Genomic DNA, 1,153,433 nt, shown 5'->3' on the forward strand with positions numbered 1-1,153,433 from the left:
GAAGTGGAATTGCTGTATCCCACTACACTATGTATGATGTGTGGGTTAAGCCTGTATTTGCAGTGCTGACAACCTATGCGGGTGTCAGTTTGAGTCCCAGCTGCTAAAATTCTGATCCAGCTCCACCTCTTGATGTTCTTGTGAGAATAGCAAACAGTTCTTGGGTCCATGTACCTTGGTGGGAGACCCAGAAGAAGCTCCTGGGTCCTGGTTACCACCTGGCACAACTAAGGGCATTAAGGCCACTGGGAGAGTAAATCAGCAGATAGAAGACCTCTGTGTGTGTATGTGTCTCCCTGTCTTTTATTTTTTCCTCTGTAAATATGCGTTTCTTTAAAAATAGAAAAATATTTTAAAATAATTTAAGATCTGAACAAATTTTGTATTCTTTGTTCTAGTGTTTATACCAATCAACACTTTTATCTGTAAAGTATAAAGAAGGGTTTCCTTTTCTCCACATGTTCAAAAATATTTCTTCTATTTCAGCAGTTTTGTAGTAGTTTTTCTAATACAAATGTGAGGTGATAACTTACTGAATTTTGCTTGCATTTTTCTGATGATCAGTTGTTTTGAGCAGCTTCTTACATAGTTTTGTCCACTTAATCTGTCTTCCTGGAAAAACGTCCATTCAGGTTATTTGATCCTTTTAAAACAGTCATTATACTTTATTACTATTAGGTTCTATGAATGTTTTCTGTGTTGAAATTAATATTTTACTGGATAAATAGATCACAAATATTTTATCTCGTTTGTATATTGCATAACAGCATGTTGAATGCTTCCTTTGTTGTTCATAAATTTTGTTTGATGTAATATTATTTTTTGTTGCTGGAGAAGTTGGTATTTGTTGTGTTGTATGTCATATCTTAAAAAAACTCATGCTGTCCGGCATCAACAAAAACGTTCTTAATGTATTCCAATTTCATGATACTAAAACTTGTATTTAACTATTAATCTGATTTTTATTTTATTGTGATTAAGAACTAATTTCATTTTTTGAAAGTGATTATGAAATTTTATGTTTTATTTATTGGACAGACTATGTTTTCATAACTGAATTTTCATAACTGAATTCTTTTTAAATTGTAGTTGGTTATAATTGTGTAAGTTAATATAGAGGTTTTCATTTTGTTCCATTGGAGTGTGTATATCTTTTTATGTTATTCATCATTGTCCTTGGACTTTTCTTTGATTACTTATTGAGTTGTTTTACTCATTTTTAACCTAAATAGATTTCTTTTGCTTATTTTTAAACTGTTCTTCATTTTTCAATCTTAGCAGATTGTGTTTTTAAGAAGACCCTAATGCTTTCTATAGTATACTTTTTTTGATATATAAATATCTTTTAAAATTACATCAGGGTGATTAACAGCTAGCCTGTGGACCGCATAAGACCTACAAAATCATTTGGTCTGGCCTTAGGAAAGTAACCACAATCAGGCTTGACATCCAACATTTTCAGGAGCTTTGCTCATAGTAAAATAAGTTTGTATCTAGTGAAACATAATACTAAGTAAATTTTGAGGAGCAAGCACGAAACTTCCATTGTGGGTTGACAGAACACATAATTGTACTGTGTAGGACAAACACATATGCTTCTTGTTGTCAGTGGCACATCAGCCTGAATTGTGGTCTCACAGGACAGGCAGTGACAGGCAGTCAGTGCTAACACATTGAGGCAAATCTACTACGGTACGCTGATGAAAATCAGATGAGATGTGTTGAGGGGATTCTTCCTGACATGGATGACTTTGTCTCCATTCAAAAATGAAGATGTTCTTTGCTGACAAGCCTTAACTCACATATTCACAATGTGTAGTCCTCACTAGTTCTCAGATGAAGATTAAGAAAAAAAAAGTACACAAGAAAAAAAAATAAAAATGAAAGACTTAGGAGTTAAAGTGCACATATTGATTATATTTCAAATACCAAGTGCAAGGCTGGAATAGTGGTCAATACCAAAAAATATTGCTGACACACACACTTAAGAGTTATCAAAACTTAATTGTATAGTGTCCTACAGGTAGCAACTATTAATAAAATTTGGTTTACAGTGCTAATCTTTCCAAGAGCAGTAGAAAAATAATTATCGTTTTGTTGAAGTCACAGATTTGTGTATCTAGTTTGCATGATAGATTAGCAGTAACAGAAAAAAAAATAAAACAAGCAGAAGGATGTTTCAGCTGAAAACATGAAAAACAAAATGAATTAGGAGGCTAGACACATCTGAGTTAAGTCAACGCTCTTCAGTGGACTGTGGAACAACACCAAGCCTCTCATAGGTCTCCTGTGACAGAGACAGTGTTATTCAGATGAGCTAGGTAATGAGCACCAGCACTCTGTTCAGTAGCTGAGGACTCATGTAGTGTTGAGAAAGAGTGTGTAACAATTGCTGTGAGTTGCCAGCACCAAAGTAAAATAGTTTGAGAGTGTTTGTCTCAGCAAACCATCACAGGTAGGATAACTGACTTAGTGCAAGGCAGTAAAAAAAAAAAAATAGAGACAGATTCTTCCAGCAATTTCAAATCTTCCTCACTGGCTTGTGATGAGACAATGGACCTAACAAATGATGCCCAAATGGCTGTTGTGTTTGTTCATGGGATAGCTTCAGAATTTGGTACATGAGAGGAATTGCAGACACTGAAAGCCATCTATTGTATTATGGGAAGTGAGAACTTCTCTGAGAGAATTTTTCTGTTTTTCAAAAAACTTTAGCCAATATTTGAAAAGTTAAATGGTCTTACTTTACATAGTTGTAGACCTACTCAGGGTTCTCTCACAGAAAGGGTTCATTGAACCTGGTGGGATGCCTCAATTGGCTCATTCTCCACCTCCAAATTCCAAGATCCCAGATGTGCATAAGTTCGTTTCCCTGCTACTCCACTTTTCATTCAGCTCCCTGCATCTTGCTGGGAAAGCAGTGGAGAATGGCCCAGTGCCTTGTAACCCTGAACTCTCATGAAAGTCTTGGAAGAAGCTCCTCGCACCTGGCTTTGGATCAGCTCAGCTATAGCAGTTGGGGGTAACTGGGTAATGAATCAGCACATGGAAGATCTTTCTCTCTTTCCTTTGTAAATCTTTCTTTCCAATAAAAAAAAATCTTTTAAAAATTGTGTTAATCAAAAGATTAATCATCTCATGATCGAGGGGACTTGATTATAATGTCAATTCATCATGAATCTGGAAATAATCTGTACACAGCCATTGGGGCTCAACAATGTCATGTCAACACAGTGTTGTGCATAAAATTGTTCAAAAACAGAGGGATTAGGAGTTGACACTTTAAGGGACTGCTGGATGCTCGTAATTGTGACTATGAAGGTCATCTTTATCATATTGCAGTACAGTATATGAGTTGTAGGAAAATATTTCAAGTTTTTATCAATCATAAGATAAAACCAAGCAGTCCTTAGCCATGAACTGTACAGACAAAATCTGGCAGGGACGTAGATATATAGCACATGTTGTGTAATCCAGTACTAATAGTGGATGTCACCAAGCTGCCTCTTAGAGCTCAACGTCAAGCTGCAGGACACCAAGCAACTTCTCTATTCCCTCCTTTCAAATGTGACATTATTTGAAGCTAAGTTATGGAAAGTGTAACTTGAATAATAATGCATTGCCCTTAGAAGGACAAATGCCCTATGGAATACTTAAATATGTTAATATTGAGCAAATTGAGATATTTAAGGTAGGACTTAAGGATATGAAAAGTAAACAGATGGAATTGAACATCTTTACTACATTGTCAATGTGGAACCATTTAATGTGTCTATTAACTGGGAACACAAAAACATTCTGCTGAACAGTGAGGGTGAACTGAAAGCTAGATATAACTATTTGCCACTGCTTGAGTTCTGCAAATGTTACATAAGCAATGATGGATTTCCCACTTGAGAGGACATGTCTTGGAAAGTGCATCTGTTCAGAAAAAACTCACTATTGTGATCAATTATTTCTAAGATATGTCGCAGAAGAGTTGACTAGAATTCAGACTGACTGAAACAAACTTCAAAATCAGTTGTAAGTAGCAATATCACCAATACTGTCCAACAATATAAACCTCAACTAAGAAAAGTCGTTCCAATCACCACTTTGGCAGTGATCAAGTAAGTGCCCAAATATTGCAGGCTAACTTTTTAAAAGATTTATTTATTTTTCATTGGAAAGTCAGATTTATAGAAGGAGACAGAGAGAAAGATCTTTCATCTGCTGGTTCACTCGTTAGTTAGCTGCAGTTATCATAGCTGAGCTGATCTGAAGCCAGGAACCAAGAGCTTCTTCTGGGTATCTCCCAAGTAGGTTCAGGGTCCCGAGGCTTTGGACCATCCCGAACTTCCAAAGCCAGACGCAGGGAGCTGGATGGGAAATGGAGCAGCTGGGACAGGAACCTGTGTCAATATGAGATCCAGGCACATTCAAGGTCAGGATTTAGCCACTGGGCTTTATGTAGCCACATTGCTTTATATTGTGTTTACACAAATTATTGTAGCTGGAATTATTTTTAATCTTTGTCTCTGACCTTTAAACTAGAGCTATAATTGATTTGTATATCACCACTACAGAATCATGCTATTCTGAGTTTGATTATGCATTTCCACTTATCATGAATTGTATTTTTCAATGTACTTTTGTGTTATGAATCTATCTATTGTCATTCCAGCTTGAAGAACACCTATTAGTATTTCTTTAACAAACAATTGTTATGGTGATCCTGCTCACTCTTAGTTTTGATTTTTCTGGGAAAGTAATCATTGCTTCTTAATTTCTAAAGAGCTTTTCATTGATAAATTTTTTCTTTTTTCTCTGAGCATTTTTTTTGTTGGTAGGAAAATAAATTTATTTTTTAATGTTTTGAGTTTGATTTTTCTTTATTTAAGAAATGTATGTCTTGATGGTATCCAGTGTCATATTTCAACAGATAAATGAAATATAAATAGATCAAAGCAGGCAATCAGACTCTATAGTTATCCACTCTTCCTCTATGTTTTTTTTACATTTTATTATTATTGCTATTATTTTATGATACAGCTCCATATTCCCTTATTCCCTCCCAAATTCCCTCCCCCCCACCTAGCTCCTCTATATCATTACTAAAATATAGTTCTTCATATGCAGTCATATGTCCATCATTGCGGGCATGGACAATGGCAGAAAGTCCAGAATCCTATTGTCAAGATATAGTGAACAGTTTCATTGTAAGTCCATCTTTGTCTGGAAACAGAAATGTATACCACACTGCATCCTTACATCTGGATGTTAATCTGCATTTCACAGCTACTGTACATACCCTTAAATGAAAAGTCATGATACAAAATCAACAATAGAAAGAAAAATAGAAATTTACAATGCCATGAAGTTAAATGACATGTTACTAGATATGACAGTCTCCATTACACAGCTACTATACATCCCCTTAAATGAAGAGCCACAAAACAAAATCAACATCAGGGAGAAAAAAGAAATTAACAACACCAAGAAGTTAAATAACATGCTATTAAATGACTAATGTGTAGCTGAAGAAATGAAAATCAAGAACCTTCTTGAAGAAAATGATGCCACTGTACTATCTATGAATCATTGGATGGTTTAATCAGAAGAAAGTGTTTTGAAGAGATGAAATTAACAAAACTTCAAAATCTATGCCATATAGTTTCCACTGATTTTTGTTGAAGTGTGTCTCCTGCAGACAATAAACAGAAGGGTTTTGTTTTTCAATCCAGTCTACTAATCTATGACGTTTGATTGAGCTTAAGCCATTTACATTCAGAGTTTAATATACATGGGTGTTACGTTGGTCCTGTCATTTTAGGAATGGGTTGTTCATTGGTTTAGTCTTCTGTTGTGATTTTACTGGGGTGTTCTTCCCGTTCGCCTTTGGTTTTGGTAGGTGCTATTCCTCTTCTCTGCCAAGAGAACATCTTGAAGTATCATTTGTAGGGCAGGTTTAGAAGAGGCAAATTCTTTTAGCTTTTCTTTACTGTGAAAGAATTTTATTTCATTTTCAAAGACAAAAGAAAGCTTTGCTGGATATGTTATCCTGGGCCGACAATTTTTTTCTTTTAGAATCTGGAATATGTCACTCCATTCTCGTCTTGCCTGTAGAGTTTCCTGTGAGAGATCTCCTGTGAGCTTAATTGGCTTTCCTTTATATGTCAATTGATTTTTTTTTCACGTGCACATTTAAGGATCTTTTCCTTATGTTCAATTGAAGAGAGCTTGATGATCATACGTCGTGGTGAAGATCACTTTTGATCAAGCCTGTTGGGAGTTCTGTGCCCTTCCTGGATCTTGTTTCCCAATTCTTCCTCTAGATTAGGGAAATTTTCCTTTATTATTTCATTAAATACATTTGCAAACTCAGCTTCTCTTTCTGCACCTTCTGGGACTCCCATAACTCTTAGATTTGGCCTCTTAATAGTGTCTTTCTAATCTTGAATACTTTTTTTGGCCTGATCCAGCTCTGCTTCCAGCTTTTTGTTTGCTTCCCCCTGGTGACAGGAAATACCTTCCAATTCTGAGATTCTTTCTTCTGCTTGCTTCATTCTATTTTGGAGACTCCCCATTGTACTTTTAACTTGCTCTACTGTGTTCTTAATTTCTGATATGTCAGCCTTGATTTGCTTTGTTGCTTCCTTAAATTCTTTGAACTCTTGCATGAGCTTCTCATTTTTTATCAGAATCTTTAAAATGAGTCTTATGGATTCTGTGTCCCCCATTTTCTCAATATCTCCCTCAGTGATCTCTGAGGTTGGCATAGGGTTTTGCTCCTTTGCAGGGAAGTTTTCGATAATATTCATTGTGCCTTTGTCTCTTCTTTTGCTCTTGATCATTGTACTTCTGGTTAGCAGAGTCTTCTCCTTGGGGCAGGTTTCTAAGCTGTGTCACCCACAGGTCTACAATGTGATTTTAGTTATTGTGGTTGGTACACAACTCTTTGCTTGCAGTCACTTGTGCAACAACCTCCAGCGAGTTCCAGGTCTGGGTTCTTATGTCAGATTTCCACAATGGTCTCCACAGCCCCAGCTTCTGGCTCACCACGCTCCACCTCCTGTGATACCATGGTGAGGCTGCACCGTTGTCTCTGCAACCTTTCTTCCACTTCCAGTTGGAGCAGGTCACAGGATTAGAGAGATACCAGGTGTCCTATATAATTAGGTTGTTGGTGACACTGATCTTGTCGGAACCTGTTGGACGTTAGGTCTGGGTGCCAGATAGACCTATTTTGGCTGGTACAGTGCCACAGTCAGTATTATTCTACTGTGGGACCAGTGCAATCCACTGACGACAGCGAGTTCTCGCGAGATCAGCACATGTGCAGTTCACTGTTGTTCCCTGCAGTCCCAAAGCTATTGCCCCTCTGCTGTTGTTCTGTCCTTTTCTGTTTCCTGAAATATGTCCTCTCTGCTTCATCCTGATTAAATGTTTTTCCATCCGTTTAAACGTGTCCGTACCCTATTCTGCCATCTTGATTTTCTCTCTCTGAGCATTTTGAATTTATCATTCAGCTACATGGATCTGAAAAGTTTTTTTTTTTTTTTCTGACAGATCTAATAGTAGTGTTATGTACAATGTTGGTATATGAGAACATCCATTTCTCTAACTGTTCTCAAAATTCTCTTATTATCTTTGATTTTCTGAGAGCTTCATTTGCAATCTATCTTGAGAAGGTTCCCTTTAATTTGGCATTCAGTGGAGAGCTCTCAGCTTCACATGTTTGGATAGCTCTAGCTCCCCTTAGATTTGAGAAATATTTAATCATTACATGAAGCAGATTGTTGTCCCTTTCTTTGTTTTCAATAACCTCTTATTATTATTTCTCTTCCTCTGATGAATTTTAAAAGATTATTCATTTATATTTTATTTGAAGAGTAACACAAAAGAGAAATCTGGAGTGAATATAAGAATGTACGATCTATTGCTTTAGTCCCCAATTCTCTACGAGAGATGTAATTTTGCCACGCCAGCACCAAGAGTGAGAAACTACACCTGGATCTCCTCAGTGGGTGGCAAGGTTCATACATTTTCTTTAAGGGTTCAAGTGAGTGGGAAACTATATGGAGGTGGAGGCAGGGTTGAATCCTAGGCTCTTTGATATGGATGCTGGGCTGCTGATAAGCAGGTGAATGTGCATGCCATAATGCTCATCCTTGATTCTTTTCAATATTCCTTCCTATATTTTGTCAAGTTTTCTGTTCATGTTTTCTATCAGAGCTATTGAACTTTATGTATTATTTATTTTATTGTTCTGCTCAATTTGTTTTTTACTTTTTTTGTTTTGGTTTTCATCTCCTTATTGAATTTTTACTTTTTCCTGTCATTTGATATCTGACAGTATCATCTTGTTTAGGCATTCTCTTGTAGCTCACATTTTTAAGTTAAGTTTTTGTCAGCTCTGTCATGTATGTTCTATTGTCAATGATTATAAAACAACTGTACTCTCTCGCTTATATGTCACTGTCCTCTCTTTATAGATATTTTTTGTTTTGCACTGAGATCTGTGCATTTGATAGAACCATCACCTCTTCCATTATGGATGCTTTATTGTGAGGAAAGTCCTTCAATGTGTCTGCATCACAAGCAGATGAGGTGTAATAATCTGGCTTCAATATGCTATGGTAACATCTTACATATGCATTTGTTAAAAACCATGTCAGCAAAGGTTGTCAGAGTCCCTATCATTCCAGATGTTGGTAGGTGTAGTGACTGTGAAGACTGTTGGAGCCTTCAATGCAAATGCTGCTGTTGTCCTATTGTCTTCTTTTCTCAAGTCAATGGGGGGCCTTCTTGGACTTTACTGTTTCCGAGTTACACATTCTCCTTATAGTGACTTTGGCACTAATGCTGGATGCGCAATGTTGAAAATACAGCCATGAGGTCATGATTTGGAAAATGGAACAGGTGGAAAAGCTGATGCTCTAGAGTTTATAAAAATCTTGTTATACTTTCTGTTTCTTATACTGTGCATTGATCCGCTGTGTTATTGGAGTCTCTTAGTTGAGATTTTGAAACTTATCAGGATTATTTTCATTTGTGGATAGCATTGTCTTGTCTGTTTACTTCTTCTCCTTTTTTGGAACAAGTCCTAGAATCTCCTACTCTGTCATCCTGCTTACATAACAATTCAATATTTATTTTTAGCAGACATAGTTAACAAAGATTTTTATGCAAAAAGAATAAGCATATGTAGTAAATGTCATTCACCTGATTTAGAAACATTGCATTATTGCATGTTTTATTGATACATACACTTTATTGGTCAAACATCTTTTTTTAAAGATTTATTTATTTTTATTGTAAAGTCTGATATACAGAGAGGAGGAGAGAGAGAAAGATCCTCCATCCAATAATTCACTCCCCAAGTGACCACAACAGCTGGTTCTGCTCCAATCCAAAGCCAGGAGACAGCAACTTCATCCGGGCCTCCCACATGGGTACAGGGTCCCAAGGCTTTGGGCCATCCTCTACTGCATTCCCCAGCCACAAGCAGAAAACTAATGGGAAAAACTAAATGGGAAGTGGAGATGCCAGCACTAGAACCGGCAACCAGATGGGATCCCGGCACATTCAAGGTGAGGACTTAAGCTGCTAGGCCACAGCGCCCAGGGCCTGGTGGAATAACTTCAACAGCAGTATAAATGCTGCAATCAAATGCTATGCTTTCGGTCTGGAAAATTCTCCCTACCCTCACTGCCGTGTCTTCTAGTCAACTTACTTTGGTTTCTTAGATATTAATGAAAATACTCCTTCTTCTTTTTTAACTTATTTGGTCTAAAGCAAAGTGAATATGTGTATGTATACATATACATCTATTAATACATATGCAATATATACACACATATATTCATCACACTTATTATGTTACATTTTTGTATGTGTTTATTTGAATAAATTTGATTCTGGCAGCAAATTCTAAGTTGCAGCAAAAAAGAATGTATATCAATTGTTTGCTGTCGCAATAACTCAGTGCCCAAAATGTTGCCTGGAACAGAATAAATTTTCAATAAATATTTATTGACTACATGGTTAAGAAAACAATGGGTATGCAAATAGAGAGATAAGCATTTGGAAACTGGGACACAGTACTATATGAAACCATGTGGCTATAACTTGCTTAACAAAAAGCAAAATGAAAAGTAAGGGGATCCTTTCTTTTCTACAGAATGAGGGATTTTGATGATTCATATACCTAATGTTAATTAGCCATATCTCATGTGGTGGATATACCAAAAATAAAAGACTAAAGAACTGGAGGCCTCCAAGCAAATTCAGCAGCAACCCCCTACCTATGAAATGTTCCAATACTAACAGAAGCGTATTTATTAACCTAGAATTATATTTTTGTGAAAGAAGTAATTAATGTTAAGCACATCCAGTATGTTAAGTTCATCACATTAATCATGGATACCCAACATGATACAAAGTGAGTAAATATTCATATTAAAAGCTCAATGTTTTATGTTTCTAAAGCAAAACACATTTTTTAAGTAGGAAAAAAGGATTGTTTATTTACATATCTAGCACTTGAAATCCGGTAGAAGTAGGCCCATTACATCTCAAAATGTTTTTTTGGCAAAGCAAATTGCGCTGATCCATAAGTAATTTCCTATTAAAATGTAGACATTTCATGGATCACTGGAAACTTTTTAAATGAACTAATTTGATTCTGTTACATGGTACTTCTGTATTAGAACTGTTTAAATTGCATTTTCTGAACATTTAGCAGATGTTTTCATGGAATTTGTCACAGAGATGGTATATGGTAGAAAAAAAAGTCTGTCAGGTTTTAAGAATCATTAATAGTAATCTTAACTCTTTTCATCAGTATCACTGGAGAAAACCATAGAAATCTTCATTGCATTATTTAAAATCCATACATTGACTTATCTACCTAATAGATATGTCTTTAAAGATGAAGTTTACTTGAAAGGTTCAATTACACTCCACACACACACACACACAGATAGAGAGAGAGAGCAAAAGACAGAGAAATACCTTCCTTTTCTGGGTCACTCCCCGGAGGACTGCGATGATCAAAGTGCAATTTCAAGCCAGGGACTGAGCAATTCATCTGGTGATTTTGTACGAGTGGTAGAGGCCGAAACACATGAGCTAATTAGCAGGGAATTGGATCAGAAGGGAGCAACAAGGACCCAAACCAATACTCCAAAATTGAGTCCTTGTGCCATAATGAACAGTTTAAACACTGCCACAGCATTTGCAATTAGATGTGTATTTAATAAGCATAATACAGATTGTAATAATTCATACTTATGTACAACCCTTAGCATGCTCATTTTGTATACATGTCATTTATTATTATGCTTGGGGATAACAGCATTATCTTTTTGAAGATTCATTGGGTATTTGAAAGTCAGAGGTACAGAGAGAGGGAGACATAAAGAGTGAGTTATTCCATTCAGTAATAAACTTCTGAGGTGGACACAGTTATCAAAGCTGTGCCAGGACAAAGCCAAGAAGCACAAGATTCTTCGTTTCCCACATAGGCAGCAAGGGCTCAAACACCAACCAAGGTATCAAGAGGTCATCATTTGCTGCTTTTCCTAGGCAGTTTCCACGGACTGGATCTGAAATGGAGAAACCAGAGCTCAAATCATCCATACAGGATTGTGGCATATGAGAAAGAAGCCTAACCTGCCATGTCAGGACACTGGGTTCCAGTAACATTTTTCTTGATGTTGATTATATACCAAGTTCAATCTTGTAGACTTCAAAAGTAACATTCTTTATATTTAAAAAGCCACCACATTTAGACATATTAGGATTGTGTGCACCGTGTACAATTATAAAATTATTTGACAAACACTACATAGATCTGTCTGTGTGAAACTAGTAACAACCATTCTGTCTTTCGTCTACTCATCACCATTGTAATAAAATATAAAAGAAGGAAAGAGAATCTCAAAATGTATGCTACCAGGAGCATGAGCATAATCCTGGAAAAAGTATCAGGATAATTGAAGACTATCCCATGTATGCTTGTTCAGTCTTCACCTGCCATAGTAATGAATAGCAATCATTCTTGCTTTTTACTATGTAAATTCTACTAGTAGTAGTAATGATAATAACGATGATGATAAAAAAAAAAAAAAAACAGACAATCAGCCACTGATCCTTTGAGGATTCTTCCTCTTAGTAGAGACGCAATCTGTTAAAGGTAGAAGATTGAATTTTTAATTCCCTGACTTCAAAGACACTTGTCGTGAAAAAAAACTATCATGATATAGAAATGAAAGTGATATATTGTGATACCAAATTTTCATTCATTGCAAAGAAACTGATATGCAGTAATAGACTCTTTCAAACTACTCCAAGCTTTTTATTCTCTTCTTTTTTTTTAAAGATTTATTCATTTTTATTGGAAAGCTGGATATACACAGAGGAGGAGAGACAGAGAGGAAGATCTTCCATCCGATGATTCACTCCCCAAGTGAGCCGCAACAGGCCGGTGCGCGCCGATCCAAAGCCAGGAACCAGGAACCTCTTCCAGGTCTCCCACACGCTTGCAGGGTCCCAAAGCTTTGGGCCATCCTCCACTGCTTTTCCCAGGCCACAAGCAGGGAGCTGGATGGGAAGTGGAGCTGCCGGGATTAGAACCGGCGCCCATATGGGATCTAGGGGTGTTCAAGGCAAGGACTTTAGCCGCTAGGACACGCCACTGGGCCCTTTTTTTCTCTTATTAAAAGCTAAATTATTGAATCTATAGCTACAAGTTGTATAAGTAAATGTGAGGTTTAAATGACTGAGTTTTAGGCTTCAAGTATAATACTTTTTTTTAAGATTTATTTATTTTTATTGCAAAATCAGATATACAGAGGAGAGACAGAGAGGGAGATCTTCCATCTGATGATTCACTCCCCAAGTTACCACAATGACCAGTTTTGAGCAAATCTGAAGCTAGGAGACAGGAGCTCTTCCAGGTCTCCCACGCAGGTGCAGGTTTCCAAGGCTTTGGGCCATCCTCAACTGCTTTCCCAGGCCACAAGCAGGGAGCTGGATGGGAAGCAGGACTGCCTGGATTAGAACTGGTGCCCATATGGGATCCTGGCGTGTTCAAGGCTAGGACATTTTAGCTGCTAGGCCACAGCGCCGGGCCCTCAGGTATAGTATTTTGAAAGTGATGAGAACAATGAATAGCATAATCATATTGATAATAGAAAATGCTCGTTTTGAAAATACTTCATTTCTTTCATGCATTAGGAGTGATTACATAATGAATGAATGAATCTATGAGCAAATCTGTAATGTGAAAAATAAATTAGGCTACATTGCACACAAAGAACTCAGCAATGAGCATAATTTGTGTTTGGAAACATGATAAAATACAATGGATTGTTCATATTTCAGTAAAATTCTTGTACATGTGCCCTGCAGAAAGTATGAGGTGGTAAAAGAAAACCTGAGACTTTCAAAAGCAGGAATGATTGAACATGTAGAAGATGAACTAATTTTTTTTTTAGAAAATAATCCAAAAAAATCAATAGGCTAGTTTTGAAAATTATTAGATTTAAGAAAATTTAGTGCTGCCATTTTCAGAAATGTCACCATTGGCATTCTCAGAATTAACATCCATAATGAGAAGGAAAACATTGAAGCTTTCTCTCTGAATATCAGCAGGAAGAAGAGGATACTGGACTCTTCCTTTCAGCTTATCCAAGAATACTAGAGCTCAGAAAGAAAATCATGCATTATCTTCTGCATTTATGCGATACATCAGAGCAAGCAAAAACTACTCATTCACATATACAACATGAAAACCCTGAGAAAGCAGAAGAAATCTTGAACTGCAAGTTGAAGGAGGACTTGGACAAAAAAATATCAATTACTCAACAATAAAATAAAATGGAGGGCCTGGCGCTATGGCCTAGCGGCTAAAGTCCTTGCCTTGAATGCACTGGGATCCCATAGGGATGCTGTTTCTAGTCCCAGCAGCCACACTTCCCATCCAGCTCCCTGCTTGTGGCCTGGGAAAGCAGTGGAGGACGGCCCAAAGCCTTGAAACCCTGCAAGCGTGTGGGAGACCTGGAAGAGGTTCCTGGCTCCTGGCTTTGGATTGGAGCAGAACCAGCCGTTGTGGTCACTTGTAGAGTGATTCATTGGATGGAAGATCTTCCTCTCTGTCTCTCTTCTTCTATGTATATCTGACTTTGCAATAAAAACAAATAAATTTAAAAAAATAAATAAATAAAATGGAGAAGCAAGAAAATAAAAGGAAACAGGTGCAGAACAAGTTGCATATGCTCAGGTACGCTAACCAGTGGAAGGACAAGGAAGGACAGAGTAAGGCAGAAAGGTCTGATTCTGTTATACTTTTTTATAATTGGTTATTTCCACAGTGAGGATTTCTTCCCTTAGGCTTCCTTCAGAGGCAAAGGGCTTGAACAGGACCATGGCATGTCTCCTGGGCAACTTGCTGAGTTCTAACTATGCCCTTCAAAGTGAATGCATTACATGTGTAATTCCTAAACTTACAATGTTGAGAGGTGGAGTATTTCAGAGGTGATCAGTTTACAAGCACCTTCTAGCATATAAGAACTATTGACTTATCCTGGGAGCGAACACACACTGGAAATAATTTTCTTTACAAGGACATACTCCCTTTTTTCTCTATTTTGCCCTCCCATAATTTGAATATTTGGTCCACAGATTTACACAAGAATTTGAACTTCAAAGTGTTATGTTCAAGATATTAAGTTGAAGAAAAGTTAATCAATGTGTGATGTTTACAAATAGGCTCTTCGAACAGTGATTGAATTAAATTGAATTATTAAGGTGGAGTCAAAAGTTTAAAAAGTGTAGGACTCAAGATCACATGAAGAGATGCAAATGCATGTGCGTGTTTTGTCTCCGGCCTCGTGGTTGTGAGTGTTACCATCTTCAGACGATGAATTCAAGGGCTCTGTCCTCTAAACTTTCAAGTCTGCACGCCAAAGCATCCTGGTCATAGTGGCATTTAGCGCGGAAGATCTCATGTTCTTTGTCTCCTTGTCTGTAATTCTCACGTTTAAAAAAAATTTTTTATAGATATTATTATTGTACATACACAGATTTGTAGGTTTCAGGCTTTCCTTTTTTCTCTCTTTCGTCAGCCACAATTCCACACTCTGCTACTTATGTGTATCTTAACATTGTAGGAACATGCAAGGGAAGAAAGTCTATTATCAAATTGTTAAGGTGTATTTAAGAGTTTCATTGGACTGTCTTTTATTTGGAAACAGAGATGTGAACTACGGCACCTTTTTATTTCTTAGTACTCTAGCCTCATTATACAGTTTGTTTATGAGAATATATGCATATACTTGTTTACCTCTATATCTATTTGTTTTGTATTTTGCATGAAGATTGCCTTACATTAGAGAAACTACATTTTCTTTAAGAGACAGGGTTATGGAGAGGTGCAGCAGAAACGAAGAGAGCCAGAGACCCGCAACCCACTGGTTTGCTCCGCAAATGACCATGATGTCCGGGTGCTGAGTTAGGCTGAGGGCAGGAACCCAGAGCTTCATTAGTCTTCCACGTGGGTGGCAGGGATCCAAGCACTTGGGCCATCTTCTGCCGCTTTCCCATGTCATTACTGAGGAGTTGCATCAGAACTGGAGCAACCAAAGCACACACTGTCACACATATGAGACACAGGCTTCTTGGGCAAGGGCTTAATCCCCCTACGCAACAAAACCAGCCCCTTAATTTTACGTTTTGAAAAAGACATTTGAAGTATTGTTATATACATAACAATCATTTACGTAATTTTTTTTCTGATGGCGTAATTACAGAATATTGAATCAACTTTCCGAAACCCTCTTACTGTTAATTTTACATCCCACGCTTTATTACAGGCTTCTGACGTCACAACTTACTAACATGTTGTAAAGTGAGCTTCTTTTTCTTTTCTTATATAGTAACTATTATTTTGTTTCAAATTGTTTATGTAGTCAGATATTTCTGATTCTATTCTCAAAATTTAAACATAAGGATTTTATTCGAATGACCCCAAAGTGTTAAGTCCCAGGATGATAACTTAACATGGGATTTTATTTGCCTTTAACTGGAGAGAAAGAAAAATAAAACTGCACATTTTAGCATAGTGCAAGAGTTTAATGGCACTGAAAGTTTGTTTGTGAAAAAATTGAAACCCACATATTTGAGTCATCTGAATAGTTCATATAAAATGTGTCTCATGAAAAAGAAAATCTATACACATATTAATTTTTTAAGCTGAATGAATTCATCTTTTGTTTCCATTTTTTTCCATGAAATTTCTGAAGTGCTCTCACATATTACATCCATATATACTCATTGTTGTGGGCATGGTTACACATGCAGACATACAGAAGGCTCGAGAATTATATATATTTAGGGTGATAATGAATGCAAACAATCTGATACTGGCCTCAGCATTCTTTTTATTTGTAGCATACAGAGCTCTGAGACAAGATCATTATGGATTTATGCAATCTATTTTGCAATAATTTATTGCAATAACTATAGGAAGCTAACACAATCTTCAAGTTTTGATAGTGCTTAATATTATAAAATCCATCTTTACTGTAGCTGTCTATTATGCCAGCCTTTTGAACGGATATGTATAACTTTCCACATATAGTCCATTTTCATCTTGCCACCAGAGTGTTCTTTGATTGCTCATCTAATACTCCAACGTCCATTAGAAGCAGAGAACGAGGAACTTGGCACATGGTGATTCCATTGTTCTGTTGTTAAGAACTGCATAGTAAAGTGTATTAATGAGCAATAAGAAATAAAGAAAGATCCTATGATGAAAAGTTTACTTAATGTTCCCCATAGTGGTGTAAATGTATCTTCACGTTCTTTTGATTAGCATCAAGCAACTTCATCTTCTGGAGATAAAAGCTTGACATCAAGCTTAAATTATGTTTTTTTTAAAGATAGTTTGAGAATGTGGGCATTTCCAGTACAGTCCATTTGCCCACTTTCCTCTTCATTAAGCATGCATTTTTTTAAAGATTTATTCATTTTATTACAGCCAGATATACACAGAGGAGGAGAGACAGAGAGGAAGACCTTCCGTCCAATGATTCACTCCCCAAGTGAGCTGCAACGGGCTGGTGCGTGCCGGTCCGAAGCTGGGAACCTGGAACCTCTTCCGGGTCTCCCACGCGGGTGCAGGGTCCAAAAGCTTTGGGCTGTCCTCAACTGCTTTCTCAGGCCACAAGCAGGGAGCTGGATGGGAAGTGGAGCTGCCGGGATTAGAACTGGCGCCCATATTGGATCCAGGGGTGTTCAAGGCAAGGACTTTAGCCGCTAGGCCACGCCGCCGGGCCCAATTAAGCATGCATTTTATACATTCTCCCACTATTCACTTCCAAAGACACATAACATGTTTCTGGTCATGATAACTTACTATAATTTCAGACTGTCAGTCAACATATCAGATCAACAATCTATATCAGATTCAGTTCTGGTCTCTTCCCATACCCAACCCCCCCACACAAAATACAAATTATCTGCATCATGCACATTTATGTAACAAAACCAATATGCAATATTAGCAGCAACTTTCACATTAAATATACATAATAGAAGACATTCTGTGATTATTCCTTAATAAGATTCTTTACTTTGGGCCCGGTGGCGTGACCTAGTGGCTGAAGTCCTCACCTTGAACGTCCTGGGATCCCATATGGGCGCCAGTTCTTATCCCGGCAGCTCCACTTCCCATCCAGCTCCCTGCTTATGCCCTGGAAAAGGGGTCTAGGATGGGACCCTGCACCTGCGTAGGAGACTTGGAGGAAGTTCCTGGCTCCTGGGTTTGGATCCGCACAGCACTGGCTGTTGCACTCACTTGTGGAGTGAATCATCGGACAGAAGATCTTCCTCTCTGTCTCTCCTCCTCTCTGTATATCTGACTTTGTAATAAAAATTTAAAAAATCTTTAAAATAAATGATTCCTTACTTTGAGTCAGCATTGTGACACAGTGAGTTGACACTGTTGCCTGCAATGTCAGATGCCATGTCCAAGTCTTAATTCTACATTCGGCTACTTTGTTTCTAATACAGGCACCTGCTAATGCAACTTGGAAAGCAGCAGAAAACAGTTGGGTAGACACAGTTGAATCTTCTGTATCATGTCTTTGCCCTGAGTTTTATGGCCACTGGGGATGGAACAAACAGAAGATCTTAGTATCTGTCCCTCTCTTTGTCTTCATTTTGCTACCTTTCCGATAAATAAAAATAAATATTTTTTTAATTTCTTATTTTGAGTGTGGAGAAATATTTTGATTAAAAAATTTTTACTTCTGTCTGGAACAAAACTTGTATTTTTTTGTACAAAGTAAATCTATTCACTGGAAACCCTTCCCTTTAGATCCTCATAGCTATAATGATTTGGACTTGAGAAAACATTCTGTTGAACCTGTAAGAATGCATAACATTTCTAAAGAGAGTTTTAAAGAATGGTTTGATTTAAACAATAACAGTTGTTTCTTTCAAAAAAGATCATTGATTTCTTTGTCAAAACGTTTGCTGAAAATTGAGGTGGCATTAAGGAAACTTTTTTTCCCCCATTTTTTATGGTACATCTAATGCAGCATAATTAATATTGTTCTATGCTTCAGCTTTACCATGTTCTTTAAATTGCTTAATTCTTAATGTTTTTCACAATTGGTAAATGATTAAATGTTTATTCATCAATGAAGTTTCTATCCCCATTAAGTTATGGAGCATATTAAACTTTGTTATGACTAAATCATCAGCAAAATTCTCAGCTGCTTTAACTCAACGCATTCCACATTTCTTTTATACTAGAGTATTGCAAAAGTATCTTCAAATGCTTTGACAATGTTATTAAATTGACTTTTTGAAAGGAAGAAGTAAAGTAGCATAACTCTGGAGTAACATTTGTGTTTTATTTTTTTTAAATGTTTAAAAATTTTATTGGAAACGCAGGTCAAATTTATGGAGAGAAGAAGAGATAGAAAGATTTTTCAATTCGCTGGTTCACTCCCCAAGTGTTCAAAGGGCCAGAGTTAAATCAATTCGAAGCCAGGAACCTCTTCCAGGTTCCCACATTGGTGCAGGATCCCAAGGTTTTAAACCATCCTCTACTGCTTTCTCACGTCAATAGCAGGTAGCTGAATTGAAGTGAATCAGCTGGACACAGACTGGTGCCCATATGGTATCCTGGCGCTGGCAAGGTGAGGATTCTGTCATTGAGACATTGTGCCAGGCACTGATTAGAAGTCAACTTAGATTAAGTTTTACGCAAGCCAAATTTGCTATACTTTGTTGGGTATTATAGAGCAATAGGATGAGTAGTTGAATAATTAGAATTCATCAAATGAAAAACATGGAAAGAGATTTGCACTTACTAGAATGGAAAAAAAAAAAAAAACAAAGATGAGAAAGAGTATTTCATCCACAAAGGAATTTGAGAAATCAGGAATGCATGGAAGTGAGACACAAATGAAATTACAGAGAATTGCAATATTGAACAAACTGAGATGTCGTCATTTTATTCAGCTATTCTGTGAATTGGATTTGTAAAAGACTTGTCAAATGCATTATATTGTAAGTTACATGTTTTGTATAGATTTCCTTCTCATGGACACGGAGATGTCTTTTTAAATTTTCTTTTGTATTGAGAGGGCTATAAATCAACTAACCAATGAGTAGGGGCTCACCTTTAATTAAGAAAACAAATATTAGAAATTCAGACTTCTAAATTAACTTCAGTGCAGTTCTTGCCAGAGGCTCATCTGAGACATCCGATATTTGAGCGTAGCTCTGTTTTTGGACAGGTTAATTATCTCTTCTCCAGACTCCCTCAGCTTTATCAGTTTTGTGTTAAATTTTTCCAGAAGCAACATATTTGGACTTCATTATCTCAGTACTCCATAGAAAGGTCTTCACCAAATTACTCTTCATGTTAAAGCAGCAGCTTTTGTATCTGAACAATGTCCCTGCTTCATAAAATGTGTGAAGACATCCCCCACTGCATTCTTCAATGTCCTGAAACCGCATGTTAAAGTCCCCGATCAGTTTCCAGCCAAGAAAATGCTTGTGTCTGCAGGTCTCCTTGGGAAAATCACATTTTTCCTTTTCGCCTTGTTTGCCAAGATGAACAGACATAAATTCGGTGTTTATCTGTCTTGATTGACTCATCACAGGTGCCTTGGAATAACTATTCTGTTCCCTTAGAGTGTTTTTTCCTTGGCAGGCCCTGAAAGGAATGTTTAACAGAATTGCTTTATCCTGTATTGAAGCTGATTCAGGTTTTTAAGACAAACAAAGTAGGAAGTACTCAATACAAGTAAGAAATAATTAAGCACATAACTGTAATGAGTAATGCATATCAATGCTTAGTTTCTATTAAACGACTATTCTAATTTTTATTAACTATTCTGTTCTTCCTGTCAATATGGAAAAAAAAAATCAATGGTGGATACTAAAATAAACAGCTGTGTCTGTTCTATCTCCTTTTTTCTTTAAAAAAATACTGATTCATTCCAATTTTCAAAATATTTTCTTGCTCAAAATGCATTTAGCATTACTTTGATACTAGATATTGATTATAAAATATTGTTATTAAATGATGAGACATATATGCAATGAAAAATGGTGACTTAATGGAAATTACTATACTTCAGTCTTACATTTTCTTTCTAATGCAAAATTTAAGAGTGTTGAAAAATTTGAAACATGAGAAAATACAGAATTCATTATTCAGAAAGTCTAAAAATACTAATACTATGACTGAAGTATTGATAGCAAGCATATAATATTTTAACTGAGTTATGATTTTGCAAAGAAATTTAACACTAAATATAAGGTGTCATTTTTAAAGTTATCTGCTGGCATTTATTTGCTCGCTTTGGTATGATGAAACTACAATAAGGCAGTTAAATAATACACCTAGAATAGTCACTATTCTGCATTGCTTATGAACCAAACAATATCTGATGGTGTATGGAGTTTGATAGTTGCCACGGAAGTGGAAGACTCATATTGATTACTGGGTTCTCAGCCTTTGCCTGGGACAATCCCACCTGTGGAAACATGTGAGGTGTGGATAGCACATAGAGGATCACTCCGCCTCTTCCTAAATGTATTTCTCTTCCTCTGCCTTTCTAATGTAATGTAATGAATGACTGAGTCAATAAATAAATGATTCAAAACATAGCACAAATAGGCAAAAGATTTATAAATACAGAAATATACATGAAAGAGACATCAGGCAATGAAGGCAAATGAGAGAAGGCTTGAAATAAAAGTTTTTATATAGAAATATTAAAACATTATTTTCCAAAATTAATGAAGTCCGCAAGCACATCCTCAAACATGTGAAATAAGTCACATTTAGATGTCTTAAAGTAAAATTGGCAAACATTTGAGCAAATAATAACTATACTCATAGGAGTGAGGAAAACACATCCTTAAAAAAGTTATTAAAAAAAAAAGCTGGGTCACAGTGTGCAATAGCCGAATGGCTAAATCTTTGCTTTGCATTCACCATGATCCCAAATGGGAGCTGCTTGTGACCTGGGAAAGCAGTAGAGGAAGCCCCCAAACAAAGCCTTGAGACCCTGAACCCATGTAGGAGACCTGGAAGAGACTCCAGGATCCAGACTTCAGATCAGCTCAGGCATGGCAGTTGCAGTTTCTTGAGGAGTGAATCAGAGGATGGAAGATCCTTCTCTTTGTCTCTCCCTCTTTCTGTAAATATGACTTTCCAATAAAAAATATGTAAGTCTTTAAAAAAAGAAGCTGATTTTTTGGACAAAGGAAGTCATAAAACACATCTAAATAGCATTTTTACAATACCAAATGAAACTAGATGACAAATTAGACAAAACCTTGATCCAAGTCTGGCACACAGATGGTACTGGTACACAGTTTTTTAGCTGTCACCTGTTTCTCCCCAGGCACAGTACTAATACCTGCTTGTAAGTGAAGGAGTGAGATATAGAACAAGCCTGAGAGTCAGGATGTTGACATCTGCAGCAGCTGCTGCTGTGCCACAATGCCAGCTTTTAACTAGGATCGTACGCAAAATATATTATGTCAGTCAGAAATGAAGAGAACTTTATCCTTTCCAGCTTGAATACACTTTATTTCAGTGATTTCCATGATAAGCATGACTAGAACTCCTCAGACTAGTGAATAGTCAAGTTTTCATTTGAATGCTCCAAAGTGATTTACTCAAAGGACAATTATATCAAATAAAAACTGAATATTATCACAATTGTAAACATACCCCAAGTTGGTTCACCACTGTTATAAGCATGATACATATCAGAAAAAGCAACATTACATTCTTAAAAAGGTTATTAAAGTGGCTAGGACTCGATCTTGGATATAATGAAGGTTAAGGAGTACTTAAATTTTAAAAATGGAGTAAAACAGAACTGTATAAGTCAGTAACTAGTAAGTTAACCAGCTTTGAGATATTTAAAACTCAGTTTCAATGACTCTTATCATTGTGTTCTAAAAACTAGAAAAAATAGTGGAAAACTATAGATCAAAATAGAGAAATTGAAAAGAAAATCCGAATTTATGTAAAAAAAATCAAATAGAAAAATCCATAACTCAAAAATGTCACAGTTGACATTGAGAACTCATTAAATAATTTTCAGAAGAAATTCATCATGACAAAAAGTTATGTAATCTATTTAACGTAACAGTACAATAGCAAAATCCCTAAAGTGGAATTCAGCAAGAAGAAAGTGAGGATATAGCAGAGCAATGACAGATATATCTACGGTGAAGGAAAGCTATAGTCCATATCTAACTGGTATCCCAAAAGTAAAAATATAGAAACAAAGAAGAAAGAAGAAAATATGAAAATATTAGCTAAAATTATTTCAAAATGAAAAAGATTAACATTTCTGTAAATACAGAATTTATAGTGCATAAAGCATGAAGAAAGTAATTTGGATTTGGTCCATCACAGCCAAGTCAACAACAAAAAGAAAATCTTTAAAAAAATTGTTCAAAGGAAGAGTGAGGGTCATCACTTGCTTATTAAGAGAACTGTGGATACCAAATGATGGTAATATATTGCATTTAGAGTGAATTCTACTCCTGTTGAAAATATTCTCTAACAGGGAAAGCAAATAAACATCATTTCAGATCCGACAAGTAAGAGCTAATGTGTCATTAGTGAACATGCAAACACAAAATTTAGAGTGAATAAATGTATTTAAGAAGTTTTTGCAGTATAAACTACTCTATTGTAATTTGTAATTTCTGAAACATTTGAAAAATTTGTGTATAACGAAATCGGAGGCTTTGCATCAATAGATTTTTTGCATATTTGGGAATATTTGAATTTCAAGATAAAAAATTCAGGGAAGACATAAACTTGCTTTTTTTCATAGATAACTGCAAATGAAATCTATGTCCAAATAAACTAACTGAATATAACAAGAAGCAAGAAGTTTGCTTACTGAAAGCTGTCATTTCTATATCTCAGTGTTTTGTCGTTTTATTCATATTTTACCAACCCTTGTAATGTTGAAATGATGCAAATTACAAAGTGAGTGGCCATAAATTTTTCTAGGCATATGTTTTTGAAATGTAAATACAGTAATTCAACAGTAAATTCTGATTAATAGTATATTATCAGTTCATCAAACACAAAGTGAATGCAAATGTACAAGTATCAGGAGCATGTAAAGATGTTAGGAGACTGCCTTGCAAAGTGGATTTTAAAACCAACAGAGTAATGGCATTTAGCATTCCTGTCATGCATAAATTGCTACTATATGTAACATAATTATTATCAGCGTTTACTCCCAAAATAGTTAATTTTCATTACTTAATATGCATTTGAAATTCAATCAAGGAAAAAATCAGATAAAAGAGACGCTGAGTGTTGGTTTGCAATCTTTGTAACAAGCTCATGCTTATACACTCAGCTGTGTGATTGCCTCCATTTAAGCCATCTTTTTCATTTGTCATCAGTTATCTTGAGGTGGGGCGGGGGAGATGGAAAATTGTATCCTACTGCAGAGACACATAACACACCAATACTGATAACCAAACAGCATAAAAAGAAATTAGACATTTAGAGCTCATAGATGTGTTCATGTCTCTTTAACTGATCTTACATAAATGAACACAAATGAAATAGCACACTCCACAATGCAAGGGGAGCATGCAGCAGAAGGTCTGAGTTAGGAAGTAATGTGGAAGCAAGATGGGAGACACTGGAGCAAAGACTGGAAAATTCTAAACTGGCAAGAAAGACTAGAACAAAATGAGCATGTATGGAAGAAGCAGTGTGCCTCTGGCAGTAGCAACCTAGCTCAGATGCTGGATTTGGTGCTTAGGTTATGTTCAGTCAGCTATTTACAAATTTGCAATGTTAGGAGAACACTCAGTGTTGCCACCAAGATGGACATGTGAGAGATGAGAAACAGATTTTCAGACTTGTATTCCACTTTCTTGCTTAAAATTCACAACACACAAATTATAAGAAGAGGTAAGAGTCTAAAATACATTGCAGGGTACAAAGGAACCATGTGTCATGGTCTTGCTTGCCAGGACATCAGAATCGGGCTCCTCTGCAAATTCTTCCTTCAGTCCCACAAAATCAGATGAAGATATGTCTCATTTCCAAAAACGCTGTTCACTGCAAGAATTGGCTCTTGTTTTTCACATGATGATAACAACAATTGGGAATCAAAGTCATTGCTTTAATTGTTTTAACTATATATTTGGTCACTGGATTGCTGGTTTTTTTTTTTCCTTTTATTCTTCTACAAAACGAGCAAAACACTCTAAACAGTAAGAAGTGCTACAGCAACATATGCAATTTGGAGCTAGACAAAAAAACAATGTTTACAGAATGGATCATAGTACAATCCTTTTCTAAAAACTTATTTCGATATCCCATTAAAAGCCTGAAACTAAATTCCAAATTCTTTAGTAAAGCAGTAAAATGCTACACAGTCTCCATCCAGCTGCTACAGATGCTCATCCTTTCACTCCAAGGTACATGTATTATGTAATGGTAGCATCACTTGTTTTTGCTGTGTGTTATGATCTCTTGAGAGGATATTTGCTTGCTCTGCCTCTTTCTGTGAATCTTTTCAGCATGTTAGATGTAGCATTAAGACACTAACCACAAGTTGCTACATCGTTCTTGAACTGTCTGGCTCCAGAACTGTGCGTTAGAACAAGTTCTATCCTTTACAGATCACCTAATAATGTGATTCAGTAAGAGAAACAAAAAAAATGGCTGATGATATTTTGGGATTATTTGTTTGAAACACTAAAAACCTAATCAACAAAGCCAGTATAAACAAAAAACAGGACATGTCTTAACAAAAAGAATGGGGATTACAGAAGGCCAACCTTAATTATTTTTTCTATCCACTCCGTTGTGCAAAAGACACACTTTTTAAAAAAATCTGTATTATGAGAGTTTAGCTCTGGCTAATATTTGGAGGAATATATAGGTTCTACAAACCCAGAAAGTAAAAATATGCCTTATATGTAAGAAGGACATTGCAAGGAGAAAGGAAGATGATAACAAAGTAAGTTACATGAATACATTAAAATTGCATACCTTTTCTTTTTCTCTTTGTTTAAGCCAAAATACCTTTGGATGTGTTCATTTTTCTCAAAGTCAAAAGAGCATTCTAAAGCCATTGAGACAGAAATGTTTAAACTTGACTCAACAGAAACAAGGAAAATAGACATGTACTCAAAAGTGAAGTAACGGTAGTCATGTCTCCTTGCCCAAACAGATGAGTGCCTTGCTGCTGTGTCTCCTACAGATTTCTCTCTTGGGAACATACACCCCAGAAAAACATCATTGTACCAGTCCCAACTGAATAATCTCTTTTAACCCTAATCATCTCTCAAGAAACATTATTCCTAAATATAGTCACATTGAAATATAAGATTATTTGGAAGCAACCAAGGCAACCTTTAGGAGATAAATGGAAAAATTGTGTGTTATGAAGCAAAGGAATGATACCATGCACTGAAAAAAATGGAGCCAGCCAGTCCTAAGAAGACCTGGGGGACAACTCAAGTGTGTATTACTAAATTTTCAAGAATCCCATCCAACAGAGTTGTACTGTTTGATCTCAACTGTGTGCCACTCAGGAGTTTATAAAAAAGATGGGTGGTTTCTAAGCCTGAGGTGGTGGGAAACACAGGGTTTTAAGGGCAGTGAAGCTATTTTCCATAATGCTGTGATGATGATGGAAGCACGTCATTGTATGTTTGTTCAAATCCATACCAAGAATGAACCTAATGTAGACTGGGGACTCTGGGTGGCAGTGTGTCGAGGCGGAGTTATCACTGGTCGTTAAGTCTACACTTTAATGCTGGATACTGACAGTGGGGTTGTACAGTTTGGTGGCAAGAGAATGTCTGGGAAATCTCTGCTTAGTTGTGCTGTGAGCCTAATACCACTTCAAAAGTTTTTTTTTTTTTTTTTTTTACTTTTTGGACTAAAATATTTAAATCAGGAAGAAAACAATCTCTGTTGCTGATTACATTGATGTACTATTCCTTTATTGTTTGTTGCAAGATTAAAAGATTAAAATGGAACAAACTGAGCTTTGGTCTGTGCTGATATTTAAATCCAAGTGAGATGCACTGCTTTTGTTCCAACGTGTACTATATATATATATATATTTAATAACTTGCTTCCAAGTTTATTTTCAGTGGTCATGGGTAGCTTTTTTTTGGCATTTTTTTAAAATTAGGGTAAAAAGTTACAAGGGCTGAAGGGAATATTTAGGAGAAGCCCCACCCAGTCTCCCACCCACCCCAGGTCCCGGATGTAGGGCATGCGCTGGGATCCTTGCTCAAGTGGTCCCGGTAGTCCACCAGTTATGCATTGCTGCCAGTCTCACCACTCCAAGCACGATGAGACTGTTGAATAATCCACGGATTGACATAGTCCATCATAGTCTCCCTTTGTCCAGTGTTTCGCTGCCAACGTATAGCTGTGGTGGTTGACTGTCCTGTTCTATCTTCCCTCTTTTCTTGGTTAAGGTTCTAAGTCCGCTATTTCGGTTGAGGGGATCCCCAAAGAAACTTTGAGGTGTTTCCAGACCAGAATCCTGTATGTACTAGCAAGTACAGGACCTGGCACAGTCCGTCTTCCCGCCCAGCTGGTGGTTTTGATTGTAGGGTTGGTTCCGTCTTGAGCCTCAATATCCACTGGGACCAATGGGCGCTGCAGTCCGTCCTGGTTCCTCTCATCACACACTCAGCCATCACACCAACCAGTGGGAACTGCAGCCTAGTGAAAGCGACCCCTAACAACCCACACCAGGAACGCTCCCGCCCTGATTGCCAGCATGTGTAGCAGCCTGGTTCAGTCTGCCCCACAGCTCGTAAACGTCGAAGGGTATTGGAGCTTAGTTCTATCCAACCAGCTCAACTGTCCAGCCCTCACGGATGCTGTTGAGTGCCTCTCTGTCTAGCCAACCCAGTCCCTATCCTAGTTATTATTGTGCCCTCCCATGGGAGTATTAACCCAAGAGGGGGGAGCCCACTATTTCCCTCCCAGGTCACTCTCACTCCCGGATTATGTTCCCTCCAGGTGGCCCTGTGGTTGGGCTTTGACAGCATTGGCCCCTAGTGCCAGCTTCTGCTACCGCTAAGCCCCAACAGCTCTCACCTGCCTTCAGTTTTGTTAACACTAGTAGGGATAGTCCATCCGTCCTGGATCTTCTTGATCTGGTCCATATGAGGTGCACAGGTGCTACAGCCCTGCCTAGTCTGGTCCCAGCTCATGCTTTCCAGTGGGAGTAGCTATCCAGCAAGGGAACCACTCCTTATTCCCCTGTGGGCTCTGCTCCTTCCTTCCTGATTCTCACGTGTACTGGTTGGGTGCTGTTGGTTGGGTCTCATCTGGCTCAGGCAGCCTCACCTGGTATTCTGTATTGTATTCTGCTTTTGTCGCGACGGGACCTGGCTCGACCCACACTCTGTTCTGGCGTTCGGATTTGCCAGTGTGTGATGCGAACTGACTTGGCCTGGTCCGCCCCCAGCCCATGCCAAACGTATGCCAGTGGTGCTTTTTTTTTTTTTCTGGGTTGTGTCCTTCCGTGTTTCTGTGTACAGTATAATTCAACAGATTTTCTTTATTACTACACTCACTTCGATATAGATGAAGTACAATAAAATAAAAATAACAGAATGATTTTCACAAAGAAAAATAATAATTTAAGATTATGGCATATGGATTTGGAAAGGGACATGTTGCAGTTCAGATTATTTCCCTTGTGGCTGTTGGATGCATTGGATAGGTAGGTAGGTAGATAGATAGATAGATAGATAGATAGATAGATAGATAGATAGATAAAGATGATTGTATACCTCTACTACTGGAGTTCAAGAGCTTTTGATTCCTTGAATTGTGTCATGTGTGTTTTATATTTGCCTATCCTTTTACTTTAAAATTTCTGAAGTTGTAACTCTGACCTTATTATGATACATTTCAATTAATCAAAAAGTATTTTTCTTCCATGTGATGCAATACATATTTATTATATAATTATAAATAATTACCAAAATATCCAATTAATTAATCATATTTTTGTGTCAAAATTTCAGCACTAATTTGGTAATTCTTTTCTTGGTAGAGTTCTCGAATAACCTGTCAAATAACCAGACAGTATAATTACATACACAGAAAATCTTATCTTGTTGTTAACTGAAACTATTGGATACCAAAATAAATTTATAAAATCTAAAATGCCTTTCAGGTGGAATAGAGAATTATTATTGCATTTATTTCTTGTTTGGTAATATGTGACAATTGTCTCAAATTACTTGCTCAGTAATAAAACTTCACATCAAATTTGCTTTGTGTCTTATTTCTAATGAGATAGAATGTTTGGGGACAAGGATGAACTCTGCAGTTCACCATAGTAACCAGCGTTTTCTGCTGGCTCTATCACATTACTTGCCTAGTCAATCTAGGCTTGCATTCTCTTATTAAAAGATAAGCAGTGTGTGCTATAGGAATATTTATAGAGCATAAGATTGTGTTTCTCTCTCTCTCTCTCCCTCTCTCTTAGTTTCTCTCTCCTATTAGAGATTCAGAAACATCAGCTAGATAAATGAGGATGGATAATTTGAGGTACATACTATTTTTTAATAAGCCTTCTATTCTTGAAACTATGAGTATATACACATTTAAGTTACTAATAGCACATTTTAAATAATTGCATTCAAATTTATGTATCTCACAAGTTAATATGTATTGATAGAAATGCAACTTTATGAGACTTTATACAAGTTTTCTTCCTTACAGCATTGGTGTCCACTGTGAGCAATCACACACTCTTATTTTTCCTCCACATATCCCCTTCCTGTCATAATGATGTTATAGCCCCAGTTTCTTTCCACTTTTATCTATGAGATAATTGTGGTCCTCAAAGCTTTGGAGTGTGTGATTTTCATTTTGCCTTACAAAGCAGAACCAAATGAAGCACCTTTAGGCAAAGGCAATGAAGTTTATCAGCTCACATACCTCCAAAATTCAGAGATAAAACTATTTTAAAATATGTAGGAGTTCAGGGACTCGGTGGCTTATTTATAGCTCTATATTGTTCACCTGATCATTATGCTCTTCTTGCCTTCCCCACTTTTCAATTTAAAATCGAATTAATCTGAATTTTTTTTAAAGAGAAGTTTCAAAATCAAAAACACATATTTTGCATATTTTCCAACAAACCAGGTATAACTTAATGGCTTATATGAAATCATGGCTTGATTTCTTAATAAATAATGTTACTAGTGTTTAGAGTTTTCCCATTAGGGTTCACTTATATAAATACATCATTAAACAGCATATATATATATATATATATATATATATATATATATATATAGAGAGAGAGAGAGAGAGAGAGAGAGAGAGAGAGAGAGAGGACACCTGGTACCATGGCAGAGGATGGAGGATAGAAGAAATTGATCAACTACCCCAGCCAATCATTGGCAGTGAAGATCTGGGCAGACAGAGACACCAAGGTGGACTAGAACATCCAGTGGATTTGGGAGAGATTTCATCATGATTGAAGTGGTGGGATCTCCAGCATTTCAGGACTGTTGAACTATCAAAACCTCTAGAGAAATTCATGGTGTTGTAAATTTCTATTTTTCTTCCTGTTGATGATTTTGTATTGTGGCTTTTCATTTAAGAGGGATGTGTGGTGACTGTGTAACGGAGACAATCATGTCCAGATGTGAGGATGCAGTGCAGTGTGCATCTCTACTTCCAGATCAAAAATGGACTCCCACTGAAACTATTACCTGAATCTTGACAACGAGAGGCTGAACTCTGCCATTGTCCTTGCCCGCAATGATGAGCATGTGACTGTTTATGAAGAGCTATGCTCTAGTAATGATATAGGGGAATTTGGTGGTGAGGAGGAGATTTAGACACAGGGCAGGAAAAATAATAAATAGATAAATAGACAAATTAATTAATTTAATTAAAGTAAAATAGAAAAGATTGGTCTATTTAAAGTTAGAGACTGAAAAATGCTTCTGGCTATCCCCCATGAGGGCAGGGGCCCAAGGACTTGGGCCATCTTCCATTGTTTTCCCCGACACATTATCAGAGAGCTAGAGGGAAGTGGAGCAGCCAGGACTTGTACACATGCCTGTTTGTGATGTCAGTGTAACAGGTGCAGTTTTACCTTCCAGTACTCAGTGCCAGTCCCCAAGCCTCTGTTGTATAAAATAACACTACTTTAGGCACATTTAAAATTATCCCTAATATAAGATGATTAATATGTCATACAGTTACTAGATTCAGCTTTAGTCTATGGAATCTTCCTAACATGATACAGTCAAGCATGTACCATTCCCCATCTTAGCACAACTGCAGTTGTGAACACATAGAGAGTGCAGATGGACAAAGATTATACAGTAATCACTGTTCATCAAGGACAATGTTGACGTAGTTTTGTTGCTGTAGTGAGGACTCTTTGTTGCACAGCAGTCTTCTACATAACAATAATGACTTTCTGATTCTACAGTTTTGGGAGCCTTCAGTTTGATATGTTCTTATAACATCATGGTTGAAAAGATTCGGAAACTGTTCTAGCAATAGCCATTCTTTTACATTTCCTTCCTACCGACATTGGTTTGGAACATGATGCCTGGGGTAACTTAAGCTGTTTATCAACCATGTTATTTTGTTTCCTAAATTGAGAGTTTATCAGGATATACAACTATTTCCAATAAAGCCTCTGTTGGCTGCTTCCTACCATTTTGTACTCAATCTACTCATTGGAGTAATTACTGAAGCTAATCATCTCAAGGTATTCAATCTGCATCATGGTCTGGATGCTTTTTTCTTGGCAATACTGAATGAAACTATTTTGCTCATATCTTTCTTTTTTTTTTTTTAATTACAGCCTAAGTAGATGTGTTTAGGTGTCCCTTCCCCAAACAGTAAATTAACCCAGGCCTTCATGAGAGTTTAACCTAATAGAGTGCTGGGTTGTTTTTTTTTTTTTTTTCTGTTAAAATGTGGATTAATTTTAGTCATGTAAGGTCAATTTGTTTATACCAGAAGATATTGTGACCAAATTGTAACTCTTTGTAGAGCTTATCTGACCTCCTATTTTATTTCCAGCTTTTCCTGTTAGTGTAGGTTTTACATAAGGATTTTTTTCAACACTAAAATGTACACAACTAAATCTTATTAGAAGGTATCTTGTTTTGATGAATTCTTGGGGAATAAAATCTCTGAAATTCAGCTGTTTTTTTTTTTTTTCCTACAACTCCAGTAAGATTATGATATCGATTTATAGGAGTTTACGTAAGGTCATAGTAAGCAGCCAGATGATTTAAATAACTTATCTTTTAAAAAATCAATACTCTTCTATATCTGGATAAAATAAACCTATGGCCTGTAGCCCCTTATCCAATAACTAGCAGTGGTAGAAAGAGTGGACCTTGAAACTCTGATGCCTGTCACCCCCCACCTCTTACTCTATAATTCTGTATTTCAGAATTTTTCATCTGCAAATTTCTCTTCTTCAAATTTTGTGCTATTGTACATTAGTATTTATATCTTACTAATTACTAAAACTGATTTTTACCCCAGGGCTTACTAAGCAATTTATGTTTGTCATTTAAATATTTTAATTTTATTCCTAGAAGTGAAGACATTCAATAATTGCTAGCATTTTATCAGTTCACACTCTTGCATGTGGTATTAACACAATAAGTATTAATAAGGAAATCTATTACCTACTTAAAAAGTCCATAGGAGATATTTATTATCAAAGAGTAACGTTACCACAATAGGAATCTTTCATATTTATATTCTCAGTCTGGGTTTCTCTCTGAATTATTCTGCCACTTAAATCCTTTTTTTTTTTTAATAGGAATTATTTGTTTTCATTGGAAAGTTAAATTTACAGAGATAAAGATCTTCCATCCATTGTTTTACTCCCCAAGTGGTTTCAACAGCCTGAGCTGACCTGATCTGCAGCCAGAAGTCAGAAGCCTCTTCCATTCTCTATGCAAGTGCAGGCTCCCACAGACTTTGGGTCATCCTCCACTATTGCTTTTGCAGGCCACAAGCAGGAAGACAGATGGGAAATGGAGCAGCCATGGTATGAACCAGCACCCATATGGGATCTTGGTGTGTGTAATACAAAGATTTAGCTGCTAGGCTATCGTGCTTGGTCCAATTAAATCTTCTTCACTAGTGATAAGATGATCAATCCCATTGTCTTTTCAGTGTAGACTATAACAGATGAATCTCCTTAATCTATCATGGCTCATGACTACTTGCTATATCCCTTCCCGTTTAACCTAAATGGGAAATGCCTCGTAATATTGAATGAAATCACCCAATTCAACCAGTATAATCATTGTCAGATAAGAAAAAAGGCTAAGTAAATGAAAGTTAAATTAGAAGAGAGGAAAGTAAATTAAAATTTCTAATTTTCTTTAACAATAGTATGTTCTTTCATGGTAAATACCACCCATGAGTTTTTTTTTTCTCCCAATAAAGTCTGCATTCTTTCTGCCCCATCATCCGCCTCAAGATGATGTGATTCTGTTACATCAATTTTAGTGCTGGATTCAAGTGTATTCTAGGAGACATTTTCCCATTACCTTAGTATGATCTGCACTTAGTCCTCACTGTCTCACGAATACAGGAAAGTTTGATGTGACCAACAGATACATTCATTAATTTGACATGAACTTTGGAATCCACACAAGAAAAGCAAGATGCAATTAATAATTAGGATTTAACTCTCACATGCTGAATTGGACAAAAAAGTAGTAAAATTATGAAAATGGGTCAGGGTTATAGCAAATGATGATGGAAGAATAGATACAGAAAGAAGGCTGATTTTGTAAGTTTTCTACAGATTTTCTTTAACATTAATTCACTCTCCCTGAGATTGAGTTAGTTTCCTTCGATGTAGGGAGTTCAATTTTCTGCTTTCAGTAAGAAAAGAAAATGTGAAATGTGTACTTTTTTATGTTCCTTTAGACGAAAAAATAAAAAAGAACTCACACTAAATTTGTTTTAAAATAATAATATATCCTGCTATATGTAACATTTTAACAAGGTTTTTATTAAAAATATGTATTGACTGGACTATTTTCTCTAATAAAGGACGAGTTTGGTTTTCATTCACTAATGTAAGGAAAGTGCTTAAAGTAAGAAAATACACTTTTTAAAAAGTGTAATATTTCATTCACTGGTTCACTCCATAAATGGGCCATGTATGGACTCGGCTTAAACCAGTAGCCTGGAGTCTCCTCTGTGTCTCCCACATGAATGGAGGGGTCTAATTATGCTGCCTTTCCAGATACATTATTAGGGAGCGGCAACAGAAGTCGAGCAACTGTTACATGAACAGACACCCACACGGGATACTGGCATCATAGACATCAGCTTTGTCAGTCTACAACTTCTTCTCCAGATAAGGTATTCTTTTTCTTGTTTTTTTTAACAATTTATTTATTTTTATTGGAAAGGTGGATATACAGATAGGAGGAGAGACAGAGGGGAAGATCTTTGGTCCAATGGTTCACTCCCCAAGCGGCTGCAATGGTTGTATCAGAGCCAATCCAAAGCCAGGAGACAGGAGCTCTTCCGGGTCTCCCACACGGGTGCAGGGTCCCAAAGCATTGGGCCGTCCTCAACTGCTTTCCCAGGCCACTAGCAGGGAGCTGGATGGGAAGCAGGGATGCCGAAATTAGAACTGGCACCTTTATGGGATCCTGGAGCATGCAAGGCAAGGACTTTAGCCACTACGCAATTGCGCCAGGCCCGAGATAAGGTATTCTTAAATAAACATCAATTAACTCTATAGCTTTGGAAGCGCAGTGTGCTATGGGCATTTACAATTTTTTTTCTTTTTTTTTTTCTAATCAACAGAAAGAATGGATTTTATATATTCCAAAGATATGGTTAGAAGAAGACAAGATTATTTCCCTCACTAATGCAGACTAGGAAATTACTTCTGAGGTGACTCATCATGATCAAATTAGTTCAGGAGGGATACTCTGTTGTTAGCTGCAGAGGTTTCTTACCCCAGTAGTGTGTTGTTATTCTAACAAACGACCACGTAGATAAATGCGAGAAATGTTTTTAAGGCATGGGCTTTCAGAAGCATAACATCAATACTCACTGTATAGCTGAAACTGTTGCATAGTTGACACGCTGGACCTAGGTCCAATGCAGAGGGAACCCTACATAGAACAGGCTAGGAAATTCATATTAGCTGGTGATAGCGATATTACCTTTAGAATTAGTGACAATAGATTCTCTGAATGAATGAAAATTGTATTTTGCTGGAGACCAGCTCCGGCTGACTCAAGAGCTTGCAAACGATGCATGGATCAGAGAGACAATAAGAAAAGATGAGACATGGACCACTATGGCATGATGCTCATAATAGGCAACTCAGAAAAGTTGCCTTCTTTACTTATACACAAATCATCACAAGCTTATGCACAACATCCAATTATTTTAATTTTACTTCATTATAAAAGAATGATTACAAAATCAATCATAAAAAAACACTATTATTGTTTTACTTCAGAGAAAATAATTTCAGCAAGCTATTACTCAGTCAAACCTACAGCGACCTGGCTGAAGCCAGGAACTCCACGGTTGACAGCACATGCAGTTACATAGTGACAAGTGGCTTACATATATCTAAAATCAGTTTTCACTAAATACAAACTAACTAATATTGCTTAAGATATCAAGAGTACAGAATTAAAAGAGAAGATCATAAATTAAAGGAATTTATAAAAGCATATGTCATAGATTCTTTATTAAATCTTATAATCAAACATGCATTAATTATCATCACCTTCACCTAGTGCTGATTTAATTGTTTTTTTTTGTTGTTGTTGTTGTTCTTTTGTTAAAGGGCAGTGAAAGAGATCAGGGCAACTCAGCCATTCTACACACAGAGGGCCTTTACAAGAAATTTGCTTTTATCTTTATAAACTGTTTTCTTTCCCTAAAAATGAGTGCCAATATAAGGTAGAAGTTTTTATAAACTGTTTTCTTTCCCTAAATATAAGTGCCAATAAAAGGTAGAAATTTTAAGCCATTTTTTGGGGGGTTAACATTTGTCTCCTTTTAGAAGACACCCCATATTCTTTCTGCTTCCCATGGTGAGGAACCAAAATGCATCATTTCATATGTTGTAACAGTTCAAGATGCATGGTAAACAAATTCTTTGTACCTCCATGATTGCCATCTGTTTTAAGATATTATCAAGCCATTTCTTAAGGAAAACATTACTTACATTGGGGCAAGCTTCAGGACAAATGTGAGCACATAAAAGGATGTTTGGAGACAGTATGGGCTCAGTCGTACTATTGTATGCTTTTATCTGTGTGTCATTGCCATAGTCGCTAAAAATGTTTTTATCATCACATGATTGATATGTTTGAGGTGTTATCCCAGTTACAGGAATCATTTCACATCAGCAGAAAAACATCAACACCCTCAGGAGAAATCTATGAAACAGAGCAGTAATTGAATATCCATACAGCAATGAGGTGACCAGAGACATTCTGTTGGGTCTTCCCACGCAGCCAGAAACTACTTGTAGCCTTGCAACCAAGGAGCGGTGCTCATCACAGATCCATGCCATTCGACCCAAATGCATGGCTTCCCACAGTGCTTATTAGGTAGGTAAAACCTTATTTTCTATTACTACGCTAAACGCACGTAAAAAGTACTTTCCATCATTATGTTGTATAGAAATTTTGCACATTTTTTTATCATAAGTACTGTTAGAAATATAATACTTTACATACAAAGAGGTATACATTCAGAGACTATAATCTTCCATCAATAAGTTTCTTAAAAGTCTGATGGAACACTGGCTAGGTGTAATAATAGACAGTAATCTGAAAATTAAAGATATATACTGAGACTAACATGAGCCCTGCTTTCACCAATCTTAAAGTGTAATTTTGTGCAAGATATGTGTAGCACACTGCCCCCCCAAACAAAGGAGGCCTTTTCCTTGAACTTATCGCACACAGTAAATATTTGCTATGGTTGAACTTGAATTAAACTGCTTTTGCTCTTTGGAGAAAAAGTTAGAGTACTGTGAAACAACCAAAGGAAAAGTAAATGTGCCATTAATAAAGAGCAAATGAAGCAAAGATTATGAGACAGAGAAAGGGACATGACTAAGCAGATGGAGACAAATACAAGGAAATGCCATATTTGGTAATACATTTAATATAGATTAAATGCATAATGAGTTAGTCAACTATAAATGACCATACTTACTAAAAATAAATGGAAACCCAAAACCAATAAAGGAGTTAAATTGGCAAGTACAAATAACCTCCGGGAATATAAGGTAAAAAATTATCATCCACAACTCATCTTAATAGATAAGAGACAAAATCTTCAAAAGACTTTAAAAGCATCAGAACATGAAATCCACTAATATGTCAGTTATTATATAGTTATAAAAGCATTTTAAAGGAATTATTTATTTATTGAAAAAGTTGAAAGGCAAAGAAAAAAATTATAAATAGAGAAAATGAGCTTTTGTCTGTTGGTTGACTCCCCAAAGAGTCCCAGTGTCTGGCGCAGAACCACGTAGAAGCCCAGTGGCTGGAGCTCCGTTCGAGTCTACCCTGTGGTGAAAGAGGCTACTTCCACAGATGTGTTAGCAAAAAACTGGAGAGGTAGCAGGGCAGCACACCTGAGAATCAAGCCATCATGTGATATGGCTGCTGGCATCAGAAGGGGTCACTTATTCTATTGTGCCATAATGTTATGTGCTATTAGTGTATTTTGAGATCAAATGAGCAAATAACTCCGTGTATGTTATATATATGTATATATATATATATACACACACACACACACTCACATATAAACCTCCTGGTTCGATATGCAAATTCAGACAAAATCAAATGATTCAAATGATTGGAAAATCTGAAACGTGAGAACTCTGACAGCAAAAATTGAAAATTTGTATAACAGTTCCAGAAAACAATGCAGTGTTATCTATGGAGTTTGATCTTCAACTCTTTTTTTCTTTCTTCCTTTTCTTCTTTTTCGTTTTTCATTTCTCTTTTATTTTCATCTTTTTTATTTTCTTTTCATAGATGTATTTTTTTATTTGAAAGGCAGAGTTACAGACAAAGGGAGAAAGAGAGAGAGAGAGAGAGAGAGAATGTTCATTGTTTGGTCTACTCCCCAAAAGGCCACAAAAGACAACATTGTCTGAAGCCAACAGCCAGGAACTTTTTTGCGTTTCCCACATGATTATGGAGGCCCAAGGACTCAGGTCATCCTCCCCTGCTTTCCCAGTCCAGAAGCAGAGAGCTGGTTCATGAGTGAAGCAACTGGGATTTGAACTGGAGCCCCAAGCAAAAACTTTGCTTGTTCTGCTGTGGCACCAGCCCCCAGGGGTTCTTTCTCTAGAGATCTACTACTTTTTGAATGCATGTATTTCTCTTAGAATCAGGAAGGAGAAAGGGACGGTGAGTGACTCTTTTATTTTTCTTTATTTAGATACTGCTGGTAGTCAGAGAAGCAGACCTAGAGAAAAGCAGAGCTGAGAGGTGCAGAAACATTTTTGATGACATTATGATTATGATCTCTTAAATGACTTAATGCTTAGGACTCTCAATGGTGTGAACAAAAAAAAAATTCTGAAGGTTTAAACTATAGCATTGTGTTTTTTAAATCCAGAATTGCTCTGATGATTGCAGTAATTGCAATAATCTTTGCAAGTAATTCATTCCCGTTTCTGAAAGCAAGAGTGTTAGCCTGTCTGCTCACTTCATAGGCAAGTCTTAATTTTCCATGGCTTCTGCTTTTGATTTGCTGTGCTGGTGCAGAAAGGAAAGTCAAACAGTGCATATTGGTTGGTAGTCTCAGCCTTCCTCATATGCTAACTTTTTGCTTGTCTCCCTCATGTTTCCACTCTTTATATAAATACACAGATTTACCTATGAAATGTAAGGCACATATGCTAATAAGACATTTTGAAACCCCCGTTTTGTAGAGGAAATTCTTCAAAGTATTTCTCTGTGTATATTAATTTCCCTTTATTCCTTCTTCAATTAATCTTATTCCATTGATCACTCATTTTCTGCCTTGCATATTCACAATAAAGCACCAGACGAAAATCACAAAATTCAGTACAGCTAACTGATCACAAAAAATTCGTAATGTTGCCTCAGCTTGCCCTAAAAAAAATATGTGGTTAGCCCCAAAGTTGAATGTTTACATGAAAACAAATATTCAAGAGAGAAAATAAATTTGATTATACTTTGAGTATCTTTAAGCTCTATAGTTAACATTAAAAAATGAAGCATTAAAACTAACACTTCTTACAAAACAACAGAAACAAAACAAACAAATTAAAAATAAAACTTGTCATCCATAGAGTTTTTCAATTTCTACACAAAATCATTGAAAGAAAATCTGGCATGTTAATTAATGTATTATATGTCAACTGGTGTTTTGTTGTTCTAAAACCTCCTTTCATAAAGCAGGACAAACCAAAAATGCAATTATTTGAATTAAGCAGAACTTTCTAATTATCTTCTCATGTATTTAACTTGTATTCACAGAAAATGAATCTCTGAGATTTAATATTTGCCTTGTTAAAAAGGTATCATTATCAAAACCAATTTGATTTGTTTTTGATGTGCTAATCTTTGATATGTCTCTATCATGCAAAACTTGAAAAAAATACACCACAACTTGAAGACATAAGGTGTTCCTTTAGGTTTTCTCTGAGTCTGTTTTCTACAGTACTTAAGATTTATTTTACTTTCTTTTATTATTTTATATTTTAAGTTGAGCTGCTAGGCACTCAAAGTAAAAGCACCATTAGGAGAATGAACTAACTACTACAATTCAGAGAGTGCTATAAGTTTATGACAATGGCACTAGCAGAGGTACAAAGTTCTCAAGTTAATCTCGATGGACTAATTATGGTCAGTTAAATGTCAGTGTTGTTAACTTTTTTCATTGCAAGGCAATGAGCTAACTACTGTGCTTTTCTGGGTCATCTGAACACCCACCATAGCAGGAGGTGGCATTCATCTGTAATAATGTGCTATTGGGAGAACTTTTACAGACTAAATGTGCAGAAACTTGAATATTATTTTGATTAATTGGTTAATTGAAGTACTGTTTCTACTGTCTTTAAAAATGAGAATGAAGGTAATGGCTACAGTGTTGTCAGCTAAAAAGTGACTGGTCTCCAACAGTGAGGCTTATGGGATTTCGTATTTTTTTCTATAAACCATTGTCCACCGACAGGAAAGATTGCTTACCTTAATAATGTAATAAATATTTTGGAAGAAACATCCTTGTATCTTATAATGACATTCAGTATTTAAATTAAAAAGTAAAAATAAAATAGTTAAAATTCTTACCGTCTTTCAAGGATATTTGCAAACTTCACCTTTCAAGTAGCATTCTCCACCAAGTTGTCTGCTGCTAAAGCTAGGCTTTGAAATACACAGTGTACACTGACATCTAAATGAGGGATAAAATTGCACCCTGACACCAACAGAAAATACTGTCCTACTTTTATGCTATTGAATAATTCTCTGCAAATGCAATAAGAATCATGAGCTGTGTGTGGGTTATCTCGTATCTGAAAGATGAAGAATGCCATCAGCTTTCGGCAATTGCCTAGGTTGTCTTGTACCAAGGCAAGTGTTACACTGCTGGCAGAAAAGATGCCAAGGCCGACAGATATTCTGGTTCTGGTTAATGTCAAATTTGTGTTAACTATACCAGTTTGCCAGTTGAGTTGTCTATTCTATCCTATTATTTTTTTCTTTTTTGAAAGATATATGTGAAAAGCAAGGAACACTGGGCCTACCATGCCACCCTGACCCCAGGTGAGTGGGCTGAAGATTGCCTGGGGAGAGATCTGGGCACATATTAGGATGGGAGCAGCTAAGAACATTTTTGACAGAGAAGGAATAGCTTCAGCGGCTTCCACAGACCTCACTCACTTGCAGGTGAACGAGGGAGCTGAGAGGGAATGATCTAGAGAGAGGAAACTGTAGAGCTTCTTATATCAGCCAAGGGACGTGCCCATGACCTAGGCTAGGATAAACAGCATTCCCCAGTGCCAACTGCTAGCACATGAAAAATCTGGGGCTGGTTCGGGACGGGTAGTAGGTGGGCAGCAGGTATGTCTGGCTGGGCTTAGGCTGCAGTACTCACTTGTGAGTGTCAAAGCAGTAATTAGGCCAAGTCAGGCTTTGCCACAGCATCCACCAGGACAAGAGAGAACCAAATAGCGGGGCAGGGCCCGGCGGCGTGGCCTAACGGCTAAAGTCCTCACCTTGAAAGCCCCGGGATCCCATATGGGCGCCGGTTCTAATCCCGGCAGCTCCACTTCCCATCCAACTCCCTGCTTGTGGCCTGAGAAAAGCAGTTGAGGACGGCCCAATGCTTTGGGACCCTGCACCCGTGTGGGAGACCCAGAAGAGGTTCCTGGTTCCTGTCTTCGGACTGGCACGCATCAGCCTGTTGCGGCTCACTTGGGGAGTGAATCATCGGACGGAAGATCTTCCTCTCTGTCTCTCTTCCTCTGTGTATATCTGGCTGTAATAAAATGAATAAATCTTAAAAAAAAAAAAACAAATAGCGGGGCAGAAGGGGATTCTGTGGGGGAACTTCTGGGCTGTCTGTGTGGGACTGCAGCATTCACTGGTTTGCACAGAGAACTGGGGTGGTAAACAGCTGAGCCAGGCTGGACCACAAACTCACCTGACAAGAACACACCTGAAACTCCCAAGAGCTGAGGCTGGGAGGAGGCCAGGTAAGGGACAAGGGTGAAGGATGGAGGTGGTGGTAGTAGGCTGTAGCATCCACTGGCACATGCGAAGGTTGGGACTGGATACAGATCATGTCAAGCAGGGCCCAGCACCTGCTGGCATCCACCAGCTCCTGGTCCTGGTAGGGGAAATTAGCAAACTGCTAGGCTGCTGGAGACCAGCTCCAGCTGACTGAGCGCTTGCAAAGGATGCGTGGATTGGCGAGACTGTAAGAGGAATAATAAGACACGGACCACTATGGCTTGATGCTCAGAAAAGTTGCCGCCTTTATTTATACACAAATCATCACAAAGTTTTGCACAATATCCAATTGTTTCATTTTTACATTATGGTTAAGAAAATGCAAAAAACAATCCTAAAATATTATTTACTTTAAAGAAAACATTTTTAGCAAACCATTACTCATTGAAATCTGCAGTGACCTGGCTGAAGCCAGGAATTCCATGGTTGGCAGCACATACAGTTAAATAGTAAGAAGTAGTTTACTTATACTCAAAATTAATTTTATACTCAAAATCAATTTTTACTAATCACAAACTAATATTGGTTAAAATATTAAGAGTACAGAATTAAAAGATTATAAATGAAAGGATCTTATAAAATCATAGGTTCTTTGCTGAATCTTATAATCAAGTCATGCATTAATTACCATCACCTTCACCTAGTGCTGATTCAATTGTTTTTTGTTCTTTTGTTAAAGGGCAGTGAAAGAGATCAAGGCAGCACGGCCAATCTACAGAGGGCCTTTACAAGAAACTTTTTTTTATCTATATAAACTGTTTTCTTTCCCTAAATATAAGTGCCAATATAAGATAGAGATTTTAAGCCATTTTGAGGGGGTTCACATTTGTTTCCTTTTAGAAGATGCCACATATACTTTTGCTTTCTGTGGTGAGAAACTAGAATGTGTCATATCATGTGTTGTAACAGTTCAAGGTGCATGGTAAACAAACTCTTTGTACCTCCATTATTGCCATCAATTGCAAGGTATTATCAAGCCATTTCTTAAGGAAAACATTACTTATACTAGGGCAAATTCCAGGACAAAAGTGGGCACATAACAGGATGTTTGGAGACATTGTGGGCTCAATTGTACTATTGTACAATTGTATATTTTTAACTGTGTGTCATAGCCTTACGTCGCTAAAGATGTTTTTATCATAACATGATTGATCAATTTGAGGTGTCATACCATTACAGGAACCATTACAGGAATCATCTCACATTTGAAGAAAAACAACAACAACGCCCTCAGGAGAATTCTATGAAACAGAGAGGTGATTGAGTGTCCATACAATGGAGTGAGGCAGCAATGAGGTGACCAGAGACATTCCACCGGGTCTTGCCTTGCTGCTAGAAACTCCTTGTAGCCTTCCTAATCAAGGAGCGGTGCTCATCACACACCCATGCCATCCGACCCAACTGCATGGCTCCCCACACTAGGCCTCAGTTCCCAATGTAGAGCACAATAGCTGGGGCTGGGGACAGGCCAGGCCCGGCAAGGGTGTAGTCTTTGTCAGTATTTTTGTGGTTTGGGTCTGTGGCAGGCTAGGGTTGACCAGGCCATAGCACCTGTTGGCATACATGAGATCCAGGACAGGGTATGGGCCATATAGCTGGGTTAAACTGTGACACCAGCCAGAGCTGAGATTGTGAGGAGGAAGAGGGATATGCCAGGTGTGGTTGAAGTACCCACCAGCATACTCTAGATCCAGGGCAAGGGCCAGGCTTGCTAGGAGAACTTTGGGGCTCCCCTACTAGGCTGCAGCTCCCACAGGGGACTATGAGAACCAAGGCTGTGAGTGAACTCTAGGCAGGCCATGTCAGGCTGGTCTGCAACATCCTCTAGCTAACACTAGATCCAGGATTAGGAAGAGTCCAGAAGCAGGACTTGGGGAACTCCCCTGATAAATTGCAGTTCTTATTGGTGAGTTTGAGAGCTGGGATTAGGGACAGGACTGGCCAGGCAGGGCTGTGGCACCCATCAGCATATGTGTGGGCTGGGATCTGTGAGTGGACTGTGCTGAGTCAGTCTGCAGCATTCACTGGCATGACCAAGAGACACAGCAGGGTGTAGGCCAGGTCAGGTTTGACCACAACACCTGATAGTTCACATGAGGACTAGAGGCAGACCAGGCTGGGCTAAACTATAGCACCTGCTGGTGAGTGACTAGATACAGGCAACTCATACTGCAATGTAGTACCTGCTGGCACACACAAGACCGAGGATTAGGAGTGGACCTCGAAGGGCAAATTTGGGGACTGCCCTGTTAGGCTATTGTTTCGATTATGGGCGTGAGAGCTGGGACTGGTGGTAGGCCTGTTGGTGGCTTTGGGAGTAACTCCAACTCGGCCAAAATACATGCTATTGTGCTTAAAGACAAGGCTTGTGTGGCTAGGAGGCCACACCACCCTGCTTTTGTGAAATTGTGCTGCAGCAAAATGGACTAAACAGCCACAATCATAGGTGTGTGAATTAGTTGGTACAGGTGATAGATTGAACCTGACCGCACACTGACGTGTATATACAAGAATTGAGCCTGAGATGACCCCAGATGGGATTTATTGGAGTACTCCCCAACTAGATGAATGGACTCAAGCTCTGGCCACAGGAAAAATTAAAATATATGTAGTCTGACCTTGGAGTGCATGTGTTGGTACAGGGCCTCCTCATCTGCTGATTCTTGTGCAGCAGACAGCACACCGAGATGTATACAGCATGTATGACAGCCAGCTCATTGGACTAGCAGAAGACTGCGAGTGCCTCCTCAGAGGATGGAAAGCAGAAACATTGTCCTGCTCTCATGGTCATGCTTTGCAATATTTTCCTTGACCTGTAGATGCACTAAGGTCGTCTTGATCATCCAGTACACCTTGGAAAGTTTTTCTCAATCCTGACATCTCAGAACTATCAAAACTAGCAGACCACAAAAACTATCAAAACTATCAAAACCACATATCAATACCCTCAGAATTCTCCTCCCCACATCTTGGTCTCTAAGGTGTCACCATAGGTGGCCCTCTCCTCCCCAGCCCCAGGTGCTCATGCGGTTTTACTGCAAGGCCTGGCCCTCTCTTCTTCCATCTCTGGAACACAGAAGAAAGCAAATTGAAATATTCGTTCCACTCACATTCCTCCTTACCTCAGCACTCCTCATCCTATCAGAATCCCACATGGATATTCATCCCTTTCAAATATGTAAACAATGTTAAAAATGAAATTTTTAAAAAAAGGAAAAAAGGGGAGAATAGGTTTGATGATGTACGCAAATTGAATATAGTAACTTAATAATCCAAAATAGCAGCTTTCAAAAGTAAATCACAACATTTTTAAAAACATAGATCTGCATAGAGAAAGCATGTTGAAATAGATTCTGAAATAATAAAAGCACAGCTCCAAGAGTAATTGGAATGATACTGACTTAATTATCTGTAAGCGCTTTCTTTCTTTTACAAATTCATGGTCCCTGGTGTTTATTGCTTCTAAAAAAAAGGTTGAAGAACTAAAGAAAAAAGAGAGAGATAGTGAATGTTTATAAAATTGATACAGTGAAATTTTGTGTTTCATTTTAAGAAGTAAGATCAATGTTTATTTTTATTTCAACTTCTTATGCTGTAGCTGTAAAACATTAATAAACTATATCACCACATAAATGTTCATCGTATAAAACTATGTAAGTTTTATTTTGAAATGTATCCCAGGTAAACATGTATAAAACAATATTAGTTCTTTCAAAAGCACGCCACTGAAGTAGTTACGTGCTAATGTTCTGCTGCACAGGATACTCTGTTTTCAAAAATTTAGCTTTAGAAGCAACTTTAATTGAAGTATGAAATCATAAAACTATCTCCATTTTGGAGTTCCTAATTTAACATACATTAGCACAATCTAAATATAAGAAGATGTCTTTTGAATCACTCTTCACTCATGAATATAATGGAGCAAATATTACAATTTTAAATTCTGATATCAAAAGAATAACATTTTAAGGAGTGACTTCAATTTACACAAGAAATAAAAGTATTCTTTGGACCAGATATTTTATGCATAATGAGACTAAAGAGTCAATTTTCTCTCGAATTTTCTTTTTTTAAAAGAAGATTTATTTATTTTTATTAGAAAGACAGATATACAGAGAGGAGGAGAGAGAAAGATCTTTCGCCACTGGTTCATTCCCTCAAGCAGCCGCAAAGGCTGGAGCTGAGCCAATCCGAAGCCAGGAAAAGGAGATTCTTTCAGGACTTCTACATGGGTGCAGGGTCTCAAGGCATGGTGGCCCAGTGGCCAAAGTCTCGCCTTGGATGCACCAGGATCCCATATGGTCACCGGTTCTAATTCCGGAAGCTCCGCTTCCCATCCAGCTCCCTGCTTGTGGCCTGGGACAGCAGTTGAGCACGCCCAAAGCCTTGGGCCCCTGCACCCGCGTGGGAGACCTGGAAGAAGCTCCTGGCTCCTGGCTTTGGATTGGCACAGCACTGGCTGTTGCAATGACTTGGGGAGTGAATCATCGGACAGAAGATCTTCCTCTCTGTCTCTCCTGCTCTCTGTATATCTCACTTTCCAATAAAAATAAATAAATAACAATTTTAAAACTATTTCCTACCAGTTGAGAATACATTTTATGTATTCCATACACTCAGATTTGAGAGCATAGTGATACTTCCCGCCCTATCCTTCCTCCTACTTGTCCCGCCAATCTCCATACTTCTTTCTCTTTCATCCTTTTTTAAATTTGTGCAATGACATATTTTCAGTTTGTTTTATTTTTACAAACTTAACCCTAAAGCAAATAAAGAATTCAACAAATAGTAAATAGAATAACCACAATTCATCAAAGACTTTATACAAGGACTTCAAGAAATATTCAAATTCTAAAAAGTTTCTTAAATTTTTTTTCTGCTTTTCAAGTAAATTTAAAATCAATAAAAGAACATTTACAAAAATATTTCACTATAAAAAGATTTTAAGACAAAATAAATTTTTACTATTGATTTAAAAGCAAAATTAAAAGTGATATCACATGACAAAGGGTGAAGAAAAAGAAGGAATTATTTTTAAAAATGATCGCTACAGCTACAATACAATGTTGCTTCTGAAGAAATCCTTGAACAGTGAACAATAATTAATAACATGATTAATGCAAATTCCCAATGCTCAATAAAATATCCATAAGCTATATAAACTAAGAAATGTGGAAAAAAACAGACCAAAACATATAGCTTTTATTTAGAACATGCATTTTTAAACTTATTTATTGTGTGGAAAGCATGAACTTAATTTTTTAATAATATCTATTTAAAATATGCAGTAATGTTAATTAAATTCATGTTAATTTGCAATATATTTATAGAATTAACAAATCTTGCAAGACCAAATCTCTGTAGACATCTTTAAAACATTTCATTTTTTTCCCTCTCCCTTAGCACCTGGCAATCATTATTGTATTTTGTATTTCTGAGAATTTGGCTTACTTCGATAGCTCACACAAAATGAGTCATGCTGTATTTGTCCTTTCATGATTTGCTTATTTCACTTATAACTATATGGTTTAATTTCATCCATGTAGGAACATATGGCAAGATTTTTCTTTTCCTTTTTATACTTCATGACTTTCTATTGTACAACACATTTTTGTTATTCATTCATCTATAAGCTGACATTTGGTTTGCTTTCTTCTCTTCACTGCTATGAATAATGTTGCAATCAGTATGCATATGTAAATATCTTTTTAAGGCCCTATTTTAATTTGTTTGAATATATATTCAAAAGCTCATTGGGTCATATATAAATTCTGTTTTTATTATTTAAATCACTATCCATATTGTTTTCCATAGCAGTTACACCATTTTACATGCTCATCAATAGTACGTAGTTGTTTAAATTTCTCCACACAATCACCAACACTTTTTGCTTTCTGTATACTGTTGAGCATCCTAATGCAGCTGAGATATGTCATTATCATTTTGATATCCATTTCCCTGATTACTAGTGATCCTGTCTCCAGTAAAGTTTCTGGCCATTTTATATCTTCTTTGAATAAAGGTGTATTTTAGTCCTATACCAATGTCCTACTTGTGTTATTAAAGTTTTAGTTATTGAGGTCTAGGCACTTTATAATTCTGCATAAATATGTATACATTATATAGACATACATGTTATCAGATACAGGATTTTTAAATGTTTCCTCAACTTAGACTGGTTGCCCTTGCACTACTTATGTTTGGCAGTATATAGGTTTGTTTATCGAAAGTATGGCTACCATTTTTATTTTTCACCTGAAGTTTGTCATATCCAAGTAATCATACCCAAATTCAACATCATAATTATCTCTTCAATATTGTCTTTGAAGACATTTATTGTATAGATGCAGGTCTTACATTTATATATTTCATACATTTCAAGTTAATTTTTGCATATTATATCTAGTAAAGACACACGTATATTCTTTTCTTCTTTTCTTTCTCTTTATTTTCTTCTCTATTTCCTTTTGCTTTCTTAATTTGTTTGAGTTATAGTAAGTGAAAAAACAAAACAGAGAGAGATCTTCTATCTACTGATTCACTCACCAAGAAGAGGCCAAAAAGACTATAGAAGAGCCAAGCCATAGCCAGGAATCAAAGCGTCTTTTGTATTGGCCCATGCATTTGTGCCCCTTTTTGCTGACTTTTCCAGGCTTTTCCAGGGAGGTGGGTCAGACGTGAAGCAGCTGAGCATGAATTCATGTGCACATGCGATGTCAGTGTCACTTGCAGTGACTTTACTGCATCTCCTGTAATGGTGGCCCTACCCACAATCTTTATTCTACAAATGTGTATCAAATTATTTCAAAAGCATGTGTTTGAAGGATTAACCTTTCTCCTATGTGTAGCATTGGCGGAATTACCCAATATTGTTTAACCTTATGAAATACATCACAATTTATTTCTTGCTTCTCTATTCTGTCCCATTAATCTATGTCTTTGTCTATACCGATATCTTGTTTTGATAACTGCAGCTTTCAAATGTTCAGAAATCAGAGAATATGAGGACTCCAGGTTCATCTTTTTTCTTAACTGTTTTGGCTATTTCAGATTCTTGGAGATACTGTAGAAGAGGATATTTTTAGATGTTGATGTCTGCAAAAACATAGCTTGGGATTTTATTGGGGCAGTTTTGTACTTGTAGGTACCTTGTTTTGGGCAGTATTGACATTTAACAGTGTGAAGTCTTCCAATTCATGAATATAAATTACTTTCTACTTGCTCATATCTTGTTTCATTTCCTTTCTTAAAAAAAAAAGATTGACTTGTTTGAAAAGCAAAGTAAGAGATACGTACATACATACATACAGAGAGAAGGAGAGAGAGGGGAAAAAAGGCAAAGGGAAAGAGAGAGATTTTGCATCCACTAGTTATACTAGTTCATGTCCCAAATGGATACTGGTTGGAACGTGACTGTGTCAGGAACCAAAGATTCTACCTAAGTCACCTACACATGAGTAATCCATTTGCTGCCCTCTGGGGTGAATTGACAGGAAGACAGTTCAGAATCAAAGCTTTGGCGATGCAAACTAGTACTCTATATCAAAAGCCAGCATCACCAGCATCTAAAGTGGCAGCTTATACTGTTGTGTCATAATAGTAGTTCCCTCCTTTAATTTCTTATAGCAGTATTATTGTACAAATCTTTTTTACCTTTTTAGTTAAGTTCTGTTTTAAAAAAAGTCAGTTAACCAATCTTACAATTATTTGATTAGCATATAATGCTGTACATTTTAATTGGGTACAGTGTAATATTCCAATGCATTTTCACAATGTAATCCAATTATTTTGGAAACTTGCCTCCTCTGCTCTCCTCTCCTCTCCTCTCCTCTCCTCTCCTCTCCTCTCCTCTCCTCTTCTCTCCTCTCCTCTCCTCTCCTCTGTCCTCTCCTCCCCTCCACTCCACCCCTATCCTCTCCTCTCCCCTCCCCTCTCCTCCTCTCTCTTTCTTTTCCCTTCCCTTTCCTCCCCTCCTCTTCGCTCCTCTCCTAGTCATTCATTGCTTTCTAGATAGTTTTGGCTTTCTATTATTGAGTGTTTCAATTTCTTCATCTACTTTGACTGTTAATTCCTCATTAGAAACACAATTGGAAAATGATTTTCTTTGTTCTGTTGAATCTCTCATTGTAGTTATTATTAACAGGGCTGTTGTGTTTTCTTAGTATAATACAGTCAAATTTGTCTAGTTTTGCTTTTTTTTTTTTTTTTTTTTTTTTGGCCCAACAGTTTAAAGTACGCCCCTGTGTTATCTTGAAGCATTTGCATAATTTTACATTTTACATTTAGATTTTTTGATGCACTTAGGTTTGATTTAGAATTGAGTGTGAAAGAAAAGTTAATTTCAGTCTTCTGTGCATAGATATCACATATCCCAGGACTACTTATTTGAGACATGCTTCTTCCTTTAGGATATTATTTTCATTCCTTTGTCAACAATAAGTTGACTGTAGATGGATAGATTGATTCCTGATGGATCTATGTTAGTTCATTTGCCTATATGTTACTGTGATGTCTGTTCCATATTGGTTTTGTTACAGTGGTTGTATACTATGGATTGAAACCTGAAATATCCAATTAAAAATACTGCTTGGGTCCTGGGGGATATTTTAGCTTTTGTTCTAGTTCTGTGGAGAATGTCTTTGGTATTCTGACTAGGATTTTGTTGAATATGTAAATTAGGTAGAATAATAGACACATTTCAATAGTGTCAGTTCATTCTGTCAAAACCCTACAAAATTCTGTTTTCTCCATTTTCAATTTGAATTTGGCTTAATTTTCATTGTAGAACCATTTTGCATTCTCAATTAAAATTACCCTAAAGCATACCATAGATATTTTAAAAACAATTGCCCTTATATTTATTTTTACAGTTAACTGGTTGTTAGTGTATTAAAATGTTGCTACTTTCATTATATTTATTCCTGTATCCTGCAACTTTATCCATCAGCTCAATTTCAAATGGATGGTTTTATAAACTTTGTTCCTATTATTTTCCTTCCTGTATCTGGGGGAAGGCGTGGAGATAAGGGAAGAAGCTACATCCAGCCTCCCAAATATCTCGGCATGCTGGGGCAGAGGACAGTCACCTGATACCACCCCAGGGTCTCTGATGTGGGCATGATCTGAGGGTCCTGCTCAAGAGGTTTTGATAGTTAAACAGTTCTGAATTACTGCCAATCTTGCCACTTCAAACATGATGGAATCTCTCCAGAATCCACTGGTTGACATAGTCCACCTGAAAGTCTCCATTTGCCCAGATATCCACTGCCAACACTTGATAATTGATCAATTTGTTCTGTCCTCTATCCTGTGTTACAGTACCAGTTGTCTTCTGCAGACTCCAATGTACGGCCATATCCTCCACGTGCACCCTGGATATGCTGTTCACTGCTCCATCAAAACCAATGAGAAGGTCCAGCTCTGACATAGGAAATGCATGGTCAGACCATGGAACCTGCAATTTTCTCCATGGTTGGAGTTCTAGGTCCAGCAATTCAGTTGGGGGGATCCCCAAAGAAACTTCATCTGAGGTGATCCCAGACCTGATCTTGCGTGTACTTGCGAATTCTGCTTCTAGCACAGTCCATCTCCCCAATCAGTTTATGCACATGCTGGTGGTTGCAATTGTTGGATGAATTCTGTCTCTAGCTCTGCTTGAAGACTTTTCATTACTGATTAAATCCCATTCATTGTTGCATTCTAGATAGATTATTTATTTATTTATTTTTCATGGTATGCTTCCTTAGACTCAGGGAATTTCCTGCTCACCCTCCTCTTGCCCTCTCTCTCTCTCTCTCTCTCTCTCTCCCCTCCCACGTTTTTCTTCTAATAACAGCAGAATACTCCTTCAACAACAATCACAAGTGCATAATTCTGCTATTTAAGTGCATCTTGACATTGTAGGCATAGAAAATGGCAGAATGTCCAGCATTCTACTGTCAAGATTTATTTAATGGTTTTATTAGGAGTTCATCTTTTCTTTAAGAATAGAGATGCATAGTGCAGTTTTTCTTAATATCTCAGTCTGTTAGTCTCTACAATTGCTCTAGATGAATACACATATATACTTATATCATTATTGTGTCTGTTAATCTTGTATATTTTATGAAGGTTGCCTTATATCTAAGAGAATGTTTGCTATTGTCTTTACTGCAATGAGATTGGCCAAAGTTGAGAACTCAACTGATAACATCTGTTGGTGTGGAGGTGGGAGAAGGTTACCCTATTTCACTGTTGTTTGGGTGTATGCTTGCACAGCCACTATGGAAGTCAATAGAGAGGGTGCTAAGACAACTGAGAACTAGTATACCGTATGATCCAAATATCTCAGTTTTGGACATATATGCAAAGGAAATGAAATCTGTATATGAAAAAGTGATCTGTAATCCTACATTTATAGCAGCACAATCTGCAATAGTGGAGGTATGGAAACAACCGAGATGCTTGTTGAAAGATTTTTGAATATTTGGATATTGAATACATTTGAATGTTTTGTAACTGATTTTTAAAGATTTTTTTTTTCTTTGCTTTCTCCTCCATATTGGTAATACTGTAAGGATTGGACATTTGCAAAATAAAGAAAAATTTACTTCTTCCAGTCTTACAAAATGTATAAGCTATGAATAAAAACTTTTCCAGTCATTTCGTTGGAAACTTTGAGCTGCTCAAAGTTTTGTTGGATTTTAATGCACTTATACATGTAACATCCCAACAAGGGAGTCTGTTAGCTGTCTTTGTTGCTGTTTTTGTCCTTTTTTAGTTGATGCTTTTCTACTCTTCCCTCTGGTACTGACACTTCTGTATTGTGGAACCAAGTAATTCTGTTCTTTTGTGCTTTCATTGGCCTCCAGACACTTAATGTTTTATGTCAGAAATTAAACTCAGGTGACACAAAATATTACTGCCTCCATAAGCCCTTCAAATTTGAAATTTTAAATGCAAATTTCATTTTTATTCCTGGGCCCCTGAGGCATAGAGTACACGTTTTATGGTTTCTCAGGATCCAACTGCACTGATGTTGCTTGAAAACAGATCTTTCATGGATAAAATGCAATGCTTTTTCTAACCTGTTTCATCTTAGCTATTATTGATTTAGCACATGCCTATGGTTTGAGACTTCTTAATCAGGTTCAGGAGTTCTCATATTTTTTTTCCATGCTATGTACTGTTGTTACCTCAGTATCTCTGTAAAGCAAAAAGGTCTGAAGCTTATTTAGCTGATGCCACTCCAGACGACAAGTTTATTTAAGACATATGGAACACTAATAGGAAAAATAGTCTGCATCAAGCTACAAAATAAATTTTTAATAAATTTCAAAGAATTTGCAAATGAAATGAGTTATCAGACATTAATGCACATGTATGTCTATTGCATCTTTTATGTGTATGCATGCATAATAGAATGGTTGTATTTTACAATGTCTCCAGTTTGAAAAGAAATTGAAGAAACATTATAAAGAATGTACTACTAAATAAGAACATAATGAAATGTAGAGTATTTTTAAAAAATATGTAAATCCTTTGCTACATTGACAGTACCAAATTATGATCCATTCATATTAACCCTGAATGCAGTTGGTCTAAACTCATCAAACGCATGTCATAGATTCGTAGATGGGATTAAAAAACAAAGCCCATCTGTTTGCTTACTACAGGAGACATATCTCACCAACAAAGATCATTGGAAACCATATCTCATGGATTTTGATCTTTTTTTTTTTAGTTTCATCTCTTCAAAACACTTTCTCATTAAATTCTTCAGTGACTCATAGATCATATAGAAGCTTCATTTTCTTCAAGAAGGTTCTTGGTTTTCTTTTTCATTTCTTCAGTGACACATTAGTCATTCAGTAGCATGTTATTTAACTTCATGGCATTGTTAATTTCTTTTTTCCTTCCTTTTGTTGATTTTGTTTTGTGACTTTTCATTTAAGGGAGTGTATAGTAACTGTAATGAAGACTAACATAGCCAGTGGCATGTTATTTAATTTCATGGCGTTGTAAATTTCTACTTTTCTTCCAATTGTTTGTTTTGTATTGTGGCTTTTCATTGAAGGGGATGTATAGTAACTGTGTAATGAAGACTATCACATCCAGATGTGAGGACACAATGCAGTATACATCTCTACTTCCAGACTAAAGATGGACTCCCAGTAAAGCTGTTTACTATAGCTTGACAGTAGGATGCTGGACTCTTTGCTATATCCATGTCTGCAATGATGGAGATATGACTGCTTATGAACAACTATACTATGATAATAATATAGGAGAATTCAGTGAGGAGAGAATGGATTGGGGAAGGGTAGGGAAAATTCCAGGGCCTATGAAATTGTATCATAAAATGGTAATAATAATAATAATGATAATAATAATGACAAAAAGATATGAAATTTGAAAAACATAAAAATAAATAAATAAAATATTGGAGAAATTCAATATAATAAATTGTAATCAACATAGCCAAAATGACAGTCATTATGGTAATAAATATACAAAGAGAAGGGTAAACTTCAAGAGAAGAACTTCGGAAACACTGCCTATTTTTATTGGAATGTTTACTATGATATGATGGAGTTAAGATAGAATCTTGGCATATTTTCTACACTGTTTTTCTTTGAAAAGCAAAACACAATACTGGATTTAAGTTTTGCTAGTTACTAAACTGAAATTTATAAAAAGTGTATTGATTTTTCTTCAGTTCTATTTTCTCATTGTGCATAAATATGGACCTAACTGGAAACTGAATACCAGTTATTCATTTGCTTTGTTGATTTTTTAAAAAAAGATTTATTTATTTTATTGTAAAGGCAAATGTACAGAGTGGAGGAGAGACGGAGAGCAAAATCTTCATCCGAAGATTCATTCCCCAAGTGGCCACAACAGCCGGTGGGGCGCCAATCTGAAGCCAGGAGCCTGGAACCTCCTCCAGGTCTCCCACGAAGGTGCAGAGCCCCAAGGCTTTGGGCTGTCCTCAACTTGTTTCCCAGGCCACAAGCAGGGAGCTGGATGGGAAGTGGAGCTGCCGATATTAGAACAGGCGCCCTTATGGGATCCTGGTGCATGCAAGGCGAGAACCTTAACCATTACGCTATCGCACTGGGCCTGACTTATTTTCTTTTATTATTATAATTGGTGAAGGATTAAAAAAATACACTTTTAATGAAAATTTTCTTTGCTCAACCCAGTCATAAAGAAAGAAAGCCTAACTTACGTTTAAAGCCACTCATTCTCTTCTGTGGTTGGTGGTCGGCCCTGGGATCCATCAGCAGCAGGTGCGTGGCACCCGGAAGGCTGCCTGGAGCTGGTTAGTGAACGTGCCAGGAGTGAAGCGTCCAGAGATGGGAGTAGCTCCAGTGGCAGCAGCCAAGGCCAGCATCGCCCTCTGGCAACTGCTCTGGGAAGATATAGCAATGAGGTCTGCAGGGATTTTGATGGCATGATGGCCCACGCCGCCAACAGGAGCACCCCCCAGGTCCTTTTGAGGTTGTTGATGTAGATGCCATCCCTTTTCCTTTGTGGATATGCTGTTCCATCTGAAAGTCAAGGTTCGAGCCTCCCAGGTGGGTTCTTGTGGCCAGGAGTGTAAGGACAGCCTCCTTCGTCTGCAGGACAAGGGCTGCAGACATTGTGACAGATTCCCTCTAAAATTACACCATGAATCAAAAACAGTGTGGAATGGACCCCTCACCTGGGAGCCTACAAAGTCAGTTTCTTTATCTATTCCTCCTTCAATAGGCAGATGGGTTGTTTTCGCGTCTTTGCTATTGTAGGTTGTTCTGTTGCAACATGGGATTATAGATCATTTTCTTGAGTCATTTTGTGACATCATAATTATTCAATGATTTTTTCGTGCATGTGAAAATTACATTTTTCAGATTTCTCACCAAGCAACAGTGACTCCTATCCTGGGCAGTCTTCATAACCAAAATATCCATTCTGTAGTATAGGGTGGCTATCTGAACAGTGTCTTAATCCAAATTCCTGCATTGTAGGAAATTCTATTTATCCTCCAGTACTGTTTTAAGGAGTATTGATATATGTAAATATATATCAACTGATAAATTCTACACTGTCAATGGCAGCTTTACTTAAATTTTACCTCAGAATTTTCTGTTTGCTAGAACTCAGGAGAGACCCTATGCCTAAATAATGTGACAGCAAAAATAATTGGATGTACTGAGTCAAAACAGGCAATGACTTCCAAAATTTTTCCTTCCAGTCAGGAGACTGAGTGATTGAGGCATACAGACCAACAGCAACAACTGCAACAAAGTGAATTTTAATTTTTTCAGTTGGTCTTGGCACCAAGTTGCTCAAGTAAATTCTGTGTTAAATTTCATTGACTAAGATTCCCTAGGAATATGCTGAAATTCATGAAATCAATAATGTTGATAATGACAACTATACATTTCAATGCCATACAACTAAAAATAAATAAGAAGTCAAACTGTTAGCAATATCAAATTAATAGAAATGAGTGAAACTGTTTACAGTACATGGTTTTGTAGTTTTATGAGTGGTTCATGTATAATATTGTGCTTCAAGATGATTTACACAAGTAGTGCCTCTTTTTCAGGATTTTTATTCTAGTAGGCATGTTTTCATATTGAAAAACATTAATATTCCATTTCATTAGTGTGTTACAAGCCTTTCTAGATATTTTTATTATATATAACACAGTTTACCAAAGTAATAGAGTTTGACTGCTCACAGTTCCAATAAGAATGCTTTAAAGCTTATTTAAGACCTTTAATTGTTTGAGGATCTATAACCATGATTTTTCCTCCACTGAGTGAAGCCATTAGAGAAAATTATATATACACTCCCCAGTAAAAATACACAAAATAGATTGGTGTACTCTTCATGATACATCTAAATTACTTTGTTTAAAATACGCTTTCTCCTGTAATCTAATGTAATTTAATGATTTTTTTATGTGTACCATGGGTAATACACACATAACTCCAATGAAATTCTTAATTTTATTTAGAACATAAAGATATAAAAGATATCCGCTAACTCTCTATCAAGCATATACTTATATTATGTATATTCAACACATACTAAAAAATTGATAATGTAAGAAAACCTAGTAATTAACATTTTTGAGTTAAATACTGAAGTAATACACTCCAGAGAAGCATGTAATCTTCTAATGTATGTTTGCAACTTTATTGACAACAACTGTGTATCTAATAATACATTAGATACTTATATCACTACATCATTTAACCTCTCAAGAGGTTATTACCTGTATTCCATTATAACTTTTGATTTCAAGGTGTGGGAACTGAATCATATAGAAATAAATAATTGACCTGTGGACTGTACCGCAGATCCATTGTCTCTGTTCTTGGGCCTGTATTTATAAACATCGTTATGTTCCTTTGCTACTACTGCCATGGTATTTATCATCAGCTACTGTGCGGGGATCATGTGATGATTACCCAAAATCCACAAGAGAGAAAGCATTTTCCTCTAGGTGATAAGTCCTTGGGTAAATTATATAGTGTCAACAAGGAAGTACTAAGTAGCTATGGGTTGTTCACAAGATTTTTTTTAATTTATTCTATATAGACTATCTAATAATATATTATGTATTAACACAGCCCCAAAATGCACTCATAAATTAATCATATCAGTTGTATAGAACAGAAGAAATGAACAGTTTTACTACTGCTAGGAAATAGTGTAAACATTGTATCTTATTTTTCAAAAGAAATTAAAAATAACAAATTAAGCATTTTGTTATGAAAACAGGAAAAAATAATAAAATATAGCAGATGCAGATGATAATCGTCTGTAGTTTAAAATGATAATAATTTGATAAAAGATAATAATAGTTTACATGATATTGAATTACATACATTTGTGAATTAATATATTTATGCTATACTTTACATAATTATGATAATTTTCACAAATATACTTGTATTATATGTTATTCTCAATTAATCAGGAAGGATTTTTACTAATATTTAAACTTTTTATAGATTTCATAAATAGCACTCATCAATGAAGATTGAAGAATAACTGTATCAAGCCAATATAAATGATTTAATCAATGAGTAAATATACATCTGACCTACTTATCTGCAGGTTACCTGGCCTGAGTCCTGGGGCCTACCTGCAAGGTGGGTGTTATGTTTATGAGCCCAGGGGTGGGGGATCCTTGAGGGGCTGGAGGCACCTGACCTGGGCCTTGGGGCCCACCTACTAGGTGGGTACTTGGTTGTGAACCCCAGGGAGGATGCTTGGGATGCCTGGCCCAGGTACTTGGACTCACCTGCAAGAACATGCGTTACTTAATGAAAAAGGTGGAGCAATGGACACAGGCCCTGTTGTAAAAGGAGAATATGACAGCACATTTGGTGCTATAGCAAAAGAAGGAGAACAGAGCAAACTGGAAAACTTCCCCAAACAAACAATGACAGCAAAAAAAATCTTGATGAATGGAGCCAATGGACATTGGGAGGGTGACATCATCCCTGGATTGGTGAAAATGGCAGCATTTCAGAACTATCCGAACCACTTGGACAGAACCCTAGGAATAAGAACACAATGAGACTCTGGGTTGATATGAGGTGGTGGGTTCTCATCCATGGGTACTGAGACGTGTGGAAAGTCATGAGTGGTTTCACTTTGTTTCTCTACTTCCCCCAGGAACAACAAGAAGAAATAACAAATTTGGAATCAATGAGTTTACCCAACTTTCCCTAAACCTCAGTCCTTCCCACCCTGATCAACCATGTAATAATTATTAAAAAAAGAAAACTTAAAAGTTATATTTTAATAACCACATACTTTTACAATTCACAGTATTATGGCAGTATTAAACTAGATATGCACTACAATTCTAAGCACATAAAAGTTATAATACTAATCTTTCAAAAATTATTTTTGTATGCATAGTACCACAACAGGACAGAACATAATTTCTTCATCACATAAGAGTACTTGTGTTAGAGTCCCACCTCTGCATTGTGTGGAGTTTCCTGTTCATGTGCACCCTGGGAAGTAGTAGATGATTAATCGGTTATGTAAACTATGTATGTCTCTGCCAGCCACATGAAAGGTGGAAACAGGGTTCATTATTTCTGGCTTTGATCTGGCCAATTTCAGATGTTGCATTTGTTTGGAAAATGGACAAAGAGATGGTCTCTCTCTCTCTTTCTCTCTGTCTCTCTGTCTCTCTCTCTCTCATCTGTTTTACAGCACAAATGCTGTAAGTATAATGCACAGTATAATTTTCAAGTTTTTAAATATGAAACAATGAATATGTTGGAACTGACGAAACCCTTCCAAAGTGTCCTTCTGTTTGCTCTGTACCTATGTTCTAATCAGAATTTGTCCTATGCATCTCCAAAATATTCTCAACCTCATCTGTGATCACAGGCTGAAAAATCCAGTGAGCATGTATAAGTTCTCATTTTTTGTCTGACCCAACATTAATATTTGACAAATGAGATAGCACCTTGCTTTTTGAAATGCCTTTATCCTTTACTATGTAGGTGCACTATATATCTTCACATTCCTGGTATTATACTTTGCTGTTTCTTTTGTCTCTTAATTCTGAATGTCAAAAGTTTAATGTCTGTACCTCCCCTTTATCTGTACTCAATTTCATATTATCCATTGGAGTTGTAATTGTCTTAGTCCATTAAGGCTACAATCATATATCAAAATCAAAATATCATAACCGGGCAACTTACAAACTCCAGAAGTTTATATCTCACATTTATGGCAGGCTTGGAAGTCCTGAACAAAATTGCCAGCCAGCTGACTGATTTCTCAGGGTCGTCTCTCTGGAGCATTGTTGCACCTTAGAGTTTTGAGTAGAAATATATTTACCATTTCTATAAATATAATTTTAACATGATAATGGTGAAAAACACAAGACTACAGCTTGCTTTCAAAGGCTTATTTATTTATCATTTAGCATCCCAAATTCACATTTTCATGAACTTTGATGAGCACGAAATAAGGGCAAATGAAAGCTTTAACAACTTCCAGCTTTGAGGGAACTGGGTCATTCAAAGTTTTAGTTTTGGAATTGATGAACTTTTCCATAAGCTGATTAGAAGAGTAGAAATTTAGGAATCTGTATTATCCACTGTTGCAGGCATGAGCTGAAGTAAGTACAGGTAGGTTGGGATTTAGCATAACATCAGTTGGCAAGTGCTGGGTCTGAGTGCAAATCCTACTAAGCTAGACTGCAGAACCACTTGGAGACAGCAAGATCTGGAGCAGGGAGTACAGGTTCATTGTGGAGTCTGTGGGTACCTCACGTATGGGCTGAAACTCCCAGTGGTGAACATGGAAACTAGACCATGGGTTTAGACCTGGCTGGACAGGCAGAGGCACCCATTGGCATGAGCGTGGGCTGGAGAGTGTAGTCAGTTGTGTTGAGTTAGGCTCCAGTGCCCAGTGATGTGAATGAGAGTTGAATGAACCAATCCATTCTATATGTTGGCAGGCGCAGGAAGCAGGGCTAGGGGCCTGTCCAATACTGTGGGAGTTTGGGGAAGGTTACTGTGACTGGGCTTCAGCTCCCCCTTGTGTAAGTGAAGGCCAATGGGGCGTGCTGGGCAAGGTTGGACTGAACCACAACAACCATTGGTTTGCAGAGGAAGAGGGCAGAAAAAATTGATCAGCTGCCTCAGGGAAACTTGACCACAAACTTCTGCACAAATGGAGAGTCTGAGGTGGGCCATTTCAGCCAATTGACCTTAGAAGGATTTCCTCATCCTTGGTACAGTCATGTTAATAGCATCTCAGAACTGCCAAAAACACTTGAGCAGACAGACACCCTAGAACATGCTCCACAAAGGGGTATACTGGGAGGATATCGGGGACTGGCAGGGGAGTTGGGGCTGGGAGGGTCTCTCCCGTTTTATCCTCCCCTCCCCCAGATGCAGAAAGAAAAAGGAAATGTGTAAACAATGGTCTTGGCCACTGTACTGCTTGACACTTCCCACCCTGAGCAACTCTGTAAACATCATCAAAAATAAAAAAAGAAACTTGGAAATCTGGGAGATAAATGAGATTTAATCATAAACTTGGATTAAATACTTATCACTAAACATTTCATGCTTTGTTAAGCTTTCACAGAGTGTATTATTTTCTAACCACAAATGTTATATATTTAGTTGTGCTAATTTTACATTTGAACACTATATTTTTTGGAATAATGAGAGCCATTGAACCTTAGCATTATAACTCAAAATAATGAACCTGATACTATGATATCATATTTAATATAAAAACTGGATGATAACCACATTTTGTGCAACTGTGAGCTTAACAATATCACATCTCTATGAAGCAAGCCTGTCTCCAACTCTTTCTTATAGTCCTAGAAAACAGGATATATCCTCCTCCATCATCAGCCTGCACTTTGAATTCTGGAGAGGGCTGGTCCATTTTGGTTTTTGGCATCTTCTCTTTTCTAAATACATTCATTCCTCTTGTCATTTCACATATGACAAACATTTTAAAGAATTTAACCTCTCTCTGGCGGTTGATGCAGCCTAGCCCTGCCCACTCTGTTCCTATCCCTGCTTCTTGCAGACTGGTAGCTGTGATAGCCTAGCACTGCATGACCAATGCTTCAGCCAATGCTCCTGCAGTGTGTTAAGGTTTGGCCTGGTCCTGCCCAATCTGTCTTCCTACAGAATCCACCCATACACCTGATAATGGTTGCAACCATCTTGCATGGCTTGACCAACAGCCATGCCTGAATCACATACTCACCAGTTGGAGCTATGGCCTACCAAGGGGAGATTCTTAAGTTCCCCCACCAGGTCCACTCCCAGGCTGAGATCTCACAAGTGCCAGTGGGTGCTATAGGTCCTTACCTAGCACAGTCTGCCCAATCCATCCTGGATATGTAGGAGCTGGTGGATATTGTGACCAGACTAGTCCCATACCCTATTCTTTGATGTGTCTACAGGTGCTGAAGCCTGGATTGGCCTGCCTATACCCAATCCCAGAATCCATGAGTGTTGGAAGGTTTAATGGTCATGCCTAGCCCAGCCCATCACCACCCCCAACTCTTCACCTAACCAGTGAATATTGCAGTACCACAGCGGAGGGCCCACATACCCACCACATAATTTGGCCACAGGCCTGATTCTCTAGCATGTTGGTTATTGTCATGGCCCAGCCTAACCTTACTTGTCCCCTTTTCTGACACTCACTGGTGATTACTGTGCCCTGGCCCTGTCAGGTCAGTCCAAAGCCCTAGCTTTAGTGCACACCAGTGAGTGGTCTCAAGTGTTGCTCAATGTTAATTAGCCCAGATCAGGTCCCCCCAGGTGTTATAGTGGGTCCTTAAAAGCTTTTCCATTCCTCATTCCAAACTGTTCAATCTCAGCCCCCATATTTATCTGCAAGTACAGTGACTTGGCAATGCATGTCCCTCAGAGGTTATTTCTTGGATTAAAGCCATCTGATCCCTGAACTCCCCCACCTGCACTGGACACTGGACCTAGACCACTCCCTGCCTCCTCTGGCACTCAGGAGCCTGGCTTCCATGGCACACACAGGCCAAATGACCCCACTCACTTAAATATAAAGCACAAGCAGTGATTTCCCTAATTTAGACTTGTCTCTAGATTCCGTTACCACTGACATACCTTGTGTTTTTTTGTGTGTGATTTCCTTTATTATCTATCTTCCACAAAAGAGTACAGATTTAATAAGGACTGTTCTTTTTAAATGTTTTTAGTTTTTACAATTAAGCCATACCTAACATATTGTGATACTGAAATATTTCTCTTAATATTAATGAAGTGATATCATTTATACATCTCCAACAATATATCATGTATATTTGCAAATTTGTATGTGCATAAAAAGGTAAGAATTAAATTACCTATCCAGGATACTTTCTTCATAATATGAATACTTTAAAAATCAATTGATTTAGGTTACAGGATCAGGCCTAGCCAATGTTTGTTTTCCCACCATGTGGAAGAGGTGGGTGAGCCCAGGGTCGAGAGGCCTGGGCACCAATGTCACCCAGTGAAGCTCTCAGGATGCCTAGTGGCATGTTCTCGAGACTTGAGGGTGTGGGCTTCCAGGGCTCTAGAGGATGGCACAGGTAATGGTGAGCCAGAATCTGAGGGTTCGTGTCCAGGGGAGAAATGACTACTGAAGGACTTCCACTGAAGTCCTTGCCACAGTGCTTGCAGGTAAGCAAGGGACTGAGACTAAGCAATATGGAGAAAGGAATGGGAGGACCTATAAGGATTAGACCAATGCACCAGGAAATGTGGGAGAGTTGAGCTGCATTAGTTAGCATTGACCACCACTGAATACCATTACTACCACACATTAAAGCAAGAGCTGGGGATATACCTGGCAAGGCTAGATCAGCATACCTAACAGTGAAAGTTAGAACAGGGGACAGGTAAGATCAGACTGGCCCATGACACTAACCAGCACACAGGAAAATCATGTCTGTGGGCAGAATTGGTCAGGGGAAATGTGGGCTCACCCCTGTGGAATTCCACATGCAAGATCTGTGTCTGGGAACAGACCTGGTTGGGGAGCTAAGTGGACAACCTGGATGGGTTGGGGTTCCCACTAGTGAGCATAAGAATCAGAATGAGGGCAGTGGTCTGGGCTGGACAAGGCTGCAGTCTCTCCTGGCATGGCTGTGGACTGGGTCTGGATGTGCCACACTGTCCTAGACTCAAGCACCCACTGGTATTTGTGAGAGCCTGGGTGGGTGTAGGACAGGTCAGGCTAGGTCTCAACCTCAATGAACCACATGAGAGCTGCATCTGAGCTATAACACACAACAGTAAAGAACCAGAATGGGTGTCAGCTGGTTTGACAAGGACACTGTTCCTGCCAGGAAGAGAGGTGGACTAAGTCACCTATGGCCCAGGACCCATCGGTATGCATGAGATGTCCCACTGGAAAAAGATGGAACAGTAGGTGGCTGGCTAAGATGCATGTGCAGATTATGGAAGCCCATTGGAACCTATAGAGGACATTTGCTACCATAACAATGGAAAGATCACAGAACAAATTGGGGAAACAACCGCAGCCAAGTGTTGACAGCAAATATATGGGCAAATGGAGACTCCAAGGTGGACTGTGTCAGCCAGTGGACATTGGAAAGGGTTCCTCATCCTTGGAGTGACAGTATTAATAGCATTTTAGAACTATTGAAGCCACTTGGGCAGAACCTTCAGAGCATGTGCCACATTGGGGACTCTTTTTTTTTAAATATTTTTATTGCATTTCATTTTATAACAACGTTTCATAGGCTCTGATGTTCCCCCTCTCCTCTCTGTGCCCTCCCCCATGATGGATTGCTCCACCTTATTGCAGTATTACAGTTCAAATCCAGTCTTGTTTCTTTCATTGCAAGCATGCACCATGCATAGAGTCTAGTATCTTACTGTCCAGCTGAATTCAACAGTTTCTTGGGGTGACCAACTCTAGTCTGAAGACATAGCTGGCAGAATATCATCCCGACCAACCAAAAGCCATAACATAACTTCAACAACAGTTTCCAACATTATGGGGTTAATTAACATTGTATTGAGTGACTGATATATTAAACAATGCGAGCTCCTAACCACATCCTGTGATTGCTTCATTAACATTTCAATTATAGTTTGTATACAACTGGCTTCTTTCTACCTTAAATTGGCTACAGGATACTATTCAGCTGTCTCATGTCTATTTTCATTTTAGTATTTAGCAGTTTATTGTGTTAAAGCATAATTTTTACTGAACTTGGCAGATTTTAGGATAGTCTAAACTAGCTTATACCTTTATCAAGACATGTGACACCCGTTGAGGCATAGAACACTGTTGGGAGGGGTGTGCAGAGAAATCCTCCATACCCTAGTTAGGAGTAGTTTTTTTGTGTGTCCTACCTAGTAAGGTATGTGCGAGTCCCCACTGATTGTTTCCTGTCTAGTTCTAAGCTTTCCTTGTTGTTCTCTGTCTATTCTAATTTTTTGTTGTTTTGTTTGATTTGTTTTGTTTGGGGGGGCTCCAGTGCATCCCTGATGGTCACTGCAAGAGAGAGTGGGGATCCAGTATTGCAACTAAGTAAGGACCAGAGAAAGCTCCTCTCCCTGGTCTTGTAGGGAGTTTATTGTTCTTCTGTTTCTGTAGACTGCTCAGGGCTCCTGGCTGTTGTTCCAGTGACATTGGGGTCTGCGAGGAGGGATTTGGTCTTCTTCTATCCCTGGAATGTGTGAAGCAAATATGAAGCATAACCTATCAAGATCATAACAGGAAACTAATAGGCAACAGACTCGAATCAACATTAGACAATAGTAAAACCACAAAAACATAGGGGGTATCAAAAGCGATCCTGACAACCTCTTAACAGGAGGTCATATGCACAGAGCAGGTGGGACCCCAGAGTGGAGCAGGTGGACAAGAGGAGGCTTGTATTCCAACCCTGGAAATTCACAGATCCCCACCAAGGACTATCAGTATGGGCACCAAGGAGTACATCCCAACTGCCAAGGAGACCACGGGGAATTGGAATGCCTTTGGAGGCCGAGAACTCTGAGGTCATCCACTCCCACTTGAATCTCCCACAATGGGGACTCTCAGTTGATATCTGCTGGCTGTTCCCCATCCCTGGGTACTTGGGCAGTTGAGAACCTGGTTATGGCTTTTCCCCTGATCTCCTCCCTTACCCCAGTTACAGGAAGAAGAAATAGAAAATTTGGAAACAATGATGACACCCACTTTTCTTTAACCCTCGGTTCTTCCCACTCTGATCAACTATGTAAATGTCAATTAGAAATAAAAATGTAAATTAAGAAAAATCTGTTTATTTAAGGAAAATGTATTTAATAATTTACAAATTGCCATAAATCTAAAAGAATTGATTAATTTATAACTATTAGAGATTTTATAGCTAAAGTGATATTGCCATCTAAAATTGTTACAGGTTTTTTTGCATAAAATAATTTTAGCTATATCTCTTTAAATTTGGATTAGTACGTTTTCCATGGTCTTAATACATGGCAGAGATAAATTAAGCTTTCTCTTCTATTTGTAAGTTTGAGCTAACTATCAGACTCAAATCTGAAAAAAGCTCTGCTTTCGTTGATGTGATATGACAGCATGAAATATTTCCTCTAAATACACATTTTTCTTATTATACATTAAAAACATTCCTATGCAAAATATAAATTTTTGTTTGCTATTCAAGCAGAAAGCACTAAAATTTTTAATTTAAAATGATCCATAAGTAATAAGGAATATTACACAAGGTTTTCACTTCTTAAATTGAAACTCAGAATTCTTTATGATTTGTAATAACTATGAGAACAAAACAGAGGATTAAACATTGATTCCCAATAAATTGAAAGGATTAGTGTTTTCTTTGGCATGGAAACTTACTGAGAAACTCAATATAGAGTGGTACATTTTAAAATGGTAATTGATGTTTTAGAAATACACAATGCCATAGGTTTAAAAATGAATACTTGAGAATGAAAAAAAAATGTCAAAACAACTCCTCTGTAATAGCATCTTTCGAATAGCTGAGTAAGTAATTCACATTTATTAAATGAGAATTGCTGATATAGTGACAATATAGGTTCTACTGAAATGAACTATTTTTCTTACTGTGTTCAAGATAGACCTTTTTCATTGTAAAAGATTTTGAAGCTTCTTCAAAATGAAGTACTCCGGCTACTGTACAAATTTTTTTTTTTTTACAAATGCAAAAATATGATTTAGGAAGAAGTCAAGGATCTACACAAAAGAGCTTCTTTTGAGGAGGGTAGGAGTAAGATACTATTAAATTGTAGTAAATACAGCCTTAAAATTATTTGGACAACCATAACATGATCAATTCTACAAGTCGACTAATAAATGGATTTTTATAATATGACCTACTTTATAATACATGGTTATTGTAGGTGAAGTTTTATTTCATTTTCTTAGGAAAATAGACAAGAAAATATTAAAGATTCTAGTTACCAAGTTTGGGGATTTTGGTGAGATATCGTGAGCTGGTAGGTTTTTTTTTTAAGATTTATTTTTTTATTTTCATTACAAAGTCAGATATATAGATAGGAGGAGAGACAGAGTAAGATCTTCCCTCCAGTGATTCACTCCGCTAGTGAGCGCAATGGCTGGTGCAGCACTGATCCGAAGCCAGGAGCCAGGAACTTCTTCCAGGTCTCCCACACGCTTGCAGGGTCCCAAGTCTTTGGGCCATCCTCAACTGCTTTTCCCGGTCCACAAGCAAGGAGCTGGATGGGAAGTGGAGCTGCCGGGATTAGAACCAGTGCCCATTTAGGATACCCGTGCATTCAAGGCGAGGACTTTAGTCACTAGGCCACAGCGCCAGGGCCGAGCTGGTAGTTTTTCACAAGGAAATAGATTCAAATAATATTATAGAAGACAAAGTATTTAATCTGAATACCAGCTTTAGCATTTCATACATGCATATTCTTGAATAAATAATCATGTCTGAGTTCAGATTGCTGTTCTAAATTATAAATATAATGCATCATTTAAGAGACCTTGAAAGTGAATTTTAAAATTAAATATAGAGAGCAAAATATTTTATTTGTTTGTTAAAATAATGGAAAGTGCTTAAAATGCATATAATGATGAAACAGCTAACTCATGAAGAGAGACATAATTTCATCATTTCAAATGATGATCTAAGAGGTGTTGGCTTATATAATTATAGATGTCATTGGAAATTTAAAGAGTATTTCTAAAGATTAGGTAAATTATACCATGCTGTATGAATTGAGTCCTGTCATCATTTAAGTTAAGGAAAGCATTCAGATGAAAACTGAGAGAGAGAATTTTGGATTTATTGTTTTGTTTTGCTTTTCCACCTTGTTAGTTGGGACCATGTGAAAATTCCACAGATTTTAGTTGCTTCTTCAACTAGTGCCAGCCAACCATTTCAAGTGAATTTTTCACTTGGACTGGTTGATTTTCTGGCCCATTAAGACAGTTGATTCAATTCAGCTGCGTTTATGTAGTTTAATCCCCCATGCATGTTCATTGTCCTAGCAAGTGGCAACAGGCCACACTATGGGTAATCTTTCACAGAACTCTCTGATCTACATTTGACATTTTTTTTTAGCTTTTAATGTATGTTTTGAGGTGAGATTGTTTGAGGCCTCAAGTCCTTAGAATGCATCATTGATTCAGTTGCTGAAAAGAATAGTTAGAAAGTCATCAAATGTATTATTTATTTACTTTTTATCTCTTGTATATTTCTGCTAGTGGAGAGCTGGCTCAAATTTTGCTTCTGAGTTCTATTCAAGAAACTTGAAGTGTAAGACATTAAAATGCTTTGAACTTGAAAAAAAGTTATCCTTTGTAATTTTGCAAAAAAAAAAAACGTTAGGTCAACAAACAAATATGGATAAATATATTTAATCAATTATTGATTTTAAGAAGCATTTTCAGAAAAACATAGTGCTATTAAAATATATCTACAGGGATCCTTTTCTTTATAATAGTTTATAGAACATACTAAGGAGTTTGCCTGTTATGTTTAATGCAATGGGAAATCACACAGGAGAAAGTGATGTAATATGATAAATTAATTGAGTATTACACTGATATGAGCTAGACAGGAGTCTGAGTTTGGGAATAGAGCAAGTGAAAGTGGTGAAATTAATGTACATGAATTTAAATGAGTATAGAATTACTGTGGAATTATCAAATGGAGAGTTACAATTTATTTCTGGAGATTTTGAGATGGAAAGAGGAAGCAGTATCAGTGGGAGGGAAATGATAAGAGACATATGTTTTATAGATATAAGAATAAAGTATTGTCTTCAGATCAAGTTAATTTCAAAAAAAATTATACCTGGGACATCCAAGTAGAGACTAGTAGTGGGGGTGAGGGTTAGAAAGAGAGGTGGGAATTAGAGTACGGATTAGAAGAAGAGTCTGAGGGAGAGAGAAACTTTCACACTGACTTTTTAAGGCATGAATATAAGGGAAAGCACCTCCTGGGATGTTGACATCCAATATGAATGCCGATTCATGTTCCACTTCTTGATTTTTAATATAGCTTGTAGTTACTGAACTAGGAAACTCAGAGGAATATGGCCTAAGTCTATGGGTCCCTAACACCCACATAGGAGATGCAGATGCAGTGCTTGGCTCTTGGCTCCCATCTGGCACATTCCTAGGTATTGTAGCAATCCAGGGAGAGGATCACTGGGTGGAAAACCTCTGTCTTCTCTATGCTTATCTTTCCTCATTTTCTTATATCTTTGACTTTCAAAATAAATAAATAACTTTTAAAAATAAGAAAGGATGGCCTAGGACATAGTCTTTAGATATTTTAATACTTAAGATTAGATCAAAGCAGGAGCTAACCAGATAATAGAGTTTGAGGAGAATAATAAAAACCAAAGAATAAAGCCTTGGTAACACTGAATACCACTCACTGGTGCACACTAAATTAGTACTTAGGAGTGACCTGGCAGGGCCAGGGCATAGTAATCATCACTGAGAATCAGACCAGGGTAGAGGTAAAGTTAGGCTGGACCATGATATGAACCAGCAGAATTAGGTCTAGATCCAGATTCTGTGTGCAGATAATGGAACTGCAATTTCTACCGGTTAGCTTAAGATCTGGGGCTGCTGACAGGCTGGGCTAGGCATGACCATGAAACCTTCCAACACTCATGGGTTCTGGGGTCGGGTACAGGGCAAACTGGTTCGGGTTGCAGCATACGTTGGTGCACCCAAGAACGGGGTGTGGAACAGGACAGTCCACAACATCCACCAACTCATACATATGCCAAAATTGAGAGAGTAGACTGCCAAATAAGGGCCTAGCATTCACTAGCACTTATGAGATCTGAGCCTGGGAATTGTCCTGGTGGGGGAACTTAGAACACTTCGCTGGTGAGACATAGCTCCAAGAGGTAAGCATGTGATTCAGGTCTGACTATTGTCAAGCCATGGAAGATGGTTGCAAACTAGTAGCAAATGTATGGGTGGGTTCTGGAGCAGGGCAATTTGGGCAGGGCCAGGGAAACCTTAACTCAATAGCAAGTGCAGGAGCCAGGCTGGAGTGTGGGATATTCAGGACTAGGCTATCACACCTACTGGTTTGCCAGAAACAGAGATGGAAGGGCTCGGTTAGGCTGCAGCACCCGCCAGTAAGAGTTGGGAATGAGGGCAGGGTGAGGCTGGCCAGGCTGCAGCATCTGATGGCAAAGACTAAGATGGAGGAAGGGCTTTGCTAAGCTGGGTCAGAGCAACCATTGGCACACACAAGATATGTTGCTGGCAGTATGCCAGGTTTGGGAGCTAAGGGGACTCTTCAACTAAATTGTGGCTCCCACTGATGAGCATGAGAGCTGAAATGGGGACAGTGATCTGAGCTGGACATGATTGCAGAGTCAGTGTCCCTCGACATGGGTGTGGAATGGGCCTAGGCTGCACCAGGTTGCCCTAGAATGGGGCTTGTTGTCTCCATGTCTCTGACTCTGTCTCTTGGGTTAATAAAATTAGATGCTAACAAAATATTCTGTCAACTGTATTATCTAGCCAGTAATAAGTATCTGATTGTATTAGTTATTTTACTTGCTAACATGATGATCTAGTTACATATACAGCTATTTAATGACACTTTACTTTTAGTGCTTAGGAACTTCTTTAGAGAATCATGATTGATATCAACATTAGTGTAATGGAAAATGTCAAACAGCAAATTATAACCAGCCTTTTCTTGGAATATTTTCACAGAACATTTGATTTTCAAAACTGGAGTTACCAAAGGAAATGGCACATATATTGGGTCTAATGTCCATCTCTACTGGTCTACCAGAACAGATTATATAGCTAGGCAAAAATGTTCTCTGATAAATATTAGAGAAATGTATAAGAGAGCTGTTCATTGAGGGGAAACCTTTGCCATCCTATAGTATTCTCCTATACTGCAGGAATGGATTCTTACATTTTTCTGTGAAACTGTAGTTGCGAAATGAGTGTTGCTTGCCAGCAAGCTCAAAAGACACCAGGAGTTTACTCTGAATTTCCTTTTTAGGCTTTTCCCAGAAGTGAGCTAAAAAAAATACACATACTTGATCACTTTTTATATTGCTAAAATTATGAACTTCCAAATGGATGTTTTATCGTTGCTTTCAAGAGAATATTTGAATATGCAGTGGCTCTATGTGAATTTTGTGTTTCTAAATTCAGTTTGATAACAAAGTCTTTATTGCATGACCCAGGCTACCAAGTCTGCATTCCTCCTGCTTGCCTCAGGAGCCTGTCATTTTATGACCTGTATATTCTTTCCTGTTACTTGAGCAGTCTTTTTTAGCACTCATCTAATTCTGTTTGTTTTTTTTCCCTTTTCATAGAAGTTTCTAATGGTCATTTCCAACATTTGAATAGTGTGATATATTTTAACTGTATCCTTTCATCACTGAACCTATTATGTATATAAACAAGACACCTAAAATAGGTGCATATTGCATTTTCATAAAATATCAAAGAATGCTGTATATTTATTGTCCTGTGTTTCCCCTAGTACAGAGTACATCATCAATCTGCTTTTATCCAAAAAGTGAATCACTACTAACATGTTAATATGATTTTAATATTTATCTCATTTAGCTATTTATAATTAAAATTTTTATCAACAGCTCTGTAACTATTGAGGCAGCCCCTCCTTTAGCAATCCCTCGTAATAATTAAATATATTTCTCTCTGCAAACTTATTTTTAAGGATGTATATTCACATAAAAATTTACCTAGATTAGTTTTGTTTTAAAATATATTGATCTAGTTGTGATTTTTTTTCAAACCCTTATGAATTACATTATCAGATTGGAAAAGCAAATGTTGTTGAACTTCCTAGTGATCTTGGAAAACATTAGAGCAAAAGGATTGATATTTGCTGTGATATCTCAACCTGATATAGCTAATATAGCTGAAAATGTTATTCATAATCATATAAACATCTAAGCCCTGAGAATCTTGCTGAGAGCTTTGCCTCATTGATTTACTTCTCGAGTGAATTACAGATTGATCTTGACTCATACTAAAGATATTTTACTAAAAGTAGATTTCAGTCCCCTGGTGTCATCTTATCCACACTATGGAACTTCTTGAAAACCAATGTTAAAAATTTTTGCTGAGGCATTCATTACTGTTATGCCTATTAAATTTGTGCCTTTCTTCTGTTATATTTATAAACTAATACACAATATTTTCATCCACTTTTAATTTAACAATTGAGCACATCATCAGTTATTCCTTAGTGTTTTCTGGTAATGTACTTATAGGAATATAGGCTACAAGAAGAATATCATTGATTCATGTAATGTAACAGTAATAGTTTTCATATTATTCTGCATACTTTAATTAATACCTACAAATGTTCTATTGGCTACTTTGAATGCTCTTGTACATGCAGCAGTTTTCTCATTGAATTATCAATAATTACTTCTAAACACTTTTTCTGAGTATTCTAAAGGCATCAGTGCGCATGAAAGTTTAAATTATTTTGCCCAGTGTGCATTACCTTGCCCTTACCTGCACTAAATGTAATTTGTCTTTGTATTGCTCAATTGCCCAATCTAATTAGATCCTTCTGGATTTCTTCATAATCCTGTATATTTTTCACTAAAGTAAATAATTTTTAGCTATCAGCAAAAAGTAGATACATTCTTGTTGACTATATCCTCAGACCACTGAAGCAGATTAACCCCCTAATCATTCTGTCTATGTCTTGAACAATAGTATGAAGCCACATGTTCTAAAGAAACAGGCAGTCATCATTTAAAAACAAAAAATAAAAGCAAAATCAAATCCTTACTTACCCACAACAATATGCTCTTCATCTTTCATCAATTTATGTGAGCAATTCATATAATTTTAGGAAATCTTAATTTTGAATTGTTAATTTGGAGCATCATGCAAATGCTGTGTGGGGGGAGAAGTTACAGAGTTAAATGTAAGATTACAAAGAGGAAAGGGAGGAAATGGAGATTTATTGAGAATCTTGTAGTAGTTACAGCCATATATACTAAGCATTGTTGTGTATGTCTTACGTATACAAACACTGAATAAAACTTTCTTATTACATGATTTCAAATAGTCAAAGTGGCATCTAGAAAATGTAATTAGAGATCTAACAATAACATTATCCTTTGGGGATTGGCTCATGTCACTGAGCATTATGGTCTCATTTGTTGCAAACGGTAGAATTCCGTTTGTTTTTTTTTTTTTTGGAACTCCATTATACAGTTTTCATTCCTTTGAGATTTGATGCTATCAAAGTGATAACATTAAATTTTACAGATGACATAGAAATACATTTCAATCAAATTTTGTAAGTAAGGAATAATAATTGACATAGCACCTTTCAGATGAATTTGTAACCATTGTAAAATATGACTTAAATATTTAAAATATAAATTTTCATTAACCTAAGATATACTTTCTGAAATTTCTACCAAAAATTTATAGCTTAAAGTACTTGTAGAATGATTAATGTTATGATATCAGAATCATAACAGGTTTCTTTAGGCCTAAAGAAATCTTCTATGTACCCTTCTTAAACTATTTAGAAGGGTAGTTATGTAGATAGCAGCTTGCAGGATCAAGAAGCAAGACCCGCACCTGTCACACCACATGAAAATCAGCTCCAAATGGATTAAGAACCCAAATCTACACCCAGAAACCATCAAAGTATCAAAGGAAAACATAGGAAGCACACTCCAAGTTAAAGAACAGGGAAAGACTTGTCAGAAAAGACGCCAAAAGCAAAGGCAATCAAAGCCAAAATGAACAAATGGGACTACATCAAACCAAAAAGTTTCTGTACAGCAAAAGAAACAATCAACACAGTGAGGAAGCAACCAACAGAATGGGAGAAAATCCCTGCACACTATACAAGTGACAGGGGACTAAATCCAGGATTTACAAAGAGCTTCAGAGAACCCAGGGAGAGCAAAGAAAAAAAAAATCCTGTAAAAAAAAAAAAAATGGGCAGGGCCCGGCTGTGTGGCCTAGCGGCTAAAGTCCTCGCCTTGAATGCCCCCGGATCCCATACGGGCGCTGGTTCTAATCCCGGCAGCTCCACTTCCCATCCAGCTTCCTGCTTGTGGCCTGGTAAAGCGATTGAGGATGGCCCAAAGACTTGGGACCCTGCACCTGCGTGGGAGACCCGGAAGAGGTTCCTGGTTCCCGGCTTCAGATTGGCACGCACCAGCCATTGCGGCTCACTTGGGGAGTGAATCATCGGTCGGCAGATCTTCCTCTCTTTTTCTCCTCCTCTCTGTATATCTGACTTTGTAATAAAATAAATAAATCTTTTAAAAAAATGTGCAAAGGAAATGAACAGTCACTTTTCAAAAGAACAGATTCAAATGGCCAACAGACATACGAAAAGACACCCAGGCTCTCCAGCCATCATAGAGACACAAAATAAAACCACATTGAGGTACCAGCCAACTCCAGAACACTCAGAATTTGACCAACACCTGCTGATGTGGATGCGGGGAGAAACTCATCCTCTCAAGCCAGCACAATCACTTTGGAAATCAGCATGAAGAGTGCCTGGAGAACTGCAAACAAATCTGCCATATGACCCAGCCTAGACATAGAAACAATCTAGGTGTGCTTACAAAGAAGAGAACATATGGTATTTGTTCTTTTGTGATTGACTCATTTCACTGAGCATGGTAGTCTGTGGTTGGGACCATCTAGTTGTAAATAGTACAATTTCATTCTTCTTAAGAGCTGAGTGATATTCCATGGAATAGATGTACCACATTTTCTTTGGTCCCACATCTGGATTGTTTCCAGAATTCCATCCTATTCAATGACTGAGTAGTATTCCATGAAGTAGGTGTACCATAGTTCTTTTATCCATCCCTCTTTCAATGGAATTCTGGGTTGTTTCCGTGTCTTTGCTATTGTGGATTGTGCTCCTATGAATATAGGGATGCAGGCTGCTTTCTCATGCATAGATGTTACCTCTTTTGGATATAGTCCCAAGAATGGAATAGCTAAGCCATGGGGTAGATCGATTTTCAGTTGTCTGAGAGCCATTGATACTGACTTCCATGGTAGATACATTACATTACATTTCTACAAATATTGGAGAGACACCATATATTGTCTCTCCTATAAGACATCCTTCATGTAAAATACAGGATAAATAGATATATAAATAAACATACATATACATGTACATAGACATATACATACACATATACATATACATATATTCTTGGCAAGAACTATATATGGGCCTGGTACAGTGGCCTGGTGGTTAAGGTCCTCTCCTTGAATGTGCCGGGATCCCATATGGGCATCGGTTCTAATCCTGGCGTCTCCACTTCCCATCCAGCTCCCTGCTTGTGACTTGGAAAAGCAGTGGAGGATGGCCCAAAGTCTTGGGATCCTGCACCCACATGGGAGATCTGGAAGAAGCTCCTGGCTGCTGGCTTTGGATTGGCAAGAACTATATAATGGGAGACTATCATACTGTGAAGTAAAAGCACATTACAGTATGCATCTTTACTCTCAAATTAAAGGAGGACTCTCAATAAAATTGTTAAATATATCTCAGCAATAAGATATTAGAATTTCTATCACTGTCTACATCTACAATGTCAGAACACAGTTAAATAGCAAGATGTTTAATTTGTGACTTTTGTGAATGACTATATTATTGTAATAATACGGGGGAAAGCAGTTGAGGCAGGGATGGGGTGAGTGGAGGGGGAATAACTGTTCCCAGGGAATCACATCATTAAAAATTAAAAGATAAAAATATTTAAAAATGAGTTAACAGTGTCATAGATAGAATCAGTGTTGTTTACATCTACATAAAGAAACCCAGAATATTTTAAGTCAGTAATGACAATGTCTAGGTCTGACTGCACAGTTAGGATTCTGTAGCCTCATCATTTATCTACCACAGTATTTAAACCTTTCTGCCTCTTGTTATTGAATTAAGATTATGTTTGAATTTTTGACTCTATGTAAATATGAGATCATGAATGTCCTTGCAACATATTTCTTTAGAAAAAATATATTTTTCAAAAGATTTATTTATTTTTATTGGAAAGGCGGATATACAGAGAGGAGGAGAGACAGAGAGGAAGATCTTCCTTCCGATGCTTCACTCCCCAAGTAACGGCAACAGCTGGAGCTGAGCCAATCTGAAGCCATGAGCTCTTCCGAGTCTCCCACATGGGTGCTGATTTCCAAGACTTTGGGCCATCCTCCACTGCTTTCCCAAGTCACAAGCAGAGAGCTGGATGGGCGGCAGGGCTGCCAGGATTAGAACCGGCAACCATATGGGATTCCGGTATGTGAAAAGAGAGGACCTTAGCTACCAGGCCACCATGCCGGGCCCAAGAAAAATTATTTTTCAAAGAGTCACTAGGGTCTGTATAAACTTTTATATGTTTTTGAAATATAATGCCAAATTGCTTTTAGGAAGACCGTACCAATTTATGTTCCTGCCAGGAGAGAGTGAACATCACTGTTTTAATTTGCTTGAGGTAGGGTTGGGATTGGAAATTAATAGCTTCACATTTTTACAGCACTTTGGGGAATATTTTACTCTCTCTGTATTACTTCCATGACTATGTGTTTGCTTTTAGGTAACGGAAGTATCAAGTCCAGTATTTCTAATTTGAATTAAGAGCATTCCTCAATCTTCCTTGAATTGTTTGTAGAAGAAAAAGAGGAAAAAGTGAGACATGACCCTAGACATCATAGTGATATGGAAAACCGGATTGCTATTTCACCAAATGTTGTTCATGATTTGTTTGTCATGTTGCTCACAGACTTTGGAATGAAAGTGTGAAATTTCGCCAAAGTTGATTCTGCGTTGGCTAAGTCTGGGCTGGACCTTATACGCCCAACGACCCAAGTATATCTGTAAAATCAAAGCAGAGATTGCACAAAACAACAACAAGGCAGTCTTGGCTAAAAACATGCCTACAATTCCAGTTCTGTCATGTGTGCCTTGATGTGCATAGGTGTTTCTAAAATCTGTTTATATATTTATTTTGATTAGTACCTGTAGTTGAGACCTGAGTGGCAGTGATAAGGTCTCTAGGCTGGGATCTCCTTGCCAGGTGCTCAGAACCAAGTGGTTCAGATTGTCTCAGGGGTGGGGTCTTGGGTGGCAGGGCTTGGATCAGGTGTCCCAGGTGCCATTGACATTGGGCAAAGCCCTGGTGCCATCTGGTAGTGCAATTTTTGATGTGGGCGGGGGTGATAGTAAGAATTTGGAGGGTCAGACTGAAGCATCAGCTCATATGGGAGACCAGAGCAGAGGTAGTTAAGATCAACCAATGCAGAATACCAATTGCAGGTGCACATTAAAACTAGAGCTGTGGGCCTACCTGGCAGGGTTAGATCACACTACCTGCCAGTGAAAATTGGAATAGGGGATGGGAAATGTTAGGCTGGGCCGTGGCACTAACCAGCACATGAGAGAATTGGGTCTGGGGGCAGATTTGAGGGGTGTGTGCAGGTCCAAACCTATGGATCTGCAATTCTTGCCAGTTTGCTTGGGAGGTGGGGGTTGTGAAGGCTGAGGTTAGGCATGACCCCGGAACCTTCTGACACTCATGGGTATTGCAGTTGGGACAGGCTGGGCTGGTCTACAGATACATCCAAGAATGGGTTGTGTGGCAGGCCAGGCCACAACATCCATCAGCTCATAGGTTAGGACAAGACCTGGTGCGGTAGCCTAGTGGCTAAAGTCCTTACCTCGCCAAAATCCCATATGGGCTCAGGTTCTAATCCCAGCAGCCCTGCTGCCCATCCAGCTCCCTGCTTGTGACCTTGGAAAGCAGTGGAGGACGGCCCAAAGCCTTGAAACTCAGCACCCATGTGGGAGACCCAGAAAAAGCTCCTGATTCCTGGCTTTGGATCAGCTGAGCTCCAGCCGTTGCCGTTACTTGGGGAGTGAACCATAAGACGGAAGATCTCCCTCTCTGCCTCTCCTCTCTGTATGTCTGCCTTTCTAATAAAAATAAATAAATCTTTACCCCCCAAAAAACAACCTTTTTCAGAGGGGGCATATTATGCCAGGTAAGGATCTAGCACCTGCTTTCACATGAGCATATCATGCAGGCCTGGGTGTTGGTCACACTGGGCAAGGTAGCTCCATCCATTGGCAAGTGTGTAGGCTAGATTTGGAAGCAGACGGAACAAGCAGGGCCACTGGCAAGTGCAGGAGCCAGGCTGGAATGTGGGGCATGCTGGTTTGGGCTATCACATGTAGTAGTTTGTATGAGTTACGGATGGTAGTGGACTGGCCAGAGTCAGGCTGTAACACTTACCAATAAGTTGAGACTGGGGGCAAATCAGGTCAGGCCAGACCAGGCCACAGCATCTGATGCCAAAGGTCAAAACAGGGGATTGGCCATTCCTAGTTGGGTCAGAGCAACCATTAGGACATGCAAGATCAGTGTCTGAGAACAGACATGTTTGCAGCACTAAGGGAACATCATGACTAGGTTGTAGTTCCCAATGGTGAGCATGAGAGCCAGAATGGGGGCACTGGCATGGGCTGGATATGGCTGCAGTGTCCCTCCATATGGATGTGGAATGGGTCTGGGGTGTGCCAGACTGTCCTAGAATCTGGTACCCACTGGTGTTCGTGAGAGCCAGGGTGGGTGTAGGACCAACCTGGCTAGATCTCGGCTCCTGGTGAACCACACAAGAGTTGTGTCAGGATGTGGAACAGGTGTGGCTGAGCTGTAACACCCAACAGTAGGAACTGGAATGGGTATGGGCCAGTGGGCAAGATCACTGTTCCTGCCATGACAGTGAGTGAAATAAATCAGCCTGGGCCAAGAATCCATTGGTATGCATGAGATCTGCCATTGAAAGAAGACCTGATAGAGGAGCTTGCGGGTACTCCTACATCAGGGTGAAGTCCCTGCAGTTGAATGCAAGAACCAAGGCAAGAAGTAGTCCAGACCAGGCTAGAATGCAGACCCCAGCTGCATACATGTTGCTCAGGTCTGGATGCAATCCAGGCTGGGCAGTTCATAACACTCACTGGCAGATTTGAGAACCAGGATGTGTGGTGCAAGACAAGCTGAATCAGGCCACAGCATCAGCCACTTCACATTAAGGCCAGGACTCAGTTCTGACTCCCCATGGTTGGGAGGCAGAACCCCCTCTTATGAGCTGGACGCTTATGCAGGCTTGTCTGGACCAGGCTGCAGCAACTGCTGGCAAATGCTGAGGTGAGATGGTGATGCCAGACTGGGCCACAGCACCCAGCAGCGCATCCAAAACTGGGGCCGGAGGGAGTAAAACTCTGGTAAAGGAGTAATGCCCCTGCTGGGCAACTGCTTTGGGCTGCTGAGCACAAGAGATGGAACTGTGGGCAGATAGTGCTGGGCAGGATACAACACCTGTGGCCTACATGTGAACTTTGTTAGGGGGAGAGCCTGGCAGGACAAATTGATTGTATCTGCTGATGCAGGCATGAGCCAGAGTAAGTACAGGCAGGTTGGGCTTTGCCTTAGCATCAGCTGGCAAGTGCTGGGACTGGGGTCAAATCCTGTCCATGCATGCTACAGAACCACCTACAGATTGCAAGATACAGGGCAGGGATTGGATCCATTGGGGAGGCTGTGGACACCTCTTTGATGGGCTGAAACTCCCACTGATGAACATGGGGTGTGCCTGGTAGGACAGAAAATGGTGACACCCAATGGCATGAGTGATGGCTGCTGGGCAATGGAATTGATTTGGTTAAGTTAGGCTTCAGTGCCCAGTGATGTATCTCAAAGGGATGTGGAGCTGACCAGACTAGTCCACTGCACATGCTGGCATACAGAGCAACCAGAGCTGGGTGCCTGTCCAGTTGGGGTTAGTAAGGATTTCTCTGACTGGGCAGAAGCCTCCCTTGGTGTATGTGAGGGCCGAGTGTGTGATGGGCAGAGATGGGCTGAGCTGCAGCACCCATTTATTTACAGAGGAAGAGGGCAGAATGAATTGATCAACTACTCTTGCAAAGTTTGACAGCAAATCTCTGGGTGAGTGGAGACTCTGAGGTGGACTATTTCAGTCAATTGACCTTGGAAGGGTTTTCTCATTCTTGGAGCAGCAATGTCAACAGCATATCAGAACCATTGATACAACTTGAGCAGACACCTGAGAACATGCGTCTGATGCACCGGGTGGTTATTCCCCAACCTTTGGTGGTGAGGCAGTGGGGAAGCTGGGTGCAGCTTCTCCCATTGTATCATTCCCTCCTCCAAATACAGGAAGAAGAAAAAGAAAATTTGTAAACAATGATCCCAGTGACTTTCCCCTGATCCTTGTGGTTTCCTGCCTTGATCAACTATGTAAATCTCATCAAACATAAAACAAAAATAAATAAGGAAATAATTTGATTAAGATTACCTTTCAATAAACCCTTGTGCATAAATGTGTTGTTTCAAGCCATCCACCAATCTAATTTATTAGGCGGTTGGTTATAATTTTCCGAGTACCAATGAGCTTACTGTATTTAAATCCTTGTTGTTATAACTGAAAGGTTTAATGTTAGCAAACATCTCAGATCTTAGTGCATGTATAAATCTCCTGGACATCTTCTTGTGTGTAGATTATGTTGCTGTATTGCTGGAGTGGGGCCATATCATCAGTGTTTCTAGGAAACTTTCTTGCCAATATATTTCTGAGCCATGAGCCCCACTCTGCATTGTGAAAGGGAGGCATTTGAGACATACAACTTTCCATTATCCATTTTCAAGTTGAATTATTTAATGTATTATTAGCCAAGCCAAGTGATTCTGGGAATTATAGTTGAGCAGGATTTTGAAACTCTATGAAATCACTCAAATTCAGAGCAAAATTTTATAAAAGTACAAAAAGGAAAAGTGTTGAAAAAACTTTTTATCAGTGTTTATTCTAATTACTTTTTTTTAAGATTCACTCTACATTCTTCTCCTTCCCGTCCTTCACTCTTCATTCACTGTTACCTTACAGCTCAATCTTTATTCTCTAATTTTCTTCTTTATCTAGACATCTTGTAATGTAGGCCTTTTGTCATTTCCAGTTGTGTTCAGATCTAAACCAAAATATAGCATGAATTCTGGTCTCCTCTGTAAATGCTATCTTATCAGAGCTGGGAAAGCTTACTAGACACTCATTTTGTTTTTTTACACAAGAGAATGAAAACCCTATCTCAAAGTTACTGATGAACAAGCAGCATTATTTCATGCTTTCACATCAATGAACTATGCTGTGTAATGTGTATGTTGTGTAGTACTGTGTAATCTTGAATTAATTGTAATTCAATTCAGATTATTAGCATTTTTAAAAATTGCTGTTTCTTGTATAAACAGATGTCAGAGCACAATGATGCTTCCCACGGTTGCCTCTCCTGCTTTCCTTCCACCCTCTCACCTGCCCAACTCCTTCCCTTTTCAGGTGTATTTTTGAATTTTTATGTTGACATACTTTTACTTTGCAACCATGGGCTTAAATTTCTGCTAAATTGGAATTTAATAAGTAATAAGTAGAAAAATACTGTTCTTCAAGAGTAGAGACAAGGACTACAACAATAATAAAATCTCAAGCTTGACTGCAACAGGTTTTGTAAGGTTTTGTGCAGTATACAGTGAGGGAATGTTCTAAATCTATTTGTGGACCATAGTTGTTTATGAGTCTCTGTGTGATTTGTACTTTTCAAAAGATTCATGGAGGAAAGCTTGTAAGTATAGCACAGCTTATTAGCAAGATCTTTTAGCACATTAGCACGTTAAAGACACTGAGAATTGAGGAAGCAGCAAAACAAATAAAAATGTTTCTAAATTCTTTACACAGTTTCTTGGGGCTCTGAAAATCCACTTGCTGTTTTCAGGTAATAAATCTGTGTTTTTGTTCTAAGTTATATCAGTTATTTGCTAACACATACAGAACATTATTATCAGCCAAGCCCTGCTCTGAGCACAATGCTGCATTATCTCATCTCCTCCAGCATTTATTTTCTCTGTGAAACTAAAAGGAAAGTACACTTCTACTGCATTTTACAGATAAGGAAGCTAAAGTATGTAGATATCAAATTTGCCTTATGGCACACAGGTGGGAATATAGGTCGTCAAAATTTAAGTGTTGTGAAGAAATCTAATGTAATGCTACAGTTGGATTATACTTTCTTATTTAGCTGGATGGTTTTAGTCAATTTTGTGTTACTGTATATTTAAAATGTATTAAAAAGGCTAAGAGGAACATGTGTTAAAGTTGATTTTTATTTTTGAAAGGCAAAACAATACAGTCATACTATTATATTATCTATGTTTCTCCACCTACCGCCCATGAATAGGCATTAAAAAGATTTAACTATGATCTTGGTAACAGAAAGAATTATGCCTTTCTTACATAAACACTTTTATTTTTATCTTATGAAAACTATGAGACAGGACATTGATTGTGTTTCCATTTTCTATGTTGGTGCTGGAAAGATTAGCGCTAACAAGCAAACTGCACTGCATATGCTGCTCCAAGAATATTCTTGGAGTTTCCAGTCATTTTGCATTGTCAGTACAATAGTGAAAGGCGAAAAAATGGACTATTTTGGCTTGGCTAAAACTATATACACCAAACTGCAGCTAAAGGAGTAGACGCCAGCTGAAAGACTGTTAGATTCATAAATTTCAGAGTTGTCTGAGTTGTAGAAGTTTTTAGCCTGAATACTTCATTTCATAGCAGAATAAAGTTGTTTATTTTATTTTAGACAAATAAAAGATAATATCAGTAAAATCAAATATTCTGTTATTTCTTGGAAATATTATCTAACTGTTGTGTCACAAATGCCCTAACTTCAATATTACCCTATTTCTGTTCTCAAGGGATTTATACTTTATTATGGAATAAAACCAACTAAATCAAGCTGTATGCATAGTTAGAAACATGATGGAAAACATAGTATTTTTTTTTAAAGATTTTATTATTATTGGAAAGCCAGATATACAGAGAGGAGGAGAGAAAGAGAGGAAGATCTTCTGTTCAATGATTCACTCCCCAAGTGAGCTGCAACGGGCCGGTGCGCGCCAATCCGATGCTGGGAACCAGGAACCTCTTCCAGGTCTCCCACGCAGGTGCAGGGTCCCAAAGCCTTGGGCGGTCCTCAACTGCCTTCCCAGGCCACAAGCAGGGAGCTGGATGGGAAGTGGAGCTGCCGGGATTAGAACCGGCGCCCATATGGGATCCGGGGGCATTCAAGGCGAGGACTTTAGCCGCTAGGCCACGCCGCTGGGCCCGAAAACATAGTATTTTAACAGATGCCATCACAATTCATTTCAAGTAATGCTGATTTTGTCCAGAAAAAATATGTAAATAAAATGGATCAGGAAGATAAAATATAAATACGGCAAAAGAGACTATGAAGGTAAAACGTATTAGGTATATCTATATCTATATATATCTATATCTATATATATCTATATATAGATATAGATATAGATATATATATAAAACAAAAAGATGTGAGGAAATATGGCTAGACCTTATCAAGCATAAAGATTACAAAAGATTCTGATGGAACCAGTGTGAACAATTGAAATGAATTTGTTTTTCTTCCTCAACTACAAATCTCCTTATCAATTAAGGTTTTTGCTGGTGTCATGCTCACACTAATTTTTCTTTTCTTGAGATTCTTTTTTTTTTATTTGAACATCTTATTTACAGAGCAAAATTTTATGACAGTACAAAAAAGTTTTTAAAAGGTAATTTGTTCAGTGTATAATGTAATTTAAACTTTTTTTTTTTAAGACTCACTGTACATCCTTCTCCTTCCCATCCTTCATTCTTCATCTGGAAGAGTAAGAAGTTGAAACAGAGAAAAGATCTTCTATGTGGGGAGCGGGGTGCTAAAGATGCTCCTGGGATTAGTAGGGGCTGTTCCAAGACGGCGGCTGGCACAGGGCCAGGTGGCGGAGTTGGTCTCACCAGCAGGTAAATAGGAAGTCACAGGGATAGGCTAATGCCCTCGCTGTGATTACTGACCTATCACGTACCGCCAAGTGGGCCCACGGGGAGAAGCGATTGGTGGAGAATGATATAAAAGTAGCCGGTAAAAGCTAGGCGGGGACTATGGATGAAGGACGGACAGAGGACAGACGGGCAGACAGAGAAAAACAGGATGAAGAAGAAGAAGGACGGGCGGGAGGAAGGGTGCCATAGAGAGGGCTGGAAAAGAGGGATACAGACAGAAGCAATAAAAGCAGTACGGAGAGCCAGGGACAAGAACGGAGAAATGCAGCAGAAAGTACAGCAAGAAATATGGGAAGAAGGGTGGCGGAAAGAGGGCTGGAGAAGCAGGGAGAAAAAAGCTTAGACCAATGGGGACAGGAACAGCGGAGATAAGGATTTAAACACAGCCGCTTTTGGCAGCGAGGGGTCCGTTTGCGGTTCCAGCATTTCACTCTGCAAATGGCCTCACAGGCCAGAGCTCAGCTGATTTGAAGCTGGACCCAGAAGCTTTCTCCAGACTCCCACATGGGTGCAAGGTTCCAAGAATTTGGTCCTCTCCCAGTGCTTTCCCAGGTCATAAGCAAAGAGCTGGACTGGAAAGTATAGCAACTGGGATAGGAAACATGCCAATATAGGATTCTGGCACTACAGAATGCAGGGTTAACCTATTGATCCACTGTACCAGCATCCTCAAACTATTTTTTTGCAGATGACAGAGACTAATTGAATAACTTAAATGTAAGTGAGTAAATAGATCCAGAAAATTTGGCAAAACGATGAATACATCTTTTTTTTTTTTGTCTTGTCAGCATGAGTTTTTTTTTCAGCTTTTTGATATAGTAGTTCTAGACACAGTGTCTCAACATAGAGAGAGGAAGAATACATTTCTTTTGGTTTCCATAGAAATTACAGAAACCAGGCCTGGCGTGATAGCCTGGTGGCTAAATTTTAGTCTTGCATATGGACACAGGCTGATATCCTGGCCGCTCCACTTCCACAGCTCCCTGCTTGTGGCCTGGGAATATAAGTGGATGGCTCAAAGTTTTGGGACTCTACACCTGTTTGGGATACCTGGAAGAAGCTCTTGGTTTCTGGCACCTAGCTTGCTATTGACTTAACTCTGGCAGTTGTGGCCACTTGGGGGGTGAACCAGTGGATGGAAGAGCTCTGTATCTACTTCTTTCTATAGATCTGCTTTTCGAATAAAAAAAAAAAATCCTTGAAATAAAAATCCAGGAATCACCTGATTGTTCTCTGAAACCACTGCTTTTCATGAGGTATTCTAAAGCTTTGATATTCCATGGAAACCAAATGTAAATAGTGGCTTAATTATTTCTTAAAGGTGAATATTATCTAAAAATCTATAATGATGGCACCCTGAGAAATTCTACCTTGACTTTGTTTGAAATATGTATATTAATTAGCCATTGAACATTTTAGGAGGAATACTACAGAAAATAATATTTAGATAGAATATTATCAGAATTAACTTTTTATTTTAGAGCAGTTCTAGATTAATAGACAAAGTGTAGAGATGGTAATTTGTTACACCTAATTGGTCAACACCAAAATTTGGCAATGTCTGCTAAATAGTAACAATTTATTATTGCTAACTGTACTTTAGCTTTACTTGATATTCCTTTTATGTTCCAGAATCCCAATCAAAGGATTGTCTCTGACTCTATGCCTTCTGTGACATTTGGTCAGATTTATTGCTTTAGTGAATTTTTCCACATTGGGGAGCAGTGCTAAGATTTTTTGTTTGTTTGTTTATAATGCCCATCAATTAGTATTCAGCTGATGTTTTCCACATGATGAGATTGGAGTTTTATAATTCAGAAAAAAGGTCTTGCAAGATCAAATGCCATTTTTATCACATGATTTCTAAGGTACAGATGAATGACATGCCTTATAATAGCTAATATTAATTAACCAGTATTACTTGAATCAGTTGCAGTTTGCCAGTTTCCTCCATTATAAAGTTTTTTTTTCTGAATATAGGCACAAGAATGCAGTGAACATTTGGGATGTTGATTGTAGAAAATACACCTGGAAAGGTTTTCAAGTCAAATGGAATAAACAAAAAATGAAAAAAAAAATACATAAAACAAGAAATGCAGTCCTCAATAACTGCCAAAGCTCAAAACACCACCACCACCACCAACAACAACAAACACTCCTATCCTGGTGTATACCAGTACACAAAGTTAAAAAAAAAAATGTTTTCTGGGCAGCCAGTTGATCTAATGCTTACAGTGTTAATTAAGATCTCTGCTTGGCATACTGGAGTGCCTGAGCTCAAGTTCCAACTCTGGTTTCTGTTACCAGCTTCCTGCCAAAGCAGAACGTGGGTCACTCAAGTAAGTGGATTTTCACCACTCATGTGGAAAACCTGGATCAAGTTCTGCTTCATGGATTAGGTTTGGCCTAATACATCCTTATAGACATCTGAGGATTGAATCAGTGAAGGTGTGATCTGTATGTGTGTGTATGTGTAAAAGTGTGTATAATTTCTGCTTTCTCCATGTCTCTCTCCCTCTCAAGTGGATGGTTTTATATATATATATATATAACCATATATATATATATATGCATTCTCCAAAGACAAAGTTGCCTAAGGTAATAAAAAATACAATGGCCATCATATGTATATCAAGTCCATGTTATGATAGGAAACATGTGTATCCATCTTGTGGTGTTGCACACCAGGCTTCCACCAGCAACCCTGGCATACTGGATCTTTGTTCAAGTCCTGGCTGCTCCATTTTCATTCAAGCTTCCTGCTAATATGCCTTGGAAAGCAGTGAATGATGGCCTATATATTTGGGTTCTTATCTGTCTATGTGGGAGATGAGGAATTAATTTATAAAGTTTAAATTATAAAGTAGTTTGAACCAAAATGCATTCTAATTACTTCTGTAATTAAAATGGTTGCTAATAGGGCCCGGCGGCGTGGCCTAGCGGCTAAAGTCCTCGCCTTGAAAGCCCCGGGATCCCATATAGGCGCCGGTTCTAATCCCGGCAGCTCCACTTCCCATCCAGCTCCCTGCTTGTGGCCTGGGAAAGCAGTTGAGGACGGCCCAATGCGTTGGGACACTGCACCCGCGTGGGAGACCCGGAAGAGGTTCCTGGTTCCCGGCATCGGATCAGCGCGCACCGGCCCGTTGCTGCTCACTTGGGGAGTGAATCATCGGACGGAAGATCTTCCTCTCTGTCTCTCCTCTGTGTATATCTGGCTGTAATAAAATGAATAAATCTTTAAAAAAAAAATGGTTGCTAATAATAAAATTGTACATTTATTTATGTAAATGAATAATTATTGAAATTATTAGAGAAAATAGAAGGTAAATGGTGATAGAAACATAAGTGTGGTCAAAATTTAAAGATCAATGTAAACAAATTTATAATCATCTCTGATTGATACTACCAACTAGTTTATTACATGGATATTGTATAAGGTACTTGAACAAGTTAGTAGAAACTGAAGTTGAAAAATAAGCTTGTTTTTGATTAAAATCTGTTCATAGTTGTTTTCATAAAGCCCATTTCCCAAGATGTGTTTCATCTCCTTTGCATTATCTGCTTCTACTAACAATCAAATTTAAGTCTATGGATATTTCAACTTTAAGATAAATAAACAATATGAGAAGTCATATTACAAGCATGAATGACACTATCATTTTCTCCTTCACAACCTCTCTACCCTTCCATTATGGGGAAATCATAGAATTTGCCAGCAATTAATTTTCATCTTACTCTAAGCAGGGCTTTGACTAATTTAAAACTAATTAATATGATTGACTCACTGTATAATAATGATTGTTTCGAGTTGACTTCCCTGTTAACAAGCAGATAATTCATTCACCTTGGCCACAGAAAATAATGGACTAATCAGAGGAAAACTTATGAATCCTGTCTCATTGTTACTGAAATAGACATGTTTTGATTGCTCCTGGAAGCTTGGTGTGGACCGCAGAAAAACCACCGTGAAGATGGAGCTGAAACATGCAGTGTGAGAAGCAGAGCTTACAAAATACTGAAAAAAACAAGTCAGACTTTGATGGAATGACCATGGACTTTGACTTATGTCTGGCTCTGTAGTTAGAACAGCTGTCAAGTCCTCTGTATTGTATTAGCCAGTTATAACTGCCCTTTGTCTCATCACAGAACAGTTCCGGAGGTATGGAGTTAACTGTCTCAGTGAGCATTTTTCACTGAAAATAAAGATCTTCACAAAAGCTTTCTAATAAAAACACACATAATTTTAAAACAAAAATAAATAAGAGGACATAAAGAAAAACACAGGTTGTATTTTAAACTTTACAATTGATGCATGCAGTGAGCCTCGTAATGTCCATTATTTGTGACTAGTCTATGGTTATTCAAAGTAATTATGAGAGACTGAAGCAAGGAAGAAGTGCACAGCTCTGAAATATACTGTTTGCTTTGATAGCTTGCTGTTATCTATTTCTATCTCGCAACCTAAAGAACATCATTTAACATATCTAAGACTTTGTTTTATAACTTAAGCAGGAGAAATACACGCCTAACGGTTCTATCAGGGTGTTAATGATCAAAGTCAAATTGCACAGTGCATGTAACATGCTTAAACTAGTGCCTGAAGAATAGTGTAATTCAGCAGCTATTTATATTAATTCTTTGAATATATAGATTATTCTACTGAGATTATTTCAAATTTAATTTCAAGGTAGTAATAAGTTTTCTTGATGTTTACAAGAGATAAACAAGAGATCAAAAGAAAGAGTTCAAGAGGAAAAAAAAACAGTAAGAATGCTTGCAAAGGAATAGTGAAAACTATAAATACCTATGTACTTTATTTTTTTCTGCTGTTTTCTTTAGAAAAAGTCATCAGGACAGCAAAAACCATGGGCCTAATGTCTAACCACTCTACTGCTTCCAAAATTCTGTATGCCACTAATTTGATTGACTTAACTGACAAGAGGCAATGGCTTTTTGTTATTTAGAAATGTGTTCTCATTAGCAGCCAGGGAATTCACTAATGGATAGTCACATCAACATCCAAAATGCTTATTGCTAACAGACTGTCAATCTAAAGCTTAAATCCACATGTTTAAGGTTAAACAACATCACAAAATGACCCTGGTAACTTTTCTTATGGATCAAAAGTTAAGAGGCTCTTGGAAATTGTCAGGAGACTTTCCAGCAAAATCATTCATAGAAGGCTGAGAGAGAGAAGGCTTGGGAAGAGAACGGTCACTTTGAGGGAGATAGCCGAGTGCCTGTGAATAGACCAGCATGCTGGGTTACTCTCAGGAAGAACAAGGAGATAGTTGTCCTTGTGGATATTTTCAGGACTTTGGATAAAAGCAAAGAAAAGTAAACAGTAAGCATAAACATATGTTTACACATGTGAGAGTGGGAAATTGGAAAATTTCACTGGATTAAGTGGCTAGCATAGAACATAGCTGACATAATGATACTTCATGATATTCCTCCCACAACCTCTCTGTGCAACAAAACTCCTGATTCATGACAATGTGTTACTCATGGTACAGTTGAAGGGGGAAGAGAGGAAGACAGCCTATCCTGGGAGTTACAGATGCTAAAACTGCACAAGACTACAACTTCATAAAATGTCATAATTATAGCATCATTTTCTGCAAGAAGGTTCTTGATTTTCATTTCTTCAGCTACATGTTAGTCATTTAGTAGCATGTTATTTAACTTCTTGGTGTTGTTAATTTCTTTTTTCTACCTGAATATTGATTTTGTTTTGTGGTTTTTCATTTAAGGGGATGTATAGTAGCTGTGTAATGGAGACTGTCATATCTAGTAACATGTCATTTAACTCCATGGCATTGTAAATTTCCTCTTTTCTTTCTATTGTTGATTTTGAAACATGACTTTTCATTTAAGGGGATGTACAGTAGCTGTGAAATGGAGACTAACATCCAGATGTGAGGATACAATGTAGTATGTATTTCTACTTCCAGACAAAGATGGACTTAAAATGAAACTGTTCACTATATCTTGACAATAGGATGCTGGACTTTCTGCCATTGTCCATGCCCGCAATGATGGACATATGACTGCATATGAAGAACTATATTTTAGTAATGATATAGAGGAACTAGGTGGGGGGGAGGGAATTGGGGAGGGGATAAGGGAAATGCCAGGAGCCTATGGAATTATATCATAAAATGATAATAATAATAATAAAATGTAAAAAAGAAGAAAAATCATAATTGTTTCACAAACAAATCAAATTTGAATTGATAAATTCAGAAAGGATCAGCCTCCGATAGGAATTCCTATAATGTTTTCAACATACTTGTGATATGTGAAGATCCTCTTCTTAATGATTTTTAAATATGACTAGATTTCGGGTAGGAATGTATTCAAAACCATGATAGCAGCTCTATAGACTGATAGTCTTGTCTTGAGCCTTAGTTTTCTTTCTTCTATCTCTTGGTGAATATAGCATAAAACGATTTTCAAAAACAAAAATTTAAACACTGACACTCCTCTAGGATTTGCATACTTGAGTTTACAAAATTGCGTTTTGGTGTGTGTGTTGGGGGGGTGGTGTGTGCACGCCCGTGTGTGTGTGTTTCAGTCTGGCATTTGATTTTGTGACTTCCAATGCTTCCAGGCTCCTTGTTGCTGGAATTCACATATTCGTGTTTGCAGAGCTTCCTTTAACCCCTACACTCTGTTTATTTTCTTAACTCTTAATCTTTCAATTTCTAAAGAGAAAGCAAAAATATATTTAAAGAAAAATTCTCTAAACTGAAAACACACAGTTTTCTCTGCAGATCCTTTTAGGGTCACTTCTTTTTCCCTCCCACTCATCTCTTTCACACATAGTAAATCCACCTTTCGGTGATTTGTTGATAAATATATGCTAGTACACTTCACATGGAGAGTTTGTTTATGTTCATAATTAAATCTACACTGTGCCTGATTATAAATATGTGTTGAATAAACAAACTCCAAGATGAATGGGTAAAATGAGGATTGGTGTGTATCACTGTCATATTAGATGATTACTATTAGATAAACTTTTTAATACCATTCACTGTGAATAGCAAGTAATAGCATCCCAGCAAATGCCAATCTCACATCATAATTTGAAGTAAATATACTCTAATGTGCAAATAAATAAATATATATTTGTTGTTAAATTCAGCTATCAATCTTTGATATTTTGACATTGGCTTTTCTCACACAATTCATTAAAGTATAATTTACAAATAAACTATGTATATATATATATATATGAAGTGATTTGATGTTTTGCATGTATATGTACATATGTGCCATACACAAATAAAATGGTTTTAAATGATTATTTTCTAATAAATAACATACCTGACATAACTGACATTGATGTCTGTGTGGAGAGGAAACTCAAGATCTGCTCTTTCAGTAATTTTCCCAGTACACACTAAGTTATTATTGCCTGTAGTCACCATACTGTTCATTTGTTCTCCACAACCTACTGAAATTTTGGTGACTGGCAACAATGCCTGCCATCCACCCTTGTTGCTACTGGTTACCGGCATCCTACTCTTCGCCTTTTTGAGCTCTTTTCCTTATTGTTTAGATTATATGCATTAGGCATAATCGTCTGGTAATATGATGTTCTCCAGGTTGATTTACACTGATTCAGATACCAAGACTTCTGTGAAAACACATACCGAGAGAAGGAGAGACACAGAAAAAGATCTTCCATTCACTTGGTCACTTCCCAAATGGCTGCAACAGCTGGAGCTGAGCTGATGCAAAGTCAGGAGCCAGGAGCTTTTTCTGGGTCTCCCACACAGTGCAGAATCTCAAGGCTTTGGGACAGTTTCTCCTGTTTTTCCAGGCCAAAGCAGGGAGTAAGTAACAAAGTGGAACATCCAGAATACAAACTAGCACCCTTTTGAGTTCCCAGCCATTGCAAAATGAGGATTGAGCCATTCCACCATTGCACCGGGCCTCTAATTGTACTTTTTACTTTTTTCAAGGTCCTCTGTACTTCTTTTTCCATAATAAGTGTACTTAGGATCTTTCTAGTGCCAATCACTTTTCTCCACCTCCTCATTAACACTTTTTTTGATCTCATAGCATTTCTGTAACAGTCATGTTAATAGACATGAAGTGATATCTCATTGAGGATTTCATTTGCACTCTCTGAAGATCAGTAATGTTGAGCATTTTTTTCAAACAGCAGTTTCCCAATTGCTTCCCTTTTTTTGAGGAATGTTTGCTGAATATTTTTTTCATTTTTAATTGGATTACTTGTTTCTTGCTCTAAGTGATTAGATTTCCTCAAACAGTTTGGCTATTAGTTCCTTATTAGAGCTATAGGTTGCAAATATATTCCTCAATTTTTAGTAAATGGGTAGCTGCTCTGATTTTATCGTTAATTGGATATTTCTTTTTTCCTTTATATATTTGTTTCATGAGCATTAATAATCATTTCATCAAGTCTAATAAGCCTGTGTGACACTTGGGTGTTTCCAAACAAATGCATAGTTGAGATTCATTCAATTAATTTGAACCATCATATTTATGGGTTAATTATATATTTTAAGTTTTATTTTTACCATGATGCAGTTTTGTAAGTATGAGGGTGTTTCTCTCATCCTCCTTCTTCTACCTTTGAATGTTCAACCCCCACCCCACTATTACTCCCTAAGTGATCTTAATCTCCTCTGTATTTCCAAGTTTTCTACCTTGAGTATGAATTAGTTTGTAGACACACACACACATACACCAACTTTTTAACAGGAAAAAAAATAAGCCTCTGCATTTGACTCTTCTTAATAAGTTACAATCTACAGGAAACTTCTAAGATTAATGTCAACTTTATTTTATTTGATTTCCATCTTTATTTTCTTCACACCCAGTATAAAGCAAGAACACTTTAATTAGGAAAAGTGTGTTAAATTTGTACATGGACAGCTTTCAGAAGTACTGAAATTAAAATAAAAAATTAACACAATGTCATATTTCAAAACCTATGTTTTGATCTGAATTCAACATTTTGCAGTTTTACAGGTTTATTTAAAAAAATAAAGTCAAGTCATTCTAGACTTAATTCTTTTATACATTAAAATTTCATTTCCATATTCATTCATTGTATTGCTGTAATGTAATCAGATAAACATACTTCATTTTTACCATAAACTTTAAATAAGATGCAGGATTTTATAAGATATATTTCATAACTGTAGCAAAAATGTCAGACAATTTTGCAAGTAAAATATCCTGTTGCATATAAATTATATTACTGCTCAGGTTTTATTTGAAATATTCATAATATTCATTTTGTAAATACAATATGCAGTACAAGAATATGACAATATTGCAATTGAACTTCAAAGAAATGTCTTGCCTCTGAAAATTTTATATGAAATCAATCTTGTCTGAATTTTACTAGAGGTTAGAAAGACTAATTTACTCATCTTCATCCTTATTCTGTGAATTATACTATGCAAGAGACTACTGTCACTTCTTTATATAATTTTAATCAATAACTTGATTTAAAAGTATAGCATAATAATAGACAAATATTCTTTACTCTTTTCTGACCACTGCTTATTATATATATGCACACACAAATGGATGCACTCATATCTTCTTACTGTATATTTCAACTACATTTAAAATAAGAAAATTTCAGCATGCACAAATTTGATTTGCTATTCAAACTGTAATAGGCATTAATTGCAAAGACTCTGTCTTTCTAATATAAATATCTTACCTTTCATAAAATAATGAAAAATAATCACAAAATTAGTTTTAGGCAAAAAATAATTCAGAAGAAATATGACTAAAGTGTGCAGTGTCATTGAAAACCAGTCAAAATAAGATATTCAATTTTACAGCAGTTTTTTTTTTTTTAACAACACTTTTCAGTCAGAAACCGTGAATTCCAGATGTAAATCTGTAAATAAGTTCCATTTCTTATTGGCAGATGTTAACTTTTCATGATGCAACGAATCAGCCAGTTTAAGCAATGTGAATGCTTTTGTGATTATTTGTACATTTTCAAAAGAAAGCCTCTTCAAAAACACAAAATTTGGAAGACTTTTGAAATCAAAGGTAGTTTTCACTACTGGATTTTTTTTATTAGGTTTTCAGCTTTATCAAGATTAGGCATATTCTAACATTTCAGTTCTCCCTAAATATTTTACAACTAAAATGTGAAGGTGATCAAACTTCTCCTTCTAAGCAGTTGTGTTATGTTGCCAAAATAAGAGGAAACTTAGGAACACTGCCTTACGCAGCATATAAGATATGGAACCTGACAAACATGGAAAGACATTTTGGTTTTTTTTATTATTATTATTTTTAAAGATTTTATTATTATTGGAAAGCCAGATATACAGAGAGGAGGAGAGACAGAGAGGAAGATCTTTCATCCGATGTTTCACTCCCCAAGTGAGCCACAACGGGCCGGTGCGCGCCAATCCGAAGCCGGGAACCTGGAACCTCTTCCGGGTCTCCCACACGGGTGCAGGGTTCCAATGCATTGGGCGGTCCTCGACTGCTTTCCCAGGCCACATGCAGGGAGCTGGATGGGAAGTGGAGCTGCCGGGATTAGAACTGGCGCCCATATGGGATTCCGGGGCATTCAAGGCGAGGACTTTAGCCACTAGGCCACGCCGCCGGGCCCAGACATTTTGTTTTGCCTAGACCCCTGAAGGATACCATTCATAACCTATTTATGAAAAATTGTTGCAATGATTCATTTCTCAGCCAAACTACAAAGAACTTCATGCAAGAAATCTTGAAGTAATAAGGCCAGACTTTTCAATACGAATTGATATCACCCATTCTTTTTGAGATCAACGAACTGAGTTCACTGAATTTTTCTCTCGGGCCCAATCAACTTATCTGTATATATGAAAGTAAATTATAAAGCATGGTAAATAGGACCATGAACTAGATTTTGGATGCCAGGATTTGCCTTTTTAAGAATGTTTTAATTCATTAAGAAAAGAAAAGCATGAGCCCAGCAGCGTGGCCTAGCGGCTAAAGTCCTTGCCTTGAAAGTGCCAGGATCCCATATGGGCACCACTTTTAATCCCGGCAGCTCCACTTCCCATCCAGCTCCATGCTTGTGGCCTAGGAAAGCAGTCGCGGACGGCCCAATGCTTTGGGACCCTGCACCAGTGTGGAGACCTGGAAGAAGTTTCTGGCTCCTGGCTTCGGATCAGCACAATACCGGCCATTGGACTCAGTTGGGGAGTGAAATATCGGACGGAAGATTTTTCTCTCTGTATATCTGGCTTTGTCATAAAAATAAATCTAAAATAAAAGGAAAAGCATATTCATAAGCTGCGTACTAAGTGATCTAAACAGATAATAGAAAGACACTAAGGGCCTTCTTGTTTTGTTTGTTTAAGTTTCATTCTATATTTTTTATGTGGATTATGGCATGGTTTCGGAAACTGGCTAGCTGGGAGCCCAGTTGGACCACAAGTAAGGGGGAGTTATCAGGCTGGCGTTGGTTTTTCCCCCTCTCCAGGCTCCGGCTTGAAGAAGCTGTGGATAATAAGAGGAGCAGTATTAACCAGGGACTGGCCATGCGTCTGGCCAGGAGCCAGGGGTTCTGCACCTGTGCTTATGGCCCTTGGTGTCCTCAGGCTGTGACCCTGGATGCTATGGTTCATGTCTATGATTGGTACTGATAACAAGGTCGCTCATCCCATTCATTCAAAAAGCCATCACATGGCACAACTTCACAAATGCCTCTGCAGCTGTGGTCATCCATTGCACGGAGGAGAAAGTTGAGGAGCTGGAGGCTGCAGAGATGGGCAAACATGTTGAGAGCCAGGACCATACTAGAGCTGGATCAGCACGAGTCAATCTCTTACTTGCAGTTTAAATTCCTCTGTCCACAGTACTGCACACAAAGGAAAGCACGGAGACCCGGTGATTCCCAGAAGCCAGATTTGGGGTCCTCTGGATTACAAGATGCCACAGGCAAGCAGCCCTGACCACCACCCCACCATTACGGCCCAGCTTTTAGCCCTGGGAGCAGGGATATGGGCTCAGAGGCCAGGGGCTGTCATGTCTTCACGGCAGCCCTTCTTACAGGCAGCATGGGATGTCGCCCCATCAGTGCTGGCTACAGGTTGTGAAGAGAAGCATCAGTTCCCTCTCTGACCTACTTCCTGTGATTTAGAAGCAAGACCCTCCGCACCAGACTCCACTATCAGGGCCAAACCCCTCCAGATACCTTGTCAACTGACAAGCCCAGCTGACTATCTGGGGCAGGGCCAGAGGGGCCCAAAGAATCAGGAGGGACAAGTTTCCCCACTTAAGCCTGCAGGGGAACAGAAAAGCAAGAGAAAGGCAGGGGGCAAAGACTCCTCATGGCAGCAGTTGCCCAGTACCTCCTTCCATGTCCTAGCTGAGCCTGCTCAAATCCTGGCTCTGTTAAAACTACCGGGGCCCAGGTAAATGGCCTGGTAACTAAATCCTCAAGCTGCATGCCTGGGGTCCCATGTGGGCGCTGGTTCATGTCCACCCAGCTCCCTGCTTGTGACCTAGGAAAGCAGTTGAGGATGGCCTAAAACCTCAGGACCCTACCCCCTGTTGGAGACCTGGAAGAATCTCCTGGCTCCTAACTTCAAATCTGCTCAGCTTCGGCCATTGCAGCTATGTGGGGAGTGAATTTGCAGATGGAAGATCTTTCTCTGCGTCTCTTTTTCTCTGTCAATCTGTTTTTCCAATAAAAATAACTAAATAAAAAATTTTATTGGAAAATAAAATACACAGACAAGAAAAGAGACAGAGAGGGAGACCTTTTGTCCATTGATTCACTCCCCAAGTGGCTGCAATGGCCGAGGTTTAGCTGATCAGAATTCAGGAGCCAGGAGCTCTTCCGGTTCTCCCCTACTGTTACAAGATCTCAAGGCTTTGGGCTGTCCTTAATTGCTTTCCCAGGCCACAAGCAGAGAGGTGGATGGGAAGTGGGGAGGCCTGGATTAGAACCGGTGCTTGTATGGGATCCCAGTGTGTGCAGGGTAAGGTCTTTGGCCACTAGGCTCCCCTGCCGAGTGCTCAGGGCTTTCTTACACATCATTCACTAAGGACTTTCTTACACTTTGTTCAGCTAGAGAGACTTCTAATACTTACAGAACATGCTGGTAAACAAGAACTGTCCTATGCTCTTGCCAAGAAAAAAAAACTTGCAATTGGAAAGGATCAAGTTTTATTTATTTGATTGAAGATTTAGAATTTTCCTCTAATTATTTTCCTATAAATTTCATGTAAGATTTGTTTTTATTTCATCTACTTCAACTAAAAATATGAGACAGTTAAGAACACCATGATCCAAGGTATTATTTAGCTGAGATAATTGTCTTAGCATGTAGGAGAAATGCAAAATTACCTTACTGAGATTTGTAATGTCATCAAATAGCAAAACAGGCAAGAAACAAGAGCTCATTAATAAAAGGACCTTTCTCATAGAGAAGGTACAGTTTCTGTATATCAAATGATTAATACTAATCATTTGTTACCAAGGAATCTGTCTTACCTGTAATTAATTTTATATACATATTAAATTAAGCGTAAGTCATTTGATAATATATTGTAGCTTCAAGCCAAGAAAGGGTTTAGCATATTGGATTAGTAGGTCAAGCTTCCTCCTGCAGCATGGTATCCTAATTGGGCACCAGTTAGTGCTCGAATTAATCTATTACTGATTAAGCATTTACTGTTAATTGCCAAGGAAAAGCACCAAAAGATGGCCCAAGTGTTTGGCCCCTTCCAATCGAATCGAGATCCAAACGAAGCTTCTGGCAATGGCCTGGCCCACTTGTTACCACTGGGGCACTTAGGCAATGAACCAGGAGTTGGAGCTTTCTCTCTAACTTTTAAACAAGCAAACCTAATAGGGTTTCTCTAATTATATTCTTCTTACTAATATACCAAACATTGAGTCACACAAATTAGCAGGAAATCTTGAATTAGATGGGATTTGTTTTTTAATCCAATCTACTAAGCTATGATGTTTTATTTATGGGTTTAAGCCGTTTACATTCCAGGTTAATACAAATAGGTGGTAATTTGGTTCTGTCATTTAGCAATAGGTTGTTCATTGATTTAGTCTTCTGTTGTTATTTTACTGGGATGTTCTTCACATTTACCATTGGTTTTGGTGGGAGCTATTCCTTTTCTCTGTCAAGAGAACATCTTTAAGTATCATTTGTGAGAATCAAGATGGCAGAATAGGGTAAGGACACGTTTATATAGACAGAAAAACATTTAACCAGGATGAAGCAGAGAGGACATATTTCAGGAAACAGGAAAGGACAGAACAACAGCAGAGGGGTACCTGGAGACTGACAGACACAGGAAAGCAGCGGTTACAACAGTGTGGTGTTGCAGAGACTGATATTCCAGCACGGCGATCTGAACTCCACAGCAGCTGGAACTCCACCAGCGACCAGGTGGGAAGGGACTTTCACTGGGAGCTCGGGTGGTGAACCCAGACAAAGAAATGTCCGTTCTGCTGGTCCGTTTGATTTGACCAGGAGCAGAGACAGAGCAGCAGATCTCAGTCCAATCAGCCCCCTTGGACTGAATTGGGCTCCATTTTGCATAAGAAGGAAAGGGCAAGGGAGAGGACTGAGCATGCGCTGAGCTGGGAGTGAACTCATTTCTGTCTGGGTGAACTGCAACGACGTGGCATTCTACAGGTTCCACCCGGGGCAGGTCTGGGATAGCCCTCGGGTCTGACTGCCAGCAAATCAAGAACCTTAGTGGTTGTATGGCAGGCGCCATGTTTGGCACTGTGGCAATAGCTTTGGGACTGCAGGGAACAACATTGAACTGCGCATGTGCTGATTTCGCCAGAACTCGCTGACATCAGTGGATTGCACTGGTCCCGCAGTAAAATAATACTGACTGTGTCATCGTACGCGTCAAAATAGGTCCATGTGGCACCCAGACCTAATGTCCAACAGGTTCAGACAAGATCAGTGCCACCAACAACCCAACTATATAGGACACCTGGTGTTTCTCTAATCCTGGGACCTGTTCCAATCGGAAGTGGGAGAAAGGTTGCAGAGACAATGGTGCAGCCTCACCACGGTATCACAGGAGATGGAGTGGTGAGCCAAGAGCTGGGGCTGTGGAGACCATGGTGGAAATCTGACATAAGAACCCAGACCTGGAACTTGCTGGAGGTTGTGGCACAAGTGGCTGCAAGAAAAGTTGTGTACCAACTGCAAGAAGTAAAATCGCATTGTAGCCCTGTGGGGGACACAGCTTAGAAACCTGCCAAAAGGAGAAGACTCTGCTAAACAGAAGCATAATGATCAAGAACAAAAGAAGAGACAAAGGCACAATGAATATTGCCAAAAACTCTCCTGCAAGGGAGCAAAACCCTATGCCAATCTCAGAGTTCACTGAGGAAGACATCGAGAAAATGGGGGACGCAGAATCCATAAGACTCATTTTAAAGATTCTGATCAACAATGAGAAGCTCATGCAAGAGTTCAAAGAATTTAAGGAAGCAATAAAGCAAATCAAGGCTGGTATATCAGAAATTAAGAACGCAATAGAGCAAATTAAGAGTACAGTGGAGAGTCTCCAAAATAGAATGAAGCAAGCAGAAGAAAGAATCTCAGAATTGGAAGGTATTTTCTGTCACCAGGGGGAAGTAAACAAAAAACTGGAAGCAGAGCTGGATCAGGCCAAAAAAAGTATTCAAGATTAGAAAGACACTATTAAGAGGCCCAATAAAAGAGTTATGGGAGTCCCAGAAGGTGCAGAAAGAGAAGCTGAGTTTGCAAATGTATTTAATGAAATAATAAAGGAAAATTTCCCTAATCTAGAGGAAGAATTGGGAAACAAATTCCAGGAGGGGCACAGAACTCCCAACAGGCTTGACCAAAAGCGATCTTCACCACGACATATGATCATCAAGCTCTGTTCAATTGAACATAAGGAAAAGATCCTTAAATGTGCATGTGAAAAAAATCAATTGACATATGAAGGAATGCCAATTAAGCTTACAGGAGATCTCTCACAGGAAACTCTACAGGCAAGACGAGAATGGAGTGACATATTCCAGATTCTAAAAGAAAGAAAAATGTCGGCCCAGGATAACATATCCAGCAAAGCTTTCTTTTGTCTTTGAAAATGAAATAAAATTCTTTCACAGTAAATAAAAGCTGAAAGAATTTGCCTCTTCCAAACCTGCCCTACAAATGATACTTCAAGATGTTCTCTTGGCAGAGAAGAGGAATAGCACCTACCAAAACCAAAGGCGAACAGGAAGAACATCCCAGTAAAATGACAACAGAAGACTAAACCAATGAACAAACCATTGCTAAAATGACAGGACCAACGTAACACCCATGTATATTAAACTCTGAATGTAAATGGCTTAAGCTTAATCAAACATCATAGATTAGTACACTGGATTATAAAATAAAACCCATGTGCTTATTGTCTGGAGGAGACACACTTCAACAAAGATTAGCGGAAACTGTATCACATGGGTTTTGTTGTTTTGTGTTAGTTTCACATCTTCAAAACACTTCCTTCTGATTAAATCATTCAATGACTCGTATATCATACGGTAGCATCATTTTCTTCAAGAAGGTTCTTGATTTTCATTTCTTCAGCTACACATTAGTCATTTAATAGCATGTTATTTAACTTCTTGGTGTTGTTAATTTCTTTTTTCTTCCTGTTGTTGATTTTGTTTTGTGGCTCTTCATTTAAGGGGATGTATAGTAGCTGTGTAATGGAGACTGTCATATCTAGTAACATGTCATTTAACTTCAGGCATTGTAAATTTCTATTTGTTGATTTTGTATCATGGCTTTTCATTTAAGGGGATGTACAGTAGTTGTGTAATGGAGACTGTCATATCTAGTAACATGTCATTTAACTTCATGGCATTGTAAATTTCCTTTTTCTTTCTATTGTTGATTTTGAAACATGACTTTTCATTTAAGGGGATGTACAGTAGCTGTGAAATGGAGACTAACATCCAGATGTGAGGATGTAGTGTGGTATGCATTTCTGCTTCCAGTCAAAGATGGACTTACAATGAAACTGTTTACTATATCTTGACAACAGGATTCTGGACTCTCTGCCATCGTCCATGCCCACAATGATGGACATATGACTGAGTATGAAGAACTATATGTTAGTAATGATATAGAGGAACTGGGGGGGAGGAGGGAACTGGGGAGGGAATAAGGGAATATGAAACTGTACTATAAAATAATAATAACAATAAAATGTATAAAAAATAAAAAAATAAACTGACAACAAAAGTATAATTTGTAGGGCAGGTTTAGAAGAGGCATAATCTTTTAACTTCTCTTTACTGTGGAAGAATTTTATTTGTTGTCTGCAGGAGACACATTTCACCAACACATATCAACAGAAGCTATTTCATGGGTTTTTGATTTTTTTTTGTTAGTTTCATCTCTTCAAAAACACTTTCTTCTGATTAAATTCTTCAACAACTCATAGATTATAGAGAAGCACTATTTTCTTCAAGAAGGTTCTTTATTTTCTTTTTCATTTCTTCAGTGGCACATTAGTCATTCAGTAGCATGTTATTTAACTTCATGGTGTTGATTTCTATTTTTCTTTCTGTTGTTGGTTTTGTTTTGTGGCTCTTCATTGAAGGGAATGTATAGTAACTGTGTAGTAAAGACTATCATACCCAGAAGTGAGGATACAATGCAGTATGCATCTATACTTCCAGACAAAGATGGACTTACAATGAAACTGCTTACTGTGTCTTGACAATAGAATGCTGGACTCTCTGCCATTGTCCATGCCCGCAATGATGTACATATGACTGTGTATGAAGAACTATACTTTAGTAATGATATAGGGGAACTAGGTGGGGGGGAATTGGGGTGGGAGAAGGGAAATCCCAGGGCCTATGGAATTATATCATAAAATGATGATAATAAAAAGAAGTACAATTTAAAGAAAGCAAATCTTGAATTGGTAATAAATAGTAAGAAATAATAAGAAATATTTCTGCAAAATAAATGGATGAGAAATAAATAAGGGGAGTAAAATTAAGCCACAAAACACCACAATACACAGCTGGTTTTTATAATTTCTGTTTTCCCTAACCACTCTCCCTTATGTCAAATGAATCTATTGGGGAAAAAAATAAAACTTAGAGTCCCTTAGTGTATTTTTTCTAAATATTTACTTATTTTTATTGCAAAGTCTGATATACAGAGAGGAGGAGAGACAGAGTGGAAAATCTTCTAACTGATGATTCACTCCCCAAGTGTGCACAATGGCCGGTGCTGCTCCGATCTGAAGCCAAGAGCCAGGAACTTCCTCTGGGTCTCCCACATAGGTGTAGGGTCCCAAGGATTTGGACCATTCTCCACAGCTTTCCCAGGCCACAAACAGGGAGCTGGATGAGAAGTGGAGCTGCTGGGACTAGAACTGGCACCCATATGGAATCGTGGCACATTCAAGGCGAGGACTTAAGCCACCAGGGCACCGCACTGGACCTCCTTAGTGTATTTTTTTTTATTATTATTTAATGAAATTAAATTCACTCTATATAATTCTCCCCATATCTCAAAAAAATCAAATAAAATATTCTATTCAATAAAGAAGATCAGAACAAATACTTGGCTTTCTGAGAACACATAGTAAAAGATGTAGTCAACACAATCTATCATATTGTCACAGAGGGTCATTTAGAGTGACTTAGGAAGAACTGACTTCAAGGAAGAGGACAGCTGTGTGGGAGTCCAGAATCTTATCTCTTTTGAAATTGCAGAGGAGTGGCAAGCAGATTGGCTTAACTGACTGATCCTACACCTCCAAGCTCCGGCACCTCACATGGGCACATGTTGTTGTATTGGCTTTTCCACTTCCCACTCAGCTCTCTGCTCTTGTCTGGGAAAGCAGTGGAAGATTGCTCAAGCCTTTTGACCCTGCACCCATATTTCAGATTCTGAAGGAAATTGTGGTTCCTAACATTGCATCAGCTCAGCTCCTGCTTTCATAGCCATTTCGGGAGTGAATCAGCAGATGAAGATCTTTCTGTCCCTACTTTTGTCTGTAAATATGTCTTTCCATTTAAAATAAATAAATATTGAAAAAAATAAATGTCAAGAGGAGATGAAAAGAAATATCCATGAGACTTTTGTTTGAGGGTGTTCTATGGCCTTTGAAAGTGGCATTATTTTATGTGTATTACATATATTATGAAAGTAGGTATTCCAATTTCCAACTTCTTCTGTTTCTTAATGCCAGAGACCAGCTCTGGCTGACTGAGAGCTTGCAAAGGATGCGTGGATCGGCGAGACGATAAGAAGAAGAGATAAGACGCGGACCGCTATGGCTTGATGCTCATAATGGACAACTCAGAAAAGTTGCTTTCTCTATTTATACACAAATCATCACAAGCTTTTGCACAATATCCAATTGTTTTATTTTTACTTCATGGTTAAGAGAATACAAAAAACAATCCTAAAGAAAACATTTTCAACAAAACATTGCTCATTGAAACCTGCAGTCACCTGACCGAGGCCAGGAACTCCACAGTTGGCAGTACATGCAGTTACACAGTGACAAGTGGTTTACTTATACTCAAAATCAATTTTTACTTAACACAAACTAACTAATATTGGTTAAAATAGTAACAGTACAGAATTAAAAGATCATAAATGAAAGGATTTTATAAAAGCATAGATTCTCTGCTAAATCTTATAATCAAATCATGCATTAATTACTGTCACTTTCACCTAGTGCTGATTCAATTGTTTTTTGTTCTTTTGTTAAAGGGCAGTGAAAGGGATCAAGGCAACTCAGCCATTTTACAATCAGGGGGCCTTTGCAAGAAACTTCCTTTTATCTTTATAAACTGTTTTCTTTCCCTAAATATAAGTGCCAATATAAGATAGACATTTTAAGCCATTTTGAGGAGGTTCACATTTGTTTCCTTTTAGAAGATACCCCATATACTTACGCTTTCTGTGGTGAGAAACTAAAATGTGTCATATCATGTGTTGTAACAGTTTGAGATGCATGGTAAACAAACTCTTTGTACCTCCATTATTGCCATCTGTTCCAAGATATTATCAAGCCATTTCTTAAAGAAAATATTACTTATACTAGGGCAAGCTTCAGGACAAAAGTGGGCACATAACAGGATGTTTGGAGACATTGTGGGCTCAATTGTTCTATTGTATGCTTTTAGCTGTGTGTCATAGCCTTACCTCACTAAAGATATTTTTATCATAATATGATTGATCAGTTTGAAGTTATACCAGTTACAGTAATCATCTCACATTTGCAGAAAAACAACAACACCACCCTCAGGAGAATTCTATGAAACATCAGAGTGGTGATTGAGTGTCCATACAGTGGGGTGAGGCAGCAATGAGGTGACCAGCGACATTCTGCCAGGCCTTGCCATGCAGCCAGAAACTCTTCATAGTCTTGCTAACCAAGGAGTGGTGCTCATCACACACCCATGCCATCTCACTCAACTGCATGGCTCCCCACATTAAGAGATTAAAAAAAATATTCTATACTGTTTTAAAGCTTAGCTTTAATATATGTCTATAAATTAATGATTTTTTAGAAAGTTTTATTTCTTTCCATTGGAAAGGCAGATTTACATAGAGGAGAGACAGAGCAAGAGCTTCTGTCCGCTGGTTCACTCCCTAAGTGGCCACAACAGCTCAGCTCCGGTGGCAGTTAAGATCCAGGAGCTTCTACCAGGTCTCCCATGTGTATACAGGGACTGAAGGCTTTGGGACATCTGCCATTGATTTTTCAGGCCAAGAGCACGGAGTTGGTTTTAAAGTGGAGCGGCCAGGAGATGAATTGGGGCACATATAGGAATATGGGATCCCATTTTATGCAAGGAGAGAATTTAACCACTAGGCTATTGTGTCAGGCTTGATGATAGTTTATTCTTTAGGCAGATGTCAAAGATCACATGGTACTTTTTTTTTAAAAAGATTTATTTATTTCTTGTATTCTATTGGCTAGGATTTTGTTGAGAATCTTAGTGTCAATGTTCATCAGGGAGATCGGTCTGTAGTTTTCCTTCTCTGTTAATTCTCTATTCAGTTTGGGAATTAAGGTGATATTGGCTTCATAGAATGAGTTTGGAAGAGTTGCTTCCTTTTCTATTGTTTTGACAGATCATCCATCCAGACCAAGTAGGTTTCATCCAGGGAATGCAGGGATGGTTCAACATAAGGAAATCCATAAATGTGATACATCACATCCAGAAACTGAAAAACAACAACCATATAATAGTATCAATAGATGCAGAAAAAGCCTTCGACAAAATTCAACACCACTTCATGTTAAAAACCCTAACCAGGGTGGGGATAGAAGGAACAATCCACAATATAACCAAAGCAATATATGAGAAACCCAGTGCCAGCATCATACTAAATGGAGAAAAACTGGATCCCTTCCCACTGAGATCTGGAATGAGACAAGGCTGCCCACTATCACCACTGCTATTCAATATAGTCCTAGAGGTACTTGCAGAAGCCATAAGACAAGACAAAGAAATCAAAGGAATTCAAATTGGAAATGAAGAAGTCAAGCTTTCACTATTCACAGACGACATGATTCTTTACATAGAAGAACCAAAAAACTCAATACAAAGACTCCTAGAACTTATACAAGAATTTGGCAGAGTGGCAAGATACAAGATAAATGAACAAAAATCAACAGCCATAGTGTATGCAAACAGCCACAAGATGGAAGAAGATCTAACCAACAAGCTACCATTCAAAATAACAGAGAAAAGCATGAAATATCTGGGAATAAATTTAACCAAAAGCATAGAAGACCTTTATGAAGAAAATTTCAAAACACTCAAAAAGCAAATAGAACAAGACCTCGAAAGATGGAACAACATCCCATGCTCCTGGATAGGCAAAATTAATATCATCAAAATGTCTATACTACCAAAAGCAATATATACATTCAATGCAATCCCAATCAAATTACCCACAGCATTCTTCATCGAACTAGAAAAAATGATACACAGATCCATCTGGAAACACAAAAAACCACGAATAGCCAGAACCACTCTGAAGAACAGGAACTTAACAGGGGGAATCACAGTACTGGATCTATGGACATACTATAGGGCAGTGGTCATCAAAACAGCCTGGTACTGGCACAAAGATAGAGAGGAAGATCAGTGGAACAGAATAGAAACAACAGATGGAAACACACACAGATAGTCAATTAATCTTTGACAAAAAGACAGACAACAGCCCAAGCAAATGGGAAGGTCTGTTCAATAAATGCTGTTGGGACAACTGGTTGATAGCCTGCAGAAACAAAAAGATAGACCCACATCTCTCACCATACACCAAGATCAAATCTAAACGGATAAAAGATCTAAACCTACATCCAGAAACCTTCAAACTTTTGGAAGAAAATGTTGGAAACACACCGCAACACTTAGGAATAGGCCCTGACTTCCTAAAAAGGACTCCAAAAGCACTAGAAATCGAGACCAAAATAAACAATTGAGACCTCATCAAACTAAGAAGCTTCTGTACAGCTAGAGAAACAATCAACAAAGTAAAAAAACAACCTACAGAATGGGAGAAGATCTTTGCACACTACATAGGAGACAGAGGGCTGATCTCCAGAATATACAAAGATCTCCAGAGAAACCAAAACACCAGAACAAACAAACTGCTCAAGAAATGGGCATGGGAATTGGGCAGACATTTCACAAAAGAACAAACCCAAATGGCAAACAAGCATATGAAAAAATGCTCAAGTTCCCTGGCAGTAAGGGAAATCCAAATGAAGAAAACAATGAGGTACCACCTAACTCCAGTAAGGATGGCACACATACATAATACCACCAACACTTGCTGGCGAGGATGTGGGGAAAAGGGAACCCTTCTCCACTGCTGGTGTGACTGCAGACTTGTACAGCCTCTATGGGAATCAGTTTGGCAAATACTCAAACAACTGAAAATCAATATACCATATGATCCAGCAATAGCACTCCTAGGGATATATCCAAAATATCTCCTACACAAGAAACCAACATGCATGCCTATGTTCATAGCAGCACAATCTACAATCGCAAAAACCTGGAAGCAACCAAAATGCCCATCAATAGAAGACTGGATAAGAAAGCTATGGTTCATTTACTCTATGGAATACTACTCAGCTATTTAAAAAAAACGAAATGCAGTTCTTTGTGGTAAAACGGGCCCGACTGGAATCCATCATGCTAAGAGAAATGAACCAATCCCAAAAGGTTAAATACCACATGTTTGCCTTAATCTGAGATGAAAAGATGACAACCTGATAGTACCTGTATATTGTAATATTATTGCAATCTCTAACAACCTGTATCCAATGCAATAAGATAATGCGATATAATCTATAAACCAACAATTAATGTCAGAATACTCAAGATCTACATTGAAAAACTGTAAAACCTATTATACCCTTAATACGCTATGTTAACCTGTAATGGGGAGGGAGTGCAGGGAAATCTTTCAGGACCATAAAAAGAGTGAGAAAAAAGTACAATATAGCCTATCAAGATCAAATCTGGTAATTCATAGACAACAGACTCAAAGCGGCACTAAACAACAATAAAACTACTATACCAATGCATGAGGGGGAATCGGGTGCGATCCTGACAACCTCTTAACAGGAGGTCATGTGCGTGGAGCAGGGGGGCACTCCAGAGTGGAGCAGGTGGTAAGGAGGAAGCTTGGATCCTAACCATGAAGACTCCCAGACCTTCACCACAAACTATTAATACGAGCAACAAGGACTATATCCCAACTGCCAAGGAGGCCACAGGGAATTGGATTCCCTCGGAGGCCGAGTACTCTGAGGTCACCCACCCCCAACCGGAGCTTCCGCAGGGGATGCAAGAAGTCCAAACACTTCCGCGCAGAAACCAACGTCATCAGAAAGACAACCAGAAGCCCTGAGCGGTCCGCAGAAACAGAAGAACAATAAATGTCCTTCGGGACCAGGGAGGAGAGCTTTCTCTGGTCCAAGCCTGGCTCCACCTCTGGACCCCCGCCCTCCCTCGCAATGACCATCGGGATTGCTTCTAAACCCCCTCACAGCAAACAATCATACAAACTAAAAAAAAACCTAAAAAAAAAAAAGATTTATTTATTTCTACTACAAAGTCAGATAGACAGAGAAGAGAGACAGAGAGGAAGATCTTCCATCTGATGATTCACTCCCCAAGTGAGCCGCAATGGGCCAGTGCTGCACCGATCCGAAACCGGGAACCTGGAACCTCTTCCGGGTGGATGCTGCTGGGATTAGAACCGGCGCCCATATGGGATCCCGGTGGGTTCAAGGCGAGGACTTTAGCCACTTGGCCACACCGCCGGGCCCAACTAACACTATTTCTTAAAGTACCATGAGATGAGTGGCTAAAGTCCTCGCCTTGAACCCACCGGGATCCCATATGGGCGCTGGTTCTAATCCCAGCAGCTCCACTTTCTATCCAGCTCCCTGCTTGTGGCCTGGGAAAGCAGTCGAGAATGGCCCAAAGCTTTAGGACTCTGCACCCGCGTGGGAGACCTGGAAGAGGTTCCTGGTTCCCGGCTTCGGATCAGTGCAGCACCGGCCCATTGCGGCTCACTTGGGGAGTGAATCATTAGATGGAAGATCTTCCTCTCTGTCTCTCCTCTTCTCTGTATATCCGACTTTGCCATGAAAATAAATAAATCTTAAAAAAAAAAAAAAAGAAATAGTGTAAAACTAAATGCCATATCACACATCTAATAAAGTAGTCCCTGATAAGATTATAACTATTTAAGCATTTGTAAAATCCGTCATCACTTCAAACGCTTTTTTAAAATGTCTAATTCTGTTTCTATTCTGAGAATAAGCAGATAATCATGGCCATTTTTATTCAGTCACTTCCTAAATTGCTCAGTGTTTCTAAGAGTATGAAACATTTACAAGAGTGGGAGAGAGAGATTGAGAGAGAACAGCAGAAAGAATACCTTACAGACCAGAGAAACAGTTAAGTATCCTCACATTGGGTTTAGCAGCCAGGGTCTTGGCATGAAAATGACCTTTAGACACAGCCTAGCCAGTTTGTTTACCAATTGTACAAAACATCGAATTCAGAAGACCCAGTTAAAGCTGTTTTAATATTTAAATAGACACTTAGAAATCAACTACATAGTCAATTTATAGATTCAATTGATTTAACATTTACTAATATGATGGATTTTCATAAAGTTTATGAAAAGCAAATGCTATGAAAATCATTCGCAGATTTCAAAATAATTACTATCAAAATAAAATCCTTCATTTGTATTTTTTCATGAGTTTTGAATTCTTGTACTCACAGTATTTATGTTAAATATTTGTTACTCTAATAGACTGAATAATAAACAGTTATCTTCCTCTATGAAACACCTAAATGCAAATATGCATATGATTATAGACTAGGATAATTCCAATGATACAGAAAACCCTAGCATTAATTGGAGCTTATATATTTTTCCCATAGGAATGTAAAATAACATAACAATTTTGGGAAACAGTTTTTATCTAAAAAGGAGATCAATGTTCTATAATTATTAAGTGAACAAATAAGGAAAGGCACATACAGAAGGAGAGAATTTCCACAAACTGCATGGAACAAATTGCTGAGTCATGCTATAGAGACAGAGAGAAAAAACATGTTTTAAAAAAGTGAATTAAAAAGAAGAAAGCAGACACAACAGAGAATGTATTTAAAGCAAGGGGAGAAGTATGGATACCAAATGAAGAAATGGACAAGGACATTTTCTGGGTGGTAAAACTGCTCTTTATGCTGATGGAATAATGGTTTCACAGTTGAACAAAGCTGTCAAAATATATAGAGATGCTCAGTAAAATGTAGGTAAATTTTACACTAAATAAACTGTATAAACTGTATCTAAATAAAGTATATTTTGAAATGAACATGGCAGCATAAAATGACCAAAAGGAGATGTATCTTAGTTTGGAAAAATCAGAGCAATTTTTCAGTTAAAGAACCAAACAAATGTACTCTCAAGGCATCGATGCTTTCTTCAGTTGTTTGTTGTTCTGCAAAATAGCTTAACTAGTTAGGACAGAGTGTCATGCTCATCTCTTACACTGGGTTGACCTGTTGGTAATGAACTAGGTTTCTCCTAAGTACATGTATTTTTGCAATTGTTTCCATTTTCTTTATCAATGTAGAATATTGGTAGCTTTTCTGTTCTGACTGTAATTAGCATAGCTAGGTCTATGTTTTGCTTAAAGACTTTCAAAAACAGTGCAATAGTTTGAAAACTATTTTCTGAAGGCAGAGTTACAGAGGGAAGGAGATTGAGAGAGAGATCTTCCATCTTGTGTCTTACCCTCTAGATGGCTTCAATGGCAGGAGCTGAGCCTATCTGAAACCAAGAGCCAGGAGTTTCTTCCCAGTATCCCATATGTGTGCAGGAACCCAAAGATCTGAGCTTCCCCTACTGCCTTCCCAGGCAATAAACAGGGAGCTAGATTAGAAGTGGAGGAACCCTGACCATTGCTGGGGACCATGTGGGATGCCAGTACTGTAGGCAGAAACTTAGTCTACTACATACGTCGACCCTACTCTTACCATGAGAAGAAGTTATCCTGTGTGCCACATGGAGTTTTTGACCATTTCACGCTCCTAATAATTGCTGTATAATATTGCTAATTTAATTCTTGTCTGTAATAGAGAAAAATTAGATCCAATAAGGAAAAAAATGAAGAATCCTCTTACAGATTCATTTTGTTAAAAGCTTTTATTGAACATATAAACTTTTTGAAATTGCATGAATGGTCACAATATGGTAACAAACTTGGAATTTTTATATTTCTTGAACTCTTGCTGTTAAGAGAAATGTTAGATTAGGGCATAAATGGCATCTACAGAGGCTCTAATTTTAGCCCTTGTCATCCTATATTTGTTCTCAGAAGGTGATTCTCTTGAGATTTTGTTTGTTTTGAGTACAAGTTTGCTTTAGCTGTTGCCTCAGTTTCCTGACAAAGCCTCTGGTTGCTCTATACCCTTCAAGACATCCATCAGATGCCTGCACATGGACCACCTGATCCTGAATTCTGACCTACAAACCATTAGCTCAAATAAATATTTCCAAATCCAAATAATTTAAGCATTTCAGTTAAACTAGTAAGTGCCCTGATAAGCTATGTATAGGTCGAAGGGAAAGGAGCTGATAAATTCTGAATCAAAAGAAAATATAAGGTAATGGAAAAGCTGGCTGACTAGCTCAGTCATTTTACATTATATAAATGTTAAAACACTATGCATAGCTGTGAAAATATGAACTGTTACATGCTTAGTGTGAAACACAGGTTCAGTTACCTGCGTTCTCCTATAGGCATTTGGGACCTTCAGTCACTGTAAGACATTGTATAGAAAATCTAGGTTTACTTTCTAATTTTTTTCAATGTATATTAAACTTCAACAAAAGCAAATCTAGATTTAGTTATTTGCTAAACTTATCTGTGAGTCTTTGCAAAGTTCAATCCTATACAGGTAATGCAAATAATGTATTATACATAGGGAATAAAGTTACACTCATAAGAGAGAATCTGCATAAAAAAAAAACTAAAGGAGAAAATGAACGCCAAAAAGAAAAAAGGAAACAGAGAATCTGCAATAACTAATATACAAACTAACATACAAGTGAATATACAAATTAATATATAAACTCAAATACAAATGAACTTGAGACTGGAAGATTAATGTTAACAACCCTTGTCTCTCTTTTTGAGGAACAGTGGTTTTTTTCTAACCATTACTAGTTGAAATTTTTTCTAGTAGAGTTAAGCATGTGATTATAAAGCGAACTGAAAGTATGTAACTGTAAAAATTAAATTAAGACATGGGGAAAGAAGGAGAAGCAGGGATGGGAACAAGCAGGAGGGAGGTGGCATACTATTTTCCACAGTGACTGTACTAATTTTGAAAATCATCAGTGGTGTTTATTATTCTGTGTGTTTTGGATTTTAGCCATTCTTGTGGAGTGAGGTGGCAAGTCATTTTAACTTGCATTTCCCTGATGGCTAGTAATGTTGAAAGATTTTAGACATATTTGTTGGCCATTTGTATTTCTTTTCAGAACAGTCTATTGATGTCCTTTCCCAATTTCTCCACTGCATTGGTTGTGATTTCTTGTGAGCTTTTTGACTTGCTGCTATGGCCACCACTGTATGACTCATGTGATGTACTTATAAGGAAAACATGTTCTATACATACACGTTTTCATTCATTCATTTCTTCCTGAATGAAGTAAGATCGACACAGAAATAATGTTCTTTCAGTGGATAACAATGCTATGGTACTTAAAAAGGAATATCTGAGAGCTGGAAGAAATAAACAGGAAAGAAGAGAGAAGAGAAAAGCAAAGAAAAGAAAGTAAACTAAAAAGGAAAGAAAAGAAATGAAATAAAAAGAAAAAGAAAAAGAAAAGGAAAGGAAAGGAAAGGAAAGGAAAGGAAAGGAAAGGAAAGGAAAGGAAAGGAAAGGAAAGGAAAGGAAAGGATAGGATCCTGGAGCTAATGTTGTGGCCTATTTGGAAAATCCATCACCTGCAGTGCCAACAACCCACGCACTTGTTCCTGTCCCAGCTGCCCCACTTGTGTTCCAGCTTCCTGTCTATGACCCTAGAAATGAAGAGAAAAAGGGGCCATTCTCTGTCCATGCAGCAATAGACTTGGTGCACAGAGCCAGCACTCATACACGTGGACTACTGACTGCTGTTCAATAAGTGAAATTTAATAACAGAATCAGACTTTTAAAGACTGAGTGTCAGGTAGATATAAGGAGAAGGGTTTGAGGAATTACATATTAACAGCAAGTGGGAGTTGACTTGAGACTATGGGAGTCCCTGTACCTCTCTGCCTGTGAAAGGAGGCACCTCTCCTTGATCTGTTGTCTAAACCTGAGGATTAGCAAGTTCCAGGCCTGGCCTATGCATGTGCATACCAACCCAGGATTACAGCTGGCCATGGCTCCAGACTGGCAAGGCTTCCCAATGTCCTCTCTCCAATCAGTTGTTTTCCTGCTGTTCTAATCAGTTGTCCTCCTAAGGGGACAAGCGCTTTTGGCCCAAATACCCATGTTGGAGACCTAAAAGAAACTCCTGCCTCCTGGATTAGATCTGGGCCAGATACAGTTTAACCACCTGGGGAATGAACCTGGGTAAGAAAGAATCTCTCTCTCTCTTTCTGTCTCTCTCTGCCTCACTCTCTCTCTCCTTCTGTAACTCCTTGCAATAAATAAATATTTTAAAAAGAAAAAGACAATTAATTCTGAGAGAAAAGCTGATAAATTGAGAAAAAGAGCTGTATGTATTTAATCAATTACAGAAAAATCTGCTTCTTATTTATAATTAAAAGGATGCAAATAAAAATAAGATTTAAAAAATATTTTACCAAACAGAAAAATTAAAATATTGGTAACATTCAAAGCATGTGAAAGATTAGAGAGATGTACAGTTTTTTAAAATGCTGCTGTCAAATATTTAAGGAAAATGGAAATAACTATAACAATTATATATGCACATATCAGCTGGCATAGATCCCAAACCTAGAAATTTGCTCCACTATTTGTGTATGTGTGTATGTATATGACCAATACATAGTATCAGTAAATATTTACCTATGAACTAGAATGTTCCAGAGGCTAATGAGAGCAAAAACAAGATAAATTACTTGAATGTGAAGTATAGCTAATGGAAGAGTTCACATGCAAGTTAGAAGTCAGTACGACAATTAAAGATGGTCTTTGAATAATTATTTATGTAGGCATTGATAAAATCTTACAAATATACTTATTCTGGCATAGAAAGGAAAATAATTTATATTATTTTTGGAACACATCAAAATTCTTTTTAAGGAAGTAAATATATTTACTAGCAAAAATACTGGTATCTTTTTGTGAAAGATGGACTAGCAGAAATGCTTTCAGTACCATTTTGTACTTATCTCTTAATCTAAATGCTAAAGCCATGAACATCTCAACAGGGACTGAAAGACATGTGCACATTTTTTTCATCATACACATAATTATTTTTAGACCCTGAAAAAAATTTGCAAGCAAATACTTAAAAAATCATAAATTTTGTTTTTCTAAGGGCACAATATGAATGGAGAAATCATTTCTTTTAATGTTCTGATGGATCGATGTTTCTCGATTTACTATACAAGGATATTTTACATTTTCAATTTCCTGAGAAACCTGCCCATAAAAAAGTAAATTTTGCGTAAGTCTAAGTTGGAACCTGATGTGAATTTGTGTCATTGTGTTCTTCTACAAGAGAAACGGGAGTTGTGGAAATGCTGACACTATGGGAACTCTCATCTGGTGCTAGAATGCACTGTAATGATGGATTCCTCGTGTCTGTCCCATAGGCTTTTATTTATTTATTTTTGAATGTCTTATTATGTTGATGGTCAGTATCATTTGAACCACATAAATCTTCATGATACACTGCTTTATCAGTTTATTTGTAAAGATGCGTTAGATATCAGCTTGTTTAATTAGCTCTGGTTGCCAATGCCTATAGAAATGAGAAAATGTGGTATTACCAATTAATCAAGAATTTGTAAACAAACAAACAAACAAACAAAAAAAGCACCTCTTTCAGGATAGTGGATGCTGCTTACATTTTTCCTCCTAATGAGATGTTTCAGAGAGCTGCTGTCTCTGCTCTGTCGTTCATGCAGGATAGATGTTATCTGCATTATTCATTATTGAAATGATTGTATATCTTAGTTAGACCCTAAAGTCAAGACAGTTCTTACAACTAACCCTATGTCTCCCACAGAATCATGAATTATGTAATGTGCAAATCTGACTGTTTCTAGCAAGCCAGGAAGCTATTTTTATTAAATGTTTCTCATCTGCCATATGGACTCCATTTTCAAGTTAATTATGAAACAGAAATGAAGACATATTAAATTTGCAAAGTATCCAATTAAAGATATTTTAGGAGACCACATAATATAAAATTGTTTCTAATACAGATTCACACATTTAGATCAAGTGTTTCCTTAATTTTATGTAAAATGACACACTGATAAAACGTTTTTATTCAGGTGGAGTCAGAAGCAGCTGGTAACATATTACTACTAAAAACAGAGAAAAAAAGATAAAATCTGTATTATTCAGTGTCTAGAGCACTTTTAATTGAAGATAGCCATAAAATGATCACATATGTTGTTACATGGTTAAACATTCGTGTGCTTGTCATATTGCTTATTAAGAGAATATGTATACTCACATTAATGTGCACCAGTGACTCATTCTCTTTGACATCTTAAACTTCTTATTTCCATGTTCATCTCAAACGCTTCTCAATTAGCTGCACATAGCCTCTAAGTTAGCTGCTTTTGTGTTACATAAACTTTCTTTCCTGTATATGCCAAGAAACCATTTTCTAAATGAGAATTCCTCCAATTTGTTTCTTAATTTTTTGTTGGACGTGTATTGATCTATGTAGTCAGGAAATTCTAGAATTGTCCTCTCAGTCATCTGATTTTCAGTTCATACATAACTACTTAATTGATGGTAGGGGAAAATATTATATTATTAGTTAAATTTGGGGTAAACTGTTGGAACATTTATATTTATTACCAGCTAACAGAGATGTCATAAAGGAAACAAACTTACTATGTGTTCTGTAATCACCATCAATAGCAAATAATAAATGAAGAATATAAAAAACTAAACTTAATGGGGATGTTTAGATCATTTGCTAATTTGAACTAGTTAAATAAGATTGCCATTTGTGAGATCATGTGTGGTGATATTTTTCTCTTTAAGAACTGACATTTTATTAATTATGTATACTTTTATTATTTACTATATATATATATATTTTAAGCAAAAAATGTTGGAAGTTTAAATGGGTCAGTATGAAAATGATATTTAATCCATCTGATACCCTTTCTTTGGGCCATGAGCACAGGAAAATAATTGAAGTCAGTACTGCACTAATAATTGTTTGATTAGATACACTACAGAACAAACCACTGTCCTACCATAATTATTCAAAGCAGAATTGATTGATTTCAGCAGAATGGTTTTTCAGGGTCTATTATGATTTCAGATGGAGGTTTACTGTGTCACTAATCATAAGAAAGCTAAATAAATGACTTCAAATTTAATAAAGCTCACCCAGTGATTGATACCACTCTCTGCTGATTGCTCAGCTGAGCCATTCATCAAAAGTATCAACACATGGCATTTTACTGTGATGTGAGATACTTGAAGCATGACAGCTGAATTTCCGGGAGGAGCAAACTAAGATCAAGTCTCCCAAGAACTCCATTTGAAATATGAAAACTAGGAGAGTTCTACCTCTACCACATTCCGAAAATGGCCACAGAACTCACCCTGTTTCAAATGAGTACAGACATAGCTTCTTAGATCAAAGAGTGACAATATTACATTGGATAGAAGCATTATAGATGGGCAATAACCATTCTAAAAAAAATACAACCTTACGAAATAATATAGGCACATGCCTTCACAAAACAAAGAAAAAGATATGTGTAGTAACTGGAATATTTCTGCCCATCCTGTTAATATATACACCAATGACAAAACACAGCAACACTATTATCAAGCATAAATATTGAATATTTTAGTTGGAATAAATATGATTTTGAGAAAATATCATTATTTTATTTCGAACCATTTATCCTACTGGAAACCTACAAGTGTTTGATAACACTGGGTTAAACATTATTGGCATTAGGTTATATTCTCTTATTATATTTTGTAAATAAACAGTTGTATAATAGCCAAATTAACTAAATCAGGCATCCTCAATTGCACAGAGATTTTTATCATCACAGAAAAAGACTTATTCTAGATACGGATTTGCATTTTCTATTGCAAAAGTGCAGTTACCATCACATCTACAGATATATAGCACAGTATACTTTATACACAGAAAGCTCAGTATCTGTTTAAGGAATACATTTAAAGTAAAATGAAGCAGTCATTATAACTCATTTGATGTATAGGTCTTAATATTTATTCTGCCTGCTTTGATTAATTCATGTTAGAAAATAATGAAACAAATTACTGAAGACTAGTTACTACACCTACTGTGGGATTCAGGTGCTATTCTGAGTGTATGTGAATGATTAGTCAACATACAGTGTTCTGTGTCTTGTCTTTAGAATATACATGTTGATATAGGTGTCACAGGATGAGAATCATAGCTCTAACATCTGCTCACTCAATAATATATGGCTTCTTGAGTTATTAATCATGCTGATTAACTTTATCAAAATCTCAGTGGCTTATCTCAACAGTAGTAGCTATCTTATAATTGATGCAGAAAGACCAAGCTTACTCATGGGATCTCTACAGGTGTCTGAGAATACCGTAATACTCAGAGGTAGAATTAATGTAAAAATGATTAAAAACTAGACAAGCAAAGCAGAAAACAGTGTATTAGTTGGTGCAATCCAACAAAAACACACACACTATAACATTCATAAATTTAGTGTATAATGAGCCAATATCACATTGACATAGTCAGCAATGCATTAGTCATATATGGTTAGGTTAGGCTGCATGAAGTTCAATTTAGCTGATCAAAGCTAGATTTCAGGGATGTGAAAGAATGAAGATTTCTGGGAGCATTCTTGAGCAAGACTGAAGGGGCAGTAAGGTATTCCCTGGAATATTCTCTTCTCATGTCACAACACAGGAAATCTAACATCACATTTTCTAACATTGTGTAAGTTAAAACAAGTCTAACTTCCCTAGTGGGACAAGCAAAGTTACCTGGAAAGTGATGTAAATATGTAGAATATATATATTCTATGTATATGTAGAATATATGTATGTATATATATATGTAGAATATATATATTCTATGTATATGTAGAATATAAATACATTATATATATAAATTTATATTTATATATAAAATATATATATAATATATAGAATATATATAATATAAAATATATAGAACAATATAAAGAGAGTGAATGTTTGGAAATACTGTATTTAAGTGGTACTATTGCCATGTATAATGAAAATTTCACTCTGTTAATACAACAAATAATTAAATTGTTGGCCCATGATAAAAAGAGTAAGGACAATGATTGAAAGAGAGCAGTAAAAATTAATTCATCCAAGATAGAAAAATGATTGGTTTCATAGACACTAGCTTTTCTCCAGTAATTAAAGCATTGAGTCTTGGCCAGTAGCAATACTTGAATTTGAGCATGCTCAGTTACAGTACCTACCAAGGGGATATGTACCCAATAAGTTGTGATAATGAGTTCAGCAAGGTTTATAGTTGCAATATGAAGGCACGGGCACAGTCTCTGAATCATGCCGGGAGAAGGGTGATGGCCTCTCCAAAGGATTAAGTGTGCTAAGATTTGAATATCGCCCTCAAACTACATGGCAAAATGTAATTGAAAATCTAAAAAAATTTAGTGAGTGGGATATTTAAGACTTGTTGGGGACATGAGGGTTCCTTCCTCATGGTGGATTAGTGCTGTTATGACAGTAGGTATGGGATTGATATGGTAGCTTAACAGGATAAACCTACACCTGCAGCGCCAGCATTCCATATGAGTGCCAATTTATGTCCTGCCTGCTCCACCTCTAGGCCAGTTCTCTGTTTATATCCCAGGAAAGTAGTGGAGAAAATCTGAAGTCCTTTGGCCCCTGCACCCATTTGGGAGATCTAGAATAAGCTCATGGATCCCAACTTTGGACTGGTCCAACTAAGGTCATTATGACCATTTGGGAAATGATACAGTGGATACAGTATTTCTTTGTATCTTTTTTCCCTCTTTCCCTCTATCTTGATAACTGACTTCCAAGTGAAATAAGTATTTTTTTTTAATGAAAGTAGGTTAGTAAGTGTCAGGATGTGTTGTCACACAAACAGTCTCCTTTGTTCACATGCCCTCCCTCCATGTCTTTTGTTATGAATGATGGAGAATTAAGGCCCTGATCAGATACTGACACTAGGTCCTTGAATGTTCCAGTATTAAACTCTGCAAACATGAGCTTTGTTTCTTTGTGAGTTTAGCAGGCTGTGATATTCAGCTATTGCATCAGACAATGGACCAAGTCACATAGCCAGGAAGCTGAGGCTACAGCTAATGTTCTGACATCTTAGAATATACTTGTCTCAGATCCTGAAATGATCTGCTTGATCAGATGTTCTAGTTGAACAGCCAAAGGCCAAGATTCACAATTGTCCTTAAAATGGGATGTCTGGTATTGCTGATTTCTGTGTACTTCCTCTATAGTAACACGGCAGAGAGCCTTCCATTCTTGCAGTATGTTTGTCTTTTTGAGTTCTCCACTCATGACAAAATTGTATTCATTGTCTAGCATTGGAGTTATGCTGTTGACCACAGGTTTTTGAGCATTTCTATACTTATGTGATATTTAAAAGATGGAAGAAGGTAATTGAATCATCATTTCTTTTCTAACAGAGATGACAGATATGTGCACAGATATGGGTGATTTTTAATATCCAACTTAATTTTTCCTTTGGTGATCATGTACAATTCATCTATTATGATGCCAGAAGACATTGTAATCTACTTTTTAAAATGTGTGGATTACTTGTTTTTAGGTGGTAACAACAGCATCATTCTTCATAGACTCTCTCTGTACATAATATGTATATATATTTTTCAGATCTTTAATCCTAATCAAATTATGCTAAGACTTTTTTCTCATGCAATATTTTTATACTTGAAATAGAAACAAGGATTTTAGTTATCCCAATGAATGCATTAATGGTGATGCATTACTTCTTAACACTTTTCAATCAACATTGGCTTTCCCCTGAATAAGTATTCCTATTTTTATGACTCATTTATGCTACATTTGAAGCATTTTTATGATATATTTCTTGTTTTTAGCTATGTTTACTGTTATGTATAATTCTGTCACAACCATCTTCAATCTCTTGGTAATGGCTGTCAGTAGAGTTTATGCTGGTGTGGTAAGTCTGACAGAATTAAAGGGTCTTGGACCTGTGCGCAGCAGGTTCAGCAGCCATCTGAAGTGTTGACATCTCATTGTAGCACTGGTTCAAGTCTCTCCTGCTCAATTTCCAGTTAGACCCTGTTAATCTGCCAGAGAATGTGGTAGAAGATGGCCAAATGCTTGGGCCCATGCAGCCAACATGGGAGACCCAGCGGAACCCTTAAGTTCCTGCCTTTGGCTTGGGCCTTCACCATTGTGACTATTTGAAGGGCAAACTTGCAGATGGAAAATTTCCTTGCTTCTCTCTCTGTATCTTTAGCAACTGTCTTCAAGATCTGATACAATTTATCCAATAATCACCCATATCAAACAAATTCTCAACTAAAATAGATGGGATAAGGATTTTTTTTAAAGATTTATTTATTTTATTACAAAGTCAGATATACAGAGAGGAGGAGAGACAGAGAGGAAGATCTTCCCTCCGATGATTCACTCCCCAAGTGAGCACAGCAACGGCTGGACCTGAGCCAATCCGAAGCCGGGAACCTCTTCCAGATCTCCCACACGGGTGCAGTGTCCCAATGCATTGGGCCGTCCTCGACTGCTTTCCCAGGCCACAAGCAGGGAGCTGGATGGGAAGTGGAGCCGCCAGGATTAGAACCGGTGCCCATATGGGACCCCGGGGTGCTCAAGACAAGGACCTTAGCCGCTAGGCCACGCCGCCGGGCCCTAGGGATAAGGATTTTTACCTAGAAGATTATACAGTCTAGTAAAATAAATAAAGAAAATAAGTACATATTTGTCCACTTAAACCAGTTAATCATATTTAATATTACATCAGAAAGTCAGGTAATTGGAAGATTAAATTGATTTGAAAAAGACATACTGATGACATGTCAGCATTTCAGCCACTGGATTATAATTGTGCTTATTGATTCATCATGTAGAAGTAGAACTAATGAGATTATTTTAGAGAATTTTGATTTATCACTATGAAGAATTGGAAAGTATACTGATACATGAAAATAGTTTTAAATGTCTTCATATAGCTCATATTGTTAACATTTTATGGATGCTTGAAATGAATTGAGATGAAATTTTCATAGCATACAATTATAGTTTTGATGCTTTAGATTTCAGTCTTGCCTGCTTTTATGGAAATAAAACTCTATAGCCATTAGTGGGTAGGAAGAACCTTTTACTCGAGTGGGCCAGCCTGGATCCCTCCCTCATGATTAGGCCTCGAATTTCTCTTGTCAAAGCTTTTGTAGGGTAAAAGCATCGGTTTTTGCTTGGGCAGGAGCAACCAAGCCAGAAGATACAGAAGCAACAATTCAGTTCTAAGCTTTGGGTTGCCAAAATATCATGTCAGAATTCCCTGCACTTTCTGTTTGCTTGATTCTTTTTTTGGTGTCCACTGATAACAGCCTTGTCCTTCTTGACTCAGTGCAAGCTCATCTTTTCATGTCTGTAGGCAAACTGTCCTCTCCAAGAACTATATATGAGCCTATTTTTCTGAGCCCTACATGCGAGCCTAATTTTCTTCTTCACTGTCACCCAGCTTTCTAAAGTATCTAGCTTACCATTTACCATTTGCTCTTCCATTACCCCCAAATTACATTCACTAAACAGATGTTAACTACTTCCTAGAAATAATTATTGCGGAGTCATAAGGAACAAACAAAAAAATTATACATTATGTTCATAAAGTCCAAAGTATCACATCATATAATGGAGACTAGCACAAGATTTAACTACATGTGGGCCCAGCGGCGTGGCCTAGCAGCTAAAGTCCTCGCCTTGAACGCCCCGGGATCCCATATGGGTGCCGGTTCTAGTCCCGGCAGCCCCGCTTCCCATCCAGCTCCCTGCTTGTGGTCGGGGAAAGCAGTCAAGGACAGCCCAAAGCCTTGGGTTCCTGCACCCGTGTGGGAGACCTGGAAGAAGTTCTTGGCTTCTGGCTTCGGATTGGCATAGCATCGGCCATTGCACTCACTTGGGGAGTGAATCATCGGATGGAAGATCTTTCTCACTGTCTCTCCTCCTCTCTGTATATCTGACTTTCCAATAAAAATTTAAAAAAACAAAAAAATTTTAAAAAAGATTTAACTACATGCAAAAGAGAAGTTCATTTTATTACCTTCAGTTCATACCAAAAAGGAGCATAATTTTGATGGTTGATATTGGGAAAGGTTCATAAAGGAGATGAAATTTTAATTCAGTAAAATTTGGGAGGTGAAATAATGATGTAATAAAATATTTTGCATAACATTGTAATATCCAGCAATTTATTCTCCATAATTTCATTATAAATTGGAAGTGATTTAAAAGTAATTTAGTAAAGGAAAACATATTTGTTTCATATAAATGTATATACATTATTCTTTTCAAACCACTGTTGCAATTCATTAATGGAGTGTGAAATGATTTAACAGATTTCCATCAACAGTAAAAAAAAAAGAAACTGAAGAGCAGATAAGAAAATAGCATGCATTGCTTTTATGCAGCACAAAAGATTTTTGAAATGTTCGTTGCATTAGTGTGTGTGTTTTATACTTGTTTAATGAGTTACTGTGCAAAAGGCTCCCTCCTGTTATGTTCAAAACTTTTAAAACACAGTATAGGTGAATTATATGTAGTTATGGGAATATGTTACACACTATATGCATAGTGAGAACAACATCTAGATGTTAAGGTTTAGATAAAGGAGAGTGCTTCCATTAAAATGTCTCAATAGTGAAGTTTATTATCATGCATTTGTGGTTTTGTTTCTTGTGTTTCAAAACTATTTTTAATATTTATTTTTATTACAAAGGCAGGTTTATGGAGAGAAGAAAACATGGATATAAGGATTTTCCATATGTTGGTTCTCTCCCCAAATGGCCACAATGGGCACAGCTTAACCAATGCAAAATCCGATGCCAGAATCCTCCTCCTGGTTTCCCATATGGTTGCAGAGATCCACGGCATTGGGTCATCCTGAACTGGTTTTCCAGACAAGAAACAGGGTGCTGGCTTGTTAGCGGATTATTCAGGATGTGAACGAATGGGTGCCCATATGCGATGCAGGTGTTGCAAGTTGAAGGATTAGCCAGTTGAGCTAAGGCGGTTGCCCCTGCTACAGCACTTTTGTGTGGTATTTCAATCATTGGGGAATTTTACTATTTATACTTCCAGGTGTTTAATTAGAGTGAGTGATGAAGTTGTTGAGTGAGCCATTTCATGTTGCAATGTGCTGTTATTTTTCCTTCTTCTGCTCTCCTAAGTGTTTTCTGTTACCATTGTTGCAGTTTTATGGGTCTGCAGAATGGATACAGCAGAAAGCCTGAGAAGCAAATGCTAAGTACTTTGAAACTGCATAAATTCAGGATTATTCTTGGCTATTGTCATAATCTATTTAAACCATTTAGTATAATTTTGTAGTTATTCAAAATATATAAAGCTTAAAAAGAGTAGTTTTTTTTTTTTTTTAAGATTTGTTTATTCTTGTTGGAAAGGCAGATTTACAGAGAGAAGGAGAGACAGAAAGAGCTTCAATCTGTTGGCTCACTCCTTTGAATAGAAAACTCCAGACATTTAATTTCAGTAGAACTGCACTCCACTTGTCATTTTCTGATTGGTTCATTTCAGTTGACATAATGTCCTAGGGTTTATAGCATACATATGATATTCTTCATTGTAAGAGTGAATATCATGCAGTTGTTACACCTTTTGTCTATTAACAAAAACAGTTTTTCTTTTGAGATACTTTTCAATTGCTTTTTGAAAATAGAGCAGAAATGACATTACTGGAATTATCGCTTGCTCCAGATATGAAGGAGTCAGTTCTAAATATCAGTCAAAATATAGAAATTTTATAAAATTTGAATTTCATGCTTCATTTTTCTTTGTCTTGGACATGTAACTAAGTGACCTATAACAATATATTCAAAAGTCAGCTTTTCCCTGGTTTTATGCATAAATGTCCATAATAATTTCTGATATTGCATTACATTTCCTTGTTTCTGCCTTAAACTATAATTAGATAAGTTTTTGCTGTTATGTAATGAGCTTTATTATAACTTAAAATATCATTGATAAGATTTGTTTCTCAAATTTGTTCTATAATTATTATTTGTCATTTAAACATTATATATTATTAACAGGTTCCTAATATATAATAGAGACAGTTTTTAAAACGTAGCATCTGCAGAGAAGATGAAAACTAAACAGAAACAATGAACAATTTTAGTAAAACTACATATTCTCAACAGGAAAGTGAAGCCTAGTGCCTCTCCATAGGACAGTTCTGAAGTTAAGGACTTCGTCATTTTAAAATACGGCTTCTAGTGTTGGGCAAAATTGTATTTTTTCCATCAATTTATGGTTTTACATGTGGCTGGTTATGATTACTTGCATGTGGTTCATAAAAACTCAGTGTGTTTTGCAAGCAGTTAGATTGCCTGTCAGCTGTTAAAGGGGCAGAATTAATGAGAAAGTTGCTTTATAGTCTGAAGAATAGCAGCTGGGGTCTGTTTTAACAAGTGCCAAGAAACATACATGGAGAGGAATTCTTTGTGGCTAGACCTATATCCAACGTCATCTGTGAAAAGTTCTACACGTTGAAGGCAACGGCCAGATAGAAAACCAAGCCACTGGCACAAGGATTGCCAGTGAAAGAAGAGAGGGGAATTTACCACTTGGTTTCCACTGCTATGGAGAATGTCATGTGTTCCACAGCGCGTTTCTTTCCCTGCTGGCACACTCCCCCACATGCTATAGCCTCCCTTGCCTTGGGGTGTTCCATGTAGACAACTCACTGCCAATGGAATAAGGGACCTAGCCGTGTGTGCTACTTCCTGGTCTGGGACCTCACTTGTTTGTAACCCGTAATTCATTAATTCAGCTGCATTATACATGGAGAAGACTCAAGAAGTTCTTTCTTGAAAGAAGATGAAATAAAGATCTAAAAGAAACCTGGGTCTTTCAATTAATATTTACACATCTGCCAATCACCAGAATTATTAGGATAAATTAGAAAAAAAGTGCTATTTCTGTTGAATAATAATAATAATAAAACTTACACTTAAATTTATTTGAGAGAGAGAGCCTCATTTTGTTTTTCATTCCCCAGATCCACTTTTCTCCCATGCTGTTGACAGAATCCAAGTTAGTTGAGCCGTCACCTGCATTAGGTCCTCCAGTGGGAGCTAGAGGCTGTAGGCATTAAAGCCAGGTACTTCAAGTCCTTCAATATAGTGCATGAACATCTAACTTACCTGCTAGGTGACACATCAGGCCTTCTCATGTTTCTAGATATGTGTATACACATAATGAAATGATTATCTAGATTAACATAGCCACTTCATTTGAGAATTAATACACTAGGAAAATAGCAAATTATTTAACATAGTGGTCCCAAGAATGTATTTTGCTTATATAAATTTGTTCAAATATTTTTCTACTTTTTTGTTAATTAAAAGAGAAAATATACTGGTAGTATATTATTGTTACATACATTTTTGTTTGGGTGAGTAAAATCCAAGGAAAATGTTTGTTAAATAGTGAGGCATGATTTTAAAAAGGGTTTGATACCTCTGCTGAATAATCCAATTTGTTGTAAAGTATACAAAACTTTATTTGTGAAATAAGGATCTCAACACATCCTGACAATTGAAGAAGCCTGAAAAGGCCATTTGATATTCTATTTGTCAAAATCTTTATACATGTAACTATATATTACTGCAAAGGAATACTACGAACAAAATTCCACCCTTTGCACCTGGAACTGCCTTAAAAGTTGCTTTGGTCAATACAATGCAGAAGGATTAGGACGTTAGAATTCACCCCACCGACCCGGCAGCGTGGCCTGGCAGCTAAAGTGCTCGCCCTGAACGCGCCAGATTCCCATATGGGTGCCTGGTCTAATCCCAGCAGCTCCACTTCCCATCCATCTCCCTGCTTGTGGCCTGGGAAAGCAGTCGAGTACAGCCCAAAGCCTTGGGACCCTGCACCTGCGTGGGAGACCTGGAACAACTCCTGGTTCCTGGCTTCGGACTGGCACACCACTGGCTGTTGCGGTCACTTAGGGAGTGAGTCAGTAGACAGAAGATATTTCTCTCACTTTTCAATAAAATAAATCTTGAAAAAAAAAAAAAAAAGATGAACCATAGCTTTCTTATCCAATCCTCTGCTGATGGGCATTTTGGCTGCTTCCATGTTTTTGCAATTACTGATTGTGCTGCTATGAACATAGGAGTGCATGTTGGTTTCTCATAAAACAAGTGTTCTGGATATATTCCTAGGAGTGCTATTGCTGGATCATACGGTATGTTGATTTTGAGTTGTTTGAATATTGTCCATACTGATTTCCATAGAGGCTGTACCAGCCTGCAGCCCCACCAGCAGTGGAATAGGGTTCCCTTTTCCCCGCAACCTTGCTAACAAGTGTTGTTGGTGCTTTTATTCATGTGGGCCAGTCTTACTGGTGTTAGGTGGTACCTCATTGATGTTTTAATTTGGATTTCCCTTATTGCCAGGGAGGTTGAGCATTTTTTCATATGTTCCATGGTACTACTCAGCTATTAAAAAAAACAAAATGCAGTTCTTTGTGGCCAAATGGGCCAAACTGGAAACCACAATGCTAAGGGAAATGAGCCAATCCCAAAAGGTTAAATACCACATGTTTGCCTTAATTTAAGATGATATGATGTTATGTATAACATGTTATGTATGTTATATGTTGTGTATAAACTAAAATTGAAATGTCAATGAGGTGGTCACAGAAGGTGGTTAAGAACTCGCATTTACTTTTAACATATTGGTTACTCATTACTATGTCAATTAATTCCATAATGATATAAATTTTTGCTGATGGTATGTTGGAGCTTTTAATTGATCGGGATAATACTCTGCTGGCTCTGTCTTCAGACCAGAAAGGGTATACCTAAGAAGCCGTTGAACTTGACTGGACAATAAGATGCTGGACTCTATGTTTGGTATATGCTTGCAATGGGGGAATCTCAACTGAACTTGAACTATGGTTATGCAACAAGGTGGAGGAATCCACCATGGTGGGAGGGTTGGGGAGGGGTGGGGAGAACCCAAGTACCTATGAAACTGTGTCACATAATACAATGTAATTAATGAATTAAAAATTTAAAAAAATGCAAAAAAAAAAAAAAAGAATTCACTCCACATAAATTCTAAAACTAGCGTGTGTGTATGTAGAGAATAAGAAGACTGCAAAGATTAGGGCTGGGCGGGGCTGAAGGAAGGATTTAGGAACTCCCCTGGATTTTCTATATGGATGCAGGTGACCAAGGACTTTGGCCATCCTCTGCTCTCTTCCCAGGCCACAAGCAGGGGGCAGAATCAGAAGTGGGGTACCCTGGAAATGCAGCAGCATCCATATTGGATGCTTACACATGCAGGTGGAGTGTTAACCTGTTGAACTTCTGTGCTGACCCAAATATGCCTTGCTTTTTCAGCACTTGCCCCTTTGAGGCTCTGCTGTCATGAGTAAGAAAAAATAAATAAATAAAAAAAACATAAACAGCTTCCAAACTCTTTGGGACTGACAGCCAACTAAGGGAAAGGGATTGTTTCCTTTTAGTATGTGTCATTTGAGGCCTTATATGAAATAGAACTCTCAATTGAGTGCAGTCTAATTTTTTGGCCCAGAGAATACATTCTGATTCCAGACTGAGTCCTAAAATGAGGTGTGCGATGAGATGTCCTATCAGACACAGGCATCCTGAAGCTTTTCTGCAAAGTTCCATTTATTCAATTGCTGATGCAACATGTAGATATTTCATTTCTTTTATTAAATGTTCAGAATATAATATGTTAAATTCCCTAAAAGCAGTAATGCGTATATGTTTTATATCCTTTGAGATTACATATTGTATCTGGCAAGCAATGTATGTCCCTTTAATCAGTGACTTCCTATTCATTGATGCTATCACGATGACTAGGGATGATTTCAAAACCCAATCCTTATCTACTACCTCAGGATTTCCTTTGGGATATGCACAGCATTTACATCGTTAGCAAGTATCAGATCCATTGCCTTAAATATTACATTGTAGTTCATATGACACACTCTTTTACTCCAACTATATGTATAATTTCAGTGTTCTACATGAATTCTTCATTTTAATACCAGATATAATCTGTTAAATAGATTTAGAAACTTGTTCTTTTATTATTGATTATCAATACTTTTGTAAGAAAATTCACTCAGAATTGCAACCATTTCACAGCTTTATTTACTCATTGCATCTATTTTCAAATTTGTTCGATGTGATATAAAGTACTAGAATGCAATCTTATTGATACAAGTAGAAATGCTATAAGGATATTTGTAGATTTACATGCTATTATGTAAACATTATTTAGAGATTTCACTCGAATTCTCCCCTTGATAACATTTTTCAAAACTCATTCTCACAGATCTTCTCAGTTATGCATGTATGTGTGAATGTATTGATTCTATATAACTTTATTACATATGTAAGGCTAAAACCACCAACATAGTCAGTTTTCTGAGCTGTTCAATCAGTCTAGAATCCCTAAAGTTATACTTTTATGGATATAGCACCTTTTTCCTTACCTGAGCCACATATTTAACCTTTGGGCAATCATTAATCTCACTTCAAAAGTTTGGAAATTTTCACTGTTACATATAAATCATTAACTTCTGTGTGCAGGTTTTCATGTGAACGTAAGCTTTTATTTGTGTTGTTTTCCTCAGAGTGCAATTACTAGGCACACTCTCATTTCGTTTTTAGCTCTTAGACTGCCAAGCTAACTTTTCAAAGTGATTGCATATTTTACATCACCATTGGTAATACATAAATGATTATTATTCTGACCTCTAAGCAGCATTTGAAATAGACCTATGTTCTTATTTCTTTCCTTTGTTGCCTTCTTTGCCAACTCAATAGGCACATAAAGATGTCTAATTATGTTATAATGTCATATTCTTGAATACTAAAGTTGATAAGCAAATTTTAACTTCATTATTTATCATCTGTATGTTTTCTTCAGTGAACTATTTATGTCTTTTTGCCTATCTCATGATTAAATTTTTTTTCAGTGAGATTTAAAACTTCTTTACTTAAGATACTATTACTTTTGCTGATACACACTTTGCAAATATTTTGTCCCTACTTGCTATTCTTTAAAAGAGTTATTTATTTATCTAAAAGACATAGTTACAGAGAGAAAGATATTGTATGCGAGACCTTTTCTGACAGATTGACTCCCCAAATGGCTGAACAACTGAGATTGGTCCAGGCTTGAAGCCAGGAACCTGAGTGTCCTACAATGGTTGCAGTAACTCAGACACTGGGGCCATCTTTTACTCCTTTCCCAGCACACTACTACATAGCTGGCTAAGATATGAAGTTCTTGTCACATGAAACATTGCCCAAATGGGAAGCCAGCACTGCAGGTTGTGGCCTAACCAGCCACGGCACAATGCTGAACTATTAATTTATAGCTTGCAAGAGCAAAAACATAAAGCATTTTATCTGGATCTCTAAATCATAGTTGAAGTCAAGTGAAACAATTTCAAAAGAAATTTCAAAGTCAAATGAAACAATTTCATTTTAGTTATAATACTAGTTTACAAAGCAAAAAAAAAAAAAGGATGTATAGAAAGGAATGAAGAAAACAAATAAAAAAATCAAAAATACAAAATATAGGGCCCTGTACAGGAGGCTAGCAGCTAAAGTCCTTGCCTTGCAGGATCCCATATGGGCACTGGTTCTAATCCTGGCATGTCCTGCTTCCCATCCAGCTCCCGGCCTGTGGCCTAGGAAAGCAGTTGAAGATGGCCCAAAGCCTTGGGACCCTGCATCCGTGTGGGAGGCCCGGAAGAGGTTCCTGGTTCCTGGCTTTGGATTCACACATCAACGGCCATTGAGGTCACTTGATGAGTGAATCAACAGATGGAATACCTTCCTCTCCATCATCTCTCCTCCTCTCTGTATATTTGACTTTCCAATAACAATAATACATACATTTATATATATTTTTATATAATTTTAATATGTATAATAAATATGCATATGTATGTAAATACATATACACACATAGGTAGCATGCACTGAGAAGGAAAGTATAATTTTTTTCTCAGTTTATTGATATACTGAATTTTTCCTTTAGTGTTGAGAAATTAATATTTTATGAGCATCAAAAAACATCAAGTCAATAGTAACAACATGAAAGGAAAAGAGAATTATATGAGCTCTTTCATTTGTTTTTCTCTAATGTTATATTATAATAATTTTGAGAAAAATGAACGTATTAATTATCCAAAGTCAGGAATGGTCATAGAATATTTAATTCAATACTTTATTCATGAAAAATACAAACATTTTGGGGGAAGTGTTTTCCTTTATTGAAGAACCTCTACAGATTCAAAAGAAATAGCATGAAGTTGGAAAATACCATCTCTAATTATTCTCTAAATTTTAGAGCACTTTTAAGTACTAAATAATCTTACAATATTTACAAATATGTATTTTAGTATCAACATGATTTTCTAAATATTTTTGTCTGAATATGTTGCTGAGTATTTAGCTGTTTTAAAACTTTGGTTAATTGTATAGTTAGTATATAAAAATTAAGAAATTAGTTTTTGCACTTGATCATATGATACAAACATTTTTGAATTGTTTCATCTTATCATTAGTTTTATATGATATTACTAAAAAAAAAATCGGAATTGTATCTGGTGGCACAGTGAGTTAAGCCTCTGTTTTCACTTCCTGAATCTGATATCAGAGTGATGATACAATCTCAGGTATTCCATTGTGCTTTTGCTCCCAGCTAATGTTTCTTTAAAAGTATTAGATGGTGACTCTAGTCTTAGGTTTCCTGACACCGGCATGGAGGACCAGGATGAGTCCCTGACTTCTAACTTGAGTCTGGACTTATTCAAGCTATAGCAGATCTTTGCAAAGTGAACCAATGTATCTTTTTTCACTTTTTCCATCATTTTCTTTTGTTCCCTTTCTCTGTTGCTGTCTCTGTTTCTAACACTGTTTTTTTTTAACTTTTAACTATTTCATTTTTTTCTTTATAAATATTTGTTTTTTGACTAGAAAGTCAGATACACAGAGAAGGAGATACAGAGAGAAATCTTCCAACAGCTGGTTCACTCTCCAAGTGGTTGCAATAGCCAGAGCTTAGCTGATCTGAAGCAAGAAGCCTGGTATTTCTTCCGGGTCTCCCACGCGGGTTCATGATCTTGGAAGGGAATTGGAGCAGCTGGAATTAAAACAAGAGCCCGCATGGGATCCTGGTGCATGATAGGAAAGGATTTAGCCACTAGGCTATTGTGCCAGTCCCTAAATATTTTATTTGTATAAGGTGAAAAAATTTCCTGTACTTACAATCCAGGTATAGAAGCATAGTGTTGTTAATTCCGCACTCCCCACCCTCCTCTCCAATTGATCACTCCATCCACCCTCTTTTAAACATATATATAATATATATGATATATAATATATAAATATATATTTCATATTTGAGTGCATTGCATTTTGTGGGCCACAAAACTTGAAAAATTTACTTGACTTGAGAAATACAAATACAAATATGCTGAGCACTGGATAAATCATAAAAGTTACAAAACCTAAGACAAGTAAATAGTAAAAACTATTATATTAGTAAAGGTAGAATTAATCAATATTTTAAGGTCATCTTATCTGCACCTCAGTTCGTTTTTGTAAAACTGTATAACACATGATCAATAAACAAAGGACCATTTTATTATTGCTATAAAATAATCTAGGTTAAAAGAAAGTTAAGTTGGTATGGTCAAATATGTATTTTATTCAAGGCATAGAATGTGAGACAAAAGTTAAGATGGCGATGAAATAAAACAGTCACAGAAACCACTTATGAAAAATGTGGGAAGCAAATTGTATCCTGAAAAATGCATAATAAGAATTAGATAATGGTGAAAATCAGCAGCTTTGGAAAGATTTAGAGGAGGGGAATAATCATTGCTGGAAACCTACAGAAAAGCTTCATATTAAGATTGGTAGATGGCTCCAGAGGTTCAAGGACTTCTGCAGTCAGACTGTGGACTTCAGAAACCCAGGGTGATGAATCCATCCTCATAATTTTTTTTTTGTATTTTTAAGTACATATTGGTTGTTCACATTGTAAAATGTCACGATAGATCTTACAGCTTTCATTATTCTTATGAGAATTTTTACAATGAAGATCTTATTGGGGGATTTATTTGATTGAAATTCACTTCCTATACCATTATGCTATACAGTACAGGACAAAACACCCTCTGATTTAGGAGAAGTCAAACACAATTGACTGCCATAACCACATTTCACAATCACTTTGACAAGATGCCATTCACCTTCTAAACTGAATCCTTGCTTTTACTTTATACTCATGCTTCAAAAAAGTATCCATAATGTGGATATTAAGTTTAAGTTCTCATCGTGTGTTTGTGTATTTAGCCACACACACAGATCCTCATAATTTTTTAACTGAGTTACTGCTAAGATAGATGCAATGCAGTAGTGAGAAAATGGTCATTAAAAAGAAATCAGATAATCAGAAATATACTTTTAAACCTCAGGTCAAGAAAAAAATAAACACACATTCTATCATCCAGAAAGGTTTTACAAAGTAATTCATGGCGTTAAACATCTAACCAAGCTCAAAATCCAAGAGCTCAAAAAGTTGACTGCTTGATTAAATGTACTTTTTATCTCAAAGTCAGCACTTTAGTTGACAGTTCCCACATCTTTAGACACCAGTTAGTCTTACAGGGTTTGCTGTATTTCCAGAAAATAGACATTCATTGAAGAAAGGAAAGCTGGCATTCAGTGCAAGCGTCACAAGGACATAGCATTACAGTATAAGAATTTTTCACTGACAATCCTCTAAATATGTTTATCAGCAAATGACCTGATCAGTCATGATCCATCACAGGCAGATCATGGGGCTGTACATCAGAGCATCCCAGGAAGCAAGTTGAAATGGATTTGAGACCACTGACAAATTTTATTAAAGTTCCCTCATAACTCAGGGAAGGAAAGTATAATGCCCCAGATGTTACACCTTTTAAAACTTCCTAGGTTATCTTATTTAAAACAGAAAACTTTCTTATTTTAGGTTCCTTTTTAAACAGCTTAAGCCACTATGGTTTAACAGCCAAGCTGACAATTTTTAGAGCTGCTTTGTGAGGTTTTATGCCATTTTTAGAGTGCTGAATACTTCGTATCATGAACTGGATCAGTGGAAGGCAGCTCACTTGATAGTCTCCTCCGCTGTCAGAGTGATACAATACTAACACACCATTTCGAGACACGGGAGCCAATGAGAATACCCACTCCTAGCACGTTAAATATGTTTAGGGCCCTCTTGCTTTAATGTTTGATTTTTTTTGCAGGTCTATGTCTTCAGGCAAAGCATTTAGAAAATGATCTTTGCTTTGCGAAAATTGCACTGATGAAGCCAGATTTTCTGAACTACAAATTCTATTTGACCTCAGTCCTTTGGAATGACCTTATGTGTGAAGTTTGGATACACTGTGTTCATTTGTATTAATTAGTTTTACATAATTGAACAGTCTATTCAAATTTATGTAAATCTTTGTTAGTTTTGTGTAAACTAATATAAATACTTCTGCCCTGGATTATTTGAAAAAAAAAGTATATTTTTAAGTTTCTTTATGTTGGAGGAGTTTTATTTTTGTTGTTCAATAATATTGGAGAAAATATCACCCTAAGTACTATTAAGTAACCCTGTAACAAGTAATTATAAACCCTACAAGTAATTCTCAGGAATGGCACATTATAATCTCTGTTTCCAACTTTGGGCTGGATTCAATACTATGCTTTTTCTGTTTTAAACAACTTTGATCATCTTTGTTAGATTTTCAATAAATAAGTATACCAGAAAGTTCAACTAATACACATGGTGTAAAGAAACATGCATTTCCTTGTTTCCAGGGACATGAGGGCTCTTTTTGTTTCTGTAGTGAAATTTTGATTCGCATTATAACCTAGTAAACATTGTTAGGTAATTAAGATGCAATGAATTCACTCTGGTTTCTCTTCAGATCGTATAAGATGCAATGAATTCAATAAAAATATACCAGGATGCATTACACTAGGCAACTCTTGACTTGGCTCTAAATTGTATAGAAAACAGTGTTTTTACAACAAAAGATATCCATTTTATCCTTAGATAGTGTTTTAATTTTATATTAAATGCCACATATCAAATAAAAATGATATTATTGTAGGTTTTAGCCCTAGTTTATATTGCTGTGTTACTATGGTCTTCCTATTGTTTTTTTCTTGTTTAATATTATGGATAGTGCTGAGTTAAGCCTACTAAATTTTATCTTTATATATAATAACGCATGCTAAAATTTTATCTTTATATATAATTGAAGAAAGCAGAAAAGAAAGAAGCGAAGGGGTTAAAGGAGAAATACAGGAAAAGAGGGATATATGGATATTAGCATTAAATCTACGAAATATATGAAAACTTTTCATTATTGAAGTTTTTGTTTTATGTGAATTATAGAAAAATTGTTTTTATTAGCTAAAGTTTTATAAATATATAGTATATGGCACACCAAGAGCAGTAATTTATGTTGTACTCAGAGGGATAACTGCAGTCTTGATTGTAATTGAAAATTAGAGTGTATGCAGGTTTGTAATATAGAGATTTAAAGCATCGTGACGGAGGCAAAAAAGGGATTAGAAACACACAGATATATGCATAGCGTGAAATAATAGCCTCTAGGAATTATAACAAGTATTTTTTCAATATGAAAACAGGAAAAGAAGTTAATACACAAAATAGATTTTGTAATAATAATCTTCACACACTAGGAATACTTAGTTAAATATATCTAATAACAGTCTAGATTCTAGTCTCTTCTGAAAACAAGATAATTTTCTGTGTTAGACCTCTATTAGCATTGAACTGCACATTTTCTAGAATAAGACTTTTTGTACTAATCAACAGAGTTTTCATTCTATCTTTCTGTAGTTATTAATATTGTGTCTATTGTTTAAGCTCTACTATCTGTGCTTGGATAACTCTATTACAACTTTTTTTCCACAAAAGTGATTCATGTGTTCCTGAAATGTGATGAAAACAATATGCCAGTGAATGTTTATCTTTTAACACTGATTTCTCTCTTTTACAGTTTTCTTTACTACATTAGAAAATTACACAGTGATTGGCAATAATTAAAAAGAGAAAGCAGTATAATGCCATACTGGTGCAATATCTGCAAACCGGCCCAAGGTCTGTTTACTCCGGGACAATGCACACAGTTTTGCTTTGTTTTGCAATTTGATGAGTAAGCTAAAATCCACACACTGTGAAGCGTTAGATTTCTGTCCAGTATAAAACATAATCCCAAAGTTATAACTTTATGCATTATGGAATATTAATTTGTTTTGTTAAGCAATTTAAAAAACCTAGCATCCATTAAAAATGTTAAGATGAATCTTTATAGGTGATGATATTAATGTCAGTCTTCAAAGATTTTTGAACTCACTCTGTTTTGCTAGTTCCTTCATGATTTAGGCAGGTCAAAATAATTTCAGAAATGTATCCATTCTACATTTGTGAGAATCATGTTGTTTGCCCTTGGAAATGCTTTGATTATTCATTGTTGTAGTTCTAAGAGTTCTTTAGCTACAAATGTTTGAGTGCTTCGTTTGTATAAGAATGAATTCTTTTACAAAAATTCAAGAGACAGACATTGTGTCATAACCTTTGCTGTGCTGCTTGCAATACCTGCAGCCCATACGTGAGTATGTGGGTTAGGTCCTGGTGCCTCTGATTATGTCTTCCTGCTAATCTTCATATTGGGAAGCAATAAGTGATGGCTCGAGTGCTTGGGTCCCTAGCCCCCACACTGGAGATCTGAATTAACTTCCAGGATCCTGGCTCTGACTTGGCTGTTGCGAATAGTCAGAGAGTGAAACAGCAATGGAGTTCTTTCTCTCTCTCGTTCTCACTCCTATTGCTGTTCTCTCTCTCTCCTCCTTTGTCTCTGCTTTTCAAATAAAATGAAAGCCAATTTAAAAATAGAAGAATTTTAAATAATGTAAATCTAAAATCTAAGCTTTCTTTGCCTTTTCTGCAAACCTACCTTTTGCTACTAAGACAGATCATTCCCCAGATATAACCATAAGAATTATTTCCATTTATATTTTGCAACGACTTCTGTACATTTACCCACATCTCTGTGTCTTCCTTACGTAGCAGAAAACTGTGAAATGCACTGCTCTGTATATTTGAACATCGTCATATTTTATTTTTTAACTGCTCCATAGTGCTGTATGGTAACAATACACGACAGCTTGTGTAAAAACTCATCTAACGAAAGACAATGCATGCTGTTTGTTGTATTTCATTATTATAGACAATGCTAGGTGAATACACATGTAATTATTTCCCTGTTCATCTCCAGGGGGAAAAGAAGTAATTTAATTTTTAGCTTATTGACATCTTAAATAGGAAAATATTTTAAAATTGTCTTCCCAAAGAGTTATTTTAACATTCCCATAGGCAGTTAACTTTGCCAAACAAAAATATGAATGTTTTTCCGAGATTTATCAATAGCAGAGTACAGTGAGACTCATTTTTAGTAATGGGGTTCTAAAATCAACAACCAAGAAAAAATAAAGTATTAAAAACTAGTACCTGAAATTTATTTTGTTTTGCATGTCTATTTCTGTTTTGCTCAATGTATTTATTTATTTTTAAATAGTTACTTGTTTTATAGGCAAAATTTCACATTAAAAAAAGAAGATACCACACACATACAGAGAAATAGAAAGATCTCTGATCTGCTAATACAATACAGAAATGACCACAGTGGCCAGGCTGGATTCAGAAGCCACAGACTTTATTTGGTTTCCATGTAGATAACAGGGCTCTAAACCTTGCATCATCTTCTGGTACTTTTCCATGTCCGTTGTCAGGGAGACGGACAAGTAGAGCAGCTGGAACATGATGCCATGCCCATTTTGTTTCCCCATTACTGTGGGGGATGGCTTAGTTTACCAAATCACAGTGCTGCCTCCTTCAATTACTTTTGAAAAAAAAAGTAAGACTTTTTTATTTGAAGATTTGTTTATTTTTATTGCAAAGTCAGATATACAGAGAGGAGGAGAGACAGAGAGGAAGATCTTCCATCCAATGATTCACTACCCAAGCGGTGGCAACGGCTGTAGCTGAATGAATCCGAAGTCAGGAGCCAGGAGCTTTTCCGGGTCTCCCACATAGGTGCAGGGTCCCAAGGCTTTGCGCCATACTTACCTGCTTTCCTGAGCCACAAGCAGGGAGCTGGATGGGAAGCGGGGCTGCTTGGATTAGAACCGGTGCCCATATGGCATCCTGGCTCGTGCAAGGCGAGGACTTTAACCATCATGCTATCGCGCCGGGCCCAAGTTTTCTTTAATTATTACAAGAAAATCAATAAGACTAGTACAGTTATTTCCCTCCCTCTATGGGGAAAAATAAGCTTTTTTTGGGATACCCTCATCCCATATTATTGTGCCTGTGTTTGAGCTCTGCCTTCCTTTTCCATTTCAGCTGCCTGCCCATGTGCACCCGATGAAGCAGCCAATAATGCCTTAAGTAGTTGTGTCACAATTCTGAGACCCAGACTGGGGCATTAGGTCCCAGGGGTCTTGACTCTCACCTGGCCCATCTTTGTACACTGTGAGGTTGTGGCCATTTATAGCAGAGATCAGGTCGGGCTGACTTCAGAGCTTGCGAAGGATATGTTGATTGGTGAGAAGACAAGATGAGATGTGGGCCACTACGACGAGTTCATAATGGACAACTCAAAAGCTGCCTTCTTTATTTATACAGAAATTGCCAGAAAGTTTTGCACAACATCTGATTGTTTTCTTTTAACTTCATGGTTAAGAGGAAAAATAATCCTAAAAAATATTATCATTATTATTTTACTTCAAAGAAAACATTTTCAGCAAACCATTACTCAATCAAACATTTAGTCCTGAAGCCAGGAACTCCACAGTTGGAAGAACATGTGGTTACATAGTGATAGGTGGTTAATTATATCCAAAATCATTTTTCACTAAACCTAAACTAATATTACTTAAAATATCAAGAATGTAAAATTTTTTAAAAAGCTTATAAATGGAAAGAATGTATAAAGGCTGAAATCATAGATTGTTTATTCAATCTTATAATCAATCATACAGTAATTACCACCACCTTCACCCAGCACTGATTTGATTATTTGTTAAAGGACAATGTAAAGGGCAGAGCCACTCAGCTTTCCTATGAACAGAGGGCCTTTACAAGAAACTTCTTTGGTCTTTTAAAACTGTTTTCTTTCCCTAAATATAAGTGGTAATATACGGTAGAAGTTTTAAACCATTTTCCTCTGGGGATTCACAACATTTGTCTTCCTTTAGAAAATGCCCCATGTATTTTCTGTTTTACGTGTTGGGAAGCCAAAATGCATTGTTTCATGTGTTGTTACAGGTCAAGGTTGCATGGTAAACTCTTTGTACCTCCGCAATTGCTGTCTATTCCAAGTCATTATCAAGAAAAGTCTTATGGAGACTATCACTTGTCTTAGATTAAGTTCCAGGTCAAAAGTGGGCACACAGTGAGACATTTGGGAACAACACAGGCTCAGTTGTGCTTTGTTATGCTTTTTGGCTGTGTCTCATTGTCTTAAATTGCTAAAAACCCTTTTACCATAACATGATTGATATATTTGGTATTAAATCATTTACAAAAATCATTCCACATTTGCAGAAAAACAACACTCTCAGAACTCCATGAATTATCAGAGAGGTGATCAAGTGTCCATTCAATGGGGTGAGGCAGCAATGAATGAGGTGACCAGAGACATTCTGCTGGGCCTTGCCACCCAGCCAGAATACCTCGTAGCCTTGCTAACAGACGAGCCATGCTGGCATATCCCTGTTCAGTCTGTCCCAACAGCATGCCCCCCACAGCTTTACGTAGTGAGCTAACAGAGGAAAGCCATATTTCCGTCCCTGTGTCTATCTTTTGTTAAATTATGTGAAAAGGGCCCGGCGGCGTGGCCTAGCGGCCAAAGTCCTCACCTTGAGCACCCTGGGATCCCATATGGGCGCCAGTTCTAATCCCGGCAGCTCCACTTCCCATCCAGCTCCCTGCTTGTGGCCTGGGAAAGCAGTCGAGGATGGCCCAATGCATTGGGACCCTGCACCCGTGTGGGAGACCCGGAAGAGGTTCCAGGTTCCCGGCTCCGGATCGGCGCGCACCGGCCGGTTGCGGCTCACTTGGGGAGTGAAACATTGGATGGAAGATCTTCCTCTCTGTCTCTCCTCCTCTCTGTATATCCGGCTTTCCAATAATAATAAAATCTTTAAAAAAAATTATGTGAAAAGCATTGTTATCTTTTTCTTCCAAATCACTGTAGGAAAGTAACTCTTAAGGAAGAGCTGATAAACCACAGGAATATAATTCTCACAGTTTAAAAGAACAGGTAGTGCCAAATCAAAGCAAGTAACTGGGAGTTGCATTCGCTGGCAATCCAATTCCCTGGTTTATGGATGAGACCTCCTTAGTATATTTTTATATAGAAGCAGAAACTGGAACTCTCCAGCCTGTATTGAAAGGACCCAAGGCAGTCTTCATATTTATGAATTAGTTGCCTTTATAAAGACTCATTTCTTAGTATCATCAGCTTGTGATTTAGGATTTTAGCAAACAAATATAAGGATGGAAATGAATATTCTAAACATGACCCAAATTTCTTAATGTGACAAATATTAACTATGGATTTAAATAAGCAATGCTATTTCAGTTTTATAATCTATAACTGAGTAATTATAATTCAAAATCCATTCTTACGATATTCTGCTTAGTAGGGCATTAACTTTTTGAAATGTAAATTGTATCACATTTCTACAATCTTTTTATTATGACTTTTGTCACCCTTGCTGCAATTAGGATCCTCTCAAAGAGATCAGTGTGTAACACAGAGGAGCTTCTCAGGCACATTCATCAGATGGATGGACTTCCGTTAACTGCATGCTAAACACACTATCAATGTTTTGCTGATGTTTTTTAAAAAGTATGAAATCTGCAAGCATTTTGGAAAACTGCACACTAAAATATAGATATCTATATTGTGGAATTGAAAGATTTCAGTATGTTTCGTGGTTTTTTCAGTTTAATTTTTCTCTTAATTTCTGACAGAGGAGTCACAGACTATCTTGTTAAAGCTTTGCGTATGTCAATTTTGGTCCATTTTTATCTAAAGATGTAAGTTTCTTTTAGGCATGTGATAGTTTGTGAAAATGGCTTGTTTTGATGCAGTGCCCTTTCTGGAGATGGGCAATTTGCTTCCCTAGAGTATCTGAGGTATTTTGTCCTGAATTCCATTCTGAGATTTTTATTTTTACTTTTTTTCTTTTTAAGTAAGCAATTTTGATTGTGAAGTATTACAATTTTTTGTGAGAACTCAGAAGCATCATAATTTGAGCTAATGACAGAAATATCATAATTTGAGCTATTTCTATTTTCTGTACCTTATTGTTCATGTTTCTCTGTTTTCTTTGATCGGAATGTTTGAATATTCTTTGTTCTTATTTTCTGTTCTAGAAGGTAGAGCAGTGTAACTTTTTCTAACGTCTTGTTTCATGCTCCAAAATATGCAGTTTGTTTTTTTTTTCCAAAAATCAAAGGTTGATTAGTATCCTGAGCTGTCTCCTATTAAGGTAACATTTTTGAATATTTTTCCCTACTTTGGCTTTTAACCTACTCAGCACACAGAGACTATCTGAAGATTTCAATTTTTATCATTAAAATTTGTGCTTACAATGGTGACTCATCTGCTTCATGTATCTGGACCTTATTTATGATACTCGATCCAACCTGCCACTCTGATACTCCTTTTCTAAATTAAAGAAAGTGGTTATCGATAATTAAATGAAATAATATAAATGGAATCTGAAAGGGTTAATTGTGAAAGTGACCGTACTCTGTCTGGAATCTCCAGAGATACTTGCATCCTGTTACGAGCAAAGATCCTGTTTCCTGGAAGAACAGGAGCCAGGCAGGACTGAGGGATATTTTGGAGTTTCTGGATTTGCGGGAAAGGCAGCTACTCTTGAGGCATGCTTTTTATTACTGTCTGCATTGAGGTGATATGATCAGGATCCCCAAACCTATATGTTGTAAATTCCTGTCGCATGCTTTCTGTTTTGTGACACTGCCAGCCCCTAATCATGTACCTGCTCACTGTCACGTAGCTTTTGATTCTTTTACTATAAAAGACCCATGATTATTCCATCCGGGGCACTTCTTGCTTATGGCAAGAAGTTGCCCCTTAGACTAGACAATAATATCATCTCACTTACCCTGGAGTCTCACTCGGATTCGTTGAACCCCCAACAGGAATCTCATAAAATATCTATCATTTATAAGCACATTAATTTTTGTTACTATTTTAAATTATTCATTTTACCTGAAAAACATAACCATATTATAATTATAAAATCATTTAGTCCTTATAATACCCCTTAGATTTTATAATAAACTTTTAAACTTTTTATTTATCTTTGCATTTTATATTTTCATGCTTTTTAAAAGATGCATTTATTTTATATTAATGACCAAGTTACAGGTAGAAAGAGAAAGAGAGAGAGAGAGAGAGAGAACTTACAGCAACTGGTTTACTACCAATAGGGCTACAATGGATGGTCAGGGATGAGTCAGAACCAAAAAGGAACCAGAAGTTTATTCCTGGACTGTCATGGATGACAGGGACTCCAGGGACCCCAACATTTGGGCCATCCACTGCTGGTTTCTGGGGAATATTAGCCCAGAGTTATACTATATCACTGGTCCCTGATACTTTCATTTTATAAGTTAAAAAGCACAAGTTTGGAAAACTAAAGCTACTTGCTTTAAGTTGAGCATATTGATAACACAATCATAGTTCAATCATGATTCACTCTAACACAGTTGAACTTAAGTAATATTGTATGCATCAGAAAAAAAGACAGTAAAAATAAATGAATGGAAGCAAGAATTAAAATGAGAGTAACAAAGGTATGTTTAACATACTTAAACTGAAAATGTGCACGTACACATTTTTCTATATTTTAGTAATGGTCGGATTCATTTTCTTGCCCAAAACACGAAGATATTATTTAACAACAAATTCAAGTCTTATTTCCCTTTAATTTGGAACAAATAATAAAAAAACTGCAGCTAGAAATTTTCCTTTGGCTGCCAAGCAGAATTTTTTGTGATGATGTTGCTCAGTTTGGCAACCACAATTTTACATGTGGCTATCAATCACAGAGCAATATAGGAACTAAACTAGGATTTTTAAATTCTAATTAAGTTGAATTTTACAGGAGCCATGTGTGACTAACGGCTATTATATTGGAGTTATAAATCCAGAAATGTGTTTTCTCATCTAGCTTCTTCCTACCACCACCGATTAATTTTACATATCCCGTTCACCTCTAAATTCAATCATTCAGTAACACTGAGGAGTGGCATATCTAATTGAGAAAATACAAAGCATTGATGCTTTTCACAGAAAGAAGAACTAAATATTTTTACTTTAAAAAATTCAGTTTACGCAATTATTATTATTTTTATTGGGTCCCAATAAATAAATAAATACAATAAGTAAAATAAATAAAGTCCCAAAGATATAAATGGTAATGGAGCAAAACTCCTGAATCCTGGAATCGCACAGGTTTCTGGTAGAGGTGGAGATCACATAGCAGAGGCAGTGCAATGCTACAGTCAAGCATTCTTGTGTTTCAAGTATCAATTTGTGTGTTACGCAGGAGGATAGAGTTGTGCCTTGTATTGGGTGAACAGACTAAATGGACAAGAGACTAAGAGAACAATGACTTTTGAGCCTATATACTCTGCATCTGTAAAATAAATAGCATTGGACATAGTGGTGCAGTGGGTTAAAACACTGCTTGAAATGCTCATGTGCCGTATCACGATGACTGTTTCCAGGCCTAGTGACTCTGTTTCAGCCTCCTCATGATCACTACGACACAGCAGCTGATCAATAGCCCAAGTACAACCCACATGGAACACTTACATGCAGTTTCTGGCTCTTGATTTCAGCCTTACCTGTACCTAGTTTTATTTGGGGAATGAACCAGAAGCTAGAAAATCTCTCTCTTTTTTTCTCGCTCTCCCTCTCTGTCTCGCCTCTGTCTCTCTGCTTTTCAAATAAATTAATAAGTTGCTATGAAATAAAATAGATGAACTTATATAAAAAAGCATGGCAGTTTTCCTTAAAACACATACACACACGCGTTTTTATAAATCTTGAGCATCAAGAATGTTCTATCTAAAAAAAAAAAAAAAAAAACACATACACACAGATACAATAAATTTTAATACTATCGATAATCAAAATTGTAAAGCAAAGTCAACATATTCTAAAGGAAAAAAAATTGAAAATCCATTTAAAATACTGATCTCTTAGCTGTAGATCTCTCCTTCAGAAAGCATATTACCAGAGACATTTTCAGTGTAAGTTAAGCCACACTAACAGAAAGTAGACAAATCCTACTGGTATGCCACATGAAAATTCTCCAAAGTTGCCCACTGAGTTGCTGTTAGGAAATGACTAGCTCAAAATAAATCCCAGGTAGTTCTTTCCTTCTGTCCTAAAAGTGCTGTATCTCAGTTTCCACACCTGCAGAAACAGGTGTAGCCAGGTTATAAAAGCTTGATTTGTTATGTGCCAGATCAAAGGACAATGTATATTTGAAAATAGAAAAATGTCTGGAAAATAGGAGGCTTAAATGAATGTGTCCTTAGAGGCAGTAATAACATATGGGCTGAAAATTTATTTTATTTTTTGACTATAAATGCACTCTTTATCCTCCATTAAATAAAGAATTACATAACACCAGACTTTCTACCACAAAACCTGATGCTTAACTAGCATAACTTGCAAAATTTGAATTCTTTGAAAAAATGAGAATCAAGAATATGTGTTTGGAGGATAGATTCTGTCCATTTCAATAATAAGTACTTATGTATCCACATAAGGGTGCACATATCTACTTAGTAAATATATGTAAACAAAGTTATATAATAAATATCTGAGTCACATGGCATGAAAATTCATACACAATTACTGAATGAAGAAACTGGTTTTAGTAGCCCATTGCCTCTATATTTTATAATCTAATGGTAAAGAATAGGCTCACAGTTCTTGAGGGAGAAAAAGTGGTTAAAGTTTTCTTGGGTACACTGTGTTCAGTCGTTACAATTCTTTCAAAGAGCTACACTAATCAAATTATACTTTCTCTCTAAGATTTCATAAAAGAGTCCATCAAAGGAGACAACACTGAAGCACTTAGTGTCTAACATCTTTCTTCTCTCAAGAAAATCAATACTGATTATAAAGTTAGTGTAAACAAGAATTTATTTTTTTCATATTAATACAGGTGGTTGTGTTCACTTTTTGCCTAATATAGATTTTTGCTGGACTGGTTTTGAATTATGAAAGGTCAAAAACAATCCTTCTAAAACACTGATGAGATAGATCAAAATTAATTCCAAGAAAATACCATGGACCATTGTATCATCAAAATTAGCATGCTCATCAAAACACTTTAAATGACTATGAGAGGAACTTTGACCATTATATGAGCTTTAATAATTAGAATGTGATTCAACCAGAAGGCTAACACATTTAGCAAACAGCCTCAGGATACACGAAATATTTTTATGAAATGCTAATCTATTTGTGTTTTCCTCAAAGGGAACAAAAGTTTGCATTATTGAAGAGTACAGAGCCAGTTAGTCAAGGCTAATATTCAATTGTTACTTCATCATGGATAGCAGCATTCCATTTTGAATGCTATTTATGGAAATGGGAACATTGTTGAATAAAGAGAAACATTTTGGTGCTAAAGCTAGAATTATAATCTAAAATATGAACAACAAAAATAACAAAAAAACAGAAACAAATATCAAAGTTCAGATTTCATGGAACAAAAAACAGTGACATGATCCAACTTTGAATAACTATTATTGGTTGGCTTCATAAACTCATATAAATACAGATCTTTAAACATTTGTAATTATCTAGCCAAAAAGTTTATGGAGCAGAGACATAAATGCTGTTTAAAAAAACAAAAGGTTGGTAAACATATAAAACATATATTGTAGGAACTGGAATTCTCCCAACAGCATTTACTTAAATTTTCCTTCCCTTTCAAACTGAAGCAGCTATCCAGAGAAAGTACTCAGTGGTATTTCTGTTGTATTGAAAACAGTTTTTGGAGAATTGATACAAACAAATATATATTGCAAAGCTGATTTTCCAAACCCAGTGAAAGTAATGAAATATATTTTCAAATTTTCTTTTATGATACAGTTTCATAAGCTCAAGAATTTCCCCTCCTAAAATCCCAATTTCTGTACCCTTGCTTATTTAACCTAAATTGTTACAATAGTATAGTCCTTCAAAAATAGTTGAAGGTTCACCACTCTGCTAGTTAAGTGTATCCTGACACTGTGTTTATAGACAATGGTAGAAAGTCCAATATCCTAGTATCAAGATATATGCAAGTTTCACTGGGAGTCCATCTTTTATTCAGGAGTAGAGATACATATTGTGATGTATCATCACTTCTAAGTATTATAGTTTCTCTAGATGAATATATATAAATTCATATTGAACTAAATACTGATTTAACATTTTCTCTTTTTAAAAAGATTTTGTTTTTAATTTTTATTGCAAAGTCAGATATACAGAGAGGAGGAGAGACAGAGAGGAACATCTTTTGTATGATGATTCACTCCCCAAGTGACCACAATGGAGCTGAGCCGATCTGAAGCTACGAGCCAGAAGCCTCTTTCGGGTCTCCCATGTGGGTACAGGGTCACAAAGCCTTGGGCTGTCCTTGACTGCTTTCCCAGGCCACAAGCAGAGCGCTGGATGGGAAGCGGGACTGCTGGGACTAGAACCGGCACCCATATGGGATCCTGGCACATGCAAGGTGGGGACTTTACTGTTAGTCTATCTTGCTGGGCCCTAACACTTTTTAAAAAATTATTTATCTTTATGGAAAAGCAGATTTTATAGAGAGAAGGAGAGACAGGATGAGAGAGAGCGCTTTCATCCATTGGATCATTGTCCAAATGGCTTTAAAAGCAGCTCCAGCCACTAAAGCCACATGTGGAATGAACCAGCTGATGGAAGATCTTTCTCTGTGTGTCACCTTCTCTCTGTATATCTGCCTTTCCAATAAAATAAATGAATAAACAAATAAATTTTTAAAAATTATTTAACCCCCTAAAGTGTGTAACTCATAAAGTTCAACTTTAGCATTCTTAACAATGCTAGAATCCTTGGATTTACATTTTTTTTTCCCGAGGAATTTATCCTAGACTAAAGATACAATATTTATAATTTAGGATTTTATACATTTTTTTCTCTTGCTTTATTTGTAAAAATGGAAGCCTCATAACTAAATCACGGGGCATAGAACTTTGGTTTAAATTTTTTATTTTATTTTATTATAATCGCTTAGATATTCTGACATACAAACAATCATACATATTATTTTCATCAGATTTTATATGTTTATGATATTATTAGTTAAAAGTACAATAGTATTTCTCACATTGCAATATGTATATTTTTTAACATTAGTAACAGAAGAGCATATGTTAACCTTGCCTTAAAAAAAGGAAATCGTTTTCCTTTTGGAAATCATTTTCTATGCACTATAATCCACACATATGCAAAAGCTTCAAAGGTATATATTATTAACAAACAAGCTTCACTTCAAAAAAGAGTGGACTTAAATTGTAAGTATGGCCCTAAACTCAGCACTGTAGTTTCTTTTTGAAAATCTTTTAGGTGAATGAAGCATACTAAACTGCTAACATTTTCAACTTTTTTTGAAACTATTGTCTTAAAACACAGTCACTGAATGTAGCAAACTGTATTTATGGGAATGGCGGATATATTATGAAAGAACTGTGTGCTGAACATTCTTACATAATTATAACCTTGACAATGTATTTACTAATCTTAGAGGTAGCCAAAAACAAATATTAAAAATAATATGAGTTAGAGGATTGGTTTTAGCTTGCCTACTAAAATCCTTGTAGAGACAGACATCATCATTATGATAATAACTACCACTAAAACAGTGGAAATTAAAAATGTGAGTGATTTAGTAAAAAAAAACAAACTCATTTATAGTCAAACTGAAATGAAGTTAATAAGGTTTTCACGATTATTATTAAATTACAGGCCATTTGTAAAACCTTGGAAATATGTTCCAAAATCTACACAGTATGGTTTTTGTTCAGCCATATATATAATAACTCCTCTGTAGCTCTTATTGGAAGCCATAGGGGAGAAGTGATAGAGTATAACCCAGATGCTTCAGCAGCATTACAGAGCAGGCAAATTACAGCTTGCAGCAATAGTTATCCATTGCAATCGTCGTTTTTATTCAACCAGTAGGAATCTATATGTTTTAGGTGTCCAGTAAGTGTAGAACAAATTATATTAGTATAGAAAAAAATCTGTAAATAATAATTTCTATCCACCAACTCTGACATGTTATTTGGGTATGAATTGTAACTTGTTGCTAGAACTTATGCCTTGTCATTTGTGAAACATTTTTATTTCAAAAGTTTGGGAAACTCAGTCTGCTTTTTAAAGTTTTGACTAAATAGACCAAAATTTTCTTAAATGCAAATATAACTTGCTATAATGAAAAGGTGCCTTATTTAGTAAATATGAATACTTTCTTGACAATGAGAAAAGGTTCACACTGGGCATGGAGGTTGAGTTCTGAATGAGACAGAAATGACTCTGCATCTTATGGAGTTAAGAATCCCATGTTTACAATCTAATGGCATCTGCTTTGATGAAGAAAAAAGGATCTTCTAGCTTATTGAATATGCATCAGTTTAAAATGATCATGTTTGTTTACACGTATACATAATGGGTAAGAAATTTTGAGTCAGAAAAGACTGTTGGACCGCACTGTCCTTGGAACTCAAGTGTTACATTGTTCAACCAAGACCTTTGAACACATAATGCATGTAGTACAGGTGGTAGTTGTGGTGAGCACAATGACAAAATAATTATACTCAGTTTGCAATGCCTCATTTAACCCCCCAAACAGTGTGACATCTACAAATACAGAAGTTGAGGCAAAAAACTATTAATTTAACCCATATGTATGTGTGTAGAGGTACTCCTTGAAACTGGTACTTTGTTTGCTATCGTTTTAATTTTTATTGTCTAATCAAGGCATTTTTAAAGCTTTGCTTCTGTATTTGAAAGTCAGAATTACAGAGAGAGGGGGAAGTACAGACAGAAAAGAGAGACAGAAAAACAGAAAAGATACAGAGCTCACATCCGCTGGTTCACTTCTCAGATGGCTGCAGTGGAAGCCAGAAGCAGCTTCCTGGTTTCAGGGACCCAAACACTTGTGCCATCTTCTGCTGCTTTTTCAACCATTAGTTTGAAACTAGTTTGGAAGTGGAGCAGCCTGGATGTGACTGGAGACCTAAAAAGGATGCCAGCATCAAAGGTAGCAGCTCAATTTGCAACATCACAACACTGCTCCTCAAAGCCACTTCCAGTTCCCCTTACTGCAGCTGCTTTCCCTCAAGCTGCCCTCAGCCTGCTCTCAGCTTGTATCCGCATTTGTGGTTTCTGCTTACTATCACTAAAGACCATGAAGTGATTGCCTTCTAAGCAGCAGAAAGGCATTTCTTAAAGTTCTGGAGGTAGAGAGTTCAGCAAATTTGTTGTCTGTAGAGAGGACACTCCATACAACAGCCCTCTCATTGCTTGCTATAAGGAAGAAGGGGTGAGGTTCTAGAACTATGTTTATGAAAGAAGGAACTAGTGTTACTCAGAGTCCTCATGATCTTGCCACACTACATCTTCTCATCAGTATTGTGCCTGGGAATTGTGAAAAATGTAAACATTCTAGCCGTAAGAGTCTCCAGTATTGAGGCCCAGGCTTTATGGAATGGGGGAGACTGTGCTTGGTACAACTGAGGACTTCGGTGCTCATGAGTCATTTATACTACTCAAATACTTCCCTGCAAAATGTTATGTATCCTCCTCATTTAAAATGAATGGTCTGAGTCTTGCCCATAGTCCCATGAAAAACTAGCTGGATAGGGCAAGAGAAAAGTTTTCAACCAATCTGCAGCATTTCATATCTGGAACTGGTCCCTGGATGAGAATAAGTTGTATCTGTCAAAAGATAAAATTGTAACAAGTTTAACTTGAAGCTGAATTGGCTTTTTATTAGCAATTCTCAGAAATAAGCTTCATGTTCTTCTACAAAAGACTACTGTCTTTTGGTTTTCAGTAGGCTAAATAGAAGTTGGATTTATCAGCAGAAAAGAAGTGAGAAAGCAGAAATAAGGAACAAAAACTGTATTGGTCACCACCAGACTGTGGTATGTTTGTTGTACATGTTAAATTAGAATTGTCTACTATGAATATGGCAAACATATATTACTGAAATTCTTCTCAAGAATCAGAAAAACATATTTATGTCTTATCTCTAAGAATATTTACAACTTCTGTCAAAAGTTAAAAATGCCTAAATTCAAATTCCTACTCTCTAAGAAGATACAATCTATTGCAAGAATATGTTACATATACTGTTTTTAATATGCTTTTTACTGTTAAAAAGGGCTTTGGGAACATTGATTTGGAACTAGAATTCCAACCTGGACTTTTGCTTAATTAGTCTAAATTATTTTTCCCCTAAATAGCATTCTTTCTACTTTAAGCACTGTCTCAAAAGTCTTGTCTAGTAACTTCATTCACCCATGGGATATATGTACTTAAGTGGTTAAAAATATATTACACAATGATTTAATAAAAAACTATTAAATGTATGTCATACATGTTCAAATTAAAATTAGTAGAGTCCCTTTGAAAACATTTTTATTTTTTGCCAGTGTTTTCTTCAACTAAAAGACCGTATGTTCAGAAAAGAGGCGAGAGTGATTTTTTTTCTCCTTATAATGTTTTCAGCCTTTAAGATCTTTCTAAAATGTGTGCATGTAGCATATTCATTAAAATATTTTTAGAAAAAGATGTCAAAGTCAAAGCAAAGAAAACACAATTATCACAAAGGTATGAGAATGCATGACAGTTCAAGATTTTGTAAGTGTTATATTGAACCATATGGGACTGTTGATTCTTGGTTCATTTTAAGAACTTGTAATTTCGTGTGGTTCAAGCAAAAACTACTTTTATTGGAACCATGTTCCAAGTTGTGAAGAAATGAGAGAAAATAAAAACAAGCCAATAACTACTAGTTTTACTTATAAATTACACACAGTTCTCTGTTGCTTTGCTTTGTTAACTATTCTCTTAAACTCCATCTTTAGTTCTTTGTGTCTTCTATTTTAATTCTCAAAGTAAATCAAGACAGTCACCTTAAAGATTCTGCACAGTAAGTGACGCAACCTAATTTTAGATCTAGATATTTCTGATTTGAAATTCCATCCTTCCTCAATTAGTTTGCTTTGGAATCAATAGATGAAAGTAAGATATCTTGAATTCCAGATAATATAATCTATTTCCACCTTACTGATATTAACAAATTTCCAATCTTGTTCATGTTCCAGTCTGTCAGATGTAAAGTATGGCTAATATCTTTTGTTTACCTCATGGTTTCTAATAACTATAATAGAAAGTTATGTATATACACAGATAGATATAAGACAGTGTAGACTGTAAGACCTATCTAAATACATAGAGTTATTGATTTTCAGCACTATCACCTATATTGGAAGTGAATAGCAATATGTGGGAAGAAACAAACAATGGAGACAAAGTAAGTGTAATGCATTACATTAGAATGCACATGATGTATTTTATCAAACAAAAAAGAAATATGGAAAAAATACATCAAACATCTTTCATCTTATCTCTAAATACATAAGCTAAAATTTCTGTAAAACCATTTGCAGAAATCCATTCGTTTTGTATCTCCGTTAATCAGAAATAAAATATGTTTTGCACAAAATGTTAGGTAAAAGAGAACATTTTGAGTGTAACCGACTTCACAAGTTTTACAGACATAATTTTGTGGAGATAAATTGTAGTGGTACAGCTTTAACCAGGGCCCTGTATGTTTTTCCACTTTGCATGCCAGTTGGAATGATACAAATGAGTGGTAAGTGTAACAATTTCAGATGAAATAAGACTTCTGTCAGCAAAACACCACAGACCCTCTACTCATTATAGTCCCTCCCAGGCCCTTTCAAACAAAGAGCCAAAAGGACCAGATTCGAAGGCCAGGAATCCACTGCTGCCTTGGAGAGGAGCAGAACCAGCTGGCGCTGTCCCACTGAAAGGAAAGCCCGGGAGTTAACTGTAATGGGTGCAGCTGCAGCACTTGGGGCTATTGTACCAAATAGAAACCTAGCAGGAGATGCTTGCCTCTATTTGGCCTTAGACTTAAAAGTAGCTTTCTCTGTGCTGATAGTCCAGGAACACAGGATATTCACAATAGAAGATGCAGTGGTGAGAGCACCAGTCCCCGCACCTACATTATGATTTGAATATGTATTTTCACCAGTGATCTGTGGAAACCTCTATCTGTTGTACCCTTCACTGCTGAAATCACATCAGCAGATCTGTAGAATTCATGTTCTTGAAATAGTGAACATTCCTCCTATGCTGGAGTGATAACTCCAGTTGTGCAGTGGTTTGTTCGCAGCAATCAAGTATTTAGCAGCAATGAGTAAAACATGTTTCTGATTTTACTGGATACATGCTTGAGTATTGCAACAACAGTAAGCATTCATTGTTTTGTGTATGCACCCTGTTTTGAGTCATTTGCAGGCATTAGCTATTTAAAGGTCAATTAATAACAAAAAGTAGGCACATTATTACTTTTTAAGTGTTGTAATTTCATAATTGTTTTTACTAGAGTGAATGGCATTTGCAGACACAATTCTAAGAACATAATGAAATTCCCATCCTCCTTCCTCCCTGCCTTCATTACTTTTCCCTTTCTCCTTAAACCTCACCTTTTGAGATAACATACATAAGTTTGCATTACATTAAAAATTTGTGGACCTGACATGGTGGCATAGCAGCTAAAGTTCTTGCCTTGAACGCGCCAGGATCCCATATGGTTGCCGGTTCTAATCCCAGCAGCTCCACTTCCCATTCAGTTGCTTGCTTGTGGCCTGGGAAAGCAGTCGAGCATGGCCCAATGCCTTGGGACCCTGCACCCATGTGGGAGACCTGGAGGAAAGTTCCTGGCTCCTGGCTTCAGATTGGCGCAGCACCAGACATTGTGGACATTTGGGGAGTGAATCATCGGATGGAAGATCTTCCTCTCTGTCTCCTCCTCTCTGTATGTCTGACTTTGCAATAAAAATAAGTATTAAAAAAAAAGATTTCACAATATGCCACGGAGTAAGAATGTTAACACATAAAAAGCAAAAAAGGAGCATGGAAAATAGCTGTTAATAATAACTGAAATACTATCTGTGTTTCCCATCCCGCGGAAGAAATCACCCAATACTGGAGAGCGTTTCAGAGGCACTTTTATTCCAACCTTCAGTTCCTTCCTTTTGGGCAGAAGCCCCTGGCTTATATATCTCTCCTATCCATTAAATCCGTTACCCAGAAGCCTTCAGTTAAGTCAGTTAATTCCATTATTTCCGTTATGCAGAAAACCTCCACCCTCCTCCCCCAAGGCCCCTGGCTTATCCAATCAGCTTACACGCCTGAGGCAAGCAGTAAAGGGCCAATCACAGGGCACTTCCTGAAACCTGTCTCCAAGAGGAAGTAGGGTCCAGGCATCATCTTAGGACAGGGCACACGTGCAGTGCTCCCAACAAAATACAGTAAATTTCAAGTAGATAATGCGCCATTAAAGCTGTGGTAGGCTTACATTCTTAACCGCTGGTTTAACAAAGGCATAAAATAAAGTTTCACAAAACTACATTTGCAGCATTACTGATACACAGAATATTCTGACTTTTATTCTTTTTACTTTAATTTTAACTCCCACATGTTACGGAGAACACACAACAATAAGATATTTGTCTTTGCAGATCTGGCATATGTCCTCCAGTTACATCCATTTTACTGGAAATTATAGAATTTCATCCTTTTTATAGCTACTAATATTCTGTTGTACATACATACAACATTTTCTTAAGACTTTTATCTGATGACATGGACACCTTGGTTAAGTCCAAATTATGGCGACTCTGAACAATGTTGCTATAAATTTGGAGATACAGCTATCTCTGAACTTCATTGTATTTAATTCTTTCGGGTATATACCAGGTATTAGAATTACTTGATCATGTGGCGAATCTATTTCCAGTTTTTGCAAAAAACCTCCAGAGCTTTCCACAGTTCTAGCACTAAATTATATTCCCGCGAGCATTGTACAAGCGTTCCCATTTGTTCACATCCTTGCCAACATTTGTTATATCTGTTTGCATTTTAGCCATTTTGATAAGACTGAGGTGAAATCTCATTTTGGTTTTATTTGCATTTGCCTGATGACTAGTGATATTGTATATTTTTCATATGTTTTTCTTTCTTTCTTTGATAACTACTTATTGAAATCCTTTGTCTAATTCTCAAAAGAATTGTTTGTTTATGTTGCTGAAATTTTTAAAGTTTCTTGTAATTCTGGATATTAATACTCTCTCAGATACATGGCTTACAATATTTTGTCCATGTTTTGTTGCATGGATAGTCTAAATAATTTCTTTGCTGGAAAAATCTTCTGCATTTGATATAGCCTGGTTTCTTTAAATTTGTCCTGTGTTTTGGGAGTCTTATGCAAAAAGTCTTCTGCTACGCACTTGTGTTGGAGTGTTTTCCCTATATTGTCTTCCAGAAACTTTATTGTCTCAGGTCTTCAATTTGGTCTTTCATACATCTTGAATCATTTTTCTTTATGGTGAGAGGTATGGGTCTAATTTCAGTCTACTTATACACGTCCAGTCTTGCCAGCATAATTTGTTGAAGAAATTATACTTAACTCCACTTTATGTTATGAGCACTTTGTGAAAAAAAAAAGTAGACTATGAGCTTGTGGATTAATTTCAGGAGTTCCTATTCTGTTCCATTTTTTCTATTTATTGTTTTGGTTTTGGTTTTGTTTTCAGTAGCATGTTGTTTTATTACTAAAGCTTTCTAGTGTGTTTGAAGTCAGGCATGGTCTTGGCTCCAGCTTTAGTTTCCTTGTTCAGAATTTGTTTGGTTATTGTTGGCTTTCTGTTTTCCATGTGAATTTTAGGATTGACTTTCCTGATTCTATAAGGAATGTCACTGATGTTTTGATAGTGATCGCATTGTATCTGTGGCTTTCTTTAGGCAGTAGAGCCATTTAAATGTTATTAGATCTTCCAATGTATAAGCAACGAATATCTTTCCTTTTTTCTGTGTTCTTGATGAATTCTTCAATCATATTTCGATTCTTTTTATTCTAGAGTTCATTCACTTCTTTAATAAATTTGTTTCAAAGATTGAATCAGCCTCTCTCTCTCTCTCTCTCTCATGTGTGTGTGTGTGTGTGCGTGTGAGACTATTGAGCAGGATTTTTTTTATTTCTTCTTTTGTGAGCACATAATTAGCATACGAAAAGCTATTTTTTTTGTGTGCTTATTTTCCAACCTGTGACATCACTGATGTGACTTATGCTTCTTTGTGGGTTGTTTAGATAGTCTCATGTACAACATCAGGCCATCTACATGACTTCTTCTTTTCCTGTTTTGATGCCTTATATTTCTTCTCCTCCCTAATTGCTCTTGCTAAACTTGCAGTTTTGTATCAAACAAGAATAGTGGAAGTGGACATACCTGTCTTGTTCTAGATCTGAGAGGAAATGTTTTCAGGTTTTTCTCTATCCAGTATGATATTGGCCGTGGGTTTGTGATACATAGCCTTTGCGATTTCATGGAATTGTGGGTGATTTTTTTCTTTTTCATCATGAGGAGCGCTTGAATCTTATCAGATGCTTTCTCTGCGTATATTGAGATGACCATGTGGTTCTTGTTCTTCGCTGTGTTTATGTGATTTGTGACATTTATTTAATTGCAAGTGTCAGACCTCTCTTGAATTTTTGGGACAAACCTTCTTGTACATCAGGTATGATATTTTTGACATGGTTTTAAATTCGATTTGCTAACATCCTGTTGAGAATTTTTGCATCTATATTCATTAGGAATCCAAGTATGAAGCTTTCTCTTTTTATCTTGTCTTTGACTTTGGTATCAAAGCAATACTGTCCTCATAAAATGAGCTGTAGGATTCCATTTATTTTGTTCAATACTTTGGAATAGTTTGGAATATTAGATTTATTTATCATTGACTGTTTAGAATTCAGTATTAAAGCCAGCAGTTAGTACATCGGAAAACCAGTCCTTCTTTTGTCTTTTCACTTTGATGAGCAGTTAAAGTTAGTGCACCTATAACTATCCAGCCATCTGAGAATTACAGTAATTGCATTACTGTTTTTCAGATGGTGAAGCTGAATGAGAAAAGAAGATCACAATGATTTATCAGCAATTACACATCTAATAAAATTCATTAAATTCATTTAATTTGATTGCAAAGCCTGGGATTTTCTTTTCTTTGCACTTGAAACTTGACAATAGCAAGAAAAATCACATCCAGTGTACTGACAATGTAGAAACACCTCCTAGGTGGGAAACATGTATTTCTCTTTATGTGCTCTTTATTCTATATTATGTTCCTTTTGTAAGACTTCCTTAAGATGCTAAGGGGCCCAGTGCAGTAGCCTATTGGTTAAAGTCATCACCTTGCATGTGCCAGGATGCCATATGGGCACCTAGATCCCATATGGACGCTGGTTCCCATTCTGATGGCCCCACTTCTCATCCAGCTCCCTGCTTGTGACTTGAGAAAGCAGTCAAGGACAGCCGAAAGCCTTAGGACCCTGCACCCGTGTGGGGGACCCAGAAGAGGATCCTGGCTCCTGGCTTCAGATCAGCTCAGCTGTGGCCAATTGTGGGCACTTGTGGCGTGAACCAACAGATGGAAGGTCTCTCTCTCTCTCTGTCTTTACTTCTTTCTTTAAATCTGACTTTCCAATAATAAATAAATAAATCATTGAACAATAAAAAAGTTAACTAAGCATTTCCTGAGACGCATGTCAATATTTGTGCACACACGTATGGAAAATATTAAGTAGTCACTACAGAAAAGCTTTGTTGGGCATGATGACACAGAGAATTCAGCAGTATTTCTGTTTGGCATTGTGTGGTATGGGGTTATACCATATAAATGCATATAGGAAGAATTCATAAGTCAGTCTGAAATTTTAAGTGTTTTTTTACAAAATGAAAGGTAATCATTGGTTTTTCTTCTTTAAATATGTCCATTTCAAAGGATATTAATTTTCTCTCCTACATTAATAAGCCTAGTAATTTTTGCTTTGCACCATGTGTCCAATTTGGGTGGAAGTGTGGACATTACAAGTTGCTTTTATGTTATGCTATCATATTCTGTTTATGATTTCTCCTCACAAATATTGAAATGTAGGTAAGACTAATTAATATCGATGTCAATTTCAGGATTTACAACTGCACTGGAACATCTCAGCGTTTTGTAAAAGCCAAGCCCAATAAAGCTGTAAGTCAGTAAACCTCTGAAAAAATTCCTATAATGAAGTACTACTCTTCAGCTAAAAAAATAAATGCATTCAGAATAATTTCAAAATTATGGATTTGTATTCGTGGGTGATGCTATTTTAATTGCTGTGACAGGATATTACAGAAAATGAATTTCGAATGCATTGCCCAATCTTATCGATCAAGACATTTTCAGAACTCTGAGTTAAGTCATTTACTCATAATCTTTATTAAAAGTCTAAAGAAGTCAAAGAGTAATTAGATAAGTTATTTATAAAAATCTAGCCCTCAAACAATCTATCATTTTTCTGTTGGAACAGGGAAGTCCATTTAATTGAATTTTACATTTTATTGAATTAAAAATGACTGGAAAGAATGTTTTTAAAAGTTGGGTGTTTATTATTTAATATAATCTGATGCACACGGTTGAATAGTTGGTATAATACTTGGAAACTTGCTTCAAATATTTTGCATATTAAATATTGTTAACTATGTTTTAATTTCAATGAAATCTTCTTGTAGTATTTTTTGTTAGCAAGTGATCAGTTCATTAAACCCAAAAGTGAATCTGATGATGAATTTCAGGTGCTAATCCTTGGTTAATCTCATTAAGAATAAAAAAATCAAACACATAGCCATTATGATGTAGCACGTTAAAAAACTATCTGGATCCACTTCTAAACATTCTACTTCGCATTCAGATCCATGCTAAAGATCCTGAGAAAGCTACAGGATATGATACAAGTACTTAGAGCTTTGTCACACAAACTGAGTAACAGGTTGGCATTTCAGACTCTTTGCTTTGGCATGGACACACCCAAAATATGTGGCTCTCTGGGTAATGAGACAGCTAACAGAAAATCTCTCCTATTTCTCTCCCTCCTCTCTCTCTTTCTCTCTCTCTCTCTCTCTCTCTCTCTCTCTCTCTCTATATATATATATATATATATATATATATATATATATGTGTGTGTGTGTGTGAGTATTGGTGTGTACCAGTCTTTCAAAAAAAATCTTAAGAAATAACAACAAAAACAACAAAATAGCACTTTTCTTACACATTTCTGACTGCTCTAATTTGTGGCACTCACCTCTCCATACCTAACAGGAATAAAAATACAAAAGAAAATATGAGTTAAAGTTTCCATTTTTTTGATATGGATCTGGTAACCAATACTTTTATGTATAGCAATTCTTTAAAATATGCTGCATTTCAAGAGATGGTCACCCTCTTCCTTCCATAAAATATATTACAATAAATGTTAATTTTTCATAGTATTCTTTAGATTTGAGGAAGATAACTAAAATACGTTGACAAAGTCATGCAAATTCCTATTATATAACAACAGATTTTTTTTTTCTTTAATACAGTCATCTCAGGTGGAAATAATATTTTTTGTGGTATCCTCAGCCGTACCAGACCAAAGAAAGCAGACCAACAGGAGATATTTGGCTATAGTCTGCATTGGTCAGCTAGGTGAATTAATAAATATCAATAAAACAGGAAGAACTTTCTGTCACAAGTTTTTGAATAATTGTCTGTGTCTGACCTGTTAAACCCAGGCAGATTTTCAAAGGGATAGACCTGAACCCTGGGTTGATTTTGCCTTAGCAATATTGAAATTTGCTTGTGTGAATGAAGAGAGCTTGTTTTGAATGTGACCTCCTTTGTCAATAGCACTTTGTATCTACCTCTGTTTTAAAGCTGGTTCTTTGTTGAGTTGCTACTTGCATTGGTCACAGAATTCTCTGCTATTGTCAAAATTGATCCTCTTGAAGAAACTGCTACCTTTTTGCGGAGTGCACAATTAGAAACTTTCAACGGGTTGGTGTTAATAAGCCAAGCTCCTCTGACAGCTGCCATTCATGAACATTTTTTTTTTTTTTTGCTAAATGAAAAATGCGGAATTTAAGAGACAATGCAGCCTTTATTGCTTCTTTTCAATTGTGCTCTACTGGGAAATGATGGCTGTAGATCATTTCCCTTTGATGGCCAATTTTGGGCATTTTGTAGCATGCAACCTCAAATCAGTTTTCTAACAACGTCCAATCTTGCTCCCTCAGGGTAAATACTTGATTTTCTTAGTACTAATTTAGACAGTTGTAATTTTCTATCTAAATAATTTGTCTTTATTTGAAACTTGGAAAATAAACCAAGTTTAAAATAAATAATGAATGGGTCTCTGAAGTCAGTGGCATCGATCCATCATTCTCCAAGAATGAAATTACAAAAGCCCCACTGTTTTCTTTTTTTCGTTTGTTTGTTTGTTAGTTTGTTCATTTTTTAAAATTACAGCTCCCATCTTGGAAACATGATTAACATTTTGTTATTTGGGGGTTCCATTAACAAATATAAAACTAAATTTTGATTGGAAGCACTTTCTGTCCTTGTTTTAAGTGTATTTAAAGACTCATAAATATACTACTCTTTTACATATTAGAGCAAGAACCCAATTAAATGACTGTTCCAAAGCCCATGTAAATATCTATCAGAATACTAAATATGCATTTTAAGAGGAACTAAAACTTAAAATATCACTTGCAAAATAAGCATATCAAATTTCTAGGGATGTAACAACTTCTTAACAGGAGGTCATATGCACAGAGCAGGGGGGACCCCAGAGCAGAGCAGGGAGACAGGAGGAGGTTTGTATCCCAACCTTGGAAACTGCCGGATCCTCACCAAGGACTATCAGTACGGGCACCAAGGACTACATCCCACTGCCAAAGATATCACGGGGAACTGGAGTGCCTTTGGAGGCTGAGAAAACTCTGAGGTCATCCACCCCCTTTTGGATCTACCACATGGGAAGAAAGAAGCCCAAATCTTTGCTTGCAGGATCCAAGGTCATCAGAACAAAAGCCAGGAACCCAGAGCAGTCCGCAGAAACAGAACAGTAAACTTCCTTCGGGACTAGGGAGAGGAGCTTTCTCTGGTCCTTACTTAGTTCCAAGTTAGAATCTCCACCCTTTCTTGCAATGACCATCAGGGTCACTCCGGAACCCCCCAAAACACACACACACACACACACACACACACACACACGAATAGATAGAGAAGAACAAGGAAAGCTTGGAACCAGACAGGAAACGTTCAGCATAGACTTACACATACCTTACTAGGTAGGACTCAAAGATTAGTCACTCCTCACTAAGGTATTGAAGATTTCTCTGCACACCCCTCCTAAAACTGTTCTGCACCTCAATTGTTGACATATGCCTTGTTAGGGTTATAACCCAGTTTCGACTATCCTAAAATCTGCCAAGTTCAGCAAAATCATGCTTCAACACTATAAACTGCTAAATACTAAAATGAAAATAGACATGAGACAGCTGAATAATACCCTATAGCCATGTGAATGTATATAGAAGCTGGTAGTATATAAACTAAAATTGAAATGTCGATGAAGTAGTCACAGGATGTAGTTAAGAACTTGCATTTTTTTAACATATTGATTACTCATTACCATGTCAAATAAATCCATAATGTTGTAAATCATTGTTGATATTATGTTGTGGCTTTTAATTGATCGGGATGATATTCTGCCAGCTTTGCCTTCAGACCAGAGATGGTCTCCCCAAGAAACTGTTGAATTTTCCTGGACAATTAGGTGCTGGACTCTATGCTTGGTATACACTTGCAATGAAAGAATCTTGACTGAATTTGAAATGTAATACAGCAACAAGTTGGAGGAATCCACCATGGGAGGAGGGCACGGGGAGGGGTTGGGGGATTCCAGGAGCCTATGAAACTGCGTCACATAATGCAATGTAATTAATAAAAATATATATATTAAACAATTATTAGGGATGGAATAATTCCTTATTTTAAAGAAAATAAGTACTTACGTATGGCAGCTTTACTGAAAGTATCTTGACTCCTAGTTGGAAGAAAAGATCAATGGTCATTCTCTTTTTCGGTTTTCCTAAACAGCACTGGAACAGCCTCTCTACACTGGAAAATATTTTCCTGTGTAAAATGCTATGGAGATGGCATGCTGGGTTAACTTTCTACTCTTGATAAAATTTATTCTTTCAGCATCCTGAATTCTTATTTTTATATTTGTTCTGAGGTGTATAACAATAACATTGTGTTCATTAGCATGAAAATGAAGCTTTATATCTCTATTACCAAGGCATATTCTGAGATTCCAAATGAGCAAGCCGTATTTTATGTTATAACTTCTGATTACTATGCTTTCATTAGTAGCAATTTTTTAGCATTCATTGTATAGAATATTTATAAACCACTTCTCTCTTGTTACCATGCTTAATACTTTGCTATGAGTACCAGTTTTCAGGATAATGGAATAATTCCATATTGTCCATTCATTTTTATTGATGATTATGAATTCATGACTTTAAAGATATTTTAGTCTAAATTCATTGCATTGTGTGAATATTTAAGTTTAAATTTGCCTGTTGGTCAGTGAATCCCCAGAGCTTGGTCCACAGAACTCGGCCTCAAATATAATTTGTGGCAGATGGTTGGTGATGAACAGCTTGCTGAAGGACACTCAGAACCTCTGCACTGTGGGAAAATGTAAGTATCCATACGCATTATCATGAATGGTCAGACACACAGTGTATGTGCTTCACAAGTCCAACAAATATGACAGTGATGGCAATCCATCCAGTCTGAGCAGCATTCCTGAACCCTATGGCTGTCCACTATCTAGCCTCACAGAAAACATTGTCCAAGATTCTGTTTGACTTCTTTGTCTTTCATTTCACCCAGACATTTTCCATCCCATGTGGCAGTGATGGACAATGTCCTCCTCTCTATGCTTCTTTAAAAAATCTTCTCTCTAGAGCTGTGAAATAGGGATAAACTATTCAAGACACTTAGCACATTCTACAGGCAATAAGCCAAGAATGTCTGCCCCTATGCACTGCTTTTATCTCAGAAATATGTGCCATTATTTTTGTGTTTTTCCTCTCATTCTCATTTTCTTTTCAGTTCTTCCTTAACTCCTGAGCTCTGATTTATATGCCCAATACAGCACCAGTCACATATATTCTGTTCTTTTATTATTTGTGTTCATTATTTGTAGGGATAAATGCTTTTTATTATTTACTACCACCAATTATTCATGATCACATCTTATCTTTCTTACTGAATTGAAACATCTTTTAGGGAGAAGAATATGTCTAATAAATATCCATGTGAACATAGCACAAAACCTGTTGACTTTCCCAGTGAGGACACAAAGAGAAGTGGATTTGGAATCCATCCTGCAGAATACTTTGTTCCTTTTCTTGGCAAGCTTTTTATTCTGTAAGTTACTTACAGGTTTCTGTGATTGCACTGTGTTTTCAAAACAAGAAAGTGTTAACTCCCAGTATAACCGCATTGAATATGAAGCCTAATGAGATGTTATTGGATTATGGGGAAGCTGCACTCCCTTACTCTCTACCATCCACCATGAGTTGATAAAACATCAAGCATTTTGCCAGACTCCAGCCCCTGATCTGGAACTTCCCACCCTGTAACATTTTCAACCAATATATTCTGTGTCAAGGTGATCTGTAACTACAGCACAAATCAGAGTATGAGGAAGTATGTGTAGCAGAGCAACCAGTCCTGTCTCTGGGGAGGGAGTGAGATCACTAGGCATTCACTACCTTTTCATCATTTGTGTCCTTTCCATGAATGTGCTTCCATGCTACTAAGATCTGTTCCAAAGATTTACACTACTGTGCTTTTCATTTAGCATCTCCTTTTTACCATTTGCATTGACGTTTGCACAATTGTAACACTTCATATTGCAAGGTAATCTTTATGCATTTTCTTATATATGTATTACGTTTGCTAAAGATACAAACTTGGAAATCAGACTTAGCATTTCAACTGAACTACCTATGGCTGTATGAGACTTGAACAATTGCTTCATTTCTGGGGTCTTTGTATAAATGATATTAAGTGTAACTAGTGGCAATATCAGTTTCTGAACGTAGTTATGAGTAATAACTGACAAAACAATAGCAATATACTTAACCTAATGAGTAGTATACATTATTTACTTAAAACATCTTAGTGAAAGATTATTCATAAAAGTACTAGGCACAAATTCTGTGAAGATAATAGCATTAGCATGAATTTCTTAAATCACACACAATATCATTCAGATTTTAACCAGCATAAATGGACAACATTAATAGCAAAACTAATTGACAAGTGGGAAAATCTCCAATAGTTGAGTTACATTACTAATAACTACTCAGGAAGAATAAAGTACTAGTTGACAACTGAATATCTGGGAAATGAGAGCCCTCTGGGATTTGCATTGTTTCAGTCTCTTAAATCATGACTTAGGATGCCTGCATCCCACATCAAAGGGACTGGTTTGTGTCTTGACTACTGCACTACCGACCCAGCTTCCACTAATGCATTCTGGGAGGCAGCAGAAGATGACTCAAGTGCTTGGGTGCACTACCGCTAATATGGAAATGAAGTTGGGGAAGCAGGATTTAATTGTTTTATTTCAGGTTCTTGCTTGTCTTTAAAGAAGCATTCTAAGTACAGGTGCTCACCATGGTAAAATTTGTCCCCAAAAATGAGAAAGAAGACACACACAAAAGGGCAATTTTGAATAGTGAAGGTGCCAGAAAGGGAAAAGAGGTGGGAGGGAAGAGGAGAGAGGGCAGGAGCTTCAGCTCCTCTTACACTTCTAGTTACTGTCCTTTATTATAAGGCTAGAGGGAAAGAGATTCTATAATTATTCCCACCTCAGTTTCCAAGGAAGGGGGCTGTTCGACCCATTTACAAATAGCATTACACAGGGTGGGTAGGTGAGTCTTTTAGTGCTGAGCCTTAATCTAGCTATGCCATATTGCCCTCAGTATAGAGTGTTGCCTAAAAAGCATATTCACAGTGTAGATCATAAGCGTCATTTTGTATTCATTAACCACCCACAAGAATTTAGAGATACTGAATTAGCTTTCAAGGCTGCTATAACTAAGCAACACAAACAGGTCAATTAAACCATCTCAGCATATTCTCACAGTTGTAAGAGTAGAATTCTATAACCAATGAATAATAAAGTCCAAATCCATCTCCAGAATCCAGGAAGAAATTATTATGTTTGTCTTTTGGTTCATCCAAGCCACAGTGACATAATTCGGAATTATAGGAGGAGACAAATCATTTTGAAAATACCAAATTAGAACACAGATGATATAAATATTATGAATTGTGTTTCAAGGCTCTTTCAAGTCAAAATTTTAAACAGACAATAAGTAAAATAAAAAGTTGCCAAAGGCAGATTTTGAAAAGCTTTAAAAATAAATTAGAACACTAGGGCCAGGGTATGGTTCAAGAGCTAAATCCCCACCTTGCAAGTACTGGGATCTCATTTGGGCACTGGTTCATGTCCTGACTGCTACATTTCCTATTCAGCTTCTGGTTTATAGCCTGGGAAAGCAGTGGAGGATTGTCCAAAGCTTTGGTACCCTGTGCTTCTGTGGGAGACCTGGAAGAGGCTCCTGGCTCCTGGATCTGGATTGGCTCAACTCTGTTGCTGCTGTTTGGAGAGTAAACTATCGGATGAAGGGTATTCCATTCTCTCTCTCCTTCTGTCAGGAAATATAATCTGCCTTCCCAGGAATAAACAAATAAATCTAACAAAAAAGTAAATGTGAATACTAAAATAGTCAATAAAGATTTAAACTATTGATGAAAGTAGTCCTTGACCACTCCCCCCCAAAAAAAATCGAGAGAGTAAAAGAAATTCTAAAAACCTCAACTAAACTTTCCTGAAATTATTTAAAAAGGAGGAAATGAAGTCTTTTGGAAATTACTTATTCTTGATTTGTAAGCAAAAATATTTAAGGTTAGGCTGGAAGTATTTATGATACATAACAAGGAAATTCTCATTTTCTATTAATATTATGCCAGAACAATCCGAGATAAAAATTTAATCTTTGCTGACCACTGACAGAGCAATTTAAACTTTGAGATTAACAATTGCAATGAATTTAGACTAAAATGTAATTAAAGCTGTAATGTCACAATAATCAGCACAAAATGAAAGGATTATAAGGAATCATTCCATTATCCTGAAAACTGCTAATTGTGGCAAAGTGTTAGACCTTGGTAAGTGAGAAGAAATCTGTGTACAATATTCTATGTAATAAGTGAAAAAGAAGTGTTCCTATTGAACCTTTAATAAAATAAGGATTTCACACATTAACCATGAACAACTACATACATGTTTAATAGGGAGACAAATAAACACAATTAATTCCTTCTGAAAGAGCACACTGCTTGCTAAAGGATTAGAATATTAGGATTTCTCTATTTTCAGTTAGTATTTGGAGAAAATGACCAGGACAGAGAAACAAGGTGAAAGGCATTTGACACAGGATTAACAGCTACTGTGCCAAATTAGCCTTTTTTTATATCCACCATGCATTTGCTGAAGTACTTTCATATTTTACCTATTTTTAAATAGCAAATCAGTTAGACCAGTAACATACATAGACTTCTAAAATGTTGCTAAAAATGTTTTTTGCGCCTGTGTAGACTTGTGATTTTAGCAGCTTATCATAAATATATGTAAAGTAATTTATTCTAATTCATTTTATATAGTTGATGTATTGCAAATCAGATTTTGAGGGATTTTTTTCTTTTTGTTATATTTATTATCCAATTATTTTTATAGAGATAAAATATATTGAATATGATTTGTGTAATCAATTACTTTCTTAAATAATCATACATCCTATATTTATGACATTTTAAAAAGTATAACATCAACTTTTTGTGAAAAGCTGTTAAAACAGAAAAAAAACAAGGGCTGTCACAGTGGTTCAAAAGCCTAATCTTTCAACTCAAAGCAGTCTTTGATGGGCACTATTTCATGTCCCAGCTGCTCCACTTCCCATCCAGCTCTCTGCTTGTGTGCTGGGAAAGCAAAGGAAGATGGCCCAAGCCTTTGTGTCCTTGCAGCCGTGTGGGAGGCAAGAAGAAGATCCTAGAACAAGGGCTAATATTGAATCAAAAGGAAAATAATAATGAGAGATATGAAAACCTACATAGATCTAGGAAAAGGTTAGATGGTATATATCCACCTAATTTAATAACTCAGAAAAGTTTAGATGAAATGTTCTATGAACTTTATAGATAAGTTTACTATCAAATGGGAGATAAATCTATCAAAATAATGCTTGTTGGGCTGAGCACGATAGCCTGGTGGCTAAAGTCCTCGTCTTCCACGTCCTGAGATCCCATATGGGCCATGATTCCTGTCCCCCTGCTCAACTTCCCTTCCAGCTCCCTGCTTGTGGCCTGAGAAAGCGGTTGCAGATGACCAAAGGTCTTGGGATCCTGCACCTTGGGAAATCCAAGGCAGCTCCTGGTTCATGACTTTGGATGGGCTCAGCTGTGGCCTCTGGTTGTTACTGCCACTTGGAGAATGAACCAGCAGATGGAAGATCTTTCTCTGTCTTTCCTTCTCTCTATAAATCTTGCTTTCCAGTAAAAAAAAAAAATAGAATAAATCTTTAAAAAGAAAAACTATTAAAATAAATAATGCTTACTGAGAAGTTATTGGATGATAAAAGTAACATGCTGGCCATGAAGAAGACAAGCCCATAGAATGGTAACTGGATTACTATATCCTGGCAAGTTGTAATAAGTATCTTTGAAGATTATGAAGTGCTTAGAAATATCACAGTCTACATGTTAATTGGTATGGTAACAGGAGAAAGATTAACAGAAAATTCCAATAATATTTGGGCATAAGCAGCTGAAGAATGGTGAATATATTTTTAATTTTTCTCTGCTCTTTTATTTCCAGCTCGATTACATAAAATGAAGTAGGAAAGAAGCAGATATTAATCCCAGTGAATGAAGCTCTGGATTATGCTTACTTTTTGAAGAGCACAGAACAATTAACAGTTGCTGTTTATGTAGCTTTGACTTAAAATGATTTTATCACTATGCTATGTGCTTGCTTTACATAAACTTTGGAAAATATTTATTTTTTAAATTTAATTAATTAACTTTTATTGGAAAGGCAGATACACAGAGAGAAGGGGATATAGAAAGAGCTTCCATCCACTAGAACATTCCCAAAGTGGACTCAATTGCAAGAGCTGACCTGATCCAAAACCAGGAGCCAGGAGCTTCTCCAAGTCTCCCACGTGGGTGCAGTTTCCTAAGGCTTTGGGCCATTCTCCACTGCTTTTCCCAGCCACATGCAGGGAGATGGATGGGAAATGGAGCAACTGGGATACAAACTGGCACCCCTATGGGATCCCGGCACATGCAAGGTGAGGACTTTAGGCACTAGACTATCATTCTGGAACCAGAAAATATTTCTAAAAACAAAATGTAAATTATCAATTGATAATCCTTAGTTTTGTTATTTTGAGAAGAGAAAAATTTACCAAGTTCAATTTTGTAAAGCACTTCCCATAAATAAACTCTGCTATCATAGAAACACAGTATTTGAGTGACAAAAATTTCAGTTGATTTGGAACTAAATAACTAAATGAGTATTCATATAGTATGTAACATGGTTTAAAGCACTCATAAATATGTATGTCTTAATAAACTTGAACTATACAAGTAAACAAAAATAATTATTTTAAACACTTGTAAATATGTATAACCACATAAAAGTACAAATATGTGTAATATATAAAAATGTTTAAAGAACTCCCAGTATTTATTGGGGAGCTTAGAACAATGCCACGGAGAAATTCTTCCCAAATACTCCCACACAGAATACTGACAATAAACAGGGCCAATGCTAAACAAATAAAACATTCACTTAAAGAAGTGAAATCACCCAAGAAGACAAAGACATGTGTAGAGAATTAATCGATACATGGTTTAATACATGAATTCTGTGATAATACCTTTAGAGTATATTGCATATGTCTGAAAACAATGACCCTCACGAAGTCCTCCTCAACACAACTCTCTTGTGTTATCTTTAATTATTAATTTAATATTACTTACTTCATAACTCTAAGAAGACATATGTCAACAGTTTAGGTGAACAGTTTTAGGAGGGGTGTGCAGAGAAATCTTCAATACCCCAGTGAGGAGTAACTAATATTTGTGTCCCACCCAGTGAGTTATAAGTGCATCCCCACTGACCGTTTCCTGTCTGTTTCTAAGCTTTTCTTGTTGTTCTCTATCTATTCTAGCTTTTTGTTTCTTTGTTTGTTTGTTTTGAGGGGTTTCTGGAGCGATCCTGATGGTCATTACGAGAGAGGGTGGGGACCCAAAGTCGGAACCAGGCAAGGAACAGAGAAAACTCCTCTCCCGTGTCCCGAAGGAAGTTTATAGTTCTTCTGCTTCTGCGGACCGCTCAGTTTATGTTTGTGCTGTTTGTTTTAATATGTATATTTTCCAGAGTGGCATTCATAACTGGAATTTGTTGGATAATCAGATCCACCACTTGGCTATCATACTTTTAATTTTCTTCTTAATAATTTGTCTACCTTGTACTGATTGTCGTTCCACTACCCGAAAAACAGCCAGGTTCAGCAAAATCATGCTTCAATGCTATGAACTGCTAAATACTAAAATTAAAATAGACATGAGACAGCTGAATAGTAATCTATAGCCATTTTAAGGTGTATAGAACCCGGTTGTATATAAACTAATAATTGAAATGTCAATGTAGAAGTCACAGGATGTGGTTCAGAACTTGCATTCTTTTTTTTTTTCTCTCTTTTAACATATTGGTTACTCAATACTATGTCAACTAATTTGATAACATTATAAATTGTTATTGATGTAATGTCGGGGCTTTTGATTGATTGGGATGACATTCTGCCTGCTCTACCTTCAGACCAGAGATGGTCTCCCCAAGAAACCGTTGAACTTATCTGGACAATAAGATGCTGGACTTTATGCTTGGTACATGTTTGCAATAAAAGAATCTCATTTGAACTGTGATAATCCAACAAGGTTGGGGAATCCACCATGGGAGGTGGGGGAGGAACTCAGTGTCTATAAAACTGTGTCACATAATGCAATGTAATCAATAATAAATAAATAAATAAATAGAAAAAATATTACTTCCTTGGGTATGTATGGAACAACTTTCTTGAGCTCTGCAAAATACTAGTAATTTTTAAAATTTTTTATTTTATGATAAAATTTCATAGGCTCTGGGATTTCCCTTGTCCTCTCCCTATATTCCCTTCCACCCACTGATTTTCCCCATATTGTTACATTAGGATAGTACTTCATAAGCAGTTATAAGTCTATCATGCTGATATTTAATTTTATCTTGACACTGCAGATATGGACAATTGCAGACTCAGCATCCTACTGTCAATACATATTCAACAATTTTTTCAGGAGTCCATCTTTGATTTGGAAGTAGAGATGCCTACTGCCCTGCATCCTCACATTTTGATATGATAGTCTTTATTACACAGTCATTATACATTCCGTAAAATGAAATGCCACAAATCAAAATCGACAACAGAAAGTTAAAGAATGTACAAGGCCATGAAATCAAATAACATGTTACTGAATGATCAATGTGTCGCTGAAGTGAATTAGCATCATTTTCTCCAAGGTTTTTAAATGCTATTGATTTCAATGTTTCCCTGAGTTTATCTACCTGAAGTTGATACAGCAATCTGTGTTTAAGGCAATGTTTGCTTAATGCATAATTTTAAAAATGCAACTGAAGCTAAATGTGAAAAAATATCAGAAATTAAATTCATAGGACGTATGACTCCTAAGGAAAACTAGCTATAATTTTGATTGCAAATTTTAAACATAAATATCAATGTGATTGTGGATTATAGTCAAGAGTTTTACACATGATTTTATTTTCAAGCCTTTTGGGCTTTATAAAATATCTAATTAATTAGTGAATTAATTAATGAATTAATTAGCATTGAGCCAATAGTCATTGGTATTTAGAAAGCATTTGACAAGGTTTGTTTTTGTTTTTACTCAATTCAACCATCATTTTTAAAAAGTTGTTTGGTGTTTAACTATTTGTTCTAAAATATGAAAATTATCCATTTAAATGTTGCCAGTATTTACAACATGAAAATTGCCTTCAATGACTATGCAAAAGTTAAACAGAGTGAAGAATCATAAAAAATTAACTATGTGAAAGAGTTATAGATCTGAGGTAGTGGTTGAAAGTTTAATGCCAACAGTTCAATGAAAAAGACATAATCGCATCTGCTAAATTCCATGAATCTCAGCAGCATCTTATCAGTTTATTTGCTGAAAACAGCTAATCTATTTTCTGATTGGCTATATTAATAATACAATGGAATGTGCATGCACAAATTATATATATGTATATATGTGTGTATATGTGTGTACATGTATGCGTGTATATACATATATGTTCATATATATATACATATATTCAATATTTTATGAGTTTTTTTTTAAATAAAATGTATCCTGGAAGATCAAGATATGTGTGCATAAAGTCTACTGTATGCTAACAGGAATGCACTTGAAGTGTCTATGACAGCTTGATGAATTATTTCACTTTATTTTCCATGGCTACACTGGCACTTTCTTAATGTTCTGCTCCCTTTGTGTAGTTAATGCAGTTTATGTCTGTGCTGTTTGTTTTAATATGTACATTTTCCAGAGTGGCATTCATAACTGGAATTTGTTGGATAATCAGATCCACCACTTGGTTATCATACTTTTAATTTTCTTCTTAATAATTTGTCTACCTTGTACTGCCCAGGAAGTCAAGAATGGCTTGCCATTTAGAGGTTTCTTAACTCTTTCTGGTCCCTAGAAAGCAGCAGTTTATTAAATGGATCCTGGGTACTTGATACAAGTTAATGTGGTTTCAAAGAAGAGATTTGTTTCTATCACACTCAAAGGATCAGGTCAAATAGGCTTTCTCCCTTCCATTTCCTACAATTGCTAAGGATATAATTTGGGCTCCATTTTAAACTAAATCCTTGGATGGGGAGGGATCTAAGATAGAGACAAACTTGGCGCACACTAAATTTAGTGATTATGTTTTATGAGACATGGGGTTATAACGCCTTGTTCCTAGGGTTAAGCTCTCAAGACAGGGGAAAGCTTTTTCCATCACAGCCCTGAGATTTTAAACTGTTTCTCCTCTCAGAAACACCTCATTCTCAATATGAAAGCATTTAGAAGGGGATGCAGAAGTTATTTTCACACTTCAGAACTCCTCAGTCAGCCAAGGAGGCTAGCCGAAGGTCACTCTTATTGCTTCACTCATCTTTCAATGTCTCGTAGTTTAAGTGTTAAGAAATTTATATCTTTCCTCTCGTGTTTTCTCACTTTAATAGAATTTTGCTTTCCTATTAGCAACAGCAATGCAGCAGTATCTTCACCAAGTTAAGATCAAATTCTTATGTAATTATACTGCCACACAGATTATAAATCCTATTGGAATCACAATGTGAATTTCTCTCTATGTGCAAATGTCTAAATCGTTTATATTGGATACACGTGCTTTCTTTTTCCATCTCTTCATGTGACTAATAGTCCTTCTACGTTTGTCCATTAATTTAATAATTCAACCTCAATTGTTTTGCATGATGCAATAGTCCTACAAGATAACGTCTTAATCTGTTTTTTTTTTTTTTTTTTTTTCTGGGTTGCTTGTGTTGTAGCAGGTGAGTTACTCCCGTTTAGCACCACAGCAGGGCACGAGCTCAGGCGCTGGGACCCAACAGGGAGGCAAAGTAGAATTTGGATAACAGCGATCATGAGAAGCATCAGAACTGCCAGCAGTTTCACAAGAAGGCTGTTACTCCGAAACCCTGTAGGGATCTCGGTCACAGAGTGGAAGGAAAACAGGATGTCATGTGTCTTAGTTGTCAGCCCATAATAATGACTTTTGCCAAGTTTGGCTTCTGTTCTTGCACCAGTCTTACACACAGTCGAAACCTGAAGTTCAGAGGATAATAACAGGAGGAGAACAGGGAAACATGAGATAGGAAGGAAGATCAGGTATAATACAGGAATAGCTTTAGGAATAGTTTACTAGCTCAACTTTACCTTACCGACACCAGGAGCTACCTGCAGGAACAGCTGTCTTGCTCTGTACATCTCTTGGCCCTCCACCTGAGACAGGTGTTCTTAATTACCACTTCAACCAGGTGTGGCATGCTGTGAGATTCCCAGACACCATGCTAAATTTCTAAACGTGTGACTAAAAAGGAAGTCAAGCAAACAAGAAAAACCTTAGTTAGTTACAAAAGTGTTTTCTTTTTAAACAAACAAACAAACAAAAAAACCCATTTTCCTTCCTTAATCAGTGGCTTTCCCTGTGTTCCTGCTGATGCCTGACCTTGTGGTTTATGTGATGGGTCAGCGACAGTGCGAAATGAAAAGGTGTTAAGGTGGTGGGGATGAGTTAGAAATTTCAGAATACATTTGATTTATTTTCTTCACTGATAACAATGATTGCAACAAATCTTCCTTAACACACATGCCTCTGCTAAGTGCTTGGTTACTTTATCTCAACTCATCTTCTAGCAACATTAGATAGGTCCAATGATATTCCTTCCAGGACAGATGAGAAAAAATACAGCACAAAGACATTAACACTATAAAAGGCTATTCCTGGATCTGTGAATGAATGCATTCAATGAATATGAACATATACCAGTATATATCTTTCTATCTAGATAGATAAAGATATGATACAGATAGAGATATAAATAGGTGGTAGATATAGATATGTAGTAGATATGAGTATAGACATTCTGAGTCCTCACTGAAATCATGCCTTGTTATGTTGAAAGGAAGGGTAGAAGAGAAGAAAGGAGTGAATGCTCAGTTATGTAGTTAGGTTCAGGACTCAGGTGTGCAGGCACCACTGCCCTAGGCATGTTGAATCAAGAAATCAGTTGCAGTAGGAAGCAGCAAGGATTACAGTTGAAGAACAGGGGGAAGAAAAACAAGAAATGGATGTGTTTTGATTCTTTTCTGAGGATGCTTGATTTTTGACCTATATTGTTACTCGGGCTGCTGGTGTGGTCTCAATGTTAATTGTGTCTAGAAGCAGCCCTGAAGCTTGGGGGAAATCCTTTCTGCAAGAGACATCAGTACCAAAGGAACTGAAAATAGATCACATTTCTGATGGATTTTGTTTAATTTTTTCACATACTGGACAGTCTACATTGTACTGTACACTCTGAAGTTGATATTATTTTGGTTCTCTCTTGTGTTTGGTCTTTTTCTTATCTTTTTAAAGTTTGTCCCTGTTTTATTTTTTTCTTTAAAATTTGAACCTTCTTTTCTTTGCATATGCTGGAACTGTGTAATAAAGTGCAGTTTGCCCATTTTTTTCCTCACTGGTGATTATACACAACTGGGATTTTTTTTCCACAACTGGCTTCCTATGAGAAAGAATCATACCTGACTTAATAGACTGTCTTGAGGCCCCATCAATGCCTACCAGCTCTTTCAAACCGCTGAACTATTGGGCCGGCACTGGGCTCTGCAGGTCTATCTCCAACCCTGTCATGTCCGTGTCCTGCCTGCAGGCCATATACTGGCTTTTCCACTTCCAGTTCAGTTCTTGGCTTATGGGATGGGAAACCAGTAGAAAATGGCCCAAGTGCTTGGGACCTGGCACCCACATGGGAGATCAGGAAAAACCTGCTGGCTGATAGCTTTGACTCCGTTCAGCTCTGCCACTGTGGACTTTTGGAGATTGAACCAGCAAATGGAAGATCTCTATCTCATCGTTTTTTTTGCCAGTCTGCCTTTCAAATAAAAATAAATGGATCTTTAGGAAAAAAAAAATGGCTGAACTAAATTGTATTTGCTATATTCTAAAGATTTTGTTCTGACAATTGTATTTTACTCTAGAGTGCTCTCTATGATAGCTCCTATGATTTATATGCTATGTGTAGGGATTCCAATCTCATTGTTCAGGTAATTCCATGGTTTTGAACACCTAGCATGTGTGAAAGGAGAGACCTAGTTTTTGCATAGCTAAAAATGAAGGTTAGAAATGACTTGTTATACAGCCTTGCCATACTTAGTTCCTGGATTTCAACATGAAATTCCTCATGGTGGGGCATACGTTTGGTGCAGCTGACCAGTCATTGCTTAAGAAACCTTTATCTCATATTGGCATGCTTTGCTTGTATTTTGTCTCCTTCACTTCTAATCTACCTTCCTGTTGATGTGAAGAGTGGGATGCAGGAGAAGACTCATATACTTGGGCTCCTGGTACCTGCTGGGGAGACCTGACTGGAATTCTAGGCTGCAGATATCAGAATGGCCTATGCTTGGTTCTTGCAGCTATCTCGGGAATTAATCAATGGAAAGAAGATCACTCTGTCTCCTTGCCTGAAATTTTTAAATAAATTATTTTTTAAGTATTCTTTCTCTTACAGATTTGTTTTTATTAGAAAGGCAGAGCAGATTTATGGAGAGAAGAAAGAGAAAGATCTTACCATTGACTGATTCAATCCCCAAATGGCCAAAACTGCCAGAGCTGAGCAGATCCAAAGTCAACTGCCAGGAGCATCTTCTGGGTCCCGCATGCAGGTGCAGAGTTCCAAGGCTTTGTGCCAACCTCTATTTTTTTCCCAGGCCATAAGCAGGAAGCTTAATTGGAACTAGAACAGCTGGAACACAAATTGGCACCCATAGAGGATCCCTGTGCTTGCAAAGCAAGGGTTTAGCCATTGAGCCATTGCGCTGTGTCTTTTTCAAAAATATTCTAATAGCCACAGCATTATTCCTTTCAGGATTGTGTGGGCCTGGCATCAATCATCCCTAACTTGAGCCTCTATGCCTCTGCTTCCTCAGACCTAAATAGAGGTCTGAATCACAGATCATGGCATTAATAAATAGGAACCAAAATCATAACATAGAGTCAAGATTTTTTTCTCCTTTCCTTCCCATCCCATCTTCTATGTGTCAAAGGTTTCCACACATCCGTAGCTCTCTCCAGCCACCACAGGACTTGTATGTTGATTTTCTGCTATTTCACCTTTTTTCCCAGTTCCAGGAGAGAGAAAAAAAAGCAACTTCACTCTGTTACAAATGCCATTTTCTATATACATGAGGACACATTTAATAAGCAAAGTTTCTGCTCGCACAAGTACGTAAAATGCTCTCAATTATTGCATGATAAATTTAAGTCAAATTCGTGATTACATCAATGAAGTATATGCTTTTATTTTGAAAGGTTTTGATTTTATTTTCATTTTTTCAGTGACACATAGATCATTGTATCATGTTATTTAACTTTATGTTGCTGCAAATTTTCTATTTCTCTTCTTGTTTGATTTTGCTGTATGAGTTTTCAATAAAGGGGATGTATAGTAACTGTAATTGAAATGATCATATCCAGATATGAACATACGATGCAGTATGCATCTCTAATTCCAAATCAAAGACAGACTCGCAATGGAACTGTTGAATATATCTTGAAAATATGATGCTACCATTGTAAATGCCTACAAGATTAGGATTTGCTTAAAAATACAATGATGAACTTATAACTGCTTATGAAGGACCATAATACTGTAATAATATGGAGGAAATAGCAAGGGGAAGGAATTTAGGGAGAGGAAATTCCATAACCTATGAACTTATATCATAAAATAATAATTTAAAAAACAGCCTGGTGCGGTGGCCTAGCAGCTAAAGTCCTCGCCTTGAATGTATCAGGATCCCATATGGGTGCCGGTCCTAATTGCAGAAGTGCCACTTCCCATCCAGCTCCCTGCTTATGGCCTGGGAAAGCAGTCGAAGATGGCCCGAAGCCTTGGGACCCTGCATGGGAGACCTGCGTGGGAGACCTGCAGGTTCCTTGTTCCTGGCTTCGGATCAGCGCAGCTCTGGCTGTTGTGGTCTCTTGGGAAGTGAATCATGGGACGGAAGATCTTCCCCTCTCTGTCTCTCTTCCTCTCTGTATATCTGGTTTTGCAATAAAAGTAAAACAAATCTTTAAAAAAATATAAGCATAGTGCTCACAGTAGCAGGGGGTCAGGTAGCCCTGGAGGTATGCTCCTGGGCGGCAGGGTTCGGACAAGGTAGCCTGGGCATCTCACCTGGCTACAAGCTGAGAGACAAGTTTGTTCCTGGGTCAGGGCTTGGATCTGAATGCTTGAGCTAATCAGCCTGCCATTGGTGCCCAGACCACCCAGGGGTTTGATATTGAGGGGGAACACAAGAGCCTATAATGTTTAGAGTGAAACACCAGCCCTAAAGTGACAGCAGACATGGGTAGTTAGACCTATGCCAAACAGCATTCACTGGTGCATACTAAGGCTATGGCTGGGGTGGGGGCTACCTGGCAGGGAGAGATCGTAGTACTCACCAATGAGAGTCGGAACAGGGGAGAGGTAATGCTAGGCTGAGCCATGGCATTAATCAGCACACAAGAGAACTTCATCTGTGGGCAGATTCTGTGGGGGCTGTTTGACCAACCCATGGGATCTGCAATTTCAGCTGGTTTTGTTGGAGTTATGGGTGGTGACAGGCTGAGTTATGAATAACCATGGAACACTCCCCCTCACAACTCATGCCTTCACACCCAGCCCACAGACATGTTGCCCAGCCTGTTCTGCCAGAGCCCCTGCAGCTCTTTCACTCATCAGTTGGAGCTGCAGCCCACAAGGACATTCACAGTCCCTGCCAAGCCCATTCTCAAGCCCCTAGTCTTGCGTATGCTGGTTGGTGCTTCCTTCCATTCTGGCATGGCTCACCCACAGTCTTAGCTCTCATTTCCAGCTATTACAGACGGGCAGACCACACCTTGTCTTGGCTCTTGTGTATACCAACAGGTATTGTGACCTGTCCCAGTCCCAGATGCACTCTGACCCAGCCCATGCAAACGCTGCTCAGTGCTGCAACCTTGTTGGGTCTGGTCTGATACCAGTCCTAGCTTTCGTGCTCCGCAGCAGGAACTACAGCCTAGTAATAGAGTTCTCCAAGTTACCCAAGCAGACCTTCTCACTGCCACAGATATCATGCATGCCAGGGGGTTCAGCAGCCCTGCTTGGCATGATCTGCCCTCAATCTTACCCTTTGAATGTGCTGGCAGATGTTGTGGCCAGGCCCTAACTGGCCTTCCCCTAGCACTAGCTCCCATGAGTGTCAGGTAGGTTCCTATCAGGGTAATTCTGTGATCTAGCCTGGACTGGTGAATTGTCATCCCTAGGTCTTAGTGTAAATCAATGCTTGCTGCAGTCCCACAGAGGTGAACCTACATCTGCCCTACACAATCTGCCCATAGACCCAGTTCTTCCACATTCTATTGGGTGCTGTTGCCAAGCCCGATGTGGCCATCCCTCTGCTCTGACACATGGAGTGGTTATTGCAACCTAGCCCAGCCAGATATTCCTTGCCAGTACCAGTTTTTGCATGTACCGGGCAGCAGGTGATGTTATTTAGCCAAACCAGGTTTCCTACATGGGTGGGGGCTTTGGCCAGACCCAGATATGGCTTGCTATTTCCTCCCTCTAAACCACTTCATCTCAGCTCCCCAGTTTAACCACAAGTATATTCAACATGAATGCTGCATTAGCCAGACATCGAGTTCCCATCAGCTAGTGCCTGCTTTTCTCACAGAGTGTAACACTTGCTTAGGTATAAGGCAACCTAAGCAGTGCCTACAGCTGAAGTTATTCCCTTCTTTTTGATCACTTCCCTCAAATTTATAGTAGGATATCAAAATAAAATGTACTTGAAAAAGTAGGGAAACATAAAGTAAATTTAAATGTGTAAAATGTAATTGGAAATATGGGGTCCGGCACGGTGGCCTAGCGGCTAACGTCCTCACCTTGAACATGCTAGGATCCCATATGCACATCCCAGTAGCTCCACTTCCCATCCAGCTCCCTGCTTGTGGCCTGGGAAGGCAGTTGAAGATGGCCAAAAGCCTTGGGACCCTGCACCGGCGTGGGAGACTTAGAGGAAGTGCCTGGCTCCTGGCTTCGGATTGGCGCAGCACCAGCCATTGCGTACACTTGGGGAGTGAATCATCGGATGGAAGATTTTCCTCTCTGTCTCTCCTCCTCTCTGTATATCTGAATTTGCAATAAAAATAAATAAATCTTTTAAAAAATGTAATTGGAAATCTGGCATGCATTTATAAATGCTAGTGTTGTGGTCGTAATTGGCCCATACTAAGTCTCAAAGTTATATACAAACAGAAACATTTCTTAAAATTGTATTTAAAATATTCAAAATAGTTTCTGACATATACTGTAAATGTTTTTGGACTCATGCAATATTTTTAACAGCAATAATGTAGGTAAATCTGGATTAATGTTCCACATCTGTTACTTGCTAGATTATTGGATCAATCATGTTCTCTAAGTTTCACATAATTTGGAAATAAAATGGACAAAATTATTTAAAATTCACTGGATTGTTCTAAAAATCACATGCCACAATGACGACAGGTAAGCTCTGAAAATATTTTGCCTGTTATTATTGCATTTGACTCCTTTGGAATAGTGATTGGATGACAATTCAAAATATCTGAATTTTCCCTTTTCTGAGGTCACATTCACATTTTATTTGAACAGTTATTTTGTCCAAGTTCAAAAATCTATACTTTCATGTCCCTAGTATGTCCCTAATAAGACAGATTCAGGATATCAGTTAAAGGTTGAAACAATTTCTTTAAAGCATAGTTATTGTTTTCTTGGCATCTCCTAGAGCTCATCAGAATTTCAGGGATAACCTCTTCATTCCTGTAGGGTATGATCATCATAGAATCTGAATGAAAGCATTGAATAATAATGTGAAAGGCTGAAGAGTCTTAATGCTGCATCCTTTAAAGTTCACTACATAGTAAGGTGATTGGGGCTTCTCTGTGTCTGTTTTCCTCTCAATCCCTGTTCCCACTCCCCTCACCCCTTCCTGCACATTCTAACACAAACATATCTCAAGTATGCTGGGCTTATTTCATTGTAGCCTTATGAAAATATTGGATTGATTTGGATTCTTCTCTGCAAAATACATTAAGATAGAACAGAAAGAGGAAATTTATTCAAAGACACTGAGATATGACTTATCTGTTGAGAATGACCTGTATTGGAAAAGAGAAGGAAATAGCAACTTTGTGATTATGATGTGTAAATGTGATTGCATGAAAATTATGTAAATCTTTGGACATTTTAATAGGAAATGGTAGTGTATTACAAACTGGAATAATATCAACATTTTTCTTTCAACCATATTTAGAATAAGGCTAATTCTAATAAATCTATGGCTCAGAGTTAGCCTGTAGTATAAATGTAAAAGGGTTTTTTGCTTCACTTACTAGGTAATAGACCTAGGAGGAAAACAGAGTAGACTATTAATATGCATATATTGAGCTATATGCTACATAGTCATCTAAAACTATGGCTTTGAATATTCAGAAAAAGGTAGGAAATTTAATCTCAGTTAAGAGTCTTCCTCTTCTGTTTGGTTTTAAAGACTCAATGTTTCTTACTGCTTTTAACCCCTGGGTTCATTTCTTAAATTAGAAGCTACAAATGAAAATCAGCCCTTCCTGAAAAAAGTGCCAAGTAGAACAAAGGAAAAATGATTGAATAACTGTAAAACTCAATCATTCAGTTTGTGCTCAGTCTGTCTATAAAATACATAGCTTCTCCTAAAGAAATAATGGTAAGAGGATGAAGCTCCTGAGAAATGAACTAACAGTAAATATTTAACATCCCAAAGAGAAGACCAGAAGTGAATGGTTTGCCTAATATGTATTGTCAGCATGTACTGTGTCCTAAAGTAACACCCTGTAGACATTATGATGGAAGTAATAGTTGAGAAGAGTTTACTGTAACTTGGGTATAAAAAACATAAATTATATTACATTGCCTCAAGAGTATATGTTTCTTAAACCAAAAAAAGAATGTAGAAAGTATCATTTTAATTCCACAGAATGGTGAATGTCAGTCATAATATAGATACTCAGAAATATCTTCTTATGTGATCTCCTATATGACCAGAATATGTTGGATGACATTTTAGGACCTTAAATTATTAAAACATGTATCAATTAATGTACAAGTTATACTCTATCCCATTAGATTGTTCAAAATTTGCCTATATCCTTTCCCTTTTAAAAAAAAGATGTATTTTTTGTTTATCAGGAAAACATATTTACAGAAAGAAGGAGAGACAAAGAGAAAGATCTTTCATGTACTAGTTCACTCCTCAAGTGGCTGCAATGGTCGGAGTTGAGCTAATACAAAGCCAGGAGCATCTTCTAGGTCAGCCAGGTGGATACAGGGTTCCAAGATTTGAAGCCATTCTTCTTTGCTTTCCCAGGCCAGAAGCAGGGAGCTGGGTAGGAAGTGAAGCAACCAGGACATGAACTAATGTCCATATGGAATACTGGCATTTACAATCAGAAAATTAGCCACTAAGCCATTACACCAGCGATGCCCCTCTTTGATTTTTACAGTATGTAATTTTTAAAGATGAAATGAAAATATCTGAAGAGGAAAGAAATGTAAACCACAGAATGTGAAGAAATTCCAGACAGCAGTATACAATGAATTTTCCTTTTACCCCCTTTGTATGCTACAGAGAATGATTATGGAATCTCAATTTTGATTGTATAGTTTTTTTTTTACTAGTCTTCCAAATTGAAATAAAATGAAAGAATGATATGTTTCTCACTGCTAAACAAATCCAATAGTTCTCAACAGTGATGATTTTGTTATCCAGGACACGTTTTTGTTTTGTAACAATAGAGGGTAAAGCGAAGGGTATGAGGCTATGCTTATGGCCTTTCCCACAAAGGATTATAAAGCAACACCCAAATAGCAGCAGTGCTAAGAATGAGAAACAGTGAACTAGCCAAACATAATTTAATCCACAGACATAATTTAATCTTGCAGACACTAAGTGAGTCGTAAGTATAAAAATATGTAGAAAGTCAGATCTCTGTACATCCCTGGATAGAATATAAGATCTAGTCAAAATTTTAGCAATTTCATTTATTATGGTATGTATGCTTCTCCTTACTGCCTTCTGTAGGGCAATTAACTACCTTATTGCATTTTGGTGTCTTAACGTTATTTATATAACTATCTCAGCTTTGATTTCTTGAGTCTCTGCTTATAAAAAAACTGCATTATCTATTTCATACTCAATATACATTAACATTCATACATACTGGGATATATCAAAAGTTCATGGAAAATAAAATCAAATGCTACATTTTATTTTTTGCTGTGTGGAAGATTGAAATCTATGCATAGTTTACAGAAGATGAACTTGTATTGTAATACATCAGAGTGGTGCTTCTGAATTAGTGCAATCTTTTCATTTCACCAAAACTTGATTCAACACATGATCTTAAAGCCCTCAAATATGTGAGAGTAGTGATTAAAAGCATTCAATTTGGAGTCAGAGTGTCCGCAGAAGAAGGCTTTCCTGGCCACAGACTCAGTTGTTTGACTTTGGATAAGAAAAGTAACTTCTGAAATATGTTGTCTGTAAAATGATAGTAATAATATGTATACCATCTAGTCACTTAACATATAGAATATAAACTGTATTGTATAATGTTGAGAACATGGGAACAAAGCACGTGGATACTTATTTACTTACTTGTACTAATCAGCCTTACCCTTCACACACACCTTTAATCATCTCAAATGGAAAAGCCATGATCAAGTTTAAGAGTTGCCAATTTCATAAGTGAAGTGTCCTTGGCTCCTCACGTTCAGTTGGATCTGGATTGTGCCTGCCTCTCAGTTGTGTATCTAAACTCTAGAAATAGCTCTTTATCTGCTTAAATGACAAGGATTCCTACTTAAGAACATCATTGAATTTTACTTTTAGCTTTGTCACTGACTTACATAAATATGTAAAATTATCTGATGCATTTTAGAAATGTTAGAGCAAAAGCTGCATATAAACATTAAAGGTTTCCATTGCATATGAGAAATAAACTTTTTCAATATACTTTTAAAAAAATTAAAAAAGATGTTTTCCCTAAAATGTGTTTCAGAGTTGACAGATGTAATTTATACTTCCTTCTTATTTCTGTCTCATTTGAATCTAAGTGGAATGTAATGTATTGGGCAAATAAAATGAGATAAAAGGAAACTTACCAGGAAGAAGAGTACCAGTTAGGCAGAGAAGAGTGAGACAGAGAAACTGAAATTTATAAGCTTATATTGCAGCTATGTGTTCTCATAGATTCTAGATTGCATAATTAATGAGATAAAATAACATGGTAATTTAAAAATATTACATGCATCCTTTAGGTGAGAAATCTCTTTGACTGAAAAGGCTTAGATGATTAATTGAATTCTATCCATGGGAAAAAAAAAACATTAAGCAGGATATTAGTAGGTTTTCATATTTTGTCTAGAATATCATTCTCATCAATTTGCATGAAAATGATAAAGTTAGTCGGCTTGCATTAAAACACATTTTTCAGAGACAGAACAAAGAAAAATCAGTTAGATGTCAAAGTAGTAAAGTTTCTTGTATGCAAATAATGAAGTAACGTTTTAGAGCTTTACCAACAGATTCTTTCTTATCTATCATTATTCTACTCTAATTGGAAATTACACAAATGTCAGACATTAAATCCGAAGACAAATGTCAGAAGGAATCCCAGAACCACCCAGTAATATCCCAGGCATCCATATATATTTTAGCAGATCATTAGCAATTGATAGCATTTCTCTGTCCATCTAATTGTTCTACCGAACTTTCCCCAGTGATTTTTCAGTTCCCTCAATGCATTGACTTGGATTTAAAATGTATTGGTTTTTCCCCTTAAACCATTTCATTAGGATTTTAGATTGGCTGAGCACATTAAAATCACTGCTATGCACTTGGGCTCTGTTTACCCGAGTGAGGCTGAGTGGAGCCCAGGGCAACGGTCATAATTCAGAGCCAACGAACTCTTTGCCAGAGGTATTTAAATAGTGGAGACTAAGGATTTTTTTTCTTTTTTGTGCATGAATTACAAAAATCACTTCAGTTTTCCACTTCAGGAGTAAACGAAGTGATCTGGGCTCCTATGAGCATGCTGAGTTATCTAAGAGGGAACCATTTCTAAAGCTATTGTCAAAGAAATAAACTCGTAGTTCTTAGTGTATTTCTTAGCCAGATAAGTCAATGAAATCTTATGTATGTTCCATGCTTCAATCTACTAGGGTGAGACACAGAGTCATTTACACAGCTAAGGTTCAAAACTAGGGCACCCTGGTCCCCAACCCAAGTTATGATCAATAGTCTCTGCTGTCTACAAGGACGTACTCAAGGATTCATGAAGATGATATGGCACAAAAGACTTACTGTCATTGGTCTGATATTACATCCACAGCAAAGCATCATTTTTTTAAATGTTGTTCTGCTTAACCACAACATGCAGAAATTACTTTCCAGTCACTGAGAATAACAGAATTAGCCAGATATTGGCATAATCAGTTACTTGTCATTACCATAAAGTGTTACAGCAGGGTAATGAAACACTAAGCAGAAAAAACATTTAGAATAACTTTCAAATTTCAACAATAATGGCTATAATTAAGTTGCTGGGAAAATCATCAATATAAAAATTTTAAACAAGTAACATTTTTATTCAGTTATTTTTAATAAGTGAATAACTTTCTCTATTAACAACAAGCTCATAGCCCTATTCACTTATACCCACCATGGTGAGTCCATGCCTTCTACTTGTCAACACCTACCAAACACATGATTATAAGTTGGGGCAGTTTTGGCACCTGCAGAGTATAAGAGCAGTGATTGTGTTAAATGGTAAACTGTTAAGACTTATATTTGCTTTTGCTTTCCACCACACTGTTATGGAAAGCAAGGAATAGAATATTGTGAAATTGATTGTATCATTTACTTAAGCCTATTGACATTCTGCTGATTTTTTTCACCTTATTAACAACTGTGTTTGTGTGTGAGTTTGTGTTTATGCAATCATTATACTGTCATAGATTTCCTCCTAATAATAGCAATTAATATTTATAATTTCTTTATAATAGACCACAAGGTTTAAATTTAGTGATAGTTTTAACCTTAAACATCTTGGCATGGTGTTAATACCTACAATTTATAGCTTAACACTGTGAAGCCATTGAGAATAAGCAATAGCAAGAGATTCACAATCCCAAAATGCTGGGACTGAGCTGAAAACTCAGGTATTCAGGCTGCAACATACATTTTTAAGTCTTTAATATGTTCTTGCCAAAACAATCAGAGAAAAACTTAAACTTGTTCTTTGAACTTTTTCTAATTTTTAAATTTTTCAAATTTTTGATAATGTATAAATAGTTGATCAGAGTGGGAAGGATCGGCAGATAGGGGAAAGTGGGTGAGAGCATTGCTTCCAAATTTTCTTTTTCTTCTTCTGTATCTGGGGGAAGTAGGGGGAGTTAGGCAGATGCCAACCCAGCTTCCCAAGGCCATTCAGTATCAACCCAGGGTCCCCAATGTTCCAAGGATTCTTTTTAAGTGGTTATGATAGTTTTGAAATGCTGTCAGTCTCACCACTCCAAGGATTAGGAACTTCTTACAAGGCCCTTTGGATGACAGAGTCCAACTTAGAGTCTCCATTTTCTTAGATATTTCCTGTCATCACTTAGATGGGGTAGTTGTCCAATTCGTTCTCCCCTCCTTCCTCTGCTATGGTACCAGATGACCTCTGCAGGCTCCAATGGACTGCCATATCCTCTGTGGGCATTTGTCTGTCATCCACTGCTCTGTTTTTTTGTTTTTTTTTTTTTTTTCCACTGAGAAGCCTGTTTCTGACACATGCACTCTGTAGTGAGGACAACAATCCTGGATGTGGGCCTTCGTGTCCCTGACACGCCTGCCTGTGCCATCTCCCAAACCACTTGCAAGTCTACACATCAACCCCACATAAGCGAGCCCTTAGGTGTCCAGTGGGCATTGCTTGAGGCTATTGGCACCTCAGGCTGCCTGACCTGGAACCAAGAATACCCCCGCATATCTTCAGAAAAAAACATTTTTTTTGAAGAGGCTGGGTGACTGTGCTGGCACACTGGTATGGTTAAGACAGATTTAGCATTAAGCAGGCCTAGGATATCCACCAGCCATTAGCTGCTTTTCCCTAAGCCGTGTAACACTTGGCTAGGTACAATACAACCTAGGCCATTGCCCACGGCTGAAGGACTTGAAATCTTCTTAATGGTCTTTTGAAATATTATTTTTCTTGGTGAGCTTTAAATAGAATGGAGACAAAGATAATTTTATCTGATTTCACTTACAAACTGGGTTATTTATATTTTAGAAATTGTGGGGACTGGTAGCACTATTAGAACAGCTGTGTTCAGATCCTAGAAATTCATGAAGATGTTTGCTTGACAAGAAAAGGATGGAATAAGTTAATGCCATCTTGCACTCAGTAAATCTGGGACAAGTTTTAAAGTTTCTTTATGATTTTATATACTCATGAATTTAAAAATTTTAGATACCAATGTTTTATAATAGTCTAAAAAATTTCTTAGTATTTTACTCTCAAATGTGAACTGCAAATGAACTGCCTAGCTTTATGTCCTAAAGTATTTGTGGAACGTACTGTGATTCTATTGAGCTATTACCACAGATGGATGCGTCTTTCAAGAGACCCAGAACAAGTACTATTGACTGCTGTCATTAGCCTGTGATGCTGTGTAGCTTTCTGGTATAAGCTGTTTCCACTCGTCAGGGCACTCCTGATGGATCTGCTGTCTGTAGTTCCTGGATGCAAAGCAAGACAGCTGGGAAAGAAAGCCATCAATTTGAAACTTCATGTGAGTAGGCAGCTGCTTGTCATTACCATTTCTTTATTAATTCTTATAATAATACCATAATCAAAACTGAAATCCAAAATATGAAAAAATAACTTCCCCAGAAATTATTAAGTGGAGGGCAAGGAAACGATCTCATATCAGCAAAGAATTAATTACTCATTGCTGCAAATGTGCTATAAACTTGCTTCGGAAAATACCTAAGTCTAGGTTTCTGCCAAGAACTCAACTACTTATTTGTTTGTATAACACATTTGATGGTATTTAACACTGCAAATGTATGCTTTGGATCAGAATTTTGCATCTGCTTAGATTGCTAACTGCAAGTCTGTTGAAGACAGTCATACTCCTTTGCACACTGCTATTTCAGATTAGTAATTATCTTATAACATCTTTGAATAAGTAATTCTGTGACTATAACATATTCCTTGTACAGTTTTCAAATCATTAATTTTTATTAAAAACATTTGCTAACTGAAATCAATGTATGTACAAATTCAGTGTGACACTGAAATCAACTTTCCTTTGCGCTAATAACAACTAAATACCTAAACTTTGCAAATCAAATTATCTCTAACCAAACAGCCCTATGTTCAGCATTTAGAATGAGCTGCTGCCACATGGATTCAGCCTGGCCCATCTTTGCCTGCTACAGGCATTTGGGAGGTGAACAGTGGATGGGAGATCTCTCTCTCTCTCCCTCTGTTTCCCTATCAAACTCCCTTTTTCAAATACAATCATACATGTGTAAAATGAAATAAAACAAAACAGAAAACTGTATACAAATGGAGAATGTTCATTGGTCTTCTCAATTCTGTATCTACTTTCTTAGTTTCTTAAACTCAAGAACAGTAACACCATATTTTAAAATTTTTATTTTTATTTTAACCCTTTTTCTCTTTAAAGAATTTCTGAGAACCAGTTATCTGAAGACGGATATGAAGAGAGCCCTTTGGTAGTTGAAGCTGTTTATTTTTACCTTTTTAAAAATTGAAGTTAACTTGATTTTGTGGGTTCAGCTTTTTGTAGTCATTGAAATAATTATTGTAATGTTTGGTCCTGGTGTCTGAGTGATTCCCAGGGCCCAGCAAAGGGATCAGATGTCCATCCAGAGTCCTGAAAACAAGGGGTAACACACCAAAATATGGACTTATTTTCCACTCCACCTTCGTTGGTCGTGCAGCTGCCAAGAACAAAAGCCGCATCTCCTGCTACCTGGCCAACAAATGCAGTATTTCCTCGCGAATCGATTGCTTCACTGAGGCACCCACAAAGTGTATTTGGGGAGAAACTTTGAGAACAAGTCAAGGAGCGCCTATTCTTCTATGAGACTGTGGAGATTCCGTGCAACAATCTGGATGTCATGAAGGAAGCCATGGTTCAGGCGGAGGAGGTAGCTGCAGAGATCACCCGCAAGCTGGAGAAGCAGGAGAAAAAAATGCCTGAAGAAGAAGAAGCGCCTGGCAGCGCTGGCGCTGGTGTCTTCAGAGACCAGCAGCTGCACCTCGAAGGAGTGCGAGGAGGTTTATGAAAATCCAAAAGGAAGAAAAAGCATAAGGCCCAGGAGGGTCCTCAGGAGAACGGAATGGAAGAGACAGCCGTCTCTTCCTCCAAACCCAAGAAAAAGCACTCTTTTTCCAAGGAGGAGTTGGTTAATAGTGACCTGGAAGAGACAGAGGGTAACGCAAGCCCTCCAAGAGGAAGAAATCCTCGGCCCAGGAGGAGGTGGTGGTGAACCAGGTGGAGGCGGCGGGCAGCAGGAAGGTCTCCAAGAAAAAGCGCGAGTTCTCTTCCAAGGAGGAGGCTGCTGGCTGCAAGAACAGCACCAAGGAAAAGAAAAAAGCTCCACAAGGCCTCCCAGGAAGACTATCACGGACACTGCTTGGAGGGTACACCCCCCGCAACCCTTCCCAACCTGTGCCCCCACCCCAATAAAAACAAAATCACAATTTTAGAAAAAGAAATAATTATGGTAAAAATGACAAAGTGCAAACTTTATTATAACAATAGCAAATTCTAATTATTGGGTCTCCTGCTGACATTCACAGTTGTTTCAAATCTCTCTTTTGTTAACACGGTTACTATTTCTTCTCAAATGTCAGAAGATCATGTTTTCTCTGAGAAAAAGACAAAATTTCCATGCAGAGAAGAAAATAGGGATAAATATATTTTTCGACTTGACCGGAAGTCAGTGGGACCACAGCTTGCATAGTTCCAGGGTTCCATAGTCTGTGATGATCCAAGCCCTCTGTTACAAAGCTGCCCTGAATAACCAGACTCACGTTGGCCTTAGTGATGCAATACACTCCTCAGCTTACCCTTTGTCAAGCCTGCTTCCTTGCAGCTTAGACTATATTCAGATTCTGAAAAAATCACACTAGAAAAAGTGTTTGCTTTCTTCACCTTCCCTTTCTACCCCTTCTCCTTGGACGTTCCTGAGAGTAACCTTGGCTCTTATTTCTGAGTATACGTATTATTTTATTACAAGACAGGTATAATTCTAATCAGACTGCACTTGGCAACTTATTCAGGATATTAATGTGCTGATTTCAGAACTGTATTGCACTATGTAAGAGGTAAGTGCTTTCAGTAATAAGACATTGATGTTAGGTTGGCACAGTGTTCTGCTGGTAAGTAGTCAGCTTACTGTAGCTTATTGAAAGTTTAAGTAGAAAAGGGGCATAATGGTGCGAGGAAACAGGGACAGTTAGGCTAACGGAGATAGTGGGAAATTTAGCTCTAGGTAACATTATCTGTGAAGTATTCTAAAACGATTAATATATTTGAATTTTTAGAAATAACAGGTAAAGTATTTCTCTAAGAAATAAAGCCATTTAGACATTTAAATTTCGAAGAACAATTATTTGAAGTATCTATAAAGGTATGAAAATTCATGTGTAATGCTACTTAAGTTTTCTTTAAAGTAATAAAAATTCATGCCTACAAATATGCCTTTTCAGTATTGGTAGTTTCAAACATACTTCATATTAGAACAGCATAATAAACTGTTACCCACATTGACTATCTTTAATAGATCATTAATATTTTGCAATTTTATTTCATTAATACATTCCTGTTTTTGTAATCTGATCACTGGCTAATTTTATAAACACTGAAATACAAAGTATGGATATTCCAGACAACAATGTGGCTGGTATCTGGAATTAAGACCATTTTAAAGAACATGTTTTTATTTGCTTAGGTAGTAGTTAGTAAGATTTAGACTGGCTAGTAGGTGTGACTCCATTTCACCTTCTGTGGACACTAACTTATTTTATGTATGCACAATAAATTTAATAATGATTTTCTGCAGGAAATTGTGGATGTTGATTGAGGTTGTCAAATTTAACAGATAATCTTTATATGGTTTGTTGTTGAGTAGGTGTAAAGAGCCTCTGCTTATAGAATGCAATGTAATTATTAAACATGATTACAACTGATTATGATCAATCAACACAGCCTTAAGTGCAATTTACATAGCTGCAGCTGTTGTTAGATTAAAGCAATGGATAAGATACGATTTCTACTAGCTATATGATTATTTGAACAATACTAAATATGGTAAACTCATAGTATCAGAAATGCATAGAGAATTTGACAATTGCATAATAGATTGAAATTTAATTTATTGCAAACTCCTATTTTGACTACAGAGGATAGCTTATTTGACAGGTATTACTATTGTTTCACAGAGGTTGTCAGCAAGGAGTTCTGATGGTTGGTTCTGCTGCTATTAAAACTCGATGCATAAAAATAGTGTGGTTGCTATTACACTCCCAAAGAAGCTAATGTTATAACAATTACGAAGTTGATCCCCCCAACTTCTCATTTAAAATGAAAGAAGATAAAATTGATAATGTTCACTTTCAGCCTCTCTAATGAGGACAGTCCAATCTTGGCCTCACATTTGAAACAAATTCACAAAATATAAATATGAATAGGATAGGATAAGTTAAAGTATGTTGTCTTTAATCTACTCAAGCTGCAGATAAAATTTTTAGAAAATACATCAGCATAGTGAGTGTAACAAATGACTTAATGTGAGTGAAATTGCTGTTTTATATTTAATTGCTGTGTATAGCCCTTATCTATGTTCTAGATGAGCAAAGGTCATCTCAGTTTTAACTTGTTGAACCATTTATTTAGTGGAGCATTAAGCATTTGGGGCGTGAAGTATCGTTATGCTTTTAAATCTGCATATGTGAATTACATGAAATTTGTTCAACTTACATATTTTAAACATGTATAACAAGAACAAAAGAAAAGCAGGAAAGATGTGAGGAGGGGCGCATCATTAAATTCTTAGAATTGTATTAGTGATATACCTCAAGTCTGTTTTCTTTACAGTAATGAGGGGGAAAGTAAAACATCTAAATATACATGCAAAATCTTCAATCATTAGAAATTTTAAGGCAACTGATTGTGTGTTGAACAGAGCTAACTAGAGCCTTTTTTACTGATAGCTGCTATAAATGCAAAAATATTACTTTATCTGTTTAATCAGCAAAGAAAGAGAAGCACTTGCTATTTTTTGTTATAGGTCTGACATGAGGATAAAACCATGTAATGTAAGTTCCTTGTATGAAACTAAAATGGAGTAATATTAGTATTAAATGATCTGTTGCTATAATTGGTTTAATTTTGTTCCTTGAACCAAATGTTGTTGGAGGAATAGCAATGATGTACTAAAATTTCAACATGGGATTTTTCTCTATGCAATTTCTAATCGTAATACCAGTAATATAATAATGTCCAATTTTCAATCTATATGTATACGGTAACTTAATCAGTAACCTGAAAATATGAGAAGAGCAATCCTTGCAGCACCTGGCTGCAGCTGTTTGGCTGAAAGACAAGTTTTCACCACCAAAGAAGAAAACATATTTAAAGACTTCAAGTCAGAGAAAATATTCATTCAGGTCTCTGTAAACATTGTGCAGCACTTTTTGCCAACCCATAAACCACAATTAAAGTCTAAATAAATCACCAAACCATTTTTTTCTTTCAAAGTTGTAACACCAAACAATTAACTTAAAATGCCAAAAGAGGTAAAAGGTTATTCCATAGAAAATGTACAGCAGGGCTCGGCAGCATGGCCTAATGGCTAAGGTCCTTGCCTTGATCCCATATGGCTGCTGGTTCTAATCCTGGCAGCTCCACTTCCTCTCTATCTCTCCTCCTCTCAGTATATCTGACTTTGTAATGAAAATAAAAATAAATCTTTAAAAAAAAAAAAAAGAAAAAGAAAATGTACAGCAGTGAATTTCCCTATAGCATTAATGATCTAATGCATAATTTAAAATATTTGTAGGCTTTTGTGATGATTGGAAAGAATTTGTTTTCACTTTTCTTAGATTAATAAAGCATCAACATTTTCAAAATATGAAATAACTTAAATTTTATAAAGAATTATAATAATACTGATTCTGGGTACTTATTAGAGCTTAAGAACCTAAAAAATAAGCTTCACAAAAATCATAATACAGAAAATCCTACTTAAATCATTCTCATGCATTATTGGTGTACCTCCAGATAACACTAAGCTGATATGGAATGAAGAAGTTTGGTGGGAAAAACTCAGAGATAATAAACACAAACTCTTCGGATACCATCTGTCAGTAAATATTAGAAACAATAATTTTCATAAATATTTGATCTTTACCTACTTCCTACTACCTGAAATAAATTGAAAGACAAAATAATTCCATGAATGTATACACTACTTTACCAAAGTGAAGCAAAGTATAAATTAGTTTTCAAAAGTTTCTGCTTTGCCTTTAAAAAATAGGAGCATGAACATATTGGGGTCACTTTTCTCCTGAATGAAATGTTCTAAGCAAAGGCCCCAGTGTGACTGGATGCATAGGTAGCATTATCAGGCAGTAGCTGAAATTGCCCGTCATTTGAAGTGAATCAGGTGGTCTGTTCCAGGTAGTTCCCCATCTATTATCAGCAGATCTCACAGGTAAAAGATCAGTATACATATGAAGATACAAAGATAAACAGGTGTCTCAACTAGGAGCCAACATATAAAGATTCTTTTCCCCACAGAAAGAAGGACCCAGAGACTCCCCCTTCCTGCCTCATCATCATCCAAGGACTTTTAGGAAGAGAAAAAGCCAGCATTTGAAAGATAAAGCATTCTTTCAGAATATATTGATTCATGCAAAAATGCAAGTTAATCTAATGAAAAGGGAGATGCCATTAATTGTCTCATCTCTGATCCCATTTACGTATGCCATACAAAAAATAAGCAATTCATCAAGTGGAAAAAAAAAGCTTAACACCTGTTACAGAAAATAATCAAGTTGGGATGAGCATTCAGTGCAGCCATTAAGTTTCTTGTTAAGCTTATGGCTTTGTTGCAGTGTGTGGATTTGAGTCCTGGCCATCTAATTCCAGCATTCTGGTGATGCAGCTCTGCTAGACAACAATGTATGGCTCAAGTAATTGGGGCACAATCACCCAGGTAGGAGACCAGAACTGGGCTGCAGACATTAGGATAATTATCCAACAGATGGGACATCTATCTCTATGCCTGTCAAATTATGTATTTTTAAAAATACATTTCTGGCTATATATTCTACACTTAGTTGATATTCTATTTTGCTACTGGACATGTTTACCTTTCCACTTCAAAACAAACAAAAAAACAAAAAAAAACCACCTAAATTTTCCACCTCCCTTTTCAAACAGCTTTAACAAATCATTTACTCCTGTCCAATTCTTTCCCTATTGTATATCATGCCTCACACTCAATCCATTCTTTCTTTTGCTTCTCTTACAAAAGTTTATTGACTTTACTACTATTTTCATGTGTCTAATCTAGTAAATAAGAATATCAGTTGCTAATTAGGATTGAAATTTAGGTAAGTCAAAGAAAGTCTTCTGTATGTTTCAGATATTGCACAAGTCATACAAAAATTATTCATTGCCTTTCATATTTAACTGGGCATCTTGTATTCTAATCTGGCAACATTCTACTCTTTACTATTTTTGCAGTTTGAGTTTTTTTTCTGGAATTATCCAATCAATTAAAGAAATATTTTCCTTTTATAGACTTTTTTTTAAAGATTTATTTATTTTTTATTGGAAAGGCAGATATACATAGAGGAGGAGAGACAGAGAGGAAGATCTTCCATCAGATGATTCACTCCCCAAGTGAGTGCAACGGCCGGTGCTGCTCCGATCCGAAGCCAGGAACCTGGAACCTCCTCCAGGTCTCCCACACGGGTGCAGGAACCCAAGGCTTTGGGCCGTCCTCAACTGCTTTCCCAGGCCACAAGCAGGGAGCTGGATGGGAAGTGGAGCTGTTGGGATTAGAACCGGCACCCATATGGGATCCCGGGAGCATTCAGGGAGAGGACTTTAGCCGCTAGGCCATGCCACCGGGCCCTCCTTTCATAGACTTTACATTATTTTTCTTTTTAAATTATCCTAATAGCATAATATGTAATCATTTAAATATGATAACCTTTGGATTCAAACACACAAGCAGGACTCTTCTTCAATGCCTGAGGACTTAAGATTCACACATTCACTTTCCATACAAAAGTTAGGTCAGTAGGCCTCCCTGTGGCTATTTTCCAAACATAATACTAATTCTACTCCAATTAAGATAAAGAGAATTCTTTTGATGCAAATTCAGGCTAGATTTTAGAAGACTCGAAGTGCATTATATGCTTCATGACTCTCACTTGAGGTGAACATAGAAGGCACTGTTGTGGCAGCCCCAATGCGCATTCCATCACAGTTCTGCCCAGTTTCCATACTTAACATTAAACCCCACGCTACATTAATGATACTGTGTTTCAGTCAATGGTTTCTGCCTAGCAAACCACCCCAAAATGTAATGGTTTAAAAATCCAACCATTTTATTTGCTCACTATTCTACAATCTGGGCTTAATCCAGCGGAGTTGTTCTTTTGCTGGCAAGATTTCATGTGATTTATCGGACTGAACAGTCTGGTAGCAGCTTGGCTTGGGACTTGGGCTCAATTGGAACCTGGGAAAGGTGGATTTCTATCTCTGTGTTCGTACCAGATCTCTCTGCAGCTATATATTTGTGAGCTCATGCCATGCTGTCTTTCAGAAAGACAGGTGAATTTCTTGGTTTCTGAAGTTCTCAAGCAAGCAGATTTCCCAGACTTTCTTAACTGAAACAGAAAATTGTTACTTAGGAGCTTTTCACCATGTTGGTTTAAGTGAGACAAAGGCTCAGCCCAATTCCAAAAAAAAAAAAAAACTTAGGATCATGGCTAATTCAGACCAATTAGTGTAACAGACAACAAAGCAAGTATAGCTAAGTGTGATAGTGACGGGGGATATGGTAGTTTATTCCTATCTATTAATAAAATAGCTTATAGCATGTAACACTTAGATATTTTTAAAATATTTAAGAGCGGTTACACCTAAATAGATTTCTCCACATACTTGTTGAACACATTTTGCTTGTGTATTTACTTTTATTGTAACAGAATAGCATTCAATCACAGGTTTTAGTTGCACAAATTCATGCATTTCAACATTTGTCTAATAGTTTAGAAACATTATTCACTTGAAAAGTTGCCAAATACGTGATACTTTTTTCTCCACCCCCCCATCAGTTCTCTGAGATAAACATTATTTTAACTTTAACACCATAAAATTTGTATCAGGCAAAATGAACCTATAGTCACCACCATAGACACCTTCTTTTGCCTAACATAGTACCTTTTAGTGATTGTTTATAAATACTTGAATTTGGGAGGGCTTTGTAGTGAAACATGTTAAACTGCAACCTGCAGTGACACAATACTGTGTGGGTGCAGAATCAACATCCATATCTAAGCCATCTCCATGGTAATATCTGTATAAAAACACCATGGGAGATTTGGATGAAGCTCCTGGTTCCTGGTTGTGACTTGTCCCAAACCCTGGCCATTGCAGCCAATTGGGAAAGTGAACCATCACATGGAAGACTGCATTCTCTCTCTCTCTCTCTCTCTCTCTCTCCTCGAATTTTTCAAATGAATAAATAAAATCTTTGTTAAATATATAGTTTATACTCTATTATTATATAATCCTACAGAAGACAATCAAGTAAACCTGGCTAATTGTCTTTTCCAAGTCAGTAATGTTCTTTTTTTTTTAGTTTTTTTTTAATTTTTTTGTTCATTTTATTGTTATTCTTATTATTTTATAATACAGTTTCATATTCCCTTATCCGCTCCCCAGTTCCCTCCCCCCCCAGTTCCTCTATATCATTACTAACATATAGTTCTTCATACTCAGTCATATGTCCATCATTGAGGGCCTGGACAATGGCAGAGAGTCCGGAATCCTATTGTCGAGAAATAGTAAACAGTTTCATGGTAAGTCCATCTTTGTCTGGAAGCAGAAATGCATACCACACTACATCCTCACATCTGAATGTTAGTCTCCATTTCACAGCTACTGTACATCCCCTTAAATGAAAAGTCATGTTTCAAAATCAACAATAGAAAGAAAAGAGGAAATTTACAATGCCATGAAGTTAAATGACATGTTACTAGATATGACAGTCTCCATTACACAACTACTGTACATACCCTTAAATGAAAAGCCGTGGTACAAAATCAACAAATAGAAATTTACAATGCCTGAAGTTAAATGACATGTTACTAGATATGACAGTCTCCATTACACAGCTACTATACATCCCCTTAAATGAAGAGCCACAAAACAAAATCAACATCAGGGAGAAAAAAGAAATTAACAACACCAAGAAGTTAAGTAACATGCTATTAAATGCCTAATGTGTAGCTGAAGAAATGAAAATCAAGAACCTTCTTGAAGAAAATGATGCTACCGTATGATATATGAGTCATTGAATGATTTAATCAGAAGGAAGTGTTTTGAAGAGATGAAACTAACAGAAAACAGCAAAACTCATGTGATACAGTTTCCGCTAATCTTTGTTGAAGTGCGTCTCCTCCAGACAATAAGCACATGGCTTTTATTTTATAATCCAGTGTACTAATCTATGATGTTTGATTAAGCTTAAGCCATTTACATTCAGAGTTTAATATACATGGGTGTGACATCGGTCCTGTCATTTTAGGAATGGGTTGTTCATTGGTTTAGTCTTCTGTTGTGATTTTACTGGGATGTTCTTCCCATTCGCCTTTGGTTTTGGTAGGTGCTATTCCTCTTCCCTGTCAAGAGAACATCTTGAAGTATCATTTGTAGGGCAGGTTTGGAAGAGGCAAATTCTTTTAGCTTTTCTTTACTGTGAAAGAATTTTATTTCATTTTCAAAGACAAAAGAAAGCTTTGCTGGATATGTTATCCTGGGGCGACAATTTTTTTCTTTTAGAATCTGGAATATGTCACTCCATTCTCTTCTTGCCTGTAGAGTTTCCTGTGAGAGAGCTCCTGTAAGCTTAATTGGCATTCCTTCATATGTCAATTGATTTTTTTTCATGTGCACATTTAAGGATCTTTTCCTTATGTTCAATTGAACAGAGCTTGATGATCATATGTCTTGGTGAAGATCGCTTTTGGTCAAGTCTGTTGGGAGTTCTGTGCCCCTCCTGGAACTTGTTTCCCAATTCTTCCTCTAGATTAGGGAAATTTTCCTTTATTATTTCATTAAATACATTTGCAAACTCAGCTTCTCTTTCTGCACCTTCTGGGACTCCCATAACTCTTAGATTTGGCCTCTTAATAGTGTCTTTCTAATCTTGAATACTTTTTTTGGCCTGATCCAGCTCTGCTTCCAGCTTTTTGTTTGCTTCCCCCTGGTGACAGGAAATACCTTCCAATTCTGAGATTCTTTCTTCTGCTTGCTTCATTCTATTTTGGAGACTCTCCACTGTACTCTTAATTTGCTCTATTGCGTTCTTAATTTCTGATATACCAGCCTTGATTTGCTTTATTGCTTCCTTAAATTCTTTGAATTCTTGCATGAGCTTCTCATTGTTGATCCGAATCTTTAAAATGAGTCTTATGGATTCTGTGTCCCCCATTTTCTCGATGTCTTTCTCAGTTAACTCTGAGATTGGCATAGGGTTTTGCTCCCTTGCAGGAGAGTTTTTGGCAATATTCATTGTGCCTTTGTCTCTTCTTTTGTTCTTGATCATTGTACTTCTGGTTAGCAGAGTCTTCTCCTTTTGGCAAGTCTCTAAGCTGTGTCACCCACAGGTCTACAATGCAATTTTACTTATTGCGGTTGGTACACAACTTTTCTTGCAGTCACTTGTGCCACAACCTCCAGCAAGTTCCAGGTCTGAGTTCTTATGTCAGATTTCCACTGTGGTCTCCACAGCCCCAGCTCTTGGCTCACCACTCACCACCTCCTCTGATACCGTGGTGAGGCTGCACCATTGTCTCTGCAACCTTTCTTCCACTTCCGGTTGGAGCAGGTCACAGGATTAGAGAGACACCAGGTGTCCTATATAATTAGGTTGTTGGTGGCACTGATCTTGTCGGAACTTGTTGGACATTAGGTCTGGGCGCCACACGGACCTATTTTGGCTGGTACAGTGCCACAGTCAGTATTATTTTACTGCGGGACCAGTGCAATCCACTGATGTCAGCGAGTTCTCGTGAGCCCAGCACCTGTGCTGTTCACTGTTGTCCCCTGCAGTCCCAAAGCTATTGCCACAGTGCCAAACATGGCGCCTGCCGTACAACCACTAAGGTTCTTGATTTGCTGGCCGTCAGATCTGAGGGCTATCCCAGACCTGCCCCGGGTGGATCCCGTAGAATGCCACATCGTTGCAGTTCACCCAGACAGAAATGAGCTCACTCCCAGCTCAGCGCATGCTCAGTCCTCTTCCTCGCCCTTTCCTTCTTACGCAAAATGGCACCCAATTCAGCTCTAGGGGGCTGACTGGACTGTGAAATCCACTCTGTTCTCGCACTGCCCGTCTGAGATCTGCTGCCCTGTCTCTGCTCCTGGTCAAATCAGACGGACCAGCAGAATGGACAGTTCTTTGTCTGGGTTCACCACCCGAGCTCCCAGTGAAAGTCCTTCCCCACCTGGTTGCTGGTGGAGTTCCGGCTGCTGTGGAGTTCAGATCGCCGTGCTGGAATATCAGTCTCTGCAACACCACACCGTTGTGTCCGCTGCTTTCCTGTGTCTGTCAGTCTCCAGGTACCCCTCTGCTGTGTTCTGTCCTTTCCTATTACCTGAAATATGTCCTCTCTGCTTCATCCTGGTTAAATGTTTTTCCATCTGCATAAACGTGTCCTTACCCTATTCCGCCATCTTGATTCTCAGTAATGTTCTTAATATTTCTTTCTGCATATTGTATAAGATCTATAAAAAGTATTTAAGAGTGTACAACTACTTTTGGGCCTCTTTCTATCTTCTTTTACTTCCATTAACTTCTGCTTTATACATTTGTAAGCTATGTTATTATGTAAATACACTAGCTTTTGAGGTGCTGAACTCCTGGTCTTTTTTTTCTTTTATTTTTTTTTTAGTTGATAACTACAATTTCTGTTAAAGGTTGCTGGGGAAAACATGTGTGGCCTCCTTTTTTTAATCATTTAATCACATGAAGCTTTTAATTCTCTACTGGTCTAACTGTGGGTCATTCCCTATCTGTTGTTTTGAAGTAGACTCTTAAGATGAGAAATGCAGAATTTGGCTCCCAATGTCCCAAGACTAGATGGATCATTTTTTCCCCTCCTGGATGATTTTCAGTTGTACACATGTGTCTAAGCTTATTCCTGGATCACAGGTGTTCTTTGCCATAACTTGTCCAAATGAGTACATGTTATTCATTTCCAGATTATGTAAAAGCCAATTTGAATATCCATGTTGCTCCCTGCATAAGCAGATCTCCAGTTTTTATACAATATTCAGTTCAAGTGAAAAATTTCCGCTATTTAAATAGTAAAAATGGATGTTGAGTGTCTGTTTTCCTTTTAGATTTTTCTTATATTTTTATGACCCCAGTACTAATAAATCACCCTGTTTGCCTTATTTGAAATAACAGTCATGGCTCTGTGTTGAGAAATCGCCATATGGCTGGCTGCCCTTATGGTGCAATGGGCCTGGACCTGTGCACTTCTGGGAGCCTGGGGTTGCAGACTGGTGGGAGGAAAAGAGGATGGTGCTGGTGGGGTCCTGGGGCTCACATTCTGGTAGACAGAATGAGCCTAAGGAACTCCCACATTTGTGGATTGTTGACTGATTCGGGAGGGGGTAAGGAGATGTATAGGAGAGAAGGACACTGAGGGAATATTTTGTAGGCGAGGATTGACATCTGTGAAAATCTCATCGACAAAGCCACTACATTTGCAGGTAAATGAGGGGGCTGAAACTGAGCTGTTTGGAGGGGGAAGCTACAGGACTTTTGTGAGTCGGAGAGATGCACCAGCCCACATGGAAGATGTCAACTGGGCTAGTTATTAAGTCTCATAGGTGACGACTACACTGCACTGCATGTTAAAGCTATGGCTGGAGGCCTACCAGGCAGAGTTAGATCACAGTACCTGTCTGTAATATCAGGTTGAGCCATGACACTAGCACATGAGAGAACCAGGTCTGGGGGGCAGATTCTCTGGGGGATATGTAGCCACAACCCTGTGGAACTGCAATTTCTACTGGGTAGCTTAAGAACTGAGGGTGGTGACAGCTGAGCTAGGCATGACCGTGAGACCCTCTAACACTAATGGGTACTGGAGTTGGAAACAGGCCAGGCTGGTCAAGGTCGTAGCACGTTCAGGCACAGCCAAGAATTGGGTGTGGATCAGGCTGGGCTACAACATCAACTAGCTCAAATAAAGGCCAAAATCCTGGGGGCAGGTTATGCCTGTAAGGGATAGCACCCACTGGCTCATATGAGGTTTGGGTCTGGAATTAGGCCTGGTGGGGGAACTTGGGAATCCCTACTCAGACGTAGCCCACCCTAGAGAGCATGTGGTTCAGGCCTGGATGTTGATCAGGCCTTACAAAGAAACTCTACTTTCAGCAAGTGTGTGTGTTGATTCTGGAGGGGAATGGATCAGACAGGGCTGGGCCAAACTTGCCCCACTGACAGGTGCGGGAGCCACATTGGAATACAGGTCATACTGAGTAAGGCTATCACAATTATGGTTTGCAGGAGCCAGGGATGGGAGCAGACTGTGCAGGGGTATGCTATAGCACCTACCAGTGAGAGTTAGGTCTGGGGGTGGGCAGCAGCATCTAATGGCAAAGGCCAAGAAGAGTGATGGACTATGCCAAGCTGGGTCAGAGAAACCACTGGTATGTGCAAGATCAGTGCTTGGGAGCAGGCTTGGTTGGGGATATAAGGGATGGACTACCTCAGTTGTGGTTCTTACTGCTGAGCACAAGAGCCAGAATGGGGGCAGCTTCACGGGCTGGACACGACTGTAGTGTCCTTTGGCATAGGTGTGGACTGGGTCTGAGGTGTGCCAGACTGGGTCAGACAATAGCACTCACTGATGCTCGAGAGCCAGGCTGAGTGTAGGATGGGCTGGGCTAGGTCTCAGCTCCCAGTGAAACATGTGAGAGCTGTGTCTGGGCATGGATCAGGTGTGATTGGGCTTTAGCCTTCAACAGTAAAAGCTGAAATGGGTATTAGCCAGTTGGGCAAGGCCACTGTTCCTGCGAAGATCAAAGGTGGACTAAGTCAGGCTGAGCCAACGACCCTGGGCTTACTACATGAAATCTGCCACTTGGAGGAGAGCTGAAGCTTGAGAAACTCCTTTGTCAGGACACAGTTCCTGAAGACTAGTGCAGTAAATAAGGCTGGGAATAGCCCAGACCAGGCCAGGTTATTGTACCTGCTAGTATACATATGGCTCAGGTTTGGGAGTGGGCCAGAATGGGTTAGATCCAAGAACCAGGATACAATATGAAACAGGCCAGGTCAGGCCACAACACAAGCCAGCCCTTGGCAGTGCAGAGACTGGGGTTTGACTGGATCAGGCTAGGCTGCAGTACCCGCCAGTATGAGCTAGAAGGCAGGCTGGGCTGGGCCAGGCTACCCTCCCGTGGGCAAATTCCAAGGTGAGGCAGCACCCACCAACACAGGTGAGACAGTGGGGATGGGTGAGCCTGATAAGGTGGCTGGGGGGTGGGAGGACTCCTGTGCTGGGCTACTGCCTGCACAGGCAAGCATGAGTGCTGGTGTCGGGAGCAGACCCAGCTGGGCAGGGTCACAATGCCTACTGGTCTGCATGTGAGGTGGGTTACAGGGAGAGTCAGACTGGGATAACCAATTGTATCCACTGGTGCATATATAGGCCAGAGTGAGCATGGACTGGTTGGGCTTTGTTGCAGCATCAGCTAGCAAGTGCTAGGACTAGGTACAAATACTGTCAACAAGACTGCAGAATCATCTGGAACGTACAAGATCTGGGAATGGGAGTTGGTCTAGTGGGAAAGCTGGGTGCTTCTCTGATGGGCTGCAACTCTCACTGATGAGCATGATAACCATGGCTTGTATCATGCCTGGATAGATAGGCAGTGTCACGCACTGGCATGAATGTGGGATGTGGATAAGTGGGGTTGGTTTCATTTAGTTAGGCTTAAACACCCCTTGATGTGTATGACAACTGAATGGCATGTGAAACCGACTGGACCAGTCTACTTCAGATATTGGCAAGTGTCCCGACCTGCAGGACATGATGCTCAAACCCTGAGGGTAGACTGGGAATGCTGGGCTGCTAGCCCCCGGGCTGCTGGCCCAAGAAACACACGGACACACGTACTTGGTGGAAAAGAGTGCCTCATCTCTTTATCTTACTCCTCATATATATATACCTTCTTCTCTAGGGGAGGAGAGCAGGGGGGTTCCTGGAAGGAAATAATCATCCGTGTTAAAACAGGGGAGGAACTAATCATTTGAACAGGAACAAAGGTGGAGGTTCTATTCTGCCTGTTTTACACAGGATGTTCTGGCCTAATATCCTGCTTGCTGTGGCCCTGCTTGCCCAAGGCAGGCTTTGCAATGCAACAGGCTGTCAGGTAGGCCAAGTCTAAGTCCCATAAGTCTGTGGCTTCTAACAGGCAAGCACAGGAACTGGGGATGGAGGCAGGCCTGGTGGGGGCTATTAGGGATTACTCTGACTAGTCTGTAGCTCTGCTGGTGTATGTGCATGCTGAGTGTGTGGTGGGCAAGTATAGGTTGGACTGCAACACTCTTTGTTTGCATAGGAGATGGGGCTGGAGACAGAGCCAATTCAGTAGTTACTACTACCAGTGTGTGCTTAGGCTGTTGTGAGTGACAGAACCAGAACCCTTACAGGCAAGTACACACAAGAGTCAGGTCCAAGATCACTTCACATAAGGATTCTTTGGGGATTCCCCCAACAAAACCCCTGCACTCAGGATTTCAACTATGGGAAGAGTCACAGAATCTGTTCTGACCATGGAATGCATGTGTCAGAGCTGGGCCTCATCAGTGTCTTAGATGGGGCAGTGGATGTCATAACCAGAAGCACATGGAGGAATATGGCAGTCCATTGGAGCCTGCAGAGGACATCTGGTACCATAGCAGAGGAAGGAGGGCAGAACGAATTGAATAACTAGCCCAGCCAAGCATTGACAGCAAGTATCTAAGTTGAACTATGTCAGCCAATGGACCTTTGAAGGAGTTCCTCATCCTTGAAGTAGCAAGATTTACAGCATTTCAGGACTATCAAAACCACCTAAGTTGATCCCTCAGAACAAGGCCAGCACTGGGCACCCTTGGATGACATCTGGTGGCTGTTCTCCATCCCTAGGTGCTAAGTCAGTTGGGAGACTGAGTGTGGCTACTCCCCTTTTCTCCCCCTACCCTCAGATACAGAAAAAAGAAAAAAAAAAAAAAAAAGAAAAAAGAAAATTTGGAAACAATGCTCTCACCCACTTTTCCTTAACCTTCAAACCTTCCCACCCTAAACAACTATGTAAACATCATCACAAATAAAATGAAAATAAAAGAAAGAAGTAACATTCACCCCAATCAGTGGGGGTCGGGGGACTTAACATTTTTTGTATTTGTATTTTGTTTGTTATTCTGGGCATTTTTCTCAGCAAAAATCCCTAAATATTAATCACCTTAGGCATACAGCTCCCTGAGATAATTAAAATTAGCTCATTAGCTTTCAATATAAATCTATAATTGACATTTTTTTAATTCTTTTCTCAAACTTCACTTCTGATCAGTCAGGATTTCTACTGTTTCAGAAATTGCAAATAATTTCATCACAAGTGAAATTAGTGTGATTCAGTTAAATAAATATTAGATATATTTTGACAAAACCCTTCACATTTTTTCAATTCTTATTTGCTTAATTTTGTAGGACATATCTCTATGTCCTACATAGACAAAGGGCAAGAGAAACAAAAACTTCATAGAATCTTAATGTAATATTACCAAATAGCATACTTATATATATTCACTTCATATTATATGTATGTATTTACACACTTATGTAGTGAGATAACAATATATAGTATGCTAGTATACATAGTTCAGCATGATTTCCTTCAAGTCACCATGAAATATGCTTTGTTAGAAATACTAAGCAAAACTACATGCACTGGTTTAGACAGAGGTACTCATGGAGACCACACTTTACGCTTATATAGCTTGGAAATTTCAATTTTATTTAAGAGGATTAAAATATGAAAAGCACAGAATATAATATGATGTAAAACAAATAAAAACAATTTCATATTGTAATTTTAATGCATATTATTTTAATGATTTGATTGTATTACCGATACTTAAATCTAATGAAAAAATTAATATTTTATTTGAAAAAGAGCTACCTCTACATATAGATACACATATCAACATAGAAAGGAGGAGAGAAATACCTCTGTCCTCATAACAGCTGATTTTTTCCTCAAATGCCTGGCAGAATCAGGGTTGGCTGAAAACTAGGCAGGAATAGGACCTAGAACCCAGGTCTCTCAAGTGGGTTTCGGGAAATGAATTACTTGAGAAGTCATCGCTGTTCTGTTTCACATGGTCTCCATTGGGTAAAAACTGGAGTCAAGAGCTACACCTGGGAATCAAACCCAGTCAGGCCAGATGCCTATTCCCAAGTACATTTTAATGACAAATTTTAGTGAGGAAAATAAAACAGAATTCTTGAGCAGAACTCTGTCATTGTCCATCTAAATTTCTATCTAGTCAACTAATTTAATGAGGTTAGCATTATCATTAAACTCTATGCACATGAGTGTCTTCATTTGCATAATGAGGGACTAGCACAAGACAATCTTTTTTCTAATCAGAATAAAAATTAATCTGGGCAGCAATGGAGAAAAAAATGCTAAAGAGCAAGAAGTAATGAGAGTGTAGTTAACTGAGAAAAAGTTGATTTTTAAAAAACAAAAATGTAAAAGTTAGATGGGGAAAAGCACTAAAGAAAATTTGAAGGCATTTTAAAATGTAAAATTGATTATATTTAAACATAGTTTAATTTCTAAATTATAGGACAAGAGCAACTTGGTCCTCTAGTAAAAGAAGCATGGATTAAAATTACTCACATGGAAACCCAGCATGGCCACTTCAATCACAAATTGAGTTAATTAACTTATTCTGTGGGATTTTATAAAGGTTAAGTGCAAGGCAAATGTAACCAGTAATTTAAAATTCATTTGCTCATTTGTTCTTTTCTCATTCTCTTAAATGAAATAATATTGAGTTGGAGGAAATAAATAGGCCAATGAAAAGGAAAGTCCTTCCTGTTGCTTGCTCCCTTAGAGCCTGAAAATTTGATTTCATTCTAGCATTTGGAAAAATGAAATTGCTTAAAAAGCTGTGTGAGTTATGAATTAGCTGGTCCTGATGAGGCAGTACTAACACCAGCCTCACAGAATGACTATCAGGGAGCCCAGAGTCAGTTAACTGCTCTTGGCTCCAGTGGCCGTCCTACTGTCCAGAATTCAGAGACCTTTGCTCTGAAAACAGAGAAACTAATGTGACTTAGTGACATTTAAGTTTGACTAAGGAATGTTCTCTTCTAACTAGTACTAAATAAATAGCATATTTCTATTATAATTTCTAAGTTTTAAACTTGAGCTTGCATCAGATGCTTCTAGTATTACCAAAGTTTGAATAATTTAGACTAGTGCCCTGAACTAAATATTGCTGCTATTACTGTAAATTATACTGGTTAAACCTGGTATTACTCATGCCCATTCAATGTAAATTAGTTCTACTGTAGCGCTTGCTTTAGACATGTTTTTTCATCTGTAAATTGGGATATGTTAAACGAGATTATTTCTGAAGTCCATTAAATTGCTTCTTCATTCTTTAGTCACATCTGATAAAATATGGTATTAAATTGACATTTCTGGAGTTTTCATGTTGGAACTATATTTGCACCTAATGGGTTGTAGGAGTATGGAAGAAGTAGGCCAATTCATTTGAATAATTTCAGTACAGGAAACACAATCTAGGTTTCATGTATACTAAGTATAATTGAAATTTGCAAAATACTAAGTATCCTGAAAAATAGTCACTGGAAATAATAACATAGAACAAATAGGTCTTTGTTTACATTATATTGTACTTGTTTACATTTCAATGTAAGCATTTTGTATCTTATCATAATCCATACTAATTGTTTGCTCACTAAACGGAAAAAAAAAAGCCAGATGCTTATACAAAAATACTGTTCAGTCACAAATCTTCCAAAAATCTGTTAGTTATTGAGGAGCCATTTATTTCTCTCCTCTTGCATTTTTTCATTATGAAAGGATAGAAATGTAGAGAAAGATCTCTAAGGTCTATTATACCCTTTGAACCAAAATCCTCATATGTGATCCATTAACTCCAAATAGGTGCATATCCATAATAAATATTTATACTAATTGTTGTTAAATAGTGGGTAACTTCATGCACAATAAAACATTTAATTGTGGTTTCTTTATAATTTCTCAATACATTTAAGTTATATTGTTAACAAAAATAGCAATCTTCAACATGCTATTTTATTAAATAATGTATAATATACTGGTCCTACAGTGAACATTTTTTAATCCTAGACCAAAGCTGTTTTTTTTCACCCTTACATTAGAACTAGGTGGCTAACTGACATCTCTATCTTGGTAAACTACGGATTTCTTGCTTTTAAGAACATAGTTTTAGATTCTTGGACCTTAGGATTAAGTAACTGGTTATATGACTGAAGTGCTGGTGCATATGCTATGAAAGTAATCATATTTACACAGAACTAAGACAGAGCAAACCTGCTCTTTTCAAGTATGCATTTATTATACTGAACCTGGTAAGAATATAGAACCTAAAAAATAATAAGTTAATATCCTGGTTAAATAGCGCCAAAGAACAAATTCTACTTTTTGCTGTTGTGTTCTTAAAACTCAGATGAGTGTAACAGTGATATTTAACCTGTTAGTCAAGACATTTGACAAAATAATCATATTAATGGATCTTTGATACTAATGAAAAGATGTACTGGATGTATTTGTCTATAAAATTCTCCAAAATCATTGAAAGTAAGAGTTACATCATGTTATCACTAATGTGCATTTCTGTAAGCATAAAAGGTTAGCTCTGGTCTAGTTGCAATTGTCAGCAAGTAATAAACCTAGCTAAATAAAAGGATAAATGAGCAGTATCACGAAGAATGCTTTTTAAGAGTGTTGCAAATTTTCACTCAAAATGTCTTTAAAATATCAGAAAATTAATACATTTTTGTGTCTACAAGAATATTACATATGTATGCAGAGATCTAGAAATAACAATTGGGGCATAATAAAAACACAAGCAAAATAGCATTTTTGATGAAAGAATAATTTATGAAATATTATTTCTACTAAGGAAGACAGTGGTAAGGACACTTTCCTTTTTACCTGTTTCAAAAATATTTGTATGCTCATCATGACTTGCAATATACTTTATGAACTAAATGTAAAATTTCTATTTCAGAGTATTTCTATGGTTCCCCTATATCTAATTCTGTCTTCATGTATTAATATATAAGCATCTTCTATCTTCTTTCTTGTTAGAAAGATGTTCATATCCTTTCTTGTTATTGTTCCTTTATTTTCTTATTAGCATATGAACATTTTCTTTCTTGTTACAAGAAAATGAAGAAAAGATCCAGTCATTTGTGCAAGAAATACAGATTGAGCACTAGCTTTGGTTTAGACACTGTAGCAACAGCCATGTGCCGCAGAACTGTGGGCTCACTTCCACACCACTTCAGTGAATGAAGCAAGTCATCATTTACTTTATTTTTATGCCATTTATGTCAGTATGACATTTTCTTAAATGTCATATTTTATTTATTTTCAAATTTTCCTAGCGTATGTAACTGCTGCACTATAGTATATTAAGTAGACAATAGGATTATATCTTTTAAAAATATCAATATACATATTATAATTTGAAAAATAGTTTATTGACTGGTGACATCAGCAAGATAGCAAACTACAGATTCACTGTGTACTTTCCTCACACAAAAAAAGTATCAAAGTAATAGTAACAACATCAAAAGAAAACAACCACTAAATGTTCCATGCCTGAGGCAGAATATCGAATTGCAGGGGAAATAATGGAGAGAAACCTGAGTGTGGAGGATACAGCAGCATCATTAAAAATGAAACTAAGTACAAAGCATCTTCTACTGCATGTCTCCAACAGAGGCCAACCTGAGCCAAAAGGAATATCTCTCTGCTGGCAAAAGGTGAGGAAGACGCTAGAGCAGTCCTCATCAACACCATGAATTTGAAATATTTGTTGTTAGAGAAGTCTGTATTCTACACTGACTCTCACCTCAGTTTTTAGGGTTATTAGGGGATTTCACACTACTCTTTGTCCTGTAGATACCCCATCCATGTTTCTGTGTGGCGTGACATCTTAGCAACAAACCCAACAGAAGTCCTATGTAGTAACTGGAGAGCTGTCTCTATTAGCTCAGTAAATTTTGCAATTGGAAACAGCTGTGCATCTCTGCCTGCCCTCTTAAAACCCAGAAAATGGTCCAGCAGTTCAACTCTAGTAGACTAGCTTACCAAAACTTCCAGGAAGCAAAACAGTGGATTCACCCACTGTGGGTCCTAGGAAATATCTTGACAACCAATCTCATAGAATTCTGCCCAGGGGAGTGCCAAAATGCACTAGGCAACACTTAGACACTGTTAAGGTCTCCACCCAGACCTAGTGGTGTGGATCAGTCCACATGTAGAGCTCAGACAATGGCAGACACTCAGACCCAAAAAATGTCATTGTATGCCATACTTAGCTGATGCCACTCTACGATCCCTACACAGCCTAGCCCTACAGAAACAGGCAGGTATTCCGCACCTGCAGCCAGGCAAACATTCTCAAAGATGACAATTAATCAGCTTCTGGAAGAAGCTACATTCCAGCTGGCATAGCGGTATCCTACAGTCATCAGTACCCTTTAGGTACTCAGCAAGAATCTCCAATATTAATTCAGAGTGTAGAAGCTACACTAATTCTACCCTCTTGAACCCAGCTAGAAATAAAACCAATGCATTCTATCCAACCAAAACGTTGACCTATTTGTCCAGGAGAAAGAATTATTAACTGAAAAAAAATCTCTATTATAAACTGGTAAATGGGTATGAATAATAGTACAGTCAGATGTGAACATATTGATACAGGTGCATAAGAACTATAGAAAACAGGGTAACATGATTTTTCCAAAGAACACCAAAAAACTCCAACAGAATCCAAAGAAAAATTTAAAAATTTCCTGAAAAAGCATTAGGAATCATTAAGTTTAAGGAAACTAGGTGAGAATTTTAAAAATATAGGCTGACAATATGAAAAATTGAGGAAACTAATTTTTACATAATTGAGAAATACAAAAAGAAGCAGAGATTATTAAAAAGAACAAAAGTCAATTCAAGAATTAAGCAAGTCAATAAATTAATTTAAATACAGAGTTGAGAACCTCAACAATATACTATAAGAAGAAAAGTATCCTGAAATTAAAGACATTTTAAATGAACTCTGGTCATAAAATCAATCAATAAAGAGCCTGTAAAAGTTATGGAACAACAAACAAGCAATTTTGTCAAAATTACAGAACAAAGAGAACTATGATGGCCTTCATACACTTAATGCCTGAAGTTTGAAAATGAAAACCAAAAAGGCACACATGCAGTATAGTAAGCCCACAACCGGATGTTTAATCAAAAGCAATTGTAATTATCAGCTGAAGAGATGTCCACATCCCAGTATCCAAAGCAGTGTTATCACAGTAGTCAAGATGTGGAAGCAACTTAAAATGGTTTAAGCATTTATGTGGATGTTATAAGATCCATCCTTTAAAAACAGCAATAAACAAAATCTAGTCATTTCCCACAATGTAGATGAACCTACAGGCTATGTTAAGTGAAATGAAACAAGGATAGGGTGATAAATATGTGTGTTCTCAGATCTATGGTACTTCCAAAGTTTATGACAATTTCAGCTAAATGATAAATTCATTTGGGTGAAGAAAATTTTGAAATCTTGAATAATGTTTGTAATACACACTTTGAATGAACTTTTCATAGTATTCTCACATGAGGATTCTAGAATTGTTGAACTTGGAGAATAGAATGGTCATTAGCAGAGGCTGAAGGGGAGGAGTAAAGAGAGGCATTGGTCAGTGATTCATGGATAAAATATATTCATGCTAGCATTCTATTCTACAATGTGGTGACTCCAATGGGATAAACCATATTCAAAGTAGAACAGAGGAATTTGTTTTCATTACAAATGAGGAGTGTGAAGCTATGCATTGCTTGTTACTCTGATTCAATAATACAAAGTGTATAAATGTGTAGAATCTTTGCAATGTGCCCTCTACATTTGCATTATTTGATAATAATATAATCAATAATAAATATTGTAAAAAAGTGAACATTTTATTGTGAAGGCTTTCAGTACAGTAGTTATAATTTATGCCACCATTTATTATATCTTTATAAAGAACTATATAAAAGGAGTACAAATTTTGAAGTGCTCATTATGATGATTTGATAATTACACATGTGTACTTGAATTGGATTATTTATGTATAAATACCATAACCCATGAATATGCAAATAAAATTATTTTCATGGAAAAGGACGCATAGTACAATACATAACATATTATACCAAAATTTATTGGGCTATAAGGCACTAAAAGAATGACATGCACTCTCTCTGAAATAAGACAATCTTCATGCAAAATATGAACCAGACTTAAAAGTTAACAAGTATATAGATATATTTTCATAGTTGAACTGGGTGCTGCAGACTAGCATGCCAAAAAGTTAAGATATGTTGTGGTATGCATTTCTATTCCTGAATAAAAGTATCCCCAACAGAACTGTCAAGTATGTATGAACAATAGGATGATGGACTTTCTACTACAGTCTATACCTACATCATCAGGTTGCATCTGAAGAGTAGAGTGATGGACCTGTGACTGTGGTTGAAGGACTATTCCATTGTAATGATATTGGGAAAGTCAGTGGGGGGAGGGAGAGGGAGCAGAAAGAGTGGGAGGGAAAATCTCTGAGCTTATGGAACTGTATCTCATATTTATATGTGTATATATATGTAGACATACACACATATATACACAAATATATAATATAAACCTGAAATACATAATATTTAATTTAAAACATTACTAGCATTTAACTTGTAGTCATGTAGGTAGAATTATACTAAACTGTTTACCATAAGGATATACTGACTACTGTATTTACTTCATTACCTTGTTCTGTCTTATTCTGGTGGGATTCTATTATAAAGAAATTATGTATCATGTAATATTGATTATGTGAACAATGCTAAGTGTTCACCTATACACTACAAAACAGACCCTTCATTTGGATTGATTATCTGCAATTGTAAATAATTCACATAGGCTAAAAGGCAATGTGAGTTACTGGCATAGAAAGGTATATAAATACAACTTTTACATCCATTCAATATTCTGTTAATCATGTGATTTGTTTAAGGTTAACTGTGAATTTCTCCTGTTCTTAAGCTTTTCACCCTTATCAAAGTGTGGCGTAGAGTACACACTAGGACAATAGTTATTTAGTAAGTGAAATAATGATTTAATTCCATTTTGACTCCTAAAGAAAGGGCACAGGACAATGACTCAGTGGCTACATTCTTGCCTTTCCTGTGCTAGGATCTCATATAGGTGAAGTTGGTGTCCTGGCTCCAAAACTTCACTTCCAGCTCCCTGTCTAGGACAGCAGTCAAGGATGGCCCAAAATCTTAGAACCCTGTACCTGTGTGGGAGACTCAGAGGAATTTCCTGGCTTCTGGCCTCAGATAAGCTCAGCTCTGGCTGTTGCAGACAATTGGAGAGTGAACCAGCAGATGGAATATCTTTCTGTTCTCTCCTTCTCTCTGTAGCCTTCCTTTCCAAGCAAAAGAAATATATATATATATATACACAAATATACATATATACACATATATACATATAAATACATATATACATATATACATACATATACATATACAATATATAGGTATATATATTTAGATATGTATGTCTTGAAGAACACAGTGAGATAAATTATTTTTACAGTTGATAATGAGCTGAATGGTATGGTACAGTGTGAAACATCAAATTATATAATATTATTTATCACTATTGATTAGTTATATGCTTTGTAGTACAAACTATCAGTTTCAAGACAATATATTATTTATGATGCATATTTCTTTTCTGAGCTGATTATTTTCATATATTCCTCTGGCTATTTTGGCATCATTTAAGCCCAGGTTTTGTGGGTTTATTTATTTACTTTTCAGGCTTGCTTTCTTTGCCAGTAAAGGAAAAATGTAGGACCCCTTCAGGGGCAGCGACGGGCGCAGCTGTCCTGTCTTGTGATAATGCCAACTTCAGTCTTTTTAGTCCAATCCAAGTCAGCAATTCGTCAAGTAACTCATGTGTCTAAAAGTTTATTAGTCCCTTTAATAATACTTTTAAGAACAATGAATTACATACACAGAATTTTCATCTTTTGGTTTCTGGCTAATTTAATAAAATTCAACTGTGAATTTGCAATGAAACAGAGCAGGCTGGCTGTCAGAAACTGTGTTTAACTCTCATGGTCAGACTATAGGACTTTTCTCCACTGTGGTTTTCTCTACTGAAACTGAACAGCAGCAAGGTGAGTAATTATTAGACTCACAGCAAGTTTCTGGATTCAGTAGTTTGGAAAAACTGTTGGTTGTTTTTTTTTTTCCCGAAAACATGGGAAAGCATGTAGGGAGGAAAAAAAGATTTCCAAAGCAAGTAGATACCTTTGAAAAGGAGATTTTACCCTGAAGTGATCCCAAAGCAACCATTGGAGTTGTTTGTGATTCTCTTTGGAACAGCATATGGCGTGCTCCAGAATATACGATATAATAATAATAACTTATTCACAGGGAGGCCTCATGTCAAAAATCGAGCTCCTGATAGAATTAAAATATTTTCTAAATATACTCAGAAACTAAGTTTGAACTGTAGCTGTGATCAACAGTTCGTTTCTGAATGATAGGGACAAAATTCATTTTAAAATACATCTATCATTTATCAGAAATGTTCTTCAATTTTCTAAAAAGGCATTTAGCAACTCATTCCGTTCTCTTTCCCCTCTGCTTTCCTGGCTCCACGTGGCAGTGTTAGGCTCTGACGGAACCTTCAAAGGTGAGGATGATGAAGAATGTGATCTGCTTCTGTGGAGAATGTGAAGCACAAGGACCAGAATACCACGTTACATAAGGATCGAATTTGATTTTACCTAAAACTCTGGGGATTTCGAACTATGTGTTGTAGTTACCAAAAGAAAAAGGCGCTGTGAATGACACGGTGCGTTTTGCGGCTTTGCTGTCTTGGCCACGGATGATTCACTTGCTTCTGCTTCCTGTATGTTTCAGAAGCCACACGGTGCTTACAGGGTGCTTGCTGTGTTTCCACATCGTGGGTTTTAATTGCCGTTTGAACCTCAGCATTAGCACACAGATTTAGATGGTTAGTTTTATGTCACACACGACCTTCAGGCCATACATGAATGCATTTTGAAGCCATTGATAAAAAGATTTACATTTTTCATTTATAAATAACTGGAGAAAATAGTTCTATTGCGATACAGAAATAATGGTGACATCACATTTCCCTAATGTTTTTGGCATTTATTTCATAATTTCAGTTCCAAACTTGTAGCTTCATTGTCCTGCCCTCCTGGGAGGGCTGCAAAATTGAAAGACTGATTTGTTGAACATTGGAAGTAATACTTTTGGGAATGCCCTGGCAAAGGACTGATGAAGGGTTATCTACTAGAATATAGAAAATCATACGGCGATGTCAAATAATATTTAAATGATAACATTAATGTTTGCCTCTAAGCATATTCCAAAATTATTCGACATGGAACAATAAAAATGCCAAAGAACATGCTGGAAGTTCTATTCAGTGAAATTCATGTGTAATATGTGCAGGTGTCTTTGTGTAATGTACTTAATATGTACTGAGAGAATGTTTTTCTATCCACATTAAAAATGCTGCTGCAGGCCCAGTGCGGTGGCCTAATGGCTAAAGTCCTCGCCTTGGCGTGCCAGCATCCCACTGGGGCACCGGTTCTAATCCCAGCAGCTCCACTTCCCATCCAGCTCCCTGCTTGTGGCCTAGGAAAGCAGTCAAGGATGGCCCAAAGGCTTGGGGCCCTGCACCTGCGTGGGAGACCTGGAGGAAATCCTGGCTCCTGGCTCCAGATTGGCACAGCACTGGCCATTGCGCTCACTTGGGGAGTGAATCATCGGATGGAAGATCTTCCTCTCTGTCTCTCCTCTCTGTATATTTGACTTTGTAATAAAAAAAATAAAATAAATCTTCTAAAAAATAAAATAACAATGCTGCTGAGATTCATTGAGCTAACTACTGGATGTCAGTGTTCGTCCTCAGTTTAAAAATACCTGGAAAAATCAATGAATTAAAAAATTTCCACAATAAAGAATAAATTAAACTTTTGCACTTATAGAAATCAGATAAAAACTAATTCAAGTACTTTTATCCAGCCTACTTATTTCATTTAGTTTTCTCTTCATTAGCAAACTTATTTTCATTTAGTTTCTCCTAGGCTCAAAGTATTATTAAAATTCAATAAATTCTGTTCTAAAGTTGTTTCTTTTTATAGAACCTTCAAATTAATTTTGTACAAACATGATCCCTTCGCAGCATCATAGGAGACAGAGTAGTTCTCTCTGGACATGAATGTGTTTCTGCACATCTGAGAAGAGGCACTGATCTCACTCTGGGTTATTTTACCAAGAAAAGCTATACAGAAAATGGTTTGAAGAATACAATTGTGATTTTTTCTACAACACACACACACACATCTTGGTTAAATGACAGATTAGCTTATTATCCTGTAAAACCTGTTTGAAGCAAAATCAGGAGTACTTTCTGCATGCTGTAGAGCATTGCATTAACTAAAGAAAGGCCACCATGATGATAGATATCACATATTTTCTTTTTTATTATTATTATATTTTTGACAATCTTTGCATAGTTAATTAGGGTAAAAAGGTATAAGGGCCATAGGAAAGTGGGTAAGACTATTATTTCCCTATTGTTTCCTTCATATATCTGAGGTAAAGGGAATATTGAGGGAGAGGCCCCACCCAGTCTCCCACCCACCCCAGATTCCGGATGTGGGGCATGCTCTGAGATACTTGCTCAAGTGGTTTTGATAGTTCACGAGTTATGAACCGCTGCCAATCTTGCCACTCCAAGCACGATGTGGTCGTTGAAGAATCCACGGATTGACATAGTCCATTATAGAGTCTCCATTTGTCCAGTGCTTCGCTGCCAACATATAACTGAGGTGGTTGATTGACCTGTTCTGTCTTCTGTCTTTTCTTGGTTAGGGTTCTGAGTCTGCCATTTCGATTGGGGAGATCCCCAAAGAAACTTTGAGGTGTTCCCAGACCAGATTCTTGTATGTACTAGCGAGTACAGTGCCCGCCACAGTCCATCGCCCCAATCAGCTGGTGGTTGCAATTGCTGGGTTGGTTCTATTTTGAGCCCCAACTTCCACTGGAACCAATGGGTGTTGCAGTCCAACCTGGTTCTGCCCAGCACATACTCGGCCCTCACCTAAACCAGTGAGAGCTGCAACCCAGTCAGAGTGACCCACAATAACCCTCACCAGGTCGGCCCCTACCCTGGTTTGCCAGTATGTGTAGCAGACTAGTCCAGTCTGCCCCATATACCATTTGGCTCTCGTACATGTTGATGGGTATTGAAGCTTAGTTCCATCTAACCAGCTCAACTATTTAGCCCTCACGGATGTTGTTGAGTGCCTGTCTAGCCACTCCAGCCCCTGTCCTAGCATTACCTTGGGACACTGGATTTCAGACAACATGCTGCTAAAATTGCTGGTTGAATAAACATCTTTCTGATCATGGAGTTTCACTTTGTGTTAGCGTTACTTATTAGAGGATAAGCAGGATAAAATATGAGAGTCCTCACACTTACTGACAATCATCTTTCTTGCTTTGAGTTTGTTGTGCTTTTTTCAGAATAAATTAGAAACTGAAAAATGAGAAACTTCAGTCTATACAACAAGGTGTGCCCAAGCCCTGGTTTGTCTCCAAGTTCTATTTCCTTTATAATTCTCTTAAAATTACATCAACTTTCCTTTTATTGCTTACTGTAGACATAGTTCTGCAACTCTGCTTCCCTAGAATAGACAAACCCAGTTTTACTTGTTTAAAATCCACTTGGGATTGTGTGATGATTCAGTGACTAAATCCTCACCTTATATGTGCCAGGATTTCCATATGACTGCAGTTCGTGGTCCGGCTGCTTGGCTTCCTGTCAGGCTTCCTGCATACGGCCTAGGAAAGCAGCAGATGATGGCTTAAAGCCTTGAAATGCTGCACCTGATTGGAAGACGCTGAATAATCTGCTGGCTCCTGGCTTTGGATCTGTTCAGCTCTTGCAATTACAATAGTGCCTTCTATAAAAACTTTAAAAGAATAATCTTATCATAGTACTTTTTTAAGCCAATCACCAATACAATGTTCCAAATTTGTATAGCATTGTTAAGCAATGCTATGGGTATAAAATACCAAGATAGAAATAGAGAAAGATACAGTTATACAAGTGATAAGAAATTAACAATTGGAGAATAAGAGAAATTTTGAAGCCGGCAACACAGAAATCAAAGGAAGCCGCACAGCAGCCCACAATGACACAGACATCAGTGGACCTGAAGAAAGTACAACAAAAAAAAGTGTCCCTGGGGTTCAGTGTGGTGAGGTAGTGGTCTTAGACCAATATGCAAAGTTTTAAATTTTTCAAAATATTCTTTTGAAAGGCAGAGTGAAAGAGCAATAGAGAAATATTATGTCTAATCTATCTCTATCTCTATATCCACATCTACATCTATATCCTTCTTCTGTATCTAGAGAGAGATTGTCAGAACAGCCTGCACTAGGGATGCCCAAAGCCCAGGAGTGAGACCTTCAGCTCAGACACTCATGTCGATGTAGAAATCCAAGAGCTTGCACCACTTTCCACTGCTTTCATACATGAATTTACTGGACTAGAAGTGGAGCTGGATTAAACGTGGAGCAGGTATGACTTGCAGGTGGCAGTTTAACGCATTACACCATAGAATAAACAGAGAAAACATGAAGAGTTCTTGCAAATGTGAGTGATAAATCTAATCTTTGTGATTTTAGTCTAAGTATTTACATGACAATGGCAAAATGCTCATAATTAGTATGCAAGAAGATATGACTACTGGCTTCAAATTACATTGTCCTAAGGTCTAATCGGAAAGTATAGACTGTTGAAATGATACATTTTTAAATGAATCAATGCCTTACTGTCAACTACCTCTTCTAGCTCTTTTTCTCTTCAGGATCTTTGCAGCAAATATATTTTGTCTTGGAATTTTTAAACGCTAGATATATGTTTGCTTATTTGAGAGGCAGAGAAAGAGAGATTTGAAAAAGTGATTGAAGTCCTAAATACCTATATCAACAAGGCCTGGAATAGATTAAATCTGGGAGCCAGGAATACAGGGAAGCTTTCCCATAAGTGCAGAAATTTCACATTACTTAAACTATCGCTAGATCTCATCCTTCTGAAAAACATCCTTTGCACCTGATGTATTTCATTTTGTTTTTGAAATGGCTTATTTGTAATAATTATATATATCTGACTTGAGGTAATATATATTATATTAATTATATATATATCTTCAAGTCAGATATAACTAAAAGGTATAGGAAAATGTATGTCTAGCTCTTCACTGAATTTTCAGTTTCATATATATAGTTCTATATAGAGTTACATATATATCATTACATAGAGAGGGAGATAAAGAGATAAACAGAAAAAAAAATTGCCATATAAAGAAGCTTTTTTTCTGCCTAGCATTTACCATAATGTTTACCATAGAATGGATAATACGCAATCATTAAGTTTAACCATAAATGCACAAATTCCACTTCCTATACCATAAACCTTCTCTGATTGCATACATCACTGTGTAGCAGCTGATGTTGTGTTAGACAATAAAAACTGTGCATGCAAAAATGGAATTTAAGGTAGCTAAGAAAAACATAAACTCCCATGTAGAACAGAAGTAATTAAAAATTCAGAAAGCAACAAAATAAATTGTATTTCAGCACTTATGAGGTTAAAGCCGCCCAGTTATTTTATCTTGGAGCATGATACTTTTTCAAAGAAGCTATCAAAGTATCTCTATAGGCAAGTATGCTAAGGCATAGAGGCATGCTGCTCTTGAATCTCTCAGCCTGCAGTCAGGTCAGGGGTGCCAGCTGTGATAAATGGTAAAGTAAGTATGTACAATTTGACAAGCCAGACAAGGCTTTGCTCGTTGGAGTGTTCTAAATCTTTTGTTCTTAGTTTTGTCACTTGAAATGTTCAAAAATAGTCAAACAGCACGCAAAATCAGGTGCAAGGAGTGGAACAGTTAGTTGCATAGCATGTATAAATATATATATTTCTATATATATATAAGTATATATAGAAATAATATATATAAATATATATATAAATATATATATATATATATATATACAAGTTCTGTCCCTTCATGATCACATTACTCACAACATTATTGTTCTGATCATCAATTTGCGTTGAATTGTTCTCTCTGCTACTTAGGAAAACTATTTTTCTTCCTCCTTTTATTATGCTTTCTTAATCTACCACTTCCCACACCATGGACTAATACAGGACACAGAGCAACAAACATACTGACTGCATCAACACAATGACAGTGAATCAGTTGATCCAGCTCTGGGTTAGCGATAAACAATGGATCTCAGTCACATGCGGAAACATAGGAGCAATGAAGAACTAAAATTGCAAAACAAGATAAACAGTTCAAAAACAGTTTTCTAGATATATGCTAGAGTAGCAGAGATCATAAAAAATCTAGTTTATAAACATAGGCTAACAATGAAGTTTTATAATAAGAGGTTTTGGTTTATATCTAAGTTAAAGGATTAAGATTTATAATGCCCAACACTTGAAGTTGATGTTTCAAGTAAAATATGCCATGGCATTTCTTTTATTCTACTTTCATTGTAACTTCTTTTTAATTTTTTGAAAGAAGCAATAGAATTATTTTTCTGAGTACACTTGCATCTGTTCTTCTCCAGTGTGTGGCCAAAAATCTGGTGAATAGAAAAAAAAAAAAAACACAATTCTTCCCTCATTAATGAAACATACTTTCATGGAAAGCTGTTTACTGTCTTCCCTCATTGTCCCTGACTAAAATACCCTTTTGGATTATGTGATGTTAGGCTATTTTTAACATTTGTGCATTTTTTTTCTTTGAAAAAATCTTCAGTAGGATTCAGTGTTTTTTAAGTTACTGATATTCGTTCTTACCTTGGTTCTGATACTTGAGTGGACAACATACTGGGTCACAGCTTGTTTCCACAAGTGGGATAGACAATAGAATGGTGTGTGTAACTGTTGTAGACTGTAAAACTGAAGATACAATTAATGTTTAGCTATAGAAAATGAAACAAAATAGGCATTTGAATTTGTATGGAAGGGATATCCCTAGCTAAAACAGAGGGCACTGAATATTGGACATAGATGAAGAATTCATTTGTTCGTGACACAGACATTTTGAGGCTTTTGAGCCTTCAAAACAGGAAAATAGTTAAACAGGAAGTCAGATAAGCTGCTCCAATGCAACAGCAGGGTTTGAATTATATTTATGAAAATTATCAACACAAGGAAAACAGAATTCAGAAAATGAGTAAGAACTGAAGTATAGTACATAGAATGAGAACAAAAACCTACCTGGCGTTCTACGGAAGGCTATTTAGGGGATGGATGATACAAGCATGCAGGTCAATTATAGCTCATCTCAACCTCAGTAAATGTGGACTTCACTAACAAATAGAATTATGACAGCAGGGTAGTTTTGTATAAAATTCTTTTAAAAATGAATTAAGGTCCACATTTAGCACAAGAACAAATTGCAAACATATCAAAGATCTAATTGTAAGTAAAAAGAAGACAGAAAGAGAAAAGAAACTACTTAAAAACTTTGTCTGAATCTAACATAGGTTTTAAAGCAGGATGAATGACAGATTGCTATTGAGAGTGTCTATAGTCAATTCTATTAAATGGGAGGAATAGCAATTCAGTTGACTTATCCACATTCTTTGCTAATCTCCTGAAATGTCAATAAAAACATTTAGAACAGTAATAAAATAATTCTCTGGAGGCCATCTCATAACACAGAACATTTAAAGCATCAATTATTTAACAATTTAACATTTAATGTACTCATTAGTTTGGTATGTTTGTGTTCATCATGCAATGATATTCTTTGTTAGTCAATAAAATTATACTTTATTTCTCTGCTTCAATGAACATAAGCCACTATGTAAATAATCCTATTAATTATTTTGTTACAATCACATAGAAATATAAATAACAGTGATGCAAGGTCATTGGCCCCTGTAAACAGCATTTTGAAATAACCAAAGGAATTTAAATGTATCTACACATGAGACATTTTCTCAAATCCATAATATATATAATAAATATTATGTGTGTTTATATATAATATAAATGAAATGTATATTATATGAAACATAAATAAAATGCAAAACATATGTGACATATATAATATATGTGTTTGTGTATAGTTGAGGAAATTACATATACATGTAATTTCACATGTTTAATATGTGACTCCTGGATATTAGTAAAAACTTAAGTGAAAACAGAGAAAGGACATTGCTTTTCTCTTCCTCTTGTATACCAAAAAAAGTCAAATGTAAGCAGATGTGTAGATTTAATAAGATGTGTAGATTTAAATGCTCTCTTGTGGCTTATTCCATTTTGAGTGTGAAGAAGACCATCAAACAAGAAGGAACATTTGGAGAATTGAGAGGTAGGATATTTTGAGGAATATGGGAAAAACTCAAAACGCCTACCCTTTCAGACAAGGAAACATATAATCAAGAACTCGTAAGAATCATTTTTAACATTTAAAGCAATGTTGAGGCAACATTGAAAATCACAGAGAATGTTTTACTACTCTGTTTAATTCTGTAACACTCTAGCTCAATTTCCAGAAACTTAAAATTAAGTAGCTAGGGGAATGTTGCTGGCTTAATTCAAAGTTTTACCAAACATGTACAATGGAAAAAATGGGACATTATTCATGAGTATACTGGAAAATCTGTCACAAGATTCAGAGTAAATCAAAAGCCATGAAGCTGGAGAAGTTTCTGTGGATAACTAAGAAAAAGCAAGATAAAGGGAGAATGATTTAATGAGGTTGCAGAGAAGGTGTGATGGCGTTCATTAGCAACCTGAAGTCCAGCTGATTGTGGTGCAGGATCAGTTGTGAAATTTTTTTTTTTTAAGACTAGTTTGCTATATTTGCTTTCTTTTCATTGCTAACACCATTTTCCCCACACATATTACTTCTGGCTTAGAGTTTTGTTGTTTTCACCCAATTGGTTTTATTTTCTCTGATTTTCATTTTCAATACTGAATCCATGATCTAGTAAGAGTGGGGAACCTCCATTCTACAGGCCCTATAAAGTTCACCAGATCATTTGCTCTGGCTTTTCCAAGACAGTTGCAGACAGAACTCAGAATGTAATAAACCCATTGATGACTAAGCCTAATTTGATATATGATCAGCAGATTATGTGATAAATATCAAATGGCCTTAGGCAGAGGAAACAAAAGTGTACGCACATCTGCCATGTACATCTCACTAAATTTCATTTCATATTAAAACCTTTAATAAATTCTTGCAGAATTTAGAAGTGGATTCTAGGTTCTTATTTTATTTTTTTAAGATTTATTTATTTTTATTGAAAAGCAGATATACAGAGAGGAGGAGAGACTGAGAGGAAGATCTTCTGTCCAATAGTTCACTCCCCAAGTGACCGCAATGGCTGGAGCTGAGGCAGTCCGAAGCCAGAAGCCAGGAGCTTCTTCCGGGTCTCCCATGTGGGTGCAGGGTCTCAAGGCTTTGGGCCATCCTCGACTGCTTTCCCAGACCACAAGCAAGGAGCTGGATGGGAAGTGGAGCTGCCGGGATTAGAACTGGCGACCAAATGGGATCCCAGGCGTTCAAGGCGAGGACTTCAACCACTATGCTATCGTGCTGGGCCCAAGGTTCTTATTTTAGTTGTTAACTTTTTCTTCTTTACTGGTCAATAGCTTTCTGAAACCTCTTGTTTCTAATTTTTTTTATAGGATTTTTTTTTTCTTCAACCATCCCAAACTATAGTTTGAGTGATAAAGCACATCTGTGTGATTGGGGCATTTATGATTTTACTAGCAAAAATATTTTGTGTGCAATATTCTTTTATGCCTTGAATGGGAGGCTAATTCTTGTATTTACTTCAGAAGTTAACAATTATCTTTTGGGAAGCCATTCCTATTTATCTCATTCTGATTTACATGTTTTACCCAGAAGTCAATGCCTTTTTCCTTTGTTCCCATCACTAAAAATCTGGAAACAGTACATATCCATTTTTTCAGTCTTCCTGAAGCTAGGGTTCTATAAGTCAGTGATTGGTTCCTTGAGGGTCCTGAGAAGTTGGCTTCTCTATTGTTTTTCAGCCACTGTATTCATCCTATGTATGGAGTTGCCCAGAATGTACACACTCTTTCCACTAGAAAAATGCAAGAAGCTTTTTGTGATCTTTACATTATTGAGTCACCAACCCTATATTAATATTTCACTCACATCCAGGGTTCCTATTTTTTTCAGAGAAATAGATTGCTGTTATAATAGTAAGCTCAATTTTCTGTTGCTCACCTAAAATATGCATTGCTTTCTTTCCCTCAATATTATACTCCAATTATATATGTAATGTGATTTTTGTTCCTACATTGCAGCTTCTTAACAGATAATGCATCTGTGAGCAACACTGAGTGGGCCATTACACGTGCTCAATGGATAAGTGAATGAATTCTCAATTTATATGCTTAGCTAATAGTTTTTACACTGATCATCTGAGTAATAAACATGCCTTTTTATCTTTAACAGCTCTGAAAAGATTTTCCCTCCATGGACAACTATAAGGTAATTTTGAATAAAATTTAATATAATCACACTTTTAAAATTAAATTTTATAATAATTTGTTTCTTATTTGCACAATCATAGATTAAATTATTTTCTGATTAATTCCTAGTTACTCTTCTGCTGATTTCTATATGTTATTTATTACTTTCAAAAGGAAGATAAAAAGTCCTGGAGGTGATTTACTTTGTGTCACATAAAGATGGACCTGGTACTAACACCATACAAGATGAAAAATTCAGGATAGCAAAGCCAAACTATGGAGAAAATCATCTTAAAAACATTTTTTATTAAAACTGTCTATCCATTAAAAGAACATAGATTATAAATGCTGAAGGTACTCTAACTTCCATCAGTGTTGCTAAAGTCTAATTATTTTAAGTATGCAAATGAGGACTCATAATCTACCATCTATACATACAATAAAAAATTGTAAATTGGCATAGGCATGTATTAAGTAGCATGAAGAAATTTTTGCATGCTCTACTTAGGCTGCACATTTTTTTTTATTGTATCTCTCTCAATAATAGGAATTAGTTTTTCCCTGTTGATAAGATAAAATATTAAATTTGGCTGGAGGAATATAATCAAAATTCTAAGAACAAATGTTCAGTGTTTTTCACATGCTAATTCTGTCCCTGAAGTATCGAGTATAATTGCGAAATGATGTAGGGTTAGTCAACCCTGCTGGCAAACAGTAGAGCAACTAAAAGCTTCTGCTAAGGCGTTATCTGAGATTGCAAAATGTAAATAACAGTTTTCCAAAACAGTATCTAGCGTCTCTTAATAATACCAATAGCGTAACCACTTTTAGATTCGTATGATCTCTACAAACATGCAGTTTAATTCTTCAGAAGGTGAGAATTTCCATGTATGAAGTTTTTTTTATTTTTGAGAAACAAATGTGATTTTTTGTTAATAAAGTATCAGTGATGTGTTTTAGTTATCAGTGTTTTCTGATACCACGAATAAAAGCAAACTTTTCCAGTTAGTTGCCATTGATAGTTACAATGAACACCATAATTTGAAAACAATTTTTACTTCGTGTCGTGTTCTTCTCATTACATATTTTGAGAGAAATACAGTTGAGTTTGGATTGCTCCTCACATGTTCCCTGCCCACACCCCTCCCCGGCAAGCACTGTGGTTGCTATTCTATAATAGTAGCACTTAGAGATTTTATTAAATTGGTGAGGTCTTGTCTTATGCTGGAATATGAATAATACTATCAATAAGGAAATGACTGAAAGCCTTATCAAAAAAAAAAAAAAAACTCATTTGACCATACATTTAAAGTATTAGATATTCTCAGGTAAAATTTTACTTTACTGGTTTAGATAGTTCCCTCAAATGTTAATTTCACAGAAAAAGGCTATTATAGTTATTCAATATGCTGAAAGATTCATGTTTTATTACTTTTGGAAAAGAAGTAAGAAAAATGTTCTTAAGTGATATGTCAGAGTATACTCATTCTTTCATTCACAAATTTATTGGACAGAAACATGTGAAGTATCAACTATGTCCGACGTGCTTTACTATGCACAGAAACACCCAAGGATAATGATTCTGAGGAGAAAAACAGGTACGTATAATGATCCTTAACAGTTTGTGGTGGGTAGAGATTGAACAATAATGAAACAGCAGAAAGAAACAGAGGTTTGCTGTGAGAAAGCCACACTGTCATATTTCATAGACCACTCAGGGTGGGCATCTCTGCTTGAATAGCATTAGTCACTCAGCTTTGTAGATATTCAAGAGTTGCAAACCTAGAGTTTAGATTACAGGAGTTTAGTTTATGCTTAAAGGAGTGTAAGAGTCTAGTTACAGGATGTGGGGCAAGGGCATGCTTAATCTATTTCAAGGTATCAACACATACAGGGGATAAGCATGGTAGCCCATATCAGAGTCACAAATTGGGTCCACACAGACCACTGCCTTCAAGATCATGATACAAAGTTTGGATTTTTCTTTTCTTCCTTGAGAAGCCAACGGTTTTCTATTTTGGAAATTGTAAGATTTTAGAAAGCATGAATAATTTCAAAAGTTTTTATAAGCCTCAATAATTATCAAATTAAAAAAAAGAACTCTAGAGATAATTTTCTTTTTCTTAAAAAAAGGCACACTTTATCTGATGACTAACTCTTTCGTGAATTGTGATCTCGGTAATTTTAGAACAATAATATTAGTCAATGAAGAAAATTATATCCCAGTACACAATTTACTTATGGTTTATGTATCCATTAGTACATACACTTTTGCAAAGGGAAACGTAGCTATATAATCCATTCCCACCCAGGGAAATTCCTTAGCTATGTTAGAAAATTACTTCCAGGATTAGGCTCATTTTCCTAATCTAGATAATAGATTTTGTACTCACCAAGGAATCTACAAGTAAAATCTCACAGCAGGTGCAGCTGCAGGTGGTGGTGAAGCTTTCCAAATAGCCACTGAAGCTGCCAGTGTGGAAGATCTTATGTCATCTGGCAAATACCTTCAATGGACAGAAATTGCCTTGGGGCAAAAATTATGTTTTATGTAGAGACAGAAAAGAATGCTATTAAGTTCTGTGCGTGTTTTCATTCCAATCAATGACAACTTGTTTCCCTTCCCCCCCAAAATTGGAAAGATAGCTCTTTAAAATAAATTTAAGTGTTACTTGATGATTTTTGCTGAAACAGATTAACATTATATCATAAATGTTGTAACTTTTGTATGATAATGATCATAGAAATTTCTGTAAATTTAATAGCATGTATTTTGAATTTTCATCACCAAAGGCATTGTATGTTTTACGTTTTTTTTTTCCAACGTATGAAATATCCTCTTACTGACATCTAGAATGATCAGGATAACAAACAAGGAAACAAACGGAGGGAAGTCCTTCAAGTTTACATAGACAGAAGAAAAAGAATGTTAAGTGCTGTTAGTGAAGGTTGCTTTCCTGGGAACCATTCACTTACCTTAATTAGGAAGGCTGCGCTTACATTCCTGAGGTGAAGTTGTAATGTAAAAGCCATATATTCCTCACAGATTCTGTAGATGTGTAAATATCAAACACCCTAAATACATTGCAAATTTCTCCTTCTGTCTTATTTTATAATCACCTATCTGAAGTATCATGATCTGTTACAGTTTGATATGGCTTGCTGGTTCTGCTCCATCTTTTTGTCCTTGAACTACACAGAAGTCATTACTAGTATAAAGATTTGAGAAAGAACAGGAAATATATTTTTTGTCTAATCTGTCTGTCCTCCAGCATCCGTGTTAACACAGGAAACAGAGGGAGGATCGGATCTCATTAATTCATGCAAGCTATTGAAGAAACTGTGCCTATCAAATGTGTCATCATGAAATTATATTTAATAATGAGAAAAGCACAAATCCTTATTATTAAATCTTAGATGTTGGAACACATTTTCAGGAAGGTGGTAGCTTGTGACAGGCAAGGCAGGACAGTTTAACGAAACTGAAGTAGAGTTATGTGGGAAATCTGATTCAAAATAACAATTCTTGTGTTTTTTTTTTTTTTTTTCAATGATTGAGATGTCTCTTGTGTGTCTATGAAGGCATTTTCTTTTCTTTCCTTTTTAAAGATGTATTTATTTTTATTGGAAAGTGAGATATACAGAGAGGAAGATCTTCCATCTGCTGATTCACTCCCTAAGTGGCTACAACAACCAGAGCTGAGCCAAACTTAAGCCAGGTGTCAGGAGCTTCTTCCAGGTCTCCCACGCAGGTGCAGGATCCCAAGGCTTTGGGCCGTTCTTTTACTTTTCAATTTAAAAAAAAAGTTAAAAAATATTTTCAGTGTGTTTAAGAAACTAAGAAACATTTAAAAAGAAGTAATCAATACTTGGAATTTTAAAAACAGGAATGTGATTATGTTGTAAGAATCTCATCTATTCTGTATCCCAGGAATTCACAGCTGAATTTCTGTTTCTGAGCACTGATCCTATATAAAAACCAAACCCAAGCCCTAAAAGAACACTACCTTATAATTTTTTTATTAATACAGTTTTTAAAGAGATCCCAGTGTATTCTATAAAGTATTTCATTTTCCTAATCGTATAAATTTCAGAAGACATTTCTCATTCAGTCTGAAGAAAATTTAAAGAGTTCAACTTGCATATTTATCTAAATATATAGTATCATTCAAAAAGGAGAATGGTAGAAATGCCTTCAGTTTATGGGTTGAAGCTTCAGAGTGTAATTTGGAATAAAAAAAATAGAACAAAAAATAAGTTACTAAGGCTTTGTTTAGCATTTATAATTAAAATCAATTTTAACATAATAAAGGAGAATAGTGTAGGGAAGAAAAAGGCGATAAGAGAGGACAGTCTAGATAAAGACTGAAACTTCTCACCATACAGTCTCTACATGTAGAAATAGTGAGCTGGAAACATGTGAAAGACATTTCCAATGTTACTGCAAACCAGGTGCTAGCGATTTTCTTTCCGAAAAATTCACCCCATATGTGTAACAATCTATCGGTACTCAATGCCCAAGGACACAACTCAAAGAGGGAGGAAATAGCTTATATTATATAGTTTGAATGGATGTATTTCAAATAAAACACTGATATTTAATGCAAATTTATAAAAAATATCTAATTTCGCTTTTTAAAAAGAAATGAATTTTGTATTTATTATACACAGTTATTATATATCCTAGTTACTTGAAATTTGTTCACAACAAGCTAGGAGTCAGAATCTTTGCAAAGGCCAAGAGACAGCACCTGTCTGGTATGTGTGCAATAAGAATTGAATTTAGCTACAAGTATGAAAGTTTTATAATTTTAATGTCTATAAAATGAGGATTATAGTTTTATTATTATCATCTTTATTAATGCAGTATTATGTATAATTGTTATTTTAAACATAAGCCATCATTTAAATCAATTATGAAATTATCAAATTTTTCCAATTACCTTCAGTCTCCTGTCCTAGATTTCCCATGCAGGTGCAGGTGCCTAAGACTTTGGGCTGTTTTCCAATGATTTTCCAGCCCAGATGCTGGGAGCTGGATGGGAAGTGGACCAGCCAGGACATGAACCGGTGCCCATATGGGATCCCAAGACTTGCAGAGGGAGGAATAACAAATTCAACATCACACTGGACTTCCCCACTGCTTTTAACCACAACAAAATGAACTTAAATTAGATAAGAGAGAATCATCATAAATCCTGCTACAATGAAGAAGCATTACTAACATTTTTTTTATTTTTTAAGATTTATTTATTTTATTACAGTCAGATATACAGCGAGGAGGAGAGACAGAGAGGAAGATCTTCCATCCAATGATTCACTCCCCAAGTGAGCCGCGACGGGCCGGTGCTGTGCCGATCCGATGCCGGGAACCAGGAACCTCCTCCAGGTCTCCCACACAGGTGCAGGGTCCCAAAGCTTTGGGCCGTCCTCAACTGCTTTCCCAGGCCACAAGCAGGGAGCTGGATGGGAAGTGGAGCTGCCGGGATTAGAACCGGCGCCCATATGGGATCCCGGGGCTTTCAAGGCGAGGACTTTAGCCGCTAGGCCACGCCGCCGGGCCCGCATTACTAACATTTGTAAAAGATATTAATAGAAGATTAAAAAGCAACAAAATATAAATCTTACAAGCTGAGTAAAATATAATGAATATACATTTTGTTATGTAAATATAAAAGACAAATTGATGTCAACCTCATGAAATTTGTAAATATTAGAAACTTGTAAAGCATAAAGGAATTCATCTGAATAAGAAAAAAATTGTGAAAAGATGTAGTCATAATGTTTGTAAGGATTTTGCTATTAGGCCGCATTATGAAAGACTGGCGTTTCTGCTTTAATGCTCTTCTTTATGTAACTTTTACTACAGTGATTTTGCAGTATTTCCCTCAGAAATCAGAATTCTGTATATTTTAATTCTGGCAGATAAATGCTATTATGGCAAATTTTGTTCTGCTGTATTTCTAATTTTATTTTCTCTTCCAATTATTTATTATATACATGCAGTACTGTTTTCCTTGTCATCAAAAGACATTGTTTATTAATTTTTTTGGAAATATTGACTAGGGGCTGGAACAGTGGTATGGCAGGCTAATCCTGCACCTGAGGTGCTGGGGTACCATACAGGCACTGGCTTGTGTCCCTGATGCTCTGGTTCTGATCCAGCTCCCTGGTAATGCATGAAAAGCCAACAGAGAATGGCTTCAAGTCTGGAGACCCTGAAGCCATATGCAAGACTCCGAACAAGCTCTTGGTTCCTGGCTTCACATCAGCTTGTCTCTGGCTATTGCAGCAATTTTGAGAATGAACCTATTATTGGAAGGTCTTTCTGTTTATCCTTCTCTCTCTGTAAAATATACCTTTGAATGAATTTTTCAATGAAAATGTTAAATAAATATTATATATACATTTGATGCACAATTTGGTAATTCCATGTACTTACATAGTGTAAAATGTCTACCCAACAAAGCTAATAATGTGCCCATCAACTCACAGTTGTAATTCTTGGTTCTGTGTGTGTGTGTGTGTATGTGTGTGTATGCGTGCATGCATGTCTGGTAAAAATAATGAAGATCTACATATTAACAAATGTCAAGTACACAGCAGAATATTCTTAATGCTAACTCATATTCTTACATGTGAAATCTCCAGAATTTATATTTCTCTTGCTTAAACAGTATCTCCCTCATTTCCTGTCTCTCCACCACTGATGGCAGTCATGTCTTCTGCTTCTCAGAATTTAGCTATTTTAGATTTTGCATTTAGGTGAAATCAAGTAGCATTTATCACTTCAGTTTTCAATCGACATTTAGCTTTTTTTTGGGGGGGGGGCCTTGTGAGTAATGCTGAAATAAGAACAAGTACACAAATATGTAGTTACATCTGTCTGCTCATCCTTCTGAGATCGAACTCTCTCAGTAACAGAAGTGGCAGGAAAAATGTTGGCACACTTCATTCAACTATGATCCCGTAGACATGATTAGAGATTGTTGATGGAAAAGACAATGTTGTAACAGCATTTTAATATCATTCAGGCTCATTCTTCTTTTACTTTATTTGAGACACTGATGTATAAATTAATTTTTGGATTTTCTTACACACATGTCACAGTAGGGAAGTATGATTTGGAAGGAAAACAGACACAGGTAATTTATCCTTCAACCCTATAGAGGTAGTTTAACCTAACTATAGAGAAGTATAGACGTAGTTTATCCTTTTAACTCTCCCTTAAAGACTATACAGTCACTGTACTGGAAGGGTCTATGAAATATAGCATAGTCTGCATGAGCCCACTGTGTACATTTTATCTATTTTCCAGGAAAAGAACAATACTAACCGGGTGTTGCTCTGGAGCTTTATGCGCAGACAGAGAAATTTTCAGGGGATATTTCTTGACAGATAAAGCAATAACTGACTAAATGTCTAGGTGAAGGTGGCATGTATTGAAATAAAGAAAAGATATAAAGAAAACTGGTTGAAACGTAAAACAGAATCTGCATTATTTTTCCAGAGAATGGCATGCATTAAATTGAAAATTTTCTGTAAATCAAATCCATGTTTATTTGAATAAGAAGTCATATATTATAGTAATATAATAAACAAATGTGATGAAAATAACGGAATGCATTTTTTAAAAGATTTATTTATTTTTATTGGAACCTCAGATATATTGAGAGGAGGAGAGATAGAGATGAAGATTTTCCATCCACTGATTCACTCTGAAAGTGGCTGCCATGGCCAGAGCTGGACCAAACTGAAGCCAAGAGCCTGAAGCTTCTCCTGGGACTCCCATGCAGGTGCAAGGTCCCAAGGATATGGGCCATCCTTGGCTACTTTCCCAGACCATAGGAAGGGAGCTGAAAGAGAAGCAAGGCTGCTGGGACACAAATATGGGATCCTGGGAGGATGCAAAGTAAGAACCTTAGCCACTAGGCTACTGCGCTAGGCCCTAGAGTACATTTTTATAATGAAAAAAAAAAAAAAAAAAACCTTAGATCAGTAGTATCCCTATGCCTCCAGCAACCCTTTTACCAATATTTATATCTGCTGTCTTTTATTCATGCCAAATATGAGTGATACATTATATCAAATTTTAGTCCATATTAACAGAAGGAATAAATGATTTATTCAAGACCCAGGAAAAGATACTAAAAAAATGAAAACCAGTGTAGCATGCCATCACTTGCTAATATATACAGGTGTGTTGTTAGCAACAGCCTTTTGGCTGTGGGCATTGGGAAGGATGAGAGAGGGGAGTTCATTGGTAGCATTTGACAGGTTTCTTTGTTAAATACTTGCACCATATCAGATCAAGTAACCCAATGATGATATTGATAGACTTTGGAACTATAGTTAAAACACATTGTATATACACAACATTGAAAATATAGAAATATTTTTGAAATTATGTGTGGAAATAGCATTGAATGTATAGAAAAGCATATACTATAATAAAGCATAAGATGATGCTTATTTGCTGTTTTGTTCCTAACATTTTAGTTGTAACTTTATGAATTTAGCTTTCGATTAAGCTGTGTTTCTGATGACTCAGTGGTGCAATCCCTGTAAATTGAATAATTTTCTCTCATGATCTGGTACAAGCCGACTCGTGGACATCACTCTGCTCAGGTCACGATATAAGTCCCCGTTCTTCTGATGACCTGAACATGGGTTTCAGTAGAGATTTTTTTTCCAGTTTTAGCACACAACTTTTCAATAGAGATGTGTTAGAACTCACTATCAAGAAAAGATCAAGCGTAGCACAATCAACTTGAACCTAGCTTCAATAGAAGAAAAGTTTGTCATCAAGAGTAAATTATGTTACCTCCTGGGTTTAATCTCTGCCTGTTGTATTAGGATGTTGATGCTTTAGACTCTGAAAATCAATAGTCATGGAAAATTTACTTATTGAATAGCCTGAACACACTCTTTCCATCTCATGAGAGATGAACTACTCATGTTAAAGTAGAATGTGGAGAGAAGTGTGACCTTCTGCTCATGTGCCTGGCACTGTGTGTGTTCCTTTGTATGCTCCAAGAAACCACTCATTCCAGGGTCTCGTGCTAAAAGCTCTGTGATAAAACTTTTTTTTCAAAACACTTCCATTTTGAGATGTTAAAAATGTTCACAACCACCCTCAAATTAAAGCGCTTATATTTTGGCTTCTTAAGATATATTTTTTAATGTTCTTTATTAATCCAAATTCAAACAATGAATAGTCCCAATTTTGAAACATAACTCCTGGGTTTTTCCAAAAAATTTATTTGTTGTTTTTGGAAAGGCATGTCTACAGAGAGAAGGAGATACAAAGAGAAACATACTCCATGACTGGTTCACTACCCAAGTGGTGGTCACAATGGTCGGTGCTGAGCTGATCAAAAGCCAGCAGCCAGGAACTTCCTCTGGGTCCCTGACGCCAGTGTAGATGCTAAAGCCTTCGGCCATCCACTACTGCTCTTCCAGGCCACAAGCAGGGAACTGGATGGGAGGTGGAGCAGCCAGAACATGAACAGGCGCAAGGTCAGAATTTAGCTACTGAGCTGTCACACCAGACCCTATTCAATCATTTCGAAGGATAAAACCATTGAAGTCATCCTTGATGTCTCATTATTCTCACAACTGACCCCCAACTGTCAATAACTTATATTGCTAATGATAACGCCTTCTTGCTCATTTATGCAAAAAATGAAAACTCATTGCTTGACATATATGCGAAAGTGCAATCCAAAAGAACTGCTAGTTGATTAAGCGTAATATAACTGCTGCTCCCAGGAGATTTGAGAAACAGAAAGAAAATAAGCATATATTTTAAATTCTCTTAGTGTGTCATTTTTTAATAAATACTATGACAAAACAAAGGAGCAACTAGTAGAAGCTGACATAAAGGTGTTATTGTTTTAAAAGAGAAATTCTAAGATCAAATAGGCAGTACAATAAAAAGGGGGATTTTCTTTTTTAAGTTTGGGTATCTAAGTGAAATTTTATGACAGTGCAAGACCTAGATATCAGGACATAGTTGATGTTTTGGAAAATCAGGAAAAGGTCAGTGGATATGGGTCAGACTAAATGAAGGGTGGCTCAATAGATGAGGATGGAGGAGTGGCATTCGGAGCAGAAGAGGACAAGAATGTCTAGGACAAGAATGGTTTTTATTTTGAATTTGCATCTTCTATGGGGTTAAGTCTCAATTAGAGCTATTCTAGTAAAAGAACATTCTGCTGTGAGAGTAAATACAGATTTATGGCAGAGGGGCTTGGGTTGGTGAAATAATTGAGCCAAATAAGGGTGCTGTCATGAGCCCATGTGGGGCAGCAATGATGTAGAGAAATAATCAGTGTTTAATCAGGTACCTTGAGTTGTTAAGATCCCAGCCAAGATCCTAATATTGTTTTCTTATGCTCTTTTTCTTTGTTTATTTTATCCGGCCAAATCAGTCTTCCTGTTCTTGATCATTCAAAAGCACATGGCTGCCTCAACCCTTTGAATGACCTTGTCTCCGCAGGATATTGATCTTATGGCTTCTATTTCTTGTTCATTCAAACCCTTTCTCACATGGCCCATTAAAAAGATCTTCTATCTTCATCCAAAGTAGTAATTCCCCATCACTCTTTGCTTCTTATTCTGTTTAAGCTTATAAACATAGCACCAAATGTCAAATACCTTATATACACATTGTATTTGTGTAGGTTTTATCATTGCCACTATTTGTTTTATTCAACACTATCGAAACTGAATCTAATTTCCTTAAGCATCTTGTCATTTTTGCAATCGTAAACCTGGACTCATTCCAAATTGCTTAAAGTTTTGGTCTCCATAAGACATCGATGAATTTCATGACTCCTACTAGTCAGATACCAAAATCCAACAAAGAAATAGAATTTCTTGCACAGCCCTAATTTTTGGTGCAATCTGATCCTGAGATAACACTCCTCAGTGTTTATATTTTTCACAATGTGCTTTCATACATTCTCCTTCTTGTTCCCAACCAGGCTTGCTTGGATCTTACTTTGCTATTCTAGATATAATGATGCAATGGATGAAATAGATTGGGAGTGGCTAAATTGTAAGAATTTTTGTTGACTTCTACATTAAAAAAATGTTGTATAGTTCTGAATAGTTAGCATTAAACTCTTTGAGTGTTTTGTGCTGGGAGATGTGTGGTACACTTAGCCCAGTAGAATTTGTACATGTGAATCACTTTTTTTTTAATAGTCTGATTCTCCTGTCATATTATTGTGAGGAATTGAATGGGATAGTTAGCAGTTAAGGTCTCTGGTCCCTGGTGAAGTTACCTTTTAAAATAAAATTATGCTTTTCTCCATTTCTTACTTTTCCTAGGGCATGTTCTTCGTTTGGGGGAGAACAAAGGCACAGAATCAACGTATTAACTCTCATCTTTTACAGTTGTCATAAAAAAAGGCAAGGAGACATGACCCACACTCATCTCTTCGTCACAATAAGAGATAGTACCTGAGCTCTCAGCTTATCATCAGAATGGGAGGAACACATTCCCACTCCCACCTTCCTGATGTCCTATAGCTGTGGACAAGGTGATAGATATTGCTGCTCATTGTGAATGAACTGCTTCTTTTTTCTTTTTTGTCCTTTCGGTGACTCCCCTGTGATGGCATACAAAAGATTCTATTTGCACGGGTTTAAGTTTTTTTTTTTTTTCTTCCTTGGAGCCCCCTTCTGCCACTATGGCAGGAGCCCTTTCCTCTCCTTTTCCTAAATAAATCCTGCTTTGCAAATTAGAGTTGTCCAACAAAACATGAGGTTGCTGTTGTGTTTCATTTCAAATTCCCTGCAACATTGTTCTTAACCAAGTAGCCTGCTTTTGTAATAATTGTAAAATACTTGCTATTTCTCTTTCTTTTATAAATTACAATCATATTTTCAGGAGTCTTTACGGTCTCCTTTTCTCCTTTTTCATAATACCACCACCACATCTGTTCACATCTGTTATTGGCTATCATTAATATAAACTCCCAAGGCATTATTAAATGCATTGTGGTGAATTTGGGGTGAATTAAGCAGAAAATATCTTAAATATAATAATTACATTAAGAAGATAAGCTGATAATTTATCTTATCCTCACCACTTTTATAAAATATATATTCATTTTCCCCTCTAAAAGGTCATTTGCTATCTGATTTAGGCTTAATGTGGGTAATGTGAAGAAATCAGGATTTGTGTCATATCAATTATCTGGTATTCAGTCTTTCTTGGTGAGAAGGGAGAGGTAGGATAGAGAATAATTAGGTCACATTCACAGAACTTTCTTTTACTAGTATGGAGAATAGAAAGGGATGACATTTCAGGTCCATTTAAGGATTACCGCGCTATCCAATAGAATATTAAGCATTGGAACACTTGAAACTTGGCTATTGCAAATGAGGACATGAATTTTTTATTTTATTTAATCCTTCTAAATTTAAATGGGAAGAACTGTGTTACAAGGGGTAACTCGGTCAGACAATACTTCAACAAAGAATTGAGTGGTTGACATAGTGGAGTCATCACAAGGAGTACATGATGTCTAGCCCTAGCTTTTCCAGAAAACAAAATTACAGAGCAAGGACATATTTTCCTATTTGTTCTTGTTTCACAAGTTTAGGAAGACTGGCTTTTACCAGCATAAGCCACACAGGTTTTGGGACCTTCAGATGTATCCTGCAATTAAAAAATAATCTTGCTTGGCAAATTCTGATAGTGTTTCCTTAGGATATTCTTATTTTATGCTGAATTTGTTTTCCTTTATTTGACTTTCACAAAATGTATTGTTTCTCAAGCAAACTAATGACCAAAGAATCAAAACCTGTGAATGAATTAATTATCATGACATTATATTTTCAATTATTGCTGTCATTAACTTTTGCTGATTTTCTTTTCTCATTCCAACACTATTCTTTTTTCTTGTACTTTTTCATAGAGAACCTAACTTGTTAAATACAGTAATATAGGGCAACATAACAAAAGTTGCACTCATCCCGGATGGACAGGGCAAATCGATCTTTTTTATGTTTATTTTTTATTTTTTTGCCTGCCAATCTACCATGTCAGAACAAATATTTAAAATATGCATGAAGCATTGTAAATACTTTGTTGTTGAAGGTGTACATATCAGAAAACTGAAACTTACTAAAGCTGGTGTCTAAATACAAATTTGACTATAGTTGTAAGCTCATTTTTTTTTCATGAATTGCTAATATAGTTTATCTTCTTATTTTAACCTAAAACTTTTTAGACAACTGCAGGGACAAGCGGACTTCAGAGTTTTCTGGGATTAATGTATACACCTCAGGCAGGCTAGCACACACCATTTATGAACTACATACGTCTTAAATTGCTGCAAAACATTGCTCCTTTAGGTTTCCTTGCTTATTTCATTCATCGCTTTAGAATTTCCCTGATTTACCACGTTTTATAATATGTGCCTTTTATGGATGTGCAAAGGTCCAGTAACCAAAGAAACGGATTTTAAGAATATAATAATCTCATAGAAATAGCATGTGACGCAGGTGCATTTACCTAAGAAGTATTTTAAATTCCACTAAAATAAATTGCTTAAAAACGGTTTTTCTACCACTTCAGAAAAATCACATCCGAGAATATTTTGTGAAGATTGCACTGGCTGAAACAGTCTAACCGATGACCTGATAGATCCAATCTTCTGAGCCAGAACGTCATCCCCAGCCACCATGTGACACTTGCAGAGGCTGGCTATCACAGGAAGACTAGCGCTCCGCAGCAATGCTACCGGAAACTGCTGGCTGCCAGGAAGTTTGCTCTGAGTTTACATTAGACAAGTATCCATGGAATTCAAATATCCTCCAGTAATGGGCTAAAACTGCCTTTTGATTAAGCATTTTATAAAAAGACAGAACAGCAGCAGACTATTTAATTTTTAAATTGTAATTACATTTCATACCTTGAGCCTTTTTCATTGCTTTGCTACAAAATCTCTCTCCTGACACTAGGTGCAAGCATTATGATTTTGAGCCTTGGTTTTACACTGAAAAATTTGGATTTAGATGTCAAACTTCCATGATCATTTATTGCAAAGTCAGTGACAGGGCATAAGACATTATATTTTGTACTCTTACTTTGTGACAAAATCTGTCCTTGGTAATGATCATGTCTTATTTTTACTGGGTACATGATCAGCCTTGGGAATAACACTGTGGCATAGTCTATACTGTAAATGCTAAGCTGCCACTCATAATACCAGACTGCATATTGGAGCACTGATTTCAGACCTGACTGTAACGTCCCTTATGGGCCACTGTAACCCATGAAGCCACCCAGACTCAGCTCACGGTGCCTTTGTGCCACCAATTGGAAAGTGAAATTTCTTACTATTTTTTTCAAAAACATTGTACCTATTTCCAAGACAAATAGGAAATAAAAAAGTCATCTCTTTCTCACTTTATTGTCTGTGCCTTTCTTTCATTCTGTCTTTCAAATAAATGAAATGAATCTTTAAAAAAAATACATAACTGGGCCTGGCATGGTAGCCTAGTGGATGAAGTCCTCATCTTGCATGCGTTGGGATCCATATGGACACCAGTTCTAATCCCAGTGACCCTACTTCCCATCTAACTTCCTGCCTGTGCTGTGGAAAGCAATCGAGGATGGCTCAAAGCCTTGGGACCTGGACCCACGTGGGAGACCCGGAGGATTCTCCTAGCTCTTGGCTTTGGATCAGCGCAGCTCTGGGAGTGAGTCAACAGATGGAAGATCTTCCTCTCTGCCACTCTCCTGCTCTCTGTATATCTGACTTTGCAATGAAAATCAAACAAATCTTTTAAAAAGGAATTAGACCATAAAATCTATTCTTTGCATCACAAAGAAACCCCTCCCCAAAAATACATAACTAACCTAATTCATATGAGCAGACCTGGCATGCAAACACACACATATAATTGCCTCGAAATTATATGTACCTTTCTTCTCCATCTGCCCTTCCTCTTCCATTACTTTCTAATCTCCACTAAGCATTTATCTTGGTCATCTCTTTTATATCCTAGCAGTAAGCCTAATAATAAAAGGTACCCTAAAAATAGAAGAAAGCGGCCAAATAAAGGGCTGTACATGAACTTTACTCTCAATGTTTTATGGAGAACAATATTTTGTAAAGTTCTCCAATATTGGATGATATCTCATTCTGTTTATACATGGAAAAACAATGGAATTCAGGAAGAGACCTCTCGACTCCTAAAAACATCCCTAAAACTTGCTGCCTAAGTTAGCAGTGAAGATATAAGACATCTACATAAAGTTGAATACTTATTCCAAATGTTGTACCTGACAAAGCTTGGATTTTTTCCTGGCATCCAAAGGAAACCGGTCTTTCTCTCCTTTGACTTAAATGCTCATGTGTACATATTTTAAAAAGAGAGAGAGAAAGTGTAACCTGACCTTTTTATTATCAATCAGTGGCACAAAATAATGTTGTCTTTTACACAGCAGAGGTTGCAGAATAGCTGATGTGGTGGAAGATGTGATGGCATGCTCCCTGTCAGGCCAGGAGTATACACACTAAGGCACCATGAGGACACCAGTACTGAGGTCTCCACACTGGGTGTTACTTGTCAGCTTTGGAATTACTGACCGATATAGTGTGAGTCCCTGAAGAGATTTCAGCCAGCAGGTAGCAGAAGAACCCACGTATGCAAATATAGGTCATATTTTATAATCTCACGATTAAGTATGGTGCCAGGTTTCTATATTGTGAAATCTGTTTTACAGGATTCAAAAATTTTTAATATCCTAGATAAATGCCTTGTTGAGTGTATGTTTACCCATTTCTGACTCACATATGATTCTTATTATTGGGTTCCCTCCTCAAGAACAATGACTGAATAGCCAGGCCTGCCCCCTTTTTCGTCTGAATCCTTTGAAAAAGTTTCCAGATTTTACCCGCCCCCCCACCCCACAATCTAATCATTTTGACTGATTTCAAATTTCTAACGTTTCTTGCCAGTCTAAAAACTTTCTGCCTCTGTATAAACTGCTGCCTAATTCGCTCCCTCTCCCCCAGAACTTTTATCCTGAGGCAGACCTAATTTATTCTTCAATGCTTATTCAAGAAGACTTTCCATAGCCGTGCCAAAATGCAAGCCCTTGCCAAATGGGATTCCTGTGTGGAGTTGTTTCAGACTCATGTCTTCCGACCAGAGCTACAGCCAAAGAGCTATCCGGGCAACCACATTAACTGTCATACTTTTCAAAATTACTGGCAGACAGCCTAAGGTGGGGGCTGCCAAAATCCCCACTTCCATTTTAACCAGTGCACAGGTCTTTGAGGACATTCTCTCAACTCTCAAAGCCACTTAGAAATGGCTCCAGTGACTCTGCCAGTTTCCAGACTGAACCCGAGTTCCTGCTGCTTTGAAAAGTTTGCTAAAGGGAAACATCTGCTTCTCCATGGGTTTGGTTCATTTTCCATTAAAGTAGGGAGAGATTTTTTTTTTCTTTTTATGAAATGTTAGCAAATTCAGCAGCCATGTTTTTAGCAGCTTCCTGCACTTCAAGCTTTAAATACAAACACATTTCTATTTTACAAAATTTCCTTGGTGCCCCAGGGAGTGATCTTTTAAGATTGATAGCATCAGTTTGATAGTGAATAGAATCTGATTATGAATCTTCTCGTGTTCAGTTTCTCCCATTGCCACATTCTCCATTATAGATATCATCCTATTTTTTCAGTGTGGATACACTTGATTAACATATACGTTCAATTTCATTTATCATAACTATTTATATTTTTTCTATCTGTCTTATCCATTGGTAAAAGCAGTTGAGTATTTGTTTCAGCAATTAAGGTATTTCTTGAAATAGACAATTAAATGTCATATCAGAAGCCTTGAGTTCAGTCAGCTCAATTTCCAATTCCAGATTTGTATTACAATGCACACTAAGAAGTAGCACACAATGGATGCTGAAATTGGGTCCGTACAACACAAACAGGAGATTCAGTCTAAGTTCTGGGCTTCTGACTTCTGTCTGACATGGCTGTGTTTGTTGTGGGCACTTAAAGGGTATAATCAGCGGATGAGCTTTCTGTATTTACTTCTGTGTTTCTTAATTTGCTTTTAAGTAGTAAAAATAAATTAAAATCAAATACAACAGGCAACTTCAGAGACTATGAAATGACCATAATTACTTTTTCTAAATCTAAAATGGAAAGGTCCAGTTAGATAACTGAGATTTTGTTTCTTAATAGTATTGGAAGTACATATGCTTTGCAATCTGGTTAACATGTGTTAACTAGTAAAGCAGAAATCAACAAAACAACAGTAACAGACTACACACAGGAGACAGCTAGAATTGAAAAGATCAGCCTCATTTCTAAAATGAGCCAGCTTTTGCTTTTGATATTGGATGCCTTTTAAAAAACTGATTTATTTTTAGCTGGCTGTATTGAAAAAAGTATGTGTAAATTTAGACACTCAAACCTCTGCAATACCAACTATCTAATTTCTATAGCTACATCTGCAGTACTCTATATACTTCCAGTTTTCAAACATGCATGTCCAGTTCCCTGATAGAAATGTTAGCTACTGAGCTCCGGAGATAAGTAACTTTAATGTCTTAAAGTACATGAAAAACTCATTTTCTTTCCCAACTGTTTTTTTTTTTCTCTAGCCACATATCTAGTTATGGAGAATCTATTAAGAAAAACTTGCTAGAAATGTTCACATCATTCTTGACCTCTCTTTTTCCCTCATCGCCAGTGTCTAAATGACAGCACAATTCTATTCATATTACTTTTAAATATTTCATTCATATGCTTTTGTTTCTATCTTATTACCACTCAGATCTTTCCTTTGGAAATTTCACTCTCAACTGTTGTAACTGGCTTTTCAATCTCAAATCTTGCTCTCTATCTAAACTAGTGTTGAATCAGCACTCATAATACTATCTGTATAATAAAAATGTCACCATAGCGCTTTTTGATTTCAGGTTTAGATCCAAAGCCCTTTATTCAACTCTAAAGAATTTTTAAGTCTCTGTTACTTTTTCAACCTCAAACATTTTCACACACCTTTTAACTATTTATTTACTTAGTTTGATGGTAAAACATGATATGGAGTGGAGATAAAGAGAGAGATCCATTTTTCTCATTCCCAAGTGCCCCAAAATTTGTGACTGTGCCTAGCTGAAGTTGAGAACGTGGAACTCCATCCAGATCTCCCAGACTGATGGCAGAAACATAAGTCCTTGGGCAACTTTTCAGGCTCATTCATCAGAACTGGGTCATAACGAGTACAGCAATGAGTGATTCAGTCCAGAACGCCAACATGGGTTGTAGGAACGCTACATGACAGTTTATCCAGTTGTGCCCACCACCTACTCTGATTAATACATGCAAAATTGAATTTCTTTTTTTTTGTTTGGGGGCTTTCTTTTTGTGACTATTGCATATACTATTCTGTACAATATTCTTATTCCTTCTATAGAACATTTAGTTGTAACTATACTTACTCTTCTCTAGCCAACTCTGAGACCCATGGATCTTGACAGCAATGTCTTCAGTTTTTTACTTTTCTGCTTCTACTAGAGTTTAGCTACAGTTATGCATGGGCAAAAGGTGAGAGGAAAGAGTGAAGTTTATGTACATGTTTCCTGGGACTGTCTTTCTGCAGGGTTGCCTTTTGATGCCTACCTCCTTTGAACTGAGGTTATGTTTTCTACAAAGCAGCCATCGCTTCACAGTCTGTCTCTAGAGTTTAGCAACTTTTCTTATATCTTTAACCACTGCCCACACCTTTGAATTTGTCCCTTGGGAAAACATTTTCTGAATTTCATAATTTTAATATTCTATCTACTAGAATACTAATGTAGGCATTTGAGCACAGTATTCTTGAACTCAGAAGCAACTTTGGGGTCAAACTCACTGATTTTTATATCTTAGTAGAAGGTGCAAGAAGATTTATTATCACAGAATGGATAAGATTTTATCGGAATGAAAATAAATCTGAAAAAAAATGAGTGCCAATGACTTAAATGTGAACCATCCAAACACTAATAGATTTAACAGAAAGCTGATACAGCTGATAAGGACAACTGTAATAGAGGCGAAGAAGGATGACATGGGTTAAAAATATAACCTATAAACAAGAAACCTATCCCTGCAGTGACCATGTTAAAAACAAAATAAAACGAAATAATGTGCTTTTTTAAAAAATGTAATTAACAATATTATTGTTCTCATAGCCAGGATATTCTTAATATTACTTTTTCATTGCTAAAAAGTTGTGGCCATGAACACTTTTAATGATTTACATGGTGTTTCAGTTATAAACCTTGTAATGAGTAGCAAAATAACTATGCACTGTATCTATTGCCAATAGCAGTCAATACTTGGGCTAGCAGACTTTTGCCTAACACATATTGAAACAGCTATCAATGATTCCTTTATTTTTTATTTACTAGGGAGCACACACTAATGAGGAACTAGCAGGGATCCTGCTGATAAGTAAGTGATTGAAAGATATTTGGACGATTATGATTGGGACAGTGAGAGTTAAAAAGAAATGATACCCAATTCATGAAAAAAGTAATACTTCTAACAATTATAACTTCACTTTAAATTTTACAAAGTAAATCCATTTATAACAGGTCATTTGATTGCTTGCTTTTCAGCTAAGCTGATCATATATTGTGTTTTGAGAACATTTTAGAGATAAGATGAGGTGGAAAAAATGACACTTGCAAGATCCTGGAAGGCTCTACTTATTTAGGGGAACTTCTATTGACTCAGAAAAATTTACAAGGTATGAGTGGATGTGTGTCTGAAATCTGAAAGTAATTTCACACACACTGGAATTTTTAGTGTTGAATGACAGCTCTGGTGTTGGAAAGAATGAGAACTACGAAGGCATGAGAGCCACGAGAACCTTAGAATTCTTCAAGCTAGTGGGATATGACGTTAAGTTTCACAATCTATGATATTTCCAAGTTAAAGTCAGTTCGTAAGCCAATTTTAAATGCATTTCATAATGACAAGTAAACTGTAGCGGATTACAGGGAAAAATAAAAAAAACGGAAGTGAAGATTTTAGGCTTACTGAAAATGTAGAGAAGGCATATTAACTTTGCATGTATACTTTACAGATAACTTTGTATAAATATTAAATGATGGACAGATGTAGTCTGGTTAAGTCAATTGATCTGTGAAACCTTCTGGCAGGTATGGTGTATTGGGTGAGAACTTAAATACATGGGTTGAACCCCTGCTTTCAATGTTCTCACAATGTAATTTCAGTCACATTTAAAAATCTGTTACATTTTTCTTATATTAAAAGTGGAGGCATTAGCAATAATAATATCTACTTTCTAGAAATGATGAAAAGATTGAAAATTATTATATGCAAAGCACCTAAGTCTGTTAAATTAGTGTCAGCTTCATAGTAAATCCATGGCAATTATTAACTATTATTGATGGTGATGAAAGCTAACTTAAATAGCTTTTTGCCATATAATCTACATGTTATTAAGACATAATATAAGTCAAAACTGGGAAGTAATTTTCAGGCACAGATGCTGATGCAGTTTCAATAAATTAAAATTGTAAGAAACTGAATAACTTTTTAATGCAATGATGATTAGTAGAACCAAATTTCGACCCAATTTGGGTATCATGTACTTTGTTTTGAACAATATCTTATAAGGAGAGACACAATTGTACTCCATGACCTCTCTCCGATATTGTCTGGATCCATTTTCTTCTTTCAATATTTATATGTTAAGTTTACCAGGTAGCCTAGTGCCTGAAGTCCTCGCCTTACATGTGCCAGGATTCCATGTGGATACCAGTTGGTGTCCCAACTGCTCAGTTTCCCATCTAGCTCCCTGCTTGTGGTTTGGGAGAGCAGTGGAGGATAGCACAGGCCTTAGGACCCTGTACCCATGTGGGAGACCTGAAGGAAGTTCCTGGTTCATTGCTTCTGATTGGCTCAGCTCCAATCATTGTGGTCCTTTGGGGAGTGAACCAGCAGATAAAAGATCTTTCTGTCTCTTCTCTTTGTAAATCTAACTTTTCAATAAAAATCGATTTTTTAAAAATTACCTCTATATGCCAAAAGAAGTGCAATTTTCTGTATGTTAGTTTTTTTAAATGAAATAAAACTAATGATTTTGATAAAAATCATTTTTCTTAATTTGTCAAAATGAAATAGATAATAGAGTTAATTAATTTCACTAATGTTACAGGACAAGAATGCCTGCAAGTAAGGAATATATCAAAAGGAGACTCTGTGGTTTATTCCTATGTAAGACTAAGAAGGCGTATAGCTTATTGTTAAATTATTATACCAAAGAAAGAATCAGTGAATCAAAATTAACAATTACTGTGAAATCCGTAACCAACAACTGAAAGCATACATAAACATATGCAAACCTTATGTTTTGTGATTTCTTCTAAATCACAATAAGGAACTAATTTCTGAAGACAGTAAATCTTAAAATATGTGGATTTTTTAAAAACTAATCAATCATTAATACAACCAGAGTTAAATTTATCTTTCAACTATTAATTCAAATCTATAAACAAAATACTATAGCATCAAATCCAGAATTGCATTTTTTTAAGAGAATGATTAATATAAGGACAAAAGCCTGCATGCAGTTCATACGCAAGAACATCCGATACTCTCTCTCCTACCCTCTCTCAATCCCTTCCTCTTATTATAATTTTTATCTTTCCTTTTTCTTTTTTTTCTTTATTTTTGACAATCTTTTTAAGGGCTACAGGAAATTGGGCAAGACTGTTATTTCCACATTTTTTTCCTGTATCTGGGGTAAAGGGTGAAGCCCCACCCAGTCTCCCACCCATCCCAGGTCCCTGGTAATTTTTTCAATATTCTAGTTTCAATTTGTAATCATCAGATCTAATATAATAATTTTCAGAGAAATCACCCAATTTATTGAGTTAAAAAATAACCAAAGTCGATATTGTGAAGCCAAAGTTGTGGTAAATCCATCACCTACATTGCCAACAGCACATGCGGTGCCAGTTTGAAGCCTGACTGCTCTACTCCTTAGCCAGCTCCCTTTGAAAGCACCTGGGAAAGCAGTGCAAGAGGAACATCATGTGTGGCCCCTTTTCACCCACACTGAGGACCAGGGTGAAGCTCTTGGCTTCAGCGTGATGTGATCCTAGCCAATATGGCCAATTGGGGAAGAAAGCTGCAGTTGGTAGATCTCTATGTATCTCTCTCTCACAACTCTGCCTTTCAAATAAAATATAAAATTCTTTTAAAATTTGAGTTTTGCAATGACACAAAACTGTCTTCATATAATTGTTAAAACCCTCTTTAAATATTCACTGAATCTTACTATTTTGTTGGATATAGAAATATTATCTATAATATGATAAAACAAGTATAATCAAGAAACTATGCCCCCCTCTTTAAATACTACTTTGATGTCTTTGAATTATTTTTTCTCTGTTTCCATGACAGTCTTTTTCTACACTGAAATTGCAATGCAATTGTCAACAGCAACAAAAGAATGAATATTTATTTCACTCCCACTTTTTTTGGATATCAAATATCACAACTCTCAATTAGCAAATTTTTGTATTACATAAACCTAGATTTGTTGCTGAAGTTCAATGCATACAATGAATAAGTGAATGAATTCAATAATTATTCTTTCCTCTGTCCCATGATAACCAGAATATGACCTGAGTCAAGGCTACTGCAATCAGATGATGCATCTAACTCATTGAGCAAGGAAAAAAATGCACAGGAATATCGGAAGTTAGTAAATAAGAACATAACCTCTCTAGATATCCAAAAACAAATGAGATATTGTCCATTTATATTTGGAGAATGTAAAAGTCATGATAGATTGCAGTGTATCGAACCATATTTTAATGAGCCAAAATATTATCTTGAATATTGACCATTACTATATTGCGTATTGTATTAATTGATATATTAAACTAATTATAGTTACCATAATTATTCATGATATGTGTTATTTACTTTTTTCTCCTATTTTTTAAAGATTCATTTTATTTTTTTGTTGGCAAGGCAGATATACAGAGAGCAGAAGAGATAGAGAGGAAGATCTTTTGTTTACTCGGTCTCCCAATTACCCTCAATGACCAGAACTGAGCCCATCAGAAGCCAGGAGCCAGGAGTCAGAAGCTCCTTCCAGATCACCCACATGGTTGCAGAGTCCCGAGGCTTTGGATCATCGCCTATAGCTTTCACCGACCATGATCAGGAAGCTGGATAAGAAGTAAAGTAGCTGCGATAAGAACAGGCGCCCAGGTGGAATCACAGTCAATGTGGGTTCTTGTGACTCTCTCTTACATGCATTTTGCTCTTCATGCAACTTCTACTTTTTTTTTTACAATAAATCATATTTTAATGAGAAAAATATATCAATTGCAAGTATAAAATCATAAGAAATATACAGATAACCAAATATGGATGAATTGACAATATGTGTTTAAACCTTCCTTTTTTTAGAAGTATGTTCAATAAAATTTTAAATGTGATTATTTTTGGGAGACTGGAATAGAGTGTTTTTCAGCATAAAGCTCGAAAGAGATTATGTTTAATTTGATCTATATTGTACTCTCAAAGTTAGAAGTGATAACATGTAAGGTTCTTTTAATGTTTGGTAATTTCTTGATTTTCTAGGTGTAAAAGGTCATATATGATGTTAATAAACAGAAAATAAAGAATTGTGCTGTTTGTCCATCTTCATGTGCATTTTTACATTTTTGGTGCCAATTTTTTGCATATTTTAGAAAGACATAATTTATCAATTAATTTGCATTTTCACAAATTACGCAATCAGAAACTAAAATAGTGGGCCTTATGCAACGGCCTAGTGGCTAAATCCTCACCATGCATGTGCAGGAGTGCTTAAGGGCACCAGTTCACGACTCAGTTATGCCACTTTCCATTCAGCTCCCTGCTTGAGGCCTGGGAAAGCAGTTGAGGATGGGCTAAAGCCTTGGGAACCTGCACCCAAATGGGAGACCCAGAAGAAGCTCCTAGCTCCTGGTTTAGGATCGGCTCAGCTCCCACTGTTTTTGCCATTTGGGGAGTGAACCAGCAGACGAAAGATATTTCTGTCTCTCCTTCTCTCTGAAAATGTGATTTTCCAATAAAAATAAACAAAACCTTTAATTAATAAAAGAAACTAAAATGTTGATTTAATTTGGACACATTTGTATACTTAAGTATAATGATTGATTAGAACATATTTTGACAGAGAATTGATTTGTAATGCACAAAGAAACAGTATTAACCCATTGCGATCACCTCCACTTCTTCAACTAAAATTCTCTAGAAACTTCCGTGGTCTTTTTGGAGTGAGATAGAAGCACAAACTTAAATAGGAGTGCTCCAAGTTAGAAGGATAAAATTCCCTTTTATACCTAAGGTAATCGCAAAAATTACTACCAATTTTATATTTCATTGCAGTGGTCTACTTTAATGATAGCTTTACATTCAGTTTGTGATTTTGTCACAATCTTTTATCCTATTTTTCACATGTTTTTAAAGATTCTCTCCTTCCTTAGCTCCTTCCTTCACTCTGCACACTTCTTGTATTACTTTTTCTCTCTGTTCCTTTCTTAACTTCTCTTTCCTCTGGTTTCCTTTCTTCATTGTTGTCCATAAATACAGATTTTTGATTATGACATACTAAAATATTTTGTTTTTAAAAAATATTCACTTGGTGTTGGCAACGCCCGCGTCGCCACGTAATCCGAGCTGAGAGGAGGGACTAGGGTTACAACACAGACAGCGCACAGAGGACAACACAACACAAGACGCAGTACACAGAATGCCGATCGATGACAGATTGCTCTTTATTGCAACTCCAGGCTTTCTTTATACTCTTCTTAGCTCCTCCCAGTGTTTATCCAATCCTCTAGTGGCCACCCTAAATCCTCGAGTTCCTCCCAGTAGTGGCCACCCTAAATCCCTTGAGTTCCTCCCAGTGTTTATCCAATCCTCTAGTGGCCATCCTAAATCCCTTGAGTTTTATCCAATCCCCTGGCAGATAACTTGACAAATAGGAAGCAGGAACTTGCGGTTAATCCAGTGGCGAGATGTATCAGGCCAAAATTGCCAATCCTGTTATGCTCTGAGAAACAAGCTAAGCTGTGGAGTTAATCCTTGGGAGACAGGGGCCTGCATGTCCCCCTTTTTTTGTTTTTTTAATGGACGCCTGTCTTAGGTTGTCCAGCAGTCAGTTGACGCCTTACCCGTCATGGGGAGCCCCACCTGGGGAATCCCTGTCTTAGGTTGGTCATCAGTGCTGCCAGATCTTACCCGTCTCTGGCTGCCCATCACACCATGTTCAGCACTAGGGTTTTCCACAGCTAAAGCCATCATGGTTTGTCAAATAATGACCTGCTCCCAGGCTTGTTGCCTGCATAGGCGGCAAAGAAGAGTAAACAGTACTGCAATCATGGCTGCGACCATCAGCCCCATGGCCAAGATTCCGCTTTGTTCCTAAAACATCCATGCTGCCAGTTAAATGCCATGTCACAGGGATAACACATATATGATAGTAAATCGGGGAGCAGCTGGAGATCTGCGTTTCCCATGGGCAGGATACCAGGAAGTTGCACCACTGCTGTCAGGGTCTCCTATCCTGCAAGAACACCATTAGGAGTGGGATCATGCTGAGTTGGAGCCAAGGAGATTTGCCGTGTAAGTCTCTCAGGAACCCATGTAGGTGTTTCTTCATCCTGGGGAAAAACACAAAGGGAGCCTCGCCCCCACGTTAGTACTGGATCTGGTCCTCGCCATTTATTTGTGGCCAGATCTTTCCATTTTACTTGGCCTTTATTCTCATTAGCAGGGCGAAACCAATGGCGCTCTGCAGGAGCTACATCATTAGTGACAGTTAAAAAATTCAACACATAGATGGCAGATGCCAGTAAGGAATGGGGTGAGCTGCAATGCTCAGCCACATCTCCCTTCTTTATTTTTTCTAGATAAACTTTAAGGGTGCGGCTGGCACATTCAACAATGGCTTGACCCTGAGGATTATAAGGAATGCCTGTTTTGTGAGTTATATTAAAATCTTGGCAGAACTTCTCAAAACCTTGGCTAACATAGGCCGGTCCATTATCGGTCTTAATTTGTTTGGGGACCCCCATATAGGCAAAGGCCTGTAAACAATGGGCTTCTTTTAATTTCTCTCAAGCTGTTCGTTTACCAATTCAATTGCAGCCTCTAATTTTTAACCCTGTCACAGACTGGTTGGGGGTCACCTTGAAGATGTCTGCCCAAACCTTTTCCAGGAAAGTATCGCTGTCTATTAAGCATATTTGGCACAGGCTGAGAGGTCAATACAACATTCATGGCACTCAACAAATCTCGTCCCCACAGATTGATAGGAATATGTGGTAAGACATACAGCTGGAAAACTCCTGAATGTCCCTCTTGATCCTTCCACCTTAACAACCTGGCACTTTTCTGTGGCTGAGAAGTTCCTATCCCTTGGAGAATGGTTGGGGTAGCCTCTAATGGCCAGGAACCTGGCCACTGTGCCTGGGATATAACTGTACTATCAGCCCCGGTATCAAGTAAACCTGTGAATTTTCTCCCTTCTATTTCTAAATGTAAGGTGGGTCGGGTTTGCATGTCGGAGACCCAACATGCCAAGGGGCCAGAATGTCCAAATCCTCCTTGTCTATCTCTCTTAAGAATGGGGTTGTCAGTTGGAACCTTGGGGATCAAGATCAGCTGGGCAAATCTAGCTCCTGGTGGAATGATTATAGTGCCTTTGGCTGATTCTGCCATGACTTCTATTTCTGAGGGGGTATCCTCATCTATCACTCCTGGGAGTACCCTGATTCCATGCATAGTAGCACTACTTCTTCCTAGGATCAGACCCAAGGTATTCTTAGGCAAGGGGCCCCTGACTCCTGTTTTTATCCGTTGGGGTCCCAGGAGCGGGGTCAATACCTCTCCGGAGGTGGCACAGAGGTCCAGTCCTGCGCTACCTGGTGTTGCTCTGAGGAGGGTTGAAATGTTGGTGTTCCTCGCCGTGGGAGAGGGACTCTGGAAGGAGTCTGCACTGTTCCAGAGGTTACAGGTGTCTGCTGGGCTCCGTACACCTGAGGTTGGGGGGCCCGGAGCGGGCCCCTGACCCCGTTTCCCGATAGGGGATTGCCTTGGGCATCATATCTGGACCTACAATCACTGCTCCAATGATAGCCTTTACGGCATCTTGGACAAAGATCTGGGGCCTGCAAGGATCTTGGGGGTGATCTTCCTTGTCGCGGAAGTTTGGGGCACTGTTTTTTAAAATGTCCAGGCTGTCCACATCTGAAACAGGTTATGGGAGGCGCCCTAGGGTGGGGCTGAGGGTGTTGAACAGCAGCTGCTATCACTTGCCCAAGGGCATGGGTGGAGTCAATATGTCTGCAAATTTTAAGATAATCATGCAGGGACTTATCTCTGTTGGACCTGAGAGCATCCTGGCAATATTTATTAGCATTCTCAAAGGCTATATGCTTAATTACTGGCATTGCTGGTTCCACGTTACCAAAGATCTTACTAGCAACCTGCATAATACGGTCCACAAATTCTTGAAAAGGTTCTGTAGGGCCTTGCAAGACCCTGGAAAGCTGGTCTCCTGTATTAGCTTTAGGTAAGGCCTTCCAGGCTCCAAGGGCTGCATTTGCTATCTGTGCATAAACTCCTAGGTCATAATTAACTTGTTGTTGGATGCCCTCAAATGGTCCAGTGCCAGTAAGCATTTCAAGGCTTCGATCTGCATGTCCCCCAGCCGCGTTCTGCTCAGCAAAAAATCTGCACCTATCTTGAAAGTCCCCTCTCCATAGGATAAAGTCGCCACCATCGAGAGCAGAGTGGCACAATCGCATCCAATCACTAGGAGTAAGATTCAAACTCGAAAAGGATTCTATGAGTGCAAGAGTAAAGGGTGCCTGGGCACCATAATCTGCTTTACATTTTTGAGGTCTTTAAATTGAAGGGGTTGATGCTCTCGGCGAGGGGGACCTCCTCGAACTGGGACCTCTATTACAGGGAAGCATCGAACCCCACCCACAGGCTGATCAGTGAGGCCGCCACTCCTTGGTCACGTGGGGTAATTATTGGGTGAATGGCCCGTGGCTTCCTCCTCAGGAGTGGTAGGGGTCACAAAATTAGGGGCATATGGTGGTGGTCTTGAACTGGACAATTTGCCAGAGGAACGTGCACCTATTCCTGCTTTCTTTAACTTTCTTTTAATGTCCCTAATTTCTTGCTTTAAGAAAACCTTCTCCTTATCCTTAATTTTCCGCTCTAAGAAAACCTCCTCATCTCGTTTGTTCTCACTCTCTTCCGAGGAAGAGGCCTCGTTCTCATCTGAAGAAGAGGTTTCGGTCTCCTCTAAAGAAGAGGTCTCACTCGGGGTGGCCTCACTCGAGGCTGCCTCATTCCAGGCTTCCAAGGACCGTAGAACTTTCCACCCCTGGATTGCTTCAAAAGTAGTCTGTACTTCTCTTAACTGTCTCTCAACTTTCACTTTATCAGTAAATAATGAATCACGGACTAAGCGCCACAAAGAAAAGTTAACAATGGGGAAATTATCTGGGTCTTTTTGTAAACAGGATTGTAAATTGGCCTTAACCTGTTCCCAATTGGGAATACTCAAGTTGCCTGAAACAATAAACCAAGGACTGCTAGATTGAATGGCTTTAACAAAATTTCTAATCATTTTAAATTTAACTGGCATCCCCAGTTGATGTAGAAGTTCTTCAAGCTCGGTGGCCAATTTATCCCGGGAGAAGGCAGAACCCATTTTATCGTCCTTTCCACCGGATAAATTAAACACCAAGACCTAACTATACTTCAAAATAAATCTAAAACCTGACTATACTTCAAAATAAATCGAAAACTTACAAAATAAATCCAAAACCTAGTTATATTTCAAAATAAGTCTAAAACCTAACTGTATTTCAAAATAAAACTAAAACCTGACTCTATTTCAAAATGAAACTCCCTCTCCTACCAGTTTAGCAGAGACTTACAATACGTCCCACTTACCTGAATCAGCTGGCCAGACTCCCAGGACGACCCTTCATCGTATCCTCTCTTTCTCAATCTCGGTGGAACCTCCAGATGTTGGCAACGCCCGCGTCGCCATGTACCCTGAGCCGAGCGGAAGGACTAGGGTTACAACACAGACAATACGCAGAGAGCCAACAAAGACAACACGCAGTACACAGAATGCCGATCGATGACAGATTGCTCTTTATTGCAACTCCAGGCTTTCTTTATACTCTTCTTAGCTCCTCCCAGTGTTTATCCAATCCTCTAGTGGCCACCCTAAATCCTCGAGTTCCTCCCAGTAGTGGCCACCCTAAATCCCTTGAGTTCCTCCCAGTGTTTATCCAATCCTCTAGTGGCCATCCTAAATCCCTTGAGTTTTATCCAATCCCCTGGCAGATAACTTGACAAATAGGAAGCAGGAACTTGCGGTTAATCCAGTGGCGAGATGTATCAGGCCAAAATTGCCAATCCTGTTATGCTCTGAGAAACAAGCTAAGCTGTGGAGTTAATCCTTGGGAGACAGGGGCCTGCAACTTGGCTTTTTAGATAGATTGTATTTATTAATGTGAAAGTCAAAGCTAATAAGGGGGAGAAAGAATGAGAAAGACACAGGAGAGAGACAGACAGGAGCAGAGAGACAGGCCCAGGGAGAGAAAACGAGGAGAGACATAGAGAGATCTTGCCTCCGCTGGTTCATTTCTCAAGCAGCCACAACAGCGAGAGCTATTCCAGGTGTAAGCACAAGCCAGACAATTCAGTTGGGCTTCCTACATGGTTGCATCGGCCCCCACACTTGGACCCTCTGCTGCTTTCCCAGGTGTATTAGCATGGAACCGTATGGAATAATAGAACTTCGGGTTGCAATTTAACCTGATGCCCCACAGAGCCAACTCTTCCTTTTTGTTTTGCTTTTTAAATTTAACTTTACCTAAATGGAAGAGTGAAAGAAATGGGTATGGAGGAAGAGATACACAGAGAGAGACAGAGAGGAGGCAGACTGAAATCTTCCATTCTCATTCACTTCCCCAAATGCCTGTAACAGCCAGGGATGCTCTAGGGTAAAGAAAGGAGCTGTGGATTCTGTACAAGTTTTTCCTGTGGCAGGAATCCAAAAACTGTAACAATCATTAGCTGTTTCCCAAACTGACAGGAAATTGAATTGGAAGAAGCAGATGGGCTTAAAAACAAGGCATTCCAATATGGAATGTGATATCTTAATTTGTGCCTTAACCACCTATACAGCAAATACTACTCCCAATAATTTTGTATCTGAAGCATGGATTCTGTTGTACTATTTTTAATCTGTAATGGTAAAATTGAATATGTATTTGATGAGATTACAGTCATTATTATTACATTATTATCATTCACATATATTAATGGATGTATGAATAGGTAAATACACAGAAATTCTTTACATAAAAAAGAAAACCTCTCTATAAGAATAAGCTATTACATAATAAAATTTGAGTAATTAAGTTTGATTAACAAAAATTAAGCCAGCAAATGAATGTTAGGTTAGAGACAATTATTTATATACTTTCAAACTATTTCTCCACAATTGCATTTTAACTACAAAAATTAATGTGTTAGTTCTATATGGGAGAAACAACATTTCCCACATTATCTAAGTGAATATAATTATCCTAACACAGATACAAATCAGCATAATTTTACTGTGGCATAATAGTCTGAGAAGACTTATCCAGTTCTAGAATTTCTGCCCAAAAAAGTGTAATCTGAATATATTTATGAAGAAACATCAATTAAGCTCAAAGTAAGGAGAAGTTATAAAATGAAAGAATGGAACTTCTGTTTAATTAAGATAAAATAATACGGAGAAAGGCTGAGTAATTTTTTTCAGAAAAAAAAGCATGAAATTGACATAAAATTTAAATGTAGTGCTTCATCTTGAAATTTGTGATGGAACAAAAAAAATCCCACAAAATGATATTAGAGCAACTGAAAATAGTGTGGCTGCGATTCAGCAGCTAGCTATATTTACCATTGCTGGGTTTTTCAATTCTGATAACTGTATTTTAAAACGTAAAGAGAGTAAAATGTATTAGATTCTTAAACTTTATGTAGACATTTTCATATGCTTAATATTGTAGTATAATAAAAAATATCCCCAGAGAGGTATTAAATAGACTTAATTTTCTTGTTTTTTTTTTTTTTTCAGATTTATTGATTTTGGTTTGAAAGATTTACAGGAGACCAGGAGACAGAGACAGCGATACTACCTATTCACTTTTTCACTCCCCAAACAGCCACAGCGGTTGAGCCCATGACAAGCTGAAGCCAGGAGCAAGAACTTCATTTGGGTTTCCCATGAGAGTGGAAGGAGCCCAAACAGTGGTACTGTCTCCCATTGCTTTGCCCTGTCGTTACAGGTGGCTGGGTCAGATGCAAGAGCTAGGACTCAACGGGAGCTCAGGGGGATTGCTAATGTCACAAGCAGCACCTTTATATTACCTATCATGCTATCCCTAGATTCACTTTTCTAAAGAGAATTATGATTAAACTTGACAATTCTTTACTTTTTAGGAACACAAAATATTTGCAGTTAAATTAGATGTTGTCTTTGGAAACAATTGCAATTTAAAAAAAAACAAATATGAATTTTCTTTTAGTAATAAAATCTGATAACTTTAAAATGTAGCCTTAAAAATAACACTTTTTCCATGAATAAAATACAATTTTTTCCACAGGAATAAAAATGAACATGTTGTCATTTTAGCCAATGGATACATTTGAATTGAACCAGAAGGGCACAGCAACTTGTGCTCTACAATTTGATTTTTTTAAATGGAAGTAAAATCAAATCAATAGCAATTATATTTTAAAGAATTTAAAGGTTGTGTTCTTTGTTTAATCACAAACCCTGTTACTTAGGGTTGGAAACATTTTAAATCACATATTTCTGACTTAAAGAGAACATTTTTTCTCTGTCTAAAATTTCTAACACATACACTCACACACATGCACACTTGTACTTGTTAACTCCAATGTTTAATGCTTTAAAAAAGTCCAAAGCTATATATTATCTTGAGACATAAAAAGCATAGCTTCCAAATTTAAGCACTAAGAAGAGACTTATTTCACTAGAGTTGGCCAAAGTTATTTCAGGCCTTTTATGCTCATCACTAAAACCAAAGAGTTTCCTCTATGTGAAGTAAAATGAATAAGAGAAAGTATGTTCCATTAAATAAAAGACAAGAACAGATTTAGTTCATAGAGAAGCCAACTGAGAAAAGGCCCAATGTTTAACATAATATAACTTAACATAACATAACATGAATGCCCATGAAAAAAATTTCCAAAAGAGGGGAAATCATACATAATTTGTTTGAGTGTCACGAATTAAAATTAACACCTACATATTCTTCTAGGTCCTGCGTTGATGCTCCTTTACATAAAGCTTGTCTAATCAAAATAGAAAAATAGGCAGATTTACAGAAGGAAGGAGAGACAGCCAAAGATCCTCCGCCTTCTGGTTCACTGCCCAGGTAACATCATTGGCTGGAGCTGAGCCGGTACTGAGCCAGAGGCTGGAGTCACTCTCGGGTGCAGGGTCCAAGGAGCTGAGCCCTCCTTTATTACTTTTCCAGGTCATAAGCAGGAAGCTGGATGGGAAGTAGGGCAGCCAGAATTATCAATCAATGGGCCCATATGGGATGCCAGCACCACAGGGAGAGGATTAGCTTGCAAAGCCAATGTGACAGCCCCATGTCCCTCGGAATCTTTTAGCAGTTCAGATAATTTAATATAGTTGGGGCTGAGAATATGCAAGCCAATATCAGAGAACTATAGCTTATTCATTTAAAGTTATATGTAGTCATGTAATTCCATTTTATTTTCAATATTGTGAAAATTTTTATATCACTGTTTTTTTTAAAGATTTATTTTATTTTTTATTACAAAGTCAGATATACAGACGGGAGGAGAGACAGAGAGGAAGATCTTCCTTCCAATGATTCACTCCCCTAGTGATCGCAACGGCCGGTGCTGTGCTGATGCGCGCCGATCCAAAGCCAGGAACCAGGAACCTCTTCCAGGTCTCCCATGCGGGTGCAGGGTCCCACTGCTCTGGACCGTCCTCAACTGCTTTCCCAGGCCACAAGCAGGGAGCATGGGAAGTGGAGCTGCCGGGATTAGAACCGGCGCCCACATAGGATCCCGGGGCCTTCAAGGCAAGGACTTTAGCCACTAGGCCACACCCCCGGGCCCTATATCACTATGTTTTTAAGATTTATTTTTGGTGGGGCTGTAAGTCTGCAATTTTTATTTTGCGGTTTAAGCATAACTGCTCATGGGGGTTATATTCACATGTAAATGACTATCTTTTGTAAACAGGCTGGTTCCTGATATCTTCAAAGATTTCAAAAGTTACTCAGTTTTGCCCTCAGAATAGATTTTAAGTTAAAAAAAAAAAATAATGCTGAAATTTTTCTTAGCATCTTTAAATTAAACATTCCGGGGCTCAGCTATAGGTAAAGGTAAAATCATTTTGCAAGTTCCTAGCCAATGTTCCTGAGAAACAGTGGAGATATCCCAATTGCTTGGCAACTTGCACCTGTGTGAAAGCCTCAGAAGAATTTCTAGGCTATGGGTTTTTTTTTTAATAATTATTTTGCATTATGTGACAGTTTCATAGGCTCTGGGAATCCCCCCACCCCTCCGCACGCCCCTCCTCCTGCCTGTGGATTCCTCCACCTTGTTGCAGTATTACAGTTCAAATTCAATCAAGATTCTTTCTTTGCAAACATATACCAAGCATAGAGTCCAGCTACTTATTGTCCAGATGGGTTGAACAGTTTCTTGGGGAGACCATTTCTGGTCCGAAGTTAAAGCTCATAGAATATCATCCCAGTCAATTAAGAGTCCCAATATAACATCAACAGCAATTTGCAACATTATGGAATTGACATGGTTTTGAGTAAACAGTATGTTTAAAAAAAAAAAAAGCAAGTTCTTAACCACAACCTATGATTAGCTCATTGACATTTCAATTTTAGTTTATATACAGGACCGGCTGCTATATACCTTAAAATGGCTATAAGGTACCATTCAGCTGTCTCGTGTCTATTTCATTTTCGTATTTAGCCATTTGTTGTATTGAAGTATAATTTTGCTGATCTTGGCAGATTTTAGGATAATCTAGACTGGCTTGTAACTCTAACAATACATTTGTCGACAATTAAGGTGCAGAACATTTTTTTAGGGGGGGTGGTGTGCAGGGAAATCCTCAGCACCATGGTGAGGAGTGACTAATCTTTGTGTCCCACCCAGCGAGGCATGAGCCAATCCATGCCAGCTCTTGCCTGTCAGATTCCAAGCTCTACTTTTTGTTGTTTGTCTGTTTATTTTAGGTTTTTTTAGACCATCGGGATCGCTCCGCAAACCCCTCATAGCAAACAAACAATCATAGGCTATGGGTTTTTATCTGGCCCTGTCCTGGTGATTGTTGTCATTTGGGAAATGAACCAGGTGATGCAAGATTGCAAGATTTCTCTCTCCTCCTTCTCTCTCCCTCTCTCCTCTCTCTTTCTCCCTCCCTCCACAATCTGTGTGAATTCGCCTTTCAAATACATGAAATAAATCCTAATAAGAAGATACACTTATTGTGTGATTCTAAGCTGTGTTTATAAATAAGCATAATGATGTGGGTCGTACGTATTCACATTCTCCATGACTTAAGTCTCCAAATGACTTTTTCACACAGAGTAAAATGGAAGACTCGTACCAAGATTGCCAACTGCATGGATTACTCATTTGATCTGTACATTTTATAATAACCTTGGAACTCAAGCAGGTGTAATAATAAGAACTTTTTTGTTGTAAAATAAGATGTTTGTTCAAAAGGTTTACATAAATTTGAGGATTAAGAGATGTGTATTTATTTAGTATTCTAAAAGTTATGTCAAAGAGTTGAAACAGATGGATGAATTTCTGCCTGAAAAACAGACAAAATTAAGTTGTCTTAGCAATCTATCAATTGAATATGTATTAATGTCCTTACCAAGTGTTTGAAAATACTGGAACAGCTGTACATACTTAGGAAATTGCTTAAATAGAAATTAGAATTAAGGAAACAGACCTTCTATGCATCTTTTTTCCCCCTTATGCTTTCCTAATGCTAAAAAAAAAAAAAAGTTTTACTTTAGAACTAAAGCATGATTTGGTATTGACTATTCCAAGGCTTATTTTGGATTAATAAAGTTTCCACTTTCTAATTGTCAGTTTCAGTGTTTGATTGTACTTTCCACCCACTCAATAGTTAAATTTCTTATGTGTAAGTAGGCAATATGATTAAATGAATTAAAGGAAAGTATATTTAATATATAGATATATCTACGGTTGGATCTATAGCTATTTAATGAAGCAATGCAGAATATGTTTAAAAATTCCTTGATTTATTTTTAAATTTTCACAACAAAAATATTTTGAAATTATAAAACGTTTCCTCTAGTCTGGGAACTTGATTTGCCACATTTCACACAGGAAAGTAACTGCCTACAAGGTCTGTTTATCCTTAGCCCTGTGGAGATATCAGATTTCCAGCATAACTCCGTAATTTCCCAAGCAATTTAAGAAAAAGAATTGGTTCCCCAAATCATTTGGGACTAATGCATTTGGTTGCATATAAGTTATTTGGTCACATACAAGTTATTCATTTAGTAGTTTACACAATCAGACAGCTTGTAAAAAGAGTTACCATAACTGTTATTTGTAATTATGTGGGAGAGTACGAACTGAAGAAAACTTCAAACTTACTTTGTGGAATCAACACTGCCAAGGCAATGATGAAGAGTAAGGCTTTTACCGCCAGCTTTTGTCCCATCAATCAGCTGGAAGTCAGGAGAAAAAAATAACTTTGTCATGATATGGCTGTTAAAGTAAAAGCAATAAATTTTAAACAAATGGCAAGCCTGCGGTGTGACTAATTTATTCATTATCCACCCTGGAAAAATAATTAAGTCATGCTTTCTTTTCCGGTGCTTCATTGCAGTTTTACACCTCCACCACCCTTTTCTTGGACTGTCAGTAAGCAAGCTTATTAAAATAAATTAACTGCAAAACTTTTAACTCTGTCATGGAGAAAAACTCACTCAGTTCTCTAGTGAAAGCAAAAGTGATTAAATAAACCCAATTCCACACAGAGTAGATTAATTCCTGCATTCACAGTTCCCAACCGAAATGGGGTTGCATCTATATTCATTTGAGCATTCTATAATAAGGAACAAATTCATAGTTGATATTTATCTCTCAACATATTTCATCTCTTTATGGGTAATACTTCTGATTATAAAATGTAGATATAAAGGCTAAAATGTATGCATTTGGTGTTTAAGCCATGTGTTTTTATTCACTTATTAACGAATATTTAAAAAAACATGTATTACTCATATCACAAAGAACTTCAGAGAAGTGTAGTCTTTTAAGGTATAGATTTTATTTAAATCAAGCTCTATTAGAAAACTTAAAGTTGATGAAATTACAGTTCCACAATGGTGTAGAATTTTCCTTTGGAAAACTCTCTGGTTTTTCCTACGCACTGCATCCATATTTTCCTAGAATGTTTTTCTACTTTCTCATTATTTTAAAGATCAGCATGGTAAATTGATCAACCCTGCCCATGCTTGCACTCTCCATTTAGAAATAAAACACATTTCTTTGTATGTTGAATTTCCGTTTGTCTTTTACTTTTTCTTGACTAATGGAATGAATGAAAGAGGCTCTAAGTAATTTCACACCAAGGGAACTTTCATTTGGTCGAAACTTAGCTTCATGGAAAGATGCTGGGATTCACTTAATGAATAAGCTAACTTTTATAGTTTACATGAAGAAGGAAGCTTCTATATAGAAATCTCCAGCCATGGATCTCACTGCATTTTCAGAAACCCTAGCTGTGAATGAAGTCATCCCATATCTTACAGTACCATTTGAATTTTCTTGTGAATTGAATTGACCTGTGATTCAGCCAACACAACATGGAACAGAAAAGTTGAACAAGCTCAACTAATTTAGAGTTGGGAAGAATGACACAGTTCTGCCTTTCATGTAGTAATTTGGCAGATAGTTTGTTGAGATATAATCAATGATAGCATTTTCTCATTTAAAAATGTTTGCTACTTATTACTGAGAATATGCATTATCTGTCTTTGAATAACTTATTTAATTTAATATGCTATCTGCTGATTTTACCCATCATTATACAAAAGGCTGGGTTTCATTTTCATTTCATTTTCTTTTTTCCTGACTAAATAGTATTCTCTTGCTTATATAAAGAAGTAACAGAAAATGATAATGGAATGCTGATAATTTGTGGATGGTAGGATTTTAATAGATAGTAGGTGTTCTAATGGATAGTAGAAGGTTTGGGAATAATAGAGAAAGTCTGCTGTGGAACGTAACTAATTAAAAATTATTACAGAATACCATTTTTAACAAAAAAATTAAAAATAAGTTAAAAACAAAGACATGCTCTCTTTTGCAGACATTCTCGCTGGTATTAGAACATAAAACTGCATTTAATATTTCTATCTTCTGTGACTATTTAAAATCTTCATTTATTTTGTTCTCTGCAAGAAAAAGAGATGGAGTTGGGAAGAAAGGTAGACAGAAATATTCCATTCACTTGTTCAACCCCAAGTTGCAGCAAAAGCCAAGGCTGGAGCAGACCAAAGTAAGGAGCCTGGAACTCCAGCTCCGTCTGAATCTTTCATGGGGGCAGCAGGGCCAGCATTTGAGCAATCAGCTGCTGTTGAGGATGCTGCGTCGGGAGCATAGTACCTTGGACGGGTACCACCATCCCAATGGAATGTAGGTGTCCCAAGTAGGGGCTGAACTCACTGTGCAACAATCCATTTCCACTTCTCAAAATCATTCACGTCTTCTTAACTCACTGCCCAAAATTTACCTGTGAGTATCAATTCTCCATCCATTTCTGAATTTTATTAATCAGCTTCCTAATTAATACTGAGCTTTCAGACATCAATAATTTCTGTCCTTGCAATCAAAAAACATGTATTTTGTTTTTTTAATGCTGACTGAATTTGGTTCAAAGGTGTCTTCATGAGGAAAGGTATTTGAAAAAGAAAAATCTGATATTCATGTGTTATGATCTGCAAAGTGTTAAAGTTTATCAAACTTAACAAAAAAATCCTAATTTCAATTTTTATAAATTTTTCAAGTAATTTTAAAGGAATGAATTCTCCAAATTTCCTTCTGTGAGACAATTGTCACCTTGATTCCATAACCAGAAAAAGATGTAACAAATAAAGGCTATATATTGCAGACATGTCAAGCATAGATTTAAAATCCTCAGAGAAATGCTAGATATTTCAATCCAAACACATCAGAAAGATCACCTGTGTTGTTAACCGAGAGGGGTTAGGATATGTAAATAAACGCATATGATATATCACCATAAAAATTGAAAAAAAGAATCTATATGAACACCTCAATCAATACAGAAAAGCATTTTTTAAATTAGAGCATTTTTGCTGAAAATAATCTTAGCCAAACTCAGCATAGAAAGAACATTCTTAATTATAATCAAGGCAACACATAACAAAGCCATGAATAGGAAAATTTTGGAAATATTTCCATTAAATAAGAAAATCAAGCTCTTTTCAAATGACATGATTCTATGTTTAACTGAACCAAACAGTTCTACTAAGAGATTATAGAGTTCATAAGAAAGCTTCATAAAAGTGCAAGATATAAGTTCAACACGCGAAAATCAATAGCCTTTGTATAGACAAACAGCATTATAGGCAAAAAACAGCTTGTTAGGTCAGCCTCATTCACAATAGCTACTTTAAAAAAAATATTTTGGAATTTAAGTAAGTATGTGAAAGATCCCTGCAATGAAAATCACCACAATTAAAGGAACGGAAGATGTAAACAATGAAAAAAAATCTCATGTTCATGGATGGAAGAATTAATATCATTGAACCACTCATACTGTTGAAAACAAACTACATACTTGATATGATCTCAGTGAAGATATAAAACGGCCATAAGCAGGCCATAAGCAGGGAGCTGATGGCAGGGGTTGGCCTGGGAGAGCAGGAGAGGATTGCCTGGGGCCTTGGGGATGCTGTGCCCACATGGGAGAACTGGAATAAGCTCCTGGCTCCTGGCTTCAGATCAGCTCAGCTTCAGCCATTTCGGCCACTTGGGGAGTGAATCAGCAGATGGAAGGTCTTCCTCTCCGTCTCTCCTCTTCTCCGTATATCTGCCTTTGCAATGAAAAATTTTTAAAAAATCTAAAAAAAAAAAAAAAAAAAAAAAAAGAACTAAGCCAGAAATTGCAAGAATCCAATAGTTACCTACATTTTAATATTTTGAATGAGGATAGAAACATATTTTTATTTCTCTTTTTTATTGTACATATGCAAGTGGCATGTACCTTTCCTGTGCTATGTTATTAATAAAAGAATCATTTCCATTAACTATGCATAAAAATGCATATTTCTTGACCACTGTGTCTAAGCATTATATTATTAATAACTTTGAAAGTGCTTTCATGAATGATTAAAACATTAATGAAAATTAGATTGCTAGTACTGTGATCTGAATTTTATAATGAAATGAAATAGCATTTTTCTCCCTTGAGTTTCTCTCCTTGGGAAGGTAATAGTAAGCTTCTCTTACATGAGTTCGTAGTATGTTGGAAATTATAGAAAACAAAACAAAACAAAAGACATTTCTGAATATCGCACAAATGGCCGATGGCAATAAGGTTAAAAAAGGGCTCTGCACTGCAAGCGGATTTGCCTTCAGAAAAAGGCCTACACCTGCATTCAGAACTCTAACAACACCTGGTGCCATGGTGGTGAGGACCAAGATAGCAACTATTACATCCACTTTGGAAGTCAATATGGAGAATGCTAAGAGAACTGGTAATTGACCCGCCTTATGACCCAGCTATCCCACCTCTGTGAATACATCCAAAGGAAATGAAATCTGCGTTAAAACGGTGACCTGTAATCATCTGCGTACAGCAGCACAATTTGCATTAGTGATGACATGGAAACAACCCAGATGCCTGGCCAAAATGGAATAAACTGTAGTATTCTATGTAATACTACGCAGCCTTAAAAGAGTCAAATTTTATCATTGGTCAAAAAAAAAAAAAAAGTTCCCAATTAGAGACCATTATGCTCAGTAAGATAAGCCAATCCAAAGAGGACAAATATCATATGTTCTCACTGATATAAGGCAATCAATGCAAAACACAAGATCAACAGATATACATATAAGTAAAAAGGCATGTACATGGAAGCATCTAGAGGAACTGTATCAGAGTGAGGTGTGAATATACAATGCAGTATGCATCTCTACTTTCAACTGTATAATAAAATAAAAAACAGAACAAGCAAGAGCAAACAAACAAGAACAACAAAGAAGTGAGGAATGCAGGACTGAGCTCTCTATCAGGATGCTCTTGTCAAAAGCAGCAGCTTAATCCACTGTACCAAAATGTTGGCACCAAATTTTGATATGAGATAAGAAAGCATAATGCATTGGTCTCATTGTAAATATACACAATAAACCTGTTTTTAAAAATAACTGTTGAAAACTATAAGTAAAGCCTTTAATATAATCCCTTAACACTGATTTTTAACAATCTATGAAATTTAAAGCTGTGTATTTTTACTAAAAAAGGAGGTGTGGATGCTGATTCAGGTTTTCAGATAAGGCAGTCCCGAGACGCAGTTGTTACTCAAGTGACTAACTTGTCACATATCTATCTGTATTGATCATAGCTCCAGAATTTGCCCAGGGATCTCTCTCTTCTCTGTCTGCAACCCACCTCTACAAATATATATATGTAAAGAAAAGAAGAAAAAATAGGTCTAAACAAGGACTTTTTTTTACCTTCTTATGCTGATTTTTAGAACTATAATTGTTTTTTTTGTTTTTTTTTTTTTTTAGTTTTAGATTACTTTTTGATCTACAGAAAACCAGTAACATAGTACATACCCACACACAGTTTCCTTTGTTAACAATTTGTTACGTTTGTCTGGGGCATTTACAATGATAATGAAATACTATTACTCTATTATCATATATTAAATAGTTTGCTAGATTTCTTTAATACATTAAAGAAAAATTGAACCTCCAAAATTTATTTGATGCCAATATGCAAATATTACAAAGCAGTGCTACATGAATAAGTTTAAAGTCCATGTGATAACAGAGAGAAAAAAGAGGTTTCATAGAATGTTCTAATCTGTGTCTCTTCTATTTTCTACAAAATGAAAACACAGCATTCTCTTGGAGGAACCAGAGAGAAGATACTGTTTTGGATTCTGAGAACAGCTTTCATCAAACAACTCAATCTATAAATGCATTCATTTTGAACTTCTAGTTTCCAAAACTATGGGAGAGGACTTTTCAGTGCTGAGAACTACACAATCTCAGGTACTCAGATGTAGCACCACAAATGCACTAATACATTAATTTTCATATAGTGTTATATTCCAATAGCAACGTGGTAGCTTAAATTGTTACATTCCTTGAGGTTTCTATTAGCTTTGACAGTTTCTCCAACATTATTTTCTTCTGATAACTTCCATAGTTTTAGGGAAAATTGTTTAGAAATTTTGTAGCTAATTCCAATTACATCATTTGTATAATGCTTTCAGGTTTGTAGGTTTGTTTGAAGAAAATTTGAAACCTAGCTTTATATATCAATGCTTTTTTTTTTTACTTATTTAAACTCAAATGTGGAATTGAACTGGAAATTTTATAGATAATTTTAACTCATCAACTTTTTTCTTTCTTAAATGTATTTGACTCAAATGTAAAATAACTGAATTCTGGGACCCAGTGCCATAGTCTAGCGTCTAAAGTCCTTGTCTTCCATGCACTGGGATCCCATATGGGCACCAGTTCTAATCCCAGCCGACCTGCCTCCCATCCAACTCCCTTCCTCTGGCCTGGGAAAGTAGTAGAGGACAGCCCAAAGTGTTGGGACCCCTGCACCTGTTGGAAGCTCCAGGAGTAATTTCATACTTGCCAGAGTGACCTATGAATTTCAATAAAACAATAGGTACTACTAAGTACAAGTGTTAATTCAGAGTTTCTTTATTTTTAGTATTTAGTTATTTAAAAGGAATAGCAAAACAGGGAGGTAAAAGAAAAGAAAACTATTTTCTCTTTCCAAGTAGCCACAATAGCCAGCTCTAGGGAAAGACACAACCAGGAACTAGATACTGTTTTGGGTCTCCCTGAAAATTGTCTGGAACCCAGGTATTTTGACCCCTGCCTGTTGCCTCTCCTGTGCATTAACAGGCAGTTGGATTTAAAAGAAGCAGTTTGGACTCAAAGCCCATTTTGGCATCAGATGCAGAAATTCCAAAGCACAGCATGATTAAATTTGTTACAACACCTGCTGAAGTAGACTGGATTTGAACCAAATGTTGTTCATCTTGGGGTTGCATTTCAGATCATAGATGTGAACACAGAGTGGTTAATCTAGCTCCAAGTTCTCAGTCTTTTTATATACAGTTTATCTTCTTTTATATATTTTCTATACTATCTGGTTTCTACAATTCCCCTTTCTCCAACACTGTGATTATTCTTGATTGTATATGTGCAAACATTTCAAACTACATTTCCAACATACATTGTTCCTTCCTTCCTTCCTTCCTTCCTTCCTTCCTCCTTCCTTCCTTCCTTCCTTTCTTCCTTCCTTCCTTCCTTCCTTCCTTCCTCTATCTATCTATATATCTATCTTATTCACTAGAAATCAGGGGTCATCAGGACGTGAGACTTCATAACTACATGAGCAAGGAAAACTAAATTGCTAGGTACCTGGAGGCAAACTGCTGGCTTTCCCCTTGTCTCCGACACACCGTTTGTGGAGAAGGACCAGGCATAGGAACACCAGAGGGAATCTCTGAACTGTGCACCAGGTTTTAAAACAATTCTCATCAGCATCTAAATGTGGTCCAGGGCACAGAAGAAAAGTTCAATAGATTGCAATGCTAAAGCAAAAGCATGTAGCATAAAATATGACAACAGCACAAATATCCTTAAAAATATAAAAACAAGATAACAAGAGAACAGAAAATGGCGGATATCAAGTCTGCCTGAAGCTAGTTTCAGTAAAAGCTTTCAGAACAAAAAGCATTTGAGAATATGAGAAGTTCTCTAGGCAGATTTGGGACACAGGAAAATAGAGAACATTGTTCTAAACCAAGAAAATAATATTGAAAAGGAAAAACATAATGTGGCATGAAACAGTCAATGGGAAGACATGCAACGGAAGTGAGCCTTCCTCTATGGAGGCACTAATCTGTAGTACAGCAAACTTTCTATGGTAGGTTGATTTCTGAATAAAGAAAATGGAATCATAAAGCAAAGAAACTTGACATAAAATTTCAGTAAAATGGAGACTGAAAGCTGGCAAAAGCAAATCATTTAAACAAACTTCATAAAATTCATAAAAATGGTTTTAAATAATGAATTATGGTATTACAACTTCTCTTTTTTTTGTTAAAGATTTATTTATTTTTATTGGAAAGGCGGATATACAGAGAGGAGGAGAGACAGAGAGGAAGATCTTCTGTCCGATGATTCACCCTCCAAGTGAGCACAATGGATGGAGTCGAGCCAATCCAAAGCCAGCAGCCAGGAGCTCTCCCAGGTCTTCCACATGGGTGCAGGGTCCCAAGGATTTGGGCCATCCTCAACTGCTGTCCCAGGCCACAAGCAGGGAGCTGGATGGGAAGCAGGGCCGCTGGGATTAGAACCTGCGACCATGTGGGATCCCGGCTCATGCAAGGCAAGGACTTTAACAACTACGCTGTCACATCAGGCCAGGTGTTACAACTTTTCAAAGCCATCCACAGTAAGGGCCTTTAAGAAGTTCATGGAAATACATACTATGAATTTATTTTTTTAATGAAATTAGACTTAATTAAATTTCCCCTAAATATTTTGAAATACCCTTCTATGACTTCCCCATGTGAGACTAGTTGTGGCAGTATATGTAAGGCAAGTGGATACAACCATAGCATAGCACCATGTCACCCACAAGAGTCAAGAACATGGCACCTGGTCACAGAAACATGCGACGTGTCTGATGGATTGTGTAGCAGTGATTGCAAAATTGTCTGAAAACTTATTGGATGAATTTTATGTGACTATTTGGCTAACTGATGGTTGTTTATTGCTTTGTGAAAAATTTTTCTAGAAGCTGCCATGAAAACCTTTTGTAGACATGAAATTAGCTGACATTAAGTAAAGAAATAACTATTAGCAATGTTTTTCCTCATAGAACAATTAAAGGCCTTAAGAATAGCAACAAGAAAAAACCAATTACCTAAACAAGGAGAAGTTTCCAACCGAGATTTCTGCCTTCAAGACTTTTCTCCTGATTTTGAACTTTAGTTTGCAACAACAACTCTTACCCAAGAAGAAAAAGTTGTTAATCCATACATGGACTCAAAAGAGTAGCCACTAGTTAAATGACCAACTTTGTGATACTCAAAATAATCTCTTTTAAAGCAAAAATAAAGTATGTAGTGTAACAATAGAACTTGGCGCTGAGCAGGGGCTGAGACAATTTCTGAACCATTTTAAAGAGCCTAACCAATCTTCAAAAGTGTTCTGGAAACCAACTGGTGAGGGCTAAACGGAAGTGAGGGTCATTTCACATAGTTATATTGAATACTGCCTATATCATTCTTTAATCTTTTACTCATGCATGACTTTTAACACTATTTTTGGTCAATTAGAAAATTTTATTGGTTCACTGAATTATGCAGATATTCTAAAAGTTAACACATTTCATTATACAATACAAAAAAAAATCACCAACTGATATCATCAGAAAAAAATATTTTGCCATCCAAGCATGTCAAATTCAAACTGATGGTTATAAGGTTTTCCAAAATCCAAGATATTTTTAGATGAATATTTGAAATTTAGTATCGGTATCAAATGTTATCAATTTACTTTCCCAAAAATTACAAGGCATTTTTTTATCTTTAGAAAAGTGCAGTCATCTGATTACCTAAGTTTGTCAATCAAATCATATCAATACTTACATTGGGAAGACCATAATGCTTTGGATTGTACCAAGGTGGTTTGAGTAAATCAGATTCCTTCTAGATAGTGTTCAACACCTGTTTCCCAAAGACCCAAATGTGTGTGAATACCATTATTTCATCATTTTATCTGTGTATGTTAATCAAAACTGCTATTTTTATTTGAAGACATTGTATAAATGCAGATACATTCAGTGTAATTATTTCCATTGGTATCATCTGGCAAGATACCAGCAGATGACACCAAGGTCATCTTTTCTGTCACTAAAAATCTCAACATAATGACATAACAAATGTTTTAAAAATAGGTATTTGTGTGAATGCCATGACACAAGACATAGAAATGCCTTGTTTTCACTGTTTTACTTCCAAAATGACTGTTACAACAGCAACTGCACCAAACTGAAACTTGGGGCCAAGGTATCCATTTTTCTCTGTCATATAATTCAGAAACTCAAATATTTGAACTATCATCTGTTACTTCAAGGCATATTATCAGAGGGAAGGATTAGAAACCTAACAGCTAGAATTTGGGTGAAATTTGCATCCTAGGAAATGGTTTAATTCACTGGGTCACATCACCTACCACATCTAAAGTATTTGGATCTTACAGAAGGATTCTATTAAGGGTACACAGAAGTCTGAGAATAACACTTTGAGAACTGCAGTTTTATCCTTTGTATTCAGTTCCATATCCTTTTTCTATCCCCAGTGGGTTTGATCTGAACTGATCTTGCCAAGAATAAACCTCAAATAGCAAAGGAAGCAACAGACCCATCAAGTATGAAACCTCAGCTTTGCTATAGTCACCAAGAGTAGTAAGGGCATGAGTTGTGCTATTCACCATCTAGTAGTGTTCACTGTGCCCTAAAATAGGTGCAGTATGAAACTTCGTAGAATTTCATGATGGTGGCCAGTATTGCTGTGCAACAGGTTAAGTCACCGCTTGTAAAGCTGATATTCCATTAAGGAGTGCCATTTCAAACATCTGGTGCTCTTCTTTTGACACAGTCCTCAATAATGAACTGAAAGAAAAAGCAGAAAATGGCCCAAGTACCTGTGCCCTGCCAACCGCATGGGAGACCCACAAGAATCTCCTGTCTCCTGGATTCAGTTGCCCCAGCCCTGGTCCTTGTCCCCACTGGAGAAATAAACTAGCAAATGGAAGACTCTCTCTTTCTATCTCTCTTTCTCTCATCTGTCTCCAAATCTCACTCTTTGACTCCAACTTGCAAAATAAATAAACAAATCTTAAAAAAAAAAAGAAAGGAGAACTAAACCTTGTATTAATGCAGCTTCCAATTTAGGAGATTGAAGAAGGAACTGTAAAAGAGACTGAGAAAGAAGGACTAATAATAGTTGTGTAGAAACACAAGTCAGTGGATGCAAGTCACTGGAGAAAATAGGGAGTATATGTGTCAAATCACACAAGACTAGACAAATTGGGCAAAATGGACAAATAACCAACGGGCTGATTAAAGTGGAAGCCATTGGTAATCAAAGTTACTTGCTATTTTACAGCTATATTACTCCTTACATCCTATCACTTTTTGCTTCATATATATCAATAGCCCATTAGTAAATGCACAGGTATTAACAGTTATACATTCTTCCTTTTAAAAGTTTTACTGAACTGTAATGTTCTTCCTTGTCTCTCATTTTCCACTGATTTGCATTTTCCTGTTTCACATATTGATGTAAATAGTCATGTTCTCTTGTTATTATTTGCATGAGATATTTTAATTATGAATACAAAGAAACTTAAAATCTAGAGGGCTTTGGGCAACCGTGGTGGCACAACAGGCTAATCTTATGCCCTACAGCACTGGCATCCCTTATTGGCAACAGTTCATGCCCTGCTTGCTCCACTTCTGATCCAGCTCCTCTTCTTACTGCCTGGGAAAGCAGCCGATGATATCCCAAGGCCTTGAGTCCCTGCATCCGCATGGGAGACCTGGAGGAACCTCCTGTCTCTCAGTTTTGGTTCAGCTCAGCTCTGGCTGTTGTGGCCATTTGTGGCATGAACTATTGAATAGTACTTCTCTGTCTGTCTCTCCCTTCCTGTGAAATCTGCCTTTCAAATGAAAAAAAAAAAAAAATCCAGGAATCTAAATCAACTGAATTTACTAGAAAAGGACAAAAAATATCAACAGTTCATGACCTATTTTCAAAATTGCAGTATAACTGTATACAAATATACAAAATGTATCAGAATTATTTATAAATCAGATGCTGTTTTATTTGAAGTAATAAGAAAAAAATTATGGTGGAACTCTAATGCTTTCTTTAAGACTTTATGCAATATCAATTTTAATTTATCTATTCTTATCTATGTCCTTTCCATTTTCCTAAAACCTACCTCTGTACAAATTCTAAGTTCTGCATTACGGATGCTACTTCCAGGGCTCCTGTCACTGTGAGGCTTCAGACCTCTGTGGTTATAAAGAAGCAGATCAATTTGGGTGTCAGCATTTTTCGTGTTCTTTATTTAGCTGAGTTTCTAAACTGAACTTATCTGTCTAGTCCCCAATTATTTATACTCATACAGATTGAGGAAGAGGGCTTATTTATTCACCTTCTAATTCAAAATAAAACTGGAATGATAAATAATTATTTTTCATATCTAATGACTACCTGCCACTTCATTCCTAATTCTGCATCTGTAATTTGAAGAGATAAGTTGTTGAGTGAGTGTCCTCCTCTCTCCTAACTCCACTCTGCTGGAAAGCATTGTGGCTCCTGTATTCATCACACAATTGATGCGGTTGGCTCTTCTGCTCTGCTTCTACTAAAGATTACAAACAGTGAACTAAACAGTTTTTCTGCTGATAAAAGTTTATTTTTAACCTAGATAGTTTCTTCAAGAAAATGACTACTTAGAAAATTTTATATTCTAAGCTTATTTGAACCAACACTCCAAAACAAAGCAATAATGTTTAAATTGAAGAAATGTGCAATTTCCTTAGAATAGCATTTAACGAGACTATTTTGCAATCTATTCCGCTATCACTGATGAATTTCTTATCTACAGTCACCCACTGTGAAAAATTTGCTAGAGGACACCCAATAATCATGTAAATGATTGTCATCTAAGCAGAGCAGCTGGTTTTTTACCAAGCTTTAGAAATAATTGGGTAAAGTTCACTTAGTTGTTTTTTTATGACATAAAAAAGATTTGCATTTGAATTCTGTCCAGAATACTCACTAATAGAAGAAGAAATTATAATAAAACATCTTAGAGAAAAATAACTGTGTGCTGTCTCATGAACAGGGACATAAAGCTCATCATTAACACTGTCATTATCAGCCCAGTTGATTGGATACATTACTCAACATTGAAGGTAGAAGGTGTTATTTATATATTTTTGTCTGCTCTGTGGAATTATTTTTCTGTGGAGTGTTTACCAACAAATTGTAGTTTTTTATTTTTTAACTATTTATTTATTTTTATTGGGAAGGCTGAGCCACAGAGAGAAGGAGATACAGAAAGATTTTCCATCTGCTGGTTCACTCCCCAAATGGGCACTGGCCTATCTGAGGCCAGGAAGCAAGAGCCAGGAGCTTTTTTTATGGATCTCCCATGTGAATACAGGGTCCCAAGGCTTTGGGCCATTCTCCACTGCCTTTACAGTCCACAAGCAGGAAACTGCATTGGAAGTGGAGCAGCCACAATATGAGCTGGTGCCCAAATGAAATCCCCAGCACATGCATGCAAAGGATTTTAACCATTGAGCTATTGCACCAGGTCCAGAAACTATCTTTTTTAACATCACTTTGATAAATGTTGTGTCATATACTTTAAATTATTTTCATAAATAAAAATAAAGGATATTTTTGTAGCCAAACATTTCAACAGTTTGCTATAGTGGATGATAATGAGGAGTAGTTTTTTAAGATTTTTAAATTCTTGTAGTCACTCTGTTGCCAGAGATATACTCTCCCTCCACGTATGGAACTCCATCTCTATCTGGCTAATGGGAATCCAGTCCAGAAGTTCTTGGAGCTCCTCCTTCAACAATATTTCAATACACAACTTATCTGACTACGGACAATTCCCCTGGATGCAAAGTGAGCATTTTTGCTAATACTTCTTGAAATTGGCCATTTGCTTTGAGGGTAGAGTTTATGTGATATTAACTACTTTGAAAACGCCTGCTTGATTATACAGCTCTTCTCAGTTCTTCACTTCCACTTTGGTAACCTCTAGAAGTTATTTAATTTCTTAGTTTGTGTGGTTTCTAACAGATGTGGGAAGATAATTTTTCAATAACTCTGTTGTATATATCCATAACCCAGGGCATTGCTTTGAAATATAAATTCTAGGGAAACTGAAATAGAATAAGTTATAAAATGACTAATGAAGCTCACAGGTTAAAAACAATAGATATTTAAGTATACAGTCAATATAAACATATGCTTATTGGTTGTGAACATTTCCTTGACATTCCAGAATGCAGTTTCAGTAGTTTACTTGTAACAAATCATCTATTTTGATTTGTTCATAATTCCCTTCACTTTTAATTATATGTATCATTATGCTACTGTCAGAATTTCATTCTACACAAAAAAAATATTTTCTCATGTTGTACTTCTTTTTTAGTATTTACATTTACTTTGAAAACTATTATTTTTTAATAGAAAGATATCTTCTTTTCCTAAAACAGAAGGAAACAACAACTATAGAAACAGAAGGATGGTCTTTGTAGCACAGTTGGTTAAACTTCTGTTTGGGACACCTGTGCCCTATATTGCAATGCCAATGAGAGTAACAGCTAGTTCACTTCTGATTCAGCTTCCTGCTAAAACCACTTGAAAACAACAAGTGATGTCTCAAATGCCAGGTTCCTGGCTTGTGTTCGTCCCAGTCCTGGGTATTGTGAGAATCTGAGTAGTGAACCAACAAAAACAAAAGAAAACAAAAAACAAAATAAACAGATCTCTCTCTCTTCCCTTCTCCACCTTCCATCTCTTTCTCTTTTTAAATTTTTAAGTAGATGAAAACAAATATATAAACATTTGCCCATAAAAAATATGAAGCCAGGTAAAGTAGAATTTTAATTTCAAATTAACCACTGTCTGCTTAATTGAATTTGTTCAATCTTATGTATTGCTTGACAACTTGAATGAGAAACGTACGATGAAACTCTCATGGTTGTTGTGAAACTAAAATTGAGATAATGCAAGTAAAATGACCATCATAAGTTCTGGTAAGATTTTATCCTTTTCAAAAGTAACATTTTATAGTTGTCATTCCATTTTAAGAAAACAGTCTTATGCCTGTAGCAATATTTATTTTAAAACTTAACTGCATTAGGTTGAGACAATACATCTGAGACTGCAGTTAAGACAGATTTGTTGTTGTTGTGGAAGCCAGCCTTACAGAGAGGGGCAGATCAAAACAAGTTCTTCATCTGTTGCTTCACTCCCTCTCAAATGGCCAAAATAACCAGCACTTGTCCAGGCCATAGCCATAAGCTTCACTGGGTCTCCCCTCTGGTTACTAGGGACCCAAACACTTGGCTCATTATCCAAAGCCACTCAATTAACTGGATGGGAAGTCGATCAGGCGGCACAGAAGCCACTGCCCATGCAGTGGGCTGACGTCATAGGTGTTGTTTTACCTCCTATGCCACCACACTGGAACTAGGAACATTTTCGTTTTTGTTTTCATCTTCTGTTGGGCCGCCATATTTCATAAGTAACATTGTGAATATTTAACTGCATATTACCTACTGCAAAATTTTTAATCTAACTATTTTTAGTCTCATATCTTTGTGGATTACCCAAATATAAAAAAGTTTATGATATAAAAAAGTTTATTCAAAAACTAACATTAAGGCGTATATGTATATATTACTTTTTGTGACTTTGAATCCTGGACAAATAAGAAAAAAATTGTATTATCTAATTAAATGACATGCTTAGGGAAAACTCATATCTATAAAGTATTCTAATAAATGTTGTTTTATTGCTGTTCAAAACTGAGATAACTGCCAATCACATTGTAATATATGCATATTCTTCCGTCTCCATATATTTATAATAAATATGTATTATGTATTTTGCATATCAGAACAAGTTGTAGATGGCGTGATAATACTTTTCTTAAAAGTAGATAAAAGGGCCTGGTTGATCGGTCACTGTCTAAATCCTCACCTAACACATGCCAGGCTCCCATATGGGTACCATTTTGTGTCCTGACAACACTAATTCCCTTCCAGCTCCCTGCTTGTAAAAGGAAAGCAGTCAAGGATGGCCCAAAGCCTTGGGACCCTGCACCGGAGTGGAAGACTTGGAGGAAGATTCTAGCTTCTAGCTTCGGATAGGCACAACTCTGGCCATTGAGGCTACTTAGGGAGTGAATCAGCAGATGAAAGATCTCTCTCTCTCCCTCCTTCCTTCTTCCTGTAAATCTGAATTTCCAAAAAAATAATGCATAAATAAATATTAAAAACAGTGATAAAATCTTTTTGTTTTTAAAGTTAATGATACACAGAGAATAATTTATTATAAATCAATTAATTATACACAATGCTGTATGAATTTATGGAAAAAAATACATTCTGTAATTGAATGGCCATTTTTTGTACCAGATTACTCCCTTTTGTGCTTTATATCAAGGAAATGTGTTGCTTCAAATATATCCCACAGCAGAATGCAAAAACAGGTCAGAGTGGGACTATACACGATTAATTTCAGCATTAAGAATTGCATTGGCCCAATTTTTTTTCTTCATTAATCTGCAGAACATTGGATCTATCTTTTAAAATCATTAGAGTACCTAAAATGTTCTGGACTCTTCCAATACCTTAAATTTAAAGAGGAGTTCATATTTTCTTAAAGTTTTAGTAGTTCTAAACTTATTAAACTATAATCGATGTCTTTTATTGTTTTCTATGAAAGGACTTAGAAACAAATAACTACTGTGTTATTTTTTCTACAGGGATTTATATTCTGTATAAATTATGCATGTCTCAGAAGAAGAGGCAAAATTCCTGGAATAAAGTTTGAACATCTATATTTTGGATATCAAAATCTGAAGCAACTAAATCTACTGACCTAAGTATTTCAGAAAAAAATTCATGAAGGTGAATCTAAAATACTAAGCATGTGCTGTGGAAAGAAATCTCAATATTTTAAGGACATTTTTAAGTTATTTGCTCTCATTTGAGAGGAAAGCTATTCATCAAAAATGTTATTATAACTTTCTGTTGTCCTTATATTTTTCCTCTTAAAAGAGAACAATTACTTAAATGTTACTTTTAGTTGACATATGTTTTCCATTTTGAGATAGTCTTTGCTTTGGGCATTTTCATGCATTTTACATGTGGTTTAATGTCATTTCCAACCACAATTAAGTTTGCGTGTTAAACATTTTTAAGAAATAAATAATTATTCTTAAACCTAATAAATGACTATGAAAACTTTCTACTTTCCAAGCTCAGTGATCTTATTAGGTAAGAAACAGAGGTCACATGAAGTTGCTGTTCATGATGCCATTCTAAATACACAATTTGAAGTCTACCTACACCATTTGGAATCTATATATTATATATTTTATATTTAATTTTCGTTATTTTTACTTTCTCACATGCCACTTTCTAATGGCTGATTATTTCAATACCCTAATGAATTTTTTACCAAGTTTTATTTTATCTTCAGCATTGTTTCTGTATGTATGATCCAGATATCCCACATGGATACAGACAATTGAACTAGTGCTAAGTGCAGACACTGAACATTCAGTGCAGGCATCTTTACCACTACACCAAGCATCGTATTATCTAACAGCACAACTTACATATTGATTTCCTAGCTATTGTCTCTTGCCCTTTCATCTTACGGCTGCTCACATGTCCTTCGCTTACAGTCTTCAGTGCCAACAGTACTCATAATTGCAACATCATTATCTTTTCATATTGATTTATTTATGTCCTCACATTTCAGTTTATGTAAATTTAATTACATAATTAATCACTAAACTTATTCATGTTCATGAATTTGCATGTTCCTTTCTCTTGTCCTTCTCTTATTTTTAAATTATTCTTCAGGCTGAACAATAACCTTGCATCATTTTAGCTCCCATCCTATTGTAGCAGAATGTGTTAGGATACACATGCACACACACACAGGAAAATATTTCAACCTCTTGAACACTTCCAATAAATGGTCTGAGTAAATTTATTTACTTCTATCCTGAATGACTTCTTTGAACTTTGTATTCTTAGACATCTCTTCTCCCTGTCCTACCTTCCTTTGATTTAATACTGTATGATTCCGATTGAACTACAAAAATAATTAGCATGGGCAAGCATGGTGGCTAATCATCTTTCTTGCAATGCCTGCATCTAATTTGAATACCTGTCCTAATCCAGGCTGCCTCACCTCCCATCCAGCTTCTGGTTAGTGGGCTGGGAAAGCAGCAGAGGGTAATGGCTCAAGTCCTTGAGCTCCTACACCCATGTGGAAAACCCGGAGAAAGCTCCTGGCTCCTGGCTTCAGAAAACCTCAGCATTGGAAATTGTGGCCATTTTGGGAGTGAACCAGAAAAACGGAAGGTCTTCCTTTCTGTGTATCCTTCTGTGTGGACCTGCATTTCCAATTATAATAATAGCAATAATAATAACAATAATAATAATTAATTTTTAAATAATAGCACAAAAATTTGAGACAAATTACTGTAGTAAACATCTTACTCTCCTATATGCACCTATATCCTTACACTCTGACACTATTTCTAGATGCCATCACTGGCCACCTCATGTTTCTTTCTATCAACAGCAATACACTTTCTTTCTTTGTGTTTTCACAGACCCCCATAATGCATTAAAAATATTGTGATATGATTTTCATGCTTCCTATATCTATTTTGTTTTATTTGAGCATTTGTGATATCAATATATTAATAGAGAAATTGAATAAATAAATCCTGGTATCAATATAAATGTTAAGTGTGATGGATTTTCACAAACTGAACACACGATAAAAGGATTGATAAGTTCAAAACAAAAAATCAGAATCACTCTCATAGAAGTCGTTCACTGTGGCTTTCAGTCACTACTTGCCTTGGAATAATTACCAATTTTAGTTCTCAGATTTTTCTTTCATTTCATATAGAAAAAAAGTTACAATACATTTTGTATGTATTTTATTTGTCCTGTATTATACGTGTGAGATTTATCCTGCATATCATGATGGTTGCAGCTCATTCATCTCATTACTCTGCAAGCTTTCATTGTAAAAATGTGACAAAATTTATTGTTTCAATCTAATCTGAACTAGGAGATATATTTTTCAACATAATGTACTACAAGTAGCGTTTCCTGGGCCACAAGCAGGGAGCTGGATGAGAAGCAGGTCTGCCGGGATTAGAACTCGCACCCATATGGGATCCCGGCTTATTCAAGCCAGGCCGTATTCTCTGTTCTTATTTAAAAACATTTTCTTTATTCATTTTTGTATTTCCTCACAGTTACTGGTCTCTTTGCTGGTCAGCCAATGTCAATCCTCCTTCAATTTAGACTGCATACATGTGTAACTTAAACTTCTTCAATATTTTCCCCAAAATATTTGCTTGATTTTATCCTTCATATTCATTAAGTCTGTATTAAAATGACGTACTTTGAAGGTTTTCTTCTAGCCACCATGTTTGTGTTGTGTCCATCACTGACATCCCTTTCTGTATATTTTGTGTTTAATTTCATTTCTTATTTATGAAATTACCCTTTTGCATTATTATCAAATATATGTTACATATGTTCACTTTATATTAAAGTAAAATTCACTCTTGTCCTAAGTATTAGAAATAATAGTTACCATATCCTATGCACATAAAACATAATCTGTAATTAAGGAAATAATTAAATAGATTTACCCTTTAAGATTACTAATTTTTTGAGAATCTTCACTAAACATGCTTCAACTTTTAGCTCAAAATCTGATCGCTATCAAAAAAAGGTCAACAAGACACATCCTGCAATTTCATACACAAAATCGTACAGGATGAAAAGAAGTCTTCTAATTTTCTTGAGAAAATTATAAAATAAATCATTCATAAGTGTTTATCAGGGTAATTTCACTAAGCAACACAACTTTTGTGATACTAACAGACACTAAAAGTAAATGAAAATTCAATAATCGGGTCCGGCGGCATGGCCTAGCGGCTAAAGTTCTCACCTTGAACGCCCCGGGATCCCATATGGGCACCGGTTCTGATCCCGGCAGCTCCACTTCCCATCCAGCTCCCTGCTTGTGGCCTGGGAAAGCAGTTGAGGACGGCCCAATGCATTGGGACCCTGCACCCGTGTGGGAGACCCCGAGGGGGTTCCTGGTTCCCGGCATTGGATCGGCGTGCACCGGCCCGTTGCAGCTCACTTGTGGAGTGAATCATCGGACAGTAGCTCTTCCTCTCTGTCTCTCCTCCTCTCTGTGTATCTGACTTTGTAATAAAAATAAAATCTTAAAAAAAAAGAAAATTCAATAATCAACTTTGATTTCTTAGTGCAACTTGTTATAAAAGCTGAGTAAGTTCCATTTATTTCAAACACGTGTGATCTGTCAATAATTAAATTTGTAGCACTTAATATGTAACCACACTGAGGTTACTCTGAAGCTACAGGTACACTGACAGCTTGACTCTGAAGGACAACAGTTCTTTCAGTACAAAGCAACACATACCAGATTTATAAGTGAGTCATCCATTTAATGTTTTTACAAGTGATTTCCTTATCTGGAAAATCATGAGGCTATTTTTTTCAGTTAACCATTATTAACTGAGTATGTACTACCGAGCAAACACTGTGTTTAATACAGATAAATATATACACTGAAATTGTGAATATTACAGAAAGCAAATCTATAAATTAAGTAACAGAAAAAAAGAAAGAGTTTCTAATTCTGAAACAGTGGCTATTTTAGCAAACTTTACATTTTCTCATTTGGAAGTTCTGTCCTAACAACGTTTCTCAAATAATCTTAGAAATTGAAGTTTAAAGCATCTCCTCCTTAACACATACTAGGCTTAGAAACAGAGAACATGACGTGAGCTGGAAATTCAAGGATCACAAATACAGTCTTTGAGATTGCTAACAGAATTCTAAGTTAAACGATAGCTTTTGGGTGGATATAGGATCCCAAGGCAGTCAAAGGGAACACTCATAGTCTGAATCCAAAAGAAGTACCCGATCCAGGTCTGTCCCACAGAGGTGATAGGAACTCAGCTACTGGAACCATCACCTGCTTTCTACAAAAGCGTGAATTCACAGGACGCAGCGCCAGTTCTCAAGCCCAGCTCTTGGACAAGGCCCTGATTTTCCAAATGCCTGTGTGGAGTTGGGGGTGCGAGGCTGTGTGATGGGGGTTTACTCTTAACAACAATGGTATTAAAAGGTTATCAGGGATAAATAGTAAATGAGTGTCTAGAGGTAAGACTAGTTAAGCATATAATAGTAATAAGAGTATAAGAGTGCTGAGTAGTGATGAGGCAACCTTTCAATCGTTAACCAAACCACTATATTTGGCTTCTGTAATCACTGCTTGTCTTTCCTGCATAAAGAACAGGGCCAACACCATAACAGGCCGAGTGTGAATCCATTTTCAAGATAAAAGGATTGAAGATTGAATTGGGAGGGTTTCTTGCCCACTTCTTCAAATCTTTTATATTACTTGGAAATAGGAAGTCCCTGTTGATCCCTGATGCTTTCTTAATCCTTGATATAAAAAGCCTGGCAGACTGCCTCTCAGGGAGTCAGTTTCATTAGAGAACTATACAGCCCCACTGCCTTGTTAGCTATCACAAGCAATATCACAATTCCTGTTTGAGATTGCTCATTTTGCAGCATCTTAAGCAGGGACACCTTGCATCCACAAGCATTACTGCTCACTGTTTTTGGCTATTCCACTGACCATCTCACACGTATGTATATTGCTTCCCTCATCAAGCACCATGTTCTCAAATTGCCCAAACTGAAATGGTAGTTACAGCATTAATGCTGCAGAGAGCCTGAATATTAACTCCTCAGAGATGCTGCTGTCTGAAAAGCTGGAACAGAATCCTGGGACTTTCCTCCTAAGCATGCTGTTAGCATTGTGATAGATGACTTTATGGTGAGGCATGAAATTCCAGAACGTATCATTTTTAGAGGCATTATGGTCTAGGAAGTGGAACTCCCAGGCTTGACATGGCAATTTTTTACATGTAGTGTCTTGTTTGACAACTGGTCCACCCGTTCATATGCACATGGGCAGCATCCATGACAAAAGAGAAAACCATGCTATTCAAAACACCATGCAGATCCTGGAGGAAATGAGGGGTGCCTAGCATAACTAGTTTAATTTGGTGGAACAGCCACAGTCAAATTCATGATGAAAACGTTTGTTGTCTTTTTTCCCATCTTATCTTTGCATAAATGGTCCAATTCCTTCATTTGTATGTATTGTAGACCTATTTTAAGCCTCTATTGAATGTTCATTTCAGTGAATGTGGTAAATAAAGATTTTTAAATATTTGCCCATCTTCAACACCATTTCCAACTATTTTATATTTGTATCACAAAAAAAGCTTTTTGGCCTGTGTTTTTGTTTATATCGTGTTATAGCAAAAATATGAGTAAGAATCCTTGATTTTGTCTACAGAATTAGAAATACATTCAAAATCTACAAAGTTATATGATGAGCATAGAGTTGTGTCCATAGTTCTTTGGGAATAAATTTAGGATTGATTCATGGAGCCTAGCGTAGGAGATGAGAAAGATGCAGCCAGGGAAAACCTTTAAGCAGCTGACAGATTAGCTCCGTGTGGATCAGTGAGTAGTAGCTGAGCTTCACTGATGAAGTAAGAGAACAGGCCAGTAAAGGCTACAAGAGGAAAAGCAATGGTCTGTTTTGTAATGAGTTATAGCTGAGGAAATGAAAATACGACATATGGGAATGTATCATAAATGACAATGACAATGGGCTACGCAGTTCTGAATCTATTCAGTAGGCAGTAAGAGTGCATGTATCCTAATTGAAATCACATCCTTATAAACACCTTAAGTGTTCCCCATTATATTGAAGACTAAGCTGAATGCCAAGATTTGGATGGAGAAAAGGTATGCTAAAGATGATTACTGATTTGTCTGCCTCTCATACAAACCTGTTTTTTTTTTGGAAGAAGAGGATATGACAGTCTGAAACCTACTCATTGCTCAATAAATATTTGTAACAAGTGAATGAGCCCTTAAAATCAAAAAATATAGCTACCACAAAATGGATGCTAACACCTTCCTCCATATCATGGCTTTATGTATTTATGGGGAATTTTAATAAAGTGTATGTGAATTAATCCCAGATTCAACAGCACATGTGATTACGTTTTTAAGGTAACAGAATGATTTCCAAGTGTCAGCCTTTCCATAAGTCTCTGTACTTGCCAAGTTTTATGAACTATTTTAAGGGAAGATTTACTGTAACAAGATCTCACTACTTGGGTGAAATCCAATCTGACTTAATCCAAAAAGGCATCTCTGATAGACATGTGTTTTACACTTGTAGTGACTAGTTTTTGTACTATATGTCAGGTCCTGGCTCTAGGTAATGTTTTATGTGTCACTATAAAACTCTATAGAGACAGAGTAAAATCCTTGTCTGAATCTCCAAAGGCATTGTTGGAGTGATACAGACAGGCATTTGACAAAATCAGAAAGATTTATCTCAGGTGCCTTTTATTGCAAGGTGTAACTACCTAGCAAGAAGGTGAGAGTTGACTAACCATTTGTGAATAACTTAACTGAATAAATTGTCAAGTCTGAATATAACAAGTTTTTAGATGTTACTGTAAGAAAAATAATTGATTAGTGTCTTTGACTTTTATTTCCAGGCCTTAATTACGCTTACAGTGCTATACAAATGGATTGAACTTACATTCTGCTAAATCTGCAAAAGTTACCCTCAATAAAATTCTATTATTTTTGCCCTATTTGTACTTAATAGTTTTTAGAGTTGATTTTTAAAATATTTTTCCTGTATTTTTTAGATAGAAAAAATATTTCATATTTTGATTCCCTTAATTAAGAGATTTTGGATTTTAATTTTTGTAGAGAAATTGAATTTTTCTTCATTGAAGGAGTTTTCAAAGGAGTGAATTTCTGCAATGGTGGTTACCACATCCTGTCTCATATAAGGTATCTTCATTGGGTTCCCGACTGGAGCTCCTAATTTCAATCCACTGCCAATGTAGATACTGTAGAGTAACGCATGATGCTCAGACAACTGGGTCCATACCACCATCGGGTGGAAGACTTTGACTGAGTCCCTGCCTCTGCTCCAGTTCAGCTCAATGAGTACTGCATCTGGAGAGTGAATATATAAATATTCTTATGAAGTGAACATATAAAGAAAAACTAGTGGATCATTAAAAAATTTCACAGTGGTGGTTACCCCTAAGAGAGAATGGCAGTGGTGGTGGTGGTAGTAGATGGTTGAGGGAGACACACATGTTTCAGAGGCATTCAGAATATCCTAGCTCTGGAATCTGCTGATACATCTGTATGTTGTACAATCCATTTTCTTTTAATGTGATTATAACAATTACACTCCAAATGCAGTTGACAATAATATTTTTCTATGCTTCCACCAACTCAGTGTTGTCATCTTTAATATTTCTTCTCTGAACTTTTGCTATCAAACTGCACCCTGTATTTTCACTTGTATTCAGCTCTTTGCCTATATATCTACTGTGGCAAGGAATATTTTTCAATCCCAGGCTCGTGGTTTTGACTTGGCACAGTCCAGCTGTGGCAGCCATCTGGGAAATGAAAGAACAGATGGAAGGTCTCTGTCTATCTCTTTTTCTTTCAAAGAAAATATGAAAATATTAAAACAAAAAGAACAAATTATGAAAAAGAAATCATTTCATAGAATATTTTGAATACTTTCATGTTGACTGAACAAACTTTAAAAATTGCTATTGATTTGCCATACTTTTAAAGAGTATTCATTTTTTGTGATATGACATCTTTTGAGAACAAACTTCATATTCTCTTCAGAAAAATTTGCATTCTATAATGATGCCTATAAAATACTATGCATATTATTGAGGCTTATGCTATTGATTTATTGCTTAAACATTTAATATGCTTATTTAGTTTTGCCCACTGTATTGATATTGTAGTGATAACATTAAATTTGTTTCTATATAGACATTATTTATAATAGACGATAAAGGTGTACATGCTCATGCATAACACAATGTATCTAACACATATTTTTTATTACCTCTCTTATATTTAATTTTCAATCAATTCTTTCCTGTTTGCATAACAATTCCATTTATTTAGTATACTATATATTTTGTTTTCAAAAATTTAACGTGATGAGCAAGAGCCTATTCTTCTGTGTGGATGATTTACCTCACCTTTCTGAGCTGACTGAAACAGTAGTTTCAACCAAGGACTGCATTGAGACTGATTTGCACCGTCGTTGGCAAGTGCTGGTGTATTTGTAACTCAGCCTTGTTCCTAATGCAGCCCTATAGTCCTGTGAGAGAGTCTGGAGGTTTTCGAGTGTTTGTTCAGCCTGATAAGCCCTGAACTCCCATTTTTTACCTTCTTGGAGAAACATCTAAGACATTTTGCTTTGCATGGATTCTTAGCTTTTTACTACACAACTTTGAACTGGCAAAAGCTTTGAAAACTAAAGATATTCACAAGTCAGTCTCAGGGTTTTGGTCTTCTGGATTTTCTCAGAACTCTGTTCCCACAAACTGGAATACTTGGTATCTTTCTCATGATGCCAGACCTGTTAAATATGTTTTCCGGCCTATTTGGTATCAGTTGCACAGTAGTCCAAACTAAGCTGATATTCCATTACCAGGTTCAATAATGTATTTCAAAAGAAAATACTTAATATTTTGTAGGAAATCCCCTTTCTTGATTTGCCTTCAACTTTCACAACTAAGTGTGCATTTAAAATATTTTCTGCTGCAATGTCAAAATTTACAGACAACTGCCATGAAAATGTAAAATCTTTACGTGATATGCATAACTTTTGTTTTTTTTTATTATTTTCTGCCATTTCATTGCATAATTTATACTTTCTGCAAATGTTGACAGTTGAGACTTAACTTCCCTAAAGAACTTGACTCACGAAAGCCTTAATAATTGACAAACACATATGACATAGTCTGTTCAAAGCTCATGATGCATAGAACTAGTCAGCATCAGGTGACTTCTTAAGCAGATCCTGAACACATTTGCAAAGTAAGAGAGAGTAGCTACAGAACCGTGTGGGGAAGATTAGTGCTACATGAGGCTTGGCTGTTAAATAGTTAAGAACTTCCTCTCCAGGTTTAGGTCCAGGGTAGGTCAACTCTGACAAGAACCTGGAAAAGGAAGATTTTTTTGAGATGCGGACACCTGCTGCACACACTCCCTTTAAGCTTCTGGCCAGGGCAGAAAGGGGTGTGGGTTTGCAAGACTGTTTACACAAGATAGGGTTTTGCTGCCTACACATATTCTGCCTGGGCCCTTGGTCTGTCCTGGGAAAGAATGTTTGTATGAGTCAGGGAAAAGGTACCAGGCCAGAATTGCTGGCCCAGTTTCACTTTTGTGTAAAAGAAGATATATATCTATACATCTATATATCTATATAGATGTATAGATATATAGATATCTATCTATATATAGATTATATATAGATAGATATTTCCAATAGCCAGGGAAGAAAAAGAAGAAACATTGAGTTGCTGGTTGCCCATGATGCCCGGGAACATGCTGTTCCTGGTCCGGTGCTAAGGGTCATGTTGCGGAGAAGGGCCCTATGGCGGTAAATATTAAAGCAGACGAGTTCTCCCCATTCTCCTCTTAGCTTGAGTTCTTTCAGCTTTGCTTGTTTTATTCTCCCTGCTCAATACACATCTTATGGCTTATCTAAGAAAGGCTTGCAGAGTGTTTTGTTGAAGATCGAGCCCTAAATCAGAGTGAGACCGTGCACGGCTTTGAGCTAAGAATCTCTTGCTCCAACAAACTGTCACAGTACTTAGGCTAATTCTGTCCAGTGACGGCCTAAGATAACTACTTTGTTTACATTCCCTTTGATTGCGAGTTGTACATGCACTGTACATTTCATTTCTGTATATATTTGAGGAGAGATGAAAAAAATAGACTTATCTCCAATGTTGTATATGTTTGTGACAGACGTTTTCTCGGTTTTTCTGATCTACCCATGAATGGACCTGTGTGTTCTCCAAAATCACGTTTAAGAGCTGCATTCTGAGCAACTTCTTAGAGCACTTCCAAGTCCTTAAGATCTCAGGTGCTGGGTCCACTGCTGTAACCTAGTGGTAAAAGTCCTCGCCTTACATGTGCTGGGATCCCATATGGGAGCCAGTTCTAATCCCGGCAGACCCCCTTCCCATGCAGCTCCCTGCTTGTGGCCTGGTAAAGCAGTGGAGGACGTCCCAAAGCCTTGGGACCCTGCACCCGCGTGGGAGACCTGGAGGAGGTTTCTGGCTCCTGGCTTTGGATCATCTCAACTGCAGCCGTTGTGACCACTTGGCGAATGAATCAACGGACGGAGGATTTTCCTCTCTGTATTTTCCAGTACAAATAAATAAAATTTAAAAAAATTAAAAAGATCACAGGTGCTGAAGGATGCTCTTCAGTGCTTCACAGCCTCGGGAAAGACTTGTGGACACGTGGGGAACATTCCCACTGGGGATCCAGGTAGAGTTCTTGGAGGTGGGGGGATCATCACCCTGACAGGCAGTTAGAGCCTAGGTCTGGCTCATTGGGGGAGATGCCCAATATACACAACTTTTAGAGAGATAGAACCAAGATCTATTTCAGTTTTCTTCACCCTCAAACTTCACCAGAAAATTGCGAATTATTGAATGCATATTAGATTAAAAACTTTGTTTTTCTAAGAGATTTTAATCTTGGGATGTTTTATAATTTTATTAAAGATTTATTTATCTTTATTGAAAGATTTACAGAGGCAAGGTAAGAAAGAAAGATCTTCCATCCTCTTGCTCATTCCCCAAATGTTTGCAGTGGACAGAGGTAAGTAATCTCAAGCGACGATTCAGGTTTCTCCCAAGTCCCCCAGGTTGGTTCAGGGATCCAAGGCTTTGGACTATCCTCTGCTATTTTCCCGGGACACAGGCAGGGAGCTGAATGGGAAATGGAGCAGCTGAGATCCAAACCAATATCCATATGCAATACCGGGACTTAGAAGGCAGAGCGTTAGCTAATTGAGCCATCACACAAGTCCGGTTTTACTCTTCCTACAATCAATATATGTTGCCTATTGCAGGAGACCAGCACCGGCTGACTGAGAGCTTGCAAAGAATGCGTGGATCAGCGAGACGATAAGAAGAAGAGATAAGACGTGGACCACTATGACATGATGCTCATAATGGACAACTCAGAAAAGATGCCTTCTTTATTTATATACAAATCATCACAAGCTTTTGCACAATATCCAATTGTTTCATTTTTACTTCATAGTTAAGAGAATATAAAAAACAATCCTAAAGAAAACATTCTCAACAAACCATTACTCATTGAAATCTGCAGTCACCTGGCTGAAGCCAGGAACTCCACTGTTGGCAGCACATGCGGTTACATAGTGACAAGTAGTTTACTTTTACTCAAAATCAATTTTTACTAAACACAAACTAACTAATATTCCTTAAAATATTAAGAGTACAGAATTAAAAGATCATAAATGAAAGGATTTTATAAAAGCATATAACATAGATTCCCCACAGCCTATGACAATAAGATTTTAATTATTAATACCAAAAGCTGGAAATCAAGTTTTCTTTAAAATTATCTTTTTAAAAATATTTTATTCCTACAACTAAATCCAGAAGAAAACATGACACATGGTTGACAGATAACATGAATGAACAAAACTTAGTCAAAATTAGTATGTGTGAAGGTTCAATACTTGATCTGGATTTTTTGCAGCATCTAACACTAAAAGCAAAAATTAATATTCTATTTATAATGTCAAAATGAAAATAATCTATGTCAAGAGAGAGAATAATTGTCCCCTATGGGATAAATTCAGTCTTAAGATAATAGGTGCAGTTACAATGCAACACAGAATTTTTATTGCCTTGAAAAATTGATCATTTTTTGTTCATGTGGGAGAACTAGGTGCTTATGAAATCATTAATAATGATGATATAAAATTAAAATGATTTTAACAAAGAAAACATTTATCTAGCCCTTGCATATAGCAACTACATTTTTAGATGCTTCATTATAAGGCTTTACATTATGCTTCAGGACTTAATATATTGCACTGGAAACTTCATTATCAGCTAAGTGCCTATTATGCATATGGTGAGAGCATTATTCATGAAAACTGGGTTAAAATTTATGTATACTTATGCTTCACAGGAGCAACTTTTTAAATTGTACTCTGATAAAAGCCTAAATCCTTACTTCAAATCAGGTATTAAATGAGAAGAGGCAAAAATGTGAAACATAATGAAAGTGTAATTTTAAGGCCATCATAAATTATATATTTTGCTTTGATTTCATTGTGACTAGTCATGCCAAATACTAAAAAGTTCTATCTGCACTTTAACATCAATATGAATAGGGTAAACTAAGTTTTTGCAGTATTCCTGAACAGCTTAAATCAATCCAAACAGTAATTTTTAAGTTGACAAGTTACTCATTAAACTCCATTAGCCCTAAATATTTATTAGTTTCAGTCCGATTAATTTTTAAAATATTATAAAGTTAATAAAGCATAGTCTAACGCATGCCTACATGCCTTTTGCCATTTTTCTTTATAAATCAGATTCTATAAGTATACAACTAAAGATGTGTTTAAAATCATTAAGAAATCCTGCTTCTGAGCTGCATAATTCAGTTGAAGAAATCTGAATGAAACTTTAGAATTTCATTTTATTTATATTGTTATATTTTAGGGTGGAATATTTTCAATTTTTTCTCATTTTGAAGTTACTCATCTCATCAAAGGAGGCACTTTAGAATTACCCATCCTTCCCATTGCCTTACTTAAAGCAAAATGGATTGCATCTGCTGCATACATGGGCAGAATATCAGGGAACGGTATAGAGGAGACAAACCATTCCCAGCAAGAGACTCACAAAGACGTCAACTCTAGGGATATTATTGCCTGCCATGTATCTTTCTATGGTACAGTGAATTATAAAAAAATAAAATTAAAATGGCTTTCCAACAAGTATTTAGGAAGAGAATTTTGTAAACCTGTGAATAAGGGTCAACAAAGTAGGGAAAATAAACAATAAAAAATGGTTTAGTCACACAGAAAAATTTCAGAAGAACTGAAATGTATAATCAGCAGGAATAAGACAGAGCCAACCCGAGAAAATCAGAATTGAGTACCCTATCACCTTTTGCTTTTTTCTTTGTGAACAAGTAAAAGTGTACTGGCTGCTTTAAGTCACTTTCTCATTTGAGAAATGATGGACCCGCTATCTCAAGGGATGAAGTGCTCAGAGCAGGCCAGAAGATCACCGGTCTGCATGTCTGCTTAGCCCCATTGTTGGCATCCTTGACTGGCAGACCGGCACTGCCACTGCGAGGGAGTGCAAGTGCTTTTTGATAACATGAAGTAAAAGATAATGTAAGTTTTGTTGCTACGTTTGTGACATTTTTCTTTTGCTACATTTATGTTAAAGGTCAAATAATTATGCAGCATATCTTCCCAAAAAGGTGGATACAATCCAAGTTCTCCATTTTATCCTGTTGGCTGGGCCCTTGATGCATCATGTCTGTAGGTGCTTGGCTTTGAAAGTTTGTCTCAGACAATTATTTTGAATCTAGTGGGTGCCTGTGAGTCTCACGTTAATCGTATGTTGATGTATGTTTGACATAAAATAACAAAAGAAGGATATCTGCCTAAGGAATTTTTAATTATTGGGAAATGTGTAGAAATAAATTAACACAATGACTGAGAATTACTAAAAAAAAAAATAGTGTGAGTCAGCCAACTGTATCTGAACCTTGTCTGAACTTCCTGTAAGCTCTATGATAAGTTGTTAATGAATTCCAAACCTTATTTTCTAAAGCTGGGTTATAAAAACATTAATATTTGAGTGGTTGCAATTTACTTAGAATAGTAGATGCAAAGTATATAAAATCAGTTGTGTTATCACATACAGCAGTAAATGAAACTGCATGAATGTTGTTATACCAATTATTAGTGAGAACAAGTGCAGATGATATGTAATGTTTCAGAAGGACGTTGGATACAGATGACAGGTAGTTTCTGGGTGGGAGTGACTAGGAGGTGGCAAAAGTGAAACTGTGAAGTTAAGAGCAGTGGCTGGGAGAGAACATGGAGTAAGCATAGGAGAAGTCAGCTCACTCAAACATGTTGAAAACAGAAACAGAGTGCTTCCCAGGGCACCACAGGTATCCAATATGGCTGGAGTTTAGGATGTAGGGATCCAACAATGGGATCAGATGAAACGAAGATTTTGAAACATGCTGAAGATCTGTACTATTGTTATAAGATTAACTTGGAAAATAATACGGCTATCTATAAACAGTTCTGAGTTCACATTGCACATTTAGTATTTACAACATTTTAAAAGATTTATTTGTTTTAATTAGGCAATTCAGATTTATGGGGAGGAGATACAGAAAGAAATATATTCCATTTGCTGGTTCACTCTCCAAATGGCTGAAACTGCTAGAGCTGGGGCAATCAAAAGCCAGGAGCCAGGAGTTTCTTCTGGGTCTTTCATGCTAGTGCAGGGTTTCAAGGGTTTTGGTCATCCTCTACTGGTTCTCCAGCTGACCAGCAGGGAACTGAATGGGAAGTGGAGCAGCTGGGACATGAATTGCACCCATATGTGATACCTGCACTTCCAAGGTGAGAATTCAGCCATTGAGCCATTGTGCCAGACCTTAATTACACTATTTTTAAGATTATAAATTTATGAAGGAAATTTAATGCATAATAAGTTAATTGCTCTTTTAGACACAAAATTTTCTCATGCATGGACCATACAAAACTTAAGCAAAATCACAAAAGAAAAATGTATCATTCAGTTACATGTATGTGTGCATCTGTGAAATGTTAATAGTTGCATGATGCATGCCCGTGTGAATACATAGTGTCTAGGTTTCTAGTTTTATCTTTTTAACTTTAAAACAAATTGTTATCAACTTTTTAGAAAGGCAGGAAGAAGGAAGACAGATACATGATTTTCTGGTTTCATCCAAAATGGCACCAGCAACCACAGCTGCAAAAGGCTGAGGCAGGGAGCCAGAAACTCAACCTGGACATCCACATTCCTGTCGAGAACCAAACAAATTGAAACATCACTTGCTGCTCCATCATAATGTTCATTGTTAGAATGGTGAAAATGGAGGCAAAGTAGTCATTATTCAAGCCAGTATGGCACCCAGCTGCCACAAACGATGATTTAACTGCTGTGCTACTGTGTTACATGCCTGCCCCATGATTATAATTTTATAGACAAAGAATTGCTAATTCAAAAAAAGTTAATTATTTTGTCTCTAGAAAGCATACCATTCACAATGCAACAAAGGAGAGAAACCAGGAGGAGAAAGAATATAAAGGGTGGAGAAAAATATTACTGACCACACCTGCTTTAACTTTACTTCAGTGTTGTGACAAGTTAAAGCTCCTACAAGTGTGTCTCTGCTTATTTCGATACTACGTACTTTTTACTTTCCTAAAATTGATGGTAATGATTTGAGCAGAAATTTATAATATTAATATAATCCCACCTATCAGTACAAATGCTTTTTTGCATCCTTCAAAGCCTTTACCCTGAATGTGATCTTCTCTGCAAATCAGTTTAAACTTTTTTCTTTACCTTACTCTCAAAAATGTTTTTTTAATTAAAATATTACCAGTCCCATGGTTCTATGCTATGATAAAATAAACTTGCTTTGTGTTCTGAACTTCAAACTCTGTCCACCTTTTTTGGTTTTTATTGACATAATGACAGAATCATTAACAAATTTATCACTAATTGAGTCATTTTACTATTAAGGAAACACAAAATGAGCATCTAATTAAAATTTAGCCCCCATCTCTTCTAGAATTTTTGCTAAGATCAAATGAAAATGTTTCAGATAAGAAAAGAAGTATGATAAGATTATATGTTAATTGTTGCCTAATATTTAGTGAAATTAATATGGACAGAGGAAAGAAATTGGATTTACTCAGTTAAGGGACAAATGAAATCATGAAATTAAGTAAAGAAGTTAACAGCCATTTTAAAGTAAATTCAAGAAGTTACATATGACTAGTCAATGAGTGAGCAGTGAATGTAAACAAAGATTGACCTAGTACATGGACAGGATACAGTTTGTAGAGAATCTTGCTTGTCTTGGGAAAGAGTTCAAGTTTTGAAATCAATACAAATTGAATTGTTCATTTTTAAGTGTCAAAATGTCAGAATGTGACCTGGACTTTTGAGAAATTTGATATACTGAAATAATTGATCAGAATTTTTACTGAACAAAACAAAACAAAACAAAGCAACAAAACTGGAATGAAGGGTGGAGCAGTGACATCAATAAGCAATGGGGCTCTTATGCCTGGCTGCTCCACTTCTGATCCAGCTCCATTCTAATGATTAGGGAGGGCATAGGAGGATGGGCCAAATATTTGGGTCCCGGCACCCACATGGGTCACCTGGAGGAGGCTTCTTAATCCTGGTTTCATATGAGCTAAGGTACAGCCATTTCGGCCATTTGGGGAGTGAAACAGCTGTTAGGTGATTTCTATTTCACTCTTGCTTTTATTTTATATGGTCCTTTTTTTTTCTGAATGGATTTTTTTAATTAATTATTTTGCATTATGTGACAGTTTCATAGGCTCTGGGAATCCCCCCACCCCTCCCCACACCTTTCCCCCCGGTGGATTCCTCCACCTTGTTACAGTATTACAGTTCAAATTCAATCAAGATTCTTTCTTTGCAAACATATACCAAGCATAGAGTCCAGCTACTTATTGTCCAGATGGGTTGAACAGTTTCTTGGGGAGACCATTTCTGGTCTGAAGTTAAAGCTGGTAGAATATCATCCCAGTCAATTAAGAGTCCCAATATAACATCAACAGCAATTTGCAACATTATGGAATTGACATGGTTTTGAGTAAACAGTATGTTAAAAAAAAAAAAAAAGCAAGTTCTTAACCACAACCTATGATTAGCTCATTGACATTTCAATTTTAGTTTATATACAGGACCGGCTGCTATATACCTTAAAATGGCTATAAGGTACCATTCAGCTGTCTCGTGTCTATTTCATTTTCGTATTTAGCCATTTGTTGTGTTGAAGTATGATTTGCTGATCGTGGCAGATTTTAGGATAATCTAGACTGGCTTGTAACTCTAACAAGACATTTGTCGACAATTAAGGTGCAGAACATTTTGGGGGGGTGGTGTGCAGGAAAATCCTCAACACCATGGTAAGGAGTGACTAATCTTTGTGTCCCACCCAGTGAGGCATGAGCCAATCCACGCCAGCTCTTGCCTGTCAGATTTATGGTCTTTTAAAAAGGATATAAAAGGACCCTAACAGTAAAGGTACACATGCATTTTCTCTGAGACGCTCATGGTTTGGAAAATATACTTCTTGACAACCACCTTGAACAGAACAGATACGAGATGGCTCATTCTAACAAACGTACTGAATAACGGTCATGCTAGTGTAACAGATTCTAAGTGTGGCCATTCTCAGACAACAGCATTGTGAAGTGCAAAGCTAATAGATTTATTTATTTATCAGTGAGATTAATTAAAAGTAAAAATAGTGTTTGAGCAACATGGTAGATGTCGCTAGCACCTACCCACCAAAACCAAATACTCTAGAAACAATCGAATTTAAAATCTAGCATAAACATTATGAACTGTTGACTTTATTTTTGCAAGGGGTCAAAATTATTTTAAATTATTTTAGGAAAGCGATTTGATTGTTTTGTCCACTACACAGTAAAGAAGCCACATTTTTCACATGCCAACAGAATGATGAATAAAAATTTATCATAATGAAAATGTTAATTGCAATAAAAGGGGTGATCTCAACTAGAAAATGATGTCATAATCAGGATAGAATGGTTTTATTACAAAATAACAACAGTAATATAATGATAATAACAAATAAGATGCTAATTCAAAATGAGTAATACCACTAACATGAGTAAAAAGGAGTCATAGTTTCAGCCACAATCAGCCACTACATAACACTTCAGAGTTTAGGGGAAAAAATATCAATTACTATTTTTGGAGCTAAGAAACAGAATGAATTAGAGGAATATGAAATAATCAATGGGTTTACTGTCATATTTAGAAAGATATGTAGGACATTAAAATGAGGGGAAAAATCAGTTTACAGAATAATTACCCCCTTGTTCTAAGATATCTGTAATGACTTGAATAAAATTTACCTGTTAACTAAACTGCCAATACAGCCTGACAAATTTCTACTACACTATACCGTTCGTTTAGAGTCAATTTTCGTGAAGTGAATTGAATCAGCTGTGCTTTAATTATTACCACATGAGTCAAATTTATTGAAGCTATACTTGTTATAACACTGTCTTTAAGAATAGTTCAAATCAGATTATGTAGTAGAATACTAAAAATGTATTGAGGTTCAAAATTTGTATTTAAATTCTAAAAACATTATTTCACTGCTTAAACGAAACTGCCATCTGCTCAGTTTGTAATCCATGCTGAAATGCATCATAGAAGCATTCTACGAAAGTATAATGTGCCCTAAACCCATGCATCCTTAAGACAAAAGAGAGGTCAATTACAGCAAAAATGATGTATGTAGGCAATTTGCTTGAGAATTATCAAGAAGATAGATTTTGTAAGGACAGTGGGGAAAATATCACATGAACCTAGTTCATACTGTCTGCATCCCAAGAGCTAAATTTTCTCTTGACATTTAGAAATAGATAAATCATGCTGAACATGGAACACCGCCAGTGCTTGCGATAAGGCTAGACAGTTCATATTTTCAAGTTTTAACCAATGTGAACCAGATCTGCTTGTACTTTAAAACTCTAGCTTTGAATTTTGATATTTTATGTTTTATTTCATTAACTTTTATTTTGAGGAAACAGCACACTAGGAAATTATAGTAACATTGGTTTTCTTATGCAATTTATTCTTAGAAAAGTTATTAACATTGAGTTATTGAATGGACTCAATAAACCATTTTATCAGCTGCTAATATTTGAGCATCTAACATGTGCCACATGCATTGAGACAAAGGTAAGAAATGGCCTTTCTCCCAAAGAATTTTTATTGTATCGTAATTTTGAAGAGGGAAAAAACAACTATGTTTAAACATAGAAGCTGATCTTTATTTTGAAGTAAAATCAAGACGTGGAAATAGAGGATGACGTGACAGGAAATAATGTTTTTTGAGCATAAAGTTTCAAAAGAAGCTTCTGGTATGTTAATGCTTAGTCACAAACCTAACTGAAGTAATTAAGAAAAATAAAAAGCAGTTCTGGGTAGAGACTATATTTTTAAAATGTTCATGGGCTTCCAACGAAGTGGTAAGTCCCATTAAAAACAGTATTATGGAAACTTTCATTTGCTCCCGAGATAAGATGCACACGTAAAATGATACTTATTGTCAAAAATGTCTGGAAAAACTCAGTGAGATAACTTTACAGTGTATAAAAACGTAGCCTATCTATACATTAGAGAACTTTCTTCCATGATACATTCCTCAAAGCATATTTTAAATCTTTGAGGAATCACTCTCACAAGATGTTCTGTCTTGTTTACCCTTTAGTAGAAGTTCATTAAGAGATTTTTGTTGAGCATAGGGGTGCATGTTGGCTTCTCATAAAACAGGTGTTTTGGGTATATTCCTAGGAGTGCTATTGCTGGATCATATGGTATGTCAATTTTGAGTTGTTTGAATGTTCTCCATACTGATTTCCATAGAGGCTGTACCAACCTGCAGCCCCACCAGCAGTGGAGTAGGGTTACCTTTTCCCCACAAACTCGCCAACAAGTGTTGTTGGTGCTTTTATTCATGTGGGCCAGTCTTACTGGCGTCAGGTGGTACCTCATTGATGTTTTAATTTGGATTTCCCTTATTGCCAGGGAACTTGAGCATTTTTTTCATATGTTTATTTGCCATTTGGGTTTGTTCTTTTGTGAAGTGTTTGCCCATTTCCTGTGCCCATTTCTTGAGTGGCTTGTTTGTTTTGACATTTTGGTTGTTTTGTAATTCTTTGTATATTCTGGAAATTAGCCCTCTGTCACCTATGTCGTGCGTGAAGACCTTCTCCCATTCTGTGGGCTGCTTTTTTACTTTGTTGATTGTTTCCTTCACTGTACAGAAGCTTCTTAGTTTGATGAGGTCCCATTTGTTTATTCTGGTTTTGATTGCTAATGCTTTTGGTGTCCTTTTTAGGAAGTCGGGACCTACCCCTAGATCTTGTAGAGTATTTCCGACATTTTCTTCCAAAAGTTTGAAGGTTTCTGGATGTAGGTTTATAGCAGCACAATCAGTAATTGCAAAAACATGGAAGCAAACAAAATGCCCATCAACAGAAGACTGGATAAGAAAGCTATGGTTCATCTACTCCATGGAATATTACTCAGCTACTAAAAAAACCAAAATGCTGTTCTTTGTGGCCAAATGGGCCAAACTGGAAACCATAATGCTAAGGGAAATGAGCCAATCCCAAAAGGTCAGATACCACACGTTTGCGTTAATTTAAGAGGATATGATGTTATGTAAAACATGTTATTGTATGTTTATTATGTTATATGTTGTGTATAAACTAAAACTGAATTGACAATGAGGTGATCACAGAAGATGGTTAAGAAATCGCAATTGTTTTTAACATATTGGTTACTCAATACAATAACTATTAGTTACACAGCAAAGTTAATTGCTGCTGAGGGTATGTTGCAGCCTTTAATTGATCGGGTTGATAATCTGATGGTTCTGCCCTCGGACTGGTCAGGGTCTCCCCAGGTAGCTGAGGAACTAGATTGGACTATAAGATTTTGGACTCTATGTTTAGTTTATGCTTGCAAAGAGGGAATCTCAACTGTACTTGATCAGTGGATATGCAACAAGGTGGAATATTCCACATGGGGGGAGGGCGGGGGGAGGGGTGGGGTGATTCCCAGTTCCAATGAAACTGTATCACATAATACAATGTAATCAATGAATAAAAAAAAAGAGATTTTTCTTGAATGAATGTATTAGTGAGTTACTAGGAGACATAAGAATATATCTTCATGTATGCTCCACTGTGTTACCTAAGAAGGAAATAATCATATTCGTCTGGTGGAGGGATAGTATCAAAGTTATGGAAGGTTTACAGGAGGTAGATTGATGTTACATAGTCAGGAGAGATAAAGACTTGGCACAGCATTTAATGGCCTTTGTTTTTTTAAGCATTGTTAATAGACTCAGAGATGTAATGAAAGCCAAAATAAATACACAAAGAATGAATATTTATTCACCTTGTCCTAGAACTAGGAATGCAGTAATAAATATATGAAATGTTTTTTATTAGTCTAGTTTATTTTCTCATTTTTATAGAAATAAGCAGTACCTTAATCATGTATTCTTAATTTTACTAATCTGTCAAAGTAAAAATAAAAATTTAAAAATTAAAAATATTTTCTTGCTTTATTTTGTACTACTTTTTGTACTATTGTTAATATTCCTGATAAAAGTTCAATTAAATGACATATTTTAATTTATATTGATCCATACATATTACTTATAATAGTAATGTTCATCTTTCAGCAGTGGCCTTTCTCATAAGTGAAATTGATCTCTAATAATATTTTATCTATATGTTTACAAAGCTTTTTATTAGCAAATAATTATTTTGTATACTTTTGATTAAAAACCATACAACATAATCAATTTTTAAAATAAACTAAAATCATTCTAGACTGCTATTATAATGTGTTAAATTAGATATTCTTTATTTTTATTGCAAAGTCAGATATACAGAGAGAAGGAAAGACAGAGTTGAAAATCTTTAGTCCGATGATTTACTCCCCAAGTGGCCACAACAATCTGAGCTGAGCTGAGCTGAGCTGAGCTGAAGCCAAGAGCCAAGAACCTCTTCCAGATCTGTCATGTGGGTCAGGGACCTAAGGTTTTGGGCCATGCTCAGCTGCTTTTCCCAGGCCCAAAGCAGGAAGCTGGGTGGGAAGTGGGGCTGCTGGGATTAAAACTGGTGCCCATATGGGATCCTGGAGCTTGCAAGGCGAGGACTTCAGCAGCTAGGCTACTGAGCAGAGTCCCTGAAATTAGATATTCTTTGTGTAAAATCAAAATAGCATAGCTTAACCTGTGTTAAGTATTCAGAGTTTGAAACTTCTACCATCTGTCTTTCAGAATATATTCAATAGCCCTGTGCCTCTGGATTATTTTCATTATTTTTCTTAAACACAAGGCAAGAATAATAATAAATGTTACTTTAGCTTCTCAGAAGAGCTGTTGCTTTAGGAGTGAGAAAACCTGACTCTCCAAACCTTTATAATAGTCTAATGCATTTGATTTGAGGAACAGTGTAGTTAAGATCATGTGAATGAAAATATCGGGTCATTGTTGAACAACTATAGAGCTAAGTATTTTGATATTTACATTTTTGCCTTAAAATAAGTGCACAACTGGGAATGGCAGTATGTGTAGCAGCCAAGGGATATTTTCTTTCACATATTTTAATTGACAAACAAACAAAAAAACAAAAAAACAAAAACAAAATAAATCTTGTCATAGGAATGCCGTGCTAGGTTAAAAGTATTTGTTGTTCCAAGTGCAAACAAGAGAAGCCAGTTCTGGTTTAAGACATTTAATCTTTGCAGGACACTGAGTTCTTTCTCTTTCTGTTATAAATATTTTAGATTTTTATACAGAGATCCTGGAATCGCTCAGCTCCAAAGTGAACAACATACAACTTTTAACTAAGACAATTATTAGTGCTTACGTAACTGAATATATGAGTACAACTGCATGGAATTTTGAAGTGTGCACTTATAAAGCATAAAACATTTTAAAACAATTTTGAAAATATTTTAAATTCAGTGTTATTAGCAATGCTTTTAACAAAGTGGCTTAGAATATTAAAAACAAAAATGAGGTATGTTTGCTTTTTTGTAATCAGTATCATTAAGGAAAAATAATTTTACAAGTCCACTCCCCAAAATAAAATAAATAATAACATTCAAACAAACTAAATGGTGTTGGCAATCACGGCTTTGGAGTGTGACATTTTACTCATTTAAATATATCCCAAATAATTAATAAGAACACAGGCTATTTTCCACAGGGAATACAGATAAAATCTATTTCAAAAACTTTTAATAGTGATGTAAAAGAAAGTAGACTAACGCATGCATTACAGAACTGAAATTGTATAAATTAGAAAGTGTTTCCTAAAATATTCCTAAAATATAAAATAATTATATTCATGCAACATACACACACACTGAAAAAGAGCAAGCAAAACAAAAATAAACTGGTAAAAACAAACATTGAGGGGGTTCCTAATAGTGGAATTACAAAATCCATTACCTTAATTTGTCTAAAATAATATTCAGTTTCATAGCTTAAATAGAAATTTTAAGTGTACCTGAGTATTTAATATTTTATAGTTATAAAATGACACGGCCAAAAATAATGGCATCAAGCAGAACATAACAGAAACAAGATATAATTTTCTTTGATGTTCCAAATTATAAAATCAAATTTATTTTATTAAACAAGTATAAAGCTAATGCTTGAGAAACATTATGTAAGAGTAAACATGCATAGAAGAGATGTCAAAATGTCATAGCTTTTGAGAAAGTAATGACATAGGACAGAAAAATGGATCAATCTCAATTTTGCTCCTGTGCTTAAAAGTTGAAATTCTGGAAGTTTTTATTGAATTTGAATCTGCCTCTTACAGTTTTGAAAGCATTTGACATATTCTGTCTTGAAGTGAATGTTAATTTTACAAAATGTTATTTCCAAAGGAAACCATGTTGCTTTCCACATAAAACAACACTAGTTTTATGGATGAGCAAACTACATTGCCACTGAAACAATACTTTCAAAATATGAAACTAAATTTGCTGGTTAAGAAAGTGAAGAGAACTGTGTTCAAAGTCCATTCTGAAACTTCTTTTAAGAAGGATTTCTCCAACTTTTGTAATTGAAAACAAATGACTTAAAGTTAGGCTATATTACAGATGTTAATAAACTTTATTGAGGAGCTATATCATGAATACCAGTTGTTACTTCTCATTGCTGCTTTGTAATAGCTTATCTAATTTTTTTCAATTTCAAAACAGAAAATAAAATCCTTTCCATCTTTACTAAATATGCCTTGGGAAAATATTCAGCTTTATAAGTATGAATTGACCAAGTGATTCATGGCCACAATTTAAAAATGTGACTTTTTCTTAAATGTTGTCTTTGATAAAATTCTAGAGCCTCAAAAATGCTTATGAGATGTATAAATATACTAATAAATATGCAAAAGTCTATATCTTATATTTTCAATTTTTCTTTAAATATTTTTTATGATAATTTCTTGCATCCGAACTAACCCCTAGTGCTATACACAAGCACAGAGGACTTTCAAAAGAACACATGGCCAAGTCAAACATTTGCATAGTGATTACATCATACTTTTCTTTTTAGAAGTCAATTAGTCAAAACATTCTGGAAAAATGTATAATGTATATGAAGCTGTGTTCTATTTTCTAGGAGCACAGAAATAAGTAAAAAATGTTTAAATAATTAAAAAATTGTCTAAGAATATAAATAAATACATAAAAACACTGGAAGTTTTAGGAGTGTTTTAAGATGATAATATTATTTTGCAGTAAAAAACATACAAAGTCATGTGACTATTCGATTCATAATGTTCTTTCACACAAAAAGTAGATATTACTGTAAAAATACCAGTTTTTATAACTATCCATCCTAACATTAAGGTGAAAAAAATTTTTTTTCTGGTATTCTGGTAGGATCCCAAAACCAGTAGGGAGTGTGTGTGTGTGTGTTCTGGTAGCCTTCAGAATTCTCATGGTAGATTAGAAATCACCTCTAATTGTCCTTATTTCTAACATATTCCACTAACCCTTATTTTATATATTCCATTTCTCGCAAAAATTTGTTGTGCTTCTGCAATAATTTTGAGTGACTTTATGCGAGGATGAAACGAAGGACTCACTTATCCTATCAACATGTAACAGTAAATAAAAGCTCAGTGAAAATTACTTAGAAGAAGGGGAATCCAGTAAACCCTCGATGAAGAGTGACTATGGTGATGTTCTCCACATCCATAGCTCCTAACATATAGGGAGACAGATGGAAGATCCATTCTGTTGTTTTTTTTTCTGTGGAGAGAAAAAAAAAATTAAACTGAATTCTAGAAAAAAGAGGCTTCACACGTGAATATTTGTTTATGTGACTTTAGGAAATATAAATAAAGCCCAGAAGCAATCGCTTCACGGCACGCATATGCAGGGATATTTTTTAACAGTAGCACCTAGTCCATATGGAAGGGGCTGTTAGGAGGTAATGTGCCAAATGAGGCGATTTAATCAGTCAGTCAGCAAACACGAGTATGTGCCAGTTTTCCAACGAATATGCTATTTCCCCTGGACAAGCAATCTTCTTCTGCTGTAAGTGACATTACATAGCATGATTTAACTAGGCATTCCGAAGAAGGCATATAAAGGATAGTGTTTTTCTATTAACTTGAAGAAACGAAAACAAACTGAGGTGTATACGAAGATGCTAAAACACTCCCCTGGGATATTGCTCACTGATCTGAGTAGCAGAACAACACACATGGGAAAACACTTTGTTTTGGAAAAAGTGGAAAAATACAGCCAAGGGCTCCTGCTTTGCCAGTTACACTTCATGCAAGGCCAAACCGCAGAAATATACTTCTGGATGGTTCAAAAGCAAGCATTGGAAGACTAATGCTGAGTTATTTAATAAGGCTGCAAAATTATCTGTAAAATTATGATAGATGTGTCCCTATAGCTTACCCATTTTGTTTCTTATTTATTGACAGCAAAAATTTTTACTACCTACTACCTCCTGAGCATCATACTTAATAAATGTATGCCTATTTATCACAAAAAAACTGTCAAGTGGCACTATGCTTATTCTCATTCTTAGAGGTGAAAAATGCAATTCTTGTAAGAATTTTCAACTGCCAGTGTCCAGCCTATTTACTCTGTACCTGGACTTCTCACATAGAATTATACTATTGGTAGACATATATGTCCTCAAGTTTTTTTTTTTTTTTTTTACAATTCTGTCATCTATCATTATCATCACAAAATCAGCAGGCAACACTTCAGTCGTTTTTTCTGTAGTTCTTTCAACTTGTTCTTCACTGACATTTCCCATGCACAAGAACGAAGAAACATAAGCTAGGAACTATGAAAACTTTAACTTCCTATGAGAGAAGCTAAGGTGATGCTTCCAAATTAGGAGATATTATTTAACTGATAAATTGCAATGAAATTCCATTGGCATCACATATTATATCCACATTAAAGTCAAATGAGCTCATTGTGATTAATGTAACTACAATGAATGCAAAAGAAATTAATGGCAATTATCTACTCATTGTAAAGGGTGGCTGATAATTAGTGCTATTACACAGAAAAGGTACATTTTATGCAATTATCATCATGCATTCATTTGATGCTATTACAATGCTGATCAAGGTGAGTTCATTTGGCAATCATGCAACCAGAATACATACATCCACTAAAGGCCTGTGATCTCAGCTTAAGCAAAGAACAATTCACTAAGTTTTGGCTGTTCTGTTTAAGTATTCATAAAGCACAATTTTCTTTCATGAATATATGAGACTACTTTAAAAGAGTGTAGAAAATAGAATTAAAAGATAACTTCATATTGATGCAAAAAATATGGAGCCCATAGTCCTGTCACATACCTTTTCCATTTTTGAAGACCTTCAATATTATTTCAAAATATGGAAATGGTATACTTTGGCCAATTTAAGTGGAAGGTTTTTTCTGGTTATGGCAACATACATGGATTAAGACATACAACCTAATCACAAACTCTAAAATATTTAAAATTTTTTTTATTATGCTATGCATTCATTCATAGGTCTGCATAATTTTGGATATCAGCAGAAGTTTTAATGATAGGAGAAGATATGGAGAAAATATGTGTATAATGTGTAACGACAGATGAGGTTGAAAAATAAAGAGATAAAATGGGCCCGACTGGAATCCATCATGCTAAGAGAAATGAACCAATCCCAAAAGGTTAAATACCACATGTTTGCCTTAATTTGAGATGAAAAGATGACAACCTGAAAGATAGTACCTGTATATTGTAATATTATTGCAATCTCTAACAACCTGTATCCAATACAATAAGATAATGCGATATAATCTATAAACCAACAATTAATGTCAGAATACTTAAGATCTACATCGAAAAACTGTAAAACCTACTATACCCTCAATACACTATGTTAATCCGTAATGGGGGGGGGAGTGCAGGGAAGCCTTTCAGGACCATAAAAAGAGTGAGGAAAAAGTACAATATAGCCTATCAAGATCAAATCTGGTAATTCATAGACAACAGATTCAAAGCGGCACTAAACAACAATAAAACTACTATACCAATGCATGAGGGGGCAATCGGGTGCGATCCTGACAACCTCTTAACAGGAGGTCATGTGCGTGGAGCAGGGGGGCACTCCAGGGTGGAGCAGGTGGCAAGGAGAACGCCTGGATCCCAACCATGAAGACTCCCAGACCTTCACCACAAACTATTAATACGAGCAACAAGGACTATATCCCAACTGCCAAGGAGGCCACAGAATTGGATGCCCCCGGAGGCCGAGTACTCTGAGGTCACCCACCCCCAACCGGAGCTTCCGCAGGGGATGGAAGAAGTCCAAACACTACCGTACAGAAACCAACGTCATTGGAAAGACAACCAGAAGCCCTGAGCGGTCCGCAGAAACAGAAGAACAATAAACATCCTTCGGGACCAGGGAGGAGAGCTTTCTCTGGTCCGAGCCTGGCTCCACCTCTGGACCCCCACCCTCCCTTGCAATGACCATCAGGATCGCTTCGAAAACCCCTCATAGCAAACAATCATACAAACTAAAAAAAGAAAACTAAAATAAATAGACAAACAACAGAAAGTAGAGCTTGGAATCTGGCAGGAAAGAGCTGGCATGGATTTGCTCATGCCTCGCTGGGTGGGACACAAAGATTAGTCACTCTTCACCGTGGTGTTGGGGACTTTCCTGCACACCCCCCCCCAAAAATGTTCTGCACCTTAATTGTTGACAAATGTCTTGTTAGAGTTACAAGCCAGTCTAGATTATCCTAAAATCTGCCACGATCAGTAAAATTATACTTCAACACAACAAATGGCTAAATACGAAAATGAAATAGACACGAGACAGCTGAATGGTACCTTATAGCCATTTTAAGGTATATAGCAGCCGGTCCTGTATATAAACTAAAATTGAAATTTCAATGAGCAAATCATAGGTTGTGGTTAAGAACTTGTTTTTTGTTTTTTTTTAACATACTGGTTACGCAAAACCATGTCAATTCCATAATGTTACAAATTGCTGTTAATGTTATATTGGGACTCTTAATTGACTGGGATGATATTCTACCAGCTTTAACTTTGGACCAGAAATGGTCTCCCCAAGAAACTGTTCAACCCATCTGGACAATAAGTAGCTGGACTCTATGTTTGGTATATGTTTGCAAGGAAAGAATCTTGATTGAATTTGAACTGCAATACTGCACCAAGGTGGAGGAATCCACCAGGGGGGAGGGGCGTGGGGAGGGGTGGGGGGATTCCCAGAGCCTATGAAACTGTCACATAATGCATAATAATTAATAAAAAAAAGTAAAAAAAAGAGAAAAAGAAAGAAAAATAAAGAGATAGAGAGAGCACTCCTATCCTCCCAAAGTTGCAACAACAGACAGAGATAGGATGGGCCAAAGCAAGAAGCCTGAAGCTTCTTTTGGGTCTCCCATGTGGCTACAGAGGCCCAAACACTGGCTAACTTCTGCTGCTTGCCCAGATGCGTTATCAGGGAGGTGAATCATAAGTGGAACAACAGGGGCTCAACTGGCACCCATTTAAAAAGTCAGTCGCAGTAGTTTACTATTTTAATGTTTGTTTGTATGCACCCAGCACATAGCCTAGTGGCTAAAATCCTTGCCTTGTAAGCGCTGGGATCCCATATAGATGTAGGTTTACATCCCAGGCACACCACTTCCCATCCAGCTCCCTGCTTGTAGCCTGGAAAAGCAGTTCAGGACAGCCAAAATGCTTGGGACCCTGAACCCGCGTGGGAGACCTAGAGAAGGCTCCTGGCTCCTCGCTTCAGATGGTCTCATTTCCAGTTGTTGCAGCCACTTGTGGAGTAAATCAGCAGATAAAAGATCTTTCCCTCTGTTGCTCCAGTATTAGTCTCCTTTTTGTGTATTTGACTTTCCAACAAAAATAAATAAATCTTTAATAAAAAAATTTGTTTGCAGACAACAGAAATAGGCAAGCATGATTCTGTCAAAATCAAGGACTTTTAGACAGTAGAATGAAGTGAAGACACATCCAAAAATATTTGCAAGATGCCTATTTAAGAAATTATTGTATGCAGAATAAATCTGGAACTCAAATTCTAAAAAATCAACAATACAACCAGATTTCAATTTTTAAAAAGGGCAAAGGTCTTGAATGATTCTCAAAAAATAAATATAAATGGCCAACAAATACTTGAAAACGTCCTAGTTATTATGAAAATGCAAATCAAAACCATTACGAGATACCACCTTAACTCTGCCATAAGGGGTATTATTAAGAAAACAGGAAGCAACAAATCATGGCATTGAAGTACAAAAAGAAGCTCTTATGCACTGTAAATATGAATGTAGATTAATGCAGGCTCCATGGAAAACAGTAGATCTTCACAAGAAACTAAAATTAGAACTGCCAAATGACCAAACAATTCCACTACTACATATCTACTCAAAAGACATGAGCATATTTTATGAGCGATACCTGCCCCACCATGTATATTGCAATGCTATTTACAACAACCATGATATTAAATCAGCCAAAAGAACCAGTATCACATTTTATATATTTGCACAATGGGATACTATTTAGTCATAAAAATAATGAAATCCTCTCATTTACAGCAAAATGGATTAGATGGGAGTATTCCATGTAGAGAGATATAAGCCATTCATAGGACAATTAAAACATATTCGCACATATATGTGAAAGTTGAAAAAAAAATTGACCACTGAATTTAAATAACTAAATACTGGGAAGAGTGGGAGAAATGCCAGTAGTTTAAATTTTAAAAAAAGTAAGGGTTGCTTGAGGTAGATCAATAGTAATGTCAAATGGACTATCACTAGATATTACCATTGGAAATATCTAGTGATAGATTTGGGTTTGTGGAAGCTTTGTGATAGCTTACAGTTTCCTTTTAATTTAGACATTCTAAAGTAAAAACAAAAAAAAATTGAATAGTTTTTTCATAACTTGCATTTCCCACATACAAAAAAATTAACATCAAAAATATTTATTAGAAAAGTAAATACAAAATTTTAATTTCATTTTGATCCATGTTCTTGAGGTTCTCATATTTATATTCACATTGTCTAGCTCATAGTGTCTTTAATAAATTATGTATGATCATATTGATTATTTAAATACTAATAACAATTTAAAGTATTGATGATTAAAATTGATATAGTGTTTAAATCGGCAGAGATATTTCTGGTTAATTCTGAGGAAGCATACCAGTTTCCACTGATAGTAACTGTGATAATGATGCTGATATCATTGTGATGCTATATACATTAAAGTGAATACATCATGCAAAATGGGTATTGTATCACAAGCCAAGTCACAGATACTCAAGAATATCATCTGGGATTTTGTGCTGTAGCTTAGCAGTTAAATCCTCACCTTGTGTGTGCTGGGATATTATGTGAGTTCTGGTTCCTGTCCCAGTTGCTCCACTCCTCATTCAGCTTCCTACTTGTGGCCTAGGAGGTGTGGGGCAGGGAGCACTACAGAAAGGCCTAGAGCCTCGGAATGCTGCACCCAGGTGGGAAACCAGGAGGAAGCTCCTGCCTACTTGCATGGGATCAGCAGCCACTTTGGAACTGACCCAGCAGGCAGAAGATCTTTCTTTCTGTGTCTCCTTCTCTGCAAATTTGCCTTTCCAATGGGTAAAGTAGATAATACTAATAAATGTGAAACAGTAGTAAGAATTATTCTAAGTAGAAAGATTATTTTAGGATAATTGTATATTGTAAGTTTTTTTTAACAGTTTTGCTATGAATTTACAACTACTTAATCTGTATCCTCTAATAATTTTATAAGGAACTGCAAAAATCACCATTTTGTTGAGCATCGTTAATAACAATGGAGATTTTTTTCCTAGATTTCCCAGGAAAATGTACTAATTAGAAATATCTGAATTTGTGCATCTCCTTGGAGATTAATTTATTCATCATAATCAGTTAATCACCTTTCTTTACATAATTAGACAGCTTCTGGTAGAGAGGAAGACCCTTTAGTTCCCTTAGAATGAACAGGACTTTTTTAGCTGACAGGAGTGAAATTTGGAAGTCAGCTTAAGACCTTCTTAACATGTAGCATGCATAATTAGATGCTGATTACTGCTGGCACCACTGATGTTCCAAACAGGAAAAAAAAAATGTCTTCGATAAATATTTACAAAATTGACTATGGAAAAGTACAATGGTCTTGATGGGAAGTAGTTTTTATTTTATTTTATAAGTGATTCAGTAAGTAACATTAGCAGAGATACATTTCATACATACAGTCAATCTCCGCTGTGATCCTCATGCAGACTAAAAAGCAAGACTTTTCCAAATTATCTCTGAATGAGATATTGCTGCTTAGTGCATTCTACTGGTTCTTGAATAGAAATGAAAGGGAAGGATAGGAGTCATATATTTATTCTTTTTAAGGGTGAATACACTTAAATGCACATTTTAGGGTGAATACATTTGGGCAGCATAAAGAGAATTAAGTGGAAGACAGAATACAACTGAATATAAACTTTCATTTTAACTAGCAATCCCTTGTGTGTTTGTGGGAGGAGTGGAGTGAGTCGGTGTTAATTTCAAAACTCTTACATAAATTATACAAACACTGGAAAAACTTCTCTCAGAGAATTTCACTGCAAAATCCACTAAAATAAGACTAAAACAAATTCAGCCAGAGATCTGTACCAACTGCAAGAAATGTTCGAAATTATTAGGAAGCATTTGAAATTATATAAATATGTAGCTATTAAATAAAGTAGTTCACAGTTATGGATCACACAAAATATAAAAAGGCATGCTAACTAACTGAAGTACTTTAGAACATGCCATGAAGTTTGGCAGAGTTACCATTCTTTAACAATCTTTTCAATTTCTTTCACTTTTTAGACTTATTTATTTATTTATTTATTTATTTATTTATTTATTTATTTATTTATTTATCTTGGAAAGTCAAATTTAAAGAGAGAAGGAATAACAAAAAGATCTTCTGTCCACTGGTTCACTCTCCAAGTAGCCTCAATGTCCAGAGCTGATCCTAAGCCAGGACCCAGGATTCTTCCATGAATTTCAATTTCATGCTTGTTTGTTTTTTAAAAGTCAGATACACAGAGAGGAAGGGAGTCAGAGAGAAAGCTCATCCATCCATTGATTCGCTCCTCAACTGGCCTCAAGGGCCAGAGTTGAGCCTGCCTGAAGCCAGAAACCTGAAACCTCCTCTGGGTCTCCCACAAAAGTTTAGGGTCTCAAGCCTTGGACCTTCCTCTGCTGCTTTCCCAGGCCATGAGCAGCGAGGTGGAAGGAAAACCGGTCAGCCAGGATTAGAATCAGCTTCCATAAAGGACCCAGGAGCTTACAAGGTGAGGACTTTAGCTGCTGGGCCACCGTGCCGGGCCCCTATTTCGTGTTTTAAGAGCAGTGAATAACCATAGAAAATGCAAACATTCCCAAAGTTTCCTACTGTTTTATATATATACATATTAAATAAGTTCTATTTTTTAACTAAGTAATAAGGCACACGTTTGAAATACTTATTTTCCTATATCAACAAAAAATTTAATACATTTTTAGAAAGAGTATGTAATTATCTCTCCCTTCCATAGTTCTAATCGCACATATTTTCTCTATTTCTTTGAGTACATTTCGATTTCAATTATACTTCGTTATTTTTCTGGAGTATGAATTTTCAAAAATATAGTTACCAATATATTCCATGTTTATACTTTACATATAGCAAGCTTTTTTTTAGAAACATGAAATTCACATTGTTATTCTCGTTCAAAGCAAATGAATGAGAAATAGGATCTGAATGTCACGACTATTTCAGATTTCAATAGTTCATCATCTTATTTGTTGATACTCATATTTTACCTAGACATTTGACAGTAAGAACATACCCTTGTATGAAAACCACACAGTGAAACTTAAATTTTAGTAAAGTCTAACAAGAGAAATTTACTAAATGTATTTTACATAGTATTTAAATAACCATGAATTCAAGTAGCAAAAGAAAAATATTGTCAAGGATTATAAGATACTATGACAGAAGATTCAGATGAAACATTTTATGCAAAACTGAGGAGAACTAAATAATGGGATCATGTAAGTCTGCACGCTGATAAGCCATAGACAAATTCACAAGCAGTGAAATATTTGGTATTTCATAAAGGGTAAACAACAAATGAGTCTCTGGACACTTATTAATTATATTAACATGTAAACAATATTGAAACTTAACACATTATAAATTTGGGGACTAAAAACAATTGTGCTCCTTACTAGAAATAGGAATCCCTGCCATTTTGATCCATGTCACCACAAAAGTAACACAAATTACAACTGAAATACTTCATGCAGAATTGGAACAAAGAGCATTGACACCAGAAACTCTGTTTATTTTACTCATTAATCATTTACTGGAGATATCATACAAACTTTAATAATTTGCATTGGAGCAAGACTAAGTGATTAGGATGAGTATTGTAGTCGTTAAAGACAGAGATTTAGGACTTTGCTGTAGGCATGATAGGTAGACAACTGTGGACTTTCTTCATCTATACCTATTGCAGTAGGTTAAGGCAACACCTATGATGTCAGCATATATGGACAGCAGGTGTGTCCTGGTTGCTCCACTTCCAGTTTAGCAACCTGATAATCCACTTGGGAAAGCAGCAGAGGATGGCCGAAGTGCTGGGAATGTTGCTATCCACATGAGTAAAGGAATGCCATATTTATATCCTTGCCTTTGTCTACCTGTGGCATCCTTCCCCTCCAATTCAGCTGGCAAATGTTACCAAAATCCAAATCTCCCCTGAAGAAGGTACACAGTTGTTTATCTATCATGCCTACAGCAAAGTCCTAAATCTCTGCCTTTAATGACCTGGTCCCTATATAAATGTCCAGGCTTAACTTTTATTAACTCATTGCCCTTAAAATATCTCTATGGTCCACATTCTACAGAAATTATCATATTTTACTTGATGTCACAGTTTATCATGTCTAAAAAACTATTAAATTAACCAAAAAGTTCACTAACTTTATGAGGAAAGAGATACTTCTAAACAATTGTTTCCCGGCACTTAGAAAAATATAGAGAAAATAATAGTACATAATAATAAACATTTTCTACAGGAAGGAGGAAAGTGCTGATTTTAATTAAGCCTTAAAATATTGGGTATAACAATTAGAAAAAAGATAGTCATGAATATAGTGATTTAAGACTTGACCATAGAGATAAATTCAAGGTGTTCAAATAATTCAATTGAATAAATTGTGATTCTAGTAAACAAAATTTCTTCCTTATTAAACTACTGCTTTAAGACGTCTTTCATGTGTCTGGCATGGTAGCCTAGCAACTAAGGTCTTTGCCTTGCACGCTCCTGGCTCCCATAAGGGCACAGGTTCTAATCTCAGCAGCCTTGCTTCCCATCCAGCTCCCTTCTTGAGGCCTGGGAAAGCAGTTGAAGATGTCCCAAGGCCTTGGAACCCTGAACCCGCGTAGGAGACTCCAAGAGGTGCCATGCTCCTGGCTTCAGATTGGCACAGCTCTGGACATTGCAGTCACTTGGGGAATGAATCATCAGATGGAAGGTCTTCCTCTCTGACTATCCTCTTCTCTATGTATCTGACTTTCCAATAAAAATGTAATAAATTTAAAAAAACTGGCTTAACATAGGTCAAGTCTAGAACGTGAAGATATAATGCTGCCAGTATTTAAGGACACAATTGGAGTAGCAAGGATTCTTGTAACATCTCTGTCATATATGTGTGTATGTATATATATGCACATGTATTTATATTTGGTGAAACTTGTAATTCACCACATGATATACCCTGTTGAATAGTGAGATATTTAACAAAGGAAATAAGCATAAGCAAGCAGAAATAGAGCAAAGGAATTTTATAATAACAAATGAAATGTGAACAGTGAAAATGTGATGAGGAGCTGATAATGAGCTGAGTACTCCGAGCACACTTTCACCATTGCGCAGTTTGGCCTCGGTTTCCACTCTTTGCTGATTAGATGCTACAGCATGAGTACATCATGAATAGTTCCATTTAAAGATCTGTTATTAGATGCTTTTCTTCCATAATACACTGTTCTACTTACAAATAATAAAAGATCTGATGATAGTCATGACAGTGTGCAATTATACTACTGTAAGAACTGTGCTTTATATGTACTAGTCTAGCTGCTCTTTACCACAACCTTTGACATATTTTGATTTTATGGATCAGGGTATTGAATCATATAGTGTTTAATGAAGGTTTGGCTTTAGAATAAAAAATCAGCCACTCCTGATGCCAAGGCTTGCATTGGTATTCACCAGCTGATGTTGCCTCTACAAGTGATAGGAAGAGTTCACTTGAAAAAAGAGAGAGACCTGAGGATAATTCCTAGGACTAACTCTAAAGTAAGAGCAGCTGTATGAAACGTAAGGAAATAGATATTACAGACAGGCTTCAGGGCCAAATTCAAGCAAGAAACCAAGGTACCATGAAAAATAACATGGAGCAAGTGATGTGTCAGAGACGTTTAGCCCCCAATTATACCACGATATGATAGGGTAGCTAATCTTTATACCAGAAGTCACTATCAATAAGTCAGGCCTGCCACAATGGTCTATTAAAGATAAAAAAACAACCAGTAATATGAACCTGACATTGCAAGATAGTTATTACTATTAAGTAATGGTGCCTAGGCAAGACATATGTAAAAGTACCCTACCTGAAAGAAATGTTGGTTGAAAATCCAATTTTTATGCAAAAAAATCACTTTTCCGGTGACTTCCATCTTCTGATAGACCTTTGCTCTTTTACTTAGAAGGAAAAACAGCATAAAACACAATGAGTTAATAAGCTAAAGCTAAATAATAGTAGACTTTAGTTGGAGTTGAATGAGAATATGACACATTGAAGTTTAGTTATCAGACAATATTGACTTAGCAGTTAAGGTGCTCTGCTACATATCACAGTGCCTGAGTTTAAGTCTTTGCTCGAAATTCCAGCTTCCTGCTAATGCACACTCTGGGAAGCAAATGGACAATGATTCAAATAGTAGAGTTCTTTTCATCCACAACAAGTATGCCAATCAAGTCCCTAGCTCCCAGTTTCGGCTGCCTCAGTCCTGGCTATTGCGTTCACTTGGGGAGTGAACTAACAGATGGGAGATCATTTTGTGTGTATTTTTCTCTGTCGGCATCTTTTAACTCTTCAGTTTCATCCACTAAACCAACCCCAATTTTCTCCCCAGCTTGTATTTCCTCTCTGGGCAGCACATCCCCTTGGCAGGGCAGGGAGTGCAAAGGCTCTCACCTTTATTTTCAGTTTTAGATGAGGATCAGAGCATGTGCCCTGGGGTTGCTAAGCCACAGCATCTAAGGGGACAGGACAAGAGAGGGGCTCTACCAAGTTGAATCAGAGCAACCACTGGCCTTCACAAGATCTAAGGCTGGGAATAGGCCCAGTTGGGCAGCTAAGGGGATACTTTAGCTGGGTTGAGTTTCCCACCAATGAGCGCATGGGCTGTAAATGGGGCTGCGTTCCGATCAGGATACGGGTGTAATCTCACTTGGCACAAGTGTGGACTGGGAATGGAAGCACCAAGCCAGGCAAGACCCCAACACCATCTGGTGCTCTGCAGGACCAGGGGAAATGTATGACAGACTAGGCTAGGTCTCAGCCCTTACTGAACCATGTGTAAGCTGTATGGGGGTATGGAAGAGCCATGGCTGAGTTGAAACATCCAACAATAAGAACCAGATTGGGTTGAAGAACAGTCAGGAAACACCACTGTTCCTGCTAGGACAGGAGGTGAACTAACAGGGCTGGCTCATGGACCCACTGGTATGCGCGAAACCTGGCACTGGTAAAGTTTCTGATGGAGGAGCCTGGGCAACTCCTCTGGCAGGACACAGTCCCTGCAGGTAAGCGCAAGAAGCACAATAGGAAACAGCCCAGAACAGGCTATGGAAATTATCCCACTGGTATACACATGGCATGCATTGGGGGCAGACCAGGCTGAACCTGTTCACATCACCCGCTGGTGAGTCCGAGCACCAGAACAGAGTGTGGATCAAGCCAGGTTCGGTTGTGACACATACTAGTACACAATAAGGAATGCCAAGTTGAGATGAGCCGTACCAGATGTGGTTGCAGCGTCCAAACTGCACATGTGATAATCAGGGGGAGGAGGCAAAGCTGACAGGGGAATGTGGGCTCCCCTGCTGGACAACTACTTCCATTGGAAAGCGTGAGTCGGGATGGGGGCAGATCAGAATAGGCAGGGCTGTTACACCTGTGGGCCTCATGTGGGCTAGATAAGGGAAGGACCACGGTGGGCTGACTGTTCTGACTGGTGCAAGCAAAAACCAGAGTGGGTGAGGGTTGGTTGGGCTAGCTGCAGTACTAGCTGGCAGAGGCTGGCACTTGGAGCTAATTCTGTCAAGTCAAATGCCAGAACTACCTGGAGAGTGCATAATCTGGGAGTGAGTGTGGCCTAGAAGGGAAATAGTGGGCACCTCCTTCGGGGCTACCACTGTCATTAGACAGCACGAACACCAGGACAGGGGTGGGGGTGGCTGTACAGAAGGGCACCTGCCAGTAGGTGTGTGGGCTAGATAGTAGGTTGGTTGGGTTGAGCTGGGCTTCAATACCCATCGACACATGCGAGAGCTAAACAGGATGTGGGACAGACTTGACAAGCCTGCAGTGCGTACTGGCAAGCATGGGAACCAGGGTAGGGGGCAGAACTGGTGGTGGTTATGGGGAGTCGCCCCAACCAGGCTGCAGCTCCAACTGGTTTGCGTGAGGACCGAGTATGAAGTGGGCAGGATCGAACTGGACTACAACACCCATTGGTTCACAAGGAAGACAGGGCTGGAAACAGAACGAACCCAGCAATCCCAACGACCAGCATGAGCATAAGCTGATTGGTGTGACGGACGGTGTTGGACTCTGTACTAGCAAACTCACACAAGAATCAGGCCTGGGATCATCTCAGATGAAGTTTCTTTGGAGATCCCTCCAACTGAACTGCTGATCTTAGAATCCCAACCATGAAGAGACTGTCAGCCAGTGGATTCTGAATAGGATTCATTGCGATTGGAACTGAGAGATTGGCAGCAATCCAGAACTGATGAACTATCAAAACTGTATGGAGCAGGACCTTCAGAGCGCGCCTCCTGTTGGGGATCTGGGATGGGTGGGAGGTTGGGTGGGGCTTTTCCCTTTGTTTTTTTCCCTGACCCCAGATACAGGGTAAAACGATATTGATGTGGAAACAATGGTATTACCCACCTTACCTGTAGCCCTTGACACTTTGTTCCCTAATCAACTAAGTAAGATTATTAAAAAATAATAATAATAATAAAAAAAACTTTACTTTTATGAATTAGACTGATGAAGTTTGTACCTTAAATGTAGAGTCTTGATACACTACTAAAGACCCTTTAAGATTTGCATGAACTGTATATAACTAACTGCAATTAGACTACCAATTTAAATTTGACCACAAAGGATTTGTCAGACATGGTAAAAGCAGACAAAAGGAAACCAATTCGGACATTTATATTGCTTTATTGCCATGTTAATTTAATTCATTCAGCATTATTGAGTGTCCATTATATAATCATGTTATACTAGACCCTAGTGCTAATTCACCAAGAATCTAAATTTATTTAATAAACAATTATAACCACATTTCAATTTAACATAGCCTATACTGTCTATAGTTATAATCTATTGTTTTTACAAAGTGACATATCCAAATTCACTTATTTTCAACCATCTGAAATTTATTGGGCTAAAAATTGTGATAACTGATGCATCTAATGAGGTCTTTATTTTTAAATTGTCGGGAAGCATTTATGCTTCTTTTTTGTTTTGTTTTGTCAATGAATATTATAAAATATTTTTCAATTTGGTTGTTAATGCTTAAAAAGCAAAAAAAAAAAAAAAAAAAAAAAAGATTTAGCTTTTAGAATTGCTCTTGGGGACCAGCCAAAGTGAAATAAGCATCAAGAGAACAGATTTTCTTTTTATGTCAAGAGATTGCTCATCTTCGAGATGGACAGCAGATGATGGAATCATTGTTAACTATAAAAGAAATTCTTAGAAAATAAATATGTATGATATTCTCAAGTATAAGTTACTCTCATGTTTAAAGTTCCATTTCAGAGAGTAAGAGTTTCCTTGATTGTCAGACAGTACAGACCGCCAATGACAAGGTTCCCTGCCCTCTGGTGTATACCTCATTGCATAAGCCTTTAATACATAGAAATCACCAAAACCCTTCATGAAGTAGTAACCTACATACTGGATATATCGCAGTTTTTCATGGAACCAAAAATGTGAGACAAACTGTCGATAATACTATCCAAATTAACTGCTTTGATAAAGTCACACTGGGTTACTTCCTGTGTGACAAAATTTAAGCTACATCCAAACTGCCTAACTCTGATAGGGGCTATCATTCTCTTGTGGCAGTTACTTTGACATGCTTCCTGAACCATAGTGAGAGGATTCTGAATAAAGGAGATTCACCCCAAAGAGGAAGTAGGCTAACACTTCTGTGAAAGCTTACACTCAGCCTCTTTGTTTCAAAAAAATTTAGGTGACGGTCTTCTTGTTTAGAAAAATTGTTTCCAAGTTCAAAAATTTGGATAGCAGAATACTTCTCTTCCTTATTCCATAGTGCAGCTGCCGTTTCCTGGACATACCATGGGGTGGACTTGCTCATTTGAAATACATTTCTAGTCAGCATGGGTTACCAACATGAAGTATTGTTTTTCCTCAGACATGATAATCTCTTCTACATGCACAGTTTCTTTTTTTTTTTCTGCCTAAAATTCTATCCTTTCCATTTTATCTGTTGATAACATATACGATCCTTAAGATTCAAATTGATGCCACCTTGTCTCTGGTTCTCTTTCTTGCTTCTGTTCCGCCCTCCTCCCCCGCCCCCGCATCCCGGGCCTACTGGCATTTGTGGGGTGAAAGAACTGTTGTGTCTACCTCTCTTCACTATGTCAGGAGCTGCCCTCAGCGACAGTGCAGGCATCTTTGTAATCTCCATGGAACTCAGAATAATGTTGAGGAAATATTACATAGAAAACACATGTAACAATTTAGTAAATACAATTTTGAAGAAAGGAAAAAAGGAAACACAAGCAAGAAATTTATTTGAAAAAAAAGTGCTAAATGTTAATTAAACATTATAGCATTAAGAAAAAACACCTTTTATTTTTGGGAAAAGTAAATGACAGGGATAAGACGAGAGAGAGTGAGGGTGTTTCTGTCTGTTGGCTCCCTCCTGAAATAGTTGTAGTGCTAGTGGACCAATCTAAAGCCAGGTGCTTAGAACTTCATCTGGGTTTTGCGCCTGTGTGGCAGCGTTCTGCTGCCTTTCCAGGGACATTAGCAGCAGTGATATGGATTAAAATCAGAATAGCCAAGACTGAAAAGTGTACTCCCATGTGAGATAAAAGTGTTTCAAATGGGATTTTTTCCATTTTTTTATTATTAATTATGTTGCGTATGTGACAGTTCCATAGGCTCTGGGATCCCCCAACCCCTCGCCATTGCCGTCCCTCCATGATGGATTCCTCCACCTTGTTGCAGTATTACAGTTCAAGTTCAGTCAAGATTCTTTCTTTGCAAACATATACCAAGCATAGAGTCCAGCTTCTTACTGTCCAGATAAATTCAACGGGTTCTTGAGAGACCATCTCTGGTCTGACAGTAGAGCTGGCAGAATATCCCGATCAACTAAAAGCCCCAACACATCATCAACAACAATTTACAACATTATGGAAATAATTGACATGGTATTGAGTAACCAATATGTTAAAAAAATTGCAAGTTCTTAACCACATCCTATGACTACTTCATTCACATTTCAATTTTAGTTTATATACAGAACAGGCTGCTATACACCTTGATCAAGTGGGATTCTTAACTTGCTGTATCACATTAACAGCCCCTATGTTAATCATTGTTGAGAAGCTTAAACCAGATAAATTGATGTAAAAGTAAGAAAAGTAGGATTCACTGGTTTGTATTGCTTGACGAATCTCAAGAAAATGGATATTCCATGTAGTTGAAAATGTGGTTTCAAATGGCATTCCCTGGCTGCATTTTCCTTCTTTTAGCTGTTTCTGTGTTTTTTCAGGGCCTTATGGCAACAGAAATTTTAGGGAGTCACAGGTCCACACCTAGTGAGAAGGTGATGGAACTTTCCTGGTTATGTTTGACAAGACGCAATACTAATTTTGTACTGATCTTACGCAGATCAGTAGGTGCAAGGACCTACTTGGCATGACCTGTGCTTCAGCCTGATTTCTATTGTTTCTTGTGAGTTAAGGTTTGCTCAGCCCTGCCCTGTCTGTTCCCTTCCACTGGCAGCATGGCCCACCCCACATCCTGTTAAAGGATGCACTTTCAGGTGCTGCTGCCTTGACCTGCACTGACTGTTTTGGGTTCCTGCACCTGTGTGTGATGGCAGGTGGCATGGTCACATCTAGCTTAGTCCATCCCAACCCCAGCTTGCGAGCTAACCAGGGGGAACTTGTATTTCCACAGGGTTGGGCCCACACAACACCATAGAATCTACCCCCAGACCAAATTCTCTCGCGTGCTGGATAGAGTCTTGACCCTGCCAGATGTGACCACTCCACCACTCCACCAAACAGTTGGGTAATGGTACCCACCACTGCCAAAGAGGCCCCCATCCATAGCATTGGTGTGGGCTGGTGTGTGACGATTAGTGATGTTCTAGGCAAACAGGCCATTTCTGTATTCCGAATTGGGTTGGTGTATCTAACTAACCGTAATTGTCTCCTGGGTACTTCCCTCCAAACCACCAGGTCTCAGTCCCCACGCCTGCCTAAAACTTCCATGACCCTGTCACTGGGAATCACCCAAGATTCACTACTCACCTACACTAAAATTGAACTTAGTCATGGGTGTCCCGAGGTAGCAAACTTAAAAAACCCCAGAGTTTGACGCCAGGCAGCCAGCAGGCAAAGCCTGGCACCACATGACCCGCTTGCCTTCCAGTTCCCTGCTTGTGGTCTGGGAAAGTAATCAAGGCTGGCCCACAGCCTTGGAAGCCTGCACCTGTGTGGGAGACCCAGAAGAGGCTCCTGTCTCCTGACTTCAGATTGGCTCAGCTCCGGCTGTTGTGACCAGTTGGGGAGTGAATCAGCAGATGAAAAATCTTCCTCTCTGTTTCTCTTCCTCTCTGTATATCCGACTTTCCAATAAAAATAATCATTTCCTAAAAGATATGTATTAATCAATTTTATAATATTATATTAATTAACTTTATCTGAATCATTTGTATCTTGACAAATTATCTATAATGATTTACCCTATGAGATATGCGGCTAATGGCAAACATGCATGAATTATTATTCAATTAACCAAATGTATGCAATATGTAAGCTAGTTATTTAATAGCATGTTTACAGATATTTTGTTTTGAATGTTTTCTACAATTACGCACAACAGAGAGCTTCACACTTTTTTTGTTTGACATTCTCATCACCTCTGAAGAAATGCAAAATTACTTTAATATGATGAATATGAAGATTTAAGTTGACCACATCACACTGAGATTTGGAACCAAGTCTACCCGTTATTCTACCTTTGATATAATACAATGATGTTTTCTTTTAGGATTTATTTATTTTTATTGGAAAGGCAGATATACAGAGAGGAGGAGAGACAGAGAGGAAGATCTGCTGTCCGTTGGTTCACCAAGTGACCGCAACAGCTGGAGCTGAACCAATCTGAAGCCAGGAGCCAGGAGCTTCTTCCAGGTCTCCCACGTGGGTGCAGGTTCCTAAGGCTTTGGGCCGTCCTCAACTGCTGTCTCAGGCCACAAGCAGAGAGCTGGATGGGAAGCAGGGCTGCTGGGATGAGAACCGGCGACCATATGGGATCCCGGGCTCCTGCAAGGCGAAGACTTTAACTACTACACTATCGCACCAGGCCCTGATATAATACAATAATATTTTCTTGGGCATGAAACCAAAATAAAAATAGCACATAGGCGATTAGAAATCCCTCAAGTAAAAGGTACTCTGCACATCAAAAAAACAATTAACAAAATGAGATGGGACCCTAGAAAATAGAAAAAAAAATGTTTCTTAGCATCCGTCTGACAAAGGTTAATTTTCAAAATGTGTAAAGAACCCCTTTTACACAGAAAAATGAAGACACAACAATCATTACAGGAAAAAAAATAAAATGAAACTGAAAAATGGGATATTATGTTACACTCTAGAATGGTAATCCCCCAAACTCAGAAGATAGCAAGCATTTTCATGGATGTGGTTGAACAGGGTCTGTATAAATGTAAAATGATTCCATACATATGTAAAATATTAGGAAATTGCTCGAAAAATTAAAAGTAACGTTTCTGTGAAATCCAATAGTTTCACTTTCGGTTAACAGTCAAAAGAAATCACAATGAAGAGATATTAGTATTCCATATTTGTTATAAAAGTATTTATAATCACCATGACATAGAAACAAAGCAGGTGGCTATGTAACAAAATGCTAGACAAAGAAAACATATACATATGTTTGTACATATACATACGTATGTATATATACACATATATCATATATGATACATATATCATATACATGAAATGGAATATTATTTATCCTTAAAAAACAAGGTAAACCTGTCATGCACAATAATATAAATAATCCTGGAGGAATTTTGTAAAAGTAAAGGCCAGCCATTGAAAGAAAATTATTTCAAAATTCCTCAAATATGAGATATTTGTACCGACTCAAGAAAATTCGGTTGTTGTATGTTATAGGAGATAAAAGCGCGATAGCATAGCAGTTAAGGTCCTCGCCTTGAACGTGCCGGGATCCCATATGGGTGCCAGTTCTAATCCCAGCAGCCCTGCTTCCCATCCAGCTCCCTGCCAGTGGTCTGGGAAAGCAGTTGAGGACGGCCCAAAGTCTTAGGAACCTGCACCTTCATGGGAGACCTGGAAGAAGCTCCTGGCTCCTGGCTACGGACTGGTTCAGCTCTAGCCATTGTGGTCACTTGGAGAGTGAACTCTCGGACGGAAGATCTTCCTCTCTGTCTCTCCTCCTCTCTGTAAATCTGCCTTTCCAATAAAAATAAATAAATAGTTAAAAAAGAAAGGAAAAAGAAAACAAAGCTTTTCAATGAGCATAAAGATTCACTGATGTGGAAAAAAAGATATATATTCTAAATGTTTTTACAATATTTAACAAAGTGGTATTGGGCACATCAATAAATATTAATACATTGGAACTCATAGGCAAAGTTTCATTTTTTAATGGATATATTTTACTTTCATTTTGAGGGGGTAGTTACAAAGAGATACACACACAGAGAGAGCGTTTTCTGCTGCTTATTCACTCTTCAAATGGCAGCAATGACTGCAGCTGAGCTGATTTGAAGCCAAGAACTAGGAGGTCTTACCATGTCTCCCAGGTAGATTAAGGGACCCAAGGCCTTGAGTCGTCCTTCGCTGCTTACCCGGTTCATAGGCAGGAACTATGTCAGAAGCATATAGGAACAGCCAGGAAGTGAACCAGATGCCATAGAGGATGCTGGCACAACAGGTGTTGTTATGCTATAACAGGTGTTTACTCATATACACTCGCATGAAATTAGAAACATAAAATGTATGCAATTAGTTATGTATCAATTATACCCTCAATAAACCAGTAGATTTCCTGGCACTCAAAGAAGACTTTCTAAATTGGCATGATTTAAATTTCATTAGGTATAATTTGCAGTTGACTCACTGACAGTGAAGAATATTTGTATATATATGCATGTATGTGATTGCATATGTTTTAGTTAAGTGCATTATGTCACAGATACGTGTATGTGTTTCTGTTAGAAAACACCTTTGTTAATCAACTCATCATGATGTAACGTTATGTTTTTCAACAACCAGTGAAGGGAGGTGAAGAGGGAAGGTAGCAAGAAGGAGATAAAAGTGTCATCATCTTGAAGCTGCACAAATGGAATATGCAAAATCTGCTCTCTGTATAATTTTTTAAGAATGAAGTTGGTAGTTAATTCTGTAAATATTCCTAAATAAAAGCCAATTTCTAAGCCTATATCTGTAAAACAATGTACTTGGGAGGTTATTGTTTCAATATGTTAAAAGTACTCATTAAAACATGAAAAGTAATGCATGGCTTAGAACAATTTCATAGAAGAAAAGTTTTAGTAAATCAAGATCTTTGTCAGTAACAGATTGTGGCAAATCCGAATTATGATCAATTTTTGTTGTATTAACATATCCACTATTAAAATAAATACTGCCACATCTAGTCCATAGAGAGCTAAAGCAATATATGTCTCTGCATTAGCCCTGTACACTATATGATTTTTAAAAGATGATATCTTTTTATTGGATGACAGGAAGCTATTAAAAGTGAGGCAATGAAATATTTGTATTAATAATTTAGACTGCAAGCTGGTAGTACTGATGAACACATATGACTGGGAGGAAGTAGAGTATAATGAAAACTCACAGAATGATAAAAAATGTTTCAAAAACCTAGAGTAGACAGGGAGTGAACAACATAAGATATTTCATATACATTGTGGTGGACCATGAATTCTACTTACCAGACTATGTGACAGAGGAAGAACTTGATGGAGGACTGTGCATTGCAATCTTTCTTGTCCAAATGAAGAGTCCTGCAAAATCTTTGTACTAGATACATACATTAATCTGACACAACTTTATACCCTCTGATATTTAGTTCTCATGTAAAGACATAAGTTAAGCTTGCTTGCCTGAGCAGGAAAAAAGATTGTATCAATGGAACAGAAAAAGTCAGCTTTTTTTTTTTTCTTTTATACTCTCGTAGAACTAACCATATATACTGTCCATCTCAGGCTAGTGGTCTAGGCGTATTACAACATTGATACTCTTTGTGATCAATCAGTGAGAAATGAATTGCAGTGTGGAGGTAGTAGATTCTGAGTCTCTGGGAACAACATGAACCTTCAAAGTTTTCCATCTCTAGACAAGGCTACCAAACCTTACCGTTACGGAACCAGTAACTGAACAAGTGCTTCCCTCTGAAAATCATGTCTTTGTCAGGGCACTTTGAGCCAATTTCTGGGAAGGAATTCGGCAGAAAAGAGTAAGCCAACAACAGCTTCTTCTGCTTATTCCCAACTGCAAGCTTGGTATGAGAGTTCCCATCATTTATGGAGGATATGTGCAGGATATTGTGGCATCTTCTACAGATTGAAAGAAATTAATATGAAATTATTAACACTACTGTCAATCCACCCACACATACATCTCAGGATGAACAATGACAAGACAGCTTTGTGTGAATTGTTTTTTCTACCATTTATGTTTACATTGCATTTTAGAAAGAGGAAAATAAAGATAAAGGTTATGATAGCTACATTACAATGGATTGATATTGCTCAGGGAACTGAATTCCTTAAATGGAAAACTCCAGAGTACTTAACATAGAAAAAAAGTAAACTTTGTTTGAAGATTATAATCTATACAAGCTTTTGCCTCAATGATATAGTGAAGATGAAATGCTAGAGATTGTTTGAAATGAGGAATAGCGTTTACAAAGGATTTTCTCATCTGTTGATTAAAATTGCTGAAACTTAGGAGTCACGCTATCTTTTGATATTTTCTGCCTGTCATTTATTTTTATTTATAATAATGAGCAATAAAGTTAAGAAAAATCTCCAATATATCCAATTTTCCTCATGTGACTATCAGCTGCAAAATAAACCATCCAACAAGTTCATTTTATTAGAAAAAAGCTAGTAAACAATATTCAAACAATTTTTTACACTCATATTCACATTCATTTAATTATTAAAAAATCTGCATGTGTCACCATGGTAGTAACTTTATTTTTTATAAGTCATTTAATTATCTCTTACTTGAGACTAGACATAGTGAAAACTCTTATAAATATAATGAAAACTATAATTTCTTTAACAATTTATAAAGCATGCAGCAATTGCTAATCGGCAAAATAATGGCTAAGTGACAAAGGTCTATATGAGGGAATCAATGACAAAATTATCATATTGTCAATTACATCTCTGAAATCGGACTATAACTCTGAAGCAGTCATATAATTCTTTTATCATTTGTCACACAAACTTACTCATAGACCATGACCTGACTAATCTGTGATGAAAGATCTGTCCCTGTGGGCTGGCATGTTGACTCAGCTGGCTGTTCCTACCATGTGACTACCATTTCTAGTCACCGCTGCTCAGCTTCTGATCCAGCACCCTGCTCATTGCTTTGGATGGCTGTGAGGGTGGCTCAGGTCCTTGAGTCTGTAGCCACGTGGAAGACCTGCACAAAGCTCCTGGCTGAGGCTTGTGGTTTGGCTCATCTCTGGTTGTTGCAGCCATTCAGGGAGTGAACCAGTGAATGGGAAGATCTCCTACCCTACCACTTCCTTTCTCTTTTCATCCCTCCTCTTTTTAAATCTAACTTTAAACTAAAAATAAACCTTTAAAAAGATCTATCCCCAAACTGGCATAAAGAAGTCACAAATAATAACTTCTGAATCATGTATAAAATAATGTTATGCTGTGTTTAGGAAGCGGCCATAGTGATTAAATATTGTCACTAAACAAACAACGATTTGAGGTTAAAACACTGAACTGTCTCAGTCAAAGCAACATGTATAAAGACATACCCTCTCTTCTCTCTATCAATGATGACAGGATAAAGAAGTACTTTCAGTAACCTATACATTCCTTCTATTGGCACTTTTCATGAACAGTGCAGTGTATTTTGGATTTTTACAATGAACAACAACAATTGTTCATTTGTTGGTCCATTTCTCAAACTCTTGATAATTCTATAAGTGCTAGCATTTTGTAGTTTTTTGAATTAATGTAATAACTCTTGTCTACTTTTTAATTTATTTGGAATTCTTAATTGTCCTTTTTTTCTTAATTATAATTGGAAGGGCACAAACAGGCATCTTCCATTTACTGCCTCAATACCTGATGCTCTTCAATAGCCAGAGCAAAAGCCTGGAACTCAATGAAGTCTCCCGAATGGGTGGCAGTATTTGAGGCACACCTGTTGTTTTACATCATGCAGATTTGTGGGAATACTTAAATTACCATAGAAGCAAAAGCTAGAACACAAGAATTCTGATGTTGTTTCAGATACCCCAAGCAGTGTTTTATGTAGTGTGCCAAACTTTCACCCACCAATGTTCAACATAGCTGACATAACGGTAACCGAGTTATAAAGGATAATTGTAATTTTAAAGTTTATTTCATTACTCTAAGCTAAACTCTATTTTCAAATTCATATTTTTCTGGCTCTAGGTTAATTTCTTCACTCCAATTCTCACATAATTTCCTGGAACTAAATAAAAATTCAATAAAGATATGCTAAGTGGTTAAGTGAAAATTGAGCCTGTGGTAGAGTTGGCACCAAAAATACTACATCTTGACCATTTTCAATTATGTGTTTTGTGTACAAATCACCATAACTTTCCATACAAGTCTCTTAAGGTTCTTATTTAAAATTTCTCCTCTTTTTACAAGTTAAAAAATAATAATTCCCAGGAAATTTATTATAAATGAGGCAAATTACCTCAACAGCTTGAACAATTGAGAAATGTGTGTGGTAAAGTGAAAAAACTTAATACCTGACTTTCTCCAAGCATAGCGAAATAAAAGAAAACACTAATAACCCTATAATTTAACTAGAAAATTTAGAGAAATTTAGTATTTTTCACTTAAACTTACTTATTTTATTATTTTATGATGCAGTTCCATAGACTCTGGGCTTTCCCTTAACTCCTCTCCAAATCCCCTTCCCCAATTGATTTCCCTGTATTATTATTATAATATTATAGTCCTTCATAAATAGTCATAAGTCCCTCATTCTGTTATTTAATTGTATCCTGTCACTGTAGCCATGGACACTTGCAGAGAGACTCCAGAATCCTATTGTGAAGATACTTTTAACAGTTTCATTGGGATTCCATTGTTTATTTATTTATTTATTTAAAGATTTATTCAATTTATTACAAAGTCAGACATACAGAGAGGAGGAGAGACAGAGAGGAAGATCTTCCGTCCGATGATTCACTCCCCAAGTGAGCTGCAACGGGCCAGTGCGTGCTGATCCGAAGCCGGGAACCTGGAACCCCCTCCGGGTCTCCCACACGGGTGCAGGGTCCCAAGGCACTGGGCCATCCTCGACTGCCTTCCCAGGCCACAAGCAGGGAGCTGGATGGGAAGCAGAGCTGCCGGGAATAGAACCGGCGCCCATATGGGATCCTGGTGGGTTCAAGGAGAGGACTTTAGCCGCTAGGCCACGCCTCCGGGCCCGGGATTCCATTGTTTATTTGGAAGTAGAGATACATACTGCATTGTGTCTTCACATCTGGATATGATACACTTTATTACACAGTTACTATAAATCCCATTAAATGGAAATCCATAAAACAACATCAACAATAGGATAAAAAGCAGAAAATTTGCAACAACATGAAGTTAAATAACATGCTGTTGAATGACCAATGAGTCACTAAAGCAATCAAAAACAAAATCAAAACCCTTTTGAAGAAAACAATGCTACTGTATGACTTTTGAGGCACTGCAGAATTTAGTGAGAAAAAAAACCTTTTTTTAATAAATGAAAATAAAAATATCAAAACTCATCAGATGTGGTAAAACATTTTTTGAAAAGGCTATCGATTTTATATTTTGCATGAAACTTTCATTGATATATCAGAAAGAACATATGATATTTGTCCTGTTGGGATTGACTTATTTCACTAGCCCAATCAATCAATGAAAGGAGGGAGAAGATATGAATCAATAAAATTAGAAATGAAAGTGAAATATAACAACAGAAGCTCCTGATACATATAAAATTATTAGGGACTAACACAAGCAATGGAAAACCTGGAAGTAATTGATTTTTGAGCCCATGCAATCTACCAAAATTGAATAATGAGGCAATTAACAATATAAATAGACCTTTAACAAGAATTGCGATCAAACCAGTTATTAAATCCCTCCCAACAAAGAAAAGCCCAGGACCACACGGCTTTACTGCTCAATTCTACCAAATGTTTTGAAAAGAGCTTACCCCAATCCTCTGCATGCTATTCCAAACAATAGAAAGGGAGGTAATCCTTCCAAATTCTTGATATGAAGAAAATGTCATTGATATACAACAGAAAAATAGAGGTACAGGCCAATATCCCTGATGAACATACACGCAAAGATCTTCAGCAAAATAGTAAGCAACAGCATCCAACAGTGTATCAGGTAGGTCATTCACTTCGACTGGGAGGAATTAATTCCTGGCATGCAGGCATGATTTAACATTCACAAATCAATTAATGTGATTAACCACATCAACAAATTAAAACTAAAAAGCATATAATCACCCCAATAGTTGCAGAAAAGTAATTTAATAAAATCAAACACTGCTTCATGTTTAAAATCTTAAGCACGTTAGATACAGAAAGAACATTCTATAACACAATCAGAGCAATATCTCAAAAATGGATAGCCAGCATCATACCAAATGGGAAAAGATTGGAACCTTTTCCATTAAGAACTGGACCTAGACAAGGATGTCCACTTTCACCACTGCTATTCAATGCAGTATTGGTAATACTTGCCAGGGTTATTTGTCAAGAAGAAAAAAAATTAAAGGAATTCAAATTGGAACAGAAGAATTAAAATTATACCTATTTGCAGATGACATTGTTTTCTGCATAAGAGAAGCAAAAGATTCAATCAAGAGATTATTGGAGGCCTAGCATAATAGCCTAGTGGCTGAAGATCTGACTTGCACGCACCAGCCCAACTTCCCTTCAAATTCCCTGCTTGTGGCCTGGGAAAGCAGTAGAGGACAGCCCAGGGCCTTTGAAATTGCACCCATGTGAGGGACCCAGAAGAACCTCCTGGCTCTTGGCTTCAATTGGCTAAGCTCCAACCACTGCAGCCACTTGGAGAATAAATCAGTAGACAGATGATCTTCCTCTACAGCTCTCCTCCTGTCTATATATCTGGCTTTCCAATAAAAATAAGTAAAATTAAAAAAAAAAATAGAGAGACAGACTGCTGTAAGTCATTAGAGAATTTGGCAGGGTAGCAGATACAAAGTAATGAACATAAATCAATGGTGCTAGTATATACGAATAACTCCATAGCTGAGGGGAAAAAAAAGTTAAGTACAGTCTCCTTTAAAATACTGGATAGGGATCTTAAATATCTTGGAATTAATGTAACTAAAGATATGGAAGACCTCTATAATAAAAACTACACAACATTAAAACAAATCCGATATTAAAAGATGGAGAAACTTACCATGTTTCTGGATCTGCAGGATCAACATCATCAAAATGTCCATCTTACCAAAAGTAATATAAAAATTCACTGTGATCCCAATCAAAATGCCAACAACATTCTTCTCAGAAATAAAAAGACGATATCAAAGTATATCTAGAAACACAAGAGACCATGAATAGCCAAAGCTGTCCTGAAGAATAAAACTTAAGCTGGAGGAATCACAATTCCAGAGTTGAAGACATACTCTAGGGCAATGGTCATCAAAACAGTCTGGAATGGGTACAGAAACAGAAGAAAATCAATGGAATAGAACAAAAACACCAGACGGGAGCGCAAACATGTACAATCAACTAAATTTTGATGAGAAAACTGAAAGTAATCCAAAGAGAAAGCCTATTTTCTTAAAAAAAATGCTGTTGAGCATTTGCATAGCAGCTTACAGGGGTAAGAAGCAGCATCCTCAGCTGTCACCGTGTGCAAAAATCAGCTCTAACTGAATCAAGGACCTAAATCTTCACCCAGAAACCATCAGACTAACAGAATAAAACATAGGAAACACTCTCCAAGATATAAGCATGGAGAAAGACTTCTTGAAAAAAGACACTGAAAAAAGAGGTAGTCAAAGTCAAAATCAACAAATGGGCCATCATCAAAGTAAAAAACAAACAAGCAAACAACCCTCCACATAAAACAAAACAAAACAAAATAAAACAAACAAACAAAAAAAACCACTTCTGTACAGCCAAGAAAATGATCAACAAAGTGAAGAAGCATAAAACAGAAAGGGAGAAAGTGATTCCACACCACACAACTGATAGGGGATTAATATTCAGGATCAACAAAGAGCTGCAGAAACACAGGGACAGAGAACAAACAAATAAACAAACAAAAACTGTAGAAATGGCAAAAGAAATACAGACATTTTCAAAAGAGCAGATTCAAATGGCTAATCGATACATGAAAAGATGCTTAGGCTCCCTAGCCAACAGGAAGATACAAATGAAAACCACACTGAGGTTCCACCTAATTCCAGAGAGATTAACCCATATTCAGAATTCTACTAACAACTGCTGGTGTGGATTTTGGAAGAAAGGTATCCTTCAGCATTGTTGCAGGGAGCTTAGCCTAGTATAACCACTATGGAATTCAGTATGGAGACTGCCAAGAGAACAATAAATGGATCTGCAGTAGGATGCAGCTATCCAGCTCCTAGGAATATATCCAAAGGAAATGAATCTGCTTAGGAGAAAGAGATCTATAATCCTATATTCACAGAATCACAATCTACAGTAGCAAAGATATGGAAACAACCCAGATGCCCGATAAAAAGACGAATGAATAAAGAAACTGTTGTACATCTACTCCATAGAATATTATTCAGCCATTTAAAAAAAAGAAATTCCACCATTTTAAGCCAAATAGTCCCAACTACAGACCATATGCTCAGTGAAATAAGACAATCCCAAAAGGAAAAGTACCATAAGGAAACTTTCATTAAAATTATAAAATCAATAACTGCTTTAATACTGTTCTTGGAGTAAACCAATAGAGTGAAGATGTCTTTCTCTCCTTCTATCTCTTTTTCTCTTTCAGTCTCTCCCTCTTTATCTTTTCTTACGTAACTCTGCCTTTCAAATAAAAAATAAATTAATTAAAATATTTATTTTTATTGGAAAGTCAAATTTACAGAGAGAAGGAAAGGCAGAGAAAAATCTCATCCATCTAGTGGTTCATGCCATGAATGGCCACAAAGATCAAACTGAAGCCAGGAGTCAGGAGCTTCTTCTAAACCTTGCACTCAGGCGCAGTATCCCAAGGCTTTGGGCTGTAGTTTATTGCTTTTCCAAGCAACAAGCAGAGGGCTGGAAGGGAAATGGAGCAGCAGGGATTTGTTCCAATGCCCATATGAGATCCCAGCATAGGTTAGGCAAGGACATTAGCCACTATGCTACCCTGTTGGGCACAATAAAAATAAATTTTAAAAAAAGTTTACACTTGAGCCCGATATGAAGACTCAGTGCTTAAATCCTCATCTTGCAAGTACCAGGATCCCAAATTTGTGCCTGTTCATATACCAGTTGTTCCTCTTCCCATCCATCTTCCTTTTAATGGCCTATGAAAGCAATAAAGGATGGCTCAAGTCCTTGGGGACCTGCACCTAGCTGAAGACCCAGAAGTCGCTCTAGGCTCCTGATTTCCAATCAGCTCAGCTCTGGCCATTGTGGCCATTTGATAAGTGAATTAATGGACACATGATGCTTCTCTCCGTATCTTGCCTTTGTTCTGTAAATCTGATCTGCATTTCCAATAAAAATAAATGAGTCTTTAAAAAATAAAGTTTAAACTTAATTTAGAAGGATTTAAATGAAACTAGAAACTGGAATGTAAAATTCTTAAATCTCTGCTTCAACTTAAACAATTCTATAGTACAGGTTGATAACTGTTCTACAGATGTGAGGAGGTGGAGATACATGGCTGAGATTTCTTTTATTGTGCTTAGGAACATTTTCACTTTCTAAGATTAAGAGTTACCCTTTCATTATGTATCACCAGGAGGAGAAAGGGCGAGTCCAAGAAGATTGAATCTCAAACCAGGCAGAAGAAATTGTATAGACATAATTGGTAAAAAAAAAAAAAAAAAAAAAAAAAAGAAAGAAAGAAAGAAAATGGAGTATGTTGTATTGTATATTCACAAAACCTCCAAAAATTCTTTAGCTGTGAAAATTGTCAGCCCTTAACGGAGTTTCATTACAACACTTTAAACCATTACTTAATATTTTATTATGTACAACATCCTAGATTTCATAGCAAAAAAAAATATTAGGAATTACATTTCTTGTTAGCAGCCATGAAAACTTGCACAATGATCTCTACAGCATATAAATATTGTTTTTCAGGCATTGTGTATCTATAATATTATGCATTTTGTTAAATAAAATAAATTGCATTAGTGGAATAGATGTCTTTAGATTTGATTAATCTGCAAAACCCTTGTCTATATTCTTGGTTAACAGAGACCTTCCACTGTTTAATTCAACTTCTTTAATTTTTAAATTAAAGTACCATTAAGTATTTTTTCCTGAGATTTATTTATTTATTTGAAAGGCAGAATAACATATAGAAAGAGAGGGAAGGCAGGATGAGAGAGAGAGAGAGAAGAGAATCTTCCATTTCCTGGTATACTCCCTAAATGACTACTTTGTCAAAGCTGGGCTTCTGTGAAGCCAGGAGCCAGGACCTACTAATTTCTGGACCTTCCAAACTGTTGCAGAATGAAAAAAAATATATTATTAATATAGATTTTATTCTGTTTTACTATTAATTGTGCTTATTTTAAAAATATGTGATTAAAGATAGGATGATATGACCAATAACAGTGGCCTAGTTTTATATATTTTACCTCTATGCTCTACTTAAAAAAATCATATTGTTCAATCCCTAAGATTTACTACTGTTGTACACAGTCAAGATTGCTTGTCTTATGGTCTATTTTAGGACCCTTTCAAAATGCTTTAGCGTGAACAAAATTTATTTTCCTGGTGATTATCCTTTAAAAGACATTGTTTACACATGAATATATATTAAAAATTAGTTATACAATAAATTCTCAGTGAATAATAAAATGTAATCAATAATGAGATATCTCCCATTACACTTTCAGTATCTCACTGAAATTTAATGTATAATCTTTCCAGAGAAGTAGCATACCAGAGTAGAGAAGCAGAAAGAGAAATTTGGCTTCAACTGTGATTTTAGCAGTCCTTGGGCGTCAGAACCTGGAGCAGAGCAGCCACTGTGGTGCCGCGTGTCTGACCGTGGTTTGAGACGCCTACAAGCAATGTCGCAGCACCTGGCATGAAGTTTTGCCTCTGCTCCTGACTCACTTTCATGAGCATGCATGCTTCTCTCAGTCTGCCCATCACTTTCCCTTTCAAACAAAGAAGTAAGCAATAATACTTAAAAATGTGCATTCCACCTGTTTATCTAATAGTTAACCTTTTTAAATGACAGGCAGCAAGAAAAAAATTTTTAAACCAAAGGCATATTTATCTTCCTATTAGTAGATCAGACCAGTATGGATGTTTTTACAAAGTTCAAATTTGATGTAAGATACACAAGTTTTTTTTTTCATTAAAATCCACACAGTTGTATTACAGATGACCATTCAATATTCTGTGAATTTTTTGATACTTACATATATGAAAAGCATGCCCATAGCTTTGTGGAACACATCATTGGGTGAATGTGGATTTCTTTAAGGAAAGAAAAAGAAGTTAACACATTTAAAGATGGCAAGTAATTCTTTTGCTTCCCCCTCCTCTTTTCCGTTTCATTCTCCTTCCCTGCCTTCCCCTTCCTCTTTGTGATAGTTCCGTGCCTGAGGACATTACGTTAGATAATAAAGTGGCTGTAACTGGTTTTCTCACAATGCTTTTCCTTCCCTGGATTTTATTTTGTGTGTACATTTTACTTATTTGAAATTCAAACTGATGAAAGAGAAGAAGAAGGACAGAGAGATTGTCTATCCACTATGGCCACATTGCCCCAGCAGCCCTGGTTGGGCTGGGCCAGTTGAAGGCCATCAAAAGCTGGGTCCCAGGTATGGATCTCAAGTACTGAACTGGCAATCACAGTCACGTGGGAAGCCAGCATTACACATCAAACTGACTCTTTTCCACCACAACACGGAGCCCTTTACCTGGACTTTCATTCCATATGTATTGTAGCCCAAGAGTAATTTTTTTCCTTTTTTTTAAGATGCATTTATTTTTATTGGAAAGGCAGATATACAGAGAGGAGGAGAGACAGAGAGGAAGATCTTCTGTCTGATGATTCACTCCCCAAGTGGCCGCAACTGCTGAAGCTGGGCCAATCTGAAGCCAGGAGCCAGGAGCTCTTCTGGGTCTCCCACGCAGGTGCAGGGTCCCAAGGCTTTGGGCCATCCTCGACTGCTTTCCCAGACCACAAGCAGGGAGGTGGATGGGAAGCAGGGCTGAGGGATTAGAACTGGTGACCATATCGAATCCTGGCATGTTCAAGGTGAGGACTTTAGCCACTATGCTTTCATGTCAGGTTCAATTTTTTTCTAATATGATGACTTATGTAATACAGCACAAAACAATGTTGAAATATTTTGTGAAATAAAGCAGGAATCATTTGTTAAATTTAGGAAACTACTTTTTATGTATGGCACCATTTGATTTAACAACTTTGTCAGTTGAAACCTAGGCCTGGCGTGGTAGCCTGGTGGTTAAAGACCCAGCCTTGCTCGCACCAGGATCCCATATGGGCGCCAGTTCTAATCCCAGCAGCTCCACTTCCCATCCAGCTCCCTGCTTGTGGCCTGGGAAAGCAGTCGAGGACGGCCCAAAGCCTGGGACTCTGCACCCGTGTGTGTGACCCGGAGGAGGCTCCCGGCTGCTGGCTTCGAAAAGGCACCGCTCTAGCCGTTGCGGAGTGAATCAATGACAGATTTTCCTCTTTGTCTCTCATTCTCTCTGTATATCTGCTTTCCAATAATGATAAATAAATAAATCTTTTAAACAGTCTAAATACATACATTTATGAAATTACATTCAATCATGCCTAAAATAGGGCTGAATATAATTTAAAATGATTTTTACTAGTTAGTGAAATATGATACAGTTCTACAGGTCTGAAAATTTCACACTCTCCCCAAATCCCTGCCCCAAATAATTTCCCTTATATTACGAAAATAGTACAGTCTTTCAAAAACAGTCACAAGTCCATCATTCTACTATTTAAATGTATCCTGACATTGTACGTATGGACAATAGCAGAGTGCGGCATCCTTTGGTTGGAGTCTGACTTGGTTTGGAAGTAGAGCTGCGTACTCTATTGTGTCCTCACATCTCAGTATGAGAGCTTCTATTACAGAGCTCCTCTAGCTGACTACCTATACATGCGCTTTTACCTTTATATATATTGCTCCTAACCAATTATGATTTTTAAGCCTACATGCAAAAGAAAGACCTAGTTAACATAAACTGTGCTGTTGTTACTATTCAATGGTGTTAAATTGGTTAGCAATGGAATGGAAATGCAGTAAGGAAGTTAGAAAATGTGTGTAAACTGGATTAATTTTTGAGAGCATCATTGACTTAACGTTTTATGCTTTCTATATACTGTTATGGAAAAATACATGTTAATATCTTTGAAATGATCCAATTGAGGATTGAGCAAAAAAATGGCGTTATTATACTGATAGAATGAATAATTAGGTAAATAAATAGATGGTGAATAAATTTTAATAAGGCTTGTTTTAAATGGAGTTTTTTCTTTTGCTTATGATACACATTTATTTTACATTAAATATAAAAGCAGCCAATGCACACTGGTAAAAATCAACACAATCAGCATCTGTATTAGAATTAATACCATAGTTATGTCACAGAATCCAGAAGGTGTTTCCTAGCCAGCCTTTCATTTGCACTGCACGTTCTTACTATCAGCCCTGACTCTGAGAACACCAGCTGTATTTCAGGCCAAACCCTTGCCTGGGCGCTGCTCACTTCCTTGCTCTTGATCTCTGGCAAATTACCTGACAACACTGTGACTCCCCAAATCAGGCTTTCTGGAACCCTCTATCCCTGGACACAGGGACACCAATCCACTGTTGTGGGTAATTAACACACACACACACACACACACACACACGTTTTTATCCCCACATGGCCATGTGTATCACAACAGCAGAAACTGAGTCTGTAATCTTTTCTGACTGCTCTCCTGTAGATACAACTTAGGGGCATGTACTTGCTACCATCAGAAAGGTGTGGTGGAAGAAAGGATTCATAGAACTCCAGATACTAGATTTTGACAAAACAAATTCAGAAAACTTACATGAAAAGAAATCCATTTGCTTGATACATAGATAACAAATTAATTTAATTCTAAAATCTCAGTAACTAGAGACTTAGTTTCCCAGGTAAAGTCTAATACTCATAGAACAAACAACAGTGAAGTCATATGTCATTGCAGGAAATGAGAACTAAATAATTTCCAACTTAATGTAAGAAATTGACCTAACTCTTATCTCAAAGACTAATGAGCACAAAAATTACAGAGTAATAGTTCAAATGACAAGACTTAAATATTCTGATAAACAGTAAAATTAAAATATGAATTGTTGGATTTTTCTTTCTTTGAATATCTGTTAAGACTTAAAGCACTAGTTTGATGGCAATGAACATTCTTCTTAAATTCTTAATTTTCTTAAAAACATATATATATAATACACACACACACACACACACACACACACACATATGTGGAGAGAGGGAGAGGGAGAGAGAGGAAGAAAGACATTTTCCATTTTCTAGTTCATTCCCCAAATAGTTATAATGGTCAGGAAATCCTAGATGCAGGAGCCCAAACACTTATGCCCTGTTTCACTGTTTTCCCAGGTTTTCATTAGAGTGCAAATTACTGTCTGAGACCACAATGGGCTGGAATGTGTCAGTGTAACACATATGAACCATCTCTCAGTGTCCAAGGGATAAACACTCAACTTCCTGGAGTCCCTGAGAACCAACCTGCTAGATCAGCACTGCTCAACTTTATCTTGAGCTAAGTATGAATGTATAGGGCTGAGTGCCTACTTCTCAGTGCCTTTGTGGATCAAGCTTCTGAAAGCAAATTTCCCTTCTGCTTGTTGAGTCATAGGAGGAAAAATGAAGTTGTATATATTCCCCATGTTTCTTGGCAAGGGAAGCTAACTGGAAAAAGATGTTTAACAATTTCAAAGGGTCATGGATGAGTGTACAAGTCACTGGGCATCTATGGATGGATATGCTTGGAACTGAGTACCTGGTATATTCTGCAATTAAGTGTTTGTGGGCAGGGCCAGCACACATTTGAGGGGGCTAAAGAGCCATGTGCAGGGTACTACAGACTCTAGTAAATAAGGGAGATGGAATGTTTTACATAGTACTTAAAACAATCAAAAGAAGAGGAGGATTAACATAGCGTATTGAGGGTATAGTAGGTTTTACAGTTTTTCGATGTAGATCTTAAATATTCTGACATTAATTGTTGGTTTATAGATTATATCGCATTATCTTATTGTATTGGATACAGGTTGTTAGAGATTGCAATAATATTACAATATACAGGTACTATCTTTCAGGTTGTCATCTTTTCATCTCAAATTAAGGCAAACATGTGGTATTTAACCTTTTGGGATTGGTTCATTTCTCTTAGCATGATGGATTCCAGTCGGGCCCATTTGTTACAAATTGCTGTTAATGTTATATTGGGACTCTTAATTGACTGGGATGATATTCTACCAGCTCTAACTTTGGACCAGAAATGGTCTCCCCAAGAAACTGTTCAACCCATCTGGACAATAAGTAGCTGGACTCTATGTTTGGTATATGTTTGCAAGGAAAGAATCTTGATTGAATTTGAACTGTAATACTGCACCAAGGTGGAGGAATCCACCAGGGGGGAGGGGCGTGGGGAGGGGTGGGGGATTCCCAGAGCCTATGAAACTGTCACATAATGCATAATCATTAATAAAAAAAAAGTAAAAAAAAAAAAAGAAGAGGAGGATAGAAGAAGGGAGAAAAGGAGAAAGGGTATTACAGTTAACTTCTTATTGTTATGATTGGCTATGAAATACAGAAAATGTATTCTGCTTATATTAATGATTTTAAATAGATAATCTTTTGATGTACAGATTATACAACCAAAATAAACATCTTTTAATTGTTGTAACTTCATTTCTTAAAAGAGAGAGAGAGAGAGAGAAGAAAAATTAACAGAGGAAGACACCTGGCACAGTGATTCCGATGCTATTTTTTTTTTTTTTTTTTTTTACTTCTGTATGCCTGAATGCCATAGTAGAGAACCTGGTTTGAGTCTTGGCTTTACTTTCAACTTAGTTGACTGCTAATGTCCACCACATTAAATCAGCAGATGATGGTAGATACGCTTCTACCATTATGTGGGAAAACCTGGGTTTGATTCTTTGGTCTGGCCTCAGTCTAACCCTTCTGTGGCTGTTGGGGACATTTTGGGAGTGAAATCGCAGATATAAGATTTCCTTTTGTCACTGATTCTCTGCCAGTTTTTCAAATAAAATCTTTAATATTAAATGACACTTTGTTATTCAACTAGCATATAATATTTTACATTGATATTTTAAAAGATGTAGTCCAAAATTTGAACACATAAACAGAGCAAAAATTAAATCAAAGCAGCAATTCCCTTAATCTTTTGCTTGGGTATGGGGTATAGGAGCTCATGCTTACATTTATTAAGTATATGGTACATAGCTGTGCACTGTAGTTACAAAACTATTTACTTTCATCTGATTCTATTTTGGTGCTCTTATCCCACCTCTCTTTATTTCCATTCTTCAAACTTTCCCAGGCACAATTGTAAATAAGTACATGTGGAGTGTGATTTTTTTTTATTAACTTCCACATACAAAAGTAAAACTAGATTTATCTTCCTTTGATTTATTTCAGTCAAAGCTAATGATCTGAAGTTCCATGTATTTCACAGAAGTATCAGTATATCATTTTTAGGATTGAATATGTACACACACATGAACACACACAGAGCGGGATATTCTCTTTATTCACTCTTCAATTAATAGACATCTGTGTTAATTCCATACATTCTCTATAATGAATGACCCTTAAATAAACATGGCAGTGAAATATTTATTTTAGATATGATTTTGTTTCTTTGTATAGATGTATCCAAAATGGCATAGCTGGTTCATGTGATAGATCTATTTTCAGGGGTTTTTTTTTTTTTTGCTTATTTTTATTCCATAGGCTATGGAATATGCACTCCTCTCTACCCACACACCACCCCACCACTGATTTACCCTATATTATTATGGTGGCATATTCCTTCACAAACTGTTCTAAGTCCATCATTCTGCTATTTATATGTATCCTGACATTGTAGGCATGGACAATGGCAAAGAATCTAGCATCTTATTCTCAAAATATATTTAACAATTTCATTGAGAAGGGAAGTTGCGTACTGTGTTGTATCTTCACATCTGGATATGATAATCACCATTGCACTATTGTTACTATACATCTCCTTAAATCAAAAGCCATAAAACAAAATCAACACTGGAAATAAAAACAACACGAAGTGAAATAACATGCTATTGAATGACCAATGTGTTGCTGAAGAAATGAAAAAGAAACCTTCTTGAAGAAGACAATGCTACTGTATGACCTGTGAATCCCTGAAGAAATTAATAAGACAATTTTTTGAGGAAAACAAAATAAAAACAAAAATAGCAACACCCATGAGATGTGGCAAAAACATTATTGAAAAGGCTATTGATCTTGAGCTGTGGTTATGCAACAAGGTGGAGGAATCCACCATGGTGGGAGGGTTTGGGCAGGGGTGGGAGAACCCAAGTATCTATGTAACTGTGTCACATAATACAATGTAATTAATGAAGTTAAATAATAATAAAAAAAAAAGAAGAATTTGAACAAAAAAAAATAAATAAAAAAATAAAAGCCAAAAAAAAAAAAAAAAAAGAAAAGGCTATTGATCTTATATTTTGCATGAAGTTTGCCTTATATTAAAGAGAACATATAATATTTGTCCTTTGGGAAATGACTTATTTCACCAAGCGTAATGGTCTCTAGTTGAGAACATTTGGTTGCAAATGATAGAATTTCATTTTTTAATGGCTGAGCAGTATTCCATGGAGTAGATAGATGTACAAAAGTTGCTTTATCCACTCCTCCTTTGACAGGCATTTGGACTGTTTCCATGTCTTTGCTATTGTAGATTGACAACTTTCATACTTTCTTCCTAATGGTTATACTAACTTGAATTCCCACCAACTGCATAAGGTTGTTTTTTCTTTGGAGCATCTTCTCCAGAATTTGTTATGTTTTGTCTGTTTTATAACAACTAAACAAGTAAGAGTGAGATGATACCTTACATTTGGTTTAATTTGAATTTATGTGATTATTGGTGATATTGACCATCAGTACATGTGTTTATTTGCATATTATTATTTCTTCCTCTAAGAAATTCCTATTCCGATCTTCTGCCTATTTCTTAATTGGGTTGTTTTTCTTGGTTAGTTTTTTGGATTTTTTTCCAGTTGGAAATTAAACATTTATAAGATGCTTACTTTGCAGATATTTATGCCATCCTGTTGGTTATCTCTTCACTGTTATTTCTTTGTGGGGAATTTTCTTAAATTGATATAATCCCATTCACCTCTTTAATTTTTTGCTCCCTATGTTTTGGGGATGTTACCTAAAACAGTATTACCTATCTGATTATCTGGAAGTGTTTTCCTTTAACTTTATCCTGATAGTTTCAAAGTTTCCAGACTTGCACTTAGATCTTAGATCTTTACATATAATAGAATTCTTAGTCCTCATTGAATCTTCTGCATACGGATTTTTCGCAGAACCAGCTATTGTCTTTTCTCTAGTATGTCTTCCTGGAAACTTTGTCTGAAATCTGTTAGTTTCACATGTGGGGATTGCTTCTGATGTTTCTGTGAGGTTGCCTTGCTTTATGTGTCTGTTTTTGTGCCAGTACAGTGCTGTTATGTTGAAAATATTTATTAAACATGTCTTGACATTTAATGTTGCAATACCTACAGTGTTTGTTCGCAATTAGATCTTCCATATGCATTTTAAGATTGTTCTATACTATTTTGTGTAGGTTCTTTTCTGCTTTTGATGAGACTGCATGGGCCTTGTTTGTTATTTTCTCTGGGTGACATGAATATTTTAACAGATTTATCTGTTCAATCAATAGCACGATAATTCATTGCACTTTTGTCTTTAATGAATCTGTATTCAGTGTTTTTTATTTTCATTAACAAGTAAGCAACCTCAGGGCCAGTGAGCTGTGTCAACTAGCTAGGCCTCCACTGCTATGCACCACAAACGATATGGGCACTGTGTTTGATGTTATAATTGGATCCAGTTTCTAATCTTTTAGAACACTTTATGTAACAATTTGGTGCAGAAACTCCTGAGCTCTTGGGGACAAGTATCACTTAATCTTAGCCAAAAGGCTGAGAAGCTATGGAGAGAAATATTCAACCCAATTGATAACTTGGTTTGATAATAATAACTCAACCCAACTAATTCAGTAGTTCAACTCGTTTCTGCCCATATTTGCCTAAATAATAGATCTCCTCATTATTTTTATAGCAATAGATATACCAGCTCAAGTAAAACAGAGCCAGAACCTCTTTGTATACCTATGATTTGAATAAATCACCTCTGAACTTGAGTTTCTTAATATAAAATCCAATAAAAACACTTTCAAATACTTAACATAGATTTTAAAGCTATTATACTAAAAAACTCTATAGACAATTCCAAGATCATTTGAGAAACAAATTATGAAAAAGAGACTGCACAATTGTAATACAGATAATAATGAAACCTTGAGGACCTATTCCCAGGTGATGATAAATGGTTGCAAAAAAAACCCCAGGATTTGCTGCTTCGTCGGGATTTTCTTGCTTGTTTCCACATGATAATAGTAAAAACACTGGCCTATATTAGTAACAAGGCAAAGAGGCCAACAGCGATCATTCTGCCTTGACCTAAGAGGCTAGAGTAAAAATTATGACAGTATGATTATGCAAATTCATTATTTTTCTTCTCTTCTCAAAAAACAGACAAAAACTCAAAAACAAAACAAAAAACTAGATTATAGGGAGACCCAAACTGAAATAGAGCATGATGCTTTTAAGAAACTAGCATTTCCAGGCCAGCATGATAGCCCAGTGGCTGAATCTTCGCCTTGCATGCACCTGGATACCACATGGGTACCGGTTCTTGTCCCAGCTACTCCATCGAGCCTCGGAAAGCAGTAGAGAATGACCCAAAGTCTTGAGACCTTGCACGCACATGGAAGAACCAGAAGAAACACCTGGCTCCTGGCTTTGGATAAGCTCAGTTCTAATCCTTGTGGCACCTGGAGAGTGAACCAACAGGCAGAAGATCTTTCTGTCTGTATCTCATTCTCTCTGTATATCTGCCTTTCCAATAAAAATAAGTAAATCTTCAAAAAAGAAACCAGTATTTTCAATAAATGGCAGGTATGTGTAATTTGCATACATGAAAAATTAATGCTTCAGTAATTCCTGTGATATTGTGACACTTCCAGAGAAAATTAACTTACACTAAAAATTGTTTAAATGAGATCATTTCTAAAACATTCAAATTGCACATCTTTGTGTAAAAATAATCTGATATAACTCTTATTCCTTCAGGAAACAAGGACACAGTAGTACTACCTGTGAAAATGAAAGTATGGTGGTGAGCACTGAAACATAGCAGGTTAAGATGCCTTTGCTATGCCTGCATCCCATACATGCCTACTCAGGTCCCAATTGTTCAATTCCAGATTCAGCTCACTGCTAATCCTCCTGAGGAAGCAACAAGGATGAGGCCGTGTGCTTGGGTCTTTGAAACCGTGTGGGAAACCCAGAAAAAGCTTCTGGCTTCTGGTTTTACCTTGGTCTAGCGCAAACTACTGTGGCCATTGGAGAGTGAATCACCATATGTCTGTCACTATCTCTTGCTCTATCTGTGTATAACTCTGCCTTTCTCATCAAACTATGACCTGAGTATGAGGAAGTTTTATATATCTCCTGAAAATAATATTTTTCTCTACTAGCTGGAAAAATTATTTGTAATGTATCATGAATTCAAATTTTTATACAATAGTTTAATGATATGAAGTTTTTGTTCTGATTTCCTATTCAGATTTTTTTCTTTGACTTAGAAAAATCATGCTATGTGCCTACATCATGATATATAACGTTAATCTTCATTCATTTGCTTAAAAAAATGCCTATCCATTCCTTCTATGTGAAAAACACATAGCTGGCTGTTATGTCAGCCACAGAGACATGTTTAAATATGAGCCTCAAGAACTTATTATCTTGAAAGAGAAAGAAAAATAAGGTATATAAATAATGTGTTCTTTGTGTTTTATAGAGAACTAATATACAGGGTTGAAAGTGACAAATGCCATGAGGATGTTCAGATAAAGTACAATGCATGTCCAGACTGACAAGATTACTTAATGGAGAAATAAGTAGACTTTGTATGAGCTGAAATTTGACCTGGGCATAACAATGCAGGTTGAATTTAAAGTTATGAAAGTAAGGGGAAAAAAGCATAAAAAGACAAAGGTAGTTGTCCAGCCTGGCTTTGGTTTGCTTGGAGAACAAAGCATAGCTTAAAATAAAACTGTACATTTGGACCAAATTGTAAAAGCTGATTATTGTCTGCACTGGGAGTGGGGTCTTTATTGTTTATTCTGTGAAATCATGTGGGGGCCTGAATGTTTTTGAAACAGAAATAGTCAGGAATCATTTACTTTTTAGAAGACTAAGATATCATAGATAGATGAAACATTTTCTTTCCTAGTTGTGTAAGAAACTCCAAGCACATTCTTTTAAAGACTTGGAGACACATTGAACTTTTCCAGTCAACAAATTTACATGCTACTATTTGCATTAGTAGCAGTAGTAAAAGGTTATAAACATAATGAAGTCTATCATAGTTTATTGAGTTTAATACTAAAATAATACTTCCTTTTATGGATTGGCTTATCAGAAGGACAAGAACAGCGAAGAAGTGATAATCGATTTTTTCCTAAGTAAATTTGTTATTAACAAATCTCAGTGTCACAGAAAAATAATTTGGGGGGGGGGGGTTGAAGCACTGCATTGCGTAAGAATTAACCAATCGGGATTATAGCAAAATTCAATGTCCTAGAATCCACCTTAGAGTTTTTAAGGAGAAAATGCATTTCATCGCAAGACCAAATTCTTTTCTTTCTTTTTTTTATTCTTATTTTCCATTTTACAAGGATACAAGGCTCTCCCAACCCCCTCTCTCCGGCCCGTTGTCTCCTGAAGCAAGACCAATTTCCTGAAAGTCATGTCAGCTGTTTTTGCCCTTTGCGCTTTTAGCCGAGCTCGCATTCACTGTGATACATTCACATCTTCCCTCCCATCTCTCTTTAGGTCTAAATTCCCACGTGTGAGCATCACAAATCTCAAAGACGGCTTTGTCAATGTGTGTTGTGTGACTTTTCAATGAGGTTATCTTTTCCCCAGAAAAAAAGTCACACAGGGATATCAGTTTGGGCATTGAAGCTGTCTAATTCCACATTTGACCCATTCATTACATACAAGCTAACTTTGCAGTCTCAAATGTCATCTTGCTATGAAGCGCAGTCTCTGTAATCACATCCATTCATCTCTGCCTTACTGTGCTTGAATAACTGGGAATATGCCTTTAAAATATTTGTATTTTATCTTAACTGCTTTACATATGGTATGGAATGGAAAAACCAGCCAACAAATAAAGAAATGGCCCATTTGGGAAAGAGAATGACCCAAAGAAAAAAATGGTGTATTTTAGCTCTTTCTTCAAACATGACTGTTTTCTAATCACACCATCTTCTCATTTCACATCAGAAGCAAAACACTTCTAATCCTTCATGTGGTTTCAAATCTAAACGCTGCTAATAATGTATCCCTCATTTCACACTTCAGAAATGATGCATGCAATCGTTTTGTCCCCCTAGGGCTTGAAATAATGGGTAGTCATTGCATGTGTTCTGCTTGGGAAAGACTAGCAATTATCTACTGCTCCTTCTAATGGTGTTAGTATCTAACCAGATACTATGTCATCACCTGTAAAAGCTTCACTAAAAACAAAACAAAATGAAACAAAACAAAACAACAACAAAATACAAGAACAGGGAGAAAATGAGAACAAAACTATTTGTACATGTGTTAATTGCTCAGTACATGTTAATTAACCATTTACTTAACCTCCTGGTGGATGCAAAATAGCCAGGCTGTCTTTTGCATCCAACAGGAGGTTAAGTATTATGCAAGATTATCTGCTTCCAAACTCAGACTGATTTTTACATTTCTCTCTTACAGCATAACATGTATAAGATTTTAAATCAACTTCAGAAGTAAGGCATGAAATAAATCCAGCATATGAATAAATAAATAATGCTCACAGCCAGGGCTCCAGGTCATTTCTTTTTATCTGCTTCTGTTTTTGTTTTTGAGGGTTATACTTAAGTTGTATTGATTTTCCCCTTTCACACAGTTTGTAAGTGTTGAGGAATCCTGATGAGATATTTTCTCCAAAAACAACATAAAAAACCACATATTTTAGTATTAGAATTAACAGTTTAGGTGAGAAACTCTCAATTGATGAATAGCTGGTAAGAGCATTTGGTTGAACTATTTTTCAACAGTGTGGTTCCATGGAAAATTAAAGGAATTGTGTAAGAGCTATGCAATGTGTTCAGTCTTAGAAGCTATTTGGTTATTTATGACCTTGGCCAGGTCCCTTGTATTTTCCAGATCTTCCTGTTCTTAACCTCAAAAACTATAATGATAAATTTTAGTTCACATTGGTATACAAGGATACAATGAAACTTTCTTGGCATTATAGCAGAACTTTTCAAGTGTTTTTGTTTTAACCTAGTTAAAATAAAGTATGTAATACTAAAGAATGAGGTTTATTTTACAGGGTTTCAAATTTCAAAGCAGTTGATTTTTGTCCAGTATATCTCAATTTGAAGGCAACATTGAATTTTATGTATAAATATGTATTTAGATTCCCTGTCCAATTTAAATATAAAGTCTCCTCAGTCTGTGCCTCATTTCCATTGCTGCATTATACATAATATCAACATGAAAATATCCATATGAATACTTAATATATTTTTAGTGTGAAACATGCATGATTATAAGTGGATAAAAGAAAACTCCCTTCTCAAAGATTTCAAGCTGTAGTATAAAAGATAAGATGGACATGGAGAAGACCTTGTGTTTGATTTATAGTCTATGGTCACTATTGTGAATAGTTTCAGTAATGTCTTCATGGTGACCTCTGCATTTTCATGCTGCCTTGTGCTCACTAGGTATGCACACTAAATTTCAGACACATACTGGGACATGACAAGGTGGTATGTGAAAAGAACTAAGTGAACAGTATCCACAATCCTTACAGAACCGGTAAGGTAAAAGAATGAGATCCCCAAATATAACACCTTGGAGAGGAAATGGCTATAGCAGGTGCCAGAGAGGCCACGTTCACCTTCGGTTCATTCATGAATCAGGCCATAACACCTAGGATGTTCACACTATAACCTTTTCCTACTTTCTTCCCCACATAGATTCACATGTTAAGTGTTCTCTTCTATTCCTAGAAGAAGAAATGCTGGAAAAATGATGACTGGAATTTGAGAAGTAGGGTTTGCCAAGTTTTCTCCACTGTGTTAGCATCAGCACAGTCCTTTTTATCCTATGGTTGTACTCTTGTGCGTTAAAAAAAAAAGTGCACATTGCCCAGTCACCTGGTGTCCTCTCTTCTGAAGACTCATATGTTACATAACATTTATTAAATATGTCTATGTACTTTTCTCTTCTTGATTTTGTTGCTACGTGGCTGTTTGCAGTGAAATGTTTGATGGGTGAGGAAAAGTTACTAGTTTCCTCCCCTAAAAAATAAAAGGGAATAAAGAAAACCAGACAACAGTACCAAAACCAGAAAGTCAAAGCAAGGTGAAATACATCATTTGAAAAAGAAACAGGTTAAGAAACTATCTGATTACTGCTACAGATAGTCCAGTCTCCAATGTGTCTGTTCACACAATGAAATAAGATTGTTGCCCACATTCCAATCAAGAGTTGATTAGAATTATGTGACCAAGTTTGTTTCAACTAGGACACACTAACAATTCCAAGAGGCATATATTCATTCATACACAATAAGTTCCTAATGGCAAACTAACACCTATTGGTAATCAAAAAGGTTTAGGCACTTATTAACTGATTGAGAGTTAATTCCTCTCTCCCTTAATTTAAATTGTCTACACTTCTAATAGTTTAATGTGATTGCCCTCTGGAAGAACTCTTTGGGAACTGGTCTTATCTCTAATTCCTGTGATAGGAGCAACTTGACAAACTGGCTGGCAAAATACTGTCACGTGGGTCACTTCATGACATGGTTGAACTTAATTGGTACGAATTGTTAAAATCTTGAAAATCCTTCTGAATGTGAGAGTCTATTGATTCAAGCCACCAAATGAAATTGCATCAAGAAAAGGTGCACCATAGAAATCTATCATCTTAAAAAAAAAAAAAATCTAGCATCTTGAGAAACATGATAGACCAATGAACTCTTACAGACAAAGGGAGATTCTTCAACACCAATGTTGTCCTCAGTCCTATCCTTTTTTAGACCATATGCTTATTGATATGAACATGACATTGAAACCCGATTCAATTGACTTAGGAAACCAACCAATGGCAGCATACTGTTGTCGAAAATGGATACTCAGAGGTGCCATAGCACAAATGGTGCTGAAATGTATGAACAAAGTGGGACGGAAAAGCACTGGCAAGACAGAGAATGACTGATGGCAACCCTTTTTGCTGGATGCCATCTGTTAACTACCACAAGTCGTTGAGTGAATAGAATATTATTTTTAAATAGCTTGTTATTTTTATGAAATCAACATAATAGGAATTTTAATTTACATGATCACTTTCCCTCCCAGATTTTAACCTTCTTTCTCCTGTCAAAAATATTTTTGGTGCATAAAAAGAGGTCTTATGCCATATGTGCTTTAGCATAATAATTTTTGAAACTTTTCTTTACTTTTCGTTCCCAATTGATGGGGAAAATATTGCATAAATTGTATCCTAAAACTCACTTGAGAAAAGATTCTCAGAATGAATGATTTCTCATTTTGTAGTTGATTATTTTGTGCACTTGCATTCCCTAGTGCTCAAAGACCTATTTTTAACTTAAAGTGTAAAATGAATACTCAAGACAAATACTGCTCACAATTTATATAGAAAGCTTGTGAAAGCTATATTATGTCTGCCATTGATGAGTCCTTAATTTGAGCAATCTTTCTTAATAATTTTTATATTTAAGAACTATATGATTTGCATCCTTTACAAGAATATTCCCTCGTTATCATTTTTCTTTGTCCTTTTATCTAAAAAAGTTTGCGTCTATATTTATATCTACTTTTTAAAATACTGAAGTTATTTGAACTTATTTAAAGCATTAAATTAACATCCATATGTTTTCCAATGAAACATCACCAGTGTTTTTCATGAGTACATTACGTTAGCCCTACATACCAAGATTAAAATCAGCCTCTATTTTACATATTTCATATAAAATATGGAGCAACATTGATGAAGAGAAATTTGTGTGTACATTTCAAAAGCTATTTTGTGTAAATATCTGCAACAAAATGACTGTAAGTTATCCATGATTTTTTTAAGAGTCAAGTTCTAAAAAAAAAGAGTCAAGTTCTTAAAATGAATTTGAAATCAGGTAGGTCAAATCTGAGCAGTAGAATGAAAATTCACAAAGCTTCTAAAGATGTTAGGGTAATGATCTAGTGTACTCTATTACTAATTGCTTAAGGCTCAATATTAGCACTGAAGTCATTAGCACATTTACAACATCAAAAGTTGTATGTATGGGAAATACGAGATAAATACTGTCAAAATAATCATAATGACCATTGAAATTATATCATTGAAAATATTAAAAGAAAAATAAGTAGTGAATGGGAGTGTAGGGAGCATAGTGAGGAGAGTGGAAAATCTCATTATGTATATACAAAATACTGTGTACACAAAGTAAAAAAATTATATAGTAAAAATAATGTTAGTCAAATCAATTATTTGGATTCATTATTCTTTCTAAAAATGACATAATTCTAGCTAAGTAATTGTTCTTTAAGTTAAATAAAAATACTCTTAACAAGTTTAACAATTTATAAATTTGTTTAATTGGGTGTTTAAATGTCCAGTGCTTTCGATGAACATGCTAAAAAAATCTAATTTTTTCCTTTTCCTTTCATATCACCAATGAAAAAAAGACCTTTAAATATCTTATTAGGAAAATAACTAACTCATCAAACATTAAAACATGGACAAACTAAATAGCCAGAGATTTTCTTTTTTTGTTGTTCAAAAGCATTCTGTTAAAGCCAAAAGAAATTTTGACAAAAGAACTTTTAAATATATTTATTCAAAAGAAAGTATCAATATCCATTCAGCGATTGAGTCACTCAATTCCTACAATAACCGTGGTTGGAGCTGTCCAAATTAGGAGGCAGGGACCATTCCAGGTCTTCCTTGCAGACAGAAGAAACCAAAAATATTTGATCCCATACCCGCTGCCGCCCAGAGTGGCTATCAGCAAAGCTGGAATCAGGAGAAGAGCCAGCTGTTAAAACACAACTATCTTGATATGAGTTGCGGGCATTCAAGTGTTGTCAAAATGTTGGACCAAAACCAAAATTTCACCAAAAAAAATTTGAATACGTTTTACATGTGAACAGAAATCAAACTTATGTAAAGTTAAATACGCAAAAAAATTTTTAAGAAGCTAGTAATAAGTACATATTACAGGCTGTAGCAACAGTTCAACTTATGGCTCATTATTAAGTAGGATCCGGTAATGGTTGAAAATAAAGTATTTTTCAAAATGCTAATAACTTGATAAGCATAAGGACCTGAAGAAAACGTATTCCTTAAGACATTAAGAACTGAAATGGAGAAAAGATTAGTGTCTACATTAGGACAAAAATCGACCCATTTCAAAGAATATATCCAGATGACCATAATTAGGTAAGTTTAATCTCTGTGACATAATCATTTTTTTCCAGATTTTTCAATTCCTAACTGAACTACCTCAGACAAATGAACTGTGAAGATACTGTTTTTATTTATTTATTTAGTCATTTATTTTACATTTAGCTGAATAATGAGCTTTAGCAATAGCTTTTGGCAAGCTGTGTAAAAACACTACACCACATATATCTGCAAATGCAACCCACTAGATGTGATTGTACAACTAGTGTTGAAATTGTGCAAGAGCTGTGCATTTCATTGTGTCAGCTAAAGCTAAGATGACAGCCTTTATTTCAATTTGAATAAAACCTGAAGGTAGAGCTGTGGAAAGCTGGCTCAAACCACCTGGCGTTATGCCTAGAAGGGAAACTTTGATAGTGTGCTTCTTTAGACTATATTAAGTTTCCCAAGTATTTTTTTTTAGTTAACATTAAAAATGTAATTCTACAAACATTAAAATTCATTAGGATTTTGTAATTATTTCATCTGCTTCCCTATTTCTCACATATTACAAAGCAGCATATTCAAATAAGAAATTAGAATTTGCAAAGTTAATTATATTATGCCAATAGTTTTTCTTTTTGAGTTCAATAAATATTGTCTTTCAAAACTTGGAAAGGTAATTTATTTTCTGTAAATGCGCAAAATTGAGCTTAGTGGAGTAGGTATTCTTGAGACCTACAAGGCACTTTTTAAAAAATGCGTTAACTATTTTGTTTAAGTTTTCAGAACTAGAGGTTATCAGTCAAAGTGAAAGGTGGATTAAGGAACATTTGTAGGTCGTGATCTGTTCATGAGAAAAACAGTCTGCTTTACATCTGCTTTGTGAGAAAAAAAATGTATTCCCTGTACACAAGTGCTTAGAACATGCAAAAGAAAAGGAAATCACATTCCCCAAAGAAATAACGTTTCCTTTCTTACTTGTTTTGGCTCTTGGTTTTGCATTTCTAGTTGTCTGAGGAATGTGGTTTTTCCCCACGCCTCAGAGCCAGAACTCTGGGGTTTCTACGCTCTTCCATATGAACTTGCTACCTTTTCCGCCTTAAAAAATGTCTTTTAGGATTGTCCTTAACAGATAATAACACTTTCCCAAAAGAAAGGCATTGGAGTAATTGATTTGTGCACAACTGATCATTTCAGAGTGCCTGTGAGCACATTAAGCTGGGCCTTCCAGTCAATGAAAGCCCAATCAGTGCCCCTGCCTATCAGTTCAAATGCACTAGTTCTGCTTCCTGCACCTCTCAGGTCCCCTTTCTCAGAGGAAGGGCATAAGAGCAAGTATGTTTTGACAAATATCTTCTACTGAGAATGAAGAAGTATCTCAAGGTGGAAAAGAAAATTTCAGTTCAAAATTTCAAATCACCTTTTCATTTACTGTATTTATCTGAGAATATTTGCTTCTGCTCTAAGACTTAGCTTGTCATACTTTTAAAATAACTGTTCATGAAATCATTTACTTTTAGTTATTTCATACTTATTTTACTTCTGGATTAAAAAAAATAAATAAATCGCCTTTCCCTTTCTACTCATCTGATTTCTTTTCATTTTTTTTTTTTTTTATCCTGGCACTACAAAGAGTCAGCGACCATTTATTATGTGCTGTGACAGAGGTGGTTTCACTTTTTCTGGTTTTTATAAATCCAAAATTGTATAAATGTGAAAGAATCATCATAGTTGCTTCAAAGTTTTGTTTTGTCTTTCTTCCAGGCAGTGAGGAACACTTCACTTCTTTTAACTTGAAAAGTTGAGACCATTTCTCCAGCAACCGCAAAAAATCAACTTCTTACAGGATGAAAGACATTACAGATTCCAAATTCAGTGTGGAATTTTCTTACTAGGTTTAAAATGTGAGTAACTGATATGACACAGGCTTTTACATTCTTTTTTGGGGATCAGTGATTAAAGTCTTATAATTAATCATTTAATAACTGAATGAAACCAAATTTTGGAAATTGAATTAACATAAAGGGATACTAAAATTCCATCTGATGTGCCAAAATACTTCCATCAGCTTTTTTAGAAACTAAACTACAATATTATTAGCAAGTTTAACCATAAAAATCGCAGTTAGATTTGTTCAATACTATTACCACAGAGCAGGATTTCAGTGTAGGATCTTTATTTGGAAACAGAAAAGTGAAGTAACAGAGAAAAATCCACAGATGTGTTGATAGATGGGTATTGGTGTGGTTTCCAATAAACAGATCATTTGAGCAAGGCTCTGAGAGGTAAGCCAGTCTTCCTAAGCTAAGCTATCACATTGAGATACGAGGTAGGGTATGGCTTATAATGGCTTCTACCCTCATTGACAGACATTGCCTTCCCAGTCAGATATGTCTGTGGAGGGATCCAAACCCTGAAAACCTCCAGGTCTGCTAGTATGCACCAGACGAGTACCTGCTTAGTATAACAACACCACCAACAAAAGGTGGAACTTGGAGTGAAAACTGAATCATGAATGGAGGAATCACCCTCAAAAGTTACAGAATGGATGGAAGTAAACTTCCAAACCATTAATACTACCTTCTGTTTTAATACTGATAAGAAACACATCTACTTTATATCAGTGAGTTATTTACATTAGAATTTATAATGTGATAATTATTTTCAAGGCTTATGTCTTCAAATGGCTTAAACATACAGCATACAAGGCAGATCAAAATATTTGGTGAGAAACTTGAATATAGATAATCCTCTTGATGTAATAAATGAACATTTTAATATTAAGCATATAATAGCATTCGTTTGGAACTTCAATACAGAAAATCCTCTCAAATGTAATACAGGAAATTTGAAAAACGACCATTGCTGGTGTTTCCCACTAATGTGTATTTGTTTGAAAAGGGAAAGAGCTAGATGGTTTTCATTTGATATATAGTCTTATTTCTTCAATAATATTTCTTGTGAGCAAAGAAGTACTTTAACAGCATATTTACATTACATTTGTGTCTAAATTTGAAATATTCTTAGGAGCAACTGAGAGATACAGAGCTCCCGATTGATAATGTGAGTTGTAGAGCAGACTATCATCTCAGTGAAACATCTATTTATTGTTTAAAATTTTTAAAAATTATTTAACTCCTCTATAAATTATTCTAATGGCATACAAAATGCAGAGGAACATTTATTCATGAGAGCTTACTAAATTGCAGCAAGAACCGTGAAAGTTTGTAATATTGACGGTCACAGTCCCTTCCTTCTCAGAGTGACAAAAGCTCTACCTCATGTGCAGCAATCCAGGAATTACTAATTTCCCAGATCAGCACTATTCAAGGGCAACGGTTTCATTTTTGTAGTGATAAGCAGAGAACATTAGAGGCATTTCTCCTCATTCACGGTCGCTTTTATAGACCAGAGGTAAAAGTGTGAGGAGCAGGTAGCTATTCCAAGCTCAGCTGTTGCAGGTTACATGGAGGGACTGCCTGGGAGAGAGCTATTTCAAAAGAAAAAAAAAATTCAGCCTATGGAGACTAACCTTATTTGAGTCAGAGTGTGGGATATTTATTCCTTCATTTCTAAGTATGCTATTGAAAACATCAGCTACATCATTGGTGAGCAATAAAACAGAGGCTGGTGACACCAGGTGAATTCACAGTGCAATTACAAATTTAACAGAAGGAACTAGGGAAAAAGTTCCTCAAAGGGCTCTCTTGTCAGCAAATTCTCTGACCACATCCAGTCTCTACTAAGCAGCATTACTTTCAACTAAATGAGAATGTGGAACGGTTTTTCGACATGGGACATGTATGAAAAGAATTATCAACTAGCAAGCAATGGAGGCCGATGGATGGTTAGCACGTCAATAAGGGCAGAGTCGGCTGACCATTCAGGAGGAACGTGCTTATGTCTGAGTTTGTCTATCTGGAGGACAGGAGACAAACAGCAGAGGGAGGTAGTTAGCCATCTAAGCTGTTACTTCGCATTTCTCCAGGTGTCTATTAAGATAAAATTAACATAATAAAAAATAATTCTGTTGTCCAACAAAAGCTCGGTGCTAACACTGGAATAGGAAATACTCAAAACATCATGTAATCTCAGGATTGTGAAATGTGTTATAATAATAATAATATCCAAAATGTTGGCAGGATGGCCAAATGACACATAGACCAAATGAAGAACTTCTAGCATCTAATAGACCTGCAAAAACTCAGGTTAAAAGACAGATGAATCGGAACTGTATTTTAAGCCAGATGAAGAAATAAAGACCAATGCATGCATCCTGAAATAAACAATTCAATAAATAAATGAAAAAGACATAGACTTTTATGTTACAGTGCTTTTAAAAAATATGAAGACATTATACCATGAACATGGTTAAGTATAATCCATTACGTGGGGACTGCACATACAGACTTTTGTTTATAGAGTATAGTCCAACATATACAAAGGAGTATACTATGGAAATAAAAATAAATGCATACTAGAGAAATCTGACAAATATGCTTCAGCCTGTTAATCAAGGTTAATATCAACAGTAGTAAATCGTATTGATAGTGTACACCTTTGGCATAATGTGATTAAATGACACTTCTCTTCCTTTCAAAACATACATAAACCCAGTTTGGGCATGAGTAAAACATCATAAAAATTCTCAGTGAGAGACATTATACAAAATTCCTGGACAGCAATTCTCAAAACTTCGAAGTTACTATAAATCACAGTTTAACAAGCATTTCACAAAATTTGCAAAGTAAAACCCAGACCTAAATGGCTTCATCAATGAGTTCAAAGAAACATTTTAAGGTAGTTAATATTAATTTTCAAAAAAATAAAAAAGTTCAAAAATTTAAAGGGAGGGGAAACATCACAAATAATTTCACAAACATATAGCCTGAAATATTACTTTTGGTAATACTAGCACATATTTTTGTACATATTAACCTGCCACCAGACAAACAAGTCACAGGGAAACAAACTGTAGACTTACATTCTTTATGAAAATAACAATAAAATTTTTCAATGTAATGCCAGAAAACTGAATTAAATAATTTTACAATTGAATTTAATAGCTTTAAAAATACATCATAACTCTGATTTATCCTAAAAGAGGTCATTTTAGCATTGAATATTTGTAAAATTATAATTAACAACTGTAGTGGTACATTGTAGAACACAATCATCTCAAGAAGCAGGAAGGAAAATTGGCTAAAATTTAGCAAAGTTTCTGAATCAAGAAAACTGCCTTGACTTAATCAATTGCATTTGTTTAAACTGCAACTAATATCATATTAAGAGTGAAATGTTCTATGTGTTCACCTTAAGAACAGAGACAAGGATATCTACATTCATCTTTTCCATTCAATATTTTTCTGGGTAATTACATTTAGAAAAAACAAAAGGCTAGAAAAGTGAGCATAATTATATGTGAAAAAAAAAAGTTGGGAAAACTATTATGGACCACGAATTAAGCAACTTTTCTGTAATGCAGTCCCACTATGAACTTCTTTTCCAATCCAACTTCCAGGAATTAGAGCCAGCCACAATGCGTACTAGATCAAATTCTTGAGCCACTACCACCCTAATTGGTGATCTGAAGGGATGTCTACGATCTAGTTTCAGCCTTTCCCTTTCTGAGCTGTACTGAGCATTTGTGAACTAGAACGGAAACATTCAAGACAAGCCTAGTACATCATATAATATCAGAACTTAAGAAAGTGCTATAATAATAATGCCTAAATTCCCCATTTGCACTAGCAAATAGAAACTATCTTCCAATATTTCTGTTATTTCTTTCATTGTTTTCAATAAATTAAAATAAATAAAATTGAAATAAAGGAAAGAAATAAAGCCTTATTTGCACTTGCAAACAATATCATTTTATCTATTTTAAATCCTAAAGAACATATAGAGATACTTTAAGAAACTACAAAATTAGCAATATTAGGGAATCAAAACAAATACAAAGCTATTGAATTCCTAAAAATAAGAATTATATATACTTTTTATATATATATGTATGAATTTCTATATACAATTCCTACATATAAATTTGAAAATAGCTTTAAAGAAAAATCACCTAAATACGCAAAGTGCTTGAGCTAGACAACAAAACAAATGCAGTAGCATTACAGTAAAAATTCAAAATATTGGTGAAAAAATTAAGATAGCATGCATCAGTGGAGTGGTATCCCAATTTTATGGATTAGAAAAAACATTATTTCTTGAATATGATTTCATACACTCAAACAATCTATGATTTCAGTTTAATACATAGCAACATCCCAATTGTATTATTTTCTAGGAACTGGAAAGTTGATCATAAGATCCATGTTGGAATTTTGGAGACAGAACAAACAGAGCATTCTTGAAAAGAACGAAGTTTGAGAAATTCATTTTCCGAATTCAAAATATACTATGAAGAACAAGAATGGACCACTATCAATAAACAAAAATTTTAAAGCAAAGAACTCAACTTTCATGCGATGAAGCATCCCTTGCTTTGGACATTTATTCTAGCATTTTTGCAAATACAGACCTTGGGAGACAAAAATGGTGATTCAATTCACATGTCAACATACTATACCTCTATACCTGGATTACTTCCCCTGCTCCAAGCTGCAGCCTCAGACCAAGGAAAGCTTTTGCAGTATTAAGAAAGTGAACCAAAAAAAAAAAAAAAAAAGGAAAATGTCCCTCTCTTTCTCTGTCTTTTTGCCTCCCAAGCAAATACAAAACTATTAAAATGGTCTTTAAATATAATCAAATCTTTTTGAATATTCATTGTTAATTGATTTTGATAATGGTACTAAGCTGGTAATATGGAACAAAATAACATTTCTAATAAATGATGCTGGGACAACAAAATATTTGTTTGCAAATGAGTTATTAATCACTCCCTAATTTTGCACCTCAGCATCGTTTTAAAATGGAGCAGACAGACAAATGAAAAACAACTATTTAGAGACAGGAATAAATCTTCATAATATTGGACTACACAACGACTTATACATAATGACAACAAAAACATAAGTAGGCAACAGAAGGAAATAGAAAATTGGACCTCATGAAAATGAATAAGCTTCATTGTGAAAATTATGTCACCCAGATTCGGAAATGACAACCCAATATATGAAAGATTATGTATCTGATGAAATATTTCTGTCTGATACATACAAAAAGGCTCACAGAACTAAACAAGACAAAGGAAAAATAAATTTTTGAAAATGGCAAAAAGTGTTTGAACATATCACCAAAGAAGATAATTAAAAGTCAACAGGCACATGAAATGGTGTTCAATATCATTAACTATTCATATTTTTGACTGCTCTGAAAACCAGTTCAGTAACTTTTGAAAAAAAGAGCATATTCTCAAAAGGTTCTGCATGAAGTTACTATGCAAGATACTGGTTACATATGTGGGTATGTATATGAAATCAGGAACAAGGAAAATATGATGTATTTGAAACAGCTGCATAAATATTCATAAGTACAATTTTCACTATGCCAAATATTGAAGACACAGTAAATGTTCATATAGAACTAAAAATATTTAATGCAGATTACTATCTAAAGATTGAAACAACATCACTTCAGGTATACACTGTGGAAACCTCATCTTCAGCTCAACTATCCTACATATTCGTGACAAAGGAATGTCATGTGCACTTCAGGAAATAGAGAGGGGATTCTTGAGTCCTCTGGCATTTTCTGCTAGATAGAAAAGTGACCAATAGATCAATATTATGTTACATATTGTCATAATCTATCATCAACATATAGCAGGAAAGAGGTATCAAAAACACTGTTGCTTTTTATTAAGATGTTGTGTCTTCATGGTGTCATTATAGAGCATATCAAAATACTGGCGTCCTGGGGAAATGCCCAGGTTAATCATCTCTAGAATGCTACTAGGGATAGCTGTACTTCTTCACATGAGCACATATGCAAGACATCATATGAAATGAAATATAAAACCCTGATTAATCTAAGTCTACCATGTCTTAAAACCACCCTTCTTCTAGCAAGAATAAGTAATTCAGTCTCCCACTTAACCTAGGCTTAAATTTGACAACTAAGGCTTTAGGACATGTGGAAACTGGTAGTATCTAAATCCCAAGGTTGTTAGTTGCATCAATATTCTGAAGCCAAGTGGCTGAGAAATACACTTAGACAAGAAAAAAACAAAAAACAAACAAGACAAACAAACAAAAAAACGGGTCAAAGTTAACGTTTATTTATTTTTACACAAAACTACAATACCTCCTTACAATAAATGCGAATAAATTGATAAACAAACATGAAATGCAAGTCTGGAATCTTCTCCTTAGGACAAAAAAAAAAAAAAAAAAAAAAAAAAGGATTTTGAACTCTGCCTAAAGAAGAATCTGTTATTTTAATTTTTCACTTCCCATGAGCAAAGTTATTTACAAAACCGAATCAACTGTTTTTATCTACCTAAAGTGTGTGGAGTGGAGGCAGTATGGAAACTCATACACACAAAGACTCAATCTTTTTTCTACTTACATAATTGAGCTCAGTTGATTCTTTACTATATTAAGTGTATCTGGCTGGCTCAAGCATATACATTGTTAATCTGCTGAAAATTGGTATTAGTAGGAAAAATTATTCCAATCTAGAAATAGACTGAATTATGTTGTTACATTACCTTCTGATACAGATATAATGCAACATTGCAATGGACTAACTTAGTAAAAATTGTGTAATCAACAGACTTATTCTTCTGTTTGTTTACTTACTAGCAGAATTTTTATCTAATGTTTTTAAAATGTATATAAAGGCAATAAATTTAATGTATTTCATATATATAGTTTTAACAATATAATGATACTTCCCACCCACCCTATCTGCTTTTCTCACTCCAAGCTCTCCAGAAATAAACAGCTAGTATGTAGAAAAACTACTGTCCTCAAAAATATAGATAAGTGTTACAAACAGTGATCAAATCTCAAAATGTCAATTCTTTCATATATATATATATATCTATATATATATCTATAGATATATATATAGATATGTATATATGTATGCTCCGTGTATTAGTTACCACAAACCAGGGAAAAACATTTTCAGATGGCTTATTTCATTAAGTATCAGGGTCTCCAGTTATATACATTTTTGGAGGGAAAAGATAGAAGGTTCTCTACTCTGATACAGCAAGCACAGTAAGTTATCAGATAATGAGAGTATTGTCCTTAAAAGTATGGTGGCCATTTTGAGACTTCAGACAAAATCAATTTGAAGAAAGTGAATAATCACAGTTAGTTTTTTTTCTCATTATCTACTTGGGAAATTTATATAGGATTTTTTTTTAAAAATCTTTGTATCATTATAGGTAGAACAGATATTGTCACAATTAAACTGAATTAAATGTGCCTCTTGAGTCTGTATACTTCATCCCATACATATTCATCTTATTTCTTGATAAGGAAATAACACAGAAACTAATTAATTTAATAAAACACATGCATATGTTTATTGATTCATAACAATTGTTATTCTATTAATTTATTACCTCATCATCACAGCCTAGGGTAATATGTACTATATGCTGCCCCAGAGTTGAACCCATGACTCCAGTGGCAGCAGCTCAGCTAACACCTCAGCTGAATCATTAGGAAAGTCTGTCCTCATTCCCTTCAATTATTTTTCATTTCTTCAAAGCAGAAAAAATTGTTAATACTAAAATACAAATTAATTAGAAGGTGAAAAGTTTAACTGATAGGATCACAGTAAAAATGAAATGTTTTCATTTTAAAGAAAACGATCATTTTGACATTCTGAATATTATACAGAAGATATGCTTCCTTAATGCAATATTAAAAATATTCTAAAATATCTAGACATATTGATTTTCCAGTAAATATAATATTTCATGTTTGATTTTTTTCCTGAAGACTTTTTAACACCTACATTTTTTACTGGAAAAGCTGGCTATTCTTCTCGTTTCTACTTACTGGCACTTACTTTTGTTAGGTAACTTCAATTGAAATTGAACCATTTTCCAAAATGTGTAAATAATCTCTAACAAAACAAAGAATTATTAACAAACTCCAGTCCTCCAATATTAAGCTAGTTGTCTTAAATGTCTATTAAATACCTTCTCCAAAATGTATGTAAATATGAAATTATGATGATATCCACTTAAAAATAAATAAACACACTCTTTAAGAAGTAATTTCAGGGCCCGGAGGCGTGGTCTAGCGGCTAAAGTCCTCGCCTTGAAAGCCCCGGGATCCCATATGGGCGCCGGTTCTAATCCCGGCAGCTCCACTTCCCATCCAGCTCCCTGCTTGTGGCCTGGGAAAGCAGTTGAGGACGGCCCAATGCTTTGGGACACTGCACCCGCGTGGGAGACCCGGAAGAGGTTCCAGGTTCCCGGCATCGGATCGGCGCGCATCGGCCCGTTGCGGCTCACTTGGGGAGTGAATCATCGGACGGAGGATCTTCCTCTCTGTCTCTCCTCCTCTCTGTATATCTGGCTGTAATAAAATGAATAAATCTTTAAAAAAAAAAAAAAAAAGAAGTAATTTCAGTATATCACTTGAAGAATGTCCCATTTAAAATTCTGTTTTACTAAGTTGGTTGATTTAGTCTTCCTTCGTATTCCGATAAGCTAGCTGTAACTTACTGCCTGACTACTACCACATACTAGCTCTTTTAAGAGAGAATACAATTCACTTTTTCATTGCTTGATTAGCCCATGAATGTTGGAAAATCAGGAATGGAAATAAGCCAGTCTCAATAAGATCATATGAATTGGAATATTATTTGTAACTCATTTGATAAAACACTGAATAAATACATCTGCAGAGAAAATGTCTAGTCTCTCCTCAGAGGGACCTTGGCCTGCACTTGAACCCTACGCTGATCATGCCATTTCCTCCAGTGGAATGAATACCTAAGGATATCCACAAGGATATCATTGACTTAGAAAACAGGCAATGGGAAAAACAACATTGGTTTTTCCAGGAAGATAAACTTGGTAGCTTGGCATACTCAGTAATTTAATTGAAAATAGCAGAAAACCCAATAACCCCAAGCAAAACTTCATGGGAAATCCTTTCAGTCACAGTCAGGGATTTTAATAAATCCTTTAATTTGTATATGTAAATCTTGATTCCCAACATCATTGAATCAAAGAAATCTGTAAATAATTTTCTGGGATATTTCTATTATCAGGAAAGGTGGAAAATAGCAAAGGGCGATTCAGGTGTCCTCCTCCAGGGCTGCAGTGGGAATAGGTGTGAGAGCTTCTCACATTTTGTTGGTAGACACATTAGCTCTAATCACCTTCATCAAATCCTCCTACTGTTCCCTTGAATATAAATGTTATTTGAAAAATTAAAACAAAAATCTGATATCAACCTAATTATTCTTGATTTTTTAATATATTTTCTTTATTTAGTATCTTACATACTACAGTTTTATCGGTACAGGGATTCTCCTCCCACCTCTGCTTGATTTTGTAAAGATATGGCCAAAAACAGATTAGATATGTTTATTAAAAATCCTCAGTGAATTAACCCAAACTTTTACTCTCAAATAGAATTTTAAACAAAATCTCAGGTTCTTTGAAGAAAAGTTATGAGTGTGAAAATACAAATAATTCTCAATCAAGTAAATCAAGTGGTTTGGGGGCATTATCAGTATTCACACTTGCCTTGAGAGCAAACACAGTGGGTTGGTACAAGGGACATTCCAACATTCTAAAAGATAGGTCTTGAGCCCAAGAAGGAAAAGTACATGTTGTGAAGAATTCCTGTATAGGGAACCAGCATCGTAGTATATAGGGTAAATTGACTGCCTGGGATACTGGCCCATAAGTAGAGCCTAGGATGCTCCACGTAGGATCCAGTGCCTTTAGAATGGCCAGGTAAAAGGCAGAAAGTGGCCCAAGGGCTGGATCACTGCTATCCATATGGAAAGCCCTGATGAAGTTCTTCCTACCTGTGACTCAAAATAAATCAATGAATTCCTGAATTCCTGAATAAAGTATTGACTATAAAGTAACAGCATCTCTAAATGGCAAAGTCTCTCTCTTGCTCGCTCTGACACACACACACACACACACACACAAACACAAATACAACTTGCATCTCAGGTAAGTTTTTTTTTTTTTTTGGTGGGGGAGCTATACAAGATGATATTTGCTCATGTTGCCATCTAAAATGCCTATTTAGATCAAATTAGAAAATGTTATTGTGTGCATACAGTATAAAGAAATCTCCCACTAACGTATTTCCACTATGTAGTACAGAAAATGTTTGTGTACCTGAAAATGTAACTAACAATGTGCTTGTTAATTCACAAAAAAGAAACATTGACAATCCAGTCAAGTGGAATACATTTTTCAGGGTACCTAGCACTTTCTTTCCCAGAGGACATTCTTTTTTTTTTTAATTTTACTTCTTCCATTATCATCATCATCATCATCATCATCATTTTTTTAAAGATTTATTCATTTTATTACAGCCAGATATACACAGAGGAGGAGAGAGAGAGAGGAAGATCTTCCATCCGGTGATTCACTCCCCAAGTGAGCCGCAACGGGCCGGTGCACGCCGATCCGATGCCAGGAACCTGGAACCTCTTCCTGGTCTCCCACGTGGGTGCAGGGTCCCAAATGCATTGGGCCGTCCATGACTGCTTTCCCAGGCCACAAGCAGGAAGCTGGATGGGAAGTGGAGCTGCCAGGACTAGAACCGGCACCCACACGGGATCCCGGGGCTTTCAAGGCGAGGACTTTTAGCCGCTAGGCCACGCCGCCGGGCCCATCATCATCATTTTATGACACAGTTCCATAGACCCTGAAATTTCCCTTACCCCTTTCTAACCCCATCCCCCTCACTGAGTTACCCTATATTATTACTATGGTATAGTTCTTCATAAACAGTCACCTGTCCATCACTGCAGGTATTAACAATGGCAGAGAGTCTAGCATCTTAGCATCTCAGTAAAAGAACAACAAAAGACTAAATCAATTAACAACCCATGGCTAAAATGACAGGACCAAATAACCACCCATTCATGTTAACCCTGAATTAAGTGACTTAAACTCATCAATCAAAAGTCATAGATTAGTAGACAGGATTAAAAAACAAAATCCATCTATTTGTTTAACAGGAGACGTATCTCACCAACAAAGATCAGCAGAAACTATAATCCATGGATTTTGATTTTTTTTTTTTTTAGTTTCATCTCTTCAAAACTCTTGCTCATTAACTTTTTCAATGACTCATGGACCATACAGTAGCATCATTTTATTCAAGAAGATTCTTGATTTTCTTTTTCATTTCTTCGGTGACACATTAGTCATTCAGTAACATGCTATTTAACTTTGTGGCATGGTTAATTTGCTCTTTCTTCCTGTTGTTGATTTTGTTTTATGGCTTTTCATTTAAGGAAGTGTATAGCAACTGTGTGATGGAGTCTGTCATATCCAGATGTGAGGATACAATGTGCTATGCATCTCTATTTAAATACAATGTACTATGCATCTCTACCTAGTTTGGATTCCCAATGAAACTGTTTACTGTATCTTGACAATAGGATATCAGGGAAGTTATTTTCAGTTTGTTTAAACCAACACTCATTTACCGTTTTGTTCCAAGTTGATTGGACATTTTGCAGTATGAGCGCCCAGTGTTATGGCTCATTCCCCTTCCTCTGTAAGTGCCAGAATCCCATGTGGTTCATGTCCCAGCTGCTCCACTTCCCAACCTGCTCCTGGCTTGGGGCATGGGAAAGCAGTGGAGGACAACCAAAGCCTTGGGATTCTGCACCCATGTGGGAGACCAAGAGGAGGCTCCTGGTTTTCAATAGGCTCGGCTCTGGTAGTTGTGATCACTTGGGGGATGAACCAGCAGATAGATAGAAAATCTTTCTCTGTCTCCTTCTCTCTGTAAATCTGCCTTTCTTATAAAAATGAATAAACCTAAAAAAAAAAACCAAGAATAGATATTTCAGTGTACCAAAGCTCCATTTCCACTTAGAAACTCAGAATGTGATCTTAGTTGGAATAGCCAAATTGAGCCCTTTGTGATAGCTGCCTAATACACTAAAATCCCTTGTGAGCTGCGGTTTGAGTCCCAGATGCTCTACCTCTGATCTACCTTTCTGCTAATGGATCTGGGAAAGTGACAGAATATGACACAGGCTCTTGAATTCAAGTCCTATTTTGGCTTCTCACTCCAGCTTTCTGCTACAACATGCACTGAGAGAGATCAGATGAGGATGACTCAAGTGGATATGTTCCACCTAAACTAGCCATTAAAATAAAATAATAAAAAAAAGAAATGGAAATACATTAAAATTTTCTATTTTTTGCTTTCATTAAAAAACAGTGATGTGTTCGGGAGTAAAGTTGTCATTTTTGTTATTACACTCAGGCATTAATTTGGAGGTAGAAAATCTAAAGTGGAATTTATGGCTGATATTTTGCTATAATTAAATGATTAGCTATATTATTTTGAGTGTGTTCCATAGATATCCGATGGGGTTGGTCACATCTCATTTAGTTCAGTATTAAATACTACCACATTTTGTTTATAGCAACCGTAATTTGTTGAGCTTGGTGCCAAGAATATTGTAATCAAAACAATTGCGTCTTCTTCAAAATATGAGACTTAATGAGATGAAATTTTTGAAGACATATATTCAAAAACAAGGTTTTGAGAGAATAGGCAAGTTTATCTTCAGATTCTACTAAAGTCAGATGAATTTAGAAAACTTTACATTTACGTTGTCTGAGAAAATGTCTTTTCAAAACAGAGGGGATAATCTTTCCTACTATCTTTCATTTATCTGGAAAAGAAAGCTAATATGGACGGATGTATACAGATACTAGATTTTATTAACTTTCAGTCCACCGCTCCACTCACCGATGCTGGTCCTCTAAGTGCGGCGTGCATGACAATCGGCAGAGATTCTCTGAATTCAGCCTAAAGAGGTCTGTGCTGAAAATCTTTTAACAGCTGTCCTGGTGGTTTTAATTTTACTATGCCTTTGAGAAACACTGCTTCTAGAATACTAAGATGCTCCTAAAGTAACACATGACATGTGTTCCAACTTTGTTCATACTATTACTACTGTGGAGAATGTGTTACCATTTGTTCCTACTGTTTTGGTTTTCGAATCCATATTCAAGCCTCACAAAATTTCTGAGTCATTTTGTATCACACGGAACAGCATTTCTGAAACAATATTACTAATTTTCTCTGTGATTGCCTCCATTGAAATGATTAGGTATCATCTGAAATATATGGCTGCCACTACATAACGTATTTTAAATAGCTATTTCCTCAAATTAATACTGAAAAATCAATGCAATAATGTTAGCAAGCTAAATGTATCTCTGTGATCAACTACCTAAGAAATTTTTCTTTTATATCCAAAGATACCTATTTATACAAATAATTTTAACAAATATCATCTTATACTGGTGAATGATGTAAGTGGTTCCAACTGCATATATAATCAAAATCTTCAGTGAGAGAGGATTTTATTATTCATATTGACATTATAGGACAGAAAGAAAAAAGGAATGCTTAAAACATCTTGGTAAGACTGATGTCTTTATAAATAGCCTAAATGGAAAGTCTCTTTAAAATTAATTACTATTACTATAAATAGCACTGATTATTGCAATCAAAATGAAATCACACATTACAATTCATTGAAATTAATGTGTGATAGGAGGCAGAAAAAAACAATTTCTTGTCCAAAAATTTATACATTTCTCTGTATACCTTGATTTTAAAGATTGATTTTGATTTTGCACTTTTAAAAACAAATAATGATCTTTTGCTTTCCATCCACAGCTGCAAAATCCCACCTGGATTAATCCAGTGGTTTATTGAAAATGAGCACATTGATCTTCCTTTACCCTTCCCTTTTTGACTTTGTAAAAGTTCCTCTGTACCCAACATCAGCAGTAGTATTGGATATTTAAAACCCTGTGGAGAATGAGTCTCCCTGGTTGCAAGTAAATTGCTGCTCACTTTGGTCAAGCTCAATTGGCTTTCTAGAACAGGGCTAAACTGGATGGTGATGTCATGACCACTCATTTCCAGGCGGAGTCACTGACTGATTGATCTTCCTCTGAATGTCAAAGAAGCAGTGCACAGTGTGTAAGACATGAGTTGCGATGGGACTCCTGGGTTGTATTTGTGGTGAGATTTAAAATTCCTGGCCGAAAAGGAAAATATGACAGTTGTAATAATAATTTCCTCTGTAGGATACTTCTTCAATTATAGAGGTCATACCACAGGAACACTCTAAACACCTTGTACCCAGTGAAATGATTGTTGCAGGGTCATTTGCAGAAAATCTGATGACAGATTTTTTTTTCGGAAAGTATATCATGTTTCTTGATTACAACATACAACTCTTTATTTGGAGATCATTTTTTTTTAACTTGGAATTTTTTTTCACCTCATTTATTAAGCATGTATAAATGACAATGTCTTAAAAAATGACTCCTGGATGACTTTAAAGTTTACTATGTACAAGAACTGTCATTTTTCCAATTGTTTACAGCCATTTTCTATATTCCCACTAAGTCGATTATTTTCCCTTCTTAATTGCCAAACCATATTGAATCTGGTAAAAACTAATTAGAATTTAATTTAAACATATAACCACAGGGCCTGGCACAATAGTGTAGCGGTTAAGGTCTTCGCCTTGCACGCGCTGGGATCCCAAATGGGTGCCGGTTCTAATCGCGGCAGCTCCACTTCTCATCCAGCTGCCTGCTTGTGGCCTGGGAAAGCGGTCGAGGATGACCTAAAGCCTTGGGACCCTGCACCCACGTGGGAGACCTGGAAGAAATTCCTGGCTCCTGGCCTCGGATCGGCACAGCACTGGCCGTTGTGGTCACTTGGGGATGAACCATCAGACGGAAGATCTTCCTCTCTGTCTTCTCCTCCTCTCTATACATCTGCCTTTCCACTAAAAATAAGTAAATAATAAATAATAAAATACATATATATAAAAACAACAAACATTTGCCCAAATGATGGTGACTTTTGAAATTTGTAGAAGTAAAACTTGAAAGAATGCAAGTAAGTATTTTGAGCTATTTTATCTCCAAAGGAATGACAGCATAGCCAGCACTCCACATGAAAGTTCTCTTTATGTTTCCCTCTCCCAGTTATTGATTTGTACAATTTCTCTTGGCATGAATGTATATGAAAGCTTAAAGCTGCATAATGAACATAGTATTATTTCCTGCTACCGAGGGTTAACTACAAATGGAATTCTATGGAATATATCTTGATGAATGTGGTAATCTCGCTGGAAAGAGGTTACAGTAGAACATTTAATGATGGTTTTAATATAACCTACCAGGAAAGGTGTACCTGTTTGAAGGACAACTAACTCACAAAGGCTAGACATAAGGCATGAGAAAAGGAAATTTTGGGGTGGGGGAGAGACAAAATGTTACATAGCTTTCTAGGAATTGCTGTGTTTTCTGCTAGATTAGTTAAAACCGGAGCAGTTCTTTGCTAGTTCTAAGACCCTCATATCGACTTGATACTGACATTTGTATTTATAGCAGCACAATTCAAAGCCATAAAGGCATGGAAAAAACTCAGATGCCCATCGAACATGAAAGAGAAAGAGGAAAGGATAAAGAAACCATGGTACAACTATTCCATGGACTACTGCGGAGACATTAAAAGGAATATACCATGACCATAAGATATTAGATTTTCCACCATTGCTTATACCTGCAATGCCATGATACACTTAAATAGCAGAATGCTGGAATTGTGACTGTTGCTTAAAGGCTATATGATTGGAATAATATAAGGGGAAACAGTGGTAGGGAGGGAAATGATATTCAAGATTTTTAGTAGATTCATACTTAGGGTATGGATGAATAGTATGAATATTTTGCAAAAATAATTGAGTTATGATAAGGATAAAGACTGATCTTAGCATGAAAGAATGTCTTTAAATCTAAAAGTGTTACTTTTTTAACCAATCTGAAGACTTATTTGTGAATTTCAAAGGCATCTTTACAGAGACAGTAAGAGAGACAGAAGGAGAGAAGAGTGGGGAAGAGAGAGAGGGAGAAAAAGAGAGAGAGAGAGAGAGATTTTACTCTCTAGTTCACACCTCAAACTTCCCCACCAATTAAAGCTGGGCCAAGTCAAAGCTAGGAGCCAGATGTGTCTTCCAGGTGTTTTGTTGCTTTGCCAGGCACACTAGCAGGAATTAGAAATGCGGCAGCTGAGACTCTGTCTACACTTATAAAGGATGCTGGCACTATAGACAGTGACTTAACCTATGACAGTGCTGCAATCAGATGTGATATTTTTATTCATTAACTTTTGTTAAGTTTAGACAGGAACAAGATGGAGAAAGATGTATATGTATATCCATACATATATGTTTAGATATCTAGATATAGATATTGATATCCAGATATATATATATGGCTATATATACACATATAAATCTGTCTTCTAATTTGCTGTTAAGTATCTACGCCAACTAAAATCCGGCCAAATTAAGGCAAGTATAGGAAACCTAGGTGTAAGAATCACATCTACATGGCAGTTATTCAAGTGCTTGAACTATCACCTCAGCCTCCACCCATCAGAGTGCTCATTAAAGAAAGCAGTCATTGGGAGTGCAGCCAGGACCAAAGACAAGCCGACTGATATGAGAAGGGAGTACCCTAAAATGTGTTGCTGGTGAACCATGAGGGTTTTCTTGGTTTTGCAGCATTCCAAAATAATTTTCATAGGATAGGCACAGTGAGCAGAACGAAGCTTTTTAAAGAAACAAATTGCCACAATACTTAACAGAAGAACTCCAAGAGAAGAAGTTCCCTAGAAGTTTGCAAATGTTTACTCTATAAACATGATGGCTTGCTATAATTTACTACTTTCTGAGAAAAGATTATAGATTGAACAAATCACAAAGCCTGAATAACACCAGTCAGGAAGGGAATAGAATAATACAATCAACAGACCAGCTTTCTTTCGCCCACTTACTCATAGCAGACTAGTCCCCAAACATTGTAGGGATGCTAGGATCTGTGTTACAGGAATAGTCAGTGTCTAGTGGTTTAGATTTTCCTTTTTGTAATGTGTGACATATTCTTGTTAGGTTCTTTTTTTTGCTTTGTTTTAATTAAAATTGTTCGTTCTATTTTATTTATAATTTTATGATACAATTTCATAAATTCTGGGATTTCCCTTACCTCCTCAGCAAATGTCCTTCCCTCAACTGATTTTACCTATATTATTACAATAGTGCAGTCCTTATAAGCAGTAATAAGTCCATTATATTGCTATTTGAGTGTATCCTCACATTTTGGTACAGACACTGGTAGAGAGTCCAGAATCCAACCGTCAAGATATGTTCAAGCGTTTCATTGGGAGCACATCTTTGATTATAAAGTGGAGATGCATACTGTATTGTATCTTCACATCTGGATATGATAGTTTGTTTTGCACAGCTACTATACATTCCTTTAAATGAAAAGCCATAAAACAAAATCAACAACAGGGATAAAGTTTTTAAAAACTACATCACTGGGCCTGGAACAGTAGCCTAGCAACTTAAGTCCTTATTGGGCATGCACCAGGATCCCATATAGGCTAAACCCAGTTCTAAACCCGGCAGCCCCACTTCCCATCCAGCTGCCTGCTTGTGGGTGGCCTGGGAAAGCAGTTGAGGACGGCCCAAAGCCTTGGGACCCTGCACTCATGGGGGAGACTTGAAAGAGGCTCCTGGCACCTGAGTTCAGATTGGTGCATCTCTGGCCATTGCGGCCACTGGGGAGTAACTAGGCTGATGGAAGTTCTTCCTCTCTGTCTCTCCTTCTCTATATATATCTGACATTCCAATAAAAATAAAATAAATATTTTTGTAAAAAATCATAGCACCATGGAGTGAAATAACATGCTACTGAATAGCCAATGTGTTGGAGAAGAAATGAAAAACAAACAAACAAACAAAACTTCTTGGAGAAACTGATGCTACTGTGTGATCTATGAGTCAGTGAAGAATTTAATAAGAAAAACTATTTTTAAGAAATGAAATAACTTGAAAATATTTAAAAAAATGAAAATTTCAATACTGATGGGTTGCAGAAAAACAATATTGAAAGGGTTAATTTATAATTTGCATGATGGTTGCTTTATGTCATGGAACAGATGGTAAATTTTTCCTTTTGGGATTGACTTATTTCACTGAGTTAAGGGTTTCTAGTTGAGATCATTTGAGTTGTTTCTAAGTCTGTGCTGATATAGATTGTGCTGCTGTAAATATAGGATTACACATCCCCTTCTCATCAGCACATTGCATTTCCTTTAGATATATTCCTAGAAGTGGGATAGCCAGGTCATATGGCAAGTTTATTTGGATTTCTCGAAGCACTCCACATACTGATTTCCATAGTGGTTGTACTAGCCTACACTCCCAGCAGCAATGAAGGATGATACCTTTATCCCCACATCCATGCCAGCAGGTGTTGTGAGTAGATTTCTAAATGAAGGACAACTTCACTGGTTAGGTGGAACCTCAATGCAGTTTTCATTTGTGTTTTCCTGATGGCTAGGGAACATGGGCATCGTTTCATATGTCTATTAGCCATTTGAATTTGTTCTTTTAAGGCCCAGCACAATAGCGTAGTGATTAAGGTTCTCTCCTAGCACGCCCCGGGATCCCATATGGTCACTGGTTCTAATCCCTACAGCCCCGCTTCCCATTCAGCTCTCTGCTTGTGGCCTGGGAAAGCAGTCAAGGATGGCCCAAAGCCTTGAGACCCTGTAACTTGTGTGGGAGACCAGGAAGAACTCCTGGCTCCTGACTTCAGATTGGCACAGCACCGGCCATTGTGGCCACTTCAGGAGTGAATCATCGGATGGAAGATTTTCCTCTCTGTCTCTCCTCCTCTCTGTATATCTGACTTACCAATAAAAATAAATGAATCTTAAAAAAAAAAAAAGACAAAACTCAATTTGTTCTTTTGAAAAAAACATCTATTTATTTTCTTCACCCATTTATTCACAGGGTTGTTTCACTGTCACTGGGCTCCTGAAGCGCTTTGTAAATTCTGGATCTAGTCCCCTATCAGTTTTGTATTGTGCAATGGTTTTCTCCGATTCCATTGGTTGCTTGTTCACTTTGTTCATCATTTCCTTTGCTGTACAGAATCTTTTATGTTAATGTAGTCCCAATTGTTTATTTTGGCTTGGACTGTATGTGCTTTGGTATCATTTTCCAGAAGTCTTTCGCCATTCCTGTATTTTTCAGCATTGTATATCTTCCTTTACGTTTGATAGTTTCTGGGTGCAGATTTAGGCCCTTGATCAATTTAGAGATATTCTTTATAAGGTGACATGCTGGGTCCTACTAGATTCTTCAGAAGCAATATAGTTATCTCCTTTCTGCCAAATATCAACTTCTTACTTTCATGCTTGTTGATAGCTACTACATTACGGGTTATGACTTCTCTTCTCAGCTGGTTCCATCGCAGGGTAGTGCTAACTGTTGAGTTTCTGCTTCTTTTCTGTGCTAGGTTCTTTGTCTCTTAGCTGTGAAAAAATAAGGTTCACAGAAAAGGAAAGGGCGAGCATAGCTCTCTGGCAGCCAGGAGGTACAATCCTGAGCAATCTCAATATTTCCAGCTCAGACCATTATTTGTTTCTAAAGCAAGAAGTTTTCCCTGACTGGTTAGTGTCTGTGCTCCTGAGATATGCTACATGAACCAGTTAGGGAAATGGTGTTGGAGTAGCTTACTTTGCACAGAAGTATACAGAGTAGTCAGGCAGGTTTTTACGTAGTTTCAATTACATCTGAAGATTACATTGTGTATGCCCTTCCTTTTATCTCCCACCCCCACTGCTTGTTTAAAAAAAAACAAGTGGGCTTCATCTTAACTTTCTTTTAAAAAAATATTTGAAAGGCAGAATTTGGAGAGAGAAAGAAATGTCTTTCAATTTACAGATCCACTCACCAAATGGTGCCAATGGCTAAAATTGAGCAAGAGAACAGCAAAGAGACCTTTCTGGGTCTGCGCTTGGGTGTAGTGACCCACTCACTTGGGTTATCTCATGCTGCTTTCCCAGTAACATTAGCAAGGAGCTGGATTGGAGTTGGAGCAGTCAGGCTCTACATAGTGCCATTATACAATACAGGCACCACCCAGGAGTTGATTTGGCCTGCTACTCCACAGAACTGGATCCCTCATCTTTTCAAGTTATCTATTTGTATAAGTATAAAATTATTCATATAAGTTTTCAAGTTATCTATTCGTATTTTTGGTGTAAAATGGATAAAGATTTATTACAGTGGTTACCTGTGGAATTGGCTGCCCCTCACCCCAGCATTGGCTCTCATCCCACTCAGTTTCTTAGGTGCTGAGAAAGCTGCCTTGCAACTGTTGTCATGATGTATTGTCTTATACTTGCAGCTTGAAGCAATTGTTTATATCAAAGGTGGCTAGGTGGCTCATCATGAACTAAAGAGCTCAACTTAATATATTTTCACACTGAAACTCTACGATTTCAACCCTAGATGACATACTGTACCTGAAATTACAGCATACTATACCTTATACTCTATCTCTTTCTGCTAAACAGAGTACCATAGAATGAGAATTGGTGTGTGACAAGGCAATTAATGGAGAAATTTCCATGAAGACAGTGAAGAACAGCTAGAGATTTGCCCAATTTTTGTATTCCATGCTCGTACTCTGACTTTATTTCTGTTTTTCTTTGGTTTATTCTAGCTTCAGACAGTTCCTTGAGAAGTAACATCAACATTATAAATTTTCAACCACAATGCTTGGAGTCTCAATCCTGCTCTGGTATGGATTGTATAAAATGTTTTATATTTCTATATTTCTCAGCTTTTAACCCATAAAAGTAACAAAGTAACATGACTTACAAATTTAGAGTAAAGTTAGTAAGGTGTATACATACAGTTTATAAATAATTAAACAGATGTCTATGCAATGCATAAACATATACATGTATAGCTACATATACAAACATAAAATAGGGCATGTATAAACATGTGTAAATATATAAATGAAGTCTATATAAATGCATTCTTCATTTAATTCCCTCATCAATCTGTAAGAAAACTATACACACATACACATACATATATATAAAATACCATCACATAGTGCATATCCAGTTGAGGCTAGCTTGCCAAAAAGAATACTGTAGAGGCAAACAGTACTGTTTTTAATACCTTTGAAGTTCTTAGTGAGTTGCTGGCCATTGAAAAAATTAAAAAATTGCCTTCCCCTGAGAAGGAAAGTTACGCACTCGAATTCTAAATTGTCTTTCCATTGTTAGGTGCCTGGGACTGAGATTCCTAAACAAGGCCTCCAGAAAGTTAGAGCCAAATCCCAAGTGTTCACATCAGTCTGGTATGGCCTCCAGAAACATCGCAATCAAGTCCCAAATGCTCAAATCAGATGATTTGCACATTATGTAACATACAGAGGCAGTATAGATGAATTTTCTCTCATGGAATATATCGCACACAGTTTGAACAAGAGCTAAAAAGAGGCACTCCTAAATATCCTAATATTTAATCTTGAAATTCCTAAAATTTCTAATCTCCTAAAGCTTAAGGTTTAAAAAATACGTTTCTGTAAACATAATACTGGAAAAACAATAATTTAACTCAAAACTCTAAAAGCATTTAACGTGGGATTCATTTGACGATACGTAAGGCAGGAAGAACATCTCATAGGCCACTTTCTGAATAAAGGTAGCAAAAACGTTTTGTGCAGGTATAGATGCTCAGGTGTACTGGTTCATTTCATGGGGGAAAATAGTTATTGGACAAATAAGTTGTACTGAAAATTGATATGCGCTGGTAGGCACGTAACCTGACACCAGGAGGGGTTCTGATGGAGGAACCTGAGTAGCTCCTCTGACAGGACACTGACCCTACAAATAAGCCCAGGAAGCATGGAAGTAAACAACCCAGAAGAGGTTATGGAACGTATCCCACTGGCATTCATTTGGCATGGGTTGGGGGCGGACCAGGCTGAGTCAATCCGCGTCATCCACTGGCAAGTCCGAGCACCAGAGCAGAGTGTGGGTCGAGCCAGGTTCGGTTGCGACAAAAGTAGTACACAATACAAAATGCCAAGGTGAGGCTGCCTGTGCCAGATGGGACCACAGCACCCAATCAGCACACGTGAGTATCAGGAAGGGAGGGGCAGAACCGACAGGGAATAAGGAATGGTCCCCTTGCTGGATAGCTGCTCCCACTGGAGAGTGTGAGCTGGGATGGGGACAGACCAGAATAGGCAGGACTGCAGCACCTGTGCGCCTCATGTGGACCAGGTCAGGGAAGAGCCAAGATGGGAGGACTATTCCTACTGGTGCAAACAAAATTAGAGTGGGTGAGAGCTGTTGGGGCTTACCTTTAGCAGGCACTAGGGGCTAACGCTGTCAAGTCTAACCACAGAGCCACGTGGAGAGTGCATAATCTGGGAATGAGAGAGACCTGGGAGGGTAATAGCGGACTCCCCCCTCTTGGGATGCCACTCCCATGGGAGTGCACAAAATAACTACGATGGGGACTGGGATGGCTAGACGAGAGGCACTCAACAACATCCGTGAGGGCTAGATAGCTGAGCTGGTTAGATGGAACTAAGCCCTGCGACACATATAAGACCCAGATGGGATATGGGGTAGACTGGACTAGTCTGCTACACATAAAAGCAAACCAGAGCAGGGGTGGGCCTGGTGGGGGTTATTGTGGGTCGCTCTGACTGGGCTGCAGCTACCACTGGTTTAGGTGAGGGCCGAGTGTGTGATGGGCAGAGCCAGGATGGACTGCAACACTCATTGGTTCCAGTGGAGGTCAGGGCTGAGAACAGAACCAACCCAGCAGTTGCAACCACCATCTGATCGTGGTGATGGACTGTGGCGGGCACTGTGTTTGCTAGTACATATAGGAATCTGATCTAGGAACACCTCAAAGTTTCTTTGTGGATCTCCTCAATCAACATGGCGGACTCAGAACCTTAACCAAGAAAGACAGAAGACAGAACAGGTCAATCAACCGCCTCAGCTGTATGTTGGCAGCGAAATACTGGACAAAGGGTGACTCTATGATGGACTATATCAATCAGTGGACTCTGCAACAGCCTCATCATACCTGGAGTGGCGAGATTGGCAGTGATTTATAACTGGTGAACTATCAGAACCACTTGAGCAAGGATCTCAGGGCATGCCCTACATCCGGGACCTGGGGTGGGTGGGAGACTGGGTGGGGCTTCTCCCTCAATATTCCCTTTACCTCGGATATATGAAGGAAACAATAGGGAAATGGTGGTCTTACCCACTTTCCTATAGCCCTTGTACCGTTTTACCCTAATTAACAACGTAAAGATTGCCAAAATATAATTTAAAAAATGAAAAAAAGAGAGACAAATATGTGCATATCCTTATGTTTAAGAACTATGTGTCAATAGGATTATAAAGGTGTGTGAAAGGGACTTATTAGGGGCGAATTTTTATGTGATTTTGATTACCACCAAAAACTGTCCATAAACTGGAAGCCCAGGTTCTAATACTATGGCTCAGTCCAATTATAAAGTCCTTAGAACTGGAAAGCTTGCAACCTTTTGGGCCTCATGGGATGCTAGCATAAATCTTTCAGAACAAATTTTCTGATTCTAGAGTTCTGATTTCTAAATTAGCAGAAAACATTCTGTCCAAGATTTCAGAGAGAGACAGAATCATTTTCTGCACTGTTCTCCCTGGGCTACTGGCCAATTGGATGATCATTTACACTGAAGTGAGGCTTTGCCACTAGTGGTCTTGGATTCACACAGATCTCTGGGAACGGGCTCACAGACACATCTGAAACAATGCATTGCTGGGTTTCTGGGCATTTGTTATGTCTAAAAACAGTGCAAATTTCCATACAACTGAATACACAATAATCCCTTTTCTAGAGTTTGTCTTTCTCCCATGAGATATAGAATGTTTCCTAGTAGGTCTGATATAGGGAATGCTGACTTTGAAGATTTCAACATTACAGATTTTAATTAAGGTTTTTCAAAGTGTTCTAAGTAAGGAAAATTTTAGAGTATAAGATAGAGCTGACTCTGTTCACGTTTTTTAATCCTCTTCAAGGAAAGATGAGAGAACAAGAAAGATAGTGTTTCCCAACTGTCTGACTGCTTGAGTTTTCTTCCGTAAGGACAAGTGTGAGCTTATATTAATTTCATGGGCCTGCTGTAGCAAAACACAACAAATTATTCTGTTTAAGCAACATAAATATAGTGCCTGACAAATATGGAAGCTGAAGTTTAAGATTAGGGTCTTAGCAGAAACTTCCATCCACTGTTTCACAAAAGGCATCAACAGTTGGTGATGAGGCATGTATAACCTTGGAGCCTGAATTTCTATGAGTTTGCCTTGAGGGTACAAGGGCTCCAGAATTTGAGCTCTTCTCTGCTACTTTCCCAGACACATTAAGCAGGAACTTAATCAGAAGTGGAGCAGTCAAGATTAACACATAACCATCTGGAGTACCATTGTTGAAGGACTTAACCCACTGAGACACAATGGTGGCTTCAAAAACTACCACTCCACTGCCGCCTTTACCTAATATAAGTCACAATTATTGGTGTTTTAGATAACTGATAACTTCTCAGAATGATATTTGCATACTCCAGATTTTATTATTCCCAGAAATTCCTATTTTTTTATTTCTAGCTTCTGATTTCTGGTACTTGTGAATTTATTTCATATTATGATGAATGGAAATATCAGTTTATAACTTATAACCTTCAGCTTACATTATTTTTTGTATAGGAAGATCCATGATTCACTGCAGGAGTAAGTATTTTGACATGAAAGTGTTAGGCTCTCTAAGTTTCTAATGCCCTAATCCCTGTGCTACTCAAATGGATTTTCTATACTTCACTAATTGCTCAAAACCTTGCCAACTTAATTTACTTCATATTTTGTTCATGCTTTTCTTGTACTGGTTTTAACTTATTGATTTGGAAATAATTTCAGAGTGAGAAGATATGAATAAGAGGTATCAAGAATTCATATATACTTTCTCATGTTAACAGCTACATACTGCTGATAATAGTATAATTATTAAAACAAGAAAATTAGCATTTTTAGAAACCATTAACTGTAGAACTTATTTGAACTTCATGATTTTGAAGAGACTTTGTGGGTTATTTTACGGAATATCCTGAATTTGGTGTGCACTGTTTCCCAAAGAATAAATAGTGCTTTGTAAAGAGCAGAATGCTGGAGTTAAGACTACAACCAAAGCACTATTTTACTATAAAACACAGGGGAAGAGGGGAAGGGAGGAAGCACTGTATCTGCAAAATTATAAAAAGGAAAATCAGAATAAAAAAAGAATAGATAGTGGTTATATATTTTGAAAAGATTACCAAAGAATTCATATCTGTTTTTTTCAATTCGAGTCATCCAGGAAAAGATGATGTCAGTGTACTTTGTTACCAGTGATTTTAATCATTAGCACTTATGTAAGGTGGTATCTAGTGAATTCAGTAATATAGAGTTGCTATATCTCTCTTTGAAAAATACTTTGTATGGGGCCTGGGTCACCCATCCTGGGTCCTGGCCCATGTCCTGGCCTGGGTCCTTTGGCCCACCTGTGAGAACTGGTCCTCCTCAGTGGAAAACACAGCAGGCTTGAATGCACATGGAAAATATGGCATCACACTGGGGCCTGCAGAGACTATTTGGTAACATAGCAGAGGAAGCAGAACAGAAAACAATTGGCAAACAATGACAGCAAGTGTCTGGGCAAATGGAGACACTAAAGTCAATTAGGTTAGCCAATGGACAGTGGAAGTGGTGTTTCATCCTTGGATCTGTGAGACAGCCAGCATTTCAGAACTGTCTAAACCAGTAGAATACTGAGGCATGCGCCACATTGCGACCCTGGGTTGATATACTAGGTGGCTGCTCCTCATCCTTGGGTACTTGGTCCCTTCCCCATTCTCGAGACGCTGGGTAGAGCTTCTCTCCTCATATCCTCCTTCCCACAGAAAAAGGAAGGAATAACAAATGTGGAAACAATAATCAGACGCATTTTTCCCCAACCCTCTATCTTTCACACTCTGATCAATTATGTAAACATCATGAAAAATAAGAATTAAAAATAAAGAAAAAAAAGAAAAGTAGTTTGCAGAAGCTCCCTCAAGGCTGTGTGTATATTCCATCCCCCTTCAGTATTTTAACCATCAATTATAACACCAATTACTTGTATGTGGAAATAGTTTATTCTTTAATTGCCTAGTAGTAGCCTCCTACTTTTTTGCCATTGTACATTTAGTAATTGAAATTTTCAATATAGAAGAGTTTCATTTCTATATTTAAAAATTTACTAAACTAGACATTTGAATTCACATGAACTCAATGATATGTATTTTCTTCCATAGCTCAGAATGGGCTAATATCATTTTAAAATCATTTGTTCAGGTTTTTCCATCTTTACCTTTGTTAACTTCACATACGCGAACCTCACCGTTTTTGTTGAACCTTCTATTTCAATCAGTATAAAAGGACTTCACTATTGTTTAGGAATAGAATATTTTTTGACATAAAGATATTCCAGGTTCCTCTTGTATTGTCATTGTCCTGCTTCATTAATCCTCCCACTTCAAAGGAAGTTGGAATAAAGCGTTGAGAGACTCACTTTTAAACAGCAAGATTTGACCATTGTCAGTATTATTGTAAGATGTCTTCAGGCTCCATCAGCAGCTAGTAGAGAGAAGCAGAGAAGAGGCATTGGAATTTAATTTGACACTGAAGTCATCAGCATCCAGTGCCTGAATCTGAGTCCCAACACCACTCTCTACCACAGGTTCCTGCTAAGATGGGTGGCAGCACGTGATGGCTCAAGTGCCTGGATTTCTGAAAGTCATATGGGAGACTTGTTTTCCATGTCTGGCTCCTGACTTTGACTTGATTCAACCTGGCTGTTTCTGGTATTTGTTGACTAAATAAGCATAAGGGAGACACATTCTCTCAGTGTCTGCCTGCTTGTTTTTCGGCCTTTCAAATAAATACCATAAATGAATACTTTTAAAATATAGAGAAAAGAAGTAGTAATTAAAATTGTACATATATATATATATATATATATATATATATATATATATATATATTTGTCTCCATCATCTGTATCTATCTAATCTATCATCTATCCATGCATCTGGCTGTATTTAAATTTATGAACTGATACTGACAATTTCCATTCCAAACACTTTTTTTCATTTTAAGATTCTCCTTCACTTTTAAGTACAAACTTTCTTTGAAACAAAAAACCTGTCTATTATAATCTATAATATAGTCGCTTATTTGTTTAATCCTAGTACATATCATGTAGTTACAAATTTGCTAATAATCAGGGGACAACATTTATGCATATCTGATTTTGTATTTCAGCTTCTCAGTGAGAGCTTCTGTAAATAACTGATTGGTTTGCAACATGAACATGCATGGAACTGCCTTTTTTTAAGATTTATTTATTTTTTTTATTGGAAAGGCAGATATACAGAGAAGAAGACAGAGAGGAAGATCTTCCATCCCATGATTCACTCCCCAAATGGCTACAACAGCTGGAGCTGAGCCAATCCGAAGCCAGGAGCCAGGAGCTTCTTCTGGGTCTCCCACGCGGATGAAGGGTCCCAAGGCTTTGGACCATCCTCAACTGCTTTCCCAGGCCACAAACAGGGAGCGGGATGGGAAGTGGAGCTGCCGGGATTAGAACCAGTGCACATATGGGATCCTGGCACATGTAAGGCAAGGACTCCAAACACTAGGCATCGGGTCAGGGCCGTAACTGCCTTTTATTCGTCATTGTTGGGTGAAGTTAAAACTAGTGCTTTTTTGTTGCTGTTGTTCATTTGTTACTCTTTGTATTATATTTTGGTTTCCCCTCACAGTTTTGTTTGATTGATTACAGTTTGGGAATCATTACACTGTTTTAAAGGTCAAAAATATGCAAAACTGTATATGCCAAAAATCATAGCTTAACTTGCTCCTATAATTCATTTTTTTGTTTTCATTTGTCTTAGTCTGCTCTGAGTCTGCTGCAACAAAATATCTTAGACTGGGTGCAGCTGGCAGGTGCAGAGTCTGGAGAGGGCTCTCTGTCTCAAAAAGGTGATGTCTTGTTGCTTCCGTTCCTGTAAGGCAGAAGAGGTGAACAGACTCCTTTATGATTCTTTGATAAAGGGACTAATCTCACACAGAAGAACCATGTCTCAGCATACAAATTTTGGGGTGGGACACAAACTTCAGCTGGAATATTACACCCACAGCCCTCTGAATTTCATATACTTCATATGTAAACAATACATTCCACCTTTCTCAGTACCTCACCCATTCAAGCTTCAGTTCAGATGTCTAAATTTCTAAATATCATATGGGTCAGATATCAGTATACATAATTCATACTGAAGAAAAATTTGTTTTCCAACTGTTAACCTGTGACAGCAAGCAATTACCGTGTTTCCAAAATAGTGATTCAACTGAAGTGGAATATACATTCCCATTTTAGAAGAAAATAATAGTAAGTAGAAATGAATAGAAACTTAATGGAAAAAAAACTCCAAAACACGATACTAAATCTCAAAATTTTAGAATAATTTAACTCCATATTCTACCTTCTGAATGTACTTGGTGATGGTTGATCCATCCATAGCCGTGTTCCTGTCACTTTACTGGGTGCAATCTAACCTAGAGTTTTCATGAATTAGGATCCTCTGTGTATGACTTCTCTAAACTGGGGTTAAATAAAATGGGCTCTGCCATTGCACAATTTGGCCCCTATGGCACAACCAGATTTTAGACATGTGGAACTCTTCACCATAGCTCTGTCTCTATAGCAATTTTGCCTTGGTGATACATTTTTAAAAACTATTTTAAGTGGGCCCAGTGTGATAGCGTAGTGTTTGAAGTCCTCACCTTACACGCGCCAGGACCCCATATGGCGCCAGTTCTAATCCCGGCAACTCCACTTCCCATCCCTCTCCCTGCTTGTGGCCTGGGAAAGCAGTTGAGGACAGCCCAAATCCTTGGGACCCTGCACCTGCATGGAAGACCCAGAAGAAGCTCCTGGCTCCTGGCTTTGGCTGAGCTCCAGCCATTGTGTCCACTTGGGGAGTGAATCATGGGATGGAAGATCTTCTCTGTCTCTCCTCCTCTCTGTATATCCGGCTTTCCAATAATAATAAAAAATCTTTTAAAAAAAAACAAACAATAAATCCATTGAAAAGCAAGCTTGAAGTAGGAAATTCGCTTAAAATATTTTTTTAAATAATTTATTTATTTTTATTGGAAAGGTGGATATACAGAGAGCAGGAGAGACAGAGAGGAAGATCTTCCATCCGATGTTTCACTCCCCAAGTGAGCCGCAACGGGCCAGTACGTGCCGATCCGATGCCGGGAACCAGGAACCTCCTCCGGGTCTCCCACGCGGGTGCAGGGTCCGAAAGCTTTGGCCGTCCTCGACTGCTTTCCCAGGCCACAAGCAGGGAGCTGGATGGGAAGTGGAGCTGCCGGGATTAGAGCCGGCGCCCATATGGGATCCCGGGGTGTTCAAGGCAAGGACTTTAGCTGCTAGGCCAAGCCACCGGGCCCTCAATGGATTATTGTTGGTGCTTTATTATTTTAATGTCATCAAGTTCAATGTCTAAATTTATAGGTTGCTTCAAATTTAAGTTTTAACTTTCTGCTACTGCACTATTAGCTTAGGAATTTAAAGTTGTATTTTGTTTTCCATTCTTCAATTAAAAAGAAATTACATTTCCCTCAAATCCCAAAAGCAGGTATAATGGTATGCTTTAAGAGTAATTTGATATATGCATACAAATCTATGTATATAGACCCCACTGTGTGTCATAGCTGAAGAGCATCTTACATAATAAGTGACTATTTGAGCAATAATAGAGATATGGAATAGAGTTATTTTTCTCCTTTTTATCAGACCAAATGTATTACCAAAATGAAACATTTAGGTAAATTCCTTTTTGGAAAGGATGTTAGAAAGGAAAAGGATGTTGGAGTTATTAGTGAATCAGAAAGTGACTGAAGCCCAGTAGCATCTAATAGAAGACTGGAATAAAATCTAAGACAGCAAGATTTGAACGGCTGCAACAAAGGAAGTAGGAACTTGGGGCACATTTAGTGGAATTTTAAAGACCAGTGTAGATAATTGCCTACAGTCCTTTGCTAGCAATCGGAAAAAAAATAATAATAAGGATGTCTAAATAGGAGAAGGACAGCTAAGGTCAGTGTTGCAATAATTGAAACGTTGTTTGGTAATATTTCAGAAAATTATTGTGTCAGCAAGAACTCTCTAGTCTGAATGGCTATATCATGTAATTTCTGTATTAAAATCTTAACTACCAAGGCAATTGGACAAATAGGAACTTTAGGGAAATAATACTGTCATGAAAAGCAATTTATTTAAGGCATAAAGAAGTTAGGAGGCAGACTTATAACAACACTCCCAGGGTTACGTCAGTTACTGCCTTTGTCAAGAAAGGCATGACAGAGATGCAGCTGTTTTGTTATTAGCCAAATGACAAACTTTAGACACATTAATAACAGCTAGAGTTTGGAAGTAAATATGGGTAATAGGAAAGAAAGAAAGACATACCAATATCTTAAAACAACTTTTTTTCATTGAGGTAAGGTAGTAAAACACATATTTTGAGAGGGTGCAATGATTTTACTAAACACATTTGGATTTATGGTTGAATCCTGAACGTTTAAGTTGAAATATCAGGGAGATTTTATTTTTATTTTAGACTTTTACTTACTTCAATGTATGAAATTTGATTTGGCGAGTTCCAGAAGACACAGAAACAAAGGTGGGGAAAGCATTCAATGGAGTAATGCATGAAAATTTCCATAATCTGGAGACAGAATTCGGAAACAACATTCAGCAGGGGCACAGAAATCCCAAGAGGGTTAAGTGAAAGCAATCTTCACCATGACATATGATAATCAAGCTCTCTTTAATCAAAGATAAGAAAAAGATCCTTAAATGTGCATGTGAAAAAATATCTATTGACATATAGAAGAGTGGCAATTAAATTCACAGCCTGACCTCTCACAGGAAACTCTACAGGCCAGAAGAGAATGGAGTGACACATTCCAGATTCTAAAACCATAAAATTTTGGTCCAGAATAACATATCCAGCAAAACTTTCCTTCGTCTTTGAAAATGAAATAAAATTCTTTCACAGTAAAGACAAGCTAAAAGAATATGCCTCTTCAAAACCTGCCCTAGGAATGATACTGAAAGATGTTCTCTTGACAGAAAACAAGGAATAGCGCCCACCAAAACCAAAGACAAATGTGAAGAACATCCCAGTAAATAACAACAGAAGACTAAATAAATGAACAACCCACTGCAAAAAGACAAGAATAAATTACCACATATTCATTTTAACCTTCAATGTAAATAGTTTAAACCCATGAATCAAACGTCATAGATTAGTGGACTGGATTAAAAACCAAAACCTGTCTATTTGTTGCCTACAGGAGACGCGTATATCCAACAAAGAGCAGCAAAAATTATATCTCATCGATTTTGATGTTTTTGTTTTTGTTTCATTTCTTCAAAACATGTTTTTCCTCATTAAAATTCTTCAGGGACTCATACATCATGTAGTAGCATCATTTTCCTCAAGAAGGTTGTTGCTTTTCATTTCTTGAGTGACACATTAGTCATTCAGTAGCATGTTACTTAACTTCATGGTGTTGTAAATTTCTTTTTTTTTTTTTTAAAGATTTATTATTATTGGAATGCCGGATATACACAGAGGAGGAAAGACAGAGAGGAAGATCTTCCATCCGATGATTCACTCCCCAAGTGAGCCACAACGGGCCGGTGAGCGCCAATCCGATGCCGGGAACCAGGAACCTCTTCCAGGTCTCCCACGCGGGTGCAGGGTCCCAAGGCTTTGGGCCGTCCTCGACTGCTTTCCCAGGCCACAAGCAGGGAGCTGGATGGAAAGTGGAGCTGCCGGGATTAGAACCGGCGCCCATATGGGATCCCGGGGCGTTCAAGGCGAGCATTTTAGCTGCTAGGCCACGCCGCCAGGCCCGGTGTTGTAAATTTCTATTTTTCTTCCTGTTGTTGATTCTGCGTTGTTGCCTTTCATTTAAGGGGATGTATAGTAACTGTGTAATGGAGTTACTATGATATCCAGATGTGAGGATAGAATGCAGAATGCATCTCTACTTCCAGATCAAAGATGGACTCCCAATGGAACTGTTAAGTATATCTTGACAATAGGATGATGGACTCTCTGCCAGGGTCCATGCCCACAATTTTGGACATATGACTGTTTATAAAGATCTATATTGTTTTAATAGTAAAGGGGTGAGTGAGGGGGGAAGAAATTCAGGGAGGCATTAAGGGAAATGACAGGGCCTATGGAATGGTATCATAAAATATTAAGAATATTAAAAAATGACAAAATAAATGTATAAAATTTGATTTCAAAATATTATAATATTAGATTTGAACATTTCATAATACTGATTTTTCCTGGGAACTTAGTAACCAGAAGGAGTCATATTGTAATATGAACTATTGCCATTTTTGTTTATCTACTATTTAAGTTTATCAATTTATGATATTGTAGGATGTTCGGTGAATTATATGTCATAGACACAAAGTAGTCTTGAATTTTTAAAAAATGTATGTTTTGCTTAAATCCATTTCAAGTCCTTCTGGAAGTTAAATTTTAAATACTCAACAGAGAATTTCCAGGTGCAAATCATTGGAGGGCGAACATGGGACCACGGGAAAGGTGCATGAGAGATTGTTGATCTCTATGTAAAGGAAGTCCCACATGGTTTCTGTAGTTCAGAGTCCTTATGGTTAGGAAAAGTGATGAACTTAACAAACTTGTAGAAATTAGAAATATGAGATTAAAGGATGTAATTTCCCTTCTCGCTGTTTCATTTTCCAGCCAGTTGGTCCCCAGTACCTTGTTAGCTTTCATTAATCCACTGGTGTGTTTTTAAAGGTATCTTTAGCACATCTTTAATACAGTTTGAACTGTTGAACACACATCTGCAGATTTGGGATTAAATGTATGCAACAGCAATGATTTTTGTCCTGGCAACAAATAATTGAAAACTTGTAATCACCAACCATCAGTAACAGCACTGATGCATGGCTTTGAAATATCTGCTAAGGAATTTGATACACTCAATAAACAGTTTGGAGTACAAAAGAAAACCTGACAGATGAGAGGCTTGCCACACACAACAGTGTGCACTCTCCAGGTTACACTAGCAGTGTTCTCTAAGGCAGGTCACAGTAAGGCAGTTGCGGTTTACTGAGTGAATTTGGCCATGTTTGCCCCAAGGGTGCTCAATGATAAGTTGCCAGGGCTGCATTTTATCCAAAAAGCCCAAGGCAGAAAGATGGTTCTCTCATGTGTAAAGCACAAATCAGAGAATCCTAGCACAGTCACCACTCACTCCAGCTCGTCGTAGCAAGGAAATCACTTTAAGGAGTATACATGGACCCTTCAAAGGCTTTGTGAACTAACAGACGTGTAAAAATAAGCTATTTTTGGTGGAAAGTAACTTGAAAACTCACACATTTTTTTAAAACAATATTCCTTCTCGATGAACTTTTGGAAGAAACCCTCATTCATTGTTTCATTTAAATATCTCTGCTTTAAACTACACCTGAATGACTCTAAATGGGGGCAATACACAAATTTTCTTCACTTTGTACACAAAAGCCCAGTTCTTTTTTTTCCAAATATGTCGTAATGAGTTGTATATCTCCTCCTCTTTTTTAATGCTTTATGTAATATGTTATAACCCATGCGACAAACACTTTGCTTGAAGTTTCTAAATTATGAGAGCTTTTAAATTAAGTTGAACCCATAATAGAGATGAATTTATCATTCTTTCTTCATGTCTGATATTCTACAATTAGTGAGTAATTATAATATACTTGCACATAGGTGACATCTCCTTGGGATTAATTTTTCTCTAAAGTCAGATCTGAATGCACACTGTTGTTATTGGCTGAAAGGGTTTTAAGAAATTGCATTTCAAAAGTCTTGATGTCCAGAAAACAACCTTGGAACACAGTGAAGAACGGTTAGTGCATCCAGCAGAAAATAATGTTGTCCAGATATAATGTTAGTACCACTTGGGTCATGTGCTGATATACAACAATAGGGAAATTTCACCAAAATTCTAGGAATCATTTGTTTTTTTCTGTTACTGACATCAAACCCTTTTCATCCAATGCAATTCTAATGGAAAGAAATAGTTTAAAGAAAATAATTAATCTGAGTATGGTGCTATTGCTAGCAAATAGCTGGGATTAATTTGCAATTTTAGTTTTGCTACATATTTTAAAGACTTATTAATTATTGCCATAAAGACAGATCTACAGAGAGAAGTAGAAACAGAGAGGAATATCTTACGTCCTCTCGTTCACTCCCAAATTGCCCTCAGTGGTTGGAGGTAAGCTGATCCAAAGCTAGGAGCCAGAGATTCTTCTAGATCTCCCATTTGAACACAGGATCCAAAGTCTTTGGGCCTTTCTCCACTGCTTTTCCAGACCACAATCAGGGAGCTGGATGGAAAATGGGACACCCAGGACACATGGATTGCAATGATTCGAGTATTTGGGCAACCTTATGCCTTTACAGTCATGTTAGCATAACATTGAATCAAATACAGTAACCAGGATTCAAACTGGCTCTCCAATGCCAAGTGCTGGCACTGCAAGCAGAAACTTACCTCCTGCACCAAAGGCTGATCCAAATTGACTTTTATTTTAGATTATTTACTTTCCCTCAAAAGCCAGTATATTATGTCTTTTCTCTGACGCTCTGGAGATATTTGAAAACAAGGTATTTAAGTCACCTACCTGAAGAAGCTATGCTTGCCAACTTTCTGAAAATGGCAAAGGATACAATTATAACACAGTATTCCTTTGTTGTGTTGTTCAAGTCCTCAACATTGTTTTTGATTGTGCTCAATAAACTATTTGTGTGACTTGAGGACGCGGCATTGGTGGGGTATATCCCTTCTGAACAAATTCCTTACACAATTTCCTGCTATCAGTATAAGATTTAAATTTACTTTTCCTGGGCTTATAAATTTGTATTTCTACCAGTTACTTCTACACATTTTTAATTAGCCAAAAAGTTCAAGGCATTTGCTTTGGGTCCCAATGAAAGACTTTGGCTGGTTTCATTTTAGAAAAAGAAAAAAAATGTATTTTTTTCCACAAAGGCAATGAGGACTAATGTGAAAAAAAAAACTGTTCTTTCATAAAGTTGTGAAAAATAAGACAAAATTTCCCTTTGATTATATTTATGTGATTAGTTTTCTATCATCCAATAGGCCAATTTAATGATTGACTGCTTGGAAAATCAATGTCAGTTATCTAGTTATCATGTTTTTAGTAACAGCATATTTTATAATATACTCTAGCAACCAAGATTTATTGAATTTTTTTATAGCGATTTTTTAAACTTGAATGATGTGTGCATGTATGTGTATGCATGTATACAGTATAATCTAATATCAAAAGCTGTACTTTATTTTGAAAAGCAAGAAGTTATCATTTCACAATGTGCAGGAGGAATTTTAACTTCTCTGATTAGATGACTTATGAGTTTTCACACTTGCAGTACCAGCTTATCTTTTCCTAAGGAAAAGCAGAAAAAGAAAACAACAACACCTAACCATTGTAGAAAATGTTTCACTGCTTGAGGATATGAGGGAGAAAATGAAGTGGTCATTGAAAAGTGACTTGCTTTTTGTCAGCCTTCAACGAGGTGATTTTTCTGTGAACCCTGCCAATAAGACTTATCTTGATTCGGCAACAGGCCAAAGTGCATTCTTTCTTTTGTTTTCCCTCTGTGTTTCAGTTTTCCTTAATTTGAACTTCATCAAATCAAACATGGCCATGTTGTACCTGGGAGCTGATATGAAACGAGAAAGCAACATGCAGTGGTGGTCTGGATTACGATGCTTCACTAATATTGATTGGGACAGTTAGTGTCTTTCTGGTTGAATTCTGAATGCGGCCTGATGCACCCAGGCATGTGTGCTCATCTAAATACCACTGCAGCGAATGTAGCAATTAGAAAAAAAGCAATTATTCTGAAGCTAGTTGGAAATATAAATTGCTTGTCAAATGAAGAGAGAATGCTCCCTTTGCAAGGGAGAATAGGATAGAAAAAGGACTGAGGAAATTGGAAGAAGATGCAATAGTTATCTGTACAGATAGATAATTAGCCTATCTCTACTAAAGACCTTAATCTCTGTCCTATGATTACTGAAATAATCTTTGATAGATAATTGTTGAAGCTAAAAGTTGTTGACTCTTGAAATGCAAGCTGGTAAAAATGCTGAGATTAAAGAAATACCAATCTCCATTTCCACATTCCATATACATGTACAATTTCTCAAAAATAATTTACATTTAATATAAATTGACAAAGAGTCATTGCAGTCTCCTTATGAAGATTTCTTACGTCCCACAGATTGAATAGAAATTAGGAGATCTGTTTTATATATGGCCTAATTTCCATATACTGAAAAAGCTGAAATATCTTGCCACTAGAGGGCAGCCATAATCTGTTACAGTCCAAAAAGATCTCTGATTCCAATGTTCAGTTGCAGATGCGAAGGGCATGATTTGGAAACAGAGAATCGTTTTCCAGCTATTCTTATTTTAGAAGGAAGATACCTACATCCATGTTTGGACAACTGATCAGCAATGATGTGATTAAAAGGTAAAGAAAACAAGCAAATGTGATACTGTTTGTGTAAACTACATGTAAATATATACCCCATTTATCACAGAAGGAGATTGGAACGCAATTTTAAAAATGAGAGTGTTTTGTATGTACATGAAATTGATTCATTTGTAGATCTATCGGTCTGCTAATGCCACAAGGAAATAAACGTTTCAAGGAAAAAGAGAAACTCATTGAACGAATACGTATGTCATATTTTGTATTTCTTCAAACTTTCCTTGGCTTCAAAATGCATGCAGATCTACCAGAAGTATTTGGAAATCAAAAACAAATGAAAAACACTTCATATCAACAAATGTCAAGAGGATTCTGTCACTGAGGTAAACGTGGTACAGGCCAACCTAAACAGGAGCATTGCCAAGGATGCCTTAGAAATGGGAAGATTTAAAGCTCCTGCCTTTAGAGAAACAGCTCACCATGCCTGACTAAGCTGTATTAAAGTTAAATGGCAATACCATGGAGTCATTTCAGTTTGTATCCCTTTTCTTGGAACCACCCACCCAACTACTTAAAATTATTTGCAGCATTTACTAAACCCAGTAGAGGTCAGCAGCAAGCAGACATTACAGTCTCTATTAGTCACTGCCTCTCACCGCAGGACACCCGAGACAGCTGAACTAGGAGTCTATAAATTTCTTTAAAGTGTATGAGATAAATACTATAGTTATCAGGAGTACTCTAGCTAAGTTATATTTTCATTCTGTTCCACGGTCATTTGCTACCTTATTGATTACAAGGATGGTCAGTGAAAGAATGCGCTGGCAGAAAAGTTGCTATTTTTATAGTAGAAAAAAAAAAGTAAAAGCACACTATATTAATGTTGTTTGTCATAACTTGCAATGAGATGAGTTTCTTCAGTGGAATAAATAGACAGTGAAACAAAGGATGATATTTTGAAGCTCCATGTGTGTGTGAATAAATACATTAGATTATTTTCAGATAAATATAGTAAATATAGATGCATACATGCTTCAAAATTTAAAAGTACTCTGGATTTTGTAGTAACATTTCAACATTTTTTTGTTTATCTCCAAATTTACTAGGAGAAAAACTGCATTTCACTTGGTAATTCACAGAGTGTTAGAGAGATTTAAGTTTCAGATACTTAGGTTCAACAAAATTAATTCTGTCATGACTTATCTATGACTTGTTCCTCTGCTCCACTGACAATTTGGAATTGTACAGCACTTTATAAAATGCATAAAATGTAAGAATAATGGGGTTAGAGAGTTGTAAAATGTTATTTACTTTATTAAGCCAAAATCTTATTTCATTCGACCTATTTTACAATGTCCAGAAGATTTTTGGTGTGTTTTTATAATCTTTAAACATACCGCAGTCCAAGAACAATTAAAGTTCTTTGAGTTTCCCAAAGTGGTACTGCAATTTAAATTGAAAAGAGCACTTGGTTTGAGGTTAAAGGAACTGAACTGGCTTTCAGATCAATTGGATTGTAATATGCAATTTGGCCTTGAGCTGGACACTCTCTCGTGACCTCATTTCCTTGTTTTATGACAGGAGGCAGGTTCTAATGGCTGGTTTTGTCAATTCATCTCTGGTTTTATATGCGTGCTGCTTCTCACCACCCACTTGCTCCAACTTGAATATAGGCATTCAGACACTTGTGGAACATGAGTTCCATCTTAAGAAACAAGAGACACTTCAGTCATTACAAGTGAAGAGCAAAGGGATACACATTCAGATGAACATGCCTTAAATATTTGTTGACATAGCAGTAACTGATTTTAAGACAGATGTTTCTGTCTTGCCGACAATGACCCATTAACAGAATAGTAGAGCTAGTACCTTGTAGGAACCACTTATATTTCATTAATTATGCCAGTTGAAAAATATGCAGTTAATCAAGAAAGAACAAAATTGAAAACATGTATATGTAGGATGTGAATAGAAAATCATCTTCTCTCTTTTGAAGCCTTTTAATTGGGAAAGGAACAATGACTTTTTATAAAATGAAGTCTTACTTCAGAAGAGCAGAATCAATCATTTACCTTTGAGTTTATGGAAAATAATGGTATCTAGAATAGTTTATACATTTCTTGCTTTTGTGGAAATCTGAGAGAAAATACCTGGGAAAAAGGAACGTGGGCATGTACGCAAATGTGTCCAAACATTTCTGCACAAAGCATAATTTAGAGATGTTCTCTGAGACACAAAGAAAGGGTTGTACCAGGCTTTCTTATATCTCATCTCTTCGAGTTTGCTTGAAATTAATTCATCGATTGAAATGCATAGTTAAAATAAATGTCCGTAGTAGATTTATTCCAAAGCCTAAATGACCTAAATTCTTACAAAAGTTATTCAGGATTAAACAATTGAAGAAGGACAGAGTAAAATATGTCTCAAGCCCTCTTCTGCTTCCAGTTTTACTTCCTAAAACATAGATTATTATTCTTATTCATTTTATTATTATTACATCTTAAAGAATCTCTTACAGGGGATTAGGGTTTTGGCTTTGTCCTTCATTTTGTATAAGTAGATAACAAACACATCACATATGCAGTCCCTGAAATTGTAAGTGTCTGTCTGAGAAGATGACCTTCTCAAAGCCATTTTTCTTTTCCGTGAAACTCTTTGCTGCTCTGGCCATAAGGTTTAAGAAACCGCTCAACATTCTGACAACCAACCACAGTGTCCCATCTGTCGGCTGCGCCATCGCCACGACCCTCCTCTGTGTTATTTTCTCTTTAGTTAGCCTGGCACTCTCGAGGCCTTTTCGTGGCTCCCGGAGAATTTAAATGTGGAACACAAAACTGTCCCTGGTCTGCCTTAGTCGATGTGGTTGGTTTGCTTGTCCTACAGCAAGTTGCTCTTCCCAGTGGACAAGTGAGATGACCCTGCTGGGTTCTGCTTCAAAGGAGACGATGAATCTGTGTAGCTTCAAATTGACTTGAGCCCGGGTTAAATGCTAAAGTGACCCTGGCACCTGGAGACCCTGCATCCCCTGATCTTCAAGCTGCTGGGTCTATGAGTGACTGCTGAGCTGCCAGGGGTGCCACAGTAAGGCTTGGTACAGATGAGAATTTGTAATGATTTATGAAATTTACTTGGTACTTAGATTTGTGCATTTTTTTGTTAATAAGACACTTTAGAATTGGTTACAACATGGAATTTCTGTTGACTATTTTGTAGACACATATGCACAATAATGTAGATGATTATCAAGATTAGTAATGTGCATGAGTGAACCCTGTATTCTGTTTCCTGTGAATCCCAGGCACATAGCATTAAGCTGACAGATGTCTTCATGTCTATTATCACAATAGCTAAATGTATCTAGCAAGCTTTGAGTGTCACTTACTGAGTTGAGAAGTTTCCATATATTCATGTAATTCTCAATTACTCTATAATTTAAAATCAATAGTATAGACCTAAATATTATGACTATTGTTATTCCAATTAAACAGGTGAGAAATACTCTACCTAAATAACGATATAACCCAAGGCATACAGCTTGTGATTGATAGAGAACAATCTCAAACCTTCATAGCTGCATTTCAAGGCATTTAGTGAGAAGACTGATTTTTCATTCCGAAAAGTTTGCTGACTGACTACTATGTAACAAGAGAACTTTTCAGAACAAAGCATTAAGGGTAAAAGACACTGTTAGGTAGGGTCTCTAAAACAACGCCACCCTATATGTCACCCTTAGAAGATCCTGAGGCAGTCCAGATACAATACAACTCAGGAGAGCAAACAGTACTAAGGCTTAGTAAATGAAACAGTGTGATCAGAGGAATTCACTCATTTCAACCTGTTAAAAGCCCCACTTTGCACACTAAAGTGTGTGCTCTACTTTTAGGGAATGGCACATCATTCAGGTAAAAGCAGCAACACAGAACCAGACATGTCTAGTCCTTTGTCTAGCAATTATTGGGTGCAAAGCTAGGACCAAATTATGTGATGTTTCTAACCTTAGGAACCACATAGGTGTGTTGTTAGTATTAATAAAATATTTCACCTTACAAACTAAAAGAAAATATAAATCACAAGTTCCACATAAATATCAGCTATTGTAACAGTTGATTTCCTTTTTCTGAAGGTCTGGGATGTAAGAATATCACCCATGCAACTGTTGGAGACGTAACATTGTTGAGACAAAGACAACTCAATACTTCACAAAATGCCCCTTTGCCTTTTTCATTTCCCTAAGCTTAACACACTAAATCTCTTTCTCATACTGAATTAAAATTAGTCTGTCTGTAATTTCTAGCCATTAATCTGGACTGCGTATACCACATCAATTTTTTCATAAAAGACAGATTTTCCAAACATTCAAAAATCTTTAAATTATCTGTCTACATTTCCACTTTCCATTTAAGGAGACACTTACTGATTTATTTCAACTATTTCTCCTACAATTTTGATATCCTTCTTCTTATTACTCATCATTCTTTGAATATGTTTGTGCTAAAGTGTGGTATGTTGAATAAAAGGAAATAGTCCTGCTAGAGTCTGCCTTCAAAAAAATACGAAATTTCTGTTAATATGAATATGATCTAGAGATATAATGCATGTTGATGACTGAACAGAAATTTCAATATCTCAAACCCCTGAATATTTTGCCACCAGCCTGCTTATGGTACTCATTGTATGCCTTCACTGATTTCAAGTTTATTTTTTATCATTCAACAATCCAAGATATTTTTTGTAATACAGTTCTTTCAGACCATTGGCTTTTTACTACTCTTCTGTTATCCATGTAATAAATACTTTTTTATACCACTTTGAAGAGGCAAGAAAATTTGAACTAATGTGAGGGCTAAGTCACACATTTAAAATATTTTTCCAAATAGATATTAATTCATTAATCAAAATATATAGGCTATCAATATATTAAATAAGATCTGGTTACTGGCTGTTCCCAAACACATTAATTTAAAATGCATCTATCTTTGTTTCAGTTGTCTTATTTCTAGAAATTTGTCTTATAAAATGAACATAAATGAATTAATGTATATGCATCAGAATGCTATTATTAGAAGTCTTTATGTTACAGAGTTGCATAGTGTATGCTAACTTTAGTTGAAAAGTCTATCTGAAAATCCCTTAAATACTGTAATCACTCAGAGCACAGATACATGCTCACACTATGATAGTTGCATGAGACTGGCATTAACTAATAGACTCAGTTCTCCTGTGCATTCCTCATTTCTAGGTATAGACACATTGATAAATCAGACCCAAGTGAAAAGACTCACAGTATATAAATGATAATCTCCTCTTTTAACTAGTAAGATATATATTGCTCACCCCTAAGAGTTGTTATGTAATATTTTAAAAAGTGAATATTTGAATGTGTTAATATGTTGACTTGAGCACGGATGTACACAACTCACACACACACACACTGATTACACAAGTTAACCCCTAAAAAGGGGAGGAGGAAGACTTAATTTATACCACTTACACTGATGATAGGATATTTCTGTTTAAATATTTATTAGCCAATTAATTGGAAAGTCAAGGTGGAGGTAAGGAGGAGCATGAGAAAGAGAATCAGGTAAGAGAGAGTGATTGCACTTCATTTCCCAAATGGCTTCAGTGGCCAGGCAACGCCAAGTTGCCGCCAGGTGGCTGGAATGACGTCTAGATTTCCCAACTGAGCAGCAGACACCAAAATAATTGGTCCATATTCAGCTGTTTCTGCAGGTCCATAAGGAGGGAACTGGATTGGAAGTGAAGCAGCCATGACTGAACCATTGCTCTAATGTGAGATGTCACTGGTATTGCAAGCCACAACTTAACCTGCTGTATAGCAAAACTGGCCTGAATATCATGCCATTCAAAATACTCTGTGTAATTGTAGGAACCATGGATGATAATGCCTTCTCTCTCGTGATTTTTAGCCAGCAACAGAAAAATGAGGTTATATAATACCAATCACATTTAATTTAGCAAATATATATAAACTGTATCCTGAAAGACTTGAAGATTTGCTAATGTGACTCAATTATTTCAAGAAACAAGCTGGTTTCCAGCCAGGAAATAAGAATAATATTTATTCTTGCTGGAGACCTAATCAAACCACAGAAGAGGGTTGGGATAACCTGGACAATCCAAGTAGATCCTGGGAACTAGAAACGATCTATTAAGTGTAAGGGATAGTGTTGCCATGTCTAGAATTCATATGTGAGGGTGATCAAGTGGAGTTTTTCATTGTGCTTATAGTATAGGTTGTACAGTGTGAGAGTTCTGAGGATGAGAAATTAAAACATAACAGGCTGCTGTTGTAATATCGAGGGCCGTACATGTATTTCAATATGCATCCTGTATAAAATGAACTGCAGGCATTTCACTAAGAGAGTCACATAACCTTTCATGTGCTTCCTTGGAACGTTCACTTCGAAGGCAATGTGGAGGGCTGATCTCAGTGAAGCAAGTCTGGAGCCAGGTAGATTGAATAAAGGGCTTTTCAAATAATCCAGAAGAGAGATGATGAGTGGCTGAGAATGGCAACAGAGACAGAGACAAGCAGGGAAATCAGGGAATGACTCAGTCAGCTACAAGTTATTTCAATCCTTGGGGATGTAATCAATCTGGGCCTGGTAATGTGAACTCATTTAAGGAGCTAAGTGCTCTCTTACTATCTGATCACTTATCTCAGGATTTGATTTCCTTGTTTGTCCTACCCTTTCGAGTTTGAAGATCATTTTTTTCCTGATTGAGAAAACAGAAGCAAAATAGGAGTTTAGTCCTTCCAATGTCATCTGCTAGTGTTACACCATCTGGCCCAGGAAGTCAGCCTATCTTTGCTCAGTCTATCTTAGAAATTATATTCAAATTGTCTCTAATGCATTCCAAAGGCTTGTTTAACCCTGTGGTTTAGCCATCTTGATACTTGATTTTTTTGCAAGTTCCTGCCACTCTTCCAATTGTGTCCTTGGTGCCATATCCCTCTTCTTAGATTCATTTTTCCTCAGGGAAATAGAAAGACTAAGATTATTTACAGTCTGCTGTAAACTTCTCAGGCCTGGAATTTCAGCTGCTCTCGTTAAATAGAAAGACTACATAAATATCCCTTTCTTTGTTAATGCACAGCACAGAATGGCATCACTAATACTAGCACACAGTGAAAGACATTTTCTGTGCTTGATTTTTTTTTCTTTTTGAATTGAAGATGTTTTTAGCTTATATGCATTTTCCCTAATTTTTATGTCCTATTCTTTTACGTAGCTCTCTTATTCCTAAGATTTCACTAATGACCAATTTTTGTTGTTGTTATTGTTGTTGACTGAGCTACTTTCTTCTCTATAGTCTAGTCCCACATCTGACTTTTGTTTCCTTTATAGGGGCCCATATTTTAACCACATGAATGCTAATATTCCTCATAGCGCAAATCCATGAATGCAGAACTCACCTTGTATAAATCTTTCAACAAAATTTTAATAATCTGTGCATATATGTCAAGCACTTCAAAACTATTTCTTTTTCCTCTTTTTTTGTAGATTTAATAAATACTAAAGTCAAATTACTTAACTGTTGTCACTCATAATGTTTCAATATAATATATTATAAATATATCATACATGGGATTGCGTTGTGGTTTAGTGGAAATGACTCCCTTAGTAGGAATAAAAAGGCAGGAGCTTTTTGACTTTATATGTATATAACTTCTTTATTTAAGCTACAGTTTTCGTAAGCCTAATGTTTTTTTTCCTCACATATAAAATAAGCATGTTGATATTTTCCACAATAAATCATGCACTTGTAAATATCAGTTTCATTTGATGTACATACATCAGATAATGACAAAGTATAATTTATTATAAAACTATGAATCATTGTTTTCTTAAAAGAAGCTTAAATAAAATATCTAACTTATTTTTATAACTAATTCCTTGCAAAAATCTTGATAAATGAAAGTCATGTGGTTATCTTTTTTTTTCTATAAAACTAATTTATGAGCCTTCACTGGTATTTTTTTTTACCTTTTTAACTGTTCCCTCTACTTAAGATACAACTAAATCATGGCTGGCCTTGCGATGTTGTATCTTAAAGTGTCACCTGGGTTGCCTGCATCTCACGTAAGTGGCCATTTAAAACCAAGTTGTTTGGCTTTCAAAACAGTTCCCTGCTACTACACCTGGGAAAGCAGCAGAAAATGGCTCTAAAATTTACACGCCTCCCACCCTTGTGAGAGATCAGATGAAATTCAAAGCTCCTGGATTTGACATGGCTCATCTTCAGCCAATGTGGACATTTTGGACGCGAACCAGTGGGTGGAAAAGTTCTCTGTGTCTCCTTCTGTCTCTGCAACTCTGCCTTTTAACTAAGTATATAAAACTTTCAAAAAGTTAAACACGAGGTACAGCTTATTTACTCTAGTTTTTAAATCAATTTTTATTTCCTGGTGGAAAAACACACATATCTCAAATGAGCTGCTTTTACATTCTATTTTCACAGCAAATGTCTCCACCTGGAATAAAAGAGATACAGTGTAAGTTATTTTTAAACGTTTTGTGAAAATAATTTAGGCTACTAATTTTGACTAATTTTGAGGGCTGCAGATTTAATCCCACGAAGCAAAACATATCTTCAAAGTGATGATACTAGATGTTGTCCAAAATTCCAATCACTAAAAATGCAGAATTAAGCATGCTATTGTGGGGTATTTATGATCTCCAAAACTGTCCACTTCATGTCATGTTTACATTGCCTTTGTTGTAGAGTGACTCCGGTTGGTTGAGGCTTGATATGTGTTCTTTTATCCATTCAGGGGGAAAAAAATGAAGGAAGAAACGTAGATAAAACTGAGAAGGAAGCAAGATTTATTTAAAGTGAATGTACATATTTTACAGCAACTCAGGCACATCATTTTAAATTCTCTGGAAGCTTAAGATTGGGTTTACTTGAGTATTCCACAGGGGTGACGCGTGGGTTGAGCCTTGAATGCCTTCCATTTCCTAGCCCGTTTTGGAAACCTCAGAAATCGTGCCATCACCTCGCTAATGGAAGTGGGAGTGTCAGCCATGATCATCTTAATGTCAGCCGTGATAATGATAACTGAACTAAAGGCCATTGCAGGGACACACCCTGAAGCCATAGTGGATATTTAGCTGGCTACTGTTATTAACTTGCTGTCAACAGTAATCTGTGCTTTCTGCTACAAGGAAATAGGCAAAGGATCAGCAAGTGTTTGCAAAGAAGATGTGAGAAATGTTTGGAAATGGAGTTGGTGTGGTACATGAAAAGGGTTTGGATGGTGTAGTCCAAACTGATGTGGGGTGGCCACACAGGCCAACCAGAACTGTCACGCAGCAAGCAGGGTGGTGGGAGCTCGTGCATACAGGGATGCTGCAACATAGGGCACGTGGGACAAGGTGAGGCAGCAGAGAGCTTCAGGCCCTTATGTTAATGCTGCTTCATGTCTGTAACACCTTCGTTGAGAATACTGAGCTATGAGGAATTTATTTGAGGATTAAGGAATTTGAAGACTGATAGGAGCACTTCAAGCAAATAACTTGGTTCTTTTTGATGAAAGTCACAGAGATTTGAAATAATGTTAGTTGCAATTAACAAGTATGTCCTGAAGTTAATCAGGATCAGGAAAAGACAGATTCAACCTGCCAGAGAAGGGCATCAGTTCAGGACTTTGTGCATACGTGTTGAGAGTATGTTCCTCCGATTATTCACTGCACATGCATTTGTCATTTAAGTTCCAAAGGGCCCCTGATCCCCTTAGCAAAATCCTTCCCCTAAATCAACCAAACACTAGCAACTTGAAGTAAACTATCCTGGTAAACAGCATGCTACTCTGAAAAGCAAATGGAAATGAGTTAAGGTAAAATCGGCACATCGGTAAAGGATGTACCACAAACTGCCCATATTTCCCTCTGGTGTGCAGGGAAGCACAGTGATGAGAATCAACGTTTTTTGTTTTTGTTTGTCTTTTATTCTACCATTCACACATGCTAAGAGAAGGCTACATGTTTTATGGAATCTGGCTTTGACGTTTTTTCTTCTTAGATTCTAACTACATCATTCATTACTACAAAGCAGACTCAATTTAGAACTCAGCCCAGTAATACTTTTCATTCTCTTTAAAAAAAAAATTCATCATTATTAGCAACCTCCACAATATCTAAAGAAAGCAAGGTTGATGGGCCGGGCGTTAGCGTAGTGGCCTAGCTGCTAAAGTCCTCACCTTGCATGCGGGGGGATCCCAGGTGGGTGCCGGTTCTAATTCCGGCAGCCCCGCTTCCCATCCAGCTCCCTGTCTGTGGCCTGGGAATGCAATCAAAGACAGCCCAAAGCCTTGGGACCCTGCACCCGCGTGGGACACCCAGAAGAGGTTCCTGGCTCCTAACTTCGGATTGGCTCAGCTCCAGCTGTTGTGGCCGCTTGGGAAGTGAATCAACTGACAGAGGAGCTTCTCTCTGTCTCTCCTACTCTCTGTATATCCGCCTTTGCGATAAAAATAAATAAATCTAGAAAGAAAGAAAGGAAGGAAGGAAGGAAGGAAGGAAGGAAGGAAGGAAGGAAGGAAGGAAGGAAGGAAGAAAGAAAGAAAGAAAGAAAGAAAGAAAGAAAGAAAGAAAGAAAGAAAGAAAGAAAGAAAGAAAGAAAGAAAGAAAGAAAGAAAGAAAGAAAGAAAGAAAGAAAGAAAGAAAGAAAGGTAGGTTGAGGGCTCAGCACAGTGGCCTAGCAGCTGAAGTCCTTGCCTTGTATGCGGGGGATCCCATTGGTGGCCTGTTGTAATCTCAGCACCCCTGCTTCCCTTCCAGCTCCCTGCTTGTGGCCTGGGAAAGCAGTTGAGGACGGCCCAAAGCCTTGGGACCCTGCACCCAGGAGGGAAACCTGGAGGAAGTTCCTGGCTCCTGGCTTTGGATCGGAGCAACTCCAGCCATTGTGGTCACTTGGGGAGTGAACCATGGGACAGAAGATCTTCCTCCTTGTCTCTTCTCATCTCTGTATTTACCTTTCCCATCAAAATAAATAAGTGCTAAAAAAAATGTTGACAAGATTGACACGCATGTTTAGGCATGAGGCTCACATGAGGCTAAGATCCAGGGAGATTCCCTGGTTTTTCGTACCATGCATTCCTGGCTAATTTGATCTGTGGAACTAGAGGGTGTATTGACTTATCATCAGCTATAATAACAAAATTAACACATCTGCCTTAGATTCCCTTGAGTTCTAAATGGTCAGTAACACAACTGTAACATACATAGTACAGATTGAATGAGAATATGTGTCAGTAAGTGATTGACAACATCAGTAATTTTAAAATCAAATAGGAACTACAGGTTTTCTTTTTCTTGTCTTCAATCAGTCCTTTTTTGTTTTATCCGTATGCCTACAGCTAGAGCCTGTTTTCTGTCTGTAGACACTGATTCCTGCTGTGCACTGTTGAGAAAATGAGAAGACAAAATGGAGAATCAATTTAAGTAAAAAGACTTTAGTTGACAAAGCTTTAGAGCAGATCAATGGAATCTAGCTAGTTAAGATATCTTTAGACCCAAGATAAGATTTTATAATCACGGTGAGTATTTATACGTTTTTATTTTTCTCATTTTCTATCTCAGCATTTGGAGAAAATCTTTATAGGTGTATAAAAGTCCTTTTATGACCTTTAAGCGAGTACTTCCTTTGTTGTAACATGCACAACCAACTTCAGAAACAACAATTGAAAGATAGTCTAACTCCATAAATGCCTTACTTATTTATTTGGAATCCATCCACTAAAGAACTAATTTCCCTTTCCAAGATTTAAGAAGTGTATGTGCAGTTACAAATTGGACATAATTGGCTTATTTCATCACTTAGTACTTAAGGGAATCATTTATGTTGCATTTATTCTTTTATCACTTATTTGTTTAAACAAATTTTCACACAAACATAGGCTGTGTAAGACTGATACAAAACAAAGCACTGTGTAATACTCTGATCCATAAATTAAATATTTTAAAATTATGTTTCACTACATTTGCAGATTATAGGTAGCTGTTTAAAATTCCTAATAGATTCAGTGAATTAATGTTTAAACTATTTTAACACACATTTATTTGTTAAAAGAAATGAATAAACTTTAATAAATATCCTGCTAACTGGCTCTTGTTCACATGAAGAAAATATCCCAACGATGTTGCTTAAATATGAAATGCAAAAATAAATTATTTAGAAGCTAATTTAAAGCCTGCACTTAGCTTACAAAATAAACAATATGATGCATACTGATCACTAAACTTTGACCTAAAAATACCAGAGACTGAGATTCTTGTTTGGGAAATAGCAGTATTTGCGCTGCATCAACATCATTTTCAGATTAAATCACTACCATTGTGTAACCAGGCTAGTGTTCTGGAGCACAGCTATGAGAACTCCAGCAGTAATCATGCAACTCTGAAACATTATGATTGCTAAAACTAGAGGCTCTGAAATTGAACGCTACGAACAGACTCAAGTGTGCATTACTTCCAAATTTAATTGCATGTCATACACAGCAATGCATTATTAAAATTCAGTTTGTGATCTTGAGAAAATGCAGAATATATGTACACTAATCAGATACACCTACACATATTCCTCTCAAACGCAAATTTTAAACCCCATGTAACCTATTGAAAGCTATTGTATTTGACAATATTTGAGCATAATAATTATTACACTGGTTTGCACCTTGAATTTTTTTTAAGTTTCAAGATAAAATTATAGCACTGTGCTATTATTGACAAAGAAGAATTTAACAACAAAATTGCTTGTGCCACCATGTTCCCACTGGAGAGAATATCCGCAACGGTCAGATTCTCTCCAACATCTGTGATGCACACCTACTTAATGATGTTATTAAGATTTATTCATTTTAACACCAGACTTTTACACAGAGACGGTGAAATTCATGGGGCAGTCCTTCTATTGGCACACTCCCTAAATGACCACAATGGCTGGAGCTGAGCTGACCCAAAGCCAGGAACCAGAGGCCTCTCCTGGGTCTCCCACATGGGAGCAAAGGCCTAGGATTTGGGCCTCCTTCCACTGCTTTCCTCAGGCCATAAGCCAAAAGCTGGATTGGAAGCTGAGTATTCAGGGAATGAATCAATGCCTTTATGAGATTCAGGCACTTGCAGGCAGATTTGCCTGCAACACTACAACAGCCCTGATTCTTCAGTAAACAGCACTCAATGCTTATGAAATACAATGCTCAGAATTAGCCAGAAAGAACTGGAGAAGAAACATTGAGAAAATATGAGAACTGTGTTTGAACAGATGTTGAACATTCTCTGGATTTAAACATTCTGTTACTGGTAAGGAAAATGAAGTCACACATCAGTTCAACTTGACCAGAATGAAACAATAACAATTGCAGGTTTTTAAGTTCCACTTTATGCTTTCTTTTGTTACAATATGCAGAGCCAAGCAGCATCTCAAATCGAAGGACCCATATCTTTTTAAAAATTAATTTTTTTAGATTATTTTTATAGGAAAATTGGATCAGATTTACAGAGTAGAGAGACAAAGAAAAATCTTTCATCCTCTGTCTCATTCCCAATGATGGGACCTCAGTTCATCCAAAGACAGAAGCCAGGAGCTTCTTCAGGGTCTCCCATGTAGGTTCAGGGTCCCAAAACTATCTCAGGCCCAAAGCAGGGAGCTGCATTAGAAGTGGAGTATTTTGGACACAGCTAGAGTCCATATGGGATCCTGGCACTTGCAAGGTGGGGATTGAGCTACTGAGTTATATTACAGGGTCTAAAACCAACTTCTTGAGAAAAATTCATGGAAATTCCTTATTTGTTGGGAACCGCACAATGCAAAATGAAAATCCATTCCAATTTGGAATGAACTTGAAGAGATGATTCAGTATCAAGGAAGATGAACATCAGTTCTCACTGTAGGAACAAGGATACCATGCCGGATGATCAAAGGACCTAGTGAAAATGAGTGCAAGAAAGAAGATATTTTGTGCAATTTCTAATAGTATTGCCTATTGTTTTTTAAAGCTTTGTGTCATAAAAACACAGAAAGCTGACAAAAATGTCCATACACAATGCTTAATCTGCTATGAGATATAATGAGAGCTGTGGTTGAAGGATCTGAGTTGTGAAGCAGTATGTCTACCTTTCTGGAGTAAAGCAAGAGGAAATTTTGATGTTTTCAGTTTCCTCACTACCAAAGAGATTGTAAAATGTCTTTGTATCATCAGTCTCTATCCAAAACCATTGAATTATTTCAGGAAGGTAGAGTGTTACTCTTAAACTGTGAGGACCATTGCTGCATGAAACAGAAGAGAATGACTTCTTTTTTTTAATTATTTATTATTTTTAATTCATTAATTACATTGTATTATGTGACACAGTTTCATAGGTACTTGGGTTCTCCCCACCCCTCCCCATACCCTCCCACCATGGTGGATTCCTCCACCTTGTTGCATAACCACAGCTCAAGTTCAGTTGAGATTCCCCCATTGCAAGCGTATACCAAACATAGAGTCCAGCATCTTATTGTCCAGTCAAGTTCAATGGCTTCTTAGGTATACCCTTTCTGGTCTGAAGACAGAGCCAGCAGAGTATCATCCCAGTTAATTAAAAGCTCCAACATGCCATCAGCAAAAATTTACATCATTATGGAATTAATTGACATAGTAATGAGTAACCAATATGTTAAAAGTAAATGCGAGTTCCTAGCCACCTTCTGTGACCACCTCATTGACATTTCAATTTTAGTTTATATACAACATTTAACATTCATAACATAACATGTTATATATAACATCATATAATCTTAAATTAAGGCAAACATGTGGCATTTAACCTTTTGTGATTGGCTCATTTCCCTTAGCATTATGGTTTCCAGTTTGGCCCATTTGGCCACAAAGAACTGCATTTTGTTTATTTTAATAGCTGAGTAGTATTCCATGGAGTAGATGAACCATAGCTTTCTTATCCAATCCTCTGTTGATGGGCATTTTGACTGCTTCCATGTTTTTGCAATTACTGATTGTGCTGCTATGAACATAGGAGTGCAACTGGTTAATAGCCTGCAGAAACAAAAAGATAGATCCACATCTCTCACCATACACTAAGATCAGATCTAAATGGATAACAGATCTAAACCTACATCCAGAAACCTTCAAACTTTTGGAAGAAAATGTTGGAAACACACTGCAACACTTAGGGGTAGGCCCTCACTTCCTAAAAAAGACTCCAAAAGCAGTAGAAATCGAGACCAAAATAAGCAATTGGGACCTCATCAAACTAAGAAGCTTCTGTACAGCTAGAGAAACAATCAACAAAGTAAAAAGGCAACCCACAGAATGGGAGAAGATCTTCGCGCATGACATAGGTGATAGAGGGCTAATCTCCAGAATATACAAAGAGCTACAAAACAACCAAAATGTCAAAACAAACAAGCCACTCGAGAATGACTTCTTAATCCGTAAAGTTAGAAAACTGTGACCTTACACTTTAGCTACTTCAGATACTCCTTTTATGAGGCTTTGAGATTGTGGAGTAATGGATAAAATCTATATCATCTTAACTGTAATCTCATGGATTGTGGTCATGTGATAAATAAACTGGGTTGCATTTGGGGTTTTCAGAGTAAACCTAAAGAACTCATGTAACCCTGTCTCAAATAGCACTGATCATGCAGGTGAAGATACGGGGATTCTTGTTTTGACTGTGGTCATCTGGGTGATAATTACTATGTTGCCTTTGAGGAGACTCTATCATCTCAAACTTCATGAAGTAATCAAAGTTTGTTAGATAATCTGCAATTCTGGGCCTGGCATAAGAGTCTAGTGGCTAAATCCTCACCTTGGATGCACCAGGATCCCAAATGGGTGCCAGTTGCTCCACTTCCAAATCCAGCTTCCTGCTTGTGGCCTGGGAATCAGCAGAGGATGACCCAAAGCCATGGAACCCTGCACCTGGAAGAAGTTCCTGGCTCCTAGCTTTGGATAGGCTCAGCTTTAGTCATTGCAGCCACTTGGGGAGCGAACCAGTGGATGAAAGATCTTTCTGTTTCTTCTTCGCTTTATAAATCTACATTTCCAATAAAAAATAAATAAATCTTAAAAAAGATAATCCACAGTTCGGATTGATGCCACAAATGTTAATATCACTGGAGAAAATCAAGGTGCATTCTGATTAGCCAGAAGCAACCCTTGTCTATAAACTATTTTCCTCCTACTTTGTAATTGCAGAGTGTTCATTTTCATCCTCAACCCTATAACCACATAGCAAACACTTAAGTACCTAAATCCTTCCAATAAATAAGACTTTGTACAATTGTGCCTTTGTCTGCTTTTTAAATCTTCTTGTCCATTCTGCTTTGATTAGCCTGTTCTCCTCACACAATAGGCTTATTTTTTAAATACAGGGATCTGCAGTCAATCGAATGGACTTGATTGTGATCAGGCCATATGAAAACCAAATGAATTCAGAAGTGATTTGTGCATCACATAGCTGTTGCAGGATCTGAAGATTTGAGTAGGATATATTGCCTTAAACTTCCAGTCCACCATTATGATCCAAGGAAAGACTTCCTGAAAACAGTAGATTAAAGAAGCACTGGCTTCATGGTCACAGATATTCTATTTTTAATACTTTTATATTATTTTATCACAAAGGAAGTATAGTTCATTATTCCATTATGTAAGATGCAAAAGGAAGTTCTAGAGTTTGAAAGCCCTTGAAAAGTAATGTCATACTTACTTGGAAAGTATATGTGGAGTAAAGAGTTGAAATCTTTATGAAACAACTGAAAATCACCCTAGCACCTGCTTAAAAAGCTGTTATGGTACCACTTATAAATTAGACTCATTTTATTCAAATGAATAAATGATTGACTTGGGCATATTTTCTTCTTAGATTTTTTTTTCAGCAGTTTTTCCTGTGGTTTAATGAGATCATTTGAAACACTTCAACTTCATAATATGTAATGAGTATGACTTGCATGCTTTGATAAGATGTACACTGTGTCTCAACTGTTTTTTATTTCAAGATTTATCTATTGTTTTGTTATTGAAAAGCCAGATATACAGAGAGGAGGAGAGACAGAGAGGAGGATCTTTGTCCTCAACTGCTGTTCCAGGCCACAAGCAGGGAGCTGGATGGGAAGCAGGGCTGCTGGGACTAGAACCGGCGACTATATGGGATCCCAGCGCGTGCAAGGCGAGGACTTGAGCCATTACACTATCGTGCCAGGCCTTCCACTGTGTTTGAAATACTTCTTCTGCCATTGCCCATGTGTGTATTGCACAATTGCTTAACTTAAAACTCTGCTTGCTAACTTCAAATGAATGGTAAAAACTAGCACAAGCTTGTACATTTATAGAGATGACCGACAATGTACAAGTATTTTGAATCGGTACAGTAAATAGAATTAAAGGACAAATGTAAAAACAAAAAAAATTTTGAAAATTCACGCCTAAAATTGACGAGAAAGGTCATGAATGAAAGGCATTATGCAAAAACATCACACAGATATAAAAATGCTTTTAGCTCTGGAGCCTCTCTACTGATTGTAAGTTACCAAGAGTCCTCAAGCTACAAACAAATTAAATCTGCCAACAATGTCTTTGTAGTTGGAATCCCTTCCTGCATTATTTGTTCAGATTAAACTCTACTTTTAGCCAACATCTTGATTTTAGGATTCTAAAGGAAACAGCTAATATGTGCTCAGATTCACATCTTTTATACACTGTGAGATAAGAAGGATGATTTTATGTACTGCTTCCATTTTGTCACAATCTAGCATGTAACAGCAGAAAACTAATGCAGTATGCATACAGCAAAGCTCTTTCTGTTCAAGGAATAATAACTCAGGGGAAAAGGTTGGTGATGGCAGAAGACTGTAGACAGTCAAATATCTAGAATACAAGTCAAAATTCCAAACAGGCTAACATGTCTACAGATAGGCTTAATGACTCAGTGTATCTAGAAAAAAGCATGAACTCTAAAGAGGGCAAGGGGCTGGAGAAACTTTATTAGCTCAGATCATGTTCACCTAAATTTCCTCAGCTAATTCTTTTAGATTAGAAAGGAGACTGGAAAAGTAAACCAAGGCTGATTTGTGAAGCATTCAAAAATTAATATAAGTGAAGAAGTTTGAACATTTTTTAATAAAGATTTTTATTTTATTACAAAGTCAGATATACAGAGAGGAGGAGAGACAGAGAGGAAGATTTTCCGTCTGATGATTCACTCCCCAAGCATCCGCAATGCCTGGAGCTGCACCGATCTGAAGCCAGGAGCCAGGAACCTCCTCCAGGTCTCCCACGCAGGTGCAGGATCCCGAGGCTTTGGGCCGTCCTCGACTGCTTTCCCAGGCCACAAGCAGGGAGTTGGATGGGAAGTGGAGCTGCCGGGATTAGAACCGGCACCCATATGGGATCCCGGGGCGTTCAAGGCGAGGACTTTAGCCGCTAGGCCACACCGCTGGCCTGAGCATTTCTTTTACCTCTGGGCTCCGAAGTGGCATCTTTGACCTACACATAGAAGATTAAATCAGATCAGTCATAGAAAGAACTGCTGTATTCACGGACTGACAGAATTAATACTATCAAGATGTTCATACTGCCCCAAGTGATTTACAGTTTCAATCTAATTCACATAAAGCGATCAATGATATCCTTCACAGAATTAAAAAAAAAAATCCAAAAAACATATGGAAACACAAATTCCCTGAACAGCCAAAGCAATATTTAACTAGTAAAACAAATCTGGAGGCAGCAAAACACTAAATTCTAAGTTATAACACTCAGTTATTGTAAACAAAGCAATGCAATACTGTTAAGAAACATGTAACATAGTTTAAATCTAATAAATAAATTTAAATAAATAAAGTTAGTTTAATCTTTGACAAAGATGTTACAACACTCCCTGAGTAACAATCTTCAATAAATGTTTCTTGAAAAGCTACATCTCCACATGTAGAAGATGGATAGAAGTCCCATTCTGTTTTATCCTATGCAAAACTCAACTCAAAGTGGATCCAAGAAATAAAGGTTAGATCTGAAACTATTAAACTACCATTAGCATAAAACAATAAGAACAACAACAAAAATTAAACACTACCAGACTCTAGCATAGGCATCAGTTTTTAGAAGACCTCAAAAACACAGAAAATAAAAGCAAATCTATATAATTGGGATTTTGTCCAACTTAGCTGGTGAAAAGAAAACAATCAAAACAATGAAACAATAATAGAATGAGATGTTTGGGATTGTTGAATTTGCTGAAAGACTAATATCTAGCATGTAAGGAATGAAAAATTGAAAAGAAACAGAACAAACAGACCAGCTGGAAATGGTTTAAAAATTCTGAATGGGCATTTTTGAAAACAAGAAATAAAAATGGCTAATGCATAAATAAAAATTCACAGGATCATTAACCAAAAGAGGAATAGAAATCAAAACCATAATTAAATATTATTTTACTCCAGTTATAATAGCTGATATCACAATGGTAAAAATTGCAAATTCTGGTAATGTTATAGAAAACAGGGATCTCTAATACATAGCTGGTCGTAATCCAGATTAGTAGAGCTATTGCAAAAACATATTTCCCATGTGATTCATCGATATTGCCATTGATAATATGTCCAAGACAAGTGAATTCAGCATACAAAGTTGATATCAACACCCTTATGTTTACTGCATTGCCCTTTACAATAACAAATGTACAGTAACACATATTAATGTCCACCAATGGATAAATACATAAAGAAAAATATATGTACAACAAAATATTATTCATCAAAAGACGAACTGCTCAGATAAGTACAAAATGAATGAAGTTGGAGATTATTATGCTAAGTGAAATAAGTCAAACATGGAAAAACAACACACTGTTCTCATATGATATGAAAGAGTTTTCATGTGTATATTAGAGTGATATATAATATATATTTGAAGAACTTATGGAAGCCATGCTACTTTGTATGCAAATATTTATAAGCATGTCCTCTGAGTTACATCCCTTACAATATCATATAACTGCTATTTTCTAAATCTATGATCTTTAAATTTTATATTCTATGATATCTAACTATCCATCATTGCTTTCTTTCTGCTTACTTTTCTCTACTGTATTTTACTTTTCAGCCTTTCCAAACATTTTCATTTTTGATGCATTCCTTTCATAGAGCATAAGTTGAGTTTGCTTCATGGCTCCTTCTGAATGTATTTTAGGGCGCAAAGTGGTAGCCTAGCGGCTAAACTCCTTGCCTTTAACACACTGCAATCCCATATGGGCACCAGTTCTAATCCTGGCAACCCCTCTTCCCATTCCAGCTCCCTGCTTGTGGTCTGGGAAAGCAGTCGACCACGGCCCAAAGCCTTGGGACCCTGCACCCGCATGGGAGACCGGAAGAGCTCCTGGCTCCTGGCTTCGGATTGGCTCGGCTTCAGCTGTTATGGTCACTTGGGGAATGAACCATCGGACCGAAGATTTTTCTCTCTGTTTTTCCTCTTTTCTGTAGATCTACCTTTTTAATAAAAATAAATAAATGTTTTAAAATCTATTTTAAAAAGAAAAGAAAGAAAGAAATTTTAAGAAAGATATAATGATGCTGGCAAAATAACTGAAAACAAGGCGCTATGGGACCCAGAGGTGAGAATGAGTGGCACAGATTTCCAAGGTTAGAGAATAACTGACCTAACAGAATATTATCACATTTTTTTTAGTCATTCCATATTGTTTGGTACCACTGCATTATCATCCACACAATTCCCTCTTTCTCTGAAATGTATTAACTACACAATCTTAACTTACATAATTGTTTCAGTAAGTATTCTCAAAATAAAGTGTCTTATATTGTGAAAAAATTTGTTTTGTGTCTATCTCCCCAATCACAGGGCTATAGAAAACTGCATTTCACTTCTTAATAAGGTATTTGCAAGCTGCTTTTAATTGTAAACTTAGAAGTAGAATTCATAAATTTGTTTTACACTAGTTGAACAGTATAACCTAGGCTGACATGAAATTGCTACAGACTTTTCATGAAGAAATATGATTTTGAATATCAGATTTTAAAAATATATATTTATTTACTTTTAGATAAATATATAGTATATTACATATATTATATAATAATACATGATACATAATAATAAATACTAATACAACATAATATATGACATATATGTATATATGTGTATGTATATATATATACACATATATATTTGTATTATATATATAAAGGCAGATTCACAGAGAGAAAAAACAGAAAGATCTTCTATCTGCTGGCTCACTCCCCAAGTGTCCACAATCTGAAGCCAGGAGCCAGGAGCTTCTTCCTGGTGCAGATTTCCAAGGCTTTGGGCCGTCCTCCAACAGTTTCCCAGGCCGCAGGCAGGAGGTAGATGGGAAGCGGAAAAGCCAGGACACGAACTGCTGCCCATATGAGGTCCTGTTGAGGATTTTGTCACTTTAAAATTTTAGTAAAAATTGATTGAACTGCCGATTCATGTCCTGGATGCTCCAGTTCCCATACAGCTCCATGTTTGTGACCTGGGAAACTAGTAGTAGATGACACAAAGCCTTGGGACCCTGCACATGCAGGGAGGATCCAGAGTAGGCTCCTGTCTCCTGGCTTCAGACCAGCTCAGCTCCACATGGGAATCGAACAGTTTTTCTATGCCTTTTTCTCTGTAGATCTGACCTTCCAGTAAAAATAATAAGTAAATCTTTAAAAATTTTTTTAGTTAAATACTTAAAATTGTTAATGTATTAATTCATCTTGATTACAGAAATATAATCACGATGCTTTGCTTGCCTGCAGTTCTGTTTTGAAATTGCAACATTTAGGTTTCACATTTGAAAACTCTGATATTTATATGATTCAAACTTTTTGCTGCATATGAAACATTAGAGGATTGGTTGATTCAATGTATGAAGGTTTGAAATTTCAATTAATGTATTAAATTTCCATTTAGTCTAATTCAAAGTTGTATGGTGTTTGCTGTTATTTTAGTTAAAAATGTGTGGTGACAGAAGTTGGTCAATTTATTTGTTACATTAGATTTAGTGCAAGATGGACACAGTGCTTTATATTTACATGGCACTTCATTCTTTGAAGCCACAGTTTATCTTTCATAAATTAATGGTATAGAAAGTAGCTAATTTTTTTTGTCTTTTAATGTTTATTTTACTATTTTTTTTAAATAGGTACCAAGACCTTTAACTGATTTGCTGAAGGTTACCAAGACAATAAATGGTGACACTGAATGAGTATTTAATGCGCTTGACCCCAAGAGCTTTTGCATTATTTCATGTTACCTGCTATATCAATATAAAGACATTTTTCTTCATGGTGAAAATAAAAACAGTGCCAGTTTCTAGGTTGAATTATCCCCAAATGTATTTTAGAAAATGATTTAGGGATATATTTTTAAAAATTATTTAAAAAAATATTTAGACTCAGGTCACTGAATAATATGAATCTGAGGAATAGAATGATTTTGTAGTAATGAACTCAAATATTAATTCAAAGAAAAGCACTTACACATACCAGACACGGAACACTATAGTGGAAATGGTGGAGGTGTTTGGAGCATTCTTCCTATCCAATTCTTTTTTTTTTTTTCTACCAATAAATAAAAACCTAATTAGATGATAGAAGAAAGGATAGATAGGAAAATCATAAGGCTTATCTGTAATACTCCCTCAATTTGAAACATCTAGATATTAAAATTTACCATTTATGATGAAAAACTTATATTATATTTTTTAAGATTTATTTATTTTTTTTTATTGGAAAGGCGGATATACAGAGAGGAAGATCTTCCATCTGATGGTTCACTCCCCAAGTGACTGCAACGGCTGGAGCTGAGCCAATCCAAAGCTAGGAGCCAGGAGCTCTTCCAGGTCTCCCATGCAGGTGCAGGGTCCCAAGGCTGCTTTCCCAGATCACAAGCAGGGAGTTGGAATGGGAAGTGGGGATGCCTCTGGGATTAGAATTGGTGACCATATAGGATCCCAAGGTATTAAAGGCGAGGACTATAACCACTACGCTATTGCGCCAGGCCCAAAAAACTTATATTCTTATGGAAATGTTAGAATCAACCGTGGTATCATAGAATGGTACAATTTTGTTGATGCTTAATAATATGTACATCAAATTGACATGTGACTGTAGTTTCTATATCATTAAAGTATGTGACTTGTTTGAGTAAGACCCTCGGAAAGCACTTAGACTAACATTTCCACAGAATAATGAGAAGTAGCAATTTTTGTTACTTAGAAGTCACTGGCAAATTTTGAAGTAGCAAAATGATTGAGCCACAAATCTACATACATGATTTGTTATTAATGCTACATCTATGAAAAATAAAAAAATCTAGTGTTTCAAAATTAAGGATTTTTGTGTGTTTCTATTACCTATATCTGAGATTGCTCTTCAGTAAAAATACATCAACATTTAATGAAATTTATTGTCATTACAGACTGTTTACCATTTTCTCCCTTTCTGTGTTTTCAGGTGTCCTATTTACTGAGGATCAAGTTTTGAAGTACCTATTGCCCCTTCTAAGGTTACTGTGAGGTTAGAGAAATTTACAGACTGTGATAGTTCTACTTGTCAACTTGACCAGTTAAAGGAATAACAAGAGATCTTACAAATTATTATTTCTCAGAGTGTATATGAAGTGCTTCCAAAAAATATTGTCATATGACTGGCTTGATTAAGGCAGATGTCAGCTTAAAAGGTTTGTGTGTGTTTCTATTTTGTAAGCCCTATGGCTTCAGTTTTCTCCATGTCTTCAATATCCTCTCTGCTTTTAGGAATGACACAATTATTTTCTCAGTATCCTTTCTCAAATTCAACCTTCATATTTAAACTGCCTGAGTCAAACATGCACACATACATACTCACCCTAGTATATATGTAGTTAGACTAGTATATAATTACATATACATTATATACTATATAACATATACTACTATATAATACATATAGATTATATATACTAGTATATATTACATATATTATTACAAAGTATGTAAAATTAAACATAATAGTGTGTATATGTACATATTAGTAAGAAATAAAGTCCAAAAAACTTGTGGTTGCCATTTTTAAATCATTAACTCCTTTGCAATTTGAAAACATTTCCATTTTCTGACCTTTTTCTATATTCCACAATCTGTTCTATGAATTTCAGTCTATTTTCTTTTTTTTAAGATTTATTTGTGTTTATTAAGAGATTTACAGAGAGAAAGAGATGCAGACAGAAAGATCCTCTGTCCACTCGTTCACTCCCCAAGTAACCACAATGGTCATTTCTGAGCTGATCTGAAGCCAAGCATCAGAAGGGTTTTTCTGGGTCTCCCACATAGGTGCAGGACCCAAAGGCTTTGGGCCATTCTGGACTGCTTTCCCAGGCCACAGGGAGGGAGATGGATGGGAAGTGGATCAGCTGGGGCATGAACCAGCACCCATATGGTGCAAAATGAGGATTTGGCTACTAGGCCATCATGCTGTGCCCAAGTCCATTTTTCTTTTTATGCAAATAAATGCATGTCCATATATCTAGTATGTATACATTTATGCTACCTGTGTCATACTTTTGCCATAACTGTTCTTTAAAGAGCATCCTCATGTCCAAATATTTCTCTATTATCCCTGGCTTGATTTGTTTCATGGATGATTTTGTGGACTATCATACCACAATAGTCTTATGCTTGTTCAAACAAAGAAGCCATTATATTTAACAATATGCATCATGCTTACTTTAACTTACAATATGGTGGTGATGTTCATGTGCATCAATACCCTGCTTTTATGCCTTCTCCTGCTCATACCTGCCTATCTGTATCCATATCCATGTCACTAAGAATAGTGGCTGAAATATATTTTGGCTGCAAAATAATGTTAAGTAAATACATGAAAAAAATTAAAATATTTCTAGACTATTCGCATTTCCTCCCAACCAAGGCCATTTCTACTAAGTTAACAAACAAAAACAAACAAAAAATAACTTTGTTAGCTAACTTTTGTTACACCCCATTTCAGCATTTCTTAAAATATGATGAGTAAGGAAAAGCAAGACTTCTATAATGGCACACAGCCCTCACATCAGCAGGGTTTAATGCATAAAAGTTGATGTTTTGTTTACACAAGGCCTTTCTCTGTAGAGACACTCTCCATAGCAAGTGTAGCTCATGTCATGATTCAGTAAATCAGGCTACTTACATTCTTAGTAACAAACAAAATGAGCATCTTCTTGAAGCACCATGCTTTGAGCTGGACAAATCAGAAGCCTTGAACATTTCATTTGTTTCTTTATCCATCATCAGCCTAAACATTTCAAATTCTGTGTTTTTAACTCTTAAGACAAGGAAACATGTCTTCTTTTCATCAACACTAAGATCAGCTATTGCGAATAAATATATCATAAACTAGGCTACTTGAAGCTGTCTCAGGATTGATTGTTGCAGTTAATGGATACATAATATCCCAGAATCCAATACCATAAAACAACAACAATTTCATGATTTTTGTGATGCTTACAGATTCTATGGATCAGGAATTCAGATGGAGACACAAAAGGAATGACACTTCTCTGCACAAAAATATTTAATCCCATGGCTTGGAAGACTCCAACGGTTTTAAATCAGGAATTCCCTGCTGTGAATAACCTGGGGCTAACACAATGGGAAGTAGATAACATGGCTTACTTTTCTTCCAATCTTCAGGCATAACTTGAAGGTTGCACTCAGTGGTTGTTTTCACCAGCAAAACTCCATGTCATGGCTTCAGTTCCACAATAAAACATCTGGAGAGCAAGCATTGCAAGACAGTAAAGCTGAAGTTTCAAGGCTTCCTTTGACCTAGCCTTTGATGTCATGCAGCTTCAATTATGTTTCATTTTGCTATAAATTATTCACTAAAGTCAGCCCAATCTCAAAGCAGTATGGGCTAGGCTCCATTGCTTGATGGGAGAGTGCCAAGCTCACACTACAGAGGAAATGTGAAGAGGAAGACAGTATTAAGGCTATTTTCACCAGATTTCCTCCTTAGTGCCATGGCATGGAAGAGGACACATCATTAATCTCTTTAACTTAGAGAACCATGTGATTCTCTATTTAGCAATTCACGGAATCTGAATTTTAATTTTTTCATCAGTAACTCTTCAGTATTTACATTTACAAATGAAAAAGGAGCTTAAGGTTAACAGAAGCTGAATATACACCTCTCTCTCTCTCTCTCTCTCTCTCTCTCTCTCTCTCTCTCACACACACACACACACACACACACACACACACACACCAGATATATGTGCTGATACAAATACAACAGTTTCCACATAATAGTCCATGTAGGTTTGTCCACATCACTTTGCTAGTGGCTTCACTTGAGTAACTTGATTTCTTGGATTTCCTCAGAAGCTCTGGCTTGTGCCTCTTCTCTGAATCTCTGAGGGCAAGAATTAATGGACTACTTGGATTCTATTTCCTTCTTCCAGCCCTTTGCTTCCATAGAACATTTTTCGTGTTTGCCAGTCTACCAAGCTACTCAATGAGGGTCATGGAGAGTAGAATTAAAAGAATTTTGACATCAATGTATTTATCTATATTTAGAATCTATCTATCTACCTATCAAATTATTTTGCAAAAAAAACCACAGTGGGCATCTTACACAGTAGATAGTGATAACTACATTCTATGTCAGAGTACTTACATTCTTAATACAAGCCTGCAGCCTCTGAGTGAGTCAGTAGTAATGCCTCAAGTGATGAGCTTCTTGTAAACCACATGGGAGATCTGGATTGTTTCTGCAGCTTCTAGTTTCAGATTGTCTTATTTCCAATAAGTATCATCATTTGAAAAGTAATACGCAGCAGGGAGTGGTCTCTGCTTTTCTTTTCTTTTTCTCTCTTTGTATCACAAACAAACACATTTTCTAAACTTTAAGAAAAAAAAATATCTTTGGATTTCAAGTTTTTGTACTATAACAATTGAAAAATATTTCAATTCTTTTTTCACAAACTTTTCCAAGTACTTTCATATTTCCTGTAACAAATGTTCTATCATAAAATCTAATAGTATTTTTCTTGATGAGTAGAATATATTTAGAATTTAACATACCCTTGGCACATAATAGATTCTTGATAAATTATTTTTGAATGAATAAATAAATAAATGTCAAGAAATGTTTTATTTGCTCGAAGAAGCAGCTCAATAGCAAGAAAACAAATAACTTGATTAAATAATGGGCCAAAGACTTGAATAGATACATCTAAAAAATAAGATTTAGAAATGGCCAATAACATGTGAGAGGTTCTCAGTATCACTACATCTCAGGGAAATGCACTTCGATTAAAAAGTGAGTGTTTTCATAAGATAAAAGGTGGCAAGTGCTAGTGAGGATGTGTATAAAGGGAAAACTTTTACTGATGGTGAAAATTCAGATGTGCCAGAGCCAAATGGAAAAGGGCATGCGTGATTGTTCTATCATGTAAATCCCATTACTCAAAAACTTAACCTGAAGTAAATGGTGGTGCCCAGTACCTAGTTCCTATTTTTCCTCCCATCTTCACTCTCTGATTTTTCCAACATGAGCTCAGAGGCTGAATTAGGCTCATGAATGTCATGCCAAAATTGAATATGTCCTTTTATAAAGTCCAGATTATTGGTAAATTGAGAGGTTGACCAAAAAGCAGCAGCTATTTCATCAGGTGTCATGAGGTGATAATAGTTGATGTGTAACCAGGTTGTAAATTACTCTTGCAGTAAGCAGCCAGCAAGGCAGGTGCACAATCAGCATCGCCTGCTTTTTCCCAATGCCTCCTTTCTCTATCAATGGAACCTCCCCATGCAAGAGATCCGAACACCCTGAAGTAACTGTGATCCAGAGGGAGAGATTGTAGAATCAAAAATAAGGCCAACTGGGATCAATAAAACAACTACAAAATGTGCAATGATTACATGATCAATCGACTCCTTTATTAGATTATACATCGAAAGGAAATGAAATCAACAGGTCACGAGATAACTTTGAATGCCCATGTACATTGCATTGTTCACAATACGCAAGATATGAAATCAATTTCTGTGTCCATCCATGTTGAAAGAAGAAGTTGAACATATTCATTGAATAGAATGGAAGTCAGAACAGAGAAAAGAATCTTGTCATTTGTCACAAATGGATGAACCTAGACAGCATTTAGCTAAAAGAAAAATGCCAAACATAAAGACAAATACTATGGAGTCTCACTCATATGTGGACTTTAAAATAAGTGAGATTATAGAAATGAAGATTAAAATATAAGTTAACACAGACTAAAGAATAAAGAGAGGAGGAAGTGATGGAGAGAGGTTGGTTAACAGGTACAAGAATAAGATTACATAGGAAGAATAAGTTGTTAGGTCCTGTTGAACAATAGAGTGCTTAAAACTAGCAGTAATATTGTGTATGGTCCACAAAAGGGACAAGAGCAAGTTTCAAATAATCTTATCACAAAAATGATAATTAATAAGTAGATTTTTACGGACTTGGATAAGTACAATATACAATGTATAGAAGCATACTGTCTTCAGAAGATGTTTATGTAAAATGTGCATGACAGATAATTTCATTTTGTCATGAAACTTTCAAAACTATCATACATGGAAATCATATTGCAGCTAATAAATATGTATAATTATAATGCTTCAATAAAATAAAAATAATCAATATAAATACAGCTTCAGACAAGAATTATCAATGGATGTCAAAACTAGAGAAAAATTTTGAAAGTAGCAGTCATTACATGATGTGAAGAAATGCTGTATAAATACCTTGTATTCCGAGCTAATGTCATCAGTAATAGACTAATAAGAGGTGTATCCCTCGATATGGCATTCAGAAGGCAGCACAGATTTCCTAAAGAGTTGTTTCTGCTATCTGTTCATCCTAACTGCAAAAATGAGAGAACATCTGCTAAACCTACAGTATATCCTTCACAAGTGCCGATGTCCTTAAATTTGAGGATATATCGAAGAACTCATCTATACTGAAAGGCAATTCTTTAAAGAATGTGCTAAATTCAAGAAGTTTTAGGATTGTGAGCTACATCTTTATATTTAGAAGGATAGTTCAAAACTGGAAAACTTTGTTGTGGGCTAAGGAGTTGATTCGCGGTTATTGGGCTGGGCAGGAACAGGAACCTGGCTTGTAGCTAAAATCACCTAGACTAATGGAACTCATCTGAATCCAATATCCTGGTTAAATTAAGACTTGGGGTGGGGAGGGGGAGAATATATAAGGAGAGGTGAAGGAGCAATACGGGAGACTTTGCAGAAACTTCTACCATCACTGGTCTCCTGTCGGTGCTTCATCCCCAGACCCTCTCCCTGTCCACGTTACTGGCTCTGCTGGTCGGAGCAACACTTGATGAAATCTAAATAGCACCAAAACTAATGGCAATAGCAAGTCAGAATTCATTCTTTTAATTGTATGGCTTAATTAGTATTACATGGGAAGGAATGCTTGACTTTTTGGACAAATGATGGCATATTTTTGTGATAATTTGGCAGTGGTTTAAAACAAAGTAGGGATATTAATGGATATATTCCTTTTTCTCTTTCTCAGTAAAAATTTCTGGTACAGTTATTAACTAGAGTTGAAATATATGATAAGCTATTACTTTATGTCTACAAGCATAGGATAACATCTATAAGAATTAATGCCAGGGTTACTACTGGAATTGGAAGACTTCAAGATGTTAAAATGGATGTACAACCTGGTTATCTTGAACCATTCAAGATTGTTCAGACACAACCTAAGCCCTTCTGTTCCCCAAATTTATCATACTCAGATATGCTAGAAGCATAATGATTACTCTTTGGGCGAGTTTTCTGACATATAATGATGACATTGTGTGTTTTAACTTGAAATTAATCCTCTGTCTCTTCTTTCTACACAAGGTGATTAAATTTTCCAACTAAGATAATTCAGATCTTTATTTCACTGACCAAAAAGAAATGAAGAAGCAAAGTTAAAGTATAAAAATAGGATACATAATTTATTAACTGTCATTTATGCACTTAGTTAAATATTTCACTTTCAGTTTTTGTCAAGATGGAGCAGATTCTTAAGTGATAGAAAAATATGGCTGATCAGGTTGAAATCATTTTTTGAAATTAATGAAAGTAATATGAGTTCACACAGAGAGTTGTAATTTGCAAGAAATGATGACATTATTATCAGGATAATTCTGTTCATTTTATGAATCACTTTTTGAAAACTGGTTGCGACAAATCTGCTTCTGGAAATACCTCAGTTGAATTCTGTAGTGTCAGGGTTTAACTTTGTGTGTTGAAATTTTCTGTATATTCCAAAATAATAAAACCAATTTCTGACTGCTATATGCTCTGTTTTAATCATATTCATTTTCTTTCCACTCAAAAACTGTTACACCAGTCAAGACTCTAGTCTCAGAAGAAACCAAAATTAAGCAAAATCTTGACAAGAACATTTAAAAGCAAAGGATTTCTCAGTACAAACCTCTCCGGATAAACATGCACAATTGCTTCATTTTCTGAAAAAAATTAATGTTCCATCTGTGCTTTACACTTAGAACAATCTTAAAGAATGTATCCAAGCTTAGTTATTGAGATTTCTTTTTTGTGAACTTGGAATTAGGATTTAAAGCGTTAAATATGTTAGACATTCTGATTCAATTTAAGTGTCATTTCCTGAGGATGCACAGAAAAAAATGACTTCTATGTATACGAAGGAAAGGTATCTAACTACTGTGGAGAAAAATGATGTGGACGTTCAGAGATGGGAGAGTAAGACACAAAAATGCGTGATTAAATTTCAAAGAATTACTGTCTTTCTGGTAATTTTCCAATTGTGGTTCATACATTTACATGAGAACCATATGAACAATCCAAGGATTTTGTGAAATTATTCTTTACTCTCCAAATAAGTAGCCTGTGACAGATTAACAAATATTACAAATGAAGCAAAAGCCACTTTCATTCTATTAATTGCCATAGTAAAATTTTTGTATTGCTCATATTTAGAGCAACTTTAAAGAAAATCAGCAAATCAAACACTGTAATGTCTAGACTTAAGTAAAAATTACTCAACTGATAAAGGAAAGTAGAATTTTACTTTTTACATATTTTTCTATTAACCTTTGCCTTTGTTATCCCCATTCTTTGAAGACACTCTGTATAAATTTGTATTCTGAGCAATAAAATTATAGCTGTGATACAGAAAAAATTCCTTCAGTTAGCAGAAATTCCATTTCTTTTCCTTTGCTTCCATTGTCCCATAGTACTAAAACTCACATATTATGAGAAACCTGAAATAATTATAAGCCTCATATGATTTCAGCTATTTCAGCACAGAATTCGTCCTTTAAATATATCTTTTTGGGGTACCTATAATGCACCAGGTAAACTGCTAACTGTAGAGACTACAGTCATATGCAAGATTGCCATAGGCCAAACAACTTTAACAATATTTCTTACAGCAATATTGGAAAAATAGTAACTTTAAAATAAACGGAAAACTCAAGACATGTATTTACTTCTGTGAGGCAGAGATGCAATCAATTGCACTTAGATTCAATGTAGTCAGTGTTTTCCCAGTTGGAGGTTAAAGCAAGAATATGTGAGGGTTTCAGTTAATACTGATTCATCCATATATAATGTCATTTACCCATTCATCAATTATAAATTAAAATGCCATTCTTAGTTGCATGATAACACAGTTAGGAAAACTGTCTCTTGGGAAACTTGCATCCAATGTCTGATGTCTAGATTCCATCCCCTGTTCTACTTTCAATCCCATTTGTTGCTGATATACACCTTGCAAGGCAGCAGGTGATAGATCAAGTACCTGTGTCCCTTGCCATCTATATGGGAGACCGAGTCTGAGTTCCTGGCTCCTGGTTTTGACTTGGCCTAGCTTCTTGTGCATATTTGTGAGAAAAAACGAGAAGATAAGAGATATCACTCTGTGTGTCTCCTTCTGTCTTTCTCCAGCTCTCATTTATCACTTTCTATTATCCTGCATTTCAAATATTTGCAAATAAATGGAGTCTTAAAAGAAACAAAGAAAGAAAAAGAAATTCAGAAAAGAGAGAGAAATATATTTTTCATTGCAATTAGACACCTTTGGAACACCTACATCCAATGTTATTGTCTAAGAGTTTAAGTCCCAGCTCCACGTTCAACTTCAACTTTTGTGGAGAATACACAGTGGAGTGCAGTCATGAAGTGTTTAGGGCACTGCCATCCAAATGAAACGCCCAGATTCTGTTACGGGCTCCTGGCTTCAATCTGCTCCAACGCCAACCACTGTGATTATTTGGGCAATCGACTGAATGCTGAGAGATCTTTTACATCTGTTTCTATCTCTCTCCTTTACAATTTTTTTTAAAAAAGAATAGAATATTGGTTCACAAAAATCTGTTATATAGTTTACAATCCCATAGAAAACTATCATTACAAATATTGTCTGAAAACGTTATTAACTGATGTGTTCTATGAGTGTTTGATTCCTGTGAGTCTTACCTTGCTCACAGGTATAATAACCTATCAAACCTAACAACTTTTCTTCCAGGTCTCCAAGCTACTCTGTTGTTTCTTAGCAGGTGTTGTAAACCCTTCGAGTAAGAGATTATACTATTTCTCTTATCCAATCCTCTGTTGATGGGCATTTTGGTTGCTTCCATGTTTTTGCAATTACTGATTGTGCTGCTATGAGCATAGGAGTGCATGTTGGTTTCTCATAAAACAAGTGTTCTGGATATATTCCTAGGAGTGCTATTGCTGGATCATACGGTATGTTGAATTTGAGTTGTTTGAATATTCTCCATACTGATTTCCATAGAGGCTGTACCAGGTTCATCTACTCCATGGAATACTACTCAGCTATTAAAATAAACAAAATGCAGTTCTTTGTGGCCAAATGGGCCAAACTGGAAACCATAATGCTAAGGGAAATGAGCCAATCCCAAAAGGTTAAATACCACATGTTTGCCTTAATTTAAGAGGATATGATGTTATGTATAACATGTTATGTTTTGAATGTTATATGTTGTGTATAAACTAAGATTGAAGTATAGGTGAGGTGGTCACAGAAGGTGACTGGGAACTCGCATTTACTTTTAACATGTTGGTTACTCATTACTATGTCAATTAATTCCATAATGATGTAAATTTTTGCTGATGGTATGTTGGAGCTTTCAATTGACTGGGATGATGCTCTGCTGGCTCTGTCTTCAGACCAGAGAGGGTATACCTAAGAAGCCGTTGGACTTGACTGGACAATAAGATGCTGGACTCTATGTTTGGTATACGCTTGCAATGGGGGAATCTCAACTGAACTTGAGCTGTGGTTATGCAACAAGGTGGAGGAATCCACCATGGTGGGAGGGTTTGGGGAGGGGTGGGGAGAACCCAAGTATCTATGTAATTGTGTCACATAATACAATGTAATTACTGAAGTTAAATAATAAATATATAAAAAAAAAAGAGATTATACTATTTCTCTTCTGCTAAAACTCTAACTGGATTCTCATTTCATTACAAGGAAAAGCCAGAATTCTGACAATTTCCAGTAAAGCTTTGAATAAGCTCATCTCCTGTTACCTTTCCAATTTAATCTCATAAGTTTCTTCCTTGTCCACATCACTATTGTCACACTTACCTACTTGCTATACCTCAAGAATGTTCCATTTTGTAGCCCTTGATTTTAATCATTTTCATTACCAGATTTCAAATACCTCAGATATCTGTGTGATTACATCTCTTACCTTCTAGAAACAGCAACCTAAAAGTCATCATCCCAAGGACAGTCTCCTTTAGACATCCTCTGCTATATGGCAACAACCATCTTTCAATTTTACTTTGCATAATTTACAGTTTCTCAGTATTATGAAACCCCTACTTTTTGTAATCTACCCACTCTTGATTTTAACCTCCACAAAGTAGAATGTTTGGCTTTGTTTCTGACATGCACTTCTTTTCTATGGTTCTGTAGTAATTACCAATTTTAGTGACTTAAAACATTTACTACCTCATTTACTCATTTACTATCAGTTAGACACTAACAAAACCAAAATCAAAGTATCTGCATGTCTTGACTCTAATCTCGAAACACTAAAGCAAATTTGCTCCAGGATCATCCACATTGTTGGCCAATTCAATTATTTGTGATCGTAGGATTGGGCTCTTCAGTTCCTGTCTGGCTCTCAGTCAAAGTTACTCTCAACTTCTAGAAACTGTATATGTTATCTTCTTCATGCTATCAAAAATAAATCAAATACTATGCAAGTTTAGAATCTCTGTATTCTATTGCTAAACTGGGCAAAACATTGTTTTATGGCTCCCAAATAATTATTTAGGCCTACTCAGATAATTTCTCTTTTACTGTATAAAACTGCATGATCAAGTTGGTGACATCTCATCACTTTCATAGGATTTCCCTGCACTTAAAGGGCAGACAAACATTTATGTTCATTGAGGGCCACCTGACAATTTTGGTTATTATGTACCTATATTCCAACTTCCAAAAAAGAGCTCTAAGAGTAATAATAAATGCAAAGAGATTGAATTTGTCTTTTGTTGCGATATCACTTACCTATAAAAGGAAAATTCATAGCAATATTACTTTGTTTCTGTAGTACAAAATGTAATCATTATTTATCTGAAGCTTGCACATGTGTCTCTAAGGCTGTACCTGGGAAAGTTACACAATTGCCCAGTTTTCCAAACTACTTTAAAAAACTTACTTCACTCTGCTGTATGTTTACATGTCTGTTTGTTTGCTTTTACTGCTCAACTGTGAGATTCATAAAAGCAGGAAAAGAGATCACTTACTTGTCTCTTTATTTACATTTTCTGGGAACATATAGAGCAGTTACCCACAAACCATTTGCTGAATGAATGAAAAAGAAGTGCATATTATTTTAAAAGATCAAATATAATGCAAATATATTTGTTATTCTATTTAATGTGGAAGTATAAAGTATAAAATATAAAGCTCAGCAAAAGATAGCCATCCAGCTTTCAAATAGAAAGCAAATAGAAATATTTGAAATCTAGGCAATAGAATAATAGAAATAATAGAAATCTAGGCAAATAGAAATATTCAGAAGTGAATTTCAGATAATTTTGCCACAAACAGAATAGAATGCCTAAAGAAATACTGATGATAAAATTTATATTTTAGATTAGTGTAATTTTGAATATAGTCAAAATGTTTAAACACTGTTTTGCTATACATTTTCATGTGCCATACCATTACAAATCAAATTATTAAATGCATTCTTATTCGAATTTAAAGTGCACGTGTAACACACTCCAAAAGTTATCAATCTGCCTCGGTTGTTTTTTGATATTTGCTAGAGGATGTTCACATTAAGATAAATGGATTGTCATGTTTTGAGAACTGTTTAGTTTCACTTTTAGGGGACCATCTGTTCGCTGATGAATGGTTCTGTATATAAGAGTGGGCATGTTGATTTAGCGCTTTTTAAAAATAAATGCCATAGTTAATTATTTCTTTTAAAGAATGCAGTTCTTAACCCCTCCAACTTTCAAGGTCTCTTTTGAAAATAACTATGTAATAAGCGGTCATGACCACATAAAAGTTTCTCTATGGATGCAAATGCATTCATCATGAATTTCTAGAAGAATTGATTTGATAGGATATACTTCAAATACTCTACCTAAATAATGCTTTTCCCTATCTGAAAAAAATCAACTCTGAATGAACACATGGTTTTAAACACACACTTTGAACACTCAGGAAAAGAGGAGCAGTTCCTCTTGACTGGAGTCAATCCTACACCTGATGATGTTGAAGGATATCACAGTGTCTTCACATTTGTGTGGGCACTGTCACTACGCATCCTTGTGAAAAGAAAAAACAGCAAATCTGATGAAACTAACACTCGCAATTTCAATGAAATTATATATATATATACATTTACATATACATCTATATTTGTTGAATTAATAAGTACTAGTTAATTTGAATTTTTCAGTATATGTCTGATTCATTCAAACTACAGCCATTGCACAATTGAAACATAATGATTAAACATTTTTAATTATTATTTACATTAGAAATTATCAGAGAATCTATTCACCTATTAAAATATTTGCTTTTAGAAATACATAATCTTCTACTATACACACTCTCAGTTTTCCAAACTCTGTTCATCAGAATTGTTCCTGGGGACTACGTGTGAAGTTGAGAGTGAAAGCAAAAAAGATCTTATGCACAATCATTTTTAAGTCACGCACAGTTGTTTTAATTTAAAATCTTGTATTTGTTTGTTCTCATTTTATCTGAGAGGGAAAACAAAGAAATATGTTGTCCATTTGCTGGATCATACCACAACCAGAGGTGGGCCAATTCCAAGTCTGGAACCTAGAACCAAATTCCAGTTTCACACATAGTTAACAGGAATTTGTGTGCTTGACCCATCTCTTGCTACCTACTAGTCCTATGGGTTAGCAGGAACCTACAACTCATGGTAGAATGTAGCCTTGAACTTAAGAACTCAGCTGTGATGCACAGGCATTGTAAGTGAAAACATGATCACAGTATCAAATGTCCATACTTATGTTTAATTTTGTGAAGCATAGCCTTGTACATTTGTCAGCTTGCAACTGAAGTAATGGGTAACCCATTCTGCTAGAAAAATATACTTGACTGAAGTTTTCTCTACTTTGAAGCAACTAGAATTTTAGCAAATGCTTTTTTTTCTTTGACAAATACATTTATAATTTTCAGTGCAGAATAAGTCAAGGCTGGTGACTATTACATATTTAAGTGGAGAGATGGAACAAATAACGAGTTCATTGCTGTGTATTCGTCAATCTAACCCAGACCATAATATTGAATTCTCTGAAATAATATGGAAAACTAAAAGTCACGCTAACTATTGTGAGTTCTTTATGTTAATAAAAGCTGAGATATACACTAGAAAGCATGGAAAGTTATTTCTACTTAATATCTCCCAAGTTTTCCTGAAGACCAAAACCATTTTATTTAAGATTTATTTATTTTTATGGAAAAGTCAGATTTACAGAGAGAAGGAGAAATAGAAAAGAAGATCTACTCTCCAATGGTTCACTCTCCAAGCGGCCACAGCAACTGCAGCTAATCTGTAGCTAGGAGCCAGGAGTCCCTTCCTAGCCTCCCACATGATGCATGATCCAAAGGTTTTATTTGGTCTTGGGTTGCTTTCCCAGGCCACAGGCAGTGACTTGGAAGAAAAGTGGAGCATCTGAGACATGAATTGGCACCCACATGGGATACTTGTGCGTGCAAAGCGAGGAATTAGCCACTAGGATACCACAACAGGCCCAGAAGATTGGTATCTTTACATCATAAAAATTTACCATATTGCTTGCTGTTTTCTGTAGTATGACAGGAAACATTATCCAGCTGGCTAAATTTTAAGAGAATTTACAAGAAAACTTTGCATAATTTGCAAAGTCAAGGCTTCAGGAGCAGGCACTTCACCTGATGATTATCAGGCTCACATACCGTATCTGACATATAGGTTTTCATTCCTGTTATTGGCTCCTGAGAAGAAGCAATAACAGCCCAAGTAAATTGGTTTCGCCACCATAAAGGAGATCTAGATTTAATTCCCATCTTCTAAGTTTAGCTTGGCCCAACTCCGGTCTTTGGATATTTGGATGATGAACCAGTACATGGGAGAGCTTCTCTCTCTCTCTCTCTCTCTCTGCTTTTTCCTTCCTCTTTTCCTCCATTTCTCTCTGCTCTTCAAATAAATAGCTCCTACAAACAAATAGCTAGACTTCAAAAGAAATAAACCTTCCTTAAACCAGGTAGTGGAAATAAAATGTGTGTTGGGTCAAATTTTGTGTGAATTTGTTCTTACTTCCCATTATAATGGAATCTGCCCTGTTCCAATCAAAAATCAAATTCCTAGTGCAGGTATAATGAAACACACTGGTCTGCTATTTGTGGTGCCACATCTAAATACCAGAGGTTCCCTTTGAATCCAAGCTTCTCTGCTTTTAATCTAGTTTGTTGCTATTGTATCATGGAAGGAATAGATAATGATGGTTCAGGTACTGGGTTCCTGCCACCAACATGAAAGATGCAGAGGGACTCCACTAACCCTGGTATCCCATTTCCCAGCCATTATTCCAGGCCTTGGGAAGTAAATTAGTGGACAGACGATCACCCTCTCACTCTCTCATCACTTCTCAAGTAGATGAAAAAAATAGTCAACTAAGAAGGATTTTTCATTGTGAAATAATATCTTCTCCTCTAAACTGAATTACGACAATTTTGTGTGTTCCAGGGTAGCTCCACTAATGTCTATTCTTGTGCATTTTCTCTTAATTTTGCCATCATACCTTCAGCATTTGTCTCACAAAATACACGCAAATATTTTTGTTTTGCTTATTTTGCTGCAACAACTGCCACTACCGTAATTTCCTTCAATTCAACCCTTCTTATATACAAGGATTAGTTATTGGTATCTCCATTTGTTCATGTAATCATCTCTTCTTGAGTTGCTCCACAGGACTCAGTACTGCACAAGTTTCAAGGGAACTAAAGGATATGTTTATATGGCTGCAAAAAAAATCAATAAATAAATCCATATATAATCTTTCATGATGCTCACTTTCCATGGCCATTTCAAAATGTCTAATGTTAATTGATTTTAAAATTATTTACATGAGCGTAAAGGAATCTTCTAAATCCATTATGCGAGCAACATTTTGGAGTAGCCTCAGACTGTTGTTCAAAACACTGTAAAGTCCAAGTCTTTGGCAAATCTGATCATCACATCCCTGGATTTCCCTGGCTTGGCCTGTGGTTGACAAAAGACCATCAGAACAATTTCTTCCCTCTTGTAACAGTTTCTCTTACTTCTTTCACTGAATGACCTCTTGTTCATCTTAACTTACTTGCTAATTTTTCTCAATCTCACTTGCTGAAGGGTCCTCTTTTTCATTTCTGTGAACTAAAGAAACCTGCATTTTTGTGTTTTTCACCTGTTTGCTCTATGATCATTGTCCACATATGACAATGTTCATATCTCATTTTTATCTACCTCATTTGTTATTACTTTGACCATCCCGCCAGTTTTGCTCTCTGCAGCCCTGATTTCTTCACAGAACTCCTTGTCTTCTGAGCATGTTTACATGTGTGACCAACAGCAATGTACAACTTACCATGTGAAAAAAAATGTACTTAAACTGCTCCATTTCTCAGTCATTCTTTTATTATTATTATTATTTTTAATTCATTAATTACATTGTATTATGTAACACAGTTTCATAGGTACTTGGATTCTCCCCACCCCTCCCCAAACCCTCCCACCATGGTGGATTCCTCCACCTTGTTGCATAACCACAGTTCAAGTTCAGTTGAGATTCCCCCATTGCAAGAATAAACCAAACATAGAGTCCAGCATCTTATTGTCCAGTCAAGTTCAACGGCTTCTTAGGTATACCCTCTCTGGTCTGAAGACAGAGCCAGCAGAGTATCATCCCGATCAATTAAAAACTTCAACATACCATCAGCAAAAATTTACATCATTATGGAATTAATTGACATAGTAATGAGTAACCAATATGGTAAAAGTAAATGTGAGTTCCTAGCCACCTTCTGTGACCATCTCATTGACATTTCAATTTTAGTTCATACACAACATATAACAAACCTAACATAACATGTTATACATAACATCGTGTCATCTTAGTGTATGCAAATAGCCCAAAGATGGAAAAAGACCTAACCAACAAGATACCATTCAAAATAACTGAGAAAAGTATGAAGTATCTGGGAATAAGCCTAACCAAAAATGTAGGAGACCTATTTGAAGAAAACTACAAACTGCTTAAAAAAGAAATTGAACAAGACCCCAAAAGATGGAGTAACATCCCATGCTCCTGGATAGGTAAAATCAATATCATTAAAATGTCTATACTGCCAAAAGCAATATATACATTCAACGCAATCCCAATCAAATTGCCCGAAACATTCTTCACAGATCTGGAAACAATGATTCAAAGGTTCATCTGGAAACACAAAAAACCACGAATAGCTAGAACCATTCTCAAGAACAGGAAGTTAGCAGGGGGAACCACAGTCCCAGACCTCTGGACATACTATAGGGCAGTGGTTATCAAAACAGCCTGGTACTGGCAAAAAAATAGAGAGGAAGATCAATGGAGCAGAATAGAAACATCAGATGGGAACCCACACAAATACAGCCAAATAATCTTTGACAAAAAGACAAACGACAATCCATGCAAATGGGAAGGTCTGTTCAATAAATGCTGTTGGGACAACTGGTTAATAGCCTGCAGAAACAAAAAGATAGATCCACGTCTCTCACCATACACTAAGATCAGATCTAAATGGATAGCAGATCTAAACCTACATCCAGAAACCTTCAAACTCTTGGAAGAAAATGTTGGAAACACACTGCAACACTTAGGGGTAGGCCCTCACTTCCTAAAAAAGACTTCAAATGCAGTAGAAATCGAGACTAAAATAAACAATTGGGATCTCATCAGTCATTCTTTAATTTTCTCCACCTCAATAAAATATATTACTACTTACCAAATGGGCTAAGCCAAAATTCAGAGTTTTTATGCTTCTTTTTCCATTGAGTACTTCAAAAAGATTTTTAAATTAAATTAAAATACATTTTAAAACATTTTAATAGATGTTTGAAAAGAGGAAAAACGACTGATTCTATAACAGTTTTGCAGAACATTCTTAAATGGAGTTCTCTAGTTTAGGATTGCTGAAGTTTTGTTGGTATTGCTAGCATGACATTAATATAAATTGCATATAACAACATAACCTTGTTTTCCAATGGAAATGAAGAACTAAGGATTTGGGGAATCATTTAATTTACTCATTTACTCCCCTCCTTTTTTGAAGTGTGTCTTTTTTAAAATTTATAATATAAAGTGATAGTGTTTTTGAGACTTACTCTTGACAGTATTCAGTGAGGAAAAGATCAACAGGAAATATTTGGTACACATGTTGGAATGAAGAGGGGTGGTGTTTTAACAGAAATATAAAGCAAGAGGTTACATATACACTTCACTTCGGAAGAAGAAGAATTTTGCATAAAAGAATGTCATTATCTGGGCTGCGAGTGTGGTGTAACAGGTTAAGTCATGATCTGTGATGCCAGAGGTAGTTCTAGTTCTGGCTTTGTCACTTCTGATGGAGCTCCAAGCTAAATGCCTGGGAACACAGCAGAAGATGGCACAAGTGTTACTGTTCCTGACCCCAGTATGAGAGACAAATCAAGCTCCTGACTTCAGCCTGAACCACTGTTGACCACTGAAGCCATCTATGGAGTGAACAGGTAGATGAAAAATTTTTCTTTCTCTCTCTAATGCTTTCAAGTGTGTGTGTGTGTGTGTGTGTGTGTGTGTGTAAGCGCAAGTACAAAATAAAGTCAGTTACAAAGAGGAGAGACACAGAGCAAGACAGAGAAAGAGACAGATTCCGCTGGCTAGATAGTTCCCTAATTGGCTGAGTTGCTATGAAACCAGCACACAGGAATTTCATCTGGGGCTTCCAAGAGAGTGCAGGGGCCCGAAGTCTAGGCCATCTTCTGCCTTCCTAGTCCATCAGCAGCTAGCTGGATCTGAACTGGAGCAGCCAGGACAGGAGTAGGTACTCATACAGGATTCTGGCAGCAGCACAGGAGAGTATTAGCCTATGAACACACCACGTTCAGCCTATGAGCACACCCAGGTAAACCATTTTTCTTTTTTAAACCATGTCTGTCATTTGCAACATGGTCTCAACTAGAAACCATAATGCTCAGTGAAATACCAATTCCAAAAGGAAATATCATATGTACTGCCTGATATAAGGTGGTCTTCCTGCAAAATACAAGAACAATACTTATATAAGTAAACATGTATATACGTGTATTTATCTACAGAAACTGTATACAGTTGACTGTTATATTGTGAAGCGAAACTACAGTATGCATTGATGCTTCTGAATACAAGACACCTAATGAAACTGTTAAATACATCACAACAATATAACAATACGGACTTTCTACCATTGTCTGCATTTACCTTGTCATGATACAGTTAATAGCAGACTGACGGACTTGCAACTGTTGTTAAAGGACTATACTGTTGTTATTATACAGGAGGGAGGGAAAAGGTGGAAAAAGAAATTCCTGAGTCTAACATACTGTATGAATAAAAATAAAAACTTAAAATTAAAAAGAACGGCATGATTTACAAGTCAGAAGAAAACGGTGCCTACTATATGGAACACCTAGTAATGAAAATAGCCAGTAGAACAATGAAGAGTTAGTACTTAACAAACAAAACAAGACATTAGCATACATAGTAAGAATCTAGCATTCTTACCTTTAAAAACACAGCACATACACACAGTATTTTCCTATGCCCAAATGTTTGCTTTAAAAGTGTATTTCATAATATTTTATATGCATAAATATATATTTTCTCTTTTTTCAGTCATCAGTTAATAGATATTTGAGTTCATGCCATATCTTAGCTAATGTTAACTTAGATGCAAAAAAATGAGACTAAAATCAATCATAAGATTGGAATGAAATCCCGCCTTTCACAATAAAATGTGTGCAACTGGAAAAAAATCGTTTACAAAAATGCAAAAACAAATTCCATGTCTTCTTGATCGCAGCAACTCAGGCAGAGCCCAAAAATGTGTAAGGATGAAAAGGTTACTCTGAGATGTGAGTTTTAATCCCATATTTATAATCCAGTAGATTGTTCGCTTCCTATTTTATACTTGTAGAATATTAGAAGTGAGGTCTGTGAACACAGAGTGGGTGAGAATTGTGACTGCCAAACGGGTAAAGAAAGGGGAAGGGAGTAGATCGAGGGAGAGCAGGGGACTGAGGAAAGCACAGCTGTATTTTTGCAACCACATCCATGGAACACATAAAATCTGGTCTATTTATATTAAAAAAAAACTTATTTAAAGAAAGATGAAATCCATAACTTCTCTCTGTTCCTATGGTGAAAATCAAACTCAGAAGCAGGCATCACTTCATCCTTGCTATGTTCATGATAAAAATAGAAATTCAAGAGTTAGGGATGATAATTTGTCATTCTCAAAGTAGCTTCTGGGTAGAGGCAAGCATCTTACACACTTTTTTTTCTTATGTGATGTTTACATAGTTGATCTGGGTGGGGAGGATCCAGGATTAGGGAGAAGTGGATGAGACCATTGTTTACAACTTGTCTTTTTATTCTTTCTGTATCTGAGGAAAGAGGGAAGATAGGTGGCAATCCATATCCAGCCACCCAACTGTCCCAGTACCCAGGAATGGGGAACAGCCACATAAGATCAACCAAAGGTCCCGATATAGTTCATGCTCCAAGAGTTCTCTCCAGAGAGTCAATAGTTCTGGAATGTTGCAGAACTCACCGATCTAAACATGAAATCCTTTCAATGTACATTGGCTGATGTTGTTGACTTCAGAATCTCTGTTTGCCCAGATTTTCACTGTCATTGTTTGGCAGGGTAGTTGTCCAATTTGCTCTGTTCTTCTGCTGTGTTACCAGATGTCCTCTGCAGGCCCTAATGGGTTGCTATACTGTTCATGCGCCTCTGGGCCTGCTGTCTACTGATCCATCTTTTCCATTGAAGAGGATGAGTTGACACAGATGGGTGCAATGACCCATGCCAGGAAACCAGGGCTCTGCCAGAATCCCTGTCCTTGGAGCTCCCAGACCTAGCATCCACCACACAGGCAGGCCCACGGACCTGGGCTAGGCACAAGGCCCCACCAGACCTCACACTACTGGGGCTCATTGACCTGGTACCCACCACACAGGTGGGCCCAAGAACTCAGCCAAGACAACCCAGGTCCCAATGGACTCCAAGCCCCAGGGCTAATGGACCCAGAATCAACCACACCCAGATTAGAATGGCTTGCCACACCTCAGCATTCACCAACGGGTTGTGTATCTGCTGCTGTCCAGCCAGTCAACGAATCCCAGTCCTATTGTGGACTGCCTGGTGTTGCAACCTGACCCAATCAGATCTGTACCCATTCCTGGTTCTCATATCTGCCAGTGGATGTTACAAACTGGCTCAGCCTGGCCCACTCTCAGACCTGACCCACATGTAGCCCAGCATCATATGGGCTACTTCTTGCCTTCGTTCTTGTGCTTATCTGAAAGAATTGCACCTTGACAAAGGAGTTCCCCAAGCTCCTTTACCAGATCTCCTCCCAGTGACAGATCTCATGCACACCGGTCAGTTTTTGAGCCAGGTTGACTCTGATTACCTCTTGTCCTAAAAGAAACCATGTGTTTGCCCACAGCCATTCCGGTTTTTACTGTTGGGTGCTACAGCCCAGCCACACCTGGTACACTCCCAGAAACAGCTTTTCTGTGTTTCAGTGGGGTCCAAGACCTAGCCCAGGGCATTCTACACTGACCCTGGCTCTCACAAGTACCAGTGGGTGCCACAGTCTAGCCAAGTCTGGTATTCCCCAGTCCCAGTCTACACCCATGCTGAGGGAGACTGCAGCCATGTCCAGCCCATAGCTGCTCCTACTCTGGCTCAGTGATGGGAGCCACAACACAGTTGGGCATCCCCTTAGCTCCACGATCAGGTCTGTTCCCAGCCACAGATCTTATGCATGCCAGCAGAGAGTGTGCTACCTCTGTAGTGAGCCCACATACCCCCCACAAATACTGCCCAGCAAACTGAGCTTCTTATGCGCTGCTTAGTGTCATTACCTAACCTAATATTACCCATCTCATGTTCCGACTCTCACTAGTGGGTGCTGTGATCTAGCCCTGCCAGGTAGGCCCTCAGCCCTAGCTTTAGTGTAGGCCAGTGAGTAATAGTCAATGATGATTGCTGCTAACTACCTCAGCTCAGGTCTGTCATGTGCGCTGCTGCTGCTGCTTCGTTCTGACCCTTAACATCCTACCATCCCCCCTGCAAACTACTCAATCAATGTCCCCGCCCCACCTCTCGCTTACCTTCAACTACAGTGACCTTGTCTATGGAAGTCCCTTAATAGACCTTCCTTACCCGGACATGAACACCGGGAAACCCTTGCTGCCCCAACCTGTGCCATACCTCATACCCTTGTAAGCCCACACTTGAAGACCCTAGTGTGCTTTGCTGGATGCCCAAGTACACAATCCTAAGTTGCTCACTGCTGCCACCAAGTGGCCACAATCAAAGAACCCTGGTAAGATCCAGTCTAAGGTCACCTGCCTGTCTAACACATTTTAAAAGTTCTCTGCTTTTTCTCATTTCAACAGAAACCTGACCTTACTACCTATTAAGCAACCTAGCTTGTCCCACTATATGGGTGCAAACATGATGCATTTTTTTAAAGATTTTATTATTATTATTATTGGAAAGCAGGATATACAGAGAGGAGGAGAGACAGAGAGGAAGAGCCTCCATCCGATGTTTCACTCCCCAAGTGAGCTGCAACGGGCCGATGCGTGCCAATCCGATGCCGGGAACCAGGAACCTCCTCGGGGTCTCCCACGCGGGTGCAGGGTCCCAAAGCCTTGGGCCGACCTCCACTGCCCTCCCAGGCCACAAGCAGGGAGCCGGATGGGAAGTGGAGCTGCCGGGACAAGAACCGGTGCCCATAAGGGATCCCAGGGCTTCCAAGGGGAGGACTTTAGCCGCTAGGCCACGCCGCCGGGCCCGAAGCACTTTTTTAATAGAAAAAGTTATAGCATTCAGAGTGTGAGGGTAATTACAATGAACAAAGAGAAAACAATGAATTTGAAAGCAGCATAATCAACAAATTGCATAATTGTTTCCATTACAAAGTTGTGTGACCAAAAAAGAATAAATTAGGTTAATAGAAATCATCTAAAGTGCAAGAACAATAAAGCTTTTTAATTTCATACTCAGGAAACTGAGTGTATGTAGTTAAAAATTAGAAGCAAACAAGATCTGAGAAAACTTAATGCAACACTACTGTTTTTTTAATGTACTATAATAATAATAAAACAATAGATAAAAGCAGGAGAAACAAAAGTGAATTGTATTGTAAGAATGAGTTAAGTTTGTAATTAAGCATACTGGTTTCTGAAATATCAGAAAAAGAAATCAAAATATCACCATGGCAGGCACAGCAGAGTGGTGAGACCTCAATGGTAGATGACAGATGGTTGCCATTCATGTCTTATTCAAATAGAGTGAAGATTATTGGAGAAAATTCTATACTATACAAAAAAGGAAAGAAAAAATATATTTATGACTTATAATAAGAAATGATATCTCATTGCAGAGAAAAAATTGAAAATTGGATATGTAACTGCAAAAATAACCTGCCTGCAAAATGAAAGACATAAAAATACATATAATCAACAACTAATGTAGAATGAGATACTAAAATTTTACTTCATGTAATTTGTCACAGTAAGTATAAATATGTAAGTAAAACATAAAGAAATATGAATGATACATTGTCTACAACAGCCACATTTTAAGAATGAATGAAGAGGACTCAATGCAGTAGCCTCGTGGATGAAGTCTTTGCCTTATATGCGCTGGGTTCCCTTATGGGCACCAGTTCATGTCCTGGCAGCTCCACTTCCCATCCAGCTCCCCCCTCGTGGCCTGGCAAAGCAATTGAGGACAGTGTAAGGCTTTGGACCCTGTACCCACATGGGAGATCTGGAAGAAACTCTTAGTTCCTGGCTTTGGGTCTGCTCAGCATCAGCCATTGGTGCCACAGGGGGAGTGAACAAGTTGATAGAAGATCTTTTCCTCTCTGTCTCTCCGTTTTTCTGTAATTCTGGCTTGCTGGGGTCCGTGCAGTAGGTATGGATGGCGTGAAGGTGTGAAGAGAACAGCTCCCCTGTTTGGCAGGGCCCGGCAGATTTCTCTCTGACCACCTTGATGCAGACTTATCCGCTTTCTCTATGGTCACTCAACCACCCCACTAAGAATTCTGTAATCTATTGAGGCAATTTTTGCCCCTGTGAGATGGCTTTTGCAAGCAGCGTGAACTTGGGAGTTAATGCTATTGATAATGTCTTGGCGAGTGGGCCTTTAACTGCGCACAGGAGTACAATTAAGTCCATGCCATTTCTAGACACTTTATTTCATACTAACCCATTGCCCTGAAATCTGGCCCAGACATATAGCATGCCTTCTGGGAAACGGCTTGATAAGAATTTTGCAAACTAATGGAAGTGATGGGAGTATGAGGAGAACTGCTATGGCAAAAGATATAGTTACAGCGACCTTAAAGTTTAGCCTATCCTTGTAACCCTTTAGAGCATAGAAAATGTAGCTGTTTTAGCCGCTTTCATAATTCTTTAACTAGAGGAAATACTGGGCGATTTTATTAACATCATAGAGATATACTTTGGACTATTGTTTGATTGTTTATGAGGTTGTAGAGCCTACAGTTGAGGGGGATTTAGTGCTTGAAACTTTTTGTCTTGAATCTTTATGGTTTTTTTTTCTCTTTTGTTGTATTTCTCCCACTAAATGATAGATAAATTATGAAAACAAAATGTAGTAGGAATGTTTTACTGATTAGTAGGCAACCATCTGCACTTTGGCCTTGGAGTTCTGGCTGTCACCTAATGGCTACTTCTGAAGAATGAATAACAGCTTGCTTTAAATAAATTGATTATAGTAACTTATAGAACTATCTTTAAGAGTACCTGGTTGACCATGAAATAAAAAATAAAGTAATAAAACCTCTGCGCATACCCACTTAGTCATGAAGTAAAAATAGAACAATCAAACGATTGTGTAGAGGCTTGTGTTGTGTCTGAATAAATAAAAAGGACAGCTTCTTCTTGAGCTGTAACAAGAAGGCACCAAGTGACAGTGTCTGCATCTTTCTTTATCGCCGATGCCACGCACCCTTCTTGAGCTCCGAACTCAGCTGGAGCTGGACTCCGGCACTGGCTTTCCATAAATAAATGAATACATAAATAAATAAATCTTTAAAAAGAAGAAATATTGAAAGTGAAGCAATGATGTTTTTAACAAAATATTTCTTCAAATATAACAAGGATAGCAAATTTTTTATCAACTGAAAATCTGCTGCAATAACATAGGCTCAAAATATGGACAAAGGAAGAGTACTGAAGATAATTTTAGAGATCACATTGTATCGTGTTTTTTTAACAAATCTTTTTAAATCTTCCTCAAAAAAAGATAGAAAGCAATAGGAAAAATTCCAAACAACACACAGCAAATTAAGAGGACTGTAGAGAATTTAGGAGAGCAAAGGTTATTTTTGGAGTGTTAACATGTCATCAAAAACTAATATAATCAGCAGAAAAAGTAAGAAAAAAGTAACAATGATATTGAGCGTGGCATGATAGCCTAGTGGCTAATGTACTTTCCTTACATATGCTGGGATCCCATACTGGCGCTTGTTCACATCCCAGCTGCCCTACATCCCATCCAGCTCCCTGTCTGTGGCCTGGGAAAGCAGTAGAGGATAGGCCAAAACCTTGGGAACCTGCACCCGTGTGGGAGACCTTGACTCCTGCCCTTAGATCAGCTCAGCCCTGGCCTTTGTGGCCGTCTGGGGAGTGATCAAATAGATGGAAGATCTTTCTCTTTTTCTCTCCTTTTCTCTGTAATACTGGCTAATAAAAATAAATAAATCCTTAAAAATAAAAAAAAAATTAAAACAAATACAAAATAATATGTGTAAACTTTGTAAAATACTGAAAGGACAGAAATCAATAAAAAGGAAAAAGGGTGCTGTAAGCATTGTATATTTAGCTGACTCTTAATTTGAAAGTTAATAAAAATTAAATATATGTTAACATCAGGCTTAAGTGTTCTTATGGTTCTGTTCTAAAAGATATTAACAATAAATAATTTGTTAAATGCTGAAGTAGGCAGTGATTGATTTTTGGTGAATTTAAAAAGTAAAACTAAAATCAATTTTTTATCAAAATAACAATAAATATATTTACATTCTGAAAAATGGGGAATTATGTGTTTACTCCCGACACTTTGTCTTTCTGTCTATCTATTTATCCCTATTACACACAGACATGAACACCTTATTCCCAGTGCCTACCTAATTGTCTACCAGTCATACACAAGCATGGACACCTACAGGGGGGAAATGCAGTAGTCCTGGGCACAGATACCCATTTCAACATCATTGCAATATTCTAACACTGGAGGGTGGGTGCGAGGAATCCTTCCTGCACACACACGTCACACATGAAGATTGTCCATTGGGAAGCAGAAAGCCTTGTCTCTCGGCTCACTACACCAGATTTCTTAAACGTGTGCCTGTATCAGGAAAACTGAGAGAAGCACCTCTCAGACCCTGCTCCAGTCTCTCAGGTACCAGTGAGAAACAATAGTAGCCTACTGTAGGAGAAAAGAAAACATTGCAGAGAGGAGTCCTTGCTTACTGGCTTGGCCTACCAAAGAACCTGACAACTGAAGGTGGAACTGGAGCATTAAGGATGTGAAAACCCAAATTTACTACAAAGGCGTCACTGTAGTTGCATGAAAGCATGTGGAACAATGGAGGTAACCATAGCAACAACAAACTCAGGTCATTTCCTAACCAAGTAAATGCAAAACTCAGAAATGACAGGTTAACAAGCCCATTTCCAGATTAATCACATTTGCCTCAGTCTCTCCTGTCTGTACCCATGATGTCTACCACTAAGATTTTGTGAGATAAAAAAAAAAAGCCACAGAGAATTATGTGTCATTGTGGAGAGGATACATATGTATTCGAGGGTTCTTCTGTCTTTGGTTCTTTGATAAATATTTCACATCCGATGGGTCGCATTGCAGGGTGTCGCAGGTGGGACCATGCTTGGAGGACTGCAGGTAACCTGGAAAATGAATGTGGAGACATGGCAGAGAGGAGGCTGCTGAGGGAGTGTTTGACAGGTGTGGAATGATTTCTGGCAGCTTCCATGAACCATGCCATTACACAGGCACCAAGAGAGCTGAAACGAGATGCTTCAAAAGGCAAATCCAGAAGGCAAGTCTGAATCAGGCCAAGGCACCACCCAAGTGGGAGAGCCAGACTGGGCTAGGGAGTATTGCCAACCTAGGGCATATGAAAGCCAGGGCTTGAAAGATGCCCAAGAGGGAAAGGTCGCAGCATTGCACCATATAATGCTAGAATGCAGCAGCTGCTGACATGTGGAAGAATCAAGGCTTCTGGCCAATTCAGTAGTGGATTGGTGGGCTTGCTCTTGCTAGACTGCGGCACCCACCTGTATGCCCAAGAGCTGGGGTTAGTGGTGGGCCAGACCAAACAAGGCCATAGCACCCACAGGCAGCCACCAGAGCTGTGCCCAGGAGCTGCCTGGGTTGAGACATGCTGCAGAACCTGAGCACACAGGCAAGAACTGGTTCCATGGTTGGACCGACCTGGTCTATGCTGGGCCACAGGACCCACTGAGATATGTGAGGTGGTTAATATGGGAGATGGATCCAACCTGATCCTATACTATCACACACGAGAATCAAGTCAGAGGATCTGCCAGGAGATATTGCTTGGGGGATTCCCAAACTATAAACTTATATTGCATCCTCAGGGAAAACCACAAGATATGTGATCTAACCTTGGAGCATATGTATCAGGACTGGGCATCTTCAGTTGCTGCTGCCTCTGTAGTGTACAGCATGCCAAGATGCGCAAAGGGGACATGCAGCCAGCTCGTCTAGGCCAGCAGAGGATGGTGAGTGCTTCATCAGAGGATGGAAAGCAGAACAGGCTAGACAACTCCCCTGGCAAGGATTTGCAAAAGGTGTCTGGGTCTGTGGATGCACTGAGGTAGTCTTGGTCAGCCAACAGACCTTGAGAAAGATTTTCTCAACCCTTGTGCAATGAAGCTGACAACATCTCAGAGCTATCAAAATTACTCAAGTAATACCCTTGGAACATTCTTCCCCACACTGGGCTCGCTAAGGGATCATCAAATGAGTGTCTACCAACCCTGGGTGCTGGTGTAGCTTCACACTTAGAAAATACCCTCTTGTGACCCTCCTCTGCTACCCCGGCAGACACTGGAGAGAACAGCAACAGCAACAAGTGAAGCATCTACCCACCTTCCTTCCCACCTGCACCTTCCACATGGATCTGCATCCCTCTCAGTTATGTAATCAATATTGAAAATATCAAATAAATCAAGTTAAAATAAGTAAACAACATGTTGTCCCTGTGAAAACAACATCATCTTGGAAATTATTAGAGATACAAATGGTTTAATGAACTGGAAACATTATGGTTGGGGTTCGTGAAATCATTTCTAACACACTCAAAAGTGTGATAAGAATTAGTGCACTTGTTCCCTCGAAATACAAAACTTTTAAAGGACAGGAGAAGGACTGTGTTCATACTGACATGTTCCCATCAGCACATGTTTTTATAAAATGTAGGTGATTTTTTTTTTTCCTTTGGGCTTTTCGTCTCTAAATTGAAAATCCTGTTTTCTCTGCAGAAAGAAAGTCTATAGTGATGACTGACCTTCCTAGCTTCTCTTATGACAGATTTAGCTGATATATTAAAAATGATTTGTTGGAAAGTTTTATGAAATTTTTCAATTATATACTGAAAAGGAAATATCAGCTATGCTATTTCTTCACAATGTGATTTACCAAAAGAAGTAGACACATTTTAACTATTAAATAAACAAATCTATTCTCAGCTTAGGATTTCCTCTCTAAATTTTAATAATTGTTTCTTTTGAAAGATACTTACTAATATTCTAAGTATCAGAGATTGTTCATAATATTTAACATCTGGAGCATACGTTGAGAAATGAGTAGCATCGTAGAGTAATTCATCAATCATGATATAAAAGGGCTTACAGCACCACTCCATGAGCTTAAAAGGACTCTATTTTGATAGGCAAAAGCAGAGATAAAATAACCAATGATGGTGACTTATATAGTAAATTGCTTCTAATTAAATATTCCAATTTTGTTAAGCAATGCAATGATGAAAATATCATATTCTCTTTTAATTGATGATTGCATGCAATTATTCTATGTAATATCTAGAACAACTCTTCTCATTCTTAGTTTTGTCTGACAGACATGATAACCAATGCAATATCTCTATTTGTCAACATCCTCAAGATGCTGTTCAGTCCCTAGAGAACACAAGATTATACAAATGCAAAGAATTTCACGTAAACATTACATGCAGCTGTAAAACATAGTTCCTATCAGTGAAGACATAGAACACAGTTTAAAATATAAATGCCAGATTATGTATTTGGTCCCAATCTATTATTGTGCTTGTACAAATAGGTATTTCTTAATTTAAGTTGCTAAAACTCAATTTAATAATAGTTTTTTAATTTTTTTATTTCCTTTTAAGTTGTTCTGGAATTTCAACAAATATTTGGCCTTGATGAACAGACTTTCAGAATCAGCAAATGGCAAATGTCCATCCTTTTGTATTATTGCATTCCATATTAGCAAAACATTTTAGAATTAAGGAAACTTTCTGTGATGGCTCACACTATAGATTTTTCTCAGATCCTTTAGGGTTCATGTCTTACAAATGTTATGATAATGTAAGAGACTGCTCTTGGTACTAGCCATTCAGAGAAATTAACAATGTTATTACAAAACAGCTGGTTTAACTACAGCAGAGAAGTACAAATTGGCCTCAGGTATGAAACTACTGAGCCAGAGAGCAGCAGAACAAGGCCTGATGCTGAGGAAGAACACTGTGGCAGCGGCACTGGTGGGAAGGTGCCTTAGGATATCATGATGGAAAATGTGCAAAACAATTTTTAAAGGTCCTGCCAATTGAAAAAACAACTCAGCTCTCACCATTAAAGATCTATCTTCAGAATGAAGGCATAGCGACCTTGCATTCTGGTAACTCATTGCAACACCGTTCAGATAACCCATTTGGAAATGCAAAGCTGCTAATGACCTTATTTAACTTTTATCATCCAAATGTGTCAGATTTATATTTAATCCACACATCAGGGATCATCATGGTGAGTAATAATAAATGGTCCTGGTGTAATGTCAAAAAGTGCAAAACACCTACCTTTATTATTGTTTTTTCAGTTATGTGTAATGCCTTTTTACATGTAAATGGGACATTAACGGCTCTATTAAAAAAAATTCAGGATCTTCTGACAAACAGAATAAAAGGCATAGTTTGAGGGTGCGTCCTGTGGTGCCTCTCACTACAAGCTGTGTTTCTCCCTCTGCTTTAACACCATCATTTTTCTGAAGTTTACAGTATAGTTGAATTGTATCTGTCCCATTTCCATAACTTACCATTCAGCTTCCGTGCCTACCCTACAATTACTTGTCATCTTTCTTCTACCTACAAAGCCAACACTGCTCCTTGATGGCCTGTGGAACTTCTGCTCTTATTCAAAGTATATTCAAAGAGCTTTCTTCTGTGATGGCTTTTCCAATCCTCCCAGACGCTGGAGATATTGCTTCCTGAGAAATCTCAAAAGTCAGTAATAAAGAGCTCCGATGATAACTCATGACACAAACATATGTTTACAGCGCAGTTTTTCTAACAGATGATAACTCAAATGCCTATCTTAATTTCTCTCTCTCCACTTCCTTACCTATGTTTTATTCTTCAGCTCTTTATTTTTTTGTCATTTTCTCCCTGAGCTTATGGCAGAAGAAGCAAAAGTGCATGTCCAGATTTGTCAAAAATACTTTTTTGAAGATACTTTTTGGGAGCCATCATTTCCATTTGATATTTTCATGTTAGCTATCTCCCTTATCCCTAGTAATTAATGGTATTTCTTCAGTAATATGGCACTAAAGACAGGCAAAGTAACACTAAGTTCCTAAGTAAAGTAGGTAGACACTGAGAAGCACAGATTTGTTACAGTGCTTTTCCTTCTAACTTTAAAAAGAATAAAGAAAAAATACACACATTAAGAATGGTACTTATTTTGGCAATCATAAATTGATATGTCAGTTTTACCCTTTTCACATCAATATGATAAATAACATCATAGGGTGGCCTTAGGAAAAATTATTCTATCAAATTCCCAAGCAACAGAAATAAAAGAATTGCCTTAAAAAAGACAGATGTAAATTAATTTCAACCTCTTTTCTTTAATATCTAATAACATTTTATGTTTAATGAATAAGAGCTCATAAGAAGGGAATATTTTATAAATGAAAATGGAATTTTAAAAAAATCACACACAATTTGATAAATTGAAACACAATATATTTAACTAAAAATATAATTGACCTGATCTTTTTCATTTGATGTGATACTAATAATGGAATAATAATAAACTGAATACTAAAGATAGATTATCAATAAAATTAGTTTCTTTTTTCAAATGGTGATCATGAAATGCCAGTATGGGGCCCAGCAAAGTAGCCTAGCAGCTAAAGTCTTTATTTTGCACACGCCAGGATCCCATATGGGCATTGATTTGTGTCCCGGTGGCCCCGTTTTCCCAGCCTGGGAAAGCAGTCGAGGACAGCCCAAAGCCTTGGGACCCTGCACCCACGTGGGAAACCCAAAAGAAGCTCCAGGCTCCTGATTTCAGATTGGCATAGCTCTAGCTGTTGCCGTCGCTTGGGGTTGAATCAACAGACAGAAAATCTTCCTCTCTGTATATCTGACTTTACAATAAAAATAAAATTAATCTTTCAAAATGGCAATATAAATATTTTTTTTCACCTGATAGATTTGTAGTACAGATGTCCACATTTTATTTAATCAGAAACAGCTTGTGTTCCAATGCAGTTAATGAATTTATGTATGAAATTCATACTGAGCAAATCAAGCAGTATAGAATAAAGGGTTTCTTAGTTGTGTGGTTTTGTAACACAGACTAACTTTATGGCACTCACAATTGAATGACCATACAGAAAGACTGTATCTGAGAATAAAAATGAATGAAGTTTTCTGGAGCCGTGCCACTGGGTTATATTCAATGGATAAAACCAACACGTAAATGGACGCCTGGTGATGTGTTTACTGAATCTGAAGATGAGTTGAAAGGAATAGCTGCATGAGAGAGTTACAATTTTGAAAGATTTTAGCAGGCATGAAAAATGAGCCAAATTTAGCAACAGTGTATCTGAACATAATAAATGTCACCTTCTGCACATGCGCTGAGTGGGGGTAGTCATCTGGCCTTATTTGCAAAATGAGGTTCTAAAAGGAAATATACAGCAGCCATTCAGGTATGCTCCCCTCAGCACCTCTCATTGTGACTGAACCTCTCTGCTCTTTTCTGACCTGCTCTGACATTACCCTTGTAAACAAGTTTCTCTTTACTTATTTTTCTGTGATGCATCAACTGCCAGGAGAAAAATTCTGCTCAAATGACAACTTCAAGGAAGTGAATTCTCAGTGGTTTCTGTGCTATCGGTTTGTCTGCTGCAAGTTGGGAACGTGAGACAAGTTTTCAGGACATGTGTGCGTAGAAATAACAACTAAAGGAGGTGGGACTAGACACCAGGTGTGGCAGCAAGCTATGTATGTTTAATAAAGCGGATCTTTAATGATGTGAAGATATGATAGATATAAGCTTGTAAAGTGATTGTCTTTGTAGAGCCTTTCTCACAAAATATGTTAGTAGGCCTGTTTGATGGTAATTTTGCTAAACTCCCAGTCTCTTCTGTATGATTTAAACTAGCAATGCTACTAAATTAAGTTAAGATAAAGTTGACTGATTGACTCACAAACTATTACTATTCAACTTGAATAAATTATCCTTGAAATACTTCCCATCATTTGCTTAAAGAAGGTATATCTTGCAATTTAAATAACAACAAGCACATTATATGTATACTTTTCTTGACCTGGATCCATGGATTACTGTCTGATGCTTTCAAAATTAAAATATTTCAATAAAATTAAATTAGCATTATAACAACCAAATAATTCTAAGACAAGAACATCCAGTTGATTTAATCATGAGTGTCACTAAACATTCCAATAGATATATTCAGAAGACCATTAGGTTGGAATTGATTTTTACCTTTGAAATAATAAGTGTAAGACTCTCTTTAAGGTTAAAAAGAAGACATTTTAATCTGCATTCAAAATTAACACAGTAAAATATATGCAGGACAATATGGTACTAACTAAAATTTTAACAGAAACACAATATGTTTTTTTTTAACTGAAACCATCACTTATTTCACTTAAGGAAAAGGAAATTCAATGCGTATTCTTTGGAGAAACCAACTATTCAAAACAGTATGTGCTGAATATCAACTATTAGGTCTTAGAGAGTAAAGAAGAAAGGAAACTTTTTCTCTTTAAATTGAGGGTGTTCTTGATCAAAATGCCATCTTTTGTTTTATCTACTAGTCATACAGAAATTAAATAATTAGGTATTGCCACTGCAGCATAAAGACTTTTTTATAATTCTATCTCAGTTTTATTTCTTCATGCATTTGAAAACTTTTTACCAACGAGCATGTAAAGTTTTTAAAAGGACATATTTAGATATTATGTATCTAACTGCAAGAAAGATATCTTAATAAAGGACATACAAGTAATATTCAGAGAATGAAAAGCAAGTAATGATTGAAACTTTGATTTCCAAAATAAGGAAAACTGAAAATATTTAAAATTATACAATTTTGGGCCAGACGTGATAGCATAGCAGTTTAAGTCCTCACCTCGAAAGCATTGGGATCCCATATGGACGCCAGTTCTAATCCCGGCAGCTCCACTTCCCATCCGGCTCCCTACCTTGGCCTGGGAAAGCAGTCAAGGACGGCCCAAAGCCTTGGGACCCTGCACCCTAGTGGGAGATCTTGATCAAGTTCCTGGCTCCTGGCATCGGATTGGCTAAGCTCTAGCAATTGTGCACACTTGGGGAGTGAATCATCGGACAGAAGATTTTCCTCTCTGTCTGTTCTTCTCTCTGTATATCTGCTTTTCCAATAAAAATAAATCAATCTTAAAATAAATAAATAAATAAATTATAGAATTTTCAAAAAAATTTCCTCTGATCTTTACTTGGAATTTTAAAGTCATGGCTATACATGTGAAGGAAAGGCATTCATTTCACTTCAAATAAAGTAAAGCAAGTACAAAAAGTAAAAAATCGCAAACCGTTTTGTTTTCTTCATTACCCAGAATGCTGCATTCACTTACTTGTGTCACCTTCAATTTACAGTTTTTCAAACTCACATTTTCTTTGCCCGTGAGTTTCTAGTATTCTTGGAGCATAAGATAATGTGTGGGTCAAAAGATACAATTTTGCTGTTATCTATACTTAGATGTGAACTCCAAAATACAAACCTTCGGCTCCAACTTTTCAAACACCACAGCTTAAGATTGCCAATTCTTTAGTAAAAAATAATCATTTTGAGGACTTCCAGGAAATGCATCAAGCTCCTCTTTTTGCCCTCTACACTTGTCTACAACCTCATATCTTTAAGAGAAAATAATCATTCTTCATTTGCCTGATAGGTTTACATAATTTCTTTGTCTTTATGGTTTCAATCAGTCAGCTATTGTGCCAAATTTAGTTCCTTTCTCTGTGATCACTGTTAAAATGTTCATTTGTATATATCTTTTCTTTATATCATCTTTTTTCAGTGATTTATTTTGTTTTGTTGGAAAGGCAGGGTTACAAAGAGAATGAGATGCAGAGAAAAAGATCTTGCCCTTCATGGTTCCCTCCCCAAGTGGCCACAACGGCTGGAGCTGAGCTGATCTGAAGCCAGGAGGCAGGAACTTCTTCCAGATTTAATGTGGGTGCAGAGTCCAAAGGTTTTTGAGCCATTACTACTGCTTTCCCAGGCCACAAGCAGAAGATGGATGGGAAGTGGAACAGCTGGGTATGAACTAGCACCCATATGATATCCTGCCGCATGCAAGGCGAAGATTTAACTATTGAACCATCGCTCCAGGCCCCCATATCATAAAGGTTCTGCCATTTTACAACTCTTCCTTATAAAATTTTTGTTCCTATTTGTTCCACCATGATCTCTCTATAATAGAATTATGATTAGTTCTGCAAAATCAAAGGAAAATACTTGTTCTTTTTATATCTATGGGAAATATCTAGCCATACACTGCCATATGCACTATTAGAATCCCCAATTATTTTTGCCTACTCTTCTCCACATTGACTGTCCTGTCATGTCATGCCCTTTTAATATACTAAGCCAATCCACTTTTCTTGCAACATTTCTGCACTATTCAGTTAATTTTCTGTTATGATTGATTCTCAAATTCTAGATGAAATGTCACTTTTCAGCAAGCAAATGAGCACTCTTTCAAGAGCTTTGAGCATAATTCTGTTACAACATTCCTCACCCTCTATTATTTGTTGATGCGATTTTTCCCTTAAGAATGTACATTTCTTTTATTTGGAAGCTTTTATGGGTCACATTCGTAATCTTTGTTCCTAGTATCCTCTGATCCCAGATACTCAATCAATTTTCATAAATGTATGAACAAATGGTGTTGAGTACTATTAGGTAAATACATATTTCTAGTATTCCTCATATGTGACTATATTAAAAAAGAGGATCCCTAAGAAATAATTAAGATTACATGAGATACTAACGGTAGGATCCTAATCAGGTAATGCCAGAATCTTTATTTCAAAAAGAAGAAACAATAAAAAGAAAAAGAAACAACAGCTTTTTCCTTCAACCATGGGACTGTTAAGTGAAGGCTGCTGTCTGAAGGCCAGAGAAAGTTTGCACAGGGAATCATAAAAGATGAAGCCTTGATCGCAGATTTGACTCGGGAACTGTGACATACAAATCTGTGTTGTTTAAACAGCTGAGTTTTGGCATTTTATTACAGTAACCTAAGGAGAATATAACAATACATTTTGAAGATTTTTTTTTTAAATTTTATAGGGGACATTTCTTAAAGAAACAAGGTCTGTGCCCTGACTGGAAATTATCTTTACTCTATCACCATTTTCTACATTTACCGTTTTGTTGTTTGTTGCTGCCAAAAATGTTCATCTTGATTTTCCTGTTTGCACTCTAATGGGTCATCAACTTTCCATTGTATTTCTCAGTAGCTGTAGCCCGGGGATCCCTCGTCTAATACCCAGGGCTCCTCTTCCTGCTCTATCCTGAAGATCGTTTCTGGCTTTCTAATGCAACACCCTATGGAGACAAGATTGCTGTCATTTCCTAGGATCCCATCTCTGTACAGTATGTGCTGAGCAAGCTTCAGTGGATGCCAATCTTCTGGGTGAAGTCCATGCATACATCCTTGAATGACACTTATTCCTGGGATTTGTTAATTTTCTGCTCATCGTGGAGGTGAGAGAGCTTCCTGTTGATAGCTTTGTCCCAGACCTTCCACTGGCTCACAGACTTCGCCCGCTTCAATATGGTGTGTCATGACCTCTGCAAGGACCACAAGGCTGGAAATCCTTTCCCAAGGGGAACTGGAGGCTGTGGAAAAACAAGCAGGGTGGAGGAGGGGAGGTGCACATGTGCAGAGGGGGTGGCACAGCGCTATTGAGGGCAGCCTGATTATACATTTAAAAACAAAGAAAAGAACTGTGTATGAATTTAAAGAGCTATGTGTGTAAACATCTCTGTATGTGCACGTGTTTATGAAACCATCATCCACGAAGTTACAAGTCTGTGATGTTAAACATGGCATAGTGTTTCAGTTTGTATAACATTGTAACATTAGCTGTCTGGCTCCACTTCTGACACAAAGTGACAATAGGGAGGAGGACATTGTTCAGAACTTAAATGAAATGTTAAAGATTATGGTAACAGAATGCTTTTGAAACAAAATATTGAAAATTTGGACATATGTAAGTTCTTGACAATTTTCAGAAGCACCCTTTGAAAGAGAATATAGTATCAGCATTCCTAAATCAAAATTAGGAAATGTTAGCTATATTGAACTATTTTCTGTTGTGACAAAATATCTGAGGCTGGTCAGTTTGTATTCAAAAAGAGATTTATTTAATCAGAGTTCTGGAGATTTAAGAGGAAGCCCTTAGAGATTCTCAGTTTTGCTGAAATCTTTCTGGCTATTTCACAGAGTAGAAAGTATTGTGCTAAAAGTGAATGAAAGAAATCCAATGAAAAGACAGAATATTTTGTAGATTTTTTTTTCATGTAACAATCTCTTTTCCAGAAAATATCCAGAATCCTAGAACTATTTAAGCTCTTCTAAAGATCATGCCCCAATTATCTACTATCTCCCACGAGGCCACACTTCTTACAGAGTCCATGACTTATAAACAAAGCCATACAGGACACTTTCACGTACCATAGCACTAATATTAATAAAGTTATGTATGTTTATGAAATAATTATTTTTGTACTGGCAAATATAAATTTATGTAAGTAGTATCGCATTAATATGTACTCTTGTAAAATCATTTTTTAAGTTACTATTACCTAATCGGAACTTATCATGTCTACATTCAATAGTCTTTGAAAGTGATGTAGATTATAACATAAGAATATGTGTTTAATTATTAACTTCTATGTTATTTTCATCTTTAATACATTAGGATTTTTTTGGTTTGATTACAGGAAAGATTAGCAGTAAATATATATTGATATATATTGTTATTGGGTGTTAGGGCAACTTTCTGGAAATACTTATAAAAACATTTCAGGGTATGAATACCTTTTCATCTTTAATAAGTTACCAAATTCTAATATGCAGGTCTTCACGATTAATACATTGGAATTATTCATGGAATTAGAAGCCTATATCAGCCTTTGGTTCTGTCCCTTATGTTAAAATTATTTGCAGCTTTTTGTCAAAAAATATATGCATTGTTATATTTCTTAACTTATGAAAGCACAAAGAAAAAGTGGTACACACACGTGCATATATTCATTCAATGGAATGCTATCTGGGAAAAAATAATGCAATTTTGTCATTGGCAACAGCACAGAGTAGATTGGAGGTTATTATGTTAAGTGAAATGAGGTAAGTACAGAAATGTAGATATTATTACAGCGTTTCACTCCACTGGAATCTTTTTTAAAAATGTGATTTGATCGGTGTGATAATAATGTGCTTACCACCGCTTGGGGACAGTAAAATCATGGGAGGGATGAGGAAATGGTTAATAGGAACTATGTTAGATAGAAGTTACAGTGTTCGAGGTAGAGTAACTGCATTATAACAACAAATTGTGTATTTTCTTAAAGAAGAAAAAAAAAACATTAAAAGGCCCATTACAACAGCCCAGTGACCAAATTTTCACCTTGCATGCACTGGGATCCCATATGGGAGCCTATCTTTGCCTGAGCTGCTCCATTTCCTCTCCAGCTCCCTGCTATTGTAGGGCTGCCTCCAGAATGTCTTACAAGCCTGGTACAATAGTGGGGAATTCTCTTTTTTTAGTTGTTTTTTTATTTAGGAAACTATTTTATTTCCCTTTCCCTTCTAAAGAATAGTGTTGCAGTGTGTAATGTTGTTCGTTGGCTGTTTTTTTTTTTTTTTTTTTTTTTAAGATCTTCAATATATCATCCCACTCTCCTCTGGCTTATTAAGGTCTGCTGAAAATCCTGTTGTTAATCTGTTTTTCCTTTAGGTATAACTAAAGATATAATGTTTTCTCTTACTATGTTTTTAAAAGTTTTCCTTGGCCTTAACTTTTGGAGGAGATAGTTTTGGTTGAGTCTGATGAAGATTCTTTGAGATTTCTCTATCAGTTACCCTAGAGAATGGGATATCCAGGGCTTTTTCTTAGTGCTGGGGGTGAGGTACCCTTGCCCCACTGGCAAGCCTGAGGGATGCTGGAGACTGTGGCATTAACAGCTGCAGCACTGGAACTGTGTGATAAGGAGTGGCTGGTCCTCAGAAACTGCTGAGAGAATGCAACTCACGAAGGAGTTTATGCCATCGATAGCTCCTGACCGTAGGCCAGGGGATGCAACGTGAACTTGGCTTGTTCTACTAGACAGCTCCAAACCATACAGTAGATTTTTCACAATAGTTATATCAGTGGGGGTAGAAATATGGACAGGTTATTCTCTAGGTCTCAGCACTGCAGATCCCAAAGACTGCATGAAAAATACTAGTGATTATTGTAGTTCTAGACTACCAGGCTTTAACAGTCACAACAAAACCCCAAGACAGGACCCAGGTTGGAAATAGTGATAACTTTCTAAAACCTAAAGACAAGGATGGGACACTCCAGATGCTGCCTGTGATGTCAATTACTCCAGAGGTTGCAATAGCAACATCAATAATGCCCAGATTAGGTAGCCTCCTGTTCTCACAAAGCATTCAATGGTGTTGCTTGAGTTTGTGCTAGGTTTCCCAGCACCACTACCTAGACCTTGCAAATGCTGCTGATGCTATGCCCAAGAAGCTGAGATCATACAGAGTGCTTAAGCATAGCTCTGGGGCCAATGTCCAGACCTCCTGCGCTGTCAGATGCAGGGGTTCTGCTCTCCACTCTGCAAGCTGCCCTGCCTCTGCCCCTTCTGGTAGCAGGGGAGGTGATTTCACTGCACGACTCCAGACTCACCTGAGTGTTGTGCCCTGTAAATAAGGAAGGGGAAACAATGTGCCTTCCCTTCTCAGAGCAAACAGTCTCTGAGACTCATTCAGTTCTCCAAGCTCCCGTTAAAGCCATGGGGAACTGAAATTCTCCTTCATTCCACAGGAAAGTGTGCACCGACTTAACCAACCTTGACTTAAGACGATGATGCCTCCCAGCCAGCAGTCAGCTGTGCCAACTGGCCAGCCACAGCAATGTGTCTGTCCTCTCTATACTCTCCCAAAGTCTCTGTCACTTCTCCACTGAAAATTTTTTGTCAGTCAGTCTCCTGGAAACAGGATTTTTTTTTCTTTCTTTTTTTTTTCCTTAATTTTCTTTCTTCTAAAGATTTATTTACTTTTATTGGAAAGCCAGATATTATATAGAGAAAGGGGGAGACAGAGTAAGATCTTCTGTCCCTTAATTTACTCCCCAAGCAACCACAATGGCTAAAGCTGAGCTAATTTGAAGCCAGGAGCCAGGAGGAGCCTCTTCTGGAGCCTCTCCCATTCAGGTACAAGGTCCCAAAACTGTGGGCCATTCTCAACTGCTTTCCCAGGCCACAAGCAGGGAGCTGGATTAGAAGCAGAACCACCAGGACACAAAACAGTGCCCATATGGGATCCCAACATGTTCAAGGCAAGGACTTTGGCCACTAGGCTACTGTGCTGATCCCTTCTTGTCTTTTCTTCTGCTGCTGCTGCTGCTTCTTCTTCTTCTTCTTCTCATATCGTTTTGTGGATGAATTCAGTGTGTCCACGTACTACTCAGCTCTCTTGGATCTCCCAGACTTAATATTAGTTTGTGTGCTGTAGACACTTCACATTACCTTTTTTTAAAATAAATTTATTTATTAATTACATTGTATTATGTGACACAGTTTTATAGGTGCTGGGATTCCCCCAACCCGCTCCCCAAACCCTCCCCCCATGGTGGAGTCCTCCACCTTGTAGCATAACCACAGTTCAGGTACAGTTGAGATTCCTTCATTGCAAGCATATACCAAGCATTGGAGTCCAGCATCTTATTGTCCAGTTAAGTTCAATGGCTTCTTAAGGAGACCTTCTCTGGTCTGAAGGTAGAGCCAGCAGAGTATCATCCCGATCAACTGAAAGCTCCCAACATACCATCAACAACAATTTATAACATTATGGAAGTAATTGACATAGTCTTGAGTAACCAATATGTTAAAAATAAATGAGTGTTGGGCCCGGCAGCGTGGCCTAGTGGCTAAAGTCCTCGCCTTCAACCTGCCGGGATCCCATATGGGCGCCAGTTCTAATCCCGGCAGCTCCACTTCCCATCCAGCTCCCTGCTTGTGGCCTGGGAAAGCAGTTGAGGATGGCCCAAAGCTTTGGGACCCTGCACCCGCGTGGGAGATGCCGGAAGAGGTTCCTGGTTCCCGGCTTCAGATCGGTGCGCACCGGCCCGTTGTGGCTCACTTGGGGAGTGAAACATCGGATGGAAGATCTTTCTCTCTGTCTCTCCTCCTCTCTGTATATCCGGCTTTCCAATAATAATAAAAAATCTTTAAAAAAAACAATATATATATATATATATAAACAAAAAAAATAAATGCAAGTTCTTAACCACATTACCTTTTGATACTGCTCTTGCTGCTCCCATTGCAAGAGTAATTTATCTTGGGGCGGGGGCATCCAGGATCCAGGTGGCTGCATGCAGGCAGTGTTAATAGGGTTGGAGTGAGGCTCCTCCTGGGTGAAATACACCTCCTGCATACCAGACTATAGACAAAATGAACTGGGGACCACAGAGGGCTTATTTGAGATATATAAAATGATTTCTATGGACTTCTGCAGACCAGGTCATCATGTACCAGGCAATTGAATAAGTGAGGAAGGGTTGGATCAGATAGGAAAACCTGAATAGCATACTGAGACTAGACTGATGCATCCAGTGATAACTGAGGCAGCCAGATCAGGGGCAGTCTGAGGAGGGGTCTGAAAGGTCTTCCCTACCAGGCCATTGCACCCACCCAGGAGCTCTGGAGCCAGGTATGGAGCCACTGTTGCAAAAACGATTATACCTGCAAATACTCAGGAGAGTTAGGCCTTGTAGGAAGACAGCAGAAGGGACTTAGAGGATGTAAGACGTTACACCCACAAGCATGTATGAGGCATTACAAGCAATTTTTATGGGATGGCACATTGACACTGCTGCTAATTTTCTGTGCTGTGGTGCCAACAATCCTTTCGGGTGTTAATTCATTTCCCAGCTGCTCTAATTCCTTTTATGCTTATGTTTTGGAAAAGTAGTAGAGGATCCACTTCCCACATGGGAAAAAGTTTCTGCTCCCAGCTGCATATCAGCTCAGCAATGGAAATGGCAGCCATCTGTTGAGTGAACCAGCAGATGGAAGACCTTCTCTGTTTCTGCATCTTTCCTCTATCTGCAAAACATGCCTCTCAAACAAACAAAAAAAAATTTTAGGAAGTAATTTCTAATCTCTGTGAGACAAAGCCACCAATGTCTCAGAACAAACAAGATCACTCTGGTAACAGGTAGAGAATCATCCCTCCGGGGCGGGGGGGTCCCCTAGAAGGACATCACGGAACCCTCTCTGTCCCCATCTCTGATGTCATACTCTGGCAGCAAGTTGCGTGTCTCCTTGCACCTTCCTCCTGCAGTCACAGTGTAAAGAGCAGGGACTTTTCCATCACCCACTTCCCCCAGTCACCGTCCTAGTCAGTGGCCCACAAGGATCTGCAAGCCCTTCACCTTGCAACAAACATTATGAAATAGATTTTAAAAGTAACCAGTTTTCACCTCATCTAATCAGGGTAGGCCTTTGTAGAAAATGTTCATTACCCTGTGACAGACATTTCTGTTTCTGATGATTGTTTTTACTATCATGTTCTGTGCTCATTCACCTCTGCTCACTTCTTTAATAGCTATTAGATGCAGGGTTCTGTCTTTTCTTGTTGCCTTATTTAGCTGTTTAGCAAGAGAAAGTGGAGTCTAAAATGTTTACCTAGACTCATGATAGGAAAAGCCTATGAAAGCACAGTGAAATTCACATATTTCCTGAATTACTTCTTTCTTTTCACTACTCCATGCTGGAAATCAGGCTGTTTTAATGTCCCAAGAATTTATCCAGGCACGTTTTTGCTTCTTTTACACTAACTGAAGCCTCAAAATGCCAAACTATTAATTTGGCCTTTTCAAAAAAGAGAATTGATTCAGATTATTTTGAGATGTCAAAATAGGAGTGTTTAGACATATTGGGTATTATTGGTCTGGAATGTGAAAGGAATATCTGGAATTATGGAACTCAGAGTTTTGTGCAGAGTTTATAGATGAATGCATGGATAAAATTCCTGAAGGCAAACATGTAAAATAGAACTGTGAAAGAAAAAAAAAAGCAAAATATGAATGGATAAAGTGGTTCTCCATTCATTTTAAAGATTTATTTATTTATTTGGAAAGGCAAATTTATAGAGAGAAGGAGACAAACCAAAAGATCTTCCATCTGCTAGTTCACTCTCCAAACGGCCATTAAGATCAAAGCTGAGTCAATTGGAATCCAGGAGCCAGAAACTTCTTCTAGGTCTCCTATGTAAATTCCCAGGATTTGGATCCATTCAGCGGCTTTCCCAGACCATACGCAGGGAGCTGAGTGGGAAGTGGAGCAGCCAGTATTCTAACTAAAGCAATGTGGGATGCCAGCACTTGCAAGCAGAAGATAAGCCAATTGAATCATCATGCCAGCCTCTAGGATCCTTGAAGAAAAATAAGAAGTGAATTTACAGCAAAAATAGAAAAAAAAAAGGTGTACCTGAAATCAAGCAAGGAAACAAACATCACAAAACAAAATGTAAAACTATTTCTTAAATTATTTATTTATTTATTTTAAAAGCAACATAACAGAACAAAGATCTTCCATCCACTGGTTCACACCTTAAGCAGATGTACAATGTGGACTGTGCCAGGCCAACGTCATGAGCATGGAACTCCATCTGGATTTCCCATGTGGATGGAAAGAGCTCAAGTGCTTGAATCATCAGCTGCTACTCATAAGAATGCATTAATAAAACCTAAATTGGAAATCCATTAGCTATCCAATATGTGATGCAAGCTTCTCAAAAAGCGGTTTCATTTGCTGCATCACAATGACCTCTCTAAACAGCAAAATTTTAGGGGGAAAAATAATCAGCATTGTCTAATAAAAATGTAGTCTTATTATTAAACTGATAGACTACACTTACACACCAAGCTAATCTTGTAATCATTTGCTTTCAAAAAATTCTTTTTAATTCATTTGGAGCCCAGCACAGATGAGTTCAATAAAATCCAAAAGATAAAATGAAAAATGGTTCCAAGAAATAATTGCAATGTTTCTTTATTGTTTTCATATTTAATATTGATCTATGGTGTTCCAATAACGACTTCTCAAGCCCACAGAGCTCACCATTGGTTATGTGTCAAAACTGATGTCAACAAACCTCCCCCATTGTAGTAATTTCTTTTATGTCTTACCAGAAGCATACAAAGTAAATACCAACACATGAATAGAGTAGATTAATGACATCCTCATTTTATCAGTGTGTCATATGCTTATAAATATAGAACCTTCAGATATTATTCATTCATTCATCTTTATTCCCTGCATTCTCCTAACAGTTAACTATAAAGAAATTGAATGCAATTTCAACATTGCAAACCTCTGTAAACATTTTGCTGTGGCAATCAAGGTGCATATTCAAGTAAATCAAATTTCCCTGCATTAGGTAAGAGTTTAAGTGCTGATTTTATGAAAGGCTATTAAGGACACATATCAGGTATGCTTAATTGTAGTGTAAAATCGATTTATCAATGAAAAGAAGTCTGCTTTTTAAACAAAAAACAAAAACATTATCTTCATGTAACTGCTCTTGTGATACAGATCTATTGTATTACAGAAATACAAATGCCTGATATAATGAGTTATCATGAAATATTTATTACACACATTCCCCCTCTATCATAATAAAATGTTTATTCCAAATTCAATATGCAAAACTCTCATATTGTGAATCAAGCTGCTGAGCAATTTATAAATTTAACACTTTTAAGAATTTTATTTAATCTTCATGTCTTTACATTCTGATTCTTTCTGATACACCTAAAAGTGCTAGCGTTTACATCCTTGTGAAATAATACACACACCTACATACGCATGTGCACACACACACAAACGCATACATATACTAGGTTAATTTACTGAAAGTGGATCATATGCTTTTGTTCAAGAAAAAAGACATAATAATCTTATACATTCCTTGGTCATTAAGAAGTTAATCATTCATAAATGTTATTTTCTTTTAAACTTTTGCTAAAACAATGCTGTGAACACTGCAATTGTTCATTTTCTACTAGCTTTAGTGACACTGTAATATAAAACATACATGTAAATTTTACAGAAGTTATTTAAGCATATTTTTGGCCCTTACTGTACATTCAATAAAAGCAGGTGTAAAGGGGCAGCACATAAATGCTAAGGCATCTCTTCTACGTAATTCTACGTCATAATGCTGACTGAGAACCATGCAGTTGGGATAAAAATAATAAGCTTTCCTAACTACTGCACTTGAAAATTAACTACGATATATCAGTTATTTTTGTTTGTGTTCACCAGATATTAAAATTACCAGATTGCTTTCAATATGCCATGATCAATAGCCATGTTTAAATTCATCATGTCAATTCTTACTTGAAATCAATTAAATGTTCAAATTGAAAAAAAATAAGTTTCAGAGGGCCCAATGAGGTGTCCAGCAGCTAAAGTCTTCACCTTGAACGTGCCAGGATCCCACATGGGTACCAGTTCTAATCCTGGCAGCCCCGCTTTCCATCCAACTCCCTGCTTGTGACCTGGGAAAGCAATTGAGGACGGTCCAAAGCCTTGGGACCCTGGACCTGCATGGGAGACCTGGAGGAAGTTCCTTGCTCCTGGCTTCAGTTCGGCTCAGCACCAGCTGTTGCGGTCACGTAGGGAGTGAATCATCGGACAGCAGATCTTCTTCTCTGTCTCTCCTCCTCAATGTTTATCTGACTTTTTAATAAGAATAAATAAATCTTTTGAAAAAGTTTCAGAAAATAAAGATCACATTTTTCACGAAAGTAATAAAATGGATCTGATTCAAACCACTTTTATCATGGCAACAAGTGGAAATTTATAACTGAAAAGCAGGGTAACCAACAGATTCAAAAATTACCTGGAAGTAAAGGGAATGCTGGTTAAACCTATGGAAGGTGCTTGGTAATGGCACATGAACTTGGTTATACATCTCCTGGATTAATGACAGAGAAGGAGGGAATAATTAAACTTAATAATTTAAGTTATACTATGCCTAAGGAGGAATAGTAGGACCTTGCTAAACCTCGATTTCATGCAAAAGAGCAAAGGCAAGCGTAGCAGTAGATTAAAGAATTTGACTAGTAATGGCCAATGATTCTTGATAGACAATTATTGTAGATTTTATTCTAAATAATATGCACTTGTGAATGGATTTTGAAGCACAAATTGCATGATAGATAATAACAATTCTGACGATCTTAACAACAATAATAATTAGTATTTTTATTGACATCTTACAGTGTGCTTGTTTCTATGGTTGGCTGCATTTTTTATCCTTGTGTCTATAAAAAAATCATGAAGCAGATACTAATATCCCCACTTTACAGAGGAAGAAATGAGGTTTGGCAAATTTATGTAACCTTTTGAATATCTTGCAAGTTCTATGTGATTGTAGATCTCAACCGGTTATTATTTTTTATTCCAATTGTGAGCTTTTTTTTTTTCACAGCTGCTGTAGACAAGACATTAAATGGTAAGACAAGTAAAAGATAACTTAGCCCATTTCCTCCTCAGTCATACAAAATTTTGGACAAGATTTTGGATTACAGTTAAAAAATCTGAGTTTTCCTAAAATAAAAATATAAATGGATAATATGAGGAAGAAAATCATGGGAGAGAAAAGAAACTTTTTTTAGTGGATAACTATCATATTCCCATAAATGATTAGGGATTTAATCATACCTTTGTAAGTGGAAAGAAATTAAGGCTGAAGAGAAGCCCAGAGAAGATCCTTGAGAAAAGTGACTTCCATGATCACCTTCTGTAGTGTAGGTTGTGTCTTCCAGAAAGAGGAGGGGAAAGCAAGCTTGGGCCGGAGGAAATGTTGGCCAGCAATGCAAGCCAGGCAAGCTCGGTGTTCAGTCCTGGGATTTAAGACAGGAAGTCATAGGGGTGCTCTTGGAGCATTCTGCCTACTATACAAGCCATATGTTTTCTGTCACAACTATTTAATTCTGCTAGCTGTACGGTGAAAGAAGCCAGAGAAAATATATAAATAAACATAAATGGCTTATTTTCAATAAAATTTTCTTTGTAAGAACAGACAGTTAACTAGATTTAGTCCTAGGGAAATGGTTTGCTAATCCCAAGCCTAGTCAAGCAATGAAAGCAGAATCGCTAGAAATTGACATTCAATACATTGTTTTTGAGATCAGCTGATTAAACCTCAGGAAAGAAAAAAATGACCCTAAGATTCATCTTATCTTTATTTGCAACGGATCCTTTTTGAGAGAAAGTGCTACAAGATGATTTTACATCCAAAGCCCTAAGTCTGGGTAAGTTTTAGCTCTGGCTGTATAGACAACTTTTTTTAAAGATGACATTTCTAAATGTTTTCCCCAGGTTCTAGGCAGTTATGGATTAAGAAACTTTGAACATTAATTGCAGAATTCATAAAATTGTATATGAAGCCATAATCTGGTTATATAATTATGAAACAAAAAGATACAAGTAATGTCAGATCCCTTGATACATATAAATATCCAAGCGCTAACTAAGATGAAGAGACTGGGAAAGACACTCATTTTTCATTGTTTTCTCATACATTTATAAGAATTATATATCTCCCACAATTCCTAAGAATATTTCATGATTTGGGGCCCGGCGGCGTGGCCTAGCGGCTAAAGTCCTCGCCTTGAACGCCCCGGGATCCCGTATGGGCGCCGGTTCTAATTCCGGCAGCTCCACTTCCCATCCAGCTCCCTGCTTGTGGCCTAGGAAAGCAGGAGAGGACGGCCCAAAGCTTTGGGACCCTGCACCTGCGTGGGAGACCTGGAAGAGGTTCCTGATTCCCGGCTTTGGATTGGTGCGCACCAGCCCGTTGCGGCTCACTTGGAGAGTGAAACATTGGATGGAAGATCTTCCTCTCTGTCTCTCCTCCTCTCTGTATATCTGACTCTGTAATAAAATAAATAAAAATCTTTAAAAAAAAGAATATTTCATGATTTAAATTTGTGCTTCTATTTTTACTGAAGTTTAAGTTCCTTCAGAACAAATACATTGGTATTTCCAACATTTTTTCTAGATTATAGGAAATAAGAGTTACAAAGAACAATGGAACAAAATATAATGTCTAGAAATTTAAGTGGCATACTTAGAGCCAACTAGTTTTGGACATACAATCTGCAGTAAACTCAGGGAGAGAGGACAATGTTTTTGAACAAGCGGGTGTGGGGGAAATTGGATCCACATGTATAAAAATGTGAATCAAAAATCCTTCCGTGAAAATTAACTCCAAGTGTATCAAAAATTAAAATTTATAACCTGATATCATAAGATTGCTACAGCAAAACTTGGAGAAACTTTGGAAGGGAAATGTGGGAATGTAAACTAGCACAACCATTATGGAATATAGTATCGAGTTTCCTCAGAGATCTGAAAATGGATCCAAGAAATTATATAGCCATCCCGGTAAGTTATCCCCCAAAATGAAGTCAGAGCATGCAAGCATTGTCGGTATCGCCATGTTTATTGCAGCTGAATTGACAATAGCTGTGCTATGGAGTTAACCAACATATCCATCAGTGGATGACTGGACAAAGAAAATGTGGCATATGTGCACTTCTGCGCAGCCCTAAGTTGGTGTGTGGGAGGGTGGGGGAAGGGGGAGAGAGGAAGAAGGGAAGGGAAGGGAAGGGAAGGGAATGTAAATCCTTTATTCTGTAGCAAAATAGATACAAATAGGAACTTTTATACATAATGAAGTAAGTCAGTCATAGAAAAACAAATAATCCTGCTTTCTCTGATTTGTGGAAACTAATACAGACAACACAAAAAAATGAGTAATGTTGACAATTTGAGATTTAATTACTGTTCACAGCTTTTACATGCACACTTGGCAAATTAGGTTTTTTTTCTATGTATTATCTGTTGAATTCTTTACATAGCAAAGTATTTAAAGTCAATTGAAATCGTGTCATTATAAAAATAAATAAATAAAACCTTTTTAAAAAAGAGAAATAAGGAAACATGTAGATAGTGGAATATATCACAGACAGCCTAAATTTGTTTTGAGAAATATGTGAAATTTACTCACCTTATATAAATAATTTTTTTAAAGATTTATTTATTTTCATTGGAAAGGTGGATATACAGAGAGGAAGATCTTCCATGCGATGGTTCACTCCCCAAGCATCCGCAACCCCTGGAGCTGAACCAATCTGAAGCCAGGAGCCAGGAACCTCCTCCAGGTCTCCCACGCAGGTGCAGGATCCCGAGGCTTTGGGCGTCCTCTCCTGCTTTCCCAGGCCACAAGCAGGGAGTTGGATGGGAAGCAGGGCCGCCGGGATTAGAACCAGAGCCCATACGGGATCCCGGTGCGTAAAAGGCGAGGACTTTAACCACTACGCTATTGTGCTGGGCCCTACATAAATAAATTGTTAATGGGAAGTGAAATTCTCAGTCTACCTTTTTAATTCAGACAACCATTTTTATTTTCTTATGGATTTCTCATAGGATAATCATAATAACCATAAAATTGGCCCAACTTTTCTTTGTATGAATAACACATATTAGCTGAGTAGGATGTAATCCCTGTAACAAAAAATAATGTGCATCTGTTATATTCCCCACATTTCTACATATCTTTCAATAGTTCTAACCACCCAAATGTCAAAGGTTTGGTACTGGCGCTTTGGTATTGCAGGCAAAGCTTGTGTGAGTCCTGGCTGTCTCACCTATGGACAGCTCCTGAATATTGTGTCTTGGAACGTGACAAAGGACATCCTGATCCCTCATTCCCTACACCCCTTGGGACACCCAGGTGGGAGACCTGGCAGAGTTTCAGGCTCCTGACATGCACCTGGCCCTACCCTGACCCTTGTGATCATTTGGGGAGTGAACCAATAGATAAAAGATATTTTCTCTGTCACTCTCTCTCTGTAACTTTCTTACAAATGAATAAATGAATTCTTCTAAAAGTCAAAGGCAATACATGTTGAAAAAGGATCTTACTTCTTTATCCAGATTCACTTTCTGACGTGAAGAAGTACAGTATACATCTTTCATTTATTTTGTGTGAGGTATTTTTGTCTGCATGTTAACATCAGTGAATACACATAGAAGTTCATTACAGTATGAGAGGAGTATGAAGAAAATGTGTGCATGATTGTCAATGACAATAAACATTACCTTGAAACCTTGACATAAAAAAGTGCTTTAGACATAAGCCTTTGCTTAAATTCTTTTTTTTAAAGATTTATTTGTTTTATTACAAAGTCAGATATACAGAAAGGAGAAGAGACAGAGAGGAAGATCTTCCATCTGATGATTCACTCCCCAAGTGAGCGCAATGGCCAGTGCTGCACCGATCCAAAGCCGGGAACCAGGAACCTCTTCCAGGTCTTCCACGCGGGTGCAGGGTCCCACTGCTCTGGGCCGTCCTCAACTGCTTTCCCAGGCCACAAGCAGGGAGCTGGATGGGAAGTGGAGCTGCCAGGATTAGAACCGGCACCCATATGGGATCCCGGGGCGTTCAAGGCAAGGAGTTAAGCTGCTAGGCCACGCCGCCGGGCCCAACCTTAGCTTAAATTCTAACATGATTTTAAAGAAGATAAATTGGATTTAGAAAATTGAAAATTTAGACTTCTGCCTTTTATATCATCAAGTACATAACTGTCAATTAAATGACCTTGAGAAATAGATGTATTCCAGATATGTCCTATATATCAAGTATATTTTAAATTCTTATTTCCCACAAACCCCAAATTTTATTTCAAAATGGAACAAATGACAAAACTTCATACTTTCTCCAACAGAAGTTCAAAAGCCTGAATTTAAATAAAAGAGAATACAGAATTGACTTTTAATTTATCAAAATCTTGGTCAGCGTAAATGTTCTCTGAAACATTGTAAAAATATAGCTTTCCTGGGTCAACTTCAGATAGCTTTTTTTTTTTTTTTTTTTTTTTTGCAGGACTTAGAAAACCTGAATAAATTACTAAGTGAAAAGAAAGGTAATTTTGACAACTAAAATCCGCATTCCCATTTTGAAACATAATGGTGAGAGAAAAAAATAAAACTTGAATCAATGGCATCAAGTCCCCAAGCCCCTCGTATTTTTTGTGAGTACTTCTCCTTCACTTTCTGTTGCAGCCGTCCTTGAGCTCTTTTCCAAATATCATAACCGAACATGGTTTAGCACTTTTTGCCTAAGACAACACAAACACATAGCTAAATGTTTCTTTTTTTTTTTTTTTTTTTTTTTGCCTACCTTTTAAAGGGTAGAAGAAAAGTGATAATTTTTCCTGGAAGCAATTTTTTCAGGGGAAAGGTGATGGGGTATGTTTTCTCCAGGTTCATATTTTCTATATGAGAAAAAACTCAATAGAGACCAGACAAAATGAGCAAGACACACAGGAGAAGAAGTGAGAAAAATATACCAGCAAGGAATTGCAGCAACTCTAAAGTGGCTCTCCAGGGAGAATTGTCTGGCATAAGCAAAATCTTCACTTACTGTTTAACCTTTTGAGAACATAGTTGATGTTGTCAGTCAGCGCATAGGAGTAGATAGAATTAGCCCTGGCTGTGGCTGTGTAGATATAAAAGCAAAACTTCTGATTCTGCACAGATGCACCTATAATTTAACTATGTTAGGAGTACTAAATAAATGCATGTGAAAGCGCCTTTCCATTTATATTATGATCGGTGAGAATACAATCCTGCTTCCCAAGTTTTCATCAAATCTAAATCATTTTACAAACTGGTTTTTTTATGATGTTGAGACTAGAACTGGGAGAAACTTGTCATGTTGCAAGAGTTTGTGCACATGATCTAAACTGATCTGCTGGTCATCTTTTCTATGGATGTAGCTATTCCTCTTTGATATCCCCTGCAATAATCAAAAGGAATTTATACCACGGAGCTGCAGGGCCTGCTAAAAAGAATTAATTAATTAATTAATTAATTAATATATTTAAAGGAACTTACATAGCACCCACATGTATTAGAAAATCTCTCTTTTTTTTCTTACCATTGGCATTCACGGGCATTCAGCGCTCCTGCAGTATGGCAGTCACTTGGTTTGTGGAACCACTATGACCCATTAGTCCTCAGATAAGGACAGAAAGGAACCACTGGAAATCTCCCCACCCTTTGATGCAGAGAGAAATGCCATTTCCAGTGACATTTTTCTCTATACTGGAGACAGAGACCAGGTAAGGTTTCAGGTGGGGAAACTTCTTACAGTGACCTAGCATTTCATGCTCAAAAAAATCTCTCTTTGTCTTCTAGTCTGATTGGAGGCTCTCTGAGACCTTTAAGATATCAAGAAACTAAAGTGACTGTTATCTCATGAAACTCTCTCTTGGACTGCTATTTTCTGTATTGGAATCCTTTCCCTCTTTTTAGCTTCTTTGTTATAATTGATCACCTACGTAGTTCCAGCAGAAGCTGCCAGGACTCCCCAGCTCTTGTTTGCTGTTTGCCTCCAATCAGCACTTCATGAACAGCATCTAGATTTGTCCCCAGTAGGGGACGTTCCTTGAGATTTTTCATCTAAGACTTGAATGGCGTTGTTGGTGTGGTGAGGTCTAAATTCCTGTTGCAAGTTCTTGCCTTTACCTAGAGAAGCATTGTAAGAACAGACACGAATACAGTGCACAAAGTGATAAAAGTTATTTGACAGTAAAGATGCACACACATGGGCATTCTTTCAATAATAAAGTAGGCCAGGAAAAAAAGGGGGGTGGGGGAAGGAACTACAAAAATGGTGCCTTAACATCCTTTCCAGTGCTGAAAGAGAGAGAGAGAGAGAGAGAGAGAGAAAGAGAGAGAGACACCTCCTCTCTGTAGGTCTCTTATGAGACTAGAAGGAGTGTGGATATGTGGTAGTGACCCAGGTCTCAAGTGATTAGGAAGAGCTTATTTAATTGACAGGTAGGCAGATAAGCATATATAAGCAGGGTGAGTGGGGCTTCCAGTTCCTGGTCTATAATATCCTGGCCAGTTCCTGGCCTTACTCATATCACCTGGAAAATAGTTCTATTTATATGCCTCTCATGAGCCTGTGAAAAGAGGAATAATGTGGGGTCCTGCGCAATGATTCAGTAGCTAAATCCTCGCTTTATATCTGCCAGGATCCCACATGGATGCTAGTTCATGTCCCAGTCGTGTCGCTTCCCACCCCGTTCCCTGCCTGTGGCCTAAGAAAGCATTAGAGGATGGCCCGTAGTGTTGAGACCCTGGACTGTAATGGAAGACTGAGAAAAAATTCTTGGCTCCTGTCTTCAGATTGGCTCAGCTCTGATTGTTGCAGCCATTTGGGAAGTGAACCAGCAGATAGAAGACCATCCTTTCTATATGACCTACTCCAACTAATCTCTGTGGCTCTGTCTTCCCAATAAATTAAATAAATTATTAAACATTTTTTGAGTACCATCCTAAATGGTGTTTTTAATCACCATCTTATTCATTGATACATGATTGTTCCTAGTAAGGAGTATCTCAATAGTAATTTCTTCTCCAATCAGTGTCTTCTTTTCATTTCTTCTGTAGCCAAACTGTAACATTCCAGATCTTTCTGCTCCATCCACTTCTGTTTCTGATTATAAATAAAAAGCACACTAAGAATTGCCATTTATACTCATCCTGAGACCTGAACTCTTGGCTACCTTGAAAGTTCCTCCACGAAACAACCCAGTCCACTGTTTTTAAACTCAACCTTCCACAAACTTTCTACACTCACCAAATATGCTACTGTGTAACACGCGTGTCCTTTTAGTCTGATTCTCTTGTAGGAATCTCATTTTCAGCTGTAACTTGATCCAAGTGATCTGTCCTGTTCACAGTTTGACAAAACTTCTGGTCTTGTGAGTACTTTTATCTGTAACAATCTCTTGAAAGACTCACCTTATAACATTGTAGACTTTCTGTACCCAGCTTCTGTAAATTATTCCAAATTTTTCCAGCAAATTCCAAAGGCTGATCTATTTGTTCAGCCTTGGCCAGTAGTGATGATTCTACTACTTCCTATCAGGTTTTTGAAACTAACCTGTTTTGCATAACTTAAACTGAACTAAGAGGAGTTTCTTTGGTAAAGAAAAGACTAACTTCATCTTATCACTTATCATTGCAGAACTAGATGTCACTGTAACCTGCCGTCTGGTAGAAGCTGGTTGTAGCGGATGCAGCAGCGATCACATCATGTACCACGCAGCAGACAGAACCTGTAGCACACCTGGGCAGACATATTCAAACCTTTCAGGAGAATCTCTCTCAGGCCATCTCCTAATCAATCAAAGTTCTCCCAGCTAGTAGATGGTAACAGATCATCAAGTTCTGAAGCAGACGTGGAGGACCCCAATCCATCTGGGGATGATCTGTAACCAGGAGAAGCTAAAGTCTGAGTATTTGAACCTTGGGTAGTAGATACTGAACCACCGCCTATTCCTCAGAATTCAGTCTCAGGAAAAGTACAAGCATGACAGAGTCTGTGATTCCCCCTGATAGCTTGGGAATTGAGCAAAAAAATAAATAATTTTTTAAATGCATAAATAAATTAATAGGCAAGCTTTTTATCTTTTTTTTTGGTTTTTGAACATCTGGTCTGAGTTTACAAAAATTTTAAGGGTATAAATTTTCAAATTAAACATGGGTAATAATGAGTTATTACCCACAACTGAAATAAAACTCTCTTGTGAATTAGAACAGAAAAAGAATCTAGGGGAAGAACAGTTTGAAACTAGAGTGCCAGATTCCCGAACCCATCCCACAGCACCTCGGGAATCCCTGGGAGTCCTTGGCTGATCAAGACTTGGAGATTCGTCCCAGAATAAGTACAGCTCTTCATGCCTCTAACTTCCCTAATGGCAGTTTTCAGATCGGTATCTATCTAGATGCTGTCTAGGTCTTGAATACACCTGTCCAAACCCCAAGCGTCCCAAAGGCTCTTTCATTTTGTCTGATACTATTGACTGCTAGAGCTTTCCATGAGGAGAGCTTGGCTGATCATGACACATTTTTAGCTTTAGCCTTAACACCTTGGCCAGGTAGAATCCTGCTTAGTGCCCTAGGTGCAATAACTGAGGTCTGAATTTCTCATTTTTTTATATATAACTTTTGGCAATCTTTACATTGTTAATTAGGGTAAAACGGTACAAGAGCTATGGGAAAGTGGGTAAGACCACTATTTCCCTATTGTTTCCTTCATATATCCGAGGTAAAGGGAATATTGAGGGAGAAGCCCCACCCAGTCTCCCACTCACCCCAGGTCCCGGATGTAGGGCACGCCCTGAGACCCTTGCTCAAGTGGTTCTGATAGTTCACCAGTCATAAGTCACTGCCAATCTTGCCATTCCAGGTATGATGAGGCTGTTGAAGAATCCACTGATTGATATAGTCCATCATAGAGACACCCTTTGTCCAGCATTTCACTGCCAACATACAGTTGAGATGGTTGATTGACCTATTCTGTCTTCCATCTTTTCTTGGTTAAGGTTCTGAGTCCGCCATGTTGATTGAGGAGATCCCCAAAGAAACTTTGAGGTGTTCCCGGATCAGATTCCTATATGTACTAGCAAGTACAGAGCCCACCACAGTCTACCACCACGATCAGCTGGGGGTTACAGCTGCTGGGCTGGTTCTGTTCTCAGCCCTGACCTCCACTGGAACCAATGAGTGTTGCAGTCCATCCTGACTCTGCCCATCACACATTAGGCCCTCACCTAAACCAGTGGTAGCTGCAGCCCAGTCAGAGCGACCCACAGTAACCTCCAGTAGGCCCGCCCCTACCCTGGTTTGCCAGTATGTGTAGCAGACTAGTCCAGTCTGCTCCATATCCCATCTGGCTCTCGTAACTGTCAAAGGACTTAGTTCCACCTAATCAGCTCATCAATCCAGCCCTCACGGATGTTGTTGTGTGCCTCTCGTCTAGCCACCCCAGCCCCCATCCTAGTTATTTTGTGCCCTCTCATGGGAGTGGTAACCCAAGAGGGAGGAGCCCACAATTACCCTCCCAGGTCTCTCAATCCTGGATTATGCACTCTCCAGGTGGCTCTGTGGTTATACTTGACAGTGTTAGCCCCTAGTGCCAGCTTCTGCTACGGGTAAGCTCTGACAGCTCTCATCCACTCTAATTTTGTACCAGTAGGAATAGTCCGCCCATCCTGGCTCTTCCTTGACCTGGTCCACACGAGGCGCACAGGTGCAGTAGCCCTGCCTATTCTTGTCTGTCCCCATCCCAGCTCACACTCTGCAGTGGGAGTAGCTATCCAGCAAGGGAACCATCCCTTATTCCCCTGTCGGCTCTGCTCCTCCTTTCCTGATTCTCACATGTGCTGGTTGGGTGCTGTGGTCCCATCTGGCACAGGCAACCCCACCTTGGCATTCTGTGTTGTGTACTGCTTTTGTCGCGACCAAACCTGGCTCCACCCACACTCTGCTCCAGCGTTCGGATTTGTCAGTAGATGACATGAACTGATTCAGCCTGGTCTGTCCCCGACCCATGCCAAATGTATGCCAGTGTGACACTTTCCATAACCTCTTCTGGGCTGTTTCCTTCCATGCTTATTGTGCTTATTTGTAGGGTCTGTGTCCTGTCAGAGGAGTTGCTCAGAGTCCTCCATCAGAGACCCTCCTGGTGCCAGCTTTCGCACATACCAGTGGGTCCATGGGCCAACACTACTCAGTTCACCCCCTGTCCTAGCAGGAGCAGTGGCTTTTCTTAACTGGCCTTCAAGCCATTCTAGTTCTTGCTGTTAGAAGTTTCACCCTAGCCACGCCTCGTCCATACTCACATATAGGTCCTACATGGCTCAGTTGGGGTTGAAACCCAGCCTAGTCCGTCCCACATCTACCCTGGTCCTCCAGAACACAAAAAGGTGTTGCAGTCTAACCCAGCCCGGTATGTCAAGTCCCAGTCCCCTCTTGTGCCAAGGAAAGCTACAATTGTATCCCAACCAAAACGCAGCCCCATTCCAGCCCATGTGCCTCTTAGTGGGAACCTCCACCCAGCCAGGGTCTCCCCCCAGCTCCCCAACCGGGCCTGTTCCCAGCCAGTGTTAAGCATGCCAGTGGTTGCTCTGGCTCAGCTCAGCACAGCCCATTGCCTGTTGCGACCCCTGTCTTAGACACTGTGGCTCATCGTCCTTGGCTCACACAGACCCATTGATGCAAGAACCTACTTGGGCATGTCTTGCGGTCCATCCTGGTTTCTAATATAACTTGTGGGCTAAGGTTTGCTCAGTACTGCCCGGTGCGCCTGATCCATCACCTTTCCCTACACTGAGGAGCAATTGGAGCTACTTTGCCCAGCTTGTCCGACCCCCAGGACTGGACCTCCTGTTCACCAGTGGGAACTATGGCTCACCAGGGGAGTTTCCCATGTTTCTCCCCTTTATCCCCTCCCAGACCTAATTCTCATATATGCCATTGGGTTTTAGGCCAGTGCCCGGTGCAGACTGGCTTTCCTTTTGGCATTGCATGTGTTGATGAACGTAACAGCCTGGCCCACCCCACACCCTATTCAGGATGCGCATTCGGGTGCTGCTGCCTTGACCTGTCCAGACTGTTGAGGGTTCCTTTATCTGTGGTTGATGGTAAACTCTTTGGTCACACCAGCTTAGTCCGCCACCACCCCCATTCCTAAGCCATCCAGTGGGGTTAGAATTTCCACAGGGTTTGGCCCACACATCTCCCACATATTCTACCCCTGGATATGGTTCCTGAATGCTAGTTAATGTCATGGCCCTGCCTACTGTGACCCCTCTGCTGATCCATCATCATGTCAGATAATAGGGACATCCTGTTGGACAAGCCTGGAGTCTTAGCTTTTGAATGAACTGGAGTTCGGTACTCAGCACTATTAAGTAATTACAGGCTCTTCAGAGGAAGATTTACTGTCATTGGGAATCTTTAGGATTGATTCATGTCCCCAAAGCACTGTGGGTTCATCATGGAGCTACCTAAGTAGTGAATCAAAGAACCAAAATCCCAGAGCTTCCCAGCTAGGTGGCCAGCAGGCAGAGCCTGGCGCCAAATGGTGCACTGGCCACCCAGGAACTGCTCACCATGTGCATGTGGTGGCTGGTGTGTGTGATCCAGGCATGAGACACCCCCATCCTGAGGCCCCCCCACAGCCAGGCAGCTGTTGGAAGTTTAAATCCCCAGGCCCAGGTCCCGCCCCTTCCCGGTCCCGTCCACATCTCAAGCTCATGGTGAGCTGTGGGTGGGCCCAGACCCGCCTAACAAAGCCCCAAGACTTATCCCAAAGATGGCAGCTCATGGGGTTCTGGCAGCATGGGAACAGCTCACCACGTGCACGTGGTGACTGGTGTGTGTGATCCAGGCATGAGAGCCCCCATCCTGAGGCACCCCGCAGCCAGGCGGCTGCTGGAAGTTTAAATCCCCAGGCCCAGGTCCCGCCCCTTCCTGTCCTGTCCACAGCTCAAGCTCATGGTGAGCTGTGGGTGGGCCTGGACCCTGAATTTCTCATTCTTAAAATTTATCAACTTAAGGGAAATATAAAAACACACACAGAAAAGAGGTCCTGCACAATTTGCAAGCAAGACCAAGCCATTATTTTAAAGGAGACTAGGTAAATCTTTAATAGCTTGAAATGAAATGTTAAAAAAAAAAAAAGGAAAAACGGCATTAAGACCCTCTAGCAAAAGAGGGATAACTCAGCTCACACAGTCACCCACTAGTGCCTGAGTGGAGTTTCAATTCAATACTATTGGCTGCTCACCATTCCTATCCAGTAAGAAACTCCTGGCCAAGCTTCAAGCTCATGGCTCTGTGTGAAAAACAATTCAAGAACCAGTTATAGAAAAAAAAAATAATGAAAAAGGGACAATATGTTTAAAGGTGAAGTATCCATTAAGGAGGAAATCAAACTCATTGTCCTTGACAAAGCTTTGGTCATATATTTTTTTAAAGATTTATTTATTTTTATTGAAAAGGTGGATATACAGAGAGAGGGAGAGACAAAGATCTTCTGTCCGATGATTCACCCCTCAAGTGGCCACAACAGCTGGTACTTGCTGATCCGGATCCAGGAGCCAGGAGCCAGAAGTTCTTTCAGGTCTCCCATGCAGCTGCAGGGTCCCAAGGCTTTGGGCCGTCCTCGACTGCTTTCCCAGGCCACAAGCGGGGAGCTGGATGGGAAGTGGGACCACCGGGATTAGACCCCCATACATATGGGATCCTGGCACATGCAAGGAGAGGACTTTAACCACTACGTTATCGCGCCGGGTCCCATACTTTTATATGATTGAGACTAATGCTTGAGCTAGGACTTCACTGGATGTTAAGACAGAGACAGAATTTGGGGCACATTTCCATGCCCCTTTGAAAGAAATCTCAGAAATGCCATAACATCAGGTACATGTAGAGCTGTAACACACATGGGGAATTACTGAAAGTGTCACAGCTTCACGCCGTGATGAAATCGAGTGTGCTGAGAATGATCATTTAATTATCAGCACAGGCACCCAACCTATAACCATGTTGGATATTTCAAGCTGGCCCAACCCTGGCAGCTGCATCCACAAGGAAGGGCCTTGGCATTGAGCAGTGCATACATCACTGCTGTACAGTTGCTGACAGTCCTATATTTCTTTCGTCACTTCATACCTGCTTACATATAATGGTGTCATAAAGGGATTTGGCAAGCAGTTCACATGTGGCATTCTTGATGTACCTAAATCCGTATTTTTCCATAATCTCTGAAGCACATTGAAACATATCATCTCTCTCCAATATGTTATCTCCTCACAGAACACTTACATTCTATGAATTACTTTCATCATACATATCACGGGCAAGGCTTAAATAAGTGGTAAAAAGGGTTTATTCTCTCAGATGACTAACGTCAAGAAGTCAGACACCAGTAGGCATTTATCTTCTCTGACACATTACAATAATAGCCCTTATTTTTCACACTGAACAGAGTAATCCATAGCCAGAGAATTTGAAAACAATTACAAAGACTGTTAAAAACTTGTTTCTAATTATTTAATTAAACTAGATTGGACAAGAAAGAAAAATCAAATTATCAATAAAGCAAGACTAAAAAATGCAAAGAAAAGAAAAATAGAAAGCTTCTTCGCCTTGCCCCCATGCAATTTCATTTGTAAAAAGCATACAGATTGTTATTCTTTTTAGAACATTCCAAGGACAACATTTTGCAAGCAATTCTGCCTTATAAGATAATTAGAGCATAGTATAGTTATTATAACATTTGAAAGGAAAATACAGCTTTTGATTATTTGGGTTTTTCATTCACCACTAAAAATTTGTTCTGTGCTTAAGGATTCATGTATAAATCTTGCAGGTTCAGCACTTGATAAGACAGGAACAGAAAGAATCATAAATACCTGTTTACTCTTTCTGCAGAAGATGAGATACAAGCTATTGCAAAGAAAACAAAAAGCTTCAAAATTCTTGTTCTGGTGATTTAGTGAAGCAAAACAAATGGTAAAGGATAAAAAAATCTTCTTGGAAACAGAAAAGAGACAAACTTCCTAGTATTCATTGAAATATGCCAGAGATCTGCATGTGAACACAGTAGAAGGATGATACCCAAATCCAGTTTTCTCATGAATAATTATCTCTTCTGTTGCTGTCAAATACTACACCCATTTCACTAGAAAGGGACACACACTTTTGAAAGGGTCAGCTGTACATCAGGTATACAGTTTTAAAATATCAAAACATCTTGGGCCCTAGCAGCTAAAGTCCTCGCCTTGAAAGCCCCGGGATCCCATATGGGCGCCGGTTCTAATCCTGGCAGCTCCACTTCCCATCCAGCTCCCTGCTTGTGGCCTGGGAAAGCAGTTGAGGATGGCCCAATGCATTGAGACCCTGCACCTGCGAGGGAGACCTGGAAGAGGTTCCAGGTTCCCGGCTTTGGATTGGTGCGCACCGGCCCGTTGCGGCTCACTTGGGGAGTGAAACATTGGATGGAAGATCTTCCTCTCTGTCTCTCCTCCTCTCTGTATATCTGGCTGTAATAAAATGAATAAATCTTTAAAAAAAATATCAAAACATCTCTTAGAAAAAAATAATCATCAGCTTCTCGATGTATTCCTTAGTGAACTCTGACGTTGGGAAAGGCTTTTGCTCCTTTGCAGGGGAGTCTTCCGTAATATTCATTATGCCTCTGTCTCTTCTTTTTCTCTTGGTCATAGTACCTCTAGTTATAGTACCTCTGGTTATTCGATTCTTCTCCTTGTGGCAGGTTTCTAAGCTGTGTCATCCACAGGTCTACAGTTTGAGTTTACGTATTGTGGTTGGTATATGGTTCTTTGTTTATAGTCACTTGTGCAACCCCCTCCAGTGAGTTCAAGGTCTGAGTTCTTACTATTAGACTTTCACCATAGTCTCCACAACCCTGTTCCTAGCTCAGCACTGTTCTTTCTGTGATCCTGTGTTGTTGTTGCACTGTTGTTTGTACAACATTTCTTCCTCTTCAGTTCACACAGTTCCCAGGGAAGGGAGACATCAGGTATTTTGAATAGCTGGGTTGTTAGTTTTACTGATCTTGCTTGAACCTGTTGGCCATTAGTTCTATTTGAGAGCCACCCAGACCTATTTTGAGTTGTAAGACACCAAAATCGATTTTATTTTTGATAGGGAACCCGTACAAAGTACTGAGAGCAGTGAGCTTGCAGCTCAGCACACACACAGCTCACTGTAGTCCCTGCAGTCTCAAAGCCTTTGCCACACTGTACAAAATGGCACATGATGTGCAGCTCATAGAGTTTTTGATCTGCTGACCATTAAGTCTGGGGGGAGCCCACACCTGTTTTGGGTGGAACCTGTAAGATGCCACATTGCCGCATTTCACTGATCCCAGAATGAGTTCTCTCCCAGCATAGTGCATGTGCAGTCCTGTCCCATAGCATTGCCTCCATAAACATATTCATGCATGTTTTATTGAATTTCATTAAAAATGAGAAAATTAATTATTTTGAGGGATTTAGTTTCAAAATATGAGAGCAAAGTTGAGTATATTCAAAAACAAATAAAATTAAAGTATCTAATATGTTAATGTGATAAAATTGTCATGCCTTTTATCCCAAATTACTCTACAAAATATAATAATATCAATAAAAGTCAGTTAATTTCGGGCAGCAGATTATAAAGAACAAGAAAAATCAACATGATTTTCTAAAATGATGAACAAAATAGCTGTTTTCAATTTATATAAAAATTATAAAACTGTCATTGTTCATCTTTTTATGATTTATTGATTTTTACTGGAAAAGCAGATACACAGAGAGGGAGATACAGATAGAAAGATACAGCATCTACTGGTTTGCTCCCCATGCTGATGCCAAGACAGGAGCCAGGACTTTCTTCCAGAACCTCCACAATGGTGTAGGGCCCATAGGTTTGAGCCATCCTCCATTGCTTACCCAAGCCATAGTAGGAAGCTGTATGGGAAGTGGAGTAGCCAGAATACCAACTGGTACCCATATGTGATTTAACCACTGAGCCATTGTGTCAGGCCCTATAAAGCTATAATAATTAAGAAAGGTAAAGTGGATTATTTAATCTACAATAAACATACCAATGTCTTATATCAGAATGCATGAGTTCAAATCCTGGCTTTGGTTCCCAATTCAACTATGGCAAATGTACACCAAGGGAGACAGTTGTGATATCTCAACTAAATTAAGTTCCTGCTATCAATGTGAGAAATTTAAATTGTGTTCCTGTTTCCCAGTCTTGCAAATATCTGGAGAATTTGTCACCAGCTAAGAATACTCCATTATGCTTCTAAACTCTAGCTGTTAAATAATTTAAAATTAAGACTTAAAGAACATTATTGATTCATAGGCTTATTCCATAGAAATAGATTTAGGGCTATAGCAGAAAACATGTCATATATCAGGAATTTGACCATGATTTCCAATGTTATTTTTTATGATACATTTCCATAGGCTCAGAAATTGCCCTTTCCATCCTCCCTACCTTCCCCTCACCCACACTATTTTTACTCTATATTGCTACAATAATATAAACCTTCAGTAGCAGTTACAATGCCATCATTCTGCTATTGAAGTTTATCATGACATTGTAAGTACAAACAATGGTAGAAAGTCTAGCATCCTGTTGTTAAGATACATTTAATATTTTTCATTTGGAGCTCTTGTTTTATTTTGGAGTCAAGATACAAATTAAGCTGTATCTTCACTTCTCAGTATGCATGGCTTCCTTATAGAGTTCTTCTAGATAAATATATGTTTTTATATATCTATTGATCTTGTATTTTCCTTGCAGGTTGCCTTATATCACAATGAACATATGCTCTTTGTCATTTGGGGACTGGTTTATTCCACTCAGCATGATGGTCTCAAGTTGGGATCATTTTGTTGCAAATAATAGAATTCCATTCTTTTTTTATGGTTGAGTAGTAATCCGAAGAGTAGCAAATGATGTATGGACATTGGCTAGCAGCCTGCAGAAGTAAGAAGCAAGACCGCAACCTTTCACCTTAATTAAAAAGCAGCTCTTGGGCTCGGCGGCGTGGCCTAGTGGCTAAGGTCCTCGCCTTGATCCCATGTGGCTGCTGGTTCTAAACCCGGCAGCTCCACTTCCTCTCTATCTCTCCTCCTCTCAGTACATCTGACTTTGTAATAAAAATAAAATAAATCTTTAAAAAAAAAAAAAAAAAAAAAACTATAATCAAAAAAAAAAAAAAAAAAAAAAAAAAAGCAGCTCTAAATGAATCAAGAACATAGATCTGCACCCAGACATCACCAATCTATTAAAGGAAAACATAGTGGAATACTGTGTAATACATAAGCATTGTAAAGATTTATTTAAAAAATTCACCAAAAAGCACAGGAAATAAAAACCAAACTAAACCAATGGAACTTCATCAAATTAAGAAGCTTCTGTACAGCAAAGGAAACAATAGACAACCCACAGAATGGGGAAAATAATCTTTGCATACTACACAACAGATAGGGAGCTAATATCCAGAACTTACAAAGAGCTTCAGGAACTCAACATCAGCAAAATAAACAATCCTGTGAATAAAGGGGTGAAGAAAATGATCTGGCATTTTTAATAAGAACAAATTCAAATGGCTACTAGATATGAAAAATGTTCAGGCTACCTAGCTATCAGGGAAACACAAACAAAAACTACATTTTGAAGTCCCCCCACCCCCAACTCCAGTGATAGATCTACATTCAGATATCTATTAGCAACACCTGCTGATATGGATGTGGAGAGACAGGTACCCTCCTTCACTGTTAGTGAGAGTGTAGGCTGGTATAATCATATTAAAGTCAGTATGGAGAGAGCTCATATAACTGAAAGTTGATCTACCTACGACCCAGCTATCCCACTTTTGGGAATAAATGCAGAAAGTGACCTGCCACCCTACATTTACAGCAGCACAATCTACAATATTGAAAACATGGAAATAATCCAGATGCTTGTCAAAAGAGGACTGGATAAAGAAACCGTGGCTTGTCTACTCTATGGAATACTGATCAACCAATAATAAATGTTAAGAGTGTTGGGTTGTCGGGAAGCAGCACTTGGGAAGTTGTCACCAAAATATTTGTTTTCCATGATCCCTCCATAATGCTGTGCTCTAAAAAGTGCTTAGCCGAAAAACATGTTCTTATCTTTCTTGCTTTGTAGCCTTCCTCATGTCTCCAAGATGAATAGGCTCTGCTTTTGTTTACCTATCTGTGTAAAGACTCAAGTTCTCTTTCTTTCCTTTGACATATTCTTTTTTTTTTAAGATTTATTCATTTTATTACAGCCAGATATACAGAGAGGAGGAGAGACAGAGAGGAAGATCTTCCCTCCGATGATTCACTCCCCAAGTGAGCCGCAACGGGCCAGTGTGCGCCAATCCGAAGCCGGGAACCTGGAACCTCTTCCAGGTCTCCCTCACAGGTGCAGGGTCCCAATGCATTGGGCCGTCCTCAACTGCTTTCCCAGGCCACAAGCAGGGAGCTGGATGGGAAGTGGAGCTGCCAGGATTAGAACCGGCGCCCATATGGGATCCCGGGGTTTTCAAGGCGAGGACTTTAGCCACCAGGCCACGCTGTCGGGCCCTTTGACATATTCTTATCAATTAATTTTCTAACAATTACAATAGCCTTGATAGAATCTTTAAAATTTTCAATACATATTGTCTCTTAAAGGAACCAAAGATAAAATATGAAAATATGGGTTATTTAATATATGTCCCTTAAGAATTGGTTAATACTTGTTGATTTTAAAAAAGAAAAAAAAAAAAACCAGCAGGTTGCATAGCCATTTTGGCCATTGGTGACATCTGCAAAATCTCGTGTCTGAACTTCAGGTCATCCCAGGCGTTCTGTTAGCAACCCTGCTCCTAGCTAACGGACCTTGTAAAGCACTGGAAGATGGTCCATGTGCTTGGACTTCTGTCACCAAATATGAAAAACAGATGAGTTTTGGGATCCTGACTTTGGCATGGTCTATATGTGCTTGTTACAGACATTTTAGATAGAAAACCAGCAGTTGAGAGAATTTTCTCTCTGCTTCTAACTCTATCTGTCACTCTGCCTCTTAATAAATAAGTAAATCATTTTTATTAAGATGCTGGACTTTGTACCATTGTCTATATTTGCAATGTCATTTTTACTTAAATAGCAGAATGATGGATTTGTGACTATTGCTGCAGGACTATACTACTTTAATAATATGGGGGGAAACAGTGAGAATGATGGTGGAAAGGGAAATCACTGAGTTTTGGGAACCTTGTAATGAAAAAAATTACCCTTTATTTAATCTATGGATGTAAATACATTTCTATAAAAATAAAATAATAAAGTAAAAAAGTAGGCTCTTTTTAAATAAGAATATATAGGACAAATCTTGATGGCTTCATGAGTTGAAGTTTCCCATATTATGCAACACACAAAAATATGAGCCAGAGAAAAGAATAATAAATTTAAGAAGAGAAAAGTTAAATTGCTCTTCAAAAGATACTGTAAGAATTGAAAAGGAGTCAGTGCAATTGAATAGGAAATTCACAGTGGAATTTGAGACATGGCTTCTGTAGTTACTTTATGTCAGAATGATTTCATGATTCAAAATGCAGCCTGAGATTTAAACTTTGGTCATCCTGTACTCAGAAGTACAATATCCCATTTCTATACAGTTCTCAGCAGTAACTTTTCTTTCCTGATCTAGGCTCAGCAGTGTCTAGGGCTAGAATTACAATCTGCATGTCTCAGTAGCCTGATTTTATATCTTCAAAAATAACTGATGACAGACAAGGGTGTCAATTACCATAGCCCTTGTACTGTGGATAGGGCCTATTTCCTCAGCTTAGAATCTCAGACTCCGTGAGCATCTCTCTGAACATTGTGAACCACTGCCATTGCAGAGCCCTGCATAGACAATGTCATCTACCCACAGAGAGAGTCCCACCAGCAGACTTTGTGTTCTCTCAGTAGGCAGCCATGCATTCTCTAGAGAATTCTCTAGTGTAACAGCTCCATTTATTACTATGAAGTACATATGTACAAATACACATACATATGGTAGCATTTTTAATATATATGTATTGAAGCATGCATTGAATTGTGCTTTGAAAACAATGAAGTTTTAAGCCCTTATATGCACACGATCTTATTTGAAAATAATGTTTGCATATGTGATCAAGTGGAGACCTTACTCAAATAATATGGACCCTAATCCAGTATATTCTGTTCTTACAGGAAGAGGGAAATCTGAACATAAGGGTACAAGTGTGCTTCAGTGAAGATACACTGGACTTTTGCATGTGTGAACCAGGAGACTTTGAAAATTGTTAGCATCCCCTAGAGGCTGCGGTAGGGACCTGTGCTGTATACACTATGGGTCTGAATTTCTGGCCTCCAGAATCATGTGTGTAAATCCCTACCTAGTGCTTTATACTTGCTACATTAAGGTCCTCTGTTAGAGCAGCTTTAGGAAACTAATACAAGTCTAATTTGGTTGAGCTTCTTTTTAGCTTAATGTTCACTGAATCTGTATTTAGAATATCTGATGCTTGAAAGGATCAGCTTCATTATGATTGTGTATTTAAGAGAAAAAGAGAGAGGCAGTGAGAGACAGATTTTATTTGTAAATGGGTTTTTGTTGTTGTTAGCTGCTAAGACCATGCTTAGTTGGAATAATCATTTATAGTTTTCTATTTAATTCTTACTGGTTAAAATAATTAAGGGAAGCAGAAGGAGGTATCTTACCTAATACATTGTTTAACATAAAATTTGGGAGCATGTTGTCAGTTTGGGCTGTTCTTGGGTACCAGACAGCACCGTATTTATGGACATGAATGTTACACTCTAAAAAAATGAATATGCTCACTTCCAGATATTATGAAAGTAAATCATATAGTAGGAAATGAGTTGGCACTTAAATTCTAAGTGGTCAGAGGTTTTGCAAGAATATTCTGCTCATCTCTGGGGATAAAGTAGGGCTGTGTCTGGAAGCTTAGTGTCATGTGCATTTCTTTCTTTCTTCCTTCTTTTCTTTTTCTTTTTTTTTTTTTGAAATGCAGACTTACAGAATTAGAGAGAAAGAGAGTGAGACAGAGGAGAAAGAGAGAGAGAGAGAGAGATTCCACTCACTGGTTTACCTCTCCCAATGGTTGCAATGACTAGAGCTGAGTTGATTTGACCTTAAGGAACTGAGAGCTTCTTCTGGGTTTTTCATTTGAGTGCAGGGACCAAGGGAGCTGAACTATTTTTCACTGCTGTGCCAGACCGTAGTCAGAGAGCTGAAATGGCTCTGGAGCAAATGGGACAGAAAACAGTGCTCATGTGAGACACCTGTGCTGCAGCCTGAGGCTTACCCTACTTCATTACAAGGATGACTCACCCCAAGCGTATTTCTTTCGGAGTGAGATGGCACAGAAGCCTAAATATAATTAGGCAATGATATATTTGAGACTATTCATCTGTGAGACCTAAGTTTAGACCCTGATAGGAATGATTTTAAGTTAGATTTACTTGCACTTATCATCAGCCTTTATAAATTCTTGACAAATGGGCTGAGTTACACTGTGTAAATCCTAATTGGAACAGTAGGATTATGGGTGCCCACTACCTGGGAAGGAAGCCTCTCACTCCTAACTCGGTATAAAGTCAGCATATACTGGTAAAATGAAAATATCGGAAGGGAAAACCTATTTTGCAGAATTCATAAGGTTTTTCAGGAAAATTGTAGAAATGTGGAGGATATTATTTTGAAGTCCAAGTTTTTTGAAATATGGAACTGAGAGAACTTTAAAATCATTTGGTTGCTAAAACCATGCCATTTTATATCATCTTTATATATGTGTTCTGGTGAGATTATATTCTCAAAACAACCAGTGTGTCTGCTGCATGGGCAGCTTAACCAAATGTGCCTTTGTGAAGCTTTTCTCTACTTTTCAGGTAAAATAAATGTGGACTAGAGAAGTTGGTCATCGAGACATTGAGGTGGTAGTGCATGAGTCTGTGACTGTCAGCCCTCAATGGTGGCCCCCACATAGCTCTCCTTCCTGCGCACAGATGTCACTCCCCACTCTAAAAATTGGAATTGTATCTCTCTCTCTGTCTCTCTCTCTTTCACTCTTTGATTTGGGATGATTATGTAGATGCTTTGAGCAGAAGACAGTAATCAAAGTTACATCCTTGGAATGAAGTGATAGCTAGACCAGAGGACTTTGTCTTCTTCAGCAGACTCATGAACTGGTATCTCCCAAGACACAGCTCTTGTGCTATAAGAAACCAAAAGCACATCAAGAGGTAATGTGGAAGGACAAGGAAAATTTTTCACCAGCAACTCAGGCTCAGCTCCCAGCATTAGCCACAAGCTTATAAGTCAAATTGTATAGCAATTTTGGATATTTAAGCCCAAATCCCCAAATAGAAGCTATTGTTTAATATATCATGCAGAGCAAAAGCACACAACATCCAAGACGGCACAGCATCATGCACACATTCAAATCACAAATCATTGTAAGGCATCAAGCCTTATGAAGGAAAAAGGAATGATTTCTTAGACAAGTAATTACTAAACAAATCCCAACAACCTTTGAATTCGGCTGCCCACATCAATTAATACAAAGATAAATAAAGAAGACTTTTATTTAGTGTTAAATACAGAACTGATGTCATGTCACGTTACTCTTGTGTTATAGGTTTAATTTATTTGTTTTAGAGAGAGAGAACATAATCAGACAGCAGTCATAACTGAGCAGAATGTTGGTTATTAGGAGATGAAATTCTGAGTGCAAGACTGAAATGACTGAAACAAAAAATCTCAATCATTTGTCTATTTTTCATATATCGGTGTGACTTGAAAATCATTTATAAATTTCTACTTCACATATTTTCATAAAATTCTATCCTTTTTATTATTTTAAAGTATATGCAATGTATGCTCAACTCAGAAGTCAGAAATTGATATAACTGACTCAGGAAATTACAGGCTGTTAATATGAACTGTAGAAAAGTAGATGAGATATAACTTATTATATTTACCTTATTTATTCCTGTCTGACAACTGTACCAATTGTTTTTGGTGGTGACTGAGAATTGTCTAGGCTTTGTTCGTTAAAGGTTTGGTAAAACATAAGTTAAATGTGTTACAGGAGAAAAAATTGAGCGGTAATACCACGTATGCAAACTCAAGTGTCATTCATCATTGCCACATTACCAGAAAGACAGCAAATTTTCTTCTTAAATGAACAGTATAGACTAGCAATCAACTTAATTGTAACAATTGGATGATTTTTCAGAGACTTCAACTGGGATTATTTCTCCCTCAAAAATTTACATTGAATCAAAATGACAGTATAATGCATGAAAGGATAAGAAGCAGTAGACTCTAGAAAAATTATAACTATCCAAAGACTGTTAAAGTTCCATAAACATTTTCATAGAAAATGAACCACTTTAAAATCAGCTTTTGTAAAATATTTTCCTAAACTTATTTATATCTGCTTATAATTTTAAATTAATCTTGTTTAGGAAGAATCAGAGATTACCTCTGACACACTTTCTGGTAAATAGAGAAATGGGAGATTCTCTGATTTACAGTGTGATGGTTCACAAGGTCGATGAAATCTGTGATAATCCTTGAGTAACACCAGTTAACTTTCTGCTGTTCACTCATGAAGAGCAATCAAAGCTATAAACTAAACCATGCAATAAGTAATGATTAATATTTGTAGAACATAAACACACTGGAAAGATGGAAGTCTAATTTTATTCATTCATTCATTGTCTCTCCAGCCTTTGCTGTTTTTCTGGAATGACAGTTCATCTTTAAGTCTTCAAAGAACAATCTCTTAGGAAAACTATATGTGTAAAAGTATTTTATGTGTTTCTTTATATACGTATATAAAAAGTATAAGTTCCCTGAACATATGGGTCTTGAGTTTTAAAAGGTATGTTTGACTTTTTGTCTGTGGAGCAAAGGAAATATTCCAATTTATTTAAAACTTAAAATATTTGATTTGTCAAACATGATATAGGATACTTCAGGATACTGTTTGTAGAAAAATGAGTTAAAATATAAAGCTTTTGGTACCAAAAATAAAATCATTTGGGGGTCTGTTCAAAGATGCATTGACCCCCAGAATACAGAAAGGTAAGTTGCAAATTAATTCTATGCCTTTGAATCTCCAAATCTCTGTAGGCATTACACCTTGTGGGATTTACTCCTAGATATCTTCTGAGTGTGTTCTCAGACACATGATAATGACCATGGCCAAAATTCTTCCCCCTGAACATACTCATCCATTGTCTGAATTGAGCAACAGCGATGGTATGTAAATAATCACCATTATTTTGTAGCTAATTGTCAGTGCAACACACAGGTAGGCACTTGGTGCTACAGAAAATAGATGCTGTTCATACAGAGACCACTGATTGCCATCATCTTGGCTTTCTTTGTCTTAAACCTTTATAACTCAACATTTTGGCTGCTATTTCCCTGAAATTTCTCTAGTAAAAGCCAAACATTATGATTAATAAAGACAAAATTTCCTAAGTTAGGTTTTTGTAAGATAGAGTATAATTCAAGCAAAAATGTTGAAAATATGAATAAAAATTAACTGGAAAATATTTTCAAATATCAGTCTAACCCAGGTAGATTTCAGAAAAGAATGATTCTGGTTAACAGTACTTAAATGTGCAGATGAAAAAAGTTAGAATAAAATATCCTGGTTTAGCCCATCATCAAAATAGTGAGCAGGGATAACAAGTTTGAGAAAATAATAAGGCCATATACAAATTTTTTAAAAAATGTAAAAATAACTGCTTCATCTGAGTTTGAGATTTTTCTCATATTCAACCCACAAATGTGATGTAAAGATCATCATACAACAAAAATAAATATTTATGTATGCAAGTGGATTCATGGGCCTGTACAATAAATGCAAATCACAGATTTTTTTTCCTTTGCTAGTTATGAAGCAATACTTTTCCACATAGGTGAAAAATATTCAGCCAATATTCAACACCAGATTCCCCACATTCTCTGTACATGGGAGATCTAAAGTGTCTTTGAAAATCTCCTGGAATGCATATAGTATTTAAGAAAACAAATAAACAAAAAAACAACTATTAATAGATTTTCACCTTTTTGTGTACAAGCAACCTTATCTTTGAAATATATGCTTTGATTAAATCTTTGAAGTTTTGTCTCCATAACAGTCAATAAAAGGGGGATAAACATGATAGAAAGGGATACTTCCTGGTATCCTCAAGATATTGTAGGTTCTGCACATCCATTTTAGACAATAACATGTAAGGAAAACATTGCATTCCTTCCTGGTTAACCACTGATTTTCAGATTTCAACCCTCATGATGAATCTAATCCTAAGTGATATGTGTTTCCTGTTTCCTATTTTCAGAACAAGTTGGAATTGAGAAAGAAATGTCCACACACACAGAAAAAAGTAGAAATGCATTAAATAATAAAGTTTAGTGGAAGAAAAAAGGAGGAGGTCATGGAATCTCAATTCCCTCCTTCCAGAGACATACAATTAGCTCTGAAGTTAGGGTAAATTCTTTGATATGTTACATTAATCATGTTGATTCATACCACAGAGGATGCGTAGCTCTATGGTACTGAAATAATATGGATAGAAATGGTAGCTTGAGGGTCACTGAAAGTCAAAAACACATTCTCTTCCCCGCCTTGTCTTCAAAAAAATGTATACAGTCTTTTGCTACCTACAATATCAACTATATAAATTTATTGATTTGGCAAATTTTTATCTGCCGGATTTGAGACAACCCCACAGGCTAAATGATTTGTGTTGACTACTCACTTGCCATGCCTTCACTCACTTTGCTCTATGCTCACATTTCTTTTTCCTATGTTTGTGCTGGTTCATGATGAATTTATAGGTAGTTGCTGTGTCACTATTGAATTTGTTATAATTCATTTCTCTAGGCATATGTATTAGAATACTTTCTGCTTCAAAGGTGTTAATTGGAGATTACTGATGAGTGGATTAATGATCCATAAACAAGAGAGGATGAAAACATTGGAATAACCACCAGGAAGTCAGTTTGAAAACACAGATGGACCTGGTGCAGTAACCTGGTGGCTGAAGTCCTCGCCTTGCGTGTGCTGAGAAGCGATATGGGCGCTGGTTCATATCCTGGCTACCACACTTCCCTGCTTGTGGCCTGGGAAAGCAGAAGATGATGGCCCAAAGCCTTGGGACCCTGTACTAGTATTAGGGACAACAGAGAAGCTTCTGGTTTTGGCTTCGGATTGGCTGAGCTCCTGCTGTTGCAGCCACTTGGGAGTGAATCAGCAGATGGAAGATCTTTGTCTGTTCTTCTCTCTGTAAATATGACTTTCCAATAAAAAATAAATCTTTTCAAAAAAGGAAAATGAAACAGATATCTGGTGAAATTTAGATTGAGCACTTGACCTATTTATGATATTGTTCATCACAGAAAGCAATCTACTGGGGAAGCTTTTTTTTTTCTTAGAAACAAAGTTTGGATATAATTGATAATAGTATTAAAAAGCCTGGGCCCGGCACGATGGCGTAGTGGTTAAAGTCCTCGCCTTGAACGCCCCAGGATCCCATATGGGCACCGGTTCTAATCTCGGCGGCCCTGCTTCTCATCTAGCTCCCTGCTTGTGGCCTGGGAAAGCAGTCGAGGACGGCCCAAAGCCTTGGGATCCAGCACCTGCGTGGGAGACCCAGAAGAGGCTCCTGGCTTTGGACTGGCTCAGCTCCAGCTGTTGCGGATGCTTGGGGGAGTGAGACATCAGATGGAAGATCTTCCTTTCTGCCTCTCCTTTCTGTATATCTGCCTTTCCAATCAAAACTTAAAAAAATAAATCTTTAAAAAGCCTGAGCAGCTTCATGCTATGTCTCAGCATACAAGTGTGGTATGAGTCATGCTAACACGGCTCAGTGAGGCTATGGTGTAGCCTGATGTAGTCTTCTTTTACAATTGTAAAAATAAGGCTTACATCTTATTATCAAATTCTGACTAGTGATTTAAAGAATTTTATGTCCCCAAAGAATGAAAACATAGAAAATCAGCATCTTTTTTAGACTGAAATGCATTGTTTAATATGAATTGCTGCTGCATCCAATAGAAGTAATAAAATATGAAAAAGTGTGATAGATTCTTAAACATGGTATTCATGGAAAGCTACTAAAGACTCCCATGGAGCATCACCAGGCCTGTACCCTAAAAATCCTTCCTCATTGAGATGATGAGGAAAGTCCATTTATGAAAAATTTGCAGGATATCACATTATTGAGGATAAATCAGCCTAATGTGACATGATCCGACAGCAAGTTTAAAACTGCCTTTTCTGCCTCTGTTCAGACCATATGTTCAAAATAGGAAAAATACCCACAAATGCTTTCTTTTCTTTTAGTAAACCAAGCTCATCTCATATTAATTTTCATATATTTTATTTTTACACAATTATCACTTCTTCTCTTGCTCACATTGTTATCAATTGTTTTTCACATAATGCTTTGATCTTACAAAAAGGTATATATGGTGAAACACATTTATGCTGAAAAATCAAGGTATTTCACAGTGAAGTCATGTCTGTTTGGGGGAATACCAATGATACCAAACATGGGAAAATCTTCCAATAATTCTAATATATATTAAACTTTCAACATGAAGTATGTATTGCAGAATATATAAATATGACTCCCTGTGAGTTGTCACTGATTTTGACCTGAATTCTGTTTACTGAGCAACCTCCAAAAACCTGCTCACCCATGGGTAAATAGAAGCTAAGCTTTCTTTAAAAAAAATTATTATTCCATGCAATTCATGGGAAAATGGCCAAGTTGGCAAGTTTCAAAAAGCACACACACACAAACTCTGGAACATCTTGACTGGACTGATGACATGACAGCATTGTAGTGTACTACCAGCTGGGCACTGGCTGGGATTCAGAAATGGACTCAAGGCAGTGGAAGCAGAATACAAGAAGAGACGGCTCTCCACTCATGTGGCTGTTTTGTTGAAGCCGGCAAGAAAACCATGTGCTACGCCAGCTTTTCCTCACTCTGCCCTTAGCTGATTTCTTGTCGACGGGAGAAAAAATGTGACATAAGGGGATAGGATAGCATGTGAAATGATACTGCACAATCTGTTTGAGCTGCCATTGCAGTCTCAGCCAGTTTCTCACCTTGCCCTGGATCCTCCCCTGCCCACCCTCCCCAAGCTGATGCAAGCACGGAGCTCCTGCAGATACCCCAGAGGTGCCCAGGCTTCTAATAGATTGTAGTGGAGAATGCAGAGGGCAAAGACAGGCAGAACAGAAACAACTGCAAGTTGTTCACACAGTACCCTTTCCTCAACATAAAAGCCGATGGAATGTTAGAGAAATGTCAAAGAAACAATGCATCATGAAAGCCTCCGTTTTCAAGGATTTGTAAGTTTATTTTTGCCTTTTTCATGTTTTGGAACTTGAGGATTTTTTCATGTCCTCTTCAACTGATTTCGGGATTACTGACAAGGCAGGGATGGCCATGTATCTGGTGCTTTCGGTCCCACCAACAACATGATGCCCTCAGAATCCTGCAAGGTAGCCATTTCTCCCAAGACCTATAGTTTAATTTTGTCAAAACCAGAATTTTCACAATTTTGATTTAGTTCAAATAAGCATCCTCAAAATGTGTTTATTTGGGTCAGTGCGAATGTTGTACTTTTTAAAAAAAAAATCACCAGCATTAATTACCTTAATATCTGGAGATAACAAAGAATGATCTGTAATTTTTCCAGGTGAAAAATGAATTTGAAATTCCCACAAGAGATGGTGAGGCTATTGTAGTATTCTATATTTTTATGTCAGCAGATCAGCATATACTATTTGGGCAGGAAAATTAACCATCTGACATTATTGTTACAGCAGGGGTATTTCTAAGATGTTGTGATAAGGAAAAAAGAACTGCAACAAAAATTAAGGATATTTTCCCCCATCTTCGAGTATCACTTTATATTAAGAAAGTTAGGGGACTATTGTAAATTTCCTAATAGCTAAGGGAAGCCTGGAATAAACCCACAAATTTAGAAGTTTGTTACCCACCACATAAGGAGAAATTAACTAACTTCCAAAATTTCTATAGAAGTGACAACTGTTATCTGGTAATAAACATAAAGATTAGAAAAGTTTATGCTTTCATTTAAGAGCTAAACATTCTTTAAACAAATTACCAGTCCATTAAACTTGATAAGCTATGAGAAATAATGTTGAAAAGTCTCAGAAGCACCTACCAGAATTTGTGTTGGGCTTATTGTAACAGATTATGCTTCTTAGAAAATGTTAATTACGATTCATAAATTAAAATACGGAAGGTTAAAATAAATTTTAATTGCTTAGCTTTGAAATAAAGGACCGTCCTATATTTAAGGGATGATTGTTCCTCCAAAGCAGCCTTGGGCATCTATGTAAACTATCAACTCGGACAACCTGTATGAAGTTAGCATCTCATAATTTGAATCTTTTCTTTTATGAAAATGTTGTGTCTCGATTGATACCTTCTTTACCCTGCAAAGCCTTTCGTGGTTATTGGCATATTCTTTTTCCTTTGCTGTCTCAGCTCGTGACTACACTTCATTAACTGAACTTTAATTTCTTACACTTTCAGGACCCAAAATAGACACTCAGAACAATAATCAGAAGAAGAATGCAGTAGCTAGCTAGGCTTTATTGATTACTTATTGAATGCAGCACACTGTGTTTCATGTTCTGCAAATACGGCCCCATTTAATTCTTACAATAATCCCATAAAAAAGCATCATTATCTTCATTTAGTAAATTAATAAATGAAAGTTCAGAGTTGGAGTTAATTCAACGGTGTTATAGTATTAGTGAACAGTAAAATCAGAAAACGTAAGTTTGACCCATTTCCAGCAAATGCATCAAAGTTAAATTATATTCTTTCTTATTCACACACTTATATCCCCACGGAGTCTTATGAAATGTCATTATCAAATACATTTCCAAATCATAAACAGATTAAAAACATATCTTCTTAAATAGCCTGACCATGAAATACAGCTTCAATATATTATGCTATTTTGCTTATGTATTCAGTCTGACACTGACAGAATGTGTTGTACCTTTGAAAATGTCCACCAATTTTGTGAATGATATCAATGTATATCTTAAAAGTTTTCATTTTCCTGTTTTTATGATTCAAATTATTTTCAAAGTGTATACTCATCTCAACATGATGACAAACATTTTATGTACTTAATTTTGGTGTCCCATGTCCTAATCCAGGATTCTCTCAGTTATTGTCGGTTTTCAGCTTAGTTCCATTTAGTATTAAAATTGTATTTCCACTAGATATTTTGCCCTGAACAAAGTCTGAGATGATGTCATTCTTAGGTAATAGAATTGTATGTGGATCTTATTTTAGCTTCCACTACGAAAACTATTTTGTAGTCAATCCACTGCAACTTCAACTATGCCCTTACTCTATCACCAGGAAAAAGTGCATAAGATATGTCCCAGGATACAGTTCCTACCATCTTTTATAATCCCACCAACAAGACTTCCAGGCATATTTTCTCTACCAAGTGCCAACAGTTACCTGCTTAACACCAAGAGGAACTCTGTAAAACCCTCACAAAAACATTCAAAATACTGACCGTGGCTTTCTTGCCTTCAAAGGGGATGTATACCTCATCTTCAGTGTGAACTAGACTTAATGACTGTCTTTCAAAACTAAAGAGAAAATAATTAGCTTTATAGTCCAGAAACATTTCAAAAACCACCTTATCAAAGAAATCAATAATGGTTAATAATAAGTCCTATTTTCATTATGTAACAAAACAATGTCTGATCTTTATGATAATCTTCTCAAAATTGATGATATTGTCAGAAAAGTGCAAATCAAAAAAAACTACATAAAGCATCTGATCACTATTCCTCAAAACTTTCAAGACAATGGAAAAAGCAAATTCTGAAAAATTGTCAAAAATAGAGATTAACGTAATTATCATTGGCTAACAAAGAGTGAGTCCTGGACTTTAATGGAGAAAAAAAAAACCTGACTTTGGCACCAAGATTAATTTAACATCTTTGACTAATGGATTGGTAGCTTTGTAAGATTTTACCATTAAACAAAATTCGGTAATAAGTATTTCAAAACACTCTTACTTAGTAGCTTTCCTACAAATCACAAATTTTTGCAAAGTTTAAAATTCAAAATAATTGGCTCATGTACACCCCAGGAAGTACAAGATGATTTGCCTTGTAAATATTGTATAAGTGCATAACATGCTACATATCAAGAAATAATTTACTTTCATCTTAACTATGCATTATTTCCCAAAAACAAAATAGAAAATGACTACTTCTTGCTTTTCACTATGGCTGAATATTTGAAACATTGCTAAAAGTTTTGTATATTTTGATTCCTTACACTGAGATTTCCGACAGAAACTGGAGTATGCACAACAATAAATGTTGCTTTACCTGCCTCTGACTCTTCCTCTCCAGGCACTGCTCTGTCTTGCTTCCTTTATTATAAGATGCCAGAAACCTGGAAGAAATGTATATTTTTCTAAGATTTATCTATCTATCTATCTATCTATCTATCTATCTATCTATCTATCTATCTACCTGTCTATCTGCTTATGGGGGCTGGGGAGGAGAAACTGTAAGAGAGACAGAGAGAGAGAGACCCACAGCAGTCAAAGAGCAGAAGCCTAAGCCTGAACTCCATTCAGGTCACCCATGAGACTCAACCACCTTCTATTGGGCCATCTTCCACAGCCTTCCCATAAACTGAGAGTAAAACTAGAAGCAGAAAAGCAGAGACTCAATATGGTGCTCTGATATGTGATGCAGGTGTCACCTACAGAGACCTACCGCACCACACACCAAAACCCATCTATTTTAATGAGGAAGAGGAGCAAATGAAGATGGAATTTAGAGAGGCTGCTCTCCACACTTTAGGATAATCCCAAGGTAAGGCAATGAAAGCCCAGCAGAATACCACTGGAGAAAGGAGTCAACCAACCAACTCATTTATTGAATGTAATAGTGAAACTTATATGCAGGGCGATAAACAGGAAGCCCAGACCATTAGTAACTGCAATTTGATTGCTCCCCCCCCGCCCATAGCCACCAATCAACTTAAAAGTTCGATCCTTCCTGACAAGAGCAATCTGCAAATCTGACCTGACCACAGCGGCCCCTAATTGGTTCCCAGATTTTCTCACTGCCAGGTGGGGATCTTCCAAGTAGAGGAAATGATATGTATGTCTGTTCCCTGTTAGCCATCAGGTCAAAGCAGGGTCTCAGTTTGCCAAGCCCCATGCCAGTTTCCCAGGGTCGGGGGTGTGGGGGCTTGGTGTGCTGTGGCTTCATGACCTCCAGAATAGGCCTGGGAGGCCCAGATCCACGATGAGTACCCACAAATTAGCATGTCACATGCCCCTATAAACCTATAAACGTTTCTGTCTTAGCAACTGAACTTTAAGGGACTATCGTTTACTGCCTCTTAACTTTCTATTTGTTTTTATTGTAACAGGCAGCAGCTTCACAACTCCAATTTAAATGGAATAGACATGGGAAATAACAGAATCCACCCACTATTGTGCATGTTACAATTTCAACTTATCTGTGGAGACTCCACATAGGAAATAACTACTATTAGATTATTTAAGGAGTTGATTCTAACATGAGGCAGGTTCTCTTGGATGAATCACAAAGAAATGCATTCCTGCATTTCCCTGGCTGCCTCTTTTAACCCCAGGGCATGGAGCCAAAGGACAGCAAGGCATCAGAGTATTGAAATATGGTGTGGGTGTGCTTTGATACTAAAGGAAATCATCATGCAAACTGCACGTGCCAATGTGGCACAGATTTTAAAGAATGAACCCTCAGGCCTTGAAAAAAAATTAATGAGCTCTGCCTCTCCTTTCTGTGACCTTTTAGTTAGGTCTTCATGGGAATTTGTTTTCTTTGTTTCAGTCTGAGCTGTTCTGGAAAGAGTCACAGTGGGGTAGTGAATCTGCAAAAGTGCTCTCCTGGCACAGATTTTGCAATCTACCACTGAGTTGCTATCTCGTGAGTAATTGAAGGTCCTAAACTGGGCAAATTTGCATTAGAGTCAAATATTCTTTCAAAAATTCCAACCCACACTTCCGCTTTCTTGGTTTTTCAATTCTTTAAAAATGTATTTTTTTCCCATTAAAATCCTGTTCATCTCACTATTACTCATGTCTTCCTAATTTCAAATGCTGTTTTTATCAAAAAGTTAGCTTGGTGCACTTATCCTGTCACAAGAGTAGAAAATAGAGTTAAGAAGAGAAGGAACGAAGATTATAAACTTGGCTAGAATCAGACATTGCCGCTTACTATGGTGTTTGTTTCACAATCTGTTAGACAAAGCTGGTACTGTCCACCCTGACTCAATAAGCAGTGATGCCAGCTGTGTCTCAGGGTCTGTCCCTTGTGGCTCTATCATCCAGCTGAGCAGCTTGCAAGCTTGCAGTTACAACTGAGCCCTTCCTAGGTTCACCATAAGTGCTTTTTGTATCTAAGTGTATCAGCTGATTTCATCTCTTCTGCCATTGAGACTGGCTGTTGGACAGGTATGATTTACAGCTAAATGAGTAGGCATGGGTATTCCCCCTGCAGTTGGTGGAGGGGGTATTGGGAACTAAATTTATGCAATCAATAAGGAAAACACATCTCTTTTTTTTCAAATTATATATTGTATGACTATGATATTTGGTCATATCTAAGAGTCGTTTAGAAACTAAAAAAGTAATCATGACCTTTTTAGAAATATCTAGTATTCTGAAAATTCTTTCCTTCATAACACTCTATACTTCACAACAACAACAAAAAAACCGCTTAAAACCACTACAAACCTCAGTAGTAACGCAGTTTCCTATGCATAGTCAATCATATGCCTTGTAAAATATAGTCATGGTAAGATTCCGAAATACATATTTTCCACATATTTTCTGTTTATAAAATTATTGTCTTAACTGTATACTTTCATACAACTATGTCAGCTTGGCTTTTTTTTTTTATCACAGTATATACTTTAGCAGGTGATGTATAAGATATGTTTTATTTTATCTTATTTTATTGTTCCTCAGCTGATGGTTTCAGTGTTTTGCAGGCCAAGATAAAATAGGCATTGGTGGTTCAGCTATTGAGTGAGTGCTGAAGAATACAGCAGTGAAGTACATACAGAAAAAGGATTCCTTAGTAAGCCAGAAAGCACAGAATGATTTGATCCAGCGGCTTTTAGAATAAATCTTTCCCCTGGAACCACCTTCTGACGCCACATTCACAATGACACAAGGAACACTCAGTAGACCCAAATCCTAGACACCATAATTGAGATGTCACTATTCTCTTACCATCTTCAATCTATGGCTTTGTAATTTACCCATCTGCATGATTTGGGGTGCCATATCCTCCCAAACTACACCAATTCTCACTTGTAAAAGATTCAGAAAGCATAGAATGTAGGCAGATGCTTGGCACAGTATTTAAAATGTTTTCTTTTTTTAAATTTATTTATTATTTTTAATTCATTAATTACATTGTATTATGTGACACAGTTTCATAGGTACTGGGATTCTCCCCACCCCTCCCCAAACCCTCCCACCATGGTGGATTCCTCCACCTTGTTGCATAACCACAGTTCAAGTTCAGTTTAGATTCCCCCATTGCAAGCATATACCAAACATAGAGTCCAGCATCTTATTGTCCAGTCAAGTTCAACGGCTTCTTAGTTAAAATGTTTTCAACTTTTAATGATCACATTCCATTTTGGAATGCCAGATGCCTGCCTTCAAGTTCCAGCCATGCTCCCGATTCCAATGTCTTGTTTTCCCATTCCCTGTGAAGCAACAGCGGTTGCCTCAAGCATTTAAGTCTGTAATGCTTAGGAAAATCAAATTGAGTTGCTGGGTCCTGCCTTTTGCTTGGGTCAGCTTTGGCTGTTGCAAGATGAACCAGCAGAAGGTAGAGTTCTCTGTGTCTTTTTTTGCTCTTCTTTGAAAAAAGAGAATATAAAGCTACAATATGGATTGCAAATAATGACGAGAGGACATGAAACATTAGCTATAAGTGAGTTAAGTATAATTCAAAAACTATAGGTTTAAATATTCATGAAATGATAGATAAAGATTTGTTTTAAGGCAGGGATGAAGGTTTTTATAAATATAGAATCTGAAACACTTTAGTGTAGGGAGGTCTAACCATGTTATACATTGATAAACGTCCTTCATTGCCACTTTATTTTTCATGAGTATATCCTTTATCAGTACTGATAGCTGCTTCTGTTCTCAGAAAAAAATACATTAATATGTTTGTGCTACTCTAACAGATCAGGTAAGATCAAATGTAAAGAACAGAGACTTATTTCTCACAGTTCTGCAGGTTCAGAATTTCAAGGCTGAAGAGCATGCACCTCATTAGGGCCTTAATATTGAGAGAAAAATTTGATATTTCTATTCATCAGTATTACATTTTGTATAGTGAAAAGCTATGAAAGTCAAAGATACTGTTCTATTTGGGAAACAAGGACAAGATTTATGTTCTATTGTATTTAATAAAGATTTTTTTTCTTACTCTAGGCTTTAGTCTAGTTAAGTGCACTACCATTATAAAAGACTTTCTGAGCTCTGCGCGATAGCCTAGCAGCTGAAGTCCTCACCTTGCATGTGCAGGAATCCTAAATGGGCTCCGTTCGTATCCCGGAGGCCCTGATTCCCATCCAGTTCCTTGATTATGGCCTGGGAATCAGTTGAGGATGGTACAAAGCATTGGGACCTTGCACTGACCTGGGAGACCCAGAAAAGGCTCTTGGCTCCTAGCTTTGGATTGGCTCAGCTCTGACTATTGTGGCCACTTGGAGAGTGAATCAGTGGATGGGAGGTATTTCTCTCTGGCTCTCCTCCTCTCTGTCTGTATATCTGACTTTCCAATAAAAAATAAATAAATGTTTCTTTAGCATTGTATGTGCTGATGTGTAGAAATGGATTTGCAGCTGCTCCACTATCCAGATCCCTGCTAATGTGCTTGGAAAGGCAGTGGAAGAATGCACAACTACTTGAGACTCTTGCACCTATGTGGGAAACCTGGAAGAAGCTCTGGACTTCTTTTGCACTGGCCCAGTCCCAACCCATTATGGTTACTGGGGCATGAAACAGCTAAAGAGTTTTATACCTTCTACTGGTACGCATAAAGCTAACCTGTTACATTTTATGTTAAAAGCATGATAAAATTTCAAACCAGCATCAATTCTTCTCATAATAGTTTATATTAGCTTTCTCTTACTTCATAACAATTTACCATAACAGTAACACTCATGAGTTAACTCATATGTTCTTAGGCCAGAAGTTCAGGAATGACATAACTGGTTTTCTGTTCTGGGTTTCTAGGTAAAAATTAAAATATTTGTAAGAATTTATTAGTGTACACAGTCTTGGGGAAGAATATATTTTCAGGCTTATTTATTTTCTGACTAAATTCAGCATATTGAAGTTACAGAAAGAGGCCCCTATTTTCTTTCTAAGAGGTGCTCTTAGTTCACAGACTCCACACATACTTTTTGCCTTATTATCACATTCACTCTCAATGCCAGAATGGAGAGATGAGTTCTACTTCCCTTTAAATATTAAGCTGACTCTGCCTCTGACCTACAGATTCAGATGTAAAAGGCGTATATATTTAGGACAGATAACCTGTTTCAAGGTTGACTAAATTTGGTCCTAAAATACATCTGCAAAATTTTGTGTCTATACATTCTACCAACACTCATGAGAGGCCAGTTGAGCTACAAGAGTTCTGTCTACCCCATGCTTCCATGTTTATCATTTTGACCTTAGTTTTCATACAGATATTGAAAACTTCATAGTGAAATCAATCCTAAAATGACACTATGCTGAGATTAAGATGAATCTGTTAACTGGAGTAGCAAATTAATTTAATAATTATTGAAATAAATACTTGATTGTCATCTCCAATAAGAAATGACACTTAATATAATGAATAATATCTTCAGAAGCCTTTTTGTTTTAATCATGCAAAACATGAGAAGATGTGTAGGTACATTTTTACAGAATCCTTCCACATAGACTAATGGAAAAGCACCAGTTCCCCAAAGGGAACTAAGTAATGGCTGTTCAAGTCTGTGTGTGTGTGTGTGTGTGTGTGTGTGTGTCTGCGTTGTACACATGGTTGAGAGCAACGCATGCCCATGTGGACATCTGATTACAATAATGAATGGTCAAGGCATGAAGGAATGTGGATGAAATAAATGTTCCTTTTTTTTTTTATCCTGTGCTCTGAGGGGAGGATGAAGAGAGGGTCACTACTTGCTGTCAAACTACATCAGCACACGGGAATGAGGGACAGTCATTTGATGTCACCTTAGAGCCCCAATGTGGGAAGAATGGTTCAAGGATTGAGTGGTTTTGATAATTCTGAGATGTCAGTTTTATTGCTTCAAGGTTGAGAAAGTCTTTCCAAAATCTGCTGGGTAACACAGTCAACCTTAGTGCATCTACAAAACCAGCCACTTGCTTCAAAGCTTTGTTAGGAGAGATGTCCAATCTCTTTCGGTTACCATCCTCTGATGAGGCCCTCACCATCCTCTCCTGGCCTACATGAGCTGGCTTTATGTTCCCTGTCAGTATCTGGTCATATTGTTCATTGCACAGGCATTAGTACCCCATCCAGCTCTTGTACACACTCAGGAGCTGTGGCTCAGCTCAACCAAATCCACTTTCAGATCTTACTCAGTGCATGCTTACTATTGTTGCTGCCTTGTCGAACTTGATCTGCCCCCATTCCTGGCTCCTACTTATCAGAGTGCCGGCAGATCCTTTTACCAGGCTTACTCCCAAGTTCACATTTTGTGCTTATCAGGTGGTACTGTGGTCCAATCTGACATTACGTGTTTTCAGTCCTGATGCCAGCCAGCGGATGCTACGGCAAAGCCCAGCTGGCTCACACTCATTCTTGTTCTTGCAAGCGTCAATGGATGGACAGATTTGGTGGCCAGCTTAGTCCACCCCCTTCCCAGCACTCATCCTCACCAGTAATGGCTGCTCTTGAAGACTCAACATCCATGATATTTATCCAATAAGTCGGTTTGATCCATATTGTAGTATCTGTAGCAAGTTAAGAAAGTGAGATTCCATCAGGGCTGGAAAACAACAGCACATTGAAGGCAACAGGGGTGATGACATCTGATATCCTCTGGAAGAAGAACAGGATGTCTCTTGACATTTAATGCATCAAATTTTAAAACACCAAATGTGACAAACAGAACACACCTTCAGGTTTCACTGAAGCAGTTCCGACAGGTAACCTTTAATATATCTTCATGTCTGCTAGTGATCTTCTACGATGTCAAATTATTTGAACTTTGAATTGCACTTGTCAGGAAATTCATGATCAATTACCCTAGGTAAGCACCTGAAAGATAGACATTGGGTAAAAAGCCAAATGAGGCTCAGGAAAATTATTATGATCAGTTTTCAATTTTTAAGTTTTTTATATTTCTTTAAAGATATATCGATTATATGGATATTTTGATTCAAAATACTTGAGCCATTGACCAAAAACACCTCTTTTTTTGAATCTCTTTATAGAAGACTGGAACCTTTTATTTGCATCTAAAGAATTTGGTTTAATGATCTTTGGAATTTCACATTCAAATTAAACCTGTGAATTATAGTTCTAAACTTGTGCAGAGGATGTGTGTCAGCAAGGAGAACCTATGCATTTCATTCAATTTGACTTCAAAGCTTGTGAATAACAAAGTTATTTGTTGGTACTGTGCTATTTTTGTGGTGGGTCCCAGATTCACTCTTCTAATGGCCTATTCGTAATCTTATGGTACAATTATACACGCATTTCAGATTTAGTAAGGATAAATAGTATGATTTATTATCCTCAGAGGTGATACCACAAGTCATCCATAATTCAGTAAAACTTATTTTAATTAATAATGATGTGATCAGTAGTCATTGATGATATCTTTATTATATTATCATATCTTTTTTTATTAATTACGTTGCATTATGTGACACAGTTTCATAGGCTCTGGGATTCCCCCAACCCCTCCCAGTGCCCTCCCCCCATAGTGGATTCCTTCACCTTGTTGCAGTATTGTAGTTCAAATTCAGTCAAGATTCTTTCATTGCAAGCATATACCAAGCATAGTATATTATCATATCTAATCCTAAAATATATTCTTTCGGTTCTAGCTCTATCATATGGCATAATGGAGCTCATATTACCGCATTTTCAATGTCACCTCTCTTCTTCCAACCATATTCATCACTCATGTTGGATTTTACAAAACATTCTGAATTTTCTCCTCTTCCGTTCTTGAGTTCGCCTTCATTCTTGAAACCCAGCAAAAGTTATCTACTAATCAAATGTTGCCACATCTTATTTAAATAACCCCTAATGGGTTCTTTTTAAATTTTTAAAAATATTTATTTTCCTTAATGGCAGAGAAAAAAAATGAATCTGGTAGTTCACTCCTCAGATTGCTCCAGTTCAGGAACCAAAAGTGCTGTGTGGGTCAGCTTAGTGAATGGCAGGGACTCACGTAATTGATCCAACTTCTGTTGTCATCTCAGAAGCGCTAACAGAGAGTTGGGTGAGAAGCATGACAGCCAGTGCTTGAATGAGCGATCAGTTAAGATGTACATGGGCACTGTCTTAGCAATCACATCTTAGCAATCAGTTCAGACGCAGATGGGCAATATCTGCCCCCACCCCCCCCCACACACACAATGCTTTTTTAGCTCTTCAGGAATATCTCTACGTAGAAATAGTTTATCTATTGCTCTTTCTATGTGAGACATATTTCTCTGGAAATTATGCTGGCTTGCTCCCTTACTTCTTTCAGGTCATAATAAGAAAAACTTTTTAGTGAGGATTTCCATAAAGTCCTATCTGAAAAAGATATTTTCTCTGCAACTCTTTGTTTCCTGTTTCCCTTAGTTCTTCTATGTAACATGTTGTGTCTTTTGCTTATGTCTCTTTTTCCACATATGGGCTCAGTGGTGGTGGAGATGTTGTCTTTTTTCCTTCCTACTGAAATATATTCGTCCATTCTTGAACTGATAGCTCTAGCTCACTCTTCAATATCTATTTAAAAGTAATTCATCTTGCAATAAGTTTTTTTCAAATATTTTCATTCAAAAGTCAGATATACAGAGAGGAGGAGAGACAGAGAGGATGATCTTCCATCTGATTCACTCCCCAAGCAACTCCCCAAAGCCAGGAGCCAGGAGTTTCTTCTGGGTTTCCCATGAGGATGCAGCATCCCAAGGTTTTGGGCAGTCCCCCACTGCTTTCCCAGTCCACAAGCAGGAAGCTGGATGATAAGTGGGGCCACCAGGATTAGGACTGGTGACTATATGGGATCCAGGAGCATGCAAGGCGAAAACTTTAGGTGCTAGGCTGTGGCACTGGGCCCAGAAGTTTGTTTTTGCGTAAGACAATTAATCAAGTTTGTTTTAGTACATCATCTGCCTTAGCTATTAACAATCAACACAACTTAGGTTCATTTCATTGGCCTGTATGTTTTCAGCAATTAGTTCATTTTTGTCACATGAATAAACAATTGGCAGAATGAATAAAGGATAGATAAAAAAAATGAGTAAGAGAAAATGTGCCTAAGGAAAATTTTACATATGCAGAAAATTGATAAAATATTTATATTTTCAAATTTATTGATTTTATGTTTCCATTCATGCCAAAAATAAACCTTATAAAAAAGATTGTATGTTGTAATATTTGGAATAAATCTCAGAGTTAAATTTCCTTCCAAACCTGATTTTTTATGTATATCTGTAAAAGTCACTGAAATGGTCTCTTTATCAATACCATTAGGATAATCATATTTTCATTATAAGTTTAAATGTGGTTTTGTTTTGTTGCTAATAATGAAAAAGGAATGTGCAATAGAGGTTGGTGAAAGCTCTTTGGAATAAGGAATAAAAAACAGTCTTATACCACATGAAGCACCCTGGAGGTAGGTAAATTACAAAGATTAGGGTTTGCATAATTGGTATATCTCATAGTTTGCATTAACCTTATGAAGGGCAGCCATTTTTCATAGATGTTGAGAATAATGTTAAAAATACTAAAGCCTAAGCCCTAACAATCATGAAAGTTAGCACAGATTATTAAGCTAATTAAAACACTGGGGGCTCTGGAGATCTGAATTTTAATACACTTTTTGCCACCAACTTATAATGTAACCCCAGGCAAGAGAGCAGGTCTCTTTATTCTTTGCTTTCTTCATCTGTGAAGTGAACATTACCTTCCAGAGGTGGTTGCACCGCATAGCAATGAACTGATGGGAAGGGTGCTTTAAGAACAGCCCCTTACGTTCATTGTAAATGAGTAAACTAAAACGAGGGGAGCCAGAATAAAAGAAACCTGGTGATAGATACCTTGCATATTATCTGTTCAGTTGTCTTACTGTTTCGGAAGGAATAGTCTCCTTTCGGTTTTGCTATTTGATGTACTTCTCCTGCATGCCACCCCTCACCCTACCACATGTACTCCATCATATCCAAAATAAGATTATGAAGCTTCACGGAAGATTTGAAAAATGTAAAGAGTAGAAACAATTTATAGCAGGTAAATGTAATTGATACCATGTCTTCATCAAAATTTACCTTAAATGCAAGGTACACAGTTACCTCCATGAAAGCACCACTATTTATTGCTTTTTAATTAAAGCTATGATGTCTATTGCCACTATTTCTCCCGGCTGAGCTGCCCAAAAAGTGTAATTGCAAAGTAAGATTACAGTTCCAGATGATGAATGCGTATAGCATTCTCTGTACTAAATATTGTACTGGAATGTAAAATGGATGTATGTCATGACGGTATAAAATATGAGCTTGTGTTTGAGATAAATTAGCCAACCTGTAGCACGTTGCAATTTTCTACGGGAAATTAATTTATTTTCTTTGCCAAATTATTATACATTAATTACTTTGTCCAGGTTATGCATTTTATTAGGAATCTTTATGATAATATGGTGATTCTTAATTACGTTTGTTTCTTTATCATTTAATAACTTTTAAAATTCTTTGTAACATCTTGCAAATTTATGTGAAGAAATAACAAAACTCAAAGAATTACAACTTATATGTAAAGTATTACTAGTTGTCTAGAGAAAAAAAGCTTTTTTAATTTGAATACTTTCAACAATATATAATTTCCTTCCTTTGCAGGGCTAATTTGAAATCTAGACTGACTCTTCATTATTCCTGAAGGATGCATACCTCTCATGAGAAAGGGATTTCCTTATTTGATGTAATCACATTAGCATGGTTTATTGTGATGTGGGTATGTCTACTGACTTGGGCATATGCTTTATCTAGTATATGATCTTATGTTAAAGTCAAGTGGACACAAAAATTAGAAGAGGAAGAGGAAGTAGGTGTTTAACATAGATGGGAAGTTGCTAGTTAGGATGCCTACAATTCACATGGGAGGGTTTGGGTTCAATTCTTGGATCCCACCCCTGACTCCAGCTTTCTCAGTGTTATCTCTGAGGGAGAGGCGATGGTTCAGGAAGTCGTGTCCCTGCCACACACATGAGGGTGTAGTTCTTCAATATTCGCTTCTGCCTGATATTGCCCCACTTTTGATGCTTTGCATGCATCAGCACATTTATGCTTTGCTCTCTCTCTTTCCCTCTCTCTTTGAACCACTTGTCACCACATCTCTGACTCTCAGATGAACAAATAAAATTTTTCAAAACGCATAAAAAATGAACAATTTATAACATTGCATGAGTATATGTGATACTCACAAATTATTTGTGACCTCAATCATGCCAAATTACTGAGAAGAAAATTAAAAAGAATTGTTTTCTTCAATCTGATTTCTCAATATGGACATTTAAAAATGCTTATTCTACTGAAACATTTTTCCTGTGTAAACATCACAAATATAAATTTAGTAAGTAATAAGTAATCATAAATTAATGGCATTTATTTTAAAGTAAACCATGATATTGTTAATGTTACCATGTACTTATAAAATAGGGATATAAACAACACTCTTCTGAATATTTCCTATGTTCCATCAGAAAAGACTACCTGAAATTCTTAGGAAAAGTTCTCCAAACAGTTCATGGAAAACTGCAATTGAAAGTCAAGTTGATTTGGGTGCAACGAAAACTCTGAAATCCACATACTTTTCTTTACAATAAATTTATTTGAACTTTGAGGAATTCTTGTATGTCCTTCTAAAGTTACTTGGGCATTCATGTTTACAGGACAACCTTGCTGGAGATGCCCTACAAAAGCTGAACATCCATTCTGGCATCAATTGGAACAAACCTCTTAAAGCAAACTTTGATGGTGAAGAGGCTGCAGATGCAGGTGTGGCCACAAAGGAATTCTTTCTTCTGCTATTGCAAAAACTTTTGAATCTCATCTGTGAGATGTATATGTACTATTTTTTTAAAAGATCAATGGAAGCTATATCTCATGGATTTAGGTGTTTCCTTTTTTTTTTTTTATTACAAAGTCTGATATACATTGAGGAGGAGAAACAGAGAGGAAGTTCTTCCGTCGGATGATCCACTCCCCAAGTGAGCACAACGGGGCCGGTGCTGTACCGATCCGGAGCCAGGAGCCAGGAATCTCTTCCAGGTCTCACACACACGGGTGCAGGATCCCAAAGCATTGGGCCATCCTCGGCTGCTTTCCCAGGACACAAGTGGAGCTGCCGGGATTAGAACCGATGCAGATATGGGATCCTGGGTCGTTCAAGGATTGAGCCGTTCATGGACTTGAGCTGCTAGGCCACACCACCGGGCCTGATGTATATGTACTATCAAGATTCAAATCTCTTATGGTTTTCAGGCATGTGCTTTGTAGAACACAACTGGCTTCACTTGCTTGGTATAACCTATGGATTTGCTAACTACAACTCCACTGTGACTGACCTCTGCTTTGCACCGGCCCTGTATGGAAAGCTACTGAATGCACAGCATGAATTGGGAGACCTGAAGGAGCTGCTGCCCACTGAAAAAAGGAGCCTTCAAGACTTTCAGATTACCCCCATGCAAGATGTCGAAGAGACTTTCTGAATCAACTTCATGATCTACCAAGAAGGCCTGAGCAAAAGAACTTGATCCTTGGGACAAAGACCCCGTATGTAAGGCTAACAGGCATCAATTTGTGAATGTCAGTGTGAAGTATGTCCTTCAAATCTCAACCCACAAGCAGCACACACCCTTCTCCAGCGGCTTCCTCAAGGTGTGTGTTGGTAAAGTACCAAAGTTCTCCCAGCCTTCTGAACTGAGGGCCGTGATAATAGGGAAGAACAACTACAACTGGGAGGAACCGGAAGCGACTGTTGTCTACAAGGGTAATTACCTGTCCACACATCCCACTGAAAAACTTTTGGGGGAAGCATTCATGAGATCCCATTGAAAAAGAAGAAGTTTCTCTTGTTCGTGATTGGCAGTGATCAGATGCCCATCTGTGGCATGGACAGTCTGCAAATCACCATCCACTCCACATCCAGCCGGGGCAGGAAGCGGGGTGGAGGGCTACCTGCACGCCGGCCGGGCTTGCCACAACCTACTCAACCTCCCCAAGCACAGCAGCAGAGATGCTGAGTTAGCCAGCGGCTGACACAAGCCCTTGACAGCTAGGAGGCGTTTAGTTCGGCCCGAGGCTCCTGGCTTGGCATAGATGCTATTTCCTGCCTCAGTGTGTTCACCGAGGCTTATGCAGAAAAGCATGGGTGATGGTATCTATTTTTGTATTGTCTAAATTGGTTGGCACTTTAGGATCTTGAAGCTTATGTCTGTGGGATGTGTTTTTTGGGGGTGGTGGGATGTAGTAAAAGAAAAAAAAAAAGAAGGTTTTATGGGAAGCACTTTTGCTGTCGTTTTGAGCCGTTACCCAGTATCCTTTGCACTTGTGAATATGCTATCTCTTAGACAAAATGGCTGTGGGTTTTTTTAACCTTCCGTTTCCCACGTGTGCCTCTCGGTCCGGAGCTTCCCTCACTAGGCTTCCTTGTCTTCTTTCCATTGACAGACCCGTGCTGCCCTTGCATGCAGGAGAGCTCCTTCCTCTGCAGCCTTCAGGATGACCTGACTTGTTGCCACCTTCCTCCTTACCAAAGGAGGAATGACCCACTTCAGAAACCCCACTTCCAAACCACCATAAATTCTGAGCACCTGCCTTGGGTCGAGTTCAAGAATAAAACACAAAAAAATTTCTGGAGGGAGCGGTAGCCTTTCCCAAGGCTCTGTCCATTCTCCTAGACCTGCCGCTGAGCGCAGTGTGTTGGAGGCTGGGGCTCATTCCTGGACTTTGTATTGAAATGATAGGTGCCCCACCCCCTCCTACATGTACTGTCACCTCGCTTTGGAAGCAAGTCTCGATAGTTTTTAAGCAGTATCTATGTTGGGCCCAGCACGGTAGCCTAGCAGCTAAAGATCTCACGTCGCATACACCAGAATCCCATATGCGCACCGATTCTAATCCCAGCTCCTTGCTTGTGGCCTGGGAAAGCAGTGGAGGATGGCCCAAAGCCTTAGGATCCTACACCCGCATGGGAGACCTGGAAAAATCTCAGTGTTCCTGGCTTCGGATCAGCTCAGCTCAGGCAGTTGCAGTCACTTGGGGAGTGAATCATCAGATGGATGATCTTCCTCTCTGTCTCTCCTCCTCTCTGTATATCTGACTTTTCAATAAAAATAAAAACATCTTTAAAAAAGTATCTGTGTTATGCAAGGAAAAAATATATACATTTATTGTGCCTGTATCACCTCAGAACCTCTTGCACGTTTTAGTTCCCTTTGGTTTTTTTTTTCTGTATCTTAGTTCCTCTCTCACTGAACACTTCTGTTTTCTTCACTTCTTTCCTTTTGCTGTTACTTAATACTCCATCCTTCACCTTTCTTTCTGGTGGATGCATGCAATCCTTAAAATTTAAATCACAAAATTCCTGCTTGCTTTTTTTTTTTTACTCTTAGGTGCTAAAGCTTACAGATACTGTTTTTGATGGGAATTTTGTTCATCACATTTAAACTGTTTTGTTTGCAGCATTTCAATTGAATATACGTATCTCAAAAACAAACAGACAAGCAAAAACAGAGACCTCAAGGCCACTAGGAACGTTAGTGAAGTGTACTAGTTACTGCAAAAGTTGTTGGTTCCATTTCTTCTTTGAATGAAGCACAATGTGTCAGTTGAGGTCAACTTTATTTGACCTTCATGCCTGTGTTGCACTCTGACTATGAAATGTGAGATGACTGTCTCTGTTAATGTTTTGTTTGAAAATATAGTCCAATAACACTGATTTATGGTGATGTTTCATCACAAAACCCTTATGAATACAACATTCAAAATGAATAGGACTGCGATTGTACATCATTCTCGGGAAGAGGAACAGGTCGGCAGTGTGAATCATAGGCAGACATAACCAATGTCATTTACACTGCATTAATATTAAGGAACACACTTTACTTTTTACAATCACTCCGTAAGCAAGCACTACATTTCAACTTTACTGTTCATTCCTTAGTCAACATGGGAAGCTGTACAGCAAAGAATAGAAACAAAGCAAAGTCATCATTGACTTTTAACTTCGTGTACCTGATAATAAGCAGCAATATTCTCTGAACAAATAATAACAATGCTCACTAAAACTTGCAATAAAAACAATAGCATCCACTATCTGTAATTTATATCCCAGCTTTTGTTCTAGAGATTTCCTCTTTCATGTGATGCAAAGTTTATACTGGCAATATTCAAGGTAGTCTTCAACTGAGTTTCATATTTATTGACATTTTTTAGAAGAACATCAATTATATGTGTAATGTCATACTTACACACAAGTAAATACAAATTTTACTGCTACAATTATTTACCATGTGATCTTTTGGCACCTCCTGAAAGAGAATAAAAGTGTGATAATTGGGGAATAGCTATCTACAATATATCCCAAGATGGACAAGAAAAAAAAACACGAATATTGTACCACTATGAAGAGGTAGTTTAAAGCAGCTTGTTGGTTGTATTGAGCAACAGGCAAACCTGAGCAAAGTTTAGCAACAGGTAAATAGAGCAACAATTTTGCTGACAGATATTGCTACTGACATTGAAAAGTATTGCATCTTTTCACTAATCAACTATTTGTAAAACCTCAAGTACTAAAAACATGTTATGCCACCTTTATTGCTCTATTGTTGCTTTAAACTATGTTTCTCAGAATCTATCTGCTTTTGAAAGTATCATTCCTAGGCCAAAGGCAAAAAATGATATTTTTGAAGATAGAATTTGATTTCTTGTACATGTTTAGTTGGAACCATAATCTCTTAAGTGTATCTTATTCATAGCTTTAACATATGTCACAGTCAGGTGTTCAGCTTATCAGGTATAGGAGGCTGCTCTCCACACCGGTGCCCGAGTTTAAATCTTGCCTTTAGCTCCCAAACCCCAGCTTCCCGCCCTCTGAATGCCTGGCAGGCAGTGAATGAGGCCTCAAGCAGTTGGATCTCTGTCGCCCCCTGAAAGAGACCAGGGTTGTTGTTCCCGAAACCCGCCTTGGAGGCAGGCCAAGTTTAGTCACTGTACACAGTGTCACAGTGATTCAGTGAATTTGAAATCACTCTGTCAGCCTGTTTCCCTTTGCTTATTATTCTGTCTGTAAGTCTTGTCTCTCTAGCTGAAATTTTTTAAAAGCGCAGTTTATTTTTTATAAGCTACATACAAACATACCTATGAAATTGCCTGCATCTACAGTGACTAGTTAGAATTTCAAAAATTCAACACTCTTTATCAATTTTTTTCACAAAACAGGATCTCCTGTTGTCATATACTTTAAATCTGTAAACATTTTATAGATTCTAACATTCTTAGTCTCCAGTCAAGTCAATTCAGCTAACTTCAAAAACACATCAGTTAGGTTAAAGCATGATTATTTTATGATTATTTTAACTATAAAAAGAGTTTTCTGTTTGCTTGCCTTTGTTTAGATTTTTTCATTTTTCATGTAGGAATTATATGATAAAATTATCAATACAAACATACAAAAAGAAATTAAGCAAAACACAAAAAGAATCAGGACATCAACTGCTATTAAACTAATTCAATTAATCTGCTGATGACAGAGTTAAAATTTAAGTGTTTAATATTTTGGTGCCCATGAATATGTTTTCGCAATTTTCAAATTCTGTGAAACTTTGAGTAACCCCTGGAATGGAGTAATTTCAAACATTTTTGCACCGTTCCCTATAGGATGCTGGGGCTGCAGGCAGCAGCTGCACCCACTGCAGCGAAAGGTTGGACCCATTAGATCAACTCTGAATGGCTGTCAATTACTCTTAATATGAAAGGAACACATGAATTTAGAAACAATATATATACAGTGTGAATTATTTTCAATTATGGCAACATCTGTGAAAGAGGGCGAGGGATGAGACAGATCCTAGTCATGAAAGACTAAGACAGAGAGAGCACAGAAACGGAAGCGAATCACAGAAGGATTGTTGACACTACACAGAAGGAGTAGAAGAACAGATGCCTAGATCCTATATTGCATATTGCTTCTGATTGAGTGTATGCTAGATTGAGTATTGCGTCTTGCTATTGTGGACTTGGGGTGACAGTGGATGATGTTTCGCATCTTGGATTGCTGCCACACATGTAAAGGACTGTAACCGAGATCTTGTCTCCTAGTTTAAGCCTGGTGTATTCCTGATGATTGTGGAAATGTAGAGTTAACCAGTGGCTTGGACTTCTTCTGTATTCCTGTCTCTGCCTCTCAAAGAAAAACGTGAAGAATACAGAGTAATATTGATCAATGAAGAGATTTTATAAGTCATTACTTCATAAAAATCATCCATAAATAGTGCTTTAATTTTTATAGGAATCTATTATAGCATACTTCAGTAATTAGGTAAGGTATAGTAGGTTTAGAATTTCATGTTACATACTCATACATTATTTGCAAATTTATTCGTTTTTATTGGAAAGTCAGATTTACAGAGAGGAGGAGAGACAGAGAGGAAGATCTTCCATCCACTGATTCACCTCCCAAGCAACTGACACAGCCAGAGCTGAGCCGATCTGAAGTCAGGAGCCATTAGCTTCTTCCAAGCCTCCCACGTGGGTACAAGGTCCCAAGGCTTTGGGCCATCCTCCACTGCTTTCCCAGGCCACAAGCAGGGAGTTGGAAGAGAAGTGGAGCAGCCAGGTTATGAACTGGCACCCATAGGGCATCCTGGTGCAGGCAAGACAAGGACCTTAGCCACTAGCCTATCGTTCCAGTCCCCAGAGGTTTACTTTATATTCAGCCACTGCTCTTAATTATGATTGATATTTTAATCCTATAAAGAATCAGTAATTTGTTTAGGATTTGCTTTACCACAAAGCAGAAAGCCAAAAACTAAGATTGTACAAATGAAAAGAAAGGACCTGAACTATAGGAGGTAATGTCCAGTAGGAGATACAGATATGTAAACAAGAAGAATGGCAAGAAATTCTGTGAAAGAGCTGGGGAAAGGGAACTGCAGAGCTCAAAGGATGGAGCACAAAACACTGCCTGGAAGCATCAGGCAGTAGCCTAAGGATTGCATTTGCTTAAGATTAGTAAATCTGATTTCCTTTGAGAATGAGAGATTGCATACTTAAATTTGAGAGCAGAATTTATTATTTTTCAGAATTCAAATATTTGAGAAAGTCCATTTTCTACATAGATGTTTATTTGTGTATGTGATTTTTTTAATGTCATCTCATGAGTGTATCAACACACTTGAGGTCAAGTATATGAATATATATATATTAAATAAGGATGATTTGAGTGTTAAAAATAAGAATGAATTAGGCTCGCCTGGCACAATAGCGTAGTGGTTAAGGTCCTCGCCTTGAATGCTCTGGGATCCCATATGGCCGCCGGTTCTAACAGCCCTGCTTCCCATCCAGCTCCCTGCTTGTGGCCTGGGAAAGCAGTCGAGGATGGCCCAAGGCTTTGGAACTCTGCACCTGCGTGGGAGACCCAGAGGAGGCTCCTGGCGTCGGATTGGCTCAGTTCCAGCCATTGTGGCAGCTTGGGGAGTGAATCACGGGGCAGAAGATTTTCCTCTCTGTCTGTCCTTCTTTCTGCATATCTACCTTTCCAATAAAAATTAATAAATCTTAAAAAAAGAAAAAAGAATGAATTAGCCATGTCAACTTGCTAGAAGTAAAATAATGGCTGAATTTCTGAAACTACTTACATAATCAATGCATGTTTAATATAAATTGGCTGCAGATTTCGTATTCAATTGAACACTTAACAATAATTCCATTGTAAATTTGGTGATTGTGTATTTAAATTTACTGAATTTTTATTGCCTGATTTAGCTGCAAACCACAATCACTTCTGTCAGCAGTAGTGGAAAAGAATAGATGACATTTTAATATTCTGATATAGTTGTGATGAATAAAATATAATGACACAAGTGAGGATTTTAAAGATATAATCAACTTCAAAAAACTATAAAATTTCCAAAATCAATATGAATTAATGGATTTAATGTGTAAAAAGTAAAAATCACTTTTGTCATTAAAAATTATCAAAATCCGATAAAAGACATCCTGTTATCCTACTTCCCATAACATATCTGTTTAATTAAGTACTTCAGAAATATTTTGCCAAATCTGAAGTACTTACTTTTTTACTCTTTTTTTATTATTTTAGATACTGCTTATATAATTGATCATGGTGGAAATTATCTAGGATCAGGGAGAAGTGGGTGTGATCATTGTTTCCAAACTTTCTAATTTCTTCCCATTTCTGATGGGAGGGAGGGAATTAAGGGATAGGCCACACCCAGCCTTCCAACCATCCCAGTACCCCAAGATGGGGAATGGCCACTCGATATTAACCCAGAGTCAAAATGTGGTGCATGCTCCAAGGGCTCTGCCTAGGTGGATGTAATAGCTCTGAAATGATGTTGATCTCACTGATCTATGGATAAAATCATCCCTCCAATATCCACTGGCTGACACACTTCAACTTAGTCTCAATTCCTCCAGATATCTGCTGTCATAGTTTGGCTGGGGGAGTTGTCCATATGTTCTATTCTCCATTCTCTGCTATGGTACCAGAGGTTCTCTGCAGGCCCCAATGGGTTACCATATCCTCTCTGTGTACCATGGTCTGCCATGTAGCACTCTATCCTTTGCACAGAGGAGCATCAATTCTTATAGGCGGGCCAGTGGACCTGGCCCAGGTGACCTGGGCCCAGCTGGATCTCCAACCCTGGGGCTCACGGACACAGTATCACCCCTGCAGGTGCACCCAAGAACCCAGTGCAGGAGACCTGAGTTGACTGGGCTCTCCAACCCTGCGGCTCATGGATCTAGCACAGGCAGTTCCAAGGGGCCAGGTTGCCTGGGCCCCGCCAGAACCCCCAACCCTTGGACTCTTGGACACAACATCCACCTTGCAGGTGGAGCAATGATCCTGGGTTAGACAAGCTGGGACCCACTAGAACCCCTTCCACTGGGGCTCATGGATCTGGTCACCACTGCACAGCTGGGCCCAAAGAACCAGGCCAGATTATCCAGATCCTTTGGATCCCCACACCTGGGGATCATGGACCCAGCACCCACTGTCCCCAGACTGGCATGGCTCATCTCACCTCATCATCCACCATCAGGTGTTTCAGCCTGGTTGGATCCAACCTGCCCCCAGTTCAAGCTTATTTCTGGTTAGTGCTGCAGCCTAACTGCCCAGTCAGCCACCTGTCCAGGCTCCAGTGTGAACTGATCATATTGCAGCCCAACTTGGCTTCTCCTGCATTGCATTCTGGTTCTTGTATCTACCAGTGAATGTTATGAACTGGCCCTACCTTGCAAATCCCCAGATCTGACCCACAAGTGTGCTGGCAGGTACTGTTACCTGGCCTGGTTTGGGCTGCTCCTTGACTTGGCTCTTGTGCTTACCTGCAGGGATCGCAACATGACAAAGGAGTTCACCATGCTCCCCTACCCTGTCTCCTCCCAGTGGCAGATCTTGCACACACTGGTGGGTCCTTGGCCCAGGTTGACTTTGTGCACACCAATGGGTGCTGTTGTGTAACCTAGTCTAGCATACCTTAGATCCAGTTCACACTCATGCTGAGGGAGACTATAGCCTTGTCCAGCATAGCCCAATGTCCCAATTCTGGTTCTCATGTTCACCAATGGGAATTCTAATCCAACCAGGACAACACTTTAGCTCCACAACCAGATCTATTCCCAGCCACCAATTTTGCATGTGCCAATGGAGATGGCAGATCCACATGGGTAGCCCACATTTTCCCCCCACAGATCCTACTCCTAGACCCGATACACTCTCATGTTCAATGACTTCATGGCTCAGCCTCGCAGTGTCTGTTCCCTTTCCTACTCTCGCTGTTGGGTTCCATGTTCTAGGCCTTCGAATACAGTAATCTTGCACATGGAAGTCCCTCAGGAGTCATTCCTCACTTGGACCTGAACCCTCTGGTCCTTGCTCACCTGTGCCATCCCCAGACTTCCTGTAACCCCACACCCCCAATCCCCCAGAGCACACTGCTGGGAAACCAACAGGCTTTACCCAACACCACTGGCTCCCTGGTATCCTTGTCTAAGTTCCCCTGGCTGCAGCCACGCAGCTGGGGGAGCAAAGGCTTCAAGCCTCCAGCTCAGATTCACTTGATATCTACCAATAGATTGGCAGTGGTGGGCAGAGCCAAAATCTTGAGCCTGAAGCCCACACCTACTCAATATCCACCCACAGCATGATGACTGTGGACAGAGAAAAATACTGAGTCTCAAGCCCAGACTAGCTCAAGATTTGCATACCACATAGCACTGGCGTATGAAGATAGAATTCCAAGCCTTAAGCCTGACCCTGCTTGAATTCCCCTAACTGCAGCAATGCAACTAAGGCAGCAAAGTCCCTGAACCACCAGCTCAGACTCTCTTGAAATCTCTCCACCATGATTAACATTTTTAACTAAGAAATTCAACATTCAGTTTATGCAATAAAGCACACTGATTACAAAAGAAGCAATGTATATGCTATAGGAATAATTTTATGTATTAGTGAAAAATATACAATAGTAAGGAAAAATAAACACTAACATTTACAAAATTTCATTACTATTATTCACATATAACCATTTCTAAAATCTATTTCCCTTTTCTCATGTGACAGACACTATCATTTCTTTGCAAATATTGTATCATCTAGTGAAAACAAAATATCACTCAGTAAATAGTTGATTTCATTGGTTTATTCCTATAGATGAGTTACCTGAGTAAGGTGAAATTACTCATCTAATGTAGTAAAATTATTAAATGGAACAACCAATACACAAACCCAACTACTCATGATTTAGGTTGCTCTTAAAATCCCAATGGCATAATACACTACAATATTTAATGCTCTAGTGAGGTGCTAGGTCAATAATCACAAAATTAGTACTAAAGGCCCAAGTTAATTTAAGTTAATTTAAGTTAATTTAAGTCTTGAGCTGTAATGCCTTTTAAGATAATCCCTACAGAACTTGGTGTTCCTAGATATTACATATGTATTCAGTATCTTATGGCAGACTATGGTTGGGCTGAATGTGATCAAATGTAATCAAGCATGTTCACGGTAATGTGAAATAATCATTAATTTAGAAATCTATAACATTATTGCATTCATTTCATCCTTTAGTCTTATAATTTTTTCAAAGATTTTATAAGTGATACATTTATTGCTCAATTTATGTTTTACCCATGTCCTATACACAAGTATTCAATTTATGAAAAATATATAATCATTTTTTCATGAATCTGTATGTGCTAATACAACACATAAATATCTGTTCTTTACCCAAAGTGAAATGCGCCTAGACCCCTAAATATGTCTGAAACCATACATTTTAACAAATTATACATAAATACCTATATATAAACACCTATTTTGTAAAATAGTCATGAGGCTGAATTGCAATGGAAAGTTACGTAGAAGTTATGACTTTTTAGGCTTTTTCATTTAATATTATCTGGCTATATTAGAAGATAGAGAATTGAAACCATAAAAAATAGAGACCTTTCTATATGACAATGCAGATGAATAAAAGTATTCATAAAAACATCCAAATGTTTAAAGTAATCTGGGCTATCCTTCTATATTTCACCAATAATTTAACATCATTAACTAGTTGTGGAGGTCATGTAAGTACATCAAACATTAGGATATGACACATTCAGATGTGATACTTTTAATGCTATGGTGAACATTTCTGAAGAAATTAAAAGTCGTATTAAGTGTTTTCGCTATGGTTTACTTCTTTCACATCCATTTCAGGTTCTGGTCAATGTGGCCTCCTCTTTGGGGAATTGGGGCAATGCCTGTTTCAGTAACAAGGAAAGGGTCATGGGAAAATCTGGAAGGTCAGAGCTCTGTGATCCCTCACAAACCTTTATTAGCAAAAGTAAATTTTCAAACTCCTCTATCTTGGGAACAATTAGGCAAATAAATTCAGAGGCTAAGGGAAAAAGATAACATGAAAATTAATATGGAAGTATTCCATAAATTCTATTTTCGTTTCATTGTGTCTTATTCACACGTTTGACGTGATTATTTTCAAATACAGGTCTTCATTCTGAATAAATGTCACATTAAAGGCTTATTAGATGTAATCTATCAGACTTCCAGTAATTCTGTTTTCCAGATTATTTGATCAACAGGTCAGTGAGTAAACAAAGAGTCTAACTCATAGTTAAAATGACCACTCTGATTGTTTTGTAAAAGTGTAAAACCAATATTACAAACTCATTATACACCTTGAAGAAATAAAGTCATGTTTACAACCCAAGTTTCTAAATAAACAGCAATATTAGAAGGATTTTTAAAGAAAATGTAACATGTGCTGTAATTCCTCAGGGCAAATAGCTTTATTGCAAATTATCTCTCATTTCTGCCCATATTTTACATTATTGCAATAATGCAATATGTTATGTTTTATGTTTCACATTTTGTAATTATCTTAAAACCAGTTTTTATGGTTTTGTTACCATTAAAGTGATTTTAATGCTTTAAAAATTATATGTGCCATAAATTCAAAAGGATAAGGTATAATAAAGATCTCAAAACCAATGCTGATTATTCTAATATTATTTGCTGATACAATCAACACACCACCATGCTTTTTACTTTATACATTTAAACAATCAACAAATATTCACTTATATGCACGGTGATGTTAACATTTTGAAAGTGATGTGTTTACCTCCATGGATGCATATGTTTGCATATCTATACTTAATATAGGTACAAAAATATTTACATAACAACATAATTAAATATCAAATGAAGACTCATTAGTATCCGCTAAGCATACGTACTACATTTCTATTAATGAACAAATGTCAGCACTGAATTATACATCAATTTATCTCTAAATGTCACTTTTATAATCTTTTTTTTAAGATTTATTTATTTGTTTTTATTACAAATTCAGATAGACAGAGAGAGGAGGAGAGACAGAGAGGAAGATCTTCTGTCCGTTGATTCACTCCCCAACGGGCCGGTGCGCGCTGATCCAAAGCCGGGAACCAGGAACCTCTTCTGGGTCTCCCACGCGGGTGCAGTGTCCCAATGCATTGGGCCGTCCTCTCCTGCTTTCCCAGGCCACAAGCAGGGAGCTGGAGCTGCTGGAATTAGAACTGGCGCCCATATGGGATCCTGGGGCATTCAAGGCGAGGACTTTAGCCGCTAGGCCACGCCGCCGGGCCCTTTTATAATCTTTAAAATTGGAAACTCACAAACCAAAGGAGGAAAGTAATTAAACGGTTCTTAAAAAATTAAGTTAAAAGCTTATTTTGACACTTTTTTAAATGCAGGCATGCTTTTTAATAACAGAATTTGAAAATTAATTCTGAAGATTCCTTATATGCATGAATTTCAAAAACCATTGCTTGGCTAGCACTATGAGTGCAGTGAGTGAAGATAACACTGGCAGTGATGGCATCCAATATGGCTGCTACACAGGTGTTGGTGGGAGTAGTGGTCGCCCCACTTCCATTCCAGTTCCCTTTTAATGTACCTGGGAAAAGCAGGAGAATATCAAAAGCAGCAGAATGAAAGTCCAAGTATTTGGGTGATTTAAAAGATGTTCTTAGCTCCTGGCTTTAGAAAGGCTCAGTTCTACCAATGGATGTAAGTATCTCTCTTTCTCTCTCTCTCTCTCTCTCTAATTTTGCCTTTCAAATATACAAATAATACTTTAAATTAAAAATAACTTACTTGTGATCATAAAGAAAATTGTAGTGTGTCTGTCAAAAATAAAAGAAAAATAAGAAAAGGAAGCAGGGAGGTTGGGAAGCAAGAATTGAAGATGGGGTGAGAAGAAGCATATGCTGTTAAAACTGCATGCAACTTCAATTTACTCCTTTTCTATAATAAAAATATTTTTGAAAAGAAAATACATTTTAAAAAACATGTTTGCACCAAAATAAACATATTATTTCTTTGATACATAAAAATTCTATGATGTTGTTTAACCTTTTTCTTTCAGAATAGTATCAACTTACAAGAGAAAAATTGTGAGTTCAGCATTGCAATGTAGTAGGTTAAGTCACTGCTTGTCATGCCCAGAATTCCACATGGGAACCCCAGCTGCATTCCTGTTGCTCAACTTCCCCGTTGGATGAAGTTTCAGTTCATGACTTCATCAGGATTAAGCCAGCCTGTGGACAAATTTTTTCTGTCTTTCCCTCTCACTCTCATTCTGACTTCTAAATAAAAACAAGATAAATGCTTATAATTTGTGCAGTAGGAAGTGTTCTGATTTGCCCTACACCCAGGAGCTTTTGATAATAACATCTTATATTAGTAAGATATATTCTTTTCCAATTTATAAATTGGAAAATTTTCACAAGCATTTTGAAATACAACCTCTTCTTAATATACCTTAAGACACAACATACTCTCTAAATTGTAGTTAAGTCTCAATTTTGATGGTTACTACAGTAGGCATTATATTACCTAGCTAATTTTTCCATCAATAACTGTAGTCTACTTTCTTTGGTCCTGTAGGATAGCTGATATCCAATTATTCTAATTTTTTTTTTAAATCCAACTACAAAGGGAGAGGCTTCAAATGATGTTAATAACAGTGTTGGCATTTGAATACCCTGAGAATTCCTAAGAGGAAGGAAATAATAGTCAAACCTTTGAATCTTTGATCTTTTTAGCATCAGGATACCACTAATGGCAAATAAAAGAATACCAACTCAAACTTCCCTAAACCACAATATTTTTATTTTTGTCTCATTGCACACATGAAAATAAGATAAATAGAGAGATTTGGAGGTAAGCTTATTTATTTAGAGACATTATAAGGTATTCAATTTCTCCCATCTTTTTTGTCTCCTATTCTTGGCATGAAATCCTGGTCTTCAAGACAGCCTTCTACAATGCAAAGAACTGTGGCATTTCCAATCATGATGTTCACATTTGATAACATTAGTAAAATCTACATTACTAAGCATTCCTATATGTGAGACACTGCATATAGTGTTTCTAAGTCTGTGTTGTGAGATATACTGGGATCTTGGGCTAACCAACCATATTTTTGCACCCAATCCTAAGTCAAAATTAACAAAAAATGCAGTATCAACTTCATTATTTTAGTAAAACTGGTGATATGCTTATAAGGAAGTTTGAGAGCTAATTAATTATTGTATAAACACCATAGATTACTTCCCCAACCTGAAAACATTACTTTAAACTGATTCATTCATAATTCTGTTCAACTTCAAAAAGGAATGTCTAAAGGAATATGCCAAGGCTAACTCGGCTAAAGAATTTACGAGAAAATTAAAAAAAAGTAAATGAAATAGAAAGCTTTGTCACATACTTCAAGGAATAAAAGAATCCTAAGCATATTAATTGATTTGAACACTTGATTTGTAGCATTTGATGCTTTCCTAAGCATACTACTAGCATTCTGATCCCTTTCAAGAAATGGACACAAAGTTAAATGCTTTTACAACTGACTCCAGAATTGCTTTCTCTAATGAATGGATCAGCGTGTTTTGTACCGTCAACCGAATTGCCAGGGTCATCCTTTTAGAAGCTATCAAATCATTTCACTGAACAATTCAGCATGTTCCACTTGCACCCCCTGTCTTTGAAGTGAGGGATTCATACAGGGGCTTATAATATTCTACATGACCTTGCCCTAATTACCTCTTTGATCAGATCTTGTCTGGGTACTCCATATGTGCATAGTCTTGTTATTCCTTAATTACTCCAGAATTGTTCCTAACTAAGGAAAAATGTTGAATTTAGCAAATATTTTAGCTTTCTGTCAGTCATGCTTCAAATATGTCTTTGCCCACTTAATCTAAGGTCTTATTTGAAATTTATTTAGATTTTTACGTTATCCTTTGTATTCTCTGTAGCAGCATCCTAGTAATGTTTCCTGCTCCATCAGACATATCAGTTATCATCTTCTCAAACTAAAAAGCATAGTGTTCATGGGTTTTATTATCTGTTTGTCTCAGCTATAATTTAACAATAAGAACATGCCAAACCTTAGAATACTTTTAGTCTTAATTTTTACTTGTGATGTATACAAAATTCATAAAATATCAGTTCATCTCCAAGATATTTATTAAAGCTTTTCAGCGAGTGAATAACTTGTAATAAATGAAATAATGTTGCAAGAGTGTACATATTGTTATTTCTCTTGAATACTATCGTTCTTTCCAGTGGTCTTTTCCATACGAGCAACCTTTTCAATGTGTGCCCTCAAAATTGTTAGGCTTTCTGATTTGAATTTTCAAATACTTGACCACATTTGCTCTAGATTTTAAATTTTATATGCCTCTGTGTTTTCCCCTTATAGGCCAACTATTAAAATTACTGTTTTAATGGAGAAAAATGATCTACTTAAGCTTCTACATGACACCAAACATCTTTCAGAATTTTTCTGTTGGTATCTGACCATGATAAAAAAAAAACTAAACACAATAAATATTACTTCTTTCAAGAAATATAATTATCCATGGGAAACACAAACAGTGCTTGTTTGCTGCAAAAATATTTGAATACGACAATTTGTGAGGTCAGCATGATGTGTCATGGCAGCTGCTGCCAGTGCCTGCATCCTCTTTGGGCACACATTTGTTGTGGCTGATTCATTTCTAATCCAACTCTCTGCCAGTATGCTGGGGAAAAAATAGCAAAGGATGGCTTATATGCTTGGCCTCTGGTATCCTTGTGGGAAACCCAGATGAAGGTCCTGCTCCTGACTTTGGCTTGCCCCAAAGATGGCCATTACACCCACCTGAGCAGTGAACCAGCCGATAGATTTCTCTGTCTTTCCCTTTCTCTCTCTCTGTGATACTCTGTCTTTAAAAATAACTAAATAAATCCTCCCTTTTTTTAATTTTAAAGGTTTTTTTTGTTTGTTTTGTTTTTTTTTTTTTTTTTTTTGGAAAGGCGGGTCTACAGAAAGAGAGGTTTTCCATCAACTGGTTTACTCCCCAAATGGCCGCAACAGCCAGACCTGAGCTGATCCAAAGCCTGAGACAGCAGCTTCTTACTGGTCTTCCATGCAGGTGCAGAATCCTAAGAGTCTGGGCCATTCTCTACTGTTCTCCCAGGCCACAGGAAGGGAGCTGGATCAGAAGTGGAGCAGCCAGGAAATGAAGTGGCACCCATATAAAATCCTGGCACTTGCCAGAGCCAATGCACCAGTGCCATAAACAAAACATTGAACACAATAACTTTCATCCTTAAATATATAATTTTATGACCTTAAATTAATATCTTTCAGAAACTAACAAATTAATTGGGGATTTGTTAATTTATTTTCCCAATGCACAATCAACTGGACTGTTTTCCCTCTCCTGCTTAGGGGAAACCAGCAAGTTAATTTTAACGATTCCCTCTAGAGGCTGATCACCAGTCTACATTTCATGGGTGTATTTCCTATCTCTCTCTCTCTCTCTCTCTCTCTTTTAATTTTTAGTTTTTGTGATACAATTTATAGGCTCAGGAATTCCCCCAGCCCCTCTCGCCATCCCATCTCTGACTGTTTTTCCCCATATTATTACAACAGTATAGTCCTTCAGCAACAGTCACAAGTCCAACATGCTGCATTTTAAGTGTGTCATGCCATTGTAAGCATAAACAATGCTGAAAACTGCAACATGAAATTATCAGGTATATTTAACAGTTTCATATGGAGCTGCTATTTTATTCAGGAACATAAATGAATACTGCAATATATCCTCTTTTTCCCCATGTCAGTCTCCATTATACAGTTTGTCTAGCTGAATATGTGTGTGTATATGTATATATGTGTGTGTGTATATATATGTGTATATATATATATATATATCCTATATACCAGTCAGTGTTTCATTTATTATTTTTGCATGGAATTTACCTTATATGAGAGAGAATATATGACATCTGTCCTTTTGAGATTGGCTTATTTCACTGAGCATAGTGGTCTCCAGTTGGGACCATTTTGTTGAAAATGGTGCAATTTCATTCTTTTTATTCGCAGAATAGTATTCCATGGTGTGATGAATGATAGCTGCTTTCCTCTTTCTTCTTTCCGCAGGCATCTGGGTTGTTCTCGTGCCTTCAGTTTTATGGATTGTGCTGCTCTTCATATAGAGTCATGTGCATGCTTGGCTTGCATTCAGTATATTCGCAGTAGTGAGATAGCTGAGTCATAAGTAGATCAATTTCCAGTTATCTTGAAACTCTCTGTACTGGCTTCCATAGGGACTGCTCCAACAAATGCTCCAATCAAAATGGAGTAAAGTGCCATTTTCACCAGCAGATATTGCTGGCAAAGATCTGAATGTGGGCAATCTCAATGATGTTAGTTGCAACCTCAGTGCAAGTTTTATTTGTATTTTCTTAAATGCTGAGGAGACTACGCACTTTTTGCATATGTCTATTAGCCATTTGATATTGTTCCTTTGAAAAATGCCTGTTCATTTCTTTCACTCATTTCTTCACAGGATTGTTTGTTTTGCTGTCCTTGCATTCCTGCAGCTCTTTGTGAACCTGGATATGAGCCCCTATCTGTGGTGTAGTATGTGAAGATTTCTCACATTCTGTTGGTTGTCTCTTCTCTTGGCTGATCACTTCTTTTGCTGTGCAGAAGCTTTTTAGATTGACTCATCCCCATTTTGTTGAATTTGGCTTTTGTTGTCTTTGCTTTTGATGAGTTTTCTGCAACGTCTTTACCAATGCCTATGTCTTGTAGAGTGTTTCCTAGGGTTTCCTCTAGTAGTTTCATTATTTCTGGCTGCAGATTTAGGTCCTTGTTTAATTTAGAGTAGATTTTTGTTCAATTTGATAGGTGGGAGTGTTGTTTATTACCCCTGCAGGCTGATATCCAAAGGTCACAATAACATTTGTTGAAGAGACCAGATTTCTTCCATGGATTATTTTCACACAAACACAAAAAATAATTGCTAAGTTAAACTAGACTCAGTAGCACATTTCTATCTGACCAGACAACATTAGATCCAGCAGACCAATGATCTAAATCTCCATCAAGGTCTAAAAGCCCAAGAATGAAATCCACAAATTCTTCAGACAAAAGAATATAAATGACTCACATCAACTGGAAACAATTTTTTGTTGTCAATATCTTTAATTCTTAACATCTTTTATTTTCTGAAAGAATTAGATGTTGTCCATTTGCATAGAATAAAATCTTCCTAGCTCTGCCTAACAACTCATGATAATATCTTCCAGAGACATTGTCTAAGACACAAACAGAAATAATATTTTGTCATTCAACCATTCTTAAACCCATGCAAATTGACTTTAAAATTAATCATCACAAAGGTGTTTACACAAAGTGAACAATTACATCTTGTTTAGGGAATCTATGTTCCCTAAGCAGAGACCATATTATATCAATCCATACTTCAAAGATTTATTAAGATTGATCATGGACTTTTCTAAAATACAACTATAATTTATTACAGAAATCAAATTGCATAAGATATTCTCAGAAGATTGTCTATTAAAGAATCACTCCAATAATAACAAAATTATTTTTAAACTAATTAACCATAACCTGTTTAAGAAAGAAAATTTTAATAAAACAAAATTCTAAGGGAAGAAGTGAATATCCTTTCCCATAAAAGTGCACATATTCTTATAAGACTATACACCAGTAAGGATGTGAAAGCATAGGGATAAACATTTGGGTATCTATCAAAGCCTGTAGAAATTCTGAGCATCTTTGAAAACTAAAAGACTAATTATATAGAGAAAAGTGCATACATACTCATTAATAAACATTGCAAAAATAATGCAGACAAAATAAAAATAATGAACTACAGAACTTCTGCCTTCAAATCACATCACAAAAAAAGTAAATGACGGAATTTTGCATTTTAGCATATGTGCCGCCGAAGCGAGCACAGAATTTTGCATTTTAATGAACATTAAATAACTGGTTTGAAAAGTAAAGTTTACAGGAAATTTTAAGAAGTTTACTCAATCATGTTTTAGTTCCTAAATATAAAAAATTGAATACATAAATATTGCATCCATTATTTTAAAAATCTAATGAAATGGGCCCAGTGCAATGACTCAGTAGCTGAATTCTCATCTTGAATGGACCAGGATTCTTTATCGACAAGTATTTGTTTCCCGGCTATTCCCTTTCCATCCAGCTCCCTGCTTGTGGCATGAGAAAGCAATAGCGAACAGCCCAAAGCTTTGGCATGCTGCAAAAGCTTGGGAGGCCCAGAAGAAGCTTCTTGCTCCTGGCTTTGGATTGGCTCAGCTCTGGCTGTTGTGACCACCAGGGGAGTGAACCATTGGATAGAAGATCTTTCTTTTTGTTTCTCCTTCTCTCTATGGATCTGCATTTCCAATAAAAATAAATAAACATTTAAGAAAAAGAATCAAGTGAAATGATAAATCCTTTAACAACATATTCCTAACAAAAAGAGCTGAATCAAATTTGTGGCATGAGATGAAATTATTACCGAGATAATTATTTATGATTATAGGGAACTGAAAATCTCCAGTAAACTTGGAATTTAGAACATACACCCTTATAGGAAAAAAACGCTATACATTGAAGGAAAAATCAAAGTAACAAAGCTTTGGAAAGAAAATGGAAGAAAAATATCTTAGAGTAAATAAGCTTTTGAGGAGGAAAAACTCACAGGACAAAGCAAGCAAAATGATTGAATTATGTTGGCAGTGAAGACAAAACTCAAAGACACAGAAAGGGAATGAGATGTACTTTTAGGGGAAATAGTGTGATATTACTGTACAAGATGACTGAGAGTAAACTGAGTCATTCAATTGCTTTCTTCTCTATCAAAGAAAATGATTGTGCCGTGTTGAAAGTGTTCAACAAGAATTCTATGAATGAACTTGAAAAGTCTGCGATAGCTCCCCATAGCTACACCTTACACATTTCCAGTGGACCTTTGCCTCCTGGTTTAGTGATGTACTGCCTGTGAACTTCCGCTCTTGCTCATCCACTTCCAGTTTTGACAGATGCCACTCATTTTTGAGGTAGCCATTTTTTTTCTTATGTACTTTGTGAAAAATGTATTGGAAGACCAATTTTTGAGGAAACAATACAAAAAAGCTCTACGTTTCTGCAGTCAGTGTCCTCAAATGCACTCAGTTTGCTCTGTTCACATTTTAAAAACATCTGAGAAAAAAATCACACAGTTTCTTATTTTTTTTAAATCACTTTCAGGAGCTTTTTTTTTCCCTCTGAAATAGATCTTTAATCTAAAATTCTATGGCATTTCAAAGCTTTCAATACATTTAGATGAGGGGTGCATGTATTTATTTTCCTTGACTTTTGGCAGAACCTACCTCCTAACTTTTCTTTTTATGCTAAACAACCTTCTTTAGGAAAAGGGGCTTCAGTGGTAGATATTTGCCTCCTGGGAACATAATTGCGTCCAGCACTGGAACATTTGCATTTTATACTTTTGGTCATTTATTGACCACCCACTTTGTTTTTCTTCCTCTTAATACAGCTGTGTTCCCTGCACAGCCACATAGGGCTTGAGTCCTGATCCTCAGAAGTCCACTAATTTCATCCCAGGCTCATCAGACCAGTGCTCATCTTCTCCACCTGAATCTACCTTTCCTAGGGACCCTGGGTCACGGCCAATGTGGTGAGGAATATTGCATCTGTAGCCATGAGGTGAGCCCCTTGCGGAGACTCACTGGCTGAGTGACCTAATGAAGGGCATCACTTCTGTGGGCCTTGGGCTGCTCAGCTGTAGACGAGTGAGATCGGACTGTTATCCGACATTCCTCCTCCTCCTGGGATTTTTTTTTTTTTTACATATTTTTATTATTTTACCTCAAATACCAAAAATGATAGAAGTAGCATACAAAGTAAAATTATACAGCAGCTTAACACATAAATAAAGATAGAAAGATTCTTGACAAAATGTTAAGTCTTGCCTGGCAAAACTTAAAATGATAATACATCAAGACAATATATTTTATATCCCTTAAATGGATGGTTAGTTCATCTTCTAATACCTATCTAATCAATAAAAATATTATCATAACAAATTGGCAAATAAAAACCACGACCATCATCATTTTTAAAAAAGAAAATACTCCTATTAACAAGACATAATATGATTAAACCATCAAAGAAAATTACTTTTTTTTTTTTTACTGTTTTTTGGATTGACATCATTTCATAACAGCCACATCGATCACAGCAATAATACCTACAACAACAACATCAACAACAAATTGTAGCACCCTGATAAAATAATGTGCCACTGAGTAAGCAACACATGCTTAACTAAAAGGAAACATAGAAGTCTCTTAGGAACTATGATGCCATTGTATACTTCATGGGCACTTGATGAATTCTATTGGAGAAAAGAGATTATTTGGAAGCAAGCAAACCGATGTAAAAACATCAAAACATATGAGATATAGCCAAAAGAGCAGACACTCAAAAAACAGTATAGATTGGACTGTTGGAGTTACCCTTTCCATGTTGGCTTCCTTATATGAGAGAGAATATATGGTATTTGTTCTTTTGTGATTGACTCATTTCACTGAGCGTAATGGTTTCTAGTTGAAACCACCTGGTTTTAAATGGAATAATATCATTATTCTTAATAGCTGAATAGTCACTTTCAGGAACTAAAACAGCCTGCCTACAGCCCCGTTGTAGCACTGTGAATTAAGTTGTTGTTGCCTTAACAATGACATCTCATATGAGAGACAGTTCATGACCTGGATGTTCTTCTAATCTAGTTCCCTGCTAATTTGATTGGAAAACAAGCAGAAAATGGTTCAGGTACCTGGGACCCTGCAGCCACAGAGGAGGTCTGGAGGTGCTGTTCTCCTGGCCTCTGTCTGTCCTAGCACTAGCTATTGCAGTTTGTGAAATGAACAAGCAAATGGAAGGTCTCTCTCTCTCTCTCTCTCTCTCTCTCTCTCTCTCTCTCTCTCTCTCTCTCTCTCTCTCACCCACCTTTCATTTCAAGTACAAATTACATTTTAAATAAATATATAGGTAAATACATAAAACAGTTACCTTATCTTTATTAAACAGTCCATTGTAACATCAATTTGAAGTCCTCATCTCTAGCCATTGATCTCTGAGCACCCACTATTTGGTCTTCTATGCCTGACTCAGCATGAGCCAACTTCCACTGTTTCTGCTTCCTTTAGAACCAGCGAGCTCCTCAGTGAACACATGGGACTTGAGAAACCTGTATATCCTCTGCACAGCAAACCCTAAAGCTTAAATTGCTCTTTTTCTGCCCTTGTTCCTAGTAAACTAATAATTTTACCTATATCTATTAGCCTCCAACCTGTTCAGAAACAGAAATTTGAGGTGGGGTACAAGGGGAAATCCCTGAGTCTATGGAACAGTATCATGAAAAATAAATAAATAAATAAATAAATAAGCAAATAAACAACATTGTGAGAAGCATGGAACCTTCATTCTGTATATCTCCGCACCAATATGACAATTTCCTCAATTAATTCTCACAGAGCACCATCCAGTTGTACTGTCAGAAAACAGCAATTGAGCTTTTTTGTTTGTTTTTTGTGTTTTGTAGAAGCCAATAATTATCTATTACAGAATGATAAAAATATTAATTTCTTCATAGAAATCTCTTTAGCTTGAGGGGTGAGCCACCTTGCTTCACTGGTAATAAAAAAGAGAAATCACAGAATATTCTCTCAAGTCTCAATTATTCTCCTTTACTTTGTAATATTATCATAAATGGGCTTCAGGGAACAGTGAATTTGAAAGATACTAGACAGTATTTTTTCCATCTTTGGTACACTCTGCAAGAGAAAAGTAGAAAGGCATTCATTGCCTGACATCATCAAAAATATGACCAATCCCAGTCTGTGTAATGTTACTACCTATATATCTATTCCCTCATCTATATGAACATTTTTAAATCATAAGGTGGGAATTGGATTTTTGGTGCTAATGGATTAAAACAAAATTAAGTCCACTTCAAATATACATTTTTTAAATTATATGGAAAATCATAGTGATTAATTTTTTGGTCATTAGGTGGCTATACTCATCACTGAAAGTGGCTTCATTTAGTGTGTTAGCTCTCTAATCTACATAAATACATTTCAAGTTGTTAACATTAGCATTAAGCTAACCATCAAACTTTCATAAAAATTCCTGGATTCCAGTAACTCATGAATGAGCGAAATCCCTTTGGCTATTTTTAAGCTAGAAGAAGGGAATAAGTGCACTTTTCCAATTTTAAGTTCAATTTAAACTTCTTTTGCTTCAATAATTCAGAAACCAATGAACTTTAAAAACTCCAGCTTGCCCATGAGTTCAAGTCTTTCCTAGCTAAATTCAGTACAGAGATTTACACAGGGTACTTTCAAATATTTGAAAGTATTGTGCTATGAAAGTTATTTTTAGATTGTTTAGCATACAACTGGCTAATTATCTCTCAATATAGAATGCAATATTAAATAAAGCTTAACTATTTCAAAGAGCTGGTGGTACAGAAATTATTATACATACACATTTATGATGGAAAAAGAAGGTTTTCTATATTGACCTTAACAAGTTAATCTGAAAGATTAATCAGTAGTGTATAAAGAAAGCATATTGGAAAATTGGTTCACTACTGTTCAAATAAATTTGCTGTGTCATCTGCTGAGTTTTTAAAAGATTTTGAATTACAACTAAGAACACAACTCTGCAAAAAAAAAAAATGGAAATGACAGATACTACATTATCGAAAATGAGTAGTCAATGGTCATTTGGAATTATTGAAGTTTAAATGTGACTGGTGGGGCCCGGCAGCGTGGCCTAGCGGCTAAAGTCCTCGCCTTGAAAGCCCCGGGATCCCATATGGGCGCCGGTTCTAATCCCAGCAGCTCCACTTCTCATCCAGCTCCCTGCTTGTGGCCTGGGAAAGCAGTTGAGGATGACCCAATGCTTTGGGACCCTGCACCCATGTGGGAGACCTGGAAGAGGTTCCTGGTTCCCGGCTTCGGATCGGCGTACACCGGTCATTGCGGCTCACTTGGGGAGTGAATCATTGGATGGAAGATCTTCCCCTCTGTCTCTCCCCCTTCTGTATATCTGACTTTGTAACAAAATAAATAAATCTTAAAAAAAAAATAAATGTGACTGGTGAAATAAGTAGGGAAATATTTGTGCTAATTTTAATTATATAAATCTTGGGCTATCATAGTAATATTTAACAGTCTATAGAATGAAAGCATGATTAAAATTCACTTATTATTTGCTTTTGTTTCCTTGAAAATCAAATTTCAGGGGCAAGCACTTGGCACAATAGTTAACAAGGTGTTACAGAGTCCCACATCCCATTTGAGAATCAGACTGAGTCCAAACTCTAAATCCAATTCCAGCTTTTTGCTAATGTATCTCCAGGCAGGCGGCAGACAATGGCTCAAGATGCTGGGTCCCTGCCACCCATGTGGAATTCCCAGATGGAGTTAAATTTGCATCAATTCAGCTTGGCTCCAGCCTGTCTTTTGCAGATATTTGGAAAGTAAACCAGTCGATGGTGGAATCTCTGTCTCTCTCTCCCCCAAAATAAATTTCTAACATTTGTGTAGAAATATATTTATGGTATGTTGGAATTCCCAGGTACACAGGACATATGGAAACTCAGTTTATTATGTTTATTATTTCATTACTTTTAAATGGAACAATGCAAAAGTAATCACATGAATGAAAGAGCAATATATATCATCAATGGTTCTACAATCCCATCAACACATACATTTTATTGGTAACAGTGATGAAACAAATGAATAAAATTTAAGATGATGTAATCTTTTCAGAACTGTACAGCTTTCATCTAAAATTTTGCAAGTCACACTATCAAATGGCTCCTCTATATTAAATTCGAAAAGAACAAAAGTTCTTAGATTTTCACTTCCACAACTTTAAATGTTTTTCACAAACTTTAACACCTTGATAATATATTAAATAGGAAGAACAGTAAGGTCAGGAAAATTACAAAATTTAGGAACTGGAAACAGCTTGCTTCTTCCATGACACATGTGTTCTCTACAGGGGAACTTTGCAGTGCTGAATTGCAAAAGGTTCCATAATCAGGCTGCCGTTGGGACTGTCTGTCTTGTTTTGTTTTCAAGGAGAATATTTTCCGTACTCTGCCAAAAAAACAAAGAAAACCAGATTCATTCAAAAGCAACCCACTTAAAAGAGTATTTGTACATTTCCTTTCAGAAACAGGTTTCGTTTGTTTGTTTGTTTGCTTGTTTTGTTTAGTTTCTTCTTGGGTCTAGTGAATGCTATGTTGATTTTCAAGATAAAAATGATCAATTTGAATACAAACGGCATAAGAAATATTTAATTTTATAATAGTATGAGTCAGAGAAGTGTAATAACAATTCAATTTCTATCTTTACATGGCCAATAATGATATTGCTTTATTTATAAAATTATTTTCAGGAGTAAATAAGCTAATAAAAGTTGAGTACTGATAATGTGGCACATGAAATTATCTAACATTAAACCTTTTTAGTCAGATAAAGCTCTTAAAAAGCCTTTGTTAAATTTTACATTCAAGAAGCCCCTGGAATTGAATTGGGATCTTCTTCACAATGGTTTCCAGATTAGTTTCTGAAAAGAGGAAGTACGTTACAGAAAGGCAAAAATTATTTGGAAAAATCTAAGCAGCACTGTTTCTTCTGAGTCTCCATCACTAGAGTGGGTAGCAATTTCTTGATTAACAGAAATTGATTTGTTCTAGTATATCCCTTGGCCTCTGCTCTTGCAACATAATGCTTTTGCAAGAGTACTGACTGGCATTAGAAGAGCTCGCGCATCTCCAGGAGTGGCCAGTTGACTCAAATTGCTTTGGTGCCTTTCATTCCAAGTAAATCAGGAATCATGACAGAGTTTATAATTTCATTGCATTCAGTTTGTAAGGTACTAGTCATGTTTCTCCTCTTACTAAATTCTTTTGATTGTAGTAAAAAAAATACTTTTCAGAATATTTTTCCATAAATTTCAAAAGAATTATTGAAATATTATTATACTATTAATAGGAAAAAGCTTTTAAAAATAATAATTGAATATTTAATGCATTGTTTTAAAATCAATGCATAGGGCCAGGCGGCATGGCCTAGCGGCTAAAGTCCTTGCCTTGAAAGCCCCAGGATCCCATATGGGCGCCGGTTCTAATCCCAGCAGCTCCACTTCCCATCCAGCTCCCTGCTTGTGGCCTGGGAAAGCAGTTGAGGACGGCCCAATGCTTTGGGACCCTGCTTTGGGAGACCCGGAAGAGGTTCCTGGTTCTTGGCTTCGGATTGGCGCGCACCGGCCCGTTGCGACTCACTTGGGGAGTGAATTATCGGACGGTAGATCTTCCTCTCTGCCTCTCCTCCTCTGTGTATATCTGGCTGTAATAAAATGAATAAATCTTTAAAAAAAATAAAATCAATGCATAAATGTCATGTTTTTTCTGTTTTACTGAAAAGCAAGAAATCTATTCTTGAAAATAATAGATATATTAATTGACAATGAGATGATATTTTCATGAAATCAACTATCAAAAACATTATGAGGAAATAAAATAAGCTTATAATATGCATCTGAATCAATCTGAATATGCATCAAATGCAAATGAGTACTCAAAATTTTGTATAGTATATATAAGAGATTTTGGCACTGACAATATTGGTGTAGCAGAAAGTTGTTGCCTGCAATGCCACATCTAGTGTGGATGTAGATTAAAGTGCTTACTGTTCCACTTGCCATCCCAATCCTACAATCCCTTCAAATACACTTGTGAAAGAAACAGAAGATGAACCAAGTCCTTGGAATATCCAGAAGAAGGTTCTGGAGGTATCTAGCTCTGTAGCACAAGCCATTGTGGCCACTGGGATATAAACCAGTGATGGAAGATCTCTGTCTCTTTTGTTCTCTCTCTTTCTCTGCAAAATAAATAAATAAATAAATAAATAAATAAAACAAGTACAAGAAAATGAAAAAGGAACTAATTTCAAATGGAATTGTGCTAGTTCTCATACAATGAGTTTGAAGTGACAGCAAAACACTGAAGTATAAATGCCAAATAAACAAAACCTCAGAAATCATTATATAAGAAAAAGGCCCAAGACTAGTGATAAAAGTAATAATTGTCGAGAATATCTTGAGAGGGAAAAAATCTAAAGAATCAAATTCTTTTAGGAGAGAAATAAATGAAATTTTGAAAAAACAGAATTGTTTAGTGTCACAAATACAATGCAACGGAGACTTTTAACCAAAGTGAGTGATAATTTGATATTACAAATTTCTAAATGTCGATGATTGATAGATGCCTTGGGTTAGGGAATAACATCACTAACACTTTTCTTATTGGATCATCATATCTGATCTGCAATAGCAATAAACTGAAGGATGGTAAGCATACTGGGTCATTATACCAGAAATGTTGTGCAATGGAATAACTCAAAATCCTGAATTACCAGTATCTTATGTGAGCTCTTGTTCAAGTCCTGGCTGCTTCACTTCTTTTTAAAAAATGTTTTAAGGATTTATTTATTTTTATTTGAAAGGCAGAATGTACAGAGAGAGGAGAGACAAAGAAAAATTTTTTTCATGCACTAGTTCAATTTCCAAATGGCTGAAATGGCCAGAGTTGAACTGTTTTGAGGCTGGAGCCAGGCATTTCTTGTTGGTCTCCCATAGGGGTGCAGGGTGCCAAGGACATGCGACATCCTCCACTTCCTTCCTAGGTCATAAACAGAGATCTGGATAGGAAATGGAACACCAGCAGACATTAACCAGTGCTCTCAAGTGATGCCGATGCACAGCTATGCCAGCCATACTGCTCCATGTCTGATTCGTCTCATGTACTACACCTCTGAAAGCCATGTTTTTGTAGCCAATTTGGAAGTGGTCCAAAACATATAAGCACAATGTCCCTAAGAAGGTAAAGAACCTAAGCTTAATGCAGAGAGAAAAAAATGAATTTTTTCTCACAGTCTTGATATAATTTCCTAATTAATAATTACTACTAATACAGAGCCATAAAATATATTTAAGACATCAATCTACACAGCAATGCTAAGTAATTTTATCGATGACATTTGAATAACATGAAAAAGAAAAAGATCTATTAGTCCATCTAGAACATGCATATTTCAATTATAATGGGCTGTAGTTTTCATATTTACAAGAATGTTATAGATCCCAAATGTCCTAGAAGTTTAGATAGAAAAAGCCAAGAGAAAAAATACCCAATACATATAATCCTGAACTTACAGTCATATTTATGTAATCAGATCCTCACTTTCACAGTTATGCCATACTTTTTTTTCAGATAACAGAAATGAATGAACTTGTTTTATTGTTATTGCTTTCCATGATATGATTTTGTAGGTATAGGGATTCTCTCTTTCATCTTCCCTTCCTCCCTCAATGCTTTACTTCATATTATTACAATAGTCACAAGCCAACATTCTGCTATGTAAGTGTATCATCACATCGTAGGTATAGACAATGATAGAAAATGTTGTATCAAGTTGCCTATGGATATTTAGCAGCCACATTGAGAGTCGTCCTGCTAATTCAGGAGTAAAGATTCATCTTCTTTTTTCCAGTATGTCAGTTTCCATTTGTAGTTCATCTGTGAGAATATAAGTATACACATGTTTGCCTCTATATAAATGTGCTTGGTATTTTGCATGAATATTGTCTCATATTTGCCCTTTGGGGATTAGTTTATTTCACAGAGCTGAATAATCTCTTCTCTCCTCTCCCTCCCTTTCCTCCCCTCTCCTGCAGCTTTCCCTTTTTCTCTTCCCATACGCCTTTATCTTCTGTTTCTATTGCTTCCTTTTTTTCCCTCTCTTTGTCTCTTTCATTCTCTTCTCATGAACAAGTTCTACATATCAAGTTCCCAGAAATGAGTGTGGCTGTGATAGAATTAGTCATTGAGAGTAGGGTAGAAATAGCTGTGTAAGCAAAAGCAGTTGCTTTTAAATGATGAAGAATCTTGTTTGGGAAAATGGAACTTCTGTGAACATTTTCTTCTAAATTTTATTTTTTCCTTGTTGCAAAAATATTTTATCAGAAAAACTTTAGCAGCCAGGAGGCTGCTGTGGGTTGCAGGAGGGAGCATCTAGCTCGGATCGTGATCCCAGCCACCATGTGCTCATGGTGAGCTGGGCCTGGGCCCACCTGGATTCTGGAACTGCTTCCTTTCAGGTGAGTACACCGAGGGGGGGGAGTCTCCGGGACTGGGTGGGTCCAGGGCCCACCCACCGCCCTCATTGGGCGGTGGATGGGATTGGGGTGGGGCGCAACCTTGGGCCTGCGGGTTTAAACTTCAGCAGCCGGGAGGCTGTTGTGGGCTGCAGGAGGGAGCGTCTAGCTCGGATCCCGATCCCAGCCAACATGTGCTCATGCTGAGCTGGGCCTGGGCGGCCAGTAAGCCATTTGGCGCCAGGCTGTGCCTGCTGTCCGCCCGGCCGTGGAGCTCTGGGGTATTGGTTGTCTGAATCGTTGCTTAGGTAGTGCCAGGCTGACCGCACTGTTTCTGGGATCTGAGTCAATCCTAAAGATTCCCAATGCCAGTAACTCTTCCTTTGAAGAACTTCTAATCACTTAACAATGCTGAGCTGTGAAATTGGTAATGGAACAGAATATACTAGGCAGGACTAAGCAAACCTTAGCCTATAAGCAAAACTAGAAACCAACATGGAGCACAGGTCATACCGACCTAGGCTCTTGAACCTACTGGTCCTCAAAGCAACCATGGGCAGGTGTGCGATTTACGGCTAGGAACAGGTCCAAATGGGGAAATAAGAGGACACCCTAACTGGGTTGAGGTTCCCACCAAGTGGTGCGTGTGCTGGAATGGGGGCTGCGTTCTTTCTAGGAAACAGTCGTAGTCACCCAAGGCACTAGTGTGAGCTGGGATTGGATGCACCAGGCCAGTTCAGACCCCAACACCATCTGGTGTCATGGAGAAACAGGGTAGATATGGTACTGACTAGGCTGGGTCTCAAAACCCCACTAAGTTATGTGTAAGCTGTATGTGGGTATGGATGAGCCATGGCTGGGCAGAAACATCCAACAAGAACCAGAATGGGGTGAAAGCCAGCCAGGAAAAGCCACTATTCCTGCTAGGACAGAAGGTGAACTGAGTAGGGTTGCCTTAAGGACCCCCTGGTAGGCGCAAAATCTGACATTGGGAGGGGTTCTGATAGAGGAGCCTGGGCAACTCCTCTGGCAGGACACAGTCCCTGCAGGTTAGCGCAAGAAGCATGATAGGAAACAGCCCAGAATAGACCATGGAAAGTTTCCCACTGGCACACATTTGGCATGGGTCAGGGGCAGACCAGGCTGAATCAGTTCATGTCATCCACTGGCAAATCCGAACACCAGAACAGAGTGTGGGTTGAGCTGGGTTTGGTCGCGACAAAACCAGTACACATTATGGAATACCAGGATGAGGTTGCCTGTACTGAATTTGACTGCAGCACCCAACCAGCACACGTGAGATCCAGGAAGGGAGGAAAAGAGCTGACAAGGGGAGTAAGAGGCTGGTCCCCTCGCCGGACAGCTACTCGCACTGGAGAGCGTGGGCTGGGATGGGCACAGACCAGACTAAGCAAGGCTGCAACACCTGTGCACTGCATGTGGACTGGATCAGGGAAAAGCCAGGCTGGGCGGATTATTCCTGCTGGTGCAAGCATAAATTAGAGTGGGTGAGGGATGTTTGGGCTTAGCCGCAGCATCAGCTGCCACTGGGGACTAATTCTGTCAAGTCAAGCCACAGAACCACCCAAAGAGTGCATAAACTGGGATTGAGAGAGACCTGGGAGGGAAAAAGTGGGTTCCCCCTTCTTGGGTCGTTAGTCCCGCGGGAGGGCATGAAAACTAGGATGGGGGCTGAGGTGGCTAGACAGAGAGGCACTCAACAACATCCATGAGGGCTAGATGGTTGAGTTGGTTAGATGGAACTAAGCTTTAATACCCAGTGACAAGTTCAAGAGCCAAATGGGATGGGGGACAGACTGGTTTACTGCTACACATACTGGCAAACCAGGGTAGGGGGTGGGCCTCATGGGGGTTATTGTGTGTCACCCCGACTAGGCTGCAGCTTCCACTGGTTGATGTAAGAGCCGAGTATGTGCTGGGCAGAACCAGACTGGACTGCAACACCCATTGGTTCCCGTGCAACTCGGGATTGAAAACAGAACCAACCCAGCAATTGCAACCACCAGCTGATCGGGGTGATGGACTGTGCCGGGCCCTGTGCTTGCTAGAACATACAAGAATCTAATCTCGGAATACCTCAAAGTTTCTTTGGAGATCTCCCCAATCGAACTGCTGGACTCAGAACTCTAACCAAGAAAAGACAGAAGACAGAACAGGTCAAACATTCATCTCAGCTGTATATTGTTGGCAGCGAAATATGGGGCGAACGGTGACTTTATGATGGACCATATCAATCAGTGGACGACCTCATCGAGCGAAACTGGTGGCGATTCATAACTGGAGAACTATTAAAACCACTCAAGCAGATATCTCAGAGCATGCCCCACATCCGGGACTTGGGGTGGGCGGGAAACCGGGTGAGGCTTCTCCCTCAATATTCCCCTTTACCTCAGATACATGATGTAAACAATATGGACATGGTGGTTTTACCCACTTCCCTATACTCCCGAACCTTCTTTTTTTTTTTTTTTAACCGTAATTAACTATGTAACCATTGTCAACAACAATACAATAAAATAAATTAAAAAACAAAACAAAAGATCTAAAAAAACCACTTCTGATTATATGTACAAAGCATATAAAATTATTGTTGCGAAAATATTTCATAATTCCCATATTCATTATAGCATGAGCCACAGTAACCAACACATGAGTTGAGGCTCTGTTCGTTAACGAATGACAAATGGTAGTATGCAAACTCAAAAGAATGTTATTAAAACTTTAGAAAAATGAAATTTCTGTTATTTACAATAATATGAATGATATGAGAAATGTACCTTAATTAAAAGAAAACAGGTATAGCAAGAATATATTGTGATTACATAACATACATGTGGTATCAGAAATAATATATCTCATGAAAGCAGAAAATGATGGTTGTTAGAGACTAGTGGTTTCACGGAATTGCAAATGATTGTCACAAGGTACAAAGTTGTTATGCAGGAGAAATGAATGACATGCTTAAAGGTGTGGCTTTGTTACTTAGATTGGTAAAATTTTACTGCAGTGGATATATTTTTATAATATCACTTTGTGTCCCATGATTATATCAAAGCAACATGTAAAATAAAAAATAAGTCTAATAAAAATAACCGGAACAGAAAAAAAATATTTTATCAAAGAACCGTGGACATGTTCAGTTCTGGACTGGAACATCAATACTAAACCTTGGAAAGAAAATAAAGTGATATTAACATCCATAGTTTTAACACCTTGCATAGTGTTAACAGTTAGAAGGCTTCCCAACTCATCAAATAGAAGGCTATTAGATATTATAAGAAAAATTATATTTCTCACCATAGACATTTTATTAAAAACTTAAAAAGAACCAACTGAGTCATAAAGATGGTTTTTTACCTGCAGTTTGGGTCCCCTAGATACGCATTTTTATACATTTACTGTATTTTGACTTCATTTAAGATGACATATAGAAACAATTCCATTTTTACTTACCTGTTGTGCCAAACAAGAGACAGTAAAGACAGTAATACTTTATACTTTACAGTTGCTGAAAGTTGGTCACTTACTGTATTGCATCTGACCCATGATACCCTGTGAGTTAGTTGTTAGTTCAGTTTCATAGATGTGGTAACTCAAGCTAAGAGAGGTTAAATGATTTGCCCAAATTCAGATGGTAAATGACAATAGGGCCTGGACCCTACGACTTCCAAAATTGGCTCCAAAGACAGCTATTCACTTGTGCAGACAAAAAATTCTATATAAAATTTATTATATGAACAAGGGGCTATTCATTCATTGCCTTTTGTATTTTTCCAAAAGGAAGAGATTCCAGGACAGAGATACTCAACATAGTGACAGTGAACAGTAGAGAGATCAAGCAAAGAAGTTGGACTGGGCCTCAATAATTTGCTATATGATACCTTATGAGCGTTGTATAACATCTGCCGCATTAGCCCTTATATGTTAGAGCCTTTTAACAAATCATGAAAGATACAATGATTGTCTCTTTATGGCTATAGTAAATTGAACACAAAAGAAAAATCTACTTTTATAACTTTCCATCCAATTTGCCTCAAGTCATCCTATGATCACTCATTCAATGGGAATAGTGGGCTGATCTCTGATTGAGGTTATGAACACAAAAATGAGAGAGCAAGGCCAAAATCAGTCCGGTCACATTAACAACTACTCCCTATGCTGTGTTCTGAACACTGTAGCTGCCAAATAAGAGGCTGCCTGCAGGTAGTATTAAATGAGCAGCAATAGGGGTCCTCTAAAACACTGCTACTTCAACCTTGTTGAGTAGGAATCCCTGGAGACACTCTATGTGTGTCCTCACAGGCATTCTAAGGACCTAGAGCTTATCCTGAACTAACCAAGTCACATTTGAGCTGGCCAGGAATTCTGAGTTTCTTTTAGACATAACTGCTACCTAGGTCAGTAGCAAAATGCATTAGGGATTATTTCGGATTTCAAACTTAAATGTAGTTTATGTTGCCAGCGATCCACACTCAGTTTCTCCTCTGTCTCCTTTCTTTGAAGTTGCTACACTGGGAAAACTTTCTTTCCTCCCAAGATTTTTTTCTTCTTTTGTGTAACACTTTCTTTCAAAAATCCTTAACACAAACAGATAAAAAGAAAGTTATGATATGAAAATACTTTTCTCATATTTGTGGAGAAAAAATACTTTTTGTTCTAATGGTTTGGCATTCCACTTGATGAAACAGGTGACTTTAAAGTCTGGACATTCCTTGATCATCTGTTGCATTTCTTCTTCCAATAAATCTAAAGGATTTGCTTTGAAATTTACTGAGGAATGTGACGAGGATGCTACAAATTAATAAAAAAGGAATTCTAGCATTTACAAAGCAAATGATCAGCCAACATGCCACCTAGAATCCCTGTATGTAAACAAAAAATAATTAAGAAAAACATTCAGATGGATGCTTATGTTTTTTTTATGATTAGCTAAAATTTTATAATTCTGGGTAGAGGTTGGAAACTAAAGTAATGAACACATTATAGGAGAAGCAAATCTACATAGACTCATTTATGCAATGAGTTCAGAAATACATAGGTTTTTGTAAGCATAATGATTCAGAATGCTTTAATTATTGTGTTCATCTCAGGTAAAATGAAAACATTATGTGCTTGATTAGGGTGGTTTATGTTGCCAGATATAAAGATGTCTGTTACTTTGCTTAAACAGATGTTTTCCTAGTCTGAGTTAGTCCTCATTATGAGAGGAAAGTAATGTTTTTTGATACTTAAAAACCCTCTACCATAGGACTTTTTTTTTTTTTTTTTTCATAGGACTTTATTATTTCTTAAATAACAGCCTTAAATTTAGAATACAAGCTATTGAGAGGTAATGTATGTGCATACACATTAACACATAATTATTGGTTAATTCAAGTTTTCATACTTTTAATGCATAATAAATTTATTCTATCATAAGTATATACCAAAATTGGTAACTACTTTAATTCATAGATTTTAATTGTCTTTTAATGAAAAAATTATACAAGAGTATACCCACTAGTGCACATAACACATGTCAAAACTTGATTCAGAAATGTCTTTCTTGCTGTGATAAGTACTTACTGATGGTTGCTGTGGTGACGGGAGAAGGTGGAGTTTGAGTCAGACCCCACGTGTCACTTGGGCCTAAGGCTGGATCCTGAAGGGGTGGTAGAGATCCCTGGCATTTCACCACCAGCACATTGAAGCCCTGACGGACCAATAACAAACTCAGGCCAGCAATTCTTCCCTGTAAAGGACCTGAGCAGGACCCGCTCAAACCTCCATGTCAGGAGGGATATAAAAGCCTTCTGCACGTGCCTTTGTGTGCCTTTGTGTGCCTTTTCATTCCCGCAGCTCCCCTCTCCCTCTCAGCTTCTCCCGTGCACCGAGGAAAGGCCCAGAAATGGACCCCACCCCAGCCCCTGCCCAATAAAGGCCCGTTTACAACACTTGGCCAATGCTTTCTTTCCCTGGTGGTCGGGAATCTAACACCAACCATAACGATGCTTATCTATGAAATGATTATTTGCTTTATATCTGGTTATACATTTGTGCCTCATTCATGCTTTCAAATCCATATGCTTTCACAATATTATTTTATTATAATAAAACCCAGAGGACAATTTAGTAGGAACCTCAAAATCTTCATTATTGCACTAACAATGTTATTATACAATTAAATAGAAATTTTATTTTAAGTAGACATTAAGTGCATGTGAAATCATGACTTACTTCCTTAAATATTTATACTTAAAAAAATAAGAGACGTTGAAGGCACTTGTTAATATCTGAATTTATTTTTGCCATATTTCTACTGTCTAAACTATGACCTAATTTTTTTACATTTCCATCCAATTTTTCTCCATCTTATCTATTTCTCCTTTCCTTTATTTTTACTTCTCCTCTTCTTCTGTCTTCATCTCTCATCATCATCTGCATCTCTCGCTGTATTTGTCTATCTCTCACAACGGCTTTGGTAATTCCCCTTCAACAATTTGTGTCTAATTGACATAAATTTCCTTTATCTTTTATCTTATCTATATATTTTTTCATCTTTGTCACCCCATTAATTTCCATAACAAAAGCAGAATGATTTGTTCTATCTCAGATTCCTCTCTAAAGCTTTTGTTCAGAATGATATCTGCTTTCTTTTTATCTCCTAACTTAAGAAGCAAAAGTCTTGCTATCATTTATTCTTGTTTTTATTGATCTTAAATTATACATTTCCATTAGGTGTAACAGAAAGTTGATCAATCATCTTTATTCCTAAAACCACAAATCAAACGAATATGTATTCCTTCATTTTGCTATCAAACAGAAAATTTTTTACATCAGATTTAGTGTTTGTGAAGTTACTGCTCTGATTGCTAAATGCAGTGGTCACTTCTCTGAGAACTCATGGGTACTTTGGCCACAGAAAAATATAATCCTATTTTGACTTTACCCATTGTTTTAAAAATCTCTTCCAAACTATCTATATGGTTCTTCCAGGTTTAAAGCTACTAAGACTCAATGTAATCTCTGGCTCTTTTTTTGTTTTATTTCATAAATATCATTATGGTGTAACACTCTAAAACTTCTCCTCTTCTACTTTCTTTATTACTATTATTATTATTATTATTATTATTATTATTAGAAAAGCAGGTTTACTAGGAGAAGGAAGAACAAAGAAAGATCTTCCATCCACTGGTTCACTCCCCAAGGGAACACAATGTCAGAGCTGAGCCAAACCAAGGCCAGGAGACAGCAGCTTCTTCTGGATCTCCCACATGTGTGCAGAGCCCTACAACTTTTGGCCATCCTCTACTGCTTTCCCAGGCCACAAGCAGAGAGCTGGATCAGAAGTGGAATAGCCAGGGTAAGAATTGACAACCATATCAGATCCTGGATATGCAATGCAAGGATTTAGCCACTGACCCATAATGCCAGGACCAATCTTTTCTTTTCCATTGTATTCCACAGTCAATACCCTTCATTGTAGATTTACATTCAGTATGATAGCTGTATATTTAAGTCAAATTTCTCTCCTTAGCTGAAGATCTATATATTTAACTGGCATATCTAATTGTATGCTCCATGGCTTAGAAACTCCAAATTTTCAACTGTAATAGGAGAAATGCACAACTTCCAATTACTTCATTGTATATATTCAATATTATATTTGTTTAAATTCTGATTCCATTTCTAGCTTTAAAATTAAGAAGCACATGAGGCAGTATATCATGATGCTTCGTTGCTTAAATTTATACTGTTTTCCATGAAAGAACATATAAAGAAAATCAAAACAACAAAACCACAGATATTACTGTTAAAGCTAAAATTTTTACCTTATCTTGACATATTTATGTAGCATCTTTTTCTTTCATAATGTATGTTGAAAGTGTTATAAAGGCAGAGCAGGGAGAGAGAGAATTTTTTCCACTAGTTCACTCCCCAAGTAACTGCCTGACAAACATTGAGCTGAGCCAAAGCCAAAAGCTAAAAGTTTCATTCAGATTCTGACACGGATGACAGTGGCCAAAAATCTTAGGCCATCTTTCACTACTTTTTCCAGGCATTTGCAGGGAGCTGGATTGGAAGTGGAATAGCCAAGATATATACCTAGGTCCATATGAGATGCCAGCATCTCAGCAGGCATATTTGCCAACTCTTACCAGCACTATGTTAGATATAACACTAATCAACACCAGAAATCTGTATCCTAGAAGTGAACACAACCAACAAACAAAAATAATAAGCAAAAATGGTAAACGGAACTCAAAGCGCTCAATGACATAATTCAGTAATAAATACTTACTGGTTTTGTTTGTAAAGTTAACTAGATGTTGAGTAGGTAACCCTGTTGATATTGTTTTGAAAGCAGATATACAGAGACAAGAAGATATATAGAGAAAAATCTTCTATCTGCTGTTCACTCCCCAAGTGGCCTACTATGACCAGAGCTGAGCTGATTCAAAAGCAGGAGCCAGGAGCTTCCTCCAGGTCTCCCATGCGGTTTCAGGGTCCCAAGGCTTTGGGCCATCTTCTACTGCTCTCCCAAGCCACAGCGGAGAGCTAGAAAGGAAGTAGAGCTGCCAGAATACCAACCAGAACCCATATGGGATACCTGCGGATGCAACATGAGGTTTTAGCTACTACGCCATCACACTGGACCCCAAACCTGCTGATCTAATGCAATTTTGTGATGTTTGAATATTAGTTCTAAAATGATATCAGCTGAGCAAAGAGACAATATGATTTCTCTGTGTTAATTCTCTTCAGTGAAGCTAGTTCAGATTTAGCCACATAAACGAAGCTGAGACAGAGACACAGAAAATTTAAAGCATAAGTGCTTCTCTAGGCTCTCCTTACACCACACTCGCCAATGTACTAGCCTTGGCCAGTCTTCTGCTCTGAGTCAGAATGGCAAGGTATCATAAGGTTACAAGGATCAGGCAAGGAAAAAGAAATAATAATAATAATAATAATAATACATATTTCTTTTTTATTTTTAAAGATTTATTTATTTTTTATTACAAAGTCAGATATACAGAGAGGAGGAGAGACAGACAGGAAGAGCTTCCATCCGATGATTCACTCCCCAAGTGAGCCACAATGGCTGGTGCTGCACCAATCTGAAGCCAGGAACCAGGAACCTCTTCCAGGTCTCCCACACAGGTGCAGGGTCCCTAAGCATTTGGTCGTCCTCAACTGCTTTCCCAGGCCACAAGCAGGGAGCTGGATGGGTAGCAGAGCTGCCGGGATTAGAACTGGCGCCCATATGGGATCCTGATGCGTTCAAGGGGAGGACTTTAGCTGCTAGGCCACGCCGCCAGGCCCAATAATACATATTTCTAAGAACTTTCAATCTGTAAGATCCTAATTGTCTCCCAGAGTTATCACAACCATTTTTAAAACCAAAATCAAGTGCTAGTGACTGGACAAGTGCTTTTATATTTGTAGACGAGCTTGTTCGAACTTTACAACCACTCTGTGGGAGGACAGTGAGGATAAGAACACAGAGAACTGCCAATGGGAAACCCAGGAAATGAACCAAGATGTCCTGACTCTAAAATCTTTTAACCACTGAATTGCAGTGTTCAAGAATGTTCATGAAAAAGTAAAAGTCATGGGTCCTATACGATGGTTCAGTGGGCAAAGCCTCACCTTGCAAGTGCCGGGATCCTATATGCGCTGCTTCACTCCCCAACCAGCTCCCTGCTGTGATCTGGGAAAGCAGTAGTAGATGGCCCAAAGTCTTCAGACCCTGCACCTGCAAGGGGGTCCTGGAAGAAGCCCCTGGCCTCTGGGTTTGGTTCGGCTCAGCTCCAGCTGTTGTGGCCATTTAGGGAGTGAACCAACAGATTGAAGAGCTTTTTCTCTGTCTATCCTCTGTAAATCTGCCTTTCCAATAAAAATAAAAACATCTTTAATTTTTTAAAAAAGTTGTGAGGATGATCTCTCTTATATACATATTCATGAGTGATTCAAAAATAAAAGTACCAATATACACTTTTTTGAGTGTAATATTTGCAAACATTTTTTCACATTTTATGAGTCATATTGTGACTTTTAGGGCTGTTTGATTTTTATGTTTAACTTTTTTCATTCATAACAGTTTTCAATGTATATTAAACAATCACAGTTATAAAGAGTTTTCATATAACCTTCATCAAGCTGCCGCAATTATTTATATAATTATAATTATATAATATATATATAATTTTGGTATGTTTGTTACAATCAAAATGCACACAGGGCATTTCCTGTTTGTTAACTCAAACTCTGTGTACTTCTCACAGTATTTGGCATAGTATTTGCACAGCATTTGCACACAGCGTGCCATGGGATGCCATAGGCACATGGCATATGATGTTACAGGGGAACTGCTGACAAGAGTTTCAGCTAACCTGCACACCAACCTGGCCTGTTCACTGGGTTTTCAGCAAGAGGAGTGGCCTGCTCCTAGTTCTCTCTTCTCTATTGAAACTAGCTGTGTTAGGACTTCCTTGGTAAACAACCCTAGGAAGTCAAATGTCACATTCACCATATTTTGCAGCATGTAACGAGGTTGCCCTGAGGCACAGCTTTCTGCCCCATGTGCTAAACATGATGACCTTTAACTTGATTGGAGGATCCAGAGAGATAGACATGCCTACCAGCCAGCCATAACATTGAGGTTGGGGGGGAGTATTATCGGGACTGCTCTACTTCCTGCCCCCTTCCTACATTATATAAGTTTTTAAGCTCTTCCAGATAAATAGATAGCCTTCACAAGTTTGTCTCCTGTCTCCAGTGGTTCTGCTGCAAAAGATCAGCTTCACTTCACCCTTCGGTGGTCCCAGGGCGTGCTGGTCAGAAACCCCCGGAGAAGCCTGCAGCACCAGCATCCTGTAAAAGAACAAGTTTGAGTCCCAGCTATTCAACTTCCAATCCAGCTCCCTGCTAATGCACCTGGACTAGCAGTGAATGATGGCATGGAGCCTCTACACCATTGGTAGATACCTGGAGGCAACTCCTGGCACTTGGCTTCAGACCAGTGAATCAGCCCAGCTCCAGCTGTTGTTGCCATTTATGGAGTAAACCAGCAGATGGCACATCTCTCTCTCTCTCTCTCCCTCTCTCTCCCTCCCTCTCTCTCTCTCTCTCTCTCTCTCTCATTCTCTCTGCCTTTCACATAAAAAAAAAAAAGAAGAAGAATCTTAAAGAGAGGAAAAAAAGTATTGGTTGTAAGGTCCTGATCAAGCACTACTCAACAGAAACTGCACTAACAGCTTGTAACTGGCTCACCGGGACTAGTAGTTTTTTTTTTTAAGAGACAGTAGTTATGAAGCAGAGTGGGTCTCTGTCAAGGAAGGAAGCAGAAGCAGTATACTTTGTTGCTTGTCCAGTGAGGTTATCTAATGTTGGTCCAAGCTGTATCTGAGTTGTATCTGGATCACAACATTGTGGGATAATGAGGATGATCTCTATCCTTGTCTCACATCAGAAAAAAATTTCCATATAGAAAGGGACAGTGAGCAACCAAGTTTATTGAAAACAAGAAGCCCTCTGCTAGAACAGTGAGGACAATTCCAAGGAGGAGTTGCCAGAGAAAGTTTTAATTGCTGGTTTGTTCGTACACAAAGTAGCCTCCCTGATGGACCCTTTTCTGAGAAGTGAGTACAGATTTAACCAATCAGGTGAAGGTCAGAACAGCTACCAGATGGTAGAGATAACAACCAGTCTGGGAACTGAAAGTATATCCTAATGAGGCAAACTATGTGAGCCAATCAGAGAACTGACATTGGACTCGTCCCTGTACAAAAATAGGAAGAAGCTCATTCGGGTCTGTTTGGGAGTTAAAGATATGTTAACTGAACAAAGTGTATGCTTTTCCCATCTTCTGTCACCTCATCCCTCATGATTTCTGGAGTTATTCCTTCTATCCCTTTAATACACTATTCATTGCATTGATTCCTTCTCTTACTTTACAGAAACTGCTAGGTTTAGCATAATTAAATTTGTCTAGTTCCACTTTGGTTTCTTATGCATTTGGGAATCTTATCCAAAATCGTTTTGCCTAAGTCAAAGTCTTAACAGGCTTTTTACATTTTTTTTCTTGATAATGTTCATGGTCTTACTCCTTAAATTTAGACAATTGATCCATTTTGACTTGATTACTGAATAGAGTTAATAAGGAGAGATCTAATTTCACTTTACTACATATGTAAATTCAGGTTTACTAGCACTGTTTATTAAAAAGGACCTGCTTATTCCATTGTACACTCTTGGCATTTCTTTTAAAAATCAGTTTGCTGTGTATAAACGGAGTAATCTCTAGACACTTTATTCTGTGATACTCATTTATGCCTTAATTTTTTTTGTCAGCATCATGCTTCTTTAATTACAATAACATAGGATGCTTTGAAATAAATTATTGTAATGCCTTTGGCTTGTTTTTATTTATCTGTTTTTTTTTATTTCCCTCAGGTTCATTTTGGTTACTCTTGTCCTTTTCTGGTTTTATATGAATTTTAGGATTATTTCTCCTAATTATATAAATAGCTATAACATTTTGATAGGGATTATATTACATTGAGCTACATAGTGTTTTAGTTAATGTGAACATTTTCAAATATCAATTTCTTTTTTATACATTTGTTCATTTGAAAATCAGAGTTATGGAGAAGCAGAGAAGAGGCAAGACCTTTCACTAACTAGTCCACTCATTCAGCCATACTGGCTGGGCTAGGCCAGGCTGAAACCAGGAATTTCTTGGGTCACCTTTGTTGTATCTTCACTCATTTCCCCTCTGTGAGATCTGTCCATTGAGGATAGCATGATGTCAAAGTTCCCAGACTATTAATATATTGGAGTCATCTTTTCCTTCACTTCTAACATCTACTGTATATGCCTGGGTGGCTTTCTGTTGATTACATGCATATCTTCTTGTTGAATTGGCTCTCTAACAAACATGTAAAGTTCTTTGACTGCTTTACAGATTTTTTATTTATTTACTTAAATTCTGCTTTGTCTGATAACAGTGTATTTACTCCAGCTTGGTTTAGTTTTAACTTTCCTAGTGCAATTTTACAATTTTTCTTTTACAATTTATCTTTATGTGATAAGGAGTTTCTTTAGACAGTGTACAGTCTGTTTTTGTTTGTTATTCATATAGTCAGTCTGTACCTTTGACTGGGAAATCTAATCCATTCACATTCAAGGTTAATGTTGACAGATAATAGCTAACTAACACCTGTCATTTTGTTGATTGGTTACTAATAGTGTCTGTCATGTGATTTTTGTATGGTCATGTTTTCTGTGTGTTTACTGTTTATGTAAACTCTTTTTAATCTGCTTGTAAGATTTCTTATGATGAATTCTCTGGTTTTTGTTGTCTGAGAAATGCTTTATTCCCTCTTTCACTTCTAAAGGATAACTTCATTGGATATAATATTCTTGGTTGAAATTCTTTTTCTTTCAAGAACTTGAATATATCATCCTGAAGTCTTCTGGCCTGTAGGGTTTCTTCCAAGTAATCTGCTGTTAGTTTTATAGGTTTTTTTCTTTATATGTAACTTGCTGTTTTTCTCTCACTTTCCTAAGCATACTTTCCTTGTCCTTAACTTTTGACAATGTGACTGTCATAGGCTTTGCATGCAACCTTTAATGGGTGTCCCTTGAACTTCTTTATCTGGATATTTAAATCTCTCTATAATTGTGAAGTTTGTAACTATTATTTCATTCATTGGCTTCTCAACACATTTTCCTATTTTCTCCATTTACAAAATCCTATAATATGAATATATGCATATATAATGATTTACTACATAACACATTGATTTTTTTGTTTTTTTAATTCTTTTCCCGTTTTCTTTGTCTGAATGCATTATTTCAAATATATTTTTATCAGATTAGAAATTCTTTCTTCTGGCCCAGCGCAGTAGCCTAGTGGCTTAAGTCTTCACCTTGCATGCAGCTGTATCCCATATGGGCACATGTTCTAATCCCAGAGGTCCTGCTTCCCACCCAGCTCCCTGCTTGTGACCTGGGAAAGCAGTGGAGGATGCCCATAGTCTTGGGACCCTGTACCTGTGTGAGAGACCTGAAAGAGGCTCCTGGTTCCTGACTTCGGATCAGCTCAGCTCCAGCTATTGTGGCTGCTTCGGGAATGAATCAACGGATCAAAATCTTCCTGTCTCTTCTCTTCTCTGTATATCTGACTTTGCAATAACATAAATAAACCTTTTTTTAAAAAAAGAAAAACATTCTTTCTTCTTCTTGTCTGTCCTGTTACTAAAACCCTCAATTGCATTTCTTATTTCATTGAGTTTTCATTTCCAAATTTTCTTTTGATCACTGATAATGATTTGTATCTCCCTGTTGAATTTCTCTGTCATAATAGTCCAGGCATTCCTTACTTAATTTAATTATCTATATGTATTCTTTGGCATTTTACTGAGTTGCTTTAATGTGGTTAATTTAAAATTGGTCTCCATGCATTTCATACATTTCTTTCTAGACAGGATCTCTTTCTGATGAGCTTTTTTTTTTTTTTTGGTTGTTGTTTTGTTTTTGGTGGGGGGTGATAGTTGCTTCTTCATGTTCTCTCTGCTCACATTTCCAGATTTAATGTAATAGTTCTTCATTTTTTGTGGAGTAGGCTTCATTATAAAAGTTGTAAAAGTATTTTGTTTCGATTGAATGTACGAGTATCTCTTAGTTTGTTGCCTTGACTTTTGTTCTAAATGAACCCCAAGGTAAGCACTCGCTCTCTCTCTCTCTCTCTCTCTCTCTCTCTCTCTGTCTCTCTCTCTCGGCATTAACCAATATTAGTAGCGTAAATGAGTGGCAGGGTTTTCTGTTCTGCAGCCATTTATTTGATGTGGATGTGGGCTTTCTAAGGTATGTATACCAAGGAGTTTGGGTAGTGACAGCACTAGAGTCTGTGATGGTTATGATCAGAAGGGAGGTAAGCATCAGCTTTTGCGTATAAAAGAAGCCAAAGGTAAAAGACAGACAAATTATGAAAGAATGCAAGTGACAGCATCAGTAGTATTTTTGGAAGCAAATCAACATTGGGACATCAAAGTGTTGACAATGCTCTGTCTAGTGGACTCCCAGTTTTCTCCTCTCCTGCAACAGAATAAGTTATTCATATCCTTGTGGCAAAGTTATTTGGGAATGATAATATTACAAAATAAAATCTTAGCAGGAATTTCATGAGTTTCCTATTCACATAGTCTTTTGTGCAGCATTATCACAGAAGTACAGTGATGGGAAAGTAGAAATAAGTAGACCTCATACACATACAGCACACACATACACATACACACCTCACTCTGCCTGTGTACTGGGCACTCTCTATCTCTTCTGAAACATTGTCCTTCCACTCTGCCAGATGTATTACCATAGACTTTGCTACTTTGCTTACTGCTACTATGTTTCACATTTGGGATTTTCTTTTCTTACAGGGAGAGAAGGACCTTTATTCATGTCATCTGTCCTAACAGCTGCAGCCTCATTTTTGGTGCTGTGGACACAATGGGGGATGTCCTCTTTTCTTGTCAGGTAAGTATGAATGAGGATGAGCCTTTTGGCACCAGTAGATGTGGCTTAAGAACAATTTGAAATGGATGCAAACTTCCCCAAATCCTGCTGGGAGAGTGTGACTGGTACTGGAGTTTATGTCATCCAAAGCCATAATCTTTAATTAAAGGAAAAATTGCTCCATCCCTACAAAACTGACTGCAAGATATAGTGGGAATTTTGCAATGATGTGTATGTGTGTGTGTTGTGTGTTGTGTGTGTGTGTGTGTGTGTGTGGTGATGGGATGCATGTAGATACTACCTTAAATCCAACTGGACTTTGAGGAATCCAATACTAGTAGTCACAGTTCTAAAGCAGTAGACTGCAGAGGTCTCGCAGGATGAAAATCGGTTGTGTTCTGGATTATGAATGTGCAGCCACTAGCCAGAAGCACAAAAGAAGGCATGCGAGATTTTCCAAAACTGGGGACAAGTGCGAGTTATTCCAGGAAAATCAGCACCAACACAATCTGACCCAGATTTTCAGGGCACAGGTGGAACTGTCAGGCATGCAACGGTGATGCCAGCGCTTGCGCTGTGGATACCCAACACTACGTTTTATGAGATGCCGAGAGGCCTTTTCATGTCTGCCCTCTTGGATGTTTTATGGTCTGCCATTGTCAAATCAAAGAAGATGGGGTAACTTCCTTGGATTGCTAACAGTGATCCAGTGCGGATCTGGGGTTTATGTCTGCAGTCCCCACAGCTATCGTGCACAGAGCCTGCTGATGGGTCTGGAGAGTGCTGCCCTTCAAATCACAATCAGATTTAGTAGCAACTCAGAGTTTGGCACTTGGCAGGCAGAAACAAAGAATATTGCTTTTTCCAAGTAAATTAGTCACATATCCCAATCTTCTCTCTAGTCTGGCATTCAACTGAGTGAACATTGTTGAATTCACCTGTAATTGGGTGTGACACGGGGACAAGGGACCCTGGAACTTTCTTCTTGTCTTTTCTCTTCAAGATTGTATCTCCCAATCTCCACCACTAAAAGAACCAGTATGGATATTACTGTGCCTATCACGTATTTAATTTCTCTCTCTCTCTCTCTCTCTCTCTCTCTCTCTCTCTCTTTCTGTCTTTCTGATGGATTTTGAAGTTTAGGTGACATTCTCTATTCTGTAACCTTTTGGTTGAAATTTCCCTTCAGTTATTCTCCTTGAAATTAGAGCTTTCCTTTGTTGTCATGGTTTATTTGTGGTTGAAGTGAGGGAGGTTTCTTTATTCAACCACAACAACCCTTCTTGTTTTGCTTTTAAATTTCAATTTGAAAACCTAAAACTCTAAGGCAATAGCTGAGATTCCTAAATTGATATGATAAACTTTGCATAATAATCTCAAATTGTGTTAAATTCATCCACCAAGCAGGTATTGTCATAGGTGTAACCATTTACTAGAAAATGTAAAGTGAAAAAAAGGGAAATCTATTAAATTTAGTACAAGTTTTTTCATGCTCTAATGTTGAAACCTGGCTTATGCCTTTAGCATTTTATAATTTGGTTTGTCATCAGAAGAAAGAAACATAGTCATCAAGTATAAATAGTTTGCCATGCTACAACTAAGAGAGTACAGAAATTGGATTTCATAATAACATCTTGGAAATTAATTGTAATAAATATAATAAAGCATTCATGCTAACTAAAAGCTTAGGATACACTGAAATTGCACTTTAAAACAATCTTAGAAAGTCATATATATTACATAATGATTAGTTTGCACACTAAAAATTAATGCCTCAAAACTAAAGCCAAAAAAGCAAACAAAAAGAACAAAAAAACCCTTTCATCTATACTCCATTCTCTTTTTTCCAAAAAAGATAATAAATGTAGAATTTATTAATTTCAGAAATAAATAGGCAGATATGACTAATGCTCTAGAAAAGCAACACTGTCTATACAGTCATATATCTCCACTGTTCTGTAGCAAGGCGTTTAACAAAATCTATATCTCTGTGTCTTATGTGTTTCTGTGCTGTACATTTTTCTTACCATTTGTTTCATTCTGGAATTTACAGAATGAAATACTATATTACACTGTTCTCTCTTGAGCTTATTCTGGCTTTGAATAACAGTTGCTTAATCTGAAATATTGAAATTAAACGCATTCATCCTAATTGTTCATTTTATATGTGTAGTACGTATTAGAAGTGTTTATATTCTTTTTATATTTTAACTTAATTGTTAAAATTAAGCATACATTTAGCCCAATTTTCCATGTTTTTGATATTTGTACATTAATGTTGCTATTTTAGTTATTATCCTCCCTCTTATCTCTTATCTCTGAATTATGATCTGCTTCACTTAACTTTCCCTTTTTTCTTTTTTTTGATTATTAATCACCTCATATTACTATGATCTGCACGTTCCAGTTCAAACTGATTTGTTAAAATCTGAAATTCTAAGATGATAATATGTAGAAGGCCATTGGGACATGACTGCATTATGAGGGCTAAATCCCTTTGAAATGGATTAGTGTCCTTGCGATACAAACCGCAGAGAGTTAAATAAGTCTTTCCCTTTGCCACATAGGGACACAGGTGAAAGAGGCCATCAATACAGTGGGAAAAAAGGTCCTTTCCAGGCAGTGAGTTAGGTGGAAACTTGTTTGGGGCATACCAGGATGTAGAAGAAATTTGTATTATATTATTAATAAAGTTAAGTTTATGATATTTTGTTAGGGCAACTAAAAATAAAAACTTAAACATATGTCTAAGAATTACCTTAAAATTTTAGACAGGTTTATGAAAAAGTCATATGTACATTTCCAGTAAATATCTTCTACCCACAAAAATCCTCCCTTTTCTTCTAGCAAATGAGATGTGGTAATGATCATCTCTGTGAGGTCAGATGTTTACCTGGGGCAAGACTGAGTTGCCTTTTCAGCAAAAGCTTTCGTCTCTCAATTCGTCTTTCACCTCAGTTTATAAAGGCAAAGCAGCTGGCGAGTATCCAGGAGGGAAGGAACTGTGTATCTTGATTGGCTGTTTCTTAGCACTCCTTTCAATATGGCTCAGACTTCAGCACCAGCTCCTGGTCTGTCTTGCTGTCCAAGTATCAAAATGCCCTACAGGAGAAACCAGTCTTTGCGTGGGGATATCTTTGAATTCCAACCAATGTACCAATTCTTTAAGACTACCACAAGTAACTATTGTTTTGATGGAGATATATAATGTTTGTAGGGAGGAAGTATGTTTCCCCTTAATCAGGACTAAACACTTGATTTACATAGAAATTAGTTTGTATTTTCTAGTGGCAAAAGAAGCCGTTTTTAATAGAAGCCCATACACATAAAAACAAATATTTAATGCCTATAGAAACACATACACACATATAAACAAATGCTTCATGTCTAATCCAGAATGTCAAGAAGAATAAACTTATGAAGCAGTCTGGGTTTAAGTCTATGGAAAAATGAAATTTAAAAGTCATTTTAAAGTAAGTGATTATATCTAACAATTCATCCACTGAAAAATCATTATTAGTTCTTTTATTAAAAATGCTATTCTGAGGGACCAGTGCAATGGCACAACAGGCTAATCCTCCACATTGCAGCACTGGCGTCCTATGTGGGCACCCACCAGCGTCATGGTTGCTCCTCTTCTGGTTCAGCTCCCTGTACCTAGCCTAGCAAAGCAATTAAATACGGCCCAATTCCTTGGGCCCCTGCAACCTCATGGGGATCTGGTTTCTGGCACCCAGCTGCAGACGAGCTCAGCTCTGGCCACTGAGGTCATTGCGGAGTGCATGAACAAATGAAAGACCTCTCGCTGCATCTGCTTTGCTCTTGTGAAATCTGCCTTTAAAATAAAAATAAGTACTTTTTTAAAAAAAACTATTCTGAGCAATGGCAACACATCACTGAGCAAGATAGATTTTAAATCCTTTTCTTGTGATTTCACATTGAATCAAAGGTGATAGGCAACAAATAGTAAGCAATAAAATGAATACATTTCTTACATAATATTAGAACATGCAAATGCTTCTGAAAGCAAATAACTAAGCAGAAAAAAATTGGGATTGTAAGTACCTTTTGAGAGAGATAATGAGAAAGACAATAAGGCTGAGAGAAACTGAAAAAAAATGTGTGTGTATGTTTTCCGTTTTTGAAAAAAAAAATATTAACCAGCAGTCATTGAAGTTTTGTGATTATTTGTGACAACACACAAGGGGAAAAATATTTGTGTCACTCCACATTCATATTCCCAGATTAGGTCAATCAAAGCGAGACTGTGCGTTCTCAGTTCTAATATAGAGAAGTCTTCTTTCCATGCTTTCTGTTGCACCAATTTTTCCACATGCTGTTGTTATATACAAGTGATTTTGCCATTTCTCTTTTTTTTTTTTAAAGATTTATTTTACCTTTACTGCAAAGTCAGATATACAGAGAGGAGGAAAGACAGAGAGGAAGATCTTCCCTCTGATGATTCACTCCCAGGTGACTGCAACAGCCAGGGCTACACTGATCCAAAGCGAGTAGAAAGGAACTCCCTTCAGGTCGCCCATGCTGGTGCAAGATCCCAAGGCTTTGGGCCGACCTCCACTGCTTCCCCAGGCCACAAACAGGGAGCTGGATGGGAAATGGGGATGCTAGGATTAGAACCAGCACCTTTTCAAGGTGAGGACTTTAGCTGCTAGGATACTGCTTAGAGCCTTGATTTCGCTATTCCTTGTGGTTACAAGCATTGTTTTCAAGTGATCACTCTTGTCCCTAAGTGGAAAATGTTTCTGATGTGTTAGAGATACTTTGTTAAAGCAGGAGTGATGGAGCAGTTGGCTGTCAATTCATTATCAATGTGTCAACAATGCATATTTTAATAAGTGTATTTGAGTCATAGGATGCACAAAATAAGTATATGTAATGATTGCTAAATGGAATGTGTCTCATTCATAACCTGCCTTTACAATGAAAGTATTTGCTAATTTGGTCTTTATGGCAACTTCAAAGAGCAGTACTGCCAAGAGTCAAGAGAAGCGAGTGTACAATCAGGTAAGTGTGGTGTGTGTGTGTGTGTGTAAAGACAAGCAAAAACGTATAACATGGAATTTCCTAACACAATTTTAGAGGGTGTCCAGTGAAATCCAAAATCTGTAGGAATACCAGGCGGGACAGCAAGTATCGAAAATCCCATTAAGCAGCAAATGCTATAGTCCACAAGCAGAACTTCCTCTACTTTAGTGAAACCACAGTTCTGCTCCTAAATCCTCTCATATGATTAGATCATACCACCCAGATTATCTGGGATAATCTCCTTTTAAAAATCAGCTGACTTTAGATATTACATCAACAAAATACTAACACAGCAACACTTAGATTAGTGTTTGATTGAAGAACTGGATACTATATCTAAGTCCTGTTGACACACAAAACTGACCTTCAGAAGAAATAAACCTGAAGATACTTGACAAGAGAATATTATAGAATGAGAAATATCCAGTGACTGAACCATTATAAGGACTTTGATTCTTATCTAAGAGAAATAGGGATTTATTGCATGGTTTTGAACAAAATGCCATCATCTGATTTATATTTTAGCGTTATTGATTTGGTTGTTGTACTGGTAGTACACTGCAAAAAAGTTCAGGCCAGAACAAGAAAAAAAATACTTAGGGAAGAGATTAGAAATTTCAGTCAATATGGCAACAAGTACTTGGGATGAGAAATTATTAGGCTCTGGAAGCACTTTGTAATTGGTTCTAATCAATTTTGGAAAAGGAGGAGTGAGTGGAACACAGCAGTCAACATTGGCTTCATGAATTCTGACAAGAGTAACTAAACACACGGAGAGGACTTTAATTAAAATCTATAAAGTTCTAAGGAAATATGTTTTAAATTGATAAAGAAATCATTAAATCTTTGAATCTAAATGTTTGAATCAAGTTGTTTAAATTGATACAGGTGTATCTTCAAATATCTTATACATGATGAAAACATGTTGATAAGACATTTAGATACACAGATAAGTCTAGGGCTGGCGATCCATAATTGATACAATTGTTAGCATCTTCACTTTGTATCCAACATGTTGCTTCAGGGAACTCCATCATATCACAAAAAGAATACAAACAAAAAGAAGTTATTCAAGGACTACAATCTAGGAGAATTGGATGGCAAGAATAAAACACAAAAACTGATGACAAGGATGGGATGTTACTGTTGAAGCAAAAACACAATGTAGGGTTATCTGGAAGCCAGCAGAAAGGAGATTCTAGAAAGAGAGTATAATCAAGTGTTTATATGCTGCTGATAGTGAATGAAGGGAAAGTAAGGTTTATTCTGTTTAATAGTGTGAGATGCTACAGGTTACCTAGTTAAGAGTAGAGAACAAACCCCAATTGAGTTAGTTTCCAGAAATATGGGAAGCAAAGAAATATATAGGGAGGGAAAAATAACTGTTAATTTTATTGTGACAAGTAGACAATAAATATATTTGAAAACATAATATTTATTAATAGAGGTAAAACATTTACTTCACACAGTCTGTCATTGGATGTTGATATTTTCGACCACACCATACTTACATACGTCCAGGTAAATAGATTTATCTTCATATTTCAAAATACTATTTACTGGATCTGGTGTTGTGGGCTCAGTGAGTTAAGCTGCCACTAAGGATACCTACATCCTATTCCAGAGTGCTACCCTGCATCCAACTCAGCTTCCTGCTAATGGGCCTCAGAACAGCAGCTGGTGAGCATAGTGCTTGAGTTCCCACCTGCCTTGTGAGAATCCTCAGTGGAGTTCATGGCTCCTGACATCACCCTGGTCCAAGCATAACCATTGTGGAAATCTGGGGAATGAACTAGTAGATGGAATTCATCTGTCTCTCCTTCTACCTTTCAAATGTGTCCTGTAAATAATCTACTTTTGCTGAAACTATCTCATTAAAAGCCATCGTGTTTCTTCAGCAAAGCATTAGTTGTTCAGTAGTATGTTATTTAACTTCATGGAGATGAAAATATCTTTCTTTCTTCCTGTTGTTGATTTTCTTTTGTGGCTTTTCATTTAAGGGGATGTATAGTAGTTGTGTAAGGGAGTCTATCATATCCAGTGACATGATGTTTAACTTCATGATGTTGTAAATATTCATGTTTTCCTGTTTTTTTTTTTAAGATTTATTTATTTTTATTGCAAAGTCAGATACACAGAGAGGAGAGACAGGGAGGAAGATCTTCCATCCAATTAGTTACTCCCCAAGTGACCGCAACGGCCGGTGCTGTGCCAACTGAAGCTGGGAACCAGGAACTTCCTCCAGGTCTCCCACGAGGGTGCAGGGTCCCAAGGCTTTAGGCCGTCCTCGACTGCTTTCCCAGGCCACAAGTAGGGAGCTGGATGGGAAGCGGGGCTGCCGGGATTAGAACCAGTGATCATATGGGATCCTGGCGTGTTCATGGTGAGGACTTTAGCCACTAGGCCACTGTGCCAGGTCCCTCCTGTTGGTTTTGTTTTGTGGCTTTTCACTTGGGGGTGGGGGGATTTGTAGTGACTGTGTAGTAGAGACTTGTCCAGATGTGTGGATATAGTGCAGTGTGCATTTCTGCTTCCAGATCAAGGATGAAATCTGAGTGAAACTGTTGGATGTGTCTTGACAATGGGATGCTGAACTCTGTCATTGTCCATTCCCGCAATGATGGACTTATGGCTAGTTATGATAAACTATGCTGTTGTAATGATATGGGAGAACTCAGAGCAGGGGCAGGGTGGAGGGTAGGTAATTAAAGGAGGGGATGGGGAAATCCCAGGTCCTATGGAACTGTATCATAAAGTAATAATAACATTAATAAAATGGAAAAAGAAAAAAAGTCATCATGTTAACGAATTCTCAATTTCACTTGTTAAATATGACTTCCCTTTTCCTTAGAATTCAATATCATTTTAAATTTATGTATATCTTTATATTCAACAGTATGTTGATATTTATACAAATGACATTTTGTTTTCTTTTCATTTGATAGGTGTTTGAGATTAGGAAAACTTACTTCTTCGTTATTGTATTCATCTTAGCATATAACATCATGTCTTATATTAAGTAGATTTTGAATATTCAGTCATGATATTAAAAAGTAAACATCATAGTTACAATTGCATACATAACCATCCTTTCAAGAATGGGCAAAAATGACTTGAAATTTAGTATGAATTTTCATTAGCCTCTGTGTCATGTTAAAATGTTGAATTTAAGAAATAGTCAATCATTTTTGAGATTTTTATTGTTCCATTAATTTGCTATATTTTACTTTGTATGAATATCTGCAATTTGAACCTTTTTGCCCTTATATATTTATGCCATCCTGTTTAACTCAGATCTCCCACTCAGTCATTATAAGTAGTTTTACAGCCTAATGAACTACTTCATTTTCCATAATTTTAAAAATAACATCATTAAGCTAAAATCATTGATATGATTAATTAATAACTAAACATTATATTTCTTTTTTTTTTTTTTTTTTTTTAAGATTTATTCATTTTATTACAGCCAGATATACACAGAGGAGAGACAGAGAGGAAGATCCTCCGTCCGATGATTCACTCCCCAAGTGAGCCGCAACGGGCCGATGCACGCCGATCCGATGCCGGGAACCTGGAACCTCTTCCGGGTCTCCCACGCGGGTGCAGTGTCCCAAAGCATTGGGCCGTCCTCAACTGCTTTCCCAGGCCACAAGCAGGGAGCTGGATGGGAAGTGGAGCTGCCGGGACTAGAACCGGCGCCCATATGGGATCCCGGGGCTTTCAAGGCGAGGACTTTAGCCGCTAGACCACGCCGCCGGGCCCTAAACATTATATTTCTATAGACATAATAAAATGAATGCCTGACAATTATATTTCCTTTTTCATCTTGCACGAATATATACAGTTAGTTATAAAAGAACATGTAGAAGATCAGAATTCTCTAGATATAGCAATATAGATCATTTTGTTTGGTTAACAATACAAAATTACTATAGTATTGCCCTGTGGAAATATGTTTCAACATACATAATTATAGGAACAAGTTTCCTTTGGTTTCCAATAATAGACACAAATTGTATCTGAGTGAAACTGAAAGATACATTTAATAGAAGGAACAGAAGCAAAAAGCCAGGATGATAAGAAAATATGGTTTTACTGATCAGAGCTGGACTCACTCTTTCTCTGTTTCTTTGTCCCCAGAATAATGGTAAACATGATTCATTGCCAACAAGATCATGGTTTTAAATTTAAAGAAGGAAATACCTGATTAGTTCAGACTGGATTTATTGACTACAGCCAGACAGAAAATGTTAGCCACTTTAAATTTGCCCATGAGTCAGGAGTAATTTTCAAAAAAAGCAGGGATCATTTACAACAGAGAAGACATTTTCAGAGATGCAAGCACAAAATGTCATTCAGAGATATTAAGTGTAAAGTGGACTTACTTTTTACTTAGTAGACTTATTTTCCAGTTGATTTTTTTTTTAAAGATTTTTATTATTATTGGAAAGCCGGATATACACAGAGGAGAGACAGAGAGGAAGATCTTCCATCCAATAATTCACTCCCCAAGTGAGCCACAACGGCCGGTGCGCGCCGATCCGATGCCAGGAACCAGGAACCTCTTCCGGGTCTCCCACGCAGGTGCAGAGTCCCAAAGGTTTGAGCCATCCTCGACTGCTTTCCCAGGCCACAAGCAGGGAGCTGGATGGGAAGTGGAGCTGCTGGGATTAGAACCGGCGCCCATATGGGATCCTGGGGCTTTCAACGCCGCAGGGCCTCCCAGTTGATATTTTAATGAACATTCCTCTCCTTTGTATCCATAGTATTTGTTCACACATTTGTTTGTCAAAAAATGTGTAGGTAGCCTTTTTTTTTTTAAAGATTTATTTATTTTATTAGAAAGTCAGATATACACAGAGGAGGAGAGACAGAGAGGAAGATCTTCCATTCGATGTTTCACTCCCCAAGTGAGCCCCAACGGGCCAGTGTGCGCCGATCCGATGCCGGGAACCTGGAACCTCTTCCGGGTCTCCCACATGGGTGCAGGGTCCCAATGAATTGGGCCGTCCTCGACTGCTTTCCCAGCCACAAGCAGGGAGTTGGATGGGAAGTGGAGCTACCGAGATTAGAACCGGTGCCCATATGGGATCCCAGGGCATTCAAGGCAAGGACTTTAGCCTCTAGGCCAAGCCGCCGGGCCCCGTAGGTAGCCTTTTTATCACACACCTGACTAAGCAGCAAAAATGAATACCATGATAGAACTTCTCACCTGAAGAAAATTTTTGTTCAGTGATATAATAACAAACTATTAAAGCATAACTTTAGCTTAAAAGTGATTTAAATCTCTCAGCAAACCTAGAATGAATAAATCTCTTCGAGGTACTTTTAACTGTTAAAAGAAACACAAGTAGTCCAAATTTCCAAACCAAGTTGCCTTAACATACAAACCACTTTCAGATGTTTCATATGATTTAGGACTATAATCTGAAATGACATGTTTAAAATCCTGTTACCATTCCTGATACTTCTCAGTATCAAACATATGTGTGTGTGTGTGTGTGTGTGTGTGTGTGTGTGTGTATATATATAGTATATGATATATATGATGGCATATCTTCAGCTGTACAAAATGATAAATAGCAGAATATTACCGGAGTTTAAATATTTCTGAGAGAGCAATTCTTCACTCCCTGCTGTTTACAAGTAAAACACTGTCTACAAATAATACATTACATTAGCTGTCCTCTTTATCATAAAGCCATGTTGAATACTTGTAACATTTATAAAAAGACACCAACTGATTGCAAGATGAGCGTTACTCTTGAGCAAATTATGAACACATTTATTTCAGTCTTATGCGTTTGAAACTAATTTTCTGGTAATATCAAAAGTGTTCATAGAATTAATTTCCTGTCAGTTCAGCAGTATTCAAGTGAATATTTTATGATTTTGCATTAGCTGTATTTGTCTAGAGTTGTGACATGATCGAGTCATTCTCTGAGGGAAACACATTAATAATTAAACTCTGTCCAATGTGGAGTGCTAAAGATGACAGCATAATTGTACATTTCCAGATACCATTTCACAAGGCAGAGAGCAAGAATTGCCCTGCCACCATTTAAATGTCAATTTAGAATTTCTTTCTAAACTAAAACAGTGCTTTAGAAAAAAAAAAAAATGGGGAGGGGAAGTTTGATGTCAAATTTGGAAACTAGTCTCTTTACTTTTTCTTTTTAAAAAAAAATGTGAGCTAAATGTAAATATCCTCTTCAGTCTCTCCTTCTCATGCTGAATCAACTGTCAGAAGCTCTTTCTCTTGGCAATGTAATATCATCAATGGTCTTTGAATCAGGACTGTTTAAATGATAGATACTGCTTGCATAGATTAGCTCCATAGGAAATAGAGAAGCTGACATGAGAAACTTGGATTGGTTTCAGCGCTTATATTTGAGCCTTTTTTAACTTAGATAACTTCAGCAATAATTTAAGATTTTAATCTACTTCCCAGTCAAAGAGTTGTGGATGGATAACTATGTGTGCTCTTATTTATGTTTCCTATTCTGATTCTTAAAGTAAAGTTATTGGACTTTTGGAAATGAGATTTTAAAATTTTCTGAAGCATATATATTACACACATTAAAACTCACATTTGTGTTTCCTACCTAGACAAACTGAAGTTAAGAATTGTGGCTGGAGGAAACCAGATAAAATTGAATTCAGCAGAAACTGAAACTGCAGGCATGAAAGTGGCCCCAGAATAATTGGAATCTAAGTTTATTATTGAACAGAGCATCAACTGCTAACACCTCAATAAAATTCACTTTGTTTCAGATGTTTACACTCCTTAGAAATAATGAAGAATTTCTCATCATCTAAAAGAGGACGGTCAAATACAGAGATTCTCCAACAGTCCATTTCCTGTAACTTGTCTTAAGGAAAGGGCAGAAGTGGGAGTAGTGTTCCAGCAGTATAAACTGCCTCTTGAGATCCAGGTCCTTTCATGTCTCCCATCCAGCTTCTAGAAGATGCTTAGGCAGAGAATCCAGTGCAATGTCTTGAGTCCCTGCCATGGATGTGGCACACTAGCATGAAGTTTCTTGTTCCTGGATACCCCTTACACCGCCATAATTATTGCAAGTTTTTGAATAATGAATCTGTGAGTAAAAGATTCCTCTCTCCTGAAATTATACATCTTTTAGGGCCCGGCGGAGTGGCCTAGCGGCTTAAGTCCTCGCCTTGAAAGCCCTGGGATCCCATATGGGCGCCGGTTCTAATCCCGGCAGCAAAGAAAGAATAATAAGCAGTGTATTTATAATAATACATTAACAATACTTCATAACAAAGTACATAGAAACTAATTTAGATTAATGTCTAAAAATAGAAATTTGTTAAATGATGATCACACTGACTGTTACGATACTGAAATTAAATTTTCAATGACCGGGAAACTATTCACTTCTTAAATTAATTTATTTATTCCATAAGTATCTATGAAACGCATTTGAAGTACCAGATTGTGTTCTTGCTATCAGAGACAGGACAACAATGAGAATATCTCTCATTAGATGCAGCTCAGTCTGGAAGGGAAAGCGTGACAATTAACATACGAAGAAGTGTTCTGGGATGTATTAAAAGCTATGATGGAGGGCCTGGCATGGTAGCCTCGCGGCTAAAGTGCTCACATTGCACATGCTGGGATCCCAATTCCCGGCAGCCCTGCTTCTCATCCAGCTCCCTGCTTGTGACCTGGGAAAGCAGTCCAGGATGGCCCAAGGCCTTGGGACCCTGCACCCTAATGGGAGACCCGGAAGAGGAGGTTCCTGGCTCCTGGCTTCAGATTGGCTCAGCTCCAGCCATTGTGGCTTCTTGGGGAATGAATCAACAGATTGGAGATCTTCCTCTCTGTCTCTCTTCCTCTCTGTGTATCTGATTTTATAATAAAACTAAACAAAAGTATTTTTTTAAAAAAAGCTATTTTGGATAAGCAAGTAAATTTTTATGGACTGATCACATGGTAATACAGACGTGTAGTCTTTGAGGACTGTTGAGGGTTGAAAGAAGCATTTAGGAGGAAGGACACCACAAGGTGAGAAAGACAGAAACACAAAGTCAGTATGATGTGGCAATGAAGAAGGAAAAGAAAGCCAAGGTGACTGCCCTACGTGATAAAAGAGGCAGCAACCCAAGCACACAGGTGATGTGGTAGCCATCAGCATTTAGTGCCTAAAGGTCAAGGAATTTGTGACAAATTTGTTATAGCAACAATTTTTAGATGAGCAGAGTGTCGGACTGATCTGAATTTTCAAAATAATATACTCTTTTTTTTTAAAGATTTATTCATTTTTATTGGAAAGCCGGATATACAGAGAGAAGGAGAGACAGAGAGGAAGATCTTCCGTCCGATGATTCACTCCCCAAGTGAGCCCCAACGGGCCGGTGCGCGCCGATCCGAGGCCGGGAACCAGGAACCTCTTCCGGGTCTCCCATGTGGGTGCAGGGTCCCAAAGGTTTGGGCCGTCCTCGAATTGCTTTCCCAGGCCACAAGCAGGGAGCTGGATGGAAAGTGGAGCTGCCGGGATTAGAACTGGCGCCCATATGGGATGCCGGTGTGTTCAAGGTGAGGACTTTAGCCGCTAGGCCACGCCGCTGGGCCCCAAAATAATATACTCTTGCTATAAAAGGGGAAATATGAGCAATTACCAAGCTCTACCTGGATCTGTCCAATGAGGTAAGCATTGGCTTTTAGTTTTCTTGTCTCTATTTCCCCTCTGAATTTGAAACTCTACATGCATGTTATCACTGTGTACTCAGTGCTTAGCTTACTACCTGGCTTACATCAGGTACAAATGAAATTTGTTAGAGGAATGAATGAAGGAGTAAATGAAGAACAGTTTTTAAAGTTCATGTACAATAAAAACCACTCCCCTCCCTCCCATTACCTTGCTGTGTCATATTTGTTACATTACTGTTTCTTCTTGCCATATAGGACCAATCAGTCCTAAAGTTCCACAAGGGATTCTGGGATCCTGCAGGCAATGGATTTACTGTTAAACCCTTCATTGTGCCTTCACGGAGATTCTGAACATTTCAAATGTGTTAATTTATGAGACCCTCAGTAGAAAGTGTCATACATTAAAAAATATGCACCCAATTTCCTTTCCTGCCTCCGCTATACACAAGGCAGGGACTTCAGAAAGTTCATGGGAAAATCAAAATAAATCCTAAGTTTATCTTAGTTTTCAAATTCATGCTTAATATTTTCATAATGTAAATTTCCAGTGAACTTTTTAAAGATTCATCATTCATGATTTGAAAGTAGCTTTATTTGTCTAGGTTTCTATCCACAGTGTGCATAGATAGGTTCAGAACTATGTTGTGTGTATGCGCAAGTATTATGTATATACGCCATATTTTCCAATCTTTTTAAACATGATTTTTTTTCTTAGAGTCATAAGAGTAAACAGCAACTTACTATAACTGGAATGTTAAATCAACTTTAGCAAAGAAATACTAGATAAACTTAAAAAATTTACCATTTGGATGTTAGATTGACATTTATTCTCTGCAGTGCAAGACATGAAAACAATCTTGTCACAAAGGTGAACTGTGTAAACAAAACCCCAAGAGACTCATCTATGTTATTTCTTTTTAAATAAACCAGCTCAAATTACTGTGAACCTGCAATTAAGTGAAACCTCAATCTCTCAAAATACCCAATTGTTAGGATTATTTTTGCTATATTTAGTTTGCCTTTTCAGCACCAATTTCTAGAAGAAAGAGGAAAATGACAAAAATATCCCTGGGCAATTTTTAGAATTTATTCAGAAAAATATTTTCCAGACTACATTATGTGTCAAATCCCATTCTACTCCTTCACTTTCTACATCTGTGTTTGCACAGCCATGCAGTGATGCCCAATATTTCAAATAACCTAGAAATCTTAGATAGCTCTATAATCATCAGCCTGAGCTAATTTAAACAAAGATCTGAAACACTGGATTTTAGAATTATCTTTCGAAATTAAAAGATAAACTGCTTTTTAGAAAAAAAACAGTTTTCAAAGTTAATAATTAAAATGTCCCTGTAGTCTATGAATTTTCCTTTATATAGCAAATATTCCTGAAACACAAAGTTAAATTGTTGAGGGAGCATCTCATTGATTAATAAGCTAGTTTATCTGAAAAGCAAAACTCCTCAGAGCATTCATACGGAATACGAGCTGAAATGACAGAACCATATTAAATATTTGATCCTTCAGACAGCCCTTCAAGAATTAAAAACTTATTTTGATAATTTATCGTGCCAGATCCATATTTAAGAAAACCCTAATTTATAATTATGAAAGCAAGAAATAGGCGCACACTTTGAATAGAATCTAACAAGCAATGTTTTATTAACTCTCAATCAGTTATATGTGATTGACACCTTTGTGAAATTAGAATTTCTTTGACTAGAATAATGTATTTTATGTATTACTCTAAGTTTTAATTAATGAAATTTTGCTCTGTGTGAAACAAATGCTAGGTTTAGTGTTAACTACATGGATTTTATTTTGAGGAGCCTACAAGGTGGTTCAACAGCCTGGTCCACTTCCTTCAACAGCTGGCATCCCATAGGGGTGCCCTGTCTAGTCTCAGCTGTTCCACTTCCAATCCAGCTCATCGCTTACGGCCTGCAAAGGCAGCAGAGGATCCCACAGGTCATTATAGCTCTGCACCCATATGGGAGACCCAGAGAAACTCCTGGTTCCTGGCTTCAGATTGGTGCAGTCTGGACCATTTAGTCATTTGGGGAGTAAACCAGCAGACAGAGAATCCTCTCTGTGTAAAGCTTTCAAATTAAAAAACAAATAAAACCTTATAATTTATGTTTAATTTTTTTTTCTGCTAGGTATATAAAAATTGCCAGGAGATCCAATCTAATTTCGAATTTCACAGAAGCAAGACTTTTGAAAAGTATTTTTCTTTCTATCATCTGGAAACTACATTTGCCCTCTTAGTTTCTACTTCTTAAAAATTATCTTACCCGTGAGTGAGATGATACAATATTTGTCTTTCTGTATTTAGCTTGCTTTAACATAATGCCCTCCAGTTGTACCCACTTGCTGAAAATGACAGAATTGCAGTTGTTTTGTGCCTGTTTACCATGCCATTCCATGTACGTGTCGCCTTTGCGTTTCCGTTTATCAGTGGCGGGACGCCTAGGTTACTCCCACTCGTTAGCTATTGCAGCTAACAATGGTGTACAAATATGATGGAAACTCTCTCTTCAAAATACTGACTTCACTTTCCTCAGATACACCTATTCTCAGCAGAGGGATTGCTACACAATGGGATAGTCCAATTCTTTGTTTTTTATTACACTTTCACTGCTTTGCACAAAGGTATCTATGCCTGAAGCTGATTCCTACCAACAGCGGGTAAGGGTTCCCTTTTCTCCAGATCGTCACCAGCAGTTGCTATTTTTATAATTTTGGTTAGAGTAACTGCCATGACACCATATATCACTGCAGTTTCTATTCTATTTCCCTAATGATGAAAGATACTGATTTTTCTTTCAGATATAAACCAGTCATTTGTCTTTCTCCTGTCTTTAAAGATAGCTGTTTAATTTATTGCCAATTTAAAAATTGTTCTGCAATTAAAATTTGATTTTTTAACATTAAAATTTTTTGTAAATATGCAAGTATAATAATTTTCTATTGTAATAGTCATCCATATTTTTTTAAAGATTGCACTTTTTTAATTGCAAAATCAGATATACAGAGAGAAAGAGAGACAGAGAGGAAGATCTTCTATCCAATGGTTCACTCTTCAGCTGAAGCTGAGCCAATCCAAAACCAGGAGCCAGGAGCCTCTTCTGGGTTTTCCATGTGGGTGCAGCGTCCCAAGGCCTCGGGCCGTCCTCAACTGCTTTTCCAGATCACAAGCAGTGAGCTGGATGGGAAGCGGGGCTGCTGGGAAACAAACCAGAACCGGTATGGGATACCGATGCATGCAAGGTGAGGACTTCAGCCACTAGGCTATCACACTGGGCCCTAGTCATCCATTATTAAAACATTGTCACTTCAGAAATTAAACAGTAAACAGGTACAACAGTAAGTACATAACAGATGTGAGTAACTAACATTATAATGGTTCCTAATGTTATCAATAGGCATGTCTACATTAATTTGAGAAATTTCTATATATGTATTACTATTTAGCAATCTTAAAAACATGTTTTCGTATTAAAAAGTTTCCTTCTCAGCATATGCACATGTGATAACTCTTGTTTAGTTGTTTGGAAATGTGTAAATATTCATAACTGAGTTTGCTTCTAATTTCTCCTTGTATTTTTTAAACCATTTTCTCAGAATTTAATATTAATGCTATTCTTTATAAAAACATGCGGTGACTTTTCTCTTTGTTCTGGAAAACGTTGAAAAGCATGAAAATATCTGTTTATGCATATTTGTTAACATTTTCTATGAATTATTCTGAACTGACATCTCTGTGATAATTTTCCCTTTTTTCAAATGTCAATTGAGTTGGGGTAGGTGTTTTATAGCTTCAGCATATAAAAATGTTAATTCGTGACATAATTTATGTACTACATTTTACTTCAAAGTTGGAACTGGGACAGCCCGGATAGTGAGGTGTGTGGAAATCACAAGCTGATGTCCCTACCATGCCCCATGTGCCCCCGACTAGTCCAAGGTTCCCCCTTTCCCATGATGCATCTGTTGCATCTGAAACAGGGAGACCTGGAGATAAAAGGTGGAAGATGGAAGAGTGCTCTTTCGAGGGGCCTTGCTTAGACATATTGCACTCGCCCTTTTATGCTTGGAGGGACGTTTCCACTTGGCCACTCTTCAATGCTGAGGCAGAGCTGGACAACCACAGCATCATGTTTTTTCTGTCTCTCTGGTTTGTAACAAATCCTTTGAATCACCTTTGTCGATTTCTCTGTGTGGCATAGCCCACACTATTGGGTGAATGAATTCCTTCATTGCCAAATAAGCTTTCTTTCTATCTGGACAGAACAGCAATCTCTGCTTAGTTTTTCTACCTGTATTGAAGAAAAGATGCTAGATTATATATTAATAAATGTATTGCCAATATCAAGTTTGGGATACTTTTTTTATTATTTTACATTTCTTGACGTTATTGCATTTCTGACAAATTTTTTAACGTTTATTTTTCTGTTGCTTTCTTCTTGTTCGAGGGCACCTTTTCAACAGATTCAGACTTCCTGCATTGTGTTACTCTCTTTGGGAAAGCAAAGGTTTGCAAGGCGGTTCATAAACTTCCGCCACCTTTCAGCTCTCCTTCGAAATAGAAAACATTTCTGTTGATTTACAATTTCATGAACTGTTCCTGACTATTTATTCGCAGCTCAAATGTTTCCAATTCCAAGAGAATACACAAGCTCTTCAGGATTCTTGGAGTTTTGTGTGTCTAGGTCTCTTCCCCTGCATTGTTCTCATTGTAACAATATTTGACACTCTTTATTTAATGCAAATGTTTTGGTTTAGCACCAATACTACTTCCTGCATTCATAGATGATGCTGAGTCTTTTTCCTCTGTTCCTTGTGAGTTTTCTTATTGATCTTTTTATTTGTCATAAAAAATGAGTTAAATATAATAACTTTATCGCATTGTGTTCAACTGTGTTTTGTCCTTTTTGGTATTAAACTTAATTTCCTCCCATGAAGCCTTGTACACCTCACTGGATTCAGAATGACATTTTCATGACAATCATCAAACTTCCTAATAACTTTTTTATTTCTTGCTTCAAAGATTTTCTTATCCATCCATTTTTTTTTTTAAAGATTTATTTTTATTACAAAGTCAGATATACAGAGAGGAGAGGAGAGACAGAGAGGAAGATCTTTCGTCCTATGATTCACTCCCCAAGTGAGCCGCAACAGGCTGATGTGCACCGATCCGAAGCCGGGAACCAGGAACCTCTTCCAGGTCTCCCACACAGGTGCAGGGTCCCAAGGCTTTGGGCCGTCCTCGACTGCTTTCCCAGGCCACAAGCAGGGAGCTGGATGGAAAGTGGAGCTGCCGGGATTAGAACCGGCGCCCATATGGGATCCCGGTGTGTTCAAGGTGAGGACTTTAGCCGCTAGGTCACGCCGCCGGGCCCTATCCATCCATTTTTAATTAAAAATTACTAACTGAGACACCAGGGTGATCATCTGTATTTACCATAGGATATCCAAAGACATCACCTGTCATGCAGTAAGCTCCAATACATAGTTTTTTGTCAAGTGCATATTGTCCTCTCAATTTTCTTTTTGTTGTTGTTGTTGTTATAAAGATTAAATCAATAACAAAACTTTCATTCTTTGATAATGAAATGTTTTCAATTTGTCTTTATGTCAGCAAAGATTTTTAGATGCCAAGATAGCCCATTTTACAGCAGGAAATTGTATAAAATTTTGGGTGACATCCCCTCCCTAAAACACCACAGTTGCCAAAAACCTTAAATATAATTGCATATTCGCATCACTGTTACAAATATTTTCCCTTGAATCCCCGCTAATTTACACTTGCTTCCCTGCCACCTGTCCTGAATGAGTGATTCTTTTGCCACTACCAGAGAAGATAATATTCTGACTTCAGGTTGTAGAAATTGACTGAGTAGGCTTTCTTCTAAACATTATCACCAACTTCGTCTTGTGACCTTAGGCTGTGGCCTAATCTCTCTAAACCTTTGTTGCTTCATTCACAATTTAATAAGACTTGTAGATCTCCTTCATAAGATTGATGAATGACATAAAACGTTAACTGCAACGCTCAGCAGATAAATATAAAATGGATATTTGTCAGCACATGTGAAGAATAGCAAACTGCGACAAAGTTTCCTGGGAACAGATTAGATCACACAATTTCGTCAGGAAAGTGAAGAAACTTGTAAAACTCCACGATTCTGCCAAGGGCTGACCCTGTTCAAACAAATTATCATAAATGCCAATGGCCTGCAATAACCCCACATCGCCCCTTGTTTTTCCGTCTTTCTAAAGTTCTAATGATTCTTAACAATCACAACATTACTCTTTCATAAAGTGACATTAGCACTATTTAGTATGCGATGATTTATACTGACAAATTCAAACAGTGTCTGAACAGCCAGGCAATCGTCTGTCACAGGTTCATCAGGACCATCTGTAGGCTGGTTTTCGTTTAGCTCCTATGAAGTCTATGTTTTCATTTAAGCAGCCTTCCCTGAACTCCTCAGTGACTCATTATTCAAATATTCTATCTTCATCCTGCTTTTGATCTTTCTGGAAAGCTATAGCTTGAAAAACTAGATTGTCTCCTTAACAGAAATTGGAAAGGCAAAAAAAAGACATTATTTAAATCGGCTCATATAATTTTATCTATGTAAATATTTTTTCAAGATTTTTTTTTATTGCAAAGCCAGATATACAGCGAGGAGGAAAAACAGAGAGGAAGATCGTTCCCTCCAATGTTTCACACCCCAAGAAGCCACAGTGCTGGAGCTGAGCCAATCCAAAGCCAGGAGCATGGAGCTCTTCCAGGTCTCCCAGGCAGATGCAGGGTCCCAAGGCTTTGGATCGCCCTTGACTGCTTTCCCAGGCCACAAGCAGGGAACTGGATGGGAAGCGGGTGTCCGGGATTAGAATCAGTGCCCATATGGGATCCCAGTGCATGCAAGGCAAGGACTTTGGCTGCAGGGCCACCACACCAACACTATCTATATAAATCTTTAAAAAGAAAAAAAAAAGAAAGAAGCAATGATTGACTCTCAGTTAAACAGAAGATGCAGTTTTTTATTCATTGTCCATATATTCCAAGTCTGGTGTTTTGGTGATTTATCATGGTGTTGAAGTAGCAGCATTTACACCCTATTAAACTCAGATGTTTGCAGTGTCTTCCGTGCCGTAAGTTAAAAGGTTGCGTGCATGTTAACATGTGTTAACAGAATATTATAAAGAGGAATAGGAAATAAGACCTCAAGACCAGGTAAAGCAGATTTGAAAACAAAGAGAGAAAAAGTAATGGAGTGTGAAAAGAAAGACCTAACAAATCATGGGAAGCTGAAGCTAGAAGATGATGCTGTTCAGTAAAGGGATGTCAGCTGGTAGGTGGCTGAAGGCTATTTGGGTTATGAGCACCTAGCAGCCACTACTAAGTTAAGTGACTCGGTTCTTCCTTCCTTTAAAACTCGCGGAGTATATTAAATCATCTGGCTAACCATTACACATTGAATAAGGGTGAAGAGCAACAAAAGGAAAGAAAATATCCTGTCTGCATCTCCACGATGAGAATGTGGTATCAACTGAAATCAAATGTTGGTGAAATATACAATTATTTGGTGGAAAATTCTTAAATAAGAAATAAAATTTTTTTTAAAAGTAGAAATAAAGATCATAGTACACAACCCAGAATGTTGCTATGTAAATGGTTTAAAACTTTAAAAAGGTCACTGGATTGAAGGCAGAGTAGCTGAAATTCACAGCAGGTGTCCAGTATTGAATGGAGCATTGAAAGTGGCAGCTTTAACCCAATGTGCCACAATGTCAATCCAGAAATCCAAGGGTTTTTTTTTTTTTTACCTAAGACAAACTGTTTCATCTGAGAATCTCTGTGAAATAAAAAGCAGATTAGATATTCCTAAAATACAACACTGATATTAGTACTGAGAACGTTTCTATTGTAAAGGGCAGGGCAAAGTATGTAGAGGGCATGCGCTGCACCCAAAGCAAAATGTGGTCTCCACGTCGGTGTATTTTCACAGAAACACGCTGAGAACTCCATGGGGGATTCTGACCCTACACAACTTTACCCTCTCCCAGGTTTTCTGTGATATCTTTATGCAATCTGCCCATGATTCCCTAAGTCTTGCTTTTGTACACCTGCAAAAGCAGCACTGTGTAAACAATCCCAAACTCCCCAAAAGGCATGAACTTCGTCTGTTTGAACTATGGCTGTGTAACTGCAGAGCATCTCAGCAGCTCAAAAGCAAGGAAGTGATTTCCCAGGCAGCATCAGGCAAACCTGTGGTCAGCACTTCCTGTTTGCCGAAAGAATTCTGCCCTTCCAGACTTCTGAAGCCACTTTCAAGCCTTCAGACTTGACAATGTCTGAGATGCTTGCAGGCATCTTTCTTAGGGTTTTTTTTGGTTCACTCTTACCTCTGCTAATTTCTTTAGGGAGTGTTTGGATGGAAACAAGCTAGGTTTGCTCTTCTGAAAGTGCTATTTCATTCCCTATCACATGGCCAAGCTGAAAAATATTCAAATATTCTCATGCTATTTCTCCTTTTATTTTAAGCTCTATCATTAAATCATCCCCGTGCTTTCTCATTCTCATTTCACTCTAAGCATTTGGAAAGCTGCACAGCAAACTCAAGGCTTCACTGCTTTAAAATGCCAGACATCCACTACATTCTTTCAAAGTGAGTCTTCAATCGAGTGTTATGGTTGTGCACACAATGCAGCAAGGTTTGGGGGGCATGGTTTATCAAAGGTGGCCTTTAGTTTCCAATGGAATTTTCATTAGATTCAGTGTTCTGATACCACAGACCTAATTCTTTTGATTATTTTGACAATCCATATCTTCACCAGTCTTTTTGTCTTCCTCTGAGCCTTCACCAAATTAACATACTTATTTGCCTCTATCATTCCAGATTTTTCTAACCTGCTCCTACAGCTTTTCAAACACTGCTTCCACATTTTTGGATTTAGTTTTAGCAATTTTTCAGTTTTCTCTACTAGTCACATTTTCACCATCCTAATCAATTACCTGAGAGAGACTGACGGAATATAGAAAACAAGTTTATTTTGGCTCACACTTCTGGCAGTTCTAGTGACTTTTCAATTGCCATGGCCCACTTTTGACAGTCTCTAGGCAGCTCAGAACATCACATGACAGGAAAAGGAGAAATGGAGAGGGCGGATGTGTGTTTCTCTCTCCCAAATCAGATGACTCATTCCTTATAACGTCCTAAGGATAACATCACAGCGGTTCTCTGCTAATAACCTGATCTTAAAGGGATCTGTTTCCTCAGTCCCCAACTCTAAAACACCCTGTATTTCAAATGTATTTTTGTTTTGATTATATAATAGTGCATCATTAGATTTACATGAGATTTATTTGCTAAGAAGTGATGTCAAGTTTTTCTCATGCTATTGTTAGATTTTAACATTTTCTTTTGAGAAGTTCCTGGTCACTTGAAGAAAAATCTGTCATTTTTTAAATTTGGGTTGTTTGTCTTTGTTATTCATTAGAAGAGATATTTATACATTTGATTCATTTTTCATTATATAGATTATGAGAAGCTTTTGTACAGTGATTTGTTTAGTTACTGTTAACAATGTATACGTATTCTTAGTTAACATATTTTCAAAGGTTAGATTGCTTCCTTCTATCCAAAACTTTCCTTCTGTCCAAACATTTTGCCTACTCTGATGCTATGTAGGCATTCTCCTTTTCCTTATAAATTTTTATTTTTTATTGCACTTTTAAGTTAAATAATCAACATAGAATTGAGTAGCCATATTATATTTATTATACTATAGATATATAATTAAATAATGTATAGTGTAAAAGCTATATACAATATATACAAACCTTATAGATATTATGTTGATCAGAAGAATCAATCATTTAGGATTATATGCTATATATATAACTGTATAAAACTGAGCAAGAAGAAAAGATTTATCGTAATAAAATTCAAAATAGCAATTATTGGGTGGAAAGAGACACAAAAAACCTTGGAAATCGATGTTGAAAATATTCCACGTTTTATCTGAGATGATGATTAAACATATGTAACTATTTGTCAAACTGAGCACTTAGAGTTTATACATTTTCTATGTCAACTACATTGTAATTAATAAACGAATTGGCCCTGCTTTTGGGTACAGTGGATTAGAGATCTGCCTGCAATACCAATATTCCATAGGGTGCCAGTTAGTCTATCGGTTCTATTTCTGACCCAGCTAGCTGATGATATTTCTAGAAAATCACCCAAATTTGTCTGAACTGCAATCTCCACCTTCCTGAGAGACCCTGAAAAAGCTCCAATCTCCTGGCTTCAGCCTGGCCCCCAGTGGACATTGTTAGTCATACTGAGAGTAAATCAGATGATGGAAAATGACTCTCTCTCTTTTTCCTTATTCTTCCCTTTGTGTCTGCTTTAAAATAAATAAGTAACTCATTTTAATAGAAAAGAATTAATGCTCAGGAAAACCACAGATAGTATATGGATCACTTAACTAGCATCTCAGAAAAACTTTTGATATTGAACATTTTTAACCTTGAATTCAAGGCCATTGATGATTGCCCAATACCATAATCCTAATAACAATCAGTCCATTCTTCACTTTTGTTAATTTTACTTTAAAAATTACATTTAAAAGTTTTATTTATTTTTATTGGATTGGCAGATTTACAGAGAAAAGGAGAGATGGAAAGTAAAATTTGCCATTTGCTGGTTCACTCCCTAAATGGTCGTAAGAGCTGCAGCTGAAGTGATCCAAACCAAGGAGCCAGGTGTTTCTTCGGGGTATCCCATGTGGGTGCAAGTTCCCAAGGACTTGCACTATCTTCCACTGCTTTCCTGGGACATAAGCAGAGAGATGCATGGGAAGTGGAGATGCCAGGGCAGGAATTGGCATGTGTAAGGGATGCCATCACATACAGGTATAGAATTGGCCTGTTGAACCGTCATGCCAAACCTTAATCTTACATTTTAAATCTTAAAATCCTGCAACCACTGTTTAGTATAAAGCCGATTATTCCTGGTCCCAGGGACAGGCTTATCACCAGCATTATTGGTACCCAGCAGGGGGCCCAAGACATTTTTTTTTCTTTTTAAGATATATTTTTGTTGGAGGGCAGATTTACAATGACAAGGAGAAACAGAAAGAACTTCCAACTGTTGCTTTATTCCCTAAGTGGCCACGTTGGCCAGAGCTGAACTAGCACAAAGCCAGAAGCTAGAAGCTTCTTCTGAGTCTCCCACATGGGCTGCTAGTTCAGCATGGGTCATTGTCTACTACTTTCCCAGACCACAGGCAGGGAGTTGGATGGGAACTGGAGCAGTAGGGACATAAGCTGGTGCCCATATGCAATCCTGATACACACAAAGCAAGAATTTATCTACCAGGCGATGGTGCTGGGCTGGGCCCGAAGGCTTTGATTCTTACATTGGCAGTAGTGAGGTCAGCTACCAGCATGTGGCTGTACCAGATGAGCTTGTCTTTTATCTCCTTTTGAGAAGACTCATTCACATAATTCTGATTTTAGGCCACTAGGATTTTTGAAGTTGACTGGTGGATAGAATGAATTTTGAGCCACAAGATCATCATTCTTCACTAAGACACAAATGTTCATGCCAGCACAACTCTGATTGCCCAGGAGCAGAACAAAATGCAATAACTTCTACAGTAGCCTAGGGACTCAGTCACCTGCAGGAGCTGCCAGTTGACCTTGATGAAGCTGTTCCTGCATTCATAGATCTGCATTATACTACAACCTTGGACAACACTGGCAGAGTTCCTCTGGAGGCGAGGTTGAACACCAGCCACAGAAATAGTCACGGTCTGCTCAGGTGCCTTTTTGGGCATAAGTGGAATGTAGATAGAAACCCAAACCTTTCTATTTGCAACAGTATTTTTGATTACTCATAATTAATTCTAGGATGAATGTTTTATAGTTTCAACATCATTGGTTTAACCTGCCTTACCATTAGAGGTAGTATTTCAATTAGGGATAGTTTTGCAAAGCTGAATATTTCTCATCCTTACCTCTGTCTTTAAATCAATCAATAAATAAGTTTTAAAAATATCACAAATTAGATGGTGATTTATTGTATCACTGTTACAGAGGCTACAATCTGAAATCAAAATGTTGACAGGGTTTGTTCCCTGGAAGGACTTTGAGGAAAATGCATTGCAGGACTGTCTGTTGCCTTGTAAATGGCTGCTTTCAAGTACCTCTCTGTATACCAATGTCCACGTATTTCCCTTTGAAAAGGTCACTAGCAATGTTCAATATGGCCAGTGTACTCTGCCATGACCTCACTTTTACTAATTACATATTTCAATGATTCAATTTCCAAATGAAAGCAGATTTTGGCATGTCAGGGATTAAGGCATTAATACATGAGTTTCCAGGATGGCATGATTCACCTGAAGACAGACTAATGTGTCACAAGATCCAATTCATAGAAATGATGGTACATTTTAAGATGTGATACTAACGTCAACTTTTCATGCAAAAGAAGTTACGCAGACTGTCTTCTGAAGCTTCCAAGATGAATCTTAAAATATGTAAAAGAATAAGTTATCATATTTTATTATGCTTATTTATATATATTCTTGCATTTTCTAAATAACTAAAATAAATTGATTTTATTTTGACCTTTGACTAAAATGATATGTAGAAATAGTACAATGCAAATAACTCAGATGAAATTAAGCAGAAATATTTGATTTTTTCAATTACATAATCCTTGTATCTCTAATATTTTAGTCTCATGAAAAAAATTCAATTTTGACAGAGTACAAAAAAAGTTTTATTTATACCCAGTCCTTTCCATAGTTTAAAAATTTTTCCTCAATTTCTTTTACATGGGTTTTGAAATAGATTCCAAAGACATGAATTGTAGCAAAATCAAGCACTATTATGGTACACATAGTAACAATCTCTTCATAGCAGAATTCATAAGGATCTCACCGAATAGATGGCTTACCATAACTTTCCTTTTAAAATGTATTATTTTTATTTATTTGAAAGGCAGAGTTATAGAAAGTGGGAGACAGATTTTCCTGGCTCTGGTTCACACTCACATTGCCTTCATGACCAAGGTTGGAGCAGCCTGAATCCAGGAGTTTTCTCTCGGTCGCCCACGTGTGTGACAGGAGTATTCTGCTACTTTTCCTGGCACATTAGCAGGGAGCTGATCAGAAGTTGAACAGCCAGAAAAATGAATCCATTCCCATGGGGAATGCTGATGTAACAAGCTCAGCTTCACCCACTTGGCCGCATCATCCCTCACCTTCCCTTCTTAGAGTGTATGCATGAAAATAATGCAACACTAACTACATACAGCCACCATCTTATTATTCTTTTCTATAAAGTTATTTAAATTTAAAAAAAAATACAAGTCACTTTTGAATACATAGAGAAAAGCTGAATTCGGCCAAATTAAGGATAATAAAGGAAAATCAAATGTTTAAAGACTAATGTTCTCTTTTTAAACTTAAGTAGAGCCAAATGCATCACTTTCTCAAGTTCTCACTTTTATGGATACATGAAATAATTAAGACACAACCAAGGCTCTCATTGTGAAAATTCACTAAACATTTGCATTTTATATTGCAAAAATGTAATTAAATTTGACAGAATACTTTTTTAGATGGTTTTTGATCCTCCATATATCTTGGTATAACACTTTTTGTTTCTGTCAGAAATATATCTGGTTTATATCAGTTACCCTAGAGCAAAAACAACCAACAGAATAAAACCTTGCGATGGTTAAATATAAATATGGTTAGTAATAAATAACTGAAGTATCATGAAGAAGTAAATGCCCCACAAAAGGGCATTAATCTAAGCAAAGCACTTCACTCTCTTGAAACACACACATATACACAGAAACAAACATGAGCGCAAAAATCACTCATGATCTAACTTGGCTTGGAGTTTAACACTAATGTCATTCACCTTAGAATTTTGTGGGAAGTGTCTTGTCATTGTCTAAACTGCTACTCTTTTTTTTTTTTTTATTTCTCACGTTTTGTTATGCAGTATGATGGTCATAGTGAACAACAATCTAATGTATAAGGAAACCTCAAAATTAAATGGAAAATGTACATTACTATTTAATTCTATTTGTCCACAAATATTTGAAGACAACTTGTACATTGGAAATAGGGGTTTCAGATGATCTCAAAACCAAAACTGATGAAGATTTGATGTCATATGTATGATAATTACCTAGTTCAATTGTTGCATAATATATACATGATTTAGTATTAAAGCAATACATTATACACTAAAAATCTATACAATGACATTATCAGTTGAAATACAGGCAAAGTTAAAATGCATACATAAAAATTATTGAACATGTGTTAAGAATAAGGCCTCACATGAGGACCTGAGGACAAAGTGGTAACTGAAAATAGAAAGTTTTACCTTCACCTCACTGGGTAGTTGCTAAGTCAGGTCAAAGACTAGCCCTATTTATAAAGCCACCCTACACCCAATTGGCTATAAAATGTTATGTAGGTAATACACCAAGCTAGAGATGAAATACTATCTCTACATGTAACATAACATGTAAAGAATGTCTTCAATGATTTACCTTGCCTTTTTCCATTTACTTTTTTTTTTTACTTTTATCACTTTATTTTTTTCATCATTAATTACATTGTATTATGTGACACAGTTTCATAGGTACTTGGATTCTCCCCACCCCTCCCCAAACCCTCCCACCATGGTGGATTCCTCCACCTTGTTGCATAACCACAGTTCAAGTTCAGTTGAGATTCCCCCATTGCAAGCATATACCAAACATAGAGTTCAGCATCTTATTGTCCAGTCAAGTTCAACGGCTTCTTAGGTATACCCTCTCTGGTCTGAAGGCAGAGCCAGCAGAGTATCATCCCAATCAATTAAAAGCTCCAACATACCATCAGCAAAAATTTACATCATTATGGAATTAATTGACATAGTAATGAGTAACCAATATGTTAAAAATACATGCGAGTTCTTAACCACCTTCTGTGACCTTACTCCACTGCGGATGGAGCTGCAGGCTGGTACAGCCTCTATGGAAATCAGTATGGAGAACATTCAAACAACTCAAAATCAACATACCGTATGATCCAGCAATAGCACTCCTAGGAATATACCCAGAACACTTGTTTTATGAGAAACCAACATGCACTCCTATGTTCATAGCAGCACAATCAGTAATTGCAAAAACATGGAAGCAGCCAAAATGCCCATCAGCAGAGGATTGGATAAGAAAGCTATGGTTCATCTACTCCATGGAATACTACCCAGCTATTAAAAAAAAACAAAATGCAGTTCTTTGTGGCCAAATGGGCCAAACTGGAAACCATAATGCTAAGGGAAATGAGCCAATCCCAAAAGGTTAAATACCACATGTTTGCCTTAATTTAAGATGATATGATGTTATGTATAACATGTTATGTTATGTATGTTATATGTTGTGTCCATTTACTTTTAAAATGCATAATGTCAGCATTACTACTTGAAGTTATACCTATATATATATATATATATATACAAGACAGAAAACATATGTGATAAATAATTTTCACACCTCCATTTCTCTAACTTTTCTTGTTTCTTTCTGTTTTCTACTGTTTAGTTATTGTCATCACTATTGTAATTATCGCAACTACCCTCGCACAGACTCCAATGTATAATTCAAACAAGTTATCTGAAAGCAAAAGCAGTAACATGGATTAATTTTTGAGTTACTGATTTATGTCTTCCTTACAGATATGTTTTGAGTTCATTATGGTATATTGAATGTAAAAATTACACCTCTCCATCTATCACAGAAAATATACTATTTTATATTAGCATAAGATTTTTATCTATCAAGGGTTTTTACAAAGAAAAATTATATTTGACAATTTTAATTTGAAACTCTGATTCATTAATTGTAAAAAATAACACAAAATTTTACTAATAAGGTTTTTGTGGGCTAAGAGGTAAATGGAAATCCATCATTGCTATTTAATTTTGTGTGGCAAATTAAAAAAATAACTTCTGAAATAAGATGTCAAAAAATTAAACTAAAACTGCATATAGGTATTAAAATTTTCCTTTACATTATACATTAGATTCTTTAAAATGCCTTAACACTTATTTATCAGTTTCATTCAAAAGAATCTGTGGATGAAAGTTTTCTGGGTGCTTAAGAAGAAAATTTAATGATCAAATATTCACACATCACCTTCCAGGTACTATATATTACACTGGATTCCAAGAACACCAAAGGGAATGAAGACAAGTGTCTTAGCCCATGCAGGCTTGTCTAACAAAATACAATAAAGCAGCCAACTTATGGACAAGATAACCGTCATTCATTGAACGAAGGCGTCTGAGATCAAGGTACCAACGGACTCAGGTCCTTAGGGCACATTTCGTTATCGGCACATGGTCACCGTTGCCCTGTGTCTTCACATGCTGGGAGGAACACACTGGATCTTTAAAATCGGAAGTCTAAATCTGCATGCCCTGTTACTGTGGAGATGGAGTGGAGGGTGTCTTTAAATATTTGAAATGAAATGATGTCAAACCGGTGAGTCCTAGCAAAAATTGTCTAGTGCTCTTAGAGAAACAAGAAATTTAAACACTGACCACACCCAGAGAGGGTGGTCACAACGAGAAGGTATCTATGAGCCATGGAGTCAGAGAGAGGAGTTTTAGGAAAAAAAAAAAAAAATCACTTGCACTTTGATTTTTGACTCTGCAACCTCCAAAAATATGGGAAAGTAAATCGCTCTTATTTTAATCACTCATGTTCTGAATGTTCTAAAATGTTTAACCAGTAAACCTAAGTACCAGTCCTTTAATCCCCCAGTATCTATGGGGAATTCACTCCAAAACCTCCATGGTTGCTTACTGCTTCAGATGCCCAAATCCCTTATACAAAATGAGTTAGCTTGAGTGCTTAGATCTCTACCACTCAAATCACAGACCCCAACAGAGTTCCAGTCTCTCGGCTTCTGTCTGATCCACATCTTGTCACTGTAAGCATCTGGGCAGTGAACCAACAAATCAAAGGTATCTCTCTCTCTCTCTCTCTCTCTCTCTCTCTCTCTCTCTCTTACTCTCCCTTTTCTTATCGTCCGTAGGAAAAATAATAGCTATATGAATTTTAAGAACACCTGGGCATTTTCATATAGACTACGCAAATCATGCCATATCTGTTAAATTATACCTACTTTACTCATAATGCCTAACAGAATGCTAACATTTATTTAGGGAACAATGACAAGAAGGACAGTCTGTATGCTTTTGGTGCATACGCTTTAAAAAATTGATTGATGATGAACCAAAGCTGTTTAAATCCATGGAAGTAAACCTCGCAGGTGCAGAGGACCAATTTGAATATTTTTTTGTTGTTGTTTGTTTTTATTTTGTTTTGTTGACAGATGTTATTTTTTGTTTCATATTAAAATATATTTCTGGAAAACACATCAGTAAAACTACCCTGCTTTTCTGAAAGTATATGCTTACTGTTACGTTATAATTGAACTTTAACATCACTCTGCCTTAGTATTCATACAATCATTGGATTTACAGAGCATATTGCTTCCTTCTGGCTTGTACGTCCTTTAAGGGAACTCGTAGCATTTTAGTGAGGGGGAACTGTAGTTGCATGATTTTCACCGTCACAGAGTTGTTGGCAAACATGTGTGTGGTTAAGACAGAAAAGTGCTAATGCTCATTAGTAATGCTAGCTTTAATTTTTCATACTGAAACTAATGTTTAGAGAGATGACATATTAGTCAAGGTCAAATAGTAAGTGATGTAGTAAGGATTTTAAACAGTCATCACAGATCCCAAAGCCTGTTTTCTGTAACTTACTGTTGAATTCACGCCATTTAGAGTTCATACATGATCATTCGTGCTCTCATGGCACTACTGCTTCTACAACAGGAATTAGTAAGCTTCTCACTTTGTAAAATACTTGAAGAAACCTTCAGGAAATATTTGTGGATACTTTGGGGGCTCTCTATGCTGTACTGTTTACTCACTTCTCACACCTAAACGTCTAACAAAGATACCAAAACAAGGTAAAAGTATATTAAAGCAGTATGTTTGGAAACAGTCCCCACTGAGTCTTTCTTTCAAAGTGTTACAAACAGAAAGAGATCTAGAAGATGATCACAGTGTTGACAGAGTTCTGAAATCCCAATTTAAAATAAATGAAAGATTATATGTGAAGAAAATAAATAAAAACAAGATGGGTTGCTTTTTTATTTTAGGAGCAGTGTTGACATCAAAAGAAATTATTAACAGTTGGAAGATCTTGTCTGTCTCTGTCACTGGGCTTTTCTAATACAATGAATGTACACAAATTTCAAACAAAAGAAATGATCAAATCAAATGGACATTATTCATTTGAGGTCACTGAAGTTCAATGCCAGAGTATTTGAAATTGCATACTTTACTCAGAATTGGGAGGGACGAGAGTACTTAGGTTAATTGAGGCTTTTGTAATTAATTGCCACCAAGTACCTTGGAATGTATTGTGCTGTACAAAGGCCAAAGGCAAATGATAACATCTGATTTATAACAGTTTATCTTATAATGTAGGACTACTTTACAGATCTGATTGCTTCCTCCCTTAATAATGTGTCTCGATTGGAATGTGAATTTATTTATTAGTTCTCTTCTATTTAATGGTATTTCAGTTCAACTAGTTGTTTTTCTTTAAAGTTACAATATTTATCCAAGTATTCAATCTCTGTTTAAATCTATAAAACAAGAAGACTTCTTGTAAATCTTCCGCTTGATTTATGGGACACTGAGTCAAGTGAAACTCTTGTTATAAATATGGGTTGATGGCAAGGATAAGTTTGGTGGGTGGTAATAACACAGTGATAATATCATTCTTGATCTTTGTTTTTCTAATCATCTAATTTAGTATAGGCTTCCACAGCTGGACTTTAAATTCTATAAAATAAAGTGGTGGGAGTAAAGCTGTATAGGTATAAACTGGAATGAGGAGAATATTTTCTAATGATCTCAAAATCAACCAGCCTACAGAGAAACAAAGTGGTAACACTATCACACAATTATAGAGGTCTTTAAAATATAAAAGTTTCAAAATACTTTTGAAAGCATTTCCAGAATCATATTATAATATCTACATCACCATACTTTTATTCCGAATGTGAAATTGTGATTTATTGAAATTATGTTACTTATACAGGGTCATTTTATTAGTGGCAGAGCCCAGGATGAGATTTAATTCATCCTGTTGTGTACACCCAATATCTAGGACATAACCTGAATGCCTACCAATAATGAGGGGGAAAAAAATCTGTTTTTTGTGACTTCTACAATAGTTAAGAAGACATGCTTTCTCTATTATGAAGTTTGAGCAACCACAATAAAGCATAAATCCAGAATATTCATTCCCTTGTAAACATGAGGCTACATGTTTTCAATTTTACATTTCTTAAAATCATTTAGTTTCCTTGAACATAAACAGTATAATGGTTAGGTTAAAAGAAAGAAAAATGAAATCTAACGATTTGATCATTAAAAATTTACTTCTTTTGCACAAAAGTTTTGTCTTGGTTGCAATGCTCTTTCATATTAGAACAATTGTAGTGTTTTATGTAACTTAAAAAGATAAGACTGACTCCCACTGAGGAAAACACGATTATTTAATTGTACAATAAATGTGGGGTTTTAGGAGTATTCAAATTGATTTTTACATTGATAGCTTTGCTGATTATGCTGAATTAGGCAGTTATTTACCTAAATCTTATCACTTTCAGATGCATTAAGTTCCTAAGTATGTGTCACATGTAATACACAGGATTCACTTTAAGATGTTTGTAACTGGAAACACTTGACTACAATGAGTTTGCATTGACTCGACTATAGACATTTTGATGCAATTAAACTTGCAGTTGAATGCAAAGTACTTTGAAATTCAAAAAACATATTTTCAGTTTAAATGATTTAACCCACCATCTATGTTTAAAATACAGAACACTGTTCCAATGAGAAGCTGGCTTCTTTGGAATTTTTCAACATTTGTGTGCCATATGTTTTCCAAAGAATAAAATATTCAATATTTATTAAAATAATCCCAAACTAAAATTCATCCATTGCAGCTGGAGTTGTTTCTTGAAATGGTTTATTAAGCTTTAGTTGAGGAGAAGATAATTCAGGAAGAAGCCAAGCTTCTCACAGTAAGATCACTTTTCTCATGCACACTGAAAGTAATTTTATAACACTCAGTTAATGGAAAGATCTAAGCAAGATTAAGAGGCCTCTCCAGGTCCCTCCCACAGCCCAGCATGCACTGAATTACTTTAAAGGAACTGTTTGCATTGGTATTCTCCCATGCATTAGCACTTAAATCTTTAAAATATCTTTGAAGCCCATCTGCTGCAGAACTCCATTTTTAATAAAATTGGAAAGGGGCAGTCATAACGGTCTCCAGTGCAGTAGGTCTTTTTTTTACAATTCTGATTTGTTTTATCTTAGAGAAGTTTTTTGGAATAGAATGATTTTTTTTTCACTCATAAGCTACTGATTACATGCAGACTACTTGCAAAACATATTATACAAAATGGAACTCCATTATCAGTGAGTAGCTCCGTTTTCTTCTATCATTTGTGCTGCGTTCTACCAGAAAGAATATGTGAATATGAGTTTGTTTCTCAGTCACAAATTGTTATAAATCTTCATATAGTGTTCAACAATATTTTCCCACTCACTGTATTTTTGAAGCATTAAAACAATTTTCATTGGAATGAATAATATAAAGCAATGAAGAGAATAATATATGTTCCCGCTATAAGACTCTAAAAAAGTTACAGTATTTTACTTGTCAAACAACAAGAAAATTCACCATCTACTACGTTATGAAAACTTGAGTAAGCCATCAGCTTCTTTGAGTACTTGTTTCAAACACAGTAAAATGGAAATGAATAAAAGCAATGTCGAAACAACCTTCTTGCTATGGGATGTAAACATGTTAGTACATGTGAAAATTATGCACGCAAATAATACTTAATCAATGTTAGGTAAAATACAGTTATATTTTATTCTCCACACATTTTTCCATAACTACTTAGTCATAATCACCTTAGCACAGATAGATATGAAAGAATTAACTCACTGAGCAAATACTATTGCTTAGACAGCCACAAATCTCTTTGACTTGGCTTTCTGAAATGATTTACCCTTTCCTCACTTTCATTGACATCATAAAATATGATGTAGTAGTAAAAGCAAAAGTTATTCTTTTTGAAACAGGAATGATTTTTGATTGTGCCTTCAAGAGGCCACATAGGGTTAGTGACTAATTTCAGCTCCACTAAGAAGGACATGAAATATAAATACTCAGAAAATCCATTGTGAGGCACTACTACAATAAATTAGTTGCTAGCCAAGTAATAAAGATTTCTTTACATAAAATATTTTTAAAGGGAGATCTATTTTTACAAAGGATTAAAAATTACACAAAGATTCCAACTGAAGAATCTAGTAACAATGAATTGGTGAGAGTGGACATCCTTATCTCATTCCATATGTTCCTATTCAATATGGTACTGGATATGGGTTTTACATAAATTGCCTTGATTGCATTGAGAAGTGACTATTCTATACACAATCTTTAAGGTTTTTAACATGAAAAGAAGTTGTATTTTACCAAATGGCTTTTCTTTATCTATTGAAACTATGATTTGATTTTTATTCTTCAGCTTGTTAATATGATGAATCATTGTTATTAATTTATGTGTGCTAAACCATCCCAGAATAACTGGGAAAAGTCCCATTTGCTCTGGGTGAATCTTTCTCATGATTTGGGTTCCATTAGCTAAAATTTTGCTGAATTTTGTTTTGAATCTATGTTCATAAGGGATATGGATCTGTGCTTTCCTGTCTCTGTTGTATCTTTTTCTGTTTTTGAAATTGAGATTATCCTCGTCTAATACAAGGAGTATAAGAGGATTACCTCCCTTTAAACTGTTTTTGATAGGGCATAGCTTAGTAGCCTAGTGGCTAAATTCTCACCTTGCTAATACCGAGGTCCCCTATGGGAGCCAGTTCTTATCCTGGCAGCTTCCTGCTTGTGGACCAGGGAAGCAATTGAGGATGGTCCAAACCCTTGGTACCTTGCACCTGTGTGGGGGAATCAGAGAAAGCTGCTGACTCCTGAATTCAGATCAGCTCAGCTCTGGCCATTGTGGCAACTTGGGAAATGAACGAGCAGATTAAAGATCTTTCACTCTGTATCTCCTTCTGTCTATGTATCTGCATTTCCAATATAAATAAATAAATAAATAAATAAATAAATAAATAAATAAACCTTTAACTAAATACATAAGTAAATAAACTCATTCTGAAGAATTGAGAAGGGTTAGAATTGCTTTTCTGGTCTCATAGAAGCATTATAAGAGGATTACATCCCTTTAAATTGCTTAGATAATGTGAGGCTTAGAATTAGTTTTTCTGAAAATGTTGGTAAATTAATCAATAAAGGAAGCCATCCAGTCCTGTGCTTTTCTTTTTTATTTTTTTTTTGAGGAGGGGGCTTCATTATTACAGATTCAATCTCTTCCTAGTTATTAGTCTATTTACATTTTCCATAGCATCATGACTTGATTTAGGTATATTGTATGTGTCTAGAAATTTATCAATTTCATCTAGACTTTCCAATTTGTTGCCATATAGCTGTTTGTAGTAATTCATGATAATTACTTGTAAAATTTACATGTGCTTTTTTATTTTTCCTTTTTTATCTCTGATTTTATTGATTTATGTTTTTGTCTTTTTTTTTTAGCTAATCGGGCTAATGGTGCATTGAATATTTTTATTTAAAAAAAACAGCAGTTCTTCAAAGATCTTGTGTTTCATTTTTTGTTTCAATTTTGTCTTCTCTCTAATTTTGTTTCTTTATACCAACTTTGGGGGTTTTCTTGCTGTTTGTTTGTTTGCTTTGAAGTCCTTGACATGCATTTGCAAATCAATTATTTGATGCTTTGCTGATTTGTTGTTAGACAGTAATTACATTGATACTCCCTGTTAGCATTGCTTTTGCTGGATTCCTAATTTTTGATATGTTATGCTATCATCTTTATTCTTTCCCAGGAATTTTTTAAAACATGGTTAATATATACATTTTTAAGATTTATTTATTTTTATCTCAAAGTGAGATTTGCAGAGAGAAGGAGAGACAGATTATTTATCCATTCTCCAAATGGCCACAATGGCTAGAGCTCAGATGATGCAAAGCTAGGAGCCAGAAGCTCCTTCTGGGTCTCCAACATGGGTTTGGGTCCCAACACTTTGGTCTGTCCTCCACTACTCTCCCAGGCCACAAACAAGGAACTGGATGGGAAGTGGAGCAGCAGGGATGCAAACTTGCATCCATATGGGATCCTGGTACATGCAAGGTGAGGACTTTAGCCACGGATTACCACTCTGGAACATCCCAGGACTTTAAAAAATTTTTTTTCAATTTCTTACATAACCCACTATTTATTCAGTAGCATGTGTTCATTCTTCCATGTGTTTGTGTATATTTTAGAGCTTTGTGTGTTGTTGATTTCCAACTTTATTCTTTTTTGTTCAGAAAAAGATAGATGCTATGATTTAATTTTTAAATTTTCCGAGGCTTGTTTTATTGACTGATAAGTGTTCTACTATGAACTAGATTCCATGGACTGATGAAACTGTAGGATGAAATGTTCTGTATTACCAATTTTGTTAATTTTGACTGAATGTAGGTTAACTGCTGTTCCTTTGCTTATTTTTCTGTCTAGTCATTCTGTACAATGATGAAAATGGAGTATCGAAATCTCCCTTTATCATTGGATTGGAGATTGTATCTCCCTTTAGATAGATTAACATTTTTTAATAGCACTGGCATTTACTGTAAATCATTTCATTTTCAATTGACTTCTTAATCATTATATAATGACCATCTTTATTTTTTATTAATTTCTGTGTTAAAATCTATTTTATCCGATATTATAATTGCTGTACTTATACCCTTTTTCTTTCTGCTGGTTTTGGATATATTTCCCATGCTTTCCCTTTCTGGCTTCATATATCTTTGCTAGTGAGGTGTTTTTCTTATAAGGCAGCAAATAAATGGGTATTATTTTTCATTCCATTCACTCTCACCACTGCTTTTCAATATAATCCTGAAAGTTCAAGCCAGATTTAATAGGAAAGAAAAGAGAAACCAAAGAGAAACAAATTGGAAAGGAGGAAGTCAAGCTATCCCTGCTTGCATATGAATGAATCTTTGTATAGTGGAAATAAAGAATCTACTAAGAGACTATTGAAACTCATAAAAGAGTTTGGCAAAAGTTGCAGAATATAAAATCAACACTCAAAGATCAATAGACTTTGTATGCATCAACATAGCTTAAATGAACTAGTAAATTAAGTTCCATTTTCAATAGCTGTAAAAATTTTAAAACCTCGAAATAAGTTTAACAAGAATGTCATGTATCGTCAAAATGTTCATACTTCTGAAAGAAATTTAAAGACTCAGAATAATGTCAATCAAAATACCTTTGGCATTTTTCTCAGATCTTGAAAAAAATTCATGGTAAGACTAATATGGAAATACAAGAGACTCCAAACAACTAAACAATCTTTTAAACAAAGATTTTTGAAGTATCACAATACCAGGCTTCAGAATATACTACCTGGGCAATTGTAATTCAACAGTCTGGTATGGCACAAAATACAGTCCACCTGAATAACAAAGAGCAGATTAAAACCCCTAGAAACAAACACACATCTACAGTTAGCCAGTGTGTGATAAGTAAATGAAAATCAATACAGGGAGAAGGAACACTCTCTTAAATAACTAAGGTTGGGAAAATTGAATGTCTGCAGAAGTATGAAACAAGATCCCTACTAAATCTTTACAAAAAATTCAACAAAATGGATCAAAAGTCTAGATCCATGATGTGATACCATCATCAAATGGTTACAGGAAAATATTTGTGACCCCCTGAAAGTCATAGAGGTAGGTAAAGACTTCTTAGGAAGGACCTAACCAGGCCATCAAAATAAAAATAAACAAACGGGTTTACATCAAGCGAAGAAGCTTCTTCAATGCAAAGGAAACAGTCAGCAAGGTGGAGAGGCAGCAAATAAAATGGGAGACAATAATTGCAAACTAATAGAGGATTAATATCCAGAATCTATAAAGAGCTCCAGCAAGTTATCAACAACAAAACAATCAATCCTTGTAACAAATGGCAAAGAATCTGAACAGCCACATTTCAGACAAGGAAATTTAATGCTCAGGATCATCAACAATTAGGAAACTCAAAATAAAAACCACAATGAAGTGTCCCTTCATCCCAGTGAGATTGCAAATTATTGAACAATCAGTAAACATTGGTGAGGATATGGGAGCAAAATCATTCTATTCTGCTATCAGTGTTGAAGAATATAAGCTAAGCAACCGCTTTGAAAAACAGTACAAAGATTCCTCAGATATCTGAAAATGTTCATACACATGACCTAGCTATCCCTTTCCAGGGCATTTATGTAAGTGAAATGCTATATGTCAATGAGAGAGTTATCCATATCCTCATGTTTACTGCAGATCAATTCATAATAAGTAACATGTAAAATCAACCTATATGTCCATCAATGGATGACTGAATAAATAAAATGTGGTATACATATACACTATGAACTACTACATAGCCATAAGAATGAAATTTTGTCATTGTATCTAAATGAATGCAATTAGAATCCATTAGGTTTAGTGAAACAAGTCAGTCCCCAAAAGACAAACTTCTTGTTTTTCCTAATCTGTAATACACAGAAAACAAAAATATAATCTTTAGGTGTGAGAGTGACATTATGAAATTAAATATTGTGTATAGCTTTTGTTTGTACACTGAAAGAATAATAGATTTTTTTTAAAGATTTATTATTATTGGAAAGCCGGATATACAGAGAGGAGGAGAGACAGAGAGGAAGATCTTCCATCCGATATTTCACTCCCCAAGTGAGCCGCAACGGGCCGGTACAGGCCAATCCGATACCCGGAACCAGGAACCTCTTCCAGGTCTCCCAAGTGGGTGCAGGGTCCCAAAGCATTGGGGTCCTCTCTTGTTTTCCCAGGCCAAAGCAGGGAGGTGGATGAGAAGTGGAGCTGCCGGGATTAGAACCGGTGTCCATATGGGATCCCGGTGCGTTCAAGGCGAGGACTTTAGCCGCTAGGCCACGCTGCCGGGCCCCAAGAATAATAGATTTTTGCTTTGTTTTGTCTTGATTTCATATTTTGTTTGTTGTTGTTCTTTATTACTATCATTTTCTACTTGCTAGGTAAAGATACATATACCTAAAGGAGTTTTAAACCAGTGATAGCAAAATGAAGAGAACGCATGCTATCTTTAAAAAAGAAGAAGTAAGGAAGGAGGGCAGAGGGTGTAAAATGTGGGCAGGAAGGCAGTAGAGTGAGGAATACCAGTAAGCTACTAAATCTGTATTGCCAATAATGTAAAAGGTTTTCATGCTATATAAACATATTAATTTTAAAATGTTGAAGGCTGGATTGGAGATGTGCCACTACAGGTTAAACAACCACATGCAAGGCTGACATCTCATATTAATGTTGATTTGATTCTGAGCTGCAACACTTCCATCCTAGCTCTCTGTTCATATGCGAGGAAAAGTAATGGAAAATTGCAGCCACCACCACGGAGACAACCCAGAAAAGTTCCAGTAGCCTATTGAGGCCACTTGGGGAATTAAATCATTGTATGGAAGATTACTCTCTTTCTTGCCTCTCTTTCTCATATCCTCTCTCTCTCTCTCACTTTCTCTCTCTCTCTCGTTCTCTCTATCTCTCCGCCGTCTCTCATTCCTTCTTTTATCCCTCTCTCATTCTCTATCTCCACAATATCTAAATTAATTTTTAAAAATCAAAAAAGCGTTGTTTTAGAGAAAAAAAAGGATTTCCAAGGCCAAGGTCTCAAGTAGAAGAGAATTGAAAACTGAGCTGAACTTTATAGCTATTTTCCTCTGGGATATTGTCAAATCTGAGTTCAAGGTAAAAAACATGAAATCTGAGAATATGAGCTTTGCCAAGGCAAATGGCTATTCTAGGAAACAAGTATTATGGCTTACAATCAACCAGGAAGTTGACAATACAAAATTGGAAACTTAAAGGACAAAATTACAGTGAGAATGGCACAATAGAAAATGGAGCTTGACATAAAGGTAGTTTTCCCCCAGGACTTTGTCAAAATCCAAAATTGGAAGCAAAACACATCAAATAAACAAATGACAAACATTCTTTGCCTTGTAGGGCTTCAAAGAGTCAGGATTTTGGCATAGTCAATTAAGTGACTACCTCTGATATGAATTTTCCATATCTGAGTGGTCAGCTTTGGATCCAGCTCCCTGTCAATGAACCTAGGTTGGTAGTGGAAGATATTCCAAGTATTTTGGCTCTGCCAGTCAAGTGGGAGACTAGAATGAAGCTCTTGAGTCTCAGATTAAGGTGCCCCAGGTCTGGCTGTTGCAGCTACCTTGGGAGATGAACCAGCAGAAGGAAATTTTCTGTCTTTACTTTTCCTTTTGTTTTTCTATTTTACATATCTGTAAGTAAAAAAAAATGTGTTATTAATTAAGTTTTAGTATATGCATGTGAGGACCTCCATTGAACATACAGATTCTGTACTGAATGGCCTGAGCTACTATATGGTAGAGTACATGTTAATCAGGATTATCTAAGTCTTTATCAAAATCCAAACCTATGCCATGCTTCAGCTCATCTCAATCTCTGATTGAATTATGCAATCTATTCAATAACAGAAGAGTATAAAATCTCTAGAAAACAATGCTGTCATGTTGATTTACTATATTTTTATATATAAAACCAAGTATATAAAATAAAATATCTAATTTGATTTTTCCAGAAGAATCAAGAAACTGGAACACAGAAATATGGGTGCATGAATGCTTATGTATGCCTACCATCCTTTGCATGACTGTGTGTGTGTGTAAAATAAGATCTGTGAGAAAGAGTTCAACAGCAGGTTAGGCACAGCAGAACAGAAGATGAGCTAATTAGAAGATGAGAGACAGTCTAAAGCAAATATACAAGCTGACATCAAGTGGAGAAAAATGTGTTTTAAAAGCAAAGGGTTTTAAAATAGTAAGAGCCCAAATGAAAAGTGAGACACTTGAAAAAAGTCCACCATATGGACAGCTGGAATTCACTTCCAAATAGGACTAAAGCAGTGTGTGAAAAATAATGTCATGGGTCTGAAATGTACATGAGCAAATCACATTAAAACACAGATTTTGGAAGCTCCAAAAAACTCCACCACATAAATACAAAGAAAATAACACTGAGACATGTAATAATGAAACAAAATTAGAATGTAATTGAGAAGAATATTGAAAACAATCAAAAAAGGGAAAAAAATGCACATTATCTTTAAAAGAAAAAGCAGCATGCTTAAATGTTGATTTCTCAATAAGAACAAAGAAGAGTATAAAATAATGGTATTAATTCTGAAACAACGAAACAACTTGTAACTAAGACTTCCATGCCCAACAAAAGCATCTTTGAAGACAAATATCATGTAAAAATATCTGAAATCAAGAATTCAACAAGTTGCACATAAGGCAACATTTTGTAGAGTGTGGCAAAGGCTTTGGGGCTGCAGGGACAACAGCGAGTGTGCATGCTGTGGGAGTTGGGAGCTGAGAGTGAATTCACTCAGCTCAGTGCATTGCACTTGTCCCACATCAGAAATCATACTGACTTTGGCATCTTACAACACAAAATATGTCCAGGTGGCCCTCAGACATAATGACCAGCAAAATCAGTACCTCCAACAATCTAGCTATTTAAGGCACCTTATGTCTCCCTACTCATAGGAACTGCAAACCAGAAGTAGGAGAAAGCTTTTACAGACAATAGTCCAACAATAGCACAGGATCACAGGAGGTAGAATGCTGAGCCTGGATATGGGGCCTACAGATACAGTGGTGGAAGTCTAACATAAGAGCCCAGATCTAAAACTCACTGGAGAGAATGGCACAAGTGACTGCAAACAGAACTGGGTACTAACCAAAATAAGCAAAATCATATTACAGACTTGTCAGTGACACAGCTTCAAACTTGCCCTAACTAGAAGTACAATGACCAAGACCAAAAGAAGAGAGAGAGGTGTCATGAATATTTTGGAAGACTCCCCAGCAAAGGGAATACATTGAGAAAATGGGGGACACAAAACTCAAAACTCTGTCATAAAGGTTCCTATCAACAACAATAACCACATGCAGGAATTTAAGGAATATGCCACAAAGAAAATAGCACCTCTGAAAAAATATCAAGCCAAATTATTAGAAATTAAAGATGCAATAGAACAAATTAAAAATTCAGTGGAAAGTCTCAATAATAGAATGAAGCAGGCAGAAGAAAGAATCTCAGGATTGGAAAAGATTTCTTGTCAAACTGGGGAAACAATCAAAAAGCTGGAACCAGAGCTGTGTCAAGCTAAAAAAAGTATCCAAGAATTAAGAGACACTATTAAAAGACCAAATATAAAATTTATGGGAGTTCCAGAAGAGGCAGAAACAGAAACTGAGCTTAAAAATATATTTAATGAAGCAATAAAAGAAAATTCCTCTAATCTGGAGAAAGAATTGGGGAAAAAAATCCCAGAGGAGCACAGAACTCCCAACAGGGTTGACCAAATGTGATTGTCACAACACATGATAATCAAACTCTCATCGATAGAACATAAGAAAAAGATCCTTAAATGTGCATGTGAAAAAAAAATCAGTTGACATACAGAAGAATGGCAATACAATTCACAGCTGTCCTCTCACAGGTAACTCTACAAGCCAAAAGAGAATGGAGCAACACATTCAATAAAATGTCGGCTCAGGATAACGTACCCAGCAAAGCTTTCCTTTGTCTTTGAAAATGAAATAAAATTCTTCCACAGCAAAGAAAACTTAAAAGAGTATGTTTCTTGGAAAACTGCCACATACATGATACTTAAAGATATTCTCTTGACAGAGAAAAGGAATATCGGCCCCCAAAACCAAAGGCAAATGTGAAGAACCTCCCAGGAGAATAACAGCAGAAAACTAAATCAATGAACAACCCACTGCTAGATGACAAGATCAAATTTCCAGCTATTTAAATGAACCATGAATATAAATGGCTTAAACTTATCAATCAAGCATCATTGATCAGTAGACTGGATTAAAAATATAAATCCCATCTATTTGTGCCTTACAGGAGACACATTTCACCAACAAAGATTAAGAGAAACTATATTTCATGGATTTTGATGTTTTTGTTTTTTGTTGCCTTTCTTCAAAAAAGTTTTTTTCTCATCAAAAAACTTCACTGACTTATACATCATACAGTAGTACCATTTCTTTCAAGAGATTCTTGATCTTCTTTTTCATTTCTTCACTGACACATTAGTCATTCATTTGTATGTTATTTAACTTCATGGCATTGATGTTTCTACTTTTAATTCCTGCTGTTGATTTTGTTTTCTGGCTTTTCATTTATAAGAGTGTGTATTAACTGTGTCATGCAGACTGTCATATCCAGTGGCATGTTATTTAATCTCATGGCATTGAAAACCATTTTTTTTTCTTCCGGTTGGATTTGTTTTGTGGCTTTTCACTTGAAGGGATGTATAGTGACTGTAAAGTGCAGACTGACGTGTCCAAACGTGAGAATACGGTGCATTGTGTATTTCTACTTCCGGATCAAGGATAGACTCCCAGTGGAACTGTTGGATGTGTCCTGACAAGGGATGCTGGACTCTGCCACCCTTCATGCTCTCAATGATGACTTATGACTATTTATGAGACTATTTATGAGAAGCTATACTGTTGTAACGATATAGGGGGAGGAGATAGGGGAAAACCCAGGGCCTATGGAACTGTATCATTAAATGATACTAACAACAACAACAACAACAACAACAACAGCAACAATGTCGTTTATTAATGAAACAAAAATGGAATCTTTAAAAATATATAAATAATGGGCCCAGCACAATGGCCTAGCAGCCAAAGTCCTCGCCTTGAACATGCTTGAATACCATAAGGGCGTCGATTCTAATCCCGGCAGCTCCACTTCCCATTCAGCTCCCTGCTTGTGGCCTGGAAAAGCAGTTGAATACAGCCCAAAGCCTTGGGTCCTTGTGCCCACGTGTGGGAGACTCGGAAGAAGTTCCTGGCTCCTGGCTTCGGATCAGCTCAGCACCAACCGTTGCGGCTGCTTGGGGAGTGAATCATTGAACGGAAGATCTTCCTCTCTGTCTCTCCTCCTCTCTGTATATCTGACTTTGCAATAAAAATAAATAAATCTTTAAATATATATATATATATGGACATAATAAGGAATAAAAAATAAATGAATGGATAAATATATGAGGCACTATTACTAAATTATTACTATGAAAAAGAGGTATCCTATGTTATGGAAGTCAAGGAATAAGCAGGATTTTACCATTATTTCTTTTTTGTCTACTACTAGTAACTGTTTGCTTCTGTTTTGATTCATCTTAAAATATTTTTTATCTTTGTAGTAAAATACATTTCATGTACCTTTAAAGGTTTCTTTTATAAGCAGCATATGTTTGGACTGTTGTTTGATTGTATTTTATTCCAGGATTTTGTCTTTCCAAATAATCTGGCCATATATTTCAGTTGTAGGATTAATAGCAGAATTGTTTTGTATTTTTTCTTTATTGTTCTTATTATTTATTCGTTTTGATCAGGTGCTGTGATATTAGTACTTGCCTTGTGTCAGTGTATTTATATTATGTAAATACAATTTCTATTGACATTCAGCCTCATGGAACAACTATTCCAGCATTGTATCACTATTTGAAGATTATCCTATCATTATCTACCTTTATCTACCTCTAGCTGAGAAACGATGCTCAAGGTCTTGCTTTATCTTGTCACATTTCCATTCTGATATTTTCCAGTATTTCAGTTTCCAATTGTTTTAACTTTTTCATAGAATATGCAAGCATGTGCTTGAGCTTAACTCTGAGTTGTATTGAGCTTCTTGAGCATTAACATTTGCTTTTGTCTTATTCAGTTATCTTTCTTAGTTTCATTTTTTTCATTGTCCTGAATTACATTTTGTAGTAAGTAGCATTTTAATGACTTATATTTATATATTCATTTCTATATTGGCACATAATTAAATATATCTTGGAATTCTAGCTCTGCTTATAGTTTGGTGCTATCAGTGAATTAAAACAAAGTGCTTCTTGCTGTACTGGATAATACACCATCTTGATTTTGTAGAGTTTTGTTATCCTCTTAGATTGTCAGTATTTTCTGGGACATACCTTTTCAATTCCAGTTCAAATGACTAGATTGTCAATTTACTTTCTTATTAAGATACTTAGGTTACCAACTGGAAGGTGGAGTGGGAAATAGAAAGTGCAGACTGATAACAAATCTCTGGCTACAGTTCCTCTAAATGCACCATACCATCCCTTTTCTATCTGAGGGGTTCCCTCTGTTTGAAATGATAATAATAATAATAATAATAATAATGATAAATAAGAAAAAAATCTTAAAAATTTTTAAAAACTTAATGGATTGCTAAAATCTGTAGCATCCTGAATTTATTACTGTCACATAGATATTATAAAGCTACTATTCTAATATTCATATTATGCATGCCATTTCCAAGATGCCATAGTTTCAGTAGTCAGTCACTGATACAATTTTTAAAAGATTTATTTTTATTACAAAGTTAGATACACAGAGAGGAGGAGAGACAGAGAGGAAGATCTTCCGTCCAATGATTCACTCCCCAAGTGGGTCCAATGGCCAGAGTTGGGCTAATCTAAAGCCAGGAGCATGGAGCCTCTTTCAGGTCTCCCACATGGATGCAGGGTCCCAAGGCTTTGGGCCGTCCTCGACTGTCTTCCCAGGCCACAAGCAGGGAGCTGGATGGGAAGAGGGACTGCCAGAATTAGAACCAGTGCCCATAAGGGATTCTGGCACTTTCAAGCTGAGGACTTTAGCCACTAGGTTTTTATGCCAGGCCCCATTGATGCAATTTTTAACCATTACATTTTAACTGTCAATACAGAGAGATAATATACAATAATTTAAGGGGACAACACATAGCAAGTCAACTGGTAGCTAAACACTCACTGATGTATTCCAAGCATGAATTCACACCTTAATGCTATGGATTGAATTGTGTTCCTATCTCCACTGATTCACTCAGGAAACCCTAAGCTTGTTTGTGACTTACTTGGAGTCTGGGTGTTCAGAAGTGATGAGGACTAAAGTTTGGAGTGTAATCTGACAAGCAAGGTGTTCTCATAAAAAGAAGAAATATGTGGGATGAAGAAAGGGAGAGAAGAGCAGAGCGGTAAGAGAGCCAATGTGTGAGTCAGGAATAGGCCTTACTAGACAATAAGCCTGACAAGAGCTTCGTCTTGTATTTTTAGCTGTCAGAACAGTGGGAATATAAGTTTTTTGCTGTGTAAGTTACCCAGAATGTGATGTTCTTTCATAACACCACTAGAGACTGGATAATGATTCTGAGATGCACAGGGAAGATCCTATGGAGAAATCAGCACTGATGTAGTTGAGATTCAAGTTTTGTGTTTGCAAAATCAGTGGATCTCAATTATTTTCTCATCATACAATATTTATCTATTAAAAATATGTTTAACCAAGGATATTTAGAGGAGAGTAGATGCATGGGAAATTTGAGTTAATATAAATAGGTGAAAGTTAAAAGAAAGCCAAATGGACACTAACCAGGTGGTCAGGAATGAAGGAGGTAATACGGTAGACATCCAAGTAATTTACAAAATTTGTTTTTTTCTTCATGGGTGTCTTTTGCCATTAAAATCATGATGAAGGTTATAAGAGCTAAAGTCAAAAAGAACAGAATTAAAGTCCATGCTGGGTAATGTTTGATGCCATGGTTAAATTGCCAGTTTGATTAGCCACATTGTATATTAAACCTCATGATTTCAATCCCAACTCTGCCTCTGATTCCGGGTTCCTGCTGAGGTGTACCCTGGGAGGCACCAAGAGAGAGCTGGAGTATATGGGTCCCTCCCACCCATCTGGAATATGAAGATGGAATTTCTGATTCATGGCTTCAGCCAGAAACTGTCCTGTCTCTTTTGGCATTTGCAGAGTACACGAGGGAATGGAAAATTGCTCTCTCTTTCTCTGTCATTCTCTGTCTCTCTTTAAAACTTAAATAAGTAAACTAAAATATATTTTTAAATCCCTGTTCCATAATTTCATATACATATCCTTGAAAAACTTTGCAAAAAAATCATTGAGAGTAGTAATAAAATCTGAATGAAGGAGTTATTCTGTGAATGAAACGTGAAAATACATTTAAATAATAGCTATCAGCTATCATTACTATAATCCAACAAAAGACAGATAAGATCGGAATAAGATATGAGCAAGTAACATTACTAAGCAGCAGATTAGGACCCATGATTCAAATTGGAAATAAAAGCAAGAGAATTAAGAAGAGTTCCTAGAGTACATAATTAAAACGCTGAGACCTCTGTAGGGCATCATTAGTTTGGTATTGAATACAATGCATAGCCGTGTACTAGTACACAGTACTGACGTTAATAGGGAAGTTACACATACAGCAAATAACAAAGATATTTACACAAAGCATGCATTGGATCATCCGTTTGTATACTTTATCTGAACTAAAATTGCCTTCTAATCTCCAAATATGTTGGAAATATTTTGTTTCATCATGAGAAACATGATGCCTGGAGATTCAGCATGCTTTGGGTACTGTTTTAAATAACCTGAAAGATAAAAGAGGCTCTTTCCTCTGAGAAAGTGGTGGCAATCTGAATGGGGTCGTTTTAGTGCCTGGGCGGCGCTTGCAGAAGTGATAATAGGATGACTACGACAGGAAATTTATCCCCTAGAATGAATCTTATCAAACACAAATGTTTTGCTTCTTGCTCAAAAGACTAAGTTTTGTGAACATAAATTGTATTCTTTAAAACAGTGCTTGCTGGTTTCGGCACCATGGCCTAGCGGCTAAAGTCATCACCAATATGGACGCGGGTTCTAATCCTGGCAGCCCCGCTTTCCATCCAACTCCCTGCTTGTGGCCTGGGAAAGCAGTTGAGCATGGCCCAAAGCCTTGGGACCCTGCCCCCATGTAGGAGACTTGGAAGAGGCTCCGGGTTTCTGGCTTCAGATTGGCTCAGCATCAGTGAATCATCGGACAGAACATCTTCCACTCTTTCGCTGCTCCTCTCAGTCTCTCCTCCTCGCTGTGTATCTGACGTTGCAATAAAGATAAATAAATCTTAAAAAAAAAAAAAAAGCAACGCTTGTTGATTATGCATCTTGTACTATTTTACCCTGAACTTCATCCTTCAGAAAAGTCCCTCTGGCACAAGTCTAGATTTATATGACAATCAATCAGACACTAGACACAGGATTGCTAAATTATATAGTTTGGTTCAAATTCCAAATGGGAAGGGAACTTAATACATAAGCTGGTTCCAATAGAACTACTTCTCTTAATAAAGGTGAAGGGAAACAGTATCTTTAAAACAGCTGTGATAAATGCTTGCCATAAATTAGAATAAGGCTTGATACGTAATTTATTAGCTGAAATTTTCTCCTAAGTAAGTCACACTATATGCTGCACAGACAGACATATAAGAAGAAAAAGAAAAAAGTCAAGAGTTATAATTACCATCACATGTTGGCTAATTGGGCCCTGCGAGGCTTTCTTCCTAATTATAAGAGGGTATACAAAGAAGAAATATCACTAAATGCAAGTCTGTATAGAATGAATATGAGTTCAAATGAGTTGTGCTGACTATATAAACGCTGTAAAACTTGATAGGGAAGGAATGCTATTACTTGCCAAACCTCTCCTGCACATTAGCAGGGAAAAAAAAAAATACAACAATGAAGCCCACAGCAGTGTCATTGACATAATGTAAGATGTGAAAAAAGGCATGTTGACTTTAAAAAGCACACGTTGAAAAAAAGAAAAATCTAACAAATAGCCTAGATGAATGTTTCAGTATCTGCTTAGAAATGCAAGGAAATTATGGTCTTAAGGCACTATTTGAAATTAAAAAAATATATTTTTGTGGCAAATTCAATATATAAAAAAATCTGAAAGATTTTGAAATGAAAATTACATAGATGCATGATATAAATACATAAATATAAGCTTCAAATCTTCACAGAGTATATTCATTTGTAATGAATAAACTTTGAAGCTATTATTTTGTAATAAAAGCAAAAGTGTATTTTGATGCCTAACATTGGAAAACTATACATTATGGCTCTAATAAGTCTAAATGCAAAGTTTATGGTAGTTTCTCTTCACACTTTCCTAGGGATTTAAGATGGCAGAAAGGGTAGTGAAAGAATATGCCTGTATTAGAGCAAATCACGAAAATTTTACTAGGTTGTAATTCATCGTATTTCACTTCAAGTTGACCCTTTTGACACATTTATAAAAGTCTGGATGTTTATCAAAGATGTGTATATAAGATTGCATTATACCCTGTAACTGAGATAAACTGACAAGAACCCTAGAGTTCTCAACAAGAACAAGATGGCCTTTAAATTTTAAAATTGTAATTTTAATTTTCCTACACTAGATAACACTAGAGACACACAACAAGTTAAGTTCCTGGTGGCTGTTAGACCATACAGTCTTGCAATGTTTTGAATTTAGTACCTAATCAAATTGTGTTGTTTTCATGGGTTATATGACCTGGTCGATGGTCCGCTCTTGGTATACCCAAAGGAAGTGTATTTTATATCATTCTAAATGCAGATTTTGCTTCCAGATTTATTCAATGGGCAATGCAACAGTATCATTAAAAAGGGATCTAAAATGTAAAGCCGAGAAATTAAAATGACAATTTTCAAGTCAAACAACGTGCAGCAGCTGGCCCCGATTGCTCCATGGGCTGCTTTGGCTGAGTCAGAGAACTTGAGCAAGACACAGACCAAAGCCTGCAATTTAAAGTTACCTTCTGTGGAGTTGGAATTAAATGCCCAGTTAATACAAAGGAAAATTTCCCTTGTGCAAAATCTAATCAAATGTAATATGTCTATATTATAACTACCATTTCTATGACTATTATAATTCAAGTTCCTAATTATGAGTTCAGTTCGTAAAAGGAAAATTGCCTTTCATTTGTGCAGCATTTTCAGTTAGAAATGGAAAATACGTATTTAAGTACACAGGTTTCAATTCATTATTCTCTTTATTTCAATACCCATTATGGACCCAATTCAATCGTCACATACTGATATTCACTTCCCTATGAGATGCAGTTTATTCACAAATCTTAGTCTTAGTGTAAGTTGGAAACAATAGGAAATTGACTTGAAGAAGAGAGAAAAAGTTATTACTTGGTTGATTGGAAGAAATTTCTCTGAAGAAAACTACATTTACAAGATTCAGTCATCTTAACTAGGGCCTGTGGTGGTATCCTAGCAAGTGAATCCTCCATCTACAGCACTGGTGTCCCACATGGACACTGGTTCTAGTCTTGGATACTCCACTTATATTTCAGCTCCTTTACTAATGGCTTGGGAAAGTGGCAGAGGATGGTCCAAGAGCTTGGATCCTGCAGCCATGTGGGAGACCTGGAAGAAGTTCCTGCACCTTCAGAGCAGACCAGCTCTAACCCTTGTAGACATGTGAGCATTTGTCTTTTTTGCCTATCTCTGTAACTCTGACATTCAAATAAAATAAATAAATATTTATAAAAATATTCCAGATATGTCAAGAAGATGAGCAAATATTTTGTTTCTATTGCATTCCGTCAAGTATTTTAGTATAATTTTCTACCTACATGCAACAATTATAGCCCTATTTAGCTGAATTTGAAATAGTTTTAGTTGAGACCATACATTATACAAATATTCTCACCACTCTGTAAAAACTCTGGAAAAATCTTATTTTAGACAAATGTGTAATGTCCACTTTAAAAATTAGTTAAAACCAAACGATTATGTAAGTAGTTTATGCGTATATGTATGTGTGTATTTGCTTTTAAAGTTCACAGCATACTTCCACATGAAAGTACTATAAACAGGCAAAATAGTATTGATTTGAGGGCCAGAATAAAAAGTTAATTTAACTTAACAGCTGAAATATGTAGATTAGATATGAATACTAAGCATCTCCTTCTGTGAACTCTTGAACCATGAGTCCTAAATGAACCGAGATGTTCTCTGACATGGAAGCACAGCACTAATTGAAGGGTGAGTAGAATCACGTAGTTCACTGAAAGGAGGCTGAGAAGCTTCAGAGATGGCACTCAGCATCAATGACAGAATTTTATCATGAAGTCTGAGAGCATATCATCAATAGAATGAAGTAATATACATACAACAAAGGAAGAGATAGGAAACAACAACAACTGTGTTTGTGAGAAGTGAAGTTATGGACGTTGGATTGTTAAAATGGAAGTATTTGCAATGTCCAGAAATGTCTATGTGTTAGTATCTGGCCACAACCATAGTAGAAAAAGTGCCTGTGATTAATCCAATGACTGAACACGCACACTAAAAGGCACATTTGGATATTTCTTAAACAAAAATAAAGTTCATTAGATTTTCAAAGTAATGAGAAACACAACACAGTTAAGAAAGGGACAATCTGTTACTAATTCCCTTATTTCTGTTTTTATAGAAAAAGAATACATTTTTCATTGAAACCGAACATGAAGATATGACCTGTGTTTATTTTTCAACTATCATGTTAACGATTTTCAGAAATGAAAGATTCAATCCAAATTTGTTTAGTATAATTTACGTTTGAGGAGTTGTTATTGAGCTTATTTTACCTGGTCAAGATTCGAAAAAGCATACTCTAGTTTCAATGATAGGTAAATAAGAATACTTGCAAAATGATATCAAATGAAAAGAAATATAATTAGGTACTTAATGTGTTGAGTATTGAGCACTTAGATTTGGTCACAATATACATTTAACAAGTCACTATTCAGGGTTCAGAAAAAGAAATCAAGTAAGGGGGCACTTCAAGAATTTTAGAGTTTATTGATGCAATAATCAGATGGAAAAAAACAAAGTGAGGTTTTTGCCACTTACATGTATGTTTTGCCTCCTTAAATTCTACGCTGAGGTCAGGAAGTTGCTACTGCTACATAAACATCTGAAAATATAAGGGCACTATTTCCATTGTCAAAGCTATGCTCACCATTGGAGTTGATAACTATGAGTTGAACTTTTGAAGACAAAACATATCAAGGAAAAAAAGTATATAGCAGGGCTTGGTTCTAATGAAACATAAGAAAAAAATGTGTAATTTTACCTGGAAAGGAGAGTGCAAGAGAAATACTACCCATATTCTTGAAAAAAGAAGCAAAAAAAGTCCCAAGAGTATGTATTTGATCCTAAACAGAGCACAATTTAGTTTGAGTTTGGTAATTAGTAAGGCTACTCAGAGACAAGGACAGTTCTAATTCTTAAGACAAAAAAAAAAAGGTACTACAGGCTGAATTACGTGATTTCAGCCATCTATAATTTTTTATCACAAGAAAAAATGTAACTGAAATATGTATGTATCAGAAATTATAAAATATTTGTTCTATTGAATATGTATTAATTAAACACAGAATTCACTTTGATATGAAAAACCTAGATAGCAATTAATGAAGTATTCCCTTCAACAATTAAAGTAGTCTGATGTTATTAATTGCAGCAATTATCTGCTTGCTTTGAAGTGTTATGAGATTAGCAACTCCACTTTGTTTCATTCTTCAGATAGCTACAGCACAAATGGAGCTTTAGTAGGTCTCGAGGAGCTGAACCAGGATGATAAAGATTCTCAGAAATTTGACAAGGTATCCAAATAAAGTCTGAATCAGAAATCACTTCATAACATAAATTATACATTTGATAAATACTTTAATGAGGTGAACATCCAAAACAAGTGTAAATTTGTCTTTTTGAGTAGCAAATTAGTTTATGAAGTAGGTATTTTGGCATTGCATCTTTAAATAAATTCATTTATTTCCATCATGCTTCCTCAAATAAAAAAAAAATAATTGTTTACGTTTACAGTGGTGTCTAATATGTAATTTACAATTGACCCAACAATTGTTGAACTTTAATTCTCTGTATTATAAAATAAAGTATTTTTACTACTTAACTCGTTGTTTAAAAATTCAATAATGTGAGCCCGGCGCCATGGCCTAGCGGCTAAAGTCCTCACCTTGAATGCGCCGGGATCCCACAAGGGCACAGGTTCTAATCCCGGTAGCTCCACTTCCCATCCAGCTCCCTGCTTGTGGCCTGGGAAAGCAGTCGAGTACGGCCCAAAGCCTTGGGGCCCTGCACCCGCTTGGGAGACCTGGAAGAACTTCCTGGCTCCTGGCTTCGGATTGGCCTAGCACCTGCCATTGGACCCACTTGGGGAGTGAACCATCGGACGGAAGATCTTCCTCTCTGTCTTCTCCTCCTCTCTGTGCATCTGACTTTGTAATAAAAATAAATAAATCTTCTTTAAAAATTTAATAATGTAAACCAAATAAAACTGATTAATTACAAGTATATAGTTGAATCACCAAAATAACAACAACAAAATAATTATTATTGATTTCCTTGTTAACTCCAACATGGGAAAGAAAATCAAAGTTAAAGAAAGTTGACTTTTTAAGTTTTTGGATGCTATGTTGTTTTGCACATTTGAAGAAAATAGTAACAAATTATATTTGGCATAAAGTTCTCTTTAGAGAAATTATATTCTTTGGCATTCACTGTATTGTTTTAATAATGATACCTTATTTCAGAGGGAATAAACCTCTGAATATTTATTATGGAATGAAAAAAATGAGTGACATACATAAATTCTTAACTGAATCATTTGAAATAATGACTGTGGGAGCAGGTGCATATTTAATTACGTAGTATTTCTTTTGTGGGATCTTGGAATGGAACAATTTTTCTCTGTCTTACGAGAGAGGGAATGTGCTCTCAGAGTAAAAATTATGAGAAATCATGTGTATGCCCAGTAAATAAACATAATCTGAATTGAGTTTATTTAAATTAATCTATTATAAACAAATTGATCTGACTTTCTCTGAAATATCCTCAAGACTCACCTATAGTTAAGAAGCTTTGTGGATTTCTGATGGGTAATTAATTTCTGTGAAGTATTTCTTTCTTAACAGGGACATGATTAAACCAAGCAACAAAAGAAATGAAAAGCAGTGAAGAACATTTAGCTTTTGAAAACTCCCAAGCACAGCATGGTAGTCTTCCACTTACTGAATCATATCAAAGTTAACTTTCTGCAGATGTGAGACCCTAACTACTATTACAACACCCAGCTTCCGGTAAGTAACTGTTCTTACCTGTCAGATATGAAGGACAATGGCAGTGTCTACAGCATCAGTGATTATTCACCACTGAAGATAAGCAGAGATTTTTGTACATCCACTTCTAATGTGGGACTTTAGTGGCATTGACCTCTTTGAACCTAGAAGATGATTCAGCAGAGAAAGTAAATGAAAGAGTTGTTGTGGCTGCAGCTACTTCCAGTATTTTTGTTTGTTTATATTTAACATTGCACAATCCTCTTCCCTGCCAATATTATAAATAAAAGTATACTTGGACCACATGTTATACATTCCGAAATCTCTTCATGGAATAATTTAGCACTTCCATATATCGTAATACCCACAACCTATATTGCACTAATTCATAGTTTTCATAAGACAATGTTAATGTTTCTGCTTAGGGATATTTCACCTCACTAGTAGATATGAGCTATATAGTAACAGAGAATATGTAGATGGCTTTCTCACAGAATTGTGTCTTCATAAATACATGGTATATTTTAGCAGCTTATACAATGTGAAAATTTCATGTTTTGATGATTATGAGTGCGTATTACAGCACTCGTTATTGTTACTATATATATTCGATAACTCATTATTAAGTTATTATATATATTTTCCCACAAAGTCATCACTTATTATTTGATGAGTAAATAAGAAGTGTGTTTGTTTTTTAAGACAATAAAATTGTGGAGATTATTTTGACAGCAGTATGTTGCTAATGTTTACCAGAGCAGATTAACTTTGGAAATAAGCAAAGGTTTTGGATTAACTGAAAGATACAAACTGTGATTAGTAAGTTGAGTGCAAAATCAATAAGATTGCATAACCATAATTTTGGTAGTAGAGCAAGAAACATTTTCTGTGAAATACCACAGTATAATCTATGTAGAAATTCTGGATAAAATGTGCAATAAATCCAACATCACATCAAATAACAGAAGTAGAAGTAACCCAAAAGTTACCACTGTGTCGTATCAGAAGATAAATTTTAATTATTTTTTAAGGATTTGTTTTATTGATTTGGAAGATAGAATGACACCAAGATAGGGCCAGAAAGAAAGAGATCTCTCATTCATTGGTTCATTTCCCAAGTATCTTCAACAGCGCACTGAGAACTTCATCTGGGGATTCCATATGGGTGGCAGGTTCTCAAGTATTTGAGTAATCTTCTGTATTATTATTATGAAACTTCCATAGGTTCTAGGATTTCCTCTCCTTCCAGCTTATTTCCTTCATGTTATTACAGTAGTATTGTCCTTCATAAACAGTGACAAGGCCATCATTCTGCTATTAGAGTGTGTTCCAACATTGTAGGTGTGGACAATGGCAGAATCCAGTATCCTACTGTCAAAACGTATGTAACAATTTCATTGGGAGTCCATCTTTGGCTTGGAAGTAGAGATACAAACAGCATTACATTACATCTTCACAGTTAGTTATGATAGTTTCTGTTACACAGCTTCTATACATCCCCTTGAATGAAAAGGCATGAAACAAAATCAACAGGAATAGTAGCAGAAAATTTGCAAAGTCATGAATTTAAATAACATGCTACTGAATGACCAATATGTCACTGAAGAAGTGAAAAAGAAAATTAAAAAAAAACCTCTTGAAAAAAGTTATGTTAGTGCATGACCTATGAAGAAATTAATAAGAAAAAAAACTTTTTGAAGACATGAACATAAAAAACAAAAAAATATCAGAACCATTGAGATGTAGCAAAAACAGTATTAAATGTCATTTATAATATGCCCTCTATTGTCCCCTGTGTTTTGTAGTAAAATAGTCCATCAGGTGTAGTCCTGACTCAAACTTTCTGCTCTACGTGGGTCACTACACTGTTGACATAGGCAAATGTAGCAATATTCTGTTATCTAGGTATATTTAAAAGTTTCACTGGAGGTCTGCTTTTATTCAGTTGCAGAGATGCATTCAGTCAGTTGTCTTTGCTTCCTGGTATTCTGGTCTCCAAAACATCCTTCATTTGTGAGATTACAAGTGTATGTTTGTTTATCTTAGTTTTTGCTCTGCATTCTCAATAGAGGCCATCTTAGAGCTTTTTTACTTTTTTGATAGATTCCCTTGCTGTGCAGAAGTTTGTCCCATTTGGGGTTTTGTTTGTTTTGTTTTGCTTTGCTTTGTTCGTTTGTTTGTTTGTTTGTCTTGACCTCATGATCTCGTGATAATTTTTCCAGGAAGCCTTATCCTACACCTGTATCTTCTACAGTATTTCTGATATTTTCTTCCAGCAGTTTGATGGTTTCTGGATGTAACTTCAAATCCTTTATCCATCTAGGTTTGGTTTTATTGTACAGTGAAAGATGAGAGCCTTGTTTCTTACTTCTGCAGGCTGCTTTCTAGTTGTCCCAGTAGCATTTATTGGGTTATTTTCAGTTCTCTAGTCAAAGATTATATGGCTGTGCATGTGTGGGCTGTCTTAAGGTGTTTCTATTCTGCTCCATTGATCTTCCTTTCTGTTTCTGTATAATTGCCAGTTTATTTTGGTTACTGCCACCCTATAACAAGTCCTAAGGTTTGGAATAGTGATCCTTCCAGCTAGATTGTTATTCTTCAAGATAGTTTTGGCTATTTGTGGTCTTTTGTGTTTATAGATGAAATTTTGTATCCTTTCTCCCCCAGTTCAGTGAAGAATGTTCTTAGGATTTTGATTGGGATCACATTGAATCTTTACACTGTTTTTGGTAATCTATGACATAGTCAAAGTAATTTGTGGAAAACCCAATGCTAGCAAAAGAAAAAAATGGGAAAGATTGGAAACCCTTGCACTAAGATCTGTGACAAGACAAGCATGTCAACTAAGGCCACTGCTATTTAACATAGTACTACAAGACTTTGCTAGAGTCATTAGGCAAGAAAAAAAATAAAGGAATTTAAATTGGAATAAAGGAAGTCAAACTGTCTCTGTTTGCAGATGGCATGATTTTATACATAGGAGAACCAAAATACTAAATAAGGAGACTACTAGAGCTTATTCAAAGACTTTCATAAGATGGAAGGGTACAAAATGAATGAATGCAAATCAATGTCTCTAGAAAACCCAAACAACTCCAGGGCTGAAAAAGAACTAGTCAGTGTGATTCCTCTCAAAATATTACACATGTAAGTACCCTGGAATGCACTTAATTAAAGATGTGAAAGATCTGTATGAAGAAAATTAGAAAACATTTTAAAAAGGAATAGAAAAAAAACATTAACAATTGGAGAAATACACCATGCTCTTGGACAATTTCTACTGGCCCCTGTGCAGATTAAGAGGAAGCTTGATCAGAAGTAAATGAACCAGTATTGGCACCGGGGTTCTCATGTAGCAAGCATATTCTTAGGCAGTGACTTAACTGGCTGTGCCACAATACTGACCACAGGAGTTAAGGTCTACTGCCCTATGTGGTCATGAATTTGAGTCTTCACAATCGAGACAAATGGTTATGGGCTAGGATCAACAGAATTCAGTGCTTTAAAAATCCACTTCATAGACCATGAAAGTAATGTGAGAAAGATCATGGAATAAAATTAAGCCTTCAAATTCTTGTGATTCTTGAATTACAGAGTGTAGAAAAATAATCTCTATATTGTCTACAGACATAAAAAATAGAAACAAGCACTACAAAAATAATGTGACAAAAGTTGACAAATAATAGAGATCATATGTAAGCAATCAGCTAAATCTGTTTAAATGTTATTAGTAAGCAAACATACTAGAATATCAAAAGTTCATGAGCTAAAGCATTTTAGGCTAACACTAAGAAGGATATACTATTTTTTGCTTTCTTAACAGGAAAATCAGAACTTTAGAGATTAAAATTACATTATAGAATAGTAAGGATCAAAAGTCACCGTTTTACAGAAAACACAAAGAAGTAAAGGAGAAAGACTGAATGTTAGTAAGTATAGCACCCAACTTACAATGTTTAAAAAATAGAGTATACTAATATATGAAGGAAAGTAAGATAAAGATAACAAAAATAGCAGTAAAGAACACATAAATGAAAGGTTTGAGTAATGCTGCAGTTAGTAATTTGCAGGATTTACAAAATAATAAAATTAACAAAGTTTTGTATGATTAATAAAGAACAAAAAATAGAAAAATCTGAAAAAATTACTTTGATAATGCCATAATAAAATATAGTTGTCTAACCCCTGCCTCCCCCACCTGCCAATCCCATGAGAAAGCAGATTTTCGGAGGGAAGGAAATACAGAGAAAGAATCTTCCATCCACTGGCTTACTCCCCAAGTGGCTGTACCAGTGGGAGCTGAGCTGACTTGAAGCCAGGAGCCAGGAGCCAGAAGATTCTTCTAGTCTCCCTTTTTGGTGCAGGGTTGCAAGACTTAGGACCATTTCCTTTTTGTGGTTTCCCAAAGCACAAGTAGGGAGCTGGATGGGAAGTGGAACAACTGGGAAATGAAACATTGCTCATGTGGGATCTTGACACGTTCAAGGCAAGGATTTAGCCACTGGGCTATGGCTCCAGGTCCTACTGTAACATCTTTAAAGGGTTGCTAGGAACAGTTTCTAATTTAATAAAGATCTAGTCCCTATACATACAACTACTTAAAATTAACTTAAAGATAAAAGTGATAATTTTGAATCAATCGGTAATCATTTGTAAGAAATAGTGTCAATGAAATTTATGCTTATGCATAGCACCTACCCTGTAAAATTCACCAAGTCCTCCAATTGGCGTGAGATGTATACTAAGAGGTATTCATTTACAATCTTTGCAGAAAAACAGAGAAACTGAATGCTTGCTATTCCCTGTATGAGTCTTGTGTACAACTATCACATTATACTGATAAGAATATTAATATTAAAGGATAGCTATCGGATGATTTCAATAATAAAGAGAGCAGCAAAAATTCTGGAGAGGGCATCAGTAATATTAGTAAATGGCTATACTTAAAGAAATTAATCATAAACCACTATATTTATCATAGCAAAGTTAAGATGATATCTCTAGGAAACCAATAAATATATTTTGCTTTAAAGACAGATTAAAGTAAAACCATATATTATGATTTTAATAGGCATTACAAAACATCATCTAATAAAACTTAATATTTTGATAAAACATGCAGCCTCTTTAGTAATAAAAGATAACATTCTTAAACTGATAAGTGGCAGCTACCAACACTGAGAAATATACCGCAGTTAACCTTGAAAATTCAGCAGCTTCTTTTTAAAATCAGGAAGCAAAAAAAAAGAAGGTCTGTTATCACTACAGTTATAAAATTGTGTCTCAGTGTGTTTTTCTGAGATTCTGTACATGTGTATGATGTCATACAAATATAATTGAGCTATGTTGCAGTAAAGAGCCAGTTCCTCCACATTGGTGTTAAGGATCCAACCCCTTGAGCTGTCTTTTGGTATTCCCCAGAATGCACAACAGTGTGGAAGGGAAATGAGAAATACAAACATGATGAAAATCCAGACTCGCCCATGGTCCTAAATGGTGCCTTAACCCATGTGCCAGATACCTGTGCCATTGTCTTACAGCCTCACTGAAATACCTTCCATACATCAGGAAAGCAATTAGAGTGATTTTATAGAAATATAATTAATATATAACTATAAAGTCACAGTATAATAATATCAAATTTAGGCCAGCAGAATGTAACACTATCTATCTCCATACATACATACATTGAAGATTATCAAAGCTCATTCTATTTGCTATAATGAATCCCAAGTTTTACAGAAACCAAATTATTAAGTATTAATAGTGATATATCAGCTATCACTTATATATCAGTTATAAAATAGTGCTTTAGTCATACAAACAAAATTTGTTAGCTGAAATAATATTTTATTGTATTACTACTGATACTAATAGTTTTAACAATTATTTTCAAGCTTAGCTTTTATTTTATTTTTATTGGAAAGTCAGATACACAGAGAGGAAGAGAGACAGAGAGGAAGAGCTTCCAACCATTGATTCACTCCCCAAATGGCTGCAACAGCCGAAGCTGGGCCAATCTGAAGCTGGGAGCCAGGAGCCTGGAGCCTCTTCCTGGTCTCCCATGTGGGTTCAGGTCCCAAGGCTTTAGGCCGTCCTCAACTGCTTTCCCAGACCACAAGCTGGGAGCTGGATGGGAAGCGGAGTTTACAGGATTAGAACTGGCACCCATATGGGATCCTGGCATGTGCAAGGTGAGGACTTTAACCACTAGGATATTGCGCCATGCCTTCAAGCTTAGTTTAAGAAGTAATATCTACTATAATAAAAATATCATAAACTCGATGACTTGAACAATAAACATTTATTTGTGACAGCACTGGAATCAGAAAGCCGAAGATTAAAAAACAAAAGCGTTGATCGTCTTGAATATGCATAAACCTTAGCTTACCCTTAATTGTCCGAACTTGTAGAAATTGCCCTATTCCTCTCTTTTAAAGTTTAATAGTTTACACAGATGTCGTGGCCCCCGACCATACTCCCACAAAATCATGGCTTCTCCCTCAGAGTTTCCTGCCATCCCTCCTACCGAACAGTAAGCCTGCAACTCCGATGAAATGTCACACTGGTACAAGCAAGGCAAGAAGGTACCGGGTCTGATAAGGGAAGAAATGAACTGCAAGATCTAGGCAATTAAATCAGAAAAAACTGGCACAGAACTGAGTCATTTACCTACACAATGAGGGGAACACAGTAAAGCAAATGTAAGCAGCATGTGTCTGAACATGTAAGGTGCCTGGAGGATTCACAGACCTAAGGATAAATACGATACACAAAGGTGAATGCACTACTAATGCCTTAAGAAAGTCTCTCTGAATATTATTCTTGCAGCAAAATTATTGAGGTCAGTGAGAAAAAGAAATGTGTCAACAACAAAGAAGCAAAAATTAAGACCGTAAAACCCACAATTTCCAACTTACCAAATAAGGGCTCACGTGTATGCTTTAAGAATTAGATGAGATGTTATCTTATTGTTGGCAAGATAGCAATTATACCTTTTAGCATTGTTGACTGCCTGGAAAGTCACCCAATAAGCTGGTACGAAGAACACAGTTGAACAAATGGAGGCTTGGCTCAGACAGCTGCTTTGGGTCTATTCATGGGTAAATGGACAATTCAACATATGGGCAAGAGCTACTCCCTTAAGAAAAGCTTTCACAATTTTCCTTTAGAATATTTAAAGCACATATGATGAGCAATCCATCACAGTCTACAAATACATGAATAAAGTAATTTATAAGTACACTATACATGCACCCAGTGTTTAGGAGTGCTACACTCATAAGAAACAATAATTTAGATCTAATATCTGAAATCATTCAGTACAAATACTGAATGACATTTATCAATGAAAATATGAAGGGTTTCCAGAAAATCATATGAAATCTATATTATGGAAAAATAATATTTACCTTTTAAAAATTGCAATAAACTTACCTTTTAATTCATTTTTTGCAAACTTTTTGAAATACTCATATGTTGCTTTTTTTCACTTTTCAAGAAGAGATTATTACAGAACGATATACATTCAAAATAATATTTTTCAACCAGAAAGACATACATATCAATGTAGGCATGCTAAATATAACTACACATTTTTTTAAATATCACAATTTTTTTAGTATCATTCTTTTGTAAAAGCATAGGCATCACTATTAGGAGAAGGAGCACAAAGCAAAACAAAAAAACTACATTTGAAAAGAATCTGAAGATATTCTATGCCCTGAAATAGTGGGTTAAGCTGCTACTTCAGTGTGGCATCCCAGGTGGGCACCGGTTCAAGGCCCGAGTGCTCCCCTTCCAATCCAGCTCCCTGCTAAAGTAGAGGGACAGACGATAGAAAACAGCCCAAGTGTTAAGGTCCCTGCACACACACATGAACCTGGATAAAGCTCTGGGTTCCTGCTTTGGCATGGCACGGTCTTTGGAAAATTAATTATTCAATGGAGGATTTCCCTCCCCCTGTTCCTCCTTCTCTCTCTTCTTGTGACTCTGCCTTTCAAAAAAAAAAATTAGTAAGTAAAACTTTTTAAAAATACTCCTAATCTTTGTTTCAGATATGAGGTACTCACTGTGTCAGCTTTGTCTTAAGTATAGGCTACACTTCGGGTTCTTCTACCCTTAAAATAACTGAAATACTGCACATTTCAACTATATCAAGCATGGGAAGATATTTGGGGATAGGAATCATGTACATTTGCAACTTAATATTCTATTTTTACTTGGTTAACTGCTAGAAAAGACATCAATGATCTTATTTTGGAGCCATAATTTAGAAATGGCAGAAAAAAATTGCAGTTATCCAAAAAATGTCTTTGATTTTGGAATCTCAAGACATTTGTACATTAGGAATAGGAATTTTTCCTGGGAGTTAAGATGATGGTTGGTATGCCTACATTTTATATCAAAATGCCTGGGGTTGATTCTTACCTATAATTCTGATACAGCTTCCTGCTAACATACAGTCTTTGAAGCAGAAGACACCCATGCAGTAAAAGTGGACTGAGTTCCTGTCTTCCAGCTTTGATTTAGCCTAGCCTCAGCCTGTGGAGTGAATTAGTACTTTGAATATTATCACATTTCTGTCTGCATTTCCATTTGTTTCAAACAGTCATTTTTTTAACATGTGAAATGAGTGTTCAGAACTGGATCATTACCAAAAAATGGTTGTATTCTGTTCTCTCGGTTATTGTGGCAAGTGAGTTTATGGAAAGAAGCACTTGAAAGTAAGATGAGCTGTCATCAACACTGCAGTAATTGTTATTAAGTGGTTTCACCATTCGTGTGTTGGATAAGCTTGACTACATTCACTTGTAAAATATGCCCTGTGATCTGCAGTATAATCAGTTTCCAGCTGGTTATCACTAATTCAAACTAAGCTAAAATCTGCAGCCAGTGTTGTGGTTCAACAGGTTAATTCACTGCATGAAAAACTGGTGCCACATGTACAGAATGACTGAGTCACAGATGCTCTGCTTCTGATCCAGTTCCCGGCTGAAGCATCTTGGAAAGCAGTGAGGGTGGCTCCAGTTGTTACAGGAGCTGCCAAGCACGTGGAAGACCTGGGTGGAACTCTAGACTCCTGGCTTGGGCTTGGATCAGTCCCAACTACTATAGCCATTTGAGAAGTGAAAATGATGGATGCAAAATTTTTCTTTTGGTCTCCTCTCTCACTCTCTCTGTTGTTACGCTGTTCAAATTAAGTTTTAAAACCTTTTAAAAACATTATTGATATATGCTGAAATCTTATTTGCAATGCATAATGTTATTAATTGGCATTCTGTAACTGGGTTTCAATTCCTATAAAAAATAAGAAAACTGATATTTCCTGAACCTCCTTCTCACTCTGCTGTTGAGAATGACCAAGTACATATGGAGTAGATGAAATCATCAACAGAGGTTTATTTAAAAATACTGTCACAGTTCAGTGTAGGAGCATATGATAAACCATAAATAGTCACACAGCAGGCCACAGAGGAAACACCTAGGGACTATGGGCAACAAGTGCTGTAGGATTCCTCAAAATAATTATTGACACCATGGTACCTGTGGAAAGATGTGATTGGCATGTTTGTATAAATTCCTCATGCTAAACAAGAAGCTGAAATTAACTGTTTTTAGATAAACAGGAACTCTATATCCTCTCTTTGTTAAGAGGGGGTTGTCTGATTATGACATGCTGTTAAGACTTTGCATTTAGACTATTAAAGCCCTCCTGTTATACCATACATCACGGTAGCATATGATAATGAACCTTAATTTCCTGTTACCACTGTTTATCATAGCACAGGAATTTAAAAATTAAATACAATATAGCTTTGTAAAAATATTTTGAAATTTGTAAACCAAACACTTAGAATGGTATTTATAAATGCTCTCTCGAATGCATTTCTCACAATGATATTGTGGACTAGCAAGGAGGTTAACTCATTGCACTGGAAGCCAAGGCCCTGCATCAGAATGTCCATTCAATTCTCAGCTCCCAGCCTTCTGATCCAGCTCCCTGCTAATGCATCTGGAAAGGCAATGAAAGATGGCCCAAGCACTTGGACTTTGGTCACCCATCAAAACATCCATATGGAGTGTTTGGTTCCTAACTTCATCCTGGGCCAACGCCCAACGCTGGCGTTGTGAACATTGGGGCATGAACCAGCACATGGAAAATCTCTGTCGCTTTGGCTTTCAAATAAATAGATATATTTTTTAAACTATATTGAAGTTGAGTTAAAATACATGGTGTTTCTTTTGTATATTTACTTTTCTAAATAGGTTTGAAACATATCCAGGGTTAAGATTAGCCACCTTGAAAACATGTTATAGATTCATTTTGAAAGAATTTCATCCAAAAATTTTCTTTTCAGATTTTGACAATTTTCCCAGGAAGTTCTTGTTCAGTGAATCTTGACTTGCTATTTCATAGCAACTAAATACCAATTATTAAAGTCATCATCTTTCACTGGTTGATTTAGCCTTTTTTTGTTCATCCAAAATATTATAAGAAATGTGAGAGGGATTCATTAATTCGTTGAATTTTGTTATGCTATTAGCTTAACTCCTGAGCATAACACCGTTCCTTTCATTTTTTGAAAAGTTATTTTTCATTGCTATTCCAGCACTTTAATTTCTTTTCTTAGAATCATATTATTGTTCCAAATCATGTAGAAATGAAATTTAAAGTTGTCCACAGTGTGGAAATGCCAGCAGCTTTCCTTATTGGTGTTCATTAGTATATTGACCTAAAGCTAATCAATACACACCATATAGTCATGATTGATGAGAGACTTTATATACCCACGGCATCCATATGCATAAAGTGCTAGTCTATTATGTTGAACACCACATTGAGAAAGTCTCTAAAACTTGAATTCACAAGTCAAATCTTCTCTAATTAACATTCACTTCCAATATATTATACTGGAATTATATTCACTACATAATGCTTATTAGTATTTTGTCCACTACAAAACCGTGTAAAAAAAGTGTTATTTTAGTGCAGAAAAGCATTTAATATGTTTTGTCAGATGAAGCCAAGAGGAAGGGAGGGAGGGAAGAAGAATGAGAGAGAGAAACAAAAGGAGAGACCAAGAAAGAGACCACTAGCTCTTTCATCCCCAAAGACCTGGGATTGGGAGATCACGGAAGCCAAAAGCTGCAAACTCAGTCCAGGACTCCCACCCTGGTGATAAGCTGGAATCAGGAGCCAGAGGTAACTAACCAGTGACGTAAATGTGTTGCCAAATATCCATCAGCAAATAACATTCTTCACAATACTTCCTTAAGTTTTAGTACTCTCTATTCCTCAATTTTTTTTTCTCGTAAGTTACCCTGTATCAAACACACTTCTAAAACAGCTCTTAATCTAATTGTCTTCAAACTTTCTCAATAAATGCAACAAAAATAGTGAAAACATTTACAGAACATCATTTTGTGCATTCATGTCTCTGTACAAATGAAGCAAGCGTATGTGTGGTTGTACTAAGAGGAAACACATCCAGGCTCAGTTTTCATTATTTTTGTGGTTGTCAAAGCTACTTTATTGAAGCTGATGTTTCAATTAATTATGATATTCATAACTATTTGTGTCTGCTTAGTGAAACACCGTTTAATGGGAGGGAGGATTGAAAGCTGCTTGATTTTTCTTTCAAATTTCATTTTGGCTTCTTTTGCTATTCCTACTTGTTAATGTCAATACTTTACACTGCGTGAAAGCAAATTGGAATGGAGCATTAATTCTCACAAAGCCTGCGTAACAGAGAGTGTCTATTGTAACACCTACAACAGTGGGAAACTATTGGGAATAAAGCCACTCAGTAAATAAGCAATGGTATCATAATGCTAAAATTTTATATTCTGACAGCTGAAAAGAATGATGGTTTATGAACTTCTCATTGCAATCCAAGTTTATACCACTCCACTTTTTTAGCCCAAACTCCGCTTTTTTTTAGCCCAAAACTATAATAATCATAATAATAATAGAAACAGGTTAAGGTAATATAAAACTGGAAACTCCGATCCAGCTCCATGCTAATGGCCTAGGGACACAGAGGAGAATGGCTGAAGATTTGGGGCCCCTCCCCTTTAGTGGGAGACCTGGAAAAAGGGCCTGGCTCCCAGCTTCATATCAGCCCAGCACTTATATGGTGTCATTTAGGGAGTGAAATAGGAGATAAAAGATCCCTGTATCTCTCTCTCTCTCTCCCTTTCTCTATCTCTGTAACTCTGAGTTTCAGGTAAAATAAATAAATCTTAAAAATAAAAAGAAAAGAAAAGAAAAGAAAAGAAAAGAAAAGAAAAGAAAAGAAAAGAAAGAAAAGAAAAGAAAAGAAAAGAAAAGAAAAGAAAAGAAAAGAAAAAGCAAACCTAGAAATACAAGATTGGTTTTAGGTCCTTTGAATAAGCTTGTGAAGTTAAAGTGAGTCTTTCTAGTTGCACCTTCATTAACATCCGCATGAGTCTACTGGTAGATATCAGAATAACTTCCAGGGCAAGTTAAATTTTTTAACTATAAGCCAGATTTTAGGGTAATCCCAAAGCAATCATCTTTAGAATGGTTATATGCTACCTTTTGAAAGTTTTCAGAATATTGATTTCTTTCCCAGATTGCAACTTTAAATGTTTATTTCCACTGTTATTTCTAAACATATTTTCAGAACCCAATAAATCAGTTGTTCTTCGTGTCACATGCTTTTATTATCTCTGAGTGCGTCTAGCTTGATATTATCCTTCTCAAATGTGGAGTTATTGTGGTAATATCGTTTTTTCCATGTTAATATTATAGAAATTCAGGCCACCTGACAACCACCTTCAACGGCACTACAATGTTATGGACATTACTGATCTGTTTTCTGAGTAACTCAGATTAACACTAAAGATGGCCCACTAAAGTGAGCACATTCTAGAAGTTGCCTTAGTGTTAGACACCTCTGCATTTCTATAGTGTTAATTTTTTTATGCACATGTACGAAGTTTGTGTTATATGAAGATGAAGGTAATCCCAGTTCTTATCTCACTTCAGGAAGAGTTACCAGGCAAACAGGATCAGCAAGCAATGTAAAACTTTATTTAAATGAGAAACTAGACGAAATAATAATTAAAAAAACTAATTAATCTACAGAAATATGGAGACCAAGAAGCAAAAGCACAGAAGAATTGAAGAGTTGGAGCAAACATTTTGGAAGAGTGGGTTGAGCCATCACCTGAAATGATAGCATTCTACATTATGGTTGGAGCCCCAGCGGCTCTGCTTCTGTTCCGGCTCTCTACTCCTGTGACTGGGAAATAAATGGAGGGCATCCCAAGCGCTTGGGACCCTAATGCCACACGGGAAACTCTGATGGCGTTTCAGCCTGACACAGGTCCGATCACTGTAGCCATTTGGGGGATGAAGCAGCAGATGGAAGATCTGTCTCTTTCTCTGTGTGTCTGTTTCTGCAACTGCTTCTCAAATATATACAATACATATATACATATATATATATATTTACGCATATGTGTACACAATATATACACATACACACATATACATTTCTATATTTTAAAATATTGAAAAATTAAACTGACATTCATTAATTTTAAGGAAATTGAATTCCCAGAGTTAAAAACATATTTCAAACTGGGTGAAAATATTCTAGGGGCCAGAGCCAGGGGGCAGCAATTCAAGACACTGCTAGCATCCCATAGTAGGGTGGTAACTCAGTCCAGCAACTCCCCTCTGGATTCAGCTTGCTTCTAACATACATGTGAAAGCAATGCAGGACAGCCCAAGTGCTTGGGTCCCTGTCAGTTGTGTCATAGATTTGCATGGCATTCCTAAATCCAGGCTTTGACAAGACCCAGACCTTATTGTTGTGGAGGGAGTAGGGAGAAAACCTCTCTGTTTTTCTCCCTGTTTCTTTGTTTTGTGCAAAAGTAAGTTGATAATACAGTTTAAAAATGAATCATGCAGAATGAGTTGGGAAAATGTTCACCTAAATATCAGTCTGAATTAGTGTAAGTAAAGCCTTTGAGGACTCAGTGTAACTTTTTATGTTATAAATCATTTGTTAATAAGATTATGCCCCGCTATAATTGACCCTGGCTTTGCACAAAGATTTGCATTTGTACTTACACCGTGATGCATTTTATTCAAATGTTGCATAAGTTCCTAAGATGCAAAACTGCAAGATTTTTTCACAGAATAAACTTGGTTAGTAGAGACTGAAGCTCTTGTAATTTTTATTTCTATAGAAGAAAAATGAAAATTAAGAAAGTGCCTTTCTCAAGACAATTCAGGCAAAACTGTAACTCAAATTTAAGTTTCGTAACCTCTCTTTTCTCCATTATTTTCCAAGCTACTAGTGAATTTGTAGTGAACTGAATCATATTTGCTTTTAATCACTCTCCAAATTTTGCCACTTTTAAAACATTTTGAGGCATTCATTTGAAGATGATTGAACATACCTCTAATTGCTTAATCTACTTACAACATCCTAATGGATATGAATCTTAACAGTCTATTTAGGCAAAGTGATTCACACTGGTGACAAAATTCTACCTCAAACAAAAACAAATCATTTCTTTTCATTTGGTTGGAAAGTCAAAAGCTGTACGTGTTAGCATCCTTACTAATCATATGTATTAGGTCTCATCTAGATTCATTGTCATTAGTTGATATTTGTCATTTTGTTACCATCCAGAAATGAAGAAAGTTCCCATAAAATAATAAACCTTGACAATATTATGAACTCTTGTCTCTTGAAAAAAAGGTTCTAATAAGTAAGCTTTCACTATGATAGTTAGATGGACTAACAGGCCCAGGAACCTGGTAAAATGAGAAAATGGGATGTCTCCTTAAATAGTACAAAATGGGGCCCAGCACGATGACTCACTGGCAAATCGCTGCCTTGCAAGTCCAGGTTCCCCACATAGATGCCAGTTCATGTACCAGCTGTTCCCCTTCCCATCCAGATACCTGTTTGTGGTCTGGGAAAGCAGTAAATGGCTCAAAGATTTGGGATTCTGCACTCAAGAGAGAGAACCAGAACCTCCTGGCTCCTGGCATCTAATAAGAAATTCTGTTTAAAAGATTCAATTTCGACCAGATTTTTGGATCTTCTTCTGTTGAAGCCACTTCCCTACTGCGATTTAAGGAAGCCTCTGATTTTCATGCATTTTCTTTGTTCACTGAGTTGCCTACAGGGACGTTCTTCTTTCATGTCAGACAAGAACTGATATCACTCCCTTCTTTATGCTGTGTCCCCATAACCAAATTGTCTAACTCCTTCAGTATAAGTGAACCTGTAATTTGTTCAGTTTATCACACTTAAACCTCATATCCACATGGCAGGGGAAATACTAATTTATACATGAAAAATAAGGAAACACTCTGAATTAGTAGTGTCAATAATTTCTTGATTTAATAATAATAAATAATGACTTTTAGGGCTAAATAACAATACATTAATTTTTAGAACTACATTGTATTCTAGCAACAACATATGATTTTTAACATCAAATTGTGTTCTTCCTAATATTTCAGATTTGCCTACACTGATTTATTGGGTTGTTACAGAGAAATCTGCACACAGACGAGAGAATATCTTGGTTCTTATTTCACATAAAAGAAGAATTTCCATATGACAATCAGTGAACAAGGTGAGATTTATTAATGACAGAAATCTGTTATACCAATCAGGAGGGGATTTCTAAGAAAGCAAAAAACCAAAAACATGATAAAAACTGAAATATTTAGCACAATCTTGGAAAAAAAAACCAGAATGACAGCTAACAATCAGGGAGTGGGAAAACAAACCAACAAACAAAAAATACGGGCCGGAATTCTAATGCTTATAGCTTTTAAAAGACAAAAAGCCATCGGAAGCATGTCATAGATAGTTTTTTTCTTTCTTTCTATTCTCATGATAAGCTAAAAAGTCAGAAGGATAGAATCACTGATTCCTTGCTATTCTCCTGAAAAGACTGGAAACCCAGGGTAGTGGGGATTCACGTTCCAATCAGGGACCCACCTAAGTGCCTATCAGCTGCTATTATCAGGATAAAACTGGAAACTCAGAGGAGTGGCACTTTGATTTTGCTAAATGAAGCTTTTTGGGAAAAAGAGGCACTGTACACTTGGAAAAGGCTCTTCCTTTTCTCATTCTCTCAGGGACTTGGCCTTATCTGCCTATAACTCGAACTGCTACTTTTAAACAGGTTTTTTGCTTTACTATTTGTAGTTTTATTCAAGTTTTTATTAAAAATCAATATTTTAGCAGCCATTTTTAAGAAAAGATTCTAGAAATAAGGATTATAGGAATACTTTATGATATTTTATCAGTTTTCCTTTTCTCCAAATAATGTATTAGAATTTTTATTATATAGAGTAGCTGTAAAAAAATGCATACATGTTTTACAATAGAAACCACTTGTAGCGTTCTAACTACTCTTCAGAAAAAAGCAAGTAAAGAATAATGAATCACAACCATCATTTTCAACAGAAGAATATATTATTCTTTGCCTTAAAAGGCAATTATGGGATGATGCTGTGATGATGTAGGCTAAGCCTCCACTGTGGCTTCAGTGTCCCTTATGGGCTCAGGTGTGTGTCCTGGCTACTCGAACTCCAAACCAGTTCTCTACCAATGACATAGGAAAGCAGCAGAGATGGCCCATGCTCCTGGGACCCATGTGGGAAACCCAGAAGAATCTCCCAGCTCCTGGCTTCAGATTGGCTCAGCCCCTGTCATTGTGGCCATGTGGGGGTGAAATAGTGAATAGAAGACCTCTCTCTGTGTTTCTCCTTCTCCGTAACTCTGCCTAAAAAAGAAAAACAAAAAAAGAAGATAAATCGTAAAAATAAAACAAAACAAAAAATTATGACCATGGAAAGCAGAACAATGTTTGCCAGAAAGAAATGAGTGCAAAATTAAAAGCTTAGGAAATGAGTGGAAGAAAATTTGAGGGTAACTAACATGTTTGCTATCTTGATTGTGGAGCTATTTCTAGCTATATTCTATTCATTTGTCCAAAAATATCAAATGATGTACTTCTAACATGTCACTTATCTGTGTAATTATGCCTAAAAAAAGCTTTAAGAAAATAAAAAGAGCAATTACCTCCAAATAAAAGTTTGTGAGAACCATTTAAGCACAGTAAATGCTTATTTCTTTCTCTAATTTCCATTAGATAATTCCTGCACCACTTACATATACTTCTGATTTAAAATGAGATAGAGTGGTTGACAGTGAGTATTCTCTAGAATCACAATCTTTTGTAAAACTGGATTTTAAAACTCAGACTGAAGTCAAGCATTTTGGCATAGTGGGTTAAACAGTTGCTTGAAATCTCCTGGACAGAATTCTTTTTCTGCTTCTCATTCAGTTTCTGACTATTACACACATTGAGTGGAATCAAGTGATAGTGGAACATAACTCCTATAAAGTATCCCGAAGGCAAATGCAAGATACTGGTTACCAGTATCCCAGCCTCCCACTCTTAGCTAAAGGTGTCCTTGCCCTTTCCTTATGGTTGTTTAACTAAGCACACACTGAAATCATCTCATTTTATTGAGGGAGTGGTGCAACTGGCTTTGTGAATTCTCCATCTTGATAATCATTATAATTTCAAGCTGTTTCTTACCAAGGAAGAACCTGCATGTAAGCGTCAGTTGTATCAAGCATTCCTTTGTGTCGCAGAGAACACTGTGTCACCAACCAATCAAGGAAAGCCATGGGTACCTCCAACTGCTGTGGTCTTATGCAGCTGGTTCAGGGTCACAGACTTGGAATCCATACCTGCTCCACATACATGGTCCTTGCTGCCCACCTTTGAGTTGGGTGATGCTCATCTATCATCCCGTGGAACCTGAGAAGGGACAGTATTGCATTGTTGCATCACCGTTTCCCGCTCAAGTCCCCCTAAAGGCCTGTGATAGGCAGGAGCTCACTCTCCTGGTCATGGGCTTCTGTTGCTCTTGCATTCTGACCCTTGCCCTCCTCAGTACACACTCTCTGGCTTCTGATGTTCAGACTCCAAGGACCAAGTTAGCCCTGATCATGGTCCCTGTATATCTGTATTCCTCTTGGGATACCTGTGTTCACCTCTTGGGCGAGTAAGCAAAACGACACATGCTAAGATGCTTTGTATTTCTAATCTGTGTACATTCCAGAGTTCCCAGAGAGGTGGGGCCTAGCAATGATGGAATGTGGACAAAGATGCCAGGAACAGGTGAAGGTTTGCAACTTTGTGTGTCCAGGTTGTTTGTTGTATGTGTCTTAGGATATTGTATAAGGCTGAGGAAGCTGGAAAATAAATCTCCACTTTAACAGATGGATTTCATGGTTATGACCATTTGCTCCTCTCAGGCTTTCGATTCAGACTGGATTGGCAAGGTTAACGGACTCCTTAATGCATCTTAGACTTGACTGGTGTGATCTGTCTCACACCCTGTAACACGACCAGCCAGAAAGCTGGATGCACACTGACTTGGTCCCTTGGTCTCCGTTTTATATTTTCAGGGATCTCAGGAACTGAGCTAGGCTGCTCCGTGCTTTATGCTTAACAATGAAGACCTCCTTTCTTCCACCCATCTGACAATGGCAATGATAGGGTGTTTTGTACATTAGGTACAAATCCAGTTTGGAGGTTATGGGACAACTCTTCCAACTGGTTTAGGAGGTTGCTTTGTGACACAGGCAACCTGAGGTCCAGATGCAATTCTAGTCTCCTGACTTTGCAGGAGCACAGGTTGGTTATATAGAGCATTTGTGGAATAAACCAGCAGGTGTCACTCTATTACTCTGGCTTTCAAATAAACAAAATAAATTAATAATTAATTAAACTTAAAAAAAAGCCTCTTGCTGAAAACAATATTTCAGTGTTACATGATAGGTAGTGCCGTACAATAGCAACATCATGTATGGTAGCTTATATTTTTCTGGAGCTGAAAAAAATACCACTATTTTAAAAATAAGGGGGAGAGAGGAATGGATTTTAAAGACAAGCTAGGTCTAGTTCACTGCCTGAGACATAGCAGATATTCAAAATATTTTTTGAAGATGTACTTATTATTATTGGAAAGGCAGGAATATATAGAGGAAACATAAAGAGGAAGATCTTCTGTCTGATGATTCACTTTCCAATGGTCATAAAGGCCAGAACTGAGCTGATCTGAAGCCAGGAGCCCAAAGCTTCTTTCGGGTCTTCCACATGGGTACAGGGTCCCAACGCTTCGGGCCACTCTACTGTTTTCCCAGGCCACAAGCAGGGGGCTGGATGGGATCCGACGCACATATGGAATTCAAGTGCATACAAGGCAAGAACTTTAGCCACTAGGCTACCGTGCTGGGGCCTCAAAATATTTTTTAAATGACATAGTAAAATGCAAGCAGATGTGAACTCATTTTACACCCTGAGTGTTTTCATCACTTAATTATTGATCCAAAAGCAAAAATGTCTTCAGACCAGGAAAGCAAGGAATATAAAAAGGATTTTACAGTACAACTGCATGGACTTTATGTTCTCCTAACCAAAAAAAAAAAAAAAAAAAAAATGAAGGCAGTGAGTAGGTGGATTCTATGAGAATCAGCAGATTTTTCTCCCTCTGCCTGTGGCACACAGACAGTTTTCTCGGCGGAGCACTTGATCAACAACATGGGGGAGCTGTGCTCGCCTGGTGCTCTGTCTCTTCAAGATGAACACTGCTGTCTGCAGGTTTTGTCAGCAGGAGCCTGGGGAAAAAAAAGTGAAAGGAAATTCAACTGAGGTAATTCACGGGGGTGGGGGGGAGTGGGGGGAGAACGTGAAACGCACACATCAGTAAAGTGGAGGTGGCAGGGTATTCCAGCATCCACCAGGAGCACTATCAGAAAAAATGAAAGTGCTACTTTGGATTGTAAGGAGCAGCATGGGGTGAGCTCCACAAAGAGATAAAATAACAGACTCTCTACCTGTGATAAACTAGTCAAGTTCCTGGAGCAGTGGTTTCAGAACATGCTTGCTTCTTCCTTCTGGTCAATTGGATGCTTTTCAGGTGGAGCTGATGCAGTGCAGGGGTTGCAGTTAGAGTAATCAAGTGTTTGAGTAGAAAATATTTGAAATATATAATGTCTAAGTGCTTATGGCCAGTGAACAGTCACCTGGGCAATGGAAAATGTAAAAGGGAAACTACATGCCTTGAAATACATATGAGCTATATTTTACTCTCCTAGACCTTTAAAACACCTGACAAGCCATTTTGGGCAATAAAATGACTTTTTCATTGAATTTTATACATTGTGGCATTTTGAAAGCTTGACATTCACCCCAAAGAGATTGTAATAGACTATGATAAAATGCAACCCCAATACCCTGCTTTTTACAACCTGATATAAAGTACTCCTCTCCCAATCAGTAAGGAATTGAATATCATTCATGTAATTATCCTGCTTTCACAACAAGAATAGGAGCAAAGAAGTCAAAGGTGGGGTTTCTGTCTTGTCTAATGAATAGACACTTTGGGTTATTTAGCCTGCATGGCTTTGGAGTAAGCCATCATAAATACCACTATACTGTTCCTTTTTATCAGAAAACAAAGTGCAATGCAAGAACTTCATTATCCAGACCTTTGCCTAACACATACTATTGTGGATTTTGGTATTCTATATTTTGCATGCCCGTAATACAAAATCGAGTAAGAATGTCATTAAAATTTTAAAGAAGTATTATGAAACCTATCAACCACCTGACATTTAATTTAAATCAGACCTGCCATTCATTTTTAATAACATTTATGAATCTCTGAGGTGGAAGAAATCAATACACATTTTTAGAAAAACAAAATCAGCAGGAATGGAAGACCCTCAGCAATACTTTGATTTGCCTTTGGAAAAGCAGCAAACGATGTTGTTTTGTTGTTCCTGTTATCTAAATGCTCCTGAATTCCTTTAGTCACACAGCAGCGTGTTGTTAGAGAAACATTTTTACTAAAAAGCTAAAGCCTTCAAAGTGATTATTTGCTCTGATCTTTTCACATTTCTCTTCCTTCCTCTCTTTTTCTTTGGGCCTAGGATTACTTACAAAGACAAACAAATGTGTAGGAATCAGAGTCTTGTTTTTATACAACGAACAGGAATCAAGGAAACAGAATGCCACAGAGTATAGGAGGCATATGCTGAAGGCAGGAGGAAGAGAGCCCACTCTACTGAGGGAGTGAGTACAAGGCAGAGAGATGTTTAATAGGGAAAGTGATTTTGAAATACTTTCTAACACCTGCTGTGGACATGGACCAGAACCTGTGAATACCCAATTATCTGAAATGAGAGTTGTTCTATTCTCAATGACCAATGAATGCGTTCTTCTGAAGAAAATATAGATTTTTTTTTCTGATTAGAGTGAAGACACTCCAAATGAAGCTTATGACAGATTATCAATGTATTAATTATCAGCAAAAAGATATCCGGGAAACTCAGGGCTAATAGATCACATAGCTGTACAATGCTGCTCACTTAACATTGTAATTTCAAGTGGCCTCTTTTTAAAGCACATTCCAGTCCAAATCCTGTGTGTTTGTCCCCTAACCTTCTCAACTACCTTGTTCTCTAATCCAGTTTTTAGTTGTTGTATTACTGATCTCAAAGGCCAGATTTTTAATTTTTTCTTAATTTAACGGGCTACCTTTTTTTAAAAGATGTGTGTGTGTGTGTGTGTGTGTGTGTGTGTGTGTGTGACACAGATACAGAGAAGGAAAGACAGAAAGCTCTTCTGTCTGCTGGGTTACTCCCCAAGTGGCTGTAAAGGCCAGAGCTGAGCTGACCCGAAGCCAGGAGACTTCTCCCGGTCTCCCACATGTATGCAGGCCGCCAAGACTTTGGGCTGTCCTTTACTGCTTTCCCAGGCCACAGGCAGGAAGCTGGCTGGGAAGTGGAACACCTGGAACAGTGCCGCTGTGAGATCCTTTCACATGCAAGACAAAGAGGTAACCACAAGTTATATTGTCGGGCCTGCAAGGGACATTTACAAAGCTGTATTTCATTCACACTTGATTTACACATACTTGCATACATTGCCATATAATGCCTCAGTGGATAAAATATACCTGTCCATCAGAGCACGAATTTGGTGTAGTTGTGAAGCTGCTATTTGAGACAGCCACATCCCATATCAAAGTGCAGAGGTTCAAGTCTCTCCATCTCTAATTCCAGATTCCTGCTATTTGCACCCTTGAGGGGAGCAGGTGATGGATTAAATGCTTGGGATATGTTCTAGAATCCTGGCGTTGGTCTGACCCTAACCTTGCATTTGGAGAGTGAATCAGAGGATGCACATTCTCTCCCTGACCCCACACATTTCTGCTTTCATCCCTCAAATCTATACATTAATTGAAAGATCATGGCTCCCGATTGAAAAATCTTATTGGTCAAAATTAAATGAATTCCTTGTGAAAAATAGTGAATTACGTTATATTTCCTCCACGTACATCATGTTTTGTTCCTCAGGCTTTTACTTTTCTGTCATATATTTTCAATGATTTCCAAAGTTGAAATCAAATGTAATTCCCCATAATTGACACCCCAGATCCATTTTAATGTATTTTCTATGCTGTCATTAATTCATACATGAAATGTATTACCTTATAATTAAATAGATAAATATATATTTCCTCCACAGCACTGCTAAGTATTTAGGGTCTAGATTTTGATTAGTCCATTTTTTCCTCCCACATCTACTAATATGTGTATCCAAGAACATCAACAATTACCATCATGGAATTTGTAAACAACCACCAGTACACATCCCAGTACAGCTTGAAACATGTAACAGTAGTATGTACCTTTTCATATTATCTTTATCCTGTCACTATGAAGCATGCACTATTATTATCTTGTTTTATTGATAAAGGGACTAAACTTCGAAGAGCACAATATCTAGCCTCTCTAGGACATAGTTCTTTGAACCCAAACAACCTGACATTGGTCTGACTTTAATTTTTTTCAAGTAATGGAATTTGTGTTTGTATTTAAGACTGAAGTTGCTGAAGAATAAGAGGAACATAATTTGTTACCACAATTTATTACAAAATAGGATAAATGTATAAATTACAGAGATCTAGCTGACTATAAATGGTGTACCTAAGAGACTTTATAAAAATGTATAACTCCAGGGCCCAGCACAGTAACCTAACGACTGAAGTCCTCGCTTTGCATGTACCGGATCTCACATGGGCACTGGTTCATGTCCTGGCTGCCCAGCTTCCCACCCACCTCCCTGCTTGTGGCCTGAGAAACCAGTTGAGGACAGCCCAGGGCCTTGGGGCCCTGCACCCATGTGGGAAATCTGGAGGAAGCTCAGGGCTTGGATCAACTCAGTTCCAGCTGTTGCAGCCGTTTGGGGAGTGATTCAACCGGATGGAAGATCTTCCTCTCTGTCTCTCCTCGTCTCTGTATATCTGACTTTCCAATAAAAATAAATAAAATACTTATGTACAACTCCAGAGATATGAATGAAATCTATTATTTGGCATTGTAGAATGCAGAGTCTAGGTTGGGCAAGATTGATCATCGCCATCATCATCGAAGTGTACCCATTAGCTTAAATAAAATTGAAAAACTAAATTTGTGGAAGGAAATATCCTTTTATATAAAATACAGAAAGTTTTACCTTTGGGAAGAGGCCAAATTTAAGACTTTTCCATTTCTATTGAACTTATAGAACATCTTATTTCTACAATAAAATTCACGGCAGCCCAGAAACACTTTCTAAATTATTCATTTTCTTTAGCAGACTGTCTTAAAGTTCAGAAACTGTAATGAATAAAACAAATTTTAGAGTGGTAGACAGTTTTTTTCCTTTTCGACTAGGAGAAATCAAATAACATTTTATAGATGTACTTAGATACTCATTAAGATTCTTATATTCTTCAAAGATCACTTCTGAAGATAATTTCAGTAAGAAACACAAAGCTCTCAGGACATGTTCATATCTGTTTAAGTATAACCTTGAAATTTTCTGCAGTCCTCACATATTCATAAATGGTTGGGACTATCAAACTCTGTTCATCCCTTAGGCACCTTTGTTTGCCAATAACATGATGTAGGAGAATCAATGAACTCATGTTACTTGCAGATACAGAAAAATATCAAACTTTTTCCTTCCTGTGGTCATTTGAGAATATGCACTGCTCTTTCAGTCTTGTGAGGAATGTAAACACGCTTTTGAATTCATGTACCTGATCGGTTATCAAGCTTTTGCCAGTGGCTTGGGTCCTCTCATTTAGCTATTCCTACCTTGTTGGTATCTAATGTATAATTATTGAGAAAGCTGTTACCTATAATTGAATTCTTTGAAAATGATTGAACAGCAGTTATTCACTAACGAACACTGACTTGCAGAACAGATCACTCTTCATTTCTTAAATCAGTGGATTGAAACCAGGCTTTTTAAATCCATGTTGTAATCTAAAACGGTGCTCTTGGTTAGGCTGTCAACATGTGGTCATTTAGTGACCCAGTTTCTTTACACTTTATGATCTCCCCTCCTCTAAAAATTCCTGTCAACACAGTTAATAGAAAAAGAGAATCAGAATCATGGGTGGGAGGTTTCTAAGGATGATGATTTTGATTACATACACTGTCATATTATGTTTTCTACAGGTTAGAACACACGTCACACCCCTAAACTGCAACGAGGCCTGGAAAATACATAAACAGAGGTTAGTCTGCAACAACCTTCTCAGTCACAATGTTATGAACCATAGATGTATCAAATACTGAACTTATTCATACACATCATGCATACATATTTTATGCATGTGCAAGCCAAAGTACTTTATGATGTCGCCTATGTTCATTTCTCACCTACATCAATAACCAACCCCATTCAAGCACTGATTCTTTTGTCTGCTGGTGCTGGGCATTTCGCTCGGGTTGACTTTGACTCCTACTTGCCTTTGATTTCTATGTAACCTCTTCTACTGTCTTTGGTAGTAGAGGGGATTTCTCCTAACAACTATTAGTCACATAATAGTATTTCATCAGAAATGTTATGTTAACTTTTATTCAATCTTTGATAAATAAATATATGTAGACCCCTGAATCTACGGAAGGATGCAGATGTGGCTGGGCATCAATGAGCAATGGATGTTGAGGCTCAAAATCCATCAAGGATCTGATACTCAAACATGCCAATAAATACTGTTTTTAGGAAATAGTGTTTTTAGATCTTAGGAAATCCACCACTGGAGAGTAACACTTCTATGGTTTCAATTTTAAAAATTTGCTGTGTTTAATAAAATATCCAGCTTTGGATCTATTAAAGGTTCTTTGGAAAGGTCGAATAGAATAAGGGCAGCTCCCTTAGAATGAAGATACCCGTGAAAATATGTGGAATGGTTCCAAAAGATGATTAAAAAAATGAACTTGATGAGGTGGCAAGTGATACTTTCAGAAGCAAGAGCTAGCTCTGGAACAAAATAATATATATGCTTCAGTAGAAACTCACAGATTTTTCTAAGCAGAATTCTCAGTCCAGCTATTACACAGAAAATATTTACAAACCTTACTGGAATTTTTGTCACTAAACTGACAGGACAATTGTATTCTCTCCTTTCTACTTTCTTTGCATTTTTCTGTAATAATTTACACGGAATGTCATTTTTTCTAATCTTCTTATTTTCTAAAACTCAGCCAGCATAAGATAATCACTGCCAATTATACAGCTTACCATTCTGTACTATTCTTGGCATTATTCTACAAGGTTGCATTGTCTCACTGACCACATATTTTCTCAGAGTGCATCCTCATTAATTGATCTTCAAAGACTTTCACTGTGAAAGAATAAAGCCTATTATATATATTATGACTGCTATATGTATTATATTTTATTGGTATACACAAGTACGTATAAATAACAGAAATAAATGATTTTGGAAAACTTGAATTGTATGTATTTCACCCTCATATTTTATTATAATTCTGTTTTAATCTCTGGTTCTTAACAGAAGCTATTTCACATTGCTGTGATCTGTTAATTCCCTTTGGCCATCTAACCACCAAGCATGTAAACTGTGTAGTATTAGATGTCATGATCATCTACTCAGCCCATTGGCCACCTGCTAAACACACAGATCTAGTGTCACCTAATCACTTATTTCACAACTGCTGGATGTCGTAGGACTATGACATCACCCACTCTAGGACAAATCAGATCATTTCATCTTCAAAAAGTGGAATATCGGACTCTTGGACTACATTTTATGTATAATGTGCCAGTGGTTATGACATAAGTAGTAATATTTCTGCAATGAAGTATTCAAGGAGCTTGAGTTTTGATATCATGGGGATAAAAATACAAGGTCTTTCCAAACTCCAAAAACTAATCTCTAGTGTATTCTCTACCCTTTTCAAGTAAACTTTACAGGTAAGCTGTTCAGACAGGACTTTATAAAACTGTCACCAGGGAGGTAAGAGGTGAAAGGTAATGGACAATCTAGGCAGAATAAATATCAGAATTAGTAACAGGCTATTTTATTGTGTTTTTTCTTTTGTACATAGAGCTTCTGAGGAAGTCAGGATTAGATAATAATAGTTGAATATCAATTAGAATAGCAATCATATATTATGTTTTGACAGAATACAAAGCACTTTACCTGCTTTATTTCATTTAAATCTCATGACAGTAATGTCACATTATATGGATATTTTTAATCGCATCTCCAGGTTTAGGTAGGGTAGTGTGCCCATGGTCACAATAACAGAAATTTTGAAATGAGAATTTGAATCCAGAACTGGCTCAAACCTTTTTTTCTTAAAATTTATTTACTTAAAATGAAAAAGCAGCAGGCAGATCTCCGACCAGCTGGCTCATTCACCATCTACCTTCAACCTACCCCAAACTAAAGCCAGAAACCTGGAGTAACATCCTGGTCTCCATCATGAGTGACAGAAAAACAATTATTTGAGCCAGCTTCTGCTACTTTCTTAGGCACATGAGCAGTGAGCATCGTTAGACATGAGGCAGCCAGGACCGGACACAACACGTAATAAAGAATTCTGACTACTTGGAGATTGTATGTTAACTTTCTCAACACACTATGCCTTATGCCGCCCACCCCCAGTTCTATTTACTAGTCTTCGGATGCACTCATAGCTTCTGTACTCCACCCTCCAGAGTATCAGCAGCCAACTTATGTTCTGTCATTTGCAAATTGTTGCTACCATAGTGCTTGAAGCAAGTGCTTCAAATGACACAGGCATTGTTGTAAACCAGTCTTTTTATTATTCATGTATTTTCTAGAGTTGCATTATGCAATGTGATAGACAAGGCTACTAAACTGTAAAGTGGTTAATTTTTAAATGCTGAGTGGCCATATATAGTCCAAGGTTATCACATGGAACAGTAAACCTTCACTATAGAAACTTTATACAGATTTCTACTAATTGAGCCACGAATACATTATTTCTTATATTCTCTGAATCATTTTAATGTATTTCACTCTTTCTTCACTTCCTTTGTTAACACCTATGGAAATTAATTTCCTGAATCCTAAGAAAAATCACATTCTTATTAATCTGTGTATATATATGTATGACCTTATTAGAAGCATCTTAATCTTAGAAAAATGTAAAACAGAAATCTTCTTCCTAAAACTAATTAAATATTTACTTAATTATAATTGAGATTGAACTATAATAACCTGATGCCAATAAGTTTCCAAATATATGGCTAATATGAATGAGAGTCCTGCTAGTGTCTATGTGAGCTTACTCTGTCTCGTTTGTTTATTTCTTCCTTCATCAAACTTCTGTTTGAAGACTACTAGTGACAGTATAATAGTTACAGGGGATATACAGAAATACAGTTGTTACCCTAGGTCTTGGAGCAGTGCCACAAGAATGTGCATTCCATGGGGACAAGCTTTTCATAATCTTTCTACCCTTCCGATATCATCAGAACTACTTGCCAAGCAATAAGACCGAATCTATATTGATTTGTAAATGGGTGAGTGATGCTTGCATTTTCATATAGATCTTGCCCACTACACAATACTCAGACAAAAAAATCAGTTGAAACAAACTCTCCAAAACCCTGATGCCATTGTTTGCCCACTCCCCATAGGTACGGCTCTAATGTAATTTAATTTAAAGCAAACTTTTCTCACGTAAAAACTTCAAGTAAATCTCAAATGTGTTACTTAGATCTTGCTTTCCCTAATAGGTTTAAAATGTAAGCTAAATTATAAATTGAAACAGCAGGCCTAAAATTAGATGTGAATTCCTTGGTGGCGTTGGCCATCACACTTCATGTTCCTGATTCCACAGCAGCATTATTGGAATTGTGCCGAGGTGAAACCCAGATGTTCATGGAACATTCACTTTTCTCTACAAAATTAAAATAGAAACCCCTCATACTGGCAGCTGAAATGCTAACAGTTGGCATGAAGCCTCTCAGAGACTAATGAGAAAGATGAGAGTGATAATACTACACTGAGATTCTATTTGATTTTTCATCTGCTTCTCTATGGAGGCTTTACAAACATTAACTAATGCTCCAAATCATCCCTGGGAGGTGGTTATCATTGATGTCTTTGTATCATAGAAAACTAAGGAAAAGGGAAAGATGGAGTTATTTGAGCAGATATAATTTCAAGAAGCAATGAATAAAGAAAAATAATTCTGCAAGAAATAATAAAGGAATTAGTAGAAGAGAAGAAATCAGTTTCTTTAAAAAATATACAGACCTGAAAATCTCTTTATTAAAATATTTGGCATGTGTACAACAAAGCAGTACAGTGACCAAACTGTTAGCTGGAGGAATGTGTTTTTTTATTTTTAAGATTTGTTTATTTATATTGGAAAGTCAGATATATAGAGATGGAGAAAGACAGAGATGAAGATCTTTTGTTCAATGGTTCACTCCCCCAGTGGCTGCAATGACTGGAGCTGAGCCAATCCAAAGTCAGGAGCCAGGAGCCTCTTCCAGGTCTCCCAAATGCGTGCAGGGTCTCAAGGCTTTGGGCCATCCTCAACTGCTTTCCCAGGCCACAAGCAGGGATCTGAATGGGAAGCAGAGCCGCTGGGATTAGAACCGGTGACCATATAGGATCCCGGTGTATGCAAGGAGAGGTTTTAACCACTCTGTCACGCCGGGCCCAGGAACATGTTTTTAACTCTTTCCTCTGATATTTGAAAATTTATATAAGCTGGAAATTGCACTTCTGGCAGAATACTCAAGTTGGCATTTTTTAAAGTGTCATTTATCAAATATTGGCTTTCTCTTCAGTTCACTATGTGGCTTTACAACATCTCAACAAAAATATGAAAATTGAATTTTTAGAGTTTAATAATATTCCACAACAAGTTTATGTTATAATCTATGCATTTATTCTTGCAATCTACTAATTTAAATAATACTATAATCAATGTTCTCCTTTATAACTTAATTCAAGCAATGCATATATGCAATTCATATAATACACATAATTCAATCCAAATAATAGCAATTATTTGTTACATAGATTTGTGGAGCAGAATTCAAGAGTATGACCAAAATGCAGGGAAATTATTGACACTCAGGTGATACTTCAAAAAATTTGCGTACTTTTATCAGAAAAGCAGATCTATAGAGAGAAGCAGAGACAGAAAGACTGGGTCACACTGAAGCCAGGAGCAAGAAGCTTCTTCAGTGTCTACCATATGGATGTAGGGTCCAGGGTCCCAAGGCTTTGGGCCATCTTCTACTGCTTTCCCAGGCCACATGCAGGGAGCTGGATGGGAAGTCAATCAGCTGAGACACATACAGGCACATATGGGTGATACCAGCACCTGCGAGGCAAGGATTTAGGCAGTAGGCTATCTTGCCAGGCCCTAGGGTGACACTTTGAATTGCTTTTCCAAAGAAGTAATATCAATTTAGCCACTAACATCATAATAAGAACTGCTCTGAAATACTTTCACCAAGGTTGAGTATAAAATTTAACAAATATTTCATAATTTAAGCAAATAAAAAAGAGAAAAAATGCTTAGATATCATTAACTAATCTGTTTGAGTATGAATATTTTAATAGATGACAAATAGTTTCTTTTAGTTCACCCTTAGAGAACCACTCTAAGTCAAGCCTGAAGCAAAAAATGAAATAATTACAGATTTTGGCTAGAGAAATGGATCAGCATCAAAATACTAGGTTAGATAATGACATGAATAATTATAAGAATAAATGTATATAAGAATAAAGTATAACGTTTAATTTTTTTTCAAAATACATGTGCTATTTGCTGACATCTATGGAGACTCTTCAAATATAGAAATAAGTTCCTAGACCTTTCCGGGGATCTTTCATGATAATGGAAGGGCTACTCTGGAGTTACAGGCAAGCTATGGAGATATTCTCAGTGATTCCGGTTCACAGTGACTACTTAGTAAGTACTGGACATTTTTCTCTTGTCCTGGATTTTCTTGTCTTCACCAACTCTGAGTTCTTTTAGCACAGCCATAGCGTTTCTTGTATTACAGAATGTCTCCAATTAGCTTCATTTCCGCTGAATGGTTCAATATTTCAGATTTAAGTTGCTAAATTCCAGAACCTTTTCTAGCTGCATGGAAGCTATCAAAATGATTCTTCTGGTAATTACATGTCTTCATTATTATTGAGAACATCATATCTGAATCAACTAAACAATCTGATTAGAGTCACTCCAGAGGATTTAGGCAGTGATTTCTCCTTAAGTCATTTTCTAAACTAGATCTGTCTTCATCAATCTAGAGTTATCCCTCTCTTTGGGGAAATTGTTTCAAAAAGGGTGAGCAAATTTCTATTAATTAATTTATTATTAATATGTTGATTAATCTTCAGTGTGACAAACATTTAACAACATAAAAAGAGCATTTACAATTCCTTTTTGTAGACAAATTGTGACTCTGCATTTTAGGTTGTGACTGTGTGTATTATTATTCTTAAAATACCATATTATTACAGTCACTAAGACACTGTTAATTGCACTACCGTATTCATTATGTCCTTTTGTATCAACCTGTTTTAGATTGACACATGACACTCAGAAGAAAGAAAATTCTTATTTAGGCTACTCTGTTTTGAGCTATTGATAGCTCACAATAGAATCAAATACTAACTCAGGCCTCTGATGAATATAATTGTTATTTATTTTAAACTTATGTTATACATGCAAAATTTTCCCTTTATCATGAAATGCACTATGCTAATTGCACTGTTTGACAATTTATTGCTTTTTATGAGTTCTTTGTCCATCTCCACAACTGGGAAACATTAGCTCTGATAAACAGACCACACAATACCTTTTTGTCTGATAATTTGAAATTATTGGTTTTGGGTATTGGCTTTTACAATCTTATTTTTTAGGTGAATATATTTTTGTTTCCTTTTAAAATATATTCATTTATTTTTATTTGGAAGATTTACAGAGAGAAAGAAATCAAACACAAAATGTTCCAAGCATTGGTTCAACCCCCACCTGGCTACAATGGCTGGAGCTGAGCTAATCCAGAGCCAGGAGACAGGAACTTTTGCATCTCTCACAGGAGTGTAAGGGGCCTAGAACTTGAACCATTCTCTTCTGTTTTCCCAGTCCCTAAGTAGGGATTTATATCAGAAATAAAGCAGCCAGAAATCAACCAGCATCCATGTGGGATGCTGGCACTGTAGACAGGGGTTTGGCTTGCTATGCCACTGTGTAGACCCCATGTTTATTGATTCCAGAAATTATCTGGGACTTGGCAATGTGGTGTAGCAGGTAAAGCCAACCTCCATGTCTACATCCCATCTGCTGCTAGTCTGTGATTCAGAGCCCTACTAATGTCCTGATAAGGAGAGTGGAGGATGGCTCAAGCACCTGTGCCACTACTGCTCATGTGGGAGACCTGGATGGAGTTCTTGGCTCCTGTTTTCAGCCTAGCTCAGCCATGGCTGTTATGGTCATCTTCACAGCAATCCAGCAGATAGAAGATCTCTCCCTCTCTTTGTGTAACTCACAAAGTAAATTCATCACTTGAAATTTAAAAATAAAAAGACAAAACAGAAGAAAAAAAAGAAAGCAAAAGGACAAAAGACAGAAAGAAAAGTGATGTTACCTATATATTGATAGATTATTTTCTTAGTTTTCATAATCTGGCTTTCTTTGTGGCTGACTTTCCAGAAATTCTAGGAAGTCAGCTTAGTTTCTCTGTACTTCTTGATACTTCTGTCACTTCAGCACTATGTATTGCTTAATGTTGATGTTTATCACAAGCCTCCTCTTAATGCTTTATTGTTTCAGTCTTAGAAAATATGCCTGCTCAGATTTATTCTGAATGTGTAGTTAGCGTTGAATTCAGAATGAATTATCTAAAATCAATAGAGTCCTTCCTTCCCAGCCTCTTTTTTGAGGGTCCAGAATTGGCCAAGATGCCTGGTTCTGTTGCCACCAAAACTGTAACGCTTGCTCAGACTCAGAAGCCACAGACCACTGCAACAGGTACAGTGTGCCCTGTGTGCTGCTGAGTTCTCCCAGCTCACAGTCACTGTCTGCAGCTTAAGGTAATCCTGGGATACAGCTCCAAGCAACAGGGACCTCAAGATTTCCACTGGCAGCAACGGAAGTCCAAAACTCTATCTTTGATATGGGCCTAGAGACTTGGACTGCGAAGATTTTCCTAATATCAGATGCTACCATGTAAGTTCTAATATGCAAGGTATAGCTCCGTGGTTTCTTCTTGTCTATCCAAGGTTGGAAGAGAAGTGATAAAAGCAGCCTCTTGACTGCCCAGGATGACACTAAACGTAATCATACCCGGGTCCCAGAGTCTCCAAACCTTATACAATCTCACAGATGTACATCAGGGACACAGGAAGTTTGAGTACTGATTGTTAAAAGGAATCCTTCCCAGTAGGGCTTAGATGCCTACCTCACTCCAATGTAGTATTAGTCATTGCATCTTTGAACAATGATGTGGTAGTAGAAGCCTTTGGACTTTATCAGGTGCTGGATCTCAGCGCAGAGGCACTCTCTGATGTCCAAAGTATAGAGTATAGATAGGCTCCATTTCCTGCCCCACTCCCCCAGGAATTTGAGTCTCACTCCGCTGTCTGCTGGAAGTCATTGGAAGGGTGCTACAGGCAGTACAAAACCAGACCAACAATTATACAAGTATTGGAGTGCAGGTATGGGTAGTAGGGCCCTGTCCAGCACTTGTTTTATTGTGGTGAGTCCTGTATTGTTTTTTTTCTTTTTTAGATTTTTATTATTATTGGAAAGCCAGATATACAGAGAGGAGGAGAGACAGAAAGGAAGATCTTCCATCCGATGATTCACTCCCCAAGTGAGCCGCAACGGGCCAGTGCACGCCGATCCGATGCCGGGAAGCAGGAACCTCTTCCGGGTCTCCCACGCGGGTGCAGGGTCCCAAAGCCTTGGGCCGTCCTCAACTGCTTTCCCAGGCCACAAGCAAGGAGCTGGATGGGAAGTGGAGCTGCCAGGATTAGAACCCGCGCTCATATGGGATCCCGGGGCATTCAAGGCAAGGACTTTTAGGCACTAGGCCATGCCGCCGGGCCCCTGTGTTGGGTTTAAAGTTAAGTTCCTCCTCCTTTCCCAAGCGGGTGATATCTTTTTCCACACTGTAGTACCCAGAGGCAAAGGGGCATGACAACTCTTCTTTCTGAGATTTCTTTAATCGAAGATACACTATGCTAAACTAGGCACTGGTTTCAGTAGCTCTTGTCACAGTGGTTCAATTCATGCAGAGCTAATCAGATTTGGTGTTTCCACAGGGAGATGATCAACTCAGTGTCTTATTCAGCCCCATCTTGTTCCACTCTGCAATACTTTTTTAACTGCTAAATAACTTTCTGTCAACCAAAAATTCTCCACGAGACTCATGATGATGTATGCCTCACACTCTTCTGATACGGATATACTTTTATAAGCCTGGAGCTATTGGAAGATACTTGATCAAAGAGTTTGGTGTGATCTATAGTCTTCATGAATTCTTTTTCAATCAGCAAATACTTAATACCTACAATTAGCCATATTAAGTAGATAACTCTTATTGGCCAACAACCAGGTAAAATGAGCCTTACCTGAGGCCTGAGGCCACTTAGTAGGTAACAAATTAAAGGTTAGGATTAAAGATTTCTAACTTTCTATGCTTTAGTTTTCTCTGTTCTTAAAAAGCAGCTACATTACATTCTAAAAAATGTTTAATTTCTATAGAGGTTAAATTTATTTCTGAATATGAATTTTTTAAATACATATTAGGCTTTTGAATTATCAATGTGTTTATTTCTCTGTTTTACAGAAGTCATATTGCATTCAAATGTAGTTTAAATCTTATAATATTCACCATTATATATAATCCAAGATGAATAATTCATCCATTTAACATAAGTCTTAATAATGCTGTGAACTAGCTTGTGCTAAAAGTAAAAAAAATCAAAGTGCCTGTCTTCAATAATTTCTTTGCACTTTATTTTGTTGAGAAGCACAGATACTAATAAAGTATGACTACTTTAGACATATATTTAATAATGTCTTAAAAAGTCATCAATGGTGCAATAATGAAAAACTTAGATAATTTTTAAAAATCTGTCCAACTCAATTAGTATACTGTGCTTATTCTTCCTTTTGCATGAAGAAACTTTAAAGCCTTAGTCCAGTATATTTAATAATCTAATTTCAAATTGCAAAAATGGTGGTTCATATAGAGTTATGTAAATTAAACTGAGAAAAAATTAAAATATTACTTTATCAAATATAGAACAAAGACATGGCACTCTAGAGCTCAGCAAATATCTTTTAATTCAAAGACTGTTTTATGTGACTATATATAAATACTAAGCTGTGTTCCTTGAAATTTGATATTTTCTTTGTGTGGGAAAAATTCACTTAGACCGTGAGTTATAAAACGGTGAATGTCACTGGAGTATAAGCTTGATTTCTCATAATCCCTAAGAGGCATTATTTTTGTCGATATTGGATAATGTATTTCTAAAGAACCAATACCTTTGAATGAGAGAGAGAGTGGCATAAAGTAATGAATTTTGATGCCTCATACAAAATTAGTGACCTGAATGTTTGAAATCAGTGGCTTGACTACTGTCTTGTATTGTCTTCTGCATCGTTTTAATAATTTTGTTAGAACTATTTAATTGCATTGGATTGAAATACATCGTCTAACCACTAGAGCTTCTACTTTTCAACACATGCATGAAAATTTCCAATTTTATGGGATCATTTGAGAATGATAACAATAATTTAGCTAGTGGGAAGAAAAATTTCACAAGTGTCAGGGAGTGTCTGCCAGTGTGGGAAGTAGTCTGGATATCTCTTTTGGAAGTGAAAGCCAAAATTATCTGAAAGAAAATGTTTTATTTCTTTTTTAGGCCACAAAATATAAGCCTTATCTTTTATGAAAAGGACAACAGATTAAAATAGTGAGCATATTAATATATTTTCAATTTATTACAAAAATTAGCTAAGCAATTTTCCCAGATATTTTAAATATATATTTCTGCTGACCTGGTTGATATTTATTCTCCTGAAATCACTAAGTATGATAGTCTTATTCTGGTAGCACTAATAAGAAGATGGAGTTAGACAGGGTTCAGATGACATGTTCATTACAGCGGAGGAAATGAATAGCAGCTCTAGGATTAAACTCAGCAGTGCTTGACTCACTGATAGTTTGCATATTTGTTTAAAATATTAAACAGTAATCTGATTGAGAAGTCAGTAGAGAACTCTTATCACGGCATGATACAATGAGAACTCTTCCCATGGCACCTGTATTATCTCTTTAAATAAAAAGAAAAAACAAAAGGACAAAAACAACAAAACATTTATATTTCTTTTTGTAAGATTCTCAAATGAAAAATAGTCTGATGTATTTATGCCAACTGAAAAAGTTTCCAAATAGTAAATGACTCAAAGAGCTAGCTCAAAAGATCCATGGCGTGTTGCTGTGAAAGCTTTTAGGGAGTTTGAGAGTTGCATTGGATGAGGGGAAAATTCTCTTACAGTCCACCTGGTTGTAGATATTTTATACAGAGATTCTTTTCTGTGGAAATATGTGTATTCCTTCCTGTTTTGAACAGGGATTCCACTTTCATTTGAACAGAAGGTAATTGTTCATTTTTAGGAAAAACAAGGAGGGAGAAGCTGTGAAAAACAAACATTAAAACTCTCTTTATGGATACACTCAATCCATTCAACTTAATTAAATATGTTGTTCATTCACAAGACAGTAAAACAGAAGTTGATACCACAAACACTGCAATGTTGGAAAATTCTATAGCTCCAAAGAAATTTACCTATAACTCAATTAAATATGGTAGATATAACTTTGCTCAATCAGAGAAAATTGCAGATGAGTTTACAGAGGTAATTTCAGGCCAATAAGTCAAAGGAGTTTTTCTCATTTCCTCACACTGCAGAAGGTTTTATATTGAGGGTTATTCATTGAAGTGTACTGTAAAAGGACAGACTTTTCCGTATTTACACTGCATCATCAAAACTGAGACATTTTAACCCAAGCCACAGATATAAATGAATGAATGTAGGAATCTGAAGCAGAACAATATTACATGATAATGTGTAACCAATAACTGCCAAAGAAGTAACAAAAATAGCAATAATAATCTTGCATGATTGTACCGTCATTCCAAAATTTCATTTTGAAAGTTTAGAAATATGGGAAGACAAATGGCATGAAGGAAAAAAAAAATCAGTCAAAGGAGATGGTGAGTGAAAATGGACATTGCCAGGGGACTACTATAGTTGAATTTACAAATTCTCAGGAGTAGAGGTTCCCATGTCAACCTGCACAGATCATTTGACCACAGTAAGTACTCTGTGTACTAAACAGAATTCAACATGCAAACTTCAATCAACTCAGTACTATTCCTTAGAGTATAGTTACAGCAAAAGTGTTGGTACACACGTACTTCTGTCGTGTGTGTAGAAGTTACTTTATGGCAGAAATTTCTGAGTTACTTCCAAAAAAGGACATACCCTATATATATAAAGGATATGTTTGTTTCATATATAGTCATATATATGTGTGTAAATAAATATATGTATATATTATATAGATGTGGTTTATGTATTTTATTTCATAGTACCCCCATAAATTTCACTCTTCTGTCCACATTAGTATTAAAATATGCATTTCTGCAAATTTCAAACTACGCTGCCCACAGCGACATCCTGACTGTCAATCAGTGGGTTAGTATCTCACCATGACTCAGTGGTGACTTTCTCTAAAGCATTGTTTTGGTGATCAGGAGAGAAGAAAAACACAAAAGAAGCATTATTCATCAGGTGTGATGTTACACTGTGCAGTATTAGACTCATTTTATAAAATATTCATAATGTTATTTTAGATATTCAGAATAGGAAAGGTTCAACTTAAAAGGCGTATTTTGACAGTATGTACACTGTGGAGATTCAATTGCATCTCCCTGCAAAATAAGGAAAAACTGTATCATTTCTTTTGTTATATAATGTCTAATGCCAATCCAATTATTACTTTATTGTCCTCAAATATATATCATTTATTTTAAAACATTTTTGTCTACATTACATATTTACTGGTCTTCTTGCTTTTTTCTGTCAAGGCAATTAAACTCATGTTCTTTCTTCTGGCAAGGTGAATAAAAATTAAATATTCATTTAAATAATCTCCATGCTTATGTTCAACAATCCACATCTAAAATATTATTAACATGCTGAATTATTAAACATAAATCTCAGGACAAAACTTTCAGCTCATAAAAGTCACCAAGGTAAGTCATAGAAATGTGAGTATCTTTTAGTGTTGTGTTACATAAGTTGAATTTTTAAAAAGAAATGTAATGTTTATCCATATAAAACAGAATTAATTGTGATTATGTAATAATTTCCTTGTGCAAACCTGAAACAATAAGCCATTAATTCATTACAACAAACCCTCTTTTTTAACAATAATATTACACCTATGTGCTTAATTTTTCTCTTAATAAGCTTTCTAATTATTTTTGAATTTAAAATATTCAGTCATTAGATGTACTTTCTTGTTAAAAAAAATTTGTGCATACACGTACTAATTTACAAAGAGCAATGCAAACATGTTGAAGTAATAGAACTAAAAGTGCTATGAGGACAAATTTGATCATGGATATTCATTCAAGTAATTCAATATAATAAATGACAGTGTTTGCCTAGACTTTCTAAACACTGATTTTTCACTTTACTATAAGCTATAGAGATTTCATCAAAAACAGGCTTTAATACTTACAACATTTACAAGAAAGTAAAAAGATATATTGAATCATAAAAATGAACCCTAAAAATGTCTTGTGAATTCTTTCACTTTGGTAGCCAATATTTGTGACCAACAAGTAAGCATAATCTTTTCTGCATTGACTAACAGAAACTACAGCACCTTAAGAAATGATCACATTAGAACATGTAAATGTACTTCTCTCAAGCAAAGATCAGACAGACTCCTGTTTAATTCATGTTATGAACATATTTTTCAGTTCAAATACTCTTTCAAGATGTGTTCCTGAGAATATTCCTGTTTCACATATACATAACTTATAGGGCGTGAGTGTGAAAATTGTGTTGGAAAGTTTTATATTTTGCAAGTCCGCTAATGAGAGTCAGTGTACATCATCGGGAAGACTCAGAAGCTGTGTGAAGTGAAATTCATTTTAATGAAGATCTCCGTCACGCACACCTCATTTGTAGAATTACACCATGCAGAGCAACTTAAATTCCTCATTCCTCATCTGTCACAGAGCGTTTAAGCCTGGTGTAGTACATCCTGGACCACAAATGCCCCTTTTCCCTTTTCTCAGCTTCACCACTGCCAAGTTTTTGTTTTGATGGCCATTGATTGGTTCTGACAAGAATGCAAAGCCCTACGAGCAGTCTGCTTTGTGAGGGATGGATTGTCAGTGTTGTCAAAAGTCTTGGTGGATTCTTATTTGAGCAGATATATGAAATGATAGATGTTCTGAAAGAGAATTCCTTCAGGCATGTAATATTATCGCAAAGTTTTAAAATTTGTCTCATTAGGATCATCAATAGTCCCTCTCTGTCTTGAATTTTGCTGCAAAAGTCAGCAGTCAACACATTCATGCTTTTTTTCTTTTTCTAAGTGAAAATTCTCCAGAACAAAGTACTCCAACTCAGTGTAAAATACAGTAAGCCATAAAGTGTTTTCTGGCTGAGAAAAGGGACTACAAAACTTCTGTAGATCAAAATGTGAAAAATACAATTACTTATTTATGGCTCCTCAGGTATATTCCCATAACTCATTTTGTTTCTGTTTTCCGCATTTGAAACACTGCAACCAAACCAACCATTTTCTCAAAACCTCAGCTGTTCTCAAGACTTCAAACTTTTTTTTTTGCTTTTTCTTGAAGGTATTGATGTTTTCTATAAAAATTCCAAAAATGTTAAATGTTGGTTAGGACGTTCAGTTCAATTTTTGTTGAAATATTTGAATACCCTGTAATTGATTATTTCTACACCCTAGAATCTTTTTGCTGTAAATTAATGTTTTGTTTGTACATTATTATCATTGCCCATATTGTATTTTGATCAGTAATATGCATTTATGCCAATATAGAGATCAATAACATATCATTACTATTTTTCATAATTATTTATCCACATTTTGGTAAAAATGACCTTTTTTGAGTTTTTATTTATTTTATTTTTTTAAACACCTTTATTTGCTTTAAAAACATAAGACTTCTTGTACAATAAAGCATAAGCATGTTTCATCTACAAAGTCAGAATATCTTCCTCATGGAACACGCAGGAAGAAAGGAAAAACACACACATGGCAAAGTAGTCACAGATTGCCTCTAAAATAATTAAGACTTTCGGCCAGAAAAATTAATCTTTTGAAAACAAAAGTATAACAATAACAAAAAGCCATACTTCACACCTGGTACTAACAGTAAACATTCATAGTACAAAATTATCTGTTAAAATCAAATTCCTATATATTGAAAGTATTAATATCATCAAAATACCCATCGTACTTAAAGCAATTTACAAGCTTATTGCAATCTCAAAATACCAAAGACATTTTTTTCTCATATCTAGAACTTTTTTTTAACTATTTTTCGGATTGACATCATTTCATAACAGCCACATCAATAACAGCATGAATAACAACAGCAACAACGTCAACAACAAATTGTAGCACCTTGATTAAGTAATGTGCCACTGAGTAGGCAGCACATGCTTAACTAAAAGGAAACACAGAAGTCTCTTAGGAACTATGTTGCCATCGCATACGCCATGGGCACTTGATGAACTCCACTAGAGAAAAGAGATTATTTGGAAGCAAACAAACCGACATAAAAACATCAAAACATCTGAGACACAGCCAAAACAGCCAACAGACACTCAAAAAAAACAGTATAGATAGGACTATTGGAGTTACCCTTTCCATGTTGGCTTCCTTATATGAGAGAGAATATATGGTATTTATTCTTTTGTGATTGACTCATTTCGCTGAGCATAATGGTTTCTAGTTGGGACCACCTGGTTTTAAATAGAATAATATCGTTCTTCTTGACAACTGAATAATATTCCATTGAGTAGATGTAGCACAGTTTTTTTAACCATTCTTCCTTAGACGCACATCTGGTTTGTTTCCATGTCATTGCTATTGTAGATTGTGCTGCTGTAAATATAGGATTACAGATTCCCTTCTCATATGCAGATTTTACTTCTGTTGGGTATATTCCTAAGAGCGGGATTGCTGGGTCATATGGCAGGTTTATTTGCAATTTTCCAAGCACTCTCCATATGGATTTCCACAATGATTGTACTAGCCTACACTCCCACCAGCAGTGAAGGAGGGTACCTTTCTCCCCACATCCATGCCAGCATGTGTTGTTTTTCGAATTCTGAATGTAGGCCAGTCTTACAGGAGTTAGGTGGTACCTCAAGGTGGTTTTCATTTGTATCTCTCTATGGCTAGAGAGCCTGAGCATCTTTTCATGTGTTTGTTAGCCATTTGAATCTGTTTTTTTGAGAAATGTCTGTTCATTTCCTTTGCCCATTTTGCTACAGGGTTTGTTTTTTCACTATCGCTGGGTTTCTGAAGCTCTTTGTAGATCCTTAAGATATTAGTCCCCTGTCACTTGTGTAGAATGCAAAAATTTTCTCCCATTCTGTTGGTTGCTTCTTCACTTTTTTAATTGTTTCCTTTGCTGTACAGAAACTTTTTAGTTTGATATAGTCCCATTTATTCATTTTGGATTTGATCGCCGTTGCTTTAGGTGTCTAAAAATGACCTTTTGTACTAATAATTCCCATGAATTTGGAAGCTACTAAAGGCCATTTCTTTTTCATTTTCCCTGCATTCATTGCTTAACTGCAGAACTTTCCAGACACTTGAACTCTGAGAATGTTCTTAACCATATTTATGCTTGTTATTTTTTTTAAGATTTATTTATTTTTATTACAAAGTCAGATATACAGAGAGGTGGAGAGACAGAGTGGAACATGTTCCATCCGATGATTCACTCCCCAAGTGAGCGCAACAGCCGGTGCTGCGCCGATCTGAAGCCAGGAACCTCTTCCAGGTCTTCCACACGGGTGCAGGGTCCCAAAGCCTTTGGGCCATCCTCAACTGCTTTCCCAGGCCACAAGCAGGGAGCTGGATGGGAAGTGGAGCTGCTGGGATTAGAACCAGCGCTCATATGGGATCCTGGCGCGTTCAAGGTGAGGACTTTAGCCGCTGGGACACACTGCTGGGCCCTGCTTTAGTTAATTTACTTTCTACAACACATCTCAAACTATATAACTTCTTAATTATGGCAAAATGGCTTATCTAACAGCTGGTGAATTCACCCTACATCTTTAAATAAACAGTAGCACTCATTGCTTGTATCATCAGATAAAAAAATCAATGAAAAATTAGTACAAATCATTATAGAAAAACCCTCAGAATCCTATTTCTTTCATATTCTCTCATGCAAGACTTTTATTTGCCTTTCACATGATTAGTTCTGAAGACCTCTTTGTGCTAAGACTGGCAGTGCAGCACCACCACATTTCGAAGTACTTTCAGTATGCATTGGCATGTACTAAACTCTGTGAGGGTTGTCACATAGTTTAACACTATGTAGTATAAAGTTAATGGATTATTTTATTTTGTAGTAACTAGAATGCCAAATAAAAAAGAAAATGGAAATGAAATTGTTACAACATTCCAAATCACTTAACTAATTATGCAGTTTTTGAAATTCAAAAGTTACTTATTTGGGAAAAAAAAGCTTGTAAAAACACTCAAAATGCAACACTGCATATGTAATTTCCAGTTTTGAGAATCTGATAGTAAACATTTGATAGTAGTTGTAAACCTAACATAAATTTGTATGGTTATATATAGTAGTGTTTTCCTTGTATCTTTATTTATTTACAACGTACTTATAGTTAGAGAGAAAAAGGTCAACAGAGAAAGAGAGAGATGTTCTATTTGCTCCTTCACTTAACTCCCTGCAGTGGAGTGACTCAATGTGGCCAACCTGAAAACAATCCAGGCCTCCTATGTGTGTGTGCAGGTGTCCTTGCCCCCAGGGTGTATACAAACTCTAATCTGGAATCAGAACCAAGGTCCAGACTCAACCCCAGGCCCTCTGCTAGGGACTGCCGGTGTCCCACGTGGTTATCTTAACCACCGTACCAACTGCCAACCCCTATATATGCTCTTTTTATTTGTATACACCCTACTATGTTGGTATGGTTGAAATGAACCACATATCCACTAACACCGATACAAAATTTAGCTAATGCTTCCTAATATCTTTTCAACACTAACAGCCATGATTGGCAGATTACTAACCTAATATTTTTACAATCAGATATTTTGGTGTATAACAATAAAATGAACACCATACAGATTTTAAAGAAGTGGCTCAAATATATTTTATTTTAAGTACGAATGAATACTAAAATAAATAATAGTGATTGAAATACAGTGAAAAATATCAATGTCAATATTTTGGAGTATCCATATACAGTTATCCATAAATCTTTTCCCACAGTTTTAGCTTCAGTTTGCATATTTAAAATGACTGTCATAGAAGATGTTGTTATTGATACGTCAAGATTATTTTGTTCATTCATTGATTTATCAATGCATGTTTATTAAAACTTATTGAGGAATGGGAATACAAAAATAATGATTTTTCCTTGTTACCTTCTACCATCTCACTTCTATTTTCTCCAAATTTCTCCTAAAATATATAGATACAAATAGTTATGTTTTCCAAAGTACTAAAGTACTCTTTACTTAGACAGCATCCTTTTCTGATCAACGGCAATTCTCCTTCAATATTTTATGTGCCTCCTTTTGTAACACACACAGGCAAGATGCCAGATAAATGTATAGATGAACATGTATCTATATATATTCTCATTGATAAACTGTATAATAGACATTGGCATACCAGTGAAGATATGTTACAGTACACAGCTCTACTCCCAAATAAAAGAATTCCCAATGAAACTATTGAATATCCTTGACAATGGGCTACTGAACTATTTACCATTGCCAACATCTACATGCCATAATACATTAAACAGCAGAATATTCTACTTGTTATTGTTGATGAAAAAATATACTATTGTAATACTATGGGGGGAAGAAGTGGAGGTGTGGATGGGGGGCATCCACATGCATATGGAAAAATAAGAATAGTAAAAAGAATAGTTGAAACATCAGTGTACATAGTTACAAAGTGTTCGTCTGCCTTCGCAATATTCCCAGAAGCCACTCATTTCATCATTGCAACTATAGTGAAGCTTATCATCTCTTTTCTGGCTTTTTGTAAAAGCTTTCTAGTTTCCTCCTATGATTGGAATGTGTTCCTCTAAACTTAATCTCCAATTAAACACTGTTGAAGTGGGGGCATTAAGGGAAGTAATTAGGTCAGGAAGACTTTGCTGTCAGAAGCAGATTAATGTTGCTTTTCAATACACCTGTAGGAGGTGAGTTCTGCATTTGTTCCGTGGCCATGATAGCACACATCTATTACCTTTGAGCCTCTGCATTCCACCTCATGTAGAGACAGTGTGAAGACCTGGCGTACGAATTGCTAGTGACTTGATCCTGGACTCCTTAGCTTTCCAAAATATGAAATACATGTATATGTTCTGTTCATATGATGCAATATTTTAACAGCACAAAACAAGCAGAAATTGGTTCTGATGGTGGAACTATGTCACTGGACCTCGCATTGTGACTTGTCCTCACACTTCATTTCCAACAAGTTTTCTGAGTATTCTTTGTGCCCCATCTCTGGATCCCACAAGAACTTGTCATCTCAGAGCAGTCAAAATCTCAGATGGTCTGACTTCTAATGTTCATGCTTTCTCTGACTTCATCTTGTTCGCATCCTTCCTCACACTGGAATAGCCACATTGACCTCATTTCTGTTCCTCAAGAACCCTTGTGTACTCTCCCTCCTCCTCGGTATTTGAGATGCTGTGATCACTCTCCCCCACATCCTCTTCTCCCAACATCTGTTTGCATAATGCCTGTGCCTCCTTCTAGCCTTTGCCTAAATAACCTCTTATTGAACATGATTTTAAATTGCCTTGCTTCCTCAATATTTTCTCCTTTCTTCCAAAGCATATATCACCCCTTAATCTGGTATACAATTCAGTCATTTATTTATTTTGTCAATGGCATACAGCTTATCTCAATCATCTGAATTGGGTTATTTGGCTAGAGTACTTTCCATTTTGTTTTATCAGTTCCTTTGCCATATTACATATGATCTTGTAATTGCTTGCTGAAATTCTGCCTGCTCAATAAACTTTAATCATTGCAAGGGTAGGACCATAGATCTCTAGAAATCTACCCAAACAATCATAAAATGCTGCATGGACTGATTATTATAATCTTCAACTTAACCTCACATAAGCTCAGCATTCAAGGAATGTTGAATTTTATGTCAAATCCATCATGATGTCTTACGCAGCAAAGCTGGCACAGTAAATACCCAATTACATATTGAAACTGATACACGCATTTACTGTATGCTTTGAATGATTATTTTCTTTCTTGTTCACTTATATTTGCATATAGGTTTATAGGTATATAGGTATTAGAACATAACCAACTACTTTAATTTCAGAATATATCCATTTTGTTAACATGTAGTGATCACAAACAAATAAACAAAAACTAGAAAGGCATAGAATTTCAAGGTAGTTAAAATATTCGGTCTCTGTATTTCCCATGTAAACCTTCTGAGTATATACATGGTTTGTAAAAACAATAGCAACACTATGCATGTATGAATTGAATCTTAGCTTTATTTTGTTCCAGTTCTAAACTAAAACTGGGTTCTAAACTAGATTCAAAACAATTGTAAGGATGACAAAAGTGCCATTTGAAGCTTTTTCAAAATCTAAAAGCAAATGCAGCAGAAGGAAACAAATTCATTCAAAAGCTGGATGCACATAAAGATTTTCATAGACCTTTGATTGTGCTTAACCCCCAAATACTTTGAGAATCTGCAAGAGTAATACCAATAATTGTTCTTTTCATCTTAGCAAAACCTTAAGCAAAAATGTTGCATTTCCTGATGGTAACAGCAGAACATGGAATGCCTGGACGGCTAGCAAGCACTTCCCAACCTGAATTTAAAAATGCAATTCTGAAATTAAGAGGGCTGAAAAGTGGCCTAGCATGCCATCTTTCATCTGCAGAATCACCATCCAATACAAGCACTGATTCTAGTCCTGCTGCTCCTTTCCCTGTTAGGTTACCTGAGTATGAGTTGGGAAAGCAGAGAAGGATGGTTCAAGTTCTCTCGGATTCTGCAACCAAGTGTGAAACCCAGAAGAAGTTCCTGGATCCTGGATTCAGATTGTCTAAGCTCTAGTAATTGAGGCCATTTGATAAGTAAGCAAGCAGATAGGGGTCTCTCTCTCTCTTCGTGTGTGTGTGTGTGTGCTTCTTTACAAATCTCCCTTTCAAATAAGATAAGCTTCAAAAAATGAAAATAATAAAACCAAGATGGATTGGAAACTGTCCATCCTTAACCAATGCCTGAAGTAGTGTCTTATAAAGTGTCAAGTGGTAACAACACTGAACTAGAATGAAAGGAAGAAATGTCCCCTGAATGAAACATAAAGTTGAGGGGAGAAGAAATTCTCAGAAAATCTTAAATGTGTCTCCAAAGTTCAACTTCAGATGGAAAAGTAAAAGTTGCGATCCATGGTCAGTCGAGGTTGGTAGCATAAGATATGGGAAAAGGGTGATTTGGAAGAGGTACATAATTTGATTTTTAAAGAAATGGAATGGCCATTTAACCTAGAAAGAGAGATACCTTGGAATGATCAGATCCAATAAGAGTCTGCCAGGCTCAGGTCCAAGCTGTGCTCCCAAGGCCTGGCTCCTTCTACTGCTCACCTGCTACAGTGAGGACTCAGGTACTTGCTTACCTGGCCCAAGGAGGAGATCTGCACGGAGTTTCCAGCCCATGGTTTTAGTCTGGTGCAGTCAGTTGGTGAAGACATTTAGAGAGTAAACTAGAGGGTGAAAGTCTTTCTCTGTTCATTTTACTCTCTCTGACTGCAGTGTATCTCTTTGCTTTCCTTTTTTTTTAAAGATTTATTTTATTTTATTTGGAGTCAAATATACAGAGAGGAGGAGAGACAGAGAAGAAAGTCTTCTGTCCCTTGTTTCACTCACCAAGTGGCCCCAGTGGCTGGAGCTGCGCTCCAAAACAGAGTCAGGAGCTTCTTGAGGTCTCCCACGTGGGTGCAGGAACCTAAGGCTTTGGGTTGTCCTCCACTGCTTTATCAGGCCACAAGCAGGGAGCTGGATGGGAGGAGGGGCCGCTGGGATTAGAACCTGCGTCCCTATGGGAACCTGGCTTGTTCAAGGTGAGAATTTTAGCACTATCATAACATGTGGGGCCCCATCTCCTTGCTTTTCCAAAAAATAAGTACATTTTAAAATTTAAAAATAAACTAGGAGTTCTGAGAAATCCCAGCCACACACCCCTTTGCAGTTGCAGAGATTTGATCTGAAGCATTCTCATCTACTCTAGTGAATCTTCTCAACCTCAGGAACTTCTACAGAGCGCAAGGGAACCACACAGCCAAGCAGAGGGGAAGGCACGGAAGTGAGACGCAGTCCATACAATCAGCATGAAAGCGGTTGTGGGATGTCTTTTTTTCACTGTTGCCTTATGTAGATCCAAATTTGTGAGGAGAATAATTTCAAAAATGCTGTTTTATCTTAGAAGTGTGGCTGCATGTACAAATGTTATGTTTCACTAGATGATTTGTTCTAACACAATTTATCTATTTAAATATGTCAAAATATATGGCTTACAGTGTTTAGGGAAAAATTATCTTTGCCGTGCTTATAATGCTTTACATCCCAGTTAACTGTGCCACTTCTTATTGCCTGTCGGCACTTTTTCATTCTCTCAACACTTAGAACCTGCAGATAATTTTACTCTTGGGCTGCTTGTCATGTTGTGTTTTTTGCCTTTGGAACCAAACCTAAATATTATGGCTTAGTAATGACGCTATGGCCAACACAAACATCTAATTTAACATATTCTCAGATTGGGCAATACTGCTAAGACTAACCATGTCACAAATATATGCTATAGCTACAAAAGGGTAGCCATTGATCTTCCCTAATAACACCAATGTTAAAAATTCTTTTAAAATATTTCCCAGGGACAGGGTTGTGGTGCAAGTGTTAGGATGCCATTTTGGATAGCTACATTCAAGTCCTGGCTCTATCAATTTCAGCTTCCTGTTGGTGTGCAGCAAGACTGACAGCAGGTGGTGGCCGAAGTGACTAGGTCCCTAACTCTTAAATGGGAGACACAGATGCTCCTGATTACCACATGACTGCCCAAGGCAATGGTAGCCTTGGGAGAAAAACTAACCATGGAAGAAGTCTGTCTCTCTTTCTCTCTCATTGTCTCCTTTTAAAATATTTTTTTTTAAAAAATCCAAAAACTATTGTTTTGGATTCATTAAAATCAAGTTGTAAAGATGGACTCAACAATCAGAAAAAATTTCTTCAAATCATTATTTCTCTACTTTTCCATTTAAAACCTAAATATGTGGTTAATGATATTCTTTACTCATCTACAGGTTAAAATCTAACTTGCACAAGTTTTACATTCTCTAAATATTCTTAAAATGCTTTTCTTTTAAAAAATGATGCTACAGGAATTGGCCATGTGAGATAGCAGGTGATGCTGCTACCTTTAACGCCAGCATCCCACATGGACTCCAGTTTGTTTCATGACTGTGCAGCTTCTATCTATCTCCTTCCTAATGTGCCTAGGAAAGCAGCAGAAGAGAGCCCAAGTGCATGTGGCTCTGCCACATCTGTGGGCAACCCAGAAGTAGTTCCTGGCTTCTGGCTGCTGCAACCACTTGGAGAATAAACCAACAGATGCAAGATCTCTCTCTCACGTGCGCTCTCTCTCTTCTCTTTCTGCTAATTTTCTCTCTACATCTTAGACATTTAAATAAGCACATTATAAAACAGAATCTGATGACATTACATTCAACTAACATTATGAATGTAAGTGAATTTAGACATTTAAAGCAGTGGCACGGGTTGGGGAGAGAAATTAGGTGAGGACAAATGTTTCTGATTTTCTGCTGTGTAGGTTCTATTGTGTAAGCTACAGCTCATTACCATGGCATTGACCTCTAGCCCAAGAACCGACCTGTAACCAAAATCTACTCACTTTATAAGCTACAGAAACTCATGGGAGAAGAAGTTCATCAATAAAAAATATACAATGCAATTTTTGCCTGAGTCTACACATATATCTTGAAACAATATCTTGACAAATATATTAGATTCTGATATTCTTCTCCATAGTATTTTTTAAGCAACTATTTTTTAATTATATTTTTGACAATCTTTACATAGTTAATTAGGGTAAAAAGGTTCAAGGGCTATAGGAAAGTGGGTAAGACTATTATTTCCATATTGTTTCCTTCATGTTTAAAGCGGGGTATTAAGGGAGAAGGCCCACCCAATTTCCCACCCTCCCCAGGTCCCGGATGTAGGGCATGCTCCGAGGTTCTTGCTCAAGTGGTTTTGATAGTTTACCAGTTATGAATCCCTGCCAATCTTGCCACTCCAAGCACTATGAGGTCTTTTCTCCATAGTATTTTTAATGTTACATGGAAAAATACCCTTATGAGTTAATCTAATCATGAAATAAACAAAATTTATTTCAGTTATCATGGGAACTATAAGACAGTAAAAACTCACAGACAAAAACTAAAAACTTAAATAATTAAAAGCTACCTTTGATGAACAAAAACTATTTTAGAGCAGATTAAACTAATCATCCATCTTCCAATAACCATTATTCTTCTATCGAATCTAGAATAATTCATTATTTTTCTACTCAATAGAGCATAAAATTCATCTTCATTAGAACCAGTCCAAATTTATATATCCTTCTTATAGTTTCTCTGCTTGAAACAAAGTGTGAAGCTCAATTAAGTAACAACTTAGAAAAAAAAATCTATTCATCTTCTGCCTAGTTTGCACACTGCCTCAAATGAAGTGCTGTCAAAACGTCAAACAATTACTATGCATCTTCTTTAGAGGAGAAAATTGTCAAGGTCCTTTGTCTCCCCCTTTAGTGTAGTAAACCTTGGATAGCTTTCTTGGTACGTAGCAGAATTTAATAAGTTCTTTCTCCATTAACTTTGAAAGAATAACTTTTTCCATGAAGTAAGCCAATGAAAGACATATAGTCATACTCAACTCCATGTCAGCATTAGCTTGAGACTATGATGAAAATTTTATCAAATCTTCCTAAAGATTATTTGCAGCCATAGGGAAAGAGCATTTATAGTATAGATTAAGATAACTTTCTGCTAGTAAAACAGAGATACCTTGATTTTATTACATTTTCTACAAATGCGTCACTTTTATTACCTACTGAAAATTCTGTATGGTCAATGTTAAAATCACACATTCAAATGAATTCTGTCTTCATTTTCTGTCATTACAAGTATGCTCTTTTTCCCAAAAGAAATTATTTCAACTCATTTCCCAAGAAGAATTAGTGTAGCGGGAACGTGACTATGGTAGGTAATATCCTGTATATCTTAAATTATCCATGATGCTACATTTTCCAAATTCAATGGAAATGAACATAAGTATATTTCTGTATGTATACAGTTTGGGGACCAATATACCAATCACTTAGTCCATTCATATTTGTTTCATATCCTGTGACCTTGATTTGAACATGAGCCCCTCATAGATTCTCATTTCACTCTAAATTTACAGAATGAATTCTCAGTCATAATCAAGAGAGGTAGAGAGGGTAGAATAACAGAAACTCAGGGTATGAGATTTTCTTTTTCTTTGTTTCTTTAATTTAACTTTAAGCATCTTAACAATAAGGTCCCACGGATTATCACAAACCCACCTAAGCTGGAAAACTACCAGAAGAATGAAGATGTAGAATTTAACTTGTTTACCAAATGGCATATTTGGGAACTTTCTCAATCACTGTCTCAGTCCTTTTCACAAAAGATAACCAGTGTCCTTAAATATGATATGGAAGAGTTTTAAAATTTGAATAGAATATAACTGTATGATATGTTTTATATAGCATGAGTGATCCCCTACATACTATATTTGTGTGAGATAAGTATATGTTATTGTATGTAGCTATGGCTAATCATAATGTTTATTCCACTGTATATATCTGATTTTTCTAGATGACACTAGGCAATGTGTTTGTCTATGTATTTCTATATGGCTGATCAATTGGATTTGGTAAAACTTTTGAATATTTCACATGGTCAATGAAAACTTAGCTATTTTGAAATATGTCCCTTTTTTTAATCTGGTACTACTGTTTGCATTGAAGTTTGTGCTAATATCCATAGTGTATTCTGGATTTCCTGTTAGTTATTTTGGTGTTATACCTTTTCCAATCATTCTTGTTCATGGTATAACATTTTTTGTAGTTTATTTTTATAATAAATTTGTTCAAATATTTCTAACCACTTCGTGTTTATATTTCAACTTTCTCCTTTTACTGTTCCTTCAATAACCATTTTTGGATTTTTCCTAAAGCCCTTTCATTTCTCACTTGAAGGTTATCTTAATCATACCCATTTCTTTCTGTAGGTAGGTACACAGCATCTTAGAGATGGTGAAGTTCAGTTTCCCCCGTTGATTCTGTGCTGATTCAATGCCTAACCCAAAGAATGGTGCCTAAATGTTACTGCATTAATTCTAGGATTAAACTGTAATTGCACTGACAGTGTCTATTTCTGCTCTCTCTTGGAAGAAGGTCTCAGAATGCTTAGCCTTTTACTCTAGAGGAAACAAATTATATGTGCATTTTAAACTTACATTGTTTTATTGTTGTTGTTGTTGTTTATTTTGTTTATTCTCATCAAAATCCCAAGAAGGCTCTGAGTAAACATCCAACATACAGCATAAACTTTCTACTGTGAGACTAGTCATTGTGATTATTCAGACTGGTTAAGCACACTATAAAATGAAACAGATCCGAATATGGAAGCAGAAAGAGCATGAATCGAGATTTTTCAACCCACAGGATCATGAGAAGTAACAGTGCTATTTTAACTTTTAACTATTTAACCATGAATCATTAGACAGTATATACATTTGAATACCAAATATCACTGAAATTCAAATTTATTCTCCATAGCAGATCTATTTTCTGCTTTCAAATTCTAAAATCTGTATCTTGATGCTTCTATTCATAGTTGACAGATGACCTTTTCCTTAGTTTTCCAATATTCTCCAAAGATTTTATCCTTTACAAATCTTAGCATTGTTCACTATCAGATATTTCTGTAAATTATATCAGAAACAATGTAATTTATAATAGCAAAAACTTAGGCATAGCAAATGTTTTATATTTAATTTTTCTCACATGTGATATTCATTGTATTATGAAAAGTATCAATGTTTTCTCTCCTTAATTAACTCTTAATCTGTTTTTCAAGTCTCATCAGCCACTGTTCTTATTGTAGGCCGAACTCTCTGTTGCTTAAACTAGTAGCATCTCTAAATGCATCCATGAATTCACTTGTTTTATTTTCCTTTTAAAAATTTTTTTTATTTTTATTACAAAATCAGATACACAGAGAGGAGGAGATGCAGAGATGAAGATCTTCCATCTGATGATTCAACTCCCCAAGTGACCACAATGGCCGGTGCTGTGCTGCTCCAAAGCCAGGAGTCAGGAACTTCCTCAGGGTATCCCACACTGGTGCAGGGTCCCAAGGCTTTGGGCCGCCCTCAACTGCTTTCCCAGGCCACAAGCAGGGAGTTGGATAGCAGAAGGGACCTCCGGGATTAGAACCTGTGCACATATGGGATCCTCAGGAGTTCAAGGCGAGTACTTTGGCAACCACTGTGAGCCCGGAACCACTCTCCTTTAAACATTTTGATAACATTGGTCCAAAGATAATGTTCAAGATTCTGAGTAGGGACAGCAAATTATCAATTTTTCTTCCAAAAAATCTTGAAGTTCTTCACGCAATTTATTTTTTCATCTCATATGACAAAACATAAAGTACTCAAAGCATTTGTCATACGGACTTATTCATCCACATGAAAACATTTAATACTCACCATATCTGTGTGTTCTTACATGCATTTTCTCATTTACTATCCACAAAGACTATTGGAAATAGAGCTGTTCTTTAACTGATTTTTGGAGAAAAAATAAGACTGAGCGAGACAAACTTTAATCCAAACGACTTTGAAGTGATGGAGGCAGAAATAAAATTCGTAAATTGTCTTGCAAAATTCATTTTTTCCTTTCTTCCAAAAATCTGTCTAGTCTATGTGAAAGATACAGAGAAAAGAGAATCCAGACTTTTTATTTTATACCAGGATTTCCTTCAGATTACCTTCTCCACAATAAATTCTCTTCCTTCAACATTTCATGTAGACTTTGCACAAATAGTAAAGCCACTTGATTCTAAAGTGTGCTCTATATTAGGTGTATGCCTGTGACAATGGTTCACTCTCAATGACACAGGACATTCTTATATGATCTTGGTGTTAATGTGTAACTATACACATTAAACAAAGTGTATAGTTGCACAGCTTTAGATAATCCATCAGAATCAAGGCTTTCTGATTTTAGCAGGTCTCAGAATAACTCCACTATTGTAGAGTTTAATCAATACAAACTATTGCGTAACGAATGATTTTGAGCATACAAATACTTGTTAAAGAATAAACTTACCAGCCTCCATTGTAACCTGTCACTGTACTAAAGCTTTCCTCATGGTATGTGAATAAAAGTCTGTATAATTTTCATATATTTTCCTGGTTTAATTTTCCTTTATCTGCATGAATGAGCATATGAACATAGAATGAGCATATGAACACTTTTTTGTTTGCTTTGGTCAGTTGGACAAAATAATCAACATCTCCAGGAATCAAAGGGAAACAAAGTATTAGCACAGACAACTAAATGATGATCTTCAGTAACCTTTGCTGCAGGCTTTGCTCAGCCAAACAGACCTTGAAAAAAAGAAGCAAACGTTTGTTTATTTACTCTGCTAAAATAAAGAAGCTTAATCTTTACCTTAACATTACCCCAAAGTCAAATTCAGAACTATCTTACTGTGCCTCTAGGAATCACTATCATATTTAATTCATAGTTCACAAATGTTTTGTCTAAACCTTACTTCTCTATGCATTTTGCCCACCTGTATAAAATATTTTAATACATGTATTCTTTTTTCCAACTATGCATTGCTAAAATACTTCTTTGTTTATTTGAAATTCAGAGTAACAGTGAGACAGGGAAAGACAGAGTTGGTTCAATCCTCAGACAGCCACAATCGTTGGAGATTGACCAGGCCACTGCACGGGCCAACACTTGGGATATCCTCGAATGCTTTTTTCAGACCATTAACATAGAGATGATTGGAAAAGCCTGGACATTTACCAGTGCCTGTATGTGATGCCAGCATCATAGGAGGTGGCTTTGAAATACATTCATTACATAGTGTACTCAGTAGATATTTATTGATTTATTTGTTTTCATATTTATGAAATTATTAGGAAAATTGGGTTGCTATTACTTAAGTCTCTAAGGACCCAGGGTCTGATTTAATTGCTGAACATTAAACCCTTAGTCAACAATGTCTTAAGGTTTGATGACTCTTTGGTTGACTTTTCTGTCTTTCACTGTTTCCCCAAAGATAGACTGGTTATTGCATTTGTAAATAAAACCTTGATTTATGGAGATTAATGCGGTCACTTAAGAACACATGCCAATGTTGAAAACTTTAGTGACATTTTTAAGATTTGCAATTCTACTAAAACTTATATTATGTATAACTCCTCTGATTTTGGTGAATCTAAAGCAGACTCAATACTTGTCAGTTACAGAATTATTCTTATTTTTCACGGCAATTATTAATAAATTAAGTATGGTGTACACATGCATGTATAAACATAAACATGGCTAGATGTAATCACACTAAGAAATTGAAATACAATAAAAGGCACATGTGTGACATTAAGTTTTCCACTAACCATGGTAAAAAAGAAAAAATAAATGAAAAGTAATTTATTTTAGTAAATCTGATGTAATAAATGTCACTCAAACATTTAATCAATGCAAACTATCTTGAGCTGCTTTAGGTACTGTTTTACTGAGAAATCTTCAAATATTGTATATATGTTATGCATAAATTTCTCTAATTGAAAATTTTGCTACTTTCAACAGAAATATTTAATAATTGTTTATGTTTCAAAAGTTTACTTATTAATGTTATATTAAAAACTCAAGTGATTAATCTTCATTGGATTGATCATGATTGATTGACTGGATGCTTAACACTTCACTTATAAAATTAAAGTTAAGTAAATTTAGAAATCTTGTTCCCCAATCACTGTCACTCCTCCAAGGTGCAGAAGGCTATAGGCTACTATTTTGAACAGTGTAGCAATTTTCTGTTGAATATAGTTATGGATTTAATGTTTGTAACCTACTGATTAAGAAACTGTCTATATATTTAGAATGCAATCTGATATTATAGGATTTGCTTTACTATCATTACAACATAGGGAAGATTTACAAAAACATAAGCAAAAACTATTACTTCACTTCTACTTAAGCTATTATTTAACATTTACTTAGGACTTTGGCCAATGAGATACAACTACTAAATCACATATAATTGCTAGAATTTACCATGGACTTTTAAGAAAGCTGAAGTTGTTCTTTAACTGTAAAAATCCAAATATTACACAGATTATGTATTTTACAGTTCTTATGAATATAGAATAGACATTTAATGTTTTCTATAAATTCTTCCTTCATCTAATACAACGTAGTAAAGGATCTTATGTATAAAAAAATCCCAAAATGATAATTGAAAAATAAAATTTAAGTTTAGTAGGATTTTTGCTTCCAGACATGGTGGACTATAAGGGGTCAGATTTTATCATCTTGCCTAAAGCATCTAAAACAATATATAGACTATATTAAGAAACAAAACATTTTTTGAAGATATTTTGAAATAAAGGATCATAGCTTCTGAGCGATGAGAAGCAAACGCAGTGAACCCTTTGTAAGCCTCCGTTTCTAGTCTGTGGCTCAGAGAGAGTGATGGAGGAAAGCCTTTGTTCTCTGACGGGAGGAGAATAACTATCTTGTTGAAAGAGGTAAAAGGAGCCAGTTTTAGGATAAATTACCAGAGATGTACGAAGTTTTCTGAGAAAAAGAGTCTTCTAGATTTCAAAGAGGTCCCGTACCGACTTCATTTTATCAGAGCATACAGATCAGGAAACAAATATTGCCAAGCTGAGATACGGTATAAAAAAGAATTATGGGTAAAACCATGTGCTTAAGAGCAACACTAGAGTTGCCTGTTTGTGTCATCCAGAATGGAAACTTCCTTGCCATATAGAATGCCTCAAAGTGAGATAAATCGTACCTGGAATACCATTGGTTCTTTCTATAACAATGATTAAAAAGCAAGCCTCTGGAAATCAAAATGCCTATAAGTCACTACTCCACAAAGCAAAGGTCAATAATGTCGGTAGAGACACTACAAGATCCAGAACTCAACAAGGTGAAATTTGCAGGCTGACAATAAATAAGAAATTACCAGGTGAGCAAAGAAGTAGAAAATACCTCACCTACTCAAGAGATAGATCCATCAATGGAATCCCAGGACTGCCAATGGTGTCAGACGTCGCTGAAAGGTGCATTGAAAGTTACTATTCTATAGTCCCTGGGTTCAAAAGTAATGATACAGAAGAAATAAAAGTGGTCCAAAATGCATACACACAAGATGAAAAATACAGTGTTCGAGACAGTAATACAAGTGTTAACTAATAGATACATGCTGTTTGTCCTGAAACAAATACTTTATATAACAAACAATTCTATGCTACAGAGGAAATCATCCTGAATTTAAAAACATGGCTGTAGAAATCCTTCAGAATGAAACAGAGGAAAAAGAATCTTGAAAATGAAGAGGATATGAATGCTCTTCAATTTATCTTAAGGCACACCTAATAACCTCAATTTGTCTTAAACAGTGGCAAAAGGATCAGAAAACTACTTGAAGAAATAATTCTTCAAATTTTTCTGAAGTTGATGAACTCTGCAAACCATGGAACCAAACTCAAGAAATCCAAGTAGAAAATTATGAAGTGGAAAAATTAAGTTTTCGAACAAAAGAAGAAAATCATAAAAGCAGCCAGGGGAAAAGGAACATTTTGTGTTTGTATAAGGAATAAGAAATAAGTATGACTGGAGATTTCTGTTAGAAAGTGCAAGTGAAAAGATGCTTTTAACAGCTTTGAAGCACTGATAATAAAATGACTGTCAATCTACAGTTTTATACTCAGAAAGAACATCTTTCCAAAACAAAACAAAGCAAGATTTTTTTGGACTTAAAGGTTGAAACAATTTATCAGCAGCACATCCAAAAAATAGAAAAATGCTAATTGAAATTTATCAAGCAGCAGAAAAGAAGGGATAGGTAGGAAAGACAAAATAATAAAATGGTAATCATGAAGGTAAAATACTTTTGTTGGTTTTTAGCATGTTTAAACAATTGTTGCTTTTGGGACCTAGCTTGATTGCTCAGTACCTAAATCCTTGCCTTGCAAGCACAGGCATTCCCTGTGAGAGCCAGTTCATCTCCCTGCTGCTCTGCTTCCCATCCAGCTACTTGTTTGTGGCCTGGGAAAGCAGTAGAGGATGGTCCAAGCGGCCTTGGAACCCTGCACCCACGTAGGAAATCTGGAGGAAGCTCCTGGCTCCTGATTTCAGATAAGTTCAGCTCAGAGCTGGCCATTGCAGCCATTTGGAGTTTGAACCCACAGACAGACCTTTATATTTGTGAATCTGCCTTTGTTTTGTCTGTTTGTTTGTTTGTTTTTAGATTTTTATTTATTTTTACTGGAAAGTCAGATATACAGAGAGGAAGAGAGACAGAGAGGAAGATCTTCTATCCAATGGTTCATTCCCCAAACGACTGCAACACCTGGAGCTTCCTCCAGGTCTCCCACGCGGGTTCAGGGTCCCAAAGCTTTGGCCTTGACTGCTTTCCCAGGCCACAAACAAGTAGCTGGATGGGAAGCAGTGTCGCCGGGAGCTGGATGGGAAGTGGTGTCACCGGGATTAGAACCGGCGACCATATGGGATCCTAGGCACGTTCAAGGCGAGGACTCTATCCGCTACACTATCGCACCAGGACCAACTCTGCCTTTCCAATAAAAACAAATAAATCTTAAAAAAGCATTATTGGTTGTTTGAATAAAAATAATTATGATGTGTTATCTTTTTTCAGATATGTAAATAAAATGAAGGATAATAACAAACAAGACTAGAGAGGAAGAAAAAGGAAACACCTGAAGGTAAGTTTCTTACTCTGTACATTCATTTAATAGTAAAGATATTGTTGAATAAATGCAAATTGACTTTGATGAATTAAGCTGTATGCCATAAACTCTAAGAAAGAAGTCGTAGTGATACTATCAGAAAATAAATTTTTAACTTAATCCGTAATCACAACTACATTGAAGATAAACAGTTTTAAGACGCCAACTGAAAGGCTTTCTTTTATGAAAAATAGTATTTTCTAATATGCATATTACTTTTGTCCTGTGCTGAATACTGTGAACATGCTAGTTCACTAATTCTTGTAATACTACTTTACCTCAAAGGTACTGCTGTGATGTATGCCCTGTCTTCCATTCTGTATTATTTCCAATAATGTGAGAAGTGAATAAAGAAAAACAAGCCTAGACGGAAGCCACAGAATCAATAAGTTGTTAGATCCTTCTAGAATGGTCCTTTCTATCTATTCATAGTAAGGTGATACAATGGCTATTTACAAAGGGAAAACAAAATAAACAGCTAGAGGAAGATATTTAAACTGCTGCCATAGGTCAGAATAGTTGAAAAGTAGCACAGATGTGTGAAAAGAAAAAGAAAAACTTCCATGTGGAATTTGAGATAGTTCTCCATGCTCACACAGTAAACTGTAGGTATGTGTAAAATCAGCAAAGTCCTAACCCTGAAACTCTATTTCTTTAATTGTGTATCAGACATGAAATAATCCATGTAGGATACTTCCTAATTTGTTTTACACGGAGACACGGTAAAAATCTGTTGAATTTATCACTGTGGCATCAAAAATATTGCCGTGTGAAGTGTGTTCCCCAGAGGCGTGTCACTCCTTATGTTTGCTGTCAGGTCACAATGATGTAGTGTAAAATTTGGGAAGTAATTTATTTTTGCCATGTTTTATCTAACTTTGAGCCTTCAAAATATTAGAAAACAAAGGAAACTAGCTAAAGCAAAAATTGTGATAGTTCCCAACAGAGAATTTGAGAATCCAGCTCTTGGATCCTTTCTTTGATTATTGAGTTTTTCAAATCATGGTTTTCTATCCCCTAACGTTGGAAGTCTGAAGATTTAACTTAATTACAACTGCATAATTTTTAGGTTTTTTTCTTTCTTTTTATTGTCATGCAAAGCAACATACTCTTTCTGGGGTAGAGAATATGAATATCTTTTGAAATCCTGTCTTCCACGTTGTGATTTCCTAAAAGTTATTGTGGGTTCATGGTTATGACTACAATTTAAGTGGAATATGGCAAAAGAAGGATTTTTCTGGGTTAGAGAGTGTGCGGGGCCTATCCTGATTATTCAATATGGCTAAAGCATATGCAAGAAAGAAAATTCAAACCATTATATACTTCAGACCTTAAATAAGCTGATCAACTTCTCTGAACTTTTACCGTAAATGTGACACAAATATTTCATAAAGCCTCAGGCATGATTAGAAATACATATTAGTGAAAGATTGACAGCGATCACTGGATGTTGGTGTTATAAGGTCAGTGAAGAGTTGTATCCATTGCACAGTATGAGTCTTTGTGCATTTGTCAGTAACTGGTAAAACCAGCAGAATTCAGTCAGAAACAACACCCACAACAACAACAACGAAAATCCATGTACTGGTACTCCTAGTGCACCATACTTCATCGTCTCTTCCTCATCCTCCACACCAAGGAATTTAAATCCCTCACTTAAATCCTTGGAGGTAAAGCAATCAAACCCAGACTCCACACTCTGAATAGAGATCATATTTTGCTAGTTATGCAATCAGTTGACTATTGTATATTTAAATAAAAGAATTAATTCCTTTATATGAATTCTGTTTTCTCCATTTTTCAAGCACAAGTGACAAATTAAAGTGACAACCTTTAGTACTTTCTTAAAGGCATGAATTAAAGGATATTTATATGATTCTGTATGACACCAAAGGATATTCATGATTCTTTAAAATCCACCTTCATTTATTTTCCACTAACACAAAAGTCTGAGCTGTCAATTCTGATAACTCACTAATTAGTTCTCAGTTACAAGTTTTGTCATAAAATTTAATACTTACAGTTTCTGTGTTTTATTGTCAGGTAGCCTGAGAAATATATATCACTTTTAAATGTTGAACAGGTTAAACAGCAGTAAATTTTTTAAATTTTTTTAAAATTTCGATTTCACATCAGTTTGGAAGCCTATGTATAATGATTTCAAGCTTGCCATTTTTTAAACCCAAATGTGAAAATTAAATGTCAGCTTTTGTCTTACCTACTTGGTTCAGTTTCCATTTGAATGCTACAATGCATAGCATCAGTGTTGACTCAAAAGTGAGACTGATGAGCAGTACAATAAATGTCCAACACACAGTGGAATATCAAACCTTTTTTTAATGAGTGAAAATATAAGCATGAACGATGAAGTAAGAGAAGAAACTGACATGTCATTCTTGTTTCAAAAAATCAGTTGCCTCAGGCCTGGCGCAATAGTGTAGTGGTTAAAGTCCTCACTTTGCACACGCGGGGATCCCATATGGGGGCCGCCAGTTCTAATCCCGGCAGCTCCACTTCCCATCCAGCTCCCTGCTTGTGGCCTGGGAAAGCAGTCGAGGACGGCCCAAAGCCTTGGGACCCTGCACCTGCGTGGGAGACCCAGAAGAGCTCCTGGCTCCTGGCTCCTGGCTTCGGATTGGCTTAGCTCCAGCTGTTGTGGCCGCTTGAGGTGTGAACCATTGGATAGAAGATCTTCCTCTCTGTCTCTCCTCCTCTCTGTATATCTGCCTTTCCAATTAAAAAAAAATAAACAAATATTAAAAAAAATTAGTTGCCTCTTCACTTTTTTGATAGTCTTAAAATGCTGCATATAAGATTTAGCAACATTCTGTACTTTTTTTTTTTTTTTTTTTTTTTGGCTAGTAGTTTTCAAAGGGTATAAAGAATCAGGACTTAATACAGTACTCTGACTGCTACAAATATCAGTCCTCTTCCATACTCTGGGTGCAAGACGATGGGGTGCCTTTCTGCTTCTTTGTTTCATATATGGCATATATAATTTGCTTGGGTCAATGAATTGTGAGCAAAAGTAAATGTGTTGTTGGTAATTAGACAGCAAGTAACTCACAATAATTGATTTTCCTTATTACTTTAAAAATTTAGTTTGACTGGAAAGTCAGCTATTCAGAGAGGAGGAGAGACAAAGAGGAAGATGTCTGTCCAATGATTCACTCCCGAAATGGCTGCAATGGGCTAAACTGAAGCTATCTGAAGCCAGGAGACAGGAGACAGGGGCCTGCTCTGATTCTCCCACAAGGGTGCAGGGTCTCAAGGCTTTGGGACATGCTCAACTGCTTTCTCAGGCCACAGGCAGGGAGTTGGATGGAAAGCAGGGATGCCAGGATTAGAACCGGCATCCATATTGGATCCTGGTGCATGCAAGATGAGGATTTTAACTGCTAGGCTACTGAGCTGGACCCCACTGATTTTCAGCAGGTAAAATTTGACATACTCTTTGCACCATTCAATTGGATGTCTAATGAACTTATAGGAGGGATAACTACCTACAAGAACAATATGCACACATTGAAATAATAGAACAAAGCTTTTGCTTTTCTAGCCACTGTGATTTATTTGTTTACTTATTATAAATGTATTAATTTTAAAGAGTGGAAAAGACAGAAGGAAACACACACACACAGAAATAGAAAGACATATCTTCCATCCGCTGACTCCCTCCCCAAACTTCCAGAACAGTCAGTATGGGGCCGGGGGGAAAGCATTAGCTAAATGGCTAGCACACGGATGGCAGTAACCAAAACACATTGGCCATCAGCTGCTGCTTCCCCAGCACATTATTAGGGAATGGACTGGAATTACAGCATAAACTCTGTCCACAGCCTCGGAGATTTACAGTGATGTGTTGCTTCAACTAATCCCCCTCCCATCAGTTTTACTGATACCTAAGATTATACTTATTCTCTGCAACTTTATAGTAGCTTTTAAATATCACAGGGATTGTATTTTGTGTAAAATAGTAAAGTTGAATGGCTATTTTAACTTCTAGTAGTAGAAAACTCATTGAGACATTGAGTGTTTAGTATACATTGATAGACTTTTTAAAAAAATTCAAGATGTAATTTGTTGGTACCACTAGATAAATAAGGGAAATTAATTTGAATACTTTGTTTAACCTGTGTATATTCTATAGAAAGTAGAATACCGAGTTGATCACTTCTCAGTCTTTGGGCTGAGATCAAGCGAGAGTTGAGCTTGTTCCATGGAGGTACAACTCTAAAATAATCTGTTCTCTTAACCATTTGTGGCTATTCTGACCTCACATTTGGATACTGATCAAAATGATTTTGAAAAGGCTAAAGGGAATAGTAGTGCAGATAACCTCTCTCACACAGAATTAGTGCAATAAATTATAAGAAATCTATTTTTTTCTGTGAAAAACTTATACATTATGCCGATGGTATATTGAACAAAGAGACAAACATGTGTCATTATTAAATTATTTCTGATAGCATAGCTTACCAACTTCCTTAATTTAAATTATGTAAGCTTTTCTATTTCAAATGGAGAAACTACCCAAATGACTATCTTATTTTTTAAAGTTCAGCACTATGAGTTCATTGTCCCTAAACTATTTAGTAATTAACTGATAGTTGATATATCTTTTCTCATATTTAAATAATACAAATATTTTCATCTGACAAATAATTCATCTCCTGACAAAAGAGGAAGAGGATATAACTTTACACTTTTATACCTAAGTTTATTGGACAAACTAAAAAGAAGTAGAGCAACTGTACAATATTCAAAATTCTGACATTTCCTCTTCTTCGTTTTGATAATTGAGTATTTCAATTCTCTTCAGTTCCAAAACAAATTTAAACAATTCCAAATACCTGTAGAGAACACTTGCATTGTACTATAAATCAAAACAAAGCAATAACTCCATGAAAGAAGCATAGAAATAGTTGGACTGATAACAGCAAAATTATTTCCATCAAACCAGTAATTAAGAGAAAACAGACAGCTGCAGTGCTTAAACAGATGCCCACATACAATGGAGTGGCACTCAACAACAGGGACACTCAACTGATCAAAGAACCGGCTTGGCTGGGTATGCAGAGAATTATGCTAAATTGGATAAAAACAATCTCAAAATGTTATTTGCCATATATTCCATTTATGCACATTTGGAGAGACCACATTTTAGAAAATGGAACTGGTAATGATTGTCAAGGGGTAGGAGAAAATAGTAGCCTAGGAAACAGGCAAAGTGATTACAAAGAGGGAGTACAAAATATACATGGCAATAGAACTGTATTTGACAGACACTGTTTTGACAATAATAATGCACACATCCGAACACAAGTAAAGCCGGGAAACAAGATTAAGTCTGTAGACTGTTTAGAAGATACCATCAGGGAAAATGACATAGGGGTAGCAGGTGATATCTTTGTATTAACTTTTCATAATATAAAACGACTCTAATTGTAAGCATTTATCTTAGAAGAAATAACCTAAGTCTAGTCTAGCATAATTTATAAAAAAAATAAGTTCATTGAATTTCTGATTAAATGTATTATCAAGGCATTTAACTAGATTTGCTGTTTTGATGTAATTTTTAATCTATACTGCTATCTCTCTAATAAGTATTAGATTGAAAAACCTTTGAAGCATTTTTTGGTTGAGTAGTGAGTTGCACTATCCCCCAAAACACGCAGTGTAGCACTAACCCCTCGTTGTCTGCAAATATGACCTGATTTGTACATAGAGTCTTTGCTGACGTGATGAAAATGCAATGGCATTATGTAGAATCAGTGCAGCCCTTATGTGTCGTGCCCAATCCATTTATGAGTGTTCTATTCTTAGGACACTGGCAAAAGGCACAAGTACCTAAAGGAAGAAATCCATCTAGGGCCCAGTGCAGGAGCCAGCGGGCACCAGTTCTACTCCTGGCAACCTTGCTTTCCATCCAGCTCCCTGCCTGTGTCCTGGGAAAGTAGTCCAGGAAGGCCTAAAGACTTGGGACCCTGCACCTGTGTGGGAGACCCGGAAGAGGCTTTTCGATCCTAGCTTTGGATAGGCTCAGCTCAGGCCGTTGCGGCTGCTTCAGGTGTCGAACATCAGACGGAAGGTCTTCCTCTCTGTCTCTCCCCTCTGTATATCTAACTTTATAATAAAAATAAAATAAATAATTAAAAAAGAAAGAAATTCATCTAATACTGAGGCTGACGTACAATGATGTGGCTACAAGACTACTAAGTTTTGCTGGTGACCCCAAGAGCCTAAGAAGAGTCAAGAAGAGAATTGCTTCTAGAACATAGATGAGGCAGAGAGAAAGAGTAATTTTTACAAAATAACTCATGCAATTTAGTTTGGGAGGTCGTCAATAGCAGTCAATATCACACGTTTTTGCTGGTGCTGATTTTGAAGTACAGCAGGTTAAGCTGTCCGTTGAAATACCAAAATCCCACATAACGAAGATGATTCAATTTTTTGCCACTACGATTCTGCTCCCTTTTAAGGAGGCCCAAATGCGGTAGAATATGGTCTTAACACCTGGTCCTCCCTGACTATGTTAGCGGCTGACATGGAGTTCCTGGTTTCTGGCTTCAGCCTTACCCACCTCTGATTATTATGTCTCTTTTTGTAGTGATTCCACAGAAGCAAGATATCTTTGTCTCTCTCTAATGGCTTTCTGCTATTCAAATAATACAATGTAAATACATTTTTGAAAGTTTTAAAACCTGTATTACACTAAGACTTCTAGATTACTACAATACAACTCAAAATTAGCTTCAGCAATGAAAGGAAAATATTTTTAAGAGGCTATTAACAAGAATGGAAGATCTCACATAGATTAACAAGACAAAAGAGGCTATTGGAACCTCCTGCTTGGTTTTCTTTCTCAGCCTGCTTACCTTCTGCTATTTACGTTCAGATCCCTGCCACCACCAGATCATTAGGAAACATTTGCTTTAAAGAATGTTCTAAATTGGGGTATTCCGTCTTTCAATTCCATATTCTGTTTATTGCTAACAATGTTGGAATTATTTTGGCTTTTATCAAACTACCCTTAAACATTTCCTATTGTAAATACAAACTGAAAACTTTGTTGTAAAGTGCAAGAATCTTTGCTTTGAATATTAAGTACATCTTCAATTAGCAACATTCTTACTCAAGATTAATATAACATTTTTATGGTTTTAGAATAAAATTTCTGAATATTTATCTTCTTTTCTCTCTCCCTTTCATATTCTGTCTCTCTCTCTACTCCCATCTCTCTCTCTCTCTCTTTCTCTCTCTCTCTCTCTCTCTCTCTCTCTCACACACACACAGACACACACACACACACACACACACACTGTTGGGACTGAACAGAAGTGACTCCAGCACCCTACCAAAGTCAAGTGGACACTCCCATCCAGGAATGTTTGCAATGTTTTCACAGAAGGTCAATGTTTGGAGAGTCTGCAGAAGGTCAATACCCATGACGATGACAGGTCACAAATACATCTGCTGATCTATCCAAGATCATAGAGACATCCCCAAGATGAAACTCCTCATCAAAACACATCCTCAGAGACCATGTATTCCTGGAAGCATCTAGAAGAACTGAAACTTCCATTCAAAAAAGAAGGAACCCGTCCCTCCATTCCTATATGTCCCTAACTTCTATCATAGTTCAAGTAACCAATCTTACCTCCTCTCCCCAAGAAACATTTATGCCATGCAATGGCTCCATCTATTCCACAACATATCCCACCTTCTTGGCCCGTGCATTTTGGTAATAATCAAGCATCAGTTGTCCTTGTACATTGAGGGAAAATTTGCACGGCTTTTCCCTTAGCCAAATCGCTCAAAGCATGCCATTTTCCTCCAAAAATTCTGGCAGACAATCATGGCTACCTCCCTTTCTTCCATTGGATTAGCAGTGGAGAGCCTGAGACACTCAGTAACCTCAATGCAGCAACTATTGGATGAATTTAAAACAGTCTTAAACAGCAGTGTTTTCTTCCTAACCTCTCTCCAGCGCTAACTCACCTCTCTGGCATTAGAGCTCTGTATCTCTTTACCATGGAAAAGAAGGCACCTTCATGTTCCCCCAAGAGGAATGTTGCTGCTACATTAATGAACTGGGGGTTATTGAACTTCAAAACTCACATCAGTCTCAAGCCAATCACAATTTCTGGTTTTTCTGGACTCAGTCTTTGCTTGCACCTTTCCGCCTTCCTTTAACATTACTCTTCTTGGGACTCACCATATCCCCTTGTCTTATCCTTTTCTTTCAAAAATTTATCTATACACAAATGCAAAAAAAAAAAATCAAATTGTATCTTTAACCAGATTTTTTTCCAGGGATATCAGTCTCTTCTGACCTCCCCCTCCCATTCCTGTCCAAGCCACTGCAGGACCACTGCCTAGGGAATACTGCACCCAAACTCAGCTCAAAGAAGCTATGAAGAATGACCAGCTTTTCCTTTATGTATATGACAACACGGAGAAATGTGAGGAGTGGCTTCAACATCAGCCCCGAAGATTGGCGAGGCCCTTACCATTTAGATCTGTCACCATTTTAAACAGTTGATTCACTCAGTTTTCCATTCCCTTGTGTTTCAGTTTTGGCTTCTCTCTCTCTCTTTATTTATTTATTTATTTATTTATTTATTTATTTATTTATTTATTTGTTTTAGTTGATTAGGGCACACAGGATCAAGGGCTACAGGAAAGTAGGTAAGACTATTGTTTCCATATCATTACCTCATTGCTTCTTTTTTTTTTTTTTTTTTCTTCTGTAACTGGCTAAAGGGGGAGATACAGGGAGAAGCCCCAACCAGCATCCTACCCATCCCATGTCCTGATGTGGGGCACGCTCTGAGGGTCCTGCTCCAGTGATTTGATAATTCAACAACTCTGAGTTGCTGCCAATCTTGCCTTTCCAAGTACAATAAAATCTCTCCAGAATCAACTGGGTTGACGTAGTCTACCTTAGAGTCTTCGCTTTTGGCTTCTCTTAGGTTTCAGTTTCCCTAAGTTTCAGATTCAGTTTCATTTCTGTAAAGCCTGGTACTATGTAGTTACGTGCTTATTTTTGTACCTAACAGCACTATCCAATCCTGTGTGGCCTCTTATCCCTGGCCCTGCCTATCACCACTTCTACCAATAGCTGTTGTGGTATGCTCCCAAAACCTGCCCTTATGTTCTCTTTTATCTTTTTTCTCTGTCACCTTTGTGTTTGCAGCTCCCTCTCTCCCCTGCTGGGGTTCTTTGGAACGCCCCCTCCTTGTCACTATGGTAGTAGTCCTCTCTCTCTTCCTCTCTGCTCCATCTTCCCCCTTCCCCCCCTGCCTTAACCCCTTCCATGCCAAATAAATTTCTCCTCCGTGGTTCACTGGTATCTTGTATCTTGGCTAAATGGCAAAAATTTCTAACAGACACACGCACACAGAATATATGCACAAAAGGATTCCAATTTTCTATCACTAATTAACCAAATCTTGAGTATATAATATTTTTATGTTATTCCTCTCAATCATGTAATGACATAATCTAAATTTAGGATTTGTTGTTACAATTAAAGAAGTAAACCAAGATAAAGCATTTATCATAATGCTTGAAAAACAAATAATGAACTCTGAATAAATGGTGTCAGAAATTTGAGGATTTCTTTCCTGGCTCCTGTGTAGCCTTTATTTTTAACTTACAGCTTAAGCCTACAGCTTTGTACAATCTCCTATCCTCAGGATACTGTTTACATGGAAGCAACTTTTGAGCTTTTAAAGCCAATTTGTAAATCCAGCGCAAAGATAAGGCCCTGAATGGGCTGCTTCCTATCTTAGGAGCCAGACTTCTTGGTGACAGAAACAGTGCTTCGTTTTCACCAAACGGCGGAGAGGGCAGGGATTTTTGGTACTGAGGAACAGAGAGGGGTGATAGATATGAAATGCTGCCAGTAGTTGTGGAAGAGAATTAAAGACAGAAGGAGAGGAGTAAGGGAGCTGAGGCATGGCCACTAACTGAGCTGCTGTTCTTACCTTTTAGGGGCAATGAGCACATCATATAAGGACACCAAAATAAAGGTTTCGTTGGCTCGCGTCGGAGGTAGCATCCAAAGGCCGCTGAAATAGGGGCTGCATAAGTGTTATGTAGTCTCTGTCCATCTTTCCAATGGTGCATTTGTTAAACGTCTTGCAATAATTATCCTCCCAGCCCCATACCTTACGAATAATGCATGCATTCCTTAGGAGTGATGTTTCCGATCTTTTATTCTATTGACACTTCTGGCCTCTTTTCTCGAATGCTTGGCGTATTCACTCTACCATTCAGATACCCTGAGCAGTTTTTCATCAACAGTATTTGCATTCTTAACCTTGTAACTATTTTCCAGAAGTGTACTCTGGAAAACAAAAAAAGTCCTACATTTGAGAACACTTTAGAAAGTGAGTGGAAAATAGAATTAAATATATACATTTATTTTAGTGAATTCTTTGATCCATATCTATTTTTTTCATAAGATATATTGTTTCACCGATTTTTGAAAATTCCACACACTATTATTTCTCAGAGGTTGCCAAAATTAAACTAGCTGCAGCTAAATAATTACTGTGAAATTGCTCAGGTCCTAAAATATACAATGCATTGCCAGTCTTTGTAAAACATATAAAAATATTGCATATGAAAGAAATTTTGTCACTAAACAGTCACAGGATGCATTGTCCTTATCTTATTTCATCCATTTCACTTGTCTTTCCTTAATTCAAGTTCCCAATAACCCCTGCTCTGTTTTTTTCAAAGCACTCTGATAAGATATTTCCGCCTTCAGTACTGAGGTCATGAACTCCAACTTCATTATCTGCATGCAGCGAAATGTATCCTGAGAGTCTATAGCAGGATGTCCTGGGTCAAGCTCAAGATAATCTTCCTGAGTCACCACGATTTATTTATTTTGGCACCTGGCATAGTGTATCAGTAATAGAATTTTGCTAGAATCAAAGTGAATCAAAGTTTTGATTTTAGTATTTTTTGTCCAATTGCTTGTGGGGCATTATTTCTTCTAGGAAGAAAAATTAAGCACAAGTAACTTGAAATAAAATGGAAATTAGTACTTTTTTGTTCTGTATTTTTCTGAAGGAAATCATGTTATAAGCTGAAATATCCAATTGTGTTGATTTGCAACTAGATGATGTCATTGCAAATTACACCATAAAATATGGGAGTCAGAGGAATAACTAGCTGAAGACAAAAACTTGAAGAACTTTTACACTTTTCCACTTTAATCATTACATTAATTTTGAGTAAGTATGATCTCAGATAAAAATATTGAATGTTCATGGGAAAATATCAGGCAGTTTTTGCTAAATATTGAATACAAATAATTCACTTTGAGAGACCAAGTGGGTCATCAGATTACAATTATTTTCTCTGTACCCATGTGGATAACTTACTTCAGTTTGTCTCCATCTGTATTCTACATGCCTTGGGCTAAGCTTTATTGAATTGACCGGAAGAATTTAAGGATTTTTCATTTGGTTTGCTGTGTTGTTAACATAAGGTTGTCAATGACTTGAATTTACCTTTTTATTTTCTGTTTAAAAATATTTAGCAAGGAAAATGAGATGAGCAGTTGTTTAAGAATATCTCCCACTACTTTAGCAGGATTTTTATGGAGACTGTTTCGTACTTTAGCAGTTTTATTCTTCAAGATACATGCTATGTTGCCAAGCTACAGCTCTAGACAAATGAGAAAATGATCTTTCTGACTTTTGTTCTTTGACTCAATCATGACATTGTGTTAATGTTATTTTCAAACAGAATGTCCTTGTTTTTCATATGAAAAAATAAGAAGAAAGGAATGATGTGGTTATTCAAACCATAGACTCAATGCATACTCATTAGAATGAATGATGTGGAATTCAAATACACTCACTGCATTTATTTAAATATTCTCATATGATTTCTAGAAGTAATCATTAAAGCAAATGCGGAATCTTCTGTTTTGCCAAGACATTTTAGCAGATCCAACACCCTTAGATTCTTATGTAATGTGTTACTTGTTATAATTGTTCAGTTAGAATTCAAAGTTTTGAAAAAGTCAAGTTATTGTTACACAAAACTTATAAAAATTCATGTCATAATGAGTTTCTTTGAAATAGGTACACAACACATTATTAAAAATAATTTATTGATTCATAATTCTTTTTGAAATATTTCATCATGTATCAGTATTCACATACAAAGCAATTATAAATTGCAGAGGAAGCAAATAGAATTTTAAATGAGGAATAGAAAAAGCTCAAGTTCTATTAAGTCATGGAAGAACACTGTTTAACTCTAATCAGTTCTTTTGTGATTAGACAAATCTGTAACCAATGTCCAGTATCTCAAAAATAAAGTGAGATGCTATTTATTTTTATGATATTATTGTTCAATAATAAACATCATAACAATTTGAGAAAATTCCGTTTCCTCAAATATTTTTAATTTTTATGCTTCTGGGTGATTGCTAGAGGATACCTTGCACTGTTATTCAAAGAGAATGACTTTTGAACCCATGGTCATTTCATTTTGTTCCTCTCCCAGGAGGCTGAGTCTTAAAGAAAAGACGGTATAAGGGGCTAAGCTACTGTCTCATCTGGCAATACACTTCACCAGAATCTAAGAAGGGCTGCATTCTGAGAACCAGCTGCTCCACTTCTGATCCAGTACACTGATAAATGCACCTTAGAAAGCAGCAGAAAAGACCATGAACAAAAAGAAAGAAAGGAAGAAAGCGAGAAGGGAAGGAGGGAAGGAAGGAAGGGGGAAGAGGTTAAATAGAATGTTGTTGGACTCACAGAGTAAACTTGGGAGACAATATCCCTTATTTTCTACACATTACTCCAATAGAAGATACCAAAATGCTACGTATAACCACTTCAGGAAACATATTTGTAATGATTTCAATCTGTTTACACAAGAATTCATTTCTTCATTGCTTATATAAATGTATACAAATATGTCAGAAGGCGGTTTCTTCTTTTTTATTTATTTTATTTTATTGTATTGTATTGTTGTTGACAATCTTTACATAGTTAATTGCGGTTAAAAAAAAAAAGGTTCATTTGTCTGAGGTAAAGGGGGATATTGAGGGAGAAGCCCCACCCAGTTTCCCACCCACCCCAAGTCCCGGATGTGGGGCATGCTCTGAGATCCTTGCCCAAATGGTTTTAATAGTTCTCCAGTTATGAATCGCTGCCAGTTTTGCTCGATGAGGTTGTCCACTGATTGATATGGTCCATCATAAAGTCTCCTTTTGCCCCGTATTTCGCTGCCAACATATAGCTGAGATGAATGATTGACCTGTTCTGTCTTCTGTCTTTTCTTGGTTAGAGTTCTGAGTCCAGCAGTTCGATTGGGGAGATCTCCAAAGAAACCTTGAGGTATTGCCAGACCAGATTCTTGTATGTTCTAGCAAGCACAGGGCCTGGCACAGACCATCACCCCAATCAGCTGGTGGTTGCAATTGCTGCGTTGGTTCTGTTTTCAGTTCCCGAGTTGCAATGGAACCAATGGGTGTTGCAGTCCAGTCTGGTTCTGCCCAGCACATACTAGGCTCTTACATCAACCAGTGGGAGCTGCAGCCTAGTCGGGGTGACACACAATAACCCCCATCAGGCCCACCCCCTACCCTGGTTTGCCAGTGTGTGTAGCAGTAGACCAGTCTGTCCCCCCTCCCATTTGGCTCTGGTACTTGTCAATGGGTATTAAAGCTTAGCTCCATCTAACCAACTCAACCATCCAGCCCTCATGGATGTTGAGTGCCTCTCTGTCTAGCCACCTCAGCCCCTGTCCTAGTTTTCATGCCCTCCCACAGGACTAGTGACCTGGGAAGGGGGAACCCACTTTTTCCCTCCCAGGTCTCTCTCTGTCCCGGTTTATGCACTCTTTAGGTGGTTCTGTGATTTGACTTGACAGAATTAGTCCCCAGTGGCAGCTTCTGCCAGCTGATGCTGCGGCCAAGACCAAACATCCCTCACCCGCTCTAATTTATGCTTGCACCAGCAGGAATAATCAGCCCAGCCTGGCTTTTCCCTGATCTAGTCCACATGCAGCGCACAGGTGTTGCAGCCTTGCTTAGTCTGGTCTGTCCCCATCCCAGCCCATGCTCTCCAGTGGGAGTAGCTGTCTGGCGAGGGGACCAGCCCCTTGATTCCCCTGCCAGCTCTGCCCCTCCCTTCCTGGATCTCACGTGTGCTGGTTGGGTGCTGCAGTCAAATCCAGTACAGGCAGCCTCACCCTGGCATTCCATAATGTGTACTGGTTTTGTCGCAAACAAACCTGGCTCAACCCACACTCTGTTCTGGTGATCGGATTTGCCAGTGGATGACATGAACTGATTCAGCCTGGTCTGACCCTGATCCATGCCAAATGTGTGCCAGTGGGAAACTTTCCATGGCCTATTCTGGGCTGTTTCCTATCATGCTTCTTGCGCTTACCTGCAGGGACTGTGTCCTGCCAGAGGAGTTGCCCAGGCTCCTCCATCAGAACCCCTCCCAATGCCAGAGTTTGCACATACCAGGGGGTCCTTGAGCCAACCCTACTCAGTTCACCTCCTGTCCTAGCAGAAACAGTGGCTTTTCCTGGCTGGCTTTCACCCCATTCTGGTTCTTGTTGTTGGATGTTTCAGCCCAGCCATGGCTCGTCCATACCCACATACAGCTCACACATGGCTCAGTAGGGGGTTGAGACCCAGCCTAGTCAGTCCCCCATCTACCCTGGTTCTCCATGACACCAGATGGTGTTGGGGCCTGAACTGGCCTGGTGCACCCAATCCCAGCCCACACTAGTGCCTCGGGAGATTGCAACTGTTTCCTAGATAGAACGCAGCCCCCATTCCAGCACACGCACCCCTTGGTGGGAACCTCAACCATGTTAGGGTGTCCAACTAAGGGATCTTGTATTTCCACAGGGTTGGGCCCATACAACCCCATAGAGTCTACCCCCAGACCAAGTTCTCTCGCGTGCTGGATACAGTCTTCACCCTGCCAAATGTGACCACTCCACCACTCCACCAAACAGTTGGGTAATGTACCCATCACTGCCAAAGAGGCCCCCATTCATAGCATTGGTGTGGGCTGGTGTGTGACGATCAGTGATGTTCTAGGCAAACGGGCCATTTCTGTATTCCGAATTGGGTTGGTGTATCTGACTAACCGTAATTGTCTCCTGGGTACTTCCCTCCAAACCACCAGGTCTCAGTCCCCATGCATGCCTAAAACTTCCATGACCCTGTCACTGGGAATCACCCAAGATTCACTACTCACCTACACTAAAATTGGACTTAGTCATGGGTGTCCCCAGGCAGCAAACATATCTTAAAAAACCCCAGAGCAGGCCGCCGGGCAGCCAGCAGGCAAAGCCTGGCACCACATGGTGCACTGGCCGCCCTGGGTGAGGCCGAGGACTCGTTCACTGCCTTGCGGCAGTGTCTTTGGCGTGAGCCTCCAGCATTGGGTCCGACCCGGCAGGGGCACCCCCCACAGCCGCCACACTGTGAGGAGCGGCACTTGCCCCCAAACCCAAGGCCCGAACCCCTCCCAAACTCACCTAGCTGCAAGATATTAGCAGCTGGGCGGAGCTAGAAATTTTAACCCAGTTCCCAAGTTCCCTCTTGGTGCACTTACCCTGAGGAAAGAGCTCTCTTGGGTCCTGGGTGAGGCTGAGGCTGTTTCTAATAAATCACGTCCGAATGTGTCAATACAAATGCTACTGTAATTAGTCAATAAAAAGAAAGTTTAAAAATCGTTACAAAAATTTCAAATGCATCAAATGTCAGAATGGAACTAAAAAACACTTTTACTTTAACATCTTTTTTTGTTTCACTAAAATGTAAAGATTTCTAACTTCACTGAACAAAAAAAAATATTTGTAAATAAAAGAATCTGTTGCGTAGGTAATAATTTCCAATTATATACTAAAAGAAATTCTGGACATGATAAAGACTTTAAAATAATCTCTGATTATTTTTAGAAGTTTTTGTAGAGGAGTTAGTTTTAAAACTTGACATTCTTTGTGGTATACTTTAAGCAACATATCATTTTAAAAGAAGCATTTTAAAAGCGTCTTCCTGGGACCGGAGTGATAGCATAGCGGTTAAAGTACTCACCTTGCACGTGCCTGGGATCCCATATGGGCGCCGGTTCTAATCCCGGCAGCTCCACTTCCCATTCAGCCCCCTGCTGGTGGCCTGGGAAAGCAGTCGAGGACTGCCCAAAGCCTTGGGACCCTGCATCTGTGTGGGAGACCTGGAAGAGGTTCCTGGTTCCCGGCTCCGGATCGGCACAGCACCAGCCGTTGTGGCTCACTTGGGGAGTGAATCATTGGAGGGAAGATCTTACTCTCTGTCTCTCTTCCTTTCTCTGTATATCTGACTTTTCAATAAAAATAAATAAATCTTAAAAAAAAATGAGCCTTCCAAAATTCTTCCAATGAGTGCATTCAAATGAATCAAAAGAAGTATAAAACATGAAAAAATTGGAGCAATGCGTAGTGATTAAAGTTAAAAATAAATTGGATTTAATAAATATAACACTTATGCATTAGCTATTTTACATAACCATACAGTAAATATTTACACGTGATAGATTATAAATCAAGATGTATTATAAATATAAAATGGCACATGAACACTAAGTATACTGAACATTACAGTAGAATATATGTAAAAGAGGTCTGCCAAATTAAATGATCACAAAGAGGTTAATTCTTTTTTTTTTAAAGATTTATTTATTCCTATTACAAAGTCAGATATACAAAGAGGAGGAGAGACAGAGAGGAAGATCTTCCCTCCAATGATTCACTTCCTAAGTGGCCACAATGGCTGGAGCTGAGCCAATCTGAAGCCGGGAACCAGGAACCTCTTCCGGGTCCCAATGCATTGGGCCGTCCTCGACTGCTTTCCCAGGACACAAGCAGGGAGCTGGATGGGAAGTGGAGCTGTAGGGCTAGAACCGGAGCCCATATGGGATCCTGAGCGTTCAAGGTGAGGATTTTTAGCCGCTAGGCTATGCCGCCGGGCCCGAGGTTAATTCTTAATAAGACAAACACATACTGACACACTTAAGGTTTTGCTTTTTCCAAAATTTTTATTTTCAAATAGGTAGCACAAAGTAGTTCTTCTTTAAATTTAATATTTGAAATAATTAAGCTCTGATGGAGACTGGATAGTCTGTTGAACAACAACAAAAAACAAACCAAAAGCAAAAACAACGAAAACATTTCAAGATGCGGAATGTGGCTTCACACCAATTTTATAAATAGTAGCTTATCAACACTACCATCTATTTAGAACTAACATGGTCTAGGCTGAGGCTGCTAATCAAAAGAAATCTACTTTTTGTTAAAGTTTCTTTTCTCCTGTTTAGAACTAGTTCTGAATAGAATAGATACTAAAATGTAAAAATAAAAAATCCTGCTTGTTTTTGAACTTTTTTTTTCTTTCCTCGAAGCCCACCAGTCTGTGCTCCACCAGTTTCAAAGCATCATTGATAGCAATGGAACAACACTTGTTTAACGGGCTGCAATGCCGCTGTCTATAGTCAGTGTGTGTGTCCGTTTTAAAAACACCAATAGACGCAGCTGGGGAGAGATTGAAAGTAGTACTTTTTTCACAGTTGCACTTACAATGGCATGTACTGGATTTGTTTACCCATCACAATACATCTTTCAAACTATTTCACAAGCATTTTGATTTCACATTATCCATAATGTGCAGCCAATGTTCAACTTCTGTGCAAGATTATTTCATCTTAAAGATAATTCATAAAATGAGTTACAACAGGGTCAACTGATTCTAAAATAGTCTGGATAGCAATTGTGAAACAGTTTCTGAGAACACTGCATTCATATTCTGATTTTGAGGATCAGATGTAAAGATGTAAAGTTTAAAGAATCTGTTAGCTGAATCATTTCTTTTTATTTGCATTTAAAATTCAGAAACTCCTAAAAAGTTTATGTCAATAGCTGAATAACTTTAAGTTTCACAGTTTCATCATAGGTCTGCAACAATAGTGAAAAAGAATGTTACCTATAATGTTAATACTAAATGTACAGCAGAATACCAATGACTGTAATAAGTAAAATTACTTTTAATTTGGGTAATAAATAAATAAATGTAGAATACACACATTCTATATGTATTTTGTTAAGGCCTCTAAAATTAAACAACCCAGAGTATAAGTAAGAACTGCAAAGAATTTGTTTTATATGCTATACTTATTTGGGAAAAAAATAAATATGGTAAAGGATATTTTTATCAAGAAGCCGCAAGAAGTAAAAACAAGTTTAGTTGTTCAAATCACTAAAGTTATTCTAATTATTTCTTCAATTTAATCTTCACACAAACACATTAAACATGGATCCTGTTTTGTCACTGATCAGCATATAAGAAACTAAGCATATAATAAACACAGAAAAATGGTTCTTAACTTGAGAATCACTATCATTTGAATACAAAAACAGTTGGATGCAAAGTGCATGTAAATTATATATGAACGATTTTCTTTTGTTGCAAAATATCTACTTCAAATTGTTTCAGAATGAATGATTACCCATGTACAAAATATCAGTTCTTTGAAACATCAATTTTCATTGAAAGAAAGGTAAAGGACATCACTATACTGAAAATAAAAATAATAGATTTCGTCTCAGAATTCCACTTACCGTTTATATAGGCGTTAATGACTTGATTCCATTAATAAAGAGATAAATAATACTTGCTATTTGTATGGTGTGACAAAAAAAGAAAATTGGGGGGGCACACAATTTGCATGCATTACCATTTATTTAGAGAGCTGCTATTAACTCTTCAATAGTTTTAAAATAATTACCTTTATTTCTGCTTTCTACGTGAGGCAACATTTGTCCTAAATAAGCCTCTTCTTCCTGCTGCAAAGGGCAAGGGTTGAGTGTTAAACCAAAAAATGACAGCAGAGGCTCTCAGATTCTTACAGAGCTTTTCTTAGAAGGCTGCTGCGACTGTTGAAATGTGTGCTGCTCACTTTAGCAACCAACATGGCTATACTTTGCAATTTGAATGCAGAGCTATCTATAGTCACTCTCAAAAGGATTTATTTAGTCCACATCCTGATATCATTAGCACTGACAGGATTTAGGCTAACACACGGGAAGTTAAACAGTTTTGATACATTTCTTCAAAGACTGTGTTTTGTCAGTGAATGTGTCCAAAGTATCAGGACATATAAACATTCCTCAAGTGGGTTTACTTATCAAATATGAAATGACTGGGCCTGGAGAGCAGCATGGCTTTGACAGGCTGTGGTTTGAAATTAGGCATGACCCTCTGGATTCTTAAGCAGCATTAGTCTATTTTTCAATCTATTTTGCTTTAGAGGAGAAGCTGACAATGTTAAGTATGCCAGAGTGGGGGCAATTATAACCATAATTATAAAAATCAATTCTGAAGAAGTTGCAATTATACCATGAAGTACGGCATAAATAAATTTGGTTTTTGTCTCAATTATTAAAGCACATTTATAGGAAGGTCTGAGGATGGATCAAGTGACAGAAGTTTGAAATAGTTCAAAATAGCTCGCTCATTTTCTCTGAGCTTACTTGCCTAGCAAAATACGCATCTCATTACTTTCACGGACATGTTATTCAGTAACTATCTGTTCTCCTTTAACTAAAGGGCCAAGGACTCTAAGCATTTGAAATAAGCTATTACGCTATTTGAAATACTCTCTCCATAGTGGAAGAATTGCCTTTTTTTTGCCTATTATACCACGGCCTAATTTATTTTTGAGGAATTGCTCCACGGGGTATAACGTGAACTTTTTGTGGCAAAACCCTCATGACACGATCTGAGCTAGGTACCTTTAAGGAAACTAAGCTTTCTCCAACTCGATTTTTCCCTTCCTGCTGTGATACAATATATTTGATTAGGAGAATTCACATTGACAAGCTAAAATAATTAATGCAAAGAAGTAACTTGTACAATAAGAGCTGTTCTTTAGGAGAAACAAGGACTTCCTCCTGAAGCAGATGAGTTATGAAGTATAATCCTCATAAAATTAAGCAAATATCACAAGCAGTGATTGAACTTCTCAAAAGTTCTTTCATGTGTGCAAATAACATAGGCTATCTGAGCATAGTTTATTCTTCTAATTTTATTCAAATATTGAAGAATGAATTTTTAAACCAACAAGCCATGCAAATTTATAATATCTCTTCAGGTGTGGATGAAGGTCTTCAGGAAAGCGATATATTAACCTTTATCCTTGGACTTGCAAGCTGGTAACTATGAGATCATCGGTAGGAATCCTAGCCTCTCCGGATATTTTATCCATTAAATTTGACAAGAAAAGTTTTCCATGGAAATTCACAAATTAGAGTTCTGGTTCATAAAAAATCCTTTCATGTTTGTTACTATGCACACACATATTTTTCCTACAAATGTAAAAATAAAACTGCATCTTTTAAGTCCTCTTATTTATTTTTTTTAATTTACAAATATGGATTGAATTTTTTCTCACTTGATATGTTCTAATTGTCCTTGGAATGAAACTGTTTACCTTGGTCATCATGATTAAACTGTGAAATCTTTCCTTCATTTAATTTGGGCAAATCTCTCAAAGCTATGAAAAGAAAAAAAGAAGGAAGATATGTAAGCCTGTCTTTCAGTTAATTATAATATGTCATCCACCCAGAAGTTTCCATTGTGTAACCACAAAAACCCAACTCACTGGGTGGGAGCTGTGACACTGTACATACAAGCTGCAGCCTGCAATGCCACAAATCCCATGAGTAACAATTCACGTCCTGGCTGCCCCACCTTCGATCAGTTCACTGCTACTGTGCCTGACAAAGCAGTGGAAGATGGCCCAGGTGGTTGAACCCCTGTCACTCACGTGAGAGGCCCTGAGAAGCTGCTGGTTCCTGAGTTAGCCTGCTCCACCTCTGGAGTCAACCAGAGGATGGAAGATTCTCTTTCTCTCCCATGGCCCCCTTTCTCTGTAGCTCTGCCTCTTAAAATAATTTACATCTCAAAAATAAATAAATAAGATTAAATGGACAAAACTTTCTCTCATGCATAAGTTAAAAACAAAAACACAAACCCTCACTGGGATGTGTAGGCACACAGATTGAATGTGACCTGATCGTCTGGATGGGATTTGGGACTTCGTCTCTACAGCTGATAAAGCTTTTGTTCTTGTGATGATTCGCAGGATCAATTCTAAGACAGTCCTTAGAATGGGATATCTCAGCAACCCTTTTGGATATTCTTAAATCGTACTTCATCTGGTACACATTCCATGGCACGTTAAGATAAGAAAATAATGTTTGTAAACTTTGTAAATAAAAAAAGAAATGACTTTTTTCACTCTTTATTATCACTGTAATTTGTAAAGTAAATATTTAATAATTTGGATATTATTGCGGGCCTGGCACGGTGGCCTAACGGCTAAAGTCCTCGCCTTGAATGTGCCCAGGATCCCATATGGGCGCCGGTTCTAGTCCCGGCAGCTCCACTTCCCATCCGGCTCCCTGCTTGTGGCCTGGGAAAGCAGTCCAGGATGGCCCAAAACCTTGGGACCCTGCGCCCGTGTGGGAGACCTTGGGGAAGTTCCTTGCTCCCGGCTTTGGATTGGTGCAGCTCCAGCTGTTGCGGTCACTTGGGGAGTAAATCATTGGAGGGAAGATCTTCCTCTCTGTCTCTCCTCCTCTCTCTATATATATCTGATTTTGCAATAAAAATAAAATCTTTTAAAAAAGAATATTATTAATAATCAACTCTCTTTGAGTACTGGAAATAAACACATTAGAAAAGCTACTAAACATTCTCCAATATAAAATCAATTTTCAGAGGTTCTCTTTATGACCTGCAAGAAATATGGGAAAAAACTCTCAGATCATATTTCAAATATGTTAAACTAAAGTACACTATTGATCTTTGCCTTGTTTCCTTTTAAAGGACATTTAAAAAAAGGTTGATAATCTTTTTTACTTTATTGTATATCATCAAGGAAGATGGTCAAATCTTTAGCTTCAATTTGAAAGGCATAAGAGTACCTACAGATGAGAAGTAGAAGACGAAAGGTCAATTTCCTATGGCAATGTAACCAGGGTTTAAGGCCCATCAGAATATTTGGAGAGCGTGGGAATTTCTTGAAGAATATGACAGCCAGAATCCTTGACATGTATCTTTCCCTTTCTATGGGCCCTACCCTGTAGGAGGAAAGTAAGATGAAAAGGCTCGTAAGAAATATAAGTGATCTTTGTTGACCTGTAACTTTTATATAAGCATGCCCTCTGGCATGAGACTACAATATGCACTTCTTGTCAATACAGGTAAAGGAGTTGAGCACTGGCCTGAGAGAATCTGTGTGTGTGTGTGTATGTGTGTGTGTGTGTGCGTGTGTCTGCACTAATACAGAACTGAAAGGTAAGCAATTTGAAGAGAAGGTGGAGATGAATTTGGGGAAGGCCAGGAGAAAGATAAATATTGTGTGCTAATTCTTTTTCAGAAAAGGCTAAGTTTTGTCACTATAGTTTATCCATCTCATTTACAATTCATGTCACACTTCCAAGATTATCTATTCAGACACTCCATTAATTTTCTCTCAAAATAATGTCTCCAAAAATTAGGCAGAACACTGGGAATAAATTAGAAAATAGGTCCCAGACTCAGGAAGATTTTCTCAGATGTAATAGAACTCATTAGCCAGGAGAGATATTTCTTTCATTTGTCAGGAAAATGAAAGGAATTGGGTTACAAACCTCAGACAAATACCTAAAGGGTACAGGATACTTTTGAGAGAGGGAGGTGTAAAATTTTTCCTTTACCTGAGCCATCATCTTTTTGAAAAATAGATCACTTAAAAAGCAGTCATTAAAACTTTCTACAAATGACACGTTTTACTTAGAAAACACGGTAGGGGAAGATGTGTTAATGACAGATTCATTTCCTATTGGAAACTACTTAAACATAGTAATAAAAACTTGGAAATTATTTCATCCACATTTTTTTAAGCTTTCAAGACATCTATTCAGAATCGTTCAGCGTCATTTTACACACACAAAAGCAGACACTGGCAAATTGAAAATAAAAGATGAAAGGGAAAATTAACTGTAACATCATCAATACTCCCTGCTATAAAATCCTACTCGATCTGTGTTTTTCTTTTCCTTACCTCACAGTAATCTTTCATAATAAAATTTGAAAAAGACTGACCTCATCCAGTGCTCTCACCTGATGGTCGCTCTTTCTTGTCCGTCTCACCTGCTTGATTCCTCCCAGGTGCTGTGGGAACAGACCCCAGCACACAGTGTCAACAGCACCTGCTGCTCAACCGTTTATGCCCAAGGGGAAGCAGTGGGAAGCAGTGGGGTGTTTGGGAGCCTAGCGGGGACTCATTTGCTCTGGTTCAAAAATTAAACTCTGGAGAGAAGCTGACACCAGTATCCTACAGAAAAAATGTCCTACCTGATATCCAGCTTGAAGGTAAAAAACTTCCTGGAGAATCTACTTTCTAAGGAAACAAGAACTAAATTAGACTAATTAAGAAAATGAAAGAAAGAGAGAAAGAAAGGAAAAAAAGAGAACTTACTGAAGTTGGTCCACATTTGATACTTTATCTTTAGGCCAATTTTTGTGTTGTTTTCTACAAGAAAATAATGCTTTGTTTTTGGAAATAAGAGAAAAAGAGAATGACTGAAGGTCATTAAATCTTTTTTTTTTTTTTTAAAGATTTTATTATTACTGGAAAGCCGGATATACAGAGAGGAGGAGAGACAGAGAGGAAGATCTTTCATCCGATGTTTCACTCCCCAAGTGAGCCGCAATGGGCCGGTGCACACCGATCCGAAGCCAGGAACCAGGAACCTCTTCCAGGTCTCCCACGTGGGTGCAGGGTCCCAAAGCTTTTGGGCTGTCCTCAACTGCTTTTCCAGGCCACAAGCAGGGATCTGGATAGGAAGTGGAGCGCCGGGATTAGAACCGGCGCCCATATGGGATCCCGGGGCTTTCAAGGCGAGGACTTTAGCCGCTAGGCCACGCTGCCGGGCCCAAAGGTCATTAAATCTTAATCAATATTATTTAATTACCTGGATGCATTTGCTTGCACAATAGCACTCTATATTGTTGTCCAAAGTGGCTCTATCCATGTGCCCAAGAAAAGTGATGTTTCTGCCGTGTCATAAGTTCTAAATGTTGAATTTAATTTGTAATCTTCCATTTGCAAAGTTAACATAGAAAAAAAAATGGAGAGAAAACTCATTCAGGGACAGACCACATGCAATAGTGTGGTAATATAAGAGAAGTTGAATAGGCATAGATTTAGATTGGATTATTTCATATTTATAAACTGAAGTTCAAAGTAATTTTGCTCAGGTTTATCCCACAACATGTAAAATACAAATAACAGCCTATCGAGTTCTTATTTTCTTACAGATCAGCTCTCACTATCCTGTGCAGTAAATAACCTTTCATATGATAGTTGCTGAATAATTAATTGATGTGTTTGGTTCAGGATGTATGTCAGAAATCAAAGGGCAAATAACTTTCATCATGTGCGTAGGCATTTGTTAAAAAGGATAAAACACCACTTCAGGATTCCTCATCTGAGTGTCCAGTTTGAGTTCCAGCTCACCTACATTCAATCTGGTTTTCTGCTGATGTGCATCCTGAAAGATGCAGATGAGGACTCATAGACGTAGGGCCCTGCCACACAAAACAGTCTAGCATCAAATTCTTGCTTCTTGGCAGCTTTACAAAAATTTGGAGAGAAGAAGATCACTTTCGATCTCACAGATTATGACAATATTCATTGAGGTTGGGTGCAGGCTAGGAGAAATAAATGCCTACAATCCAACATCATAACAAATTTAAAAAATAAAGTATTGAACTGGTCATGGTGTGATGGGTCAATGGTCAAATCCAGCCTTGCAAACCTCGGGATCCCATATGGGCAACAGTTTGTGTCCCAAATGATCCATTTCCCATCCAGCTCCCTACCTATGTCCTGAAAAACCAGTAGAGGATGGCTCAAAGCCTTGGGACTCTACACCCACATGGGAGACCCAGAGGAGATTCCTGGCTTCTGGCTTTGAATTGACTCAGCTCCAACTATTGCTGCTGCTTGGAGAGAGAACCAGCAGGTGGAAGATCTTTCTCCCTTTCTCTCTGTGAATACGCCTTTCTAATAAAAATTTTAAAAATCTTTAAAAAGCAAAACGTCATGAACTAACTAATACAAGGGATTTTTTTTTCTCTCAATAAATGTCTATAGCTTGGTATTACCACTATTACAGTGATCTATGAAATCCCCAGGAATTTAGGATTTTTAACTCATCTTTTTGCCTCTAGGGGTCGTTCTCCTCAGGATCCAAACTGGTACTGAATGAAAATCAGAAAGAATGAGAAAATGTTTTATAAAAGAGACAAAATGCATAGGGTGGTTTATTCTAAAAGAAGTTTCCTGGAAGCTACCTCAGAAGAGCACCACTTAAAGGACTCTCTCTTAACATAGGTCACTGGGTCAATCAGCAAGCTGCAATGGATTAAAAAAAATAAAAACAGTGAACTAAACAACAAAATACTGTGATAGAAGGAAAGGGAAAGATATTAAAAGACAAAAGAGGCTTGGGAGGTTTCCTGAATGATCCAGCTAATTAAGAAACTAAAATATTTTCTTCCACTTGAAATGATTCTTGTCACTGAAAAGTCCTCTTCTCTTTTATTCCATTCTGAAAAGACTGGAAGAAAGCAATTCAGTGGCAGCCTTGCTAGAGATTTGAAATCACACGTAGGCATTCAGCTGGCAGAGCTACTCCTAGGTCACTGGGCTCCTCGAAAAGTAAGGACACTGGAGCTGGGGACGCAGAGAAAAATGTGGAAGAGCAGTAAATTGATATTGTAGTTAATCACGCTTCCTCATTTTCATCTCAACTATGGTACATGTGGAAACTCCCTCTTGATATGCAGACATCCTCTCTTTCTCCCTCTTGCTTTTATTTTTTTGTTAAATTAGTTTTTTAATTAATTAACTTATTTTCATAATTTCATGATACAATTCCATAGAGCCTGGGATTTCCCTTCCCCTTCCAAAAAGCTCTGTCCGCCAAAGATTTCTCCCATATCATTACAAAGGTAGAGTCCTTCACAATCAGTCATAAGTCCATCATTCTTCTATTTAAGCTTATCCTGACCTGTAGGCATGGACAATGGCAGAGAGTCCAGCATCCTATTGTCAAGACATATTCAACAGTTTCACTGGGAGTCCATTTTAAATTTAGAAGTAGAAATGTTATTTGTTCACTCATCTATCCATGAAACTCTAGATTTTATTTGAAGTTTATTCTATTATTTCCAGTATGTTCCAGTTTTAATTTTTACATTATATTTATGTTTAGGAAAAATGGAGCGGTAGATATTTCAATAGTTCAGTAGTGTTTCCATACAGTACCACGGGTTGATCTACAAAGTACATGGTTAGTATCATCCAACGAAGAGTCAAACTCTGTCCTCACATTCCAGCAAAGCTGTAAACTAAATCACTTTGATCTTCTTCATTTTCTTCACTTTGATTCTCATGGAGTATTTACATCATCTTATGTTTATATGACCTCCTGAACTCATGAGAGTTTCAATAGAGTCAGTTAAAACACACAGTATGTTTTTAAAAATCAAACATAGTTTTAATAAGTCTGCTAAAAGCTGATAGCATTTACCAGACTATACCAAGCATTAATTATCCTTCCTCTTTCTTCTGTCAAAGATTATAAGAAAGGGAAAGGGCATAACCTTAGTCCATCTCTTTAGCAAGGATTGCAGCAATAATAAAATATCACATGTATTTTTGTTAAAATATTGAGGTCAGCATTTGAAGACTTTCCCAGATGCCTTGCTTTGCTACACATTTGTTTATACTGATCACACATAAATTCAATTTAGATACCGATGTTTGACTGACGTGGTGTAATTTAAAGGAATAAAGTATAAGATAGAAGTAGATACTCAAAGTAAACACAAAAGAACTCTTTCTTTCATGCAAACCTTTTTATTGCAAATTGATAAATCTTTCAATTTGCTTGTTACTTGAAAGTGTTTTGACTTTACTAGCTATCATCTGTTTACTACTAATCAAACAATGAAAAACATTTGAAATAATAAAATTTTGTAGGAAGTCCCTTTATTTGTATAAAAGAAACTATAATCCTAAGTAAAAAAAAGTAGAATACAATACCAAATCAATGTTGATGATGTGAAGAAATTGATAAAAGTGGGAGCTATTTCAAGATGTAACAATGCAGTTAAAATGCTATTTATGCTACTATTATCTATGTTATCTATCAATCTATTCCAAGTCCAAAAATATTTAAAAGATTACAAATGTTTAATGGTTGAAAAATTCTTAGGAAAAAATCAAGAAAGAAAGAGAAACAAACAAGATTACTATATCATCCACAGGAAGGAATATACAGATTCATTGGTGCATCAAAATAAGATTATGGCTTTGTCTTTAATTAATTTATGGATAACACAAGCATGACTAATTACATTATGAAGGCTGACAGTGCATGGGTGGAATATTGGTCGAAATCCATGTTGGAGTACACTTGTTGATGCTGACCTCTGTTTCTGCCTCCAGCTTCATATTAAAGCAGGTGTTGGGAGGCAGAAGTGATGACTCAAGTAACTATATTTTTGTCACCCAAGTGGGAGTTGAATAGCATTCTGTTTCCAACTCCCAGTTTCCAACTCTAGTCCAGTTCTAATTATATTTTGGGTGTCCTTTTTTTGGAAGATTTATTTTATTTTTACTAGAAAGTCAGATATACAGAGAGAGGGAGAGGCAGAGGAAAATCTTCCATCTGATGATTCACTCCTCAAGTTACTGCAATGGCCAGAGCTACACAGATTTGAAGCCGGGAGTCAGGAGTCTCCTCTGGGTATTCTACATGGGTGCAGGGTCCCAAGGCTATGGGCTGTCCTCAATTGTCTTCCCATGTCATGGGCTGGATGGCAAGTGGGGCTCAGTGGTTCGAACCAGTGCCCATGTGGATCCCAGCGTGTGCAAGGCTAGGACTTTATCCACTAGGGTACCACGCTAGGCCCCCAAATGATCATTCTTGAGACAGAATGAACTTCTCTTGTGTTGGAATTATGCCTGACTGATGTTTATGTCAAACCGTTTTTATGTTTGCCTATATTGACATATGGAAATTGTAATGAAGCGACGATGAACAGTAATGAAATAGTGATGATGTTAGGAGGCTTTTTAAAACTCTGTAAACGCTAGACAATAATACAGAAAAGAGTTCAGGTCAAATGGGTATCTTAATGAATTATTATTAGATAAAAACCTTGAAAACACCTCCATGTTCCTCTTTTGGCACTTAATTATTTATCTAAGAAACTTTGGTCCTTTGCTGATTTCCTAATCACCCTCTTTGAAAAATTAACTTGATATTCAATACTCATATTCATTAATTCAACATTGACTTCAAAATATTGGTATTTTAATTCTATAATTTCATTTTCTTTTATTATCTGAAATGATTTTATAACACAAATATTTTATCTTATCTACTAGCTTATTCAGTAATATGATTCATAAAAGATTTGATCATTTCCCCAAAGTTTTGATTGCTTTGCACAGCTTTTAAGATAATAAATTGAGTTTCTGATCATGGAAGACAGCTTCTCAGATGGTCCCCAAGGATTTTCCCAGTGTTTAATCCTCTTCTGTCGAGCATGAATGGGTCTTAATAATTCACTTCTAATAAATACAATATGGCTAAATACAAATGATCTATCTAGGATCAGGTTACAGAAAGGCACTGTCTTTCTCACACAGCCGTGTGATCTCCCCTGTTAATTCCAATCAAAGTCAAACGTTGTGCTGTAAGCTGCCCAGTGGAAAAAGTCAAGTGGGAAAGAAATGATGTATTCAGCCAACAACCAGTGAAGATGCAGGTCTGTTTAGAGCCACAGACTGTCCCAGCATTACCTTGAACTATAAGAGAGCAGAGACTGTCCCAGCATTACCTTGAACTATAAGATTATAAACATCATAAGATTTACATGTTAAATTTAGGAATATTCATTACATGGTACACAGTAACAAATAGCTTGAGCTAATCTAAGCTCAGGGATTTAACCTAGCTGATTGTTTGAACCTATTAGAATACTTTATTGAAGCTCAAGTTGCTTTATTTGTGGGAAATGAAAATCTTTCAGTTTAGTGATCTTGTTAATTATAATTACAAAAAGGATTCTACTTATATTATCTATTTTGCCATCTAGACCTGAATTTAAACATAATAAACTTTTATTTCATTCTTTAAACAGAAAAATGATATTTCAACTGCACAATAAAGGTTCTGAGTACAGGTATTCTTACTGGTCATTTTATAGTCCTTTATGTTATTGAATGAAGATAAATAACATCCTAATTTCATAATGACATGGAATTCTAGACTACAGGACATAATTCAATGTTTTTTACATTACATGTGTTTCCTCACTTCCATTCTAAGAATTTGTTTTTAAAATACAAAAGGTATAATATAAACTAACTATCCCATTATAAGTTGTATCATTTCCTTAATGTGAACACATGATCAAAATGCAATATACGAATGTGTATATCAAAGTCTATAAAGTAAGATTCTTTGGTGGGAAGCCCTGGCAATTTTTCTATTCCCCTCTTGATTAAAATATTCACCATCAGGTTAGGTCAGTGCAATGGCACAGCCAAATAAACTACCACTAGAAACATATCGGAATGCCAACTCTAGTACCACCTCTTCCACCTCTGATCCAGCTTCCAGCTAATGTATCATAGCAGGCAGCAGATGTTGGATTCAATTATGTACCTTCTGCCATGTATGTGACAGACTTGTGTGTTGTTCCTGGCCCCTGGTTCCTCCCACAGCTGTCCTATTGATTGTGCTATTTAGGAGAGCAAATCTTCTGATGGAAGTTGTCATGCTCACTCTCTGTTTCTCTCTGTCTCAATATGTGTGGTTTTGCTTTTCAAGTAAATAAAAATAAACATGAATAACCATAATCATAGGTAGTCAATTATTGTTAAAAGACATGGTAAGATGCATGTTTAACTTAGAAATCACTAAATTTTAAGTATTTTGTCATTTTTTCAAGTGTGTGACAAATGCTCTTGCTTAAGAAGCAAAGCCAGTGTTTTTATAAACTTCATAAAAAGAGATTACTGGCATATACATAATTATGTTTTGATATAATAGTAATTATGAAATTTTAGGAGGTGTAAACTGCATTATTTTCTTTTCTGGGAAGTGCTTTTCATTTCCTATTATGTACAGGTATCTTTCCAGTTTGAATTTCAACTATGTATTATGAATATAGAAAATTATTCTCACTAATCCATCTTTTCATTATTCTATCATTCTAACATTCCCAGTAAATTTTTTTAGATTGAGTAAGAGTTTTAAATGCCATCCACTGATTGGTACATATTTTGTCAAGCACAGTTCATATATTGTTACACTGTGTTGAGAGTAACACGGAGACCAGTTATGCTATTCTCACTTAAAGTGAGAAAAAAAATAGCTACAGGAAATAACTTTCCAAGAGTATGGGCAAGCTTATCTCTACTCTCCATATTATTCTTAGTTTTTTCCCTATAAATATTTGATGAGGACTGTGTGAAATTAAATGAACAAGAGGCCAATGTTTTGAGTCAGTCTCCATATTTTGAGTTCCCACGTGGCAAACTGCAGATCAACTCAATAAACCAAGTAAACCAGATTATAGAGTATAGTTTTTCTTAGCAACTACCTGATCTTCAGTCAATCACTGGCAGTCAGTTGGTCACCTTTTTGCCTAAATAATGCCAACAGCTGGTTTCATCCAGTAGGTCATTTCTCTGTCCTGTTTCTGTGGTGAGCATATAAAAGCTTGCTGTGCCAGCTGTCGGGTGAAGCTCTTACATTTCCCCTAGTTCAAAGCACTGCTTGGTTCATGAATCATTCTTTGCTCAAATAAATGGCTAAATTTAATTTGTCTAAAGAGAGGTGAACTGGATCAAACTAAAATTTCAAATAACCGAAGTCTTGCCTTAGGGTTTCTGGAGAACAAGACTTAGATAGTACGGTGATAGGGAGAGCAATCCCAGAAACAAGCAAAAGTGAGGGAAAGATAATGAGCAGAGAAGGAAAGAAACGGATTATCAATGTTAATTGCTGAGTTTGCCATAGCTTCAGAAGAAAAAGAAACTGTGTCCTACAAAGCATCTTCAGTGTGTGAGGTCAATCCTTTGCAATCAGGAAAGGGCAAAGGCATATATTCACTTGCTTTTTCCTGCCCCCTGTCTCTTATTCTACAATTTGACTCCCTGAGATGAAATGAATGTGTTTTCCAAGAAGAGGTTCCAGTCCCTCATCTGCTGGCAAATCCCCAGTTAAACCAAGTGCAAGTGAATGTGGAACTTTACAGAGAAAATCAGTCTGGCACAGTTGTATTAGCGTATAGAAAGTCAGCCCTGCCAGAAGGGAAGTTGAAGTATTCTGTGGGAATCCCTAAAAGCATCACTAGGGTTCCCCCTCTAAGTGTAAAAAGGTACCAATGGCACAGATTCTAGGGAGGTATTAAATCTGAGCATGTGTTACCCTGGATAGACAGAATTGATCCCTTATTGACAACTGGAGTGCATAGGTAAAATAATGGAGTTGTTTTTGGTAACCCCTGACAAGGTCAAATCAATCAATGAACTATGAATGAAGAAACTGACTAGATCTTGCCTTATGCTCAGTCCCTGGCCATTTGCAGTGCTAGCAAGTAGAAAGTGTTCAAGAAATAGTTGACATATAAGTTGGGTTCCTTAGAGTTCTGACCATAACATCCTTGTCAAGCTATTTTTTCAGAATGTTTTTAAATGTGCATTTCTGTTTAAAGATTCCTTATAATGAATTTGATTAAACTCATTATCATTGCCAAAAACATTATAATTCATGCCTGAACAAAGTTTACCAAATGTAGATGCTTTTTTCCATACGTATATTACAGTCTTCCTGTGCTTGGAAACACTAGAGAATATTTCAATATCACACTTATCACAAACAAAGAAGCACAATTATAATAAATGCAGCAATAAATTGATAAGGACACTTGTTTTTAATATGAGAGCTGAAAGAAAAAAGTGCATAGATGGTTACTGTGCTTTATCTAACTAGAACTAGGGTTAAATTCAAAATTTGTGGGCTGGATGTGTCTAAGTTTTGCCCCTTTGACCATGAACATGGATGATTTCATTTATATCATGGGTGCAATGGTTTAAACAAAAGTTGGCTCCATTACTCATATAGACAGTTGAATCACAATGCCGTAAGTTAAGGCTACTAACAACATGAAAAATGTATGGTGCAGTAAACACACAATTTTTTAACCTTAAGAGTTGGCTCTATTAAAAGAAACCTCTATCGTTGGGAACACATTCTTAGAAAGTAGTTTTTGATAGAGGGTTGATTACACAAGCCTGAGAAAGACTCAGCTGCTCTCTCTGCTTCCTGAGTCATGATGACAACCTTGCTTTGCTTGTATTTGGTCATTGCTGTCCTCTGCTCTCAACATGTCCCCAAACCAATGGAAGCCTGTGTGCTTCCAAAAGCATTAAATAAAACAAAACTATTTGCTTCATATTTGCTTACAAATATATTTTAGTACATATGCGTGTGTGCAATTTTGAAATTTGCCAATAATGATGTAAACTCGGTACCAGCTTAAGAGCATGAATTTCTCTCTGTACATATGTATTCAAATATAAATATTATAAATTGGAAACATATTTTAATTTTAGGCATCTAAATCTAAATTCTGCCAAATATTTACATTTTACTTTTACTCCTCTTTTAATTTCTAGATATGCTACTCTTTACTCAACTTTATTGAATAACTCAATTTTATTCATGACCATTCCTTCAATTAAGAAAATCAATGAGGGCCCGGCGGCATAGCCTAGCGGTTAAAGTCCTCGCCTTGAACACCCCAGGATCCCATATTGGTGCCGGTTCTAATCCCAGCGGCTCCACTTCCTATCCAGCTCCCTGCTTGTGGCCTGGGAAAGCAGTCGAGGATGGCCCAAGGCTTTGGGACCCTTTTGGGACCCTGTGTGGGAGACCTGGAAGAGGTTCCTGGTTCCCGGCTCCGGATCGGCACAGCACCAGCCGTTGTGGCTCACTTGGGGAGTGAATCATTGGACGGAAGATCTTCCTCTCCGTCTCTCCTCCTCTCTGTATATCTGACTTTGTAATAAGATAAATAAATCTTTAAAAAAAAAAAAGAAAATCGATGAGTTTTAACCTTGTGTTTGTGAAGAACTATAGCCTCCACTACTGGTCAATTAAAATAAAGTTTCTTGGAATGTGTTTAAACATGAGTATTTTAAAATATTGAATAAGAAGTTCTTTAAGTGATTGTAATGAGAAGCCAGAATCAGTTATTAGGTATATAACCAGCACTGATACAGTCTTACTTAGGTCAAGTTCCCAAGTATCTTTTACAGAGACATTGATTTCATCTACAGAATGGACTTGACATCCTCTAAATTAAAAAAAAAAGTGTGAGAGTTAAATAAATAAACAAAGCATTTAGCACATAAGTGTGTTTTATTTTTCTTTATAAAGAACATACATTTATTTTCCCTCTGAAAATGGATTTAATTTCAGTGACTCTTCTTAACGTGAAAGATCAGGAAGCTTATTTTTGCATCTTTACAAAAATAATATGCATCTCACCTTAAAATATAACATTTTATATTAGTATATTATATTTCATATTGTTAGTGTACTATATGTTAGTATATTTTATTTTATATTAGTATAATAATGTATAACTTGCATAGGTAATAATTTATTTAGTTTAATTATAGTATAATAATAATGTATGTACTCTCCCATGCATTATACCTCCTGTTGAAATGGAAATCACTCTTGTTCACAGATATCCCTTCTATCAACATCTCCAAGGATTATTCAAGGTTTTTCAACCATATGGGAGGATCCCCATACCTAAGTTGATTCTACCAGGTCTCAACGTGATGAAAGCCTTTTTCATCTCAGTGCTAGGACCTTTTGTCCATGCCATTACTATTCTCTAGTCCCCAAAAAGAACTAGCTCAGTTTTGCTCTTTAGCAGTGGTGTTCAGCTTGTTTCTTGAACAAGATACTACCAATTTATCTCACACTTAGTAATTTTCACTATTGTATAATAACTTCAGGATTAATATTTATACCCATTGAGACTGGAGACATCTTTTGCACTTAACTTTGCCTCCACTTTGTGTCTTTTTCAGTGTGTTGAAAAAGAAAAAATACACCTTTTCCTTTTACGTACTTGGCTAAACCTCGAGGGGAATGGTTTATACTTCCTTCTTACAGAAATTAATATGAAGGAATATCAAAGCCAATCAAAGGCTCATTTTAAAATACCCTCCATCGTCTTGTAAACTTGGTATTGTCCTTATGAAACAATCCTCCATTCATATATTGAGGGAATCTTTAATACAGACGCTGTTCTTTTACAAGGACATAAAACACATACTTGTAAAATAAACTGATATGAGAATTTATACCTTTATTTTAACTGCAATATTTCAGTTACTATGTTAGACATATGCAGCATTTAGTGATCATCCTTTAATATCTACATTATTCATTCTGTATTTCTCCATGTGATGTTAAGAAAAATAAGTTACAGGGCCCGGCGGCGTGGCCTAGTGGCTAAAGTCCTCGCCTTGAACGCCCTGGGATCCCATATGGGCGCCGGTTCTAATCCCGGCAGCTCCACTTCCCATCCAGCTCCCTGCTTGTGGCCTGGGAAGGCAATCGAGGACAGCCCAATGCTTTGGGACCCTGCACCTGTGTGGGAGACCCGGAGGAGTTTCCTGGTTCCTGGCTCCGGATCGGTGCACACCGGCCGTTGCGACTCACTTGGGGAGTGAATCATTGGACGGAAGATCTTCCTCTCTGTCTCTCCTTCCCTCTGTATATCTGACTTTGTAATAAAATAAATAAATCTTTAAAAAAAAAGAAAAATAAGTTACAGAGGACAAAATTCAAAATTTATCTGAATATTTATAAAGTGTATCATTTCTCTTTTGTTCAAGTAATCTGGTTGATCCTTCCCAATGTAGAAAATTGGACACAGCTTGATTTACATAAAGGCAGCTTTTTTTCCCCCAAGCTACTATTATATTTTGAGGATGTAGGGTGTTTAAAATAACTTCCATCTCATGCTATAATTTCTGAAATATGTGACTAAAAGCATTGCTGCTCTAGGGTGGGTGTTTGGCAGGGCAGTTAAGCCAGCATTTGCAGGGTTTGTATCATCCATTGGAAAGCCTGCGTTTGTTGCCTGAATCTGTGTCTGCAGCCAACTTACTAGACAGCAGTAGGGATGGCTCAAATAATACCATGTGGCCATCCATGTAAAATACCTGGGTCAAGCTCTTGGTCCTGCTCTACCAACCTTCAGAAAAAGAGGGCATTTGGAAAACAACCCAGAAGATGGAAGCTTTCTGTTTCTTTTGTCTTTCTCTGTCTCTCAACTTTAAGAAATTTCGAGCCATAAATTATAATGGCATCAAGTCTATGTAGCAACTTCTCTCAGAAATATTGACATCCGGGACATGTGGCATTGTTTGGCAGTGAGTTCACTGGTGCTTAGGATGCCTACGTTCCACTTGGAGATTTGTATGTGAGTTTGTATTTTATATGACTTCTCCACAGTTGTGATTCAGCTTTCTGCTAATGAGCCTGGGAGGCAGCAGATGATGGCGCAAGTGATTGAGTCCTTGTTAGCCTTGTGGGAAACCTAGATGGAATTCTGCTCTTCTGGCTTCAGCATGGCACATTCACAGCTGTGGTGAGTGCTGGCGATGTGAATCATTGAGTGCCAGGTCTCTCGCCTCTCTCCCTGTCTTGCAGATAAATAAGTATTTAAAAAGAAACAAACACTATCATAAGCTTCTAAAGGTCTCTGTTAAGCTCTGGAAGAAGGTTATGATTTATATTTTCTGTTAATACTGATAATCTCAGAAAATCAATGTCTGAATAGAAATATCTGGGAAATGTTTAATAGCAGGTGTCCAAAATAATTTCCCATGCAATAAGCTTAAAATATATTAAATTAAAAGATCATAAAATAAGAGATAAATAATTTCAACAAAATATATATGTGAAATTATTTTGCATATTGAGCTTATATCTGGGGCAATAAATTAAAAAGATATTAAAGTATGAGAAAACCACTTCTAATAACATGCCAATAAAATACATATTAATTTTTTGCTTGCTCAATATATCTACAATATTTTTGTAAAAGTTTTTACCTTACTTCAAAATGTTTATAATTCAATACATATGATGATATGATTAACCTATGAGGCATATCTGAAGGTAAAATAATTTCCTCCTTAGATAAGGTAAAAGAGGAACAGAGATAGTGAGCTTCCAACCACTAGTATGTGACCCAAATGCCTGCAATAGTTTTGGCATGTTAAAGTCAAGAACTAAGAATTCAGTCTTAGTTTTCTGCATAAAGAATAGAGATTTAAGTGCCTACTGCATAAAGAGCAAAGAATCAAAGCCTACTGTGTCTCAGGGTCTACAGTAATAGGAAGCTGGAGCCAAGATTAGAGCTGAGACTCAAACCCAAGTATCCGAAGAGGTGCAGAGTTTTTTATTTTTATTTATTTATTTATCTTGCTTGGTTTTATTTGAAATGCAGAATTACAGAGAGAAGAGTGAACTTCCATAAGCCTGTTCATTTCATGAATGGCCACAAAGCCTGAAACTGAGCTGGGAGCTTCTTTGGGGCCCTAATGTAGGTATCAGGTTCCAAGCACTTGGGCCATCCTAGTTGCTTCTCCAAGGTACAAGCACGGATTTGGGTTAGAAGCGGGACAGCCAGGACTCACACAGGAAGTATACACTGAATGCCAGTGGTATAGCTGGAGACTTAGGTCACTATTCCATGGCACCGGTCATGGGATGAAGAGGTCTTAACTGCTACATCAAATGCTAATGCCACAACTTTTCTTCTCCAATGATCTCCATTCCCTTCCATTTAGCTTTCTTGTGCTTCAGTAGTATTTCATTTAGGAGCAACAAGACTTTCAATGCTTGAGTCAGTCAGTTTTATACTTCTAGAACTTAGACATGTTAAAATAACATAAGTGCACACTTAACCTGCCAAAGATGCAATAACTTAGTAAATAAATGTACAAAGGAGAATACATTTCTTATGATTTTCACTCTATCAGATCAAAAATGGGTATTGTATGTTTCAATTTATGCAAGTAAGTTAATCTCATCAAATTTAAGAACATCATTTTTCCAAAAGACATGGATTTCCTAAAAGACAGAGACTTCCTAAAATCATCATTTGTCTTTCCATCTGTTCTGTTGAATATTAGCACCTATATATTAATAGATAATATTCTTATGAAATAACTATTTACAAAACCATTATGTACAGTTACTATGCAAAAATAAAGTCCAACTTTAATTTGAGTGAATATATTTCTGAATCTCATGAATTACCATACTTCAGGTAGATTTTTTTCTCTGTCACTAAGCACTGGCCACTGTTCAATTTTTGAAACCACACAAGTATATATAACTTGGAAAGTTTATATGACTTGCCAAATAGCAAAATTAATAACCATACAATTTGTCAAAATTGGATGATATTAAAGCATATGGTGAGTAGTGATGTTTCAATACATGATGGATTGTTGTAGCTAACTAGGAGGAACCTTTCAATAATAACTGCATAAAAGGAAAATCTTTGCCTTGGCCACCATTTCCCAGTGACTAATAGTCTTATCAAGTAATTCTGTTTTGCATATTAACTCATTTAGTTGTTCCTGGGAGACATTCTAAAACTCACAAACAAATCGTCCATTGGAGCATTAATATTTTTCCTTTAATAAAATTGGCTAATTAATACTAATAACAACCAGTAAAAGGCATGGGAACAATAGCTGCTTTTACTGAGCACTCCCCCACGTTCTAGGCATAGTGTTAAATATGAAAAAAGGATGAAGAGTTATCTTATTTACTCTTTAGAAGTTCTCCATCACATAAAGTGATACCACGTCAGTTTTACAGGTGAGGAAATTCAGGAACGGAGAGATTTTAAGAGTTTGTTCAAATAGCAAAGACATAGGATATTTAAACCTGGTTACTTGATCATACTACATTACTACCTACTCATCCATTTCCAAGGTGTATTTATCCATTTTTATTCAGGAAACTACTAATCCATGTAGTATCTAATTGTAGAGTTACATATCTTATGAATATGCTGAAATCAATGTAAAATATTTTCTTAACATATAACTAGAACGTTAAAATTAAATGATGAAATGCAATTATAAATTACTGATTAGATACATTTCCAAAGGATGGAGATGGAACAAAAAGTAAATAATGGGAAGCAAAACATGTTGCCTACAGATCAAAACAACAGAATGAAGATCAATGACACTTAGTAATCAAATAGTATCCTACAGCAGAATTTTCACAAGTATATGATTTTTACCTCAGATTACAGTGTCTTTGGGGGTTAGGTCAGAATTGTGTTTTCCTAATAAGAATCTGAACTAATCCTTTATGTTCTGAATCAGGTCCCACTTCATTCTTTTTTTTTTTTTTTAAGATTTATTTATTTATTTTTTTATTACAAAGTCAGATATACAGAGAGGAGGAGAGACAGAGAGGAAGATCTTCTTTCTGTCCAATGATTCACTCCCCAAGTGAGCCGCAACGGCTGGTACTGCATCGATCCGAAGCCGGGAACCAGGAACTTCTTCCAGGTCTCCCACAGGGGTGCAGGGTCCCAAAGCTTTGGGCCGTCCTCAGCTGCATTCCCAGGCCACAAGCAGGGAGCTGGATGAGAAGTGGAGCTGTGGGGATTAGAACCGACGCCCATATGGGATCCTGGGGGGTGCAAGGCGAGGACCTTAGCCGCTAGACCATGCCGCCGGGCCCCCCACTTCATTCTTTAAACTCAGTTATACTCCTTGTGAAAAACATTCGTTTTATACAATAATAGATAATGGAAATTTCCTTGCAATCACCTAAATTAACATTTAGGACTAACTTGGCAATTTTAAAATATATGCTATTCAGTGAAAAATCCATTGAGGCTAGGGGATACAATAGAAAGAATATAAGGAATTAAATAAGAAAGCTGTGTTTAAGACACAGAAAGTTTTGCTTCTTAATAGTTTCATGACACTGAGTGTGTTAACGCATGTCTTTGACATTCAAGGTACTTATTTACATTTAAAGCAACAATAAAATATCATCCTTAACACACTGTTATTATGTGAATCATAGAAAGCAATGTATGTTAATATATTTTGCTAACCTTAAGGTGCTGCTTCAATACCCGTTATTATTAAAAGGATTAGCTTGGGAAGATAAATTTGCCTTGACAGGCACATGATTTCATTATTATGGCAGTAATGGTACAACAACAGAGTAAAGTTCAGTTATCTAACAGGACTAAGGTTTCATTTGCTTTTGCACCCAAATGATTTCTTTTCAAAATAAAACCCCTCCTAATTCAAATGACTAGAATATATCCAAAGGGAATAGGGGAAGAAAAAAATTCTAGCACATTAAAAAAATGCTATACCAATGTTTGACTTCAAAGGAATATCTTTGAGTTGAGGTATGGAGAGAAATGAAAATTGCCTCTAGTTTTATGGCATGTGAAAAAAAAAAGAGTCAGAAAAGGGAGTGCTATTTCTCTTTAGCTCCCAAGAGCAGATCTTACACTGTCCACAAATTTTAGTGTCCTCTGAAGTCACTAGGAGTTCTGCTTAAGGAGTCCTTATGGGGAAGGCAGAAGCAAGCATCAGACTTTTTTGTATCTTTCTATTTTGAATTTTGTGTATAGCATAATGAAAGTCTATTATAAAGTGGGGGACAAAAGACATGATTTACATCCAAAATATAGTTACCTGCATTGTCATAAAAAGAGCTAGCGATTCAGCTGTATTCTGTTGCAATGACTGACAATAATTTTTCTTTATCACAATCCCTTTGATGCTCATTAGAAACAGTAATAGATGGTCACAGTAACTTTCCTTTTCATTGTTTCAACACTTTGGTAAGGATGTCTGAGTCCTTGCATATTTTGTGAAGGTGCTTTTCCTTTTTCTGATCTACCTATGTCCCTCATTTTAGAATGCATGGGAATCATTTCTTCATCATTTATTTTGCTGAAGATATGATTTCAGTTATTATGTCAACAGTAATATATGAATTCCTTCATCCTTTAAAGAAATGCTTATTTCAGCAACACTTTTTCCCCAAGAATTTTAATATTAATGAGAGAACATGAGTTTTTGCACAAGTTGACAGCTTATGTCACAGATTTCTATGTCAAATTTTCAAGAAGTATAGAACTGGAAGACAGTAGTACATAACTCATGGGCAATAAGGAGGCATAAATGGGCAGCTACAATGTTGGTCTAGACAGTAGATCAGTGATGCTTTGGGAAAAACATGTCCTTAATTTTAAATGTGTTCTGTTGTCAGTATCTGAATGAAGAAAACAAAAAATCGACCAATGATAAAAGCAGAAACAGATAACAACCTCTTTTCCTACACATTTTGGAAAAAAAATGTATAAAATTAACACAGAAAATGAATAATTCTACTAATGTTTGTAATTGATCTTATCTTGCATATTTTACACAAATGAAAACCAAGTGGCTTGTATTCATGTGTCATTATACAGTGCTGCAGTAAAAAATTGTTCATGATTGATCTGCGCTGAAGAGAAAAACATTGAGGAGTATTTTTGCTAATTTTCAAGAATTTATTTTTCCTAATAATATGAATTGTGTGCTGATAAAAGAATTCAGACTAATTCATATCATATTAATAGACATTCTGTTAATACTTTCACATTCACTTCAACCATTTCTGAATTCTTGGATAACTGTATAAAGACCTTTGAAGCTTATTGAATCAAAGTTTCAATTTCATTCTCAAAATAATTTTTTCATAAAATCTCTGCTTTTGTCCTAAATCCTGTGAGCCACATATGCATTCTGTAGCTAAAGTTTATGTGAAAATAGTTTGGGTAAGGCTTCTATACTTTCATCTATTCTTTCATCATTTACCTGAATCAACAATGATTTAAATTTCGCAATCTACTCTCTGAATATCCTATATTCTGATGTTGATTCATTGCCACTTGTAAGTCAATGTGGTTTTCCTTTCCTATCTTCTCAATGAATCAATTGATCCTCAAAAATACCCTTCCTAGTCTACTCAAACTTTTTTGCATTTGCCTAAGAATATTCATACTAGTTCATTAAAGTAAATCTAGTTACTATAAAGTGTAATCTTAATTTATCAGGACACAAAGACATACATCCAAGTGATCTTTATAGGAAGGTATAAGATATATCAAAATAAAGTTTATGAAATACTATTCAGCATGTGTAGATACAGTAAAGATAAAAAATAACTTAATCCATGGTAACTAAAATTTATTTGCAAAGAAGTTATGAATCCATATTTTGTTTGTGAGGCATTATTACTAGATCTCAAAGATATGATTTGCTTAATTTGTGCATCCTTTTTTTCATCATTTTACTTTCAGTATTTGCAAAAAAGAATACACTCAGGTTATTGAGATAACCAAATGTACAAATAGCTACTCCAAAGAAAGTTTACTTCAATTAGGGAAAAGATGACTCTCTAAGTGATATTTTCTCTTTAGAAATGGCAAGAACAAGATAATTTATCAGTATTTTTAGTACTCTTACTTTTGTCAGTGAATTTTTCATACTTGCTATTTATTTAATTTGTTTATTTATTTATTTAATGTTTATTTCCAAATAATATCAGGGGCCAGGATGCAATTTGGATCTTCCACATCGGTGGCAAGCACCCAACTTTTTGAGTCATAACTTCCTATCTCTTAATATATTAAATCTGGACATTGGAACAGTAGCCTAAGGGCTAAGGTCCTTACTTTGAACATGTCAGGAACCCATATAGGCACCAGTTCTAATCCCAGTGACCCTACTTCCCATCCAGCTCCCTGCTTGTGGCCTGGGAAAGTAGTCAGGCATGGCCCAAAGCCTTGGGATCCTGTACCCATGTGGAAGACCCCGAAGAAGTTCCTGGTTCCTGGCTTCGGATCAGCTCAGTAGTGGCTTTTGCGGTCACTTGAGAAGTGAATCATTGGATGGAAGATCTTCCTCTCTGTATATCTGCCTTTCCAATAAATAATAAATTAGACATATATGGCAAATTATATATATTTATATAATATATATTATATGATATGTTTATATGTATTATACATAAAATTATATATAATATAAATTCTCAGGAAACCAGGAAGGTAAGTAAAGCTGGAATACCAAACTCAGTCTTCTGATATGAGCTGCTGGTGTTCCAATAGACTGATCAATAAGCCAACTCTGCCACCACATAAGTGTTGGTGAGGTAAGAGTTAAGTCTGATAACTTTGTTATTTATATTAAAAATAAAATGTGTTCAGTATGCAATTTCTGCACATAATATAGCCTTGACCGAAATATTTTCTGTAGTGCGAAAGCAGCAAGAAATCTAAAGCAAATGAAAACTCTTCCTTAGGTATAAAATTCTGCTACTAAAAGATGCAAAATATTTTAAAGGTCTATTTTTATTGGAAAGGCAGATATACAGAATACAGGAGATAAAGAGAGAAAGATCGTCCATCCACTGGTTTACTCCCCAAGCATCCACAATAGCCAAGCTGAGCCCACCTGAAGTCAGGAGACAGGAGCTTCCTCTGGTTCTCCCTCGCACTGTAGGGTCCCAAGGCCTTAGGCCGTCCTCCACTGCTTTCCCAGGCCACAGGCAGAGAGCTGGATTGGGAGTGGTTCAGCTGAGAAATGAACCAGTGCCCATATGGGATCCCAGCATATGCAAGGTAAGGACTTTAGCCTCTAGGCTATCGTGCCAGGCCCAATGCAAAAGATTTTAAGTACCAAACAAATATCTAGCCTGGTAGCTGTCAGTATCCTGAGTTAATAGCAATGACTACAGTAGCTAAATCTCTGTCACTTACGTGGGTGAACTAGATCAAATTCCATATTCTTAACTGAGTTGGTAGGTGGGATCTCTCTCTCTTTCTCTCTCTCTCTCTTACCCCATCTTCTTATAAATAAATAACAACAACTTGAAAAACATGTTTAATTAGGTAAGAAGGAGGTTACTTCGATTGTGTATACTATATTTGAATTTCCGGCTTCAAGTCTGGCCTCCCCTTGCCATTCCAGCTTCCTTCTAACACATACCCTGGGAGGGTATTTTGTTAATTTGAGGAATAAACCAGAGGATGGATGGATGGATGGAGGAGCTTTGTTTTTTCTGTCTCTGTCTTTCAAATAAATGAAAATAAGTGTTATTTTTATCTCCAAAGTATTTTTAAAATTATTTTAAATGTCAGATGCTGTATCACAGTGTGTTATGTTACTGATTGACAAGTCTTCATCTTAAGCTGAATATTTATAATCCAATCCCATCTCCTCTTTTAAAACAGCTACTTTCTAATGGGCTAGAAGATAGCAAACAGTTAAATAGTTTGGATTTCCTCTGCTCACATATCAGATCCTGATGGAATTCCTGATCCCTGGCACTGGCTTGGCCTAGCCCTGGTGCTTGCAGACATTTTGAAAGTGAACCAGTAGATGACATCTCTCTCTCTCTCTCTTTCTCTCTCTCTGTGTGTGTGTGTGTGTGTGTGTGTGTGTGTGTGTGAGTGTGTGTCTCCCTCTTTGTCTCTACATTTCAAGGCAATCAATAAATAAACATCTTTAGAGATTTTAAAAATAAAAGGTGGTAGAAATGATAATGAAACACAAGGACATTTCAAGAAGTTCATAAAAATTGAAGAGAAGATAAGTTTATATTTAAACCCATGCCTTTTCAATAAATTGTTTGAAATGCCTTTTTATAAATCTCTGGAATGAGGAGGACAGAAAAGGCATTTGTTTAAGAAACTGATTGGTATTCTCTTCGTGGATAAGCATTACAGACAGACAAGAGAAAACAAAGCAGCAAATTTCCACCATCTTTTTTAAACAGTAATTGGGGTCCTTTTTTGGATTTATTTGCATGGTATTTTATTTTGCATTTTGATACAATGTGGTATATTTTACTATCAAACAAACCATCACATAAAAAAACACATACTGAGCCCAGCACTTTCTAGTTTAGATCAATGCTGAAAGTCCAAATATAGCAAAATCAACTAAACCTGGGCATTGATTTGACATCAACCTTGGCTTTTGATATTTCTTTCTGTGATCTGCCTGCTTCTAAAAATTCTACTCTTTAATCACTGTAAGAGAACATGAGTGGGAAAGACTCATTCAGATTTAAGGAACTTTACCTTTTAACAGGCATATTTGCAAAATAAGTACCAAGATTGCCTATTAATAATCATGTACATACGTGTATGGTATCCTAATTTTCTCACTCAAAAAATAATAGCACTCCAACTGAAAAAATTGCAGGATCTTTAAGATTCCTTTATTTCAAAGCTCAATATGACAAGACCACGTAAAAGCAACTACGATTAATACAACACTTTGATCAAAATAATAGAAAAACACTCTTTCATGTTGAAAAATAGCTTACTATTAAGTCTATTATGACAACATTTATCACTTTCATTTATTTGGTGAATATTTCAGTAATAAGTCCTAATATGTAAAATATTCAATTCAAAGCTCTTTCCAAACACAAATAATTTAGTTTTTATGACTACATGTACCATGTTTTTAAAAACTCACTACAGCAACAAAGACACAAAAATATCAAGAGTAGCAGAATAAATTTCAATATCTCCCTGCAAACTGTTTCAGAAATAGCAGGCAAGGGAAATAATATTTTTATGTTCAATTGGTAATGTCTGAATAGTGTTTGAGTCTAGCAGAAATGGGTCTAATATGCTTCTAATGATAGCGTTCTAGTATTTTTGATAGCAAACAAAATATTAATATTATTAATGTTTATACTAACAACATAATTTTTTATTTAAAAGTAATACTACGTTGTTTAATATTTTGTAATTTGAGCCTCACTGAATTTCTGAAAGTGTTAATTTACATACATAATAAGCAAAAACATTACAGATGTTTTCCAAAGAGCTGTATATTTTCATGAATTCCTTGTTTCTTAAAATTTATCAGGCTCAACAAGAAAAGCATTGAGATAAATATAATGTGTGGCCATCTGTAAATCTTGATCTTCAATAAAATTCACATCAGAGATATGATTCTACATTTTAATATGATGCCAGTTAACTAGAGTTAACCAGTAAATGTGAGTCTTGCTGAACTCACTAACTATGATAAAAAGTATGTTGATTATTCTTCAGGATCTATCTCCAGGAAGTTTCATTATACCAGTATGATAGTCTCTATAAAGAGGACAGTTCATAAGAAATTTCTTTTTTTAAAAAGATTTATTTATTTTTTGTTAGAAAGTCAAATGTACAGAGGCAGAAGGAGGGACAGAGAAAGCTCTTTCATCCATTGGTTCACTTCCCAAGTGACCACAATGGCTAGAGTTGAGTTGAGTTGATCCTAAGCCAGAAGCCAGAAGCCAGGAGTCAGGAGCCTCTTTCGGGTCTCCCACAAGGGTGCAGGGTCCCAAGGCTTTGTGCCATTCTCTACTGCTTTCCCAGGCCATAAACAGGGAGCTGGATGGGAAATGGGTCCTACAGATATTTTAGGTTTTAAAAATTATAATATTATTATGGAACATGAACCAGCACCAATATGGGATTCTGGTGCATGTGAGGTGAGGATTTAGCCACTAGGCTACTGTGCTGGGTCCCAGCATATTTTTTCTCCTCCTTGCTATTTGGACACACTACTGAATATGCACGCATTCTTGATGCATGAAGAAGCCTGTTCCTTGCTGGAGAAGTAACCATCACCATTTCACAATGCCGGTTCTAGAACTGTGCAACATGTAGGGTCCTACAGATATTTAAGGTTTCAAAAATTATATTATTATTATTACTGTTGTTATTAATATGTTTAACCAAATACTACCTAACGGAGCAAGGTTGATGTTCCTCTCTTTTGCCCAGGAATTTTCATGTTTATATTTCAAGGACAGTTTTCAAAATATTTAACAACCAGGTCAATATTGAAACCAACAGAGTAGAAGACAGGCATCATGACTTTTCCTTGTACTGATGCTTTAGCAAGGAGAATACTAGAAGCATATTCTTACCCGCTTTCCTCCCTAAGCTAGCAATTGGAAATTGTAAGTGAGAAAATATATATAGAAAATCTAACTCCCTCAATTTGTCTGTAAAAATCAAAAGTCCAAAACAAATTTATATTTTAAGAAAATTATAAAAGGAAACAACAAATATTTTGAAAATAAACAAGTAAAAATAATATTGCTTTATTTATTGCTTGACTTTGTAGTCACATTATCCATATGAAACTATATACATTTTTATAACCATCACATAGATGAAGTATAATACAATCATTGCGCCTGCAACCAATATTTACCACTTTGTCTCGTTTCTCCAACTCAATTACAACAACCGCATATATAGTCTTTACCTCTGGCATACATTTTTAAAAAAGATCTATTTATTTTATTGGAAAGTCAGATATACAGAGAGGAGGAGAGACATAGAAGAAGATCTTCTTTCTGTCCGATGATTCACCCCCAAGTGGCCGCAATGGCTGGAGCTGAGCCAATTTGAAGCCAGGAGCCAGGAACTTCTTTTAAGGTCTCCCACGTGGGTGCAGGGTCCCACGGCTTTGGGCCATCCTTGACTGCTTTCCAAGGACACGAGCAAGGAGCTGGACAGGAAGTGGAGCTGCCGGGATTAGAACTGGCGCCCATATAGGACAGTGCATTTAAGGCAAGGACCTTAACCACTACACTATCATGCCAGGCCCTCTGGCAAACATTTTTAAAGCAAAAAAAAAAAAAAAAAAAAAAAAAAGAAGAAAGAAAGAAGCTTTGTTTTTGTAAGATTCATTTATTTTTTATTGGAAAGTCAGATATACAGAGAGGAAGAAAGAGAGGAAGATCTTCTGTCCAGTGATTCACTCCCCAAGCTGCCACAATGGCCAGAGCTGCGATGTTTTGAAGCCAGGAGCCACGAGCTTTTTCCTGGTCTCCCACGCAGGTGCAGGGTCCCAAGGCTTTGGGCTGTCCTCAACTGCTTTCACAGGCCACAAGCAGGGAGCTGGATGGGACGTGGGGTGGCCGGGATTAGAACCAATGCCCATATGGGATCCTGGCGTTTGCAGGGCGAGGACTTTAGCGATAGGCTGCTGCATCAAGGCCATGTAACAAACCTCTTACTCTCCATTTCCTTTAAAGCATTATTGGTTTCAAATATAAGCTAAAATACTTACATAAGCAATTTTCTGTTGCAATATTTAGTGTAAAGGTGTCACATTTTAATTAATATACCTTAAACACTGTATAGCACTCACTATGTCCTGTGAAGGCTGTTAATTTGACACAGTATTAGTAATTCTGAAAGTTAATATCTCAGAACTCTAATTGTCAAATATGGGACAGAAACTCAGTTTGAAATATGTTTTAAGCAAGATTTGAGTGCTTTAATGAATCAACAGTCAAAATAACAGAATAACATTAAATAGCAAAAAACACATCCTTATTTAAAGAGTAATAGTTTAGTAATTTTATAAATTAACTTCATTAGGCGAGTAATTCTTCTTGATATGTTTTATTTAAATAATAATTGTAACATCTCATGAAATTTCCAGATTATCCTATTTGAAATGTGCGGTTCAGCATAGATTAATTTATTGGTGACAATACAAATTTTCATTTCCCCATACTGCTAGATGAAAGTAACCAGGATTCTTATTCTTTCTAAGGGAAGCTAAAGTTGTTGAAATTTGCTTTATGTTATCCTTACGGCTTCATTCTTTTAAAAAATTATTATTGTTTACATAATTGAGAGAGATGCATGCCCATATGGGCCTCTAATTAGGGTGAGGGGGTCAGGGACAGAGGGAGATGGGGGTGGATTTTGCTTCAGCTTTGTTTTTCCTTTTGTGTACTCAGGAAAGGAGGGGTGGGGAAACTACCTTGACATCTGGGAATTGGGAACGGTCATTTGATGAAACTTTAGAGACCTTGATGTGGGGAAGAGTGTTCTTCTGAGGGTGTTACTTGAGTGACTTTGATCGTTCTTACAAGTTGTTGGTTTCATTGTACCATGGTTGAGAAAATATTTTCGAGTTCTATTGGTTGACAAAGTCAACCATAGTCCATCCACAGATCCAGGAACATGCTGCAAAGCTTGGCCAGAGTTGTTCAAAGTCAGACCATGCATCCTGTGTTTTTCCCTGTGGCCAGGGTCTGAGTCCAATGGTCTAGTCAAGGAAACTCTTAAGAAACCCTGCCTGGGATGTCCTCAAACTGGACTCTTGTGTGTGCCAGCAAGTACAGGATCAGATGTGGTCTGTCACCCTCACCAGCCAATGCACATACAGGTGCGTGCAGATGATTGTCCAGTTGTGCCACAACCCTATATCTTATATGAACCTATGGGTGCTGAGTCCCAGCCCAGGCAGCCCATCACAGACCCAGTCCTCATGCATGCCAGCAGATTCTGTGGCCTAGTCAGGGATCCCCAGTGACTTGCACAAGGCCCACCTCTATCCTTAGGTTTTGCTTGCCACTTCTGCTACAGCCTAGCCAAGCCAGCCCATAACCCATCCAGTCGTCTTTTATACCTGTGGGTACTATTTTTAGTTCAGCCTAACAAGTACCTCATGTATGCCAGCAGGTGCTGTCACCCTGTCCAGCATGGCCTGCCCCAAGCCTTGGTTCTTGTGGGCACCAGCAGTAGAAACAGCCCAGCCAGGGTGCGCCCACAGTTCTGACAAGCATTTTCCCAGCCCCAGATTTTGTGTCTGCTATAAGGTTCTGTAATCCAGACTGACATGACTCATACCCAGTCCAGTCACTTGCCAGGTTGTGCTGCAGCATAGCCCATCTGGCCTACACTCATATTAGTCTGTCTATAGTTCTGAACCCTGCATGTGCTGGCAGATACTGCAACATTGCCCTGCCCAGCCTACTTCCAGTCTCAGTTCCCACAAGTGTCAGTTGGGTTCCTGTCTGGGGAATTCTATGGTCAGGTCTGTCTTTGCTCATCACCACTCCAACTCCCTACATAAAGCAATGGGTGTTGCAGTCTCACTGAGGCATGCCCACAATTCCCTTATAGAATGTGCTCCCAAATCTGATTCTTTTATGTTCTGGTGGATGCTGTGGCCCAAACTGAAATGGCCACCTCCCTACCCTGGCACTTATGGGTGGGTACTGTAGCCTAGCTCAGTGGGTATTGCAGCCTAGCTCACCTCCATCAAGCACCAGCTTTTCTGAATGCTAGTGGGCTGCAGGCAATGCTAATTAGCCCATCCCAGATCTCTCAGGTGGGTGAGTGTCTTGCCACGACCAAGACATGCCCTCTGCGTTCTCACTTCTAAACCTCTCTGCCTCAGCTCCCTTGCCTACCTGAAAGTGCAGTGCCTGGTCAGTGGAAGATTCCAGAAATCATTCTTTATTTACTAAACATGTACTCAGCAGCTCCCATTCTGATAACGTCCCCATACTCCCTTCCCTGGGTAACCTGCCAAGGTCGCATGTACCAGCCAGGTGTTTTCTGCTTGAGAGAGAAAGAGAGAGAGAGAGAGAGAGAGAGAGAGAGAGAGAGAGAGAGAGAGAGAGAGAGAGAGAGAGAGAGAGAATAAGCAACTATGCTGGCATTCTGGTATAATTAACAATAATTTGGTATTCACTAGTCCCAGGATGCCCTCCAGTTGCCGCCTGCTTTTCTCCCAGCAGTGTAACACTTGTCTGGGTACAAGGCAACCTCAACCTAGGCAGTTGCCTACAACTGGAGTAAAAATGCCTCATTCCATAGCCCTCTGGAAAGGGAAAAGATGAATTCAGAATGAAGATTCTGATGTTTTTGGACCAACAATGTATCTATATATGCATAATAATCTCTGTCTTCATTGTCAGTCATTTCATGACTGTTCCCATTAATATGCAACAACAATATTTCAAGATCAGTACCTTCCTCATACTTAGTTCTTAAAAGAATAAAGACACATTATGAAGAAAGAGGAAACATATCCATCTGCTACAAATGCTTTATCTGTTCTTTTAAAATTTTCTCTTGACAATTGCACTTAATGAAAAGGAATAATTTCATTATTCTTTATCATTTTCATATATTATTTTTGTATGCTGATGTCACAGCCTTCAAAATACCTGTGAGGCATTTCTCATGACACCTTGAATTTCATCTGAATGGATTTAGCTTTGACGTTTTGACCAGATGAATTATATAGCCTGAATACCTGGGCATCCCTTAAATAGTACAACTCTACAACCTAGAAAAATAATTTTTGGAAGCTGTAATTGATATTGAAAGGTAAGTGATCTTTTAGAAGGATACAAGCTTAAAGAGTTCTCAATGAAATTTTATTCGCAAGAAGCAGCTAAGTGTTAACTCCCTGACAAAGGTCAAATTGTGACTCAATGACCAGCAACTCCAGGATTGTATATCAGATGCTTTGGATCAGATGCTAATTTTCCCAAGATAATAAGAAACCAAAGTTGGTGCCCAGCGAGGTGTTCTAGCAGCTAAAGTACTCGCCTTGCATGCTCCGGCCATTGCAACCGCTTGGTGATTGACTTACCAGGTGGAAGATCTTCCTTGCTGTCTCTCCTCCTCTGTGTGTATTTGACTTTCCAATAAAATGAAATAAATCCTTTTTTAAAAGGAGAGGAAAAAAAAAAAGAAATGAAGGTTGCCCAGATATGTGGGCCCCCAGCCACCCATGTAGAAGTTCAGGATAGAGTTCGTTCTTACTTCTTGGATTCGGCCTGAACTCAGATGTGCTTATTGCAGCCTTTTGGGGAGTAAATCAGTAGATGAAATCTCTTCCCCTCCATCTCTCCTCTGTATTCTTTTGCCTTTCAAATAAATAGACAGATTGATCTATAAATCAGCAACTTCTGACCCTCAGGTTGAGGTGTAAGTTACATGAAGTCTAGAAGTCCCAGTACTTCCTATAGCAACAATAAAATCTATTTGGTTCATTTGGATCTTAGCACATAAAACACAGGAAGCAATAAACATTTTGTTCTAAGTGAGCAACAAAATGATTTATGATTTTCAAACTTCCAGTAATTGCTATAAATATGATAGTATTTGTAGACAAAATGACATTGTGATTTGCACATATAGGACAGGTGGTTAAGTGAGTTAGTGGTTAAGATGCGTGTCAAGATGCTCTCAACTCACACTGAAGTACATTGATTCAAAGCCTACCCCTGGCTCAGAATTCCTGCAGTGACTAGGCACCTACCTTTTGTAGGAGGCCTCTGCCCAGCCCCAGCCACTAAATGCAATCGAAGAGTGAACCAGCAGATAGGAGCTTTCTCTGTCTTAGCCTTTCTTACTCTTTTTCTTATTAATGTGTAATTTTAAATAAGTAAATAAAATTTTACCAAAAACATATGGAAAATTTGAATCAAAGTTATTTGTCTAAATTTTTACTTCTCCTGTTTCAAATTTTTACTAGGTATTTGGATGTGATCAACATTAGACTAGAAGTAAACTTGCAAGACAGGAGTTAAATATGAATCAATAAACAAATTTAGCAATTATTATGGGAGATGTTTTTGCCTGTCACTAAGATTATATACTGATTAAAAAAAATTATAATTTGTTTCAGCCTAAAAGCTTCTCATGCAGTACAAAATTCAATAAACTCATCAAATCAATGCTAAAAAGAGTACCTTATAATGTGGCTATCCTAAGGAAATGACGAGACTCAATTTTTCTTTTTTCCTGCAGAGATCGAAGTAGCATGAAGTGACATTATCGTTTGTTATTATTTTTATTTGAATCACTAGGTCTGGGAAGGCAACATAGGATGGCCCAAGTCCTTGGGACCTGGATCCATATGGGAGATCCAGAAGAAGTTCTTGGCTCCTGGCTCCTGGCTTCCGATCAGCCCAACTCGGGCAGTTATAATCATCTTGGGGAGTGAAACAGCAGAGGGAAAATCACATGCTCCCTCCCTGTATCTCCTTCTGTCTATATAACTTTGCCTTTTACCAAAAATAAATTTAAAAAGAAATGTCATTTTTGGCTGAAATTGTCAACAATGTGATTCATAAAGACAAACATGGCAGAAAGCCTGATAAATCAGAGTATCAAGCATTTGATTTGTATTTCATATATATTAAGAGCAAAACCATCAGAAAAACACCGTGGTTGAATGCACAATTAGCTGAAAAGAACAGAAGAGTATTGGTTGCAGAGTAACTAGTTGCTCTTTTTTAAATTATTTTAATTTTATTTTATTTATGTTCCTGCTCTGCATTTCCCTTCAGGAGGCATCTTCAAGAGCCTCACACCGCTGATTGGCGTGCTCTAGTACTGTGTGACGGATCTACTGAGGCGGAGGCTCCAGGTGGCTGAGGATTAGAAGCATCGTTGCCACTCCTCCCTTGAGACCTACTTGCTGCCCCTACACCCACTCCACTGCACTTTAGTTCAGTGTTACATTGTGATCTTTGAGCATCACCTGGGAACTTATTAGAAATGCAAATGATCAATTCCCATTCGTGCCAAATCAGAATATTTGCTAAAAGGCATCAGAATGTGTGTTCTCACAAGTTTTCATTGTGTTCCTATACTTAAGTTTAAGAAGCATGGCTGTCAAAAGGTATATTCTTAAGAAATTACTCCAATATATGTGGAAATTCTCCTTTACATGATGAATCATCTAATTCTCATTTTCTGATTTCTTCTTTACTTTTTTTTGGTTAAAATATCCCATATCACACTCATGATTATCCTATCATGTCAAAAGACTCTGTGTTTACTATGTTCATGGTTCTACTTATTTGCACTAGGCTATGAGAACATTTTTCAGTTTTAACTTAATTTTTTAAAAGATTTACTTATTAGAAGGAGTAGGAGAGTGGACAGAGAGAGATTTTCTATCCACTGGCTAAATTCTCAGTGTGTGCAGAGTCGGCTTAAGCCAAAGCCCAGGGCTGGAATTCTGTGTGCATCTCCCACATGGGTGTCAGGGACCTAGCAAGCCATCTTTTGTGATTTTCTTAGATATTTTAACAGAGAGGTGGAACAGAAGTGGGATAGCTGGGACTAAAGCCAGTGCTCACATGGGATTCCGGCAGTACAAGGTAGCTGCTTAATGCAGGGCCAGCCTCATAGAGGGTGTTTTTATAGGTTTACATAATAATATTCTTAGCTGAACTAGATCAGCTTTGGTTAAGGGTAAGGATAAAACACACACACACACACACAAAAAAAAAACTTACAAACTTCCTTATAACCCCTGTTTCCTTCCAAACAAATTAGTGAACTTGACAGAGAAAGACCGGGTGTTAGTTATTCAAAAAGATGGGAGAGTTCTAGTTCATAGGATATTACAAAATTATTATATTATTACGCGCAGCTAATTCCCACAACCTGATTCTTTACCGTGAGCTGAAACACACCAGACGCAACGAGGTATCTTAGGAGGTTTATTCCAACGGGGCAGGAACAGGGTAGAGGTGGTGAAGATCAGGAAAGAAGGGGAGGGGGAGAGCAAAGAAGAGCCGGCAAAGGAGAGAGAAGAGAGAGAGAGGAGAGAGAGAGAAGGTAAAAGAGAGAGCTGCACCTGGGGGGCTTTTTTGTCTGCCAGGTGTAGGAGGCGGGGATTGGGAGGGATTGAGGGCAGGCCCCAAGGGGTTGGCGCCTGCAGGTGAATGCCTAGGGATGATTGGTGAGTGGGTGGGGTTGGGGAAGGGGCTGGAAGATTGGGGGTGGGATTCTCAGGTGGAATGCCAGGTTACTTCTGATTGGTGGATGGCTGGACCGCGCGAACTTCATGAGCTGTGAGGAAAAAGGAATGGCGCCGGGTCCAGGGAGGGATATTGGAATAACTCCTTACACCAGAAATGCAATCACCCAGATTCGTCTTTGGAATGAACACATGATTGTTCATTATTCATGTATGTAAACATACCTACCTACAGAAAAATGACATTGGCAAAAAAATGAGGTAGCCATGAATACTCAAATTTCTAAGTTCTTTCTGTAAGAATAATATACCAGAAAAACCTAACTCACACTAAGCAAGAAAATAAAAGCTCTAGGACAGTATGGTTAAACAAGCAAATTCTTGACATTCCAAAAATGTTGATTACTGTGTACCAGACGCCATGTTTATTTAGAGAAAAATGAGTGACGCGAATAGAAGCAATTCTTCCCTTCTAAGTTTTTAGTCTTCTTATGAAGGTAGATTTTTAGAAACCAAACTTAAACAGATACTTTCTTCTCCCCAACATACACACACACACACACACACACACACACCAACCACTCACTCATTCACATACATGAGACATAATAAACGTCTATTATCTATCCAGACGTAGCGGCACCTGAGACTAAATCCTTATTTTTCCATTGCCTTTTTAACCTAGAACAAGCCTAACATATCCAGACTTCAATGTCTACAATAAAAAAAAAAAAACATAATAATAGACCCCATTATAATGGTTACTGTGAAGATTAGAAGCAACAACTCACATTAAACTGCAAGATTTATTGCCCACAATGAGTACTCCGTGCTGGTTACTCCCTTATCATCATAGAAATAGGTTCTCTGAGTTAATTCAGAAAAAAATGCAGGATTTGGTAAAAACATATAATCCCAAAATCTAATTAAGATGAGAGCATCAAAGAGGACTTTGCAGATAAAATGTGCAACCCCATGTTAAAATAAGACAACCCTCTCTCCTGTGTACTTCCGCATTTGTAAATGCTAGGTCTATGCTTTAAGGACTCTATATGGGGCTGCTAGTATCAATTTTCCTTATCTGAAACAACGTATGTGACCTTTACTGGTTGACCCTAGATTTGAAGCGAAATGGTAAGGTAAGAGACTATTTCAAATGATATTTCTTGTCTTGTAGGCTGAAAATGTTATTTTCACACAAGCATTTTTGTATTTAGTAGAGCAGCACAGAAACTATCCAGATTCCTTGCTATTTGGCACATGTTCTAATTGGTTATGTTTTGCTACCCTGGGCACACTATTAGACAAAATTGCAACAAAAGACATCAATAAAAAAACAGAGAGCTTCCCAATTGTTAAAATCACAAATGTTATTAATACTATTAAAATGCTAATTGCTGTTTAGTGGAGATTCAGTTTGCAATTCTAAGGGAGAAAATGCTTAGGTTGCAGGATTTGAGGCATGGATTGTTTGTTCCCTAAAGGGGAGAAAATTCACTTTTGTTTAATTTATATGTTCAAGAAGGCATTCCAAGGAGGTACACTGAAGAGCTCAGACCTCGTGGGGTCACAACCACCTTCAGCTTCACCCCCACCCTAGGTGGTCCTTAATTGCTACTACAGACTGCCTGGCTGTAACTTATTGTTTGCACTGCACATGACCTTGGATGCAAACTAGAGCACTATGAATTAATCCCTGTAATATTTCGTGTTTAACATCTGTGTTGTCACCAGCCATTATTCAGAGGACAAAAAAACAAATAGTCACATCTTTCCCTTACTACATTTTTTTAAAAAGCCCTTTCTATTGTTTCCAAGTGCTTCCCTAAACATATCACCTATAAAAGAGTAAACCCATTCACTTTTGTGATTTTCTGCAGCAAAAATCTACAGAATTTAGGGGGTAACACAGACATGACAGAAGACAATTTAAAATAAATACAATTCTCCAGGTATTTCCGTAGCCTCTAACTGTTACAAGCACCTTTCTTTTGTCTTCCAGTATGTTTTAAAATAAGGGAGGATTCTAAAGTACATTTGTGAAAACAAAATGATTTTGTTTATCCTTTATGTCTTTCTTCAGTGATGAAATGTAGTCACCACAGGGAGATGTGTGGCGACACCTTACCATCTGAAAATAATACAGAACAGTGTGTTACGTTAAATGGACAATACCTGCTAGAGCAAGGGAGTGAAAAATCCAATTACTCAAAAAGGGATTTCCCCAAGACCCTGGGTTAACACCTAAATTAAACTTTCTTTTTCTCAAGACACAAATTCACATGTACACACACACACACGAGTTGTATTAATGGTCACAAATATTTAAAACATGCCTTTTACATGAATACAAGAGATAAAAAGTAACAGCTGGAATAATTTTCACATAACTCTATGAGGTAGTTGCTTATAAACATAGGGAGCCAATAATGACAGCAATCACAAACATTACAAATAAGGTGATAAAGTGCTCTAGACAAAGCACAGAGCACTTGAAGGCATAACTTAACTCTTAGTTGTAAAATGAAGTGATAAACAGCCACTATGCAGAGTTGTGACTCATTTAAGAGTCAGGTAATTGGTCACTGATTTCATAATTCTTCCTTAACACCCCTCTAAGAGGTTATGTAAAGGAATGATCATCCTGCAAGCCCATCTAGAAAATTTAAACATAAAAGCAGATATAAGTACAAATGGATACTGAGACCATTTTAAGCTTACTTTAACACTACGGAATATAATGGAACATATAGTAGTTGGTATGGAGGCAAACAGTGAGTAAATGCGATCTTATGTTACATCTAGAACAGAATTTGAAGTATGCTTATGGTGCTAAAAATCCTAATCTTGAGAGGAAGAGAATGATTTCTGAATGCCTTCATATTCAGGTGGGATGCTATTCAAAGAGGCCTGTTGAAGAGGTTAACTGCTAACTAATGGGAAATGGAAAATGAGTAGAAAGTAAAAAACACAAGTTTAATTGGAAGAGGAAGACATCTGGAGGCTTGCCTCCAGTTAAAAAAAAAATCCACAGGCAAAACCTACAGGAAAGGGAGTTAGCAATTTAATGAATGAATTATTATCTAAACACCAGACGGCTAAAGGTTCACAGGGAGACTTAAAGTGCTCCTATACTTGACACATACAGTTAGGGATTGTGTGTGTGTGGGGGGGGGAGGGGTGGGGGTGTGTGTGTCTGTCTGTGTGTTGAAAATGGTTCCAAATAGGGTATGGTTTAAACATAGATTTCAAAAAAATCTTGAAATTAATTTAAAGCTGACTATATAATATTTTCCTTATGAGTTACAATTGAGGAAACAGTAATAGAGAAAAGCTGTCCTTCTCTGAAATGCATGCCATGTTTATTGACAGTATGGATGAAGGGTTTTCTCTCAACTGGAATACATATCCTTTTCAAGTTCTGTTCTACTGACTTCCAAACCTTTGAGTCTTTGAATTTCATGAGCTGACTCATCTTTTCTGTCATTTACTCAGAGCACAACCACATGTGACTCTATCTAGTGCATTCAAAGTGGTAGGAAAAACGGAAATGTGTTTTGTCATAATATCACATAGTAAACCAGAAAAAGTTTTTAGTTATAAAAACATTAAGAGAATTAATGTCATGAAGATACTATGAATGAAATTATGATTTTTCACTCCCCAGAGTCTGGATTTTCTAATCATTTCAAAAAGTTTTTTTTCACATTTTCACTGAAGTCAATCTGAATAATGATTTTACTATGATAATATTTATCCACCTAATTGATTTAGACTTAACATTTCTCCTATTCACTTAGTAGATCATTGGGATATATTTTAACATAATATGACTATATAAGTCTAGAAACGATTTTGCTGAGACAATACAATTCCCTGATTCATTCTAAGTGATCCTCATTCCAGAACAAGAACCTGGCTCCAATTGGGTTCTTCCATGGAAGCCTTTCTTTTTCCCATCAAAATTTGTTATCTGCTAGTCACATTAGCAAATTATGGTCACTTTAGACTAAATGGGATTAAGGGCAGTGATTAAGCCTCCTCCATAGTAACAAAAATTCCCATAGCTTTTTCCAGGATAAATGTCTGAAATGACTGCTTCAAACATTTGATTCTTACAGTTCTTTTGATCATAATTGATTCTTACGGTAGTTGATTCTTTCTGTTTCATCTCATTTAGTTGCATATTCCTCCGAAACACTTACCTGGAAGGAATAAGACCACCTTTATTCCATTCATTTTTGTTACCCTAGCATTAGTACAACATTTCAAAATATATATATATATATATGAAAACAAAAAATGGTTGCTACAATAATTCTGATCAAATAAAAACACAGGAAAAAAAAATCATTCACTGAAGAAATAGCTTGAACAAAGATACAAAATAGTAATCTAGAATAGCAATAATATTGAACTATTTTCTCCCAAATCCCTCAGAGTAGATTTTGTCTATGTTCCTCAAAATTGATGCCACTGGGATATCCTTTTTGCCGAGTCTGCTTGTGACTTCTCCTCTACTTTGTGGAAGGTGAAAGATTTATATTCACATGTGGAATATCGCATGAATATTAACATAACTTAGTGTATAAGAGGATTTGGAAGATAATACACAAAAGGGATTAGTGAAAAGAAACCCACGTTTATAAAAACTCAAAATTATGATCTGTTTTTGTTTTGTTTTTTGTTGTCATACTTTGTGTTTGAGTGAAGAACTTTCACTACAACATTAAAATGATTTCCTTCAACATTTTATGGGGCATTTGAGGCTACACTGGGTACCATTTTATTCTAATTAATTTATATAACAATGTTGATCAACCACAATGTAATAAGAAACATATGGAACTTGGAATTAGACAAAGCCTGTACTTAACAGATAATTAATCAAGGTGAATCTCTAGTTTTTTATTCAAGTATTTTATTTTCCTCAAGTCTCTTTATAGTACAAATTTCTTTTTACTTTCAATTACTATGAAATCTCTTTTCCTTTTCAACATGTCTTTGTTGAAGAAAGTTCTTTGCTTATATCTGGGATCTATTACTGCCTGTGTTTTTTTTCACCATATTTCCTGTAATATAGGATCTAGAGGTGATAGGGGTACTTTCCTAAGTGCTACTTCGCACATTGAGTCCATTTTATCTTTTCCTTCCCTACATAGCTCAAATGATGAAACTCATTATATCAGAGCATGTCATGCATTTTTCTGTTGTTTCTGTTGTTATTTAGTACCATTCTGGTACCTGAGGATTCATGTACTTTTGTCTTGATATTATTCTAACAGCTCTGTTAGTGCCATGGTTTTATATGATTCTGTCATCACTGTGTGGTAGTTTTGCATTATCTTGGTCCCTTAGTTTCTGGATCTAAATAATTTACAAAGGAAATAAGATTATTTAGCTCACAAAGTTGAAGTCCAAGGCAAGAAGGGGTGTCTCTAGTTTTATGGTGGAAAAGAGGGTAAGCAAGTGGGATTTATGGAGTAAGCAAACCATGTGAGGGGTAGATTTTTTGCAACATCTACTCTCACTATAAAAATTCTAGCTCCTTGAAAGAGGGAACCCATTTATTTGCACAGAACTCATTCAATCTTGTGAAAGTGACATTGATCCTTTCGTGAGGGTGGACCCTTCCTTAAAGTCCCTGGTACATCCCCACACTACCATAGAGGGGATCAAATTTCAGTGTAAGCTTGGAAGACAAAACTACATCTAAGCCAGAGTAGATGTAAAGCACCTAGATTTACTCAGTCCAGTCCTGGCCTACTGTTTTTGTTTTTGTAGCGATTGGAAAAATTGTTTCTTAGCTACAGTTCTGGGAGTTATACTTCAACCTGAAACTTCATGAAATGAGAGATAAGAGTAAAGTGTGTATTTTGATGCTCAAGATTGAGGCAGAGCTGGGCAACTCCTCTGGCAGGACACAGTCCCTGCAGGTAAGCGCAAGAAGCATGATAGGAAACAGTCCAGAATAGGCCATGGAATGTTTCCCACTGGCACACATTCAGCATGGGTCAGGAGCAGACCAGGCTGAATCAGTCCGTATCACCCACTGGCAAATCCGATCACCAGATCAGAGTGTGGGTTGAGCCGGGTTTGGTCGCGACAAAACCAGTACACATTATGGAATGCCAGGGCGTGGTTGCCTGTACTGGATATGAATGCAGCACCCAACCAGCACACGTGAGATCCAGGAAGGAAGAGAGGGGCAGAACTGGCGGGGGGATTAAGGGGCTGGCCCCCTCGCCGGACAGCTACTCCCACTGGAGAGCGTGGGCTGGGATAGAGACAGACTAGACTATGCAAGGCTACAACACCTGTGCGCTGCATGTGGACTAGATCAGGGAAAAGCCAGGCTGGGCGGATTATTCCTGCTGGTGCAAGCATAAATTAGAGTGGGTGAGGGATGTTTGGGCATAGCCGCAGAAGCTGCCACTGGGGACTAATTCTGTCAAGTCAAATCACAGAACCACCTAAAGAGTGCATAAACCGGGACTGAGAGAGACCTGGGAGGGAAAAAGTGGGTTCCCCCTTCCCGGGTCACTAGTCCTGTGGGAGGGCATGAAAACTAGGACAGGGGCTGGGGTGGCTAGACAGAGAGGCACTCAACATCCATGAGGGCTGGATGGTTGAGTTGGTTAGATGGAGCTAAGCTTTAATACCCATTGACAAGTACCAGAGCCAAATGGGATGGGGGACAGACTGGTCTGCTGCTACACACACTGGCAAACCAGGGTAGGGGGTGGGCCTGATGGGGGTTATTGTGTGTCACCCCGACTAGGCTGCAGCTTCCAGTGGTTGATGTAAGAGCCTAGTATGTGCTGGGCAGAACCAGACTGGACTGCAACACCCATTGGTTCCAGTGCAACTCGGAACTGAAAACAGAACCAACGCAGCAATTGCAACCACCAGCTGATTGGGGTGATGGTCTGTGCCGGGCCCTGTGCTTGCTAGAACATACAAGAATCTGGTCTGGGAATACCTCAAGGTTTCTTTGGAGATCTCCCCAATCTAACTGCTGGACTCAGAACTCTAACCAAGAAAAGACAGAAGACAGAACAGGTCAATCATTCATCTCAGCTATATGTTGGCAGCGAAAAATGGGACAAACAGAGACTTTATGATGGACCATATCAATCAGTGGACGACCTCATCGAGCGAAACTGGCAGCGATTCATAACTGGAGAACTATTAACACCACTCGAGCACATATCTCAGAGCATGCCCCACATCTGGGACTTGGGGTGGGTGGGAAACCGGGTGGGGCTTCTCCCTCAATATTCCCCTTTACCTCAGATACAAGATGGAAACAATATGGACATAATAGTATTACCCACTTCCCTATCCCCCTGAACCTTTTTCTTTCTTTAATAGTAATTAACTATGTAAAGATTGTCAACAACAACACAATAAAATAGATTATAAAAAAAAAAAGATGTTTTAAAACAGAAGCCAAAAGTCACACACTGTGGAAAATGAGTGACAGAAACACATATATATGCATAAAAGAGGAAATAAAGATATAATATGAATTACAAAAAAAAAAAAGATTGAGGCAGAGCAATGTAATTCTGGAGTGACAGTTAACAGTCCCTGTTTCCAAATTCTGTAGCTACAACTCTGTTTCAACTTTTTGCTGTTCATGATCTCTTGATGCAACAGTTTCATTGGTGATCATGTTCTAATGTGTGGCTTTTAAAGTGGTAGACTATAATCATTTATTTGCTTTTTAAACAGGGACAGATTTTATTTCCCATAATACTAAACATACTGTTATATTAGAATAGGGAGGTATGTCAAATATAATACAGTGATTTTGACATGTTTTTGTTTTTTATTCATTTCTTCAAAATATTTTCTGTTCTTATTAATTTTTTTCACTGACTCATAGCTCATGCAGTAGCATCATTTGCTTCAAAAAGGTTTTTGATTTTCTTCATTTCATCAGTGACATTATAGCCACTTAGTAGCATAGTTAAACTCATGTCTTCCTGTTGTTGATATTGCTTTATGGCTTTTCATTTAAGGGGATATGTAGTAACTGTGTAATAGAGACTATCATATCCAGATGTGAAGATACAATGCAATACACATCTCTACTTCCACAGCAAATATGGATTTCCAATGAAACTGTTAAATGCATCTTAACAACAGGATGGATGACTCTGCCGTTTTCCATACTTACAACATCAGGATACACTTAAATAGCAGAATGATGGACTCATGAGTGTTTATGAAGGATTATACTATTGCAATAGCATAGGGGAAATCAGTGTTGGCAGGAAGGGACTGGAGTGAGAGAGAAACGAAATCTCAAATCCTATGGAACTGTATCATAACAATAAAATTTATAAATTTAAAAATATAGAATAACTAATTATGCAATGATAGGAGTATTTTCTGTTATTTTGTAGGAAACAGGAAACATGAGGTTCTTCAAATGTGATAGGATATATCCAATATACATGTGATGTGATCTTGTAAAGAATGAAAAGCGAAGTATTTTATGTTTCTGTATTTCCTATAGAGTGATAATGAATGCTCTATCATAAGTATTTCTCAACCATGTGTCAAATATGCATTCACAAATACATTAATATGATCTTACTGACTCATTTGTTGTTTAGACAAATATCACTGATGTACAGATATAATCATAAAGTACATAAATGAAAAATACATATTAAAAAAGCAGCTACATCCCATCTTTCTTAGGAATTGACAGTGCATCCATCTGCTTTAGAGGTCATTAATGAAACTGAGAAGAATAACATCCATCTTTCTGTATTGAGCTGGCGTTATGCTTAAGAAAAGGAAGTACATATTTTTATCTTTTGATTTGCTAGTTTACTACCATCTACCACCAAAAAGAACAAGATATAATTTAAAACCCTTAGAATAATATGTGAAAAAGATGGGATATACTATATGGTCAAATCATGTAAAAATAGAGTAAAGGCAGTTAATACAAAATATGCTCAACTTAAGAAGACCATAAGAAATGTAAATGGGTTTTAGTCTGCAATGTTAAGAGATAAACTATTGGGCCTGGCATGATAGCTTAGTGGCTAAAGTCCTCGCCTTGCATGCCCTGTGATTCCATGTGGGTTCCAGTTTGTGTCCTGATTGTTCCACTTCCCTTTCAGCTCCCTATTTGTGGCCTGGGAAAGCAGTCAAGGATGGCCTAAGACCTTGGTTCCCCACAGCTGCATGGGAGACTGGGGGAAGCTCCTGGCTTCCTGGCTCCTGGCTTCAGATTGACTCAGCTTGGCCACTGGGAGCAATTGGAGAGTTGACCAGCGAAGGAAAGGTCTTTCTCTCTGTCTCTCCTTCTCTCTGTAAATTTGACTTAAAAAAAAAAGAGTTGAAGTATTGAAGCTAAAGACAGTCATTGATTATTGTAGTTGAGTTATACACTTATTTTTGAATGCTTGATTCTCATAATTCTAATCATTTTCTCACCCTATATCTTTGTGTGTGTGTGTGTGTGTGTGTGTGTGTGTGTATACACTTAAAGACAAATCTAGAGTATCTTTACGGAGGATGTATGTGTATGTGTAAGGTATTCAAGAACTGGAAAGCTGGCTTTGCCAAGAAGAACCGAGGATCAGGAAATAGCAGTTAGGTATGAAAGCAACTGGACATGTTTGTTCTCAATTTAAAGAATAACTTTCTCTTAGAGATGTCAGGAAGTAAAATACACTTAATCAAAAGATACTGAGCTTTCTGTCAGAGAAGCTATTCAAGTGAAATTTATTTGACAGGTGGGCTGAAATGATTCAGAGGTAAGTCCAACCTCTGAAGTCTGGTGGACCAAATGAACTTTAATTTCCCTTTCAACACCCAAATACTTTGCTTTTGAAATGCACGTTAAAATAACTATTCAAGTCAATAAATGCCAGTCACCAAATAGCTCATAAATGCTAAGGGAGATTAGAGGTGGAAGAAATAAATAACTTCTATGGTGAAGAAAGGCATCAAGGAAATAATTGGATTTGAATTGGAGCTTTAGGAGAGGGAAGGAAGAGGACAAGTTCAAAGCGTTCAAAAAAAAGATCAAAGATAAGAGAAGACCAAATACACATGGAGTGCTCATGAAAAAAACATAATGATTAAATATTCTATCTATATTATTGATATTCATTTTCAAGGTGTATAATAAGTATGAGGCATGATTCTCACCATGTCACTCTATGATGCTATTATTCCTAGTCAAACTAATGAAAATTGAAGTTCAGACTGATTGGTCAGAGTAAAACTGCAAGTAGATCCTGTGTTTTCTAACTCAGAAGAGTGGATGCTGCCATATCTGAAATGACCATATCTGAAATGATGTTCAGAGCAGGGAATGATCTTTTCAGCAGTAGTTGAAGTAATGTGCTTATCTTTTTAAAACTCTATCTATGGAACACATAAAAATTTTTAAATTCTCAGAAAAGTTAAACATTATAAAAATAAATGGCAGTTGCATGTAAATATAAGTCATACTGCTTAGAACTTGCAAAGTTGGAACTTGTAAAGAGGTTCCAAATTTTGAACACTAAGCAATTAACAGTCGTTGTCCACTGTTAAAGACAAGTTTGCATCGGTGATATATTTCTCTAAAGATAGTTTTTGAATCCATTCGTTCTATGGATGATTTAATTGTATATCATATGACTTCCTTCAAGTGTTTGTATAGCTATTATTAAACCACTTTGAGTTGAACTTAAAACAATTCTCATATTAGAAGTTATTATTATTACTGTGTTTTCAGAATGCTAGGCCTTTTCTTGGCATTGGAGGGGGATGGTCTTGTCGAGGTTTTGCATTCCTTTTCTCACCTGAATAAATATTAGCATTGAAATCTCACTTCAAGTGTTGTTTCTTTCAGGAAACCTTTTTCAGAATCTTTCTCACAGGTCTGGCAAGTTTCTCTCTCACATTGTTAGCAGATACAACTGAAGAGGGCATTCTGGTGTTCAGGTAAGAAATTGAGTCATAAGACACGCGGTAGTGGTTAGCAAGGTAGCAAGGGTTGATGGGATAGGGAAAAGTCAGAATGGCTAGACACCTCTCCAGATGGAGTTAAAGAGAGAGAGAGAGAGAGAGAGAACCTAGCTGACATTTAAACTAGGGTTTATAAGGATGTGGGGTCTACTTCTTCCATCATTTTCCCACCCCCTGTTCTCCTGGACCACAGTTTTGCTGGGTATAAAATAGCTAATATTCCTCTCAAGGTTTTTTTGTTTGATTGTTTGTTTTTAACCTGATGTCATCAGGCTGGGTAGACCACTTGGCTCTGGACACAGAGTATTCTGCCAGGATGTTCCTCAAGGGAAAGCTGGGATCACATTAAGCTTTGCAAGTATGCACAAGACTTAGTAGTGTAAATTGTTGGGTTACTCCCAAGGCAGTTGGGGCCACTCTATTCCTCTTTCACAGGTGCTTTGTTTTCCACAAGACTCTTTCACATAAATAGGCTTATTTCCAACCTTCTAGCAACAATCACCTTCAACTTCCCATTCTTAACATGTATCACAACTGTAATTAAATATTTTGTAAGCTTGGGCCAGTGCCCTGGCTTAGAAGACTGAGCTTTTGCCTCTTTCCCATATAGGGGCTGCTTTGTGTCCCAGCTAAGCTACTTCCAATGAAGTCTGGGAAGGCAGCAAAGGATGGCTGAAGACCTTGGGCTCCTGAACCCACATGGGAGACTCAAGTGGGAGACCAAGAAGTAGTTCATTGCTCCTGGCTTCAAATTGATCCAGCTCCAGTCACCACAGCCATTTGGCACTTGCACCAGTGGATGGAAAACCTCTCTGTCTCGCCTTTCCTCTCTAGAACCCCATTTTCCCAATGAAAATAAATGAGTCTTCAAATATTTTGTAGATTAATGATTTATTTAATGTCTAATGCCCTAATAGTCTGAATTCCAAGAGAGCAGAAAACTTAATCCGCTTCATCCTCAGCAAAAAATTTAAAAATAAGTATTCATAGGGGTTGGCATTGTGGCTCAACAGGCTATTCCTCTGTCCTCAGGCAGCAGTTCCCTCTTGTCTCTGCTTTCTGTAAATCAGCTTTTTAAATATTAATAAATATTAATAAATCTTTAAAAATACATCTCTTGATACTCAATGGATATCTTTTAAATAAATGAGTAAATGAATGAAGGTGAATTTTTGAAACATTTAAAAATCAATGCATTGGTTCGGGCCTTGGGTTAGGGGGCAAGTGCCACTCCTCACAGTGTGGCAGCTGTGGGGGATGCCCCTGCCGGGTTGGACCCAATGCTGGAGGCTCACGCCATAGACACTGCCGCAAGGCAGTGAATGAGTCCTCAGCCTCACCCAGGACCCAAGAGAGCTCTTTCCTCAGGGTAAGTGCACCATGAGGGAACTTGGGAACTGGGTTAAAATTCCTAGCTCCGCCCAGCTGCTAATATCTTGCAGCTAGGTGAGTTTGGGAGGGGTTAGGGCCTTGGGTTTGGGGGCAAGTGCCGCTCCTCACAGTGTGGCGGCTGTGGGGGGTGCCCCTGCCGGGTCGGACCCAATGCTGGAGGCTCACGCCAAAGACACTGCCGCAAGGCAGTGAACGAGTCCTTGGCCTCACCCAGGGCGGCCAGTGTACCATGTGGTGCCAGGCTTTGCCTGCTGGCTGCCCGGCGGCCTGCTCTGGGGTTTTTTAAGATATGTTTGCTGCCTGGGGACACCCATGACTAAGTCCAATTTTAGTGTAGGTGAGTAGTGAATCTTGGGTGATTCCCAGTGACAGGGTCATGGAAGGTTTTAGGCATGCATGGGGACTGAGACCTGGTGGTTTGGAGGGAAGTACCCAGGAGACAATTACGGTTAGTCAGATTCACCAACCCAATTCGGAATACAGAAATGGCCCGTTTGCCTAGAACATCACTGATCGTCACACACCAACCCACATCAATGCTATGTATGGGGGCCTCTTTGGCAGTGATGGGTACCATTACCCAACTGTTTGGTGGAGTGGTGGAGTGGTCACATTTGGCAGGGTGAAGACTGTATCCAGCACGCGAGAGAACTTGGTCTGGGGGTAGACTCTATGGGGTTGTGTGGGCCCAACCCTGTGGAAATACAAGATCCCTTGGTTGGACACCCTAACATGGTCGAGTTTCTCACCAAGGGGCGCGTGTGCTGTAATGGGGACTGCGTTCTATCTAGGAAACAGTTGCAGTCACCCGAGGCACTAGTGTGGGCTGGGATTGGATGCACCAGGCCAGTTCAGGCCCCAACACCATCTGGTGTCATGGAGAACCAGGGTAGATGTGGGACTGACTAGGCTGGGTCTCAACTCCCTAATGAGTCATGTGTAAGCTGTATGTGGGTATGGACGAGCCATGGCCGGGCTGAAACATCCAACAACAAGAACCAGAATGGGGTGAAAACCAGCCAGGAAAAGCCACTATTCCTGCTAGGACAGGAGGTGAACTGAGTAGGGTTGGCTCAAGGACCCCCTGGTAGGCGCAAACTCTGGCATTGGGAGGGGTTCTGATGGAGGAGCCTGGGCAACTCCTCTGGCAGGACACAGTCCCTGCAGGTAAGCACAAGAAGCATGATAGGAAACAGCCCAGAATAGGCCATGGAAAGTTTCCCACTGGCACACATTTGGCATGGGTCAGGGGCAGACCAGGCTGAATCAGTTCATGTCATCCACTGGCAAATCCGAACACGAGAACCGAGTGTGGGTTGAGCCGGATTTGGTTGCGACAAAACCAGTACATATTATGGAATGCCAGGGTGAGGTTGCCTGTACTGGATTTGACTGCAGCACATAACCAGCACACGTGAGATCCAGGAAGGGAGGGACAGAGCTGGCAGGGGGATTAAGGTGCTGGCCCCCTTGCCAGACAGCTACTCCCACTGGAGAGCATGGGCTGGGATGGGGACAGACCAGACTAAGCAAGGCTGCAACACCTGTGCGCTGCATGTGGACTAGATCAGGGAAAAGTCAGGCTGGGCTGATTATTCCTGCTGGTGCAAGCATAAATTAGAGCGGGTGAGGGATGTTTGGTCTTGGCCGCAGCATCAGCTGGCAGAAGCTGCCACTGGGGACTAATTCTGTCAAGTCAAATCACAGAACCACCTAAAGAGTGCATAAACCGGGACAGAGAGAGACCTGGGAGAGAAAAAGTGGGTTCCCCCTTCTTGGGTCACTAGTCCTGTGGGAGGGCATGAAAACTAGGACAGGGGCTGAGGTGGCTAGACAGAGAGGCACTCAACAACATCCGTGAGGGCTGGATGGTTGAGTTGGTTAGATGGAGCTAAGCTTTAATACCCATTGACAAGTACCAGAGCCAAATGGGATGGGGGACAGACTGGTCTACTGCTACACACACTGGCAAACCAGGGTAGGGGGTGGGCCTGATGGGGGTTATTGTGTGTCACCCCGACTAGGCTGTAGCTCCCACTAGTTGATGTAAGAGCCTAGTATGTGCTGGGCAGAAGCAGACTGGACTGCAGCACCCTTTGGTTCCAGTGTAACTCGGGACTGAAAACAGAACCAACCCAGCAATTGCAACCACCAGCTGATCGGGGTGATGGACTGTGCCGGGCCCTGTGCTTGCTAGAACATACAAGAACCTGGTCTGGGAATACCTCAAGGTTTCTTTGGAGATCTCCCCAATCGAACTGCTGGACTCAGAACTCTAACCAAGAAAAGACAGAAGACAGAACAGGTCAATCATTCATCTCAGCTATATGTTGGCAGCGAAATATGGGGCAAAAGGAGACTTTATGATGGACCATATCAATCAGTGGACAACCTCATCGAGCAAAACTGGCAGCGATTCATAACTGGAGAACTATTAAACCATTTGGGCAAGGATCTCAGAGCATGCCCCACATCTGGGACTTGGGGTGGGTGGGAAACTGGGTGGGGCTTCTCCCTCAATATCCCCCTTTACCTCAGATACATGATGGAAACAATATGGACATAATAGTATTACCCACTTCCCTATACCCCCTGAACCCTTTTTTTTTAACCGCAGTTAACTATGTAAAGATTGTCAACAACAATACAATACAATACAATAAAATAAAGTAAAATAAAATAAAATAAAAATAAAAATCAATGCATTGATCATTCTTTGGTTAGTAATGATCAGAAATTATTATGCAAGAAGCTTCATTTTTTTAATATCGGCCCTCATTCAATAACTGTTCATGCCGATATCTAATAAAATTGTCCAAAAAGCTTACAGGAGCAAGTGAACTTTTTTCCAGCACGCTTTTCAAAAAAAAATTCAGAAAATTGCAGTATCTAATAGAAAATTAGATTCTGTTGGCTCAGAATTATGCAATAATCACAAGATAAATTCTTAACTCATTTTCAAGTAAGTATGAAGAAAAGAAACTCGATTTCCCCAACACATAAATAAACATTTACCGAAATGAATGTGGTTCACAAGTTAATATTGTTATAGCTAATATGCTAGACTTTGGCTGACAGTGTGGACATAATCTCTTTTTGCTTGTTTCCATTATTTTAGTGCCACCTAACCAGGATTGTTACATGGACTATTTCTCCGTAGAATGAAGCCATGTTTAAGTAAAACCACAACACTTCAGGAGGTTGTGTGTGTAAATTTTAAAGAATATATATATCTATAAACCTGAATAATTTTTTAATATTCTTTTGTCTTATATAAAATTTGGTCCAAATTTTCTGAAACACTCCACAAGTAATGAGGAAGGATACTACTCCATTTCATAAACACAGTCAGTTAGTTTAACTGGAAGAACAACACAAGCTTTTTTGTTTACTTTTAAAGATGTATTTATTTATTTGAATTGCAGAATTTCAGAGAGAAAAAGCTTTTCCATATTCCAGTTCGCCCCTAATGGCTGTAATCCCTGGACGTGGGCCAGGCTAAAATAAGGCGTCAGGAACTCCATATGGGTCTCCCATGTTGGTCCAGGATCCCAAGTATTCAGGCCATAATTTGATGGCCTTTTACTCACATTAGCAGAAAGTTGGAATGGGTGTAGAGCAGTGGGAACTTCAACCAGAGCTCATGTGGTTACTGGCATTCCATATGTTAAGAACTGTACCTTGAGACAGGTATGAGCTCAACTAACTAATCCCCCACGTGTGAATGCTGCCATTCTGTCTGGGAGCTGGTTTGTGTCCCAGATGCTGCACTGCCTATTCATTTCCTTGATTATCACCTGTGAAAGCAGCACCTGCACCTGAATGAGAGAACTGGAGGAAATCCTGGCTCCTGGCTTTGTAACTGCCTAACTTTAACCACTGCAGACATTATGGAATGAACCAGTGGGCGGAAGATCTTTATCTCTGTCTCTCCTTTCTGTAAATCTGCCCTTCCAATGAAAATAAGTAAGTCTTTAAAAAAATTGTACCTGAAATGGGTGGTTTCGACTTACTATTATTTAGATTATTTATTAAAATAGAAAAAAAGAAAAAAAAATAAAAACCTTGCATTTTCTAAGAATCCAAGTAACTTGGGGTTCTATTAAAATTAGTGATAATCTCAACCCAGATGACAGTTCACAAAGGAAGCAAAATACATGCTGAAATGTCAAAATACTCTGTGATATTTAAAGTACTTTAGGCAAAATTAGTTTTTACAAGAATCATTTATTTGTTGTTTTTTTTAAAGATAAGCAGAGTAATATACACAGGAAATTCTTCAACTACTGGTTCACTTCCGCAGTGGCTACAACAAAGAGCTCAATCCAGGTGTTCCACATGGTGGCAGAGGCCCAACTAGTTGCTCTGTCTTCTGCTCCTTTTCCAGGCATGCTAGCTGGGAACTGAATCGAAAATGCAATGGTTATACTTGAACAAGGGCTCACATACTGCATGCTGGCTTTGCATATAAAGGCTTAAACCCATTGTGGCATGGTACCAGCCCAAGTGTAACAATTTAAAAATTTCCAGTGAATTATATCTCACCCATAAGTCCATTTATGAATTGAAAGCACAATTGGAAATGCATTTGGAACTAATTAATTTCATGTATTCTATCAGTACTCCCAGTCTCGTTGCAATAAACAAATATCCACAGAGATATAGAACTAGGTCACAATATACTTTCCAAACTTACTAATTAATGATATGCAAATGAAAAGAGCATCAATGGCAATAAACTGCTGACCCAACAATACTTGAAACACAAAGGGTTACCTGGGAAAATGCCCAGGTTGTCAGTGCTCAAATTATAAAGTACTATGTCACAAACACTACCCTTCTTGCCACATCCTATCTGTGATATCTTGAAAGTCATCTTTGCTATTGAAATTGTGACTTATTAATGTGCTGGTCCTGGTCATAAACAACCCTATACAAAGTCAACAAAGTCAGCCAATTATTCCCTGTTAGGGTATTAACCATGGAAAAAGCATTGAATGTCTTAATCACCAATATACCAAGTCTTTATGGCCTCATTTACTTACAGTAAAATACACTCTACTAATAATGTAACTAGAATATTATTGAAATATAATGGTGCTATAGAAGATATGGATGACAGATTAATTCATTGAGACATCAAGTTATTATAGTGGAAAAGCTTTTTATAAGTTGTATGATTATTGTGATGTGGCCGTTTAACTTCATTATTAAATCAGTAACAGCTTAGGAAAATGGTGGCATTTTCCTAATAAAGTTTCCCTGATATCCACAGATAGTGATAAACAGCATGCAATCAAATTTATTCTGTAATGCCATAATTAGGTTTGTGTTGAGAAGATGATATAAAACAGTAGTTGTGAGCTCGATATGATACTTTACATAATGAAACAAAATAATACTTTCAACTCAGTTGTTATATTGTAATTCTCGTAACAAATAATTGCATAGTAACCTAAAAATAGATTTTAACTACTATCAATGTAAACTTTAATATTTATCAAAACAAAGAAGTACTTACAAAGTACATATTTTGTCATCTATGAATATCTCTATGATCTATGATATAAAATTATTGAACATAATTTATTTTCATGAGAAAATGACAAGTACATGTATTAATTTCTAATTGAATGTAAATGAAACACCACATATGGAAGACATTCATATTTGTCCAATTTGTCCTTTGTAATAGCTAATAGAAATTTCTTCAAGAAGCACTATTTTTGAAACTGTAGTTTCAAAATGCAAATACTAAAGTACTTGTGTGCTATTTTTTAAATATAACTTACAAAATTAATGTGAGTATTTCCTTGGGAAGAAAAAATACTATATTGGACCATTAACACTAAATAAAGCCCTTGTTCCTGATTTTAATATATAAAGCCTGAAATAAAAATCAGGCATTTTGAGAGAGTCAGCCAAGTTGTGACTTGGAATGTCTGCATTCTGTACCAGAGAGATGGTCTGAGTCTCGGCTGCTCTACTGCTGATCCAGTAACATGCTAATTCATCCTGGGAGGCAGCGCATGGTGCTCGCTGCCTGGGCCACTGCCACACACCTGCTCCCTCTCTTGGGCCTGGCCCAGCCCTGGGGATGGTGTGTCGGGCAATTGGGGAATGGACCACAGCATGAAACATTTCTCTCTTTCTTCCTCTCTCCCTGTCTCTCACTCTCTTCATGTTCTTACTTTCATGTGGATGAAAATAAGCAAATAAGTATTACATATATATTTATGATAATCATATATCATGTTATTATATTATATACTATATAATGTTTTAAAGTATAAGCTATTGTATATATATATAGATTATATCATATACTATATATTGTTTTGTAATATAGCAGAAATTATGTTATATGTTACTGTGTCAATATGCATTATTAATTATACATTAATATGTTATAATACATTTATATGCATTATATGATTATAATATGCATTATATATAACAATATATAATGCTTATTTATTTTCATTATATTTATTGGTTTATATATATGTATATATATGAAATAGGGCTTTATTTCTAAAAATTTGTTTATTTTTATTACAAAGTCAGATATACAGAGAGGAGGAGAGACAGAGAGGAAGATCTTCCATCCAATAATTCACTCCCCAAGTGAGCCACAACGGCCGGTGCTGTGCCGATCCAGAGCCAGGAGCCAGGAACTTCCTCCAGGTCTCCCACTCGGGTGCAGGGTCCTAAAGCCTTGGGCAGTCCTCTACTGCTTTCCCAGGCCACAAGCAGGGAGCTGGATGGGAAGTGGAGCTGCCGGGATTAGAACCGGCATCAATATGGGATCCTGGCATGTTCAAGGCGAGGATTTTAACCGCTGGTCCACCGTGCCAGGCCTCCATTTCTAAAAATTTGAAGTTAGTGTACTGTGAAACCTAAACAGGTGATTGATTGTTATAAAGCTCCTAACTCTAATAGACTTTGAATCACCTATAAGTAAATATCATAATCTCCCAGGTCAAGCTTTCTCTAAGGATAGTACAATGAAACACAATTAACTATAATATATTACAAATAACGCTTTATAGCAAGATAAATCCAAGATTTGAAGAGCCATGGGACTAAATGTCAAAGTTATTTCCTAACTGATATAGTTTAAAACTAAAATAATGCTACAAAATAATTATAGTGAGCTAATAATAGAATTTTTTAATTATAAAATATTTTCAAATAGACATTTAGCATATGCTTAAGACATCAGTTACGATGACATCATCCTACATAAGATTCTCTGGTTTAAGTCCCCTACGCTGGTTTTGGATTCCAACTTGCTCCTGATGCAGACACTGGAATGAAGTGGTGATAATTTAAAAAGTGATTTCCTGTCACATTAATATGGGAGAGCTGGACTGAGTTCTCTGCGATCATCTTCTCCCTTGTCTAACCCCAGGTATTGTGGATATTTGGGGAACAAGTCAATAAATCCCATCTTTCAATATATCATATATATTTCTCTTAGCCTGTTGATGCTCCAGCTGTAAACTTACACATTCCCCACAAGTTTTAGCTAATTTCCCAGCTTTTCCACTTCAGATACAGCTCCCTGCTTACAGCCTGTGAAAGCAGCAGAGGATGATTGAGGTCCTTGGACCCCTGCATGCACATGAGACACCTGGAAGAATATCTTGGCTCCTGGCTTCATATTGACTCCAGCCACTGTGGCCATTTGGGGAGTGAACCAGCACATGGAAGATACTTCTCTCTCTCTCTCCTCTCTCTGTAAAAATTTCCCTTTCAAACAAAAATGAAATGCATCTTTAAAAAATGTTTGGAAAAATAAAGATTCATTTTTCCTTTGTGTATATTTAACTGTGAAACAGATTTCAAAAGCACTATTAACTTTAAATTGATATTTAAAAACTATGATATGATTGCAATTATGTTGTCTCTTTTTTAAACATCTGTTTATTTTTATTGCAAAGTCATATATAGAGGGAGGACATTACCCGCTAGGTCACTGTGCTGGGGCCAGAATTATGTTCTTTGTTTAAAGATATATTTATTCATGTATTTGAAAGTAGGGTAACAGGAAGAAGAAGAAGGAAAGAAACGCAGAGAGAGACTCTTTTATCTGCTATTTAATTCTGTAAATGGCCTTAAGCAAGCAGAAGCCAGGGGCCAGGAGGCTGGCATTTGTTCCAGATCTCTCAAGCGGGTGCAGAGGTTCAGGAACTTGATCCATTTTCCAGTTGTTTAACAGGTACATTAACAAGCAAGTGGGTCATAAGTGGAACGATAGGACTCAAACAAGCACCCTAATGGGATGTGGTATGGCGGGCTGTGGCTTAGCACACTCTGCCATAGCACTGACCCCTGGACCTAGATTTTTGAGTTACATTTGAAGTAGTTTTAGGGGTTGAGAAATGTGGTGGCAATTTTTGGAAAAAGCTGATAGAATCAGGCCAAGTTTTGCCGAACTCTCAAGATTAGAATCAGACAAATTAAACCTCATTACTACTCTAAAATGTTCTGCTATTTAAAGGCTACGAGAATATCTTCAAAATTTTATTCATCAAAAGCATCCACAGCACTCCTGTCGGAATACACACAACTTAGTATCCGTACCTAGAACTGAGTGGAGACATTGGACATGCTTTAATTATAGTGTAATTGGTATCATTAATATAAATATTAGCTCGAGAAATGGGTAAGTCTTTAGGGGCTGTAGAGGAAAAGAAGAGACAAGTTGAATTAACTATACCTTACCTCAAGCTCTCACCTTATCATTGATATGAGTGACATGGAAATTTCTGTTATATGCAGCATGTACACATATAATGATTCGTGCAACATGGATTGGTGTCTGATCCATACAAAGTTAGCAATGAATCTTATTCCTGGAACACAATAAAATAAATTTTAAACCTTGTAAACATACCTGCTCAACTAATGTTTAATATGGAGAAAGAATTATAGAAATCATTTCTAAATAGCGTTTCACAATTCTATACTTCTTGAAATTTGATCTTGTAACAAGCTCAAGGGATCTGCAACAGTTAATATCACATATGCACATTTACCTCAAAGTTACTTAACCTCTTTACATTTCCGTTACAAAAATTTGAAAACTGTAGTGTTAGTGAAAAATGAGATGCTTTTCTGTACATAAAGTGCTTAAACTGATATGAGCTAGACAGGCAGCCAGGTAAAATAAGAGAGCTGACGGAATTCACAAGCCTCAAGCTTTTGGTCGAGGTGATCCGATAGTCGAATTTGTCAATCAAAATTCCCCCTTTCCTGGGATGTCCCTGTTTCATCTGGGAACCTGCATAAGGAAGACATCATGTAAACATGTATGACAAAACTCATGGAAAAATATGTGTCAGTATCATAAAACTCCCAGTTGCGTTGGGTCTATGGAGGTATCTCATTAAAGAATGTGCTCCTTTGTTTTCCATAGGAGACCACAGCTCAAGGAGGTGCTGGAGTGCTTTCTATTGTTCCCCTCCCTCACTCCATTCTCCCTTTGGGCCCAGTGCCCGACTCATGGTGGGTATCCGTTTTATGAGGTGACCAATACTTACATAAGTGTGTGAGCATGTGTGTGTGTGTGTGTGTGCTCGTGTGCGCGAACACGTGCGTGCTTTCCTAATATTTGAATACATTTTCCTCATTTGTGTCAACGCTTAGGATTCTTATTTTTTGTGTATAATCAAAGCCTGGAATAAAAAAAAAATCTCTTTCACAACAAAACAATGACCGATACTTCCTTAATGTTCAATAAATGTCCTTAATCAACAATGTTAGGTCATTAGTAATCAATTTATTAGGCATAAGGAGATCCAAAGCTTTCTATATCAGAAATATAATAGATAGTAGATTCCAAAAATGTTGATTGACTCACAAATATTGCAAACCACCAGGGGAAGGACAAATAAGAATTGTAGAATAAATGCATCCTGCATCTCCAAAAATCTTGACTCCCTCTACAATAGAAATGAGCAACAATCCAGAAAAAAATGTTGTATTCATGTTTAAATGGTAATTCCCTGAAATTTTAGCTTGCTCTACTTTCATTTTCCTCTTTTAAGACTCATGATAATTGTAAAAAACCAAGAACTTGGAACTGTGGGAGAAATGAGCATACTAGCAGCATTTGGAGGTGGACAAACATTTGGAGGTCTTCCAGAGTACCATTCTCAAAACTGTAAGTCCTGACCTGTCTGGAAGTTCCCCGGGTAGCTGGTGCATTAGGACTTCCCTCTATTAGACCACATTCTGAGCTTTCCCCTTGCAATCAACCTTCTCTCCAGGGGCAATTATCAGCAACAATCGTAGCCACTGGTGAACATCACACATGCCTAGGGCGGTGATAGCAGTGGAGGGCAACCAGAAAAAGAAATAAAGACATGAAGGGACAATCTGGGAACTCGATGTCTATGAGGGCATTGATAGACTCTGACATGTTCCTGGGACTTTGGAAGACCGCATTCATTCAAGGATCATAGAAGGCCCTATGTGCCACTTGCACTGATCTTGTAGTTTATGAAATCAGATGTGAGACACGTGGAGTGCTTTGACTAAGGCTGCAACACACGTGGATTATTCAGATATTCAAGGAAATCTCAGATTATTAGATAATCAATAAATGAATCAAACAGAAGTTTCTGCGGTGACACATTCCAAACAGAACACAATCCTTAGAGAATTAGCTACAGAAATTCACTGAACAAAGAACAGCAGCAGCAAGCCCGGATTAAAGGGGAAATCTGATTTCAAAGATGCCACAGTATCATATTCAGCACGTCTGACTTAAAAAATATATGTATATATCAAGATATACTCACAAACACGACCCATACACAGGGGCAAAAAAGCCGTCAGTGGAAACCACCTGAGCATTGCAGACATGAGGTAAAGCATAAGATTTTAAATAACATATTTGAAACCTACCTGAAGAATGAAAGGAAAGGTTTCTCTGGTACTAACGAAGAATATGAAACTGCACCTCACCAAATACAGAATGCCAATATTCATACATAGATACATTTATGTTTTATTTTTTTTTTAATGTATTTGCTTTTATTGGAAACTCAGATCTACAGAGAGAAGAAGAGACAGAGAGGAACATCTTCAGTCTGTTGGTTCACTTCCCAAGTGGCCACAATGGCTGGAGCTGTGCCGATTCGAAGTCAGGAGCCAGGAACTTCTTCCGAGTCTCCCATATGGGTGCAGGGTCCCAAGGCTTTGGGCAGTCCTTGACTGCTTTTCCAGGGCAAAAGCCGGGTGCTGGATGGGAAGCAGGGCTGCCAGGATTAGAACTGGCACCCATATGGGATCCCAGTGTGTTCAAGGCAAGGAATCTAGTGGCTACGGTATGGCATCAGGCCCTATCTCTTATTCTTAAAGAGACAAGTAAAAATTCTGAAATCGAAAAGTAAGGTGTCAGGATGATTCAAAGGGATGTGGGAATTTTAAGGAACTTAGTATAAAAAGTGATTTTGAATGAGGCAGTGAGGCAGTAATTTGTGAATTAGCTGAAACCAGTCTACCTCTCAGCAGGAAGGTCAGGTGGACATTTCCTTACTTATTTGATGAGAATAGGAAAGGCCATTTAGAGTGTAGACAGGAAATTAGCACTCTGGTTATATATGCATACAAATGAGAAAGGTTATGGCAACAGTGAAAGAAGAAACGCATGCAGAAATGAAGTGTGGCATTCCAGAAGAGAAAGTGACGAAGACTTTTACAGACAGGAGTAGTGATCCAGGCATGGGAGAACCACAGGTGGACTTGCTATTAATCAAGATGAGTCTGTTTTCCAATTGGCATTAAAAGAAAAAACCCTGAAACTACAGTGTTTTTGCAGAAAAAAATGTTACTGCAAGGTAGCCCTGCAAGGAGTCATATTCAATGGAAGGTTCTGGGGAGGATTTGTTGGGATCAGGGAAAAAAGTGGGACTATAGGCACAATCCATGTGACTAATGAAAATGTTGATGCATCTGGCTTTTCTGTGTCTGGGCATTCCTCAAGTTTTGCTTCCCAGTATGTTCTGGGAGCCATAGTCCACCTCTATGCACCGGTCACCTGAACTGGCATTCTCAAAGAAACTGAAAGTGATTGAGGTCAGCTTGATGGTGAAATCTGTTTTAAAAAATTAAGAACTGATCTGGTAACCTGGAATTCAGTTGACAAAGCGCTAGTGCTATCAGACTTCTCTCAGAATAATTTTTAAGTGTTGTCAGTGTGGGTTCCAGCCCCTGCATGTTGATGGTGCCTCATCCTCATTTCTACACCAGCTCCCTCCTAACTAATCCAGAAACCTTTCCTCAAACTTCAGTTGTGTAGTAAATTTGCACCATTTTTCCAGACCCTTACTGGAAAGTGGTGAAGCCATTTTTTCTCAGAGTACTGGCATCGTAGAGCCTGTTGGGGATATCAGACAGCGAATCTACCTTGTTCCTTTACAAAGGTGACAGGACATGGCATTTGATTGCATATGGCGTGGGAGTAATATCTCAGGTTTAACAGAAAAGTCCCTTGGTTTCAAGACTGGACAATTGGGTCCTAAAAGAAATAAATCAAGTTTGTGGGGAATAATCTTGAATCATATTTTGGACACGTTAAGAATGTGTTCTAAAGAAATATCAGTGGCTCATAGTAGGTACTCAGAAATATGAATTAAAGGTTATTATGGAATGAAGGATAATGAATCAATAAATTGTATGTAGCAGCTCAAACCTAGGCCTTAATGTCTGCAAACTAAGGTCTTTATTTAGTTTTTACCAAGAGGAACAAAATATCGAACCAGCAGAAATTCTTACACATAATGAAAACTCCTTACAACTAAATACTTAAGAAATATGTAGGAAGGAAAAAAAAAGCAATACAGTTGTGGTAGCATTAGTTTCCAAATTCTGCTCTGATCTCATGGCAGAATTTCTTACATCCTCTTTTGTCTTGTTTGTATTTAGAATTTCTTGCTGATTGTGTCTATGTCTAATAATTATTTTTGTCTTAAGAATTCATTCATATCCGGTTGTTTGATACCAATTACAGAAACTACTTCATATTTTTGTATAGCATTTTCAAAGATCACATGGTAACAGAACTTATTTTCAAATTTGCTTTGATCAAGCTATGCCAAGCGCTCTATGAGGTGGCTTGTATGCAATGAATGGTGCTTGAGATCAGAAATTATGATCTCCAGCTTTATATCATTATCTTTAAAAAAAGATTTATTTATTTTTATTAGAAAGACAGATATACAGAGATGAGACAGAGACAGAGAGGAAGATCTTCAGTCCTATAATTCACACACCAAGTGACAGCACCAGGCGGTGCTGCGCCAATCCAAAGCCAGGAACCTTGTCCGGGTCTCACATGTGGGTGCAGGGTCCAAGGCTTTGGGCTGTCCTTGACTGATTTCCGAGGCCACAAGCAGGGAACTGGATGGGAAGAGGAGTAGCTGGGATTAGAATCAGTGACCATATGGACTTCAGCCGGTAGGCCACTGCACTGGGCCCTGTATCATTATCTTAATAAGCCCAAGTGCTTTATATACATCAGTTAATTAGATTCTATCCTATTAAACTTCAGTTTCCTCTTCCATATAGGAATTCTTTCTCTAGTTTGCTCCAACAACGTGGAAGGAAAAGCATAAATAATCCACTAAGATATAATTCAAGATTTTCATCTATGTATTTGCAAGCACCCAAATAATATAATTTACATATGTATTTTAGTGTTACTGTAATGGGGCACCGCCCCATTGATGGCACACAGCACTTGTAAGGTTGATCTACAGAGGACAGGGCAGAAAACAGAGTTTCTGCACCCCGCCCTTCCTACCTCCTCTTGCACCATTCAAGTTCATTGAAGGCATGAAATGTGCACCCATTCCCTCCTGCCTTTTGTGCCACTCACAACAACTGACAACAGAAAAATTACTCCAGAGGCTCCTCACATCTGGCCCCTTCTGACTGCTATTGTGTTACATCAGGTTAGTTAACTATAGGAAAACTTTGCGCTGTGATAACTCCCTTCCTGCCTGAAAATTTGCACTGCATGACTCTCATTCTGATTGCAGAATGAGAACTTAAAAACCCCTGACTTCTGTTGTTTGGCGCAGTGGCTCCTGGAGTGTAGCGGGAGCTGCTGTCACCAAGCTTGGAAAATAAAGATTCCTCCTAACATCGTACACTTGGTTCCAGTGTGATCTTTCTCACACTCCGCAACATTACATGTATCACTTTGTAAAACTTGTGTACTTCCATTTTCTGCAGGCATCAAAATATGAATGAAAATGACTGGTCTAAAATTCGAAATATTGTCTACGCCTTACTATCAAACATGGAGTGTATTTCCTATTTCTTTTTATTATAACACAGTCTGTAGTAAGCCTTGTGTGCATAGATTTCGGTGCAATTGTCTTATTATCTTGTTATTGTAAGTTCCTGCAAGACCACTTATCAAAGATATAACCATACTTATGTCTTCATCCATACTATACAATCAGCGTATAGTATAATGTAGATGTAAATTTTTTTTATTAATTACGGCCATTTTACATTGAATATTGGCTCTCCCAGTAATATTCTAAATACATTTATCATCATATTTCATTTACTTTTATGACTAATAAAGAATTTAAACACAGTTAATAAGATTGGGCGTCATTTATTTCCTCTAGTTCTATGTAGTACACTGAAAACTAAGAATGATGACAACTGCAAGGTTGCAATTTCTTTGACAAACTTGTGTTTAATCATTTACTTAGGATTTAGCTTTCAGATGAATTTGTCAATTTGGAGGCAAGTGTTAAAAATGTTGTACCTCCTGGTTTTTATACAGGAGGTATAAAAGAATTATTTCAAGATTTTAAATATCCTCACTATGGAAAGTGTATATTTTCACTGTCATATGTCTAATCATTTATTTGTGGTACCTACAGTATTTGTCATTTTTTTCACATCATCAGGCATTTTAAATGTATTTAGTCAATAAATAAGCCTTGAATTTTTATCAAATCGGATTTTTGCTATTGGTAATTTGTGATTTTAAACATTATCTATATTATATTTTCTTTTTCAAAATGTTCTTAAAGTTTGATCATATGTTTATATTTCATATTTCCATGCATAAATACTGAATGCCAGAAGTTTCCTCTTATTTATCTTTGGTACTATTTATCTTAAAAGATTTATTTATTTGTTTATTTATTTATTAAAGATTTTTTTATTATTATTGGAAAGCCGGATATACAGAGAGGAGGAGAGACAGAGAGGAAGATCTTCCATCCGATGTTTCACTCCCCAAGTGAGCCGCAACGGGCCGGTACGCGCCGATCCGATGCAGGGACCAGGAACCTCTTCCAGGTCTCCCATGCGGGTGCAGGGTCCCAAAGCTCTGGGCTGTCCTAGACTGCTTTCCCAGGCCACAAGCAGGGAGCTGGATGGGAAGCAGGGCTGCCAGAATTAGAACCGGCGCTCATATGGGATCCTGGCGTGTTCAAGGAGAGGACATGAGCTGGTAGAGCATGGTGTCGAGCCCCAGGTACCGTTTATTCTTTTATATATGTACTTCCTGAGTATAGTAATAATGCCTGATTTTTGCTTGACATAAGAATAACAATAAAGCTGCTTTTATTTAATGGCTTGATCTTTATTTTGCTGTTTTGTCTGATATTGCTTTTTCATTTTTACTTACTTGGAATGTTAATACAGAAAATTTACTGCACCTATTTTCCTCTTGTATATATATAAAGATTTACTGAGTGGAGAAAAGAAAGCTTTATTCTAAATTCTTTTAGTTTACTACATAATTGAAATTTCATGACAAACAATTTTGTCTTTCTTTGAATTTTATTTGGAGACTTTTAAAGTTAAAATATAGAGAGGAAATAATATGGAGGCTTTTATGTGACATTGAAATGGCAGTATTACAATTGGGGCTAAAATGTTTTAGCTGGAATATCAATAAATATGTCATTCTTTTATTTTGAATGTCTCATTCCATTGGTCATGTAAAATTAATTTTTGTTATAGATAAAGTAAAAATGACAAATTAATAAACTCTCAGGCTGGTATTGAATAAATTGTGCAATTTACTTTATCCATACTAAAGATGCCTGGAATCTATGTTCCTTTAAAATTCTGTACACTGACAGCAAAACATTGGCAATTTTATATTAACTTTAGCTTATTCCTGCTTTTTGATATGATGAAGGAAAACATGATATAAATATTTTGACTATGACTTCCATAATCCATTTTATTTACAAAGCAAACACAATTAAATTATCTCCTTTCAATCTGCCAGTTTTCTAAATGTTTTGAAGTTTCAATTAAAATATTGCCAAATGTGATTCATATTTCCCAGACTTTTATTAAATGTACATCATTTCATACAGTACTTTAACAAGAGTGAAAAGTTTAAAGTGCAAATATTTTGAGAAAATTGTATGCATTCTATTGCTATTAGCTTGCATTTTCACTATTGAGAAGTTAATCATTTGAAATACATTCATAAGCTTTGTTATTAATGATTCTTCTTTTACATTCTGAAATTGTAACTGTTCATCACATTTTTTCAAGTTTTATTTTATTGTTATGTGAAAGATGGATTCACAGAGAAGAGAAATAGAGATAAGAGAGAGAAGAGAGAGAGAATCTTGCATCCACTGGCATATTCCCCATGGCTGCAAAGGCTGGAGTTGGGCTGATTGAAAGCCATGAACCAGGGGTCTCCTCCTGGTTTTCCCACAAGGGCTTGAACCATTATTTGTTGCTTTCCAGGCTTAAAGCAGAGAGCTGGAGAAGCTAGGACATGAACCTATACCCATATGGGATGCAGGTGTCTCAGGCAAAAGCCTAGAACAGCATGCCATGCCACCAGCTCAACCATCCACCAATCTGAAGAGGCAGTGACACAGTGGAGCACGTGCACCATGAACAGGTAGGTGTGGGATGATAATGGTCTTGGATGGTTGTGGTACACAGTGCCGCATCCTGCACCACGAGCAGGTAGGAGTGAGGTGATAATGGACTTGGATCGTGGTGGTACACTGTGCCGCATCCTGGCTACTCATTTGCGGCAGGTTCTTGTTTTGTTTTGCTTTGTTCTGAGGCCAACAAAAATGGATTTTTTAAAAGATTTATTTATTATTATTTTTATTACAAAGTCAGATATACAGAGAGAAGGAGAGACAGAGAGGAAGATCTTCCGTCCAATGATTCACTCCCCAAGTGAGCCGCAACGGCCGGTGCTACGTCGATCCAGAGCCAGGAACTAGGAACTTCTTCCGGGTCTTCCACACGGGTGCAGGGTCCCAAGGCTTTGGGCCGCCCTCAACTGCTTTCCCAGGCCACAAGCAGGGAGCTGGATGGGAAGTGGAGCTGCGGGGATTAGAACCGGCGCCCATATGGGATCCTGGCACGTTCAAGGCGAGGACTTTAGCTGCTAGGCCACGCCGCCGAGCCCAACAAAAATGGATTTTAAGAGAAAACACAGGAAAATACAAATATCTATCCATAGTATCATCCTTCCTTGAACAGTATGTAGGAACAACATAGTTGTAAAATAGACCAATTACAAAAAAAAAAAAAAACAAAAAAAAAAACACTGAAACAAAGCTAGAGTGTTATTCTTACTTATAGGATCCTTTTTTTTTTTCATTTTTTTTCCTTAAGAGGAAATGAATATTAGAAAAATAATTTTTCCTGGTGTTGATGGACTGAGAAAAAGGTATCTTGTTTCCAATTTACCACACAGGAATATTTGCTTCAACAGACAGCAACACTGAAAGATAGCAAGAAATTGACAAGCCACTTTTAGAGATGCATTTATCCTATTTAGACACTCTGTTGGATTTTTACATGCATATCACTGATTTAACATAAACATAACTGTGATTTTCCTTAGGAGAGATACAAACTGTGCCCACCTCTGTGAGAGCTCCAGTATTGACTGCAAAGAAAGGTTATTATGAGAATCCAACTATAGATGTCTCAACTACATGTTAGCACTTGGGCTAGTGTCCTGAATCAATCAACCGCAGTCCTCGGCATGTCCTTGTTCCTTGGATCACAGCAATAGCAGACAACAAAAATGTTGAAATGCTGATGTCCCTCCAGTATGCCCTCAAACTGCAGTAGATTGGAATTGTTGAAAAAGAAAAATGCAGATTTCATGTAGATGAATGGGAAAGTATGAAGTACATTTCACATATGTCCCTAGAAAAGCATCCTAAGAGTCTATTTGAATCTCCTCAGCTGTGACCAGCTCTCTAAGATGCCCTCCCCTTGGTTTAGTCCATTCCCTGCTCCTCCAGACTTAAGGCCTTCCATTCTGATCTCCATTCTCATGATCACTCTCTTCCTCTAAAACCAGTGATGCACAAATTGTTGTTTCAGGATCTATTTTCAGGTGGAAGTCAAATTTTGTGTAACCAAATATTTTAGTAGTTTTGAAATTTAGTGTTTTTGGAAGGACAAAAGGAAAAGTATGCTTCCGATGTTAGAAAAATTTAAAATGTAGATGCTATTAACTGTGAGAGAGAGGTGAACAGTTTTATTGATAAACTGCCTCATGGAGCCAACTTCAAATGAATACTTTTAAATAAATATAATCAACTTCAATATCCTATTGACTAAGCTTTAGGGTATGAATTACAGCTAAATATGTGTCAACATTTCCTGATCTTTTTAAAAAAACTCTTGCTTTTATTGATTTTTCCCTTGATTTTCTAATCTATTTTATTCAACATGGCTCTGATCTTATTATTTCCTTCCTTTTATTATTCTTGTGTGTAATTTATTCTCTTTCTAGTTGTACATACATTATCCATATTTGTAACCAAAATATGTTATAAATTATGCTTAAAGCAATCCTTGTTTTTCACACTTGATCTTTGCCAAAAGGCTGAGTAGTGATTCTTTTTGTTGTTGTGGTTTTGTTTTGTTTTATGATGAAGTGATTACAGCTGTTAACTTCCCTGCTTAACTCTGCTTTCACTATATCTTCCATGGGTTGGTATTTTGCATTTTTACTTTTATTTGTACCAAGATATTTTCTCAGCTTTCTTCTGATTTCTTTGGTTAAAAGAGGGTTGCTTAACTCTAAATATTTGCTTTGAATGGTTCTCCTACTTTTATTGAATTATTTTTTTCGGTAAGTTGTGATCAGCAGAGATATTTTGGGGCAGGCTTATGTGGCACAACACATTAGTTACCATTTAAGTCCCAGCTACTTTACTTCTGCTCTAATTTTCTGCTATCACATCTTGGGAAGAAGTGTATGGTTGATTCAAATATTCAGGCACCTGCCATTCACATGGAAGCTGTGCCGTTCCAAAGCCAGGAGCCAGGAGCTTCTTCCTGGTCTCCCACCCAGGTGCAAGGTCCCAAGGTTTTGGGCCATCCTTGACTGCTTTCCCAGGCCACAAGCAGGGAACTGGATGGGAAGCAGAGCTGCTTAGAATAGAAGTTGTGCCCATATGGGATCCTGGTGTGTGCAAAGTGAGAGCTTTAGCAACTAGATTACCATGCTGGGCCCCAAAGTGAGACTTTTGTGGACAACATATACTTGGATCTCAACAACATTCAGTATCTTAGCTTTCATTGCCTTTCACTGTAATGGTAAGTATTTCTCAGCAGAAAGTGCAAAATAATCTCATCCTCAGAGTCTACATTTGTTTGGTTTGAAATTTGATCCAGAGTCATTTGCAAAATTGTTTCCATTAATTTAGGTGTATTTATTCAATGATTGTCATAAAGACCTAGTAACTAAATAAAGTAGACTGGATTCTTCAGTAGATAGCCTGCATAATTCCTGGTTCAGTAGGTAATTACAAAGAGAGAATTCTTTGGGAATGCTTTCTCTGAACTTATTCTGTAACTCTTGGATATTTTTATTTACTTTGTTGATTATTTGTCACAAAATTCACTTTTGTTATAAAATACGTTACTTAATATTTACACAACATAATCTTGTTCCAATTTAACAGAATCTGTATTTATTAATTTAGACCCAATTAATTTGTAGAGTACCTCTTATTTAATGTTATCTATAATCTCAACTGAAAATAGGACATGATTGCTTGAGGCTTGCTCTCATCCCCTGGGATTTGAACGTGCATATATTTCTTTTTTAATTTTATTTTTTATTTTATCATACAATTCCATAAGCTCTGGAATTTCCATTGCTCTCTACCCAAGCGCCTTCCCACACACTGACTTCCCTCGTATTTTTACTATAATACAATCCTTCATAAGTAATCACAAGTCCAACATTCTGCTGTCTAAATGCATCCTGACGTTGTTGGCATGGACAAGGCAGAAAGCCCAACATCCTATTTCCAATATATGTTTAACAATTTCATTGGGAAACCATGTTTGGTTTGGAAGTAGATACATACTGTGTTGTATCTTCATATCTGGATATGATAGTCTGCATTACACAGTTACTATACATTCCCTTAAATGAATATCCATAAAACAAAATCAACAACTCCAATAAAGTTAAAAACTTTATAATATAGTGAAGTTAAATAACATGCCACTGAATGACCAATGAGTCAATGAAAAAAATGAAAAAGAAAACTAAAATCCTTCTTGGAGAAAACGAAGCTGCTCTATGATCTGAGTCAGTGAAAATTTTAATGAAAAATACTATTTTGAAGAAATGAGGATAAAAACAAATATATATATATATATAAAGCATGAGTTGCAGCAAAAACAGTATTAAAAGTACTATTTATTCTGTGTTTAGCTCGAAGGTTGCCTCAGAGAGAGCATATGATATCTGTGCTTTTACGACTGACTAATTTAACTAAACATAACGGTCTCTAGTTGGTATCATTTGGCTGTAAATGGTAGAATTTCATTCTTTTTCGTGTCTGAGTAGTATTCCATGGAGTAGGTATATCACAGTTTGTTTATTCACTCCTCTTTTGATGGGCATCTGAACTGTTTCCTCATCTTTGCTATGGTAGGTAGATTATGCTGATGTGATATAGGATTACAGATCCCTTCCTCAGATGCAGATTTCATTTCCTTTGGATATATTCTCAGAAGTGGGATAGCTGGGTCATAATGGCAGGTTTATTTTCAGTCCTCTTAGCACTCTATGTACTGACTTTCATAGTGGTTGTACTAGCCAGCAGTGAAGGAGGATACCTTTCTTCTCACATCCACACCAGCAGGTGTTAGTAGACTTCTGGAGGTAGGCCAATCTCACTAGAGTTAGGTGGAACTGCAATGTAGTTTTCACATGCATCTCGATGATAGCTAGAGATGCTGAGCATTTTTAAAATTTTTTTTATTGATCACATTGCATAATGTGACACAGTTTTACAGGCACTGGGATTCCCCCCACCCCTCCCCAAGCCCCCCCCCCATGGTGAGCATTTTTTCATATTATTATTTTTTCATATTAGCCATAATAGCCTGTTAGCCTTTTGAATTTGTTCTTTTCACAAATGCCTGTTTATTTCCTTTATCCATTTCTTCACTGGGTTGTTTGTTTTGCTGTCTCAGGGTTTCTGGAGCTCTTTGTAAGTACTGGATATTAGTCCCCTACTATGTGTGTAGTGTCCAAATATTTTCTCCCATTCTTTTGGCTGCTTCTTCACTTTGTTGATCATCTCCTTTGCTTTTTACGTTTATGTAGTTGTATTTGTTTATTTTGGCTTTGATCACCTGTACTTCTGGCGTCTTTTTCAAGAAGTCTCTCCCTATTCCTATGTCTTAGAGAGTGCTCCCTATGTTTTACTCTAATAGTATTGTGGTTTCTGGGTGCAGAATTAGGTCCTTGATCCATTTCGATCTGATTTTTGCATAAGATGACAGGTGTGAGTCTTGCATCTTACTTCTGCAGGCTGCGATACAATTGCTCCAATGGCATTTGTTGATTACACTGAAGTGAAAATGATGGAGGAGTCAAATACGGATATAAGATTTTGAAATTTGCTAAATGCTTTCAGTTTCAATCTTCTAATTTTTATTGCATTCATAAGTATTTTTTCCACAAAATATATTCACTGTTCATTGTATCTGCTCATATCTTGAATGTAAATATAACAAGGAAGGTGTATTGTTGAGGTTTGAAGCCTGAATTTTGTTCATTTAGTTTGTGTGATCCAATATAATGTAAACAGCTGTAATTGAGAGAATGACTTATGGCACACATGGGAAAAAAAATAATGGAGAAGGGAAAGCAATGTGTTTCATTTCTGGACAAAAAATTGTTTTTCACCCCCCCAGCTATAGGCAGCTGCCTCATTTGCTTTGTACCTTAGCAAGTATTTTCCTACTGGGAGAAAAGCAGTCAATAGCTGATGGGTTAAGGCCAAATTTGTGTTAACTATACTAGTGTGCCAGCATATTTGCCTATTGTATTTTTTAAAGATATGTGGGGAATGTAGAGAACGCTGAGCCTGGACATGCTGCCCCAGCCCTCAGGGGATGGAATGGAGAGGCTGAAGATTGTGTGGGGAAATGGAGAAGTGGGCCTGTTGCAGTGGGAATTGCTGAGAGCATGTTTAATAGAAGGGTTGTGCCTTCTGGGGGTTCCCATCAATGGGACCCCTGCACTTGTGGGTAGACAAGGGAATTGAGACTGGTGGCTAAACAGGGAGACCTGCGGAGCATATCTGGATCAGACCAAGGAACCTGCCCATGTGGGAAGCCTGGGATGAACTAAGTAGCATCACTGGCTGCCTGCCTGTGCATGTAAAAGCTGGCACTAGGTGGTATGACTGACTGGGCTAGGCTGCAGTCCCTGCTCACAGGTTTCAGAGCAGACGGTGGGCCATGTTAGGCTGAGCCGCGGTGTACACCAGAATGTGAGATAACCAGGTCTGGGAACAAATTCTTTAGGGAACTTTGGGGCTTGCATCTGTGGGACTGCAGCACCTACTGGTTTTTCTGAGAGCTGCAAGTTGTGACAGGCCTAGCAGACTGGACCATAGACCTTACCTGACAGGAACTCATCTGGGAGCTGGGGCTGAGGGGAGACCAGGCTTGGCTAGGCTGCAGCATCTACTGGCACACACAAAGGCCTCGACTGATGGAAGAGCATGCCTGATAGGGTGCAGCTCTCACTGTGGAGCACAAGAGCTAGGACTGTGAGCAGAACATGCCAGGAAAGAATACAGCATTCATCATCATTTGTGTGGACTGGGTCTAAGGCAGGACTAGGCTTGGCCAGGTCACAGCACCTGCTGGCACACAGCAAAAGCCAAGACAGGAAACTCTGCTTCTACTCACACAGGTTTCTGGCCATTGAAAATTAAGATATTTTAAGAAAAGTGGATGATCTGAAAGTGAACCCATCTTTCAAATAGGTGGAAATATATGAACTCATCACATTATTGGGAGAGTAATGATCTCATTTTCCTCTTTCCATAATTCTAGATTCTGTTAAGGGAAACATGAAGCAAACATCCCATTAGGAATCACTTATTGGCCTTATTTTATTACAAATAAAATGTGGATGTGTTTCTTTTTCTGGCATGTTTTACATTTATATCTACATCCAATATACATTGAAATTGAGTGAGTGCTAGCATGTGCCTGACCCAATCTAGGTACTGAAGAACCTCAATGTTTTCTGCTTTTGTGATTTCTGCCTTACATGCTTGGGATGGGCGTTGTGTGAACTCCAGGCCTGACAGCCTACATAACACCTGGCAGGACACCTCAGGAAGGAAGGCCCCTGGTATTAGATAAGACTCCTCACTGCACTATAGCCCATCAGTTTGTACTTTTTGAAAGTTGCTTGCTTCAAACCCACCAATAGAAGCCTGCCAACTTGCTCTTTTTAAATGTTAACAGATAAACTGACCAATCATGACTGTGTAATTATATGGAATTGGCCTGAAGTGTATAAAAACCCTTTGCTGTCAACCTCGTTCTTCTTCCTCCTCTTCTGCTGCAGCTTTGCCTTCTCGGGCCGCCACAGCTGCTGCTCTTGCTCCCCTGTCCTGCTGGGAAGGCTGGGGGCCTAAGTTAGCCTGAATAAACGACCTTTATGTGTTTGCATTGACTTCAGACTCCTGATGATTTTCTGGGGATATCAAAATCTGGGCACAACAATACCAGGAATACGGCAGCGAGCAAACATGGCAAACCTGCTTTTATGAAATGTGTATATTGGGGGGAGGGGATCAGAAAATAAAGTGTAAAGTTTGGGTAAATGAAGCTAAGAACAATGAAGAAAACTCAGACTGATAAGGAATAGCTGCAGGAATAATGTAGTGAGGGAAAACCACTCTGAGAAGGTGATAGTCTCATATGGAACGTGGTGAATCAGAAAGTCACAGAGGCACGTGTGACAAGGGCATATTAGACAGGAAGTAGAACAGCGAGTGTAAAGTTCTGTTAGCAGCTTAAGCTGAGCCTTAAGGCCACAGGAACCAGCAATGAGTGTCAGGACTGAGGACTGGTAATGTCAGTCTGAGTAGCAGTAGCATGTTCTGGCACACATGAGGTCCAGGGCTGGGGGCAAGTTTTGTAAGAGGATTTAGGGAACTCCCCTGCTAGGCCACATCTTCCACTGCTAATGCGGGCTGGGCTTAGGAGCAGGCCAGGTTAGAATTTGTTGTAGTGTCATTCTACATGTGCGCAGGCCAGTCAGGGCATGGATCAGGCTGGGTCACTCCACAACACATACTAGAATGAGCGAGAACCAGTATAGGGTACAAGCTATGCCAAGTTGGACCTCAGTATGTGCCAGTTTTACATGAGAATAGGCTGTAGTTGACTAGGCTGCTGTACACACTGGCAACAGCTGAAGCTGAGGGGAGGCCAAACTGAGAAAGGCTGTAGTACCTGCAAGCCAATGCCAAGCCTGGGGGTAGCCCACAACACCCATTGACATGCATAAAACCCAGGAACAGTCCTGGTAGGATTACTTTGGGGACTCTCCTGCTGAGCTACTACTTCCAATAGTGAGTGTGAAAGCTGGCACTGTAGTTGGGCCAATTGAGGCAGTGTGGCTATAGTACCTCTCAACTGGCATGTGAGCTTTGTCTGCGAAAGGCCAGGTTAGACTAAGCTGCCACACCAACTGGTGAGACAGACAAAACGTGGATGGTTGCACTGGGCTGCAAATCATGTTAGGCTGGACCACAGTGCCCCTGATGGGCTCAAGATCCGGAGCTAATAGTAAGTTTGGTGGAGGAACTGTGGAAACTCCCCTACCGGGCTATTGTACCAATGGTAAGTATGAGAACCAGGACTGGGACAGCCCAGTTTAGTCAATGTGGCAGCACCCGTCATCTTACATGTGGACTGTGGGGGAGGGGCAGGCTGAACTAAGTGGTAGCACTCATCGATGTGCTTGAGAATCAAATGAAAGATTGAATGGACTAGACTAGGCCATAGCACATATCAGCACATGCAAAAAAAAAATAGTGGGGGCAGTCTTGATGGGAGCTAACGTGGTCACCCCAATTAGGCCATGGCACCCACTGATGTGCATGAAAACCAGGCGTGTGGCAAGCCAGCATGGGCAAGGAAGCAGTACCCATCCATTCCTGTGAGAAATGGGCCTGCGGGTAGAATGGACCAGGCAGCCAAAGCCAATGATATGTGGATTGGCTGGTGCAGAGGGCAGATCAAAGCTGACCCTGCATTGGCTGGTGCATACCAGAGTGAAGTCTTAGGTCACCCCAGGTATGGCTTCTTTGGGGACTACCCAACTATGTCACTACTCTAAAATCTGTACCATGGAGAAAATCTCAATATGTGGCCCGAACTTGGAGTGTACGTGTCAGAACTGGACACTTAGCCAGGTACTACTAATACCTGTGTAATGGACAGCATACACAATACACATTGAAAACATGACAGCCAGCTTATTTAGGCCAGCAGATTACATGGACATAATGCCTTATTAAAGGATGGGAAGCAAGACAGGTTGAACCACTCTCTTGGCCAAGCTTTAAAACTTGTTCCTGGGTGTATGGATGCACTAAGGTTGGCTTGGTCAGTCAATAGACCTTGGGAATATTTTCACAACCCTGGTTTAATGAACCAAAACTGTCTCTGAACAATCAAAACAACTCAAGTAACACCTTCACAACTTTCTTCCCCAAATTAGGGTCTCTAAGATTTCATCAAATGATCATCGCACATCCCCAGGGTTTTTTTTTTTTTTTTGGTAAGATTTATTTTATTTTTATTAGAAAGTCAGATAAAGACAGGAGGAGAGACAGAGAGGAAGATCTTCTGTCCATTGATTCACTTCCCTAAGTCGCCACAATGGCCAGACCTACACCGATCTGAAGCCAGGAGCCCAGAGCCTTTTCTGGGTCTCCTGCATGGGTACAGGGTCCCAAGACTTAGGGCTGTCCTTGTCTGCTTTCCCAGGCCATGAGCAGGGAGCTGTAAGGGAAACAGAGCTGCTGGGATTAGAATAAACGTCCATATGAGATCCTAGCGCATGCAAGGCGAGGTCTTTAGCTGCTAGATACTGCTCCGGGCCTCCCCCCAGGTTTTGACATAGTTTGATTGCTGTTCCCTCCTCTTTCCCCTCTGTGGACACAGAAACATTTGTCCCACCATCGCTCCTCTAAACCTCAAGCCTCCCCATCCTAATCAGAGGCCTGCATGTGCTTCCCTCTCAACTATGTAAAAAATATTTAAAAATAAGAATTAAAAATTATTCATTAATGGAATATCATACAATTTGAATTATGTGGCTAAACTCAAACAGAATATTGCACCAATCCAACTTGTTGTTAATTCAAATTAAAAAAATACAAAATGTTAGACTTGGCTGTAGCATTGATCTTGGACAGTTATTTTAAAGTCGTCAATGAAAAGAATTACTCAGCAGCATAAGGCTGGCTTTCTGAATGCCAGTTCAAGGCCCAGCTGATCCATCATCAATCCAGCTCCTTACTAATGTACCAGGAAAGGCAGCAAAGATAGCCCAGGTACTTGTGTCCCTGCCACCCACAGAGAAGGCCAGGATAGGATTTTTGCCTCTGGACTTCAGCCTGGCCTAGCACTGATTGCTACAGCTATATAGGAACAAATCAGGAAATAGAAGATTTCCCTTTCCAGCTATTTCTCTTGCTGTTTTTTTTTTTTTTAAATGAATCTGAAAATAAAGAAAATGAACCAACATTTATTTTTTAAAAAATAAGTTGAATGCATATTATTTTGAAAAATGATTCTCTATAGAACAAAAGTACTCGGTGATTATGCTTTATTTTTCTCTTTTATTTCCAATGGAATTGTTTCTCATACAATTAAAAATAGATCCTCTGTACTTGCCAGTAATCCTACTACTGAATATGTATTCAAAGGAAATGCAATCAGTTCATCAGAGAGATCTCTATACTTCTACATTTACTACAGCACTATTCACAGTAGCAAGTAAATGGAAACAATTTACACATACATCAATAGAAGAATGAATGTTGTATATATACAAATGGACTAATACTTAGTCATATACAGAATAAAATCCTGCTCTTCATGGCATCTTTGAGGGAATTAGAGGTCATTAATGGTAATTGAAAAAAAAAACTGTAAGTAGAAAAACAAGGCTTGGAGTAACTCATGTGGAAGTCTAAATATTGATTTGACAGAAGTTGAGAATAGTTTCGTGATTCCCAGAGGCTGGAAGCCTGCAGGTCAGGCAAGGGTTAGGAAAGGCTTGTTGCAGAGTACTTGGCAATAGTTAGGAAGGAGAAATTAGCTCCAGAGTTCGTTTGCACAGTAGGGTTACAATTGTTCAAGACAACAGTGTGTGTATATACTTAGTATATATTTAGTAAAGCTAGAAAATATTTTGAATGTTTCTTCTGTAATAAAATTGAACATATTTCAGGAAATTGATAAATATGTTGACCTTGGCTTCACATTTAAAAGTATGTATCTCACAGATTCATCTGGAAACACAAAAAACCACGAATAGCCAGAACCACTCTGAAGAACAGGAACTTAACAGGGGGAATCACAGTACCAGATCTATGGACATACTATAGGGCAGTGGTTATCAAAACAGCCTGGTACTGGCACAAAGATAGAGAGGAAGATCAATGGAACAGAATAGAAACAACAGATGGAAACCCACACAGATACAGTCAATTAATCTTTGACAAAAAGACAGACAACAATCCAAGCAAATGGGAAGATCTGTTAAAAAAATGCTGTTGGGACAACTGGTTGATAGCGTGCAGAAACAAAAAGATAGACCCACATCTCTCACCATACACTAAGATCAAATCTAAATGGATAAAAGACCTAAACCTACATCCAGAAACCCTCAAACTTTTGGAAGAAAAATGTTGGAAACACACTGCAACACTTAGGAGTAGGCCCTGACTTCCTAAAAAGGACTCCAAAAGCACTAGAAATCAAGACCAAAATAAACAATTGGGACCTCATCAAACTAAGAAGCTTCTGTACAGCTAGGGAAACAATCAACAAAGTAAAAAAACAACCTACAGAATGGGAGAAGATCTTTGCACACTACATAGGAGATAGAGGGCTAATCTCCAGAATATACAAAGATCTACAGAGAAACCAAAACACCAGAACAAACAAACTGCTCAAGAAATGGGCACGGGAAATGGGCAGACATTTCACAAAAGAACAAACCCAAATGGCAAACAAGCATATGAAAAAATGCTCAAGTTCCCTGGCAATAAGGGAAATCCAAATTAAAACATCAATGAGGTACCACCTAACTCCAGTAAGGATGGCACACATACATGATACCACCAACACTTGCTGGCGAGGATGTGGGGAAAAGGGAACCCTTCTCCACTGCTGGTGGGACTGCAGACTTGTACAGCCTCTATGGGAATCAGTTTGGCGAATACTCAAACAACTGAAAATCAACATACCATATGATCCAGCAATAGCACTCCTAGGGATATATCCAAAACATCTCCTGCACAAGAAACCAACATGCACGCCTATGTTCATAGCAGCACAATCTACAATCACAAAAACCTGGAAGCAACCAAAGTGCCCATCAACAGAAGACTGGATAAGAAAGCTATGGTTCATCTACTCTATGGAATACTACTCAGCTATTAAAAAAAAACGAAATGTAGTTCTTTGTGGTCAAATGGGCCCGACTGGAATTCATTATGCTAAGAGAAATGAACCAATCCTAAAAGGTTAAATACCACAAGTTTGCCTTAATCTGAGATGAAAAGATGACAACCTGGAAGATAGTACCTGTATATTGTAATATTAGTGCAATCTCTAACAACCTGTATTCAATGCAATAAGATAATGCAATATAATCTATAAACCAACAATTAATGTCAGAAAACTTAAGATCTACATTGAAAAACTGTAAAACCTACTATACCCTCAATACGCTATGTTAATCCGTAATGGGGAGGGAGTGCAGGGAAGTCTTTCAGGACCATAAAAAGAGTGAGGAAAAAGTACAATATAGCCTATCAAGATCAAATCTGGTAATTCATAGACAACAGAGTGAAAGCGGCACTAAACAATAGTAAAACTACTATACTAATGCATGAGGGGGCAATTGGGTGCGATCCTGACAACCTCTTAACAGGAGGTCATGTGCGTGGAGCAGGGGGGCACTCCAGAGTGGAGCAGATGGTAAGGAGGAAGCTTGGATCCCAACCATGAAGACTCCGAGACCTTCACCACAAACTATTAATACGAGCAACAAGGACTATATCCCAACTGCCAAGGAGGCCACAGGGAATTGGATGCCCTCGGATGCCGAGTACTCTGAGGTCACCGACCCCCAACCGGAGCTTCCACAGGGGATGGAAGAAGTCCAAACCCTACTGTGCAGAAACCAACGTCATCGGAAAGACAACCAGAAGCCCTGAGCGGTCCACAGAAACAGAAGAACAATAAACGTCCTTCGGGACCAGGAAGGAGAGCTTTCTCTGGTCCAAGCCTGGCTCCACCTCTGGACCCCCACCCTCCCAAGCAATAACCATTGGGATCACTCCAAAAACCCCTCATAGCAAACAAACAATCATACAAACTAAAAAAACCTAAAATAAATAGACAAACAACAGAAAGTAGAGCTTGAAATCTGACAGGAAAGAGCTGGCGTGGATTGGCTCATGCCTCGCTGGGTGGGACACAAAGATTAGTCACTCCTCACCATGGTGTTGAGGATTTTCCTGCACACCCCCCCCCAAATGTTCTGCACCTTAATTGTTGACAGATGTCTTGTTGGAGTTACAAGCCAGTCTAGATTATCCTAAAACCTGCCAAGATCAGCAAAATTATACTTCAACACAACAAATGGCTAAATACTAAAATGAAATAAACACGAGACAGCTGAATGGTACCTTATAGCCATTTTAAGGTATATAGCAGCCGGTCCTGTATATAAACTAAAATTGAAATGTCAATGAGCTAATCATAGGTTGTGGTTAAGAACTTGCTTTTTTTTTTTTTAACATACTGGTTACTCAAAACCATGTCAATTCCATAATGTTGCAAATTGCTGTTGATGTTGTATTGGGATTCTTAATTGACTGGGATGATATTCTACCAGCTCTAACTTCAGACCAGAAATGGTCTCCCCAAGAAACTGTTCAACCCATCTGGACAACAAGTAGCTGGACTCTATGCTTGGTATATGTTTGCAAGGAAAGAATCTTGATTGAATTTGAACTGTAATGCTGCATTAAGGTGGAGGAATCCACCGGGGGGAGGGGAGGGGAAGGGGTGGGAGGGTTCCCAGAGCCTATGAAACTGTCACATAATGCAAAATAATTAATAAAAAAGTATGTATCTGTTTTTAAACATCAAGTAGTACTTTGTAAACATGTACAACTTTATGTCAATTAAAAATAAGTATACTGAAATTTAGCCCTTTTGAAAGAAAACTATTTTTCAAATACCTGTATGATTGTACATAGCCCACAAGCAATATCTTTATAATTTAACAGTCATTGTTGATCTTCATTTGTCTGAAAAATTATGTCTGCATAATTTCTCCTACTGACTTAATAAAGCATTCATATGACCTTATTCAGTAGTTACAATGGTAAAGTGTAATTTCAGTGCTTTCACAATCAGCTTAGCTTGATTCAATGAGAGAAATGTCATTAATTTCCATCACTAAATACTATGTTGTTTTATGTTGCATATAAAAAATCTGGTGGAAAGCCATAAAGGAAATTGTAGCATAAAAATTAATCCAAACATTCAAAATTTCATGTGCCTGTGGTGAAATACAAGAATATTGTTTTTTTCTGATACTGGTTACTTTCCTCAAGGATAGGGCAAAAATATTTTATATGCTAATACATGTTATTCTAGAACAATGATTTGAGTTTATTCTATAATTTTTGAACTCCTGTAAGCTCTGCAAATGAAAATAAAAGTTATTTTCTAGCATTAAAATGTCTTATATTTTTCAAAACAAAATTTTCTTGGTTTGGCAGTTAGGCTGTCAGGTTTAACAATGCGCACAAATCAATGGCTTTAGAAGTTGTCAATAAGAGAAATCCCTTATCATGGGAAACTGATCATGAAAAAAAAATTATGGGCAGTGACAGTTGACACATTTTCTTCCTTTTACACTGGGGAAATTATTATTAAAATTATGAATATTATGGCTACTAATAATTTACCAAGTTTACAGTGAATGGATAGACAACTTATTTTAATATTACTTTAGATTTATCATTGAAATGTCTCTGAAGTTTGGAAAATTGCTCTAATAGCCTAAATTTGTTGGAAATTTTTAAAATAACATCAGGACTCTGTTCAAATTAAGATCACCGACTACTATGAACTGACAAATATATAGAGAATTAATTTTTCTATCTTCCAAGATGTTTTGATTGTATAACAACACATGATCCTCCCCGCCCCCCAAAAAAGTGGTGTGTCTGAAGTTTCTGCTTATGTGCCTAAAACTTCTGAAAAGACTGTCATGAAAGATAAATTGTAGACTGAGAAAAAGTGTGTTTGGGCACCGTTTTTGCTAGAAATAATAGCAAACAAAATGAAGGGAATTCATTTGATGTATTGAGCAAGCAAACAGAACACATAAAAGTCAAAATACCTTCCAGGCTAATTGACAGATTTGTTAATGTTCTTTCACCACATTCAACACATTCCAGCTCCCTGTAAAAAGCCAATTCTCTTCCCTGGTGTAATTTGTGGTTCATTAACTTTCAGTTTGTTAGAAGTAAAAAATTACTGGAGGCTCAGGTAAGTTTATCCCAGTTTAAGAGAAACAATTATTAGAAAAGAATGGTTCTTAAGGATTAACTTTTCAGTGTTTAGTAAACCTCCTTGAGTTAACTTTCAGGACACTTTTAGAATGTTCCAAGTATTTGTTGAATAAGCAAAAACTAAATAAATATATCAATATAATGTTTTATGTGGAATTGCAGGAAAAACTAAAGGTCATCTGTGAGCCATTTGCTGTATGTGGGCTCCCTTGATGACTTTATTTTTCCAATTGTAAATATACAAAATCTTAAAGGCAGGTAAAGTATTTTAAATAAGAAATTACTAATTGTGCAAATTTGCTCTGTTGTTAAATCAATACAGAATTGTGCCTCCCAGCTAACGGAATGATATTGAATAGATACTTATGATTATAGTTCTAATAATGCTCACCACCTTCATGCCTGTGGCCTATAGTGTTAATGTTGACTGCTGATAGTTAGAAGATAAATCAAAGTCAAATTATGGTAAAAGGGCAATGGAAGTATTGAATTCAATGAAGTTATACCTGTGGGAGACAGGATCAAATGCAGCCTAGCTAAGATTTAAAGGTCAAATCTATGTTGCTTCACTTGAGATCCAACTGTGAAAAGTGTGATGAATTAGTGGAGAACAAAGGAATAATGTCTTTTCTTATTGTTGCATTTATCTCCTGGATTATCTAGATTGGCACAAACACGTAGGAGAGAGGATTTGCTAGGCTTTTTCTCTTTTGTCTCTTTTTGACAAGAGAGTAATAAAGAATTTGAAGACCCTAGAGGGTAAGATCCTAGAGAAAAGAAAATTAACTCAAAATTTGATAGCAAAAATATTTACAATGACATGTAGAAATTTAGATTTTAATAATTATTGAGTCCTTTAAAATATCCATTGGATCATTAACAAACTTTATATCCATGTCAGTAAGTAAACATGCTAATGAGTTAATACAGTCAAAATCTTTTTCTGTCATTTTACTAATTTTTATTTCTTTTTAATAAATTCAAGCAAACTGAGAACTATAGAATTAAAGAAGTGAGTATAAAAATTGGCTTGGTATAAAAAAGCTAATAGAACACTGGAAATAGCATAAAATCAATATTTTAAAAAACTGAAGGCAATGATTTTTCTTCTTTGTTAACCAATAAAAATGTTCAGTGAGTAAACCAATATGATTAACTCACTTCTGGATCTTATTTACAGATTACTTACTTAAAGATTACAGTAAACTCTTACTGAATCTTACCTACAGATTGTTTCTGGATCTTAGAGACAGAAACGTGTAGGTTAAGGTTTTGGGTTGCTGAGCCTGGCTCAATAGCCTAGTGGTTAAAGTCCTTGCCTTGATTGTGTTGGTATCCCTTGGAGGTGCTGGTTCCTATCCCAGCTGCTGTATTTCCCATTCCGCTCCCTGCTTATGGCCATGAAGGACAGTAGAGACAGTTCACAGCCTTGGACCCTGTACCCAAGTGGGAGACCCTGAAGAAGCTCCTAGCTCCTGGCATCAGATTGGCTCAGTTCTGACCATTGGTGTCATTTGGGGAATGGATCACTGAATGGAAGATCTTATTGTATCGCCTTTTCTCTGCATATCTGCTTTTCCAATAGAAATAAATAAATCCTCAAAAAAATTATAGTTTTTTTTTCTAAGAACTGATCTTGGTCAGATAGCTTTGATTTACTTGTTAATACATTCAGCAAAGACTAAATAAGGTTTGTTTGTTTTATAGCTTTCAAACTTTCCTTTGATGTCTCAGATACCTCTACGGGAGATTAAAGGAAAGACTGCAAAATAATGTGCAATCAGCATTCTTAAAGTTTGACAGCAGTGATGTTGCTTTTCAGTAGTTGGATCAGCAGATCAATGCAGTTATCAATTTGATGTAATTTGATAACACTATCAGCAAAACGAAAGTCATAAATTAAGCAGTTTACATGTAGCTATTCAACAGTTCCCTAGAAGAGTATACCAGATTGGGAAATCAATTCTTCTGGAAGTAATACAAACAGCAGAACTCCTATAAGTTATAAAGAGGTTAAAACATACTACTAAATATATTAACTTTTTCATTTGTAACAAAGTTCATAAGGTAATTTAATATAATTGAAAATTAGAATTTACTCTGCAACAATAGAATTTATCAGTGATCGTTATATTTGAAGCACTCAATTAATGGTTTTATTTTCTATTGTTAGTCACATAGCAAATGTAAGTTACATACTATTATTGCTACCAATTACAGATGGGATTAGAAGTCACACAACTAAAATATCTTTACATTTTGCTTTTGAAACTAGCATATTTGGCTTCTTGATTTCTTTACAAATATACTACAGAACATTATCCATTAACCAAGCCACTAGCATTTGTTTTGATTTTAAATATTGAAGATGTTAACAGCATAAATGTCTTTCATATTGGCCTGCTCTTTTAACTATAACGTAACCCTTGATCATAGGCCAAAACTTGGGAAGCTCATTGCTTAACTCAGCAATGAGCATAAAGTAATCATTACTGACAGTGTTATCTGTTGTTACCACACATCAATTTATTTACCAAAAAGTCATCTATCTCTTAATAAATACATTTCTAGCTGAATGCTAAAATTTGGCTTGTTCATAAATGCAATGTACAGCAAAAAGTGAGACAATTTCCTTACTACTGAAATGTTTACAACATAATTGGAGAAAATAGATCATAAACAACTAAGTAAGGCAACTTCCTTGGATGTCTCAGAAAATGTCAATTGTTTGGTAGCATGGATTCAAGAACTGAGTAGCTTCTTATACAATACAATGGGAAAGTCTCAGTTCTGGTCCAATATTCAATTTTATGTCAGTAGGGTGAGTTCAGTAGGAGAGTTTATTCTTCAAAGTGTTTCTGAAAAAAATAAAATTAAAGGATAAATTTTAAAATTAAAAACTTTTTTCTTAAACCTAAATCACAGTAATTCAAGATGCTTTTCTGAGTGATGATACCAGCCATCTAGTCCATCCCCCAGCAAAACAATTGAGAATCTGAAGAATTGAATGTGACTGGCACATTAATGACTGAATAAATAAATGTTGTCTATTAAAAAAAAATTAGGAAATAACTGAAAGTAAGAAAGAGCCATGTAAGGACCCAGTTTCCCATGGCAACAGTTGCAAAATCACAGTAGGGTTGTTTTGCTGGAAAAGTGCTGTATTGAAGTTTTTCTCAGTATTCTACTGAACAAGCTTTGGTTTATGTTCTCAATATCCTCCCCTAATAAGTAGATGTATTCTTGTTAGACCTTCTAGAAGATCTACAAGCAAAAATGTCTTAAACTATCTGAAAAATCTGTTGGCATGACATTGTTCTTGACTAGTTTGCTTTTGTTTTGGCTATTTATTTCTTTCAGTGTTTCTTTCTTTCATTGGCTTTCTCTTCAGGATCCTACTGGTAAACTCTATTTCAATTCTTCCAGAAATGCTGCAAAATCTTGGTCCTATTTATAACTAACTATGCCACAACTCTGACAACTGGCATTCTTTTTTCTGTTTCCTTTTTGTTTTATTTAGGTTTTTTTGAATGTTTGAATTATGCGATACGATTTCGTGTAGACTGAGATTCCCCCCCCCAACTTCGACTCCACGACTGATTTTCCCCATTTTCCTACAATGGTATAGTTCTTCACAAGGAATCACAACTCAATCAGTCTCTTATTTAACCGTACTCTGACATTGCTGGTACAGACAATGTCAGACATTCTAGCATCCCATTGTCTACACATTTTCAACAGTTTCTTTGGGAATCCATTTTTCGTCTGGAAGCAGAAATGAATGTTGCATTGTACTCCCACATCTGGATATGGTGGACCCCAGTGCTCCATTACTATATACATTTGTATAATTGAGAAGCCATTAAACAAGGTCAAGAACTGGTATGAGTTAGAAGAGCCACAATAACAACAATGACAAAAACAAATCACAGCACCATGGAAAAATGTGCCACTGAATAACCAACACATCGGTGACAAAAAGGAAACACAAAAGAAGTTTCTTGGGAAAAATGATGCCACCTTGTAATCCATGAGCGAGCAATGAATTTGACAAGAGAAAAGGAAATTTTGCAATAAATAAAACTGAGTTTAAAAACATCAAAGCAAATGGGATGCAGCCAAAAAAAAAGTATGCATTGTATTAGTGAAGTTAATCTTTCCATGCTGATTTTCTTTTTTTTTTTTTATAAATATTTGTATATTTTTTATTACAAAGTCAGATATACAGAGAGGAGGAGAGACAGAGAGAAAGATCTTCTGTCCAATGATTCACTCCCCAAGTGAGCACAAAGGCTGGTGCTGCGCCGATCCGAAGCCAGGAACCAGGACCTTTTTCCAGGTCTCTCACACGGGTGCAGGGTCCCAAAGCATTGGGCCGCCCTCAACTGCTTTCCCAGGCCACAAGCAGGGAGCTGGATGGGAAGTGGAGCTGCCGGGACTAGAACCGCTGCCCATATGGGATCCTGGCGCATTCAAGGCGAGGACTTTAGCCACTAGGCCACGCCGCTGGGCCCTATGCTGATTTTCTTATATAAGAGAGCACATATGGCATTTTTTTGTGTGTGTGATTGACTCATTTCACTGAACATAATGGTATCTGGTTGGGACCACCAATTGTAAATAGTATGATTTCATTCTTCTTAAAAGCTGAATAATATTTCACGGAGTCAATGTCCCATGTCTTTGCTATTGTAAACTGTGCTTCTGTAAATACAGAATTATAGGTCCCCTTATCATATGCAGATTTCATTTCAATTGGGTATATTCCTAGCAGTGAGATTGCTGGGTCATATGGTAGTTTTATTTGCAATTCTCCAAGCACTCTCCATACTGATTTCCACAGTGGTTGTACTAGCCTACACTCCCACCAGCAATGAAGGAGGGTACCTTTCTCCCCACATCTACGCCAGCAGGTGGTGTTAGTTGAGTTCTGAATGTAGGCTAGTCTCACTGGAGTTAGGTTGTTTTGTTTAGTTCTGTTTAGGTTTCTTTATGTATTTGAAATACAGAATTATCCTCAGTAAGGGGGAGGGGGAGGCAGAGAAGAGAGAGATAGAAAAATGCCAACAATTGGTTCACTTCCCAAATGGCCTCAACAGCTGGAGATGGGCCATTCCAAAACCAGGAACCAGAAGTCAAGAGCCAGAAAACTGTTTCCAGTTCTCCCACAAGATTTGGTGCCACCCTCTCTTGATTTCCCAGGCACATTAGTAGGGAGTTGAATTTGAAGTGGAACAGCTGGGACTCAAACCAGTTGCCCACATGTGTTGCCAGGATTACAGGCAGCAGCTTTACCCAAGTGTGTCATTGCAAGCACCACTTCTACCTCTGTTTAACTGAGGAATCAAAACCACTCATTTCTTCCGTTTTCTCGTCTTATATCTCATGTTTATCAGCATGTACTGAGCAACTTTATGAATTAGGAAAATTCCATAGCCACTTTAAAACTTTCTTTTAAGTGTTATGGAAATGCAAAAGCATCAATTCTATTAATATTTTTAAAAGATGTATTTTTATTGTAAAGTCAGATATACAAAGAGGAGGAGGGACAGAGAGGAAGATTTTCATCTGATGATTCACTCTCAAAGTGACTGCAATGGAGCCAGGAACTTCTTCCAGGTCCCCAATGCAGATGCAGGATCCCAAGGCTTTGGGCCTTCCTCAGCTGCTTTCCCAGGGCACAAGCCGGGAGCTGGATGGGAAGCAGGGCTGCTGGGAATAGGACCGGTGCGCAAATGGCATCCTGGCGCGTTCAAGGTGAGGACTTTAGCCACTAGGCCACCGTGCCAAGCCCAATTCTGTAGTATTAATGATTCTGATAATATCAAAGATTTCTCTCATTAAATTGTAAACATTTAAAAATACCAAGAAAACCCTTAGAGTTCTTCTCCTTCATATTCAAGTTTTCTAATCTTTTCAGTTTTTCTATGATCTTTGATTGCTAGATGTGAACTAAAGCAGTCCATATGTAACTGTCATACACCAGTCTGTGTTTGTGAATGGAAAATAAAGCTGAAAAAAATACCATTATTAAAAATCTGATAGGCAGAGAAAAGGAAATAAAACTAGTAATTTCAATATTAGGTAATATGGATCTTTTAAAATTTGTGGAAAATTTTAAGAAAAATATATTCGTATAGATGCAGCATATTTTTGAAACTCACGCATTTTTCCATAGTAAACATTTCCTAGAAGTGTTTGAATACCTTTATAATTATAGTTTTATAGAAAGTGAAATTATTTTACTTTTGTCCCTCATCTTGTTCCAGACTTTCTCAAAGAAAATCATTAGGTAGTGTGTCGATCTAATTGACTCCTATAATAATTGATACTTAAGCAGGTACTACCAACACAAATAATAATTCTATTAAGTGAAAGGTTAAGTTATATTTTGAATAGAGAAGAATACATTTTTAAAAGAAACTGTGCTCAGGAAAATAAAAACTGAAAAGTCTTGCATCCACATGGAAAGATTCTGAAGTTAACATCTTATCAACATATTAAACAGCAGACTATCAGCCTTTTTACCATTCGGTGTTTCAAAGGTGGAGAATGAAGAAATTTTCCAAAAAGGAAATGAACCTTTAAGGCTCATTTGCTCATAGTAAAAACACTGATGTGTAAAATATTACTTGTCTTAAAGAATGCATTTTTCATGAATTGGTGTAATAATTTATCTATGTCTTATGCGCAGGAGGAAGTGAAAAAGAGAGAAAGCAAGCAAGAGAGAGAAACAGAGAAATCTGTTCATTTTTGAAATGTCCACAGTAACTAGGGCTAGGCCATACCGAAGGCAGACGCCACATCTGGGTCTCCCACATGGTACACCGCAAGCATTAGACCCATTATCTGCTGCCTCACAGGCTACTCGTTAGCATGGAGCTGGGTCCAAAGCAGAACTTTCATTTAAATCAGGAACACTGCTCTGTGATGTATGTGTGCCAAACTGTAGCTTAACCCACCGTCTGCTTCTAGATAGAGCAGGAAACGAAAGCAACAAAGCACATTAAAATCAGAGCTTTAGTTTAATTGTTTTCACTTCTTATTTGGGGGTTTATATGGGAGGCAAGATTAATTTCCTTAGACTGAATTTCTTCCTTATTTATGTATTTTTCAGATATCATGTGTAGTTTACAGCACTGAAAGATAAAAAACATAATTTTGAGTAATAGAAACTTGTATTATTTCATCATACTAATGAATATTCCTTGACAAGATTATTTTTGTGGATTTTTATTTTGCAATTTTGACATGTATCATGGGAAAGAATGTTAGTCAAATAAAATATTCTACTTTATTATTGTTCATAAATAAATGCAGTTTATGAATAAAATAGTTTTTGTTTATTTTGAAATTGCTCAAAAAGCTACTTTGTGATTTAAAACCATGAATGAAATGAAGCAATTCAGATAAATGTTCAACATTGCTAGGATCCTGTCTCAAAGCTCAGCTAAAAAATAAGGAATGGTCTCAGTTTTTCCACAGTAACAATAAAAACAGTGCGAAGCAATATATGAATATATTGATGACATTCATATTGGCATTGTATATAAACATGAACACTTCAACACATTTGGCTGCATAAAACATAGTTTAACTTATGATTTATGCTGTGATCTTTTAATCCTCAACTGTATTTACTCCTTAAGGAAAAGAGGAAAGAGGAGTGGGAGAAGGAACAGAGTCAGAGAGAGAAAATGAAATCTCTCATCTTCTGGCTCACTGTCTAACTTACAGCATGAGCCACAGCTGGGATAGGGCAAAGTCAAAATCCAGGGACCGGGATCACAAACCACATCTTTGCTGTGACTGACAGGTATCCAAGTGTTTAGGCCATCACCTATCACCTTCCAGCAGGTGCCTTAGCAGGAAGCTGGGCTGGAGAATGACGAAACTCTCTGATACAGAACACAGACATACCAAGAACATTTTAACCACTACATCCAATGCCTACTGCTCTTCAGTAATTGTAAACTAATATCCCCAAATCTAATTGGATGGAGGTTGCTTTTGTTTGATTTACATCGAAGATATTTTTTCATCTTGTATTTAAGCAGACTAGATTCTGCTTTTGTACATTTTTAAACTGTGTGCTCTGGCTTCAATGCATTCCCTGAAAGTTTGTGTGTTGGGAATTTAATCTCTGATGCAGCAATGTTGACGCATGAGATCTTTAGGAAGCAATGGCTTAAATCCATGGTTACGGAAATGCTTTTCTAATTAAAAAAACCAAGAAATTATTATTCCTTTCTGTTTTCTATAACACATAACAGCAACCTCCCACATGGGAACAGGGGATGAATAGCTCAAAGTTCCACGTCATCTGCAGTTTCAGAGGTTTGGAAATTCAGCCCTCATACAATGAGCCATTAACATTTCTGTGGTTTATAAATTACCTAGTCTTGCCATCCTATAAGGTCGGCTCCAAATAGGCTACAATAGACATTATTTAAATACTTTTTAGATGGAGAGCCAATCTTGAAATTTTAATAGGAAGAAAAAATTATGCACCAACACTGTGTGCACTTCCTCGAATCTGAAGATTGATACCTTACTGAACTTCAGTTCTAATCATCAGTATTCTTGAAGGTATATCAAGAGATGAGGAGAGTCACATTCCTGGGGAACAACACTTATAACAAGGGACTCCCATCATATCCTTTTAGATCTAAATTACAAATAAGAATCCCGATAAACGCCAAACCAAAATGAAGGTGGCAGATTGAATTTGGGAAGTAGGAAATTGAACACTGATGAGTCAAGATGAAAATATATTAGAATCAAATAGGTTTGGGAGCTAGGTGTTAAATTTTTTAGATTATTCAAAAATAAATTTGAATATAATTTTATGGATCTTTTAAAATGTATTATGCTAGGTGAGGTCAGGAGGAAAGTGTGAAGTATTTCTTATACTCTCTAGGTTAATAATAAATATTCTTATGTTCTGGTTTTGTTAATGATAGTATTACTCTGACCTGAATTTCTGATTTTCAAGTCATTTATTCACTTTATTAATGATATTTGATTTTCTAAGTGGAAGGAAATTTTAAAAGCTAGGTTACTGTGGTGAGCAAGATAAACCAAGCCATTGTTCTCACAGTGCCTTAATTTTAACAGGGGAGACAAATTCATCACTATAAATGGAATATAGGCAACAGCGAACATCGCGACAAACTTTAAAATTAGAGAAAGGCTAAGGGGACAGAGTGAGAGATGATAGATGTTGGAAAATAGCCTTTCTGAGGAAGTGACAAGCAAGCAGAAATTACAGTCCAGTTAGGGAGACAGCTTTGTGAACAGGAGGATGGATGAGTTATTTAAGCTGAAGGAGTAGCAGTGGTCGAATATTATGTGTGTCACTGTTACCAAGTAAGCCTGTCAGATGTCGTTGCAAGCTTTCAAATACACTTCATTTAATTCATTTTAAATCTAGGTCGAGCAAAAATCTCTAATCCCCAAATCTGAAGTCTACACTCAGAAACTTTCTCATCATCAACATCATGCTCAAAATCTTACAGATTCTGTATTCCAGATTTTCATTTTTTGATATGGAAACTCTGAGATTTTAAATATAGTTCTTATTCCCAGTATTTTGTGAAAGGATTGCTCAACTATACCCCTGCTAAACAAATTGCATGGGAGCACCTCTTTAATCATGACACTTACCTCCAAAACTCCCAGTAGGTTTATACTAAGATGAAAACTGATGAAATTTTGCCTGCTGTTCAAGAAATTTAGAATCTGTCATCAATAGTGATTTTAAATTTGAGTCCTTAATATGATTTATGCCACATTTACAAATGATTATTGTTTTCTTCTCAAATATAAATATGTTCTCTCTCTCATTTTCTGGTTTAACAAAAATTAGGTTCTTTCTGCTAATCAGGATAATAAAAAAAACATGTAAGTTTTAGTTCAAATGGCATTTCTTTTGTGAAATTTATAGAAATCCAAAGTAACAAATATCTTGTTTGCACTCCATCATTTTATTCATGCCTTATATATTTTACCATAAAAAAACACATCATTCATCCTATTAAGAGAAAGTTAATGTTACTTTAAAAGTTTCCTCATCTTAAGTGCAATTTGGTATCATCAATAGACTCTTTCTATCATCAGTAAGATTAAGAGCATATTAAAGAGTTTGTTAAAAGCTAACTTCATGTCTTTATCATTGTGTAATGACAAAATCATGGAGAAAATTTAGATTTGTTGACATCAAAGAGATTCTGATTTTTTTCAATTATATTTGTGTATTCTAATATATAAATTCTTACGTGCAAGTCGGAAGTTGGTCACTCACTGAGAATATAAGGAGCTGAGCTCTCACTTTTAAGAATGTCTTATCCTCATTGACTCAATACAATAATGATAGGATTTAGCTTGAGACAATGAAGATCCTAGGTATGAAATAAAGTAAATATTTTAAACATATGGTTTGCACAATTCAATAAATTATGATTACATGAAAGTTTGTTACAACCACAAATATAATAAAATAAATAGGAGTCTATAATATGGCACCATTTATTCTAAAAAAGACAGCAGTTTTTATTTTTATTAGGAATTATCTCTTGATTGATTATTTGCTGGATTTGAATTTTACCTTTCATGATTTATTCATTTGTGAATCTGGCTATGTTATTTAGTTAATCTTTAGTTTGTATATCTGTACAGAGTGCTAAAAATTACTAAGTACTGTTTTCATTCAGGTTTCTGTAACAAAACATCATGGATTGCATGGCTTATAAACTACAGACCTTTATTTTCAGTGGTTCTAAAGACTGAGAAAACTAAAAATAAACTGCTGGTAGATTTGCTGTGTGGTGAAGATCTGCCTACTGCCTACTTTGCAGATAACCATCTTCTCACTGGATCCTCACATGGCAGAAAGAATGAGAGAACTTTGGAGAGCCTTCTTACAAAGTTACAGATTTTATTTGTGACAGTTGCCATCTCAGGATTTAATAACCTTTCCCATGATTGCACCTTCTACTATGCTTACATAAGAGATTGTTATTTCCATGTTACAAATTTGGAATGTGGAGATGGGAGTGAGGTACAAACATTCAAGCTATTGCCATGCTAGTTCAGGATAACAGTTTGGACTAAGACAGCACACATAAAGGGACACACATTACAATGAGTGCTCAAGAAATGTTTGCTTTTCTTGCCATTGTATATTAATAAAATATTTTGAGCACTTAAACTCTGTGATTATTTTTGTTTGCTATTCATGTGATACTTAGAAAATCCTGTCAAATGTAATTGTATAAGAAATTAAATAGATAGGCATGAAAATGTGGTGGATTTCACGGCCAATTTCATGCCCTACATAAAACAATAATTGAGAACTTTGCTAACATAGAGAAAGAATTGGGAAACAAAATATGGGAGGCACAGAAGTCCCAATTGAATTGACGACAAACGATCTTTGTCATGACACATCATAATCAAGTTCTCTTCCACTGAACATAAATAAAAGATCCTTAAAGAAGTCAATTAACTTCACATTGGTTATTCAGTAGCTTGTTACTTAACTCCATGGTGCTGTAAATCTTTTGTTTTGTCATTATTCCTGTTGTTGATTTTATTTTATGGCTTCCCATTTAAGGGAATATATAACAACTGTGCAACAGAGACTGTCATATCCAGATATGAAAATGCAGTGCAGCAGGCATCTCTACTTCCAAATCAAAGATAGACTCTCAATGAAACTGTTGGATATATCTTGACAATAGGATGCTTCACTGTCTGCCATTTTCTATACCAACAATGTCAGGACACACTTAAATAACAGAATGATGGACTGATGACTGCCTATGAAGTACTGTGCTATTGTAGTACTATGGGGGGAGGATAAGAACGGGGGAGGAAATATGAGAAGGGGGAAAGGAAATCCCAAAGACAATGGAATTGTACCATAGAAGTAAAAATAAAATAAGGTTGGCGGAGAGCCAATTAACTTATAGGGGAACCTCAAACAGATTCACAGCTGACCCCTCAAAGGAAACTACAAAAAAGAATGGAGTGACATATTCCAGATCCAAAAAAAAGTCAGCCTAGTATAGCATGTCCAGTCGAGTTTTTGTTTGTTTGTTTTAATGGCTTTGAAAATGAAAGAAAATGCTTTCACAGGAAACACAAGCTGAAAGATTTTGCCTCTACTAGACCTGCCTTACAAATGTTATAAAGAGGTGCTAGAGAGAGAGAGAGAGAAAGAGAGAGAAAACACACTTACCAAAAACAAAGGCAAACTTGGGGAACATCCCAATAAAATGACAAAAGAAAACTAAATGAAATATTGAATAGCCCACTGCTAAAATGACAGGACCAAATCACTGCCTATCATTATTAACTTTGAATATAAATGCCTTAAACTAGTAAATCAAACATCATAGATTAGTGGACTGGATCAAAAAACAAAGCTCATCTATCTGCTGCTTACAGGAGACACATTTCACCAACAAAGATACATGGGAAATGAAAGTGAAAGGATAGAAAATGACCTTCTAGACTAATGGAAATGAAAAAAATGAGCTACTATAGCCATTCCAATATCAGATAATGTAGAGTTCAACGTGAAAAGCAATATAAAAAAAAAGGAAGCACACCACATAATAATCAAGTGAGCCATTCAGAAAGAAGAAATCAACATAACAAATGTACACACACCAAATGCCAGGACACCTAGCCATATGAAACCAATCTTAATGGATTTAACTTCAACGGAGAGATCAATAAAACACACACTCTGAGGAAACAAGAGAACTCACCCACACAAGTACGACAAATGACTTAATTAATATCCACAGAATCTTTTATCCTACAGATGCAGAAAAGACTTTCTTTTTTCATCAGCACATTAAACCTTCTGAAGAATTTATCATACTATAGGGAACAAAATAAACCTCAGCAAATTTTAAAAAATCACAAAGATATCAAACATATTCTCAGATCATTATAGAGTGAAGCTGGAGACCAATAATTTAAGACCCCGGAAGATATGCAAATACATTGAGACTGAATAGTATGCTGTTGCATGAATAATATTTTATAGAAGAAATCAAAGAGGAAATTAAAAAATTGCATGAAGTGAATGAAGGCCTCAACACAACATATCAAAACTTATGGAACCCAATCAAGGAAATGTTAAGAAGAATGTTTATTTCAATCAATGACTTTTTAAGAAATTAGAAAATTACCAAGTAAATGAGCTAACTATATATCTGAAGGAGCACAACAATCACCAAGATTAGCATTAAAAAAGAAATACTCAAAATAAGGAGAAAATAAACCAAATAGACACTAACACATAGGATCAAGGAATAAAACAACTGTGTTTCTTTTTGAGAAAATGAACAAAACAGATTCCCCACTAGCCCAACTAATTTAAAAAAAGGGGGAAAATATAAATCAAAAATGAAAAAAAGAGAAATATAACAATGGATACCTCAGAAATACATAGAATAATCAGGAATTATTACAAACAACTATACGCGAACAAATATGAAGACCGAAAAGAAGTTGATAAATTTTTTGACACATAAAATCTACAAAAATTGAATTATTTGGTACTTAATAATATAAATAGCCTTACGACCAAGACAGAAATTGAAGTAAGCAATTAAATCTCTTCCAACAAAGAGAAGCACTAAATGAGATAGTTTTACTACTGGGTTCTACGAAAAGTTTCAGGAAGAAATTACAAGAATCCTTCACAAGCTAATAAAAAAATTTGCAAGAGAGGTAATCCTTCCAAATTCTTTCTAGGAAGCCAATAACATCTTAATATTAAAGCCAGAGAGAGACGCAATAGAGAAAGAAAATATCCCTGATGAACACAGACACAGAAATCCTCAACAAAGTATTAGCCAACAGAACCCAACAATATACCACAGAGATCATTCACCCAGATCGGGTGAGATTCATCCCTGTTGTACAGGGATGGGTTAAGATACACAAACAAAATATTGTGATGCAATATGCCAGCAAAATGAAGAATAAGAATCATATGATTATCTGAATAGAAGCAGCAAAAACATTTGATTTTAATCAGCATCACTTCAAGCTGATATCCTAAGCAAGATAGGCAAAGAAGGAACATTCTACAACACAAACAAAATAGTAAGCAAAAATAAAAAAGAATCCAATGGCAGTATCATAGTTCCAACAAAGTTTTGGAGCTAGAAAAGGATGTCCACTCTCACCATTGCTATTTAACATACTACTGGAAGTCCTAGCTAGAGCTATTAGACAAAAAACAAAACAAAAAAATTCAAATCAGAAAAAAAATGTTTAAATTAACCCTGTTTGAAGATTACATGACTATATACATAGCAGAACCAAAGTCTTAATCAGGAAACTATTGGAATGCTTAAGAAAATTTGGCAAGCTAGCAGGGTACAATATCAATAAACATAAATTAATGGCCCTACTAGACACGAACAACTCCATGGTTGAGAAAAAAAATGTGAGTACAATCCCCTGTAAAATAACAAAGAAGAACCTTAAATAATTTGGAATAAACATAAGAGAATTAAAAGACTTCTATGATGAAAATTAGAACTTTAAAAAATAAATAGAAGAACATACTAAAATAGACAAATTTAACATGTTCCTGGATCAGTAGAATTACTGAAAGTAACATACAGATATAGTGTAACCCCAACCAAAATCCTAACATTTTTCTCAGAAATAAAAAAGAAAATACAGAGGTTCATCTGGAAACACAAATGACCACAAATATTCAAAGCTATTTTGAAGAATAAAAATCAAGAATGGGGAATCACAATTCCAGGTCTCAAGACATACTACAAGTCAGTGCCAATCAAATTAGTCTGGTGCAGAAACAGAGAAGGTCAGTGGAACAGAACAGAAACTCCACAAGTGAGTCCACACAGGTAGAGCCAACTAATCTTTGACAAGCGAACTGAAAATAAGCCGGGAAATCTTAGTCTCTTACAAATGCTGTTAGGACAATAGGATAGCAGCCTACAGAGTTAAGAAGCAAGACCTCCATCTGTCACCTTACACAAAAATCAGTTCTAGGGCTGGGTGGGGTAGCCTGGTGGCTGAGGTCCTTGCCTTGCATGCCCCAGGAGTCCATATGGGCACTGGTTCTAATCCCGGTGGCCTTGTTTCCCATTTGACTCTGCTTGTGGACTCGCAGGACATTCGAGGAAGGTCCAGGACTCTGGGACCCTGCACCCGAGTGGAAGACCCAGAGGAGGCTCTTGGCTCATGGTTTTAAATTGGCTCAGCTCCGGCTGATGTGGCCACTTGGGGAGTGAGTCAGCAGATGGAGGATCTTCTGTCTCTCTTCCTCTCTGTGAATCTGACTTTCCAATAAAATAATAAAATATTTTTTAAAAAATTAGCTGTAAATATATCACCAAGAAATCATCAAACTATTAGAAAAAAAAAACATATGGAGTAATCTGCAAGATATAGGCATTGGTAAAGACATCTTAGAAGTCTCCAAAAGTACAGGCAATCAACAGCTAATATAAACAGATACGACTCCATCAAACTAAGACACCTCTGTGTAGCAAAGGAAATAATCAGCAAAGTGAAGAAGCAAGCCATGGAATGGGAGAAAAAAATTTAAGATTTGTTTATTTTTTAAATTGGAAAGTCAGATATACAGAGAGGAGGAGAGACAGAGAGGATGATCTTCCATCCCTTGATTCACTCCCCAAGCGGCCACAATGGCGAAATCACTGCCATGATGACTTTAGCAGCAGAGTGATGGAGTTGTGACTGTTGCTGAAGGAGTATACTACTGTAATAATATGGGGAAAGATGGTGTGTGGGTGCAAATGGGGAGAGAGGCAAGGGAGGTGGAGGGGGAAATCCATGTATCTGCTAACTATACCATAGAAAATAATAACAATAAAAATATTGTAAAAGACTAAGGAAAAGATCAGTCACCAAAGAAGAATGTTGAAGATACAAAGGTGTTCTTTTTGAAAATATTTGAGGATTGGTTGTTCAGCAGGAAAAAAAAAATGTATAAAACAAAGTGTTTAGGAGCAAAGCTCCTATCACAGGATCATGTTCTTAAGAATCACTCAATCCATGTCAGGTGATGCGGTAGGCAGATTAACAGCCCTCTAAAACATTCATATCATGATTTCTTCAGCCTGTGAAGATTCTGTTACGCAGAAACACATTGCGATTGTGTCAGGTGAATTTAGGTTTTCTCATCAGTTGTCTTTGTGATGAGATTATTTACATGTGCCTCATATGAGAGAGGGGGCAAGACAGCAGTGTAGTGCTGGAAATTGGAAACTGCTTAACAATCGGCTTTGGAGAATCAGAAAGGTACCAAAAATCAAGGACGATTTGTCATCCCTAGGAGTTGGAGAGGCAAGGAATGAATGATCTATTAGTAATGCATTCCTCCCAACACCTTGAACAACAAGACAAAAACGTATGTTGTTTTCAGCCACTGAGTCTCATTAGCAGAAGGAGAAATGTAGCATAGATATCACCAGGATTATTGTTGCTGTTACAGTAATCCTTTCAATGTCAACTATACTAAAGTAATAGCAGGTGTTGACTAGATCCATCTTTGTAAATGAACAATGTATTGTAGAATGGAAATGAAGGAAACCTGTAAAATTGAAAGAAGAAACTTCATTTCATTATAGTGAAATGGTTTTTCAAAGGACTATTAGCTACCAAATTTTAAGTGCAGGGCATTGCAGAAAATGTTATCTAGAAAGAAACACAACATTAAAAAAACAAATCAGAATTTTTGCTTTGGTATATAATAACAGCATAAAAGGGAGAGGATAGGTTATAGCTTATTTAAACTCTAAATGTTACTTTAAAGTATATGAAGATGTTTCATAATTACGATAGACTAAAAAGAATCAAGGTGAAATCAACTACTTATATTTCTTTCAGGAAAAGGCACTGTGATTGGAACACTCAAAAAAATATGATTACATGAAGATTCAGTGTGCCTGTTAGAGCTGTTAGTGAATTCTAGCACACTGAAGAGAAAATGGACTTCAGGTCAAGTAGTGAATCCACACACCATTTACTGTACCTTTAATCTCTCCCTACCTTTTTGATGTCAGTTATTATTATTATTTTCTTATTCTCGTCTCTCAATTCTTATCTCTTTTCCCCCTCTCCATATCTGCAGTGTATGCCTCTTTTTATTCTGTAAATTTTCAATTGATATCAGATTATCCAATTGTGTCTACATATTATTTTAAATCTGTATAGTGATCATCAGTTAATCAATATCCACCAATGCTCTGTGACAAGAAAGCTGCTGTTGAGTACCTGGACTACTGGTAATTCATGTTGAAGGGAAGTGCCAAGGCTGTTAATAAGAGAACGAAAACTTCAAGCAAAGCGTATGCGCAGAACAGCACTGAATCTGAAATTGTCCTTGACTCCATCTGTTGGGTAACCTAAAAACACTGACTTCTCTATACTTATCAATATTTCAAAAACGCATTAATGGAAATTAGATCCTATCATTACCCAATGCGATTGCTCATAGATTTACTATTGATATTCCTTATTTTGCCACTTATTTTATGCAGAGATTCACATCTTAGAAATACCATTTTTTCCTTCTTGATCAAGCTTTGTTTCATTTGCTTCATTAACATTTTTCTTATCTCTACTTGTGATTTAATAATAGAAAACATTTGTATAGCATAATCAAATTTTAGAAGCAGTTTAATCAGGTTTGTGGAGTATGTTCAGTCCTACAGTTCAGATCCTACACACTGCATGTTCGAGTTGGATTCCTGGCTCTTTCTCCTGGTTTGTACTTGATTCCAACACAGGTGAGAGGAGGCAGTGCTGATCGCTGAACCACTTTCGTTGCTGAGGCCTAGACTGAGATTCAAGTTTTTAAGCAAGATTTTCTGTAAGAGTTACATTAAATGCAAATGGGTAAGACCAAGACATTCTCTGCTCTTCTCAGTGCAGCATCCTTTTCAAAACAGACTAGATTTATTTCTTCCAGATAAATTTTGTACATAAAAATTTTTTACTTGAAGTAAGTGGACATTTTAAAGAAACCAAAAAGTTGAATATTTTACTAAAGCAATTCTTTGGTTCTGAGTATATGTGGCAACCCATAATGATTCTTTTATTTAGTGAAATGATTTTATTTGAATATATTATAAGTAATAGATAAGGTCTTTGAACTATTATAATTTCACGTTATATCCCCAATCCATCTGAATAAATCACTTCCAATAATTTCTTGGACTTTCAAGAATTTGCTATGGGTGAGCAAGAATCAGTCTCTTGTATATAACAAATTTAATCTCAGGTTTTCATTTGTTATTAAAATGTTAAATATGGCAGTTGTGATGATGGTTGGTGGCTAAATCCTCACCTTGTACGCTTTTGTGTCCCCAGTGCTCCACTTCCTGTCCAGCTTCCTGCTTGGGGTCTAGCAAAGCAGTGGAGGATGGTCCAGGACTTTGGGACCCTGCACCCATGTGGGTTACCCAGAAGAGGCTCCTGCTTCCTGGCTTGAGGTTAACTTAGCTACCGCCAACATGGCTATTTGAAGAATGAACCATGACAGAAGATCCTTCTCTCATATCTCCTTCTCTTTGTAAATCTGCCTTTCCAAACCATGACAGAAGATCCTTCTCTCATATCTCCTTCTCTTTGTAAATCTGCCTTTCCAGTAAAAACAAATACATCTTTAAAAAAATATTAAATAGCAGTTTTGCCCTTAGATTTTGTTTATTTTTACATTAATCCTACTGCAAGGAAACATTGTAATTCTTTCTAAAAGAATGTTCGATTTGGTAACTATAATTTTTCTTTAAAAAGGTTAAATATTTATTGTTTATCATATTATTAGGGTTTTTTGTCAGATTTCCATTTTTATGTGGGATGATAGAGTGTTTAGTTTGTATCAGTCATCCCTATTTTTACTTGATGTATTAGTTTTTTATCTGAATTCTTTTTCTTTCATTTTTTATTTATTTGAAAGGCAGAGAGATTGAGATATACACAAAGAAATTTTGTAATTCACTCTTCAGATCTCCATAATGGCTGGGACAAGGAGAGGGCAAAACCAGACCCTGGCACTCAGTCTAGATCTCCAGCCTAAGTGGCAGTGACCCAGCTGCTTGAACCACCATGTTCTGTCTTGCATGGTGCACATTAACAAGATGCTGGATTTGGAAGCAGAGCTGAAACTCAAACTCCAGCATTCCAATGAGGTATGTAGGTGTCTCAAGCAGTTCTTTACTATTGTGCCAAATGCATAACCCCCGATATATAAATTATTTTAGAAAAAAATAAGATTTGCAATGCTGAGCATTGCTATATCAAAAAGCATTTTCTGATTTTTGTTTAAGGTTCATTTAATAAGTCCATTTCATTGTATTTTAAGTAAAAATGTTTGTTTGTTGTTACCAGGATTATGTGTTCATGCTGTACTTCAGTGTATATGGTGCTTTCCACATAGCTGTTTAACCTAAAAGATAGTCATTGATGACATCCAAATTTTTAGATCTCAATCCTGTCTTGAGTGAACTTACTGTACATAAGGAAACATAAAACACTATCATGATGTTTATACTTAAATAGCTGTAGGTTGGTAGATCAGGCTATGGAAGCTGATCAACGCTGTTGATATTTTATTTTTATTTATTTTTATATTTGTGTGTGAGAGACAAACAGTTCCTATTCACTGATTCTTCTGAAACACATACAGTGAATGAGACTACGTCAGGCCAAACTGAGGAGTTGCAAACTCCACTGAGACCTTCAGAGTGAACGCCAGGATCCCAAATATTTAAACCAGAGCCACAATCTCCCAGGGTGTACATTAATATAAAACTGAAACCAGGTTCTATATGGTTACCGACTGCAGGAAATTTGATATAGAATACAGGCATCCTGTGCAGTGTCGTAACTGTCTTTTTAACACTATGTTAAATTTTTGGCATTCCTACATATATTTTATCACTTATTTCCAGATGTACTTAACCACTTAAGTTTTAACCACTTAAGTCAATCTTTAACAGTTTTCTTATCTATAAAATGGAGATGACCATAGTACAGCAATTTTACAGTTATACAGAGGAAGAAAATATGTTTTTATTAAAATAACAGAATAATAATCATAGTTTTTAAGTATTAGGCAAGCTTTAACCATGTTACTGAAAGTAAAATGAGAAATTAAGTAGATTGCATCTACTCATATAGATAGTGAAGAAAAAAAAAAAAACAGAGAAAATTGAGACATCAAATTGTCTGGCACCCAAGGTGTTTTTCTCTTATACCTAATAATTGAATAAATTCACTACAGGGGATTATTTTACTTTTGAATGATGATACTGAGACTGGAATAAAAAGGAGGAATAGGTACAAATTTTTTTCTTTGTTTTCTAGTTTATCAACTTTAGAAATTGACATGCAATAATGATAGTTCTCATTAGATTTTTTTATTTTCTTACCTTTCAGTTCCTGGAGCATTCAATCATAAAGTAACTAATTTTTTTTATTCCTCAAATTGAACTTTAATCATACTTGGTTCTTGAGGAAAATTGTTTTAAAACATTTTTTGTGATTAGCAATACTATAAATCTAAAAATAATATTATGTCATATAATATAGTTGTTTAGCAAAACAGTAATTACTTGCAGATTTATATATTCTAACATACTGGGCAAGTTGTAAATGGATTACTTTATTGGAGAGTGAATTAGAAATTAAAAACCCTTTAATTAAAGAGCTTTTAAAATGTTTTAATTTCACAAGATAGGGATTGCAACAAATTTTTATTAATTCAAATTTTTACAGGTTATCATTCATAAATTGGTTATATAGTAGGAAAAAAGAGTGTAACCACATTGAACAGAACCAGAAGATTGGTTTCTATAGCGTTGTTTTCCCGCTTTAGCCTGTGAACAAAGGAGACTAGGACAAGTGAACGGTTTCCTACAAAAGCTCGTTTATTTTATGAATTCAATGTAATCAATGTATAAAAGCTTTATAAAAGCCTTTGCCAAAAACATTAGGAAAGTCTAAAGACTCCTTTTTCTATAAAGGACATTGCTTCTTCACATCTTCAAAGCAATAAAATTTTCATCCTTTTCTGCACTGGGAGATTTGTACTCAGAGGAGATAGTCTGGGCAACAAATCCAGTAAGGAAATGAGTCTATACTATTAAAAGTTTGTGGAGAAGATAACCAAAGATTACACATGAAAGAGAAAGAGATAAGCGCAGAAAAAAAGTGTGTATAAAATATATCTTTACACACATATAGTTATACAGTTTAATTTTTAACAGAACAATATGAGTATATTTGTGTATTCTCAATAACTCCTTTTTGGAATGGAGCATTATTTTAACTTCTACACAATACTGCGGCATAAAATGATATAGAATTTTCACATGCTTACTTCAAAGTTTTCAAAAGTATCAATAGCACTGTTCAAATGTGTAATGCACATTAAACAGTACTTGGATATAATTATTTCACATTTCTTGCAGATATAATATGTAAAGTGCTTAGAGTTATTTATGATTTTTCCAGACACACTATTTTCTTTTAGCAATGCCTTTGGCTTTTTAACATTGTTACCCATTAATAAAACGAAGTGACATTTTGAAATGAGGAATGAATATAAGCTTTAAATAAATTGCATATGATTTACAATTTCAAATCTGGCATTTAAATAGGGTTATACAATTCAAAATGTGTTCTCTCATTACATGGCATAGGTTTAAAATACAAGCTATTGTTCGTAATTTTGTACCTCCATAAAAAATGTCTTGCTTTAACCCTAAATATTAGAGTAGATTCTTAGGATATTATATGAAGCATATGTAGTTAATTAGCTAAGCAAAATGGTACATTGCTTAGCAAACTGCTGATGTATTTCATTTTGGAAATTATTATAGCTATCTTTTAAAGAATGTAGCATATATTTTATACTGGTTAGTAAATGTGCATTTCTCTCATATAGATTTTTCTTTATAAAGATGGTTTTATCAAATATTGCTAATACATGACATTCATGAACTGCAAAGTTCCAACAGCCTTGAATTGCTAGAGCTGTTTATTACTCCCAACTATTGTTCGTGTTGCATGTTCTTAGACTGCTAAAAATAGTTATTTTTCAAATATTGCCATGTTGTTTAAAGAAAGGGATTATTGAGAAGCCCAAGGCACAACAGATCATATGACTTTAAAGGTAGTCTGTGATTTATGACATTGTTACCACCCATCATCTAGTAAATGAGGCTTGAAACTGACTAATGTTTCTCTTCATTTTGTTTGTTGGAAACATTTATAACTTCCTCTAGGGATTTTTTCATGGCTATATTATACAATATTGAGGGAAAGGAAGTTTGAACAGTTACTTGGTTTTAATTACCTCTGAGAAGTAATACTTTTGACTCAGTATTATTGGGGATATTTTTGACTTGTTACATTCGCTTAACATAGTTTGGACCATATACATAAAAAAGGCAGTAAAACACCAATGACAAAATCCGTTTAAAATCAGTAACACTTTTTCACATAATCTGTTCATTATTCACTCTGTTGCTGCGAGTATATAAAATCAGAGAAAGAAGGTTCCCCCTTTTTTTGTTAGAATCTGTTTATTGCAAGTGAGATGCATGCAAACAGTGACTATTACAGATTTAGCTGATACACAAAATGACAAATGAACATTACCTCAGAAACAGTTTCCTACGTGAAATGCCTTTGATAATAATGTTATCTTTAACAGATAGTTGAATGTGCATGTAGACTTATTATTATTATTAATTATTTTGCTCAGGCATGGAGCATGAAGCAGGGCTTATTACCTTTCTCTAGAATTGCAAAGCTCACCCTTCACTGTGCACCTCGCTGTGGTTTGATGCTCAGTGCAGTGAGGATCCATTTAAATTGATTTCTGATGAAAACTATAGTGTGGGAAAAAGAAATCAAGGACAAAACTTTCAGTTCAAGGGTTAAAAATAAATAAAAGTAAGGCCCAGCACAGTAGCCTAGTGGCTAGGGTCCTCTCCTTGAATGTGGATCCCTTGTGGGTGCCGGTTCTAATCCTGGCTGTCTTATTTCCCATCCAGCTCCCTGTGGCCTGAGAAAGCAGTTGAGGATGGCCTGCAACCCAGGGACTCTGTACCCAGTGGGAAACCCAGAAGAGGTTTCTGGCTCCTGGCTTCAGCTTGGCTCAGCTTCAGTCTTTGTGGCCACTTAGGTACTGAGTCAACGGATGGAAGATTTTCCTTTCTGTCTCTACTCCTCTCTGCATATCTGACTTTGCAATAAAAAGAAATAAATCTTTAAAAATAAATAAACAAATAAAAGTGAGGAAAAACTTCTCTAAATTTATTATCCTCATTTGTGTATGAATTTTAGCAGAACATATTGAAATAAAATGCAATGAGAACATGTAAAATTTATTTAAAATAGAGCTGACTTTTGGGAATTAAAGACAGCATTCTGTTGGAGAATATATGATAAGACACTGGTAAGACTATCCACTTCTAATAGGTCATTTGAATCATGTTACTTTTTTTTTACTGTATGTAATAATGAGCATGTTAACGTGTCTTATACTCAGTTCAGTTCCTAAATTAAGATCATTTTAATCATATGTAATTTTTTATTTACAAGAAAAACAAAATACAGCATAAAGTGCATTAATTACAGAAAGAACAGTTAACAGTCAACTATATTTTATTTTAATATATGATGTGTTATGTTTAAGAACTTTAGCTCAACTTTCCATGTAAATGAAATTTTTTTTTTATTTTTTTTTTTTTTATAATCCATTTTATTGTATTGTTGTTGACAATCTTTACATAGTTAACTATAGTTGAAGGAAAAAGAAGAAGAAAAAAAAAAAAAAGGTTCAGGGGGATAGGGAGGTGGGCAATGCTATTATGTCCATATTGTTTCCATCATGTATCTGAGGTAAAAGGGGATATTGAGGGAGAAGCCCCACCCGGTTTCCCGCCCACCCCAAGTCCCGGATGTGGGGCATGCTCTGAGATATGTGCTCAAGTGGAGTTAATAGTTCTCCAGTTATGAGTCACTGCCAGTTTCGCTCGATGAGGTGGTCCACCGATTGATATGGTCCATCATGAAGTCTCCATTTGTCCCATATTTCGCTGCCAACATGTAGCTGAGATGAATGATTGTCCTATTCTGTCTTCTGTCTTTTCTTGGTTAGAATTCTGAGTCCAGCAGTTCGATTGGGGAGATCTCCAAAGATACTTTGAGGTATTCCCAGACCAGATTCTTGTATGTTCTAGCAAGCACAGGGCCCGGCACAGTCCATCACCCTGATCAGCTGGTGGTTGCAATTGCTGTGTTGGTTCTGTTTTCAGTCCCGAGTTGCCCTGGAACCAATGGGTGTTGCAGTCCAGTCTGGTTCGGCCCTTACATCAACCAGTGGGAGCTGCAGCCTAGTCGGGGCGACCCACAATAACCCCCACCAAGCCTGCCCCCTACCCTGGTTTGCCAATTTGTGTAGCAGAAGACCAGTCTGTCCCCCATCCCATTTGGCTCTGGTACTTGTCAATGGGTATTAAAGCTTAGTTCTAACCTAGTAGCTTTTGCCAAAATTGGGGGAAAAAAATTAGGAACTTTCCCAAGTTCTTATTCCTCATATGCACGATTAGTAAGGGTACTCCCATCACTTGTATGTTTAGATGCAATAGGAAAGTTAATATAATGTAGATGCCTGGCACGTATAAGGTTTTTAAATAAGCATTAGTTAAATAATTCTGAAATTTGTTGTAAGCTATTGGAAAATATGTTTCTTAATTGAGACTATGGTTCAATTATATTACAGCACTAAATAGATGATGAAAAGGAAATGATGAAAAACAGGAGATAAAATGGCAAGACTGATTTCTCTTCCAAATGAATAATTTGAAAGACATGAACAAATAGCACGTTATTTTATAAAATACAATGGCTTCTCTCTTTCATCACCAATCATAGTAGAAAATCATGAAAATGATATAAAAAACTATCTCACATTTAATAGAGTACTATTATTTTATTCCTGAAGATAAAGGTTAGAATGGACCAATCACAGCATAAGGAATAATGAGTCAGACGAGATGGTTAATAACACCTTAAGCATGTTGAAATAGAGAGATGCAAGAAGTAGTAATTAACAAGGAAATTATAAAATGCTAGTGCATTTACATCAGAAGTAACTGATACTTCTACAATAATCTCCAATAGGGGTGCTTAAAATAAAATGAACCTGAAATATAAGACCATGGATGGAGGAGATTTCAAGGACATTAATGTTTAACAGTAAAATAAATTAGAACAAAAAGAAACTTCATTAAAACAAGCTTTTTTTCTAGAAATAAGATTCAAAATGCCTAGAGTTAACAGGAAGACTGGAGGAGATGAAGTAAGGCTAATTCAATGTAGCAGCAAACAATGTATCAGTAATTATTATAAACTAAAACTGGTAGAACCACTCTAGAATACATTGAAAATATCTAATAAGATTTCAAACCCATGCATAATTAATTGCCCAATATTCTCCCACAGAGGAAGCTGAGGCCAAAGTCAGAATTAATCGCCAAAACCAAGGAGAGCTAAGCCCTGAGGTTTCTGCTCCTATACCAAGCCCATGGCCTGAGAGTCTTGAGCTTGGAGGGCTCCAGGTAGATCGCCTTCTGCAGGAAGACTGTGAGAACATCCTGCTTGGTACATACACAAGTGTTTGTTACATTGGTCTCTGATACTTCCTGCTAAATATTGTATAACAAATTATGTTAAAAAAAAGATTCCTCAGAGAATTGTTTTGATTAAATAGATTTTAGCTCAACAGCCTGGCCAACACTCTCAGCTAACCCTTCAGTGGTTTCATAGTGGCTCTCCGGAGCCAGCCATGGACTCGAAGCATGCCATTTTGCAGAGACAGATGGGCCTAGAGGCACTGCCCAAACAGTTAGCATATGCTTCTCAGTGGAAGTCAGAAAACACTTTCTGAGTATCATTTCTGAATGGTCTTACTTACAAAAGTAGACAGTGGCTATTAATCTCCCAAAGTGCTACCATGTTCCCTATAAAAACATATGCACATACTTCAGTAATCTTTCAAGCTTTCTTATAAAGCCAGATACAACTCGTAGTTTCATTATTTGTACTTCATTTTCCATTTTTAATTTTAAATTTCTATTTATAGGCAATAAAAACCACAGAAAGAATGATGTCAAGGACACATGCAGGAAAATGGACTCAGAAAAACATAACATGTTGCTAATATTCTAATCACATTGTAATCTCTAATTCTGATACTGATGGGAAGAATGTTCTCATAGTCTCGGTAACTATTTTGGGGGAAAAAAGAAGCAGCAAATGTTACCCACTGTCATTTTCACTAAGGGAATGAATTTTTTATTAGTCAAAATCTGAAATACATTGGGAATAGACATTTTTAGGTAACAGCATGAGAGAGTGCTAATCATTTAATCGAGAAGTAACAAATCATAACTCTATAGTGTTTTTCTGTCTTTGATATTGCTGCTTTCCTATTAATGCTGATTGGAAATGGACGGAATTTATCAATTAAAGTGAAAGGGAATTTAAGGCTTACTTAAGATATTTGAGACAATACAATGTATTTTATTATATACCGGAATATTCAGTGAGTATAATCATGTTTATTTGAGATAAAAATTAAAAACATTTATTTGGCTGGGCAAGCATCATTCCACTCCTCAAAAAAAAAAAAAAAAAGCAATTTTCTGAATGCTTTTTCACTTCACAAAAATTCTGAGGATGTTATGAATGGCAAACCAGTACAATTCTAAACTAAATAGCACTGTACAATTCCACAAGCTAATCCCATTAACATTATAGCCTCTTCAACAGTCACAAATGTGAAAAAGCTATGCAGATGTCCTCAGAATAAAAAGATGAACCCAGGTGCAACCACACACAAGCTGGAATGCATAATGTGGTAAGTGTGACACTAGCGGTTTGTGACTTTGCATTCATAAGCAATATAAATATATCTTAAGTGGTTTTCATGTGAATATTAGTTTTCAATGGTTATATATTTCCAACTTTGATTTTTTTCTGTGACATCATTAATTATCGGAAAGCATTTAATTTTTTAAGTGGCTGAACTATTCTGTTTATACCTTTGTTACTGATTTTCATTTGTCCTTACACTATGCTCAGATGAATGTTTTAAAAGTTCGTGTTCTGTAATTTTCAACATTTTTAATTTCAATAAATGAGTAAGCTTTTATCAAGAACTCATCTGTGGTATCCAAATTAGAATGTACATTGACAATTTTTGCTATGTTTTTAAGATTTATTTATTTTATTGGAAATGCAGATCACATTTACAGATAGAGAAAAAAATGGAAAAAGATCTTCTATCCACTGATTCCCTCCCAAATCCCACAACAGCTGGAGCTGAGCAATTCTGAAGGCAGAAGCCAGGAGCTTCTGGATCTTCCGTGTGATTACAGGGTCACAAGGTTTTTGAGTCATCTTCTATTGCTTCCCCAGGCCAGAAACAGGGACCTCTATGAGAAGTGCAGCAGGCGGAACACAAACAGACTTTTGCAAGGTGAGGAATTAACCATTGAGCCATCGCACTGGACCTTGTCTTGAAATTTCTACATTATTGGTAAAGCTTAAATAACCCAGCAAGTGAATAATATTTATCACATTTATAATAGAAGAGACTTTTATTGGTATACTCAACTACTAAAAATGTTGAATAAAGATTGCATTAATTCCCATAAACTCTACTTATTGAAAATGTTTATAAATAACATTTATTTTAATAAAACCTCAAAACATGAAATTCTATAAATGCACATTGCATAAATCGGTGACCTTCACAAACACACATTATGCATTATGTCATCATTTAAAGCTACATTAAGATGACATTTTTAACCTTAGAATTACAAGAATTTATAGCCAAAATCCTAAATTTAAAAAGGATTACCTAGAACAATAAACATTGACCATTTTTTTCAAAAGATGAGTTCTGGTCGCCAGATCTCCTAATAAACAAATTAACCTTTTTTTTTTAATTTGAAAAACAAATTTCTTACTTCATCATAAATGGAACACGATTTTGCTTTTTTGGAGTCTACATTTTCTAATGCTCCCAACATATAATAATAAATTTAATAGATTATACTGTTGTAACAAATCTAAATGTTAGTGGATTATGACAGCTAAGATTTCTTTTCATAACACACCTGTCATGTGCCGGTACTGGTCTTAATTTTCATTAATTTTGAGTCTCACCAAGAGAAAAACAGCTAATCTAAGAAATGTTGCGTTCAACATTTAAAGAAAGAAGTATTTCCTTAGGATGAAGATTACAATATGTGTCTTTTGAATAATGTAAGAAATGAATTTTGTGGAGCAAAATTTGGACTGATTGATGCTTATTACCTACTTTACCCTTAGCAATTTCATCAGCAACAAGAAATTTGCTTTTGTGTATGATGTGAGTAGTTGTCCAAAACATTTCCCCAGGTTCTAATTTCTGCAAAGCATTTTATTGTAAACATTTCTTTCCTTACTGTAGTGAATTCGTAAATCAGATAATCTCATGTGATTATAAATAATTTTTTTTGGTTTTTTGTTCTAGTTATCTGTTTTTCTTTGTTCCACATTATTTCATTAACAAGAAATTTCTTTGATACATTTTATCTCATATTTTAAACATTCCACATAGTATTGCTGTTGCAATAAAGTAAACAGAAATGTAAGGGTTTCAAACAATCTATATTAGAGAATGACATCAGAAAGATGATAGAATCAGAAGTCCAAGTCTTTAATCCCTAATAGATAGATGATTAACCAAAATACCATATTGAAAATTCCAGAATTTATCCAAGGGGATGCAAAAAACTACTGACTCAGTACAAAATCAAAAATAATTACACTGAAATGGTAAGAATCAATATTCTACCTACATGACCCCAACTCCAGGCTTCCACAGCTCTGCACAAGGGACAGGGTATGATATATTGGACTATGTGTGCAATCTTTCATCCTTCAAAGCTCTACATGAAAATTCAGCACTCAAGGGCCCTGTGTGTGGTAGACTATCGGCTATAGTTCTCACCTTGCATGTGCCAGGATCCCATGTGGGTACTGGTTCCAATACTGGCAGACCTGCTTCCTATCCAGCACCCTGCTTGTGGCCTGTGAAAGCAGTCAAGGACGACCCAAAGCCTTGGGACCCTGCAGCCATGTGGGAGACCCAGAAGACACTCCTGGCTTTGGACCAACTTAACTCCAAACGTTGCGGTCAGTTGAGGAGTGAATCAGCGGACAGAAGATCTTCCTCTCTGTCTCTCCTTCTCTCTGTATTTCTGACTTTCCAATAAAAATAAATAAATCTTTTTTTAAAAAAAGGTATCACTTGAGACCCTAACTAAATTGACATAGTTTAGGTGTCACGGTGCTACTGAAAGCAATGGGAAACCACAATGGCTTTGCCTTGGCTCGCATACATTTGTCCAGCTGGGAAAAAGCATACAGTATGCAGATGCTATCCTTGGGAGGAGACAGAGAGAAGCAGAGATTTTTACCACTTTGAAACATCAGGGATTAATCTCTGACACACAACAATGATTCAATACATACACCCGGTGTCAGTGAGCATTTGAGCAAAATCTGTCCTAGGAAAATTGTTTTCTCTGTGGACCTGAGAACCTAAAAGATGTTATCTTCTTTCCCAAATGCAATGGTGAGACAGATGCAGGAATAAAGTTAGATGCTCTTCTTACAAAACATAAGAAAATTGACCGAAAAAGTATCCTTTGGTACAAAGAAATTTTGAAATCCTGCTGGGCATATGCTTCAATGCCTGGGAGAAACACACTATGGTTTGTGGCTCCACCTAATGAATGAAGTTCATATAATCTATGTAGTGACATTCCTATTCCAGCCTTTTGCTTCTTACTGAAGGAAGCATTTTAAGCACATGCACAAATACAAAGTGTAAAGTTTATTTCAAAGGTGAGGAATTTCTCTCTCGCGCGCGTGCACACACACACACACACACGAGAAATGTTCATGTATAGAGTAGATCTAGAAGGGAAAAGATTGAAATGAGACACAGAGAGAGAGACGTGGATGACTCAGTACCTTTCTCCTTTGGCCCCTTTGTGTCACAGGCTCTCCAGATAATTCCACTTGCCTGTGCTGAAACAGGCTGAAGCCAAGAGCCCGAAGCTGCGTTTGGGTTCTTCTACATGTTTTATGGAGGGCCAAACACTTGGGCTGTCTGCTAAATCAGATTGGGAATGCAGCAGGCAGGCTCAAACAGTTACCCACATGAAATGCTAGCATTGTAGTTGCCAACTTAACCCTCTGTGCCACCACAATAGCTCTTCTGCTAGTTTTATGTTACACAGTGCATGACATTCATTATAACACTTCAACATGGCATAAGAAACACACCCATGCACATGATACTGAAAATGACAATGCTTTTCCCCTTAAAATTCTGTGCTCTCTTCTTTTTTCTTCTCTTTTCTTCTTTCCTTCTTTTTTTCTTTTCTCTTTCCTCCCCCCTTCTTCTTCCCATCAACTTACTATCCCAACTCCTTCCCTTCCTTTTAGAAAGTCAGAGGTGGGAAAGATGAAAATAATCCAACTAAAACCTTGAATTGATAAATAACTGAAACAAAACAAAACAAAAAGTTATAAAAAATATCTTCCCAAAAATCTGTGTTGTAGTATTTATGGGCATTTTTTTTCATATTCTTGAGAGAATAAAAGGGAAGCTTCCACCTCCATATATGTAAAACTTATCAAGGCTTTATATGTATGTATATATATTTGTGTATATATAATATGCAATAAAATAAAACTGACAAATGGGGTCAGCACTGGAGTGCCATAGGTTAAACTGCCACTAACAGTACCAGCAGCCCGCATCAGAGCACCAGTTTGAGTCTCAGCTGATCCACTTCTACCCATCTTCCTACTAATGCACCTGGGACTGCTGGCACTCAAGGGGGAGACCCCAGCGGAGTTACTGTTTTCTATTCAGCACTTTTCTGCATCAGCTATTGGAGCCATTGGGGAAGTGAAGCAGCAGCTAGAAGATATCTTTTCCTCCTTTTCCCTCTCCCTCTTTATCTTTCACTCTGCATTTCAAGTGAAAAATAAAACCTTTCAGACATTGCCACTGTTAATGCCACTGATAATATTTGTCAAAACATTTTAGAACGGAGTAGGTCTTAGAATCTTAGTTTACTCTCTGTTATGAAGAGGAGACATGAAGTTTAATCACAGTTAATTATGAACTTCAAACTTGAGCAATTAAAGTGTAGCTCCCAAATTAGAATACAGCAATTCCATCACACAGTCTAGTATACTGTCAACTTAGCCTCCAACTTGTGTTTTTAAATTTAGAATGTTTCAAAATCACGAGGTTTAATCTGTTAAATAGTGTCAAATACTATTTTAATTTACCCAATTAGACATTTTATAGGAAGTGTATAAATTCAGCCTTTAGTAAGAAATTTGTTTTTATAGTGTTGTAGCATAAAATGAAAGCTTTCCAGAATCAATGAGTTTCTCTAATCATTGTCACTAATAACTCGTAGAAAACCTGAAAGTAGATTGATTTTACAGAGCAATCTTGGAATCATTTTTAAACAAAAGCTGTAATCCTCTGTAGTTAATTCAGGAATTAAAATTTTATTCTCAGGCAGTAGTGAAATAGTGCCCTTGTTTAGAGTAAAAACCAGAATAAAAAGACACTTTAAACAGTGACATAATGCTTAGACAATTTAGTTACTTAGAGGTCACTAGGGGAAACAGTGAATTCACTCCTTCATTTATATAAATATAAAATAATTTTCCAATTTATCAAGTCAATCCTTTTTATAAAGATACATGATGTGGTAGAAATCCCAATTATATAGTTAAGACATTTAAACTTCCTGATTATTTTAATGAGTAAGAGGCTGACCTTGTATGTTAAGAATGCACACCAAATAACTCTAGGCACAGAAAAGCCTATTAGAATAACGCAATAAAATCACACTAAGAAGCAAAATTCATTTGTTCAGATAAGCATTACAAAATACAAAAATGCATTTTTAGCATTAAAATAACTTCAGTTATGAATATGCAAATGTTTCCAGTTCTAAATGCCCCTCAATAACACCCCAAGTGCTGTGGTTGTAGATATGTGTGTTCTGTAGCTTCACATTTAAAAAATGAAGGACTCGTTTGACGTTTTGCTAAGTCGGTCAGGTGGATGTTAGCTTCTGCGTGTAAGAGGGACTGAAAAAAATGAGGGTCATCTGAAGTCATGTGCCATAGAATGAGGAAACAAGTCCTAAAAGCAGGACCTGGTCTCTTGTCCGTCTCCCTTAGCCCAAGGTGGGAATTCACAGCTGGTACAACAAGGTCGTAAACACCCGGCTGGAGGAGTCACTTGTTTCTCTCATAGATCAGAATATTGGTGGTCAGTATTGTCCAGAGCTCTTTGCTTAGGAGAATTCCACATTCAAAACTGCCTCACCCATGCTTTCCCAGAAGAGAAAGGAGGGAGATGGAGCCAGGGGCACCTCAGTCTGAATACAGACTGTGCTCCAATTCCGTTAGTAACACACCCACATGATCTCTCAGGTGTATGAATTGTGGTCTTTTCAGTTTTTTAAGTGAACTAAGCTGAAACTGACTTTTCATCTGCACTTTCATCATCCACATTCTTGCTCATTGATAGAACAAGTTCCCAGGGTTCAAATGAATGGCAACACTTATTTAAGGCTCTTGCCTTGTTTGTGTTCCAGAGAAATGTAATGTGTCATCAGCTTCCTTTTCAATTCAGGCTGTTTGTGGACTGCAGAAGCTCAATTAAAACATCAGCTTTCTAGTAATCATTTGTCTGATAATTACCACACCTTTTCTATTATAACCTATTCACTACCAAAACTGCCTCTCAACAGATCCAAGTATTGTGAAAGTGCCCCTTCTAATAGAAGAAACCTTCAAGTTCATTGCAGAGAAGAATATGGGGAGGCGTGGCTGTTCTTAAAGGAAAGAGTAACACTTTGAAGTAATGACCTGGCTAATTATTGCTGAATTCCAGAAGAAATCCTATTCCTATTGAAGTACTTATGACATCCACATTAATACTAAATGAGCCCATCAGAATTAATGTCCTCACAATAAATACCAAAGGAGTTGAGAATGATTAGGCTATTATTGGAGACAACTGCACAGAGAGACAAAAAAGACTGAAGCTGAAAAGAAGCCTTGGTAATTCGTTTCTGAGATCGCAGCTTGTGGAATCCATATTTATTAAATACAATAAAGAAATGGACATACAGAGAATATTTTATTCAAAATTCAGTTTTTGATGTAAAAATTAGTTGATCTAAAATTCATAAAAGCTGTTCCTATCCTCTCAACTTTTAGCTACACGTTATATGTGACGTGTGTGTGTGCATGTGTGCGTGTGTGTGTTTGAAGAGGGGTACGCATTAGCACTTCTGTGTTTTCTATGGTTTCAACCTGAAAAAAAATGTTTTTGTAGTTATTTAAATTTGTGATCTGAATACTACTTTATATGATAAAATTTAAAAAGACACACAGAGAGCACCATTCTGAGAACTTCCAGACTATTTCACAATCCTATATTATGGAATTTTCCAACTAGCCATATCTGGATATAAGCTGAGAAATCCCTCGTGGAATGGTTTCTGTATTTCTGCTAGGACCACTGGGAGCAGAATGGCTGTTATTGATTCAGTTACTATGGGTGCATGTGAAATTTGCTTGGGAAAGTGTTATTTAAAAAAATTTTTTTAGAGGTAAGCATTGTCTGTTAATCCACCATTTGAGATGTCAGCATCTCATATAAAGCTCTATGAGTTTAGTACTAGGCTATTTCATTTTCGAAAACGCTAATGTGTCCTTGAAGACCACAGATAATGGCTGAAGCACTTGGAAAATCTCAGCTGGAGCTCAGGACCCCTGACATTGGCATCATTATGTCCTGACTGTAAAGGAGAGACAGAAAAGATCTTCCATCGATGATTCACTCCCCAATTGGCTACAATGGCCGGAGCTGAGACCATCCAAAACTGGGAGCCAGGAGCTTCTTCTGGATCTCCCACATGCGTGCAAGGTCCCAAGGCTTTTGGCTGTCCTCTACTGCCCTCCCAACCCACAGCAGGGAGCTGGATGGGAAGCAGGGCTGCCGGAATTAGGACGGGCACCCATATGGGATCCCAGTGTGTGCAAAGTGAGGACTTTAGCTGCTAGGTGACAACACGGGAACCCCACAAAATAACAACTATTTTAAGATAAAGCTAAATTTTAACTAAGAATGAAGAACTTTTCATGGTCAAAAGTCCTGAAGAAATTGTTTGTTATGCTTATATGGAGGTTCCCATGTATAACCATTTCTAGCTGGAAGAACAATCTGAGCTTTACAATTAGTCTATTTCCAAAACAGAACAGTTTCTTGTCTAGATTACTCAATACCTACGCAAGCCGCTTCCTAGTCTCCCAGTGTAACCTCTTTCATGCTGTCATGAGCTTTATGGAATACAGCTCTGATGGCATCACTACATCGCTTCCACTTCCTTATTTGTTTCCTATCTATATAAGAACAATCTAATTATTTTTTATAGGTTTGTTATTTAATGAAGTAGATGCAATCTATCGGTGGTTTCACAGGTTAAAAAGCTGTAATCACATAATGCCCTTAACTGAATAAAAAGAGACAAACAAAATATTGTTGAACCTTAAGAAGTAGTTCAATTGGCTAATCATTCCCTTGAAAATACTGGTATTGCGTATGGGCACCATTATGTCCTGACTGCCCCACTTCCCACACTTCCCAGGCCACATTCCTGCTATGGCCTGCAAAAGCAGTGGAGAATGGCTGAAAGTCTTGGTACTCTGTACCCAAGTGAGAAACTGGAAGAAACTCCTGACTTCTGGCTCCAGATGGGCTCAGTTACAGCTTGCAGCCATTTGGAGAGTGATTCAGTGGATGGAAGATCTTTTGCTTTTCTTCTCTCTGTAAATCTGTCTTTCCAATAAAAATAAATAAATCTTTAAAAAAATGGTGCTGTATATGGAACTGCTTCATTTTGACAATAATAATGCACAGCCCTAATGGAACCTATACGAAGAAATATTAATTCTCTTTACTCTAATTGCAGGAAATGAAGAAGAGACCCATACTTCTCTTTTTCAACCCACAGGAATAGGAAACGCCCTTTAACACATGCTGCTACAGCACTAGAAACGGTAGTGATTTGATGACTATTCACCGCGATGAATGAGGCTCTGTTTTAATTGAGACCTCAGACGTGCTTTGAGATTTGATCTTAACACACATACACAAAGAACAGTAATAAGAGTAGACGAAGTGACTGCAAACAAAAATACTCCCAACACTAATTCTGTTAGTTCTACTATATCCAGAACAATCTCTTAAAAGCAGAAATAAGACATAAGAAATACATAAAACATTTGGCTACTTTATATAGTGGTAAACTTCCTTAGAGGATGCATTCTATATTTTTTTACCAACTATAACCCCAAATTGACAGTACTTATAAAACAACAGAATAAATATGTAAACACATCAAACGTGTTTTCAATACTGGGAAGTTTTCCAAGAAGAATGATGGAGTGAAGGCTCTCTGAATGATTGAGGGTGTACATACAATAGTCTCTCGATACCAGTATCTCTCACCGTCCTTTCTTGGGTGACTCTAATTTTTTTTACCTCAGAATAGGAAGGGAATTATAGTGTTCTGTTTTTCATTTGTTAATTATTATGATTAGTAAGGAATTAATCCTGCTTTTATAAAGTGGATTTAAATTGTTGTTATGCAAAAACTATATCGAAGAAAAAGAAACGAAGAAGAGAGATTGAGGGAGAGTGGGAGAGAAAGAAGTATGATAATTTTATTAGAATTATACCTGTGAAATATATGAAATCATTTCTCTTTCTATTAATAAATATGGGAAAAAATTTAAAAATATATTAAAACTCATTTCACAAAAAAAGGTCTTAGGATAAACTTTCTCTTTTATTCTCTTTATCTCTCTCTCTCTCTCTCTCTCTCTCTCTCTCTCACACACACACACACACACCCCACGGATTATAACAGAAAACACAGATGAAATTTTACCATGAATAGAGAAGAGATTAGGGTATTGTATAACGTCACATCTGGTGGTGCCCAGAGAGGTCTAGTTTTCCTCTCATGAAGAATTGCAAATCTTTTCCAGTAAGTTTGACATGGGAGAGTGTTACCTTGACTTTTTGAATAAAGTGCTGTACTGTGTTTCCTATCATGCCCAACGAGTGATGGGTTTTACCCTTTTTTTTACCATGTGCTTGGGTTCATTTCACTGATGTCAATACACATCTCTTCCTGACTCACATTCAATGGTAACAATTTGGTAATTAAAGTAGGTCATGGTAATAATATATACCAAGCAAATTAGCTAATGTCACAACTTGGCTGTTTGTGAATCTCCAAGTCAATTTTTAGATTGGATGTCCAGGAATACAAGATTACCATAGCATTTCTCTACCAGCCCATAATGCTTGAAATACTATTTGCTGAGAATGCTGAAAAGTGGAAGTATGTGCTGATACATGCCATGCAGTGTGATACAGAAGCAACTCGTTTCCTATTTGCTCATTTACAGTTGACCTTACTCAACATTCTGTATATTTGATGCCACTGATAAACTTCTATTTTTTCATATAATGTACAAAGCAGTCTTCTTGCCAGTTGTTCTTGGCACATTTTGGTGATTTTTTTTGCTTTGTTTCCTACTTAAATATCTATCTACCTATCTAAGTAGATAGGTAGATATAGATAGATAGATATAGATAGATACAGATGTTGATAGATAGTTAGATATCTGAAAGGCAGATTTGAGAGAGAGAGAGAAAGAGAGAGAGAGAGAAAGAGAATGAATCTTCCATCTGCTGGTTCACTTCTCAAATGGCTACAATGGCTGAGGATTGGCCATGCCCAAACTTGGAACCTGGATTCCACCTGGATCTCCAGCATGAGTGGGAAGGGGTCAAGCCCTTGGGCCATCTTACCTTGTTTTTCCAGAAGCTTTATAAGGGAGCTGGATTAGAAATTGAGAAACCCAGGCCTGGCGCGATAGCATAGTGGTTAAAGTCCTTGCCTTGCACGTGCCAGGATCCCATATGGTTGCCGGTTCTAATCCCGATGGCTCTGTTTCCCATCCAGCTCCCTGCTTGTGACTGGGGAAAGCGGCAGTCATGGACAGCCCAAAGCCTTGGGACCCTGCAGCCACATGGGAGACCCGGAAAAGCTCTTGGTTCTTGGCTTTGGATTGGCTCAGCTTCAGCCGTCAGAAGATCTTCCTCTCTGTCTCTCCTCTTCTCTGTGTATCTGCCTTTCCAACAAAAATAAATAAATCTTTAAAAAAAAAAAGAAAAGAAACGGAGAAACCCGAACTCCAACACCCGCGATACCCACCACCTCTCTTCTGTTTCTTAAAGATGGATAGAAATATCTCATTCTGGTTTTAATACACATTTACTTAATTACTAATAATCTCGATTATCTTTCTATGTGATTCCTATACTAATTGCCTTGACATGTAGACTACATATTGAGATATCATAATCTGTTTGGAGTACAAAGAAAAAACAATTTTTTTTTCAGTTTTAGGGACAACCCCAGTGATAAACCATGGTCTAAGTCTGTAAAGAGCCCGTTTGCTGGTCCATAATCTGTTAACTTCTTACTGTGTCCTTACCTAGTGGAAGGGATCTGTGGGCATTAGAAGTCTCTCGAATCTTTTTAAGTGCCCTGACCGCTGCATGCATGCTCTTCTTTTATGCTTTAATTACATTTAAAAGGCCCTTTAACCTCATTTCATTTCCTTGGTGGTTAGGAATACAGCTTTTGAATCTTGGGTATATACATTCAGACCATACATGCTGTTTGAAACGGCTGCTCATACCTTTAACAAAATTTGTATTTAATGTGTGCAAAGAAGGTATCATTCTCAAACTTTCATACTTGAAGAATGCAGATCCACAGCAGCAATAGGCAATAGCTCTATATAAGACAGTTTCAAAATGACTTTACCACCTACATATTCTTCCTTTATATATCCTTGTTATTGCAGGAAGAAACAAGGGCCAGAGATTTTGTTCGAATATCTACAAGTTGCAGTTTGAAATTTCCTGTTGGACATTTGTAACTATCTCTTTTTTAAAATTCAGGTGAATTTAGTGAATATTTATCAATAATGAAGAAAGAGATCACACAATGTAAAAATTTAAAAATTAAATTTTATAAATACATAAACCATCACAAAATTCAGAAAATAGCACTATATTTTTATTAAGTTACTGATATCTTCATCATATAAGCTTTGTATATTTTTGCCTGAATACTTCCGTAAATAAAAAACACAACCTTTGTAGGTGAAGGTGATGAGTCTTCAACTAGTTATACATATAGATAAGCAGAATTCAAATTCAAAGGTAAATTAACAACACTTCAGAGTACTCCCTACTGCTTTCTGTTGGCATTCCTGAAAGCTAGCACATTTTCTCATGATGTATTACCCTGGTATGATTTTGAACTTCACATAAATAGAGTCTACTCAGTCGTATAAATTGACGGATACTTTTTAGTAGCTGACTTCTCTGATTCACTGTCATGGGTATGAGATTCTTTGCTGATGATGTTAATATGTATCACCCATTCCATTTCCTTACTTAGCTGAAAACTCCATTTTTAAAACAAGACATTATTACAGGCAGTTGTTATAAATCTAAGGATATTGCTGTCTTTTCAGCTATCAAAGATCTGAAACCAATAATTAACTCTTAGAGATGTTGCTCACATAAAAACTCTTGTAAACAACCCCACTTTTCCCTTCTTTCTTTCGTAGTTCTAGCAGAGTGCTGTATTGTCTTACATCTAGAATACTTTCACAAACTTTCCTACTTCTGTAGCTTTCCCTTCACATATGACCTTTGAAAGATTAATCTTCTGAGGCAAAATATTTACCGTGTCACTGGTCAGGCTCAAAGCAATTAAACACTCCTCTTAGTTTATAAAAAAGGAAGTTAAACACTTTACATTGATATTCGGTGCCTGCCATTATTAAGCTCCAGTGAACTTTTCTATTACTACTAGAGTTACAGCATGTATTTCAAATAATCTCTGCGCTCTTTGTCACCTTCCACCTATGAACTTAGAACGAAACATTCTCAGAGGTCAATTCCGGTCATCATCCCACTTTCTGTGGAGAGTCTTTACATCAGCAAGTGGCCTATTTGCTAAATATTTATTCTTACAAGTCTTTATTACCATTATCACTCATTTAGCATTAGCTATTTGCACACTGGTGGGTATTATTTAAAATTTAGCATATTTTACATTTTAAAAAATGACCAAAAAGATTTCTTAAGCAGAATACTTCTTTTGTATATTCAGAATTTTTAGAGAATACTTATTAGTTTTTAATAAACATTTAAGAAACACAAATAAAAGTACAGATGGGTGCAATGGCAACAGATGGTCAAGCTACCATAAATATTTTGCAAATCTCATCATCAATTAGTCCATTACTGAGAACAGTCTGTTGGCATCGTAAACTCCTTGAATAAGTCCTCTCGCAATATTTACTTCTCCAAAGATGATGCTGTGTTATAGTTTTGTCATAGTTATTCCACCTTGATCACTTACTTATTTTTTTTCCAAGAAAGATCTATGTGAGGTTGGTGTTGGCACATACCAACATCCATTATGGGTGCATGTTCAAATCTAGGTAGTTCTACTTCTAAACCATCTCTCTACTGATGTGCCTAGGAAAAGCAGAAGATGGGCCAAGTATTTCAGCCACTGCACTCGTGTAGAAAACCTGGAGGAATGTCCTGACTGCTGGATTCAATGTATCCAAACCCTGGATTCAACTTTAGATATCTATATCTCTCTATATATATCTAGATATATATAGAGAGATATATAGATATAGATATAGATATAGATATAGATATAGATATAGATATAGATATAGATATAGATATAGATATAGATATAGATATAGATATAGATAAGATACATCTCCATTGGAATAGCGAAAATCCAGTTCTTGTGAAAATAAAGGAATATAAGCTAAAAGTCTATAGCCAAAACTAAATGAGAGAGTGCTAAATAGAATGAATATAGGGCCCGGCACGATAGCATAGTGGTTAAAGTCCTCACTTTGCAGCCCCCAGATTGCCCTACTGCCGCCGGTTCTAATCCCAAGTGGCTGCAACAGCTGGAGCTGAGCCAATCCAAAGTGAGGAGTCAGGAGCTTCTGCCAGGTCTCCCACGTGGGTGCAGGGTCCCAAGGCTTTGGGCCGTCCTCAACTACTTTCCCAAGCCACAAGCAGGGAACTGGATGGGAAGAAGGGCTGCTGGGATTAGAACCGATGCCCTTATGGTATCCCTGTGCTTTCAAGGTGAGGATTTTAACCGCTATGCCACCGTGCCAGGACAAAAATATTCTAAAAAGAGAGGAATTAGAAGATTCTACTAAGTAACAGTTGGGAAGCCTAAGAGAATTTATTAGAATTACAAGATATAAGATCAACACATAAAATCATTAGCCTTTGTATAAATAGACATTTCAAAAGCTGAGAAAGAACTTAGAGGATTGTCCCACTCATAGTAAGAGTCAAAAATTAAATACCTTCAAACAAATGTAATCGAGGTGTGAGGGAATTCTATGGTGAAACTGTGTAACATTTAAAAAAAAGAACTAGAAAAAGAAATCAAAAAATTGAAAAAATCTTTCATGTTCTTGAATTGCTATTGATACATCATATTGTATAATCACATAAGATTGTTATATATTACATATTATGTTATATACACACATTACAGAATACTACTCAGCTATAAAAATAATAAATAAAATCAAAAATGCTGTCTTTGCAACAAAACTGATACACCTAGAAAACATTTTATTCAGTGAAGTAATTCAGTCTAAAAAAAAACAAATATCATAGATTTCTCCTGATTGTGTTGACTAACACACAAAGTTCATCAATGCAACCTACAAGAACGAGATCCCCATTTTGAGGGTTGATCAGCCTTTGCAGACTTTGTGCTCTTGAGGAACAGTACCCCCCCCACAGTCTAGTTGTTGAATTCCTTAACTATTAGAGTATTTAGCCGATGATTGAAAAGTGTACTGAAAGTATGGCATCGCCACAATTTAGATTAAAAAAGACAGAAGAATAGGATGCAGGGGGCACGGGCAAGAGTGGGAAAGTATCATTGTACTCCGAAAACTCTATTGTGAAATACATAAACTTTGATATGAATAAAAGAGTTGTGTTTAAAAAGAGAACACAGTTACATATCTACAGGGATTAAGAAATCCAGATAATTGTGGAGGTTGGAGAAGAAGACGTTAGAAAACATAACGAAAATTAACTGTCCAATAGTCAGTTGTTTTAATTTTAAACTTAACAAGTGTATATCTTGAGCGTTCGAGCATTTGAGATAACTTGAAACTACAAACCTAGCGCAGTGATGGTACCGATTATTTTGGCCTTTTACCCCACCTTGTTCCCTTCATGTATAACATCGGATATATTTATTTTGTTGTCCTAACTCGTCATGAAGTATGCTGTTAAACCTAAGACCTCATAAAGTGAATTCTTAGACTTATGGAAAAAGAAAGTGAGGTCATTTTAGAGTTGTGTGGTTAATTTATAGTCTGAACATTTTGCATTTTTCCCCATTTTAATGAAACTTTAAAAACTTATCAATAGATGTCTTTGTGACTTTTACTAAAGAATTTGTAATTTTTTTCCCAACCAGTGGTAGGCATTGAATAATTTGAATGGGAATTTAAAGGTTCATGGCTTCCAAACCATCAGGAGTTGAGGCTTAATTGCTTGCAAATACATTTTCATGGCTGATACCAGTAACAGAATAATGTCTCTATGTCAAGAGACTGCACTAATCAGTTAACCACAACATGTGCCACCCCACACCTAGGGACAACATAACTGTGAACATCTTGAAACTATTAAAAATGTGCCATTGGGGAACTTTTTAGTACTTTTTTCACTAATATGCTTCTTCATTCTAAATAAAGGGAGAGAGAAATTTTGCACTTAACTATTGTCAGTGAAAACGAAAGTACACTTACCTAGTTTGAACTACAAAACACATTACATCAATGCTTCATTAAGGTAGCACTTTAAGTCACTCAGTTGCTAATATGCTCTCTCACTTCTACTCAGGGGCCACCTATTAGATCTGGTTACATTGTGGAGACAGGGATCCCATTCCCAGCTCCAGAGATCGGGTCAAGAATTGCAATAACAATTAGTAATTAGTAGTTGGATCTCAATTTACCACATTAGAAGGTCATTTCTCTGAAACATTTGGTCTCACGGGAGGGAGGGGATTGTAAACTGGTGAAGCTTTGCAATTCAGGGAAGAACAGAGAAAGTTAAGTGCTCCTTAAAATCTTTCAGTGTTCATTACATTTCCTAAAATCTCATTTTTTTCTGAAATTAACCCATGATTTATGAACTTAATTCTCAGTGTTGCATAACACACAGTGTAGAAAAACCATAGTTATGTCTTCAATAAAATGTAATTTTGTTATTTTTACATTGATCCTAATCCTATGAATTGGAATAAAAAACAAAACTTAAAAAACAATTTAAAATATCTCCAACTATTCCCTTCAAGCATTTGATTAAGTGAAAATTTTAAATTGCCTGACATTAGCTTTAAATGGAGTCACATTTTATGGATCAAATGTTAACAACTTTTAATATTTTGCATGAAAGTTATATTCCTAGATGAACTTGTATACTATTTTCTAGAGTAATTTGGTTTATGCTCTCTAACCTATGATTTATCAACTTGAAATTATTCTTGGTAATTGCTTAATTTCAATTTAGCCCTCAGCTTGGTAATGTGTTGAAGATTTCTGGCTCTCACATGGCATCGGAACAACTGGATAGTTAGACGTATTCTCTGCTCATCAGTTAAGTTTACTCTCCTCCATCTGTTTGTCCATCAGCTTTGTGATACTGAGCTGGTGTCCCCTGGGATGCGGCGATCCGTTTCAGAATGAATCATTGGTTCCTCTTTTGTTGTATCTTTAGCTGCCCTGGAGCTCACTTTTGTAGAGGGCCAATGTGTCCACCACATCATGTTCAGAATATAGACTAGTTCTTTTCATTCCAGAATGTACATACCTCTCTCCTTTCACCAGAAAACAGATGAGTCACAGGAACTTTTCTTCCTGTTTAAACAGGTGCTCTTTTAATCTCAGACTCTTTTTTTATATACACCATAATTATAAAAAAAATAAATTACAGAAGAATGTATAGGTTGCTATGGCATTGAAGCCCATCACATAGCTCTTCTGAGGCAATGAGGCACTGAGCCAACGTCCCAGTAGAAAGCAGGAAGAAGGGAAAAATTCAGGCGAAAAACCTCTAAATATAAATTAGAATCTCAAAAAACAACACCTGGCCATATTTAGATGACAAATAGTTTGAATATTTAACAACAAAGAGTAAAGGAAATGTTCTAGTTCTTATTTTGAAAATATAATTCAGTTAGAAACAACATGACTTATATCTTGCATTAGCTAAGTACTAGACATTTTAAAGGAAAACATTAATCCTATACGTATAAAATATGGGCATTTTTAGTGATTTAAGGAAGAACTGTATAACTAGAATTTTTTACATAATGTTTTCTAGCTTCATAAGAAGAGTAGTAAAAGTACTTTAGCTGAAAGAAACAAGTTTCCATAAGTAGTGGAGTTTTATTGCAAAAGATTATACAAATCTGTAAAATCCAGTTGAGGGAGATTGTGACAGGATAGCTGGGTGGAAAGAAGAGTTAGATAAATGATGGTTTTCCATTTTGCTTTTTTTATAAAGAGTTACTTTATTTTTATTGCTAAGTCAGATATACAGAGAGGAGGAGATAAAGAGAGGAAGATCTTTCTTCCGTTGATTGACTCGCCAAGCAGCCGCAAAGGCTGGAGTTGAGCCAGCCCGAAGCCAGGAGCCTGGAGCCTCTTTCGGGTCTCCCACGTGGCTGCAGGATCTCAAGGCTTTGAGTTGTCCCCGACTGCTTTCCCAGGCCACAAGCAGGGAGCTGGATGGGAAGTGAGGATACCAGAATTAGAACTGCTGCCTGTATGGGATTGCGGTGAATTCAAGGTAAGGAATTTAGCTGCTAAGCTACCACGCCAGCCCCCCAGCTCTGTTTCTATATCACTTCTACTTACATTATGTGAACTTCTTAACCCACCGACACGGAAAAATGTTGATAGTAAAACATATTAATATGATACATTAATGAAATTGGGCAGAGAGGTTTTTTTTAGAAAAACAGGTATAAAGCTGAAAAAAAAACAAAGACAATGAAAAACAAAAATAAATTATTATACAAAAAGTGCAGTGGAGGACCTGGAGCAGTGGCCTAGTGGCTAAAATCCTCACCTTGAACGTGCCAGGATCCCATATGGGCGTCGGTTCTAATTCTGGCAGCTCCACTTCCCATCCAGCTCCCTGATTGTGGCCTGGAAAGCAGTTGAGGACGGCCCAGTCTTGCGACCCCGCACCCGCGTGGGATACGTAGAAGTTCCTGGCTCCTGGCTTTGGATCGGCACAGCACCAGCCGTTGTGGTCACTTGGGGAGTGAATCATTGGAGGGAAGATCTTCCTCTCCTTCTCTCCTCCTCTCTGTCATCTGACTTTCCAATAAAAAATAAATAAATTTAAAAAAAATTGTAGTGGAAAGTAAAAACCAACTTCTTCACATAAACAGTAGGATATGATTTGTGCTTAACAAAAATCAAAGACAAACAGCTTGGGGATTAACAGTAAGGTGTGCCACACAAGCAAGTGTCAAAGCTGATGGTCCCAGACACCCCTATAATCATACATTGAAATGCCATCTAACCTGTGCAAAATAAATAAAAATATTTGCTATTCAGATATAGTATTGCTCTTACCAAGAGAGGTATTAAGAGAAAGATAGGCATAGTTAAAAGTAGTAGCTACTGATTTGGTTTTACATTTTTTAGAAATATTTGAATCTCAATGTACATAGTAACAACACTTAAGAGACAGGAAAAATTCTGCACTGAGTGTTAGCCTTGGAAGGCTCGATATCTCTATTATTCATGTCATTATAGTTCCATGTTGACTTACATTTTTACTTGCTTGAATGGAAGAAACTGGACTGAGAGAATTAAAAGCATAAAGAGGCTCTAATTGTCTTTGTGACCCAGAATTCATAGTGGTTCAAATAGTTACTGCACTTCCACAGGTAAGATCCCTGGGGTTTAAGTCTACTTAGACAAGAAAGTTGAAAAATGAATAATGTCTTAGCATACAACAAATGGTTCCAGAAATCCAACAGCAGCTTAACATATTGACAATTTTCTGTCACTATATCAGCCAGAAAATTATATTCTCACGCAATTAAAGCTTATGTCCTGCTGGTTTGGAAGTCATGAACCATCAAATTTCCTATTTTAGTCATCAACCTCTATTCTGGGTCCGAACAGTTTTGACTGCAAACACTATGTTACTTGGTACAGAAAGTATATGAAGAATTGACTGGAGTTGTTCCAATGTAGCAGTGACTTGGCACAAAAGAATTTCTACCTCAAAATGCTCCTTGGAATCTAGAACAATGTATATTTCTCTTCAGTTTGTGAATACACTGAAATAAACCGAAACGTGTATCATGAAAAACTACATTATAGAACATTCTACACTTTGCAAAGCAACTTTAATATTTATCAATTCGGGGCCAGGCAGCATGGCCTAGCAATTAAAGTTCTCACCTTGAAAGCCCCGGGATCCCATATGGGCGCCGATTCTAATCCTGGCAGCTCCTGCTTCCCATCCAGCTCCCTACTTGTGGCCTGGGAAAGCAGTCCAGGACGGCCCAAAACTTTGGGACCCTGCACCGGCGTGGGAGACCCGGAAGAGGTTCCTGGTTCCCGGCTTCAGATAGGCGCTGCACCAGCCATTGCACTCACTTGGGGAGTGAATCATCGGACGAAAGATCTTCCTCTCTGTCTCTCCTCCTCTCTGTATATCCGGCTTTCCAATAAAAATGAATAAATCTTTAAGAAAAAAAAAATTAGCAATTCATTTAATTTTAAAAATGTTCTGAAGACTTATTTAATTGAAATGCAAAACAGCAGAGACAGGGCAAGAGAGAAAGCGAGTTCTTGCATCTGCTGATGCCCTCACCAAATGGCTACAATGACCAGACTAGGACAGACCAAAGCCTGGAGCATAGAGCTCAACCTATGTCTCCCACATGGGTACAGAAGCCCCAAATTTTAGTCTTCCTCTGCCTCTTTCTCAGGCATATTAGCAGAGAGCTGTATTTGTGGTGGCCCACCCAGAATTTGAGACAATCAGTGCCCATTTAGGATGATGGCATTGCAGGCTGAAGTTCAAGCTGTTGGGCACAATGCCAGTTCCTATGAATTAACCTATAAAAGTATAAGGAAAACAAAGCAAATGAGATTATATTTTTACGTGTATTTTCTTGCCCACACAGTTGTAGGGATAACCCTTTCTGTAATTCTTTCTGTAAATCCAGGATTTACAGATAAATCAAAGAAGACTCTCAAAAGTGGAAAAAATAAGGATGACTAGCTATTGATGCTTAAGAAATAAGATAATGGTGTATCAGTCATGTTTTCCTTTTGATACACATCCTAGATAAAGAGCAGAAGCAGTTAGTCATCTAGAAACGCCAGTGCATACACACCAAAACAACTACAAATAAGCACAGAAATCATAGTAGCAGACGTCTGTTCTTTCTAATCAAAGGATGAGGAAATGGGCAGCCTGTAAGATAACATTTAAGACCACACTCTTTCAATCAAACACTATAAGAAAAATATGGCTCCATCCTAATCCATGATATACTGAGATTTCTGCTTTATTCAGCTGTAACAAAACACCCCAATCAATTCTCTAGTGTAACATCACACACACACACACACACACACAAACACACTCACAAAACAAGGTGTCACTGGAATCTGGCTGGCTGAGGAAATCTGCACTTATATCAACTCACAGGGAAATAAAAAATGGGGCAAGGCATCCACGCTTTCTGCTGGCATAATACCCGATAATATGTAGCTAAGGTGCTAGAATGCAGCAGGTGCCATATCATAGCAGGCTGTCCTGTCTCCTTCCAGTGGTGTCAGCATCCCATAGAGGTGTTGGTTGGAGTTCTGGCTGCTGCAATCACAATCTATTTGCCTGTTAATGACCTGGGAAGATAGCAGGGGATGTCTCAAATGTTCGGGTGCCTGGATCCACCAGGTAGACTCAGAAAATCCTGGCTCTCGGCTTCAGACCAGCCCAGCTCCAGCTGTTGCAGCCATTTGCAGAGTGAATCAACAGATGAAAGATCTCACTCTCTCTTCTCTCTCCTTCTCTGTCTCTCTCTCTTATTTATGAAACGCTGTACTTCAAATAAAAGTAAAATGAAACTTAAAATACTACAGTTAGATGTGAATAGCAGAGGTTATATCACTTTATTGCTCCTGAAGTAGTATTCTAGAGGAGATCTGGGTTCAAATGCTTGCAATAATTAAATGCTGTTATCCTAGATTAACATTTGCAAAATAAAACTGGTCTTACTAGGAATGTGCAAGTCAGAGAATATGTACTAGCTCAAAACAGATGACTGAACCAAATTTCATGTTCCCTGAGGAAAGATCAAGACAAGAAACAAGCAATGTAAAGAAAGCAACTTAAATCATTAGAAATTGTCAACATGTCTTGATAAAGAATGATGACTAACATACCTTAGAAATACAAAATACTGTATTATGTACTGGAAGATAAGCGTGTGTGTGTGTGTGTGTGTGTGTGCCTTATGGAGTACTCACATTAGCATAAGAGCAAATTTTAGCTTTCATCATGAAGAAAAGATAATAATTCAACAGTTTATTATTGAGATGTTCTGATTTTTTATTAACTTTGAGGACATAACCATTTCTTTATGATTTATTTGTTTGAAAAGGAGAGTCATCAGGATGAGAGAGAAAAGAGAAACAGACACAGAGAGATCTTCCATACGCTATTTCACTCCTGAAATGTCCACAATTACTGTGCTGGATCAGATTAAATTCAGGAGCCAGGATCTTATTCTAGGCTTCCCACATGGCTGCCAGGAACACAAGCACTAAGACAATCTTCCAATGCATTCCCAAGCAAATTAGCAAGAAGCTACACCGAAAGTGGGATTGCTGAGACTTAGAATGGTGTCCACATGGGATGTCAGCATCATGGGCAGTGGATTAAGCCGATATGCCACAATGCCAGTGCTCCCTACTTCCTTACAATTCTTGTAGTTTAATGGTGCCATACATTTTCTGTGAATAGTTTATGTTAGCTATGATTGACCAAGCAGATAAAGATTATAATGGTGTGAATATTTTGTGTTATAAGAGATCCATCATGCATTTTTCATATAGCATATTCAAAGAAGATGGATCTCTATGACAGTTATCAAAAAATTTATTATAAAGTCAGCTGAATGTAAAGTCAAACTAATAAATTATGTGAATGGCACTTAACAAAGATCTGAAGTTCAAAGAATTATTTTTCCAATAATTAAAATAATTAAAAATAGTTTACATTCTCTTTTTTAAAAGTTTTTGTTTTATTTAAAAGGAAGTTAAGGAGAGACATAGAAATAGAGAGATACATTCCATTGTGGGTTCATTGCCTAAATGAGTGACAGTTGCACAATCTGGGAAACAGTAAAACAAGGGGACTTGAACTCAATTTGAATCATTTTCTGCTGCCATCCTTGCTGCCTCAAGAAGGAGATAATCAGGAGTTGAGCAGCTAGTTATACTCATGTGGGATGGTGCTGACTTACACTGTTGCCCAACAACACCAGCCCCTATTCTCAATTCTAACATAAAAAAAAACAGGAAATGATACAAGTCAAGATATTGGCAATTGGAGCAACACAGAAGAAAAAAATGAATTAGAGTGCTTATTGGCTTTCATTTTTTTTTTTGTTTTTGCTTTTTTATATAGATTTATTTATTTTTATTGGCAAGTTGGATATACAAACAGGAGGAGAGACAAAGAGGAAGATCTTCCATTTGTTGATTCACTCCCCAAGTGACCGCAATGGCTGCAGCTGATCTGATCTGAAGCCAGGAGCCAGGAGCTTATTAAGGGTCTCCCACATAAATGCAGGGTCCCAAGGCTTTGAGCCATCCTTGACTGCTTTCCCCAGTCACAAGCAGGGAGCTGGATGGGAAGTAGAACCACCAGGATTAGAACTGATGCCCATATGGGATCCGTATGGTGAATGCAAGGTGAGAACTTAAACCACTAGGCCATCATGCCAGGCCCTACTTCTTCTATTATCATTTCTTCTTGCTGTTTTATTTTTAATTTTATGATGAAATACCATAAGTGCTGGGATTCCTCTTATCCCTTTCCGACTACCCTTCCCCGAAATGATTTCCCTCATAATATTATTATAGTATAGTCCTTCATAAGCAGTCAGAAATCCATCAATCTGCTATTCAAGTGTGTCCTGACATCGCCAGTATAGAGTATGGCAGGAAGTCCAACATTCTATTGTAAAGATGCATCCAACAATGGAGGATCAAGAAGGCAGATTGAAATGAGGACATATTTAAACAGATGGAGAAACATTAGTCAATGTGAAGCAGAGAGAGCACATTCCGGGAAATAGGAGAGGACAGAACAATGGCAGAAGGGTACCTGGAGACTGACAGTCATGGCAAAGCAGGGGACACAATAGTTGTAGTGACTGGATATCCCAGTGGCATTCAATAAGCAGTAATCTGAACTGCACTGGCAACCAGTACAAGAAGGGAAGGGGCATGCACCAGGAGCTCAGGTGGTGAACAGACAAAGCACTGCCCATCATGCTGGTCTGTTGATTTGACCAAGAGCTGAGACAGAATGGCAAGTCCCATTCAGGTCATGCGGGAACAGGGTGGATTTCACAGCCCAGTCCACCTTCTAGAGCTGAATTAGGCCCCATTTTGCATAGGAAGACAAAAGCTGTGAGACAGGACTGTGCATGCACTGAGCTGGGAGTAAACTCATTTCTGGCTCAGTGAAGTGCAACAACATGGTATCTCACATGTATCACCTAAGATAGATCCAGGTACCCCTCAGACCTGACAACCAGCAGATCAAGAACTCTAGCAGTGGCACATCAGGCACCATTTTGTACAATGTGGCAAAGGCTGTAAGGCAGGAACAACAGTGTGCTGTGCATGCACTGAGCTGGGAGCAAATTCACTGAGCTCAGTGCATTGTACTGGTCCCACAGGGAAAATAGTATCGGTTTTGGAACCATGTGTGCCAAAATAGTTCATTAGCCATGAGACCTAACAGCAAACACCAACAACCTAGCTATATAGAACTGGTGGATCCCTAAACATAGGAACTGCTCTGACAGGAAGTGGGAGAAAGTTTGTAAAAACAACAGTGCAGCCTCAGCACAGTATCACAGAAGGTGAAGTCAGGAGCTGGGATTTCAGAGACCATGGCGGAAGTTTAACAAAGAGCCCACTGGAGGGAGTGGCACAAGTGACTGCAAACAAAGAGCTGTGTACCAATCACAATGAGTAAAACTGAATTGTAGACCTGTGGGTGACAGAGTTTAGAAACCTGACCCGAGGAGAAGAATCTGATAACCAGACGTACAATGATCAAGAGCAAAAGAAGAGACAGAGGCACAATGAATATTACCAAAGACTCTCATGCAAAGGAGCAAAAGCTTTTCCCAACCTCAGAGTTCACTAAGGAATACATCAAGAAAATGGGGGATACAGAATTCAAAACACTTGTTACAACGCTTTTTAGCAATAATGAAGCATGTAAAGGAGTTCAAGGAATTTAAGGAATATGTCACACAGGCAACAGCAATGCTGAAACAAAATCAAGCTGGATTATCGGAAATGAAGGATGCAATAGAGCAAATTTAAAAATCACTGAAAAGTCTTAATAGAATGAATGAGGCAGAAGAATGAATCTCAAATTAGAAGATATTTCTTGCCACAATGGTGAAAGAATCAAAAAGCTAGAAGTGGAGCAGTGTCAAGCTACACACAAGTATTCAAGAATCAAAACACACAAGACACTATTAAAAGGCCAAGTATGACTGTTATGGGAGTTCCAGAAGGCACATAAAAAGAAGATGGGTTTAAAGGTGCATTCAATGAAACAATAAAGGAAAAATTCCCTATCTGGAGAAAGAATTGGGAAACAGAATACAGGAAAGGCACAGAACTCCTAACACGGTTAAACAAAAGTGATCTTCACCATGACACATGATAATCAAGCTCTCTTCAATCGAACATAAGGAAAAGATCCTTAAATGTGCACATGAAAAAAATAGTTGATATATAAAGGAATGGCAACTAAATTCACAGGAAACTCTACAGACCAGAAGCTAATGGAGCAACATAGTCCAGATTCTAAAAGCAAAACATTGTCAGTCCAGGATAATGTAATCAGCAAAGCTTTCCTTTGTCTTTGAAAATAAAATAAAATTCTTCCACAGTAAAGAAAAGTTAAAAGAATATGCCTCTTCAAAACCTGCCCTACAAATATTACTTCAAGATGTATTCTTTTTTAAGATTTATTTATTTTTATTGCAAAGTCAGATATACAGAGAGGAGGAGAGAAGGAGAGGAAGATCTTCCATCCAATGATTCACTCCCCAGGTGACCACAATGGCTAGTCCTGCACTGATCCAAAGCCAGGAGCCAGGAGCTCTTCCGGGTCTCCCACATGGGTGCAGGGTCCCAAGGCTTTTGGGCCATCCTGGACTGCTTTCCCAGGCCACAAGCGGGAAGCTGGATGGGAAACAGGACCGCCAGGATTAGAACTGGCGCCCATATGGGATCCCTGCGCATTCAAAGTGTGGACTTTAACTTAGACCACTGAGCCAGGCTCTAATATGTGCTCTTGATAGAGGAGAGAAATATCACCCACCAAACCAAAGGCAAATATGTAAAACATCCTCACAAAATAGCAACAGAAGACTAAATCAAGTAACAACTCATTGGCAAAATGACAGGATCAAATACCATCCATTCATATTAAATCTGAATATAAATGGCTTAAACTCATCAAATGTCATAAATTAGTAGACTGGGTTAAAAAGAAAAATATCTATTTGTTGCCTACAGGAGACACATCTCACCAACCAAGATCATTAGAAATGGTATCTCATGAATTTTGATGTTTTCTTGTTTGTTTGTTGATTTGTTTTAGTTTCATCTCTTCAAAACATTTTCTCATTGAAATCTTCGCTGACTCATGGGTCATACAGTGATATTATTGTCTTCAAGGAGGTTTTTGATCTTTTTCATTACTTCAGAGTCATGTTGGTAACTCAGTAGCACGTTATTTAACTTCATGGTATTGTAAATTTCTATTTTTCTTCATGTTGTTGATTTTGTTTTGTGACTTTTCATTTGAGGGGATGTGTATTGGCTTTGTAATGAAAACTGTCTTGTCCAGATGTGGGGGTGCAGTGCAGTGTGCATCTCTGCTTCTGGGTTGGGGATGGATTCCCAATTAGACTGTTAACTGTGTCTTGACAATAGGATGCTGGACTCTCTACCAATGTCAGTGCCATCAATAATGGACATTTGACTGTTTATGTAGAACTATACTATGATAATAATATGGGAGAACTCAGTGTTGGGCTTGATGCAACTAGGAGAGGGTGTAGGAGAAACCCTAGAGCTTAGGGGACTGTATCATAAAATGATAATAATATTAAAAAAGAAATAAAATATAAAAAAGATACACCCAACAGTCTCATCGGGAGTCCATCTTTGAGTTGGAAGCAGAGATGTATATTGCAACGTATCTTCATATCTGGATATGAAAGTCTCTAGTATGCTGTTTCTATACTTTCACTTAAATGAAAAGCCATAAAACAAAATCAGCAACAGGATGATTTCCTTTCTCTTATTAAATTCTCCATTGAATCCTAGATCATACACTAGCACCATGCTCTCCAAGAAGGTTTTTTTTTTTTCTGTTTTATTTCTTCATCGACACATTGGTCATTCTGTAGCATGTTCTTTAACTCCACAGTGTTGTAAATCTTTTAACCTTATTCATGTTATTGATTTTCTTCCATTATCATTTTTTCATAATGATCTACAGTATAACAATAAACTTGGAAGTAAAGAATATTTTGTTTTTGTCAAAACATTCATTAATAATGTTGATTCTACTAACATCAAACAGATAAAAACCTATGAATAATAATGTATTTTGTTATCTTACAAAAGAAGGTAGTTTTAACATAATAAAGAAGAATGCATATTAATATCTTATTAAAATGCTTAAAAGCATAAAAAAAGCAAGATGACTTAAAAGCCAGATAATATAGGCAGAAATATAAAGAAAATTATAACATTTGGAAAAGTTTCTTGAAAAATGTGCCCACTTTTGAGAAATGTCATTTAATTGAGGGTTAAAACATAGAACATTGGGCCTGGCGGCATGGCCTAGTGGCTAAAGTCCTCGCCTTCAATGCGCCAGGATCCCATATGGGTGCCAGTTCTAATCCTAGCAGCTCCACTTCCCATCCAGCTCCATGCTTGTGGCCTGGAAAGCAGTGGAGGACGGCCCAAGGCTTTGGGACCCTGCACCCGTGTGGGAGATCTGAAGGAGGTTCCTGGCTCCTGGCTTGGATTGGCACAGCACCGGCCATTGCGCTCACTTGGGGAGTGAATCATGGGACGGAAGATCTTCCTGTGTCTCTCCTCCTCTCTGTGTATCTGACTTTGTAATAAAAATAAATCTTCAAAAAAACATAGAATATTTTAATTCATTATTAAACATTAAGGAGACTACATTATCATTATAATTTTGGAAAATTATAGACCTAAAGTGACAGCCAATATTCTAATTGACTTTTTTTTAAGTCATGTTGTCAACTTTGCACATTATTGATTACAACTGACATTAGTGAATGAGTGGACATTTGTGCTGGACTGGATCCCCAGGCCTTCATCCTGCTGCTACACACATTGTGCCTGTGCAGTCCTATGTGGCCCACGAGAATGGAATCAGTGCCATTTGACTGCTTTGATAAAAACCTCCCAAGGCTGCCTGTTGCCTTGAGAACGAAATCTTTTCTCTTTAGTCTGTTATCTACATGACCTTCATGGTTTTGCAATCTTCTTATCATTATTACCTCCCACTAGCCTCTACCCTCTTCATTTCATGTCCATCTCCAAAATATCAATATCTGTGCTTTTATCTGGATTTTATTTAATTATCTTGCACCCTTTATTAGACATTCTTCAACTTAATGCTACTTTTTCAAGGCTTGGATCAAACATTACTTGGTCCGGATGCCTTGCCTCATGCACTATTATGCTTTTCTGGATTTTTTGTTAACATCAGCATATACAGCCTTGATTTATAATCTTATTGAAGATTTGTCCTCCCCATTATAATCAGGGTCATGCAAGATTTTCTATGTGTAATTGCATCACATTTCATTTTTCCAGCCAGCTATTAATTGATATTCACTTATTTGACCCATATTTCAGAAACTAAGAATATTAGTACTATTAAACATTCATGTTAAAAATGTGTAAACAGGCCTACCAAATCAATAAGGGAAAGTGATTTTCTGAAGAAATGACAATAAAAACAAAAATATCAATGCCCATGAAATGTCGCAAAAACCGTGCTGAAAGGACATTTACAACATCAGGTGCTTACAATCAAAATGTCTCATAAAAATCACCTGTTAATGAATCATGAGGACTTATTGAAAAAGACGAAAATGAATAGGAAGTACAAAAAGGTAAAATTCACAGCAAAAAAAATGTTGGATTCAAATCAGAAAACTATAAACTTAAATAAGAAAGAGCCATTCTCCAAGGAGATGAGTGAAACAATCCCTCAATCCTATTAACAAAACATTCACAAGAGAACAACCACTTAAAACTAGAGACGAAGAGAAATGACTCCATCTCTCTGCAGGGGTCATGCAGAGCACCATTTTCTTCAAGAAGGTTTTTATTTTCTTTTTCATCACTTGAGTGACGCATTGGTCATTCTATAGCACATTGTTGAACTTCGTGCTGATGGAAATGTTCTGTTTTCCACTTTGTTGAGGACTATGTTTGGTGGCTTTGTATGTGAGGGGGTGTATAACAGAAATTTAGAGTAGACTGACATGTCCAGATGTGGAGACATAGTGCAGTATGCACCTCTGCATCCATGAAAAATGAACTCCCATGAAACTGTTGAATATGTCAACGCAGGATGCTGGGCTCTCTGTCATTGTCCATGCCTACAGTGTTGGGAAACACTTCAATGGTGGAATGATGGACTTAGGACTGCTCATGAAGGGCTGCCATTGTAAATTCTAGAGGGGAAATTGGTAAGGGGGGAGGGAACTAGGGAAGGGCGGAGAGGAAATTACAGAGCCTATGGAACTGTATCATAAAGTAAAATAAATAAATAAATAAATAAATAAATAAACAAACAATGCTTATTGGGATATCAGCAGTGAATTGCTACAAAAGTTTCACATGTAAATTATGTTAAGCAACCACAAAATGTCTTTCAAAACAAGAAGAAAAACATTTTTAAAAAATCAGAACATTCAAGCATTTAGACTCGTCACTTAACCGTAGCACAAGATTCTGAAGCATTAAGCGCAAAATTCACTATCTCTATTAGGAAGAGAGAAAACAGTTACATGTGATGCAAGTGGTTACAATATGGAAACTACTAACCAAAAATGTCATTCCTCAACCCATATGATCAATATTGCTACCAATCAATATTGCCAAATTTTAGATTTTTAAATTTGAGATAGAAATCTGACATATGTGGAAACCTATTTTTATTAAACAAATAAATTACAAAATAATAGTTTATTATTACTAAGTGACAATCTAACTTTTGCTCAAAGAGCTATAGAAAAGATAACAGAAATTAGATGGAGAGAGCCTGGCACAGTAGCCTAGTAGCTAAAGTCCTCGCCTTGAACACAATAGATTGCATATGGGCGCTGATTCTAATCCCCATGCTCCACTTCCCATCCGAATCGTTGCTTGTGGCCTGGGAAAGCAGTCAAGGATGGCCCAAAGCGTAAGGGAAGCTCCTGGTTCCTGGCTTTGGATAAACTTATTCTGATTGTTGTGGTCACTTGGAGAGTGAATCAATGGATGGAAGATCTTCCTCTCGGTCTCTTTTCTTCTCTGTATATCTGACTGTCCAATAAAAATAAATAAATCTTTTTAAAAAGGTATGAGATGGAGAAGGAAAGTTAAATTAAATTAAATGAATGTGGCAATCACAGGGAAGTAGGAAGTCCTGTCCACCAGTTGTTTGAAGTTTAAGTAAGAATGTCATGAATGATTTACATAGCCTGACATTTTAATAATGGCAAATGACAAGTAGGAACTGTTTTGAACCAAAATTAATTCAGAATTTTAAGGAATGTGAACATTGAACGTTCATTTCTCAACCATCTAAATAAAGCTAAATGGTAAAAAATCATTACTGTAGATGAGGAAAATGAGAAATACGAATAAGCTTTCCCAAAATCTTTGCGGATGATTTGAACTAGATGATTTTAACTAGAAAGCTGGATTTCGTGATAGCACATCCCTGTCTTCAATTATTTGGCTTAAAGTCAGGCAGCTATACATTTAGTTGAGTAACATTGCTTTATCAGACTCATTATGTGTTAACTTCTTTCAGAACTGAAGAACTGATGACTCAGTTGAAGTGGTCTGAACAGGCCTTTCAGTAACAGCCAGTGTCATGCTTACATCTCTGTAAAATCTTCAAGGCGAGTGAAATTGAAAAATACTGAGCAGTTTGTACAATTAGGAAAAAAAAAAACTTTCTAAAAGCCCAGTTTAAAAGTGGATAAAAAAGAAATAGGGAATTTAAAAAATGTATATAGAATATTAAAATATGGCTGGTTTGGCTTTGTTCAGTCTATGTAATGAAAGAAAATAAGCTGTGTTGGTGATGACTGTGTGATGACTCTTAAATTTGATAGCATGTAAGGGGAAGAATGGTTGTAAAGGACTAAGTAAACTAGTGACTTCAACTGTGTCAATAGAGACAGATCAAATAGAAATACACAGTTTGATTATACAGGGTAATGATTCTCTCCATATTGATGCTAACTTGATGAAAATTGTCAATATGTAGTATAAGTGTGGAGCTTTCCAAAAAGCTAGCTATTTACCCCTCATATTTTATTTTTAATAATTAAATTGAGACTTCTTTATCTGAATACTGAAGTTTGGCTTTATTCTCTTGATAAAACATTGACAAGCTGAGAAAAACATCCACTGAGTGTTTTTGATGAGCAAATATGCTTCATGCTGCGTTAGTTGAGTAATCTATGAGTAGATTTGGCCATTTTGTCTTGAGCTGTCAGATAAATTTCTCTTGGACATCTTTCCTATTGCCGTGCATCTGAGCAAAATAATATTTTTATTGTTGGCTATAATTAATAATTCATTGAAATATAACCAAGTGAATGCACTCAAGATGCAAATGTAAATCTTATGAGATCTCTGAATTCAGCAGTCCCAGTAACAATGTGATTTTTGCTAAATGGATTACAGTTATGTGCTAGATCACTTACCATCAGAACAAGTTGAAAATCATAATATAAAAATTGACCAATTGCTTTCTTTTCATAAGTGAGAAAACAGATTTATAAGATGAGAAATGAGCTATTCTGGCAAAGTAAAATTTCATCCGGGAGTGCAAACTCTTGAGTTAATGGCTGGAGTTTCTCAATCCTGGGAGCTCTGGTGCATGGGGAGGGTGAAACAGAGGTTATGGGAGCTCTTCAGCATTTTACTTAGAACATCCTTATAGAATTTAATTAGGCAGATTACCTGTTATGCATGGTGTAGTGTGCTGAACACTTTTAAACTGGTATGGCCTCAAGGCAAATGGAAGGCAAAGTCAGAAGGAATTACATTCTACACAAATAACAGAGTATTTTATTAGTGGCCTCATAGAGATGAAATCCTCCTAGCCAATGCACCATTTAATGTTTAACTCAATTGAGTACCAAAGAGTTTGTTAAATGTTGAACAGCCATCAAGATTTATGGATTCAACCTGACCACCCTTTCAGTGGCTTTTTTCCCCCTAGTAACAGCACTGAAGTTTAAAACAAAAAGAAAATCCCTCAATTGTAAAAATTATGTGCTTTGTTCTAAATCACCAAATAACAGCATAAATACAATGATTTGCAAGAAAGAGAAATTTGTTTCTTTCAAAACAATTATTTTTGTAATTAGAACTTCAAAAAGCATACTTGGTTAAAATATTCTCATAAACCATAGTGTTTACTAATCATTTCAGGATGCATATGTTAAAGTAGTAGACATGCATATATATATAAAATACTTGAATCTAGTTAATCACTTCACTCCCTTAGCCACCTACAGGGAAGGGTCATCATGTCAAGCAATCCCGAATGGTATTTTGTGAGAATTGGGAACAAAGCTTTCAAAGGCCAGAGGTTTGGGAACATAAACCAGATGTACTCATTTTTAAAAGTCTACTTCATTTGTGGAGGTAGAAAGGTCAACCTCTTAGATCTTTAAAAAATCTTACTGTCAAACACATTCTGAGGAAACTAAGCATTTTCCTAAGCAGTGTGATGCTGTACTTCTTTGCCGTTTGCTTTTGTTTCTTGATGAAATGATTTGATCTGTGTTGTAACTGACTCAAAGTTACATTTAGAGTACAATAAGATACTTGAAGATTGCCTTAATATTTAAATCCTCAAAAATATGTGAGGATATTTAGACTTTCTGTCCATAGAAATGTTGCTACTAGAAAAAATGATAACACTAAACGCAAGCCTGATTTATATGCCAATCCTTAGCTGTGAGCCAAACGTAAATCTAGGACATAAATGGCTAAAAAAGAATATAATACAGTGAATTTTAGAAAAATAACATATGATGTGCAATGCTTGCTTTGTTAACTAATAAGATTTAAAAGACATATTAAATTTGTGTCTCAATATTTCTACAAGATATAAATTTCATTGCATTTTTGTTAAAATGTTTTCTTTTCCATGAATATAACTCGTTATTTACAAATAAATAATTTTTTCTAGGATAATTTCCTGATTTACATTTCCCTGATTTTTGCAACAGATTTCCAGTGTGGAAACTGTTACTTGTTCTAACTTAATCTTCCAAAGAGAGAATTATGTGTATTTAGCAGCAAGTGTCCTGTTGTCCGATGACCTTGAGACGAATCTTGATAAATGGCTGTATGACCTTGAGCAAAATGTTTAAATATGTTACACCTCAATTTCCTTACTGGCAAAATGGAGATGTTAGTGATCAAATGACAAGATTAAATAGGAAAACACAAAATAGGTAAAGACACTACCTCAGACATTACATGCTCTCAATAAATTTTGGCCACTCAGTTGAAGCACCTAAGTCAATTAGTACGTCCATGAAACAATTGTAGAGTTTGAGAAGTATTAGAGTTTTCTTCTAGTTATGATTATCTGATCCTTGACAAAAATCACTAAAATTGGTTTTATTTTTAAATGCCAATATTAAAACAAATATATTAAAGCCTGTACTGAAAGCTACTTAGATTACTCTGAAAATACAATGATATAATATTTGGAATGGCCTTAAGAGATTGCTCAATAAAGTTTTTTCAGCTCTTATTTTATAATAATTATTTTATAATAATTTATCAGTGACACTATTTTTGGCTAAATTCAAATTTAAACAAAGACTAGAGTCAGATCTTCCTTGGATTACACATTGTGGTTGAACCTGCATATTACTTCTTGACATGTATTTCTCTCTTCCTAACAGAATTTCTGATTGTTAGCTGGCCACATGGACATCTGGAATAAATGTTACATTGCAAAAACCTAGTACCCTGTTACAGTTACAGAAATTAATGCTTAGCTTCTAACATGGCATCATACCAGGAAAAAATACCAAAATTTTAGTAGAATGTTGTTTACATTGTATCTCTTTGATAATAGAATAAACAGCAGTTTTCTCACGTTTAAATACATATTTTTATTACGCAAAGAAATTTGTACTCACTGCCCATAGAGATTCTTGGAAACAACATCCATAATATCTGCAAACACCCTCTTTACAATGCCTACACATTGTTAATTATGTTCAGAAGTCTTGTTTTACACAACAAATAGGAACAAGTAGATAATTACCATACTATTGAAAAGTTACACTGTACTGTGTATCATCTGATGGACCTGGCACCAATGCATGATAGCTTAGGCCACTGCCTACAATACCAACATCCCACACAAGTTCTGATTTGTATCCTGGCCGTTCCACTTCTGATCCAGCTCCATGCTTATGGCCTAGGAAGGCAGCAGAGGGTGGCTCAAGTCCTTAGACCACTGCACTGATGTGGAAGACCTAGAAGAAGTTCCTGGCTTTGGATTGGTTTAACTCCAGGCAATTGCAGTCATGTGTGGCCATTGGGTAGTGAATCAGAGAATGCAATATATCTTTCTCTGTGTGTCTCTTCTTCTCTGCAATTTTACCTTTCAATTAAAAAGAAAATAAAAATTTTTAAGAAATTAAAGGATAAAAATATTTACTATTCATAGTGTCAACTAAAAATAACTTTATACAATCGGTAAATGCTTGTATGTAAATTATATTTCTTCAAATCAACTGCTATATGACAGATGCGAGATCATACCCAAGGTCATTGAAAATGTAAGAATTATATTTTTGAGTCACAGACACTTGCAAGTGGCCTGCAGCTCACCCAGTAACCCAAGGTACTGCCATGCATAAATTAGCTTTAGGATTCAATTTAAAGCCAAAAATCAAATAAACAAACCAACACACACACACACACACACACACACACACACACCCCATTTGGCAACTAGTCAGAGCAAGCAAGCATGGTTACAGAAGCCGATGAGAAGTATTATGCAAATCTTATTCATTTACCAGTCCTGTGGTTACAAAGTTAGCTAGATTTGGTGCAACATAGGGTTTTAGCTTCTTTTCTCTGGATATAGGGAAAACCTTTGGCATGCACTGTTTTTTAGAAATGGGCTCCTAGCTGAGGTGAAGGTCAATTTAAATTTTTCCATTCCGCACAACAATCAATATAAAGATGTTTTGTTTTACCATATGTTTAGTAAGCAGCAATGGGAAAGAGAGCTCCAATTATTACACATTAGGACCAAAGTAGAAAAAAGAGTACTTTCAGTCCCTGTGATTTAGTCACACCCAGAACAAAACTCTAGTACTCTAGGAATAAATTCTTTCACCAGGGAACATCAAAATAGCTCCATTGAACTCAGAGGTGGGGAAGTCTGCCAACAGCCATTACACGTTTCTCATGACAATCAACATGCACAAAAGAGTACTACTGTGTTAGCAAGAGCATTTTGGAATCATTAATCAGGAGGAAAAGGATAGCCTTCGAACATTAGGTACACAGGATTTGGAAGAATTGCAAGCCAGTTCATTCTCTGGTGTGCCTGATAGAATAGCCCTACTCATTGCTACAAGGTAATTGGAAAACTACAGTACTGCAACCTTAGCAAGACCTCTGAGAACTCAGACTCTTTAGCCACAAATGCCTTAGTTCTGTGAGTCACTGAGCAAGAAGCAAATGGAACAACAACTTAAGGTAGAAGCAATAAATAGTGAATGTGGCATCTCTGAACCAATAAGGTCTTCAGTATCGAACTATATATTCTTCCTTATTCTGGTATGTGTATATTATATTAAGTTGTATTAAATTTGTATTATATGATATGATACAACACTATGTATTCTATTGTATACTAGCTTTACTTTTCTCCTCCATCTCTTCCTTTCTCTTATGATCTTATATTCAGCACAGGTGCTGTGTAACTTTACAATTCTCTCTGTGGTTCATAGCATAGGAAGACAGGGTTGTGACTCAAATAGAGGAGAAATGATCATACTGAGATGGAAACAATGTTCACCAGAAATCAATTTCATGTTGAGACTGATAGCTGCATTGAGTTAGCTGGGATCATATTGTGGCTCCAAATATTCTTATTTGGGAACTTCCATTTGGGATGAAAGGCAAGCATTTTGGGGGGGAGAATTTGGAGAATTTGAAGGTACTGTGTACTGGCTCACAAAACCTCCATTCCAAACACTCTCTAATGTGATGTCTTACTTTGCAAGGGCTGGTGAATGAAAACTTTATTTCCCAGTCTTCTCGTATCAGGAGTTCTTTTGTGAATCAGTTTCTGCCAAATGCATTTTGTGAGCTTTATATTGTGAACTGAGTTATGTAGTAAGGGAGACAGATCATGGTACCGTTGTTGTTGATAATGCTTGTAGCAGAGTTATTGGGGATGCTGATGAGATGACTGTCTGAAATGGTGTGGGAACAACACCCGCGGAGGGAACGACAGTGAGGCCCCCCGAGTCTGCAGGCTGCAGAGTCCGGAGCTGCCCACAACAGAGCCAACGGCTTTCCTGCATCTATGGAAGCAGTGGGATTTAGGAATCTTGGGAGGCTACTTTTCTGCTCAGCCTGACTTAATCGCTCAGTTCTCTTCATACTTCTTTTTGACCAATCCGTAATTTAATGATGTTTAAGTAGTAATGCACTCTGCATCTTCTCAGTGAGATTTATATAGTAGAACAAAGATGACGTTGTGGCTACTTCATGCAAGTGTAAATTGGGTCCAGTGCGGCAGCCTAGTGGCTGAAGTCCTCACCTTCCATACATAGGGATCCCATTTCAGTGCCAGTTTGTGTCCCAGCTGCTCCACTTCCCATCTACCTCCTTGCTTGTGGCCTAGGAAAACAGTAGATGATGGCCGAAGTCTTGGGACCCTGCATCCATGTGGAAGATGTGGAAAAAAACTCCTGGCTCCTGGCTTCAGATAAACACAGCTCTGGCCATTCCGGTCACTTGGGCAGTAAACCGAAAGATGGAAGATCTTTCTTTCTGTCTTCCCTTTCTTCCCTTCTCTCTGCAACGATATTATGTTTTTTTTTTCCTGTTACAAACAAAGGAGAGATCTCGAAAAGCAAATCTGCTAAATAGTGTCCAAACTAAATAAGAGATAAAGAAAAATATGAAGATCAATGATTAGGAAGTTGTAACAATAGAAGGGTGTGTTCTCAGGACAATACTGTGGGAATGAAGAATAAAAACAGATAAATTTCATAGATGCCACAAAGACCCATTGAGCTGCGGATTCCTATAGAATGTGGAAGTTGATAAAAAAAACTTGACATCTATACTTTTTCAATTTTTTTGAATTGAGTTATCAAAAGCATGATAATATTAGTGCTATAATAGGAAGCTTAGTAACAAATTTGCAAATTTCTGTTCTGTTTTGCGACCTGGGAAAGCCTCTGCACAGAAATAACTGTAAATGCCTATTCCAGATCTATGCCATATATAGATATTACATATACATATATGAATTTTTTTTTTCAGATATGTCATGTAGACGTATAGGTCTAAACGTAAAAAATGAAAGCCAATGTTATATATGCATATTTCAGAAGCTTATTTAGAAACTTTAAATGACACTTGTCTGGCATTGTAAGTACTACAAATCTCCCCTTCACTGCTTTATTTGTGGGTTAAGACCAACAATGGCTTCTGCAACTTTTATGAAGCACATCAAACATAATGGGGGAAAATGAATGGAGAGAATAAAAATAAATAAGAAAAAGTACTTTTTCTCAATTAGTCGTTGCAAGGAACTACTAATCAATAGTGATTAAAATTTGAAGGAGAAAAATTTGGTTTGGTTTGTTTTTGTTAAATTTGTTTTAACAACCACCTGATGAAATTTTGTGAAAATTAAGGCATTAGACAATAAGATTATGGCAAGTAGTTGCAGTATATCTTACTCATTTTAAATTGGAAAATAGCTTTTTTGATATTCCCAGAATCTGGTAGATTCCTATTGAATTTTAACTTCCATTGTTGCTACTCACCTTCAGAAATATTCTTTCTCTTACCTGGATTGACAAAATAGGCTGAGATTCTGTTTCTTACTTGCTTCTTCTTCAGCACTTGAACAAGTGCAGAATTATCAAACAAGAGCTAAAACTTGATAAATAAATTATATTTATTTCAAATAACTATGGACACTGAAATTGTTTTTTTCTTTTTTTTTTTTGAAATTGTTTTTTTCTAAAAGAAATTTGACCTTCATGTGTTACTGCAAAAAAAAAAAAAAATCACAGTTCAAAACATGTTGTCCTTTCTGCTATTAAATATTCTAACAGGGTTTTCATATGTAGTAGTTAAAAAGATTGAGCATATGCATATAGATAATTGTGATATAATTTTAACGAAAGAAAATTACAAAGAAAGCAAAATAACTGACATGTATTACTAAAAATAAAATGATAATATAAATCTGTTTTGTGTATAATTTTATTTAGTAGCCTACTATATCTCCAGAACAAGAGCAGAGTATTTTGTGTTAAACACTCAAAGAAATTTATGTAATGGGGCTCAGCGCGGTGGCCTAGCAGCTAAAGTCCTCGCCTTGAACGTGCCCGGGATACCATATGGGCGCCGGTTCCAGTCCAGGCTGCTCCACTTCCAATCCAGCTCCCTGCCTGTGGCCTGGGAAAGCAGTCGAGGACAGCCCAAAGCCTTGGGACCCTGCACCCACATGGGAGACCTGGAGGAAGTTCCTAGCTCCTGACTTCGGATCCGCACAGCACCGGCCGTTGCAGTCACTTGGGGAGTGAATCATTGGAGGGAAGATCTTCCTCTCTGTCTCTCCTCCTCTCTGTATATCTGACTTTGCAATAAAAAAATAAATCTTAAGGAAAATTTTTTTAATTAATTAATTTATTTTTATTATATTTTTTGACAATTTTTACATAGTTAATTAGAGTAAAAAGGCTCAAGGGCTATAAGAAAATGGGTGAGACTATTATTCCCATATTGTTTCCTCCATGTTTAAACGGGGTATTAAGGCAGAAGGCCCACCCAATTTCCCACCTTCCCCAGGTCCCGGATGTAGGGCATGCTCCGAGGTTCTTGCTCAAGTGGTTTTGATAGTTCACCAATTATGAATCGCTGCCATTCTTGCCACGCCAAGCACGATGAGGTCTTTGAAGAATCCAGTGATTGACATAGTCCATTATAGAGTCTCCGTTTGCCTTGTTTTTCGCTGCCAACATATAGCTGAGGTGGTTGATTGACCTGTTCCAAGAAAATTTTTTAAAATATATGTAGTACCATTGTAAAAAAAAAAAAAAAAAAAAGGGACTTGGAGCTGAAACTTCTCTCAGAGCTTACCTAGCTCAATCCACTTATTTCATTCATCGGGAAATCTAAGACTCCTGCAGCGAGGCAACGCCCGTGGCCCTCTGGCTGTTAGAGTGAGATGAAAGGAGTAAACTCAGACATGCTGTTTAACTGAAAACTATCAGAAGGTCAATATTATTCTCAATTTCACGTAAGGAACTTAAGAATTAGGCACCTTAATAGTGTCAAAAGTTAGAGATGAAAATGTGACTTTTTCTTAGCCATGAATGTGTATTTACAAAAATATCAATTCCTGAATATTCTCTTCACTTTTGTCTCCTACATAAATTGCATTTCATAAAGGACAGCACACAATGCTCTCATGCAGCTCTATTCATTCCAAACTGTGCTGGCATGCCTAAAGCTCTACCAAAAACTCACTGAACTACTTTGATATATTTTTAAATTTAAACATTTTCCTCCACTCAATATCTGTCATATGTTACACAAACTACATGGAGATACTTTAAAATTTCAACACTGGATTGTGTTCCATTGTTTTCAGTGATGTCATGTTTTGGCCTATCTGGCATTTTTTTCTTTTTTGTCATTTATAAAAGGCAAGTGTTAAAAAAAAAAGCATCTGTAACAGGAATTAAGATGGTGATGTTAGATCAGAATATGCTGTTCAATTTTACATTGCATAGTAGGTGTACCCTTACATTATATGTAATTATAGTATTTTAAAAGAAATCATATTTTTAATGTTTTATATTCCTTATAAATAAACACTTAATAAACAAAATTCTTAGCATCCCATTTTGCACTCTGTGTGCCATGAAATAATGACACTAACAAGGGCCATTATGTAAGAAATTTGCCAAACATGTGGTGTCACTCTTCCCCAATTTAAGGAAATTAAGTATCCACCTATATGTGAAGTTGCAGAAAACTTTACCTGGAAGGAGTCTTCTTTCTAGAAAATACAAAGTCAAAAAAAGAAAACCCTCTTCTCAATACTGAAATGGAACTCTGAGTTCCAAAGACATATATGAACAAATTGCTTTTAATAACTTAGCTGACTTTTACTGAGATTTTCACAACCCATCTCCTACTTGATAGATTACCAAAGTTTTCTCAAGCGTTTCAAAAAAAAAAACCCATCTCACAGGATTGTGATAAGGGATGAATAAAAATATGACCTAGGAAAAATGCTGAATATTATGCCTGAAGCCTAAAAACACAAAATAATGATAGTTTTTATTTTTATTATCCACACTGTCAGATTTCCAAGTAAAAACAATGGTGAACATTATAAACAACTCAGCTGAAGTAACCCCAAACATTGTTGCTCAATTCAATCTATTTCATCTGAATTAAAATTTATAGAGACGTTTGGAAACCAGATATTGTTCTTGTCATGCAGGGAACCAGATCAGTGAATGTAAGATTCTCTGGTGGAAATAGTTTCCAAGGCATACACCACCAACTCCATTGTTCTCTCAACAAGATCCCTCTTCTTTGTGTTCCCCTGGCCCTATTTCATTTCACAGAATTTAATATCTAGAAGTTTTCCAAATTGTTCCAATTTTTCCAATGTTCTTGTTGTTTCTATATAAATTTAGATTGTACTTACATTTCAAATTTTTTTTAGTGGTCTCAGTTAACCCAAAATATTAATTTATGTTACAGAGTGAATTGCACTTTTGTATTTTTAAATTCTCCTGTAGAAATACATCTGATTAACATCAGAGTTCCTAAGGTGTATAGATCCTGGCTTATGTGGACAATGCCATTGCAAAACATGAGTTGCTATGTGAAAGCTTTGGAAGGCAATGAAAACCATGGACACTGGGAAACTTCAATAGAAGAATACTGTACAAGCTAAAACTGCAGAGACCAGATCCAAGTTAATTTTTTGCAACTCTCAAATCCATGCTTGTGTCTGTATCTTGTGTTTGGTTTTCTTTTTTGCTTTAGGTCTCAGAAAAAGTAGTGATTTCTGAAATCCTGGAAGATTAAATTAAGGAAATAAATTAAGAAAAAAACATATCTTCAACTATCCTTTCCTAAGAAAAGGAAATTATTAAAGGTATATTTGTGCTTCTCTGATATCAAAGTCTACCAGTATTTCAGGTGATCCTTGAAACAATTCGCCACTGAGCGTCTTGCAGATCATACTGAGAATAAACAATGTTTCTACTGTTAGTCCATACTGCCTTTGAGGCACCAACACATTTTAAATTTTCACTATCACATTTTGATGTAAAATATACATGATTTTGTATTTTCTTTGGTAGGTTCAGTTCTGGAAGAGAAGCTGGAAACTGAATTACACAGGTCTGATTTACCACAGAATATACTCAAATACATAGAGACTCAGCAATGACAAACACACCGTCAAAAGAGTTTTGCAGACAAGAGAGCAGTACTAAAGTTTATAATGCAGGATTCCAAAATCCTTTTGTGTAATGTCTCCTGAGAAATTTCTCTAAATCTGAAAAGTGCAATGTTTGCTGCTACAGGTACAGAAAGAAGCCACATTCCAGAAAGACAATTTGTTATACGATGTGAAATGTCTGGTTTTTTTTTTATATAGATTGCTTGGTGATATACCTAGAAATTAATTATCTCATTCACAGCAGGGGCTATTAAAGATTCACTTCAAGTGACCCAGTAATTCCACACCTGTGAACCTGTTCTCAGGGAAACAATGAAAATGTTAGAAAAAATAAACACCTTCCAAAGATGTTCATTTCAGTGTTATCTATAGCATTTTAAAAATAGCCTTGGAAATATTTTTAAAGCATTAATAGCATGTTTTGTTACTTAGGATAGGATATGAAATGGCTATTTAAATATTTACAATAATCGTAGCTATCTTTATGGAGTATAATTAGGTGACAGCAATTAAGTAGATCACATTTATTACATTGCTTAAAATTTACAACTCGAAAGAGTTGGTACTGTGGTTAATCAGGATTCTTGAAAGCAACAGACTGTTAGAACACACACATACAGAGCAGAATCATCTTCCACAATTATGAAAGCTGATGAATTCAAAATCTGCAGTGTTAAACAGCAGCCTGAAGCACCACAGGGCCAAATTTCCTCTTTTGGAGGAAATACTTTTTGTGATGGTCAGGCTTCCGACGACTAGTTGAGAGCCACTCACATTATGGAAGGCAATCTGCTTACTCTACTGATTGGGGTATTAACTACATCCAAAGGAACCATCCACGTCAGTATATAGAGTTACCCATCATGTTATTATAGTTGCATCCATTTTGTAGATGAGGAAAATGAGACACAGAGGCTAACTAAGTTTGTATAAAGTTGTTCTGCTAATAAGTAGTAAAGTGAAGAATAAAGCTGAGGCAGACAGGCTTCCTGTTCTAAGTTTTGATTACAAAATAAATAATCTTTGTAGAATGTGATGAAGTATTTGTGATTAGTAAATACCTCAATATAAAATGCATTTATTTAAAATGTAGCAATTTATGTGTCTTGAAAAACAAAAAAATTATTTAAAGGAAAAAATTTTTAAAAATGTTCAGTGTGTAGTTGTTTATTGTTAATAACCACTTTTCTGCTGCCATTTATCTTTTCTACTTGTTCCTATTTTTGATAGCTTTTGTGTACACAATTTTTAATACTTAGAAATGCTATCCATACCTTTTACATTTTAATAAGTATTTTAAAATGCTTATGCATTTAGAAATACAGAAAGAAGAAAGACACAGAAAGAGATTCTGCTCACTTGTTTACCTGCCAAATACGGGTAACAGCTGGGGCTGAGCTAAGGCGGGGCTGGGCTAAGGCAGGGCAGGGCTAAGGTGGGGCGGGGCTAAGGTGGGGCGGGGCTAAGGTGGGGCTGGGCTAAGGCAGGGCTGGGCTAAGGCAGGGCTGGGCTAAGGTGGGGCGGGGCTAAGGCGGGGCTGGGCTAAGGTGGGGCGGGGCTAAGGCGGGGCTGGGCTAAGGCAGGGCTGGGCTAAGGTGGGGCGGGGCTAAGGCGGGGCTGGGCTAAGGTGGGGTGGGGCTAAGGCGGGGCAGGGCTAAGGCAGGGCTGGGCTAAGGTGGGGCGGGGCTAAGGCGGGGCTGAGCTAAGGCGGGGCTGGGCTAAGGCAGGGCTGGGCTGAGGCGGGGCTGGGCTAGGGCGGGGCTGGGCTAAGGTGGGGCGGGGCTAAGGCGGGGCGGGGCGGGGCTAAGGCGGGGCGGGGCTAAGGCGGGGCTGGGCTAAGGCGGGGCTGGGCTAGGGCGGGGCTAAGGTGGGGCTGGGCTAAGGCGGGGCTGGGTAGGGCGGGTTTGGGCTATCGATCGGATCCTAGGCACAATCTGGGTCTCTTAAGTGAGTAGCAGGGATCAAAATCTTTGATTCATTGTTTTCTATCTTCAAGAGTGCACATAACATAAAAATGGAATCAGAAGCAGTCTGGACTGAATTCAAACACTTCAATGTGAGTTGCAGGTGTTCCAAGCATGTTTTCTAACTGCTATGCCATACAATATACTGATATAACAAAATCTTAACTGGATATCTTCAATTCAAGGTTTGATATACCTCAGGAGTCATGGTTCCTCGAATTTTAAGTATTGTTAAAATTCTCTATTGGCTATGGTTGTGACACAGCAGTCAAATATATTAAAATGAAGTAAAATTAATAAAGACTGTTGGAAATGTATACAACCAAAAAGTCACAGACTTTCGACATAGTATTAAAATGTTGAGCATAGTGATAAAATCCCAACAGCTAACTTGGCAAGCTTTATGTTTCTTACTAAATGTGACAGTTTGAAGAGGTAGGGTAAGTTTGAATGCATGTGTGTTTGATCTATTGCATGAGTTCATGTGCAGAATGTAACTGGAAATTTGGAGAGATGAAGAAGAAATGGAAATAGCCAGACAACAAAGGATACTTGAGATCTGATAAGAATTAGAATTGAGAAAGGAAGAGGAAAAGTTTGAAAGGAAGCCTGTGGGAATTAGTAGGAAATAGCATGCGCTTTGGATGTACATTGGAAACCAATATATTAAGTGATTCCCAGGATAGTCCTATCCAGTGCTTATCTAACTGAAAGATGCAAAAACAGCCAGAAATCAGGCTAGTTTTATGACCATGGTAAGTGTGCTTCCCCAAAGTCTGCGCATTCCCAGATGCATTCATTAGAGTGATCATCTGTCAGCACCAAGTCTCTAAATACATCAGTCATCTCTGCATAATGTGGTTTCTTAGCTAATCTTGTACACATGAAAGTACTAGTTAATTACATGTACTAGTAATTTGAGACTTTAAAACATCCAGTCCTAATTAACACAATATCATAAATTCAAAGGTAAATCTTTGTTTGCATGATTTCAATTGTACTACCCAAGTATTCTGATATTATAAATATCTTATGAATAGCAGCAACAACAGTTTACCGCAGTGTTTCAGAATACAACAGTAATAGGGACAAACTAGTTTTTCCTGGATATGAAATCTAAATAGTCACATAAAGCAGTGCAATGTATATAGCTGATTTCAGCAATACCTTCATCATCACTTTGTCAATTTAGCCCCAGAACACATCTTAGACATTTTATTTGGATTTAGCAAAAAGGTTATGTAACAGTATTCATTTATAAATAACTAATGACATAATAGAGCTAGATTTTACTATATAATCAGAGTTACAAGAACAAGCAAAATTAACCAAAATACAATTTGATTTTAACATCACAATAAGAGCTAAGAGGTTTTTTGTTTGTTTGTTTCAGTTGGTTTTATTTTGTTTTAGTTTGATGAATGGGCTTATGAGAATTCTTCTTCCTTTTAACCTTGTTGTGTTACCTAATTTAATTGCCATGCTGAGGTAGCTAAATGACCATAGATCTCATGGAACATCCTTTACCAACCAATATGAACTTAATTTAAACTAAGGCTTTATAAACTAAGTTGCTTGATTTGGATTCAGCTCACAGATAAATATTAAGTATTTTTATTTAGTATTGATTTCTCTTTTATGGAGCTGACTTATAAATCAGATTTGTAACTGAACACAGCTTAGACAGCCTACATTCTGAAAGTAAAAAGGACAAAACATGAGAAAACATTCCAAATTAAACTGAAGTTTTCTCAAATTAGCAGCACGGAAGGCAAAAACTTTATCATTTTCTTTGGTTGCGTTGGCAATCCACAGGTATGATATCCACTGAATAGTTTAAAAAATATAAAAATGGGCACACTTGTATAATCCTGAAGTTTGCCTTCCTAGCTACAAGAAATCTAGTTTCATTTTCTTCCCAATTAGAATGGAGTGTGAATATTGGAAAACTGAATTCTTAGTTGTGTGTAACATACAACGTATGTCCAGCAATACACACTTGATTTGATTGCATTTTCTGTGGGTTTTTTTTTTTTGTTGTTGTTGTTGTTGTTGTTGTTTGCTTTTAGGTTTGGATACCCATCCCTTTTCACCCACCATACTTTTCGCTGATTTTTGTGTTTAAGAAAGCATTGAGTAGGGCAGCTGTTGTGGTGTAAGTAAAGTTGCTGCCTGAAATTTCAATATCCATATGGGTGCCAGTTCCAGCTGAGAGATGCTCCGTTTCTTATCCAGATACCTGTTAAGGCCTGGAAAAAACAGTGGAAGATGCCCCTCCCAAGTGTTTGAACTCCTGCCACTTACACAGAGATCCAGATGAAGCTCCTGACTCCTGGATTTAGACTGACTTCAGCACTGGCCATTGTGGTCACCAAGTGAATGGACCAACAGATGAAAGTTTCTCCCTCTCTCTCTTCCTTTCTCCCCATTCTCTCTTTCCCTCTCCGTTCCTCTTTGCCATCCTCTGTAAACCTAACTTTATAACCTTCTGGTTAAATGAAAGAGAAATCATTGAGTGGGGCTAAAAAAAAAATCCATATATCTAGTCAATGTTGTTAATTGTCCAGTCACAAGACATCAGTAGCTGAAACAAGTGAAAATAAAAACAGCATTATTAAGGATCAACAGACAAAGCCAGAATCCTGCTGAATATGTGTCCCAGAAGCGCAAAAAAAGCAAGGCATTTTAAATGCATAAATTCATACAAAATGCATAGTTCAACAAAAAAGTAACTTGATTTCCCCCTGAAGCATGTAAAATTGGAAATCAACCTGCCAATCAATTCCTAGAATTGATTTAAAGTTATATGGGAGAAAGGATTGGACACATTTTCTAAATCAGTTCTTTATTCTGAGAAATTAGGGCACAGCTATTTGGTAAGCATCCAAGACAATCCCTGAGATCTGTCAGGTACACTCTTGGAGGGATACTTTTCTTTATGATGAGCTACCATTAGGCAGTTGGATTTTCCTTAGTGAATTGGACTGATATCAATGCTTTATCTCAAACAAGGAAATATTATAAGCTTATACTAGATAGAAAATATTTACCAAGACTAAAACAATTGTACATCTGTTTATATGTTTAAATTATTTGTTCATTGTAAACTAATAGTTTCTTCAAAGAAATGCGGATGTTTGTAAATTATCAGTCTTTGGCACCAACTTCTAAAGCCACACAATTTTTCAGCTATGTCTTTAAGAGACTCCACTGCCTGCACAGGAGCTCCAGAGTGTTTTGAAGAACTACTTGTTAATGAACTAGACTATTTCCACCCATCATTAATTTATTGCTGGAAATATTTTACTAATGTCACATTGCAAGCCATCAAATCTACATATGTGAACACAGAATTTTCAAATGCTGCTTGTTTACTGCATTGTTTTTAAAAAATATTACAAAAGTTATCAATAATTTTATTATCCATAGTGTTCAGTTCAAGGCAGCGCAGAGTTTGACAAATGTGTATGTATTTTTAGAATCACTGTGTTCCATTTGCTCACTATTTTCTTTTCTTTGTCTCAATTATAGATGTTATCAACATAAAAATAACCTTAAAGATTGAAGTTATATTTGAGATTGAAACATAATGAGATCAATTATCGTATGGTGACAAATAAAGATTATAATTTGGATCTGACTACCTGTCTTTGCCTTTAACTTTACTATTAAAAATCAATCATTCTGGAAAATTCACCCATAAAATTAAAATGGTTAAATGTTTCCTAATTAGGTATAATTATCATAAGTTAAATTATTTCCTGTCACTGAACTAAAAAATACTTTTCAATAAAATTGAGATGTCAATTTTTTAAAATCACGAAGCAATTTTAAAATCTCATTATGAGGAGTAATTGTAATTAGAAATTTCAACCATGTTACAGTAAAAGGTCTCCTGTTCTTTTATTTTCTTGTATTTTTACCAGGTTCATTCTTTATCATAAATTGTTATCAGGTCCAAGTTTTTTAAATGTTTATACATGCTTTTAACTTAGTCAAATGTGTTAAGGCTTCTTGGTGAGAAGAAGAAATTTTCTTTCTATTTATTTTTTCCCAAGTATTAGAATATGGGAAATACATGAAACATATTTCTTACAATTTTCATGCACTAAACTTATAATCTGAATATTGTATCACTACCAGTAGAGTAAGTAATTAAAATGTACTAACAACACATTTACACAAGGAATCTCTTTGGAAAATTTGAAAGGCGGAGCAAGTGGGAAGTTCTACAAAATTATTAATTGAATTAATGAATGGATGTTGAATTCATAACGAGCTTTCAAGTGTTAATCCCCTATCTCTCCCAAACCACATACCATACAACAAAACCTAAAAAATGCCTACGATTTAGACTCTCCAATGACATTTATTCATATGCAATAAGTAAAATTTGCTTCAAAAGGGCCACTGAAGTGAATTAAGTTGTACAGATCTGAAATATATGCTCATAAGAAATAAGTTTCTACTGTATGTCCAGATTTGTTAAAAGTTGGGTTTCTTTGATTCACTTAGTTAATATGTTTGAAGATTTTAATGCATATGAACTGAGAGCAACCTCATTGTTTTATTTAGACAATGAGCTTGAAAAAGAATTTATGCATTTTCACCACACTCAACCATCTGACAAAGTTACTATCTAATACTATCCACTGGCTTTCTGATTAATACAATGCATTTAACTCACCAAAACATTGTGAAGGGAGAGATGGATGAAACGCCAACTAAAATTGGCAATCACATATCTACTCTCAATTTGGTATAATTCCATGGGGTTTCATAACCTCTGGCTGAATTCTCTTAGACAGGAAGAAAAGTGCTTTAGCAAAGATGTGTAAGTGCTTTATTTTGAACATTACCATATGCTGATAGAAAAGTCTTACATTTAAGGATAGAATTGAATATCCCAATGTATTCTGTAAATATTGTTAAACTTAATACTACTTGGTGAACATATTTTACTTCAACATTTGTTCATTTTCTAACATGAACAACAGAAGGGGAAAGAAAACATTTTGTAAATATACATGCCACTGTAAAATGGCCATCAGCTAGGATTACTCAGTTTGGAGGGTTGCATTTTGAACAGGCATGGAAGATGCTAGTTGCATTTTCCTTACAGTTAATATCATGGAAAAGAATTTGAAATCAAACATATCATTAGTCACCTGGGCAAATTACCTATAAATAGAAATTCATATATAATTATGTGATATGGAAGATCATGCTTCTTTTTTAATTTAATGGGATCAAATCTCATGTATTTTATATACACAGATATAAGAACAGGAAGACATTCTAATATTCCTAGTTTCACATTGTGCTAACTTAAATATAAAGATTGAAAGATGAATGGGAGAGAAAAATAACTGACCACACAAAGGCAGAATAATCATCTATATGGTTAGTAGGAAATTTTAAAATATATGAAACAAATGTGAACTGAATTCTTACATAGTATAAACTACTATTAGTGACTTAAAGTGAATTCTAGAACGTAAAGCATGAACTCCTCTCAAGTTTACCAAGGGGAATGAATTCAAGGAAAGCTACATTTCCTATTTCTTATTCTAAAGAGGCAACAGTACATTTGGGCTCTCAGGTTAAGTTATTGTATAGATGGTTTTAGAAATCATTTCCAGCTATATTTGTCAAAGAGTGCATTTAAGGAAAAATGTTAGGGCTATGACAGTCAAAATTGTTCCTGCAAAGAAATATAATTACTTGCAGAAGTATAGCTAGAGCAACTAGTAAAATTAGAAGGAAAGATTTGAACTGTCCTCTTGGGTTGCTGCTGCTATTATATGCCCGTTCTATCATCAGATGGCCACATATTCACAGAGAACATGGTGAACAGTTGGTTGTCACAAAATTGCAGATTGCTCCTTCTAGCTGCCTTCTAATTTATCTTCTAAGATAAAGATGAAGAACATAACTGTGAAGAATAAGCTCTAATTACAATGAAAGAAAATTATTTCTCAAGTTGAATCATAATCAATCTCCTTTTTTTCCAAATAAACATTATTTCCTCCAAATATTAATTTGCCTGTAATAATTTTATGCATATTTTGTAAAATCTTGCTTCTGTGTAAGAGGTTAAGAAATGCCCTTGGATTTCAATATTTCTTAGCAAGAAGTTTTTCTAGAACTTCCTTCTTTTCTTTAATTTTTAAAAAGAGCAACATTGAAAGAAGACAGTATTTAAATCTTTAAGGAAATTTGTAGGCATTGAATTTGAGCATAAAATTCCCTAGCTACGGTCACCTGGCTCCTTTCTAAAACCACCGTTTAAGTGAATCAATCTGATTAATCTCTGTAAATAAAATATAACTACATGTTTTTAAAGCTTTTTTCCTTTAATAAAAATATTCTTTGTAAGTATGTGTTTTTTTTTTTCATCTTAGAGTGACTGATAAAGAAATTTGACTAAAGTATTTTGTGCAAGAAGAAGAACAATGTTGCATTTGTCCTTCTCACAGAGAGGAACAACATTGTTGCTGTAGAGAACGACAAGTGAGCAAATAGACAATACAGTGTGAACACAAGTCCTGTTAAGACCTACAACATGTGATAAAAAATGGTTAAATAATAAAGCAGAGTTTGCTTATTCCATAGAGTGTAAAACAGTGATTTCCCCGAGAATCTGCCTGGTACTCCTCCTGCCTGGATGATCTGCTTCTAAGAAAGAGCACCATGTTCTCTCGTCGAGAGTGGTAAACAGCAGCACGAGTAGAAACTAACAGTAGGTACACACCAAAACACACTGGTTAGAGACTAAATAAGATTCAACATAATGACAGCAAATGTGGACTGGCAAAGAGAAACCAGCGTTTTAAGATTCCTAACAGGAAGGCAACTCCCATTGACCACAATGCCTGGAAGCTACAATTTGCACTTGAGCAAGAGTGATGTAGGCATAGACAATAATACTAAATTAATAAAAAGAACATGAAAGAAGAAAAAAAGGAAGGGAAGGGAAAGGGAGGAGAGGGGAAGGGAGGGGAGGGGAGGGGAGGAGGGTGGAGGGAAGTTGCATCTGGCTATTCTGATTGTCAGGAACATTCCTACTGTATAAAATCAAGATGTATACTTTAGAAAAAAAAACTATTTTCTTTCAAGAAGCTCTAGTTGGCTTTCTATATCTCAGAAGGTACAGGAAAAAAAAAGCAGCTCTGACAGAATGTGCACCAAGCTGTTTAAAATACTCATTTTCTGAACTAGACTGCTAAGCCAATTGAATAATTTTCTACTTTCTCTGCATAGTTTCTACATATTTGGCTTTGTACAATTTTAATACTTAAAATATACCTGCAATGCATATTGTTTCTGAAGTTTACAAGCTCATTACCAACAAATAATAACTATTTATCCACGTGCATCTATATATACATGCACACCAATAGGATAGAGTTTTCAGAATGACTCAAAGAGAAGTGAAATCTAAAGAGTATTCATAAACGTGATTATCCCCAATGCCAGTACAATATTCCACACTCTGTGAAGATAAGTCAACAAGGCTGTGAGAGTATGCATAGATAGGATCATCAGCTTAACATCATTGAGAGATAAAAAGAGGCAGGTCCACAGAAGGTCAGAAAGTCTGAGAAGTACCCACCAAAGAGAAACTTTTTAAAAAAGGAGGATGGAGTTAGCGTCTCACCATGCAGAAAAAGGTTGAACAGCACATTCCAGTCTGATTATATTGCACTACAAGGAGCACAGGTGTGAAACTTCATCAGGCGTTCAGGCCATGGGGGGAATGATGTAGCTATTTAACAGTGTGGGCAGAAGCATCGTGAAAAACAAGACAGAAAAAACATAATGGGATAAGAATATGAAGGTGCGAATGGCCCCAAGTGCTATGTTATTTTGAAAGTTTTAAGCAATGCAGATGCTTATTAGACTTACATATTTGAAGGTTACACTATTGGCACTCTAAAAGTAGAATGAGAGGAGGGGAGCGTTCCTAGATTTTGAAACATTTTCCTTTCAAGATGAGGAGGCCTTTTTGGAGGAGATGTTGAGAAAAGAATGGAGGCAATATGTCCCAGTCTTGTAGGCAAATGTTTTTAAACATATGTTTTATCATTAAAATCACAGAACGTATGTTCAAATCCTATATTCAGAACATTCTTGGCTCATCATCAAAAATTATTTATTAGGCACCCACCTGCATACAAAACTATATCAGAACTTACAAATGTCACATATATGTTTTAATTTGAATGATATTTGATATGCATAAAGCATTGTAACTTCTCTGCAATTCCCACCAGCCCTGTCTCAAGTCTCAAGAATCCTGTATACATTCAGCTCCATTGTATATTCAAAAAAGAGTTTTTAAGAATTTGCTATCAGGCCTGGCACAATAGTCTAGTGACTTAAGTCCTCATCTTGCATGTTCCAGGATCCTCCCTTCCAGCTTCCTGCTTGTGGTCTGGGAAAGCAGTAGAAGATAGCCCAAAGCCTTGGAACCCTGCACCAACATAGGAGACCCCAAAGAAGCTCCTGGCTTCGGATCAACTCAGCTCTGGCCATTGTGGGCACTTGGGGAATGAACCAGTGGATAGAAGACCTTTGTATCTGTATTGTCTTCTCTGTAAATCTGACTTTCCACTAAAAATAAATCTTAAACAAAAAGAAAAATAATTTGCTCTCTAGTTTGATTAAATACAAACTCTACCATGAAGGTAAAGGTAAGAACATGTCTATACCAGTAGAGAATAAATTTCTTAATATAAGAACAATTATGTTTTAAGTGAAGGGAAGGAGAAGAATCTTACTTAAGTGAAAGGGTGGGTCCTTCAGGCAGCATGCCAGTAGTGTGTGTTGTAAGGAAGAACACACTTGGAAACATTGTAGAATTTCTTGGCTAGGAAAACTTTGCCACCAAATAATTCATTAGAAGAATTAAATTTGTTTCATGCTTTTACCTGTAGCATGTATCTAAAATTACCAACAGTTTTAGAAGATAGGAAGTATAGAAAACTCCAATACTATTCGGACTTGTAGGTCAGTGTGACCTTTTAAAATTATTAAACTGTATCATTGAAAAGTTGGTATCTTTCAGAAACAGAAAAGTTCTTTTGGATATTGTATGGCTTAGCATAAGTTTAATGGTTGTTTTTATTTAAAACAATAGGATTTCAACTAAGTTTTGATTGGTGCTTAGACTTTCCATTTACCAACATGCCTTTACATATACATATCTGTATTTTTTTCTTAAATTATGGCAGAATACAAGTTAGAATAGCGGTAAACCTGAAACATGATACATGGTGGTAGATAAAAATGGAGCTAATTATACCATGTCACGTTTTGTTATATGTCTTCTTCACCTACTTTATTGAGTATTCTTCACTTTGTTGACCTAGTATTCATGTATAATGTTATACATATGTTTATGAAATACAGTTATGGTCCTAAAATACACCTGTGCCTACAAGGTTCCTGCAGGTTAATGTCTTCTGCTCAGGAAAATGGCCTCATTTGCATTGACTTTCAATGAGCTCCTGCAGGCAAACACCTGAAGCCAATCAGCAGCAGATACCTGCCTGCAGGCATAGGTGTGCTATCAGAGAGCCTATGGACTAGAGTGCTCAGCTGAGTGTGCAAACTTACAAATATGATTCATTGAACAAATGGGCTGTGATTGCAGGTTATTTTCAAAAGTGATATGTGTTGAGAATGAATGGATGTTGAATATATTCAGTGATTGAAACACAGGTTGATGATGGAGAAGGAGCTTGACCTACAAAGAAAGCAATTAAGTGTCATAATTCAAAGGAGTCATACATCTAGAATCATTGAGACAAAAATAAGTGGAGGGATGCCTGAAGTGTCTATGTTAAATATATGGGGTTTGGAGAAAAGAAGTATTTGATTTACTGAGGAAAGCATTATCATTATCTTCCAATGATAGTAGTAATTTCCCATAAATAGCTCTTCAAAGTTTTCTAAACTAAGGCATAAAATTCACGAATGATTATTATGTGATAAACTCAGAGAGGGATATTTATGATATAAAAAGTAATCATTTCTTAAGATTTATTAGTTTTTATTGCAAAGTCAGATCTACAGAAAGGAGGAGAGACAGAGAGGGAGATCTTCCTTCTCATGATTCACTCCCCAAGTGAGCACAAAGGCCGGTGCTGTGCGGATCCAAAGCCAGGAGCCAGGAACTGCCTCCAGCTCTCCCATGCGGTGCAGGGTCCCAAAGCTTTGGGTTGTCCTAGACTGCTTTCCCAGGCCACAAGCAGGGAGCTGGATGGGAAGTGGAGCTTCCGGGATTAGAACTGGTGCCCATATGGGATCCCGGGAGCATTCTAGGCGAGGACTTTAGCTGCTAGGCCACCATGCCAGGCCCATTAAGACACTATTAGGGATGTAGAAATTTAAAAAAAAAAATCAATAAATGAGACTGGCTAATAAATGCTACCATTATTTTTGATAGTTCTTTCTTATGCCAATTTAGATACAATATTGTGCTCAAGGATTTAGTCCTTGTACCTTCCCTCTTCCGTGCGTTTTCCTCTCTAGGTAATGTCATCTCATGCCTTGGCTTTCAGAATCATCAATGTAGTTATTATTCTCAACCTCCAAATAAATGGATTGTGTTAGTTATTTAAAACAGTTTAAGTTCTAGTTGTTATGTTATTATTATGATATTACACGCAGCTAATTCCAGCAGCCTGGTTCTCTATACGACTAGAAAACATCAGATGCATTAGATACCTTAAGAGGTTTATTCCAGCAGGGCAGAGAAACAGGAAGGGTGGCGGTAAAGCAGCGAGGAAAAAAGGGAGGAAAAGGTGGGGAGAAGCCGAAAGGAGAATAGAGACAGCCTCACCTAGCAGCCTTTATGCCATTCAGGTGAGCCTGCAAGGTGTGGGGGCGGAGATTGGGAGTGATTGAGGGCAGGCCCCAGGGGATTGGTGCCTGAAACTGTCACAGGTGATGGTCTAAGAATGATTGGTAAATGGGCGGAGTTGGGGAAGGTGCTGGGAGATTGGGGGTGGGATTATCAGGTGAAATGCCTGTTACATCTGATTGGTGGATGGGTGGACTGGCGGGAATTTCGTGAGCTGTGAGGAAGATGAAATGGCGCCGGGTTCAGGGTGGGGTATTCGAATAATTCCTTACATTTTCTACCATCAATCTGACATTTCCTTTAGTCTCTACTGGACATCTCTAACTTCTCATAGATAAAAGGCACCATTCATTATATGATCTTGGGTTTTAGGCCTGCCAGGAGGCCCCGAGGTCACTGAGAGTGAGGCAGACAGTGGCCTTTGGCCACAAGAACCACCAGAGACAAGCTGGTCAAGAATTCTGCTTTATTACACACACGTTACAGGTTTGAAAGGGTAAGGAAGGGGAGGGCAGGAGGGAGCCTTCCGACAGACCCCACGCCCACCAAAGAAACCGCAATTGGCTGTATGACACGTCTATCTCCCTAGATCTTCCAGTCATGTCAGCGGTCATGTTCCAGGTGTACTTCCCTTGACCATCTAGCCATGCTGGAGGTCAATCTCCACGTGTAGGCCTGAAGGTTGTTCCTCAGGCCATGCGGAAGGTGAGGCTTAAGCCACGCCCTCCAGGCAGCAGGGCAGGGGCCTGGGTGATCTCCCACAATATGACACCTCATGACACTATATGTTCTATCTACTCCTTCCCTAATTGGCTGTATTCACTTGTGTATTTTCCTGTGCTCCTGTCCTTTCCTCACATGTTGTATTTCTCATACCGTCAAATACTTTGGCATCCTTCAAATTTATATTTAACTCAATAAATTTTCATAATGGCTATCGCATCATTACAATTTAAGCGTTCATCATTGTCCACCTACCTTGTTCAGTAATGTGTAAACTGATCTCATATCTGTTCTTGCTCCTTTCATATATCCATTGGTCTTTCCACGTATCTACCACTGGGAAATAAAATGACCTTTCACACCTAAAACAGATCATGACACTCACCTTCTCAAAATTTGCCAAGAATTTTAATCAAGTGACACCTAAACTCCATGCCTCAGCCTTACTCCTACTTCCTCTGACTTCTCCTTTCCACTCTAAATGTTTCCCTCCTTTCTCTCATCTTCACCATTTGCTTTTTGCTGTTCCGATGGCTTTGTGGTAACTTATAAAAATTTTGATTTTACCTTTGCCTGATAACTTTGCTGTTCTCACAAACAGCGTGTGGTTCAGCTTAATATGAAAGTGTCAAAAGTGTTTTCTCCTTGAAGAGATGCCATCTTAACACTCTAATCAAGATAACTCACATTCCCCACCCTGCATTTGTTTTCCTCAAGTATCACAGCCTTGCCTTTAACTATATACATTTATTTTATATGCCTCTTCTCACAACATTATGCTTCTTGAGGGCTCAGAATCAGTTCTTACATTTACCACTGTTTTCCCAATTGTATAGAGGTGCTTGGAACATAATGAACACTCAGCAAATATTTACAGAGTGTATGAATTAAAGAGGGGCTTGTACTTGTGCTTGAGTTTGATCTTGAAGGGTAGATTTTAAAAAGCTGCGTGAATAAATGTCTTTCCAAGATGAACCGTGAAGAACAAAACGTGATTGTAAACAGCACGAGGCATTCCCAGACCAGTCATTCCTCTCTGTGGTTACAGCATTCCGAGACTCATTACATATTCAGGTAATTGTGCAAATGCTATTCACACAGACATCCTCAATCCATAGAAAGATTGAAACTATATCATGACCCTTTGCAATGTTTCGCATCATTTCCATGATCCAAAATAACTCAAAGGACTGAGAAAATGATTCTGTAAAACAGTTAAGTGTATTATCTTACAGGTTTTCATAAGTTATCTCTAAATGTCATTGACAATATCATGATACATACGCAAGGTGGAAAGAAATCTCCAGGTGAGAGCAGGTAATTCTTATGCCAACAGATAGAGGCTTAGCCAGATACTCACATTTAAGACTCGTCACATTCTGTGGCTTAGTCTCTTCATCTCTCTGGCTGCATGGAGTCTTACCTCAAACAGAGCCACCTGATGTTGTCTTGTTACATGCCAGGTGAATCTGTCTGCTCTGTCAAACCTGAGACTGTGTATGCTTGTGCAGCAGCAGGTTAACATTTCTTCTGTCCACTCAGTTGGAATTTACTTCACAACAACTCCTTGGTCCTCCGTTATTTGGAATTCTGCAGTCATCCAATACTCAGCGGCATAATAAACAGGAACAGAGTACACCATGCTCAGCTGCCTACAACCTGTGAATCATTTCATCTCCCTCCTGCTTTCACATTTGCCTTAGAAATGAATTTCACACAGCAGTTTGGAAACAGAAAATAAGGTCCATCGCAAGAACTGTGGATAGTTACCTGGATACTCAATTCTTGTTTGGTTTGAAACATGCTTAAGCACTGATGTGAACTCCTAACAATAAACTAACAATAAACTGATGTCTTAACAAGATTAAACCTAATGTTGTATACTGAATTCTGAAGAAGAAATGACTCCTAGGGGAATTTCACATTTAGGAAAGTATTGAATTGGAGAGCTATGGACTCAATAACACGCAATTTACCTTTGTCGTTTGCTCCTATATTTCTAGCATCTGGTCTGTCTTAAAGGAAGTGATTCCAAATAGTTTAGTGTATTCTAGCTTGCCACAACAGGCAGTCAAATACTGGAAACTAGGATCTTTTACTAAGACAGGGTTTAGACAGACAGATCACCGTTCAATAATACTGTGACTATGCATTTATTTTTATAAATTTCTTATTGTTCCATGGGTGTGGCCAGTGAAAACATGATTTATCGCTAATATAACTGAAAACCTGAAGTTTTAACTTATAAAAATGCATTTTTCATCTTTAGTAAACAGCATTGACTAGTGGTTTCCATATTAACAGCAGAGATCTATAGTATGCAAAGTAATATGATTTTTAAAAATTATAAACTATGTATGTTTGAAAATATCAATAAACACTTTCACTCATATGAAATATGCATGAATAGCATGCAGTATTGGAAGTCTCTTTATTTAGTTCTGGCTATTGAAGGGAAAGATACCAGGGGGAAAAAAGATTTTCAGCTAAAGTTTGCTTGAATTTCCTTTTAACAATATTCCTTAGTATCCACAATAGTCATTGAAATCACAAGCATTTATGTTTAAGTCAGTACCAAATAAATCATAATATCATTAAACTGCCAAGACTCTTAAGCTGTAAAGCACGGAGAGAAACAATGTATACCCAATATCTGCTCTTTTATGGTATGTGTGAAAAGATGGCAGGGAAATCTGTTAACATGTTCTTCATTTACAAAAAGAAAATTCAAACAATCACATGAATGATGGGGTCTGCTTGTTTTCTTCCATTAATCCTTTAATTTTAAAGAGAAGAAACGAGAGGAGAAATATTTTTTAAATACAGTCCACTTTCCATTTTACTGTTATGAAGACAGTCTATGTCAGCTGTATAAACTGCCTTCCACTCTCGTTCTTTTGACAATTTCATTTTAAAGAAAGATAATGACCTGTTCTCACTTAGCTTTTTCTTCCCCTTACTGTAAAAGTCCTACTTATGGACCATTTTCACCCCAGGTCACAAAGAATTTTTCTTAGAAAGCTAAATAAAACCCAAGGTGGCAATGGACTGACCTGCATGCAACCGTGCACCAGCTACTAATCAAGACATCCTGGAATCATCTTTTAGGAAATTTTAGCTTGTTGAAAAAGTTTGGTGAATTCGACTCTAAGTGGTAGAAGACAATGTCAGCCATGTTGTGGACAAGTGGTTTTGACTAGGTATATAACAACCATAAAACACACAACATGAACAGAGTGTGTGACAGCCATCACCCTTTATAAATAAATATTAATCAGTACTATCAATTTTTGTCCCATTTTACTAAGGATGAAATCTCTACTTCTGAGTTCTATCGGAGTGTTTTTTTAAAGATTACAAGCTTCATTGTGTTATTATTTTTGAAATTGAATAATTTTTTTGGTGGGTCATAATAACATTTTTTAAAGAATTTATTAATAGAGTAGATTCTTAGGGTCATAGAAAATGCATAATTAATATAATTTAATTAGCAATTCTCATGTTAATGTGATATTAATACAAAAAGAACAATTTTAGTATAGTTTATAGCATAGTCTAAGGATATACTATAATAGTCTAAGAATATAATGTTAATTTCCTACCTCAATAAGAATAATTTATGTTTTAAGAGTCCCCCATATATAAACATATTTTTAAAGCTGCAAAATTAAAATGGGTAGGTAGCAATAACTAAAACAAGCAAATCATTCTTTTGTTTATGGCAAAAGTAGGATTTCAACTAACATCTGTGTCTGAATCCCCAGACTCCACCTTTTCACTGACTTCTAATGTAAAATTTCAATAGACTAGGATTTCTTCTAGTACAATTCCATCTTTTATTCACTGTTTATATTTAAAGTTCCAAAAGAATGCTCATGGGTAGGCATCCATGTCTACAGGAAGTAGTGAGTGAAATTTTAGCTGACTTTTCTGAAGTTACAGGTAAACCATCACTTTCACACATACTTTCTTTTAATCTTTTTTTTCCTTTTTAATTTCTGCTAGTGTATTATAGTCTGCCAGTCACCTATGTTTTAGTTTTGAAGTGATCTTCAATTTGATGGCCGTATTCAACACTTTGCGAAAAAAGATAAACCTGTTCATGTTTAGCAGAAATTAGTCACAACGTCTATTTTTCTTCTCATTCATTTTCACCGTCCATATTTTATTTTAGGTACCCATGAATGCTGTAGACTGAATTGTCAATTAAACTTCAATATTGAAACCCTAATCTCTGTGATATAGTAATAAGAAAACGGACCTAAAAGTTGTTCGAGATTGAGGTCAAATGAATCAATCAAAGGAGGAACTTCCTGATATTAATAGTTGAATGTTCTGACGGAGATGCCGAGAAATTGCTCATGCTCGCCCCACACTGACATCCATGTGAAGAACACGTCAGGTGACCACAATGAGAAGGTACCCTGATGTGGGAGATTGTGAGGAATGACTTGGAACATTGAACTTCTGCCCTGAAGGTCCTCGCCATTTTAAATATGTTTCCCCTAGGTCGGTTTAAGTTTCAAATTGTGTTATCTGCCAATTTACTGCAATTTTGTAATCCTGTTCCATCCAATCTGCTGTCATGTCATGATGCGTACCTGAAAACTTCACCCACCAATCCCTAGTGACCTCCCTGGACTCCGCCCCTCCAATACTCTGACAATCTTATCCAACAATCCCTCACGACCCCAGCCACAGGAAAAAGGCACTCTGGGTGTCTGCCCTTCACGTGCTGCCCCTTCCTGCCCTGCCCTTCCTCCTTCCTTCTTTGTCTTGTCCCACCCTCCTTTCCCTTGCCTTGCAACCCCCCACCCTGCCCCAACCGCAGAGGACTTCTCTCTTCTCTTCCTCTCTGCCTCTGCTCCCGTTCATCCCTACCCTGTTGGAATAAAGGACTTCCGAGGTACCTCGCTATTTTGGCTTATTGTGGCAAACTTGTCCCTAAAGAGAACAATTACTGAGGAGGAACAGAGATTTCCATGAACATTTTTTAAAAGTGGAGCCAAGATCCTGAGGCCTTTTTCAAAAGAATGGAAAAATAGAATGAAACATGATTTTAGGATTGGTGTCCTGAAAACAAAATACAATTAAGGCAATGGCAATGTAGAGGTGGAAACTGAATTATAAAAATTCAAAACAGATTTACAAAAGCAGAGATAACAGCAAAAGCATTGCAAGATACTCAAGTCATTTTGCTGCTTGGCTCTCTGGTTGGCCAAACAACGAACAAGCTTATTGCCTTGATGATTTTGCAGTTGGCTGCATATTTGCAAAGAAAGACTCAGAAACGTCACAAGATTTTTTTCTCCAACATGATAGTAGTTCTGTTCATTACTCTCAGCAAAGGGAATTTTGTTACACTTTCAGGGAGAAGTCATTAGGGGCTCATATTATAGTCCTTATTTGGCTTTGTCTGTCTTCTTTTTGCTTTCTAATCTTAAAACAAAACAAAACAACAACAAAAAAAACTTCACTTGGAACCCTTTTTATTCAGCCAATAGTTGTGTAAAAGACAACTTTGACATGATTAATCCCCAAAACCCTCAATTCTTTACGGATGAACTAAATACGTACTTTGATTTTGAAAGCATTGTGAACTGGAATGAGGAGAGACTGAGCATGCTCAGCAGTGTCTCCTTCACCGAGAAATTAAGTTTACGTTCTTCATGTTATCTTTTAATTCCATTTTCCACGCACGTTTTCAATTCCCTTTTATGATTCTTCATTGAATTGGGATCTCTAGGCCTGGCATGCTGCCTGGAACATCGTAAACTGTTAAGCTTGTTTTTTTGTTTGTTTGTTTGTTTCGCTTGTTTGTTTTTAATGACTATTTCCTCAATCAAAAAATAACACCAGTGATATGGTTTTAGGATTAAAAGAGAAAGAGAGCGAGAGATCCATAATGAGATGTTAAACATAATGATTTCATTTCCTATAGAAGGTTAGAAGTACTCTCCAGCACATCACGGTCTTCTAGAATGCCTTACCTTAAATAACAAAAAGATAACGAAAGACAAAATGTCTGACCATTCTTTTTACTGACACCTCAAATAGAAAAAAAGAATTCATACTGCTTTTAGAACTTTATTCATCTAGTACTCCAACCCTTCAACAAATCTTCTTTGCTTTTCCTTTTTAAATTTAATCCAGTTATCAAGTATAGATGGTAGCTGTTGAGTTAAATCCTCACTGTTTTTACAACTGAAATCTTCTACTATTGTCAGATTAGGGAGATCGCATCATTGGAGGGCTGCGTTAGCCTTCAAAATCATGAAAAAAACCGAGCAACTATGCATTATCATTTAATGCTCAACAGCCAAGAAGACTAGATTTACTATCACTGGCTTAAATTAATGTATCTCAGAACAACAATAAAAATAGCAAATAGCTGTTATCTACTGAGTGTTTAAAATGGCACAGGATGCTATCAGTATTAAGCATTCAAATCTGCTACATTATTCAGTCCACATATCAATCCTATGAGAATATACATTAATTATCACCTCATAGCAAAGCACAGAAAACATGTGGCTTAAGACAATATCTGTTTATTATCTCACGATTCTGAAGATAGGAATTCTAAATCGACTCAACCGGGTTATCTGATTAGGGGCCTTACAAGGCTGAATTCAAGTGTTGGACAGGCTAAGTTCTTATCTGTAGGTTGAGATGGAGGGTCAGAATACACTTACATACTCTTACAGGTTTGGCTAAATTAAGCTGTGTGGTGTGGGCCAATAGCCTGCATTTTTTGCGGTCAAGTTTGGGCAACTCTGGGCGCCTACATTTCCACCCATTGTTCCCTGCATCTTCAAAACGGGCAATGGTGCAGCAAAGTGTCCCCAAGACTAGAATCTTTGCTTCCTTTTTCTGCTGCCAACTGAAAAGTTACTTTGCATTTATAAATTTTGGGAGGTTTGATTGTATTAGGGCCATCCTAATAATCTCTCTTTGCCTTAGAATGTAAGAACAATACCTTAGCACATTCAGAAAGTCTTGATTAAGTATGAATGAAAATCAATGTGGATCAATGTTAAAATTCAGACATGGGAAGCTGCCATTATTGTTGCCATTTTTTCTTGGGAAGAAACAGACACCAAAAGAGTCAGAACTTGAACAATTGATTACATGCTCATTTACACTTTCATTAAATCTTGATTTAATGTTACTGCTTAAACCTCATATTTATAAATATTAAGTTATATTTTCCTCCGGTTAGAAGTTTTCTTAGGTCATTAATATCATTATCATTTTATGATACAGTTCAATAGGCTCCTGTTATTTCCCTTATCCCAGCCCCAATTCCCCCTTCCCCCGCCTAGTTCCTCTATATCATTACTAAAGTATAGTTCTTCATACACAGTCATATACCCATTATTGCGGGCATGGACAATGGCAGAGAGTCCAGCATCCTATTTTCAAGATATAGTGAACAGTTTCATTATAAGTCCATCTTTGTCTGGAAGTAGAAATGCATACTACATTGTATCCTCACATCTGGATGTTAGTCTCCGTTTCACAGCAAAGAATTCTGAGACTTTTGTTAGAATGAACAGGCCTCTAGTGTGGGGGATCCCTGCCCTGCTGCCTGGAGGGCGTGGCTTAAGCCTCACCTTCCCCATGGCCAGAAGAACAATCTTCAGGCCTACACGTGGAGATTGACCTCCAGCATGGCTAGATGGTCAAGGGAAGTACACCTGGAACATGACCGCTGACATGACTGGAAGATCTAGGGAGATAGACGTGTCATACAGCCAATTGCGGTTTCTTTGGTGGGCGTGGGGTCTGTCGGAAGGCTCCCTCCTGCCCTCCCCTTCCTTACCCTTTCAAACCTGTAACGTGTGTGTAATAAAGCAGAATTCTTGACCAGCTTGTCTCTGGTGGTTCTTGTGGCCAAAGGCCACTGTCTGCCTCACTCTCAGTGACCTCGGGGCCTCCTGGCAGGGCTAAACCCCGAGACTCTAGACCTAGGCTTAATGTGTGAATTTAGTGTTTTAACACCTTTTTGCTCTTCCTAACACTTAGATGTCCTTTCAATTCTTAGACCATCCTGCTTGCCTAGGAAACCAGAAGCAATCATAATGTCTCCCTTGGCTTGCCACTTCTAAATTCTCTATAGATGTCCTTTAACACAGATAAGGTCCTTACTATATCTGCCTCCTATTCTACTTAGGACTGATGCTGTGGACAGCCAATTATCCCCCCTTCCATTTCTTGTGTATTTGTTTTGAAAATCCTGTAATTTTTTTTTTTTTGATTACTTGAAAGATTGATGGACAAAGAGATGCAGAGAAATAGTTCGTTCATTCACAGGTTCACTCCAGCACAAAAGCCAGAACTAGGTTAGATAAAGCCGTGAGCCTGGAACCCCATTTGAGCCTTCTATATGAGTGGCATGGGCCCAGCTTTTCCTTCTTCCCGAGGCACATTAGCTAGTTTCTGAATCTGGAGCAGAGCGCAGGGACTGGAAACAGCATTTGATATGGGATGACAGCATTGTAGGCACAGGTTGACCTGCCACATCACACCATCAAAGCTGCAGCAGTTTAAGCTGCCAACTGCATCAGAATCCCATATAGGTGCTATGAAAACCCTGTTTTGACTTTTCTGAATAGTTGAACCAAGTGTGATTTGTGAAGTGAAAAAAAAAAATTTATCTAACTGTAGCCTTAACAGATTATGAAAATTACTAAATATCTTAGGTATCCAACTTTTTATCCAAATAATCCATTTTTAAAAAAGATTTATTCAGTTTTTTGCAAAGTCAGTTATACAGAGAGGACGAGAGACAGAGGGAGGACGATCTTCTGTCCACTGATTCACTCCCCAGTTGCCCAATATGGCTGGTGCTGAACTTATCCAAAACTAGAAGCCTCTTCCAGTCTCCCACAAGGCTGCAGGGTCCCAAGGCTTTGGGCCATTCTCAACTGCTTTCCCAGGCCACAAGCACGGACTGGATGGGAAGTGAGGCAGCTGGGATTAGAACCAGTGGCCATATGGGATCCCGGCGCGTTGAAGGCAAGGACTTTAGCTGTTAGGCTATTACGCCGGGCCCCAGATCATCCATTTTTTCCACAATTTCTCTGATTTGGGAGAAAATCTTCATTTATTCAAACAAAATATGAATTGAAAGAAAATAGACTTGCCATTAATCTGAGTAGTCCCAATCAGGTTCATTGTGGAGTGCAGAGTGAAAGCAATGAGGAAGACACAGATCAGACTGTAGGAAATCTGTCTGCATTAACGTGCTCAATGGACATACTCTGTGTTCCTGTGTTGTGCTCACTCTTCTCATGTACTCATGAAGAATGCCGGAATTAAGAGATTACAGATTTTGTATAATTGGCTATGGAATCCTGAGTACAACGTTTAACCTCTCTAGTAAACAAACAAGTCAATCAACGCACAAACTAAAACAACCCTTTATTTCGATGAAAAAAATGAATAAATAGAACATTTAACATAAGTGTTACAAAGGGTGGTGAAAATAAGCTGATATAGTGTGTTCTGCTTTCAAATTTCAGTTAAATGGTTACCATATATATAAGGAAAAACTAGGATGCCCTTTATGTAGATTTCAACTGTTAGCCTATCTCTGGTTGATACATGAGGATTTTTTAAAAAGTGAATTCTATAGTAGGATGTGCAGGTTCAAGATTCCTATGTTCGCCGGCATGCTGAGTCCATGTTCTCATCTAAGTAGCCTGCTTGACCATGCCATCATTTGAGTTCATAATGGATGAGTTGTGAAATGGTTAGATATTAGGAAGATTAGTTTCCCTGACAGAAGGCTGGATGTTAGCCTGAATAATAGTTGCCAGAAGGAACAATTATATTAATTCTTTAAAATTTTCACATCATTTTTCTATAATAAACAATATAATCTCCCTTTAACTAATGATCAAAATGTTCTCCATGGCCAATTTCAAGTCCTTCCATTTTTCTGAGTGGCAGCTCAAAAAGGATGTAGTGAAAGCAAATGCAAAATAGTACTACTCATTTTATATTTAGGAAGGTATGTTTAAAACAGAAGTGTTAGTCATTGCAACTGTGTTGTTCAGAACAAACATGGTCTTTGATATTATAAAACACGATGTGAATTTATGTTCAATTCATTCAGTTTCATGAACAGGACTTCAAAGTCTTTTCTATTACATTGTTTCTTTACTTTGAAATGGTGTGTGACCCACACGAAGTAATGATTAGCATGGCAACTCTCCAGATTGCTAGGTATTGGAAACCAAAACCTCATACATGAGCAGAGCAGTCTCTCAGCATCTTTATTACGCATGTTAGAGTCAATGGTAGACTATTTAGCTACGGTAGTTTATAAAAACATTTGGTTTGTTTTGTTATGAACAAAGACACTCAGTTCCTCTCCCCTTTGGAGTTCTCCCTTGCTACAAGAGAGTTCTCATTTAGTTCATGTCAACACATCCTTTATAAATTCATTACAAAAACTGCTAGAACCCCAGCTAAAGATTTAGGGAGGGAGATTTCAAATGGGGTGGGATGTAGAGGATGTTGGAAGGAACGAAGGCCAGAGTATTGGTGTGTCAGTAAAGATCACTGATGATTACTTTACCTGCCAGGGAAGGAGACCCAGGGGAGTCTTTTTTGAAATCGTACGAGTGGTATTATCAAAGTTTGAAAATTTTGTTTGAAACTGAAAATAATTAGAGAAAAAAGCAGCCCCAAATAATTGTGGCTGACATAATTTCTTAAGATGCATCATTGCTCTAATTTGCAAACCTGCATATATTTTCTCCTGAGTGCTATGACAGTGACACAATTCAGAACACAGTGTGAACAAAGTAAGAAGATTGTGTGAGATGTCTTTTTCCGAATACACTGTTTTTAAAAATTCTCTTGGGTCCAGCATGGTAGTCTAATGGCTAAAGTACTCGCCTTGCACACAATGGGATACCATATGAGAGCCTGTTCATGTCTGGAATACCCACTTCCCTTCCAGCTTCCTGTTTGTCGCCTGGGAAAGCAGTCGAGGATGGCCCAAAGCCCTGGAACTCAGCACCTGCATGGGAGACGCAGAAGAAGTTCCTGCCTCCTGGCTTCGGATCAACTCAGCTCTGGCTATCGTGACCACTTGGGAGTGAATCAGCGGACCGAAGATCTTCCTCTCTTTGTTTTTCCTCCTCTCTGTGTATCTGACTTTCTAATAAAAATAACTAGATCTTAAATTGTTTTCTTTATTTTCAGCAAAGATAGAGTATTAAAAATCTCATTGGCAACTCTCAGCATCGCAGCTTTTACCAATGAGAATGGGGTTACAACTGTGTAAGCCCTCCTGTTACACTTGAGGAAAACCACTTTGGAGCAATGTATAAATAGTCATCACACCAAAAACATGCTTTAACATTTTTCGTACTATTGAGAGCAAATGTTTTAGATAAATTAATGTCTATAATTGTACTATAAACCTGAGTCTCAATAAAATATTTATGACTAAAACCATCTGCTTTTATGATGTCTTTTTGTTTGCTCTAGAAAATTTTAGCACACAGTTATTAGGACATTTTTCCTTATTATTTTTGTCTTAGTTAACATAGTTCCCATGGAGTATAGTTCTTAAATCATTTATTAGCTTATTTTCACTTGCATAAATTACATATTTTTAAAATGCAGCATGTGTGAATTTTTTTTAAAGTTTTCTAAAACTGCTGAACCTGGAAAGTAGAATATGCTTCCTCAATGGAATAGTTTTTATAAATGTACACATATAAATTTTAATGAGCATTTAAAGTGCCAACATATTTAAGGCATGAATGGAATATTAATTTTATTTTTGTCCAAAAACACCACCACTAAAAATAAATGCATGCTCCATTCACCTATTGTATGTATTTTTCACCTACTCAACATACATGATTGAATGGTTTTTAAATTCCAGCATACTATAAACAATTTGGGTGATAAAAATGAGGAGGTAGGTATTTTCAAAGCAAGCTAGTATGATTTTTTCCCCTTTTTTTAGATTGAACAACGAATTAGCTATCATTATACAAATATAAGCCTTATAATATTCCCAGTTGCTAATGCAGAAATGTTACCCTATGAGGTATTTTGGATAAGAAAAACAGCAGAGAAGCTATCAAATCCAGTGATTTGACTACCCAGGATCTCTTAGGATAATTTTAAATGGGTTACTTCCCCTGTACATGGGGTACAAAACAATGACTTTGTAACCCAGTTAGAATTCTGGATGTCAAACCTATATGTAAAAGCAGAGGTTAGACTAAACTCTAAGTATCAAGGAGGCATGTTTCAGCCACATTGGGGTATTCATTACTGAATTAGAGATGCAATTTAATTTCATATAAGAAATTTATATCCAGATTTTGTCATGGACAGATTAGGGAGACTGTCTTAGAACACACTGTAGCTGTCTTGGTTTCCACTTGGGTGGTACAAAGAACAAGATCATTACTCCCTGTGGTTTCTTTGGCGACTGGTTGAACTTATTTAGCATATTTTTCAGATGTTTCCAGATTTACAGTCACCCAAGATAATCTACTTTTTCCTCTTTTAATTATGTTTGAATGCCTTTTCTATCAATGTATTGATTTATTTTACTTTGTATTATTTGAAAGACTGAGTGCAAGAGGGAGACAAAGGGAGCTCATCTCTCTGCTCTATTACTTCCCAAATGGTTGCAGTAATCAAGGTTGCAACAGGTCAAGGCAAGATCCCAAATCACAGTTCTTTTCTTCTGTTTGTGTAGCAGGGACCCAGATACTTGACACATCACAAGCTGTCTTCCAAGATATTAATAGAAAGCTAGAGTTGGGAATTATGCCAGAACTTGAGCCAGGCTCTCCAATATGAAATGTATATGTCTAAGTAATAGTGTAAATGTTGCCTTAAACATAAATCCCAAGAGTCTTGATCTAATATTCCAGTACTCCTTATGAAATATTTTTAAACTTGGACATAACGAATAAATCCCATAAGGTGCTTTCTGTTGTTACCCAAATATACCTAAAATCTATGCTCTTGTGAACAATCCCAATCTAAAATAATATTATAAAACATATTTAGAAATAATTTGATAGAGTAGCTTTAACAAGACATACGGGTAACCAGCTCATTTCCAAATATGGATCACAATCACTTATTACATTAGTAATCAATGCATAAATGTTGTGGTAAAGCATCTTGTCTCAAGCTCTCTGCTCCCATCAAATCTTTTACAATTCCTGATATAGACATTCTTTGCAATGCTGTTTTCTCTACCTAAAATTTCTGCTACCTTTTTTTCCAAAATCTAGTTTTCCACATTCACGAAGTGTGCTGAATTGAAAAGGTAAAAGATGTCATCTTTTATGCCAGAACTTTTTTATCTTTTAGACAAGACTTTGGGTTAGGCGACCTGGGCATTGAGTCCTCCTTTCCTGAATCCAACAAGCAGTTATGGTTATTACATTCCATTGATGTACTTTATAGGTTTCACATTAGCTTGATTTTGTAATAATGAGCACAGATTTGAATTTATCATTTTAAATTGGTTAAACTGCATTATGCAGAGATGTATGATGAAATCCAAGGCGATATAAACAATGAAACTGTTGAAAGTTTGTGGGAAGTAATCACAGTTGATCCTTCAGCAAATGTCTTTTAGGACGTCCCCTTAAGAATCTCTCTCTGGTAATATTCATATCCTTGCAAAATAGCCCTTCGAGAAAGTATGTTTGTCTTATGGGCTCAATTCTAATGAACAGAGTGTAGCCCAAATTATTTCACATCTTACATTCAGTTAATAAATGACTATTCACTCTTCTCAGACTTAAAGTAGCCAGTTATGAACAAGCATACATGAGAATAGACTAATGGCTTTGTACAATAACAAATTAGCACTTGATGCCTGATGAAATCATGTGAGTGAGCTTGTAAGAGGATCCAGTATTGAGATGACTCTAATCTTGACAGCTTGATTCTCATCTTGAGAAATACTGAATAAGGGACACTTAGTTAACTGTCCCTGGGTTCCTGAGCCAGAAAAACTAAAGATCATAAGCATTTAAACTGACTATTTTTTAAGTTTTATTTTACAGTAGTAGTTACCAAATTCATATGTGGATACCTGGAATTGAAATAACACCATAACAAATTACAAAATATGAAAGTAGCTTTGGATGGGCTTGCAAGCTTTCATAAAGAATGGTTTCAATGAAATCTCAAAGTACTTGGGACACACAGTGCAGACATTTGGACGTTGAGAGTTCTAAAGATGAGAATGTTTATCCCAAAGTGAAAAAGATCTTTTGAAAACTCAGGGAAGGAGTGTATTTGTTGTATATTGCCAGACTATTTAGTAGCAACACTGTAGGAAATTAAATGAAGTGGCAAAATTGTGCCTGAAGAACCAGGTAATAATACTAAGCTTTCAAAGCAAAAGACTGAATATGTCACTTGGTTTCTTTATACTACTTAAAGTAAAGCACAAGTAGAGAGAGAATAATTTGAGTAGAGAACAAAAAGGATGAGCAAAAAAATCAGCAACAATTGAAGGTTTTTGAAGGATATCATTCAACAAACAATATTAAAAAATGAAAAAAATGATAAGAATTAAAGTGTTGTCAGTATGCTACTGTGGTAGAAAATAATAATAATGTTAATAAAGTATTCAATTCACTGCCTGGTAGAAATCATGGACTAAAGAGGAAACTGATGAAAGTGGCTTTGACCTGTCAAGGCTTCAGAAAAAGTCAGATCTGTGTCACAGAACATCTAATCACACAAAAGATTGTTGCTGAGCATGAAATTCTTTCAATTAAGTTGTGGCATCACTAAGAAATTTCAGGGCATTGTCTTTCCATCATCTTAGAAAGACACCAAGGAAGAAAAAAACTTATTTAGAAGAGATGTAGGGTTTTGCTTTAGCATAAATTTGAATGAAATGCACAACTGGCCTAGAAAGTTTCTCAAATAATTTTGTCAGAGAAACCACTAATTTGAAAGAAAAAAAAAAAAAAACGGAGAAAAGACTGGAGCAAAAACTGAAAAGGAAATTGTACCCCACAATTCTATTAGCAGATAAAGGGGATGAGAAAGCTACTGAGCTGAATTCATGGGTTACCTTACTTGAAAAAGAAACACTATCCCTAGCCTAGCCAAGTAGCCTAGCAGCTGAAGTCCTTGCCTAGAATGCACCCAGTATCCCATACGGCCACCAGTTCTAATCCTGATGGCCACGCTTCCATCCAGCTCCCTGCTTGCGACATGGAAAAGCAGTTGAGGACGGCCCAAAGCCTTGGGACCCTGCATCCAGATGAGCTGAGTTTGGATCAGCTGAGTTCGGTTGTTGCAGCCACTTGGGGAGTGAATCAATGGACAGAAGATCTTCCTATCCGTCTCTCCTCCTCTCTGTATATCTGACTTTGCAATAAAAATAAATACATCTTTTAAAAAAAATCCCAAAGTGATAATTTCATGCTAACATTTTTGTGTATTTCACATTAGCTGTCACATATCAGAGAAAGCACACGACATTTACCTTTTTGAAACTGGTTTACTTTACTAAGCATAATGGTTTCCAGTTGCACCCATTTTATCACAGAAGACAGGATTTCACTCTTGTCACTAGGATTCCATGGTACATCTATACCATATTTTTTTTTCATGCAGTCATTTTAGCCTGTATTTACCGTCCGATGGAAAAGTGGTCTTATGATGATGTAACTTTTCACTTGTTAAATATTATGATAAATGGAAAATTAAGCCTATGAATATAGAGTGTGTTAAATTATGCTTGTACAAATACAGTTGAAGAGAAGGAAGGCAGGGGGTGTTGGTGGGGAATAGGGGAGCAAAGAAAAGTACAATTATCTTCTTGGAGCTGTACCTATGGAACACAAAAATTCTATTCTTTTTACACTTCTAACTTTTCAAATAACAATATTTAAAAAGAGAGAGTCAATATCAGGGAAGAACCAGGAGCTTAGAGGGTAGAGCTCTAAACCCAAAGAATGGTTGGGACTTGTAATTAATGACAATCCAGCATTTCACTAACTACCTTTCAAGATTACTGTGAAGCAATAATTTTTGTGCCTCATTTAAAAAAAACTTATTTTTATTGGAAAGTTAGATTTAAAAAGAGGAGACAGAAAAATCTTCTGCCCACTGATTCCCTCTCCAAGATCAGAGCTGAGCTGATCCGAAACCAGGAACCAGGAGCTTCCTCTGAGTCTCTCACACAGACGTAGGATCCTAAGGATTTGGACTGTCCTCGACTGCTCTCCTGGACAGGGCAGAGAGCTGAATGGGAAGTGAGACACTGGGGCATGAACCAGTGCCACATGGGATCCTTGGCATGCAAGGAGAGAACTTAAGCCACTGGGCTACCACGCCAGGTTCTGTGCTTCACTTTTTTTCACATGAGCATCTAGGATGCTATTCCCATCACTGTAATTTAAGTGCACATGTTTTGTGTATGGAGAAGAGAAATATATCTTCAATTTTAGAACATAGAGGCAAACTATACAAAATTAGTCCTAATTAAGGAGATATTCTTGAGGATCCATATCCACATGTAGACCAGATTGATATCAAGAAATGTTGAGTTTTCATTTCTATTATGATGGGATTATATTTGTTGATACCTTGTGATAGGCTGCATTTTGTCATACAGAATGGCTGTGATTGATGGAGGCTTCAGGGTTGACTGACATCTGCAATCTCTAAAATACTTGATACCGACTTCCTGTCACAGCTTTGCATAATTCATGGCTCTTTTTCATTAAAATCTATGTACTTACGAAGCAGAGTGACAGAGAGAATGGATGGGAAGAGAGAGAGACAGAGATAAAATATCTCCCATCTTCTGGTCCATTAATGAAAAGGCTGCTCCAGTGGGGTTTGAGGCAGACCAAAATTAGAAGCCAGGAACTTCAACCTGGTTTCCCAGTTGACTGGGCTGTGTTCTGCTGTCTTTGCTTGAACATTTGCAAGAAGCTGCATCAGAAAAAAAACAGCTGTGACTCAAAACAGTACTCCAGTGTGACATTCGAGCTTAGCAACCAACCCCAGTTGCTACTCCTTGAGTTTTGGTTAGACTTACTGACTAGCTTCTAATGAATAGAATTGAACAGAAAAATAACTTATACCTAAAACTTACATTTGAAAGATGGATTAGGTAATTTAGAAGAGCTAAGAGAAGGTGGATAATTAATATATGACTTTATAAACGTAGAACATTAGTTTTGGAGAAAATGTTATATTGGAACATTGGCAACACTAGGATAAGATTTGAGAAAAAAAATGAAATATGCCCAGTTTTACTGACAAAACGGATGAGAAGAATTAGTGTATTGGAATGTCTTGTTGAACATACAGTAACACACATGAACTAAACAATTCTTATTTCTTCTGATGCTAGATTTTTGTGTCTTTCTTCAGCTGCCTTGAGTTGACATTTCTCTTTGTAAATGAAAAGAAGCAGTTTCAAAACAGTAAAATTCCTTAACATTTTCTTAAACAAAATATAAAAATGCATATGGATTTTTTAACATAATGAAAGCAACTAATGGGATGGCTAATACGTGAGTATTGGCTGGCTCTTTGGTGAGTATGGTTAAAACCAATTCTCCTAATACATCTTTGTTTTCCGTGTGTATTTCATTGTAAGTTTTGATAAGCTCTGTGTTAGTAAGATGGCAATGTCATAAAAATGTTGGGATTTATGCAAGAACCTGGACAAAATAATTGATCAATAAGGTTTCCCAAAGGACTATAGCCTTCGTTTTAATAATCTCTATACAGACCACTTTCTTTCCTCTGAATCTAAGTTTTTCAATCACAGGATCTTTGTTTTATGTTCTTCAGGGGCACGGCGCCATGGCCTAGCAGCTAAAGTCCTCACTTTAAATGCCCCAGGATCCCATATGGGCACAGGTTCTAATCCCGGCAGCTCCACTTCCCATCCAGCTCCCTGCTTGTGGCCTGGAAAAGCAGTCGAGGATGGTTCAAAGCTTTGGGACCCTGTACCCGCGTGGGAGACCTGGAAGAGGTTCCTGGCTTCGGATTGGCGCAGCACGGGCCGTAGTGGTCACTTGGGGAGTGAATCATTGGACGGAAGATCTTCCTGTCTGTCCCTCCTCTCTGTATATCTGACTTTGTAATAAAAATAAATAAATCTTTAAATTAAAAAAAAGAGAAATGTCTATTAAATGTGACATTTGCCCATAAGATTAGTTAGCATGAGGATTTCACCATGGACTATAAAAGAGGAAAACTGCTATTGACTATAGCATTTAAGCACTTAATCAGAAGCTTTCAAATAACGCAACAGAATATGCATATGTCACCATTGTGTGGTACAAACTTAAATATTTTCAGATGTCTCTGTTTCATGTGGTGTCATTTCTTCTCAGCAGTTTCCCATCAAATCTGAGATTGTAGATTGATTCAGTTTTCTTTTTTGTTCAATTTTGAAACTGTCAAAATTGGAAGTAAGCTTCTATTCTTTCTTCTTTATTATATATATGTATTTATAAAAATATATATTATATAATACATATATAAATATAATAAATATATAATATAAATTATATTATATAAAGATAATGATTATATAATAACCAGTATATAATAAATATATATATGTTCAAGAAAGCATTATTTGAACCTATAGCGTATCATTTCTAACTTGACAGCACATGATAATTTGAGGCACTTTCAGGGAAATAATGAATTTATTAACCAAGCATGGTCTTTCTTGTCTTGTTGCAATGTAGTGATTTTTAGATTTCTCATTCTAATTTTTAAATACACAATAGGTATTCAAACAGGAATTCCTTTGAGTTTGTTTCAAAATGTTGTCCAGTCTTCCTTTCAACATCTTTTAAACTAAAAATGAGATCCAACCAAAAAGGTCGACTCAATATTTATTAGTAATTATTTTTGTATTATCAAAGCAATTTGAAAATTTTCAGTCACTTTAGGTAAGTTGCTCCTAATGCAAACAAAATTACTGAGAAACACTGAATACAAAGTTCAGGTTAGGACTGTAATGCTTTGTCTAAAAATGTGTCATGTAAGAAGGTAAAACAGGGGTCCTGTGGTGGTTTCGACATGCTCCATCCTTACTTGAATATAGGATTCACCAAAACAGAATCTGCAGTGAGGCAAGTTCTTCAGACTTCTCTGAAGTGTATCAATGATTGCAGCCATTGATTTATAATTCATTAATGTCTTCATTCAATAAACATTTTGGATATCTATAACATTTAAGTATTTTTTGTGATTTATCTACAAAATACAGAAAAACTACAGATAGATGATAGATCGGTAGGTTAAGAACATAATTAATGATAAATACAATTTAACACAGGTTAGCATAAGAAAAGTCTTCAACGGAGGTATTGTAAAATTGCGATGAGCTACAGAAAACCAAGAGAAGCTTCTTGTAGAATAATCAGTACATTGATTTATTAATCAGGAAAGATGGAGTCAGATAGAAGGTATTTCCTGTTGCCATAATTTTTATTATAATTTCTTCATGCTATAAAATATAGAAGTACATAGAATTAGAATTTCATCACAATGAATAATTACATGTATATCATATGCTTCATATTTTTAAAAATCCATGGTTTTTAGTTTTATCAAAAAGCAAAAATATGCCCAAGTTACATTCTTATTTTTCAAATATTGCGATGGTTTTATTCATAGGTCTTACCATTGTTGTTAAAATCATCCTAAAGTTAATGCACCTTGATTATTCTGTTTTCCAAATCAATTAAACCTGATTTCTTAAGCTTTTGTTTATATCTTATTCCAAATATATAATCTATGAACTTTTCAGTACCAACATCTCTTGGCCTTCATAACCTTTCAAACATGAAACTAAAATTACCCCTTTAATTCTAATCTTCCTAGTAGAAAACACATCACAAGGGTTATATTTCACCCTGCATAGATGCTCTGAGAAAGGCCATGTAATGAGCTCCAGCTTGTCTTGACACATGTTGATTTGTAGGTCACAAAGACCTCTTTCATTCTATGATACTTTCCATTTTTTCAGTGAAAATAGGTGAACAAAAAACATAGTGTATGTTGCTTATACCATAATAATGCATTGTTTTAATTTACTGTTGTCTTTGATTTATAATTCTGAATTTTTCTAAATTAAAAATTCTTTAAAATGTCATTGCTTGCTTATAAGTTGATATAATATTTATATTTCAATATAATATGTTAGGTAGAATAATATATTCACCTGCAATTTTATGGCATTCTACAAAAAAATTAAAGTCTAACACAATATTTTGTATGCATTTATTAGGTCTTGTAATCAAAGAATTAAGAAATAAAAGGATGCTTGTGTGTCTCTTTATATACTGACTGGTTAAAATATTTCTTTATTGAAAGTATGTTTCACTTACAAAAAAAAATCGCTAAAATGCAATTGTGTCTACAAATAAACAAATAAAATCCTTGGCTGTTTCCTAAAGGAGATGCCATGAAGCACCTGAAAGATGGCTTCTACAGGCAAAAATTTGGGGCAAATTATGCATACTCTATCATTTCATTTAGGAGATCTAAATTTATTTGGATAGTGAAAGGTCAAAAAAGTTTGGACTAAAGAAACTTGTTTTCTTTCACAAATCGTTCTCAAATTATTTTGAACACAGAGTACTCTTATCAATCTGTTCTGTTCCCATATGGGAAATGCTCAACCAATAGGCGACCACACATCTGAGTGCACTGAGAAGCTAAGTACCTCATCCCGCAGTAGTATCTACATACAATACAGAGAAACTAATTTTCAGAGACATAGCTTTAATCAATTAATGTTCTGTTCAGATACTATGTTACCTCAAATGTTTTAAAATACTGTGATGCAAAGATCTATGATGAATAATGGATACTTTTTAATAGTGAAATGTCTAATGTGTTTAGAGAAATAATATTAGAGATCTAGGATTTGGCTGGTAATTGTGTCTAGGCTGGCAAGTCTTCCGTCATTTGACTTAAGACTTAATAAACAGACTATATCACAGCAATATATTCTTTCCTATGAAAAAAAAAAAAGCATTTTTCTACCTGCCAAGTGTCTTTGACCAGTTCTGAAAAGAGTATTTTCCAGGGTGCATCAAACAGAAAATTTCCCACAATTGAGGAGCAGTAGATTAGTTAGGGTCAATGTATGAAGAGCTGCTCTGACAACAATCTTTTGGAACCGGAAATGATAACAATAATTGGTGCCATTTACTCAGTGTTAATCATCAGCTAGACTATGTTTCAAACCAGTGTAATGATCAAGGAAAAAAATAAGAAACATTCATTTGGGTTGATATTGATAAGGTGCCACATTGTGTCTGCTTCATGCCATCTAAAATCTGGTCCTTATTTGTAGCTAGTGCTCAGAATGATAATCTTACTTTAGATAAAACTGTAGTTATTGTGAAACTCAGTACCTATCATGTGTGAGGATACAGTGGGTGGGGAAGTGGAAAAGAATTAAACATTCTTAAACAGATTTTTTTTCCTGCTTCAAAACACATTCTATGTAGCTTTGATAGATTACATTTTGCTGTAATAGAGAAATAGTACCTAGTGTCACAGCAACATCATGGGAATTATGGAAGATTTATCTCCTTTACTCCCTGCCAAAAACCCAATTTGAAGTCTTCCTCCTTCTTGAACTAATAGGTAAAGGAAACTTCCTCTGCGGAATCTTATTATTTCTTCCATTTGCTCCCATTTGGATCTCTAACCATTTGTTATATTTATCCATTGCTAATGGGATTTCTTTAAGAAAATTTCCTGAAATGGAGTTGGTCCAAAATACTGCAACTTTATTACTATCAAAGTTATTTTAATTTTTAAAAAAATATTTATTCTATCAGTAACAGAAGACCTAAGTCTGATTTTATGAAAAAATTCCTACGTATGTGAGATCACAATTCTAGGAAAAACAATTATGCCTTTACTACTTTCACATAATATTTCAAATAAAATGAAATGATGTCGGGTTATTTCTAAATGTCATATGTAGAGTAATACATTCTTTTAAAAAATTCAGCCTTAAACCTGGATTTTCAAATACGTAAGTATTAGCCTGTTTAACCAGAAGATAAGCAGTAATTCAGAACTCGATGGCCCAGCAGTAAGGAACAGAGTGAATCTCAGTTACAAGCCAACCTCACCAGCTGTAATAAGATAGAAACAGGTAGCTCATTTATCTTCTCTGCTTCATTTTTCTATTTTTTAAAAGAATTTTTTATTTTTTTATTGGAAAGTTAGATATACAGAGAGGAGCATAGTCGGAGAGGGAGATCTTCCATACCTTGATTCACACCCCAAGCGGCCACAAAGGTCAGAGAAGAGCCAATCCGATGCCACAACATGGTAGCCTGGAGCCTCTCCCGGGTTTCTCATGCAGATGCAGGGTCCCAAGGCTTTGGGCCATGCTCTATTGTTTTCCCAGGCCACAAGCAAGAAGTTGGATGGGAAGCAGGGCTGCTGGGATTAACACAGAGCACTGGTGCCCATATGGGATCCCGATGCGGGTAAGGCAAGGACTTTGACACAAGGCTATCATACCATGCACCACTTTTCTAATTGCGAAAAGTAAAAGTTAAGACTATTGTATAAGGCATGGTGAATTATCAGTGCTTTTATTGTAAAATTGAAAGAACTATATACCAAGACACTGGCAAAAATCTATATTCATCTTTCTGCACTGAATCATAAGGATAATAGTATGGCAAGATAAATAATTCTTACAAAATAATTTAAATTTCAGGAATCTCATACAATCCTAATACAACATCCACACGTTTCATGTCATGTATTTAAATGAAAAGAGATTCTAAATTTTCATGAAATGCCCGAGCACAATTCTATATGAGAATTAATGTAATAATTGACACTTATGCTCTGAAGATATGTGTTTTTTTAGATTCAGATGCAAAACTTAATATCCCAATTTGAATAGATGTGATAAGAACATATAAAGCTATTTCTGTCTGAAGACTTAGTATGAGTGCTGAAGAATTTTTGTTTCCTTTTTAAGTTTATTTATTATTTCTTCATTTGAAATGCATAGTGTCAGAAATAGGAAAAAAAAAACCCAAAAAGTGAAACTCGCATTTACTCTATCAATCCCAAAATAGCAATAACAGCTAGAATCAGGAACATCATCTAGGCTTCTCACCCAGGTACCAGAAACCTTAGGAAACGGACCGTTTTGTTTTGTTTCTCATGTTGTGCATTGGCAGGAAACTGGATCTGAAGTAGAGATGGCACCCCAACCAAAACACCTGGATTGAGATGCAGACACCCCAGTCAGTGGCATATCTCATTAAACCACAACACTCACTCTGTTCTCTGGCACTAAAGTAGGCAAATTCAGAGAGGACTCCACCTTTAACCATTAACACCCTTAATTTGTTAGGGCTTTATTGCTCAACTGAACTTCCAAATGGGAATCACAAAACAGATTCAATCCCTAATGGTTGGAAATTCACAATCAACTCCACTTTTTTACCTATTCCTTAACATACCTTCATTTATTCTTGTATTAATATAGGTAGTCAATTAAACCTGTTTTCCAGATGTTTTGTTTGATTCTGGAGGAAAAATAGGAGAGCAAGTCAAGATCCCTAGGAATCTTTTTTTAGGGATTATTTTTTATAGACTAAAAGTGGTGAAAGTTGTGAAAACATACCTTGTGAAAGTAGAATGCAGCTCATCAATGCATTCTGTTATGTTGGAGAATTCGATCTGCAGAATTAATGCAGAATTAATCCATATCTACTCAATATAATGTAGTACAGACTCTCATTCCTGAAACAGATTAAAATGAAAAAAAAAAAACGTATCTACGAGTGTCAGCAGTGCAAGACGAGAGTTTTGAGGCCATGGTATAGAGAGGAGAAAAAAACAGGTAGCATAGGGGGCTCTCTGGGTTATATAAGAAGAGCTGCAAGCATTGATAAAATAGCTAGAGAAGACCCAATAAAACACTGAAGGGGATGAGGCCCTGGCACAAAGGCTCAATTGTCTAATCCTTCCCCTGGAAGCACCTGCATCTCCTTGGACCATAGCGACCATATGGGGAGTTAGCCTGCAGATGCAAGATCTTTTTTTTTTTAAGATTTATTTATTTTTATTGCAATGTCAGATCTACAGAGAGGAGGAGAGACAGAGAGGAAGATTTTCCATCCGATGATTCACTCCCCAAGTGACCTCAAAGGCCGGTGCTGTGCCGATCTGAAGCCAGGAGCCAGGAACTTCTTCCAGGTCTCCCATGTGAGTGCAGGGTCCCAAGGCTTCGGGCTGTTCTCGACTGCTTTCTCAGGCCACAGGCAGGGAGCTGGATGGGAAGTGGGGTTGCCTGGATTAGAACCAGGGCCCATATGGGATCCTGGGCACATTCAAGGTGAGTTTAGCTGTTAGGCCACCGCTCTGGGCCTGGAATCTCTTGTTTTTTTTAAAGAATGATTAGATTTATTTTTATTTCAAAAGTAGATTTTAAGAGAGAAATAGGTACAGATAAAAGGATCCTCCCTCCACTAGTTCACTTCCCAAGTGGCTTCAGTGACTGGAGCTGTGCCGATCCGAAACCAGGAGCCAGGAGCTTGCTTTAGTCCCAAGGCTTTGGGACAACTTCAACTGCCCTCTCAGGCCACAAGCAGGGAGCTGGATGAAAGTGGAGCAGCCAAGACAGGAACTAAGGGGCAGATGGGATCCCAGAGCACTCAAGACAAGGATCTTAGCCACTAGACTAGAGTGCTGGACCCTGAACATCTTTTTTTCTTGTATTGCCTTCTCTTTGTAAATGTGCATTTTCAATATAAATAAATAAATAAATAGATAGATAAATAAATAAAATCTTAAAAAAACACACATTGAACAGGAGAGAATTTCAGAGAGGGTGAATAACAGAAATGCAGAATATCTACATTGTGAATTCAACAAAGTACAATCGTTGCTTATGTGGTGTAAATAAATGATCCAAGTTTGAAGGAAAGCAAGCCAATAGCATGAAAAGGAACATTGCCCACTTCTCCAGAAAAGTACTGGAAAGAGAACCTGCTTCTGCCAGGCAAACTGGAAAGTGTCATAAATGATAGCATCACAGAGTGAAACAGAATCAGGCACCTCAAATGTTTAGATTTGTTCTAGAAGATGTTTAAGATACAGTTCTGGTTATACCTAATAAATACTAAAGGCATTTCACTGAATCCTAAATTAATAACTGTCTATTTTAGGATATAAAAATAGTCAGGAGCCACTGAACCTGGCCAGGTTGCAAAATCTGAAGGCAAAGGTCAAGACATGTGAGGCGCTATGCCAAGCTGGGTCAGAGCAACCATTGGCATATGCGAGATCTGTGGCTGGGAACAGACCTGTTTGGGGAGCTAAGTGGATGCCCTGTGGGCTGTGCTTCCTACTAATGAGCATAGGGGCTAGAGTGTTGGCTCTGATCTAGTCTGGACATGGCTGCAGTGTCCCTCAGCATGGATGTGGACTGGATATGGGTGTGCCAAACTGGGGTAGACTCCAGCACCCACCGATGCTCGTGAGAACCAAATTGGGTGTAGGAGAGGCTGGGCTAGGTCTCTGCCCTGCTGAGCCATGCATGAGCAGTTTCTGGGAGTGGACTAGGCTTATTCAAAGCACCCACTGGCAAATCCGAGAAGCAGAATGGTCTGTGGGTCATGCTCGGTCAGGTCATAATACCAAGCCAGGTCACCTTAGGGTCCAGGGGCTACCCTGCTAGTCCACTCCTCCCACTGGTGAGCATGAGACCTGAGAATAGGGACAGACCAGGCCTGGCAAGGCTACAACATCCATTGCCTTGCTTATGAGCTGGATCAGGAGAAAAACAGGTTGGGAGGACTATACCTATTGGTACATGGCATAAGTCAGACTGGGTATCAGTTGGTTTAGCTTTGCCACAACATTAGCTAGCAGATGCTGGCATGGGGGCAAACTCTGTTAAGCTAAACTGCAGAACCACCTGGAGAGTGCAAGATCCAGGAGTGGGAGTGAGCCCATTAGGGAAAAAGTGGGCTCTTCTCTGATGGGATGCAACTCCCATTGGTGAGCATGGAAATCAAGACTATGGGCAGGCATGGCTAGACAGAGTGGCACCCACTGGCACCAAAGTGGACTGGATAGTGGGGCTGGTTAGATTGAACTAGGCTTCAGTTCCCAGTGACATGTCTGAGAGCTGACTGGGATGTGAGACAAACTGGAACAGTCAGCTGTACATATTGGCAAGCCAAGGAACAGGGCAAGGGGCAGGCCTGGCAGTGACTTTGCAAGTCATTTCAGCTAAGCTGCAGTTCTCACTGATTTAGTGAGAGCCAAGTGTGTGGTAGGCAAGATCAGACTGGACTACAACACTCATTAGTTTGCGTAGAAGATAGGGCTGAAGATTGAACTGACCCAGCAATTGCAACTATCAGTGTGTACATAGGCTGATATGGACAACGGACTGTGCCAGACCTGGTATTGGCAGGCACACACAAGAATCAGGTCTGGGATCACGTCAGGTGAGGTTTCTTTGGGGATCCCCCCAACTGAACTGCTTTACTCAGAACTCCAACCATGAAGAGAGAATTGTAGGTTCCATGGTCTGACCATGGAGTGCATGTGTTAGAGCTGGGCCTCTTCAGTGGCTTAGGTGGACCAATGGACAGAATATCCAAATGCACATGGAGGATGTGGCAGTGCAATGGAGTCTGCAGAGGACACCTGGTACCACAACAGAGAACAGAACAAGTTAATGAACTAATCCAGCCAAGTGTTGGCAGTGAAAATACAGGCAAGTCAAGCCACTAAGGTGGATTGTGTCAGCCAGTGGATTCTGAAGAGAATTCATCATGCTTAAAATGGCAAGATTGGCACAATTCAGAGAAGTTGTGTTATTGAAACCATTTGAGCAATGGCCTCAGAGCATATCCTACATCAGAAACCCTGGGATGGTTGGGAGGCTGGGTGTGACTTCTCCCATTATTATCCCTTTTCCCCAGATACAGGAAGGAAAGAAAGAGAAGGTCAAAACAATGGTCTCACCCACTATCCTCTAGCCCTTGACCCTTCAGACCCTAATCAACTATGCAAAGATTATCAAAGATAATTTTTTTAAAAAGGAGCTAAAAAATTGCAATTCACTCTATGGCCCACCAAAACATTACCAGACGTTTAAAACAGAAAAACATAGCACTTCTGCAGTGAGTAGTAGATCAATCAACCAAACCTGACCCCAAAAGTTAGACTTAGGGTTAGAGTCATATTTAAAACAGTACTTAAGTTAAGCACATAAAAATAACCCTCTAGAAGTAAGCAATAGAGAATTAAAATAACTTTTGAAAATTAAAAGAGGGTCAGTGAGTTTTGAGACACTTGAAGAAATTATGTTTATATGAAACTTTGGAAGGAGGAGATGTAAGCAACAAAATTCAAAATATTTCAAATCTTATGTAAAAAAATGATAAGCAGTGTATCCAAGAAGCCAATGGACACCAGCTATGTGTGGAAGCTCACAGACACCCAATTATATCATTAACTAATTGGACCAAATCGTAACAAACAAAATGTTAAAACCAAGTGAGGAATAAAATGATGGAAGACAGAAGATTTCTAATCTTGTTGAAATAAAGCAACTGAAAATGGCAGGGAAGTAGTTTTTAAATCTTAAAATAAATTAATGTAAACCTAAAATTTAATGCCAAATGAGATATTTTTATATATGGGGCAAATAAGGATGCCAAAAGTTTATGCTTGGTATATGCTTGCAATGAAAGAATCTCAACTGAATTTGAATTGTGGTAATGCAGCTAGGTGGAGGAATCCACTATGGGGGGAGGGCTTGGGGAGGGGGAAATCCCAGTGCCTATAAAACTGTGTCACATAATGCAATGTAATTAATAATAAAAAAAGAACTAATTTCTAAAATGCATAATTACAAACAACTCAGCAACATAGCTTATCTGCTCACTGTTTGAATGTTGTGCTGCTAATTATTCATTTTTGAAGGAAACAAATAATATTTAGTTTTTCCAGTAAGATTAGAAAATGAAGTGCATATACACAACGGAATACCACTCCGGCATAAAAAGTATGAAATCTTGTCATTAGCAATGTCATGAATGCAATTAGAAGTCATAATGTTATGTCGGATAAGGCAAATGCAGAAAGACATGCGTCACATATTCTCGCACAAAGAGTCTAAGAGGACTGTAGAACATGGAGCAGAAAAATCCAGCAGTGGTTCCAGAAGGCTGTGGAGGGAGGAGGGGAGGAAGGGGTGAGGATTGCTTGTGGATGGAATGGCATAGCTAGCTGCAGGGGCTCTATGTGCACTGTTGAATATAGACAGATAATATTAACTGACTATTTCTTCACAAAAATCATAAATGATAAGAGTCTGTGAGTTTTCATTATTAAGCGATATTAAATATGTGAAGGGATAAATGTTTTTAAAATGACTTACATGGATAACTACAATGCTTTCATATAATATTTTATATATAGGTATGCGAATGTGTCATATGCCTGATAACTTTTAAAATAATTTGATGACATGAAACAAATAAACCAACAAAAAAAAAAGCAGAGAAGAAAATGTTTTCAATGGAGTAAAAATACAATCAAAAAATGGACAGTGATGTTAAAGAATTTCCTAGTATATCTTCTGGGGATGGGTAGGAGTGAATTTTAATATACATCCTATATTATTAAAAATGTTCCACAAAGTGACTTGATTATATCTTTCAAAATCAAAAAGAGCACATTAAATTCAAAAGGAGCAGACAAAAGTTGGGAAAAAATTTTTTTAAAAATCCATGAAATCATACTGGTTTTTCAGAAAGATCAAAGATTCAATAATTCTTCAATTTGAGACTAAAAAAAGGTGAAAAATGAAATACTTAGGATTTTTGGAATAAATGAGATATTGTTTCTATAGAATGTAAGGCTAGATAAAAAGCGACAAAAAGAATACCATTATAATTCTTATACCAATATTTTGATAGATAAATTCTGAAAACCTTTTTTTTTTTTTCAGAAAACTGAATGCAAAGGGTTTTCCCAATTTCTTCTATGGGGTCAGGCTTAAACTTATATAGAAAACAAAAGCACACACATAACGCACAGCAAATAATCTATCATAACCTTATACATTTCATCCTGGAATAAAAAATTCATCAAGCATTCCTGAATCACCATGCTCATAAAGTATATTTTTAAAACATATTCTAATGTTAGTAGATACGAGCAAGTGGAAGTCATACTACACTTCTAATGAAAATTCTTGAAAAACTAGCAATATAGAGAAATTTCCTAAATCTGATAAAAGACATATAGACAAACTTCCAGTTTCATCACACTTAATGATAAAAAGTCAGGAATAAGGATTCTAAAAGGCCAATGCAGTAGTCTAGAAGGCAAATCCTTGGCCAGTGGTGCCAACATCCCATACGGGCACTGGCTTGCATACCAGCTGCTCCACTTGCGATTCAGCTCCCTATTTATGATGTGGGAAAGCAGTGGAGGATGGCTCACATATTGGGCCCCTGCACCCACTTAGGAGCCGAGAAGCTCCTGGCTCCTGACTCCTGGCTTCTGGCTTTGGATTTTCTCAGCTGTAGCTGTTGATGAGTTGAACCAGTGGATGGAGTTGGGCATTTGAGGAATGAACCGGTGGATGGAGGATCTTTCCGTTGCTCTCCTTCTCTTTGTATAAATATGATTTTCAAAGGAAGGAAGGAAGGAAGGAAGAAAAGACAGATGAGAGAGAGAAAAGAGGCAGTGGGGACTGAAGCAGGTTCCCATATGGGATGCCAGCACTGCAGGTGGTGGCTTGACGCACTATGTCACAGTGTCAACACCTAGATAAAAACAGAACAGAGGCAAAAGAAAAAAAAGAAAGAAAGAAAAAAGAAAGGGTTCCTAGTTTTAAGAAATGGTTCAACATTATGTAGATGTTTCATCCTTATATATTATTGTAAAAATTCTAGGTTATAAAAGAAGTAAGAGTTTCTTTATTCAAAGATGTAATGATCATCTATGGATATTAACAGGTCACTGTAAGCTAACTGAACCAAAAAGTGAATTTAGCAAAGCTGCAGGATAGAAGAATAATAGAAAAATTACACATATTCCTATATCATAGAAATAAGTAATTTTTTTTAGAAAATGTCATTTGCATTGGTTTAAAAACTTACCCACTAACGCATAAATCCAACAAGTTATTACAAAATGTGAATAATGGAACTTTGAAAACGTTAATGATGGAAATTAAAAAACTTTAAAATTTAAAAAATATTCTAATTAGTATGAAAATTATACATATTTATGGGATACCATGTATTGTTAGATGCAAGCTGTGTATGTTGGCCTATCAGGAAAATGAGAACTTACATTCTTACAAAAAATGAATATTCTAGTTTTACTTGTAATAAAAAGTAATAACAAAACAGTTTAAATAATCTAAATATCCATCAAAAGGAGGGATTGCTCTTTGATAATACAGTTATTCTTTTATTTTTTGTTTTTTATGATACAGTTCAAAAGATTCATTAATTTTCTTTCCCACTCTTCCCATTTGCCTTCCTCCTTGCAGAAGTAAGAAACAAGCCCCTCTTGTCACCTTATACAAAATTCAGCTCTAAATGGATCAAGGACCTAAATATGTACTCAGAAAGTATCAAATTATTAAATGAGACCATAAGAAGCACTCTGCACGATATAGACGTTGATTAAATCTTCTTAGAAAAGCCATCAGAAGCATAGGCAACCAAAACAAAAATAAGCAAATGGGACTGCATCAAAATAAGAAGTTTTTGTACAGCAAAGAAAATGATCAACAAAATTAAGAAGCAGCCAACAGAATAGAAGCATCTTTGCATACATATTAGATAGGGCCCTAATATGCAGGATTCACAGAGTTTCAGAAACTCAATAACAGCAAAGCAAACAACTCTATGAAGAAATGGGCAAAGAAAATTAGCAGCATTTTTCAAAAGACCAAATTCAAATGGTTAATAGACACATGAAAAAATGTTCAGGCTCCATAGCTATTAAGGAAATGTTATTAAAGCCACACTGAGATTCCATCTAACTCCAGTGAGATTGGTTTACATTGGGAAACCTACTAACAATAGCTGTTGGTGTGGTTGCGGAGATAAAAGTACCCTACTTCATTGTTGTTAGGAGTGCAAGTTAATACAGTCACTATGTAAGTCACTATGGACGGTACTAAAACAACTGAAAATTGATCTTCCATCTGGTATATCATAATCTATTTCTATACAATAGAATACTACTGAGTAGAATATGCTTACTTAGTAGTAGCAAATATATAGAAATAAACGAGTTAGATTTAAAAATATGCTAGCAAGAACCCTAACTGCTACATATATATACTTGCTTTAATAAATTTCATTTCTTCCATTTATTCTACAAGCAAGATGTTCAATTAATGCTAAGTACAGCTGTACTTTGCTTAGAATAATCATTACTATTTTGATTTTCAAAAAAAGAAAGGGCACACTAAATTTCATACATTTAAATATACATTAATCCTCTACAGTTTTCTGTATTTTATCAATATCCCTACCACCCACAAATGTATTGAAACATTTTAAATATTGAAAGTAGCTTTTTGTGTTTTCTAAATCTATATTTGCAGACTAACTATATCCAATTTCTCCAACTGTGCCCAAAGTTTCTGGGTGGCTTACCTATCACTTAGATTTGGCACCAACATTTTCTTTGCAGCAAATCAGAATTTACCTGTTTAAGTCAGAAAATAAATGAATGATTGTGACATGATATCCATTGCTTTTGGATTCATAAAACATGTTTTTAATAATGAAGACTTATATACCATTTTTTTATAGTAGCATCTCCCTTAAAATACAGTGCTTTCAGGATGTGGTTAAGTACTTGCATTTTTTTAAACATATTGGTTACTCAATACCATGTCAATTAATTACATAATGTTGTAAATTGTTGTTGATGTTATGTTGGGGCCAGGATGATATTCTGCCAGCTCTACCTTCAGACCAGAGATGATCTACCCAAAAAACAGATGAATTTATCTGGATAATGAGATGCTGGACTCTGTGCTTGATATATGCTTGCAATGAAAGAATCATGATTGAATTTGAACTATAATACTGCAACAAAGTGAAGGAATCCACTATGGGGGAAGGACACGGGGAAGGGATGGGGGAATCCCAGAGCCTATGAAACTGTGTCACATAATGCAATGTAATTAATAAAAAAAATACAGTGCCTTAAGTTAAAATGAATCTTTAAAATATGATCTGAATATAGTAACATTAATAAAAATCCCCATTTTCCCAAGAGTCCAAGATCTGGATGAATATAAAGTAGTTACATGACTTCAAATTATACTGGTCCCATAATACATGCTGCTTTGTGTTTGGTTATCTTATGATATCATCTCATTTATTTACCTTTTGCTACTCTTTGACTAAGTAAGAATTCAGGATATGGAAAAGTACATCAGTATGAAGTTTGAAATCATTTGTATCATATGTGGAATTTAGTTAGTTTCATGATAACAACCTTTATAAAATATTAAGGGTGGCGATAGTCTACTCTTTAAGAAAGCTAAGATGTCTGTGCCTTGTAATCAGAATGCTTGAGTTAGAATTCCAGCTCTCAATTCCAACTTCCTGTCAATGTGGACCATGAAAGGCAGCGGGCAACGGCTCAAGTAGGTCTTTGGCACCTCGTGGAATATCAGGACTGAACTCCTGACTCCCGACTCTCTGATCCTGGCCCAGCACCAGCCTCTTAGAGCACTTGGGTGCTAAATGTGGCCTCTGTCTCTATATGCTTCTCCAAAAACAACAACAATAAATATATATAATATGTATTTATGCATTTATTTATAAAAGATATAAATATAACATACACTCTACATAATATATAATATATGTGAATATAATTTATATTTATTATAATTTTAATATAATGCATTTATTCATATATTCAAATATATCCACATTATTTATATTTATTTATTGTTTACATATTTGTATATGTTTATTTTATTTATTCAGATATATTTCAGATCTGAAATATACTTATATGAATAAATATATACATATTATGTATCATATACTTATATATGATATATAAAGGCATTTTATATTATATATACTGTATTATATATCATATATATGAAGTCTATATAGTATATTTTACTCATTTTAATAATGTGGACAATAAACATGACACCACAACGACATCGTTTGTTCTGAATGCTGACAGCGACATCCCCCACATTTCCCAAATCCTTGGCTCTTGTCGGTATGCTTTCTTGGCATGTGCAATGACCTATGAGTAGTGACATAAACTGGGGAGACTGCAGCGGTGGAAGCCTAATAGGATGGAGCAGCTGAACTGTGCGCTGTTATTCTTCTCAGTTGGAGAGGCACAGTCTCCAATGCACTCTTTCAAAGGGTCTTCCTTTAATGGACACTGCTTTTCAGTAGCTGGCTGACCAAAAGCTAAGAAAGATGAAAGTTCACTCTAATTTAGGTTTGAAGTGGCAAACTGGAACTTCAGAGACTTAGATTCCAAGAAGTAGCTGTGATCACATTTCTTCTTAGGGATTTGTCTTCTTTGCTTTTTTTTTTTTTCTTGTTTTTCATCTTGACATTTCAGATACGGTATTTTGTTGCAAACCACAAGCTCATGATCGTGGAGAGGAGATGACAATTCACAATATGTATGAAAACAGAAAAGAGCTCAAAGTTTGTGGTGACATCTTGAGAAAATAAGCATTAAACTTTAGTTGTATAGGTACATTGCATCAGTGCAGTAACAAATGAAATGTATTTACTCTACTCAGACAGAAGGATTTGAAATATTGAAACACAACATTAAAACTTATTAAAGAAAGCTATTCAGTCAGAACACCTACACTGAATAATACCCGATTCCACTGTTAGTAAAAGGATTACAATTTGTAGATATACTGAAGACCAACAATTAATACAGTGGTCCTAAGAAAATTCAGGAAAAAATTTCAGAAAGGAAGAAATATTGTGTTAGGAAACATGAGAAGTTATTTATCTCTAATAGTATCTTCTCCGTTCTCACTAAGTTACATACAAGTGAACAGCAATGATAAAACAGTGATTTTACATAACAACCTCAGAGAATATTCCATTTAAAAGGAAAGGAATAAACTTTTGAATTTTCTGAATTTAATGCAAGCTAAAGGTCCTGTATTTAGTAGCAACTGAGAGTTGATAAAAAATGTACCATTGTCATTTGTCTACTAACTCAAGATTAATTTTTTCACCCCAAACAAGTTAAGCAAGAATACCTGTAATATGAGGTCCAATCTTGCTTAATATTGCCTTAACTCAATTCTTAATTTATAAAGCAATTTTCAAAAAGAAAATATACATAATTTGATATGTAATGTCAATTCAATTATACATTAAATATAAGTAGATAAAATTGATAATAAAATGATATATTATTAATAGTCATAAGAGTGAGAGGAACTAAGTTCTCTTCTGTAGTCTCTAGGAGTTTTTCTTGTTGAACCTGAATGTTGTTGGAAGACCTGAGTTTCTTGTTATAATGGAGCTGAGATCCCCATTTGCTCGCTGGCTGTTGGCTGAATGCCTTCATTGACTTTTAAAGGTCACCAACAATCCATGACTTGTGGTCTGATTGCTTCTTTATTCGTGACTCTCAGACTTACTTTTCTACTTTCCTTGTCTGTTTTTTAAGGACCCATCTGCTGATGTTGCAGCCAGCTGGATAATCCTGAGTAATGCTCATAGTTTGGAATTAGATTGTTAGTAAACTTAATTCTACCTGCAATCTTACTTTCCCTTATATAGATTTGTATTCATGTATGTGGGTATATTTATTGCACATGTGTATCAGTAACTCTGCAAAAATGAAGCTATCCCCTCCCTCCTTTCTACCAAAAGAAATGACCAAATATTTCTGTTTTATTGAACACTGAAAAAATGCTCAAGCCAAGCATAAACCAGTATTGATAATTCCCAAGAGATTTGCAATTTGAAGAAACTGCTGAAAGAGTAAATGCTGTCTTTTTTTCTGAATAATTTAAAACAGCTGGCAAAAGGATAGTGTGTCCCTGTGGAGATTTCAATTTTAAACCTCTAGTGTATTATTTAAATTTAATTCAACATCACTTGCAGTCTTATAGGTCTATTAATGTGATGTTTGTCAGCATTTCATTTTTCCAGAAATTTTAATTTACCCTCTTTCCAAATAGTAACTCACAAATAAAAAAAATTACTTATATTAGATTTATTTAATGGAAATGTTGTCTTTTCAATCATTAAATCTGTCCTTAAAAGGAAGCACAAAGCAATGCTGTAATTTTTAGCATTCACATACTACTCTGTGTGTGTGTGTGTGTGTGTGTGTGTGTGTGTGTGTGTGTGTATCTACAAGCTTTCACCTCAAGGAAACATAGATACACATGGATTGTCTAACCTCAGTCCATACATAAGTTCAACTGTGAGCCATCATATCTGATCCAGAAAACGCTCAGCAAAAATACATTTATTGGTTCCTTGTTCCTGGCAGAAAATTAGCAATTTAAAAAATGATTTTTAAATCAGTGTTTCTAGCACATCAAACAGAATCTAACTTTTCATTCCTGTTCTTATCCACATGTATTTGAAAAGTGTTTCTGTTTCTTTTCCTCATCCATAGTGTGCGTATTTGTTTTTTGGAGTTTAAAGTCTATTTGCTGAATAGTGAGCATGATCACATTTCATGAAATTTAGCCTATGGCATAGAGAAATGTTAGATATTTGCATACTTCTGAAAAATGATGACTGCTGTAATTTAATTTAGAGTGATACACAATGTATTTTATAAGCAAACATTTTGGAAATAACACAAATGAAGACATAATATAAGCCACAGCATGATGGATGTCTTCTAATGCAATTAAATTTGATTTTTAAATTTGACAAAGTGAACACTTGCTCATAATTTAGGTGGAAGTACTAAACGTTAAATATGATGATCTCAGGCAATTTTGAGGTAGAGATGGTTTTTCAGATCTTCACAAACTACTTATTAAGATAAATGATCATGCCATGTATTGTATTTATGACAGTATATGATACTCCTGATGAAAAATAAGCCAAATCCAACTGAATATGCTTTGGAGTATTCGTAATAATGCCATAGACAAGTTTTAGGACTTGAAAAGTTTTAAAATATTCATAACATGATTTCTTATTATTATAAAAATCTTTTGATGACAATCTCAATACAGCTTATTGTTCTTTTTCAACACTGTCATGTAGGGGCTTTGATTTAATCAGGCAATTGTGATGGATTATCTGTGGCATGGTCAATTTAGTACTTTAGTATACAGAAAAGCAGAACACGTTGTAGTGACATCTGTAGAATTGCAAATTAGATGTCAGGAGTTATGGAATGGTCAATGGGAAGGTAGTTTTAGAAACCTAACCCACAGGGATCTGGCGTGGCAGCCTAGCAGCTAAAGGTCTCGCCTTGAACACGCCAGGATCCCAAATGGGCAACAGTTCTAATCCCGGAAGCTGCACTTCCCATCCAGCTCCCTGCTTGTGGCCTGGGAAAGCAGTTGAGGACGGCCCAAAGCCTTGGGACCCTGCAACTGCGTGGGAGAACTGGAAGAGGCTCCAGGCTTCTGGCTTTGGATAGGCTTAGCTCCAACTGATAAGGGCGTTTGGGGAGTGGATTAGCGATGGTAGGTCTTCCTCTCTGTCTCTCCCCCTCTCTGTATATCAGACTTTGCAATAAAAATAAATAAATCTTCAAAAAAGAGAGAGGAAAAAAGAAACCTAAGCCACAGCAATACAAGGCAAAGTTGAACATTTCACTTCCAATATTCACCTCCAATATCAGAGATTAGTTATCTTTATTCATTGTTTTGTTTTCTGCGTTGAATTATTTTTTCACTCAATTTTTCTAGGATATCATGCAATTGCTCATTCATTGGAATATCAAAATTGAGCTCATTACAGATTGCTATGTTACTTTTCAGGATAATTAAGCTATTCTTATATTATCACTATATAGTTGATTCCAAGTGATGCTTTTTCATATCTCAATGTAACTGAAGTCAGGATGTATCTTACAGGTGAGTGAATGCCATGATGTGTCTATCAGTATTTGCACAGTATTTAACGTGTATCATAATTTACAACATTAGTAACTTGAAAGGAAAGCATAGTCCTCTTTGAAGAAACATGCAAGTTATGATATCATGTGGAAAGCAGAACCCAGTAACTGAATACAGAAGTGCATTAAGAGGACCAGACTTTGAATATGAAAAAATTTTAGGAAGAGCTTAACCAGTTTAGTTTGTGGACTTTCCATTAGCTGTATTCACAATTTTGATATATGTTGAAATCTATGTCTTCAAGGACACCTTCAAAATGATAAAATAAAAATTATAGCTTATGAGAAAATGTCTCAGCTTAATTGACAATGCTTTTTAGAGTACATAAAATAATGTCCAATTTAATGGTTGCTGTTTTGGTCTAAACATTTAAAGGGTGGACCATATTGCTTCTGACAAACAGAAAAATATCATTTACTTGTACAAAATTGTACATTTTTCATAGAATTGACAACTACATAATTTTGTTTTATTTTCTCTATATTTCTTTTACCCCCTAGCATGAAGTAAATGGGAAAATTCAGATATCTGTTTACAAGGCAATTTATAAATGTTTTTGAAATTGAAATTTAACTATAAAGTTGTAGCATCTTTATAAGAATGAAGTAGCATACACAGTTGGAAAGTTTAATGAGAGATATGTAGGAGACATTTTAACTTCAAGTTCACTTGTCTATTCATCTATTCTAATCTGTCATCAGATCTGTTGTGACAAGACAATATTAAAATTCTGGCTTTGATGGAGAAAACATTAGAAGGGAGTAAAAACTGCTTTCTTTCCATAAGAAACAATATTTTTCATGTGATATATGGCACTGAATAAAAAGGAAGCAATATTTTTCTTTATAAGTTATATTATTTTTCCAAAAAGATTTACTCGTTTATCAGTAAGCCTGAATGATAGAAGGAGGGAGGGGAAAGTAGAGAGACAGAAAGAAATAGATCTATCTTCTGGTTCAACTTTCAAATTGTGTGACAGTTGAAGCTGGCCCAGGCTGAGGCCAGCAGCCTGAAACGCCAACCAAGTGATTCACATGAGTGACAGGGAATGACATAATATGGATCATCTTCCACTGCTTTTCCAGGCACATTATCAGGAGGCTGGAACGGCAATGGAACAGTCAGGGCTCAAGTGGTGCTTTTTTATGGGACAAAGGGTTTCAAACAGCAGCTCTTAACCCACTACATCATTTCTCCAGCCCCTCAAATGTATTTCTTAGCTGCTTTGTCCTAGCATGAAAGTAAATGATTTGTGTTTTTATTGTATTTAAAAAAAATCTTCTAAGCTGACAGTTCTTAGTTTTTCTTTTTTTTTTTCAAAGGTTTATTTTTATTAGGAAGTCAGATATACAGAGGAGGAGAGACAGAGAGGAAGATCTTCCATCCGATGATTCACTCCCCAAGTGAGCCGCAAAGGCTGGTGCGCGCCAATCCGAAGCCAGGAACCAGGAACCTCTTCCAGGTCTTCCCACCTGGGTGCAGGGTCCCAAATCCTTGGGCCGTCCTCAACTGCTTTCCCAGGCCACAAGCAGGGAGCTGGATGGGAAGTGGAGCTGCCGGGATTAGAACCTGCGCCCATATGGGATCCCGGGGCGTTCAAGGCAAGGACTTTAGCCGCTAGGCCACGCCGCCAGGCCCAACAGTTCTTAGTTTTGTAGTATAAAACAGCAACATAAATACATAGCAAGGACAGAAGAGATAAGATCAGAGTCTTAAATAGAAACCAATTCTGCAATTGAAAAGGAAGCCGATAGAATATCTCAATCATCATGCATATTGTACATCTATTTCTCTCAGTTGTCCATCACCTTAGTTGCAAGGTTGGAACATCCTTTACCATTGTGCCAACAGCACCTTATTATCACTTCCAGTGTAAAAATATGCTACTCAGCCATTTGATACCAAATAGAGACCCTAATGCGCAATGAAATAAGTCAATTCCAAAAGGACAAATATCATATATTTCCTCTGATACAAGGCAACCTTCATGTAAAATATAAGATCAATAAATATGATGGTTCATACATAAAAATATGCATATAAAGGAATTGCACAATAGAGACTATCACATTGAGAAATGAAGATACATTGCAGTATGCATCTCTACGCCCAAATCAAAGATGGACTCCAAATGAAGCTGATAAATATATCCCAAAAGAATGCTGGACTTTCTACCATTGTCTATACCTACAATGTTATGAATACTTAAATAGCAGAATGATGGACTTGAAAGAGTAAACTATTGTAACAAGGTAGAGAAATTCAGTGGAGAGGGTGTAACTGAAGAGAAGGGAAAGGGAATTCCTAAGCTGATATAACTGTATCATAAGAAAGAAAGAAAGAAAGAAAGAAAGAAAGAAAGAAAGAAAGAAAGAAAGAAAGAAAGAAAGAAAGAAAGAAAGAAAGAAGAAAGAAAGAAGAAAGAACAAAAGAACGAAAGAAAGAAAGAAAGAACAAAAGAAAGAAAGGAAATATGTGAATCCATTGGAGTTATTTTTAAAATATTATTTATGCATGATGATATAACATATCATTTTATTAGAAATGTAGTTACTGAGAGAGAGAGAGGTTTTCCATTTACTGGTTTATTCTCCAAATAACCACAATGATCCAGGCCAGGACACACCAAAAATAGGAACGAGAAGCTCTATCTGTCTCCCACATGGGAGTAGGCCCCAAGCATTTAGACCATCTTACCTACCTCCAAGGCACATTACCTGGAGGCGGACTGGAAGTGGAACCACTAGGACTAGAACCAGTGCCAAGCAGGGTGTAGGAAAAAGTCTTCAGAAGATGGCAATCAAAAAACAAAGCTTATTTAGCATATTGACTCAAAAAACCACAGGCCTGCCTATTACATACACAAGGGTAGTATTTAAAGCTACTTGAACCATAAATGTGCAAAATTTAACAGAAGATCCTATGTAAAAGTTCCTATAACACATTTAGCTGTGTGTGGACAGCACATCACCACGTGCCACAGAGGCCATGTGGAGAAAGCACCGTAAAAGGAAAACCCTTGGTTTCTGTGAATAGCAACATAAGATGACCTCAAAGAGTTAGTGGAAAATGGAGTTTAAAATAAATTGCATGTTGATGGCAAAATTCTGCAATCTGTGCATGATTTTTTCCTAATCCATACTTTGTGAACCTTTTCAAGACCTAGTATGCATTAATTTCAAGACTTTGCTATAATATAAACCTATTTTTCTGTACTGTTTTTCAATGACTTTCTGAATTGCTCTCATAGTCCTACTAATTGTATTTTAGTGAATTTAATCTAGCATTTATGTTCTTGATGTTCTTTAAAAGCTTTCTATAAAGTGTTGAGATTTGCATTTCTTTTAAGAACATTCTTTTTTTTATTGGTTCTGCCACTTTTATGGCTGTTTCTTACATTTGACAACCATAGCCCAACACTTTTGAATAGAAAAACTTCTTTATAAATTTATCTTTCCCTTAAATTTATAGAAAAAAAGACTCATAACATATTTATATCAAGATATGTATGTGATAAGCTCCTAGAGTTATACTCATTGCTTCAAATGTGAACAGATCAAGAATTCAACAGAAACAGATACAACTCAATAAATGTCATCAAAATACTTATGATGATATCTTGTACCCTTAATTGCTCAATTTTAAACAGTTTTCAGCACTTAGCTAGGGCACTTAGTGATGGCAGTAGACATCAAGAAAACAGTTTTGCGGGCCCAGCGGCATGGCCTAGCAGCTAAAGTCCTCACCTTGAACGCCCCGGGATCCCATATGGGCGTCGGTTCTAATCCCGGCAGCTCTACTTTCCATCCAGCTCCCTGCCTGTGGCCTGGGAAAGCAGTCAAGGATGGCGCAAAGCCTTGGGACCCTGCACCCGTGTGGGAGACCTGGAAGAAGCTCCTGGCTCCTGACTTTGGATTGGTATAGCACTGGCCATTGCACTCACTTGGGGAGTGAATCATCGAATGGAAGATCTTTCTCTCTCCTCCTGTCTGTATATCTGACTTCCTAATAAAAATAAAAATAAAATCTTTTTTTTTAAAAAAAGAAAACAGTTTTGCTGCAGGCTCAGAGTACCTGGGAATAGGCACAGCCGAGAAACATGTTGAATAGTTATTGGTATGGCTAGAATACTGTTCTTACGTTCATCCTCTGTGTTCTCTTAACTGTCCACTGAAGATACTTTAGGACTGCACTATATAGAAGCCTTTGCATTAGGAGTAAAACAACAGACATAACAGAGAAAAGTTGACATTTTTTCAACATTTTGGTTTGTACAGTTGTTTTTACAAATGAGAACTCCTTTTGAAAATCAAAAATATCAATTTGTTGACATCAGTATATCCCACTGCCCTTTCCTTTTTCCCCTCATGCTTATTTTGACGTGACAAATGTTTAGAAATCATTGCCAGCTACCAGTTCATAACTTAGAATGAATATGAATAAACCTGGCCACCGTTTTGGCAATGGGATGCTTTATAGACTGATGGCTACAAAGCAATGAATCTTTAATAACTTTGGCACACACAACAACAAAACAAATTTAGAGAAAAAAGTGTTACAAAAATAACCTGCAAAGTCAAGTAAAGTCTTCAGCAAAAGGATACAACAGAATCTCTTCAGAATGATGAAAGTTCTCCAAGGAAAAAGAGGGCTATCAATTCCAGACATAGAATCTTTTTTTTTAAAGATTTATTTGTTTTATTACAAAGTCAGATATACAGAGAGGAGGAGAGACAGAGAGGAAGATCCTCAGTGTGATGATTCACTCCCCAAGTGAGCCGCAACGGGCGGTGCTGCGCCGATCCGAAGCCAGGAACCAGGAACCTCTTCCAGGTCTCCCACGCGGGTGCAGGGTCCCAAAGCTTTGGGCCGTCCTCGACTGCCTTCCCAGGCCACAGGCACGGAGCTGGATGGGAAGTATAGCTGCCGGGATTAGAACCGACGCCCATATGGGATCCTGGGGCATTCAAGGAGAGGACTTTAGCCGCTAGGCCACGCCGCCGGGCCCCAGACATAGAATCTTACATGTATGAGCACAGAGACTACACAGCATGACATGTAGGACTCTAGGCACTTACAGTGGTGAAAGCATGAGGTGGTAGAACTATAGACAAAGTCCTTGATGTCACTCTCCTCTCTATATTCAGCTGACGTCTCCCATTGGGCAATCTAAAATTGGGGTCAGGTGTTACTGAGCCTTTATAAAGAGATGAACCCTCCAGGCTCAGCAGGGAGAAAGCATTCATAATGGATTCTAATGTGAAACTGGGAATAAATACCTGACTGTAATTTTTGTCCTTCAGTTCTTAGTTCTGTCATTTTTTTCCCATGACTTACAAGGAAAAAAAAAAAAAAAACTGCGTCACCTATTTTATCATGTGGGCCCATGATAACATCAGTTTAATTACAACCTGTAGCTTACATAAGCCGATGTTTAATTTTTTATAGGGAGGAAAAATGTTTCGGAGATAAGACATTTAAATAGCAGGTACTTCTTTGTTGTAGTCCCTGCCTCTGTAGTTGTCCATAATCCAAGCCTCATTAGGGACAGTTTGTATCTCTATCAATACCTCAAGTAGACAGGGCTCTTTTCTGGTGGAATGACTCACTTCTTAACTCATGAAGAATCTAAGTGTTTTGTAGTTTTGCCTTCACTTTTGCTACTTTTTTCCAATTGACATTGTTAGACAATGCTGGGAAGCACTCTCCTGAGTTCCTTCACTTCTATGCTTGCTTTATTTTCATTCTGCAGAAGCAAAACCATTTTTTAACGTATAATTGAGCTCAACCTTCCCAACAACAGATTGAATCTTTTCTATATCTGTTGTTTAGGAGCTTGTAATTTCCAAAATGCTAATGGTAATAGCAGTGCAGCTTAAGCTTCCAATTTGTTTAAACGTACATTGTGTTCTAACAGAAACTTCAAGACATCTAAGTGTGTATGGCATAGTATTGTGGTATGGAAGCAAACCCAGCTTATCTTAGTTTGCTGCTGCATCTGCCATAATAGAATATTAAAAATTGTGTACCTTAAACAAAAGTAGTTTATTTTCTCCCAGTGATAGATGCTGAAAGATCAATGTAAGGATGCCAACATAGTTGAGTTCTAGAGAGCTCTTTCTTCCCAGCTTATAAACAGCTTTGTTACATCAACCAACCTTTATTTTTAAAAATTTAACAAAAACGGAAACATGGGCATGCTGTGTCTGGGTTGCAACATCTGAGCCTGGACCAGGTTGAAGATAGGAGCAAGAAATTCAATGATAACTCACACTCAGGGAGCAGGAACTTAAGTAGCTGAGTCATCATTTGCTGATTCCCAGATGTGTTAGCGGGAGTTTAAGTGTAAACTGAGCAAGCAGGAATCAAGACAGCATGCTGATATGGGTTGACAGTGCCACAAGTAGTCACTCAACCTGCAATTTCACAACGTCAGCCACACACTGTATTGTAACTGCTATGAGATCAATTGATTCATACACAAGCCTTACCTATGTGTGCTATCAAGTGATGATAATTCTCTTGGTGTTTGGCTTATTTCACTCAGCAAAATGACCATGTTGGGAAATGGGCAGAATGTCATTCTCTTATGATTAAGTAATATTCAATTGTATACTTGAACTATATTTTCTTGACCTGTTCATCAGTTGACTTTCTGGATATTTTTAATAATGTTACAGTAAACATGAAAGTACAGATATCCACTCAACAGATGAATTTCACATCCACATCCCCTGGAGATAAATGCAAAAGTCAAATTGATGGATAACATAGCAGTGGTATTTTTTTCTAGGAACCTACATATTGTTTTCCAGAGGGCTACACTAATTTATATACTCTGCAATAGTGCATAAGAATTCTCTTTTCTCCATACATTTTTGTCAACACTTTTTGTCTTTCATCCTTTTTTATATTAAGCCATCATACTATGGGGAGCTGATATCTTGTTGTGACTTAGAGTTATATTTCTCTGATGATTAATGATGCTGAGCATATTTTTCATGTACCTGTTACAATTTGTATGTCTTTGAGAATTTTCTGTTTATATTTATTCTGTGTTTCCTTTTTTGAAGATTTATTTTATGTATTTGAAAGACTTACAGGGAAAGAGGTAGAGAGACAGATTGCAATGTCTTCCACTCACTACCCAAATGGTTGCCAAGGCCAAGGCTAAGTTAGGCCAAAGCTAGGTGTCAAATGTGAGTCCACAAGCCCAGCCCCTTGGGCCTCCCATTGCTGCTTTCCTAGTCACATTAGCAGGAAGCTCAACTTGAAGTGAAGCAACCAAAGTGTGAACTGGGATCCAACTGGGATGCCATCACCGAAAGTAGCAGTTTAAAGTGCTGTGCCACAACACTGGGCCCTATTCCTTATTTCTTAATTGGATTATTTGGTTGTCCATGTTTTGTGGCTGTTTTGCTTATTTGTTTTTGTTATTAAATTTTGTAAATTCTTCATACAGTCTGAGTATTAACCCCTTGGCAGACAGATGTCTTGCAAAATCTTTCTCCCAGTCTGTAACTTGTCTCTTTACTCTGTTGATCATTTCCTTTGCTTTGCAAAACCTCCACAGTTTGACAAAACCCCAATTTCAGTTTTGTTTTTGTTTTTATTATTTGAATTCTGGTCCAGAAAATTGTAGCGTATTTCCATATACTGAAGTGTTTTCCCTTTATTATCCTCTATTTATCTGAAAGTTTCAGATATCCAATTTATATGTTTTGATATGGTTTATTCAAGTAAAAGTTAGACTTCTAGTCTATTGTTCTTTTAGATGGGTATATCCAATTTCCCCAATACTATTTGTTAAAAGCATTTATCAACCCATGGTTGATAAACCATTGGTGGTTTGTGTGTATATTCACACTAGGGTCTATACTCTGCCTCATTGACACAGTTCTGTTTTAATTTCAATGCCATGCTCTTTTAATTATGGTAGCTGTGTAATACATATTAACGTCTAATACAGTAATGTGGCTTGTTTTGTCCTTTTTGCTTAAGATCACTTTGGCTATCTGTGGTCTTCTATAATTCCATGAAAGTGTTTTTACAAGTTTTGTGATACATATAATTGGTATTTTATGCAGGATTTCTAAAATCTATCTTAGTTTGGGCAGTGTGCACATTCTGACAATATTGAGTCTTCTAACGCTTGCATATGGAATACCTTTCCACTCCATAGTGTTCTCTTCAATTTGTTTCATTAGTGATTTCCAATTTCCACTGGAGAAATCTTTCACCTCTTCATTCAAATGTATCTCCACTCATTGATGTAACTATTGGAAGTAGGATTGCTTTCCTGCTTTCTTTCTCATATGATTCACTACTAATATATTATACTAGTTAACTTGGCACTTGACTATTTATCCTGTTGTATTTGTAATAATTTCTAATAGCTTTATTTTTATAGTATCTGTGGTTTTTCGATATTACAGACTATGCCATCTATCGATAATGACAATTTGACCTACTCATTCGTAATTTGGTTTTACTTCATATGTTCTTCTGCCTATTTGGTCTAGGACCTTGTTGAATAAACACAGTAAAAGCTGACATCATTGCTTTATATAAAAAAAAAAAATCTTAGAAACCAAAGACTTTAACTTTTCCACATTCAATATTATGTTAGCTGTTGGTTTGTATGTATACCTTTTATCATTTTGAGGTGTTCCTTCTATATCTAATTTGGCCAGAGGTTTTTTTGTTGTTTATTTGTTTATTATCATGAAAGGATACTAACTTTTATCAAATGTTTACATGCATCTATTGAGATGACCATATGACTTTTGTCCTTTGTCTTGTTCATGTGGTGTATCACAAATACTAAGATGCATGTGCTAAATCATTCTTGTAATTCCTAGGATAGCCACATTTTTTATTATGAATAATCTTTTTGATGTGTTGTGGAATTCAATTGGCTAGCACTTTTTTTTAAAGATTTATTTATTTTATTACAAAGTCAGATATACAGAGAAGAGGAGAAACAGAGAGGAAGACCTTCCGTCCGATAATTCACTCCCCAAGTGACTGCAACGGCCGGTGCTACGCCAGTCCGAAGCTAGGAGCCAAGAACCTCTTCCATGTCTCCCACGTGGGTGCAGGGTCCCAAGGCTTTGGGCCTTCCTTGACTGCCTTCCCAGGCCACAGGCAGGGAGCTGGGTGGGAAGTGGAGCTGTCGGGACCAGAACCAGCGCCCATATGGGATCCCGGGGTGTTCAAGGCGAGAACTTTAGCTGCTAGGCCAGCATTTTGTTGAGAACTTTTTTCATTCATATTCATCAAGATATTGAGCAGCAAATTTGTTTAGCTTGATTTTGTGATTTTCTCTTTGGTATAAAGATAATAGTGACCTCATAGAATGAATTGAGAAGAATTCATGCCTCATCTATTTTCTGAAATTGTTTCAGAAAATTAGAGTAGATTCTTCTCTAAGTACTTGATAAAATTCATAATGGGGCCTCTGTTTGCTCATGGATATTTATTTAATGGTATTTTTTAAGTGACTCAAATTTGCTACTCATACCTTTCACTTTCGAAAAGTTTTTCACTTTTGAAAAAAGCTGAAAGAAGTGCACCTGTGTAAGAACTTGGTCCATTCTTTCTGGATAGTTGAATTTGCTGCTATTTGTGCTCTCTAACAAATTTTTGTAACTGTCATCTCAGAATTAATGTTTATATTATCATCTACAATCATATGAAATTTCTTTTTTTCTAGTATGCTTAATAAGGATTTCTCATTTTTTAATCTTTTCAAAAACAGCTCTCCATATCATTGATTTTTTAACACTCTGTGTCATTTATTTGTGTTTAGTTTTATTACTTCCTTTTTCCAATTTTGTATTATACTTCATGGTTCTTGCAATGCAACAATAAGTTGTTTTGATACTATTTTGTGATACAGTCATTAATTAGTATAAATATTGGTTTTTCTGTTACCATACATTTTAATATTTTGTGTTTCCATTTATATTCATTTTAAGCACTTAATTTCCTTCCTTGTTTGTATCTTGTTACATTATTGGTTTATTAGTAAGTCTTTTTAAATTCCCATATAGCTTTATATTCTCCAAAGTTGTTCTTGTTTATTTCTATTGTTGTTTTGTAATAGAAAAGATTCTCAATGTGACCTCTATTCTTGTAAATTTGTTGATATTTGTTTTGTGCCTATTACGTATCATGGAAAATGTTTCACATATTGTTGACGACCAATAGAGTTGTATATTAGGTACAATTTTTGTATAGTTGAAACTGGTCGCTTCTTTTTTTAAATATGTATAAATGATGTGTATATATCTGAATGTACAGTATTAATTTCCCCTACTGATTTTGAGTCTGACTCTTGAGCATTATGTTTTGGATGCTGCGATAACTTGTACATATACATTTATATGTCATTTATTCTTGATGGATTGAATTCTCTTATTATATATTAAGATTCTAGATTTTGCTTTAATGCTTTAGATTTTAATATAATATTATATATAACTATGGATATTCCTGTTTTGTGTTACATTCACAGGTGATACCCTGCTTGATTTTTTTAGTTTCAGTCTGTGCGTGTCTTTACAGTAATATGAGTTTCTTTTCAGCAACACATAACTGGGTTCTGTTGTTGATCACCTCAGTGAATCTATATCTTTTAACAGGAAGATTGATTCATTGATATTTAAAGTAGTAAATATTGATACATAAACCCTCACCATCAATATTTTAATATTTGTTTCATATTTTTACTGAAGTTCCTTTCTTTCTTTGGCCCTCTATTACATGATTTTTTTACATCTCAGTGTACTTTGCTTCCTTGTTTATTATTTTTGGTAAGTTTTTATATGGATTAGGCTTTGTGGTAACCTGAAATTTTGAAAACTGCCTTTTGACTGTAAATAGCTATTTTAAATTTATAATGACTTACTATATAATAAAAATAAGAAAAGCAACAGAAATCAAAGATAAGAAATCCTAATAAAATACATTATTTTCATTTTAAATGTAAATTTTTAAAAGATATATTAATGAATTTGAAAAGTGATTATGTGCCCATTACGGTAGACTAGCGGCAAAAGTCCTCACCTTGCATGCAGCGGGATTCCACATGGATGCCAGTTCATATCCCTGCTGCTCCACTTCCTTTCCAGCTTTCTGCTTGTAGCCTGGGAAAGCAGTAGAGGAAGGCCCAAAGCATTGGAATCCTGTTCCCATGTGGGAGACGCAGAAGAAACTCCTGGCTTCTGGTTTCTGATTGGCTCAGCTCCAGCCATTGCAGCTACCTGGGGAGTGAAACAGCAGATGGAAGATCTTTCTCTGTCTATCTGCTTCTCTGTAAATTTGCCTTTCCAATAAATAAATAAATAAATACAAACAAATCTTTTAAAAGAAGTAAATAAACAGAAGAAGAAGGCACACAGACACACATACAGAGAAAGCGAGAAGGCAAAGTTTAATTCCAATAGTTCATTGCAAAATGGCTATGGTCATGTTGGGTCAGATTTGAGCCAGGAGTCTGGAACTGCATCTGTGTCCCTCACATGGATAGCTTGGTCTCAAGTACTTAGGCTGTCTTCCATTGCTTACCCAGGTGCATTTACAAGGAGGTGGATCAGAGGTTGAACAGCAGGCACTCAAATTAGTGCGCAAATAGAATGCTAGTGTCACAGGCAGCATCTCAACCCACTTTACCAAAACACTGGCACCCTCAGCTGCCATCTTGATTCCTCCTTTCGTTTTCTTGTTACCGTATGATTACTCTGTGTTTTATTTCTGGATTTTTTTATTTAAATTTTTAATTGTAATTCGAATTAGTTTTTAACAGATTCAATGTGATTTGTAGGTCCACTTCTGAGAGTGTAATTGTATTCTGTTCCTCCATCCCTTGTTTCCCTCTTTTTGCCCTTTTTTCTCCCCTTTGCTTTCTTTTTAGTATTGGAAGTAGCATTTTAAATTTATATTATACTAGAGATAAAATTTTCTGAATGTTTGTATTTGGAAGAAGAAGAGATTTCTTTCCTAATTTATTAAGCAATGCATCCTATCGGATCAAAACCTCATTCATTAATTCAACTTTCATTTACTTCCTGCAGCTCTATATCCACAAGCAATCACATGTGGGGCTACAGCTTCCACATGGACTTTTGGGAGCTCACCTACTCTATAGTGCCCCTTAGTTTAGCTATCAAGTAGAATAATGGAACTAATTACACTCTGCCTGTATCTATTGAGTCATTTTCTGGTAAACTTTGAGGATAAGGTGGAAAATCATCCTCATTTGTGCAACTTACGGTGAAGACCTCTTAGCAGATAGGATCATGGCAGGAACATTTGTAGGAGAAATCACACAGTGAGACAGGAGCTACGGGATGACTGAGGTCAGAAAACACTTTTGTAAAAACACTACTTCTCAGGAGTTAACAACACTTTAAATCCTTCCACGAGAAATATTCCTAAGGACCTAAACTAGGTCCTACTTATTAAAGGTCCCCCCATTCCTCCTCTTAATATATTGAGGACCAAGTTCCCATTAAGTAAATCCTTTGAGGACAAGTCACATCATTTCCATTGTTACATATGATTTTGTGAATGGCAGCTTTGAAGTAAGGCTCTGCTGTTCTGTATGATAAAAAGTAGGAAATCAGAAAAACATTCAGTAAGACTTTCCTTCCTATGTAAAAGCCCATGACTTGGATTCTATCTCTTTACAGGAATTGGATCTATATATATATATTTTAATAATTGAATCTCCACCAAAATCCACATGCTAAGGTCAGTAGCCATATTGATTGGCTTCAGCAAGATACACTAAATGTTCTGTAGCTACTTGGGGGCATTTCTCCCTAAGTTGACAAAAATCTACTCACATTTCATGATGGCTTTTGTGCTGATCAGACAAGAGAGGTGATGGAGAAATATAACATGTATATTTAATCTTGCTTTGTTTATCTCTTATATTTGAGCTAATTTCTCTTAGATGCTCACTTTCTTAGTACTATTTTTGCTTTACTATGGGAAGCTAAGATATTCCACTAGTGTCTACTAAGCCATTTATAACGTAATCTGTCACAGGAATAATGTGTTTTGTTATTTATTACATTTATCACATTTTAGTGTTCATTCAGCAGCTAGGAAAATAATCATAATACATTTGGCTTAGACTAAAATATCATTTGCCTTTGATGACAGTATACCCCAATCATCCATGCATTTCAAGTCTTTTTGGTGTTTATCTCATTGGTTACAGTGTAGAGCCAATGCCTACAAAACTAAAGGTTGAAGTTTATTCTTTTCCATATTAATCGTCATTCTTATATATTGCTGTTGGTTTCTCTAGGCTCACTTGTGGATGCATCAAACTGGAAAACCACCATTTCATGCCAGGATCCATGTTTTTTTGATCATGCATGAATTTAAAAAGAGTAGCCACTAACAAATCTCTCAGGAGACTAAAGGTTACATACAGCATCAGGTTTCTCTGTGTTCAAGCAGCAGAATGGTTAAGCAGGTTGAACATAATATGTCCATTCCAATATTCTCTGAGCCTTAGGCACCTTTTCTGCTCAGAATGCCCTGCAAATTCCAGCATCTCAATTTCATTGACTATAGGGCTGACTTCAATTCACCATCTAAGCATACTATTAATGTTCACTTCCAGTGCTTAAACCAGCACAAATCCTGAATGTTGAGTGAGTGCATTCATTTCAATATATGAGCCCTCACTAGTCTTATATTTCATGCTCCTTGGCTTAACAGCCTCAGCATCCCACTCGTTCATGCTCTCAAAACTCTTACCAGTACAAACTGGCAAAATTCTTTAACTCTTTCAGCAGAGAGCTATTTCCTTCCAGATGGATTTTTCTTTTCATTTGAACCATGCCGATATCTTGATTTTGTATAAGCCGTATGGCCACAATGACCTGGTAGGAGTGGGCACTGAGAATAACTGGAATTTCATGAGTGGCAATAGCTCCAGTTCATGTAGAATGACAGTTTCCATTAATATAATTTTGTTCTGTGTGGAATTCAGCTTTCTTAACTTTGTCTAATCTCTTCTCTAATGTGCCGATTCCATGCCTCAGACTCCTATCCCTTCCCAACCAGGATCGATCAGCAGTTAAAAAAAAAAAAAACACCTCTTTTGATATTGCTTTTTTTTAAATGTCCATCTGAATACTACAACTGGCATCTACAGCAAGCAGCTTTTCATTTTCTTTTTGTCGGCTTTCTAGGACACTCAGAGATTTCTTATGTCACAAATGTTGTAACAATCCTTGTTGCCATGGCTACTAAATCCCAGACATTAGATCATCAAGCCTGCCTTCTTTTAGTATGTCCTCACTTGTCTTCGCTGGTCATCAATTTTTTCTAGCTGATTTGCCAACATTTACCCATTAACAGCCACCCTAGCAATATGGCTATTCATGTTCTCCTGAAATATGTAAACAACCAAATCCTACAATCTCAACTTTAAGGTTTTTTTTCTTGGGGCCATTCCTGGTACCAATTACTCTTTTAGTCAGAAAACAGATGGCACACCCTAATGAGGTAATTAAGAAAACCTTAATGTGGGTACCATTTTTGGTTTAAGCAAACCAACAAGGGATCATGGAGGGACCATGAGGCACCCGAGGGCTACCAGGCAGTGGTAAATTGTTACCATCTTTCTGATGGAAGTGGTAAGAGAAAGGTACAATTATTAGATTTCAAAGGAATTACACATATTAGAAACATAATCTATGCCAACCTTCAATCTGGCAGAAGTCAGCTGGGAGACTAAAGTTCTGAACTCTCCATTCTAATATTGATCTCCAGCTGGTGTTTCCCTTCGGTTGAAAGAAATGTATATCATATTAACATAGTCGGTACTGTTCCGCTATCCTTGATGAACAACTTATAATGTCTCTTCTTACATTTAACATTCACCATCCTCGTTTTTACAAAGCTGAGAAATCTTGATTTTATTGACAAAACCAAAACTTTGAAAAAGTGTATTCACAGGTTCCAAAGATCATATGCATACCCTGTACCCACACCACTTCCGTCACATGCGGATCAAGCTCCCTATTTATCATCTTCAAACCCTGCACCATGTCTTATTCTCCTCAAGTACATCTCTCCAGCTGATTTCCCATCAACAGTATTTCCTTTTTACCGTTAAGACCAGCAGATCATTGACATTTTTATCTTTTTGTCGAAAAAGGTCTTTGTTTATTTCCCTCCTGCTTTGAGGTTCAGGTACATTTTTTGTAAAAAAAAAAAAAAAAAAGAAAAAAAAAGAAAAAAAATTAAATATCCATGTAATTTTATTCCTGCCCCAGAAATTCCAAGTATTACCCTTCAACCCATTCAAGACTAACTCTCAGCTGATCCAGGGGGAAGATTAGCCAATTGAGCCATCAGCCAGGCCCACTTCTGGCTCTCGTTTCAAAACAGTCCTACATATTCATCAATTATTATATCCACCTCATCCAGGTTCTAGGTTACAGAAAAGTTCTCCTTGACTTTATGTTTTTTCCCCTGAAATCTCTCAGCAGCTTTGCCAGGATATTCTTAAAAATAATAATAATAATAATAGAAAAAGTAGACATTCTTAAGGAGTCCCACATTCATTGAAAGAAAAGCCTTAAGTCCTCAAATTCCTTAAAAGACTCCAATATTCAAGTGCATCCCACTATCATTTGTTTCAAAAATTTCTTGTTTTTTTTAAAGATTTATTTATTTTTATTACAAAGTCAGATATACAGAGAGGAGGAGAAACAGAGAGGAAGATCTTCCGTCCGATGATTCACTCCCCAAGTGAGCCACAACGGCCAGTGCGCGCCGATCCGAAGCCGGGAACCTGGAACCTCTTCCGGGTCTCCCACTTGGGTGCAGGGTCCCAAAGCTTTGGGCCATCCTGGACTGCTTTCCCAGGCCACAAGCAGGGAGCTGGATGGGAAGTGGAGCTGCTGGGATTAGAACCGGCGCCCATGTGGGATCCTGGGTCGTTCAAGGCGAAGACTTCAGCCACTAGGCCATGCCGCTGGGCCTTGTTTCAAAAATTTCTATCTGAATACTACAAATGGCATCTGCAATAACCAGTGGCCCCACTTCCCATCTAGCTCCCTGCTTGTGCAGGAGAAAGCAGCAAAGCCTTGGGTCCCTGCACCCTCATGGGAGACCCGGAAGAAGCTCTTGACTCTTGATTTCACACTGCCTCAGCTCCAGCTATTTCAGCCACCTGTGGAGTAAACCGGTGGATGTAAGACCTTTCTCTGTATCTCCTTCTCCATGAATCTAATTTTCCAATAAAAATAGATAAATTCTCAAAAAAATATCATGAACTCTAGTAGCAACAGTGTTAATAACAGTAAAAATCAACAGTAGACAATAGCTCTGCTGTTGATTTTCTCATCCTTCTTGAAACTCTATATATAACTTGTCTTCATATCACATCTGCTTAAAACAGCACTTAGCAGGGACAGTGGAAGTTCAGTAAATTCACATTCCTTTTAAGATTTTTATTTGACTCTTAGATATTCTGACTGAATTTCCAGTATCAATTCTCATTTTCTCTATATACACGCACATATTAGAATGAAGGAGGGGAGAGATGGGGGGAAAAAAGCAGGTTTAAATAGAGGATAGATGGGCCCGGTGCAGTGGCCTAGCAACTAAAATTCCTCTCCTTGAATGCCCCGGGATCCCATATGGGCACCGGTTCTAATCCCGGCAGCTACACTTCCCATCCAGCTCCCTGCTTGTGGCCTGGGAAAGCAGTCAAGGATGGCCCAAAGCCTTGGGATGATGCACCCGTGTGGGATACCTGAAAGAAGCTCTTGGTTCCCGGCTTCAGATCGGCGCAGCACGGGCCATTGTGGCTCACTTGGGGAGTGAATCATCAGATGGAAGATCTTCCTCTCTGTCTTTCCTCCTCTCTGTACATCTGACTTTGTAATAAAAAATAAATAAATCTTTAAAAAAAATAGATAGAAAATTGCTCCACACATTGGCTTGACAATATAATCGACCTTCATGCAAATCACTCATTTTGATATTGATTTTGACCAAAAATATTAGTGTAAAAATTTGTGAGTGAGAGAGGTAAGTATGATAACTTTCTTGAAGGTCGAGCCACAGAATCTACAATCAACAGCTAATTCGAGTGGAACAGATTCAATTCCTGAAGGATGTGAAAAGTTAAGCTTCTTAAGGTGGTCAATACTAGCTTGTGCTGGAATTCTAGAACAGATGATTTTTTTTCTTTCCAATAATGCTCTTTGTCAATCAGTTTAACAGTTTCTCATACATTTTAACATATGAAGCTTAAGGTTATCAATGTATCTTCTAAGTGCATAAGGTGGTCTTTACCCATCTTTGCAGCCCAACTTGCTTCCTCCTCACTTATCTCTTGCTCCAACTGTAGTGTCTTTTGAATAACCTCATGTTCCTGCTTGCTTCTGGGCCGTCCAGCTCTGTTTTATACAGTGGGTACTGTGAGCTCTAATGAATTGCTTTTCATTCTTACAGCCTTCTTGTATGAATCTGAATGTCATACTCTGAGGAAATAGATACTTGTGCTGTATTCTCTATCGTGTCTTTCATGCATCTAAAAACTATATGTTTATATGATTGACATACATTTTCCTCTTTAAAAGTTAGAGTATAGATTTATAATCACAAGACTTATGTATATATTTCTCACCTTCATATTAACTGTATTTAGAAAATATAAACCCACATGATATAAAAAAGGATGAAAAGAATTGCTTAGCTAGTTAACTGAGTCCAACAGTCTACTTCCTGACTACAGTAGGTGTCCAGGCTGAATATCTATTTTCATTCCTGCTTTCCATTTATTAATGTTACACTTTAAGAAAATTGTCTATAAATACAAAGGACAAAAACAACATTGAAGAAAGAATCGTGTCTTACTTTCTTCTCATATCGTTGGAAAAGCCTGGCATAGAACTTGGAAAGAAGTTCATCAAGAGAATACATTATGAAGCAAAAAGTTTGTTTTGTTTTGTTTTGACATTTCCTTAGGATGCTAGTAAACATTTATTACAATGAACCTGATTCCAGAGAACATTCCGGGTTACAGTTCAAAGTTTACAGTTCTGAAGTCTAGCATCAATATCCAAGGAAAAGATATCAATAAGATAAATATGGTGAGACTATTTAAAGAAGAAATCTAGTCTAAAATTCTGAATCCCAAATATACTGAGTATCAGCTAGTCATGAAGATAGACAGTTTGATAATGATGTATGGACTACATAAACCTAACGTAGCTCTTTATCTGTAAAGTAGTTGTATTCCCGCTGACTTCACTAGAAAATATTTCAAAAATATAATTTTCAGCATTTTTCAGAGACAGAATGCTTACTTTAAGTTAGAACTTCACCATTTGTGGCTTGTTGTTCCTAAATCTTGTGACACATTAGATCAAGTTCATATTGATTTAACACTGGATTGGTTAAATTTTAAGATGTTTTCTGAGTACATGGTTAAATTATACTTTTGTGAAGCTAACTGCAGGGTAGTATTTACATTATGAATACTAGTGAATACGCAAACTCACAGTTTTCTGCAAAGACCCAACATTACATATTGAATAGCACACCATTGTCTGAATTTTCTGAAATACTATATTGAAATGTCTACACTACAGGGAACTTTCTATAGGAATAGAGACCTGCTGTGTTTTCTTAATCTTTGTATTCTGAGCCACCATCATGCTATTTCGGAGATGCAACACATTTCAATAAATATTTTAACTAACAAAATATCCACATCTCTGAATTATACTATGATCTATGCATCATATGGCAGAAAATAAAAACATTAAATTTAAGACCTGCTTATATAGGACTTGAATTCCTAATTATATGAAGCAATAAAAACATGCATTAGAGCATGAAGGTAGTAATACATTCCTTAAAGTTTCAATGATAATCTCAATAAACTAATATTATAAACAAAGCCAGGGGATTTAGAGGATATTCTCACCTTGGAACAGACATAAATTCTTTAAGGTATGCATCTTGACAGTACATCAAACTCCTCCAATGTAGTTTTCTAAAAGAATTACATGTAGCATTTAAAGTGTATTTTAAATATAGGGAAGTCATAAAATCAATCTTCCATTATATTCTGACATAGTCACTAATACCGTAGTTCTGAGAGACCCACCACTATCCAGAATGCTCAGGTGTGAATATTTCTCCCTTTTTCCCTCTCCAAACTTGTTTAATCTCTAGACCAAATCAGAATTAATGAAAAAGATTAAGATTTTCTTGTCTACTTTCGACTGAGCTGGTTTGCCTACCCTCATCTCCATTAGACCTTTTCATCTGATGAATTAGCTAAATGTTGTTGTGTGTCCTGGTTAAGGAAAAGTATTAAACAAAAGAAAGCAAAATTACAAAAATCGTATATCTGATCATCACACTGCCTGATTATGAACTTCTCCCTCCCTTGAACTGGGAATGAGATAAGGATGTACATTCTCACACTTCAATTCACAATTTAATTCATTCTATCACAAAGGAATAAGATAAGAGGGAGAAGAAAAGAGTAACTACAAAATTTTTAAAATAAGTGCAACAGGGCCCGGCGCAATAACATAGTGGCTAAAGTCCTCACCTTCCATGCCCTGGATCTCATATGGGCACCAGTTCTAATCCTAGTGGCCCCACTTCCCATCCAGCTCCATGATTGTGGCCTGGGAAAGCAGTCGAGGATGGCCCAAAGCCTTGGGACCCTGCACCCAGGTGGGAGACCCGGAAGAGCTTCTGGCTCCTGGCTTTGGATAGGCTCAGCTCCAGCCATTGTGGTCACTTGGGGAATGAATCATCGGATGGAAGATCTTCCTCTCTGTCTCTCTTCCTCTCTGTATATCTGACTTCCCAATAACAATAAATAAATCTTTTTAAAAAAAGTGCAACACTTGAATGATCCAAAGACAGCAGATCAAATTGAAAATTCAGAAAAGTCTCCAGATAATTTTTAAAATTACGACAAAGATAAAATGTAAAACCAAAGCAAAAGTAAATTACAGCTATAAATATTAGCATCACAGGGAAACAATTGATACTAAAGTATGTTAACTACAGAAGTAGCCAAATTGTTATATGCATAAATAAGGAAAGTCACAGTTTGGTAGTAACTCTAGAACAAAAGCTTAAAGAGAATGTGAAGGGAATTAAGGAGATTTAAATATTGCAAAGCCTTAACTGGAAATCCAGTCTCAGATATCAGTTTTTCCTGAGTAAACCTGCAGATTACAGCAATTTTAATAAAAATGCCAATAACTTTGTGGGGAGGGGACAGATAGTAAATAACTGCACAAAGAAATTAAATTTACAGGGCAAGTAAATGTTTTAGATTTATTTATTTTTTTTATTGGAAATCCAGGCCAGATTTATGGAGAGAAGGATAGACAAAGAAAGACCTTCATCCACTGGGTCAAGCCCCAAATGACCGCAATGGCTGGAGCTGAGCCGTACCGAAACCAGGAGTCAGGAGCTTCTTCTGAGTCTCCCTAGTGAGTGCAGAGTTCCAAAGCTTTAGGAGTCCTCCATTGCTTTCCCATGCTGTAAGTAATGAACTAGAAGGGAAGAGGAACAGCTGGGATGTGAACTGGTGCCCATATTAGAATAAAATCAAGAAACAGATTCACAAATGAATGCGTACTCAAATGGATGGCAAATGTAATGGTAGATGGCTGTGAGAAATGGGTGATAGTGTCAATAAATATATGGCATTCATTATCTGGCAAAAATTTAAAAATGCATCTTGATTCTTTGGTCATGCTTTACAAAACTACTCAAGTAAAGCTTGATAGCAGATCAAAACATGTAAGACCATCACTGAAGCTTTTGGGATGATAGAAAGTTTTATGAAGTGCATATGCAAATACTACTAAATAAGAACACAAATAATCATGCAGAATACCTAAGTGATATTAAACATCAAAACTTATGTTGATCAGAAGATACCTTCAACACTATAGGAACAGCCCATATATTCCTTCACATAAGAAATATATTCCCTATATATAACTAAGAGGAGTAGATTCGAGAATATTTCAACTTCTTCAACAAGCCAACAAGATAAACTTAGCTTCCATTAAATGGAAGCTTTTAAAAAGTTACCAAAAATGTCTTGTTAAAATAGCAAGAAATGCTGGAGCCAATGTGGTGGTGCAACAAGGTAACCCTCCATTCTGCTGCAGCAATGCCTGTCCTCGCTGCTTCTCCTCACATCCAGCTCAATCTAGGAAGGCAGGCTTATGCTTATGGCCTGGGAAAGCTGCAGAGGGTGTTTTCAGGATGAGACCCTGCTCTTACATGGGAGACCCAGAAGAAGCTCCTGTATCCCAGCCTGACATCAGCTCAGCTCTTGTCATTGCAACCATTTGATGGAAGAACTTCTTTATCACTCCTTCTCATTCTGTAAAATCTGCCTTTCAAATAATAATAAACAAAGCATTAAAAAATGAATGCAGATATTCATCATATTGTAGGAAATGTAAATTAAAATAATATTGTAATACCATGAAACACACATTAGAATTGTCAAAGTAAAATGAGGGAAAAAGTAAAGTTTTAGCAAAGACATAAAGTACTAAAATTCTTATATAATAATATTGGAAATATAAATAGGTAAAAATGACTTCCTCAGTCAGACAGATAACAAATCCACTGAAGATAAAAATATACATACCTCGTAACATAGCAATTCAGTGCATAGGTATATATCTTCACAATGTGCATCTCTCTGCCAAAGATATGTATCAGAATATTCATGGCAGCACTTATTATAATCTCCAACAAATGGCTATTACATGAATGCCAATCACTTGATAAAGTGTATCATATTCATACAATATGCAATAATGCAATAAATGAAATAGAATAATGAAATATGCAATAATGAAAATAAATGATTTTCAACTACACAGCAAAACATAAATATAATAAGCAGAAGAAATCAGAAAGAAAATACATACACAACGATTGTATTTATAAAATGCAAAAGCATGCAAAAAACAAATGTGTGTGTTAGAAGTGAGGGTAGGTGGTTACTCTCACGGGCACAGTGAACAGATGAGGAAACACAGATTTCTGTGGTGCTGAAAGCATTGGGAATTGTTTTCTTTTACTGTTTGTTTTATCTCAGAACTGATTAAACCAGAGTACTTAATTGTGGAAATTCATCAAGCTGTCTCCACATGAGATGGTGATACTTTGTAGATATTTACTAAACTTCAATAAAACAATTTTTAAAAGATTGCAGAAGGATACGTTGTATTTTTATCACAGTGTCCACAGTTTACATTGTATGTCATATCTCTTTTTTATGCTACTTTATATTTTTCTTCTTGAATAATGAGGCTTTGCTTTTATTAATAAAGAAAATTCCAATCCAAGCTGTGCCCCATTATAAACACCATGTATTATATAACTTCAGGGAGGCAGGGAAACTATTTAATTTCTGCTATTTGCATTTCTGAAACACCAGACGGTTCTGATTTAAATATTTTTTATTACAATCATGAATGGCAAGTAAGAAGACTCAACATGTGTGTCTCAAATCAATCCTGTCACCAATTTATCAGCATGATCAGAATCTGTAATGTTTCATTTTTTATGATAAATGCATTAATCTAATTTTGCAGCCTCTTAAAAATTGTCATAAATGTTTAAAGCAAAAATACATCTTTAAAAATTCTTTCATATTTCTCTAATGGAAATGTCATGCTGACTTTCTCATTACGCAAGAAGCCTTTCTTTTAAGAGAAGACTGTATTCAAAACAGAAGCATCTAAACATGTACACTGCATAAGAAATACTGAGATTAGGATTTTCATAGTGATTTTGATTTAAAAATCTTTTGTTCTCATGGCCTACAAATGCTGAATGTTTGCTGTACTAAAAGTCTACTTTTTTTGTATCTATAAAGAAATTATTGCCTTAGTATATATCCTTGTAGCTTTAATTTGTTAGAAACAGGATCACTGTATTACCTCTTTTTCATAAAGTGCATCACTATTTTCTGAACTAAAAGCATGTCAAGCATTTTCTACATTTTATATTATATTTATACAACCTATCACACGTGTATGTACAAACACAGGCAAAACAAATAAAATGGCACAGTCTTCTCAATTAAGTGCAGTTATTGTTTCACCCATATTTCAAAACAAGATCTACTTATGTCACTATTGGTTTGGCTTGAGTGTAGGAAATTAGAAAATGCGTTGGTTCTGCTACAAATCATCGTCATTTTTGGAAAATGATGACTTGTTAAGGTAGTGATTGGGCCTATGAGGCAGATGAGGTTACGTGACAATCCTGGAAGAGAAGCACTAGCAAGGGAGAACTGAAGGAGGGCTTCCATTTTCCTGCAGTAGATGTCAAATGTTATGAAAGCTATGGAGAAGGATTCAGGTGAATGTTTTAATAAAATGACCTAATGCCATCTTTGATAATTGTTGCGTGGGCATAGAAATTGGGATGCTTCAGACACAGGAAGAATTCATTTTAATGCTACTTGAAGAATTTTCCACCGGCTTTGCCATATATACACAAGAAAGACTATTTCCTGGACAAGAATTTGGCCAAATCCTCATTTCTGATGCAAGATTAAGAAGAATATTTACTGCGCAAAAGACACTAATCACCACCAGGATCTTGTCTACTTAACACCTCTCATGAAACAAAAGACTGAATCTTGCCTGGAAAGGTACCTCAAATTCTCCCTGTCTTAACACAGACCAGAACAGAAAACAACAGCAAACACTTTGCAGTTCAGGAAAGAGGAGCAGAAAACGACCTATTCTTTTTGTGGGTACAGGCAGGGATACATCCTGAGCATAGGATAAGAACTGCTCTACTGCTGCATGAAGGGTAGGATGAATAAGCCAGGGACACAACACTTGCCTAGAGTAGAGCTCCATGCCTCACCACACCCCAACAATCCCCTGCTACTACCAGCCAAATGGGTTTGCAAAATAAGCAATAGCTATAATCTTGGAAAATGTTAAGAAAGAAGAGATCATCTCCAGATGTGGTGTGTAATGGGAAGATGTAAACAGCAACAAGCATTGAGGAAATCCTGTTGAGCAATCTTAGAAAGCCCAAATCAAACTTAGCTCCATTTATCATTAACTATATTCTAACTATGACATTGAAGACATTTTTTAAAGAAAAAGAAGACATATATATTTACAGGCATAAATATTATTTGTCTCTAGTCTCAACTGGTCTGCAGAAGGCATCTGGGTCTCATTCAAAGAAATTACAGGATGTAGAAAGAAGCAAGATAAAAAGACATGATCCAGAAACAAAGCAATCAAGAGAATGAGATTTGTTGTTTTAGAACTTCTAAACTATCAAATATGGAATTTTAAGAGAATATGATTAATGACTAGAGACTGTAATGGAAATGGAATGTAACACACACTATCAGGAAGTAAATTACAGGATAGAATATAGTGAACCGTGGGGTCAGCACTATGGCGTAGCCAGTAACACTGTTGTCTGTCACACTGATATCCAATCAGGAAACCATTTTCAGACCCAGCTGCTCCACTTCCACCCCAGCTCCCTGCTGATGAGCTAGAAGTAGCAGACAATGGCCCAGGTGCTTGGGCTCTTGAAACCATGTGGGAGACCCAGCAGAAACTCTGGTTTGCTGGCTTCAGCCTGGCACATACCCTGCAATGAGGCCATCTGTGGAATGAACCAGTGGAAGGCAGCTCTCTGGGTCTTGCTCTTTCTCCCTCTCACTGTAAATAAATAAATGTCATTGAAATCTTAGTGATAAAACCATTTCAGAGGCTCATTGTTTAGTGCAATTAAATAACCAATGGTTTAATTCAAAGAATGCTTTTAATGGTCTTATAATAAAAAAAAGATTACGTGAACTGAACATAGACAAACAGAAATTACCCAAACACATACTGAAAAAAAATACATTACAAAACAAACTTACCTAACTATAACAACAGATCAGGTTTTGATCTTTGGGACAGTATGAGTCTAATATACATGGAAGAAAAATGTTGGAAACACACTGGAACACTTAGGGGTAGGCCCTCACTTCCTAAAAAAGACTCCAGATGCAGTAGAAATCAAGACCAAAATAAACAATTGGGACCTCATCAAACTAAGAAGCTTCTGTACAGCTAGAGAAACAATCAACAAAGTAAAAAGGCAACCCACAGAATGGGAGAAGATCTTTGCACACGACATAGGTGATAGAGGGCTAATATCCAGAATATACAAAGAGCTACAAAACAACCAAAATGTCAAAACAAACAAGCCACTCAAGAAATGGGCACGGGAAATGGGCAGACACTTCACAAAGGAACAAACCCAAATGGCAAATAAACATATGAAAAAATGCTCAAGTTCCCTGGCAATAAGGGAAATCCAAATTAAAACATCAATGAGGTACCACCTAACGCCAGTAAGACTGGCCCACATGAATAAAAGCACCAACGACACTTGTTGGCGAGGTTGCGGGGAAAAGGGAACCCTACTCCACTGCTGGTGGGGCTGCAGGCTGGTACAGCCTCTATGGAAATCAGTATGGAGAATATTCAAACAACTCAAATTCAACATACCGTATGATCCAGCAATAGCACTCCTAGGAATATATCCAGAACACTTGTTCTATGAGAAACCAACATGTACTCCTATGTTCATAGCAGCACAATCAGTAATTGCAAAAACATGGAAACAACCAAAATGCCCATCAAAAGAGGATTGGATAAGAAAGCTATGGTTCATCTACTCCATGGAATACTACTCAGCTATTAAAAAAAAACAAAATGCAGTTCTTTGTGGCCAAATGGGCCAAACTGGAAACCATAATGCTAAGGGAAATGAGCCAATCCCAAAAGGTTAAATACCACATGTTTGCCTTAATTTAAGATGATATGATGTTATGTATAACATGTTATGTTTTGAATGTTACATGTTGTGTATAAACTAAATTGAAGTATAGGTGAGGTGGTCACAGAAGGTGGCTGGGAACCCGCATTTACTTTTAACATATTGGTTACTCATTACTATGTCAATTAATTCCATAATGATGTAAATTTTTGCTGATGGTATGTTGGAGCTTTCAATTGACTGGGATTATACTCTGCTGGCTCTGTCATCAGACCAGAGAGGGTATACCTAAGAAGCCGTTGAACTTGACGGGACAATAAGATGCTGGACTCTATGTTTGGTATACGCTTGCAATGGGGAAATCTCAACTGAACTTGAGCTGTGGTTATGCAATAAGGTGGAGGAATCCACCATGGTGGGAGGGTTTGGGGAGGGGTGGGGAGAACCCAAGTATCTATGTAACTGTGTCACATAATACAATGTAATTACTGACGTTAAATAATAAATAATTAAAAAAAAAAAAAAAAGAGGTATATGAGGAAAAGATTGGAAAAAATAGCACAGAAAAGATTCAAAGAAAATTACGTACCAAAAGTTTCTAACATAAATGAAAAATGAAAGTAGTATCAAATGTTGGGAGAAAATCTGGTAGGACAGCTAAAATAATCAAGAACCTGATGTATTCAGACAGGTAAAAAGAGAAAGACCAAGAGGACATTTCCAGCTCAAGAACACAACACATTCAGAAGAACAGAAGGAAGTTTTCACCTGAGAGTTTTTCAAAAACTATGTAAATGAAATGTAATGGAGTTACCTCTTGATAAAACCCAAAGAAAAAATAAAAAGCCTTTCAACACAGGATTCTATAGTTTTCAAAAATACAGAAGAAATATATATTTTGCTCTCACACTCAGGAAGCAGAACTCTTTTACTTGGAAACCAGAACACAATAAATATTGAAGGAACATTTATAGATATAAAGATATCAAACCAGGCCAAAACATATATAAATAAATTTAAATATTAAAAAGGAATAATAAAGGTAAATACATGCTTCATGTACTTGTTTTAGCCTTTTTGTAATTCCTGAACACCCGACTGTTTTAAAACTAAATTTGTAGCAGTGTACCATGTATTTATTCAATGTGTTGAACTCATTTTTTAATAAAAATTTATGTGTTGGGCTTGGCGCAATAGCATAGTGGTTAAAGTCCTCGCTTTGCATGCCCCGGGATCCCATATGGGCACCGGTTCTAATCTTGGCAGCTCCGCTTCCCATCCAGCTCCCTGCTTGTGGCTGGAACAGCAGTCAAAGATGGCCCAAAGCCATGGGATCCTGTGCCCATGTGGGAGACCTGGAGGAGGTTCCAGGCTCCTGGCTTCAGACTGGCTCAGTATCAGCTATCACGGCTACTTGGGGAGTGAATCTTTGCATGGAAGATCTTCCTTTCTGTCTCTCCTCCTCTCTGTATATCTGACTTTCCAATAACAACAACAACAAAAATTATGTGTTTATTTGAAAGACATAGGTAGAACAAAACAGGGAAAGAATAAAAGAGAGAGAGAGATCTTTAGATGGTTCATTTACGAAATGGCTGCTGCAACAGCCCAGGCTAAATCAAACATAGCCATGAGTCTGGCATTCCAGGGGGACAAAGTAGTTGGGCCATCTTCTGCCTTCCCAAGTGCATTAGCAGGACACTGAATCTGAAACGCAAGAGCTGAAGTTCTGACAGCGGTACTTATGTCACAAGTGGTCATTTACCTGCCTGTTATAAGCTTATTTTATGTAAAACATTTAAAATCTATGTATGTATTTTCATTAATGTGCGCTTTCCATTAAATTTCTGAAGACTTTTCATGTCAGCCAAAATGTATAAAATGGATTTATACCAATTATTTAATGCTGAAAAAAGTGTCCAAATGAGTGGAAAAGAAGGAAGAAACCATAATGAACACTTGGATAACAAAGTCATAGATCTTAATTTAATCATATTAATAACAGTAAATGTAAGAGATCAAAACATATAAGTCGGGCCTGGCAAGATGGCTCAGTGGCTAAATCCTCACCTTGTAACTGCTGGATCCTGTATGGCACCAGTTCGTATCCCAGCTGCTCCACTTCCCATCCAGCTCCCCGCTTGTGGTCTGGGAAAGCAGCAGAGAATGGCCCAAAGCCTTGGGAAACGCAGAATAAGCTCCTCCTCGTTCCTGGCTTCAGAATGGCTCAGCTCCAGCCATTGTGACTACTTGGGGAGTGAACCAGTAGATGGAAGCTCTTTTTATCTCCTTTTTTCTGTAAATCTGGCTTTCTAATAAATACATCTTTAAAAAAAAAAAACACAGTCATTCAACTGAGTAACAATATAAAATACTGCCCTAATAAAACATGCCTAAATCTAGCAGTAATATAAATATTTAATGTTGACATTAATACATTAAAGAAAGAAAAAGAAATTATGTGAACATGAAATTAAAACTAACTTGGCTAACCAGACAGGAAACAGTCAGCTTGGACTCACATATACCTTACTAGATAGGACACAAAAACTAGTTACTCCTCACTAAGATATAGAAAATTTCTCTGAACACCCCCCTTAAAACTGTTTTGTGCCTCAATTGTTAACATATGCCTAGTTAGAGTTATAAGCCAGATTGGATCATCCTAAAATTCGCCAAGTTCAGTGAAAATTTTGCTTCAATAATATAAACAGCTAAACATAAAAATGAAAATAGACATGAGACAGCTGAATAGTACCCTATAACCATTTTAAGGTATATAGCATCCAGTTGTGTATAAACTAAAATTGAAATGTCAATGAAGTAGTCACAGGATGTGGTTAAGAACTTGTATTTTCTAACATATTGGTCACACAATACCATGTTAATTAACTACATAATGTTGTAAATTGCTGTTGATGTTATGTTATGACTTTTCATTGGAGGGGATGATATTCTGTCAGCTCTACTTTCAGACCAGGATGGTCTCCCAATGAAACTGTTGAATTTATTTGGACAATAAGATGCTGGACTCTATATACATGGTACATGCTTGCAATGAAAGAACCATGACTGGATTTGAACTGTACTACTACAACAATGTGGTGGAATCCACAATGGGGGGAGGGCATGGGGATGGGCTCGGGGAATCCCAGAGCCTATTGTACTGTGTCATAAAATGAAATCAAATAAATGGAAAAAAAAAGCCTAACTTGGCTATACTGATGTCAGTCAATGTAAATTTAAGAATAAGCAAATGCTGCAAATGATTGAGAGAGACACTGGGAAATGATGAGTTCTCATGAAGTTGGTATAACCTTACCAATAGAGTTTCAAATAATGTAAAGTAAAACTGATAGAACTTAAGGAGAAATAGTAAAACCTATAATTATTCTAGAAAACTTTATCTAACCTAAATGGAAAAACAAGTTAGATATATGTGATTAAGGGAAAAAAGGAACTGACATTTGTTCGAATTGGAATTAGAGAACACTCAGCAATGTAGAGAACAGATACACACTTTCACCTACACATGTGACGTTCATCAAGCTAGATCATACTTGGAAATGAAAACTGACGGACTGGGAGAAAATGTGTTCAAAGCACTTATAAAATGAAGCACATATAATTTCCACAATTTAGCAAGAAAACTTTCAACAAAAAAATGGCAAATGCGTAAATGAAGACTTAAACACACCCTCAAGAAAGGAAAACTTTCAAGTGAAAACATGTACAACCCTATTAGCTGCTAAGAAAATTCAAATCAATACTACAGCAAGCAGAGTGGATCTTTCTGACAATATCAAGAGCAGGCAAAGAGGCAGAACAGTGGATTCACACACAATGAATGTGTGACCTGAATTTTGTACACTTTGAAAACTGATTGTTTTATTGAGCATCATCATTTGACCTGTGATGCCGCTCCCAAGTATTTACCCTAGAAAAATGAAACACTATATTCTGCCCCAAACCTTTATGTAAGTATTTACAGCAGCACTATTTATAATTGTTACAAGCTATAAGCTCTCCAAATGTTCTTCAACAGAGAAAGAATGAGCAAACCGTAGTACATTCATAAAACAACAATGCAAAGGAAAGAAATAACATGGCTGATTTTAACGTGCATCATGCAACATGAAAGAAATCAGACTGCAACTGCTATATACTAAATAACTGCACTTGTAACAGCATCAGGAAATGTCTATGCTCTAGCCATGGACAATAGAAATGCGTTCCCAGGTGTGGCATGTAAGAATAGATGATGACTACAGAAAGGCTCAAGAAAAATGGTGTAGTAATATGGATTTCTTCTTTATTCTGATTCTGATACAAACCATTTGCATTACGAAAACTTACATAGATCATTTCCTGTGTCTAAATTGCATCTTCATCTTCAAAAAATTGAAACAAATGCTTTTTTTCACAACACATTCTCTGTGTTGGTTCTATTTAAACTATTTTTCTTCAAAAAAATTAGCTCAAATAAATTAAAAGCTAATAATTTGATACTAAATCAAATCTAGAATATATTTCTTTATTTCTATACTTAGCAATATGATTATTTTCCAAATTTAAAAAAAGAAAAAAATTTTAGGGCCCAATGTGGTAGCCTAGCCGCAAAATTTCTCACCTTGCAAGAGGCAGGATCCAGTATGGGTCCAGGTTCTAATCCTGGCAGCCCAGACTCTCATCCAATTCCCTGCTTGTGACCCAAAGCCTTGGGAACCTGGGTCTGTATGGGAGACCAAGAGAAGGCTCCTGGCTCCTGACTTTGGATAGGTTCAGCTCCAGCCATTGTGGTCACTTGGGGAGTGAATCACTGGCCTGAACATCTTCATCTCTGTCTCTCCTCCTTTCTGTGTATCTGACTTTCCAATAAAAATACATAAGTCTTTTAAAAAACACTTTTTTTTTCAGTAAAATGAAGTCCAAATATAATTCCTTAAGAAGTATTACCATCATGGAATTGTTTTCCAGGAGCGGAACCATTAGTTTGAACATTATTAATACAGCTGCCTTTACAGTAACACTATGCCAATTAAATGTGCATTCAAATCCCATCGATGTAACCTTTTGAAAAAATTTCAATAAATATACTGAAATTTTTGCATAACTGTGTACCTTTTACTGGCCAATGTCTTGGTTAGGTATCTCATTAAAGATAACATAGAGACAAGATAAGAAGTGTTTTCTTTTGTCCAGGAACAAAATTTGTACGAATCAATTGACAATTATTACCACAACTATGGATAAGAAAACAAAAATGATGAAGGTGAAAGTGCCTAATCATAGGATAAAACTGAGCTTTTAAGCTGCAAATACTTCCAGACCTCTGAAAGAGAAATCGAAAAGATAGAAGTCTTTAAATACAAGCTTTCATTATTAAAAACCACTGGGAGCTGTTGGAAGAAGACACACATGTCTTACTTAATAACCTTGCGGGAGCTAACACATTTATATTAAGATTATATACATCTTCTTTTTGGCTTTTCTACCTGATTCATCACTACACAGCTTGCTGTGCTTTTGCTGTTATCTCTTTCATCAGCTACAGGAAATACTGGTCATTACAAATTCATCAGCTAATTGGTCTTTCTGCTTTAATTGATTTGTAATACATGTCATTTCAAAATTAAAGGACAATGGATTCAATGTTTTAAAAGTTGGATTGACTGAGGTTTTGATGAGACAAACGAGCTATTAATTTGCTTTAAACAATCTGTTAGTGGGTAATGGTCTGAGGACATCTGTTGATGATACTGAAGTCAATCAATTTTTGGTGCAATGTCACTGTTGGGAAACTCAGCCACCAAACCATAGAGAGACTCAAATCAGGTTAATCCTTGCTTGTCTACTATCATTATAAAACATGGCTCTTGACTATTGCTTGGCAGTCTCTATTTAAGCTCAATAAAATGCAAAGCAAAAAGAAAGTCTCTAATTTTTTTTAAAGTTAAACTTTGAAGAGGGGCAGTGGAATGAATAGCCCATACTCCATTTTGAGTCCAATGCAAAGTATAGTCTCTTGTTAATGTACACTCTTGGAAAAAGCAAGTGATGCTTCAAGTGGTTGCTTTGCTGCCACACTCAAGCTAGCTTCTGGCTTCCAGCTTCAACATGGTGTTGTCCCTGTCTCTCTGCCATTCAAATGAGTAAACACAGTGGTGTTCTTAATTTAATAATTTTAACAGCAAGGACAATTTAATTTTGTAATGGATTCATGTAAACTTCCATCATTTATGGCATTAAGCTACAATTCATAAAAATTAAAATCTAAAAATTTTATTTTCCAAATCTAAACATGGGGCTTGTAAAAATACCTGTTTTATTTTTCACCTTAATGATACTAATTTTGATCTTGAGTTCTCATTGTACAAAGTTGGAGAAAATTCCTTCTTGGTCATTTTTAAATCATACATTCTCTAGTTCAGGCAAAACACTTGCTAACTTAACGAGAAAGCCTAGCTCATCCTGTCATTCATTCTCTACCTTGTCCAAAAACATGTCTGTGATATTACCCTCTTTGGATTCTTACCTGGAAGATTATTTTTCCCCTGAGAAGCTGGAAATGGGAATTCTGGGGTCAGTCTGATCTGGGTTTAGACTTTCTCACTGTTGTTTGTTAATGGTGAGAAGTGGTTTCTTCTTTCTCAGCTATGATTTCTTCTTTATGCAACTAATTAGAAATTACCAGAGTTAGCTTCTGTGGCACTGCTGTAAGATAATGTATACAAGTGTCAAGCATATTAAAATGAATTTTAGCTACATATATATTTATTGATAAAGAATATCTAACCAAACTTTAGTCATGGTCTTCCAAACACTCTGCTCAACTACAGCACACTCTAATGTCTTATTCCATCTTTATTCTAGCCTAAATCATAAGTTTTAGAAGGATCCTGTAAAATTAGTTTCTAGAGGTGGTGGTATCAGTCGGGTACAGGCTGTTCCACTTCAGATGTTCCGGTACCACTCTCTTATAACGTGCCTGGGAAAGAGGCAGAGGATGACTCAAACACTTGGCTCAATGCTCCCAAATGAGAGACCTTGAAAAAGCTCCTGGCTTGGACCAGCCCAACTCTGGTCTTAATAGTCATTGAGGAACAAATCAAAGGATGGCAGACTCTTTCTTCCTCTCTTTCTCCTCTTTATGGGGCTCTGCCTTTCAAATAATAAATAAATGGGTCTTTGAAAAGAATCCTCTCTTCTTGGGGTCTAATGTCCCTCAATATCCTAAAGGATCCCTAATACCTGACTCCTAATATTTGATCACCTTTACCTGTCTTCAGCCAGTATCTCCCCATCCCGGAAATCTGTTTCTAACATTTCTTCATCTACTACTATCCCCACAAACCTACTCTTTTGATATAAGTTTCATTTTTCCTTGTTGTATTAGGAATTGCATCCAAATGTATACTGATCTCTTCTCTTCTATTGGAACAATTCCTAAATGTTTCTATTATTTTGAGAACCATATAGCTATGCTTTCCTTAACATTATCAGCAGTAGTTCCTCTTAGAAGACATTGACATAGATCATTACAAAACAAAGTAAAAAGAAAAATGCAAGACACATGAAAAAAATATTTTATGAGTGATTTACTCCATAGTCATTACATCTAATAAATTTTTACATAACACCTATGCTCTTAAAATAATGAGAAATTTCAATGGGATAAAACAACAAGAGATATTGTCCCTTCTCCAAGGATATTGTGATTTAATCAAAGAGAAAAATATACTCTGGAATTTGTGTGTTTGTGTGTGTGTGTGTGTGTGTGTGTGTGTGTGTTTAATGCTGTTGTAAAATGCTAACAGGCCATTTTTATTAGAATTCCAAGAATAAAGCTCAAATGGTAACGGGGTGGCAGATTACAGCTTATACAAAAAAGCAATAACTGAAATATATAGAGAAAGCAAAATTTCCCTTGTTTATATGGCTTAGTGAAAATCTAAAACAGATTTCTGAAGAAGAAAATGAAAATAATAAATTGTATTATAAGTGATCACCAGTGTAGCAGAAGAACATACAATGTAAAACAGGCAAGCATCCAGTTCACAGGTGGGTACCTAACCTAGGCTTAAGACATCCAGTTCACAGGTGGGTACCTAACCTAGGCTTAAGACATCCAGTTCACAGGTGGGTACCTAACCTAGGCTTAAGACATCCAGTTCACAGGTGGGTACCTAACCTAGGCTTAAGACATCCATGTCTGATCTTTAAGCACCTTAGTGTGACTTCTGGACCCAGCTCCTGATTCAAGCTTCTTGGAAACGCAGAACCAGAAAAGGAGTGATGGTGGCTCAAGTAATAATTGTTCCTGGCACCCATTTGGGAGATGTGAGTTAAATTTTGGACTCTATGCTATGGAGCTTGTGCTGTGGACTCTGGGCATTTAGAGGGTGAGCTGGAGATCAGAGCCTTTATAGTTTCTTTCTTTTCTTTTTTTTTTTTCTTTTTTGTTGTGAGTCAGCAAAGCTTTATTTGAACATAACAAAGACTTGCAGTATATGTGGGTCCAGTCTGCCTTTCTTTGCTTCTCATCTACTTGTAAATTAATATCTCATTTTCATTCTTTCTTTCTTTCCTTCTTTCCTGCCTTCCTGTCTTCCTTCCAACAATGTGTAAATTAGGAAATCATTTTCTATCTTTCCTTCTTGATATATAGCTATCTGTATGTGTATTATATATATGCATATATATATATACCTGCTTCTCAACTACTTGTAAGTTAATAGATCATTTCTAAAAATACTCCTTAAATATTCATCACAGAGATTACAAATAAATAACATTAAAAACAATTTAGATTTTATATTGAGTTGATTTGAAAGCAGAGTTAGTCTCATGGAGGAAAAAAACAGGTTTGATTTCACTGAGTCATTTTTTACATCCTTGCATGTGTCTGGCTAATGATGACATTGTAACTGCAATGGGATAGTAGTAACAATAGTAGTGGAAAACTGCTCCCACGGAGATAATGTTTTGTGGGTAAAGTGGGATGGGTATGGAGGCTGAAGAAATTAATTCTTTTGGAAATTCAAGTCTCCTATCCTAGATAGAGTGACTAAGATTCTCAGACTGTATCCCTTCAGAGAGAGAAGAGCAGGTATTTGCTCATGAAAAGAAGACACAAGGAAGGTTTGACAGGCTTTTCTGTGTCTCAGTATCCACCACAGGAGACAGCTTCTACCAACACCAAACAGAGTCTTTCACCGCAGCTTTGAGTGAGGTAGTATCAGGGTACCAGCTCATTTCCTGAAAAGAAGTCCTGAAGTCAGAAAGTCAAACAATGCTACTAAATTTTTCCCAAACCTGGCAGATTAAACGGCCACTCAGCATGCTCATGAGAGAAGTTATTATGGAAATTAAAACACCCTTTTAAAAATTAGATAAGTCCCTACCAGGACTATGTTCCATCCCCTATGTCATCTTGCTTCTCTATATTAAAAAATGCATCTATGATTATGGATAATGTTCATTGCAATGGGAATATCCAAAGCAATGAATGGCTTTTACAGTTGATTAAGTGATAAAGTGAAGCTTTTTCATAACCATGAAAGCTGACGATTGTAAGTGTACTCCAGTGTCATGAACATTACTGCTAATACATGATAAGATTTTTAAAAGGACATAATAATGCATAATAAAGAATAGATCGATTCCATCCCTTTTGAGGTTTAGAGAGCCATCTCCTTTTTCCTTGGTCTTTACAGTGATGGTAAAAGGGAAGTTCTTTAAAAGCGGGTGAGGGCCAGGCAGGTTGAGAGGAACGGACTGTACTACAGGCTATGATGTGCTCAAAAATAATTTTATATCAAAATTGCTTTGAGGAGAACACAATTCAACATTTTGCTGAGATTGTTAGAAACTTTGCTGCTTACTGAGGGCCGGTGCCTCTTTTTGTACCTGTGCTTGATGAGAGCAGCACTACGTGGTACTGACAGGGTCTTAAAATGAAAATGCAATAATTAAGAAGAGTTGGGCCCGGCGGCGTGGCCTAGCAGCTAAAGTCCTCGCCTTGAAAGCCCCAGGATCCCATATGGGTGCCAGTTCTAATCCCAGCAGCTCCACTTCCCATCCAGCTCCCGGCTTGTGGCCTGGGAAAGTAGTCGAGGACGGCCCAAAGCTTTGGGACCCTGCACCCAAGTGGGAGACCCGGAAGAGGTTCCTGGTTCCCGGCATCGGATCGGCGCACCGGCCCCTTTGCGGCTCACTTGGGGAGTGAAACATCCGATGGAAGATCTTCCTCTCTGTCTCTCCTCCTCTCTGTATATCCGGCTTTCCAATAATAATAATATCTTTAAAAAAAAAAAAAAGAAGAGTTAGTTACAGCAAAGTGAACTATTGCGCTTTCAATCAATGTCTCCAAATATATTTCAGATATTTGGCTCTTTGGAAATAAATTACTTGCTGTTAACCTTACATGTTTAAATGAATGCCATTGAAGGACAGTTGCTTCATAATCGCTGAGTTACTTGTTTTAATGTTGAGCATCAGTTGCTACATAATCTAAAAATAAATTTGCATGCTTTTTATCTTATGTGACTGATTTAGGCAAGATTGTCATATTTATGCTCGTAATAATATTAATAATCATGACATGTTTCTTAATACTAAGAATCACATTATCATTCCTTTAATACCTTGAAATGATACAATACAGTTCAATGATATTAACTGTCAGAATAATGACTCAAACCTGTTTTTCTCAAGCTTTAAGAATATACAAGTAATGTCTAGTTGATTCATCCCCAAGGCTACAGTAGCAGCCCTTCAGTTTTTAATGGTCGAACATCTGTGGCCCGGCATAAATATGATGCTTTCCTCCTGCCACTGCCTTTTTCTGTTGAAGGTGACCAAAGTCACTAGACATGCCTGATGCCTATCCTCGGGGAGTTCAGCTAAAATTGCTGTTGCACACAGCTTTGGAAGTTGACTTCAGCAAAGCAGGACAAGAAGTCCCCTTTGCAGCAGACCACAACATGTGTGCGAAAGGTCCGCTGCCAGCAGTCTGTGGCTCAGCTCCCTGCTGTCCAGGCCCCTTCCCATGGCAGCTTCCGTGATTCCCGCTTGTCCTGCAAACCTGCTCTCTGTGACAGTCCTTAATAATCTTACTAACTCCTCTTTGCTAAGGTGACCTCCCAAGCATCCCCCAAGAAAGTAAACAGAAATGCATATTTATCTCATCCAAGGTTAAGCTCTTAATATTATATTTTATTACCCTTATATGGACAAAACAGCAAGAGCTTTTTCAGACAACAATGATATCGAAAGTAATAACCCACATCACTGAAGACTCACTAAAATATCACTTATGTATATGTAAAAATTCTGAGCCTGATATTCTACTTCTTAGAAGTGGATACAGAGTGATGAATAAATGATCATTTTATTTAGACTTCAGAGCAAGTGAAATAATATTTTGAGTTCCTCTTCTACATCATCACTAGGTGAAACTGTTGGGGAACTATAAATCTTTTCAGAGAAAAGAAAAGAGAGAAAAAAGGTATAGAGACTCCAAGGGTATTCACAGAGTAATAACAAAAAGAGTTTTCCTAGATGATTACGTCATGTGTTGGGACTTGGGGTTTAGAAGAATAAGCAAGTTTAACAGTGCCTGAAGAAGGTAGATTATTACATAGATGGGAATATTTACCCAACAACCTAAGGTTACTAAAAGGGATACGTTGTTTCTAGAAGAAATACAAAAACCATGATGACCGAAAAGAGTCTTCACAGCATCTGACATGCCGCGAGTATCCGGCTTTTCTATTTGAGCTTTGATTTTTTCTATTAGAACATCGTATTATTAGAAGAATATAAACACATGCTCATCACAGATAAAACCCAGCCAAGAGAGATCCTGAATCTGCCACTAAGCTTCTCACCACATCTTCGGTGCTTCACAGTCCTCCCCCATTTCAGTGCACACAGAAATCACATGTCAGTTTGCCTAAAACGATAATAGGTCAAAGAGTTCTTTTGTCTGCATCAACAAGCAGCAAGCTCAGTTGACTTTGCCATCTGAGTAGGACGCAGATCTTTTCACTTCTATGCCAACTCTTTCCGCCCTGCAAAGCCTCTTTGCAGGATCTGTAGCCACAGCCTTTGTACTGAACTGATCGCACACTTCTTGCTGCATGGGACATTTCCCACAAAACAGTAAAGAAGTTATCCCTATGTCTGCGTGAATTCAGGCATGCCAGTCTCCTCTTTAAAATCCTCCAACAGTGCTAGACATCAGGCGCAGTGTGGTTTGCTCTGATTGCAAATTCCTACTTGTAGACATTGTGAGAGGCAGAAGAGAGTGGTATTTGCATCCTTGAAATTGTGATGGGAGAGCTCCCGGGTCTAGCCTGACACAGTCTCAGCTATAATGGCCAAATGGGAAGTGAAACAGCCAGAGGGAGATCTCTCCATATGTCTCTCTGCATCCACCTCTTAAATAAGTGAAATACACAAGCATTTAACTTTGAAATCACTTCCAACAACTTCTCATTCTACCTAGAATAATAGGCAACCCTCTTACAAGATGCAGGAAGACCTTCTTGACTTCCATAATTCTTTCCAGTATGAGTATCACCCAAAGCCTGGCTCTTTGTCCATTCTGTTTTTGTAACATTGGCTGTCACTCATTTTCTGGAAGTTTCCAAGCTCATTCTCCTGTAACACTTTTTCTCCTTTAACAAAGAATAAATGGAATATGTTTTTTTAAGATCCATATTTGAGTTTCAAAGCCATATCTTCAGAGCTATCTGCCCTTACCTTCTAACATAGCAGCTGTTCACTAGCATATAAACACAATTACACCCCTTCACAGCACATACCACCAAGTAATGATTTGGGGTTTCTTTTATTTTCTTGCCTGTATGATATGGGCTTTGATTTGAACTGCCCCTGGTTTATCCTGTTTACTGTTGTAATCCAGCACCTGGTAAATTTCCTAAAACATGGCTAGTGCTCAGTAAATATGTCATATTAATGAATCATTTCAGGGAAGGAAAAATAACTAATATTTGTTAAATGTCAAAAAAATCAAGCAAGTAACTAAATAATCCTGAGTGATAAAGTGCAAAACACTTCTTATTCCTGTGTTGTCAAGGATCACCTGACACTTAAAGGCTCCTAATATTTTGCCACAATATTTAGCAGTTTTGCTCAAAGCCTGAAATTTCAGTTATTTCCTGAAAATCAAAAAGTCATTTCTTTCCAGATGCAAATAAATTCTAGAGTAATTGGGGTATAAATTACCCATTTAACAGAGGAAAGCATCATTATCTCTTATGATCAACAAGCTTAACTGTTCTGGGAATATAGCAAAACAACTTTCTTAAAGGAGCAAGGGCTTCTGGGTGGATGAGAATGTGCGGTGATCTGGCAGGGAGTCGGAAGAGTTTGGACTGGGACTTCCTTTGCAGATAATTTAGTGGGCTGCCAGACGGACATGTACGAGAAAGGACAAAAGCCAAGAGCTTTGTTTTCTGACCTCTGACTCTGAAGATACATTTCCAAGGATTCAGAATTTCCAAGCACTACAACTGGTTACACCTCTTCCTATTGCAAGAAAACGGCATCTTTAATCTACTGTTGGTGTCTTCCTATTGTCCTCTTTTCCTCCCTTCAGCTTTTTTTCCTGTTTCCACTCATTTTAAAATATTCCCATTTTATTATTTGAGTGCTTATCATCATTATTGTTTCAATCTCTAGGTAACTGCAGATAACCAAACCATTTAGTTTCTTTATCTGCAATTATTTATTAAAACTTTTTAACCTGCTTGGTCTTTTCTAAGTAACTTAGTCTTCCATTATCTTTTTTTTCTTTCTCTCTCTCTCTTTTTTAAACATTTTTTTTTAGAAATCATTCATCCAATGCTCACCCTTAAAATATGTACCAATTAAAATTTACCCTGTGTTTAGTGTTATCTCTTACTCAAGTTCTTATTATTACTGTTTTGTCTTTTATAAAATTTCCGTTATTTTTGTTCTTTTAAACATGTACTATTTGAAAAGTATTTCAACATATTTTCTTAGCTTGTGTCTGCATAAATTGGATATATTTTAACTACTCCTAAATACATTTAAATATGAACAAAAATAACATATATGCCACTCAATTAAAAAGATGCAACCATTTAATACTTTTATTTTAACTTTTCATGGACTCTTTTGTCTTCTTTGAAACCAAATCTCTATATATAAACCTGAATGTGAGTCTCAAAATTGCCAAGTTGGAGAGTAATAAACAATGCGCTTAGAGTGAGGGGCCCAAGAAATGGGCTCCCTGTTTACACCATACCCCACAGGAATCAGACCCAGTGTGATGGGAGTACGCAGCAACTGCACCCGCTTTCCACACACAGACCTCATGTGTGTCCCCTTCGGGGGAAAAAATTGTATCCATGCTCTTTTCAAACTTTTAAGTATTTGTATTTAATTTATTATTTGGTGTAAAAGGCTGAAAAACACACATAAACAGAAAGAGAGAGTAAGAGAGAAAAGAAAGTGTCCATATGGACAAAAGAGCCAGGACTGGCAGAGCAAAACTAGAACAAAATTCAGTTTAGGTGCCCCATAGGAGTAGTAAATACACCATATTTGAGCTATCACTTACTGCCTATGTGATATACCAGTAAGAATATGCAATTGAGGGGTCTGGCACCTTAGCGTAGCAGCTGAAGTCCTCCCCTTAAACGCAACAGGCTCCCACATGGGTGCCGGTTCTAATCCTGGCCGCCCCGCTTCCCATCCAGCTGCCTGTTGTGGCCTGGGAAAGCAGTCAAGGATGGCCCAAAGCGGGAGCCTGCACCCGCGTGGGAGACCAGGAAGAGCTCCTGGTTCCTGGCCTCAGCTCCAGCCCTTGCAGCCACTTGGTGAGTGAACCATCTGACGAAAGATCTTCTTCTCTGTATATCTGCCTTTCTAATAAAAATAAATAAATTTTAAAAAAGAAAAACGAATATGCAATTGGGAAGGAAGTTGAGCCCAATCCCATGTAATCCAACATGCTATTCGAGCATCCCATGTAGTTTCTTGATTACTGTGCCAGACATGCAATCCAGTGTCCATATTCCAAGCAGATGGTTTTCCGTTGGGAATGACCTGGAGAAAGGAGGCTGAGATATTGATTGTTAACATTGCAATCTTCTGCTCCTTATTCCGTAGTACTTTATCTGACAATCTAGGATATAGATCTGGAGTTTTTCTTTAAAAAGTATTCTTGATATTTTACAAGCACATTAAACTTTGAAAGCCAAATCATGAAATATTGAACTCCTTTATATAAAAATATTGATAGAAAAATCTCTAATTCTACATTTATCATTGGCAATTTGGTAAATCATTAAAACCAAATGCAAACGCATGTGAAATTTAACTCTCTTAATTGAGCTGGATAAGTGTTTGTGGAGAAATGAAATTAAAAGCTAAGTTTATAGGCCTGATATTAATGGCTCAAGGGCTAAATCCTCACCTTGCATGCCCCAGGATCCCATAAGGGCACTTGTTCGTGTTCCAGCTGCTTGACTTCTCATACAGCTCCCTGAATGAGTCATGGCAAATTAGTAGAGGATGGCCAGAAGCCATGGGAAGGATAAAATGTGGGAGACCTGGAAGAAGCTGCTGGCTCCTGGCTCCTGGCTCTTGGCTCCTGGCTCCTGGCTCCTGGCTCCTGGCTCCTGGCTTTGCATTGGTTTATCTGCAGCCATTGTGGCCACTTGCAGAGTGAACCAGTGGATGAAAGATCTGAATTTTTAATAAAAATAAATAAATCTTAAATAAATAAGCCGAGTTTACTTAAGTAGCAAAAATTTAGAAATTCATGCAGAGTCTTTTTTCATAGTACCTATTTTCCCTTTTTGGATTTTCTTCTCATTATTATTATTATTGTTATTTTGAAAAATCACACAATCACCTCCTTTCCAATGATTCACTCCCAAATGCCAAATATAGAATACTCTGAAAGTCAGAAAGCAGGAACTCAAGCCAGATCTCCCACGTAGGTATTAGGACACAGTATTTACATTAACAGGACTCTGGGATCAGAACTATAATATTTCATTGCTACCATGTGCCAAAGGGACCATAATATATATTAAGTATTGCACCTTTTATTACTGATGAGGGTCATTTTGACTCTCCTCAATAGAATATGATGAGTACCATGATAGAGTAACTCTCTCAGGTTTAAACAATATTGTTCAAGTGGCAGCTAAAGCACTTTTCCCACCTGTGATATTTTGGAACATGAGTAAGCTGTCTTACAATTGAAAAAAAAAAAGCTATATAACTCATCTATTTTATACTATAGTTATTTACAAGGTACTTCAGGTAGTTTATAAAAAAGCAATTAAAATAAATTATTTTGTGCGAGAGAACTGAAATCCATGCAATGTTTACTCATAATGTGTATTTATATCCTTTTAAAATTAATTATGCTTAACTCTTCCAATTAATTACATCTATTTGTAAAGCTCTCACTTTTTTTAAACATTTTACCATAGCAACATATATAAATAAGAGATTCATACACCCATTTTTTTTCAAAAGCATGGATTTCAGATAATGTGAGAGTCAACAACAATGATAGTAAAGTGAGGGAAAATGGTGTTATAATCTAGATGCTATGATGTAATGGGAAGAGTATTTACAACATTTCTTGAGAACCATTGGAACACCAATCATATTATTAAATGCTTAACTAGTTTTTTTAAGATCCCAACTCTGGAAAGGAAACAAGAATGAGAGTCTCCTGCTATTGTTCACCAGGCTGCTTTATATCTATCTACACGCTAAATCACTTGCACTTAATTCCTTCTCTATAGTTACAAAAACCATCATATCTCTAGCAATTGCTCTCCAGATTTGTATTTATGGCTACCATCAGCTGTATCACTATAGCTAACTTGAATTCCTATCACAACGATGTACTTAATCACACATGTGCTCCTGATACCTGATACAGATCAAGAATTGTTTCAGGACGGGCTTATTTCTTTGTTTTTGTGACCTGGGACTAGTAAGAGTGCCAAGCACAGAATATACGTTCAATTAAACGTTTTCATGAATGAATAAATAATAACTAGGAACAGGCATTTTGTGGTAAAACAGACACACAAACAAGCATCCATGTCCAACATTGGAGTAACTTCTGACACCTGCTGGAGTAGGCTTAGCGAGGCATCAGTGGTGTGCCTGAAGTAACTGAAATCCTGCAACCCAGACACAAGACTTGGCTTTCTTCTTGACTTTGGCTTTGGCCACAGCTCAGCCCTAAAGGAAGTGACCAGTTAAGAAGTAAACCAGTGAACGTGAGCTTTCTCTGCCTCTTTGTCTCTCTGCTCCATAAATAAAACAAAGAAATATATAAAAATTGACTATTTGAGTAGAACGCTTCTTCACATCTTCACCTAAGCTCTTTAACATGCAGATAGCAGTCAGTGATTCTTACTCTTCCATTGAATGCACAAGTTATACACAGTCCAAAGTGATAACTTTCTACACTACATAATCATGAAATATCTGGAATATTTAATTCTGGAGTATCAGCAAAGAATCAGAAGTGGTGTAATGGAAATGCTATTGAAAGGGAATCTTCCTGGAAAGAGTCTCCTTGCAAAAAATTTATCAGGCTAGTTTTGTGAGGCATGCTTCTCGACCCGTAAGGTTGGTACTCGCTAGTTACATGGCTTTAGCCAATGATTTTTTTCCAGATGTGACATGAGAATCTTAACTATATTTATGTAGTTTTTTAAAAAAATACTTGTGTTAAGAGCCTCCTTAGCTCCTGTGTCTTTTGCCTGGATCTCAGAAGCTCATATATAATAGGTAAGAACTGAACCACACAGCCTGATCCAAGTCCAGCCAGTTCACACCAGAGAGCAAGGCCCTACTCACATTGGCAGAAACACTGTTACCTTACAGATACCAGGCAACCAGAATACCTTGTACAAAGCACTGAGTTTGGGATAATGTGTTATGTACTGTGGTGTTAGAATGTGCTTTTGATACAGCAATTTGGAAATGAATTCACTATATATCAAAAGAAACAGTAAATGCATTTACTTAAATTCATGCCATAGCATTGACAGATATTCATCTACAAGTACAATGCATTTTTCAACTGCAATAACCCAGCTTTCTTTTATGGTGCAATGGTGGAAATGCTAACGTGGCAACAGAGGTATAAAATAGGTTGATTAGTCAGCAATGTTGCATAGATTTTAGCTTAAATTCTGTGATATTCCACATCTCTATACTCACATTTTTTTTCTTCATTAGGCTTTCAACAGGAAATTTCTTTGTTGGGATTACTATAGTATTTTAGAGTACTTCTGTTTTGGTGATTGATTATAGAACCTTTAGGATTGCCCTCTAGATGTGCCATGCATAAATTTTGGGTGATGTCACATTTCAAAAATTTGATTATGTAGGGGAACAAATTTAATGTTCATATACACAGTTCTGAGAGTATCCCATCCTCTCTCTCTGCATCCATTTTTTTTTCTTGTTTGCTCTTAATTTTAATGACATGTCTTCAATTTTGTTATCCTGTCCTTTGCATTCAGGTGAATACAAGGAGAGACAAGCATGTTTATTGACATAAGCCCAGCCCCAAAAGACAAATACCATGTTTTTCCTGATTTGTGGCTTTATTTTTAACTGTCATAAAAATTGTAGGGTGTCAGGTGATTTTTTGATAATTACACACATTGAAAAATATTCAAATGGGAGTAAATTTTATTTCTTTAAAAATCTTGTCTGTTTTTGGGGATATCTCCCTATTTTTCTATGTCTTTCCATAGTGCCTGGAACTTTTCTTAACGTAAAAAAATGCATGGTCATAACCACACTATTTTCACAATTTTCCTAAGCTATATCCATTATGTGTTATGTTTCTGAATACCATTAGTAACTTCTTTTTTTCAGTATCCTAATTTGGACAGTGAATTATTAGTAAACACATTAATAAGTAATTACAGATTTTTAAAATTGCCTGTTAAAATCTTGTAAGTACTAGCTGCCAGGGCAACAAAACTTAATTTGTGAAGATAGGTTGCAAGTGTTAATGTACATACAGCATCTTACTTTGAACTCTTATGTTTAACCTAATGACTAAAGCAAAGTGATGACTCACATCTCTTTCTGCCTCTACTTTCTGAAGGATTGTGTCTGATCTGATAGTCAGGTCAGGCTTTTCTCATAATGTAATATCCTGATGTTCTAAATCTTTGAACTCAAGGGAGTTTTCCGTTCTATTTATACTTCATTTATATTGCAAAGACATCAGCCTGAAGTAGAGTGAAATCAGAACAGCATACAAAATAACATGCATGTGATTAAGCATTTATCAACACCTTTGCAATCAAACAAGTCAATGAGAAGTGCTATAAGTAGTGGTGTATTAAAACCAGAAAGAATCTATTACAACTAAAGTTCTGATTTTCATTTTCCAGAATTTGTATTGCTTATATTGTTGATAGACTTAAAACAATGTGTTTTTGTTAGCGCCCCAAATGAAGCTCTTGGATCATATCTTCAGCCTGGCCCAGCTCTTGCAAAGATCTGTGCAACAAAACTGCAAATGGAAGATTTTCTCTCTCTCTCATCTCTAACTTCCAAATAAATAATAATTAAAAACAAAGACACATGTTTTAAAGATTTATTGGAGATGCCAAGAGCCAGGAACTTGCTGCACGTCTCCCATGTGAACACAGGAGTCCAAGCACTTGGGTCATCTTGTGTTGTTTTCTCAGAAATGTTAGCTAGGAGCTGGTTCAAAAGTGGAACAGCCACAACACAGCCCATTGGAAATTTGAAAACTGCTTAACACATGTACCAAGTAGATAGGCATGAGTATCTCTCACAATGCCACCTTTTTTGGGGGGGTGTTTCTTGGGTGTTGGTTCACTATAGGCTTACCACATCGAATAAACTTCTGTGCTGATGGCATAACTTTTTGTTCCATTTTACTTATATCTTTTTCTAGGATGAATTTCCCTGATGTGAGATATTTTGTGGTTTGCAAAGGCTGTGTGGTTAAGAGAGAAATGTTATGGAGAAAGGACTTGAGGTCCTTTTTAAAAGATTGATTCATGACCAGAATGCTCATCATCCTCTTGCCTTTATGTGCTGCTATTTCTGTGGTTGCTAGATGGGCTCTATAACCAGATCAGGACAGTCTGTGACAACTCCATGAGGGGAATTCAGTGGCAAGTTCAACTTCATGCCTGCTAATGCATTCAATGAAACCTCGAAAGGTCACAGAACTGCAACACATGGCAGACAGAAACCTGCTGAGCCAAGCCTTCACCAAGAACAGGACCACTTAACCATGTTTGTTTGTTTGTTTGTTTTTTATTGTTTCATTTTATGACACAGTTTTATAGGTTCTGGGATTCACCCAAGCCCTCCCCCCATATGAATTCCTCCATAGTTTTACAGTAGTACAGTTCATAATCAGTCATGCTTCTGTCATTGCGGGCAAGGACCATGCAGAGAGTATAGTATCTTATTGCCCAGATAAATTCAACAGTTCCCTTGGGAGACCATCCTTGGTCTGAAAGTAGAGCTGGCAGAATATCCACCCCTCCAATGAAAAGTCACTACACAACTTCAACAACAGGAAGAAACACAGAAATTTACAACATCATGGAGTTAATTGACATGGTATTGAGTGACCAATATGTTAGAAAATGCAAGTTCTTAACCACATCTTGTGACTACTTCCTTGACATTTCAATTTTAGTTTATACACAACTGGCTGCTACAAACCTTAGAATGGTAATAGGGTACTATTCAGCTATCTCATTTTTATTTTCATTTTTATATTTAGCAGCTTATAGTATTCAAGCATGATTTTTACTGAACAAGCAGGCTTATAACTCTAACATGCCATATGTTAACAATTGAGGTGCAGAACAGCTTTAGGAGAGGTGTGCAGAGAAATCTTCAGTACCTTAGTGAGGAGTAACTGATCTTTGTGTCCTGCCTAGCAAGGTATATGGGAGTCCAAGCTGACTTCTTCCTGTCTGTTCTAAGCTTTCCTTATTGGTCTCTGTCTATCTGATCTAATTTGGAGGGAGGAGGGGCTCTGTAGCGATCCTGATGGTTATTGCAAGAGAGGGTAGGGAGCCAAAGTTGGAGAAAGCTCCCCTCCTGTGTCCCGAAGGATGTTGTCTGTTCTTCTGTTTCTGCGGACTGCTTGGCGCTCCTGACTGTTGTTCTGATGACATTAGAAAGATCAGTTGGAGGCCATTTGTAAATTAATTGGTCCAACTGAAACCCAAAACAAATGGTCAAGATGTTTAGCATTCTGGAAAAAAAAAAAAAAACAGACATGCCTTCAATTCTTCCTTTCCAGTAGGAAATGTAATATAGAAGAAATTTTGACATCATAATTTTTAAACTGTAATTTGAGCTTTCCAATATCTTTGAAAATTTTTATTTAAAATCAATGAGGAACTGTCCTATGCAGAATTAAAATATAAAGAAATCTGTGAATTTCAATAGCCCACAGATAATTCTTCCTTTGTGAAAATTATTTTAATTTAAATATTTATAATCAAAATGTGTGCAATACAACATTGATGAAAACATCCAGTTAGTTTAATCTGCAGGTTAATCTTTCCCTACCTTTAGTTGTTCATTCTAGAGTTGCAGATTTCTGAAAAAATTGCTGGAATTGTACTAGAAAAAAGCAACGAACACAACAAAGTGTAGTTTTTAAAACATGAATCCAGGAATACACCAGAAATTGAAGTTTTAGGACAAGAAACATAACAACATCTTTCACCACAAATATTTAGGTAAGAAGGAATAATCAAATTTTTAATCTAAAATCAAATGTTCTTGCAGATCAAATAAAATCTATGTTGAGTGCATTTTCTTTTTTTTAATTTGTTTATTTTTATTGCAGTCAGATATATATAGAGGAGGAGAGACAGAGAGAAATATCTTCCTTCCAACGATTCACTCCCCAAGTGACCACAATGGCCAGTGCTGCGCCGATCCGAAGCCAGGAACCAGGAACTCTTTCCGGTCCCCCACGCGGGTGCAGGGTCCCAAGGCTTTGAACCATTCTCAACTGCTTTCCCAGGCTACAAGCAGGGAGCTGGATGGGAAGTGGAGCAGCTGGGATTAGAACCGGTGCCCATATGGGACCCTGGCGCGTTCAAGGCGAGGACTTTAGCTGCTAGGCCACGGCACCGGGCCCTGGGTGCATTTTCTGTCAGAGAAAGCTGAAATTTGTCGACAGATTTATAATCTCCTTGAGAAATTCAGCTTTCCCATATACTGTTATTAAGTATGTAAATTTCTTCATGAATCTGGAGGATCCCAGCTGCCAGGATGTCAACACTAGACTCCTACAACCAACTATGGGTTTTCAGTTTTGTTCCCTTTAATAGCTTAGAAAGGAAGATACGAACTATGAAAATTGTTAAAGCAACAGCAACAAAATCTCCTTGTGTTTTCTTTTGAGGGGAAAGGTAATTTGTTAAGAAAGCTTCTTGACAGGATGATGGAACATACTTCTTTTGTTTTTTCCCCACTGCATAGAGCCATGCGGATCAAAGGAAAGCTCGGCTCAGTGTAGCACACTGACTGACAATTAGATTTTAAAACCCCAGGAAACAGCATCTCGTAAGGGTACCTAATGGGATTCGGAACCAAACTCTACTGCTCTCAGCTATCATCAGGTAGTGAGATTAAAAAGAAAGACAAAAATTCAATTATTGTTAGAATTAGCTCGTTAAGTTGGTAGCTATTACAACTAGAAGTTTATTTAACTCCATGGTTAGATTGCATATCTTCAAATTTTCATGCCACTGGAGATTATTATGCCTATAAAATTAATAAATTTGAGTTACATTCTTGGCATTTACACATGAAAATCTTTTAATGTTTATTTCCTATATAGTGTCCTCACAGAGCAGTGCAATTTTATGATACTATCAAGTCAATGGAATTTGGTAAAGTAGTAAATATCCGGATTGATGACATAATAACCGTACTTCTATTATTAGAACTTTATAAGTATTTCTATAACATTCTATTTTATGAGTCATAGAAACTGTTTTAATAAGACAACACTCAGACAATAATGAAACAATGTTAAAAATTGTTGTAAATGAAACAGACATTCAGTAATACCAATAATATAAAGGAAGACAGGAAAAATTACAGCTTATTTGCTTACTAAATTTAATGCTGTAACATAAAAATGTATTGTTTGATTTTGATAATTTGATCAAAAATTCTCTTGCAATATTCAGTCCTGAGTCTTCTAACAGACTGCAACTTAATATGAATCAGCCATTAGAGATCCATGCTTCGGGAGTCAATATTTTAAAGTCATTTCAACTACCATTTAAACAAAATATCTTTTTAATGATAATATCCTAAGAATCTAGATTATCCTAACATTGCTTTTCTTTTGTAGCTGGCAAAGCATAATGCTAAAAAAAAAAAAAAAAATGAAGGCAAGAGTGACTACAGGTAAACATCAATGGAAATTAGCCAGGGGACCTTTCAGGTGGGGTATATTCCTGCTGTCTATGTTGGGTTTATTTCTCAGAAGAACTGAATTTCCCTCAATTGCAGAGGTACTTTGGGTAAACTCCCTCAAAAGTTGTCCTCATTCTCCTTCACAAAAGCACTTGGATGTAAATAGAAAGGCCTTGAAAAAAAACCAAAACTCAGTGGATTTAGAATCAAGTTGCACCCATGACACATGCCCTAACTTAAAATATAGATCACTGCAGCCTATTTAATTTCTAGTTATTATTAATTCTTTATTCAAGAGACCAAAAAATTAATGAGCTTTTGTTGAATTCTGGGGAGTGGATAATTCAGAAAGATATATTTTTCAAATGGGAGACAAGAAAAATCATGCTATGAATTGGGACAATTTGATTTTACTATAAAATATCAGAGATGCTAAACATAAAAATATAAAATATTTAAATATAGCAAAAATATTAGAATTTTGTCACATTCAAAAATTTTTCTGTTTGTAGCGCATTAAGTGGAAGAAGGGAAAAATGTTTACAAGTTAGATTTCAGAGATGCTCATTTTTCCTTCAAGCAGAAAAAAAGCATGAAGAGGTGACCAGCACAAAACAAAGGAATTAACACTGCACAGAATGCAATATTTTACTTGTATTATTATTGTACTGATAAGAAGCAGGACTTCTTCATGAGCATTGAGTCAGATAAATGAGTAGGAGAAAAGTTCATGAAAACTGAAAACTGGGCAACAAGGCTATTTATTTCAAGTTGGAAAATGAATACACTAAATAAAGCAGTAAACTCAATGGTTATGTGCAAGGTCTGGGTAGTCAGACATATCTGAATCTGAGCCCTGCCTACGATATTTTCGATCTAGGTGATCACTTGAAACCTCAGTTTCCTCATTTGTGAAATGAGGTTCACAACAGCACTTGTTTCAAAAGGCAGTTTGGAGGATTTAAAGAGCCCAGCATAGTACCTGGGTGCACATAATAGGGTTAGACTAAATAGCTGCTATTATTAAGAAGCCACAGGCACACAGAATATGAAAGTTAACAATGACTGCCAGTCCACATTGGGTAGGCTCCTCAAGAAGATAAATGACTGAGATTGTATGCCGGCTGAAACTGCTGCCACCTTCCCACAAAGCCATCAGAGCTGTGATCCAGAGGGTCAGGTTGTCCTACCACAAAAGTACTTTCATCCTGCCACACTGATGGATTGTATGTGCTTATGTGGGGTTTTTCTAATCCACACAGAAATGCCACACTGTCTCTGACTTTATTACCAGTTATTCTTCCTAACTGTAATATTGATTGCAGTAATTTCTTATAAACATCCCAGCACCACAAGTCCAAAAAATGATGCCATTCTTAACTTGTGAATTACTATCGATTTATTTGTACTGCTTTTATTTATTAGATTCTCATAGTTGTGACTTCGGCAGATCATTGAATTCTTTTTGTGATCATCAAACACTGCCTGATGAACTTGATTTTTGATAGCACCGACAGACTGCACTTAATATTTATTATTTCTCTCATTTTCTCACTCTTTACAGTTAAGATTAAATTGGATTAAAATGGTTTAGGAACACAGTGTTTTGGAAGTAATCAGTTTTAGAAAATTTTGAACTTTTGATACAATAAACTGATATTTTCAATGTCAACAATGTTGGTTATTTGTGTTAAGAGTGGCAGAGCAAAGCATTATTTGATCATATTTTTTCTTTTTTTATTTATTATTTTTAATTCACTAATTACATTGTATTATGTGACACAGTTTCATAGGTACTTGGATTCTCCCCACCCCTACCCAAACCCTCCCACCATGGTGGATTCCTCGATCTTGTTGCATAACCACAGTTCAAGTTATTTGATCATATTTTAAAGTTACAGACATTGACATAGTTTTGCCAGTGTTAGACAAAGCTGAGGGATTCTTAGGTCAGAAATACATTCAGCAGAGGTTAAGGATTTTCTTCTTCCTTGAGTCCCAATTCTGATGATAAGTTGCCAAGCCAGACTATTGGGTATGTGCAGAATGTAGTAGATTTTATTAGGAGAAGTATACTAAGCCTAGAGATTGACAGTATTTCTGCAATCAGTTCAAAGCATTCATACAGTCAAGATACATGAATAGAAACATTCAAGGCCGTTGTCCTGAGGATGCAAAAGGGTCATTGACTAAATCCTTGCCCTGCGTGTACCAGGATCCCATATGAACACTGGTTTGTGTGCCAGCTGCTCCACTTTCCATCCAATCCCCTACTTGTGGCCTGGGAAAGTAGCAGAGAATGTCCCAAAGTCTTGGGACCCTGCACCCACCTGGGACTCCCAGAAGAAGCTGTTGCTCCTGGTTCAATTCACGCCATTGTGGTCACCTAGGGAGTGAACCAGTGGATGGAAGATCTTTCTGTCTGTTTCTCCTTCTCTCTGTAAACCTCACTTTCAATAATAACATGTAAACCTTAATTTTTTTTTAAAGATCTAACATGAATTAGCTGGAATTCTATGAGAGCTAATTTAGAGCTATACATCCTGCTTTTTTGTTCTTATATGTTTAGACTCCATTTTTTTTTTTTTTTTGGATGACACTGGGTACAGACAGCACAAAGTGATTTCTCTTTGGTTATTCCAGTATACAAGAAACACCTTCAAATAACTACAATACTGCTAAAAGGTCACTTGTAATACTTACCAACAAGATTGTATTTTTGAAGTGAACAGAAAAACAAAAGCAATACTTCTTCAATTATTTTCCAAAGTGAAAAGATAAGCAAAAATAAACAAGATAAATGAGATAATTAGTGCTTAGAAAGTTAAGATTAAATGATCTTTAAAAATGCATAAAGTGAAAGTCAGAAAATAAAGAGAAAAATAGATCCTCTAATAATGAGTACTGAAATAAAATTACTGATATAGCACAGATGACATATTGAATCATTTTCTTTAAAAATGGGAGAATATAAAAAATGATGAGATAATAAACTGAAAACAAAACTAATTGCCATTTTCTTTGCTCAGCAGGTAGGAGAAACTTTGAAAATCACTTATCCATAGACAGACTTTCAGTGTTTGAATCCATGAAAACTTTGGAATATCGAGCCTACTTCAAGATGACTACATTTTAATAATCGTGAAGAAATTAATAGATATCAGTGGCTGACAAAGTTGAGTGTATACTGTAAAAAGCAATAATAAGGGTGATGTTAGGTTTCTAGAGACCAAGTGGGTAGGAAATAATGCAGAGACAAGGTAAGAGGAGTATACCAGAGATTGACTCATGTGATTATGGCAGCTGATAAATGCTGCTGGAAACTCTCGAGTGTCTGTCCAGGGATTCAAGCCCAAAGTTCTCTGGCCATGAAAACCAAGAATGGAGCTCACAGTTCTAGTCCGAAAATTTGAGAACCTGTTATGGGCGGAGGGACGGGGGAGTGCTGGTGTTAAGCCCTTTGATACCCAAAGCAAGAGTCCATCAAGTGCAGTGTGTCCCACCTCCATAAGTAATAGAACATTCACCCTCTGTGTTCATCTTCCCTGGGTACCCTGCCAGTTAATGGTACCTTCACACCGAGACCTGCCCTTCTCACCTGGCCCACTCAACTCACAGGCTAATCTCATTTGGAAAAATCCTCACTAGCATGGATTTCCCCAGGTTTCCAGATGTCCCTTCATCATGTCAAGATACTGGAAACCACCCATCACAAAAGCCAATTTACAGTTTAACTAAAACTTCCCTTTGCAAATGATATTTCCCTATGTACATGACCAAAGAAAAGGATTACTTAATTATAGAAAAGAATAGTTCTGATGATAGATGATTGGAGAAAGTGGCCAATCAACTTAAAGTCTGAAATAGACAAAATTTAAAAATTTAAATAGAAATATAAGCAGGAAACACAAAGGAATATACCTTAAAGCATAGATACATCTATTCACATCTATTTATGAAATGATTAAACATGCTACTAAAAAACTTTTAAAGGAGGAAATTATCCGCTGTTAAAAGTTGATTTTTATTTTCATCTGTAAATATTTTTATTAGTGGGTAAAATAATTTGCAATCATTCTCTGTGAAAAAAATCAAAATCTCACAAGGGAAGAGTAAACATCTGAAAGACCGAATGAAGTGAATAATCAAAGACAAACGATGCAAATTACAAATAAGTGTATGAAGAAAGCTAAACCCATAAGGATCAACGCTTCTGACAGAGAGCACACAACTAAAACCTTACTCACGTAGCAATAATTATGACTAAGCCTGTATTTCTGGGGGTATTCAGGCTGGTTTGTATTATAAGGAGAAGATCAATTGTTCGGTATGAGATAACCTAAAGAGTGAATTTTAAAATATGGGTAATTTCACACTCATCCTCATGAGAGACTTACAACATGCTAATTAGCAGATGATACAAAATCATGAAAAATTTCTCTTGTTTTACAACCACATGCACAGCTTCTATAATAAAAGACTGAGGTGAATTCAGCCACATTAACAACAAAATTAAAGCTAACTGAATTGAAGCATTGTGCTTGTGTCCTCTCTCCTAAGAATTAAGTCTTACAGATTGGAAATGACAAACCGTATTTTGTTAAACAAGAGTTGATATTCTAAGGTAATAAAACTTGATCTAACTGGGATTTTATAATAAGTGAGATTCTTTGTTATGAAAACAAAGCATTTCACTCTAGTGATTATGAAACACTGAGTTTAAACTATAAAAATATCTACAATCCCGTAGCACTGGGTAAACATCATTAATGGTCTTTTTTAAAGATTTACTTATTTTTATTACAAAGTCAGATATACAGAGAAGAGGAGAGACAGAGAAGAAGATCTTCCATCCGATGATTCACTCCCCAAGTGACTGCAACGGCCAGTGCTGCGCCTATCCGAAGCCAGGAGCCAGAAACTTCCTCCAGGTCTCCCTCACGGGTGCAGGGTCCCAATGCATTGGGCCGTCCTCGACTGCTTTCCCAGGCCACAAGTGGGGAGCTGGTTGGGAAGCGGGGTGGCCGGGATTAGAACCGGCACCCATATGGGATCCTGGCGCGTACAAGGTGAGGACTTCAGCCGCTAGGCCACGCAGCCGGGCCCAACATCATTAATGTTTTAAGGTACTAGATTGCAGTCATCCTACTTGCACTTGCTTTTTGTAAACATTTTATTTTAGTTGTAGAGTGTTATATTGTGATTTTAACAATTCCTCCATATTTTGCCACTGAGAATATTCTTACATGCAACTCCAATGAGCTTATTTGAACATTGATCATTGTATCATTGCATATTTCTATAAGATTGTTTTCCAGAAGATACATTTTAGACACTAGAGGATATCACTGTTGCTCAGGTGCTCTGTATATTACACAACGTGTCCCAGCAAGCTGATTAGATGGCTTTCTCCTTCATCGATCCAAAGCATGGGAACATTCACCTCCCTCTAGTTGCTTCACATAGGCCATTATCATTATCAGGCATGGGATCACAGAGTCAACATTGAAAGCAGTTCCTAATTCTGAAGACAGGAATATTTCACAACTGAAAGCTGGATGTCCCTGAGAATAACACATTATGAACATGGGTTCCAAACTGTCTGAAATCCTGTACAAGTTGCATATTTCTCCTTGTTGTTCTAAAAGAGTCAGAATTTGCTTCTGTTTTGTGTCATTTATATTTTCATTTAACAAATTATTTTTTATAAATCAGTTCTAGATGAGTTTTGTATCCAGCCTGTTATTCCTAAAGTTACACGTACATAACAACTCTTTGACAGCAGGTAAAGCAGCGTTGTCATTTATAGCTTTCTTCCCTGTCTTTCTTTCTCTTCTTTCCTTCCTTCCTTCCTCCCTTCCTGCTTCCCTCTCTCTCTCTCTCCTTCCTTCCTTCCTTCTCGCTCTGTAATTAAAGGAACAATCTTGTTTACTGAGTATCATAGACGTTTCCTGTTTCTCACCTTTTCCTGTCACCTGCAAGGCAAGGTTTGACCAGATTCCAGTACTTAGTGAAATCTCAGGGCTTCATTTGTTGTTTCAATTTGCATTTTTTATTGTTAAAAGTAAGGTTAAGCATAATTTAATTTAAGTGTTAATTGTGTTTACTCTTTTGGAGATGTTCATTAACATCTTTTTCCTGTCCCTCCCTCTGCCTTCACCCTGGGGAAAAAGGCAAAATTAAGTATAACTATCATTTGACGTGCAATAAACTCTCATATCCAGTAAACATACTTTTTTAGTATTATTAGATTTGTCTCCATTTTCCAATCTATTACTTGTCCCATGTGTCTATACCGCAAACAGAGCAAGTGTATAGAATGTCTTAGGTAGTTTGACATTGATATATCTAAACCAATATGTGTTTTTGTTAGTTAAGTATAAAGAAAAAAATATGTGGCATGGTAAAAAGAAATATAGCCTACTGTTTTTCTTTGAATCCTCCACATGTCATAACTTTGATATGTGTGCCTGTTGCCAACTTTCTGAAAATGTCCTCTGAATATTCAACTTCATTAATGAAAAATGATGACCTAGATAAGTCAAATAATAGCAAAGATAAATCGTTGGATATTTTCTGCATTTAAATTATTTCATTATCAGCATCTTATGGATATTTTGTTTAGCTACTATGTCTAATTACGTATCCTTCCCTCACCAAGTTTTGCATTAACATATCATAAAATATGGTAAAATACTGAGCTGAAATTGTATTTCCAAAAATACCAGACATTGCACATTGCTCAATGTTACATATAGTGTCTCTTACATAATAAAAGATTCCAATACTTGGCTTGTTCCTATGTATTTTTTTATGGTATAATACTAAGCATTTCTATACCATTCTTTAAATAATTTGTTTCATATTGTTTGCAATCTCTTCTTTCATTGGGCTTAATATATTCATAAATAGTCCATTCACATGAAGAGTCAGGCTAAGTACTGGCAACATTCTTTTTTTTTCTATTTATTTTCTCCATTCTCATTGGTTTTGCAACCTCTGTGAGAATACAGATTATGTCTTTATATCATCTAAACCAGTCTCCCACCATACTGAAAATCAGATGTTTTTAGTAGACAGTAATCATATATTTCCTACTTAATTTTATTGCAGTCACAATGAAAACTAAATGGTTTTCTTCTCCTTGGTCCCCAGGAGAAGGAGCTTTCGATTTCCTGGTATATTTCATGGCACTTTGATACAGGCAAATATCATACTTGAGAAGATGTTTCGCTGACAGTCCTGGTAATCCACCTTGTGGCTACTACATGCATTTTTCCAGAATTAACAAAAATTAGTTTTTTATTATTGCAAGAAAAGTAAAAGATAGAAACAAATTTACATAGACGGAGAAAGCTAGGTACTAAAAATGAGAGGGAAAAGGTGGGAATGGAGGGAGTAAAGCAGGGTAATGTGGAAAATATCGTCATGCTCTTAAAACTAAATATCTGAAATATATGACATTGATACAATTCATTTATACAAACACATTTTAAATACTTAAAATGTGACCTGTCTTTAAAATAAAATACATAACATTAAAGGTTGAAAGAGAGAGGAATATCAAATATATCTAATTTGCCAAAATTGTTCATTTAAACTGTTGGGGCCGGAATGGTGCATTCTATTCTAATCCTCTGCCTGTAGCACCAGCATCTCATATGAGTTCTGGTAATAGTCCTGGTTCCTCCAGTTTCAATTCAGCTCTCTGCTTTCATCCTGGGAAAGCAGCAGAGAATGGCCCAGAGCCTTTGTTTCCTGCACTTAGCTCCTGGCTCTCAGCTAGAACTGGCCCAGCTTTGGCCTTGCAGCCATCTGGGGAATGAGCCAGATAATGAAAGACTCTGTCTCTCTTCACTCTCCGTAACTCTGACTTTTAAGTAAAATAAATATGCCTTTTAAAAGTGAACTAAGAAATGGTAAAAAAAAAATTTTTAATGGTTATACTATTGTATTGTCTTCAAGATGTCTAGCTATTAATTCAGTAATCCAGTTTGAGTAAATAAGACTTTATTATAAAATTTGGGCAACACTATATTGTTGGTATCAGTCTATACCTGGAGGAATAGATGCGGTAGATATTAGACACACTCACAATATAAATTTCAGATTTGTGGAGCTACCAGTGCCTTCACATGATATTTTTTTTTCATAAAATGGGCATCATAGGAACCACAATAACTGTTTCTGAAATATGGTATCAGTTGTAGAATTACAGCGTAATGTATTAATTAATGAAGCTTATGTTTTCTGAAGTTCCTTATTACTGTAGATATTATGTTTATCAAAAATTTGACCCTGGATAATCTACTAAGCTGAAAACTGAGTAGCCTTAGGCTTGTTGCAATATTAATTATTTTTTAATTATTACTTCAACATACAAGAAAAATTGGTTTAATTTATAAGGAGAAATTAACCATTATTATGCTATGAATATACTCAGAACTAGTACTAATGAAGTATTACGTGAGCAAAGAATACATAGGTAGCTTCTTCAGGTATTAAAAATGTGTTCATAAAGGATATGAGTACTTTGAGAGATCTACTGTGTCACACATAAATATTTTAAAAGAATGATTGACACTTTATGTTTTGTTTTGCTTCTAATCATTTATATTAAAATATATTAAAATATTTGAAATTATCTCCTTTTCTTTATCTGTTCCTCATTTAGTTTTAATCTACCATAAATATATATATATATATATTTCTATCTGTTGATCTAATATGAACTGTATAATCATTCAATGATCAGGCAACATAAAATGTATCGATATTACTGAATCTTTGGATAAAAGAACTCAGAAGCAATCATTTGTTTTGTGTTATAGTTAGGGTTTCACAACTTATTCATTTTCCATTGACAGGAGAATCTTTTCTTGAATTTACGTAAGAAGTTAAAGGACAGTCTTTCACTGGGTGTTACACACAAGATCTCTAATAGGTAAGCATGTTATTGTTAGTACACTTTCATGGCCTGCTACCAGGACACTTAATTGATTGGCAAGTTTTACATGAACAATGAGACTGATATTAGAATCAACCCTAACTTGTTCCCAAAATTACTAGGATCTGAGACACCTGGATAATTTTTTCTTTGTAATTTTTGTGATGTCAGAGAGAGGTTGATTAAGGGTTGGAAGGATAATTTCTCTTTCACTGCCAAAGCAAAAGAAAGCAAATAAATATTATAAATTATTCAATTTTTTTTCTTGATGTGTTGGAGAACATGGAAAATTTCAACAGTGCTATTTTAATACAGGTGATGGGGAGAAGGCATATTGGATAAAATATTATTATGAGTTAAATCATAGACCTGGTAGATCAGAAGTAAAAGTACCACTTTCTGAAGGAAATTAGGAAAAATTAGCCTAGGTATCTGAGTGTCAGACTCAAAAGAACTGGAGCTCCAGGTATAGATTGGAAAATATCAACTCTGAAGCAAAAATTGAAGGCACTGACTTAGAAGTAAACAGCAAGAACTTTGCTCAAAGTGAGCTATACAAAAGAAAGAAAGATACTCAAATTTAAAAAAATATTTCAAAGATTGATATCCTTGTGTTAAGAAAGCCTGTATCTGAAGACATATACTTTGAAGGAAACAATACTAAGTTAAGTAAAATCTATGTCATTGCATTGTCAATGATTACAATGTCTGCAGAGCTCTTTTCTAAGGACTGTTTTAAAACAGCATCTCAGAACCATAACAGTCATCTCTCTCCAGCTGCCATATTTGTCTGTACCATTAAAATCAGGTCAATCATATTTATTTTCTGAAATTTAATTCTGAAGGACCTAAAGGCTGAATGCTGGAAACAGATCTTATTTGCATAGCTCGGTATGGGAAGGGAACCAAGTAATTTTTTTTTGAGAATCTCAGATCTGTCCATCTCAGATGTAACTGAAAACTGTGTCTAGATTTCCTTGAATTAAGGTACTAAAAGATTTGTCTAAGATTTTCATTTTGCTTATAATAAGTCAGTTCTGTTTCTGTTACTTGCAGCTAATTTATCTAAGCTAATAACACATTGCAGAAAAAAGTGGAAAAGAATTAATAAAGTAGTAAATGATAACATAATAATCTACTTACTAAAATATTTTGTGCTATTAAACATATCCTCTATGAAAGTACATGTGACAACGTATGAAAACTCATACACTGACATAAAATTTAATAGAATATAAGACTGTTCATACTACACAGCAATAGTAGTTTTACCTCCTGTATAAAGAAAAAAAGAAATTTTCATAAGAATTGTTTTTGCAAAAAACAAAAACATTATGGAAAAAAGCACCTGCTTGCTAAAAAAAGATAGTTCATATTGAAACATTTATCATTTTCTATTTTATGATATTTTTTAATTTAATTGAAAGGCAGGGGTATACAGAGAATGGTAGAGTTATACAGAGAATGGTAGAGTTATACAGAGGATGAGACAGCCAAAGACAGAGAGAGGATATTTCAAAGGCTGGTTCACTCTGCAAATGACAGCAACATCTGGGGCTGTGCCAATCTGAAGTCAGGAGTCAGAAGTTTCATCTGGGTCTCCCACATTGGTGTAGGAAACTAAGCAGGTGTGCCATCTTCTACTGCTTTCCCAAGCCATTCACTGGAGCTGGGTCCAAAGTGAGACAGCCAGGACTCCACCAGCACCCACTGAGGTGCCAGCATTACAGAGATCGCTTAACCTGCTATGCCTCAAAGCTATTTATCATTTTCAATTATTTGTTTTAGCAAATTTTAGCCTTTAACTAGAACTTGTTATGTTTCAGACAATATGGAAAGCAATATCCTTTTTGTTTTTATGTTTTTATGTTTTTATTTTTCCAAGATACAGTTTTGCAAGTATAGGGATTCCTTCCACCACCTCCCCTTTTTCACTCCATGTTTTTCCCTCCCAAACACAATACTACAGGGAACTTGTCTAAATGAAATGAAGTGAAATCAGCATATGATACTCAAATGTACCCTCATGCCATAGAGGCCCAACTTGCCATAGCTAAGATTTGAAATCAATCCAAACATCCATCAACTGATGGATAAAGGAAGTATGTGTATGTTTGTGTGTGTGTGTGTGTGTGTGTGTGAGAGAGAGAGAGAGAGAGAGAGAGAGAGAGAGAGAGAGAGAGAGACAGAGAGAGAGAGAGAGAGAGAGAGAAAGAGAGAGAGAGAGAGAGAGAGAGAGAAACAGTGCTACGTGACTCTAGGACCTAAAAAGCTTGATAATAGCAATATTAATGGGTTGATCTGACTCACTTATTTCTTTCAAGCACTTTGAAATTCAAGGATCTAGGCTGACTATCATCTTCAATTCTTCCACTTCCATGTTGGTGAGAACCAGTTTGTACTTAGGAAAATGAAACAGTTTGGAGAATACAATATTTTCCTTCAATAACAACCAATTTTAAATGAGCATTTATAGAGTAGTTATATACCTGAAGCATACAGAAGAGTAAAAATAAGCAACTAGAATTTTTCACAGTATCACTCTGAGAGAAATTCTTAACATTTCAATGGTTCATTCTAGTACTCTTTCTGAACATAAGAGTCACATTAAATGAAAAATGTAGCTAGCTTTCTTTTTAACTTGACAATATAACCAACATTTAATATTGTATGTAATTGAATACACTACATACATACAGTTTGATACTTTGGATTATCACATATTTGCATGTCATAATTTACTGAATTATTCTTACACTGAATGTCTCCAATATTTAGCTAAGACATAATGAATTATTCTATAAAGTGAAAATACTCTGTAAGTGTATATGGACATTTTTAAGATTGTATGAAACGATTCCACTATTATCTTTTCAACATTTTCCTGTTTATGATTCCACCAACCGTGAGTTACAGAGTGCATCTTTCAAAATTCTAGTTAACTATGACGCAGCAACTTGATATTTAAAACTGAAAATATCCCAGGGCATTCCACTGAGCATTTAAAACCCAAATAAGAGGAAAATGAACTATAAAGCCTTGTATCTGTGTATTGAACATGAATTTGATTTTCCTGATACTGGTATTCTATGGTCTGATCGCTCTTCACCTGGATTCTTCAGAGGCTGGGTTGGTAAACCATTGCTTTCTGTAATATAATCTAAGTATGAAAAAAGACTAAGATCTCTAGTTAAGAACAAAGGTAAAAGTCATTTTTATATCCTGTAACTCCAGTATGTGTATATATATATATATATATGTATATATATATATATATATATATATATATGTACAATTTGTTGGAGTTAGAGAAAAACAATCTTAAATCCTCCAGCAAGAATCTAGCTTCACAAGTTTTCCTGGTTTGAGTTAGTTTTTGTCATACATATTCTGTTTGCCAAAGCTTCCTTTATAATTACTCCTAAGCATGGCAGTAGCAACCAGTCACTCAATGCAGACATCCTAAAGATCTTTCTATGTTTTCAAGTAATCAAGCTGTTTCTATTTTTTCCTGCTGGGGTGTTCTTCCGCCCTTGACGACTGCAAGTTAATCAACAATCATAAATGTGTATGCATCTGTTTTATTGAGTTCAGAGTTAAGAGTAGGTTGGGGTCCATACTAAATGGATATAGATGTTATACATCAATTCTTTCCTGAGTTTGGAGGAAAGAGAAAACATCCAGAAAGACAGAATGTATCAGAAAACTGCTACAGACTCTCGAAATGCATTTTTTGTTACAAGAAGTATATACTCATTCAAATTATTTGTAACTTTTTAAAGAAAAAGCAAATTTAATGCCCTGAAGCCATAACTTTGCTATTTCTATATGAATTTGGCAATTAATATATATAACGGAAACATTTCCTGCAGGCTCCACATGGACAGTCTCCACAACTCTCCTGCCTTTATATTGTTCATGTAGTTGCTGTTTGCTCATTTGCTTGCATTTTTAAGAGTCCAGGTATTAACAGCAAGCAGTTGTTTGGGAAAGCGCTTTTACAATAAAATTTCTGTAACATGTACTCGAGTTTCTTGTCAAGCACACGCTTCCAAACTGGCATTACAAACACAGCTATGTTACTCTGTGTTTAGAGGGCAAAGCAGAGAAAATCCCGGTGTGACGCTGCTGGAGCATGCTCACAAATGGTCCAAGTCAGCCAAAAGGAAAGATTGTAAATCATGATCCGAAGGAGATTGATGATGTTTGTGGAATATTCTCTCTGGGTGCCAAGGAGGTGTTTGTTCCTGAGGCTTAGGAATTATTTTCTGTGGAAGGTTGTTATCATTAAGGATGATGATGTGCCTGCAACTAAAGAAGAGATGGAGAAAGGGAAAGGGAGAGAAAGAAATAACGACCTGAACAGCTGAGTGATTTGTATTTTTTATGACAAAAACTTTCATCGTGCATCTGTCTAACAGTTATGATTTGTTAAAGTTTTCTTCAGGGTGTTTGTTACAAATCTAAAATATTTTGTTTTGTGATTTGCATTTTTATTTCCAAAGTATAGAGAAGCTGTGGCATTGAGGCACTCTGTAATACCCTACAAGCATTAGACCTACTTCACATACAGTAGGAGCCCGTTTTAAGCACAGATCCTTGGTGTACAATAAATTAGTTCTTTTGTAAGAGGCTGGCTTTTCTTTTTATGAGGTGTTAAATAAGGATGGCCTCAATGCTAAAACACTGGCTAAATTGGCACTCAGCAGACATGGTCCTATAATTGAGTGTTTCATTTAACAAAGTATATCACACATGCACATGGACTGTATGTGCAATTAAAAAAAGAATTTGGGGAAAGTAAGTGAAATTTCTAACTATATTTATGAGTCAAAGAGCTCTTGTAAAATGACTATTAACAGAGATAATAAAAGTTTTTAAATTATGTTGAAATCCATTTGAACTTTTGTTATGTTTTCTTTCTCATTTGTTGGAAGAATTTCTATTAAAAATAATTTGCAGCATACAATGTAACTTTAAATGTAATATTTTTCTACTCTAAATCCATTTTCATTCGTTCCCCCAATCCCTGCATATAGAACAATGAAACATATCATGGGATAGTATTTCACAGAAGTTGGAATTTCTATTTGATTCTATTAATATATTCGAAGTTCCACAAATATATATAATAATATAATATACTATAATAAACTATACATTGAGAGTGTTGAACTTACAACGGCAGTACTTTTATTAAAAGCTGGTAATGTTATTCTTGTGTTAGGCGGTAGTGTGAATAACAATTAGCTAATTTATATTTAAAAAGAAGGTATAGACAACAAAAGTGTTCAGCACTGTTAAGTTCTTATTCCATATTACACAATGGAAAATCATTTAAATCTAGCCATTATTGGAGCATTTGACTGACAAAGCAGCTTTTTTTCTGACCAGTACTATGTGTCGAAATAAAAGAATTGACAATGTTATTCAATATTCTTCAGAAGTTTCCAAAATAATACATGTTGAATTTGGATGAATTGACAGATAACAAAGATAAATCCACAGGGGATTTTCAAGTTAACCCAAAGGGATAAAGACAAGTATTATAGTGGAAAGGCTTGGCTCTGATGTTGAAAACTTCAGTTGCTCATGTTAAGCCTGATATGCCTTGGAGTGTAATTTAATATCTGCCTTTGTGCCTCATTTTTGTTATAATAAAAACATTAAATCAACTAGATGAATATTTAGTGCTTAAAAAAACTGTAAAGGTTACTTGTAATCTTTTTATTTATATCTACATCTGCAACTATGTGTATATCCATATACTTATAAAGAGAACATCTCCTGATAATGACCTAGTTCAGGAACATTTAACAACATAATGCTGAAACATTTTAGATTTTACATTAGTGTACTAGCTACTATCCTGGGCACCAACAGCTGACTAACATTTAAGCAAATGTGCATAATTTGTTTTTTAATAGGTGGGATATTTATAAATAATAAATTCATTTTAAGTGCAAATCTCCTAACTGAGAAGCAAAACATGAGTGGTGTGAATTTATGCAAGCTATGATAATATTTAAAGGCCACTTGAGGAAATTGAATGTTTCTTCATAATTAAATTATATGAAGCTTTTTGTATTGTATTTGCAATTTCTGTTTGCTTTTACTACCAGTGCTATTTTTAATTGTGTAATGCAGCCTTAAATAAGAATACGTACGTTAAAATGTGTCTGATAAACTTCATGTATTCAAAAATATTATTTCATCAGGTCATATTTAGATATTTACAACTGTGTGACAAAAAAAGGGTGATAATCAATTTGTAGTAAGACAATTCTAAAATCAGTTAGAATTAAGTTGGATACAATGATGCTGCCATTTTCTTCCCAAGAGATACATTTGTTAAGAATGATTCATCTAAACATAAATGATTTTTTAGCTTGTAAAACAGAGTGTTGAAATGATCAAACCAAGTTCTAACCAATGTTTACATGTATGCAAAGTTGAAAAGGAAAAAAAAAAAAAAACAGCTTGTGACATCTGGGTCACAACCTTAACCTGGAAGTTATTAAGAACTGGCCTTGGTCTCAGAGAACCATCATGGTGTTCTACTTTTGAACCTAAATAATCTCCTGGGTCATCAACATCAGAACACTTCACAACCATGATGAAATGCGATGAGAACAAGGTCCCTGTGCATTCATGACTGAGCACAAACGATAAAAATATCACTATGAAAAGCATGTACACAACAATCACCTAACCTCCTCCACCATGAATAGTACCAGACATGACTGCTACTTCTCCCGTTGACTTGTGCTCTGTCTCTTCATTTCTGCCATCTAGATTAAAAAACAAACAAGCAATTGTCCATACATCCTAAGAGGACTCAGTCCAGATGCTGCTTTCTGCAATGTTCCATGAACATTTCTAGATACAGATTAAAGCAATAATAAACCCTTGTTAGCATTCTCTGAGATTAGACATTTTCTTATAGAGCACCACGTCTGTCTCCCTCACTGAAATGCTCCAATCTCAACCATATTGGATCACAGGTGTATTCTTGGTACTCTTTGGATTGGAGACTGAATCAACACCCTTACATTGTCTGTGATACATGTTTTATGAGTGAAAATAGAATAAGTATAAAAAGTTTAGGAACAAATTCATAATTAGGTAGGTTCTATACCTTGCCAACTTTCCCAGGACAAATACTCCATATGATTTCCTTTTTAAAAACACAAAAAATGAGGACCCAAGTACATGCTGCCTTGATTTACATAACATATCTTTTCATTCAGATGCAAATTCTGCTAACGTTAATTCATCATGTTTTATGTGCCAAGCATATACTACGCACTTTTATGTAAATGTTCTCTTTAACCCTGGAAGCAGGCTGGAAGCAGATATTTTTATCTCCTGTAGTCTTTGTAGCAACTTAATGAATTCTGAGTTTTATTCTCATGTTATCTGTAAGGCGACATGAGTCGTTTGCCTGGCAGTGACTGTCTGAGGCAATAACTGGAAACTTGAATTCCCAATCACAATACTAGACTAGCAAATTATTAATTCAGTTAAAATATGTTTACTCTATTTTGTGCCACACAAAAAACAGAAATGACATCCTTCTTGTCATAGTTCTTGCCTTCTGCAAGGCAATTAGTGACAAACACTGCAAGTAACATCCATAGATGGCAATTAGTTCTGTAGAAGAAGTAATAGATAAGGGAAGGCAGATGGAGGATACCAGGGTTTTTTTTTTAAGATGTTTTCATTTATTTTTATTAGAAAGACACATTTACAAAGAGAAGGAGAGACAGAAAGAAACATCTGCCATCTGCTGGCTCACTCCCCAAGTGACCCCAATGGCTGCAGCTGATTCGATCTGAAGCCAGGAGGCATTGCCAGGTCTCCCAAACAGGTGCATGGTCCCAAGGCTTTGAGCCATCATCTATTGGCTTCCCAGGCAACAAACAGGGAACTCGATGGAAAGTGGAGCAGCCTGGATATAAACTGGTGCTCATATGGAATCCTGGCATATAAGGTGAGTATTTAGCCACTGAACTGTAGTGCTGGGCCCCAGGTTTCAATTTTAACAAAGCCATTTGGGGAGGCTTTCTTGAATGAAGACTTAAAGAAAGCAAGGGAGCAAGAAGGCTACCTGGGAGAGGACTGCTCTGGGCATAGGAAGTAGCACACGCAAAGAGCTTGAGGCTGTATTATGCTGGTGTAATCACAGAACAAGTGGCCACCCCGTGAGGAGGAACAAGTGTAAACTAAGGGGTGGCAATCATGGAGAAGCAAGGTAAAAATTCTTGGGACACCTACATGCGATTAAGGTTGTGCCCGGAACTGATCTCACAGGTGTTGTAATCTAGTTTTGCGCTTAATCACTCTGCTGGAAGTGTCGAATGGTGGCTGAAGTTCTTGGGTCCCTGACACTCACATGAGGACCTGGACGGAGGTGCAGCCTGACCTAGCTTTGGCTCTTGGAAGTACTTTGCGTGTAAACCAGTGCATGTAAGATCTTTGTATCTTTTTCTACAACTCTTCACAGCACAAGAAAAGACAAACATGCATTCAGTCAGACTGGAAGACAGGAAAGATGGAGAGAAGGAAAAAGAAGGAGGGCAGGAAAGAAGGAAGGAAATGGGGAAGGGAGGGTTGGAAGGTGAAAGGAAGGAAGAGGGGAATGGAGGAGGTAAAGTGAGAAGCACAGGGATATGGATAGGGACACAGCACAGATGGGTCTTGGTGACCAGTGAAAGCCCTGGAAAGATTGAACAGAAGAGTATATAGTGCAATAGCACATTTAACAAGATTTAGAAGACTGGCATTTTGAGAACTGTCTGGAGACAGCAAGATTCAAGCATGGAAACAGATTATTTTAGTAATCTGGGTGAGCGATGGAGGCGAAACTGACCAGGTTACAATGGTGGAAGTGTTGGGATTTGGAAGAGTCCTGGCAATACGGCTGTGAAGGTAAAAGCCATAGAGGTTAGGCAGAACCTAATGTTTTGCAAGGATGAAGCAGCAGAAGATTCGAACTCAGATAAACCACCAAGTGGCATTATGAATTCTTCAGTAAAACTCACTTGTTTTCACTTCACTTCCTTTGAAATAAAGCTATTTCCCAAAGTTACAGCGACTTTCTGCAGTATTACTCATGAGCTAAAAAAAAAAGACTGAAAAAGATCTCATTTGTTAGAAATTCTGAAATTCTACCTCCAAGAAAAATAAGCTACTATCAATTAATTATGGATGCTTCTTCAATTAACTGCCAATTTAATTAATTGCTTTACTTAGCAAGCAGACATTTTTTAATGAAGCAATTCTTTTATAAAAGTCAGATTGTATTTAGCGTGTACACTGTACATTGTTCTGGAGGCATTTCTTGGTAGATTTCTTTGTCTCTCAGTTTCCAAGTATAGATATATAAATGTAGAAGATTTTTCAATAGATAAGCTTTCAAAATTTGTATGTACATTCACTAGAAAGCCACTGGGTAACTCTTCCCCTATTTTTTTGGACATCTTTAAGGATAATTATTATCACCAATCAGTTTCCTAGGAAGAAACATTCTTTCTGTCAATTCATCCTCTCCATCTGCTTTCACATACTGCAAAACTATAATCATCTATAATTTGTGATCGATTCTTGCCAACGTTGCTAAAACAATTTGGAAAGTGCCAGACAAGGATTCTTGCCAATTTACACACATTGCAGATGCTTTTGTTCTTCATACTTTTCTCCAGAAAAGTTGGATGTGAAAGTTATTTTTGATGGAGTTTTTAATTCTAAAGTAACTGTTACAGTGAACTAATTTTTACTTATCTGGAACACATGACATTTCCCCCTTAAAGGTGATAATGCAATTGATCATGCAATTGATAGGGTATTAAGTTTTGCAACCTGGAAAATGAAACCAGACTCATGACTTAATTAAAACAATCATATGCTGTGAGATCTTTAATAACATCGAGAAAGATTTTGCTGTAGAATCTGTCGTCCTTGACATGTGGTAGGCAGTCTCTTCTTGCCTGACTCGAAGTTTCGGTGAGAAAGCACAGCTCTTCAAATACCTTGTACTGAAGGACAGGTGTTCTCATTTGGGACTATCACAATCCTTCATTAGGCTTTTAGTTTCAAAGGATCTAGGGAGACACAACACATTCAGAAAAAGCAACACTTTTATTTTCCTATCTTCTTATTTTAATCTTGAAAATAAATATTACCACAGTCACTGCAACCAGCACACTTTTATACTTTAGTTTTTGATGGAAAATAACGAACACATTCTCATCCTTGGCTTGCGAATTTTTAGCTCTCCTTCATACTCAAATTTCTCAACATATTTGTCCTTAATTTGTTATTTCCACCACCTAATATTTAATACACTCATAATTCTTTACTGTAAATGCATTCTTCCCTAAGGTTCTAAAAGAGCCCAGCATAGATCATACAAAGATTCGTTTGACTCGCACTCCCATTCCACTTGATGAAACTTACCATCCTTATCTTCTGGAAATATTTTCCAAATTCAGCCCATCATTCTCCTGGTTGGTCTCTGATTTCCATAACTTCCTCCTTTTACTGTACTGTTTGCTAGTTCTACCTCTCATTTTGGGTCACCAAATTTGGATGCCTGAGGTCTTACTCTATGTCTTTCTGTGATCCCTGGTTCCTCCACATATTTTGGTATATCCCCATGACTTTATCCACGCTGTGTCCGATGTATTGACAACCTGTATATTTTGCTATACCTTAACTCTCCTCCTTTACCTTTCATTTATTTCATTCCCTTCTTAGTTGTTTACCATGGTATCCATAGACATCTGAAGCTGAATCTATCCAAATGGAACAATTTACTTGCCCTTTCCTTGACACTCTCTATTCTCACCCTTTAGGTAGGTTCCACAAAATGTATATCCTAAAGCTGACCCCCTCAATGACTGTATTTTTTTCAAACTCAGCATTCAATATCAAATATCTTTGCATCTCTCTGCTTCCCATTCTTGTCCTGATTTCACCCATCCAGCATTCAGAATTCATAGACGTCTAGTGCTTAGATTGTTCAATTATCATATTATTGTCAGTAGATTTCTACTGCAAGAAAATCAAGTCCAACCTATTGCTAAGTTCCTTTCGACCCTACATGATGTGGTCTATGCACAGTGTCATCTCCTTAATCATACCTTTCGTATTTGTCCCAGTGATGTCTTGAATATAGCTTTGATGTCTTGAATATAGCTATCCACACCATTCTAAGAGCATTTGCAATATAATTACTAAACTTAATTTTCTTCAAAAACATTGCAAAAACAACAGGCAGAAAGCTACTCTCCCCAACATAAAGAAGCCTCCTGCTACACATATTGCTTGTCAAGTATGTAGAATCATTTCACCTTTTATTGTGTGAAATCATTTACTTAATGCAGTTGCATGCATGCATGGGTGAATTGTCTAACATTCCCATTCCTAGGGCCCAAGCACTTTGATTTCATCTCTTACAATACTAGTACCTGGAAAAGAGAAATAAAATATTATTAGCCTTTGAAAATATTTTGGCCATTGCAAAATTAATGTTACAATAACAAAGACCTGAATTAAGTTATTTTCACATAATAGTTTATGAAAACATATTTGTTGATATGTTATTTCAATAACTTTGTATTCACATGTCTAGACATGACATTTTGAGATTATTTAAACTGCACATAATCTGAAGCAATTACTGTGCCATAGTGAGTAGGCCGCTGCCCACAATGTTCTCATTCCATGAGTGCCAGTTATCATGCCTTTTGGTAGCTACTCCACTTCTAATCCAACTCTCTACAAATGACCTGGGCAAAGCAATGGAAAATGACTGAAGGGGTTGAGCTATGCTACCTATGTGGGGAGTTCCCTGGCAAAGTGCCTGACACATGCCTTTAACTTAAACTGGAAGATCAATCTCTCTCTCTCTCTCTCTCTCTCTCTCTCTCACTCACTCACTCTCTGTCTTCTTCTCACAGTCACTCTTTTATTTCTATAACTCTGATTTTCAAACAAATAAATAAATATACCTTAAGAAAAAACGTACATATTCTACATACATTTGAATTGAAACTCCCATCTCACTTCTCATTTATTTCCTATTATTAATCACAGAAATCTACTAAAATGATGTTCTAAGTTGATTATACAGCTACAAAAATTGCACAGTTAAGACAGACCATACTCATACTGTAGAGACTAATCATTTAATTCAAGAAGATCCTAATCCTAATCATTGCTGACTAAATAGAGTAGATGAAAGCAAAATGTGTATTTTTGACTGAGAGGCTTTCATACCTCTTAGTTAAAAATTAATTTTTACTGATCAGTGGAAATAGAAACACAGCTTCAACTGAAAACTTTCTGGTAACTTTTAGATATTAATTGTGGTGGAAGGCCTGCCACAGCTTTGCAATGGACCAGAATTAATCTCTGTGACTGCAAATAAAAATTAGAAACAACGTAAGAAAGAATTTAGTTTATATGTCAATAGCTATTGCTACTTATACTCATTAATCAGAAAAACGGTTTGAATAATATTTGGCACACTTGATTCAACAATTTTGGGGAGAGAACCAGCAGACAGAAGATCATATTCCCTGTCTCTCCTTCTTTCTGTAAATCTGTTAATCAATAAAAATGTATAAACCTTATAGGAAGAAAAAATATAACCATCAAGATACTAAGGTCTTGCAGTCCAGGGGCAAGTATATATGTTCATCAGTAGTTTCTAGTAAACAAAGATAGTGAATATGCATTATTTTCCATGAAGACAGCAGGTAGCCTTAATGGAGCCTCTTGTATCCTGTTTTTATCAAAACCCAGGTCTTGTCATAGAAACCTAGATCCTGTCATTGTTGATAAGTATCTATTACAAAGGGTTTCTATCCTGTGTATCTACTGGCAAGGAGCTGCAGCTTGGAGTCAGACTGCCCTCTTCCAGTCCCTGGCTTCTTCATAATCCTATTTGCTTATGGAAACCCTGCCTGCCAACAGGAGTTAGGGGGACAACTACTCTGGCTTCTTCAAGCTGAGACAAAGTTGAGCCCAACAATCAGACCAGGGCTTCAGCCAAAGAGTGTCAAAGGGCATGGGAGTCATAAAGTTGCAGCTGTGTTAACATAATATTATCCATGTGAGCCTGACTGGGTATCATAGCGGCTGAAGTTTTCGCCTTGCACACTCCAGGATCCTATATGGGTGCCAGTTCTGATCCCGGAAGCCCCACTTCCCATTCAGCGCCCTGCTTGTGGCCTGGGGAAGCAGTCAAAGAAGGCCCAAAGCCTTGGGACCCTACACCCGTGTGGGAGACCAGGAAAAGGCTCCAGGCTCCCGGTTTTGGATCAGCTGACCTCTGTTCGTTGCAGCCACTTGGGGAGTGAATCAGAGGACAGAAGATCTTCCTCTCTGTCTCTCCTCTCTGCTTATCTGACTTTCCAATAAAAATAAATGTATCTTTAAAAAAAGTATTACCCATGTGTTCCTGCTGATGCTGGCATAAACAAACCTGCTGCACATCCAATCTTATAGAAGTATTATACATGATGATAATCTGCATTTCCTAATATGATCAGGATAATAATGAGTTACATTTGTGTGTTTATTGTGTTATAATTATGTTATAATTGCCATTTCTTTAGAACACTCTCAAATTTATAAAAAAAGACTTACTGTCAAAGAGTGCCGGGTTGTATCACCAGCAGGCTCATGCATCTGTGTTTGTATATTATATTGTGTTCTCTGATGTTCACAGATTGTGAAGTAGCTTAATGGTACATTTCTCAGAATCAACCCTTATTGCTAAGTAATGTGTTAGTCTGGTTGTGCATTATTCTTCTGCCCTGTTTGTCTGGAGAGTCATGACCAATATAACCAGAAGTAAGGGGACATTTTTCAAATTTGCTTAAGACAAGAGTTGGACATTAAGTGCTTGAGTCTAGCTCACTACCAGTCCTACAGGGACTAAACCCTAGGAGGAATTATAACCCAAACTCGTAAAAAATGTTCATATTTTGTAACAATCTGAACTAGCAGTAAAGGGGATGAATACTACCCAGAGGTCTAAGTGTGTAAGAGTGGGAATGGTCCCCAATGGCTCAACTTTTTGCACATTGGAGTGATAGCCAGAGCACCTGGCAGGAAGTGGGGACAAGGAAGACCCCAATACCCAGGAGTGTATCATAGGACACTTAGGGAAATTCTTATGGTAATGCAGTGCTCCTCATATCCTCCATTTCCGTAACCATTCCACTTGATCTACCCACAATCCTCAGAGAAGTAAGGTAGAAAGTGGCTAGCCATACGTTTTGACTTTTTTTTTAACTGTTTATTTGAAATCTTTCTGTAGATAATAGTCATTATATGTGTGATAACAAAATGAATTAATAGCCATTTGCTAAAATTAAAACCGCCACAACACCAATCTCACTCCATCATTCTCCTGCATGTAATGCTTGGAGACATGTTTAGCTTCTGAGTATGGAATTTTAAGTCCATCAATAAGGTAGAAATAAATATTTTTCTTCTTAAGGTAATTAAATTCATGTTTTCTTATAAACAAATGATCCCTGAGATGTTATTATGCTAAATCATTGGCAGTTAGAGAACACGTATTTCTTGTTTGTTTGTAGTCGTCTATTTAATTTCTTCAGTGGATGAGACATCATCCGTTTTGTTTGGTGAGCTTATTTTGTTTCAATCAGTGGAAGGGAAAAATAGATTGACCAAGGGCAGCTAATATACTTTGATAAATAGGACTCTGGGAAATATATGAATAAAAAGAAGATACATCAGTTTGTGTTGTCATTTAATGAATCTTTACAAGTCTGTGTTTCTTTCTAATTTCCACAAATGTGTTCAACGTACCTAATTTTGTACATTAAGGGAGGCACTGTTCTTTTAGCCTCCATAACTGTTGGCATGTTTATGTGTAATTATTTGGTTCAGGGTATATTACATTTTTCACCAAAAAAAGTACCAGGATTAGGAGGAGGTGGTATTTGGAGCTGTAAAGATAGATTAAATTTTAATCCTTATGTTATTTAATAACAATCTATATTATTATACATGGATATAGATATATCAAATTATAAATGAATACATCCAATCAACAATGATGAGCTGGAATATGCAATTCTAGATTTTATTTGATTTAACACATAATGTCATCCTCTTAAGTTAAAAAATAATACTTGACCTAAAATACTAATATTATTTAACAAGTACAGTTATCTTTTTAAAAACATGAATCATTGTGATCCATTTCGATAACCTATGCAAATATGTTACCATAAATAAATTTTCTTGCACTATAAAACATTACCAAAAGTTTTAACCTCATGCCAGGTATAAATAATGCTTAAGTGATGCTGTAATTTTTGCAATCTGGGGTTATTCAGAGATGAGTTATTCAGCTAAAAAATGATATCTCTACTACACTGGTCTTGCCTCATTATCTCATTCCAAGATGAATGAAGAGGGGGAGAAGTATTAAGCTGATGCATACTGTTGCCATAGCTAAACCGTTATGTAATCAATCGTAATACTATTTGGTAAGCTAAAAGCTATTTGTAACAATCTCAAATTTGTATGAATTGGAAGAATTTCTTATTAAAGTGGATTTTTCATTTGAAAGATCTTATATTATAATGCCAAATAATTTTGCAGAAAAAAATATACTTAGGAAATATTGGAAATATTTACCTATGCTTTATGTAGACTTTGTATTGCTAGATAACACATGTGGGTTTACCAAAACATGCGTTTTTTTGTGTAAAGGCAAAGCTTTATTCCCAACCTTAGAAACAGATAAGGAATCCTTTATTTCATTTGGAAAGCTTAAAAGGAATGATCTTCCTGCAATGTGACCTTCCTCCTTAGGATACTATGTTCTTAACTACACCATTTTGAGTCAATTCAGAAAACCTTTAAATATGTCTTGGATGTTGCACAAGTACACAAATGTAGAAATAAGCACACTGAATGGGAATCCTGCTTAGGATAACTATCTCATATGGAACAATTTGGTCTAAGTCTTGTTGCCATTTCCAAGTTCAGGTTCTTGCTAAGGTATTCCATGGGAGGCAGAAGGTAAGTGATGAAGTGCTCAGGTCAATGCTACCTATATGGGAGACCCAGAAGGAGTTCCAGGTTCCTGGTTTTAGCCTGGTCCATCTCCAGCTGTTGCCTGATATTTGGGAAATAGACCAACAGATGGAAGATGTGTTGTCTGTCTATCTCTTCATCTTCCTTTAAGATAAAATAAAATGAAAATTTAAACACTAAAAAGTTCAGTATTCAAAATCAAAAGAGGCCTCAGAGACATGCAGGACATACTGCCAAGTCACACTCAATACACATTGAGTACACATTTGGCTACTACGTGGGCTTCCCCTATGGATCATCATTTTAAGTGGGACAACATATCTCTTCAGAATGTTGAATTTGATATTAAACAAGTATAATTTGATTTTCTAGGAAATTGATGCTATAAAATGTGAGCAAAATATAGTATCACAGGAATCTAATGAAAACCACATCATCTTTTGCCATGGTTATTGAAATCGCTTTTTAAATATCCTCCCATATCCATTCTTGTTCACCTCTAAAACAGTTTCAAGTACTACTCAGTATTGTTCCTAAAATTTGGTATTTGATCATCTCATTCTCCTGTTTAGAACTTTTCCCTTGTATCCCAGTTTTCTATAAAGAAAAACCAGAATGCAATAATTAGACAATGAAGACATTGCACAGTCTGACTCCTCAGCCTCCTGACCTTCTTTTGGCCTAGCAGCTAATTGTATTTTTTTTTTGGCCTTTGAACATCCAGAAAGCATAGAGCTCCTATACTGATACCTTGACCCCTATTCATCCTTCTTGTCTCCGACTGTACGTGGCATTCTTGGTCAAGCTTTCCATAGTTCTGCACAAAAACTTAGATGTCCTTGTCAAACATGCTGACAGTGCCTGACATATTTACATCAATCCCTTGCCAGTATAATTGAAACTTTCAGTATCTATCTACCCACTGCTTCAAAGTTATGTGCTCCTTTAAGGGTGACACATTAATTGCAGAAACCCAGAATTAAATTTGACACATTATAAAGATAGAATAAATATTTTTGAATGAGACTGTTAATACAGTTCTTAATCAGTAAATTTTACAAGCACAACTTTGCTTATTTATATGTCTTTTTATATGTTCATTTATATTTGTCAATATACACTGCACACCCATAAAGATTTAATGATCGTTATCATGTGCATGCAGGTATGTTTATACATATGTAATATTCAACTGGGAGTTCCACATCAATGAGTGTTCACATGAAACCTCCCCCTCCAAAAAAACAGTGAAGTCCACACTTCCTTTAAGGCTAGAATATTCACTGGTGAATCCTTAACTCTCATAAATGGAGAATGGGTAGAAAACCATTTCTTGCTATGTTCCTCTTATTATACAGCAGAAAAGCTCATTAGTTATTCACTTACTTTTAAGATATTTTGGCTTCTGGAAATAATTTTAAGGCTTTTATGCCCAGAAAGCTCTCCATCCAGTATGAATTTCACTGGGCACTCACTTCTCTCTTTAAAAAAAAAAATTTTTTTATTTTGATGATCTTTATGTTGTTGATCAGGATGAAAAGGGTTGAGAGTTAGGGAAAAATGGGAGTAATCATTGTTTCCAAATTTTCTGTTTCTCCTTTCTGTATCTCGGGGGAGGACATGGATAAGGAGAGAAGCCATACCCAGCCTCCCAAGCTACCCAGTAATCAGGTTTTGGAAATGGCCACCCTAAATCAACCCAGGCTCCCAACATGGCGCAGGCACTGAGGGTTCTGCCTAAATGGCTTCAATAGTTGTGAAATGCCATTGATCTCACCGATCAAAAGATGAGGGAACACTCCAGTGTTCATCGGCTGAGACAGTTGACCTTAGAGTCCCTTTGCTCACGTTTTTGCTGTCACTGTTTGGCCGGAGTAGTTGTCCAATTTGCTCTATTCTCCTTACTCTGCTATTGTACCAGATGTCCTCTGCAGGCTCTGATGCAATATCCTCCATGTGGATCCAGGCCTGCCATCCACTGCTCCGTCTTTTCCACAGAGGAGGACAAGTTTTTGCCAGCAGGCCCAAGGACCCAGGCCAGCTGACAAGAGCCTCACTGGCCCCCCGCCCGCGGGGGAGCTAACAGACACAGCATCCACTGCTTCAATGGCCGAGGCCACTAGAACCAGATCCGTAAGACCCCCCTCCTGGAGCTCGGGAAGCTGGTATCCACCTTGCAGGTGGGCCCAAGGATCTGGGCCAGGAAACCTGGGTCCTCCTGGAGCTCCCGGCCCCCAAAGCTTACGTACCCATCACCCACCACGAAGGTGAGTCCAAGGACCAGGGACAGAGGACCTGAGCCCCGAGAGACCCCTGCCTCGGAGGCTCTAGGACCCAGTACCTACCCCGCAGGGGGCACTCACTTTTTTTTTTTTTTTTTACGTTGCATTATGTGACACAGTTTCATAGGCTCTGGGATTCCCCCACCCCCTCCCCGTACCCTTCCCCCATGGTGGATTCCTCCACCTTGTTGCAGTATTTCAGTTCAAATTAAGTCGAGATTCTTTCCTTGCAAACATATACCGAGCATAGAGTCCAGCATCTTATTGTCCAGATAAATTCAACAGTTTCTTGGGGAGACCATCTCTGGTCTGAAGGCAGAGCTGGCAGAATATCATCCTGATCAATTAGACGCCGCAGCACAACATCAACAACAATTTACAACATTATGGAATTAATTGACATGGTATTGAGTAATCAATACATTATAACGGTGCAAGTTCTTAACCACATCCTGTGACTATTTCATTGACCCTTCAATTTTTGTTTGTACTCAGCACCGGTTTGTATACACCTTAAAGTGGCTATAGGGTACTATTCAGCTGTCTCATGTCTGTTTTCATTTTAGTATTTAGCAGTTTATTGTGTTAATGTATAATTTTGCTGAACTTGGTAGATTTTAGGATAATCTAAACTAGCTTATAAATCTAGCAAGGCCTTTGTCAACAGTTGAGGTGCAGAACAGTTTGAGGAGGGGTGTGCAGAGAAATCTTCCATCCCCTAATGAGGGGTAACTAATCTTTGTGTCCTATCTAGTAAGGTATGTGGATCCACGCTGATCGTTTCCTGTTTGGTTCTAAACTTTCCTTGTATTTCTCTGACTACCTATTCTATTTTTTTTTTTTTGGGGGGGGTGGGTGGGTGCTCCGTAGCGATCCTGATGGTCATTGCCAGAGAGGGTGGGGATTCAAAGTTGGAACTAAGTAAGGACCAGAAGAAGCTCCTCTCCCTAGTCCTGAAGGAAGTTTACTGTTCTATTTCTGCAGATCCCTCAGGGCTCCTGGCTGTTGTTCCGATGACCTTGGGTCCTGCGAGGAAGGATTTGGGGGTTCTTCCAAGCCATGTGATGGATCCAGACGGGGCTGGGTGACCTCGGAGTTCTCGGCCTCCGAAGGCACTCCAGTTCCCCGTGTTCTCCTTGTCTGGGGGCACTCACTACTTCTTTAATGAGATAACTGACCATGCAGTCATGTGTATTCTCTTTAATATTTATCATGAAACTTAGCTGGCACTCTTAGTGCTAAAATAAAATTAAAAAAATAAAAATCCAATTCTGAATTGTATTGTTTTACTTGAAAGACAGACAGACCAAGAGAAAGAGAGTTCTCATTTCCTGGTGCAAGTTCCAACAACAGCCTTGGCTGGCACTAAAGCAGGAATCAGAGAGCTCAACCCAGATCCCCCATGTGGGTGGCCAGAATTCAATCCTGCTGCTGCTTCTCAGGGTGCTCAAAGGACAGGAAGCAGGAATCAAGAGTGGATCTTAGCATCAAACCCTATATATGAGAGGCAGACATTTTTGTTTGTATCTTAACTGATAGGCCACATGACACCCCAAATGAAACATTTTAAATAGGAAAAATAACGGCTGTTCTTCTTTTTGCTGACAGGAAAATCGCTTTTGTAACAAAGTAAATTATATGCAAACAAATAGTGAACAGATGATTGACACACAGAAGATCATATTTTTGCCAAGTGTAAAATACTTGAAAAAGTAATCAGACTCATTACAAATGTAGCATTTCACCCCTGCCCTAGTCTGGCTATTCTTTTTTATTATTCATTAGTAGGCTGAGATAAAACTGTGAGAAATGCATGCTTCTGGTTAGCCTTAACAGACTAATATGTCTATATAATACATATGAGGTTCAGCCTTGGATCAATGCACTAGGAGCCAGGATTCCTGCAATTAGTTCATGAATCTTTGACTGATTTTTCCATAGATCTGGGAAGAGCCACTTAAGCTCTCACATCTTCATTTTGTATTGCGAATATCAACACAGCATACGCATTACAAATTCTTTGCAAAAAGCACTTTAAGATACTTTGATGAGAAGTACTATATTAAAGCATATTATTACTGTTATTCATCTAGCTGCTTGTAAGACATTATGAACAAAGAAAAGTATGAGCTCATTGCACACTAAATAAGGAGTGTTGGAAATCATTGATGTAGTGACTTTTTGCTGAGTAAACAATCATAGCTCCAGACCCTGTCACTAATAGAGACATGGCAGCCCTTCAGTCGACGCTGCACACTCCCCATTGGGTGAAATCTAACAGGCAATTTGGTTTTCTCGGTGAAATCCCTTTTTGCTGTTTTTGTATCTTTGCAGGAATTTATTCAAATATTCTTCATGGCATTACTTCCAAACTTGAAAGAAGCTGAAGATTTATAAATTGTACACTTGAATACAGTTTCAATAACAGTCCCCATGCTGGTGCAATAAAGTGCTCAATAATAGCTTGCAAATTTGAAAAAAAATGATGTTGGTTGAAGCCAAATTTCACCTAATCATACAATGTCTGTTCTAATGATTTTTTCAAGCATAGCTTTGAGTTTTAACTTCCTCTTTTTCTTGTCATTAGTTAACTAAGGATATTTTTATACTCTGTAAATGAAGTCCTTATGCAAAAATCAAGCTGAACTTGGTGATGCCTTATTGAGAACATGTATCCTCATTTTCAAAGACTACAAGCCATTTTTTCTCCTTAAAAGAAACCAGAAACCTTTTCTTTAGCCAAGCACGCTGATTGATCAGAGAGTTTTCTTAAATTGACTTGTCATCAGAGAAAACCTCATTTTCTTTCTTCCTTCCTCCCTCTATCCTCAATGAAGAGGTCACTGATGGGAACAAGAATATATCACAAAAAGAAGTTTAGAATTTCTCCTTGGCCTTTTCAAAAAGATCCTCCCAACACAAGTTCACAAAATCTCACATTTCATAGAGACCTACTACCTTAAAATAGAAAGTACAGAAAATACTTCTTATATTTTTCTAAAAGAAACATTGTCTTTCAGTGTGAGATTAAAAAATGTATAGTTTAGGAATAATTGCAAGTTGCAATATTACTATTCAGTAATTTTATTTTCCTTCTAGAATGGTTTTTTGTTCTAATCTATAGGGTTTGGTTAGATGTTATGGATGTTATTTGATTCTATAAATACTTACAAATAGATCCCGCATAGACCTGCAGTGGATGGAGAAAGCTCAAAAACACGAAAAAAAAGCACAAAAGCAAAAACCCTGGGGAAAATGATGCATTGGGCAATTGACATGATCCTTGAAATTTATCTTCTGATTTTTATTTTCACTTAGTTTAGATCCCTTTCTATTTTTTTTGGAGTATGATAATAACATTTTTGATGTTGAGGAAATAGAATACAGATAATGAGAACAGCTTATTTTAAAAAACTAGATTTAGAGATTAAGAACACATTTCACGAAATGGGTCCCTGAAGAAACTGATCGAACCAGTGTATCCCTTCCATACCTCCATGTCCCCCAGGCTACCTGTGATCTCCCTCCATAATGACTAAGCTTTTCATCTACCTTATTGTCTGTTGCTAAATCCCCTGTACCTGCAGCAATGCTTGGCACAAAGACACACTCAAATGTTGTTGAATGAGCGAATAAAGATTCGTATAATATTCAGTTTCTGAATTAATTAGACACCTCCTTAACCAAATTAATGTTTATTGGCCCTCCACTCTGCATCAGCATAAGTTTAAGAATTTCTTTGGATCTGTCCTAATTATTAGTTTAAGTAGATTGTTTCTTGGGATACATGATATGATAAGATAAAATATGATATGATATGATATACTAATATGCTATGTAGTAAATTACTATGTCGAATATCTTTACTAATAATTTCTCTACAATCCACACATTTATTCTCAAGTTTATGGGTATCTTGCTTGGCAAAGTGTTTCATACACAGATTGTTTTTATTGCACATTTGTATGGAACATCTTTTTACCAATCCTACACTTATGAATTATTATTGGATGTACTAGATAGCCCTTGAAATAGTCATTATTTTCTGAACTGAGGGCTGTAAGTCATGATTTTTAAGTGTTTTTCCTTATGTCCTCTCTCTTTTAATACAGAGCAATTGGAAGTTGAAGACAAATAAATAATCACATATTTGTCTATGTGTTCAATAGTTCTTAATCAATTATAGCTTACAGCCAGGAAGAAACAAATGCAAGAGCAAAGAAAGTTAATTAAAAACTAAAAATAAGGAGCTTGGATTTTGGCACTGCTTGTGTGCATTCCACATGAGCTATGGCTCAGGTCCCCGCTAATCTGCTTTTTATCAAGTTTCCTGTTGATGGTCCTACAACAGAAGATGACTCAACCCTGTCTCCCACATGGGAGATTCAGACCAAATTTCAGATTTCTTGGCTTTGACCTTCCCCAGTTCTCTCTCTCTCTCTCTCTCTCTCCTGTAACTCTACCTTTAAAATAAAGAATGGAATTTTTTAAGGATTTATTTATTTTTATTGGAAAGTCATCTATACACAGAGGAGGAGAGACAGAGAAGATCTTCCATCCATTGATTCACTTCCCAAGCATCCGCAACAGCTGGAGCTGAGTCAACTTGAAGCCAGGAGCCTCTTCTGGGTCTCCTACATGGGTGCAGGGTCCCAAGACTTAGGGACTGTCCTTAATTGTTTTCCCAGGCCACCAGCAGGGAGCTGGATGGTAAGTGGGGCTAACAGGATTAGAACCGGCACATATGACATCCTGGGCTCATTTACACCAAAGACATTAGCTAGTAGGCTACCACAGTGGGCCCAAGAAGTGAAATTTTTAAGAATAAATGATAAGCATGAAGGGCCAGCAAAGTGTGCATCCTATATGGGTGTCAGTGTTGCTACAGATGCCCCATTTCCAATCCATCTCCTTACCAATGGTGTAAGAAAGGCAGTGGAGGATGACAAATGTGTTTTGACCCTTTGATCCATGTGAAAGACCAGTAGGAACCTCTTGACTCCTGGCTTTGGACTGATACTGCCCTGGCCTTTGTGGTCACCTGGGGAGTTAATCAGGACCTGGAGTATTTCTCTCTCTCTCTCTCTCTCTCCTTCTGTAACCCTCGCATTAAAAATAAATAAATGATCAGTATGATAGCTCAACTGGCAAATCATCCACCTGCCAGTTCCAACACCTTATTTGGGCGCTGGTTCATATCCCGGATGCTCTACTTCTGATCCAGCATTCTGCTTATGGCTTAGAAAAGCACCAGAGGATGGCCCAAAGCCTTGAAACTCAAAACCATGTGAGATACTTGAAAGAGGCTCTTAGCTCCTGTCTTTGGATCAGCTTAACTCCAGCTGTTGCAGTGGCTAGGGAGTGATCCAGTGAATGGAAGAACTTTCTCTTTCTCCTTCACTTTGTAAATCTGCCTCTCTAATAAAAATAAATACATTTTACAATAAATAAGTACATAAATACACAATCTTGTAACAAAAAGAAAAAGTAAAGCACACATTATTAAAGTTTTTTGAAATAGAATAATAATTCAGAAGACAATTGAAGTTACTATATACATTTAAACATTTCGTCACTTTTGTCTTAGCAACTTGGGAGTTGAAAAACTTTCCTGATTATTGAAAACAGAAGGTAAGGAAGATTACATCGAACACTTCTTTCTCAACCAGAAATGATATAAACAAATATCTAATCATAAATATGAAGTTACTCCAATGTTATTTGTGGAAAATTGATTTAAAAATAATTGTAGTGCAATTTAAATTTTTAAAATCACAATGTGTATTTTCATGAACTTCTGAAGACTAATCATAATGAGTATTGCCATTAAACAAAATTTTATAAAGGAAAATGTCTGCTAAATTTTGAATTCTGGAAGATGAAGGCTAAGAACTTCATAGGCTTCAGTGTTCTCATAAAGATTATAAATAATGCTGTCAGTCACAAGATGCAAACAGCCATACGTGTCGTCTTACTTGGTCAGCCTCCAATTCTAAACTCCTATTTGACTTGGTGGGAGGACTGCTTTGCCACTCTAAATTAAAGTCTGAGGATAGAAATGTCTACTGAAAGCAGAGAAGACAACATCACAACTTGGACATGAAAGCTTCTCAGGCTGACCCCCAAGTTCTGCACTCTTGAGCTCCTTAAGGTCTGTTAATTTCAGAACACTTTTCCTCTTCAGGAGAAGGGGGATACATTTCATTACACAGAACTGTTGAAAGACAAAACAGGATATCACAAAAAATGGTAAATTACTGTTCTAATCGAATAATCATCCCCGTGGCCTTTTCCAAGAAATATGAGAAAAAATGGATTGAGGTATTTAAATGAGAATATTTTATGTGAGGATTTAGTTGGTACACATATATTTCAGCACAAAATAAGTAAAACAAAGGTGAATAAAGTAATACAAAGATGTGGTATATATCCCCTCAAATTAGCAAAAATTCCACATTGTCCATGTCGAAATTACCCATTCTTATTGAACTGATACTGTTATTCCTAGTTTTCAACAGGATAATCAATGAGTATATGGAAATAAAATCTTTGAGATGGAAAACCTGTGCAGAGCATCTCTCATTTACAATTTCTTCTTCAGCTATCACCAAAATAATGACTTCCTGGTCACTATTATCAAAAGCCACCAAATGGTTTTTCTGATGGTAAGCAAGCTATAAGGAATATAGCATTAGATCTAGAACCAAAGAGATGCAATTTTAATTCGGTGTCTGTTTCCTACTTGCTGTGTAGCCTAATCAAGTCGGTCAAACTCTCAGACTCAATTTCCCCTTTTTGAAAGATTAATGACACTATTCTTAGTTTCTATGATTTAATAGGGCAAATTCCACAATGCTTGTAGCTTGACACATGGCTAGTACTTAATGACACTTTTTAGTTTTCTGAATTCTTATCCTCATCTTTAGCTGTGATTATTAATTATGGAATTATCTGTGTGAATGCTTTCAAAGACAAGATACCAAGTTTGACAAGTTAGCAACTTAAGGAGGAAAAAAACTCACAACTTCTCATTAGTCAAAATGACATACATTACTTGGAATCGAGCTGACCTTTGAGAATTTGGAACAGCAGTCCACCTATTCCTGAAGCTGCATTTCATAACACTCCAAGAAGTTTCAGTGATGTTAAAAGGAAGAACAAGGAATACGATATAATTTGTCATTTTTCCTGCTTTACTCTGGTTAATTTTGCAAGAAAAACAATTTCCAGTGACATAAACAATGTCTAGTGACATAAATTGAGTATTTCCATAGGGCTACTTAATGTTGGATTCTTCCAGGAACTTTTTAATCACTGTCTTTATCCATATTTGCATTCGTCTGTGGCCCATTAAATGTCACATTTGAGGTTCTAAGGCTACACAATGACTCATTGGATATGTAAACAATCTATAATTTCTTATTCAATATTACATACCTTCCAAATTGTTCAATACATATTTGTTGCTTATTGTATTAGGTGTAGCAAAATCCAACTTCTGCAATCAAATCTAAAAGTTCAATGAATAGAAAATGAGAATTGTCTTCACAATCAGTGTTTAATGGAAACAAGACAATGATTTACCTCGGTTTGAAATAAATATCTTAAACAATATGAGTTTCTCTTGAGATTTTGTGAGATTTAGAACAGTTGTTTTTTGAATGCCTACAAACTATTTATTTATAGAATCAAAATAGGCAAACATCCACATATTAGATTTGTGGAGTAGATCAAACTATGTTTAAAGTATTTCCAGTTCACAAGACTTGAAGCAGAGTTGGCCAAGAACTTTGTTACTCAATTCCATTCTTTTATTTACATAAATTTAGTGCATGTGTGTTTGATTCATTTGGTCTTAAATTATTCAAATGTTGCTTTTAACATTGTTTATCTTAGTCTTAGGTAATGTCTTTCTTTTGAAGAACTCAGAGAACACCATAAATGTTAATAGGCATTTTCACAATGCCCCTATGAGGTAGATGGTGAGGAGTTCTGCGAATTTTACTGATATCAATTTTCAAGGGACCAGGAAAATGTTATACAATAAAGCCTAAATTATTATTAATACTAAATTATAAGAGGAATGTGTAATATAATGGAGTCAGTAGATGTAACACTGATTCTTTCTTTGCTTGCAATCAACATAAATTTGTAGAAACAATGCAGAACTGAATCTGGAAGTTTCCACATATTTACAAAGAGTTAAGGGAATCTCTCTTCCATTGTCTTTTTGCTATTTCTCACTATTGTTTGTCACAACACCAATCATGCTCCACTCCTAGCTTTCCACAGATTAGGAGTTAGCTGACAATGGATCTTCTAAAGAAAAACCATGAGAAGTTTCTTTCCTAGAGTGGAAAGAGAAGTTAAGCATAATAACCAAAAGTTTAATGACAAGTAAATGAAAATCCACAAGTGCTAAAATAGGAGTATTTTGTTTTCCCAACTAAACACCTAACTTACACCAGGATTTTTAAAATTATTTATGCATTTCACTAAATTTATTAGACTATATAATATTCCAGATGTTCCAACAAGCTTTTATTATGATATTGTAATTAACATTTCCTTTGTTTACTTCATAGTGTTAAGGTAACACGTTTTATGTTAATGGAATACATAATTTTTACTTTGAAAGGAATTAATAATGGGTTTTCAATGAGACTTAAGCTGCTGTGAAAGAATAGAATTTAAGGGTTTTGTATTTATTGTATGTAAAGAAACATACCTGAATATAAAAAGTATGAATTACGGTTGTGATTGTCAACTAAAAAAGGATGGGAAATCATTGATCCAGTGCCTAGAAATGTTGCACATTTTCTAGGAGAGAAATAGGACACAAATGCGATTCATAAATCCAGAATTATTGCTACATTGCAATAAAGTAATTATCTCACACACACAAAAAAAACAGTACTTCAGAATTAGCAGTAATACCTAACAAAGCTAAATTACCTGACCCTCACCAATTAGATTTTTAACAAATTAAGTAAAAGATATTGGAGGGGACCCAAACATCATCTCCACACTCTGTTGTGATCTCTTTGGCTCAGCCTCAAATCACCCCTTTTCTTGTTACTTTGAAATCTATTCTATTTAGATTATTCAATTTTTATAACCCTGGATGTTAACCCATGATCTATCTGTACTTGCTACAAGACAATCTGGCCATATTTCTTATATGCTTTACTTTATTTAGATCGTCGCTTTATAGGCTGTGCAATACATACATGTTTACTAATAAACTAGAGTATAATTAATGCATACAGTGTAAAAATACTACAGTAATAGGTTTAGCATTTTATTCTCCTTAAATTTCTTGTAAGATAATGTCATGACATCATGATTTCTTAGAAACTGCATTAGTGCATTAAGGAACTTTACCATAACAGCAAAACTTTGGATTCTTTTCCTAAATTATTAGGCATTAGAATATATGACATGGAACATGTATCAATGATTATTGCTGATTTTTAAATTTAAAAATGTGAGAAAAGATAAATATTAAATTTTTAATTTTGCTATTCAGATTAAAGAGATTACTGAGATTTTGCTAAGCTTAAATAAATTATCTTAGGAAAACAAAATGTCAAATACTCCATTAAACTAAGACAAAGATTGGAAATAATTTTTCTACAGAAAATTTACTTTTACAAAAGCTACTCTTTCATGTTCTTGAAAATATAATTGGGCACATATCAAAATATCATCAAGGTTATTAGAAGTCATTGGTATGATGAAATTAGATAAAACTAATTTTGCTAAATAATTTCAGCAAGGTCTTCAAGTACAATGATATTTAAGCCATAATAGGGGTACTGAGCTGTTTTATGAGGCAATAATCTGGTTCCAGGGTGGATAAACTATGAGACTGAGACCGGTTAGAATTTTGCAATAGGAGAACAGAATTATTGCCTTATAAAAGCACTTGGCACTTTTTTCACTGACGTTATTCTCCAAGTCTTTGAGAACTTTTTCAAGTGTCACAGCACAACTAAGTACATATATGCTAAAACTATGCCAAAGAGAGTGATCAAGGTGGATTGCATCTTGATATAATAGTCAAGACACGTCTGCTTTAGGTCTAAAGAAAGTTAATTGTCCAAAATAATAACTTTGTTATTTTCCAAATTTATTCCAAAAAGTATGATTTAAAAACAATAATTTTCTATCTTAAATTCAGTTAGTAAGTATGCATTGTATCTCAGGAAATATGGTTTGGACTTAAGTTATTTGAGATAACTAAATGAATTTTCAATATATCTCATTGAGAAATGGAATTTTTTATGTTTTCAGGTAGAAAAATACTTTAACACTATGCAGCTATGACAACCGAGGTACTAACATCAAAAGTTGATTTTGTTTAGATTTTTTTTTTATGTATTTCAATGAGTTGTTCAATGACAGGATAAGACACAGAGAGAGAGAGAGAGAGAGGGGGAGAAAGAGAAAACTTTGCTTTGCTGGTTCACCCCTCAGACAGTCCCGTTGGCTTGCCCGTGCCCAGGACAAAGTCCGAAGCATCATCTGGGTCCTCCACATGGGTAGCAGAGGCCCAAACACTTGGGCCATCTTTCATTGGTATTTCTCAAGCCATTATCAGGGAACTTGATGAAAAACACAACAGCTGAGCAAGGAACATGTTCACATATGTGATGCTGGCATTACACACAACAGCTTTATCAGCAACACCACAATGCCAGCCTCCCAAAAATTAACATTATCTTCCATTTTAGCCACTTAAATTATAATTTCCTTTATATTATCTAATTTTCTTCAAAAAAGATAAAAACAAAATTATACAATGAAATGGTAGATATTTACTGAATCTATGTGTCAGTAAATCGTTTATGTGAGTGTATGTGCTTGTGTGTTTGCTTCTCAGAACAAACATCTGAATACCCATTAAAATTCCATGTTAGATGATGAATATGTGGCAATAAATAAAGACACATTACTACATCAGAACTAGTGGTTTTGAACTCCTCCAAGGAAAACTGATTGCCAAACCTATAACTTGAAATGAACAGCTACAAACTCATGTTGCCACAGAGTGGAATCAAGAAATAGAGTCTAAGAATTGGATTGTAGTTGCCTGAACTTATTTCTTACAGGAAAAACAACTTGAATAAACTAAAGTGAAATGAAAAAGCACAGAGAAAACTGTCCAGAATGAGCAAAAGTAGCAAATGCAAAGGGAGCACAAAATAAAACACTGTATGTAAACAGAAAACAGAAATAAAATAAGAATGGTGTGTCCACTATCACAAGATAGAAAGATGAACTGACTTCCAAGAAATGATGTACAAGTTAAATCTGCTCCTTTCCAGATTCTTCTAATGCTGACCATGCATTTATGTAGAAGACAGGCTAAATAACAAATTAGATGTGAGGAATTATCAAAAAACATGTTCTAAAATATGAATTATACTTAATTGTTCAAAGTCCAGAAGACAAATTTCAAAAGAAGTGGAAACAATGAGAAAAGTGAACTGATTAAAAAAATTTTAGAGTCTATTTAATACTGACTAGAGGAGAAAAATCTATTTTAAAAATTCAGTGAAAAAACCAATCCTGGAAATATATGGATAGCACACACTACAGGCAATTTGCAAAAAAAAAAAGAAAAAATTAGCATAACTTAGTAGGAAGAGCAAGGTTGACTGTGCCTGGAGCCTTGTGTTCACAATCATTTGTTGCCACAGACGAAGGTCAGACTGCAGATCTGAAGAGGCATTGGTAAATAAAATAAAACTTTATAAATAATTCAAAATCATAACTGAGGAATAAAATAGACCAAATTCAAGAAACAGAATCACAAAATGAGTTAAAAAGAAAAATGAATCCATTCAAATGTCAATTAATTTTAAAGCAGATGCTAAAACAAATGATGAAGAAGATTGATTGCAAAGGGATGTGAATATATTTCAAGTCAGATGTGAACATAAAGAAAGCAGATGTAACAGTATTAAAAAGAAGCAAAATAAAATTCAAACAACTTTTATAGTGCTGAAAGATCCAATCATGCAGAAACAAAAAAGCAAGAGTTTTTGTTTGGTAGCAAAGCAAATTTTGCTGCCTCCTAACAATAAACCTTTTCCTTCCCAGATCTGCAAGTTGGCTGGGACAGTACCGATTCAAGTTGATTTTATGTACATCTCATTCTGAAAGGAATAGCTATTGGCTCTGTTGTCTGAGATAAAAGTAAAAAGCACAAATATGCTCCTATCACACAGCTTCATGCTCAGTTGCTTAAAATATTACTTGGTTAATATCAAGTCACCGCAGCATGCAAAAACTCCTGATCTAAGTCAGATCTGAATTTGGCTTCTTTTGATCTAAAGAAATATGGAGTAAAAGATAAGTAACCTGCTTTTTCTATACTCAGCATGGAATGAGGTAATAAGGACAGGAAAAGAAAAACATGCATTTGTTAAATTAAAACGTAGAGACTAATTGGAGGTACATTAAACTTACTGATCCATAACAATACAGACATCTTTCAGGACAGGTATTGGCAGTTTCTCCCACACTGGCATTGGCTTAGTTCTGTTGCCTGATTGAAAATGCTCACTCTGTTATCTTTTCAGCAGTCTTCATATCATCCTTCTAGAGCTGCATTTGCCAAAGACCAAGAAGAATGCACACTCCCTGGCAGCAGAAGAGTTTTTAAAGTTTGCTTTCTGCTTGGCCAAACTGGGAGACCAGTTGGCTTTTTCTATCTTGACTGTCAGTATCACTGTATAATTGAAAATGGTAATAAAGTTCTGTCAAAATTTTATTTTAATTTTGAAAAAAATGATTTTCATTAACTCCAAATGCCAACATCAGATCCCAGTTCCTTTTTGAGACACTTTTCAAACGTAGCTCATGGTCACCAGCTCAGGTTTTCAATATTCTGCCATAAATTGTTTTTTTTTATAACACCACAAGTTCATTAGGAGTTGTGTTTTTTAAGTTCAAGCATCATTTCATAATAAAACTCACCATTTCTTTATCTTACAATAATTGTTATATTTTCTGTCATCTTTACCCGAAAAAGCCAATCAATGCCATGTATTTTAATCTTTCTTGCATTACTGACCAAATATTGGAAATAGCTCATGTAGTCGTCTTTGGACTCCCATAAAACCACATACAATAAATCCCCCAAATATCAGTGGATTTCAATTATGTGTTTTTTTTTTTTTTTGGTATTCGGTGTGATCATCGCTTGGGCATGACATTCAGAGCAACGGTACAGAAGATGCTAAGCTAAATCAGAAAACTGCATTCACATACTGTATGTTCCTATACCTAACAGTCCACTGCAAAGGCAAGAAAAAGTTTTTCAGATTATGCCTACCTGCAAGGGAAGATATTCAAGATCACACAGTAAACAGCATAAATCTCCCATGAGAATTAAGTGAAGAATCAGAACAAAGATGCAAATTTTCTAAACTGACAAATTTGCATCCATGGTAAAACTGAACAATATCCAATCAGAATATAAGATAACTGAGAGCTTTTAAATTGTAACCAAATTACAATGATACATTTTTTCACATGCAAATTTTAGAATAAAATGACCTTTTTTAAAAAAAGCAAAAAATCCTCCATAAAATCGCAAATGTGGTTATCAGCAGAGTTCACATTCTTTGAACAAGAAGAATATATCAAATGTTGGCAAAGAAAAGGAAGCAAGTATACACACAATTAAATGCACTTGGAACCCAAAACCACACACCCAAATAACTCTTAGCTCAAAGACAAAGTGGAAACAGAAATCATGCTCTACTAAAATATGACCAGTGGCGAGAAAATTTTCATCAAACTCATCATGGAAGCCAGAACATTTTGGAAAGGCAACAGTGCAATCATACACTCATTATTTAGGAAACAAGGAAGGTGGGAAAAAAATCAAAATGCATTTAACTCAAGAAGATAAAACAAGAATGGCTAAATTAACCTTGCTAATGTACATGAAGGCATAAGAAAGAACTTACTGAAACAGGGAACAAAAGTGGGCTTGTTTGTAAATGTAAAACACATTTGAAAAATCTAAACTAAATGAAAATATAACTAGGAATATAATTCACTAAAATGAGCTCAGGCATGTAAAATAGTCATTAAGAGCATAGAAATAAGGCAAGAAATTCGAATGAAATTTTCAGAGAAAATAAAACCAGCTTCAACGTTTCATTATAAATTACTGCATACAAATGCATGAGAAAGAAAGCACATGACAAATAATCACAGACACAAATTCTTAAATGTTAGAAAACGATCTATGATATTAGTGTATATCCAGAAAAATAGACTGTGATCAAATGCAATTTGTCTCATGACACAAGAAGACTTGATATTAAAAGTTGTTATTCAAAATCAGACACGGTCACTTACATAAATGTTTTTTAAAAAGTCACTATAACAGAGTGTTAATCCCCCAGTCTATAGCACCAACAACACACATGGGTACTTTCCCAAGTCCTAGACATTCCACTTCTGATCCAGCTCCTTGCTACCTGTACCTGAGAAGCAGTAGAAGACGACACAAATGCATGGACCTGTGAACTCACATGAGAGACCCAGATGAAAACCCTGGCTCCTGTCTTGGGCATGGGCCAACCCTGGCTGTTGTCATTATTTGCAGAGTGAACCTTGCAAAGTATTTTCATCTTTTTCTTTCAGAAGCTCGGTGATTTCTAGATGTTGGTTTAATTCTTTTATTCATCAAAGACTGATTATAAATAATCACCTGAGATTGTCAATGTCATTGCTACTGCCCATAAGTAATGATGATCTAGTTCTTACTCTGCTTTCATTAGTGCCACAGGGGACAGATTTTGGCATTTATTTCTACAGAAAGATGTTAGACACTCCTTTTCACCACCCTCGCATCACAATGATAATTTTGTTCCATGTCTGTCAACTTTGTGGGGATGAAGGGTCACCATTTTTTCCCCATGGTGAACTGTACCTAAGGGGATGCATAATAGAAGTGTAGTGGAAATTAATATGTTCACAGGTGTAACCAGAGAGAAGTATGTTCCGATGCATGTAGTACAAGGATGGACTCACAGCAAAATGGCTGATAAGCTCCTATATTGTTGGGAGTCACCTCTGTGGCAGCATGATGGACTTGTGAAGATTTACCAAAGAGACCTATTGTAAGACTGGAGAGGAGAACAATGAGAAGGGGAGGGAACCTGGGGAGGTGAAATGGAGACCCCATTTCAAACTGTGTCATAAAACAATGAAAAAAAAATACTTTGGGGGGATAATTCCCTCTGTTACAGTGACTATTTGTAAAACATACATACAATATACAAAAAAATCTGCAAATAATTAATTAGACCTTTTTTTTTTTCATTACGACAAGGAACTAACTGAAGCAAGCTATAAACAAAAGGACTTGTTTTGCTTCATAATCTGGAGGTCCAAGACTCAGTGCTGTCCTCTAGTGACAGCCTTTTTGTAACAGAGGTGTGAAACAGTGCGCTTGGCAAGATATAGGTGGGTGTACTTTCTATGTGTCCTCACTATGAAGTCTCCAACATGCAGCCATGAGAGCTCCACACTAACTCTTCATCTCATTCTAATAACTCACCTAAGACCCTGCCTCTGAACACTGTAATCAAAACAAAATTTCCACTTATTCTAAAGCCTTATAATGGGAAGTAAATTGCAACACGTAAAGCCATGGGAATGTTGAAGCTCTAAGAAACTATGGCATGCTTGTCCAGGAATAATTCAAAACACAATCACTCATCCCCAATAAACCCAATGTCTTAATTTGGTCCAACACTACTTAAAAATCGCAGTGTCCAAAGCACACAGTTCCTATGGAATAAATGACATATTACATTCTACCAAATTAAACTGATGAAACAAATGTAAACATTTCCATTCTGAATGAGAGACACAAATAGAAATGAGTAATTGGTTCAATGCAGACCAAAAGCCCAGCAGAGCAAACAAAATATGCTAAAGTCCCCTTTGTGTTAGGCAACACACGTTGTGGTGAAGAGCGGGTCCCTAAGGTCTAGCCCAGGCTCAGGCCTATGGTTACTCAAATCCCAGGCAATACTCTTTCTCTCTCCAACTGCTTCCTGACTTTGAAAGTTTTCCAAGACTGCTCAGAGACACACTTTATCTGCCTTCCAGCTGTTCCCACATGAAGCACGCATTGTCCCATTGTAAATGTTCCTGCATAGGCAATGTTTGGAGAACTCATCGGCTTATGGTGTTGCTGATACAGACCTGAGTTGGTATAGAACAACTTGCAGCAACAAATAACACATTTATCTCCATGTGTCTTTGTGCCTCTCTTATTATGCTTACAAAATCCACAGGACTCAATTGTGGAGTTCCATCCTTCTGAGTTTATCAAATCCTAAATCCCTTCTAAGGGACCCACTTCTAAGCACTTAGAGTAAGTTTCCCCCAGTTTACTAACTCGCAATGGGGATTAAACTTTCAAGGTTTGCTGCACATTGAGTGTATATGCTATCCTAACAGACCTAATTCTTTAAAACTAGATCCCAGTTTTTTATTGATTGGTTTTACCCCTTTATAAGCTAAAAGAAAGCCTATATTTTCCATTACAACACAGAAGCCGTAACTCTCTTTCCTATGTTCTTTGTTCTTTAGAATAATTCAAATTCTTTAAAACCAAAACATAGTGGCCTAATTTGATAGCTGATAAACTATATTAGTAACACTAATGATAATCTATTATACTGTGATACCAATTAGATGAATTTGTTCATTTAGAATACTTCTAAGAATTGATCATCAGACTGTAGTTACCAGATGATGCAATTAACAAAAAATATGTAAGATTATTTTGAGGAAGTTTTTCCTATAATGTAATTATGCCTATTTCAAACTCAGATCCTCAGTGTTTATGCATTAAATGGTTGATCATTTAATATAATTACTTTCTGTCAAATTATAAAGTTCATTGTTCTATGTATGACATTCTGGTAATTTATGATGCTTCTGTTGGAAGTAGATGATTCCTTTTTTAAAACAGATTCAGGCTATTATTTTATTTAATGGAAAGGTAAATATACAGGAAGAAGGAGATACAGAGAGATCTCCCCATGTGGCTGATCTCCTGGCTGATCTGAAGCCAGGAGCCAGGAGTTTTTTCCGAGTCTTTCACGAGGGTGCAGGCTCCCAGTGCTTTGGGGCATCCTCTACTGATTTCCCAGGTCACAAGCAGGGAGCTGGAGTAGCCAGGAAATGAACCAATGCCCATATGGGACCTAGCCCATGCCAGGCAAGGATTTAACCTCGAAGCTATCATGCTGGGCCTTAGGATGATTATTTCTACAAAAAGAAGGCCCATAGGACATTTCTACATAACCTCAGTGTTTACCACATTTAAAAATCTGTGCTTGGATTTGAGACAAGTCTGAAAACAAAGCTTTAAATTGGTAAGTTTTCAAGAAGATTTCCAGTAGTTTAAGACCAACTATACTCTAAGTAAGTGGTTTTATCCAGATTCTGCTCGGATCCCATGCAGAATGACAGAAGCAAGGAACTCAGGTTTAAAAGTATCCCTGTGCTTCCCTGTACGGCATTTTCTGCTAAGAGTCTAACATTGTGCCCCACTCAGGACCAATCAAACATGTGTCTTTCTCCATCACCGCTCTTTTTGCCATAAATCAGCTGCTTTTGCCACCACCAAATATCTCAAGGAAATCGCAGTTCTTCTTCCATCCAAGTCTGAATCTAGTCTCCTAACGCTTCTTGCCACAGCACTTTAGTATTTGGAGTTGATGGACAAGTGTGATGTATTTTACATTTAAATTATTTTTCAGTTTCCTTTCCCTGACTAAACTCTTGCATGTATTTTCCTTATGTTCATTTGCTTCATTTTATCACCTGTACTGCACCCTTTCTCTTCATTGTACTCATTCAAAGTTCCGTCTTTTTTCAACGACAAGTTCAATGCCTCAATTCTTCCATGAAGCTTTTTAGCCAAGGAAACATCACAGCAGGCTGCTGTACCTAACTGCCATCTGACTCCTCTGGTGGCGTTTTTAGTATTTGTCTTGCAGAGTACAGACGACCAAGAACTTGATTGCCTAATACATGGATATATCACTCAAAGGCAGAATATACTCCTTTCAATGAAGGAATGAGACTCCTAATAATTAGTGATACCTTCAGCTTTCTAATGATTTATGTATTGATTACACAGTGCTAAAGCTGATCATTTTCTGCAGCTAAGCACTTTTTAATTATTTTTTAAGGGAAGGATGCACCATAAAAATTCAGAAACTATGCATCAGAATTACAAAAACTTAGGTGACATTTCAGAACTTCATTTTTTAAAATATCACTAGTAGACATAAAAAAATATATGCTGCAGGCTCTAATGGGATTAAATATTCAAGTCAAGTTAGAAAATGTTACTTTATAAATTTTGCAGCAAAATTACTTCAGTTGCTTGCCAATGAGCAACATTCCCTTAATTTTTCTTGTCTGGAGCATGAAAGCTAAAAATTTGCCTTCTTTGGAGCAGGATTTGTTTGGCCTACACAAATTCTCTTTGAAAAATACATTATCATGTATATTTTAAAGACATGGTGCTGTAACCTAGTCCAATAAAAAGCAAAAATAAACTTTATTTCAAGAGAACTTTCAGTTCTGGGGACAGGAGGACTTAAATATTAATAGTTTGCCGTGTTTACAAATTTGATGTCTCATTTAAGAATTTGAGTAGTATTTAATAGAATAGTTGTAATTTATCAATTCAAAATTAAGCAGTAATACTGGAACATGTTAAATTCCATATTATTACATTTAATAATATTATAGGGTGTTTTTTTTTCCAGAAGGGTATTCTTAATGTGAAAGTATAATTTTCGAAATGTTTAAAACATGACTTTCATACAAATGGAGAATACAAACCTGCCAAAGATGCGTTCAACTCATTAATGAGGGAATAACAAGACAGGAAGGCCAATTCAAAGAGAGTTTGAGAAACAAATGCACATAGTTAAAGAGGAAAGTCAGCTGAAGGAAGTCCACTAAGCAAAAGACAAAGTCTGGTTAACATCCTGCAAGGCAATACACCAGTCAAAATGAGTCTTGGATTCTATAGAAAACAGGAATTATTTGCATTTCTATTGGGCAAACTCCACAAGTTCGAATAAACTTTCACAAAAGATGCTTGAAATCAACAGAATATCAAACCAAGACACAGTCTTACCAAGCAGTAAATTAGCTCTGGCAAAGTCGTTAGCCAGTGTTCCAGTGTGATAGTGAGAGACAGACAGTAATGCTTGAGCCGATTTTCAAGTCTTAAGTATTTTTTTCTTAGCACAAGCATCACTTTTGCAAATTCTTTTCCACCTACTTGCGTCACTAGCATTTTCTATTTCATTTTTTTTTTTAATTTTCTCTCTCTCCTCTCTAGCACATATACTCATGTACACACATTGGCCTTTTGTTTTCATTATTTTATGAGCTATTGCACATATGGAAGAGGAAAATCAAAGGAAACCATGTGGAAATGAAGATGCTCGACCAGTCCAAGCTTTTGCCACTAACTCTGAGCCATCTGAGCCAAACTGAAAACTGCTACACGTTTTGGATCTTGAGATTACTTGTTAATAATAAAAAAGAAAACTTTAGATCATAAATTGTAGCAAACATCATGTTCGGTGGAGCATCTGATTGTCTTCTCTCTCATCCCTGAATTATTTTGTAATTCATTAAACATGTTGTTAAACTCACAGGCAACAGCTCTCTTAAAGGTATGGGCTACAATGCTATTGTCTATCACCATTAATGAGGCTGTGTAAGTAAATCATTCAATGTTCTGGGTTCCATTTTACAGGCCTTCTTAAACCCATATCTTTCATGGGAGATAAGTACATTTGCTCTGAGAAATTGACCAATGACTATTGGCTTTAGTTTTTTCATAATTATTTTTGCTTCAAGGAGGCAGATTATTTGAATAACAGGTAGCATCAAAAAGTTAATCCAATTGGGCCTTCCATAACGCTGACTCTTAGGGTCATAAAGGAATGCCAAAATCTATCCAGAATTCACTTTGTCAAACCTGAGACTTATGGGTCTTCATCCCTATAAAGAAAGTATCTGTTTACAAATTCACAATAATGCTAATTTTGCATACATGACAGCTACATTTAATCAGTGCATCAAAGCAATGACAGCCTCACTCTTTTAACCAGAAGGTAAAATCTGGCTGGAGAGGTTGCATGATTTCCTATGTGTATTCATATCCATACATGTTTTGTGACATATAGGCAGTCTCTAAAAAGGTTAAATTAAATAACTAGGGATGACAGAGGGCAGGACGAGGAACTCAGAAATTAGAAATCCACAGCATTCTAGACTCTAAAATTAACAGCTAGCATTTGTTTTTATTACAAGCTCAGTGTCCTAGGAACTGAAATTCATTGTCTGTTTGAATCATCTCAACATTTTGTTGATACAAATGCTGAAAGTGCCTTTGGCTTTGCATGACTGAATGAACTGATCAAAAATTCAAAGATTATGCCATACAAGAACAAGAGAGCAAACAGCAGAACCCAGACTGTAAATCTCCATTCCTCTTGACATATTTTAAGAATTTTTATTTTTAATTTCAACTGAAGAATCTGCATGGAACTTGTTAACAGCATATCCCAGCTGCTGTTCTTTCATTTCAGTGTGACCTCAAAGAAGAAATATTTCACATGGTTTTAGGTTTCTGAATGGAATTTTAACACAGCTGTGATATCAAATGAGGTACCACCTGGCCTAATCACTGTAACAATATGTCCTCTGTCCTGTACAACTAACAGATGGATTGGCTATCAGCCTGATGTCATAATCTGTTAAGTGTGTAATATGGAGCATTATCCACTCATTTAGGATTCATCTTGTCTTCTCTGATGGCATGTTGTATCTTCAACGGAGAGATGACACTCATTATATGCCGCTATCACTAGTCACATGGGATCTTAGTTTGCATTACTTAAGGATAATTATATGGTGCTCTAACTCATTTAGTGAACTGTCAATCTGCTACTGAAGCTCTTAGGAATTTTACAAATACGATGACACTCATAAACAGAGTACTAGTCTTGAACATTTGTTTCATTCTTTTGGATATTTTTTAAAGATTCATTTTATTTTTATTGGAAATTCAGATATACAGAGAAGAGGAGAGACAGAGAGGAAGATACTCTGTTCAATGATTTATTCCCCAAGTGACCACAACAGCTGGTGCTGCACCAATCAGAATCCAGAGGACAGGAGCCTCTTCTGAGTCTGCCATAGGGGTACAGGGTCCCAAGGCTTTGGGCTATCATCAACTGCTTTCCCAGGCTACAAGCATGGAGCTGGATGGGAAGTGGAGCTGCCGGGATTAGAACCGGTACCTATGTGGAATCCTGGTGTGTGCAAGGCAAAACTTTAGCCACTAGGCTACCACGCCAGGCCCTCATTCTTTTATGTAATGTCACATGCAAAATACCAATATGCTTAAGTATGTGTCGCTATACTTCCTCTTTGTAGCGTTTAAATAACACTGTGGTATTATGCAGTTGAAGTAACTTTGTGCTTTCTTCCAGGCTCTCATAGAAACTGTGATAAGATAAAGTTATAAGTAAATCTCTATCCGTGGCATCTGTAATCAGCATAAATGTATATGGCTACTGAAAACTAATTCATCAATCATGAATTAAGCATCTCTTTTTTTTTTAAGATTTTATTATTATTGGAAAGCCGGATATACAGAGAGGAGGAGAGACAGAGAGGAAGATCTTCCATCCGATGTTTCACTCCCCAAGTGAGCCGCAACGGGCCAGTGCGTGCTGATCCGATGCCGGGACCAGGAACCTCTTCCTGGTCTCCCACGCGGGTGCAGGGTCACAAAGCTTTGGTCCGTCCTAGACTGCTTTCCCAGGCCACAAGCAGGGAGCTGGATGGGCAGTGGAGCTGCCTGGATTAGAACCGGCGCCCATATGGGATCCTGGGGCTTTCAAGGCGAGGACTTTAGCCGCTAGGCCACACCGCTGGACCCAAGCATCTCTTAAATATAAGGCATATTGATAGACATAAATATGGAATCATCCCACCATCAAGAGGCATTCAATTTTTTCTAATATATTTTTTTCTCTAATGCTGCCCTTATAAAAACTCAGCCTCACAGAAAACAGCAATCTTTCAAGTACAATAGGTCCATTTGATCAATGCCCAACCCTGTCCCCTCTCTCTTTGTTACTTATTTCTCACAAAGGCCAGAAGAAACTACCTGTCTCCCTTGCAGCTAGGAGCGGCTAGCGAGAGGAAACTGAAAACCGATGGCAGCTACGTTGGAGAACTGTGTGAAAGACATGCAGTAAGATTAACAAGAAAGTAAAAAATTTCCATCCTATACTCCCTTCTTCCACCACTGAATGTGGACATGATGCTGGGAGCTGCAGCATCTTGAAGCGATAGGCTAAATATTATGGTGGGCAAAATGCAAGATATAAATAATGTGGAAGTGGTCTGGACATAGTTGAACATCACCACAGCACTGTTACGCTCCACATGACATCCTACTGAAAAAAATGAACGATCATTTGCTTAATTCATGGATAAGGAATTTATTATTTACAGACAAATCAATAGATAGAGAAATTAATTGAAAACAAATCAACATCATAAATAAGTAAAGGATTTCAATATTAATATCTTATTTCTCTTAAAAAATTGTACACATTTTTCAGAGAGAAGAAAAAGTGTAAAGCATTAATAAAATAATTAATTTTGTTTAGGATGAATGCCACATAAGAAGGTGATGCAATAGCTTCACTGAAAATATAAACATTTACTGTACCTTAAATATTGATGTAGCTCTCTTAACCATACTGACGAAAAAATTTTAAAAGTATCTATAGTAACTTTGCTTTAAAATAAAATTGGATTTTTCACATTATAAGAACAGTATTGAGAAAATATCAGTCTTTAGTCATCATTATTATTTTTCTTAATTTTAAAAATTAAAAAAAAATCTTTACCAAAAAACAACCCTTTGCATTTTTTTTTATCAGATTTTATTTTCTTTCTACCTGTGGATTTTTGTCAGTGAGTATTTTGTTACTCCACTCAGAGATTCTCAACTTTTGTATTGAATTCCTAGATTCTAGAGACTGTGGCAGCTGAAGACCTGTGTACAGCAAATTGCTCTTAGATGTATGGAATTATTTCTCCGAGGTCATATGGGAATCAAAGTATGGCCTCTTAGCTTCATTTTATAACATTCCTGAAAAGCCAACACAGACTTAATACTCCCAACGGTTCTTGTTGAGGGTTGAACTGTAATTTTTTCTCTTTTCACTCACTTTGGCTTTCTTTCTTTCCTTTCACATGCGAGAATACACTAGATAAAGTTTCCACGTGTATCTAACTCCAAAAGAATAACATATCTGACCCAAATCTTGAAGATGCATAAATAGCAGCATGAGAAAAAAAAATAAATAATGTTTTTAAAGTTACAGGTGTGTTCAATAACTTGCTGGAAGGGGTTTAGCATGGATGGTAGATATTAAGAAACCAGGTAAGTGTGCAGGAAACATCCAGAAGAGAAATCACATAATCCATAAAATGGCTTGAATTTCATTTTAAAGGCCGTTGTCACCCACAAAGCAATTATCAAAGGGTTGAGTGAAAGCAAGTGACAGTGTAACATCAATCGGTGTGGAAACAGTCTGCTTGGAGAGTGAATGTTTTGTCTATTGTAATTCAGGGAATATGTGAACAAGAGCCATTGTGGAGTGATAAGCTGTGACTTTGGAGATCCACAGCATCCAGCTGCTGTGGAATTATGTCTGAATTTTGGAATGCTTGGGATACTTTCACTGTTTTATATGTTCATTCGCATTTGACTAGCAGTGAAATGGAAGAATATTTCCCATTTAGAGATATAGAAGCCAGTGTTCAAACAATTTACCCCAACACTTTTTATCTAATAATTTTCAGAACTATGACTCAAATCCAAAGCTTTTTGCTGATAATGTTAATCATCCTTGCTTTCTGGTGACTGAATTTAGTGACTCTCAGTGAATGATTTTCTTGTAATCTGAATCCACACAAATGGCACCGATGAGCAGAGAGAAGAGGGCAGGCACTGAGGCATAGTAAGTAAAACTTCTCACTGTGAATTTGGCATTCTATGTGGGCATGGGTCCTGTCTGCTCCACTTTTCATGCAGCTTCCTGCTAATCTACCAGAGAGAGCAGCTTGGCTCAAGTGCTTGATCCGCTGGTGTCCACCTGGGAGACCTGGAAGAGGCCCCTGTCTCCTGTTATCTCTGTGGCTCAGTCCTGTCTTTGTCATTTAGGAGAATGAACTAGTTGGTGGAAAATCTGCTTCTCTCTGTGTGTATGTAATTCTACTTTTCAATTTAAAAAAAGAAGAAGAAGAGGGTAGAGAAGGGAAAAGTATAGAGCAGCAGGTATAGAGTGATTAAAAGTTGATGAGCAAGTCAAGGATTGAACATTTTAATAGCTCTTTTACTTCATCAGTTTGATTTTACAACCAGTATTCAATAGGATGGCTACTGCATTCATTTGTTAACAAATTTGAATCTCCTAGTATATGCCAGGAAATACCTTAGATCCTGCGTTTAGAAATATTAGTAATGCAACTCTAGAAATACACAATTTGCTTGAACATAATCCTATTTTGGATTATATTTTAATTTCACACTACCTTTAAAGTAACTACAATTCTGATCACGAGGAGGGAGGCTTCAGGGAAGACTCAGAAACAAGATATTTCAGATATAAAATCGCACTGTTCAAGTATCAAGGAGGAAAAGAGGCATCCTATGGCTAGAATGAAATTGTGGACAAGTCAACGAAAGTATCCTCCCCAAAGTCGTAGGTTCGAACGACCAGTATTTTGTGTTTTTATACATTGTGGGAAAAGAAAGAATGAGGCCCAAAGTGCAAGAGGAAAGTTTAATCACTCATAAATAATCAATGTCTGGTAAAAAAAAAAAAAAAAACAGTCATAGGAAAATTGGCCAAACCATTTTTAAATGCTTGCCTTGCCTGAGTTTGGGGAAAAGGAACATAGGTAATGAAAGAATGAAAAGGAATTTCTAGATTTTGAACTTTTTCATAATATAGCTCAAAATAGCCAAAATATAATTTAATTCTTTGCAAAAGAAAGCACAAAAAGATAAAGTTGGTGAGAAGTGAGAGACAACATGTTTTATGTTTAGCACTTCAGGAGTTCCAGTGGAATTATTGGATCTTAGTCTTAAAAAGGAATACATTATATCTTTGTAAATATCTGTGCATATCCTATTTGATTACAAATCTTTACCTGTGTTTACTTTGTCTCATTTGACATTTGCTTTCTCTGACTCGATGGGGAGAAATACAAATATCTTATTTACCAATTCAATAAAAATCTAAAAATATTTTAATATTTTCCTCAACAAACTCAAAGACACATTACAAATTCGTAAGTGTCCTCCTTTCTGTGGTCAGAAAAATAAAGTGACACTTGGCCCTCTCTGCACAAGTTCTATGTTCAGCTGATTATACTGAATGTTTCTCCTCTACACGAAATTTCTGCAGAATTTATTTTATTGACATACTAAAATTCAAAATGAAATTATTGTATTTGGCAAAAGAATTTGGTATTTAATTAAACTTAAACTGCCTCTCATTAAACTATAGCAAAAGTAGATATTTAAAATTCAGTTTTGTGCCGTATAGAGAGAAAGTGTTTCTAAATGAACTTATTCAAAAAGCTTAAAGCTTGATCCTATTTTGGCAAATTAATAATGATGATCTAATATTGCACCTCATTTCTCAGGTGCAATATTAGAACGCTTCACCTACACGATCTTATTAAGCTTTTTTTTTCTGAGAAACATGTACAATTATCTCATAAAACCATACTGGAGGGGTTCAGCAGTGTGATGGCTCCGGGGCTAAATAGTCATCTTGCTAGCACCAGGATCACATATGGGCACCAGTTTGTGCCCCGGCTGCTCCGCTTGTCATCCAGATTCCTGCTCTGGCCTGGTAAGGCAGTAGAGGATGGTTTATAGACTTAGGACTCTGTGCCAACGTGGGAGACACTAAGGAAACTCTTGGCTCCTAGCTTTGGATGAGCTCAACTCTGGCAACTGTGGCTGCTTGGGGAGTGAATCAGATAGATTTCTCCCATTTCTGTTTCTCCTTGTGTCTCTAGCTCTAACTTTCAAATACATACATACATACATACATATATGCACATATATATATACACACATACTTTTTGAAAAGAGAAAAATAAACTACCTTTTTTCATTTTTTTAAATCCATGTATAAAAAGGCCAAGGAAAACAAGTATTATGAAAGTTGTAATAAATGCAAATTTGTTTGTACCAAAATAAATTTAGCTCTTAATTTCATCTTCTTTGACTTTTTAAAAAGATTTATTACTATTTTTTTTTTATTGGAAAGGCAGATTTGTACAGAGGAGGAGAAACCAAATGACTTTCCATCTGCTGGTTCACTCTCTTAAGTGGTCACAATGGCCAGAGCTGAGCTGAAATGAAACCAGAAGCCGGGAGCTTCTTCCAGGTCTCCCTCAAAGGTGCAGGGTCCCAATCCTTTGGGCTGTTCTTGAGTGCTTTCCCAGGCTAAAAGCAGTGAACTGGATGGGAAGTGGAGCAGTCAGAATACAAACCAATGACCATATGGGATCCCAGCAGATGCAAAGCGAGGATTTAACCTCTAGGCTATCACACTGTGCCCTTCTTTGACTTTCTAAAGTAGTTTTATATACATTAAAATTTATGAAAGATAAATCACAACATTTTTAGAAATGAAAATAGTATAGGTTCTGTGCCCAGCACAGTAGCCTAGTTGCTAAAGTCCTTGCCTTGCTTGCACCAGGATCCCGTATGGGCATGGGTTCGTTTCCCAGTTGCTGTAGTTCCCATCCACCTAGTACCCTACTTGTGGCCTGGGAAAGCAGTAGAGGATGATCCAAAAGCTTGGGACCCTGCATCTGCATGGGAGACCCTGAGGAACTTACTGGCTCCTGGCTTCAGATTGGCTTAGCTCCAGCTGTGTGGCTACTTGGGGAGTAAACCTATGGAGTTCTCTTTCCTCTGTCTCTCCTCTATGTAAATCTGACTTTCCAATAAAATACAATCTTGTAGAAAAAGAATATAGGTTCTAATTACAATTTGCTTTCACCTAAAATAAATTTTTACAATGTTTGTTTTGAATTTCTTCTCTTCAGATAATTCCAGAGCATAGTATATACTTCCTATTTAATAAATACTACCTTGACTATAACAAAAAATGTGTAAGTTTTAAGAATATATTTTGACAGCATCTGTGGCAGGCTGTTGTCATCTAAGAAAGATACATAAAATATTTAACTCCGGTACTTCTCAGACTACTCTAAGCTCCGTCCATAATTAATTAATTTTCTTTGAGCATATGATACCCTTTAATTTTTCTGACACATGCTATTTCTTCTTTCTGACATTCCTTCCTCTACTCTCTATTGGTAGAAACTCATTTTTCAAGTTTTGATTTAAGCATAATTCTGAAGAAGACTTCTCATGCTGCTTGCTCAAGTAAAAGTTAGTTCTTTATTCTCTATCTTGCATTGCAAGCTCATAGAATAAAAGTGGGTTTATCTCAGACAGATACATGGGTGAACAATTATGTATATTTGTATGTGTATATGTATGTGTTCTCATACATGAATCATATAATGGAGAATAGCATGCTTGGACATGAAGATACATTACAGTATGTATCTCTACTGCCAAGTAAAAGGAGAACTCTCAATGAAACAACTAAAAATAATTTGACAATATGATACTACCTTTATCTATAGCTACAATGTCATAACACACTTCAATTGCAGAATGTTGGAATTGTGATTATTACTAAAGGAGTATGTTACTATAATACTATGGAATAATACAGGGAGTGAGAGAGGAGAAGGACAGGGGGAAATCTGTAACTACAAAACTGCATCACGCGTAATAATAATAATTTACTAAAAAAATATAGACTGTGTAGGAATCGTTATGTGTCCAGGTCTTGTTTTATATCCCCAGGACATTTTAATGGTTTCAACACCAACTTTTAAACTCAACCCTAGGTTTATGATAATTGCTGCTTCAATGGAAAGTAATTCAATTTCCTGTCCTGCTACAAAAATAATTGTTTCTGCAAAAAAAAATAGCTATTGATTTTGTGTATTTCTATTGAAAGGGATAATTTGTTATATTATCTTAACAATAGCATTTTCAGTTTTTATGCATGGCTTCTGAGAATACCCACATTATCAGCTAATAATAAATAAATAATAAATATGTTTCCAATTCTATTATGATATTTTAACCCCTTTTAAATTTTTTATTGCATTGCATTATCACTTTTACAGCAATTGTAGAGTTATTTTCATGACAGGTGTGTTTACAGTTATGGTTTTTGTGAGTGTTTCTATTGCTCTGTTGACAGAGAATTACTGCTGATTTAAAATATATATAACGTTCTGTTTCAAACATCACGGCGTGCTCTTTCTTACGTCAAAATACTTTGCTTTTTCTGTTGAAACTTACCAATAAAGGATACTTTATGATGTCTTTTTTATTTGTAGTGGTGGTATGAAACTGAATTTGGAGGTGCTTACTAATGTTGAGCTTCTAAGGTACAAAAATGGCCCTACCACCCAACATAAAGGAAAGAGAAGTAGATGCTCTCTCTAAATACAATAGAAGTATCAGGAATGGAGAATGGGCTACAAATGAGTGCACAGGGCAGAAATCAAGCCGCAGTGTATGATCTGGCCCTCACCTTTCCCCAAGTAAAGCAGAAAGCTAAGCAAAGGCAGGACATGTTTATAAGAAATCCTTACTGATCATTGGCAGCGAAAGAATAACGGAGCAAAGCTTCGGGATGCATTTGAGGAAGCTTAAAAATAAATGAACTACCTCAAGGTAGTATAAATAGAACTTTTTGGACTATTTTATGCTTCATTCCAGAACTAAAAATTTGTAAAATTGCTGACCAGATCTGTAGACTCCTGGTATTGAACAAAAAGGCAGAAAAATTGTGACCAAAACTCATGAAGTAAGGATTAGTTACTGTTTTCAAAACACCTGCCAGCATTATTGTCACCTCTTCAGGCTCACAATCAGATATCAGGGTTTTGTTTGTTTGTTTGTTTAATGGAAAGGCACATTTACAGAGAGAAGAAGATACAAAGAGAAAGATTCATCTACTGGTTCACTCCCCAACAGGCTGCAAGGGCTGGATCAGAGCTGGTTCGAAGCCAGGAGCAAGGAGATGAGACCTCTGCTTGTCTAACAGTTGTGAAAATGCATCGTGTCCATGTGTGCATACACAAGCCTATCCAAAAACTTACTAGAGATTTCAATTACATTTGAAAATTTACTTCAATTTCTACTTTTAATATATCTTATATGTTTTCTTTGGAAAACTGGAATTTTTTGTAGAATGTTATTATTATCAGATTTTTGAATGTCTTTTATTACACACTTATGATATTTGTCTTTGATTTCATAATCATAGTAGCTCCACATATAAATGTATCCAATCCAAGTATTACAGGTATATTTCTCATGAGATTTTATTTCAATATAAATTTCTTGACATTTGAGTTCAGAAAACTGAATCCTTCTCCAAATTTTTATCAAAGAAGAACAATTGTGAGGTGTAACCCCCCGAGTCTTTTTATCTCCTAGACATTTTTCTTTTGCTTTTTACCTAAAACGTGGTTTGGTTCAATGAATGATTTTTTTTTTATAATCTTGTTTTTCCCCTAAAGTGGAGACGTTTTTACTGTCTTTGAATATTTTGAGTGAAAAATATATATATATGCATATATATTTATTTATATACATATTTGATGCCCCATACACTTTACCTTTATAAATTATCTTGTTTCAAAATTACATTCTTGTGTTTTTGTTTTAAAAGATACTATTTTTATTTTACCTGAGAGAGTGCAAAAAAGAGAGAAAGGAATCTCACCCCTACTGGTTTATTCCCTAAATGCCCAGAGAAGGTGGTGTGAGCCACAATGAGGAAAGGGCCGGGACTCAGTTCAGACCTGCCACCTGTCTGTGTCACCCAGCAAGCATTAGCACAAGCCAACAATGAGGATGGAAATAAGACTAACACCCAGAACTCTGATATGGCATGCAGACCTCCCAGGGTGTCTTTTTTTCTTTACTGTACTTTTCTTTTCTTTTTTCAAGATATATTTGTTGGGCCTGGCATGATAGCATAGCGGTTAAGGTCCTCACCTTGAATGCACCAGGATCCCATCTGGGCACCGGTTCTAATCCCAACAATTCCAATTCCCATCCAACTCCCTGCCCATGGCTTGGGAAAGCAGTCGAGGACAGCCCAAAGCCTTAGGACTTGCACCTGCATGGGAGATCTGGAAGAAGCTCCTGGCTTCTGGGTTCGGATCGGCTCAACTCCGGCTGTTGTGGTCACTTGGGGAGTGAATCATTGGACCGAACGAAGATCTTCCTCTCTGTACATTTGCCTTTGCAATACAAATACATAAGATGCCAGCCCCTGCCCCTAAAAAACAAACATGCATGCATGTGTGTGTAGATGCACACACGCACACACACCCCTGCATGCATGGGCATAAAACCATGGCAGTGACACCAGAGCTCCTTTCATCTCAGGATCTTCCAGCGCCAGGTAGAGAGCTGATGTACAGAGAGGAGGAAAAACAGAGAGCAGGATCTTCTGTCAGATGATTCACTCTCCAAGTGGCCACAACGACCGGCCCTGTGCCGATCCGATGCCAGGAGCCAAGAACTTCTTTCTGCGTTGAGTCTCCCACGCAGGTGCAGGGTCCCAAGGTTTTGGGCCATCCTTGACTGCTTTCCCAGGCCACGGGCAAGGAGCTGGATGGGAAGCCGGGCCACTGGGATTAGAACCAGTGCCCATATGGGATCCCGCGTGTTCAAGTTGAGGAATTTAGGAGCTAGGCCACTGCACTGAGGCCCCCTGGGTGTCTTAACTATCAGGCTAAATACTCATCTGGTTGTTCATTTTTTTCCACATTGAATAATTTTTGAATTTTTTTCAATGAAAATTCAAACATTTTCATGAGCCTATGCTTATGTAGAGATCTCTTTCTGTTTGCCTTTTATGGTTCTGTTAAAGGGTGCATACCTAAGAAAAATTGAAAAGTGAATTCAAGACTTCAAATCAATAATTGAGTAAAAAGTAGATTTATTTTGGCACAAAAATTTTTAAACTATTGCAATTTTTTATAATTTGCATTTTTATGATTTTTTAAAAATATTTTCACATGTTTGTAATTAAGTTAACATTTTTATATTACATCGATTATCATCTATGTTTATTTTTGTTACCTGCAATCTTCATTATGTGTACTTGGAATACTTGAATCAGTCTTTTATTCCCTGAACAATTTTGCAATCATGTTCACTTTATGTTACTCATTTTTCTTGAGTTCCAGGAGAATTATTTAACAGATTTAATTCATTGATTAAGTTGTCTGAAGTATTCAATTCTAATTCATTGCTTCACTAAATTGTGTTCTTAATTTATGAATTCATTTTTACGGCAAAAGAAATAATTCTGTATCATACATCATGTACATTTTGCAAACACAATACCCATGAAAAACTTGAGACAGTTTGTTACAAGTTTTCTTTTTCTTAAGCAGAAAAACAGAGAAAAAGACACTGAGAAAAAAAGAGAATAAGATTTTTCTGGAATAATTTCCATCCTACACTCCAAGATTCTATTTCTCTCTGTCTTCATAAGAGATTCTGCATTGACTGGTTGTGACAGTTCTTCTAGATTACAGGTAAATCCCACGTTTCAGTTGATGACACTGTTGTGATTTGAATGTCTTCTAAAATTCATGTGCTGAAAACTGAATTCCCAATGCAAAAATGTTGATAGGTAGCATATTCAGCAAGTGACTGAGTCGTAAGTGCCCTGCCATTATACATAAATTAAGACCATTTGCAAGATTGGATGGGTGATTTAGGATTTGTTCATTGAGAAAGCAGGAAATTGGCAACCTACCTCCCCTTCCTCCTACTCTCTCACCCTCCATAAGACCTACTCACTTGTTTTTAATGTTAGAGAAAGAAAGAGAAGGAGAAAGAGAATCTTCCATCTGCTTGTTCACTCTCAAGGTGGCTGCAATGGCCTATCTGAGAAATCTGAGCCAGGAGACAGGAGCTTCATTCATGTCTCCATACACATGGCAGAGGTCTCAGTACTTGTACTATCTTATGCTATTTTCCCGAAGCCGTAAATAGGAAATTGAATGAGAAGATGAGAAACCTCCTTTTTCTTTGGAGTCTGCTGTTTTGCCCTTCCATCTTCTGTGCCAGAATGACCCAGTAAGAATTTCTACACCATATGAAGAACTATGGATATTAGGATTTTCAATCTGCAAACTTTAAGAAATAAATCTCTATTCTTTATATATTACACAGCCGCAGGCAATCTGCTATAGCAGCACAAAACAGAGTGATAAAATTTGCTGTTTTTCTACAGCATTTTAGAATGTTTCCACACATACGCAAACATTCAAGACTTTCATGGACAAATGAAAATAAAAGTTTTTTGGTACAAAAGCATTTTTGAAACCCATGCAGGTATTTTCATAAACTCTGGAATACCCCTCATATGCATCATTTTTAACACAAATATAAGCAACCTATAACTGCATTTTTCAAAAATTTGTTCTGTATTTTTTGGTGGTCCTGGTAAATCAAAGGAGTAATACTGAAAAGTTGAATCTTAATTTATTATCCTGAAACAACTATCCTAAACACATTTTTGAAGAACCTTATTCTTGATGGCCAGCCAGCAACATATTCAAACTCACTCAGAAAATGGACCTATTTTCTCAACATTTTCCTCTATATTCTATCTGTATTTTAATAACAAAAACATCACAGACTAGTTACACTTCAAATAAAAAATTACTTTGTCAGAGTTCTGGATAATGGGAAGTTCAAGAACAAAGTGTTAGGAGGTTCATCGTCTATCAAAGGTTTAGTTTCTGCTTCCAGGATAACATTTGAAAAGCTGGGTTCTTTTCTAGAGAGAAGGAACATTGTATCTATACCCAATAGGAAGAGGAGGCTGAATGGATTGGCTACCACCATCAAGCTCTTTTCTGTGAGTGTTAGGTCCTATTCATGAACTCAGGAGCCCTCAGGCCCAGTCACATTTTAATGGTGCCACCACTTAATACCATTGCATTAGCCATTGGCTTCAAAAATTTAAACTTTGCATTAAATACAAAGATAGATGTCCACTAGGATACATTAAGTGAACCACTGTTGTTTTGAAGTACGTTTCTCTTGAGCTACTTTCTAGATATCATATGTCCTATACATTTGAAAATCTTTTGATCCACTATCAAATCAAATTTTTAAGAAAAGACTGGACATCAAGTATGGTAAAGAGATAAATATGCTGGCATGGATGAGGGGAGAAAAATACCTTCCTTCACTATTGGTGGAAATGTGAGCTAGTACAACCCCTATGGAAAACAGTATGGAAACTGCTAAGAGAAGTGAAAATTGACCTGTGGTATGACCCAGCTATCCTGCTGTTGGAAATATATCCAAAAGAAATGAAATCCACAAATGAGAAAAGGGTATGTATTCCTGTATTTACAGCAGCACAATCTACAGTAACAAAGACATGGAACTAATCCAAATGCCTGTAGTGAAAGAGTAGTGAATAAAGAAACTGTGGTGCATCTACTCCATAGAATACTACTCAGCTATTAAAAGGAACGAAATTCTACAATTTGCAACCAAATGGTTCTAACCATTGATCATTACGTTCAATGCAATAAGTCAACCCCAAAAGGACAAATATCATATGTTCTCTCTGATAAAAAACAATCTTCATGCAAAATACAAATCAATAGTCTTTTCAATACTGTTTCTGCTACATCTCATGGGAGTCGATATTTTTTTGGTTTTATTTTCATTCATTCAAAAGGTTTGTGTTACTTATTAATTTCATCACTGACTCATACATATACAATAACATCATTTGCTTCAGAAAGGTCTCTGATTTTTGTTTTCAATTCTTCAACAACATGTTGATCATTCAATAGCGTGTTATTGAACAACATATTGTAAATTTTCTGTTTTTGTCTCTGTTACTGATTTTGTTTTATGGCTTTTCATTTAAGGGGATATATAGCAACTGTGTAGTAGAGACTGTCACATACAGATGTAAAGATACAATGTAATGTGCATCTCTAGTTAAAAATCAAATGCAGACTCCCAGTGAAACTGTAGGATATATCTTGACAAAAGGATGCTGGGCTCTTGCCATTGTCCATGCCTGTGATATCAGGATACACTTACAAAACAAAATGATGAGCTTACGACTGATTGGGAAGGACTATACTATTGCAATGATATGGGGGAAGCCAGCGTGTATGTGGGGGAGGGGCTTGGGGAGTAGGAAAAGGAAATCCGGAGCCTATGGAACTGTATCATAGAATAATAAAAGAAATGAACAAATGTTCTAAAAACTGTATTTTTAAAAGCGGCCTTTCAGTGAGGTGTTCTGAGTCAAGTGGGTCAGCAAAGACAATGTACGCACGGAAAAGCATCCAAATGAAAAGAGAAAATATACCAATCCCAAGATTAAGCTCCTTTAGGTAGCAAGTAAATAATCTGCTAGTATAATTTTTGAATGACTCAATCTTCAGCAATTAAACCTATTAGTTCCAAGCCAATAAAGTGACAGAGCTTCACCCATGAGCAACCTGAAGTCAGAATCCTTCTCAGCATGGACAAGTCCTTGACCTTTAAGAACAATAGCTGCCAGAACAAACGATGCTATCCATTCTCACGCTAAGAAACTTAATCACAAGCACGTAGTCAACTTAGTCATGGTTCTATTCATAAGATGACTCTAGTGGTCCTTATTGTACTTCCTCAGACAGTTCAACATCAGCAACAGAGTTTACTCTTTGTTCCAAACGAAATCTGTCAGTAGGTTCCTCAACTTCCTCTTTGAAAATTTCACAATTCTAATAATCTAAACTCTTTTTCTGCCTCTTTGAACTATAAATCTACCAATAAGAATTGTCTGCAAGGATTTAAGACACCATACCTTTGAAATGCAGACCTAACCGTGGTTCAAGTTTTCAGTCACCAGGGGAAAGTAAGTTTCTCCCCTTTATGGAGTGTCTTATTTCAACCTGCAAAATCATCTGACATGAAGACATGCACCTCCAGGTAAGGACTAACTAACAAACATATATGGTCCAATTACATTAACTAATTTGTCTCCTTGGAATTGTTCCACTTCCCTCCCTTTGTCTTTAAAATTCCCAATCACCTTTACATCGATTACAGTTAGGTGTAAGTGACTTACATGTCTTTTTCTATGTTAGTAATATGAAATATTATCTGTCCTATTGCTTTATTTTTTCCATTTATTATTTTTATTATCATTTTATGATACAGTTCCATTATCTTTGGGATTTTCCCTACCCTCTTCCCTAACCCCTTCCCCCGACTGGGCTCTCCCATATCATTACAACACCATAGTCTCATAAATAGTCCTAAACCCATCATCGCGGACACAGACAACGGCAGAGAGTCCAGCATCCCATTGTCAGACACATCCAACAGTTTCACTGGGAGTCCATCCTCGATCAAGAAATAGAGATGCACACCCCATCGCCTCCTATTGCTTTAAATAAGTTTTTACCATAGACTTTACCACAATCAGATAATTCTTCTCAAACTTTAGTGGACATAAGAATCATCTGAAAACTAATTGAACACAGATTCACAACTTTTCATCCCCTGAGATTTGGGTTTAGTAAATCTGCATGTGATCCAAAGTTCTGCATGTCTGGTTTTCCAGGTACTGCAGGTGCTATGCAGCAACCATACTCTGAGAGGTGCTGGGCTAAGTCAGTCATTTTTGCCTTAGTTTCTGAAAATAAGGAAGATAGTACAAAGACAAAGGGACTGTAAGTTACTGTATAAAAAAAGAAACTTTATATATAGATAGAATGATATACACTCGACTTTTTAAGTACATGAGGTTTGTACATTTGAATCTTTGAAATGTGTCCTCTGTGATTGACAAGCATCTGATCTAGTTCTAAATTCCTAGGGAGGAAGGAAGGCGAGGAAGAGAGAACTGGGAAATAAGACATAATGCTCTTTTATAGTTAAAATGATTTTGCTCATAAATATGTTATATAGTTAGAAAAAACTTTTCTTAAATAACAAAATTATCTGGCATCTGGGGAAGTCAGTAACACAAATTTTATTTACTCATTTTGTAAAAGAGATAGGAACCAAGTTTATTCCATACAGTGGAAAACAACCACTTCAAAGACTCTAGGGATTAGAGAGACAGAGAAATGCAAAATAGAAAGCAGATAAGAAATGCAGGGGCATAGCAAACTAGTAGAAAGAAGACTCTGAGACAGGAGATGAGTCAGAGGCCATGGTAATCATTTGGATGAGGAAGAAGCACTGGATGGGAAATCGGGAGGTAACAGATTTTTCTTCTATTTTAATCACTTTATAGACACATGCCCTGAGAAAAGCCACTTTAAAATTCTTGAATGCTTAGTTTCATCACCTAGTAAATGAAGATGTTCATATGGCTATAGTTCATAGCCAAAATTTTGTATTGCAGTTGCATGTCGAAAAATTTGAAAATCCACATGGATAGGCTTTTCTTGGATAATTTGACTCAGTGGGACTAGATAATTATCTGAAACCTGGAAAACACTCAGTCAGCTCTCACATTCTCTATGCTTGAGAGAATGCTGTCTTGAAATCAGCGAATATCTGACACTATCCCTGGATTCGGTCAGAGATGGAAAATTGATAGCTGTCATTGAAAGATGCATCCAAAATACTGAAGCTGGTTAGGTTGAACTAGGTTTCAATGCCCATTGACATTAATGAGAGCTGAATGGGATGTGGGACAGACTGGACTAGTCTGCTGCACATACTGGTAAGCACAGGAACCAGGACAGAGGGCAGACCTGGTGGGGATTATTATGGTTCGCTCTGACTAGGCTGCAGCTCCTACTGGTTTATGTGAGTGCCGAGTGTGTGCTGGGCAGAATCAGTCTGGACTGCAACACCACTGGATTGCAATTGCATCAATTGCAACCACCAGCTGATTGGGGCAATGGACTGTGCTGGGCCCTGTACTTGCAAGTACACACAAGAATCTGGTCTGGGATCACTTCAGACAAAGTTTCTTTTGGGATCTCCCCAATCGAACTGCCTGACTCAGAACCCATGGTCTGCCATGGAGTGCAAGTGCCAGAACTGAGCCTCCTCAGAGGCTCAGATGGAGCAGTGGAGAGCATAACCAGCTGCACATGGAGGATATGGCAGTCTATTGGAACCTGCAGAGGATACATGGCATCGCAATAGAGGGCAGAACAAACCAGTCGTCTACCCCAGCCATATGTTGGCAGTGAAAAACTGGGCGAACGGAGACTCCAAGGTGGACTGTGTCAATCAGTGGATTCTGCAGCAATCTCATTGTGGTTGGAATGGCAAGATTAACAGCAATTCATAACTGTTGAACTATCAAAACCACTTGAGCAAGACCCTTGGAGCATGACCCACATCAGGGACCTGGGATGGGTGAGAGACTGGGTGGGGCTTCTCCCTTTCCCTCCACCTGTACCCCAGATACAAAAAAGAATGTGGAAAAAAATTTCAATCATCAACTATTTTACAAACTAGAATATCCTTATAGGGGACATGTTTTGCTGTTGTCTCTCCAGAAAATATACTACAAAAATGAGAAATGAATCCCCTTTTTTTCCTACTCTGTAATTAAATGGATGCCTCTATGCATGTGAGTAAAAACCAAGCTCTCAAGCAGGACATGGCAGTCATGTGGCAAGAAGCCAGGATTCATGGGAACAGCACAGTCAGATAAAGACAAGAATGCTGAGGAAAAGTAAGGCAATGAGGAAATGCTGGCTGTAACAAGTTAGGAAGGTCCCAGGCTTACAATCAACCCAAAGCCAACCACTGGGTATTCACTTTTATACCTCTTCTCACTGGAGCCCATCTGTGATCAAAATAGCTCATGCAACTGCTCTAAATAAATCTGAGAGAGTATATCACTGAAACCCACCCATTATGGAGTGATCCATGCTGGTACCTTCCATAGTAAGTAAAGGTTCTTCCTGTTCACAAGTGGCTACTGATTCTCTGGTGGTCAATTTCCATAACACTATCACTTTTGGAAATCTGGGTCATCCCGAAAAGTAGATGCCAAAAACAAACCTGAATACACAGGATTTTATCATGGAGAATTTCTATGGAGAATCTGCTTGAAATAGGGAAAGAGTCCCATGATTGGGCAAATCCTGACTAAAAGTCTGCACACAGAGTTAATAAAACAGGGAGGGTGTACAGTAGTGTGTAATTTGAGCGAAATGTCAAATCATGAAGTCATCATAAAACAACATGAGAGTATATCTTCTTTAGAATGGGTTTTTGCTTTGGTTTTGCTTCTACAGTCAGTCCCTGGCTAGAGGCAGCCTTTGAGAAATGCGGCTTTTGTGCCAACTGACCTGTGGGTTGAAAGCATAGTTTTTGTGTTCCTTCCTTAATTACAGCCCCCTAGAAGAGTCTGCACAGTACTTTCTCATTACTAACAGACCACTCCCATTTATTCTCAAAAAATAGATTTATTTGATCGGCCAATCACTTGCATCAAGCCTGTTATCAAGCCCTAGCTCAGATAAACAGGTAGCTACAGTAATAGGTTAAAATTATTGGAATAAAACAGCACTTTATTTTCATTAACTCTGTTTGATATAAAAATTCCTTAAGCCCAGGGCTGATCGTGCCTATTCTCTTTTGTCACCTCATTGAGGAAGGAGGATGGAGACAAAGCAGAAAAAAAGTACAGAAGTGAGAATGAAATTAAAGACAAATTCTAAATTACATCAACTCAGTGCTAGAATACATGTGAATTGTTTTACTCTTCCACTTTCCAGCTGCTTGAAATCATATATTTTATTTGGCTTTTAAGACAATTTGGATGGATTTTTGGTTAATTGAAATGAATAAGTTCTCTGACTAAATATTTCGCAAATTTAGTGATAAATAGTTATGCACATTTTGTGGACATAAATAAAACCAAAAAAGATAAAATTATTTCTCTCTAATCTAAACTGAGTGAAATAAAACTAACATTCATACTTTCTGCATTGAAATCCCACTGCCATTCAATCACTCGTATAACATTGACTTTTTCCTAATGAATGTAAATTGTTTTCATGTTTTGCTGTGAGTTATAATAATGCCTTTATGTTATACACATAGTACTATGCGCCTAGTATAATCCTATGATGGGATCATAGGACTAAGAGTTCAAAATTAAAAACTAATAAAGTTACCTAAATATAGTACTCTACATTATATTCCATTATTGAGTTTCCCTTCATAAAATTATGCACAAGGGCACATGTATATTATTTATGCCATTTAATGAGTTTATTTTTGATCTACATTTTGTCTTTTAGCATGTGTTTCTAATTTGTATAAGCCACATGTGCATATGTCTGCTATTGCTTAATATCAAGAATGCAAGAACTTTCAAACTTTAAATTGAGTGCTTCAAATTACCTTTTCAAATAATTCTGAAACAATAATTAAAAACTGGGTTCAACTATGAAATGATTTTTAAAAATCTATGTTTCACTGCATATAATTATATTTGATATTTTTATAAAATACATTTATTTTTACATATACTATATATTTTATATATTATATTCTGGTACATGTTAGTATTATATTAATATAATGTTAATATATTAAAACATATTATATTATAACATATAACATGTTAATACCAGAAATATTTGTCATTTTTTTCTAGTATTAAAGTGATGTTGGCACTATGAAACTCATTTATTTTAAAATCTTTAAGGGAAATTTTTAAGTAGGGATTAATCCTAAAAGCTATCACGAGCAGTTTCATTATTTTAGGCTGGGGGAGCTGGGTTCAATAACTTATTTTTACCTGCTTGGTGATGTCCACATTGGCTTCAAGAAACCTGGGATTAAAATCACCTGGCTTATTTCTGTCGCTTTATTTTATGGAATTAAGTCAGCTCTACAAAGAGTAAAATGGAATTGCCTAATTTTTCCCTTTGATATATTTGTTTTAGTCTTAATAATCCAAATTTAGTATTTGTTGTTGAAAAAAACATTTGTAGTTATCATTGAACACCAAATTTGGAAACAGATTCTGGCTTGTAACGTTCACCCAAAAATCAATTGATAATCCCCTTTTACATAAACATCATATAGCACTACACTGTGATTAGCCCAATTAGACATTAGGGACACAAAAAAAAGTTCTTTGGTGTTGTCTGAGCGTGGTGGCTATGTGAAAGACAATTTTTACTGTAACACTGAGATTGGATAATATAATTAATTTAAATGACATTTGGGGCAGCCATTTTAACACAGTGGGTTTGTGATGCTGGCATTCCATATTGGCCACTGGATTGCATCTCTGCTTCTTGACTTCCAAACCAGCTCCCTGTTAAAAAACACCTGGAAAAGAGCAGAAGGTAGCCTCAGGCCATGGGTACCTGAACCAGCTTGAGAGACCAAGAAGAAGTTCCTAGATCTTGCCTTCGGCCTGGCCTAGCCCTGGCCATTTCAGACATTTGGAAGTGAACTAGCAGATGGAATCAATCAATCAATCAATCTCTCTCTCTCTTTCTCTCTCTCTTCCCTGCCTTTTAAATAAATAAATCTTTTTAACAATTTGAATGATGTAAAAGCCATGTTAACATATTTGTGTATTCTTCTTAGTCATCCCATGTGTACGTGATACCACAAATATCCTGTTTCTTTTTCAGGTACAAATCCACTTGTTTAGACCCAGGCCACAATACTTCCTGCCTGAGCTAGTGAAAACAGCTAAATATCAGTCCTTCTGAGAAATGTTTCCTCCTCAAATCTGTACTCTACTCAGCAAACTAAGTGATCTTTATAAAAGTTGAATCTGAACAAACCTCTTTGATGAATCCCAAGAGTCTTTAAGAAAAGTTCAGACTGGGTAAGTATGACAGGAAAGATGCTCTAAGATCTTTGCTGTCTTATCTCTTATCACCAACCCACCCTATTCTGGCTTTCCATATCCAAAAATTCTTTCATTTGCCAAACATACTGCTTTGTTTTCTAGTACTCAAACTTCCAATAGGTTCATTTCAGTCAAAACACTACTTCCCAAATGTATTTCACACATTTCACATCTCAAAGCCCGGATATGACCTCAAAACCTGATTAACCTTTCAGTCCATGTTCTATATCCTTGATCTGGGCTCAAAAGGCATCCACCTAGCACTTGAAGAGAGCATTTGTCACAGAATATAATAATTACTGTTGTGTTTGCTTTCTTTCTCGAAATAACTGGGGGCTGTGTGCTGCTGCTCACTATTTCTTCTCAGCCTCTGGAATATTCTGGGTGCATTCTGCAGTTTCCATCTAAGTGTTGGCTGAATGACTCTTCTGCTGATAACGCTCCTCTAGTGGCAGTCCTGGTGTTTTACAATCCTCAATGTTTATTCAGGTCCTGGGATCACTTATCCCATATTTTAGGACTGCACAAATACCACACTTCCTTTCACAGGTGACTTTGTGGAAGGTTTTAACCAAAAATAGAGCTAGCTTCTGCCCAAATCCAGCCAAAGCACATTTTATAGGCTTGGCCACTTACTTTAATGAGTAGAAGAACAAAGGGACTGCCGACAGCAGCTGAGTTATGTGACAGCAGAACTCCAAGGGACTCTCTCGTTCTTTCTAGAGTTAGATTCTGAACTCAGATGGTGCAGGACAAGGTTGTATTCTTTGAACTTTCAGGTAGAGTAAGGTTAAAATAATTTCTGAGTCTTGGTCTTCCTCTGTGTCAAGTGAGAAAAATAAAAGCTATTGAGACATTGCACGAAATAATATGTAAAAACTACGTTAGTTTGCTTCCTCAAGTTATGTTCAAGTAAATTAGTCAAACTAGATTTCCTCTTCATTCATAATATTCAAACAAATATATATATATATTTTAATTATTAGATGTCATTGGAGACTGAACGGAAACTTCAGAAACTACAGGGAAATCTATTCTTGAAAGACAAAGAGGAGGGCCAGCGATTTGGTGTAGTAAGCTAAGCCTCAACCTGTGAAATCGGCCTCTCGAATGTGTGCCAGTTCATGCGGGAGCTTCTCCTCTTCTGATCCAGCTCTCTCTGTATGGCATGGGAAAGTAGTAGCAGATGGTTCAAATGCGTGGGTGCTGCACCCAGAAGAAGCTCCTGGCTCCTGACTTGGAACATGCCCAGCTCAAGCCATTGAAGCCATTTTGGGAGTCAACTAGCAAATGAAAACTATCTCTGTCTCTCCTTTGTCTGTCAGTCTGCCTGTCAAATGAAAATAAAATAAAACTTTTTTAAAAAGTGTAGAAAGAAAGGAATAAAAAACAAAGAGGAGCTGCTAAGGAGTGACAGTTGCAGTATTTCATAGAGGTCACTTTAAACTTCGCTTGGAATCATGGCAAAATGTAGATATGCTGAATCAACGTCTCAAACAAACAAACAAAAAAGGCTGGACAGCACAGTCATGAAAAAACAGGCAGAAGATGGATTGCACAATGAATTAATCCAATATTTGTGTTCAGTATCTACACAAATCATTGAAATACAAAAATTTTATATAGAGTACAAATACAGGGGCATGGGGAAAAAGGAGAGCAGTGACTAAGAGCTGCAATCCATGGGTATTGGCAGAAGCAGAGCAGGAAGTTAACCACATATCACTATGCAGAGAAACATGACAGAATCAAGAACCTCTGCAATGATTTATTCATGTTGTCCAAAACACAATTAAAACTCATCAGTTATGAAATTACAAAAACAAAACAAAACAAAAAGCATGAAACTGTAACTCAGGCCTTCTCTGAAAAGGAAATCATATTTAAAAATCTGATTTCAAAGCAGTTTCAATAAATATGCCCACAAAAGTATAGAAAAATCGGATAGAACCAATAGATACGTAACTAAACCACAAATATAGGAAACAGAATAAACAAACAAAAATTAAATATACATTTTTTTAAAGATTTATTCATTTTATTACAGTCGGAAATACACAGAAAGGAGGAGAGACAGAGAGGAAGATCTTCCGTCCGATGATTCACTCCCCAAGTGAGCCGCAACGGGCCGGTGCACGCCGATCCGAAGCCGGGAACCTGGAACCTCTTCTGGGTCTCCCACGGGTGCAGGGTCCCAAAGCTTTGGGCCGTTCTCGACTGCTTTCCCAGGCCACAAGCAGAGAGCTGGATGAGAAGTGGGGCTGCTGGGACTAGAACCGGCGCCCATATGGGATCCCGGGGCGTTCAAGGCGAGGACTTTAGCCGCTAGGCCACGCCGCCGGGCCCTAAATATACATTTTCAAACTAGATACACAAGGTCTACAAACGTTAAAAATAACCCTCTGGCATTGAAAGTCATAAGTTAGAGAGTAAATTTGAAGACACATTAGGATCACTTATCCAGTTTGAAAATTACAGAAAAATGAAGAATCTGAAAGAAATGTGAGATAATAGCTGGTCAAACAATCTCAATGTAGATTCCAAGAATGAGAAGAAAATTCACATTTCTATTGAACAAGATTTTCCAGCTTTGTAAAAGCAACATTTCAGCAAACTGAAACAAGATAAATAAAAAGATATCGTGTGTAAGTGAACTGTAATCCAATAGCTGAAAGCCAAAGAAAAACTCACAGTTTAAAAGGCAGAAAGGATAAAACTGCATCAGAAATATAAGTGAAAAATGCTACAAATATCAATTATTCCTCTAAAGAAGCAATGGACTCATTAGAAGAAAATATTTAGAATGAAAGGGAGTGACATTGATATGATAATAACACTTACTGTAAATAGAGTTCATGAACCAGGTCCAAGTGCAAGCCTGGTAGGGGGTCACAGGATCTTCTCCAACTAGGCAGCTGCATCTCCTGGTAAGTGTGAGAGCTGGGGCTGGGCGTGGGCCAGGTCAGGTTGATGCACCTGTAGCTGCACACAAGGGCCAGAGCTGGAAGCAGGCGAGTGCAAGGCACAGCACTAGCCAGTGCATGTCAGTACTGGGTTTGGTGGCCAGATTCATAGAGGTTCTGGAAGGTCACCCGAACAAAGGGGACCCAATGAGCACAAGAGCCGCATCTGGGTCAGGCCATGCTTGGGACATACCAACTCAGGATGCAGAATCTGGGGGCACACACATGAAATGTGGGGACCAAATTTCCAGGGGTTCTGGAGGTTCATCTATACCAGGCCAAGGCACCCATATTGGGTGCATAAGTTGTGTTTGCTGTACCCATCACTATATCAGTATTCATCAAAGACACAGATGTAAATACTTTTCTTTAAAATTCATTATATTTTCATTGGAAAGTGAGATATATAGAGAGGAGGAGACACAGAGAGGAAGATCTTCTGTCCGAAGATTCACTACCCAAATGACCACAGTTGCCCGAGCTGAGCCAATCTGAAGCCAAGAGCCAGGAGCTTCCTCTAGGCCTCCCATGCAGATGCAGGGTCCCGAGGCCTTGGGCTGCCCTCGACTGCTTTTTGAGGCCACAAGCAGGGAGCCAGATGGGAAGTGGGGCTGCTTGGATTAGAACTGGTACTTGCAAGGTGAGAACTTCAGCCGGGGCTAGATGTAAATATTTTTAACAAATATTAATGAATTGAATCCAGTAATAGGTAAGGATGGTGCTGCTTTAAGGCCACATATAATTTATTCAAAGAATGTAAAAAGGCTATAATATTGGAAAATTCAAGTTAATGTGTCATATTGACAGAGTAAAGAAAAAGTAGCATAGCAATCATTGTAGCTACTGAAAATTGACATATAAACCAGAATAAAGGCAAAAAATGGCATAACAACCATTGCAGCAGCTGAAAATGGACATAAAACCCATTTACCATTTTTGTTACTTATTTCTTCAAGTTGGATAAAAAGTGGGAATTCCCCAATCTGATGAGTGGGAGCAGTAAATGATCTGCATCCACTTGATACGCCCTCACTAAAATCTGGATTAAGTCTGAGACACCTACTTTCATCCTTGCTATACTATGTGCCAGGGTGTCTAGTCAGAACAAGGAAGTGTTTCAGACAAAAATTTAATGCATTGTGACTTAAAATAAAAATGCGCAATTGTTTCTTCACAGGCAACATGATTCTTTAACATCAAATCCTAAGAAAATAAGTGTTTGTGTTAGAGACAATAAATGATGTTTCATGCTTTCCAAAAAATGTAATATGAAAAAATAATTATAGGAATATATCCTCTTTCTAGATCTCCTTCTCTCTGTAAATATTCCTTTCAAAAATAAATGAATGAATAAATAAATAATTCTTTAAAAAAAAAAGAAAAATATAGCATATACCTTATCACTCAACAAGAAAAACCTTAGTTCCACAACTATAAACACTCAAAGTCTACCAACAAGAAATTTGGGAGTGGATTTTAAACCTAAGGATTTAGTTATCCGATCCCTTTATTTTGGACTATGCAAATGGAGCAGAGAATGTCTAACCTACTGATCTGTGAGATAATCAGAGATGTCATTTTAAATTGTTAAATATATCATTGATTTGCTACTGTGTGATCACGTAAGATGATCACTGCATCCAGTGACTTAAGAGAGTTATGGTAAGATAATGTGGTGTTGGTTAGAGCGTATACATGGCATCAGTTGAACAATAGACAATCAAAACCCATCTGAACCAAAAATGATTATTCAATGTTTCAAATGCCATACAATTTATTAGAGAGAAGATCGTTTTTCTTTACTTTTTTTTCAAAAAAAATTTTTTTTTTATTGCAAAGTAAGATTTTTACAGCGCGGAGGGGAGACAGAGAGGAAAAACTTCCGCCCATTGATTTACTCCCCAAGTGGCCACAATGGCCAGTGCTGCACCGATCCGAAGACAGGAGCCAGGAACTTCCTCCTGGTCTCCCACAAGGGTGCAGGGTCTCAAAGCTTTGGGCCGTCTTCAATTGCTTTCCCAGGACACAAGCAGGGAGCTGGATGGGAAGTGGAGATGCTGGGATTAGAACCAGCGCCCATATGGAATCCCAGGGCTTTCAAGGTGAAGACTTTAGCTACTGGGCCACAGCACAGGGCCCAAAGATTGTTTTTCAACTGACAAACTTACTATATTTGTAAATCCATAAGAAGAAAAATTAACATTTGTAATCACCTGAAATAATACATAAAAATTATTGTTGAGATTTATCGTGTCTCAAACATACAATCTAAAATAAGAAAAGCTTCCACAGAAAAACAGGAAATTTTCTTCACAATCTTAGGCTAGGCAAATATTTCAAAGGGTAAAATATTTGTGAATGTAAAGAAGAAATTGATGATTGATATTGTACCATAATTAAAATACTTGTTAAAGGAAGAGTTATGTCATAGACATTATACATTTGTTGGCAATAAATATATCAAAGAAGACTTAGATTGAGTCTGCATAACAAACTCCGAACCCAACAAGGCAAGGGTCAATAACATTTTTATTAAAAGAGGTAAAAGAAAAGGGTGGTTCCTGCATGATAGGAGAGCAGAAAGCACTAGTCATTTGCTCACATAGACACCAATTACCCTGCCAGAATCTGCCTTTATAACTATGTTGGAATTCTGGAGTCTATTGAAGGCTTTCAGCTTCTGTAAGAAGGTTGGGTGCTAATTGTGGTTAATTTTGGTCAATTTTGGGTCTTAGAACAGCAGCAGCTACCTATTATCCTATGCTCAGTACCACAGAAAGCAAACAGGAACATGTTGTAAGAGCTGCTAATATAAAGCTTGAAGAGTCAACCTGCCTTCTGAGTGTTGGAAATGTTAGACCACTGAGCACTTCCCAGTGAGTGGTCTTTCTGCTCCCAGTGGTGCTGAAAGCTAGTCAGCCAGTGCCACTGTGCCACCGCCATCCTGGCAAGACTTTCCCTCCAGTTGCCTGACTCCTGTGTGATTCACAGTGTCTCCATTACAACTCTACCTCCATTCGTGTTTCTCTTGCTACTTTTTTGGGCATTAGACTAGGATATTCCAAAGAAACTACATAAATGGGGTGAATATGATAGTAACACGGCAGCCCAGATATAGACACAAGCTCAGAAAATATCCAAGAGCTTAAGGTTTTACATCAGGCTTTCTTGGCACAGAGGCAGTGTATAGAAACAAAAACAGCATTGAAAACTAGAAATCTTAGAGGAAGGGGCACAATCTTTTTTCAAAGTTTCCACATTAATGGAGTTAATTTTACAATAACAATAGCGAAAATCAAAAGACAAAGAGGTAGAAAACCGTGGCCCATGTAAAAAGACAAAAACTAACCAAATCTGTTATTGAAAGAGCCATGGTAGATCTACTGGACCATCTCTATGAAGTTCAAAGAATTGAAGAAAAATTATGAAAATAATGTGTGTGCAATGCGGAAATATGTAAAAAGAACCCCATTTCCAGCTGTTGAAGGCTGGAGCTGAAAGTGCAATAGTTGAAACGGATGCTTCACTGGAAGAAATCAAAGGCAGCTTTGAGGTGGAAGGAGAGCAAACCTGTTTGTGCACACAGCAATGTGCAAGGCGCGGCACTAGCCAGTGCATGTCAGCCTGTTTGTGCACACAGCAATGTGCAAGGCGCGGCACTAGCCAGTGCATGTCAGCCTGTTTGTGCACACAGCAATGTGCAAGGCGCGGCACTAGCCAGTGCATGTCAGCCTGTTTGTGCACACAGCAATGTGCAAGGCGCGGCACTAGCCAGTGCATGTCAGCCTGTTTGTGCACACAGCAATGTGCAAGGCGCGGCACTAGCCAGTGCATGTCAGCCTGTTTGTGCACACAGCAATGTGCAAGGCGCGGCACTAGCCAGTGCATGTCAGCCTGTTTGTGCACACAGCAATGTGCAAGGCGCGGCACTAGCCAGTGCATGTCAGCCTGTTTGTGCACACAGCAATGTGCAAGGCGCGGCACTAGCCAGTGCATGTCAGCCTGTTTGTGCACACAGCAATGTGCAAGGCGCGGCACTAGCCAGTGCATGTCAGCCTGTTTGTGCACACAGCAATGTGCAAGGCGCGGCACTAGCCAGTGCATGTCAGCCTGTTTGTGCACACAGCAATGTGCAAGGCGCGGCACTAGCCAGTGCATGTCAGCCTGTTTGTGCACACAGCAATGTGCAAGGCGCGGCACTAGCCAGTGCATGTCAGCCTGTTTGTGCACACAGCAATGTGCAAGGCGCGGCACTAGCCAGTGCATGTCAGCCTGTTTGTGCACACAGCAATGTGCAAGGCGCGGCACTAGCCAGTGCATGTCAGCCTGTTTGTGCACACAGCAATGTGCAAGGCGCGGCACTAGCCAGTGCATGTCAGCCTGTTTGTGCACACAGCAATGTGCAAGGCGCGGCACTAGCCAGTGCATGTCAGCCTGTTTGTGCACACAGCAATGTGCAAGGCGCGGCACTAGCCAGTGCATGTCAGCCTGTTTGTGCACACAGCAATGTGCAAGGCACGGCACTAGCCAGTGCATGTCAGTGCTGGGTTTGCTGGCCAGATGCATGGAGGTCCTGGAGGGTCACTGTAATATGATGTAAGCTGGTGTGGTCCAGAGGCAGCCTTAGCCAAACCATCAAAAGCTGTGAACTAAATAAATTTCTTTTTTCTATTAAGCTTACATCAGATATTTTACTATAGTAATGAAAACTTATTGAGACTGTAGGGGGTAGCATATTCAAAATCTAAGAGCCAGACCACTAGTCCAAGAACTCAGGCAGGTTTTGTGTGTAATTTAGATAGATAGATAGATAGATAGATAGATAGATAGATAGATAGATAGATAGATAGATACTTTTAAAGAATATAATAGCTTTATTCAACTTACTTGCCTCTTGGTGTTTGTCTTTCTGACATGAAGACGCATCTTTTTGACATTTGTTAGTATCAACACTTTTGTCAGCATTACAGGCAACAATTATTTAAACATCTTTATGTCTAATGGACTTCTGTTTTTTTATTTATTTTTATTATTATCATTTTTATACAGTTCCATAAGCCCTGGGATTTTCCTTATCTCCTCCCAATTCTCCTCTTCCTCACTTAGTTTCTCTATACCATTACTATAGGATAATTCTTAATACACAGTCACATGTCCATCATTGCAGACATGGACAACGGCAGAGAGTCTACCATACTATTGTCAAGATATACTAAACAATTTCATTGGGAATCCATCTTTGGAAGTGGAGATGCATTCTGCATTATATCCTCATATCTGGATATTATAGTCTCCATTACATAGTTGCTATACATCCCCTATAATGAAAGCCACAATAAGAAATCAGCCACATGAAGAAAAATAGAAATTTACTAGGCCATGAAATTAAATAACATACTGCTAGATACGATAGTCTCCATTACACAGTTACTATATATCCCCTTAAATAAAAATCCACAAAACAAAATCAACAATAGGAAGAAAAAAGAAGTGAACAATACCATGAAGTTAAATAACATGCTACTGAATGACTAATGTGTCACTCAAGAAATGAAGAAGAAAATGAAAAGAAATGAAAAAGAAAAGATCTATTTTGACCCATACAATGCCATAGTTGATGTTATTTTCCTGTAGGACCACTGCATTCACTGAGTTCAGTGAGTTCTGGCCAAGTTCAGCGCATATGCAGTTCACTGTTGTCCTGCAGTCTTAAATTCTTTGCCACACCATATGAAATGGCACCTGATGTGACTCTCCTTATAGTTCTTGATCTGCTGGCCGTCGGGTCTGAGGGCTACCTGGACCTGTCTTGGGTGGAACCTATTGGATGCCACATTGTTGCAGTTTGCTGAGTCAGAAATGAGTTCACTCCCAGTTAGTGTATGCACAGTTCCCTGCATAACCCTTGCCTCCTTGTGTGTAATATTTTTGAGATAGAACTCTTGCAGAAACTTCAGCTGAACAGACTTCCAGCTGCAAGAATGAGGTTCACCCACATTATCCAGAGAAATTTTCTTGACTTGAAGACAATTGTACAGTGATGCCTAGTTTATTGAGCAACTGGCACCATTGTCTAGCTAAGAAAACACAAAGAATTAAACCTCAGAGGGCCAGTTCAATGCCTCAACTAGCTAGTCTTTTGCCTGCCAGCACTGGCATTCCACATGAATGTCACAGCTGCTGCACTTCCCATCCAGCTTCCAGACTCTACCCTGGGAAAGCACAGTAAGACGGCCCAAAGCCTTGAGACTCTGCACCTGCATGGGAGATGTAGAAGAAATTTCTGGCACCTGGCTACTGATCATCTCTGCTCTGGCTGTAGTGGCCATTTGGGGGATGAAGCAGCAGGAGGAAGATCTTACTCTTTTTCTTGCCTTCTCCCTGTATAGCTTCCTATCTAATAAAAATAAATAAATACTAATGAAATATCACAGAGATATTATGGACAATGGAGAAACAATTGTGTCCACAGGTCTACTGGCACTAAGAATAAAGGATTCTTATGGAAAAGAATATGATGCTTAATTACTTATTCTGTCTTATATAATATTATTGATATAAATTTTATTAACTGTTCATTTTTTGTGTGCAAATGCAAAAAATGTTTGTGTGAATACTATTCTATGTAGAAATTAAGGAACATTGTTTGGGCCTAAAAATGAGAAGATGTCAGAATATGTACAATGACTAAAATATAGTTGGATTATTTCAGCATATAGTGAAAGTTAAATTAGAGGAAATTTGCGGAAGACGTAGAAGCATTTTCTTCATCCTAACATCCAGAAATGATCAGAATGACACAATGTTGTCATGCATGTGGAATTAAATTTCTGCTATTTGTTTTTTAATCTCAGCATTTTGTGTAAACCAAATTGTATTACATCTCACAAAGTTGAAGGTACAGATAATGAATCAGAATCCAAAGGTTATTTCATGAGATTTTGTGAACTTTCTGGAGAGTCAGTGGAATTTGTCAAAGTATTCAGTAGAGTTGAGCACTGAAAGAAGACTTTCAGACTCACCTGGGTTACAATTCGGTTAATTAGAAAATGTAACATCTCCTACTGAAGTTTGAATAGAATACCAAAGAAAGTTTGCCAAGGCTTCTGTTCTGCATACAACCCTGCAATAGATAAAATCTGTTCTATTAGTAGAATATGGTTTTTAGAAATAATAGCTATTTATCCATGTAAATTTTATGTTACATATTTCCAAACATATGGGCTTACTCATTGGCTCAGTGGCCAACACTTTACCTCCAAGAACCAGAATCATATGGGCACCAGCTCATATCCTGGTTGGTCTACTTCCCATCCAGTCCCCGCATGTAGCCAGGGAAAGCAACTGAGAACAGCTCAAAGCCCCGAGACTGTGCACCAAATGGGAGACCTGGAGGAAGCTCTCCAGATTGACTGCAGGTATTGTGGCCATTTGGGGGCATGAACCAGCAATGGAAGGTCTGTCTTTGTTTCTCTAACTCTTTCCATAAATCTCCCTTTTCAATGAAAACAATAATAAGGCTTATCTCTGATTAAAAATGGAAATCAAGAGATCTCTGCAGCCTTGAATTTCCAGAATGGAGGGAGGAGGATGGGGAGAACAGTTGTTTGGCTAGTTGGTTGAGGTTTTGCTTTTGATGACATTTTTTCTTTTGGATAATAATTATTATCCATGTCTGTGAAACGCTGCTCAGGAGACTCTTATTGTTGAAAACATTAATGAAGGTACTGCAAATATTTTATGAAAAATTGTATTAAAATGATTTTATGTTGGTGAAAGACCTTTGGAAAACCATTCATAAATTTTTTCTTAATTCATATTTCCACAGATTTTCGATTTATCATTGTTAGTCACTTTTTAGAGTGAAAAATCAAATTTAGGGTGATTATAATTTTGAAATCCCAAGTCTCTTAGGCATACGATCAATTAAGTAATGAATAGAATGCTTTCTTGAGTCTCTATTCCAAGAGACATAGAAGAGAATTGGCAGCTTTCCCTTAAGAAAATCAGTATACTAGGTTATCCGATCCCTTGTGGCAATTTCTAGCTCTGAGAATTAAATAGCTCAGAATGAACGCAGCAGCTCAATGCTCATACCTGTAGGTTCATACATACACAGCACATTTATATATAGATTTTTAAAAAGGGTGACATGATGTCTTCTACTTACATCTGATAGTAAATATATTTAACATTTTCTACCTCAGATTTAATATTATTTCAAGCTGCTATATATATTCATCTGGGAACAACATAAGCCGTGGCTGCAGATGTGCTTGAGATATTACATTACTATAGAAGTAATTATCTTATTTTAAAGTTAAAATGCTGTGAAAATATCCCAATTTGGGGGGTGCTGCTGCTTGCAAATTTGCATGACACCAAACAAAGAATGCAGCACATGTTTCTCAAAGAACTGAACCAGAGTAAACCATAGCAAGTGTTTAGAACCTCTGTTCTCTGTTTTTATAGCCTATCAATGATAGTTGTACTCCACTAATAACTTTGAATGTGAAGTTAAGCTATGTTTAAATTTCTCTAACTCTGCTTTAGGTCTTGTCGCTTCTGGCAGTCAATCCGCAATCCTCACTCCTCGACTACATGGATCTTCTTGTGCGTTATCTATCTGACAAATGAGGAGTTTATGCTGATCTCTTTCTCTTGGGATCAAACCATTAAGTTTAAATCTAAACCTGGCTTGCAAATAACCAGGGGGCCTTTTCTAAACAGTATTTAATACATGAGCCAGAGTTTGAACCGTTGCACATCATTCAGCAAGTAAATTGATTTGTTCATATAAACCACAGCTTTTTAATTTTTTAGGTTTCATGAATTATCAACCTACCGACCTGCAAGTGAGCCTAAATATATATATATTTTTTAATTTAAAGGATGTATCATGTTACCTTTCTGTTTCAGATTTAAAAGACATTTTACAATAAATCTGAGAGAAAATAGAATATATAGGTGAAAATGTGTGTGGTTCTGCAAAGGAAAGTGAAGGCCAATGATACACAGCATGATTAAACAAGTTCAAAATAGCGCTAAGACTGCTTGTTAAACTTCCAATACAATAACTGTTCCCCCCAACTAACTGAAATAAAGACTGGTCTCTCTTTTAAGCCATTTGACTTCATTCAGACCACTTAAGTGCTTCCCTTTACTTCCTGCCTCACACAAAATGTGTAAGAATATGTTAAAACACTACATCTGCTTTCCCTTGTCAGACTATTATCAATAACAGTTAAAATGCCCTTAATGCAATATTTAGCAAAATGTAATTAGATTTGCTATGACTCTGGCATAATTTTTTTGAGAAATATACAATATATACATATAATCTCTGGCATTGTTTTTATGAGAAATGTATTTATACAATACATACATATAATCCAATTATATGGCCTTCTCATACTTTTGTGAGTCAGTTGAAATTTCCAGCACTTTTTAAAGTTACATAATCTTCATTCCGAAGGGTCCTGTTTTCCCACCACTGCATCATCTAAAGGTATGGATCCATATACATCTACTAAAATATAGCTTAATTACCTAAATCAACCTCTGATAAAAAATTACCTGATCATATATTTTTTTCTCTTTGTCATTCACATAGAAGAATGGAGATAAAATATGGGTGTGATTTTTTTAACCACACACAAGATAAATACAGGATAAAATTTGCTACACTGCTTCTCAAACTATTTAGAATTCTAGAGTCTACAAAGAAGAGATAATAACATTGAATGTAAAATCTCATTTTTTCACCACGTTAATGGTGACATTCTGGACCTTCATCCGCATGTTGCTGTTTACCTTGCGATAACAACATTGTATGTAATTTGTTAATTCATAGAATGTTGGTTTCTCTCAGTTTATCTATGTGGGCATCAAAACATATTATCAGATTTTCTAATGTGCTCACTCACACTGTAGGAAATTTTGTCTTGAGTCATTAATTGGTCATTAACTAAAGCTAGATTTCTCGGTCACTCAACATCTATAAATCGTAGGTAATACACGCGAGAACAGAGAGCTGACAATGACTAAATCAGGCAAAGTTCCTAAGCTCTGACTCATCATTCTGGACAGCAATCAAGAACCCAAAGCTACTCTACGTGATCAAGCCTGCCCTATCTTGACTTTGCTATGTGCTCAGTACCAAATGCTGCGTTCTGATCCATCACGTACTGCTGCAAATAACTGCTCTTGCAAAGCCTGCATTTGTATCCATACTTCCGGAGTTTCTGTGATCTTTTACTCTTGCTTAAATGTTTTCAAATTTCTCTAATTATAGTTCACTGTTGTAAACTTTCTGTGACTCCTCTATGATACCACTTATTTTTGTGTCCTGTAAAATTTTGTGTTCCTAATTCTAACTTTTAGCACATTGTACAGTTAATTCCTGCATTTATCCCCTTTCCATTTGACTACAAATTTCTATCACATCTGTTTTGTTAAAGATAGCTCAGTTGATTGATTTAAAAGATAGGGTGAAAAAGAAAGATATATTGAAATCTCCCATCCATTGATTCACTCCCCAAATAAGTTGAACAGCCAGAGAGAGGCCAGGATGAAGCCAGAAAATCAGATTCAATCCAGATCTCTCATATGGAGGGTAGGAACACAAGTACATGGACCATCCTATGCTGCCTCACAGACCCATTAACAGGAGTCTGTATGAGAAGCAATGGCAGATATGACCTGATGCACTCTGACGGAGGATGTGTGTATCTAAGGAATGACTCAACTTGCTGCCCTACTGTGCCTCTCTTGACCACAGGCTTCTTGACAAAGATCACATTTGCTACAATTTTGTGTTCTGAATAAAAACTTCAGTACCTCATATTAGGGAATCATTTGAAAATATTTGATGAGTACATGAATCAACCAGTTAAGCCACATTCCCTGTTATGTAAGACCTATTGGATATCTAGATCAGAAACCGTTCACTAAGTTTTTGGTAAAAAGTGTGGTAACAGAATGATACCTATCACTCCCAAAGATATCAGTTACAGAATAAAAGTTGCTTCTCTTCACCTAAAGGCTGGGGCAATTGACATGAGACATCCTGACACCGTGCCATTCTGTTTCTCTCAGAAGACATTGAAGATAATTTTGTCAAGGTTCTGTGACAACTGCTATTTGTCAAAAGCAGTAATGGCAGTTGCCCTTGATGACTGAGGGGCAGCAGCTCCAGCTCCCCTTGGCTGCTGCATCCGTCAGCAACCACTATTCACACACATTCACACTCACCAGCAAGCAGACAAGCACAAGATTGCCCAAAATATCCGAGATGTGTGGATTATTTTTTTAAACTTGAACATAGTAAGTATCAATTTTCCAAATGTGCTGAAGAAAGGTATTGTCAAAGATCACAAAACTGTAATTAGGAAGGGGTCAGACATGGAGATTTTTCTTGAAGTATGGCATTTGACTAAATGGCTGAGCTATTACATGTAAAATCTTAGTTAAAATGTCTATTTCTATGGAAAAATAAGTGTTTTATTAAACTTATTAAAAATTTGACTAAATAATTTACATGTTTATCAAAGTTGTTTTTTCCTGAGAAGAGACCTAGAATTAAATAATTGTGTAATTGCTTTTTTAGTATTTCTTTATTTTTAAAGATTTATTTATTTTATTACAAAGTCAGATATACAGAGATAAGGAGAGACAGAGAGGAAGATCTTCTGTCCGATGATTCACTCCCCAAGTGACCGCAACAGCCGGTGCTGTGCTGATCCGAAGCCGGGAACCAGGAACCTCTTCTGGGTCCCATGCAGGTGCCGGGTCGCAATGCTCTGCACCATCTTCAACTGCTTTCCCAGGCCACAAGCAGGGAGCTGGATGGGAAGTTGAGCTGTCAGGATTAGAACCGGAACCCATATGGGATCCTGGGGCGTTCAAGGTAAGGACCTTAGCCGCTAGGCCACGCTGCCGGGCCGAGCTTTTTAGTATTTCAAAGAACAAATAAAAAATTCCAAATAATTTGTTACCAGATCGAGTATGGAGTTTAATTTTGAGATATACATATATATTTCTGAATGTTGGTATAAATACTTGATTTACACTCTAGTTCATCACCGAAAAATTAAATGTCAAATAACAAGTGATTAAACAAATCATGGCATTCATAAAAAAGCCATTCAACTACTAAAAGTTTTGATGCAAACTATTTAATAACATAAGAAAATGTTCCCAAACATTTTTATGTTTTAAAAAACCTACATAACAGCATGAAAAAGGTGATTTCAATGGTGTTAAAATAAAATTCGAGCAAGCTTTTATATATGTGTAAGTTGACATTCACTGATAAAAAACTGAAAATTTATTCCAAAATATTAGCATAGTTTTATCTCAAAAAAAAAAGCAGTACCATGTATCACCTAAAAGAAACTAAATCTAAATACGCACAATGGAGTGTTGTATCAAATTATCAGTGATTTTCAATTTTATTCTTTTTGCCTTTCATATTTTCCACAATTAGCATATATTCATTCTGGTCCCAGAATAAAATATGAAATGTGATTTTAATTGTGAGAAATTATATTAAAATTAATGAATGCAAAAAAACCTTAGAAATATGACAAAAGAAATGTCTCCACAGTAATTGTCCTATAACCATCATCTTTTTTTTTTAAGATTTATTTTATTTTTATTGCAAAGTCAGATATATAGAGAGGAGGAGAGACAGATAGAAAGATCTTCCATCCGATGGTTCAGTCCTGAAACGGCTCCAACGGCTGGAGCTGAGCCGATCCGAAGCCAGAGTCAGGAGCTTCTTCCAGGTCTCCCACGCAGGTGCAGGGTCCCAAGGCTTTGGGCCGTCCTCAACTGCTTTCCCAGGCCACAAGCAGGGAGCTGGATGGGAAGTGGAGCTGCCGGGATTAGAACCAGCACCCATATGGGATCCTGGCTAGTGCAAGGTGAGGACTTTAGCCACTACGCTATCGTGCCGGGTCCGTAACCATCATCTCTTAAGAAAGTCTCTTTCTCTGGGAATCCCTCCCCTTTTATTTCTCATTTCTCCTCAATTTCAGTCATTACCCAAAAGAACAATCCACTTTATGAACAAAATATCCCTGTTAATAAGATCAATACACTGCACTCCATCAAATAAATAATTATTCCAATGTTCCCTTTCAAATGTTGACCTGAGGCACAGTACTACACTGTACTCCCTGGACATCAGAATTCATAAGGGTAAAGAGTGAAGTCTATGCTGTGTGTTCCATGTTCCTGAATGTCTATGACTTCCTTGTCATGGCTACCTCTTTCCAGCCAGTTTATATCCTTTGTCTACTTTGTGAATATTTGCCTTTCCCCTGCAACAGCAATCTCATACAAAGCACTAATTATGTGGAAAAAATAATTAGATTATAAGATGTTTTCAGATGTTAAAGCTGTACGCATTTGTTAATTTGAATGCCTGCCACATTTCAGTAACACATAAAACTCAAAGTAACTATATCAGCCTGCGAGGCGAAAAAAATTTGCGTCTCCCTCTAGAAAACAGTTGAAATTACACAATTCCTCCAGTGGTACACTGAGAGAAGAAAAAGTGTATTGACCATTATTTTTCAATTTTGTTTTGCTTTTCCATTTTGTTTCCAAACTGAGTACCAATGCTAAGATATTTCATTGTGATGTAACAAGAAGTTGGACAGAGTAGATGTTTTCTTATAAATCAATTTCGGGGCTGTGGATATTTTTCTATCCAATTATTTCATGGAATTGTAACAATTCATGTTTTTTCCCATCATGAAACACTACATTAAGCATCAGTCTGGAGCATTGTAGAAAAGTAGTTTTAGGAGTACCGTTACAACAGAAATTATAATTTTTCATCGCATTTGTTTTTGTGGAGAAAGTAAAGGCTAATTGCCTTGGACTTAGTAGAATTTGGATAATTTCTCTGTAAAACGAACTGTAAAAACTGAAATGTTTCATGTTGAAAAGGAAATTAGAGTACATATGTGACACAGTTAGAAAAACCAGAAATCATTTTCAGTATGTAAATTCTAGTCTGTACATTTTCATTGACAGGATATAGAAAAAGATGCTGAAATAGAAAGATTTAGTGAGCCAAGGAAACAAGTTCAAGTACATCATACAGCAATAAAGGTAGAATGCAGGAACTCAGGTTTTTTGGTGGTTTGTTTTTATTTATTTTATTTTTTTTCCTTTTTAAAAGTCATCATATTAAAGAATATCCTAAAAGGTTTTGGAAATAAATGCTCATTCAACATGAGGCATGAAGCTTTTCATTTTTAGTTTAGCTCTATTGCCTTTTCCCACCTCTTTCCTTCTTTTAAAAGCTTGAAGGAAAAGCTTTAAAAAAAGGTTCTAGAAGTCTATTTAAGAGAAAATGAAAATATTTTTAAAATTCAGACACTGCTGACATCTACACATTCCCGCGCGATGTTGGAACCGATCCTGAATGCTCCCACAGTGGAGGCAGTCTACGACATAGGGCCAACCTGCAAGCACTCCCTGTTCATTTACCTTCGCTCATTTTTTGTTTCTTTGGCTTTGTCTATTTTCATTTTATTTCAGAAGCTAAGAGACAAAGATCTGCCACTCACTGCTTCATTTCCTAAATGTTTGCAAAAGTCAGGACCGAGACAAGAAGTGAGAAGTGGGGACCCAACCACTTGAGCCATCATTGGCTTCCTCCCAGGGCGTGCATTAGCAAAAAATGGAAACCAGTAGAGACGTGCCAGGACTCAGACAAGCCTCCTTGACGTGCTGGGTGGGAGTCCCAAGCAGCAGCACGAGTGCCGCGACAAGCAGGACCGAAACTTCACTCTTTCTTTGGGATTTGGCAGCGCGCTGCTGAGTACCGCGGTGAACATGTGATACAGCAGTCAAGGTTTACAAAAGGTCATTAGTGATGATGCAACCTCAGTGGAGGAGAAGTAATACAGAACAGTATGGATGTTTTCAACAGACCAAATTCAGAGCTACACTCAGTTTATCTACACATCATCAGACATCAAACAAATGTCTCTTGCCTGGCCAATGGATAGATTGTTCATTCATCACAGTGTCACATCTTCTTGATTTCATTGAGAGATAATTGAAAAGTTTTGTATATTTGTGGTGTGAAATGAAGTTTTGACAGTTCCATGGACTGTGAAACTAATACCACAATGAAGCTAACTAATCTATTACCATGCATGTTTACTATTTGTATAGTTGTGTATTTGGTAAAAATACATGGCATCAATTTGCTTAGGAAGCTTCAAAAGTATAATATTAACTGAAGTTACTATGCTGGACATAGGTTTCCAGAGCACATTCACCATATAAGGGAAATTTGGCTCTCTTTAACCAACATCCACACATTTCTCATTCCTCTGACTCCTGGCATCCAACATTATATTCTTCATTTCTAAGACCATGTAATTTTTTTAATTGTTCATCAAATGGGTGAGATCATGCAATATTTGTCCCTATAAGTCTGGCTTTCTTGAGCCTGGCAGCATGGCCTAGCGGCTAAAGTCCTCTCCTTGAACGCCCCAGGATCCCATATGGGCGCCGGTTCTAATCCCGGCAGCTCCACTTCCCATCCAGCTCCCTGCTTGTGGCCTGGGAAAGCAGTCGAGAACGGCCCAAAGCTTTCAGACCCTGCACCTGCGTGGGAGACCTGGAAGAAGTTCCAGGTTCCTGGCTTTGGATCAGCACAGCACCGGCCATTGCGGCTCACTTGGGGAGTGAATCATCGGACGAAAGATCTTCCTCTCTGTCTCTCCTCCTCTCTGTATATATCTGACTTTGTAATAAAATAAATAAATCTTTAAAAAAAAAGTCTGACTTTCTCTAAGTTAGCATAATTACCTCTAGGTTTGTTCATGATATTGGCATGGATGAATTTCCTTCTTTTAAATGATGAATAGTGTTCCACATTACATATGCAGTGCATATAAAAGTAATTCCATGTGTATAATATATATTTATCAAATATCACTCACTTTACTTTGTTTTACTAATTGTATACATTTTATTTTTGATGCTCTGTACATATTTAGTTAGGGTGTGAAGGGTCAAGGCCTAGAGAAAAACGGGTGAGACTATTGTTTTGACATTCTCTTTTTTCCTTCCTGTGGCGGGGGAGAGGAGGGGGAGGCAGAGAAACCTCACGCAGCCTCCCAAACATCCCAGGGCCCCCGATGTGGGGCACCCTCCAAGGGTCTCAAGGGGCTTTGATAGTTTAATATTTCTGTATTGCTGCCACTCTTGCCACGCCAATCATGATGAAATCTCTCGACTTTGCTGGCTGACATTGTCCATCTTAGAGTTTCTTTGTTTTCAATATTAAGTGTGTAATATTTTACCACAGCTTTACAGAAGAATAAAATATCTTCAAAAAAAAGCTAGCTCTGACAAAATCAGTATTATGAAACACAGGATAAGATTCTCAAAAATGTTGGTACCAAATCTATCTTTTAATTCCATTTTTCCAGTAACTTTTTGAAGTCCTCATATAACTAAGAAATATGAGTAAACTTAAGGTAAGTGAAGTGATTTGCCTACATTTTGTGGAATGATCATAGCACATCTATCATGTGACAAAACTACTATTTGTCATTTTATAGTATAATTACTGTCTTATTTTAAACACTTATGCCTTTGTGTAATGAATATCCCACTTTAAAAATATTTCAAAAACTGGGATTCAGATGGGAACTTCTGTCACTGTAATGGTTGCTTTTGCCTCTCAAATTCAGTTTTAGAGTAATACATTATCTTTGTCATACATGCATAAACAATCTATCCCATTATATTCAGATCATTGCAAAAGGTAAGGAAAAATGATGAGAGAAAATTAAATTGCTTGGGCCCGGCGGCGTGGTCTAGCGGCTAAAGTCCTCGCCTTGAAAGCCCCGGGATCCCATATGGGCTCCGGTTCTAATCCCGGCAGCTCCACTTCCCATCCAGCTCCCTGCTTGTGGCCTGGGAAAGCAGTTGAGGACGGCCCAAGGCTTTGGGACACTGCACCCGCGTGGGAGACCCGGAAGAGGTTCCAGGTTCCCGGCATCGAATCGGCGCGCATCGGCCCGTTGCGGCTCACTTGGGGAGTGAATCATTGGACGGAAGATCTTCCTCTCTGTCTCTCCTCCTCTGTGTATATCTGGCTGTAATAAAATGAATAAATCTTTAAAAAAAAAAAATTTAAATTGCTTCAGAATTTTGTTCTCTGTATAATGTTAAGAAACAATCAAAATATGTCATGTAAATAGTTGGATTTAGAGTAACCAATTAAAGCCAGATAGTTGTTTCATTAAAGTCCTTAAATTCCCAAATGTATCATCGGCAATGGACATTTCTGAGTGTTTATAGAGAAAATGTATAATCCATAGATTTCTTTCTAGGCAGTATCTCCCAGCTCAAACTTATCCACTGTTTCTACCAGATTTTAATTATTTACTTTCAATTCTCTACTTTTTTCATTGTTATAAAATCACAATCCTCTTAAAATATCTAAGATTATGCTTAGCTCACCAAAACAATTAAAATACAAGGCAAAATTTTGCTATTTGCCTGTTCACTGTTCAAATTAACTTTGTGGGAATTATTGCTTCAAGTGGAACTCATAGGCAGAAAGAAATATTTTTCACTTGCAAAGATTAAAAAACTGTGTTGGGAATGGATGAGAATGAGCACACAAAATGCACTCAAGAGCTACAAAATTTGTAATTGTTGAGATTTTTAGATGTTAACAAAGACACTCAGAAAAAACGTTGTTCATCTATCTTCTGCAAAGAAAATAAAAATTGGGCTAAGAAGGACTCTAAGTATTTTTTCATGTGCAAATCTGTTTTCTAGAAGCATTGTTTTGCCATTGTTTTTTCTTTTATTTCCCCCTTCCAACTGGGCACACAATATACACCCAATATACCTATAAAAGATTGACTGAGAAATCACATTTTATTGTCTACCAAAGGAATGTTTGTGTTAAATTGCTTCATTGGAGAAAGTTTCATTGTGATCAGAACCCAGGAGATATAAAAGGGCCATAAACTTTGGGCCATAATGTGCGTTTACAAGCCTGGCTTCAACTTAATTTAAATTATAGTGGTAGTGCAGAAATTGTGGTTTACCAATAGCACTAGGCCTCAGGCCAAATTCTTTTTTCCCCATTTGTTGTCTTGACAACCTGCCTGATTGCAAAGAGTTAACTGCCTTGCATAAATATTTCTTGTAACATGTATTTGGAAAAAATAAAGCTTGGTGATCACACACAGGCACAGACATTACTGCGGTTTACAATCACCAAGCAGCAAGTCCACGGCAATGTGGATTCACTTTCTCTTGGTGCTTTTTGTTTGTACGTCTTGCTTGGTGCTGTTGTTCTTGGGTTAGTGCCAACACTCAGCACTGCATAGAGCCAGGCCTGAGCTCCGGACCGAAGCTGAATTTTAACAGCCCTTCGGAAAAATTAAAGTTTACCTTGTCATTTTTCCGGATTTCACTAAATGTGTTTGTGACCAATAGTTTCTCATATTGTATACTACAAATCAAAATTAATCATATTCTTGTTTGTTACTGTATCTATTTGACTTTTAAAGCATAACACTTTCTTACAAAAGGAACGAGGCTATGGCAGATAGACTCAGCTGCTTCATCTTTGACCACGTCTGTTTGGTGAGCTTTTTAAGAGATGGAAATGACAAAAAAGGCTGTGCTCAAATCCAGTGAGCTTTAGTATTTATCCTACAGTCTATTATCACAGTATACCGGCATAATAGGAAAAGAAAAAAAATGAGGAAAAACATTTTTATTATTATTTTCATAATTAATTATGAATAATAGTATTGAATGATTTTCAAAAATTAATCTGAAGATGTATTTCTATAGTATAACAACAAAACTCCAAATAGTGAGAACTGATAGCTAAAAAGCAAATGCTGGATCTGGTGCGGTCGCCTAGCATCTAAAGTCCTTCCTTGCCTTGCAAGCGCCAGGATCCAATATGGGAGCTGGTTCTAATCCCAGCAGCCCTGCTTCCCATCCAGTTCCCTGCCTGTGGGCTGGGAAGGCAATTGAGGATGGGTTTAGGACCCTGCACCTGTGTGGGAGATCAAGAAGAAGCTCCTGGCAGGTGGCTGTTGCGGTCACTTAGAGAGTGAGTCATCAGATGAAAGATCTTCCACCCTGTCTCACCTTCCGCTCTGTGTATCTACTTTCCAATAACAATAAATAAATGTTTTTAAAAAGGCATTAAAAGCAAATGCAGTTTAGGTAGCACAGCATCTCAATTATTAGCTTCAATTTTTCTACAAACAGCAAGATTTTATTATGAATTTATCTCAATAAAACGTCTTGCAAATAAGTATTCCATAGTTAAAACACATGGCAGACAATGAAGGGGGTGCAGAGATGATACTGAGCACACAAGTTATAGACCCTATTTAGTTAATAATTATTTAGTCCATATCTGCATGTTATGGGAAAGATATTGCCTTATTCACAGTGAAATTATCACTCACATGGTGCCTAAGTTGCTGGTCCTAATTTGAACGTTGAAATAACAGAAATTTGCGGTTATCGAATTCAACTTTTCAGTCAAGGATCTTCCAAAATGATTATCTGGATTTCCAGAATCTTACGTACTTTCAGGGTAAGTGAAGGTACTGCCTGGAAGAGCGTCCACGTTGATGGTTCCAGTTAGCTTATTCCTTCTATTGGATCAAAAGTGGACTCTGGGCTTTGTGTGATTTCCTTTCAAAACTCACACATCTACTTGAGTTAAAAAGAATTTCATACATCTCCATGTATGATTCCTGAAAAGAAGTCAATGCAACTAACCTCCAATATATTTCTTTCGACAGGAAACGTATTCCTGTTGTCTGCAAAAGCTTATCTGATATGCTTTTAATATAATGTTCCTGATGGGATCTGATGATGAGTGGAATAATTTATTCTTTGTGTTAGCTTTTCTAACCTGTACATGGGTACTTCAAATTTTCATGAAAGTGAAATTAAAAGATACATTTATTGTGGTGCAAAACTATTTTGAAATCCATACATAGTTATTTCAGAATATGTATGTTCCATGTTTCTCTTGAAGCAATGCAGCTTGTGACGGTATCACCATTTCTGATGTAACAACTCACTGGTGGACAAACATCACACTCACATTCAGTAGAAACCACGAAACACAATGATAATATTGAAAGTATCTTTGCTCTACACATACGAAATACGCATTTTGAGCCACGTCGTAACATTTCACAATTAGCCCTGAATTGAACTTTTAGTTCATCGTTTCAACCTGTTAAGATCTCTTTCACACTAGACCCTTTTACTTAAATCCTTGATGTCTTTTTTTACATGTGTACTTACAAAAGACAACAATATAAATTAAGCTCTCTTTGTCTTTTTATTTGTCTTTTATTTACTTATGTATTCATGTATTTATTTACTTGAAAGGCAGAGCTATACAGAGAGAAAATTAGAGGGGAAAATCCGCTCAATCACTCCACAAATGGCATCAACGGGTGGGGCTAGTTCTTTCACAAGCCAGGAGTTTCCTCTAGATCTCCCATATGGGAGCATGCACTCGAGGACCTGGGCCACCTTTCGCTGCTTATCCTTCTTCTGTTGGAGTGTAAGGAAGCAGCCAGGACTGAAACCCACACTCATGTTCAATGTCGACACCACAGGTGGCTTTATTCACTGCACCGCAGAGAAAACCCAGTTCTTTTTGTCTCATCTGAGTCTGAGCCAGTGGCCTTGACTTGCACAACACTGACATCCTAACAGTTGACATCACTCACTGCTCTCCCCTGGTGGCATAGCTGAAGCAGTTACAAGTTCAACTATTCCTTCCAACAGCAGGTTCATACTTCTCTGTTACATTTCGCAACCATTTGAGAAATCAATCACTAGCTTCCCTCTCACCTCCCCAGTTGATACACCTATGAAAACAATGTCTTTAAAGTCAGTTTCAAATTACATTAGTTAGGTTTTTATTAATTTGTTTTCATGATTAAGTGGACAGCCATCCTTAGATGTTTCAACTAGCCTAGAGATAAAATAAGGCCATATAAATGCATTTTAATCCCTAGTTTTATATTTTTCTTACTATTCTTTACCTGAGTATTATGAGCTTGTATTCATAAAGAACAAATACGAAAATAAGCATTTCCATCTTGAACATTTCTATAATGTATATAAATTACCACCTGTTGGGCCCGGCAGCGTGACCTAGCGGCTAAAGTCCTCACCTTGAACGCCCGAGAATCCCATATGGGTGCCGGTTCTGATCCTGGCAGCTCCACGTCCCATCCAACTTCCTGCTTGTGGCCTGGGAAGGCAGTTGAGGATGGCCCAAAGCTTTCGGACCCTGCACCCACGTGGGAGACCTGGAGGAGGTTCCTGGCTCCTGACTCCGGATCGGCACAGCACCAGCCATTGTGGTCACTTGGGGAGTGAATCATCGGATGGAAAATCTTCCTCTCTGTCTCTCCTCCTCTCTGTATATCTGACTTTGTAATAAAAATAAATGAATCTTTTAAAAAAATAAATTACCACCTGTATAGTCAGTACAACTGAAATTTTGTGAAAATCTGCTCTAACGTAATATACAGACGTTGAGCACTTATATGACTTTAAGAGCTATATTACACAAGCCAATGTCAGAGCTGTTCTTTTAGTTGTGGGATAATAAAGAAAAAGCATTGTAGTTATTTAAAACGTAGCCACACAACTATGAGAAAACTCTGTAACTTTAATTTTCCTTGAAGTCACATTCGGAGCCACTTTCCATCTTTTCTGACCTTGAATAACAATTCCAGATTCCAAATACTGTGTTTCTACTATCACAACACGGATGCATTACCATGCATTCTGTCTCTTACTGCTATTAACAAAAGAATAATGCAAATCAAGCTAATGGACAATGAAAGGAATAAAATAATCAAAGTATCCTATAGTATCCTTTGTGTTTATTTATTTATTTATTTATTTATCCAGTATTTTTTTATTCATTAGTTACATTGTATTATGTGACACAGTTTCATAGGTACTTGGATTCTCCCCACCCCTCCCCAAATCCTCCCACCATGGTGGATTCCTCCACCTTGTTGCATAACCACAGTTCAAGTTCAGTTGAGATTCCCCCGTTGCAAGCGTATACCAAACATAGAGTCCAGCATCTTATTGTCCAGTCAAGTTCAACGGCTTCTTAGGTATACCCTCTCTGGTCTGAAGGCAGAGCCAGCAGAGTATCATCCCAATCAATTAAAACCTCCAACATACCATCAGCAAAAATTTACATCATTATGGAATCAATTGACATAGTAATGAGTAACCAATATGTTAAAAATAAATGCGAGTTCTTAACCACCTTGTAGGTGATAGAGGGCTAATCTCCAGAATATACAAAGAGCTACAAAACAACCAAAATGTCAAAACAAACAAGCCACTCAAGAAATGGGCACGGGAAATGGGCAGACACTTCACAAAGGAACAAACCCAAATGGCAAATAAACATATGAAAAAATGCTCAAGTTCCCTGGCAATAAGGGAAATCCAAATTAAAACATTAATGAGGTACCACCTAATGCCAGTAAGACTGGCCCACATGAATAAAAGCACCAACAACACTTGTTGGCGAGGTTGTGGGGAAAAGGGAACCCTACTCCACTGCTGGTGGGGCTGCAGGCTGGTACAGCCTCTATGGAAATCAGTATGGAGAACATTCAAACAACTCAAAATCAACATACCGTATGATCCAGCAATAGCACTCCTAGGAATATATCCAGAACAATTGTTTTATGAGAAACCAACATGCACTCCTATGCTCATAGCAGCACAATCAGTAATTGCAAAAACATGGAAGCAGCCAAAATGCCCATCAGCAGAGGACTGGATAAGAAAGCTATGGTTCATCTACTCCATGGAATACTACTCAGCTATTAAAAAAAACAAAATGCAGTTCTTTGTGGCCAAATGGGCCAAACTGGAAACCATAATGCTAAGGGAAATGAGCCAATCCCAAAAGGTTAAATACCACATGTTTGCCCTTATTTAAGATGATATGATGTTATGTATAACATGTTATGTTATGTATGTTATATGTTGTGTATAAACTAAAATTGAAATGTCAATGAGGTGGTCACAGAAAGTGTTTATTTATTTATATGTATTCATTTTTATAGCTAAGAGAGGCTTTCAAAAATTTATGGAAAATGGTATTAAAGAAATTTATTTTAGCACAAAATTTCTTGATATCCTTGCATGTGGGAAGTTAATAAAAAGTCTGAAAATATGTAATATGAAAAAACTATGCATGGATTTAAAAAATATTTTGTCCTAAAACAAGCAAATTTGAATTTCATTTTTCATTGTGCTTTTGAAGTATCTTAACATAATATGTATAGAATAATGTACAATTATATAATGCTATAACTGGGTTCTCAACACATGATTAAATTTTTAGAGAAGGTTTTTAACATCCAAATAGCTTTCTATTCTAAAGTCTTTCTTCTGTCACAGCAAACTGCAACAGGAGCATGAAAAGTGACCAAAGTGGACACTAACGCTCTGAAGTCCAGACACCATTTTTCTAGAGTTAGGTTTGTATCAGTGTATCCAAGGTGGGAAAATAGATATCATCTATAATCTCCTACCCAATTTCTTCTCTTGTTCCTTATTCTGATCTCAGCCCATCATCATTATAAAAGTAAAACCAAAACTTTTTGTGATATATCAAGGTGATTTGAAGCATTGAGAGTACGCAGATGTGAATTTGTGTGCCAGCTCTGCTTCTTCTGCCTGTTTCATTGGGAAAACCTGGGCTCTCTAATTATCCTAGTCATGTCTAGTTATGTAATTCATGGGGACAAAGAAAAAAATGTGGATTCTTTTGTTCAAATAATAAGAAAAACTGTCACCAAAGTTGTAATATATGAGCTTCTTTCATTTCTTCATGATTTACATCTTCAAGGCTTGTAATTTCTTTTAAGATGTATTTTGTTTTTATTTGAAAGGCAGTTACAGAGACAAGGAGAGACACAGAGAGATCTTCCTTTCACCAGTTCACTCCCCAGATGGCCACAATGGCTGGAGCTGAGCCAATCCAAAGCCAGGCTGCTGGGTTGGAAACAGAACAGGCAGGACATGAACCAGTGCAGATGTGGAATTCTGGTGCTGTTGACAGAGGCTTAGCCTACTATGCCATGGTGGCAACCCCCAGTATTTGCTATTTAGCATCAATCTAATTTTAAGAAATATACGAATATTTAATTATGAGGAAGTATCTTTCATTCTCTATTAAGTTATATTATGCCACCATTAGGTGGAAACATGGAAGCATCTAACTCCTAGGCAGAATTACTGACACCATATATTTCATATTTCACAGTGTGCACAATTTTGTGTATCTTATTCTTATTCAAATAAGAAGGCATGACATAAAACTAGCCCACCTGTTTTTAATACACTTTTGGATAAACATAAATTGCACCCAGGTTATCATAAGTAAGGAAGAACCGAAAGGAAATGGAACTATGAGTTGCTATATTCCTGACATTTCTTTGTCTTCATGCTCAAGGGGCTGGGCAATATGAATGGGAAAGTGACATGAGAAAAAAATAATATGATAGGGAACCTTAGCCTCTTATCTTTCTTAGAAAACATTACTCTGAAGAAAATTCTGCTTCGAACCAAAAATGTGGCCTTGCTGGATTTTTAGTGCCCTCACTCAGTAGGAAAGATCACGTAGCACAGTTATCTTTCATTTTGACTCTTAATTTTTATGCCTAAAGTAGTAACTGAAGTTCTATGCTCATGTGTGTCACAAGCACTAGTTGCCAGTGGAAGGCAACAAATGACAGCAGATATGCATAACGCGCATTATCATCTAAATTCACACATACCCTTAAGTTGTTCTAATGCACTTTACACGTGAAACATATGTTCAAAGATAAATCTACCAGGTGTTTTCAGTGACGAGAGCAATTAAACCAAGCATGGGCCCTTCTGAGCTCAGGGAGCTATATATGTAAATATTTTGAACACCCAAACCAGCACCATCACTACTACACATTCAATGCCCAGTTTCTTTTCTTTTCCCCCCAATTTCTAGTGGAATGCCTGACTTAGTAAGCAGTCACTTTTTGAAGGACTGTATTGAATGAATGAACCTGAATAGTAAGGCAGCTACATATTAGGAGCTGAAGGAAATAAGTGTGCCTGTGATTGAATAAGGAAAGAAGTCTTGACAGTGGAACCAGCCTTCTGTCTGTTCTCCAGGCCAAGGAGTCAGTGTCTGTCCCTTAGCAAAAGGAATTCATGAGGCGCTGCACAAGAGTGTAGCAAGATAGGTTGAGCATTTCATACCAGCGCCAGTTCATGTCCTGGCTGTTCCTTTCCAATCCAGCTCCCTGATAATAACATGGGAAAGCAGTGGAGGATGGCTCAAGTCCCTGCACTCACATGGATGACCTGGAGGAAGCTCCTGGCTCCTGGCTTTGAATCTGCTCAGCTACAGTCATTGCAACCATTTGGCTAGTGAGGTAGTGGAAGAAAGATCTCCCTCTTTCTCTCTCTCGTGTCTTTTTCATTCCTTCTGTAAAGCTACCTTTCAAATAAAAATAAACAAAATCTTTAAAAAATAAAAAATAAATCATAGGATTACAGAGACAATGAAGATGATCCAACACAGTAGCGATCACTGGACTAGTAGTAATCACCACTGCTTCTCCAATACAAAGGAATCTTGGTGGTAAGTATTGTCTAGAGGCGTTTTAACGGGGTCCCTCGTCCAGCGAGTGAAGCTCCAACACAGGTGCTTGCTCTTATGAGGATTTATTGAAGGACAAACTAATTACATAATATAACATAACAAGAAATCCAAGTATAATACAGAAGGGCAGTAACTACAGCATATTTACAGGCTTCCTCTTCTACTACTACTACTACCACTACTCTACCACTACTCCTCTTTGTTCTTCTTCTTCCTTGTTCTCTCTCAAACTTAGGTTAAAACCCTATCAACAGCCAATTGCAACAGGGCTGCTTGGCCATGCATCAAACACACCAATCACAGCCTTGATCACGCACACACACACCAATCACAACTCTGATCACGCGCACACCATGCAGACTGCATGAGACCTTGAACCAATCCTCTACAACTTCCTAAAACTTGTTTACTGCCTTTGTGCCTTGAGAAGACAATAACAAGCGCCATCTTGGGGCAAAGTCCCGCTCTCCACAATTCCCCCTTTTTGTTTTATTAACTAAGGGATCGTGCCTGTCTTAGGTGTTCCAAATTCAGCTTCCCTTACCCGTCATCGGCTAACCACCTGGCTCGTGGCGCCTGTCTTAGGTTGGTAAAGCCTTATTGGATACTTACCCGTCATTGACTACCGATCCAGCATGTTAAGCCATACTTTAGGGGAATCATTCTTTTGGAGAGCGAGAACGGCTTGAGCCAGGATCTGCTGTTGCAGGAGGTTCTTGCGCGATTGATTCTTGGTATACACATACATTCCACAGTTGCAAACACACAAAAACACTAAACCACCAAACACACAGCTCAGAAAAATAAACACTCCAGAAAAATGATGCGTGGCGGTAGGGCTAGAGAAGAGAAAATCCCACCATCTACTATTGGAATCATGCTCTATAGCAGTCTGCACTTGGAGTAACTTGCCACTAGTTATAATGGTGGCTACTTGATACTCTTCCAACTGTTTTTCATTACGCTTCAAATGATTTTTCAACTGTTCAGAATTTTGAAGGATTTGTGCGATGGGCAAAGAAACAGTAATTGATGGCAGAGGCAACACACGAGGCGTCCAAGAAACTTGAACATCCTCCACCAGATCAGGCAACAGATAAAAAATATCACCAAACCAATAAAGAACCTCAAGGTGCTCAATGCACCCAACAAATGGAGAGGGTAATCCCATAAATGCCAATTCATCAGACCTAGCATTAGCTAAGCAAATATACTGAGGCTTAACTTCATACAACACAGAATAATTAGTTGCCGGAAACACAGTAAAATGACATACATTAATAGCATGTGTTAACAAACAAGGCTCTACAGATCGAACAAGACCATTACACACTGGACCTCCATCTGTAGGAACACAATCTTGCAATTGAAATGTAACATTATGTTCATCAATATGAGTTCCATCAATTTGAGGCCTTAGAAAAGTGGAATCAACCAACACAGGTAATACATGAAAGGAACATAGCACTTTGGTAACTTGAGGAAAATAATAAACTGCCATTCCATAACACCACGTCGGGGTACAGGCTTGGCGGTGGCAGAATTAGTCAGCGGGAATCCTGGAGTCCACGCCTCCATCGTCTAAAGAAATATCAGTCCGGTCAGCATCCACCACATCCACAGGTTCATCTTGCTCTGATTTTCTTATTGTTCGCGTTAAACGTTCTGGCACCCACACTGGTCCGTCCGAGTCCTGCGGAAAAACACAAACTGCACCTCGCGTCCGTCGTAGGACAGGATGCGGGCCCTTCCATTGTTTTGTTAATACATCCTTCCACATCACCCAATCCTTGCTAAAACCTGGGCCTGCTGTGTGACGCTCAGCAGCAGAACGACCATCCAAATCCAAATTCAAAAAATTAAAAATGTATGTTACTAGAGCCAACTGATGTTTAGGGCTTTTTGGGTATAGGGAGGCTCCAACTCCCCCTTTTTGTTTTATTAACAGGGCCTTAATTACCGCATGAGCTCGTTCCACCACGGCTTGACCTGTAGGATTATATGGGATGCCAGTAGAATGCTTAATTCCAAACTCAGAGCAAAACGTGCTAAATGCTTTAGCTGTGTAGGCAGGACCATTATCAGTTTTATAACACCGTGGAACGCCCCAGGCTGCAAAGGCCTGGAGACAATGAGAAATGACATCTTGAACTTTCTCTCCTGTATGAGCTGAGGCAAAAAGAACCCCAGAGCAAGTATCAGTAGAAACATGGACAAAAGAAAGACGACCAAAACTAGGAACATGGGTAACATCCATCTGCCATACATGATTGGGCATAAGACCACGGGGATTAACCCCAGAATGAGGCTGAGAAAGAAAAGGGACACAATGTTGGCAATGTTTAATAATATTGCGGGCCGCATCTCGAGAAATGGGAAAACGTTTCACCAGGGTCTTGGCACTGACATGCCACCGCTGGTGAAAACGCTCTGCCTCTTCCTCCACGGAGAATGCCAGAAGAAATCTAGAAGCAAAATCAGCTCTGGCATTGCCATCAGCCAGGGGCCCGGGCAAATTGGAATGTGCCCGAATGAAGCCCACATAGAGGGGATTAGTCCGGGACAACAATAGTTGACGGACTAAAAACAGGGCTTCATGCACTGTGGATCGAGGCAAAATATACTCCACCATCTCAAGACTTCTAACAGCATTCACCACATATAAGCTATCGGAAAGAAGATTTAGGGGCTCAGGCACCAGCCGAAGGGCTAGGGCAACAGCAGCCAACTCCGCTGCTTGAGGAGAAGAAGAAGCAACCGCAACAGGGAAAACTTGGGTATCTAAAAGAACTGCTCCAGTACCACCTTTAGCCCCATCTGTAAAGACAAGTCGTGCTTTCTCAATAGGCCGCTTTCTTACCACTCTAGGAAAACATAAAGGAACTTCTTTACAAAATTGTACCCAAGGATGGGCTGGATAATGTGTATCAAAATATAAGGAAAAACAGGACATCAGAATAGCCCAAACATCTATTGTTTGAGATAAATTGGCAATAATTTCTTTGGAATAAGGAGTGACACACAAAGTAGGATACATACCAAAAGCTTCTCGAGCTTTCTCTACAGCTTTAAGAATTACTTGACCCATAAGCTCTGGAAAAATAGCAAGGACCTTAGTGGGTTGTATAAATCCACACCAATGGTCCTCCTTGCCATAACAAAGCAGCTGGGATGCTCTCTGGAATCACTAAAACTGAAAGAGGTTGGGAAGGATCGCAACGCTCCACCTGAGCTTCCTGAAGCCGCCGCTGAACCAAATCAAGGGCAGCACGCCCTTCAGGAGTTAACGTGCGAGGGGAAGTTAAAGCAGGATCCCCATGAAGAATCTGAAACAGAGGCTCCAAGTCTTTGGGAGTCAAACGCAGATAGGGACGTATCCAGTTAATATGTCCCAATACCTGCTGAAAATCATTAAGAGTCTTCAAACCATCCACTCTGATATTAACCTGTAATGGGGCAACCTATCGGGCTGTCATTTGCAGCCCCAGATATTTCACACTAGTGCCCTCCTGAATCTTTTCAGGAGCAATATATAGTCCCCACTGCGCCAGTTCTTGTTTCAAACACACTAGAGCGGCTTGTACTTCACTGCTCTGCTTTCCTGCCACAAGGATATCATCCATATAATGGTATATGCAGAGCTGCGAGAACTTCTTTCGTACTGGGCACAGTGCTTGAGCTACATACAACTGGCACATAGTAGGACTATTCATCATACCTTGCGGAAGCACAACCCATTGATACCTCTGATCAGGACCCTGATGATTAATAGAGGGCAAAGTGAAAGCAAAGCGTTCAGAATCCTGGGGGTGTAAAGGTATAGAGAAAAAACAATCTTTAATATCAATCACAACAAGATACCAATCTCTAGGCACTGCGGTGGCAAGAGGCACTCCAGGCTGTACTGCACCCATAGGCTGCATAGTTGCATTTATAGCACGAAGATCATGTAAAAATCGCCACTTCCCTGACTTCTTTTTAATGACAAAAATAGGTGTATTCCAAGGGGATACTGAAGGCACTATATGTCCTAGTGACAATTGCTCTGATACTAATGATTGGGCAGCCATTAACTTTTCAGAGGTCAGGGGCCACTGCGACACCCATACGGGATCATCTGATACCCATGTGATCTTTAGTGGCTGTCGTTGTCGTTGCGCAGTGGCCCCGGCTGAAAACCCAATCCTGTCCTTTCTGGATGTTGTTTAATTGGAATTGGCTCTATTCTCCCTTGTTCACTTTTGCCTAGACCTTTTCCTGAATAGCCCATATTCTCCATGATATTCCATGCCTGCTGGCTCCCGGCTTGATAGAACTCATTGCTAAGGCGAAGGCCCATAGCACTTAAGACCTCTCGACCCCATAGGGTCACGGGAATGGTGCAGACATAAGGCTGAAAAGAGCCCTTATGACCTTCACGGTCAGTCCAAGGAATGATGGAAGCACTCTGCTGTGGCTGGTCAGCTATTCCCAGCCCACGGAGGGTCTGACTAGATTGCCGTAAGGGCCAATCTTTAGGCCAATCAGCCTGCCGGATAATGCTGACATCGGCTCCAGTGTCCAGCAACCCTTCAAAGGGGATCCCCCGCAGCATGAGTGTTGCCAAAGGTCGATCCTTAAGGGAGACAGACAGGTTGACTAAAGCGTCACCTGAAGACCCAAAACCTCCATCACCTCGACTTGCACCGCGACTTCTCCAACGTGCATGGCAACTAGGAAGAACTAACAATTGGGCAATGCGCTCCCCTGGAGTAATAACTGTAATACCTCTAGGCGAAGAAAGCATAACTTTGACAATGCCTGTGTAGTCTGAATCTATTACTCCTGGGTGAACAACTAGACCTCGCATAGTTTTTGAGCTCCGTCCAAACACTATTCCTACTGTACCATCAGGGAGAGGCCCTTGGAAATCTGTCTCCAGGGCTTGTGGGCCCATCTCTGGAGTCAGTACCAAGTGGGAGGTGGCACAGAGGTCCAGTCCCGCGCTGCCAGGTGTGGCTCGGCGAATGACTCCTCCTTCTGTGCCTGTGGGTCCTGATGCACCCCGTAAGCTCTGTAGGGGCCCCGGGATGCTGGGCCCCACTGCCCGTTTTTTGGCCTGTAACTTCTGACCAGGGGGCGGCCAATCATATCGGACATCGACCTACATTCATGTGCCCAATGATTTCCCTTGCCACAACGTTGGCAAAGCCTAGGTCGCGAAGTCGGTCGAGCCAGCCCTCTCTGGCGACAATCCCTTCTAAAATGTCCCAACTTCCCACATTTAAAACAAATGTGAGTACGACTTTCAGCCTGTCTTTCCTGTCGCATAGCATTCATGATGACTTTAGCCTGCTCTTTAGCCTGAATTACTCCTGCAGTAACTTGGTCATGCACATCCCTACAGAGTTTTATCCAAGTATCTAGTGGCTTATGCTTCCATGGGCGTATAGCCTCACGGCACCATCTATTTGCATTCTCATAGGCAAGTTGCTTTACCAGAGGCATGGCTTGTTCTACATCCGGGAATAATTTCCCTGCCACTTCCATGAGACGGCTCACAAAGTCTGCATAAGGCTCATTAGGTCCCTGAGTCACCTTTGCAATGGAATAACGCACATCACCCTTACTCTGTATTGCCTTCCAAGCTCCAGTGGCTACGTTAGCAACCTGTAAATACAATGGCTCAGGGTACTGAATCTGCTGTTGTTGGCCAGCATGAGCACCTTCCCCTAATAATGCCTCCTCATTCCATGTGGGGTTCCCAGCCTGAGCATTACGGCGGGCAATATCTATTGCTAGCTCTCGGCAAGCAGCTCTCCAAAGCAAGTATTGGCCTGGGGAGAGAGTGGCCTTGGCTACATTCCTCCAGTCCTCAGGAGTCAAAACATCAGCAGCCAACTGATCCAAAACAGCCATAGTGTAAGGCGCATGAACCCCATAAGAATCCACAGCAATCTTCAAATCTTTTATTAGCTTAAAATTTAAGGGGTCATGCAAACGAACTGCAGGGTTCTGGGTCCGGTCCTCTCTAACAGGAAAAACTTGCTTGGCTCCAACAATATCATGCCATGACTGAACCTCCCTGGGCTGCGGCCTCACTGCCTCACTGGGCGCAGCCCACCCAGGGGGATCGGAGTGTGGCCAAGGCGGTGCACTGGGTGCCACCGGAGGCTCCCGAGGGGGTGGCACAGGAGTCCGTCGGGCCTTTCTAGGCGGCTTTAAGGCTAGCTTCTCGGTGCCCTTGGTCACAGCATCCAGCTCATCACCCGAATGTTCTTCCTCACTATCCTGACTTTCAGGTTCTGCTCTCTCACCAACACTACTTGGCTGAGAAGCTTCCTCCTGAAGCTCGCGGAGAGCTGCTTCACCTTCTTGTAACAATTCCTTGAATTTATCTGTCTTATCTACTAGACAAGACTTAATCAGAGACCAGAATCCCACAGTACCCGGAGGGAGAGGTTTAAGTTGATCAGCTTTAGATAAATCCCTTCCGAGCTGTTCCCACTGTGGCACATTTAGCATACCCTCTTCTAAAAACCAAGGGGCATGCTGCTGCACTGTTTGTAAAAATGAAAGCACTGTTTTTGCCTTTACCGGCGTGCCATTTTTCTTCAGCAGCCTCTGCAAAAGATTCTGCATTTTTACAGAAGACTGCAAGTTCCCCATTCCGTCGCTTATTGCGACCTTGAAAGGACCTTGAAAGGATCGTCGCTTCACCGCGAGCTTCAAAAGAATTTTCGTTTTTGCCGCAAATTTCAAAAAAATTGTCGCTTTCACCGCGATCATTGGTGTGCACACCCCTGCCGATAGGCAGCTCCCTGAGCTTTTCGCTCAGTCACTTATTTTATTATTATTATTTTTTCCCTTTAGCGGCTTCCTGAGCTATCTGCTCAGTTGCAAACTCCCTGAGCAAAGGCTCAGTTGAAAACTAATTGCAGCTGTAAGCAACTCCCTGAGCAATTTGCTCAGCTAATTAACTTCTTGGTACTCACCTGCTGACTTTTATCATCCGAGCCACGGCACCAGATAACGGGGTCCCTCGTCCAGCGAGTGAAGCTCCAACACAGGTGCTTGCTCTTATGAGGATTTATTGAAGGACAAACTAATTACATAATATAACATAACAAGAAATCCAAGTATAATACAGAAGGGCAGTAACTACAGCATATTTACAGGCTTCCTCTTCTACTACTACTACTACCACTACTCTACCACTACTCCTCTTTGTTCTTCTTCTTCCTTGTTCTCTCTCAAACTTAGGTTAAAACCCTATCAACAGCCAATTGCAACAGGGCTGCTTGGCCATGCATCAAACACACCAATCACAGCCTTGATCACGCACACACACACCAATCACAACTCTGATCACGCGCACACCATGCAGACTGCATGAGACCTTGAACCAATCCTCTACAACTTCCTAAAACTTGTTTACTGCCTTTGTGCCTTGAGAAGACAATAACAAGCGCCATCTTGGGGCAAAGTCCCGCTCTCCACAGCGTTTGTTGATAGGAATTCCTCATTCAGAAAGCACCCTTCCAGACTCAGAAAAGAAAAAAGAAAAAACGAGTGACTCATATTCCTGTCCATAAAAACCCTAGTCTAAAGACACCTGCCTAGTTTATAGGTGCAGGTTTTCTGTCTCTTCACGCTTTAAAATATATGATGCTGAAATTGCCTTCTCATCTGCTCATTTGTCGGCAACATTCTTCATTGTCCATAGAATAACTTCCTGGGGATTAAATCAGCAGCAAGGAAACAACTGTCAAACAGTGTTTCTTTATTATTGCTGTGAGTGTTTTAATTGACATGTAATAATTGTACACAGTAATGTGCATAATATGACATCCAGGACCTGAATATAATGTATAAGAATCAGAGAAATTAGCATGTCCATAACCTCAAATGCTTATCATCTTTTTGTAGTGCAAGCATTTGAAGTCCTTTCCCAGAGAGATTTTGAAATATGGACAAAAATACTAGTCACCCTACTGTGCTATATAGAATACCAAGAATTTACTTCTCTGATTTAACTGCACTTTTATATTGATAACCAACCACTCTTTTTTTTAAAAAAAAAATTTATTCATTTTATTACAGCCAGATATACAGAGAGGAGGAGAGACAGAGAGGAAGATCTTCCGTCTGATGATTCACTCCCCAAGTGAGCCGCAACGGGCAGGTGCGCGCCGATCCAAAGCCGGGAACCAGGAACCTCTTCCAGGTCTCCCACGTGGGTGCAGGGTCCCAATGCACTGGGCCATCCTCTACTGCCTTCCCAGGCCACAAGCAGGGAGCTGGATGGGAAGTTGAGCTGCCGGGATTAGAACCGGCGCCCATATGGGATCCTGGGTCTTTCAAGGCGAGGACTTTAGCCACTAGGCCACGCCACCGGGCCCACCAACCACTCTTTATTCCTTCCTTTTCCAGCCTTTAATAATAATCTCTTCTCTAACTCTGTTTCTGTAAAATTGAACTTTATAAGCTTTCACATATGGGAGAGAGAAAAACATTATTCATCTTTCTGTGCCTGGCTTATTTATTTAGCATAACATCTCCAAATCCTTCCATACAATCATAAATGACAAAATGCTCCATTGTGTTCATATACCACATTTTCTCTATGTACTCATTATCAATAGAAACGGGTTGATTCTGTGGTGTGACTGTTGTTAATAGTGCTACAGTAAACAATGGAGTGCATGTACTTCTTTGATTTCCTGCCTTCAATTCCTTCAGAAACGTACTAGTTGTGGGATACATGGATCATGTCATAATTTGATTTTTGTTTTCTTGAGAAATCTCTGCTATTTTTCACAGTGGTTCGTACTGATTTACAATCTCACCACCAGGGTACAGGAGACCTCCCACAGGTTCACTCCCTAAATGCTTACAACCACAGGGAAGCTGAAGCTTAATGCTGAGAGCAAGGAATCCAAGCCCAAGTCTTCTACTTCCCTGGCAGGAAACCAACAACTTGAGCCTTTAGCTCTGCTTCCCAGAGTTCACATTAGCATGAGCTTGTACCAAGAGAGGAGCTAGGGATTAGAGTCACTCTGACATGAGATGCAGGTACCCAGCCTAGTATCCATCTCTACTTTATCTTTTGATTGTAACTTTTTATCAGGTGTGGTGCCATCACAGTAGTTTTGAATTGTGTTTCCATTATGATTAGTAATGATTGGCATTTTGTATTAATATGTAAGGAGTCTTGAGAGAGTTGTGGAAAATAACCACTATCTCTTAATTCTGTTTTCCTTGGATATCTTGAAGGGCCCTCGACTTATTTGCTATTTCATATATGAATTGCTTAGTAAATAAAGTAAAATTATTAAATGAAGTATTAGTGATAAACTTACCTACCATAAGTATGCTCAAAATGATATGAAATCTAAAATACCATTTAAATGGAAACAATGTAATCAGTTAAGAAAGGGCGGAGCATTTTAGCGCTTCCATAAGCCTGAATGCCGACACAGACATGAAATACAGAGAAAGTTCAGTACAATTAACTACACTCAATAAAATAAGTCTCATGAGAACAAGCATTTTCAGTGATTTGTTCTTCATTAGAATTTTCTTCCTGAAATGGTAATTACTAACTGTGTGTCGAATGAAACATATAAATGGTGAAAAGCTGTCACATGGTGGGCAAGCAAAATTAATGATATCAAATTCATATCATATGCATTATGCAGAAAGATTTCTGACTTAACTGTTAAGGCAATGATAAATTTTAATCATGCAGTGGGCCCAGAAAAGTGGCCTAGAGACTAAAGTCCTTGCCTTACAAGCACTGGGATCCCATATGGGCACTAGTTCTAATCCCGGCAGCTCTGTTTCCCATCCAGCTCCCTGCTTGTGGCCTGGGAAAGCAGTGGAAGAAGGCCCAAAGCCTTGGGACCCTAAACCCATGTAAAAGACCTAAAAGAAGCTCTTGGCTCCTGGTTTCAAATCATGCAGCTCCAGCCGTTGCAGTCACTTGGCGAGTGAATCAACAGATGGAAGATCTGCTCTGTCTCTCCTCTCTGTGTATCTGCCTTTCAAATAAAAATAAAATAAATCTTTAAAGAAATTAATCATACAATGGGAATTACTTGGAACATAGTTCTCTCTCTTCAGTGTAAAACACAACTCATTTTAAAACATGAAAAGAAACTGAAGTTGCTTGATTTTCCAGAAAATCTCTAAATATGTACCACCAGGAAAATGTTTCTAAAAGAAAAGTAGAAGGGAACTGCAAAATCAACCCCTTAAAATCCTGAATGAGAAATGTATAATTATTCTTGTTTTGACTAGTCATCAATTATTCTGAAGACAGCAGTCCTGTTAATATTTACTTATGTCATTACAAATAAAGTCATCGACCGCCAATGACCTATTGACCTGCTGATGTTTTCAGAGAAAAGCTTTGTCCAGTCAGTGATAGATTCCTTCCCTGCGACTCATGCATTACCCAGAGCCTTCTGACTTCCTGGAATTTCTGTTCAAAATTTCGAATCTCTTGGCAACAATCCAGTTTTTGTAAGAACAGCTTTAATTTTAAGAAAATAAATATTGGGAGAAATCGATCAATAGTGTATTTCTAGTGCTCTGCTTCATCAAACATTGCTCATGCCAGAACAAATATGAAAATTTTCCAGGTTCTGATACACACAAATGAGTCCTGATTTTCTATAAGGAGATCACGGGATAACAGGTTCTCTGCTCTGAGTCTATAATCTAATCATCTGTGCTTTTCTTTGCTACACTGTGTTTTATTTTTAGATTAAATAAAACAATATATGATGTCATAAAATTGTAGAAGCTACACATATATGCTTTCAGTCTCTCCATTCTGAGGTAACCAACGATTTAAAATTTTGATAAGTATCTTTGTAACCATCTTTATCAGAAGTGTCACAACATTTTATATTCAGAACTGTGCATCTTGCTCTTCTCATTTAATAATATATCACAGACATTTTTTCAGGTCAATACATATAGATCCAACTTATCTTTAATAGCACATTAATATTTCTACTTGGACTTGTACCATAAATTTTTAACCCTTTCTTTATCAATGGACACTGAAGATGTTTTCTCTTTGGGGGCTGATAAGAACACAAATGCATTATGTTTATATTTTCAATCTTCCTTGTTAGTGGTTTCATTTTGCATTAGCTGTTCATAAATGCAGGAATAACATTCCACAGGTTTGTCCACACTCACATTTTAAATGCTGTTAATAAATAGCTTTCAGAAGTGGATGCAACACCCTATAATCACATGAGCTGTGGTTGCTCACACATTTTCACATTCTTCTTTTTCCCTGGCAAGGAAAAGCTGGCATACTTTGCATCTGTTCAGCAGCTGGCCATTGTCATTTATCACAGCGAGTAAACAGGAACGACATATAGGGGACTGGCAGAATTCCACCCTTTCCTTCACAGAGAGGAACTCTTCAGTTCTATTGTTTCCAGTCTTCTGCTACCCATTGTATGTGGGGAGTTGGTTCACCTAGATAGGTTACAGAAAAGAATTCTGTATAATTATCCAGTCCTAGGTAGTAGTAAGCTAGTAATGAATCATTAATGCATCACCATTTGCAAGGTGGTTTGCATTTCAACAGGAAGGACACCTGAAAGACAGCAGTTGTTCAAGTCTTCCTCTGTGAGGACGCAGGAATGCAATGAAAGTAAGCTGTCCTTAGACGGAGGAAAGAATACAAATGAGTGAGAGAGATCAGTGAGAAGACTTACAGTGAAAGCAAACAAGAGAGAAATGTTAACCCCAGGGAATTCAACTCTTATTGCCCTCAACACACTTCTCTGCATCAGAAATGTACAAATTGTTCAAAATGATGATTTTTGCTCCCCTTTAAGTATACAAATTGATACTACCTTTAATGAAATACAAGTTAATCGTATTTTTCTTAATTAATATGCACAACTTTTGCAATCCAATCCAGGTTTTTATTTTACTGTTATTATTGAACCAAAATAAGCAAAGTGTTAGTTTCAAAAATCAAAAGCAGATGGATAGAAGAATGGCTGGATGGATGGACTGACAGATGAACAGAATCAGATCCCACCTGTTTGACAACAGTAACTTGATAAGAAAAAGAAAATTTTTTGTATGTTTGAATACTTTGTCACTCTCTATCTAATGTATCAGCAAGTTTATTCCAAAAGTCATCTATAATATCTTAGGTATTTTTTTCTTTTATGAAGTGTAATTTTTCTCACTGGAAAACCACTAATAAAGTCCAATTGGCTGTGTTTACTGGAAATGTGCTATCTACATTTTATATTTTATTAGGGCTCTGTGTTAAAAGGGGTGGTCAGAAGACTACCTACATCAAAGTATTCCTAGACATTTCTGACAGGAAATACTTGGATGTGTATTTTAAAAAATGCAGAGGTGAGTTTTTGGTTAGCTGTCATCTAGCCCTTGACCCACATGGAAGTACGCGGTACTATCTCGACTTCTAGGTCCTGCATCTGGATCCTGAAAAGGAAAAGCCTGGGAAGCAGTGGTGATAACACAATCCTTTGGATATCCGCCCCTGACCTTAGAAATCTGGATCCTAGCTTCAACCTAGCCAAGTTATAGCCACAGTGGACACTTGTACAGTAAACCAGCAAATGGGAACGGTTTCCCCCGTCTCTCTCTCTCTCTCTCTATCAAATGTACATTTGGGGCTATTCCACATAAGTAACAAACTACAATTCATTGAAGAGAGATCCAGAATATTTCATTAAGAATTTCCTGAGTAGTTTTTGCATATGCTAAATTTTGAGAAAGATTCTAGGTTTTGCTGAGTCATATGAAACAGCTTACTGCTCCCTGCACTTACTATTTTTTACCTTACTACTGTTAAAAATTCACTTCTACTGCCAACAATATTCTTCTTGCTTTCAGCTTGGTAAATTGCCTTTCTTTTACACCTAACACATAATTCGTAACTCTGCCTTCTATGAATCTGCAGCATTCTGTGCATAGATGCACAGGTTTTTTTTTAGTGCATCTACAATTATACATTCATTATTTCTTTGTGGGAATAATTCATCTTTGATCATGTGTGAGAAACTATTTTATTTATCTTTACTCTAAACCTACACATTCATACTATCACCACTATTGTTTTCATGACCATTGCTATGTACTGAGATCCTACCTTTTTCCAAGATTTATGCTATGAACTGACATAAAATATATTCTTAATTCTTCGTTGATGTTTTATTTTCATGTTATCAAGAAAATGTGACTTAAAACTGACATATTTATTCTTAAACAAACAGAAAATAGCAAAGCTAGAATTCAAGTCAAGTCCTATCTAAAACTAAAACCATGGTCTTTGCATAGTATTTCATTGCATTTAGTAAATGTTGATTAAATGATTGATTGCATTAAATGTTAGCTAATTCTCTACAATTTGCCAATTAACCAATCATCAGTCATTTCTATAAATGTAAAAGATGTATAAAAAAGTGTTCTCTTTCCTCTGCACACACTTAAGTCATGTTTCCCACAGAGATTAGTGGAACAGAAGAGAAAAAAGAGCTACTTTATATCTTAAAGAGCTATAATCCCATGTGAGCTTTAAGAGGGTCTTAAGGTTCACTTGAAAATTGCCTCATCCCCATAATCAGGGCAGGAGGATTAGATGGTTACCAGGCTTATTCAGTGGGGTAAAAAAAATCCAAATGAATCAAAATGTTCTGATACAAAATAATAAAATCAGTAAATCTTATTACTATTTTGAGCCTCCATTGCTTGTCAGATTTTCCAGACATACCTTTTCCTAGCCTCGCAGAGCAACTGGAAACTCTGGCGTGTTTCAGACGCCATGGAATAGATTTCTCACCAGAAAAAGTTACTTGGCATCACAGCGGGCACATTTAGAGCCCACATTGGAACCCAATTCTCTCGGACCTCACAGTTCGTACCCCTTCCCGCCCGATCGCCCCCTTCACCCCCTGTTCCACCGAGTGTTTTTCACTCTGACGCATTGCCTGTAAGCAATCATCTATGTCAGCTAGCTCAACTAAAGGTCAAGCATATTGCTCACACTTTTAAAACAAGACTCAGATAAAATAGACAACGGAGACAATTTGGAACACCCTGAGCAGTATCGGAAATCATTATTTGGCTGCATGCTTCCTAGATTTATGTGGAATGGGACAGATAACTGACTATAATCACATTGGTTTGGCCCAGTCAGTGAAAGGATTCCTAGACATTTCTGATAGGAAAAGAATAAAATACAGAGCGAATAAGCACTTTTTTTTTCTTTCAAATTTTGTGGGTGACACAGGTGCCTCTACTCCTTCAATGAGCAGTAACTACAGCTCATGTATATAGAGCCACCTCCTTCCCAGAGGTCACTCACGCATGAAAAAGGTAAGCTGAGTCCCTACCTCTAGATAAATGGAATTTTCCAAGCCTCAGTGTTTCTATCCCCACAGTGTAAATCAGTTGGGATAAGTAAATTTTTTCTTTTGATCTTGCGCTTAGAACAAAGCACAGACCACGCAATCTGGTGAATATGGGATTTTACTACTAATTCGAATCAATTTTGAACTACTAGAATTCCACCATTGTGGAAGATATGAGTACAGGAATAAGGATAATAACTGACATCGCCTTTGAAAGAACTGTAGAACAGAAAGCAAACAGTATCTCTATTGTATTTCATTCTGCCAAAGACCTATTTCTACCTCATACATCTGGTATTGCCTCCAAATTTTAATTGCCCAGGTGCTACAATCTGGCTACATAAAGGAAGATTTGAGCTCCCCACCTCGCTCTTGGCTTTCCCTGAAATGTACATACTTCCAACAACTCTATTTCCAACTCATTACCAAACTGAAAAGTCTTCTATACTTAGTACTGATTAGCTGGGTGCCAATGAAAATATAAAATCTCACCCCCACCCCAGCAAAAAGCAGAAAAAGAAAGAGAAAAGCAATACTTCAAATACTCTCTAATGTTTTATAAAAAGAAAAAAAGGATTAGATAAGACAATTTTGATCAAAAATGTAGTTGTTTCTGAGAAGTTTAGACATAGTGTAAAAAGTGGGAGCAATATCATGGCTCAACAAGCTCATCCTCCAGCCACAAATTCTGGGATCCCATACAGGCATCAGTTCATGTTGTGAATGCTCCACTTCCCATGCAGCTCTTTGCCTGTAGCCTGGGAAAGCGGCTTTGGATAGTCCAAGCCCTTGGGACCCTGCACCCACCTGGAAGGCCCAGAGAGGCTCCCAGCTCCTGGCTTCAGATCAGCTCAGCTCTGACTGTTGCAGCCATTTGGGAGTATGAACCATCTGATGGAAGATATTTCTGTCTCTTCTTCTCTCTGTAAATCTGGCTTTAAAAAAATGTATAGAAAAGTATAATTTGTGATTACTATTTAAAAACTGTAGAGATGCCAAACTAGACATTACCCAGATTACAATCCAAACTACTGCTGAGACCTGAAAATGAATTTAAAATGATGAATACCAGAAATTGGCCAATGTGTGTCCAGTCATCTTGGAGAATTTAAGTGGTGAATAATTGTGAGAATATGCTTAACCTCATTAGACAGCAGAAAAAACCCAAAGTAAGAACAGAATGTGATGGCAGTTTGCACTCACAATACTGGCGAAATGTGTGAGACACCAGTAGGAGATGATACTGATCAACAAAGACTCTTAGATAGCTGGTGGGAATACACATTGTAAAAAAACCATAGAGTGCATTTTGACTGCACTTTGTAGAGAGTAGAAATGTAAAAAAATCATAGATCGACCCTGGTCACAAGCAAAGCCATTTAGGCACAGATGTCTTTATGTGGAAAATGTGCACATAAATGTTAACAACATTATGTGTAATAATCAAAAACTGACAAAGACTTAATTTCCCAATGCAAAGGAAAATGTTTAAATAAATGTAGCATAATCACAGATGGTATATTTTAAAACCATATGAATGGATGACCTTATGCTCCTTGTAAAAATATAGATGACTCCTAAGAAGAGTGAGTTTGCTTTTCTTTAAGGTTTTAAAAACGGTATGTTACCTGTCATTTCTCTGGTACCCTTCTACGCATGGCAGTTTTCTGTGGGCTGAGGAATTTGCTGAAAGGGAGTTAGTGATTCAGTGTATTTCATCCATGAATTTCCAAGGCTCTGCTTAAGATTTCAAGCTGATTTTGACTCTGTGTTGCCAGGTACTTAGATGAATGTGTGCCTGCTTAAGTTTTCTAAACGCATGGCAATGACAAGCACTAAGTTCAGGTTAATGATTATGTATAGAAATAAGCATAGGTCGAGGAAAAGGATGACCTCAAAAGTAGTTCTAGTTATCTTTGAAAAACCTTACTAATGAAATTGAGCAGTGGTTTGGGAAGAGTGATTTATTTTGACATATACATTTACATATTTTATATGTTCTAAAATATTTTAATAGATAAGGTGGAAGAAAAGAGGAAGAGAGGAGAGGAGAAGGAGGAGGAAAGAGAATGAACAGAGGAAAGGGGAAATAACGGGAAGAAAGTTTAAAAAAAACAAACTGTGGACTAAGAGTTAATTATGTACTGGTTCCAGTGTTTAATTAACATTTGAAATTAGGTAATTTTGTTAGTATTTCTGAGCTTCTAGTTTTTGGGAATAAAATCTGAATTTGATTTCTAAGGTTGACATGAACAGCAAATGATGTTAATTCATAGGACTACACAATGTCCTGTGTTCGTAGCTCTCTTGGCCCAGAAGAAATCCAACACTGCATGTAGTCCAGGTGAGAAAGGGCCGATCGTGAATTCTGATCTTTCTTGTCTTCCTGTCAGCCATGCCTTCAGGAGAATTCTGTTCATAACTGCAACTCCAGGGCTGGCTAATGTAGAGGTCATCAAGCTGCAGTCCCCTCAGCAATGCCACTGACCCTATATCTAAAATACAATATTCCTAACTTTCTCTTCATTGCTGAATCCAAGTACAGTGCTTTCAAATGTGCAATATTTGTTTTAGCAAGGTCTAAAAACAAAAATCTAATTAAATCCAAGTATAGCTTAATACATACTTGGGGAGAAGAGTCGGTTGTTTTTGTTGTTCTTGTTTTAAGAACTAAAATAAAGTTTGATGTGGTGAAAACTGAGCTGGAAATATTTGTGAGCACAGTTAGACCCCACTCCCCAGTCATCCTTACCCAGACAGCCACTAGGGAGAAATACCAAGCTAATCAAAGTGGCAGTTGCCAAGGACTCACATATCATTCTGTCAAGTCAAGCTGCAAAGGCTCACTAAACACAAATATTCATAAATCCAGAAACCACAAACATCAATGCTGGGAAACTTGTGCTCAAGCATACCACCTTAATGCCCATTGCATTTAGCTCATTGGTTTTCAGATGAAGAGATTTTATCCTTAAAAGGCATTAGGCAATTTCAGTCTGACAACTATGGAGTGGGGAGGCAGTTCCTGGCAGCTAGCTTGTAGGAAAGGATAAGAAGGTCTCCTGGCAATACCCTGCAATGCACAAAACACATTCAACTACAAGATGTCTACAACCAATGCTGAACAATCTTGGTTTTCTTTCCAAGAGTCACAGTGAACTGGATTTCAAATGAACTGGTAGTCCCAAGCTAGCTGTGAGCTATAAATGAATTTTACACCTTTGGACCCATAACACCTTGATATGGAGTTAATAAGTCAAAAATCTTAAAGTAGTTCATTGTTCATATATTCATTTTTAATCCTGAGTCCCAAGATTAAAATTTTTAGAAGGCTGAAGATTTATCTCTTTTAGTTTACTCTGTAAGCCTATTGATATATCTAAAATCCTCGAAAATTCAATAAACTCCTCCTAAAATGTAGAATTTTGTTTTTGGGTGGGAACATACAAAAATGGTGTTTTTACTCAGAACTGGATTATTATGCAGCCACATAACAATTGAAGCTCAAATTCCAAATCTATGAAAGAAAATAACTTAAAATTTAATTACTACTATTTGGATTACCTAAGCATAGCAAATGCTCTGTAAACAGTGCCTTTTGTGTTGCCTCGTAAATAGCTTGTCTTTAAGAATTTGCTTGTATAAGATTACAATGCGCATAAAATATCTTGTAATATTTTGAGGCATACTTATCCATCAAGAAAGTTGTTATAAGAAGGATGATGTAGAGTAGGAGATATTACAGAGAATTCTGAGATGCTTTTGTGTTTTGGTTTGGTTTGAACTGACTCATTGCTAAGGTAGGGAGGCGGGGGTCTCTCACCTGCCAGAGCGCTCCTCAGATGCCTGTGACAGTTGCTGGTGGGCCAGGCTGAAGCCCAGTGGCAGGATACAGTCCATGTCTTCCAGGTGGATGGAGCAGACATACCTACCTGAGTCTGCTGCCGTCCAAGCTGTACATTAGGAGTTTGCAATCAATTACAGAGCCAAGTCACAAACACAGGCACTCTGATGAGGGACTAGCTAACATGCACATCATCCCTACAAATTATTTTAATCATTTATCACATTTTTACAGAAAACATGAAGAAAAGACTGAGTATTTAGAGAGAAAAGGGAGACATAGACAGCTATTTACTCTGTGACGAAGGAATCAAATATACCTAAGATCCTCAGATTTTGGAGCATAAGTTCCTTCCATTTTTCTCTCTATAACGAGCAGATCCTTTCATATTCAGATACATTACAGAGACATTTTGAAAGAAGAAAAACTAACTCAGCTCTTCCATATGGGCAGAAGGGTCCAAGTACCTGCGCCACCTTCTGCTTTTTTTCTCAAACCATTAGCATGGAGCCAGATCAGCAGCAGAACAACCAGGATACAAACCGCATCCCACATGGGAGTTCAGTGTCACATGCAGCGAGTTTATTCACTAAACCCAAAGGAAAGCATTTCCTAGATAATGCGTTGTCATAATCTATAAATTCAACAAAATGGTTACCGAAGCTTCCATTACTTCATTCATTCATGTATGTATTCATTTCATTCAGGAAATATTTATTGAGTGCCTTCAACTTGAGCAAGAATTCTGTTAATTACTGATGCACATGTAGCAAAATTAAGGACACATCAGCTCCCATACAGCATGGATTAGTGAGAATGGCAAACCCTACTTAATTAATATATACTTAATAATTGCTGAGAGTTTAATAAGATTGATGTGCTAAAGTTACATGTGTTGAACAAAATATACAAGAGGGACACAATCAACTTTAGGGCATCTATTTTGATAGCTTTTGCCAAGGAATCTAGCTAAAGAAAAAATAAAAGAATGTTCCTAGCAAAAAGAACTGTATCTTTAAAAGCAACGAGAAGAGAGAGAGAGAGAGAGAGAGAGAGAGAGATAACAAGATGAGTTGCTACTTTGTTACACTATGTGGACACATTTATTCTGTCCCAGATGTTTTAAACACTTTGAAAGGTTTCTGAGCTTTTCACTCTAATAGAATGCAAAATAAAAAGAGAGCCCTCAACTCTCCACTATCAATTTTTTTTCATTATTTGAACCAATGTCGAAGTCAAAAGGAAAACCACAAATTAATTTGTTTTTAAAAGTTCAAGGAGAAAATAAAAACCATTGTGGTGAATCGCACATGTGAGCCTATTTAAAAATCTGTTTCTTTTTTCTACAAATGGGTCATTTTCACCTGCTTGGCAGCCCCACCCGGCCTCTGTGTGGCCGCTGGGACGCCTGAACCATTGAATGAGCTATCATAGCAGCTTGATCACCAGGACATGGAGGTGACCAAAGGGTCAAAGGAAGAGAAGCTGAGCCATTACAGAAAAGGGTAATCCTCACACAGGCAAATCCACTCCCAGACCATTTGGAGCCAAATGGAGACCTGCTAGGCTCCGGGAATCACCAGCTGGGTTTCTATTTGAAGTGTGTAATCATCAGAAGCATTCAAAGCCAAACCCCACCCAGGAGCTGGTGGTTAGCCATATGTTTGGGACACCTTTGGTGTTTTCTAATGCCCCAGGACCGTGAAGCAGAAGATCCACGGGAGAAAATGAGTGCTCTGAACAGAGAACACAAGGAGATTGGAAGAGAGCCCCTTTTGTTTGTGTGTCCAGGATCAAAGCTGGCAGCCTTTCCACACTGAGCTGCTGTGCTGAACTCAGGAAAACTAAGCCCTTCAAGTTAGCCTGCTCAGATTTCACAGCAGATCTTGCGGGAATCAGCCTATTAAGGAATTGTGCAGCTTTGTTTCATATTTAACTTTCCTAGTTTGCTTCATTTAAACACACACACACACACACACACACACACACACACACACACACACACAGACCTTTATGTAATCATGATAAAAACTGATACAATCATTTTGGATTTGAAAGGATTGGTTGCAAGCATATCTTAAAAAACAGATAACCCCATCCTCCTCTTTTTTTTTTTCTCTCTAAAAAGACACTGAGAGAAACAGAAGGCTAAATATGTTTCCTGGACACAAGAAAAAAAAAGTCTGATGAAAGCCATTTTTCATCCTATTTCCATGCTGTGAATACATATTCAGGCTATTCAAACTACCACAGCAGTCCTGTTCTCAACTTAAACCACCAACCACCCGTCCTTAGGGGTGAAAAAAGCTGTCTTTATGCACTGTGACATTTTTAACTTGTAAAACATTGCAAATGTAGGTGGTACTCCTCACAGTCTGGTGTATTTTTGGAGTTTCATAATCCTTCCAGTCAGAGTTCAGGGGCTGCCTTTTTTCAACATTTTGGCATGTCATGGCCTTTTCTCCATAATTGTACATGTTTAAAAAATAAATCTTTTTTCTCACTGTTCTTCCAGTCCTCCTGTTGAAAGGCCCTGGAATGGGAAATAGAGCACACACAAATTCACCCTTGATCCGATTCTTTCTCTTGCCTTCTCTCTTTATCTCTTTCTGTTTCTTCCATTTTTCTCTCTCCCCATTTTTCTTTCTCTTATTATTTCCTACTTTGCCTGTTAGGCTCCTCTCTGACACTTAAATTTCTAAGAATAAACATAATTTTCAACCTGTAAAATCCTGGTTCACAACAGGACTTTTTCCTTCTTTGCTCTAACTGTGTCAGTAAGGGTAAACTCGTTTTTCCTTTATATTTAATTTTATGAATAATGTTTTCATAACATGTAGGAAATGGGCTAGACTTGGAAATTTGTGATTATCGAAATAATGCTCATGCGAAGCAATTTGCAAAAAGCTCATGGAGAACACATATTTGGAAAAAAACTATACATGGATTTCAAAGAATCTTTGTAGCAAGATAAATGTTTAATTATATTTTTGTCCCTTGAAAATTTGCTGTTCCTGATCTGTTTTGTTATTTGATAGCTTTCCTCCACAGAATCAAGGTTGGAGGGTTGATAAGCAGAATGCCCCATGGCATTTCATGCATGTAGCTGCCACTTTCATATATAGCAACCAGACACTCATCCAAGCCTCTTCACATCCAGAATGGTAGCTCCACCAGGATGAGCATATAGAGAATTACATGCTATATGACTCTTGGATCTGTTTAAAAGAACATTTTTGGGAGCAGCTTCAGAAGTAATGTCTATGATAATAAATGTAATCTCAAACTACAACTCAAAGGCATCCAGTACATCAGTATGGTTCCATGTAACAGCTACCAATACAGTGCTCAAAATGTCCCAGTATACACTATTTAAATTTGCATATTGCCATTTTACCCCTTCTAGTTCTCTGATCAAGATAAAGGCAATGGTTTTCCCTGCTTCATCAATACCTCTATGAACCAGAATACTTCAGATAATGACCTAGGCATTAAAATGGACAGTTTAAAAGGCAAGTATAGGTAACAATCAGTAATAGTTTAGAGCGACACTTGTGAATTAAGCTACCAAGTGAGGTGCTGGCATCCCAGATGAGATGTCAGTTCCAGACCTGGATACTCTTCTTCCTGACTGCTAAAACACCTGGAAAAGCAGCCAAGGGATGGTACAACTGTATGGGCCCCTACAACCTGTGGAGGATGAGGAAGAAGCTCCTGCCTCCTGGCTTTAGCCTGGCATAGCCCCAGCTGTTGCAGCCATTTGAAGAATAAACCATTGGGTGGGATGACTCTCTTTCTCTGTCTCTCCCACAAATACACTCTCTCTCTCTGTTACTCCGCCTTTCAAATAAATAAATAAATAAATACACACATACACATGTACACATACATAAATCTCTTTTAAAGTAATAGCCTGGGATCATGACCATTACAGCAATTACACAAAGTTTCAGATGATCTATGGTTTCCTGAGCCTGATCTGGGTCCTTACACAGAAGCAAGCTGTATCTCTTTCCTCTGCTTCCCATGCTGGCCTTGAAGATGTAGACCCAGATTGTAGAACCCCAGTGGGTATGCAGGTTCGCTTTAGAGAGGATGCATTCATCTTCTTTGCTCCTGGAAGCAGGTGGAAGACTCTAAAGTGAGCCCAGAAGGGGCTTAGTTGAACTTCAAATATGAAATAGCTACATGAGCAGAAACAGAACAGCTAGAATTTGTCAACATATTGGAGTACTCTCCTGTCACTGGCTGAAATGTTATAATCTTTCACTTTCTCTTTCAAATATTTTTATTTTAACAATTTAACAGACAAAATCATGTATTTAAGGACACTGTGACGTTTTAGTAGATGTATTCATTGCATCATGTTCAGTCAGGTGAATATATTTGTCACTTGAAATATTTAACATTTCTTCACAATGAAGGCATTTAAATCTCAGTCTCTACTTTTTTCTTTTTCAACTAGAAACACACGCAGTACTAATTAATGTATTCAGTGATACCCTGCTGTGCAGTGGACCGCCTGAACTTCCAGTGCCCCTCTATTGATAACTGGGAACCCAGTCATTAAATTCTCAGTGGCATATTATTTATTTTTTGTCTCAGTTGAATTACAGTTTGCAAAAACCCTTAAAACTTATTTTATTTATTGGTAAAAAGACAACAAAAGATAAAATCAATTGTAATACAAACTGGTCTAACATAGCAATAATGAATTATTGCTTTGTCTGAGATCAGTAACATCACAAAGTAACTTCTCTTGACTGTAGATATTAGCTAGAAAGTTGTTTTATACACTAATACCAATCTTCCTTTTCTTTCACTAATATCTGTTAGTCCCAGTTCTGCCCTCCAGCAATAAAAGAAACCCCAAACCAGTGTAGATTCTGTCCTTCCCTAAACCTACATCCCCAATTCTTACTCATACATTCAGAATGTCTCACTTTGACACTTCTAACATACCAACAGTGTAATACCTTCTGCTACTTGCCTATTTTTGAAGATTGCTCCAGTTTATTCATATTGTACTTATTATTAAGTGAGCATCAGTAAAAATTGTACCATGCACAATTTGGTATCTAACTTATTTTTGGCATCTATCTAACTTATTTTTACAAGTATGATGAACATTTTAATTGAGACAGAGAAGCATTTTCACAAGCATTTAAAAATATTTATAATCACGTAAATTTTAAAGACATTCCTCATATTAATTATTAGAGAAAGGCAACAATCTCCCATCTACTGGTTTGCCTCCCAGTTGCTAGTGACAGGATAAGGACAGGCAGAAATCAAGAGCAAGCAATTCAGTTTGGATCTGAACACTTTGTTCTTCTCAGGATGTGCAGTAGCAGGAATTTGGCTTGGAAAGAGGACCTGGTCTTCAGTATTCTGAGACATGGGTATTTTCTACCTTGTGGTTTAAATATAGCACCAAATGCCTACTCTTCTGTATCCCTTTTTTTGAGATTTAGAAATAATGTGTATTAGCTGTCCCTTTGACTTCACCTTTGGACTCTCCCCAAAATAACTTCCATTCACCAGAGTAATGTTGAATTTCCCAGGTGTATTGATTAGAATGAAAGAGAAAGCATATGTTGGGTATTTTTTCTCACCCAAAATCCCAGATGGACAGTTCTCTGTGCCTTGGCTGTTATTGGTCCTAGATTTGCTCGTTCTACTCATTCAACTTTCTTGGTCATTACTTTGTCATTTCTCTACTTCTCATTTTTAATTTCTACTTCTTATTACCCAAATCTCCCTCCTTTTTCAGAAAGGGCATTGAGCTCTGTCTTGCTTCACTGTCCAACACCCTTTACCTTACCCACTACTGTTTAGCAAAACGCCAGAGATCATTAGGATAAAGATGACAATTTTGTGTGTGAATGCTCAGAAAACAAAAGACCTATAGTTAGTACAAGTCAGCAGTCTTAGAAAGCAATGTAAGGTTATAAATAATTTCTTTTTTGTCACAAGTTCAGATCCAAAGTTAGAGATTTCTTACATACTGTGGAGCTGGATCATTTTCCTTTTTGACAGTTTGCAGTTGCTGGTGCAAACTTGAGTTAACCAGAACCATATTTCTGACTGTTTTTCCAAGAATGGATTTTTAACACCTTTCATAGATTGACTGAGAAGTTTCCAGTCTGGTGTATCTTGGTGTCAGCAATGACAAAGTCAGACAATCAAGGAAATATAATTTAATCAGTGAAGAAAACAATGGGGTTTTTAACTCTATGATATGACAGTAATCAAATAGTTATCAGATTTTCTTTCTCCCTTTGTAGTTCACACAGTTCATTAGGTCAGGTTCTATTTTTAGACTCAATTACTGGGTTATTATATGCATACATACCTTTTTCCCCTGTATTTGGAATTTAGTCTAACCTATGAAGATGTCCTCTCAGTTCAGAAGCATTTAATGAAGTTTGTTGCTTTTCTCAGCTTTGGGTCATAGCAGGTTTAACAGCAGATTTCCGTGCCCCCATATAACAGATCAGTGTTAATGTTCACAAGCACATGAATGACCTTAACACACTTTTGTTGTTCACCATGACAGGCCAAAACATCATCTACCAAAATTGAGACTACTGTCTTGAGATATCTCATTGACTAAGACAGGATCCAGCTATTCAAAAATACTGACAATATTGGTGGCAGAAATTTTTAATTTGATGCAGAAAAATCTGAAAGCTGAAGCATTGCATCTTGACACATTCTTGGAGTTTTACACCCAGCATAGAATTTGTATTGACTGGAGCTACTATTCTATGGCTCAGTATCTTCAAAGAGGTGGATAAAACTGAAAATAAACAAAGCCAAGTATACTTTTTTCTCTGTTTCAAAGATTTCCTGAACAAGTGGAATATGAACATGACATTCTTGAAAATGATACAGGTAAGCCTGCTTCAGAATGTTCACACATACATCATGACAGTAGTGAAAATTGGAACAAAGTTAGAACTGGTTGCTTTGAAACTAAACTTATGGTTCACTATTCATTCCTGCCAAAAAGCAAAAAATATTTCTGGAAAAGATTCTTCCCTGTTTTCAAATAAGCAATAGGATTATTTGAAGATGAAAAAGTCATAAGAAACTCATTCATGTTAGTTCATAAATATTTCCTCACACTTCTCAGGTTACTACAGACTCAACAAGAGTTTATCATCATCATGAAAGAAATATCCAGAACACTGCACTCAAGTTTCTGTTATCACTATTGATGCATTTTGGTGTAATTGTGTTAATAGAACTAAGAGCTTATTTTAATATAAATCTCAAGAATTTTTCAATTTTGATGGTTTATTAATTTTGATACACTATGAACAGCTTGATTTTAATAATACTTAGTTTCTAATAATTTCATCTATAAAATTTGTTTTAAAGGAAAGAGAAAATATGATATCTCTTGCTTTTATTTGAATTAATACATACTTTTTATATTGAAAGTCTATTAATTGTTGAACACTTATTTGGTACCATGTAAAATAAATACTAAATTTCCAACATTGCTATTTCATTTCACATTTTAATTATTAGACTATGGGCATTTTTGTTCTTTCTAGCAGGTGCTTATTTGTCAAAATATATTACTCAGATCAAATATCATTATCATTACATGTTTGGAAATGTTCATGTATTTTTGATTGTGCAAGTTAGTACTTTTTCCACTAAAGGGCACAGGGAAAGCAACTCTTTTGCTATAGGAAGGTTCACTACAATGTACAGACAATAAGAAGATAAATCAGAGTTGAAAGAAGAAAACTTTGCTTAATGTACACAGGGGGAATAACGGAAGTGTGACTGCCTACCAACCTAGAGAGAATCAGATGTTTATAAACCATTCTTTAGCAAGAAAAAATGCGATGGTGAAATGTAGGTAAGTCTTAGGGGTGACAAATTGTTATCAGTTGAATGAATGGACTCAGATCCAAAGATTAACCTGTATATCGATTAACTCTGGAATTAGAGCTCCAAGCACAAACGTCATTAGCTTATGACAATGTCCACCCAATTGACAACACTCTATTTTTTAGATTTTTTTTTATTTATTTGAAAGGCAAAGTTTCAGAGAAAAACGGAGAGACAAAAACTGAGACAGAGAAATGTTCAAACCAATCGTTCCCTGCCAAAGGACTGCATAACTATGGCTGGGCTAGACCAAAGACACAATGACGGCCTGGTAGCTACCATCTTGAGCGTATCTCTACTTTATAAATGTGAGACTTCAAGATGGGATGAAAGAAAATTTTGCTCCCTTTAACTGTTGGAGTTACAGCAGAAGAGGAAATATAGAGTAATACCTGTATCAACATTTGTTGACCTTCAAGGGCTGTTAATTTGAGTTAATATGCTTCCCTGGGTTTCCATATTTTGGACTGAAATTCTCTTGCCTCCTTGCTAAAAAAAAAAAAGATAAATGAAGATTCATTGGTTGCGAGTGTGAATTTTCTAAGTTCTTACGAAATGTTCGTAACAATCAATTTTACATGACAAATGATATTTAACTTCCCTGGAGACCAGAAAAAGGAAACAATATTTCTACTGTTCTTACTGGCAAATATTTAATATATGGATAACATCTATGTTTGTTACAACAGATTGGAAAGTCATTATCCCTTTTGATGCTATTTTGCATCACCTGTTAAAATATAAGTATTTTCTGTATTGTTTCTGAAACTATCAGAACCATTAACTCTTCTTTCTAGTACCTACCTCTATGAAAACTGATGCCATGCAACATCATCGGAAACAACTTTTTACACCATCTTAATAAATACTGTGGAAATATCTTTAGTCATTCATAGGAATCAGGTAATGCAAAATGGTAACTTACAGAGTTGTATGAAATACACAACCCCAAATTCAACATTGTGACTTTTTTGCTTCCTTCCAGACATATTCTAGAAAGTAGAAAATCTAGACGCACAGCCTCTTTAATGGGCCCATCATGGTGGTGCACAACTTGGAGAATAGAGGTCTACAGAAGAGTGCTTCTGTTCCATAAGTTCTGAAAGACAGGCTGGTGCCCATTTACCCATTCTGTGTTCGGCTTCCCCTTCTCTATGGTAAAAGACCACTCAATCCTCCAACAAAATGTGCTTAACCCTTTAGTTAAGCAGCTTAAATGATCTTGTGAGAGTTGAATACGTTTAGGAAAGATTAAGAAACAGCCTTACTACCCTGCTCTTCTAGCGGATTCCTGGGTATCCAGGCCTTTAGATAGTCTCTCATGTGGTCCTCATTTAACTCTGAATTTCTTATTTTTTTAATGTTTATTAATTTTTACTGGAAAATCATATGTGCAGAGAGGAGGGAAGACAAAGAAGAAGATCTTCTACCTGTTCATTTACTCTCCAAGTGGCTCCAACGGCCAGAGCTGAGACATTCTGAAGCCAGGAGCCAGGAGCTTCTTCCAGCTTTCCCACACGGGTGCAGGGTCCCAAGGATTTGGGCCATCCTTGACTGCTTTCCCAGGTCCCAAGCAGAGAGCTGGATGGGAATTACGGTGGCTGGGACACAGTCCAGCACCCATAGGGGATCCTGGAACTTACAAGGTGAGGTCTTGAGCCGCTAGGCTGCCATATGGGGCCTGGATTTCTTCTCCTTTACTTCCTGAACCCATCTGCAGCAAACAGGGTTGCCAAATCAAGGGTAGCAGTGATCATCTGGCTCACAGAAATGTGAACATAGCATGTTAGTGTTGACCAAGGTAGTATTATAAACAAACAGATGAAAAATTAAAATGCATAAACTGATTTGAAAAATCCACATTAAAGCTAGACTAATAAACTGACAAATAAGTAATATCAGATTCTTCTTTAAATCTGGATTTCCAGTTCCTCTGGCAACATTAGAAGCTATACCAACTGTGGGCCACACTCATTGCTGAGTGGTGAGAATTATCTGGGTCCCCTCTGTCAGAAAAAGCTTATTTTGTTGTTATTGTTGTTGTTTCATTTTGTTTTGTTTTTACATATTGTTGAGCTTTATTTAGTTTTGATTGAAAAGACAGATCAAGTTTTTGGAGAGGAGAGAGAGAGAGAAAGCCCTTCTGTCGCCTGGTTCACTGCCCAAATGACCACAATGGCTTGAGATGAGCTGATCTGAAGCCAGGAGCCAACAACTTCTTCCAGGTCTTCCACACTGGTGCAATGTCCCATCCTCTGGGCCATCCTCTGATGCCTTCTCAGACCACAGGCAGGGAGCTGGATGGGAAGTGGAGCAGCTAAGACATAAACCATTGCCCATATGTGATCCCAGCACTTTCAAGTTGAAGGTTTAGCCATTGAGCCATCGCACACAGACAACTTTTGTTTTGTTTGCTGTAATACTCATAAATCTCTGTGAAGGTTTTGATACTGAGACTTTGTGTTCATTGCTATTTTTCATCTATTGTTTTACACACTGTGTTAGATGTCAACATATCTATGAAAAGAAGGGAAGGGACAAGACACTGTGGTTCTAATCTCCAAGAGACAAAAACCAGTCAATTTTCCAACACCTGAACAGCTCCCTGTGTTTCACCTGCCAGTCATTGTCTCCACCTTTCTCCTTGGGCATTTGATTTTGTAAACTTGTTTCACTTATGACATTCCCTGCTCTTTCCCTTCTCTATCCTTATCCAGAAGAATAATCAAATTATGTTGTCAGTCACTCCTTTCTAGTATCTTGTAAGCTTTACAGCCTCAGGAAAATAGATCTGTTCTGAGTAAATCACACTCTACAATGTCCAATTTAAGGGCTACTCTTCTCCAAGGAAAGAGGAAAATAAAATAGAAACTCTACCTTCTGGTAAATGATAGCATCACTTATGCCCTAACAAGTCAGAATCTTCTTTGCATGTGGCTCTGTATATAGTTTTCTCAAAGATATCCTTTATTCTTTGGAGTTTCCTGCGAATACCCATCAATTCAGAAACATATCATTTGATCATGCTTATTATAAGATATCTTCCAGACATCATCACCTTTCTATAAGTTCACACTCCGAACTTGAATTTTTCTCTAGTTGTTTTAAAAATGGATGAGCCGTGGCTGGGCTGAAACTCTCAACAGCAGGAACCAGAATGGATTGAAGAGCGGAGCTGGCCGAAGGACCTGCTGGAATGCGTGAAGCCCGACACCATGAAGGAGTCGGAGGGAGGAACCTGAACAGATCCTCTGACAGGACACTGACTCTACAAATAAACGCAAGAAGCATGGAGGTAAATAACCCAGAAGAGGCTTTGGAATGTGACCCACTGGAATACACTTGGCTCGGGTTGGGGCAGACCAGGCTGAGTCAGTTCACGTCATCCACTGGCAAGCCCAAGTGCTGAAACACGGCCTGGCCGTGTTTGGTTGCGAAAAACAAAAAACAAAAACAAAAACAAAAAAACAGTACAAAACACAAAATGCCAAGGTGAAATGGCCTGTGCTAGCAGGGAATGCAACACCCGACCAGCACTCCTCCCACTGGTTTAGGTGAGGGACAAGAGTGTGATGGGCAGAGCCGGGGAGAGATGCGATACTCATTGGTTCCAATAGAGGTCGGGGCTCAGAAGAGAACCAACCCAGGGGTTAAAACCAGCAGCTGATCGGAGTGATGGACTGTGGCGGGCACTGTGCTTACTAGTAGTACATGTAGGAGCCTGGACTGGGAATGCCTCAAAGTTTTTTTTAGGGGGATTCCCCTGAACAAAATGGAGGAATCAAAGCATTAATCAAAAAAAGATGGAAAATGGAGTAGATGAATCAACCACCTCAGCTTTATGCTTGCAGCGGAAAACTGGACAAGGGGAAACCCTAAGACGGACTATCAGTGGACTCTGCACCAGCCTCATCATACCTGGACTGTTGCTGATGATATGTTGGTGCTTCTAATTGATCGAGGTGACGCTCTGCTGGCTCTGCCTACAAACCTGAGAGGGCCTCCCTAAGAGGCGGTTGAACTTGAACTGGACAAGTGGGATGCTGGACTCTGTATAGTGTAAACTTTTAATTAGGGAATCTCAACGGAACTTGAGCTGTGGTTATGCATCAAGGTGAAGGAATTCATGATGGGGGAAGGGTTTGGGGTGAAGGGGGGGGGAATCCCAGTACCTATGAAATTGTGTCATGTAATGCAATGTAATTAATGAATAAATGAATATTTAAAAAAAAAAAAAATATGTCACTAAACTTGTCCTTAAAAAAAAATCAAGCCACCTAGAACATCTCATTTAGAATAAGTAGATGGTAAGATAATTCTGTGCTTTTATATTGCCTAAGAATTCTCCAATTTTGAGATTAAAAGAATCTGCATTTATCTGTACAAGCTTGCTCTTTCGAAATTATTTAATGGACCACTGAAATCATGGCCATGGAGTCCAGGAGATTTGTCTTAGGGCCGATATGTTCGTTGACAATGTGGAGAGTTCTGGAATGCCTCGGGGAAATAAATATGTTCAAAGCAGCTTCTCTTTAATATCTGTTTCAAGGGAAAGAGGGACATTGGTGATGCTGAAAGGAGGCGATTTTTATTTCCATAATTTAGTTTGAGTGTCTCAAAGCACAGTTAGTTTGATTTGTCTTCGTACGTTCCGGACCACAGGTGTTTCCCATTAAGACAGCAGGCTGACTTTAACGGAATCCAGCAGAGCAGTGGGCACAGAATGCCTTCTGAGAACTGCCAATAATTATTTGTCCTGGCTTTGTTTCTGGAGATTCTGCTTAAATTGGTTCAAAAGCTGATAATCTGTTTCATCCCTAAAGATTAACCCCTTAAAAAATGAGTGTGCCTTCACGTAATTGGACTGAATGAAAGAGCTCTCTTAATATCGTTGTTAAATTAGAGAATGATTTTTAAAGTGTGATAAAAGGAGGCTTCGGTAGAGCACTCAATATGTAGCACTGCTAATAAAAGAGCTTCATCAATTCTCTCAGTCTTTTCAGCAGACAATGGGATGAGTAATAAATCTAAACTGGCTAGTACCTAAACGCTTATATTATAAAACATGCTGACTGCTGAGTCTGCTCCGGAATATGAATTTAAACTTAAGATATCATTTACAAACTTGTTCTAATTTGCAGTCTCTGAACCAATGTCTACTTTTTAAAAACTGCTTTTCAGCAGTCCAGTGGTATTTCGTGTGACCCCTAGGCTTGTATCGAAAAATAAATGAATGGACACATTTCAAGCCCCTGACACAAACACAGTCCACCAACGCCAGCTAAATTACAGTGGAAAGTGTTTTATTTTAACTCACTTCTTTCTTGCTCTTTATTCAAATTACATTTCTTGGCTTCCTGAACAATGGGCTTGAGTCAACCTATTTTCTTAAAATTAGCTTGTTCTTTGAGCCAGTGGGGCAGCCTAGCAGTTAAAGTCTGCTCCTTGCAAGGGAGGGGAACCTATATGGGTGCAGGTTCTAATCCTGGCAGGCCTGCTTCACATCCAGCTCACTGCTTGTGGCCTGGAAAAGCAGTCGAAAATGGACGCTGCAACCACGTGGGAGACCCAGAAGAGTTTCCACGCTCCTGGCTTTGAATCAGTTCAGCTCTTGCCATTCCGGTCACCTGGGGAGTGAATCAACAGTTAGAAGGTCTTCTCTGTTTCTCCTCTCTGTATATCTGACTTTCCAATAAAAATAAAACAAATCTTTTAAAACTTTCTGGCTGTTCTTGAAGGAAAATCTGTGCTACTCACTGTTTCAGATAAAAGAAGAGATCCCACATGAACATCTGGGCTGGTTTAGCTAGTTAAATTAGCTGTTGCAACATAATCAATGCGGAACTCAGTTTTTGGAAGAAACCCGGGAATACTTTTCAAAACTACATCATTTTGATCATAATGTCAAAACTATCGAGTTTTTTTTACATTATTTCTGGTTTGTATGTTTCTCATATATAGTTTCTCTAACACATGAAGATGACTGATATGAATTAATTTCAAGAGCACTCAAGAGTGAAAGTTTAGCTTGGAAATGTGTTTTCTTTCAAGAAAATTAATATAACTTTTATAAGAACTAGAAAGTCGAAACCTAATTTAGAACAGAAAATCAAAAGAGGAGACTCTCTTTAATTCAGCTGGTATCATTTATTTTGTAATAGATAGCCCATAAACATGACAAAGGAGTAATTGAACCCCAGGTTATGTAGAAAAATAGAAAGAAAATGTCCAATATTTTTTAAGTAGTTTTATTTTTTATATAGTACAATTTGCAGGAATCTTAGAATTAGCAAAATTTATCATGGAGCTACTGCAGCGTCTTGGAATGATCACAGGGTTTTAGAGCAGTGCAAGGAAACAATTTTGGGAACAAGCATTTGGCCTAGAAATTAGACACCAGTTAGGATGCCTTTGTAACTACAAAGCAATGCCTGGGCTCAAACCAGAACTTCAGCTTCTGCTCTCAGCTTCTTGATAATGCAGGAGGAGGCGGTGATGGTCCAAGGAGTTGGGTTTCTATCTGGATGGAATTTGCCTCTCCTTCTTTCAGCTCTTGTCCAGCTGGGGCAACTGGAGCACCTTGGGTGAGGCCTAGTTAACGAGAGCACCTCTTTCTCTCTCACTCTGCTAATACCCCACCTGTTTTCTCTGCCTTTCAAATAAATAAAAATAGCAAAATAAATGATGATCTAAAGTCCTTCCATGGAGTCCACCTCTTAGATATCATCAGTAAATCAAACCTCCACCCTTAATGCATTAATTGTTAAGATTAATCTATTAACCTTTAGCATAAAAGCCTTCAACACATGAAACTTTGAGGAACACACAAACTATTATCCAAGCCACAACAAAATAGCTAACCTGAAGAGACATACATCCTCATATTTACCTTCCAGCTGCTGCATGGCCATTCTTCAAATCTCACCTTTTTTTTTTTTCTTTGATACCCTGGTTTGATTGCTTGAAATGTGCTGAACATCTGAAATTGTCCTTTTAGCTTATTTCTGAATGCCATAGAAAGATACTTCAAAAAGAAATGCACTTTTTAATTGAAAGGTGCAAACTGTTTAAACTCCATAAAGAATTTTTTCATGACACACATTTTCCACGATTTTTTTAAACTCTCTTTGCGTATGCTTACTTCTACAAAGCTGAGCACATTCTCATTCCTTCACCTCCAAGTTCTCATCCCTTCACTTTCCACTTACGTATCTACCAGCAATGATCTTATTCTGACCCTGACACATCTCCAGAACTTCCTGGCAACACCATCCAGGAAATCTAATTGTTCAGTAAGCAGATAAATAAGTTTGCCTTATTTTTGCTTCTTTGGCAATATAAAGCAATGTTCTTCAAACTCTGTTTTGGACTTTTCTGACATGTCTTCCTCATTGGTTTTGATGTTTTTTTAATAATTTAGAGTTCTTCTGCAAATGTTCTAGTCCTTCTATTGGAATTTGTGATGCTGTTGCGCTGAAGCTTGCCCAGCCTGTCTCCTCCAATAGCAGTGTCACTCACAATTATAGCCTGAAAACTGGTGTCGTCATGCAGCTCATCCTAGGGTGCCAGAGACCAGCTCCAGCTGACTGAGAGCTTGCAAAGGATGCGTGGATTGGCGAGATGATAAGAAGAAGAGATAAGACACGGACCACTATGGCTTGATGCTCATAATGGACAACTCAGAAAAGTTGCCTTCTTTATTTATACAATCATCACAAGCTTTTGCACAATATCCAATTGTTTCATTTTTACTTCATGGTTAAGAGAATACAAAAAACAATCCTGAAGAAAACATTTTCAACAAACCATTACTCATTGAAACCTGCAGTCACCTGACTTAGACCAGGAACTCCACCGTTGGCAGCGCATGCAGTTACATAGTGACAAGTAGTTTACTTATATTCAAAATCAATTTTTACTAAACACAAACTAACTAATATTGCTTAAAATAGTAAGAGTACAGAATTAAAAGATCATAAATGAAAGGATTTTATAAAAGCATATAACATAGATTCTCTGCTAAATCTTATAATCAAATCATGCATTAATTACCGTCACCTTCTCCTAGTGCTGATTCAATTGTTTTTTGCTCTTTTGTTAAAGGGCAGTGAAAGGGATCAAGGCAACTCAGCCAATCTACAAAGAGAGGGCCTTTACAAGAAACTTCCTTTTATCTTTATAAACTGTTTTCTTTCCCTAAATATAAGTGCCAGTGTAAGATTGAGATTTTAAGCCATTTTGAGGGGGTTCACATTTATTTCCCTTTAGAAGATGCCCCATATACTTTTACTTTCTGTGATGAGAAGCTAAAATGCGTCATATCATGTGTTGTAACAGTTTGAGATGCATGGTAAACAAACTCTTTGTACCTCCATGATTGCCATCTATTCCAAGATATTATCAAGCCATTTCTTATGGAAATCATTACTTATACTGGGGCAAACTTCAGGACAAAAATGGGCACATAACAGGATATTTGGAAACTTAGTGGGCTCAATTGTACTATTGTATACTTTAAGCTGTGTGTCATAGCCTTACATTGCTAAAGATGTTTTTATCATAACATGATTGATCAATTTGAGGTGTCATACCAGTTACAGGAATCATTTCACATTAGCAGAAAAACAACAACACCTCAGAAGAATTCTATGAGACATCAGAGAGGTGATTGAGTGTCCATACAATGGGGTGAGGCAGCAATGAGGTGACCAGAGACATTTTGCCGGGCCTTGCCTCGCTGCTAGAAACTCCTCGTAGCCTTGTTAACCGAGGAGCAGTGCTCACCACACACCCATGCCATTCGACCCAACTGCATGGCTCCCCACACTAGGGCTGATTTCTTGGAAAGATTTCAGATTCACTCAGCTTTCTAGATGAGCTACAGACAACTCAAAAATAATGGGCTAAAATTATACCCCTGAAATATTCATCCTTTTCAATGTCAATGACTTGCTTACCATCAAAAACACCAACCCCTCAGACCAGTGGAATCTTTGCTGAGTCTTCTTTTTCTTCCATCATCACACTACATAAAGGTAAAGACCAACCTACAGATCTATTTAAATACTTCTTGACTACACCTTCATTGCTACTTGCCTGATATTGCCCTTACTTCCTCTGTGTCAGCATTATCACATTTGGCTGGGTATAAATTGATTTATATATACATCACTTTGCCAAGGAAGACTGTTCTGTAAGAATAGCTCTATATAGAAATGCCTGTGATCAAGAGTCCTCTGGCTACATTAGATTAGAATTGGTAGGAGGGGGCCTGTTGACGTGGCCCAGTGGCTAAAGTCCTCGTCTTGAATGCGCCAGGATCCCTTATGGGCGCTGGTTCTAATCCCAGCTGTTCCACTTCCCATCCAGCTCACTGCTTGTGGTCTGGGAAAGCAGTCAAGGATGGCCCAAAGCCTTGGGACTCTGCACCTGAATGGAAGACTTGGAAGAAGTTCCTGGATCCTGGCTTCAGATCGGCATAGCACCGGCCATTGCTGTCACTTGGATAGTAAATCATCAGATGGAAGATCTTCCTCTCTCTCTGTCTCTCCGCTTCTCTGTATATCTTACTTTCCAATAAAAGTAAAATAAATCTTAAAAAAAAGAATTGGTAGGAAGCATATAATATTGAAGCAAAAAAAAAAACACAAAAAATCAGATTCATGAGAGGTGTTTTACTTGGCAATCTCTGTTCAAAAATGTGTCAGCTTGATTGTCATTGCTTAAAAAACGAAAAACATAATATGACTCAGCTAAAGAAGCAGGAATTAAAGATTGTCAATGCAAAAAAAAAATCCTAAGAAGAGATGATGGACTTACCAAGCAAAAGTTTCAATAGGCAAAAATTATAAGAGTGGAGAAAGCAAGAGGAGTTGGGTAAGCAGAATAAGCAATGATAAAATCTCTGGAGGAAGGAACAGGTTTCCTGAGATACATATTTAATGAGGCATTTCAGAACATTTGGATTAAGCTCTTATTACAGCATTTCTGTGAAACCTTGGAAATTTTTGCCACTGAAATCTACCACATTATCTTTTACAGTTCTTGTTCCCACATATGTAATAAACCCCATTAGTTACACCAGACTTTGGTTGTTACAAGCAAATAAATCTAACCAGAGTACATTCTTCATTGTTCCAATATTCTCTAGTTTCTCATTCTCTATCTCCAGATTAATTCTATTGTATTGATAAATTAAATGATATAAGTGCTGACATCCTCTTCCCAGCTGCAATTAACCATAAGACAAAATCTAGGCCCCTAAGTACAGCATCCACGGCCTTGTGAGATGTTAAGTATCCTTGGCTTTCCAGACTCCTTCCATCCCTTCCTATACTCCTCTTTATAATTTATATGCAAGCAATATCACATAATAAATAGCTCCCTAAATGCAATGTGTTCTTTTGACATAATATGCGTTTGCTCCTACTGTTCATTATGCTAGATTGTTCAACTCATTTTTTCTTTCCAATCATTTTATTATTTCAAAATACTTCAGGTGTAACTGAACTTAGCCCCTTTCTTAACATCCTGTGACTAAATATTTAAATTAGCAAGATTCTCCTATCTTTACCTCCCATCATGAAACTGTGATTTAGTGATTTATCATCTTATCCTCAGAAAGAAAAACATAGAAGCAATTGTTGAATCTTTTCCCCTCAGCCTGTGCACAGTAAAGTATATGCAGAGGAGCTGAAGTTGCTTCTATGAAGGAAGCTGGCTGTAGACTGGGTTGCCAAACCAGAGTCTGTCTGTTCAACAGTTTAAACCAGAGTCGTTTAATAGAAGCCATGTTGTTCATGCCTCTTTGGGCCCCAGCTACTAGAAAAATCCTCAGAAGCATGCCTGTTTGTGGAATGCACAAAATCATTCTTAGGTGAAAACAAACATCTTTATACTCTCATCACCTAAAACCTTTCTCTGGTATTAGAGATCTTATCACTGATAAAAACAAATACACAAAACACACTATCGTCTTTAGGTTTGTCTTGAAGGTCCTTTCATGTCTTCTTCTTCTTTTTTTTAAATCAAAATCTTGTTGATTCTTAAAAATTCCTCTAGAGTCTTAGTATTGCGGATTGTGCTTTAATTCCAAAGTTACCATTTAATAACTGTGCAATTGCTACCAAATCATTTAATTCTCTAAGCCTTACTTTTCTTTTTTCTCATTTGCTTTCAAAAGTTTTTGAAAGGACTAAATGAGAAAATATATTTCAAAGGTATTTTAAAATTCGGCCTTTTCCTCTTGTCTCGTGAATTTCAACCACGCCAGCATATGCTGCATTTCTGTATGTGTTTTATGCAAGTTTTATGAAGTTTATATCTGTAATGTATTGAGTTTCCATTTGGGTTTTTAAAGCCTTTATTCATGACTTAATTCTCTGCTAGTGAGACATCTGGGAGATGAAATACAGGGGAAAAATGCAGTTTCTTGGTCCTTATTTCCTTATAGTATTTTATGTAACTCAGAAACTAAAACTAAGAATACATACTTCGAATACTCTTGGAAAAAAAGGTTTACGTTGTATGACAAAGTTCATGCTCCAGGGATGGTGCATGGCATAGCATGCTAAACCTCTGCTTGTGATGCCAGCTTTGCATTTGGATTCCAGTCCTCCCCACTCCACTTCAATCCAGTTCTCTGCTAATGTGTGTGGGAAAGCAACAAAGAATAATCCAAGTCTTTGCACTGCTGCACCCACGTGGGAGCCCTGGAAGAAGTTTCAGACTCCTGGCTTCATTCAGAACTACTACAGCTGTGGACGTTCGTGGAGTAAACCAGCAGATGAAAGATCTTGCTCTGTCTCTGCCTCCGTCTATAACCCTTCCTTTCCAAAAAAGAAAAAAATCTCTAAAAATATGAAGATTCAAAATATTTCAATAAATTGAAATTATAGTCAAAAATTTTATGTATAGGGTAGGATTTATTTTTACTAGTTTGTCTTCATCTTAAAGAAACATCCTGAAATATTTTATTCATTTTAAGCTAGAATTAGCCAATTCTTCATTGAATCAATAAAATAATTAGTGTTAAATTGTTAAATTAATTGGACTACAAAGGCACTGAATGAACAACAACGTATATTACATTATTCATATTGTATTTGGAGCAGGTTGTTTTGAAATCCTCTAAATGAAAATGGAAAATTTCCAGGAAAGGATAGAATTGTTCCAGTTCTACAGACGAATGCCTTCTATAGCTGAGTTGTAGAATCTGGGGCTATTTAGTTGGAAGAACCACAAAATTACAGAAAACCTGCTATCCACTAGGAGCATGTGAACGGCGTTATTTGAAATGTGTTAGAATTAGTTTTGGAGACTCTTAGTGACAAAACAAAGCCAGAGATGATGCAGAGGCGGATATTGACTTAACATGAGCAAAAAAGGCAACACTTTTAGAAATGACAGTAAATGTAACGGACTTCCCCAAAATGGAGCAAGTCCCTCTGAACTATGATGTTGAGAAGAATTCAGCATCTATCAAAGGAGAGTCTTTTCTTTTTAGTAAGAAATTCAATAGATGATAGCCAATGGTTCTTGTAACACTACTTCATTTGATCAATAAGGAATAAGGTTTAAGAACTTCAATTCTTCTCTTATTAAAATCTAAAAATATCTATATTGAAAAATATTTTAATGCTATCATGAATTTAGCAAAGTAATATGAGAACAATAGAAGAGGACCAATAAAAAGAACTTAGATTTATGCAAGCAAAGATTTCTTGAAAGCAATGTAATTTTGGAAAACAAACAAAACAGCAGCCCTATTTATGAAACATTTTATAACTGGTTTCATATCACTTATTGTGCTTAAAAAGCCATTAACCTAATTAACTCTGAAATCTAGTAATTAGCTGACCCATGAAGTCATAGGCCAATGAATAAATGAAATTTTCAAGATTAAGAAAAAAGTCATTGATTTATGTTCAGCAATTCAATTCTTAGGAAGTACATTCATACCTTGAATTTTGCATGAAGTTATGTGAATTATACAATTAGGCAAAATGCATTTAGATCCAGTCAACAGAGTTCTGATTTGACTGCCAATTAAACCTGCATGTTGACTACCACTTAACTGAAATATGATGTGAAGCATAAAAGATTACCTCATCAAGTTTGCATTTGTCTTTTTTTCTAACAGATTCAAGTCTACATTCGCGTGCAATTAAATTACAAAACACTAGACACAGTGTGACCTTCATGGCCAGAGTCAGTGGATATATTCACTTTCTAGCCGACAAGCACTAGAGTTATTTTACAGAAGTTTAGCTAGTTCACAGTTCCACACTCCCACAGCATTATGCAGGATAAAAACTCTAAGCAGCTGTCCATTTGATTGGAAAAAAAAGAGGAGAAAGAAAGAGAAAGCAGGAAAGAAACAGTAGGACTAGGAATACTGATTGAGAAACAGGTGAGGTTAAAAAAGACTGAAGACTCACTGAACTCATTTTGACATGTTTAAATAATGGCCGGAAAATACAAGGGCACATGCAGTGTTGTTAAATCTTTCCCACTTGTTAACAGAGGGGATACAAAGGTCATTGCTGTGCCAAGAAAATCGACTAATTCCTCCTATGTATGGTGAATCCAGTACCTCCTTTATTTAATTTTGTAAAGGAAAGCTGGTCTGAATTAGGCCTGTAGTAACTATTGCAGGGACCTGACGCAAACTTTAACAAGTTCCATAATGGCCTAGCTGTATATTCAGGCCAATTATTACACACTGATTCAAGCATTTGGTCAGCAGGCAGTGCGCTATTCATTCAAAACTACTAGTGAGTTATTTTATATTTTCATACAATACAAAAGAAAACAGCCGCGTAAATGAGAGAAATAAGCAGAATACCACCCATGGGAAAGAAAAACTGATTCTTAATGCTACGTCTCAGTGAAATGTGATTGATTCCATTTCTGAAGCCTGAAATTGAACTTGAAGTTGCAATTAGACTTTTCCTGGCCAGATAAGCTATTACAGAAAAAGATACAATATGTGTCTTTAAAAGCACAAGGACAGGAGACAGAGTTAGAAAATTCAAACCCGCCTTCTCTTCTAAGAATGACAGCAAAGTTATAGAGGAGATGCCACGTCTCTGAGAGAACACGCAAAGAAGAGCAGAAATAGGTGGTTTCAGGACAGCTTTAATTCCAGCTATGCTTTGTGCACAAAGCTCCAAGGACAAGACAACCTAACGCTTAACCCTTTCTCCTCCACTATGTTCACTGTTTTTGAATAAGACATATGTACTTACTTATGTACTTATTTCTACTTAATTTACTCCCCTTCTTGTAATCTCAAACCCAGGTCATTGGGTGATAAAATCAACTAAACCAAATATTCCTTTCACTTTGGTAGCTAGGACACCAGTATTTCTATGCTATGATTTGGAAACACATTATTTTTCTTCTGTTTGCTTATCTGTCACTAGAAGGTTAATATTAAAATGACACTTAATTTTGCTCCCTTAGATCAAATTTTTCCATAGCTATTACTTAAGTTTCTGACAGATTTTATTAAAATATACATACAAAAATTGAATCTGTGTTTAATGTGACCTGTATGTGACCTTATACATAATGGAAACCAAAACCATTTCCCTTCTTTGTGTTACAAGTTTTTTATCCCCCTGCTTAACTAGTTATTTCAAAACGTACTTTTCCCTCCCTGCAAAACATATCTTTATGTCGAAAATGATGAAAATAGTCTAACATTACAAGAACACAGGAGCTCACTAACAGTGTTTATTTACTGCTCAGCACATGTTTCTCTTTTGTTTTGTAAATCTTATAGATTTAAAATAAACTACTAGATGGGATGATAGGTTGCAGTTCTACATCTATAAATAATGCAGCGTACTAAATGCTTCTTGTAATCCACTGGTTCAGGGAGCAATGTTTTGGATCACTTTTGGGAAAAAGTGGGTTTGTGCATTTCCTTTTGGCATTTTGCTCTCCACAATTTAAATTTTAAATAAGAATATTCATACATTGATCCCCATAAGTATGATTTGCAAAAACAAATACACTAAATATTGTGTTTTCAGAGAAGGATAAGGATGTGCTTGTAATTTCTTAAAACTAGCCTCTGGACAGTAATGCAGTCTCTTTCATGATATTCCTAGCCCCCTAAAAAAGTTTCTAGATTTAATCTATATACTCCAATCTGAGCCAATCTGAGCCAATCTATTCTTAGCACCCCGCAAAGAAAAATTTACCGGAGATTTGATTTTGTTACTCGCCACTCCACCAAAATCTTACGTTAGTTCTAAATAGAGAGCATCCTTAAATATTTTCTTATTAAATTTTGCAAAACACCAGGGTAATGTAGAAAAAATTAAGAATCTTCAGCCACCCTGCCGATTTCTAAGTATTTTTTTAAATATAAATATATTTACTGATGCTGTTGAAAGGAGTTTTGTAACATTCAGTTGCTAGGGGCCCCAAGGTCACTTGAAGCAAAACCGGAACAACCTTTAATAGTAAGTGAAGAAAGGTGAAATACAAACACAGTTGTATTGAAAGCCAAATAATGTACAAACAAATATCGGGTCTTTTAATACTTGCCTTTGTGAGAACATAAACTGAAAATGTGCAGAACTTGGAAACTACTCAAAATAGAATTAAAATAGGTGGGGAAAATCAAGTAAGAAGAGATGTGGGGTGGGAGGACAGGAGAAAAAGATTAGAAATCAAAGGGAAAGAACATGGGATTGGGGGGAAAAGCAGAAAAAAAAATACCACCACTGAAAATGCTGTGACACATGGTAGTTTAACTGTACCTATCAAAGTCTTAGTGTTGGAAACTTCTTCATTAATTCAACTTTCGAGAGGTGGGAACATTTAAAAAGTGATCACATCATGAGGAGCTCAACTCTCAGCTTGTACTAATGTTGTTATTCTAAAAATGAGTTTGTTATCGAAGCAGCTCTGACGCCCTTGCACCGTATCTCCACTTGCAACGCATTCTGACATGTTGTGTTCCAGCGAGAAAGCCTTCACCAGATGTGGCTTTTCAGTTTTGCCTTCCAAGTGTCCAGGACCGTGAGTTGAACTGAGTTCTATTAATTATAAATTACCCATCTATGGCATTCTATTATAACTACTTATAACGGATAAGAGACTATACATGCCATCACAGGCTTCGATGGCAACACAGACACGGAAACACATGTCTAGTTTAGATTCTTATTAGTGATGGTTTTTGTAAAGGAAAAGGATGGGACAAGATTTTTAGAGGCGTATGTCTCCATAGTTAAAACAAGAAATTCAAAAAATAAAAAATAAAATGCTAGCATTATGTTTTAATAAGTGAAGTCTGATGTTTATCATTTCAATACAACACATTGTTCAATTAAATGTTCTGTTGATTCAGATCATGTGATGTTAAGAGTAGTTGATAATGATATGTACTGCCATTTGGCTCACATTCTTTCCTAAACGAAACAGTAACCACCAGTACCAGTAATGCTGTAGAAGGAGTATGCTATAGAAAGCCACCTGTCCAAAGCCCTGTTCTGCTGCTTGGAGTAATCCGCATCTCAGGATTAAGTGACGTATCATGTAAAAGGTCCAGCCTATTCTACCTTTAGTCAGACACACTGCCTTGCCTAATAATATTTATTTCCAAACTCCCCTTTGACTAGCACAATCATTTACCTCCTTCCTCTGCCCCAAAATGCGTCTCCTTCTTCCCTTTCACAAATGAGATTCTAGTGAATGTCCTGTCCCACAAACTGTTTTAGTGAATCCAGTCTATAAATGTTGGTACATGAAGTTTTGGAAACACTAATCACTGCAATAGGATGCTCATCAAGAACGTATTCAGGAACTAAGGAAAGCATTTTCAGTATTTTACATTGTGCCCAGTTCAGTGCAATTTTTATTTGCCATTGTGGATTTGCAAAAACTGTGGAGGTGAGATATATGAAATCCTTATAGGACAAAGTTGAGAATCAGATCCTGACCATCTATCTCAAGAAACCTAGGTATTAAACATTTAGTATGTCGTAATTTTTTAAAACAGCTAGAAAGCAACTTTTGTATACGCACTCAAAAAAAGCCACAGAAAATTGTGGAAAATTCCTTTACAGACACCTCAAATGAGGATGCTTGATCCTGTTAATCTAGACATCTGGATAAACAAGATAAAATTACAATTTTCATAGGGATGTTTACATTGAAAAAAATCAACAATCGTTTATATACAAACTGCACAAAACTTTTTTTCTTTTTTTCTTTTTTTATTATAAATAATGCATATTTATTAAAAATTTATTAAAACTTACTTTCTAGGCATTGGATGCAGAGATTGAAAACAAAAATATTGTGACATACATGAGGGAAGATGGCAGAAAAAGAGGAGTGAAAACCAAAAAGTGTAACTCATTGTAGTCAGTGCTAAAATGAATGTAGAAAATGGGGCAGGTTCATGAAAGAAAGAAGTGATTACTTTTCCTGGCGAATTTAGAGATTGACATTATACACTATGCACACTTGAGTTAAGACTTGAAAGTGGAAGTCTACTGATGAAGATAACAAGCCTGCAAAGGTGCAGTGGAATGAAACACAATATTTGGGACAAGTAATGGCATATAGAAAAATGTGTTGGATGAAAGAATAAATGAAAGCTTGGTTTGCTATCATTTATTTTTAAAATCAATAAAATACTAAAGGAATGTTTACTAGGTTACAAGTGCTGTGATAAACCATTGGACAAAAGGTAAATGAGACAGTATGACCATAAGTAAATAATGTACTAGATTATACTAATTATAGGTATACAAAAATATCTGTTGAAATAGCCGTGGAAAGCTTCAGTGGCCTGGGATTTCTAGCTAGGATAATATTAGAGGTAAGAAGACTAAACAAAACGTTGTGAAAGCAATGCCTTAATAAAATGAAGCATTTTGTATAATAAAGGAAACCTTTCTAACATGTTGAAATTAAACTTTTCTAAATAAAATCTGCAGAAGTTTCTAGAGCATATAATGGAAAAGGATTGGACTTTGAAGAGATTAAACTTATTTTAAAATTAGAGTCCTGCTATTTTGTAGCTCTAAGACCTTGGGAATATGAATTGAAATGTACTAAAATCAATTTCCTCATTTGTTATTCATTAGGGTAATCATTTCCATTACTAGTTTCCTGGGAGAATGATCAGAAGTTTGACATGTAAAACATTTAACATACTTCCTGGAACATGGTAGTTGTTCATTCAAGTTAGTTTCTTTTGCAAATTCACAGGTCAGCCTAACACTAGAACCTATTGGGGTATGTATAACTTTCTTAACCTAACTTCTCTTTTACTATGAGAAATTGAAATATATTTCTGATGAAAACTACATATTTAGAAGACTCAAAAAAACTACAGACTAAAGTAAATTTAAGTGAAATAACTTCTAATACTTCAGCAAGATTATAAACATTTATTTATATATCAATATAAGTGCCAAATAACCTGTTTTACTTTTTTGTGTTATGAATGTTACCAGTTCATTATCAAATAAAAAGCCAAATGGTGATAGCTGAGACTTGTAAAAACATAACTCCTGTATTTTCTGACCCAACTATGTCTGATACAGAGACTACACATCTCGTCCAGTATCTCATTCCTTAGTTCACTAATATCTCAATGTGACAGTCTACAGCAAAATATAAAATTTTAAAATATAATAAAACAAGTAATCAATAATATCAATGCATTATGTGCATTATATACAACTTGTGAGATATTCATCATATATTCCTCTTCTCATTCACTATTTGCAATTTGTCACACTGCAATGGATGAAGCTCAAATATGTCTTATGATTATTTTACTTACACCCAGTTAATGAAAACAGTCTTCATTCCATAACTAATTTTCCATATAGGTGTAATAATGAAACCTTCGCCTACTCCAAAAGGCTCCTTACCTCTCACCAGTTCAATCCTGATCCACACAGAGCACCTTCAAGAAAGAGTGGAAAACTAGTTTGTGTTTCCTTCCACATCCTCTCTTGCTCCTTTTACCTCTCTTCCTTGACATGGATTAAAATATATTTTTAGTTTCTATGGAGTAAGGGAGAGAAAAAAAGCGTTAAAGCTGCCATGATCCCTGAATGAGTTATGTGTGCTGGGTCAGTCATAGGCTTCAACTGACTTTGTCTAAAAGGAAACAATCACAGGTTAGGTAGACCCTATTCCTTACAAATATTTGCCTGGAATTCCTGTGAGAGGGTTTAATGTGTCAGTTCCTGTCTCTCATTTGATTCCACTCTCAGCCTCTTGTCTCATGACTCCTTGGCTTTGGAAGTTGTAAGTGGCCTGTGGATATGGCTTCCACGAAGGCCTTTTAAGGAGAAGTCTTGACCCTCATTTACTTTGTAGGCAGTTATGATGGGATGGGGGGCACCTTGCCATTGTTCTGTTCTTCTGTGGACACCAAAGGCACTAAAGTTATCAGAAAGTTTTGATTCCCTGCCTCTGGGATGTGTGTTTCAAATGCAGAGTGCTTCAGTTGACTATACTTATACCACAATCTCAAAAACGTCCTATCCAAGAAAGTGAAATAGAAGTTAACTGCATACCCAACCCCCCAAAATTCCCTTATTACCTCTACTTTTAATATGTCCATACCTGTAAAGTGGCAGAGAGTTTTTATATCCACAGAACTGGTTTCCACAATTTCTTTTGCAAATCCTTCTTGGTGGTCTCATAACTCAGCTTATAATGTGGTATCAATTGTCTTGAGGCCTCAGCTGAAACCGATATTAAAATATTTCTGTTTTATTATTCTGACATGGGAGATTTTTGTGTAGCTAAGTTATTGACCAAAAAGGGTTTCTTTATGTAAAAATTCTTTTTGTGGAATCCAAGTGAGTTGTCCTTCCTCTGCATGTGCTTGAACCAATGGCTATGTTGGTTGTGTATTTGGTCATGAATGTGCAACTTTATTTCAAAATGTCTTGAAGACATTACTTTGATTTTTCATTCTTTCATATTTTTAAATAAGGAAATTAAAGACCTGAAGTGGTGATATGAAATTCTTTTGCAACCTTAACAATGACATATTCAAGACTGATGCAAAGAACAGAATCGGCTGTTTCTCCTGCTACCAGTTGCACCTGCTTATTTGTAAAATTCCTTAAATAGAGATCAATAACATGAAAAGAGCCTGAACACTGCTGACAGATAGTAATATGGATAAAACCTAGCACTTTATGAACCTTATAATGTGTTTCACACATTACTTGCTGTGAATTAAGTCGTAATCTTCACAACAGCTCTGAGTAGCACTATTAGCCCATTGAAAAATGAGAAAATTGAGTCATGGTATGGTTTTTTTTTCGCTCATCCATACCTGAAATTAAAAATTACCTTAATTACTATTATTTAGACTAAAATTTTGATTAAGAGCCAAATGTATCTGATCTGGAAGTCATTTCCACTTATGAAAATAAAACTATACTGGCTGGCCTTATGGGACAGTAGGTTAGGTGGCTACTTGAGATGCCTTCATCTCATATGGGAACTAGACAGTCTGGAATGTTCCACTTCCAATCCAGCTTCCTGTGAATGTGTCCAGAAAAGCAACAGTAAATGGCCGACGTCCTTGGGTCTCTCTTATGTATGTGGGAGACCTGGATCAAATTCCTGGATCCTAGCTTTCTGCTTGGTCCGATCAAAGCTGTTTTGGCCTTTTGAGGAGTGAATCAGTGGGTGGAAGATTCCGTGTGTGTGTGTATTCATCTCTAACTAAATCTCAAATAAGTAAATATTTTTGAAAAATATATCTGATTGTAACTTTCAATTCTTATGATATGCGTTGATTATATGAATAATGAAATCAAGAAAATAACAAGACACTATTAATGAAAATAATTTACTGATAAAATTTTTATTATCATATTTTCTATTTCAATATATTTCTAAGATTTATTTATTTTTATTGCAAAGTCAGATATACAGAGAGGAGGAGAGACAGAGAGAAATAGCTTCTGTCCGATGGTTCACTCCCCAAGTGACAGCAACGACCCGTACTGTGCCAATCCGAAGCCAGGAGCCAGGAACTTCCTCAAGGTCTCCCACGCGGGTGCAGGCACCCAAGGCTCTGGGCCGTCCTCTACTGCTTTCCCAGGTCACAAGCAGAGAGTTGGATGGGAAGCAGGCTTGCCAGGATTAGAACCGGCACCCATATGGGATCCCAGTGCATTCAAGGTGAGGAGTTTAGCCGCTAGTCCACCGCGCCAGGTCCTCAATATTATTTTTTATAATTGCTAGATATTTTAAAAGCCCATTAAGTACTGAATGTAATACACTTATGATGCAGTTGTAATGTCAGCTATTTCTACCAGATACTCTGTAATTCAAGAGTTCATGACAATCTACGTTTAATTTGTAATGGTCTTGTGAGTAATGCATATTTTAAAATATTTGAAATAAATTGGTAAAATAAGAGACAGTCACACAATGAAGGCCAAGTTTTCAGCTCTGCGTGGTTTATTCTTCCTTCACATTTTTTTTTCTTGTAAATACCATAACAACTCGATCTTCAACACTGACATTGTACAGGCTTTGTTGGATGATTCCTTTCCAACTTAAACAAAACATAAAGCACAGAAGATATTTATCTTTGAAGAGAAACTCACCATTGGAATAGTGCCTTATTCTTTGTTACTCTCCAAGAATTCTAGATGTAGGCAAAAATGTATGACAGGGCTTGAACAGATTATTTCAACCGAAAGAATTCATTTCCCAGGGATTCTAAGATTTCTTGGAACAGAGTGGAAGATTTGGGGAAGCTTTACTCTAGAGTTGCAATGTTGAGTAAAGACTCTGTGTTGAGAAGCTGGTCGCTATTATATTTTATATAACTTTTGGCTAAAGCCAAATCCAAGCTAAGTTGTCTTATTATCCATAGAACATTCTTATTATCCATAGAACATCCATAGAACATGCTTTCTTTTTTTTTTTTAGGTTGCCCCCAGTTAAATTTTAAAAAAATTTTTTTGCATCATGAAAAGAATAATACACTTCTAGTCTGCTTATTTATGGCATATGCATTACAGATAAAGCCCAATTTTTCATCAATTATACTAAATTAAATCAGAACAAGAAATATTCTTTGAAACAAGCTGACAGTGGAATGCCTTTAAAAATGCTGTTTTGGCTTAGAACTGTCAAGCTAGGGGTGAATGGCTGCAGCCCGAGGGCTGAGAACTTAAACAAGCACTACAGCTGTTCAGTGTAATATCGAATAGTGTTTGCTATTGATTTAAAAGATTCATACAGCTTAGGTTTTGTTCCCTTTCATTTACATCCTTAATATCAAAGTCACAAACTGTTAGGGTAATGTTATGATACAGATAGTAAAATAAATAAATATACAAATAAAGAAGGAAAGAAAAAAAGAAGAGTTGCTGCTACAGACAATAGAATCTTCTTACTGCTATGGCTTCACATCATTTGTGTGTTCACAATTTACAAGTAAATTCCATTTGTAAACTTGCAGAAAACAGAGAATTATGATATTATTCTGACATTTTACTCATATGGAGAAGACTTTGTACAAAACAAAGATACATTGCACTCCATATTGACTCAGGGTCTCTTTTGTACAGGGCTTAACCTTGTATTATTTAATAAAATTGAGTCCTGATATGGGTCTGTATTTGACGCAGTTGGCTCTGAAAGGACTGCTTCTGAAGGCAGTGTGGTTTTGAAGCAGGAAGTGCAGAAGTGAAAAATAGGAAAATCTCAGCAGTTGACACAGTTTGTGACCTTGGGCAAGGTGCTTGACCTTGCTGGGCTTAGGGGTCTGCCTCTGAGAGCAGGAGTAACATGTTAGGCTGAAAAAGGAACCCATGTCTTTCTGCTTCACAAGATTGTAGTAAGGATTAATAAGATAATGTGTGTAGAGCAATTTGATCTCCTTAGGAAAAAGCATTGAAATACATAATGTCACACATTATTACTAATAATTATTCCTGTTGACCTATGGGTGAAGGGTGGAGAGATTTTTTTCTTTTACTCTTTCGCTAGCATAATTATGTAGAGAACAGAGCTATTTATTTATTTGTATGTTCTCCCCAAAGAGCCAGAAGTTAATTGTGTTTTGAACCTAGAAGACAAGATTTTAACATAGACATGAAAGCAGTTCACTTGAACAGATATTGAATCAATCATAATAATGCAGTTTATCCAGTTTTTTGGTGCAGAATGTCATGGGGAGCTTGAAAAAAGTAACAAGGAAACATTCCAAGCCTTGGATTTTCTAAACACAAATGTGCAAAAGTTATGATACTTATTCCATTTAGAAAGCATATTTAACAAAAACTTTTCCCTAGCCATCATTATAAACTGTATAGTGGCATTGATCATTTGAAGTTAAGATTCTTAAACTTTAGTTTTTCATATGCCTACATCTCTTAGTCAACCATCTGCTAAAATCTCTTACTCCATCAATAAAAAAAAGAATCAGGGACACAATCTATGGCTAACTGGTTTTGTTTGCAATAGGCATTAAATAACAAACAGACTCGAGTCATACAAATTCACCTATTCATTCATTTAATATAGCCAGATCTATCTTCCTAATTTCAACTAATGTTAGAGATATAAAAGAGATGATGATTTTTAAGAATTTTAAGGAATCAGTTAAAATATCATGCATGATAATAGTTGAATATTGATGGAATAGGAGTGAGTGGAACCAATTTGAGCTAAAGTTAAGAAACAGCAAACACATATCTGGTAAAAGCAATCGGCCTTCTAGAAGAATAGCAGTGAACGAGACTGAATGGAGGGTCCGTGTTCAGGGTAATGATCAGAAAAGACCTAATGCATCCAGCACAAGTCCAGCAGAGCAGTGACTAAACAGAGGTGGCGTGGAACCGTCATGTTTGCACTGCTCTCTTCTCAGTTAAGCAACTCACAATGTAGTCATCCAGAAGTATTGATTAAAAGAGACATTGTAATGTCTATAAATATATTAGAAAAATGACAGTAGGCAATAGGAATCATGTAAAGCAAATTACTTGTCATACCAGTGTTTTAGCCAACACAATTGTCATTAGATATGAGTTGAATACTTCTTGTATAATTATTTCTCTGCAGTAGCAGAGGGTATGCCTTTACAACGGTGTTATTTAGATCCGTTTCCAGGGCTTCTCAACCTATCAACGTGGTCTCTTCTTTTATCTGCCCTGAACACTGAGCCCAAAATTGTTGAAAAACATGTACAATCTGAAAAAAATAATTATAGTAAATACACATAAAAGCTCCAAACTTCATATCCAGATAGTCTAATATTTCAAAAAATTTCCCTAATCCACAATTCCTGTTTGATGTAACATGACTAAAGTTGTTTATAGCTACTAATCCCTTGCTAATTCAGCCCCATATTTTATTAAGTTGCCAAAACAAGAGGGCAAGAAGACAAAGAATTCAAGTCTGAATATCATATTTCTATTTCCAGCAAAGCAAGTTATTATTCCTGTACTCTTGGTACCGCTAATTGGGGTAGTTGCACCTACCTGAGTTTATGTATTTACCAATGTCATGAAATAATAAGGACAGAAGTCCTTTGCAAACATAAGAATGGGAAGACAAAGGGGTTAACCAGAAAATAACTTTAAAATGTCTAATTTTGATTATGGTGAAGTCACTAAAGCTCAACAGGACAGAAACATGAGAGAAGCCATGCGATAGCAAATGAACTCGAGTTGTCAAGTAGCAAGTAGCAAGTAGTTGTCAAGTAGTTGTCGTGGCACCCTCCAGAAACTCACCTGAAAGTTTCTATCTAGGAGAACAATGTCTTACAGTTTCATGAAATATTTCACAAAGTATGTTTTTTGCTCCATATTAATTTATATCAACCAAAGGTAAGGCAGTTGGGCTTTAATAAAACACATTTCATAAATACTGCTATTAAATATAACAGAGAAAGTCACAAAAACCAAGTAGTTTAAAAGTTATTTATATTTACATTTCCTGAGAATTCTTTGCGGGGCTTTTCAATTTTTCTTTATACTCTTAAAATACAAAAACTCATGGTAGTTACAGTGTTGAATTTACATAAGTTAGTACTTCAAAAAGTTCATAGCAACTAAAATTTGCCGAAGTTGTGACTAGTACTTTTTAAAAAGAACAGAATATTTTACGATGTATGCAATTTGCTAAGGGTAATATTGTTTTTGTGACCTATATGTTGCAATGTAATTATTGGTCATAAACTACATTTTTTCCTGAGCAGGAGGGTAATGCTTATTTTGGTGCAAAAAGTTGAATCCATGCATAGTTCTTTTTCTACCTATACATTTTTCTAACTACATTTTTCATAAACTTTTTAAAGGCTTTTCATACGCATGGACTTGAAAGATTTTCACACCTAAATAAACATCTGTTAGTCCTATTTGCCCTGATATTTTAGAAACGCTTGCACTTAAGGCAAAAATGTTACAAATACAGAACAAGCTACGTAAAATTATCCAATTTTCCTGTTATTATGTCTGTGTATATGACTCAATCCAGCACAAAATGTGGCAGCGAGTTTTTCATGGGAATTTCAAGCAAATGATGCTAACATTAGAGTGCTTGCATTAAATGAAGGTAAAGAAAACCGAAGCATCTAATCATGAGTTCTTGAAGGTATTTTATACTTTGGCAAACTAGTCAGTTTCAAGCACCACTATTGCTGTGTGATAGAAAAACACTAAAAGTAATGGGCTCCAAAATAAACTTTTGGACATATCTTGACAATGGGATTCTAAACTATCTGGTGTTGTCTTTACCAGTAATGTCAGGACACAAATAACAGACTCATGGACTTATGACTGCTTATGAAGAACTCTACTATTGTAATATTATGTGGAAAATCAGCCGGGGATAGGAATTTGGTGAGGGGTAGGGAAATTCCAGACCCTATGCAACTGTACCGTAAAATTAAAAAAAAACACTGAAATTTTTAAAAGGGACATAAAAAAAAAACTGAAGACTTCCCAATTCAGTATCCTAAAGAGCATTCTGGGAACAAAATGGTATAATAACCCCCTCTCTTATGGTCTAGAAGATGCCTATGCGGGCAATAAACAATTATTTTTCTAAGTATCTTACCAATAATTAAGAGAAAACTCAAAAAACACAAGTGGTTTATTGTTTCAAAAATAGTTTACCCCTAAACATGTATCTAAAACAGTTGAGAAGGGGCTCAAATGAAAATTTTAAAAAGTGGATTTCAAGCAGAAAGTGCCTGATTCACAGAGACGTGCATAACCTTGTGCTATGGAAGACAAATCCTAAGCAGCCATTTCTATCAATAAACTGGCAAAATTTTTCATGCAGATAAATCAATGACTACAATGCAGAGGCAGATGTATTAAACAATTGTCATAAAGTGCTTGAGATGACAGAAAGATGAAATGCATGCTGCATTTTCAACTCAACATCCCTACTTTGAATTTGTTCCATTTTCAGTTCAATGTCCTCACTCTAACACTTCCTAACAATCATATCTATTCCTTTGGTTTCAAATAACATGTACAATTTAATAATTCTCCAAATCTCTTTCTAGCCAGGAGTTCTCTGAGTTTTGGATGCATATAGCTCTAATTCTTAATGTCAAGTCTTCACTTGAATATCCTGCAGGCATATCAATTTAAATGTCTTCATCGGTTATGCCTCTTTTTTGCAAGCAGTAAAAATGAACTCTGACAAATGAAAAAGAAGTAGTGGAAGATATACTGGGACATAAACAGAACTTTGAAAGCTTGAATATCAGGTTCAAAGCCAAATCACCAGAAAAATAAAAGAAAATTATAAGACAATGACAATAAACAGAATTGGCTTATTGAGAAAACCACTGTCTTTATCACAATTAACAAAATTTGTGGCTGCCAGTTACATGGCTGCCACACAGGCAAGTTTTCCATATCTGACCGTAGCATGGGCATCCAATTCCAGGAAGATTATCTTAGAAACACTGCCCGTCACTCCTAATACTTAAGTCCATTGTCACCACCTACAATAGCAGAATTCTTCAAAGGTTTAAGAGCGATTTGCATGGGTTTATGATTTATGGGCACATGTCAAGTGGCAAAATATCTGCTAGGTGCTTTGATAAACTAGAAAATTCTCCCAATCATAAAAATGAATGCAAAAGAGTGCTGAGTACACAGAAACAACATTTCTATTGATAGAATTGTTTCATTACAAGTGCTTTCTCTGTAGAGCCATCTAAATAATACCTTTTCTCTTCATTTCCACTACCTCTGACAGCATGAGCTAGGATGGGGGCAGACCAGACTAGGTAGGGCTATAACACCTGTGGGCCTCATGTGGACTAGGTCAGGGAAAAGCCAGGCTCGGCTGATTATTCCTACTGGTGCAATCTACAATTAGAGTGGGTGAGGGTTGTTTGGGCTTAGCCGCAGCATCAGCTGGCAGAAGCTGGCACTGGGGGCTAATTCTGTCAAGGTAAACTACAGAACCACCTGGAGAGTGCATAATCCAGGAGTGGGAGTGGCCTGGGAGGGAAATAGTGGGCTCCCACCTCTTGGGTTACCACCCCCAAGGAAGGACAGGAAAACTAGAACAGAGCCTGGGGTGGCCAGATAGAGAGACATCCAACAACATCTGTGAGGGCTGGATAGGTGAGCTGGTTAGATGGAACAAGGCTTTAATACCCATTGACATGTATGAGAACAGAAGGGGATGTGGGACAGACTGGACTAGTCTGCTGCACATACTGGCAAACCAGCGCAGGGGGCGGGCATGGTAGGGGTTATTGTGGGTCGCTCCGACTAGGCTGCAGCCCACACTGGTTTGCATGAGGGCCGAGTATGTGCTGGGCAGAACCAGGCTGGACTGCGGCACCCTTTGGTTCCAGTGGAAGACAGGGATGGAAACAGATTCTCCTCATTTTCTAAGAGCACTGCACTATTGTTTTCTTCATGTATTTATCTCTATTTTCAGCTAAATAATTCCTTGAGTCTTTAATTGTTTTGGCCCGTTCCCTTCTTTACAATGTAAATTTCAAGCAAACAAAGACCACATATAACTTTTTCACTGGTACATGTGTCATACCTAGCATTGCTATACATGTCATACCTAGTTTTCAGTCTCAATTAATTGTAGAATGTTTAATCCATGAATGCAACACACACACACACACACACACGTTCATCTTAAAATGTTGGAGATGATATTTGTGTTTATATTGAAATCTGAACTAGGCCTGAAGACTCTGAATAAGGCAGAAAGTTAAATTAGTAAAATTTTAGTGGAAATATTGGCATATCTAGAGAAAAGTGAACTATACAATGCAATTGATTAAATTATACCTAAGAAAAGTATAGTGATATCATCCTAGGAAATGGATTAGAAAAAAGATGTAGGAAGTCTTACATACATTCTAGCACAAGGAATATACTTATCCAAATACCCTAATATAATATATCTGTATGGTATTTTCAGAGATTTTAGTGTATTTAAGCCTTTGGAACACACTAAACAAATGTATGGTGGAAAGAATCTGAAGCAACACGAAGATGTCTACCTCCTAACATTGAAGTTTTTGTACAATTTGTTCATGGTGAGTATGAGCATAGCATGTGACTTCTAATCATTAAAAAACAGAAAAAGTAACAGGCTGTTACTTCCATGGTTATACTATATACACTAACTTAACCTTAGTTATGCTAGGGAGCTTTCTTTTGCTGATTTTGATAAAGTTGACCATGCTACAGAGACACATATAGCAAGGAACTGAAAGTTACATCTAACAGATAGTCAACAAAAACCTGAGACCCTCAGCCCAGCAGAACACACACACACACACACACACACACCACACATGAAAACCTGAATTCTTATCATCATAATATAAGCTTAGAATTTTCCTTGAAAAGAAACTATCCTCTTGAGTGATACCTTGGTTGATGACTTGTAGAAGACCAAGAGGAGCCAAGCATGGCTCTTACAAGAAACTAACCATGCTGTCACCTACCTCAGAGTTCCACCAACCAGAACTGTTGAGACAATCAATTTCTGCTGCTTACAGCAACAAAGTAGTTTGTTATGGTATCCTTAGAAAACTAATAATATGCAGTCATCATATTGTGCCACAACTTTGTTAAGCAATATTAATTAATACGTAAAAGACTACTACTAATGTTGACGAGCCCACTTTAAAATATCTACTATAAACCATGGAGGAAATATATCACTGAACCAGGGTATAGACTAATTATAGCTAATTAGGCAAGTTATTTTTATCCTCAATAAAGACATAATACTTTATTTTTACTGGTTTTTAAATCTTCTCTTCTTTTAAAAAATACTCATTTGTTTTTATTAGATAGGCAGATATACAGAGAGAAGGAGAGACAGAGAGAAATAGCTTCCAAATACTGGTTCATGCTCAGATGACTGCAATGGCCAGAGCTGAGCTGGTCTGAAACCAGTTGGTGCTTCTCCCAGGTCTTCCACGTGGGTACTGGGTCCCAAGGCTTTGGGCCATCCTCCACTGCTTTCCCAGGCCACAATCAAGGAGTTGGATGTGACATGGAGCAACTCAAACACAACATAGTGCCCACTTAGGATTCTGGGGATTGTAGAGGGAGGATCAGCCAATTGAGCAATTGCGCCACCCTCTAAATCTACTTCTCTTGTAGAATTTACCTTTTCCTACTTACCAGACCTGTGCTCAGTGTCTGATGTCACATACCTAATTTGTTTTTATCATTCATTAGACTTACAAAAGGATAACAAAAATTATCTTAATTATTCCTTATGTGGAACACTTAAAATCACTGATTTCTAAAAGCAAAACATACGTAATTCAAGAGCAAAGGTTTTTTTTTTTTTAACACCATGAACTCAAAATTATTCATTGGTTTGGCAATATCACTTGGTAGTGTGATGTTAGGAGAGGCTTGATTGAAATTATTGCAAATAGCTTTTTGTTTCCCCTTCATTTCAGTTCAAATCAGGGTTGTGTATTCTCTTATGTATAATAAATGTCAAAGTACTCGTGGGTGGTTTTCATACAATGAATGTGGTTTTCAACTACTAATTGCCAAGTTTGGGTTGCAAAATCAGGCTTCTGAGTCAGGGTTTGCAGAAGCTTTGATCACATGTTTTTAGTTGATGTGTTTGGAAGCACTTGAGAAATAGTCATCACTCACTGGGGGTTCCCCTCCAGCTCCCTGACAGTCATTCCCTCCGCCTTTATGATTTAGTTCTTCCTGTTAGTCTCCTACAGCAGGCTCATGCATGGTGTCCTTTGGTTGACCTCTGATTATGCCCCAATCTTAGTTATCTACTGGTACCGACTTACAGGTTGTGCTGATTTAAGGAAATCAAGGAAAGACACACTCTGCCTTGTTGGCCTCCTAATCAGAGTCTGCCTTAGAGACAAGTTTGTGCACTATATCAAATCCCTTAGCTTTCACTAAATCTTCTGGAAACTCAAGTAAGGCTTCCAACTTAATCATTACTGTGAATGGTTGTTCATAAGAGTCACAAATGATCTCTTAATTGTCAAAGATATATTGATCTTTAAAGATTTGTTTTTATTTGAAAGGCAGATTTATGCAGAGAAACACAGAGAGAGAGAGAGAGAGAGAGAGAGAGAAGCTGTATTCCATCCACTGATTCACTCTTCAAATGGCTGCAAGAGCCAGAACTGAGCTTATCGGAAGTCACAAGCTTGCTCTGGGTCTCCCACATGGGTATCGGGTCCCAAGGATTTCAGCCTTCCTCCACTGCTTTTCCAGCCCATAAGGAGTGAGCAGGATAGCAAGTGGAGCACCAAGGACTAGAAGCAGCACTTACATGAGATGCCAACATTTCAAGATGGGAGATTAACCTTTTGAGTCACCATGCTGGTTCCATATACAGAGATTTTTTTTTCAAATAACAATTGCAGTCTTTGAGTCATGTGGTGTTTAAACTGTTTCACAGCACAGAGCTTTCCTTACTTTGACTTATATTATTTTGTCAGGTTTTCTTCTATTTATCTAATTAAGAATTTTCAGGATCCATGATGAAATTTACTTTATCAGGTTATTTTTTAAATGTTAGTATGCCTTAGCTTTTTCTCTCATCTGTCATCCAAATCTGCCTTATCCTCCTTCTTCTCCTTGGGAGATTTAATCTCATGGTACATTAAACACTATTCCAATGACTGTTTGAAAACTCGAAAACCTGTACCTCCAGCACAGGCTTCCTGACTCCAGGACAATATAGATAATTGTCCATAATACTTCAACTGAATGTACCCCAAAATCACAAACTCCACATCCCCAAAACTGCATTAGCATCTCAGTTTAATTACTGTTTTTGTTTTCAAGCCTGTTATTTAACCTCTAACCATCATTTTGCCATTTCTAATCATTATGACAACAGCATTTAAGTCCTGGGAGACATTCCATATGAAAATACCTTCATCAAATCAATCACTGTAAGGTTCTCCTGTCTAGTTTATCAGTCTATCTCCACTGGAACTTATCTTGTCAAATTCTATTTTACTAGTCATCTTTCCTACTTTAATTTCTTTCATCACACTGTTCCTTCTGCATCTAGTCTTAAACCATCTTGCTTTATTTTCTACACTAATGCCAAATAATCTTTCTAAAAGATACTGTCTATCATATTATTTCCTTGCCTACGTGTGTCTGAATATACACTCAAAATAGAAGCCAATGTTATTCATTATCTCTCCCTTTCCTTCTTCTCTGGCCTTCACCTTCCACTGCACCTTTATTAACATATGCCCAATCACAGCCATGTAGACTCTGTTTTCTTACTGTACTGTTCTCTGACTGAAGCTGCCACATTGAGTCAACCAAAGTGATCTCCTCCAAGACTCAACTACTTTCATACAATTAGCACAGAAAGAAATTGCTCACAATTCAATTCAAGTGATTTGTTTTCTATGATTTTTCTTCATAAAGCGCTAGGTTACATTCATTATTTTTTTTGGCCCAGCTAAACATTTCTATTATAATTTCTTAATCAGTCTGTTATAGCAATACTCTATGTATACTAAATGTATAGTAAATGGCAACACAAACTCTAGAAGATTAAAAGATATAATTCCATCCCCTGCTCCCACAATGTTTAGTAAATCAGGGTGTATGGTGAGACTCAGTACTCAGTGTTTTAGCAAGTCCTCTAGATCTTTCTCATGCTTATTAAGGTAAAAGCTTTATTTGTTGCTAGATTTCTGAAAAGTCAACATTTTAATATGGTAGGTAGGAGTGGAATAGAAAGATCATCTCAAACACAAGAAACTTTAGAGTACCTGGTAGGAAATCTACTTTCTAGCCAAGGGACAAAAAGTTACATAAAGAAACCAATAACATGGTTGATGCACATTAAGTGCTAAACTCCTCTCTCCCCTGACAAAATTACAGCGCATTACTGCTATGTGTGCACTTTGGGTGGAGAGTGTGCCAAGCAGGTTGCTGTGAGATCTCCGTTCTTCTAGAAAAGAGAAAATAAAATAACCTTAGACTTAACTGCTGGTGGTGGGACCATTGCCAACAAAGAACAAGAGAGCAATTAGGCCAAAGTAGCGTTGGAAGTGATTTCCAGGTCTTTTTTTGAAGTTTTGCCTGTATACATTCTTTGGACAAATAAGGCATCTACACACTCAGATATTTTGTTCTTGGAAATGGCAATTTTTATGAATGTTTAATATAATCTGGTATACAGATATTTGTCAAAGACTTCCCAATAGTAATAGAAAACTGACAGGCAGGAAGGGTTGAAAAATAAGGTGGAGTTAGGTAGTACAGAAAATTTCCATGAGGCCAACAGTCCTGGAGAATTCATGGAAAATGACATTAGTGATATAATGTGTGTGTACTTTTCTATGGATTTCAATTAATATATGTACAGTCTTTAAGGGAAACTGATACCTTATCCTTTCTATTCTACTTTAGTGAGTTGCATGTTCCCTGGCTCACAGTGAGCTTTCAATAAAAAACTTCCTGAATGATTGATGACAAAAATGTTTAGTACTGAGTGAATCATAAACTTGTTACACTCAATCACAAAAATGATTCTGTAGCAGTAATAACTTGTTAGATATTCAGAATATTTGAAACTCCATATGCCATATCCTGACTGCTTAAACTATTTCATTAGCACATCGTGAACACCTCTATTCTGACAATCCCAAAATTCTCCAAATCAAAAAAATTTGACTATGACTTCATGCCACAAATAGGAAATTTCACACCTGATCTGATGTAACATGCCATGGTCAAAGGAAAAGAGAACTCCCAAATCCCTTCCATCTATACTGTATCTTTCCCATACATATATTCCCAGTTTCATATCTTTCCACTTGCAAGAATTCTCACAAAAAGTAACAAAATTGCACATGTGTAGGTTAGATGCACCACCAGTAGGTTCTCTGCGGTGCCACACAAAGGGCCAAGGCATACATGTATTCCTTACTATAATTTGTTTTTGCTTATTATCTGCTCTGAGACATAAAGATATTACAAACTATATCCAAACAGACTTTAGAGATAAGAAAAAGTGGAAGAATTCATTGCCTGTAGCACTAAAAGGTACACTGCCAGAGAAACTGGTAGCAGTGTTAACACCACACATCCAGCAGAACAGGGCAGAGTTCAAATGGCCACCATATATGACATGAAGAACAAAAGAGTACACTGTAGAAATCTGAAGCTAAAATAGATGAAAATAAGTTGATGAAATAGGGAAACTGTACAAAAATAAAAATGAAGATCTTGGTCATGCGTTGAAATGCTGCATCAACCAGCATCACAATGGCACGTGCCATTTAATCACGTGCTGATCACAAACAAAATCTACCATGCTGAAGAACTGAAAATTGAAATGACTGTAAATACTCAACTGGCTTGTTGGAAAAAAAATTTTTTTAAGAAAAGACATGACATTGAATTTCTAAGTATTTGTGGTGATACAGCATCTGCTGATTATGAAGCAGTGCAGAAATTCATCGAGGAGTTTGCCAAGGTTATTGCTGATGAAAATATGATGCTAGCCTAAGTCTACAACATTGATGAAACATCACTGTTCTGGCATTATTGCTCCAGAAAGGCTCTGAGGCTACAGCTGATGAGACAGCCTCTATAGGAATTAAGGATGCCAAGGACGGAATAACAGTGTGGAGAGATGTGTTAATGCAAGAACTGAATGTAAACTTGCTGTGATAGGCAAAAGCTTGTGTTCTCCCTGTTTTAAAAGAGTGAATTTCTTATTAGCATGGATCATAAGTGACACGGTTTCACAAACATTTTGTACTGCAGCTCATGCTCACTGCAGGGAAGCTGGATTGAATGAGAACAGCAAGATTTTATTCCTTGACAAATGCCATGCTTATCCTCCAATGGAAATTCTTGTCTAAAATGTTTATGCCATCTGTTTTCTACAAAGTGCAGTTTCATTATTCAATCATGTGACTGGGGTATCTTTCAATCAATGAAAAATATATATAAAAATATTTTCCAGAAAAAGCATGCTAACATCAGTCTATGGAAGGAAGGATGTGGCAGGCTTTTAAAAGGAGTTCAGCAACAAATATGCCACACGCATTGCTGATAATGCTGGGAACACAGAAGAAATACGGTCACAATTGTTCATGTCTAGCCTGTGATTGTGAGCAGTGATCATGATGAATAAGCACTGGCTTTGAAGGGTTTTGTGTGTCAAATAAGGAAGAAACTGAGCTTTGTATCTGAAAAAGAAAAGAAAAGAAAACAAAAGAAAGTGCAACTTTATAGTCCTTCCCAGTCAACTGGAAGAAGTGGATAAAGAAGTTTTGTTGTTGTTGTTTGTTTTTGATGTTGACAATCATGCCACTGTTCATTGAGTGACCAGTGAAAAGATAGCTGAAACGTGAAATGATTATCAAGATTATCATGATACTAATGATAACGAATATAAAGCTGTTGTCAGTGTTACACAAAATGTACTCAAAATTTACATGGTTACACCATGTGATGGCTCAGTGAGCTAACCTACCCCCTGAGACACCGGCATCCATATTAGGGCACTGGTTCAAGTCGCAGGAGTTTTGTTTTAAATGCAACATCGTGCTAATGTGCCTGGGAAGGCAGTGAAGGATAGCTTAAGTAGCCCAAAACTGTGTTATCAATGTGGGGGATCTGGATGGACTTCAGAGTCCTTAGCATTGGCCTGGAGCAGCTGTGACCTTTGCAGTTACTTGGGCAATACATCAGGAGATAGAAGATTTTCTCTCTCTCTCTCTCTCTCTCTCTCTCTCTCTCTCTCACACACACACACACACACACACGCACATACACACACAGTTTTCCAAATAAACACATAAATAATTTTTAAAATGTGTGTGATGGGGTTATTGAAGGACCAGAGCAGCATGCATTGATCAATAACCAAGCTATAAGTCATGTCAGTTTACAAAATCAGAGAAATTTCCAGAACCCCCCAAAATCATTGCTAATAAAGCATGTGACTCAGGAGGAAATATGCTTTTAAAAGATGTATTTATTTTTATTTTAAAGGTATATTTAAAAAAATTTAATGTTTCCCACAATACATTTTTGCAGGGATAGAGATTCATCCCTCCCGTGTCCCTTTCTGTTCTCCCCAATTTCTCTTCCCTGCTTTCCCATATTACCACAATCACATAGTCCCTTAGTGCAAGCTACAAAGTTAACTTCCTGACATTAAAAGTATCATGACATGACTTTTAAAGAAAGATAGAAGAATCAGAGATTTTCCATCCGTTGGTTCACTTCCCATATGGCCACAATGGCCAAAGCCGATCGGAAATTGCCAACCAGGAACCAGGGAGCTTCTCCGAGGCAGCTGATGTGACAGCAGTTACTCAAGGACTTGAGTCATCCTCCATTGCTTTCCCACTCTACACGCAAGGAGCTGGATCACAAGTGGATCAGCTGGGCCTGAAGCAGTAGCCTAGTGGCTAAAGCCCTCACCTTGCACACTCCAGTTCTAATCCCACCTGCTACACTTCCCATCCAGCTCCCTGCTTGTGGCCTGGGAAAGCAATCGAGGACGGCCCAAAGCCTTGGGACCCTGCACCTATGTGGGAGACCTGGAAGAGGTTTCTGGCTCCTGGCTTCACATTGGCTCAGCTCCAGCTGTTGCGGCCGCTTGGGGAGTGAACCATCGGATGGAACATCTTTCTCTCTGTCTCTCCTCCTCTCTGTGTATCTGCCTTTCGAATAAAAATAAATCTTTGTAAAAAAATAAAATAAAATAAAAAGCAAACAAACAGAGGAAGTGGATCAATTGAGACACGAACTGTGGCCCTTACGGGATGCTGGCACTGCGGGTATTCTAGTAGTACTACCAGACTATTTTTCACTGGACAGTGTGCCATATTGCCTTATTATTAAGTCTGTGTGTGTGTGTAAGAAAAGGATTGTTTATCAACAGCAAATACATTCAGAGTCTGAAGTGATTATCATTCCAAACAATCACGTAACAGTCATGGGTGACACTTTTCCCTCTGGCTGTGCAGTGGGCACAAACTTTGATTCATGCATGATATTATATAAAATATTGTATAGAATTGGATTCACACTGTGTGTACAAGGTCAGTGTGAAACATTTATGTTTATAATTGGGACCCGTCTCTTTGTTTCTCATTACACATAGGCAAAATATTCCAAAATCTGAAATCTGAAACACTTCTGGTCTGAAGCATTTAAGATGAGGATATTCAAACTGTTATTGAAGACTCCCATTCAACATCACTCTTAGAATGCAGTGTAGGCTTTTAAACATCAGTTGGATGATGTGGAAACAGAACTGCTGTCAAGTGCTGCGTAGAGGCTTGTCTACATGCTGAGCTGTAGGGTAAACCTAAGCTTTCTGCTCGTATTGTGTAACATTCAATTACCTCAAATCTGTCTTCACAAGCAGAAAACTACCTGTGCCAAATAATTTCTTTAATGAGCAAAAGGTAATGCTTAGATTTCCAATTTTAAAATGTAACGGATTTGAAAATTAGTTAATGTCAATATTATATTCCTTTTCCCTCAAAGTGGTATATGTTAGAACACTAGACCAGTATAATGTAATAATAACTTATTGTCCGTTGTATGGACCTTTCTGTTTCAATAAAATTAACAAAAAGTCCAGGATGGTTCATGCAATAAAACATGGAAATACCATTCTTCTCAACATTTTCTAGTAACGGATTTGAAAATTAGTTAATGTCAATATTATATTCCTTTTCCCTCAAAGTGGTATATGTTAGAACACTAGACCAGTATAATGTAATAATAACTTATTGTCCGTTGTATGGACCTTTCTGTTTCAATAAAATTAACAAAAAGTCCAGGATGGTTGATGCAATAAAACATGGAAATACCATTCTTCTCAACATTTTCTAGTTAAAATTAACCCTTTTAATGATAAAACTGAACAAATGACCTAATATATTTATATTCTCTATTTACATCATGTTTTTCACTAATATCAATGTCTTATGTGTTTCTTCTTTTTATTTTTAGTCTCAACCCTTAATTTCCAAACTAACGAAGACTCTCACATATTCTCTATTCTTTTTTAAATGTGCTAAACAGTTTTTTTCGGCCAGTGACATGTGAAAGTCAGTGGAGTAGGCTATCTCCAGGCCCCACTCATAAAAACAATGATTTAGCGTCAATTCAATAAAAAGAGCATTTGCAAGAACTTTAAAAGCTGGTTAAGAAGTTGTGACACTCCTGTTTTTAATGAAACAAGGGTAGATCTAATGATAATGACATTTCTTTTGTCAAATGAAAGAAAGGTACTCTAAAAAGGCATAGCTTCCCCTTGGTAGCAGGTTTGTAACTGGAAACTCTGGCTACTGTCCCAGAAACATCAACATCCTCCCATGAACTTTTCTCCATGACTGTTTATCAATAGTCTCTTCTGTCTGTGAATCATGAAATTTGCCACAACCACCAATTTTTCTGGTGACAGGTCTGCCAATTGGGGATCAGGGAAGAGACAAGTTCCAACCCCACTAACTGCGGTACAAGTTGCAATTCTGCTTGTCAGGGACCAGGAGGAGCTATACCCATGTTTCTAGTCATAGCCCCGTTAACTTAGGGCTTGACTGCACATACAGAAACCCTGTGACTCAGCAGTAAGTTTGCATGATCTTGGCTGTTGCAGGAGTCTCATCTGTCCTGGTACGTGATAGGGAGTGTCTATCTACTGACTGCAGTGTATAAAATTGTAAGAAGTAAATGCTCCTTCAAACATTTTAATACAAGACTACAAGGATCAAGCAAATGTGACACCAACCAAGGGTAACCAGTAAAGTTATCACTGTAGATGAGATGCATGAATTATTTGACAATTTTATTAAACACTAATGATTCCCTAAAACAACTTGATACATAAATAAGGTAAATCAAGAAAATGATGTGTGTAGAAAATTCCAGTTCAATAAACAGAAATACTTTTTAAAAAAATCTCAAGCAGAAATCCCGCAGCTAAAGTGCCAATGATGAAACTGAAAAATTCAATGTGGAGCTGCGATACTAGATTTGGTCAAGTGAAAGCACCAGCAAACTTGAAAGCAGGTCATATGAAATTTTCTAGTGAGAATAAAAAAGTTATATAAAAAGACTTACAAAGAGTTAAGAAAGTCTACAGGAGGCAACCAAATGAACCACTGTGGAAGTTCAAGAAGAGATTAAAAAGGCCGAAAGTATATTTTAGAAAGTAGCAGTTTAAAATTTCTCATCTCAAATCTGGGGAAGGCTGTGGACAATCTAATTCATGATATACAAAGGTTTCCAATACAATGCCAAGGTGCACTGTAATTACTTATCAAAAGTCAAAGACAAACAAAATTTTGAAAGCAATCAAAAAAGGCAACTTGTCACATGCAACAAAGCCTGTGTTAGACTATCAGAGAATTTCTCAGTAGAATTCTTACAGGACAAGTGAGATAAAGATGATATACTCAAAGTGCTGAAAGAAAAAAATATCTTTAGCGTCCAAAGAGAAGGAATACTATACTCAAATAAGCTTTCCTGTAGACCACCTTCCTAGCATTAAAAATGAACTAATTAAAAAAAAACCTAGAAAAATCATCACCATTAGACCCATCTTATAGAAAGTGGAAAAGGGAGCTTTTCAAAATGAAGCAAAAAGATAGTAAGTTACAACACAAACATATGTGAAAGTTGAATTTCTCAAAAGATACTATGAAAATGTTATGGAAGCTTGGTGATCTGGTTACAACTATGCAAAAACAAAACATATAATCAACTCATTGAAAGCAGTAATTCATTATTTAGAATACAGATCTAACCCTATTATCATCCTATTTCATTGGGAGGGCTAATTTTAGAACATTAACACATGAAGTGTTCAGCTCACTCTCAACACCATTGTATAATTGCCTTTTTAGTAAACAAATAGTGCCTGATAAAGAGAATATCGACCTTGCAATGATGGACACCGCTGATACCCAAACTCCCAGGAGGATCTCAGGAACTTCCTGACATTCACATTAATTAAACCAGAGCTTTGAGGCAAAACTCTGCTTTATCTGGCCAATGAACGGATTAGCACCCTGCCTAAATGGGAACTATCATCTATTGATCACAACTTTAGGATTTGATTTAAAAGCTGCCATGCAATTGCAGAATGTATTCCTATCAGATGATTAATGTAGATCTACAATAATATTCCACATTCCTGACTGTAATGCTTGTTTTTTTCTTTTGCAGCTGGACACCTCCATGGAAAAAAAAAGAGAGACCTATGCTGAAATTACTGTTTTTTTAAATTTTGGATTAGAGATGGAAGTCTGCATCCTAGGGCAACTCTGCTTCATACCCTCACTTGTGCTGTACCTGAATGGTCAGGACACCAGAGAAGAAACCAACAATATGATTTGCATAGGAGTCTTTCTACAGTTAATGATAGAACTTGAATTCAAATATAGTTTGTGTTGACAGCCAGCCCCTGAGCTATTACACTCTGTTGGTCTTGATGTTGTGTTCCTACAACACAGATATACCCAAACACGAATAATATCAAATAATTTTTTAAAAGATTTATTTATTTTGTTACAAAGTCAGATATACAGAGAGGAGGAGAGACAGAGAGAAAAACCTTTGGTCTGATGATTCACTCCCCAAGCGACTGCAATGGCTGGAGCTCAGCCGATCTGAAGTCAGGATCCCGGAGCCTCCTCTGGGCCTCCCACATGGGTGCAGAGTCCCAAAGCTTTGGGCTGTCCTCAACTGCTTTCCCAGGCCACAAGCAGGGAGCTGGATGGGAAGCAGAGCCACCAGGATTAGGATCGGCACTCATATGGGATCCCAGTGTGTTCAAGACAAGGACTTTAGAAGCTAAGCTACTATGCTGGGCCCTAGATAATTTTTAATCCATCCTTTACTTTGGGTTCAAGCCTTAAATAATATAAATCTTTATATAATCCCTGGGATAGCACAGATTCACAAAAGAAATTTTCCAATCCCTCAGTGTCCCCACATATGAAGGTCTAAATACCAGATATAATTTCATTGCACTATAAGTTGCTTGGAGCAAGACATTTACTGCATAACACATGTTACATAAGATGTATACTACTATTTTAACATTTGAAATTTTTTCTCTGCCTACTCATTATTTTCATTTTTTCTGTCCCAACCTGTGACCACAGGCTCAAGTTATCATCCTTTACATTATCTGCTGTGTACCCATTTTAGTTCTGGAAAGGTAACCCGTGTGTCTAGGGCTTTCCTCAATCCCCCACTCAACTTGTCTAAGAAAAAAAAATTACACTTTCACTGCCCTCACACAATGTGCACAATGGAATCACAGCCGTATGGCACCAGTGACATGTGTCTTACAAAAGACATTCTCCCTGTAATGAATTTTGCCGAAAGCTCTGTATACTTTTACCTTTCATGGGCTTTAGGAGGCAGGGGGAAGCACTGGAAAGGTGGCTAACAATTTTCAGGAATGAGTTCAGCAAAATGAAAGCAATACACAGCACTAACACTGACCTACATTTTAGAGGCAACCATTTGAAAAAACAGTTTTACTGTCATGTTAGTAGAGTTAGTCTCTGTGCACACAATGCATCTGCCCCCATTCCAACTCTCCCGCTTAAAAGAGCAAATGTACTCCCACAGCCTGCATCATCCACAATGATAGATTCAGCCATTTGTTCTCTGAAGAAATAATGAGATAATAAGCAGTGGGTGGGAATTTTGGCAAGAAGTGTGGTAATTGCAGTAATCGTAGCAGAAGATGGTTCCCATTGCTTCAGGTTTAAATGAAGCAGTTCCAGAAGTAGCTTTGTTTCCATGCGTTACTCTTACAAAAGTCTTGATTCCCTGTGATAAATTTCTGGGCTGTGTGACACAACACACACACACACACACACACACACACATTTCTAAATCATGGTTTAAGTTTTTGCTTCATTTTATTATGAGAATGTTTGATAATTACTTGTTTCTCTCACGAATGATCGAATCATGATAAACATAAAGTGTATTATCTTTAAAGGAGCTTCATTTTCGGTATAACCAATCTATTATTTACTTTTGACTGAATGAAAATGAAATTGGTTTGTGGTACAGACATATATACACACAGATATATATCACACCTTACTTAAATATGCTGACTCATTTTTTGGCTGCTAGTCACTATACTTACAAAAATTCATTTTGTGTTTCACTTCTGTTAGTGAACTGTCATTTTATAATATTGTAAATTAATTTTGTATGATCACAGTAAGAAATGTATACCATAGATACATACCATGTATATACAATTAAAACAACTAAAACTTCCAATATTTTTTTTCTTGAAAAGTTAGATATACAGAGAGGAGGAGAGACAGAGAGAAAGATCTTCTGTCCAATGATTCACTCCCGAAGTGACCACAATGGCTGGAGCTGCTCCGATCTGAAGGCAGGAGCCATGAATTTCCTCCAAGTTTCCCATGTAGGTGCAGAACCCCAAGGCTTTGGGCCATGCTGGATTGCTTTCCCAGGCCACAAGCAGGGAGCTGGATGAGCAGTGGAGCTGCCAGGATTAAAACTGGCACCCATATGGGATCCTGGCCCGTTCAAGGTGAGGACTTTAGCTGCTAGGCTACAGCACCGGGCTCAAGCTTCCTTTTTTTTTTTTTGACAGAAGTTTTTCGTTCAGTTCATTTCTGTTCCTTTTTTAAATTTTATTTTGGTTGAACCTTTTTATTATTATACTTTATGATGTTTACATATTTGATTAGAGTGTGAAAGGTTGAGGATTAACAGAAAGTAGCTGAGACCAATGTTTTCATTTTTGTTTTCCTTATTTCTGTATTTGGGAAAAGATGGAAAATTAGGGGAGAAGCCAGACTCAGCCTCACAACACCCTGGGTACCCAGTGAAGGGAAATGGCCATCCATTGTCATCCCAGGGTCCCTGATGTGTAGTATATTCTGAGGATTCTGCCCAACTGGTCTCAATAGTTCTGAAATGCTGTTGACCTCAGCAATCCAAGGATGAGGAAATCCTTGCAAATTCCATTGGCTGACAGTCCAGCTTAGTTGCCTTTCACCCAGATATTCAGTCAACGTTTAGCTGTAGTAGTTGACCTTTTTTTTTTAAACTTCCTTCCTATTCTGTGCTACCAGGTGTCCTCTGCAGGTCCCAATGGACTGCCATATCCTCCATGTGCATCTAGGTATGGATCCACTCCTCTGTCTTAGCCTCTGAGGAGGCCCCCCAGTCTGACATATGCATTTCACAATCAGACCACAAATCCTGAAATTTTCCCCATGGTTAGAGTTCTGAGTCAAGCAGTGCAGTTGGGGGCACCCCCAAAGAAATCTCATCTGAAGTGATTCCAAACCTGACTTGTGTGTTCTTGATCACACATCATCCACATCAGCCTGCACACACACACTGGTAATTGCAATTGTTGTGTTAGTCTGTCTGCAGTCCCATCTCTTATGTAAACCAATGGATGCTATGACCCAGCCCAACCTTGCCTATTATACACTTGGCCCTCATATACACCAACAGGAACTGCAGCCTAGTCAGAGTGACTTCAGTAAACCCCATTAGGCCTGCCCCCAGCCCTGGCTCCTATGCTTGCTAGTATATGCAGCATACTGGTCTAATCTAACCCACATTACATTCAGTCACATACACATCAGTGTGCATTGAAGCCTTGCTCACCCCAAACAATCCCACTATCCAACCCACACTCATGCCCGCAGGTGCCACTGTCTATCTAGCCAGACCCACCCTCAGTCGTGGTTCTCACACTTACCAGTGGAGTTGCAAACCATCATAGAGGTGTCCACAGTTTTCCAATTGGACACACTCCCAGTCCCAGATCTTACACTCCACAGATGGTTCTAAAGTCTAGCTTGATTGGATGTGCCCCCAGTCCCAGAACTTGCCAGTTGATGCTACATTGAAGCCCAATCATTCTGCACTTACCCTGGCCTATGCAGGCACCAGTGGATATGGTCAATTGCCCAGCCTGGCTTTCCCCCTAACCTAGCTCACATGCAGTCCAACAGGGGCAGCCTAGCCTGCCCCTGATCTCAGTTTTTATGCTCACAAGAAGGAGCAATGGCCTAGCAGGGGAACCCACACTGCCCGCTACAGGGCTCACGCCACCCCCAACCCCCATTTCTCACTTGTGGTGGTGGGTATTGCAGCCCAGTGTGGCATCGCCCACATTACCTCTGCATTTTCCAGTGGTTACTTGAGCCTAGCCCAGCCCAGCCCAGCCAGGCCCCAGACCCAGCCAGACCCCAGACCCAGCCGTGGTGTCAGCTTGTTAGTGTTGTGCCCGATCCAATCCCTTATGCACCCCATCCTGGTTCTTGGTTTTACCAGTGGGTGTTATGAATTGGTCCATCCTGTCCCTTCCCCCAAACCTGATCCACACATATTCTGGTGGATACTCTAACCTGGCATGGTCTGGGCTGCTTCCAGCCTTGGTTCTTGCACTCATCTGCAGGAATTACCCCCTTACAGAGGAGTTACCCAAATCCTACATCAGGCCTCCTCCCAGGGGCAGATCTCATGCACACCAGTAGGTACTTAGCCCAGACTGACTTGGTCCACCTCCTGTCCTGGCAAGATCAGTGGCCTTGCCCAACCAGCCCACACCCATTCTGGTCCTTACTGTTGGGTGCTACAGACCAGCCACAGCTGGTCCATACCCACACACAGCTCTCATGTGGTTCAGCGGGTACTGAGACCTAGTCAAGCCCATCCTACACCCACCCTGCCTCTCATGTGTACTAGTGGGTGCTGGAGTCTAGCCCAGTCTGGCACACCCCAGACCAAGTCAACACCCATGCTAAGGTACATTAGTCTTGTCCAGCCTGGATCACCACCCCTATTCTGGCTCTTGAGCTCAGCAACTTGGTTGTCCCCTTAGCTCCCCATTTCTGTCTTTTAATCTCAACTCCTAACCTAGCACATAGCCACAGTATGCTACCATCTTTTACACAATTTGTCACCTGTTTTCCAAGTCAGAATTGTTGATTCCATGATTCAATTTCAAAGGGAAAGAGCTTTAGCTGTAACATCAGTGATGACATTACTGAATTTCAGTTTTATGCATTAAGCCCAGATATTTCTCTACATGGAATAACAGGTAAACATGTCTATTTATCCATGGTTGTGGCAGAATGAAAACATTCTTACTCTTGCTTTTGTCATTACTGAAATCTATTATGTGGGAAACAGAAAGGGTTCCTATTTAAGTACATTCCGATTTCTAGGAAGCACATTCTGAGTACTGGGACCTAACGTTTCTTAAATGCTTGCTGTGAACCAAACTCTAGGCCAAGTGCTTGATTGGCACTCACTGCTTACTACATTCTTAAGAAATACATAATTATTATCCACATTGGAGATTTGGAAAAAGAGAAAGAATTTAAGTAACTTGCCCAGGGTTACAATGCCAGCACATGATGAAAACAGTGTAAAACACAAGTAGTTTAACTTCAGAATGCCTGCTTTCATATATGACTACGCAGTTTTTTTCTGCATCTCTGACTTGAGACCTACTGTAATTAATGCATGATTGAACTAGGGATAGTGTTACAGAAGTGATTCAAACAATATTTATCTCATACTAACAATATTTACCTCATACTAAGAATATTTATTTCATACTCAGTTGGGAGTACAAAATCATTGCATATCTTACCTCAAATCGAATATACATATTATCATTTACCAATCTTCACAATAGGGATTACCAGTTAATTACTTCTTTTGCCCAGCTTCTCTTGCACCAATAGTAACCAATATGGAGGGTTTATTCAATGCTCTATAATAAGATGTGACTCTCTAAAAGCTTTGCTTTTTCTCACTAAAATTGACTTGATTCAGAATTGTGAATCCAGAATTTCAGCAAATTCTTTCCACAAAAGAGAATGACAAAAACTGAGTAAATCATGAGAAACACCTAAATGATTGCTTTTCATGATTCAAACATTTAAGATGAGACCTAAAACGCATGAAGTAAACTGACAAAATTGAGAAGAGAAATTGGTAATTTCTTAGCTTTTGGAGATTTCAATATCTCACTCTCAATGATTGATGTAACATTTAGAGAGAAAATTATTGAAGACATAGAAGCCTTAACATATCAACAATTTGGACCTGATGCTCATGGAATAATTCAGCTAAGAACGAAATTCTCATCTTTTCAAGCACACGGAAAATCATGTTCCAAAACAAACAACATATTCAACTATAAATAAATCCACATAAATGAATGATGATTGAAATCATATAAAACACATATTTCAAATGTAATGCAATCACAACAACAGCACAGAGAAATTGTAGTAGTCCACAAAGACTTAGAAATTAAACAGTTCAGAAAAAGGATCTATGGATTAATGAAAAGCATCAGAAATTAGAACGCGAAAACACAGTCTTGCTACATTTTATATCACTATAATAGAAAACCATAGACTTTGTTTCTAGGAAGGATTTTCCATGACAGTTACTTTTGAGTGTCAATTTGAGTAAATTTAAGGATGCCTAGATGGTTGCTGAAGTAATCTTTATGGATGTGTTTATAGGAATATTTTCATAAAAGATTGCTACAGGGACCAAACGTTCTTTTAAAGTGATGGGCACCGTCCAACAAATTGAGGGACCTGATGGAAAACAGAAGGGTGAGAAGGACTCGTGTTCTCTCCCTGTCCCATCGCCATCTCATCCTGAGTGGGATATGCTTTTCCTCTTGCACTGGGACATCCTTGAACTCCAGGAACTCAAGATGAACATCAAGTTCAGACAGGGAACACCCATATCCCGTTTGCTTGTTCAATTCATACAGTGTCTGAATCCTGGCTACTCTGCTTCTGATCCTGTTCTTCCTAACCCACCTGGAAAGGCAGCAGATGATAGCTCAAGCACTCAAGTCCCTGTCACTGGTGTGGGAGACTTAGACGGAATTCCTGGCTCCTAACTTTAGTCTGGCCCAGCCCTGACTGCTATGGTCATTTAGAGAGTGAACCAGAAAAAGGAAGTTCCTACCTATTTATTACTATTAATTATTATTCATCACATTATTTCTTTCTTATTTTACATTTGATTTGTTCTTGGTTTCCCAAGTTTTCCAAGTAGATCACTTATCTGAGACATTTTTCTTGGCTAATGTGTGAAATTAGTGCTATAAATTTCACTTACAGTGTGTTTTTGCAATATATATTAGCATTTTCATTTTATTTCAAAAGAGTTATTGATTCCCTTTTAATTTTTTCAATGACTCATTGATGACTCACTAGTTTGTTGTTAATTTCCATGCATTGGTGAAAATATGTTCTATTGTTCTTGCTGTGATTTTGAGTTTTATTTCTTTGTGATGTGAAAAGATACACAGCATAATTCAAACCTTTTAAGTTTACTGAACCCTGATTTTTGTTGCCCAGTATCTGTTCTATTTTAGAAAAGACCATGTTCTAATTAGAGAAATGTGTATTCTGGAGCTGTCGGTGAAATGTCCTGTAAATATCCAAGTTAGTTTTGATGGATAGAATACAACGCCTTTCATTTTGTTGATTATATACTAATTGTACTGTTCTCTTAACGAATTTGGTGATACCTTGAGTTTTCATGGTTACTTATAATTTAGGACACCCTGTAGAATTTCTGGAAAGACTAGTCTGATGATCATGAATTCTCTCGATTGTTGCCTACCTTGGAAATTCTTTATTTCTCTTTTACTTCCAGAGGATAGCTTTACTGGATAAAATATATTTATTTGAAGGGACTTTTCTCTTTTAAGATTTTGAAAGGATCGCATCATATTCTAACCTTTATGATTTCTGTTCAAAATTCCGTAGTTCATCCCGGCGCAATGGCCTAGTGGCTAAAGTCTTCGCCTTGAAAGCCCTGGGATCCCATATGGGAACCGGTTCTGATCCCGGCAGCTCCACTTCCCATCCAGCTCCCTGCTTGTGGCCTGGGAAAGCAGTCGAGGATGACCCAAAGCCTTGGGACCCTGCCACGTGGGAGACCCGGAAGAGGTTCCTGGTTTCTGGCTTCGGATTGGCACAGCACCGGCCATTGTGATCACTTGGGGAGTGGATCATCAGACAGATCTTCCTCTCTCTCTCCTCCTCTGTGTATAACTTAATAAATCTTAAAAAAAATTCTGTTGTTAGTCTAATCAAATGAGAAAACATAGAAAAATCTAAAGAGACATGTAACAAGCAATGAGATTGAGGAAGTAATTTAAAGTCTTCCATCAAGGAAAACTCTAAGACCTTGTGACAATACTACTGAATTCTATAAAATAATTTCAAAAAAAAACACTATCTTTTCAAACTATTAAAAAATGCTGCCACAGCTGCTCTGCTTCTGAGATTCAGCTGCCTGCTTGTGGCCTGGGCAGGCAGTGAAAACACATCAAGTCTTTGGACCCGTGCACCAGAACGGAAGATGGCCACGAGGCTCCACACTCTGGGCCTCAGGTGGGCTCACTTGAGGAATGAGCCAGCAGGTGGTTCTCTGCCTTTCCTTTTATGTAAACTTGCTTTAAAATTAATAAATACGTTTAAAACATGCAAAACAATAGATTTTAAAAACAACAGATTTTATTCCATATAGATCAATCAAGATCACTGAAAGACTTAGGTATGAACACCACATACATTGTACAATACATCATGAGAGAGCATCTTTGTGACTTGATACCACACATTGAAGTGCTAATGTGTCAAAAGGACAAACCACAAAAGAAAAAGCATCAAAACAAACAAAAATTTCCCATTTAAAGGAAATAAAGAAATGGTAAGACAAGCCCAGGTTATAAATTTCACAAGGCAAATCATATATATTGTAAAGTATTTCTGAAAAATAGAGTACTCAAAATTCAATATAAAGAGAAAACAAATGTAAAAATGGTTAAATATTTCAAAGTCTATTTCATTTAAAAACGTAAATAATGGCTGCTAAAGTCATGAACAAACACTTAGCAGAATTCATCATCACAGCAATGAAAATTAAAACAATGAAACCATTGCCACCTCATTGCCTCCATGCTGACTATAGTCAGAACGATCGACCACAGCAAGGACAGATTGGACTTTGGAAGAATTGATACCTCACTTACTGATGATGGGGTTATCAAAATTTGTACTCACTTCCTAAAACACTTGTAATTGTTAAGAATTAAATGTAGAGTTACTACATAATTCAGTAACCTGATTCCTAGGAATCTCCTTGAAATTAATGAAGCACATGCACTAAAAGAGGTACGTACAAGTGTTATTAGAAACAATATTTACCATAGCCTAAAAAAGAAAAATGCTCAAATATCCCTCTACCTGGAGATAGGTAAACAAAATAAGATATAGCCCTAAGTTGGGAAAACTATCATCTATAATTACAAATTAGCCACTGACATATGTTGCTATAGAAATGGACCACAAGAAAAATAAGCTAAATGTAAGAAACCAAAAGCCAAAATTATTGTGTAATTCCATTTATATGAAATCCCCAGAAAAAAAAAAAACTGCTAAGTCAGAGAATAGAAGTTGTATCCTGGGGCAGAAAAACAAATAGAGATAATATCTATAAGCAGATATAGGAGATGTACTGTAGCAGGTTAGTGTGGGAAGGTGATGGGAAAATTCTAATATAGACTTGTTTATCATTGCATAACTTTGCAATAATATTTAAATATGTCAAAGTAAAAGTTTTATATATGCCATACGTTAGAAGCTAAAATTTATGACCAAAATAGCCTTATATAAGTAAAGACTAAACTAAAAATATCTTAAATTATTCCAAGCTGTTTTACTTAACTTGGTATTTGGGCACCAGACTGTCATTGAACATTTGTCCATTGCCAAAAATCTAGGTTCGTTTGTTTGGTGCTATGCTAAATATGCTACTTGGAATACAAATAAACTATAGTGAAGTGTGTGTGTTTCAGTCCCAAATTCACTGTCAACCTCAATTTCCTACTAATGTGTACTCCAGTAGGTATCTGGAAGACACTAACCTGGGCCCCTGCTGCCCAATGGAGAGATATGTATTCCTGGGCTCTGGCTTTGCCTGCCCCAGCCAAAGCTGCTGCAGGCAATTTGGGAGGAAACCAGCGAACAGGAGATCTCTAACCTCACTCTCTCTCCCTCTCTCACTTCTTCTAGGTTCAAATAAAAATAAATAAGTAAATAAATAAATATGTTTATGTTAGTACTAAGAAGATACTTGTGTAACAGTACAATATTAGTGAGAAAATAAAACAACCAGTATAAATTTTCTGTTCTTCCTTTCCTTTTGTTTTCAACATGATTGTGTCACATATATTTTTACTATATAGTGGTTATAAATTAGCTTTCATGTTCACTTTGCACAATGGTATATCACATTGCTATTGCTCTACTTTTATACAAAGAAAGTGGGTTATGAAGGGAAATATAACTTGGTATTTTTGACTTATGAATTTAGAAAGACTGACCTTAATGTTCTATTAACATAAGATTTTGCAATCAATTTCCATGGAAAACATAAATGAAAATAAAGACCTCTGAAAAGTTTTTAAACTCATAATTCACTCAGAACACATTTATTCTGAATAGGTAATGTAAAATTCAGTGAACAAAATTTTAAATGCCTAATTATGTATTCTTTTATGAAGTTTCACTCATTATAATAAATGCAGTTGTTACACTTTTCTCTTTCCCAGATTTTTTTTTTACCTGAAATAAAATCTCCAACTTAAAGGGCCATACCCTTTAGTTTAAAATTCCTGAAAGAAGCATACAAAACTGTAAAAAAACAGTAATGAAGCATTATTAGTATACAAGGTCTGAAATTCCCTATCATCCATTTCATAATTTTGCATCACTTCTCATCAAACCCAACTTATGCCTCTTCTGATTACAATAGCAAGAAGGGATATTTTTATCTTATTTTTTTAGAATTGCATCTAGAACTTCTTTAGCCATTTATCATATTGTATTCTATATTAGATGTTTCTGGAGCTTAGACTTCCATGCTGATCCAATAACACCTACCAAAAGAGATGCGAATACATGCTCAATAATGTTGAAGCCAAATAAGCATTTTACTATACTCTGGGATTCCATCCTGTGTCCTTGAAGAATGTAACATCTCCTAACATTTTCCACAATCCTCGAGCTGTAAGAACAGGTTTCCATATTCACTCTATGCACTTATGTTAGACCTGCTAAGTTGGGTTAGACTTGTCAGATATTTATAACAGCTCATCTCTCTGTGTATTCTTGATACCAATTTCTCTACTTTACAGATATTAGTCCCCCCGCAAAACACCACGTACATCACATCCCATCCTAGCACTTGCTCCTGGAGAAATTCACACAGCACCTTTGCTGTTAAAAGTGGTCTGAGAGGGCCTGGTGCCACGGCCTGGCAGCTGAGGTCCTCACTTTGCACACGCCGGGATCCCATATGGGTGCTGGTTCTAATCCCGGCAGCTCCATTTCCCATCCAGCTCCCTGCTTGTGGTCTGGGAAGGCAGTCAAGGACACCCCAAAGCCTTGACCCTGCACAAGTGTGGGAGATCTGGAGGAAGTTTTTGACTCCTGGCTTTGGATCGGAGCAGCCGGCCACTGTGTTCACTTGGGGAGTGAATCATTGGGTAGAAAATCTTCCTCTCTGTCTCTCCTCCTCTCTGTATATCTGACTTTGTAATAAAAATAAATAAATCTTTTTCAAAAAAAAGCGTTCAGAGAAAGTAGCTGACAAATTGTAATTTGAGTCTAGGTCATACTCTGCCTGGTTGAAGAAATGCGTCTCATAAGACTCTGAAGAGATTTGGAGTAAATAGTGGCTATTAGGCACTGAATTACCACAACTCTATAAAAAGATACCTTGATATGGCAAGAAATCAACAATTCAAAGTTAGTTGTGACACCCTTTTGACTTCTGGGATTTCTATCAAGAAGTTCTGATTAACATTATTAAGAAGAAAGATCAAAACCAATCTTAAATCTTAATAGAGTAGGGCCCCGCGCAATGGCCTAGTGGCTAAAGTTCTCGCCCTGAAAGCGCCGGGATCCCATATGGGTGCCGGTTCTAATCCCAGCAGCTCCACTTCCCATCCAGCTCCCTGCTTGTGGCCTGGGAAAGCAGTCGAGGACGGGCCAAAGCTTTGGGACCCTGCATCAATGTGGGAGACCCGGAAGAGGTTCCTGGTTTCCGGCTTCGGATTGGCACAGCACCGTCCATTGTGGTCACATGGGGAGTGAATCATCGGACGGAAGATCTTCCTCTCTCTCTCCTCCTCTCTGTATATCTGACTGTGTGATAAAAATAAAATAAATCTTAAAAAAAGAAAACCTTAATAGGGTAGCTTAACTAACTTTAAAAAAAAAAAGTGAAATGTCCAAGTAATACCGTTATAAGAACTAGTCAAGAAAATCCTCTTGGAGCAACCATATGTAAGATGAACAATTCTGAGCTTTATAGCTTGGCTCATGGCTAATGTTATGCATTGAATTGTTTCTTTCCCAAAATTCAAATGCCAAAGTTCTTTTTTTTTATTGCATTTCATTCTATTTAATTAATTACATTGCATTATGTGATACATTTTTTATGCACTGGGATTCCCCCCGCCCTTCCCCACACCCTCCCCCAACAGCGGATTGTTCCACCCCGTTGCCTTTCCGTAGTTCAAATTCATTTGACATTCTTTCATTGGAGGTATTTACCAAGCATAAAGTCCAGCATCTTATTGTCCTGGTAAGTTCAATGGTTTCTTGGTGAGACCATCTCTGGTCTGAAGGTAGAGCCGGCAGAGTATCATCCCAATCAATTAAAAGCCCCAACATAATATTTCCAACCATATACAACACTGTGGCATTAATTGACATGGTATTGATTAACCAATATGTTAATAGGAAAATGCAGGTTCTCAACCACAACCTGTGACTTCTTCATAGACATTTCAATTTTGGTTTATATTCAACCGTGTTCTCTACACCTTAAAATAGCTTAGATTGCTATTCAGCTGTCTCATGCCTATTTTAATTTTAGTATTTAGCAGTTTATAGCATTGAAGCACATTTTCACTGCACCTGGCTATTTTTCAGGTGGTCTAACTCTATAATTCTAACAGGATATATGTCAACAGTTTAGGTGAGCATGTTTAGGAGGGGTGTGCAGAGAAATCTTCCATACCCCGATGAGGAGTAACTAATCTTTGTGTCCCACCCAGTGAGTTATAAGTGCAAATGCCAAAGTTCTAAAATGCATGCCTGTATTTGAACTCAGGACCTTTACAGAGGTAATTAACATAAATTGAGGTGGGAGATTAACTCTAATCCAATTTGATTGGTGTTCTTAAAGGACAGACTAGGACACAAATAAAAACAGAGAAAGATGGATACGTAAATAGCACTGGAAGAGGCTCAGATCGTGGGTTTCTATTCCCCAGCATTGTGTGAATTTTTTTTTTCAAAACCACACAGTCTAGTACACAGCTCCAGTAAACCAACACAGCTTTGGATATTAAGAAAGGGAATTCCCCTATAATGTATTTCTTGCTTTTTTGTAATATATTTCTTGTTCTTATCACTTGATTTATTCTTTATGGAATGCTCTGAATGTGTGTTTTATGGCAGACATTTCCCAAGCAGAATTGACTTGCGTACCCAACGCAGAGGGAACCCTGAGCTACCACTGAGAAGAGCGTGCGCATCCTGCAGGCAGCTCACTGAGGAAAGAGGAGACAGAGAAGCAGCCTTTTCTTTTGCTCTCCCCAGTTAGATGTTTCTCTACTTTTATTGAAGGGCGTGCAAAAAGAAGAGACACCATGGGCTTATTATATTCATAAAGCCTCATTAACATAAAAGAAACACCTGGAAGGAGAATATGCATGACAACCCATGTTAGGGTTTTGTTACTTGAACTCATTGATCTTAAGCATTAAAGAAAAGGATTACTAGGGTCTGTGATCATTCTCTTCCCAGTAGCTACAAAGGAGACTAGAAAATAAAATTTCTGCCCTGAGTGGCACTTTATTGCAAACAAGGTAAGGATTACGCTACTATGAAAGACAACCATGTGGGGGCAACTAGACTTGTTTCCAGTCCATCAAGACAGGGATGTTCCTGTCTCCCCAAGACCATTTCTTAATATTATTGCCTTTGAGTATTTTCTTCAAACCACTCACAGACAATAAAGGTTTTAATCCCAATTGATGTTAGCACTGAATTGATTTTGATCTGAAATTGATTATACAGTACATTAAACACATCAACTCCAAAGATGAATTTAAACCCAAGCCTGAAAGCACACACCTTCTATTTCTCACACCCAAATATGTTGTCAAAAACAAGCCGTCCAGAGTTTCTCTACTGATGGAAATATTTAATGATTCAATTATATGGTGTCAACTTAAAGATAATCTAATAACAGAATGTCAGATTTGAATATAAAAACTCCTCTGTTTCTATCAGAATCTGGCATACAATTTAACCTAAAATTAAATCCCCATTAAAGATGACTACTAACATTATAGCCATGGTTTCTGTGCTTCAAGAAAAAATGAATAGAAAGTAAACAGAGTTTCTATCTTTTTTATTTTTTTCTAGAATTCTTAGTTTCACATAACATTTTCATTTGCATTCCATTAGCTAGAACTTAACCACATTGCTTAATATTGCTACAGACTAGGCTGGAAAATGCAATCTCTGCTCTGGGGGATGGTTATGTAGAGTAAAAATCAGAATTATAATATAGTTGCAGTGAAGACTGTAATGTGGGCACAAGAATGTCTGGCACTCTTTATCTCAATGAGGGACAACTTAGAGGCTCACTCCTAGTGGATAGAGAACTCAAATGCAAATGCTTCCAGAGATAGTTTCTTTCTTCCCACTCTTGCCTTCCTCTGGTTCTTAAAAAGTGTTTTTTTCCTGAAAACATTCCTCATTAGACCTCTACAAGGAACTCAGTTTCACAGTCTACATTCAGAGAACTCAAGGTAAAACACAAAAATATTTGATAATACAGTAATCCCTATCTTTCTGACCAAAACCTAGCCATCTCCCTTCAACTTTGAATGCCCTTTTCCAACAAGATAAATGGCTTCCCATCCTTTGAATTCAAGATTCAAGCATGTTTCAGAATTTGTTTCACAAAAATTGTCACCCTACCAATTATATGTATGCCTGCCTGTGTGAGAATCATGAGTATAAAGGATTCAAAATAATATTTTATTAATTATTTGATTGATTAATAAGCATATGTATAGGAGTATTCAAAAAGCACATGGAAATGTGTGCTTGAACAAATATTGTGAATGCATTTCAAACACTTTTTTACCAAAATTAACTTATTTTCAAATTATACTTTTCATGACCTTTTAAAAATCATCTTACATAAATAGGCTAAATTTCTCCTATTCATCACACTGTTCTTACCTTCTCACATTAGCAAGAATAAATTTTAGTAGAATATAGATCTTAAAAACCATAGATTTAATAAGTTGGGCTCACACCTTGGCATAGATAGTTGGGCCTCTGCCTATGGCGCTGCGTGCCGTAAGGACACAGGTTTGAGTCCCAGCTGCTCCACTTCTGATTCAGCTCCTTAATAACATGCCTGGGAAAGCAGTGCAAAGTTGGCCCAAGTCTTTGAGCTCCTGCACTCACATGGGAGACTCAGAAGAAGCTCCAGGCTCTTGGTTTTAGATCAGTTCAGCTCTGGCTGTTATAGTCGTTTGAGGAGAAAACCAATAGATGGAAGATTACTCCCTTTGTCTTTCCTTCTCTTTCTATAAATCTGCCTTCCCAATAAAAGGGCTTTTAAAAAATTCTAGTATGTTCTACCAGGTAATATTCTTTAAAAAAAAAATTTTATTTATTTTTATCAGAAAGGCAGGTTTCCAGAGAGAAGGAGAGACAGAGAGATAGATCTTCCATTCGCTTCCATTCCCCAGATGGTCACAACTGCTTGAGCTGAACTGATCCAAATTCAGGAGCCTAGAGCTTCCTCCAGTCTCCTGTGTGAGTGCAGGGTCCCAGAGCCCTGCGTCATCTTCCACTGCTTTCCCAGGACAAAAAAATAAGAGCTGGATGGGAGGTGGAGCTGCCAGGGCACGAATTGATGCCCTTATGGTATCTCAGCACTTTAAGGCTAAGTATTAGCCAACTGAGCCATCACGCTGGCCCTATCAAGAAATATTCAAAAAGTCGTGCATGTATTAACCTTTAACTCTCCCAGCAACCACAAATGCATAACTCTACTGTCATCCTTGACAAATGAAAAACTGAGACTCAAAGGAATTAAGTAACTTGCTATGATCATACAGTTAACATAACAGTAATGATTTAAATGTTGCAATGTTTTTAAACAATACCCTTAAATCCCGATGTTCATGTCTGAGTAAGGCTAGGCTCTTAAAAAAATTAGTATGCACATAGGTTAAGAAGCCATCTTTGTGAAAAAAAGGCTTGTTTGACTCTTGGATAATACCCTTTAAAAAAATCTCTTAGTGGCATGACACCACGTGCCATCACCATCTGAAGAAGACATGGTGTTTACTTAGAAATCCCATGCAAGATCATCAGCAGGAGGCAGAGTGAGAGAAAAGATCAAGGCAATTTGTAATGATGAGGGGACACAGATGAAAAGCATTGCCCCCTAGGCACTCATTACAGGTTCTTTGCAGTCCCAGCCTATTTAAAGTTCTTCAAAATTTCTTATGTGTATATAATCAACTAATAGTGACACGAATTTCTTTCTGATGATGAGTATAATCTCTTTCCCTTCTAGTATATCCTAAGAGGTACACATGGCTGCAGGCTTCCCAGCACTTCACCTAGCAGGTACACATGGCTGCAGGCTTCCCAACACTTCATCTAGCACAGTTTCTTTGCACAGATAAAGCATCTAATGAATGTTTGTCTCCTTTAATTTAATTATGCCTTGCATACTTGGTTTGCCCTGTGTGAAATTTAGCTTCTAATTTGACAGAATCATTAGGAAGTTAGACAAATCAAGTGCCATTATGAACAATTAACACGTTTGTTACAATGACCTCACGATAAAATTAGATGAGAGAAATGTGAGATAGTGGAGAGAATGTAGGACAAAATTTGGTCTCAATCAGAGGCTGGAATTTTCACTTTCATTGGAAGGCAATGGAGTGTAGAGAAACATCTCCTGGCTCAGTAGTCAGGGACTGCATCCGTGTCTTCAATCTGCCATGAAGAGTTTGCAGCATCTCAGGAAGGTTATTGTGGCTTTTCTTAGCTTTCCACTCTTAAAGATGGTGCAAGATGGAAAAATAGCAATTATTTTGCTGCTACTCACAATACTGTATGTACACTAGACCTTTCATAAATTCCCATGGATCAAAATTAAGCTCCTTTAATAACATACATATGTATGCATATTTAAATCTTACACAAAATTATAATAAAAATAGGTGAAATGTCATAATTAAATACTATACTAAGCAGTGTTTATAAAAGCACTGAGGTTTCCGTCTTACCCTCATTTGACAAGTGAGTTTTACAGAAGTTATAGAGCTGTTCACAAGCTTCTTGATTGAGAGACGACAAAGATACAGAGCGGGTATATTGGACACCAGCGTACAACCATGAAATTCTTCTATTTGTTGTCTATTTTTCCTGAAGTCTCCAAAGATTTTAGGGTGAAAAACAGAAAACGTATGAGCTCCCAATGAAACAACAGGTCTCCAAACAATAAAAATCTATTTCAAAATCAAACACACACACACACGCACACGCGTACACACACACAAATGTATATATCCACATGGTATTAATGAATTCCATGAGAATAACACATGCTGTGCTGAAAATCCTATATTCATGAAGCTATTTCTCATTTTCTAATTTCTTTGCTTCACATAATTATCTGCTCTTACAAAAATAGATGTAATTTGAAGTGTTTCAGTTAGGAGAATTTTCCATTAATTTTAAGAATTGTCCTCCTGTAACTACCACTAAAAATACCTGAATTGGTAATCCCAAGAAATCCCTTTGTAACAAGTCACACTTCCCATTAGGCCACCACCATTTCCCAAGCAGCTTCTCAAAAACATCAAAAATTGTATACAGATAGCGATATTTATTTTAAATAGAAACATGAATATGTGATGAACTGTTCATACAAGTTCTGATTGCCGATGAACCCCAGAGGCGGCCATATATACATTAGCATAGATAACAATTCCCTGCTTTTTGATGATATGTACAAATTTGACATTCCAGCTACCTGCTTCCATGAGCAAGTATAAAATATTTACCACTTCTGGCATCTGCCCAACTAATTATCTTGAAAAATTCATCCAGAGTATGCATAAAATGAAAAATTAAAACTTTCAACATAGTGTCTTTACAATCTTTAACTGTATATTCTCTTTTAATTATGTGCAGCCCTTGGGGCAAAAAGTCTTAGGGTGTGAAAAAACAAACTCACTCAGTGATCCTAGAAATAATAACAAAAGTCACATCAGTTTTTTTAAATGTGTTACATAAAAAATCACATCTCCTTTACCTTTAATCTACATCTACTGTAGTTAATGCTCTGAACATCAGCCTTCAGAATAAAGAAATGAATAATATAGGAGCTGCTCTTTATTATGATTTCCAAGTCTAATTTAAAATTAATTTTCCAGACTATTATGGAATACCAAATGTCGTATTCACTAGTACCTGTACACTGCTCCCCAACTGCAATGTGCTGTTTGCCATAGCCATCTGTTCCTAGCCTCTCTCATCCAGCTTAAATGAATATTGACAATACCTCTTTCTAAAAGGAAAGAATGAGTGATTTGAATGTTTCCAGACTTTTACAGAAAGTTCGCATGATATTTACACTCTGTAGATGGGAATTATACAAATATACAATTATAGGATCTAAAATAAAATTATTTGTGATAAAGTTGGATATTTCAGAAAAGTCTGGTGTTGCGCTTAAGCAATAGATCTTTCTGCACAAAAGCTCATAAAGTATATTAATGCAATTTATAGGGACTATGGATATAAATGCAATGAATAACTATGGGGTGAACACATTCCAAAAAACAATACTGGAAAATAGTATTTCATACAAATGAATGCTAAGTGCTAAAAAGCTAGAGCTTTCAGCACATCATAATTATACTCATCAAGCAAGCAGATTTCCTAAAGTTTGAATAGCATTTCTTGGCTGAAAATGGAGTCTTTCATAAGTGTTTAACAATTTCAAACTTGTTAAGTTATGTTATCCAGACAAAATAGAGTCATACCATGCAAAATTTTTTTGATCCTGCTCAACATGAACCACCATACTAATTTCAAGGAAAATAAAAGGAAGGAAACAAAATACAATGAAAATAACAGAAGAGTTTATCCTCAATCTTACCATACATACGATAGGAAGAATGAGTACACTAATGTACTACCTAGAGGAAAAGAATACAAAATCATAAATCAAGCAGCAAAGAAAACAGCTCCATTCTTCATCAATCTAAAATGAAATACATATATACACATATATGTATGTATATGCTGTATATAGAAACACTTCTTTTGGAAAGAAATTAGATAATCTGAAGATGGTATCCCATGGGTCTGACAGCGAAATGTCTCCATATTCTGAGAGCAGAGTGAAGAGATTATGGCAAAACTTACTTTCTGAAATGGCAAGCATAGGATGCTTTCTCTCCCCTAGCTGGTACATGTAAATGGTGTCTAGTTTCCTTACTAGGCCAATTGATCAATGCTTGAAATGAATTCCAGAAGTGAGTATGACATTTCAGACCTATTGATCCCCCCAGTTGATACAGATGATCAGGCCAGCTCCCTAGGCAGCCTTCTCTTCTTCATCACTTTGTGTGGGTCATACTAAAGCTGTAGCTCCAATCAATTTCCAGACAAAGGCAAGCAATTCTTAAAGTAAAACTAGAGGGGAGCAATTGTCTTGCTGGTAGATGTAGTCAAATATACTTCATGTTGAGAACCATTACTTGATTCAACTGATTTGAGACTTTAGTTTTAATCAGCCATGCAACTTGCTAATTTTTGTTATATCCATTAAATCATTGAGACTGAATGATATCTCCAACTGTCACGTCTGTAACTTTCAAATGGCATGACATAACAAAACCAAATCAATGCCACCGTGCTCCTGAACAATCAATGACATGCTCAAATGTATTCTGACTGGCTGAGTGACAACTTAATTGATTCTTCTCTATATATTCCACAATACTAAGCCTTTATTTTAGGCTAAGCCAAGAAATAATTTGAATCGCTGAGTCTCTATACAGCAAATTCCGGCAGGGGCTGGAGGTGAGAGGTCACAATCGGCACTGGGCAGAGATTTTGCCCAGGTGGTTTGGAAAGCAAAACGAAAAAGTGAATGATAGCAATCAGTGTTGTAGATGAGGACAAATGTCTTATTCATTATGAGAGAGTATGGAATACAGCACATTAATTCAATAATTGAATATTCCCCAGGATAATTATTAAAGCAGAAAAAACAAAAAGAGTGAGAGAGACCACATACATATATACTTGAAATTGTTTGTCCATCATTGAAACGAGATTATATTAAAAGGTACCCAGGAGAGTAAAAAAGGAGACACTAATGTCGCTGTTCCTTTCTCAGACCATCAAGTAAGGCAAAATAAAGAGCTTGAAATACCAAGCAGGGTTTTAGCTGAATGTGTCAGCATGGAATACAAGCACTATAGCAAAAGAGATGGATTATATGTTTTCAAAACCAAGGTACATTATGTAATCTTCCCTGCAGTGACCACGGGGTGAGACACATCAGGTGAGGATAATCAAACAAGCTTTACCAGTAAACACTTCCATGTAGATTTTTTTTTTCAATTGAAACCATGTTTCCAAGGACAGCTTTTATTCAACCCAACAAACTCCTGTTTTTAATAGCTCATTTAAACCTGCTTTTCTTTTTCAACAATTCATTACACAGACTGCAAAAGGCTCTGTGAAGCATTTTGAAATGGGCTTTGCACTAATGTGATAAGAGATATCTTTTCAAAAAATAAAATAAAATAAAAGCCAGCAGAGCATATGGTGCTTACCACTCAGACATTTCTGTTTTTTTATATGAAAATTCAACAGAGAACACTAGAGTTTTTGAAAAACAAACAAAAAATGCTTCCATATCCATAGGGAGGCACTTGTTTCTCTCATATTTTAATTAACTTTAAAGATGCTATCATTACAAAATTTTTTAGGAAAAACTTTGAGAATTACATAGAAGGAAACTGTTTATTACAAATTTACTATTTTGTATTATGCTAGGCATTTTGTATGTAGCTCCTCACTATACTCCAGGAATAATCCTGCAAGTTAGGTACTACTGTCCTATTTTACAAGTGAAGGTGTTAGAAACAATCTCAACATTCAAAGCATTTAGAGGTAAGAGACTATGCACCCAAATCCCTAATTCATAAATCTGAGATTATTACCGAAGTGCAGTATACCAGCAAAACCACTGTGAACAAAACGAATATCCCCTTGTTTTCAGGTTCATACAGGTTAATCACCGTTGTAATAAAGAACAAGAGCCAAGGAGTCTTCTTTTCGACCTACACTAAGGCCTCCACGCAAGTAACAAAACAATGTTATGTGAATCTGGTAGGACTTTACAGACTATATCCAGAGAAAATTCTAGAAAAGTTTCAGAATCCAGGCACTCTGCTTTCCCTTGATACTGAGATAGAGTTCATATGGGAATAAAATTCTTACATGTTATGACTTCAAGGTTATATCATTTCTCTAAATTTCCCATTTGAAGAGAAAATAAATAAAGACAAGGAGTTAGTTGAGAAAGGAAGAGCGGGAACAGCAAGAGAAGGGAAAGGGAAATGAGCATGGTTCAGTGGATTTGGTATGCTCATTTTCCTCTCTACAGATGAATATCTTCATAGCAGAATAGCTTTCAAAAACACCAACGCTGACTTGCCTGCACCAACTCTACCTCAAGAATGCCATTAGGACTTGAGGGAAAGTATTGTGTTTTCCCTTTCCTCCTTTGATCAGAAAAATGTGAACAAAGCAAAAGGTTTCCATTAGTGTATACAAGCTTTGTTATACCTATCTGTACTTAGTTGTGAGTGCTTGAAGTTTACTGAATATATATATAGTTTATTGAATTATATATATATATTTATATATATATATATTATATATATATATATAATTCAATTCAACAGCTTATTTCAAATAACCTTGAAGAGTTCTTAAAGGTGCCCAGGGTATGGGGACATCTTATGTCCTTCAGCAAGAGAAATGGATGACATTAGAGGCAAAATTCATCTGGAAAATGATTTATTTTGTAATTCAATCAAAAGGATTAAGGCAGGGATTGAAAGAATGAGATGTTTTCAATTTTAAAGACAAAAGAAATGTATCTTGAAATACTAGTTTGAGAATGAGTTTTTTCTGTATATGCCTCAAGGGTGCACATGAGATAAGCTTTGTTCCTTTAAAATAGCAGATATAAACATTATGTACCTGTGCTTTATGGACATAAAATAAGGGCACTATTAAAGACCTCATAGCTGTTCTTCAAAACCACATCAGTTGTGCATTTCTTTTCTCAATTTAAAGATACTGAATTACATACAACTGATCTACTTATTGTTAAAGTTAACTATAGTATTTCTGATGACCTTAACCATACAAAATCCTTTAAAAAATCAACATTTCTAATTTAGTATGGTGATAAGCACAATAATGTTCACCAAAGATATTCACATCTTAATTTTAGATGGTTTGCTATTTATTTCAACAGGGAGGAGGAATTAAATTCTCCATTGATAGTAGGGTGACTAATCAGCTGAACATCAAACACAGAGATCATCAAGGATTACCTGGGTGAGCCAAGCATAATCACAGGGTCTTTGAAGGGAGCTGAGAGAGGAGAACGGGAAGTAGAATCCAGGAAAAGGAGATGGCCCGAATGCTTTTCATATGGGGAAGGGAAAGCATATGTTAGCACAGGTGGCCCCCGCAATCTGGAAAGGTGAAAACAATTATTCTTTTTTAGTGAATCTAATACCTTGATTTTAGCTCAGCGACACTTATTTTGTAATTCTGACCTCCAAAACTGCAAATTTATCATTTAAAACCAGTAAATTCATGCTAACCTGTAAGTTTCAATAGGAAACCAATACAAGGATTATTTCAGAATTTTAATGTAAACTTAACCCATTTATTTTGTTTTGACACACTTTAAAAAATATTTATTTACTTATTTTTATTAGAAAGGCAGATCATATTTATGCAGAGAAGAAGAAACAGAAAGAGAAAACATTTCCATCTGCTTCTTCATTCCCCAAATGGCCACAAAGACAGCTGGTGCTGAGTTGAACTGATGCAAAGTCAGGAGCCAGGAGCTTCTTCTGGATCACCCACACAGGTGCAGGGGTCCAAGACTATGAGTCATCCTCTACCATCTTCCCAGGCCATAAGCAGAAAGTATGATAGGAAGTAGAGCAGCGGTGGCACGAACTGGTTCCCATATGGGATCCTGGTGCCTGCAAGGTGAGGATTTTAGTATCGCAATGGACCCAACTTATATTGTATTATTGGAAGTTATGAGAAAAGTTTGTAGAAAATACCACTGTGTGTAACGAATACCAATGATTTACATGATTGCATGTAGGAACTATTTTATACACCTAAATATTAAATAATAGAAATGCAAAAGAATTCTAGTATACATTTATGCAAATTTTGTTTTGCCAAGTACAACTTCAATTAACTTCCCTCCCTCACTAAAGCAAAAGCTAGTTTTAAGAATTAAATAGCTAAATAAACAAACATGAAAGTGAGTTAGCAGTGAACTGCAGTAGTGCAGGTAAAATAATTGTTAGTTTGATGCACAGAGATCATAGCAGAAATATAGGGATAAAAAAAGGAAAAAAGAAATACAGGGGTGGTAAAAAAATTAGTGGATTTTGAATGTTGTTTGAAGGCAGAAATAAAAGCTTTTTCTGGCATTTTATGGATAGCATTAGAGAAAGTGATCAAGCACAATTCCACAATTTTTAGATTTGAGCAAATACAAGGAAATGGAAAGGGCTCTTAGAATTGTGACACTTGCATCTTCCTAGAAATCAGAAACTGAGTTGTGTAATTTTTCATTGCTAATCTGTAAGTTTCAATAGGAAACTTTAATTTTTTAAACAACCAGAAAGAGAAGTTAAGTACATAGCTGTATATGAATGCAGAATATAGGACAGAGGCATGTAGCTGCCATTGGAATTTACATATATAATCTACATACAGATTTTATTTTCAAACTTGGCAATTTCTGCAAGGGACTGGGGATATATAGAGGAAATAACCAAGCATCAAGCCTTTCAGCAGTAAGAGGCTAGAACCAGTAGTGGTTACTGTTACATACAAGACAGTATGAAGAACAGAATGTCAGGTTAAAAAAAAGTATATAAAGAGGTAGGAAAATGATCTGCTGGATCAAATGCCCATAAGAGTAGAAGGCAGGATAAGTATTGGCTCGTCTGTGGATTCCACAACAAGCAAGCCACTTAGTAGCATGGAATATGAAGAACAGTTTTGATGGAGTAGTGGACTCCAGCGGTTTATTTCATTACATTTAATAGAGAATAGGAAAGCTGGACTAATTGGGAGTGGGTCAAGACAATTCTTTTCCAATATTGCAAAATAGCAATGGCAGAATAGAAACCAATTGAAATGTTTTGAGTTTGTCTTTCAGTGCAAATCATTTTATGTCATTATTTGTCTTGGTCCATTTTGTGGTGCTATGACAGAATACGTGAATACTTTATGAGGAAGAGAGTTTTACTTCTTATATTATTTCTTACATTATTTTGTACAAGAGCACTGAAAATCCATGGATTTGCTGTCTACATGAAGCCCGGGACTTAATCCCTTGGCTAGATGATGGAAAGTTTTTACACATATATCTTGTAATATACACACAGAGAGATTAGCTTAAGTAGTTGCAGTGTGACTCATTTATACAACCATATATAAAAAGAGAGTGTGTGATTGTGGAAACAGTGTAGGAGATTGGCTGTGGTGTGCGGAATGTATCGTTCAAATGCTTTCATCTTTTAAGTAAAAATGAAAATAAGATCCTTAGTCAAGAATAGAGAACAGAGGAGGTGTGGGAGTCAGAACAAAATTGATAAATAATCATCAGAGTGGGACAATGAAGAGTGCATAGCATGATAACTGGCTGACTTAAATACTCACTTGAAGTTCATAGTCATGAAATTAACATAGGACTTGTTATCTACTACTATATTTTCCTCCAACTACAGCTAGCTATGCAAGTACAGGCACAGAGCGAGTAGACAGTCAGAATTAATAAGGGCTTAGCTTGCCAAATGACTTCAGAATTTCCAGGACACGGAGAATGCATTTACCTAACTTATCTTGGGGAACTTTCAAATCTCTTGGGTATCATATTAGGAAATAAAAGTATGTTATTACCAAAGGTTTATATACCCAAGATTTTTTTTTTTAATTTTTATATTTGAAAGGCAGATTTACAGAGAGAAAGAGAGGGAAAGATCTTCCATTCACTGATTCACTTCCCAAATGGCTACAATGGCCAGAGCAATACATCCAAAACCAGGAGCCACTTTCAAGTCTCCCATCTGGGTACAGAGTCCCAAAAACCTGGGCCATCTTTTGCTGTTTTCCCACGCTGTAAGAGGGAGCTAGATCTGCAGCCAGAACATGAACCATAATGGACGTGTTGAAAAGCAGAGGATTAGGCTGTTGTGCCCTGGCATCAGCCCCACCCAAAAGCAGTTTTAAGGTTGCAACACTCCACATATCTGGTAAGAATTCAGCAGTAGGTATTAATTGTGAGGTTTAATTCTTAACGTTCATTTATTGAAAAATTAATTTGGAAGTTATTTACATGGAGATAAAACATATATTGTAACAGCACAATGTACTATGACAAATATTTTACATTTCCTTCAGCATAAAATGCAATCACATGTATAGCTGTCTTCATTTACTGTTAGAAAATCCCATATTTTATTTCCCAACTTAGATGACTTTCTCTTTTAGGGAGATACCAACTTTATTTTTTCTATTCCCTACTGAATTTAGGATATGACAAAGTGAATAGAAAATTCTCTAAAATAAACATTGAAAAATAAGCAGTGAAACTTCTTTAAAGATTAAAGTGATCAACCTGTGTTTAGAAGAATATTTCTTTATTGAAATGAAGCCCTCAACAGAATACACACAATTTTATAAAAATACGCAAATTAGCATTGAAAGTTTTTAAAAGTGATTTCTAAGGCACATTCTTTGGTTGTAGTTGTTGATGAATATTACCTCAACAAAAGAACTTATAGTGTCATTACTATTGTGCTGCAATAACTTAAATATAATTTAAATGCTTTTATACACAAAAAATATTAAGGTTACAAACAAGATGTATTACCATGTAAGAGCCATGATTATTATGTTTTTTTTAAAATGAAATTTAAGGATCATTTTAAGGCTAAAATATAAATTCCTGAAAAATTATTTACAACGAATATGCTGACAGATCTGTAACAATAACAGCACTACAGGCGCCACTTTAATACTAAATATCATCAGCCAATTGTCTTCATTCATGTCTGTTGCTAAATGTCTAGTTACTGTAAATGCTTTAGATTTTGCATAATTTATGTAAATTATTAAACACCTGTTCTCTTCCCAGAAAACAAAGAATATGGAATAGTCTCCTCAGTTTAATTGATTCCTGGCTTGAGTTCTGTCATTGCTTCCCCAGCAACTACTAGGGAGTTGCAACTCCCTAATGGTCAGATATTGTTGGAAAAAGACAGATGTTAGGAATTGATCTTTGAGACACATATATATATCTACGTAGCTTTATGCGTGCATGAAGAGCATGTAAATGAATGAACCAAAATATCACTGTTCCTCCTGAATGCAGTTTGGACAAAATATACACACTGCCAGTAATTCTTATTTGAAAACTAATTCTTGCTGTTTGTTCTATACTGAGGTTTCATCATTCAACATTAACCTTAAATTTTTTTAAGAATGTGTAATAGGTCATATTGTCCTTAATGAAGCCATTCACATTCTCTTCTAAATTTCTAGATCAAACTGTATGCTTGAAAGCATTTCCAAACCCCTAATTTAAGACAATGACACTTATGGTGAATTGCAACTCAAAGTATCCACTTGAAGCCTGTGAGGAAAGTAACATATCTTTGTGAAAAATCATGAATTGCTATTATTACTCTCCTCTCTCTGATGCCCAAAAGTTTCCAAACCAAAATAATACTGGAACCACCTACCACAATAGACAGGGATCTTAATTGGTTCTTCATTATACAAAATCCTATGCAAGCTCAAATTCTGTAGTTACATTGAATCAGTTGGGATGTAATATATTATTTGTATATAGAAAAAATTTCAATGAAATTGTTTCATTTAATGCAGTGTATCTTATAAGTTGTTATATTCATAAAGGCATTTAACAAAATTAAAACCTTGCAGGATTGTGAATCTTAAGAAAGCCAAACTAGGGAAAGCAGATATTTAAAATATTCCAAAATGGCGATGACGGGGGGGACCTTCACGACTGATGTCTGAGTCATTCCTCACAGTTTGTACAGGGGTCTCTACATTTAATATAAAGAACGGAGGAATCCTATAACATATCTATGGAGATAGTTAGCAAGCTGACTCAGGCGATTATGTATTTCAGACTATGTTTGCTTTAACAGGACTCTGAAAAACACTGAAATGGAGGATGAGCTTACTTTCTAACACCTCACAATGTTTTAGTTTACTAAAAATAGGAAAAGCTATACACCCCATTCACCTCATTGTGAACCTAGAAGTCCATTCAATGTCTTTTATTTTATTAATATTTTAATAAGAAGTTTGGAGTGCTGCTCACCCACTAATGTAATAAAACTGCTGCATATCTTGCACTTGTTCACTCATATCTATGCTTTGTAACTATCCTTGCTATACTAGACTATGCTTTGCTACTGTCCACGAGAAGCGACATTTACATCACGTTCTAAGCTGCTTCTTGAACTCAATTTTCAGAAGATACAGAACAAAGGGCATCTGACATTTTGTTTTCCCAAGGTTAGCACACAAGGCTTTGATGTACATGTATATCTTACATGTACATCTTTTCTAAATTGTTGTATAGCTCCCTACTGGCTGGAAAAATTTTAAAATTCTAACAACTTTGAACTTTCTGGGAATTAAAACAAGGAAATAATCTGAATATGGAATATTGCCATATAAAAGAAAATTTTCTATGAATACTTTCTCTAATTTCCCCCTTTTTTTTCTCTAATGGATGCATATACCATCTCAAAGAATCTCCTGATTAAGGTAGCTTTCTCCAGTTCTGACACCCACTGCTTCAGTAAATCTCCAATCCCGTTCACAGATGAGACATATTCTTTATTGTTTTTAAAGATTTATTTAGTTTTGTTACAAAGTCAGATATACAGAGAGGAGGAGAGACAGAGAGGAAGATCTTCCGTCTGATGATTCACTCCCCAAGTGAGCACAACGGCCGGTGCTGCACTGATCCAAAGCCGGGAACCAGGAACCTCTTCCAGGCCTCCCACGCAGGTGCAGGAACCCAAAGCATTGGGCCGTCCTCGACTGCTTTCCCAGGCCACAAGCAGGGAGCTGGATGGGAAGTGGAGCTGCCGGGATTAGAACCGGCGCCCATATGGGATCCCGGGGCGTTCGAGGTAAGGACTTTAGCTGCTAGGCCATTGCGCGGGGCCCGAAACATATCCTTTAAATTGACCAATTGCTCGCCTCTGTTTCCTTTCACTTTACTATCTATAAGATTATTGAAAGAACTAAATAAAGCAACATATATAAAGGACCTAAGTCAGTTACTTGTTCATATTGAGTATGATATCATCATCACAATTGGTTTAATTATTAATAATTCTTATACGGTGGAGTTTAATAAAATAGACACAGGCTCCAAACCTATTATAAGAACTGTTTTTGTTTTGCTTTGCTTTGCTTTTCCATGCTGTGGCATTTGCTTTTTATTTTACCTTGTGAGGAGCCAAACAGGCTAACAGGCAGTTAGGGTGTCTGGTCCCTGGTGAAGTTACATTTTAAAATATGAAATTGTACTATACCCCCACGTGTGGATATGGTATGCCCCAGTACTCTATCACTACACATTTCGATAACTGAGAAACCATGAAGCAAGGTTAACAACCATTATGAGTTAGAAAAACAGCAATAGCAACAACAACATGAACAAAAAAATTACAGCACCATGAAAAAACATGCCACTGAGTAAACATGCATCCCTACTTCCAGATGAAGGATGGATTCCCAATGAAACTGCTGGAAATGTATAAACAATAGGATGCTGAACTGTCTGACACTGCATGTACCAGCAATGATGGGGGACACTTAAATAAGACACTGATGGAATTATGATTCCAGTCTAATTAGAAAAAGAAAAAATAAATTTAAAAAATAATAATACAGACCCCCCACAATAAAATAAATAAAATACCATATGAAATTGTGCTACTCCCCATTTTGTACCTTTCCAAGAGCGTGTTCTCCTTTTCAAGGAGAGCCAAAGGACAGAATCAACATTTCTTAGAGTTGCTGTCGTAACAAAAGCAAGGAGAGATGGTGCCAGAGTTATCAGCTTATTAGAATGGGAGGAGGAAGTCATCATTGCCCATTGTGAATGAAGTGTTTTGTTGACGCCCCTGAGATGGTATATAAGAGACACCATCTTCATCATTTTCTCAGGTTTTTTTTATTTTCTTTCCTTGAATCCCCCTCCTGCCACTATGACAGATCTCTTTTCTTTTTCTTTGTTTTTTTTTTTTTTACAATTAACCAATATCATTTTATTCATTCATTTATTTATTTTTATCTTTATTTTGAACTTTTTGGATCATGTGACAGATCTCTTTTCTTTTTCTCTTAGACCCCCTTGGATCTTTCCTCTCTTGGAGCCTCCTACTGCATCTAGCACAGGAAACTTTTTCCTTCCTCTTCCTAAATAAATCCTACTTTGCAAGCTAGAATTGTCTGCTTGAAAATTATTCTTTCATGTCAGACAAGAAACAAGATTGCTGCAGTTTCATTTCGAATTCCCTGCAACAACTTTTTGATACATTTCTTTTTGTTTAAAATATGATAATAGAGCAAAGGATGAAAGTGATCTTGATTCTTGTCTCACATGAAAGGAGAATTTACAAGTGGACAATTTCAGTGAGCAAAGTGAAGTTTATTATTACAGATGGAAACCTCTTGCTTCAGCTACTATGGAAGAGGGGACCTGGGACAATGGTGGAAGTGGTGTTCTAAGCAAAATACTGAGAGACCAATGGGTGGAAAGGGAACTCAACAAAAGGCCATAATCTTGCCTAACTTCTCACTCAAGGCAAAACAAAACAAAAGCCATCAGAAGGGTGTGATTGGCTACCACCTCCTTTCATTCTCATGACAAGCTGAAATCTAAGTCAGTGTCCCCTTGCTTTTTCGTGATAAAACTGGGGCTCAAAGAGATGAGGGTTGACATTTGAAGAGCTTTGAGGGAGGTTCTTCACATTCTTTTAGAGTGAGTTGGAAGTGGGATTCCCATTCCAACAGGGGCAGGAGGTTGACACTTTGATCTCATCAGAGATAGCTCTTGGGGAGACAGGCCCTTTACATTCTCTCAGAGAGAATTCCTGACTTCTATTCTATTTCATGATAAAGCAGGAAACTCAGGAAAGTGGGATTTATATTCCCCTGGAGACTCTGCCCCCAAATTTACCTAGATGTTATTTTACAATAAAACTAGGAGACACGGAAAATTTGCCTTTATAAGGGGCAAAATGGGGGAGAAACAAGACTTTATGTCTTCAAAAGAAATGTGATAGAATCATGACCCTAACTACCTTATAGACCATATTAATCCTTACAAGAGGTGCAATGTATGTCTGATACATTCTATTAAAGTTACTATATCCGTACATAATTCTACATCAAAGTCTTCATCAGGTACCTTCCTCAGGCTTGCCCCAATGACAACAACATACATTGCTAATCAATGCCAAAGATGCTTATGAATATCTACACCACAAATGAAGGAAGTAGTTCACACAATCAGCATTGCCTAATCAACAGCCTCCCCGCGTGACTCTGGCTGGCTCCTTCCTTGAGCAAATGAAACTATTAAAGTAAGCACATCTATCAGGGACAGATGATAACTTTCAGCAACATTTTAAATCCATACTGAGAAACAGAAATATATTTCTCTAATTAGCAAGGAGACTGTCTGCTTTTTGAGTCAATGGACCCCAATTAGTGTACATAGATTTCTTTGTTGCCCCACTCAAATGGGCTTACCTGAATCATAAAAGAGATGTATTAGCTTTTAATGTATGCTTTCTTGGCTGATGTGGAAGAGCTGGGAGCTCAATTCTTCATGTCCAGTTGTTCCCATTGACGCAAAGGTAACAGATGGAGAGATTACCAACACTTCTCCCCGAATAGTATATCTAGAAAATACATAAACAGTAAGAATCAAACATATTTCGAAACCTCCACAGACTAATGTGCTTCTTCCTATAATCTGGGCATGTCCAGTGTAACAACTCCGTACTTAAATGAAACCTGCATAAGAAGATCTATCCTGTCTTAAACTAGAATTTAGTTTTTAAAATGTGGCTTCTTAATCACTGATAGCAATTTTAATCTATACAATGAAATTGTTTTTGTAATTTCTAAATGCACATAAAATCATCATACCCTATTTGTCTCATATCAACTTTAATTTTCTGCTCAGAATGTTTGGAGCATGGAAAATGGAGAAATGGAAACTAAAGCACCTTTCTATATTGGCAAACACAAGTAACTTGAGAAGTTTATTGCTTAATTCACTGCAATGTTCTTCAACTGAACATAATTGTAAAATGCTAAAACTGTACTAATTCATGTTGCTGAAAAATTACATAAAAATCTCACATAAGTAAGTCTTATATGTTAATTATAAAATCTTTTCTTGGGAGGGGTGGGGAGAACCCAAGTGCCTATGAAACTGTGTCACATAATACAATGTAATTAATGAATTAAAAATAATAAATAATAATTAAAAAAATCTTTTCTTAGGTCTCTCTTTTGCAACTCAACCACCATTAAAATTTTGAAGTTTAATTTAATTTAGCTTAAACAAACTGCAATAGAAAAGATTCAGTCACTCAAATAATGCATTCTAGGGAAGTGAGTCTCACCGTATATAAGCATGCCTAGAGGGATGCTTTAGACTCTGCTCAGGTCTGCCAAGTGTTCTAACTCCTACCTATCATGTCACATAAGCACACTGTCAAGTGAGAACTCTTCTATTAGTAATTGCACTACAACATAATACAAGTGGTTAAATATATAAACAACATATTCCATAATCACATAATTTCCATTTATACAAACAATAAAGGATGTTTCTATCTGCTGATATTATTATACCATTATGATTCTCAATAGTTCTAGCAGATAGCATGCAAAGTATATGCAAAATTTAGGAGCTATTCCTCTCAATGAGTTGCCAGACATTAAATTTATTAAGTACACATCCAATTTGGCTGATGTCGGTGAAAAAAATTATTTCTTTGTATTCTGATACCTGTAGTGAACTTAAATATCAAAACCAAGAAGTTTAGATATGTAGTATGGCCAAGAAATGTCTTAATTTGAAAAGTATTGTTGTGATGATAGGGAATGGGTACATTTGCTAGGTTCAGGCTAGCTTGAGAGAAAGAAAATGAAGCTTTTATTCCAGGCAAAGGATCTTATTGGTCAGGGGAGAGTCTGATGCTCCACTCCCTGGTTGGAGAATGGGCTGGAACCACTTCCATGTGACAGGAGACTACGTGAGTAAAATGGCTGTCCAGGGTATACAGCATTGGGCTTTTCTAAGTATTAGCCACGGGCAATGGGAGAAGATGTGCCCCTTGTTCTGTGAATATGTATAATGTGTAGGGCAAGGAACTCATCATAGCAAGCTGAGACAAGGTTTGAATGGCTCCTGTAGGGTGTTCCAGACACTCATGATGCCACAAGATTAGGATGATCCCTTCAGGGGATTCTGAATTTTCCTAGATGGGAATGTTGGGCATTCAGCAGGTAATCAAGAGAGCAGCCATCAAAGACTTACTCTGACTCTGCATTTCTCAGAATACCACATTGCAAATTTTCAGTCTAATTTAGGGATAGAAATGTGTTTCTAGAAACTAAGGTATCGCAAAGATTTTTTTGGTAATCTTTTTTTGTCAGTTCATTTTTTTTTCACATGCACATTTCAGGATCTTTTCCTTATGTTCGGTTGAAGAGAGCTTGATTATCATGCGTTGTGGTGAAGACTGCTTTTAGTCAAGCCTGTTGGGAGTTCTGTGACCCTCCTGGATGTTGTTTCCCAATTCTTCCTCCAGATTAGGAAAACTTCCCTTATTATTTCATTGAATACATCTTTAATCCCAGTTTCTCTTTATGTACCTTCTGAGACTACCATAACTTTTATATTTGGCCCTTTGACAGTATCTTTCATTTCTTGAATATTTCTTTTTTTTTTAGCTTGACTCAGCTCTGCTTCCAGCTTTTTGTGTGTTTCTTCTTGGTGACAGGAAATATCTTCCAATTCGGAGATTATTTCTTCTACCTGCTTCATTCTATTTTCAAGACTCCCCACTGTACTTTTAATTTGCTCCCCCTGTATTCTTAATATCTGATGTATCAGCTTTGATTTGATTCATTTCCATTGTGACATATTCCTTAAATTCCTTGAATGCCTATTTTATTTACTTCTCGTTGTTGATAAGAAGCTTTATAACAAGTGCTTTGATTTCTGCATTCCCCATCTCAATGTCTTTCTCAGTTAACTCTGAGGTTGGCAAAGGTTTTTGCTCCTTTGCAAGGGAGTCTTCAGTAATATTCATTTTGCATCTTCTTTTGCTCTTCGTCATTGTACTTCTTGTTAGCAGAATCTTTTCCTTGGGGCAGGTTTCCAAACTCTGTTACCCACAGGCTTCAGTTTCATTTTACTTACTGCAGTTGGTACATGGTTCTACATTTGCAGTCAATTACGCCACTCCCTCTAACAAGTTACAGGTCTGTGTTCTTTTTCAGATGTCCACCATGTTCTCCATAGCCCCAGCTCCTGGTTCAGCATTCTCCACCTCCTATGATATCATGCTGAGGCTGTAGCATTGTCTGTACATCCTTTCTCCCACTTCTGCTTTGGAGCAGGTCCCAGGATTAGGGAACCACCAGGAGTCCTATATAGCTAGGTTCTTGGTGGTGATATTGCAGGAATCTGTTGGTTGTTAGGTCTGAGGGCCACACAGACCTATTTTGACCCTTACGATGCCTTAGTTGGTATTGTCTGCCTGTGGTACCAGTGCAACACACTGAGCTCAGTGAGTTCTAACTGAGCTCAGTACATGCACAGCTCACTGTTGTCCCTGAAGCTTTAAAACCTTTACCACACTGCACAAAGTGGCGCCTTATGTGCCACTACTAGAGTTCTTGATCTGCTGACCATCAAGTCTGGGTGCTACCTGGACCTGTTTTGGGTGGAACCTGCAGGATGCCATGTTGTTGCAGTTCGCTGACCCAGAAATGAATTCACTCCCAGCTCAGTTTATTATCAGTCCTTTCCCTTGCCTTTGCCTCCCTAAACAGTCTGCTCTAGGGAGTGGACTGGGCTGTGGAATTCACCCTCTTCCCATATTGCCCATCTGGGATCTCCTGCTCCGTCTCTGCTCCTGGTCAAATCAAACAGACCCTCACGACAGGTGGTTCTTTTTCTGGGTTCACCTCCTGAGCTCCCAGTGAAAGTACCTTCCCACTTGGTTGCTGGTGGAGTTCTGGCTGCCAGTGGAGTTCAGAATGCCATTGGCTGAATGCCTCTGCGGTGTCAGTCACTGCGACACCACACCATTATGTCTGCTGCGTTTCTGTGTTTGTCAATATCTAGGTACCCCCATGCTGTTTTTCTGTACTTTCCTCTTTCCTGGAATTTGCCCACTGCTTTATACGAATTAAATGTTTCCCTGTCCATTTAAAATTGTCCTTACCATATTCTCTCATCTTGAATCTCCTTCCTTGCAACCAATTAGCGACACCTAGATTTTCAAGTTCAAAACAAACCAAATACATCTGGAAATATGTTAATGTTTGTTAAGTTGAATATGCAATTCCTTAATTTTCATCTCAGAAAATGAAATGTTTTTCTGAATATTAGCTATACTTGAGAGCGTGAACTGGTTAACTTGAAATAATTTCAACTCTAATTTGTTTGGAACAACCAGACTTTGAACTAGAACCTCTCTGGGGTTCTCACTGTTTCAGAAAATGTATGAAAAGGATGGTAATTTAGCACCATGTGCCTTATAATTAACTTAATGATTGTCAGCATGTTGCTATAAACCAAATACCAATTAGTCCTTTTTGTATATCCATGGGCTTTTCTGGTCCTCTTTGAGTTCAGGTTTCCTATCTGTGTCACTTACAACCACCAGCAGCCCCACAGTGTGCAGGGGAAAATTTTTTTTAGACATTTTAAAATGTGTAAATTAACTGCATATTTAGTTTTAGTATGCAAATTAGCTGAGCTGATAAGTTCTTATTAGCAAAAGACAGGTTTTGTAAATGCTTAAAATTCAAAAGATGTAGGAAAATCAATCTGTGAAAATTTTCAGCAATCCATGAATGGTGGTTAGGTATTATTAAATTTAGCAACTGTTAACAATGATTTAATCCCTATAGCTTCATGTATTTAACAAAAGGTTATATTTCAAGTTGAAGAGAGTATACATACCTACATATATATATACACACACACATTTATGTGTGTTTATACATGTGTATGTAGGTGAGCTGCATTTATATATTAAGGCCCGCATAGACTAACTACAGTTCATACGGTAGCCTGAAAAACATTCAGACATACCTTTATGAAAGTAACCACGAGCAGAACAAGTTATAAATATACAGAGAAACAAGCACAATGAGAAAAAAAAATTAACACTTGCATCCAAAACATTTTAAAATGTTCACCCGGTACAATAAATGCTCTGTCCTTATCTTTTATAAGTGCAGACCACATCTCAGTCTTCCTAACAAATGTATCCACAACACTGGATTCCACATAAACACATGACAGAGAAGGGGATAGTTTTTGCTTCCAAGCTTTGTACACAATGACCTGCTTTGCACCTGTCTTCTCTTTCTTAAGAGGGAGGAGACAAGCTCTGAAATGCCCTGAGAAGTTCTGTGTGATAGATGGCCAGATCCTGACCCTGTTATGACATGCCCATTCTCTCACTGTACCATATACCTTGCACTGTTAATTGGAAACAAACAAGCAAGCAAGAAATGCCATGCCTTCAATATTTGGGCCATTCTACATTTTGATCTCTTAGTTTGACCTAGAGTAAATAAAGTAGTTCAGTGAAGGGGATACAAACATAAATGATACCCTTCCAGCTCAGTTTGTCTTCAGTTGCCATGAAATGTTTTCATTTCAAAACATGTACCAAAGCTTAACAAAATAAAAGACAGTGTAGCACAGATAGAGCTGGACTTGAAATTAAATGGTGTTTGTTGGCATACGTGGAACTTCAGAGCTGACACAAAAAAGTGACTTTTGCTAATGACACATTCTATAGTCACCTTTGTAAGAAATTAACACTTAAAATGATTTTCAAATCTTTATCACACCATGGTTATTATTCACAATAACTCAAAATCTTAGTGGTTATTTTTGAAGAAACAGACAATAATAAGGTGATAATAGCAGCATAGAAAACTATTCTGTGCTTTATTTTGCTTCTTTGGAGTGTGTGTGTGTGTGTGTGTGTGTGTGTGTGTGTGTGTGTGTTTATGAAACATAAGCTCCAGCCCAGAACAAGCATCTATCTAGTTTCTCATTTATTATAATTCAAAAATGATAGAAAATGAGAGATTCTACAACTATTTTTTTTTTAAATCTAATGCATCATGGCACTAGGAGACAGCAAGTGCTAATCCCCTGAATAATATGCTTATTGGCAGCTCTGTTCAAATACTCTGCTTCCGTGAACAAAAGCTACTTCAGAAATTCAGTTGGATTGTGAAACAGCATCTGTGTGATAATGAACAAGTTGCTGAACACCTCAGAGTCTTATTGTTCTCAGCTATAAATGGAGCTTAACATTGCCTCCACTGTTGTTAACAACAATTAAATGAGCTTTGAAATGTGACAGTTTCTCATTTAGCCCTGGCCAGTCAGTAGCCTGTCGACGTAAGCGTTGGCTTATTCCCCAAGTTTACTGCAGAGTGTAGAAAGGGTATATCGTTCAACACAACCAATGCAGATCCAACACCTTCAAGCCACTGTGAGCCATTCAGAAATGGTTAGCAAAGGTTTGAATACTGGCAGAACATGCGGATTGTAATAGAAGAGAGATGATTTTAAAATCGATGGTGATCATTACTGAATATATCCTTGACGTTTCATAATCCAATCTTTTAGAGAGAATGAAAATCAGTGCTTTCATTTTTTTTAAATATTCAGCAACTGCTCACTGTCAAAAGTAGTAATGATAATTGACATTTCTTATTCATCTACTAAATTCCTGGAGTGCTTTCTCTGTGTTACAGAATTAGTTTCTATAATATAATTTTTATTTATTTAAAAGAGAGTCAGAAAGATAGAGAAATTTTCTTTCCACTAATTAACCCGCTAAATGACTGCAACAGCCAGGATTGAGCCAAGACAAAGTTAGTAGCCTGGAATTTAATCAGAGTTTCCCACTGCATGACAAGGACCTAATATAGTCAAACCATCACCTGTCATCTTCCCAGGAGTGCAATAACAAGAAGGTAGAATGGAATGTGGAACCAAGACTCCAGTCCAGGCACTGTAAGATGTGGACCTCCCAGGTGGTAGCTGAACTGGTATATAAAACAGCCACCTCTCTGATACAGAATTTAATCTCACAACAAAACATTCAGGTTGATCAAACATGTCTTTCTTCTGCAGTTGAGAAAATAGAGCTTTTATTTTGTGGGTGAAAAAATAGGGGGCCAAAATGTCTAAATTTCTTTGTCAGAAACAACTGTCGAATTTGGAGCAAATCCCACACATAGAGCTCAATCAACAGGCATTCAACAGGCATTTCCTTTTTCTCTATGTCACATTGGCTTTCAACAATAAATTCTGCAACACTTCCAAGTCATTGTGTTTAATTCACCAGCCATGGTTTCACTCGTTATTCCTATAAAGTGAGTTCATGTATGAAAACTCAGAAAGACAAGTCCGAGGGTGGGGATATGGGGGATTGTAAACCTCATGCTAACTTTCCAAGTGATGCTGTGCATTGTAGAAGACACAATTGTTCCAAAAAATTTAAATGGACTTAGTTATTGGCACAAAATGAGGAAGTAGTGAGAGTATTCCTGTATGTCAAATACAACGTGGTTAGCACAGACAGAAAACATGAGAGACTGTATTGTGATGGTCCTTTGCATGATGTCATTTGGTCTTTGTTAGAGAAATCTATAAACAACATCTGCTTATCCATTTGTGAATTAGACAAAGCCAAATTTTGCACCAGGTTTCTCTGCATAGTCCCCTAAAGGAAGGTCCGTTGTAAGTGATGATGTGTCAAAAGTCACAAAAAACTGTTAAAATTCTCCTTTAGCTGAGAAAATAATGCACTTGCTGGAGATGTGTGTGAAATGTATTAAATCCAGATGAGAATGGTATTTCTGTCTCCATTAGCAACAAACACCCAAGAGAGTGAAATGTTTAACTTACAGAAAAAAATTGTTTGTGATCAGAATGGCAATTTTCTCACAAGAGGCTCAAGTGCAGACAGCTATACCACCTGGTTATGTCTCGAAATTTCAGTTCCCACCCTCTCTCTACATTATTAGATATTCACAAGAACATAACTTCAGAGAAAGTTTATCACCATATTGGGAAAAATTTCTTCATCATTAAGAAGAGTCGTTCAGTTGTGATTCACAAAACTCGCAATTACCAAACATACCCTCACTTTGGTTTTCTTAAGTTAAGTATAGGCAGTTCTTGAAAGACTTCTTTCCCCTGCTTACTGCAGCAAGTGTTCCTGTTTATGCACCATGTGTACAGTAATTGGCTCTCTACAGCAGGAGAGGGTCCCATGCACTGTCGGTGATGTGAATGCTGAAGAACACTCAATGAAAGGCCTCAACCCCTGTCACATCCTTAGGCAGGCATTGTGACCCAATGGGTGGTGGCATAGAGATTTATAAATATCTACCGAGCTTTGTGGGTTTAAATCCTGCCCAAATAAATATATTAAAATCAGCAAAAACAATACCATGAGGCAAATATGTACTAGTCACTTTAATTGTCATTTACTGTGAACAGAAATAGAGCAACAACAAAGTAATGGCTGAACGTAGCTATTTTCTCACAATTTTGCAAACCAGCAATTTGAGCTGCCCTCAGTTGCAAATTTCTTCTGTTGATCTGAAATGAGATCTGTAATATGACTTCATTCATCAGTGGTTCAACTGGAATTGCATGATCTAGGTTCAACTGACACACCTATCTAGTAATTGGTGCTAGTTATCGACTGTAGCAGAGGGGACAGTGGGGCCACTCATATTCCAGCAAATTAATTGTCTTCTTGACGTGAAAGAAACCTCAAAGGAGTAAAAATAGGATGAACTCCAAACTGCTTTTCAAATCCCTGCTTTGTTCATATTTGCTAATGTTCGAAGTATATCTCAAGCTAAGCTCTATTTCTTAATAGGGATTCTGAAATGTCATATCGCAAAGGAACCTTCATGTAGAAGAGATGTGTCTTACAATCATTACTAAGAAAGAACAAAATTGATATACCTTTACTTGTTCCCTAGCTCTCCTTTTATATTGGATCCCCTTTCCAACTCACTGGATAACATTTTGGAAAGATCTGCTAGTTTTAAGACATTGAGAGAGCAGCATTTTTAAGATATTAAGAAGAGTAATCAGAATTGAATCAAAGTTTTTACTTCATATACACTTTAAATCTTCTCTAGCTACATATAATGGGGAAGTGATCAGGCATTGCCTAAGGATGAAAAGAAAATAGGAAGTTCATAAACAAGGAAAAAGGCAAGATTTTTCTTGATTAAATGTCACTGCCGCATGGCAGACACCCAAATACCAACTATTTCTTTGGCAAAGTACTGTAGGGACTCATTTCTCCAAGTGGAAATCTTAGAAATTCTCTAAACATCTCCGTGTCTCTTCAGCCAACTTCTGCATACCTGGCAGACCTAATTCCCATACCCATAACAGATATTTTCTTCTCAGTTGAGTAACTGCTCCGGAATCTGAAGTCTGGTTCTTTGGAGGAAAAAAAGAGGGTTGGGCGGTTGACTGACCACCTTCCATACTGACCACTTGGCCCACAGATGTGGACCAAGCAATCTGGGACTGTTGGCATTTCTACCACCTTCTATGGCGAAATTCAGTCAGACTTTCTCTCAACCTGCACACTTTTTTTTTCTTCCTTTAAGCTCCTCGCTTCTTACAAAGTCTCCTGCAGCATGCTTTACTCTGGCAACACCACAAGGCGAGTCTGTTTGTAAACACGAAAAGTGTCCCACTGGGTTAAGATGTCAATCTTCATTTCCAGGCAAAATGTGCCTGTCTTCTCAGTGGTTTTCTAGCTACTCCCTTGGTTCGGCCTATGCAGGAATACTTCCCCCATCACGAGGAAAGAAGGAACAATTACTCAGGACTGTGCATGGGACAAGCTTACTGAACAGTCTATTACTTAAATATTTATTTGGTTAGCATTTTTCTCCTCTGCACACTTAAGTTTGATTTCAAATGGAGCAGGCCTTCTGAAGTAACTATTGCCTCTCTTCCTTGTTTATCACTTGTCTATTCACTATGGATTTACATAATTGTATTTGCATGATGATGCATACCTGTAGATACTTGTTTTTCAGCCTCATGAGAAAAACATTAGATTCTCTTGTGTCTCTATTGTACATTGTGACTGGAGCTGCCAGGATTAGTCTCTGCCGGATTTTTTTTCTCCATTAGATATTCGCTAAATTTCTAATGGTTATCCAGGCTTTGTGTTACAATTCTCTTTGCCTTGTTTACTCAAGGATTTTTGAGCAAATAAGACATGCACAGTCTGTAAGATTGAGTTCAGAGAGTTCTTTGTCCTCTCACATGCCCCACTGTTGGGCGGAGCACAGGTTGGTGATCTCAATTTCCACAATAGCTAGCTAGCCTTGCATTGCCCCTGGGCTACTGCCGTACCCACCAAGCTCAGGCTGGTGTCCTCCTTCCAAGCACATCTCTCTGAACTGCTCTACCCTCTGGGCTACATGTGGTCATATCTTTCCTGACCCATGCCCACTGTTAGCCCAGACCTGCCAGTTGATCCTGTTCTCTAGAGTCCTGACTTCTTATAGAAACAGATCAGATGTAGCCTGCAGTTGTTAAAATGTAGATTGATAAACCTTTTTGTCTTTATGCAGTTTTTATTCAGGAAAGTCTTCTCTTCCAAAAATCAGAAGACAAAACATAGAAATTCATATTGAATATGCAAACTTTTCTCCTCTTTTGTCACTAAAAGTCAAACTAAAAAATATATATATATATCTGTTGCACTACTAACTTTTTCTGCACAATATGTCTTTATTTTGCTAGTTTTTCAGACCATATCCATATAGGATAATGGGTTTATATTTTTCTGTTTATGATGTCAGACAGTAGAGAATACTGACTGCTTCACTTTAAATTCAATCAATTCATCTTTCTATATTCCTCTAGACAGTACTGTACTAAAGTTACTCAAATGTGCTCATGCAAGTGCCCAGAGATGATAAAGGCATACACAATTTAATTGCTCAGGTACTCGGTTGTTCCAATCTGTGTCCTTTATAGAACATGCTTCACAATTTTTGAATATAGTGTTATTTCACTCAAAGATAAATAAAATTTAAGCCTTTACCAAAGTCTAAAGTGGCCTGATTCTATGTTTTAAAGTAACATTGATTGGGATTGGCATTGTGGCACAGTAAATTAAGCCTCTGTCTGTAGTGTCAGCATCATATGCAGTTACTGGTTCAGATCCTGGCTGCCCCAATTCTGGTCCAGCTCCCTGCTAAGATGTCTGAGAAAGCAGTGGGAAATGGAAGATGCCCAGAGTCCTTGGGGCCTGCACCCTCATGGGTGACCCACAAAAAAACTTCAAGTTCCTGGCTTTGGACAGGCCCAACTCTAGACTTGGAGGCAGTTGGAGAATGGGGTATCTCTCACTCTGAACCACGTTCTGTCTCTGAAAGTTGCCATTCAATTAAAATGAATAAAACTTTAATAAATAAAGTAACATTTATTGAATTAATAGAGACAGCAATGTTTTTTAATAGTCTTCTCATCAAGGGTACCCTAGTGATAAACCCTTATTTTTATCATGTGAACTAGAATGCATTCATTGGCTATATGTTTGTTCATATGGCTATATATTTCTGTAAAAAATTTGAAAGTGTGAGATTTAACTGTAATGTATATATTTCCTGCTTCTTTTCACCCCACCCTCTCTTTGGTGGTGAAACCAATTCCTGTTGGGAATCTCTTTAGTTTGGGTTTAATGGTTTACATTCAGTTCTGTATAGACTTCGGGGATTTGTAGCTATGCATGTGGAGCCATGAATGGCTCCAGAATACACACAATTCCCAATAGTGACCCCCTGGGAGTGTGACTGACATTGCAAGGACAGAGACCAAATAACGCTGAGTGAATGCATCGCACTGTCTGCCGTCAGAAGTAAATTGCAATAGCTTAGAATTTAGTTCAAAGGGGAGTTCATCTTAGGTATTGACCAAGAATCCTTTAAACACCATTTTCCCATATATATATATATATATATATATATATATATATCAAAGATTCTTTAAAGACATTTTTTCAAATATGACAATAATCCTAAAGCTGCAACATGATATAAAACTGAAAGAAACTTTTCTAAAACTGTAATAAAGCATTTCAATCAACAAAAGATTGAATTACCTGAGAAAATATTAGATTATCTCGCTTTTATTTCTGAAGGAAATGATAGTAACAAATGCTGTCTGTCATATGAAAAAGATGATTCAGGAATATGCCAAATGGTGGGGGGAAATGTACACAACATGAATAACAGAGGTATCATGGGCAATTTATTTGCTTATATTTTGCCATATTTCTAATTGTATTTTTTTAAAGTTTTTAGCCTTCATACTTTTCTTTCCAATTTCATATGTGACTTTTATTATAAAAGTATCTTTTTTAAAACTTTCTCACAAATTGCACAATCTTTAAATCCCACAAAGTCTGATATGAACCTGTCCCTGCGTTTACCTTTGGTATATAAAAATATGTAAGGGACTAAAAAAAGGGGGAGAGAGAGAGAGAAACTACTTATTTTCAAGGCAGATTAGCAGAGTGGAAGAAATGGAGAGAGAGAGAGAGATCTCCATGCATGCGGTCACTCCACAAATGGCTGCAATGGCCAGTGTGTGCCCAGGCCAAAGCCAACAGCAGGAAACTTCATCCAGGTCTCTCAAATGTATACAGGGGTCCAAACATTGAGACATCTTTTGTTCCTTTCTCAGGTACACTAACAAAGTTGGATCAGAAATGGGGCAGCCAGGACTCAAACAGGCACTGAAACAACCCTAGGCTCCTGTCTCCCTTAGCCCAAGGTGTCCTTGCCTGCCCGTTATCAGAAGGAATTCACTGACTTTAGGGAGTGATCCAGCTTACCTAACATGATTCTAATCACTGGACTCAAGAATTTATTTGCGTCTGCAATAGAAAAGAACATCAGTGGCCAATATTGTCCTAGGGCCTTTTGGTTAGGGTAATTTCAGGTCTGGGGAGAATGTGACTGACAGTTTTGGTAATCCTTAGACCAACTGGAGTCAACCTGACCATCACAAATCCCCTAAGGAGCACAGCATCACTGACCAATCAAAGGAAAATCATGAGCTCCACTGACTAACCTGAACTGGCACACAAGCTGTTCTGGCACATCTCTGCCTCTATTTCAAAGTGTTAGAACCTGTACTCCTAATTCCTCCAGGAGCCTGGGAATTAAGCAATAGTTGCCTGATTCCTTGCCATGCACTTTGCAATAACTACCTGCTTTGTTCCATCATCCAGAGTCAATGATTGACCTTCCACACCTCAGATGAGTGGACCCAATTTGTGTGTTATACAACAATGTCTGCAACCAGTTTGGGGTGTTATTCAGCAACGACATCCATAGGAAAAGACTGTGTCACAAGTGGTAGCTTACCTGCTACGTCAAAACATGTTCCCCTGTGAGGAGCTTCAAGAAACTGGTGGGAAAATAGATAATATGGATTGGGCTCTGCACTAAAATTTTTGCCTTAAGCACGGTAGAATCCCATATGGGCACTGCTTCCTGTCCTGGATGCTCCATTTCCCATCCAGATCCCTGCTTGTGGCCTGGAAAAACAGCAGATGATGGCCCAAAGCCTTGGGACCCTGCACCTTTGTGGAATACCTGGAAAAGCTCTTGGCTCCTGGCTTCAATGTGGCTTAACTCCTGCCATTATAGCTACTTGGGGAGTAAGCCAGGAGATGGAAGATCTTTCTTTATGTACATCTGCCTTTTAAATAAATAAATAAATAAATAAAATCAGAAGAATGAAAGAAGGAAGGAAAGAAAAAGAAAGAGAGAGAGAGAAAGAAGGAAGGAAGGAAGGAAGGAAAGAAAGAAAGAAAGAAAGAAAGAAAGAAAGAAAGAAAGAAAGAAAGAAAGAAAGAAAGAAAGAAAGAAAGAAAGAATTATAGATAATGTGGATTGAGCCAAATATTTCTCATAGCAACTACTCCACCGCTTGGTGTATCCGCATCCTTCATCAGAGTGCTTAGGTTTGAGTCTTGACTCCACTTTATTCCAGCTTCCTACCAATTAAATGCAGCAAGTGATGACCCAAGTAATTGGGACCCTGCTAACAAATAGAAGACCTAGACTGAATTCCCAAATGCTGGCTGCAGCCTGGCCTGGCTAAAGGTTGTGGGTATTTGAGAAGTGAACCAGTAGGTAAGATATGGCACTCTTTTCTTCTGTTTCTCTCCCCATATCTTTCTTTGTCTGTTAAAAAATAAACTGGGCATTTTCCTTTTTGAGCATCCTGACAGATCTCAGCTATCTAGAGATGGTGAATGGCTTTTTTAGTTCCCTTTAGTTTCCAGAAAGCAAAATTAGTGAATGTGAATAGGACCCACACCATGCCGGAATTCATGGGCTAAAATCAATATTTCAATGCAACCAACATGCACTTAGGAGCCAGCTAGGAGCCAGTGCAAACACACAGATGACTCACATAAATAAAGCAAACCTCTTAACAGAATATATATGAAATTCAAGACAACAATATCCTACATAAGAAAATTATCCAAGCAGTCACTCCTTTATGTAGAGGTGGTAATTTCTCAGCAAAGCCCTGTTCTACCAACCCTATTCTGTAATTGACTCAGTCTATACTCTTCATAAAGAAATTAACTTAGGAAACATTTGGATTTGAGGATTTTATCTGAAGATACATTTATGATTAGCTAGCACTTCTTCACTTTGAAAACTAATTTGATAGCAGAAATTTCAATTTTAAAAATAAGAGCACTTGCACCACTTTTTCTTCTGTTTCAATGAAAAATAACTCTACAATTTTTGTATTACTATAAAATTTGGTATTTGAAGTATCTTCATTGTCTCTCTGCTTGAAATAAAGACACTACTTTCAGAATACAACATGCTTTTGGATGAAAGATAAAAATGTACTTAAGGAGCTTTCCTTTGGTATTCTTGAACAGAAAAAGTTCATATGCTAACTTTACATTTAGTTTTTTAATTTACACTTGTTTTTTTTATTTCACTGTTCAATTTATATTTTTGGCAGGTTCTATGTGATTTGTACATACAGTCCCATTCTCACTGCCCCCCCAATGCCCCACCTTCCTTCTTCCTTTCTCTTTGGCTTTGGCTTTTAGATAAAATATTTTAGATTTATGTAACAAGAAAATATTTGATAACTTCAACAAGTAAGTAAAGTAAAAGCAAAAAGAACATAATTTAGCAGGAATAAAATGGCTGTGAACAATAACTGAATGGAAAAAAATGACCATTTAGACCCATGTACAATATATTTTAAAATAATCGCAAGTGTTTAAACTAGTAATATGACATACTTCACCATTGCTTTGAGAAAAGTGTATAATGAAGTTTAGCAAAACTCCATTGCAATGATACTGATGCACTTTTTCTGCCTTTCTTCTTTTGTTCCTTAAATTTTAGCTCCTATATAAGTGAGAACTGTGGTGTTTTTCTTCATGGATCTGGCTTTTTTCCCCTCAACATGATGTCTTCCATTTGAGTCCATTTTTCCAGAAAATGTAGAATTTCCTTCTTTTTATAGCTTAATATTATCCTACTGTGCATATACACAGCACAATTTTCTTGAGCTATCCATCTGATGCTGAATATTTCAGTTGATTCCAAATGTTGGCTTTTGTGAACAGTACTATTTTAAACATTGTGGTACAAACTCATTGTGGTGCAAACTCATTGTGTTCAAGTATTTTGAATACTGAGTAGTGGGACTGCTGCATCACATGGCAAGTCTGTTTCTGTGTTTGCTTGTTTGGTTGGTTTTTGTAAGAATTCTCTGCACTGTTTTCCACAGTGGCTGTACTAATATACAATCCTAACATCATTGGAAGTGTTTCTCTTTCTCCACGTCCTCTCCAGCATCTCTTACCCTCTGTATCTTGGATTTTAACTATTCTAATAGAGGTGAAGTGATATCTAACAATAGTTTTACATTTTCATATATTTTTTGGCCATTTGTTTTTCTTCTTTTAATATGAGTCTATCAAAATTCATCTTTGTTTCTCAACTGGATTGTTTGGGTTTTGTTGTTGCTGCTTTTTAAGTTACTGATACATTGGGGATGTTACTCCTTTGTTGGGTAAGTGGTTTGCAAATAGGTGTTCTCATTCTGTTAGATGTCTGTTCACTCTGTTGATCATTTCCCTTGCTGAGCAAAGGCTTCTGAGTTTAATATAGTCATATTTGTTTGGTTTTACTTTTGTTCCTGTGCTCAGGGGGTCCTTTCCAAGAAGTTATCCCTTATGCCAATGTCCTGGAGAATTGTTCTTACATTTTCTTATTTCTTTTTATTCCAAATTTAAGTTGCAAAATAGTATAGAAAGTTCTCATATAATGCACACCCAACTTCTCCTATGATTAACATATCATATTAGCATTACATATTTGTCACATTTTCAAATAAAACATGACCTTTCCTTTTCTTTTCAGATAAACAAATATTTAAAGCAAACTTGTTAAAATCGTGACCAGACAACCTAACATCCATAAAGCTTTGGAGGTAAGCAGACCTGAATTGCATCAGCCCTTCTCAGATAAGAGACCTCAGGGAACTGCCTTAAATTCTCCAAACTGCATTAAGCAGTCATATCTAAATTCTATATTCTAATGGAATCTAAATATTAGTCCTGTGGTAAGGTTTGCATGCAATCCCAAATGAAAAGGTTTAACACACAGCCTTTAGAAAATGATTAAAGACATTATAAAACCTCCTTCATTGATTATTTTCAAATTCATGTAAAGCTAAATAATTGCCAAAATTCTCACTTCCAAGATTGTGGAAAAGAGCTCTTAAGATTAGATTAGTGAATAAAATAATAGGGAAAATGAAGACCAAACACTCTGGTAAAATCTACCTTCTATGGCTATATGAAGCCCTCCCTCCAAGTAATGCCACTCTGCAGTGTTTAGAGAAGCGTCTCCTATGTTGTACAGATGGCTTTCGGTACAGGCAGCAAGCAAATGCACAACTCCCTCCACTCCCTCTCACATTGGTGAAGATGCAATTCATACATTCCAAGATGGAAACAAGTACTGTATCCTATTGTAAGGAATTCTTGAATTAAAAAAAAATTATTCTCAGAAATAGACACACATTGTATTTCTCTAAAAAAAAGATTTATTTATTGGAAAGTCAGATTTGCAAAAAAAGAAAAACAGTAAGAAAGAAAAGAAAAGAAAAAAAGGAGATACAAAGAGTTTCCATCTGCTGGTTCTCTCTCCAAATGGCCACAATGGCCAGAGTTGAGCCAATCCTATATCAGAAATCAGGAGTCTCTTCTGGGATCTTCCATACAGACCCAGGGTTCCAAGTGTTTGGACCACTTTTGGCTGATTTCCCAGGCCACAAGCAGGGAAATAAGATTGGAAGTGGGGCATCCAGGACACAGAACAGTCTTTTGAGATCTGGAGCTTACAAGCAGAAAATACGTCAGTTGAGCCATCACACTGGGCCAACACACATTGTATTTCTATTCATTGATCTTTTCCACAGAGAGGAGATGAGCTACAGAAAATAGTGATAAATGAACACACTTTTTTTATATTATGATTAATCACTCTGCTTACTTTTTTTATAAAAGAAGACGAAAGTTGCTATTACCATTTAATTGAAATTTTTATTCAATGTGTTGATTTTGATTTTTGATTGAATTTATTACCTCATTATACATCCAGAAAGATTCTTTTACAAATTCCTGTTAAATACATATTATGAAAAAACTGCATGAACTTCACTTTTGTTTTGTTTTGCCAAAACAAGCTCATATTTTAGTTTAATTTTCCTCAAACTTTTTGAATTTTCACCATATATGTTAGATTTTTTTGGTAAAGATTTATTTTTATTACAAAGGCAGCTTTATGGAGAAAAGAGACAATTTTTCTATCTGATGTTTCACTCCACACATGACTGCAATAATCAGAGCTGATCCAAAGCCAGGAACCAGAAGCCAGGAGCCTCTTCTGGGTCTCCCATATGGGTGCAGAGTCCCAGGGACTTGGGCCATCCTCCACTGCCTTCTCAAATCATAAGCAAGGAAGTAGATTGGAAGCGGAGAAACTGTTATATGAAGCAGCATAAGCAATGCTGGCTCTTAAAAGTAGATTAGACTGGGCCAGGCAGCGTGGCCTAGCAGCTAAAGTCCTCGCCTTGAACATGCCGAGATCCCATATGGGTGCAGGTTCTAGTCCCAGCAGCTCCACTGCCCATCCAGCTCCCTGCTTGTGGCCTGGGAAGGCAGTCGAGGACGGCCCAAAGCTTTGGGACCCTGCACCCACGTGGGAGACCTGGAAGAGGTTCCAGGTTACCAGCGTCAGATCGGCACAGCACCAGCCGTTGAGACTCACTTGGGGAGTGAATCATCGGATGGAAGATCTTCCTCTCTGTCTCTCCTCCTCTCTGTATATCCGGCTTTCCAATAAAAATGAATAAATCTTTAAAAAAAAAAAGTAGATTAGACTGTTGAACCATGATGCCAGCCCCCCATGTATAAGACCTTTTAAATTCATAAAACACAGTATGATTTTATTACTTGTCTTACCCCCTTATTTTCATGAAAACTAGATCTAAAGATATTGAAAAATGTGCGGCAGTCATTTTGCCAAATAAAGCCCATGTTATGTGTATTAATTGATTTCCTCATGAAGATTAGAAAAATAACGAGACACCATTGTTTGTCCATAAACTGCTCCATTGGGGAGTCCTTTGACTTAAGCTATTGTTTGACTATAAATATCAGTTAGTTTATCTGCCAAGTTACTCTGAAGCAGTTAGTTTATCTACTGAGTAATCCATGACTCAGCTAGGACCACACCTGACATGGAAGACAAGACAGAGTTGGTAGGTTTGGTGGGAAAGGAAAATCTTACCTTGGAAGATAATTCAACTAGAAATTAACAACCAAGCTGTGATATCAGTTTGAAGCCAAAACAAAGAGCAAGATAAATCTACTTAAAAACTTGCAGATGACAGAATTTTAGTTTGTGCATATCGGTAAGTATATTCAGTGTTTTGTTTTGCTGCAAGAAATCCATAAACATGTAAAGAACAATATCCTCAGGCTTTCTGGTGCTTGTGATTTTTCAAATGTTAACCTAACCATTATCATTTTGCACTGCAGTTTGTTTAATCTGATTGAAAGATTATAGGTAAAGCAAGTTTTCTGAAATTGCCATGTTTAGAGAGTCACCTGTGAGATGCATAAAGGAGTGGATTTGTTAGTAAAGCCTGTAAATGAAACCAAGAACTTTACATATGCTAAACACTTGAGATGGATTGCAACCGGTGATCTGGATTCATGATAATGCAATAAACAAAAATGTTCTATGGAAAGAAAAGAGTGGACATTTTTTTGCCTTATTAATAAAAAATTGTGTATTACACCTGGAGTGCATTTTGTTACAATTTTTGTAGAGTCACTGGCAACTGTTAACAAAAGCATGAAGTATCTTCTTACACTGATGAACAACAGCCCTGATTATTTTATAGGTTCTGGAAGTCACAAATGTACTGTTCACATGCTCCCTCCAGCTTTGGTACTGTTTTCAACATTTCTAATGAAAAACTGATTAAAGCCTTTGTTATCTTGTGAACTCAAGACAGAAGGGAACACTAAACAAAATATTGTGGAGCCTTTAGGTTGTCAAATGAGGCAGCTCAGCCTGGCTGTCTATCTCTTTAGAACCTCTTCCATAATTCCCTTCCCCTGTTTTTCACTGAACGATAGAGGAAAACGTGCCAAAAAAACTAGGATATTTCTCTTCATCCATCTCCACTCCACAATCCTGATTCAAATTTTTCCGTTTAAACTCCTCTGCTTTACAAGGAGGTCTCCTCCTCACCTCTCTAGGTCACTTATCCTGAAACGCGAAACTTGATCCTTGGTTACTCACTGGGCACCGAAGAACAGTACAGAACTCAATTTTAATAGTAGTTCTATTTTCAATCCCAATGTCACCACAGGCAAGGAATTATTTTTGGAAAATCTGTATTTCTTCCCTTCAAAACATCTACCCAAAAGCTTTAATATACCCCAGTAGCTATTACATGCTTCATTACTTTCTGGGGTTATGGGGATCTGTGCTGTACTCTCAGTGCTGTTGGTATTGAGTGTAAATATGGCTAAATACACCTAGCTACTCAGTGAGTATAGTAGAATGCTTCCCAGAAGAGTCACAATAATGTTTCCCAGCCAACATATTTTTCTGTAGTGAGATTTCGTCACATGCCTATAGAAATCTGCAGCTGATTTCTCCACTCCTACGGATCTGGGCCTTATAAACTGCTTTGGTCAATCTTTTTTTTTTTAATTATTTAAATTAATTTATTGTAAGGATGTTTATTTGCTATTTACTTATTTAAAAGGCTGAGTGACAAAGAGAGAAAGGGGATGGGGGTAGAGAAGGAGGGAGGGAAGGAGAGGAAGGGAGAGAGGGATGCTTTGGTCAATCTTATGTAGGAAAACAAGTCCAGTTTTTTAGATACCCAAATGGAAATTTTTTGCATGGAAATCAGGCAATATTATATGAAGAGACCCACACAGCCAAGTCTGTAGAGACCTGAGTTGAGAGATACTGAGCTACATGGCTAAAAGACTACCTGAACTCCAACAATGAAGCATGCTCAACTCTTGACTATGCAAATGAGGTTACCTTGAACCTCCTACAGCCCAGCATCTCAGAAAATACCATGTGAGACAGAACTGCCGAGTCAACCAATCGGTAGACTTAAAAGTCTAAAATATAATTAGAATTTTAAGCCACTGAATTTTGGAGTGATTTCCATGTAGCAAGGTAGTTAAAGAAATAGTAAGTAGTTAATGCTCTTATCTGAGACTTGGCTCCCACACTTTTATAAATAAATGAATTTAAGTTCTTGATAATAAAATGAGGTAAGTGAGTAGAAGTGATTTTTTGTTGTTGTTCTGAAAAACATGTGACTCTTACACAATGAGACTCACTATACAGTGGATGGGAGAAGCATTGCTTCATTTGTTTATTTAACAAAAAGTTGGAGAATTCGACTGTAAAGCAGGCATGGGTTTTGGCATTAGGGAAAGAGGTAGTGTCTCAGACCTTAATAATTCACCATCTAGTAATAGAGATGGACAATTGCACTTCAAGAGTGAAGGGGTATGATTCATTGAACAACGTCGTTGATTCCCTTGATACTCCATCTTCACATTCTTTGAGGAATCAGTGGGTAAATGATCTCTCTTCATTTGTCTCTGTCTCTCTGCCTTTCAAAGAAAATGAAACTCAAGACAAATCGGTCGCTGTTGCAATGAGGTCATATTTACAACCCCGTGGCTTGTATTCATCTCAAACTCTTGCTGCCCATCTTATTCCTTCTTGCCATATGGTCTTTTCTAATACAGTGAAAGGTGCGTTCATGCCAGAAGGAACAGCACTGTACCAATGGAGACATGCAAGCACCAAATAAGAGTCACAACTCTGCCTTTCATGTGCACAATGTGGGAAGCTATTCTGCATGCCACTCAGATGCTCAAAAGAATCAAGCTTCTTTTTTTTTTTTTTCTGCAAAAACCTCAGTATTGTATGATTCCATCAGCTTTTCTTTCCCCATGTCCCACACTCCTTTTTTCCTTTTCCCCACAAATCAGCTATCTGCTTCAAGTCTTGTCTCAGGCTCTGATTTTGAGTGAGCTAAAAACCGTGAACAATTTTCTCTGCATACGGAAAAATTCCCTGAGACCAGAATAAGATAACGATGTTCTCTTCTGCTCACAGAACATTTGTTGCTAGATGATTGGCTGACTACAGAACACTATGCTCTTCTGAGTTCAAATCTGCATTCCCCAAATTCAGGTTCCCTTTGGTTATTTAAAAAAAGAAGAGAAGAAATTCAAAGAAAGTATATGATTGAGAGCCAGATAAATAAACGCAGCTACCAGGTGTTCGTCTTAAGCTTGAAATTAATGTGCTGAAAAAGTATACAGTTTGTCAAAAGTCTATGGAATGGGAAGTATTAATAATAAGAATGGCTTCCAAATGATGTACTCTCTGAACAGCTAAATATACAAGATAAATTCAGTTTCAAAGCATAAGCGTCATTAGCAAACTACTCAATCCTTTCTCACCAGGCTACAGATCCTCTAGGACCCTCAGAGCAGTTTCTCACGTGGTCAAGATTCATTAAGCTCTCTTTTTTTTTGCTGTTGTTTGACTCCTGAACTAATCTGTCTCTATAGAGTTTCCATCACTGTTGCTTTTTTTCTAGTCCAAATTATAGAGGAACAACTTCAATCTGGATGAAAATTTTGCTACTTATGGGATTATTGGAGTTTATAGGCCTGACAAAGAAGCAAATGAGCTATCTTCATCCAACCTGTAGTTTTCAAGCTTTAACAAGTTGTTTCACAGAGTTGCTTTCCTGGTACAGGAAGAATGACTCAGACGGTAATTGTTAGTTTCAAATTCAGGAAAGGTGAATCAAGCAAGTGTGATCAACTTCTACACTAGTTCAAGATGGAATGAATGAGTTCATCTGAAGACTTCAACTGGTGCTTCCTGGTCACACTGCCAGTATGTCTAAGGGAAAGCATAAAAGTTCATTTTCTCCTTTCTGTTTTAATTAGAGTACTCATGTAGCAAAGTGTGAAGAATCCGGTTTGTGAATGTGTGAAATAAAGCGGAAACACGCACGGTCCATGTGTGTCTTCAAACGTGTGTTTAGGTTGGCAGAATTGCTACTTGTGAGGAGTTTGATCTTACAGTGATACTCAACATAAGGAATATTTGCAGGTAAATTTTGAATTGGGTCACATAACTGCAGCTTCATTTGTGCAAATATGTATTTGAAAATATACTTCTATTATAAATTCTGTAATAATCTGTTTTATATTTTCATTAGAATTTCCACAAGTTATTTGCTCCATATTTTATAGACTATTTTATCTATTCTATTTTTTCCTTAGCATGTTTTGCTTTTTTCTCTTTCAAAGTATAGATTAACAGTATTATTTAAAAATATCTGTATTTTGTCAAATCAAATTGTCAGTTCTTCCTTGCTGTATTTATCGTCTAAGAATTTTGACCTAATGCGGTATAGAAAGGGCTTCATCCTATGTTTGTTTCTCAGTGGTTCAGTATGTTCCCTCTGCTAAATGATGAATAATAAAATTTCTGCAATGCTGAAAAGCCTCAGAATGTTATCATTAATATTTTCTTCAATCCAACTTTTGCATTTTCTGAATTTCTAAAACTTAATTCAAGGAGAGCTTACCTGATTAAACATGGAGGATAATGACCACGACTTTATAACCCAGTCAGTTTTCAGGTCTGTATATGACATTTATCCTGCTTGATTTATTGATGTATGACCAGTGCCCACAACACGCCTGGCATTCAGCAGGGCCCCAATAAATACTTTTGGGGCAAATGCAGTAACACTAATCCTGGTCCAACACTAACAATATTTACCAACGTATTGATTCCTGACAAGTACTTTGTGAAAACGATCGGGAACATTTTGAGTGTTGTATTTGGATCCAAAGATTGTATGAGATGGCTTGAAACTTTGCAGTTTCCAAAGCAGAACTGGTAGACTGAGCTTGTCATGACTCTGTTGTAATAATTGGGATTTTCCATGTTGGTCAATAGCTGGATCATTTTTGAAGAAAGATCCACACTTTTTCTTAAAATTTATTTATTTTTATTGGAAAGGCGGATATACAGAAAGGAGGAGAGACAGAGAGGAAGATCTTCTGTCCGATGATTCACTCCCCGAGCAGCCACAACAGCTGGAGCTGAGCCAAATTGATGCCAGGAGCCAGGAGCTCTTCCGGGTCTCCCACGTGCGTGCAGGGTCCCAAAGCTTTGGGCCATCCTCGACTACTTTCCCAGGCCACAAGCAGGGAGCTGGATGGGAAGTGGGGCTGCCGGGATTAGAACCTGCGCCCACATGGAATCCCAGCGTGTGCAAGGCGAGGACTTTAACCACTACGCTATCACGCCAGACCCAGATCCACACTTTTGAGCACATATTTATTCTACTACTGAACCTCTTTTTTTTTTTTTTTTTTTTTTTCTGCTTCTTATGGATAACATGTGTTTTTTTTTTTTTTTTTTTTTTTAATTTTATTATTAATTATTATGCATTATGTGACAGTTTCATATGCTCTGGGAATCCCCCCACCCCTCCCCACACCCCTCCCCCCTGGTGGATTCCTCCACCTTGATGCAGTATTACAGTTCAAATTCCATCAAGATTCTTTCCTTGCAAACATATACCCGGCATAGAGTCCAGCTACTCATTGTCCAGATGGGTTGAACAGTTTGTTGGGGAGACCATTTCTGGTCCAAAGTCAGAGCTGGTAGAATATCATCCCAGTCAATTAAGAGTCTCAATATAACATTCACAGCAATTTGTAACATTATGGAATTGACAAGGTTTTGCGTAACCAGTATGTTAAACAAAACAAAACAAAACAAAACAAAACAAAACAAAACAAAAAAGAAGCAAGTTCTTAACCACAACCTATGATTAGCTCATTGACATTTCAATTTTAGTTCATATACAGGACCAGCTGCTATATACCTTAAAATGGCTATAAGGTACCATTCAGCTGTCTCGTGTCTATTTCATTTTAGTATTTAGCCATTTGTTGTGTTGAAGTCTAATTTTACTGATCTTGGCAGATTTTAGGATAATCTAGACTGGCTTGTAACTCTAACAAGACATTTGTCAGCAGTTAAGGTGCAGAACATTTTTTTTTTGGGGGGGGGGTGTGCAGGAAAGTCCCCAACACCATGGTAAGGAGTGACCAATCTTTGTGTCCTACCCAGCGAGGCATTAGCCAATCCATGCCAGCTCTTTCCTGTCGGATTTCAAGCTCTACTTTTTGTTGTTTGTCTATTTATTTTAGGTTTTTTTTAGTTTGTATGATTGTTTGTTTGCTGTGAGGGGTTTTCGGAGCGATCCTGATGGTCATTGCAAGGGAGGGTGGGGGTCCAGAGGTGGAGCCAGGCTCGGTCCAGAGAAAGCTCTCCTCCCTGGTCCCGAGGGACGTTTATTGTTCTTCTGTTTCTGCGGACCGCTCAGGGCTTCTGGTTGTCATTCCGATGACGTTGGTTTCTGCGCGGTAGTGTTTGGACTTCTTCCATCCCCTGCGGGAGCTCCGGTTAGGGGTGGGTGACCTCAGAGTACTCGGCCTCCGAGGGCATCCAATTCCCTGTGGCCTCCTTGGCAGTTGGGATATAGTCCTTGTTGCTCGTATTATACTACTGAACCTCTTTAGCCTCAAAGAATAGATTGAAAGTTCAATCCATTCCATGGATTCTATGAGCTTGCCTGGTTCAATTCCTGTATTACTATTACTTCTTTACAGCAGAGAGCACAGAATATCAGGATCGCCAGTCTTGAAATATTCCCAAGTTTGGGCTATCTTATTCCTTATTACCTCATTTCTTAAACTGTCTAATTCAAGCTTAAACTACTCAATGATTAATATCTTCATGAATCCAGCAAGTTATAAGATCATCTGACCTTTTTCTCAATCTGGTCACTAATAACCTTTCACCCCAATAAAGGAAAGTTTTTGACCCAAGCTTGGTGAAAATTGGAAGGTAAACCCCCAAGCTCCCATATTTCTTGTCTAATATAACTCTGAGGAATGGTTTCACAATATACCTTGAGATCCTTGACAGATTTAAGCTACTGATGCTCATAATCACAGCCTGTTGGATAACACAGTGTTTGATTTCCTTCCCTACACTCTCTCACTTCAATGACTGAAGATCATCTCTCACATAAACTGTTTGCATTTAAATTCTTGCTTCAAGGATTATTTCTAGAAAAACTCAACCTAAAACATTACTGGTTGCTGATCATCGATCTAGAGCAGTACCTAATACATAGAAAATGGGAATGAAATATTTGGGAAGAAGATTGCTAAACTTATTCTGAGTTAGACTCTCATTAGCAAGGATTTCTTTTTTACTTTCCTGAAAATTAAAATGCTTATTAGCCTGCACATCTGTTCATCTCATTTTAACAATGGTTCTGACATTTCTACATTTAATAAAAGCAATGAGCCTGTGTCCAAAAGAACATACAAGCAAACACTCACACATTTTGACAGATGTAGGGTATGCATGGACCACTGAAGTTTCATAAATTTCCAGGAATCCAAATTACTAACTTCAGACTATGCCAAGACAAATAGTATATGTGTGTAAGTCACATTTTGCAGCATGCTTTCTTCCTAGAGTTAGCCATGGAATTTTACATGAGTATTTATCTTATATGCATATTGTGTATAATAATTAAAATTCAAAATCTAGAACCAACATATTAGGTAATCTTGGGAAAGTTGCTTAAACTCTCCATGTCAATGCGTTATATGTAAAATAGAACAAATGGCTCAGAAATCCCAAATTTTCCAGTTTTACAGTCTGGTTTCAGTTTCCCAAAGTCAGATATTAACCCAAACCATTAAATGGACAATTCCAAAAACAAACAGTTGATAATTTTTAAACTTCCCACACTAAATGACATAATAAAATCCCATATAATCGAACTTCATTCTTTCCAGAATGTGAATCAACCTTTTGTCCAACAAATCCATGCTCTGTACACTATTCACTCATTAATCATTCAACAACCATCTCAGTTGTCATATTGACTCTGTCCAAAGAACCTTTACTTTACCTAAACATTGTCAAAAGTATGAGTCACATATTTGATCACCAAAACCTTAAAATCGCTGAAGCACTTCAATGAGTTAGAAAAAAAAAGGTTAAGATACCTACTGATTGCAATACTCTTACAAAGTTTTTGGACAAAATATTCTTCAACTATCAAGCATCTCCAAGTATTGATAGCTCTGCTCCTAATGTGTAGTTATTGAAGTCATCTTGTCTGAACGATGACACTGCCACCACTAAGCCTGCATCCTCATTAGCACTGGGTTGTAAATCAGATGCTCTTCTTTTTTTTTTTTTATTTATTTTTTATTTTTTTTCTTTTTATTGTATTGTTGTTGACAATTTTTACATAGTTAATTACAGTTAAAGGAAAAAGAAGAAAAAAAAAGGTTCAGGGGGATAGGAAAGTGGGTAATGCTATTATGTCCATATTGTTTCCATCATGTATCTGAGGTAAACGGGGATATTGAGGGAGAAGCCCCACCCCGTGTCCCGCCCACCCCAAGTCCCGAATGTGGGGCATGCTCTGAGATATGTGCTCGAGTGGTGTTAATAGTTCTCCAGTTATGAATCGCTGCCAGTTTCGCTCGATGAGGTCGTCCACCGATTGATATGGTCCATCATAAAGTCTCCGTTTGTCCCATTTTTCGCTGCCAACATATAGCTGAGATGAATGATTGTCCTGTTCTGTCTTCTGTCTTTTCTTGGTTAGAGTTCTGAGTCCAGCAGTTTGATTGGGGAGATCTCCAAAGATACTTTGAGGTATTCCCAGACTAGATTCTTATATGTTCTAGCAAGCACAGGGCCCGGCACAGTCCATCACCCCGATCAGCTGGTGGTTGTAATTGCTGTGTTGGTTCTGTTTTCAGTCCCGAGTTGCACTGGAACCAATGGGTGTTGCAGTCCAGTCTGGTTCGGCCCTTACATCAACCAGTGGGAGCTGCAGCCTAGTCGGGGCGACCCACAATAACCCCCACCAAGCCCGCCCCCTACCCTGGTTTGCCAGTATGTGTAGCAGAAGACCAGTTTGTCCCCCATCCCATTTGGCTCTCGTACTTGTCAATGGGTATTAAAGCTTAGTTCTATCTGACCAACTCAACCATCCAGCCCTCACAGATGTTGTTGAGTGCCTCTCTATCTAGCCATCCCAGCCCCCGTCCTAGTTTTCATGCCCTCCCACTGGAATAGTGACCCAAGAAGGGGGAACCCACTTTTCCCTCCCAGGTCTCTCTCAGTCCCGGTTTATGCACTCTTTAGGTGGTCCTGAGATTTGACTCGACAGAATTAGTCCCCAGTGCCAGCTTCTGCCAGCTGATGCTGCGGCCCTGATCTAGTCCACATGCAGCGCACAGGTGTTATAGCCTTGCTTAGTCGAGTCTGTCTTTATCCCAGCCAAAACTCTCCAGTGGGAGTAACTGACCGGCGAGGGGACCAGCCCCTTAATCCCCCCGCCAGCTCTGCCCCTTCCTTCCTGGATCTCATGTGTGCTGGATGGGTGCTGCATTCACATCCAGTACAGGCAACCACGCCCTGGCATTCCATAATGTGTACTGGTTATGTCGCAACCAAACCCGGCCCATCCCACACTCTGTTCTGGCGATCAGATTTGCCAGTGGTTGACATGAACTGATTCAGCCTGGTCTGCTCCTGACCCATGCCGAATGTATGCCAGTGGGAAACTTTCCATGGCCTATTCTGGGCTGTTTCCTATCATGCTTCTTGCGCTAACCTGCAGGGACTGTGTCCTGCCAGAGCAATTGCCCAGGCTCCTCCATCAGAACCCTTCCCAATGCCAGATTTTGCGCTTGCCAGGGGGTTCTTGAGCCAACCCTAGTCAGTTCACCTCCTGTCCTAGCAGGAACAGTGGTTTTTCCTGGCTGGCTTTCACCCCATTCTGGTTCTTGATGTTGGATGTTTCAACCGAGCCATGGCTCGTCCATACCCACATACAGCTCACACATGGCTCAGAAGAGGAGTGAGACCCAGCCTAGTCAGTCCCACATCAACCCTGGTTCTCCATAACACCAGATGGTGTTGGGATCTGAACCGGCCTGGTGCATCCAATCCCAGCCCACACTAGTGCCTCGGGTGACTACAACTGTTTCCTAGATAGAACGCAGCCCCCATTCCAGCACATACACTCCTTGGTGGGAGCCTCATCCAAGTTGTGGTGTCCCCTTACCTCCCAGATTGGGCCTGTTCCTAGCCGTAAATCACGCACCTGCCCGTGGTTGCTCTGAGGACCATTAGCTGCAAGCCTCAAGTTCATTTGGGATTCCCTCATTGCCAGCATTCTGTTTCCTCCATTTTGATTGAAGGGATCCCCAAAGAGACTTTGAGGTGTTCAGAGATCAGGTTACTAGCAAGCACAGTGCTTCACGCCCCAAGCACTGTGGGTTCAGGTGGGAGCCTCCCAGGCAGCAGGTCAATGAACCAAAAGTCAAAAACTCTCTGGCCGGGCGGCCAGCAGGCGGAGCCTGGCACCAAATGGCACACTGGCCGCCCTGGAGCAGCTCCCCACGTGTACGTGGTAGCTACTGTGTGTTCCCAGGCTTGAGGCGTGGCCATCCCAAGGCCCCCCGGCAGGCAGCAAGGTAGCTGCCTGCCAGAGGTTCAAGTCCTTGGGCCCCAGTCCCACCCTTCCTGGCTCCTCCCCCCAACTCAAGCCACATGGCGAGCAGTAGGGGAGGCCCAGACTCGCTACACAGACCCCCGGGACTCACCCAGAAAAGGGTTAGCCATCGAGGTTCCGGCAAATCTGGGAGTAGCTCCCCACGTGTACGTGGTAGCTACTGTGTGTTCCCAGGCTTGAGCATCAGATGCTCTTCTTTAATCCGGTTCTCTGTGAAAGCTCCTGGAAAAATAGAAGATGGCCCAGTACTAGGGATTCTGCCACCCATATGGGTGACCTGGTTGGATTTCCAGACTTCTGCCTGGCCAGGTGCAAGCCCTGATCCCACTGTGGTCTTTGGAGAGTTAATCACCCATTGGAAAATCTCTCCCTCTCTTTTTATCTCTGTTTCTTTCACTATAAGTCTTGAAATAAATAAATCTTAAAAAAAGAAAGAACTAAAGACAGAATGGTTCTGTCTATATATTGTTTTTTCTTTTAATGACCCTTAGATGCTTTATAAGTTTAGGGATTTTTATTCAATAAGATTAAAAGCATCTCAGACTAGAATTAGGTTAGAGAAAGATGTTTAATGCCTATTTTATTTGGCTCATTGGCTGTTGTTCTGGTCAATTGATGAATTGATAATCTCATGGAAAATGTTTATGTTGAATACATTAGTGATATACCAAAATATTAGTATTTTATTTTTATTGCTTAGTGTAAGCATTCAAAATATGAAACCTTGGGCATATATAATTTAGTTTAATAGCAAGAAGCAAAAGAGTTTCTAATTGCATAGAAAAAAAAAGCACAAATCTATTCAACAAAGCATTTGACAATTATTTACTAACTTGCCCAAATTATTTGAACTTTTCTAATTTAGCAAAGCAGCAAAAAACCAAATAAGCACAGCTTCACATGTCAGTGTGAGTCCCAGACCCTGACTATTTGGACACAAGCTGGCAATACTCCCAGGAATCAGTAGGCCACTACAAGGTTTATCTTCCTGCGACTCCTGACAATGACTCTGAGAATTGTTGAATCATTTAAATTGTGAATTAAAAACCATATCAGTAAATTTTTCAACATTTTTCCTTTTTTTCCATTTGGAAAAGCATAGTATGTTTACATGGTTAAACATTATAATTGTTCAAATATGTTATGACATCTTTTAAAATCCCCTTAGAATGTTTTCTTTTCCAAGGCAACAATTTTTGTTCCTGTAAGAGAAGAGATTTTTTTCAAAAGAGTTGACATTCTGCTTGTCCTCCTTGGATGTACTCTAGTTATTCAAAGTCTATCTGAATCATTGCAGCCAAAACTTACTACCACACATCACTCTTTACCTAGACTATTAATTTCCTTATTTTGGACAGCATGCTTGTATTACTATAGTCTATGTTTACATGTATTCTTTAATCTCCTTATTATATAGTTTTTCTGTCATATCCATTTAAGTTGAGGGTTTGTTTTTCTCAGTTTAATTATAACTTTGGACTTTTACAATTCAAAGAAGTCTCTCCCTGCTACTCCCAAATTCTCATTTCAGCAAGGATTGAATTTCCTCATTAACATCATAAAAAAATTTCCCATCTGCCTTTTAAAACAACATTGTGAGTAAGAATCTTACTCAGATATTGAATGCCACTCTTCCCCTTACTCAATACCAGTTCTGTGTGTATATTTCATAGGTTCTCTGGGATCACAATATATATAAAATACAGTCTATGAAATAAAATTTGGTTTTGACAAGGGCAAATTGATTCATAAGAAGAAAAAGTTCGCTGTTCTGGAAATTCAAAGCAAGATCGTCATTATTGTTTGTAGATTTTGTTGTTTAGTCTAGGTTTTATATTTTGTTTATATTGGGCTGAGCCTACTTAGCGTTGGATTCCTGGGGTCCAGCTTCTGCAATTGCATCAGAAATGCTGTCCTGTGGGACAATTAGCACAAGAAATTGTGCAAGATTCTTCTTCTTCTTTTTTATTTTAATGGAATTTAAACAGCTTTGTGGTCTACTGTTACGTAAAACCAAGAACTAATTTTTCAAGTAAAAGCATAAATATAGACCAAATTATGGTGGTCTACCTACTTTACAGATTTGATTACTGTTTCCATTATTTATGAAGTACTGATTTTTCCGGATGTACAACATGCAAGGTAAAATTCATAGGTAACATTCACTCACAGGTGTTACATATGAACAGCCAATAGCTTTGAAAGAAATTTTATGAAAACTTGTCCGTCACCAGAGCAAGTCTCTACTTTCTAATTCATTGAGAATTCAAGAAAAGAAAATGCATACTGCAGTAGATGTTTTCCAGAAAAAAATTTCGATTGGGTCCAGAAATTTTAAATATGAATAATTGTTTTTGGCCTTCACACTTTGAAATTTACTTTCTAGTATTTGGAGCTCTAAATGCTTAGAAGAAAATAACTGTGTATCACACTCATATTCATAATAAGTACAGCCCTAAAGAATAGCTTGTGGGTAGTGAAAATCTGAGTGAATGAATAACAACCAATGCCAGTGGTGAAAGCCTGCATCTTGTAACAACCACGGGCACAGCATTGAAAAGATAGTGTGTACATGGTGATTAGTGGAGCTGCACAGAGAGTATACTTAAAATATAATTAGGAGACCAGAAAAGAAGTCACAGAAGGAGGATTGAAAATCACCAAGGACATATGGAAGGACTGGGAGGGATTCAGTAACATGAACAGAAGACAGCTAAAGTGCTGTGGAGTCTCCTCTGGGAAGCGATGTGCACAGTGTGTGGGAACAATGTGGGTAGTCGGCTCTCTCTGCACAGGCAGAGCATATGTAGCGCGTTAATTTGGGGGGTTAAAATTATATTTGGTATATAAAATTAATAAAGATGATGAAAAATTAAAGCTAAGAACAAGGAAATGGATACAAAAAGTCTTTAAGTACATGTGTTTAATGATCATAACAATTTAGTATGAAATGCTTAGAGCTGTAGTCATGCTCATGGGAAGAATGATTTTCATGAAATAAAAACAGCTGTGGGGAAGTCACAAAGTGTAACAGTCTCAATAAAACAAATACAATTAAAATATGTACCTTGACTTATTATTCAAGCAGACGATATATTTGCAGCTATCTTTTATACCACATATAGCTCAATTAAAATGTAATTATCAAAAAGTGCTTCATTGTGTAAACATCCAGAATCTGCCAGCACAAAAAAGTTTTCTGTTTTGCTTTAATGCACAGGAAAATCTTGCTAAATGCATACTTGCAAAAGAATTTCCTTTGTACCTTCCATATTACAAATTGCAATCGTATAATAGAAAACTGCTACACAGAGGGGTGAAGCACTACGTATTATAAATGTGAACACCTGTACTATGGCTAATTCGAAAAGATCAGTATTTGTTAGGAGTGAAAGCCTGTGGTTCTACAGGCTGTAGACTCAAGAGAAATCTCACATAACAGTTTGAAAAAGCCGAATGTCACCTTAAGTGCTTTCACTGTTATTGCTACAGGTTCTTTTTGCTTGATTTTGTTTTTACAGAAAAAAAAAAAAAAAAACACTATGTAGAATGTTTAAGACAAATAGATGCAGTAAGCTTATCCTTAAGTGTGTGTATATATAAAACCTTTTACAAAGCAAACGGGCAGTCCTCTAGATCCATGAATTGTTTGCCCATGGATTCAACTAACCTATAGTCCATTTTTTTCTTTAAATTGCATTTGTACTAAATGTGTATAGATTTTTCTCTTGTCAATATTCCCTAAGCAATACAAAATAAAAACTAGTTATATGACATCTGTATTATTTGAAGTATTGCAAGTTATTCTAGAAATGATTTTAAAGTATATAAAGGATACATGTAAATTATGTATAAATGTGAGTTATATGCCATTTTATGTATAAACTTGAGTGTGGATTTTGGTTTCAATGAGACTCACAATATTAATTATCTGTGAACACTAAGAGATAACTATATATTTGATTATATTTGAATTTTCAAATTATTGCATAATTCATGTTTTTCCTATTATTTTAAAATATCATTTTATTTACTTGAAAAGTGGAGAGACAACAAGAGGTGGAGAAAGAGAAAGAAGAGAAACTTTCCATCCTCTGATTCACAAAAGACAGAGCTGGAAATGCGAATCCAGAACACAGAAGCATCATCTAGATCTCCCCCAATGATGCAGTGGCCCACGGATTTGGGCTATTACTGCCTTCATGCACATTAGCATGGAGCTGGATTGGAAGCTGAGCTTCTGAGACTTGGGCTGGTACTCTTAGATGGAACACAGATATTACAGAGTAATGACCTATCCTGTGTACCACAACGGCAGCCTTCCTGTAGTTAATGACTTTTAAAAAGTGCCTGTGCTAGGGCCCGGCAGCATGGCCTAGCAGCTAAAGTCCTCACCTTGAACATGCTGGGATCCCATATGGGAACCGGTTCTAATCCTGGCAGCTCCACTTCCCATCCAGCTCCCTGCTTGTGGCCTGGGACGGCCCAAAGCCTTGGGACACTGCACCTATGTGGGAGACCCAGAAGACGTTCTGGTTCCCGGCTTCGGATCAGCACAGCACTGGCCATTGCGGCTGCTTGGGGAGTGAATCATCGGACAGATCTTCCTCTCTGTCTCTCCTCCTCTGTGTATATCTGACTTTGTAATGAAAATAAATCAATCTTAAAAAAAAAAAAAAAAAAAGAGTGCCAGTGCTTTATTAGTTGTAGATCAGCACATTCCCCATAGTTATCTCATAAAATAATGAGAGCAAATCTTTCTGCAAATATTTTCTAATTATTTATTTTTTCTTTGTCTTAATTTAAGGAGATGAGCAGATTAAGCCCAATACTCTCCTGTTTCAAGATAATGAAAATGAGACATAAACAAGCTGCAGTTTTTCATGAAATTCACACAATTATTTGACTTCCGAGGCTCAATTCAGGTTTTGTGATTTTTTTTTTTCAGATCCCTTTCTTACCTTCCATATACCCGCTTCGGGAAGTCCCTGTCAAAACCTGCTGTTAGAGAGGTGACATGTTGATACCTGAGCAGATTAAGCCAGAAAGTCAGTCAGAGACAAATAGTAAATGGCATTTGTTAAGCTAGGGTTATAAGATCCAAAGAGAATACTTTTCTCATTTCCAAAACTGAAATAGCATTAACAATTAGCCATAACAATCAAATGCACTCTTTTAAAAAGAATCATAACAGAAATAAAGCAATCACTACTTTGAGAATGAATTAACAAAAATGCTTTTGTTAAAAATGTAATCTTTTCTATAAGAAATGTTTTCTTCTAAGAAGCAATCTTATAAGAAATTAGAAAAAAATTAAGCAGTGAAATTTTAATGGAAGAACTTCAGTTAAAGCACTCAGCTGAAGTCTTCGTGATGAGAATGGTCCTAATGCATTATATAGATTTTAAGAATATAAGAGATGGCATGTCCCCCTGGACAAAAGACCATGCACCATTCCAGTAATGCTGATTATCTATCACCATAAACACTCTCCTTTTCTCAAGGTTCCAGCTCATGAATTTTTCAATATCACTCTTTTTCATAATAGTTTTGATTTTTTTCTCTGACTCTCCATTATGCCATTAATATAATCCCATAGAGGCTTTTTCAAGTAGAACGAGAGCAGCACTTAATTACCGGAATTAGAAATGACAAACATCACAGTTTTTATCTAGTTGATCTCCTCTAAGTAGTTCTCTGTGTAAATTTGAATAATCTTGAATTTGTGACATTTAACTTTTCACAAAGACTTCTGAAATTATTTTTTAAATGTGCTCTAAATTGTAATTTCTCCAAGAATAAGAGAACACTTTTTTTTTCTCAATATGGGGCACAGATGAACGTGATAAGAATAATAGCCATACTGCAAATATTAGCTTTAGTGTTCGCTAAATAATTGCCTTTTTTCCTGCCTTAAACGTGCTCCTTATTCATTAATATAAATAACACTTTCAGATAAACAAATTTATCAGTTAACCCTGTTCATTTTTTTAATATTTTAAATTATGGAACCTCAGTATGGCTTTTGTGAGCAGGAAACTATTGGAAGAATAGCCAGTAGGTTCGAGAATCAGTGGGTAACACATGCAGTAATGAAAGAAACACAGAAACAACGTTGACTCAAAATTCCTAGCATCTGAAACCTCTCATTTTTGAAAGCAAGATTCCTTATTAGAATGAACACACAGGGCTGGCACCACAGGCTGATTCTTTGCTCTCTGGCATCAGAGAACACTTAGTGGTACATGTCCTAGCTCCATATGGGCATTTAGTGGTACATGTTCTAGTTCGTCCATTTCTAATTGAGCTCCCTGCTTGTGGTCTGGAAAAGCAGCAGAGGATGGCCTAAAGCCTTGGGGCCCTGCACCTACGTGGGAGGCAAAAGGATGCTCCTGGCTTCTGGCCCCTGGTTCCTGGCTTCAGATCAGCTTAGCTCTGGCTGTTACTGTTATTTGGAGAGTGAACCAGTGAATGGAAGATCATCTTTCTTCTCTGTAAAACTATGCCTTTAAAATAAACAAAGTCTTAAAAAGAAAAAAGAAGCACACTTAGATCACTCTCTTTATCAATATGTTCTAGATTCAAACCACCAATAATGAAAAGTGTTTGATAGATTGAGTTATACACTGTGATCTCATTGTAGTTGTCACCAGGTTTGATTTAATGATTGCGTTAATATCCTTTTTAAGCATTATTTAGAGCAAAGGTAAGTTTTTTGGGGGGAATCCCCTCAACTGAACTATTGGACTCAAAACTCCAACCATGGAAAAAAAGTGCAGGTTGCATGGTCTGACCACGGAGTGCATGTGTCAGAGCTGGGCATCCTCAGTGGCTTAGATGAAGCAGTGGACAGCATATCCAGATGCACATGGAGGAAATGGCAGTGTACTGGAGCCTGCAGAGGACACCTGGTACCGTAACAGAGGGCGGAGGACAGAACAAATCCATCAACTACCCCAGCCATGCATTGGCAGTGAATACCTGGGCAAAAAGAGACTCTAAAGTGTACTATGTCAGCCAGTGCAATCTGGAGAGATTTCATCTTGTTTGGAGTGGCAAGATAGGCAGCGATACAGAACTGTTGAACTATCAAAATCATCTGAGCAGGATCCTCAGAGAATGTCCCATATTAGGGACATGGGATGGTTGGGAGATTGGGTGTGGCTTCTCCCCTTTTCTTTCCCCTCCCCCTAGATACAAAAATGAAAAAAAGCAGTGGTCTTACCCACTTTGACCTTTGACCTTTGCACCCTAATGAAATATGTAAAAATTATCAAAAATAAAATTTATACAATTAAGAAAAATCTGAACCAAAATAAAATAAAAGAAGAAGAAGAAAAGTAAGTAGACATGCTTGCTACTTGAACTGGAACAACCATCTCCTATTCCTGCACTACAGAGTGCCTTCGAGGATCTGGTAATCTCTGCATTTTGACAGTCTGTGAAGAAGCAGCTAGACTAACATAAAAAGTAGTATTATGTACCACTGATTCATAGAATAGGCGCTTGCATACAAAGATAAGAAACTCACTAGATGAGAAGGATGAAGAATATTCCAGGCAGAGAAGTAGCTGTACTCAGGATAGCAAAAGTGGGGAATTTTCACAGCACTTCAGGAACCACATATGATTAAGATCAGAGCTTAAGGGGATTAATCTGTACAACTAAGCTAGGTTGTAAAGACAAGGCTGAATGGTTAAATCCTCACCTTGCAAACTCTGGGATCCCATATGGGTGTTTGTTTTTGTGCTGGCTGCTTCACTTCCCATATAGCTCCCTGCTTGTGGCCTGGGAAAGCAGTTGCAGATGACCCAAAGTCTTGGAACCCTGCACCCACACGAGAGACCAAAAGAAGCCCCTGGCTCCTGGTTTTAGATTAGATCAGCTCTGGCTGTTGCAGTCACTTTGGAGGTGAAACAGCAGACAAAAGATCTTTCTCTGTATCCTCTCTGTAAACACAATCTGTCTTTCCAATAGAAACAAATTTTAAAAAATTAAAAATAAATTGTTTATTTTAAACATAGCCAACAGGTGATGAGGAGCCATTTAAAAAACTCTAAGACAAAACTTAGTCTGATTTTTGCTATAAGATGAGTAATCTTATGATAGCCAAGCTTGGTTAATAAAGACTCCTTAATAAACCTTAAAAAAAATGGAGGGCGAGAGACCATGCAGCTCCACTGCAACAATCCTTGCAAAAATCAATGCAAATGGGGTGATTATGTTAACTTCCTGCAACTACTGTAACGGATGACCAAACATTTGCTAAAATTAAACTACAGAATTTTTACTTTCAGTTCTGGGGGCCACAAATCTGAAATCAAGGTGACAGCAAGGTACCAGGCCTCTAGAAAATTACATTTCTTGCTGCTTGCAACTTTCAATGCCTGCTGGCATTTCTTAATTGGCTGTAATTGTGTCACTATTTCCTTTATTTTTGCATAGCCTTCTCATATTCTGTCAGATTTGCCCCGAGTGTCCTTAGAATATACCTGGTTCGTTGACTAATATGGAATGTCTTCTCAGCATCTTTCACTTGTTACAGATGCAGACTTGTTTTCACATGATAGCGCTGGTTCTAGAAAACAGAAGGTATCATTTGGAGAACTGCCATTCAATCCACTAACAGTACAATGGAAAAAGAAATTGAAGCATAGTAGACTTTAT

At 37.1% G+C, this 1,153,433-nt stretch overlaps 2 protein-coding genes and 1 pseudogene across 2 annotated transcripts; 2 read left to right on the forward strand and 1 right to left on the reverse strand.

Annotated features, from left to right (window-relative positions):
- Positions 1-495,886: 495,886 nt before the first annotated feature.
- LOC118758558 (probable E3 ubiquitin-protein ligase HERC3) lies at positions 495,887-498,780 on the forward strand (annotated as a pseudogene).
- A 497,836-nt stretch (positions 498,781-996,616) lies between these two features.
- LOC131483326 (keratin-associated protein 10-4-like) lies at positions 996,617-997,693 on the forward strand. The gene has a single exon (XM_058681264.1). The coding sequence runs from the start codon at positions 996,617-996,619 to the stop codon at positions 997,691-997,693; it is 1,077 nt and encodes a 358-aa protein (XP_058537247.1).
- Positions 997,694-1,023,798: 26,105 nt separating this feature from the next.
- Positions 1,023,799-1,025,622, reverse strand: LOC131483328 (endogenous retrovirus group K member 24 Gag polyprotein-like). Its single transcript, XM_058681268.1, has one exon. It carries the CDS (start codon positions 1,025,620-1,025,622, stop codon positions 1,023,799-1,023,801), a length of 1,824 nt encoding a protein of 607 aa, XP_058537251.1.
- Positions 1,025,623-1,153,433: the final 127,811 nt, after the last annotated feature.

This window comes from Ochotona princeps, chromosome 2, assembly GCF_030435755.1.
Source record: "Ochotona princeps isolate mOchPri1 chromosome 2, mOchPri1.hap1, whole genome shotgun sequence".
Taxonomy (NCBI): domain Eukaryota; kingdom Metazoa; phylum Chordata; class Mammalia; order Lagomorpha; family Ochotonidae; genus Ochotona; species Ochotona princeps.

What these genes read in the sequence shown, in the direction of transcription:
- LOC131483328 (XM_058681268.1), bottom strand. Translation starts at nt 1,025,622, where the DNA reads ATGATCGCGGTGAAAGCGACAATTTTTTTGAAATTTGCGGCAAAAACG.
- LOC131483326 (XM_058681264.1), top strand. Translation starts at nt 996,617, where the DNA reads ATGCTTCACTGGAAGAAATCAAAGGCAGCTTTGAGGTGGAAGGAGAGC.